The sequence below is a fragment of the Neoarius graeffei genome, chromosome 26 (assembly GCF_027579695.1).
Source record: "Neoarius graeffei isolate fNeoGra1 chromosome 26, fNeoGra1.pri, whole genome shotgun sequence".
Classification (NCBI taxonomy): domain Eukaryota; kingdom Metazoa; phylum Chordata; class Actinopteri; order Siluriformes; family Ariidae; genus Neoarius; species Neoarius graeffei.
Genome location: NC_083594.1, coordinates 47,269,453 through 48,401,352, shown reverse-complemented (window position 1 = coordinate 48,401,352; position 1,131,900 = coordinate 47,269,453). Strand labels below are relative to the sequence as shown.

Below are 1,131,900 nucleotides of genomic sequence, written 5' to 3'. Positions count from 1 at the left end.
GGGAGTACTCGATCATTCATTCATCTTTATTTATTTTAGTTTTTTTATTTGAGTAGAGTAATTTCATGCATCATGCTCACTTTTGAAACATCTGCCATTCAAGCAGGTCAAACCTCATGCTCCATTTCCATTTTGAATCAGAGCCATGACCTTGGCTCTTTATTCTGGGTCAGACTGGGTCCACTAGAACCTCTCTGCATGTATCCATAAGTCAGATATATATATATATATAAGAACTTAAAGAAAAAAAGAGACTTGTATTCAAACGTAAGGTGTTTAATTTTGTCAATTTACAGAGTGACAAAGTTGATTTATTTTTGCTTATAGTCTGTATTTTTACTCTGGCCTAAAGAAATCGATTTTATGTAGTGTGAAATTGTTCACTTGTGAGAAATGAAGAGTTTCCTCTGTGTGGTCAGTCACTGGTGTAACCTGCACTGTTGCTTTTCAAACCGTTTTGACGTATCGGTCAAAACTTCCACTTGACTTAAAAAAGAGAATGACGTCTCATCGACTGAGCGCTTTTATACTGACTGCGCTGTACACTGGCATTTTCCAAAAATCTTCATAAACTTTGCTAAAATGATGAGTCTGTTTGCACAAAAAGAAATGAAAGATTTGCAATTTCTTTCTGTAATTCATAAGCTTTATTGTTAAGCTGAGGAGGAAGGAGGACAAAATTCAAATGAAGACTTTTTTTTTCTCTGAAACAGTGACGTGATCATGGTGAAAACGATGCTGCCTGTGATCCCCTGTACACTTGGATGTAAAAGTTGTTCAAGGCTTTGCTATGTATGATGCAGTGTTGAAAATGATTTCCTCCTAAATAAACATGTTTATTTGAAGGTATACACTAGAACAGGGGTTCTCGAACCTTTTTGCCACCAGGAATCCCTTTCACTCTTCAAAAAATAAAAATTGTAAATAATGCAATGTAAACAAATATTAGACCCATTATTTAAAAGTGATCAGTAATATTCTGGCTACTTTATTGGATGATTTTATTCCTGAACTTTTCACCAAAGAAACACCTCCAAAATCAATGTTATTTAATTTCAATTAATTTGACTTGTCACATTGGGTAAAAACTACAGGAACTCAGTCAGTACAATTTAGTGTTCCTGTATTACCCTGATGCCATTTTGAGAACCACTGCTCTAGAATATAACGGACATTATTTTATCCACATTCACTGGATATGAGCAATCGTGCACTCTGATTGGCTACTCTATTACTAGGCTATCAGCTCATATACTGTGAGTAGAGAAAAACAAAATGGCGGAGTGTATTGCTGAACCAACCAAGGACGAAATAAAAAATCTACTCGAAAACAAAACCCCAAAAAACACACAAAAAAGCAACAAAATATGGAATAAAAGTATTTGATGGTAAGAACATTTTTTTTCAAGTATTATAGCATTTTTCACAAATTGCTACTGTTCATTTTGCCGGTTTGTTTACATTCTAAGCAGAAATTTTGTCAGATGTTTTATATAAAGTTATCATCTATGGAATTTGCAAAAAATAAAAATACACTGTTTCTCAAAATCCAGTGAATGTGGATTGAATAAAACAGTTATTCCACTCGATCTTGTCGTACATGGCTTATAGCCAACTCGGTGCTACGCGCCTCGTCAGCCATCAGCTCATGTACGGCTTGATTTCGTGGAATAACTATTAATTAGACCTGATTGATAAAGAGTGGTTGTTTGTTTAATAGTTTCTGAACATGTTCCGATCATGACTTTGTTCCACTTGAGACAAATTGAGTGAACATGTAAGAATTGGACTTTTTATTATAGTTTTTTAAAATTATTATTTCAATGTTTATTCTTGACTTTTTCCTACTATTTCCCTGTAGACTTGCTGCAAGTTCTTCGACTTTCCTATTTGTAAAAGGACTAGACATATAAACTGGGACATTATTTATTTCGCAACTCAGGACAGTCTTTGAATCCGGACTGGTGTTGTCCAAGAATCAACCTCAATCCAAATCAGTGTTGAATGAGTGCACACCTTTAACAAACTGAGAAAATTTGGTAGCATTTGCTATCAGCACACTTTTATTGGCAAAAAGTTCTCTATTCAAAATGAAGTAAAAGGGCTTGATCATGAGGCCTTGTTAATAAGGCCTTGAGTGCTGCAACATTTAGAAAAAAAAACCCCTATGCTTAAATTTGAATATAATCAACCAGTTTGAGGTTTGTGTTCAAATTGTGTCTAAATACCTTCCTGTTTCTAAATTAGTTGTAACCACTGGCAACATATGTACTGTATTGTATGATAATACACACGCGCGCACACACACACACACACACACACACACACTATAACCATAGCAAAGCTGTATGTTAAGAACATTTTGTAAGACTCGTAAAAAGCTGTTTATTTGTATGGATGCAATGCATCATGGGTAATTGCTGGATATTCTCGTACGTAATGAAGTAACACTCGGTATTTAAGCTGATGATTTGTACTTTTGGAAAATTTGTAAATGTAAAGTGTATTAAAAACAACAACAACAACCACCACCTTGTCTATGCCTTGTGCGTCTGTCATATATGTGATGTAACAGCTCCTCCATTAAAGCACATGATGGAAGGTTGGGGTAAGAATCACTGCCTAGAAACTTTGGAGGAGTTTTGTCATTAGTTGCAAAGAAATAATTATTGGTACCCCGACAAGCATGAGTCATTTTGTGAGACTACATGTGAATAAAGATGGAAGAAAAACTATGAAGATTAACCCTTGCTCCTCTTCCTAACCGTTCATAGCTTCATATCTAAAGTGTCTCATGGTAATTCTGACAGTTTTGAAGTTGTGATATGGCTGAGAAATTGAGTTGTCAGATTATTAGATACACTTAAGTCCTCCAGAGTTAAGGAAAAATCCTAATCTGGGCTGATTGCCCTGTTTTTCCTAATGGCAGGCAACACACCAATTTCAGCCCAAGCTAATTATCAAGCACTTATGTTGGATCAGGTGTGTTTGAGAGCAGGGAACATTTGAAACTCTGCAGGGAAATAGGCCTCTTGGAACCTGATCTACAGTAGAAGTCACACATTGTGCATGAAAAAAAAAGTGACCAGAAACATTGATGTGCCTCATAACATAGACAAGAAGTGGATGTTCTGACAATAACTAAATTAAAAACACTATCTACTCCGAAAAACTGCACAGCAGCAATATTCAGGAGCAGTGTCTGCTAACTTTTCCATTAAAGTCCATTGGAAATTCAGAAAGCTCTGTTTGTTCAGTAAATCAGGACCTCATCAGGATGTGGTCAGAGAAGCAGATCCTGCAAGATATGCAATAAAGTCCAGTATACAAATGAATCAAGGTATCCCAAGTCTTTTACATTCAGCCAGATGGTGCCGTGAAAGAAAAAGTGGTACATGGTTTGTCTAACATTAAAGATGAAGGGTTTTTGATTATTATTAACACTAGTATTGCAAAGTAAATGTTGCCATCAACATGCAACCACTTTGGCTGTGTGTATATGATGGTAAACACGCCACACTGTGCTGTACTGCCATAGACTACAAGCAACATTTGGTCAGTGGTGGTCTTAGTGGTAATCCATGTCTATAGAGGACTTTCACTGACAGAGATTTTTGTTTTTCACGCAGCATCCGTCATATTGCTGGGCAAACAAAGAAACAGCCGCGTCAGTTAATAATGAAAATTGAGACGATTACAATCAGTATAATCTCTCTGAATCGATTAAAAATTGAGATTATACCAGCAGATTGTGTTACATCCAAAAACTGAAACATGCAGTCATCACAGATCCAGATAATTTACCCACAAATGTATTTATTTATTATTTATTCTGCACACTTCTCTCTCTCTCTCTCTCTCTCTGTGTTTACGACTTCAGAAGGCTTCTTCTTAATTTACACACAAATGTATTTATTCCACTTGAGAAGTGTTCGACAACCTGGCTACCGGATTTGGGACACGACATCCTGAACTATTTAGTATTTGGGACTTCTAAATACACCGGAGAGGCTAAAGGCTTACAAAAGTACACATGCCTACCAATATTTCGAGGCAGGTTTCACACATGCCGGAATGTTATGGGAAATCCCCGATAAAGAAAAATACCTTATTATGACATAGATAAGCTCAAACCTTCCTGATCCATCCTGATGCCCTACGTCTGGCTGGGGTCTCATCACATTGCTCCCACTTGAAAGATGGCTCTGGACACTTAAAGTAATGTCTGAGGACTACAGTTTATGTCTGAGGACTACAGTTGTCATGAACAGTTTTACACTCAAGTTTCCATCAATGAACAATTTATAACTTCAACAAAACAGACTTCATGTTAAAACTATAATTTTCCTGATTTCACAGTTATACTTTGTGACTCTATAGGACACAGTCATAGAAGCGAGTTATTTATAATCACACTATCTCTTATCACCCAAATGAGGATGGGTTCCCTTTTGAGTCTGGTTCCTCTTGAGGTTCCTTATGTTGTCTCAGGGAGTTTTTCCCTTGCCACTGTTGCCACAGGCTTGCTCATCGGGGATAAATTAGGGATAAAATTAGCTCATGTTTAAAGTCTTAAATTTTATGTTAAGCTGCTTTGCGACAATGTCTGTTGTTAAAAGCGCTATACAAATAAACTTGACTTGTCTACATTATCAGTACATAAACATGCTACGAGTCGAGCCAAACATGAGGTCTAATAAAATATATTGCGTCTAAAGCTCACATCCAGATATACATTTTAAGGCTGCACAGAAAAGCCACACACACACTGCAATGTTTTACTGGCGTCCAGTCTTCCTGCAGCTCTCCATTTTTCTCGTTTTTCTGGGTTGTCCAGGAAGTGGTGAAAAGTTAAACCAGGCTGATATCCACATCTGTTATTACATCCAAAAGCACTACAGGTCTCTGGCATTGTTCTTTTTGATGTAACTTCTACAAGTTTATCTGTAGATGTACTGAATTGGGCTTACAATCACTCGTGCATACTTGTGCCAGTCATCGTCAAACACAAAGCTCGCCAGGCAACATGGCTGTGTAAACAAATCCGCAGTTGCGATGACATTATGTGAAAGTCGTCCATTGATCAGGTATGAGTTTCCCAAAAGCACAAAAGACCATCGTTAAAAATGGTAGAGCAAACAGCACAGTAAATGCCCTCCCTCCTAGTTAAGACACTCTTGGGAAACACCACAGATCATTATGTGTGATCAGTTGCAATCTGGCAATATTATGGTTTCTATTACTATATAAAATGGTCACTGGGATCAGACTCAAAATCAAGAGGAATAAGCTCCGGGCTGTCTACGTTTATAGGTGCAATACATAAATGGCCCTTTTCCACTACCCTTTTTCAGCTCACTTCAGCCCGACACGGCTCGCGTTTCGACTACCAAAAACCAGCACGACTCAGCTCGCTTCAGCCCTGCTTAGCCCCTAAAACTCGCACCGTTTTGGAGTGGGGCTGAAGCGAACCAAAGCGAGCCGAGTGAGGCTGGGGGCGTGAGCAGACACTCCCCTCTGCACTGATTGGTGAGGAGGAGTGTCCTCACATGCCCACACACGCCCCGCGAGCGGGCTGGGATCTGTAAACACTGCAAACCCGGAAGGAGAAGAATTACGAATTACGAGAATTTTTGAAGCCTTATGCGCCTCACCTCATCTATACGCTCTTGCCAGTATCTGTTGGCGTTGTCGGTGACAACAAGCCACAGCACCAAGACCAGCAACACTAACGACTCCATGTCCTCCATGTTTATTGTTTACTATCCGGGTCGTGAGACTACCGCTTAAAAGCTCACTGATGTCACTGTTTGCGCTGCTTAACGACATCACCTGACGTCCACCCACTTTCGCTAACTCCACCCAATGTGTCCACCCACTTCCAGCCAGCACGGTTCAGCGCGGTTGTAGTCGAAATGCAACTCCAACAGCCCCGCTCAGCCCGACTCAGCACGGCACGGCTCAGCCCGACTCAGCCACGTTTGTAGTGGAAAAGCGGCATATGGGTAATTGCTTGATGATATTGTATGCAATGGAATTTGACTCCGTTAAGGCTAACTTTATCCAGTTGCTGCATACTTATGGAATGGAATCACCTTTTCTTTATTTAATGTAAAGGTCAGAGGTCTGTCATGACTTGGACCAATAACATGGTTGGGATTGTGTACTGTATACAAGTATACAGCAATCCCCACCTGTGTGGCATCCAATTCGTCTTTACTAGGAATGTTGATGCATGTTGACCTTTGACTCTTTCCAGCCTGATCCTTCACTGGTGTCTTTCATTGAAGAATGAGGACACTTAGCTTTGGCCACTGATGCAGAAAGGATTTAATTTAAGGTCAAGTAAGTGGCGGTAAAGTCAAGGTCTGAAGTTTCTGATGAATGGGCTGCTGAATGTCCACCACATATCAACTGTATAGAATGCTTATGGATAACAGCTTCAGAAAAGACATATTCATGTCAACTTGAGATTACATGATGACATGCTTTGAAGTGAATAGTGAGTGCGCTTTGGTCATGCATTTAGCATTTAGAATATTCATTCACAAAGATGGTTCTCAAGCCAGGCAGCACGGTGGTGTAGTGGTTAGCACTGTCACCTCACAGCAAGAAGGTCCTGGGTTTGAGCCCAGTGGCTGATGAGGGCCTTTTTGTGTGGAGTCTGCATGTTCTCCCCATGGGTCCTCCGGTTTCCCCCAAAGACATACAGGTTAGGCCAACTGGTGACTCTAAATTGACCATGGGTGTGAATGGTTGTTTGTGTCTATGTGTCAGCCCTGTGATGATCTGGTGACTTGTCCAGGGTGTACCCTGCCTCTTGCCCACAGTCAGCTGGGATAGGCTCCAGCTTGCCTGCAACCCTGTACAGGATAAGTGGATAGATAATGGATGGATGGGTTCTCAAGCCATAAGTGGAGATATGGGGGGCAATGAAGGGGTGGCATAATTCAAATGCGCTTCCCTTGTGATGTAGAAAGTGGAACCGAATCTGAACTGTTAGGACTAGGACTGTTTTGGCCTCTAGAGGCCGCTGTTATTTCCTTTTCATGTCGTGTTTATTTTGGCCTCTAGAGGCCGCCACTGTTCCTGTGTCTTGTGTTTGTGTTAATTGCCTAATTATCTTCACCTGTGTCCTTAATTAGTTTGTCTATTTATACCCCTGAGTTCAGTCCTCTTGTCACGGAGTCTTTGTGCTGTTATGTTTATCTCCAGTTTCCTTTGTACTGTGTTTTTTGATCTTCTTAGCTTTTGAATTTTTGCACTTTGCTTTTCTTTTGGATTATACTCTTTGGTTTTTTTTTGTCTTTTGTTTTGCCCTGTATATAGTGTATATAGTTTAAATAAACCTTTTGATTCTTTTTCTACTTCCGCCTCACGCCTCTGCATTTGAGTCATCCCCCTGGTGGCCTAGTGGGGGTTTGCTGGATTATCACACCAACGAACCAGGTTCGAATCCCAGCAAAACCCTAACAGAAAGACTCCGTCTGGGCACTACGAATACCAGGTGATGCCCTTCGGACTCACCAACGCACCAGCTGTTTTTCAGGCCCTAATCAACGACGTCTTAAGGGACATGATTAACCTATACGTTTTTGTCTACCTCGACGACATCCTTATCTTTTCCAAGACCGTGCAGGAGCACCGCCACCATGTCCGCCAGGTTCTCCAGAGGCTGCTACAGAACAATCTGTTCGCCAAGGCCCAGAAATGCGAATTTCATGTTCCCGAGGTCTCCTTTCTGGGATTTATTGTACGGACAGGCCAACTCCAAATGGACCCTGCCAAGACCCTGGCCGTCCGGGATTGGCCTACTCCCAAGTCCGTTAAGGAGGTTCAGCGGTTCTTAGGATTCGCTAACTTCTACCGCAAGTTCATCAGGAACTTCAGTTCTGTGGCAGCACCCATGTCAGACCTCACCAAAGGGACAGGTGGATCTTATGGCTGGTCTCCTCAGGCAGAAAAGGCGTTCAAAGACCTCAAGGACCGCTTCTGCACGGCACCCATTCTGGTTCTCCCGGACACCTCCCAACCATTCATCGTGGAGGTGGACGCCTCGGACAGTGGTGTCGGCGCGGTGCTCTCTCAACGTTCGGAAGGAAAGCTGCACCCCTGCGCTTACTTCTCCCACCGCCTGAGTCCTGCTGAGTCCCGGTACGATGTGGGGGATCGAGAACTGCTAGCGGTCAAACTGGCCCTTGAGGAGTGGAGGCACTGGCTGGAGGGAGCACAACATCCATTCCTGGTTTGGACTGACCACAAGAACCTGGAGTACCTCCAGCAAGCCAAGAGACTGAACCCTCGACAGGCTAGGTGGGCCCTGTTTTTCAGTCGGTTTGACTTCACCCTCTCATACCGCCCCGGCTCCAAGAACACCAAACCTGACGCACTGTCCAGACTGTTCTCTGCCACTAACAGGGAGAATGAAGTCGGGCCTATTATCCCTGTGTCCCGGATTGTGGCCCCTGTCCGCTGGGGTATTGAGGAGGCTGTCCGACGAGCCCAACGCCAGGACCCCGGTCCTGGGACGGGGCCACCAGGCCTCTTGTACGTCCCACATCAAGCCCGGGCCAAGGTTCTCCAGTGGGGTCACTCTTCCCCTCTCACCGCCCACCCGGGAGCTCGGAGGACCCTGGACTTCCTGAAAAGACGCTTCTGGTGGCCTAACATGGAGAAGGAAGTAAGGTCATTTGTCCTGTCCTGTGAGGTTTGCACCAGAACCAAGTACCCACGACAGCGTCCCCAGGGTCTCCTGCATCCTCTGACCATTCCCCGGCGTCCCTGGTCCCACGTGGCAGTCGACTTTATCACGGGTCTCCCTGAGTCACAAGGTAACACGGTCATTTTGGTCTTAGTTGACAGATTCTCCAAGGCCTGCCGCTTCATACCACTGTGCAAACTCCCCTCTGCTCTTGAAACTGCGAAACTTTTGTTTAATCATGTCTTCCGAGTCTTTGGTCTTCCACAGGACATCGTCTCAGACCGAGGGCCCCAGTTCTCCTCCCGAGTGTGGCACGGGTTCTGCAAGGTCATCGGAGCCACTGCCAGCCTCTCCTCTGGGTTTCACCCACAGTCCAATGGTCAGACGGAGAGGCTCAACCAGGACCTGGAAACCACCCTGCGAGGCCTGGCTATGGATAACCCGACATCGTGGAGCACCTGGCTGCCATGGGCGGAGTACGCCCACAACACCCTGCAGTCATCGGCCACCAAGCTGTCGCCATTCCAGTGCCAATTTGGGTTCCAGCCACCTCTGTTCCCGGACCAGGAGGAGGACGCGGGGGTGCCCTCGGTCAACCAATATGTGAGACGGTGTCGCAAGACCTGGAGCAAGGTCAGGAAGACCCTCATACAGACCTCCAGAACCAACCAGACTCAGGCCAACCGCCATAGAAGACCTGCACACGCTTTCCGCCCTGGGCAGCGTGTTTGGCTGTCCACTAAGGACCTTCCACTGCGGGTGGAGAACCGCAAGCTTGCTCCTCGCTACATTGGCCCCTTCAAGGTGGTGCGCAGGGTGAACCCTGTCTCCTACCGGCTCCAGTTGCCCCGGACTCTGAGGATCAACCCCACTTTCCATGTTTCCCTGTTACGGCCCGTACTGACGTCTACGTATGCCCCTGCCCCTAGGAACCCCCCACCCCCCCGCATCTTCCAGGGGCAGACTGTGTTCACTGTGAATCGCCTGCTTGACTCCCGCCGGGTCCGCGGCGGGTTGCAATATCTGGTGGACTGGGAGGGCTATGGTCCTGAGGAGCGCTGCTGGGTTCCTGCTCGGGATGTCCTTGATAAAGAACTATGTCGGGACTTCCATTCGGCCCATCCGGATCGCCCTGGGAACGTCAGGAGACGCTCCTAGAGGGGGGGGGGTCCTGTTAGGACTAGGACTGTTTTGGCCTCTAGAGGCCGCTGTTATTTCCTTTTCATGTCGTGTTTATTTTGGCCTCTAGAGGCCGCCACTGTTCCTGTGTCTTGTGTTTGTGTTAATTGCCTAATTATCTTCACCTGTGTCCTTAATTAGTTTGTCTATTTATACCCCTGAGTTCAGTCCTCTTGTCACGGAGTCTTTGTGCTGTTATGTTTATCTCCAGTTTCCTTTGTACTGTGTTTTTTGATCTTCTTAGCTTTTGAATTTTTGCACTTTGCTTTTCTTTTGGATTATACTCTTTGGTTTTTTTTTGTCTTTTGTTTTGCCCTGTATATAGTGTATATAGTTTAAATAAACCTTTTGATTCTTTTTCTACTTCCGCCTCACGCCTCTGCATTTGAGTCATCCCCCTGGTGGCCTAGTGGGGGTTTGCTGGATTATCACACCAACGAACCAGGTTCGAATCCCAGCAAAACCCTAACATGAACGGCTTGTTGAAGCATATGTTTTCTAAAATTGGCAGCCAAAAGAAACTTTTTTCTTTTGGGTTGTCTTATTTCAGAGTTTGTGGGTTGGTAGGCACTCCAGATACCCAAGTGTATGTGCACAAGTACTGAAAAAAAAGTGTCATAATATGCCCCCTTTAAACCATTTTTGATGGTCTAAGACTTATAGACCCAGTGCAGTCACACGACTTTGCATTGTTTACACCTCCATATTGGATGGCATAGCAGTCCACTTGAACTCATTGTGTCGTATACATTCACGTGAAGCAATTGGCAAAACAAAACAGCTAAATGAACAGCAGATGCGCTAATGTGTGCCTGTCCAGGTCCGTGGAGCACTTGAACGATGCTTTGAAAGACTGATATTTCACAAAATGTTTGATTATAGGGGTACAGGATCTGTACAACTCACCAGGAAAGTTGTTTCTTCCAAATCAGAACTGTCGGCTTTCTGACTTGCCAGCCTTCCTCTGCCATGACCTGTGTGAATATTTCATGACGGCTATCATTCTGTCTGAGAAAATCACTAAAGGCCCCGTCACACTTATTCAGAATTAGCAGGAATCAAGCAGAACCAGCCAGAATGAAAAATTTGTCAAAATTCGTGCCACATTCAGGCAGGAATTTCAAACTGACCAACATTCTTACAGCTTTGAATGCCATTCGAATACTTAGAATGTGCTTTGAGCCCGCCTCAAATGATTCTTGCAGATTCCGGGTATATTAGGTTTCAAATGCAGTTCAAATGTAGTTGGAACACAGTAGGAATACCTAGAATGCTGTTAGAATGCAGTAAGAATATTAAGAATGCACTTCGAATGCCGTACGAGTGCGGTTCGATTGCTGCCCGAATACCACTCGAAGTCTGGTTGGAAGGTGCCTCGAATGCTGTACGAATTCGCCTCGAATGCAGTCAGAACGCTCCCGGAATAGCCGCTGAATATGTTTCGAACGTCTAAGAATTCAAAGAGAATGCAGCTCGAATACTTAGGGCCCGTCCACACGAGTACGCGGCCTCACCCAATACGCTGTCATTTTGAAAAAAATCTCCGTAAACACAGCATCGTTTCCAGAAATATCTGCGTCCACACGGATTCACTAGAAACGACCCAAAACGCTGTAGTACATATGCCAGGCCTGTATGTGGCGCTGTGACGCCACCACACCAATACATTAAAACCGGAAGAGAAGCCATGGAGCATGCGTATAAAGGTCATGTGCTGTTTACAAACAAGCTCATAACATGAGAAGAGGACGCTCATGGCCAGCGCAACTCTGAGAGGAAGAGGAGAGTCTTTTGTGTGGACCAACAATGAAGTGGAACTATATGGTAGAAGCCTGTAGTCTGCCATTGTTGTTGTTATGATGCGTCTAGCGGCGGAGGCTGAGGTTAAAGGTTAGAGAGGCAGGGCTTATACGTCATCGTTTCTGAAAAAATCCGCATTCGCCGTTCAGACGACTCCAGGTCATCTGGTGTTTTAGGATTTTCCTACTCTGGGACCTGTTTTCAAAAAATACCGGTTTCACACCTTGAAAAAGCCAGATCCGTCTGGACGCAAGGCCGAAACGAGAAAGTATTTATGCGGATTCGACAAAAACGTACTCGTGTGGACGGGCCCTTAAAATGTACTTAGAATATCTCAGAATATACGAAGAATTTTCATTCTGATGGCATTCCAGCTCATTCAAGGCACATTCGGGAAATTCTGGCAGGATTTGAAGTGGCTTGCCATTTCGATTTTTCGCTCAAACGCGATCAGAATGTTTCGAATGCTGTTGGAATGCCGTAAGAATATTTAGAATGCAGTCAGAATGCAGTTAGAATACACTTCAAATGCCGTTCGATATTTCTCCTCTTTGAATGCACCTCGAATGTTTTGAGCATGAGCAAAACATTCGGGCCGGCCACAAGAATGGGCCTGAATGTTTGGAATGCACTCAGAATGCAGTCAGAATTTTTAGAATGCACTTTGAATATCCCGGAATATACAGTACTAAGAATTTTCATTCCGACGGCATTCCGGCTCATTCCGCCTCTAGCGTGACTACCCTAGAAAGGCTTATAAAAAAGTTCTGGAAACCTACAATTATTTGATTTCAGGATGGATAATGGGAATCCAAATTTGTAAAATACACAACAAGGCATACTATTTGGTGACCTTGAAGGTGAGTAGGCCCTGTACATGTATTTACTTTAGTCTACTCATTGTAATATATTACATTAGTAGTCGCCAAGTGAAGGGTAATTGAAACTTGTCAGTTGAAAGTCGACAACAAACAAATCCTACAGGCTCCATATCCTGCTGGGTTGCCAGTTCTCCCATTTCAAAACCTCAACCTGTTTGGCTCGTCTTTTTGATTCGTGCAGCTGTGTGCCACACATGAAATCACCATAATTACAGCAGTTTATGTGCTTTACAGACACCCATAAAATGTATTTAGACATGTTTTACCATTCAATATGTCACATTATCTGATGATGACAGCTGCATGAGGTCTATATTGGGTTACTGGTAACAGGCATACCATTTAATACCTTTCTCCAAGTTAGAGACATGAAATCACTTGTATTCGGCATACTTTCTCCTGCCGATAAACCAAGATGAAGTCTGAATTAAAACCAATAAGGGCTGACCTTCCCTTTTCCATGCAGGCATACCTCAGTTGTGTCATCGATTTTACTGGGACTCTAGAATTACAGCCACTAGTACATTGTTGGGGCGGCACGGTGGTGTAGTGGTTAGCGCTGTCGCCTTACAGCAAGAAGGTCCTGGGTTCGAGCCCCGGGGCCGGCGAGGGCCTTTCTGTGTGGAGTTTGCATGTTCTTCCCGTGTCCGCGTGGGTTTCCTCCGGGTGCTCCGGTTTCCCCCACAGTCCAAAGACATGCAGGTTAGGTTAACTGGTGACTCTAAATTGACCGTAGGTGTGAATGTGAGTGTGAATGGTTGTCTGTGTCTATGTGTCAGCCCTGTGATGACCTGGCGACTTGTCCAGGGTGTACCCCGCCTTTCGCCCGTAGTCAGCTGGGATAGGCTCCAGCTTGCCTGCGACCCTGTAGAAGGATAAAGTGGCTAGAGATAATGAGATGAGATGAGATGAGTACATTGTTGCTCGACTGATCCACAAAACAGACTATAAAATCCGTAAATGTCCAAGTGCATTTTATTGTCAAATATAGTTTCACAAAGGAAACAAGTTGGGGTAAAGTGAGGGTTTCTGGAAATACAGTTTTTCTTAGGTTGTGTAAGATTTAAAATGCTGGTCCAGCAGTTTGCTTCAGCACTGGCATATTGAGCGAGGAAAAATTTGCTCATTATTATGCATGTCTTCCTTTGCATGAAACATTTCCATCATCCTGCTATGAAATCCAAAGTGGCTACAAGTTATTGTGCTTGGGGTCCTTGGGGAGAAGTGTTAGAAATAATGGATAAACTGTTCCTCTCTGCACACAGCCCGAACTTCTATATTCTTTTTCTACATCTATACATCATTTATAGCCATCATATTAGCAGCATTGTTGAAATGTATTAATAGGGTTCTATTTATCGAAAATGTGATTAAGAATAATACAGTGCCTTGAAAAAGTATTCATACCCCTTGAACTTTTTCACATTTTTCCACCTTACAACCACGAACTTAAAAGTTTTTTATTGAGATTTTATGTGATAGACCAACACAGAGTAGCACATAATTGTGAAGTGAAACGAAAATGATAAATGGTCTTCAAAATTTTAAACAAATAAAAATCTGAAAAATGTGGTGTGCATTAGTATTCAGCCCCCCTGCGTCAATACTTTGTAGAGCCACCTTTTGCTGCAATTACAGCTGCAAGTCTTTTGTGGTATGTCTCTACCAGCTTTGCACATCTAGACACTGAATTTTTTGCCCATTCTTCTTTGCAAAATAGCTCAAGCTCAGCCAGATTGGATGGAGAGCATCTGTGAACAGCAATTTTCAAGTCTTGCCACAGATGCTCAATGGGATTTAGGTCTGGACTTTGACTGGGCCATTCTAACACATGAATATTCTTTGATCTAAACCATTCCATTGTAGCTCTGGCTGTATGTTTAGGGCCATTGTGTTGCTGGAAGGTGAATCTCCTTCCTAGTCTCAAGTCTTTTGCAGCCTCCAACAGGTTTTCTTCCAGGATTGCCCTGTATTTAGCTCCATCCATCTTCCCATCAACTCTGACCAGCTTCCCTGTCCCTGCTGAAGAAAAGCATCCCCATAGCATGATGCTGCCACCGCCATGTTTCACAGTGGGGACAGTGTGTGCAGGGTGATGAACAGTGTTAGTTTTCCGCCACACATAGCGCTTTGCATTTAGGCCAAAAAGTTCAACTTTGGTCTCATCTGACCAAAGCACCTTCTTCCACATGTTTGCTGTGTCCCCTACATGGCTTCTGGCAAACTGCAAAAGGGACTTCTTATGCCTCTCTTTCAACAATGGCTTTCTTCTTGGCACTCTTCCAAAAAGGCCAGATTTGTGGAGTGTACGACTTTATAGTTGTCCTGTGCACAGATTCTCCCACCTGAGCTGTGGATTTCTGCAGCTCCTCCAGAGTGATCATGGGCCTCTTGGCTGCTTCTCTGACCAGTGCTCTCCTTGCTCACTCTGTCAGTTTAGGTGGACGGCCATGTCTTGGTAGGTTTGCAGTTGTGCCATACTTTTTCCATTTTTGAATGATGGATTGAACAGTGCTTCTTGAGATGTTCAGAGCTTGGGATATTTTTTTTATAACCTAACCCTGCTTTAAACTTCTCCAGAACTTTATTCCTGACCTGTCTGGGGAGTTCTTTGGTCTTCATGATGCTGTTTGTTCTTCAGTGCTCTCTAACAAACCACTGAGGCCTTCACAGAACAAGTGTATTTATGCTGAGAGTAAATTACACACAGTAGGACTCTATTAACTAATTAGATTACTTCTGAAGGCAATTGATTGCACTGGATTGTATTTAGAGGTATCAGAGTACAGAGGGCTGAATACTAATGCACACCACATTTTTCAGATTTTTATTTGTTTAAAATTTTGAAGACCATTTATCATTTTCGTTTCACTTCACAATTATGTGCTACTCTGTGTTGGTCTATCACATAAAATCTCAATAAAAAACTTTTAAGTTCGTGGTTGTAAGGTGGAAAAATGTGAAAAAGTTCAAGGGGTATGAATACTTTTTCAAGGCACTGTACTGTACAAAGGGGTAGTTAGGAAGTGTGCCCAATTGATCAACTGAAAAAAGACAGAGAGGAAAAATCAGAGAATTTTAGTTAACAAACAAACAAACAAACAGACAAACAGACAAACAAAAAACCCTATTATTGCCTGCTGGATATTCTTAATTTTGTCAGTGTCGCCATATCTAGATGAAAAGCAAGCCATATTGCAGACACAAAAACAAATAGCAGTGTTGAAATGTTAGTGCTGGAACTATATTTAACAGTTATTTCACGAAACTGAATTGTACATGAGCGGATAGCCGACGAAGCACGTAGCAGCAAGTTGGCTATAAGCCGTGTACGACGAGATTGAGTGGAATAATCATTTTATTCTATCCACAATCACTGGATTTTGAGAAACAGAACAGTTTTATCTTTTTCAAATTCGATAAATAAAAACTTTATACAAAACATCTGACGAAATCATTTCTGCTTAGAACGTAAACAAACCGGCGAAATGACAGGAGCAATTTGTGAAAAATGCCATAATAATAATTCTTGAAAATTTTTTTCAAAAAAGATACGCTCTTACCATCAAATACTTTTTTTCCATATGTAATGTATTTTTTGGGCTTTTGTTTTCAAGTAGAGTTTTTGATAATAGTAGTTGATAATAGTTGAGAGTTATAGACTGGACATTAAAAAAATCTAAATATTGCTCTTGTCTTTTGAGCAAAGACATATTTTCCATGAAATAAACTTTTTTCATGACTCAATTTTTTATACCTTTATATGAGAGAGAGAGAGAGAGAGAGAGAGAGAGAGAGAGAGAGAGAGATGTAGTTTTGGCTCTGCAGAAACATTGTGCGGTTTCCTGGATTTGAGAGATGAAGTTAGGAAACACCGGGATCATCCTGTATTCTTGGCCAATTTGCAAATCACAGAGGAGTTATGTGGCATCCTGCCTTGATAAATACACATAGTACACGAGATGTTTCAGTGTTGTGTGTGTGTGTTTCCCGCATGATAACTGAACAACAAAAATTCTCATTCTGAGTTGTAGATCAGAATCCCACAAGTGTGGAATTACAGATACAAACCCCCCCCCCCCCACTAATTCTTACCTTAACCCTCATCAAATTTCATACGAACTGAGTCAGCCAAATTGTTAGGAATTTCTACTTTCTCCTCTCTAACTCTTCTCATTCTCCTTTGCTGCCCTCTCTTTTCTCACCTTCTCACCTAATTCTCTCCTGAGTAACAAGATGATTTGGTAGAATTTTCTTTCAAAACACTTGTTTCATCTTGTTTCTTGGTCTGTCCAATTCAGCTCTTCAAAGAGAGAAGACTGTTTGCCAAATCTCCAAAATCTGTGCCAAAAGTTTTTGTTCCTGTTTAGCAATAAGTTCACTCCATATTTGAACCACATGACCTCAAAGACAAACGAGCCAATTCCCTGTGGTTCACCACATCCATGTTACCCTGTGTCTCTGTACTCAGTTCCTTGTGAATCTATAATTATAACGTTGTAAAAATGTGGACAGAATGTGCAGGAGAGAGAGAGAGAGGCAGGATACAAGTATGGGGTTGAGCATGGGCAATATACTGTAAGAATTGTAGCTAGAGTTCAGAGCGGAATTGGGAGCACAGAGTAATTATCAACATATCCATAAACAAACTTTACAATAGCACTCAAGGGCAAACAAAGAACTGGCGAGGACGAGGCCAGTCACATGATGGAGGGAGAGGCAGGCGCAAAATCAGAAAAATCAAACCACATAGCACAACAAAGTGTAAGCAGTGGTCAATCATCATAGCTGACATTATATTAAAAATGTATTTTAATGGAAAAAACTGTATAGCTGAATATCCATGTAAGGATAGTCACACAGTATGAGAAGAAGACGACGACAACTTTATTTATCGATCACAGACTCAAGCACAGAGAAATTCCTCCTCTGCATTTAACCCATTTGAAGCAGTGAACACACACACACACACACACACACACACACACACACACACAGAACAGTGGGCAGTTGTGCTACAGTGCCCGGGGAACAGTTGGGGGTTAGGTGCCTTGCTCAAAGGCACTTCAGCCATGATACACAGGGAGGGGAAAGTACTATTCATTCACTCAACTACCCTCACATTTTTCCTATTGGTCCCAGAAATCGAAAAGGTGACCCTTTGGACTCAAGGCTGCTTCTTTAACCTTCAGGTTATGGCTGCCCCATTTAATATAACGTCCTGATTTAGAGGGCATATCTATCTATACTAATAAAGGAAGGCTGTCTGTCTCTGTCTCTCCATCTATTCACCTATGCAAATCGAAATGGCTGGACGCACATACAGTACGTCATACTTTGCACATGGATTGACACCCCAGAGTGGCACAGTATATTACATTACATTACATGGCATTTAGCAGATGCTCTTATTCAGATCGATGTACTATGAGTGCAAAAGTCAGGTACACAAAGTGCTGAACTTCTAGACAAGAAAGTTCTAGTGCTAAGTGAACAAGTGACAACAATATCTAGTGTAATATGATGTTGAAATCCCAATACTCAAACAGCCAAGGAAACAAACCAACCATATAAAGTATAACTAAAAAACTCAAAACAGCTAACCGTACACAGCCTGGGTTGGTCAAAACAGCTAGACCGTACACAGCCTGGGTTGGACAACATTTTTGATTTTCCAAAACATGGGATTAGTGCTAATCCAGCACACTATTCATTTCCCATAGGCTACATGCTCACGCTTAACACACTGTGTGCAGCTTCGGCAGGGAATCCGCTCCCCGACTCGCTTGAGAGTTTCGATTGTACGGGACCTCGAAGAGCACCATTCAGAGGAAATCAGGTTCACGGGCAATAATTGCTAGTCAGATATTAAACTGATAAGAATAGATGCGACACTATACTACTAGTGTAGACATGTGTGTATGTATAAAACACACGAATAGGATATAATAGTGTGTAACCTTTAACGTGTGCATCTAAGCCTTGATGCCCATGATCCATGTCTGAAACTACAAACATGAGAAAAAGATAACAACTTGACACCAAAAACAAACAAATATTAAAACCCAATTCATGTTTCTTTGGAACACCAGAGAATGCTTAAACTCACTTCCAAAAGTTGAGAATTTCCCCAGACTTTTCTCTTTTTTCGCTAAAGGGAAGGCGAAGCTAAAAATATCGCAAACTCACTTTACACTACAGAGACACTTGGGAGCCTTGCAATCCAGCTGAGCAGGAGTTGTGGTTTTTACCCAGATCGATGAACTGAGTGGGGATTCAGTCACAAATATTATGGTTTCACCGAGTCTCAATTTGAACCAAAAGGGGAAAAAAAGAAAAAAAGAAAAAGAAAGCTCTTCCAAAACCAACAAAAAAGATTTTAGGAAAAATAACCTCCCTTTTAGAAAGTGATTTGTAGACCATTTTCAGGGTGTTTATATAAATGATTTTTCCCCACTGCTCCATTCATTCATTAAATAAATAAATAAATAAATAAATAAACAGCATAAACTCATGCAAGCTGCTGATCTGGTTTTGATTTGAGATGGAGTTGCTGTTCCACAGTTGAGCAGTAAAACCTTGACTGTAAATCTATGCATAAATATTGCTCAAGTGCACATTTTGCTCCAATCTGTTTTTTTTTTTTGGTTTAAATATCTCCAGCTGTCTGAAAATGATCTCATTTCTGTGATCTAATTGGTTGATTAGATGAGCATGAGAACATTATTAACTTTTAATACCGATCAGGACTGGCTCTCACATCCAAGCCACATGATGGACAGCTGAATTACCATCTATAGGGTTGCTCAGGACGTCCACAAACAAGCGAAGTGGAAAACATGCGAGAGTAAATAACAGTTGGTCCGAGTCAGCAAATATGTTTCAATAGCAATTTCTGTACCACTAACAACAAACACATGGAAACATGGTGCTGGCGCTGGCATTGCGGCAACTGCCAACAGCCCACATCTGAAAAACAAACAGTCGTAAAAATGACAGAGAGACTACAATCATGGTAAGAAATGGCTGCCCCATTACAGACCAAGTGATAGGAATCTAAGAAGCAAGAAAATCATGGTAAACCCAGGACCAAATGCTTTATCTTTACATTGGTGTATATTATATGTTCAGCATCCGCTAATCAGCACTAACTACAGGGCTCAGTCGTACAATACATACTGGTGTCTTAGGAATATAGACCATGTATTTAGTTGATGGTTGTTGTATAACGGATGATTATGGGATTGTGGGAAAGGAAAGAACTTGGAAAACTTTGGCTGACGTTCTGGAAGACCTCAGTCACATTATGTCAAATCTCTGTCATTCCATACACATTCGCTGGGATGAAACATCGAACCTCCAAGATCTCTGATACCTGACCGGATGGTAGCGTATTGATCTATGAATAGAGTCCAATCAAAAGTTTGGACGCACCTTCTAATTCAATGTTTTTTATTCATTAAAAGACACTTCATGTCTTAAAGTAATGATGGACGTCGTTTCTGTTTCCTTAGTTGAGCGGTTCTTGATATAATATTGATTATTGCAGTTGAGGAATAGGGCTATTTACTGTATTTTTATTATTTACTATTTACTGTTTGAGCTCCAATGCATTACAAAGGCAAGAAACTCCACTAGATGTCTTCAGTATTGTTCTACAATGTAGAAAATAGTCAAAATACATAAAAAAGATGAATGAGTAGACGTGTCCAAACTTTTGACTGGTACTGTCACACTTTAAACAGCATTCATCATCACACCAGATCTTCACAGAATTTCTAATGAGTGAACCAAAGGCATGAGGGCAATCCAATTGAAATTCCTATCTGATCAAATGAGGTGGCTTGTTGAACATTCCATGTCAGATTTAGTCCCCCCTTGATTTAGTGTTGCAATAACTAGGCAAGGCACTAGATTTTGGAGTGCCGTTGCAGGGATTTGTGAGCATTCAACCATCAGAGCATTAGTGAGGTCAAATGCTGATGTCAGGTGAGAAGGCCTGGGGTATAGTTGGTGTTCCAGTTCATCCCAAAGGTGTTCACTGGGGTTAAGGTCAAGGATCTGAGCAGAACACTCAAGTTCTTCCATTCCAACTTTGGCAAACGTGTGTTCATGGAGTTCACTTTGTGCACAGGGACATTGTTATGCCATAGCTGGTCCCAAGCCCAGTTCGGAAAGAAGGAGAGTTGGGCAATGGGCTAGCAACCCATTTCTGTAAAACAGATGCTTGCTCCAGAAATGAGGGGCAGATTGAGATCAAACATGTTGACACATAGAAAGTGCTGCCATGGACAGACCAAGGTGGAAAGATCTGTGCCTTGCCTTTTGCTCCACAAGGAGCTAAAAAGGATGAAGAAGAAAACATCGTCATGCTGCAACATGTTTGGCCCTCTGAGTTCCAGTGAAAGGAAACTGTAATGACACAGCATACAGACACATTCTATACTATTGTTGGCTTCCAACTTTCTGGCAACAGTTTGGGGAACAACCACATATGGGTTTCATGGTCAGGCACCCACTTACTTTTGGCCATATAGTGCATGTGTCCATTTGAGCCAAAAGGATACAACAGAGCAGTTGAGGTTTAAGAAGCTTGCACAAGGACCTGGCACTGGGATCTTGGCAGTGCTGAGATTTGAGCTCTGAACTTTCAGATCACTCACCCAAAGCATTAAACACTGAAATACCACTTCCTTCATTCCTCCTCAATTTTGAGGCAGATGATGGACAGAAAGTGGGAAAACATGAATATTGGTAACACTGGAAAATTAGTAAGTGTATTATACTAATGATGAACAACTTTACTGTGGTCATGGACTCATACTTGGATATTTCTTAAAATGTTAATCGTACAAGCAACATACTGTATTTCAAATGTTGAATACACTGACTGGACTCATCTCACTCCTATGGTAATGTTGACCCCAACTTTTTGCTCAATGTGTACTCATAACTAATAACTCACACAAACACAGACAGTCGACAGAATGTCTAGGATTGTCCTAATTATAGGATAAATATAAATAGTTCATGAGGAATCTGCTATCAGAATTAATTCATTCAGACTGCTGAAAATCTTTGCATGGAAACAAAGCCAGTGGAAAACCTTTGGACATCCCTGAGAGAAACCAATGCAACAGATAAAGAACCATTTTCTAAACCACAAAGAGTCATTAGTAAACACTCAAATGATTGGAATTTGTCATAGTTCTCTCTTTATATATAAATATATATTTCAGTGCATGTTTTTGGCCAATCACAAAGCAGAGATGCACCAAAAAACAACTCGCGAAGCTCGGAGAACATTCGCTGTGCATCACACGATTGGTGGCAATGCTACTGATTTTTCATTGCCAAGTATGCGCAAACCCATCGCGAGTTGTCGTGTGACCAGGTACTGACTGCGTTGCTCTGATTCAGTATGTTTTTGAGTATAAAGTAAAAAATTATTTAATTTCAATCAGCATATCTTAGCTAATATTTAGGTTACAAATATAATATTCACCAAAAATGAATTAAATCATTTACACAGATGAGCAGAATGGATAACTCCTAAGTATAAATGAGCAACTCATGTCCAAGAGGCATTATTAAAAAGCCTTATATTGTTATATTCATTATGCTGCGACATTACACACACACACACACACACACACACACACACACACACACACACACACACACACACACACACACACGTGTGTGTGTTTAAATCAGGCCATAAAAAAGTTTATCCCACAATTTACTTAATGTGCACTGTGGTTAAACTGTTAACATAAAAGAATTTACAGGCTTCACTGAAAATTACAAATGACCTCCACAAAGTGGCTACAACTGCAAGACTGCAAGTTTAGAGCATTCTCATGTTAATGTTGCATTAAAACTTTTTGGGAGTTTGCTATTCTAAGATTTTTCAACACAAAGATGGAGTTTATGAGAATAAAAAATGTAATTGGTGATTTAGAATTACTAATATATCTGGGTCATTCTAGAATTTGGGGTCCATTTCGCGTATCTGAGATAAACCTTTTATTTTCCACAAAATAAATCTTTACTGAATCCGTTTTGGACAATAATGCAAATTATGACAAACTTACACCAATAGTAATGCTTGATGTACATTTGAGACCCAATCTATCCATAAAACATTGACTAACTGACTCCCACTCCTCCCACCACATTATTGGCCATCTTCAACTCCTGATTTATATGTTCAACTTGAAACATGAAGCGATTCAGTCGAACAATCTGTTCTTTGGGGCTTTTTCTATTAACTGTTATAAAATTAATTGCAGAGAAAGTCTATTTTCTGTATTATGTGAAATTTCAGTCATAAAAAATATATTTTTTATTTGTCCCAATATTCTTGTCAACTCTGTTAATTCCGTTATAAAACGGCATAAAATCCACAAAGACTTTTAATAATATGCATGACACCTGCACCGAGAGATGTCATTTCCTCTGGCGGGAAACTTCAGAAAGGCAGTGAGGTCTGTTATGTTTCTTCTCTCATTAATTTGAACAAAATGTTAAGGATACACCAATGGTAGATTAATTATTCATCAAATCTGTTATTGTGATATTGGAATGAATCTGTCACTCATTAAAAAAAAATGATTAAAATCCATAAAATTCTGTTTTGATACATGCCATGTGGTAGCTAGTTTGAGGTTAGCATTTGGAGTTAAGACACAAAATGGTGGAAAATGTCAACTCTGTTATCATCAATTCTGTGAACAGATTGCCCAGTTTAACGATAACAGAGTTGATGATGACTAACAGTCAACACTTGAAATGTACCCGCAATTATAGGATGGGCCACGCACACACAAATATACACACACACACACACACACACACACACACATATATATATATATATATATATATATATATATATATATATATATATATATACACACACACACAGAGGAAAGGATCCAAGACTTATAAAATCTGATTCTGATGCTGTGAGCTTGGTAACATTTTATAAAATATTGAGCTGATCAGCATTATAGGCCAGTGAAATGCTGGATGTTATTTTATTTTGATATTTGCCAAGTCAAGGAAGACACTCTGAATGAAATCTGACATCAACAGCCAAACAAACTGAGTGTGTGAATGAGCTTTAAATAGTCTGTAAACAGGAAGTTGGGTGCTGTTTCGAAGTGGTTAGTACTCACTTTTCATGGGAGGTCGCCCCCTGCAGGCCCAGAGGTCTAACATCTTGGGTAGACGTGACCTTTTGATTTTGTTCAGCATCTGATGTTCGGTGTTTTATTATTAAAACATCTGTATTAGATGTTACAATAGAAACTATTATAATGATCACATTACTATAAATTGTGAGTTGAATTACAGTTGGAACTATTGTCAAAGCATAGACAATTTGTCAACACCATCAGACCAATGAGAATCCAGAATTCGACAGCAATGTGGTTTTTAATGAGTTGATTTGGAAATAAAAGCTTATAGATCTTTATTATAATTATTATCAAGTGTTACTTGCTTCCCAATGAGGTGTGACGAGTGATGGAGTGAATTCAGTCCATCCCGATGTCTGCTCTTATTAAAGCTTACACGAAGAATAAAATCTGCAGCTTACATCAACCATTAGAGGCATGCTGTTGCATGCTATTGCTGGGACTCAGGAGAAGTCTGAGCTGTTTTGGACCAAAAAGCATTTGTGAATGCCAGGATCTCGGCGCACACACAGATTGTAATGTATTTTAAACAGAATACTAGTTTTATAGTTCATGACATATCAGCAATGCTGTGTGCTGTTCATTTCAAATCTGTTGCTGTCATGCACAGCATGCTATTGTTTCACATCATTAAATACCCTTCTGCCATGATCTTCTTTTGTTTGCTCTGTATTTGAAACATTTCACTGCTCTTCTTGGCCCTCAGTTCACTTTATTGTGTCTTGGATGGAGAATCGGGGGCTTGTGTTGTTACCACACTCTGTTTACTCAAAGCCGTCACCACAATCCCCTAAATAGCTTTTAATTACCCTGTAATATATTCAGACATTTTGTTCAAGCGATCCCAAATGGACTGGGCAGTGTAGTTACGAGCCTGAACTGCCACAAAAGCTTTTATAACATGCTTTCACAGGACTTTTTCATGGGAAAACATCAGAACCAAGAGTCACACCAAATAAAATCGCTGCAGGAGGGACAGAGAAACTCAGCCCTTGTTTGTTAGGATACTGTTGCCAATGTGAGGTGTGGGTTCATATACACCCTCATCCTTCCTTTTAATTCTGCGGACCTGGTTGGGATTTAGGGATTATTTTCACACAGTGTAACATCATGTACCGTACTAACTTACATGCATCAGTATTTTTTCCCACTTTATTCTGCTTATACAATATGCCCTGAATAGACAAACATGAAAAAATGGCATATACTTCTCATCTCATCTCATTATCTCTAGCCGCTTTATCCTTCTACAGGGTCGCAGGCAAGCTGGAGCCTATCCCAGCTGACTACGGGCGAAAGGCAGGGTACACCCTGGACAAGTCGCCAGGTCATCACAGGGCTGACACATAGACACAGACAACCATTCACACTCACATTCACACCTACGGTCAATTTAGAGTCACCAGTTAACCTAACCTGCATGTCTTTGGACTGTGGGGGAAACCGGAGCACCCGGAGGAAACCCACGCGGACACGGGGAGAACATGCAAACTCCGCACAGAAAGGCCCTCGCCGGCCATGGGGCTCGAACCCAGGACCTTCTTGCTGTGAGGCGACAGCGCTAACCACTACACCACCGTGCCGCCGGCATATACTTGTGTGCAAAATTATTAACACTACCACCCTTGAACATACAGGGATGCTGTTTTTTCAAACATAAAACATTTTTCCAAATTTTCTCTTATTAATTTAAATCAGACCTAGTTGTGCTTTGAGGTATACATAATTTTCTGTTTACATATTTCTCTTTTGTGTTAAAATATTATCATGTTTGTTGCACATATATATATATATATATATATATATATATATATATATATATATATATATATATATATATATATATATGTGTATGTACTGTATGTCATCTTCAGTAACCTCTTTATCCTAGTCAGATTTGGAGCTTATCCCAGGAACAATGAGGCAGGGATACACCCTGGCTGGGATGCCCATTTAGCATAGCCATTGACCCCAGAGAAAATTCCTCACAGACAGTAAGTTGAGCTCAGGAACCAAGTGGGAACCCTGCAGCTGTGAGGCGGATAAGTAGATTTTTCCAATCGTTCAAAAAGTTTTATTTCATTGGGTGAAATTTTTTGCTCATTTTCTTGAAGGGTGCCCAAGATTTTGTCACTGACAGTATTGTTGTGTGAATGAACTGCAACACACAATCCAGACTCATCATTATACCTCAATTGAATATTTTGAATCCAAACTATAGTGTCTAGATCCAGTCTGGCTCATTCTTCATTTTCATATTTTCCAATTTCCCCCCCAGTTTTCAAGATGTTGTTATAAAAATGCCAAAGCCCATAAACTGCTTCCATTTCAAGTGATTTTCCTTTGCCACTCTGCCTCCTGATGAATGACGAACAGACTATAGCCATCAGTGTTTCTCAGTTTTTCTGTCCAGTCAAAGTGTCAGCAGACTATAATTTTGAATAAGCACATATGCACTGCTTTATAGATACAGATCTCACCTTGGCAGGAATGGACATGGATTATTTTTCCTCCAATTTCCAGGTGGACAGACTGATTATGTTAGAAAGAGACATGGAAGAGTCATCAAGGGACGTCTGAAAAAACCTGCCTCGCCATTAAAATCAATTAACTAGGCTCCATAGATGCTACATGACCAAATTGCCTTTTGGCAAACCCCTGACTTTCCTCCATTCTTGACAGTTTGAACTTTTATATTATCATCAGCCATGTGTATCCATGCAAAAGGACCACATAATGCTTCACAGTCACCATGATACATTTACAGATCCATAAAATCTCACCATAAAACACAAAAGCCTGAAGCCATCTTGTAAGATGGAATGTGGGAAAATTACCCTGGTCACTCCGAGACAGACCAAAGCATATCTCCGCTTTTACAGGGCTGTTATTAATTGGAAAAACGTGTAGGAGCTGGAGCCCTGGATGCTGTTAGGAATTATGTAGCAATTATGGACAGAACCAGACAGGACATGGGCCTTTAAATATTTCTACAGGGCATAAATCTCAATGACTAATCTGCTGAACATCAGCGAATTTTGCAGGGTTAGATTTACGCCATGGTTTAGACAGCTAGTTTTTGCCAGAATGGGTGTTTTCCAGTCCCATCTCAAAACCCTGTCATGATTTGCAGAATGACAAATGGTAAAATATACCATCAGGGTGTCTTCTTTATAGAAATGCAGAAAAAAAAATCAGACAAGCGCAATACCTCCAATGGCCTCAGCAGGACAGACTTTGATATGTGAAACATCTGTTTTGGAGATTGTCTGTGACATTCTGTATCATTGTTGGAGGTGTGTTGGGTATATGGTGCTAAGTATGATGTACTGACTGAAAGAGAATGTAAGAGGGTATGTTATGTTATTCAAAGTCGGCGGACATCTTTGAAGGTCAGATTTGGTCTGTCATGGTCGATGGCAAGGAGAGAGTCTATAATCCTCCATGACAGTTTTTAATCCAGGGAGATCATACTTTAAAGACATTTTGGAGAAAGATATTTTCTGTTTTGGACAGAGGTTTTGGTTCAATATTGAGTATCAAAGAGCTTGTAGTTTGGCTTTGTTCAAAATTCTATACAAAGATAATGATACAGGATATAGAATGTTCATGCTTGAGAAAGCAGTTCCTACTTACTGTATATTCTTGGCACATGATCACTCTTCCTTATATACAGTATTAAGGCCAATATATTCCAATAGGTAAGGTTCAATAAGTTCATATCACTTTTATAATCCAATTTCCCATTAAACTCCATCTTCAACCAGCTCCAATTATCTGTGTTCTATAATCACAGAACATCTTCAAATCCACCAAACCCAAGGCCATCAAATTCCAGAACAGCATCTTTTGCGAGTGGTGATTATGCCCTCCTCACCAAACACCACCCTCGACACCAGTTTGTTGTGTGTTGTATTTATTGCATTGTCCCATTGTTTGTATTTATTGTTCTTTCCATTTTATTGTATTGTCTATTGTGCACTGAACTTTGTCTGCCTTAATTTTAAACTAAAGTCTAAAACTCTAAATCATAACAGATGGACATCAGGATGTCAATCAAATGTACTCCTGAAGTGTGATGTCTGTAAAAAGAAATGAGTTCCATTCCCCTAAGAAAGTATATACTACATTTATCAACATATATCAATGTAGAACTGAAAACAGCTTAAATCCAAATCACATATTTCAAAATAGTGGACCTTGAGTGAGTCTGGGATTTGACATTCCTGTCATCATACAGTTAACGACAGACAGATGGCTATATTTCTCATATTTCTAATATACAGTTGCAGTCAGAGGTTTACATACAGGGACATGAATGTCATCGTAATATTGGGCTTTCAGTGATTTCTTTGAAATGTTCTTTTTCTCTGGCAGAATGATTATACAACATTCATCTTCAACAGAAAAAAAAAACAAGAATTTGGTGGACAAGTTTGAATTTATTTTGGGTTCTGAAATCAACACAGGGTCAATATTGGACAAACCCAAATCAGAAAAAGTTGAGATGGTATGTTGAAATTTAAATTAAAACAGAAAACAATGATTTGTAAATAATCTTTGACCTGTATTACCTGCAAAATGATACAACAGCACATTATTTGATGTTTTATCTCATGAATTTTATTGTTTTTTCCACAATAAACACATTTCAATTTTGATTCTTGCAACACATTTAAAGAAAAAAAAACAGAAAGAAAAAAAAAGTTGGGATGGTACCGGTAAAGCATTAACAACTTTGTAATGTTGCCATTCTTTCTCACAACACTCAAAAGGTGTTTATGGCCTGAAGGCACCAAGTGATGAAGCATTTAAGGTGTTATTTTGTCCCATTAAACAGTATGCAGTTGTGGTTGTCATATTTCTTCTTTCAAAATTCACCACACATTCTCTACTGGGGACAGAGGGGACATGCGCCATCTTCTTCCACAGCCATGCCTTTGTAATGTGTATAGAATGTGCTTTTGCATTGTCTTGTTGAAATCTCCCTGGAAAAGATGTCGTCTTGAAGGCAGCATATGTTGCTCCAAAATCTCGATGTACTTTTCTGTATTAATGCTCCATCACAGAAGTGTAAGTTACCTTTGCCAAGGGCATTGACACAACCCCATATCATGACAGACCCTGGCTTTTGGACTTGTTGCTTGTAACAATCTGGATGGTCCTTTTCATCTTTGGTCTGAAGCACATGGCGTCCATTTCTTACAAAAAAGACCTGGAATACTGATTACTGAACACTGACAACAATACATGTTTCCACTGTGTGATGGTCCATCCCAGATGCCTCCGAGCCCAGAGAAGTCAATGGTGCTTCTGGACACAGGTAACATAAGGCTTCCTTTTTGCACAGTAAAGTTTTAACTGGAGTTTGTGGATGTAAATCAGTATTGTAGTACTTGACAAAGGTTTGCCAAAGTAATCCCGAGCCCATGTGATTATATCAACTATAGGTGAATGACAATGATTGATACAGTGCTGTCTGAGGGATCAGAGATCATGGGTGTTCAGCTTAGGCTTGAGCCCTTTCCCTTTACACATTGAAATTCTTCCAGATTCCTTGAATTGATATTAATGATATTATGCACCGTAGCGGGGGAGATATTCAAATCCCTTCCTGTCTTTCTTTGAGGAACATTATTGAAACATTTAAAAACAATTTTCTCATGTATTTGTTGACAAACTGGAGATCCTTGGCCCATCTTTGCTCCTCAAAACTAGGCCTTTCCTGGACACTGATTTTGTACCAAGTCATGATTACAATCACCTGTTGACATCACCTGTTTTGCATCACATCATTATTTAATTGTTCATTACTAGCCCTAAATTTCCCCATCCCAACTTTTTTTGGAATGTGTTGCAGGCCTGAAATGCAGGAATGGGTGTATATTAACAAATGAAATGAAGATGACCAGAAAAAAACATGACATATCTTGGCTTCATTCTGTCTGCAATTTAATACAAGTCAAAGTAAATTTAGAAATCGCTGCTTTCTTTTTTAATTTGCATTTTACATACCATCCCAACTTTTTCTGATTGGGGTTGTACGAGCTTTCTGCTGCTGAAAAAGAATTGTTCAAAGAAATAACTGAAAACCCAGTAGTGCCAAGACCCTTATGTCCATGAATGTAACCATTTGACTATGTGCTGCTGTTAACCTGATGATTATTTCCTTTTTGTTATCTCTTTTTTATTACAATCCCACTTCTGACAGACTGTATGGTAGTTAAATCAGGCATTTGACTTTCCATATGGCAAATGCCCTTGGAATTCCTTTGAAAATTTAGTTGGATTCCCTGGAATTGTGAGGCTATAACACTAACCACTGTGCCATCCTGAAAATTCAGGTTTAAAATGGAGATTATGGGCATGTCATGGATATTTTATGGCATCCTATGTCTTTAAGGGTGCCATATGCACTTCATGTGACATTGTCTTTTATGGCAGGCTAAGTGGGAATACCCAACCATCCATTATCTGTAGCCGTTTATCCTGTCCTACAGGGTCGCAGGCAAGCGATGGGCGAGCTATGGGCGAGAGGCGGGGTACACCCTGGACAAGTTGCCAGGCCATCGCAGGACTAACACATAGACACAGACAACCACTCACGCTCACATTCACACCTACGGTCAACTTAGAGCCACCAATTAGCCTAACCTGCATGCCTTCGGGGGAAACTGGAGCACCCGGAGGAAACCCACGAGAACACGGGGAGAGCATGCAAACTCCACACAGAAAGGCCCTCGCCAGCCGCTGGGCTTGAACCCAGGACCTTCTTGCTGTGAGGTGACAGTGCTAACCACTACACCACCGTGCCGCCCACTGGGAATACCTATGGGTGTTAATCAAGTTCCATGTACAACTAATGATTTCCAGAGCAGTAATGTCCACACCAATGCCTTAACCTCAGCAAAAAATAAAACCGATTAGCATAGTCTGTAAAAAATAAAACATGATAAGGAATGATGTTATATTTAAAAATAATCAATGACAGGTTGTGTTACCACCCCAGTCAAATAAAAGCACGTTTGTACTGGGTGTTTTATTCTTATTACCACATCTTTTAACTGTTTTATTTATTAAAGAATGGTCCGTCATCCTTTTTTTATCCATTTATAGTTATGTTTAATGTTGTGGAATGTTTGCAAAACAAGTTTCTGCTGGTGTGGTATAATTAACAGTTATTCCACGAAATCGAGTCATACATGAGCAGATAGCCGACGAGGCGCATAGCACTGAGTTGAATATAAGCCATGTACGACGACATTGAGTGGAATAACTGTTTTATTATAGCTACATTCACTGGATTTTGAGAAATAGACCATTTTTATTTTTGCAAATTTGATAAATAAAAACTTTGTACAAAATGTTTGACAAAATAATTTCCGCTTAGAATGTAAACAAACCAGCAAAATATATAATAATAATAATTCTTGAAAAATAAAAAAAGATACGTTCTTACCATCAAATACTTTTATTCCATATTTTGTTGCTTTTTTTTGTATTTTTAGGGGTTTTGTTTTCATTTCATCCTCGGTTGGTTCAGCAACATGCACCACCATTTTCTTCTTTAGGGTTTTTTGGCAGTTGGCAAAACCAACTTAAAGGTGCATTACTGCCACTGACTGGGCTAGAGTGTGGAACAGGAGATATTGGGTGTGGGGGCGGGAATTATATTCATTTAGCTATTTCTGTTTCTTTTAAATAATTGATCACAAAGTGATATATCAGACTTGATATGCTCTGCCATTTTGTTTTTCTCTACTCATGGTATATGAGCTGATATCCTAGTAGCAGAGTAGCCAATCAGAGTGCATGATTGAAAATGAAAACAGTGTTATCCAGTGAATGTGGTTAGAATAAAAGCTGTTAAGTCTACACAAGCCAATGAAGTAAAACTGAAAGTTTATTTCATTTTAATGGCATACATGAAAGCTTATATGTTAAAAATACATGAAAAAACAATGTAAACATTGTTTTCATTATTTTTTCGTAATAAAATCGCTGACCTTAATATAGCAAATTCTTATCGGTTCACTAAATACTGAAACGTGGCCATAAAGTAAGCCATACTGAGTAGTGGTTCTATTGATGGAGTGCTCAGCACCCTGATTGTATATTAAACAAAAAAAAAGAAAAGAAAACGAAAAGCGAAACACTATACAGACTGAAAGAAATGCTGAGAGACTTTTGGAAAGAGTTTAGTGCAACATTCCAGAGATGTCAAGTGCACCGTGTTTCGAGAAAATACAAAAATAGGTTTAACCTTAAATGGTCAAATATCGGAAATTTGACATTCTTTTATGCAGGACTAGAAGGTATAATATCAGTCTGATGACAGCCTACTGGCAAATGGCTGTAAGTGCTTCCAAATTTGAAATACAGGTATGTAAGGGAAGCTTCACAGCTTCAAAGGAAAGAGAAAGGCTTTCACAACTTTCCAAATGTTATACATGTCCTACATTCGAACAGGAGTGGATGCTCACTGAATTGAAACCAATTAATGGTGACTCCGTAATCAACTGGTTAACATTATAACTGATTTCCTGATACTGCATGACAAGGTGCTGACCTCTGACCATGATCTAATCTGTATATTTCTGACACTGTGATTGTATTATGGTAGTTTCCTGGTAAATGGTCTGCTATGTGAACTTGGAAAAAAATGGTTAAGGGAGAGTAAATATTCATTCGTTGAGACTTAATATTACTTCTCATGACGTACTTGCTCGTTGCATATGCATATTCTCTGGATCATTTCCTTTCTCTGTTAATCCTGAGCTGAAAGCCTACATACAAAGACCTTGATATACCTTCCATATTACAACCATTTTCATTTTAGTCTATGGTAATTTTATGGATACACAGACCTACAGCTGTGTAGCTGGTTCAACTCCCTGGCAGTACTTAGGCAAAATTCCCCAGTTTGGAAGCAATTAGGCTAAATTCCCTAGTTTTTCAGCTTCCGAGGCAGGATCTTTCCATTAACAGGTTTTTGGACCTGGGTGGTATCTTGCTGTGGATGTCGGAGCTCTGGTTCAGACTCATGAAGCTGCTTGAGAAGCACCGTCTGATCCTTGGTCTCGCGTTTGGCCAGCCTCAGCAAACGCTTCAGGTTCTTCACTTTGTCTCTTAGGTGGTTGTTGGCTTTCTCAAGGACCTTCACCTTCTGAGAAAGTGTTTTAACCTTCTCCTCTTCCTCAAAGAGAGCTTTCTGCACTGTGGAGCACAGGAGCTGTGAGACAGGAAGGAGAATAGATGTAAATAGGATAGAATGAATCAGCAAATTTGAACTGCACATGCTTAAATAAGCTTAAACTAACACTGCATAGGATTATGTATGCAAAACTGGATAATTTAAAAGTCAAAGATAAATGGCAGACGATGATGCAACTGAGATCCATGTCATGAATATAACACAGTGTACCTTTATAAAAAATATATTCAGTGATGAGGTGGTGCAATTCTGCCCAATGTGAAATGGAGTTACTAGTCCCACCCTGAAAACAATTGGCTTCCTTTAACAATACATGTGTCAAAGTGTTTGTTTTATTCCTCTTATACCACAACAATTTCTCAATGCAAGCAAAATTATATTGATTAAAGAACAACACATACTTTTTAATCCTTGTATCATCATCATTGTCATCATCATCTGACATTCGACAGGCTGGTGACTTGCAGAGATATCTTTGCCCAGGCCTGCCTGTCGGCCATAGCCACCTTAAGGTGGTCACTCGGAAGGCCTGTGTCCCTTTCAAATACCATCTTCAGAATGGTACGTAGCTATCCAGCCTTGTGCTTTGTGCCAGGCTCCCAGAGCAACACTTTCGCTACAGGTTGGTCGTGCTGCATAACGTAACTGCAAAAAAGCAAGGCGTCATTTCCTGATGATACAGGAGAGGCGGGGTAAGTTGACAAAGAGCTGATTACACCAGGATATGTTTAGGATTCTCTGTATCATATGAGTATCAGTACCATCCACGGATTTTTCCTGAGCTTTGGTCAAGGACCAAGATTCTGAGCCATACAACAGTATGGACTCAACTGATCTGAAAAGCCCTGATCTTAGGACTTGTGTCCCTTTCAGGTACCATCTTCAGGTGGCTGACCAACCTTGTGGTTTGTGTCAAGCTCCCAGAGCAACACTTTCGTGACAGGTTGGTAATGCCACATAACGTAACTGCAAAATGCAAGGCATTGTTTCTCAATGATACAGGAGAGGCGGGGTAAATTGCCATAGAGCTGATTGTGCCAGGATATGTTTTGGACTCTTCATATGAGTAGCATACGAGTATCGGTACCATCCAGGGACTTTTCCTGAGCTTTGGTCAAGGACCAAGATTCTGAGCCATATAATAGTATGGACTCAATTGATGCTTTAAAAACCCTGATCTTAGTTTTCCTGGTCAGAGGTACAACCCAGACTTTATTTTGGGCATTGAGGGCACGCCATGTTTTCGCTTTTGATATCATGGGGCGTACTTGTCCAACTGCCCAGGTACTTAAAGTCAAAGACTTTCTCTGTACTCGAGTCATCAAGAGCATGAAAGGGGTTGTTAGTCGAGGGGTTCAGGTGCATCACTTTGGTTTTCTTCACATTTAGCTGGAGACCAACAGCCTGAGTAGCCAATCCTTGTATAATTACATATAATGTTGTGGAACATCAGCAAATCCAATAAGTATATGTTATCACTTATATGAAGATAGCTATTTAATAGTTATTCTATGAAATCGAGTCATACATGAGCTGATAGCTGAAGAGGCGCATAGCACCAAGTTGGCTAAAAGCCATGCTTGACGAGATAGAGTGGAATAGTTGTTTTATTCTATCCACATTCACTGGATTTTGAGAAACAGAGCATTTTTATATTTATTGTTTGCAAATTCGATAAATAAAAACTTTATACAAAACGTCCGACAAAATCATTTCTGCTGAGAATGTAAACAAACTGGTGAAATGACATTAGTAATTTGTGAAAAATGTCTCATCTCTCATTCTCATTATCTCTAGCCGCTTTATCCTTCTACAGGGTCGCAGGCAAGCTGGAGCCTATCCCAGCTGACTACGGGCGAAAGGCGGGGTACACCCTGGACAAGTTGCCAGGTCATCACAGGGCTGACACATAGACACAGACAACCATTCACACTCACATTCACACCTACGGTCAATTTAGAGTCACCAGTTAACCTAACCTGCATGTCTTTGGACTGTGGGGGAAACCGGAGCACCCGGAGGAAACCCACGCGGACACGGGGAGAACATGCAAACTCCGCACAGAAAGGCCCTCGCCGGCCCCGGGGCTCGAACCCAGGACCTTCTTGCTGTGAGGCGACAGCGCTAACCACTACACTACCGTGCCGCCCTGTGAAAAATGTAATAATAATAAATTCTTGAAGAATAAAAAAAAAGATATGTTCTTACTATCAAATACTTTCATTCCATATTTTGCTGCTTTTTTGTATTTTTTGGGGTTTTGTTTTTATTTCAGAGTAGAGTTTTTATTTCATCCTCGGTTGGTACAGCAACATGCTCCGCCATTTTGTTTTTCTCTGCTCATGGTATATGAGCTGATAGCCTAGTAGTAGAGTAGTCAATCAGAGCATGCGACTGCTCATATCCAGTGAATGTGGATAGCACAAAAATTGACGTTCTGTTACCAGCCTGTCTTTTTTCTCTCTCTTGAATAAGAGAGCAATAAGAAAAAAAGCAGCTTGTTGTGTTACAGAGAAACTACAATGTGCAAATCATTCTGTCCTGAAGATTTTCCCATTATTTGTTGGAAATGTTACAGTGTTATGCTACACTCTGACTGTTAACTGTGACACAGGAGACTCGTTCCAAAATGCTAAAGAAATGTCTCCTCACAGAACGTCTCCTCCTTTCAGCCAAACTACTGCTTGAGCTGTCCTGAAAATGAATCAACACCTTTCGACCAAACAGAACAGAATATTTAACAGTTCTGTGGTCATAACTCAACAACATCTGCTCTTTATTTTTTCCTCTCTTTCTTAGCTAATCAGTTCAAACAGGATTAATGCAAGTTCGGTTGGTAGTATTTTGTTAGTACTTTGACTGCTCATTCTGGCTGGCCAATATTCATGCGTGTTAACCTTAAACTGAATTTCCATTATGTGATTTTATGAGAAATCTTTTTGCCTGAGAGGTGCAATTAATGAATCACTTTTAATAAACATCATTATTGTTTATGTAATCCACAGCCCCAGGAGGCTTCATTACATCATGGATCGAAAAGAAATTTAATCTGGAATTATGTCTCAATTTGTATCGCATTGTTTGCCTTTCTAGGCATCAAGATGATTTGAAACAAGGACCTTAAGTACTTTATTTCATAAAAGTTATTCATTTAATGGATAACTCCTGACAGTATTCCTATGTTTTACTCAACCAGCATGGGAATTGTGGTATTGTGGGAAATCTTGATGAAGAGAGCAGGTTTTCTTCATTTATATGTATCTGTCTCTAATTATGAACAGTCTTTGAGTGAGTGAGTGAGTGAGTGAGTGAGTGAGTGCAAGCCACTGCTGGTTTTGATAACCGATTTGACCACAACTATGGCAGCCTCACCTAATCGTCTGCTGCTCCGGAATGTTCCGTACTTTGGAGAACGCACTGCATCTACACACATTTTTCCAACCTTCTCACAGCCTAACCTGAATGCACCAAAAATATATTTTGTTTTAACTGGCATATGTGCAAGAACGAGAATTTAAGAAGTAGAGGATTGAAATTCTGATTTTACGCGAATGTATGGTCAAAAAATAATGATAATTATTTCCAGCAGTAACAGTGTTACTTCCTTGTGTGTTTCCAAGCAGCTCAATTAGCATAAAAATACAAGCAGCTATTCTGAGAAATCCGTTAAGAAGTTGCCCAACACTGTTTAGTTGAAATCACGGCATGTATATAAATATTCATAAAAAAAAGTAGATTAGATCACTGTCACTCTAAATTGACCGTAGGTGTGAATGTGAGTGTGAGTGGTTGTCTGTGTCTATGTGTCAGCCCTGTGATGACCTGGCGACTTGTCCAGGGTGTACCCCGCCTTTCGCCCGTAGTCAGCTGGGATAGGCTCCAGCTTGCCTGCGACCCTGTAGAACAGGATAAAGCGGCTAGAGATGATGAGATGAGATCACTGTCACTGATCAGCAGATCACTTTGGTGTCATAAATCAGAGTATGTCGATTACATTAGTAGAATAGATCACTGTGATAGATCAGATCGTTGGTTGAATCACTATATCAGATTAGTAGCTAACATCACTGTGAAAGATCAGATTGTGTAGATTACCTTACTAGATCACATTAACACAGTAGATCAGAATGTGCAGATCACATTTGTAGATCACATCGCATTATTTGATCTCAAATCATTGTCCTTGATCAAAAGATGTAAATCATGTTAGTAGATCACATCACTGTGGTAGATCAGATTACATACTAGTAGTTTGCATTAGTAGATCACATTAACATTGTAGATCAGACTATGCAGATCACATTAGTAGATCACATCACAATAATAGATCAGAACATATAGAAAACATTATATAAATATTACTGGAACAGATCAGAAAAATTGTAGATCATATCGCTATGACAGCTCAGAATGTCTAATCATTGTGGTAGATCAAAATATGTAGATCACCTCACAGGCCTAGATCAGATGAATTACATTGCTGTGATAGATCACATGATTTGATCTCCCATCACCGTGCGAGGTCAAAATACGTAAATCACACTAGTAGATTACATAACTGTGTGAAGAACATTGCATTAGTTGATGCTGATGTGGACATAACATTTGCAGATCACATCACTGTAGTAGATCAGGATGTGCAGATCACATTTATAAATCACATCATGGTTGTAGATCAAAATACGTAAATAATGTCATTGTGGTAGATCAAGATACATTGAACACATTCGTAGATCACAACATTGTGGTAGATCAGAATGGGTAGATCACATAATCAAACACTAAATGCTGTTCAAAATAATAATCTCAACTGATCTCATCTCATTATCTCTAGCCGCTTTATCCTTCTACAGGGTCGCAGGCAAGCTGGAGCCTATCCCAGCTGACTACGGGCGAAAGGCGGGGTACACTCTGGACAAGTCGCCAGGTCATCACAGGGCTGACACATAGACACAGACAACCATTCACACTCACATTCACACCTACGCTCAATTTAGAGTCACCAGTTAACCTAACCTGCATGTCTTTGGACTGTGGGGGAAACCGGAGCACCCGGAGGAAACCCACGCGGACACGGGGAGAACATGCAAACTCCACACAGAAAGGCCCTCGCCGGCCCCGGGGCTCGAACCCAGGACCTTCTTGCTGTGAGGCGACAGCGCTAACCACTACACCACCGTGCCGCCCATAATCTCAACTTATCAGCTTTTATGATAATTGTGATAAGTACATGTAGCAGTTCATCATCAATTTTGCAACCTATTATATGCAACTATTTGACATACAGTTCTGTGCAAAAGTTTTCGGCACATGTAAAGAAATGCTGTAGACCAAAAATGGCTTAAAAAAATAATGAAATGAAATGTTTCAGCATTAAAAAAAACCCTATAAATAGTAAGCAGTAAGCCATAATAAATGAAACAAAATCAATATTTGGTGTGAGATGAAATTCCCTTTGCTAAAGAAAAAAGTAGTCTCAGGTACAATGAGTGCAGTTTTATAAGGAAATGAGCTGTAGGTTTTACTGAACATCTTACAGAACCAGCCACAGTTCTTCTGGACACTTTGATTGTCACACTCGCTTCTTAATTTTGCACCAAAACCCAGCAGCCTTCATTATGTTTTCTTTTTTAATCGGAAAAGTGCTCTACTATGGAATATGCTGCTCAGATACAAACATTTTTTTTTCTGTAATTTTTAATTTTGTGCTGGGAAACGGACGTTTGGAACTCTAAAATGTTTTTGTACTGACTTGATGATGTAGAAGTCATAAAATAGAAATCTATAGCAAAGTTTGTAAGAAAAAAAATAGGGGGCTTAAGACTTGTGCACAGCACTGTATATCGGAAATCTAGCTCTTTTTTTTTTTTTTTAGAGTTATCTGAATTTTAAATTTAAACTCCATGATGTAATGGTCATTCCTATAATCCGAGATTTCCTACATAGCTCTTTTTGTATTGCTACCATCTGTGTTTCTGTGTAGCTATGAGGTGAATCTGGAGTAATATCATATAAATATGTGACTTGGATAAATGCGAACCATATGGAGGTGGATGAAGGATTGGAGTGTGCTTTTAACATTATGGGTAATGTGTGGTATAACCAGACTACACAGTGACACTGAATAATAATAATAATAATAATAATATAGAAGATGATAGACAACACAGCTGCACAGGCAGACATCTGGATATCTATGAAGCAGTATCTAATAGGCTATCTTTCATATAGACTATATGGACACTGTCCACTGCATTCAAAAGAAAGCCTTTTTGTACCAATACAACTGGGTAATTGTCCGTGCCACACACTGCTGCTGTGCACTCAAGCTGTTCAGTGACCTACAGACCTTCATGACAACCTGTCTTACAGGTATGCAAACATTTCAGAGGAATTGTTTTGAAACAGGAAGCCATTTCCACTGGCGATGGACATTTTTCTGTGAAAAAAAGCAAATATTTTCTGAATTCTCATTATCAGTATCAACTGAAGCAACTTTGACTTGATGAAAGTTTAAACAAGGAATGAGATACTTTACATATGTAGCGTTCTGCAAAACTTGGCTCTGACTTCAACGAAAATATGAATGCAATTACATATGAAAGCAAATGATGTCTGCTTTTCTCTGTCCTTCCATACATGATCGCTGATACAAACCGAGACCGACTCATTAACGTAACCTAATCCGGTCTCATTGCTTTGCCATGAGAGAAAGCTTTCACAAAAGTTCAGGACCTGATTGAAACCAGCCCCCGAGTAAAAAAATTCCCAAGGTCATTGGAAGGAGCACCGTGATTTATTAATTTCTGTCGGAGGAAAAAAGACAGCACAGCACATGAGAGCATGAAGAGTCACAGCAAGAATGAAATAATCCAAGCGCCTTTAATATAAGGTTTGAATATATGAGAATCACATATACATCGAAGAGAATAAAAGACTAAGGCTGGCAGACTCGGACAGACTGATCATTACTTCCAAGGCTCCAAAGACCATGACCCAGACATCAACTCTAATCTTTTTTTTTTTTTTCAAAGCCTTATGCACTGGCCAAGTTGAATATGAAGCTATTTTGAGTCTAGGATCAACACACAACCACTATATGGTATCTCTCTATAAACAAAAGCCACAGGCATGAACATCAGATAAATTCAGAGACTTGAGTTCCACTCTGTCCTGGTTTTGTTTGTCCTCCACAACCCACAGCCTCCCATTCCTCATCCCGAATAGAAACATACTCATGATAGGATGCTCACACAAGCTCAGGCGCAAGCTTGCGTTCACAGGCTCACAGGTCATGAAGAGAGGAAATGGCATTGGCGGTGTTTTGTTTGAATAGAATGCACATCATATCTGGAATCTGATCAGCAAAGTGTTTTCGAGATTAAGCCATTCCATGTAAACATGTATTGGCTGTATTGGAATTAATCCATGTAATCAGGCATGTTGAAATAAATTAACGAGACCATTGGAAAGAGAAATTACAGCCAAATTTAAAGCAGTCCACATCGGGGTCTGTGGCATTTAAACATGACCCTCATCGTCGTTATCTCTTCAGTCCACTGACCTCTATTCATGCTTGTAACAATGGGGAAATAATTGTTCATTAATTTACTCAATTCTGTTTTTAAAATCTTTTTCTTAGGTCGCTTGAACTTTTTTATACTTGTCCTGAGTGTCTAAGTTCTCTTCTCCTCTGCTTTAATGATGATGTGATGGCACAGGAATCTACATTACATTACATTACATTAATTAACTCATTCGGCCGTAGGTCCATCCGGCATCCGTCCACAATTTACAAAAATTGCTACTTCTCCTACAGGGTTGAACAGATTTCGATCAAACTCACATACAATGTTCCCCAGGTGGCTGTGCATAAAAGTTGTCAAGATGGTGGCGCCACCTTTCATATTTATGATTTTATGGACGTCTGAGATTTTTGGGTGACTCGTCACATTAAACTCTACTCTTCGTAAACTGCTAGGGCCTTTTCACTGAAACTCACCCAGAAGACTCTAAAGACATTATTCCAACAAGAATTGTTCACCAAGTGGTGCCACCTATCAGGGATCAGGCTACAGAGGGGTCACGTGCAATTTCACGAAAATCGCTACTCCTCCTACAGGAGTGATCAGATTTTGATCAAACTCATATGGAATGTTCCCCAAGTTGGTTTGTATAAAAGTTGTCAAGACGGTGGTGCCACCTGTCATATTTAACATTTTATGGGCGTTTGAAACTTTTGCATGACTCGTCAGACCAAACATTACTGTTCATAAACTGCCTGGATGTTTTCACTGAAACTCACCCAGAAGACTCAAAAGACATATCCCAACAAGAATTGTTCACCAGGTGGTGCCACCTGCCATGGATGCGGCTACACAAGGGTCATATGCAATTTTGCAAAAATCGCTACTCCTCCCACAGGATTGATCGGGTTTCAAACTCACACACAACAGTGGCCGGTATGAGCTGCAGCCTTGATAGTTAAGTGTATCCAGTATCTGATTACAAAGTGAGTTCAGGGTGGTGCAGTGGTTAGCACTGTCACCTCACAGCAAGAAGGTTCTGTATTCGAGCCCAGTGGCTGACGGGGGCCTTTCTGTGTGGGGTTTGCATGTTCTCCCCGTATCTGCATGGGGGTGCTCCAGTCTCCCTCACAGTCCAAGGACATGTGGCAGCCATGGCCTAAGGCGCCCTTGAGTAAGGCACCTAACCCCCAATTGCTCCCCGGGTGCTGTAGCATAGCTGTCCACTACTCTGGATATGTGTGTGTGCTCATTGCTCACTTGTGTGCGCATGTGTGTGTTCACTGCTTCAGATGGGTTAAATGCAGAAGAGGAATTTCACTGTGCTTAAGTCTGTGCTTGAGTATATGTGTGGCAAATAAAGGCTTCTTCTTTTTCCTCATTGAGGCTATTTTTTTTAAACGTTAATGGCATTTAGCAGAAGCTCTTATCCAGAGTGACATACAACATACCCAGAGCAGCCTGGAGAGCAGTTGGAGGAGCATTTGGGGGTTTGGTGTCTTGTTCAAAGACACTTCAGCCATTCCTGCTGGTTCAGGGAATCAAACTGGTGACCTTTTGGTCCCAAAGCTGCTTCTCTAACCATTAGGCCATGGCTTCCCCTAGGAATCTACTCAGGAATCCAGTATCTGATGAATTAGGCATATGTCCATTTCACTGTGGCATGTAACTGAATGAATTAAGCATATGTCCATTTCACTGTAAACATAATCAAATTGTTCGAAAATCACACTGAGCTATCAAGGTTTGAGACACCAGGCCGCCTCATATATGTACAACCCCAATTCCAAAAAAGTTGGGACAAAGTACAAATTGTAAATAAAAACAGAATGCAATAATTTACAAATCTCAAAAACTGATATTGTATTCACAATAGAACATAGACAACATATCAAATGTCGAAAGTGAAACATTTTTAAATTTCATGCCAAATATTGGCTCATTTGAAATTTCATGACAGCAACACATCTCAAAAAAGTTGGGACAGGGGCAATAAGAGGCTGGAAAAGTTAAAGGTACAAAAAAGGAACAGCTGGAGAACCAAATTACAACTCATGAGGTCAATTGGCAATAGGTCATTAACATGACTGGGTATAAAAAGAGCATCTTGGAGTGGCAGCGGCTCTCAGAAGTAAAGATGGGAAGAGGATCACCAATCCCCCTAATTCTGCGCCGACAAATAGTGGAGCAATATCAGAAAAGAGTTCGACAGTGTAAAATTGCAAAGAGTTTGAACATATCATCATCTACAGTGCATAATATCATCAAAAGATTCAGAGAATCTGGAAGAATCTCTGTGTGTAAGGGTCAAGGCCGGAAAACCATACTGGGCGCCCGTGATCTTCAGGCTCTTAGACGGCACTGCATCACATACAGGCATGCTTCTGTATTGGAAATCATAAAATGGGCTCAGGAATATTTCCAGAGAACATTATCTGTGAACACAATTCACCGTGCCATCCGCCGTTGCCAGCTAAAACTCTATAGTTCAAAGAAGAAGCCGTATCTAAACATGATCCAGAAGCGCAGACGTCTTCTCTGGGCCAAGGCTCACTTAAAATGGACTGTGGCAAAGTGGAAAACTGTTCTGTGGTCAGACGAATCAAAATTTGAAGTTCTTTATGGAAATCAGGGACGCCGTGTCATTCGGACTAAAGAGGAGAAGGACGACCCAAGTTGTTATCAGCACTCAGTTCAGAAGCCTGCATCTTTGATGGTCTGGGGTTGCATTAGTGCGTGTGGCATGGGCAGGGATACACATCTGGAAAGACACCATCAATGCTGAAAGGTATATCCAGGTTCTAGAGCAACATATGCTCCCATCCAGACGACGTCTCTTTCAGGGAAGACCTTGCATTTTCCAACATGACAATGCCAAACCACATACTGCATCAATTACAGCATCATGGCTGCGTAGAAGAAGGGTCCGGGTACTGAACTGGCCAGCCTGCAGTCCAGATCTTTCACCCATAGAAAACATTTGGCGCATCATAAAACGGAAGATACGACAAAAAAGACCTAAGACAGTTGAGCAACTAGAATTCTACATTAGACAAGAATGGGTTAACATTCCTATCCCTAAACTTGAGCAACTTGTCTCCTCAGTCCCCAGACGTTTACAGACTGTTGTAAAGAGAAAAGGGGATGTCTCACAGTGGTAAACATGGCCTTGTCCCAACTTTTTTGAGATGTGTTGTTGTCATGAAATTTAAAATCACCTAATTTTTCTCTTTAAATGATACATTTTCTCAGTTTAAACATTTGATATGTCATCTATGTTCTATTCTGAATAAAATATGGAATTTTGAAACTTCCACATCATTGCATTCCGTTTTTATTTACAATTTGTACTTTGTCCCAACTTTTTTGGAATCGGGGTTGTAAGAGCGAGACCGCTAAGTATTATGAACTCAGTGTGGGATGAGAGACGGCAATTACGGCTTTAATTTAATTTACAGACTCAATTTTCATAAATGGCATGAGATCATCTTAACGATTAGAGAGACTAGATTACAGAGATGGTGTGTTTAAGGTAAATGTGCATGTGGGTTTTATTATAGCTTTTCAACTCCAATGCTTTTCATACTTGTAATTACGGGCCTGATTGTTTGTTTGACAAGGGCTTACCCGGCTGTCCTCCTGTGCCTCCCACTCAGGGGTGTATGTGTGGACTTGCGTCCCGGCTGTGCAGTTGGAGAACTGGAAGAGGCTGGCGAACATGCGATGGTTTTCCGGCGTGTCAAGGAAGATGGGGTCCTGGAAATTCACTCCATGAGGGATGATGTTGTAGTTTTCATCCATCCTTTAAATGAGTGGAAAAAAAAGCAATTGCTTAGACATGGGTGTAACATCACAGGTGTGTTGTTTTTTGTCTCCATGGCGACTGATTTTGAGACTCTGATAATGTAGTTCATATGTTAACTTGTGTATTTCCATTAAACATGTTTTAATGGACATGTGTAAAAGGTATCTGACAGAGTATAGCACACTTTTGGAAGAAGAAAAAAAATCCAAGGCATTATTATTATGATGTCATAACATGTCCGAGCCAATCCGATTACAGCAAAAGACACACACACACACACACACACACACACACACACACACACACACACACACAGTTTCTTATTTTTTTGGATCTCTGTTAGGATAGCGGTGTAGAAATTTTGATTTCGTCTCAATCTGTCTTCTTCTTCTTCTTATTATTAATTTTTTCACAGAAACACTTTCACACGCACACCCAAGTCGACTTTCTCATCATCAGGAAAATGAGGAAAGTCTCTTATCAATGTTTTTAAAGTGGCTGGATAAATATTCATTCCAAAACCATGGTTACATTGGCACAAGATAGAAAAAATGAGAAGCTCTTTTTACTTTTCCCTCGATTAAGGTCTGACTCTTTGTATTCTTCCTGTGAGTTTTGGCAGGAAGCCACGAGCAGACACAGGAAAAATTGTCCTGCATTTGTGTTTCTGTGTGTGTGTGTGTGTGTGTGTGTGTGTGTGTGTGTGTGTGTGTGTGCGCGCGTGCTCTTTCTGATGACAAGGATGACAGCACAATCATTAAGAAATGAACGAAAAAAATAACATATGGTTTTCCTATTCAGGTCATTTGCGAATATTGGAGAACCAAAACCATATTAATTTGAGTTATGATAGAGAATAAGGAATGAATGGAGCGCTGTATAAATATGATATATGTGACTATATGTGTGTATTTGCTCGAAATGTTAGTTTTACAGCCTCAAAGCTTGCAGCTCATGTATCCGGATCCTGTTTGAGCTCTGGAGGAGCATTAAAAGCTCGAGGGTTATAGCTTAATGTTTTTAAAGTCACAAATCCATAGTTTGGTGGGCAGAAGCTCAGACTGAATCCCAAACGAATCCGTGTTTACACACAGAGTTTGGTCTTCAGCCAACTGAACTTGAGTCTTCCAGGCTTCTGGGGAGTTCAAGCCAAGTTCATAAATTTGTTAATTATTTAAGGAATAAAACACTTGACAGCATATTGTTATAGAAAAACGAGACCATCAGTGACGGCGTAGCTCACTCCGGCCCCATCTAGTCCAGAAGGAACAATCTAAAGTGGGCCACCTTGCACAATAAATGCTGCAAGCTATATACACTATATACAAGCTATATATAGAAGCTCTATACACCCAAGGAACCGACCTATTTGGCAGAAAGAATCCAAAACAGCAAGGAATTGACCAAGAAGAAGTGATTTTTGTTGAACTGCTCATTAAGGCTTAATTAGTCCATAACTTCATTAATAATTATAATGAAGCAAATCTGGGTAGAAGTTATATGTACCCTAGGTACCACTACCTTCCTGCCAGAAAGAATCAAAATATGTGAAGAATTGAGGGAGAAGAAGCGATTTGTGTGGAAACTGCTCATTAGGGCTTAATTACTCCATATCTTCATGATTAATCGCAATTATGCAAATTTGGGTAGAAGGTATATGCACCCTAAGCAGACCTATCTTCTTGCCAAAAAGAATAAAAATCGGTGAAGAATTGAGAGAGAAGAAGCAATTTTTGTGAAACGTGAACAACGCTGGACAGATGATGGGCGACAGATGACACATCATGAATGGCATGAATAAACCTTTATTCTCTTAACAGCCTCTTTGAAAGTTTTTTCGCTCTTAACAAATAAATTATAATAAAACAAATATTAACTTTAATGTGAACAAGAAACCCCAAACTGTAAGCTCCTTCAATCCACAAGACTCCCACGGTGGAAAACTTAAACAGCTTTACGTCTGACTGTTACAAAGGGAGACTCCTTCCAAAAATTTCAATATATACTCTGTACGTCTTCTTACAAAATCAATAATTATGCACATTAATATACACCATACAGCTGGAACAACTGTCAGAGCTTCCGACCAATCAGAATCAAGCATTATTTTGACAGAATTTTGTCAGCTTTTCTTCCATCCAAAAGTAACTGATAAGCTTCATAAAACATGGCTCTGATGTGTGAAAAGTCAAGATGATGCCCAGGTTTAACACTTGCTCCCATTCTTAACACGCAAATACTCTTTGTGCCATTAATTTTCTCTGAATAAAGACGTGGCTGAATAAAGACTGTAGGAATTCTCACGCGCTTCACTTAAAGGTACAGTATGTAGGATTTAGTGGCATCTAGTGGCAAGGCTGCAAATTGCAGCCAACTGAATACCCCTCCCTCATCCCTCTGTAAAACTCTACATATCTTCCATGCAAGATTGCGAACATTATTGTTATTTTTTCTGCATTGTGGTAGTGCTTTATTGCTAATGTTAGCAGGATACATATTATATTTTCTCCATGTGCAGAATCAAAGACCAGATAGACCACCCAGTAACATTACAGAGGTTAGAAGGAGAGGGAGAGGAAAAGGGAAGTATGATCCTCCATTTCTCAAAATTTGGGTTTGGAAATTTGCTAGCACCAGCAACCACTGATTCCTCTTCTTTCTTCTTTTTCATCTTCGAGCCAGTGCTGGATTCAAGCTACAACATGGTGGCCTTCGTGAAAGACGAGCTGCTCCGTATGTAGATATGCAGGGCTCGTTCTCAGATTACGAAAACACAATGATTCTTGGTTACAGATGATTATACACTAATGAAAACATAATTAGGAATACTACACTCCATTTCTGCTCATAGATCCCCCTAAATCCTACATAGTGCACTTTAAAAAAAAAAAAAAGGTAGAGGATGTCGTGAGCCAAATAGCCATGACAGAGAAGTCGTAAAGCTCAAGTACAAATACATCTGTGTGAAGAGAAATGAGAAAGGTAGAGCAAGCTGAAATAGAATGACTCAATTCTAAAGACGAAAAGCTAAATTCTTCTATTTGTGATGCTGTGTGTGTCTTTGTGCAATGGTAAGTATCCAGTAAACATTTGCTTATTAAAAAGAAGCTTGGGTTGCTGAAGGGATTTGGATGCATTTCGTGTTTGGATAAAATGACACTGGACGAGATTTTTGGTCTGCAGCTTGGTGTATTCAGCATCTGCATGACATATGCTGCAAAGCATGATGACAAAATGCATTGCGTGACAAATAATATTCCACCCTTCTTTTTCCTTGCCAAAAACTACTAGAGTTTCACAAACCTAATTCCATTAATGCTAGTTTGAAATCTGTCTTGTCAGGTATATGATCGTAAAGAGGGTCTTTACGGCTTCCAGAGAGATTTCACCAGACGTTGACATGCCATGGCCTGAAACTCCCTTGAAACTTTCAATCATCACTCCGAATGACCTTTCACCCTGTTATATTAAAAACTCTGCACCCTTTCCTGGAAGGTCCTGCCAGGTTAAACATTGTTTAGTTGAGCATCCATGCTGATTTGATTAACATTTCCACGCTGTGCCTCTCTGGCTTCTTGATTTTTTGATGGTTTGACTTGTGAGCTTTGTCCTGTCAAACTCGATCCAGCTGGAAGCTTGGGTCAGGGTTTGGCTTTTTAGTTAACACACACACACACACACACACACACACACACACACACACACACACACACACGCACACACATTCTTGGACTTCTATCTTTGTGGGGACACTCATCAACATAATGCATTCCGTAACCTTAACAACTAAATGCCGAACCCTAACCCTCTCTTCTTTACTGTTCTACCTGATGGCAGGTCCATCAAAGTTTCTCGGGAAGAATTACAGCAGTGGCTTCCCGTTGCCTGCTACTGGATTAATATAGAGTTTTTTTTCTTCTCAACCATTCAGACCTATGGACAATTTGGAATAGTCAGTTAACCTAACCTGCATGTCTTTGGACTGTGGGGAAAACCAGAGCACCCGGAGGAAGTCCACTCAGACAAGGGGAGAACATGCAAACTCCACAGAGAAAGGCCCCTGTCAGCCACTGGGCTCAAACCCAGAACCTTCTTGCTAAAAGACAACAGTGCTAACCACTACACCGCCGTGCCGCCCATCCTAACCCTAACCTAAACCTAATTCAAACCTGAACCATAAAACTAAGTCTGAACCCTCAAACAGCCATTTGAAGAAGTGAGGACCAGCCAAAATGTCCTCCCTTCCCAAAAATATCTTAACTCTGTTGGTAAAAAACATATTCCTGTCCTCAATATGTAGCAATACGAGCTCAGGCATTTTGAAGGGCGTGCTCTTAACATGTAACTTTTAGATCACAATGAAGTCCATAAGTAGCAGGATAATGACATACTCTGTGATTTTGACACTGTGCTTCTTCCGTCCACTGTATATGAAATAATTCATATGCACTTATCGCCATATTAGGGACGTAAGATGGAATTTTATAGAATAGAAATAAGAATTAGAAATTAGGCCTCACAGGAGGCATAACTACCAAATTCTATAAGATTTATGCTTTGTATCATTTTTAGATAAGGGGAATAACAAAGTGCAAAATATTCACTCACTAGCCACTTTAATAGGAACTTGTTCTTGACTCTAATGCCGCTTTTCCACTACAAACGAGGCTGAGTTGGGCTGAGCCGTGCGGTGCTGAGTTGGGCTGAGTCGAGCTGAGCGGGGCTGTTGGAGTTGCATTTCGACTACAACCGCGCTGAACCGTGCTGGCTGGAAGTGGGTGGACACATTGGGTGGAGTTAGCGAAAGTGGGTGGACGTCACGTGATGTCGTTAAGCAGCGCAAACAGTGACATCAGTGATCTTTTAAGCGGTAGTCTCACGACCCGAATAGTAAACAATAAACATGGAGGACATGGAGTCGTTAGTGTTGCTGGTCTTGGTTCTGTGGCTTGTTGTCACCGACAACGCCAACAGATACTGGCAAGAGCGTATAGATGAGGCGAGGCGCATAAGGCTTCAGAAATTCTCGTAATTCGTAATTATTCTTCTTCCGGGTTTACGGTGTTTACAGATCCCAGTGTGCTCGCGGGGCGTGTGTGGGCATGTGAGGACACTCCTCACCAATCAGTGCACAGGGGAGTGTCTGCTCACGCCCCCAGCCTCACTCGGCTCGGTTTGGCTCGCTTCAGCCCCACTCCAAAACCGTGCGAGTTTTAGGGGCTAAGCAGGGCTGAAGCGAGCTGAGTCGTGCTGTTCTTTGGTAGTCGAAACGCGAGCCGTGTCGGGCTGAAGTGAGCTGAAGCGAGCTGAAGTGAGCTGAAAAAGGGTAGTGGAAAAGGGCCATAAGATTCCTGTTCTTGGATGCAGGAGTGGAACCCAGTGTGGTCTTCTGCTGTTGCATGCTGAGATGCTTTTCTGCTCACCACGGTTGTAAAGAGTTGCTATGAGTTACTATATCCTTCCTGGCAGCTCGAACCAATCTGGCCATTTTCCTCTGACCTCTCTTATCAACAAGATGTTTGTTTCCACCCACAGAACTGTCGCTCACTCAGTGTTTTTTGTACCATTCTGTGTAAACTCTAGAGACTGTTATGTGTGAAAACCCCAGGAGATCAGCAGTTTCTGAAGTAATCAAACCAGTTCATCTGGCTCAAACCAACACCCATGCCACAGTGAAAGAAAGTCACACTTTGAGATCACAACTTTTCCCATTCTGATATTTGAAGTGAACATTAGCTGAAGCTCTTGATTTGTATCTGCATGATTCGATGCATTGTGCTGCTGTTAACTGTTCTGTGAATTGAGTAAACTTGAGTTTGCATGGTGACCACCATGACCATGCCAAGATAAGGCGAACCTAAAATTACAATCTGCGATTAATTTCAGCTCTTGGGACACCCTTTAACCCCCAGTCACTGTGGAGTTCTGCTCTCCAACATGTACAACCTGAAGCAGACTTCAGTGTTTAGCTGTCCTGAACATATGTCTCATTCTGGAGGTATATTTTCTCCCTTTCTGTCTCTTGGGTCCCATCTGGAAGACCAAGAGTGGTGATTGATTGGTGGCAGACTTTGCCGACTGCACTTTGGAGTGTTTCAGGAAATAAAGAACCCTAGAGAGAGAGGCAGAGATGGAAATCTTTCAACGCTGGTTTGCCGATTCGGCGCCAGCACAGCCTTAATGGGGTGAAATGTTGAAAACAATGCATTCTTTTGTTCAACCCCATTCCTTTAAACCTCCTTGAAAAAGGTGCTGTGGACAAGAATGGTATGTAGATAAAGGCTAACTTTGAGAAACCCTGGAGTCCTTCTCACTAAGGAAAGCATCCCTTAGGAATGTCTGATTGTTTACACTACATCACCCTTTCAGATTCAAGAATACAAAAGATCAAGTTTGCCTTTGTGGTCTCCTTAAGATATCCGAACATGAATGTTTAAGAGGTCACAATAAAATATGCATTCCTTGGACTTAAGTCTCTGTTGATCTTGGGCTGGAACTCAAATGCTAAACTGGGATTTAGCTGTGTGACCAAGCTCAATATAAAGAGAGGAGGAAGTCCTTGAAGAACAACAGAAGAACCTGACTCCAAGGATAGTTTGGCTCAGAGAAAGCAGTTCATGCATCATTCTGTCAAAAATAATGAGTAAAGCAATTGTCATGTCAGTCCTCTTACCCACATTGGCCCACAAGGTTTGACTTGGCTAGTGATTTTGCCCTGGGTTTGCCGGAGGTGATGTGGCCTGGAATTCCTTTGATGGAGGTACAAAGCAAGTGCAGCATTTGTTATCTGCAAGGTGTTGAAAATGCAGGGGATCTTAACCTGTCTGCACAAGACCTTTATTTAAAGGCAGTGATTTGGTGTTGCTTGAGTGGTGGTGGAGTGGCATAAACATTATGATGTGGGTATGGAAGTTTTGTGCGTAGACTATTTTGGTCACAAAGACATTTCATCATGAGACAAGCAATTAACTAAAACCTTTAGGCTTGGTTCTTACTCACTATACAGTGACTTCCAAACATTTTCAATGATTTCTGTCAATTCTAAACCTGATTTAGACTCTAAGCTGGGAATACATATACTGCATGACTCTTAAAAATAATTGGTTCCCCCCCAAAACCACCAATGGATCTTTCACCCTCTTGCATGGATCTCTGCATGGATCTTGGGGCCCATCCTGGCAATCTTGTATTTTATTGTGGCTCAGTTCAATGTGGAATTAAGGGATGTTAATACAACTGATTAAACCCTGCCTCATCATGCTGGTTTGGTTATGATTCAACAGAAACTTTCCATGGAGAAAAAAAAAAAAGCTCTCTTAAAAAAAAGGTGTTTCTGTGGTGTAAGTGATCCAGGTGATACTGACACTTCAAGACAGCCTTGTGATCATGACTGAGATGAACACCACATTCAAATCCTGCAGTGCATGCTCTATGCTCTGCTTAATTCAATCCACCAGAAACATTACAATGGAAAATATGACATCAGATTCTATTCTTGCTTCCTCTTGATGCAAGCCTCTGTTTTGCGAACCCTTCAGGCTGTCAGGAGCTGCTTGTAATCTGTTATTAAATTAACTGGAATGCCACAGATGTTTTCTTTTTACTGCGCTCTTTATGATCGTGAAAGGATCTGTATTAACGGGTCCCTTATCTTCATGACATCCAGGGGAAGTTCTTTTAAATGGATCCAGCTGTTATATTCAGACTACAAACTTTGCTTTGACCCAGAACTACCGGTTTGATGTTTACAGAGCCAAAAACACAGCAGTTGTCAAAACGAAGCGGGAGGCCAGGTTTACGGTCATGCTTTCATGGCTGTCTTGTAAATACAATGACAGGTGATCAAAGAAGAAAAAAATCTGAGCTGCTATCAGTGTAGCTACTCTGGATTGTTGTTCAGACCAACTCAGAAAATAATCACCCCTCTTTTCACAGAGTCACTCATTGCTCTTACATGTAGATATAGACAGAACCTTCATGCCTTGCTGACATGGTGACCTGATTTAAACTCGATGAATATTTTACAGTTACATCGAGGTTAATCACAGGGATGAAATACCAAATGGTGCAGCACATTTGGAGAATGCCTCAGCATTTCCTTAATGACTTGAATACTTGGCTTCCATGAAAACTGAAGTCATACAGCCAACTGAGATTTTCATATTACACTTTTTTTATTGTGAAAATATTCGATACTTAGACATACAGCTGTTTTTCATGCACATTGAGCACAGCTGCGTTTGGCATTTTTACAGTCAAATCAAATGGTTGATTAGCTTCAAGAACTTCTATATGTGTTTGCCATAAAAAACAATGAGGAGAGACAGAGGAGTTTGAGAGACACTAGGCAGTGTTACATGTGTGAGAGAAGTATCGCTCACTTTGAATTATTGGGCCTTTGAGTGGGTCTAAGATGCTGAACATAACTAAAACAGTCTGGTTGTTAAGATACACAAAACTCCCATGTCAAAACGTAAATCGCTTCCAACAAGCCTGTGAATCACTATAGCTATGACCAAATACCTAAAGGAATAAAGTGCATGTACTTGTTTTCTTTCTGTTTCTTCATCTTTCATTTGATGACAAAATAATTAAATTGACATCTAGATGTTTGCTGTAGATGAAAGACTCTATGTATAACATTATAACAGTGAGTTCCTCTTTCAAAAATGGACAAAGTAGAATCTTTTGGAAGGTTAGAACCATTCACCAGCCAAAGAACCCTTGGGGAGCTCTTTTTTTCTTCAGTAGACATACAGTCAAAGCAATGCACAAACTGATAATTCCCATCTAAAGAGCACAAAACCTACCTAAAGACACTCAGCTATCCCTCACACTCAGCTTCTCTCTGTTTCCATTTAGAAAATGGTCCATGTAGAACCATTCATGAAGCACAGAACCAGCAGCCATCCAAAGAACACTGGAGGAACCCTTATTTCTCATTGGATATACTGTACATAGTTACTGGCAAATGGCCATCGGTCAAAGCATTGCACAAACTGATAATTCTGAAGATAAGAATCCATACAAGGAACACAAAACATATCAGAACAAACTATAATTTCGTTCCACACCCTCTGTCTTCTTTCCTGTATGAAAATGGCCCAAGTATAACCCTTTGAGAAGGGTAAAACCATTGACCATTCAAATAACCCTTGAGGAACTTATTTCTAGGTAGGGGGTGTGACTGGCCAGTGGTCATCAGCACAAACTGATCACTCTAATGATAAGAAGCCATATATTGAGCACAAACCATACAACCCCAACTCCAAAAATGTTGGGAAGCTGTGTAAAACATAAATAAAAACAGAATACGATAATTTGCAAATCATGGAAACCCGATATTTCATTGAAAATAGTACAAAGACAACACATCAAATGTTGAAACTGAGAAATTTTATTGTTTTTTGAAAAATATATATGTTAATTTTGAATTTGATGTCAGCAACACATTTCAGAAAAGTTGGGACAGGGACAAAAAAGACTGGAAAAATCATATAAAAAAACAAGTTTGGTTAATTGGCAACAGGTCAGTAACATGATTAGGTATAAAAAGAGCATTCCAGAGAGGCGGAGTCTCTCAATAGTAAAGATCATAGACATATAAACATAGACGCCACCTTCTGCGTAGAATCATACGTCATCCTCGCCGCCATATTGGATGTGGCAAAGTGGAGATTCTTCAACCGTCTCTGATATAGCGTCTAGACAGTAGCTGAGAATAAAGATGCCTCATTCATGTGCTGCGTTTAACTGTACCAACAGGTTTACCGTCCAAACGAGATCACATGGAGGTGAGACTGGAAAAATACTTTTCATTGTATTTGGTCATTATAACGTAATTTTACGAACAGATTTTTCTGACTTTGTGGCTAATATGAAGTCTCGCGCATAATAGTCGCTCGGTGAAACCTGTCTCCAAACACCGAAGTATTTCCTTCGTAACTACGCTGATTGTTGTTAGTTGCTTAGCTAACTTTTCACATACTATGTAGGTTTCCCAAAAATAAAGACATGAAAAAGCAGTGGGAGACAGCTGTGCGACAGGAAGGGTTTTCTGCTACTCCGTCATCCATGCTCTGCAGTGAACACTTCAGAATGGAGGATTTTGACAGAACAGGTCAGACAGTCAGGATCAGAGAGGGAGCTGTTCCTTCAGTCTTCAGTTTCCCAGCTCATCTCCACCGGGTAGGTGTATAGTTATAAGCAGTGAGAATTAGATAATACAGTGCCACACTATGCCATATAACACTGTATATTGCAAAAATTGTTTTTGGAGACATTTTATAGCCTATCTGCACGGCATTTAATGAAAGTGATGTGGAGACAGCACGGCACGGCTTCAGCAGCGTAAGCACAGCACATTATTCTACACGATCCCCGCTGAGCTCCAAAACATGCCTTGATGTGTAGATATCGTTAGTAGCCTACGATAGTAGCAGCGGAATAAAAAAAAAAAAAACAAGTTTCCGATAGCTTGATTCCGGTATAGGCCTGCTGCATGTTGAGGAAATTTAGGTCACACCTCCCATGGAATATTGACGGGTATTTCGCACACTATTTATAACCATCACATTAAAAGTTATATATGTTGTTTTGATGCCTGTTTGTTTCCCAAATATATACGTGTGTGTCTTAATGGGTGAATAAAAGGCATCGAGTTAAATATTATTGTAGAAAGGGGCTTTATGAAGTTCAGTCCATTTACTTGCATTGGTTTAGGGGGAAGATTTGCCACATCCAATATGGCGGACACTCTGACGTATCCCAGCAACGGGCCACCAGCTCAATGCGGCGTCTATGTTTATATGTCTATGGTAAAGATGGGGAGGGGTTCATTGCTCTGTGAAAGACTGCATGGGTAAACAGTGCAACAATTTAAGTATAATGTTCCTCAGTGTAAAATTTCAAAGAATTTGGGAATCACATCATCTATGGTACATAACATCATTAAAAGATTCAGAGAATCTGGAGAAATCTCTGTATGCAAGAGACAAGGCTGAAAACTGACATTGGATGCCTGTGATCTTCAGGCCCTCAGGTGACACTGCATTAAGGCTACGTTTACATTACGTCGAATCAGCGGATCATCAGATTAACGTTCTTAAAACGATTCGCGTTGACACTAAAACCGTTAGCCGTGCACACAGCAACACCAATACGCGGATACGCTCGGCTCCGCAGGCATCCTGCGCTCCAAATCACTCCGCCCTGAACAGCGAGTGCCCTCTGGAGGGTGCGCACTCCGGCCCTGCGCAGCTCACAGAGCGCGCGAGTGAAGTGAACAAGCCACGATTCGGGACTGAGCCGCTGTGTGTGTGATCCCAGCGCATATCACTTATTACTTGCAAGTGGAAGGATGGCAAGCCTAAAGACAATCATAACTACACAATGGGCAGTATTTGCATCAGTATTTGCAGTATTTTCATACTTTTATACTCTTTAATGAAAGGTGATACAAGGCGGAAGTCTGCGCCGTTTTTCAGCAGTCGCGTCACATGACCAACGCCAGCGAATCAGGAAGGTGGATGTCACAGTGACGTTGTCCAATGAGACGCCAGCTAGAGCTCAGCACAGCGTATTCGCGTATTCTCAATGTTTACACAGCACCGGAGCTGATACGATCTGGATTGAATACGTGGACGCTGGCGGATTCCCGTTTCCCCGCTTTTTCAGGGGGGTTAATGTAAACGGACAGTGCGTCCGCGAAGAAAACGAGACAGATACGGTCTAGTGTAAACGTAGCCTAAAAGCAGACACGTGTCTGTAGTGGAAATCACTGTATGGGCTCAGGAACACTTCAGAAAACTATCGTCTGTGAAAACAGTTCATTACTGCATCCACAAATGCAAGTTAAAACCAGATATAAACAAAATCCAGAAACACCGCCACATTCTCTGGGCCCAAGCTCTTTTATGATGGACTGAGGTGAAGTGGAAAATTGTCCTGATGTCTGACGAATCAAAAGTAGAAATTCTTTTTAGAAATCATGGACACCACGTCCTGCAGGCTAAAGAGGAGAGGGACCATCCAGCTTGTGATCAGTGCACAGTTCAAAAGCCAGCATCTGTGATGGTATGAGGGTGCATTAGTGCACATAACATGGGTAGCTTGTACATCTAGGAAGGCATCATTAATGCTGAATGATATATACATGTTTTAGAGCAATATGTTGCCATCAAGACAAAATCTTTTCCAGTGAAGGCCTTCCTTCTTTCAGCGAGACAATGCCAAACTGCTTTCTGCATATATTAAAACTGCATGGCTCCATAGTAAAAGAGTCCAGGTGCTAAACTGGCCTGCCTGCAGTCCAGACCTATTTCCCATTTAAAACATTTGGTGCATTATGAAGTGCAAAATACGACAAAGGAGACCCCAAACTGTTGAGCAACTGAAGTTGTGTATCAGGCAAGAATGGGACAACGTTTCTCTTTCAAAACTACAGCAACTGGTCTCCTCAGTTCCCAAACGTTTACAGAGTGTTGTTAAAAGTAGAGGTGATGCAACACAGTGGTAAACATGCCCCTGTCCCAACTTTTTTGAAACATGTTAGTGACATCAAATTCAAAATGAGCATATATTTTTCAAAAACAATAAAATTTCTCAGTTTCAACATTTATGTTGTTGTTGTACTATTTTCAATGAAATATAGGGTTTCCATGGTTTGCAAATTATCACATTCCGTTTTTATTTACAGTTTACACAGCGTCCCAACTTTTTTGGAATTGGGGTTGTACATTATAACACTCAAATATCATTTCCACAATCTCTTTTTAAGTTTCTATCAAGGAAATGACCCAAGTAGAACCCTGCGAGAAAGGTAGAACCATTAACCATCCAAAGAATCCTTGAGGGCCCATCTTCTTTGAAGTGGATATAGCTCCTGGTCACATTTTTCATTTATAAACTTGTAGAAGACCCCTTCAAGAATGGTAGAATCATCAACCATCTAAAGAACCCCCCAGGAAGACTTTTTCCATGGAGGAGCATCTACTGGTCATTGTGCATTGTTTGAAGAATTGCACAAAATTCATCATTCCCATGACGAGAACCCATATAGGAAGCATGCATAAAGATAAACATAAAGACAGTGAGATATCCTTTCCACCCTCTCTGTCTACAGTTCCATTTCGGAAATGATCCGAGTAGAATCATTTGAGAAGGGTAGAACTATTATTCAAATAACCCTTGAGGAACCTTTCTAGCATAGTTTGCAATGGCCATTTTTTTTCATAAATTTAAGCATTGCACAAACATAATTGTCAGGATGGAACCCCACACAAAACACCTTCTTCTTCTTCTTCTTCTTCTTCTGGCGAGCTGGTCATACACCCACAAAGCTGCTTCAATTTAGTTGCTTGACCTCCTGTCACTTCTCTGCCTGTTGGATTGCAATCTCTCTGTATAAAAAAAACCCCAAAACCAAGCCTCATGCTGGCTGGACGCTGATATTTAATGGTGTCCAACAATAGGGCATGGGCTCTCGACTTCAATTATAGAGGCTCTCTCTACTGCAGAGTTTCAAGCATTCCCTAACACACCTGATCCAACTTACAGGGGGTGTCATGATTAGCTCATTACTTGGATCAGGTGTGTGGGAACCAGGGAAAATCTTAAACTGTGCAGGGAAGTGGTTTCCAGTTACTAGAGTTGAGAACCGCTGCATTACACTGCAGTCAAATGTAGCAAAAGATCATTCTGGAACTTTTCCAGACCATATGGGTTGAGTGCTTCTAGTAGAAAAAAAAGCGCCCATACCCGATTCCAGTTCTGGAGGTCCTCAGCCCTGCAGAACTTTGAATTCCGTATTACTGAAAGAAATACTATGTGATTGTTTTTTCTGTAAAGAACAGAAACATGGTTGAAATGATCTCGGGAAACTGCTGTTCACATTAATCAGTAAACCTAAAATATGTGACTACGTAGCCTACTGCATATTCAAACCTACTGCTTTTTTACTTTTATGATGAAACACACATGAGAGAATGTCTTACCAAAGCTGTGATTTTATCCAACTTTCTAACACATTATCAATTATCTACTCTTTTAATACAGCACTTACCTATGACCATAAATTCCCCACTCTGGAAAAGTAGTCCCATCTTTTTTAAAAGACGAATCCTATAGATTCAGTGCATGAATGTTTCCTGACATTCCAACAACTGCCCCTAGACTTCCATTATAAATGTGTTTCCAGATTGCTATTCTTTTCTCAGTGAAAATTTTGGAAATTCTTGCCTTTGGTAAATGAACATACACTGTAAGTCGATGTGACAGGGATTAAGTTGAGAAATGCTGGAGTATTCCTTTAACACACCTGATTCAACTCATCTGTTCATTATTAAGGCTGAAACATGTTTGGCCCAGAGAAGACTCCAGTTTGAAGCTTGTGGTGTGAGTGAGTGACTGTGCTTTGTGAAATGTGCAACATTGGAAGATGCTGAAATGTCAGAACATGCATTTGCACTCTATCTATCAAAAGACACATACACAAGACTAATGCCCCGGGCATCTTGTGTGCCCTTCGTCTTCCTTCTTCCATGAGTAATCCTTTTCACTGACCCAACACCACCCCTTAGACTTTCATGTGCTTTCTGTTTTCTCTGGTCCAGGAAAACAAACTGAGATTTTCATTTGGAGAAAGAGGACCTGCACTACACTGCCGACATGGTAGATTATTATACACACAAGACACTTTTTTGATGAAATAAAAACATGTGTTCTATTCCCTTTTAGCAGGTTTCATTCATTTGGTTTGATAGCATGCAATATTATTAGCATGTCGCTTATCCTATGTGTATTACATCACTCTACCCAATGGAGAATGAGTGTTGAATATGGTTTATGATATTGCATGGTTGTCAAGACAACATGATGGCACATGTTGGAGCTGATGCGAATATTCAGTGAGAAAGTTTTCTGCTGCGCATGCGCAAAAGCATTTCTTTGTTTGACGTGAAAGAGAAAGATGCGTTGAACACCTGAAAAGCTACCAAAACTTCATTAGCTATTCTTCATGCATATTTACAAGACATTTACAGACATCGAAAAACTGGAAAAGAGAGTGGTGTATGTAGTATAATAATAATAATAATAATAATAATAATAATAGGGTGGCACGGTGGTGTAGTGGTTAGCACTGTCACCTCACAGCAAGAAGGTCCTGGGTTCGAGCCCAGCGGCCAACGAGGGCCTTTCTGTGTGGAGTTTGCATGTTCTCCCCGTGTCTGCCCGGGTTTCCTCCGGGTGCTCCGGTTTCCCCCACAGTCGAAAGGCATGCAGGTTAGGATAATTGGTGGCTCTAAATTGACCGTAGGTGTGAATGTGAGTGTGAATGGTTGTTTGTGTCTATGTATCAGCCCTGCGATGACCTGGCGACTTGTCCAGGGTGTACGCCGCCTTTCGCCCATAGTCAACTGGGACCCTGTAGAACAGGATAAGCGGCTACAGATAATGGATGGATGGATGGCTACTCAGGCTGTTGGCCTCCAGCTAAATGTGAAGAAAACCAAAGTGATGCACCTGAACCCCTTGACTAACCCCTTCATGCTCTCGATGACTTGAGTATAGAGAAAGTCTTTGACTTTAAATATCTGGGCAGTTGGACAAGTATGTCCCATGATATCAAAAGTCGAAAAGCCAAAACATGAAGTGCCCTCAATGCCCAAAACAAAGTCTGGGTTGCACCTCTGACCAGGAAAACTAAGGTCAGGGTTTTTAAAGCAACAGTTGAGTCCATACTCTCTAAATTGACTGTGGGTGTAAATGGTTGTTCATGTCTATGTGTCAGCCCTGCGATGACCTGGTGACTTGTCCAGGGTGTACCCCGCCTCTCGCCCATAGTCAACTGGGATACGCTCCAGCTTGCCTGCGACCCTGTAGAACAGGATAAGCAGCTACAGATAATGGATGGATGGATGGATGGATGGATAATATTGGCTGGCTTTTTTCATGATATATCAGATATATTCAGCTAGCATGATAATGAACGACTCGAAGACAAGTTCAATATCATGCAAGCTGAATGGAATATACTGGTGCATCTCAAAAAATTAGAATATTGTGAAAAAGTTCAATATTTTCCATCAGTTATTTAATAAAGTGAAAATGTTATATATTATAGACTCATTACACATAAACTAAAATGTTTCAAGCATTTTTCTATTTTAATCAGTATGGCATACAGTACAAAAACATAAAAAAAATCTCAAAATATTAGAATATTTCATTTTGAGTTTGAGTAAAACAGTATGAACACAGTGTATCTCTCGGTCTAGTTCAGTACACACAACCACAATCATGGGAAGACTGCTGACTTGACTGTTGTCCAGAAGATGATCACTGATGCCCTCCACAAGGAGGGTAAGCCACAAAAGGTCATTGCTGAAAAGAGTGGCTGGAAAAGGTGCACAAGCAACAGGGATGGCCGCAGTCTTGAGAGGACTGTCAAGAAAAGTCGATTCAAGAACTTGGGAGAGCTTCACAAGGAGTGGACTGAGGCTGGTGTCAGTGTATCAAGACCCATCACGAACAGACATCTTCAAGAAAGGGGATACAACTTTCGCATTCCTAATATCAAGCTACTCCTGAGCCAGAGACAATGTCAGAAGTGTCTTATCTGGGCTAAGGAGAGAAAGAAATGGACTGTTGCTCAGTGGTCCAAAGTCCTCTTTTCAGATGAAAGTACATTTTGCCTTTAATTTGGAAATCACGGTTCTAGACTCTGGAGGAAGAGTGGAGAGGCACAGAATCCAAGGTGTTTGAAGCCCAGTGTGAAGTTTCCACAGTCTGTGATGATTTGGGGTGCCATGTCATCTGCTGGTGTTGGTCCACTGTATTTTATCAAGTCCAAAGTCAACACAGCCATCTACCAGGAGATTTTAGAGCACTTCATGCTTCCATCTGCTGACGAGCTTTTTGGAGATGCTGATTTCCTTTTCCAGCAGGACTTAGCACCTACCCACAGTGCCAAAACTACTACCAAATGGTTTGGTGACCATGATATTACTGTGTTTGATTGGCCAGCCAACTTGCCTGACCTGAACCCCATAGAGAATCTATGGGGTATTGTCAAGAGGAAGATGAGAAACACCCGACCCAAAAATACAGATACGCTGAAGGCCACTATCAAAGCAACCTGGGCTTCAATAACACCTCAGCAGTGCCACAGACTGATCACCTCCATGCCACACCGCATTGATACAGTAATTCATGGTAAAGGATCCCCAACCAAGTATTGAGTGTATAAATGAATATACTTTTCAAAAGTTGGACATTTCTGTATTGTAAATCCTTTTTCTGATTGATCTTAGGGAATATTCTAATAATTTGAGATATTGCATTTCTGATTTTCATGAGCTATAAGCCATAATCATCAAAAGTAAAACAAAAAAGGCTTTAAATATTTCACTCTACATGCAATGAATATAGAATATATGAAAGTTTACCTTTTTGAATTAAATTATGAAAAAAGGAACTTTTTCATGGTATTCTAATTTTTTGAGATGCACTAGTATCTGACATACCACACACACAAAAAAAGCCAGCCAATATTATTTAATTATGAAATTTAGTGGAGAGATGCTAGAGTAGCCAGTTTCTTTCAAACACCTGTCAAACAATTATTAAGGCATCTACAAAAATGCATAGAGCTATAGATTACAGAACACCACACTTGTTTGAGCGATTGTGAAATCTCTGTGGAGCATCATGCTTTTGATGAGACTCCAAGCCAAATCTGTGAAAATGTAGTTCATGAATGCGCACAAGGGTCCCCTTGGTCCCTGGTCAGGACCCCCTTTTTTTTTAAATGACACCGTGGCATCAAGGAGCCCTTTTCTTTACCTCAAGAAGAAGTAGTAGTTGTTATTCTCCACCACGCTGTATGAGTAGCATGGGAAGTATCCGAGTCCGGTGACGTTGAAGCGCGAGCCGGCGGGCACCTCCAGCATGCTGCCCCACGCCTGGTCGCACAGCAGTTCGATCTCAGCCGAGAAGAACAGTCCGGCTTCATGCTGCCACGGCAGGTAGTTATACGCGCCTCCATGCGCGTCCTCGTGAACAGCGAGCACTCTGGCGAACACGATGATCTCCGCCAGCTCCGCGCGGCACGCTTCAGTTTGCGGTCTCCAGTCGTGAGGAAGCTGGCACGCGCGCGCCGCGATCACGCACAGCCCGAGCAAAGACACGAACACCGCAAGAGCACGCATCGCGAGGAACCGTCTCCAGGGCGCACGAGCCTCCAAAAACAGCCCTAATACTCACAACCACCAAGTTGTCTAATCACAACTCGCAGCATCCGTGTGCATGGAAACGCTTTGTGGATGAAGAAAGTTATTGCAACAAAGATGCCGCAGTGTAACTTTTTTAACCTACACCATCAGTGCATGTGGAGGAATGCTGGTTCAATCTGCTGCTCTCCTCTCCATCCCGTTCCCTGATATGGCATTACGCACGGCTCGTTTGGACTCTGGGTTGCCAGATCAGATTGGCAATCTCAGTTCCAATCCAGGTTTTAAAACCCTCCCCAGTGTGAATCACCACACGAGGTTATATCCCAGACCACCAAGTGGGCTACCTTTGACCAATGCATGAATGATCCTAAATAAATCACACACACATCACATTATCTCTAGCCGCTTTATCCTTCTACAGGGTCGCAGGCAAGCTGGAGCCTATCCCAGCTGACTACGGGCGAAAGGCGGGGTACACCCTGGACAAGTCGCCAGGTCATCACAGGGCTGACACATAGACACAGACAACCATTCACACCTATGGTCAATTTAGAGTCACCAGTTAACCTAACCTGCATGTCTTTGGACTGTGGGGGAAACCGGAGCACCCGGAGGAAACCCACGCGGACACGGGGAGAACATGCAAACTCCGCACAGAAAGGCCCTCGCCGGCCCCGGGGCTCGAACCCAGGACCTTCTTGCTGTGAGGCGACAGCGCTAACCACTACACCACCGTGCCGCCCCATCCTAAATAAATAAAAAATAAAAAACATAAGTGACATTCTAGGAGGCGGCACGGTGGTGTAGTGGTTAGCGCTGTCACCTCACAGCAAGAAGGTCCAGGTTCGAGCCCCGTGGCCGGCGAGGGCATTTCTGTGCGGAGTTTGCATGTTGTCCGCGTGGGTTTCCTCCGGGTGCTCCGGTTTTCCCCAAAGACATGCAGGTTAGGTTAACTGGTGACTCTAAATTGACCGTAGGCATACATGTCGACCTTTGGTCAATCAAACCAAAATCCGTATAAGATCTCATTATCTCTAGCCGCTTTATCCTGTTCTGCAGGCAAGCTGGAGCCTATCCCAGCTGACTACGGGCGAAAGGTGGGGTACACCCTGGACAAGTTGCCAGGTCATCACAGGGCTGACACATAGACACAGACAACCATTCACACTCACATTCACACCTACGGTCAATTTACACTACGTTCACACTGCAAGGCTTAATGCTCAATTCCGGTTTTTTTGTGAAATCCGATTTTTTTGTGAGGTCGTTCACATTAACAAATATATGCGACTTTGTATATGAACAAAAAGCGACCTAAAAGTGTTCCGCATGCGCATTGCAGGATACGACGATGTCACACGCAGTGAGCATGGCCAGTGTTTACGGAAGTAACCTAAAGTTTCCTGTGTATGACAGTAGCCAGCATGGAGTACCTGGCGATGATGCAGTTGTTGTTGCGACGGAGCCAGAACATGCACAATAGCCTGATGTTAAGGAGGAGGTTGAGAAGGAAGAGGGCAAGGGTTTTCGCTCAGGCGTTCTGCGGGGTAGTGACTGCAACCTCTGTTCAAAGGAACGTGTGGGTGCGGAGTCGCATTGATGTCATGCGCCATGTTGTTGTAACTTTTTTTGAGAGACCTGCCGCCTACTTCAGCGCAGAATAGTGACGTTTGTGGCTTGTTGATGACGTGTAAGTCGGATGAATGCGACCTGGCGGTTCAGACTGAAGTCGCATATGAAAAGATCGGATAGGAATCGGAATTAGGACCACATATCCAAACGGCCTAGGTCGGATTTGAAAAAAATCGGATCTGTGTCGTTCATATTGTCAATAAAAGATCGGATACAGGTCACATATGGGCGAAAAAAATCGGATTTGAGTCACTTCAGCCTGCAGTGTGAACGTAGTGTTAGAGTCACCAGTTAACCTAACCTGCATGTCTTTGGACTGTGGGGGAAACCGGAGCACCCGGAGGAAACCCACGGGGAGAACATGCAAACTCCGCACAGAAAGACCCTCGCCGGCCATGGGGCTCGAACCCGGACCTTCTTGCTGTGAGGCGACAGCGCCAACCACTACACCACCGTGCCACCCCCCGTATAAGATGCAAATTAAAATAATTTACCTAAAATTTGAATGATAATTAACAATGATATATCCAAGTTACTTTTTATTCAATATTAATAACAATAAACCTTCAGAATGAATACAAAGCTCCAGTGTTCGACAAAAACACAAAGTGTCACTCTAATGTTCTGAATTGTACTCCATGACAGCTTTTTTTAGCAGTCTGCACCAATACTCACTAGGCTGCATGTCACAGCAAGTGTCTGTGTTGATCTTGCCGGACTGCCCATTCAGAATCTTTTCAGTCGCTATTGAAAGTCGCTCAGGTGGAAATACGCGTTTCAAACAAAATGTTACTTCCCGGTTGGCGGGATTCTCACAATGCGGTGTGCGCATGATCAAAAGTGGAACGAAGTCTTGCTACCACAAGATAACGCGCGATTTCATAAGACTCTTTACTGGCTGTTTGTGCTTTCTGTAGTGTACAGTACGTTTGTAAATGTTATGCGCTCTTTTATCATCATGGGAATTGATTATAGCTCTAAATAAATATTGAAGTTTTTTTAAAGAATCCGTATAACTTTATTTGTACACCCGTATACTACGTATATTGAATCAAATCCATATAAAATATGGACATTCCGTATAGGTTGACATGTATGCGTAGGTGTGAATGTGAGTGTGAATGGTTGTCTGTGTCTATGTGTCAGCCCTGCAATGACCTGGCGACTTGTCCAGGGTGTACCCCGCCTTTCGCCCGTAGTCAGCTGGGATAGGCTCCAGCTTGCCTGCGACCCTGTAGAAGGATAAAGCGGCTAGAGATAATGAGATGAGATGAGTGACATTATAGGACACTTTTGATGGAATAAAAACGTGTTCTATTCCCTTCTAGTGGGTTTTGCTTTGATAGTATGCAATATTGTTCACATTACGTCACTCTACGCAATAGAGAATGAGCGTTGAATATGGTTTACAATACTGCATGGTAAGGTTGTCAAGACAACATGATGTCACACGTCAGAGACGTAAAACTTCCGCACTAGCGAGTGACTGTGACAATTTTTAAACAAACATGGCCGCCAGGTTTGCGTCGCTAAATATGAAAGATTTTGAGAGAATTTCAAATCAAAGATGAGCTGAGGGTGGTGTAGTGGTTAGCACTGTTGCCTCACAGCAAGAAGGTCTGGGTTCGAACCCACTGGCTGACGAGGGCCTTTCTGTGTGGAGTTTGCATGTTCTTTGTGTGGGTTTCCTCTCACAGTCCAAAGATATGCAGGTTAGGTTAATTGACGGCTCTAAATTGACCATAAGTGTGAATGGTTGTTTGTGTCTCTATGTGTGTTTCAGACCTGTGATGAGCTGGCGACTTGTCCAGGGTGTACCCTGCCTCTTGCCCATGGTCAGCTGGGATAGGCTCCAGCTTGCCCCCTGCATGGGATAAGCGCTTACAGATTAAAAAAAAAAAAAGATGAACTGAACACCCTAAAGGAATATGTATGTATAATAATATTTGCTGGCTTTTTTCGTGGTATATCAGATATATTCCATTCAGCTAGCATGATACTGAATGAGTCGAAGACGAGTAGCTGAATGGAATATATCTGATATACCATGAAAAAAAAGCCAGCCAATATCCATCCATAACTGCTTATCCTGTGCAGGATCATGGGCAAGCTGGAGCCTATCCCAGCCGACTATGGGTGAGAGGCGGGGTACACCCTTTACAAGTTCCCAGATCATCACAGGGCTGACACATAGAAACAAACAACCATTCACACCCACAGTCAATTTCAAGCCACCAATTAGCCTTACCTGCATATCTTTGTACTGTGGGGGAAACCGGAGCACCTGGAGGAAACCCATGCAGACACAGGGAGAACATGCAAACGCCACACAGAAAGGCCCCCCCGTCAGCCACTGGGCTCGAACCCAGAACCTTCTTGCTGTGAGGCAACAGTGCTAACCACTACACCACCATGCCATCCCCAGCCAGCCAGCCAGCCATCCATCCATCCATCCATCCATTATCTGTAGCTGCTTATCTTGTTCTACAGGGTCGCAGGCAACCTGGAGCCTATCCCAGCTGACTATGGGCGAGAGACGGGGTACACCCTGGACAAGTCGCCAGGTTATCACAGGGCTGACATAGAGACAAACAACCATTCACGCTCACACCTACAGTCAATTTAGAGCCACCAATTAACCTAACCTGCATGTCTTTGGACTGTGGGGGGAACCAGAGCACCCGGAGGAAACCCACGCAGACACAGGGAGAGCATGCAAACTCCACACAGAAAGGCCCTCGCCAACCGCTGGGTGCGAACCCAGGACCTTCTTGCTGTGAGGCGACAGTGCTAACCACTACACCACTGTGCCGCCGCCATCCCCAGCCAATATTATTTAACTAATAATCCAGTGCATCTTTGCTTTGCTTGCCAAAAATCAATTTGATTGTACATACATGTTCTTAAAATGCTAGAAAACTAAAGTAAAAAAAAAAAGCAATAATGCAACACAACATTCAAGAAACACTCTCCTAAATAAAAATGTCTGTGTTTTATAAGTACTTTCTGTAGAACTCTCAAGGGCATTTCCAAGCAAAAGCATCATGAGGACCACCCAGCATATAATTTACCCTTGTGTTTGAAAATGTAAAACCTTGTATTAGTGTGATTCTGTTTTAAAATGCCCTGTTTTATAAGAATGTGGGGCAAGGTGCACCACATAAGCATGCATGGAATTGTAGAAAGAGGGCTGTTTCTTGCTGCTGAGTAAACATCCACACAATATCATTGTTTTATTGGCAACCCTTTGGTGACTGACCCCTTGAAAATGGTTCCTCCAGGAACGATGACGTTTCAGTTGTCAAGACAACGGAAAAACTAAAATACAAAAACAGAAAGATACGTCACAATGCTCTTGTGCACAAAACAAAATGCTCTTGTATTTTAGTTTTTCCGTTGTCTTGACAACTGAAACGTCATCGTTCCTGGAGGAACCATTTTCAAGGGGTCAGTCACCAAAGGGTTAATTAAAGTTCCTTGAAGAGACTTCACCAAAATACACCATTTGACCAAACGCTTGTGGACACCTGACCATCACCCACCCCCATATGTGGTTCTTTTGCCACAAAGTTCATAACAGACACTTGGATTGTATAGCATGATGGAGCAATACAGTTTCCCTTCACTGGAACTAAGAGGCCCAAACCTGTTCCAGCATGACAAAGCGAGATCCATGGAGACATGATTTACCAAGGTTGGCGTGGAAGAACTTGAGCATCCTGCACCGTACCCTGACCTCAGCATCACTGAACACATGATGAATGAGTTGAATGAATGGAGTTGGATGAATGAACAAATTCCCATAGCCATGCTCCAAAATATTGTGAAAAAACTTCTTCCCAGAAGAGTGGAGGATATTACAACAGTAAAGGGGGAATAAATCTGGAAAGGCATGTTCAAAAAGGACATATGGATCTACTGGTCAGGTATCCATAAACTTTTGGCCACACGCACTTCAGTGATTTGTGTCGCAACTCAAAAAAGTGGCAATCAAATCGATACATTTATGCATAAATATGGAAAGAAACAACATCCCAAAACCTCTTGCTGTCTATTAAAGAGTTTGTCCAAGTGGTAGTGTCTCAATATCTACAGGTGGTAGGCTGGACGAAGCCGTTGCATCTGTGTGACTCTTTGCCTTCAGAAATGAATGAGATATTTCTCTTCAGGAAAGAGGTTAAAAATATACAGTCCATACAATGATCAAGACTGTAAGAAGGCCATGCAATCGCACAACCCTGGAGACAAATAAACTACTATTAATAACATAAAGAAAGATTCAAAATGTCCAAATATAGCACTGTGCAATGCAGAGTTCATGACTGCAGTATTGAAAAATATTGTGTTGGTGCTTCATTCATTTTCATTTTGTCCCTCCTCAGTCAGTGATAATTTGCGTAATTGATGATGTAAATCTGGTTTGTTTGGAGCAGGGGGTCTAGAAACCTGGCACCAGGAAACGTTCATCCATAAAAGGTGTGGGCTAGTAGTCGGTTTGAAAATCAGTAGAAATATAAGCTTAAATTCTGCTCCACATTTTCACTTCACATGACTGAGCAAGTATAGTTTAGCCAGAGTGAGAATGAAGTGTCTGTGGAATGTTGTTTGTTTGTACGGTACTTCAACCTTTGACCCATGACTTTCTGGCCATAAATAGTACAGGAGTAAGACAGAAGGTCAGATTTGTTCTGAAATACATAATATTTGCGTGAATGAGCAGGTCAATAACATCCTTTGATTCTTCCCAAAGCTAATTATTAATATTAATAAAATCAATCCGGATGTGTGTAAAAAATATGAGTTATTAATATTCTAGATGTGTTCAGGATTTAAACATTAGTCCTCATTTTTCTCCATTCACACCTACAGCATACAAAGACATTCACTAAAGATGGGAAATGAATGATACTAATGAACACTCTTGGGTGACCGGGATCCTCTGCATTAGTTTTTGTGAAACATTGTACTGCCACCTAGTGTTGTTAATAGTCAGACCATATACATTTTCTTCGTTGCTGGGATGGCGCCATCAAAAGAACAGGCTTTGTACTTTTTTTTTTAAAATCTGGGAATGTGTATGTCGTGTACCTTTAATATTATTCAAGTCCATTTCTGTAACTGAAATTATTTTGAAAGGTTTCAAATAAAATCCAGGTACATATTGAAGGGGAACTGAAGTCATTTTTAAACTTGCTTTATTTCTTAATTAACATGTTATTCAATTCCGTTTTCGGTTTTATTAACCTTATATCATGACTTGTATTGGCATATTATATTACACTTATTGGCTTTTTTGGTTTTTAGCCATGTTGAATGTAGTTCATATGGTACACGGCAGGCGTCACTTATCCGCGCGATCTTCACAAGACTTGTGCGAGACTTCAAACGTGAAGTGTCAGCGCTGCCATTTTGAAAACTGTTTACACAGCAGCCAGATCACCATATCATTCCAATTTAGATTAATTTCGAGATTTGCCAGCTTCATCAGTGATGGAGATTATTCCATACGACTTCAAACCAACGTGGAGTAGATAAGAGTTGGAAAGATAACAAGAAAAGGACTAGTCCGTCGCGCTGGTATTTATGTCATTACTGTCGTACAATTACAATGTGCCAGATCAGGTGGCTGGTTGGTTTTCAAAATAATAAATACATGCATGTATTTTTGTGATAAATATATCTTATACTGAGCACATTTCCCATATAATCCTCACTAAGGTTTTGGACAGCACTACAAAATGACATCCCCACTATATAGTGCCCTATATACATAGCTGTCAGAAATGCATTCCTATATTTTATAAAATGAGATAAATAGAATTTTGATAATAAAAAATTTGCCTTCAGTTCCCCTTTAAAAGTATCAGCAAGCCAGCTTGATGGTACCACCTCAGTGACAAGAAAAGGTCCAGTTGGGTACCTTTATTCATGAGTGTTTTATTGAATTTATCCCTATTTAATTAAATGTAATAGATGGAAGTGTCTATGTAGATTTAATTTATTAATGGATCCCAAACTTAAAATGCCATTTATTTAAGTATAGCATGATGAGAATGCTGAATAAATCACTTCCATATTTCCTAGGATTGCATTTGGCTTGCTTAGTAAAGCTAATTCAACTAGAAGTAGTAGACCGAGTAGTCAAATACAATTTCCTTCTCAGATACGGTATAGTATAAAGGCAGGGCTGTCTCTGGTTATAAAAAGTCACTTGGGCCCCCCGAAGCCACTAGGTGGCCCTGTAAGGATGCATTACAACTATGGTACATAAGCTTGCTACATAATGTTTCCAGAGAAGCAGGATGTTTCATTATAATAATTGTTATAATATCTTTTGAGCACATGGATGTTTCATGGTTCAAGCTTTTGCAGGGGCCTCCTTGTGTTTTGCAAATTGAGAAGTATGACTGGGGCAGAAAGTAAGATGTAGTTTAGGCCTCCATTAGCTCTGTATAAAAGTATATGAGTTGACGTGTCATTAGTATGCACAGTAAACTTGTTTTCTTGACTGTCAGTTTATAATATTTAAAATGGGAGGCTACACACAAAAAATCATGGCAGTAGATTGCAGTAGTGTGCGTGGAGTAGTGTTGTAGTGAAGACCACCTCAACCGAGACCAAGTCATAACCGAAACCAAGAAAAGACCAAGACTTTGAAGGATTGAGATGAAGTCAAGACCAGAACTAGACCAGACCAGAGTGTGTGAAGGGGGTGGGGAGGGGTGACAACCATTAACAGGAGCAAAAATTTAAAATTAGCAGTGAGTCACGTTATTGGTTATATTTGAAGCAGGAAATTGTTACACCCAATCACAGTAATGATGTTAACAAATAAAGCAGACAAAGCACAGGCAATTTAGTGAAATACCTGCAGTTGTGGTCTTGGCCAGTCTTAAAAGAAAATTCCGAGTCCTCTATGTCTGAGATCGAGACAAGACCGAGTAAAAATGCGGTTGATTCTGAGATGAGACCGAGACCTTCAAAAAGTGGTCTCAAGACTGGTCTTAAGAACTACACCACTAGTGTGTGGGTGATGCAATGCACTATTTCGTGAAATGAATGCACATTATTAGTTTGAAGAATGGCAACTGGATGAGTTAAGCATTTACAGAGGATGCTGTGCAGCATCAACTTTCTTACATGACAAACCAATGCGTGCTTAGTATAATTTTTCCTCCTGTGAGATATAGAGCAGGAGTTCTCATCCTTTCTGCAGCCAGGACTTCTTTATCTGTTAAAAAAAATCCAGATACAGGTCCCACCTCAGAACAGATCTAGTCTTTATACATATTTTTCCTGATCTATCCACTCACAAAACACACTATTTGATTGCCCCAGCTGGTAAATGTCTATAAGAAATCTATAACGATAATGATGGGTTGTGATTTCCACCACTGAAAAAAAAGAAAAACGAAAAAAAAAAGCCTCTGCTTCATGGACTGGTGGGGGTCCCTGGGCCCCACACTGAGAACCATGGACATAAAGAGTAGTGTACAAAAAATGCAGGTGTTTTATTTCCTCTACAGTATCACACACACAGCCCTGGTTTCCCATAGGCTGATCCTGTCCCGCCTCCTCGCTCAGCTCATTCCTCAGATCACTGAAGTGTGTCGGCTCCCACGCTCCAGCCTGGCATCGCCTCATAACCTGCTCTGGTGATCCTCTAAATGAGCTCAGCATTCTGCTGCTCAACCCGTGCGAGACCACAGATGTGTTCATCCTGCAGGAAAAACTGCACGACATGCAAAACCACAAAGCACTCACTTCTCGGCTACAGAACCGGGTCATTGTGCAGTTGATGGATTCATTCTGGAACGCACTGGGCAAGATCTGGGCAAGATGTGTAGCAAACAGAAGATGGCAGCAGACACCAGATAAAAGATAATAAATCAGCGAATAGATTGCACATCAGTGGATGTAACGGTTGCTAATCTTTATATGACAAATCAATAAATCAGGATAGCACTGGAAAGCTTCAAAGCTTTTAAGAGGATTTATGATGTGCTCCTTACAGCAAATGCAAAATCAAGGTCAAAGGGGGTGAATAGTTATGCATGGCACTACCTCCTTACAAAATGAGAAAGGTGTATATGCATATTGTACAGATACAATGAAAACAATTCAGAATCAGAGGAAATAGTTATTATATTTATTGAACACTTTTAATATTTCATTCATTAAAAAAGAAGATAAATGAAATTGCTTCAATTCTATTCATAGACAATAAAATATAACAAATAGAGAACCCATATTAGCTTTGTAAAATGGTTACAAATCTGGTTACTGTACACTGGTACATTGCATTGTGATCATTTATCAAAATTCATGCCATGGTGCAAGACCCAGACAGGACTGTATTAGAGAGTAAATGGGTCAAAGTGAATAATTAACAATTATTCCACGAAATCGAGTTGTACGTGAGCGGGTAGTCGACGAGGCTTGTAGCACCGAGTCGGCTATAAGCCATGTACGACGAGATTGAGTAGAATAATTGTTTTATTATATCCACATTCACTGGATTTTGAGAAACAGAGCATTTTTTTTTTGCAAATTCGATCAATAAAAACTTCATACAAAACGTCCGACAAAATCATTTCCGCTTCGAATGTAAAAAAAAAAAAAAGAAAAAAGGTGAAATGACAGTAGCAATTTGTGAAAAATGCTATAATAATAATAATTCTTGAAGAATAAAAAAGATACGTTCTTACCATCAAATACTTTTATTCCATATTTTGTTGCTTTTGTTTGTATTGTTCCGGGTTTTGTTTTCAAATAGAGTTTTTATTTCATCCTCGGTTGGTTCAGCAACATGCTCCGCCATTTTGTTTTTCTCTATTCACAGTATATGAGCCGAAAACCTAGTAATAGAGTAGCCAATCAGAGCGCACGATTGCTCATATCCAGTGAATGTGGATAGAATAATTCCAGTTGTATTTTCATTTAACTTTAGCACCATGTATCTACTGAGGAGAAACAAGTTAATCCAAAACTGAAAAGAATAATCAGCAGCATTACTTTTTTTTTTCCTTTTTACAGAAAGCACCAAGGTTGGCAGCCCCGTGTCTTCATTAACATTCTTATTATGAGAATCTTGTCCATGGACTTCAGGAAAAAAAAAAAAGTCATATCCTGGCTGTAATACCAACCAATATGTCTAATATTAATGATGTCTACCATAAAATTAGGCATATTAGGTTCAAAGTCAGTAACCAACAAAATGTTAGATTTATATATGTATAGATATAAAAGACTTTAGCTATTTTACTATGTTTTTTTAAACATATAATAATTAATTCTCAACCCGCTGTATGATCCGTTGGAGTGTGTGTGGTGTTGCATGTTGAGTGGTGCTCCTTACATCCAGCAGTGCAGAGCTTTTCTGGTCAGGGTCGCCTCAGGCTTGCTTTTAACATTTACACACACAATTTCTGCCTCGGGGCTACATACCTGAACCTTCCTGCTTCGAACCTCCAAAAGGGGTCTGAGAGAGAGAGAGAGAGAGAGAGAGAGACCGCATTACATTATGAAATCATGTAACTCAAGCCATTTGTGCCAAAAATGCACAACTGAATTGAATTTGAACAAAGTATGATGGCAAGCTAAGGTGATAGTGTGTTATGAGGTGAGGTTTCAGTGAAATGTAGCAGGGCTGAGGTAAACATTCCTCAGGGCTGTGTTTTTATCACATTACCTATTAAGATTATCTATAGACAAGAAGTCAGTGAGCCAATATGTAACTGTAGCTGTCTAGCCTGCCATTATAGATGCAAACACACTAATTTTTTATCTAATAGCTTTGGTCTACATACATGCATGCATACATACACACATACAGAGTCGTGTTTATTGTATTTATGACAGAATTCCGCTCTATCTTCAATCTTCATGATTTAAAAACACAAAATAAGCATTTATTTTTCCTGACTGAGTTTACAAAACTGAGCAACCTGGAACACTTTGTTTAGCAGCTGATGCTAAGTATCATGATAAATACCGTCTAATTTCAGCCACAGGAAGCCCTTTCTAAGTAATTTTCCAACAAAACTGACAGAAATGTTGATATTCCTGACAACTTTTTCATGTTTCTACGGTGCTGTTTTCAGTGTCTGTAATAAAATCTTAACAGCTTTGTTTAAGTGAGCCAAATCCTTAGCCTCAGTTAGCTAGCTTATGCTTAGTCTCTCTTTTTCAGTTGCCTAGCAACAGCTCTTATACTGTCTTGACTTTCACCATAGCTGCCAACATTGGTGCTAGAACAAGAAAATCCAAACCAGCTGAGAGAAAAAGCCGAATTTTTCCAGACCATAAAAGTTAATAATGTTTGTTGTTTTTGCATTCATGTAGATTTAGTGCCATATCTGTATTACGGGCGGCACGGTGGTGTAGTGGTTAGCGCTGTCGCCTCACAGCAAGAAGGTCCGGGTTCGAGCCCCGTGGCCGGCGAGGGCCTTTCTGTGCGGAGTTTGCATGTTGTGTCCACGTGGGTTTCCTCCGGGTGCTCCGGTTTCCCCCACAGTCCAAAGACATGCAGGTTAGGTTAACTGGTGACTCTAAATTGACCGTAGGTGTGAATGTGAGTGTGAATGGTTGTCTGTGTCTATGTGTCAGCCCTGTGATGACCTGGTGACTTGTCCAGGGTGTACCCCGCTTTTCGCCCGTAGTCAGCTGGGATAGGCTCCAGCTTGCCTGCGACCCTGTAGGACAGGATAAAGCGGCTAGAGATAATGAGATGAGATCTGTATTATGGAAGTACAAGTTTATCTCTTCATGTCTTTTACTTGTTATCTTTACAACCAGAGATGCCAATATTGATAAGAAAATCCTAGCTGGCAGAGTGAGGAAATATAATTTTAGTGTATATCCGTGGACAAGATGGTGAAGAAAATATTGAGGTCAGGCAGATTTATTGCTGTTGTTGTTTGGGCATTATGTAGCGTGAAGTTCGAAAATCAGACTGTGAGAGCTTTCATATATTGAAAGGAAGCAGGAGAGAGACATGCAAATGCATGAATGATTCATTTATTGCTTTAGATAGCACATCCATACTAAAGGCAACGTACTGAGTGTGTGGTGTGGTGTGAGAGAGAAGAGAATGACAGCAAGCAATGGTGAAAGCGAGACAGCGCAACAAGGGATTTCCCTGAGGGCAGATTTAGTTACAGGATACTTTTCACGTAATCACAGCCGAGAGGTGAGCAGGAAGAAAGCGAACAAATAGTCTTCTGCGCCTCTCAAATAGAGCACCAAGTCTTCTCAGTTCCTGAGTGAAAGCATTAACACTTCCAGCACACAACGCCATAATGGAGACCACACTCTAGGAGCAGTGCATGCAAATATAAACAATGGATCCGGTCATATTTGTGCTATAGCTTACTGCTTTTGTACACATTTCTTCAAGCATGCAGTGTTTTACCTTGAGCACCCCTGTTTGTAATCCACCTGGAAATTGCATATTTGAGTTCTCTTGCTCCTAAAACAGACATTTCAAAACATTAATGTCAAACATTTTCACTTTTTACAGGACATAAACATATTCGCAGCAATCAAAATGTACCGTCTTATTTTATTCCAAGGAACGAGCTTTCATCCATCTAAAGCTATGCTGATATGGATATATTCGCATTAAAACCCAATAAACCAAGGCATAAAGTGTTGAGTGTCTAATTCTGAAGTGCTGACTGCATGCTTAGCATTGAAATATAGTCCCAAGGAAGTGATCTACTTGTACACTGGCTCATAGCAGGTTAGAGTTGGTTTTGTGCCCAGTGATGTAAGCCATACTGCCAAAGGGCTGCTTGTAAAAGCTTGTAAGTGTGTGCCCAGTGTTGCAAAACACACTCACGTAATCAGAGTTGGCCTCCAGGATCTCCTCGGATTCACTGTTCTCTGAGCTGCAGTCACCGTTCATACACCGAGCGGCTCTCTTCTCTCTGCCCGACTTCAGAAAATCGGCAGCCGAAGACCTTCTGAGCAACGCTGGGGCAGAAATGTCAAATTAGTTACTAGCATGGCTTTAAATGTGTGGTTTAAACCAGGAAATCTAATGAACTCATGAAAAAGTACATCACAGCAAGCAACTTGAGCTCGACATAGATTTGTGTTTCCCAAATTCTTTCCTTTCCAAAGCTTTGATAGTTATCTGATTAGGAGAAAATTACATTTTAAGTACTGGATTTGGGTACATCTGATTTACAGAAAAAAAAAGCCAGAATTTAGCTTTAATGCCACAATATTTAAGCAGTTCCCCCACTAACATTTGTTAAATAAATAAATAAATAAATAAAAAGTGTCCAAGTCACTATAAATAATTTTATACTTAATGTCATGATATGAATTATTAATATGAATTGATATTAAACTGCTCCTAATCTGTACTATGAACATATTTCAGTTACACTGTCCATACACTTACACTGTACTTAGCGACTACTACTACAGAAATTAAGCATATTAGTCAATGTCACGAAAATAAAATCTATCCTTACAATTATATTTTTCATAATCCTACAAATGTGCTGCTCAATATCACTGAAGTTATATAATACAACTGTATAATACTCTAATAATATTACTGTAATAATATTGAGAATTATTCTATATTATGTGAGTATAATAAATGATATATTTTTAAATATTACATATATTATTACATATAATAGTACAACTTCATTGTAATAATAAAAGTACAATGAAATTACGTTTCCGTCTGCTTGTATTTGATGCCTGCGTTCCAAATTAAGAACACACACACACACACACACACACACATATATGCATATATGCTAAAATAAAATAAAATCTATAAGAGTAACAGTGAAATATAATGTAAATATAAATATAAGGTTACATATAAAAGTACGTGTGGGTGTAGCTGCTTGGTCTAATAGCTGTAATAGGAAATTGAAATAAGGCATCCTTAATTATGCTTAACCAAATTCTTAAGCTCTTTGTTCCAGTATTTTCATAACTGTTATGTACTGCCGCAATTAAAAAAGTGTTTCCTCTCCACTAGACACTTAGGTATTTACTGGAAGTAATAACTGCTTAAGAAAATGGCTGGCAAGAGTCCACTTTAGGAAGTTCATATCCAGTTCTGGTTAATTGAGCAGAAACTCATTAACTATTCCTCCCTAGAAAAACAAAAATGATTATATTTTTTAAACTTTAAACTCCATGAGACCACTATAACGTTGCATTACCTGTTTCACAGATGTAGGCCATGAGTACCAGCATAAGCAGAGATGCAGCCAGCTCTCCCTGTCTTCCCATCTCTTCCCTTTTCCTCAGAGTGCTCGTACACAGTGTCCAAGCTCTACAACTTTGTAGCGTATCTATCTGCTACAGGCCCCACCCATCCACTACCAATAAGGGGTGTATCCTCAAGCATCTACCCATCTAGTACACCTGCGACTGTGTTGCATTTCCATAACCCAACCCACTGCCCACTAGGGCATGTGGATTGAGGTTCGAAAGATGATTTGTCTGGTATTTAACACGATGACTAGGGGATATTGAACACCAAGTACTAGCCAAGGACATTCAATAGGTGCTGGACATCGTGCTTGGTTTGGAACTATATGCGATATGTGCAAGGTTGCGTGTTTTCAGCAGGTAAAATGCCAAAAAAAAAGAAAAAATCTGAGCTACAGGAACAGAGGGATTTATCAGTTCTTGGTGGTCTCAAAGTCTTCAAGGCAAGGAAGCCTTTATTAGAGTGAAAAATTCAAGACTATATTTCCAGTGACCAAGGACAACTGCATTCGAGATGCTTTTATCCATGAAAATAATGACCTTAGTATTGTATTATAAGGGTCAACCTGAATTAAGAATGAATGGAAGATAGAACCATATAACGATTCATTAAAGGCCCGGTCCCACAATACCGATAAATATACAGTGATGCTTGAAAGTTTGTGAACCCTTTAGAATTTTCTATATTTCTGCACAAATATGACCTAAAACATCATCAGATTTTCACACAAGTCCTAAAAGTAGATAAAGAGAACCCAGTTAAACAAATGAGACAAAAATATTATCCTTGCTCATTTATTTATTGAGGAAAATGATCCAATATTACATATCTGTGAGTGGCAAAAGTAAGTGAACCTCTAGGATTAGCAGTTAATTTGAAGGTGAAATTAGAGTCAGGTGCTTTCAATCAATGAGATGACAATCAGGTGTGAGTGGGCACCCTGTTTTATTTAAAGAACAGGGATCTATCAAAGTCTGATCTTCACAACACATGTTTGAGGAAGTGGCTCATGGCACGAACAAAGGAGATTTCTGAGGACCTCAGAAAAAGCGTTGTTGATGCTCATCAGGCTGGAAAAGGTTACAAAACCATCTCTAAAGAGTTTGGACTCCACCAATCCACAGTCAGACAGATTGTGTACAAATGGAGGAAATTCAAGACCATTGTTACCCTCCCCAGGAGTGGTCCACCAACAAAGATCACTCCAAGAACAAGGCCTGTAATAGTCGGCAAGGTCACAAAGGACCCCAGGGTAACTTCTAAGCAACTGAAGGCCTCTCTCACATTGGCTAATGTTAATGTTCATGAGTCCACCATCAGGAGAACACTGAACAACAATGATATGTATGGCAGAGTTGCAAGGACAAAGCCACTGCTCTCCAAAAAGAACATTGCTGCTCATCTGCAGTTTGCTACAGATCACATGGATAAGCCTGAAGGCTATTGGAAAAATGCTTTGTGGATGGATGAGACCAAAATAGAACTTTTTGGTTTAAGTAAGAAGCATTATGTTTGGAGAAAGGAAAACACTGCATTCCAGCATCAAAACCTTATCTCATCTGTGAAACATGGTGGTGGTAGTATCATAGTTTGGGCCTGTTTTGCTGCATCTGGACCAGGACGGCTTGCCATCATTGATGGAACAATGAATTCTGAATTATACCAGTGAATTCTAAAGGAAAATGTCAGGACATCTGTCCATGAACTGAATCTCAAGAGAAGGTGGGTCATGCAGCAAGACAATGACCCTAAGCACACAAGTCGTTCTACCAAAGAATGGTTAAAAAAGAATAAAGTTAATGTTTTGGAATGGCCAAGTCAATGTCCTGACCTTAATCCAGTCAAAATGTTGTGGAAGGACCTGAAACAAGCAGTTCATGTGAGGAAACCCACCAACATCCCAGAGTTGAAGCTGTTCTGTATGGAGGAATGGGCTAAAATTCCTCCAAGCCGGTGTGCAGGACTGATCAACAGTTACTGGAAACGTTTAGTTGCAGTTACTGCTGCACAAAGGGGTCACACCAGATACTGAAAGCAAAGGTTCACATACTTTTGCCACTCACAGATATGTAATATTGGATCATTTTCCTCAATAAATAAATGACCAGGGTGGCACGGTGGTGTAGTGGTAAGCGCTGTCGCCTCACAGCAAGAAGGTCCGGGTTCGAGCCCCGTGGCCGGCAAGGGCCTTTCTGTGTGGAGTTTGCATGTTCTCCCCGTGTCCGCGTGGGTTTCCTCTGGGTGCTCCGGTTTCCCCCACAGTCCAAAGACATGCAGATTAGGTTAACTGGTGACTCTAAATTGACCGTAGGTGTGAATGGGAGTGTGAATGGTTGTCTGTGTCTATGTGTCAGCCCTGTGATGACCTGGCGACTTGTCCAGGGTGTACCCCGCCTTTCGCCCGTAGTCAGCTGGGATAGGCTCCAGCTTGCCTGCGACCCTGTAGAACAGGATAAAGCGACTAGAGATAATGAAATGAGATGAAATAAATGACCAAGTATATTATTTTTGTCTCATTTGTTGAACTGGGTTCTCTTTATCTACTTTTAGGACTTGTGTGAAAATCTGATGACGTTTTAGATCATATTTATGCAGAAATATAGAAAATTCTAAAGGGTTCACAAACTTTCAAGCACCACTGTAACTATAACTACAACTATGATGACAACTATAAATAAATCGGTCCCCTGCAGTTTATGTGGCTGGTGCTCACACCAGACCAACAACGATACCTATAGCCCAGGCCTGGGTTTATCCATATTGGTGAGATTGCTTCTGGAACGATTTTTCCAGGCCTGGACCTGATCGGATAAAACATCTGACCAATCAGGTAATTGTTTACTTGTGACATTGTCTGAGCATGTGCTATTTTTCCCAGGCATCTTTGTACATCCTTGTTGTATCATGAAGTCACGGAATACAGATTCACAGAAAATAAAAAATATTATACAAAGCACAGATCTTTTATTCACGGATATGTGATTTTTCGTGAAATGTCAATAGTAAATTAATAAAGTAAACATATAAATGCAGGTAAGATATTTTAATTATGAACTTCAGCAGTCCAAACATTTAATTGTTTTAGACTTCTTAATTTTTTGTCCATGATGCATCACCCTTCTGAAATCCGTAACCAATCTGTAACATACTGAAATGTCCGTGACCAATCCGTAAATTATTATCATCTGTGATGTATCCGTATTAAAATCCATAACCACTCCATATTTTGTGTCCTTTTTTTATTATATTTTCATAGTCCGTGACATATCTGTATTTTATCAACCACCGGAGTGTGTGCATGGGTTGTTTTGAAGTTCAAACTATACAGTATGACCGGAATAATGTGCTACTACTTGGACAAAACTCCCATGACTATTCCTACGGTAAGTTGTATGCATTTATTTACCTGAGTGGCAGGACCAACCGATATTATAGTCAGGATGATAGTTGTGATGTGACTGGAACTAAATTCAGGCAGAGGTGTAGGTACAGGTATACTTATAGTGATTGGTTTTTGTGACTGGGCCCTTATTCATTCATCTTCAGTAACTATGTTTTCCTGATCATCATCATGTTGGATCTGGAATATGTCCCAGGAACACTGGGTGTGAGATGGGAATACGCTCAAGATGGAACACCTGTCCATTGTCACCTTGGGGCAACTTAGTCACCAATCTATCAGTTCCGAGTCCTAGTTACATTTCTTGGTTTTCCATCCTGGATTACATTTCCCAAAAGCCCTTTCACTTGACCACATGTCCCTGATTATTCACACCTGCTTTAAATTTGTTTTGTAATTCGTTCCCTGTTAAAAGCCTTTGTTTCATGCAAATTTTTGGCAAACAAATGTTCTGTTGTTTTTATGACACAGCACTGGTCCTTGTTCTAGTTGATGTCCTGGCTGTAGTTTCTTGGTTTACCCTTGTGAAATCTGTATTTGTGTTTCTTTAATAAAAATAGTCTGTGTTTGCATCTACCTCCAGCTTCTTTGGAAACAATCCACCAACAGGGCATGTTTTTGGGAGACTGGAGGATACCGGAGAACCCAGAGGAAAACCAGGTATGATTAAATACAAGAAATTAATAGTGAAAGCCAATGTTCAAGAGCAACGTTGGTGATTCTGTAGCAGTTAGGAAATGGTGTAAAATCTCAAATATTTAAACGTTCTTTCTTCAGTATCGATCCTTTCAAAGTCCTAAACAAGATGTAACTGTATGAAAAACCTAAATTCTTCCACCGATTTTTATTTTTCAATGAACTTGAACTATTTGAAGAACCCTTTTTTCTAATAGCTTGGGTTTCAAACTCCTCCACTTACTGGCCCAAATCCCTAAAAACTGCTCACATCATCCCAAGGTGGATTTAATCTCTCACTCTTTTGGTTAACAGCTGAAAGTAATAGCTGACTGTGCCAAGGAAACATATTTCATGTGACCTGGAAGACTGAAAACGAAGCTGTCAAGGATGCTGTTAGATGAGTCAGACTAAACACCTCAAAGTATCTTTTCCTCTTTAGATCACACACCTGTTCTGTATCTGGAGTCTGATGTGGTTCGGTTACCTGCTCCAGTTCAGGTCCACTACTTCAGCTGTGCCATCATTCAGTTCAGGTTCAGCAGCGTCCCACCTTGAACAATTTCTCCTTTGTTCACTAGAGCACGACAGATCAGATCCTGGAGATTTTTCAGGATTATACAGATTGAAGGTGGATAGAGTGGTTGCATGGACAAAGGGTCTTGTGATTTCAGGGTGTAATGTTACCTGTGCCTCTAATTAAGAAGTCATCGAGAAGCTGGACAGGAGGCAAAGATGGAGGCATTCCATGGAGGGGAAAAAACAGTCCATCTTAGAGCCATTAGGATAAAACTGACCATGATAACCCCTCTACAGCAATCTGGGATGTGCCAGGCGTAACACTCTCGCCGGTGTTTGTTTGCAGTGTCTGCTAAGGCTGTTGCTTGAGATGACTCTTACAACCCCATTATTCTCTATGGTTTCACTTTGGAGGCTTGTGATATTCCCCATGCAGGAAGCTGTGATTCTCAAATCTTGCACAGAGGTCTGGATGCCTGGCAGTGTTTAAAGAAAGCAGTTAAGTGTGCAACTGAATATCGATAGGACATTGAGAAATGCTCGATGGAACAGATTTTGTGTGTTTTTCAGCTGTTATGGAAAATGTGTGTGTGTGTGGGTGATAATAAATGGGAACAACCTGCGTTCATGTTACTTTTAGTTTATTTTATATAAAGTAATAACACATCACTATATTACAGGATTGTGTGTTAGTCTATGTGCCTTCATTTGTTGATACCAATCAAAATGTCATTGATTTTGATTATTTTAAATGTACTGAAATGGTACAGAACAAAAAAAAAAAATCAGTGTATAGTGTTTGATGAAAATATACTTTACAACATAAAAGCATAATAATAAAAACATGACTTCAATATTGATTGTTATTCAACTGTTTTTGTTTTTTTTGTTACTCAAAATGCCTTTAGAAGCTAGTACAAGCAAAAAAAAAAATATATATACTTATATAATTCCCGTGTTTCTTTTCTAAATCATCTCAGGTGTGACAAACAACGGGGGGGAGGATAAAGAAATGACGTCTTCATACTGAATGCTTGTTTTCTGTACATGCAAAGTTATGGTCAGTTTAATCTAGAGTGCTAATTTGCTTCCTGATTATCCTGTTACGTGATTTTAATAAACAGTTTTCTCACTCACTCACTCACTCACTCACTCACTCACTCACTCACTCACTCACTCACTCACTCACACGCCTGTCATGCTGTTATGTGATAGATCATTAACTTATATGCCACATAACTATGATGATGCAGAGTACATAATGTGATATATTGATTGAAGTGCAACAACAATCAGGCAGTCTGCCTGCATGGTCTATTCTGTAGCTCTCACAAAGGCACGGAAAAAGAGCAGAGACATTTAGGTATCACAACACGCCTGTCTCGAAATTTATATATATCCTGGGTTCAGACCATCACAGACCAGCCAACCTTCAAGCATTTTAAGGAGGAGATTCACATTGTAACATTGTACAACAGTATAAAAGTATGAGTTCACTCAAAAATATGCTAAAAGTGAAGCCTACAAATAGCGCATGAGTCACCAAAGTATGAATCTGTTATGGTTGACAGCTGGGTGAGTGTTTTGAACTCTTCAATATTATATTAACTGACACTCCTTGGAAGCCCTGGCCTCTTTTCTACTTTTCTCAACTTGACTTTGGAAAATTGCTGAAAACGACACTTTTGGTTTTTGGCTGAAAGAAAAAAAAATGGGGAAAAGAAAATCAGCGGGGGGATATTCAAATCTAACATTTCAAAAATAATTTTAATGCTCAGATACCTTTTAACGGTTTGAGCAACAGATCCACAGTGAAAATTCAGGCACAGGGAACCATTTGGAAAAGGACTATATCAAAAGTGTACTGTGTTATGTTTATTACTGCGTTTTTTTTTTATTCCGCCTTCCTTCTGCAAGACTACGAATTAGTCATCTTCCAGGTAGGCAGGTCTTCTGACACAGATTCATTAAATTGTGGTATCACAGTAATTAGGATACTGTCTGATTTTTGCAGACATCTTACACACACACACACACACACACACACACACACACACACACACACACACACACACACACACACACACACACAGACAGAGCCTTGTAGATCTTAGCCATATCAGAAGTGAGAAACATTATTCATTCCATTTATGAACAAAAGTGACTTGTGCTGATTATATACTAAAAACTTTGTATTTCAGCCATCGATTCCTCAAATGTCTGGGCTGTGCAGTGCACTTGGCAGTTGGGAATCAAATGATATGCATTAATACTGATTGTATACTGTATAAAGATCTGAAGTTAGAAGTTAATAAAAGATGCTCTGGTGCCGCTGCAGAGAAACACATCACCATTAGAATGTTCCTCTCCAACTGTCACATCTGTCTCAGAATAAAAGACTTGCAAAAAAAGTCTGAATCCATCAAGACAATCTCAAGGTGTCCTTTTTTCAGCTTTGGAACTCCATCTTCTGTCTTCCATGTTGACAGAGTTCTGGAGAAATTTTTTTTTTTTCCAGCAGGAACATATTTTTGCAAGACAGAGAAAGTAAGAAAGACAAAAAGAGTGAGAAAGAAGCACACAGATCTATCCTGATCTCGTTCTCTACACCTCTTTCTCTCCAGTGCTCATGAACGATGTTCTGCGCAAGTTCTCCTTGACCTTGATGAATTCGGGAGCACTGCGAGAACACTCCTCCTGACGTTCCTGCTCCTGCTCCAACTAGGAAACACATACAGGTACACTTAGAAAATGATGTTCATGAATAGTGCTTTGGATAGGTTGAGACTTTCTGAATTGGTTCAACTTGGACTTCTCTCATTCTGTTATGTGGTTCTATCAGCATCGGTCATTTTCAATTCATTTTCAACTTTGATTAAAGCTATGGATGTATTCATTTTTTTAAAAACCCATAACCCCACTGCACATAATAACAAAACTGAAAGTAATGCAATCAATTAAAATATTTAAAATCCCAAGGCAGTTAAAAGTATAACAGTATGTGAAGCTTAGACTCTTCAGAAATGTTTTAGAGATCAAACGATGAATATGAGATGATTCAGAAGTTTAGCTTGATATTTACATCTAGACGTGTTAAACAACTTTGAACATAGCACTTTTAGTGGCAAACCATCTAAAGTCAAGTGAGCAAAAGTATATGAACAGATAGTTTTTAAGTAAATAACATTTTAATATTTGGGTGCATATCCCTTGCCTGTATCAAGCCAGTGACCCATTGATATCACCAAAATGTTGCATTCTTCTTTGTGATCCAGGTTTGGACTGTAGTTTCTTTCAGCTGGGTGTTTTTTGGGGGGGTTTGGGGTTTCTGCCTTCAGTTTCCTCTTCATGATGTGAAATGCTCAACTGGGTTAAGGTGGTTGAACTGGCCAGACAAAAACCTTCCACCTTTTTTCCCCTGATAAAGTTCTCTGTTGTTTTGATTCATTGTCTTGCTGTGTGATGAAATTCCTCCCAATTAGCTTGGACGCATTTCTCTGTAAATTGGCAGACAGAATGTTTTCATAGACTTCTGAATTAATTCGGCTGCTACCATCATCAATCAAGATTAGTTAGCCCTTTAAAGAAGCAGCCATGTAAGCCCAAACCTCATGGCTTGACCCATGATCTCGTATGTTTTGGATTATGAGTCGATCCTTTCTTTCTCCACACTTTGGCCTTTCAGTCACTTTGGTTAAGTTTAATCTTGGTTCCACAACTTTTGTTGCTCATCACAATATTTCTTTGCGAATTCCAATCTGGCTTTCTGATTCTTACTGCTGAATGAGTGGTTTTCATCTTGTGGTATGGCCTCTATATTTCTGCTCTTGAAGACTTCTTTGAAAGGTGGATTGTGTTACCTTCAGCCCTGCTCTTTGGAGATTGTTTTATGTTACTGACTGTTGTTTTTGGGTTTTTCTTCACAGTTCTCACATTTGTCATCAACTGCTGCTGTTTTTCTTGGCTGAGCTGTTCAATGTCTGGTTGTTAGTCTACCAGCGGTTTCTTTCTTTTTCAGGACATTCCAAGTTGTTGTATTGGCTATGCCCAGGCGTTGTTCAATGGCTCTGATGGATTTTCCTTTTTCTCAGCTTAAAAATGATTTGCTTTTCTCCCAGAGACAGCTCTCTGTTCTTCATGTTGGTTTATCCTTCATGGGATAAACCCAGGGCTCAAACCAAGAATAGACATTCAAAGATATTAATTGTTTAAACAATCAATCTAATAGGGCACATCTGGGCGACAAGAAACATCTGTCGGTCACATGTTTCAATAGTTTGAGCAGTGGAAAAATGGGTGCGTTCAAACAAAAGTGCCATATTCTAAGTTGTTTAACACATCTAGATGTAAATATCAGGAAATATAAGCTGAAATTCTGATCTATCGTCTTATATTTACCTTTTGATATCAAAACTAAACGTCTTCAGAGTACAGCAAAAACAAAAACTGGCCTTGCCATTCCAATACTTCTGGGGGGAGGGGGGCTGTACATGGTTTATAAACCATTATTAAGTTTTTGTAAGGGAAGAAAACTCCAAAGATGGCATAAAAAGAAAGCTGGAAAAAGAATTTCACCTCTTCCAGTTGTTTGTGCCTCTTGAGAAGCTCTTGCTCCAGAGGTGAGATCTTCTTCCGGGCCTCTTCCTCTTGCTTCCTCTGTTTGATCATCTGATCTCTCTTCCTTTGCTCCAATACACGCTGGAGCTCTGGTTTATTCTCCACACCCCTGTGAAAGACAGATACAGAATTACAGAACATCTAGAAAGCTTCAGCTCTTTCGGGAGTGCCTTAATGCTGATGTAAAAACACACACTACATCACACCCCTTGAGGGAGTGTGTTTAATGTGTTCCATTTTGCTGTGCTAATACTTCTGGAACTGATCAATAGATATAAATATTACAGTAGATAAGTGATGGAAATAGGTTACAGACTGTGCACTACTAAAGCTACCTGACCAGCAGACCATAATCCCAAGAAGTAAGTGCCCTCGATAGCTTGAATTGATTTTGACCAATTTTAAAGGAATTGTTCCTTAAGTTGGGGGACAGAATTAATAATTGTTCTGTGTGTGCATATAACATGCTGTGGTGGTACAGTGGTTTGCACTGTTGCCTCACAGTAATCAGGTTCTGGGTTCAAACCTGCCTGTTGACTGGGGCCTTTCTGTGTTTGAGTTTGCATGTTCTCTCTCTGCCAGTGTGGACTTCCTCTGGATACTCTGGTTTCCTTCCAAAGACATGCAGATTAGATCAACTGGCTACTCGAAATTGAAAATGGGTATGAGTGGCTGGTTCTCTTTATAGACCCCTTGCACTGATGTCACATTGATGTTAGCAACCGTCGCTACCCTTGTCTTAGGGGACACACTAACTTTGTTTACATAATGTTCACATGCTGAAAACGAGTGATATTGAAGATGTCCAAAGAAAACATTTTCCCTCTTAATTGTAAAGTGACCCTCGGTGTGAGAAAGGCACTGTATAAATAGAAATTATTATTATTACTATTATTATAACTACAGCTAAAAAAGGTTTAATACTGGATTACTTGGATAATCTTAGTCAGAAAAAAAGCAAAGGATAGATATACAGGGAAATTAGAATTTATTAGCGGTTATGATCCAGACAGAATTCCTTGAAACGATTGGAGTGATGTAGATTTGTGACCTAGCATTACCTACACAGACGTTGGAATGTATCTTCTTTTTTTGAAGAGTCCCTGCACGGAAAAACAAACTACAAAAGCAAGAAAACCTTTGTGGAAAGAATTTTTCCCCGACTAGTGGTTAGCACTGTCGCCTCACAGCAAGAAGGTCCGGGTTTGAGCCCCGTGGCCGACGAGGGCCTTTCTGTGTGGAGTTTGCATGTTCTCCCCGTGTCTGTGTGGGTTTCCTCTGGGTCCTCCGTTTTCCCCCACAGTCCAAAGACATGCAGGTTAGGTTAACCGGTGACTCTAAATTGACCGTAGGTGTGAATGCGAGTGTGAATGGTTGTCTGCGTCTATGTGTCAGCCCTGTGATGACCTGGCGACTTGTCCAGGGTGTACCCCGCCTTTTGCCCGTAGTCAGCTGGGATAGGCTCCAGCTTCCCTGCGACCCTGTAGAACAGGATAAAGCGGCTACAGATAATGAGATGAGATTATTATTATTATTATTATTATTATTATTATAACTACAGCTAAAAAAGGTTTAATACTGGATTACTTGGATAATCTTAGTCAGAAAAAAACAAAGGATAGATATACAGGGAAATTAGAATTTATTAGCGGTTATGATCCAGACAGAATTCCTTGAAACGATTGGAGTGATGTAGATTTGTGACCTAGCGTTACCTACATAGACGTTGGAATGTATCTTCTTTTTTTGAAGAGTCCCTGCACGGAAAAACAATTAAACTACAAAAGCAAGAAAACCTTCTTTGTGGAAAGAATTTTTCCCCGACTAGTGGTTAGCGCTGTCGCCTCACAGCAAGAAGGTCCGGGTTTGAGCCCCGTGGCCGACGAGGGCCTTTCTGTGCGGAGTTTGCATGTTCTCCCCGTGTCCACGTGGGTTTCCTCCGGGTGCTCCGTTTTCCCACACAGTCCAAAGACATGCAGGTTAGGTTAACTGGTGACTCTAAATTGACCGTAGGTGTGAATGTGAGTGTGAATGGTTGTCTGTGTCTATGTGTCAGCCCTGTGATGACCTGGCGACTTGTCCAGGGTGTACCCCGCCTTTCGCCCGTAGTCAGCTGGGATAGGCTCCAGCTTGCCTGCGACCCTGTAGAACAGGATAAAGCGGCTAGAGATAATGAGAGATGAGATCAGCTTTTGGGAACAGAATGTTGTGAAAGGCAAAGCATTTACCCTCAAAGAACTACTACCTGAATTGTTGGCTAGGTAGCCCTGTGATAGACTGGTGACCTGTCCAGGGTGTGTGTATGTGTTTTAACATAACTATCTTATGTTAACAGTGGAAATCGTCTGCCTTACTCATAAATTAAGATGGAAATTTGTCAAATAAGTAGTCTAATCTACAGGCTAACAGCTAGCTTACTTTAGCAGAGAAAACTGGCAAGCTATCTATCTAGCTAGTTAACTTTAAACAATGCTAGACAAGACAGTTGCTCTCACAACTGTTAAAGCAATGAAATAAACCTTTAACACAGAGATGCTTGTGAATGAAATATCTTGCCATAACATTTTATTTTTTCTTGTCACGATTTCAACTGCCACACGCTAAGCTAACTAGCTTACTAAGTTACTAGTAATGCTAGCTAGACAATCCATGTCCAAGCGAGCATTTGTCACTTTTGTTACTTTTCAAGCAATGAAATATGACTTGCACAGAAAATCTGGAGTCCAATCTAGAAGCTGATATAGCTAGCTTATTTTAGCAGAGATAATTTGCTAGCTAATGTTGGAAGCGAGCTAACTTCACTAATTTAAGCAATGCTGGATAGATAAACCTGAAATGTCTTGTCACAACCTTTTGTTTAAAGGGGAACAGAGGGCAATATATAGAATAAATATAACAATAAAACACACATTGATGAACCTTATTCAAGACTTACAAAAGTTTTTTGTTCTAAGGTTGGAACGTTATAGTGTTTTGAAAGTAGCTCGAGCAAACTATTTCCGCAGTTTGAACAGCCCGCCATGATATTAATTTTATCCAATCAGAATGCACGTTCATTTTCTCTGCGTAACACTCATGACGTATGTATGTGCCCAGTTGTGTTGGCTCATTGAGGTTGGGAATAGCACATGTGAAATACCTGTTTCTGCCTCTTGCGACGATTTCGCAAGCCCACGGGTGGCGCCTATCTCATTGCAGCAAATAAATTCTGCTGGACTTGTGAGCAACTCCACGTTACATTTTCCACACGAGCACCACGCCGTGTCACCTGCACGCAGACGCTCTGCCTCACGCTCGCCACACCCATGGTCAGCATCAGTCTCATCCTCGCCGTCATCCGAGCTTTCTTCTCTTATTTCATCACCGGAGTCGAGAGTACCTCTCCTAGGTTCAAACTGGTACCCTTCTAAGCCATAGCCTGCTTGCAGTGTGTCTTGCGGGATCTCTTTGTATGATTCGACAGAGCTGTCGCTTTCACTTGATGCGCCCGACGCCATGATTACACGCTTATCTCCTCTATTTCGGAGAGTTCCGCTAGTGCAGTGGGTAGCGCTGACGTCACGGTCTTTTAAGAATGGTGACTCTTGTGCGGTTTAGCGTATAAAGTATTGTATTTACAATTACCAAGATATTTCGTTGTTTTCTAGTACATAAATTTGATAGAATACTTAAGAATACATTACTTTGTCACATCAGCAACCGTATATATTATATTTTGTACCCCTTTAAAGGAAAATGAGATACACTTTGCCATTTTCAGTCTATCTACCTCCTTTGTTTTATTTTCGCTACTCTTTTCTCCTGCACAATGATCACTGTCAGATCCATTAACAGCTTTATATTTAAAAATAGCTTCAGATAAAAGTGTTTACCAACACTGTAAAACATTTCAAATTGGTTTAACTTGGAAATGCAAGTTCACCTGCTGCCTTGAAAATGCAAGTCAACTCAATTTGACTATTATCTTTGTTTCAACTCAAAAAAAGTCTCAATTAGTCAAGACAACGAGGAACTTCAAGTCTAACCTTTGAAAACTTGCACAGACTAGTTCAAATTAAAACACTTTTTAGAGCTCATCGAGTTAAAGAGAAAACGTAAGTGGAAATAACTAAACAAGGCTGAAATGTTTTTCAGTGAAGTGAATGCATACAAATATAGCAGAATATCTCATGCACCTGAAGAGAAATTATGAGCCAATTATTATTTCTCCAATAGATGGCACTCATGTTATACTCTACAAAGGTTGAGTGCTGAAGACATAAGTAAACACAGATTTGTGAGAGAGATTCAGGTGGATGTTGACTTGACGTGTCTGACTCGAAGAAACCAATATGTCTGAAGAACTTGCAGAAATCAAAATTAATTGAATATAGTTTTGAGTTTAGGATTGATCTGCACTGTCTATCAGTAATCAGATTTGAGTGACTTAGTGTCTTTTATGATCTGTGAGGTTAGTGATCGTTCCCATAACAATTCTGATCTCTGAGAATACGTCTAAACCAGATCTTTAAATGGTTCGAGATCTGCCGAACACTCAGGCACACTCCTTTGCTGATTGCTAATTAAATTAGGTGTGAGCCTGGTTCCTCCGCAGGGAGGAGGCTTTGAGTGTGCTTAGAAGTGGAAAAGCAGTTTGCTTGTTGTAATTAGCATCCCTCCTAATTTATATCATGTCTGTCTGGCAAAGGAGACATGGAAACGGCAACAACAAACAAACAGAGCTGGAAGTAATGAGGCGAGTTCGACACACAGCTGCCTCCAGACCTGCTCCCTGAGACCCTGAGGATGGGCTTGTGCTCACACAAACACTTCGATAGTACATTAAGTCAAAAAGTGTCAGCAGAATGATGGTGGGAAGCTGATTATATTGTAGGAGACAGCAATATTTTCCTCAGATGAACATTGATCCATCCGTTATCTAGAAAGCTTTTCTGTCAGGGTTGCAGGAACCAATCCCAGCTGACTTCAGGCAAAAGGGGGGTATGCCCTGGATAGGTTGCCATTTATACACACTGTTCACACCAATGGGGAATTTAGAATAGCCAGTTGACCTATTCTGGATGATTTTGGATGCAAGCATGGGGAGAACATGCAAACTCCACACGGAAAGGTCTCAATCAGCCATGAGATTTGAACCCAGAACCTTCTTGCTGTGAGGCGACAGTACAAACCACTGCACCATCGTGACACGCTTCCTCAAATATGTTGCTACATTTTTCCAACCCCAAATCCCAAAAAGTTGAGATGCTGTGGAAAACATAAATAAAAACAGAACACAATGATTTGCAAATCCTTTTCAGCTTGTATTCAATAGAATACAAAACAAAGTCAATGTTCAAATTGATCAACTTTGCTGTTTTTTTTTAAACATATGCTCATTCTGAATTTGATCCCTGCAACACATTCAGAAATCTTTTGGTGAACATGATGAATAATGTCCTGTACTCAGCATCATTTTCAAAATCTAATCTATTGTTCCTTGGCCCATGGCCCATGTTTCCTCAAAATTTAATCAAAATCCGTTCACTACTTTCTGAGTTACGTTAGGAACAATTGGACAAACAGACACGAACAAAGTTGGCTGAGGCAATCATAATTGATTTGATGTAGCTAAGCAATTTCAGGACGGTTTCCCCCATTTCTCCCTGATGAAGCGATCAGTCAAGATGATTTTCTATCTGATGCTTGAAGAAACTGATTTGAATTAAAGTGTCTGCAAAGGGAATAAATCTTAATTTGTATCATAGTACAAATCTTTGGACAGATAACTAGAAAAGGTGTCATGAATTCAGTTACAAGTGTTTGACATTTTTGTTAAACCTTTGTTTGTTAGTGGATATAAAATGCAATTTTAACAATGTATTAACAATGTATTAATTTCTTTACCTCTCTTAACTTTGTTGGAGGAGGATTTATTTTCGCTTACGTTTGTTTGGGTGTTCCCAACATAACTCAAAAAGTAATGAACAGACTTTGATGAAATTTTGAAGAAAGCTGGGCCATGGGCCAAGGAACAATTGATTAGATTTTGATGTAAATCCGGATATGTATGTGGAGCCAGGTTATTGTAATATGTGGCATGGTGGAGGCAAGCGCTCTACCGAGTGCCCTTCTAGTTTTATATCTCGTCTCGTCTCGTCTTCTTCCGCTTTATCCGGGACCGGGTCGCGGAGGCAGCAGTCTAAGCAGGGAAGCCCAAACTTCCCTTTCCCCAGACACCTCGGCCAGCTCCTCGGGAAGAACACCGAGGCGTTCCCAGGCCAGCCGAGAGACATAGTCCCTCCAGCGTGTCCTGGGTCTTCCCCGGGGCCTCCTCCCGGGGGGACATGCCTGGAACACCTCCCCAGGGAGGCGTCCAGGAGGCATCCGAAAAAGATGCCCGAGCCACCTCAGCTGATTCCTCTCGATGTGGAGCAGCAGCGGCTCTACTCCGAGCTCCTCCCGAGTGACTGTGCTTCTCACCCTATCTCTAAGGGAGCGCCCAGCCACCCTGCGAAGGAAACTCATTTCGGCCGCTTGTATCCGCGATCTTGTCCTTTCGGTCATTACCCAAAGCTCATGACCATAGGTGAGAGTCGGAACGTAGATCGACCGGTAAATTGAGAGCTTCGCCTTTTGGCTCAGCTCCTTCTTCACCACAACGGACCGGTAAAGCGACCGCATCACTGCGGAGGCTGCACCGATCCGCCTGTCGATCTCACGCTCCATCCTTCCCTCACTCGTGAACAAGATCCCGAGATACTTAAACTCCTCCACTTGAGGCAGAACTTCTCCACCAACCTGGAGAGGGCAAGCCACCCTTTTCCGGTCGAGAACCATGGCCTCGGACTTGGAGGTGCTGATTCTCATCCCAGCCGCTTCACACTCGACTGCAAACCGCCCCAGTGCAGTAGGGGACTGGTGCAATGTGGATTGGGTGGCAGTCGAAGGCAGGGGCCTCGACGACCTGATCCCCGGACACAGCGGCTGGCTGTTGGGACATGGAATGTCACTTAGTTTTATATATATGTATATATTTCTTTTGTATGATGAAATTATCTTTGGTGTGTTAGTAACTATGTCAAAGAAAAAAAAATCAGACTCATTAAAATATTTGCTGTAACATTATTATATTTGGCGGCACGGTGGTGTAGTGGTTAGCGCTGTCGCCTCACAGCAAGAAGGTCCTGGGTTCGAGCCCCGGGGCCGGCGAGGGCCTTTCTGTGTGGAGTTTGCATGTTCTCCCCGTGTCCGCGTGGGTTTCCTCCGGGTGCTCCGGTTTCCCCCACAGTCCAAAGACATGCAGGTTAGGTTAACTGGTGACTCTAAATTGACCGTAGGTGTGAATGTGAGTGTGAATGGTTGTCTGTGTCTATGTGTCAGCCCTGCGATGACCTGGCGACTTGTCCAGGGTGTACCCCGCCTTTTGCCCGTAGTCAGCTGGGATAGGCTCCAGCTTGCCTGCGACCCTGTAGAAGGATAAAGCGGCTAGAGATAATGAGATGAGATTATTATATTTATGAAATATGAATGTGTGAAAACAACATTTTCAAAAATGAATCCCTGGAAGATCCTCATCTGAAGTCTGACGGAAAATGAAACAATAAGCATTTGAATTCACCGCAGTAAATGCTGTACATCTTTTCCTGATCATGGGCTCATTATTGGACTCGGACTTATGGGTGAGGAGCAAAACAAGCTCGCTTCCTCATAAAGCAATGTGGTGAAACAAAAAGCCTTCACCGGCCAATCAGGTGGCACTTTGCTTATGAATATGAATCATTTCCCCACCCACCCCCTGGCCAGGCTTTGGACTGTTTATCCAAAAGCTTTCACCGGCCAATCAGATGACACATTCCTTCTTATTTTCCTTATGGATATTAATGATTTCCCCATCCACCATGTTGACCAGGCTTTGGATTGTTTGTCCAAAAGCCTTCACCAGCCAATCAGGTGACACATTACTTCTTACTTTCGTTATGAATATTAATAACATCCCCACCCACCCCGTTGCCAGGCTTTGGACTGTTGGTATTTAAATCACTGGATTGTTTCATTTCAAAACCATTCATTTGTGAAACTGCTGAGCTCAGGATCACGCAAACAACTCCGACTCCAACTCTGACTGAACACACCTCTGGATTTTTCAAGCCCCGCCTTGAGATTTGACGCTCCAATGAACTTTCAGTTTGAAGACCTGCTGCTGCAGTTTGGGCCAAAAAAGGTCAAAAGAGCACTAAACAAGTAGAAACACTATCAAGAATAGAGTTAACAGGGTTAAGAGGTTTTTTGTTTTTGTTTTTTTGGGTCAAAGCGACCTGTTCCTTATTGTTTGGCTAATCGGTTTACATCCATGATAATTAGCTTAAAGTTAGCGGCTAGTCAAAAAAGTTGGCTCAGCTGCTAAGCTGTCAGCATTAGCACTTTACTGTTCAAGTATTATAGCTATAATGGTTACAGATGATTTTATGATTATTAATTAAAAACATACAGACGCACTGAAAAATGTCATTAAACAGGGACGGCTGCACTTTAACGACAGAACTCCGCCATATTTACTGACAAGATCTCGTGAGAGTATTGTTCTTATATCAGGAGAGTGTGAGAGGAAACCACACAAAAAAGGCTTCAAATCACCAAATTAACCACAAAAACGATTCTTCATGGTTTTTTTTTTTCATCTTAATACCAGAACCAGAACCCACACACACGTTACTGTCACTAAAGTTCAAACTCCCCCAGAAATGAACCATTCGGTTAATAGTGTGAAACAAAAAGCCTTCACCGGCCAATCAGGTGGCACTTTGCTTATGAATATGAATCATTTCCCCACCCACCCCCTGGCCAGGCTTTGGACTGTTTATCCAAAAGCTTTCACCGGCCAATCAGATGACACATTCCTTCTTATTTTCCTTATGGATATTAATGATTTCCCCATCCACCATGTTGACCAGGCTTTGGATTGTTTGTCCAAAAGCCTTCACCAGCCAATCAGGTGACACATTACTTCTTACTTTCGTTATGAATATTAATAACATCCCCACCCACCCCGTTGCCAGGCTTTGGACTGTTGGTATTTAAATCACTGGATTGTTTCATTTCAAAACCATTCATTTGTGAAACTGCTGAGCTCAGGATCACGCAAACAACTCCGACTCCAACTCTGACTGAACACACCTCTGGATTTTTCAAGCCCCGCCTTGAGATTTGACGCTCCAATGAACTTTCAGTTTGAAGACCTGCTGCTGCAGTTTGGGCCAAAAAAGGTCAAAAGAGCACTAAACAAGTAGAAACACTATCAAGAATAGAGTTAACAGGGTTAAGAGGTTTTTTGTTTTTGTTTTTTTGGGTCAAAGCGACCTGTTCCTTATTGTTTGGCTAATCGGTTTACATCCATGATAATTAGCTTAAAGTTAGCGGCTAGTCAAAAAAGTTGGCTCAGCTGCTAAGCTGTCAGCATTAGCACTTTACTGTTCAAGTATTATAGCTATAATGGTTACAGATGATTTTATGATTATTAATTAAAAACATACAGACGCACTGAAAAATGTCATTAAACAGGGACGGCTGCACTTTAACGACAGAACTCCGCCATATTTACTGACAAGATCTCGTGAGAGTATTGTTCTTATATCAGGAGAGTGTGAGAGGAAACCACACAAAAAAGGCTTCAAATCACCAAATTAACCACAAAAACGATTCTTCATGGTTTTTTTTTTTCATCTTAATACCAGAACCAGAACCCACACACACGTTACTGTCACTAAAGTTCAAACTCCCCCAGAAATGAACCATTCGGTTAATAGTTTAAGATGTATAATAATTTCTGTAATCTAAGGTTTGTGTTCGCTAGTTTGTTTGAAAAGTTCTATAGTTACTTAAAGTTTACTAAAAAGTTAAGTAGTTACTCTGAGGAGGAATATTAGCGAAGCTAAGTTTAGCTAATTGGCTAATTAGCCAAGTTAATGTCACTGAATTATTGTTTTCCAGTGTTCAGGGTTTTATCTGTATTCTCGCTGAGCTGTAAAACAGTAAATATACACTCTGGAAAATAATAACCGAGTTAAAACAAATAAAATGCTTTCAATCACATGAAATGTGTGCAAGTTTATTATTGAGTTGTTCATTGGTTTAGTTTAGCAAACTGCTGTACAGCTAATAGGAAAGAAAACTGTGTGAGTGTAAATACATTCGGTGTAAAGGACTGTTTGTTTAGACTGAAGATTTTTTGCTGTACAAAACAGACGCTCTGTTAGAAAAAGAGAAGTTACTGATTTATTTGACGAGATGTGTAGATGTGTCTCACTGTCTTTTCATCTCTTTTGGATACAGGAAGTACATTTCCTGCTAGGGAGGAGTGAGAAGAGGATCAAGACCCCACACCACATCTGCATGAGGAAGAGGATGATGATGATGATGGACTTGAGGCATTTTTGAGGGCTCTGTCTCCTTTAGGGACCCTGTCCCCTTGAGGGAACCTGTCTCCTTTAAGGGTCCCATCCCCTTTGAGAAACCCGCCCTCCTGCGAGACCCCAACACCTGTTCAGATCCCCACCCCTGTAAGTAACCAGCCCCTCTATGAGACCCTGCCCCCTTTGAGGAACCCACCCCCCTGCTATACCTCAACTCCTGTTAGAATCCCCAACCCTGTTAGGAACCTGGCCCCCTGTGATATCCCTATCCCTTTGAGGAACCCACCTCCCTGCTATAATCCCACTCCTGTTAGTATCCCGCCCCCTTACAGTATCCTGACTCCTTTAGGAAACCCAGCACCCTTCTGGAACCCGATCCCCATATGCATGCCATCACCTTTGAGGAACCCGACCCCAGTATGGATCCCGTTCCCTTCACAGAACCCCAATATGGTCCCCGTGGCGTGTGTCCCTATCATGCATCTCCCCCAAGAGTATGTTCCTGTCCCTCACCAGGGCAAAAGGAAGAGAAGGGATGAAGAAAAGGACAGTGAAGAAGCCCCTCCTTGTCGAAGGCAGTGTGTTTATTCTAATGACGTGCCTGAGGTGGCTTCATCAGGACCATCCACTAAATTTTTCTGTTTATGAGCAGACTTTCCCTCAATACCTTATAGCCATCATAAAGTGTGTGGTGGGATGTATTTTTAACCCTAGGCTCCAGGACTTTTGTCTTAAAAAAAAAAAAAAAAATTAATTAGTGGTTTGTATTTAATCTCTTTAAAGCATGAGGTGCAATAAAGGTGATCTGTACAACATCTTATCTTGTATGGTCATGAGGTCATTTGTGATTGTGGCTTTAATAATAATAATAATAATAATAATAATAATAATAATTAAAGCCGCAAGCGGCCTTGACGGGCCCTCGCGCCAGCGGCCAGTGGGGGCGGGGGCATGCGTCCCCGCGAAATACCGTAAAGAGTCTGCTTGCCAAGTTTGACCAATCAGAAGCTGCAATATCATTTGTGCCATAACCAGCACCCCCAGGGGTGAAAGTGCACAAAATTTGGCGGATATGTCAGGAGAGCTATGAAGAGTTTGCGTATGAAGTTTGATGACAATTGAGTAAATAGAAGATGAGAGATAGATTTTTGAAGAATAAATTTTTTGGTTTTTCCCATGTCAGAAGGTGGCGCTATGCTGTACATGAGCGATTATGAGTTGGAGAAATAAGTGTCTACAACAGCAACGCACTATCACAAGGTAGTGGTGTGAAGGAAAAGCATTATGGAATTATTTACCAAAAACCCGTTTTGGAGAAATTGCGTCGGCCAAAAACAGCGCCCCCCATGGACGAAAATTCCCAAAATGTGGTATACATGACATGGGAGGTAGTAAGAGGGTGGCCGTGAAGTTTGACCAAATTTGAGGAAAGATTGGATTGTTTGCCCAAAAATAGCGCCCCCAGTGGCGAAATATCACAGAAAATGGGGAACATGTCAGAAGCCCAATGAGGGATTTGCGTGTGAAGTATGAGCAGTTTTGAGCAATTAGAAGATTTGTTATGAATTTTTAAGCATGTAAAATTTTGCATTAAAAATTGATTGACGTATAACTTCTGAGCGGTTCAAGCTACGTGAAACTTATTTAGTAACTTTTGTCAGCCATGTCTGTAGAAGATGTGTATCAATTTTGGTGACATTCCTATGAACAGTCTAGGAGGAGTTGCGCCGTCTGCGTGGCCATGCATTTCGCACAAAAGTGAAATTACCTCACTTCCTGTTGGGCGTGGCTAATGCATTGGCATTACATTTTTGTCCGGCTTAGTGAGATACATATGCGTACCAAATGGCACGCCACTCCTACAAACTACATGGCAACCAGGCACCTTAAAGCGGGAGGCCAAAATCACAACGAGTTAGGGGGCGCTATAGAGGCCCTGAGGCCCGGCTGGATCTGGGCTTTTGGTTCTCAGTAGCGGTGGCAGTCTAAGAAAAAGGAGCCAAATTTCGTGCGTTGTCGACCATGGCAAGCGCCCCAACAAGGGTCTTGAAAAGAGTTTGCTTGCCAAGTTTGACAAATCAGAAGCTGCAATATCATTTCCGCCATAACCAGCACCCCCAGGGGCGAAAGTGCACAAAATTTGGCGGACATGTCAGGTGAGCTATGAAGAGTTTGCGTATGAAGTTTGATGACAATTGAGTAAATAGAAGATGAGATATAGATTTTTGAAGAATAAATTTTTTGGTTTTTCCCATGTCAGAAGGTGGCGCTATGCTGTACATGAGCGATTATGAGTTGGAAAAATAAGTGTCCACAACAGGAACGCACTATCACAAGGTAGTGGTGTGAAGGAAAAGCATTATGGAATTATTTACCAAAAACCCGTTTTGGAGCAATTGCGTCGGCCAAAAACAGCGCCCCCCATGGACGAAAATTCCCAAAATGCGGTGTACATGACATGGGAGGTAGTAAGAGGGTGGCCGTGAAGTTTGACCAAATTTGAGGAAAGATTGGAATTTTTGCCCAAAAATAGCGCCCCCAGTGGCGAAATATCACAGAAATTGGGTAACATGTCAGAAGCCCAATGAGTTATTTGCGTGTGAAGTATGAGCAGTTTTGAGCAATTAGAAGATTTGTTATGAATTTTTTAGCATGTAAAATTTTGAAGTGAAAATTGATTGACGTATAACTTCTGAACGTTTTATCCTACGTGAAACGTATTTAGTAACTTTTGTCAGCCATGTCTGTAGATGATGTGTATCAATTTTGGTGACATTCCCATGAACGGTCTAGGAGGAGTTGCGCCGTCTTCGTGGCCATGCATTTCGCACAAAAGTAAAATTACCTCACTTCCTGTTGGGCGTGGCTATGCATTCATAGAACGGTTTTTGTTCGTCTCAGTAAGATACATATGTGAACCAAATTTCGTTCCTCTACGACAAACTATATGGCAACCAGGAGCCTTCGAAAAAAGGCAAAATTTTCAAGGCGTTAGGGGGCGCTATAGAGGCCCAGAGCCCCGCCCAGATCTGGGGTTTTGGATCTGAGTAGCGTAGGGGATGCCGATAAAATGATCCAAAATATGCGCGTTTTCGTCCACAGGAAGTGCCCCAAAAAAGGCCGAACAGCGACCGCGACTAAGGAATAATAATAATAATAATAAGAATAATAATAATAATAATAATAAAAAACCGAACAAGATCAATAGGGCCTTCGCCCTATAGGGCTCGGGCCCTAATAATAGAATAAAGCAGTTATAGAAATTAATTTTTAAAAAATTAGTCTGTCGGTTTATATTTCTGGTTCGTGTTAAACGTGCAGGCATTTTAGTGTAGGATGTTATAGATTCATGTTTTAGTATCATGAATATTATAAATTAATAGTTGTCTAATTTGTACATGATTTTTGTAAAGTATTGTTAATCTATTCATGTAAATATGTGTGTGTATTAGATTGCTAAGATTAATAAGGTTGAGATGAAGGAATAACATACGACAGACAAGTATACAAAATTATTCTATAAAAGTCGCGCACGCCCCCACCGCCCTCCATGGTCTAACGTGTGTTATTCCACTTATACTGCAGCGATTCGACAATGATGGCAATGTTTAATTTATTAATGACACCTCTCACATATTATTTATCCTTGGATTTCTGAAAATGTAAAAGAAACTTAGATAATAACTGAAACTCCGTCTGTAAATATTAAATTAATATCTTTTAGCAAAAATGTCACATCAATGAATCTTGGAATGATTTAATTGAACAAATATCCATCTCAGATTGTCTGCCATTTTTGTATGCTCTGTGCATGAACTGTTACTGTTATAATAATAATGCATTAGAACGAGTGTGCTAATATTAACCTACCATAGCGACAAATTATACAAAAATAAAATTATCTCATCTCTCAATCTCTAGCCGCTTTATCCTTCTACAGGGTCGCAGGCAAGCTGGAGCCTATCCCAGCTGACTACGGGCGAAAGGCGGGGTACACCCTGGACAAGTCGCCAGGTCATCACAGGGCTGACACATAGACACAGACAACCATTCACACTCACACCTACGGTCAATTTAGAGTCACCAGTTAACCTAACCTGCATGTCTTTGGACTGTGGGGGAAACCGGAGCACCCGGAGGAAACCCACGCAGACAACATGCAAACTCCACACAGAAAGGCCCTCGCCGGCCCCGGGGCTTGAACCCAGGACCTTCTTGCTGTGAGGTGACAGCGCTAACCACTACACCACCGTGCCACCCAAAATAAAATTATAATAAATGTATTTATTATACTAACATAATGAAAAATTTATTAAAATAATACAAATAAAAAAAGAAAGTAAAAATTAATTATACAAAAACAATGCAAAATTAAAATAATAAAAAATAAAATAAATTGTACTAAATGCAAAATGTATCATCAGTTTTGAGAATTTGCTGTAAAATAGAGTGAGAAATCATGAACTCTAACAGGGAAGTGATTCTGCTAAAATATTTTCAACAATTAGCTGAATGTTGTGAGAAAAACAGTGAATATTAAACTGCCAACGACTGCTAATTATTGCTGATGCTACATCATGCTAATTCCTGGTGTAAACAGATCACCAGAGAGGTGCTAATAGTTAGCACCTAACCTTTCTTTTGTGCCATGATTTGTTGTAAAGAAAAAAAAAACCTTATATAATAAAATCATATAAAAATCTAATGTGTGAGAGATTTGGGTCAAAATTTTCATCAAATAATTTTAGTAAGAAAAACAAAGACCATTGTTAACCGCTAACCACTACTAACTATTTGTAGAAGTTGATTCATGCTATTTTCTGGTACTATGTGAGGTGAAATACAAAAACAGGCGTGATTTTCACAATATATTTTTCTTGTTTTGTGGAAATTATTCAAATCTGGCAATACTTTTGATACTAATTATTAATTACTCAACATGATTTGAACACTGGGGCGGCACGGTGGTGTAGTGGTTAGCGCTGTCGCCTCACAGCAAGAAGGTCCGGGTTCGAGCCCCGTGGCTGGCGAGGGCCTTTCTGTGTGGAGTTTGCATGTTCTCCCCGTGTCCGCGTGGGTTTCCTCCGGGTGCTCCGGTTTCCCCCACAGTCCAAAGACATGCAGGTTAGGTTAACTGGTGACTCTAAATTGACCGTAGGTGTGAGTGTGAATGGTTGTCTGTGTCTATGTGTCAGCCCTGTGATAACCTGGCGACTTGTCCAGGGTGAACCCCGCCTTTCGCCCGTAGTCAGCTGGGATAGGCTCCAGCTTGCCTGCGACCCTGTAGAACAGGATAAAGCGGCTACAGATAATGAGATGAGATGAGCAATCAACTTTTCATCTCACCCTTTGACTGTAGCAATTCAGCAATCAAGCAGTCCCTCGGGGACCTCACCTTACTGTTTCACACACACGTAGTAATCTAATCTATGTATGAGTGCGTTATCATGTAATTGGTGGAGAATCTGTGGTGTGGTGCCTCTGTTTATGGCTCACTGATTTGCAGCCATATACTGTATGTTTGCCATTGGTCGTTTTTGTTTGACTCCTAAAGCATGTTTCTGTCCCCTGTTTGATCACAAATCTTATTGTCCTGATCATTTCCTCATTATTATTGTTGAGGTAACACCCTTCATTCCTCATCCTCCTCATCCTAAGCCTCAATCTGACCCCAAATGCTGACAGCATGAGTTTTTCTGCCTTTCTGCTGTCACTGACTGCACAATGAGAAAAATGATGAATCCAGCCTACGTTACTGTTCCTGTAGAGGGCCAGGAGGATGAAGATGAGAAGGAGTAGATTGTGTATAGTCCTTAACATCTGGCCTAGTGCTCAGTCTGGTGCTCTGGGGATTTGTCAGCGTCCCAGCCTGACTCCAGAATTGCACGGCCAGTTGACTCTGGTGACTATCAGTCGTGGACGGGGATTGGAGCCTGTCTGTGGGGTGCTTGGATCATGTACTTTGTCCTTTGGGTGCGCAACAGGTCCCTGCTGGACCTAAGATGGCCTTGATATGATTAACCTTTGAGGTGCATCTGTTTCTCTGTTTTTCATAACACACAGATTGTTCCAACCAGCACACAAATCTCTTATTGTCTATTCTTCTGCTCCCAAGGTCAACTACTTACTTGGTAGCTCTCTGAACGCCTGTATCTATTTCTGTGCATGTCTAGTGGCTAGGGCGTGGTCAGGCATCGGCTGTGAATGGCAAAAGCTACAATGATCTTGTAGCTGTGTAAACTCTATTGAACAGAAACACCATGTAACAGTAGATTTATATTACAGGTACAGTTGAAACCCCCCCCCCCCCCCCCCCCCCCCAAAAAGTCTGATTGATTGGTCCTTCACTCTTCAGTGCAGATGATCAGCGTGTTTTTGAAAGGACATGGTGTTGGTGTCTTTATTTTGGTGAAAGAGAAAGACTTGTTGATAAACTGTTCTCGGAAGCTCAAACCTTATCCATGTGGGACCATTTTGATGTAACTTTGCCCGTCCCAGTTATCATGAACGATACAAATTATGCTATTCCCAAAGCGAGTAACCCGAGTATAAATAAAAGGTGAATTGTTGACAAAGTAAGCTCTACTCTGTCCCCGTCCTCTCCATTCCCTCCTTCATTGTCACTGTTTTTGTCATTTGTCTCCGTACGCGCTAAATACCCAGGCCAAATAAAAGCTTATCTTTGGATGGTTCAAAAGGAGAGATGGGCACCGTTTAGTAGTGACCCAATTCTTCTGCCACTTAGGCTAAAAGACTATATCCTGTTGCTGTTATCTCCCGCTTTATTTTCCCCTCCCGGGGGAGTGCCCTTACTGTGCTTTCTTCAGTCTTCCAGGGCCAAAATAACTTCAAGTGCCAGAATTGTCCAACCAGATACCTGCTTAATGGCAATGGTGGCTCAGTGCCAGCTTAGTATTATGTATCCTCGCCTGTTGCAGCATGAATATGAACATACACACACACACACACTACTATCCCAGCTCAAACTTCCATTTACGCTTGTCACACTGATGAAAGAGTAAAGACGATAATCTTTGTAAACTTTCCTCTCTTTTGCGGTGCATCAAAATCTATCCTTTAAATTGCGCCTCAGGAATGCAAATCAGACCCAAGAGACCGCTTTGGTAGCCGAGTGCTGTTTCAGAGACACTACATAAGCATTGCAGGACCCGTTTTAGATAACGGCTTCCGACCCAAATGCAATAATACAAAACAGTGGGAAAGTAGGAGCTGAACAAACCCACTGTGCTTTCTCTTGTCTGCCTAACTGGGACTCTCTCTCTCTTTTTTTAACGCTTCTTAAACTGTCCGAGATGGACAGAATGGCAGGATAAAGGTGCCTATGTTGGCCAGTTTGGAGGCGCTTGAGTTGTCCTTGTCTCCACACAGAGAACGACTCTGTTGTGAATGTGCTAAGGCTTGGAAGGGGGTAGGCGTTGTAGCTTGTGGTTCCCAAGCAACTGTGAAACTCGTGTCGAGAACGCTTATTCACAAAAAAAGCAACTTTTCTTCTGGTCTCAGAGTTCTTGCAGACTTTGGCATGTTATTTTTGCTTCATGACATCTTGTTTCCTTTTATAAAACTTCTCAAATTCATCAAACTTGATCCCAAATAAAACACGAAGCTGAACATTTGTGTATCTTGTTCTTTTGTGGGAATTTAGCCAGAGATTACTGAGTAGTGTAAGTTCGGAGTAAGTTCTTTCCTTTGGGAAGCTGCACTGAAATATGCAGCAACATGTTCCCTGGGTCTGTGGGTGTTGCTGCTGTGTATACAGCTGTTAGGAGGAGCAGGACTGTTTCTACAAGGCTCCCCTACTAAGCTGTTTGGATATTTAATCAGCTCTGTATCATGTCTTCGCTTTGGTATCACTTAATCAAGGATTTCACTTTATTACCATCTTTCAGCCTGGACTGAAGTGTTACAGAGTATGTTGCTGATGTTGGCCGACTGTGTGTGAATTCAGAAAACAGAACCAAGAAGCATACTTGTGCAAGATTGTCTTCAATAAAGAACATTGATTATTCATAAGTAGTTACTCTAGTAGTTCATTTAGTAAATTGACATGCCATGCAAAGCAATATTAATAATTGATTTGCTTCCAGATACAGTATTTTAAATCAAATATGCAACATTTTAGATTCAACCCTCAGGTCTGAGATTAGTTTTGAGCTTGGTTATTGGTCTTCATCTTTTTGTCTTGGTTTCTATCTTTGTGACTCTGAGAGGCAGCCATACAAACCATCTGCTACTGTTTCTTTCACATTACTTTTGTGTTAGACTTGAAATTTGTGCAATTTGTATATCATAAAACATTAAGATTTTCCTAGAAATACAGTATATTTTCAGTAATAAACATTAGAACGATTGTCTGTTGTCTGAAAAGAGGAAAATTTTAATAGCAGGACATACTTTGACAGCGGCACGGTGGTGTAGTGGTTAGTGCTGTCGCCTCACAGCAAGAAGGTCCGGGTTCGAGCCCCGTGGCCGGCGAGGGCCTTTCTGTGTGGAGTTTGCATGTTCTCCCCGTGTCCGCGTGGGTTTCCTCCGGGTGCTCCGGTTTCCCCCACAGTCCAAAGACATGCAGGTTAGGTTAACTGGTGACTCTAAATTGACCGTAGGTGTGAATGTGAGTGTGAATGGTTGTCTGTGTCTATGTGTCAGCCCTGTGATGACCTGGCGACTTGTCCAGGGTGTACCCTGCCTTTCGCCCGTAGTCAGCTGGGATAGGCTCCAGCTTGCCTGCGACCCTGTAGAACAGGATAAAGCGGCTAGAGATAATGAGATGAGATGAGACATACTTTGACCAAAAAAAAAACCCTTGTGAAGTACTGATCTATATTTTTCATTTTTTCAGTCTTTTTTAATTATCAAATTTACAGTTGTTGAATTCCAGTAAGCCATTTTGCTCAGGGCCAACATGACTCCAGAAATAGTTTGCCATCAGTTTCCTTTAAATACAAACATTGATGGCAAATGTACTGATGACAATCACTCAAAGAAGGTTGTGACAAAAACAAAAAACAAAAAGAAAGGCCAAGACCATTGAAATAAAAAAAACTATTTTAAAAAAAAAAATGTCATTTCATGCTGGTACAGTATTTGTACGAAACTGAGAGGACCTGGTGAGAAAATGTCCTCAAACTGCATTAAGGGCTCATTAAAAAAAAAAAAAAAAAACTTGCACGAGTCTGGTTATGAGACCATAATGTTGGTGTTTCTTTGAGGCCAAAATACCTATACATGCTCTGTAAATACTGAGTGACCACATGAACCACCTGATTCTGACTTCCATCTAAAACTTCTAAGTAACTAAATACGAATATGTGTCGTGCCACAGGATTTTTGTACCAGATGCTCTGTTTACGGAATGCGCAGAAATGGCATTGAAAAGCACACAATATTTTGCACCATTTTCGCTGGCTGATTCACTATCAATGAATAACCGCCTCACTAGTGCCCCTACTGGATAGATTTAACACTTTTGACATCATCCACAACTGTGTTGGACTGAGGCTGGTTCTAGAGGACTAGAGACAGGGACTCGTTTTAAATGACTACTGTGTGGTTACTGTCCAGAACCGGAAATGAGTCAACACTCGATCGCATCCATTCAGTTCTGGTCTCCATGTTTTCAACACTGCATGTTCAGAAGTTAGAAAGGATAAAAACACATTTTATGACTGACTGTCTTGGATCAACAACAGTTCTAGCTTTGTTGGTAACATTTTTTCCAGGTTAAGTTGGTCCCATGTTAGAAACGAAGTATTGGCGACCAATATTCTGACACAATTGGCGCAGTGCCAAAGGCATGGTGCCAACCAATAAATGATGCATCAAATTAAATTACCGATAGCTGTTTTGCAAATCCACAGTAAAAGTACACTTTAGACCAAGCTGAAACATCATGTACATCATGAAGATTTTGAAAGCTTTCTGCCTGGAAAATGGACCATTTTGGGTTGCGTGCACATGATTTCATGTCAGATTTACAGTAACTTCCCTTGGTCCAATTTCACTTTGGTTTGTCTTTCCTGCATATGGAGGCTTGGTAGTGTAATGCAGTAGGTAAAACTCAAAATCCATAATCTGAGCATCTGGTCTGAAAATCTGGTGGACTGACACATATAAATATCAGTTAAAGTGACTGTGGTGTTCATCATTTGCACTTTTCAGGTAAAGGTGTCAGGTGTTCAACTATGCAGAGTTTCAAATAATGTATATATAGTTTTATTAAAAAAACAAATCTGTATTAATACAGTGTAAAATATGAATATTAATCTATACATTCACAAACACCCTGTGAATTGTTTAAGATTTAATTTTTACTAGTATTTTTATTATTTTTTTATTATTATTATTTTTACTAGTATTTTTATTATTTTTTTATTATTATTATTTTTACTAGTTGTAAATATCTACTGTGTGTGTGTGTGTCCTCATACCGTTTGTGGTTCATAAGCAGCTCTCGGTGAAGCTCCTGGTGGCTTTTAGAAGCTTTCACTGGATTAATCAGCTTTTTGGGTTTGATGAGATCATCGTCCCCTTGTGCGTAACCGGGATGAGGGGCATAGCTGGCCACAGGGAGGATATTCCTGCGTGGGCATCGTAGTGGGTCATCGTATGTTATTTCAGGTTGATGAGGCTGTTCCCACTGGATATCTGCATATGCTGAGGCTAGAGAGAGAGAAAGAGAGGCTTACATAATGTAATAATATAACTCAAGCTATTCGTGCAAAAAAAAAAGGCTGTTGGGTTCAATTTCAATTATGATCTTAAAAAGACAAATTAGAAGTTATGATCTGTAATCAAGAAGTTCACCACTGACATGCATGCTGTAGTAATGAACTACTGACAGACAATGCAAGAAAGGTCATGGTGATAATCATCTTAGTTAGGTGATTAATCAGTGCCTGTATACGCAGTGTTTAGTCAGTTTGTATCAAACCCTTCCATGCTTTCCCCTTTGGTGTGGTTTGGTTTGGTGGATGACAACACAGCATTCAGAAACTCTCGCATGGTTCAAGTGCAGTGAGAAAGATTCAGACCCAACACACGATGTGGTTCAAACATCAGGCACTTTTGTTTGCAGTGATTTTTTTATTCTTTTTGTTTTTTTTTCTGGAGATGCGATCCACTAAACTGAGCCAAAGGACAGAGATGTAGTGCTGCAAAAATTCATTGCATTCTTGGTATTTGGATTGACAAAATGCTAGAGGTGATACACAAAACATTTTAAACTCGTTACTTATATCATGAGTGAATAACTTATTGAGCGCCAGCTTCATGTTCTTCATGATCTCAGTTTCAATTAATGCGTTTACATGCACATAGAGAAAATCGAATTTCTGCCGTTGCTTGACTGAAATCGAAGTTCTAAATGCCATGGAAACACCTTAGCTAGGCTGAAATCGAACCGAACTTGATTTCTCGTAATCGAGCTACACGACCTAGATTATGCAATTTTTGCCAAGCTACTTAGTGCATGTATACCCTATCGAGCTACGTAGTCGAGCTACTTACTTCAGCACTGCCCCTTCCGGAAGTGACGAGTGACGAGACCACAAGCGGGAAACACAACAGCCTCAGTCGGCATGACAACGAATCATGACAACGGCATGAATCTTTTCTTTTTGTGGCATTGTTTGCACTGTTAAAATTTAGCTCACTTACTGTATCACCAAATACATCTGTACAGCTGTTGCATAGCTGTGAATTGTGTACATAAACAAGTCATTGTATTTGTGTGTGTGTGTGTATATATATAATGTCCAACATCTGAAGAATGTCAATAAAAACAAAATAATTGAACTGTTTGTGTGTTTATTAAGACATAAGTTAAATTGTAAGCAAAAAAAAATTTTTTTTGTAAGCAAAAAATGGACTTTAGAAAAATATACAATTGTGCAAAATAAGTTGTCTTACAAAACAGTGGTCTGCGCAGGACAGTTTGTAGCCATACAGTCTGTTAGAGCAAGCCTAACAGCTTGAGCACGGAACTTGTGAACATGGAACTTTGTTTATACTCTTGAATAGCTCTTCTTCATGATGACAACCGGAAGTGTACCAACACGATGGGGTGTGTAGCGCCACCTGTGGCTCGGGTGCACAATGTACCTCACACAATAGCTCGATTTCCTTGTGTGCATGTAGGATTGGATTTCTCTGGCACCCCTGCTGGGACCCTTAGCTCGATTACCGACAGTAGCTCGATTTGGATGTGCATGTAAACGCACTGAATTTCATGCATTGTTTTGTGTTGCTGTATTTCTGATCAATCAATGAAAGAGATTTGAGTGTGTTTTTAGGACATCGCAAATGTGCCCTTAGGTTAAGCTAGTATGGCTTCCAAACAGTGGCTTACTACCAACTCATACATATATAAAGGGTATTACATAGTTGTGCGAAGATATGAGTGGTGAATTGAGATATCATGAGTGAGTGAAGTGAATAAGTGAAAATATTTTTCAACACTAGAAGCTAAACTTCATATCTTTGTGCCACTGCGTAATGTTCTTTATGTCATATTATATGGACACATCCACAAAAAATATGCAAGTTAATGAAAAGAATTTTAATTTTGAACCAGTTTGCCATTTTGACATCGCATGTTTCGTCAGTGGGAAAACACTGGGAGTTATGTCATCAGAGTGAAATATTGGGAAATATGTTACTCGGAGCTGCGATGTGTTCCATATGAAAAATGTGAGTTTTTCAACATGAGAAGCTCAACTTCATCTCTTCAAGCCAACGTGTGATTTTCTTATTATTACAGTGGTGCTTGAAAGTTTGTGAACCCTTCAGAATTTTCTATGTTTCTGCATAAACATGACCTAAAACATCATCAGATTTTCACACAAGTCCTAAAAGTAGATAAAGACAACCCAGTTAAACAAATGAGACAAAAATATTATACTTGGTCACTTATTTACTGAGGAAAATGATCCAATATTACATATTTGTGAGTGGCAAAAGTATGTGAACCTTTGCTTTCAGTATCTGGTGTGACCCCCTTGTGCAGCAGTAACTGCAACTAAACGTTTCCAGTAACTGTTGATCAGTCCTGCACACCGGCTTGGAGGAATTTTAGCCCATTCCTCCATACAGAACAGCTTCAACTCTGGGATGTTGGTGGGTTTCCTCACATGAACTGTTCACTTCAGGTCCTTCCACAGCATTTCGATTGGATTAAGGTCAGGACTTTGACTTGGTCATTCCAAAACATTAACTTTATTCTTCTTTAGCCATTCTTTGGTAGAACGACTTGTGTGCTTAGGGTCGTTGTCTTGCTGCATGACCCACCTTCTCTTGAGATTCAGTTCATGGACAGATGTCCTGACATTTTCCTTTTGAATTCACTGGTATAATTCAGAATTCATTGTTCCATCAATGATAGCAAGCCATCCTGGCTCAGATGCAGCAAAACAGGCCCAAACCATGATACTACCACCACCATGTTTCACAGATGGGATCAGGTTCTTATGCTGGAATGCAGTGGTTTCCTTTCTCCAAACATAACGCTTCTCATTTAAATCAAAAAGTTCTATTCTGGTCTCAACCGTCCACAAAACATTTTTCCCGTAGCCTTCTGGCTTGTCCACGTGATCTTTAGCAAACTGCAGACGAGCAGCAATGTTCTTTTTGGAGAGCAGTGGCTTTCTCCTTGCAACCCTGCCATGAACACCATTGTTGTTCAGTGTTCTCCTGATGGTGGACTCATGAACATTAACATTAGCCAATGTGAGAGAGGCCTTCAGTTGCTTAGAAGTTACCCTGGGGTCCTTTGTGACCTCGCCGACTATTACACGCCTTGCTCTTGGAGTGATCTTTGTTGGTCGACCACTCCTGGGGAGGGTAACAATGGTCTTGAATTTCCTCCATTTGTACACAATCTGTCTGACTGTGGATTGGTGGAGTCCAAACTCTTTAGAGATGGTTTTGTAACCTTTTCCAGCCTGATGAGCATCAACAACGCTTTTTCTGAGGTCCTCAGAAATCTCCTTCGTTCATGCCATGATACACTTCCACAAACATGTGTTGTGCAGATCAGACTTTGATAGATCCCTGTTCTTTAAATAAAACAGGGTGCCCACTCACACCTGATTGTCATCCCATTGATTGAAAACACCTGACTCTAATTTCACCTTCAAATTAACTGCTAATCCTAGAAGTTCACATACTTTTGCCACTCACAGATATGTAATATTGGCTCATTTTCCTCAGTAAATAAGTGACCAAGTATAATATTTTTGTCTCATTTGTTTAACTGGGTTCTCTTTATCTACTTTTAGGACTTGTGTGAAAATCTGATGATGTTTTAGGTCATATTTATGCAGGAATATAGAAAATTCTAAAGGGTTCACAAACTTTCAAGCACCACTGTATATCGACAAACAAAAAGTACCCACATTTATCAAAACAATTCATTGATTTCCTCACGAGTGACATATAGAGATTTATGTCACGGTTTTGGTTCTCCATGTCCTGGATGTAGTTCGTATGAAAAATACGAGTGGCGTACTTCCTGGTAAAACACTCGTGTCCATATAAAATACATAAAATATGAGTAGGAATGGCGGCACGGTGGTGTAGTGGTTAGCGCTGTCGCCTCACAGCAAGAAGGTCCGGGTTCGAGCCCCGTGGCCGGCGAGGGCCTTTCTGTGCGGAGTTTGCATGTTCTCCCTGTGTCCGCGTGGGTTTCCTCCGGGTGCTCCGGTTTCCCCCACAGTCCAAAGACATGCAGGTTAGGTTAACTGGTGACTCTAAATTGACCGTAGGTGTGAATGGTTGTCTGTGTCTATGTGTCAGCCCTGTGATGACCTGGCGACTTGTCCAGGGTGTACCCCGCCTTTCGCCCGTAGTCAGCTGGGATAGGCTCCAGCTTGCCTGCGACCCTGTAGAACAGGATAAAGCAGCTCGAGATAATGAGATGAGATGAGATGAGTAGGAATTTCACTAAGTGAAACCTATGTATGAAAACTAACCTCACTCCCAACCCTAACCTTTACCTTTGTAATTTTCATATGAACCGAGTCATTTCTTATGAATTATTATAAATTTGCAAACAGGACCATGATTACTAATTACTAATAACTGTTGTGGACCTCCTAACATTTCTATTTCAATAAAAGACATTCATTTTAAGATATTAATCAATGCACTATCTCGCTAAATAGGCAGGTTTTACTCATTGATTGTGTATCTGTGTTCTGCATGTGCACCTTGAAATAATTGTTTTGCTGGAGAAAAAAAAAATCACACGACACAGCCTGTCAGATTCAAACACACTTATCCTGGCCTTTGATATTTCCAAACATATCGATGAAACTATAAACTGTGAGTAATTCCATATGAGAAAGATTGAGAGAAAAACAAGATCTTTCCAGAAGTAGCAGGTGGACACTTTTGCCTTTTTTGGCTGTTTATGTTTCTTTGGATTCTGGAGGAAATTCCTGACATCCATTTCCTGTCTGCTGAACCCAGCAATTTACACACCCAAACAAGAACAGCAGAGCTCTAACATGCCACCACAGTACCTGCTATTACAGACCGATGTGTTGCATTTAAGATGAAGGAAACTAAAATAATACAAGAGCCATGTGGTTAGTTGAGAGCATAAGAACTCATTTAAGATGTGAGACTACCACTTGTGTTTACTGATACTTTGTGATTATTGAGTCTAATCTCAGTCTCCGATGCCAAGCCCAAGACTCACACCCTCACGGAGTGTCTGGTACCTTTTTGAAACTTATCTGGTCACAAGCTTCCGAATCTTGACCTGGCCCTTGCTCTGTTATACCTTAATCAGGATATTGAAACTGGATCAGCTTTTACAGGTAATAAACAAATGTCTAAAAATATATCCTGTTCCTCATAGATACATTTATGGATCTGAACGGTTCCATTTCAACCAAAGGCGTACTTATTGATTCGGCTCGACTGAAGGATAATTTGTTTAAGGAGAACTCGACAGGCCACAGAGCATCACAAACTTCTTCAGTCCTCAGTGGATGGAAGATATTAAAGGCCAAATGATCCTTAGCCGAGTGACAGTGGAAAAAGATCGGGTGTCATATGCTCTGAGGCCAGATCTAAACAATGGCAAGGGTTTTGAGGAGGAACCAGAGACGATCTGCACTATTCAATATTAAAACCAGAGCACAATGGATTCCACAGAAGCAGCACTTCGAAATCAAAGCACAGGATGATGACGGATGAGAAAATCTGAACGGACGGCTCAGAAGAGCTGGATCTTGCAAAGGCTTGTGCTGAACCCTTGTTGTGTTATCAACGTTATTCAAGTTTGGTTAGTATATTTAATGCTTATGTCATCATTCATAAACTGTTCATAGCGGTAATTCAGTGATTTGAGAGCTTCACTGTGGTCATGTGAGGTTATGTTTAGTTCCAGTTAACCACTCACTGTGCATTCCTGGGGAAAGTATGAAAGCCATTGATGATGGGATAACCAGGACAAAGTTAAACTGTTCAATGTAATTGGATGTCATAATTGTTATAATTATCTAAGACAGATATCTGTCCTAAACCACATATAGCTAGCACCAACACTCCTGATTATTTTAATTACAGGTAATTACGTAGCTGTTTCTGGGCCTTTCTGTGTGGAGTTTGCATGCTCTCCCTGGGTTTCATCCTACAGTCCAAAGGCATGTAGATGAGGTCAACTGGCTACTTTAAATTGCCCATAGGTGTGAATGAGTGTGTGAGTGATTGTCCGTCTCTGTGTTAGGCCAAGTTTACATTAGACCGTATCTGTCTCGTTTTCTTTGCGGATGCACTGTCCGTTTACATTAAAACGCCTGGAAACGCCGGGAAACGGAAATCCGCCAGGGTCCACGTATTCAATCCAGATCGTGTCTGGTCCGGTGCTGTGTAAACATTGAGAATACGCGGATACGCGGATACGCTGTGCTGAGCTCTAGCTGGCGTCGTCATTGGACAACGTCACTGTGACATCCACCTTCCTGATTCGCTGGCGTTGGTCATGTGACGCGACTGCTGAAAAACGGCGCGGACTTCCGCCTTGTATCACCTTTCATTGAAGAGTATAAAAGTATGAAAATACTGCAAATACTGATTCAAATACTGCCCATTGTGTAGTTATGATTGTCTTTAGGCTTGCCATCCTTCCACTTGCAAGTGGTAAGTGACTTGCGCACAGCGGCTCAGTCCCGAATCACTGCTCGTGCGCTTAACTCGCGCGCTTTGTGAGCTGCGCAGGGCCGGAGTGCGCACCCTCCAGAGGGCACTCGCTGTTCAGGGCGGAGTGATTTGGAGCGCAGCCGCTGAGGAGGAAGCGATGAGCTGCACTGACACATTTCAACTTACGTGCCGAATTAGTCATGTGATTAGCGTATCCGTGTATTGGTGTTGCTGTGTGCACGCTAATCGTTTTTAAAAACGTTAATCTGATGATCCGCTGATACGGTCTAATGTAAACCCCACCTTAGCCTTGCGATAGATTGGTGACCTACCCAGGGTGTACCTCACCTCTTGCTCAAGGGATCAATCAAGGGATTGGCTCCAGCTTCCCTTGTGATCCTGATGGATATCTGGTACAGATAATGGGTGGAAGAATCTAAATAATCTATTCCAACACAGAGTGATAGATTTCGTAAATTCACCTCTGCTTTAGTCAATTAGCGAATATATGTTTGGTGTCTGATGATATCTTCTTTAGTTTCACACCAGACCAACAAAGCTAAAGTGGCTGACAAGTAAGGAAAGCCTATAGCTATGATGTCATGCCACCAAATGTACAGTATGTATGTCTCATTCTCAAGCTAGAACTACAATTTTCAAATTCTATCTTCTATTTATTAGTTATTCCACGAAATCAAGTCATGAGCTGATAGCTGACGAGGCGCGTAGCACCGAGTTGGCTATAAGCCATGTACGACGAGATTGAGTGGAATAATTAGTTTATTATATCCACATTCACTAGATTTTGAGAAATAGGGCACTTTTATTTTCATTTTTTGCAAATTCAATAAATAAAAACTTTATACAAAAAGTCTGACAAAAAAAATTCTGCTCAGAATGTAAACAAACCAATGAAATGACAGTAGAAATTTGTGAAAAATGCAATAATAATAATTCTTGAAAAATAAAAAAGATACATTCTTACCATCAGATACTTTTATTCCATATTTTGTTGCTTCTTTTTTGTATTTTTTGGGGTTTTGTTTTCGAGTAGAGTTTATTTTGTCCTCGGTTGGTTCAGCAACATGTTCCGCCATTTTCTTTTTCTCTACTCACGGTATATGAGCTGATATCCTAGTAGTAGAGTAGCCAATCGGAGCGCAAGGTTGCTCATATCCAGTGAATGTGGATAGAATAATCAGTGATATACTGATGTCTCTTGCAAGTATGATGTCTTGGGAAAAAAGTGATCCAGTTTTGAAAACCATAAACAGTAAGTACGTCATAAAAATTGAAAATATCTCCGATTTCAACACTGTTTGAGTTGACTGTAATGATGTAATTTGGATTGAAGTAGTTTTGACAATCCTGGCCAGCTAGCTATAGTTAGCAACATTAGCCTTTGGAGCTCCAGAGGCTGAAACTTTGCTAAAGACGTGAAGTATGGACTGTGATCTTTCATAGACTACATTTATGACCATTCTGGACTGCAGACTTGCCTAATTGATTGCATATTGGTCATGGAATTTTTTTTTTCTCCAGAAAGAAAAGACAGAGATCCTCTGTGCTAATCTTTTAAGAGCAAGATATGATCGCCCAGCATGCCAAATTCGACTCTGTGTGTCAAACACATGCAATAATATCTATCTATTTGTCCAGATGGAGTCTCAGGTCACTGACAGGAAGCTTATAACCTTCCTTTAAAAGAGTGTGGTCATTTCCTTTTTATTAACGGTCATGACTAATAAGAGTGTGGTTTGTCATGAGTGTTACAAAAACCAGAGGTAAAAAAGAACGGACGGATCCAGTGGTAATCAAACCAGTTGGTGTGGTGTGTGTTTGTGTGTATCCATGGCCATATTTTTTCCTCATAATGATGGGAATAGACAACAGTTTTGCCCTTGTGGAGACATCTGCCTGGTCCCCATGAGGAAAAATACTTTTTGCATTAACCCCCCCCCCCCAAAAAAAAACCCTGCCAGTTTTATTTAAGTGTCTACTACGGAGCTTGAGGATGGGTGTAGGCGTAGACATTTAGCTACAGTATCATGCAATTCAAGAGAAATACCTGACAAAATATTGAATTCCAAGTGTCATAGTGAACTGAATGGAAAGTAGACTTTCTCTGGCTGAGTTTAACACTTGTAGTGTGTGTGTGTGTGTGTGTGTGTGCACGCGTGTGTGTGAGGAAAAAACAGCATGGAGTATGAAAGATGGAGTTGGAGTTATGGCAGTGAAAAGACGAAGAGAATGGAGTCACAGGATCTTCCAGCGTATTGACTGCTCTTTCATGGCAGGATCTGTCTCCTCATTGATTAGATATCTATGTCATGCAGGGCAGAGGCGGTGAGTTTTCTGCATCTGTTCTGAAAGTTAATATCCTTCCATTTTACAACAGTAATGGATTTAGCTGCCTCCCTCAAGACCTTGAGAGTCAGTTAACGTGTCCAATAAAGGAAGTCTGCTTCCAAGAGTCTGCTTTCAGGAACAGACGAACGTTAATTCAATTCCACATCTTTGTGACTATGAAACACAGGTATGACTCCGAAAGCTAGATCTACTGCAGACGTGTTTGTCTGAAAGAAAAAAAAAGTCTGTCTGGTTATGAGTCATGTGTTATTCAGGAAAAAGCAATCCGTAGGTGTAGGCAGCTTTCTCGGGGGTTAAATATGCTCTGTCCTTTTACTGACACTTACTGGGAGTGCTGTCAGGCTGTGAGAGGTGATTTATTATTCTTTAGCACAGAGTTTTATCATTGCTGCCTGACAGAAGGAGGTTCTTTGAAGACTTTCTGAACACTTCATTTCCTCCTACGATTGTACACAAACTGGGCTATTGGTAACTGGCTGTTGTCATGGGGATGCCCAGAATTCATCATTTCAAGGGAGGGGTGGGGGGATGATGAGGTAGGGAAGTGTGTGTGAGTGTGTTTGTATGTGAGTGTGTGTGGAGTATAGTACAAGCAACAGGGGCCTGTTTTCCATAATCCACTCCAAATGCTGACCTTTAACCAAGCACAGGATTGAGGCTGGAAATTACTTTTTATAAAATATACCATCCACAGCTAGTAAAAAAAAAAAATGCAGTTTTAAAAATCGGCAGATATTAATATTAACTTTTTAAGCTGGCTTACAGAAGTATGTTGCCAGCGTATCACATAAAAGATCAAGACACAAAATGCCATGTATACAATAAGCAGTTTCAGATCTAAAATCTGATTGGCTGAGCCTCATTATAAAATCCTCAATACAGAATAATTGTGCATTTAACCAATAAAATCATTACACTTATCCCATTATTACTATATCTCCATAGAATACCATAGAATCTTTGCATTTTACACTCAAAAAAATGATTCTTGGTCCAGGTAAATATTAAGAAACAGTTGCACATAAAATTTAAGTAAAGTTTATAAAATTGAAAATATATTCAGTTAAATCATATAAACGCTATTTGAACTGGCCTACTACGAACTATATCTAAACAAATCATGTATACTTTACTTGATGAGATCTCGTAGGGACTGACATGCACATCACACTCCCGCACAGTAGATGGCAGGTGGCAACATTTTCAGTCATTGTGTCAAACTTCTTCCTACTAAATCGTGACCTTATTGGTACAAATAATTATATTTAAAATTTCACAAACAAGATATGTGAAATTCATGTCACAATTCAAGCGGGATCAAAAAATCATTTTAATTTCGCTATTGACTCATGGGGCCGTCTTGGCTTAGGTGGATAAGGCGCCATACCATAAATCCGGGGACCCGGATTCGATTCCGACCCAAGGTCATTTCCTGATCCCTCCCTCTCTCTCTCTCCCGCTCATTTCCTGTCTCTACGCTGTCCTATCCAATAATAAAGCTGAAAAAAAGCCTAAAAAAAACATTGAGTCCATTTATCCACATAAGGTTTATTTAAAAAAAATCCATAACCATTATGTAATTTATTTGCATTACCTTAACATGGTTTAAACGTGTACCATAAAGCTCGGCATTTACTTAAAGTTTATGTGATAGAATTACATGGAAAATTGTCATGTGATTAAATTACATAAAGTCTATTTTTTAGGGTCAATTATTTTTTTGAGTGTATGTTCCTTAGCAACCACAGCTTCTTGTTAACAGACTCCACTGCACAGAAGAATTTTTTACTACGATTGTAATTAAAAATAAGTGCAAATTTTTAACAGTTGATTTTATTTTATTATGATTTGTAACCGATTACGTATCTGCATTCTGTCATGTTTCGAAGAACACCGTTACCCGTGATAAAATCACTGTCACTCAGACTAGCTCTCATGGCTTCTTGCTTTATTATAACATTATTAAAATGTTGCCTTTGGGTTTGTTGAATTATACAGTATTCATTTATATAATTCAATAATTATAATATTATTACCATGGGCACTTTGTTACCAAGTCCCATGACTACTACTTTGTTCCATTTAAAAGAAGAAGGCAGCGCGCATATATATATATATATATATATATATATATATATATATATATATATATATATATATATATATACACACAAAGCTGTCTTGATTCTTTCCAGTGGGCTGGACTTCATCACTGGAGCATCCACTTTCCAAATATATATATATATATATATATATATATATATATATATATATATATATTTGGAAAGTGGATGCTCCTGTGATGAAGTCCAGCCCACTGGAAAGAATCAAGACAGCTTTGTTTTAAGGTTCCTTCTATTGGACAAATTTAAGGAAGCATTGTTGAGTCCAATGTGTCAGGTGACTAGCAACTAGCAGCCCTTTTTAAACACTTTGGGTGGCACCATTGGTGCAGGGGTTTGCACTGTTGCCTCCAGCAAGAAGGTTCTGGATTCGAAGCTTGCAGTTGACTGGGGCCTTTCTCGGTGGAGTTTGCATGTTCTTCCCATGCTTGAGGTTTCCTCTGGGTGCTCTGGTGTCTTCTCACAGTCCAAAGACATGCAGATTAGGTCAACTGGCTACTCTAAATTACCCATAGGTAAACATGAACGTGAATGCAAATGGTTGTTCGTGTCGGTGTTGGCCTCATGATAGATTGTTGACCTGCCCAGGGTGTACCCCACCTCTCGCCCTGAAGTCAGTTGGGATTGGCTCCAATTGGATGGAAGGATGGATGGATGTTAACACGATATTAATGTTGATGTTTATTAATAGATATTCCATACACACTCTACAATGCTATTTTACTTTATTTGGAGACTCAGTGATCAGCTAGATGATCAGCAGACTATCGAATTGTTCCACTTCGGTTCACTTTGCACTCACTGCTTCTTTAGTAGATTATTTATAGATTAGCTCATCCCAAGTACAAGGATTATTTTGCATTTTGTTTATATGGACACTATTGATTGATTTTCTGGCATGTAGTTGAAGTAAGGGGGGAAAAACAACTTCCTGGCATGTTTTGTAGGAAAATAATCAATGATGTGGTGTAATATGGTCCAACATCAAGCAGAGTTATTGTTTGCACCCGGAAGTTGATTCTCATGATTGAGAGAGACAGCGAGTGAGAGAGAGAGAGAGAGAGAGAGAGAGAGAGAGAGAATACCCTGATGAAAGCTTCAGGGTTCGAGAAGACGAATATATTTTGAGCTCACTAAAATAAAACCTTTTTTTTTTTTTAAATTACCCATATGGGTGCCTTGGCTTTTCTGTTAACTTTGACATAATGTGATATTTTGTTGTTGAGAATCAGCTGACAGGCTGCTGAATGACCACCTAAATTTCGAAACTGCTAAAAGTTTAGCAATTTTTTAGATTTAAATCCTAAAATAATGATCTTATGACAACATCTTAAAATGACCAGGAGCAGTCTGTGTTATTGCGAGGTGTGTTAACACTGACAGCACTTCCAGATAACTATGTAAATATGCTCAGTGCACTTTATTAGGGCCACCCATTCCTGGATAAAGTGGACTATATGGACCTTGTGCTTCTTCTGCAAAAGTAAACATTACCCTGAGCAAAAATTATAGCCACCGTTGTGAAAGATGTCAATACAAAGAGATAACAACACCTAAATTACACTTTAATAAATTCTGGTGCTTAAAAAACCTTTCTGTGTTAATGTATACACGTCTCATCACTCATGCATTTTACAGTATGTGAAACAATTAGTTTGTGTATAATAGTGCTAGGAAAGCATGCGTGACCTCTGTAAACTGCTCTGTTAAGTTTTCACAAGCGTTTTAATGATTAACTGTTCCCTGATGTCCTCATCAAAGGTTTTATTGACACAGTGGCCCGAAATCGCCATCCAAAAACTTTATTATTTGCCTCATAGCATTTCGTCTTTAACTCATTCTCATAATGTTTGTTGTGTTCTGTTCTACTCTTAATACCATTTGATAGATGGATTTCAGCATCCTGTCCTTGTTGTCAATCTCATTTCCTGCTTGTACCCAGCAGGGATTATCATTTGTGCTGCACAAATGTTCAGACTTCTGAGAAAAATCACTGAAAAAGTTGCATCTGAATGAACATTTGAATGAATGAGTGCTGAAGGTCCAAATATTCGTACATCATATCCATTCATGACTAAAAGATTTTGAAGATTGTACAGTGATTTAAGAGCAATGTGCTTTGCTGGAATTGTGCATAAAGTCCTCTGACAGTGAAAGATCCATCACAGAGTAAACATCAGTGTCAACTTTTATATCTCAGACACAAATAAAACCACCTTTTTCATATATAATCGCAGTAAATCTGGGTAGTGAAGCTGCTATTTTGCAGCAGATCATCTTACCTGATTTGACCAGCACATCTCTGGGTCTGCTGGGCGGACTGTCGGGATACACACCAGCTCCTAATCTCTGATCCATCCTGATGTTTCTGTTTCCTGTGTATGTGCGGGGTGCTTGGAGAGCCTACATGTCTGCGTGCGAGTGCATATGTGGGCGTGCACAGGCCATTTCTCCTGCACTGCTCACACACTTGTGCTTCTCTTCTGTTTCTTCTCAGATGTAAACAGTCACATGACTCGCTGGGCATTCCACACAGCCAGGGCCCTCCCTCTCCTTTTACTCACATGGCAAAACACACTCTCTCTCTCTCTCTCTCTCTCTCTCTCTCTCTCTCTCTCTCTCTCACTCCCCCGACTTTCTCTTTCTCATTCTTGAGTCTTTTATTTTCAGCCCCCTTTCTCACAGGGGTCTGATATGGAAAGGGATTATTAAGGATTAAAACTCTCTCCCTGACTTTCTGCCTGAAATCTCATCCTGGCCATCAGCATTTCATGCAGACGCACACACACACACACACACACACACACACACACACACACACACACACACACACAAACACTTGCACATACAGTACACATGAATTTATGGATGAAGCTTTAAATGCATGCTGTGAATCTATAAACATGCTTTTACACTTAAATATTAATTCATATAACTTAATTCGTATGAAAAGTTACCTAGACGTTCAGGAGACAGCCATACTGTTTATATCTTGTCTTATGATGTTATTTGTATGACATCGATTGAAGTCCACTGTCATTTTTTTTAATTTGTTAACATATTTCATACAGTCAGAGTCAAAGCTATACTATAGTCACCATATGCCTCTTTAAAAAAAATTATTAAGGAATTAAGTGGTATGTACCTCCTGGACAAAATGCAACAGTTTTGGTGCATTCTTTCAAAGAACAAGGAGCAGCTAAAAATGGGGGAAATCTGAGCTGTTGTGTCATAAAACGCATCAGCCAATCATGTTCTGGTATGCAAATATGTTGTGTTGTAAAACTGCAAATCTGAATATTGATTCTGGAATTTGTATTTCTTGAGAGGCATGCTACCATCCTTTCTTATTTCTTTCTTTCTTTGCTTGTTTGTTTACTCATAATGCAGAACTATTTAGTATAAAAAAAACAAATTGTACAGACCATAAATAATAATATTTCTGGTGGAACAAGAGTAGCTAAGAACTTCATAACACTGTGGTGTTATACTGAACCATATTAAGTCAGAACATATGAATATTTAAATGACAGTTATTACTTTGAAAGAATATTCATCAGTAACCATAAGAAAGGCAGTGTACTTATGAGCTTGAGAAATGAACATCTGGACGGACTAGGAGTTTGAGCTGTGACTTTTTTTGTGCATGAAACTAAACATTTTTGGAATTTTGCAGCATGTTTTTGTGTTTACAGTTCTCTGAAATGTGCATAAAGAGGCTGAGGTTACAGAGAATTGTGGTTCAGTGGTGCCAAACGTATATCACATCGCAGAGGCATTATTGTTCTGGAAGAAATACGAGCATGGACTTACCCACACCATTCACGTGCCTTCCACTTTTCACACTCTGCTGCTCGATGTTATACGCCTTCTGTCAGAGAGAGAGAGAGAGAGAGAGAGAGAGAGAGTCAGTCAGTCAGATCACATGCTTGAAAAAGTTCACATTAACTCCAGTTAAAGATTTTCATTGTAAATTTCCAGAATAGTTCAGTTTGTATTGTATGTGGCCTTTGAAACTTGCTTCATAACCTCCAATTTCTAAGAATCTTTTGAAAAGACACTGTACCAATATTTAACTGTGGGTCTCACACAGTAATCATACAGCTCTTTACAATATTATCTCATCTCATTATCTCTAGCCGCTTTATCCTGTTCTACAGGGTCGCAGGCAAGCTGGAGCCTATCCCAGCTGACTACGGGTGAAAGGTGGGGTACACCCTGGACAAGTCGCCAGGTCATCGCAGGGCTGACACATAGACACAGACAACCATTCACACTCACATTCACACCTACGGTCAATTTATGCCGCTTTTCCACTACCAACGCGGCTGAGTTGGGCTGAGCCGTGCCGTGCTGAGTTGGGCTGAGTCGAGCTGAGCAGGGCTGTTGGAGTTGCATTTCGACTACAACCGCGCTGAACCGTGCTGGCTGGAAGTGGGTGGACACATTGGGTGGAGTTAGCGAAAGTGGGTGGACGTCACGTGATGTCGTTAGGTGGCGCAAACAGTGACATCAGTGACCTTTTAAGCGGTAGTCTCACGACCTGGATAGTAAACAATAAACATGGAGTCATTAGTGTTGCTGGTCTTGGTGCTGTGGCTTGTTGTCACCGACAACGCCAACAGATACTGGCAAGAGCGTATAGATGAGGCGAGGCACATAAGGCTTCAGAAATTCTCGTAATTCGTAATTCTTCTTCTTCCAGGTTTACGGTGTTTACAGATCCCAGTGTGCTCGCGGGGCGTGTGTCGGCATGTGAGGACACTCCTCCTCACCAATCAGTGCACAGGGGAGTGTCTCCTCACGCCCCTAGCCCCACTCGGCTCGGTTTGGCTCGCTTCAGCCCCACTCCAAAACCGTGCGAGTTTTGGGGGCTGAGCAGGGCTGAAGCGAGCTGAGTCGTGCTGTTCTTAGGTAGTCGAAACGCGAGCCGTGTCGGGCTGAAGTGAGCTGAAGCGAGCTGAAAAAGGGTAGTGGAAAAGGGCCATTAGAGTCGCCAATTAACCTAACGTGCATGTCTTTGGACTGTGGGGGAAACCGGAGCACCCGGAGGAAACCCACGCGGACACGGGGAGAACATGCAAACTCCACACAGAAAGGCCCTCACCGGCCACGGGGCTCGAACCCAGACCTTCTTGCTGTGAGGCGACAGCGCTAACCACTACACTACCGTGCCACCCTACAATATTATCATTATATTTAAGTCAACATTTGTCTTCATGGTTCTTCTGAATGTGACACTCTTTACCTCTGGGCCACGCATTCTACCCCGTAATGCTGCCTATATATGGTCACAAATTTGCTCCCTCAGGGTGTGGTGTAGTTTCAAGTCTGTTAAGTGGCGCCTGCTCTTGTTAATTAAACGTGTGCTTTTGTTTATAGTTTGCAATGTGCCTTTGTTTTGGTTCAAGTTCTGCCTCTGTTTCTGTCCTGTCCCTGGTTTGTTATCCTAATGTGAGCACCTGTTCTGTGTTTATCCCTGAATTAATTTGTCTGTTTTGCTGTTTCTGTCTTTCACTGCAAAGTCTTATCATGATTTTTAGATTATTTCTATGTTTACCTCGGCCAACTTTGTTGGAGGAGGTTATGTTTTCGCCTTTGTTTGTTTGTCCTTTCTCAATGTAACTCAAAAAGTAGTGAATAGATTTTGATGAAATTTGGTGGAAAGGTGAGCCATGGGCAAAGGAACAATTTATTATATTTTGATGCAAATCTGGATATGTATATGGATGCAGGATCCAGCTATGTACACAGATCCAAGATTTTTTTGTCTTTTCCCAACATAACTCAAAAAGTAGTTAATGGATTTTGATGAAATTTGGAGGAAAGGTGAGCCATGAGGCACGGAACAGTTGGTTTGATTGTGATGCAAATCCGGATATATCTGTGGATCCTGGCTCCAGATATGTATGTGGATCCAGGATTTTTTTTTTTTGGCTCTTCCCAATGTAACTCAAAAAGTAATAAACATATTTGGATGAAATTTGGTGGAAAGGTGAGCCATGGGCCAAGGAACAATTGATTAGATTTTGATGCAAATCAGCTTGGCGGAGGTATGTGCTCTACCAAGTGCCCTCCTAGTTAAGCTATGTTTTTCCTTGCTTCTTTATTTTGTGTTCCTTGGCTTTGACTCACACTTTTTTTTCTGTTTACGATTATGGATTATTTTGATGGTTTTTTGGATTGCCCACAATAAAATGTCTTGCCCACTCTCACAGCACATTTCAGCTATGTGCATGTCCTCTTAAATGCCATAACCTTGAAACAGACCATGATAACAAAATCAGTGTGTGTTAAATATCATGCTGTATTGTGTCACTGATTATCAGCATATACCCACTTTGATATATATATATATATATATATATATATATATATATATATATATATATATATATATATATATATATATATATATACCCGTATAAACGAGCTGCTACATTAGGACTTAATGGTCCTCTCTTCTGCTTCAATTCAATTAACTGTTACATAATACCTCCCTAATAGGATCTCGCTGCCCTTCCATGGTACTCTGTCATTGTGCAAGCCTTTAATCCTCTATTTGTAATGAAAAGATTACATGACATTACATGACGTTATGGCTCTGTTTGAGGTTCCCTGTAGAACACCAAATTTTCCAGCCAATAAGTAATGAATCTGAGTAGCCACAAATCACAGAATCCCAAAGAGGAGCTGGTATCATATTCAAGAAGCTCTCCAATGACTCACTTCACCACTAAAACCTCAGTGTGTTGCTCCCTGTGCGGATACTGATTTTCAATGAGCTGAAATGTATGGAAGTTATGAAACATAATGGTATTGGTAGAGCCATAAGACCAATTCTGAAAATTAGTTTGTAACCGAAGAGCAACACTACACCGTGGTTGTTGCAAGGACAGAGCATCTGATTTTAGTGTCCTCTTTCTACTACATTATATAATTTGTAGCAAGAATGCTGGAGATGGAGAATGCTGGAAATGGAGTTGCCAGGTCAAAGACAAAGAGGAAGACCAAAGAAGAGCTTTATAGATGTGGTGAAGGAGGACATGAGGACAGTTGGTGACAGAAGAAGATACGGAGGACAGGAAGAGATGGAGGGACATTATCCACTGTGGCGACCCTTAATGGGAACAGCCAAAAGAAGAAGAAAAAGACATGGTATGTATGGTGGACACTCCTCATGAACATATTGATACTTTCTCTGAGTTGTTTCCTTGCTTGCTTGTTTATTTATTTATTCATTTATTCTAGAAGGCATCTCCAGTGTCAACGCTTTGTAACAGTCAGAAGTCAAAGTGTGACTAAGTTTTCAAACACAGAAAAGTGTGAAAATGAAGAAAAGACATGAGATTTATCGCTGCTGTAACATAAGTGAGAACAGGAACGAACTTGTTTTACAAATGTTGAAGAAGAAACCTTTATTTGTCACATGCACACTTCAAGCACAGTGAAATTCATCCTCTGCATTTAACCCATCTGAAGCAGTGAACACACGTGCACACACACACACACAGAGCAGTGGGCAGCCACACTACAGCGCCCGGGGAGCAGTCAGGGGTTAGGTACCTTGCTCAAGGGCACTTCAGCCCAAGGCCACCCCACGTTAACCTAACTGCATGTCTTTGGACTGTGGGGGAAACCAGAGCACCCGGAGGAAACCCACGCAGACAACATGCAAACCCCACACAGAAAGACCCTCGCCAGCCGCTGGGTTCAAACCCGGAACCTTCTTGCTGTGAGGCGACCGTGCTAACCACTACACCACCATGCCACCTCAGTGGTGTAGTGTTAATGCAACTTTCAACAGTTAAAAAGTTCTTAAATAAATAAGTCATTCTTTATTACTGTGAAATTTCGAGGCGTATCTGTATCTGTGTGTAATTCATACTTTTCATGCCATAAGGTATGTGACATGATCCAAGGCTGAACGAAGCTGCTTTTCATTTGCGTACTGTATATTTTTCATTATGATTCATCTAGAACATCCAGATACTGCAGATTGATCAGAAGTAAGATGACTGAAGACTCAAGAGACCATGAAAGAGATGGTTTCTTGTGTGAACAAAGACAAACTGGGCTTTCAATAGTCTAAACAAAGGTTGGACACAGCCAGCTTATATAGTGATGTTGTACTGATGTTTATGTGCAAAGGAAGGACACACTCTGGGCCATATCGATAATGCCCAAGGCTAAGATAAGAGAAAAAACATGAGCAAGGACAAAACCGTCATGCTAACATTTACATCCCTCCTGGTTTGATGTGACCTTTAATCATAATAGCTTGACTTTTAGAGCTCTGTGATGGAAAAGCTTCCTCAGACTGAGGGTTGGTCTTGAGTTCCAACAAACAAAGCATGCAAAGCATGTTCTTCCTCTTCTTTAACACCCCATACCTCAGCCTTTCTTGCACATTCTTTCTGTATAAAGCTCAAGGCCTCAGGGCATTAGCTGGAGCCCAGAACACACTCCTTTAGATGGCCAGCATGAATGGATATTGTTGGTGCTGCTTAGCGGTTGCCATGGGAGACTTGCTCATGCTTAGTGCCTCTGTTACACAAAGCATCTACTGTCTTGTATTACTTCTTTTACTTGCTGTAAAGTATCTAGAAGTTTGGGGTGTGGTGTATCAGGACACTGATATGTTCACAACATTGTAATATTAGAGCAAAATAACAGAAGTTAATTGTTACTGACTTATACACCAATACATTTGGAATGAAAACACACATATTATGTTACATGGAGTGGCAGATCTTGAAGGAGTTCCATGAAATGGTGAGAGGGAAGGGTGGCAGGGTGTTTTGGTAGGATAATGGATGACTGATTGATGTGTGCAATGAAAGATTGCAAATCATGCTTTGGATTCAGAGATACTTAAGTCCAAAAGTTAGATTTAATAGTTATTCCATGAAATCAGGTTGTACATGAGCTGATAGTTGACGAGGTGCTATGCTCGATTCACATGACTCGATTTCATGGAATAACTGTTTTATTCTCTCCATATTCACTGGATTTGGGGAAACAGAGCATTTTTATTTTTTGCAAATTTGATAAATAAAAACTTTATACAAAACGTCCAACAAAAATAATTTCCACTTAGAATTCAAACAAACTGATGAAATGACAGAAGCAATTTGTGGAAAATGCTATAATAATAATTCTTGAAAAAAAACATAATTTCTTCTATATTTTGTTGCTTTTTTGTATTGTGTGTGTGTGTGGGGGGTGTTTCTTCTTCTTTAGAGCTTTTTTGGTGGTTGGCAAACCAACTTAAAGGTGCATTACTGACACCAACTTGGCTGGAGTGTAGAACAGGAGATATTGGGGAGGGGGGGAACTATATTCTTTTAAATATTTCTGTTTCTTTTAAATACTTGATAACAATTTTGGGGGTTTTGTTTTCGAATAGAGTTGAATTCATCCTTGGTTGGTTCAGCAACATGCTCCGCCATTTTGTTTTTCTCTACTCACGGTATATGAGCTGATATCCTAGTAGTAGAGTAGCCAATCAGAGCACACGATTGCTCATATCCAGTGAATGTGGATAGAATAATAATATTTATGTTAGGAAAGTTGCTCATATTCGAAGTTGGTTGACATGCCTACTTAAGTCCATTCAGACTGTGTGTGTAGTTCACGCCTTCAAGATTGCCAGATTTTTTAAATAGAAATGCCAGAAGAGACAGGATTTTTTACAAATGCATCTAGATGACCATTTTTAAACACAAGAACTTGCTGTTAAACCGATATGGAGTGAAGGTCTTTTTTTTTTGTTCTCAACTACAGTACTTTCATTATTTTAAACATAAAAATGAAAAATAAGCAAAGCCTCATAGCTAATGATGAGGCTGTAAAAGCGAAGTAGCAATCTGCACACCTTGTCACCTGGAAAGTTCATCTTGGCTTCTTATTCTGGTCAAATTTGAGAATTGAAGGGTGACTTCCTTCTTGTCAAAGACAATCCCAGATTTGTTTACCAAATAATTTTTTATGAAAATGTGACAATCCCATTGAGGAACTGAGCACATTGTTTTTCAGTATAATGTTATAATCTGTTTTTATAGGCAATTATAGTGATATGAAAATCCAATATTAGCACAAGCATTTTTTTTCTTTCCCAGACTCAAGTACATCCTACACAAACAGTAATAATCACACCAGAGCCCCTGGCAAATATTTACCACCTGCAAAATATAACAGGTACGTAAATGAAGCCCATTTCCTCCAAACAGGCCCTGATTCTCAGCTGAACAAACACATTATATCAAAATGTATTCCATTTTCTTATGTTTAAAGGGGATTTGCATGTTTTCTCAAGGCTCTGAGCTGCCTTATGAGCATTGGAGGCTAGCTCCGAGGGCGTTAGATCCAAAGCCTGCTCTAATAACCAGGCAGTCGTATTTCAATGAGCTTACAGGCAGCAAGAGTTGATCTGTATTTAGAAAAGCTACGTGCAGCTCATTGAGAGGAGCCGAGGCTGTCACAGTGCAAATGGAGATTTACTGTATGCTCTGACGATGCAAAACGACAGGCGATTGATTCTCTGTGATTCAATTAGCGCTGGAGCATGTATCGTATGCATTCTGTAATCGGCTTTACAGCATAATTCCACATTTATAGCATAGCTAAGTATGGTATGGATGGAATATTATGGTATGGCACGGTGCAGAGTGTAAAGAATAAAGGTTTCTTTATTCTTTCATCACAAATTCCTCCTCAAGACATGCTTGACTCTTGATTGCGACAAGCATTTCTGTTTGTTGCACGAGTGCACTTCACGTGCCTTTGTTTTTGCTCGAGGTCTATCATTGGTGTGTTACCTGATTGTGTCCACCTGCACCGTGTTACCCAGGGGTTAAATTGGGCCGGGGCTGTCCGGGGCTGAGCCCCGGCACATAAGCTCGGAGCGGATGGCATATGATCACGCACACATCAAAAGCAACAAACCCTTTTCACGATTTTCAGTTCTGAATAATTAAATATCGTTTTATTAATCAATAAACCCATGACTTTTATGAGATAGATCATAGTTTTCCTGATAACAAGACGACCTGTCAAAGCTATTTAGAACAGAACTTGCAAGCAGAGATTCTGGTTTCTGGAACACTGCGTGGGTTGCCAATTCCGCTTTTTATAAGCGACTTTGGGGTTTCTTTTTTTGTGAGCTCGCTTTAAAAAAAAATCAGAAGTCGTGGTTTGCGGATTTTTGGGCTTGTGTTTCAGCGTTGTGACTTGTTTATAATTTTCTCCGTACACCGTCTCCCCTTTTACCTGCATACGATCCAATCATTATCATATTTTTTATTATTAAAAACAAAATATCAAATCATACTGAAGAGGGGAAAAAATAATACTGATCTAAATATGTTGTGTTTTTATTTTTAGACAGTATGTGTTTAGCAAAACACATACTGTCTAAAAATAAAAACACAACATATTTAGATCAGTATTATTTTTTCCCCTCTTCAGTATTATTTGATATTTTGTTTTTAATAATAAAAATATGATAATGATTATGTTCACTGTATTGTTAATATTATTAGTGTTTTATTATTTATTGTTAATATTTAATTTAATGTTAATTTATTATTATTTATTGTTAATATTATTAGTGTATTATTAGTGTAATTATTATTGTTATTATTATGTATTCAATTATTTATTTGGCATGTGGTGCTTTTTGTATTGTCTAGAACATACATAAGATGAGCATATTATAGCAGCAAAATAGAAGCACAATCATTTGAATGCAGCAAAACTTTTGCTGCATTCAAATGATTGTGCTTCTATTTTGCTGCTATAATATGCTCATCTTATGTATGTTCTAGACAATACAAAAAGCACCACATGCCAAATAAATAATTGAATACATAATAATAACAATAATAATAAATGCTTCCAATGTTATAGTGTTGTTTGTATTTGGTTGCATTCACTGCATGAATATATTTGATTGACAATTTGACTGACAGTGTTTTGGCATATTTAACATTTATCCTCCAAAATAAATCAACTGTTTTGGTTTAAGATTGTGCAAGCCTTCAAATTTTCTCACTGAACATTTCTCCTTCACATTTTTCACCTGTAGGCATGTGACAAGATTTAACATGATATTGCTCAACCTACCTCTGTAAAGTCAGCTAACAACTTATTAAAATGCACCAGAATTCAGCAAATAACATGTATGATAATAAAAAACTTCTGGGGGAGGACCCCCAGACCCCCCACTAATCATTTCCTTCAAACCAATGTACAACAACCTGTACAATCTGTTACATTGGCCAACCAATCTACATTCAAACTGCCATAATGTGTAGGGGGGCACTACAAGACACACATAGGCCTACAACACACAGATAAGGTGTATATCTCTGTGCAATATGATATGGTTATCAAATTAGAGGGTTATTTTCCAAAAAGTATATTGGGGCAGGGCGGCGGGGGCAGGGGCGGGTACGAGGCAGAGCCCCCCCCACATAACCAATCCCAATTTAACCCCTGGTGTTACCTGTACAGCTAGTCTCTCTGTGTACACATTGCTGTTTCTTTGTCTCTTCACCAAGTCTTATCGTGCATTCCTGATGTTAAATACGAGCTGTTTTCCAAGTGTTCCACGTTTCCTGGCTTTCTCTCGTTTTTCCACTTCTGGATAGTCCTTTTTTAATGCTTCCTGTCTGTTCTTTGACCTTATAATAAGGTACATCCTGAGTTTACACACTTGCATCACACCTCTCACTCCTACACATAACCCTTTTTCTTTGCCCACCTGCTGAGACTTGATTGGTTATTGGTCAAAGGATTAAAAAGCACTTCACTTTTCTGAATTTTTTCTCAGCTGTGAATAAAAAAAAGAAGCTTTTTTAAAAGCAGCTGCATTTTGGCTGCCTTCCTTGCTGTCACTTTTCATCGGATTAAAAAAAAATATATCTTTGCTTGAGGCTGAAGGAAAAACCAAAGTGTTAATACAGTCATGGCTCATTTGAGGAAGGCGAAATATAGAATCACATCAGCATGATATATATTCACACTTCGATATGAGATATATGCATTTAAATATTCTGCATGTTATTAAAAGACCTTAAATATACTGCATACAAGCTAAGAATAAAAATCAGCTCCAGCTTTACTTCACCTTAACCATATATATATATATATATATATATATATATATATATATATATATATATATATATATATATATATCGTTCCAGTCAAAAGTTCAGACAGACCTTCTAATTTACTGCTTTATTTTTATTTTATATGATTTTCTACACAGTAGAGCATTGCTGAAGGCGTCAACATGATGAAATAACACATATGAAATGATGTAGCATGCAAAAAGACCCCAAAAAAGGATAAACAAAGCCAAATGTTTTATATTTTAGATTTTTCAAAGTAGCCACTGTTTACGTTGATGACACTTTCCACACTACTGGCATTATCTTAACCAGCTTCATGAGGTAGTCACCTGGAATGCTTTTCCAACACTCTCCAGCTCTTGTTGGCTGCTTTTCTTCCCCTCTGCAGTCCAACTCATACCAAACCATCTCACCTAGGTTTAAGTCAGGTGATTTTGGAGCCCAGGTCATCTGATGTAGCACTTGTTGACTCTCCTTCTTAGTTAAATAGCCCTTACATAGCCTGGAGGTGTGTTTTGGGTCATTGTCCTGTTGGAAAAATAAATGATGGTCCCACTAAGTGTAAAACAGATGGGATGGGATGAGATGTCACTGCAGAATGCTGTGGTCATGATGCTGGTTAAGTGCGTCTTCAATTTTGAATAAATTGCCAACAATGTCACCAGTAAAGTAACCCCAGACCATCACACCACCTTTGCCATGCTTCGTGGTGCATGTTCACCTTTTCTGTGCACAGATTTCCGCTGGTCAAATATCCATTCCTTGTGTTTCTTGGCCCAAGCAAGTCTCTTCTTATTATTCTGCTTATTGGCCTCTTTCAGTAGCGGTTTCTTTGCAGCAATTCGACCGTGAAAACCTGATTCACACGGTCTTCTCCGAACAGTTGATGTGTCTGCTACTTGAACTCTGTGAAGTATTCATGTTGGCTCAAATCTGAGGTGATGTTAATTGGTGAGTTCTGAGGCTGGCAACTTTAATGAACTTATCCTCTGCAACAGAGGTAAGTCTTGGTCTTCCTTTCCTCATGAGAGCCAGTTTCATCAGAGCGTTTGATGGTTTTTGCAACTGCACTTGAAGATACAGTCAAAGTTCTTGCAATTTTCTGGATTGACTGACCTTCATGCCTTGGAGTAATGATGGACGTCATTTCTCTTTACTTAGCTGAGCGGTTCTTGACATAATATGGATTACTTCAGTGGTGGGTGGAATAGGGCTATTTATTATCAGGTATTTTTTTATTATTATTTACTATTTCCTGTTTGATCTCAAACGCATTAAGAAGGCAAGAAACTTGTCCACTAATTAACTTTTGCTGAGACACACCTGTTAATTGAAACATATTCCAGGTGACGACCTCATGAAGCTGGTTAAAATAACGCCAATAGTGTACAAAGTGTCATCAAGGTAAATGCTGGATACTTTGAAAAATCTAAAATATGAAACATATTTTTTGTTTCCCACACAATTCCATATATATTCCAGATGTTATTTCATAGTTTTGATGTCTTCAGTATTGTTCTACAATGTAGAAAATAGTCACAATACAGAAAAACCAATGAATGAGTAGGGGTGTACAAACTTTTGACTGGTACTGTATATATCAAAACAGCATTTGATCTCACTGCTCATGTGAAATCAAAGCTGCTCTCTGCTATCAGAAGCTGCAGAATGACAACTACAGCCAAAACAATCTCACATCTCTAAAACCACTGAAGCGTGACGGCAGCTAGAACACCTCATTGTTTCTCAAGGCAACCTAGACGCTACAGCCCACCGTCCAGGGTTCAGTTACGAGACGTTGTGGCCACCTGACCTTTCCTCTCCTGTCCCTGTGTGATCTTGGACATGTTTTATTTACTCTGTTTGGAAACCGGCATCCACGGGTGACACTGCATCCTGCTAATAAGTAGCAAACAAAAAGTCTTTTTATCGATTTCAGCTATGCTCCGGTGCTCTGGTCACAAGCTGAAGGTTCTCAGGTTTCTCAGACAACATGCACAATTAGCAGGGGCCATGCAAAGGCGGGGGGAGCGGCCAGCTAATTACTCACGGATCCGAACAGAGAACACAAGCACGGATCAGCGGTTTAGGGTAGCACACCTGAACCTGAACTGTACTGAATGTAGTACAATGATGTGTATGATCCATGCAGAAAGCTCATGTCTGCGTTGGCTTCCTACTTCCTCATCAAGTTGGACTGTCTTAAGATCACTATATAATATAAAAAATATAATATATATATGAATGCTTTAATGACATAGGAAAGTAGGACCTTCTTAGTCAACCCAGCAGACGTAGATAGTCCCTCGGTCCCCTGGTGGGTGTAATGAGTTTTAAAGCTGGTCTGTGGGGGAACGTCTCAGTCAGGAGACAAAGGACCAAGTCAGTAATGATGTCTCCTGATGAGATGAAAGAAGCGGTAACTTTCCTGCACCTCTGAAGGCCATGACATGAAATGAGGGGTGTGTGTGTGCTCTCGTATCGGCAGGATGTTGATGTTCATGTGCAGATGTGTGGCTTTGTGCATGTGTGTGTAGGTTTTCATATAAAGAACCATGAATGATTGTCTTTTGTGATACCACCAGCATTAGGGTTGTGACTGGTTACAGTATCTCAATGACAGTCAAAATTTTCAAAATATCTGTTACCGTCTTGATATTCATTCATAATCTCTGTCATATCACGTGACTGCACGGACTGTGTAATGGACTTCTTTTGTAAACAAAGTTAAATAGCTATCCCTGCTGAAATGCCTAGCTTGTTCCTAATTTTATCATACATCATGTGGCTGTTCAAGTACAAAGAAACATAGGATTGCTGAGCAGAACTAAATAAAACAACTATTCGTTTTTGGCATCAGTAGAGATCCATACTGCTGTGCAAAGGCAAACTGCAGTATCTGCATATTGTGTCGGTGGCAAAAGACATGACATTACAGGCATTTATTACATATCACATTTAATGTAGTGCTCTTTTCATACACTGACTATGTTCAAAAGCGCTTAACAATAAAATGTATGTAGAAATACAAAATTAAAGAAAAGGCAGAAAACCAATTAGGGCGGCATGGCGGTGTAGTGGTTAGCGCTGTCGCCTCACAGAAAGAAGGTCCGGGTTCAAGCCCCGTGACCGGCGAGGGCCTTTCTGTGCGGAGTTTGCATGTTCTCCTCGTGTCCGCGTGGGTTTCCTCCGGGTGCTCTGGTTTCCCCCACAGTCCAAAGACATGCAGGTTAGGTTAACTGGTGAGTCTAAATTGACCGTAGGTGTGAATGTGAGTGTGAATGGTTGTCTGTGTCTATGTGTCAGCCCTGTGATGACCTGGTGACTTGTCCAGGGTGTACCCCGCCTTTCGCCTGTAGTCAGCTGGGATAGGCTCCAGCTTGCCTGCGACCCTGTAGAACAGGACAAAGCGGCTACAGATAATGAGATGAGATGAGAAAACCAATTAAAATCATAGCATATAAAACATAGTATATAATTAACATTAAAACCTGATTCGATTATATTCAGACACTATCATAATATAATGTAAACAAGTGAGTTTTAAGAGAACGCTTAAAAGTGTCAACTGATCCTGAGTCTCTTGTATGGCATGGAAGATTGTTCCAAAGACTAGAGGAACTCCAACTGAAGCATCAGTGACTAACTGTAGCAGTCCTGACACGTGGCCTGACTAGCGAGAGAATGCTCTCTGATCTGAGTGATCTACTGGGCTTGTACACAGTAAGCATGTCATGGATATATGTGGGTGATTTGCCGTGTAGAGCCTTATACCAGCACTTTGAAATCAAGGCGGCTCAGGATTGGTAACCATGATGACTCTGGCTGCTGCATTTTGAACTCTTTGCATCTTCTGAATCAGGGTACTGAGAAGCCCGTGTAAGAGTACATTGCAATAATCTAACCTGGACGTAACAAGTCCATTCACTAGAGATTTTGTTGCATCGTTGGCCAGATATCATCTGATGTGTCCAATGTTCCTGAGCTGAGCAAATGCTAACCAACATACAGTATGTTGTTGAAGGATTTAGAGGATGCTCTTATCTAGAGTGATGTACAATGTACCCAGAGCAGCCTGTGGAGCAGGTGGGGGTTAGGTGCCTTGCTCAAGCCATTCCTGCTGGTCCAGGGAATCGAACCTGCAATCTTTTGGTCCCAAAGCTGCTTCTCTAATGCCCAGGTCAGATAGCAGGCTGCAACTAGTTTTCAACTACTTGCATCTACCTGCGATAACAAAATTGCAGGTAGATGCAAGACTGGTCTTGCGTCGACGCATGACGATGCAAATAATGGCAGAGTGTTGCAGAGGGTCTTTAATAGAGGCAGGTTGATGCCAGTGGATCATGATCTATTCACATTTCAGCTGCGATTCGCTTCCAATCGGTGCAAATAGCAGGTTGACGCATGTAGAGGCAGGCAGTTGTGCAACACTTGAGCAACCAATCGCAGGTTGAAGCATCATCATCATTTCCCTCTTGGCATAAGATCGGCCTAGGGGCGCGGCTGCTTGGAGCAGGAGAACCTCATCTCCAACATCCACTTGAAGTCTTGTTTGTTCATCATAGTTTTTAGGGCCTGATGTTTGTCGACCCCAAGCAGTTCCTCAACCTTCTTCCAGTTCCTTCTCTTGTCAAACAAGACAACTTTCTGAATGGCGTCGTTAGCCATTCTGCACATGTGTACTATATACTTCAGATACTGAATGTGGCAAAAATCATCAATAGGTTGTGATTGGGTAATTTAATGGAGCTTCGTATTGGAGATCTTGAAGGCCCAATCCAAGTCTCCATCAACTAGGGATGCAGGGTCAGTTCCCTTCTTACATTGGCCTTTGGGTGGTGCATTTTTCCTTGCATAGTCCCCAGCGATCATTTTTCAAAGGAACCCATTCCAGACAGCATTCAGTTTCTGGAGTTCAGCACCTGATAGTTCCCCCGTCTGTACGCTGTATAATAGGTGGGACTGCACACAAGTAGTCAAGATCTTCATGCGAGTGTTGAGGTGGGTTTCGCGGTTAGTCAGCATGTGCTTCAGCTCAATCCATTTTTCAAACGCCAATGCAATCCTGTGATGCAAAAACTTCAATGACTTCCCAGTGTTGGTAATGAGATAGCGGAACTGCCTCACATTCTTTATTTCTACATTGTTTACCATCAGTAGGCTTGTTCTAGATTGTATGCTTTTGTCAACATTAAAGGCCATTGTCTCTGTCTTCTTATATGACATCTGCAGACCAAATCTCGAGAAAGTGTTGTCATATATCTCTAAGATCTTCTTTAGCTCGTCCAGGTTCTCAGAGAACACTGCAATATCATCAGCGTACATGAGTTCTAATATTCTGGTCACACCATATAACATCTTAGTGCGACGTTCTCGGGGAGACACTTCATTCGGTATAACAAACTCGATCCGTGCTCCAGCCTCTGGGAATTGGCTTTTGATCTCATGGTATGCACATCTCATGACAAAGTCCATGGGTGGATGGGTTGACTTCCGTCTTTTCTCGAGCAGGATTAAGAATTCCTCATTCACCCAGGGTTTATCGTCGTGACCACTGTACAGTTGTGGTATCTTTTCATCTGTAGCTGTGCAGATAGCACTGACGATTTGTTGTTCAATCACATCAACTTGTACCGAAGACGGGGGCTGTTCAAGGATATTATCGAGGCGTCTACTATATTCAGCTCTCACATCTTCAAGATCCCTAAGTGCTTGCATATTGCCTATCTGGTGAGCTTCGCCACTCTTCTTTCTGAAAATTTGTCTTTGTTTGCTTTTAGTTGGAAGCATAGCATCAAGGACTACTATTCAATGGTCTGAATCAAACGGTACACTTGCTCTAGGGTATACTCTACAGTTCTGTGCGGCCCTTTTGATAAACCATTCTCCTAAGATGTAATCAAGACGTCTATGTATCCTAGGTTGGATTTAAAGGACCATCTATGCATAGATTTTTTAGTGGCAAATAAGGTGTTTAGGATGTAAAATTTATTGCTTCTAGCAACTTCAATGAGCTTTGTATCATTGAAATTTGTAGGCTCGTCATCATTGAAACGTCCCACAAAATTCCAGTTGTTATTTTGGTCATTTCCTATTGTCGCATTGAAGTCACCACACACAACCAGTTTACAGTTAGGTCCATAAATATTTGGACAGAGGCAACATTTTTCTAATTTTGGTTCTGTACATTACCACAATTAATTGTGAACAAAACAATTCAGATGCAGTTGAAGTGCAGACTTTCAGCTTTAATTCAGTGGGTTGAACAAAATGATTGCATAAAAATGTGAGGAACTAAAGCATTTTTTAAAACACAATCCCTTCATTTCAGGGGCTCAAAAGTAATTGGACAAATTAAATAATTGTAAATAAAATGTTCATTTCTAATACTTGGTTGAAAACCCTTTGTTGGCAATGACTGCCTGAAGTCTTGAATTCATGGACATCACCAGACGCTGTGTTTCCTCCTTTTTAATGCTCTGCCAGGCCTTTACTGCAGCGGTTTTCAGTTGCTGTTTGTTTGTGGGCCTTTCTGTCTGAAGTTTAGTCTTTAACAAGTGAAATGCATGCTCAATTGGGTTGAGATCAGGTGACTGACTTGGCCATTCAAGAATATTCCACTTCTTTGCTTTAATAAACTCCTGGGGTGCTTTGGATTTATGTTCTGGGTCATTGTCCACCTGTATTATGAAACACCGACCAATCAGTTTGGCTGGATTTGAGCACACAGTATGTCTCTGAATACCTCAGAATTCATCCGGCTGCTTCTGTCCTGTGTCACATCATCAATAAACACTAGTGACCCAGTGCCACTGGCAGCCATGCATGCCCAAGCCATCACACTGCCTCCACTGTGTTTTACAGATGATATGGTATGCTTTGGATCATGAGCTGTACCACGCCTTCGCCATACTTTTTTCTTTCCATCATTCTGGTAGAGGTTGATCTTGGTTTCATCTGTCCAAAGAATGTTCTTCCAGAACTGTGCTGGCTTTTTTTAGATGTTTTTTTAGCAAAGTCCAATCTAGCCTTTTTATTCTTGAGGCTTATGAGTGGCTTGCACTGTGCAGTGAACCCTCTGTATTTACTTTCATGCAGTCTTCTCTTTATGGTAGATTTGGATATTGATACGCCTACCTCCTGGAGAGTGTTGTTCACTTGGTTGGCTGTTGTGAAAGGGTTTCTCTTCACCATGGAAATTATTCTGTGATCATCCACCACTGTTGTCTTCTGTGAGTGTCCAGGTCTTTTTGCATTGATGAGTTCATCAGTGCTTTCTTTTTTTCTCAGGATGTACCAAACTGTAGATTTTGCCACTCCTAATATTGTAGCAATTTCTCAGATGGGTTTTTTCTGTTTTCGCAGCTTAAGGATGGCTTGTTTCACCTACATGGAGAGCTCCTTTGACCGCATGTTTTCTTCACAGCAAAATCTTCCAAATGCAAGCACCACACCTTAAATCACCTCCAGGCCTTTTATCTGCTTAATTGAGAATGACATAACGAAGGAATTGCCCACACCTGCCCATGAAATAGCCTTTGAGTCAATTGTCCAATTACTTTTGGTCCCTTTAAAAACAGGGTGGCACATGTTAAGGAGCTGAAACTCCTAAATCCTTCACCCAATTTTAATGTGGATACCCTCAAATGAAAGCTGAAAGTCTGGACTTTATGTCCATGTCCATTGTATAACTATAACTTGAATACGTTTCAGTAAACAGGTAAAAAAACAAAATTTGTGTCAGTGTCCAAATATATATGGACCTAACTGTATATGATGGATGTGATTGTTTTACTGATGTTATGGCCCTGGAAAGAGTATTATACAGTAGAATGCTTCTTTAGTTGAGGCTGCATATGTCTCAGTTGGACAGTAGCAGGAGACTACAGTCAACTTAATCCCATGAACAGATATTCTAGCCAGTATGATTCTGCCTTCCATAAGATGCTCAATGTCAAATAATCTAACATGGGGTGCTAAAACTATCACGACCCCGGCACTGGCCTTTCTCTGTAGCCCGTTGTATAGGACTTGCCATCCTTGGAGTATGTTATCACTTAATTCGATCTCAACCTGGCCTACAATGCGGGCTTCTTGTATACAGCATACATCATGTTACAAGATCTTAATCTGCATCACATGCTCTGCCAGTTTAATCTCGCACTTTGCTGTTCTTACATTTATCGTTCCAATCTTGACATGATGGTTATTCCTTGGCTTTTGTTTTGCTTTATGCTTCATCACAGTTTGAAGTTGCATTGGATAGTTGATATACAGTATAACAAGATACTGGATATCTGTTATTTAAAGGGAACTACTAGAATAATACTAAATAAATAGAAATATTTACTAATGATTAACAAACACAGTTGGTCATCCTATCTAAAGGACTCAGACTTTTTTTTTTTAAACCTTTTAATCATCAGTTTCAGATTTGCTTTCCAACTAGGAGGGAAGAGGCTACTTCACTTCCTAGCGCCAGTGACTCCGTTAGTTCACTCAGCTGCAAAGCCGAGCTATCCAGGGTGTACCTGTCCTAATGACGGAGGTGGAGTCTGGCTTGAGTGTGATAAGCGTTTAGACTCAGGAGGGCTTACAAACACTGCCTTCTGGGCCTAGGGGATACACATCCGAGAGTTGCGCTTCAACACTCCGTACACCCCAGGTAGTGGCAGCTAGATGCAGGCTGACGCAGGGGAAGACGTCTTTAGAGATGGCTGCGATGCATCGCAGGTAGACGCAGACTGCACCTGCAAATAGTTTACAACAACCTGCGAGCAGTCTTCTGGCCTTATATTTTTTAAAGGTTTTCTGTGCACTGCGTCAACCTGCATCTAGCTGCATCTGCTTCCGATTGGTTGATTCAGTTTAAAAACTCTGTGTCTTGCAATACGTCTGACCACAACGAAGGATTTGATGCAAAACGCCTGCGTCCACCTGCGATCAGTCGCCACTTGACCGATCGCAGGTCGCAGAATGCGTCTTTCTGCCATCTGACCTAGGCATAACCTTTAGGCCACGGCTTTGCTGTCACCTATTCGCTATTGGACTGTCTTTTGCCACTGATACAATATGCAGATACTGCAGTTTGCCTTTGCATGCCAGCATAATGGTGCACTAATTCGGATAATTTTTCATTTCCTCTCAGCCACTATGTCTTTCAACTACTAACAACAACAAAAACAACATAATAAATACTGACTGTGTACTGTATCGTATTGATTGTATGGAAAATATTCACTCAGTCTCACTTTCAGTAACCATCAGTGTTATACAAGTCCCTATGTATGGGCTGTTACTATAGAAACAATAATGTACTCAAACAAGTGCACTAATACAGTATCATTAGTGTTACATCTGGAACCACTGTTATATAAAATCGATCCACACTTTCCGATCAATCACATTCAAGAATTCAACTTTGCTGTCATATAAGTGTGTTTAACACAGATCAGGATGAAGTTTCTAATCTGTCTCCAGGGAGTCATGTGAAGTGGTGCTGGACGATGGTTGGGACAATGCTTTTACATTACATTACATTACTGGTATTTAGCAGACGCTCTTATCCAGAGCAACGTACAACATACCCGGAGCAGTTGGGGGTTAGATGCCTTGCTCAAGCCATTCCTGCTGGTCCAGGGAATCAAACCAGTGACCTTTTGGTCCTAAGGCTGCTTCTCTAACCATTAGGCCATGGCTTTCCACCACTGCTTTTACACGTTTCAGAGCTTGGAATTTTTGCATTTCTGCTCACTTCTGATATTCGGTTGCTAAAAATATTTCTTTGATATTCTGCAATTCCATACGTCATTAAGGGTGTGGTTTGAATATCATGAAGTTTCACAGTTCATGCTGGTCCTTTGAGGCTTCCTTGTTACCTCGGTCAACTCTGCCCCCTTGTGGACAACATTTGCTGGTAATAACAAGCTGGTCTTGGCAGAAGATGTGTGCCAGGTAATCATCGAGGTTAATCGAAGTAACTAAAGCATGTTTTCTTCCTTTTCATGACACATTTCTAACTTAAGATAGACATTATCAGGAATCATGGTTGGGTTCAAGCTTAGAGTAAGCTTACAATACGTAGGTGTGCAGTATTATATCTGTTATACAGTGGTGCTTGAAAGTTTGTGAACCCTTTAGAATTTTCTATATTTCTGCATCAATATGACCTAAAACATCATCAGATTTTCACACAAGTCCTAAAAGTAGATAAAGAGAACCCAGTTAAACAAATGAGACAAAAATATTATACTTGGTCATTTATTTATTGAGGAAAATGATCCAATATTACATATCTGTGAGTGGCAAAAGTATGTGAACCTTTGCTTTCAGTATCTGGTGTGACCCGCTTGTGCAGCAATAACTGCAACTAAACGTTTCCGGTAACTGTTGATCAGTCCTGCACACTGGCTTGGAGGAATTTTAGCCCATTCCTCTGTATAGAACAGCTTCAACTCTGGGATGTTGGTGGGTTTCCTCACATGAACTGCTCGCTTCAGGTCCTCCCACAACATTTCGATGGATTAAGGTCAGGACTTTGACTTGGCCATTCCAAAACATTAACTTTATTCTTCTTTAACCATTCTTTGGTAGAACGACTTGTGTACTTAGGGTCGTTATCTTGCTGCATGACCCACCTCCTCTTGAGATTCAGTTCATGGACAGATGTCCTGACATTTTCCTTTAGAATTTGCTGGCATAATTCAGAATTCATTGTTCCATCAATGATGGCAAGCCGTCCTGGCCCATATGTAGCAAAACAGGCCCAAACCATGATACTACCACCACCATGTTTCACAAATGGGATAAGGTTCTTATGCTGGAATGCAGTGTTTTCCCTTCTCCAAACATAACGCTTCTCATTTAAACCAAAAAGTTCTATTTTGGTCTCATCCGTCCACAAAACATTTTTCCAATACACTTCTGGCTTGTCCACATGATCTTTAGCAAACTGCAGACAAGCAGCAATGTTCCTTTTGGAGAGCAGTGGCTTTCTCCTTGCAACCCTGCCATGTACACCATTGTTGGTCAGTGTTCTCCTGATGGTGGACTCATGAACATTAATATTAGCCAATGTCAGAGAGGCCTTCAGTTGCTTACAAGTTACCCTGGGGTCCTTTGTGACCTTGCCAACTGTTACACGCTTTGCTCTTGGAGTGATTGTTGTTGGTCGACCACTCCTGGGGAGGGTAACAATGGTCTGGAATTTCCTTCATTTGTACACAATCTGTCTGACTGTAGATTGGTGGAGTCCAAACTCTTTAGAGATGGTTTTGTAACCTTTTCCAGCCTGATGAGCATCAACAATGCTTTTTCTGAGGTCCTCAGAAATCTCCTTTGTTCATGCCATGATACACTTCCACAAACATGTATTGTGAAGCTCAGACTTTGATAGATCCCTGTTCTATAAATAAAACAGGGTGCCCACTCACACCTGATTGTCATCCCGTTGATTGAAAACACCTGACTCTAATTTCACCTTCAAATTAACTGCTAATCCTAGAGGTTCACATACTTTTGCCACTCCCAGATCTATAATATTGGATCATTTTCCTCAATAAATAAATGACCAAGTATAATATTTTTGTCTCATTTGTTTAACTGGGTTCTCTTTATCTACTTTTAGGACTTGTGTGAAAATCTGATGATGTTTTAGGTCATATTTATGCAGAAATATAGACAATTCTAAAGGGTTCACAAACTTTCAAGCACCACTGTACTTTCCTTACTGTACTTTTCCCAAGTTCATTTCTTGCCTCTTGAGTAAACATTTGTGCATCTGCTTCTTCATATTATCAGTGCTGGATTTTGTAAATTACAGAAAAAGGAAATGAAGAAATGAGGCATTGTAAAGTAAAGCAGGATGCTTTAAAATCATAATATCTTGCACAATGTTTCCTTCTGCTCTACTTCTGATCGATTTTGCTCTCGGTGATATGCAGTGATGTGAAGCTCTGTATATGTATTCTTTGTCTTTTAATTTAACTGTCATTTTATTTCACGCCTTTTAGTCAGTGCTCAGGTGATGAATAGTGATGAATAAAACAGGATCTTATGGAAAAATACTCAGCATGTCTGCGGTGTTTTATAGTTATACCATAACAGTTTTCTCTATGAACTATTTATCCATTTATAGTTACATTTCATGTGAAACGAGAACATATTAGAGCATTAATATATACCTGGGACAACCTTGCAGAAGGAAGTACTGTCAGAGCTTGTGTTAGTGAAAATTAATCAACACCTTGTATATCATTATATGGTATTGTTGTTCGAAAGCTTTCATGACACCGCCATTGTTTGTGTGTGTGTAAGTGTTTTTGGGTGATCTGATATACCATCTGTGTTAGTTGGGTACAGCTGGCTGATTGGCTCATAAGAGTGTGTGAAGGTGACAGGGGAACAAAAAAAAGCCTGAAAGGATTCTAGTGTGTTAAAACCTACAGTATGTTAGACATGCGTATTCTTGATCAGAGCTCTCTAAACTCTGATGTTATTGGTTTGCTAAACAAAGAAGCAAATTTTAAGATACTGTGCACAGTACATCAGGTGTTTGACCAAAAAAAAAAAGGTCAAAAAACAGAACAAAAATGCAATGCTTTGTCGTTCAAAACAAAAATGTTCTTAATGATCCTTTCAGTCTTTGTGTGAATACACATACTGATAATGATAATGATAATGATGACAGCAGCTGCTATTATAATGAAAGCATTTTTCATTAGATATGCTTTGTTTAAACAACACGAAACAGTGAATACATCTCGACATGATGATGGTCTTGTATAGGAGTTCAGCAGAGATCTGTAAGTTCGAAGAAAGCTCTATTTAAATACAAAATCCTGTCTGAGATATTTAAGCCACTTATGCATTACTATATAAATACTGACATGTGATAAATTGTCAGCATGTTCAGCCTCCCTGTGAACACTAAAGAAGCAGAACAGTGATTGTTTAGATTTCAGGATCTGACACTTATATCTGAGTGGATTTTAAATCAGGAAGTGGAATGACTGTTACACCAACATCCCAGAGTGTTTGAGTCTGCTTACAAGCAGAATCAAGGATTTTATTGTTGAAATGATAACATGCTAAAACGTTTGCATTAATATATACTTATGATTTGCCTTGAGGCGGCACGGTGGTGTAGTGGTTAGCACTGTTGCCTCACAGCAAGAAGGTCCGGGTTCGAGCCCCGTGGCCGACGAGAGCCTTTCTGTGTGGAGTTTGCATGTTCTCCCCGTGTCCGCATGGGTTTCCTCCGGGTGCTCCAGTTTCCCCCACAGTCCAAAGACATGCAGGTTAGGTTAACTGGTGACTCTAAATTGACCGTAGGTGTGAATGTGAGTGTGAATGGTTGTCTGTGTCTATGTGTCAGCTCTGTGATGACCTGGTGACTTGTCCAGGGTGTACCCCGCCTTTCGCCCGTAGTCAGCTGGGATAGGCTCCAGCTTGCCTGCAACCCTGTAGAACAGGATAAAGCGGCTAGAGATAATGAGAGGAGATGAGATTTGCCTTGAAACCACAACTACTGTCAGCTGCTCTAATAGAAAAAGAATCAACAACTTTCAGCTAATCACACACAGATTCAGCAGAATATGATATATTTCATGACGCATTCTTTCATAGTTGTAAAAGGAAGCATATATTAGACTACTAGAGTATAGTTACTAGATTTTAACAGGGTTATAACACACTTTCATTTCGCGTTATTATTTCATCTCATCTCATTGTGCGCGCTGATTGGTTGAGAAATTCAGACTATTTCTCACTAATCACCTCGAGTGACTCGGCAAAATGGTGGCCAATCACTTCGTCACCGTAAGTGAGGAAGAACTGCAAATTATGAAAGAAAATGCTCTTCCTAAACACACTAAAGATGCTACGAAGTTTGGTCTAAAACTATTCAAAGGTAAGGTGGAATTGTGATTTATTTGCTCTATTTCAAAACAAAGTATTTTATATGAGTCAGCGTAGATAAGCGACACAAGCCTGCGCCGCGTCTTTATTACATTTGCATGCTGCTTTTGAAGTTTGAAATACATTATTGTGTTTAATACGATTTTTAATTTTTTTAAAATAATCACCTGTATATTTATACTAAAACAATTATCCGCCTCAGGCTCAGTGAATTTTGGTGAATAATAACCTCAACTTCATCTCAGTTACAATTTAAATAATATTGGCTGGCTTTGAGTGGTATATCAGATATAGTCCATTCAGCTAGCATGAAATTGAACGAGTCAAAGACGAGTGTACAAACTGTCACAGTCACTCGCTAGTGCAGAAGTTTTACATCTCCGACGTGTCTCTTTTCCAGTTTTTCAATGTCCGTTGGTATGTTTTTCCCTTGTAAATATGTGTGAAGAATATATAATGATGTTTTGGTACCGTAGCCTTTCAGGTGTTCAGCATGTCTTCAGTTTCAGTTTTCAGTTAATTTATTTTGTGCTTCATCCGAGCACTGGATTACCCTCATCTTCTCTCTTTCCTGGCCGACAAAGAAATGATTGTGCGCATGCGCAGCAGAAAAGTTTTGTCATTGGATCTTCGCATGAGCGCCGAAGTGTGATGTCATGTTGTCTATATTATAACAATATTGCATGCTCATTCTCCATTGGGGAGAGTGGCATAATACATGGAGGATAAGTGATATGATAACAATATTGCATGCCATCTATAAACCCACTAGAAGGGAATAGAATACATGTTTTTATTCTATGTAAAACGTGGCCCATATGTATAATAATCACCAATATTCACCTTGCCTTTGGGAAATAACTGTTAATTAATCCTTCCTTCCTTCCTTCCTTCCTTCCTTCCTTCCTTCCTTCCTTCCTTCCTTCCTTCCTTCCTTCCTTCCTTCCTTCATACATTTCTAATCACACAAAACATCCTACTTCTAAAACTTTTACTTCTGACCTTTTGACACTCTTTGTAATATGAAATTACAGTGATTCCTTTGCTCTGTGAAAAAGCACAATAATTTATATCTGTTATAGAGATCGCACTGACCCGATACTCAGCAACCGTATCGGGCCGATACTCTCAAAAAAAAAAAAAAAAACAGTGGGGAAAAATAAATATGATTGGATTTGAATTTGGAAAAGATTTGTTTTGGATCTGGAAAGGTTTACATGTAAAGATACTTGATTGCATTTTTTTTTTGTTCTTAGTGTTGATTTAATTTTATTTCTACTTGATACATTATACTATTTGCAATGGATATGATTTGAGTGAAAATTGCAGTTTTGCGTGAGTCATGTTTTCACCTATATTCTTTTTTCATGATTTGGGAACTCTAAGTGCTTCAGCATAGATAGATAGATAGATAGATAGATAGATAGATAGATAGATAGATAGATAATCTGAAAATGTAGTCATTTCTGAAGGAAAAATATCAGATGGGTCTTGATTTCAGCTGATGGTCAAGGTTTTAGTGTTGGTATCAGTATTTGAAGAGAAAAAGTTGCATGTATTGTGCTATCTGGAGTAAGTTATGGCATGTTTTTTTTCCTTTTTTTTCATTTCAGGTGCCCTCTGGTGCTATGTGTTCTTCCATAAATATCCTACAGTAATTATGATCCATTGGTTCGGGTAATTAAGTGATGAAACACTCGGGGCCGTGTTGTTCCAGAAAAATAACCAACGATAGGATTGTTTGATTGGCCAGATGTGAAGCAGAGCTACTTTTACCATCCCTAATATCTCTTATATGCAATCATTTGGCAAGGATTGCAATTTCTAAGTGTATTAACTGTAGTGTGATTTAGCAGCATACTACAGCAAGCAGCATGAAGTCACAGATAAAAAGTTATGGCTGGGAGCAATATGATTTGAAAGTCTGAATACATAACCAAATGTTTTATTATGGTTTCATCATTTATATTAATTAAAAAGAAAACAATGGTTGCAAATTTCTCTGATGATATTTTAAGATTTGATCAAGAGTTCAAAACATCTTTTTGTTTTTTAACTGAACAGAGAAAGGAAATGAAGTTTATTTAATGAAACATTCAACACCCTTTCAGGAGTCTGCATATGTAATGATTTGCAGAATCTATGTGGCTTTACATCAGCTGAAATGCTAATGTAAAAAAGGAAAAAAAGAAGCAAAACATGGAGCGTGTTAAAATATACAGTATTTCAGTTCATGCAAGACTTTCTAAAGAAACTAGAGCAATAAACACACCTCAGTTTTAAGTCGTGCATTATTGAATATTATGTATCAACTGAGTATTCATTTTCAAAAAAAAAAGTCATTAAATAATAATGTTTTTGGCTGTGGATCCTGAAGCAAAATTGAAACTAATGCTCAGACTGGATAATCATGTGTTTAAATTTCATGAGGGTTTATCAAACAATAATGGATTTTTGCTCGGTTTTAAATCATGCTTTTTTTAATAATACATTTCAGCTTGGTAAAATATTCATAACTTATGAAATGAAAAAGTTCATGTTCGTGAACTCATATTTCTGGCCTTACTGTCAGATTATGTAAGTGATAACTGATGAAAGATAAACCTACAGGTATAATAATATATATTGGGAATGAATGAAACAACCAAATTTACTGTATTACATTTACTCACACAGGACAAACTATAAATCATATCAGTCAATATTCATTCCTCAAGTGGTCCGACAGAGTGATTCTCAGATTTTGGAGTTATTTTTAGCTTGTCTGGCAGATCATTTGGAAAGAATTTTGTTTGGGATGATTTGCTTCATTGCACTTGATCTTGTGTGCAAGAGACATTGAAATGACATTCCTATCACTGTACCAAGAATTTAATCATCTAACAACTGGATTCTGTATGACTTGTAATCAACTTTGGATAAACGAATTAGCCAAATGAATGAATGTTAATAAAGGCAGCTTAAGGTTTGGGTTAAAGTACAGCATGCAGGTCCTGAAACAATAGAAACAGAGCAGAGCTGTGCTTCTAGACCTTTAGTTTCCTGCAGAGTTTAGTTTCAATCCACTTCTCCAGCTTAGTACTCTGGACTCAACCTGGACTTTCTGGCTTGATACTCTGTACTTAACCCAGACGCTATGTCTTGGGACTAGAGACTCAACTAGGACCCTAAGGCTTGGTACTGTGGTTCTCTGGACTTGACCCAGACTGTCTTGGGGCTCTGGGCTTGGCTTGAAATGTATAAGTCTAAAAAGACATTTTGGCTAGGGACTTAGGATTTGACTTGGACTCTACAACTTGGTACACTGTACCCAAATTGAACTCTATGGCTTGGGACTCTGGATTCAACAAAGACACTGTGACTTGGTACTTTGGACTAGAGTCAAACTCTCTGGCTTTGTACTCTGGAAACTCCCAGACTCTCTGACTTGGTCCTGTGGATTTGGCTCAAACCCGTCAGCTAGATATTTTGATTTCAACTTGGAATGTATGGTTTGGGTCTCTGAAATCAAATTTGACTCTATGTCTTGGGACTCTGAACTCAACTTGGAATTAATGACTTGAGTCTATGAATTCTACTTGGACTCTATTTCTTTGGACTCTGGATTTGGCTCAAACTCCCAAGCTAGATATTTTTGATTTCAACTTGGACCCTATAGCTTGGGTCTCTGAACTTGGCTTGGACTCTATGACTTGGGACTCTGAATGCAAATTGGACTCTATGGCTTGGGTCTCTGAACTCAACTTGGACTCTATGGCTTGGGTCTCTGAACTCAACTTGGACTCTATGGCTTGGGTCTCTGAACTCAACTTGGACATACCAGGCTTCCTAGCAGAAAACTGGTTACATACACCTTGTTTGAAAGCTATGCACTATGTAATCATATGAAGGTGCAGTTTACGAATGTTCCCAAACAAGCTCTGTTTTAGCCATGCATGAAACACATAATGACCTAAAAATCATAATCAAACATAAACATAAGTGATGACAATAGCTTTATTGATGGTAGAATGGTTCTTACATATAAAACATCAATGATTTGGGCCTTTAATTTTTAGAGATGGCTGGAAAATCGAAAAGCTTTACTGAATAGTTGAATAGTTTGCTATGCTGTTATTTTGGACTCTGTAATTGAGGCACGGGGGGGGGGGGGGGGGGGGGGGGGGGAGCACTGTGAGGGGTAGCTGAGTTATTCAACTCATGCCAAGCTGCCCGGAAGCTGGCACACAGATGAAATTACAGTACTGACATTTCAGCTCTGTAGCACTACTCGCTGTCTTTCCTTCTTGCCTCTCTCTATGGCTCATTCACTGACTTACTCACTAACTAACTACATTTCTAAAGTTTTCGCACTATTTGTGTCTCATATGCATGCTTGCTTATATTTCTCCTCCTTAGATGCCTACTAAATCATTCTCTCTGTCTCAGTCTGTCATTTCAGTGAAAACCTGACGCTCTTACAATTTGAATGGCTACAAATAGCTATCCTAGTATTCAGCAGTAGTAGAAATTAGATATGGGAGCTCATAATAGGACAAGTTGAGGTTATGGTTCAGTTTCATTAACAAATTTGGCTAGAAACTGCCTACTTTCACAAGAGGCAACCTGACTGACATGTCAGAAGATCCCTTAGATGACAGTATCTTGTTTACTGACCACTGACTTTTAAATGTATTTTTTAACCCAATGACTATTTCTTGCTCCAATAAGCCAACTGGAATATTGGCTTATTCCAATATCCAGTTGGCATATGCCACACTGGAAATTGGCATATACATATACATATACCTGGTAGCACAGAGATCCAATAAGATTGCAAGCTTTGATGTTCAGAAGTTTGTGGCAAGAAGTGTATACAAATATCAGCTGGTCATTGTGCCATGGGTAGAGTATCTGAGGCTGACACCACGACATACAGTATGTAACAGATCGAGTCCGACATTTTTTCTTGTTGGATTATGTGCCATTTTACATGACCACACCAGTAATCATTGGCTGTATTTTGGCTGACTTATCTAAGACTCAAAATGCATTGAAACTTTGGACTCAGGTGAGATTCTTTGAGGCTTTGGGCATTGGATTTAACTTGTACTCTGGAATTAGGGACTCTGGACTAAACTTGGGTTCTACAGCTTGGGACTCTGGCCTTGATTCAGACTCTATGAATCTAAAAATACTCTTTGACTAGGAATTTTGGACTCAACTCTAGTGCTCCAGCTTGCTATTCTGGACTTGACTCTGATTGATGGGTTGAGATTCTGGCCCTGACTCAGATTTTACATGTCTAAAATTATCTATGGCTTAGGACTCTGGATTCTACTCAGCTTCTATTGTTGGGGACTCTGGTCTTGATTGGGACTTGAACTGGACTCTACGGATTGGGACTCTGAACTCACACTGTGAGTACACTGTGGCCTAGGATTCTGGCCTTGAATCTAGAGGTTGGGACTTGACTCTCGACTCAAAATTTCGTGAAAAACTTGTAACTTGACTCGGTTTTAATGTGACATCAAGACATCCATGAGCCATGACAGCATATGACATCAAGTCTCTGTCATGAGTTATTTTATAGACATATCATTTGACGTGCGTCTGTTGTCTAAGCTGATTTATGATATTCAGTCAGTTTTATTTTTACTTTATAAGGATGACAAAATTGTATTCTTTCATACCACAGTTTTTTTACAGTAGCAGTAAAGAAGAAATCATTCGGATTTATCTTCATTCAGAACATACATGACCTCAGTCTCACACCACTCTTGCTTTAGCTCTCCATCAATTCCATTTTTAATAGTTGCTTCCTTGGGTAATGCATTCTAGCATTTGGAGTCAATCATCAGAACAACGGTGTATTTCTGAAACGTTTCTTGAAATATGTATCTATTCTACCCAGTGTTTCAATACATATTAGTTTAAACAGACATGCATAAAATCCCGATATGCCAGGTTGTGTTTGTTTTATGCTTTCTTTTTCTTTCTCTATAAATATGCTTTGAAATCCTACACTTCATCTTTATATTCTCTATTTAAATTCTTTATAGATAATAATGTCATGATTGTGCAGCTTGGAGCCGCGAAGAGTTTGTAATCTGGATCTTTCTAAGCTGGATGTTGCTGGATTTAGTGTATATCATTATATCCGATCACAAATGCACTTGTTCAGTCCTGCTGTCCCCCAGAGTGAGTTTTTTACAGGATGCCTCGTTTGCAGTGGCCTGGAACAGCCTCGATCTGAGAGGAATGTGTAACAGGATATCAGTAGTGCTATTGTTCTTTTCCTAGCAAAATTCACTTTTTCAGGCAAGATTCATTTTCAGAGGGCAAAGCAACAATCTGAGATTCTCACAGCAAGAAGCGTTCGACTGCTATCAAATCTACAAGTTGAATTGAGACTTATTTTGTCTACCTGTGGAGCATGCATTTTTGCACAGTGTTAGTTGGAAAATAAAATGTTATCTAATTCTTCCAGGTAAGCCACTTAGACTTCCCATAATCCTTCAGTAGCCCTCTCAAGAGCAGCTGTCAGCTGTCACATGCAGCCTTGAGCTCTGAATCACGCTCGCAGCACGTCACACCCTGCTTACACACTCAGCCCTCCTCATTGCTCAAATATTTGTGGACTCTAATAGACACGGTGGACGTTTCCAATCCAGCAACAAGCAGTCAGGTTTCTCAAATGTACGTATGTGGAACTGATAAACTGAATAAGAAGAAATAAATAAAAATACACTGAAAATATAAAAAAAAAAATCAAAAGCACTGATTAAATAAAGTTTTGCTGATTAAAAGTGCAGCAAAAAAAAAGTCCTTGTTAGTATTAAGATGCTTACAATTTGCATTTATAGTAATCTTTTGGCTATTTAATGATGTGTTTATATTTAGAATGCATTCATGCAATATATTTTTATAATCTTAACATAAACATCGGTTGCCTTCTGTGTTTGTATGTCATGTATACATACATACAGGCCATGGTTAGCAAGCTAATGTCTTACTTGAACAACTACATAAATAGACTACAAGTCACATGCTCACTCACTTTCTTTCCATGAGAAGCCCCCATGCTGAGCTCACCGCCTGGGTCAGGTGCTCCTCGGCTGGGTCTCCGACTCCCAGATTTTCCCTTGTGTATTCCTGCGCCGCTATGGGACGAACAGATCAGATAAGGGAGGGAGGGAGGGGGGAACCAAAAGGAGAATAGATTCTTCTCTCTGCCCCCTGGCACCTTGTCAGCAGCAGGGGATTCCAGTGAGTGGATATTTGCAGCAACATCACGACTATTCGGGTATGCTTCCAACTTAGTAGGAGGGTTCCGTTTCTCCAGCAGGTCAACCTCTACTGCACTGTTTATACAAGATTTAAAACATAAAAGGGAAGGGGGGGGGGGAGAACTGCACAGCCAATCCGACCCTTGTGAGCCACCTGTTGCTAGTCTACTCCCCTCTTGTTCCCTTAAGGACCAAGCCTGTGAGGTTTATGCTAATTGCTAGTGACAGAAGACGAAGCCTTAGGGAGTGCGCACAGTGGCCTCAAGTTGACAGCCGGTGATCTAAAGTCCCTGGGGTTTGGTGTCTGCACTCATCCATGATTATCAGAGCACTTGGGAGATTCGCCAAAGCTGGATCGAGAAGGGAATAATGCAGTGCATTTGGGATTTGTGATGCAGAAGGGAAACTGGCTCAGGGTGATGAGTCTGGGTTTTAGATCATTATGGTCAGTTTTATTTACATGTCTCATTGGTGTGTTCAAGTTTTGTTCAAGAGCCTCATTGCTGCAGAAGGGCTTTGAGCATGCACATGGACCAGCGTTTTGCATTATTTGTTGGATTTTTTTCTTTGCTGATGATACTGTATATACTGTTGTGTAGATGATGATTTGGGTTCAATCAATACAACAATCCATTTCAATCTAAGTTTCACTGAAAATAAAGAATGTACTGTACTTTTCTTCTTCACATGATCTTGAAGAAATTCAGATGATGCAACTTGTGAAATATTTCAAACAATTTGTACAGGGTGAAGTGAAGGTTGTGGGACTATAAAGTAGTGAGAACCAAGTGGCAGATCAGTTGTAGAAATGGCACATATGGTTCAAATAAAGTCCTATATTTTCTTTACTCTTATTTAAGTTACTCCTAGATGGTGAAGCTTGGTCCCATATGGGTCCACTGCACAAAAGATGGGAAAATCCTTTGAAAGGTGTATTTGGCCTGGGTTTTAGTGAGATACATTTTCAATGACAAATAAATTATGAAGAAATAATTTCTAAAATGTAATGTAACCTTTCTGTTAACAGTCCAGATTAGTGTTGTGTGGCTGCATAGAGGTTTGATGCTAAGATGGCAGCATCATGGCAGCACACCATTCATTCATTAGTTGAGTTATTCAGTTGGAAATGATAAGAAAATATCATTAAAACAGTAGTTCCAAAACTAGTTGTACAACAACAACAGCAACAACAAAGCACCTTTTATAACATGAACTACATACAGTGGTGCTTGAAAGTTTGTGAACCCTTTAGAATTTTCTATATTTCTGCATAAATATGACCTAAAACATCATCAGATTTTCACACAAGTCCTAAAAGTAGATAAAGAGAACCCAGTTAAACAAATGAGACAAAAATATTATACTTGGCCATTTATTTATTGAGGAAAATGATCCAATGTTACATATCTGTGAGTGGCAAAAGTATGTGAACCTCTAGGATTAGCAGTTAATTTGAAGGTGAAATTAGAGTCAGGTGTTTTCAATCAATGGGATGACAATCAGGTGTGAGTGGGCACCCTGTTTTATTTAAAGAACAGGGCTCTATCAAAGTCTGATCTTCACAACACATGTTTGTGGAAGTGTATCATGGCACGAACAAAGGAGATTTCTGAGGACCTCAGAAAAAGTGTTGTTGATGCTCATCAGGCTGGAAAAGGTTACAAAACCATCTCTAAAGAGTTTGGACTCCACCAATCCACAGTCAGACAGATTCTGTACAAATGGAGGAAATTCCAGACCATTGTTATCCTCCCCAGGAGTGGTCAACCAACAAAGATCACTCCAAGAGCAAGGTGTGTAATAGTCGGCAAGGTCACAAAGAACCCCAGGGTAACTTGTAAGCAACTGAAGGCCTTTCTCACATTGGCTAATGTTCATGTTTATGAGTCCACCATCAGGAGAACACTGAACAACGATGGTGTGCATGGCAGGATTACAAGGAGAAAGCCACTGCTCTCCAAAAAGAACATTGCTGCTTGTCTGCAGTTTGCAAAAGATCACATGGACAAGCCAGAAGGCTATTGGAAAAATGTTTTGTGGATGGATGAGCCCAAAATAGAACTTTTTGGTTTAAATGAGAAGTGTTATGTTTGGAGAAAGGAAAGCATTGCATTCCAGCATAAGAACCTTATCCCATCTGTGAAACATCGTAGTGGTAGTATCATGGTTTGTATCATGGTGGTAGTATCATCTTTTGCTGCATTTGGGCTAGGATGGCTTGTTGTCATCAATGGAACAATGAATTCTGAATTACACCAGCAAATTCTAAAGGAAAATGTCAGGACATCTGTCCATGAACTGAATCTCAAGAGAAGGTGGGTCATGCAGCAAGACAACGGCCCTAAGCACACAAGTCGTTCTACCAAAGAATGGTTAAAGAAGAATAAAGTTAATGTTTTGGAATGGCCAAGTCAAAGTCCTGACCTTAATCCAATCAAAATGTTGTGGAAGGACCTGAAGTGAGCAATTCATGTGAGGAAACCCACCAACATCCCAGAGTTGAAGCTGTTCTGTACAGAGGAATGGGCTAAAATTCCTCCAAGCCGGTGTGCAGGACTGATCAACGGTTACTGGAAATGTTTAGTTGCCGTTATTGCTGCACAAGGGGGTCACACCAGATATTGAAAGCAAAGGTTCACATACTTTTGGCACTCACAGATATGTAATATTGGATCATTTTCCTCAATAAATAAATGACCAAGTATAATATTTTTGTCTCATTTGTTTAACTGGGTTCTCTTTATCTACTTTTAGGACTTGTGTGAAAATCTGATGATGTTTTAGGTCATATTTATGCAGAAATATAGACAATTTTAAAGGGTTCACAAACTTTCAAGCACCACTGTAGTCACTGAGGAGTTGCAATAATATCAGAAATTATCACCTAATCCCATGACACCATGATATTTTCTGCAAAGTTGTTCGAAAACAAGTTGTACAATATCGTGCAGCTTGTCTAGATTATACTACACCCCACCTCTGTGCACTCTTAGACATTTTCATGCTTTCTGTATGTTTTCTCTTTTGTACTGTGGGTACTTTGTTCAAATAGCACTGGTTGTAACCCTATTCTTTTCATTTTTGCTCGCCATGGTAATCTCTCTGTTCCTTTTAGCTACTAGCTACTGTTTTATTCTGGTTGGAGCAGTTGTAAATTCATGTCATGGTGTATGTATAGGGCTCCAGTAATGGTTCAGTCTGGTTCAATGTCCACTAAGTCTGCTGTCTTTCGGTCTCTATCTCTTGACTTGGTCTTCACTCCATTAAGACACGCATCTTGGTTTGATCTTGGCTGGCCCTGGTCTTGGAATTGTCTTAGGGGAAAGGGTTGTCCCAGTTGGTAGTATTGGAGGGTGAACACTGTCCACTTGATGACCAGACATTCCTTTTCTCTCATGCTGTACATACTGTCCGTTCCCAAGAGCTTTCAGCTGATATACAGCATGGGGGACTCTTCCTCCTCAATCACCCAGAACAAAATGGACCCCAGTGCTCTGTCAAATGCATCAGTCCACAGAACAAAAGGGACAGAAAAGTCAGGAGAATGCATCAATGGGCCTCCTGGGACCAGATCCGGGTTCACTTCTTAAAAATTTTTTACAAACCCACAATAATAGCCAGCCAGCCCCAACAATTGCCTCACCCCCCTTTTGGTCGTGAGTCTCGGACAGGCTGCAACTGCTGCTCTCTTGTCAATATGGGGATGTCCCTGCCAGTAGCCTAAGTGGAAGCCCAGAATACTGTACTTCCACCCATCTGCTTCCTGTCCATCCTCGGCTGGCACTTGACCACCCCTCTGCTGCAACATACACTTGTACTTTTTGTATTACAAATGAAATTTTTTTAGTTTATCTGAATTTTATTCCCAGTATTGTCATTGCTTTGATGTCTATTCACCCTATTATTTCCAAACAAACATTTTGTGATGTTGCGTACACCACAGAAGCCATATAGGATGAAATTGGTACTAATGCAATGATAATTCTTACTACATGCTCCAGACTTTGTCATTCACATAATCCAACAAATAAAGGCTTCTGGTCACAATATTGGATGATACTTTACCTAAGGATACTATAAGCCGGTCTGGTGATTAGCGTGCCCACCACTCGGCCGGAAGATCATGAGTTCTATGTGCGGTCAGGTCATACCAAATACCATCATAAAAATGGTACTTACTGCCATCTGGCAAGGCACGCCACAATACAGATGTGAGTATGGAGTCAAACTGTCGCAGTTACCTGAGGACCAGCCCCCCCACTGTAACCCTAGCTATGGAAAAGGAAATCAGTGCCACCCAATGTGGCGTCTAAGGGCCTGGTTAATACTGGGATGGGAGACTACCTGGGAAGACCAGGTCCTGGCACAGGAGAGGTTTTGACTTACCTAAGGGTAGTGGTCATTAGACCGACAAAGGCCTACATAACCTCATCAAACATCAAGCTGGCATCTGATGACATCTCCTGAACTCAACTTTCACATGAAAACCTGCACACAATCATTGCACGATAATAACAAATGAATGTATATTTTATTTGTCTTTACATTTCAGTTGATAGGGTTTTTATGATTACTTATGACAGGACAATATTTTGACACTATAATGATGTACAATATACAGTTATCACCTCATACAGTATCTGCTTAACAACACAATGAAAATCAGAGGTATGATGAATCTTTTTTTCCCCCAGAGATTCAGCCAGATGAAAATGGTAAACAGTTTGAGTTGAGTAAGAGTGAATGTGTGAGTGCTGCCATCTCATGGAGATGGCTATTAATAACACATGTTCACCCTGGGTAGTGCTGTCATTATATGAGAAAGAAAAAAAATGCTGAGCTTGGCTCTTAAAATCAAACTTAAAAAAATAACACATATGCATGTTCCTCTCACTGGAGAACCAGAACACAGACAAAAGACATAGATATAAGTTGTTAACTCATCCAATTTTCCGATTGTATACTTACCAGTTTGCTTCTTTAGAGTCTGTTGGATGGATGGATGGAAGGATGGATGGAGTTTTTTGATTATAGTCAAAACAACTTCTTCAAGAAGACTTTTGTACTATGCCATAAATTTCCCAACATCTATAGTGGTGCTTGAAAGTTTGTGAACTCTTTAGAATTGTCTATATTTCTGCATACCGTAAATATGACCTAAAACATTATCAGATTTTCACACAAGTCCTAAAAGTAGATAAAGAGAACCCAGTTAAACAAATGAGACAAAAATATTATACTTGGTCATTTATTTATTGAGGAAAATGATCCAATATTACATATCTGTGAGTGGTAAAAGTACGGTATGTGAACCTTTGCTTTCAGTATCTGGTGTGACCCCTTTGTGCAGCAATAACTGCAACTAAACGTTTCTGGTAACTGTTGATCAGTCCTGCACATCGGCTCAGAGAAATTTTAGCCCGTTCCTCCGTACAGAACAGCTTCAACTCTGGAATGTTGGTGGGTTTCCTCACATAAACTGCTCGCTTCAGGTCCTTCCACAACATTTTGATTGGATTAAGGTCAGGACTTTGACTTGGCCATTCCAAAACATTAACTTTATTCTTCTTTAACCATTCCTTGGTAGAATGACTTGTGTGCTTAGGGTCATTGTCTTGCTGCATGACCCACCTTCTCTTGAGATTCAGTTCATAGACAGATGTCCTGACATTTTCCTTTAGAATTTGCTGATATAATTCAGAATTCATTGTTCCACTGATGACGGCAAGCCATCCTGGCCCAGATGCAGCAAAACGGGCCCAAACCATGATACTACTACCACCATGTTTCACAGATGGGATAAGATTCTTATGCTGGAATGCAGTGTTTTCCTTTCTCCAAATATAACACTTCTCATTTAAACCAAAAAGTTCTATTTTGGGCTCATCCATCTACAAAACATTTTTCCAACAGCCTTCTGGCTTGTCCACGTGATCTTTAGCAAACTGCAGACAAGCAGCAATGTTCTTTTTGGAGAGCAGTGGCTTTCTCTTTGCAACCCTGCTATGCACACCATTGTTGTTCAGTGTTCTCCTGATGGTGGACTCATGAACATGAACATTAGCCAATGTGAGAAAGGCCTTCAGTTGCTTACAAGTTACCCAGGGGTTCTTTGTGATCTCACCGACTATTACACGCCTTGCTCTTGGAGTGATCTTTGTTGGTCGGCCACTGGGGAGGATAACAATTGTCTTGAATTTCCTCCATTCGTACACAATCTGTCTGACTGTGGTTTGGTGGAGTTCAAACTCTTTAGAGATGGTTTTGTAACCTTTTCCAGCCTGATGAGCATCAACAACGCTTTTTCTGAGGTCCTCAGAAATCTCCTTTGTTCGTGCCATGCTCTGACAAGACTGAAGTACTTGTACTAGGACCACATACAGCTAGAAGTAAGTTTCCTGATTACACACTAACTCTGGATGGCCTTTCCGTTTCTTCATGTGCAGCAGTAAAAGACCTCGGGGTGATTATTGACCGCAGTCTTTCATTCGAAATGCACATTGATAACATTACCCGGATAGCTTTCTTTCATCTCAGAAATATTGCTAAGATAAGAAATTTAATGTCACTACATGATGTGGAAAAACTAGTCCATGCTTTCGTTACCTCCAGGTTGGATTATTGTAATGCATTACTGTCTGGATGTTCCAATAAGTGCATAAATAAGCTCCAGTTAGTTCAAAATGCAGCAGCAAGAGTCCTTACTAGAACTAGAAAATATGACCACATCACCCCTGTCTTATCCACACTGCACTGGCTCCCAATCAAATTTCTTATTGATTATAAAATACTACTATTGACCTTTAAAGCACTGAATGGTCTCGCACCACAGTACCTGAGTGAACTTCTGCTCCTCTATGACCCACCACGCCTACTTAGATCAAAAGGTGCAGGCTATCTGCTGGTACCTCATATAGTGAAGGCTACATCAGGGGGCAGAGCCTTTTCTTACAAAGCCCCACAGTTATGGAACAGCCTTCCAAGTAATGTTCGGGAATCAGATACAGTCTCAGCATTTAAGTCTAGGCTGAAAACATATCTGTTTCGTCAAGCCTTTTGTTAATGGTGTTTATGAGGTAAAGGTGTAGATCTGGAGGGTCCTCAGACATAGAGTGTTTTGGTAAACTGGGATGTATGGATGCTGTCAGTCCCCCACTTGCTTGCTCACTCAAGTTTGTTGACGGTGTTGTGGCTGGCTGCTTGATGTCCCGGGGCTCCCTCATGCCTGTGTTACCTTCTAGCTCTCCCCTTTTAGTTATGCTGTCATAGTTAGTTGCCGGAATCCCTGCTTGTACTCAGTGCAATATGTATACTGTTCCTATTTATTCAGGTGACATTGGGCATACCTAACAACCTGTGTTTTCTCTCCCTCTCTCTCTCCCCCCTCCCCCCAAACCTGTCCCTCTGAGTTACATGGAGTCAACAGGAAATCTTTTGGTGGAGAGGGTGGAGACCTCGACCGGCTCTCGTAGCCTGCAGGGAATCGGCCGTCAGACATTCTGTCGCATGTCCCAGACCCGGTGAAATGTAACTGAATTGTCTTGGCCAGCCTTAAGGGTCCCATCTGCATCTGCCTGCACTCGCTCTGATCTATAATTCCGACTGTCTCATTGCTGAGGAGTGTGCACCCATCACCCATTCAAGCATCCAGCCAGAGCAGATCATGATATTTTTTAACCATATTAACATGCCATTGTTGTGTATTATGCCTGATGTCAGGACTCTCATCTTTGTGAGCCTACCACACAGACTTAATACTTGTGTTATTTTTAGACATTGACACCTGTTGCCTACACTTATTCAGGTGACACTGGGCATACCTAACAACCTGTGTTTTCTCCCCCCAAATCTGTCCCTCTGAGTTACATGTCGGTCCTGGGATCGAGATGCTGACCTCTTCTGCTCCTCAGACCTGCTTGATCCATCCTGGTGCCCTGTGTCTGGTTGGAGTCTCATCGCATCGCTCCTGTGGAGGACGGCCCCATGAGGACAGTTGAAAGTCACACCTGGAGGACGCGCTGGACTCTTACAGTAATGCTTTTATGGCTGAGGACGACAGTTGACTTGCTACCTTTAGGACTGCGGTTGTCATGAACAGTTTTGCACTCAAGTTTCCATCAGTGAAGAGTTACAACATCAACGAAACTGACTTCATGTTAAAACTGTTAATATTATAGTCATGCTGTCTGTTGTTGCCCAAATGAGGATGGGTTCCCTTTTGAGTCTGGTTCCTCTCGAGGTTTCTTCCTCATGTCGTCTGAGGGAGTTTTTCCTTGCCACCGTCGCCACAGGCTTGCTCATTGGGGATAGATTAGGGATAAAATTAGCTCATGTTTTAAGTCGTTCAAATTCTGTAAAGCTGCTTTGCGACAATGTTTATTGTTAAAAGCGCTATACAAATAAACTTGACTTGACTTGCTTTGACATGATACACTTCCACAAACATGTGTTGTGAAGATCAGACTTTGATAGATCCCTGTTCTTTAAATAAAACAGGGTGCCCACTCACACCTGATTGTAATCCCATTGATTGAAAACACCGGACTCTAATTTCACCTTCAAATTAACTGCTAATCCTAGAGGTTCACATACTTTTGCCACTCACAGATATGTAATATTGGAATATTTTCCTCAATGAATAAATGACCAAGTATAATATTTTTGTCGTATTTGTTTAACTGGGTTCTCTTTATCTACTTTTAGGTTTTGTGTGAAAATCTGATGATGTTTTAGGTCATATTTATGCAGCAATATAGAAAATTCTAAAGGATTCACAAATTTTCAAGCACCACTGTACATGTGAAGAATAAAACACTTCACGGAGTGCTGTTATGGGAAAATAATCAACAGCGTTTTTTTTCTCTTACCACTCCAATGCTTTACTCTATATTTCCTTTCACAGCATGTTCACATACCATGGCACTCAAACAGTTAAAAAACGACATTTCAGACTTTTTATCCATCTTTAGCTACATGAAATGATGCGCAACATCTGCAAAATGAGTTCATTCCTGTCTTTCCTTCATCAAAGTTTTCTTTTCATGATCAATGCCCTCTGTCCTGAAGACTTTACCTCTGCCTGTTACAGAGTGCTGACACTGGAGTCACTTTCCTTATCTTACAGATGATTTTAATCAATTTATATGGTGCATCCACCATACAAATCCCTGTTTAAGTTGTTTCTATAGCAACAATAACGTATTCGAATGAGCGCATTAGTATAAAGCTGTGATTTGAATTGTAGCCTGAAGTACTGTCAGGGCTGCTGCTGTAGAAGATTAATCAGCACCTTGTGATCAGTGAGATTAGAGAATTCAACTGTGTTGTGGTATAATTATTAGTCAAGTATACTGATCTATGATAGATAGATAGATAGATAGATAGATAGATAGATAGATAGATAGATAGATAGATAGATAGATAGATAGATAGATTCATGCAGTCACATGCACGTAGACATTATTCATGATAGAAAATGGCTGTTTTGCATTGTTCAACATTATATTCTTTAAATCCTTTCCGAAGAAGCACTTTTATAAATAATTCTGTGCCTGAGGAGTTACCCATCAAGTTGCTTGCAAAATGAACCGATAACAAGGAGAGTAAGCAACATATTCAAAAGAACCCCCCCCACAAAAGATACACACATGCAGCGCAGCAGCTAAATCCAATTAACACAGTTTGAATTCACTTTGCCCTTTTTTTTAAATTAGATCAGAATAAATGCCGCCGCCATCAATTATTTCCATGTTCTCTCTTCAGCAGGGCGTAGAGCTCGTGTCACCTGAAGATACAGCAGCAAATTAAAAAGGCACAATTAAAACAAGCGGGTGCCATGTACTCATTTATTTACTCGTGACACTTACGCCTAGCATTTAATTATGCAATTTGTATAAATAGACAAAAGGGAATTAAAAAAAATGGGACTTTTCATAGCTGCATAACACATTGCTAAAATGTTTCCAGTGATAGTGTTACAAATGATTTTATTATGTGTTGTTTTTCTACCATTGTTTGCTTCATGCAGAAGTTGGAAGCTAATAATAATAAATATTATGACAAGCAAGAGATTAGTATGGATCAAATTTAGCTTGTTGTCATTCATTATCTGAGATAGAAGTGCAGTCGTGCATATTATTGTCTTATAAATACACTACGTTGTCATTTGAGTCGTAATGACGCAAATCAGTTTTATTTATTTTCACAAGTTGAGAGTTAAAGCTTCATGGATTGAATTCTAGAGATCTAGAATAAGTCTATAAACAAGAAATTAACATCGACTAAGTGACATTGTGGACACAGTATGGACAAAAGGTGCTTCCTGAAAAATTGGCGTCCCTTCTTTCTTTTCACATTTTATGCTACATTAATTATATTTAGCGGACATTCTTATCTAGAACAACATACAGTACAACATACCCAGAGCAGCCTGGGGAGCAGTTGGGGGTTAGGTGCCTTGCTCAAGGGCACTTCAGCCATTCCTGCTGGTGCAGGGAATCAAACCAGCAACCTATTGATCCCAAAGCTGCTTCTTTCACCATTAGCCTATGTCAAAAGTTACATTCCTGACCAGTATAGGCTGCCATGATCACTGATGATTTTGCTAACACTACCGTACTACAGTAACCGCTTTGAAACAGGAAGTGGAATTATATGTGGATGAGTGGAGTGATACACACAGTGAAGGGTTATCATGAAATATCAGCATTCTTGAAACACCGCTCGACCAATCAACTTCAGATACCAGAACTAAATGTTGTATAACTAAGAATTAAAACAAAATATGTTGTGATGTTACAGGAAATGAATCAACAACAGGGTGGTGTGATGCAGCCTGATGCAAAGTGGAGTCACTGTTACCATCCTGAAATGAATCATTTTCAAATAATGTCACACAGGGGCATTTCTCGCTATTGAAAAGACCAGGGGCTAGCCAGTTTTTCCTGGGGCTTGTATTGTTTTTTAAGGGAGATTGGCATTGATAGGTTGGCAAGGTTATATCTAACTTTACAAGAAATATTATCACCCACACACATTCAAAAGCTATGACATCTTTAGTGATTTTTGCACTGCTCTTTTTAAATTTAAGTCGCTCACTTCAGTTTTTGTCTCATTATTATTAAGTTATTATCAACACCCATAATGTCTCAGGAAACTGAGGCATGTGTCAACTGACTATTAAATATCACCAGTACAATTTATCATCAGTTTAATAAAAAACATCATTTCTCACTCACGTATCTCTCCTTTAGGACCACAAAGACACACATTCTCAGCTACATTATGATAGTACAACATTCAAAATCCCAGATGACATCCCATCTCACAAGACTATCATCATATAAATATGTCTTCCAAGTTTCACTCACTCACACACACACACACACACACACACACACACACACACACACACACACACACACACACACACATCATTTTCTCCAATGCATCCAGGCTCGGTTGACTACAGCATCTCATTCGTAGTATCTGGACAACACAAATTTACTGTATGTTGACATTAATATTATGTAGCAAAACAAAAAAAAATATTTTATCCCTATATGTGACTAATATGCCAAAGGCTGGCTATGGTCTGGTCGGCTGGCTGGTTCTGCGTAGGCTATGTGTAGCATTAAAACATATAATTAAATTATGTCAGGAGAACTATTGGTGTCTACATGAACACACGTTGTTGACCTGTTACAACATGATGGCTGTGTAGAAGAAGGGTCCGGGTACTGAACTAGCAGTCCAGATCTTTCACCCATAGAAAACATTTGGCGCATCATAAAATGGAAGATACGACAAAAAAGACCTAAGACAGTCGAGCAACTAGAATCCTACATTAGACAAGAATGGGTTAACATTCTTATCCCTAAACTTGAGCAACTTGTCTCCTCAGTCCCCAGACGTTTACAGACTGTTGTAAAGAGAAAAGGGGATGTCTCACAGTGGTAAACATGGCCTTGTCCCAACTTTTTTGAGATGTGTTGTTGTCATGAAATTTAAAATCACCTAATTTTTCTCTTTAAATGATACATTTTCTCAGTTTAAACATTTGATATGTCATCTGTGTTCTATTCTGAATAAAATATGGAATTTTGAAACTTCCACATCATTGCATTCCGTTTTTATTTACAATTTGTACTTTGTCCCAACTTTTTTGGAGTCGGGGTTGTAAATAAACTTAACCAGGGCAAATAGACCACCACTGTAGATATTCATTAAACCACTCAAACTTATGAACTCGCCTGGCGCACTAATCATACAGCCCATATGCTGTAAATTCAACATAACCAAGCTACACAGAGCATTTTTTGTGCATCAACTTAAATCAGTAGGTTATGTTGTTGATACATTCTACATACACACCCACAGTCAATGACTTACCATCTGTTTTCATCTTGAAAAATCCAACAATGGATTGTTTTTTTGAAGTTGTCTCCGTACCAGTTCTGAATGTTCTTCTTCTGATGGCAGTTACCAAAATTTTGATTGTGCACTGGGCAGCGGTCAATTATGTCCCCCTATCACCGCTTCCCCCTTGTCCCCCCCCCTCCATTTTCGGATGCTGCAAGTCAAATTCCGATCTGTTTCAGTCAGTTGTTTTCTATTAAAGGAGAACTGAAGGCAAATTTTTTATTATCAAAAATCTATTTCTCTCATTTTATTAAATATAGGAATGCATTTTTGATAGCTATTTTGTCACTGCTATAGCAAGTTCTGAGTGTTTGAAATATGCTATGTAATATATCAGTCCAGGCGGCACGGTAGTGTAGTGGTTAGCGCTGTCGCCTCACAGCAAGAAGGTCCAGGTTCGAGCCCTGTGGCTGGCGAGGGCTTTCTGTGTGGAGTTTGCATGTTCTCCCCGTGTCCACGTAGGTTTCCTCCGGGTGCTCCGGTTTCCCCCACAGTCCAAAGACATGCAGGTTAGGTTAACTGGTGACTCTAAATTGACCGTAGGTGTGAATGTGAGTGTGAATGGTTGTCTGTGTCTATGTGTCAGCCCTGTGATGACCTGGCGACTTGTCCAGGGTGTACCCCGCCTTTTGCCCGTAGTCAGCTGGGATAGGCTCCAGCTTGCCTGCGACCCTGTAGAACAGGATAAGCGGCTACAGATAATGGATGGATATGACTAGCGAATCAAAGGAAAGTATTAAAATGAGCAAAAGATCAAGCAATGTGATGGGTTGTGGATGCTTTGGAACAATGACCCAAAGCATTGCTCCAAGTTATGCAAGACCAACATATTGATGGGAGAAGCAGTCAGTGATGGATTGTCCAACACAATCACTCAATCTCAATGCTGTTGAGCAGCTTGCCCAAAAAGCCATGCCCTTCATGCCAATCCAAACTGGGGGAGGTGCTTCAGGAAGCGTGCTTTAGTCATCATTTTTAACCTTGATTATGACCTGATTATGTATGTCAAGACGATACTTTCTATAATAATAATCTATTACATTTATAGAGCGCTATATATGTACACTCTATAGTGCTTTACAATTTTAAAAAATGCAAACAATTATACTTCAAGTCTAAAATCAAGTCAGAATCGAAGAAGCATAAGCTGATTTAAATAGGAAGGTTTTCAATTGTTTCTTGAAATTGTTAATATTTACACATGACTTAAGTTCTCTCAGCAAGGTATTCCATGACTTGGGACTTTCTATTCTTTTGCAAATTATTTGATGAATGAAAATAAGTTGTCATGGAAAATCTGAACTTATCTGTGTGATTATGCTTGTGAGGCATCCTTGGTTTTGTTTTGTTTTTTGCCACTCTCTAATATAAATACTGTATTCATAATTCACATGCTGTATCCTTTAAATCTCGAGTTGCTCAGAATGTCACTTAAATCTTCCAAATCTAGATAAGATACTCAGCGAGTGTATGAACAATGACGCTCAGGTTACTACTACTTTTGAGTATACACGCAATACCGGACAGCAAGTATAAACCAGGCTCCTGAGTCTCGCATGACATGAATTATTTCCTTAGAACACCACAACTCTTCCCACAAGACCGGCAAGTCATTCCAACCAAGCTCTATGTTATCAATCTGTTTTTTTTTTATTTTGTATTTTATTTATTTATTTTTTCTTACAACCCCGATTCCAAAAAAGTTGGGACAAAGTACAAATTGTAAATAAAAACGGAATGCAATGATGTGGAAGTTTCAAAATTCCATATTTTATTCAGAATAGAACATAGATGACATATCAAATATTTTAACTGAGAAAATATATCATTTAAAGAGAAAAATTAGGGGATTTTAAATTTCATGACAACAACACACCTCAAACAAGTTGGGACAAGGCCATGTTTACCACTGTGAGACATCCCCTTTTCTCTTTACAACAGTCTGTTGTAAATGAATACAGTATTTATATTAGAGAGTGGCAAAAAACAAAACAAAACCAAGGATGCCTCACAAGCATAATCACACAGATAAGTTCAGATTTTCCATGACAACTTATTTTCATTCATCAAATAATTTGCAAAAGAATAGAAAGTCCCAAGTCATGGAATACCTTGCTGAGAGAACTTAAGTCATGTGTAAATATTAACAATTTCAAGAAACAATTGAAAACCTTCCTATTTAAATCAGCTTATGCTTCTTCGATTCTGACTTGATTTTAGACTTGAAATATAATTGTTTGCATTTTTTAAAATTGTAAAGCACTATAGAGTGTACATATATAGCGCTCTATAAATGAAATAAATTATTATTATAGAAAGTATAGTCTTGACATACATAATCAGGTCATAATCAAGGTTAAAAATGATGACTAAAGCATGCTTCCTGAAGCACCTCCCCCAGTTTGGATTGGCATGAAGGGCATGGCTTTTTGGGCAAGCTGCTCAACAGCTTTGAGATTGAGTGATTGTGTTGGACAATCCATCACTGACTGCTTCTCCCATCAATATGTTGGTCTTGCATAACTTGGAGCGATGCTTTGGGTCATTGTTCCAAAGCATCCACAACCCATCACATTGCTTGATCTTTTGCTCATTTTAATACTTTCCTTTGATTCGCTAGTCATATCCATCCATTATCTGTAGCCGCTTATCCTGTTCTACAGGGTCGCAGGCAAGCTGGAGCCTATCCCAGCTGACTATGGGCGAAAGGCGGGGTACACCCTGGACAAGTCGCCAGGTCATCACAGGGCTGACACATAGACACAGACAACCATTCACACTCACATTCACACCTACGGTCAATTTAGAGTCACCAGTTAACCTAACCTGCATGTCTTTGGACTGTGGGGGAAACCGGAGCACCCGGATGAAACCCACACAGACATGGGGAGAACATGCAAACTCCACACAGAAAGGCCCTCGCCGGCCACGGGGCTCGAACCCGGACCTTCTTGCTGTGAGGCGACAGCGCTAACCACTACACCACCGTGCCGCCCTCGCTAGTCATAGATATGGCTTTATCACTGAAACTCTGTGGAGCATCCTGGCATCATGTCTTTACCGTTGAAGATGACACTGGTGATTTGTGGGTATTATGTAATAAAACCACTAGCTGAGGACCTTTGAGGGATCTCTTTCTCAAACTAGAGAGTTGATGTTTTTATCCTCCTGCAAAGTGGTGCACTGGGGCCTCTCACTTTGTTTTCTGTCCTGCTTAGAGCCAGTTTATGCTGTTCTATGAAGGGAGTAATACACAACTGTTAGAAGATCTCTTCAGCTTCTTAGGCAGTTTCTCACATGGAATAGCCTTTGTTTCTCAAAATAGCAACAGACTGACATGTTTTTTCAGAAAGCTCTTTCTTCCTGCCCATTTTGAGACCATCATCAAGTCCGTAAATGTGGCTGCTTCAGGTTCTCAAGCAGCCCAAAGAAGGCCGGTTTTATTGCTTCCTTAAACAGCACAATGATTTTCAACTGTGCGAACAGAATCGCACAAGGGTATTCTAATGATAAATTAACTTTTTTTTTTACCTTAGAAATTAAGATTAGCTAACACATGATAGTTAGTGGTTTCTGTGGTAAATGGTAGTTTTTACAGAATGGGGGTACCGACCCCATGCCCAACCTTCCTTTTTTTCTCAACCTGGCTTAGGACAGGCTACAGCAGAGTTATCAACTTGTATCAAGCTCCCACCTTGGCCAAAGACGAAGAGAAATGGAAGAAGATGGTGGCCCGTTGCCGTCAGGCTGGAAGACCAAGGTAGCAAGGTAACACATGATGGTTGCTGAAAATGGGTCTTTGTATGCCTTGGTAGGTCTCATCTCATCTCATTATCTCTAGCCGCTTTATCCTGTTCTACAGGGTCGCAGGCAAGCTGGAGCCTATCTCAGCTGACTACGGGTGAAAGGCGGGGTACACCCTGGACAAGTCGCCAGGTCATCACAGGGCTGACACATAGACACGGACAACCATTCACACTCACACCTACAGTCAATTTAGAGTCACCAGTTAACCTAACCTGCATGTCTTTGGACTGTGGGGGAAAACGGAGCACCCGGAGGAAACCCACGCGGACAACATGCAAACTCCGCACAGAAAGGCCCTCGCCGGCCACGGGGCTCGAACCCGGACCTTCTTGCTCTGAGGTGACAGCGCTAACCACTACACCACCGTGCCACCCCGCCTTGGTAGGTATCCCATTAAAAACCAGTGGACAACATTAACAATGCTGTTTTAATTACTACAACAACAACAAAAGCTTTTCTTTCAAAAACAAGTCTTTTATGAATGATTCTAAGAAAAACCCAAACCAATTTAATGCTACTGATAAGAGTTATACAAATGAATATTGGTGTTGGGTGAAGATTTTTTGCTGGCTTTTTGAGAAGATCTGTAAACAAAGATGTGCTTCCTAATTTAAGGCCATGACATTGAACAGAAGCATTGTGGAGCACCAGGAAGTTGAGTGCTTACTTTATTTCCTCTCCAACTCAGTACACTTTTAATAGTGCTATCAAATATACTTATGCAAATAACCATCCTCTTCCATCCATCAGGTGTGCTCTGGCTGATCCGTGACTCATTTCATTTGTCCTTTCCAACAGCACCTCGCTTTTTCTGTCAAAGCTAATACACTCCATCTGGCTAAGTGTTAATCGACCAAATAAATACAGTGATGCATGAGAAAGGGATGAGTGTGTTCCAGAGGCAATGTTTCAAAGGAATGGGGGAAAGAGGACATCTATCAATCCTTTCTTCTAATCCTGATCTCATAAAAAAAAAATCAGGACTAATTTAGAAGAGTGAAAGGAACATGATTAGATTTCGCTCAAGTTCCGATGAATAGAGCTGCCAAGAAAGGGATCACTCTGCCTTGTAGTGTGACACATTTATTGATTGATTTAGTCAAGTAATCAGGAAGCTGGGAAATAATTTACCAGCTTGTTAAGATGGTCTACCAGCTTGTACTTTGGAAAGTTGGATTTTTCAACAGGCAGGTTTAACACAAAATCCATACAAGTCGCCTGAACTAAATCTTCACCCAGAAACATCCAGAATCTCATGTTTTGCCAAGTGTGGGACTATAACATGTGCTAAAAGCTAATTAGTGTACAATTCTCACATTTACATTTACTGCAAGGGCGGCACGGTGGTATAGTGGTTAGTGCTGTCGCCTCACAGCAAGAAGGTCTGGGTTCGAGCCCCGTGGCCGGCAAGGGCCTTTCTGTGCGGAGTTTGCATGTTGTCCGCGTGGGTTTCCTCTGGGTGCTCCGTTTTCCCCCACAGTCCAAAGACATGCAGGTTAGGTTAACTGGTGACTCTAAATTGACCGTAGGTGTGAATGTGAGTGTGAATGGTTGTCTGTGTCTATGTGTCAGCCCTGTGATGACCTGGCGACTTGTCCAGGGTGTACCCCGCCTTTCGCCCATAGTCAGCTGGGATAGGCTCCAGCTTGCCTGCGACCCTGTAGAACAGGATAAAGCGGCTTGAGATGATGAGATGAATGAGACATTTACTGCACAGAGAAAACATCTTCATTCACAGGAATGGAGGCTGTGGATACAGATATTTTTCAAAAGATATTTTTTTCTCTGCACTTTGGCCTCCGGTTAACACAATAACCATAATTGACCTTTTTTGAAACACCCACCAAAGTCCCTCCAAGGTGGAGAAAATTAAAACTATTAAATTTTTTTTTATAGGTTAGGGGTTTTTTAAAATACAGTTTGTCCTTGTTGATGAAGTTTTTCCACATTTTGCCTTCTCTCTTGAGCATTTCACTCAATGCACATACTTTATATATATATATATATTTTTATATATATATATATATATATATATATATATATATATATATATATATATATATATATATATACAGGGTGCGATTTGTCAAAAAACCAGAAGGGGGGATTTTTTTTTTTTAATCATGAAACGTCACAAAATTAAGGTAACAATAGGCTAACAGCTCAATAACATCCGATGATATCAAATGAATAACACTAAATGAAAACGAACACTAAACCAGAGATAGTAAATTCATCTTCCTATCTCTCTGACTAAATACACGAACACTAACACACAACAAAGTTCGCATTGCTTGTCGCGTTGCTGTGATGTTTGTCTCCCTCTGGATTAAATGGACAGTGACTCGAAAATCACTAAAATACATGAATACTAAATGAACAGTTTGCTCTGATGGCGTAGTTCATGTGGCCTTTTCTGCTTTCCCGTCGGTGCGCTATCCGCCGCGTTTCGCCCTTCTTTAATCCACATTTCTGCGAATTTCTCAGCAGGGAAGGAACGCACGTCTGGCCCATTGACAGCGAGGAAGAGAAGGCTGTCAGTGTGGATACATTCATTCTGTTGCGCTCATCAATAAGGATGTGATTCATGACGCTAAATCCACGTTCACACTCTGGATATTGTTATTATCTACAATGTATCTATTTGCTGGGGACGTTCGTGAACATCAAAGCTGCCACTTCGGGTCATTTTGAAAGTGAGTGCAATGTAGACCATAGAAAACTGTGTCACAACATGCCTGTCATGTCAACTTTTTTTTTTGGTTTGTTTGTTTTATTGATGGGGTTGTCCCCGAGGATTTTTTTTCAGCAGAGATAAAAACTAAAAACCAGAGGGGGGGATGATCCCCCCCATCCCCCCCAGCAAATATATATATATATATATAGTTTATTTATTTATTTATTTATTGAGCATGGAGGGGTAAAAAGTATGCTTGCAAAAATGCCCATATACTTTTGGACGCATCCTTACACAAGTGTTTTATAGTTTCCATTAAAAAAATAAAATAAAATAAAATCCTGATGCTAGCACAAATAGACCAGGGTCTATGAATATCCTAAAATTTAAAGTAATTCTTAAAGGAGAACTGAAGTCATTTTTAAACTTGCTTTATTTCTTAATTAACGTGCCATTCAATTACATTTTCAGTTTTAGTAACCTTATATCGTGACTCGTATTGGCAACTAATTGCAATTAAATATTATACTTATCGGCCTACTCGGTTTTTAGCCGTGTTGAATTTAGTTCGTTTGGTCCACGGCAGGCGTCGCTTATCTGCGTGATCTTCACGAGACTTGTGTGAGACTTCGAAATGTGACGTGTCAGCCAGGTGTCAGTGCCGCCATTTTGAAAACTGTTTTCCAAACAAAATATTGCACAAAAACGAGTTTAAATGACGAATACTGCCTACTTTTTTCAAACTTTCCTGATTGCTATCAAAACAAACAAAACTTCCGGCTTGATTACATCAGCATTCAAAAGAGGGCACGTGCGTCTTTTCATAAGGTTGGCAGATGTTCATCACTTTGATTTCCGCTGTATGTTTTACTTCCATCCTACGATGTCTCGCACAGGTCTCAGTGAATCTCGTTTACGACCATTGCTTTGACATATGGACTGATATATTACATAGCATATTTCAAACACTTATAACTTGCTATAGCAGTGACAAAGTAACTATCAAACATGCATTCCTATATTTAATAAAATGAGATAAATTGAATTTTGAGAATAAAGAATTTGCCTTCAATCTGGGTTTGAGCCCCGTGGCTGGCAAGGGCCTTTCTGTGCAGAGTTTGCATGTTCTCCCCGTGTCCGCGTGGGTTTCCTCCGGGTGCTCCGGTTTCCCCCACAGTCCAAAGACATGCAGGTTAGGTTAACTGGTGACTCTAAATTGACCGTAGGTGTGAATGTGAGTGTGAATGGTTGTCTGTGTCTATGTGTCAACCCTGTGATGACCTGGTGACTTGTCCAGGGTGTACCCCGCCTTTTGCCTGTAGTCAGCTGGGATAGGCTCCAGCTTGCCTGCGACCCTGTAGAGCAGGATAAAGCGGCTAGAGATAATTTGCCTTCAGGTCTCCTTTAATGGTTTATTTGATAGGGACAGTGCACATTCATGAGCAATAGTATAAAATACATAATGTTAACATGCCGGAGTTAGCATAATTACTAATTTTCATCTGTAGTCCCTCGGCAGGTGGCATAAAACAAACTGGGATACAAATACACACAACACTACACTAATTAAAGACAGATGCAGCGTCACTATTCACAAATCCAGGACAGTAACAGAACCAACAAAAACAAACAACACAATGCACAATTACGCAAAACACAATACAACATGAATAGAGACAAGAACAACAACGAGGTACACTCTACACAAATCCCGTCTCAAACAGAATAGACTTAAAAAAAAAAGTCTGCATTTCTGACTTTGACTTCAAAGAAAACGTCCTCTACTCATAAACTTGGGATGCTCTGTTCAACCCTGAGTTCAGCAAGTGACATAAAACAAAATGGCCACTCACAGCATCAACGCTAAACAAAGTTGCGCTTCTTACCTTCAAATGAGTTCTGCTTGATACACAAGTACTGTCGGTGCTTCAGATCAATCAACATGCAGCTTGATAAATCTGTTGCACTGGCTATGCAGTATGATGTTTTTGCGGAGATAAATATACACACAGTTCTGTGCAAAAGTCTTAGGCACATGTAAAGAAATGCTGCAGACCAAAAATGGCTTAAAAGATAATGAAATGAAATGTTTCAATATTAAAAAAAATACTGTAAACAGCAGTAAGTCATAATAAATGAAATAAAGCCAATATTTGGTGTGAGACGAAATTCCCTTTGCTTTAAAAAAAAAAAATCGTAGTCTCAGGTACAATGAGTGCAGTTTTATAAGGAAATGAGCTGTAGGTTTTACTGAGCATCTTGCAGAACCAGCCACAGTTCTTCTGGACACGCTGACTGTCACACTCGCTCCTTAATTTTGCACCAAAACCCAGCAGCCTTCATTATGTTTTCTTTTTTAATCTGAAAAGTGGGGTCTTATGCTGCTCAGATACAAACTGTGTTTTTTTCTTTAACATTTAATTTTGTGCTGGAAAACTAACGTTTGGAACTCTAAAACGTTTTTGTACTGACTCGACAATGTAGAAGTCATAAAATAGAAATCAGTCACAAAGTTATATCACACATCACTGTTAGCGGACTAGTGTATTGTAAACAAAAGATGCACATTCCCACTTCTTCGCTAATTCAAAGGCAGCAATGCTATAAAGCTAAAACCTTGTTCGAGAGGAATTAGAAGAGGAAGAAAAACACATCAAGACAGTTATTTATTTATGAATTTGTTTATTTATTCATTTATTTGTTCTTATTCATTATTTAATTCATCCTCATTCATTTGCTTTTATTTCTGCTAAACCACTAAAGAAAAACTTACGAGCTTTTCTTTCAACACAGGCATTTATCTCAGATTATATATATATATATATATATATATACACACATATACAGTGGGGCAAAAAAGTATTTAGTCAGTCACCAATTGTGCAAGTTCTCCCACTTAAAAAGATGAGAGAGGCCTGTAATTTTCATCATAGGTATACCTCAACTATGAGAGACAAAATGAGAAAAAAAAATCCAGAAAATCACATTGTCCGATTTTTAAAGAATTTATTTGCAAATTATGGTGGAAAATAAGTATTTGGTCAATAACAAAAGTTCATCTCAATACTTTATCTACCCTTTGTTGGCAACGACAGAGGTCAAACGTTTTCTGTAAGTCTTCACAAGGTTTTCACACACTGTTGCTGGTATTTTGGCCTATTCCTCCATGCAGATCTCCTCTAGAGCAGTGATGTTTTGGGGCTGTCGCTGGGCAACACGGACTTTCAACTCCCTCCAAAGATTTTCTATTGGGTTGAGATCTGGAGACTGGCTAGGCCACTCCAGGACCTTGAAATGCTTCTTACGAAGCCACTCCTTCGTTGCCTGGGCGGTGTGTTTGGGATCATTGTCATGCTGAAAGACCCAGCCACATTTCATCTTCAATGCCCTTGCTGATGGAAGGAGGTTTTCACTCAAAATCTCCATTCATTCTTTCCTTTACACGGATCAGTCGTCCTGGTCCCTTTGCAGAAAAACAGCCCTGAAGCATGATGTTTCCACCCCCATGCTTCACAGTAGGTATGGTGTTCTTTGGATGCAACTCAGCATTCTTTCTCCTCCAAACACGACAAGTTGAGTTTTTACCAAAAAGTTCTATTTTGGTTTCATCTGACCATATGACATTCTCCCAATCCTCTTCTGGATCATCCAAATGCTCTCTAGCAAACTTCAGATGGGCCTGCACATGTACTGGCTTAAGCAGGGGGACACGTCTGGCACTGCAGGATTTGAGTCCCTGGCGGCGTAGTGTGTTACTGATGGTAGCCTTTGTTACTTTGGTCCCAGCTGTCTGCAGGTCATTCACTAGGTCCCCCCGTGTGGTTCTGGGATTTTTGCTCACCGTTCTTGTGATCATTTTGACCCCATGGGGTGAGATCTTGCGTGGAGCCCCAGATTGAGGAAGATTATCAGTGGTCTTGTATGTCTTCCATTTTCTAATAATTGCTCCCACAGTTGATTTCTTCACACCAAGCTGCTTACCTATTGCAGATTCAGTTTTCCCAGCCTGGTGCAGGTCTACAATTTTGTTTCTGGTGTCCTTTGACAGCTCTTTGGTCTTGGCCATAGTGGAGTTTGGAGTGTGACTGTTTGAGGTTGTGGACAGGTGTCTTTTATACTGATAACGAGTTCAAACAGGTGCCATTAATACAGGTAATGAGTGGAGGACAGAGGAGCCTCTTAAAGAAGTTGTTACAGGTCTGTGAGAGCCAGAAATCTTGCTTGTTTGTAGGTGACCAAATACTTATTTTACCGAGGAATTTACCAATTAATTCATTAAAAATCCTACAATGTGATTTCCTGGATTCTTCCCCCCCATTCTGTCTCTTATAGTTGAGGTGTACCTATGATGAAAATTACAGGCCTCTCTCATCTTTTTAAGTGGGAGAACTTGCACAATTGGTGGCTGACTAAATACTTTTTTGCCCCACTATGTGTATATATATATATATATATATATATATATATACACACACATATATACATACATACATACATACATATATATATATATATATATATATATATATATATGACATCGAATAATTATCTTTGCTGAGTCTTTATTGCACAGATTTCCTTTTGAAAGCAGAAATGAAGATTAAACACATTGGTCTTGCTCTTCTCTCCAGTTCTCCAGCATCTTTATGGCCTCCCGCTGGCTCACACATTTTCTGGACTTGACAGGTTCTAGTTTTATGGAGCTCCAAGGTGCTGTAAAACAGTTGTCCATTACAAACTTTTATAGTTCCCATTTGAAAGCCTGGGGCTTGTTTAGAGAATAGATGGCAGCTTTACTGTCCAGGCAAACGGGTGCTGCTTAAACTGACTTTTCTGATGGAGATTATCCTGTCTGAGCATGGTACAGTAATTGGCGCAATCTCCAAACCTAAGTACTTGATTTCAATAAACGTATGCATTCACATACAGTGCCCTCCACAATTGTTGGCACCCCTTGTAAAGATTAATAAAAGCATTTAAAAAAAATCCACTTTTTGGTGAAGTCACTTTTCATGCTGAAAAAATGAGAAAAATCCAAGCTTTAATTGGAATAAATATATTCAGAGAAAAACAAATCCCTCATCAAGAAATAATTATTTTCAACAAAAATACATGTGGCACTATTTTTGGCACCCCTGGAAATTATAATGAACACAATGTAACTGAAGCATGTTTCCCATTTAAATTGTACAGTGTTTTTGAGTTGATTAGAGTGTGTAGGAACTTTCAAACTGTAATCCATGACTTCCTGATTAACTGGGGAATAAATATGAGGTGGGGCGGCACGGTGGTGTAGTGGTTAGCGCTGTCGCCTCACAGCAAGAAGGTCCTGGGTTCGAGCCCCGGGGCCGGCGAGGGCCTTTCTGTGTGGAGTTTGCATGTTCTCCCCGTGTCCGCGTGGGTTTCCTCCGGGTACTCCGGTTTCCCCCACAGTCCAAAGACATGCAGGTTAGGTTAACTGGTGACTCTAAATTGACCGTAGGTGTGAATGTGAGTGTGAATGGTTGTCTGTGTCTATGTGTCAGCCCTGTGATGACCTGGCGACTTGTCCAGGGTGTACCCCGCCTCTCGCCCATAGTCAGCTGGGATAGGCTCCAGCTTGCCTGCGACCCTGTAGAAGGATAAAGCGGCTAGAGATAATGAGATGAGATGAGATAAATATGAGGTGACACAGAGGCCAAATTCCCTTACCCTGTGTCCGAAATCGCTCACTCGTTCATTACTCCCTCTAGAGGGAATTACTATATAGAGGACTATATAATGAGCTCATTGGTAAAATGAAAAAACGCTTTCGGATACTGGTCCATCGCACTGGTATTTACATCATTACTGTCGCACAATTAAAACGTGTCAGATCAGTCGGCTGGTGGGTTTTCAAAATAATAAATACATGCATGTATTTTTGTGATAAATCCATATTATACTGAGCGCATTTCCCACATTAATAAATACAAAGTCCCTGCATCTTGCAGTTTTTTAAATCAAGGTTAAATACTTTCTTCTTTGCCGCTGCCTTTTATTAAATCAAATTTGAGACTTTTAATTTGATTTCTTTCAGCGCGACTGCAATGCATGATGGTATATATTGCTTTGGTTAGTGACCATCGGTTGTACACTACTTTTCATGATGCATTATGGGATACTTTGAGTGCACTATATAGGGTGTAAATAATCCTCACTAAGGTTTCGGACAGCACTACAAAATGGCGTCCCCACTATATAGTGTCCTATATAATGAGTAGGGAGCGATTTCGGACACAGGGTTAGTCGTCCATCAACATGGGAAAGATAAGAGAACACATAAACCAAATGAGGGAGAAGTGTGTTGACCTTCATAAATCAGGGCATGGTTAAATTAAAAAAAAAAAAAAGCTACTCACCTGAAAAAGTCCATTTCCAATGCCCTGTTAGGGCAATAATAAAAAAGTGGGCACCAACTGGAACTGTTACAAACTCACCTGGAAGAGGACCCAAGTTTATTTTGCTGGTTTGTGTACAGTGTGGTAGATGGTAAGAGAGGCACAAAAATTCCCAAGCATCACTGCTGGTGAATTACAAGAAAAAGTAAAATCTTAATGTTTCCAAGTCTCCAAAACCACCATCAGAATCCACCTCCATGCCAACAGATTGTTTAGAAGGTGCCAGAAAAAAACTTTTTTTGTCATTTAACCAAAAACATAAGCACCTAAAGTTTGCAAAATACTATTACAGCTTTGACTGGAACCGTGTTCTATGGTCTGATTTAACAAAAATTGAGCTTTTTGGCAATAAACACTCGTGGTGGGTTTGGTGTAAAGAGAAAGATGGCGATAATGAAAAGAACCCAATCCCAACTGTAAAATATGGTGGAAGTTCTGTGATGTTTTGGGGCTGTTTTTATTCCAAAGGCCCTAGAAACCATGTTAGGGTACATGGCATCATGGACTCCATGAAATACCAGGACATTTTAAATCAAACTCTGGCTGCCTCTGCTAGGAAACTAAAACTGGGTCGTCATTGGATCTTCCAGCAGGACATTGATCCGAAGCATATGTCCAAATCAACATAAAAATGGTTCACTGAGCACAGAATCAATCTTTTGCCCTGGCCATCTCAATCCCCTGACCTGAACGCCATTGAAAACCTGGAGAGAGAGGAGAGACCACAAGAGAGGGCCAAGAACCCTGGATGATTTGGAGAGATTGTGTCAAGAGGAATAGTCTCAGATGTCCTGCTCTGTATCTTCAACCTTATAAAATGTTCTAGGAGAAAACTCAGTGCTGTTTTACTGGCAAAGGGAGGGTGTATAAAGTGTTAAATGTCGGAGTGTTGACAATATCGGCACAAGTGTTTTTTGTTGAAAATAGTTATTTCTTGATGAGGGATTTATTTTTCTCTGAATAAATTTATTTCAGTTAAAGGTTGTATTTTTCTCTTTTTTTTTCAGTGTGAGATGAAGCGACTGCACCAAAAGGTGGATTTTTTTCGAACCCTTTTTACTAATCTTTACAGGGGGTGCCAATAATTACGAAGGCCACTGCAGCTCTTATGAATCATATACTGTATGGTGAGTTTTGGGGAAACTTGATGAAAATCATGTTGAAAGTGCTCAAATCTTATATTTTTCTTCCTTATAGAGTCCCCCTCATTTCAGCTCTAGTCTGTTTGTATTTCTTGTCAAAGTGCTCTAATAAGGGTGAAGCTATTTTTCTATTTTCGCCCTCAAATACTAATAAAAAAAATGTTCAGCATGTTTTTGAAGAATCCTTTAACACCGTGAGGAGGAAAAATAAAGTTTTAGCTGCTTGAGAAATCATCTTATGATTGAGAGATATAGAAATCTTATTATTTTATACATGAGATCTTTCCTCACAACTGACAAAGTTGCCAGTCAGTCATTTATTTTCTTAAATTACTAAATTTCCTTGTGATAAGTGTTGTGTAGAACACCAGAGCCATGGGATTACCTCTGCCAACTTTGGTGGAGGAGGTTATATTTTCACCTCCGTTTGTTTGCTTGTCTGTTCCCAATGTATCTCAAAAAGTAGTGAATGGATTTTGATGAAATTTAGAGGAAAAGTGAGTCATGGGCCAAAGAACAATTGATTAGAGTTTGATGCAAATCTGCATGTGGCTTGGCGGAGGTACGCACTCAACCGAGTGTCCTTCTAGTTTTGGCTTGTATTTGAACATCATGACAAGTGACTTTTTAGCACATCATACTTCTAGCAGGCAAAAATCATATATTGTATTGATAACATGCCATGATATAGATCAAAACCAGAAATCAAACCAAACTCAAATCTCAAACCCAAACTCAAATATGAAACAACATACGCAAAGGCTAAAACCACACTCAGAGATCTGAATTCACAATCAAAGCCATAGTGAAAAATCAAAATGAAAAATTCAAAATCAAGATTAAAACAGGGCGGCACGGTGGTGTAGTGGTTAGCGCTGTCGCCTCACAGCAAGAAGGTCCGGGTTCGAGCCCCATGGCCGGCGAGGGCCTTTCTGTGCGGAGTTTGCATGTTCTCCCCGTGTCCGCGTGGGTTTCCTCCGGGTGCTCCGGTTTCCCCCACAGTCCAAAGACATGCAGGTTAGGTTGACTGGTGACTCTAAATTGACCGTAGGTGTGAATGTGAGTGTGAATGGTTGTCTGTGTCTATGTGTCAGCCCTGTGATGACCTGGCGACTTGTCCAGGGTGTACCCCGCCTTTCGCCCGTAGTCAGCTGGGATAGGCTCCAGCTTGCCTGCGACCCTGTAGAACAGGATAAAGTGGCTAGAGATAATGAGATGAGATGAGATTAAAACAGGGCGGCACGGTGGTGTAGTGGTTAGCGCTGTCGCCTCACAGCAAGAAGGTCCAGGTTCGAGCCCCATGGCCGGCGAGGGCCTTTCTGTGCGGAGTTTGCATGTTCTCCCCGTGTCCGCGTGGGTTTCCTCCGGGTGCTCCGGTTTCCCCCACAGTCCAAAGACATGCAGGTTAGGTTAATTGGTGACTCTAAATTGACCGTAGGTGTGAATGTGAGTGTGAATGGTTGTCTGTGTCTATGTGACAGCCCTGTGATGGCCTGGCAACTTGTCCAGGATGTACCCCGCCTTTCGCCTGTAGTCTGCTGGGATAGGCTCCAGCTTGCCTGCGACCCTGTAGAACAGGATAAAGCGGCTAGAGATAATGAGATGAGATGAGATGAGATGAGATGAGATGAGATGAGATTAAAACAAACCTCATACGTCAACACCAGATTCAAAGGTCAAAACCAAAAATCTAAATCAAAGATAAAAACAAAACTCAAAGATCAAAAATGAAGATCAAAACCAAACTCAAACATCAAAGCGAAGATCACAAGCAAAACAAAAAACAAAAAAACAAACAAAAAACAGCGAAGATCAAATGTGAAGACCAAAAATGAAGCTCAAAAGCAAAAATCAAAACAAAACTCAAGGTTCAAACTCAAATATCTGAATCATATTCTCAAAGATTGAAGCCAAAGAGCAAAACCAAACTCTGAACTCCACCTCTCATAAAAGTACTGAACAAGGCTGTCTTTGCCTTCTATTAGTAATGAACTATGGGTTGAGAAATATAATGTAACAGCATTTTAATGAATAACAAAATAATCACAGTTCTTGGTCCTGGACTTTGACTTTCTGAGAAAGTCAGAAAGTAAAAGTGTTTATGCTTTCAGGCTCTTTGTGGCTGTTTCATCACCCTGGAGCTTTGAGAAGCATCAGTGTACATTATGTGTAGACTATTTTTAAATTAATGATGAAAGAGCTTCATGTAACGATCATGTCTGTATGTTTCTTTTGTCTTTTCATGCCCTGTTTCTCTTCACATAATGATAAAACAAGGCTTTGAAGTATCAAAGTTCCTCTCTTTCTCTTTCTTCTTTCGTCCCATGTGAATGCACAAAGTCCTTTACTTTAATTGCATCAAGCAAAGGAGGATTTTTTTTTAAAGTGCATGCAAAGAATTTCACACGATGCATTCTTTAAGGGAATGCACCGAGACAGAGCAGCCAGTTTTATTCATCATGAACATGATCCCTTTGTCGGTGAGCTGGTGTGTATTTTGGCCAGGAGGCTGACGGCTTATTTCTGTATAATATGGGTTGAAAGGCCTTATTGAAATGTTGTATTTTCTCTTCATGGCACAAGAACTTGACTTGAATTAGGGTCATTTGTCATTGGGAAAAGTTGCATTGGTGACATCTCTCACCCAGGGAAGGAGAATTATCACATCATGAAGTTGTTAGCCTGAAACACACTGGCGCACTGTATCCTGTGAGATTGCAGTGAATCAAAGTGCTGGTTCAAGTCTGGGTCAGGCATCGCAAAGAGGACTGCCATGCTCTCTTCTTTTCTCCTCTTTCCAGTTTCTCTTTTTCTTCTGAAAAAAAGGGAGACGAATTGAACGAGTAATGCATATTTAAGGAAGCCACTCATCGTGTTTATTTGTGTGGCCATTTATTTATTTATGCCATGCTGACATTTACAATCATACTATAATGTACAAGAAAGACATTAACAACTGATACATGTTGAAAAATGACTATTTGTTTGTTGGTTTGTTTCTTTTTCCAAGCTGAATTTTTTTTTACAATTGTAGTATAATGTACAAGAAAGAAATGAACAACTGATACGTTTGAAGAAGGCTTGTTTGTTTATTCATTCATTCATTCATTCATTCATTTGGTTAAGCCATGCTGACATTTACAATTGTACTATAAATGTACAAGAAAGAAATTAACAACTAATACATGTTGAAAAATGAATATTTATTTATTTGTTTGTCCAAGTTGAATTTTTACAATAGTATCTCATCATCTCTAGCCACTTTATCCTGTTCTACAGGGTCGCAGGCAAGCTGGAGCCTATCCCAGCTGACTCCGGGCGAAAGGTGGGGTACACCCTGGACAAGTCGCCAGGTCATCGCAGGGTTGACACATAGACACAGACAACCATTCACACTCACACCTACGGTCAATTTAGAGTCACCAGTGAACCTAACCTGCATGTCTTTGGGGGAAACCGGAGCACCCGGAGGAAACCCACGCAGAGAACATGCAAACTCCGCACAGAAAGGCCCTCGCCGGCCACGGGGCTCGAACCCAGGACCTTCTTGCTGTGAGGCAACAGCGCTAACCACTACACCACGGTGCCGCCCCACAATAGAAGTATAATGTACAAAAAAGAAATTAACAACTGATACGTATGAAGAATGTTTATTTATTTATTGCTTGTTTGTTTGTTTGTCCAAGCTGACTTTTTACAATAGTACTATAATGTACAATAAGGAATTGAAGAACTGATGCATGTTTTAGAAGGGATTACACATCTATCTATCTATCTATCTATCTATCTATCTATCTATCTATCTATCTATCTATCTATCTATCTATCTATCTATCTATCTATCTATGTCTACTTTGACAATAGTATGACAGTGTACAATACAAAATTTAACAAGTGATACAGGTTTAATAAGGAATAACATTTATTTGTTTGTTTATTTGTCAAAGCTGTATGTGCAACCCTATTTTCTATGAGATGCCTTGTGTGTACTCGTACCAATGTGTCACGATGCAGCCATGTTGGTCACTTAGGCATGCTGTGTAGCAAAACAGCTAATAGCCGTCTGTCTCGAGCTGTCACACCGCCACAGTTCACCCTCTGTAGCCTATAGAGGACAGCAGCTCTGCCAAATTAGTGCTTATTTTTACAGACAGAAGAAGAAAAGTAAGAAGCTTTCACCTTCAAGTTTGTCTGTGTTGCATCTTTGAAGCAGGTCAACTGGAGCAAATCCAGCTTTGCTGACAGCCATTACTGAGGCACTGCTGGCACGCATATTGGCATTTTGATTGTGTAAACCTTCCACGCAGTCCTTACTAACCCCGAACATCCAAACCATTTCTCCAAGGTCTTGCTCTGATATTTACTTTACAAACAAGCAGGCTGGATTGATTTGAGAAGGATGTATGGGAGGCATCTAGACATTTAACAATCTCCTCTGCTGCAGTCTGTTTAAAGGGGGGAGTGGATTTATCATATCTGCTCTGTAAGGCAGCTTTCTCTGATCACTCGCTGAAATAATCACATCTGGAGGGAGTACTAGTTCTGGTATTACCTCCAGCCTCCCAAAAGGTGTTTCAAACCTTAAAGCGCTGTTCCAAAGCTAGAGCTAGCAGACTAGCAATGCTTCCATTCAAGGCAAAATGTATAATAGAGTCCTGTAACAAGCAGTCTATGGTGTAAAACATAAAACCACTTCATACCTAGAGGAGATTCCTTTACAAGCAGGCGACAGTTTAAAGTGCAGATGAGGGTATATGTTCAAAACTTCAATATGGACTTAAAGTGACGATAAATGCATGGTAAGGCTTTGCAAAGTAATGAGACACAACAGGGAATAAATCAAGAAACTCATCAGGGGCAAGACACAGAACAGGTGAACACAATCAGGTAGCAAACCAATAAGAGGACTGGGGTGAAGACAGGACTAGAAGAGAAACATAAGCACATGGCAATGCAAGCAACACTGCATGAAAGCAAAGCTTGTCATGTTCAGAGAGTACCTTAAAATCAAAGCTGACAATATATAGTTTAGCAATTTCCATTACTTACCCCAAATAAATTTGGTGTTGGGTCTCATTGATTTGCCCCGACCCTCACTTCCTATCGGCACAACATCCTGAAAGTAGACTTAATCTCATCTCATCTCATTATCTCTAGCCGCTTTATCCTGTCCTACAGGGTCGCAGGCAAGCTGGAGCCTATCCCAGCTGACTACGGGCAAAAGGCGGGGTACACCCTGGACAAGTCGCCAGGTCATCACAGGGCTGACACACAGACACAGACAACCATTCACACTCACACCTACGGTCAATTTAGAGTCACCAGTTAACCTAACCTGCATGTCTTTGGACTGTGGGGGAAACCGGAGCACCCGGAGGAAACCCACACGGACACAGGGAGAACATGCAAACTCCGCACAGAAGGACCCTTGTCGGCCACGGGGCTCGAACTCGGACCTTCTTGCTGTGAGGCGACAGTGCTAACCACTACACCACCATGCTGCCCCGAAAGTAGACTTGTTTTTTGAATTAAAAATTGTTGTCACACAGATATAGAAATGCAAACCTTTTGCATATCCCTTGGTTTCTATTTTTCTAAATGCAAATTTATTTTGATTATAATATCTGATTGTAACAACTACTACATATTAAAGCAACAGAGTCGATCTAAGCACTTAGATTGATCAAAAAGCTAAAATATTTGCAAAGAACATTGACGTTTCAACACGTTTACATTGTTAAGTCTTATTTAATTCATGAAAACATGCTCAAAATTTCAATTTGTTGTGAGCAATTTGAGAAATTATCACACATACTAAAAACAAAACAAAAAAACCATTATATCCTTTCACCAAACTGAAGGAGTGTAAAAAATATCAAATTGTTTTGGGATACTGTTATGAACAACGAAACCCATTATTCATAATGAAAGAAATGCAGTCACAGAGAACGATAAGGGAATATTTGAAAACAAACAGAAGCATTTTGCTTATTGTGATAAAGGCACACGTGCAAGACATAACTCCCATTAAAAGTCATATCAGGTTCACAATTACAAAGTAAGGGCATGTAAACTTTTGCACTGGTTAATAATATTCAGGTATTCAGATAATTTTCGCACATATACGCCAACATCGATCTACACTGTAAAAAAAAAATCCGTTGTTTTTACGGAAAAATACTGGCAGTTGTGGTTGCCAGAATAATCCTATTAAAAATACAGTGAAATGTAAACAACATTACAGAATAACTTGTACATTTCACTGGGATTCCATGTACAATTAATGATAACTAAATGTAAATTTTACAGGTATTCAATGTACAATAATCAATACATAACTGTTAATTTTACGGATATTCATTGTACAATAAAAAAGCATCTAGGAATGAATTGCAAGTGTTCTCGATTATTGGTTTTTGTGGCTCCAAAATGATGGTTACAAGCAATGATCTACTAGACAGATATTTTATTTGATTTAGAGTTTTACGAAATGTGCCGGAGAGCCTCTACTGACATTTTTTTATTTTTTTTTAACAGGGCAATGATGTAATTTTAACTATCACATTCTGTTTTAGTATTAGAGTTTGTCTGTGTTTAAACTAAAACAATTTGTAAATTCTACAAAAAAATATGATCAATTCAACATATTCTTACTGTTAAATTAACAGTGGTATGTGGTTAGGAGTTTTACAGTATATTGATGTAAATTACACACTGCTTCATTGTTTTTGTATTTACAGTTTTTTTATGTCATGATTTTACATAAATTCATTGTTAATTCTACGGACATTTTTTTACAGTGTACTTACATATGATCTATCAGGTGAAGTAGTGCAATTTTGCTAAAAGTACAAGAAAAAGCTGGAGGAAAGCGCTCTTTGTTCCAAGCGTCCAACTGGAACATTTTAATAGTGCACCTCAGCCACATCCTGACATGTAACCTTTGATGAAGCGCATGTTTGCAGGCCCTCAGGAGAGGTATGCAGTCTTTTGCAAGCACTTTAGCTTGGCTATCCATAGATCAGTGCGGTGACCATACTGCCCTCATTGAATCCAGTTTTTACTTTATATAAAGAATGTCTTTTGGCCACATTCTTTCAAACCCTTGAATGTATTGACTGTATTTTCCCCCTCAAGTGCAAAAGTGAAGATGAAAATCAGAAGCTGATTTCTTAACATTAAAACTCTCCATCATGACAGCCAACAAGTTTCATACTCAGTACTCTCGAAAGTCATTGTACATCTTACAGCATTGAAGCAACTGTGATATCAGTGCAGGAATCAGCATCAAACCTTAGTTTCCAGGTTACAAACATGGCCTTCTTGAACCACAGGTCCCAAACCACTTCTTGCCCTCTAACCAACATTAGCATTGTAGCTCCAGGGCAAAAGTAAAAAACTTTGGACAACAAACATACTGTATCTTTGGCAACATGTAAGGTAAATAGGGAAATTTTGTAAATTTAATTTTTGGCCATGAGGCGTGGTGGTTAGCAGTGTTTGCTTTTGGACCAGAAGAACTTCTTCATAGTTTTTAGAATTGTTGGAGGATTTTCCCCATTTTGATCAATGATCAGTGAGAACGATCAGTTCTTAGCTCTTCCTTTAGGGTATGTACTCTCCCAGCACAAGATGAACCACGAACCATGATTGACGTAAATGTACGGTGATTAGTCCAGACGTAAGTGCATGTTGATTGGTCGAACATGAGCCAATGCTTTAACCGCCATTTTTTAAAATCCGTGTCAAACATTAGCTGTGTGAACAACAGCTCTTAATGTACGCATTATAAAATGAAGAAAAAAAAGCATGGACAAATGGACCAATAGAGAAGTCCAGGCTTTTTTGAAAGAACAGGGTTAGTCAAAATTATGTTAACATTAATGGATTATTTTTCTCCTGAATGTGTGGTGCGCCATGACCGCTGCTGGCATAATTGGGGCCCTACTTTTCTGACACCCCAACAGTGACATCAGATGTCTACTTACAGATGGTGCAGCAGTACGCTATTGCATACATGTCAACCTTTGGTCATTCAAACCTGTATAACCAACCTCCAAAATCCTTATTTCCCTTATAAAATCCTTATAAGATGCAAATTAAAATAATTTACCTAAAATTTGAATGATAATTAACAATGATATATCCCAGTTACTTTTTATTCAATATTAATTACAATAAACCTTCAGAATGAATACAAAGCTCCAATGTTTGACAAAAACACAAAGTGTCACTCTAATGTTCTGAATTGTACTCCATGACAGCTTTTTTAGCAGTCTGCACCAATACCTCACTAGGCTGCATGTCACAGCAAGTGTCTGTGTTGATCTTACACTGCAGTAGGCCAGGTCAGTGTGTCTGCATTCAGGTTCTTTCTGCTCTCTGTGTGTATCTTCCTGACTTGAGAGAAAACTCTCTCACAGTCAGCATTACTGTGGGGTAAACAGAGCACTGCCTAACTTGAACTAAAACGCCCACTACCTTGTGTTTTCTGTCTTTTCCAGTTGTTGGCATATCAGTTTTTGAGTGCGCAAATACTGTCATCAGTGGCTGATTTTGCCTTTGGCTTGCATTCCGCTGATGTAGTTTCGATTTGAAATGTTCTTTCACATCATACACTCCCGATGCTGCAACTTTGATGTCACGCACACACAGTGTGCAGTGTGCGTATTCTTCATTTTTGGAGGCTGCCGGTTGGATTATGCCATTGAAAAGGTCCTTCCATTCAGGGAGAAACCTACCGCTGTATTGTGTTTTGAATTTCTTTGCCGGAGTGCCCATTCAGAATCTTTTCAGTCGCTATTGAAAGTCGCTCAGGTGGAAATACGCTTTTCAAACAAAATGTTACTTCACGGTTGGCGGGATTCTCGCAATGCGGTGTGCGCATGATCAAAAGTGGAACGAAGTCTCGCTACCACAAGATAATGCGCGATTTCATAAGACTCTTTACTGGCTGTCTGTGCTTTCTGTACAGTACGTTTGTAAAATGCGCTCTTTTATCATCGTGGGAATTGATTATAGCTCTAAATAAATATTGAAGTTTTTTTTAAAGAATCCGTATAACTTTATTTGTACACCCGTATACTACGTTTATTGAATCAAATCCGTATAAAATACGGACATTCCGTATAGGTTGACATGTATGCTATTGATGAACTTCCACTACAGATCCAATTGGCGGGGTATTTCCAACAGGATGGTGCACTGCTGCATTTTGGCCGTACTGTTCGTGCTTATCTCGACCACACATTTCCAGGTCGATGGATGGGTCGCGGCGGACCATTGCCATGGCCTCCACACTCCCCTTATTTGACGCCCGGTGATTTCTGGTTATGGGGTATGGTGAAGGAGCATGTGTATAGCAGGAAAGTTCATGATATCAATGACCTCAAGGACAGAATAAGGACTGTGGTATCATCTATTCCCCGCAAAATGTGTGTCCGGCTTTAAATGCTACTGTTGCTCGCTGGTTTTTGTGTGTTGAACACGATGGCGAACAGGTCGAGACCGTCCTGTAAATCATCTTGCACATATGATGTATGTTTTGTGAATAAATGGTTTCTACCATTTAAGTGGTAACATGATTTGGACTAACCCTGTATATGCAAGGGAGGAAATGCAGCATGATTTTGATGTGTCTAAACAAAATATGAAAATATCTGCTCGCATTTCCTGATAACATCACACTAGCAATGTAAAGCATTTGAGATTGGACATGACATATAATTCATTCCAATTTCCAGCCAGATCTGCCAATGTGTTCTTTCCTTGTTATTTTAATTTTGCAGTGAGGCAGTATTAGTGTTCAGATTATGTAGGTGTCAGGAGTTCCATCGCAATATCACTGGATCATTTACACAGTTTCCCCTACATAGGCTGCATCCGAATACTCATACTCAATGCCTTATGATATACTGTGCAAAAAGCAGTACGTCATAAGCCATAGAGTGTCCAAATCAATGATTAATCCAGTTCTGAATACTCAGTAGGAATTAAATAAAAGTCAAACACTACCCAGATGATCTACTACATCCGTAGTATGCAAAAGTATCAGAACATACTACAGTAACAGACAGGCAGATGGTACTTAACCAATGTTTGTGCTTACTGAGTATTCAGATGCAGCCATACATTTTACTTGGGCAGGTGGGCGACCTGTTTTAGCAAATAGATAACAATTATGGACATAAAATACTGTATCACTAAAAGGACTGTGTTGTGCTGGAATGATTGGCCAAATAGCTGACCACATGAACAGACAGCTATCCACATTGTGTTATAGTAGAAGTTACCATGGCAACATGGACCACTTGAGTCCAGTCAGCAAATTCAGCTTCATAACACCACTTTTTTTCCTAGCTGATTAACTTATTATGAAAAGGACATTAGCAGTCCGTGTAGATTTGGTCATTCTCTTTTCCTGTCAGTAACAGGACATAAGTAGTAATAGGCCATTTTTGTTTTTACGCTCAGAAACTGCGGACTCAGACATTTTCAGAGCAAATTGAGTTACTTTGCCTTCTGTGTAAGTCAATCCACACGAGTGGAGCAGATACCAGTGTGATCCAAAATCACATACAGTACACTATTAATGTGTCGACAGGCAATGACGGCTTTTTCCGCCAGCTACGACCACAAGTGTTTCAGACCTGTGGGAAACACGCTGTCATTACAACTTCACAACTCGTCACAAAATGTTAATCCACTGGTTCCGATTCCCATTGGGGCTATGGCTAAAGATTACCATTAATGTTACTAGGTTGACAGTGGATAGATTAACATTTCAACTTTACCATTTTGCTCCCATTCCCATACAACATCACTAAAGCACAATAGCACAATGTTGTAGTACTTGAGACCGGTCTTGGTCTCAAGACCACTTTTTGAAGGTCTCAGTCTCATCTCAGAATCGACCACATTTTCACTCGTTCTTGTCTTGGTCTTGGACATTGAGACGTGGGATTCTGTTTCAAGTCCAGTCAAGACCACAACTGTTGGGATTTCACTAAATTGCCTGTGCACTGTCTGATGTATTTGTGAACACCATTACTGTGATTGAATGTAAAACTTCCTGCTTCAAATGCAACCAATAACCTGACTCATCGCTAATTTGAAATTTTCGTTTCTGTTAACAGCTGTCATCCCTCCCCGCCCCCTTCACACCCACTGGCCTGGTTCTGGCTCTGGTCTTGACTCGGTCTCACCCTGCTTTGGTCTTGGTCTTGACTTGGTCTCAACCCCTCAAAGTCTTGGCCCTGACTTGGTCTCAATACACTCTGGTCTTGGTCATGACTTGGTCTTGGTTTAGGTGGTCTTGACTACAACACTACAATAGTGGTAAGTAAATGGTTTTCAGTGTCAGTGGGAATGGGGTATCTGTTTTAGCCCTGCAATAGATTGACAACTTGTCCAGGGTGTACCCTGCCTCTTGACCAGTGTCAGGTGGGATTGGCTCCAGCCCACCCGTGGTCCACAATGGAGAAGTAGTACAGAAAATGAATGAATAATTTTTGGTCAAGTTCCTGTAAATGATCAATGTGCATCTATCTATCTATCTATCTATCTATCTATCTGTCTGTCTGTCTGTCTGTCTGTCTGTCTGTCTGTCTATGTTCAAATAGGACATCAATAATGATTAAGTAAGGAATTAAATCTGAGTGTGGAGATCCATGTCTAACTAATATTCAGCCTCTGTTGCCTACACACACACACACACACACACACACACACACACACACACACACACACACAGATTCATCCACTTCACTGTGGTTTCTACAGAACAAAATAATCCTGTTAAGGTATAATATGAACTAACTCGAGTGTAAAATTGGAATTAGAAAAAAAAGGAGTGCTGTACAGAGTGTTTTATAGTGAAAGGGCAGTGGCCCAGGTACTGTGGTAAAAAGTAATACACTGAGTAAATAGATAGATGATAGGACAAAATGTAGCTGACACACGGATAGCCCAAACGACAAAATATATATGTTTAATGTAAAACTGTTTATAAAATTCAATGACAGGTGATGGTCCTAAGCAATTCTTGTTTCTGATTTGTCAACAGCAGTCTGCAGTGTTTCCCATTTTAAAAAAGACACGTTTTAAAGACAAAGTGTGTAGGAATGAATAAGTTTCCCACAACTGATAGGTCACTGTGACACAGTAAATTAAAGAAAAAATACACACACACACACACACACACACACACACACACACACACACACACACATTCATATATATATATATATGAAGTTTATCTTCAAGTAGTGAATGTCTTCCCAAGTGAGTGTAGGGAATGTGTGAAATATTTTTTCAACACGAGAACATAAACTTCATATCTTCATGCCACCATGTAATGTTCTTTATGGACACAGCCACAAAAATACACAAGTTAATCAAAAGAATTTTAATGCTGAACTGGTTCGCCATTTTGACAACGTGCATCCAGTCAGCAGGAAAACACTGGGAGTGACGTCATCGGAGTGAAATATCAGGAATCATTGTCCATACAGGACACTTTTTCAATGGAATAAAAACATGTGTTCTGTTCTCTTCTAGCAGGTTCCATTCATTTGGTTTGATAGCATGCAACATTGTTAGCATATTGCTTATCCTACATGTATTACGTCACTCTACCCAATGGAGAATGAGTGTTGAATATGGTTTACGATATCGCATGGTTGTCAAGACATGATATCACACGTCAGAGCTGATGCAACTATCCAATGACAAAGCTGCGCAGAAGCATTGCGTTGTTCGCTGGGAAAGAGAAAGACATGCTGAATACCTGAAAGGCTACCAAAACCGCATTAGATCTTTTTCACGCATATTTACAAGCAGAGGCGAACCGTTACTATTAGAGCTGCGACTTGAGCTCAGCCAAAACTTAGCCAGACACACCAAAACAGCAACAGGGCAAAGGATTTTGCAAGGGATTAGCGGCAGGCTGCCAGCTCGCTCCGTTGTGTGTAGTTGTTGATGTTGATTTTAAAAGTAACTCAGTAAATTACAGAGGGAAATTAATACTTATGGTAAGTCTGAGTGAAAAATACTGTTGTGAGCGTGCAGCGTGGAAGAAGAGTCTGGAGACAGAAATCTTAGTTTCTCGGTCATTAGCCTGTGCTACTTGCTCTCGATAGATAGCACCGGCTTGACTGCTTTATTAGCATTGGCTAACACTACTGATGAATGCTACACTGGCTGGAAGGTGACTTCACTGCTGTGCTGATGGCACCGATTCATGGTAAAGCTAGCAATGGCCTTCGAGAATGCTGATATGTTTGGGCCTTCTCTGAAGGCCTAGAAAGTCCTGACGATTTCCCTCTGTTTACAAGAGAAAAACATACCAATGGACATTTAAAAAAAATGGAAAAGAGAGTGCGTATGTAATAATAATAATAATAATATTGGCTGGCTTTTTTTCATAGTACTGTATATCAGATATATTCCATTCAGCTAGCATGATATTGAACAAGTCGAAGATGAGTTGTATCCATGGACACGAGTGTTTTATTGGGAAATACGCCACTCGTATTTTTCATACGAGCTCCATATATATAATCTCAAACGATGATGTTTTTCCTGAGCAAATATCTTTTGGCCGATGGAAAGAAAAGGGTACCATGTGAAAGTGGTTTGTTATATGATGTGCACTCTTGATGTGGCCCACTGTGCCCTAATGAATCAGTGAATGTTTTCCAGAAATAGCCTCGTGTCTCTTTTCAAACTGTGTTCTGGACAGAGGCCCAGTATAATCTTCCATAATCATAGTAATTATGCTGAGGATCTCCTGGAATCAAAGCGTGTATGTGTGTGTGTATGTGTGTGTTAGTAATGGATGGAGCCCCATCACAGAGGCTGTGTAGATAAATGAGGTTGCAGTCCTTCATTTTGCTGGTCTGGTTCTTCTCTCTCTCTCTCTCTCTCTCTCTCTCTCTCTCTCTCATATCTCCCATGCCATCACACATCATCCAGCCCCAAGATGTTTCAATTACACACCCACACACCTCCGTTACAGTGTCAAGTGTCCATGTGTACCCCAGCACAGCTCCTGCACTGGCTCTCAGTCATATGTTATGCAGTAATACACACCCAGACATTCTGCAACTTCCCCCAGGAGGTCAGAGCTACCATTTTGTCCAGCACTGTAATAAAAGCTTTGCGCATTACTCTCCCGCTGAAAAACGGCGCCGACGTTCCACTGACAGGTTATTGGTCCCGCTGTGTGAGAGTGTGAAAAGCCTCAGCGAATCGATTCTCGACAAGGTTCTGGAACTTTCCTTCTGTGCAGTCTCAAAGACTTGCTTTTTTTCAGCAAAGTCAAGATCTCAAGGTCATCATCCTCCCACTCTCACCTCCCAGAAGAATAGCATATGCTCTGTAGTCTGGATTCTACACCATGCTTTGCTTTGTAGGATCTCGTCCTCAAAGCCTGTCTCTTTTATGCGTGAAACGTTTTTAATTTAAGTGAAGAAGAGTCGCAGTTAGTAATCGATGGCGGTTCTTTATGCGTTGTCAATTATTTTCAGGATGAACTTTGTGTCGATGGAAACACTTGCAGCATCCAAGGTCATTTTTATTTTTTGTTCCCGATCTGTTGGTGTTCATTCAAGTATGTTTCTTTTGTTAATGAGCTTTAGCTTTTTTAAAGGACCTCCAAAGCACTGACGGAGTTTTGTGTTTTTACTGAAGTTAAGTTTCGGTTCTTAAATGCTATTCCATCATATTTAGAATAAAAAAGTTACATTGCAGGATATTTATTGCATTTAAAAAAAAAAAAATCTAAGTCACATAATGGTATGATGTGACAAGGCAATAATGTGACAGTGCATTCCAAGTGTAATTTGAACAAAGACAACACACTGAACTTGACACTTGGTGAAATGAAAACCTGCAATATCACACTTCTGTACTCTGCATGCAAAGGCACTGACTGACATGTGAGTTGTTTATTTTCTGTCTCTAAATGATGATTTATGAAAGAACGACATGCCATGCTTTATCTCTTTATAGTTACATTCAGAGTTGTCAATGTGTGCATCTGTGAAATGTTATCACAGCTATAAACAGTCCTTCTCTTAAAGATCTTGAAGATCATAACCATCTTATGTTCCAGAGAAACTGGAAAGATCAGTTCCCTGTTCCTTAAAGGAGAACTGAAGGCAAATTTTTTTTAATCAAAAATCTATTTCTCTCATTTCATTAAATATAGGAATGCATTTTTGATAGCTATTTTGTCACTGCTATAGCAAGTTATGAGTGTTTGAAATATGCTCTGTAATATATCAGTCCATATGTCAAAGCGATGGCTGTAAACGAGATTCATTGAGACCTGTGCGAGACATCGTAGGATGGAAGTAAAACGTACAGTGGAAATCAAAGTGACCAACATCTGCCAACGTTCCTTGTGTCTGAAATCACTCACTCGTTCACTAATCCCTATAGAGGGAATTACTATATAAAGGACTATACAATGAGCTCACTGGTAAAATGGAAAAAAAACCCCACTTTCGGACAGTACTCCGTTGCGCTGGTATTTATGTCATTACTGTCGCACAATTAAAACGTGCCAGATTAGTCGGCTGGTGGGTTTTAAAAATAATAAATACATGCATGTATTTCTGTGATAAATCCATATTACACTGAGTGTATTTCCCACATTAATCAGTACAAAGTACCTGCATCTTTCAGTTTTTTTTAAAATCAAGGCTGAATACTTTGCCGCTGCCTTTTATTAAATCAAATTTGAGACTTTTAATTTGATTTCTTTCAGCATGACCACAATGCATGATGGTATATATTGCTTTGGTTAGTGACCATCGTTGTACACTACTTTTCATGATGCATTGTGGGATACTTTGAGTGTGCTATATACTGTAGGGTGTAAATAATCCTCACTCAGGTTTTGGACAGCACTACGAAATGGCGTCCCCACTATATAGTGCCCTATATAGTGAGTAGGGACTGATTTCGGACACAGGGGTTGTCAAAAGACGCACGTGCCCTCTTTCGAATGCTGATGTAATCAAGCCGGAAGTTTTGTTTGTTTTGATAGCAATCAGGAAAGTTTGAAAAAAGTAGGCAGTAATTGTCATTTAAACTCGTTTTTGTGCAATATTTCGTTTGGAAAACAGTTTTCAAAATGGCGGCACTGACACCTAGCTGACACTTCACGTTTCGAAGTCTCGCACAAGTCTCGTGAAGATCGCGCGGATAAGCGACGCCTGCCGTGGACCAAACGAACGAAATTCAACATGGCTAAAATCCAAATAGGCCGATAAGTATAATATTTAATTGCAATTATTTGCCAGTAGGGTGGCACGGTGGTGTAGTGGTTAGCGCTGTCGCCTCACAGCAAGAAGGTCCGGGTTCGAGCCCCGTGGCCGGCGAGGGCCTTTCTGTGTGGAGTTTGCATGTTCTCCCCGTGTCCGCGTGGGTTTCCTCTGGGTGCTCCGGTTTCCCCCACAGTCCAAAGACATGCAGGTTAGGTTAACTGGTGACTAAATTGACCGTAGGTGTGAATGTGAGTGTGAATGGTTGTCTGTGTCTATGTGTCAGCCCTGCGATGATCTGGCGACTTGTCCAGGGTGTACCCTGCCTTTCGCCCGTAGTCAGCTGGGATAGGCTCCAGCTTGCCTGCGACCCTGTAGAAGGATAAAGTGGCGAGAGATAATGAGATGAGATGAGATGAGATGAGTTGCCAGTATGAGTCATGATATAAGGTTACTAAAACCGAAAACGTAACTGAATAACACGTTAATTAAGAAATAAAGCAAGTTTAAAAATGCCTTCAGTTCTCCTTTGAAGTTCTTTTGAATGTTGCAAAGCATTGAAACTGGAGATTTCTTCTAAAAAGAAAATCTCAGAATTGTTTTTTTATCCGGTTATGTGAAGCATCTGCTGTACAAGTCCTTGTGTTAGTTTTTCGAAAATGAATCAACACCTTCTGACTAATCAGAATCAAGAATTCAGGTATGACATGTTTTCACCTAAGCCAGATCAGAAAGTGCCATAACACAAACCGATATCAACAATAATATACACCATGATACAGGCCCAGGTGTTATGCCCAGGTTATGTGATTTAGATGTGTATGCAGGTTTACTTATGAAGGGCAGGTGTCATGAAGTTGAAAGAATGTGACACTTAAAGGGAGTTTTAACAGATTTTCATAAACAGAAATGCTTCATATATCTTCTTTAAGATAGACCATGTGCTAAAGATTTTGCGAGGTTTCATTATTTAAATTGCCAAGCATAAACTAATTCTCCCATTGCTTTTGCTTACTTCTGAAATTGACAGCTTGTAAAGTTCAAAAGGTACAGTGTCTTGTAAAAGTATTCATCCCCCTTGGTGTTTGTCCTATTTTGTCGCATTACAAGCTGGAATTAAAATTGATTTTTTTTTGGGGGGGGGGGGGGGGGGGGGTTAGCAGCATTTGATTTACACAACATGCCTACAACTTTAAAAGTGCAAATTGTTTCTTCATTGTTATTCAAACAAAAATTAAGATGAAAAAACCCCCCAGAAATCTGGAGTGTGCATAGTGTAGCGAGAATAGCGTGTGGGTGGAGCACAGAGGATGGCAGGACAGAGATCAAGGTTCTCAGAAGGCTTTATTGACGAACTTTTCAGTCTAACAATATTTAAACCAATAGGCAGAGACACACACACACACACACACACACACACTGTCGTCTCTGCCGGGGAAGAAGCTCTCTTCCACTCTCCCTTTCCCTCCTTAAGTAGGGCGGTTTACTGGGGAGAACACACACAAAACACAGGTTAATTACACTAAGGTGTAGCGATTCTGCCACTTACCTTCCCCAACTCCGCCCTCCTGTCACAGACCGGCGCTTGACCACGCCCCCGCTGCCACATACCCCCACCTCCCGACTCAGGCCGGGCGCCCGTCTGGCCCGCAGCCGACTCCTCCCCCCCTTGACGGGAGAGGAAGTCTGCCACGACCATCTGCGCCCCCGGCCTGTGGACCACCTTGAAGTTGAAAGGTTGGAGTGCCAGATACCAACGGGTGATCCGCGCATTGGCATCCTTCATGCGGTGGAGCCACTGGAGGGGCGCGTGGTCCGAACAGAGGGTGAAAGAGCGCCCCAGCAGGTAGTAATGGAGGGCGAGGACTGCCCACTTGATCGCCAGGCACTCTTTCTCGATAGTGCTGTAGCGCCCCTCACGCACTGACAGCTTTTGGCTGATGTATAACACTGGCGGTCCTCTCCCCCCACCTGCTGGGACAAAACAGCCCCCAGCCCTCTGTCTGACGCATCCGTCTGCAACAAAAAAGGGAGAGAGAAGTCAGGGGAGTGCAAAAGTGGCCCCCCACACAGTGCAGCCTTTACCTCAGAGAAAGCCCACTGGCACTGCTCCGTCCACTGGACCGGATCTGGCGCCCCCTTTTTAGTGAGGTCAGTCAGCGGGCTGGTGACGTCCGAATAATTAGGTATAAACCTACGATAATAGCCAGCCAGCCCCAGGAACTGTCTCACCCCCTTTTTGGTCTTGGGCCTCGGGCAGGCCACAATTGCTGCTGTCTTATTAATTTGGGGACGCACCTGCCCGTTACCCAAGTGGAAGCCCAGATACCGTACTTCCACCCGCCCAATCGCACACTTCTTCGGGTTGGCAGTGAGCCCCGCCTGCCTCAGCGACCTAAGGACGGCCCTCAGGTGTTGCAGGTGCCGCTGCCAGTCATTACTATAAATAATGATGTCGTCTAGATAAGCGGCCGCGTAGGTGGCGTGGGGCTGGAGGACCCGGTCCATCAGCCGCTGAAATGTAGCGGGCGCCCCAAACAGCCCAAACGGAAGTGTGACGAACTGGTGTAAGCCGAACGGTGTGGAAAAGGCCGTTTTCTCCCGGGATAATGGAGTCAAGGGGATCTGCCAATATCCCTTCGTCAAATCCAGTGTCGAGTAAAAGCGAGCTGTGCCTAGTCGATCGAGCAGCTCATCAATACGAGGCATTGGGTACTCATCGAATTTAGACACCGCGTTGACTTTTCTATAGTCCACACAGAACCGGACCGAGCCGTCGGCCTTAGGAACTAAGACCACCGGGCTGCTCCAGTCACTGTGGGACTCCTCGACGATGCCCATTTCGAGCATGGCCTGAAGTTCTTCCCGAACTACCTTTTTTTTGTGTTCGGGTAATCTATAAGGACGGCTGCGCACTACCACCCCCGGGGGCGTCTCTATGTGGTGTTCTATGAGGTTAGTGCGACCGGGCAGGGGCGAGAATACATCCAAAAACTCGGCCTGCAACTGGGCGACCTCCGTGAGTTGGGTCGGGGAGAGGTGGTCTCCACAGGGGACCGGAGAGGTACGAGATGCCAATGTCCCTTTTTGGACCTCCGTCCCCAGCTCCGCCTTCTCCGGAACTACCGACACCAACGCCACGGGGACCTCCTCTTTCCAGAGTTTTAACAGATTGAGGTGGTAGATCTGTAGCGCCCCCTCCCTGTCCGTTCGCCTAACCTCATAGTCGACGTCCCCGACTCACCGTGTGACCTCAAAGGGTCCTTGCCACTTGGCGATTAATTTGGAGCTCGACGTGGGCAACAGGACGAGTACCTTATCTCCCGGAGTGAACTCTCTAAGGCGCGTGCCCTTGTTGTACAGGCGGGTTTGCCATTCCTGGGCCTGCCGCAAATTCTCCTGAGTTAGGTGGGTGAGCGTGTGGAGTTTTGCGCGCAGATCCATAACGTACTGAATTTCGTTTTTGCTCTGTGAAGGTCCCTCCTCCCAATTTTCCCGCAGTACATCTAAGATGCCGCGCGGCTTACGCCCATATAATAATTCAAATGGGGAGAACCCTGTGGAGGCTTGGGGGACCTCTCGCACTGCAAACAGCAAGGGTTCGAGCCACTTATCCCAGTTACATGCGTCCTCACTTACGAATTTTTTGATAATATTCTTGAGGGTGCGATTGAACCGTTCAACTAAACTGTCCGTCTGTGGGTGATAAACGCTGGTGCGGATCGGCTTAATACCCAGTAGCCCATACAGTTCGCTCAGTGTTCGTGACATAAACGAGGTGCCCTGGTCAGTCAGAATCTCTTTCGGGATTCCAACCCGGGAGATGACATGGAAGAGGGCCTCTGCAATACTGCATGCTGAGATATTGCGAAGAGGCACCGCTTCCGGGTATCACGTTGCATAGTCCACCAGAACCAATATAAAGCGGTACCCACGTGTTGACCGGTCTAATGGCCCGACAAGATCCATCCCAATTCTTTCGAACGGGGTCTCGATTAATGGTAGGGGGCGCAAGGGCGCTTTTGGAATGGCCGCTGGATTTACTAACTGGCATTCGCGGCACGCCGTACACCACTTATGGACGTCGCCGTGAATCCCCGGCCAATAGAATCGGGCCATTATCCGGGCAAGTGTCTTATCCTGCCCGAGGTGTCCAGCCATGGGATTAAAGTGAGCCGCCTGGAATACCAATTCCCGGTGGCTCTTTGGAATTAACAACTTGGTGACCCGCTCTTTCGTCTGAGTGTCCTGCGTCACTCGGTATAACCTATCCTTCAAAATAGAAAAATAGGGGAAGGGCGGGGTGGCGTTCGGCTGGAGCGTTTGACCATCGATTACTCTCACTTGGTCAAACGCGTGTCGCAGAGTCTCGTCTCGCGATTGTTCCAGTGGGAAATCCGCGAGGGATTCCCCAATAGAAAGAGGAGGGGCCGGGGGCTCCTCACTCTGTCACGGAGATGACGTAGATGGCTCTGCGACCGCCGCTCCAGCCAAAGCGACACCGGGACCCTCCCCTATCAACCGGCAGGACCCACTCTTTACTAGGCGTGCCATCAAACCCCGAAATCCCGGCCAATCAGTCCCCAAGATCAAAGAGTGGGTAAGGCGAGGATTAACCACCGCCTTCACTATTGATTTTTCCCCTCTGAAATGTATGTGGACCGACACCAACGGGTAGCTGTGAATATCCCCGTGCACACACAACACCTTCACCCCTTGTGCTCCCCCCAATGCCTCATCTTGCACCAGGCTTTGGCGGATCGAGGTCTGATTGCAGCCCGAATCCACCAACGCCTGATATGTAGCCCCTTGTACACTTACCAGTATGCGATACGCTCCGGCCCGATCGAGGGCAGCCTCTGGCACGTCGGGGATCTGCACCACCGCCCCCACCTCCATTGCTGCACACTGTTGCTGCAGGTGGCCCGGTTCCCCGCAGCGCCAGCAAACCGGCCCGGGCCTTCCCTCTGCAGCTGTGTTCTGAGGCTCACTCACCTGAGGGGGGGGGAGAGACAGATACAGAAGGGAGAAACGGGAGGGCACCACGGGTGCGGCGGGCCGGCTGGGGTGGAGCCGGCCCCCGCCTCCGTGGTGGGGGAATGGGGTGAGGACGGGACACGGGAGGAGAGGGGAGAGAAAGAGAGAGAGGAGAGGAGAGAGAAGACGATGTCGGTGGTTGTCCTGCCGCCGGAACAGCAGCCAGATGATCCTCCGCCAGTCCCACGGCCTGATCCAGCGACGCCGGGCGGTGGCACTGGACCCACTCCGCGGTTCCGGCTGGTAAGCGGCCGATAAACTGTTCCAGCGCCACCTGGTCAATGATTCCCTCGGCGTCGCGATCTTCGGCCCTCAGCCACCGCCAGCAGGCATCCCGGAGCTGCTGGCCAAACGCGAACGGGCTGCCGACTTCCTCCATCCGCAGCGCGCGGAAGCGCTGGCGCTGCTGCTCCGGCGTGCGCCCCACGCGCTGGAGGACAGCCCGGCGAAGGTCGGCGTAGGCCAGCCGGCGATCGGCGGGGAGCTGTAGTGCGGCCAGCTGCGCCTCTCCCGTCAGGAGGGGGAGGAGGCGCGCCGCGTGCTGCTCCATCGGCCACCCTGAGGCTTCGGCGACCTGCTCGAACAACGTGATGAAAGCCTCGGGGTCGTCCTGCGGGCCCATCTTAGTTAAGGTGAGGGGAGACGGGCCCACGGCCGGGGCGCTGGTGGACCCCGCCGACGCGAGGAGACGCCGGAACGCCGCTCGATCTTCCTGCTGAGCCAGAACCAGGGCTTCGAAGCGGCGCTCCTGCTCCTTCCGGAGCGTGATGAGTGCCTGGTGCTGGCTCTGCTGAGCCGTGGCGAGGGCGTGGACCAAGTCCACGAATGGGGAGAATTCCATGGGGCTGCAGGACTGATGCTCCACCTTTTCCCGGGTTTCGGCACCACTGTAGCGAGAATAGCGTGTGGGTGGAGCACAGAGGACGGCAGGACAGAGATCAAGGTTCTCAGAAGGCTTTATTGACGAACTTTTCAGTCTAACAATATTTAAACCAATAGGCAGAGACACGCACACACACACACTGTCGTCTCTGCCGGGGAAGAAGCTCTCTTCCGCTCTCCCTTTCCCTCCTTAAGTAGGGCGGTTTACTGGGGAGAACACACACAAAACACAGGTTAATTACACTCAGGTGTAGCGATTCTGCCACTTACCTTCCCCAACTCCGCCCTCCTGTCACAGACCGGCGCTTGACCACACCCCCGCTGCCACACATAGGTATCCCCCCCACCCACCCAAAGTCAATACTTTGTAGAGCCACCTTTTGCTGTAATTTCAGCTGCAAGTCTCTTGGGGTATGTCTCTATTAACTTAGCACATCTAGCCACTGGGATTTTTGCCCATTCCTCAAAGCAAAACTGCCCCAACTCCTTAAAGTTAAATGGGTTGCGTTGGTGTACAGCAATCTTCAAGTTATGCCACAGATTCTCAACTGGATTGAGGTCTGGGTTTGACTAGGCCATTTCAAGACATTTAAATGTTTCCCTTTAAACCACTCCAGTGTAGCTTTAGCAGTATGTTTAGGGTCATTGTCCTGCTAGAACGTGAACCTTCATCCCAGTCTCAAACCTCTGGCCAACTCAAACAGGTTTTCTTCCAGAATTGCCCTGTATTTAGTGCAGAGTGCGAATTACCCCACCATAATTGGGGGGTACCATCATGGGCCACTATCATATCAATTCCCCCCCGGTCCCGTCCCATCTCGTCTATGGAAGTCCGTGTCAGTAACTCAACACAATAACTGAACAATAATTTTTAATGTCATTAAGAAGCATGACAAACCATACAGTACTACCACAGAAGAAAAACAGCAGTACAACCTGATAACCTTCTTTGTCAGAACAAACTGGGTATCAACACTACAAATGAGTCACATACAGTACATACACACATGCAGAACAGTCCTGCTGAATGTCTTGCTCTCTTTCGTCCTGCTGTGCCTCTCCTGTCTGCTGGGAACCCATTTTCTTTATTCACATGAACAGTGTATAAAACATAACTGCACCTACACTTGTACTGTAATTGTCTGTAGATCTTAGTGCTAATATTTACTACTTACTCTTTTAGCACCAAAAAAAATGCCTGATGTCTGGCCCTTTTCTTTTCCTCATGTTTGGCCTACTGTCTCTGTGAATAAAATCAAACAGGGTACTCAGATGAAACTATGAATATCTTAAAAATAATACAAAAGGAATGTAAGTAAAAACAATAGAAAACAAACTCAAATACTAGCATATGTGCTAGGCTATTTTGCCTAGGCTAGCCTACTACCTGGCTCTTTTTATGTTGCCCCCAGAGGTTCTGATTGTAATTTTACATAGGCTTAGCTAGGCCTACATCAGAACTTCTTGTGCCTAATCACACACACAGGATGGGCCTATGTGCCAAATGAATTTCAGAAGGGCACAATTTATTCATGATAAAATGAGAATGGAAACATATGGAGTTCTTCTCCATTGAAATGAGAATCATTTCTATACCACAATGTAATAAGCTTGATTTAAATAGAGACTTAGCTTATCTTGCTAACTAACGTTGGTAACTAACGTTAACGTCCGTCCACTGTCGCCTACTGGCCTCAGTGGGTAAGTAATTCAACGTATAAAGACGTGACATGAGCTGAAAGAAGAACAAATCACTTTAATAAATGAAAGTTGTAAAATAACACATTTTCAACAGGCTAAAAGTTGGTTAGCAGCTAACATTACCAATGCACGTCTTCTGCTGCAAACCATAGACTGTATAAATTGCTGCAAACCCATGGAATGTATCTGATGAATCCACTGAATATGGTGTGGACTAGAAGCTGTTGCTTCTAGCGTGTTCTAGCGCTGCGGTGACTAAAAATGGTACGGTCCACAATAAGGGTGTCTGTCTGAAATTGATTTACATTAAAATGTTCCTATAATAAGAATGCCAAATGGGAGTTGGTTTGAATTATGTATTCCTTTTCACAATATCAGAAAAAATATCGGACCCCCCCCCAAAAAAACTTATATTTTTGTCTCTTTGGGGGGTACTGGGTCTTCATTGGGGGGTATAGTACCCCCCAGTACCCCCCGTAATTTGAACTATGATTTAGTGCCATCCATCTTTCCTTCAGTCCTGACCAGCTTTCCTGTCCCTACAGATGAAAAACATCCCCACAGCATGATGCCACTACCATGCTTCATTGTAGGGATGGTGTTCTCAGGGTGTTTCATTTACACCACACATGGCATTTCCCATAATGGCCAAAAAGATCCATTTTAGTCTCATCTGACCAGAGAATCATCTTCCATGTGTTTGGGGAGTCTGCCACATGCTGTTGGGCAAACTCCAAATGTGTTTTCTTAAGCAGTGACTTTTTTCTGGCCACTCTTCCATAAAGCCCCACTCTGTGGAGGGTACGGCTTAAAGTGGTCCTATGGACAGATACTCCCATCTCCACTGTGGATCTGTGCAGCTCCTTCAGTGTTCGCTTTGGTGTTTTTGTTGTATCTCTGATTAATGTCCTCCTTGCCCAGTCTGTGAGTTTTGGTGGGCGGCCTTCTCTTGTCAGGTTTGTAGTGGTGCCATGTTCTTTCCATTTTGCTATAATGGATTTAATGGTGCTCCGTGGGATATTCAAAGTTTGGGATATTTTTTATAACCCAACCCTGATCTCTACTTCTTCACAACTTTGTCTCTGACCTGTTTGGAGGCTCCTTGGTTCTCATGTTGCTTGCTTAGTAGTGTTGCAGAGTCAGGGTCCTTCCAGAACAGGTTGATTTATACAGACATCATGTGACAGATCATGTGACACTTTGATTGCATACAGGTGGATTTTAATCAACTAATTATGTGATTTATGAAGTGAATTGGTTGGACCAGTTCTTATTTTGGGCTTTCATATGAAAGGGGGTGAATACCTATGCACACTCCAGATTTATGCTTTTTCATCTTAATTATTGTTTGTGTCACAAAAAAATTGCCAGTTTAAAGTGGTAGTGGTAGGCATGTTGTGTAAATCAAATGGTGCTAACCCCCCCCCCAAAAAAAACAACAATTTTAATTCCAGATTGTAATGTGACAAAACAGGATAAACACCGGGGGGGGGGTGAATACAAGACACTGTAGTCATTCAGAAATCAGCCCTATAAATACAGAGAAAGTAGTACCGGTAGATGGTGTTCCATTATTCCACTGTCGTTTATTTTTTTAATAATTACAATAAATCCATTCAGGAGCAGTAGATTAATTTGTGCACTTGGGTGGATAAAGGCTATAAAAATAGAATTACAATCTGAAATTTAGCTGTCTTAAACAGTTTTCATGGTAAACATTAAAGAGAAGCACATCAATGAGATGCATGGTTGGAACGGATAACAATGGGAAGCATTAGCTTGTGTTGTAATTACTGAGCTACAACCAGTAAACATTATTCACGGCGAGCTTTTCAGGCTGTTGAAGTGGAGCATTACGACTCACCGAGATATCCTTTCAGCTTTGATCTGAAGGTCATGTTCTCATTCTATAACATACTGTATATTTATCAAGCATGCATTCTGAACACACGTTCATCTTTGATAGCTGTGTGGTGGCACGGTGGTGTAGTGGTTAACACGGTCGCCTCACAGCAAGAAGGTTCCGGGTTCGAACCCAGCGGCTGGCGAGGGCCTTTCTGTGCGGAGTTTGCATGTTCTCCCCGTGTCCGCGTGGGTTTCCTCCGGGTGCTCCGGTTTCCCCCACAGTCCAAAGACATGCACCTTGTGCTGAGGTACCCTTGAGCAAGGTACCTGACCCCTGACTGCTCCCCAGGCGCTCTGGTGTGGCTGCCCACTGCTTCAGATGGGTTAAATTTCACTGTGCTTGAAGTGTGCATGTGATGAATAAAGGTTTCTTCTGTTCACACCAATGGGGAATTTAGAATAACCAGTAAACCTATTCCACATGGCTTTGGACGCAAGCATGGGGAGAACATGCAAACTCCACACAGAAAGGCCTCAATCAGCCATGAGGTTTGAACCCAAAACCTTCTTACTGTGACACGACAGTACAAACCACTGCACCACGATGACATGCTTCCTCAAACATGTTGCAACGTTTTTCCAACCCCAAATCCAAAAAAGTTGAGATGTTGTGGAAAACAAATAAAAACAGAATGCAATGATGTGCAAATCCTTTTTGGCTTGTACAAAACAAAGACAAGATATTTAATGTTCAAACTGATCAACTTTACTGTTTTTTTGTTGTAAATATATGCTAATTCTAAATTTGATCCCTGCAACACGTTCAGAAATCTTTTGTTGAACATGATTAAAAATGTTCTGTATTCAGCATCATTTTCAAAATCTAATCAATTATTCCTTGGCCCAGATTTCCTCAAAATTTCATCAAAATCCATTCACTACTTTTTGAGTTATGTTAGGAACAAACAAACAAACAAACAAACAAACAAATGGACACGAAAACATAACCTCCTCCAACAAAGTTGGCTGTGGTAATCATAATTGATTTGACGTAGCTAAGCAATTTCAGGACGGTTTCCCCCATTTCTCCCTGATGAAACGATCAGTCAAGATGATTTTCTATCTGACGCCTGAAGAAACTGATTTGAATTAAAGTGTCTGCAAAGGAAATAAATCTTAATGTATATCATAGTTCAAATCTTTGGACAGATAACTAGAAAAGGTGTCATGAATTCAGTTACAAGTGTTTTACATTTTTGTTAAACCTTTGTTTGTTAGTGGATATAAAATGCAATTTTAACAATGTATTAACAATGTATTAGTTTCTTTACCTCCGTTAACTTTGTTGGAGGCGGTTCTATTTTCGCTTACGTTTGTTTGTGTGTTCCCAACATAACTCAAAAAGTAATGAACAGACTTTGATGGAATTTTGAGGAAAGGTGGGCCATGGGCCAAGGAACAATTGATTAGATTTTGATGTAAATCCGGATATGTATGTGGATCCAGGTTATTGTAATATGTGGCGTGGTGGAGGCAAGCACTCTACCAAGTGCCCTTCTAGTTTTATATATATGTATATATTTCTTTTGCATGATGAAATTATCTTTGGTAACTATGCCAAAGAAAAAAAATCTAACTCATTAAAACATTTTTTGTAACGTTATTATATTTATGAAATATGAATGTGTGAAAACAACATTTTCAAAAATGAATCCCTGGAAGATCCTCATCTGAAGTCTGACGGAAAATAAAATGATAAGCATTTTAAATACACCGCAGTAAATGTGGTGCATCTTTTCCTGATCATGGGCTCATTATTGGACTCGGACTTATGGGTGAGGAGCAAAAAAAGCTCGCTTTCTCATAAAGCAACATGGTGAAACAAAAAGCCTTCACCGGCCAATGAGGTGGCACTTTGCTTATGAATATGAATCATTTCCCCACCCACCCCCTTTTCAGGCTTTGGACTCTTTGTCCAAAAGCCTTCACCAGCCAGTCAGGTGACACGTTCCTTCTTACTTTTGGTTATGAATATGAATGACATCCCCGCCTACCTCGTTGACCAGGCTTTGGACTGTTTGTCCAAAAGCCTTCATCGGCCAATCAGGTGGCATGTTCCTTCTTACTTTCCTTATGAATATGAATGATTTCCCCGCCCACCCCATTGACCAGGCTTTGGACTGTTTGTCCAAAAGCCTTCACCAGCCAGTCAGGTGACACGTTCCTTCTTACTTTGGTTATGAATATGAATTAAATCCCTGCCCACCCTGTTGACCAGGCTTTGGACTGTTTGTCCAAAAGCCTTCATCGGCCAATCAGGTGACAGTTCCTTCTTACTTTCCTCATGGATATTCATGATTTCCGTGCCCACTCCCTTGCCAGGCTTTGGACTGTTTGTCCAAAAGCATTCATCGGCCAATCAGGTGAAACGTACCTTCTTTCTTTGGTTATGAATATGAATGACATCTCCGCCCACCCCGTTGACCAGGCTTTGGACTGTTTGTCCAAAAGCCTTCATTGGCCAATCAGGTGACACATTCCTTCTTGCTTTCCATATGAATATTAATGATTTTGCCCCTCCCCCCCCACCTCGTTGACCAGGCTTTGGACTGTTTGTCCAAAAGCCTTCATCAGCCAATCAGGTGACACATTCTTTCTTACTTTGGTTATGAATATTCATGACATCCCCGCCCACCCCTGGACTGTTTGGATTTAAACCGGTGGATCGTTAGTATTTAAGCCGGCGGATCATCACCGTTCTGTTGTTAAACTGCTGAGCTCCGAATCACACGAGCAACTCTGACTCTCACTGGACACAGCTCTGAATTTTTCAAGCCCCGCCTCGAGATTGGAGATTTTTCAAGCCCCGCCTTCAACGAACTTTCAGTTTGAAGACCTGCTGCTGCAGTTTGAGGCGCTGCCGCCGGGCGAAGGCAGCCAACTGAACGAGCCGTGGGGCGGTGAGTTAGTGGGTTTTCTCACTTTCAGTTCCGCAACAAAACAAACAAAAAAAAGCACTAAACAAGCAGAAATGCTGTCAAGAATAGAGTTAACAGGGTTTTTTTTTTTTTTTGGGGGGGGGGTCAAAGCGACCTGTTCCTTATTGTTTGGCTAATCGGTTTACATCCATGATAATTAGCTTAAAGTTAGCGGCTAGTCAGAAAAGTTGGCTCAGGTACCAAGCTGTCAGCATTAGCACTTTACTGTTCGAGTATTATAGCTATAATGGTTACGGATGATTTTATGATTATTAATTAAAAACATACAGACGCGCTGAAAAATGTCATTAAACAAGGACGGCTGCACTTTAACGACAGAACTCCGCCATATTTACTGACGAGATCTCGCGAGAGTATCGTTCTTATATCAGGAGAGTGTGAGAGGAAACCACACAAAAAAAGCTTCAGATCACCAAATTAATCACAAAACCGATTCTTCATGTTTTTTTTTTTTCATCTTAATACCAGAACCAGAACCCACACACACGGTACTGTCACTAAAGTTCAAACTCCCCCAGAAATGAACCATTCGGTTAATAGTTTAAGATGTATAATAATTTCTGTAATCTAAGGTTTGTGTTCGCTAGTTTGTTTGAAAATTTCTATAGTTACTTAAAGTTTACGAAAAAGTTAAGTAGTTACTCTGAGGAGGAATATTAGCGAAGCTAAGTTTAGCTAATTGGCTAATCAGCAAAGTTAATGTCACTGAATTATTGTTTTCCAGTGTTCAGGGTTTTATCTGTATTCTCGCTGGGCTGTAAAACAGTAAATATACACTCTGGAAAATAATAACCGAGTTAAAACAGATAAAATGCTTTCAGTAACATGAAATGTCTTTTCATCTCTTTTTGATACAGAAAGGACGTTTCCTGCCAGGGAGGAGCGAAAAGAGGATCAAGACCCCACACCACGTCTGCATGAGGAAGAGGAGAAGGATGATGATGGACTTGAGGCATTTTTGGAGGCCCTGCCCCCTTTAGGGAGCTCATCTCCTTTAAGGGTCCCATCCCCTTTGAGATGCCCGCCTCCCTGCGAGACCCTGACACCTGATGATGATGGACTTGAGGCATTTTTGGGGTGCCTGCCCCCTTTAGGGAGCTCATCTCCTTTAAGGGTCCCATCCCCTTTGAGAAACCCGCCACCCTGTGAGACCCCGACACCTGATGATGATGGACTTGAGGCATTTTTGAGGAGCCTGTCCCCTTTAGGGAGCTCATCTCCTTTAAGGGTCCCATCCCCTTTGAGAAACCCACCCCCCTGCGAGACCCTGACACCTGTTCGGATCCCCACCTCTGTTAGTAACCCGCCCCCCTGTGAGACCCCGACCCCTGTTAGGAATCCATCCCTCTGTGAGACCCTGCCCCCTTTGAGGAACCCACCCCCCTGCTATACCCCGACTCCTGTTAGGATCCCCACCCCTGTTAGGAACTTTGCCCCCTGTAATATCCCGATCCCTTTGAAGAACCCACCCCCCTGCTATAACCCCATATGGACTCCTTTAGAGAACCCAGCACCCTTCTGGAACCCGATCCCCATATGGATGCCCTCACCTTTGAGGAGCCCGACCCCAGTATGGATCCCGTTTCCTTCAGGGAACCCCTGTATGGTCCCTGTGGTGTGTCTCCCCCAAGGGTATATTCCTGCTCCTCACCAGGGCAAAAGGAAGAGAAGGGATGAAGAAAAGGACAGTGAAAATGCCCCTCCTTGTCGAAGGCAGTGTGTTTATTGTGCCTGAGGTGGCTTCATCAGGACCATCAGCTAAATTTTTCTGTTTATGAGCAGACTTTCCCTCAACACCTTATAGCCGTCATATAATGTATGGTAATTATTTGTGGTGTGTGGTGGGATGCATTTTTAATCCGAGGCTCCAGGACTTTCGTCTTTTTAAAAAAATTTTTTTTAATTATTAATTAATTAATTTCTTGTTTGTTTGTGGTCCATATTTCATGTCTTAAAACATGAGGTGCAATAAAGGTGATCTGTATAATATCTTTTCTCTTGTATTGTTATGAGGTCATTGGTGATTTGTGGCTTTAATAATAATAGAATAAAACAGTTATAGAAATTATTTTTAAAAAACTAGTCTCTCAGTTTATATTTCTGGTTCCTGGTAAACGTGCAGGCATTTTAGTGTAGGATGTTATAGATTCATGTTTTAGTATCATGAATATTATAAATTAATAGTTGTCTAATTTGTACATGATTTTTGTATTGTATATTTAATCTATTCATGTAAATATGTATATTTTAGATTGCTAAGATTAATATGATTTTAAGATTAATAAGGTTGAGATTAAGGAATAACAAACGACAGACAAGTGTACAAAATTATTCTATAAAAGTTGCGCACGCCCCCACCGCCCTCCATGGTCTAGCGTCTGTTATTCTACTTATACTGCAGCGATTCGACAATGATGGTAACATTTTATTTATTAATGACACCTTGGATGTATTATTTATCCTTGGATTTCTGAAAACGTAAAATAAACTTAGGTAATAACTGAAACTCTGTAAATGGTAAATTAATATATTTTAGCAAAAATGTCACATCAACGACCTATTGAACAAATATCTGTCTGATTATGTCTGCCATTTATGTATGCTCTGTGCATGAGCTGTTACTGTAGTGATAATAATGATGCATTAGAACTAGTGTGCTCATATTAACCTTCCGTTACAGCCGGAATGACAAATTATACAAAAATAAAATTCTCATAAATGTATTTTATTATACTAAAATAATATAAAACTAATGTAAATAATACAAATTTAAATAAATTATTCTAAAATGATGCAAAATTAAAATAGAAAGTCAAAAATAAAATTAATTGTACTAAAATAATGCAAAATGTATCCAATCAGATTTGAGAATTTGCTGTAAAATAAAGAATCAGAATCACTTTTATTGCCAGGTATGTGGACACACACGAGGAATTTGACTCTGGTTTCACTTAGCTCTCATAGTACAACACAGATAAAAAGGGTATACAGAAAACAAACAAACAAAAAAAATGGTGCAGTAGGTGCAGAGTGCAAAGTAATCCAAGTAAGTCAAGTATGAAATAGATAAATATAAAGTATGCAGTGTGCACAGAATGACGGTATGAGTGTGCAGATATTTTACAAGTGATATTACTGATATATGAATCTGGATTTTCGCTGTTCATCACAGAAAGGATTTTTCCATTTTGGTGCAATATGGTGCATAGTGCAAAGATGAAAAGGTAAATATAAATAAGTATAAATATAAGTAACAGTGAGCACAGAATGACAGTATGAGTGTGCAGATATTTTGCAAGTGATATTACTGATATATGAATCCATATTAATATGTAATAAATATATCCTTTATGTTTTATTGCTTGTAAATCAATAAAGCATTTTTTAGTTCAACATTCATGTCTCAAGTGTCTTTTTTATCACACACTATCAGTATTTCTCAGTGGTTTCACACATAACAGTGGAGCAGAAACAGGAGTTCAGCTAAAACCTTGTGTTCAGAAGTAATTCCACTGATTTCTGCTCACAAGCAAATACGCTCCAGCCAACAGTCTGAACCTGTTAAATCTGTATAATCTGGTGGTATTCTAGCGCCAAATAAATAAATAAAATGGATTAATAACAGGTGTATCTCAAGGTGCAGTTTTGCTGTTTAGAGTTCAGGGTGGGGGGCGCCGTGGCTCAGGTGGATAATGCGCCATGCCATAAATCCGGGGACCCGGGTTCGATTCCGACCCGAGGTCATTTCCCGATCCCTCCCCGTCTCTCTCTCCGTCCCTCCCGCTCATTTCCTGTCTCTACACTGTCCTATCCAATAAAAAGTGAAAAAAGCCCCAAAAAAAATCTGAAAAAAAAAAAGAGTTCAGGGTGGGCGGCATGGTGGTGTAGTGGTTACCGCTGTCGCCTCACAGCAAGCAGGTCCGGGTTCGAGCCCCGTGGCTGGCGAGGGCCTTTCTGTGCGGAGTTTGCATGTTCTCTCCCTGTCTGTGTGGGTTTCCTCCGGGTGCTCTGGTTTCCCCCACGATCGAAAGACATGCAGTTAGGTTGATGTTGAGCAAGGTACCTGACCCGTCACTGCTCCCCGGGCGCTGTGGTGTGGCTGCCCACTGCTTCAGATGGGTTAAATGCAGAGGATGAATTTCACTGTGCTTGAAGTGTGCATGTGATGAATAAAGGTTTCTTCTGTTCACACCAATGGGGAATTTAGAATAGCCAGTAAACCTATTCCACATGGCTTTGGACGCAAGCATGGGGAGAACATGCAAACTCCACACAGAAAGGCCTCAATCAGCCATGAGGTTTGAACCCAGAACCTTCTTACTGTGACACGACAGTACAAACCACTGCACCACGATGACACACTTCCTCAAACATGTTGCAACGTTTTTCCAACCCCAAATCCAAAAAAGTTGAGATGTTGTGGAAAACAAATAAAAACAGAATGCAATGATGTGCAAATCCTTTTTGGCTTGTACAAAACAAAGACAAGATATTTAATGTTCAAACTCATCAACTTTACTGTTTTTTTTTTGTAAATATATCTTAATTCTAAATTCGATCCCTGCAACACATTCAGAAATCTTTTGGTGAACATGATTAAAAATGTTCTGTATTCATCATTTTCAAAATCTAATCAATTATTCCTTGGCCCACGTTTCCTCAAAATTTCATCAAAATCCGTTCACTACTTTTTGAGTTATGTTAGGAACAAATGGTCAAACAAACAAACGGACACGAAAACATAACTTCCTCCATCAAAGTTGGCTGAGGTAATCATAATTGATTTGATGTAGCTAAGCAGTTTCAGGACGGTTTCCCCCATTTCTCCCTGATGAATCGATCAGTCAAGATGATTTTCTATCTGACGCTTGAAGAAACTGATTTGAATTAAAGTGTCTGCAAAGGAAATAAATCTTAATTTATATCATAGTACAAACCTTTGGACAGATAACTAGAAAAGGTGTCATGAATTCAGTTACAAGTGTTTGACATTTTTGTTAAACCTTTGTTTGTTAGTGGATATAAAATGCAATTTTAACAATGTATTAATTTCTTTACCTCCGTTAACTTTGTTGGAGGAGGTTCTATTTTCGCTTATGTTTGTTTGTGTGTTCCCAACATAACTCAAAAAGTAATGAACAGACTTTGATGGAATTTTGAGGAAACGTGGGCCATGGGCCAAGGAACAATTGATTAGATTTTGATGTAAATCCGGATATGTATGTGGATCCAGGTTATTGTAATATGTGGCGTGGCGGAGGCAAGCGCTCTACCGAGTGCCCTTCTAGTTTTATATATATATGTCACGGGCGATTGCTCTAAGACAACGAGGGAGGCTCAGCCTCCTCTAAAAATGACGAACATCGAATCATAGAAATATATGTGCTCAACCCAACTACAGTGCAAAATCATTCCGCTATAACTTTCCCCAGTTCGCCTAATGTGTGCGTGAGTTTTTCCCCCTCGTGACAGTGCGATGCAGCCCAGCCTCAGTGGACTTCAATGACATTGGGAGCTATGCGTTTTCAATCTCAAAATGCAAGACGATTATTGGACAAATACTGCGAAAATGCCCGCCCACGGAGTCTCACGGACACCCAGCCTCAGTGGACTTCAACGGCATTTGGGAGCTATGCGCTTTTCAATCTAAAAATGCAAGACGATTATTGGACAAATACTGTGAAAATGCCCACCTACGGACTCCGAGCCTCACATGGGAGGGATATGGCAAAGCTTTCCGCGAGGAGACTGGTGATTGGTGAAAGCGGCCGGATATTTTCTTTGATTGACAGCTCGTTTCAACTATAGACAGGCAGCGGTGAATTTCAGTTCAGTCCCATGCGGAATCGGAAGTACTGTGGTGTATTGTAGGAGATCAGCTTACATTTCGATTTCATTCATTACATACGGTTTCTACCAGCTTTTTTAGTTTGTATATATTTTCATTGTAAATAAAGTGTAAATATAGTGTTGTCAAGTTTGCTATCTTAGTTCCAGAAATTTTGTTTATTTGAGTGACTGAACTTGAACTTGAGGGGGCTAGTCAGCTAGCAAGAAAGCTGCGCACGGATGCCAAGCATTGCTGATTTAATTTTGGCGAAGCCATTTGCCAGTCTTCCTTTCGAGGAAAAAATTTAAATTAAAGAGCAGCGTAGACCAACGCCTCAAACTGACTTGGTGAAAAAGGTAGGGAATAATACTCGTTCCTTTCAGCTCTCCTGGTACGAGAAAGTGAATTGGCTAACAGCAAGTGACCCACATCAACAACAGTAAATAGGCTACTTTAGTAATATGTCATGGATGGACCAAAAATATAGAATCTATTTAAAATGTTTATGCTGAGTATATTATATTGGAATATATATTTTTCTGGATATGAATTAAACACAGCTACAATTTTGAAAACATTTTTAAACAAAAACACAGCCGAGAACATTTCACACTACAGACCTGGATTAAAAGTGAAGGGTTATCAAAATTGTCAATAAAACATTTCTCAGTCAAAATAAGTAAAATATAGGGAAAGTGTCATTGAATGCTGAGGTTCCTGACAAAGAGCTGCTTTCAATAATGATCACTTTTTAAACAACATGCCACAATCTTAAAATATAAAATGTTAAAATATTCCCCCCCCCCAACACCACCATCATGTATATTAGACAGTAGGCTAATGGGCCAAAAGAACCTGTTATTTCACAGTTTGTGACCCTGCCAACAATCAGCCAGATCAGAGGCAAGAGTATGGGCAAAATTGATGTGTTTTTTCTTTTAAAATCTGGAAATATCATAACCGACCAGCCTCCCCCGTTTGAAAGACTACCAGCCGCCACTGATATATGTATATATTTCTTTTGCATGATGAAATTATCTTTGGTAACTATGCCAAAGAAAAAAATCAGACTCATTAAAACATTTGTTGTAATGTTATTATATTTATGAAATATGAATGTGTGAAAACAACATTTTCAAAAATGAATCCCTGGAAGATCCTCATCTGAAGTCTGACGGAAAATGAAATGATAAGCATTTGAAATTCACCGCAGTAAATGCGGTGCATCTTTTCCTGATCATGGACTCATTATTGGACTTGGACTTATGGGTGAGGAGCAAAAAAAGCATGCTTCCTCATAAAGCAACATGGTGAAAGAAAAAGCCTTCACCGGCCAATGAGGTGGCACTTTGCTTATGAATATGAATCATTTCCCCGCCCACCCCCTTGTCAGGCTTTGGACTGTTTGTCCAAAAGCCTTCACCAGCCAGTCAGGTGACACGTTCCTTTTTACTTTTGGTTATAAATATGAATGACATCCCCGCCTACCTCGTTGACCAGGCTTTGGACTGTTTGTCCAAAAGCCTTCATCGGCCAATCAGGTGACACATTCCTTCTTACATTGGTTTTGAATATGAATGACATCCCCGCCCACCCCGTTGACCAGGCTTTGGACTGTTTGTCCAAAAGCCTTCATCGGCCAATCAGGTGACATGTTCCTTCTTACTTTCCTGATGAATATGAATGATTTCCCCGCCCACCCCATTGACCAGGCTTTGGACTGTTTGTCCAAAAGTCTTCACCAGCCAATGACACGTACCTTCTTACTTTGGTTATGAATATGAATGACATCCCCGCCCACCCAGTTGACCAGGCTGATCGGCCAATCAGGTGACAGTTCCTTCTTACTTTCCTCATGGATATTCATGATTTCCCTGCCCACTCCCTTGCCAGGCTTTGGACTGTTTGTCCAAAAGCCTTCACCAGCCAATCAGGTGACACGTACCTTCTTACTTTGGTTATGAATATGAATGACATCCCCGCCCACCCCGTTGACCAGGCTTTGGAGTGTTTGCCCAAAAGCCTTCATTGGCCAATCAGGTGACACATTCTTTCTTACTTTGGTTATGAATATTCATAAAATCCCCGCCCACCCCTGGACTGTTTGGATTTAAACCGGTGGATCGTTTGTATTTAAGCCGGCGGATCATCACCGTTCTGTTGTTAAACTGCTGAGCTCCGAATCACACGAGCAACTCTGACTCTCACTGGACACAGCTCTGAATTTTTCAAGCCCCGCCTCGAGATTGGAGATTTTTCAAGCCCCGCCTTCAATGAACTTTCAGTTTGAAGACCTGCTGCTGCAGTTTGAGGCGCTGCCGCCGGGCGAAGGCAGCCAACTGAACGAGCCGTGGGGCGGTGAGTTAGTGGGTTTTCTCACTTTCAGTTCCGCAACAAAACAAACAAAAAAAAGCACTAAACAAGCAGAAATGCTGTCAAGAATAGAGTTAACAGGGTTTTTTTTTTTTTTTGGGGGGGGTCAAAGCGACCTGTTCCTTATTGTTTGGCTAATCGGTTGATAATTAGCTTAAAGTTAGCGGCTAGTCAGAAAAGTTGGCTCAGGTACCAAGCTGTCAGCATTAGCACTTTACTGTTCGAGTATTATAGCTATAACGGTTACAGATGATTTTATGATTATTAATTAAAAACATACAGACGCGCTGAAAAATGTCATTAAACAGGGACGGCTGCACTTTAACGACAGAACTCCGCCATATTTACTGACGAGATCTCGCGAGAGTATCGTTCTTATATCAGGAGAGTGTGAGAGGAAACCACAAAAAAAAAAGCTTTAAATCACCAAATTAAGCACAAAACCGATTCTTCTTGTTTTTTTTTTTTCATCTTAATACCAGAACCAGAACCCACACACACGGTACTGTCACTAAAGTTCAAACTCCCCCAGAAATGAACCATTCGGTTAATAGTTTAAGATGTATAATAATTTCTGTAATCTAAGGTTTGTGTTCGCTAGTTTGTTTGAAAATTTCTATAGTTACTTAAAGTTTACTAAAAAGTTAAGTAGTTACTCTGAGGAGGAATATTAGCGAAGCTAAGTTTAGCTAATTGGCTAATTAGCAAAGTTAATGTCACTGAATTATTGTTTTCCAGTGTTCAGGGTTTTATCTGTATTCTCGCTGGGCTGTAAAACAGTAAATATACACTCTGGAAAATAATAACCAAGTTAAAACAGATAAAATGCTTTCAGTAACATGAAATGTCTTTTCATCTCTTTTTGATACAGAAAGGACGTTTCCTGCCAGGGAGGAGCGAAAAGAGGATCAAGACCCCACACCACGTCTGCATGAGGAAGAGGAGAAGGATGATGATGGACTCGAGGCATTTTTGGAGGCCCTGCCCCCTTTAGGGAGCTCATCTCCTTTAAGGGTCCCATCCCCTTTGAGAAACCCGCCCCCCTGCGAGACCCCGACACCTGATGATGATGGACTTGAGGCATATTTGGGGAGCCTGCCGCCTTTAGGGAGCTCATCTCCTTTAAGGGTCCCATCCCCTTTGAGAAACCCGCCCCCCTGCGAGACCCCGACACCTGTTCAGATCCTCACCTCTGTTAGTAACCCGCCCCCCTGTGAGACCCCGACCCCTGTTAGGAATCCATCCCTCTGCGAGACCCTACCCCCTTTGAGGAACCCACCCCCCTGCTATACCCCGACTCCTGTTAGGATCCCCACCACTGTTAGGAACCTGGCCCCCTGTAATATCCCGATCCCTTTGAAGAACCCACCCCCCTGCTATCACCCCATATGGACTCCTTTAAAGAACCCAGCACCCTTCTGGAACCCGATCCCCATATGGATGCCCTCACTTTTGAGGAACCCGACCCCAGTATGGATCCCGTTTCCTTCAGGGAACCCCTGTATGGTCCCCGTGGTGTGTCTCCCCCAAGGGTATATTCCTGCTCCTCACCAGGGCAAAAGGAAGAGAAGGGATGAAGAAAAGGACAGTGAAAATGCCCCTCCTTGTCGAAGGCAGTGTGTTTATTGTGCCTGAGGTGGCTTCATATGGACCATCAGCTAAATTTTTCTGTTTATGAGCAGACTTTCCCTCAACACCTTATAGCCATCACGTAATGTATGGTAATTATTTGTGGTGTGTGGTGGGATGCATTTTTAATCCGAGGTTCCAGGACTTTCGTCTTTTTTAATTTTTTTTTTAAATTATTAATTAATTTCTTGTTTGTGGTCCATATTTCATGTCTTAAAACATGAGGTGCAATAAAGGTGATCCGTATAATATCTTTTCTCTTGTATTGTTATGAGGTCATTGGTGATTTGTGGCTTTAATAATAATAGAATAAAACAGTTATAGAAATAATTTTAAAAAAACTAGTCTGTCAGTTTATATTTCTGGTTCCTGTTAAACGTGCAGGCATTTTAGTGTAGGATGTTATAGATTCATGTTTTAGTATCATGAGTATTATAAATTAATAGTTGTCTAATTTGTACATGATTTTTGTATTGTATATTTAATCTATTCATGTAAATATGTATATTTTAGATTGCTAAGATTAATACGATTTTAAGATTAATAAGGTTGAGATTAAGGAATAACAAACGACAGACAAGTGTACAAAATTATTCTATAAAAGTCGCGCACGCCCCCACCGCCCTCCATGGTCTAGCGTGTGTTATTCTACTTATACTGCAGCGATTCGACAATGATGGTAACATTTAATTTATTAATGACACCTTGGATGTATTATTTATCCTTGGATTTCTGAAAATGTAAAATAAACTTAGGTAATAACTGAAACTCTGTAAATGTTAAATTAATATATTTTAGCAAAAACGTCACATCAACGACCTATTGAACAAATATCTGTCTGATTATGTCTGCCATTTATGTATGCTCTGTGCATGAACTGTTACTGTAGTGATTGATAATAATGATGCATTAGTACTAGTGTGCTCATATTAACCTTCCGTTACAGCGGGAATGACAAATTATACAAAAATAAAATTCTCATAAATGTATTTTATTATACTAAAATAATATAAAACTAATGTAAATAATACAAATTTAAATCAATTATTCTAAAATGATGCAAAATTAAAATAGAAAGTCAAAAATAAAATTAATTATACTAAAATAATGCAAAATGTATCCAATCAGATTTGAGAATTTGCTGTAAAATAAAGAATCAGAATCACTTTTATTGCCAGGTATGTGGACACACACAAGGAATTTGACTCCGGTTTCACTTAGCTCTCAGAGTACAACACAGATAAAAACGGTATACAGAAAACAAACAAACAAAAAAAATGGTGCAGTAGGTGCAGAGTGCAAAGTAATCCAAGTAAGTCAAGTATGAAATAGATAAATATAAAGTATGCAGTGTGCACAGAATGACGGTATGAGTGTACAGATATTTTACAAGTGATATTACTGATATATGAATCTGGATTTTAGCTGTTCATCACAGAAAGTATTTTCCCTTTTGGTGCAATATGGTGCATAGTGCAAAGATGAAATAGTAAATATAAATAAGTATAAATATAAGTAACAGTGAGCACAGAATGACAGTATGAGTGTGCAGATATTTTGCAAGTGATATTACTGATATATGAATCCATATTAATATGTAATAAATATATCCTTTATGTTTTATTGCTTGTAAATCAATAAAGCATTTTTTAGTTCAACATTCATGTCTCAAGTGTCTTTTTTTATCACACACTATCAGTATTTCTCAGTGGTTTCACACATAACAGTGGAGCAGAAACAGGAGTTCAGCTAAAACCTTGTGTTCAGAAGTAATTCCACTGATTTCTGCTCACAAGCAAATACGCTCCAGCCAACAGTCTGAACCTGTTAAATCTGTATAATCTGGTGGTATTCTAGCGCCAAATAAATAAATAAAATGGATTAATAACAGGTGTATCTCAAGGTGCAGTTTTGCTGTTTAGAGTTCAGGGTGGGGGGGCGCCATGGCTCAGGTGGATAATGCGCCATACCATAAATCCGGGGACCCGGGTTCGATTCCGACCCGAGTTCATTTCCCGATCCCTCCCCGTCTCTCTCTCCGTCCCTCCCGCTCATTTCCTGTCTCTACACTGTCCTATCCAATAAAATGTGAAAAAAGCCCCCCAAAAAATCTGAAACAAAAAAAAAGTTCAGGGTGGGTGGCATGGTGGTGTAGTGGTTAGCGCTGTTGCCTCACAGCAAGCAGGTCCGGGTTCGAGCCCCGTGGCTGGCGAGGGCCTTTCTGTGCGGAGTTTGCATGTTCTCTCCCTGTCTGCGTGGGTTTCCTCCGGGTGCTCCGGTTTCCCCCACGATCCAAAGACATGCAGTTCGGTTGATGTGGGGCGGCCTTTGGCTGAGGTACCCTTGAGCAAGGTACCTGACCCCTCACTGCTCCCCGGGTGCTCTGGTGTGGCTGCCCACTGCTTCAGATGGGTTAAATGCAGAGGATGAATTTCACTGTGCTTGAAGTGTGCATGTGATGAATAAAGGTTTCTTCTGTTCACACCAATGGGGAATTTAGAATAGCCAGTAAACCTATTCCACATGGCTTTGGACGCAAGCATGGGGAGAACATGCAAACTCCACACAGAAAGGCCTCAATCAGCCATGAGGTTTGAACCCAAAACCTTCTTACTGTGCCACGACAGTACAAACCACTGCACCATGATGACACGCTTCCTCAACCATGTTGCAACGTTTTTCCAACCCCAAATCCAAAAAAGTTGAGATGCTGTGGAAAACAAATAAAAACAGAATGCAATGATGTGCAAATCCTTTTTGGCTTGTACAAAACAAAGACAAGATACAGTCCCCTCCAAAAGTATTGGAACGGCAAGGTCAATTCCTTTGTTTTTTTTTTGTACACTGAGGACATTTGGGTTTCAGATCAAAAGATGAATATGAGACAAAAGTTCAGAATTCCAGCTTTTATTTCATGGTATTTACATCTAGATGTGTTAAACAACTCAGGACATAGCACCTTTTCTTTGAACCCACCCTCTTTTCAAGTGAGCAAAAGTATTGGAACATGTGCCTGATGGGTGTTTCTAGTTGCTCAGGTGTTGCCTTTTAGATTGATTGCTGAAACTTTAAATAGTTCTTATTTCTGGCTTTGGGTTTCACCTGTGAAAACTGTATTTGCTGCGAAGCAAACATGAAGACCAGAGAGCTGTCAATGGGAGAAAAGCAAACCATTTTGAAGCCGAGAGAAGAGGGAAAATCGATCAGAGCTATTGCACAAACATTGTGCATAGCTAGTACAACAATTTGGAATGTACTGAAAAAGAAAGAAACTACTGGTGTACTGAGCAACAAACATCGAACAGGTCGGCCAAGGGTAACAACAGCAGTTGATGACAGAAACATTGTGAGAGCTGTGAAGAAACACCCAAAGACAACAGTCAGTGGCATCACTGCCAAACTCCACAGGGCAGGGGTGAAGGTATCACAATCCACTGTTCGAAGAAGACTTCGAGAGAAGAAATATAGAGGCCATACCACAAGATGCAAACCACTCATCAGCAAAAAGAATCAGAAGGCTAGATTGGATTTTGCAAAGAAGTACAGAGATCAGCCACAAAAGTTTTGGGACAAAGTTTTATGGACTGATGAGACCAAGATTAACCTCTACCAAAGTGATGGAAAGGCCAAAGTATGGAGAAAGAAAGGATCTGCTTATGATCCAAAACATACAAGCTCATCTGTGAAGCATGGTGGAGGTAATGTCATGGCTTGGGCTTGCATGGCTGCTTCTGGAACGGGCTCACTAGTCTTTATTGATGATGTAACTCATGATGGTAGCAGCAGAATGAATTCTGAAGTCTACAAAACCATCTTGTCTGGCAATTTACAGAAAAATTCATCCAAACTAATTGGGAGAAGCTTCATCATGCAACAAGACAATGACCCAAAACACACTGCCAACACAACAAAGGACTTCATCAGGGGGAAAAAGTGGAAGGTCTTGGACTGGCCAAGTCAATCACCGGACCTTAACCCAATAGAGCATGCATTTTACCTCCTGAAGAGGAGACTGAAGGGAGAAACCCCCAGAAACAAATAACAACTGAAAGAGGCTGCAGTAAAGGCCTGGAACAGCATTTCAAATGAAGAATGCAACAGCCTGGTGAAGTCAATGGGTCGCAGGCTCAATGCAGTTATTGCAAGTAAGGGTTATGCCACCAAATATTAAATGTTATTCACTTTAAGTTAATTTAATAATGTCTGTTCCAATACTTTTGCTCACTTGAAAAGTGGGTGGGTTCAAAGAAAAGGTGCTCTGTCCTGAGTTGTTGAACACATCTAGATGTAAATACCATGAAATAAAAGCTGGAATTCTGAACTTTTGTCTCATATTCATCTTTTGATCTAAAACGCAAATGTCTTCAGTGTACAAAAAAAAAACAAAGGAATTGACCTTGCTGTTCCAATACTTTTGGAAGGGACTGTATTTAATGTTCAAACTGATCAACTTTACTGTTTTTTTTTTTTTTGTAAATATATCCTAATTCTAAATTTGATCCCTGCAACACGTTCAGAAATCTTTTGGTGAACATGATTAAAAATGTTCTGTATTCAGCATCATTTTCAAAATCTAATCAATTATTCCTTGGCCCACGTTTCCTCAAAATTTCATCAAAATCCATTCACTACTTTTTGATTTATGTTAGGAACAAATGGACAAACAAACAAACGGACACGAAAACATAACCTCCTCCAACAAAGTTGGCTGTGGTAATCATAATTGATTTGACGTAGCTAAGCAATTTCAGGACGGTTTCCCCCATTTCTCCCTGATGAAGCGATCAGTCAAGATGATTTTCTATCTGAAGCCTGAAGAAACTGATTTGAAATAAAGTGTCTGCAAAGGAAATAAATCTTAATTTATATCATAGTACAAATCTTTGGACAGATAACTAGAAAAGGTGTCATGAATTCAGTTACAAGTGTTTGACATTTTTGTTAAACCTTTGTTTGTTAGTGGATACAAAATGCAATTTTAACAAAGTATTAACAATGTATTAATTTCTTTACCTCCGTTAACTTTGTTGGAGGAGGTTCTATTTTCGCTTATGTTTGTTTGATTGTTCCCAACATAACTCAAAAAGTAATGAACAGACTTTGATGGAATTTTGAGGAAAGGTGGGCCATGGGCCAAGGAACAATTGATTAGATTTTGATGTAAATCCGGATATGTATGTGGATCCAAGTTATTGTATATGTGGCGTGGCGGAGGCAAGCGCTCTACCGAGTGCCCTTCCAGTTTTATATATATGTATATATTTCTTTTGCATGATGAAATTATCTTTGGTAACTTGCCAAAGAAAAAAATCAGACTCATTAAAACATTTGTTGTAACGTTATTATATTTATGAAATATGAATGTGTGAAAACAACATTTTCAAAAATGAATCCCTGGAAGATCCTCATCTGAAGTCTGACGGAAAATGAAATGATAAGCATTTGAAATTCACCGCAGAAAATTCTGTGCATCTTTTCCTGATCATGGGCTCATTATTGGACTCGGACTTATGGGTGAGGAGCAAAAAAAGCTCGCTTCCTCATAAAGCAACATGGTGAAACAAAAAGCCTTCACCGGCCAATGAGGTGGCACTTTGAATCATTTCCCCGCCCACCCCCTTGTCAGGCTTTGGACTGTTTGTCCAAAAGCCTTCACCAGCCAGTCAGGTGACACGTTCCTTCTTACTTTTGGTTATGAATATGAATGACATCCCCGCCCACCCCGTTGACCAGGCTTTGAACTGTTCGTCCAAAAGCCTTCATCGGCCAATCAGGTGACACGTTCCTTCTTACTTTCCTCATGAATATTAATTATTTCCCCACCCACCACGTTGACCAGGCTTTGGACTGTTTGTCCAAAAGCCTTCACCAGCCAGTCAGGTGACACGTTCCTTCTTACTTTCCTCATGGATAGTCATGATTTCCCTGCCCACCCCCTTGCCAAGCTTTGGACTGTTTGTCCAAAAGCCTTCACCAGCCAGTCAGGTGAGTTCCTTCTTACTTTTGGTTATGAATATGAATGACATCCCCGCCTACCTCGTTGACCAGGCTTTGGACTATTTGTCCAAAAGCCTTCATTGGCCAATCAGGTGACACGTTCCTTCTTACTTTGGTTATGAATATGAATGACATCCCCGCCCACCCCATTGACCAGGCTTTGAACTGTTCGTCCAAAAGCCTTCATCGGCCAATCAGGTGACACGTTCCTTCTTACTTTCCTCATGAATATTAATTATTTCCCCACCCACCACGTTGACCAGGCTTTGGACTGTTTGTCCAAAAGCCTTCATTGGCCAATCAGGTGACACATTCCTTCTTGCTTTCCTTATGAATATTAATGATTCCCCCCTCCCCCCCACCTCTTTGACCAGGCTTTGGACTGTTTGTCTAAAAGCCTTTATCGTCCAATCAGGTGAAATGTTCCTTCTTACTTTTCTTATGAATATTAATAATTCCCCGCCCACCAGGCTTTGGACTGTTTGTCCAAAAGCATTCACCAGCCAATCAGGTGACACATTCTTTCATAGTTTAATTATGAATATTCATAATATCCCCGCCCACCCCTGGACTGTTTGGATTTAAACCGGTGGATCGTTTGTATTTAAGCCGGCGGATCATCACCGTTCTGTTGTTAAACTGCTGAGCTCCGAATCACACGAGCAACTCTGACTCTCACTGGACACAGCTCTGAATTTTTCAAGCCCCGCCTCGAGATTGGAGATTTTTCAAGCCCCGCCTTCAATGAACTTTCAGTTTGAAGACCTGCTGCTGCAGTTTGAGGCGCTGCCGCCGGGCGAAGGCAGCCAACTGAACGAGTCGTGGGGCGGTGAGTTAGTGGGTTTTCTCACTTTCAGTTCCGCAATAAAACAAAAATTAAAAAAAAGCACTAAACAAGCAGAAATGCTGTCAAGAATAGAGTTAACAGTGTTTTTTTGGGGGTCAAAGCGACCTGTTCCTTATTGTTTGGCTAATCGGTTTACATCCATGATAATTAGCTTAAAGTTAGCGGCTAGTCAGAAAAGTTGGCTCAGGTACCAAGCTGTCAGCATTAGCACTTTACTGTTCGAGTATTATAGCTATAACGGTTACGGATGATTTTATGATTATTAATTAAAAACATACAGACGCGCTGAAAAATGTCATTAAACACGGAAGGCTGCACTTAAACGACAGAACTCCGCCATATTTACTGACGAGACCTCGCGAGAGTATCGTTCTTATATCAGGAGAGTGTGAGAGGAAACCACAAAAAAAAAGCTTCAAATCACCAAATTAAGCACAAAACCGATTCTTCATGTTTTTTTTTTTATCTTAATACCAGAACCCACACACACGTTACTGTCACTAAAGTTCAAACTCCCCCAGAAATGAACCATTCGGTTAATAGTTTAAGATGTATAATGATTTCTGTAATCTAAGGTTTGTGTTCGCTAGTTTGTTTGAAAATTTCTATAGTTACTTAAAGTTTACTAAAAAGTTAAGTAGTTACTCTGAGGAGGAATATTAGCGAAGCTAAGTTTAGCTAATTGGCTAATTAGCCAAGTTAATGTCACTGAATTATTGTTTTCCAGTGTTCAGGGTTTTATCTGTATTCTCGCTGGGCTGTAAAACAGTAAATATACACTCTGGAAAATAATAACCAAGTTAAAACAGATAAAATGCTTTCAGTAACATGAAATGTCTTTTCATCTCTTTTTGATACAGAAAGGACGCTTCCTGCCAGGGAGGAGCGAAAAGAGGATCAAGACCCCACACCACGTCTGCATGAGGAAGAGGAGGAGGATGATGATGATGGACTTGAGGCATTTTTGGAGGCCCTGCCCCCTTTAGGGAGCTCATCTCCTTTAAGGGTCCCATCCCCTTTGAGAAACCCACCCCCCTGCGAGACCCCGACACCTGATGATGATGGACTTGAGGCATTTTTGGGGTGCCTGCCCCCTTTAGTGAGCTCATCTCCTTTAAGGGTCCCATCCCCTTTGAGATGCCCGCCCCCCTGCGAGACCCCGACACCTGATGATGATGGACTTGAGGCATTTTTGGGGTGCCTGCCCCATTTAGGGAGCTCATCTCCTTTAAGGGTCCCATCCCCTTTGAGAAACCCGCCCCCCTGCGAGACCCCGACACCTGATGATGATGGACATGAGGCATTTTTGAGGAGCCTGTCCCCTTTAGGGAGCTCATCTCCTTTAAGGGTCCCATCCCCTTTGAGAAACCCACCCCCCTGCGAGACCCCGACACCTGATGATGATGGACATGAGGCATTTTTGAGGAGCCTGTCCCCTTTAGGGAGCTCATCTCCTTTAAGGGTCCCATCCCCTTTGAGAAACCCACCCCCCTGCGAGACCCCGACACCTGATGATGATGGACTTGAGGCATTTTTGGGGTGCCTGCCCCCTTTAGTGAGCTCATCTCCTTTAAGGGTCCCATCCCCTTTGCGAAACCCGCCCCCCTGCGAGACCCCGACACCTGATGATGATGGACTTGAGGCATTTTTGGGGTGCCTGCCCCCTTTAGGGAGCTCATCTCCTTTAAGGGTCCCATCCCCTTTGAGAAACCCGCCCCCCTGCGAGACCCCGACACCTGTTCGGATCCCCACCTCTGTTAGTAACCTGCCCCCCTGTGAGACCCCAACCCCTGTTAGGGATCCATCCCTCTGCGAGACCCTGCCCCCTTTGAGGAACCCACCCCCCTGCTATACCCCGACTCCTGTTAGGATCCCCCCCCCTGTTCGGAACTTTGCCCCCTGTATTATCCCGATCCCTTTGAAGAACCCACCCCCCTGCTATAACCCCATATGGACTCCTTTAAAGAACCCAGCACCCTTCTGGAACCAGATCCCCATATGGATGCCCTCACCTTTGAGGAACCCGACCCCAGCATGGATCCCGTTTCCTTCAGGGAACCCCTGTATGGTCCCCGTGGTGTGTCTCCCCCAAGGGTATATTCCTGCTCCTCACCAGGGCAAAAGGAAGAGAAGGGATGAAGAAAAGGACAGTGAAAATGCCCCTCCTTGTCGAAGGCAGTGTGTTTATTGTGCCTGAGGTGGCTTCATCAGGACCATCAACTAAATTTTTCTGTTTATGAGCAGACTTTCCCTCAACACCTTATAGCCATCACGTAATGTATGGTAATTATTTGTGGTGTGTGGTGGGATGCATTTTTAATCCGAGGCTCCAGGACTTCCGTCTTTTTTAAATTTTTTTAAAATTATTAATTAATTAATTTCTTGTTTGTTTGTTGTCCATATTTCATGTCTTAAAACATGAGGTGCAATAAAGGTGATCTGTATAATATCTTTTCTCTTGTATTGTTATGAGGTCATTGGTGATTTGTGGCTTTAATAATAATAGAATAAAACAGTTATAGAAATTATTTAAAAAAAACTAGTCTGTCAGTTTATATTTCTGGTTCCTGTTAACCATGCAGGCATTTTAGTGTAGGATGTTATAGATTCATGTTTTAGTATCATGAGTATTATAAATTAATAGTTGTCTAATTTGTACATGATTTTTGTATTGTATATTTAATCTGTTCATGTAAATATGTATATTTTAGATTGCTAAGATTAATACGATTTTAAGATTAATAAGGTTGAGATTAAGGAATAACAAACGACAGACAAGTGTACAAAATTATTCTATAAAAGTTGCGCACGCCCCCACCGCCCTCCATGGTCTAGCGTGTGTTGTTCTACTTATACTGCAGCAATTCGACAATGATGGTCACATTTAATTTATTATTGCCACCTTGGATGTATTATTTATCCTTGGATTTCTGAAAACGTAAAATAAACTTAGGTAATAACTGAAACTCTGTAAATGTTAAATTAATATATTTTAGCAAAAACGTCACATCAACGACCTATTGAACAAATATCTGTCTGATTATGTCTGCCATTTATGTATGCTCTGTGCATGAGCTGTTACTGTAGTGATAATAATGATGCATTAGTACTAGTGTGCTCATATTAACCTTCCGTTACAGCCGGAATGACATACAAAAATAAAATTCTCATAAATGTATTTTATTATACTAAAATAATACAAAACTAATGTAAATAATACAAATTTAAATAAATTATTCTAAAATGATGCAAAATTAAAATAGAAAGTCAAAAATAAAATTAATTGTACTAAAATAATGCAAAATGTATCCAATCAGATTTGAGAATTTGCTGTAAAATAAAGAATCAGAATCACTTTTCCAAAACATACAAGCTCATCTGTGAAGCATGGTGGAGGTAATGTCATGGCTTGGGCTTGCATGGCTGCTTCTGGAACGGGCTCACTAGTCTTTATTGATGATGTAACTCCTGATGGTAGCAGCAGAATGAATTCTGAAGTCTACAAAACCATTTTGTCTGGCAATTTACAGAAAAATTCATCCAAACTAATTGGGAGAAGCTTCATCATGCAATAAGACAATGACCCAAAACACACTGCCAACACAACAAAGGACTTCATCAGGGGGAAAAAGTGGAAGGTCTTGTACTGGCCAAGTCAATCACCAGACCTTAACCCAATAGAGCATGCATTTTACCTCCTGAAGAGGAGACTGAAGGGAGAAACCCCCAGAAACAAACAACAACTGAAAGAGGCTGCAGTAAAGGCCTGGAACAGCATTTCAAATGAAGTATGCAACAGCCTGGTGAAGTCAATGGGTCGCAGGCTCAATGCAGTTATTGCAAGTAAAGGTTATGCCACCAAATATTAAATGTTATTCACTTTAAGTTAATTTAATAATGTCTGTTCCAATACTTTTGCTCACTTGAAAAGTGGGTGGGTTCAAAGAAAAGGTGCTCTGTCTTGAGTTGTTGAACACATCTAGATGTAAATACCATGAAATAAAAGCTGGAATTCTGAACTTTTGTCTCATACGCTACGTTCACACTGCAAGGCTTAATGCTCAATTCCGATTTTTTTGTGAAATCCGATTTTTTTGTGAGGTCGTTCACATTAACAAATATATGCGACTTGTATGTGATCCTCAGTATGAACGAAAAGCGACCTAAAAGTGTTCCGCATGCGCACTGCAGGATACGACGACGTCACACGCAGTGAGCATGGCCAGTGTTTACGGAAGTAAAACCGCCTGGTTGCGGTATGACTCATCCAATCTAGCTTGAATAGCTGCATCCCCCCAAATGGAAATCAGCTCCCTAACCTCTGCGTCCTTCCATTGAGAAGATTCAGAACCTTCACAGCCCGAAGCGTCCCTCGCACTGATGTCATGCGCAGGGGCGCAGATACGTTTTTTGAACTGGGGGGGACAAAAAACTGGGGGGGGGGCAAAGCTGCCAGCAAACCAACCCCAACCCCGATATGCCTGTCAAACTTGTTGTTAGTAACCATAGCAACCAAGCTCGAGCTCGCAACCTGTGCAGGCTGCGCAGCTCAACCAACCGAATATCAGTCTTTGTTTTGTTTTATGTGAGTTGTTGCAACTATATGTATACACTGCTGTGCACCTCAATAAACCGAATGGTAATTAGTCTTTTGATTTTTCCGTGAGGTTTGCCTTATGCAAAGAAAGACAGCATAGACGTTTTTTCCTCCCTATAAGTGGGGGGGACCGAACGAGGTGAATTTAAATATGACTCGTCCCACCCTCTATCTGCGCCCGTGATTATGCACCATGTTGTTGTAACTTTTTTGAGAGACCCACCGCCTACTTCAGCGCAGAATAGTGACGTTTGTGGCTTGTTGATGACGTGCAAGTCGGATGAATGCGACCTGGCGGTTCAGACTGAAGTCGCATATGAAAAGAGCGGATAGGAATCGGAATTAGCACCACATATCCAAACGGCCTGGGTTGGATTTGAAAAAATCGGATCTGTGTCGTTCATATTGTCAATAAAAGATCGGATACAGGTCACATATGGGCGAAAAGATCGGATTTGAGTCACTTCAGCCTGCAGTGTGAACGTAGCCATATTCATCTTTTGATCTGAAACCCAAATGTCTTCAGTGTACAAAAAAAAAACACAAAGGAATTGACCTTGCCGTTCCAATACTTTTGGAAGGGACTGTATTTAATGTTCAAACTGATCAACTTTACTGTTTTTTTTTTTGTAAATATATCCTAATTCTAAATTTGATCCCTGCAACACGTTCAGAAATCTTTTGGTGAACATGATTAAAAATGTTCTGTATTCAGCATCATTTTCAAAATCTAATCAATTATTCCTTGGCCCACGTTTCCTCAAAATTTCATCAAAATCCATTCACTACTTTTTGAGTTATGTTAGGAACAAATGGACAAACAAACAAACGGACACGAAAACATAACTTCCTCCATCAAAGTTGGCTGAGGTAATCATAATTGATTTGACGTAGCTAAGCAATTTCAGGACGGTTTCCCCCATTTCTCCCTGATGAAGCGATCAGTCAAGATGAATTTCTATCTGACGCCTGAAGAAACTGATTTGAATTAAAGTGTCTACAAAGGAAATAAATCTTAATTTATATCATAGTACAAATCTTTGGACAGATAACTAGAAAAGGTGTCATGAATTCAGTTACAAGTGTTTGACATTTTTGTTAAACCTTTGTTTGTTAGTGGATACAAAATGCAATTTTAACAAAGTATTAACAATGTATTAATTTCTTTACCTCCGTTAACTTTGTTGGAGGAGGTTCTATTTTCGCTTATATTTGTTTGTTTGGTCCCAACATAACTCAAAAAGTAATGAACAGACTTTGATGGAATTTTGAGGAAAGGTGGGCCATGGGCCAAGGAACAATTGATTAGATTTTGATGTAAATCCGGATATGTATGTGGATCCAGGTTATTGTATATGTGGCGTGGCGGAGGCAAGCGCTCTACCGAGTGCCCTTCTAGTTTTATATATATGTATATATTTCTTTTGCATGATGAAATTATCTTTGGTAACTTGCCAAAGAAAAAAATCAGACTCATTAAAACATTTGTGTTTATTGTGCCTGAGGTGGCTTCATCCCGACCATCAGCTAAATTTTTCTGTTTATGAGCAGACTTTCCCTCAACACCTTATAGCCATCATATAATGTATGGTAATTATTTGTGGTGTGTGGTGGGATGCATTTTTTATCCAAGGCTCCAGGACTTTCGTCTTTTTAAAATTTTTTAAAAATTATTAATTAATTAATTTCTTGTTTGTTTGTGGTCCATATTTCATGTCTTAAAACATGAGGTGCAATAACGGTGATCTGTATAATATCTTTTCTCTTCCTGGTTTACGCACTTCCTGGTTCATGAGTTGTTTGCGCTGAGTCCTTTTTTCCCGCGAGTGCCGCCGTTAATTACTAATCCTTTTTTAACTTTTTTCTACAAATAAATTTCCAGTATCCTCTTCATTTTTATTGTACTGTCGCGTTCCTTTTTGTACTTTTCACTTTCCTTTTCTGTTTTTTTTCCTTTCTCTCTTTCTTTTTTCGGAAGAACGCCGAGACCGGAAGCTTTCTTTTTCTCTCCTCCTGTGTAAAGACCACAAGCGGAGGCCATCCACATCAGATCTGCTTTAATATAAACAGATCTTCGTTTAAGGTACGTGAATCTTTTCATCATGGCACACCTTCAGCCTGTTCAGTGTGCTGAGTGCAGGATGTTTAGTCATTCTTCCTCCGTCACTAGCGATACCTTTATTAGCTTTATTTGTGATAAGTGCAGATTAGTTAGCTCTCTGACGGAGAAGATTACAGTGCTAGAAGCGCGTGTCCAGGCTTTAGAGAAGGCCAGTGAGCGTGAGAACAGTGTAGTTTCTGTTGGGGAAAGTCTGGATGCCCTAGGTGGAGTTAGTAATCCCCCAACTCCGGCATTAGAGCCCTTACAGCGGGGCGAATGGGTGACGGCTCGGCGGCATAAGCGTAGAGCCAAAGCTACCGCTGAGGCTCGCCCACGGGAGCACCACTCCTCTCCGCGTCACGTGCTGAACAGGTTTGCTCTCCTTAGTGATGCGCCCACTGAGAAACCTGAAAGAGCTCTGGTTATAGGGGACTCTATCATACGGCATTTGAAATTAGCTCAGCCTTTAGGGGCACCAGCAGCTTTAGTCAGGTGTATACCGGGAGCCAGGGTGCTGGACATAGCAGGTAATCTTAGGGTCCTAGGCAAGCACAGGTTCTCAAAGATAGTTATCCATGCAGGAGCTAATGATATACACCTTCGTCAGTCTGAGGTTACTAAGAGTAACTTTCTAGAGGTGTTTAAATTAGCGAAGGCGATGTCCGATGCTGTAGTATGCTCTGGCCCCATCCCAATGCGGCGTGGCGATGTAGCTTACAGCAGGTTATGGTCGCTGAACTGCTGGCTGTCCAGGTGGTGCTCTGAAAACAGTGTGGGCTTTATAGATAATTGGGCTAATTTTGAGGGCACTGCTGGCCGGTTAAGGCGGGACGGTATCCATCCCACTCGGGAAGGTGCTGCTCTCATTTCCTGCAGCATAGGTCATAGTCTCAGAACAGGCCTAGTTAATTTCTGACAATCCAGAGCCAAGGCCAGGGAGCAGACGAACAGGCTAAACCGACTGTCTGCTAGCTGCACAGAGTCGTCACTCAGGGTCCACTACATCGAGACTGTGTCTGTTCCCCGAGCTCAACAAAAAGGTAGAAATTTTCAGAGAGTTTGTTCCAGTAACATAATCAATATAAAATTAGATCATACTGATTGTACAGCTGCTGCCAGCACCTTTGATCTAAAGGTGGGGCTATTAAATATTAGATCTCTTACATCTAAAGCGCTAATGGTTAATGAACTCATTACTGATCAGGAGTTTAATGTACTTTGTTTAACTGAAACATGGATTAAGCCAAATGAATATATAGCATTAAATGAAGCGAGTCCTCCTGGATACAGTTATACACCAGCCTCGTCTAACTGGCAGAGGAGGAGGCGTTGCGGTTATTTATAACGATTATCTAGGTGTAACACAAAAACCTGGTTATAAATTTAATAGATTTGAAGTTCTTCATACTCATATAATGTATGTAGCCTCGAAAAATAAGTCTACCCAGTTAATTCCATTGCTTATTATTTACAGGCCCCCGGGGCCATATTCTGAGTTTCTTTCTGAATTTGCAGATTTTATCTCAGATCTGGTTATTTCCTTAGACAAAGCTTTAGTTGTTGGAGATTTTAATATTCACTTCGATAACCCAGAAGACCCTTTAAAAACAGCGTTTGTGTCCATCTTAGATTCAGTAGGGATTAAGCAGAATGTCATAGGACTGACCCATAATGGTGGTCACACCCTCGATCTAATACTAGCATTCAGATTAAACGTAGACAATATAGTCACACTTCCACAGTCTGAAGTTATCACAGATCATTATCTCATCTCATTCAAACTATGTCTGAGTAATAATATATGCACCTCACCACGCTACTGTATTAAACGTACTTTCATGTCAACTACTGCACAGAGCTTTATAAATGATCTCCCAGAGTTGTCAACTTTGATTGGGTCACTGTCAGCCCCAGCAGAACTTGATCAGGCAACTGAATGCTTAGAGTCAACGTTCCGCCATACTTTAGATAATGTAGCTCCTCTAAAAAGGAAAATGGTCAGAGACAAAAAATTAGCACCCTGGTATAATGATGACACTCGCACATTAAAACAGACCACTTGAAAATTGGAACGTAAATGGCGTCAAACAAAATTGGTAGTGTTCAAATTAGCATGGAAAGAGAGCTTCCTGAAGTATAGAAAAGCTCTTAGTGCTGCGAGATCAACATATTTCTCCTCCCTAATAGAAGATAACAAAAATAATCCTAGATTCCTATTTAATACTGTAGCAAAATTAACCAGGAATAAGTCCACTATAGACACATGCACACCTGCAGTATGTAGTAGCAACGACTTCATGAATTTTTTAATGACAAAATTGAGAATATCCGACAAAAAATTCAAACTACTAATTTAAGGTCAGACAATGAAAGTGACCTTGTAGTTAACTATATAACTGTATCAGATCATCAGTTAGAATGTTTTACTCCCCTTAAAGAAACTGAATTACTTTCATTAATCTCTACATCAAAAGCCTCAACTTGCGTACTAGATCCCTTACCTACACATCTATTCAAACAGATAATACCTGGAGTAATTGAACCGCTTCTAAAAATAATAAATTCTTCTCTTACGATTGGCTATGTACCCAAATCCTTTAAACTAGCAGTTATCCAACCCCTGATTAAAAAACCTGACCTTGATCCCTGTCAGCTGTCCAATTATCGGCCAATATCAAACCTCCCCTTTATTTCCAAGATCCTTGAAAAAGCTGTGGCACAACAGTTATGCTCATATTTACTTAGGAATAACATCCATGAAATGTATCAGTCAGGATTTAGACCTCATCATAGCACAGAGACAGCACTGGTTAAAGTAGTAAACAACCTACTCTTGGCGTCTGATCAGGGCTGTGTCTCGCTACTTGTGTTGCTTGACCTTAGTGCAGCATTTGATACCATTGATCATTCCATTCTTCTGGATAGACTAGAAAATGTTGTGGGAGTTAAGGGAATGGCCCTCTCCTGGCTCAGGTCTTATCTAACTGATCGTTATCAGTATGTTGATATAAATGGTGATATTTCTAGACGTACCGAGGTAAAGTTTGGTGTTCCACAAGGTTCTGTTTTGGGTCCACTGCTTTTTTCTCTATATATGTTACCTCTGGGTGATATTATTCGTAAACATTGTATTAGTTTCCACTGTTATGCTGATGACACACAGTTGTATGTCTCTGCAAAACCTGATGAGAGACACCAGCTTAATAGAATTGAGGATGTGTTATGGACATTAGACACTGGATGCTTATTAATTTCCTTCTGCTTAACTCTGACAAGACTGAAGTACTTGTGCTAGGACCTTATACAGCTAGAAGTAAGTTTTCTGATAACACAGTGACTCTGGATGGCCTTTCTGTTTCTTCACGTGCAGCAGTAAAAGACCTCGGAGTGATTATTGACCCCAGTCTTTCATTCGAAACTCACATTGATAACATCACCCGGATAGCTTTCTTTCATCTCAGAAATATTGCAAAGATAAGAAATTTAATGTCATTGCCTGACGCAGAAAAACAAGTCCATGCTTTCGTTACCTCCAGGTTGGATTATTGTAATGCCTTACTGTCTGGATGTTCCAATAAGTGCATAAATAAGCTCTAGTTAGTTCAGAATGCAGCAGCAAGAGTCCTTACTAGAACTAGAAAATATGACCACATCACGCCTGTCTTATCAAACTGCATTAGCTCCCGATCAAATTTCGTATTGATTATAAAATACTACTATTGACCTTTAAAGCACTAAATGGTCTCGCACCACAGTACCTGAGTGAACTTCTGCTCCTATATGACCCGCCACGCCTACTTAGATCAAAAGGTGCAGGCTATCTGCTGGTACCTCGTATAATGAAGGCTACATCAGAAGGGCAGAGCCTTTTCTTACAAAGCCCCACAGTTATGGAACAGCCTTCCAAGTAATGTTCGGGAATCAGACACAGTCTCAGCATTTAAGTCTAGGCTGAAAACATATCTGTTTAGTCAAGCCTTTTGTTAATGGTGTTTATGAGGTAAAGGAGTAGATCTAGAGGGTCCTAAGACATAGAGTGCTTTGGTAAACTGGGATGTATGGATGCTGTCAGTCCCCCACTCGCTTGCTCACTCGAGTTTGTTGACGGTGTAGTGGCTGGCTGCTTTATGTCCCGGGCACTGGCGGCTCGTTAATAGGGGCGATTTGGGCGACACACTCCAAAACAGGGAGGGAGTTTTTTTTTTTTATCTACTCCTACTACCAACAGTAATGTCATTGTCCAATCAGGCTAAGGTCGCGCCTGGTGTAGCCACGCCCTTTTGGGGCGATTTCTGTCAGGTTCAGATTTGCCCCAAAATCTCCCATTGACACTAATGGTACGTACGTTTTTTTCGAAAATCATGCTCCCAATGCATTTTCTATTAGGTTTCATGTGCTCGCACAAGCAGCGTGCTTATGTCATATGCCTGTTGCGCCGCGCAAGTGTTGCCAGATTGGTTTTAAGTGCATTTTGGCGGGTTTTGAACATAATTTTGGGCTGGAAAACGCAACTTGCGCGGGAAATGTGTGAACATTCTATGAAGATGGTGGCGAGTGTTGAGTGCAACAATACGGTAGCATCTCTGAAAGAAGTTCCCTTTAGTCGCCGTACCAATGAGGAGAAAACGGCAATCAAACAGCTAGGACCTCCTAGACCGAATTTAAACATCAAGCAAGTGTCTACGAAGGGGGAGAAGACCTACTCAAGAGGTTTTAACAAGAACTGGTACCACCGGAAAACTTGGCTAGCTGGCTGTGATGTAGTCAGTGCTCTTTTTTTTGCTACCCTTGCATTCTCTTCCACCCTGGAAGTAGCACAGCAGACGGTACAGTGATATCTGATATTTGAATTTACTAGGCAAAAGTTGTTTTTGTGTGTGTGTGTTTTACCAATGGCAGTTTAACATTGCCATGTTTTTGTTTTACCAATGGCAGTTTAACATTGCCATGCTTGGAATATTTCAGTAGCCTCAAGTTCTCTCTGACTTGGTGTAAATTAAGCATATTTTCAGTTTTTATATATTGTACAGTATATGTATTCATTGGAGCCAGCAGCACCTTACCTTTTTTCCAACTTGTTAAGCCAAGTTGCACTGACTACAAAACCTTGTGTAACCTTGTGTGTGTATATAGCTAAATAACTAAAGCCTTTTGTGTTCATTGACATGCTTGTAATACTTTAAATTTCCTTTTAAGGCATGGCTTTCTGGAGGAATTCTTGGGGAAAAAAACTGCAGAATTTATTTAGAATTATTTGTTGTTAAAATGGTGCAATTCCATATAAAAAAACACATAATTAAGCTGCACATGTTTGTTTGATGGTTATGCTTTTCTTCATCTTTTTCAAAACTTAAATAAACACTTGTTTTGGATTTATATCCTGCCACTTTAATTGCATTCTTTAGAATTGAAGAAATTAGAAGATGTTTATAATTAAGAATTTGTGTCTACTTATTATAGAATACTGGAATAATATGAGAAAATAAATGAGTAATGTAATATTAATTGATTGTGATGCCAAATGTTTTGCTTTGAAGGCTTCACAATGAATCTTCTTAGTTTTAGCCTGGCAAGCCAGACTAAATGTGAATATTTGCCACACGCAGGCAAAAATATTTTTGGCCGCTAGGCGGGTGGGTCTAGTTTACTAGTTTACCTTAGTTTGCCACCTTTTAACTTGTTTAGTGTTGCCACCTAGTGGAGAGAAGAGATATTGTCTATATTGATATCTGAATTTACCAGGCAAAAACAAGTTCGGCCAATTGATTTGCTACCTAGGTCAATTTACTTCAGTCCTGTGGACATTTACGGTCCGTATAGACATAATGGGGGAAAATTGCCCCCCCTGAAAAAAAAATTCAGGAGCCGCCACGGGTCCCGGGGCTCCCTCATGCCTGTGTTACCTTCTGGCTCTCTCCTTTTAGTTATGCTGTCATAGTTAGTTGCCAGAGTCCCTGCTTGTACTCGGTGCAATATGTATACTGCTTCTACTTATTCAGGTGACATTGGGCATACCTAACAACCTGCGTTTTCTTTCCCTCCCCCCCACCCCAAATCTATCTCTCTGAGTTACATGGAGTCAACAGAAAATCTTCTGGTGGAGAGGGTGGAGACCTCGACTGGCTATCGTAGCCTGCAGGGAATCGGCCGTCAGACTTTCTGTCGCATGTCCCAGACCCGGTGAAATGTAACTGAATTGTCTTGGCCAGCCCTAAGGGTCCCATCTGCATCTCATCATTGCTGAGGAGTGTGCTCCCATCACCCAATCAAGCATCCAGCCAGAGCAGGTCATGATATTTTTTAACCATATTAACATGCCATTGTTGTGTGTTATGCCTGATGTCAAGGCTCTCGTCTCTGTGAGCCTACCACACAGATTTAATACTTGTCATTTTTAGGGCATACCTAACAACATGTGTTTTCTTTCTCTCCCCCCCGCCCCCCAATCTGTCCCTCTGAGTTACATGTTGGTCCTGGGATTGAGATGCTAGCCTCTTCTGCCCCTCGGACCTGCTTGACCCATCCTGGTGCCCTGTGTCTGGTCGGAGTTTTATCGCATCGCTCCTGTGAAGGACGGCCCCATGAGGACAGTTGAGGGTTATACCTGGAGGATGCTCTGGACTCTTACAGTAATGCTTTTATGGCTGAGGACTAAAGTTGACTTGCTAAATTTAGGACTGCATTTATCATGAACAGTTTTGCACTCAAGTTTCCATCAATGAAGAATTATAACATCAACGAAACTGTCCTCATTTTAAAACTGCTAATATTATAGTCATGCTGTCTGTTGTTGCCCAAATGAGGATGGGTTCCCTTTTGAGTCTGGTTCCTCTCGAGGTTTCTTCCTCATGTCGTCTGAGGGAGTTTTTCCTTGCCACTGTCGCCACAGGCTTGCTCATTGGGGATAGATTAGGGATAAAATTAGCTCATGTTTTAAGTCGTTCAAATTCTGTAAAGCTGCTTTGCAACAATGTTTGTTAAAAGCGCTATACAAATAAACTTGACTTGACTTGATTTGACTATTGTTATGAGGTGATTGGTGATTTGTGGCTTTAATTTATAGAAATTATTTAAAAAAACTAGTCTGTCAGTTTATATTTCTGGTTCCTGTTAAACGTGCAGGCATTTTAGTGTAGGATGTTATAGATTCATGTTTTAGTATCATGAATATTATAAATTAATAGTTGTCTAATTTGTACATGATTTTTGTATTGTATATTTAATCTATTCATGTAAATATGTATATTTTAGATTGCTAAGATTAATACGATTTTAAGATTAATAAGGTTGAGATTAAGGAATAACAAACGACAGACAAGTGTACAAAATTATTCTATAAAAGTCGCGCACGCCCCCACCGCCCTCCATGGTCTAGCGTGTGTTATTCTACTTATACTGCAGCAATTCGACAATGATGGTAACATTTAATTTATTAATGACACTGTAAAATAAAGAATCAGAATCACTTTTATTGCCAGGTATGTGGACACACACAAGGAATTTGACTCCGGTTTCACTTAGCTCTCAGAGTACAACACAGATAAAAACGGTATACAGAAAACAAACAAACAAAAAAAATGGTGCAGTAGGTGCATAGTGCAAAGTAATCCAAGTAAGTCAAGTATGAAATAGATAAATATAAAGTATGCAGTGTGCACAGAATGACGGTATGAGTGTACAGATATTTTACAAGTGATATTACTGATATATGAATCTGGATTTTAGCTGTTCATCACAGAAAGGATTTTTCCCTTTTGGTGCAATATGGTGCATAGTGCAAAGATGAAATAGTAAATATAAATAAGTATAAATATAAGTAACAGTGAGCACAGAATGACAGTATGAGTGTGCAGATATTTTGCAAGTGATATTACTGATATATGAATCCATATTAATATGTAATAAATATATCCTTTATGTTTTATTGCTTGTAAATCAATAAAGCATTTTTTAGTTCAACATTCATGTCTCAAGTGTCTTTTTTTTATCACACACTATCAGTATTTCTCAGTGGTTTCACACATAACAGTGGAGCAGAAACAGGAGTTCAACTAAAACCTTGCGTTCAGAAGTAATTCCACTGATTTCTGCTCACAAGCAAATATGCTCCAGCCAACAGTCTGAACCTGTTAAATCTGTATAATCTGGTGGTATTCTAGCGCCAAATAAATAAAATGGATTAATAACAGGTGTATCTCAAGGTGCAGTTTTGCTGTTTAGAGTTCAGGGTGGGGGGCGCCGTGGCTCAGGTGGATAATGCGCCATACCATAAATCCGGGGACCCGGGTTCGATTCCGACCCGAGGTCATTTCCCGATCCCTCACTGTCTCTCCCTCCCTCCCGCTCATTTCCTGTCTCTACACTGTCCTATCCGAGAAAAAGTTAAAAAAGCCCAAAAAAAAAATCTGAAAAAAAAGAGTTCAGGGTGGGTGGCATGGTGGTGTAGTGGTTAGCGCTGTCGCCTCATAGCAAGCAGGTCCGGGTTCGAGCCCCGTGGCTGGCGAGGGCCTTTCTGTGCGGAGTTTGCATGTTCTCTCCCTGTCTGCGTGGGTTTCCTCCGGGTGCTCCGGTTTCCCCCACGATCCAAAGACATGCAGTTAGGTGGTTGTGGGGCGGCCTTGGGCTGAGGTACCCTTGAGCAAGGTACCTGACCCCTCACTGCTCCCCGGGTGCTCTGGTGTGGCTGCCCACTGCTTCAGATGGGTTAAATGCAGAGGATGAATTTCACTGTGCTTGAAGTGTGCATGTGACGAATAAAGGTTTCTTCTGTTCACACCAGTGGGGAATTTAGAATACCCAGTAAACCTATTCCACATGGCTTTGGACGCAAGCATGGGGAGAACATGCAAACTCCACACAGAAAGGCTTCAATCAGCCATGAGGTTTGAACCCAGAACATTCTTACTGTGACACGACAGTACAAACCACTGCACCAGCCAATCAGGTGTCACGTACCTTCTTACTTTGGTTATGAATATGAATGACATCCCCGCCCACCCCGTTGACCAGGCTTTGGACTGTTTGTCCAAAAGCCTTCATCGGCCAATCAGGTGACAGTTCCTTCTTACTTTCCTCATGGATATTCATGATTTCCCTGCTCACTCCCTTGCCAGGCTTTGGACTGTTTGTCCAAAAGCTTTCACCAGCCAATCAGGTGACACGTACCTTCTTACTTTGGTTATGAATATGAATAACATCCCCGCCCACCCCGTTGACCAGGCTTTGGAGTGTTTGTCCAAAAGCCTTCATTGGCCAATCAGGTGACACATTCCTTCTTGCTTTCCTTATGAATATTAATGATTCCCCCCTCCCCCCCACCTCGTTGACCAGGCTTTGGACTGTTTGTCCAAAAGCCTTCATCGGCCAATCAGGTGACATGTTCCTTCTTACTTTCCTTACGAATATTAATAATTCCCCGCCCACCAGGCTTTGGACTGTTTGTCCAAAAGCCTTCATCAGCCAATCAGGTGACACATTCTTGCTTACTTTGGTTATGAATATTCATAATATCCCCGCCCACCCCTGGACTGTTTGGATTTAAACCGGTGGATCGTTTGTATTTAAGCCGGCGGATCATCACCGTTCTGTTGTTAAACTGCTGAGCTCCGAATCACACGAGCAACTCTGACTCTCACTGGACACAGCTCTGAATTTTTCAAGCCCCGCCTCGAGATTGGAGATTTTTCAAGCCCCGCCTTCAATGAACTTTCAGTTTGAAGACCTGCTGCTGCAGTTTGAGGCGCTGCCGCCGGGCGAAGGCAGCCAACTGAACGAGCCGTGGGGCGGTGAGTTAGTGGGTTTTCTCACTTTCAGTTCCGCAACAAAACAAACAAAGCACAAAACAAGAAGAAATGCTGTCAAGAATAGAGTTAACAGTGTTTTTTGGGGGGGTCAAAGCGACCTGTTCCTTATTGTTTGGCTAATCGGTTTACATCCATGATAATTAGCTTAAAGTTAGCGGCTAGTCAGAAAAGTTGGCTCAGGTACCAAGCTGTCAGCATTAGCACTTTACTGTTCGAGTATTATAGCTATAACGGTTACAGATGATTTTATGATTATTAATTAAAAACATACAGACGCGCTGAAAAATGTCATTAAACAGGGACGGCTGCACTTTAACGACAGAACTCCGCCATATTTACTGACGAGATCTCGCGAGAGTATCGTTCTTATATCAGGAGAGTGTGAGAGGAAACCACACACACAAAAAAGCTTCAAATCACCACATTAAGCACAAAACCGATTCTTCATGTTTTTTTTTTTCAACTTAATACCAGAACCAGAACCCACACACACGGTACTGTCACTAAAGTTCAAACTCCCCCGGAAATGAAGCATTCGGTTAATAGTTTAAGATGTATAATAATTTCTGTAATCTAAGGTTTGTGTTCGCTAGTTTGTTTGAAAATTTCTATAGTTACTTAAAGTTTACTAAAAAGTTAAGTAGTTACTCTGAGGAGGAATATTAGCGAAGCTAAGTTTAGCTAATTGGTTAATTAGCAAAGTTAAAGTAGTTCTAGAATTTTAGAACCCACTATTGATGAAAATGTAGTATAAGGGTATATATTCAATGTATGCAAATCAAAAATAAAAAATTTCCCCATCAAAGGGGTGTATTTGAGCGACAAAACCGAGCTTCTGGGAAGCATTTCCTAGAAATTCCAGTCGGGAGTCACTTGACCGATGACGTAGTAAATTGACCAGGATGGCAGCATCCAGTATAATCACAAGCGAAATGAGTGAATCAGACAGCGATTATTCAGACGAAATTGCGTCTGAAGACGAAAGTGAATCGTGTTCCAGTCGAGGTGAGTCGATGCACACATTTTTTCTACTAAATCAGAGGTCTGGGCTGAAATGTGCGTCGTGATCGGCAGTATATTTGGGGCGAACCGATGGCGTTCAAGCGGCCTTTCCAACAACACGGAAATTACTGCAGCTGTCAAAGTCTGCTTTGTGTGCGTTCGGAGCTTGGGGAGAAGAAAAATGCGGGCCTGAATGGGGACAGTCACGGCTGTATCGTAGAAGTGCAAAGCAGGAACTCGTCCAGGGATCGTCTAGTTCTTGTTTAGTTATAGAACCCTTTAATTGTCCTAAAGGTTCGGGAAGCTCGTTCAAAGCGTGCCTCAAGATTCTCCCATGGACTATAAAAACCACTTTTCCCTTTACACTCACCAGCATAAATATGTGCACTAGCCTTCAACTAGCACCAGTCTGCCCTCGTCCGCTTTACTTGCCGGTTCCACTCAGCGAGATCGTATCCATTATTCTTATCAGGATCAGGGAACTGATGCAGAGATACTCCGTCTTTGTTGGTTTTAGAACAGCTGTATGTGACACTTTTTTACCATTCTTTAAATTCGTCTCTTAAGACAAGGATTTTTTAAGATGTTACCACACGGACTGGCCAGCGGGAGTTTTCCCGGTGGGCCGGTGGTTCAGTGTGGGCCAGCGGAGAAAAAAAAAAAACAGTTGCGCGCTGGCCTTTAATATGATAAGCAATGTTAACAGTTTCTTTAAGAAACTGTTAACATTGCTTATCATATTAAAGGCCAGCGCACAACTGTAATAAGCAATGTTAACAGTTTCTTAAAGAAACTGTTAACATTGCTTATCATATTAAAGGCCAGCGCGCAACTTTTTTTTTTTCTCCGCCGGCCCACACTGAACCACCGGCCCACCGGGAAAACTCCTGCTACTCCCGATGGCCAGTCCGAGAAAAAAAAAAAAACAGTTGCGCGCTGGCCTTTAATATGATAAGCAATGTTAACAGTTTCTGAGATGTCGAGTGGTGACGTGCCTTATCAGCTGATGTTACTCTAAGGAGGCGTGAACGTCCCGCCCAATTTGACAGGTAGTTCACGCCTCCTGCTGTCAGGTACAGCAGGAGGCGTGAACTACCTGTCAAATTGGGCGGGACGTTCACAACTCCTTAGAGTAACATCAGCTGATAAGGCACGTCACCACTCGACATCTGGTGACTGTTTTGAAGAAGGCGGAAGTTTATCGCTGAAACTGTCAAGGTAACATCTTAAAAAAATCCTTGTCTTAAGAAACGAATTTAAAGAATAGTTTCAATAGGTAGACATAATGAACTTTCACTACACACTTTTTTTACCATCGTATACAGTGGAAATAATCCGTAGATCCGCGAATTGTCACTCAGTCACAGTATGTACAGGCAGTGAGCTGTCTAGCTTGTCAATTTACTACGTCATCGGTCACGTGATCGCGGCGCGATGTTTTGCTCGTGGGCTATCGCAGAAAATCCTCTATAAAATCATTACGGATAAACATTTTTTAGTGATTTTTTTTTTTTGTAATATACTACAAATATTAGTATTCATCGTTATATGCAAAGGCGATTTTCAAATTCTAGAACTACTTTAATGTCACTGAATTATTGTTTTCCAGTGTTCATGGTTTTCATCTGTATTCTTGCTGGGCTGTAAAACAGTAAATATACACTCTGGAAAATAATAACTGAGTTAAAACAGATAAAATGCTTTCAATAACATGAAATGTCTTTTCATCTCTTTTTGATACAGAAAGGACGCTTCCTGCCAGGGAGGAGCGAAAAGAGGATCAAGACCCCACACCACGTCTGCATGAGGAAGAGGAGAAGGATGATGATGGACTCGAGGCATTTTTGGAGGCCCTGCCCCCTTTAGGGAGCTCATCTCCTTTAAGGGTCCCATCCCCTTTGAGAAACCCGCCCCCCTGCGAGACCCCGACACCTGATGATGGACTTGAGGCATTTTTGGGGAGCCTGCCGCCTTTAGGGAGCTCATCTCCTTTAAGGGTCCCATCCCCTTTGAGAAACCCGCCCCGCTGCGAGACCCCGACACCTGTTCGGATCCCCACCTCTGTTAGTAACCCGCCCCCCTGTGAAACCCCGACCCCTGTTAGGAATCCATCCCTCTGCGAGACCCTGCCCCCTTTGAGGAACCCACCCCCCTGCTATACCCCGACTCCTGTTAGGATCCCCACCCCTGTTAGGAACTTTGCCCCCTGTAATATCCCGATCCCTTTGAAGAACCCACCCCCCTGCTATAACCCCATATGGACTCCTTTAGAGAACCCAGCACCCTTCTGGAACCCGATCCCCATATGGATGCCCTCACCTTTGAGGAACCCGACTCCAGTATGGATCCCGTTTCCTTCAGGGAACCCCTGTATGGTCCCCGTGGTGTGTCTCCCCCAAGGGTATATTCCTGCTCCTCACCAGGGCAAAAGGAAGAGAACGGATGAAGAAAAGGACAGTGAAAATGCCCCTCCTTGTCGAAGGCAGTGTGTTTATTGTGCCTGAGGTGGCTTCATAAGGACCATCAGCTAAATTTTTCTGTTTATGAGCAGACTTTCCCTCAACACCTTATAGCCATCATATAATGTATGGTAATTATTTGTGGTGTGTGGTGGGATGCATTTTTAATCCGAGGCTCCAGGACTTTCATCTTTTTTAATTTTTTTTAAATTATTAATTAATTAATTTCTTGTTTGTTTGTTGTCCGTATTTCATGTCTTAAAACATGAGGTGCAATAAAGGTGATCTGTATAATATCTTTTCTCTTGTATTGTTATGAGGTCATTGGTGATTTGTGGCTTTAATAATAATAATAGAATAAAACAGTTATAGAAATTATTTTTAAAAAACTAGTCTGTCAGTTTATATTTCTGGTTCCTGTTAAACGTGCAGGCATTTTAGTGTAGGATGTTATAGATTCATGTTTTAGTATCATGAATATTATAAATTAATAGTTGTGTAATTTGTACGATTTTTGTATTGTATATTTAATCTATTCATGTAAATATGTATATTTTAAATTGCTAAGATTAATACGATTTTAAGATTAATAAGGTTGCGATTAAGGAATAACAAACGACAGACAAGTGTACAAAATTATTCTATAAAATATCCCAAGTTTTGAATTTCCCAGACAGCACCATTAAATCCATTATATCAAAATGGAAGGAATTCAGAAATCAGCCCTATAAATATGTAAGAAAATTTCTCATTGTACTTAGTAGATGCTGTTCCATTATTCCACTGTCATTTTTTAAAATTATAATAATGAATCTGTTCAGGAGCAGGAGATTAACTTGTGCACTTGGGTACATAAAGACTTACCTGGCATGGGCAGTACCATGATCAAGACGGTGGTTCGCCCAAAGTGAGACTCAGCCTTTGCACTCAGGCTGTACTGACCTTTATGAATTCCTCAAATGCAGGAAACTCAACTACATAATTTCTGGTAGTGGGGGACTGCGTTCGCACTCTCCCCTTTCACATAAATCTGGGTGGTGTTGTGGTTAGCACTGCTGCCTCACAGCAAGATGGTTCTGGGTTCAAGCCCAGCGGCCGATGGGAGCCTTTCTGTGTGGAGTTTGCATGTTCTCCCCATGTCTGCGTGGGTTTCCTCCGGGTGCTCCGGTTTCCCTCACAGTTCAAAGACATGCAGATGAGGTTAACATGGGGCAGCCATGGCCTGAGGTTGGGCTGAAGTGCCCTTGAGCAAGGGCATCTAACCCAGAACTGCTCCCCGGACGCTGTAGTATAGCCGGCCACTGCTCTGGGTATGTGTGTGTGCTCACTGCTCGCATGTGTGTGTTCACTGTTTCAAATAGGTTAAACGCAGAGGTTAAATTTCACTGTGTGCTTGAGTGTCCGTGTGACAAATAAAGGCTTCCTGCCTTCCTTTCTTCCTATAAAAATGGAATTACAATCTGAAATTTAGCTGTCTTAAACAGTTTTCATGGTAAACATTAAACAGAAGCGCATCAGTGAGATGCATGGTTGGAACGGATAACAATGGGAAGCATTAGCTTGTGTTGTAATTACTGAGCTGCAACCAGTAAACATTATTCACAGCGAGCTTTTCAGGCTGTTAAAGTGCAGCATTCCGACTCGCCGAGATATCCTTTCAGCTTTGATCTGAAGGTCATGTTCTCATTTTATAACCTATTTATCAAGCATGCATTCTGAACACACATTCATCTTTGATAGCTGTGGGGGGAAAAGTGCTTGATAACGTTTTTCCTCTTTATGTTTTGCCTGAAACGAAAATTCATGTTACATGATGCCAGCATAATATCTTTTTTTTTTCCTTTTTGGAATGTGCATTCAAGGTTTATATTGATCTGCTTGTTTTAATATGTGTTATCATTTCTACAGCAAGAGCTTTTGAGTGTCATCATTGAGGTGGACTTCTTTTTTTCCTGCGAGACTGGATTGGCTATTCCTCATAAAGACCAAGCAAGAAAACCTAATATCTCACAAACGTTCACCTGTACAAAGGGAACTTCGTTTCAACCAGTGCTGAACCATTACTATTAGAACTGGGACTTGAGCTCAGACAAACTTTATCCAGACACACCAAAAAAGCAACAGGACAAAGGATTTTGCAAGGGATTTGTGGCAGGATACCAGGTCGCTCTGTTGTGTGGTGTTGTCGATGTTGATTTTAAAAGTAACTAAGAACATTACATAAGGAAATGAATACTTAAGTCTGAGTGAAAAATACTGAGGCGAGCGTGCGTAGAAGAAGAGTCTGGAGACAGAAATCTTAGTTTCTCGGTCGTTAGTCTGGGCTACTCACTCTCGATAGCACTGGCTTGACCGCTTTATTAGCATTTGCTAAAGCTACTGATGAACAACTCACGGTTAAGCTCACATTGGTCTTCAGGGAGGCCTAGGACGATAAAATTTTGGATCCTCCCACTATAAATCAAAATCATCTGTCACTTTCTACATAAACATACCCTGCCATGGAATTCTGTCCTGGCAATGAAGTCCTAACCAATGAGTGAGCAACTCTAAACTCTTCTCAGCCTAGAGCAGGGCCGGAGTGGGCCCTGTTTTCAGTCCGGGAGTTTAATTCACATTCAGGCCACTTTGAAATGGAGGAGGAATTTGAGTACATTAAAAAAGATAAAACAAATAACTGTTCTTTCACAATGCTTTTTATTTGGTTTAAATTCAGGTAGTGACAATGTATGTTGTTCGTCGTTCTCTGCATTACTTTAGGGTTAATAAAACTTCCATTACGCGGTAGTTTAATGACCACAAACGTAATGCAGAGACCGACGAACGATTTCATCTAGTATGAGACGGGGCTCCACTTAAAATTGGATGGTGTGTGGCCGCGTGTCTAATCCGCATATACATTTATCTGTGTCACCAACATGTCCCAAAGTTCCTTAGGGAAAATATTTGAAAACACATCCAAAGGACATGCATCTTCAGAAATCGGCATCTTCAGCCCGGGTGTGGGAATGAACTTTTACGTTGGGGGCGAAATCCAGCTGACTGCCACTCCAAATAGCAAAGCAGCGAGTATGGATGATTGTTTCTCGTTATTTAAGACGAATTACACAACACATTTTTAGTCACATAGTCTTAAAATAACGAAAGCACCCATCTCGCGTGCATTTGAACCAATGCTTGTGCATTACATGCCGCATACGCCTCGAAAATAATGGCAAATCGACAATGCTGGGTACTCAGCAACCGGCAGATAAAGCGTGAGGGCGCATTAGGCAACTCAAAAATGGTTAAATGAAATGTAGGCTAAAGCAAGTGTTCGATTCTGCTTAGAATATTGGCATACGCATACACCTCTTCTAAGTTATATATTTAACAACAATTATTTAACATCAAATATGACTTCTAGGCCTATGTGTTCATAACCACAATGTGCGCACGCCTGTGGAAATGCACGGTGTGACAGCGAGATGAAATAGGCTGGATGAGGAAATAACGCGCAACAGCACATTTGGGACCTGTTCATCTAAAATTGTTAATAACTGGGATGTAAAGCAATGTCCGGTTCTTCTTAGAATTAAGACATACACCACATCTATACCGTGTAAATTGCGAGATTTCACATGACATCAAAAAGCTGAATTGACATCGCAAACTATCGACACATTATAGGCCCAGCATAGACTGATAAAATCGACAAACAGGGTTATCATACTCCATATCTTTCGTAACCTACCAGCTGGTCTTGAGAACATATCTGTCAATTTGGCACATTTTGCTGCCACCTCCTTCCTTTTTTTAAGCTTCGCCCTTTCGGTTCCACCTGGCCTCTTTCTGCCCTCCATCACTGACGCGCGCTGTTTCGCGCCAATGTTGTTTAAGTTCCCCGCAATACAGAGGAGGAGTCTTGGACCAAACCAACTGCAATCGAGGGGAGGGGAGAATTTCCTTATTTGGTAGCGCCTATTTAATCTGCTGCGATGCTGTCGGCGTCTGGGCTGCCATGTGAAAATGCAGAGTGCAGTTGAATTGATGATTAATGCAAGAATAAGATCAGTGACCAAAATTAGTGAAAATTATTTTCCCCATGCTCCAAGCAGGCCACCATTGATGGTTTGGGCCGGGGATAGTCCCGGCTAAATATAGGGCCACCCCGGCATTGGCCTAGAGACAACAAACAAAAAAATCACATTGGATAACTCGATTTTAATGATTTCAGGACAGTAACCCTTTCATTTCTGAAGCAAATTTGATAGAAAATAAGGCCAAATTAGAAGATAATTATTATAATGAAATTATAAAAGAATGGCAGAAATTAAATATACAATTTGAAATGCTGATATATTTGGACCTTCTCTGAAGGCCTAGGAGACCCTGATGGTTCCTCTCTGGTTTAAACATGGCTCTTTACTGCAGAGAAATGTTCACAGGGCTCAATGTGCTGACAAAAATCCAACAGGACAAGTAGAATAAAACTTGATGCTTAAGAGCCAGTTGAAATAACGTAGTTTAACTCAAGAACCAGATGTCTACTGAAACTGTGAAAAGGCAATATTAAACTCAACTGGTCAAGGTTGTGAATTCATATGAGGACTGCCAAAGAGCTAAGCTTTTCCCCTTAATAATGGCCCTTACCTTCAACTCATTTGTTGATTTTAATCTTCCTCACGTTGAATAAATACACCCCTCAAATAAATACACATCCACCTTCGTTTGATTCAAACAGACATTTCAGCATGTACAGTATTTCAGTCTGTAAAGGCCACTCCAGCCTCGGAGTACCTTTTCCCCTGCCCGGCTCTCTTTTTATCTTCATCCATTTGGGGGAGCCAACAAGCCATGGTTCAACTTTTCAAGCTCAGATAGCAATCAGACCTAAGAAGGGTGTTTCTTTTCTTCTCTTCCCCCCCACTCAACCACCTCAGAGCTGTGGCCAGACAGTTATTGAAAACGGCGAAATTAAGATGCAGGCTGAGCTCTCAAAACTCAACAGCCGGTCTATACTGATGCCCACACTGAACAGAAATGAAGAAAAGAACGTACAAGGGGTAAAAAAAACCAACTCCCTAACCAGTGTGCTGGAATTAAAATCAGATGTGTTTTAAGTGCATTTTTAACATTTACTTAAAGGAACTCCTGAATTGGAGCATTATATTTATAAAGCATGCCTTTTTCTTCCTCTTTCTTCTCAAACATGCTGACAGACACATGCATATATCTATAACAGGTTGCTAAGTTGCTTCTGAGTGAAGTGTCTTTCAACATTACGTGCAGCCTGGAGACAACAGTGTCAGCATGACAGCATCTTTAAAAGGTTTCAAAGCGTTTACCAGCCAGAGGCAGGTTTTCATTTCTGGGTGCAGCGAGAACTCGTGATTCAGAGAAACAGGGTTTTCTGCCATGCCAAAATGGCAATAGAATAAGGAAACGTGAAGTTGTGGTGCCTAAGTAGGGAGAAATGCAGCAGGACTGCACTGTTTAACCATCAACAAGCTCATTATAGCAATAAATAAATAAAATAAAATAAAATAAGCTGATCTGCCACTAAGGCTCTCCGAAATTCTCTAACGTCTGCTTGGATACGCTGTGCAGCTATTAGGATTATTACTGTTCTAAATTTCATATTAAAGATGTAAATCATAGTGACAGACTAGTGATTAATGTTTCTTGAGGTGTCTTGAAGTCAAGCAGCCTTGCTCAAGGGCAACGCTAAGGCACTGAGAGCATGAGAATCTTACTGGTGGAAATTTACTGCCTTCCATGGCTTTAGAGCAATCAAAATAAGCTCTATCTCTCCACTGTCTGTGTCTGGCTCTCTCGCCCTCACTGCCTCTCATCACGCCGACTTCAAAGATTACAGTTTTAGCAACTTCTCCCTACTTTCTTGCATCCTCCTCATCCTGTCTGCTGATTGATTCAAGATTAAAGTTGCCTTTATTTGAGACAGTGCTTATTTAGAGTGACCGAATGTGACGTCTATCTGGGATCAGATTCAAAAGTCAAAGTCCCTGTCACGCCAGGAACTGGTCTTCCCAGGCAGTCTCCCGTCCCAGTATTATCTCCCGGTCGAGAGGCAGACACGCTAACCACTAGGCCAACTTGCGGTCTGGGATCAGATTACAGAAAAAAAATCAAATTCAAATTGGTAAAGAATAAATAGAGGCTGAATCGACACAGAAAGCAAAGCGGTACTCAAGTAATAATCACTTGCCCTAAAAAAAAAAAAAAAAAAGATACATTTACATTCGACTCCCAGTGCCACTATTAATGTCTTAATATTTGCGATGCTGATAACAATCAATACTGGAGACAGAAAGGAAAAAATATATATATTGTTAAGCTATTCTCCACATCAGATTAGTGCCAAACCCAAACCCTTGCCTGTACACAGTTTGAGAAGAGTAATGAGATCGGGTGGCAATGGGGGAATGGGAAGCATAAGGTTATTAAGATGGCAGTCCAGATATGGATGCAGGCATCCTTTAAGCACCGAGAGTGCCCCTAGGTGACAAACAATGCCGGTGAACAAACTAAAGAAATACAGCAGCTCTTGAAAACCAATTGGACAGACTGTAAACAGCATCTGTTCTGTTAGTGTGGTGGTCAACAGCTAATAATGAACATAATGCTTCAGCATGCTAAGTGTAATAGGAGGAGAAAGTTTCAAGACATGAATAATAGTGCATGGAGTTGCATCCAAAAGTGTTAGTCTTCTCACAGGAACAGCTTTGCTCCCGCTTTGTAGTACAAGTAAATGTCTTTACAAGTAAATATCCTCTAAGACTGAGAAGTGGAGTTACAGTAACCATGCTGAAGTTGATTATTTGCCTGTAACAGCATGTTCTGAAATGTTTTGTTGCAATTGTGCGACAGCAATTTTGTATTTCGGAATGAATGACACCATTAAAAAAAATCTGTTTATAGGTACATTTAACGTTGTGAAATGGCCACGAAAAATGGTACTTCCTGTTATCAATTCTATGTAGCAATATATAGCTATAAGCAATCGTTCCCTCACCAGCCTCTCAAGACTCCTTTTCGACCAACAGAGAAGGTGTTCTATTCTTGCTCGCGCACCAAATTAAATTGGTTCAGAACATGAAAAGTTGGTGCCTAGTTGAAACCAAAATGTAGCTTGTTTTCCCAGTGTAAACTATAATGACATCAGTGGGTGTGTGATTACTTTGGAGAGGAAGCAAAGCACAGCAATGGAGAATGCAAAGGGAAAGGGATACATCTTCAGAAAAAATGGACCAAAACCAAATATCTGCAAAAACATGCAGGTAATCATTGTGCACCTTCATCTTGCTACTACTGTTTGCTCCCATTGTGAATTGTGCAACACCCTCCATTCATGACACATCCGTGATTACAATGGTTCCGCTCAAAACTGGTGATAACGTGGGCCGGTTTGCTAGCTGGAACAAAGGTTCAGAGAATCCTCAACAGTGCCAGTTCAAGAACCCATTCCTTGTTGGTTGAAAAGGGGTGTTTGTACTCCGTTGAAGTTCAGAAGACATGTTTTAATGACTGTTACAAAGTACTTACACTGGTGAGTCTTTCAATAAATGCAAAAAACATCTACTCACAGAAAAATGGTACTAGGCTAGGGTTTTAAGGTACAACCACATGCCACTAAATTCGGGTTGAGATTTAGGATCAAGACAGAGTTGAAAGAAATCCAAAACAAGCCTGAACTCGGAATATTAAGGCAAGGGTCATACGTATCATGTATCGAATAACCAACCCAATGGATAAATTCAGTAAATAAGGCGAAGAGTTAAAACACAGCAGAGGCAGCAGAAGGGTAATGTCCGAGGCTGGTGTTGCAGTATTAAAAGGCACATATCGGGTGTAAAAATAAATAAATAAATAAATAAATAAATAATATTAAGGATCATATTTTAACTCTTGGAACCAGTATTCTACCATTAAGGGTACATTTATTTTGCAGCTCTTGAACATTTTTGCAGAGGCCACAAATAATATTCATGACTATACAGAGACTGTTAGTAGCAATATTAACTGGTGCACTTCCATCTGTGTCCCCTTCCAAACTATTTGTGTCTTTCCCAATCAAAAGCCCTGATTCAGTGTATCAGGGCTTAATGGTTCAAGGTATTAATGGATCTATGATTCATATATGTATGAAGATCAGGAAATGGTGTGCAGCTTTCAAGTCATGGAACATCATGGGGTATAAATGCACCTGATATGAGCTAAGACATTCCATCATAGTTGCAAAAAGGGTATACTCCCAAAAAACCTGTGAGCTGCTACCTAGATAACAACACACATGGTATGTAGCAGAGAATCCGATCTGTCACCAATTACAGGAGAAACACAAATAGGAGCAATACCCCAGACACCACCCGACCAGACAACCTCAACAGTTTCTATGCCAGATTCAACAGATTGAACAGAGACATCCCCTCAAAATCTCCTGTAACTTCAAGGATACTACACTCCAGGTAACACACACACAGATTCTTTGGGCTTTGATGCAGGTAAATCCTCACAAGGCAGCAGAACCTGATGGAGTGTCACTGAGAGTCCTGTAGGCCTGTGCTGAACAGCTGGCAGGAGTGTACACAGACATGTCTAATTCCTCTCTTACACTGGATACAGTCCCATGGTTCTTCAAGTCCTCTGTTATCATACCAGTCCCTAAAAAAACCAAACACATCCACAATGAAAGACTTCAGTGCCTTGGAAACCTGGTTCTTCAATCCATAAGCTCTGCAGTTCTAGACAAGATGGAACCCCTAACATTTGCCTACTGCCAGAACAGATCAGTGGAAGACACAGTATCCCTGGTACTTCACGCTACACTGGAACACTTGGACACTAACAGAACATATGCATGCATGCCCTTTCTGGATTGTAACTCTGCTTTCAACATAAACTGGCCGATGATTTGAGGGTGAAGCTGACAGACCTTGGAGTGCCTACACCCACCCATAATTAGATTTTGATGAGGATGGGAAATAATGTCTCTGCTGAGCTCACAGTCAAGACAGAAAACAACAAGCAAACAAAACATTGGCAGACGTCATCAAAAATAGACTTTGCTTGAACAAAACAAACATTCAGAAACATACATCTGTCAAGGAAGTGAAGCAAATAAAGATTTACCCCAAATAAAGATCAGCTATTTTCTTGACATGATCTTGGTTTCATCCAATTGCTGAAGCCATGGTCTGGAAAAAGCTTCCAAAGCATGTACAGGATCCCATAGTCAAACGGTATCAAGCAAGAGAGGGGTACAAAAGAAATTCCAAAACATTGGATATACCATGGAACACAGTGACCTTACCAAGAACAGGACGTCCCTCCAAAATTGAAAAAAAAAAACAAGAAGAAAACTTATCACAGAGGCTGGTAAGAGACCTACAGCAATGGATCTGCAAGAATATCTGGCAAGGTCACTGGCCACTCCCAGAGAGATGGTCACAACAATCTCATGTTTTTCACATCTGGATTATAGTGTAGGTTGGCCAGACAGAAAGCCTTTTCTAATGAAAAACAAAGAAACAAACATCCAATCCTGCTTGAATCACCCCAAACCATGGGGAACGATGTGGTATGGTTAGATGGAACCAAGCTAGAATACCATACCTAAAGTGAAGCATGGTGGTGGCAGCATAATCCCATGGGGCTGCTTCTCTTCAGCCGGGACTTGGACTCTATTCAAGAAAGATGGCATCATGGATTGCTCCAAAAACCAATCTATTTTGGTGCAAAACCTGCCTTCAAGCACAATATTGACCCAAAGTAAAAAAAAAAAATCCAGTCAGCAAAGTAATGGAATTTTAACTGCAAATTTAACTAGGGTGTGTAGACTCTTCTAAAGCTGATTTGCCAATGGTCTTGTGTAACTATATAGGGAACATGCTGAATGGCAAAATACATGGATGGCAATGAGAGTTTGGAGTATCGATCAAGATGGAGCCTTGATCAGGATTCTTGCTTGATCATTTAATCAAATGGACACAATGACCTCAATATGACTTTCTGATCAGGAGGAAAAAGAGCCTTCAGAATACCTGGGGAAGTGGGAAGTGGTGGCTCAGTGGATAAGGCTACATCTTGGAAGGTGGTGAGTTCAAATCCTAGCAGTGTCAAGCTAGCCTGATTGGGTCCTTCAGTAAGATAATTGGCCCTCAACTGCTCAGTTGTATACTGGCTTAATTGTACACTCTCAAGAAAAAATAGTCCTATACCCTTCCTTGTTGCTGGGTTGGTGCTACCATGGGTAGAGCTTTTGATGGTACCTCAAATGATTTTTAAAGGAACACATTTCTAGACGAAAGATGTACCCTTGTGGGTACCATCTCAGCAGCAAGGAAAGCTAAAGGGAAAGGTTATGAACAGATGCAAAATTGGATCTAATTTGATAGAAAGTGTTTGAGCTATCTCTGCTGCTTCATATGCCTACATTTTCTGGTTTTGTTTGCCAGAAGAAGTGCCTTGTGTTTTTCACAGGAAAACAGCTACCATGACTACCATTAAGCCATTTAAAGAACTGTGACATTTTACAGACAGCCTGCTCTTATTCTGCAACAAAGAACCTCCTCTGATGGCTTGGACATGTTCAGTACAGATGCACAAGGCATTTAATCTCAGGAAGTAGTTTACTGAAATGTTGCTGTTGGAGAAAGAAGCACGGTGCTGAAAATAATTTATTTTTCACTTCCTAGGTCATAACTGTGAAGTCCCAAGAAGAATGACCCACCAATAGCTCTTAACCTTACCAACCGTACAGCTCTTGTACATCACTCGGTGGAAGAGAAGCAGTAATTTAGTTTTTTTTCTGCAGGTGAACTTAAATAAAATAAAAAGTAATATTTTCACATGTTCTGAGCCTCAAGTTAAATGCTTGACCTTGACCAACAGCAGTGGTCTAGATGAAGCTTTTCACACACATGAAGCTGTATCAATATATATTTTTTATGCCTTATCTCTGGTTATGACAGGAGATTATTATACAGCAAAGAGGACAGTTAAAATATACTGCAAAAAAAAAAAAGCTCAAGTTTCTTGGCATATAGTATTGTTCTGAATTTGACAAGATAATAACCGTGTTGCAAGCTAGAAATGCATGTATATTACAACAATACAAGATATTAAAAATAGAGATGCGGTAACAGTACGCTTTGGCTCTACCGTTCTCAAGACTGCGAATTCAGACGGGTGGATAAATCCTCTGAAAATAAACTTGTCACAATCAAGAAGGAGAGTGGAGTGCAGAAACTAATTACAGCAGTCTTTATTTTGCCGAGACGGGATGGTGAACTTTAATTCATGCTGGCTGGAGGAGGAGCAGATTCATTTATTTGGGTAATTGAGGATCCTGATTAGCTGTCTGCGACGGAGAGAGGAGGGAGAGAATGATTACTCTGAAATCTAAGCTAAGTAACAAACCCAATCTCCTTCTTCCACGTCTTCCACTTTCCCCTCATATAGCTCTTTTAATCTCAGCCAGCTGTGGCTATTGAGAGAGGAATATTGAGAGAGATGGCGAGCCAGCCTTTTAGTTGTGAGAGATACAGGACCAGTCTCTGTCTTTTTTTTTTTTTTTTAATCATGTGTATTTGAGTTGGATGTAACTGCAAGGATACTCATGATGGAGCTTTATCACTAGCCGAGTCATTGAGGCAAGAGAACACAAGCTCAACACACACCAAGCATATAATACTGAACGTGTGCCTGAATCTCAGGAGGTCTTTACTGACTGTTCACTGGGAACATCAGAATCAAGGTCGGATTCCGAAACGGTGAGGTTGAAGAAGCATGCAGCTGTACAATTGTGTTTATTCAAGCTTACTATGTGCTCACATCACTGAGCAGCAAACAGTTGAATAAAAGGCATCCTATCTAGCATCCAGGATATAAAACATGATGGAAAGGGTCACTGGAAATGTGTCTGTGTCCTTTCAGAAATGAATGATGCCTCAACCCAGATGAAGAGGTAATACGAACAAATAAACGACGTCAGACCAAATATGAATAAAACTGTTTGGTAATTTAAAAAAAAATGGTAAAATATGAGGCCCTAAGAGTGTCATACCCTGGAACAGAAATATTTGTTTTGAACAATTGTTAATATGCATTTCTCAATACTGAAGACACATTTTCAAAACTCTTAACACCGTTCTCACTATCAAAGCACAGCAGTTAATTTTGCCTCACATACTTATAAAAAAAAATCACAAGCTATCAGGACTGCCTGATTTCATTTTTTTTTCACCCTGAAGATGAAATGAATAAGGCAAAAATTCACCATCACCATCGTTTCATCATATCATTAATCAAAACTGCTTTTCTAAGAAAACGTTTGAGTGAAATTTACGTACTAAATAAGTACCTCTTGGGTTGTCTCACTATCACGATCTATTAACATTAGATCATTCATGACTATTTATCGTTAATCATCTTGACTTCGTTTTGATTTCAGAAATACGTTTTCAAAAACAAGTGTACCAGGTGGTCCTTTTTCTTGTCTCTGGGGCTGTGCCATCAAGGGTACATCATCTGCAAATCTGAAAATGAATGAAAATATAAAAAGAAGACACAGAAATGGGCCTTAAAGGGGTCAGCTCACACTTCCCAGAATCCAAGCTGTTTTTGTTTACATACAGGCCACTGCGCTTTGAAAACATGCCCGTATGTACACTACCGTTCAAAAGTTTGGGGTCACTTTGAAATGTCCTTATTTTTGAAAGAAAAGCACTGTTCTTTTCAATGAAGATCACTTTAAACTAATCAGAAATCCACTCTATACATTGCTAATGTGGTAAATGACTATTCTAGCTGCAAATGTCTGGTTTTTGGTGCAATATCTCCATAGGTGTATAGAGGCCCATTTCCAGCAACTCTCACTCCAGTGTTCTAATGGTACAATGTGTTTGCTCATTGCCTCAGAAGGCTAATGGATGATTAGAAAACCCTTGTACAATCATGTTAGCACAGCTGAAAACAGTTGAGCTCTTTAGAGAAGCTATAAAACTGACCTTCCTTTGAGCAGATTGAGTTTCTGGAGCATCACATTTGTGGGGTCGATTAAATGCTCAAAATGGCCAGAAAAATGTCTTGACTATATTTTCTATTCATTTTACAACTTATGGTGGTAAATAAAAGTGTGACTTTTCATGGAAAACACAAAATTGTCTGGGTGACCCCAAACTTTTGAACAGTAGTCTAAGCGCTCTTCATACATGCTCACCTAGCTGAAAACCGAGTCTTTACAACAAAACTTTCTCATCTCATCTCATTACCTCTAGCCGCTTTATCCTGTTCTACAGGGTTGCAGGCAAGCTGGAGCCTATCCCAGCTGACTACGGGCGAAAGGCGGGGTACACCCTGGACAAGTCGCCAGGTCATCACAGGGCTGACACATAGACACAGACAACCATTCACACTCACATTCACACCTACGCTCAATTTAGAGTCACCAGTTAACCTACCATAACCTGCATGTCTTTGGACTGTGGGGGAAACCGGAGCACCCGGAGGAAACCCACACGGACACAGGGAGAACATGCAAACTCCACACAGAAAGGCCCTCGCCGGCCACGGGGCTCAAACCCAGACCTTCTTGCTGTGAGGCAACAGCGCTAACCACTACACCACCATGCCACCCACAAAACTTTCTTTCGTGAATAAAAATGTTCAACATTATCACAAAGGAAGATTATAAGGAGTCAAGTATCAGCTTCGACATAGACAAGACCAGTTATCATGAATGAAACGCATATCATTCACCAATCATTCCAACTTGCCAATAGCAATAATGACCAACGAAGTCAGGCAAACTCTGATGATACCTCTAATCATGGAAGATTATCAGCCTTAGTGAGCAGTACGATTGAAGTTTATCTACCTTTCGTCGATTTTGTCAACTTTGATGTGATGTTAGGCAAAATAATAAGTAATTGTTTCAACCATACAAAAAAAATGCAATGCATTGGTTGAAGGAATTGAAAATCAATCTACTTTTGATAAAATATCTTCAATTTCACATAATTTATAATCTGTGGCCTACGATGTTGCTGCACTGTTGGGGATTGTTTTGGAAACGTAACACACTGGAATATTGATGGTGTCAAAAATGGTGACTCACTACTCCTGGCTTTGGGTGAGCTGGCCTCTTTCTGGACCTTTGGTGTATCTTAAATGTACACCACATGCACCTTCTTAGGTCAAAGTAAAGATACAGAATATTGTCTTCTCATCAACAAGGAAAAGAACAGTTCATTACCTTTATGTCTACACTCTCCGAAAATAAATAAAGTACATTATTGTCCCTTTAGGCATACCATGGCTTGTCACTGGGGCAGGACCCTCCATGGTTCTTATTTGTACTGTTTAGATAGTGCTTGGGAACATGTATGAACCTTTTTGACCCTACAAAGGTACACATAGCTACCTTGAGGTCCAATAATGAGCCCTAGAGGGTACATTAGTGTAGACTGTACCCTGGGGGGCCGGCATGATGGTGTAGTGGTTGGCACCGTCACCTCACAGCAAGAAGGTTCTGGGTTCGAGCCGAGTGGCCGACAGGGGCCTTTCTGTGTGGAGTTTGCATGTTCTCCCTGTATCTGCGTGGGTTTCCTCTGGATGCTCCAGTTTCCCCCACAGTCCAAAGACATGCAGGTTAGGTTAACTGCTGACTCTAAATTGACTGTAGGTGTGATTGTGAGTATGAATGGTTGTTTGTCTCTATGTGTCAATCTTGTGATGACCTGGCGACTTGTCCAGGGTGTACCCTGCCTCTCGCCCATAGTCAGCTGGGATAGGCTCCAGCTTGCCCATGACCCTGCACAGGATAAGCGGTTATGGATAATGGATGGATGTACCCTGGGGGGCAGAAATGGACTCTTCCTGGACCCTTATTGATTCCACATGATAACAAAAAGTGTTTAAAATGAAATATTTCCTTGATTTGATGCTTGAACTTTGACCTTTTTCAAATATGCCTCTTCGGCCATGGACTTTTCCTGATTGGACAAGGCACTGGATGCCATTTCCAGATGTAGCTCCTTTCCACGTCCACCCTTCTTGCTCAGATCCCTGAGGTGCTCTCTCAGGGGTTAGGACTATAAAAGTTATCAGAGGATTCTATCGCAGGCACTCTGTCTGGGGCCTGATGAGATTCTAACTGTCCTGTGTGAGAGACTCATAAAGCCTCCAGTACGGTTTAAAAGCCACAGTGGTATGGGACACTGATAACCAGGATACACCTTGCCTGTAATAACTTTAGTGAGATGTCTGACACTAAGCCTGTAGATTAAAGAAGCGATATCCTGGAGGATACTGTCATGCTGCGACGAAATACCTCACTGTTTCGTGGTATTGGGATTGTGCACTTCATAACAGGTTGATGAATATCAGAACGAGGCTTTCTCCAGGTTGCATCATGCAAATGGATGTCTTTGAAAGAGCATTTCCATACAATCTGAAGAAGCCTATGACTTTATTATTCTGGGCTAAATTCATGTATTGTCCAATCAGAGGCAGCATGAAGAATGGCTTATGTAATATGTTCAAGGTTTTTTTTTTTTAATACTGTCAGTAAATCACTAAAGATTGTTTCATATTGAGGTTGCAGCGCAATCCACCCGACAATAAAAGAATGGTGGTAAATAAATAAATAAAATAAAGTAAAATAAAATAAATAATTAAAAAATATACAGAGAAGACCGGAAAATGGGTGGCTCATAACTTCTCAATCCTCATGTGAAACAGTGTGAAGATTTCATTTTTAAAAGTAATTGAGACGCAACCTTCTTCAGATTTTAGGCTAAAATCTATTACCGTGTGTGATGAGATGATTAGCTTTGGCATTTCAATGTAAATTGAAACCAACAAAGTTCAGGACAGTCATCAAAAATCATCCACTGCTGGATCAATTCATTTACATGTCTTGAATTGGAAAGTACTAGCTACAATAGGAGGGGGAAAAAAACCCTAAATACCATTTTGCAGCAGGAATTTGCCAAGTAAAGTTCAGTGCAAGCAATGAATATTTAAACCATGGAGAAGATTTCATTGTTTCGAAATAATTGAGGTGCAACCATCTTTAGATTTTAGAGCAAGATGTATTACTGCATGTGATAGGAAAAAAAAATTCTTCACTTTGCACAACGAGAGTGGTGTTTAATGATAAAAAGGAAGTCGAAAAGTTTTGGACAGTAGGCTATTCATCAAAAACAATTATCCAGTCCTGGAGTAATATGGTCTCTACAACTAACTGGCAAGTAGTAACCACAGTGCGAGAAAAATAAAATGCATTTCTTTTGCACTAGCATGTTGCTAAAGAACGCTGCTACCAATGTTTTCTGTTACATCAAATCTGGCTTTAGGTGCTTGTTGAAATTTGTTGGGGGTAAAAGACAAAATAGTGTGTCACCTAGACACTAACAGCACTTTTACTCCCCCCCCCCCCATATATATATATATATATATATATATATATATATATATATATATATATATGGGGGCAGCACAGTGGTGTAGTGGTTAGCACTATTGCCTCACAGCAAGAAGGTCTGGGTTCGAGCTCCTTGGCCGGCGAGGGCTTTCTGTGTGGAGTTTGCATGTTCTCCCCGTGTCCGTGTGGGTTTCCTCCGGGTGCTCCGGTTTCCCCCACAGTCCAAAGACATGCAGGTTAGGTTAACTGGTGACTCTAAATTGACCGTAGGTGTGAATGTGAGTGTGAATGGTTGTCTGTGTCTATGTGTCAGCCCTGTGATGACCTGGCGACTTGTCCAGGGTGTACCCCGCCTTTCACCCGTAGTCAGCTGGGATAGGCTCCAGCTTGCCTGCGACCCTGTAGAAGGATAAAGCGGCTAGAGATAATGAGATGAGATGAGATGAGATGAGATGAGATGAGATGAGATGAGATGAGATGAGATGAGTCCAAATTGGTGTTTTCTGACTGGAGGAACTTGTTCAAAGTTCTCAGAACTGGTGGAGGAAGTTCTTCATTTTTTGTATGTGTCCGGACTACATTGAACTGAACTGAGAACCATGATAGTTTTTAGAATGCCATTTTGAGGGACTTTTTTTTTTTTTTTAAATCTCCTACTTCAGGGTAGGTACTCTTTCAGGACCAGAGAAACCATGAGTGATGTAAGTGTACGTTGACTGATAGAACACGAGCCAATGCAGCATCAACAATTGCCATTTTTAAAAATCCATGCAAAAGGTTTAAAAATAAAATAAAATTGGGCCAACTGACAATTCCAGGCGATGACGGAAACCTAGGGCAATTTTGATGCATCTAAGCAACATATAACGTCACTTCAGCATTCCTGCTGGCTGGAATCTGTGGTCTGGGATATACACTCACCATCCACTTGAACAGGAACTTGTTCTTGATTCTAAGATTCCTGTTCTTGGCTGCAGGACTGGAACCCAGTGTGTTCTTCTGCTGTTGCATGCTGAGATGCTTTTCTGCTCACCATGGTTGGAAAGAGTTGCTATATCCTTCCTGGCAAAAAAGCTCAAACCAATCTGGGCATTTTCCTCTGACATCTATCAACAAGGCGTTTGTTTCCACCCACAGAATGAGCATTCACTCATTCATTTTTTTTTTTGTGCACCATTCTGTGTAAACTCTTGAGACCATTTTGTGTGAAAACCCCAGGAGAAACCTCAGCAGTTTCTGAAATACTCAAACCAGTCCATCTGGCTCAAACCAACACCCATGCCACAGTGAAAGAAAGTCACACTTTGAGATCACAGTTTTTCCCATTCTGACGTGAACATAAAACATTGACGCTCTTGATGTGTATCTGCATAATTTGATGCATTGTGCTGCTGTCAAAGGATTGGCTGATTAGAGAACGGCGTAAAACAGCAGGTGGATGAATGGGTGTTCCTAATAAAGTGACAGGTGAGTGGAGAAGTCTGGGCTGACTTTCGCAGACCTCCACCAGGAAAAGTGCAATGGAAATATAACCCCTAGATTATGCTGTATAAATATTCAGAAGTGTCTGTCGCACAGGATCACAAGTCAGCAGCAGGTCCTCGGTCACCTTTAAACTGGACCGATTCAGAGCGGTGAGAAATATGATGAGTTTCAGTAATGTCATTTCTTGGAAAGAAACATTCATTTTAAGAAAGTAAGATGCAAACTGATTAAAATGTTTCGTACAGTGTTATATTATTATCTATAATGGGTAATATAACGTTATGTAACTTCACTCGCTCATGCCTTTGCTTATGTCAAATAATGTAATATTTAATACTTATTTGTTTAGAGCATTCAGGGTTATATAAGCTGCTGTATTATAGTCTATAAATATATTTATAATGCTGTTGAATGCAGGACTTATTGAGATGACTGTGTTGCTGTAAATACAATTAATCCTAAAATGTATTCATATGACAGGTTATGTAAGGTGTTATGAAAGGAATAAAACAGGGATGTGCTGTTAAAGGAAAATAATCAACAACAGGGTAGTGTGACCAAAACAAATTGGCAATTTTCCAATTACCGTACAGCATGCCCTGAAGTGCTTTATTGCTTGAATATTTTATACTAAATCATCTTGTCAAAATGTATTGAATAACTCTCTCTCTCTCTCTCCTTATTTTGCAGCTTCCATCCACCATAGACATCCATGAGTAAGTTGTTCCTATAGAAACGAGTATTCAGCACACCAGTCCTATGCTACACATACAGTATATAACACATTATAACTTTATGAAAAGGTGGCACGGTGGTGTAGTGGTTAGCGCTGTCGCCTCACAGCAAGAAGGTCTGGGTTCGAGCCCCGGGGCCGGCGAGGGCCTTTCTGTGCGGAGTTTGCATGTTCTCCCCGTGTCCGTGTGGGTTTCCTCCGGGTGCTCCGGTTTCCCCCACAGTCCAAAGACATGCAGGTTAGGTTAACTGGTGACTCTAAATTGACCGTAGGTGTGAATGTGAGTGTGAATGGTTGTCTGTGTCTATGTGTCAGCCCTGTGATGACCTGGCGACTCGTCCAGGGTGTACCCCGCCTTTCGCCCGTAGTCAGCTGGGATAGGCTCCAGCTCGCCTGCGACCCTGTAGAACAGGATAAAGCGGCTAGAGATAATGAGATGATATGAGAACTTTTTGAAAACAGCATTCATAATCCTTCAGTGCGAACAAAATGTCAAATCCTCCAGATGTGCTGATGAAAAAACACAAGCATGAGTCTTATAAAAATGTTCTTCCTCGGTGGACTTTTAGTCTCGATTTGACAAATACCTACCTGCACTCATATGATTTAATAAAACTCCTGGATTTAATAGAAAATGCAATTTCTCAGTTATTACATTCCAGAAATGTAGCTGTGTAATTAGAAACCGATTCATTACTCTGCTCATCCTTTCGGCGATTTGGATTTATGGTCCCAAAATGTGTGTGTTTACAGCTTAAGGTGCAGTGTATCATAAATTCTAATTGAACTTCAGGTCGTCGATTTGCATGTATGAGAGTTTGGAAACATCAGCAGTTCAAGACAGTAAACAAATCACACATCCAGGAGTCAGGAGTCAAAGCAGATCAGATCTCCAGCCAGTCTGATGGTTGGAGGTTAGACGCTTAAAAATACTGAGGCTTGCATGAATGGCTTCCAGCAGAGTGGTGGAAATTAGTCCTTCCCCCCTCTCTTTTTGTTTCCTACCTGCCTGGTGTTTAATCGGTGCCTCAAGGGTCTTCACACTGGGATTCCTTCTCTGCTGTCAATAAAAGTTGCAGGTTTTATTTTTCCAGTCCTGTTCAACTGCTTCATTAGCATCTCTCTCTCTCTCTCTCTCTCTCTCTCTCTCTCTCTCACACACACACACTTTATTTATTTATTTATTTATTTATACAAGGTCTTTTATGTTTGTCAATTACACGTTTGAAACTCCCTTGAAAGTAATCATGAAAGTAACAATTTAACACAGGTTCAGAATACTTCAAAAAAAAAAAAGTCTTGCGGTTTGTCCGCAGAGCAAAGTGGCATCTTTTTAAATCCTAAACGAGTGTGAAAATTACAAGTGAATACCCAGTAATGAAGGTCAGTAAGAAAACTGGTAAACATGTATTTTTATAAAGTGGTGAAAATTTCATTTTATTTTGACAGACAAAGGAAAGAAGTCTGAATAGGCCAGCCACACGCACGCACGCACGCACACACACGCACACAGATTCTGTTATTTCCTTTTCACCAAACTCCAATCTAAATCCTCAATAGACTTCCATGTATTTAAAAGTTCTCAAAGAAATGGCACACTTTTGTATTAACTTTACGATTACTCTCACTCCTATTCTTTAAAAAAAAAAGTTTATATTCCAGCCTTCACCTTTCAAAAAAAAATTATATTTATTTATTTATTTATTTAGTGCCATCCATCTTTCCTTCAGTCCTGACCAGCTTTCCTGTCCCTACAGATGAAAAACATCCCCACAGCATGATGCCGCCACCATGCTTCACTGTAGGGATGGTGTTCTCAGGGTGTTGGGTTTGTGCCACACATGGCATTTCCCATGATGGCCAAAAAGATCGATTTTAGTCTCATCTGACCAGAGAATCTTCTTCCATGTGTTTGGGGAGTCTGCCACATGCTGTTGGGCAAACTCCAAATGTGTTTTCTGATTTTTCTTTTTTTCTGGCCACTCTTCCATAAAGCCCCACTCTGTGGAGTGTAAGACCACTTTAAGTCTCAGCTTAAAGTGGTCCTATGGACAGATACTCTCATCTCCGCTGTGGATCTTTGCAGCTCCTTCAGTGTTCTCTTTGGTGTCTTTGTTGCATCTCTGATTAATGCCCTCCTTGCCCGGTCTGTGAGTTTTGGTGGGCGGCCTTCTCTTGTCAGGTTTGTAGTGGTGCCATATTCTTTCCATTTTGCTATAATGGATTTAATGGTGCTCCCTGGGATATTAAAAGTTTGGGATATTTTTTATAACCCAACCCTGATCTATACTTCTCCACAACTTTGTCTCTGACCTGTTTGGAGGCTCCTTGGTTCTCATGTTGCTTGCTGAGTCGTGTTGCAGAGTCAGGGTCCTTCCAGAACAGGTTGATTTATACAGACATCATGTGACAGATCATGTGACACTTTGATTGCACACAGGTGGATCTTAATCAACTAATTATGTGACTTATGAAGTGAATTGGTTGGACGGCTCTTATTTAGGGATTTCATATGAAAGGGGGTGAATACCTATGCACACTCCAGATTTGTTTTTTAATTTTAATTATTTTTTGTGTCACAATAAAACAACAGTTTGCACCTTTAAAGTTGTAGGCATGCTGTGTAAATCAAATGGTGCTAACCCTCCAAAAATCCATTTTAATTCCAGCTTGTAATGCAACAAAACAGGACAAACACTAAGGGGGATGAAGACTTTGGCAAGACACTGTAACTATACCAATATATACCATTATTACACATACAGGACATTTTTTTTGATGGAATAAAAACATCTATTCTATTTCCTTCTAGCAGGTTCCATTCATTTGGTTTGATAGCTTGGAATATTGTGAGCATATTGCTGATCCTACGTGTATTATGTCACTCTACCCAATGGAGAATGAGCGTCGAATATGGTTTACGATATTGCATGGTTGTCAAGACAACATGTCACACATCGGAGACGTAATACTAGCAAGTGCACAATCGGTGACTGTGACAATTTGTAAACAAACATGGCCGCCAGGTTTGCTTCATTAAGTATGGAAGAGTTTGAGAAAATTTCAAAAGAGAAAGACGCGTTGAACACCAGAACGGAGTGTGTATGTACAATGGTGCTTGAAAGTTTGTGAACCCTTTAGAATTTTCTATATTTCTGCATATATGACCTAAAACATCATCAAATTTTCACACAAGTCCTAAAAGTAGATAAAGAGAACCCAATTAAACAAATGAGACAAAAATATTATATTTGGTCATTTATTTATTGAGGAAAATGATCCAATATCACATATCTGTGAGTGGCAAAAGTATGTGAACCTTTGCTTTCAGTATCTGGTGTGACCCCCTTGTGCAGCAATAACTGCAACTCAGTGTTTCCGGTAACTGTTGATCAGTCCTTCACACCGGCTTGGAGGAATTTTAGCCCGTTCCTCCGTACAGAACAGCTTCAACTCTGGGATGTTGGTGGGTTTCCTCACATGAACTGCTCGCTTCAGGTCCTTCCACAACATTTCCATTGGATTAAGGTCAGGACTTTGACTTGGCCATTCCAAAACATTAACTTTATTCTTCTTTAACCATTCTTTGGTAGAACGACTTGTGTGCTTAGGGTCGTTGTCTTGACCCACCTTCTCTTGAGATTCAGTTCATGGACAGATGTCCTGACATTTTCCTTTAAAATTCGCTGGTATAATTCAGAATTCATTGTTCCATCAATGATGGCAAGTCGTCCTGGCCCAGATGCAGCAAAACAGGCCCAAACCATGATACTACCACCAGCATGTTTCACAGATGGGATAAGGTTCTTACGCTGGAATGTAGTGTTTTCCTTTCTCCAAACATAACGCTTCTCATTTAAACCAAAAAGTTCTATTTTGGTCTCATCCATCCACAAAACATTTTTCCAATAGCCTTCTGACTTGTCCACATGATCTTTAGCAAACTGCAGACGAGCAGCAATGTACTTTTTGGAGAGCAGTGGCTTTCTCCTTGCAACCCTGCCATGCACACCATTGTTGTTCAGTGTTCTCCTGATGGTGGACTCATGAACATTAACATTAGCCAATGTGAGAGAGGCCTTCAGTTGCTTAGAAGTTACCCTGGGGTCCTTTGTGACCTCACCGACTATTACACGCCTTGCTCTTGGAGTGATCTTTGTTGGTCGACCACTGCTGGGGAGGGTAGCGATGGTCTGGAATTTCCTCCATTTGTACACAATCTGTCTGACTGTGGATTGGTGGAATCCAAACTCTTTAGAGATGGTTTTGTAACCTTTTCCAGCCTGATGAGCATCAACAACGCTTTTTCGGAGGTCCTCAGAAATCTCCTTTGTTCGTGCCATAATACACTTCCACAAACACGTGTTGTGAAGATCAGACTTTGATAGATCCCTGTTCTTTAAATAAAACAGGGTGCCCACTCACACCTGATTGTCATCCCATTGATTGAAAACACCTGACTCTAATTTCACCTTCAAATTCACTGCTAATCCTAGAGGTTCACTTACTTTTGCCACTCACAGATATGTAATATTGGAAAATTTTCCTCAATAAATAAATGGCCAAGTATAATATTTTTTGTCTCATTTGTTTAACTGGGTTCTCTTTATCTACTTTTAGGACTTGTGTAAAAATCTGATTTTAGGTCATATTTATGCAGAAATATAGAAAATTCTAAAGGGTTCACAAACTTTCAAGCACCACTGTATAATAATAATAATAATAATGATAATATTGGCTGGCTTTTTTTTTTCTTGGTACATCAGATATATTCCATTCAGCTTGCATGCAGAGTTGAGGGTTCGCAGCTTCGTTCGCTTAGTTGCACACGTTGTAGCTGGATGAACTTCGCTCATGAACACACTCCATGACAAAGTCAGGGATTGGATCATTCATATACCAAGGTCAGTGTGAATCTGCAGAGAGTATGCAAGTGAATGTGAAAATGGTTTTGTTTTTGTGCAATATTTGCAGACGTTTTTGAAAACAACTCCAGCTCGGGTGCCAATGGGCTCTTGCACTCAGCTATGATGTATTTCCGTTTTAAAAGTGCGCCTCTGATGGCATTTGTCAGTACAGCGAGACAGAAATGTCTAACATTTGTGTTGTTCAATCTTAGAATAAAGTCATAGTGTTGGGCAAACAGACTGGATTGGATGTTCGTTTCTGTAAATGTTATCTTGTAGTTGTTGTAAATGTTTTCTTGTAGTTATTGCTCTTTGCAAGTGTTCTTACACTGATGTTCATTTTCCTAAAGATGTCTGCTGTTATAGTGAACGAGCCAGAAGTGGAAATCTCATTTTGGTTCGAATACGGAAGTGATTGCACAAGTAGTCCATTAGGTGGCGATAGTATTCCATATTCTCTGTAGCTGTAAATGTTTGCATTGTTAACATGCAAGGAAGAAACTTATAGAGGTTTTCGACCCACGTGACCGTTGCCATGTCGACAAGTAGATGGCGCCATTTTGGCGGTCACAACAATGGTGACTCCCGCTAGATCTGTATACCTGTATATCTGTATCCCACATGATCTGTATACCTATGTCGTTAAAAACCCATCGCCGTACACAGGTATTGATCTGAAAGCGTATAAGAGTTTGGATGCCTACAAATATTTTGTGTCAGGCTGGGTAACATGCCTACATCAGTGGGTCGTCCCTGGAGCCGGTGGTCGCCATCTTATTACAGCTAAGGTTTGTTCACATTTTCATTAACTTTCGGTCCTCAGGATAAACAAAATGTTATTAAATGTCATTGAAATAACTTCTTAGTCTGTTGAGACATGGCCCGTTATAAATTTGCTGTTACCAGGCAATGACCAAGAACTGTATTATTAGGGTTGGTGTCTGTGTTGTAGCAGTGTACTAGCAGCTAGCTGTTAGCACTAGCTAATGTCAACAACATAGCTAGTATGTTACTGTAGCAATGTTTACGTTCAGTCATTTGGATGACTGTTAAAACCTTTCAATCCCAAGTTTTTCCTTTACCGTATTTACTAGTTTACTGAGCTAGCGTGCTCGGGCAAGCTGGGAGCTAGCGCGCTCCAGCGCGCGCTAGTTCCCGGCCTGCCCAAGCGCGCTAGTTCCCAGCCTGCCCGAGCGCGCTAGTTCCCGGCCTGCCCGAGCGCGCTAGTTCCCGGCCTGCCCGAGCGCGCTAGTTCCCGGCCTGCCCGAGCGTGCTAGTTCCTGGCCTGCCTGAGCGTGCTAGCTCCCGGCTTGCACGAGCGCGCTAGCTCAGTAAACTAGTAAATACAGTAAAGGAAAAACTTGAGACTGAAAGGTTTTAACAGTCATCCAAATGACTGAACGTAAACATTGCTACAGTAACATACCAGCTATGTTGTTGACATTAGCTAGCTTGACCTTCAAAATGGCGGACACCGGGGCGTCACGTGACCCTGTGACATCAGGTGAAAAACCTCTATAAGCTGTGAAGAATAATGTTAAAAGCTAAAGCATTGAATGGTAGAAAAGGAAAAATGCAGAACCCCCCCCCACCAACATCAAAAACTCATTCCTGAGACATCGTGAGGTTTCTTCCTCATGATGTCTCAGGAAGTTTTTCGTTGCTGCTTCCTCGTTGAATTCAACTCTTCAAGTCTTGACATCAGACTTACAAGTGAGTGTGTCTCTTGTATAGTTTCACTTCCTGTGCAGGGATGCAATCAAATTTTTATAAGAATGTGTTTTGCTTAATATCTAAATCAAGACAGGATAAATAATTTGAAAATGAAAATTGCTCAGAGTATGAAAACTGCAGTTGTGTGTGTGGGGTGTGGTTTTTTTCTCTCCACATTCTTCTAAGAAACATGGAAATTATGGAAATGATGGAAAAAAAAATCTTGCAATCTTGGTCACTATTACTGCATCCTGAAACATAAGATCCTATCACGTTTCAGTATGCATATGTTCCCCATGTAATACTGTGAGGGGGAAGGGTTATTAATTAGTGTTATTCCTCGAAAACGGATTTCACGATTTTAGTAAACACACAGATGCATCTCTGCCTTTTTCTGCTGTCTAATGATTTTATTTATTTATTTATTTATTTATTTATTTTAAAAAAAAATTGTGGAACTACAGCATCAAGCCATTTATCATTCTATACCAAAAAAAAAAAAGTCTCTGGTGTTTGGGTGACGTTAAGATTTATAAAGGCATTATATAAATAGTTTACATATTATTATTGAGAGATTATCTTTTCTGAGTAAACATGAAACCATGTGGATTATTATTGTTATTTTTCCGCCGTGTGTAAGCACAATCGCAAGTGCACTTGTTTCTCTGAAGAATTCGTGATATGAGGAGAAGTAAATTACATTTGGGTTCTGTAGGGGAAGTGTTCATTATAACAGTCTGGACACAAACAATCTCTCAGCTTAGTCTTCTCATCTCATAAAAAATACCATAAAAAATAAAGCAATGCAGTTACCTTGAAGCAATCGGCACAGCCCCGGCATTGGAATGATGCTATAGGTTTCAGTTTATGGGACATATTATTATGATTATAACCCTTTTGTATAGTTACTCAGCAATGTGGCGTTGTGTTGGTTATAAAAACATTGCATCAGAATGATGATAGGTATCTTTTAGTAATGTGGTTTATGACTTGTGTTTTAACTACAATACACTCAGTGGGCATTTTAACAGAAACTTGTTCTTGATCCTCAGACTCCTGTTCTTGGCTGCAGGAGTGGAACCCAATGTGGTCTTCTGCTGTTGCATGCTGAGATGCTTTTCTGCTCACCACAGTTGTAAAGAGTTGCTGTATCCTTCCTGGCAAAAAAGCTCGAACCAATCTGTCCATTTTCCTCTGACCTCTCTTATCAACAAGGCGTTTGTTTCCACGCGCAGAACTGTTGCTCACTCAGTGTTTTTTTGTTTTTCACACCGTTCTGTGTAAACTCTAGAGACTGTCATGTGTGAAAACTTCAGGAGAAACTTCAGCAGTTTCTGAAATACTCAAACCAGTCCATCTGGCTCAAACCAACACCCATGCCCATTAACCCATTAACTGAAGCGCTTGACTTGTATGTGCATGATTTGATGCATTGTGCTGCTGTCAAGGGATTGGCTGATTAGAGAACTGCATAAAACAGCAGGTGGATGTATGGGTGTTCCTAATAAAGTGTCAGTGAGAGTATGTGGGTGACGTTCTTTGTTTGGTAATAAAAATGATAGAATAATATTCCCAATCCCAGGAATATATTCAGCTTTTTCATAATAGCCTATTTTTTTTTCTTTTCAAATACTTATCACAAATGGTTTATGAACTACATGTCATCCAGTTGAACTGAATCTCCTTCGACATTAAAAACAAGCACAATGAAAGCAGCCTCTGGGAATAAGCAGTGCAGAGTGTAACTCAGTGGCGTGCGGTGAGCCCTATGGCAGGGTAGGCAGTGACACATGCTGTGCACTTTTTCATGCTGTGATTAGATAGATAGATAGATAGATAGATAGATAGATAGATAGATAGATAGATAGATAGATAGATAGTAGGCCTATACTCAAAATAATGATGGAAAAAAATCAAAGCAAATCAAATCGTTATTTTCAAAGACAGCCGCTAGATGGCGCTATGGTAGATGTACCACTGAAAACCGATGATGTTTCAAGATGCATCTTCAGACGCTCATCTTTCTCCGCAAATGCGTTTAACAACTCCACATAATTCCCCCTGTTAGCTGAATCAGTGGTTTCATCCCTCCCCCTAAATGCTAGCTCCTGCCTGGCAAGGTAGCAAGTGGCACGAATCAAATCCTTTAGTATCTCACGGTTTTCGCGAACTTTTGCATTATGCACGGAAATTTGCAGTCAACTAGCCTCGCCCAAAGCTAAATTTATTGGAGTCCCCTTCCCAAATGTTTTCAATGCTATTTGATTTTGGATGTGTACATTTGATCTTTCGTGTTTGGCCAATGCAGTGGGCAGGTTGTTTAAATCAGTGTAGCCGGCACATACCCACACATTGTCACGCTGTTTGGAGAACAGCAGACAGGGGAAGCAGAACAGACACTTGCTAACTTCACACCCGCAAAGCCACTCTTTTCTGTTGTACCATTCCGGCTGGAATGTACGTACAATTTTCTGCCCCTTTCGCTGATGGAAATCGTTAAGAGGGGGTGTTGGCCTACCTCGATTGATTGTAAGCAACTTCTGCTGGTAATCAAGTTTGTTGAAACACTTTAAGTGTGCAATTGTAGACATATTCACCTGTGAAGTTTTCGCTAACGTGCTCAAAATACAGTGTGTGGGGCATATAGCACAGACAGTAGGCACTTCATGTGCAATGTAACAATTTTTCATTTTGACCGCTGTGATTGGCTCGCATATTCCCACTGCGGCAAAAGCTGAGCTTTTGCTCCCCATAGACTGTCTATGCGATACATAATACGCATGCGCAACCCCCCTATATTGGCAGCGTTGAAGTCAAGACAGGCAGACCCAAAAGGAGCCTACCCTGGTCTTCGAAATGCGAGCGGAGGATTGCGCGTTCCCGTGACAACCTGCCAAAGCCTGGGTGCTTTGCGTCGTGCGATAACTTGGGTTTTTGATCGGTCTTCGGAGACGTAAATGTACTTTTAACAACTCATTTGTTCCAAAACAATGAGTTGGAACAAATGAGTTGTTAAAAGTACATTTACGTCTCCGAAGACCGATCAAAAACCCATATTGCACATTGTGAACTCTCAACAATATATTTTTTAAAAACACGTGTTGGTTTTTATTTTAATGAAATTTACCTAAGGTAGGCAGTGCCTACCCTGCCTACCCTGACCGCACATCTGTGGTGTAACTTCATTTGACCTGTTCACACAACGGTGTCATGTCAGAATTTAATTCGATTTTACATCGCCTAAATCATCCTTGTATCCTTATAATTAGTAATATCGTGTAGTTTGCATCTTTAGCCTGTAGCTTTCTCGCTCAATATAAACCAATGAAGTTGGTTTAAACCATTAAAATATGGTTTGGCTAATGGCGAGCTATCAAACCTGTATCCAGGGAGATGACTAGCTTCAAGTAGAAACTTCATCTGATCACCAGAGGGAAACTGTCAGGACCTTCTAGGCCTTCAGAGAAGGCCCAAACATATCAGCATTTCAAATGTTATATTTAATTTCTGTCATTCTTTAATTTCTTTCATAATTTCATTATAATTATTCTCTACTAATCTGAAAACATGAAAATCGAGTTATCTAATGAGTTTTTTTTTTTTTGTCTCTAGGCTGAGAAGAGTTTAGAGCTGGCTCACTCATTGATTAGGACTTCATTACCGGGACAGAAGGCCATGGCAGTGTAATGTTTATGTCGGAAGTGACAGATGAATTAACCAATCAGATTTTGAGTTATAGTGGGTGGGACCAAAAATGTATCGCCCTCAGCCTCCTCGAAGGCCAATGCGAGCTTTACTGCTAGTCGGTACCGTCAGCGCAGCAGTGAAGTCACCTTCCAGCCGGTGTAGCGTTGATCAGTAGCTTTAGCGAATGCTAATAAAGCGGTCAAGCCAGTGCTACCTATCAAGAGCAAGTAGCACAGACTAACAACCGAGAAACTAAGATTTCTGTCTCCAGACTCTTCTTCCATGCACACTTGCTACAATATTTTTCACTCAGACTTAAGTATTCATTTCCCTGTGTAATTTACTGAGTTACTTTTAAAATTAATATCTACAGCTACACACAATGGAGCGACCTAGCAGCCTGCTGCTAATCCCTTGCGAAATCCTTTGCCCTGTTGCTGTTTTGGTGTCTGGCTAAGTTTGGGCTGAGCTCAAGTCCCAGCTCTAATAGTAATGGTTTGCCACTGCTAATCACTACATATATTTGTATGATGGGTTCTTTCTTGTAGGTGCCAATACTTTTGCACTTCAAAGCCCCGATTTTATGTCATGCCCTTGTCTAAGGTATTATATAGATAAACTTATCCAGATGCATTGTTTCTGAGCAGATAGTGCCAGAGGTGCCCTGTCCTCTCCAGTGGCTTGCAGATGTGAGTGCCACTTAATCGGGCTGATTGGAGCATCTGGCATGATGCTGGGACTAAAGTGACACCTTATGACTCAGTCAGACCTGCCAGCAATGTGCCAGGACCACAGCAACAAAGGTGACATTGGGAAATCATACAATGCATTCTTGTATCTACAACCCCAATTCCAAAAAAGTTGGGACAAATTGTAAATAAAAATGGAATGCAATGATGTGGAAGTTTCAAAATTCCATATTTTATTCAGAATAGAACATAGATGACATATCAAATGTTTAAACTGAGAAAATGTATCATTTAAAGAGAAAAATTAGGTGATTTTAAATTTCATGACAACAACACATCTCAAAAAAGTTGGGACAAGGCCATGTTTACCACTGTGAGACATCCCCTTTTCTCTTTACAACAGTCTGTAAACGTCTGGGGACTGAGGAGACAAGTTGCTCAAGTTTAGGGATAGGAATGTTAACCCATTCTTGTCTAATGTAGGATTCTAGTTGCTCAACTGTCTTAGGTCTTTTTTGTCGTATCTTCCATTTTATGATGCGCCAAATGTTTTCTATGGGTGAAAGATCTGGACTGCAGGCTGGCCAGTTCAGTACCCGGACCCTTCTTCTACACAGCCATGATACTGTAATTGATGCGGTATGTGGTTTGGCATTGTTATGTTGGAAAATGCAAGGTCTTCCCTGAAAGAGACGTCGTCTGGATGGGAGCATACGTTGCTCTAGAACCTGGATATACCTTTCAGCATCGATGGTGTCTTTCCAGAGGTGTAAGCTGCCCATGCCACACGCACTAATGCAACCCCATACCATCAGAGATGCAGGCTTCTGAACTGAGTGCCGATAACAACTCGGGTCGTCCTTCTCCTCTTTAGTCCGAATGACACGGCGTTCCTGATTTCCATAAAGAACTTCAAATTTTGATTCGTCTGACCACAGAACAGTTTTCCACTTTGCCACAGTCCATTTTAAATGAGCCTTGGCCCAGAGAAGATGTCTGCGCTTCTGGATCATGTTTAGATATGGCTTCTTCTTTGAACTATAGAGTTTTAGCTGGCAACGGCGGATGGCACGGTGAATTGTGTTCACAGATAATGTTCTCTGGAAATATTCCTGAGCCCATTTTATAATTTCCAATACAGAAGCATGCCTGTATGTGATGCAGTGCCGTCTAAGGGCCCGAAGATCACGGGCACCCGGTATGGTTTTCCGGTCTTGACCCTTACACACAGAGATTCTTCCAGATTCTCTGAATCTTTTGATGATATTATGCACTATAGATGATGATATGTTCAAACTCTTTGCAATTTTACACTGTCGAACTCCTTTCTGATATTGCTCCACTATTTGTCGGCGCAGAATTAGGGGGATTGGTGATCCTCTTCCCATCTTTACTTCTGAGAGCCGCTGCCACTCCAAGATGCTCTTTTTATACCCAGTCATGTTAATGACCTATTGCCAATTGACCTAATGAGTTGCAATTTGGTCCTCCAGCTGTTCCTTTTTTGCACCTTTAACTTTTCCAGCCTCTTATTGCCCCTGTCCCAACTTTTTTGAGATGTGTTGCTGTCATGAAATTTCAAATGAGCCAATATTTGGCATGAAATTTCAAAATGTCTCACTTTCGACATTTGATATGTTGTCTATGTTCTATTGTGAATGCAATATCAGTTTTTGAGATTTGTAAATTATTGCATTCCGTTTTTATTTACAATTTGTACTTTGTCCCAACTTTTTTGGAATCAGGGTTGTAGTGTACACCACCGATGTATACCACAGCACTGTTAAATTCTCAATTCTGATTGATCAGAAGGTGCTGATTAGTTTTCTAATATAGCTGCAAGCATTATATTAATGCTCTTGTGATTATTTGTATCTACTATGGACCACGATCTATCATATATGCTGTAATTCCTCAATTTTGATTGTGCTCATATACATGGGCGCCACCAGGGGGGGAAAGGTTAGAACAATTCTAGGGGCCCAGCACTGCCATGGGGCCCTTTAAGGGGCTGATAATATGCTTTTAATGATTTTAATAAGACTTTTGAAATAACAACAATGCAATATTCCATCTGGTAAAATGAGCTAATTGAACAAGGTTGTCTATTTCTTGAGTTCTTCAACATATTGTCATTTAACCCTCCCCCTTTTGCGAAATGGTACGGTCCAGTTCTGGTAGAAGCGCGATGCGTTAAATCTGTGTGCTGATCAGTGCAACGCTACTTGCTGCTGTGTTGCGGTGCAGCAGCCAGCCAGCCAGCAGTGGAGTGCGCACAGTCTATGATCGCTAAATATGACGAGTGGCTGTCAAAAACGTAAAGAAAGGCAGCTGAAAGCTGAGAGGGACCGGAGAGGCAGGCAACTGTTCACTCAGTTTTTCCCAAAGAAAGGTAGCTATCGCTCACATGTGTGTTCAAAATATTAGCGAATGGTAAATGAACAGTATGAACGTGGTTGGATTAGCTTATCAAGAGAACAGTTTGTACAGTGACATTTTTCCATTTTAATAACTGAACTGACTTGTGTGATAAACAAGATGAAATATTACATTATGCTGGTGCTAATAACTAGTGCTAATAACCAGTTTCATAACTAATGGGGTGCCCTAAATATGCACAGATTCAGCCTCAGGGGGACCTCCGCCCTACCAAACCACTGAACCCCCCTTTGGAGAAGGAGGTAAGCAGCAATACAACCCATAAATGCTTTAGGATTGAAGTTTTTAATGAGCGAGCGCCATATACAGTTTGCTAGATTAAAGTGTTGCTAATAGTTTGCTAGATTAAAGTGTTGCTTAGCAGTCACATCACACATTTCACTACCAATTGTCCTAGCACAAGAAGGCATGTGGCAAAATCTTGAATTTTCATTTGTGATTGTAAATGCACCAGAATTGGTCACTGACCAGTTTTCATCTAGTCCCTGGTAGGTTAATACATAAAATGTAATAACAAAGTCACAAACTCAAGGTCCATGGGCTATCAAAAGTCAAATAATGACAATAGTGCAATTGTGACGAGGGTGGGCAAAGTTGGGGGGCCCAAAATTCTAATCTTTCATGGGGCCCAAAATTTCTGGCGGCGCCCCTGCTCATATATATCGTATCATAATTTAATTTCAACACAAATATATTGTGGTACGGGTAAGGACTTAGAACTGAATGAGTTAATATTAATCTTGTGCTGTGCAACTCCAGGGACTGGCAGAGAGACTTCAGAAAGGATGTGAAGAAAGGAGAAAACGTCCCCTGTTTGTTCATTCATCATAACAGCACAGGGCTCATTGATGGAGTCACTGGAGACGACATTGTCTCTGGCCTCTTCAAGACAGCCTTGCTTTGTTTTCCAATTCATTACTGCTCAAATATATCAGAAAGGACACCAATTTATTTCACACAGGCAATGATGACCTTGTGTCCTGAGAATAAGTCTCTGTTTGCTTCATAATAAACATCTTTGACAACAATGCAAAACTACTGCTTGTCTGTTTCTTCCACTTGGGAATCAAACCTCAAATTACTGCATAACAAACACGTGCTCACTGAGCTACTCCTGGTACCAGAAAGACATAAAGGAAGCTATATTCAGCAAACAGTCACAAAATTGGATGCATGGTGAGATTCGAATCAGTAACCGTTGAGCATTTTTCCATGATACCTCGTCTAACCTGTCTTTATTTTAGCCAGATTTTTTTTTTCTGCTGCTGAGCAACCTTGGTCAGGATTTAACCTAAGGAATGCCTTCTCGGGGTGTTTTTTTTCTTTGTGTTGGTGCTGGTGGTTTAGTGAGCAAGTGCTGTGTGTGATAGTCAATGGCTTGATCCTTGGTTTTGCTGAGAAATTGGTCTAAATTTTAAACAGATACCCATACATGTCAACCTTTGGCCAATCAAACCTGTATAACCAACCTCCAAAATCCGTATTTCCTTTATAAAATCCGTATAAGATGCAAATTAAAATAATTTACCTAAAATTTGAATGATAATTAACAATGATATATCCAAGTTACTTTTTATTCAATATTAATAACAATAAACCTTCAGAATGAATACAAAACTCCAATGTTCGACAACAACACAAAGTGTCACTCTAATGTTCTGAATTGTACTCCATGACAGCTTTTTTAGCAGTCTGCACCAATACCTCACGAGGCTGCATGTCACAGCAAGTGTCTGTGTTGATCTTGCCGGACTGCCCATTCAGAATCTTTTCAGTCGCTATTGAAAGTCGCTCAGGTGGAAATACGCATTTCAAACAAAATGTTACTTCCAGGTTGGCGGAATTCTTGCAATGCGGTGTGCGCATGATCAAAAGTGGAACAAAGTCTCGGTACCACAAGATAACGCGCGATTTCATAAGACTCTTTACTGGCTGTTTGTGCTTTCTGTGGTGTATAGTACATTTGTAAATGTTATGCGCTCTTTTATCATCGTGGGAATTGATTATAGCTCTAAATAAATATTGAAGTTTTTTTAAAGAATCCGTATAACTTTATTTGTACGCCCGTATACTACGTTTATTGAATCAAATCCGTATAAAATACGGACATTCCGTATAGGTTGACATGTATGGATACCTTTGTATCAAGGTGATGTCAAGAAAAAGAGAAACCCACCCATTCAAAAAACATATCATTGCAGGACAAGGAAACAGGTAAGTGTGTAACACTGTGGAACAGTCGAGGCTTGCTTCAGGGATGATGTTTTACTCAGAAGTACGTGTCTTTGTGGCAAGGTGATGGAAAATAAAAGGTCAGCATTAAATAAATCGAAATCAAAACACATACATACCCACCCCAAAGCTGTTTGTTGGTAGCTCAGTGGGTAAGAAAGCAGGCAATATGTGCTTGATAATCAGGGTTCAGGTTGCAGCTAATCTTTTATTTAGAAGCATGGCTTTGTAGATTAGGTGTTGTCAAGTAAAAAGTCTTTAAAAAAAAAAAAAGCAGAGCATTTGGTGGAGGCCTTGATGGCTTGCAGGATAAGAAAGGTGCTTGTGTGTGTTTGAGAGTCATGGTTCAAGGCTCAACTCAAGCGTTGCATTTTTATAAGCATGTCTGTTTGTGGTTGGGTGTTGTCAAGTAAAAGATAAAGCTCTAAAAAAAAGCTAAGTACTCTGAAAGTGCTGGTGGCTCAGTGGGCTGGGGGTGAAGTCTGGGCTGTCCCTGCAAGCACACAGGATCGAGACTACCTCTGGTGAGCTGAAGGTGCTGAAACCAGGTGGGACACTAAGTCTGGCAAAGAGAGTGAAAGTCAGCATGTCCCACCTGGGGCTCCTGGAGAGGTGAAAGCAGGGGTTATGCTACTCTGGGCTATTTATTATTAACTAATTATATATTTTGTCTACTTAATTTTCTTATATACTATCTGCTTTTATTATATAATATTTATTCATTCTATACTATACGCTTGCATTTGTTCATGAGCATTTCTTTGTAGCTATATATATATATATATATATCAATTAATATATTTCATATATACACAGACGTAGATATATTACACAGATACCATGCCCCTGTGATCTGCTTGCATTATAAAGCATACTGTTTTTGTTGAGTTACTTTAGTTACTAAGTTTTGTAATTTAAAAAGTAGATTTTATTCCAAATTAGCATAAGTACTGTGGCTTTTCACATAAGCCTTATACTGTACATCATCCCCACTTGGCCTTGAACCTAGCGTTCCAGCTCTAATCACAGAAAGCAGCACTAATCCATCAAGCCACCAATGCTGACTAAAAAGCTTTTGTTTGAGGCATTTATTGTTTTTAAATAAGTTTTAAGGCACTTCCAGAAAGAAGCAAAAGAGTACTTGAACCAACGACCTTACACATACCAGATCAGCACACTCCCAGATTGCCACAGAAGACTTGATAATGGTGAGACATTTAGCAATATGTCCTTCTTTTATTCAGGGTTTGAGTTAAGATGTGAATCAAAGGCTTCACCTTCACAATGCTCTGGTGGCCCAGTGGGCAGATAATAATAATGATGATTAATAGTAATTCTCACTAAGATGCTCAGGATTCAAGGCTTGGCTTTGGGAAACCATGAAAAGAGTTTTCTTTTGACGCACCAATTTCTTTGTGCTGGTGATGTAAAAGGAAGGACAAACACTCATCAACAGCACCATTGGTTTAGTAAGTTGGCATGGTGTGCCAAACTGTCACTCTGAGAACTGCGAGTTTGAGAGTGCTTGCAATGCTATCCTTGGGATATTTGCCTTTTGAAATTCCTAATTTACAACCTGCTCTTCCCACCACCCAAGGTCACCTTTTATCACCTTTTTAATATTCTAATATCAGAAAGTAATGTGTTTTTATGAGCTTTTGAACATTTTAACATTTTTAAATTCTTGCAGAAAGACAAGTTGAGGTAAGAAAGCAGACTAAATGAAATCATTACCACCAGGATTTCTTCAAACAGATGTACTTTATATTATAAGAGCATGTATTCATTTAATCACCAATATAGCATGATATTACAGATTAACTTCCTGTCCAGTTTAGCATCATATACTGGATTTATAATGCATTATTTTTCATTCTGTGCTCCAAATCTAATCTAAATCTCAGCTCCGCACTGAATCTACGACTTAATGTGAAGTAATGAGCCGAGAGCCTTTAAAAGTGACTAAAGGAACTGCCAGAACAGCTGATTTTAAGGTTCACTAATTTGTCTGCCACCTAATCAAAGTCTTACTTATGAATAATTTATTCGGTGGTTAAAATTAGGGCCAGCAGGGAAAATTTGTTTCTGTGGTTTACTTTACTTTTAATTAATCAAGAAGCCAAGATCTCTGATCATGATTTTTTTTATTTAAGATGATTTAATTTATCGGTGCTTGATATATTCTTAATGCACATAAAATATGTTGGGTTTTTTTTTCTCTCACAGGCACCTTTTGGATGTGCTGGCAGTCTGTGACATGCAGATTAATTGAACAGCATTAGAGTCAGATGAAGAACACAGGCGGTCTCTGTAGGACTCCTTTGTAAGTGTTAATTAACTAAGACAAAAATATATAAATAAATAAAAATAAACATAAGTCTGGTTGTGACGCTGTTCCAGAGTTTCTTTGGAGGCATTATGGAGACAGGCTTTGTTGTCCTGAGTGAGTTTGGGGAAAATATGACACAAATGGAAGTTTTGGATACAGTGATATTGTAGATGCTGGCTGTTGTTTCATAAGTAAATTTTTAATAGGATTTTTAAATAATTGAAAGTCAAAGTCACTGTCTTTTCCTGCATCTCCTTATTTTTCTTTCTCTTTGTCTTCCTTCCTTCCTATCTCTTGCCCTTTCTGCACCATTCTCTCTCTCTCTGCTATTTTTCTTATCACATTTCATGCACTGCACTCCCTCATAAGGTGACTTTCGTCTGCTTGAGCTGTGTATGTGTTCGGTGTTCACTCCATCATGGCCTCTCCTTCATGGAGAAACTGTTCCTTGGTTTCACTCAGGCAGCACTGGTGCTAAGCGGTGTGTAAATGTCCCTTGGTACCTCGGCCTTGCTCATGCAGCATTTTTGCATGAGTGCTTTTCAATTTCACAAACACTTGTTGCCTTGCTTCAGCCTGATGCCTCTCGCAAACAGAGCAGGGGTATATACGTCTACACTGCAGCATTCAAACCTGTGATTACATCTACAGCACGAGTTTGGCTTAAATTTAATGATCGGCAGGTGCAAAAGCCTCAGCGGTGTCTGTCAACAGCATTTCAAAGCAGAACAAATGGAAAAACAGCTCTTGGGTGGTTTTTGTCCAAGGACCGTGTTGTTTGAAAGGTGTTAAAGGACAATATTCATGCGTCACGTAAGGGTTAACAGCTCCACCAAACTCTCATGGAGGGTGAGTCTTGTACAAAGACAAAGCACCACTTGACAAAATTTACGAGATATAATAATCATACACTCACCGGCTACTTTAATAGGAACTTGTTCTTGATTCTAAGGTTCCTGTTCTTGGCTGCAGGACTGGAACCCAATGTGGTCTTCTACTGTTGCATGCTGAGATGCTTTTCTGCTCACCACGATTGTAAAGAGTTGCTATATCCTTCCTGGCAGCTCAAACCAATCTGTCCGTTTTCCTCTGACCTCTCTTATCAACAAGGTGTTTGTTTCCACCCACAGAACTGTCGCTCACTCGATGTTTTTTGTTTTTCGCACTGTTCTGTGTAAACTCGAGAGACTGTCGTGTGTGAAAACCCCAGGAGAAACATCAGCGGTTTCTGAAATACTCAAACCAGTCCATGTGGCTCAAACCAACACCCATGCCACAGTGAAAGTTACAAATTGAGATCACAATTTTTCCCATTCTGATGTTTGAAGAGAACATTCACTGAAGCTCTTGATTTGTATCTGCATGATTTGATGCATTGTGCTGCTGTCAAGGGATCGGCTGATTAGAGAACGGCATAAAACAGCAGGTGGATGGGTGTTCCGAACGAATGGCCAGTGAGTGTGTGTGTGTGATCCTGGGAAAACCCTTTATATGGTCACAATTTTGACCATTTTGCAAAAAAAAGAAATGCAGGAATATGTTTTGCTTTTGCATATATGTCAGAAGTAATGTTGTAGAATTTATATTCTGGTAACCCCTAAAAATGAAAAGTCTCAGCTCATCTTAATGTTGGTGGGGAAAACACTTGTTCTTAGGTCATTTAAACATGTAAAAACTTTTCCATCATCATCTCCACAGACTTTGTGAGCACTCTTCTTTGCTCTGATGACAGCAACCCTGGTTGTATCCGGGTCATGACACCACTCTTCCTCGGATAGGCTCCGGATTCACTGTGAACCTGTCTCGGATAAAGCAGTAAATGAAAGTGAAAGAGTAAGCGAATAAAGTATGTTTGTATTATCATTTAAACATTTCAAAATTCAGTTTGAAAGCCAAGGCATTTAAAATTTGCAAGATTTCCATCATGTTTTGTTCAAATTATTGATACTTTTTGGGCTGTTTGCCAGAATTCAGGCGCAGCAACATCCAATTGGTGTATATTCATATCCAGTAGCAGTCAAAAAGTGTGGACACACCTTCTAAATCAATGTTTTTCATTTTTTTATTAATTAAAAGTCACTTCATATCTTAAAGTAATGATGGATGCCGTTTCTCTTTACTTAGCTGAGTGGCTCTTGATTTAATATGGATTAGTACAGTTGTGGGCGGCACGGTGGTGTAGTGGTTAGCGCTGTCGCCTCACAGCAAGCAGGTCCGGGTTTGAGCCCCGTGGCTGGTGAGGGCCTTTCTGTATGGAGTTTGCATGTTGTCCGCGTGGGTTTCCTCCGGGTGCTCTGGTTTCCCCCACAGTCCAAAGACATGCAGGTTAGGTTAACTGGTGACTCTAAATTGACCGTGAGTGTAAATGGTTGTCTATGTGTCAGCCCTGTGATGACCTGGTGACTTGTCCAGGGTGTACCCTGCCTTTTGCCCATAGTCAGCTGGGCTAGGCTCCAGCTTGTCTGCGACCCTGTAGAACAGGATAAAGCGGCTAGAGATAATGAGATGAGATAGTACAGTTGTGGATGGAATAGAGCTGTTTACTTTTTTTATTATTTACTACTGACTGTTTGATCTCAAACTAATTAAGGTGGCAAAGAAACTCATCCACGAATTAACTTTTGATGAGGCACACCTGTTAATTGAAAAGCATTCCAGGTGACTACCTCATGAAGCTGGTTAAGATAATGCCTTAGCGTTCAAAGCGTCAAGGTCAACACTGGCTATTTTGAAGAAGCTAAAATATGAAACGATTTGTTTAACATTTTTGTTTACTACATCATTCCAGAAATATTCCAGATGTCATTGCATAGTTTTGATGTCTTCAGTATTTGTTCTACAATGTAGAAAATAAAAAAATACAGAAAAGCCGATGAATGAGTAGATTGGGGTGTACAAACTTTTGACTGGTATTGTATTTAAACATTTGTTGACAACAAATCAACAACTGCTTCCGCTTCTCTTTTGAGTAAACGTCTTTTTTTCTCCTCAGTAAAAGGAGACACGTCAAAATCCGTGTCCCTCATTGCTAATCGCACATTTTATCCAAACGTAGTAGGTACCGTTTATTTCAAGACTTTCTCTGTACCAACGACACTATTGTGCTAAACGAAGATATGAATAGGTATGACAGAATGATTGAACACACCAAACAATGAAAGATAAAAGGGATGCAAGGATTATAAGCGCAAATGATTGACAAAGGATGCAAACTTTAATGTGGGGCTCGAGTTTGGCCTTATGAGGATTTAACTGAAGAAATAATAAGACATAGGAACAGCTGTCTGTTGATGTGGTATGTTGAATGAAAGGCTGTCTTTCTTTTTCTTTTGTACCCCCCCCTCCTCCTCCAATCCATCCCTTCAGAAGTACAAGTGTAATTATGTTCTTTGTCAGTAGAAGAACAAACAGTCAGAAGGCTCAGGCATAGTAGAAGGATAAAGAAAGGAGGAGCGACCTCCAGAGACTGGGTTGTTTGAGAAGCAGTGTGGGTTTTAAGACCACTGCAGAGAGATCAGTGTGAATCACAGTTGTGTGATGTCTCTGCATCTGATCTCATGAGAGTCTGCTTCTGGCATACATCTTTCCCTTTATTACAGTATATCTTCGATATTGATGTCCTGTAATCCGGCAAAGGCTGTCGATCACAAATACAACGGTAGGGTTGATACAGTAGAATACATGGGAAAGAATAGCACAAAAGATCTCATCTCATTATCTCTAGCTGCTTTATCCTGTTCTACAGGGTCGCAGGCAAGCTGGAGCCTATCCCAGCTGACAACGGGCGAAAGGCGGGGTACACCCTGGACAAGTCACCAGGTCATCACAGGGCTGACACATAGACACAGACAACCATTCACACTCACACCTACGGTCAATTTAGAGTCACCAGTTAATCTAACCTGCATGTCTTTGGACTGTGGGGGAAACCCACACAGACAGAACATGCAAACTCCACACAGAAAGGCCCTCGCCGGCCACAGGGCTCAAACCCGGATCTTCTTGCTGTGAGGCGACAGCGCTAACCACTACACCACCGTGCCGCCCAGCACAAAAGATGCAAGAGAAATCCTGGAGTGTTGTGACAATACATTTTAACGACAAGATTCAGGGTCATTGTCTGGATGTGAACCCAGCATTAAGAGTATTTCGTTTGCCCTAGCACACCCTGAACACATCTCATCTCATTATCTCTAGCCGCTTTATCCTTCTACAGGTTCGCAGGCAAGCTGGAGCCTATCCCAGCTGACTACGGGTGAAAGGTGGGGTACACCCTGGACAAGTCGCCAGGTCATCACAGGGCGGACAACCCACGCGGACAACATGCAAACTCCACACAGAAGGGCCCTCGGCGGCCCCGGGGCTCGAACCCAAGACCTTCTTGCTGTGAGGCAACAGCGCTAACCACTACACCACCGTGCCACCCCCCCCTGAACACATTATCAGCAAAAGCCAAGAATGACGCACATACTCATCTAAACTCTCTAACACCCTGAGGATCCTGATTACTCATTGTCTAAAACAGTGGGATGACCCGAGAAATTTTGAATGAACTCCCATCAAACGAACTCAAACCCAAACCCACTCAACCATGCTGATGCATATTCAGCACAGGATCATTGGATCATATCAGATGTGTTTTCTCAACCTGTGTTTTCTCTCCCCCCCAATCTGTCCCTCTGAGTTACATGCCGGTCCTGGGATCAAGATGCTGACCTCTTCTGCCCCTCGGACCTGCTGATAATGTGATAATGCTTGATCCATCCTGGTGCCCTGTGTCTGGTTGGAGTCTCATCGCATCGCTCCTGTGGAGGATGGCCCCATGAGGACAGTTGAAAGTCACACCTGGAGGACGCTCTGGACTCTTACAGTAATGCTTTTATGGCTGAGGACGACAGTTGACTTGCTAACTTTAGGACTGCAGTTGTCATGAACAGTTTTGCACTCAAGTTTCCTTCAATGAAGAGTTACAACATCAACGAAACTGACTTCATGTTAAAACTGTTAATATTATAGTCATGCTGTCTGTTGTTGCCCAAATGAGGATGGGTTCCCTTTTGAGTCTGGTTCCTCTCGAGGTTTCTTCCTCATGTTGTCTGAGGGAGTTTTTCCTTGCCACCGTCGCCACAGGCTTCTCATTGGGGATAGATTAGGGATAAAATTAGCTCATGTTTTAAGTCGTTCAAATTCTGTAAAGCTGCTTTGCGACAATGTTTACTGTTAAAAGCGCTATACAAATAAACTTGACTTGACTTAGATAGGTGACTATGAAGTCTGTCATCTGGACAGACAGAGAACATTACTGTCCCACCGGAGTCACCAAAATGTTGGTAAATCTTTCTGGATGACCATCAAAATGATACGGTTTCATCAGAGCTAGGATGACTGAACAATCAGGAGATATGTATAACAATATAATGATGATGATCAGTGGCGCAGATACGTTTTTTGAACTGGGGGGGGACAAAGCTGCCAGCAAACCAACCCCACCCCCACCCCGTGGCTGGGCTACGTGTGTGTGTGTGTGTGTGTGTATAAAGTGGAAACCAGTGCATCCTGACTTTCTAACTATGCCTGTGTGTTGCATGAGCGGCAGTCAGTCAACAACTCTTCGCAAAGTTTCCTTATGAAACAATATGCTCGCTGAAATTATGGCAGGGAACGCCAGATTAAACATTAAAACTGCCTTCTGAGCACTGTATCTACAGGCTACCACCGAAAGAAGGAGGCTACCAGAAAGGCATCTCTAGTCCATATGATTTTACTTTCACTACGACATTACTTTGAACAGACTATCAAAAAATTGCAAGGTGATATGATAAACTAAGGCACAGTTTACTTACAGTCGTTGCTTTTTGAAAAAACGATGCAATCGTTTTCTGCCTTTTCGGTTTGGCACCCTTCATCATGCCGTGTTGGGGTCCTAAACTAGGAGCTGTCCCCGATATGCCTGTCAAACTTGTTGTGGGTAACCATAGCAACCAAGCTCGAGCTCGCAACCTGTGCAGTCTGCACAGCTCAACCAACCGAATATCAGTCTTTGTTTTGTTTTATGTGAGTTGTTGCAACTATGTATGTACTGCTGTGCACCTCAATAAACCGAATGGTAATTAGTCTTTTGATTTTTCCATGAGGTTTGCCTTATGCAAAGAAGGACAGCATAGGCGCTTTTTCCTCCCTATAAGTGGGGGGGGCTGAACGAGGTGAATTTAAATCTGGGTGGGACGAATCCCACCCGTCCCACCCTCTATCTGCGCCCGTGATGATGATATAATAACAGAGATGGTTTATTGCATGCACAAAGACAATCTGGGCGGTTTATAGTCGAAACAAAATTTAGACACAGCAGGCTTTTATATTGATATATGCATGCAAGAGGGCCATATAGATAATACCCAAGGCTAAGATAGGAGAAAAACATGAGCAGGGACAAAATCATGACCCAAGGAAAAAGTCAAAGTCCTTCCTGTGCCAGGACCTGGTCTTCCCAGGCAGTCTCTTGTCCCAGTACTAACCAGGCCATAAGGCACACTGGTGCGGATCTCCATTTCCATAGCTCTTGGCCTCTCATCTATTTTAGCTCAGGTTACAGTGGGGGCCAGTTCTCTGGTAACCACAAGAGTTTGACTCCTACTAACATCTGTGTTGTGGCATGCCTCGCCAATAGGGTCTTTGATATGACCCGACTGCAAGTAGAACTCATGATCTCCCGGTCAAGAGGTGGACACACTAACCACTCGGCGAGCTCGTGGCCAACAAATCACCCTGGAGATATAGAAAATATTGAGAAATCACATTCTCTGTTCGAACTTCAAAACATTTCCATTATCTCATTTATTCAGAGTCCATGGCTGTAGTCAAAAGTGATAAACTGAAGTGCCATTGTGAAACAAAACTGCTTTGAATGGTCTATTTGTAGCCATAAACCAAGGTTTGCTCATGTCTCACTAATGGTTAATAGTAACTGCAGTTGACAGTCATTCATTTTAGTTATGTATCCAAACATTAGTGGAAAAAAAAAAAAAACAGTAAAGTATGGAACTGGACCTTCACAAATCTTAGTGCTCATTCATGTTCATTCTTCACACATTTTTCTTGTCATGGACTTATTGTGTCTTGGTTGTCTCAGTATCCTTTGCTTTATCCAATTCTGTCTCGTTGTCCTTAATTGGCTTTTTGGCAAATGGTTGTCTGGTGGGCCTTTTGCTCCTCATTTACGTCTGTGGCGTTCTCACTTGGTGTGCTGGCCACTGAACAAGTTTAATTCACGGCTCAGGGTTGGCAGGTCTGTTTCGCAGAAGCAGCCAAATTGTCATTCAGAATCAGCCCAATCCCAAAATATCTAATGCTTTACTCTGCCCCTTTCAAACCTTATTCCATGTTTTAAATACAAATAATAGTTCTTTCAGCTAGGTCCAGAAATGGTCTCATTGTGTTCCAGATACTGAAATAAAGACTAGTAGGAGAATCCGTCAACCAAGTCCCTGATGCACAACATACATTTTATATATATATATATATATATATATATATATATATACACATTTTATATATATATATATATATATATATATATATATATATATATATATATATATATATACACATACATACCTGAAGTTGATCGCTTTCCATTTCTATCACATCCTGAATTGTGTTGTTCCTCTCATACTGCAGCAGGTTTCTCAAGCTAAAGGTTTTTTTTTTTTAATTGAAGAATGACTCCTAATACTTTTTTATCTGTTTACAGTTATGTTTGCAATGGAGTATTCATGAAATGAGTTAGTACCTGCTTTCACTTACAACAGCTCTGAACAGTCAGATACCTCAGATACTCCTTGCTAAAACTGATCAATAACCTTATTTAATCTATCCACATTCACTGGATATGAGCAATTATGCGCTCTGATTGGCTGCTCTACTACTAGGATATCAGCTCATATACTGTGAGTAGAGAAAAAGAAAATGGTGGAGCATGTTGCTGTACCAACTGACGACGAAATAAAATCTCTACTTGAAAACAAAACCCGAAAAATAAAAATAAATGTAGCACCCCTTGGCCTTTACCTGGTACTATTGGGGCATTCCTGGGCTCTTTTAGTAACCCAAACAACTTGACTAATAGTTTGTGTCTTCCCCTCTAACATGTGTACTATATTTCTAATAGAATCTTATTTTTTTTTATCTCTTTACTCTTTTATACTATATGTAATGAAAGCTTATTTACAAACCCCTTTTTAATACCTTAATAACACTCAGACCACGTCTTAAGTATTAAATAAAAATATGTTTACTTATGAAAATGTGAAATGTTTTTAAATTAACCAAAAAGTATGAATTTATGTTGTGAATACAAAACACAAAAAAAAATGTCTTCCGTGAATACCTTTCAAATTAAAATGAAATAATCTCAATTTAGTTTACAGATTAACTCAAAATTCACCTTTGCAATTATCACTAATAACCCCCCATAAGCTACATGAAAGCCATTCAAATTTAACCAATAGCACACAACCTTACAGTAATTCGAATGCAAAAATAAACCTGTGGGCCCCCCCCACACACGCACACACCACACACACATGCACCCCAGTCCCAGCCGGCAACCTAACTCAGTATCTGACTAAACGTAGCAGGCCCGGAGCGATGCTCGGGTTCGGCGTAGCCCAAACAAAATGGCTGCTTCACTCACGTATGAGCCAAAAGGAATTAAACTGTACCTTAGTCCAAATTGCTCGCATAGTGGGTAGTTCACCTCACCAATGATGTTTGCAGTCTCTGTAGCGATGACGGTCAATAATACCCCATGGGTATGAAGTCTGGAATCTCCCAGCAATTTGAAAAATCAACGCAGTTCTCCCGCAAGCAGCAGTAGAAGTCTCGTTCAAGGCGCTTAGCATGAGTATCTAGCTTCAAAGGCTTCAGCGAGTTCACTCACTTTGATTCTCTCAAATGTAAAGTTTCCACAGTCTCTGCTGTATAGTTCAGTTGCACATTCAGTCCGAATAAACCAGGGATCCCAGACGTCCGCTATTTAGCGGAATTCCGCTATTTTTCTAGCCAAAGTGGTGGTGTTTTTTTTTTTTTAAATCTCTTGTATATCCGTTAAAAATATATTTAAGTAACATGACCAGCAGAATACGTTCTGATTTGGTTTGCTTGTTTAGCGATGTTTTTGTCAGCTTCGTTTGTTCTCGTTGACATTCGGGAACACTCGGAAGTTAAATTGATGTAAATACCGCAAGACTGTACGCGATAGAACGAGAAAACAATATGGCTGCGCCCTTTTGCTAGAAAATGTGTTTTAACTCCGTTCGTGCTTTTGTTTCTAATGCGTTGAACTTAATTCAATATGCAGGGCTGTGAAATTTCCGCGGATTCTGTCGCGAAAAATATCATCTTCACAAAACGTCTATTTTTTATTAAATCATTGGGGGGGGTCTAGTCGGTTTTAATCGCCTTGCACGAGACCGGCGGCTCAATACAGCCGGACTCACGGAGTTTTATGCCAGCTGAGCGTGGAACACGTCTTGACTGCGACTCGTGCATGACAGAGCTAAAAATAGCTATTGCGTGACCTGGCACTACCGCGTACGTGAATTCTGTACTTACATGGTGCAAGATCAGACATAGTTAAGATGCCATCAAAAAGGAAAGCTAAGGAGGTGTTTGAGAGAGATGCAAAGAGGGCTAGAAAAGACCACACAGACAGACTGAAGGAAAAGATGAAAAAGAACAAGTCTGCAAAACTGAAAGAGATGGTGTTAAAGAAAAGAAAATTAAAAGACTTTCATTAGATGCTGTTTGACAGACTGTGAACATTTTGTAAATAGCTTTAATAGAGGAATGCAAATACCATAGAACTAATAACTAATAGCCTTACTGAAAGATGAATTGAAAGAAATAGCTGGGAGTGATGAAAGAGGAATAGAAGGAGCCAGAAGTAAAAGAAAAGATGTAAATAATATATTAGATAAGAAACATTAGTTTTTTAAACTTTTGCTCTGTAGACAAGAGACATTGTGGCAGATTCTTGGAAAAAGCCAGGACATAATACAAGAATTAAGTGTAATTTGGAAGACAACAGGTATCTCTCACTTAAATATTGAGCATGATTTTTCACAAAGTCATTTTGAAAGGCCTATCAAAGTTTTCTTTTATTAACCTTTCTTTAAATTGTTATTTACACATTTTTTTAACTTTTATTTTGATTAAGAGATAAAATACATAGGCACTTATTAGATATTTCAAGGTATTTTACATGGATCTTTCATTTTAAAAGAGAAAACTGTTGATAGGTATTTTATATGGCAAAATGAAGACCAAGACTAGTCAAATATTTATTGTTGAGATCAATTTTTTACTTGCAGGAAATGCTCAGAATACACCATATAACACCTAAAATGGCTTGGTGTCTGGGGCCCTGTGGGCCCCAGACCCCCGGCTTATGCTGGGGGGCTGTGCCCCCCAGACCCCCCCCTTTTCCTCGGATTTCTTATTTACAATTTCACAGCCTTGAATATGTCGTGGAAAAAAGATCTCGTCCATAAAAGAGATAGCAGAACAGTGTCCGGGTTAGAAGAAGTATATTCTTCAAAGCTACATTTTCATCTAATTTTTATAGCTAAATAACATTTTTTTTGCCACTTATGTCATTGATTACAAAATATGCCATCAAATAGATACACATTATTGTTAAAATATGTTGCTTTTCTATGTTAAATCTATGTAAAAAATGTGTTCTATAGCATCTTTAAATGTTAAAATCTCAACAGCTTCAGGGGGCTTGCAGCGCCCTTGACCCCTGCTGATAGTTTCTTACATTCCTCTATTTTTTTCAATTACTGCTGGGATCCCTGATAAACTTTAGAACTAACACAGTCTCTGCATTCAAATAAAACGTTAGCCACGTTATACTTCTAATGCAGGGGTGTCCAAACTAATCCATAAAGGGCCGTGTGGCTGCAGGTTTTCATTCCAGCCATGCAGCAGCACACCTGATTTGGCTTATTCAATCAACTGACACACCCACCCTTTAATCAAGGGTGGGTGTGGCTGCAAGTATTTGACTGTGTGAAGACAGTTCAGTTGATTGAATGAGCCAAGTCAGGTGTGCTGCTGCATGGCTGGAATGAAAACCTGCAGCCACACGGCCCTTTATGGATCAGTTTGGACACCCCTGTTCTAATGCGAAGACGGAGGCAGCTTCCACCCTTCAGTTCGTCTTCCTCTCTCTCGCTTTCGCATTTTTTTTGACCTTTCACCCTGGTAATATTCCAGTGTACACAAACGTAGTAAAATAAAATACACTTTACACTCAAACGTCAAAATAATTAACTTTACAGCACACATTTCACTTCTCTAATGAAATGGTTACATTAGAAATTCAAACATGTTACATACTTAATTACGCATTACGTTTGACTTGTAACCCTAGTACACAGTACTATAATTCCCAGGATTCCCATCTTCATTCCCAAAACAGGATTCTTAAGATATAAACTAAACTTATTCCCTTATTTATTCCTCTTATAAAGATAATGTTTAGTCCAAATGAGTTATTATGAACTACCTGAAATGTCTATTTTACTACTTATTTATCTAAGTGGCTTTTTATCACTGTGTTACATAAAAAAAGCAACAAAATACGGAATAAAAATATTTGATGGTAAGAACGTATGTTTTTTTAATTTTTCAAGAATTATTATTATTATGGCATTTTTCACAAATTGGTACTGTCATGTCGTCAGTTTGTTTACATTCTAAGCAGAAATTATTTTGCTGGACGTTTTATATAAAGATTTTATTTTTCGAATTTGAAAAAAATAACAATAAAAATGCTCTGTTTCTCAAAATCCAGTGAATGTGGATAGAATAAAACTGTTATTCCACTCAATCTCGTCGTACATAGCTTACAGGGCTATTAGCTCATGTACCGTATGACTCAATTTTGTGGAAAAACTTAAATATAGTAGCTCCTTTTTTGGGGTAATTTCAGGGTTTGATCTCTGTCTGTCTCATTTGAATAAAATTATGGATTTCATACTGTTTATTTTGTATTATGCTAATCTCACCCCTGCTCAGATGTATTAAAAAAAAACTTAAATAAACTTGAATAAAGTTATTCAGCATGTACAGCTAAATGCCAATAGCTTTGAATACACAGATAAATTAAAATAATTCTTACTGAGCCATTTTGACTTCTGATGCTTTTGGGGAAACTGTCCAGTTTTAGTCATTTTCATTTTTTTTAATGAAAAAAAAAATCAATTTCAGACTGGGGTGTGATATGAACATAATCGAATGCACACACAGCACAGGCAGTGAATTATCCTTAATACTACGATAGCTAAGATGCTCATAACACACATTGCTTTTCACATCAAGTCGATGCAATTGAAATGTTTGTGATTTAAGACAGAGAGTTTTTGATTTAAAACAGAATAGAACATCCTATCACTTTTCTCAAGGCAGTGAAAAACTGGATGGTGTTTCAGGAGCGGAAATATGCAAATTGGTACATAATCACAATATTGCAGGATAAGATAACTCCAGGAGTGATCACCGAGGAAACTAATTAACATCCGCTTGCAGATAGATCTATGCTTGCTTTCTTAATTGTGGCCTAACATTTTAATGAGTGTCTCAACAATGCATAAATAACCCCTGACAGGCTTGAGAATAACATTCCCTTCTTTTCTTTCACTTGTTTCTGATTTGAAAGAGCTCATCTTTGCCTAATGTAGACTTTTTCTTTATTCATCGCCTGCTGTTAGAGAAACTACATCGTTAGGGAAGATGTGGCCCCTCTAATTTCCAACCATAACTCACATAAGTCTAAATGCACTCACTGAATGCCAAATGTTTCACATGGAGTTTGGCAACCATAGGCTGTGGGAGGTTTGATAAACGTGCACTTACACACAAACACACACACAAAAAAAGATTTCCTCCAGTTCACTGTCAGGAAGCATGATAAAACCAAGATGGCATGATTTTAATAATTCTTTGATAATTTTATTCCAGAGCAGCTCCAATGCCACAGTTTAGCAGTCTATAGGAATCTGCCATTCTCATTTTGACATGCTGTGACATTATCTGTGCAACTTTATGGAAATGTTCTCAAGAGCCGAGTGTTGTTACCTGGTTGATGTTGAATCTATCTTATTTATATGCATTTGACTGCAAAAATATATATCTTTTCCCGCTCATAATTTGGCACAAACCCATGAGATCAGGTTGTCGCTTCTGAGATACGGGAGAATGCACACCAGCTGTTTCTCATCGAGCAAACTTTGAAAGTCTGCAATGTTTAAAGCATCATTTAAAAAGTTTAAAGCTTCAGCCAGAATGTATTTTGAATCAGTTCTTTCTGGGGCAGTTCAATCTGTCTTCACCATGTTTCTCATAACAAATGGATGGCAGCAGCTATGCCATTTGATTTGTCCCTCTTGAGAGACATTTTCATCCGATTTATTCAGCATTTTGTGGGTGCAAGGATATATAAATCAAATTGGATGGTGTTTTGCTTTCAAAACCTCTAAACTCGGGTCTTTGGAATGGGACAAATATTGTGCTTTGTCAAACAATGCATGTGTGTGTACTGTACATATATTGATCTGTGTTAATTTTGTTGACAAAAAATAAGATGAAACTGTTTTGAAAGTCTTCCCCCCCATGATCAAATTGAAATGATAAAAAAAGATAAAATGTTTATTATCGTTCCTGGTGTCACTACATTTAATTTGCATGAGAAGCACAATTATGTGTTGCAACGTTCAGGTTGGTTTTACTATTCAAGGAGTAACGAAGAAGAAATAGCACAGTCAAAAATCTCATTTATATGTCGTTTCCTCCCCCGAGTTTGCATGTATGGTAATTTTCTTTGTCAGTCATCCGCAACACACCCACTATTTGCTTAATCAGAGCTTCCGTCCATTCCCAAAATTTGGACTCATGGTGAATACAACACAAACTTTCTTTAATCCATTCCTCATGCTAGCTGTGTTTTGCATTGGAGATGTGACCTTTTGCATTCTCAGGTTCATTTAGCCAAAACTGTGTCAAAAATAGTCTGCCAAAATTAACTGTCACAGCAATCCCTCCCTGCAAACAGATGTTGCTGTCTCCTGAATACTATCCTAGTTCTCTCATTCACTTCTGGTTTACTTTCAGGTCCAAGTATACATAAATATACATACATACATTATCTGTAGCCGCTTATCCTGTGCAGGGTTGCAGGCAAGTTGGAGCCTATCCCAGCTGGCTATAGCCGAGAGGCGGAGTACACCCTGGACAAGTCGCCAGGCCATCGCAGGGCTGACACATCGAGACAAACAACCATTCACACTCACGGTCAATTTAGAACCACCAATTAACCTAACCTGCATGTCTTTGGACGGTGGGAGAAACCGGAGCACCTGGAGGAAACCCATGCAGACACAAGAAGAACATGCAAACTCCACACAGAAAGGCCCCCATTGGCTACTGGGCTCAAGCCCAGGACCTTCTTGCTGTGAGGCAACACTGCTAACCACTACATAAACATACATTCCTCTGTGAAGTCTTGCCAATCGTTCTGTGTTAAGTTTCTCTAACATTATTCCCCTTCCAAATTTGGAGTCCTGCGACCTCAACACCCGCAAGGGAGCGATTTGTGAAATCACTGGTGGAAGGGTGAACACAGGCTGAAAGCCAGGCGGTCCAAACACTCTTGGGCTTCTCTCTCATGAGTGGGCGCATAAGAGACAGTGACAACCCCAACAGCAACTGCAGCAAGGCCTGGGAAGGCAAAGAAAACAACGAAGAGGACTTCATCATTGTTGAATATCGATGGACAGCCATAAGACACATTATTCATTGCTGTTTCTATGACCTTGCCATGTTTCTTGACCTTGTCTTTGGATTTCTCTTTGTGTCCCGCTCATTGCCTATCTCACTTCATTGAGGTGCTAGATAATTAATTCACGCACTCATCTATAGTAGGGTTGCAGTGGCCAGAACCTATCCCAGGAACACGGACAAGAGTGAGAAAGGAATACACCCTAGATGGGATGCCAGTCCATCACAGGGCACCATGTACACACATTCACATACTCATTGACACCTAGGGGTGTAATAAGTGTAGCTAGTCCACTTACTGCCATGTTTTGGGGAGGTGGGATATGAGAAATGGGACTACCTTGAAGAAACCCATATGGACATGGGATAAACATGTAAAACTCCAAACAGAGAAGATTGAACTAGGGGCCCAGGTTTGAACTAGGCATGCTAGAGGTGTGAAGTGGCAATGGGATTTTCTGCACCACCATTCTGCCCCACGTTGGACAATGCATTGAATTAAAATTACTCTGTGATGTCTTGTCAAGCATTATGTAAATTTCATGCATTATATTTCTTGTTGTTTATGTGACCTTGCCTTGCTCCTTGAGATCATCTTTGCGTTGCCCTTTGTGTACCAAATATTGCCTGTCTGCCTTCACAGAGATGTTGGGTAAACAGTTTATCCTTGTTCATTGTCACATTATCACTGATATCTGGAAAAATCCTAAAATCTCAGAAGTCCTTTCTATTGGTTCTCTAAGTTTCACAGTTGGTTGTTTTGAAGATGCTTTTGTGCAAAGAGAAGTACAATTAAGCTCAGCTGATTAAGGCTAAAGGCACTAGTCAAAGTAGTGGCTTGGGGGCACCAAGATTTGAACTCACAACCTTGCAATCATTAGCCCAGAGCCATAACTGCTTCGCCTTCAGTTCCCTTTACAATGATTTAATAAATTGAGAATCCTGTTACCCATCGGTGCCCTTGGTGATGGCTCGCAGTATGAAAGGTGAGTGAACATTCAGCACACGTTAAAACAGCTTTTACATTGTGATCGCCTCTTTTAATTGCCCTCGCACCAGAGACCCCGGGGCCTCGATTTCCTCCTGACTTTTATTTAATGTGCTATTAGTGCTAATGAACCCACTGCTCATGGAGACGTAGAACACACTGTGAAATCTGCCTACCATGTCTGAGCCCCAGCCCAGACTGGAAGCATGTGCTTATCAGGCCCCAGAGCTCCCAATCACCTAAGTCTGGAAAATAATAAAGTTAAAGGAGAAAGTGTGCTTTGAGACAATGTAGTGCCAGGACGATGTAGTGGTGAGAGGAAGGCCAGTTTGCTTGACATGTTTCTTTATTAAGAAGAAGAAGTGTAAATGTTCTACTGAGTTTGGTATGTTAATAAATTTCCTCTCTATTTCATTAGCCTGTTCCACTGAGTACTGCAGCATTGTCATGCAGCCACCAGTTTGGCAAGGGAAAATCTTTTATTTACTGGGCACAGCTGATATATACTGTGTAGATATTCCCACTGATCTCCCACATAATCGTATGGGTTACTAAATGGACATTTCATTAGTTTGAATGTCGTTACTGAACTTACTGCCACTCACAGATGCTTCATTGATCCACAGAAGTTCCTTTGACCCGACTCTCGAGAACTTGCCATATTTTGCAGTAATGAAATCATTCTTCAGAGTCAGTTAGTTGATGAAATGGCTTGACCAAGACCTTTAAAACTTTCATTATCATTTAGACTGGCGGTGCAGACCGGAAAGTCATAATGTTTTCTCTAATGACTACAGGCAGAGGCAGTCTTTGCACTATTGAAATGCCTTGCACAATCCATTTAGTAGCTACTCTGATCTGAAACTACATTTCCCAACCTTCTCTCCTCTTTACTCTCATGCACTGAGGTGAGGGCCACTTGGCTATTAACCTGTACCAGAGATACAGACCAGTTTCAGTGCTGAGTGGAATGTGAAACTGCAAGAATTCTTTCTTTTGAGGCTTGTGCAATCAAGACTGGAGATTAGTGTATAGCGTAAGTGTGTGCTTAAAGCAAAGGGGTGTCAAAAATGAAAGGTGAGATGAAGTGCATATGTTATGATTATATTCAGAGCAGTGCAGTTGGTTTGTAACTCAAGGCCATTTTTTTTCTCAGTGAAAATGAATAGAAAGTCAAACAAGTTCAGAAGTTCAGTTCACTTTAATTTACGGATTGGCTTCTGAAGGTTTTCCTTTGATGGATATGGTTTATTGGGAACATTCTCACGCAGGGAAACTCTGTTTCTGGGTTCTTTTCACACCCTTCACTCTCCTTCATCATTTCCTCTGGAATGACGATATGAAATACAGTTCCAGATTCTTGATATCTTCTAAAATGGAAGGAATTAGGTCCAAAAGCCAATAATAACTGCCCAAAGTTTGATCCTTTTCAAAAAGAGCTTTCTATAATGGTTCTTTGGCTATTTAAAGGTTCTTATCCTGCTACATTTGTTCTTCTTGGAACCCTTTAACAATTGTGGAGTTCTACATAGAACCTTTAAGTCAAAAGTCAAAGTCCTCCCCATGCCACAAGGCGCACTGGGTGGCGCCAATCTCCGTTTCAGTAGCCCTCAGACTCCCGCCTATTACATAGCTTGGGTTACAGTTGGGGGCTGGTCCTCTGGGAACTGTGAGAGTTTGACTCCCAATCCCATCTGCATTGTGATATGCCTTGCCAGAAGGTACCATTTTTATGATGATATGACCCTGACCGTAAGTAGAATTCACGGTCTCCTGGTCGAGAGGCAGACATGCCAACCACGAGGCCATCTCACAGTACCTTTAAGACTATACTAAATTGCCCTTGGTGGGAATGAGTGTGTGACTGGTGCCCTGTGATGGATTCAGACCGTGTCCCTGTCTCGCACCCAGGGTTCTCAGGATATGCTCCAGATCCACAATGATAATAATAATTTCAATTTATATAGCACATTTCTCACACCCAAGGTTGCTTTATCTCATCTCATTATCTGTAGCCACTTTATCCTGTTCTACAGGGTCACAGGCAAGCCGGAGCCTATCCCAGCTGACTACGGGCGAAAGGCAGGGTACACCCTGGACAAGTCGCCAGATCATCACAGGGCTGACACATAGACACAGACAACCATTCACACTCACATTCACGGTCAATTTAGAGTCACCAGTTAACCTAACCTGCATGTCTTTGGACTGTGGGGGAAACCAGAGCACCCGGAGGAAACCCACTTGGACATGGGGAAAACATGCAAACTCCGCACAGAAAGGCCCTCGCTGGCCACAGGGCTCGAACCCGGACCTTCTTGCTGTGAGGCAACAGTGCTAACCACTACACCACCGTGCCGCCGGGTTGCTTTATAATCAGGGGGGAAAAAAAAGTCCACCAAAAGAGGGATCCTGAACAGAATAAAGCATTTGCTGAAGACCAGTGAATGAATGTTGAATATTGGAAATATAGGTCAATTGGGGCAAATGGCAAATAATAACTGTCCAAAGTCTTTAACCCTTTGGCAAAAAGAGTTTCTTTAAGTTTCATTAAATAGTGAAGGGTTTTTGTCTTCCAAAATGGGCTCACCTTTTTGAAAAATGAGACACCCTGTTATAGGTTCTATACAGACTCTTCAAGGTTTTCCCCAGAGTGACAAACCTGAGAGCCATTAAAGCAAAAATAAATAAATAAATAAATAATATTAATAAAAATAATAATAATAACAACAACAACAACTGTCCAAAGCTACTGATCTTTTTAGAAAAGTTTATTTTTTTTTAAGTGTTCATTGGATACTTAAGGATTCTTGGCTTTTTTTTTTTAATGAACCTCTATATGAAATGGAAACAAACACTCAGTTGTCAGGTTCAATATCCACCCTTGGAGAGTTTTCTTGATTTGTGTAGGAGTGGAAAAGGGCTTTTGTGGTGCATTAAGCTAGCATATAATGAATAGATATGAATGTGGGTGTGAAAGCATGTTAAGAAGAGAACTGAGCATACAATTACCTAATTACCAGCTCTAAAATGATGCAATGCAAGAAAAGCTGTGAAACCAGTGTAGACAATATAGATACAGTATAAACACCATCTGTTCTTTCACATGTGTACAGAGTGTATGTGGCTAAACTAATACGTCGTCAATTTACACATTCACTCTCACACATGACAAATTCATACAACTTTTTGAATGCTTCTCTTTGGCTAGTGCTTTCCATAAACTAGTATCAAAATGGATTGATCTGTGCACATCCATCCCTTTGGTGCCTCTCCACCCTACTGAGTGCAGGCTGTTTCAAAATCTGCTGAAGGTGAAGGTTAATTGGAAAGCATCTCTCCGAACATAGCATGCTCCAAAATCTGAATCCTCCAAATTTCCTTCCAACTGTCATACAGCAGACTTTGGATGGATGCCTGTGTGTTTCCTGAGGAATTCTCACAAAATCAGCTTCGCACCATGCCAGATCTTTTGAGATATGCCTTCAAAGCACATTTAAAAAAAGCTTTTCGCTTTTCACTGTCTTGCTTAATAGGCACAGTGATACATAAATCTTGTGAAATTGGAGATTACACACTTGGAATCTGGAAGAAATTCTTCATGCAGCTGCTATATTGGCAGAGCAAGGCTCTCTAAACTCATCCGAAGTGAGAGAATTTATCCTAATCTCTCGATTTTATTAAACAGATTATTAAAAGTTCAGCTGACAACCACCATGGCTTTCAGAGATTCTTGGCTTCATCGTGGTTCACACGCATCCACCTGAGATATTAAGCGAGTCAGAAGATAAGATAAAAAGGGTGAATAAATCGGGATCCAGAAGATCCACAAAAAGATGATCATTTTCAAAGACTGAAGCAAGGATTTGCAGAGATAAAACCTTCTCGCATACGCTTCGTGAATATTTCAGTCCTATTGGAGTATTCTATTTAATACCGGAATTATTCACATGCAAAATTTCCAAAGTTTTGTTAAATAGTTCAAACAGCCAAGCCACCTCATAGCCAAAGTACAACTGAGCAAGGGAGAAGTGGCATATTAAATAAAGGAGGGGGAAAAAAAAACTTTGATCTTGTTCGGGAAAGTCTGAAGCAAATACAGAAGTACTTGACACACTTGATGGCATATGGATTTATTGAAATGTATCACCTCTCCTGAAAAGGCCCTGCAGCACACAAGCATTATCCTACGCTCTCTGAAATCCATATCATATTATGCGTAATGGAGTGGGAGGCCAGGCCCACAGTGGGGGCGGCAAGCTGAAGACATTATTCAAATCGAACAGCAGGAGTGTGTGTGTGTGTGTGTGTGTGCGTGCGTGCGCCTGTGTGTGTTTGTGTATTGGAGATAGACAATGAACTCAGTATTTGCTGTTCATTTGGATTTCGAGGACCACTACGGAGTGGTCTGAAGTGCTTCCCCCCCACCCTTAGCATATGCATTGCTATGCCAATCTTTGTACACACTCTTCATTTCCCACCTGCAGCGCTCTCATTTGCTTCATGAAGTTATATTAGTAATGATTTCAAATTAGGACGAGTATTGTATATTACTGTGTATGTATCCACAGCACTGTGCAAAATCCTTAGGCATTCTATTTTTTTCATGCAAACTTTGTTATAGATTTATGTTTTATGACTTCTACATTATCGAGTCAGTACAAAAACATTTTAGAGTTCCAAATGTTGTTGTTTTTTTTTTTTCCAGCACAAAATTAAATGTTACAGGAAAAATAAGTTTCTATCTGAGCATCATATTCCATAAGAGCCCACTTTTCAGATTAAAAAAGAAAACATAATGAAGGCTGCTGGGTTTTGGTGCAAAATGAAGAAGCGAGTGTGACAGTCAAAGTGTCCAGAAGAACTGTGGCTGGTTCTGTAAGATGCTCAGTAACACCTAAGGGCCTCTGCATGCTCTTGCGACAAGGCTTTCGCAGATAGCTTTTCGCAGACAGTTGTAATTTATCGTTGAGCGGGGAGTAATAGGCGTGCGTGATGTTATTCACCGCCACAACGCACGGGGGCGCGAAGTCGCGAAATCGCTAGGAGTAGTTGGTGGGTGTGGTTAGTGGAGTGTTTATCCTCCGGTTACTTACAGTATAATGACTAGAACTGGAGTCGTATAGATGTACGTACTTCCTCACTTCCTCAATCAACCGCTCTTCGTGCTGCTCCATCTTCGCTCGTGTTTTTAAAATGGCGGTCGTGAAAACAAACCAAACCGGGAAAGTAGGGAAGCGGAAGTGCGTGTACAGCGGATGTAGAGTGGACTAATCAGAGCCCTCTTGTCTGCGACAGTGTCTGCGAGGCTTCTGCGGTGGTCACAATTTTTGGGAGGTGCGCGCAGAGCGTCTGCGAAGGTGGGGGGGCTACGCAGACGCTATCTGCGACGCCATCTGCGAGGACTGGGTTGTCAGCATAAATTGGCATTTAGGCTCATTTCCGCATAAAACTGCACTCATTGTACCTGAGACTAGTATTTTTTTTAAAGCAAAGGGTCGTCTCACACCAAATATTGACTTTGTTTTTAGCTCATCAACTTATTCACTTTAAAACCATTCACAGTGCATACACCACACCCTATAGAGAGCGTGCACATGACGTCACGAGGTCACGTGATATTTGTTTATCTGCCATTTTGGACGGCAAGGTCGCGCATAGAACTTAGACGAACCCGTTCTAATTATCAAGTGTGTGGGAGTAGATCTTTCGAGAATGGTTATATCTTGTTCAGCATTTGGTTGTACCTATAGAGATCTTGCAGTCACGTGACCGGAAAGTACACAGCCGCCATCTTGTCGGTAAAAAACACCGCTGAATACTGCTGCACTCGTGTACAGAATGGATCAATTTCAACCGACGGACTACACGGCTCATTTTTCTAATGAACCGATAACTAGATATATGTCTAAAATAAACGATCTACAGATTAATGACCCTTATGGCTTACCGGACGGAGTTTTCACGACCGGATTTTGAACTGCCAGCGGAATACCCAGACGTGTATAATTACCTCATTAACTTTCCCTCGCTGTTCAGTGGTGAAGCACTGCATGCTTATAAATCTCTGGACAGTTATCTTTACAGAAATTCAGGATTTGTCAGCGACTCAGATGTGGCATCTTGTAAACAAGAATCCTCATTGGATGGGTAAGTCACTTAAGTATTGAGTATAGCACTGACCAGCCGATTATAGAATAGAATAAGGTAATTCCAGCTGTAATTCCAAATCGTCCGTGTTGTTTACCATGGATCTGGCGTTGGAGAGGTAGAGGCTTAGCAGTGGAGGTTTGAGTGGCTGTTTTCTGAGCTTAGTCAACAGGCCGGCTCTGCAGCCTCGCTTTTGCTTCCGCTCCCGGCACCGCCTCCTTCGCTTTGCTTCCGATAACAATCCACGGAGACCCCGCTGGTCTCGCTATCTCGTCCAGAATGTTGTGCATGCGATGGAAATCGCTACAAACCGTCATTTTCTGCTGGAAACCCATGTCCAGTAAGTCCATACAGTTGTAGTGGATATTGAAGTCCGGTACAGACAACACGCAAAAATACACACAAAAAACATAAAAAACGTGCACAGGTAGGGAGAGCTTGTAGCTGCAGCCGTTGTAGTAGAATTGTATATAGTAGGGTTTTCCAGAAGAAAAGGTAGAAGTAAAAGCAGAAGTAGAACCAGAAGTAGAAGGCGGAAATATGGCGTTTGACCGACAAGATGGCGTCTGTCACAATCTGGATCGGCTGTGACGTCACATGCAAGTGCTCCATAGACAGGGCCAAAAAGAGGGCCTGTCATTTTATAGATTCCCCGCAGACGAGGAGAGACACGCAAAATGGGTGTCCGCTGTGCAAAGAAAAAACTGGAACCCCAGTTCTACCAGCCGGATTTGTAGTGAACACTAGGTGTAATCTAATTCAATACTCCTAGTACATCTGTTAAGTTGATTGTCGGATTGAATGATAACTGCATACTTAGAAACTAGACAGTCTCTAACGTTTAAAATGGCTATGCCTAGCCCTACTACCCTGGCCTAGTCTATGACAATGTTTTATCTTTTTGGCTCATATATGCCTTTGAAAGGCCAATCCATAGTAGGGATGGCGAAAACTAAAAAAAATCTTGACCGACCACCGAGCCTCATTAGCCGGTTAAAGTCGGTTAACCTATGAGTTTAAACAGGGATGCAAACGGCGGATGCGCCTTTTTCACGGCTGAATCGTGCAGATCCGATTTTTTTTTTTTGGGGGGGGGCGTTGGAATGTCTGAATAATTTCATCAAAGTAAATTATGTATTAAAATTACTAAATGAGCAAATGCTGTTACAGTTCATGAAACATAGGAAGTATTAGTATGAGAAGAAGGCAGTTGGTTAGAAAGCTGCGCACATTTGCGCAGCTTCCGTGCAGGCGTGCGAGGCTTTCTGATTTACTGTTTTTCAGACAAAAACATACATATTTACAACCCTGTCATTATCTGGAACTGAGTTTAGATTACGAACATTCTTAAGATAAAACGTCCTGCATAGTCTCTTTATGATAAACGTCTTAATGCCACTTACCCGTGAGGTTATCAAGTAGACATTCTTCTTCGGGACCTTCCAGAGGTTTAGTTGAGATACCCATCCTGCAACAAAATATTTATAAGCTTCCAGGCTCTTGTAAGCTTTGAGGGCTTTGCCAGTGTAACACCGCCAGTCTACTGCCTGGTTATTGTTATTCTATTTTGGCGCATGCGCGCCCTCTGCCTCTTCCGGTGTGTATTTACTCTGTGTGCGCTTCCCTTCAGTAAAGTTGTGTCCAACTACCCACACTCTCTCGGCCGTGAGTTATTCCTAATTACTGGCGCACGATTAACGAGAAAATTGTAAATGTCGTGGTAGGCCAGATTGGGCAAATCGCCGGCACCGCAGCTCCGAATTTCCCTGAACAAGGATTGCGGCAAGTTGTACGGATCTGCAATCCCCAACCTGGAACACTTTTCCACGTAACGCTGCCTCACGTCACCTTCAAGATGCTGAACAAACTTAGACAAGTAATCGCGCGATGTAGATGGGGTATTTTCCGAATTTTCTTGGGGATTACTGCCTGGATCCATTACGCTCGCGCAAGGTAAACTATCCTGATGCCGTCCAATGTGGCGGAGTGGGCAGAGTACACACGTGCGGGTCACGTGACTGCACATCCTCTATAAGAGATTCCAGATGAAACTACAGGCTTCGTATGACTGTCACATACGATATGCAATAACACCTCACCTGGAATGTTTTTACATATGTTTTGGAATTGTCCAATCATATCTAACCTCTGGACCTATGTAAATTCTGTGTTATTTGATATACTTGGCATTTCTTATATTCCTAATCCTGGTTTCTGTCTCTTTAATGATACCTCTGACATCTCTCTAAAACAAATTCAATGCAAAATGTTATTTGCTGGGTTCACATCTGCAAAGAAAACAATTACAAAACACTGGTTTACTCCTGATATCTGTATGAAGTCATTCTGGATACAAAGCCTTCTTAGAATTGTTAATCTTGAACTTACTACTGCGAGACTGAATAAAGCCCGACCTGCTACCGTAGAAGCCTGGGAAAACTTCTCATCCGATATAATTTCTTGGATGAGACGATAATGTACACTCACACACTAATCCTTTTTTATGTCTTTGTTTTTGCTTTTAATACTTCACTATTGCTGTACACAGTGCTATTTAATATGTCTGTGACCCCCCCACGCCCCTTGTAGAAAATCAATAAAATGTTGATCACAAAAAAAAAATTGACTTTGTTTCATTTATTATGGCTTATTGATTACTGTATTTTTTTAATCTTGAAACATTTCATTTCATTATTTTTAAGCCATTTTTGGTCAGCAGTATTTCTTTATACATGCCTAAGACTTTTGCACAGCATTCTCTCTCTCATATATATATATATATATATATATATATATATATATATATATATATATATATATATACACACACACACACACACACACACCTCTTCCACAGGGCAGTTGGTATTGGTATCATGCATAACTCATCTGAGTGCAACAAATTGAATCAAGGAATAAATTGAAAATCATAAATCTTGTACAAGATTCTGTTTTGTAGATCACGAACAGGTACAAGCTTATGTTTACAAATAACATTAAATAAATTAATCTTAACTGCTTCTTCTCAATTAGTCTTAAGTAGTCAATAATTTTGCAATTATGCACACGTATAATATCTGTAATGATCAAATTGATGCACAATTTTAATATCACTTCACAAGTCGAATCCACAGCGTACAGCATCGTGGCGAACAGACAGGCCATCTGACGTCAGACCAGAAGATTGATGGTTGGCAAAATTTTTGGGGAAGCCATGGCCTAAAGGTTAGAGAAGCAGCTTTGGGACCAGAAGATTGCCAGTTCGAAGCTGTGGACCAGCAGGAAAATGCGTGGGTGAGGAGAGCGAATGAACAGCACTTTTCCCTTCCTCAACATCCATGGCTGAAATGCCCTTGAGTCAGGTGCCTAACCCCAAACTGCTCCTCGGACACTGCAGCAGAGCTGCCCACTGCTCTGGGTATGTGGGTGCTCACATCCCCAGATGGGTTAAACGCAGCGAAAGAATGTACATTTGAGGAATAAAGGCTTAAAATTACTTAAAAACAAGAATGTGACTTACCAAACATACAATATACAACCCATATTTATTGTGTATCAGATTATTCTTCATCATGGCATGTAAAAACAATCGTAAAGTAGTATAATAATATTTAAATAATATTCTATTATTCTCACAATTAAGTTATGAATTTCTCTTCTAAATTGTTTGCTACCCTTCGCCTTTATTTGTATCATCTGAACGTACAGCTATTAATGTACATGCTATTATTGATAGTCAATGACAAGTTGGTGTGATGGGAAGAAAAGAATCATTACTACCCAAACGTAAAATAATATGTTCATGCCATATGTATCCGTTTGAACTTTCCCTGTGTCATTAAGCTCAAAGTTACAGCTGTTACAAAGCGCTGATACTGGAGACTCCTTCCATAAATGAGAAATAAATGCCTCTTCACAGAAAAAGTCACCTTATCAACAATTACTCATGTTTTTTTCTTGGTTAAATAACAGCATGCTTTTTGGAAATGTGTTATTCAAAAGAATGACATGTGAAGTCACCGTGGATTAGCTGTTACTAATGAAACAAAAACATGTTTTCAAATAAGTGCATTAATATAAACCTTGCAGCTGGAACGACTGTCAGAGCTGCTGTTATGGAAAATTAACGAACTGCTAACCAACGAGAATCCAGAACAGGACATCGTAAATGCTGAGTACTGTACTGATAAGATCCTATGGGTGTATTTTCAGGACTAACTATGATAATGGTGATGATGATGATGATGATGTAGCTCATTTTGCATTGCTCTTGACCTCCATCTCTGTTCACTCGTCCCAATTTCCCAAAGACAATCGGTGAGTCGACACATGCCACTTTTTTAATGTGTAAACATTTTCTTAATGTCCTGTAAGGGTTAATAATGGTCAAATGGTGGGAATCGATTTCATTTTGCACCTCAGAGATGCTAAGTTTGGCCATCATACCCAACCTCATCTTGTCTTTCCTCTCCATAATGTGTGGTAGACTCCGGACTGTGTGGCCATCTGCCTGGGAACGCAAATAGCATGTAAGTTCTGTTTGACCGTGAGGAAGATGCCACACTTAATATTGCACTGGCATGAGGATTCTCACTGAGTGCCAGAGCTCATTAGCACACCACCGACTCGGCTCAAATGCTGAATTACTGCCTGCATCTTCTCAATTCGCTCGGATTCCTCTGAAACAGTAGCAAAACAATACATGTTCTTTGCTCCTGTGTGTAATGTTCTAGGAGTTAGAATCCATTGCTTCACATCTGGCCAAATCACATCAAATTTCCATGAACAGCACATTCTGAAGTGTGTTATTGCTCTTATACAACAGCAATTCGCCAACACTAATGGCACATCATACTTATCCATTTTCAGCTACATTTTGCATGTTGTTGAACATCTGCAAACCTTCCTTGTATCACACGCATAATGGGAACTGTAAACAATAATTCCCTCATCAGCCTTTCTTTTTACCCTCCCTTTAATTAGATTATTAAAAAAAAACATCCATAGTTTGTTCTGGAAACAGCAAAGCCCTCCTTCCTGCATCCAAAAACATTACAGCTTTATCTCTGACTGTTTCACATACTGTTTGAAGCATATGTTACCAAAAAGAAGGTCTTGATTCTAAAGTGCTCAACTACGCCACCTGGGGCCCTTCACCCCAAGACATACCATGTATTCAGCTTGACCTCTTACACCTTACCTGAGACAAGAGGGTTCTCACGCACAGGTAAGTTAGTGATGACAGAGACGTGGTATTTCGATACAAAAATAAACTATTTTTTTAAATAATTCACTTAAAATGCAACCTGCTGTGTATTCGTTTCACAGTAAAATAAAAACACATCAAACCACAACATAAAGAACCATATGGCGAGAGGGAGAGGTGATGGCTGCACCCAGGAATACCAATCTTCAATCAATAACGGCGTTAAATCGATCGGCTATTGGGGAGAGGTTACCTGTCCTGGAAAAGAAGTGAGACTGACACACCACCCGTGCTCTTGATGCTGGTGCTTAAACACACATACAGACACATGCACACATACTCGTACACAGATACTGCCGAAAGTGATCACAGCAAATAGTAAGGTGCACGTTGTCACTAAAAATACTATGTGCAGTGCGCAAAGAAGAGAGCTCGGATCCGGCGCTCTGCCCCATAGGACAACTGCAACACTCTATATTTCACAACAGGGGCAGACTACTGGGGCAGCCAATACCACATCTACCGGTATTGCCTTGATGCCACAGCAGGGAAAAACAAACTAATGAAGCCAATTAGAAGCTCACTAGACTCAGGCCAAGCCTATGCTTAGGCTATATCAAATAGCATACAAGGGGAAAAAAAAAACAAAAACAATAAAAACAAACCAATACACACAAGGCAAAAGTTAAAATGATAATAAATTTACAGGAGGCAAAGCAGGAAAAAAAAGCTATGGTGGCTGCGGAGGAACAAACTTGCAAGCAAAAAGGCAGTAACTCTGCCGGTTAAACACAGTAATGTCTAGAATATATTTGGATGCTGTAGGATTAAGACTTCCTTTCACTCCAACTAACCAGTTCCAGCATGACAATGCCCCTGTGCACAAAGCAAGCTCCATAAAGACATGATTTGCCAAGGTTGGTTGAGAACAACTTGAGTGGCCTGCACAGATCCCTGACTTAACCCCAGGGAACACCACTGGGATTAATTGGAATGCTGATGATGAGCCAGGTGTCCTCGCCCGACATTGGTGCTTAACCTCACTAATGCTCTTGTGGCTGAATCTAGAGGAAAACCCTCCCAGAAGAGCGGAGGTTATTATAACAGCCACATGGGGCTAACTCTGTTATGGGTGAAGGACTTTGGTCTAAAACACCAATCCAGGGATGGAAAGCAATAGTCATTAAATGTATTCAAACTTCTATGTTGGATACACCTAACAAAATGGACAGTGACTGCACCTATCTAAAGTACAACACATTATTATCCATCCATCAATTATCTATACCACTTATCCATCAAGGTTGCAGGGGAAGCTAAAGGAAATCCCAGCTGACTTTGGACGAGAGGTGAGGTGCACCCCGGGCAGATCGCCATTCACACTCATTCACACCTTTGGACAATTTAGAGTAGCCAGTTGACCTAATGGGCAGGTCTTTTGTAGCCTGGGCCCGCCTATCCTAAGTGTGACGCAACACGAGGACCTGTTGCGAACTTAGTCTGGCAAGGCAAGCTATCTACAGCTTTTCCAAGCTCCCGAAAAATCAGGAGCCAATCAACTTTGAGCATCTCCAACGGCCCTGGGTAGAGGCGTGTTCAAGGCACTGACGTAGTAGAACTGCGACTGGAAGCCATAGATTGTTTACAGAATCTATGCCGGAAGCGCTTCATTCACGAATGCTGTATTGAAAGCATTCAACGGGAAGTTCTCATTGAAAACGGAGCAAAGAGCAGCCCTGGAGGTATTTATTGAAAGGAAGGACGTTTTCGCCTTGCTTCCGACCGGCTTCGGTAAGAGTTTAATAAGAGGATCTCATCTCATTATCTCTAGCTGCTTTATCCTGTTCTACAGGGTCGCAGGCGAGCTGGAGCCTATCCCAGCTGACTACGGGCGAAAGGCGGGGTACACCCTGGACAAGTCGCCAGGTCATCACAGGGCTGACACATAGACACAGACAACCATTCACACTCACATTCACACCTACGGTCAATTTAGAGTCACCAGTTAACCTAACCTGCATGTGTTTGGACTGTGGGGGAAACCGGAGCACCCAGAGGAAACCCACACGGACACGGGGAGAACATGCAAACTCCACACAGAAAGGCCCTCGCCGGCCACGGGGCTCGAACCCGGACCTTCTTGCTGTGAGGCGACAGTGCTAACCACTACGCCACCGTGCCGCCCCTAATAATAGGATGTCTATGGTTTAATCTACCAGTTAGCCCCGTTGCGTCACATACGTCAGAGGAAAGAGTGATGTGATTGGTTTAAGCTTCGTCACAGCCTTTTCTGACTTCGACCAGTAGCAAACTGAGGCATTTCAGGGAGGCGGGTCAACCACACGCTTTGGGAAACGGTTGGGCTTAATAGCTTTGCCAGACCAAATGCTCGCAGAGCTTTGAAGTCGCGTTAGCCAGACTAGGTCTTTTGACTAGGGGAAGAAACCTTAGAACCCTGATGAAACCCATGCAGACACGGAGAGAACATGCAAACTCCACACAGAAAGGCCCCAGTCAGCTGAAAGTTTCAAACCCAGAACCTTCTTGCTGTGAAGCAATAGTGCTAACCACTGCACCGGTTACTATTACTGTCATTTTAACTAAAATAATCATTTGACCTGTAAATGATCCCTCAGTATACGTTCACTTGAAATGAGTGTTCCAACTCTGAAGTACCTCTTGCATCTCTTCAATCTACCTACATTTTCATGTTTCAATAACAGACTCTGGAGTACCAGAGATAACACTCCTATCATTTTTGGATTCTAAATATATAATAATGCATGAATAATGTGTACAGTACAGTTCTTACAGCATTCATCACCATTTCTGTTCAGAGAATTTCTGTTTCAGGATTTGAGGACAACCAAACAGAAGTTTGCTTTCGTAATCATGAATCTCTTTGCTTTTCCAGATGCCCATACTTCCTTTATTGATGCCTGCTATGGATTCTGGTATCATTATTGCATCACTGTGCTTTCTGTACACCTTCTGCTTGCTTAGCTGTAACTGGCAAATGACAATGACAGGGGCAAAGCCTGCATTCATGAGCCGCTGACCTGAAATCACTGGCTTTCTGCAATAATGAGGTGTTCTGGCAAACTAAATGTACTGCAATAATGCCAATTTGCAAGCTGCTTATTTGTATTATTAAATTCCAGGCATGCTTGAATATCTTGGCCCGTCTATTATTATTAGGTTTGTTGTGCTAATAACAACAGGACCAATTAAGTCGGCTCATTTCCATTCAAATTCTCTCTCGGCACAAGCTGCTATATATTTCCTCATACAGCACAGCAGTGACGGCTGTCAGAAAACATCCATGAATGAGTGCTTATTAAAAAGCCCTTGAGCTGGAAAGTGGCATTATAATGAATGACCAAAGCATTCCTACAATAATTTTCTGTTTTGGTCATGTACGTGGACGTTTTGGAGGAGCAAAAGAATTATTTAAGCAGTAAAATAGTCATCAAGGTGAAGAATTTAAAAAATAAGTGCTGAAACTAAACACAGTAGTAGCAGTGCACATGTTAAATCCAACGGCATGCACATTTGCTCAAACACCCTTCCTAAGCAGGAAAGCACGAGTCTGGAGGTGTGATGTTAGCATTAGCATGCACCAAAACACTTTTCAGCAAGAGCATTATAAAAACTGAACAAGAATGTCCTGCCAGTCATCCTGCATCTGGTCGATTCCTATTTCAGGCTACTTGAGATAGGCATCAGATGCAGTGGAGTGTTGATATCCAGGAACAAGCAAAGCTGTCCTATAAAAAAGTGATGCTCAAGTACTTTTAGAGAGATTGCCAGCCTTGGCTTGTTACCCCCACACCCTCCTTCAGCCCCCTCCAAAAAGACCAGAGGAGAGCACAGGGGAAGACACTTATGATTGGAGTCACACATGAGAGGTGATCGAGGGAGTCTCATCTGCCGAGCAACCTGAAGAGGCCACAAGGTCTGGTGGCAAATGAGTGGGTCATTTTCCAATCAACCCATCACCAGGCTGAAGTGGAGACCCAGCAGAGGCTGATGAGTTCTGCTTTGAGGCCAACGTTTCAAAATGCAGATGTCGAAAACATTCACTGGTGATGTTTCTGAAAAAGACAAAAAAAAAAACCCAAAAAACAACTGCTATTGACACAGTAGGTGTTATCCAGGTCAAACATGGTCTCTGGATTGTCCAGTTTGAACAGTCCAGAATCTACACTAGTCTATTCATGAAAAGTTTTATCAAAAAATTATTCATGTTTGCGTAACTGGAAGACACTCTCATGCGTGAAACAAATCTTCAGAATTTGAGATCAGGAAGCTAACTTTACTTTTCTGGGAGTTTCTTTGAAATCTGAACTCGCCATGGCTTCCGGAAACCTTTAGTGTTTGCAAAAATCTTATTTCCATATTGTTTATTCCCCCTGCTGTTCCACACGGTATAATTCACCCAATTATTTTTTGTAAATTACCAGCAACACACCCATTAGTTGTGTGTACAGTTTATCCCAGGGTCATAGTAACTCATTACTAATGAGTGAAGTGTTATGTTACTGTGTGGTTACTTGCAACATAAAATGATTTCTTTAAATAAATGTGCACTTCGAGCCGTCTTTTCTCTCAGGTCTCTTCACAGATGTCGAGAAGTATTCATTTAAATAAGCTAATGGAGATTGTAAAAATGCACTGTCTTCTTCTAGACATACGCTGATCAGTCATAACATTAAAACTAATGAAAGGTGAAGTGAATAACATTGATTATCTCATTACAGTGGCATGTGTCAAGAGGTGGGATATATTAGGCAGCAAGAGAACAGTCAGTTCTTGAAGTTGATGTGTTGGAAACAGGAAAAATGGTGTAAGGATCTGAGCGACTTTGACAAGGGCCAAATTGTGGTGGCTAGATGACTGGGTCTGAGCATCTCCAAAATGGTACATCCTGTGGGGTGTTCCCGATGTGCAGTGGTTGGTACCTACCGAAAGTGGTCCAAAGAAGGACAACCGGTGAACCGGCAACAGGGTCATGGGTGTCAAAGGTTGTTGATTTGCATGGGGCACGAAGACTAGCCCATATGGTCCAATTCCACAGAAGACCTACTGTAACACAAACTGCTGAAAAAGTTAATGCTGACTAAAACAGAAAAGTATCAGCATTAACTTTTTCATCAGTTTGTGCTACAGTAGCTGTTCTATGGGATTTGACCATATGGGCTAGCCTTTGTGCCCCATGCGAATCAATGAGCCTTTGACACCCATGACCATGTCGTCGGTTCACCGGTTGTCCTTCCTTGGACCACTTTTGGTAGGCACCAACCACTGCATACTGGTAACATACCACAGGATGTACCATTTTGGAGATGCTCAGACCCAGTCATCTCGCCACCACAATTTAGCCCATGTCGAATTCACTCAAATCCTTACGCTTGTTCATTTTTCCTGCTTCCAACACATCAACTTCAAGAACTGACTGTTCTCTTGCTGCCTAATATATCCCACCCCTTGACACATGCCACTCTAATGAGATAATCAATGTTATTCACTTCACCTTTCATTAGTTTTAATGTTATGGCTGATCGGTGTATATGTCCAAATGTTTGCACACACCTGACCATCACACTCGGTTTCCTTTTGCTGTTATAATCAGCTCCTCTCTTCTGGGAAGGCTTTCCACTCAATTTTGGAGCATGTCTTTGGGGGATCTGTGTTGATGTGAGGAGGTTTGGAGTACACTTGGTTGGTGTTCCAGTTCATCTTAAAAGTTGTTCAGTGGTGTAATTTAGTTTGTAATCAGATACTGGCTGTCAAATAGACCACAAATGCTCCTGCATGACAGTTAAATAAATTTTTAAAGGTGCCATTCCACCAAAAACATTTAATACTGGCTCTTTTTGAAATACCATAGTTCACTCTGAGTTGCATATGCATGCTGCATGTGAAAATGTAATTCTACTCCCATTCCCTGTATTAGCTTATGAAAGAAAATAGTCGGAAAAACGAGCGAATCAGAAAAAGCCCTACGAACTTACGTAAGTTCAAAAATTAGTAGTCATGGCCTCGCCCACCTTGGCTTGCGACCGCCCACGGGAAGAAAGTTCGGATTTAAGCGCGAGGAGAGATAGCAGAGCCCATCTCGTCAGTAGCTAACAAAGAGGACCTAACAGCAAGTTGAAAACATGGCTGAACAAGTTCGTGCCTGTGTTATTTGTGGCAGTAACACATCAACGCTGCATTTCTTGCCCAAGATAGAAGAGCTGAAGAAGAAATGGTTGGAATTTATCTTTGGAACACCACCAGCGAAGTATAATGCAGCGTTAGTACTGTGTTCTGATCATTACAACCGCAGTGACTTTTCAAACTTCGGTGCCTTCAGTAGTGGTTTTGCTTCGAGGTTGTTTTTAATACCTGGATCTGGTACCGTCAAGACAATCGACTACCAGCTCACAAGCTGTAAGTAAAACATGAACTTTTTGTTCTAAGGTTTTTGTTACAAAATAGTATGTTCATATTCTCCACGTTAGCATGCATGGCATGGTCACAAGCTAGGCAGGGATGAGAGTTTTCCGTTTTCGGCGGATTTCCGCTTTTTCTGAGTAAAAAAATGACCTTTTTATATTATGCCAAATCCATTGAGAATTTTTTTTATTAATTTCGGGGGGTTGGGGTATGTTCCTTCATGCTGTTCACACTTTATTAACTCCAACGATGTTTACACATTATTTGTAAGTCGCCATCTTTAGTCTCATTTAAATCTCGTTGAATGTGATGTAAAATTCGTGTTATCTACATTGTTATTGGTCAAAACATCGATGTCGAGACCATAATAGCCAATCAAAACAGTTTTTATAAAGACATCCACATCCGCTTGTTCTGACCCACTGGAGGTAGCGTCACAGTGCTGTTAGCCAATCAGAGGGAACACGTTTACATGTCTTGAATATTAATGAGTAAGAGCTGAAATCCTGTCGTTCTCCCGCCACCCACTCCACCAACAAACTAGAACAGCCTGAAACAGGAGAACCACAGCATTTTTTTCACCAAAACCGGCTCACAGGGCATTCATTCATATTAGAGACCACCGCACAATTAATGAAAAAACGATGCAGTGAGACCTTTAAACTCAGTTTTCTTCCATTGGGTGAACCAGACTTTGAAATACAACATAGATCTTTAAATATGATTGAAATACATGCAAAGGAGAAACAAACTGCAGTCCACCAAAATCAGACCCACTGTATATCATCACAAATGTCAAAATTTTATCATGTGAATGGTTTTCCCGGGCTTCCACACGTATCTTATCTCAGCTTAATCCAACCGAAAATGTCGGTCAGGTTTTGATGCAAGTCAAATCCACAGGTCAGCGTTTGCGCTGTCTTCCATTAATCAATTCTGATAAATATCCTCATTATCAGACATGTTCATATCCAGGCATTTGAAATACGTCTCAGGATGTGGACGGACACCTGAATTTGGAACCTTCTGGTCAAAATCAATTCCGGCGTGCACAACAAAAGTCCCCGGGGAAAAAGTGCCATGATATAAATGACAGGTGATGAGCAAGTTTCTGTCTGAACATGACAGATGTGTTAACGCCAGGAGACCTCCATGACAGCTGCTCAAACACATGTGGATGGGGGGGAGGGGATTTTACACACGGGAATAAATGGCTGAAGTACCTCTAGATTGAATTTGCTCCAAAGAACGACAACCTGCACAAGCAGAGGAGGGTTTTTGGCAGTCACGGGTAGGTGTGCATCTCTAATATGAAGGCTGTCACAAATTATTAAAAGAAATGCGCATGTAATATCTGCACTTGTATCCAGGTTTGAGGTTTGTTTTTGTAGTTGAGAGTAACTGAAAAGACAATTAGGGAACATATTTTTGAATCGCAAAATTAATCATATTAGGTCTGATAGGACAAAAGGAAAACGGTATACATTGTAGAAATACAGAATATATTGCAGAATGTTTTTTGGTCTCGAGGTGTTTGATGCATGGTTCAGCCACATCAAATAGACCAACAGTGCTTTGGAGTTTTTGGCAAAGGGACTTTCAAGTGCACCTTCAATTTTAGTGTCATTTGCATATTTCTGAAGACTTAAAATTGTAGATCTGGTGGAATGGAGTGTGTGTGTGTGTGTGTGTGTGTGTGTGTGTGTGTGTGTGTGTGTGTGTGTAAAACCTGATTCAGTGTGATAAATTGTCATTGCGATGTGACCCAACCTCTAAAGGGGAAATTGCGTTTAATAGCTGCTTTACGGAAAGACAACATCAAACTTCTGAGTGATTGCCACAAACGTTTTCAAGACTCATGCAATGGTTTTCATATTTCATTCTGTGCAATACTTCAACACGAAGTAAAATTTCTGAAAGAAAGAATGAAGGAAAAAGAAATGAACAAAGCACACATCTGTAGTGAGATATAAAGCATGCATAATATATGAAATCTGCAATAACTAGCGATGAACTCAGACTGATACTGATATTGGGGACCAGTCTTGCATGTACAGTAATACCAAGTGACATAAGCAGAGCATACAGTTCCAGTCAAAAGTATGCACACACCTAAAAGATGTTTCATGTTTTAGATTCTTCAAAGTAGCCACTGTTTACCTTGATGACGCTTTGCACGCTATTGGCCTTATCTTAACCAGCTTCATGAGGTCGTCACCTGGAATGCTTTTCAATTAACCGGTCAACAGTTAATTAGTGGATGAGTTTCTTGCCTTCTTAATGCATTTGAGCTCAAACAGTAAATAATAATAATAATAATAATAAATGCAGTAAATAGCTCTATTGCATCCACAACTGTAGTAATCCATATTATGTCAAGAACCGCTCAACTAAGTAAAGAGAAATGACATCCATCATTACTTTAATACATGAAGCGACTTAATTAATAAAGAAAAAACAGTGAATTAGAAAGTGTGTCCAAATTTTTGACTGGTACTGGGTGTTGTCGCGCTAATGAACTGATGACATGAAATGACCATGACAGGGAACTACAGTATTTTATAAATAATGATGGCAATCAAATCGGACTCCAAAATGTGTTCTCTGAAAATATCTCCAGCATTTTCCAACAATATAAGTACCCGAAGTAAATATAAGTAAAAATATAAGTAAAAAAAAAAAAAAACAGCACAAGTAGTTCATTGCTAGCTGCACATGTCAACAAAAACAGACAAAGCTAGGTGAGTGGGTGGGTAAGATCAGCTTTTATCATCTTATGTTGTTCTTAATAATCAGCCACGATCAGCCATTGAGGGGGCGCCGAAGCAAAACAAAACCCGCCCTTCTCCAATGCAGCCCAATTCAATCAAACATCACTAATGTAGCTAGCTAATACACATCAACTAGCTAACATTATAAAGACCATAAAGCTGACATTTATGTTTTTCATGTAACCTACAGTGGGGCAAAAAAAAAGTATTTAGTCAGCCACCAATTGTGCAAGTTCTCCCACTTAAAAAGATGAGAGAGGCCTGTAATTTTCATCATAGGTACACTTCAACTATGAGAGACAGAATGGGGGGAAATAATCCAGGAAATCACATTGTAGGATTTTTAATGAATTAATTGGTAAATTCCTCTGTAAAATAATTATTTGGTCACCTACAAACAAGCAAGATTTCTGGCTCTTACAGACCTGTAACTTCTTCTTTAAGAGGCTCCTCTGTCCTCCACTCATTACCTGTATTAATGACACCTGTTTGAACTCGTTATCAGTATAAAAGACACCTGTCCACAACCTGTCCACAAGACCAAAGAGCTGTCAAAGGACACCAGAAACAAAATCGTAGACCTGCACCAGGCTGGGAAGACTGAATCTGCAATAGGTAAGCAGCTTGGTGTGAAGAAATCAACTGTGGGAGCAATTATTAGAAAATGGAAGACATACAAGACCACTGATAATCTCCCTCGATCTGGGGCTCCATGCAAGATCTCACCCCGTGAGGTCAAAATGATCACAAGAACGGTGAGCAAAAATCCCAGAACCACACGGGGGGACCTAGTGAATGACCTGCAGAGAGCTGGGACCAAAGTAACAACGGCTACCATCAGTAACACACTACGCCGCCAGGGACTCAAATCCTGCAGTGCCAGACGTGTCCCCCTGCTTAAGCCAGTACATGTCCAGGCCCATCTGAAGTTTGCTAGAGAGCATTTGGATGATCCAGAAGAGGATTGGGAGAATGTCATATGGTCAGATGAAACCAAAATAGAATTTTTTGGTAAAAACTCAACTTGTCGTGTTTGGAGGAGAAAGCATTCTGAGTTGCATCCAAAGAACACCATACCTACTGTGAAGCATGGGGGTGGAAACATCATGCTTTGGGGCTGTTTTTCTGCAAAGGGACCAGGACGACTGATCCGTGGAAAGGAAAGAATGAATGGGGCCATGTATCGTGAGATTTTGAGTGAAAACCTCCTTCCATCAGCAAGGGCATTGAAGATGAAACGTGGCTGGGTCTTTCAGCATGACAATGATCCCAAACACACCGCCCGGGCAACGAAGGAGTGGCTTTGTAAGAAGCATTTCAAGGTCCTGGAGTGGCCTAGCCAGTCTCCAGATCTCAACCCCATAGAAAATCTTTGGAGGGAGTTGAAAGTCCGTGTTTCCCAGCGACAGCCCCAAAACATCACTGCTCTAGAGGAGATCTGCATGGAGGAATGGGCCAAAATACCAGCAACAGTGTGTGAAAACCTTGTGAAGACTTACAGAAAACGTTTGACCTCTGTCGTTGCCAACAAAGGGTATATAACAAAGTATTGAGATGAACTTTTGTTATTGACCAAATACTTATTTTCCACCATAATTTGCAAATAAATTCTTTAAAAATCAGACAGACAATGTGATTTTTCTGAATTTTTTTTCTTATTTTGTCTCTCATAGTTGAAGTGTACCTATGATGAAAATTACAGGCCTCTCTCATCTTTTTAAGTGGGAGAACTTGCACAATTGGTGACTGACTAAATACTTTTTTCCCCACTGTAAGTAAACCAACTGAGCTATAGAAAATGTAAAATCTTCTGTGACTTTTTAAAAATGGTTAAAAAAATTCGGTATCGGTCTCAACAAGTACTGAAAACTGGATTAAACCTAAATCAGAGCAGGTGTTTCATTAACATTTGAACAATGGTGGATAAACACATGAGTTCACTTACATTGTTATTTGATTAATATTACTTCAGATTCATTCAAGCTGAAGTTTATCATTTGATCATGTTAATGAATGTTAGGTAAAGGAACAATTTCAACAAATGGTCACTAAAAAAAAACCACGCTAATCCAATGGGCTTGAAATTGTGCTTCATTATGTTTCTGTGTTTGCTGAACAAACTGTACTTTTTTTTCTCCTGAAAGCCTGCACAGTTAGTTACTTTGCATATCATGCAGATGTTGCAGGTATTACCCCTCCACGAGGTCAGTTAAGGCCATACAATTTGTATGCAAATGCAAGAAGCAGCGTAGGTGAAAGGCTCACTGAGCCATCGCTCTATATCTCCAGATAGTACTGTTAGCTACCGGTATGCATAGATTTATAGATGCACTAAATATGGCGTGATTAACCTGGCTCTTAGTCTTGGATAGACATGACAACCATGTCTGGTTTTGTTTTTACTTTATTAATTTCTTATTGACACCCCCCCAGATGACTGCTGATTTCTATTGGGATTTTATTCACTAGACGCTAAAAAGACATCTTAAATATGGACTACTCAAACAGATTTTTATTCTCAATGTATCTTCTTTATTCTGAACAAAAGAGATTCAGTACAGCAGGCCTTTATACTGCTCCTGGGGGTCAGGCAGTCTTGCCTTTGAGAATTTGAACTGTTTGGATAAAAATAATCTCATCTCATTATCTCTAGCCGCTTTATCCTGTTCTACAGGGTCGCAGGCAAGCTGGAGCCTATCCCAGCTGACTACGGGTAAAAGGCGGGGTACACCCTGGACAAGTCGCCAGGTCATCACAGGGCTGACACATAGACACAGACAACCATTCACACTCGCATTCACACCTACGGTCAATTTAGAGTCACCAGTTAACCTAACCTGCATGTCTTTGGACTGTGGGGGAAACCGGAGCACCCGGAGGAAACCCACGCGGACACGGGGAGAACATGCAAACTCCACACAGAAAGGCCCTCGCCGGCCACGGGGCTCGAACCCAGACCTTCTTACTGTGAGGCGACAGTGCTAACCACTACACCACCATGCCACCGGATAAAAATAATAAGAATAACCATTTCTTGCATTCTACCATTTTGATTCAAGTCCTAACAAACACTGCTTGAAGAAAAATAGCGGTGTCTTATTCTTTTCCATCCGAATGCTGAGACAGAGGTCAATGGGAGTGAATATTCGATATTCACTTAGCATGCTGATTCATTTCAACCTCCTCCACAGCTTCCTCACCATAAAGGCATTCAATTTGTTGCAGGAAGGATGCCAGTGGCCCAAAATAATCACAATTGTTCTGAACCCCTTAAGCTCACATTATGATGAAGGCAACTGTCAAGCGCTAAATAGAAAAACATTATGGTCTTTCTTTGTGCAAAATGCACCTGTCATTTTATATAGGAGACATACGTATTCCCTGGTCGACCACAAAACATGATCTGTCACGTTCACTCTCCTAACACATATCTCTTAAAGCACAAAGAAATAATGCACTATATTGCCTGCTATTCGGGTCGTGGCATCGCCCTGGCAGGGATTCTGAACACAACCATTTCCTTGTCTGTTTCTTTTTCTCTCCATCTTTCACCAAAAGGGGACCGGGGAGTTTGAGTGCAGTCCATGATTACATGGATTAGATTGGCTTAAAACCAAAAGGTGCCCAAACATTGTACTCTAAAGGGCAACTCGAGTGCAATTTAAAATCTCCCTGGACAGTTTGTTTCAAATGGCAAGTTCAGGGAAGGTGGATTTGGTGGGGTGCATAGAGAGAGTGGAATTTCACTATGGGTACTGCCAAGTCAACTGTGAATAATGTCATTTGGAAGTGTGGGAGAATGGAGTGGAGCATTTGGGAACCAGGCCAAGAAATCTGCCCTGTGAGCTCGAGATGAACTTTTAAGAAACTCACAAGTCAATGGTGCGTTTAGGCCCCTTAAAATCAAAATTAAAGCAAATCACACACTTCTAATTAGACTAATTCTGAGCATTAATTCAAGGGGTCATTATGGCGCAAAAGACTAATCTCCATCAAGTCCCTGGAAAGCCGTTTAGCGTGAGTGGTTAAGTGCATCGGAGCAGAATGGAAGATGTACAGGACAGCCTTGTAGCCTCTGCTGAGAGGACATTTCACAGACAAGAGATTTGTGTAAAATACACACAGCATGGAATGAGATATGTCAAGGCATGGGGACAAGTCAATCTTGCTGGAGGAAAAGCTACAAGCATCATCTGATCATGGCCTTCCAAGATACTTAGCTTGAACATTCAATTACCAATCATGTGTGGTAATAATCTCATCGAGTGTTATGAGATAATGAGAAACTTTACAGTCCTAATAGGGAGATTATTTCCGCAGTAAAAATCCATAAGGCATAACAGTCTAGAAGACTTCTTTTGCTGTCCATCTAGGGATAGTAAAGTTTTGTGGAGAAACCTTCAATGAACCATTATCCTGATCTGAAATTCACAGCTTTGTGCTGTGCACTTAACCCATAAAGTTCTAAGTAAAACCCTCAAGTGTTTCTTTGGAAAGTTTTGGAAATAATGCTCTGGTTGGAACCTAGATAAATAAAAAGTATGATGTGTTATCATTGGCTGACTGCTGTTGTGTCAGAGAACAAGGTATTCTTTTATCTCATGGAATGAGCACACTTAAAACAGGAATGTGTTCTTTCTAATTCCTCACCATGAAAAAGACTGATATGATGGATTTTCAGCTAATTTAATGAAGTGTTTCCTTGGCAAAGAATACAGAAATTGGTGGATAAAATAAACAGCGGTAACAGGACACAACCTTGGGGAACACCTGTACATGCTTGCCGACCCCCAGGGAATGAAAAGCGGTAGATCCGTTTGCACCCATCTACGCCCTTCTAGGTGGGTCTGGGGACATGCTCCCCCAGAAAATTTTGAAAAAAAAAGTGCATTCTCCTGCATTCTGAGTGCCATATTTGAAGAAAATTGATCAGGAAATGGCGGCACAGTGGTGTAGTCGTAAGCACGGTCACCTCACAGCAAGAAGGTTTTGGGTTTGAGCCCAGTGGCCGACAGGGACCTTTCTGTGTGGAATTTGCATGTTCTCCCCGTGTCTGTGTGGGTTTCCTCTGGGTTCTCCAGTTTCCCCCACAGTCCAAAGACATGCAGATTAGGTTAATTGATGGCTCTCAATTGACCGTAGGTGTGAACGTGAGTCTGAATGGTTGTTTGTCTCTATGTGTCAGCTCTGCTATGATCTGGCGACTTATCCAGGGTGTACCCCGCCTCCCGTCCATAGTCAACTGGAATAGGCTCCAGCTTGCCTGCAACCCTGCACAGGGTAAGCAGTTATAGATAATGGACGGATGGATGGATGATCAGGAAACTGGACCAACGTACCGGTACTTCACAAAATGTTGCTTCTCACCTCACCTCGATTCTTTGATGCTGGATGACCAAGTGATCACCTCGATTTGATGCTGGATGACCTTGAACTTGTCGTCAAAGCGAATTTTTTTCACTGTTCCTGATCACCAGAGCGTGTTTGATTTTGACAAATACTGGTGCAATTTGTTGTAATATTTGACCTCATTGCTGATTGGCTAGAACTATAATGAGAACTAATGGAATGGTGTGGTAGGCTAGAGCGATACAATTTAGATTCAACATCATTATTGTGCCATTCTATTGGCTTTCGGGCGAGGTGGCCAAGTGGTTAGAGCACTTGACCACTAAACGAACGGTCCCCAGTTCGAGCCTCGCCTCGGACTGTGATCTGGGGCTCGCCTCCTGTCCACCCAGCAGTAAATGGGGACCTGGTGGAAACACTGGGGAAGTTAAAAGGCGGCGAGGAAAGGAACTGGCCACCCTACCTCATCATGCCGACGGCCTAGACAAGTGTGCTCTCTAACAGGCACTCCCCGACATACGTATGGAAACGTACATATGGGACTCTTTGACTTTGACTTGATTGGCTTTCGGCTTCACTTAATATGACTATTTGATGCTATGTGCTTGTATCCCCATGTGCTGAAAACAGTTGAAGCGAGATCATAAGAACAAGCCCAAGAGTATTCACTGATTATTTTGTAATGTGGTAGTTTTTAGAACTAAAATCACTAGGCGGTATTCATCTGTCAAAAGCAGTAGATGACCACGTGACTTGGGAGAGTTGGCAAGTATGTCTGCACAGATAACCATTTTGTCAGGACTGAATTTGTAGTTTCACATATTTACGAGCTATCATCACAGCCAATGAGTCTGAGCAGCAGGGAAGGAAAATCCACAAATAATGTTGAGATTTTAAAGCCTCATGATGCGAGTCGACAAAATATAACAACGATGAAAGGGCATCATTAAACCCCTACTGTGATGAGCTGCAGCAGCTGTATTAGTCAATGAGCAAGTATTGAGTACTTTTTTTAATCATGCTTTCAAAGCATTTCTTGACTACTGAGATCAGTGCAACTGGTGCAGTCATGTTTGGACTCCTATGATTTCAGGATTCTATATTTTCAACCTGTATCCTACCCCAAGCTTCAATGTTATATTGGTGTATCATGGTGAGGAGCTGTCCAAATTTGTACCACACACACCTTTCAAATAACCCACCACTTGTGCTTACTGGTGCTTGACGCCCCTGCTTAACTCCTGGACAAAAGTCCTGTACCTGCTGTAGCTCTGAGATAGAGAAAGGAAAGGAAGGTGGAGAAAGAGATGGGGGGAAAATAGCCCAAGCAACCAAACCAGTAGAAATGCAGCCTCATTTCTTCTAATCCATCCATCCATCCATCCATCCTCTACTGCTTATGTCAGGGTCCCGGCAGAAGGTGGAGCCAATCCCAGCCAACTTCAGGCAAGAGGCGGGGTGCACCCTGGGCAGATCGCCAATTTATCGCAGGCCAATAACAATTTGCACTCACATTCACACCTCTGGGTAATTTAGAGTAGCCAGTTGACCCACGTCTTTGGTTTGTAAGAGGAAATCCACGCAGGCACAAGGAGAACATAAAAACTCCACACAGAAAGGCCGTTTTTGGCCATAAGGTTCGAACCCAGAACCAACTCTGTATTTAGAACTAATAATAATAATGAGCAAGTGCACAATAAAAGAAACAGTTCTTATACTCACATACAGATAAAGAAATAAAACCATAATTACTTGTACCACAAGTCAAAATATGCAAAGCTAGTTATCGCACCAGTTAAAACTTTTCAAATGAATTACTTTCAGGTTGAAGCTAGACAATCTCACACATTCCAGTGCCCTACAAAATCTACGAAAATAGACGACAATGTGAATTAAATTGGCAGGTGAATTAAATACTGAATAACAAGACAAAGTTCAATAACAAAACAAAAACAAAAGGACAAAAAGAAATACGGGTTCAACTTAAGAGTACGGCTTCAAAATAAATATTCAGTGTTACAGAATATTATATAGAACATTTAGCAGTTTATATTAAAAATATTTTTTAAAAATATGTAAAAATACTGAGATTAAAAATACTAACAGGCTGAAGGATGCAACACAGATTACATAATAAAAGCACACAGAGAACACATCAGTGAAGAAAAAGATACACCGAAGCGAACAGAGGTGATGGGTTTGTTTTGTACTTTATTTTCGCTCGCAAAAATTGATGGATAGGCTCTTTTTATTTTCTGTTTTCCTCGTTCGCATAATTCTTCTGTAATGTAAGGAAACACAAACAGATGTTTGGTCCGTACCCTCAAGTGCATGCTACTACACTAAATAGTTTGTCAGTATACGTACAGTCGGTGGTGGTGTTACTATTTAAGCGTACTTAGTGTGGATTGTGTGGTCTGGGATGGCGCCCTGAATCTTCTCTTAATGTGCAGCCTTGAGATTAAGTGAAGAAGTGTGCAGCACAACCCACAAGGTAAAAAAAAAAAAAAAAAAGTTTGTTTGGGTCCCCCCACAGATAGCTTGCAGCATTGTCTACCAGAGATGGAGATATTTCATCGCCTTCCACCCAGCAGCTTTACCATGTGCCAAGCATCTGATTTAAAATGCAGGCTGCCTTTCTTCCAAACTAGAAAACACATTCTGCACCTTGTGTACACCAGTGACTTAAAAGTGAAACAGGCCACGAAGGCACTTCCTTGGTTATTGCCCATGGGCTTGTGGGCATTGTAGTCATAAAGCACCCGCTGCCCTAATACTGTACAAAAGGTTTATATATATATATATATATATATATATATATATATATATATAATATATAAAGTTGAAGAGGACTGAAAAAACAAAGGACAGCTGCTCTGTGCAGTTTTTCAACACAGTAATAATATTGCTAGGGCCTGAGCTCTTGCGTGTATTGATTTTTTTATTTATTTATTTTTTGAACAATGTTAAGGACATGTGATCGTTTGATAGCAATATTATGGGTTGTTGTCAGCAAAGGCTTGACCTGCACAACCTCAGCCTTCTGTTACAATATAAAAACGGGCAAAGAAAGCAGTTAGTTGATATCTAGTCAGAACTTTATTGGCCTGCCAAGTCTCCCTTGGATTTCCGAGGCAGGGTTGGATACTACGTTTCCTTATTGTGTTGTTTCTAATCAATTTTTGGCTGTAGTTTTTATATCACTGACGTGCGGTGAGGTTTGTGGCTAGTGAGGCACTGACTTTTTCAAAATCAGATTTTCAAATATGCACCAAAATAGGGATAACAGAAAAGGCGGTTTCTTGTAGCACAGCCACACAGCCAATCTTTTCGGTTGTACCACTCACTTTGAAACGATCGGGTTATCTTCTGCCCAGTCTCATCTCATCTCATTATTTCTAGCTGCTTTATCCTGTCCTACAGGGTTGCAGGTAAGCTGGAGCCTATCCCAGCTGACTACGGGCGAAAGGCGGGGTACACCCTGGACAAGTCGCCAGGTCATCACAGGGCTGACACATAGACACAGACAACCATTCACACTCACATTCACACCTACGCTCAATTTAGAGTCACCAGTTAACCTAACCTGCATGTCTTTGGACTGTGGGGGAAACCGGAGCACCCGGAGGAAACCCACACGGACACGGGGAGAACATGCAAACTCCACACAGAAAGGCCCGCGCCGGCCACGAGGCTCGAACCCGGACCTTCTTGCTGTGAGGCGACAGTGCTAACCACTACACCACTGTGCCGCCCCTTCTGCCCAGTCCTTTGAAGTAATTCCTTTAGCTCCGGCGTCGGCCGTCCATTCTTTATCACGTCCCGTTTCCCTTGAAAGTCCAACTTTGAGAAACCTTTCAGTTGAGCTATTACATCCTCCATTGTTGCAGTCAATCAGAACAAGCCAACAACAGTCCAAATTAAACTTTACGCGACGACGTAGAGAAGAAGCAACCACCAAACAAGAATAACTGAGCTCACGTACGCTCTCTGCACTCACTCTGCCTGCCTCACCTCATGTCTTTTCAGTGCGGCTTTATGTCAAATTGTTAACACTAAATAAGTGATACACATACGTAGAAAACATAAGGAAAGTGAGGACAGATTATACACATGTCTACAATGTATAAAAAACATTTTAATACAGCATTACGTTGGTAGCATACACAGAGTAAGCAAAAGGCACGCGCTCAACCCAGTTAACAAGGGGTTGCGCAATCTGACGTGAGGCACGACTTGGTGCTGCCTCACGTCGCTGCAATTGAATAGGAAATAGGCAAATACGGTGATTTTGATCGCAAAAATGATTGAACTTATTTGAATCATGCAGAAATGGCATATATAGCACAGATGATTAGACAAATCTTTATTGTTATCATTATTTACATTCATTACATCTCATGATGGCTGGATGATGACCGGTGAGGCCCTGCCTCACCTGCCACCCCTGACCGCACGTCACTGATATATATATTTGTAAGTCTTTCTGAGTTGTGCTTGTGCAGCATATGACTTGATCCACAAAGAACAGAGATCATCCACACTCTGAAAAGAGTTGACATGCTTGTCACAAGAATATGTCTTGGTATCTTCAGTTAGAGAAATGCTTTTAGAGGAGGTACATTAATGGATCTACAAGTTATTGTGGAGAACAAAAACATGCCTGTTCAGTCGCCTTGTGTACAGTCTTACACTGTCGCAATGTCCAGTAATGTTGACTCTAATATTTAAATAATCTTGGCTGGCTTTTTTCGTGGTATATCAGATATATTCCATTCATCTAGCATGATATTGAAAGAGTTGAAGATGAGTAGCTGAATGGAATATATCTGATAGACCACAAAAAAAGCCAGCCAATATTATTATTATTATTATTATCATCTCATCTCATTATCTCTAGCCGCTTTATCCTTCTACAGGGTCGCAGGCAAGCTGGAGCCTATCCCAGCTGACTACGGGCGAAAGGCGGGGTACACCCTGGACAAGTCGCCAGGTCATCACAGGGCTGACACATAGACACAGACAACCATTCACACTCACATTCACACCTACGGTCAATTTAGAGTCACCAGTTAACCTAACCTGCATGTCTTTGGACTGTGGGGGAAACCGAGCACCCGGAGGAAACCCACGCGGACACGGGGAGAACATGCAAACTCCACACAGAAGGGCCCTCGCCGGCCCCGGGGCTCGAACCCAGGACCTTCTTGCTGTGAGGCGACAGCGCTAACCACTACACCACCGTGCCGCCCCATTATTATTATTATTATCCATACACGTTCCTTTTGGGTGTTTAACACGTCTTTCTCTTTCAAAATCCTCTCAAAATCTTCCGTATTTAACAAAACAAATCTGGCAGCCATGTTTGTTTACAAATGATCACAGTCGCTTGCTAGCACAGAAGTTTTACGTCTCCGAGATGTGACATCATGTTGTCTTGACAACCGTGCAATATCGTAAGCCATATTCAACACTCATTCTCCATTGGGTAGAGTGATGTAATACACGTAGGATAAATTATATGCTAACAATATTGCATGGTGTCAAACCAAATGAATGAAACCTGCTAGAAAGGATTAGAACAGGTTTTTATTCCATCAAAAAAGGGTCCTGTATGTATAATAATATATTATGTTACATGATAGCCCTGTGATGACCTGGCGACTTGTCCAGGGTATACCCCGCCTTTCGCCCGTAGTCAGCTGGGATAGGCTCCAGCTTGCCTGCGACCCTGCAGAAGGATAAAGCGGCTAGAGATAATGAGATGAGATGAGATGTTACATGATGTTATATTACTAAGCCAGCCAACTTTTATGCCTTTTTGCATTGGAGATGTGCAATTTAATGCCAGAGTATGCTAATATATGCTATCACTCGCAAATAAACCAAAATTGCAATCTTTACAATTGCCACTGCCAGCAAGCATTTCCCGACCACACAGCTGTTGATGGATATTATTACACACTCCTCTACTCTACTTTAACGTGAAAGGGTAGAAATGCTCATCTTCCTGTCTTTTTTTAATCATGAATTGGTAAATCAAGAAAAAAGGAAATATCAGTTTCACATACACCAAGCATGAAGTGCAATGTTTTGTCAATTAAATCTAAGCTGATGTGTTTAATATTGTCTCCACAGTCAAGGGAGGACATATGGATAACTAGATGTGTCCAATGTTAAGAATAGCAAAAACAGCCATCTGAAAGTGTTTTCAACTTCTGTCCTAGTGTCTTTTTGGCTCCGTGCAATGCCAGTCCCTCAGTGGGAAGCCCGCTGTAATCAGTCTCATTAACTGAGCTCACCTGTTACCTCAACCATGCCAGGCCTGATTAAGGCTCGGCCAGGCATCAAGACCAGGTCAGCTTGCCAAGGACGAGGAGCAGCTCGATGTGAAAAATCAAGAGCTGGCAAGAATCGCTGCCATCCAGCATCGTTAACTGCTGGTGGGAAATAGACAAATCTTGCAAAAGTTCAGAGGAGGAATCCAAGAGCTCCCACAGCGCCAGCGCAACTGGGAACTCATCAACGCTGCAGTTCCAGCAGAAACAACAGAATTCATTCCTGTTCGATTTTAATTACTTTGGCAATCATAATGCACTATTACTCTATGTGAAAAGGCTGTGGGATTAACAATACATCCCATCAACAAAATAGCAATTTTCTGAGTAAGACTTGAGGTCACACAGTACGAGCGTGAGTCTGAGGATGATAGACCTGTCATTCATTTCTCCCATGTCTTTTTTTTTATTTGGTCAGGTAATTAGTTAGCTCGGGGATTGTGGAAAGTAACGACAACAAAGACAAGACTGTAATAATGAGGGGGTGTTGTTTTTTTATTAGTAGTATAAAATATTCACAATAATAGCTTCAATTTTAGCTTCAGGCAACACTGCTGTTTCTTACATAGACAAAATTAATGTTACGCTTCCTACCTGAAAAAAAAAAAAGTTCAGCATGTGATAAATTAGAAAAGTTTTTCATTTCTATAATGCACAGCACATTATACTGTATGTTCAAATGGACTTGAAATCACAGCATGTTATTAAATGTTATTAATGTTTAAGGAATACGGCTCTGCTGGTGTTATCGACCTGCCTCTAATTAAGACCACAGGGAAAGCACTGTGCATCTCTATATTTCATTACAGCACCACGATCATCCCCATTACCTCCAATTCAGCCTTTTGTTGTGATTAAATGTGATTAAACTGATGTCAGAAATACTTTCCCGAAACAATTTGTGATCGGTACTGCTGATCAGCGCTGACTGGCCAAGATGTCATGTCTGGCCACTAGCACTACATTACATCAGTCATTATATTTTCTTTCCTGGAACAGATCCTCTGGCTGTCTATTAGAATGTAAATAATCGCTCAAAAAAAAAAAAATTGCCAAGGTCTCTTCAGGAGCACAGCTGCAACCCATAAAGTTGATCTGGTCATCATTCTTTAAGATAAAGCCTTTTAAAGATGCCACAGCTGCTGTTCAATGCTTGCTTCCTTTGTGGATGACATCTCATTCGTGTATTGATCTTCACCAAGTACTGTACAGCATTTTATCAGAATAGGAGAGTGAAAGCTGTTGGGAAAAATGAATGCAAAATTCAGCTTTTGCTCTTTTGTTTATAATGCAAATTTCTTATGAGAATAAAGAAAATACAGTGCTAATCAACAAATTAGCACATAAACTCACAACAAATATACCATACATGGCTGGATGCACGGCGGTGTAGTGGTTAGCACTGTTGCCTCACAGCAAGAAGGTCCGGGTTCGAGCCCCGTGGCCGGCAAGGGCCTTTCTGTGCGGAGTTTGCATGTTCTCCCCGTGTCCGCTTGGGTTTCCTCCGGGTGCTCCGGTTTCCCCCACAGTGCAAAGACATGCAGGTTAGGTTAACTGGTGACTCTAAATTGACCGTAGGTATGAATTTGAGTGTGAATGGTTGTTTGTCTCTGCCCATGTTTACATTAGACCGTATCAGCGGATCATCAGATTAACGTTTTTAAAACGATTAGTGTGCACACAGCAACACCAATACACAATTTGCGTGCACACAGCAATACCAATACACGGATACGCTCGGCTCCGCAGGCATCCTGCGCTCCAAATCACTCCGCCCTGAACAGCAAGTGCCCTCTGGAGGGTGCGCACTCCGGCCTTGCACAGCTCACAGAGCACGCGAGTGAAGTGAACAAGCTGTGATTCGGGACTGAGCCGCTGTGTGTGTGATCCCAGCGCATATCACTTACCACTTGCAAGTGGAAGGATGGCAAGCCTAAAGACAATCATAACTACACAATGGGCAGTATTTGCATCAGTATTTGCAGTATTTTCATACTTTTATACTCTTTAATGAAAGGTGATACAAGGCGGAAGTCCGCACCGTTTTTCAGCAGTCGCGTCACATGACCAACACCAGCAAATCAGGAAGGTGGATGTCACAGTGACGTTGTCCAATGAGACGCCAGCTAGAGCTCAGCACAGCGTATCAGCGTATTCTGAATGTTTACACAGCACCAGAGCTGACACGATCTGGATTGAATACGTGGACGCTGGCGGATTCCCGTTTCCCGGCGTTTCCAGGTGGTTTAATGTAAACGGACAGTGCATCCGCAAAGAAAACGAGACAGATACGGTCTAATGTAAACGTAGCCTCTGTGTGTCAGCCCTGCAATGATCTGGCAACTTGTCCAGGGTGTACCCCGCCTCTCGCACATAGGCAGCTGGAATAGGCTCCAGCTTGCCCGCAACCCTGCACAGGATAAGCGGTTACGGATAACAGATGGATATATACTGTAGATACTTCATCCCTCCTGAAGGAACTCAAGGCATCAGTAGCTTATATGACACACACACACACACACACACACACACACACACACACACACACAAATGCAAGAAGAAAAAAAGAAAAATAAATAGCTGGAGTTCATACTGGCCACTGTTGTTGTGTGTGAGTTTGAAATCTGATCAATCCTGTGGGAGGAGTAGCGATTTTCATGACATCTCTGCATATGACCGCTTTGTAGCTACTGTACATCCATGGCAGGTGGTGCCACCTGCTGAACAACTCTTGTTGGAATATGTCTTTCGAGTCTTCGGGGTGAGTTTCAGTGAAAACATCCTAGCAGTTTAGTCTGACGAGTCACGCAAAATTTTCCAAACGCCCATAAAATGTTAAACATCACAGGTGACACCACTGTCTGGACAAATTTTATACATACCAACCTGGGGAACATTCCATACGAGTTTGATCAAAATCTGATCGCTCCTGTAGGAGGAGGAGGAGGAGTGATTTTCGTGAAATTGCACATAACCCCTCTGTAGCCTCATCCATGGTAGGTGGCGCCACCTGGTGAACAATTCTTGTTGGAATATGTCTTTAGAGTCTTCTTGGTGAGTTTCAGTGAAAACGTCCCAGCAGTTTACAAAGATTAGTGTTTAATGTGACGAGTCACCCCAAAATTTCAGACGCCCATAAAATCGTAAATATGACAGGTGGCGCCACCATCTTGACAACTTTTATGCACAGCCACCTGGGGAACACTGGATGCGAGTTTGATTGAAAGCTGATCAATTCTGTATAGTAGGAGGAGTAGCGCTTTTTGTAAATTGTGGACGGTCGACGACAGATGGACGACGGACAATTCGTGATTGCATAAGCTCATCTGGCTTGGCCTATGGCCAGATGAGCTTAAAAAAAACCCTCACACAAGACAATTGTGAGATGATTACAGATTCTAGGCAGTATGCAGAGTGGAAGTGGTTCAGTAGGATGCTATGGTAGAATAGAATGTAAACAGCAATAGAAATTAACTATACAAATCCTTAAATAGCCATAAACAAATACCAGAATTAAAAGATTTTAAAAATGAGTGGCAATGAGTAGCGCTGACACGAGTGGCAACCTTTCCAGTAACTCTGTCTGCCATTAAACAAGGATCTCATCTTTCATATTCTGACATTAGTTCCACTCTGAAGTCCATTACTCTTATATTCTACTTTAATATAAAGATAATGCAACCAGATGAAAAAAAAAAACCCCACACAGAATGTCCTCTCAATCCTCTTCTATTCCATTCACATTGAGTCTATATAGTCATTATGACTTGGACGGCTGTGCCTTTATGAGCTCTCAGATGAGAGTCCGGCGATACAGGGACGAGCCGTCACACTTTATCTTGCTCATCAAAAGGATCAATTTGGAGCAGGATCAAGGCTGGAGGATAAGTTATAGAAATGGTTTAAGAAGCGGTGGCTTGTTGTCTTGGGTCTCAGGTGGTACATCACCATTGAGTGATTGTGTGATTGAAGCTCTGTAGATATTTTAACTGCAAACCATGTGTTGAAAGTGGTATCCCCAAAAATCTCACAACTTCGCCAAACGAAAGCGTGAAATGAACAAAACTGATGTGATCCTGCTCCTGCTTGAGCATGACTTTGCTTAAAGTGCTGATGACACGAACATGACTCTATGTAATTTCTTAACTAAACTATACAACATGGCAAACAAGTTAGATTTCTGTTATAATTACGTGAAAAGAAGCTGTTGTTACGCGAATATCCAACTTTTAATTGCACAGCGCAAGAAAACTGGGTCCGTGGCTCGCGGCCATGTTGTGACGTCAGCAGAAGAACACGCTGCGGTTCACTGGCTGTTCTACTCAATGGAAATGGCGCATGAAAACGCCGGTGAACTCTCTAGTGCTAGCTCTTCAACAACCAAATACTGGTACTTTAAGCAGTGATCATGATGGCATGATTTTATCTGATTTTAAATAAATGAGATTGATAATAATGTGAATGTTCACAACTAGTACATACAAACTCTGCAGCTTCTGATTCAGCAGCTGCGTCATACTCCGCAAAAACCTCAGCAAGAACCTACAATATAAATGGAAATGCAATACACTAAGCTCAAATGACTTTTGGAAAGTATAATTTCTAAATTTTTTCTACATATTCTTGAAGTCGGTCATCGGGGTACTTGCTACCGTTCCCTAACAACGCATGGCAAAGGGTAAAGTGTAGTGTTGCTACGAGTACTTGCTAAAGCCTCCGGTGGAAGATCCTCGATGTGCTGATAAGACATACAGTTCTATAGAACACACAAGTGTCACAATAATCACAAAACAGATGCAAATTGTTAAAATACCTAATTTTTAAGCAATCATGTATTGATCTCTTCCGAATAGAATCTATGATAGCCTACCCTCTTTACCCTTTGCCTCTCGTTGCTAGGCGGCAGTTACATGAAAGACGCAAGCTTTCACAAGCAAATACATGACTGATATCACGCCGACTTTATGATTACATTTATGATTATCATGAATGTGTACTCTATGATGTGTACTCTGTGAGCGCTCTGGAGCGAGTCACTTCCAAGATGGCCGCGCAGACCGCATGGTTACTATTTTTAGCATCATGTCGGAGCACTCTATAGCTCTACGTACCTTTTATCTTATGTCGTTTCTCAATACATGTTCTGACAGGAAGACTGTCTTTGGAGGAGTCGCCTTGTCCCAGGCGACTGCTGGATCTGGCATAGCTACTAGTAGACCCCCTCCGGAATACTGTAGGCACTGCTGATGGTAGCAACACGCGTTTGTGATGAACTGCACACCCAAGAGATTCCTTTAAGCTGGGAAGGGTGTCAAAACAATCCAAATCGAAGTGTTCAGAGCACAGGACGGATGTTGGTGAGGGCTCCCACTTGTCACGAGTGCACCTGACTTGCTTCACCCACTTCACATGCAGCTCGGGATCTCTGGGAAACTTGAATAAACTTACCCCATGCTTGTGGGTTTTGGAGCAAAAGCCGGCAACACAACGCGAAGGCATAATAACTATATATATATATAGTTATTATGTATATATATATTTTATATATATATATATATATATATATATATATATATATATATATATATATATATAAAATAATGTATAATGTCTAATAAAAATACTAATAATGATAAACTGCCGCATCAACAACAAACTGGTAAGTGAGGAGGAAGGTTCTTTCGCTGACGTCATATAGCTCCTCCTCCTCTTTCATCTCCTGGGTGCTGCAGCTCCGTCAAATTTGCCCAAATAGCCGCGTTTTTTATCATAACTTGTAAAATAGGCGCCTTCGTGAATTAATATATGGATCATCGGGAATTACTTTTTATGTTATAAAACATCGCCAAAGATGTCAAAAACATGTCATTAGCACTTTAAATGTCTGGATCTGTTGCGTGGATTTGTAATTACAGGCACCTGCATGAAACAAAAACAAATGGAATGGAGTAAAATTGCTGAGGACGTGATTCCATAAGAGGACAAGGATTCGATTATGGAGTTACAAACAGGATTGATTTGGGGTTTATGTCGGAGAGAAGACTCTAATCTCAGTGGTTCATGTAAGGCAAGGCAAGGCAAGTTTATTTATATAGCACATTTCATACACAATGGCAGTTCAATGTGCTTTACAGAAGTAAAAACAAAAACAGTAAACAATAGAGAAATAAAATTACATAAAATAATTTTATTTTTATTCTAAAACAATTAATTAAAAGAATTAAAAGAAAATAAGAATTAAACAATAGTAGAAATAAAATAATAAAATGAAGTAGAAGTTCAAATAGGAGAAGAAAAAAAAAGAAACCAGCAGAATAGAATAAAGAATAAAATAGAATAAAGTTAAAATTAAAGTAAATTTAAAACATGCAGAGAAAGTAAAGATTATAAAAAATGTAAAGAAGACAATATTAATTATTTAACAGAAAGCATCTGAAAACAGCTTGGTCTTTAACCTAGATTTGAAACTGCCAACAGCAGGAGCATTTTTAATGTCGTCTGGCAGTTGGTTCCATAGCTGTACTGCATAGTAGCTAAAAGCTGCTTCACCATACTTTGTTTTAACAACTGGTTTTAATAGTAAATTTTTCTGTTTTGATCTGGTAGATCTGATTGGGTTAGGCCGCTGCAACATATCAGAGAGGTAATTGGGCCCTGTACCATTTAGAGATTTGTATACCAGCAGCAATACTTTAAAGTCAATTCTGTAGCTTACTGGAAGCCAGTGAAGGGACCTTAGAATTGGAGTAATGTGCTCTGTTCTTTTTGTTCGTGTGAGAACCCTAGCCGCTGCATGTAGAAGATTTTTTTTTTTCGAAACTGTGGATTGATACGTTTGGATTTATGAATGTCATTGTGCAAAACAGTTACAAACAAGGAGCCGTTCTCTTCGAATTTTAGTCATGTAGGCCAACACAAGGCATATATTTTTTTTGTGACAATCTCATGAAGGTGTCTCAAGTCTGGTTTTGTCCATCAAGAAGGTGTTCCATGTCTTTGAATGGCCACAACAGCCTTCTCCTCACCATCACCTTGGAAATAATGTGACAAGAAACCATTGGGTGGCTGCGAGTTCAGAATAAAAACGCAAGAATGAACATGACCTGATTGCCACTGAAGCTAATTTTAAATAACTTATTATTGTTTTCATTCCATCATGCTTGGAGAAAATGAGGAGATAAAAAGACAAAGCTAAAATCTTGCTTGGATTTCTAGACTCTTGCATCATAGTCAGAAATCATCCATACATATAGATTTTTCCTTTCATTAGATACAAAGCTATGACTGCCAGACATCCAAAACAAAAAGAGAACTAATCAAAGAGAGAAGATGTGGAGGATGGAAGGATCTCAACACTGAACGTGAGCTGACAGACTGGACTCCAGTTGCAGTCTTCCTCATGACCCATCTGCTTGATATCGAGAAATGAGGCCCCGTGACCCCGAAAATTACTCATCTGACACCGTAGCCCAAATCTGTCCTGAGCAATCTTCTCACTGGAAAACACATAGGATCTGACATGTGGTGTAACTTGCTTCATTGCTTTGCTCTGTGATCGCTTCTTTTTTCTCCAAATCATACGGTTTGTGCAGGCAAGAAACAGTAAATCATGGATTACTATCAAGAGATTATCCGTATCAAGCTAGAAATTAAACTGAAGCTAAAAATCACATATAGTACCAATTAAAAGTTTGGACACACCTTCGAATTCAATGTTTTGTCTTTATTTTTATGAATTAAGAGACATTTTATGTCTTAAAGTAATGATGGAGGTCATTTCTCTACTTAGTTGAGCGGTACTTGACATCACTATTTACTCATCTCATCTCATTATCTCTAGCCGCTTTATCCTTCTACAGGGTCGCAGGCAAGCTGGAGCCTATCCCAGCTGACTACGGGCGAAAGGCGGGGTACACCCTGGACAAGTCGCCAGGTCATCACAGGGCTGACACATAGACACAGACAACCATTCACACTCACATTCACACCTACGGTCAATTTAGAGTCACCAGTTAACCTAACCTGCATGTCTTTGGACTGTGGGGGAAACCGGAGCACCCGGAGGAAACCCACGCGGACACGGGGAGAACATGCAAACTCCACACAGAAAGGCCCTCGCCGGCCCCGGGGCTCGAACCCAGGACCTTCTTGCTGTGAGGCGACAGTGCTAACCACTACACCACCGTGCCGCCCCTCACTATTTACTGTATTTTCATTATTTACTATTTGTTCTCAAACTCATTAAGAAGGCAGCCTCATGTGACCCAGAGTTACTGTTACCACCATGAAGTTGATTATTTTCCAATAACAGCATGTTCCAAGATGTTTTGTTCTGTTCGACGGGGATCATACTGACCTGCGGTCAAACCAGAGGAAGAAGAACAAGCCTTTATTTGTCACAATGCCAACTTAAGGACAGTGAAATTCGTCCTCTGCATTTCACCCATCTGAAGCAGTGAACACACACACACACACACACACACACACAGAAGTGAGCAAGCAGTGGGCAGCTATGCACTTCAGCCCAAGGACACCCTGTGTTAACCTAACCACATGTCTTTGGACTGTGGGGGAAACCGGAGCACTCAGAGGAAACCTGCACAGACACGAGGAGAACATGCAAACTCTACACAGAAAGGCGCCCATCAGCCACTGGGCTTGAACCCAGAACCTTCTTGCTGTGAGGTGACAGTGCTAACCACCACACCACCGTGCTGCCCAAAGCCCTTCCCATGCCACAAAGCACTTTGGGTGGCACTATAGCATCTCCGTTTGTATAGCCCTCAGCCTCTCGCCTGTTACATAGGTGGGGAGCCAGTCCTCTGGTAACCACAAGAGTTTGACTCCATACTCACATCTGCATTGCGGCATGCCTCACCAGATGGCAGTAGGTACCATTTTTATGATGGTCTTTGGTATGACCTAACTGTGAGTAGAACTTACAATCTCCAGGTTGAGAGGCAGACACACTAACCACTAGACCAACTCACAGTTAGACCAGCAGTAACAGTGTCAGAATTTCTATTGTTTGGCAGCGGAACGGTTGAGTTCTACTCATGATGTAGGAACAGATCATTTGTTCAAATTGAACTTTATTCAACTTGGAGTGGAACACAGTGCACATCAATGTCAGTTTAGTGTATCCTCGGAACGTTTCAAACATTTTGACCAAATCAATCAAAGCGATAGGATTCTTATAGGGGCGGGACATCTGAAATGACGGAAAGACATTTTTAACAATGGATGCCATGGCGAGATTGATTATGACTAACTCAAATCACCCAGAGTTGTAAAAAATGAGCTTCTCTCTCCATTTATTTACTTTCCTCACCATCTAGTACCAAAGCTACTCAGAGCAAAACTATTATTGATATTCATGTTTCCAATTTTTTTTTTCATTGTTGTACAAAATGTTAGTGATTCGCATAACTTAGGAACGAGACAGAACTTCATTTGAGTGATAGAACTGCTATGGTCCGAGAGTTTCATTACGCTCTGCCACTGCCACTTGTCCCCCCCCAACATGATCCCTGCCTTACACCACAGCAGTTTGCCAATGATTACAAGCTATTATTTATTAAAGAACTGAAAGAACACATTATACATTTTAATCTGCATAGAGATACATTTAATGTTCTCATCTCATTATCTCTAGCCGCTTTATCCTGTTCTACAGGGTCGCAGGCAAGCTGGAGCCTATCCCAGCTGACTACGGGCGAAAGGCGGGGTACACCCTGGACAAGTCGCCAGGTCATCACAGGGCTGACACATAGACACAGACAACCATTCACACTCACATTCACACCTACGGTCAATTTAGAGTCACCAGTTAACCTAACCTGCATGTCTTTGGACTGTGGGGGAAACCGGAGCACCCGGAGGAAACCCACGTGGACACGGGGAGAACATGCAAACTCCGCACAGAAAGGCCCTCGCCGGCCCCGGGGCTCGAATCCAGGACCTTCTTGCTGTGAGGCGACAGCACTAACCACTACACCACCGTGCCGCCCTCATTTAATGTTGAATGTTCAAATTAATGTAATTTGTAACTTCCGTTAGAGCAGTAGTTTCCTCACCAGCTTCACTGTTGTAAAGCACCGACACTGAAGACTCCATTCAGAAATGCTAAATAAACAAAGATCTCCTTACGCCTATATCTTTTTAATGGGCATATCAGGTGAAAATTCAAATTAAATCCAAATTGCTTGAAACAGCTCTCATTGAATTCAGAATTGAATGCAGAACAACACACTCTTTTACATAATTAAAAGGTTTATCAGTTCTTGAGATATTACAAATCATCACTTGAAAAAACGACTTAATTTTTTAGAAAACTGCTGTAATATTCTGTATGAGGATCGCATGGTCCAAAATAGGCCTCATTAAAGTGCATATCACAGGTAAATTCAGGAGCAAGATCAATGTAATTCTCCTATGTTATATTAATCTTTGGTCAAATATCTGTCACATTTTGCATTTTGTGCAATTTTTTTACCTTGCGCAATACCAGAAAAATTCAGTTGAAATCAAGCCATTTGAGGCGAATTGGTGCGACTCTGAAAAAACTTGGCATTTGGATTTCCTGGGAAACATTGATTTTCATGACGTCATCTGCGGGACGCCTCCTTCTGAATCCTACGTCAGCGCTAGTTTGTTTATGAGAAAACGAACTGGTGGTTTTCTGCAAATTTCTTCAACGTTATCGCGTAATTATTAAAATAGTTAACAGAAGTATCGTAGGAGGGTGTAGCAACTCAAATGAGAGAGAAATGGGAGCGCTTGGTCTACACAGGCTGTGCACTGAAACCGTGCAAAGCTCGCGCAGCCTGCTGGCGCTTCCGCAGGTAACGTCACGAATCTGGCTCCAGACTCCTTTGGGATTTTTCCAGGAGCGTTTTGTAATTGTATTTTTTTTTCTGCCGTAGACAGATGGCCTTGTGCAAAATTACCCTTCTGGATGAGTGTGTAAAGGGACATACTTTCATATAAAAATCATTTTATCATCAAAACAACTACAGTTATATTCTAAAATAGTTATTTATTTATATACATGAATCAGTTTGATTTAAAAAAAAAACGTAAGTGAAGCTCTGAAAACTCACTTCAAAGTCTCCCATGAATCATAACATCAAAACTAGTTGATGGAAAATTTTGCTGAATACTTCATCAGAAACAGTGAGACCGAGAGAACATCCCTATAAAAGGTATCTGATTGATATTCACAAGTAATCCCGTGAGAAACTGACCAGGAAAGAGAGAGAAAGAGCCTGAGCACGTTCCCGTGACTCAAAAAGAAAAGCATCGGCAGTTTCCCGACGTCACACGAGCAGAGAGTGAACTCTGTTGTACCAACTTCAACATGTCATTACTCCCAAAGTACTGAACAGATCTTACATGAGATAAATTTCTTTAGAAAGCACAGATAAGCTTTTTAATGATAGTATTCACAATATAAAATATTCAAGAGTTAAGCAATGACAGGTTTGGAAACTTAGATGAGCGTCTGCATGGGCAATTTTCACAGCGCGGCCAGTGAGTGTCTGATATGCCTACTTTTAATAGAAAACGATAGTGTATTAGAATAAGCATATTACTAAAACTTGTGATTCGCCTTGGAGCCAGATCTACGATTCATTATAGAAAATGAATCAAAAGCTTCTGACCAATCAGATTTGAGAATTCAGCAGCCCTGGGATAGCAAGACACCCTGAAGGGCCACAAACATAATACAGTATAAACTGGTCTCAAAATGCCTGAACCTGCCGGTAAATTATTTTTATTAATACTGCAGGTCATGATATTAATTAACAGAATGAGTTAATGACATGTTAATACTTCACTATTATCATAATTAATGTTTAGTCTTCTACGCCTACGCTTCATTATTTCCTGATGCGCTAAGGATTAGTGCATAGATTAATTCATCATTATGAAAGCTTTAGCAAAAGAATAATATATGCATGTTTGTGGACTTGAGAGAAGTGGTACCCGTCAGATTATACACATTGTAGTGTCACGATTGTGAAAAAATGCGATATATTCAAATGAGTGTGTGAAAGAGAGTCTTCTTCCTTTATTTATTCCCTGTCAGGCTTCCGCCACTTCTGCAAGGCAGGACAGAGCAATGCAGCTTAAGGTGAGCGATAGATACCTGCACGCAAATTATTAGCATCCGATAAGCCATTATCATTCATCTTTCCTTTCATATCAACTCATTTTGCAGGTGATGCAGAAGTGCAAAAGTGCCAGGCTGAAGGCTGGGAATCTTTAAATTTGCATGTTCACAGGAGCAATCCAAGCTGCCTTTCAGAAATTTAGACCATGTGACTGAAAAGAATGTGTCTGACTGTCAGTTTAATTCACACTGATGTCACTTTTATTCACAGTAATGCCACTTCTATTCAGAGTAATTATCAAGTCACGGGCTTTCATTTCTAAAGGGTAATTGCATTCTTTTCTGTTTCTGTTCTTTGAACTTCTTGCACTCCATCTTACGACTGCATCGAACAAAACCCCCCCTGATCAATACATATCAATTTGTGTTCTCTGCAATTCCCTTTGCTTCAGTTGCATTTTCTTAAAAACAGGAAAGAAATGCGGTGTAAAAATTAAGTATCACGGTGTGTGCCGTCAACAAAGGAACAGAGTTACTGTAACCATCCAGATGTTGATTATTTCCCTTTAACAGCACATCTCAACGTGTGTCATTTCTCTTACGTGACAGAAATTTGCCAACAGATCCAAATTTTTACATTTGTAAATTAATTTTTATCCATTTAAAGTTACTTTTAATGTGGAACTGTCACAAGTGACATTAGAAACTCTTTCCATAAACTAAATAAATTAATTAAATAGCCTCCGTTATACAAGTCCCTATACAAGTTGTTACTGTTACAAATGATAACATATTTGAATGAGTGCATTAATATAAAAAAAAGAATAGCATCAATGAGGCTGTAGCTCATACCGGCCACTGTTGTTGCGTGCGAGTTTGAAATCCTATGAGTCCTGTAAAAGGAGTGGCGATTTTCGTGAAATTGCACGTGACCCCTGTGTAGCCGTATCTATGGTAGATGGCACCACCTGGTGAACAACTCTTGTTGAAATATGTCTTTAGAGTCTTCTGGGTGAATTTCAGTCAACACATCCTAGCAGGGGCGGCACGGTGGTGTAGTGGTTAGCGCTGTCGCCTCACAGCAAGAAGGTCCGGGTTCGAGCCCTGTGGCCGGCACGGGCCTTTCTGTGCGGAGTTTGCATGTTCTCCCCGTGTCTGCGTGGGTTTCCTCCAGGTGCTCTGGTTTCCCCCACAGTCCAAAGACATGCAGGTTAGGTTAACTGGTGACTCTAAATTGACCGTAGGTGTGAATGTGAGTGTGAATGGTTGTCTGTGTCTACGGTATGTGTCAGCCCTGTGATGACCTGGTGACTTGTCCAGAGTGTACCCCGCCTTTCGCCCATAGTCAGCTGGGATAGGCTCCAGCTTGCCTGCGACCCTGTAGAAGGATAAAGCAGCTAGAGATAATGAGATGAGACATCCTAGCAGTTTATGAACAGCAGTGTTTGGTCTGACGAGTCACCCTAAATTTTCAAACGCCCATAGAATGTTAAATATGACAGGTGATGCCACTGTCTTGACAACTTTTATACACACCAACCTGGAGAACATTCCATATGAGTTTGATCAAAATCTGATCACTCCTGTAGGAGGAGTAGTGATTTTTGCAAAATTGCACGTGACCCCTCTGTAGGCTCATCCATGGTCGGTGGTGCCGCCTGGTGAACAACTCTTGTTGGAATAGGTCTTTCAAGTCGTCTAGGTGAATTCCAGTGAAAACATCCCAGCAGTTTACGAAGAGTAGCGTTTAATGTGACAAGTCACCCAGAAATTTCAGACGTCCATAAAATCGTAAATATGATAGATGGCGCCACCATTTTGACAACTTTTATGCACAGCCACCTGGGAAACATTGTATGTGAGTTTGATCAAAATCTGATCAATCCTGTAGGAGGAGTAGTGCTTTTTGTAAATTGTGGACAGACGACGGATGGACGACACGCGATTGCATAAGCTCATCCTGCCTGGCCTACAGCCGGATGAGCTAACCAGTGATTTGTCTTGCAGTCAGAACCACTGTCAGAGCCAATGTTATAGAAGATGAAAATCAACAACTTATGGTGAATCAGGTTCGAGAACTTGACAGCTCTGTGGTATAACGTGTTTAATCTGAGAGTTGAAGACTGAAGTTTTATTTCATGATAAGTTCAATCAAGGCACAGAGTTGAGTTTAATAATGTTTCCATCAGTAACACGCTCTCTCCTTTTCGTAGCTTTGTAATAAGGTTTCACGGGATCAAAACACAAGTAGTATGCCGAGCGTTGTTCTTGATACCGTCAATCGAGCTTAGGTGCACTTGATTGTAATGATTTATAATGATTTTCCTTTATGTTCATCTTTAATGCTATATATTTTTTTGTTTTATATTGTTATTCCAATTTCTATGACTATAATTTGACACCAGTGAAAATAAAGGCTTGTCTTCAATCTGTTTGCCAAGATTTAACGAAAAGAAATATGAAAAAAAGAAAAAAAAAAAGAATAAAGTTCTGAAAGCCTCCAGCAAAATGTGCTGCTAGTTTGATGTTGTCTTTCCTTTCCTGAGTCCAGCTGAAGACTGACACTTTGCAGTTGAGTCACTCTTGGTGAATATTCTTCCTGAGAATATTCTTGAGCTTGCAATAGCTGTCATGCGCAATGAACAAATCATAAATCATTTGCTGTTATCAGAAAATCATCAATGATGTGGTGGTGTGATGTTGCCTGACATAGAGTGGAGTACCAGTTATCACCCCAATGTGAATTGTTTTCTTCTTTTCTGCAGTTTTTATTCTTATTCCATTGCAATTTTACCAACAATTGCAGCCAAAACTACTGTCAGAGCTGCTGTTCTAGAAAATGAATCAACACCTGCTGGGCAGAAGGTCAGAATTGAAAATGTGTGACAAAGTGACAAAACAACTCCAAAAACGTTAGGACACTGTCTCATCTCATCTCATTATCTCTAGCCGCTTTATCCTATTCTACAGGGTCGCAGGCAAGCTGGAGCCTATCCCAGCTGACTACGGGCGAAAGGCGGGGTACACCCTGGACAAGTCGCCAGGTCATCACAGGGCTGACACATAGACACAGACAACCATTGACACTCACAGTCAATTTAGAATCACCAGTTAACCTAACCTGCATGTCCTTGGACTGTGGGGGAAACCGGAGCACCCGGAAGAAACCCACGCGGACACGGGGAGAACATGCAAACTCCGCACAGAAAGGCTCTCGCCGGCCATGGGGCTCGAACCCGGACCTTGTTGCTGTGAGGCGACAGCGCTAACCACTACACCACCGTGTCGCCCCGTTAGGACACTGTGTAAAACATAAATGAAAACAGAATGTGAAGACTTGCAAATCATGGAAACCCTATACTATATTTCATTGAAATTAATACAAAGACAACACATCAAATGTTGAAACTAAGAAATTTTATTGTTTTTTGGAAAATATATACTCATTTTGAATTTGATGTCAGCAACACATTTCAGAAAAGTTATAACGGGGCAACAAAAGACTGAAAAAGTTGTGTAATGGGGGGGAAAAAATAATTTGGTTAATTGGTAACAGATCAGGTCACATGATTGGGTATAAAAAGAGCATCCCAGAGAGACGGAGTCTCTCAGAAGTAAAGATGGGGAGGGGTTCACCGCTTTGTGAAAGACTGCGTGGGCAAACAGTGCAACAAGTTAAGAATGGGAAGAATGGCATTTAAAAACATCTGGGAAGGCATCATTAATGCTCAATGAATATACACGTTTCAGAGCAATATGCTGCCATCCAGACAAAATCTTTTTTCAGGGAAGTCCCAAACCACTTTCTGCACATATTAAAACTGCATGTCTCTGTCGTAAAAGAGTCCAGGTGCTAATCTGGCCTGCCTGCAGTCCAGACCTGTCTCCCATTTAAAAAATGTGGTGCATTATGAAGCGCAAAATACGACAAAGGAGACCCCGAACTGTTGAGCAACTGAAATTGTATATCAGGCAAGAATGGGAGAACATTTCTCTTTCAGAGCTACAGCAACTGGTCTCCTCAGTTCCCAAACGTTTACAGAGTGTTGTTAAAAGTAGAGGTGATGCAACACAGTGGTAAACATGCCCCTGTCCCAACTTTTGTGAAACATGTTGCTAGGAACAAATTCAAAATGAGCATATACAGTGGTGCTTGAAAGTTTGTGAACCCTTTAGAATTTTCTATATTTCTACATAAATATGACCTAAAACATCATCAGATTTTCACACAAGTCCTAAAAGTAGATAAAGAGAACCCAGTTAAACAAATGAGACAAAAATATTATACTTGGTCACTTATTTATTGAGGAAAATGATCCAATATTACATATCTGTGAGTGGCAAAAGTATGTGAACCTCTAGGATTAGCAGTTAATTTGAAGGTGAAATTAGAGTCAGGTGTTTTCAATCAATGGGATGACAATCAGGTGTGAGTGGGCACCCTGTTTTATTTAAAGAACAGGGATCTATCAAAGTCTGATCTTCACAACACATGTTTGTGGAAGTGTATCATGGCACGAACAAAGGAGATTTCTGAGGACCTCAGAAAAAGCGTTGTTGATGCTCTTCAGGCTGGAAAAAGTTACAAAACCATCTCTAAAGAGTTTGGACTCCACCAATCCACAGTCAGACAGATTGTGTACAAATGGAGGAAATTCAAGACCATTGTTACCCTCCCCAGGAGTGGTCCACCAACAAAGATCACTCCAAGAGCAAGGCGTGTAATAGTCGGCGAGTTCATAAAGGACCCCAGGGTAACTTCTAAGCAACTGAAGGCCTCTCTCACATTGGCTAATGTTAATGTTCATGAGTCCACCATGAGGAGAATACTGAACAACAATGGTGTGTATGGCAGGGTTGCAAGGAGAAAGCCACTGCTCTCCAAAAAGAACATTGCTGCTCGTCTGCAGTTTGCTAAAGATCACGTGGACAAGCCAGAAGGCTATTAGAAAAATGTTTTGTGGATGAATGAGACCAAAATAGAACTTTTTGGTTTAAATGAGAAGTGTTATGTTTGGAGAAAGACAAACACTGCATTCCAGCATAAGAACCTTATCCCATCTGTGAAACATGGTGGTGGTAGTATCATGGTTTGGGCCTGTTTTGCTGCTTCTGGGCCAGGACGGCTTGCCATCATTGATGGAGCAATGAATTCTGAATTATACCAGTGAATTCTAAAGGAAAATGTCAGGACATCTGTCCATGAACTGAATCTCAAGAGAAGGTGGGTCATGCAGCAAGACAACGACCCTAAGGACACAAGTTGTTCTACCAAAGAATGGTTAAAGAAGAATAAAGTTAATGTTTTGGAATGGCCAAGTCAAAGTCCTGACCTTAATCCAATCGAAATGTTGTGGAAGGACCTGAAGCAAGCAGTTCATGTGAGGAAACCCACCAACATCCCAGAGTTGAAGCTGTTCTGTACGGAGGAATGGGCTAAAATTCCTCCAAGCTGGTGTGCAGGACTGATCAACAGTTACCGGAAACGTTTGGTTGCAGTTATTGCTGCACAAGGGGGTCACACCAGATACTGAAAGCAAAGGTTCACATACTTTTGCCACTCACAGATATGTAATATTGGATCATTTTCCTCAATAAATAAATGACCAAGCATAATATTTTTGTCTCATTTGTTTAACTGGGTTCTCTTTATCTACTTTTAGGACTTGTGTGAAAATCTGATGATGTTTTAGGTCATATTTATGCAGAAATATAGAAAATTCTAAAGGGTTCACAAACTTTCAAGCACCACTGTATTTTTCAAAAAAAAAACAATAAAATTTCTCAGTTTCAGCATTTGATATGTTGTCTTTGTACTAATTTCAATGAAATATCGGGTTTCCATGATTTGCAAATTATCTCATTGTCTCTTGATTTACAGTTTACACAGCATCCCAACTGTTTTGGAACTGGAGTTGTAGATGTACAGTACAATGGACCTATAAAGTGAGTCAGTGACATTGGGAACAGTGGGGATAGCAGGACTGGCTGTATTTCCATAGTTCATTTCAAGGATCTGATCATGGCCTCTGCAAATACAGATGCATTTTTTTTTTTTTACACGACACAAAAACGACTCTCACTGATAGTATTAAGGTCAAGGAACTCTAAAGAGAAGAGTCGGCCTGAACGGTGAACTTCACTGCCTGATGGCATTTACACAAATGGCTGCGAAGGGAGAAAATTGTTCCTTTATGATCCGTTGCTTGGCCGTGTCGAGGAAAAAAAAATCATTAATCAAACAGTGACAAGTACTTTGTTCTCATTAGAGGACTCGAGAAATAATCTAATTCTGTGCACGCTGTTTGTAATCCCAAAAGGTCATTTTTAAATCTTAGCCACCAGCCATGGGAGCCAGGAGGGAGACTTGGCACACAGAGGGGTCTATAACAGGTCTTAATGAATACATTTCACGGACAATGCACAGTCCTCCAGGAGTCCTAAAATAAGAATACCAAACACCCCCACTTTGTGAATATATATATTGATTTCCACAGAGCCCAGTGCATTCAGTGTTCATCTCAATCTAAAAGGCTGTTATTATTAGGGATAACGGTTCACATGGACAGAAAGCAGAATACGAGCAGTGGAAATGAGAGCTTTTATCTGTACTGATTGTACAATGTAAAAGAGACAAGCGTACTGGGATTTCTGATTGACGCCGCACACATGTTGCTGTATTCTTTGCTGCTGTTCCCTATAGTGTGCCAAAATAACAATCCAGAAATATTTGTAAATCTGATACTATTGGAATCATCATATGGAACAAAAAATATCAGATCTAGTGATGGCTATAGTCTGGGCTAGAACAAAAGCAGCCCCAGCCTCGCTACTTTATCCCATTGTGTATTTTTATTATGGCCAATGCTGGAGCCGTTGTGCTCAATTACACAAAAGTCCAAAATAATCCACTTTAAGACATTTATTAACAGCTAATAATTTGATATGGATGCCAAAAAAAACTAAACCTTATACAGTATCTTTATCATCTTTCAAAGAGAGCTAACCCTGCTAGTTCATTTATACCAGCAACCCATCATCATCATCTCCCATGTCCAGCACTGTTGCAAGGTCGGGGTCCATGTGGACCCTATTGATCCACGTGTCATGTTAATCAGAGCATAGTTTTATGCTGGATGCCCTTCCTGCCACAACCCTCCCATTCCTGGGCTTGGGAAACAACCATTCACACACACATTCACACCTATGGGCAATTTAGAGTAGCCAATTAGCCTAACCGCATGTCTTTGGACTGTGGGAGGAAACCAGAGCACCTGGAAGAAACCCACACAGACACGAGGAGAACATGCAAACTCCACACAGAAAGGCCCCCGTCTGTCACTGGGCTTGAACCCAGAACCTTCTTGCTGTGAGGCGACAGTGCTAACCACCGGGTCGCCCCAGCATCCCCTGGTCATGTGCTGTTATAAACGGATTCAAGGTGTGCATTGAAACTATTCATTGCAGTGGTATGTTGCTAACGAGGCATTAAGTCAACTTTGGCAAGATACAGGATGGAGGTACAAGCCGTTGTACAGAAAAATACAACCCCGATTCCAAAAAAGTTGGGACAAAGTACAAATTGTAAATAAAAACGGAATGCAATGACGTGGAAGTTTCAAAATTCCATATTTTATTCAGAATAGAACATAGATGACATATCAAATGTTTAAACTGAGAAAATGTATCATTTAAAGAGAAAAATTAGGTGATTTTAAATTTCATGACAACAACACATCTCAAAAAAGTTGGGACAAGGTCATGTTTACCACTGTGAGACATCCCCTTTTCTCTTTACAACAGTCTGTAAACGTCTGGGGACTGAGGAGACAAGTTGCTCAAGTTTAGGGATAGGAATGTTAACCCATTCTTGTCTAATATAGGATTCTAGTTGCTCAACTGTCTTAGGTCTTTTTTGTCGTATCTTCCATTTTATGATGCGCCAAATGTTTTCTATGGGTGAAAGATCTGGACTGCAGGCTGGCCAGTTCAGTACCCGGACCCTTCTTCTACGCAGCCATGATGCTGTAATTGATGCACTATGTGGTTTGGCATTGTCATGTTGGAAAATGCAAGGTCTTCCCTGAAAGAGACGTCGTCTGAATGGGAGCATATGTTGCTCTAGAACCTGGATATACCTTTCAGCATTGATGGTGTCTTTCCAGATGTGTAAGCTGCCCATGCCACACGCACTAATGCAACCCCATACCATCAGAGATGCAGGCTTCTGAACTGAGCGCTGATAACAACTCGGATCGTCCTTCTCCTCTTTAGTCCGAATGACACGGCGTCCCTGATTTCTATAAAGAACTTCAAATTTTGATTCGTCTGACCACAGAACAGTTTTCCACTTTGCCACAGTCCATTTTAAATGAGCCTTGGCCCAGAGAAGACATCTGCGCTTCTGGATCGTGTTTAGATACGGCTTCTTCTTTGAACTATAGAGTTTTAGCTGGCAATGGCGGATGGCACAGTGAATTGTGTTCACAGATAATGTTCTCTGGAAATATTCCTGAGCCCATTTTGTGATTTCCAATACAGAAGCATGCCTGTATGTGATGCAGTGCCGTCTAAGGGCCCGAAGATCACGGGCACCCAGTATGGTTTTCCGGCCTTGACCCTTACGCACAGAGATTCTTCCAGATTCTCTGAATCTTTTGATGATATTATGCACTGTAGATGATGATATGTTCAAACTCTTTGCAATTTTACACTGTCAAACTCCTTTCTGATATTGCTCCACTATTTGTCGGCGCAGAATTAGGGGGATTGGTGATCCTCTTCCCATCTTTACTTCTGAGAGCCGCTGCCACTCCAAGATGCTCTTTTTATACCCAGTCATGTTAATGACCTATTGCCAACTGACCTAATGAGTTGCAATTTGGTCCTCCAGCTGTTCCTTTTTTGTACCTTTAACTTTTCCAGCCTCTTATTGCCCCTGTCCCAACTTTTTTGAGATGTGTTGCTGTAATGAAATTTCAAATGAGCCAATATTTGGCATGAAATTTCAAAATGTCTCACTTTCGACATTTGATATGTTGTCTATGTTCTATTGTGAATACAATATCAGTTTTTGAGATTTGTAAATTATTGCATTCCGTTTTTATTTACAATTTGTACTTTGTCCCAACTTTTTTGGAATCGGGGTTGTACATAAATAAACCAAACAATGGCAAAATTCCTGGATTCTGACAGCAGTAGCAGTACTTCTGCTTTTCTTTAATATTTCAAGCCACAGTCTCTCTGAATGCCACACTATGTAAGCCACAACAATGTGCTTCGTGAATAAGTAAGTTGCATGTAGCACTTAATTTCAAACTCATTCACTTTTGAAGGAGTGAAGGAAACCCACTGGGAATCCACACTGAGAAAAACCATCAACCAAATGGAGCTGCCTGCTCCAAGTGCCATTCTGAAAAACACACACAACTAAAAAAAAAAGTAATTTGCTAAATATATTTCTTCATATGCTACAAACTCAACACCCAACCATATCAAAATGACAGAAGAGGGGGAAATGATGACATTCTTGTATGTTTTGCAATGTAAAGTAGGGTTTCACTCTTGGGGCTCTGGATATGTACTGTATTCCAATTCCATCCTTATGGGCATCACATTTGCACGCCATTTGGCAAAGAAACTAAGAAAATGAATGAGGTGAAGTTTGTGCAATTTAAAGATGCTGCATTGGCACGAAGTTTATAGATGTGAGAAAAAAAATATATCCTGATCATACATCTTTACAGCGGCCCCTTCCGATACTAGAGAAAGAGGATTCATGCTCATTTAGTTTAATGAGGGGAATTAATAAGGTTTGGGAGAAAGATCACACCATAAATCACTTCAAGATGAATGAATGATCTTCCAATTCATCCTGCCTGAGGTCTATTGTGACTCCCTGCTACACCAGCCAGTTTACATCATCCAAATCCTTTCCCCATCATTGTAATCTAAACAGATGCTTATACCATACCTCAGCTTGCCCTGCACCATCCTGAATCCTTGAAAAATCCTTCATGGGCTTTGTCATCCAAACTCTGTCTTTCTTCTATCTGGATGGTGACCAAGCTACAAAACATATTGAAAGGTATCATTTTCACAGGTAATGAACAACCCCGGTCTTCTCATGCCACGGCTCAAACAAATGACATTACCAGCCTTGCCGAAATTGCTTTGATGCACATTCTACCTTGAGTCTGTGACTGATCTACCGACCAAATTGTCTCCTCTTGTCCATGTTTTCTCCTGTCAGATATTCTCCCTTGTTGTTCTATATCTCAGTCTTCCCCAACTGATCCATTTTTTTCTCCTTTTAAACTCTTCTGATCTCAGAACACTTATGTGATGCAGGATCGGTACAGCATTATCCGTGTCCCAGCTGTGGATCAAACTATCCAAATTCTATGCTGGAGTTTCCCAACATAAATTGACCAAACCACCTACCAGTTCCAAGCATAGCCTACATGATGAGTTACAGCCTTTGTAAAACCAAATGTTCCATTGTTAGCACATTTTGTGTTCGCATCAAGCTGTTCCTTTGGGGTTGTGGGTTTTTAACCCAGTCTCTAACTGGAACTCCATGCAAGGTTCTGAGAGTTTTGTCCGTTCGTATGGTTCCATAAAGGTTTTCTTCAAGCAACTACTGGTCAAACTATTGATCATGGTCAAAGTTTTTCATGTGATAAAGTTTTGCCGCCCCCCCAACCACCACCTCCCTGAAGCCTCCTTCACCTGACACCTTTCTCTTTTTCAAATCGTACTTTGCCAATTTTTAAGCTAATCTTTAACTGAAATTCCATGCAAGGTTCTGAGCATTTCGTCCATTCGTATAGTTCCAAAGAGGTTCTTTTCAAGCAACTACTGATCAAACTATTGATCATGGTCAAAGTTTTTCATGTGACAAAGTTTTGCCCCCCCCAACCACCACCTCCCTGTCCTTCCTGAAGCCTCCTTGACCCTATACCTTTTTCTTTTTCTAGTCTTACTTTGATGATTTTTAACCTAGTCTCTAACTGGAACTCCATGCAAGGTTCTGAGAGTTTCATCCATTCGTATGGTTCCAAAAAGGTTCTCTTCAAGCAACTACTGATTAAACTATTGATCATGGTCAAAGTTTTTCATGTGACAAAGTTTTGTCTCCCCTCCCAACCACCACCACCTCCCTGTCCTTCCTGAAGCCTCCTTGACCCATACCTTTTTCGTTTTCTCATCTTACTTTGCTGATTTCACCATATCATCAGAACAAAACAGGCATGTACACCCACCATTCTTTTAGAAACCTTCCTTCTCATGTCCATTCAAGCTTGTCTGATGCTTTCTCGCAAAGGGCGGCTCAGATTTCCGGTCGTAATTGATTCTTGTGTTGGAGTGACAGTGATGGATGTGTCGAAGCAGACATATGCTTGACAAATGATACACAGCAACATGAAAAGAGCATGGATCCCTGATCACTGACAGAAGAAAAGAAAAAGAAGGACTTGAAGCACTAAGCAGACCCTCAGAGTCCTATTCCTATATAAGCCTTTGTCAAGCTGAAGTTGTTCGCTCAGCAAACATTTGACACTTCTCTATAATTCATAAATAATATGGCAATTTAAACTGAGTGCTTAACTATTCCATCTTCATGTGTACACTGGATTCACCTGCCACATCAAGCTTTTGTACCCAGCTCAAATCATGGATATCTAAAAAAACGGCCTCCATTTTCATCATTCAGCACGACATTTACATATTCTTTTTTAAATCATTTTTATTCATATTCCCCGCACCAATCACGTTTCATACACAAAATACAAATCATTTCTCTTTGTTGAGAACAAGGCTGGTTTTACTCACAGACAAAGCGAAAAACAAAAATAAGCCAGCTAATTTTCAGTTATGGTTTCATTTCCATGCTTTTGAGATCTTGAGCCTGCTGTCCTCGCTGTGCACAGCTCCTCTTCAAGGGCATGAAGCGAGTGATCAATAGAGAATTCAACAGCAACCGTTTGGAAAAATACACGTTTCCTCAGCAGCTAACCTGAATGCCAGTCCTCTGGGATGCTTATGCACATTAGTAAAAGCAGCAATCTCGCACTCCGTTCTCGTGTTGGGAAGGGAAGATCACACGGATTCAGAATACTAACAGAAGGAGAGGGAGGTGGGAGTGCTTCGTCGAACGCACTGACAAAAGAAATGCAATTAGAGATGAGATTCTGGAAACGGCAAGGTGGAAGCGATCATATTTCTTTATTATTCGATGGCTCAAAGCAACTTGCTTAAAGATGAGTAATGATCAGAATCTGCATGCACCCAACAAGTAAAAGGAAGGAGAGACAGTTTGACTGCAGCCATTTTTCAGCTAGTTAGCGCCGCGCGGCACAAACACTGATAAAGATATTTTGTGCAAGGCGGAAAAAAGTAGGACTTTTTCTGCATAACTTACAAAAAGTTGCTCAATAAAAATTGCTGTCGAAAGTTTTCAAGCATAATTCCAGGCAGCTTAGATAGACAAAATCGAGATTGGGGAAAAATGTGTGGTGTAATAGTGCTGTGCATAAGTTTTCACCCCCTTTAAGTTGAACGTTTATCGTGTTACAACCGAAAACTGAAATGGACAAAATTGGGATTCTACATCAAATAGCCCACACTATTGAAGTGGTAAGGATTGAGGGGAGGGGAGGTGGGGTTCCATCCATCCATTATCTGTAACCGCTTACCCTGTGCAGCAAGCTGGAGCCTGTCCCAGCTGACTATGGGCGAGGGGCTGCATACACCCTGTACAAGTTGCCAGATCATTGCAGGATTGACACATAGAGACAAACAAACAACTATTCACACTCACATTCACACCTACAGTCAATTTAGACCCATCAATTAGCCTAACCTGCATGTCTTTGGACTGTGGGGGAAACCGGAGCACCCAGAGGAAACCCACACAGACATGGGGAGAACATACACACTCCACACAGAAAGGCCCCCCGTCAGCCACTGGGCTCGAACCCAGAACCTTCTTGCTGTGAGGCTACAGTGCTAACCACTTACACCACCATGCCGCCTGGAGGGGGGGATTGATGAGCGTCATTGCATAAGTGTTCACGCCTTAAAATAAGTTCTGATGCAACCACTTGCCATTAGAAGTGATGGTTATTTGAATGGAGTTGACTTGGGTGCAATTAAAGTGTTACTCAGTGTGATCTCAATATAAATGCTCTTCTCCATCGAGCCTGGTTTGTCTGAGAACAGCAAAATTCAATTAGAAAGAATGTGACAAAAGAGAACGCCATCTCAAAAAAAGTTAGTGCTCGGCCATTTGTCAAAGAAGCGATGCTTATTAATGCATTTTAATCACTTGCGTTCTACATGGTCATGTGACTTGCTTGTCTCAATAGAGACTGCTCGATCTGCTTTGAATCATTGAAACCTGCACATATTCCGTGCCTTCTGTCAGTTCGGACTGCCATTTTCAACCACGAGTGCCTTTTTTGGCGGTGGACAAAATAAACATCCTCATGCAACAAAACCGAGCTTGAAAACGCTCCAGCAGCAGCTTTGCAGATTGTGAGCAAATCAATGCAGGGGGTCAGGCACTTCAAATCCACATCAAATCCTATTAACGTATGCTTACAGCTTTATTTCTTGACCGATTTCTTTCGACAAAGGCAGCAAGCAGACCCGTGAGTGCATTTGAGACTGGCAAAGAAATAAAAGACATCAATAAATATTGAAAATATGTTCTGTGATAATGTGGTGCACATCACATTCTTACAATGAAGGTCTTGGTATGAGAGACAGTTATCGATAGAAAAGCTGCTCTTATGGAGGTTTATCCAAACCTGGAGTAATAGAATTAAAAAAAAGTGACTCTGCTTAAAGGGGAACTGAAGGCAAATTTTTTTTTAATTATCAAAATTCTATTTATCTCATTTTATTAAATATAGGAATGCATTTTTGATCACTATTTTGTCACTGCTATAGCAAGTTATGAGTGTTTGTTATGCTATGTAAATATCAGTCCATATGTCAAAGCGATGGCCATAAACGAGATTCGTTGAAACCTGTGCGAGACATCGTAGGATGGAAGTAAAATGTAAAGTGGAAATCAAAATGACCAACGACTGCCAACGTTGTCAAAAGATGCGCGCCCTCTTTCGAATGCTGATGTAATCAAGCCGGAAGATTTGTTTGTTTTGATAGCAATCAGGAAAGTTTGAAAAAAGTAGGCATTAATCGTCATTTAAACTCATTTTTGTGCAATATTTCGTTTGGAAAACAGTTTTCAAAATGGCGGCACTGACACCTGATGGACACTTGACGTTTTGAAGTCTCGCACAAGTCTCGTGAAGATCGCGTGGATAAGCGACGCCTGCCGTGGACCAAACTAACTCAATTCAACATGGCTAAAAACCGATTAGTTGCCAATACAAGTCACGATATAAGGTTACTAAAACCGAAAGCGTAATTGAATAACACGTTAATTAAGAAATAAAGCAAGTTTAAAAATGACTTCAGTTCTCCTTTAAGGTTTTGTGATGTCCATGCACCATAAGATAGCACTTGCATGTCTAATAATAAACATATGACTAAAATATGACACTTTTTCCCCGGAAATATGATTGAGATGGTTACATTTTATTTGATGTTTATGTAATATTCATGGAAGTGAAGTTTCTCTTCAGTTTCTTGGTTATATATGTTGCATTTAAAAAAAATGTTCAAAAGAAAGAAAAAAGACTGATGGAAGAATGTTTATAGCTGTTATAGTCCAACTTGTTTTGCAGATTTAACTAGAAATGGATAAAAAGTTTGACTTGATGTTTAACAATTATTCCATGAAATCGAGTTGTACATGAGCCACGTAACGCCGTTATATTATTGGTTATGTGACGAGCCACATAACGCCGAGTAGCCATGTACGACAAGATTGAGTAGAATAACTGTTTTATTCACATTATTCTATCCACATTCACTGGATTTTGAGAAACAGAGCATTTTAATTTTTTTGCAAATTTGATAAATAAAAACTTGATCCAAAATGTCTGACAAAATCATTACCGCTTAGAATGTAAACAAACCAGTGAACTGACAGTAGCAAAAGTGAAAAATGCTATTATAATAATTCGTGCAAAAAAAAAATTCTTACCATCAAATACTTTTATTCCATATTTTGTTGCTTTTTTTTTTTTGGGGGGGGGGGGGGGGGTGTTCTTCTTCAGGCCTTTTTTTGGTGATTGGCAAACCAACTTAAAGGTGCATTACTGCCACCAACTGGCTTGGAGTATGGAACAGGAGATATTGGCGGAAAAAAGAAATTATATTCTTTCAACTATTTCTCTTTCTTTTAAATGCTTAATAATTTTTGGGATTTTGTTTTCAAGTCGCGTTTTTATTTTGGTCCTTGGTTGCAGCAAAACGCTCAACCATTTTGTTTTTCTCGACTCACAGTATATGAGCTGATAGCCTAGTAGTAGAATAGCCAGTCAGAGCGTGCGGTTTCTCATATCCAGTGAAAATGGATAGAATAAATATTAATACACAAACCTTATTAGCAATGGGAATTTGTTGCATTTAAGCAACATTGCACAAGCAAGAGTGTTGTTATTGTATTTCTTTCAGAAATTATATGGTGAAATATTTTGCTGTATTTTTATGCTGTTGACAAATAGTTCCCAAAGAAGCCGCTGGCACTGGAAAGAGCATTGTGTTGTCATGCCGACATACAGACTGACTGACAGCTATAGTACATGTCGCAATGGTTTCTAAACAACAAACTATTACCAGAATTGGAATATTATGTCACGAACACGGCCAAAGTCACATGACGCAAACAAACAGTGAAATATCCCAATGCCACTTTGTTCTAAATATCAGCATGCTTCTCGGAGCAATGCTCGTCCAACCAAATTCACGGATCCAATCATGCCATTTTGACCTGGATTTGCGTCCTTATTCTTTTGTATACGAGTCTCTCTAGCGCGCTGCCGTATTAAGGCAGGTCCAGCATTATAGTAGGTCTCTTGTTAGTGCCAATCTCTTTACTCTTGCGCAAGAGCGGCCATCCTTGATACGATCTAGCATCCCTGTTCTTCGTCTCCCAGGAGGCGTCTTTCCTACCATACGGCCTTTCATGAGTTTGACCAGCAGGTCTCCATGCTGAAGTGTGTGTCCAAACCAGGTTCTTTGCCTCTTGTTGATTGTGTGTATAATTGTACGGTCTTCCCCAGCATGCCTGAGTACCTCTTCATTACTGATCCTGTCTGACCAGGTGATGTTCAGTACTTGTCTCCACATCGACATTGTGGCCAACCGTATTAACACTGACTTCAACCAGTCCTCTGGCCAAACTCCAGTTTTGTATTTAGAACTGCAGAGATCTACGAATGCATTCACACCTTCTAGACCCATTGCTTATGGATAGTTACGAGTATATGAGTAGTTCAGCAAATTAGACCTCTTTCTTTCTTTCTTTCTTTCTTTCTTTCTTTCTTTCTAACTTTTTGTCTTTGGTCATCTTTGAATCATAATTTGAAATCTCATCTCATCTCCCATCTCATTATCTCTAGCTGCTTTATCCTGTTCTACAGGGTCGCAGGCAAGCTGGAGCCTATCCCGGCTGACTACGGGTGAAAGGCGGGGTACACCCTGGACAAGTCGCCAGGTCATCACAGGGCTGACACATACAGTGGTGCTTGAAAGTTTGTGAACCCTTTAGAATTTTCTATATTTCTGCATAAATATGACCTAAAACATCATCAGATTTTCACACAAGTCCTAAAAGTAGATAAAGAGAACCCAGTTAAACAAATGAGACAAAAATATTATACTTGGTCATTTATTTATTGGGCGGCATGGTGGCGTAGTGGTTAGCGCTGTTGCCTCACAGCAAGAAGGTCCGGGTTCGAGCCCCGTGGCCGGCGAGGGCCTTTCTGTGTGGAGTTTGCATGTTCTCCCCGTGTCTGCGTGGGTTTCCTCCGGGTGCTCCGGTTTCCCCCACAGTCCAAAGACATGCAGGTTAGGTTAACTGGTGACTCTAAATTGACCGTAGGTGTGAATGTGAGTGTGAATGGTTGTCTGTGTCTATGTGTCAGCCCTGTGATGACCTGGCGACTTGTCCAGGGTGTACCCCGCCTTTCGCCCGTAGTCAGCTGGGATAGGCTCCAGCTTGCCTGCGACCCTGTAGAAGGATAAAGCGGCTAGAGATAATGAGATGAGATGAGATTTATTTATTGAGGAAAATGATCCAATATTTCATATCTGTGAGTGGCAAAATTATGTGAACCTGTGCTTTCAGTATCTGGTGTGACCCCCCCTTGTGCAGCAATAACTGCAACTAAACGTTTGCGGTAACTGTTGATCAGTCCTGCACACCGGCTTGGAGGAATTTTAGCCCGTTCCTCCGTACAGAACAGCTTCAACTCTGGGATGTTGGTGGGTTTCCTCACGTGAACTGTTTGCTTCAGGTCCTTCCACAACATTTTGATTAGATTAAGGTCAGGACTTTGACTTGGCCATTCCAAAACATTAACTTTATTCTTTTTTAACCATTCTTTGGTAGAACGACTTGTGTGCTTAGGGTCGTTGTCTTACTGCATGACCCACCTTCTCTTGAGATTCAGTTCATGGACAGATGTCCTGCCATTTTCCTTTAGAATTCGCTGGTATAATTCGGAATTCATTGTTCCATCAATGATGGCAAGCCGTCCTGGCCCAGAAGCAGCAAAACAGGCCCAAACCATGATACCGCCACCACCATGTTTCACAGATGGGATAAGGTTCTTATGCTGGAATGCAGTCTTTTCCTTTCTCCAAACATAACGCTTCTCATTTAAACCAAAAAGTTTTATTTTGGTCTCATCCGTCCACAAAAATTTTTCCAATAGCCTTCTTGCTTGTCCACGTGATCTTTAACAAACTGCAGATGAGCAGCAATGTTCTTTTTGGAGAGCAGTGGCTTTCTCCTTGCAAACCTGCCATGCACACCATTGTTGTTCAGTGTTCTCCTGATGGTGGACTCATGAACATTAACATTAGCCAATGTGAGAGAGGCCTTCAGTTGCTTAGAAGTTACCCTGGGGTCCTTTGTGACCTCGCCAACTATTATATGCCTTGCTCTCGGAGTGATGTTTGTTGGTCGACCACTCCTGGGGAGGGTAACAATGGTCTTGAATTTCCTCCATTTGTACACAATCTGTCTGACTGTGGATTGGTGGAGTCCAAACTCTTTAGAGATGGTTTTGTAACCTTTTCCAGCCAGATGAGCATCAACAATGCTTTTTCTGAGGTCCTCAGAAATCTCCTTTGTTCGTGCCATGATACACTTCCACAAACATGTGTTGTGTAGATCAGACTTTGATAGATCCCTGTTCTTTAAATAAAACAGGGTGCCCACTCACACCTGATTGTCATCCCATTGATTGAAAACACCTGACTCTAATTTCATCCTTCAAATTAACTGCTAATCCTAGGGGTTCACATACTTTTGCCACTCACAGATATGTAATACTGGATCATTTTCCTCAATAAATAAATGACCAAGTATAATATTTTTGTCTCATTTGTTTATCTGGGTTCTCTTTATCTACTTTTAGGACTTGTGTGAAAATCTGATGATGTTTTAGGTCATATTTATGCAGAAATATAGAAAATTCTAAAGGGTTCACAAACTTTCAAGCACCACTGTAGACACAGACAACCATTCACACCTATGGTCAATTTAGAGTCACCAGTTAACCTAACCTGCATGTCTTTGGACTGTGGGGGAAACCGGAGCACCCGGAGGAAACCCACGTGGACATGGGGAGAACATGCAAACTCCACACAGAAAGGCCCTCGCCGGCCATGGGGCTCGAACCCGGACCTTCTTGCTGTGAGGCGACAGCGCTAACCACTACACCACCGTGCCGCCCCGTAATTTGAAATGTGGTAGTAAAAATGCTTAAACAAATGAAAGCAGATTTCCGTCATGTATTTAGTGATATTACAGAGAAAAACTAAAATCAAACAAAGTTCTGTGCATTTTTTCAGAATCCATTTGCAGGTTGAATAACATTAGCATTATTTCCGAGCTGTTTCTAGATGCTTGACGTCAAAGCCATGAAACAATGCGTCTCCAAAGCAGACACACAATGTACTCAGCTTTTAATGAACAGCTTTTGTTTCCATAGTAACCAGCTGCATTTATCAGATGCAGTGTTTTCTGATGCACTACAGGTCAATGCCAGTGCTGCTCATAATACTTGCTTTTTTGTTTCACCACCACCACCGTCTCTGAAAGCGCGTGGTGCCGGTCGATATCAAGCCAACACATGTCCGCGAGTCAACGGATTCAGCAAGCTTTGTGAAATGACACACACTTCTATACGCACATGTCTAGTTCCTCTGCTCTGCTCTGGTCGTTGCCAGCGAGGAACACTTTTTTTGTGTGATGTTCTCTCTCGGACAGCTCTTTGAGAAAAAAAAGACGGTCACTTTATCGACAATAGACGCTTTCTCTGAAATGCTACTTTGCTGTGCTGTACGGTACTCTTTCATTTTCTCCATCTGCCTTTTAAATGTGTACTTTGCTACCTATTTTACTACCAGCAACAATTTCACAGCACAAAACCCGCCTCCATGTTTATAATCAAAACGTCAGGTAAAATAAACATGGCCGATTCATCTTACCGCTAATGCTTTGTTATGTGCCGAGATGCTAAAGGATATAGAGAACAATAACTCATCAACCTCAGGCCCAAGCCATAAGTCATGCAAGTGAGTTTAACAAGACAGCCAAAATAGAGACAAACACAGAGTAGAGAGTGAAGATGATGAAGAGTAATTCCTAACCTAAGGCTGTTCAAACATCCCCACTTCCAAAAACCCATTTGCTCAGGATTTATGTGGGAGGGAGATTTAGAAGAAAGTTCACTTTTATGCATGAATTTTCAATACGCTTAAACAGTATATCTGTTCCTGAGGGGGGGAAAAAAAACTCATGTGATATGAAATTGTAGACACTTCATCTTGTTTCACACATTTTTCACATACAGACGTTTAGAAGATAGCGGATATGTTTTTATTGGTCCACATATGGATTGTTTTACACGATACGTTTAGTTTTTTTTTTTAGTACATAATTTCTCACATACAGTTCATGTGTTAATTCTTCACACGTTGAGCGTACTTATTTATTTAGTCATTTCAGTATTTTTCTCTTTTTTTTAATCTTTTGTTAGTTTTCCCCGATGTGATACTTTATAAAATATTTATTTCTGCAAATGTATCCCCCCCCAAGAGAGAGCGATAGATTTATTTATTCATTTCTTTATTTATTATTCTGTTCTCATCTTCTGTTACTTTTCCACATAATACTTCTTGCAATATAATTATTTATCTCTGCATATTGATCTTTTCCCAAGTGTTTATTTACTTTTTATTTATGATTTATTACAAATGATAATTTTATTTCTAGGCATTTTTAAATGATTCATTAATTTTCATATGTGCCTTTTTTTTTTTTTTTTTACAAATGATTCGTTGATTTTTGTGTTTTTTGAATGATTCTTTCTAGACGTCTAAATTATTTTCATATGCGATTTTTTTATTTTTTTAAACAAATGGTTCATTTATTTCTACATGATTCTTTTTTGATTAATGATTCATGTAATTTTTTTGCAAATGATTTATTTTTTTTTTACAAATGATTCATTTCCACTTTTTTTATTCGAGACAATTTATTTCTTTTTCTCTTTTTTTATACAAATGACTTGTTTCTTTTCAGATGTGATTTTTTTAAATGATTCATTTAATTTCATGTTCATCCTTCACATTTGCATGTGTTTATCTGTTTCACATGCAGTCATATGATGTCATTAATCATGTGATGCCTCATAGATTTACTTGAATGCATTTGTGCAATTTCAGGGCAGAACATGGTGAAATGCACTCTCACGTATTTTTCACATGAAAATAATTTTACATTAAAGTCTCCCATTGCATTCTGTCAAAATCACACACACACACACACACACACACACACACCAAGTCTGTCCGTCTTTCCTCTCTTTTTCTCAGAGTAATCTATTTTTGTCATGGCTGGCCGATCAGACCCAACTTTCTCATTTAGACGTGTATGCAGGCTGCCTCCCAGATGGATAGCTGGAGAGAGCGACGGCAGGAAACACTCCTGCTTCTGGTTTCGGAGGGGGAGAAAAAATCCTCGTGATGTGCTACAATAAGGAACTTTTGCTCACACTTTCTATTAAGGCTGTGCTAATAAATCATTAGAACTTGCTTTACTGCACAACCTTTAGAACTAATAATGACCTGTGAATAATTAAAAAGCAAATGTGATATGGACGAACAATATGGAATCAAACACTTGAGGAAATTCTGTTACAGGAAAATAATCAAGGACTGTCTTTACCACTCTTATGAAAAGTTGATTAATTTCCTGTAACAGCACATCCTGTGGTGCTTTATTCCTCTTCCATCACAGCAGTTTGACAATTATCCTTTTTAGCTCATCTGACCATAAGACCGATGAGCTGTTGCCATGGCGTCCGTCCGTCGTCCACAATTCGGTTAAATCGTATCTTCTCTGTCGGTTCTCCATGGAGTTCCGTTCTGCTTGTTTTGTTTGAAAGAACTCATCACTCCGCACTAAACTTGGTTGCTGTTTTGCCAAATTTTTTGCTAACCAGTTACTAATTAGGCCAAATTAATGAATTTTCCAGGCTTCTCATGAGAATTGTATCTCCTCTCGAAGTTCTCACCCAGTTTCAGTTCTGATTGATGTTTTGGGTCGATCTTCCTTCAGGGAACAAAACTTGGTCATTTGTTTGTTGATTTTCATGTTGTAAACAATTTGTTTACAAGTTTATTTTCAGTTAAATCGTGTCTCCTCCCTCCCTCAGTTCTCAACAGAGTTCAGTTCTGATTGTTTTATCTGAAAGAACTCGATCTTCTGCACAACACTTGTTCATTATATTGTCAATTTTTGCGAACAAATTAGTAATCAGGTCAACTTCACACATTCTCTTCTGGTCTAGAATTGTATCTCCTCTCTCATTTATCATGCGAATTCAGTTCTGGTCAATGTTTTGGGTCGATCTTCTCTTGGGGAACAAAATGTAGTCCTTTGTTGATATTCCTGTTGTAAACTATTTGTTGTGGAGGTTGGTCCTCGCTCACGTCGTCACATTTCAGTTCTGTTTGATGTTTTGGTTGTTTTGATGGCAGACCAGATGAGATACTACGCCCTCAACGTTTTGGTTTATTATTAATGAATGGCAAGATACTTTTTATCAATTTATAGTTAGTTATCATCATGGACCATCCATGAGACAGGTTGCACTCTAAAAAATAAAGGTTTTTCAGTGGTTCTTCAAATCTCTGGTTGGTTCCATGGAGAGTCAAAACTCTGTGATGAACCATTACATTATGCGAAAGGTTCTTCACATTGGAAATGGTTCTTCAGAGCCTGGCATTCTCTTACCATTTGCTGGTCAATGCACATAGGCTATGTTTACACAAATCTGACTTCACTGCTCAAACAAATGGTTTAAATGGTTCTTTAAAGAACTGTTGCATGAATGGTTCTTTGAAGCCCTGAAAAAGGTTCTTCTATGGCATCCCCCTGAAGAACCGGTACTGGCCCCATTATTTTTTAGAGTGTGGTTCCTATACTTATGCCTGTTACATCACAAACACAAACTGTAGCTCCATCATTGGCTCGGCATGTTAGAGAGAAAACACAAATAACAGCAGCGCAGGTTAAATTATGTGTCTGAACTGTTACTATTATACAAACGCTACAGTTTAAGAACAAGCATAAACCTGTGAACAAGAATTCGGAAGCACAACAGTATAAAGCACATTAATTGAACTTTATGAAGCAATGCTACAATGACTCATTACCAAGATCACACACACAGATTTCGAAGCACACTCGGTGATTTACAAACAGGAGTGTTCGCGAAGGCTTGCCATCCTTCCCATTTGCTCCAACGTCTCAGAGTATCCTCATCAGCTGTGCAGATGAAATGACACCGTTTCCTTGCTTCATCATTTTTACACCCATCACAGCGTGCATTACACTTCAGTTCAATTTGTCATTGGTCGTTATTAGGATCACAGTTGTTTGGTTTTACACCATTTCCAGTGCAGCTCAGATGCCGTGCTGTTTAGCAGCTTCCCTTCTTTTTACCGGCGACATTAGAGTCATGTTAAAACGTCTCTCAGAGTCACTTAAAGCATCTGGCTGAGGAGCACTGGGACTGTTTTAAGCGACAGTGAGAGACGAGCTTTTTATCTGTCAGCCTTGCAGGCCCCCGAGACATTCTTTGCACTTGCCAATTAAAAACAATTTACATTTGTTTCTCGCACTCGAGTTCACAACGTGGAAAATGAACGTTCTTGTCAGTGGAAGCTCTCGAGAGTGCGACGACTCAAGACAAGGCTATGAGTGTGTGGATGAATGAACACGGTTCAGAAATCTTTCATGTTATCCACATCATTTCAGTCGTATTAAACTGGATGAGATATGATTTAAATCGACACTTGTTAATGTCTCACAGTGATTTTTTTTAAACATGTTTATTTTTCCCCCCTCAGATGATTTGTTGTACAAGATGTAATAATTTCCACATGCTCATTTGAAATGTTTGCTTTACTTTCATGTCTGACAATTCTTGGACACCATTTTCACATGATTCCTTTACATGGTTGATATACCGTATATTACACGATGAATTTATTTTCATGTGATTTTGTAAAAATAATTCAATCATTTTTCATATGTTTTGAATGATTCATTTGTTTGTGATTATGATTTATTTTCACATCATTTTTACATTTTCAATGATTTTTATAACTTTTTATACCCAATTCATTTATTTCCACATTTTGTTAACATTATTTAATTCTTTTTGCATGTTATTCATTTCCTTTTTTTTTGGTAGATGATTCATTAACTTTCACATGATTTTTACACTATATTTATTTAATATTTCAATCCATTATTTATTAATATACAGTAATTAACATCAATAATAATAATAATAATAGGGCAGCACGGTGGTGTAGTGGTTAGCGCTGTCACCTCACAGCAAGAAGGTCCGGGTTCGAGCCCCGTGGCCGGCGAGGGCCTTTCTGTGTGGAGTTTGCATGTTCTCCCCGTGTCCGCGTGGGTTTCCTCCGGGTGCTCCGGTTTCCCCCACAGTCCAAAGACATGCAGGTTAGGTTAACTGGTGACTCTAAATTGACCGTAGGTGTGAATGTGAGTGTGAATGGTTGTGTGTCTATGTGTCAGCCCTGTGATGACCTGGCGACTTGTCCAGGGTGTACCCCGCCTTTCGCCCGTAGTCAGCTGGGATAGGCTCCAGCTTGCCTGCGACCCTGTAGAACAGGATAAAGCGGCTAGAGATAATGAGATGATAATAATAATAATAATAATAACAACAACTAATATAATACTGAACACAATTTATTATTATTATTATTATTATTATTATTATTATTAATTTGAGACACGATTTATTTTTTCATGTTTTATAAATGATTCAATTGATTCAATTGTTTGCAAGTGATTTTTTACACAATTTTATTTTCACATCACTTTTACTTTTTCAAGTAATTTTTATGATCTATTTATGATTTTTTTAAAAACCTGATTCATTAATTTTCACGTTATTTTGTAAACATTACTTTTGATATACACATTTTCTTTTTCTCCTTTTATACACGGTTCATTTATTTTCACATGATTTTTCTCCATTAAATTAGTCATTTTTACACATTTTTTTCCCTTTTTTTTTACATGTCAACTTGGACAAAAAAAATAATGTGAAATTTTATAAACAGGCAAATTTTCACACAATTAATTGCACCAATATTCCTGTTGCACTTTTGCTAATGCTTTATCAACTTGGATAAGGTCAAGTCTGAGCAGTGGACATGTCCACAGGAATCGTTCTTGCACGAGCAACTAGCTGGATATATTTTTCTCTGAAGGATGCCGCCTTTACACGGAATTCCAACAAGCACATCGAGAGTCAAGTGCATTGTTTTGTGCATCCCCCTCTGTTCGGCTGACAGGAGCTGGCCTCATCCATGATATGGTGCCACCTGTTGTTTTCCTGATTGCACAAATGACACAGGTCACCATGGACAGCGAGCCGACAGAGCCAGGTCCAAAACTATTGACACGCTCCGCCAACAGATCAGTGACACACTGCTGGAGGAACATCTCAGCCAGTCCCATCACAGAGGAGGTTCTGTGGCCTTTCGCACTTCCCTGCGAACACTGCTAATGGCTGATGGTTGTCAAAATCTTCATTTTTATCCACACAGTCCAAGTGAGTCCAAGAAACGAACAAAGATTGTGTCCAGATAAAGGATTTACAGAGATGGATTTTAAAAGCCTCCAGTTTCCAGCCATCAATAAACACGTACACGTGAAAAGCCACTGCAATGTGACTGCACCACTGAGATGCTACTTAATCAAATTAGAGCAAGCCAAAAGCATTTATCCATGTGAAACTTTATTAATAGCATGATTTAATTATGCCTTTCAGTGGGCTATAATTATAGCAGTGATATTTTCTCGATTAATTTTCTTGGCTCTGGAAAATGCCACAATTATCATAAAGTTTTTGAGTCACATTTCAATGAGGCGAACAACCACAAATTCACCGCACCTCAGTTCCTAAAGCATTTACAGTGGCACCATTTCTAAATCCAAACCTGAAAAACTAAATATCAATGATGGATTGCCATTACCCAATCGTTTGAACAAGCATGTGAAAAAAAAATGCTTCTGGAATTGAATTAAATCCTACAATTAAAGAAAATCTCCGCATTTCACTTACATCAGGAATCAGCATGATCAGGGCTTGTGCAGAAAACTGGCTTACGTTTCTTCAAAGTAGTGAGTATGTGATAAGTATATTTACTTTACTTCTGTGTTAGAATGTTCTGATTAAGGTTTGCCATTGCCATTGAAGTATTTGTAAGCGTCTCGTGAGTTTTGCGCAATTCTATGACATCCTATTATGAGTGAGTCACTTTTAGGCAAGCGGTGTAGCACCTTTGTGATTTTAATGCAAAATTTCTGAAACCGCCAGATGTTTCGAATCAGCTTTCAGTTCAAGAACATAGTATACTTTTTCCCCCATGACCATATATGTATGTGATTTTTGTCTGTAACAGCAATATTAGGGGGGCGGCACGGTGGTGTAGTGGTTAGCGCTGTCGCCTCACAGCAAGAAGGTCCTGGGTTCGAGCCCCGGGGCCGGCGAGGGCCTTTCTGTGTGGAGTTTGCATGTTCTCCCCGTGTCCGCGTGGGTTTCCTCCGGGTGCTCCGGTTTCCCCCACAGTCCAAAGACATGCAGGTTAGGTTAACTGGTGACTCTAAATTGACCGTAGGTGTGAATGTGAGTGTGAATGGTTGTCTGTGTCTATGTGTCAGCCCTGTGATGACCTGGCGACTTGTCCAGGGTGTACCCTGCCTTTTGCCCATAGTCAGCTGGGATAGGCTCCAGCTTGCCTGCGACCCTGTAGAAGGATAAAGCGGCTAGAGATAATGAGATGAGATGAGCAATATTAGGCTCAACTCTAATGTGCGTTTTTTTTTCAACACCAGATTGTGCTAGCTTTTGGTACAAGGGCACAATTGGAAAAAGTAAATCCATGAGTGTTGTTCGATTATAGCTGCCTCAAATACTCAGCAGCTACCAGGTTTGTCATACTCAAGTCTGACTCATGCCTTAATTTTAAGGACTTGTGATTTGACTTGGACTTGAGCACTGATGACTCGGACTTATGCATTAACTGCATTCAGACTCGAACTGGAGACGAGGACTCAGATTTTTTCTTTATTTTTTGTAACACGCCATAATAATTTGGCATAAGATATTTCTATCTACATCAAATCAAATCAAGTCAAGTTTATTTGTATAGCGCTTTTAACAATAAACATTGTCGCAAAGCAGCTTTACAGAATTTGAACGAATTCAAAGCAGCTTTACAGAATTTTTATACTAATTTTGTAGAAGAGAATGCACACTGACCTGTTCATACGTCATGTTCAGGAACAAACTAACATTAATGGCGTTAAAATGCCTGGAGAGACGCCCCTAGGATTGTCCGCTTTGCTTATACAGACTTCTCGTGCAGTGGGAAAAAATGCACTGCTATGTGTTCCATATGTAGAAGAACTATCGAGGAGACGACGGGGACAACCTCAAACTTTAACCATAATTTGGCAAGACTCCACCTAGAGAAGGAAGTAACATGCTATGTTCATTGATAGCGGGGCTTGCTGACTGATGAACTAGCTAGCGTTAACCCTCTCTCATGTTATTTGCTCTGTTGATCGTGGGCAGGGCTTGCTGAGTGATGAACAAGCTTTTTATCTGTAGCCTAAAATGCGGCAGTCGAGCAGGAACGTTAGTCCAACACAGCAGCAGAGACGCTTTCACATAAAAGCAGCAACAGCCACCGTCAAATGGTGCGGTTGGAGTCTTGTTCTAGGACTTGACTTGAAATTTTCTTTCATGACTTGGGCTTGAACACCAGGGACTCAAGACTGAACTCAGACTTGAGGTTTAGTGACTCAACACCACTACTGGTGGCTCCTAAGAACTCGTTTTGAAGTAAATAATCGATCAGAATTAAATCTGATCAGGTTACTTATTTGTACCATTTATATCCTGCTTGGGAATATATTATGTACCCTTTTGACCCTAAAAGTTACCTTGAAGTCCAATAATGAGCCCTAGGGCTAATCTACATTAGTGAAGACTGTACCTTGGGGTACAGAAATGGACTCCTACTGTACCCCTGTTTCTGACAGTGTATCTACAGTGTACAGAACCATTTTTATTGCAAGATACCGTCTATGGCCAAGAGTTTGTAGACACTGACCAATCACATCCATGCGGTTGTTGAAAATCATATTCCAGATATACACTTCCTCTTTCCTGGGAAGGATTTGGACTTGATTTTGGAACTTGACTTGGGATTTCTCATATTCTAGACAATTCTGTGCTTCCAACTTGGTGGCATCAGTTTGGGAAAGCCTTACATATGATTGTGATGATCAAGTGTCCACATACTTTTGGCTGGGAAAGTGGATAATGCTTGGACTGGTTGAGGATTCAAAAAAAAAAAAAGCTGAAATACTGAGAATTAGAAATGCGTTCACACCATGGTGAATTTGTTTCATGCGAAGATTGAGAAAAATAATAAAAACGCAACCCCCTTTACCATTGACAGAATGGTTTGGGCTCATTTCAGGTCTTTTGTGCAGATGTAGTTGGGCTGTAAATTACTGAGACCTGGCAATCCTTCCAATGTGCATCGTTATTGTGTTGATACACAGTACATAGCTTTATTAAAGCTCAAAATAGTTTGGACACAGTTATTTTCTTCATAAAAAGTTGGGAAACAATTTGCTCTTATGATGCAAATGGCACTTGTGTTGGAAAACTTGGCGGCATTAGCTAGCTTTTTTTTTTTTTATAGCTTTCTTGATATTCATCGGGTAAAGATACAACATTCAGCTCTGGACCTGACACGGTTTGGTAATGACTTGTGTCAAGCAATAATACTGCTTTTAACTACTTGCGTAGTATTCCATATTTTATAAATTGAGATCAAATGTGCGCTACAGATCCTGGTGATCCACGTGTATGAAGCCATCTTGATTCACTCTAGCCATGTTTTAGAAGCAGTGAGGTCACTTCCTGTCCTTGGGAATATTCACTCGAAATAGTCTACATCGGTACAAAATATAAACTCCTAACTTATCAGCTAATTAACCTGTCCTTTATGAGAACACGTTTGATCAAGGGCACTCCGAAAATGTGCTGTGCAGAACAAAACCAGAGCCAGGATTGAAAAGCAAAGTCTTAATTCAGTACGGCTGACCCGGAGGCCACGTCCTGCTGAGGTCAGAGCTGACTCATATCACCTTTCTGCACTGTAATGTCCCGGACAAAATCAAACAAGGATATGCTTGCAGGGAACAAATTAGCACACGTCGACAAGAAATACTAAATTTTTCCATTAATCTCGACAGACCTGTGGTTGGAATCTACACTTGCTTTTGGGTGAGCCAAAAAAAAAATCCTGTATCACTTTTTATTAAAGGGATAACAAGAGATAAGGATTGTAATAAGAGATAAAAATTGTAATTAGAGATAGGGATTGATTGTGGTAGCAGGGCAAATAGAGGTGCATTGGAGTACGTGATGAGGTTCGTGCACATGATTGGAACAAATTAACACACTTTTGAGCACTATCCAACAAGCACAAAACTCACTCTCCTTCCTGTCTAAAACCATGGATATTAGTACAACTCAAGTTTGAAGTGTTGCTATTTACATACACTCTCCGAAAATAAAGTACATTATTGTACTTCAACCAGTCCACATCCCAGGCGGCACGGTGGTGTAGTGGTTAGCGCTGTTGCCTCACACCAAGAAGGTCCTGGGTTTGAGCCCCGGGGCCGGCGAGGGCCTTTCTGTGCGGAGTTTGCATGTTCTCCCCGTGTCCGCGTGGGTTTCCTCCGGGTGCTCCGGTTTCCCCCACAGTCCAAAGACATGCAGGTTAGGTTAACTGGTTACTCTAAATTGAGCGTAGGTGTGAATGTGAGTGTGAATGGTTGTCTGTGTATATGTGTCAGCCCTGTGATGACCTGGCGACTTGTCCAGGGTGTACCCCGCCTTTCGCCCATAGTCAGCTGGGATAGGCTACAGCTTGCCTGCAACCCTGTAGAAGGATAAAGCGGCTAGAGATAATGAGATGAGATGAGTCCACATCCCCCCACCCTCTCCCTCACTGCAGCCATCTCTCCTTCTTCCCTCAACACACCTCCCCCCAGTCATCACAGCAGCCCCCTCCTGCCCCTTCTCCTCCACCTCAACACAGACTCCTCCATGCATTACTGCAGACCAGGTCAGAGGTCAACTGAGGAAGCTTCACCCCAGGAAAGCAGCAGGCCCGGACAAGGTGTGTCCCTGACTACTGAAAACCTGTGCTGCTGAACTGGATGAACCACTCCAACGCATTTTCAACCTCAGCCTGCAGCTGGGGAGAGTGCCCACCCTCTGGAAGACATCATGTATCGTTCCGTTCCCAAAAAGAATTGGCCCAGCGAGCTGAATGACTTCCAACCAGTGGCACTCAATTCACATCTGATGAAGACGTTGGAGCAACTCTTCCTCAGCCTCCTCAGACCCCAGGTACAACATGCCCAGTACTGTCTGCAGTTTGTGTACCGGGCAGGTGTCAGTATGGAAGACGCCATCCTCTACCTGCTACATCGAGCCCACTCGCATCTGGATAAGGGAAATGGCACAGTGAGGATCCTCTTCTTGGACTTCTCGAGTGCTTCAACACCATCCAGCCCCTATTGCTTCAGGACAAACTGAACAGGATGCGAGTGGACCCCTGCCTGGTCACCTGGATCTCCAGCTACCTCACTGACAGGCCGCAGTATGTCAGGCTGAAGGACATCACGTCTGACACTGTGATTAGCAGCACCGGAGCACCCCAGGGCATGGTGCTGGCCCCTCTTCTCTTCACCCTGTACACCGCGGACTTCTGCTACAACTCGGAGCTGTGTCACATTCAGAAGTTTGCCGATGACACAGCCATCGTTGGGTGTATCAGTAACAACAGAGAAGAGGAGTATAGGAGCCTGGTGAGGGATTTTACTGTGTGGTGCAACAGGAACCATCTGCAGCTCAACACCTCGAAGACCAAGGAGCTGGTCATTGACTTTGGGAGGTCCAGACCAAGGTCACGACCAGTTCTGATTGAGGGAGTCGAGGTGGAGGCTGTGGATTCCTACAAGTACCTCGGGCTGTGGCCTGTTCAGTGACAGAATGCTCCTTCCCAAGTGCAGGACGAACAGACTCAAACTCCTTTGTCCCTTATGCCATCAGACTGTACAACTCCTCTCTGGGGGGGAGGAGGGGTAACCGGAGGACAGAGGACGGGAAGGAGCAGTAGCCTAGCCTAACAATAAGCAATACCGGACAATATCTCTCCTGCCACCTCCCCCCTCTTTTTTTCCCCTTTCCCTCCTTCCCCCTCTCTCCCCCTTCCTCTCTTCCCCATATCTTATTCTTTTTATCTTTGTATATGTAAATACTTAATTTATTTTAATTTATCTAGAAGTTTTCTCTATTTCTTTTCTCTGTTTATCTGTAATGATGCTGCTGGAATCTTCCCTGAGGGAACCCTCCCAAAGCCATCAATAAAATTTTATCTAATCTAATCTAATCTAATCTAATCTAATCTAATCTAATCTAATCTAATCTAATCCTTTGGGGTACATTGGCTTGTCACTGGGGCAGTTCCCTCTAAAGTACTTATTTGTACCCTTTATGTACTGCTTGGGAACAAGCAGGTATATGTACCTTTTTGGCCCTAAAATAAGGTAGACACAGTTACCTTGAAGTCCAGTAATTAGCCCTAGAGGGTACATTAGTGGACACTGTACCTGGGGGGACAGAGGTGGACTCCTACTGTACCCCTATTTCTGACAGTGTAACATTGCTATGGTATAATGAGGTTTCTATACCTTGAACCTCTAACTTAAACCACCCACATACTGTACGGCATTAAGCCCACACCATCTATTTGAAATGAGTAATTCAGGAGCAAAAAATGACATGATCACCAATAAAACCTGGGCCGAATTCTGTATCAGACCTTGCGATGATGTGTTCTCTAAACAAGAAAGATCATCTAAATGACAAACCTGCAATTAAAGAAAGCTACATTTCACAGACGTTGGCAATCAACAAGATCAGGGCTTGTGCAGAAAATGGGGTTGCGTTTCTTCAATGTGAGCTTGATAAGCGTGTTTGAATTTTTCAGCTAAGTTTTGCCATCATCACTGAAGCATTCACAGCTGTCCCATGAGTCCTATAATACTCTCTACTGGTGGATTTTAGATGAGCAATATCACAGCACTCACACAGATTGTAATCCAAGATTTCTGAAACTGCCATCTCAAAATCATACAACATGAACTTGAGGTCGACTGATTATTGGCCTGACATTTGGCATTTTCCCCAGTGATCAGAATCAGCACTTAAATGTGTTTTCAGTGATGCATAAAAGACACATTTCTGTAGTCTGGCCCAATGTCCCATCATCATCATCATCATCAGTAATGAATAGCTTGAACTGTGGATGATGCATAAAGTACAACCAACCAACACTTCTGTAATCCGCCTCGATGTCCAACACACAGTAGTGATGGATTGGTAGAAATGTGGACCACTTGTAGAGTAAATCCAATCAAACAAGCTTTTCTGTGTTTGTGAGAAATGTTGGAACAAAGTAGCAAATGTATTCGCTTTCACATTGAGAGGAAGTTGAGGTTGGACAATGTTCTAATGTTAAACACTGTTCATTTTATGTAAGGTGAGTGAGAACTGAATTCTTGTCAATTTCCATACAACAATCCATCCATCCATTATCTGTAGCCGATTATCCTGTTCTACAGGATCGCAGGCAAGCTGGAGCCTATCCCAGCTGACTATGGGCAAGAGGTGGGATACACCCTGGACAAGTCACCAGGTCATCGCAGGGCTGACATCCATACAACAAATTTGTTTCAAATTTATGGTAAATTACTCAATATCAGCCCCAAATATTGGTTATCAAAATTGGTTATAAAAATGTTTTTGATTACTAATCATCAGTATCGGTATTATCCCAGAAGAAAAAGAAAAAAAGATATTGGTCGACCCTTTATATGAACCTGATTTTAGACAGACATGAAATCTGTCAGCTTTAAACCTCACTCAGCAGACGATTAAAAAAAAAAAAGTTTATAATGGTCTCCTCAGAGCCTAAAAGAAAAGGTGCTACTCAAGGCTGTATTTTAGGTCCCCTATTATTTTCCCTGTATATCCAATCCCCTGCACATGAAATACTGTTTAAGGCTTAAAAACTTAAATAAACAAAAAAAGAAATACTGATATGGACAGGCTTGAGAACACAATTGATTTTGACAGAAAAGGATTTTCGTGTTTCAATCCTACTTGACAGGCTTAATGATTTGTCAAAAAATTCAATACGGAGTTGCTCAAGGTTCTGTTTTAAGGAAACAAGTATTTTCCTTTTATATCCATTCTGATGGACATGGAAGGCATGTAAATAATTTAAAAGCTTAAACAAATGACCTTCTACTGAAATATCGATTTTGGGTGTGAGGTCTATCAAAAACGTTTGCTAATTTTGCTGTGGACCTTGACATTTTTTTCTGTGAAGTTATTATTATTATTATTATTATTATTATTATTATTATACAAGTAATTTAATCACATTAAGCAAGTAAAAGATGTATTGGGGCCCTGTGATGACCTGGCGACTTGTCCAGGGTGTACCCCGCCTTTCGCCCGTAGTCAGCTGGGATAGGCTCCAGCTTGCCTGCGACCCTGTAGAACAGGATAAAGCAGCTAGAGATAACGAGATGAGATGATGTATTGGCTTTTATTTTTCTCTCATAGTAAACATTATAAATGGATGCTTTACAAGCATCCTAGTGTGACATCTACTTGTAGTTGTACTTGTAGCATCATAAACAGAGTTAACAATGAGGAAAGAAAGAAACCGAAAGATAAAAGCATGTGAATTGGTGAGCATATTTGTCCAAATCATCTAAATGTCTTATCATAGACGTGCCTTGTAAGGTTTTTTTGTGCTTTGTGTCTTTATTCCCTCGCCCTGAGAATGCCAGAAAATGGATATGCGTGTCTGTATTCATCTTCATAATAACATTGCCATTGCTTGGGTGGCGTTGGCTGAACCTTCATGAGTGTACTTTCTCGCACACGCCTTCTTTCTTTCTTTCTTTCTTTCTTTCTCTCTCTCTCTCTCTCTCTCTCTCTCATACACACCATCATGATGGAGCCCTTCACCTGACTGTAGCATCTTAAAATTCAGCCATCTGCAACAGCAGACGTGTACTGCCTCCATCACTCCATATTACCCAAATGTATTTCTACAAATACAGTAAATAACCATATTGGTTCAGTGTCACACTTTAACACAGTGACTGATGGATGAGAACCATCGTCGAACAAAACCCTACAGTAATCACAGTAAATGTGTCCAGAATGCAAACACAAAGTACTGTTTTTTTAACTATGCTAATTCAGAACTCATCTCTTGGCTAGTTGTCTCAACAGGCTGCTATGCTAAATAATAATTATCATTGATGCGGGATGATGGTGTGTGTGCAGTCATGCGAAACAACAAATGCTAATTAATCTCAAAGGAGATAAGGCACAAAAGAAGTGTCGCTTTCAACATCAGTTAGCTAGTGAGTTGTAGTCTCTAAACAATTAGCTGTGTTTGGAAAAAGAATCACAATATCTCTGAGGAGGAAAAACAAATAAATGAAAAGGAATTCGATGTTCAAGGCTTTTGGATCCGATGCTAGCATCATTCTCTTTCTTGAACTTTGGCGAAACGTGAAATCTTTGATTCGTTTCGACCTGCCTGGTTTAGCCAATCAGTCAGTCAATCAAAAAAGCAACAGGTTAAACGTTTACAGTTAGATATTTACAAGAACGTTTTTCTTCATCTTGGAAAGTTTCGCAAATTCCGATGCACAAGGATAGTCCAGACCAATGATTAATCACATAAGGTCCATGGAGACAGGAACAGGTATTCAAACTCAACTTTACAGTCTCTGACTCTACAGATGGACAGAAAATCTATTGCACAAAACTGAAAGTGATGAATGAGCAGCATAAACTAACAGACCACTAAAAGAGTTTTAATTATTAAACCATGCATCTGTGCCAGAGAACACTGTCTTTTTTTAAGTTTCAATGCAATGCATCAAGCCAATATTGCCAACAAAGTGAGAAGAGCAGAGGCTAAGGTTGCAGAAAACATCTTTGTGTGGTAAATCTCAATGGTAGGGTTATTAATTTATCAAAGGAACAGTGAACAGTTGCGTATTCAAAACCACAAGCTCATGTTTCATATGAAATATGAATGAAATAAATATGAATGAAATAAAGCGTCTTTTGGTATTTTCATTTTTGCTTGCAGCTTTCAAATGGTTTATCATTTCTTCGTCAAATATAGCGAAACGCGGCATTGCAGAATCAGCCATTTTGTTGACAAAATTTGCTAATTTTTGTAACTGTAACCAAGCAACGAACTAGCCAATAGCATTTCAGAAATATGGCCCCGTGTTCAGGAAAAAAAGCCCTCCTTCATTGACCAATCAGAATTGAGTAATTTGGCCCTACGTATTATAAAAGCAAATAATGTGCATGAAATCACTCACTTCGCGCAGTCAAGCAGACAGAGGAAGTCCACGTGTGCAAGCACAGGTTTACCTTCTGCTTCTTCTTCTGGGTTTTATGGCAGCTGGCATCCACAGTGTTGCATTACTGCCATCTACAGGTTTACCTTTGACCGTGCGCTGATAGTTCCATCATTCTGTCGCTAAACGAACAGCTGATCACACCGAGGTGCTCGCTGACCGCTGATATTTATTAGTTTGGTCCTGCGTTTCCTTTCCTTCATATATAACATCACATCTTTTCTTCTCGCTTTTCGTTACTGTAGTCAGTCTTTCATGTTTCATTCACACACTCACATCCTCCATTTTTCTCTCCTGTTTCAAATTTATATCCCACAGTGTCTTGCATGAACGGGGAAAGCCCACCATGTCATGCATGATGTAGTATCTTGAATTGGGTCATGGTGAAGCAGGTAAAAATAGCGGAGAATTTAGGGCCACGTCATCCTAAATTCATTAATTGTTCTATTTAAAAAAAAACTAATAAAATTGGAAGACTGTGATTTGAATTCAGTAGCTTTCAGTCCACTAAACAAAAATAATTGGGTGTCGGGGAAAATTCTTTTTATTACCTGAACTTGAAAAACCTGAAAGGCAGTCTAGTTTTAAACAAATAAAAAAAGAATTGCAATAGCTTGCCCCCCCTTCCCATGATGACATAAGATGATGCAACTTCCTCCTGAACATGTGACTTGTAGAACATTCCAAATATTTCATCAGGGTGAAGACATGAAGTGACTTAATTAATAAAAATAAAGAAAAAAACAGTGAATTGAAGGTTGAAGGTGTGTCCAAACTTTTGACTGATGCTGTAGATTTCAACTGCACAACTTTCACTCTGTGAAACGTTTGGAACATTCAACAGGAAGTAGCATGATCCAAATTTCCAGCTCACAGGAAAAATAAAAATACATTTCAAGCAGTAGAGACTGTTGATGCAGGTGAACAGCAAACCACATATACGGTACAAGGCAAAATCCAGAAACTGTGAAACCAGGTAACTAAACAAAGTCAACAACCAGAATCACAAGCTATATAGTGTCAGGTGAAAACTTGTTTCTTCACACCAGTGTAACATGCTGTGTGTGCTGTTATAGTGTATGAGTGGTGATTGAGTCCAGCCGTGTGTAATCAGTAGTTCGTGGAGGTCGTGTTTGTCAGGCGTAGGGTGTTCTGGGAACTGGATGTCAGTGATATTGTGATATTGGTGATTGAAAGCAACCAAAATTATTGACTGAAAGTAAATTGTTGATTTTGAATGCATTTTAGGTCCATCATTCATCCAGCCATCATCCATAACCACTTATCCTGTGCAGGGTTGCGGGCAAGCTGGAGCCTATCCCAGCTGACTATGGGCAAGAGGCGGGGTCCACCCTGGACAAGTCGCCAAGACATTGCAGGGCTGATACATAGAGACAAACAACCATTCACACTTAGTCAATTTAGAGCCACCAACTGACTTAACCTGCATGTCTTTGGACTGTAGAGGAAACCCACACAGACACGGGCTCCACACAGAAAGGCCCCCGTCAGCCACTGGGCTCAACCATAGAACCTTCTTGCTGTGAGGCTGTGTTCAGAAACTCAACACTGTTACTTATTGAAGAGCAAAATGACTTTTCTCAGCAAGGTAACCTTGAATGATATGTTTTCTCAGCTTTAACTAAATCACAGATTCACCCAATTATTTTTGCATAAGTATCCCCTGATTACATTATACTGTAAGCATTTAGCAGACACTCTTATCTAGAGATGAGACATATAATATACCCAGAACAGCCTGGGGGTTAGGTGTCTTTCTCAAGGGTACTTCAGCCATTCTTGCTGGTCTAGGGACTCAAACCAGCAACCTTTTGGTTCCAAAGCTGCTTCTCTAGCCATTAGGCCACGGCTTCTCCACCATTAATTTTCTGCCTATCAATAATAGCACAATCTTGATTTGGTCCCCTTGTTAAAGTCAAAATTTGAAAGCCTGTGATCATTCACTTCCTGAGGTATGTGCTCTACCCTGCTCAGCATCTTGAGTGCCTTTCAAATCAAGTGCCTCTTGTTTATTTATTCACTAATTCAGGCCACGTTCTTTAGTATATCACTGCTTTCAATTCTTTTCACTTGCTCTCCAAAAATCCTGTCATGAATAGAACTGGATGTAATCTCAAAACCTTATTTTACTACTCTGAATATGATAGCTTTTTTTTCTCTGTTTAGCAATGTAATGCTTTCTTTCTTTTTTTTCAAGGCAATATCATAAATTATACCAGCAGTTCCCCGCAGTTCGCTCAACGGTTGATTATAATGATATCCTCAACTCCACAGTCAAACTGCTGTCGGCCTGTTCCTTTATTAAGTCTGCTTTCATTTACCTGTTGGCTTGATCATATGATCTTACTCCTGATTCACTTTTTAGGAAGTAGTTTTCAGTCTTCACCTCATTAACATGTCACTTGTTTCTGGTTCTGGTCCTCCAAGAATCTTTCTGCTATGACTACCAGTCATGCTGCCATGCCATCAACCTCAACATTTGGAATAACAACTAATTGTGAGCCAGTTGGTGGACCATGAAAAGGTAGTTGGTGGTTCAGCTCTGAAGGTTATGAAAAATTTAGGTTGAACTCAACCGTTCTACCTCTTCTAGTGTCCTAAGTATTGATCATGTCTTAAGGCCATGCTTGGCTTAAATTTAGAAAGTAGCCTACTAATAGATTTATGTTCTTTAGTAAGCACAATTCATCCATCCCCTTGACAGTAAAAAACCTTCCCTGACTTCACTGTTCCTTCCTGTGGGATACTAGTCCTGATGCATATCTCTAGTCTCAATTGGATGCAAACAGTCTGTGAGCGTTCTGGTAATTTTAGCTTTAAATATTTCGTATTCATAACATTATTACACAACATGTACCTCTGGGTTCGGTCATGTGTCTATTCATTTCATTACACATGGCCTGTTTAGTGAGCAGTTGAAGGTTAAGGACCTTGCTCCGGGTTCTGGGTTCGAACCCAGCGGCCGGCGAGGGCCTTTCTGTGTGGAGTTTGCATGCTCTCCCCCGTGTCTGCGTGGGTTTCCTCCGGGTGCTCCGGTTTCCCCCACAATCCAAAGACATGCAGTTAGGTTGACGTGGGGCAGCCTTGGGCTGAGGTGCCCTTGAGCAAGGTACCTGACCCCTGACTGCTCCCCGGGCACTCTGGTGTGGCTGCCCACTGCTCTGAGTGTGTGTGCGTGTGTTCACTGCTTCAGATGGGTTAAATGCAGAGGATGAATTTCACTATGCTTGAAGTGTGCATGTGACAAATAAAGGTTTCTTCTTTCTTCTTTTTCTTTCTGCTCAAGGGCTTAGCAGTGGCAGCTTGGCATTGCTGGGATTTGAATTCAGGACCTTCCAATCAATAATCCAACAGCTTGGCCACTGAGCTAAAAGTGCTCCTGCCCCGACTCTTACACAGAAGACTGGATATGGGCCAGCACAGTGGTGTAGTGGTTAGCACAGTTGCCTCACAGCAAGAAAGTTCTGGGTTCAAACCCCATGGTTGATGGGGGCCTTTCTGTTTGGAGTTTGCATGTTCTCCCCATGTCTGTGTGGGTTTCCTCTGGGTGTTCCAGTTTTCCCCCACAGTTCAAAGACATGCAGATTAGGTAAAATACCCAGCCAGTGGAGTTGCACAAGCCAGTGTATACTTAGTGCCAGTTCCAAGCCTGGATAGAGAGGGGAGTGTTGCATCAGGAAGGGCATCTGGTGTAAAACCCATGCGGAACAGATCTGGTGTGGTGACCCTTAATGGGAGACTGGGTATAAAATTTCAATATGTGCCTAACAAGCAAGCCAGAGTGGCAGGAAAAACTCCCTGAGGCAACAAGAGGAAGAAACCTTGAGAGAAACTAGGGTCAGAAGACTCCATCTTAATCTAGTGCGATTAGAAATCATTTCTCTTCTATAACTGTATACTCCACTCACAGAACACCTGGACACCTGCTCATTCATACAGCAGCTATCTAATCAGACAATCATGATTAGCTGATTAGCAGGAGCACAATCTCTAAAATCATGCAGATACAGGTCAAGAGCTTCAAGTAATGGGAAAAGACCAGGTTTTGGTTAACTGTGTTCATGATAGCCTCAGATTCTTGGCTGGCAGGAGTGGAAACCCAATGTGGTCTTCTGCTGTTGTAGCCCAATCAACTCCAGGTTTGATGTTTTGTGCATAATGGGATACTTTTCTGCTCACCATGGTTGTAAAGAGTGATTATATGAGTTACTATATCCTTCTTGGACGCTTAAACCAATCTCTATAGAACTGTTGGGTGTGAAAATCCCAGGAGGTCAGCCATTTCTGAAATACTCAAACCAGCCCATTTGGTGCCAACACCCTTGCCCTGGTTAAATGGCCCAAACCTGCCATTGTGCTTCTGCCACACTGTTGGCTGATTAGATAACTGTAGAGTGTACAGGTGTTCCTATAAAAGTGGACAGTGAATGTATAAAGTCAAGCAACGATAAGTGTGTTACTTAAGTACGTATGAGCATCATGAGAGGTTTAACTTGAAGTATCTTGTATCTGAAGTTCTCTTGTATCTCTTGTAACTGAAGTTACGAACTGTTCAATTATTACCTCATCGTAATCGTGTTTGATTTTCAGAACTTTAAAACTTTGACAATGAAAACTCAGACACGTGTGTGTGTGTGTGTGTGTGTGTGTGTGTGTGTGTGTGTGTGTGTGTTGGGGGGGGGGGGGGGGGTTAGATAAAAGCAGCCAGTCAATTGGTTTACATTTAAATGTATTCCAGAGAGGTGGGTGGATGTGCAAATGGAAATATCAACTTTTGGTGGTGTGAAAATTGAAAAATATAAGAGGGCAATTTCCTCTTCTGGACATTTGTAAATTAAAATGTGGATTTCTTTGTGTAGTTTCGCTGTAGCCCCTTGAGGCATGAGGAAGGAACATAAAATGAGATGGGTTAGTTGCCAGCACAGAATAGCAAGCTGTCCATAATTTTGTGTCTGAAAATCCCTGGAGGCTCTCAGACAGAAAAAAAAAAATGATGTGCAGTTTAAGAATGGCTAATAATAATGTAATACAGCTCCCTATCTTTTCATGAAATTCATGGTGACATGTATAATAATATACATTTGATTAACACTCAAGTAAGGTCTGACAGTTGACCATAATTTGAATATGAAGAATAAATATCAGCAGCAAAATTATTTAGCTAAGTGTCACATAACTGGCTTCCTGCAATCCTATTTACTGGGGGAAAAAATAGCATATGGACCAAGAGAAATCCTGTGATGGACAGAAATCAATATTCATATGTAACGTGTTTTATGAGACATAAAAAAGAAAATAGTGTTTAGCAAAGTTGGCATATTTACATCATGTTTCATGCCTAATATATATGATTTTTGTTATGCATATTGAAGTACAGTGTGTTTTCATTTCCTTTTTTTAATCCAACATAGCCTCATATTTCATACATTTGTAAATTCATTCATTCATTCATTGACTCACATAAGGTCATACTAAAAGATACCAGAGTTCAAATTAGGTTAATGTTCAAGTTACAGCTTATTAAAATCCTACCAAATCATTAATAAACTAATACATTTTTATGAAATGTTGCCTTGATGAGTAAGTTGGCCCTATTACAGTACCATAAGTATATTGTTAGACTAGAAGGACACTCGGTTGAGTGCATACCTCCCCCAAGCCATATATTGTATTCTCAACACCAAAATCAAATCACTTGGCTCTAGGATAATACTAAAACTGTACACCAAATGTCATCCAAATCCATTCACTACTTTTTGAGTTATGCTGGGAACAGACAAAAAAAAAATCCTGAATCTGCATACATATCTGTATCCTGGATCTACATACATCTGCAGATTTGCATCAAAATCAAATCAATTGCTTTTTGCCCCATGGCCCACCTTTCCTCCAACTTTCATCCAAATCCATTCACTACTTTTTGAGTTACATTGGGAACAAACAAACAGACAAACAAAAAAAACATCTGCGAAAGCATAAGCTCCTCCAACAAAGTTGGCTGCGGTATTAAACATAGATATAAATAAGGAATAAAACAGTTTGTGGGCATCCATTTATATGAAAATACACAATCAACAACATGGTGATGTAGTGTGGGGAAAGCAATCAGAGTTCCTGGAACCATCCAGAAGTGGACGATTTTCCACTTCTCACAGTGTTTTATTCTGCTTCCATTACAATAATTTGCCACTGTTTACCATGTTTATTTATTCTATCTAGCATATCACTGCAGTGACGTGGCGTGGCCGCTCTGACGGTTTCAGTCATCAAAGTCTCTTGGGAAGAATTACAGTAGTGGTTTCTCGTTGCCTTCTACTGGATTATTATAGAGGTTTTCTCCTCTCAATCATTCACGCACACCTATGGACAATTTAGAGTAGCCAGTTAACCTAACCATAATGTCTTTGGACTGTAGGGGAAACCGGAGCACCCAGAAGGGACACATGCAGACACGGGGAGAACATACAAACTCTTCACAGAAAGGCTCCTGTCGGCCACTGGGCTCGAACCCAGAGCCTTCTTGCTGTGAGGTGACAGTGCTAACCAACTACACCACTGTGCCACCATTTATTTATTACTGAACACAATTTGTCACTTTTGTCTATTTATAATTACATTTACTGTTCTGAAAGATCTGTGAAACGTCATTTCCTATCATCATTTATCTTATCGCAGCTATAAACAGTCGTTCTATCTTTTGAGATGGATAGACTATTTGCCCTGCTACCAAGAAACTACCTGTTGGCGTCGCGGTGGCTGTGCAGGCGGTTTGGGATATACCAGTGCTCTGTGTGGCGGTGCTTCTGTGCTTGCTTTGTGGGTCCATGGTGCAGTATTCTGAGCGATATTGCCCAGTGGTGTCACGGTGGCTATTCAGGTGGTGTGGGACATACTTTCATGTGCCTTTTGGTGGGACTGTGGGTAGCTACGCCATTGGAATTACATCCTGACCATCTTTTGGTGGCCTTTTTTTTGTTTTGTTTTGTAATTGTAAAGCGACCTCCTGTGTCAGAAAACTTCAAGTTACAGATTTACTTCTGAATATTACAAAGCACCAACATTGGAGACTCCTGACAATAACGCTGAATAAGCATCTCCTCACAGTAAAGTTCACTATAATCAACAAATACATCTCATTGTCTCTAGCCACTTTATCCTGTCCTACAGGGTCGCAGGCAAGCTGGAGCCCATCCCAGCTGACTACGGGCAAAAGGCGGGGTACACCCTGGACAAGTCGCCAGGTCATCACAGGGCTGACACATAGACAACCATTCACACTCACATTCACGGTCAATTTAGAGTCACCAGTTAACCTAACCTGCATGTCTTTGGACTGTGGGGGAAACCGGAGCACCCGGAGGAAACCCACGCGGACACTGGGAGAACATGCAAACTCCACACAGAAAGGCCCTCGCCGGCCACGGGGCTCGAACCCGGACCTTCTTGCTGTGAGGCGACAGCGCTAACCACTACACCACCGTGCCGCCCTCAACAAACACATGTAAAAAAAAATTTAAAAATAGAGTTACTAAAGAATGTCTGTCATAGAAAGCCCTGCTTAAGTTGTTCTGAAAGAAATGACAATATATTAGAGTGTGTTAACATACAGTACTACAAATCTTGCAGCTGATAAGTTGTGCTGTTATAGGAAATTAATCAACACCTTCCGAGTTCTCAGAATCGAGAACTCTTGCTCCATGTACCGTATGACTGACGGGATTTGATCAGTGCATGAAATCATGCAGGTCAAAATCTCCATTTAATGTGAAGCTCAAACATCAGAATGGGATTTCACATCAGAATAGGTTACAAAGAATGGTGTGAAAAACAAGCAAACAAACAAACAAACAAACAAATAACATCCGGTGAGTGTTTGTACTATGGGATGAAACGTCTTGTTGATGAGAGAGGTCAGAGAAGAATGGCCAGACTGTTGTGAGCTGATATCTCAAATAGCCACTCTTTACAAACACACCAAGCTGAAAAGCATCTCAGAACACACAACACATCGAACCTTGAGGCAAACTGGCTGAAAACTACTCTGGGTTCCACTCCTGTCAGCCAAGAACAGGAACTTGAGGGTACAGTGGGCTGAAAACTGAAAAACATTGCCTGGTCTGATGAATCTAGATTTCTGCTGTGATTTGTATTTCTACACAGTCCCGTCTACTGAAGTATACAGAAGAAGTTTTATTTTTAAAACTTAGGCCCTCAACTCCAGGTCAAACCCATTGGGATTACAGAGATGGGGAAAGCTCCACTTGCTTTCCTTTGGTCATTTTAAAGTGTGCTCTGAACTATGTGTGCCTTTTTGACCCAGTTTGTTCTGATAGAAGAGAAGTAATCTGCTGAGTTCCAAAAAAAAAAAAAAGAAGTTTGTCAGGAGAAAATGACTTACAGGCAGCTCCTGCTATGGATCCACATTTGCTCTCTTTTCAAACTTTGTAAATGCCTGACTCACACACTGGCATGGACAGTCTGCCAATAAATAAATATATAAATAAATAAATGCATTTCTAAATATATTGTAACTCACACATATCTCTTCCACTGATGTTCACATTTCTGCTAGAGGTCAGGAAAAGAAAAAAAAAACATGAGATCTTCAGCTTTTTTACTGAGAACTCAGCCCACCATCAATCATTATAAAGTTCATTATCAAGATGTTTTCCTTTGGCATCATTAATCTTGAGTAATCTGGGGAGATTGATGTGCCCTCTCCTGGATGACACCGCTGCCTGATTTGTTTCATTAATCTCGATTTTTGCTGGTGTCATCCCATGCCCTTTGCCTCTCAAACAGCATAAGTAGAGTGCTGTCACCCATTGCAGTCGCTTCTTAAAATACCAGCTCTGTGCCATGGAAGAGGAATTGATGTGACGTGGAGAAAGCAAGAAATGAGAAGAAATAAATACAGGTTTCTATATGTGGAGTGAATATAAGAATCATCCACGTTTTTCTACCACAGCACTATTGCATTCTCAATCCAGATTGGTCAGAATGTGTCGATTCAATTTCAATAACAGCAGCTTTAGTTGCAGTTCCAGCTGCAAGTCAAATCACAGGTTTACACTGCATCACCATGTACTGTACATTCTGATACAGTATCACACTCAATAATGATACAGTGCTAATAGTAAACAGATGCTGTTATTTGTTGTTTAACAAAGAACACATACAATCATTGGGATGAGTCTTCGGTGTATGATGGCATATTAGGGGCATTGTAAGTAAAAAAAAAAATCAGTTGTACATTTACGAGAAAATACTCAGATATTCTCAGAGATTATAAAGTCATAAATTTGTGAGAACCCCCCCAGAATAAAAAGTCAGAAATTCCAAGATTAAGAAGTCACACATTTACAAGAAAAAAACCCAGAAATTATAAGATTAAAAAGTCATAAATTTACAAGAGAAAACACTTAGAAGTTCCGAGATTAGAAAGTCAAAAATTCCAAGATTAAGAAGTTACAAATTTCAGAGAAAAAAAACCCCTCAGAAATTCCAAGATTAAAAAGTCAGAAATTACAAGATTAAGAAGCCACAAATTTACGAGAAAAACACTCAGAAATTCTAAGATTAAAAAGTCAAAAAATTCCATGATTAGAAGTCACACATTTATGAGAAAAAAACCCTCAGAAATTCCAAGATTAAAAAGTGAGAAATTCCAAGATTAAGAAGTCACACATTTATGAGAAAAAAACCCTCAGAAACTCCTAAATTAAGAAGTCATAAATTTCTGAGAAAAAAAACCCTCTGAAATTCCGAGATTAAAAAGTCAGAAATTCCAAGATTAAGAAGTCATAAATTTACAAAAGAAAACACTTAAAAGTTCTGAGATTATAAAGTCAAAAGTTCCAAGATGAAGAAGTCACAAATTTCCAAGAAAAAAAAACACCTCAGAAATTCCAAGATTAAAAAGTTGGAAATTCCAAAATATAGCAGCCACAAATTTACCAGAAAAAAACTCAGAAATTATGAGATTAAAAAGTCAGAAATTCCAAGATTAAGAAGTCACACACAAGATTAAGAAGTTAAAAAAAAATCAGAAATTTTGAGATTAAAAAATCAGAAATTCCGAGATTAAAAACTGAAGCAACCACAAGTCTAGCACCCCTGCTGGCTGGCTGCAGTATAATATGTAGCTACGCCCATCCCCATATGTTTCAATGGCAAAACATCCTATTTTCCATATCACTTTTCTTGTCTAAAGTTTACCATTTCTTCTCTTTCCATCTACAGTGTCTTTTATTAAACAGTTTTCTCTATGCTGATAGCTGCACATTTTTTTTCACCCAGAAATAATTTTTAAAACATGATTCTACTATATCATAAGAAGGTGATACATTTGGGAATGAAGTGATTGACAGCCTTGGTGATGTGCTGGACCTTGGTATTGAGAGAAGGGGCGGGACTACAAAATAAGTAGGTGTACCTGATTTCTCTACTGTGCAGACTCTGGCTCCAAATTTGACAACATGGTAGGGCATGGAGCCAGTGATTGGTGTACGCTGATGATGCATTTATATCCAGAGCATCATACATAAACAGGAAAGATTTATATATTTTTTAAAAAGATGGTATATCAGGTGAAATCCATGCATAATATTTTTCTTCAGAAGGTTGAATCAGTTATGATGAAGTGTGTGTGTGTGTTCTTACACAAAGCAGTTCTGTAACATGCTGCTCTGATTGTGCTGTTAATAAAGTGCGAAGGCGTCTGTCAGGTGAATATTCACTGTTAGATGAACACGGCTGATCTAAATTGCAAATACAAAAAGTTTACCAATTTGGAAGTGCACTCCTTTGAGAAATTAATCATGGTTTTCTCATATGACTGAGGCGTTAACTCTAATCTCATTCCCAGCCACGCTAATGTCTGAGAAACGGCAACAGTCTCACATTAATTAAATTCACTGCTAGCCTCACATATCTTTAAAGGAACGGCATCCGTTTTTCTCCTGCCATCTTTCTCTCACTCTCATGCTTTATGATAAGTCGCTGCCCTCTTCATCTATGTCTTTTGGCACCATAGGAGATTCAAAAATAAAAAAAAAAATCCAGAATATCCATCACCAGTAATCTCTACCAGGCATGAATTCAATTTCCCTTGCTTGGGCCGTCCCTTACTTTCTTAATAAATGTGATTCTGTGTTTGCTATTAAATCCGTACAGGCGGATGCTGAGTCTCAATTTGCATCACATTGCCATGCCTGTGATTTCCTAAACCTCTATTAAGATAAGTATGCAGATAAAGTCCCAGGTGAATCAACCTTCTGAGCAACAGCATGCCAATCACAAACAGCACCATTCACATGGTGCACATACCGTTCTGTCAGACTGCAGTGGGGTTGTGACTTAGAAAAACAGACAGTGAAGAAAATATATAGCACTTTCTTTCAGTGTACAGCCTTCATGACAACCAACATAAACCTACCAACCCGCTATCATAAAGATTTTTTTTATGCTTATTAAGTTTACACGACAGGGCGGCATGGTGGTGTAGTGGTTAGCACTGTCGCCTCACAGCAAGAAGGTCCGGGTTCAAGCCCCGTGGCCGGCGAGGGCCTTTCTGTGCGGAGTTTGCATGTTCTCCTCGTGTCCGCGTGGGTTTCCTCCGGGTGCTCCGGTTTCCCCCACAGTCCAAAGACATGCAGGTTAGGTTAACTGGTGACTCTAAATTGAGCGTAGGTGTGAATGGTTGTCTGTGTCTATGTGTCAGCCCTGTGATGACCTGGCGACTTGTCCAGGGTGTACCCTGCCTTTCGCCCGTAGTCAGCTGGGATAGGCTCCAGCTTGCCTGCGACCCTGTAGAACAGGATAAAGCGGCTAGAGATGATGAGATGAGATGAAGTTTACACGACACTCAAAAACATCACTAACTCACTTAGGCTCGAAAGAATACCCATAATCCTGTCATTTGGTTTTAATAAACATTGTACAGCTGCTGCCAGCACCTTTGATCTAAAGGTGGGGTTATTAAATATTAGATCTCTTACATCTAAAGCGCTAATGGTTAATGAAGGAGTTTAATGTACTTTGTTTAACTGAAACATGGATGAAGCCAAATGAAAATATTGCATTAAATGAAACGAGTCCTCCTGGATACAGTTTTATATATATACACCAGCCTCGTCTAACTGGCAGCGGAGGAGGCTGGTTATTTATAATGGTTTTCCAGGTGTAACGCAAAAACCTGGTTATAAATTTAATACATTTGAAGTTCTTCATACTCATATAATGTATGTAGCCTCGAAAAATAGGTCTACCCAGTTAATTCCGTTACTTATTATTTACAGGCTACCGGGGCCATATTCTGAGTTTCTTTCTGAATTTGCAGATTTTATCTCATCTCATCTCATCTCATTATCTCTAGCCGCTTTATCCTTCTACAGGGTCGCAGGCAAGCTGGAGCCTATCCCAGCTGACTACGGGCGAAAGGCGGGGTACACCCTGGACAAGTCGCCAGGTCATCACAGGGCTGACACATAGACACAGACAACCATTCACACTCACATTCACACCTACGCTCAATTTAGAGTCACCAGTTAACCTAACCTGCATGTCTTTGGACTGTGGGGGAAACCGGAGCACCCGGAGGAAACCCATGCGAACACGGGGAGAACATGCAAACTCCACACAGAAAGGCCCTCGTCGGCCATGGGGCTCAAACCCGGACCTTTTTGCTGTGAGGCGACAGCGCTAACCACTACACCACCGTGCCGCCCCGTCAGCTGACCAATTATCGGCCAATATCAAACCTCCCCTTTATCTCCAAGATCCTTGAAAAAGCTGTGGCACAGCAGTTATGCTCATATTTACATAGGAATAACATCCATGAAATGTATCAGTCAGGATTTAGACCTCATCATAGCACAGAGACAGCTCTGGTTAAAGTAGTAAATGGCCTACTGTTGGCGTCTGATCAGGGCTGTGTCTTGCTGCTTGTGTTGCTTGACCTTAGTGCAGCATTTGATACCACTGATCATTCCATTCTTCTGGATAGACTAGAAAATGTTGTGGGAGTTAAGGAAACGGCCCTCTCCTGGCTCAGGTCTTATTTAACTGATCGCTATCAGTATGTTGATGTAAATGGTGATTTTTCTAGACATACTGAGGTAAATTTTGGTGTTCCACAAGGTTCTGTCTTGGGTCCACTGCTTTTTTTTTTCTTTATATATGTTACCTCTGGGTGATATTATTCATAAACATTGTATTAGTTTCCACTGTTATGCTGATGACACACAGTTGTATGTTTCTGCAAAACCAGATGAGAGACACCAGCTTAAGGGAATTGAGGAATGTGTAAAGGACATTAGACACTGGATGCTTATTAATTTCCTTCTGCTTAACTCTGACAAGACTGAAGTACTTGCACAAGGACCACATGCAGTTAGAAGTAAGTTTTCTGATTACACAGTAACTCTGGATAGCCTTTCTGTTTCTTCACGTGCAGCAGTAAAAGACCTCGGGGTGATTATTGACCGCAGTCTTTCATTCGAAACACACATTGATAACATTACCCAGATAGCTTTCTTTCATCTCAGAAATATTGCTAAGATAAGAAATTTTAATGTCACTACATGACGTGGAAAAATTAGTCCATGCTTTTGTTACCTCCAGGTTGGATTATTGTAATGCCTTACTGTCTGGATGTTCCAATAAGTGAATAAACAAGATCCAGTTAGTTCAAAATGTAGCAGCAGCAGCAAGAGTCCTTACTAGAACTAGAAAATATGACCACATCACGTCTGTCTTATCCAGACTGCATTGGCTCCCAATCAAATTTCGTATTGATTATAAAATACTACTATTGACCTTTAAAGCACTGAATGGTCTCGCACCACAGTACCTGAGTGAACTTCTGGTCCTCTATGACCCACCACGCCTACTTAGATCAAAAGGTGCAGGCTATCTGCTGGTACCTCATATAGTGAAGGCTACATCAGGGGGCAGAGCCTTTTCTTACAAAGCCCCACAGTTATGGAACAGCCTTCCAAGTAGTGTTCGGGAATCAGAAACAGTCTCAGCGTTTAAGTCTAGGCTGAAAACATACTGTTTAGTCAAGCCTTTTGTTAATGGTGTTTATGAGGTAAAGGTGTAGATCTGGAGGGTCCTCAGACATAGAGTGTTTTGGTAAACTGGGATGTATGGATGCTGCCAGTCCCCCACTCGCTTGCTCACTCGAGTTTGTTGACGGTGTAGTGGCTGCTGCTTTATGTCCCAGGGCTCCCTCATGCCTGTGTTACCTTCTGGCTCTCCCCTTTTAGTTATGCTGTCATAGTTAGTTTTGCCGGAGTTCCTGCTTGTACTCAGTGCAATACTGTTCCTACTTATTCAGGTGACATTGGCCATACCTAACAACTTGTGTTCCCCCCCCAGTCTGTCCCTCTGAGTTACATGTTGGTCCTGGGATCGAGATGCTGACCTCTTCTGCTCCTCTGACCTGCTTGATCCATCCTGGTGCCCTGTGTCTGGTTGGAGTCTCATCGCATCGCTCCTGTGGAGGACGGCCCCATGTGGACAGTTGAAAGTCACACTTGGAAGATGCTCTGGACTCTTACAGTAATGCTTTTATGGCTGAGGACGACAGTTGACTTGCTAACTTTAGGACTGCGGTTGTCATGAACAGTTTTGCACTCAAGTTTCCATCAATGAAGAGTTACAACATCAACGAAACTGACTTCATGTTAAAACTGTTAATGTTATAGTCATGTTGTCTGTTGTTGCCCAAATGAGGATGGGTTCCCTTTTGAGTCTGGTTCCTCTCGAGGTTTCTTCCTTATGTTGTCTGAGGGAGTTTTTCCTTGCCACCGTCGCCACAGGCTTCTCATTGGGGATAGATTAGGGATAAAATTAGCTCATGTTTTAAGTCGTTCAAATTCCGTGAAGCTGCTTTGCGACAATGTTTATTGTTAAAAGCGCTATACAAATAAACTTGACTTGACAAGCAGAATTATGAAACTCAGAGATATCGGGGGCTTTTTCCTGCATAATTTGCAAATAAATTATGGCACAAAAGTAACCCGAGGGACACTTTATTAGGAACACCCATCCATACACCTGCTGTTGTATGCCATTCTCTCTCTAATCAGCCAATCCTTTGACAGCAGCAAAATGCATAAAATCATGCAGATACAAATCAAGAGCTTCAATGTTTAACGTTCACTTCAAACAAAATTGTGATCTCAAAGTGTGACTTTTTTTCCACTGTGGCACGGGTGGGTGTTGGTTTGAGCCACATGGACTGTTTTGAGTAGTGTTTACAAAGAATGGTGTGAAAAACCAAAAAAAAATTTTTTTGAGTGAGCAACAGTTCTGTGGATGGAAACAAATGCCTTGTTGATAAGAGAGGTCAGAGGAAAATGGCCAGATTGGTTCAAGCCTTTTTTGCCAGGAAGGATATAGTAACTCTTTACAACCATGGTGAGCAGAAAAGCATCTCAGCATGTGACAGCAGAAGACCACATTGGGTTCCAGTCCTGCAGGCAAGAACAGGAATCTTAGAATCAATCACTTTGTGGTTCTTAGAATAGATTTGTGCTTCACAGATCAATATTTGGTCCAAAAAATACCATTTATTCGCCTAAAGTTCAAACGTAGTCTAATTCTCAGAAAAAAAAGATACAACTTGGCAACTGTCAGGGAAACTCTCTCAAGGAAAGATGTTTCAAAGTCAAAGAGGCTGCAGAAAAGTTTAGCCCTTTATTAAATCAGTTAATAAAAGCTGAGTACAGTCTGCAGAGTGAACTGGTTCCAAATCTCTATCATCCATTTTTATAGTATTCCACCAATGCCAGACTTACACTATACTGTATAAGGATCCATTTCAGGCTCGCTCTCCCAATATTTCCAGAGTGGACAGCGCTGTTTTTAGTTCAAGGACAATCCTTCCTGATTATTCTTAATATTAAAACAAACCACCTGTGCTAAGTGACAAATATGTTTCCAAACAAGGCTGGATTCTCGTCGACCACATGCTTCAGGGTTCCATTAAAGCTAGACTGCCTTTCAGATTTTTCAAGTTCATCTCATCTCATCTCATTATCTCTAGCCGCTTTATCCTGTTCTACAGGGTCGCAGGCAAGCTGGAGCCTATCCCAGCTGACTATGGGCGAAAGGCGGGGTACACCCTGGACAAGTCGCCAGGTCATCACAGGGCTGACACATAGACACAGACAACCATTCACACTCACATTCACACCTACGCTCAATTTAGAGTCACCAGTTAACCTAACCTGCATGTCTTTGGACTGTGGGGGAAACCGGAGCACCCGGAGGAAACCCACGCGGACACAGGGAGAACATGCAAACTCCGTACAGAAAGGCCCTTGCTGGCCACGGGGCTCGAACCCGGACCTTCTTGCTGTGAGGCGACAGCGCTAACCACTACACCACCGTGCCGCTATTTTTCAAGTTTAGGTCATAAAAAGAATTTTCCCAACACCCAATTAGTTTTGTTTAGTGGACTGAAAGCTACTGAATTTGAATCACAAACTTCCAATTTTATTAGGTTTTTTAATAAAAGACAGAACAATTAATAAATTTAGGGCCATGTGGCCCTAAATTCTCCGCTATTTTTTTCCTGCTTCACCATGACCCAATTCAAGATACTATGTCATGCATCACGTGGTGGGCTTTCCTTGTTCGTGCAAGGCATTGTGGGATACAAATTTGAAACAGGAGGGAAAAATGAAGGACGTGAATGTGTGAATGAAACGTGAAAGACTGACTACAGTAACGGAAAGCAAGAAGAAAAGACGTTATGTTATATATGAAGGAAAGGAAATGCAGGTCCAAACTAATAAATATCGGCGGTCGGCGAGCACCTCGGTGTGATCAGCTGCTTGTTTAGCGACAGAACGATGGAACTGTCAGCGCACGGTCAAAGGTAAACCTGTAGATGGCAGTAATGCAACACTGGATGCCAGCTGCTGTAAAATCCAATAGAAGAAGAAGAAGACGCCTAAAGATAAACCTGTGCATGCACACATGGACTTTCTCTGTCTGCTTGACTGCGCGAAGCGAGCGATTTCATGCACATTATTTGCTCTGGAATCCCCTCAAATTAAATAACTTCCCAGCCACAGAATGGCCTGTGTTTTACATATTACAGAAATAAACATATATCACAATGACCAAATTTCAGAAGGAACTAAATTTCACCGAGTTTATGAAATCAAAAGGCCGTCTAGCTTTAACAGTTTTAAGCTTTGACCGATCTACAGTATTTGTAATATCAACTTCATTAACTCTTTCCTGAAAATCAACATGGAATCAAAATACAATCATCTCATCTCATTATCTCTAGCTGCTTTATCCTGTTCTACAGGGTCGCAGGCAAGCTGGAGCCTATCCCAGCTGACTACGGGCGAAAGGCGGGGTACACCCTGGACAAGTCGCCAGGTCATCACAGGGCTGACACAGACAACCATTGACACTCACATTCACACCTATGGTCAATTTAGAGTCACCAGTTAACCTAACCTGCATGTCTTTGGACTGTGGGGGAAACCGGAGCACCCGGAGGAAACCCACACGGACATGGGGAGAACATGCAAACTCCACACAGAAAGGCCCTCGCCGGCCCCGGGGCTCGAACCCAGGACCTTCTTGCTGTGAGGCGACAGCGCTAACCACTACACCACCGTGCCGCCCAAAATACAATCATCATAAACCAAATTATTGCTTGTATGATTGCATCAAGGCATGTGTGCGTGGTTACATTAAGGATATAAAATCACCACACAACCCAGTAAACCCAAACTGATTGTTTGAACACATTTCTGCAATGATTGTTTTGTATTGCAACCTGATCACCTGATTAAAACCCAGTCAAAACAAAAAAAGACACATATTCAGCACAGACCGAATCAGTGTGAGAAATGTTTCAGAAACCCACAAAGGTCTGCACATGTTTTCTTGAAACACTTATGAACCTTAAAGTGCATATCCTGGACCAATTTCGTTTTTTTTTTTTTAATATGAAAGTATGTCCCTTTACCCGCTCATCCAGAAGGGTAATTTTGCACAAGGCCATCTGTCTACAGCAGAAAAAAATAAAATAACAAAACGCGTCTGGAAAAATCCCAAGGGAGTCTGGAGCCAGATTCGTGACGTTACCTGCGGAAGCGCCAGCAGGCTGCGAGAGCTTTGCACGGTTTCAGTGCACAGCCTGTGTAGACCAAGCGCTCCCATTTCTCTCTCATTGTCCGGTCTTTTGGAAAACGATGAGTACTAATCCCATCAAGATTGGTGTTGCTACACCCTCCTACGATACATCTGTTAACCATTTTAATAATTACGCGATAACGTTGAAGAAATTTGCAGAAAACCACCAGGTCGTTTTCTCATAAACAAACCAGCGCTGATGTAGGATTCAGAAGGAGGCGTCCCGCACGCGACGTCACGAAAATCACTGTTTGCCGGGAAATCCAAATGCTAAGTTTTTTTAGAGGCGGACCAATTCACCTCAAGTGGCTTGATTTCAGCTGAATTTTTCTGGTATTGCGCAAGGTAAAAAAAATTGCACAAAAATGCAAAAAGTGACGGATATTTGACCAAAGTTTAATATAAAATAGGAGAATTACATTGATCTTGCTCCTGAATTTACCCGTGATATGCACTTTAAAGGTCCCATGGCATGAAATTTTCACTTTCTGAGTTTTTTTAACATTAAAATGAGTTCCTCTGACCTTCTTAAGTCACCCCAGTGGCTAGAAATGTCATAATGTGTAAACCAAACTATGCCCACCCTTTGTCAACATTTGAGAATGGCGCGTCAAAATGGCGCGTTGATAGGCTCTTCCCTTTACTACGTCAGCAAGGGAGATGATCCCCACGCCCCCCCTCTGGATTCCCACCCACTGTATGGATTGCCCGCCCAGCTCAAAAGTTGCCACCATAGATATGTCACTTCAATTTTGTAGTGAGGAGACCATAGAGGACACAACAACATGGCACCACCTAAGCGAGCGAAACATGGAAGTTGCGCTGTACATGGATGTGACAACACAGAAAGGAGTCTGTTTTTACTGCCGACGGGAGAGCTCCTGAAGACGCAGTGGCTTAATTTTATTTACTCCAATAATACGCCGTCGAGTCTACCTAAGACGGTGTATGTTTGTCGGAAGCATTTTCCTGATGAATGTTTCCACAACTTGGGACAGTACAGGGCAGGTTTTGCACATCAACTGTCACTGAAGCCTGGGTCCGTACCAAGCATCCCTGCCGCATCAGCCACAAACAGCGAACAAGTAAGTGTATAACTGTTAAGTCTTTTTGCCATGTTTTAAAATCGGTGCGTTAGCCTTGCAATGGCTACATTAGTTGTGCAGCTAACCGCTTCCTGCAGTTAGCCAGGTACTCTGCGCTACAAAACTAAAGAGCATGCAGCATGCTCTGTTAAACTGAGTTTAGTCTGGAAATTGACTGTAACTTATGAGCTTATGTTTGACTATTGTTCCGCAATGCATGTCTTCTGTTGGACAAGCGATATGTTGCTGTAGTTGCTGCTTCTATCCTCTTTGGTTATGAAGTGCGTGTTCAAGCCTAGGGTATTATACGTTCGTAAACTACCACTCCGAACACTCTCACTCTCTGTTCTCTGTGTCAAGTTGAGTTTACGAAAGGAGTCCGAGGGAGAACGGGGTTTTGTCTTAGCAGCGTGGCTACAGGCGCTGATAGCAGCGAGTATGTGTGTGCACGCAAACACTATACTACTATACTATACTACTAGTGTTGTACACACATTTTCCCACTCCCTTATTTAGACTTGTGAAGTCGGACTCCGGGTCAAAAGCAAAAGCTTGGACTGTTGCTTGACCTGCCATTGCTACTGTTCACACACAGGTAGCATGCCCGCAGTTTGGTCAAGCCCCTCCCCCTCCCCCCATGGCCCGCCCCCACCCTCTACCCTTCCCCGCCTCCATGCTTCTCATTAGCAAAACGACCCACTGGGAAAAGGGCTGAAATGGGGCTTTCTCCCAGGAGGCTATATCTACGTGCCGAGGGTTCATTTCAAGAAAGGCTGCGGATATAACATCCGGAAACCTCCACGAGCCCGTTTAAAGCATCAACAAACCACCATGCCATGGGACCTTTAAAGTCCAGTTAGTGAAAATGTTACTACTAGCACCACTAGGTCTAAAGTGCTCACAGGAAGTGCTTTTTTGAGTAGTGCAGCTGCTCATGAAAATAAATAAATAAATAAATCAGTGAAGGGGAAAAAAAACCCCATCACACTTAAGAACAAATGTAAATTTGCAGCACACTTCCAAACGAAAAGTCTTACACTTGATGTCATGTATATGATTCCGCTACTTCCTTTGACGTTTGAGCCGCCGGGATGAATGTAAATCAGGATGAGTGCTCGCCGTCAACAGCACACAAGAAGGCAAATTTAACTTCACACATTTTTTTTTTAAACTTTTCATGAATTCTGAAGACATTTTCTTTCATTCATTTCCAATGAACTGTTTTTCAACTGCAGGTAATCTCATTTATGTCTACAGTGGGCATGTAACTGTCATTACTATCACCTTTTTACACACCACAGTGGATACCGGTGTTTGAAAATGGTCTTTAAATTGACATCCTACATTGATATGTATTATAAGGAAGTGCAATAGATGTGGACGAGATCTACTTTTTCTGTAAATTGCATAGGATTTGCCTTATCATGCCATGCATTACGATAAAATATAGCATCGATAGGAGGCTTTAAGTGTGTGTTTAAGCTGCAGGGTGTACAAATGATCACACTGTATGAGTATTGATTGCTAAACTGACATACTGCTGTGCTGCCCTGTTCATCTCTGTTTAAGAGGGATTGCAAGTGCTGTTCAAGCAGGCGAGCTCAGTCAGGCCTGTCTAACACACATTTAAGCAAGTTTAACACACACACACACACACACACCACATCATGACAGTTTCAAGCTCGAACAAAGTAAAATTAAAATATAAATTCATCTGATTACGCTATAAACTATGCATAGCTATGATCTGCTATGATCTGTCTCCGCCCCTTTTTGTCACTGGTCTGTTTCTTAATGTGTTCACATGTCGCTTATTCACATTGATGAAACCTTTTTGTCTCTATTCCTCATCTCAAATCCTTGTATCATGTACACACACATACAGTGGTACTTGAAAGTTTGTGAACCATTTAGAATTTTCTATTTTTCTGCATAAATATGACCTAAAACATCATCAGATTTTCACACAAGTCCTAAAAGTAGATAAAGAGAACCCAGTTAAACAAATGAGACAAAAATATTATACTTGGTCATTTATTTATTGAGGAAAATGATCCAATATTACATATCTGTGAGTGGCAAAAGTATGTGAACCTCTAGGATTAGCAGTTAATTTGAAGGTGAAATTAGAGTCAGGTGTTTTCAATCAATGGGATGACAATCAGGTGTGAGTGGGCACCCTGTTTTATTTAAAGAACAGGGATCTATCAAAGTCTGATCTTCACAACACATGTTTGTGGAAGTGTATCATGGCACGAACAAAGGAGATTTCTGAGGACCTCAGAAAAAGCGTTGTTGATGCTCATCAGGCTGGAAAAGGTTACAAAACCATCTCTAAAGAGTTTGGACTCCACCGATCCACAGTCAGACAGACTGTGTACAAATGGAGGAGATCCAAGACCATTGCTACCCTCTCCAGGAGTGGTCGACCAACAAAGATCACTCCAAGAGCAAGGCGTGTAATAGTCAGCGAGGTCACAAAGGACCCCAGTTCTAAGCAACTGAAGGTTTCTCTCACACTGGCTAATGTTAATGTTCATGAGTCCACCATCAGGAGAACACTGAACCACCATGGTGTGCATGGCAGGGTTGCAAGGAGAAAGCCACTGCTCTCCAAAAAGAACATTGCTGCTCGTCTGCAGTTTGCTAAAGATCACGTGGACAAGCCAGAAGGCTATTGGGAAAATGTTTTGTGGACAGATGAGATCAAAATAGAACTTTTTGGTTTAAATGAGAAGCGTTATGCTTGGAGAAAGGAAAACACTGCATTCCAGCATAAGAACCTTATCCCATCTGTGAAACATGGTGGTGGTAGTATCATGGTTTGGGCCTGTTTTGCTGCATCTGGGCCAGGACGACTTGCCATCATTGATGGAACAATGAATTCTGAATTATACCAGCGAATTCTAAAGGAAAATGTCAGGACATCTGTCCATGAACTGAATCTCAAGAGAAGGTGGGTCATGCAGCAAGACAACGACCCTAAGCACACAAGTCGTTCTACCAAAGAATGGTTAAAGAAGAATAAAGTTAATGTTTTGGAATGGCCAAGTCAAAGTCCTGACCTTAATCCAATGGAAATGTTGTGGAAGGACCTGAAGCGAGCAGTTCATGTGAGGAAACCCACCAACATCCCAGAGTTGAAGCTGTTCTGTATGGAGGAACGGGCTAAAATTCCTCCAAGCTGGTGTGCAGGACTGATCAACAGTTACCGGAAATGTTTAGTTGCAGTTATTGCTGCACAAGGGGGTCACACCAGATACTGAAAGCAAAGGTTCACATACTTTTGCCACTCACAGATATGTAATATTGGATCATTTTCCTCAATAAATAAATGACCAAGTATAATATTTTTGTCTCATTTGTTTAACTGGGTTCTCTTTATCTACTTTTAGGACTTGTGTGAAAATCTGATGATGTTTTTGGTCATATTTATGCAGAAATACAGAAAATTCTAAAGGGTTCACAAACTTTCAAGCACCACTGTATATCTGAGTCTCTTGTTCCTTCGTTCTGTGTAAATTCATTTTCTATGTTGATTATGGATGATGAAGATTCATAATCAGCCTCCACACTATAATGTGCTTCCTCCTTCATAGACGAAGACGAGCATGACTTCATAGATTATGAGTCCGCAGATGGCTGATAAGGCCAATCAGGGCACAAACTGGACGATGACAGTATGGACAGACATGTAGTGTATCTGGAGCAGTAGGGAGTTTGAGTAGTTGCTTGTCTTTGTGCATTTGACGTTCAGTCAAGTCATGAATTACGCAGTAAACTTTGATTATAGTGAGGGAGAGTTGCGCATTTCGTCAGCCTCACTCTCTTGTCCTGAATCATCTTAACCCAGTGGCAGGACATGGTCGAGACGGCTGGAGATAAAGCAGGATGCAGTGGATGGCCACAAGATTGAGTCTGTCCAACTGTACCCTAAGCACTCCACGGTGCCTATTGCATGGTGGCCGTTGGCCCATGAGGAGCTCATCCACCCTTTGACAGGCCTTGTTTTTCATCCTGCCGGGTGACATGCCACTCTCTTCACCAGCACAGAGCTGGTGGAGGAGCCGGGTTAGACTACGACCACTCGTCCATGCTGCAGGTAGTACTGGATTACAATGTTACCAGTAGCAGGGTCTAGACCCTGACCTTACTTAAAACACTACAATATGACATTCTTATAAGCGGTGACATGGGAGGATTTGTGTGTTATGCTCTGACTTTTTTTGACAACAAAAGTGAAAAGACCTTCACGTATAGTGTTCAAGATCCTGTAATTGTATTTTCAAACACCGTTAGTTTTATTTTTCTTATTTTCCGGTTGGTTTTGGAACACTAATTGGACAGTACCTTCTTTCAGGCTTCACAGGAAAATAATTAACACCAGAGCGTTGTGTTGTGATGTAACCTGATGTGAAGCAAAGAACATGGGAGTCCTCTGTGCTGATGACTCTCCCATGCAGGAAAACATACTGATTGTTACAAAGCGCTGACACTCGAGCCTCCTTCCATACATAAACATCAGAAATAGACATCAGAAGCGAGAACCATCCAAATTAACATAAAATAAAGAGAGTTCATAGTTTATAGAATATCTAACTTTGTTTAAACATAAACAACCACAAACTGTTGAATTATTGTTTAAAATTAGTTTGTAAGTCTATAGATTTTTTTTTTCCGAGAGTGTCTACATGGGTCTATCCAAATAAAACGTTCCCAAAGTGAAATGAAACCAAGTAGATTTAAAGCGCCGAATAAAAAACAAAATACTGATATTCAACAAGGCAGAATGCCAAAATAAATCATCTCAAAGACAATCTTTCCAAGGTAGTATTATATTCCAAAGTGCAAATTATTGCCACATATTAACAGCTTAAATTCTCAGAAATGGGATTAACAGGATTAAAGGATTCCATCTAAACACCTCATTTTAATCATATTAATCATGTTTCCCTTGGCTTAGATTTTCTATTAAGATTATAACCCAGGATACAGAGACAAAAGAATGAAGTTGAGCTACTCATATTTTATTTAGATTTCTACAAAGATGCAGACTGAAGACAGGACGCATCCATCCATTATCTATAACCGCTTATCCTGTGCAGGGTCGCGGGCAAGCTGGAGCCTATCCCAGCTGACTATGGGCGAGAGGCGGGGTACACCCTGGACAAGTCACCAGGTCAGTGCAGGGCTGACACAGAGACAAACAACCATTCACACTCACATTCACACCTACGGTCAATTTAGAGCCACCAGTTAACCTAACCTGCATGTCTTTGGACTGTGGGGGAAACCGGAGCACCCGGAGGAAACCCACGCGGACATGGGGAGAACATGCAAACTCCACACAGAAAGGCCCTCGCCGGCCACGGGGCTCGAACCCGGACCTTCTTGCTGTGAGGTGACAGTGCTAACCACTACACCACCATGCCGCCTCAAGACAGGACCCTTTTATACTAATATTGATAATAAGTAATAAAGACTGCAAAATCAATTAGTTAAAATGTATATGGTTTTTCTTCTGTCGTCCTGTAATGCATCAATATTTAAATGGCTGGCTCATCCTTCCCAGACTCCAGTGCTTTGTTTTGAAAGCATGTGATCACTATGTGTTAGCACTCTGCCCAGCAAAACCTCTGCAAATTCACTGTTCTTGATGCCTTCGGAACCCATCTCAATTTTTTTTCTTCATCGATGTGTCATTCATGGAAGCTCTGAACAAAATATTGCTTAACTTTTCTTTCCTTCGTAACTGCCTGTGAGATGGTCAGATCCATTACAGTGGAATAACCATACAAAAATGGAATGGATCGGTTGAAATAATTCAAAATATAGTTATTATGAGAAAATATCTTCACTTCCATGCTTTCAGGTTACAATTTAAGATGTGTGGCCTCAGGCGTCACCACATTCTTGCAGATTCTTTTTTGGAGTGTTGCTAACATCAAAAATGGCAACTCGCTACTTGGCAGGAAGATTCTTGGAAGGGTGAGCTGGACCCTCGAATGTCCATCTATCTATGCATTATCTGTAACTGTTTATCCTGTGCAGGTTCGCCAGCAAGCTGGAGCCTCTCCTAGCTGACTATGGGTGAGAGGCGGGGTACACCCTAGACAAGTCGCCAGGTCATCGCAGGGCTGACACAGAGACAAACAACCATTCACACACACATTCACACCTACGGTCAATTTAGAGCCACCAATTCGCTTAACCTGCATGTCTTTGGACTGTGGGGGAAACCGGAGCACCCGGAGGAAACCCACGCAGACATGGGGAGAACATGCAAACTCCACACAGAAAGGCCCCATTGGCCACTGGGCTTGAACCCAGAACCTTCTTGCTGTGAGGTGACAGCACTAACCACTACACCACCACGCCGCCCTTCACTTTAATGTCTCATCTCATCTCATTATCTCTAGCCACTTTATCCTTCTACAGGGTCATAGGCAAGCTGGAGCCTATCCCAGCTGACTACGGGCGAAAGGCGGGGTACACCCTGGACAAGTCGCCAGGTCATCACAGGGCTGACACATAGACACAAACAACCATTCACACTCACATTCACACCTACGCTCAATTTAGAGTCACCAGTTAACCTAACCTGCATGTCTTTGGACTGTGGGGGAAACCGGAGCACCCGGAGGAAACCCACGTGGACACGGGGAGAACATCCAAACTCCATACAGAAAGGCCCCATTGGCCACTGGGCTCGAACCCAGAACCTTCTTGCTGTGAGGTGACAGAACTAACCACTACACCACCACGCCGCCCTTCACTTTAATGTGTTTTTCAAAATAAATAAAAAAATCACCAAACATCAAGCTAAAAGACATTACAATAAGAGGAGTGGGATTGGATTTAATATATTGTGAGGGTGGCCCAAGAAAGCCCCCGCCTAAGAATTGCACCGCTCTTCACAGTACAGTTCCGATGGTGCTGAAGAAACAGTGACACTTCAGCACCACCACTGTTTCTGGACCAGCAAGAGCAGCGAGGCCACGGGGCAGAGCCAGCTAATTGCACATGGCTGGAGTGGCTGAAGCAGTGCCACCAGAAACACAGGTTACTTCAGTTCATTCATAACCCCTTTTGACCAACAGGGAATAGGTTCTTGAATTGGTTCTTTTCAGGATTCTTTGAACCTTGGAGCCAGCTAATAACCAGGCCCATGTTTCTACCAGCTGTAATCAAGAATGTGTTGCACAATTCACAATGGGAGGAAACAATCATAGCAAGATGGCAGTGCACATTGATTACCTCTAAGCTTTTGTTCTGTTATTACAGATATTTGTTTTCGGTCCATTTTTTTCTAAAGCTATATCCTTTTCCATTGCGTTCTCCATTCCAGTGCTCTGCTTCTTCTCCAAACTAATGACATGCCCACTGATATCATCACTGTTCATGCTGGAAAAACCAGCAATATTTTGGTTCGAGCTGGGAAACAACTTTTCATGTTCTGAGCCAGTATGTTTTTGCTCGAAATGCTCTGAACTGGTCAAAATTTGGTGTGCGAACCAGAACGGAACCCATTATCTGTTGGTCAAAAAGAGGTATCAGAGCATGATGACTGACACCTCCTTCCTCTCCCTGCCTAGGTCACTTTGCCAACACCAAGGATGACGAGGAAGATGCCAAAACAACAAGAACTCTCCCAGGCATTCCCTTCCAGTCCCACCTGCAGCTGTAGAGCGATGAAGACTGGAATCTGCTCAGCCCACACCCCGCCTGAGACCCAACACTCGGCCGGCTCCTGCATCCTGCCACTAGCACCTGCCTCAGTACTCTTATTCTCATCCAACCTCCTTTTCCCTCGCTTCCTCCTCTCTTTTGAAGCCATAAAATAGCACCTACCTTCCACTATGCCTGGGTTGAGTGTCTGTATTCAACCACTGCAGCCGTGAGTGCGACAATCTTTACCGCAGACCTAGCTCCAGACTATTATACACTTTGCTGATAGTCGGTGTTGAAAAAAACTGATTAAAATTCATATGTGTCGAAGAAGCTACATAGAAATTGACAATGTGATTTTGTAACCATCTCCACCAGTGCAGAGACTTTTCCAAGAGGTATATGTGCCAGTAATCACCACATCACACCAATACATCAATTATTCCAGATACCATATAAATCACTTCCAGCGTATACTTTCATGGATTCAATTCAGTCCATCAGTTCTCTTGTCCAAACAAAGACCATCCTGGACATAAATATTGTACTGGGTATGAATGTTTTATATGAATGTTCCCTTAACTGACATGAGCAATCCATGAACTTCAGCATTAATGCATCATCAGTAACATTAAGAAACTAAACAACACTTACATTAATTGATCCGATCTACACTATGTAGCTAAAAGTTTGTGTCCAACTCACCATCAGACCCAGATGTGCTTTCTGAACATCCCATCCCAGATTTAGTTCCATCTTTGCTGGAATAATAACCTCCGTTCTTCTGGGAGGGCTTTCCATTAGACCTGGGAGCATAGCTGTAGGGATTTGTGTTCATTCAGCCACAAGAGTGTTAGTGAGGTCAGGCACTGATGTTGGACGAGAAGATCTGGGGTGCAGTCAGCGTTCCAGTTCATCCCAAAGGAGGGTTGAGGTCAGGGCTCTGTGTAGCCCATTCCTCGAGTTCTTCCACTCTAATCTTGGCAGACCATGTTTTCATGGAGCTCACTTTGTGTTGGGGTCTTTTAGTGCCAGTGAAGGGAAACTGTAATACTACAGCATATAAATACATCCAAGACAGTTGTGAGTTTCTATTGTGAGATGTCCACAAACTTATAGTGTATAGAACAAACCAAACAAACCGCCTGAATTCCCATCGATAAGAAAAATAAGTTCAAACTCAAGAAGTGTTGCCAGGCAAAATAAACCTCGCCCGGTAGCACTTATTATGAATATAAAGGAAGATATCGCAAAAAAAATTGATTTTGACCTTTTTTGTGACTTTGACCTTGACCGGCTGACCCTCAAAATGTTGGAGGTTCTATTTGAGACTAATGCCCATCTATCCTGAAAGTTTCATAAAGATGGATCCAGCCGTTTTCCCATAATCTCATCTCATCTCATTATCTCTAGCCGCTTTATCCTTCTACAGGGTCGCAGGCAAGCTGGAGCCTATCCCAGCTGACTACGGGCGAAAGGCGGGGTACACCCTGGACAAGTCGCCAGGTCATCACAGGGCTGACACATAGACACAGACAACCATTCACACTCACATTCACACCTACGGTCAATTTAGAGTCACCAGTTAACCTAACCTGCATGTCTTTGGACTGTGGGGGAAACCGGAGCACCCGGAGGAAACCCACGCGGACACGGGGAGAACATGCAAACTCCACACAGAAAGGCCCTCGCCGGCCCCGGGGCTCGAACCCAGGACCTTCTTGCTGTGAGGCGACAGCGCTAACCACTACACCACCGTGCCGCCCTTTTCCCATAATATCATTCACAAAAAAACAAAGAAACCCACCGAAAACAATACCTTGACCCCTGGTAGACTCCGTCCCGGGCGAGGTAACAACATGAAGAAAACAAAATTCAGAAATGAGATATTCAAATCTGGAGACTTATTAGTCATCATGGATTGAATAAATATGATAATGCCTTAATATTACTTACTGTAGGCATATCAAGTGAAAGTTAAAATTCAATCCAAATTGACTGAAACTGTTCTCATTGAATTCAGAATTGAATGCAGAACAACATACTTTTTACAGAATTAAAATATGTTTATCCATTCTTGAGATATTACAAATCAATGATCGAAAAAAAAACGGCTTAATTTTTAGAAAACTGCCGTAATATTCTGTATGAGGATCACATGATCCAAAATGGGCCTCATTAACCAATGAGATCAAATGTTTTTCCTTAATAACTCTTCTATTTTTCAAGATATTTACATGGAAAGTGGCAGGCACATAGACAGTTGTATACTGAATACAAAGTTTGAAAAATTAGTAAAAACCAATTCAGCAAATTAGTATTTAATTAGTATTAATTATGCTAATTAGGTAAAAAAGTAGGGCCTACTAGTGTTAGTTTTATATGAAGGAATATCAATCATTATTTCAATTAATATTCACAGCTTTCAAGGCAAAATTCAAAAAATCTGTGTGAGACACATCAAATAAACAATTCACATTAATTGAATTGAAATGAAAACTCATGTTTCTGACTTCCATTTTTTTTATCTCATCCTGACCACTAAGATCTCAATATTTTTCATCAAATCAACTACAGTGATATTCTAAAATAGTTATTTATTTACATGAATCAGTTTGATTTAAAAAAAAAATAAGTAGGTAAAGCTATGAAAACTCACTTCAAAGTCTGACATGAATCATAACATCAAAACTAACAGACGGAAAATTTTGCTGAATACTTCATCAGAAACAATGAGAGCGAGAGAACATCCCTATGAAAGGTATCTGATTGAAATTCACGAGTAATCCAGTCAGAAACCGATCAGAAGAGAGAGAGAGAGAGAGAGAGAGAGAGAGGGAGAGAGAGAGCCTGATCACTTTCCTGTGACTCAAAAAGAAAAGCACTGGCAGTTTCCTGATGTCCCGCGAGCAGAGTATTTACCGTACTCTGTTGTACCGACTTCAACCTGCTGTTACTTCCAAAGTACTGAACAGATCTTAACCAGGTAAATTTCTTTGGAAAGCAGAGATTATAAGCTTTTTAATGATAGCATTCACAATAGAAAATATTCAAGAGTTAAGCAATGACAGATTTGGAAACTTAGATGAGCGTCTGCATGGACAATTTTCACAGCGCTGCCAGCAAGCATCTGATACGCCTACGTAGTGTATGTTTATGGTTTGATAATACTAATGAACTAATGGGAATCATAATATAAAGCATTACTTCAATGTCTATTAATCAAAAATACATTTTGTCTCAGGTGGCACGGTGGTGTAGTGGTTAGTGCTGTCGCCTCACAGCAAGAAGGTCCGGGTTCAAGCCTTTCTGTGTGGAGTTTGCATGTTCTCCCCGTGTCTGCGTGGGTTTCCTCCGGGTGCTCCGGTTCCCCCCACAGTCCAAAGACATGCAGGTTAGGTTAACTGGTGACTCTAAATTGACCGTAGGTGTGAATGTGAGTGTGAATGGTTGTCTGTGTCTATGTGTCAGCCCTGTGATGACCTGGCGACTTGTCCGGGGTGTACCCCGCCTTTCGCCCGTAGTCAGCTGGGATAGGCTCCAGCTTGCCTGCGACCCTGTAGAAGGATAAAGCGGCTAGAGATAATGAGATGAGACATTTTGTCTCAGGTGGCACGGTGGTGTAGTGGTTAGCGCGGTCGCCTCACAGCAAGAAGGTCCGGGTTCGAGCCTTTCTGTGTGGAGTTTGCATGTTCTCCCCGTGTCCGCGTGGGTTTCCTCCGGGTGCTCCGGTTCCCCCCACAGTCCAAAGACATGCAGGTTAGGTTAACTGGTGACTCTAAATTGAGCGTAGGTGTGAATGTGAGTGTGAATGGTTGTCTGTGTCTATGTGTCAGCCCTGTGATGACCTGGCGACTTGTCCGGGGTGTACCCCGCCTTTCGCCCGTAGTCAGCTGGGATAGGCTCCAGCTTGCCTGCGACCCTGTGGAACAGGATAAAGCGGCTACAGATAATGAGATGAGATAAGACATTTTGTCTCAATTTAAGATAACAGACTGCTACGTTTGAGCTAATTAAAAAAAAAAAAAAAGATCTGCCATTTTACTCAGATGTCCAAGTAGTGTTTTTGCGTTGTGATGACCTGCCCATGCAGTGTTGAGTTGCCTTAATGATGCTGTTAAACTAATGTTACACATGTTCCAAAGTCTAAAAGCCCTTAAGGATTTTGTGGTTTATTTCCTCCAAACAACCCCAGTGAAGCTAACACAGAATACTTGCATGTCATCATGATAATTAGCCAGATTACTTTTCATTCATTGAATTCAGCCTGCTTAATAGAATATAAAAAAGACAATTAAAATGTCCTTATTATGATTTCTCAGGGAATAATTTCTCCAGGAATCCCATGGCCTGATTAGCACACCAATCTCCCACTGAACAGGAGCACATTTCATGCTCATAATGTTGCTGTCCGTAGAGACTTCAGCTTGGCTGACATCGTTTTCTTTGCTTCATTTGAAGATGTTTGATTGAACGGAGATGGCAAATCCTCTGCAAAAGATTACAGAAATCAGGCATAAAAGAAAAAAAAAAAAGCACCAGCCAAAATGTCACCTTGTTGTCTTAGCAACAGAGGGGATCAATGCCGAGCGCTTTCGAGAGAGTTGACAGTAATTTCTGTTGGGTCACAGGATACGGGAGGTGTCAATGGATGTATCAGAGACCAGATATATAAATTTGCATGAGGTTAGAAAGCAGATAGAGCTGTCTTCTGCCTTTGAAGTTTATTCATGCAGCTTCAGCTCATCAGATCGTGTCCCATTTTAAGGATAATATTTGATTTGAGGTTGTAGTTTGTTCATACCAAGTGATATGGGATGCAATTGGTTCATTATTGACAGTCATTTACAATGAATAGCATGTTATTGGTCCGCATTTGAGTGAGTAAATCAGTGAATCATTTACATTCCTACTTAATGCATGCTTGCCATGGACAGCAAAACAAAGAGGACATTGTTCATTTCAGGTGATCATTTTGTGTGATCTAGACGACAGATCAGGATTATGGAGATCTGTTTGGAGACAAGGATCTGTCTGGACTAGAGATAATCTTTACACCTCGTTTAAACTGAAAACGTCTTTGGTGTCCGCTGCATTTGGAAACGAACAGATAAATATGAGAACACAGATGCAAACCTACTGCCAAAACCACACCCATAGATGATGATGAAGAAGAAGAAGAAGATTAATCAACCACTTTTTGGCTGCAGAATGACATTTCTTTTGATACGGCTCTCAAAAAAAGGAAAGGTTTCCAACTTTGCACAGATGAGCCAAGTTCAAAGTCATAAATGCTGCTGATGAAAATGAAGCCGCATCATCAGGGAGTTTGTTCATAACGCTTTGTAAGTGGGGAGTATCAGAGGCTGCCCTGAAGCTAAATGATGATGTTTTTGTTATTATAAAAGAGACAGGCATATGGAGTTCATCGCGCCTCATTGTGCACGTCGAAAAGAACTCACAGTTGTGTTGCATTCATCGAAAAATAAAATGCCAAGGAAATCAGTAAAGGAGGACAAAAAATAAAATATGACTGAGAAGAAACAACAAAATGTCTCCAGACTCATTCATGCCATGGTAGGCCATTTCAGGTGGGTCAGGAGAAAACACAGCTGATATCTTTGCTCGTTCGTGTTAACGACGTTTCCGCTACGGCTTCCTCGTGATAGCGTACAACAGCCGAAGTGACATTAACCTCCGACACAGAGCAATGAACACTAACGACATTTGTGATTTTGTGCGAGGCACATCTCTAGCTGAGCACAGTGGCATCCGGACACCACCCATGGACAAGTGAAGAATAACACAAATGAAATGATGAAGAGCTCCACTCCTTTCATAACCCTCATGTGTTAACAGATTTTTGTGCTTTCACAAGCTGGGTTCGGTTTTTCCGAACATACACACGAGATTGGATCATAGCGGTAATTTGTAAAGCACTGAAGAGAAACTCATGTGAGAATGTAACAGAATATAAGTCAAGAAAAAGAGCGGGGATGTGCTGTTGTAGGAAAACAATCAATGATGGATGTGATATGGTTTATAAGTTGATTATTTTCCAATAATAGCAAATGCTTTTTATCCATTTCTAGCTATATTTATCGTTGCTCGCTGTTAAAGTGCTTGTTAAAGACTGATCACTTCACTCTCTTGACATTAATAAGACACAGCTTGTCACGTTACTCAGAAACCAGGAAGTGTGCTTTCCAATTAAGGAAAAGGTACTGACGATTACAAAGTGCTTAAACTGCAGACTACTTCCATAAATGCATGAAAAAGTATGTTTTTTTTCTTTATTAAATAACAACACATTTGTTAATCTGAAACCATAATGAATTACAAGTGTATTAATAGAAATCTTGGTGCCGGCATTACTGTCAGAATTACTGTTATTAGGCATCTCTTTTGCTCTCTCTCTCTCTCTCTCTGTCTCTTAGTTCCTCTCATACAGTTGACCTGTACATCGGGCAGCAAGGCGTCGCCAATCATTCTGGTTTTGAGCAGAGTCACCTGCATCTTCCCAGGTGATGTTGAGTTGCTTCAGATCTTTGAAGGTGGCTCACCATGTCTTCTTGGGTCTCCTTCTCTTCCTTCATCCCTTTGGTGGTACCCATTGTATAGGTGTCTTGGTTATTCGTTCTTCTATCAGTCGGAAAACATGACCTGCAAGTCTCACTCTTCTTTCCACCACAATCTCTTGCAGTCTGCGTAGACTGGCTCTTTTCAGGACTTCAGAGTTTGCGATTCTGTCCCTGGAGGTGATCTTGAGTATTTTTGCACAGACACCGTTGGTGGAATACGGTACGTTCAACTTCTGAGTGATCTTGGCAGTCATTTTCCAAGTTTCTCCTGCATAGACTGCTGTTGGCAGGACAATGCTCTGATACAGCAGGATCTTCATATGGTTGCTAATCGAAGTAATGGCCCAGATCTTGTTCATTCTTCTAAACACTGCTGGTTGATTCAGCAGTAATTCAGCTTTTTTGTTTGGCGCTCAGAATTGAACTCTTCATCAGGGTCTGGGCAACCTCTTGGCTTTCCCCCGTTCCTGTCATAACTTGGGGCAAGTCTTCCTCTTCACAGTAGATATTGTTGGCAATTCTTCTTGCTGTTTCTGTAGCCGCTGTAGTTTGCCCCACATCAGTGGTTCTGGTGGTGGGTTGCGAGCCCATCAACCACCTTCCTCCTTTCGAATCCGGGCTTGGGACCGGCAGTGGTGGAGTTGTTATTTGGCATATCAGGCGAAAATTAAAATTCAATCCAAATTGATTGAAACTGCTTTCATTGAATTCAGACTTGAATGCAGAACAACATACTTTTTACAGAATTAAAATATGTTTCGGGGCGGCATGGTGGTGTAGTGGTTAGCACTGTCGCCTCACAGCAAGAAGGTCCAGGTTCAAGCCCCGTGGCCGGCGAGGGCCTTTCTGTGCGGAGTTTGCATGTTCTTCCCGTGTCCGCATGGGTGTGCTCCGGTTTCCCCCACAGTCCAAAGACATGCAGGTTAGGTTAACTGGTGACTCTAAATTGAGCGTAGGTGTGAATGTGAGTGTGAATGGTTGTCTGTGTCTATGTGTGAGCCCTGTGATGACCTGGCGACTTGTCCAGGGTGTACCCCGCCTTTCGCCCGTAGTCAGCTGGGATAGGCTCCAGCTTGCCTGCGACCCTGTAGAAGGATAAAGCGGCTAGAGATAATGAGATGAGATGAAAATATGTTTCTCCATTCTTGAGATATTATAAATCAAAGATTGAAAAAAACCAGCTTAATTTTTTGAAAACTGCTGTAATATTCTGTATGAGGATCACATGATCCAAAATGGGCCTCATTAACCAATGAGATCAGATATTTTTTCTCAATAACTTTTCTACTTTTCAAGATATTTACATGGAAATTGGCAGGCACATAGATCGTTGTATACTGAATACAAAGTTTGAAAAATTAGTAAAAACTAATTCAGCTAATTAATATTTAATTAGTATTAATCATGCTAATTAGGTAAAACGTTAAATCGGTACACTCTCTTCTTCAAAGTTTCACCAAATGGCTTTATTTGTGCAATATAAAGCTGACCTTAACTCTCCTTTATACATCACAAAGAAGGAAAAATCAATGTTAACTATAAAATATGCATAAATAAGCATTGAATGTCTCACATCTACCATTCTCTCTCAAAATAAAGTGATGAAAGATTATTTCTAATCCCCTCTTTGTGCTCTGTAGGCCTTTGTATTTATTAGTATTTAAATTAGTATTTAATTAGTATTAATTATGCTAATTAGGTAAAAAATTAGGGCCTACTAGTGTTAGTGTTTATATGAAAGAATATAAATTATTATTTCAATTAATATTCACAGCTTTCAAGGTGAACCTCGAAAAAACTGTGTGAGCCACATCCAATAAACAATTCACATTAATTGAATTGAAACTGACACTCGTGTTTCTGACTTCCGTTTTTTTTAAATATCATTCTGACCACTAAGATCTCAATATTTTTCATCAAAACAACTACAGTTATATTCTGAAGTAGTTATTTATTTACGTGAATAAGTTTGATTTGAAAAAAAATAAGTAGGTAAAGCTATGAAAACTCACTTCAAAGTCTCCTCAACACTAGCTGATGGAAAATTTTGCTGAATACTTCATCAGAAACAGTGAGAGCGAGAGAACATCCCTATAAAATTTATCTGATTGATATTCATGAGTAATCCAGTCAGAAACCGATCAGAAGAGAGAGAGAGAGAGAGAGAGAGAGAGAGAGAGAGAGAGAGAGAGAAAGAGAGAGCCTGACCACTTTCCCATGACTCAAAAAGAAAAGCACCGGCAGTTTCCCGACATCACCCTAGCAGAGAGTTTACTCTGTTGTACCGACTTCAACCTGCCGTTACTCCCAAAGTACTGAACAGATCTTAACCAGATACATTTCTTTGGAAAGCAGAGATTAATGATCAGATTTACGATAGAAAATATTCAAGAATTAAGCAGTGACAGATTTGGAAACTTAGATGAGCGTCTGCATGGACAATTTTCACAGCGCAGCCAGCAAGCGTCTGATACGCTTACTGTTATAGAAAATAATGGCACTTTCTGACCAATCAGATTTGAGAATTCATTAGCATGGTGATATAGTGAAATGTATGTCCAGGAAATGCTATAAACCTCTCCGCTATGTGACACACTATAAGCACTGGAAGCACTGATGGCTTGGAATTTTATATAATTGAACACCAGTTTCTATTTACATTCAGCACCTTCCGTATCTCTGTCCTTATTGCTGACTATAGGCTTCCACTACACCTCTTACCAGCACCATAATAGAGTCTTTGGTATTGAAACTTCACCCTTGGCAGAGAACACTTTCCCCTCATCAGTCCTTCTGTCTCAGAAGAACAAGAGGTTATGCGTCTTAGCCCCGACACGGATAGAGCCAGAGGCTGAGCAGCCTCTCTGGACGACAAAACACATTCGCCTCCTGACGTTTCCATTAAACAGCTCAGCTTGTTTGTTGACAGGGGAAAAGCAGGTGAAAGGTAGAACATGAAACCTCTCTGTAAAGGTATAGCCTCGGATCATGAGCTTTTTCACTCGTTGGCAGGGTAGAACGCTGCTTTTCAGTCAAGGATGCCTCAGCTATGATATGTCCTTCATCACGAGAGCAAATGATATCATAAATCAGCCATAGCTGGGTCTGTCCTTGATATCGTGATGTTCCATATTTCAAATATAATACGCTTGATAACTTCAGCTCATGAAAACGGAGACTGTTTCTGGATGTGGATTTGTATTTCTTAGATAAAAGCACAAGTTATGTAAACTATCACGGCGAACGCGTCGATTTAGGTTGAAAAAAACAAAGAATAAAACACAACAAGGTGTGCTGTTACAGAAGAAAATAATCAATGACATGGTGTTGTGTAAGTTGGGCGGAGTTACTCTTATCCTGAAATTGATTCAATTCCAATCCCAAAAGTCTTTATTCCTTTTACTCCACAGCAATTCGTCAACACGAGCATTTTATTTATTTAAAAAAAAACCAAAAACGACAGCCTTTATAGCTAAGAAACAAGTTACAGGTAGTCGTCGACTTACGACTGTGTTTGGTTACGACTGACCGGTCGTAAACCGATCTGGTCGTAAGTCGGCCTATGTTAAATGAACGTAAGTATATTGTGATGTGTAATGATATTGTAATCATCTTAAAGTCTTATTTTATCAACATTTTCTTATTTCATTACCTTGGCTCATTATTTGGTTTAAGTCAAACACTGCATATTACACTGCGTACGGTACAATTCGTTTAATATGTGCAAAACAAAAAATACGAAATACAGGTGTGAAAAATAGAAAACATTTTAATTTATAACATACCAAAATACAAATGTAAAACAGAGCAAAATACAAAATTTAGTGACTGCTGGCATCACTGGTGCTTGGCTGTGGGTCGTCTACGTCATCATCAGCTGTTGCAGCGCTCGGGCTGGCGGGAGGATTTGCTCGTTTCATAAACCAGGAGCTGGGGCGGAAACTGTATGATGGAGTGCGAGAGAGACTGCGCGTGTGCCTGGAGCTGGGGCGGAAACTGTTGTACGCGGCGAGAGGCACTGCCGGGAGCTGGGGCGGAAACTGTTGTATGCGGCAAGAGGCGCTGCCGGGAGCTGGGGCGGAAACTGTCGTACGCTCAGCTAGCTCAGCTGGGAAACACTTGCCAGTCATAACCAGACGGTCATAAAGTCGATCGGTCATAAGTCGACGACTACCTGTACAATACTTCCTGTTGTCACTTAAATCATTGCAGCTGTCAGCTGTCTTTTCCTCAAGTCCTCCACCCTGAAGATATCTGAAAACTTACACTTCCATCTTCACCACTGGCGATTACAGAATTACAAAGTGCTGAGACTGAGGACTCCTTCCATAAATTGGGTTTCTTCATAACAAGTTCCATATTATTTTTTTTCTTATTAGCGTTCTTTTAAAGTACAGGATTAACTGTTATTATTCTATCCACATTCACTGGATATGAGCAATCGCGCACTCTGATTGGCTACTCGACTACTAGGATATCAGCTCATATACCATGAGGAGAGAAAAAGAAAATGGTGGCGCATGTTGATGAACCAACCGAGGATGAAATAAAAACTCTACTCGAAAACAACCCCAAAATGAAAATTAAAATGCTCTGTTTCTCAAAATCCAGTGACTGTCATACAATCTCGTCATACATGGCTTATAGCCAACTCGGAGCTACAGGCCTCATCAGCTATCAGCTCATGTACAACTTGATTTCATGGAATAACTGTTAAATATCTGCTAAAATATCCTTGATAACAAGAACATACTTGTTTCATAGACGTTCCTCAACTTTATATAGACATTTCATGTTATAAAGAGTCTTATTAAGTTCCGTCCATCCATCCATTATCTCTAACCGCTTATCCTGTGCAGGGTCGCGGGCAAGCTGGAGCCTATCCCAGCTGACTATGGGCGAAAGGCGGGGTACACCCTGGACAAGTCGCCAGATCATCACAGGGCTGACACATAGAGACAAACAACCATTCACACTCACATTCACACCTACGGTCAGTTTAGAGTCACCAGTTAACCTAACCTGCATGTCTTTGGACTGTGGGGGAAACCGGAGCACCCGGAGGAAACCCACGCGGACACGGGGAGAACATACAAACTCCACAAGGAAAGAAAGGCCCCTGTTGGACATTGGGCTCAAACCCAGAACCTTTTCGCTGTGAGGCAACAGTGCTAACCATGACGCCACCATATGACAAAAAATGTAGCTTGTCATGTTACCCAAGATGGAAAATTTATTGACTGTTTCAATGTAACTAGAAATTGAAGAAAAAAAAGAAGCAAAAGTTGGAAATCTGCTGTGGTATAAGAGGAATAAAACACTTTGGGATGTTCAGTGATGGGAAAACAAACTACTGCTCCTTGTCACAGCATCCCACCACTCTATTACTGATTATTTTCTTATAACAGCATCTCATTTTGTTACTTAATAGACCAGAGTGTGCATTAATTCTCTACTATATTTGTTTATGTTTGTGCAATTCGACAGTCCAATGTAATACCCGAATTCCCCTTTTCCTCAACACACACAGTTTACTACAAACGAACCCCTGGATTTGCAGAATGCTGTCTTCATCACATCTTGTGTTACCTTGTTTGAGAAGAAACACGTTCCTTTGCCTGCAGCAGACAGCTCACCAGCATGTTCTTTGATTCCGAAAGATTTATGCCTACTAAATGCTTGCGCCTCCACTCGTCACCCTCCCCTCCTTACTTCTTTTACCTGTTTGCTGACAGCAGGGATGGAGGGAGGGAACGATTATTGGGGGAGTTGATGTAGCTTGCCAGCCAGGCACCAAGACAGTGATGGATGGAACCTGGCCTTCTCTTCATGTGCTCACTTGCTGACTGGGCCACATGCCTTATTCATGAGATTTGGGGCAGGAAAGAGATGCCAAAAGCTTTAAGAATATATTAAGGAAGTCTGTGAGATGTCAACCAAGTTGTCAAGTGGTGTTAAGCAAAGAGTCTGAAACACTATGTTGCATCCACACGCTTGGGTGATACAGAATCGGGCCTCTTTTTTTTTCTTCTTCTTCTTCTTTTTAACATTGTTATTCATCCTGACATATGTGACTAGAGCTAATCATACAGTAGCAAAATAAACCTTCTCAAAAGGTATTGAGTATCGAGGTACAATATATTGTCCTTCTCAATGTGCAACATTTCCATTTTCGGGTCTTTTCATTTGACCCGAAAGAGATTCCATTCCCGAATTTGACTCAAAGCAAATGGCTTTACTTCAATCTCTAATTCAGCAGCCATCCATCCATCCATCCATTATCCATAACCGCTTATCCTGTGCAGGGTCATGAGCAAGCTGGAGTCCATCCCAGCTGACTATGGGCGAGAGGCGGGGTACACCCTGGACAAGTCGCCAGATTATCACAGGGCTGACACACAGAGACAAACAACCATTCACACTCACATTCATGGTCAATTTAGAGCCACCAATTACCCTAACCTGTATGTCTTTGGACTGTAGGGGAAACCGGAGCACCCAGAGGAAACCCACACAGACACGGGGAGAACATGCAAACTCCACACAGAAATGTTCCCGTCAGCCACTGGGCTCAAACCCAGGACCTTCTTGCTCTGAGACGACAGTACTAACCACTACACCACCGTGTCGCCCTCAGCAACAATCATCATCGCAAAAACATGGAAGAGAACAGAACATAGTCAAATGGATCCAGACGGATGAATCCTGATGGATTTGAGGATTTTTTTTTTTTTTTAATTCTGCACATTTGGTGAACTTATTCTCTCCAGAGTCTTAATAAAAGTTATGGTCAGCAATGCAGAAATTAATCTTGCTGCATGAATTCCAACTCTGTCAAAAGTCAGGCGTGACCACAAGCAATGTGTCACTTTCACTTGGCAGGAGGAATAGTATTCTTTATCTGCTCTCGAGACAACATGAAGACACAAAATGTTTATACCAGTAATCCTTGCCAAAAAAACAAATGTTCTTGAATATGGGGGAAGCCATGGCCTTATGGTTAGAGAAGCAGCTTTGAGATCAAAAGATTACTAGTTCAAATCCCTAGACCACTGAACAAGGCAACTAATCCCCAACTGCTCCCCAGGCTGCTCTGGGTGTGCTGTACGTTGCTCTGGATAAGAGCGTCTGCTAAATGCCTGTAATGTAATGAATAGAGTTTGCCTGGAAACTCACTCTAAATGCTAACCAACCGTACATCTCATCCAAACTACCCTAGTCTACCCATTCTCTGACTTGGGCTCAGTTTTCATTCTGGATTAACCCTAAAAAAAATTTTATACAAATGGGCTTCAGCAGGTCTGTGATTGTGAATCATTGCTCTAGAACATAGGTTCCTAAACCTGTTTTGGAGAACCCATGGTCATACTCATTTTAGTGTTTTCCCTGCTCTCAAAACACCTGATTGAAATAACCAGCTAATTATCAGGCCTTCCTGAGTTGAATTGAATGTGTTAGAGCAGGGAATACACTAAAATGTGCATGACATGGGGTACTCCAGAACCAGGGTTATGAACCTGTGATCTAAAACGGACCAGGCGGAGTTAATTGCAGAGTTGTCTTCTTTCTTTCTCCTGGCACACTGGAAATATATGCTAACTGTAAGTGCAGGAATTGCCAAGTTATCAACAAAAGAGAGACACAAATAAATTCACCCCTCCAACAAAAGCACTAAAATGAAGACAGTGAGTGCCCGTATCCAGGTGCACATACACCTCTTTCCTTCATCAACTGCAGGAAAAGACTGAGATGTAGGGTGCAATTAATTACTCACAATTTTGCCCTGGTTTTTGTTTGTTTGTTCTCAAACCCTGTTATTAGCCTCCAGGACCACATAAACCGAGACCAAGTCACAACCAAGACCAGAATGTGTCAAGACCTAGACAAAACCAAGACTTTGAGGGGTTCAGATCAAGTCAAGACCAAGTCCAAAGCAGGGTGAGACCAAGTCAAGATCAGGACCAGATTAGTGACGGCTGTTAACAGGAAGAAAAATTTCAAATTAGCATGCAGTCATGTTATTGGTTGCATTTTACACAAGATGTTTTACATTCAATCACAGTCAGTGCGTTTACATGCACATCCAAATCGAGCTACTGTTGGTAATCAAGCTAAGGGTTCCAGCAGGGGTGCCAGAGAAATCCAATCCTACATGCACACAAGGAAATCGAGCTATTGTGTGAGGTACGTTGTGCACCCGAGCCACAGGTGGCGCTACACGCCCCATCGTGTTGGTACACTTCCGGTTGTCGTCATGAAGAAGAGCTATTCAAGAGTATAAACAAAGTTATCAGTTCCGTGTTCATAAGAAGAATGACGACGAGGACAGCAACATCGAGATATATTTATATATATATATATATATATATATATATATATATATATATATATATATATATATATATAATATATTCAACTCCTTAAGCTGAATGAGCATGAACTCTATCTCCTCATTGCTCCAGAAGTGCACGTCACTACTACTGTTGTCATGCCGACCGAGGCTGTTGTGTTTCCCGCTTGTGGTCTCGTCACTCATCACTTCCGGAAGGGGCAGTGCTGAAGTAAGTAGCTCAACTACGTAGCTCGATAGGGTTTACATGCACTAAGTAGCTCGGCTACAATCGCATAATCTAGGTCGCGTAGCTTGATTACGAGAAATCCAGTTCGGTTCGATTTCAGCCGAGCTAAGGTGTTTCCATGGCATTTAGAACTTCGATTTCAGTCGAGCTACGGCAGAAATTCGATTTTCTCTATGTGCATGTAAACGCACTGACTGATAATGTTAACAAATAAATCAAAGGCAGTTTAGTGAAATCCCCACAGTTGTGGTCTTGACCTGTCTTGAAATAAAATCCCAAGTCCTCTATGTCTGAGACCAAGACAAGACTGAATAAAAATGTAGCTGATTCCGGAACAATTCTGAGACTTTCAAAATACCAATCTCGAGTACGACAACACTGTTAGCCTTCATTCACAAAAAAAAAAAGAAAAGTATTATATACCATCTTTAGGGAATGTGCCATCCTAAATGGAAATAATTGTGGGGAAAGGTTTGGCAACAATATAGAAGACCAAATGTAGCCCAATTAATCAACCAACCAACCAACCAACCAACCAATAAGTTAACCAATGAACCAACCAACTAACCAACCAAACCAGTAGACAAAAAATTAACCGACCAACCAACCAATCAAACATAAATACATTTATAAGTCAATATACAATTCCCACGTCAGAATATATTTTGAACATATTCAAATGCAAAAAGAAATGTATATGACTTTTTGCATCTGTATTTTTTTGCTTCTGTGATTTATTTATTTATTTATTGGTCGGTTTGTTTATCAGGGCTTTTTTTTTTTAAAGTGAGGTACATCATATTGAATGTATGAAAAATAAAGTGGCAAGGGAAAAATTCATTTCAGTGAAGAGCAGTTTTGGTTGCTTGCTTGGGGCAATGCTCTGTGCTCCACACTATTTTTGGAGTCTTGAATTCTCTCAGCTTTTAAAGCAGTTTTTGAACTTGGGGTCTGCCAGCCGTGTGCCATGCCAGATAATAACACAAACCTGTAGATGCACAATTCACGTTATATGTGATACTGCTGTTTGGAGATGAATACATTCTGGGCTTGAAAGGTAGTCGAAGAAAATCTGACAGACCATTTGTCAAATCCTGCTATTCTAGATTTGCATTCTGTGTTTATGGGGAACAAATTAGTGACAAGAAACAGTTACACGACTATTCAGCCGAAACATGAGGTCTGGCTCATCAGCTTAATAAAAATAAATGCACATGTGTAAGCATTTTCTTGATAAACAGCACGCACACTGACCAAACTGTAAATGTTCACAAGTAAATAAAATATATATTTGGGGCGGCACGGTGGTGTAGTGGTTAGCGCTGTCGCCTCACAGCAAGAAGGTTCTGGGTTCGAGCCCCGTGGCTGGTGAGGGCCTTTCTGTGTAGAGTTTGCATGTTCTCCCCGTGGGTTTCCTCCGGGTGCTCCGGTTTCCCCCACAGTCCAAAGACATGCAGGTGAGGTTACTTGGTGGCTCTAAATTGACCGTAGGTGTGAATGTGAGTGTGAATGGTTGTCTGTGTCTATGTGTCAGCCCTGTGATGACCTGGCGACTTGTCCAGGGTGTACCCCGCCTTTCGCCTGTAGTCAGCTGGGATAGGCTCCAGCTTGCCTGCGACCCTGTAGGACAGGATAAGCAGCTACAGTACAGATAATGGATGGATGGATATACATATATGCTAATACAGTATGGGTGCTTCAAAAACGAGTCAAAAATGAAAATACCGAACATGCATTGCTCACTCTATTTTCATGTCAATATTATGCTTTGCTTATTGCACTTACAATTAATATACGACTTTGTGGAAGAGCAAGGACAACACTGTAGTGACTTGTCATGTTGAAATTCTGCTATAGGCTGCAAATAAAATTGCTAATTGCACTGCAGATGGCTTCATAAAATATGAGTTTACACACATCAATAAATTGACAGATGGCAAAAGAGAATTGGTGTTTTCATGAATCACATTTTTAGTGATTTAAAACCAACTTATGATCCAAGCTGCGATCAGGACAACAAGACAAACACCACCACAATCACTATCATACGGTATGACATTTGTTAAAATGATCCAAAATCAGGGGAAAATAAAGCACACAGTACTGCGCAAAAGTCTTAGACACCCTATTTTTTATACAAACTTTGTTATAGATTTCTATTTTATTACTTCTACATTATCGAGTCAGTACAAAAACATTTTAGAGTTCCAATCATTCATTTTCCAGCACAAAATTAAATGTTACAGGAAAAAAAAATGTTTATGTCTGAGATACATATTACATTTTATTCTATCCACATTCACTGGACATGAGCAATCGTGTGTTCTGATTGGCTAATCTACTACTAGGATATCAGCTCATATACCGTGAGGAGAGAAAAACAAAATGGCGGAGCGTGTTGCTGAACCAACCGAGGATAAAAGAAAAACTCTACTTGAAAACAAAACCCCCAAAAATACAAAAAACAACAACAACAAGAAAATATGGAATAAAAGTATTTAATGGTAAGAACATATATTTTTATTTTTCAAGAATTATTATCACAGCATAATAATACAGCATAAAACTGCTACGTTTCTCAAAATCCAGTGAATGTGGATAGAATACAACTAGCCTGGGAAATCCCATGCTGCTTTGCACAATCGTTCCGATCTGAAAAGACAGCATGGAAACTATGGTCTAAAGGCTCGCCTGAGTTAGGGAGCCAATCAGAGAGTGGGGAGGGGTGGAAAGGCGGTGACGCGTACTACTCGACAAACGGAAGCTTGTAGTTTATTTGGGACTGTTTACGGATCACATTTAACATGGCGGCGAGCGATACGAACCAAACTTTCGATCAAGCTTTAGACACTGTTCTGAATAGTTTAGAGCGAAAGTTTGTTTTAAAAAAAAGAACAGCGTTTGGCATTACAGTCTTTCGTTGACACGAAGACAGATGCCTTTGCCTTGCTCCCAACAGGGTTTGGTAAAAGTCTCATTTACCAACTAGCCCCTTTAGTGGCTAAGCAGATGGGGTTTAGCCAAACCCCGGTCGTTGCGGTAGTCTCGCCACTGACTGCCTTGGTGGAAGACCAGGTAAAGGAGGCAGGCGATCTCGGGATTTCTGCAGCACAGCTTGGTCCAGAGCAGGAAAATGCTATCAAGAGTTGCCTCTTCGTCTTCTTCGTCGCTCTAACTACGTCACCGGGTACAACTGCCATGATTGGCCATGGGCTACGTATACGCCAAATGATAGACATTCGCAACGTCCAATAAACAGCCGTTGACAATCGTAAACCACACCTCCCCTACGAGAAATTCAATAGGCGGATTCCAGACCATATTTCACTTGTGATATGGTCTGGTGTTAACCAGACTAGAATACAACAGTTATTCCACTCAATCTCATCGTACATGGATTATATCAGCTATCAGCTCATGTACGACTTGATTTCGTGGAATGACTGTTAAAGAGAGCTCTTTTCAGATTAAAAAAGAAAACATAATGAAGGCTGCTGGGTTTTGGTGCAAAATGAAGACGCGAGTGTGACAGTCAAAGTGTCCAGAAGAACTGTGGCTGGTTCTGTAAGATGCTCAGTAAAACCTACAGCTCATTTCCGCATAAAACTGCACTCACTGGACCCGAGACTACTATTTTATTTTTTAAAGCAAAGGGTCGTCTCACACCAAATATTGACTTTGTTTCATTTATTATTTATAATTGTTTATAGTATTGTTTTTTAATGTTGAAACATTTCATTTCATTATTTTTAAGCCGTTTTTGGTCAACAGCATTTCTTTACATGTGTCTAAGACTTTTGCACAGGACTGGATCTGGACACCTGAGCATCACACCCATATGTGGACCTTCTGTAAAACATGCTGCTACAAAATTGGAAGCACACAATTGTCTATCTGCAGTGGAATACAAGTCAAAATAAATTTAGAAATCACTGCTTTCTTTTTTTTTTTAATTTGTACTTTCCGGATCATCGCAGCGTTCTTTGATTTGGCGTTGTAGAATGCATGAATAAGTAATTTGTAAAGTAATTACTCAAGTGGTTGTTCAGTAGATTACTCAAGTAGTATTTATTCTGACTTGAGTAAATATTTTATTGACTAGTTTTCTTTCTTTGACTCAGAGAGAAGCTGTACATGAAATTAAGTAGAAGGTGAATGGAGTGTGAGATTTTGGGTTTTTTCTTTCAAATAAATCGACTAAGCAAACATTTCAATAATATTGGCTGGCGTTGAGTGGTATATCAAATATATTCCATTCAGCATGATATTGAACAAGTCGAAGACGAGTAGCTGAATGGAATATATCTGATGTACCATGAAAAAAACCCAGCCATTATTATTATTAATATTATTATTATTATTATTATTATTATTATTATTATTATTATACATTCCTTTTAGGTGTCCAATGCATCTTTCGCTTTCAAAATTCTCTCAAAATCCTCCATATTTAATGAAGCGAACCTGGCGGCCATGTTTGTTGACAAATTGTCACAGTTGTTCGCTAGCACGGAAGTTTTACGTCTCCGACGTGTGATGTCATGTTGCCTTGACAACCATGCAATATCATAAACCATATTCAACGCTCATTCTCCATTGGGTAGCTTGACGTAATACACATCGGATAAGCGATATGTGAACAATATCGCATGCTATCAAACCAAGTGAATGAAACCCGCTAGAAGGGAATAGAACACGTTTTTATTCCATCGAAAATGTGTCCTGTATGCATAATAATCTCCAATGTACAACTTTTCTGTTTATCATGCTTGCTATTCATATAAGACAAACAGTCTTGTATCTGTCCTTCAGTGAGTTTGTTCTTGTGCACATGCATGATAATTTCATATCTACGGTATGACGAGACCTTGCTTCAGGTTGCTTAATCTTCGCCAAAATGATTTCACAACAGTAACGCAAGTAGAATCTTTCACTCTCCCATCCAATTCCGTGAAAAGCTCTGACTCCTGGGAGCACGTGTACACTGTTCAAGTCAAAGGCACTGGAAAAGCCTTTACAGTCTTCTTTTTAGGGATTACAACATTTTCATTGGTCGTACAAGGATTTATTAAGTGCTCATGCAGCAGAAAAGGTCAAAACCACATGCTTTTAACTTCTACTCTTTCTTCTGCTACAATACCTGGTCGATATTTCGAGAACGTTGCTACATGGACTTTGTGGTGCTTTTGGGCTTTTGTGCTGAATTTGAGCAGGAACACTTTTAGCTAAAACCATGTCAGTACTTCTTACATCTACATGAATGAGCAGTAAGATTGAACAGCCTCGATTAGGAATAAGCGCCTACAGTAGGGTGACCACCTGTCCCGCATAGCGCGTGCGCGTACAGCATTTGAAGCCGAATTTATGCGTCCCGCAAATTCAGAACGTGTCCCGCATAATCGATGCTTGCTGAGGGGGATGTCGCTCTCCCCGGGCCACCCAGGCAGCCAAACGAATATTACTTGACATTTCAGCACACCACCATCGCCACTATAGACTGTAGAACAAAACCACACACACACCCCTCACAACTGACTGGTTGTTGTCAACTTTTTGTTGTTGCCATGACACCGCACTCACGTGCACAGACAGTGACGAGGGACGCAGGTTAAAAAAATGGAGAAAGGTACCGGGGAGATGGCAGGTGAGGCACCGCCACCTCCAGTTAAAAAGAGAAGGTGTATGTACAGGAAAGAGTGGGAAAATGAATATTTGTGGCTGAAGGGTTGAGGGGGATACCGAGAGGGCTTTTTGTGACCTTTGCAAAACATCTTTCTCAATCGGACATGGCGGGGAATACGATGTGAAACGACACAGGCTCGCAGATACTCACAAGAAACGTGTGCAACAGAAAGAAACGTCTAAGACCCCGTCCACACGTAGCCGGGTATCTGCTAAATCGAAGATATTTTTCTACGTTTTGGCCTGTCATCCACATGAAAACACATCAAAAACGAATATTTAAAAAAACTCCGGGCAAAGTGAAGATTTTTGAAAACTCCGTGTATGCCTTTTCGTGTAGACAGAGATAACCGGAGTTTTGCGTTTTAGAACGTCACAATCTGCACCAAAAAAATGACAACAAATCTGCCCTGACGTCAAACGTGCGACCTTTGTTTACTGCAGAAGCCAGATTAAGCATGGACAAAGAGTAATGGATCGGAGTAGTGCCTTGAAAGCGTTAATTATTGTGCAGGTGCTATTTACATGTTTAATTTTAGAAGCCCAACTACTGACAAGATTCCCAATCAACGTTTTCTTGCGTCTTTTGAAGTTTATACTCCAAAATTGTGTTTAGAAGCAATTCTGTCTCCGAGTCTGTCCAGACGAACGAGCTTGGCGCCATGTTTTATGTTTAGGCGGAAGTGACGCCAACAGAGGGCTATTCTGATGTGATTAGGGGGTAGGATTTGGGGAAATAATGCCATCTACAGGTTTGGAATGCTTATGAATGTGATTGAAAACGCAGATGTTCGGTTATGTGTGGAAGGGATTTTTTTCGAAGACGAGGTGGTGTGGATAAAACATTTTTATAAACGGGGGGGGATGTTCAGTTTTAAAAATACCCAGCTACATGTGTACATGGCCTAAATCTATGGATGCTTTCCTCCGACCTAAAAACGACTCTCTAGCTGACAAAGTGGCTGCGGCAGAGGTGACGAGTGTGTATCACACTGTCCAACACGCAATATCATATCGGGCAAGAGATTGTGGCACAGAGCTATGGTTGTGAGTTAAGAGACTTTTTTTCTACTGTTTCTGTGGTGCTGAGCCACTACAATTCCTGTTAATCCACTGAAAACTAAATGGAGACTTGTCACTATTCCTGCTGTACTGATGCACTGCAAAGCCTCAGACTCAATATTATATTATGATTGATTTAAAGTGAATAAATTGTAATGGAAAATAAATAAAATTGAGTAGCTTCAGTAAATCATAAGTGGAAGTGTGTCTGTCAAGTCATTGAATGGTCAAAATATTATGAATGTTTATTTAAAAAAAAACACATTTGGTGGCCTGTTCATGACCATACATCACCAATAACAGCAGAATAGGGTATTATTGATATACCATGTAAGGTAGTATGTGCTAGAAATGGGTAAACCATTATCTGTGAGTCTTCCAGCAGCCGGCGCGGCACAGTGGGGGCGGCGTCCCACATTGTCCCTCAAAAACATACCCCTTGTCCCCCCTTGGGCTTATGAGCAGGTGGTCACCCTAGCCTACAGTACGTGCTGTCATTAATAACGTTACTCAGAAATGTACCGAGGTGAACAACACTATGTTTGATTGCACATTTTCTTCATTTTGCTCTCGTCTAAAAACATATCTTGAACTTTTCTCTGTACTCCGGTTAATTTCTTGGTGTAAGATGATGGTGAAGCGACGCTAACAGTGATCGAGGCTTCAGGTAAGGAAAACAGGAGCATGAGTGCAATAGAGATTGGGTAGCTGGTAAATACGTGTCAGTTTTTCGGAAAGAGGGATGAGTGGTGGAAAAGAGAGATAGATAGAGAGAGAGAGTGCAAGAAACACTGCTGGCAGTCGGAGTGCGGAGTTTAGTGTGGCGTGTATGCAATCCATCTGGGGAATAGTGGAGCTTTAAAGCGTAACGCCTTTACTGAGAGTGGCTGAGAGCGTTTCTGGGCTTTCGGGCTGCTTCCATCCTGTTTATGATTTCACAGGCATAGAACCCATTACACATCCTTTACCCGCTCTGATCCGCACTCGGCGCTTCCAAACCCTCCCAGAATCCCTGGAAAGAAAGCAATTTGTTTTCAGGGTGGCGATGGCGACCAGTTGCTGCCTCCTTTCCTCTGCTTACTGTATATGCTGCAAGCGTGCACAAAACTGCCTGCCGTGCAGCCTACAGAACTCAAACATTATGAAACAGTCAAACAGCAGAGGCAGTCAAGGGCTGCATAATTTCAGTCTTTGTATAATAAATTATTATTATTATTATTATTATTATCTCATCTCATTATCTCTAGCCGCTTTATCCTTCTACAGGGTCGCAGGCAAGCTGGAGCCTATCCCAGCTGACTATGGGCGAAAGGCGGGGTACACCCTGGACAAGTCGCCAGGTCATCACAGGGCTGACACATAGACACAGACAACCATTCACACTCACATTCACACCTACGGTCAATTTAGAGTCACCAGTTAACCTAACCTGCATGTCTTTGGACTGTGGGGGAAACCGGAGCACCCGGAGGAAACCCACGCGGACACGGGGAGAACATGCAAACTCCGCACAGAAAGGCCCTCGCCGGCCCCGGGGCTCGAACCCAGGACCTTCTTGCTGTGAGGCGACAGCGCTAACCACTACACCACCGTGCCGCCATTATTATTATTATTATTATTATTATTATTTATGCAAATTTATGCATTAATTTATTTATTTATTTCATATTTGTTTCTTTCTTTGCTTGCATATTTATTTATTTATTACATTTTGCATTTTGTTTGACTTTTATATATATATATATATATATATATATATATATATATATATATATATATATAATAAAAACGATAACCTTATGTATTGTTACATCATAGATTCCATGTATATGTCAATGACTAAATTAATTAATTAATTAATACTTTTGAATGCTTTATTTTTAGAATTCCATAAATAAATAAATGCACAGATAAACAGAGAAAGAAAGAAAGTTATTCCATGAAATTGAGTCATACATGAGCCGATAGCTGACAAGGCATGTAGCACTGAGTTGGCTATAAGACATGTACATATTGAGTGGAATAACTGTTTTATTCTATCCACTTTCACTGGATTTTGATAAACAGAACAGTTTTATTTTTATTTTTTGCAAATTCGATAAATAAAACTTTATACAAAACGTCCGGGGCGGCACGGTGGTGTAGTGATTAGCGCTGTCGCCTCACAGCAAGAAGGTCCAGGTTCGAGCCCCGTGGCCGGTGAGGGCCTTTCTGTGCGGAGTTTGCATGTTCTCTGCATGGGTTTCCTCCGGGTGCTCCGGTTTCCCCCACAGTCCAAAGACATGTAGGTTAGGTTAAGTGGTGACTCTAAATTGACCGTAGGTGTGAATGTGAGTGTGAATGGTTGTCTGTGTCTATGTGTCAGCCCTGTGATGACCTGGCGACTTGTCCAGGGTGTACCCCGCCTTTCGCCCGTAGTCAGCTGGGATAGGCTCCAGCTTGCCTGCGACCCTGTAGAACAGGATAAAGCGGCTACAGATAATGAGATGAGATGAGACAAAATGTCCGACAAAATTATTTCCGCTTAGAAGTGAACAAACCAGCGAAATGACAGAAGCAATTTGTGAAAAATGCAATAATAATTATAATAATTCTTGAAAAATTATAAATAAAAAAAAGATATGTTCTTACCATCAAATACTTTTATTCCATATTTTGTTACTTTTTTGTATTTTGGGGGTTTTTGTTTTCAAGTAGAGTTTTTATTTCGTCCTTGGTTGGTTCAGCAACACGTGCCACCATTTTGTTTTTCTCTCCTCACAGTATTTGAGCTGATATCCTAGAAATAGAGTAGCCAATCAGAGCGTGCGATTGCTCCTATCCAGTGAATGTGGATAGAATAAATGCATTTGCCCCCACTTAATTAAATAATTAACAAATTAACAAGTAATGAACTAACTAACTCATCAAATATGAATATTTTGGTGCTGAACACAGGTTACTGTCCGTGTCCTTACCTTCTTAACGCCTGTACATCCTGCTCATTATGAAAACGATGTGTTTCCTGAAACATTCTATCACATGTCAAGAAATAAATTTTTCGCAAGAACAACTTTGGATCCTTAATTATTCATCAATCAAAGGAATAAAGAAGTTGGATCATGGCTGCTTCACTACTACTCATGCCAAAACATAAAGTAAAGGATAATTTATAAAAGGTCTGAAAACCAACACGTCTCTGTGTAATAATCTGTAATTAGCACTCTTTCTCTTGAATGCTTCGAATTCAACTTTTTGTTCTATCATATGAAGATGTGAAGAAATAAACAGAATGAATCAACTCAGGCCTTATAAACATCAGATTCAATTTGCTGTGCAGCTTAGGAGAGCTTTCTGTTCCTACCAGTAGATGGAGCAAACATGTTTCCTGTGTGTGTGTGTGTGTGTGTGTGTGTGTGTGTGTGTGTGTGTGTGTGTGTGGTAATTAAAATGTCCTACATCATTTCAGTGAATACTGACTAGTCAGGTAACTGGCAGAGTGAATATGTGGAGGAAGGGAAGGAAAGCCATGGAGATACATGAGTGAGTTTGCCAGAATCCTGATGGTTTTGTCCAGTCTGCATTGTTCTCTTTTTTTTTTCTGCTCAGCACTGACCTGTGAGGACAATCATATAAAATCCCATAAAAACAAATCTAGCCAAGCCTGGCTCAGCACTCCACATAAATGTGTTTATTCAGAGCCTGGAAAATGGATGACAAATATCCCTCTCCAACAGCGATGCTGTACGATTCCAACTGCTGACATGATGTGTTCCCACTGAAATGGTCAGGAAAGTTTGTTTGCATAGTTGAGTTCATTTCTGATATGATACACTGCAAATACTCCTGTGTATATCAGTAATATTCATCATCAACTGATTGAAGTGCTGCTATCAGTTCGAAGAATATAATGTTGCCTCTTTATTGCACTTTCTGTAGAAAGTAGATAATCGTAAAGCTTTAATTTTAACAAGTGACACTTGATTTCTTTTGTCTGTAGGATGGAGCGTGGGCGTTATAGTCACTCTTTACAACTGTGGTGAGCAGAAAAGCATCTCAAAATGCACAACTAGTCAAACCATGAGGCGGTTGAGCTACAACAGCAGAAGATTACATTAAGTTCCTCATGTCTGAGGCAAGAACAAGAATCTGAGGAGATCGTGAACACCCAAACTGGGCAGTTGGAGATATACATCACCTAGTTTGACAGATCTTAGTTTTCTGCTCCCATATAGATATGGTAGAAGGATCACAATTTGGCATCAACAGCATGAATCCATGGAACCAACCTGCCTTGTGTTAGCAGTTGAGGCTGGTGGAGGTGATTAATGATGTGGGGAATGTTTTCTTGGCACACTTTGGGCCTGTTAATACCAATCATTGCTTAAATGCCACAGCCTATTTGAGTATTGTTGCTATTGGTGCCTCCCTTCATGGCCACAGTTTACCTTCTAATGGCTACTTCCAGATTGATAACGCACCATGTCACAAAACACAAATTGTCTCAAACTGGTTTCATGAACATGGTGATGAGTTCAGTGTTCTTCAGTGGCCTTCCCAGTCACTGGATCTGAACCCAATAGAACCCTTTGTACGGTGGCCGAGAGTAGCCACAGCACTTCCAAATTAAGATAACACTCGCAAATGCAGAAAACACATGCAGTTCAACAACATGTACAGTAGTTGCATCGTGAAACATCTTGCAAATTGAGAAATAGAAAATTATTGTAAACATAGGGAACAGGGGCAAATATAGCCTCCAGCACAGGCAACAATCTGATATGAGAATGTGTCTACTGCAAATTCAGACAGCACATGCAAACACAGAAACACGCTGCAAGTAGCCACAACACAAAGGAAATAGCCACAACTCAACAAAAGTAGCCCCAACAAAACAGAAGTCTTCACAATGCAAATTAAATAGTCATAACAAAATAGAGGCATTCACAACCCAACAGAAGTCTTCACAACCCAACAAAAGTAGCCACCACACAAGAAAAGTAGCCACAACACAACAAAAGTAGCCACAACACAACAGAAGTCTTCACAACCCAACAAAAGTAGCCACAACACAACAAAAGAAGCCACAACACAACAGAAGTAGCCACAACACAACAGAAGTAGCCACAATAAAATGGAAGTAGCCACAACACAATGGAAGTCTTTATAACCCAACAAAAGTAGCCACAACACAACAAAAGTAGCCACAACAAAACAGAAGTCTTCACAACCCAACAAAAGTAGCCACAACACAACAAAAGAAGCCACAACACAACAGAAGTAGCCACACCACAACAGAAGTGGCCACAATAAAATGGAAGTAGCCACAACACAATGGAAGTCTTTATAACCCAACAAAAGTAGCCACAACACAACAAAAGAAGCCACAACACAACAGAAGTAGCCACAACACAACAGAAGTAGTCACAATAAAATGGAAGTAGCCACAACACAATGGAAGTCTTTATAACCCAACGAAAGTAGCCACAACACAACAAAAGTAGCCACAATAAAACACAGCAGAAGTAATCACAAAAAATGGAAGTAGCCAAAACACAACAAAAGTAGCCACAACACAACAGAAGTCTTCACAATCCAACAAAAGTAGCCACAACACAACAAAAGAAGCCACAACACAACAAAAGAAGCCACAACACAACAGAAGTCTTCACAACCCAACAAAAGAAGCCACAACACAACAAAAGAAGCCACAACACAACAGAAGTCTTCACAACCCAACAAAAGTAGCCACAACACAACAAAAGAAGCCACAACACAACAGAAGTAGCTACAACACAACAGAAGTAGCCACAATAAAATGGAAGTAGCCACAACACAATGGAAGTCTTTATAACCCAACGAAAGTAGCCACAACACAACAAAAGTAGCCACAATAAAACACAACAGAAGTAATCACACAAAAAAAATGGAAGTAGCCAAAACACAACAAAAGTTGCCACAACACAACAGAAGTCTTCACAACCCAACAAAAGTAGCCACAACACAACAAAAGAAGCCACAACACAACAAAAGAAGCCACAACACAACAGAAGTCTTCACAACCCAACAAAAGAAGCCACAACCCAACAAAAGAAGCCACAACACAACAGAAGTCTTCACAACCCAACAAAAGTAGCCACAACACAACAAAAGAAGCCACAACACAACAGAAGTCTTCACAACCCAACAAAAGTAGCCACAACACAACAAAAGAAGCCACAACACAACAGAAGTAGCCACAACACAACAGAAGTAGCCACAATAAAATGGAAGTAGCCACAACACAATGGAAGTCTTTATAACCCAACAAAAGTAGCCACAACACAACAAAAGTAGCCACAACAAAACAGAAGTCTTCACAACCCAACAAAAGTAGCCACAACACAACAAAAGAAGCCACAACACAACAGAAGTAGCCACACCACAACAGAAGTGGCCACAATAAAATGGAAGTAGCCACAACACAATGGAAGTCTTTATAACCCAACAAAAGTAGCCACAACACAACAAAAGAAGCCACAACACAACAGAAGTAGCCACAACACAACAGAAGTAGTCACAATAAAATGGAAGTAGCCACAACACAATGGAAGTCTTTATAACCCAACGAAAGTAGCCACAACACAACAAAAGTAGCCACAATAAAACACAGCAGAAGTAATCACAAAAAATGGAAGTAGCCAAAACACAACAAAAGTAGCCACAACACAACAGAAGTCTTCACAATCCAACAAAAGTAGCCACAACACAACAAAAGAAGCCACAACACAACAAAAGAAGCCACAACACAACAGAAGTCTTCACAACCCAACAAAAGAAGCCACAACACAACAAAAGAAGCCACAACACAACAGAAGTCTTCACAACCCAACAAAAGTAGCCACAACACAACAAAAGAAGCCACAACACAACAGAAGTAGCTACAACACAACAGAAGTAGCCACAATAAAATGGAAGTAGCCACAACACAATGGAAGTCTTTATAACCCAACGAAAGTAGCCACAACACAACAAAAGTAGCCACAATAAAACACAACAGAAGTAATCACACAAAAAAAATGGAAGTAGCCAAAACACAACAAAAGTTGCCACAACACAACAGAAGTCTTCACAACCCAACAAAAGTAGCCACAACACAACAAAAGAAGCCACAACACAACAAAAGAAGCCACAACACAACAGAAGTCTTCACAACCCAACAAAAGAAGCCACAACCCAACAAAAGAAGCCACAACACAACAGAAGTCTTCACAACCCAACAAAAGTAGCCACAACACAACAAAAGAAGCCACAACACAACAGAAGTCTTCACAACCCAACAAAAGTAGCCACAACACAACAAAAGAAGCCACAACACAACAGAAGTAGCCACAACACAACAGAAGTAGCCACAATAAAATGGAAGTAGCCACAACACAATGGAAGTCTTTATAACCCAACAAAAGTAGCCACAACACAACAAAAGAAGCCACAACACAACAGAAGTAGCCACACCACAACAGAAGTAGCCACAATAAAATGGAAGTAGCCACAACACAACAGAAGTCTTCACAACCCAACAAAAGAAGCCACAACACAACAAAAGAAGCCACAACAAAACAGAAGTCTTCACAACCCAACAAAAGTAGCCACAACCCAACAAAAGTAGCCACAACACAACAAAACTAGCCACAATAAAACACAACAGAAGTAATCACAAAAAATGGAAGTAGCCAAAACACAACAAAAGTAGCCACAACACAACAGAAGTCTTCACAACCCAACAAAAGTAGCCACAACACAACAAAAGAAGCCACAACACAACAAAAGAAGCCACAACACAACAAAAGAAGCCACAACACAACAGAAGTCGTCACAACCCAACAAAAGAAGCCACAACACAACAGAAGTAGCCACAATAAAATGGAAGAAGCCACAACACAACAGAAGTCTTCACAACCCAACAAAAGAAGCCACAACACAACAAAAGTAGCCACAACACAACAAAAGAAGCCACAACACAACAGAAGTAGCCACACCACAACAGAAGTAGCCACAATAAAATGGAAGAAGCCACAACACAACAGAAGTCTTCACAACCCAACAAAAGTAGCCACAACCCAACGAAAGTAGCCACAACACAACAAAAGTAGCCACAATAAAACACAACAGAAGTAATCACAAAAAATGGAAGTAGCCAAAACACAACAAAAGTTGCCACAACACAACAGAAGTCTTCACAACCCAACAAAAGTAGCCACAACACAACAAAAGAAGCCACAACACAACAAAAGAAGCCACAACACAACAGAAGTCTTCACAACCCAACAAAAGAAGCCACAACACAACAAAAGAAGCCACAACACAACAGAAGTCTTCACAACCCAACAAAAGTAGCCACAACACAACAAAAGAAGCCACAACACAACAGAAGTAGCCACAACACAACAGAAGTAGCCACAATAAAATGGAAATAGCCACAACACAATGGAAGTCTTTATAACCCAACAAAAGTAGCCACAACACAACAAAATAAGCCACAACACAACAGAAGTAGCCACAATAAAATGGAAGTAGCCCCAACACAATGGAAGTCTTTATAACCCAACGAAAGTAGCCACAACACAACAAAAGAAGCCACAACACAACAGAAGTAGCCGCAATAAAATGGAAGTAGCCACAACACAATGGAAGTCTTTATAACCCAACAAAAGTAGCCACAACACAACAAAAATAGCCACAATAAAACACAACAGAAGTAGTCACAAAAAATAGAAGTAGCCAAAACACAACAAAAGTAGCCAGAATGAAACACAACAGAAGTAGTCAAGTCAAGTTTATTTGTATCGCGCTTTTAACAATAAACATTGTCGCAAAGCAGCTTACAGAATTTGAACAACTTAAAATATGAGCTAATTTTATCCCTAATCTATCCCCAACGAGCACACCTGTGGTGACGGTGGCAAGGAAAAACTCCCTCAGACGACATGAGGAAGAAACCTCGAGAGGAACCAGACTCAAAAGGGAACCCATCCCCATCCGGGCAACAACAGACAACATGACTATAACATTAACAGTCCTAACATAAAGTCAGCTTCGTTGATGCTATAAACCCCCCACCGACGGAAACCCGAGCGCAAAACCGTTTACGACAACCGTAGTCCCAAAGTCAGCAAGTCAACTGCAGTCCTAAAGTCAGCAAGTCAACTTCAGTCCCCAGCCACAAAAGCACCACTGCAAGAGTCCAGAGCGTCCTCCAGGCGCAACCCCCAACTGTCCACATGGGGCCACCCTCCACAGGAGCGATGCGATGAGACTCCACCAGACACAGGGCACCAGGATGGATCAGGCAGGTCCGAGGAGCAGAAGGGGTCAGCATCTCGATCCCAGGACCGACATGTAACTCAGAGTGACAGATTTTTTTTTTTTTTTTGGGGGGGGGGGACACAGGTTGTTAGGTATGCCCAATATCACCTGAATAAGTAGGAACAGTATACATATTGCACTGAGTACAAGCAGGGACTCCGGCAACTAACTATGACAGCATAACTAAAAAGGGAGAGCCAGAAGGTGTGATGGCTGCATACTGCAGGCCGTCTTTTCTTGCTTTGCGTGCTCTCTCTGTTTGTTTCCCTCTTCAGGTGATTGCTGGTGTGGGCGTGGCCAAGGCATTTCGCTAATAATCAGCTGGCCTATAAAGGGTACTTGCTGCACCCCTTGATGGGGGGCTGGGCTGCTGCTTATGGCGTCGTTTGGAGAGCTGCGGTTTTTTCTTTTGTTTTCGCATCCACATTTACTCATATACACTCACTACATGCACCCTTGCTGACATACTGATACTCATTACTGATGAAGATGCCTCATTGTTACTTTTTATTTATTTAATAAATTATTTAAAAGTGTGTTCTGCGATGGTTTGTCCTCCTTGGTTTGGTTAAGGCCTTTGAGCCAGGCCTTAACATGGGGGCTCGTCAAACCAGCGCGTTTAAATGCTTTTGGTAGAAGCCAGCAACGTTGGGTTGCACTTCTTTCTCTTTTTGATTAGTTCAGAAATTCGATGGGGGTTTTTTTGGAGGACACACAATGATCGTGGCGGTTTTGTATTAAATTTTGAAATGTGTTCTGTTTTTAGATTATTTTTGCAGCTCGTTAGAATATTTTTTGTGGCAGCCCAGCGTATTGGGGTTTTTGTGGCCTGTGGGTAAGTGTGCCTGTGTTAGGTTACAGGTTTAAAACTTTTGTTAATTTTCTCCCCAGTTAGGTTGGCGATCCGCCGAGGGTGGTTTTGTTGTTTTTGTGTTTGATCCTGGGCTGAGGCACCGCCACAGAATGAGGTTACGCAATTTGTTTAATCTTTGACTGTCGGTATTGGTGTATTAAAGAGCTCAGTCCTTGGGAGTGACATGAAGTCGTTAGGGGGTTAGTTTATTTAGAATGGGTTTTGCATAATTTAGATGGGGAGTTATTAGTTATTGGCCTGTGTCCTGCGCAGGGATACTGCCTGCTGGTTAATTAAGATTATGCACTTTTAGTTTGTAATCTTGTGATATTATATCGGCTCATAGTTGGTAATTGGAATTATTTAATTAACATTTGGGATTTGTGTTTAATTGTATCTGGACCATGGCATCTGTCAATGATTTTGTAGCGACTCCTTCAGTGGATTTGTTAGTTATGTTTTCGAAGAAACAGTTGTGGGAGGTTGTAGCACAATATGAAATTATTGGTTTGGATAAACGTTTGCGGAAAGATGAGTTACTGGCGGCCTTGAAGAAACGTTAACGGATTGTGATCGGAATACATGACGACTGGCGCTCCACCACCAACATAAATGTAGAAATGTTGGAGAGACCAAATTAGAGTCAGCGTCTCTTTCTCGATAACCGAGTAGTTGCGTTGATGCACATTAAATTTTCACGAGAAGAAACAGACCGGATGATCCACCCCATCACCAGGTGTCTGCAACAGCCAGAATTTGCCAGAGCTACAGTCATGTATCTGGGGAAAGAGGTTGGTCATGGGAAAGTTGGTGTTGTAAGTGCAAAAGTAATGGCTGTTGAACGTTTTTCACCTCCATCGACAAAGAAAGAGCTTATGCGCTTTCTTGGGATGGTGGGTTATTATAGGAGTTTTTGCCCAAATGTCTCAACCGTTGTCGCTCCGCTGACAGATTTGCTGAAGGCTTCAGTCAAATTTTGTTGGTCAGAGAAATGTGAGCAGGCTTTCCAGAATGTTAAGATGTTATTAACCACTGCTCCTGTTCTTGCAGCTCCTAAGCTTGATCAGCTGTTTAAAATTCAAGTCAACGCAAGTGATGTCGGAGCCGGAGCGGTGCTGTTGCAGACACATGGTGATGGGGTGGATCATCCAGTCTGTTTCTTCTCGCAAAAATGTAATGTGCATCAACGCAACTACGTGGTGATCGAGAAAGAGACGCTGACTCTAATTTGGTCTCTCCAACATTTCTACGTTTATGTTGGTGGTGGAGCGCCAGCTTTCAGCCTAGACTTAAACGCTGAGACTGTGTCCGGTTCCCGAACACTACTTGGAAGGCTGTTCCATAACTGTGGGGCTTTGTAAGAAAAGGCTCTGCCCCTGATGTAGACTTCACTATACGAGGTACCAGCAGATAGCCTGCACCTTTTGATCCAAGTAGGCGTGGCGGGTCATAGAGGACCAGAAGTTCACTCAGGTACTGTGGTGCGAGACCATTCAGTGCTTTAAAGGTCAATAGTAGTACTTTATAATCAATACGCAATTTGATTGGGAGCCAATGCAGTGTGGATAAGACAGGGGTGATGTGGTCATATTTTCTAGTTCTAGTAAGGACTCTTGCTGCTGCATTTTGAACTAACAACAGAAGTAGCCATAAGACAATGGAAATAGCCACAACACAACAGAAGCCCTTACAACACAACAAAAAAAGCCACAACAGAAGATAAGTAGCCACAATAAAACTCAACAGAAGTAGTCTAGGGTGACCAGATTTCCCTAGTCTGAAACCGGGACACTTTTGCGTGCGACCATGCTCGTGCACGCACACCTTTTTTTTTTTTTTACGTAAACGTGACACTCAGAGAGGTGCTCTTATCATTTTGTTGAAGCTCACATTTATCAACATCTCACATGAAATAAAACAAACAGGCATTTTGTTATCTAGTAGCCTAGTGGTATACAGATCAGTTAAATTATGGTCAGACAACAGATTTTGTAATGGCTGAGAATAGGCCAGGCTATGTCCATAGGCCAAATTTAAACTGATTTATTTCACCTGTTTGTGAGAACACCAAGAAGAATGCATATGCACATGTAGGCTATATCTCTAAAATTGTATGCACTATAGCATGAACTTAAAAAGTAGATATGTGACCTCAACATAGCCTTGGTCAGAATCAACCTTACTAACCATTCCCCACAACTGAATGAATAAAGCAAGAAGATGTGTACAAAAGTGAACACTTTAATGGAAGGTGCAACAAGCTGTTCAACACAGCAATATGGCCAAACTGTCAGAATGGTATGTTAAACAGAAACAAAAAGGAGACAAGTGATTTGAGAATATACACTCAAACAAAACAGCAATAAAGGAGGAGAGGGGCGACAGCCCGAGGAAAACCCCCACAGGAGCGCACAGCATTTGCAACATAGGCTACCCAACTCAGTACAAGAACAAAGCACAGGAACAAAGCTAAGGTGACTGTCAATCCACCCACCCTAAACAAAATGCATTAGCCTACGTATATTTACAAGAAGAGTTTTAATGTGATCCTGTATATTGGCGTTACCACCATGGGCTATGGAGAAGGAACACTTACAGTGTGTGCAGTAGGCTTCGTGCGCATTGTTCTGCACCTCTCGGAGGAAGGGGTAGGTGCCCTGTAAATCTTTGGAAAAGGTACATTTTCTTTTCGGCATAATTGCTGCGGCATTACTGCTGCTAGCTGCTAGACAAAGAACATTCGCGCCAGTTAATGTTTATTTTATTGTTGCATGGCAACACGTTCTGTTGTCTGGAATAATGTGGCTAAATAAACACCCATGCCACAGGGCCAGGGGCCAGTAACCAGGAAAGTTTGCGATCCCTGTCAATTCATCAAAATAGTAAATGCAGACATTTCTCCGCTAATGATTCCCACGCTGCTCAGTCGCAAACGTCACGAGTGGCGAAAACCGGGACATATCCGTGTCCCGACAGACTTTTGTCAGAACTTGGGACACACAACCCCAAATCGGGACTGTCCCGGTAAAACCGGGACGTCTGGTCACCCTAAAGTAGTCACAACACAACAAAAGTAGCCACAATACAATGGATGTAGCCACAACACAACAGAAGTAGCCACAAGACAATGGAAACAGCCACAACACAAAAGAAGTCCTCACAACCCAATGAAAGTAGCCACAACAAAATGGAAGTAGCCACAACAAAACACAACAGAAGTAGTCACAATACAAGTAGCCACAACACAACAGAAGTAGCCAAAACACAACAAAAGTAGCCACAAGACAATGGAAACAGCCACAAGACAAAAGAAGTCCTCACAACCCAATGAAAGTAGCCACAACAAAATGGAAGTAGCCACAACAAAACACAACAGAAGTAGTCACAATACAAGTAGCCACAACACAACAGAAGTAGCCAAAACACAACAAAAGTAGCCACAAGACAATGGAAATAGCCACAACACAACAGAAGTCTTCACAACCCAATGAAAGTAGCCACAACAAAATGGAAGTGCCACAACAAAACACAATAGAAGTAGTTACAACACAACAAAAGTAAACACAACACAATAGAAGTAGCCACAACAAAATGGAAGTCTTCATAACCCAACAGAAGTAGTCACAACAGAACAGAAGTAGCCACAATAAAACACAACAGAAGTAGTCACAACAAAACAAAAGTAGCCACAAGACAATGGAAATAGCCACAACACAACAGAAGTCCTCACAACCCAAGGAAAGTAGCCACAACAAAACACAATGGATGTAGCCACAACACAACAGAAGTAGCCACAACAAAACACAACAGAAGTAGTCACAACACAACAAAAGTAAACACAACACAATAGAAGTAGCCACAATACAATGGAAGTCTTCATAACCCAACAGAAGTAGTCACAACACAACAGAAGTAGCCACAACAAAACACAACAGAAGTAGTCACAACGCACTGGAGGTATCTGCAACACAACAACACAAAGAGAGGGGTAGATTAAGTTGAACTTTATTTAGTTATTACTGAGTTAGCTTGTATCAACAAGACAATAACTAACATGAATAATGTCTCTATTCAACAATCAAACATGAAAATAGAGCTATCTTAAGAGTTAACGCATGCATTTCTGTGTGTGTGTTGTCTGAATTCACAGTCAACACGTTCTCAGGTCAAATTGTTGCGCCTGCTGTAGGCTCTATTCATTTAGGTTCTCTATGTTTGCAATCATTTTCTTAAGATATTCCATGATGCAGCTATGCCTTATCGAATTGATGCGTGTATTTTCTGTGTTTGCGAGTGCTGTCTTCACTTGGGAGTGTTGTCTTAATTGGGAAGTGTTTTGGCATCTCTTGGCCACCGTACCTTTGGGATGTGGTAGAACGGGAGATTCACAGCATCACAGTGCACCAGAAAAATCTGCAGCAATTGCGTGACGCAATCATGTCAACACGAACCCAGATCTCAAAGGAATGTTTCTTTCTGTGCTACCTTGTGGAATCCATGCCACAAAGAATCAAGGCTGTAGCCAGCCAGCGTGTGCAGAGATGTCATATTACTGGCATAATAACCCAAGTTTGGTTAAAACCACATATTTCTTTATTTTTCACACTAGACGGACCATATGGATAGAAGCGGACCATGATGAATTTCCATTTTGCAGGAAGCCTGCCATCATATTAAACTTATCAAGCATATCGTTATGAAGAACATCTGGAAGTTACAGTTCGGAGGATGATATATTCACAGTTTGATCTTGAGTGTTGGTCAACATGATTGTCGAGGGACGGCACAGTGGCATCTTGTTCATTAGTGTGGTCTATGACGCCACATTTTCATTAAATATGCTGGAAGCCAATACTCTCTCAGCTCTCATCTCGCAGACATGTGTAACTGAGATGATTTCATTACGGAACTCATTACAGAATTGATCTATTCACGTCCACACTTGTTTTTATTTTCCTGCCATCATTTCACACTGATGCAATTGCTCTTATGACATGGGGGAAAGAAAAATGTTTTTGTCATCAAACTCAAAGCAACTGGTGCTCGTCCAACACACATCGCTAGCTTGTTGTATTCCAGGGAGGCAGAGACTTGAACCCCTTGAACTCGAACTCCTCCTGGCTTCGCTTTCATGAAGCAAAGATCCGCCGCTGAATGTCTCACAGCTGTTCAGGCCCATAGATCTCCTGACAGCTCCGCGCCATTACAAGTCTCATCTCAGACATAATCACGAACCTGTTTCCACCACTGGGCATTACTGAAGTCGGCGTTAATAGTTAAGTAAACAGTGAGCTGTCAGCATCTCGCGAAAAACTTTTTCGTCTCTTCACGTCCATAATCATGATGAATGGAAGTGTCTGAACATTAATAGAACCCTGGGAATGCTTCTATTTACATATTTTCTCCCTCTCCTCCTTCTTCATAAGATAATTGACCTGTTCGGCGACACAAAGGTCAAACCAAATCAATGCATGAATGAATTATTAATCAGCATTCCATTTGTTTAAAAAAGGATCAGATGACTTTTATGCAATGTCAAATTGATCCGTGCAGCACGCACTTTCAACAATAGAGAAGACTGATTAGGTCCTGCTTTGTCCTCGATCCCTTCTGTCTCTAAAATAAAGTGAAGCAGGATGCTTCCTCAGCAAGGTGGCCACAATTGTTTGAAGGTCCACTAGGTAGGATTTACACATTCACACATCACATTATCTCTAGCCGCTTTATCCTTCTACAGGGTCGCAGGCAAGCTGGAGCCTATCCCAGCTGACTACGGGCGAAAGGCGGGGTACACCCTGGACAAGTCGCCAGGTCATCACAGGGCTGACACATAGACACAGACAACCATTCACACTCACATTCACACCTACGGTCAATTTAGAGTCACCAGTTAACCTAACCTGCATGTCTTTGGACTGTGGGGGAAACCGGAGCACCCGGAGGAAACCCACGCGGACACGGGGAGAACATGCAAACTCCACACAGAAAGGCCCTCGCCGGCCCCGGGGCTCGAACCCAGGACCTTCTTGCTGTGAGGCGACAGCGCTAACCACTACACCACCGTGCCGCCCAGGTAGGATTTAGTTGATTGTAAACTACTGAATGCTTCTCCTTTACCCCTCTGTAGCATACTTGTGCTCATTAAGAAGTACAATCCTCCATTTTTCACATTTTGGGCTGTCAAACTTGTTAGCCAGCACCAGCAAACGCTTATTCCTCTTCTTCCGTTGTCTTGATCTTCCTTTCTTCTTCATCTTCCTTCCAGATTCACGCTGCCACTTGTAACAAATGCGAAGGTGCTCTCTCGAGGTTTGTCCATTCTGGTTTGTCCATTCAGCAGCACAACACGGCAGCTCCGTGGAAGTGGATGCGCGCCCGATGTAGATATAAAGGGCTCGTTCGAAGCTTTATTCCTCTTGTACCACAGCAGATCACAGTGCTACCAATTTTTGTGTGTTCAAATTTAAACCAGCCTTGCTTGTCATGTTACCGAGAAATTGCGAAACTCTCCATACGAAAGACGTTCCCATTTTGGAAAACTGTCAGTGACTGCGCAAGTTCGTGGCAGCCTTCAAACATGGCCGCCACAGACTACAACTCCCAGGCACCACAGCGTCCTACCTCTCCCAAGTATTGACTGAGAGCACACCTGCTCCTCATCAGCTGTCTTTATTTAAAGACTGCAAACACTCATGCTCTTTGCGAAGTATCATTCAGCGTCCCCGTACCTGATCATACTGAGCCATTTGTTGGTTTGGCCTGACTCTAGCTGTATTGATATTTGTTGCGTTACGTATCTGACTCAGAGACTGTGGTTTATCTTTGATATCCTGTTCACACATCGACCGATCTTTAGCTTGAACCTGACTCTGATTCTCGCTTCACAAGTTGGATTAATTAACCAGTTTGCGACGCACCCACTCTCCCCTGCAATTGTGTCTGTAAGTGCCTGCAAACTCTGACAAAAACTCAAACAGGTTTATGTTAGATATTTTAAAAAAATTAAAATAAACATCTCAAATAAATCTTATCAAGCCATATCAAACAATCCCAGACATTTTCCAATCCACTATATGGAGCTCGTGCCACACGAGTCACACAAGTACAAGTTTTTATGAAAATATTCTTACAAGTGCATTAATATAAACCTGTGATTTGACTTGCAGATGACAGTATTATCAGAGCTCCCATTATAGAAAAAAAAAATCCTTTGTCCATACAGAATTGTGCGCACAGTACTGCTGGGGTATATAGTAATACGTTTCAATTTGCCCAGAGTTTCCGTTTGGTCCATCGTCCTTATGTTATTAATTCATTAATCTTTACGACTGTTTGGAGGACCAATTCATCCAGACAACATGACTCGAAATGTTACTGTTGTGGAAAAATGGACACTTTCATAATGTCCACCATTTACAACATTAATGCCTTTACAACTATGTCTTTTGTATCCTTTGAGAAGCTTTTGAATCTTCCTGTAACATCCAACCCCTGTGGTCCACCTCCTACACCTTCTTCGTGACATATCAGATCCTGTAAATCTTCTTGAGATCAGGTCTGGGGGGTGAAAAAGTGAAGGCAAACCATCTTTTCAAAAGATTGCCAGATTTCTCATTTGCAGTGAGTGACACACATAAATTCCAAATGATGCAGGGGATGCAAACTTTTGCCCCTTTGTTCTAATAAATCTACCATGAATCTGAATGCACAAATGTAGGAATGGATACCCAAGCTATTAATAAAGCTATATGAAATTTTGAACCTCTGACTTGTAGTAAGGCTTACTCTTTTCCTGTAAGTCCAAATTTAAAAAAAAAAAAAAGTGTTCTCTTTGGTACACAGCTCAGCTGCAGGATGTCTCAGCAAATCCTTTTCCAAATGTTCATTTCCACACAAATCAACACAGGGAGGGAATAACACAATAATATGATGCACAGTGTTGTTTCTAGCAGGCAGAGGAAATAGCCCAGAATCCCAAAGAACCACGGGAAGATCAGCACGCTTCCGTTCGTCGTTGTAAAGCAGGGCTGAGGAGCACGAAGCAATACCAGCGAGCTTGCTATCTGAATGAAAATCAGGTCTCCGCTTTTATTGCCAAACAGCCTTCAGGGAAACGGCAATGTTAGCATTTGTATTTGATTCTGTCTCCTCTATAGGGTTTTGTTTGTCCCTCGCTGAATCTGTCGAACAGTAAGGTTGGCTTGGCTGGCAAATCAGGAAACGTGTATGAATATAAATATGATAGAGCTAATAATTATAACTCTAGTTTCACAGTTATTACCTACGATATCTCTGGCATGCAGTTTGTTTATAGGATAAGATTCGCTATGAAATAATTCTCAATACGTCATTGTCGGTTAAAAGTTTTTCGACCTATGCATCATGTTTAAAGATTATTCTGAGTTTTGAATCTATCACATGAAATCTTGAGGGGTTTTTTTTCAATGTGAGAAATGTCAGTGAGTGAATTACAAACCGTGTCAATGAGGCACTTTCTGATGCAATCCAACTTTTTTTTTTTTGGTGCCATAATACCCTCTTAATCAACACTTTCACTTACCCCTTTTCGACCAACAAAGAATGGGTTCTTGAACCGGTTCCATTCAGGATTCTTTGAATCATGGTGCCAGCTAGTGAACCAGCCCATGTTTTCATGAGTTTTGAGCAGAACCATTGTACAACCCCAATTCCAAAAAAAGTTGGGACACTGTGTAAAACGTAAATAAAAACAGAATATGATCATTTGCAAATCATGGAAACCCTATATTTCATTGAAAATAGTACTAAGACAATACATTGAATGTTGAAACTGAGAAATTTTATTGTTTTTTGAAAAAATATATGCTTATTTTGAATTTGATGTCAGCAACAAGTTTCAGAAATGTTGGGACAGGGGCAACAAAAGACTGAAAAAGTTGTGTAATGCTAAAAAAAAAACCCTCATTTGGTTAATTGGCAACAGGTAAGTAACATGATTGGGTATAAAAAAAGATCATCCCAGAGAGGCGGAGTCTCTCAGAAGTAAAGATAGGGAGGGGTTCGTTGCTCTGTGAGAGACTGCGTGGGCAAACAGTGCAACAATTTAAGAATAACGTTCCTCAATGTAAAACTGCAAAGAATTTGTGGCTCGCATCATCTATGGTACATAACATCATTAAAAGATTCAGAGAATCTGGAGAAATCTCTGTATGCAAGAGACAAGGCTGAAAACTGACATCGGATGCCTGTGATCTTCAGGCCCTCAGGAGACACTGCATTAAAAGCAGACACGTGTCTGTAGTGTAAATCACTGTATGGGCTCAGGAACACTTCAGAAAACCATCGTCTGTGAAAACAGTTCATTACTGCATCCACAAATGCAAGTTAAAACCAGATATAAACAATATCCAGAAACACCACCACATTCTCTGGGCCCGAGCTCTTTTACGATGGATTGAGGCGAAGTGGAAAACTGCCCTGAGGTCTGACAAATCAAAAGTAGAAATTATTTTTAGAAATCATGGACATCACGTCCTCCAGGCTAAAGAGGAGAGGGACCATCCGGCTTATTATCAGTGCACAGTTCAAAAGCCAGCATCTGTGATGGTATGAGTATGCATTAGTGCATATGACATGGGTAGCCTGCACATCTAGGAAGGCATCATTAATGCTGAATGATATATACAGGTTTCAGAGCAATATGCTGCCATCTAGACAAAATCTTTTTCAGGGCAGGCCTTCCTTCTTTCAGCAAAACAATGCCAAACCGCATTCTGCACATATTAAAACTGCATGGCTCCATAGTAAAAGAGTCCAGGTGCTAAACCGGCCTGCCTGCAGTCCAGACCTGTTTCCCATTTAAAACATTTGGCGCATTATGAAGCGCAAAATACGACAAAGGAGACCCCGAACTGTTGAGCAACTGAAATTGTATATCGGGCAGGAACGGGACAACATTTCTCTTTCAAAACTACAGCAATTGATCTCCTCAGTTCCCAAACGTTTACAGAGTGTTGTTAAAAGTAGAGGTGATGCAACACAGTGGTAAACATGCCCCTGTCCCAACTTTTTTTAAACGTGTTGGTGACATCAAATTCAAAATGAGCATATATTTTTCAAAAACAATAAAATTTCTCAGTTTCAACATTTGATATGTTGTCTTTGTACTATTTTCAATGAAATGTCGGGTTTCCATGATTTGCAAATTATCGCATTCTGGTTTTATTTCCAGTTTACACAGCATCCCAACTTTTTTTTTTTTTAATTGGGGTTGTACTACTGATGCTGTGCAAAAAAATACAACCAATTACCTCATGGATGAGTTTGGAGGCTATTCTCAACTTTTTGCTGAAGAATGACGGTGGTTTGAAAACTTTAGCACGCGGATGTCAAGTTTGAACTGTTTGGTGTGGGTGAGCCTTTCCCCATTCCCACTGTAGCGTTAGCTTCCTGTTCCTGGCTGACAGGAGAGGAAGGATTTCTGCTTTCTGTTGTAGCCCAGCCACCTCAAGGTTTGATGTATTGAGATACTTTTCTGCTCACCACGCTTGTAAAGAGTGGTTACTTGAATGACTGGAGCCTTTCTATAATTACATCACATTATAATTAATGGCATTTAGCAGGTGTTCTAATCCAGAGCAACATATAACATACCTGCCTGGGGAGCAGTTGGGGGTTCAGTGCCTTGCTCAAGGGCCAAGGGCGATTCTAGCATCTGATCTTTGGGGGTGCTTAGCCCCCAGAGCTGACAGAGGCACCTGGCTTGAACGACAGTGTTTCCACGTTTATTCCGCATTTAGACTAGACTTAACTAGACAAGAAGACTAGACTAGACAAGACTAGACTTATGCAATGTTTTAACAGAAGCTGACCCAATAAACTATGATATCTACACATTTACAACCACTGACACAAATATTTACGTTATATTTTTAACTAAACAAGACCTACTACTGCATTTATAATGTTGGAGCTATTCATTTTGAACAGTGGTAATTGTTAATTAATGTGTTATTGTGTATTGTGTAATAATAGTGTGTATTATTATGATTTTACATTAGTTTATATTTTTTGTTGATAAGCATGATAAGCATGATAAGAATGATAAGCAAACGTAAACACTATGTTACATTAAATAAAATTGACTAACACACGGTGGTCTAGCACCGTAGCACTTGTACAGCTCTGCACAAAAGTATCTCGATATGGATGATAAATGTCGTTTTTATCATTCTGTTCATAGACCAGGGAACATCAATATTGCATTATGCATATTATTGTGTTGTGTTTAACAATTGTAACTCCAGTCCGTACCTTCACATCTCGCTATGCCAGTAATACTCAGGTGCTACTTCGAGTTCCTCATCGGCGTGGAATCCAGTTAAAAAAAACACCATGTCGTAGCAAGCACTCGCGCGGACAGGCAACCCAATCAGAGGGGACGCAAGGAGGAGAGGTATTTTACTGGCCATAGAACTATCACGTAACAGGTGAATTCAAGAACACACACACGCCCGCGCACACATTCATTGCGCAGTGCGCAAGGGCACTTATTTCTGAAAATTACGTCCAAAAGCAGTGTTTTTGAGGGTGCTGAGCTAGCGGGTGCTGAGCTTGTTTTGGGGGGTGCTTGAGCACCCCCAAAAATAGGCTAAACACGCCCCTGTCAAGGGCACTTCAGCCATTCCTGATGGTCTAACTGGCAACCTTTTAGTCCTCAAGCTGCTTCTCTAACCATTAGGCCATGGCTTCCCCAGCTTGAATTATTGTCTTGCCATTTTGTGTTGTAAACTTGAAAGATGATGAAAGTCCAAACCAGCCCACCAACAACCAATCATGTGAAATCAGATTTCTGATGTTTAGTGTGAAAGATAACTGAAACTCTTGACGTGCTTGATTTTACGCATTGCACTGCATGAGCAAGGGGTGCAGATGTTCCTAATGAAGTGGGTGTTGAGCATATATTAGTTTTGCACTTGACACTGGCAATGTCTGCGACTTTTTATCTATAGGATTAAGTCCATTATCCTCCAAGTGCACCTGTCTTTAATAAAGCACCCAATTTACGGTCCTGTTAGGATCTAAGAGCGGCCCCAGAAGCAATTTTAGATCACCTTATGTAGTGACTATTTAATATTTGTTCTGATTTAATTGCCTTGTGCTTTTTATGTCTTGCCTGTAGCATCGCGAGTGCTCAGATATGCGTGTTCCATATGCACATCTGCATACAGAATAAAGATACTTCATACACAGTTGCCTTTGTGTACATCCCACCATGTAGCATGGGAATTTTGCTTCTCAGAACAGTTTTATTTTCAATGGCTTTACACCATCACTCCCAGGTCCTGACCATGAGCATGCAGGTGTGAACCTCGCCATAGGATTTCATGTTGTGCAGGCCCAACGAGAGTGTGAGAGGGCTTTTCTGTGCACCGTTGTATAAGGCATGTTATGTAAGCGTGATGATCTAATGCATCCTGGCTTCTCAAATGAACTGCAGGCGAAAGCAGCAGCAGCAGATTCATAATGAGTACTTAGTGCATGATTAGCGATCTGATTGAATGCCAGGTCCATATATTACAGGAACAATGCAGAGATTGAGTTTCTCTCTCTCTCTCTCTCTCTCTCTGTGTGTGATGAAAATAAACTTCTTTTCCCTGAAGCTTTCTCATTCTGTTAGTATATAATAAGGGTTGATTCAATATTCATCTTAAATGCCAATGTGTTAAGCACACTTACACACACTCTCTCTCTCTCTCTCTCTCTCTCTCTCACACACACACACACACACACACACACACACACACGAGTTGCATCTGAGTCTCAGCTTCCCCATCACTGTCACTATAAATTATTATTTAATAACAATCTTATAAACTCTCTCTCCCTGTCCAATATTTCTTCATCTGGACCCCGACTCCTCTTTTCCCCCCACAACTGTCAGTGATGTTTAAATTATTAATACATAAAACAATTCCAGTATATATCGATGCCTCTGTCCTTCCAGTCCTAGGTTTTTTTTTTAGCTTATTTATTTATTTATTTGAACCTAATCACTTCATAATAAGATCATGTCTGTTAATTAAGAACGATGCTCATACTGTGTTCTAAGACACAATCCTTTAGTCAGTGCTCTGCGTACACTTTATAGTAATCGTCAAGGCATCACATGACGACGTGTGGTGATTTGTACTTGCCCCGAATTGCATATTTATGAAGGCAAACATCCAAAAATGTCTTATTTTGCTCATGAAAAAAAGAAAATGCAATCCTTGCAGACGTTATCAAACTGTAAACCATGGCGTACTGTATGCATGAAAGCATGTCCAGCCTGCTCCATAAACAAGTTAATAACACAATCCTGTCATGTTCTTTCTTATTTTAAGTTTCACAATGGAGAGCAATAAACAGTAATAAAGTACCTATTGATAACAGATCCTAAAAAGACGGATATTTTACAGGTTTGTGCGTCATCACTTGAAAATCTGTGAAAAAAAACCATCATCTTTTTATTGCACATAAACCCAAAGTGATGTAACTCAAGACCGCATGTTACTAACATTACTAAAATGACATCATTAATGAATATAACATGGCTGAGACCATATCTTTAGTTACAAGATGCCAAGAAATTGATGCATGCATTTTCTTTTCTTTGTCTCGTCTTGTCTTGACTATTGTATTGTTGTGTATCGCTTACAGGACTTCCAACAAACAAAACAGACAACGACAAGCTACAACTTGTGCAAAATGCAGCATCAAGAATATTAACACAGTATAATTACACATACCAATCAATATTTTTGAAAGAAAAATGCTAAAAATAATATCATTTATTTTTCTTCAGTGTTATTGTTTTTCATACTTTTGTAGCCATGTTACTTTACATTGCGTTTTAAATATTACACTTTTGTTCTATTTTGCAACATTTTACTTTTTTATTGTTTGAGATTCTTTATATTCTTCAACCGCGAGCTGGCCTAGTGATTTGCGTGTCCGCCTCTCGACCGGGAGATCGTGAGTTCTACTTATGGTCGGGTCATACCAAAGACCATCATAAAAATGGTACCTACTGCTGTCTGGCAAGGCACGCTGCAATACAGATGTGAGTGGGGAGTCAAACTCTTGCAGTTACTAGAGGACCCGCCCCCCACTGTAACCCTAGCTGTATAGACCCCTTTCACATGACGTCACCGATTTTGTTAGGCGCCATATTGGAAGACCAAGTATACGCACTCACAATATAAAACAAAGTACGAGCGAGAGTAAAGTGACACGATGGCTGATAATTCTGGTTATGTGAGTACATTACCAGCTGCAGAAAGGGCACGGTATGTGGAGATACTGGCTGTGATTGATGGGTTTGACCCATATGATAAGACTCGCGGCAAGGGAGAATGGAAACATAAGGAGGACCTGACACCAATTCTGCCATCTGTTTGCTACCCAGACATTGTAAACTATTTGTTGTTTACACCCAGTCCCTACACTCAGTGTTCGAACTATGCCGATATTTTCGAGGGGTCCCTTTTTTTCTCTTGGGGGGGGCGCTTGTCTCGGAGCACGGATCTCCAAACACATGAGAAGCCTATCTTACGCACATATCACGCGGACTCCACACCTCCACACACGCATCACGTCTGAAGTTTCATAACTCATCAGGGGAAATCGTGTCCACATTGGCATGTTCAAAAAACAACCTCGCGTCAACAATGATACCACACACAAGAAAAAAAAAAAAAAACAGTCAGGTTACTCAACAACCAACCTGGCAGCAGCGAGCAAGCCCCAAACCATCCTAAATTATTATTATTATTAAATTGTAGAAGTCTGGGAGGCTTGCTCCTCATACAGTTATCAACTTGGGGCCAGTTTAGCATGTTTTAAATCTGAATTTCTTGCGTTTGCTTACCTCAAAGTGTCCGCAGATCATGCACAGACTTATCCATTATATCCACAGTTTTTTGCCAAGTCTCACACAGGTTTCTTTCAAGTCTACTGTTGGGCCAATAAATCAGAAAATAAAACAGCTCAGATTTGTTTGTTTACAGTAAGTTGTTTGCCACTCCACTTTATTCTCGTGGGTTCACATACCGCTGCCGTTATTTCCCCCTAATCACGAGTTTGTTGGTCTTCCAAAATGGTGCTGGGTCTGTTTACTTCCGGTTTCAGGCTATCAAAACAGAGATCAATGCCGCACCCATACACCTTAAAGTGTTGGTTAGTACTGGGACAGGAGACTGCCTGGAAAGACCAGATCCTGGCGTGAGAGGGACTTTGACTTATAAATGTAATATACCATGCTATGAATGTTGTTACAGATACGTCTTTATTGACATTAAACTTTTCTTGATTTACCCTAAATTAATGAAAGTGGAGCAAAAGAAAAAAAACGTCAGGACTACATCTTGACTACAATTACCCTACCTTTTAAAAAGCAGGTATAAATACAAGCATTGATCATTGAGCAATCTCAGCTGTCTATAAGTAATGACACCCTGTTGGTTAGTACTGGGACAGGAGACTGCCTGGGAAGACCAGATCCTGGTGTAAGAGGGACTTTGACTTTTGACTACTGTCATCTCATCTCATTATCTCTAGCTGCTTTATCCTGTTCTACAGGGTCGTAGGCAAGCTGGAGCCTATCCCAGCTGACTACGGGCGAAAGGCGGGGTACACCCTGGACAAGTCGCCAGGTCATCACAGGGCTGACACATAGACACAGACGACCATTCACACTCACATTCACACCTACGGTCAATTTAGAGTCACCAGGTAACCTAACCTGCATGTCTTTGGACTGTGGGGGAAACCGGAGCACCCGGAGGAAACCCACGCGGACACGGGGAGAACATGCAAACTCCGCACAGAAAGGCCCTCGCCGGCCACGGGGCTCGAACCCGGACCTTCTTGCTGTGAGGTGACAGCGCTAACCACTACACCACTGTGCCGCCTATTATTATTATTATTATTGAATTGACTTTTGTATTCACAGCATCATTTCTATTCCTTATACTCTCCAAATCATTACACATACAAACATATGTGCCACTATTATTGGCACCCCTGGAAATGATAGAATTATAGTGAACACAATGTAACCGAAGCATGTTTCATTGAAATTGTACAGTGTTTTTGAGTTGATTGGAGTGTGAAGGAACTTTCGAGCTGTAATCCATGATTTCCTGATTAACTGGGGAACAAATATGAGGTGACACAGAGGCCAAATTCGCTGAGTCATCCATCAACCTGGGAAAATAAGAGAACACACAAACAAAATGATGGAGAAGTGTGTTGACTTTCATAAGTCTGGGAATGGTTAGAAATAAAAAAAAAAAATAAAATGGCTACTCGGCTGAAAATGTCAATTTCTACTGTAGCTTGTGATTTAAATTGAGTTGCTCAAATCGCTATGGATTTGCCAAGGATTGAGAATTAACTGTCATTTTTGTCAGCAAGTAGTCATTTTATTTTGCATATAACTTTGTATTTATATCTATTTCCTTGTTTTTAGCCTGAATTAGTCCAACATTTCTGTGCTGCACTTTGTCTGATGCACTTTATAAATGTACTTGGTTGCTCTTAAGAAACAGAGTGAAAAGTGTAATCTTGAACAGAACAGTCCATGAATATAAAAGTGCAATGTGCTTCAGTAGTACACAAAAGAGCCATATTCGATGTTGACCCATACTATTGATGTGACGTCCTTAATGTTTGCCTCAGGCTGCTTTACAGCTCAGGACTCATAACTGTATTGGGATGGTTTAAGTCTCAGAAATGACATGGTATACCACATGTTTTAGGGTTCAGGAAGGTATGAGGATTGGTTCTATGCTGGATATAATGGATGGGTGTTCATAAGGAATTCCCAAGGAATTCGGATCTCTCAGTTTGATCAGTAGAAGAATTTCAGAACATGGTTATAAGTGTGTGTTTAATAAAAATTAAAAATGCATCTTTCAAGTGTGCTTTAAAACTCATTATTAATTGCCTGTTTACTGTAGAATTTTTAAAATTATTTATTTACTTTATTTATTTTGTATTCTTAACATCACAAAGGTACTGGATTTATATTCAGGATGCTGTTTGAGAAATTTATTTGTAGCACTTAAATAAATTTAATGCTGAAGCGGAGAAAGAGCGAAAGATCCGAAAGCCCATAGAGAGTTCAAACCTGTAATAATAAAAGCACATCCTTTCATTTGTAAATCACACTGCATAAAAGCATCTAAAACAACTAAATGTGAAAGGGAAACTATTTCTGCAATAGTTTTCCCACTCGAGTGTCTTCACAATGTTTAAAATTCAACCTCAGATTAAATCTACAACAAATATCTTCCTGCTTTAACTCAACATATGGTTGAATTTCTGTAACCAAACACTCTTAAACTCAAAGACTCCAGACTGGACACTTTCTAGTCACTAGAGGTATGTGCATAAATATCATGGGTTATAGGAAAATTAATCAATAATGAATAAAGTTGCTTGCCTCTTAAACTAGCTTGCCAATGATCACAATTTATTTATTTATTAATTAAAGAATGATGTTGATTGTTATGAAGACTTTAATGTGTCTTAAAAATGAGCTACAGCTATCATAAAACACTGACATTGGAGACTCCTTTCAATGTTAAATATAAATGGTGCCCTACAAAACATCAACGTAACTAATTATTCACTTTAAAAATCTGTTTATGTTGAGTTAAAGTTATGACTATAGAAACAATTACTGTATGTATTAGGACGAGCATGTTCATTATAAACTAATGGAAACTAATGGGAATCAGAAATTAAACAAATCTGTGTTGTAAATTACATTTAAGGTGCGTTTCATTTCATTTCCAATATGAAAGAGTCATACTAAAGCTATGAAAAACAAAATCCAGAGCCTACCACCCGTATAAGCCGTGTACGACAAGATTGAATGGAATAACTGTTTTATTCTATCCACATTCACTGGATTTTGAGAAACAGAGCATTTTTATTATTTTTTTTGCAAATTCGATAAATCAAAACTTTATACAAAACGTCTGACAAAATCATTTCCTCTTAGAATGGAAACAAACTGGAGAAATGACAGTAGCAATTTGTGCAAAATGTGATAATAATAATTCTTGAAGAATAACAAAGCCATCAAATACTTTTATTCCATATTTTGTTGCGCTTTTTTTTGTATTTTTTAAGGTTTTGTTTGCAAGTAGATTTTTTATTTTGTCCTCGGTAGATTCAGCAACATGCGCCGCCATTTTGTTTTTTCTCTACTCATGGTACCGGTATATGAGCTGATAGCCTTGTAGTAGATTAGCCAATCAGAGCAAGCGATTGCTCATGTCCAGTGAATGTGGATAGAATAATAATTGGTGGACTTGGTGGACATTGGGAATAAAGACTTTTAATAAACTTGATTTGCATGTTCATTTACGTTTACTGGTGATGGAGTTGAAGTCACTGGTGATTCAAGTACTTGTCAGGTTCCCCTACACTAGTTAGGACTAATGTAGCATTAATATAAAAAAAATCATTATCTTTGGCAAATTGGCGTGGTATAATATAGTATGAATAATATCACACTTGCTGTTACTGTTAAACAATCAAGCATCCCATTGCTTATTTTTATGCCTCATCATGTTTTTATTTCTTCTATAGCATGAACAACGTTATATCATAGAGATGTGTAATCTCTATGTTTATTTTAAATATATAGTACGTATTTCTCAAGCAGGGGTGGAAATCAGAACCATGTTCACTTTCTATTTCAGGTTGAATGTCGACCCTTGTGTTAAACACCCACACAAATAAATTGTAAACCAACATAAAATCAAAAAGATAAACACAGAATACATTCATAATCTATACACGGACTCATTCTATGTATAGTATAATGGTTGTATAACTCAGAGAAAATGAATTTATATACTGTAAAATCATCACTCTACGCTGCGGTATAAATCTTGTTGATGGATGAGCAAAACTCCGACATGACCCACTGTTTTCAACTTTTGAAAAATCTGGAATTCATCCATTCGGTGCCCAAGTGCTGGCTGGCAGGAGCTGAGTAATGAAGAAGTGTGCAAGTTCAGTCTGAACGAAGTTCACTGGTCTGAGAAAGGACGTTGGGCTGTACTGCATGTGTGCTCTTGTCATATTTATGGAAAATAAACAAGCTCAGTCACTTTCCAAGTCCTAACTTCTCTCAGTCTGACCCTTTCCTTCCAAAGCCATGAAGCTAGAACCTCTGAGTGGAACAATCTGGAAATATTCACACTGAACCCCAAAGGCAAAGAGGCGTTCGGCTGATAAATGACCCGGCAGCATCAGGCGGGTCCAAATCATATTCTCTTTTTCCTCCCTGCCTGAGCTGCATGCATGGGGAAAAAAAATTACCTCGTCTTTGCGTACACACAATTCAGGAGAGAAGGTCCCAAGCCAAATCACAGATAATGATGTTTCCCTGTAAGTGTATTCTTCTTCACTTGGAGCCCGGTGGGGCTTGCGAGCACGGGAGATCTGGGGCCTTGTGCAAAATCTCCCCTGCATACAGAGAAGCATCGGATGCACCCAGCATAGCATCGAGATGAATGATCAGATCAAGGGAAGTACAGTAGGGAAGCCAGCGACGGAGGTGAAATCAATCTTCAGATCGCCTCGTCCTCTCCGCTGGGGCCTTGGGCTTCTCCGTTCTTTACTCAAGTCACACCCTGATTGAGTAATTCCTCTTTTTTTTTTTCTCCTTCAGACTGAAGTGGACCTCATTTCACAAGTGACCTTTTCCTCATTTTCAAATTATTTCACACCAAAGAGAAGCAGAGTCTCTCTGATAAAGACTTACCATGACCCCTCTGAGCCATGGACTGCCTCGCCACTTCTTCAGAGATAAAGGGATTTAGAAGCAGGGCAAGAAGATAAAAACAGGCCACTTAAGATGGCAAATTCTTTAGTATCGGAAGATATTTGGTATATATGCATACATAATCAGATTTAAAGTCCAAACTGGCATGCCTCGAACCCGAGTTTTTATATATATATATATATATATATATATATATATATATATATATATTAGTGCTGTCAAGCGATTAAAATATTTAATCGCAATTAATGTCGCGACTGTCATAGTTAACTCGCGATTAATCGCAATTTAATCGCACATTTTTGTCACATGAAAAACCATTGTAATTCTCTTATCAGCATAAAAAAGTGAATGGGCTTGCTCACCGTTCGAACTACGGGGGTACACGGGATCCCCTGAAACAGACATGAGACCCCTTGAAAACATGATTTGGGAAATATTGGGGGGTCTCTAAAATATTGGCAAAATGATGTTTATTGGCATAGCAATCGTGTGTAACGGGAAGCATTTGCATATCCGAAGTGAGCGCGCGATGGAGAGCCGCGCTCTGAGACAAGCGCAAGCACCCCCTCCCCCCAAGGGAAAAAAAGGGACCCCCCGAAAATATCGGCATAGTTCGAACACTGGTTGTACCAATGTTTTTTTTTTTTTTTTTATTGCAGAGCATAACACGTCTTGTCACAGCCACTGCAAAGTGGGGCTGGAGCCGCCGATGGGAAAACGAAAAACTTAAGTCGAGCACCGTGGCGCTTTGGGGGAGGGCAGAGGACTCTGGCTGTGCGGGGCATGGCATCATGTCACAGAGCGTTAATCTCGCAATAAAAAAATTATCGCCATTAAAATTGAGTCAAGTTAACGCGTTAATAACGCGACATTTTTGACAGCACTAATATATATATATATATATATATATATATATATATATATATATATATATAAACAATTCCTTGCAAAAGTATTCACCATGAGATTAAAGAGATTAGAGAGATCATTTCATCAAGTATGTTTTATTGCAAACCTATATGTTCTTCAAGCAAATTCTCAAAGTGAAAATTCATAATTTGTCAGCATATATATATATTTTTTTTGGGGGGGGTGGCACGGTGGTGTAGTGGTTAGCGCTGTCGCGTCACAGCAAGAAGGTCCGGGTTCGAGCCCCGTGGCTGGCGAGGGCCTTTCTGTGTGGAGTTTGCATGTTCTCCCCAAGTCCGCGTGGGTTTCCTCCGGGTGCTCCGGTTTCCCCCAAAGACATGCAGGTTAGGTTAACTGGTAACTCTAAATTGAGCGTAGGTGTGAATGTGAGTGTGAATGGTTGTCTGTGTCTATGTGTCAGCCCTGTGATGACCTGGCGACTTGTCCAGGGTGTACCCCGCCTTTCGCCCGTAGTCAGCTGGGATAGGCTCCAGCTTGCCTGCGACCCTGCAGAAGGATAAAGCGGCTAGAGATGATGAGATGAGATATATATATATTTTTTTTTTAAAATGCTGCTTGAATAAGTATTCAACTCCGTCAGACTAGTACTTGACTGAATCACATCTTCCTGCAATAACAGCTGACTGTGTGTTGGGGTGAGTTCCTACCAGTTCTGCACCATGTTTGGAAATTATTTTCACCTATTCTTCCTTTCAGATTTGCTCCAGGTTCTTCAGGTCGGTTGGTTGAGTGCAATTTTCAAACAATGCCACAGATTCTCAATGTGATTCAGATCTGTACTTTGATTTCATGTTATAGTCAAGTCACTAAACCTCGAGTCCGAGTCCAGTCTCGAGTCCCCAGTGCTTAAGTCCGAGTCATCAAAGAAAATTTCGAGTCGAGTCCGAGAACAAGACTCCAACTGCACCATTTGACGGTGGCTGTTGCTGCATTTATGTGAAAGCGTCTCTGCTACTGTGTTGGACTAACATTACTGCTTAACTGCCCCATTTTAGTTAACAGGCTACAGATAAAAAGCTTGTTCATCGCTTAGCAAGCCCCGCCCACTATCAACAGGGCAAATAACACGAGAAAGGGTTAACACTAGCTAGTTCATCGCTCAGCAAGCAAACCACACTATCAACAGAGCAATGAATATAGCATGTCACTTCTTTCTCTGGGTGGAGTCTTGCCAAATGACGATTGAAGTTCGAGGTCGTCTCCTCGATAGTTCTTCTACAAATGAAACACGTAGCAGTGCAATTTTTTTTCCCCACTGCACGAGAAATGTGTATAAGCAAAGCGGACAATCCTAGGGGCGTTCTCTCCAGGCATTTTAGCACCATTAACGTTAGTTTATTCATGAACATGATGCATGAGTAGGTCAGTGTGCATGCTCTTGCATTAAATTACTATTAAAAAATAATGTAGATATAAATATCTTCTGCCAAATTATTATGGCATGTTAGAAAAAAAAGAAAAAATCTGAGTCCTCATCTCCAATATACAAGTCCGAATGCAGTTAATGCACAAGTCCAAGTCCGAGTCATCAGTGCTCAAGTCCAACTCAAGTCACGAGTCCTTAAACTTAGGGTACGAGTCCTGGACTCGAGTACTACAAGCCTGCTTTGATTCACCTTTTTTGTTTGTCAGTACTCCTACTTTGCTTTGGCTTTGTGTTTCGGACCAATGTCCTGCCTCAAGTTGAAATTTTTTTTCCAAGCTTTTTGTTTTATTCTGTATTTTGCTCTTCGACAAGCCCAGGTTCTAAAGATGAAAAGCCAGAGCATGATGCTACCACCACCATGTTTCACTGTCAGGATGGTGTTAAATAAAGAAATCAGTAGCCAAATTTAACCACCACACCCCTGATCAGGCAGTGAATAAGGATGGTGTAAATGTAAAAGTCTGTCGCATGTGTTGTTGTGAAGCTTTGTGGCAAGCTTTCTAGAAAGACAATAAACATTTTTCTCTGTATTTATATCTGATTAGAACACTGCTCGTTCCCAGTGATGCAGGCAGATTCGGTCATATCACTAACGCATATACGAAGTAGCCATATGGAGACTTTGATATCAGCTGTATGCCGTCTGATATAATGAGAAGAAGCATTAAGAGGCTGGCATGGAGGAGAAGTGTATGCGTTCACCCCATCGTCTACTGGTGAATGTGCAGATCTACCGAGTTCTCAGTGGGAATTTGTTCATTAGAGCACATCTAAATGTGTTACTAGCCTCACTTTTTTTCCCCTCCTGTCTCCTTTTCTTGTGAACTTTGGGTGTTCAGAGACGGAGATCAAAGCTCCATTTAAAATGCCCTGTAGGTCTACAGACAACCGTCGACCGAGCAGTTTTAGTGAGCCGTGAAGATGTAGAGAGAGAGAGAGAGAGAGAGACGAAGAGGGCAGAAGGCAAATAAGAAGGAGTCGACATATGAGAGAGAGAGAGATGAAGGGAGTGATAGAAGAAGGGTTGAAATTAAAGTTTCTCCCAGGGGAGCTTTGAAGAAATGCATTGTATCTGTTGTGGCTTGGCCTGAAAAGCCAAAGCAGATTATTCAGCCAAAATACACACACCTATCCCCATAAACACTCACAACAAAGATGCTGAATTTAGTGCCCTTACAGTATATAGAAAAAGAACATTTTTGACTTGATAAACCAAAAGTAAATTAGCAACAACAATGTCCCACAACCACAACCTTCTACACATCCAACCAACAAATTAAAACCAGAATCACAAAACACATCAGATATTCAATATAAATACATTTAATGTTGGATGTTTCCTTTAAAAGAGCAGTCGTGCTGCACACTGAATCCAAATTAATGCAGTACACAGCCCACAGGCATGAGCTTGACGTGTTATTGACACTGGATCTCATGGGTTCCTCTGTACTCCAAGCAGCACTGGCAAAGCTCAGACTTTGAGTACGCTTACACAATCATCTCATTTGACTCGCCACAAACAATGCCTGCACCAGGGCCTCCACTGACCATCCCATCTCCTGTACCAAATGTGTTTTTAATAAAGTCGAGTGAAATCTATTTACAAATTCAGGACCTTTCTTTTTGGCAGGCTAATGGTGTACACATTTTACACTCATTGCTTTTAACTCTAGCATGCTCATGTTAAGGGTAATACAGTTCCTCTAATGAATAACAGATAATAGATAAACATGATAATGGTGTACAAATGGGTTAAAACCTACACAGCCTGGGGCGTCATGGCTCAGGTGGATAAAGTGCCATACCATAAATCTGGGGACCCGGGTTCGATTCTGACCCGAGGCCATTTCCTGATCCCTCCCTGCTCATTTCCTGTCTCGACACTGTCCTATCCAATAAAGGTGGAAAAAGCCCCCAAAAAATCTTTAAAAAAAAAAAACTACACAGTCTAAAGAACATCACCTCAGAAGAGAAGCTAGATGCAACACAAAGCGGATTCACTGTTACCAACAATAAGTTGATTATTTTCCAGCATCATCACATCCTGAAGTGTTTGTTCCTGTTGTTCCAGCAAATAATCGACTGTGACTATTCTTATTGATTAAAGAGTGTCACGTCATACTTTTTTTAATCAGTTTATAGTTATATTTAATGTTGTGGAACGTCCTTGAAAACAAGTCAGTAATGCAGTGCACTCACAAAGCACCCTCAAATGAAGCACTGAGGATTAGCACTATTATACTGACTGGAAGAGAATGATGGGCGTAATAGACTCTAGAAACTATCTGAAGCAAAAATCTGGTCTTTGTCGCACCATAGCCGCAGGACATAGACACACTGAGCATGCTTCAGTGCCTCAAATTGGTGTGGAGCATGGAATAGTGACTGTTCTTTGGCTGTTTTTCTACTTTCAACATCTATTGGATGTCCAACTTACCTTCCTAAATGTGTTTGGGTATTAGGATTTCCTTCCTTCATGGAGCATTTCGCCTGTAGCGCTTTTGATTTTCTGAAGTTCTGTAAAGCCCATTGAGAGAGTTGATGATCTGATAAACTACAGTGATGTGGCTGTTCAATTCTCTTTTTCTTTAAAAAAAAATTATATATACACACACACACACATATATATATATATATATATATATATATATATATATATATATATATATATATATATATAATTAACAGTTATTCCACGAAATCAAGTCGTACATGAGCTGATAGCCGATGAGGTGCGTAGCACCAAGCTGGCTATAAGCCATGTATGATGAGATTGAGTGAAATAACTGTTTTATTCTCTCCACATTCACTGGATTTTGAGAAACAGAGCATTTTATTTTAATTTTTTGCAAATTCTATGAATAGAAACTTTAACAAAACGTCCAACAAAATAATTTCTGCTTAGAATGTAAAAAAACAGTGAAATGACAGTAGCAATTTGTGAAAAATGTAATAATAATAATAATTATTATTATTATTATTATCACACATTCACATCACATTATCTCTAGCCGCTTTATCCTTCTACAGGGTCGCAGGCAAGCTGGAGCCTATCCCAGCTGACTACGGGCGAAAGGCGGGGTACACCCTGGACAAGTCGCCAGGTCATCACAGGGCTGACACATAGACACAGACAACCATTCACACTCACATTCACACCTACGGTCAATTTAGAGTCACCAGTTAACCTAACCTGCATGTCTTTGGACTGTGGGGGAAACCGGAGCACCCGGAGGAAACCCACGCGGACATGGGGAGAACATGCAAACTCCGCACAGAAAGGCCCTCGCCGGCCCCGGGGCTCGAACCCAGGATCTTCTTGCTGTGAGGCGACAGCGCTAACCACTACACCACCGTGCCGCCATTATTATTATTATTATTGAAAAATAAAAAAGATACATTCTTACCATCAAATACTTTGATTTCATATTTTGTTGCTTTTTTTGTATTTTTTAGGGTTTTCTTCTTCTTCTTCATCATCATCATCTTCTTTAGGGTTTTTTGGCAGTTGGCAAACCAACTTCAAGGTGCATTACTGCCACTGACTGGGCTGGAGTGTGGAACAGGAGATATTGGGGGAGGGCTATTATTTTTCCTCTTTCTGTTTCTTTTAAATACTTGATCACAATTTTTGGAGTTTTGTTTTCAAGTAGAGTTTTTATTTTGTCCTTGGTTGGTTCAGCAACACAGTCCGCCATTTTGTTTTTCTCTACTCACGGTATACGAGCTGATATCCTAGTAGTAGTGTAGCCAATCAGAGTGCATGATTGCTCAAATCCAGTGAATGTGGATAGTATATACAGTATATCACACACTGCAGCTACAGCAAGTCTTGTGGGGTTTTCCCAGTATGCAGTGGTTGGGACCTGCCAAAAGCGGTCCAAGAAAGGACAACCGGCAAACCAACGACAGGGTCATTGGTGTCCAAGGTTCATTGGTCTGGTCCAATCCCATCTGGACAGTGCATCACAGCTTGCTGCAGATGGACCGGTCAGAGTGTCCATACTGACCCCTGTCCATCGCTGAAAGCTCATTGATGCACGTGGGGAGCGAAGGCTAGTCCTTCTGGTCTGATCCACGGAAAACCTACTATCGCACAAATAGCTGAAAATTTTCATCTGGCTATGAAAGAAAGGTGTCAGAATACAGTGCATCGCAGCCACAGCATGGACAGAGCACTCATGCTGACCCCTGCTCATCTCGAAAAGTGCCAACAATGGGCACGTAAGCATCAGAACTGGACCATGGAGCAATGGAAGAAGATGGCTTGGTCTGATGAATTCCATTTTCTTTTACATCATATGGACAGCTGAGTGTACTGTATGTGTCACTTACCTGAAGAGATGGCACTGGAAGATACGCTATGGGAAAAAGGCAAGCTGCTGGAGGCAGTGTAATACCCTGGGCAATGTTCTGCTGGGAAACCTTGGGTCCTGGCATTCATGTAGATGTTACTTTGACACATACCACTTACATAAACATTGTTGCAGACAAAGTACCTGGCTTACCCCTTCATGGCAACGGCATTGGCCTCTTTCAGCAGGATAATGCACCCTGCACCACTGCAAAAATTGTTCAGAAATGGTTTAAGGGGCATGACAAAGAGTTGAAGGTGTTGTCTTGGCCTCCAAATTCTCCAGATCTCAATCTGATAGAGCATCTGTGAGTTGTGCTGGACAAACAAGTCTGATCCATGGAGGCCCCACCTCGCAACTCCCAGGAGTCTTGGTGTCAGATACCAAAGCACACCTTCAGAGGTCTTGGTGGTGAGTGGTTTTGGTGGCACAAGTGGGACCGACACAATATCAGGCAGGTGGTTTTAATGTTATTGCTTAGCAGTTTTACACACACACACACACACACACACACACACACACACACACACACACACAGTTTGCAAAACTTCATCATATTGTATTACATGAAAGGACTGCTATTATGTAACATGAACATTTCAGTCGGAAAGGAAACATTCCCCATGCTTTCCACATTGCACAGCACAAACGACTGGTTGGAGATATATTTTTGTCTTCCTCTCTCACCTCATTCTCCATTCTAAGCCAAATTCATCCATGCTAAGAGCTCCACCATTACCCTGCAAGCGCTGTGTGTCCTTTAACCGCAGAGACGAGCGCTTGTTTAAAAACGGTCATTAATGGGAGCCTGTTCCCCAACTCATCCACCTCGGGCACCCAGCAGCCATTATAATCTCATCCCCAAAATGGCAGTGTTAATGATTAAAACACGGAGGGCAGGGAGAAAAGAACATTACCCCTGGGGTCTCACTGCTGCTCCTCCCAAAGCACAAATGATAGCCAAAGTGTCCATTTAACTTAGCTAGTAAATGTCTCACTGCTCCAAATGCATTACTGGCAAATGATGTTGGTAATACGCCTGAACACTAGCCACCATGTGGGATTTGTGCAGACTCCGAAATCCAGGCCAAGTTCATCATGTATCTGAAAATGGCTTTACAATTGGTGATGAACGTTTGTCACTCAAGCTTGAGACATGAGGAGTTCATGGGGATGGGGACATCTTGTTTAAAACATAAATGGCATCAGATTTAATGCGACAAGCTTCATCACACAACAAAGACAGATATGATTCTAAACATATCAACTGAATCATTGTCCATCTCACGACCTCATTTATGTCCATGGCAGTGAGAGATGTGCTTCTCATAATATCAGAAATGGTGCAAATGAAGCTTCATTTTTCCCTTAATTACTGCACACTTGACACTATGACAAGACTTCTTTCTCAGCTAGATTTAGATATGCCAGAAATAGGAGTTATTTTCAGCGGAAATAAACTGTGAGAAAAGTCTGTAGACTTAAATTGGTCGTAATTGGGGAGATATATATATATATATATATATATATATATATATATATATATATATATATATATATATAATTTTTTTTAGACTTTTCTTGTAATGGATTTTTTTCAACCCAAAGACCCCATTCAGACTTAGCATTAAGATATGTTGGCTAAATATAAACCCATTAGTATTGGGGCAGTTATGGTTGGGTTTCAGTCACGTGACTTTTCTTAGCGGTTTTACCGGAAGTGAAATAGCTGGTGGTCTAAACGGCTGCCGTAGTGCAAACAACTAGCGATAACTTATCAGAGTACGCTCGTAATCGAGAAGCCACTGCTGGCTTTAGATATATTCAGAAGATTGCTATGTGCAATGAAATCGACCCCTACAGTCTGGGAAAGAAGGATTTGTCATACGATCTCGAAAACTACCCTTCAGTCGAGTTCCCCGACATCTCCAACTATCTGGTGTTGCAGACGTCCTTCTACACCGCAAAACAGATGAAAGCGTGGAAGAGTATGGAGGCTTACAACTTTTTTGTATGTGGCTGGGTAAAGGACCTCGTTATCAAGTTGCTGCCGAATGAATCCTGGATTGTTTTTGCCCGTGCGAGTGTTTTCTTTTTTTTAAAGCTTTTTGTTCGCGTCTTTACAATGAAGCGCTGCAAGTTGAAGTGTAAACAAACAACAGTTCACTTATCTCTCAGGTAAATCATTCACAAAGATCATCAGAAACCCCTTTAAAGACCTGGATCTTAGTTAAACAAGATGGAGAAGTGATCACGGCGCATTGTAACTGTACGGCTGGGGAAAAATTTTGTCGTGACCTTCATGCATATGGACTTTGTGAGGAGTAAACAAAGAAACAGCTGGGGACTTTAGCGCTTCATGACTAAAAAAGTACCATAAAATAACAACACATAGCAAGAAAAGTACTTGGAAAACACTAAGGACAGAGTTGAGAGGGAGATACAAACCTTTCACCAAGTGATCACTGCAACTCGAGCATGCTTCGAGTCGGCTCCCTTCGATTTCACTGAGAGGCTCAAAAGCCGCCTTTCTCGACGTCTTTTTGTGAAATCCTGTGTTCATTCACCCTTTTTTATTAGTTCACGGGGAACCCTGAAGAAACTTTTCTCAGTTTCATGGTTTGATTGATTCGAACAACCTAAAACAACACAAGCGTAAGGCATTTTTCATGCGAGCGATGCACCTTCTTCGTACAAATGCTTTGTCAACTGAGCTTTGGTAGACCACCAGCTAAAGTTTTGAATAACTAATGAGGTGGATGTGACATCACGTGAAACCCAGCAATTGTGAGCATGGTCTTCAATTGACAATGGGTTTCTTCTGGTAGTTCTGGCAACCAATATGGTCGTGAAATGCCCAGTGGGGGTTGCTGGTTGTCAATCATGAACTCCTCCTCCCAGTTTGCTTTTGTTTTTCACTATGCTTTCCTTTTGGTTTTGTTAACATTGCTTAATTATCCTAATGTGTTCACCTGTCTTGCCTTGATTAGTTTAGTTTCTGGGTTTTTTTTTTTATATGCTCACCTATTTTCCCTGATTGTAGGTATGGATTATCATCCTGCAACACTATGTGCCTGTGTTTTGTACCCCATTATGGCCTCTGCTAATGAGATTCAGCTTCGCCCTAATTAAAACGCATTGAGTTTACGTCCTTGCAACATGCCTTCATAACCGCACTTCATATCAAGTCTCAACAGAGCTCCTGAGTCTCATAATGACAAGTTGCCTGGTGATTTTAGCACGTAATCGGGAGTAATTTGCTTCTTCTGAGCTTGTACACTGTAATAAATAGCATCGACTGACTAACAGGTTGGTATCTGTAGTACAATGTAAAATTCATCACCATAAACTTTGTTGTTATACAACCTGATGTGATGTTGTATTATCCGGACATGCTTGGCTCTCGCTGAGAGATGTAGTGCTTTTAATGACCCGTAGTTATATCAGGAAGGTAATTACTATAGAGATCTGTAAATAATGCCTTTGAAGAAACATGCACTCGATATTATCCTGGCAGTCATTTTAATTGAAATTCCATGCCATAAATAATGTATGTATGTATGATTCATTACTAACAGCTCACTGCATCCAACATGCTTTCAGGATCTGACATTTTAATAGGTAGATAGCAATTGCTCGATGTCAAGACCAAGGATAACGCCCATGTTTAGCTAAAGAGCACTTGAGGTTCAAATGAAGACAGCAAGCTTGATCTCATGGGTAGTTCCTATACGTTTCAGATCGGAGCATGAGTGATAGATCAGCCCCAAACTCTCCAAGATATTTCTATCAAGGAACCATCTTAATAGCATTTCTTGAAATTTATGGCACTCCCCGCCTTTTTTTTTTTACAACTTGATTACTGGAAGGCGTACGTCACTCTGTCAGAACTGTATTTCTTTTTCCCGATGAATAAGTGGCAAGTCAAGATCATTTTATTTCCACATTGATAAAATAATATGAGCCATAATAGCCTCCAGTGTGCTGCTGCAGATCTGGGATAACTAACAATATATTTAGCAATAAAGGACTATTTGAGGCAAATGGCATTTCTTCCTGGGTTGGGATTACTGCTGCATTTCTCAGCATTTCTTCAGCTCAATTTAAACGCTAATACTTTTAAGCTTAACAGGCACTACATGTGTACAGTTTACCTTTCCAATATTTGACGGCGCGCTAAGGAATCAGGATTGCTACATATGTTTCTGACTTCACCCGAGCCATGTGTCCTTGCTCCGGCTGAACCTTATTTAAATCAAATGATGGATTGTGTAACAGATGGTTTACCGGCTACAGACGGATGACTGACCTTTTTGAAAGCACCTTGGGTTTGGAAATCTCATTTTGCCCATTTTCCCTCACTGACAGGATGACACATCTGCTTAGGGAATAAGCCAAAAATCCCAATATGGTTACTTTCAGTGATTTACATGATGCCAATGGGATTAAGAATGAAATGTAGCTCAGGACACTCATGAATAACAAACAGAAAGCGAGATCCCTTTGCATTGCATATCGGAGTGCTCGGCGGTGGAATAAATGTGCTACTTAATCGTACTGATCTCCATAAAACCTTGATGGGGGTTTTCAGAGAAACAAATGCACTAAAGGCAGGAAGGAGGCATACTGTGAACCGACTGCACGGCCAAGCGCAAAGAACAAATAATCAATCAAAGTAACAGAAGAGCACACTTTGCTGTAGTGGTCAAGGGGATAATGGAGGTTATAATTATACTGGTTAGGTCTTGCAACCTACCCTGAACAATATCATAAGAGACCAACCAACTTAAAGAGCAAACCAACACCACATGTGAATAATTAAGGTGGTAAAACATTCATGCACAAGGTTCCTGGTGACTTTTCTTCATGCAGGATTTATTATGAGCATTTTTCCTGGTCGAATTATGGTTTCTCCAAGAGGCTGACATTTCCATTTCAGGATATCTACAGCACCACATTAATCCAGGCTAAAGCGAACGCTACTTCTCTCCCTGATGTATAAATTTGCTGCTTTTGATTGTGCCTCCAACTGTAAAACTGTAAAAGTAAGCTGGCCTGATGGATATAACGTCCTCGAGCAGGAGAAACCAGCATATTTTGATCAAATAAACCTACAGTATTCTACAGTGGACATTGCATTGCAGAGAATCTGCCACTCTGACTTGTGTTTTATTCTTCATTTGAAAAGCGATATAAAGATTTTATTGCTTCTATAGATGTACAAAAAGTTATGATGTATGGAGGTTGGCTCGGGGAAACTGTGACATTTTCTTACAAGTTGCACAAGTCTGGTTCTCCTCGAAAGTGAAAAGAGGGATACATTTGCATCCAAAGATTTCATTACGACTGCATTGCAAGAGCATAACGGACATTTTCACAAGTTACAAATGTAATCGATCAGGATTTCACTATGGCATGCAGTCAATCCATCCACTTGGTCAAATCATGATATTCATCATGACTTCACTCGTGACATTTTAGCCATCTTTAGGCAGCCTGACTTTTTTTTTTTTGTTAACCAACATGATCTTTGCAGGAAGCAGGCCGTGTAATTTAGGTCAAATATACAATACTTATGTTTTTTTTTTTTTTTATACGTACCATAGATACATTCACTGGGGACTTTAATATGAACTCGTTCTTGATCCCAGGATTCCGGTTCTTGGCTGCGGGACCGGAACCCATTGTGTTCTTCTGTTCTCCTGTTGCACGTTGAGATGCTTTTCTGCTCACCATGGTTGTAAAGAATTGCTATGAGTTACTACAGTGGTGCTTGAAAGTTTGTGAACCCTTAAGAATTTTCTATATTTCTGCATAAATACGACCTAAAACATCATCAGATTTTCACACAGGTCCTAAAAGTACATTAAGAGAACCCAGTGAAACAAATGAGACAAAAATATTATACTTGGTCATTTATTTATTGAGGAAAATGATCCAATATTACATATCTGTCAGTGGCAAAAGTATGTGAACCTCTAGGATTAGCAGTTAATTTGAAGGTGGAATTAGAGTCAGGTGTTTTCAATCAATGGGATGACAATCAGGTGTGAGTGGGCACCCTGTTTTATTTAAAGAACAGGGATCTATCAAAGTCTGATCTTCACAACACATGTTTGTGGAAGTGTATCATGGCACGAACAAAGGAGATTTCCGAGGACCTCAGAAAAAGCATTGTTGATACTCATCACGCTAGAAAAGGTTACAAAACCATCTCTAAAGAGTTTGGACTCCACCAATCCACAGTCAGACAGATTGTGTACAAATGTAGGAAATTCAAGACCGTTGTTATCCTCCCCAGAAGTGGTTGACCAACAAAGATCACTCCAAGAGCAAGGCGTTTAATAGTCGGCGAGGTCACAAAGGACCCCAGGGTAACTTCTAAGCAACTGAAGGCCTCTCTCACATTGGCTAATGTTCATGAGTCCACCATCAGGAGAACACTGAACAACAATGGTGTGCATGGCAGGGTTGCAAGGAGAAAGCCACTGCTCTCCAAAAAGTACATTGCTGCTCGTCTGCAGTTTGCTAAAGATCACGTGGACAAGCCAGAAGGCTATTGGAAAAATGTTTTGTGGACGGATGAGACCAAAATAGAACTTTTTGGCTTAAATGAGAAGCGTTATGTTTGGAGAAAGGAAAACACTGCATTCCAGCATAAAATCCTTATCCCATCTGTGAAACATGGTGGTGATAGTATCACGGTTTGGGCCTGTTTTGCTGCATCTGGGCCAGAATGGCTTGCCATCATTGATAGAACAATGAATTCTGAATTATACCAGCGAATTCTAAAGGAAAATGTCAGGACATCTGTCCATGAACTGAATCTCAAGAGAAGGTGGGTCATGCAGCAAGACAACGACCCTAAGCACACAAGTCATTCTACCAAAGAATGGTTAAAGAAGAATAAAGTTAATCTTTTGGAATGGCCAAGTCAAAGTCCTGACCTTAATCCAATCGAAATGTTGTGGAAGGACCTGAAGCGAGCAGTTCATGTGAGGAAACCCACCAACATCCCAGAGTTGAAGCTGTTCTGTGAGGAGGAACGGGCTAAAATTCCTCCAAGCCGGTGTGCAGGACTGATCAAGAGTTACCGGAAACGTTTAGTTGCAGTTATTGCTGCACAAGGGGGTCACACCAGATACTGAAAGCAAAGGTTCACATACTTTTGCCACTCACAGATATGTAATATATTGGATCATTTTCCTCAATAAATAAATGACCAAGTATAATATTTTTGTCTCATTTGTTTAACTGGGTTCTCTTTATCTATTTTTAGGACTTGTGTGAAAATCTGATGATGTTTTAGGTCATATTTATGCAGAAATATAGACAATTCTAAAAGGTTCACAAACTTTCAAGCACTACTGTATATCCTTCCTGACAAAAAAGCTCAACCCAATCTGGCCATTTTCCTCTGACCTCTCTTCTCAACAAGGCACTTGTTTCCACCCACAGAACTGTCGCTCACTCACTCAATGTTTTTTTTTTTTTGCACCATTCTGTCCGAGACTGTCGTGTGTGAAAACCTCAGCAGTTTCTGAAATACTCAAATAAACCAGTCCATCTGGCTCAAACCAAACACCCATGCCACAGTGAAAGAAAGTCACGTTTTGAGATCACAGTTTTTCCCATTCTGATGTTTGAACACTGTGAACATTAACTGAAGCTCTTCATTTGGATCTGCATGATTTGATCCACTGTGCTGCTGTCAAGAGACTGGCTGATTAGAGAACGGCATAAAAACAGCAGGTGGAACCTTTATTTATTTATGTATTTTTTTAAGGATACCTTCTTTAAGAATAATAGATTGTCTTTTTTTTTTAATAGTTGCATTAAAGCTTGGTGTTTACAGATACAGACCCTTTCCAAAAAATTAGAATATCATGGAAAAATTGTTTAATTTCCATAATTCCATTCAAAAAGTTAAACTTTCATAGATTATAGATTCAGGGCCCACAATTTAAATGATTTCAAGTATTCATTTGTTTATTTTTACATAATTTGGGCTTCCAGCTCATAAAACCCACGAAAACAGGAATTCAAAAAATTAGAATACTGTGAACAAATCACCGTTTACTTCTCAGTTTTTGCAGAAAAAAAAGATATTAAGATCACATCAAATCAATCAAAATATGGTACTTTCAAAATGATATGTCAATCTTCAATACTTGGTTGGGAATCCCTTTGCCTTAATCACTGCCTCGATGCGACGTGGCATTGAGGCAATCAGCCTGTGGCATTGCCTGGGAGTTATGGAAGCCCAGATTTCCTTGATGCTTGCTGTCAGCTCTTCTTTGTTGTTGTGTCTGGTGCCCCTCATTTTCCTCTTGAGAATACCCCATAGATTCTCAATGGGGTTTAGGTCCGGTGAGTTGGCTGGCCAGTCAAGCACTGTGATGGCATGGGCATGAAACCAAGTTTTGTTGCTTCTGGAGGTATGGGCAGGGGCCAGGTCCTGCTGGAAGATGAAATCTGCATCTCCATACAGATCCTCAGCAGAAGGAATCATGAAGTCCTCTAAAACATTCTGGTAGACTGTTGCGGTGACATTGGATTTAAGAAAGCAGAGTTTACCAACACCTGCACCGGACATTGCACCCCAAATCATGACTGACTGTGGATATTTCACACTGGACCTCAAGCAGCTTGGATTCTGTTCCTCACCCGTCTTCCTCCAAACCCTTGAACCTTGATTCCCAAATGAAAGGCACACTTTACTTTCATCGGAAAAGAGGACCTTGGACCACTGGCCAACAGTCCAGTTCTTCTTCTCCTTGGCCCAGTTCAGACGCTTCCTACGTTGGCTCAGGTTCAGAAGTGGCTTGACCCGAGGAACCCGACAGTTATAGCCCATCTCCTGGATGTGTCTGAACGTGGTGGTTTTTGAAGCTGTGACTCCTGCCTCATTCCACTCTTTCTGGATCTCTGCCAGATTCTTGAATCTTCTGTTTGATAATCCGCTGAAGCCCACAGTCATCTCTTTTGCTGATGCATCTTCTCCTCCCACATTTTGCCCTTCCACTAGACTTTCCATTGATATGCTTGGACACAGCAGTCTGTGAACAGCCAGCCTCCTTAGCTATGAACTTTTGTGGCTTACCCATCCTATGGAGGGTGTCAATGATGTCTTCTGGCCAGTTGTCAAGTCTGCAGTCTTCCCCATATTGAACCGAACTGAGACAATTGAACCAAACTGAGACAATTTAATGACACCCGGGGAAACCTGTGCAGGTGCTTTGAGTTTAGTAGATGATTAGTGTGTGACACTCAGTTTAAAACATTCATGCCCTGCAAAATGTGGGCTGATTTGTTCACAGTATTCTAATTTTTTGAATTTCTGTTTTCGTGGGTTTTATGAGCTGGAAGCCCAAATTATGTAAAAATAAACAAATAAATACTTGAAATCGTTTAAATTGTGGGCCCTGAATCTATAATCTATGAAAGTTTAACTTTTTGAATGGAATTATGGAAATTAAACAACTTTTTCCATGATATTCTAATTTTTTGGAAAGGGTCTGTATATAGCCTTCAGTATTGTTCATATGCTACTTTTCTATCATTCTGGCATTAGTAAACTTTCAGGCATGCTTCCTGAGCGAGGTGATAACTCAATTTGTCAGTTTGCCGAGATGTGTCGCTAACAGGAAGTCCCATTTCCTGTTAGTCATTATATCACCATACAGTTAACCATATTGAACCACTCATATTGGAAAAATGTAAAAAAAAAAAAATAATAATAATAATAATAATAATAAATGTTCAGGACAAATTGTGGCTGCAGGTATCCTTTTGAAACACTGCCTTGTACTCTGAAGCATAAATGCGTCTGTTTTCTTTTTTTATGCAGGAAAATAATGCACAATTTAGAAGACCGTTTTATTGATTTATTTTTTTGCCCAGCCTATATCATTAATTAAAGTCAAACAATTGCAAAAACGAATAATGAGCAATTTTCCTTCACATCTGTAGAGGTCACATGAACACACTTCTCGAGAATATGTAACTACTTTTCTAAGAGATACTAATTGGACAGTTTTTAGATTATATAGATGTTTTTAACAAAATAAACTAACTGAAGAGGCCTCTTAGCTCTGTCGCCTCTTTCGCCATCTCCTCCTCCGATCTCCATTTGGATGCAATGTCTTCACTTTCACGATCATGTTTCTGGAGCTAAACACAAACCAGATATAAAAAAGTGTTAAAAATAAAAAGACAATGTACGAGCATAAGAAAACTTTCCATTACTGGCCTCAAGACATTATGCAAATACACGAATGTGGCAGAACATTAAACAGGGCAGAACTGAAGAGAAAACATTAACAAGTATGTGTTATTATTATCATTATTATTAAGCTATGTGTGTGTGTGTGTGTGTGTGTGTGTGTGTGTGTGTGTGTGTGTGTGTGTGTGTGTGTGTGTTGTATAATCCTCCAGAATGCCGCTTGAAGAAAATGCCTTCGACCTTGGAGGTAGTTTATCATTTATTTCGCTTTATTATGCGACTTATGTATATATTTCCATCTCTTCATAATATGAATCAACTTTTTCTATGCATATACAAGAACTTTGTTTTTTTGTATTATTTTATTTTCAAACAGTATAGAGCACAGCTCGAGGATTAAAAATAATTTTTATTTTGACATACACTGCAACAAATAGAAACAAAATCTATATTTATTTTCAGATATTTAACAGTTACTCCACAAAATCGAGTCGTACATGAGCTGATGAGACGTGGAGTACCAAGTTGGCTATAACCCATGTACGACGAGATTGAGTGGAATAACTGTTTTATTCTATCCACATTCACTGGATTTTGAGAAACAGAGCATTTTTATTTTTATGCAAATTTGATAAATAAATTAAAAAAAAAAATTTATTCAAAACGTCTGACAAATTTGTGAAAAATGCGGTAATAATAATTCTTGAAAAAAATAAGAGATGTTCTTCCCATCAAATACTTTTATTCCATATTTTGTTTGCCTTTTTTGCATTTTGGGGGGGGTTGTTTTCAAGTAGATCTTTTATTTCATCCTCGATTGGTTCAGCAACACGTGCCGCCATTTTGTTTTTCTCTACTCATGGTATACGAGCAGAGAATATAGTATATGAGTAGAGTAGCCAATCAGAGTGTGCGGTTGCTCATATCCAGTGAATGTGGATAGAATAAAAAGAAACAGAATGACTTGAAGCACATATCATGTGTTTAATCATGTGCTTATAGTTTTTGATATGTTGGTAATGCATTTTTATAAATATTTTCAGATTCAAGCAGTGCAGTTAAGCCCATTAGAGTTGAGCCTATATACTGGGTTTTACGGTAACCACAACAAGCTTGGAGGGGAAAAGTGGATCCCCCACTTGTCTGTTTTAGTTGAGATGAATTTGAAGAAAAATATGTTACATCGAGCAATTAATAAGAAAGTGTGCATGTAAACTTTTCTAGTGTGTAGATCTTTAATTCCAACCAATGAGCCGAAGCCCCCCCCAGCCCCAAAAAAAAAGTGTCTGATAGTTATCGCAAATACAGTGGTGCTTGAAAGTTTGTGAACCCTTTAGAATTTTCTATATTTCTGCATAAATATGACCTAAAACATCATCAGATTTTCACATAAATCCTAAAAGTAGATAAAGAGAACCCAGTTAAACAAATGAGACAAAAATATTATACTTGGTCATTTATTTATTGAGGAAAATGATCCAATATTACATATCTGTGAGTGGCAAAAGTATGTGAACCTTTGCTTTCAGTATCTGGTGTGACCCCCTTGTGCAGCGATAACTGCAACTAAATGTTTCCGGTAACTGTTGATCAGTCCTGCACACCGGCTTGGAGGAATTTTAGCCCGTTCCTCCGTACAGAACAGCTTCAACTCTGGGATGTTGGTGGGTTTCCTCACATGAACTGCTCGCTTCAGGTCCTTCCACAACATTTCCATTGGATTAAGGTCAGGACTTTGACTTGGCCATTCCAAAACATTAACTTTATTCTTCTTTAACCATTCTTTGGTAGAACGACTTGTGTCCTTAGGGTCGTCGTCTTGCTGCATGACCCACCTTCTCTTGAGATTCAGTTCATGGACAGATGTCCTGACATTTTTCTTTAGAATTCGCTGGTATAATTCAGAATTCATTGTTCCATCATTGATGGCAAGCCGTCCTGGCCCAGATGCAGCAAAACAGGCCCAAACCGTGATACTACCACCACCATGTTTCACAGATGGGATAAGGTTCTTATGCTGGAATGCAGTGTTTTCCTTTCTCCAAACATAACACTTCTCATTTAAACCAGAAGTTCTATTTTGGTCTCATCCGTCCACAAAACATTCTTCCAATAGCCTTCTGGCTTGTCCACGTGATCTTTAGCAAACTGCAGATGAGCAGCAATGTTCTTTTTGGAGAGCAGTGGCTTTCTCCTTGCAACCCTGCCATGCACACCATTGTTGTTCAGTGTTCTCCTGATGGTGGACTCATGAACATTAACATTAGCCAATGTGAGAGAGGCCTTCAGTTGCTTAGAAGTTACCCTGGGGTCCTTTGTGACCTCGCCGACTATTACACACCTTGCTTTTGGAGTGATCTTTGTTAGTCGACCACTCCTGGGGAGGGTAACAATGGTCTTGAATTTCCTCCATTTGTACACAGTCTGTCTGACTGTGGATTGGTGGAACCCAAACTCTTTAGAGATGGTTTTGTAACTTTTTCCAGCCTGATGAGCATCAACAATGCTTTTTCTGAGGTCCTCAGAAACCTCCTTTGTGGAAGTACCATGATACACTTCCACAAACATGTGTTGTGAAGATCAGACTTTGATAGATCCCTGTTCTTTAAATAAAACAGGGTGCCCACTCACACCTGATTGTTATCCCATTGATTGAAAACACCTGACTCTAATTTCACCTTCAAATTAACTGCTAATCCTCGAGGTTCACATACTTTTGCCACTGACAGATATGTAATATTGGATCATTTACTCAATAAATAAATGACCAAGTATAATATTTTTGTCTCATTTGTTGAACTGGGTTCTCTTCATCTACTTTTAGGACTTGTGTGAAAATCTGATGATGTTTTAGGTCATATTTATGCAGAAATATAGAAAATTCTAAAGGGTTCACAAACTTTCAAGCACCACTGTATATACGTATATTACTTTTTTTTTTATAATGCTACATACTTGTCTAATGTCTGTTAAGTCATACATGCATTAATAGACTTGATGTCACATTAATCAGCTGAAACATTTTCCATTTCCCTTGACAGAAAGACAGGCCACATCACATTTTTCACATGAGACAAAATATTACTAATGTGAGATGATTAGGAAGTGGGCAGAGCTTGCAGCAGATCAGTTCATATCAGAGCGTAATGAGTGATAAGTCGTAGTCGCATCCTCCGATGTCACACTGCATAAGATTGCCAGATGGCGTTATACTGAAGAGTGTCACTTACATGACTAGAAGTTAATAAGGAATAGTGGATTAGAGCTTTGAAGAAGAACTACTTGAGTTTATAAACAAGGAATATTTACCAACCAACAACAATCAGCACAATAAAGTTCTAAATATTTGAATATATGAATATGGGCTTCATAGAAGGTGTTACCATATTGTTTCCCAGATATCTTATGGTCCAATAAAAGTCAGAAAATAAAAACAAACCTTATCTAGTACCCTACAGTATTACTGAATTATTTGGACAGGGTGTCATTACGGTACTCATAGATAGCTGAGATTGCTCAATGATCAATGCTTGTATTTATGCCTGCTTTTTAAAGGTAGGGTAAATGTAGTCAGTGTAGTCAAGATGTAGTCCTGAGGGTTTTTTCTTTTGCTCCACTTTCATTACTTTAGGGTAAATCAAGAAAAGTTTAATGCTGATACAGATGTATCTGTAACAACATTCATAGCATGGTATATTACATTTATAAGTCAAAGTCCCTCTCGCGCCAGGATCTGGTCTTCCCAGGCAGTCTCCTGTCCCAGTACTAACCAGCACTTTAAGGTGTATGGGTGCGGCACTGATCTCCATTTCAATAGCCCTTGGCCTCTCACCTATACAGCTAGGGTTACAGTGGGGGGCGGGTCCTCTGGTAACTGCGAGAGTTTGACTCCCCACTCACATCTGTACTGCAGCGTGCCTTGCCAGATGGTAGTAGGTACCATTTTTATGATGGTCTTTAGTACGACCCGACCGCAAGTAGAATTCATGATCTCCTGGTCAAGAGGCGGACCCGCTAACTACTAGGCCAACTCACCAACTAAATTATACATTGTTATAATTATGTACGAAAGTGAAGAATTTGTATGGTTATGAATGGTTAACATGATATGCACAATGAAAAGAAAGTAATCGAAAAAATCCATAAATTAACACAAACAAGACGAGCTATTGTATTCAAAAATAAATGGCACCTTATACAAGAAGGAGGAGTTAGTGTGTTCATGGTAGCTAGAGTAGCTGAGCTGTATTATTGGAAGATTGTGCACATGCTTGACTTCACTGTTTCATTGCCATTTTTTATTCAGGTTGGCTTCTGAAAAATATTTACACCAGGCTTGTAGTACTCAAGTCCAGGACTCGGACTCGAGACTTGACTTGGACTTGGACTCGTGCATTAACTGCATTCGGACTCGTAAATTGGACACGACGACTTGGATTTTTTCTTTATTTTTTTGAAACATGCCATAATAATTTGTCATAAGATATTTCTATCTACATTAATTCTTATAGTAATTTCGTGCAAGAGATTGCACATCCACCTGTTCATATGTCGTGTTCAGGAACAAACTAACATTAATGGCGCTAAAATGCCTGGAGAGACGCCCCTAGGATTGTCCACTTTGCTTATACAGACTTCTCGTACAGTGGGAAAAAAATGCACTGCTATGTGTTCCATATGTAGAAGAACTATCGAGGAGACGACGAGGACAACCTCGAACTTCAATCGTCAGTTGGCGAGACTCCACCCAGAGAAGGAAATGACACACGATGTTCATTGCTCTGTTGATAGCGGGGCTTGTTGAGTGATGAACTAGCTAGTGTTAACCCTCTCTCATGTTATTTGCCCTGTTAATAGTGGGCGGGGCTTGCTGAGTGATGAACAAGCTTTTTATCTGTAGCCTATTAACTAAAATGGGGCAGTCGAGCGGTAACGTTAGCCTGACACAATAGCAGAGACGCTTTCACATAAAGGCAGCAACAGGCACTGTCAAATGGTGCGGTTAGAGTCTTGTTCTTGGGCTTGACTCGAAATTTTCTTCAGTGACTCAGACTTAAACATATTGGGGACTTGAGGCTAGACTCGGACTCAAGGTTTAGTGACTCGTTACAACGCTGATTTAAACACTACTAAAGGATGAGAAACAATCTGATTAATACTCAGTGATGCATTATAACATGTTGTGACCATGTTCATAGTTCAGTATAAACTATGTTACCAATGCCACTGAAGAAGAAGAAGAAGAAGCTCCTGCTTTTTAGCGCAAGCAAACGTATGAAATGCAACGTGGTGCACTGAGAGTTAGGCAGATTTGCTTTCTCTCACTCTTAGTTTGTTCACATGTCAGAGCCTCAAACACACACAGCATGTGTTCACCCACACTCTTTCCACCCAGACTATCACACAGAGTCCAAATCTGCACCATTTACCCCATACGATGCTTCGCTCTGGTCCGAAAATGACATTGGTTGAGGAGGATTTGTGATTGGATTGCACTTACTGCTTCATTCTTTATGCCAGTAAACTGAGAAAAAAAAAAAAGCCGGGTGTTTGTCGGTGTCATATTTTGCTGTGAGCGGGATTTGGGGGAGGGCGAGTTCCTGGAAAAGACAGCCGAAAGTCCAAAGGAGCAAAAATAACGCCTGACGTCAACTTGCAATGCCTCGTGAAGGGACTGTCATAATAGAACAGTATTAAGTTTAGATCTCTTTTACAACAAAGTCAAAAATCAATGCTTCTGACAACACTAAATGCATTCTTTTAAAGCCTGAGTCATCAGACTTATGGATTCAGCATTCACATATCTGTCAGAAATTGCTTGAGAAAATTACATGCTCATTATTTCAATTATAAACACAAGTAAGTTTTAATTATATATATCCATCCAAGAACAGTCCTTCCTTTAAAACCATGAACTGACAGGTGCAGTGACTAACAGTGATTATCTTGTTACAAACGCACCTGTCAAGTGGTGGGCTATATTCAGCAACAAGTGAACAGTCAGTTGACATGTAGAAGTTGATGCGTTGGAAGCAGAAAAAATGAGCAAATATAAGGATCTGAGCGACTTTGATAAGAGCCAAATTGTGATGGCTGGACGACTGGGTCACCTCATCCACAGAACAGCAGGTCATGTGGGGTGTTCCCAGTATGCAGAGATTAGTAAGTACCAAAAGTGGTCCAAGGAAGGACAACAGGTGAACCAGCAACACTGTCATGGTCACCCAAGACATGAGGAGTGAAGACTGGTCCTTCTGGTTTGATCCACAGAAGACCTATGGTAGCACAGCTGAAAAGGTTTATCGGGCTATGAAAGAAAGGTGTCAGAATATAGTGCATCGCAGCCATGGAGTGGACAGAGTGTTTATGCTGACCCCTGTCCATTGCCAAAAGCACCAACAATGGGCATGTGAGCATCAGACCTGGACCATGGACCAATGGAAGAAGGTGGCTTGGTGAGATGAATCACATTTTCTTTTACATCATGTGGACAGCCAGATGCATGTGTGTCTCCCCCCTGGGGAAGAGTTGAGACCAGGAAGAAGACACTATGGGAAGAAGGCAAGCCAGTGGAGGCAGTGTGATGCCCTGGGTAATGTTCTGCTGGGAAACCTTGGGTCCTGGTATTCATGTGAGTGTTAGTTTGACATGTTCCACTGACCTAAATATTGTTGCAGACCAAGTACATGGCGTACCCCTTCATGACAATGGTACTCCCTAATTGCAGTGGCCTCTTTCAACAGGATAATGCACAATGAGGAAGCCATGGCCAAATGGTTAGAGAAACAGCTTTGGGAGCAAAAGGTTGCTGGGTCAGTTCCTCCAACCAGCAGGACTGCCTCAAGTGCCCTTGAGCAAGGCACCTAACCCCCAACTGCTCTGGCAAGTGTGGTGGCGTACCTTGTGTCTGATTAACCAAAGAACAATTGATGATGCAATTATCAGTTTGGGCAAGAACCTGGCCATAACCTAACTAACCTAAAATAAATACACAATGCAAAAATTGTTTGGGAATGATTTGAGAAGCATGACAAAGAGTTTGAAGTGTTGTCATGACTGGTAAATTCTCCAGATCTCAATCCAGTTGAGTATGTTGGACAAACAAGTTTGATCCATGGAGGCCCCACCCCGCAACTTACAGGAGTCTTGGTGCCAGATACCAAAGCACACCTTCAGATGTTTTGTGGAGTCTGTACCTCAATGGGTCAGAGCTGTTTTGGCAGCACAAGGAGGACCGACACAATATTAGACAGGTGGTATGGCTGATGGGTGTACATAGAACAAGTAGTCAACATTGACCCAATTATACATAATAATAAGTTTTCTCTTACATGTCATTCTCCATTGGTTTTGTTCCTTCTATTTACCCAGCCTTAATGAATCCTAATTATCTGATCCAGTTCATTTGAAAATGGAACCAATTTGCTGGGAAACAGAAAGCTCTGAAATACTTTGACATTTAATGAAACTGAGTCAATATTTTCCTTTTAAATGAAAGCAAGTACACTTGTTATGACAGTGTTTTGTTTGCTTCTTAATTAAATGCTGAATAACTTCCAGTCTGGTCCAAAAAGTTCTCGTCTTCTGTATAAAAGCTTCAAATAAGAATAAATTGTTGACTCACTATATTAGTGACTTGTTATTCAGGTTGGATTATAATTTTTTCATTATAAATATTAGATTATAATTATTTCAGTGCCGCATTGACCATTTCAGTATCTGCTTGATGGAAATATGAAATGTAGTGTTTTATATAGAATAGGTTTTTATTATTATGCATTGAAATTCTTGTCTTGCATGTTTTATTTTTTGTGGGTTTTTTTGTTTTCAATGTTCTGTGTTTCTATGTTTGCACCATAGAATGGCAATTTTAATTTCATTGGATACATTTACAATGGGGCGGCACAGTGGTGTAGTGGTTAGCGTTGTCGCCTCACAGCAAGAAGGTCCTGGGTTCGAGCCCCGTGGCCAGCGAGGGCCTTTCTGTGTGGAGTTTGCATGTTCTCCCCGTGTCCGCGTGGGTTTCCTCCGGGTGCTCCGGTTTCCCCCACAGTCCAAAGACATGCAGGTTAGGTTAACTGGTGACTCTAAATTGGCCGTAGGTGTGAATGTGAGTGTGAATGGCTGTCTGTGTCTATGTGTCAGCCCTGTGATGACCTGGCGACTTGTCCAGGGTGTACCCTGCCTTTCGCCCATAGTCAGCTGGGATAGGCTCCAGCTTGCCTGTGACCCTGTAGAACAGGATAAAGCGGCTAGAGATAATGAGACATTTACAATGACAACAAGTGTTGCCAGTCAAAACAAACCTTGCCCAGCAGCACTTATTTTATACCTATATGTTGATAATGGTAATATTTCTCAACCATACTACCACACCATTCACACCTACAGTCAATTTAGAGTCACCAGTTAACATAACCTGAATGTGAGTGTGAATGGTTGTCTGTGTCTATGTGTCGGCCCTGTGATGACCTGGTGACTTGTCCAGGGTGTACCCTGCCTTTCGCCCGTAGTCAGCTGGGATAGGCTCCAGCTTGCCTGTGACCCTGTAGAACAGGATAAAGCGGCTAGAGATAATGAGATGAGACTACCATCACCATGTTTCACATATGGGATAAGGATTTTATGCTGGAATGCAGTGTTTTCCTTTCTCCAAACATAATTCTTCTCATTTAAACCAACAAGTTCTATTTTGGTCTCATCCGTCCACAAAACATTTTTCCAATAGCCTTCTGGCTTGTCCACATGATCTTTAGCAAACTGCAGACAAGCAGCAATGTTCTTTTTTGGAGAGCACTGGCTTTCTCCTTGCAACCCTGCAATGCACACCATTGTTGTTCAGTGTTCTCCTGATGGTGGACTCATGAACATTTGCCAATGTGAGAGAGGCCTTCAGTTGCTTAGAAGTTACCCTGGGGTCCTTTGTGGCCTCGCCGACTATTACACGCCTTGGGCCAAGTTTACATTAGACCGTATCTGTCTCGTTTTCTTCGCGGATGCACTGTCCGTTTACATTAAAACGCCTGGAAACGCCGGGAAACGGGAATCCACCAGGGTCCACGTATTCAATCCAGATCGTGTCTGGTCCGGTGCTGTGTAAACATTGAGAATACGCGGATACGCTGTGCTGAGCTCTAGCTGGCGTCGTCATTGGACAACGTCACTGTGACATCCACCTTCCTGATTCGCTGGCGTTGGTCATGTGACGCGACTGCTGAAAAACGGCGCGGACTTCCGCCTTGTATCACCTTTCATTAAAGAGTATAAAAGTATGAAAATACTGCAGATACTGATGCAAATACTGCCCATTGTGTAGTTATGATTGTCTTTAGGCTTGCCATCCTTCCACTTGCAAGTGGTAAGTGACTTGTGCACAGCGGCTCAGTCCCGAATCATTGCTCGTGCACTTCACTCGCGCACTCTGTGAGCTGCACAGGGCCGGAGTGCGCACCCTCCAGAGGGCACTCGCTGTTCAGACACACAGTCTGTCTGACTGTGGATTTGTGGAGTCCAAACTCTTTAGAGATGGTTTTGTAACCTTTTCCAGCCTGATGAGCATCAACAACGCTTTTTCTGAGGTCCTCGGAAATCTCCTTTGTTTGTGCCATGATACACTTCCACAAACATGTGTTGTGAAGATCAGACTTTGATAGATCCCTGTTCTTTAAACAAAACAGGGTGCCCACTCACACCTGATTGTCATCCCATTGACTGAAAACACCTGACTCTAATTTCACCTTCAAATTAACTGCTAATCCTCGAGGTTCACATACTTTTGCCACTCACAGATATGTAATATTGGATCGTTTTCCTCAATAAATAAATTACCAAGTACAATATTTTGTCTCATTTGTTTAACTGGGTTCTCTTTATTTACTTTTAGGACTTGTGTGAAAATCTGATGATGTTTAGGTCATATTTATGCAGCAATATAGAAAATTCTAAAGGGTTCACAAACTTTCAAGCACCACCGTAGATCAGAGTTCAAACTCACACACAACAACAGTGAAACTTCCAACGAAGTCCTCCATCATGGAGCCTTTCCGATGTCAGAAAACTTTGTGTTACAAAGCGCTGACACTGGACACTCTTTCAGAAAATTTCACCATATCAACGATTATATCAACCATATCAATGACTGGAAGGACTGTAACCAACCAGTTGTACATGATATCTTTGTTTCTACATGCTACATCAGGGGTGGGCAATTATTTTTTCCATAGGGCCACATGAGAAACAGAAAATTTTGTGGAGGGCCGGACCATACGGCTGAACTAAATTCTGCATAATATTAATTGTATTTCTTTATATAAAGCAATAAATATCATTGTTTTTACAAGCTGCTAAGACTGGTAAGAGTATGGAAAAAACGAGGTTGCCTTACAAAAAATGTCATTTATTCAATCAAATTTCCCAAAACAATGGTTAACAAAATGTGAACGTTTGTACCATTTTTTTTCAGTCACATTCACCCCAAAACACAATAAAGACATCACAATATTGTCTTTCTACTCCAAATATCAAGCAAGATACATCATATTATAATAATGATGCCCACATTTGTAGTCTAATCACCTCATTTGGTGTTTTTTATTTGTTCAGTGAGAGAAATCTAGTCTCTGTTGGTCTTCAACGAGTGCATCAGAGTCAGGCTGAATGTCTGAGGTGGAGATGCGAAGCACAGCTGACAGATGATCGTCAGTCCATTCGGTGTAGGTATCAGATCTACAGATTGGCTCAGGCTCCGGCGCCTGCTGGTGACGTCACACTATGTGATTGGCTGGACCGTTTGAAGGATGACGTACAAGTTTGTGGTTGGTCTGGACAAATTACGGAAGTAGTTATCGCGGGATTAGGTTTCGTGGGATTTCATGTCATGTTCATGTCGCGTGCATTGCGTTTTTGTTTAACACAACTTCAAAATAAAAGCAATGCACATTCAGTCCATGCATGAGGTAAAATTAGGAAATACGTTTTGTAATTTCTAATTAACCTTACGCGGGCCGGTCAGAATGAACCAAAGGGCCGGATGCGGCCCGCGGGCCGGAAAATGCCCAGGTCTGTGCTACATCATGACAGTAATAGTGATAAAGAGCCGTGTCATCTTGAGACCGACACATACGGTACACCCAACTTCATACATGTCAGTAGGGATGGCTTGAATATACCATCGAATGGCTTACGAGGAACCCAGATCAGTAGACCGCATGTCATGCAGAACCACACATAATGATAGTGTGTCAAGAAGGAAGTCACCGTCTAAAAGGAAAGGTTGTGATGCCATACAGATGGCTGACAGCTCCCTTTGCTAACAGTTCCTCTCTCTTTTCAGTGACATCAGGTACCATAGCCAAGTCCCCAGCTGCCTCCTCTTGCTTAAACGGTCACTGCACACTGACATTGCTCTTTGTGTGTGTGTGTGTGTGTGTGTGTGTGTGTGTGTGTGTGTGTGTGTGTGTGTGTGTGAGAGAGAGAGAGAGAGAGAGAGAGAGAGAGAGAGAGAGAGAGAGAGAGAGTGTGTGTGTGTGTGTGTGTGTGTGTGTGTGTGTGTGTATGTGTTCCAGGCTCGGAGGGAGGAAGGGGACTTCCCGAACAGATTGCTGCCACCCGTTATCTCCTGTCTCCTGCTAAGACATAGGCCACCTTGATGGCATGTAAATACATTTCAGCAGCTGGTACAGTAATTACTCTGCAAAAATAATATTCCCTCGACTGTCAAAAAGAAGTGCCTCTTATGATATCTTGTCAAAGCAAGCACGTGTTTCTGCGAATACCTGATGAGGCCCGAGAGGCATCAGATGCGAGTTCAACAGGAGGCTGAAAGAGAACGCAGTGCTCTCACTGGTTTTGCCTGTCAGATGACTACGATACCTTGTCACATCATGAATATTTTTTTTTTATACAAAGTTATTTTTTAAATAGTTCTCAAGATCTTTACTGAGCACAAAACTGAAACATGATCTCAAAACGCATGGCTGAATTCTCAATCTGATTGGTCTCAAGCTGCTGACTAATTTACGTTAAGAGCAACTCTGATGGTAGTTCTGGCTGCCATGTTTATTTTCATGCATTTGAGTTTTGCACAGGATGGTGTGAAAAACAAACCGAGTGAGCAGAGAGTGCGGAATTGCCTTGATGAGCGATCAGAAGAATAGGGAGACTGGTTCAAGCTGTCAGGAAGGCTGTGCAAACTCAAATAATCACTCTTTGCAACCGTGGTGAACAGAAAAGCATGTCAGAATGGTCAAGACGCTGGACCGAGTTCCACTTCCACTCCTTTCAGACAAGGACAGGAGTCCGAGGCAAAAGTAGGCACAGGCTGACTGAAACTGGACAGGTGAAGTGTTGAAAAAGCAAGCACAGATGGTGTTTAAGAAAAAAAAAACCTGAATAGTAATTACTGTTGTGTCAGGTTTCGTGAACACCTGCCAGCTTTCCCTCAGTGATCTCATAATCATATTACAGACCTCTGGCCCTGAACAGTTTCTTGTATTAACTGGGCTGCCATTTTTTATGCACATCAAACCTTCCCTTGGCGCTCATTACCCTACAATACACTCATGTGTTGTGTTGATCCCTTCAAAACAGATAGGAGGCCCATGATAACACTCCGCACTAAGAGAAATTGGACTTCATTAACCCAATATAACCCCATCTCCTTCCAAAGTGTCAAAGCCCGGTGGGGGTTGTGACCCCTGCCGAGTCAGATAGGACATGCTTGTATTAACCAATGACCCTCAGGGTGAGCAGCCTTTATGATCCCACTCTGCCCTGTGCTAACAGGCTCCGATATAATACGAGATAACAGATTTGGTCTGTTCTAGTCATGGACTATAGTTAGATCTTTGCATATTTAAAAAAAAAAAAACATAAGGGTGAGATTTGACCGATAATTAAGGGAGGACTGGTGGCTTACCATTAACCATTTGGTGAATTTACTATCGAAGCCTGTAACTAGCCCACGCAATCTGTTTCCTGGTTTAATCTGAAGGAAATTAAATGGCTGAATGTTTGAGCACTTTTTTCATTTCCATTATATTTTTTGAAAGACTGATAAATTAAATAGGCATGGAAATTATAACGAAATTATTCTCAACATTTGTTCAAGAAGATATTGTTCCTTTAACTAAGGAGTGCCACTGTGTATAAATATAGCACTTACCCGTGGACATTTCATTAAGATTTCATGAGGGCCCCCCCCCTCTTTTAATCTTCTTCCATAATTTCTTCTTCATTACACTGAGATAAACACTAGCTAAGGACACCAAGGTCTTGATTCACTAAGAATAGCACAAGCTTGAATAGAATTTATGATAATTTATCTCCTTGAAAGTAAGTAATGCTTTCAAACTCTTAACCACGATTCCCCACTTTCATATCATGAGAGATCATTCTGCATATAAGAAGTGACTGAGAAAGGGGGAAAAAAAGAACCACAAATGTAAGGATAATGATGGTAAGTCTTGGAAAAGGGGATAAAATGTTGAACTTTTCAGTTAAATTAAATGCCATCAAACAGAATGTGAAATGCCTCGGACCACTTCACTAATTCATGTCTGTTTCCACATTCTCCTTTCTGATGAAAGGCAGAAAGCCCTCATGATTAAACCTTCCTGCTCCATTAACCGAATGATTAAAGCACCACGGTCCATTTGAAATGCACTCACAGGCCAGTATTATCTTCATTGTGGTTATGTAAGGCATTTGGAAGATCTGGGACAGTGTACCATCACCCAAGCCTTTGATTCTTAGTGCTCTATTTCCTGGTTGTAGATCACTTCACTTTTGGACTGCTTCCTGGATTTTGTCGGATTGGACTGTCATTTGTGTTTTTGAACTGGGTTCCAATTTGTTTGTTTGTTTCAATTCTTTCCACCAGAACAAAAAATTTACACTTCTTATGGCTCCAGTATTCATAAAGCATAAAGCATACATACATACATACATACATACATACATACATACATACATACATACTTATTTATTTAAAGGGGAACCGAGTCATTTTTAAACTTGCATTTTTTCTTAATTAACATGTTATTCAATTACGTTTTTGGTTTTTGTGACCTTATATCGTGACTCGTATTGGCAACTAATTGCAATTAAATGTTATACTTATCGGCCTATGTTGAATTTCGTTCGTTTGGTCCACGGCAGGCGGCACGGTGGTGTAGTGGTTAGCGCTGTCGCCTCACAGCAAGAAGGTCCGGGTTCGAGCCCCGTGGCCGGTGAGGGCCTTTCTGTGCGGAGTTTGCATGTTCTCTCCGTGTCCACGTGGGTTTCCTCCGGGTGCTCCGGTTTCCCCCACAGTCCAAAGACATGCAAGACCATAGGTGTGAATGTGAGTGTGAATGGTTGTCTGTGTCTATGTGTCAGCCCTGTGATGACCTGGCGACTTGTCCAGGGTGTACCCTGCCTTTCGCCCGTAGTCAGCTGGGATAGGCTCCAGCTTGCCTGCGACCCTGTAGAACAGGATAAAGCGGCTAGAGATAATGAAATGAAATGAATGAAATGGTCCACGGCAGGCGTCGCTTATCCGCGCGATCTTCACAAGACTTGTGCGAGACTTCGAAAAGTGAAGTGTCAGCCAGGTGTCAGTGCCGCCATTTTGAAAACTGTTTTCCAAACGTAATATTGCACAAAAACAAGTTTAAATGACGATCACTGCCTACTTTTTTCAAACTTTCCTGATTGCTATCAAAACAAACAAAAGTTCCGGCTTGATCACATCAGCATTCGAAACAGGGCGCGCGCGTCTTTTGACAACATTGGCAGATGTTGCCCTGTGTCCGAAATCGCTCCCTACTCACGATATAGGGCACTATATAGTGGTGACGCCATTTTGTAGTGCTGTCCGAAACCTTAGTGAGGATTATTTACACCCTATATAGTGCACTCAAAGTATCCCACAATGCATCAAGAAAAGTAGTGTACAACGATGGTCACTAACCAAAGCAATATATCCCATCATGCATTGTGGTTGCGCTGAAAGAAATCAAATTAAAAGTCTCAAATTTGATTTAATAAAAGGCAGCGGCAAAGAAGAAAGTATTCAGCCTTGATTTAAAAGAACTGAAAGATGCAGGTACTTTGTATTGATTAATGTGGGAAATGTGCTCAGTATAATATGGATTTATCACAAAAATACATGCATGTGATTATTATTTTCAAAACCCACCAGCCGACTGACCTGGCACGTTTTAATTGTGCGACAGTAATGACGCAAATACCAGCGTGACGGACTAGTGTCCGAAAGCGTTTGTTCATTTTTACCAATGAGCTCATTATACAGTCCTCTATATAGTAATTCCCTATATAGGGAGTGGGGAGTAGTGAATGAGTGAGCGATTTCGGACACAGGGTTGGTCACTTTGATTTCCGCTGTACGTTTTACTTCCGTCCTATGACGTCTCGCACAGGTCTCAATGAATCTCATTTATGGCTATTGCTTTGACTATGGACTTATATATTACATAGCATATTTCAAACACTCATCACTTGCTATAGCAGTGACAAAATAGTGATCAGAAGTGCGTTCCTATATTTAATAAAATGAAATAAATAGAATTTTGATTTAAAAAATTGCCTTTCTTTTTAAAACAAAGAAAAATATAAAAACCACTGCTGTGGTCATCACTATCCTTTTGCAATAAGACCAGCTTGGATGGCAAAAACAGCAGTTGGAGTACCTTAATGCCATCATCTGTGTTATGGAAGGTTAAAAAACACTTGGGGGTGTGCTGTTACAGTAAAATAATCAACGACAGTGTGGTCTGAGTTACTGTTCCTACAATAACAGTTGTTGTTTTTTTAATTTCTTGTACACCATGGCAATTTTACAATAATGACTATCACTGTTATTTATTAGATAACAACACATACCTGTACATTGTTTTGCCATAACATACTCAGTGTTTTCCTTTGCCCCCCCCCAAAAAAAAAAATAAAAAAATAAAAAAACTTACTGATGATTCCAATCTGCTCACATTGGAGACTCGTTCACCTGATGTTCACCATGTCAATGATTATACATCATTGAACACCTTTTGTTAAATAACATGGAGTTTTGTATTGTTTTGAGCTGTTACTATAGAAATGACAATATGTCAGAGCAGAGCATTTTTTTAGGATTTTCACTAGGAGACCAACTGGTCTGGGCAATACAATCATAGGCCCCAGAGTCCATGCGGCTGCACCGCTGCGGCATATTCTGTGATGAAAATTGCCGCATTACGAATCCTCGTTTCAGCCAGCATAATATCAACATAGTTAATGCAGTGCCAAGTTACCATAACTTCATCATAAGTATGGTAAAATACTAAAATTACACTGAGTTTAAGTTATTGTTTTATCAGCTTTCATAATATTATGTATTTTAAGAAACAGTGAAAAATAAGAAATAAGAAAATCTTCAATTTTATTGCTCAATGTGAAACATAGTATCAAATAACTGTATATTTAGTCTATAATTTGGAAATTGGAACAGTCTTGAAACCCAACTTCAATATTTCTTAAACATTCCAATCCAAAGAAAACAGTCTTATGAATTTGGACCAGCAATTCAAGCATCTCCCATAATCCCATTGCAGTTTTACCTTTCAGCATCAATCTAACATAACTTGGTTTAAAATTTGGTCTCTCATGCCCCTTTTCCACCAAAGCAGTTCCAGGGCTGGTTCGGGGCCAGTGCTTAGTTTGGAACCGGGTTTTCTCTTTCCACTGACAAAGAACTGGCTCTGGGGCCAGAAAAACCGGTTCCAGGCTAGCACCAACTCTTTGCTGGGCCAGAGGAAAGAACCGCTTACGTCATCGGGGGGGGGGGGGGGGGGGGGGGGGCGGAGTTGTTAAGACCAACAACGATAACAAGACCGCGAAAGATCGCCATTTTTAAGCGACGAGAAGCAGCAGCTGTACAAACGCGAAGTCATCCATTATTATTATTATTGTTGTTGTTGTTGTTGCTGCTGCTGCTGCTTCTTCCGTGTTGTTTTTGCTTCGATATTCGCGCCAAGGTTTATGCAAATGTAGCGACGTAACTGACGTATACAGCGACGTAATGACGTGTCTTCCCCTAGCACCGCGAGCTATGGAAAAGCAAACTGGTTCTCAGCTGGCTCGCAAGTTGAACCAGTTGTGAACCAGCACCAGCACTGGCCCCGAACCAGCCCTGGAACTGATTTGGTGGAAAAGGGGTACCAGTGAAGCTGGTTTGGCATTGACTAGGAGACCAAATCTGGCCACTGGGAGACCATTTGGTCTCCCAGTAACTACTGTATGTTAAAAAATGCTCTGTGTCAGAGCGAGTGCTTTAATATAAACCTGGGATTTGAATTAGAGCCAGAACTACTGTCAGACCAATCCGATTAGATAAATCAATATCATTATTTAGCATTTATACAAATCTACATCAAGCATTCTAAGAAACTGGACATATACACTAACTGTAGACCTTGATAAGTATCTCCATCTGCGAAACCAATCAAATGCTATTCTGATATAAAAAATAAAGAAATGGAGCTCTAAGTACAGTATTCTTATAAGTGTAAACTTCTGACACCAAAATAGAAAGCTCCATCTGGCCACCTCGCATGTCCATGAAATATCCTCAGGCCTCTCAGTATCTATTAAAACATTTCCATGTGTTGTGTGCATTCATACAAATTAACAATAGCAAAAGCACGTCTCTCCGCATGCTAAAAAGCCAATCCGTGCATTTGAGTCGGAATTAAAAGGCGAGGCTCTATCTGGGCTTGAAGCGCCATCGAGTTTAATAACATTCTCACACATGCAAATCAATGCACTGAATTAGAGGGATGTTATGCTGCCTTGTCAGAGTGTAAGTGCGCTAATTCATCGAGGGGTTCCAGAAAGCACACATTTTAATGACAATTTCAGCACCTTGTTTGGTGAGGAAAATGAGCTGTCCAGCTGCAGTAAAATAATTAAAGTGCTCCCCCTCCCACCGAAATACAAACGAATACAGATTTAATTTGCACAAACATTGCTTTCTATGAATGCTCAACCTCACCGTGATCATCTTGTCCTGAATATTAACTTCAATTTGTACACTGTCTTGCAAAAGTATTCATCCCTCTGTGTGTGTGTCCTGTTTTGTCACATTACAAACTGGAATTAAAATGGATTTTGGGGGGGCTTGGCACCATTTCATTTACACAACATGCCGACAACTTTAAAGATACAAATTGTTGTTTTACTGTGACACAAACAATAAGATGAAAAAACGGAAATCTGTGGACATAGGTATTCACCCCCCCGAAAGTCAATACTTTGTAGAGCCACCTTGTACTGCGATGACAGCTGTAAGTCTCTTGGGGTATGTCTCTATTAGCTTAGCACATCAAGCCACTAGGATTTTTGCCCATTCCTCAAGGCAAAACTGCTCCAACTCCTTCAAGTTAGATGGGTTGCGTTGGTGTACAGCAATCTTCAAGTTATGCCACAGATTCTCAATTGGATTGAGGTCTGGGTGTTGACCCGGCCATTCCAAGACAAAATGTTTCCCTTTAAACCACTCCAGTGTAGCTTTAACAGTATGCTTAGGGTCATTGTCCTGCTGTAACGTGAACCTTCGTCCTAGTCTCAACCCTCTGGCCGACTCAAACAGGTTTTCCTCCAGAATTGCCCTGTATTTAGTGCCATCCATCTTTCCTTCAGTCCTGACCAGCTTTCCTGTCCCTGCAGATGAAAAATATCCCCACAGCATGATGCTGCCACCACCATGCTTCATTGTAGGGATGGTGTTCTCAGGGTGTTGGGTTTGTGCCACACATGGCGTTTCCCATGATGGCCAAAAAGATCAATTTTAGTCTCATCTGACCAGAGAATCTTCTTCCATGTGTTTGGGGAATCTGCCACATGCTGTTGGGCAAACTCCAAACGTGTTTTTTTAAGTAATGACTTTTTTCTGGCCACTCTTCCATAAAGCCCCACTCTGTGGAGTGTATGGGTTAAAGTGGTCCTATGGACAGATACTCCCATCTCCACTGTGGATGTTTGCAACTACTTCAGTGTTATCTTTGATGTCTTTGTTGCATCTCTGATTAATGCCCTCCTTGCCCGGTCTGTGAGTTTTGGTGGGTGGCCTTCTCTTGTCAGGTTTGTAGTGGTGCCATATTCTTTCCATTTTGCCATAATGGATTTAATGGTGCTCTGTGTGATATTCAAAGTTTGGGATATGTTTTATAACCCAACCCTGATCTATACTTCTCCATAACTTTGACCTATTCTGAGGCTCCTTGGTTCTCATGTTGCTTGCTTAGTAGTGTTGCAGAGTCAGGGTCCTTCCAGAACAGGTTGATTTATACAGACATCATGTGACAGATCATGTGACACTTTGATTGCACACAGGTGGATCTTAATCAATTAATTATGTGACTTATGAAGTGAATTGGTTGGACCGGCTCTTATTTAGGGGTTTCATATGAAAGGGGGTGAATACCTATGCACACTCCAGATTTCTGGGTTTTTTTTCCATCTTAATTTTTGTTTGTGTCAGAATAAAACAACAGCTTGCACCTTTAAAGTGGTAGGCATGTTGTGTAAATGAAATGGTGCAAACTTGAAAACGGTTGATGGTAGACAGATATTTACCATTATCAACTTACAGAAAGCGCCATATGGGCTTTCATTTGGCACCATGACCTTTGACCTTGAATGACTCTGAAATGTCAAACTCAAGGTCATGTCTTTTCATAAGACTATAACCTGACAGCTGATGATTGAGAAATATTACCATTATCAACATATGGGTATAAAATAAGTGCTGCCGGGCGAGGTTTGTTTTGCTTGCCAACACTTGTTTTTACGTCATTTCTGGTCAACAACATTTCTTTACATGTGCCGAAGACTTTTGCACCGTACTGTACATCAGTGTTATGTATCTAGCTCTATAAGAACACTGTCCAAATAATCTCAAAAATGTGTCTAAAACTAGACTAAGATCTTGTTTTGCAGACATTCAACAACCTTAAAGGAACAGTCCACCGTACTTCCATAATGAAATATGCTCTTATCTGAATTGAGACGAGCTGCTCCGTACCTCTCCGAGCTTTGCGCGACCTCCCAGTCAGTCAGACGCGCTGTCACTCCTGTTAGCAATGTAGCTAGGCTCAGCATGGCCAATGGTATTTTTTGGGGCTGTAGTTAGATGCGACCAAACTCTTCCGCGTTTTTCCTGTTTACATAGGTTTATATGACCAGTGATATGAAACAAGTTCAGTTACACAAATTGAAACGTAGCGATTTTCTATGCTATGGAAAGTGCGCACTATAATGACAGGCGTACTAACACCTTCTGCGAGCTTTGACAGCGCATTGATACCTTCACCTCTCGGAGCTCCGTATCAATGCGCTGTCGAAGCGCGCAGAAGGTGTTAGTACTCCTGTCATTATAGTGCGGACTTTCCATAGCATAGAAAATTGCTACGTTTCAATTTGTGTAACTGAACTTGTTTCATATCACTGGTCATATAAACCTATGTAAACAGGAAAAATGCGGAAGAGTTTCGTCGCATCTAACTACAGCCCCAAAAAATACCATTGGCCATGCTGAGCCTAGCTACATTGCTAACAGGAGTGACAGCACGTCTGACTGCGTCTGACTGACTGGGAGGTCGCGCAAAGCTCGGAGAGGTACGGAGCAGCTCGTCTCAATTCAGATAAGAGCATATTTCATTATGGAAGTACGGTGGACTGTTCCTTTAAATGTAACTGTAAAGGGATAAAAAAAATATGGTGTCTTGTTCTCTAATTAAAAAATAAACAATACTGTATAATTGTTGCTATATTGCTGTGGTGTTTTATGACAAGCAGCACCTTGTTGACATTGAAGGAATGGCGAGAGCCCTCACCTTCATGTTCCTTAATCCCACTCTTATTTCACATCCCTTCACCATCCTCACCGCATGACACTGAGTCTCCAACAAACTTCATCAACTTCGTCTCGCTCTGATTTCCAGCCCACATCTCTCTGTCACAAACTGTCGTTTCCTGTTCTCCATAAAACCACCTGTCAAACAGACTGGATTATGCAGAACGACAGACAACGTGCCCTCGACTTCAAAAACACAACCTGCTTTTGGTGTCCTTCTCATTCTTTGCCATGGATGTCTTTCGCCATTCAGCGGTAATTAAAAGACAATGTGAAAATATTTTTTTGGCACACGCAGGAAGTGTCCTTGCAATAAATAGGGATCGGCTGTTGCATCGCTTTTGAAGTGGATCTGTTGTGACAGAACAAAGAAAGTCGGACGACTTTTTTTTTTTAGTTGAAATAAATTCTCCATTTTCGTGAGAGGTTACTGATAGATGAAGACAGAGGAGACATGAGCAGTGGTTGTAAGGTGTGCATTACAGAAGATAAATAGCAATCAGAGACTACTTAGGAAACTAATTAGAAAGGAAAACAATGATAAAGTGTCGTTTTGGTTTTGCTTTTACTGTTCTTTGTGCTCTGACTAAGTCAACGTTGGGTGTTGGCTGGCTGCCAGTCGAGGAGGGAGAAAGAGTGTGTGGAGGTGTCCGATTTGTACCTGTATGGACCTACAGACTGCTGACAGGTGCTCTCTGTGGACTTGTGAATAATCGAGTGTGTGTCACAACATCCAGCGAGCTTCTCGTCCAGCGGAGACTAATTACTCAGCGTGACAACACGTCTACCACTTGGTGCCCTTTGCTCCGCCCTCTCTCTCTCTCTCTCTCTCTCTCGCTGTCACATGGATGGCAGACAGCTTAAGCTGCAGATATACCAAGGCGGTTAAGAAGGCTGGTTCGAAGACAGGCCTGTTTGCCTGCTTTCTTTCCTTTTCTTGATCTTGTTCATCTTTCAATGTTAACTTCAGATGAAACGTAATTCAGTGATGCTTCTTTGAGTTGCAGCCGATTGCAACATGCTCCTACTGACACTGTTCATGCTTACAGACTGATTCATCATCTTTATTTGGATGTACAGAGTCCTAACTCTAAGCCTGGGAGATAATCAATCGTTAATGGTTTGTAATTGCAGCCAGCGAGGTAGAACTCGGTCAATTAAGCACTTATTCCCAGTCTTGCCCAGATACCACAAGAGCCAAGCCAAGACAAATGAGTGGAGGTAAATATAGAGGAGACGAGGGATTGGTGGAAACTATGAGATTGTAGACCTGGTCTTGAGACACTATGTGGATGGTTTCTTTTCATGCTCTGTGTAATGTTATCATTGTTTTCAATTCAGCACATTCTAGTGCCATAATCAATATCTAGCTCGATATGCAGTGCATTCATACAGATCTCTTATTTATAACATATATTTATAAGTGAAATACGAGTTTCACTGTGCAGGAAAAAAAAGAAAGAAAAAAACATTTTTACTAAGTTGCTCTGTTGTGAAATATTCCAACATGGCGCCATTAGTGAGCAGTAAGAGGGCGTTGCTAAATCAGGTGTATGACCTACTGCAGATCTCTAGACACATGGGCTGGTTGTATTTGAGAGCTTGTTCAAACTCAAACACTCACCCAAAACAGCTGCCAATCAGCACAGGAATTATCTTAGATTTGTTTCTAATAGACCCCGAATCCCAAGGTTGCCACTTGTTATGATGATTAAGCGGGAAAACTAAGCATCACTATCAGGATTGACATTTGAGCTGGGTGTTAATTTAGCAATTATATGCCTGAATAGGCCTTACGACAGAAAAGTGAGATAAACACCAGATGTCTGGACAGATGAAGAACCCTGGGAATGGAGTTCTGAACATCCATGGAAATGCAGAAACGATTCAAGCATGTAGACATTTACTCTCTCTCTCTCATCAATGCCATAGTAAAAACAAGTGGATTCTTGAATGGTGGTGGTGGTGGTGGTGGTGGTGGTGGTGGGGGGGGGGGGTAATTGAGAAACTATAACCATCTGTTGGGGGGGGGGGGAGGTAACAATCTGTCCCCCAGTGTAACAAAGCTGTCCCCAGGCTAACAAAGCTGTCCCCCAGTGTAACAGAGCTGTCCCCCAGTGTAACAGAGCTGTCCGCCAGGTTAACAAAGCTGTCCCCAAGATAACAAAGCTGTCTGCCAGGTTAGCAAAGCTGTCCCCCAGTGTAACAGAGCTATCCCCCAGGGTAACAGAGCTGTCCCCCAGGTTAACAAAGCTGTCCCCCAGGGTAACAGAGCTGTCCCCCAGTGTAACAGAGCTGTCCGCCAGGATAACAAAGCTGTCCCCAAGATAACAAAGCTGTCTGCCAGGTTAGCAAAGCTGTCCCCCAGTGTAACAGAGCTATCCCCCAGGGTAACAGAGCTGTCCCCCAGGTTAACAAAGCTGTCCCCCAGTGTAACAGAGCTGACCCCCAGGTTAATAAAGCTGTCCCCCCCGTGTAACAGAGCTGACCCCCAGGTTAATAAAGCTGTCCCCCAGTGTAACAGAGCTGATCCCCAGGTTAATAAAGCTGTCCCCCCGGTTAACAAAGCTGTCCCCCAGTGTAACAGAGCTGATCCCCAGGTTAACAAATCTGTCCCCCAGTGTAACAAAGCTGTCCCCAGGCTAACAAAGCTGTCCCCCAGTGTAACAGAGCTGACCCCCAGGTTAACAAAGCTGTCCCCAAGATAGCAAAGCTGTCTGCCAGGTTAGCAAAGCTGTCCCCCAGTGTAACAGAGCTATCCCCCAGGGTAACAGAGCTGTCCCCCAGGTTAACAAAGCTGTCCCCCAGGGTAACAGAGCTGTCCCCCAGGTTAACAAAGCTGTCCCCCAGTGTAACAGAGCTGACCCCCAGGTTAATAAAACTGTCCCCCCCGTGTAACAGAGCTGACCCCCAGGTTAATAAAGCTGTCCCCCAGTGTAACAGAGCTGATCCCCAGGTTAATAAAGCTGTCCCCCAGGTTAACAAAGCTGTCCCCCAGTGTAACAGAGCTGATCCCCAGGTTAACAAATCTGTCCCCCAGTGTAACAAAGCTGTCCCCAGGCTAACAAAGCTGTCCCCCAGTGTAACAGAGCTGACCCCCAGGTTAACAAAGCTGTCCCCAAGATAGCAAAGCTGTCTGCCAGGTTAACAAAGCTGTCCCCAGGCTAACAAAGCTGTCCCCCAGTGTAACAAAGCTGTCCCCCAGTGTAACAAAGCTGTCCCCCAGTGTAACAGAGCTATCCCCCAGTCTAACAGAGCTGACCCCCAGGTTAACAAAGCTGTCCCCAAGATAGCAAAGCTGTCCCCCAGTGTAACAGAGCTGATCCCCAGGTTAACAAATCTGTCCCCCAGTGTAACAAAGCTGTCCCCAGGCTAACAAAGCTGTCCCCCAGTGTAACAGAGCTGACCCCCAGGTTAACAAAGCTGTCCCCAGGCTAACAAAGCTGTCCCCCAGTGTAACAGAGCTGACCCCCAGGTTAACAAAGCTGTCCCCAAGATAGCAAAGCTGTCTGCCAGGTTAACAAAGCTGTCCCCCAGTGTAACAGAGCTATCCCCCAGTGTAACAGAGATACCGTATCCCCCAGGGTAACAGAGCTGACCCCCAGGTTAACAAAGCTGTCCCCCAGTGTAACAGAGCTATCCCCCAGGGTAACAGAGCTGACCCCCAGGTTAATAAAGCTGTCCCCCCCGTGTAACAGAGCTGACCCCCAGGTTTATAAAGCTGTCCCCCCAGTTAACAAAGCTGTCCCCCAGTGTAACAGAGCTGACCCCCAGGTTAACAAAGCTGTCCCCAAGATAGCAAAGCTGTCTGCCAGGTTAACAAAGCTGTCCCCCAGTGTAACAGAGCTATCCCCCAGGGTAACATAGCTGACCCCCAGGTTAACAAAGCTGTCCCCCAGTGTAACAGAGCTATCCCCCAGTGTAACAGAGCTATTCCCCAGGGTAACAGAGCTGACCCCCAGGTTAATAAAGCTGTCCCCCCTGTGTAACAGAGCTGGCCCCCCATTTAACAAAGCTGTCCCCCAGTGTAACAAAGCTGCCCCCCAGGTTAACAAAGCTGTCCCCCAGTGAGCTGATCCCCAGGTTAAAAAACCTATCCCCCAGTGTAACAAAGCTGTCCCCAGGCTAACAAAGCTGTCCCCCAGTGTAACAGAGCTATCCCCCAGTGTAACAGAGCTATCCCCCAGTGTAACAGAGCTGTCCCCCAGATAGCAAAGCTGTCCCCCAGTGTAACAGAGCTGTCCCCCAGTGTAACAGAGCTGATTCCCAGGTTAATAAAGCTGTCCCCCAGTGTAACAGAGCTGTCCCCCAGGGTAACAGAGCTGTCCCCCAGTGTAACAGAGCTGACCCACAGTGTAACAGAGCTGCTGATGAACAAAAGTGAACAGAAAAATGAAAAAAAAAAAACTACAGTAGGTGTACACTCATGCATGAAATATGATAATTTTATTGATGATATAATCATTCTCATTATGATTTTATGTTAAATCTGCTGGGATGTATCCTGCACATAAAGCGAAGCATGCTGTAACAGTGAAAGACAACATTTAAAGTAAAGGTAAAGAAAAAAAGGTAATAAAGTTGAAAGACATTTTCAACACAATTGATGGGCACTTAAAATATTAATCAAACTTAAAACAAAATTTAAAAAGACCGACCTGTGTGAGCCCAATATAACTAACTTGACATTGAAATATAAGTATTAAAATACTTTTAAAAAACTGGACCCCAATCGTGAAATCACCCAGTACACCAACACACACACACACACACACACACACACACACACACACACACACACACACACTAAAGTCCTGCCCTGGTATTATTTCACAATGAACAAGTATTTCAACGCAAAGCCACACAAGCACAGCTCGACAGACAAAGCAGTTACACTGAGCACATTAGAAATGTGTTTCATCCATCTGTGAGCACGAGTCAGAAAGGTCAGCTGTCTGCACACACAATAGTTCACTCTGTGCTACTTGCATATACCACTGCTCATCAATATGAAGGAGACTGACATTTCTAAATTAAACATCACAGGCAAACAACTCACTGCTGCGTTTATACCTGGGGGTGCAAAACCACCCGACACACTCTCCGGTTGACTGGTTAGCTAAGTAATGTTTAAAACTCCTACACAAGTGTAATGTCTGAGTCACTTCCTGGATATCCCATACAGGGACATGTGTAATCCTAGCAATACACAGCTCGTCGATTTAATTTCACAGTGGAGGTTAGCACTGTCACCTCACAGAAAGAAAGTTCTGGGTTCAAGCCTCACATCTGACTGGGGGGCTTTCTGTGTGGAGTTTGGATGTTCTCCCTGTTCCTGTGTGGGTTTCCTTTGGGTGCTCCCATTTCCTCCAACAATCCAAATACATGCACATGAGGTCAACTCTATCCATCCATTATCCGTAACCGCTTATCCTGTGCAGGGTCGCAGGCAAGCTGGAGCCTATCCCAGCTGACTATGGGCAAGAGGCAAGGTCCACCCTGGACATGTCGCCAGATCATCACAGGGCTGACACATAGAGACAAACAACCATTCACACTCACGGGCAATTTAGAGCCACCAATTCCTCATGTCTCCATGAGGAAACCCATGCAGACACGGGGAGAACATGCAAACTCCACACAGAAAGGCCCCTGTCGGCCACTGGGCTCAAACCCAGATCCTTCTTGCTGTGAGGCAACAGTGCTAACCACTACACCACCGTACCACCCACATTAGGTCAACTGGCTACTCTAAATTGCCCACAGGTGTGAACGTGAGTGTGAATGGTTGTTCATCTCTGTGTTACCCCTATGATAGACTGGCGACCTGCCCAAGGTGGATCCCACCTCTTGCGCAATGTCAGCTGGGATTGGTTCCAGTTTCCCCTGTGACCATGACCTATAAAAGTTATAGATGCCGGATGGATGGATGGATGGATGGATGGATGCAAAAGCATGTCCATCTTCTTAAAACTGGAGACATGACTATAGTTTAAAGTGTAACTTTAATCTGGACGGTGCTATAATCTTAAAAATATATCATATATACTGTATATATATAAATATGTATATTTCCAAACATGTTTAAGTCATATATACACATAAAATTGTGGTCACACAAGTCAATCTCCTCAAGATATTAAAATATTTAAATTTTACGTTACATATTTATGTTCCCTTCTACAGTCCTTATTTTCTATCCCTGATTTTTTTTTTTTTTCAAACCCCATATCGAACAGTTCTACAAAATAAATTTATGGGCAGCTTTAAGGCGTGAACTACATACAGGCCATTTTAATAATCTGAATGGCGAGCCTAGAAAATCTGACCTACCTTTTGGACTTAATTTGCCAACTTTTCCAACTCAAATAGACTTTTTTGCATGTTCCTGCCACGTATTTACATCAAGGCCATGTTTTATTCACTACGTTTCACAATATATTAACTCATGCTCTCAAGTTACAACTTGATCCATGAACATGAGATACATAATTTGTGGTCTTGAAATATTAACTCATGGCCTCAATGTATTGAGCTGTGGCCAAAATTTATTAAAACATTAGCCGCCAGGTCACATCAATGGCTCCATACTGTAGATTTTAAAGTGTATGGGAAAATGAAAAGAGACAAGATAGACTGAATTCATCAAAAACTATCCAAGGATAAATCATAAACTAATGTTGATCATCATTTCACTTGAACTAAAAAGATAAAAACCAAAAGCAGCCAAACACATCTTCATCAGCAAATTAATCATTTAACACCAAGGAATTGCTGCAGACATCAAATGCAACAATATGAAACACTCAAGCTGAAAAAGATTATGGACGCTCAGCCCAAGTGAATTCTGAGCACGAGATGACTTTATACAGAATATCAGATCATGTTTTCAGATTGATCAGCACAGCAGTGTGTTTCAGGAGCCGGTTTAGATTGGTATTAATAAGATGTTCATCTTCGTAAGAAAACGACTTTGGTTCTTTTAGAGCTGTAGAGCAGATAATATGGAATAGGAGATCATGTTTTCAAGTGTATTCATATGGCAAGATCACTTTGTTCATTTGACCTACATATACTCTTCAGACAATCAATCAAAGTACTCAATGATTCGACAGCTTCTTTTGCAAAACACAGAGAACCAAATTAAACAGATATAGATAGACAGAGAGTGTCTGACTATCTATTAACTAATGCTGCTTGGGTTTCATCAGATAGGAAAAACGTGGGGGTTTTTTTGGTTGGTTGGTTTGTTTTTTTAAATCATCAAATTCTCTTTTTCGAAAGAGGCACAGACACGATATCAGATGGAATACAATACTCAAAGTCCAAAAAACACAAACAGGGTCAAAACCAGAAAAGCGATACAAAATACACAACTTGGTACAGAGTTTATACTTGAAAGTCTGTGTGTTACTCAGAGTCCTTCTATGTATGCGCTGTGATTGCACTGTAATCAGGAACAGGTGCATGGTAATTAGTTCTAATGGTGCTGCAAATGTGCGCAAATGTGAAAGATGTAACCCAACATCTGTTTGACATATCAAGTTTAATATTCAATCGTAACTATATAGTAATGATGTAGAGTGAAAGCGCTGGTTCACTGCTGTCCACCAGGCACCCAGCAGAGTCACACCATAATGCATGTCGTGGTGTTGTTTCTGGTGCATGATATGTGGTGTCAAAGAAAGGAATAAATATGTATTCTGTGGCAGCGGGGGCATGGTCAAGCGCCGGTCTGTGACCGGAGGGCGGAGTCAGGGAAGGTAAGTGGCAGAATCACTACACCTGATGTCAATTAACCTGTGTTTGTGTGTCTTCCCAGTGACCGCGCCCTATATAAAGAGAGAGAGAGCAGAGGAAGTGAGCTCTCTCCCCAACCAGACGACTTGTGTGTGTGTGTGTGCGCGTGCGTGCGTGCATGGCTGGGAGAGTGAAGCTTGCATCTGAAAAGAGCAAAAATAAGCAAGTTATTTAACATTATTCTGGCCTGCCGTCTTTCTGTGCTCCTCCCCCTCCTACGAACTGCCACATATTCATAACTGCGATATGTATCTCATTGTTGGTACCATTGTTACAAGACAATGCAATGATTTATTGACATGAAATACAGTGGTGCTTGAAAGTTTGTGAACCCTTTAGAATTTTCTATATTTCTGCATAAATATGACCTAAAACATCATCAGATTTTCACACAAGGACTAAAAGTTGATAAAGAGAACCCAGTTAAAGAAATGAGACAAAATATTATACTTGGTCATTTATTTATTGAGGAAAATGATCCAATATTACATATCTGTGAGTGGCAAAAGTATGTGAACCTTTGCTTTCAGTATCTGGCGTGACCCCCTTGTGCAGCAATAACTGCAACTAAACGTTTGCGGTAACTGTTGATCAGTCCTGCACACCGGCTTGGAGGAATTTTAGCCCGTTCCTCTGTACAGAACAGCTTCAACTCTGGGAGGTTGGTGGGTTTCCTCACATGAACTGCTCACTTCAGGTCCTACCCCAACATTTCCATTGGATTAAGGTCAGGACTTTGACTTGGCCATTCCAAAACATTAACTTTATCCCTCTTTAACCATTCTTTGGTAGAACAACTTGTGTGCTTAGGGTTGTTGTCTTGCTGCATGATCCACCTTCTCTTGAGATTCACTTCATGGACAGATGTCATGACATTTTCCTTTAGAATTCGCTGGTATAATTCAGAATTCATTGTTCCATCAATGATGGCAAGCCATCCTGGCCCAGATGCAGTAAAACAGGCCCAAACCGTGATACTGCCACCACCATGTTTCACAGATGGGATAAGGTTCTGATGCTAGAATGCAGTGCTTTCCTTTCTCCAAACATAACGCTTCTCATTTAAACCAAAAAGTTCTATTTCGGTCTCATCCGTCCACAAAACATTTTTCCAATAACCTTCTGGCTTGTCCACGTGATCTTTTGCAAACTGCAGACGAGCAGCAATGTTCTTTTTGGAGAGCAGTGGCTTTCCCCTTGCAACCCTGCCATGCACACCATTGTTGTTCAGTGTTCTCCTGATGGTGGACTCATGAACCTTAACATTAGTCAATGTGAGAGAGGCCTTCAGTTGCTTAGAAGTTACCCTGGGGTCTTTTGTGACCTCGCCAACTATTACACGCCTTGCTCTTGGAGTGATCTTTGCTGGTCGACCACTCCTGGGGAGGGTAACAATGGTCTTGTATTTCCTCCATTTGTACACAATCTGTCTGACTGTAGAGTTGTGGAGTCCAAACTCTTTAGAGATGGTTTTGTAACCTTTTCCAGCCTGATGAGCATCAACAACGCTTTTTCTGAGGTCCTCAGAAATCTCCTTTGTTCGTGCCATGATACACTTCCACAAACATGTGTTGTGAAGATCAGACTTTGATAGATCCCTGTTCTTTAAATAAAACAGGGTGCCCACTCACACCTGATTGTCATTCCATTGATTGAAAACACCTGACTCTAATTTCACCTTTAAATTTACTGCTAATCCTAGAGGTTCACATACTTTTGCCACTCACAGATATGTAATATTGGATCATTTTCCTCAATAAATAAATGACCAAGTAGAATATTTTTTGTCTCATTTGTTTAACTGGGTTCTCTTTATCTACTTTTAGGACTTGTGTGAAAATCTGATGTTGTTTTAGGTCATATTTATGCAGAAATAGAGAAAATTCTAAAGGGTTCATAAACTTTCAAGCACCACTGTACATGACATGACACAATTTGATGCTTCATATGCTATATTATGATACAGACGGGCTACTTTTCCATGGGACAAAAACATGTATTTTATTGATGGCGTGCAATATTGTTATCATATCGCTTATCCTCCATGTATTATGCCACTCTCCCCAATGGAGAATGAGTGTGCACTAGTGTTATAATATTGTCTTGTTATAATCAAGACAACATGACATCACATGTCAGAGCTCATGCGAAGATCCAATGATAAAACTTTTCTGCTGCGCGTGCGTAGAATCATTTCTTTGTCGGCCAGGAAAGAGAGAAGACAACGAGGCTAATCCAGTGCTAGGTTTAAGCACTAAATAAATAAACTGAAAACTGAAACTGAAGACATGCTGAACACCCAGAAGGCTACCAAAACTTCATTAGATATTCTTCACGCATATTTAAAGTGAAAAGCATACCAACGGACATTGAAAAACTGGAAAAGAGACATGTCAGAGATGTAAAACTTCCGCGCTAACAACTGACTGTGACAATTTGTAAACAAACATGGCTGCTAGGTTTGCTTCATTAAAAGTGGAAGATTCTGAGAGAATTTTGGCTGCCAGGTCACTCTATTGTGTGTAGTTGTCGATGTTGATTTTTAAAGTAGCTAAGTAAATTACACAGGGAAAATAATCTCATCTCATCTCATCATCTGTAGCCACTTTATCCTGTTCTACAGGGTCGCAGGCAAGCTGGAGCCTATCCCAGCTGACTATGGGCGAAAGGCGGGGTACACCCTGGACAAGTCGCCAGGTCATCACAGGGCTGACACATAGACACAGACAACCATCCACACTCACATTCACACCTACGGTCAATTTAGAGTCACCAGTTAACCTAACCTGCATGTCTTTGGACTGTGGGGGAAACCGGAGCACCCGGAGGAAACCCACGCGGACACGGGGAGAACATGCAAACTCCGCACAGAAAGGCCCTCGCCGGCCACAGGGCTCGAACCCGGACCTTCTTGCTGTGAGGCGACAGCGCTAACCACTACACCACCGTGCCGCCAGGGAAAATAATAACAATAATAATATTCAGCCTGACTGCGCTAGCGTTGGTCTGTGCCAGCAGTGGCCTTTGCAAACATGACATCGGCTAAAAGGTAACTGGACTGCTCAGGGATGAGAATGAAAAATATTTTTTTTTAAAAGTCTGAAAAAAGCCGGGGGGTTTGGGGGCTGCAGGCACCCAGCGGGGCCCAGGGGCAGAGCCATGTTGGGGGCCCAGGGGGCCAAGCCCCTGGGAGCTAATGATTTTTGGCTTTTTTTTTTTTTTTTTTACCCCAAAACCATTAATTTTATCAGCAAAAAGTTGCAATTTATTTGGAAATAAATTCCCCTTCTTGGTGGACTACCAGGTGAAAATGATTAATATGGTACAAGAGACTTGTTTTTAATCAATTCACATTTGATGATTTAAAAAAAAATCAATGCACCTTTTAATATAAACAAGAGCTCTACAGTATTATATTTCTGCATTTTTGCTATTCATGTCTTTGTTAACATGTGGATATCAATGTAAATGAATGAATATACTGTATAATTTTTTTAAATATATAAAATACCTTACCAAATGGAGACTGGGCTGCTTTCTCTGAAGTTCTTTTCATAATAGTGATAAGGTTACAATACTTTTCCGTGTTTCTCTACAGTTTATATACAAAATTAAAGTTTATATCAAACATTCATAAGCATTATATTACAATATATCAATAAAATACCTGAGCATTATTCACACGATCAGCTACTGATATAAGAGGCTTTACAGTGTTAGTGTGGCCATCTGTGCTTTTCACCCATGGCTGATGTATATGAGCTGCACTGCTACTATCACTAGTCTGAAGTGATGCTGGTAACTGGTAGTTTGTCCTCAGAAGTTTCAGTTTGTCTAAAATGATATCATCAGTATCAGATGAAATGTATGTTCTTTGTTGATATATTCTAATCCTTTAAAATGAAGTGCAAACCACAAAAAAGTTCTATCATATCATTCTCTTAAGCTTTCTTCTGATGTTATCATGGTAGCAGGAGGCCTTGCATATTAAGCAGGCAACATTCAACATCACTTATCACTTCCCTTTCAACTGTTGTGTGTACTAACTAGGTTTTATCTGGACAGGATGTTGTGTAATGTAATACATATACCATCTGGTCAATTTGAAGATCAAGATGGTGATTTTGAATTAAAGAACAGGCATGTACAATTGGCATTACATATTGGAATTTTTTTTTTTTAATCAAAAACTATAAGTTCATCTCGGCCTAAAAAATTTGGGCAGACGCTCCCACGCGGCACATGCCAGCAATTCCCCCCGTCCCCCTATGAAATGAGCAATAAGTAGGAGAGTTATACATGGCATCATACCTAAAATGTTATCAGAAATATAGATATGATACTATGATTCTCCCCAACATGCAGTACATTAGATAAGCTAACCCCATTTATAAAAGATACACTTGTATATGACATGTGTAAGTATATATATATATATATATATATATATATATATATATATATATACACACACACACACAGTGGTGCTTGAAAGTTTGTGAACCCTTTAGAATTTTCTATATTTCTGCATAAATATGACCTAAAACATCATCAGATTTTCACACAAGTCCTAAAAGTCGATAAAGAGAACCCAGTTAATGAGACAAAAAATATTATACTTGGTCATTTATTTATTGAGGAAAATGATCCAATATTACATATCTGTCAGTGGCAAAAGTATGTGAACCTTTGCTTTCAGTATCTGGTGTGACCCCCTTGTGCAGCGATAACTGCAACTAAACGTTTGCGGTAACTGTTGATCAGTCCTGCACACCGGCTTGGAGGAATTTTAGCCCGTTCCTCCGTACAGAACAGCTTCAACTCTGGGATGTTGGTGGGTTTCCTCACATGAACTGCTCGCTTCAGGTCCTTCCACAACATTTCCATTGGATTAAGGTCAGGACTTTGACTTGGCCATTCCAAAACATTAACTTTATTCTTCTTTAACCATTCTTTGGTAGAACGACTTATGTGCTTAGGGTCGTCGTCTTGCTGCATGACCCACCTTCTCTTGAGATTCAGTTCATGGACAGATGTCCTGACATTTTCCTTTGGAATTCGCTGGTATAATTCAGAATTCATTGTTCCATCACTGATGGCAAGCCATCCTGGCCCAGATGCAGCAAAACAGGCCCAAACCGTGATACTACCACCACCATGTTTCACAGATGGGATAAGGTTCTTATGCTGGAATGCAGTCTTGTCCTTTCTCCAAACATAACGCTTCTCATTTAAACCAGAAGTTCTATTTTGGTCTCATCCGTCCTCAAAACATTCTTCCAATAGCCTTCTGGCTTGTCCACGTGATCTTTAGCAAACTGCAGATGAGCAGCAATGTTCTTTTTGGAGAGCAGTGGCTTTCTCCTTGCAACCCTGCCATGCACACCATTGTTGTTCAGTGTTCTCCTGATGGTGGACTCATGAACATTAACATTAGCCAATGTGAGAGAGGCCTTCAGTTGCTTAGAAGTTACCCTGGGGTCCTTTGTGACCTCGCCGACTATTACACACCTTGCTCTTGGAGTGATCTTTGTTGGTCGACCACTCCTGGGGAGGGTAACAATGGTCTTGAATTTCCTCCATTTGTACACAATCTGTCTGACTGTGGATTGGTGGAACCCAAACTCTTTAGAGATGGTTTTGTAACCTTTTCCAGCCTGATGAGCATCAACAATGCTTTTTCTGAGGTCCTCAGAAACCTCCTTTGTGGAAGTGCCATGATACACTTCCACAAACATGTGTTGTGAAGATCAGACTTTGATAGATCCCTGTTCTTTAAATAAAACAGGGTGCCCACTCACACCTGATTGTCATCCCATTGATTGAAAACACCTGACTCTAATTTCACCTTCAAATTAACTGCTAATCCTAGAGGTTCACATACTTTTGCCACTGTCAGATATGTAATATTGGATCATTTTCCTCAATAAATAAATGACCAAGTATAATATTTTTGTCTCATTTGTTTAACTGGGTTCTCTTTATCGACTTTTAAGACCTGTGTGAAAATCTGATGATGTTTTCGGTCATATTTATGCAGAAATATAGAAAATTCTAAAGGATTCACAAACTTTCAAGCACCACTGTACACACCATGGCACTGATTCGTGCGATATACATTATAAATAATATAATGAATAATTGAACAGGCAAACTAATTTTCGACCTACCTTTGTGTTTTTTGGTGTACATGTGAAGTTCGATAGTCCTTGCCCCTCCGCTAGCGTAGTTTATCATGTCAGAACACAATGAGCAAAGTACTTTTCCTGGGATGTCTATTTTCCGTATGTGATCACCGAGCTTCGTTGTGATAATCTGCTTGTCGATTTCGACATTCAGTGTTCTTTCTAACCAAGCCCATCGAAAACAGTTCTTTATTCCTGCACCTTTATCAATCTCCCTTGCTCGATCCTCTTCTTTCTTATCTAGGACTTTTGCCATTGTCGATATGCTAAAATATCCCGCCTGAATATGTGTCTTTCCGATGTTACCAATGCGTATCGTCAAACAGTGTGTACGGTCGGTGAACAGCGATTGCAAGCCACGTGTGGAGAGTATGCGTACTTGTGTTTATACACTGCACGCGATGGGATTTCCCGAAAATTCTACCCCAAATAAGTCGAACACTGTCGCAAAAGTGAATGTTAATTACGACATGTTGAAAGACTCGAGTGTGTTAACCCGGAGCCCACCAAGAATCAAGACGTTTTAAGGGGATCACAGATCGTTAACCATACCCCCCCGCGAAAATTTCTCAAAGGATTTACATCGATCTCAAAAACAATAATTTTGGTCTGAAAAAGTAGGAAATCCGCCGATGGGCGGAAAATTCTCATCCCTGACTGCTGCACTAACAACACCAAGTCGCGGGTGAGCTCGTGTTGGCCTTCGCTAACACTACTGCTGAATGTTACACCGCCTAGAAGGCAATTGGACTGCCACGCAAACAGCACCAAGTTGCAGGTAAGCTCACGTTGGCCTTCGAGAATGCTGATATGAAGAGTGTGTGTATATAATAATAATAATAATAATAATATTGGTTGGCTTTTTTCATGGTATATCAGATATATTCCATTCAGCTACTCGTCTTTGACTCGTTCAATATCATGCGAGCTGAATGGAATATATGTGATATACCATGAAAAAAGCCAGCCAATATTATTTAAAAACAACCCCGATTCCCAAAAAGTTGTGACAAAGAACAAATTGTAAATAAAAACGGAATGCAATGATGATGTGGAAGTTTCAAAATTCCATATTTTATTCAGAATAGAACATAGATGACATATCAAATGTTTAAACTGAGAAAATGCAACATTTAAAGAGAAAAACTAGGTGATTTTAAATTTCATGACAACAACACATCTCAAAAAAGTTGGGACAAGGCCATGTTTACCACTGTGAGACATCCCCTTTTCTCTTTACAACAGTCTGTAAACGTCTGGGGACTGAGGAGACAAGTTGCTCAAGTTTAGGGATAGGAATGTTAACCCATTCTTGTCTAATGTAGGATTCTAGTTGCTCGACTGTCTTCGGTCTTTTTTGTCGTATCTTCCGTTTTATGATGCGCCAAATTTTTTCTATGGGTGAAAGATCTGGACTGCAGGCTGGCCAGTTCAGTACCCGGACCCTTCTTCTACGCAGCCATGATGCTGTAATTGATGCAGTATGTGGTTTGGCATTGTCATGTTGGAAAATGCAAGGTCTTCCCTGAAAGAGACGTCGTCTGGATGGGAGCATATGTTGCTCTAGAACCTGGATATACCTTTCAGCATTGATGGTGTCTTTCCAGATGTGTAAGCTGCCCATGCCACACGCACTAATGCAACCCCATACCATCAGAGATGCAGGCTTCTGAACTGAGCGCCGATAACAACTTGGGTCGTCCTTCTCCTCTTTAGTCCGAATGACACGGCGTCCCTGATTTCCATAAAGAACTTCAAATTTTGATTCGTCTGACCACAGAACAGTTTTCCACTTTGCCACAGTCCATTTTAAATGAGCCTTGGCCCAGAGAAGACGTCTGAGCTTTTGGATCATGTTTAGATACGGCTTCTTCTTTGAACTATAGAGTTTTAGCTGGCAACAGCGGATGACACGGTGAATTGTGTTCACAGATAATGTTCTCTGGAAATATTCCTGAGCCCATTTTGTGATTTCCAATACAGAAGCATGCCTGTATGTGATGCAGTGCCGTCTAAGGGCTCGAAGATCACGGGCACCCAGTATGGTTTTCCGGCCTTGACCCTTACGCACAGAGATTCTTCCAGATTCTCTGAATCTTTTGATGATATTATGCACTGTAGATGATGATATGTTCAAACTCTTTGCAATTTTACACTGTTGAACTCCTTTCTGATATTGCTCCACTATTTGTCGGCGCAGAATTAGGGGGATTGGTGATCCTCTTCCCATCTTTACTTCTGAGAGCCGCTGCCACTCCAAGATGCTCTTTTTATACCCAGTCATGTTAATGACCTATTGCTAATTGACCTAATGAGTTGCAATTTGGTCCTCCAGCTGTTCCTTTTTTGTACCTTTAACTTTTCCAGCCTCTTATTGCCCCTGTCCCAACTTTTTTGAGATGTGTTGCTGTCATGAAATTTCAAATGAGCCAATATTTGGCATGAAATTTCAAAATGTCTCACTTTCGACATTTGATATGTTGTCTATGTTCTATTGTGAATACAATATCAGTTTTTGATATTTGTAAATTATTGCATTCCATTTTTATTTACAATTTGTACTTTGTCCCAACTTTTTTGGAATTAGGGTTGTATTATTATTCTATTCAGGTTATTATTATTTCATCCGGATGACAGGTAATGAGTTTATGCCATCATGTGTTGTCCGTTGTCTGTCCGGCATCATCCACATTTCATGAAAATCACTTCTCTTCTCTCAGTTCTTCACCAATTTTTATTCTTTGTGGCAGGAAGGTCGGTCTGCCTGGGGTGCATATACTGTAGCTTCTACCCAAATTTGCATAATTGCAATTGATAATGAAGATATGGAGTAATTAATCAATCCCTAATGAGCAGTTTCCACACAAATCGCTTCTTTTCCCTCAATTCTTCACTGATTTTGATTCTTTCTGGCATGAAGGTAGGGGAGCCTAGGGTATATAAAACTTCTACCCAGATTTGCTTCATTACAATTATTAATGACGTTATAGAATAATTAAGCCTTAATGAGCAGTTCAACAACAACAAAAAAATCGCTTCTTCTCAGTCAATTCTTTGTCGTTTTGGATTCTTTCTGGCAAATAGGTCGCTATTCTTTGGGTGTATATAGCTTCTATACTGTATATGTATCACTTGTATATAGTGTATATAGCTTGCAATATTTATTGCGCAAGGTGGCCCACTTTAGATCGTTCCTTCTAGACTAGACGGGGACCGAGTGACCTACACCATCACTGACGGCCTTGTTATTCTATTCAACTCCACTTTTTAGGCAATGCCGAATATATATATATATATATATATATATATATATATATATATATATATATATATATATATATATAAATAAAACCTTTTAATGCCTAATTGCTTCACAGTGATGGTTACATGTATAACACTGACGCTTAATCAGAGCTTTTAACCAGGGCTTTGAACCGGTTCAAGGAACGAAAACGAAAACCTGGAACTTTTTCTATTTCACATGGAACAGAAACGAAACCAGAAACTTTATTATTTTTTATGTTCCGGAACAGAAACGCTTATTAAAAATAATGGTAACCGGTTAATACCGGTTTTTATTTCATTCCTCAAAGTTTCCGTAGCCTACAAATAAAAAAAGTCATTCTTCTCCTGCACAAGTTTCTATGACCCGCTGGGATTCACTTCCTGTGTGACGTTCGCTGACTGAATGGAGAGCGCGGGAGGGTGGACTACTATCACGTCTCCACATCTTAAATAAGAGGTAAATATTGCAGTCTATCGTTATTCAAAAACGTCAATTTCAAACACGATATCAATATATTTGTCCACGTTAATGAGAGGCTCGCGGACATTAAATGACGTTAACCTCTGTTAGCCTATCAATGCATAGGGCCTGACTAGCCTTTGGTAACACACTAAACGAATTATCTTTCATTTTTGGCACTTTTTCTGTTTGTGTAGATGGGAAGACATACTGAGAATCCAAATCGCCAACATTTGAAATAATAATTGTTTTGAATTATTTCTTGTCTTATTTAATGAAGGTTGTAATAGAATTAGCCTACATTTGGCTTAAGCTGGATGAGACAGAGACATAATTTTATAGCCATTTGTTAAACAGCTGACAGGGAACATAATTAACCGTTCCGGGAACGAAATTTTTTTGTTCTAACCGGTTCGGGAACGTCTATTTAATGGTGGAACCCAAAACTGGAAACGTTAAAATTCCGTTTCTGTTCGGAACGAACCAATAGGAAAAAAATTCTGGTTCAAAGCCCTGCATTTAACACAACATTATAAAATAATGTAAGAGAACATAACATATAAATAGATGGCATTAGATATATGTTATAATATAAGAAGGTTCATGTGAAGCATGTCACGGAGTACAGTAATGTTGACAGGTGTTAACGACAATGTCTTGATGAAACAGTTTAGCAGATAATCTGCTAATTGGGCTGGAACACAACTACTTTGAAAGAACAGACTATCATTTATGTTCTCTCTCTCGCTCTACACACACACGCACACACACATGATACAATCGTCCAACATTACCATCTTATCTCACATTTATGCCAGTTCACTGTATTGTATTGGACTGTACATTGTAAAAAAAATCCCGTTGTTTTTACGGAAAAAAACTGGCAGCTGGAGTCACCAGAAAAAATCCGTAAAATATACAGCAAAACGGTAATTGCTTTTACAGCACAGCATGTACATTTTACAGTTTAAAGTAGCAAATATAACAGAAGTCCAGTGTTTTATATGCTGGATTTAACTGTAAAATGTACAACCTGTACCGTAAAAGCAATTACCGTTTTGCTGTATATTTTACGGATTTTTTCTGGTGACTCCAGCTGCCAGTTTTTTTCCGTAAGAACAACGGGATTTTTGTATGCTGGTTTCAATGATCTACTAGACAGATATTTTTTTGGGGGGGGGCTTTTTTCACCTTTATTGAATAGGACAATGTAGAGACAGGAAATGAGCTAGAGAGAGACTGGGAAATGACCTTGGGTCAGAATCGAACCCGGGTCCCCAGATTCACGGTATGGCGCCTTAGTCGACTGAGCCACGACAGTGGCCGTTTTTGTATTTTTTTTAACAGGGCAATTATGTAATTTTAACTATCACATTCTGTTTTAGTATTACAGTTTGTCTGTGTTTAAACTACAACAATTTGTAAATTCTACAAAAAAATATGATCAATTCAACATATTCTTACTGTTAAATTAACAGTGGTATTTGGTGAGGAGTTTTACAGTATATTGATGTAAATTACACACTGCTTCATTGTTTTTGTATTTACAGTTTTTTTATGTCATGATTTTACATAAATTCCCTGTTAATTCTACGGACATTTTTTACAGTGTACTGCATGTCTTATTGTGCGCAACCAAAACCAAAAATCCAGTTTCCAAACAACATACCTTTATAATAAGACTCATATTTGCGTACACATCCTGGACATTAATCAGATATTATTGTGCTACATATTGATGCTGTCTAATAAAGACCTGTCCACACATTTTTATAAAACCCGAGGTCGTTTTTTCGCCAACAGTTCTCTTTAAGAGGTTCTTCTTAGAAAAAAGTGCAACTTGACAGAGCTAATGAGGCAACATGGTGGTTGTTTTCTAATACATCAAGTCCACAAATGAAAAGAATGTATTGAGGTCACCAAGAATGTCACGTACTGTAATGTACGCTCAATGGCCACTTTATTAGGAACTCCCATCCACCTGCTCTTTTATGCAGCTCTCTAATCAGCCGATCCTTCGACAGCAGCCCAATGCATCAAATCACGCAGATACAAATCAAGAGCGTCAGTTAATTAAAGGGGAACTGAAGTCATTTTTAAACTTGCTTTATTTCTTAATTAACGTGCTATTCAATTACGTTTTCAGTTTTATTAACCTTATATCGTGACTTGTATTGGCATATTATATTACACTTATCGGCCTTTTCGGTTTCTAGCCATGTTGAATGTCTTTCGTATTGTCCAAGGCAGGCGTCGCTTATCCGCGCGATCTTCACGAGACTTGTGTGAGACTTCAAACGTGAAGTATCAGCGCCGCCATTTTGAAAACTGCGGCCAGATCACCATATCATTCCAATTTAGATTAATTTCGAGATTTCCCAGCTTCATCAGTGATGGAGATTATTCCATACGACTTCAAACCAACGTGGAGCAGAGAAGAGCTGGAAAGTTGACAGGATAAGGACGAGTCCGTCGCGCTGGTATTTACCGTAAAATACCAAATAATAGCCGAGTTCCAATTAACCGCCGAGTTCCCTTTAACGGCCGGGTGTACGCATGTGTTGTGACAAATAAAGGCCGGTTCCGAATACTCGCCGGGGTCTAAAAAAAAAAAAGCGTCCGAACGTTCTATCTAGAATCTTGAGGCCCAGCACTTTTCTGGTTTTCTGGTGTTTAAACGATTTTGCATTGCATAGTTTTCTACCGAAACAATATGAATGAATGAATGAATGAATGAATGAATGAATGAATGCAAAATGAAATTATTTCTATAATACGGTTTACAACATTTTGTTACGTGATAATAAACATGCCATTTCAATGTTATAATCTTGGTCTACCGTAATATTTCTTGAGGAATGCAACTCCGTAACTTTTGACAGATGTCTTAGCCACCCCTTTGGGTATACCCAACGAAAGCCAGCGTGTGTGGTGACATTGCGGACTGCGGGTTTCCAAGGTTGGACTGCTGCTTCTGTTAAACGACCTAAATTGCCGAATGCATGCGTCAAAGCACACACTGAGTTTTATTAAAGACCTTATACCATTTCACTTGCCCTTACCCATTCGGATCTGGAAGACGCTTTACAAAAAAGGTGAGAGCATTCTAACATGCATTTCAGTCTGCTCGCGGCCAATCTAATCCAAGGGGCCTTTTCAACAAGTAATCTGTCGTGCAAGTTGGGCAGAAGCACGCGTCAGGCAGGCAACATGTAGGCCTACAAGTCAGTAACCTATTCAACTAACTTTCATCAGAACTTTAAGTTTTCTACGGGGTCGAGCCACCGTACCAACTCACTCGGGGAATAGGCTCATATCGGCCAAATAGGGAGACGTCTTGGAGAGAAACGTGATGCAAGATGACAGTATGTAGCCACTGCAGGTCACTTATTTTTCAGCATAAGAAAAAACCCTTTGGTTTGACACTTCGCACCCTAATTATGTTGCTTCAACGTCGCGCCCTCCATGCAATTTCAGATTGACAGACATTGCGAAGCGCAAAGGGTGGAGGCTGCATGGGTGAGGGTGATAGCAAGTGACCATAACTTTGCAGAGTAATTAAATCACAGTGCTGCGCACAGACAATGGTGTGGTTTCTTGATTATTTTGTAAAGCATGCGCTTAACTAGTCATTAACAGGAAAAGGTGTGTGATTTATCCTTTATCCACCCCGACTGTGCCATGCGAAGATGCATTCTGCGTCTTCAAAATTCCCCGAAGTCGGCACCATGCTATCTGTAATCTAACTCTAAACAAACTGTAAGTTATACTGGTTAAAAGTAGGCCTATCTGAGAATGATTTTTTTCCCCGTTTTGAGGTAGATTTTGGGGAAGGTGTTTGTGAAGAAGGAATTAATCGCCTGTTCCAAATAGCCGCCTAGTCTCTAATACGCGCCGGGTCTCTTACGTGATTGAGACAAATAATCGCCCGGGCTATTATTTGGTATTTTACGGTACGTCATTATTGTTTCACAATTAAAACATGCCAAATCAGGCGACTGGTGGGTTTTGAAAATAATAAATACATGCGTGTATTTTTGTGATAAATACATATTATACCGAGCGCATTTCCCATATAATCCTCACTAAGGTTTTGGAGAGCACTACGAAATGGCGTCCCCACGATATAGTGCCCTATATAGTGAGTAGGAAGCGATTTTGGACACAGGGAAAACTTCCGGCTTGATTACATCAGCATTCGAAGGCAGATGTCGGTCACTTTGATTTCCGTCGTACGTTTTACTTCCGTCCTACAACGTCTCGCACAGGTCTCAGCGAATCTCGTTTACGGCCATTGCTTTGACATATGGACTGATATATTACATACGGTATTATTTCAAACGCTCATAATTTGCTATAGGAGTGACAAAATACATCTCAAAAATACATCCCTATATTTTGTAAAATGAGATAAATAATCTCATCTCATTATCTGTAGCCGCTTTATCCTGTTCTACAGGGTCGCAGGCAAGCTGGAGCCTATCCCAGCTGACTACGGGCGAGAGGCAGGGTACACCCCTGGACAAGTCGCCAGGTCATCACAGGGCTGACACATAGACACAGACAACCATTCACACTCACATTCACACCTACGGTCAATTTAGAGTCACCAGTTAACCTAACCTGCATGTCTTTGGACTGTGGGGGAAACCGGAGCACCCGGAGGAAACCCACGCGGACACGGGGAGAACATGCAAACTCCACACAGAAAGGCCCTCGCTGGCCACGGGGCTCGAACCCGGACCTTCTTGCTGTGAGGCGACAGTGCTAACCACTACACCACCGTGCCGCCCTTGAGATAAATAAAATTTTGAAAATAAAAAAAAATTGCCTTCAGTTCTCCTTTAATGTTCACAATGTTCAAACATCAGAATGGGAAAAATTGTGATCTCAGAGTGTGACTTTCACTGTGGCATGGGTGTTGGTTTGAGCATTTCAGAAACGGCAGATCTCCTGGGGTTTTCACACACACAACAATCTCTAGAGTTTACACAGAATGGTGTGAAAAACAAAAAACATCGAGTGAGTGAGTGAGCGAGTGAGTGAGTGAGCGACAGTTCTGTGGGTTGAAACAAACACCTTGTTGATAAGAGAGCTCAGAGGAAAATAACCAGATTGGTTCAAGCTTTTTTTGCCAGGAAGGATATAGTAACTTGGAGCAACTCTTGACAACCACGCCGAGCAGAAAAGCATCTCAGCATGCAACAGCAGAACACCACACTGGGTTCCAGTCCTGCAGCCAAGAACAGGAGTCTAAAGGTGATGATACACGGGGCAACTTTTTGGGCAATGTTGCCGAGCAATGTTGCTGGCAACGGGCAACTAGGTGAGACACAGGGCAACTTTTCAGGGCAACTAACAATGGGCAACAACAGTTAGCAACGGCAGTTTACAGTTAGCTAAAAAAAATCGATGTCTTAATTTTTGCTGTGACCATTTAATCAAGCTGTCTGTTGTTTTTTAGAGCTATGGTGAGGTAAATTCCTCCATATAGAATATTAAAATAACAACTTACCGGCGTAAAAACAGATGAGGAGTCTCTCCATCTCTTCACTCCACTGACACTGAGCGGCCGCCATATTTGTTTGAAATTTCTGATCCGAACCTCACCGGAGGTCACATGACTCGATACTCGCGTTCTGATTGGCTTATCTCAAAAAGTTGCCAGAGATTATCAAAACCATTCAGAAAGAAACAATGTTGCCCAATCTTAATAGAAAAGAGTCAAAACGCAATTGCCCAGCAACATTGCTCGGCAACATTGCCCAAAAAGTTGCCCCGTGTATCATCACCATTAGAATCAACAACAAGTTCCTGTTAAAATGGCCCGTGAGTGTATGTCATGCCCATGAATTATAATGTTCATTCTCATGGCCATGGTGCTGTAATCTATTTTAAGTTATACAGCACGGTAAGTATTAACAAGCTCACGCTGTTTCCTTTTTTCCCCCCTACTCTCATGAGTTAAAGTAATACAACACCACGGTTTGAACAAGCATCTCATCATGCCCAATTACCGCATTACTTCCATTACAGCCCTCGCAAAATGATATGCTTTCTGCAACCCTTAGTTTCAATTAGCGAGAAGGATTAATTAATCGATGGACCAATAATGGAGTTGGAGCATGCTGGAGAGAAGCGAAGGCATTTCACCCACACAAGGAGGAGACTCATGATGCCAGCGCTGCACTGCTCGTCCCTGACCGATAATAGCGAGTAATTGCCCCAGCAGGTTTCAGGTACGTGTGTGTGTGTGTGTGTGTGTGCTTGGACAGTTCTCTCCCAGTGTGGGTGGCAGAATGGTGTCAGGCTCATTCACTGATGAGCTACTTATGTCCTCCAAGCTCACCTTTCTCCAAGGGGGATGTTTTAATGCATGGTGTTCTATCTTTGCCATCATTCTCAGGGAAAAAGAAAAAAAACACAACACAAATATGGCCACATTTTCCCGAAGCCTTGAGACCTACGAATGAAGTTCTGCTCCTTTTCCATCAGAAATATGTTGCATAAAATAATACTTTATTTACAGGGTAGCTCTATAGGGTCTTCATAACACATTTATGAGCACTGCATAAATATTTATAGACTGTGTGAAGACATATGGGAAGATCAAATCTCGAAATTTCAGTGTCGAGTAATTTCAGTGATGCTTTATGTGAATGAAACTACATAGGGCCTTCATAACAGATTAATAAACACTGCACACACACACACACACACACACACACACACACACATATATATATATATATATATATATATATATATATATATATATATATATATGAAAAGAAAAATAAAGGGGCATGAAGCATGAAATTCCCAGATTTCACAATGAAATCATTTTGTGGTACCTTCATAGTGTCTTTATAAGACATACGTAAGCATTTCATGAGTACTTTATGTTAGTGAAGCGTGCCTACATAGCTCACTTTCATCATAAGCACTGCATAAAAATACAAGGTGTTTCAAAAAACGTGATATTAGTTGAGATGTAAATATCCCAGAAACTACATAGTCTAGGCAAATGAAACTGAACAGGCTTAATGTTGAGCAATATAAGATTTATTCCTCAAAATTTGAACAAGAAATTCAAAGGTATGTGGATTCCATGAACGATTTCGCAAATTTTCGACTTGTTCGACTGTGTTTGAGCGTACTCTAACACACAAAGCACCTTTTCTTCTCCAGTGAATGCCATTTCTATACGTAAAAAGATAAAAACAAAAAACATGCTGTAAAGTTTGAGGTCAATTGAACGAGGATTGGCAAAGTTATTAGATTGCGAAATGATGTACGGTACAATTTTTTGAAACACCCTGTATATATTCTATAAAACATACCGGTAACTACATCTGACTTTTTTTTTTTTTCAATGGACCTACATAGGGCCTTTATAACATTCATAAGTATTGCATAAGAAATAAGAAAGACAGGACCTTTAAATTTCACTGACATTTCAGTCGAAAGTGATTTTAAGGTCCCTAAATAGGGCCTTTATTACACATTCATAAACATAATAAAGTACCTAGATAAGGCCTTTATAACACAGTCATAGCAGTGCATAAATACCTTTTATATAAATAAAGGAACCTCAAATTCCCAAACTTCAGTGTAATTACTTCGATATACCTACGAAAACATTCATAAACATTTTATGAATGTTTATATGTAAATAAACAAAGGAATTTCAAATTCCCAAATTTCAGTCGTAGGTTATTTTGGTGAGCCTCCATAGGATCACTTTCATAAGCACCATATAGATATTTAGATGAATATATACATTGTTGAGCAATTTATATCATTGTTTTAATCTCACAAGAGATACAGTACTGTGCAAAAGTCTTCATCACCCTATTTTTTTCAAAAAAATTTCAATTTTATGATTTATACATTATTGAGTCAGTACAAAAACATTTTAGAGTTCCAAACATTCTTTTTTTTTCAGCACAAAATTAAATGTTACAGGAAAAAAAAAATGTTTGTATCTGAGCAGCATATTCCATAAGAGCCCACTTTTCAGATTTAAAAAAAGAAAACATAATGAAGGCTGCTGGGTTTTGGTGCAAAATGAAGACGCGAGTGTGACGGTCAAAGTGTCCAGAAGAACTGTGGCTGGTTCTGGAAGATGCTCAGTAAAACCTACAGCTCATTTCCGCATAAAACTGCACTCACTGGACCTGAGACTACTATTTTTTTTTAAGTAAAGAGAATTTCGTCTCACACCAAATATCGACTTTGTTGAATTTATTATGGCTTCCTGCTTATACTATTTTTTTTAAAGTTGAAACATTTTATTTTATTATATGTTAGCTGTTTTTGGTCTTTAGCATTTCTTTACATGTACCTAAGACTTTTGCACAGGACTGTTTCTCAATATATCTCATCTCTCATCTCATTATCTGTAGCCGCTTTATCCTGTTCTACAGGGTCGCAGGCAAGCTGGAGCCTATCCCAGCTGACTACGGGCGAAAGGCGGGGTACACCCTGGACAAGTCGCCAGGTCATCACAGGGCTGACACATAGACACAGACAACCATTCACACTCACATTCACACCTACGCTCAATTTAGAGTCACCAGTTAACCTAACCTGCATGTCTTTGGACTGTGGGGGAAACCGGAGCACCCAGAGGAAACCCACACAGACACGGGGAGAACATGCAAACTCCACACAGAAAGGCCCTCGCCAGCCACGGGGCTCGAACCCGGACCTTCTTGCTGTGAGGCGACAGCGCTAACCACTACACCACCGTGCCGCCCCTATCTCAATATATATATTTTACTAAAAGGATACTTATATTCATGGAAGTTCACAGTAGAAAGTTCACAAAGTCCTCCGATAACAGAATTCATTCATTCATTCATTCATTATCTCTAGCCGCTTTATCCTTCTACAGGGTCACAGGCAAGCTGGAGCCTATCCCAGCTGACTACGGGCGAAAGGCGGGGTACACCCTGGACAAGTCGCCAGGTCATCACAGGGCTGACACATAGACACAGACAACCATTCACACTCACATTCACACCTACGGTCAATTTAGAGTCACCAGTTAACCTAACCTGCATGTCTTTGGACTGTGGGGGAAACCGGAGCACCCGGAGGAAACCCACGCGGACACGGGGAGAACATGCAAACTCCACACAGAAAGGCCCTCGCCGGCCCCGGGGCTCGAACCCAGGACCTTCTTGCTGTGAGGCGACAGCGCTAACCACTACACCACCGTGCCGCCCCGATAACAGAATTATCAATGCAAATTTGATTACCTCTTTAGTTTCAGGGATTAAAACAGTGAAGGTTGGCTGACATATGGGCTTCAGATATATAAGTGGAGTGATGGACATGATGGTTCCTAATGGTTTTGAATGAAACTGGAGAACCACTTCTGTTGAAGAGCTCCTATAAGAGGTAGATCTCAAATCCACACTCAAAAGGTAAGATGGACACTTCATAAAAGATTTCAGTAATATTGGCTGGCATCGGGTGGGATGTCAGATATATTCCATTTTGAACGAGTCGAAGATGAGTAGCTGAATGGAATATATTTGATATACCATGAAAAAAGCCAGCCAATATTATTATTATACGGTACATACACATTCCTTTTAGATGTTCAACACGTCTTTCTCTTTCAAAATTATCGTAAAATCTTCCAGACTTAACGAAGCAACCCTGGCAGCCATGTTTGTTTACAAATTGTCACAGTTGCTCACTCGTGCAGAAGTTTTACATCTCTGACGTGTGGCGTCATGTTGTCTTGACAACCTTGCAATATCATAAACCATATTCAACGCTCATTCTCCATTGGATAGAGTGATGTAATACACATAGGATACGCCAGCATTTCTCAACCAATGGGCCGCGAAACGCCATCTAGCGGACCGCAATTTTTTTTCTAAGTTGAAGCTAATTTTTACTCATAGTAGGGTACATTTGGTGAGTTGCATCCAATATCACATCCACCTCATTCAGCTATGGTCACGCTATAGCTCGTGATGCTTTACGACGGGTTATCGATGAAAATGAGGCGTTTTGGTGGCGATATACACGTGAGCTAAAAGTTGTGGTCACACAGCAGGTGAACACTTGACTGTCACGCCTTTGTGCGCTTGAGTCTGGCGCATCTCGAGCGGCTGTGTTCACTCATGGAGAGCATTGTGCACGCTCTTGGGACCCAGTCGTTATGGGAAACACCTGATACTGATTTGCGTGCAATCAGTACATGCAGATACGGATGCTATTTTCACAGAGGCTTTGCGAAGTATTATCACTATCACTGTCAAGGTTTGTTTCTAGCCATATTAATAATGCTCTTTAAATACTCTGCTTTGCTTTTGTTTTTATAAATATCACGCATGCTAATGAATACTCTTCCTGCACTTCGATCCGTCTCCCGCTGTCTATCTTGTAGTGTCCTGATCCCCAGATCTTTAACCCAGCCATGTATTAAAAAGTTGTAGGCCTCCATGCTCTTCCAGGTTTCATCTGTGTGTCCGTGCAGAATGATGTCTGCAGCACCAGGTAGTTTGAGATGTCGGGGAACTCAATGGATGGATAATTTTCCAAATCATTAGAAAAATCCTTCTTTGTTAACGTGTAAGGATCTAATCCCATTGAGTGGCTTCTTTTTCCATGTCTTGGTTTTAATAACTTGCTTGTTTTCTGTACACAAACATGGCAATAAGTTCTTGTGTTAATGGACCAGACTCCACTTTTGGATCATTAATCCCTTTGGACTGAGAATGCCCTGCATGCATGGGTTTATGTCAGCTTCTGGCACATCCAGACAATTTTAAATACAATACCTACAATTAAAAACAGCTTGTTTTTATTGTATTTATTTCATTCCTGGGCTCCCATCTGTAACAAGGAGTGATGTTGCATCCCATTAATACACTTTACAGTAGGTTATTATGTCCTAACAGAATAAATGGGGATATTTTTTTTAATGGGCCCTGACTCGTTACAAGTATGAATAGGTGGGCCTTAAAGTAGAAAATGTTGAGAACCCCTGGGATAAGCGATATGCTAACAATACTGTATGCTATCAAACCAAATGAATGAAACCCACTAGAAGGGAATAGAATACGTGTTTATTCCATGGAAAAAGTGACCTGTATGTATAATAATTAAATAATATTGGTTGGCGTTGAGTGGTATATCAGATCTATTCCATTCAGTTAGCATGATACTGAACAAGTCGAAGACAAGTAGCTGAATGGAATATATCTGATACCACAAAAAAACAGGCATTATTATTATTATTATTATTATTATTATTATTATTATTATTATACATACACATTCAATGGAACAATTATACTTAAGAACAGGGGGGTTACTTACAGTACCAATATTGAATGCTGATTCTGATCAAATGTAATGCAATGTTCTGTCAATCCAATGTACAAAGTCAAAGTTCTAACAATAAAAATGGTACAAGTCCAAAAAGCCTGAACAACAACCCAACTGATATACAACCCTGATTCCAAAAAAGTTGGGACAAAGTACAAATTGTAAATAAAAATGGAATGCAATAATTTACAAATCTCAAAAACTGATATTGTATTCACAATAGAACATAGACAACATATCAAATGTCGAAAGTGAGACATTTTGAAATTTCATGCCAAATATTGGCTCATTTGAAATTTCATGACAGCAACACATCTCAAAAAAGTTGGGACAGGGGCAATAAGAGGCTGGAAAAGTTAAAGGTACAAAAAAGGAACAGCTGGAGGACCAAATTGCAGCTCATTAGGTCAATTGGCAATAGGTCATTAACATGACTGGGCATAAAAAGAGCATCTTGGAGTGGCAGCGGCTCTCAGAAGTAAAGATGGGAAGAGGATCACCAATCCCCCTAATTCTGCGCCGACAAATAGTGGAGCAATATCAGAAAGGAGTTCGACAGTGTAAAATTGCAAAGAGTTTGAACATATCATCATCTACAGTGCATAATATCATCAAAAGATTCAGAGAATCTGGAAGAATCTCTGTGCGTAAGGGTCAAGGCCGGAAAACCATACTGGGTGCCCGTGATCTTCGGGCCCTTAGACGGCACTGCATCACATACAGGCATGCTTCTGTATTGGAAATCACAAAATGGGCTCAGGAATATTTCCAGAGAACATTATCTGTGAGCACAATTCACCGTGCCATCCGCCGTTGCCAGCTAAAACTCTATAGTTCAAAGAAGAAGCCGTATCTAAACATGATCCAGAAGCACAGACGTCTTCTCTGGGCCAAGGCTCATTTAAAATGGACTGTGGCAAAGTGGAAAACTGTTCTGTGGTCAGACGAATCAAAATGTGAAGTTTTTTATGGAAATCAGGCACGCCGTGTCATTCAGACTAAAGAGGAGAAGGACGACCCAAGTTGTTATCGGTGCTCAGTTCAGAAGCCTGTATCACTGATGGTATGGGGTGGCATTAGTGCGTGTGGCATGGGCAGCTTACACATCTGGAAAGACACCATCAATGCTGAAAGGTATATCCAGGTTCTAGGGCAACATATGCTCCCATCCAGACGACGTCTCTTTCAGGGAAGACCTTGCATTTTCCAACATGACAATGCCAAACCACATACTGCATCAATTATAGCATCATGGCTGCGTAGAAGAAGGGTCCGGGTACTGAACTGGCCAGCCTGCAGTCCAGATCTTTCACCCATAGAAAACATTTGGCGCATCATAAAACGGAAGATACGACAAAAAAGACCTAAGACAGTTGAGCAACTAGAATCCCACATTAGACAAGAATGGGTTAACATTCCTATCCCTAAACTTGAGCAACTTGTCTCCTCAGTCCCCAGACGTTTACAGACTGTTGTAAAGAGAAAAGGGGATGTCTCACAGTGGGAAACATGGCCTTGCCCCAACTTTTTTGGAATCAGGGGTGTACAAGCTATATCTAGGTAGACAGTTCAAGCTCAAAGTTACTTTTGGTCGTAGTTAATTGTTACATTGCAGTTATTCAAAACAAAAAGGGCTTTGCTGAGTGAAGTCCACGAGTGAAGTCCTCTTATAAAAGTCTCCGTCACTTTTCCTCACTTCCAAGTAGAACTTTGACAATGTTTCCACTATTGCTCTCTTTTCCAGTTTTTCTCTGTCCATTGGTCTGTTATTCTCTTATATATCTACGTGAAGAATATCTAATGACGTTTTGGTAGCCTTTCAGATGTTCAGCGCATCTTTAGTTTCTATTTTATGACTTCTACGTTATCGAGCACTGATTTAGCCTTGTCTTCTCTCTCTCCTGGCTGACAAAGAAATGATTGTGTGCATGCGCAGCAGAAAAGTTGTCACTGGATCTTTGCATGAGCTCCGATGTGTGACGTCGTGCTGTCTTGACAACGTGCAATGTTATAACAATATTGCACCCTCATTCTCCATTGGGAAGAGTACCTAAGACTTTTGCACAGGACTGTATCTCAATATATCTCATCTCATCTCTCATCTCATCTCATTATCTGTAGCCGCTTTATCCTGTTCTACAGGGTCGCAGGCAAGCTGGAGCCTATCCCAGCTGACTACGGGCGAGAGGCGGGGTACACCCTGGACAAGTCGCCAGGTCATCACAGGGCTGACACATAGACACAGACAACCATTCACACTCACACTTACGGTCAATTTAGAGTCACCAGTTAACCTAACCTGCATGTCTTTGGACTGTGGGGGAAACCGGAGCACCCGGAGGAAACCCACGCGGACACGGGTTGAACATGCAAACTCCGCACAGAAAGGCTCTCGCCAGCCACGGGGCTCGAACCCGGACCTTCTTGCTGTGAGGTGACAGCGCTAACCACTATACCACCGTGCCGCCTACATAATAGTGATCAAAATATAATTCATTTGTGTCATTTTATGTCATGTTCAAACTTTAATGTCATCTCAGAGTTACAGAAATCCTCCATAAAACATTTATGCAATGCTTTTGAATGTGCTACGAAGGCCGAATGTAGGTTCTTCTTTATATAAAACGTTACCATCGTTCCAAGAGTGGAGCTCCACTGTTCTGGCTGGGGATAGAGCATCTTTAATATATCTTTAATACTAAATGATCAATGTAGAAACACTGTACATCTAGAACAGCTTTGAATTCACAGTCCCTGTTCACTGGAACTGTCTTCTTTCCCTTTCCGTGTTTTCTCCTCATCCACCGTTATCCTCCCCTCTCATTACTCCAACTGCAGGCGGGTACGCTCACTATGACTGGCTCACGCCACTGTAACCTGCATCAATAATTCTCTTCCATCACTATCAAAAACATGAATATTTCTCCATGCAGCATGCAAGCTTCAAAAGATGTTCTGTATATTAAGTATAAAGCAAACATACTGATGATCACGAGCTGTTCATTCGACACCATGTCATGAAAACATGGAACATTTTATTAATTAGTCCACTGATGTATTAACCAGTCGAAATCATTTCCTCTCATGAATAACGCCTCCATTGTAACCGGGTCGTACTCGATTTATTATTTTTGTTCTGATAAATGAAAAAAAATCTGAATATATTCAAGGCATCTACTGAAACATTCACACATATCATCCTCTCCATGGCCACAGGTTCGCCCCAACTCAGGCATGTGATCTGTACGAGCTCTTCCTTTGGGTTTCATGTTGTCATGGCATCATTATGGAAAAATAAATAAAAAAAGGTGTAGATACCCAGATTTAGCACAGCCTCAGCCACACACTCCTACGCACTATAACACGACTTCTGAATCAGGTGGCTTTATCACCTACCACGGCCAAAAATGTTAAAATCTAAAATATTTTAAACTGTGACTCCTTTAAACTCAAATCAACCCAAACAAGATGGTTTTGGCTCACGGAGTCTGGAGAAATGGTCTATTTTTCCAACAAGTTTATGGTATTTTAGTTCACCGTGACAAACCAAAGCTTGTTATTTTGCTCTATATCTTTATATTTAAAGTGCCATTCCACCATTGGATGTATTCTTTGGCATAAAATACAATATATTTTGACAACATATATAAACGGTATCACTAGATAGAGAAATCTTTTAGCTTCAAAATGATATATCAAACATAATTTTTTGACAACGACAAGTATATTAATTTTGCGACCAAAGTCACCTACCCTTTTAATTTCCGTGCGTGATGTCATCGGCAGGTTCTCCTTCTTGTGTACCACGTGACGTGTGACGTGGCACATATTATCAGCAATGGCGGATAGAACGCGATAAAAATAATACCAATAAATCTAGCTAATACCAATAAATCTAGCTAACTGAAAGATTAACTCAAAATTTTTCGTAATTTTTTTGGCCCCCATATATGAGGAGAAATGACTCTCTCACTTTGGGGGTTTCCTGGTCTAAAAATAGACCGACACGTGGTACACAAGAAGGGGAACCTGCCGATGACATCACGTTTCACTACCGCGCGGAAATTAAAAGGGTAGGTGACTTTGGTCGCAAAATTAATATACTTGTCGTTGTCAAAAAATTATGTTTGATATATCATTCTGAAGCTAAAAGATTTCTCTGTCTAGTCATGTTGTCATAAAATATATTGTATTTTATGCCAAAGAATACATCCAATGGTGGAATGGCACTTTAAGATAATGAAGCTGAATATTTTGATCTCTTGAAAATATTGTAAAATATATGATTTTATTCAGATAAAGTGGTGGACAAATGAGGAACCTGGACACTGGGGTGAGCAGATTTTGTATCCGGGCTCGAGGTTTATGTTTTTTGGAGTTGCCTGGCAGACAAAGTAGATCATCAACCAAAGAATGACAGAAATAAAATTAAAAAAAAAATCTACTTCTTATTGACTCATTTGGTTTGTTAACGTCGCCATATAACTCAATCCAGCACAATACACATAGTATACTCACCAGCCACATTATTAGGAACACCCATCCATCCATCCATCCATCCATCCATCCATCCATCCATCCACTTGCTGTTTTATGCAGTTCTCTAACCAGCAGCACAGTGCATCAAATCATACAGATACAAATCAAGAGCTTCATTTAATGTTCACAATGTTCAAGCATCAGAATGGGAAAAAATTGTGATCTCAAAGTGTAACTTTCTTTCACTGTGGCCTGGGTGTTGGTTTGAGCCAGATGGACTGGTTGATTTGAGTATTTCAGAAATGGCTGATCTCCTGGGGTTTTCACACACAAACAACAGTCTCTAGAGTCTACACAGACAGAATGGTGTGAAAAAAAGAAAAGAAAAAAAAACGCTGAGTGAGTGAGCGACAGTTTTGTGGGTGAAAACAAACGCCTTGTTGATAGAGGTCAGAAGAAAATGACCAGATTGGTTCGAGCTTTTTGCCAGGAAGGATATATTAACTCATATAATCACTCTTTACAACCGTGGTGAGCAGAAAAGCATCTCAGCATGCAAGAGCAAAACAACATATTGGGTTCCAGTCTTTGCAGCCAAGAACAGGAGTCTTACCCGGTGTCCATAATCACTCACTCGTTCACTACTCCCTACTCACTATATAGGGAATTACTCTATAGAGGACTATATAGTAAGCTGTAAAAAAACGCTTTCAGACACTACTCTGTCGCGCCGTTATTTACGTCATTACTGTTGCACAGTTAAAACGTGCCAGATCAGTCATGTATTTTTGTGATAAATACTGTACATGTTACACCGAGCGTATTTCCCACGTTAATAAATACAAAGTACCTGCATCTTTCAGTTCTTTGAAAGAAGAACTGAAGGCAATTATTTATTATCAAAGTTCTATTTACAACCCTGATTCCAAAAAAGTTGGGACAAAGTACAAATTGTAAATAAAAATGGAATACAATAATTTACAAATCTCAAAAACTGATATTGTATTCACAATAGAACATAGACAACATATCAAATGTCGAAAGTGAGACATTTTGAAATTTCATGCCAAATATTGGCTCATTTGAAATTTCATGACAGCAACACATCTCCAAAAAGTTGGGACAGGGGCAATAAGAGGCTGGAAAAGTTAAAGGTACAAAAAAGGAACAGCTGGAGGACCAAATTGCAACTCATTAGGTCAATTGGCAATAGGTCATTAACATGACTGGGTATAAAAAGAGCATCTTGGAGTGGCAGCGGCTCTCAGAAGTAAAGATGGGAAGAGGATCACCAATCCCCCTAATTCTGCGCCGACAAATAGTGGAGCAATATCAGAAAGGAGTTCGACAGTGTAAAATTGCAAAGAGTTTGAACATATCATCATCTACAGTGCATAATATCATCAAAAGATTCAGAGAATCTAGAAGAATCTCTGTGTGTAAGGGTCAAGGCCGGAAAACCATACTGGGTGCCCGTGATCTTCGGGCCCTTAGACGGCACTGCATCACATACAGGCATGCTTCTGTATTGGAAATCACAAAATGGACTCAGGAATATTTCCAGAGAACATTATCTGTGAGCACAATTCACCGTGCCATCCGCCGTTGCCAGCTAAAACTCTATAGTTCAAAGAAGCCACTGTATCTAAACATGATCCAGAAGTGCAGACGTCTTCTCTGGGCCAAGGCTCATTTAAAATGGACTGTGGCAAAGTGGAAAACTGTTCTGTGGTCAGACAAATCAAAATTTGAAGTTCTTAATGGAAATCAGGGACGCCGTGTCATTCGGACTAAAGAGGAGAAGGACGACCCGAGTTGTTATCAGCGCTCAGTTCAGAAGCCTGCATCTCTGATGGTATGGGGTTGCATTAGTGCGTGTGGCATGGGCAGCTTACACATCTGGAAAGACACCATCAATACTGAAAGGTATATCCAGGTTCTAGAGCAACATATGCTCCCATCCAGACGACGTCTCTTTCAGGGAAGACCTTGCATTTTCCAACATGACAATGCCAAAACACATACTGCATCAATTACAGCATCATGGCTGCGTAGAAGAAGGGTCCGGGTACTGAACTGGCCAGCCTGCAGTCCAGATCTTTCACTCATAGAAAACATTTGGCGCATCATAAAACGGAAGATACGACAAAAAAGACCTAAGACAGTTGAGCAACTAGAATCCTACATTAGACAAGAATGGGTTAACATTCCTATCCCTAAACTTGAGCAACTTGTCTCCTCAGTCCCCAGACGTTTACAGACTGTTGTAAAGAGAAAAGGGGATGTCTCACAGTGGTAAACATGGCCTTGTCCCAACTTTTTTGAGATGTGTTGTTGTCATGAAATTTAAAATCACCTAATTTTTCTCTTTAAATGATACATTTTCTCAGTTTAAACATTTGATATGTCATCTACGTTCTATTCTGAATTGAATATGGAATTTTGAAACTTCCACATCATTGCATTCCGTTTTTATTTACAATTTGTACTTTTTCCCAACTTTTTTGGAATCGGGGTTGTATCTCATTTTATTAAATATAGGAATGCATTTTTGAGAGCTATTTTGTCACTGCTACAGTATAGCAAGTTACGAGTGTTTGAAATATGCTCTGTAATATATCAGTCCATATGTCAAAGCAATGGCCGTAAACGAGATTCGTTGAGACCTGTGCGAGACATCGTAGGATGGAAGTAAAACGTACAGCAGAAATCAAAATGACCAACATCTGCCAACGCTGTCAAAAGACGCACACGCCCTCTTTCGAATGCTGATGTAAATCAAGCCGGAAGTTTTGATAGCAATCAGGAAAGTTTGAAAAAAGTAGGCAGTAATCATCATTTAAACTCGTTTTCGTGCAATATTTCATTTGGAAAAGTTTTCAAAATGGCAGCACTGACACCTGGCTGACACTTCACGTTTCGAAGTCTCGCACAAGTCTCGTGAAGATCGCGCGGATAAGCGACGCCTGCCGTGGACCATCTCACCTCTCATCTCATTATCTGTAGCCGCTTTATCCTGTTCTACAGGGTCGCAGGCAAGCTGGAGCCTATCCCAGCTGACTACAGGCGAAAGGCGGGGTACACCCTGGACAAGTCGCCAGGTCATCACAGGGCTGACACATAGACACAGACAACCATTCACACTCACATTCACACCTACGCTCAATTTAGAGTCACCAGTTAACCTAACCTGCATGTCTTTGGACTGTGGGGGAAACCGGAGCACCCGGAGGAAACCCACGCGGACACGGGGAGAACATGCAAACTCCGCACAGAAAGGCCCTCGCCGGCCACGGGGCTCGAAAGCCAGACCTTCTTGCTGTGAGGCTACTAAAACCGAAAACATAACTGAATAACACATTAATAATGACTTCAGTTCTCCTTTAAATCAAGGCTGAATAATTTCTTCTTTGCAGCTGCCTTTTATTAAATCAAATTTGAGGCTTTTGATTTGATTTCTTTCAGCGTAACTGCAATGCATGATGGGAGATATATATATATATATATATATATATATATATATATATATATATATATATATATATAGCTTGATTAGTGACCATCGGTTGTACACTACTTTTCATGATGCATTGTGGGATACTTCGAGTGCACTATTTAGAGTATAATAATTCTCACTATACATTCGGACAGCACTACAAAATGGCGCCCTCACTACTGTATATCGTCCACTATATAGTGAGTGATTTCGGACACAGGGTTAGAATCAAGAACAAGTTCCTATTAAAGTGGCCGGCGAGTGTACATCACTTTGTAATTTAACATATCGAGAGAAAATAAAAATGACTCTAATAACAAATGATGTGAGGACAGAAAATTCTGCCCAGGGACTCGGCATAAACAAGATGCCCTACATGATCATGTGTCTGTTTCCTCAACAGTCTGTATTAACTCGCTGTCTAGCTTGCTGTATGTTATTAGTCTATGTCACTTTTTTTAGTTGAAATGTGGGACTGGGCAGCATTTATGAGCTTTAAGTTGCCTGATAGGATAGTTTGGCTACCAGATGTATTATTTGTTCATGTCCGAGATGAATAAAAAGCAAAAGAATTGCATCATGTCGATTTTATCTTGGGGAATTTTATCCACGTAAATTTGTGAACCTTGGAAACCTTGGACGCATGAGCCAGTGGGGGACTGTGGTATAGTCTATCTGGAAAAAAAAAGAAGAAGAAAAATGAACTGCCAACTAATAAGTAGAGATTATGTCAGATTTTGACCTCATGCCTCTAATTACTCATGTGAACCATCAGTGCAGAATGATAGGAACAAAGAAAAGTATCAAGTGAGCAACACAGCTCCTTCAGCTTTGCCAGAAAAAATAAAATAAAAAAAAATTTAAAAAATACCCCCCCCCACACACACACACAAAGACGTTTCAGTGAGGGTACGGACCTACGCTTCAAAACCTGTGCAGAGACGACTTTGAATGTGCTACAGTATGAAGTCCGAATGTAGGTTCTCATTCATATAAAATGCCATCATTTCAGGAGTGAGGCTCTGCTGTTCTGGCTGGGGACAGAGTGTTTCTAAGATATCTTTAAAACTAAATGTATCACGGGTGCAGTCACTTACAGACGCAGTTGCAGGGGAGAGCGGGTGCGTCAAACTGTTGCGTCGTAAACTGGCAGCCAAATCCGAATTTTGAGACGAGAAGCAGTGTCAGGGTTGGGAAAGAGGTTGGTCGATTTGCAAACAGTGTGTTAGAGGAATATCAAAGGTTCTGAGTCCGAATATAAACAAAAACAGGGTCAAAGTCACTAGAATAATAATAATCATAATAATAAGTGAAATTTATATAGCACCTCTCTTATACCAAAGGTCGCTTTACAATTATAATGAAAGGGGGGAGTCCCCCAAATAAAGGCCAGGATGTCATTCCAATGGTGTAGAAGCCACAATCCCACCAAAAGGCGCACAAAAACACGTCTCACACCGCCTGCACAGCTACCGCGACGCCACCAAGCAACACCACCCAGAACACTGTGCCAAGCACAAAAGCACTGCCGCACAGAGCGCTGGACAACCCCGATGTCAAAATGAGCAACAAGCTCACTGCAGTCCATAGCGAGGAGCACAGGCATCGCTCACAGCGAACCAAGGCCTGAAAGGAACCAACGAACAAAAACGGGTCCGGAGCTACACCACAACCGGTGGACAAAACACTCAAACAAAAAACAAACATCAAACCACACAAACACAAAAAAGAAAAACAAAAGGGAAAATAAAATAAAAGAAAAAGCTCCGGTGTGAAGCAACAGCCAGAATGCATACTGTACGGCGTACTCTCAACACATGAGACCAAGCAGCTTGGTATGATCAGGTACTGGTACCCAGAACAATACTTCGCACTTAAGGTTAGTTACTGTGGTCCTCAAGTAGTGTAGATTGATGAGGTGTAATATGGAACAGGTGTGGTGGTGATTAGGATTTGGGAGAGGGACGGCACTGTGGTGCTTGGGAATTGTAGTCCGTGGCGGCCATGTTCGGCGGCTGCCACGAACTCTGATTGCTGGTGCTCTTCGTGATAAATGATCGATGCAGAAATACAACCCCGATTCCAAAAAAGTTGGGACAAAGTACAAATTGTAAATAAAAACGGAATGCAATAATTTATAAATCTCAAAAACTGATATTGTATTCACAATAGAACATAGACAACATATCAAATGTCGAAAGTGAGACATTTTGAAATTTCATGCCAAATATTGGCTCATTTGAAATTTCATGACAGCAACACATCTCAAAAAAGTTGGGACAGGGGCAATAAGAAGCTGGAAAAGTTAAAGGTACAAAAAAGGAACAGCTGGAGAACCAAATTTCAACTCATTAGGTCAATTGGCAATAGGTCATTAACACGACTGGGTATAAAAAGAGCATCTTGGAGTGGCAGCGGCTCTCAGAAGTAAAGATGGGAAGAGGATCACCAATCCCCCTAATTCTGCGCCGACAAATAGTGGAGCAATATCAGAAAGGAGTTCGACAGTGTAAAATTGCAAAGAGTTTGAACATATCATCATCTACAGTGCATAATATCATCAAAAGATTCAGAGAATCTGGAAGAATCTCTGTGCGTAAGGGTCAAGGCCGGAAAACCATACCGAGTGCCTGTGATCTTTGGGCCCTTAGACAGCACTGCATCACATACAGGCATGCTTCTGTATTGGAAATCACAAAATGGGCTCAGGAATATTTCCAGAGAACATTATCTGTGAACACAATTCACCGTGCCATCCGCCGTTGCCAGCTAAAACTCTATAGTTCAAAGAAGAATGCGTATCTAAACACGATCCAGAAGTGCAGACGTCTTCTCTGGGCCAAGGCTCATTTAAAATGGACTGTGGCAAAGTGGAAAACTGTTCTGTGGTCAGACGAATCAAAATTTGAAGTTCTTTATGGAAATCAGGGACGCTGTGTCATTCGGACTAAAGAGGAGAAGGATGACCCGAGTTGTTATCAGCGCTCAGTTCAGAAGCCTGCATCTCTGATGGTATGGGGTTGCATTAGTGCGTGTGGCATGGGCAGCTCACACATCTGGAAAGACACCATCAATGCTGAAAGGTATATCCAGGTTCTAGAGCAACATATGCTCCCATCCAGACGACATCTCTTTCAGGGAAGACCTTGCATTTTCCAACATGGCAATGCCAAACCACATACTGCATCAATTACAGCATCATGGCTGCGTAGAAGAAGGGTCCGGGTACTGAACTGGCCAGCCTGCAGTCCAGATCTTTCACCCATAGAAAACATTTGGCGCATCATAAAACGGAAGATACGACAAAAAAGCCCTAAGACAGTTGAACAACTAGAATCCTACATTAGACAAGAATGGGTTAACATTCCTATCCCTAAACTTGAGCAACTGGTCTCCTCAGTCCCCAGACGTTTACAGACTGTTGTAAAGAGAAAAGGGGATGTCTCACAGTGGTAAACATGGCCTTGTCCCAACTTTTTTGAGATGTGTTGTTGTCATGAAATTTAAAATCACCTAATTTTTCTCTTTAAATGATACATTTTCTCAGTTTAAACATTTGATATGTCATCTATGTTCTATTCTGAATAAAATATGGAATTTTGAAACTTCCACATCATTGCATTCCGTTTTTATTTACAATCTGCACTTTGTCCCAACTTTTTTGGAATCGGGGTTGTACAGTACATCTCCAGTCCCTTCCGCGATTACTGACACCCCTTTTAAAGATTCATAAAAAGGATTAGAAAAAATCTACCTTTTGGTGAAGTAGCAAAAGGAAGTTGTACAAAGTACTAAATGCAAGGGTGCCAATAATATCCCCACAAGTGTTTTTGTTGAACATGATGATTTCTTGATGAGGGACGTATTTTTCTCTGAATAAATGTATTTCAATTAAAGGTTGGATATTTCTCATTTTTTCAGTGCGAATTGATGCAACTTCACCAAAAGGTGGATTTATTTTTTCCTAACCCCTTTTCCGAATCTTTGCAAAGGGTGCTGATAAATAGCCGTGAATTTCAGGAACTGACTTCTTTCACTTTTCTCGTTTTGTTCATTATAACGTAAGCTACTCATTCCTCAATCCTACCGCCTGACAAATTGCACACGTCGGCGAAGATAATCCCGCTGATGGGAGGAGAGGTTTTGCGAGGAAGATTAATTATTGTGCACATATGACGATATGTGAATCAGAAACACACAGATTATGTGGAAACACTGAGGAAACTGAGAAAAAAGTCCAGAGCAAAGTCATCATATCGCTCTCACGCCAGCACAATACATAAAATACATCACCGTTTAATGCATCATATAGAGAAAGTAAAGATGACCCAAATAACATACGACGCAAAAGTCTCGTGTGGGTAATACGGCTCCTTCAGCTTTCCCAGAAGAAAAAAGAAACAAAAGCAGCCCCAGTGATGCTAGGCCCAAGGTATTGACCTACGTTTCAAAACCTTTGTGGAGACTGCTAAATCGTTTCATCCTCTCATCCACTCTCCTTTTCTACTCAGGGTCATCATAAGCAGTAGAATGAACCTCCAAGCTTTAAATCACAGACACAAAAGAAAAAAGGACATCCCTCCCCACCCCTTCATGGCCTGTCACTAATTCTTTAAATGTGCTCGGCAGCGTGCTCTGCTGATTAATTCAGCCTACTTGCGATAACCTGAGATCTGATAGCGGTTAATTAGCATGCAAATTCATGGGGGTTTATTGGGGAAAGGATTGCGTGCCGTCACCTGCTCAATATACTTGCCAGTCAGAGCGCTCCCTGATTCCCCTCTCCCATCACATCCTCAACGAGCCTTCACGACAATCAATTTACACCGTCAGTCAGTGTTCCAGAGAGGCGTCAGACTTTCCTGCTAATCCAGGAAGACTATGTTCTTAACATCTCAGATGCATTTGCATCATGTATGTTATGAAAATGATGCTTGTTTCATTGAGCCACGTCAGCCCATGATGGGAAGTGGGTGATGGAAAAACTGCATCCTTTGCCTTTCCAAATTATAATTCTTGAAAATTCAACAAATTCCAGAGAACGCATGGAAGGAACTAAAATGGTGGCAAAACACCTGGGACTTGGTGATAAAAATGGGATGCACACAAATAATCTTACTTCAGATGGCTTTGGAGAAAGACAGGTAACCCCATGTCATGTTTCCCCCTTTTCTAAGAACCCAATAGCTAGGGTCATTCTGGATTGACCTCATACCCTAGCACAACTTCAACTGTGGGAGCTTGACTGGCAGTGGTCATGGCCCACAATAAAAGAACCTAATGTACAGGTGGCATCCTGGGTCAGCAGGCTGGTACTGACAGGCACCACACTGGCAATCAAGGCATGTCTGGGCAGCTGTTAGAACCTGTTAGAGCTGGATAAAGTGGAAACTGGACATTGATGCTCTCAAAATCACAGTGCTAACATCCATCCATCCATCCATCACCCATAACCGCTTATCCTGTGCAGGGTTGCGGGCAAGCTGGAGCCTATCCCAGCTGACTATGGGCGAGACGCGGGGTACACCCTGGACAAGTCGCCAGATCATTGCAGGGCTCACACTTAAAGACAAACAACCATTCACACTCGCATTCATGGTCAATTTAGAGACACCAGAGTCTTTGAACTGTGGGGGAAACCCACACAGACACGGGGAGAACATGTAAACGCCACACAGAAAGGTCCCCATCGGCCACTGGGCTCAAACCCAGAACTTTCTTGCTGTAAGGTGACAGTGCTAACCACTACACCACCGTGCCACCCCTTAAGAAAAAAATTAAAAGCAGTCTACAAATGAAGCAACAGTAAAAGAATGCAGCAGCAGTATGAGTATCAACGTTGGCGTGGTAGTGTAGTGCAGGTTTAAAGTCCTTATTATGTGTATGTGTTCCCTGTTAGTTCAGTGGAAGAGGCATGATGGAGGCCACAGCTCTGGGGGGAAAAAGCTATTCTCCAGTCTGTTGGTTTTTATTTTAATTGTCCCGTACCTTTTGTCAGATGGCAGCGGGTCAAACAGAAAGCACCCATGATGTGTGGTGTCTTTGTGAACGTTGATGGCTTTTTTCTAAGCCTGTTGGTGTGGCTGTTGTCGAGTCCAGGGAGCGCCATCCTGACAATCCGCTAAGCCACCTTCACCATACGAGACAGGTCATGTCGCTCTGCGGCTCTGTAACTGGCATACCACACTGTGGCCCTGTTTGTCTGTGAAGGTTTTCAGTCATCCAGGTCATCGTAAACTGTAGGTGCTAAAGAAGGCGACGACTGGACTTGCTTGAAATCCTTGAAGACGTTTCATCTCTTATCCGAAAGGCTTCTGTTGCCCTGTTTGTCAGGATGGTTTCGATGGTGCTACAATAAAAGTTCAGTACCAGTTTCTGTAGGAGTTGGGTCTTTTTAAGCTTCCTGAAAAAGAAGATGGGCCTTTGTTGGGCCTTAGTTATCAGCAGTGAGGTGTCGGTTATTATCAGGCTGCATAATCTTTTTGTTTTTCCTCGCTATAATCGTGTTGTTTGGACAGCAGAGGCTGCAATAATGTAAAATAGTCGGAATGCATGTGACTTCATCGTAGTCATCATGAGAAAATCAAATCGTGAACCCAATATCATGAATCGAATCGACTCACGACTTAGGTGAATCGTTCCATGCCTATTGGACACCATAATTTAAAATTATCCTGGAGTTTACAATAAAATCTTTAAACCTTCACAATTTTTTTTACTTTGCTAAACCTCAGACCTGGCCCTGTTCTGCCTAGCGCTAGGTGCGATAAGGCCTCACTGCTTATGAGATACTAATTACAGGTTGTCTACAGAAGAATGGAGCTGCCATTAGATTACTGGGCCAAAGGAAGATAATGACTGGAGCACCTTGGTGAATTACTTGAAAGGCCAGTGAAGATTGCGAGTCTATCCAGTTCTCCTGCCAAAGAGGTTTAAATACTTAATCTTATTTAATTACACCATTACAGAAGGAAAAGTTGACTGGCAGTAATGTCGCTGATAGACCATTCACAGAGAATCGTTTTAAATAATACGCCTTCATTATCTCTTTAAATAATACAACCTCACATGTAACTTTTCTCGGTGATTTATTTTAGAAGTCCTAGGCAGGGTCAGAATTAAAGTCTGTGACATCTGACCTGCAGTGAACTCTATTCTTTGAGACTTCAGCATCAGTCAGAAGTGCTGTGTTAAGCAGAACTGGAAGTTGAGATGTCAAAAGTAGTGTTATTGCCTCATCCCTTCACTCCCTCTGAATTACCTCTCATTTCCACAGAAAATGTCTTTTTTCCTGGAAAGTCCAACCACATTTTTTTTTTTGCCCTCATTATTGCCCAGTCTGAGCTATTAAGCAGATTTTGGAGCAGGGTTTGGGTCGAATTTCCATCCTTCTGATAAAATTTTATGCCAGTGTAAGTAAGTGAGAGTATATAAAACATTTTTTGGACCTGAATGTGTACAACCCCGATTCCAAAAAAGTTGGGACAAAGTACAAATTGTAAATAAAAACGGAATGCAATGATGTGGAAGTTTCAAAATTCCATATTTTATTCAGAACAGAACATAGATGACATATCAAATGTTTAAACTGAGAACATGTATCATTTAAAGAGAAAAATTAGGTGATTTTAAATTTCATGGCAACAACACATCTTAAAAAAGTTGGGACAAGGCCATGTTTACCACTGTGAGACATCCCCTTTTCTCTTTACAACAGTCTGTAAACGTCTGGGGACCGAGGAGACAAGTTGCTCAAGTTTAGGGATAGGAATGTTAACCCATTCTTGTCTAATGTAGGATTCTAGTTGCTCAACTGTCTTAGGTCTTTTTTGTCGTATCTTCCGTTTTATGATGCGCCAAATGTTTTCTATGGGTGAAAGATCTGGACTGCAGGCTGGCCAGTTCAGTACCCGGACCCTTCTTCTACGCAGCCATGATGCTGTAATTGATGCAGTATGTGGTTTGGCATTGCCATGTTGGAAAATGCAAGGTCTTCCCTGAAAGAGACGTCGTCTGGATGGGAGCATATGTTGCTTTAGAACCTGGATATACCTTTCAGCATTGATGGTGTCTTTCCAGATGTGTAAGCTGCCCATGCCACACGCACTAATGCAACCCCATACCATCAGAGATGCAGGCTTCTGAACTGAGCGCTGATAACAACTTGGGTCGTCCTTCTCCTCTTTAGTCCAAATGACGCAGCGTCCCTGATTTCCATAAAGAACTTCAAATTTTGATTCGTCTGACCACAGATCAGTTTTCCACTTTGCCACAGTCCATTTTAAATGAGCCTTGGCCCAGAGAAGACGTCTGCGCTTCTGGATCATGTTTAGATACGTCGTCTTCTTTGAACTATAGAGTTTTAGCTGGCAACGGTGGATGGCACGGTGAATTGTGTTCACAGATAATGTTCTCTGGAAATATTCCTGAGCCCATTTTGTGATTTCCAATACAGAAGCATGCCTGTATGTGATACAGTGCCGTCTAAGGGCCCGAAGATCACAGGCACCCAGTCTGGTTTTCCGGCCTTGACCCTTACGCACAGAGATTCTTCCAGATTCTCTGAATCTTTTGATGATATTATGCACTGTAGATGATGATATGTTCAAACTCTTTGCAATTTTACACTGTCGAACTCCTTTCTGATATTGCTCCACTATTTGTCGGCGCAGAATTAGGGGGATTGGTGATCCTCTTCCCATCTTTACTTCTGAGAGCCGCTGCCACTCCGAGATGCTCTTTTTATACCCAGTCATGTTAATGACCTATTGCCAATTGACCTAATGAGTTGCAATTTGGTCCTCCAGCTGTTCCTTTTTTGTACCTTTAACTTTTCCAGCCTCTTATTGCCCCTGTCCCAACTTTTTTGAGATGTGTTGCTGTCATGAAATTTCAAATGAGCCAATATTTGGCATGAAATTTCAAAATGTCTCACTTTCGACATTTGATATGTTGTCTATGTTCTATTGTGAATACAATATCAGTTTTTGAGATTTGTAAATTATTGCATTCCGTTTTTATTTACAATTTGTACTTTGTCCCAACTTTTTTGGAATCGGGGTTGTACATAATCTGGTAGTATGCCCAAAGTCTGAATAGCTCCCACCCTTCCACCAATGGCCAACGAGAAGAGAGAGAGAAAAAAAAAGACCACTTCCCACACTGCGAAAGCCTTGAATCAGTCAGATGAGTGTTTGGTTTTGATCTGTCTATCCCGAAGAAATTGACAACGCATGATCGAGGAATGTAGACCTCTGTTGCCTAAGAGATTCTGCCTCATGGATCAATCCAGGAGCAAACAGTCACCGACACAGCTGCTCAGAGATGTTTCTCAGTTTACTGTAGGACAAACATGAGTATATCCACATCCAAGAGTGTGTTATAGCGATATGATTGGATGATGATGACTTAATTGACGAAGCTATGTATAATGTAAACAGGCAATGAAGCATTACATCATTGGTTAAGACGACACTACTGTACGAAAGGGCTGCGAGCTGGCCTAGTGGTTAGCGTGTCCGCCTCTTGACCAGGAGATCGTGAGTTCTACTCGCGGTCGGGTCATACCAAAGACCATCATAAAAATGGTACCTGCTACCGTCTGGCAAGGCACGCTGCAATACAGATGCGAGTGGGGAAGTCAAACTCTTGCAGTTACCAGAGGACCCGCCCCCCACTGTAACCCGAGCTGTATAGACAAGAGGCCAAGGGCTATCAAAATGGAGATTGGTGCCGCACCCATACGCCTTAAAGTGTTGGTTAGTACTGGGACAGGAGACTGCCTGGGAAGACCAGATCCTGGTGTGAGAGGGACGTTGACTTGACAGTATGAAAGAAGATAGACATAATATCCCATTATATCACCCGTCAGGATCATAGTCTTATGAAAAGAAGAAAGACATTACTGGTCAACATCAGCTTCATTAAGCAGAGAGCAGAATATGCAAGCGAAGATAAATCTTAAGGATTTAACTAAGTAGCAATCAGGATGGCCTGTACCAGTTCAAACAGATGTTTCTCTCAATGAGTACAACCGCTAACTGAAACTTCACATTGCTAATTCGGTAACTCATCTCATCTCATCGTCTCTAGCCACTTTATCCTGTTCTACAGGGTCGCAGGCAAGCTGGAGCCTATCCCAGCTGACTACGGGCGAAAGGCGGAGTACACCCTGGACAAGTCGCCAGGTCATCACAGGGCTGACACATAGACACAGACAACCATTCACACTCACATTCACACCTACGGTCAATTTAGAGTCACCAGTAAACCTAACCTGCATGTCTTTGGACTGTGGGGGAAACCGGAGCACCCGGAGGAAACCCATGCGGACAACATGCAAACTCTGCACAGAAAGGCCCTCGCTGGCCACGAGGCTCGAACCCGGACCTTCTTGCTGTGAGGCAACAGCGCTAACCACGACACCACCGTGCCACCCTAATTCGGTAACTAACCTACTAATTGCAACATTATTTGTGTTTACTTAAAATATTTCACTAAACAGTATAGTCCTAAATACTTCAATACAGTCAAGTGATCTGCTAAGGATATGAACAAGACTAAGAAAACTAATTCACAGGATACACAAGATACTGTATTTAGGCCCTGATTTACCAATATCTCAAACAAAGAGAGCTAATTTGGTGGTGCAGTCGAATAACAACTTGCAAGTTGGAGTTTTGCAGGTGTATTAGGTACTCTATTGGCCCTTTTCCACTACCCTTTTTCAGCTCACTTCAGCTCGCTTCAGCTCACTTCAGCCCGACACGGCTCGCGTTTCGACTACCTTAGAGCAGCACGACTCAGCTCGCTTCAGCCCTGCTTAGCACCCAAAACTCGCACGGTTTTGGAGTGGGGCTGAAGCGAGCCAAACCAAGCCGAGTGGGGCTAGGGGTGTGAGCAGACACTCCCCTGTGCACTGATTGGTGAGGAGGAGTGTCCTCACATGCCCACACATGCCCCGTGAGCACGCTGGGATCTGTAAACACCGTAAACCCGGAAGAAGAATTACTACGAATTACGAGAATTTCTGAAGCCTTATGCGCCTCGCCTCATCTATACACTCTTGCCAGTATCTGTTGGCGTTGTCGGTGACAACAAGCCACAGCACCAAGACCAGCAACACTAACGACTCCATGTTTATTGTTTACTATCCGGGTCGTGAGACTACCGCTTAAAAGATCACTGATGTCACTGTTTGCGACGCCTAACGACATCACGTGACGTCCACCCACTTTCACTAACTCCACCCAATGTGTCCACCCACTTCCAGCCAGCACGGTTCAGCGCGGTTGTAGTCGAAATGCAACTCCAACAGCCCCACTCAGCTCGACTCAGCCCAACTCAGCACCGCATGGCTCAGCCCAACTCAGCCGCGTTAGTAGTGGAAAAGTGGCATATGAGTATATGTGAGTCACCAGTTAACCTAACCTGCATGTCTTTGGACTGTGGGGGAAACCGGAGCACCCGGAGGAAACCCACGCGGACATGGGGAGAACATGCAAACTCCACACAGAAAGGCCCTCGCCGGCCCCGGGGCTCGAACCCAGGACCTTCTTGCTGTGAGGCGACAGCGCTAACCACTACACCACCGTGCCGCCCCATGCTAATGATTAACATGCTATTTGTTAAAACTCTAACACTTTAAGGCTAATATGCTGACAGCTATCACGCTAACATGCTAATGGCTAGTATGTTAACTTTTAGCATGCTAACATGCTGAGGGTGACATGCTAACAGCTAACATGCTAACAGTTAGCATGCTAACATGCTCAGGTGAACTCGCTAACAGCAAACATGCGAATTCTGCATGCTACCATGCTAATCCTAACATGTTAACAGCTGTCATGATAACCATGCTAATGGTGAACATGCTAACAACTCGCAAGCTAACAACAGGCATGATATTGTAATGGGTAACATGCTAACAGCTAGCATGGTAACACGTGAATGCTTATATGCTAATTGCTATCGTGTGCGCGTGTAAGTATTCCTAATAGAGTGGCCATTGAGTTGAAGTTGATTTGCTGCCAAAGTCTCAAATGAGCAGATCTTTACCAAATGCATCATCACCTATGGGGGAAGGGAGGAATGACTCAGTCAAGCTTCCATTGATTAGCGGCAAAACGGAGAAAAAATGGACGGATGAAAGGCAAGACAAAGACGAGTGCGGGTCAGAACCGATATCATGTGTGTGATGGTGATTTGGCCCGAGGTGCCGTATGAAGTTTGGTGGATGTGTGGTGAAGTGTTAGTGAGCAAAACTCCATTCATTTGAATGGGGCCAAAAATCAATGCAAGCCTATGGAGGAAAACGGGATGAGCAAAAAGAAAGGAAAAATATGAGTGTGGGTCAGAACCGATCACATGTACAGTATGTGTCAGGGGAGTTGGCCTGAAGTATCACATGAGGTTTGGTGCATCTGTGATGGAGCGTGTCCGAGTAGGACGATTCGATTCATGAGCCCTATTCATTCTCTATGGGAAAAAAACAAAAGAAAAACGATAAGAACAAGAGAACGGGCGCGTTGATCCAAAAGCTGTATAGAAGCACACTACACCACTTCGGGCCAGACGTCTCAGAGTTGGAACGGTGTCTCTATCTCGAACGCCCTAGGAGGATTAATGGATCCAAAAAAAACGTGTCGGAATAAGGCAGAACAAGTAAACTTAAGAAGAACAATACTGTAGTGTGGGGCGGCACGGTGGTGTAGTGGTTAGCGCTGTCGCCTCACAGCAAGAAGGTCTGGGTTCGAGCCCCGTGGCTGGCGAGGGCCTTTCTGTGCGGAGTTTGCATGTTCTCCCCGTGTCCGCATGGGTTTCCTCCGGGTGCTCCGGTTTCCCCCACAGTCCAAAGACATGCAGCTTAGGTTAACTGGTGACTCTAAATTGACCGTAGGTGTGAATGTGAGTGTGAATGGTTGTCTGTGTCTATTGCCGCTTTTCCACTACCAACGCGGCTGAGTTGGGCTGAGCCATGCGGTGCTGAGTTGGGCTGAGTCGAGCTGAGTGGGGCTGTTGGAGTTGCATTTCGACTACAACCGCGCTGAACCGTGCTGGCTAGAAGTGGGTGGACACATTGGGTGGAGTTAGTGAAAGTGGGTGGACGTCGCGTGATGTCGTTAGGCGGCACAAACAGTGACATCAGTGAGCTTTTAAGCGGTAGTCTCACGACCCGGATAGTAAACAATAAACATGGAGGACATGGAGTCGTTAGTGTTGCTGGTCTTGGTGCTGTGGCTTGTTGTCACCGACAACGCCAACAGATACTGGCAAGAGCGTATAGATGAGGCGAGGCGCATAAGGCTTCAGAAATTCTCGTAATTCGTAGTAATTCTTCTTCCGGGTTTACAGTGATTACAGATCCCAGCGTGCTCGCGGGGCGTGTGGGCATGTGAGGACACTCCTCCTCACCAATCAGTGCACAGGGGAGTGTCTCCTCACGCCCCTAGCCCCACTCGGCTCGGTTTGGCTCGCTTCAGCCCCACTCCAAAACCGTGCGAGTTTTGGGGGCTAAGCAGGGCTGAAGCGAGCTGAGTCGTGCTGTTCTGAGGTAGTCGAAACACGAGCCATGTCGGGCTGAAGTGAGCTGAAGCGAGCTGAAGTGAGCTGAAAAAGGGTAGTGGAAAAGGGCCATATGTGTCAGCCCTGTGATGACCTGGTGACTTGTCCAGGGTGTACCCCGCCTTTCACCCGTAGTCAGCTGGGATAGGCTCCAGCTTGCCTGCGACCCTGTACAATAGGATAAAGCGGCTAGAGATAATGAGATGAGATGAGATGAGATGAGATGAATACTGTAGTGTGCTTGCCTCCGGCTGCTGTGTGCTTGAGCAAGCACACTAAATACCAAAGAAGAAGAAGAAAAAAGAAATGTTTGTATTGTCTAAACAGCTTCGAGATTCTCTGAACTGTAATATTAGCAGGATACAGGATACATGATATGTCCACATGTAACATTTAACACCAGGTTAAATACAGATACAGTATGTTTATTAGCTCCTAAATATCTGTCAACTTTGTAGATGTATATACTCTTCATTTTGGTATCTCAAAATTCTCAAAATCCCTGACTCCAAATGCAGCTGCAGTTGGGAAGCAAACCATGTGATATTCTTCCACAGCAACCGTTCCAGTCATTTCCATATGACTTGAACTTGTGAAACAACAACACCGCATTGAATAAAAAACTATGCCATCCTGAGTCCCTGTAGAAATTAAAAACCAGAGAAGCCTCGCACCAGCCTCAACTGAATACCACACACAGGCATCCGGCATGATACATTTATGATAAAAATGCAGCTCCGTCCTGACGGAGAAGAAGGAAAACCACAAGAGGAAAAGAAGGCTGTGATTTCACAGAATTTTTAGGATTGAATAATGACAGTACAGCTGGTACTATAGGGAACAGGGAACAACAGACATGAGGCACGTTCTCACCCGGGCTTGTCTGCTGGCATTTGCATGTAGCTGAAGGAAATGAAAGTTTAAATGCTTAGCTGGCATCATTTCCTGTCCCCATGGCTGTCTATCACTCCCAAGACCTTACTATTTATAATATATGTAAATACAGTCAATTTTGTATTGTGTGTGTGTGTGTGTGTGTGTGTGTGTGTGTGTGTGTGTGCGTGTGTGTATTGGGGGGGGCAGGAGGGCAGTTTGACAAAATTGAATTACGTGAGCATTTACAATCCATTTAAAGCTAGACTGCCTTTCAGATTTTTCAAGTGTAGGTCGTAAAAAGAATTTTCCCTCACGCCTAATTATTTTTGTTAAGTGGACTGAAAGCTACTGAATTCAAATCAGACTTACAAGTCTATTAGTCTTTAAAAAAAAAAAAAAAACAGAACAATTAATGAATATCTCCACGTGGCCCTAAATTCTCTGCTATTTTTTCCTGCTTCACCATGGCTCAATTCAAGATACTACGTCATGTATCACGTGATGGGCTTTCCCCGTTCACGCAAGGCATTGTGGGATACAAATTTGAAACAGGAGAGTAAAATGGAGGACATGAGTGTGCGAATGAAACGTGAACGACCGACTACGGTAACGGAAAGAAAGCGAGAAGAAAAGACGTGATGTTATATACGAAGGAAAGGAAACGCAGGACCGAACTAATAAATATCGGCGGTCAGCGAGCACCTCGGTGTGATCAGCTGTTCGTTTAGCGACAGAATGATGGAACTGTCAGTGCACGCTCAAAGGTAAACCTGCGCCTGCGCACACACACGGACTTCCTCTATCTGCTTGACTGTGCAAAGCGAGCGATTTCATGGATATTATTTGCTTTAATCCCCTCAAATTAAATGAAATAACTTCCCAGCCACAGAATGGGATGATATTTTGTGAGCTATTACAGAAATAAAAATATTCTTTTTTTTTTTAATATTGGCTGGCGATTGGTATAATTGGCCGGCGAGCGGGTCCATATCCTAAGGTATGGACCCCAGTAACGGACCCCGGTTATGGACCTCTGGCGACTCGCTCGTTCACAACAACAACAAACATAGTAGCAATTTTTGTCAACATTTATTTTCGCATTTCTCAGGAGAATAGCATTAATTTTACATCATGGATAGCGATAAAGACAGTGTTTACAGCGAAAGCAAGTTTTACTACAGTACCTTGAGGAAGAAGAATAAAAAGAAACATTTCAGGAGAAAGCTAAAGACCTGTAACTGTTGCTAACAGCGAGCAAAAAAATGGCTGAAACCTGAATGACTCAATTTTGCATAAATAGGGCACTACATAGGTGGCAAAATGTAGTTTTTTTTTCCTGCCATGGAAGTGCACTTGTATACCGAGGAGGAAGCCATTTGCATTACAGCCGTAAATGAGGATTCAAAATAGCATTAATTTTACAGCATGGATAGTGATAATGACAGTGTTCACAGCAAAAGCAAGTTTTACTACCCTGAGGAAGAAGAAATAAAAGAAAAAACATTTTGTATAAATAGGGGACTACATAGGCGGCAAAAGGTAGTTTTTTTTCTGCCATGGAAGTGCACTTGTATACTGAGGAGGAAGCCATTTGCATTACAGCCGTGACTGAGGATTCAAAATGGTGGCTCGGCTCAGTTTTCCCTTTCGGGCGCCCTTGTTTTCTGTTAGAATTTGGTAAATAAAAAAAATAAATATATTATTTACCAGCTTAAGGTCGGTCTGTATGGTGAAATACCGTGACCTCGGTCTTGAATACTGACCTCGGCCCTCTGGGCCGAGGTCAGTATTCAAGGCCGAGGTCACGGTATTTCACCTTACGGACCTCCCAGCTGGTAAATAACATATATATGCACATCACAATGAGCAAATTTCAGAGGGAACTAAATTTCACTGATTTGATGAAATCGAAAGGCCGTCTAGCTTTAAACATTCAAAAGAACATCAAACTTTTCTTGAAGTTCAATCCATCTAAGATGGAATGAAAATACATAAAACGTAGAAGAATGTGGAATGGCATTCGAAAGTATTATTTAATATACGCAGACCTCGATTTTGTACCTCACTGTCACGTTAAGTCGAGAATTTAAAAAAAAAAAAAAAGACATTCAAATTTCAAAGAGTACATATTTTTAATGAATGGTTCATTCAGGTCTGTGTTGAAGCTCAGTCAAGTTCACCTTGAGGCATGGTGGTGTAGTAGTTATCACTGTCACCTCACAGCAAGAAGGGTCTGGGTTCGAGCCCAGTGGCTGACAGGAGTCTTACTGTGTGAAGTTTGCATGTTCTCCCTGTATCCGCATGGGTTTCCTCCAGGTGCTCCGGTTTCCCCCACAGTCCAAAGACATGTGGTTAGGTTCACATGGAACGGCCTTGGACTGAAGTGCCCTTGAGCAAGACACCTAAACCCCAACTGCTCCCCAGGCGCCTACTGCTCTGAGTTAGCCTGGCAAGCCAGACTAAATGTGAATATTTAGTCTGGCCTCGATCCGTAGACATTTCCGAAGCGGGTAGGAGGAACAAACCGCTGTCTTTCAAACTGTCTCTGTGCGTATAGGCCAACGCTCTGACCAATCAGCGCAACAGTGACTGTGACGTAGTCAGAGCGACAGAAAGCAATGGGGGAGGCCTTGAAATTAAATAATTTTTCAAAATGCGTATTAATTAATAAACAGGTTCTAGATATTAAGAAGTTTGGAGATAATGACCACAAGTTTGGAGTCTGTACCACATACACATTTTTTTCCAAGTGTTTGCTTAAACTGTTTTTGAGAGTTTTTATTTAGTGGTGTTTGGTGAAATAATTTCCCTTAAATTTAAAATAACGGGAAAATAAGAAACAATCAAAAAGTAATGTTTCAAAGCTGTTTATTAATTCTTCGTACTGCACAAACTAGCCCCATCCTTTTGGCTACGAGCGGAGCCAGCTGGTAGATCAGACTTTTGCCATAGACGGTCGGCAAAACAGCGAAAACGTCCTTCTTGAAAAGAAATGAGCAGAGAGCCTCTTCCTGCTCATGTTTCAACGAAAACTCCAAGTCTAATTCTTCTAAAACTGATTCCAAAGCGGAGTCAAACGCGCGCTGTTCACTAGCAGTAGCCATCTTTCCTGTTGCGCTTTCTCCAGCGTCGTGCAGCTTTGTCGTCACTCCTGCAAAAGACCGCCCAAAGAATCCAAACAAAAACCTTGCGTTGTGATTGGCGGGCACGATTTGATGCCCGGGGTGTTTTTGTTTATATGGTGCGAGGCTAGACCCATTCGCTAGGCAAAAAATATTTTTGGCCGCTAGGCGGTTGGGTCTAGTTTACTAGGCTAGCTCTGAGTATGTGTGTGTGTGTGTGTGTGTTCACTGCTTCAGATGGGTTAAACGTAGAGAGGAATTTCACAAGTGTACGTGTGATGAATAAAGTTCTTCTTCTTACATTTCTACACCAATCCAGTTGTCAAATGGTCAAATAAATGAACCACTGTCCACACGAACACACACACAGAGTCTGGTTAGCTGGACAATCTCCCATCAGCTGTCTATGCACTCTGGCCCAGTTTGCATTTGGAAACATTCTCAGCTGGAGTTCACTGGAAAACTGGAGCGGTATTTCGATGACCTTCGCTCAATTAATTAATTAATTAATTAATTATTTCAGAAGCTGTTTAGAGGCTTACAGGAAACATTCTTTTTTGGAAACACAATCAAGCGGTTGACTGACCCACATGATCGAGCTGTGTGAACAAGAAATACTTTGAAAGAGGACGAGAGAAGGGAAAACGAACCGGCAGTTTCCCAGAGATTGATATTCAAAATGACACGCTGTCCATACGGTAATCAATAATCTACAGCAAAGCAAAGTCATTCCACTTCTCAGGTTGGACGGGTGAGAAATCTGCAGTCAAAACAAGTTCATAGAAGACTGCAGTTTTGTGTTCTTTACTAAATCAGGACGGCTATGAAACCGGAGAAGGACGAATGCCAAGGCTGTCATGAGTACTGATCGTCACTGCATTCCAGAGCAAAACAGTCAATAACGCTTTATTTTGCAGGACAGGTAAATACCAAGGAGTAAATAAATAAATAAATAAGTAAATGTGTGGCTGGTAAATAAGTAAATATGATGTGCTTCAGAGTTACCATCTACTTCCACATATTCGGTTTCAAGGAAGACTTTTCTTTATATTGAACACGGTTGATGCGTTTAAGGGTTCAGGTTTGTTGGTTGCTGTTGTTTTGTTTTTTGTTATTCCTGTTAGACATTAGCATCTGTCTCACATATAAGCCATTGTTCTTGCGAGCACACTTACAGCGGTGTTTCATCAACCCCAGTGGAGCAATGTTCCAGCGATGTGGAATGTCTTATGAATGAAAAATCCGATGTAGAAATAGTGGAGCATTTTACTGCAAACGGGGCGGCACGGTGGTGTAGTGGTTAGCGCTGTCGCCTCACAGCAAGAAGGTCCGGGTTCGAGCCCCGTGGCCGGCGAGGGCCTTTCTGTGCGGAGTTTGCATGTTCTCCCCGTGTCCGCGTGGGTTTCCTCCAGGTGCTCCGGTTTCCCCCACAGTCCAAAGACATGCAGGTTAGGTTAACTGGTGACTCTAAATTGAGCGTAGGTGTGAATGTGAGTGTGAATGGTTGTCTGTGTCTATGTGTCAGCCCTGTGATGACCTGGCGACTTGTCCAGGGTGTACCCCGCCTTTCGCCCGTAGTTAGCTGGGATAGGCTCCAGCTGGGATAGGCTCCAGCTTGCCTGCGACCCTGCAGAACAAGATAAAGCGGCTAGAGATAATGAGATGAGAGATTTTACTGCAAACATATTTCCAGAATGCGATGCGGCTTTTATGATGCAGTTCTGCTAACTGAGCAAGTTACGGCACAGATTCGATCAGGCTTGTCGTACTCGAGTCCGACTTGTACCCTAATTTTAAGGACTCGTGACTTGACTTGGACTTGAGCACTGATGACTCGGACTCATGCATTAACTGCATTTGGACTCGTAAATTGGAGACGAGGACTCGGATTTTTTCTTTATTTTTTGTAACATGCCATAATAATTTGCCATATTTATATTTGTATCTACATACATTTTTGTACTAATTTCGTGCAAGAGTGTCACACCTGTGCACCTTGGCACGCGCATCGGATAGACTCTCGGGCATGCTCCAGACAGTGTGCACACCAAGCGGACTCTTGTGCACACGCCGTAAACTACTCACACCTGCACAGGATTAAGGCGCAATCAGTGCACCGATATAAAAACTGTGAAAACACACTTACTTTGCGAAGTATTGAATTGCGTTGCTGACACATTACCAAGCCTTATTTCCTTGTTTGGGTTCCTGATCCCTGATTTCCTGTTTCTCGTTTTTGATCCTGCCGAGTCTACGATAGCCTGTTTGTGCCTCGCTCGACCTATTGCTTGTTTCACCATTTTACAATTTTGCCTGCCGTTCTGGATTGTTTACCGTTTTCACTTGTATTAATAAACACACCGTCTGCACTTACATCCATCTCCCAACCATCTCTAACAGAATACTTCACACTCCCTGACAAACAGAATGCACATTCACCTGTTCGCACGTCATGTTCAGGAACAAACTCGTGTTAACGGCGCTAAAACAGCCGCCGTCAAATGGTGTGATTGGAGTCTTGTTCTCGGACTTGACTCAAAAATTTCTGTAATGACTTGGACTTGACTCAGGGGCGGCACGGTGGTGTAGTGGTTAGCGCTGTTGCCTCACAGCAAGAAGGTCCTGGGTTCGAGCCCAGCGGCCGGCGAGGGCCTTTCTGTGTGGAGTTTGCATGTTCTCCCCGTGTCCGCGTGGGTTTCCTCCGGGTGCTCCGGTTTCCCCCACAGTCCAAAGACATGCAGGTTAGGTTAACTGGTGACTCTAAATTGACCGTAGGTGTGAATGTGAGTGTGAATGGTTGTCTGTGTCTCTGTCTTAGCCCTGTGATGACCTGGCGACTTGTCCAGGGTGTACCCCGCCTTTCGCCCGTAGTCAGCTGGGATAGGCTCCAGCTTGCCTGCGACCCTGTAGGACAGGCTAAAGATAATGGATGGATGGACTTGACTCAGACTTGGACACTGGGGACGCGAGACTGGACTCGGACTCGAGGTTTAGTGACTTGACTACAACACTGAATTCTACTATTTAGCGTCCGACGAGATGATGACCAATGACGACGGTGTGTTGACTGTGGTATTAGCAGGAAGGTTGAACTATTTGAAGATGAAGAGGTGAAAGTGCTGGACAGACTAAAGGACTAAAGCGTCGCTGCATCACTCTCTTTAGGCAGACATGAAACAAGTCCGAAATCCAACAGGCATGTAAAAAGCGCTAATCAAGTTCAAAATAGACAAATGAAAGAAGGTTAAACTCAACAACTTAATGCAAAATACAATTTGGATGCCACTGAAGACCGCATTTGAAGTATAAAGGATTAATGTGCAATTTGTTTACGACGGATTTGTCCTTCAATACCACTCTGCTCCCAAAGAATACAAATTGGAAAATAGAGAATTATTAAACATTGGAGCTGAACGTGTGAAGAAGAAAAATTTCACCATGCGGAAAAAAAAATAACTGTAGTCTGCTTCATGCACCTTTCCTTAGGCCATGCAATATGAAATGTAAATTCCTACTGTATGGGCGATGAAGCCCATGCATTTGCGTGACTTAACTGCTAAACCTTTAACACTGAGTGGGCATGAACCACATTTCGCAGTTCACGCAGATGTACACAGTAACAACACAGTCTTTTAGCTAGGTTAAAAGCCTCACCTGTAACAGGAACTCGAGCAAAACCTTTTTCATTTGGCTTCGTTCCTGATTGACAGACTCGTGGTTGAGTAGTACCTGGAGTCGCGAAGCACTTAAGGCATCATTTACAAAGAAATAAGTCCAACGTCACTGATTTTTCATCTTTATCGAAGCTATTAGCAAAGGGCCTCCAGTCCTACCTTGAGAAAAGGGCTGAAATTTCTCGCCCGCTGATAAAAACGTTAACTAGGTGAGTGTCAGGGAGATGGATTGTACACTGTCGGCGAAGGGAGGAACATGAGGAGACAATGATATTTCTCATTACATTGCCCTCTCCCCCTTCATGTTCTCTAATAACGCTGCCACAAAGGGAAGAAGAGACCGGAGATAAATCATGCTCTGCAAAACAACCGGGTGGATCCACAGAACACGTTCACTCCCAGCTCTGTATCGCCGTAGCTTGCGGCCAAAGTCATTGATAAAGATCTAATGAACACAGCTATCAATTGGCGTCAGGGTTGAGCAAGAAAGCAAGAGGAGCTCCATTTCACTGTCGCGAGAGCTGGACGTATAAATGGAGACTTCTGGGTAACTGAGGCGAGGTTGAAGAGGATTTATTGATCGGATAGACAGATAGAGAAATGAGAGGACGTAATCTGAGAACAAAATATGCAGAATTAATTCAACAAGCCCGCAGAGACTCGTTCCGGACACCCTGACCTGGTGTAGGAAATGAGAGATATAATCAAAGCCAATTGTTCCAAGCTGATGCAGGCAGAAAAAAATCTGTTGGCATTTTTCACATCCACTGTGGTGTGGTGTCCATCATGATTTATCAGTGAGCCTGAGGTTGGCGCCAACTCCAATTAACAAGCCGAAACTGGTGAGCTTGCAATAACACTGGATCATCACTTGAAAATTGGTTATGACTTTGGCTGTCTTTCTGTAATCTGTTCATCGCATCCTGGGTACACCCAACATGATTTAGGAAGTAAAGCAAGAACAGTAGGATCAGATTGGGAAAAGAAAAACGATACGAATGGGATTAGGAATTCGACTCACACAATATCACTAAACCCTTCACTGAACTTGGAAATGTTGCTTTGAAACTGGCAAAACTCATCGTCAAATTGATCAAACTTCTGACTGTAAGGATCTGAGTCTTTTTGTTTTCTTTGTTGCTTAACAAAGGGTGGCACAGTGGTGTAATGGTTAGCACTGTTGCCTCACAGCAAGAAGGTTCTGGGTTCAAGCCCAGTGGTAGTTTCTGTGTGGAGTTTGCATGTTCTCCCCGTGTCTGTGTGGGTTTAATGTTAATGGTGCTAAAACAGCCACCGTCAAATGGTGCAGTTGGGGTCTTGTTCTTGGATGAATAGTGGACTCGACTCAAAAATTTTTTTTAACTACTTGGACTTGAACACTGGGGACTCAAGACTGGACTTGGACTCGAGGTTTAGTGACTTGACCACAACGCTGGATTCTCCTATTTAGCGTCCTACGAGATGACGATGGTGTGTTGAGTGCAGTATTAGCGGGAAGGTTGAACTGTTTGTGCAGAGACTCATCGTATCTGCCATGGCCTGAAGGTTGGGCTGAAGTGCCCTTGAGCAAGGCACCTAACCCCCAACTGCTACCTGGGTGCTGGAACATAGCTCTGGGCAGAGTGGGAAATAAGGCCTGACATCGACTGGTAATTTCCACATTCATCCATCTGTATTTCAAAAGCATCAAACCAGATGGCATGTGAAAAAAAATTGTAAAGATATGGATCTAATCGACTTTGAATTTTCTTCCAAATGTTACACTGCACGAATACATTATGTCGTAACGGGGGCCCCTGCAGGCCTGACTTTAAAAAAAAAATTACAGGCACCTCCCTCTCCCCAAGCCCTTTCGAACCAGCCCAGGCTCGACCTGATCCGACGTCAGGAGCGAGCATGGATCACGGAAAGCTTTAGCACGAGCCCTAGCTCCAGCTGCTCACACACACACATGGGGATTTAAAAATTCATAACTTGGCCACCGAAGATCCGAGCCCCGCCAAAATGTACAGGCACCACCCTCTCCCCAAGTGACGCACTAAATAAGACAGTAATAACACATTCGGTATTCACTGTTGTTTTTATTGCATGATGCAGTTGAACTCGTGTTTTAGGGTTGACAGGATCTGATTGATCCAGTCAGTTGATTAAGAGTTCAGTTTACATGAAACTTTGCACTACAGCATTATGTTAAGTCCCAAACTGCCAATCAATGTTTTTGTTGTTATTATTATGTGCATTTTTTTTAAAATTCATAATAAAAATGACAGTCGTAGTAGTGGAGTTTTTATTTTCTTCTCTTTTCTAAGTTCTGGTCCCAGAGATTTGAGTTCGAATGCCAAATGATGTTCCCGTGTCTAGTTTTGAGTCGTTTTAAAAGTCGTTTTGTTACAAAGTTACTTGGAATCTCAAACTCAAAATTTTAACTCTACAACCCCTGGCAAAAAGTATGGAATCACCAGTCTTGGATGAGCACTCATTCACACGTTTTATTCTGTAGAACAAACTCAGATCACAAACATGATACAATAATAAAGTCATTCCAAAGTGCACCTTCTTGGCCTTCAGAAACACTAAAAGAAATGAAGAAAAAGCATTGTGGAAGTCAGTAAATGTTACTTTTATAGACCAAGCACAGGGAAAAAAATATGGAATCATTCAATTCTGAGGAAAAAAATATGGAATCATGAAAAACAGACAAACAAAAGAACATTCAAAACACATCACTAGTACTTAGTTGCACCACCTCTGGCTTTTATAATGGCTTGCAGTCTCTTAGGCATGGACTTGATGAGTGACAAACAGTATTCTTCATCAATCTGGTGCCAACTCTCTTTGATCGCAGTTGCCAGATCAGCTTTGCAGGCCGGAGCCTTGTTGTGGACCATTTTTTTCAATTTCCACCACAAGTTTTCTATTGGGTTGAGATCTGGACTATTTGCAGGCCATGACATTGACTGGATGTGTCTTTCACCAAGGAATGCTTTCACAGTTTTTGCTCTATGGCACGATGCATTGTCATCTTGGAAAATTATTTCATCATCCCCAAACATCTTTTCAATTGAAGGGATAAGAAAACTGTCCAAAATGTCAATGTAAACCTGTGCATTTATTGAAGAAGTAACCACAGCCATCTCCCCAGTGCCTTTGCCTGACATGCAGCCCCATATCATCAAGAATTGTGGAAATTTGGATGTTTTCTTCAGGCAGTCCTCTTCATAAATCTCACTGGAACGGCACCAAACAAAAGTTCCAGCATCAGCACCTTGTCCAATGCAGATTCGTGATTCATCACTGAAGATAACTTTCATCCAGTCATCCACAGTCCATGATTGCTTCTCCTTAGCCCATTGTAGTCTTGTTCTTTTCTGTTTAGGTGTCAATGATGGTTTTCTTTTAGCTTTCCTACATGAAAATCCCATTTCCTTTAGGCGATTTCTCACGGTTCGGTCACATACTTGTACATTGACTCCAGCTTCCTCCCATTTATGCTTCATTTGTTTTGTTGTACTTTTTCGGTTTTCAAGACATATGGCCTTAAGTTTTTTGTCTTGACGCTTTGATGTCTTCCTTGGTCTACCAGTACGCTTGGCTTTAAAAACCTTCCCATGCTGTTTGTACTTGGTCCATATCTTAGGCTACATCCACACGACAACGGCAACGAGATGTTATTTAAAAATATATCGCGTCCAAATGGGCAACGATCAGTAAAATATCAGGTCCATATGGCAACGCAACGCTTGCTGAAAACGATGCAATACACATGCCACACCTCTAGGGGCGCTGTAAGACGGTCCCTTCGGAGACACCAGAACAATAGAAGAAGTAAGGACGCATGCACATAAACTATTATGCGCGAGACTTCATATTAGCCACAAAGTCAGGAAAATCTGTTCGTAAAATTACATTATAATGACCAAATACAATGAAAAGTATTTTTCCAGTCTCACCTGTGAAAGGTAATCCCATGTGACCTCATTTGGACGGCAAACCTGTTGGTACAGTTAAACGCAGCTAATCTTTATTCTCCGCTTTGACCTATCCAATATGGCGGCGAGGATGACGTATGATTCTATGCGGAAGGCGGCGTCTTTAATGGTCCGGAATAAATTGAATGCTACATGTTGATGGATTAATTTGCTCTTCTACGCCCTTTTTGAGGAATGTATTGTAGGACTTAAATCAACATCTGAAGAGGTGAGATCGCTCCTTTTTTTCCCTATTTTTGCTGGCGGGATTGACTCTGCCCTAAGGGCAGAGTCTCAGGGGCAGAGTCTCTCTCTCTCTCTCTCTCTCTCTCTTTGCACCATTACACAATAAATATTCACAGTGAAAATATTTTGTAAGTGCGTTTCATGAACCAAGTTATAGGATTTGTTGACAACTCGCATCGAGTTCGTTACACTTCTACCCGGCGTGAAGCACTCACAGTCATGTGGTTGTGACGTCATCGTAAACAAATCCGTTCTACTCATCCAGACGACTTCACAACGGCAACGTTGCCAGATCTTTCCACTCTGGAACCCGTTCTCAAAAAGATTGCGTTTTGGGCACCCAAAATGCCGGTGCCGTGTGGACGCCAGGCCTAAACGATAAGCAATTGTATCGGAGTCACCTGAATCCGTTGCCTTGTGGACAGGGCCTTAGATACAGCTGACTGTGAACAGCCCACATCTTTGGCAACCATGCGTGAAGAGTTACCTTCTTTAAGAAGTTTGACAATCCTCTCTTTTGTTTCAAGAGACATCTCTCTTGGAGCCATGATTCTTGCCAATCCACTTGGTCCAGCAGCCCTCCAAGGTGTGATAACTGCACTGTTTCTAACTGCAGACTAACGAGCAGATCTAATCTGAGGCAGGTGTCAATTTAGGGAAAGGAAATTGACTGGGTGAGTCCTTATTTTCTACCTGAAAATTGAGTGATTCCATATTTTTTTCCTCAGAATTGAGTGATTCCATATTTTTTCCCTGTGCTTGGTCTATAAAAGTAACATTTGCTGACTATCACAATGTATTTTCTTCGTTTATTTTAGTGTTTCTGAAGGCCAAGAAGGTGCACTTTGGAATGACTTTATTATTGTATCATGTTTGTGATCTCAGTTTGTTCTACAGAATAAAACGTCTGAATGAGTGCTCATCCAAGACTGGAGATTCCATACTTTTTGCCAGGGGTTGTATTATGTAAGAATAGTTCTATTGTTAATTACTACATTTCTTAGAGACTTATTATAAACATAGTATAAAAAATAATCATTGTTGACATAATGTTTCATGAGTGTTATTATAGTACCTGTAGGAGGACCAGTACGCTGTAACCAACTGGAACATCCTCTCCGCTCCATACTTTGTTCTAGACATGGAACTGACCTGTGTGCGCTACCGTACTGTTTTACTTTAAGCAAGTTTTTTTCTTGAATCTTCTGACATTTTCTTGTAAATTAGATTCAATTTGTAGTGCAATTTGGCCTTCGAAGATCACAAAAATGCATCTGGAAATAGCTGAGAAACCATCTCCAGGCATCGAAACCCCTTCAGCTTACGGGGCCCTAAGGTGGGCCCCGGACCCCTGGCTGCAATGTCATTTGGACAGGCTGAAATTTGGACAGACAGACATCATTTCAGACTTGTCTGTCCTGTGACAGTAAAGAAAGGCTTCTTCTTGTACCTAGTTGTATGCCTGATTTAAAATATAAAAGGGTCAGTTTGGATGGAGGGATGCAGAGATAGATAGATAGATAGATAGATAGATAGATAGATAGATAGATAGATAGATAGATAGATAGATAGATAGATAGATAGATAGATAGATAGAGTGGTGCTTGAAAGTTTATGACCCCTTTAGAATTTTCTATATTTCTGCATAAATAGGACCTAAAACATCATCAGATTTTCACACAAGTCCTAAAAGTAGATAAAGAGAATCCAGTTAAACAAATGAGACAAAAATATTATACTTGGTCATTTATTTATTGAGGAAAAGGATCCAATGTTACATATCTGTGAGTGGCAAAAGTATGTGAACCTCTAGGATTAGCAGTTAATTTGAAGGTGAAATTAGAGTCAGGTGTTTTCAATCAATGGGATGACAATCAGGTGTGAGTGGGCACCCTGTTTTAGTTAAAGAACAGGGATCTATCAAAGTCTGATCTTCACAACACATGTTTGTGGAAGTGTATCATGGCACGAACAAAGGAGGTTTCTGAGGACCTCAGAAAAAGCGTTGTTGATGCTCATCAGGCTGGAAAAGGTTACAAAACCATCTCTAAAGAGTTTGGACTCCACCAATCCACAGTCAGACAGATTGTGTACAAATGGAGGAAATTCAAGACCATTGTTACCCTCCCCAGGAGTGGTCGACCAACAAAGATCAAGGTGCAAGGTGTGTAATAGTCGGCGAGGTCACAAAGGACCCCAGGGTAACTTCTAAGCAATTGAAGGCCTCTCTCACATTGGCTAATGCTAATGTTCATGAGTCCACCATCAGGAGAACACTGAACAACAATGGTGTGCATGGCAGGGTTGCAAGGAGAAAGCCACTGCTCTCCAAAAAGAACATTGCTACTCGTCTGCAGTTTGCTAAAGATCACGTGGACAAACCAGAAGGCTATTGGAAAAATGTTTTGTGGACGGATGAGACCAAAATAGAACTTTTTGGTTTAAATGAGAAGCGTTATATTTGGAGAAAGGAAAACACTGCATTCCAGCATAAGAACCTTATCCCATCTGTGAAACATGGTGGTGGTAGTATCATGGTTTGGGCCTGTTTTGCTGCATCTGGGCCAGGACGGCTTGCCATCATTGATGGAACAATGAATTCTGAATTATACCAGCGAATTCTAAAGGAAAATGTCAGGACATCTGTCCATGAACTGAATCTCAAGAGAAGGTGGGTCATGCAGCAAGACAACGACCCTAAGCGCACAAGTCGTTCTACCAAAGAATGGTTAAAGAAGAATAAAGTTAATGTTTTGGAATGGCCAAGTCAAAGTCCTGACCTTAATCCAATCGAAATGTTGTGGAAGGACCTGAAGTGAGCAGTTCATGTGAGGAAACCCACCAACATCCCAGAGTTGAAGCTGTTCTGTACGGAGGAACGGGCTAAAATTCCTCCAAGCCGGTGTGCAGGACTGATCAACAGATACCGGAAACATTTACTTGCAGTTATTGCTGCACAAGGGGGTCACATCAGATACTGAAAGCAAAGGTTCGCATACTTTTGTAATATTGGATCATTTTCCTCAATAAATAAATGACCAAGTATAATATTTTTGTCTCATTTGTTTAACTGGGTTCTCTTTATCTACTTTTAGGACTTGTGTGAAAATCTGATGATGTTTGAGGTCATATTTATGCAGAAATATAGAAAATTCTAAAGGGTTCACAAACTTTCAAGCACTACTGTAGATAGATAGATAGTGCGCATTTGTAATTCATTCATTCTGTAAAAATGATAAAGCATGAACATGGCTGTTTGAATAAGTAATGGCAAATTTTTCGCAGGACTTCTTTGTTCTTTATTAATGTTTTTTTTTCCCCCAGTTAAGCTTACTGAACACACCGGTTAGCTCATTAGTTCATGTAAATCAAAATTGATTACCCCTCTCGTCGGGCTATTACTGCACAGATCATTTTGCCGTGGTCTATGTAAGTATTAACATCTTGTTCAAGTCACATGGAAGGACACCTAACGCAATATATCTCCTCATTTTTCTCCGTTTATAACCAATAAAGTGATTTTAAATGAGTTGTGTTTTATTGCTCAGAGGTAGTAATGAGAGGTGCTCTTGAAAACAATTTGAAGGGCTCAGTAACGCCACCCCTTTCTTTGATTATCAGTATCCTGTCTGAAAACGAGCGTTTCCTTTGAAACACATCAGCGGCCATATTGGCGAATAGCCAGTTAGTGCATTAGGGACAAGAAGCCAGGACTTGGAGCAATAAGAGACAAATACAAAGCGTTAATTGCTGACATTGTTCCTACACATGAACGCTCGAGTTGCTGAAGGATTTTCGCAGCTCCAGTGTCATCCTTTTTATTGCACACTCTCCCTGACTTACAGCATTAAATTACCATCGAAGGAAAAACAGCACTCTTTCCTATTCTCTTAGTCATCTTGCAGAGTTGGAATGAAAAGCATGAAAAGCAAAATTTGTCCTCTTCTCTGCACGATTCAAAGAACGAGACGGAAGGAAAGAAAAAGCGCCACAAAACAAGCGCGGTAAACAATGACAGCTGCTTCTTCGTCAAGGTGACACAGAGAAGAAAATTGGAAATGCCATCTTCTACATCAGAGCAGGCGAGAGCACAAACACTACCGCTAAAGCCAGTATATTTCAGAGAGACACTGTCAGGCGCTTCATGACCACACTGTGCCGAATGTCACATCGTCGAAGTGAAGTGACAAAGAAAATGGCACACGCGCAACCACCGCCTAATGCTTTGAGGATAAACAGCCTCAGAGTGACGGCTGGATCGGCTGCAGTGGAGATGAGGCCTGCGATTGGAAGGGTTGGACCGGCTGTTCCTTTCTGGGGGAGAAGGACAGATGAGGGAGAAAGTGTGAGCGTGCATGTGCGTGAGGGAGACAAAGAGAAACGGTGGTAGAGCTAGAGGTGAGAGAGGCGAAGAGAGAGACAAAGAGATGGAGAAAGGTTCACTGACAGCCACAGACAAAGGGAGAGAATGAAAGCGTAAACATAGAACAGCAGATCAGAGAGGAAGAAAAGGGGAACAGGACAGACAGAAAGAAAGTCAAGACAAGAAAATGGTATGAATGAGAAAATGCAAGGTGAATTTGTTTTTTTGTTTTTTTTTCACATTACCTCCATTTTTCATTTCTGTCATTTTTATACACCGCCAGCAGCAGCTCATGACCCCAGACTCCTTAATAATGGTATTGTTGGGTTTCAGTCACGTGACTTTTCTTAGCGGTTTTACCGGAAGTGAAATAGCTGGTGGTCTAAACGGCTGCCGTAGTGCAAACAACTAGCGATAAGTTATCAGAGTACACTCGTAATCTAGAAGCCACTGCTTGCTTTAGATCTATGTTCCCTCTAAGCTGCGCGCCTGCGCAATCGCGCAGTGCTCCCACGCTGTCCGCGCAGAGCAACCCTATGCCAGCGCAGAGAATTCTGAATGGGTTAGCTTGTTAGCTTTACCTGCTTTCCTGGCACTCCTAATTTTTTTTAGAGTCAATATTAAAAAACTGATGGCCAGACACAATTATAGACAATAATACACAATAAAAATATTTTTCATTATTTTGTGTGTTATTACTATTACCGTATTTTCCGGACTATACGTCGCTCCGGAGTTTAAGTCGCATCAGCCAAAAAATGCATTATGAAGACGAAAAAAACATATATACGTCGCACCGGACTATAAGTCGCACTTTTTTGAAGGGTTATTCTATCCATAGAATCTGTGATTGTATCTGATAAGCAGCGCGTGGTTACTGCGCGACTGCATTGTTTATTTAATAAACGAACAGCTGAGCAGTGATAACGCGTCCTTTGCCCTGTAAGTAGCCTAGTCTGATTATTTTAAATATCTACTACTATCTTTAATACTATCACTATCGTTATTACTAATAGCCTATATTATTATTATAACTAATATTAGTAGCCTATTACTGATGCATTAATCAGTTTGCTTTTAGAATATTTTTACCGGTAGGGCTTATTATCGCCCCATGGCTCTTTCATCTGTGTTATTAAAGCTGTAGTCATCATCGAGGAGTGTCATTCTTCATTTTTGTCGAATTTTATTTCATTAAATCAGAGGTCAAGTAGGCTATAGGTATATCATCTCCAAAGACAACCGTCTAGTGAAAAAAAACAACAACCGCTTTTAAATCCCCTACTTAAATCCTTAAAAAGAGTAATTTAACTCATGTCTTGTGTGATCTGATCTCCAATGGTGAAATAAACCGGTTGTGATATGAGTACAGTCTGTTATTTTAGAAGATAAATTTAATATATAATTTTATATAGCCTAATAAAAATAATATTTTATAACATATCACGACATATTACTGTCTGTAACTGTTCGTCACTAAAGCGTTTTCTAAGATCATAATGTCTGATATTATTTTTTTTTTTTTTTACACACACAATAAGCGCGTGTGCGTAAAGTTATAGTAAACCACCCCCCACCTTTTTTTTTTTTTTTGAGTCGCCGGACCCACCCACGTCCTGCGTTCCGGGACCTCCCACTTCACAAATTAAGCACTGCCTAAAATCACTACATAACTTATTTAAATAACTATAGGCCTATCATTAATAATAAAACACAGGTCAATCAAGTTTATCAAGCTGGCGATTTCACTCATTATCTAGCCACTTTATCCTTCTACAGGGTCGCAGGCAAGCTGGAGCCTATCCCAGCTGACTACGGGCGAAAGGCGGGGTACACCCTGGACAAGTCGCCAGGTCATCACAGGGCTGACACATAGACACAGACAACCATTCACACTCACATTCACACCTACGCTCAATTTAGAGTCACCAGTTAACCTAACCTGCATGTCTTTGGACTGTGGGGGAAACCGGAGCACCCGGAGGAAACCCACGCGGACACGGGGAGAACATGCAAACTCCACACAGAAAGGCCCTCGCCGGCCCCGGGGCTCGAACCCAGGACCTTCTTGCTGTGAGGCGACAGCACTAACCACTACACCACCGTGCCGCCGCGATTTCACTCCAAATCAGCAAATCCATTGAATTCCTCATCCTCGGTGTCGCTTCTGAACAACTCTGCCAACTCCAGCGGCAGACGAAGCGCCGTTTCCTCTTCTTCTGCGTGGCTGTCATCAGACTCGGCATCAGCTCCAGTTATTCCGCGGTGAAAAAAAACAAAAAACATATATACGTCGCACCGGAGTATAAGTCGCATGGCCAGCCGAACCATGAAAAAAAGTGCGACTTATAGTCCGAAAAATACGGTAGTAAAATAAAATGTTTATGTGACGTTTTAGCTTACGTATGGCACGTCCACCGGAACTGTTATGTGCCATCATGTTATGATTCTGTTGCTAGTGCTTGCCGTTTGAGTTCGGAGTGTGAAGCTGAGGTAAATGCAGCAATGGCGAAACGACCGGGTACGTCCACGCATCAAGCGAGAATAAAAAAGAAATGTGAAGCTTTTAAACTGGAATGGCTGTCGGAGTATGTGCGCACGGACGGACAGGATGTAAAACTTGGGGACATTTTTTTCGTTTTCGAGTGAGAAAGGGCTGCTCTGCAAGACGTGCTGCGAAGCCAAAGTTTAGTAAAAAGGTAGCAAAATAGGAAGGTATTATTGCTATTGGAGTGATATTTGCCTCAACACACAAAAGTGATGGGTAATGGGTTTGCTGTATGGTACTGTACAGCACGGCAGGTGTTCTGATAAACTGTCCTACACGTCAATGCGTCCTACAAAGCCCCACTGCGCATGCGCAGAGCACAAAACGTCATTTCTTGGCATTTGAACAGATTTTTGTCCTACATCAGCTGTGCTATAAACGGTGCAGATTAACGGCGTGCATTCAATCTTTACTACTTAGTCTAACATAATGCTAATTACATTAGATTAAGTTTTAGTTGGTTTACATTATACTGCAACTTGTGGCTATTGCAATATAAAATATTCAGAGTGATGTGTGGCATATTTGTAAGTAAAACAACAAATCAGTAGACAAGATATACAGTGTCTTGTCTACTGATTTGTTGTTTTACTTACAAATATGCCACACATCACTCTGAATAGTTTATATTGCAATAGCCACAAGTTGCAGTATAATGTAAACCAACTAAAAACGCAGATTATGGTGGGTGGCTAGACTAACTGTGTAGCCTAAGAAATAATAAGGCAGCTAGCAGTGTAGTTTTGGTGGTGTGGGGGGCCCCCAAATCAAATTCTGCTTAGGGCCCCTTAAAGGCTTGGGCCGGCCCTGCTGTACAGATACGGTATGGTAAGATTATTATACAGTTGGCCCGCGTGTATGTCTGAAGTTGCTCACAATGGTACAAGGCAGGTGCTCAGGGACTTGGCACATATGCTCAGGCACATGAAAAATTAGAGGGAACATTGCTTTAGATATATTCAGAAGATTGCTATGTGCAATGGAATCGACCCCTACAGTCTGGGAAAGAAGGATTTGTCATCCAATCTCGAAAACTACCCTTCAGTCGAGTTCCCCGATATCTCGAACTATCTGGTGTTGCAGACGTCCTTCTACACCGCAAAACAGATGAAAGTGTGGAAGAGTACGGAAGCTTACAACTTTTTTTGCATGTGGCTGAGTAAACGACCTCGCTATCAAGTCGCTACCGAACGAATCCTGTATTGTTTTAGCCCGTGTAAGTATGTTTTTTTAAGCTTTTCATTTGAGTCTTTACAATGAAGTGTAAACAAACAACACTTTGCTTGATTCTCACTTGTGTTGGCTCTTATCTCTCAGCTAAATCATTCACAAAGATCACAAGACGGAGAAGTGATCACGGCGCATTGTAACTGTACGGCTGGGGAAGAATTTTGTCGCGACCTTCATGCATATGGACTTTGTGAGGAGTAAACAAAGAAACAGCTGGGGACTTTAGCGCTTTGTGACAACACATAGCAAGAAAAGTACTTGGAAGACACTAGCTGAGAGGGAGATACAAACCTTTCACCAAGTGATCACTGCAAACTCGAGCATGCTTCGACTCGGCTCCCTTCGATTTCAGCGAGAGGTTCAAAAGCCGCCTTTCTCGACGTCTTTTTGTGAAATCCTGTGCTCGTTCACCCTTTTTTATTAGTTCACGGGGAACCCTTAAGAAACTTTTATCAGTTTCACGGTTTGATTGATTCGAACAACCTAAAACAACGCCAGCGTAAGGCATTTTTCATGCGAGCGATGCACCTTCTCCGTACTAATGCTTTGTCAGCTGAGCTTTGGTAGACCACCAGCTAAAGTTTTGAATAACTAATGAGGCGGATGTGACGTCACGTGAAACCCAGCAATAGCCTCAAACACGCATCAAGAGAAGATGAGCTCTTTTCTCATTAATTTTCAGAATAAACCCATAATAGTCATTTGAGATTCAACAACATACAGTCATCCAGTGTACAGTCGAGCAGCTTGTTCTAAGATTTGTTCCACTATCTTTGACACAGCAGATGTATACACCACTTCTTGTCATAACTGTGACAGGATATGAGGCAGAAAAGCTAATATCATTTACTATGGTTGCCAGATTTCAGCAAAATTTCCAGGTAAAAAAGATGGTCACTGTGGTGCGCACGCATTTCTAATTTACAGACACGTTCCACTCTGTAATCTCCCTTTCCTGCTTCCAGTCTGTGAAATGCTTCTGTACATCATAGACACACAGTCTGCACTTACAGTTTGACATTGATTGTGTAAATATAATAGATTTCATCTCATCTCATTATCTCTAGCCGCTTTATCCTGTTCTACAGGGTCGCAGGCAAGCTGGAGCCTATCCCAGCTGACTACGGGCGAAAGGCGGGGTACACCCTGGACAAGTCGCCAGGTCATCACAGGGCTGACACATAGACACAGACAACCATTCACACTCACATTCACACCTACGCTCAATTTAGAGTCACCAGTTAACCTAACCTGCATGTCTTTGGACTGTGGGGGAAACCGGAGCACCCGGAGGAAACCCACGCGGACACGGGGAGAACATGCAAACTCCGCACAGAAAGGCCCTCGCCGGCCACGGGGCTCGAACCCGGACCTTCTTGCTGTGAGGCAACAGCGCTAACCATTACACCACCGTGCCGCCTAATAGATTTCATGATTTTTTTTTTTGCTGTACAACAAGCTCTTGGCAGGCATCTGCTCGCATTTATTGCAGTTCCCAGTAATAACCACTAGGGGCAACATAACTTCAAAAAAAATCAACGGAACATCGGATTTTATTCTCTCCACATTAACTGGATATGAGCATCCATGCGCTCTGATGGGCTACTCTACTACTAGGATACCAGCTGATATCCTGTGAGTGGAGAAAAACAAAATGGCGGCGCGTTTTGCTGAACCATCCGAAGATGAAATAAAAACTCTCCTCGAAAACAAAACCCCAAAAATAATTTAAAAAAGCAGCAAAATATAGAATGAAAGTATTTGATGGTAAGAACATATCTTTAAAAAAAAAAAATTTTTCAAGAATTATTATGATTACAGGCGGCACGGTGGTGTAGTGGTTAGCGCTGTCGCCTCACAGCAAGAAGGTCCGGGTTCGAGCCCCGTGGCCGGTGAGGGCCTTTCTGTGCGGAGTTTGCATGTTCTCCGCGTGGGTTTCCTCCGGGTGCTCCGGTTTCCCCCACAGTCCAAAGACATGCAGGTTAGGTTAACTGGTGACTCTAAATTGACCGTAGGTGTGAATGTGAATGGTTGTCTGTGTCTATGTGTCAGCCCTGTGATGACCTGGCGACTTGTCCAGGGTGTACCCCGCCTTTCGCCCGTAGTCAGCTGGGATAGGCTCCAGCTTGCCTGCGACCCTGTAGAACAGGATAAAGCGGCTAGAGATACGGTAATGAGATGAGATATTATGATTATAGCATTTTTCACAAATTGCTCCTGTCATTTCGTCAGTTTGTTTACATTCTTGGCGGAAATGATTCTGTCGGACATTTTGTATAAAGTTTTTGTTTATCGGATTTGCAAAAAATAAAAATAAAAATGCTCTGTTTCTCAAAATCCAGTGAATGTGGACAGAATTAAACAGTTATTCCATTTAATCTGGAGGTGCTACGCGCCTCGTCAGCTATCATCTCATGTACAACTCAATTTGGTGGAATAACTGTTAAATATACTCACTGGCCACTTTATTAGGAATACCCTTCCACCCACCTGCTGTTTGATGCAGTTCTGTAATCAGCCGATCCCTCGACAGCAGCACAGTGCATCAAATCATACAGATACAAATCAAGAGCTTCAGTTAATTAATGTTCACACTGTTCAAACATCCGAATGGGAAAAACTGTGATCTCAAAGTGTGACTTTCTTTGACTGTGGCATGGGTGTTGGTTTCAGCCAGATGCACTGCTTTGAGTATTTCAGAAACTGCTGAGGTTTCTCCTGGGGGTTTTCACACACAACAGTCTCTAGAGTTTACACAGACAGCATAGTGTGAAAAACAAAAAACACTGAGCAAGTTTGATTGGTTCAAGCTGCCAGGAAGGATATAGCAATTCATTTAATCACTCTTTACAACCGTGGTGAGCAGAAAAGCATCTCAGCACGCAACAGCAGAAGAACACGTTGGGTTCCAGTCCTGCAGCCAAGAACAGGAACCTTAGAATTAAGAACAAGCTCCTATTAAAGTCGCTAGTGAGTGTTTGGTGCCCGTATGGACGAGCCAAAACTGGCATACGCTCTTAAAACAGCATTCCTCAGGAGGTCTTTAGATAGATATGGGTTCTTAGCAGTGTTGGGCAAGTTACTTCAAAACTGTTTTGCATTATTTATTAGTTGTTACTGTCATTTTAAAGTAATTAGTTACATTACAATATTACTGTATTTAAAATGTAAGGCATTACACTACTATTGCATTACTTTTAAGTTACTTTCACCAAAATAACTGGAAGTATGGATTTGGCAATCTAAATGTAGCTCAAGACGCTCAATTAGCTCATCACACATCCAGTGGAAGGTGATGTGGTACCGTATCTGACCAAGCTAGGCTTATGGTTAAAAACACTCGAATAGAATAGCCACAGTGACGGCTCATGGCACAGTACAAGGAACAATCATCGCAAGAACAGACAAAAGGTGAAAGTCTGGCAAATTGTGATAGAAATACTGTAACTTTAGGCCTATTCATATTAACATTAATCGAACTGTATTGTAATGTCTAAAGATATGACAGGATACAAAATTAGCATTTCTATGCCTTTATTGTTTTCAAGTTTACAGCATTAAAGGAACAGTCCACCGTACTTCCATAATGAAATATGTTCTTTTCTGAATTGAGATGAGCTGATCCGTGCCTCTCCGAGCTTTGCGCGACCTCCCAGTCAGTCAGACACGCTGTCACTCCTGTTTACTCCTGTTAGCAATGTAGCTAGGCTCAGCATGGCCAATGGTATTTTTTGGGGCTGTAGTTAGATGCGACCAAACTCTTCCGCATTTTTCCTGTTTACATAGGTTTATATGACCAGTGATATGAAACAAGTTCAGTTACACAAATTGAAACGTGGCGATTTTCTATGCTATGGAAAGTCCGCACTATAATGACAGGCGTACTAACACCTTCTGCGTGCTTCGGCAGCACATTGATACCTTCACTCCTGTTTTCCCCCTCTCCCCCGCCCCCCTGACTAGACTGTGTTCCAAGGAGTGCAGGCTACTTGTCTTGGTGGTCACGTTGGTTGTATTGACGGAAGTTGGGGGGGGGGGGGCGGGGAGAGAAAAAAAAAACAGGAGTGCAGGTATCAATGCGCTGTCGAAGCGCGCAGAAGGTGTTAATACGCCTGTCATTATAGTGCGGACTTTCCATAGCATAGAAAATCGCTACGTTTCAATTTGTGTAACTGAACTTTGTTTCATGTCACTGGTCATATAAACCTATGTAAACAGGAAAAACGTGGAAGAGTTTGGTCGCATCTAACTACAGCCCCAAAAAATACCATTGGCCATGCTGAGCCTAGCTACATTGCTAACAGGAGTGACAGCGCGTCTGACTGACTGGGAGGTCGCACAAAGCTCGGAGAGGTACGGATCAGCTCGTCTCAATTCAGATAAGAGCATATTTCATTATGGAAGTACGGTGGACTGTTCCTTTAAGCATAGTTTATGCTTCATAAAAAAAAAAAAAGATTAGCCATAAGGGATATGACTCCATTTCAGAAATTTAACAAAATGAACATATTATGGCAAATCGTAGCCTACAATAAAACTGGCCTGAAAAAAAAAAAAAAACAAGCCTTTTAAATCACAGCTAGACAATGACTTAGGGCTGCGTACCTAAACGTAACATCAGGTACAGGTACCGGTACAGAGGTTTAGGTACAGGTCCGGACCTGTACCTGAACAATTTGACAAATTCTTCTGAACTTCTTCAATAATGACAGAAACATTAATAAACTGTTGACAACTTGTCAGTATCTTTATTCAAAGAAAACTGAACATAACTCGGTTTCCTACCTCACTTCTCAGTCACCCTATAGTTAACTTGGGACAAAAAGTCATAAGTTGTCTCACAGCGAGAAGTGACTACACTAGAGTACTACAGACTACGCACAGTCCGCGGCCTTTAACTTACGCGGCAAAATTACACAAAGCAACAAAGGCTGCCAATGCCAGCAAAGGAAAAATGGCTGACCTGCTTTTGAGTCTTTTTGACCAATCAGAACGCTGGATCAGCCAAGCTCTCGCAATGTCTCGTGAGACTGTGGCGAGAGGATCTCAAATCAAACATGGCTCTGATTTCAAGTTTCAGCGCGGCATTTTACGTCTTTGTGGTAGGATTTACGCATCTTCAGTCACAAAATAAGCATATACTTGGTGTAAATTTATATCGGTACAGTACCGGTACTTCATGATCCGGTATTTTGGACCTGTACCGAATCGATTTTCACGGTACAGTACTGGTACACAGTACCGGTACGCAGCCCAACAATGACTATTAGCTATATGAGGCTACCCAGTCACATTTCGAAAAACAGAATTAGAAATAACAAAATCAAAGTGCTTTTAATGATATTGAAGTGCTTAGGCATATTAGCCCTCGAAGGAAAGGCAGCTCAATCACTTTAGTCTGACTTCCGACCAGAAAAAAAAAAAAAACTGTTATACAGGACAAAAATGTAAACAAACTGTCAGCATATCTTCAACCTAGCAAGTCTCCTAACCTCTTGAGGCTGAAGGAGCATCTCAGAGCAGGAGAAGGTTAATTTTGGCTGCTTTGTGATTTTATCGCCACTCTCATCCTCCGCTTGCTTCCTTGCTAACTTCATGTTACTATGGCACCTCTGGAAATGTTTAGTTAAATTACTGGTGCTATTTCGGGAAGTGGACAGTTCTTTAGGTTTAGCACACAAAGTGCATTTGACTATGATGTTCTTCACATCCTTATTTTTCACAAACTTAAAGTAATGGGCGTGTGCCCATCTGGAGAATGTAGAATAGAATAGAATAGAATAGAATAGAATAGAATAGAATAGAAAGCCTTTATTGTCATTATACAAGTACAATGAGATTTAAAGCTTCACCAAAAAGTGCACACATAAATACTAAAATAAACATAGGAAAATATGTAAAATAAAACTAATATAAAACTCATCTCATCTCATTATCTGTAGCCGCTTTATCCTGTTCTACAGGGTCGCAGGCAAGCTGGAGCCTATCCCAGCTGACTACGGGCGAAAGGCGGGGTACACCCTGGACAAGTCGCCAGGTCATCACAGGGCTGACACATAGACACAGACAACCATTCACACTCACACCTACGGTCAATTTAGAGTCACCAGTTAACCTAACCTGCATGTCTTTGGACTGTGGGGGAAACCGGAGCACCCGGAGGAAACCCACGTGGACACAGGGAGAACATGCAAACTCCACACAGAAAGGCCCTCGCCGGCCACGGGGCTCGAACCCAGGACCTTCTTGCTGTGAGGCGACAGCGCTAACCACTACACCACCGTGCCGCCCTAATATAAAACTACTACTAAAAAAACCTACTGACAACTATACATAAACTTGTGCAAGTCCGACGTTAGATCAGCTGCAGGTTCACTCATCTCTCTCTCTCTCTCTCTCTCTCTCTCTTCTGTCTGACTAGCCTAAAGGAAAAGGAAGTGAAACATTTTGCGTGGACGTTTCACCTCTGCTGATCTCGCGTGATTTTGGCGAATTTGTATGAAGGAAAAAAAAAACACCACTTCATTCCAGGTTAAAAATGCATTGTAACGCGCGTTACTGACATTTGTACCGAGTAAAATATTACCAATTTTTTTCTGTAATGCCTTACATTACGGCGTTACTGCAAAAAGCTATGCATTACAGTAATTCGTTACTTTTGTAACGCGTTACTCCCAACACTGGTTCTTAGCTTCCTAAGGAAGTTGTATTTCTAAAAAGAAAACCATCTGTTACAGGTTCATGACCACAAGCACAAAGCAAAGAACAATTCAGGGGTTCGAGATTAAACTTTATTTGAAAGGTAAACCCTTATAGGGTTAGTGACAAGGTTGTTTGTTTGTTTGTTTGTTTTTTGACTAAACTGGGCTAAAGTGGGCGGCACGGTGGTGTAGTGGTTAGCGCTGTCGCCTCACAGCAAGAAGGTCCGGGTTCGAACCCCGTGACCGGCGAGGGCCTTTCTGTGCGGAGTTTGCATGTTCTCCCCGTGTCCGCGTGGGTTTCCTCCGGGTGCTCCGGTTTCCCCCACAGTCCAAAGACATGCAGGTTAGGTTAACTGGTGACTCTAAATTGACCGTAGGTGTGAATGTGAGCGTGAATGGTTGTCTGTGTCTATGGTGGGGTTTACATTAGACCGTATCAGCGGATCATCAGATTAACGTTTTTAAAACGATTAATGTGCACACAGCAACACCAATACACGATTCGCGTGCACACAGCAACACCAATACAGGGATACGCTCGGCTCCGCAGGCATCCTGCGCTCCAAATCACTCCGCCCTGAACAGCGAGTGCCCTCTGGAGGGTGCGCACTCCGGCCCTGCGCAGCTCACAGAGCGTGCGAGTATAGCGCACGAGCAGTGATTCGGGACTGAGCCGCTGTGTGTGTGATCCCAGCGCATATCACTTACCACTTGCAAGTGGAAGGATGGCAAGCCTAAAGACAATCATAACTACACAATGGGCAGTATTTGCATCAGTATTTTCATACTTTTATACTCTTTAATGAAAGGTGATACAAGGCGGAAGTCCGCGCCATTTTTCAGCAGTCGCGTCATATGACCAACGCCAGCGAATCAGGAAGGTGGATGTCACAGTGACGTTGTCCAATGACGACGCCAGCTAGAGCTCAGCACAGCGTATCCGCGTATTCTCAATGTTTACACAGCACCGGACCAGACATGATCTAGATTGAATACGTGGACCCTGGCGGATTCCCGTTTCCCGGCGTTTCCAGGCATTTTAATGTAAACGGACAGTGCATCCGCGAAGAAAACGAGACAGATACGGTCTAATGTAAACTTGGCCTGAGTGTCAGCCCTGTGATGACCTGGCGACTTGTCCAGGGTGTACCCCGCCTTTCGCCCGTAGTCAGCTGGGATAGGCTCCAGCTTGCCTGCGACCCTGTAGAACAGGATAAAGCGGCTAGAGATAATGAGATGGGCTAAAGTGGAAGTGAAGACATCGTGTATGATGTATGATGGACAGAATTATTTCTATTGGGTATTGATTTGGTCACAGGTAACCCGAACTGAGCCAGCAATTTTTAGCCATGCATGGCTTTTGAGAAACGAAACAAAAAATAAAAAGCTGGTACATTCATCGACACAGAGGACGTTTCTGAATGCTACTTCACCTAAATGCCACTCAGCAGGCCTTCGCATAAAATGGTCAAACCCGCTGCTCCTGCACTACACCTCCGCACATCAATTACTACACATGCGAAAAAAGAAAGCTGGAAACGAGAGAACGGCAGCTTCCTCTGGTCCTCTGGTCATCCTCAAGGGCACCAGCGAGCTGAACACTTCCATTGCTTAAAGGTGCAAATACACAGCGTTTAACACCATAACATGCTGCACAAAGGCCTTCAGCGATTATTTACAGATGCGTAAAATGATTTCTTGACTGCTCTCACAGAACGAGTGTATTTATTTTATTCTGTTGTCCCCACCCGAAGCACTTTGCAGTATTAATAAACACAGGCTGCTTTCTATTCAAACTCGTCATTAGAATATCCTGTAGTGGCTGTTATTTATTTATTCGCTCTGGCAGCGATGATTGCACATTTAAAATGTCACAGTCCGACAAATCGGGGGAAAAAAAAACAAAAGAAGCAAGCAGAATATAAACTGGGATAAGGACAGAACTGTAAAATCCCTGAAGGTATTTTTGTGTGGGTTTGTCATTGTGATCTATTTGCAAATATCTGGGCAGGAGATTGCAATAAGAAGTGAAAAGTGGTGTTGTGGCTACCTGCTGTATTTACACCTAGCCTGAGGACGCACAGCGCACAGGACCATCGCGGAGGTTTATGAGTGTCCTCTTGCTTGCATGACCCAGATTAGTATTTATGAGAATAGCGCAGGAAACGTGGCAGCAGTTTATCATGGAAGGATCCAGAGCAACAATGTGAAGCCCCAGGCTGGCTGGACGAAGCCCGGGTTTGGACAGATTCGAAATGAATTCATGGCCATAAGACATGGGCTGAAGTTGTGATAAAGATGTTGTTAAAAAAATGCAGTACATAATGATCGCACACGTTCTTTTAGTTTTCACAAAAAAAGGTCTCATACGTACAGCGTCTTGTTAAATGGATTTTGGGGGGTTAGCAGCATTTCATTTACACAACATGCCTTCAACTTTAAGGGTGTATTCAGACCAGGATAGTTCGATAGTTCACTTGCTTTAGTCCGAACCAAATGTTTTTTTTATTTTTTCATTTTGGTGCGGTTCACTTTCACACTGTACATTTTAGTAAGCGGACCAAAATCTGTCAACAAAGCCGCGCGCCCTGAGGTCGTTCAGCTATTGGTCAGAGACGACATGCGCACAAAGCGTTAAGTTCAAAAGTAGTCATGGAAGCTTTCCGTGCTGTTATTCTTTTTAATGTCATCAAAGCTATATGTTTTTTCCAGTTTTTACTGTTTTCACAATCGTGCGATTACTATGCTGTTGTACAAGTAATTTATCAACGACGACGACAAAGGGCAAGGCGGCTACGGAGGATAGCGCTGATGAGCGCACATCATGTTGTGACAGTTCTGGCTCTTCACGCAAGATGGAGGAGGTATGTGTCGGGATATTCGCCTTATCCATCGTAATAGATGAATTTCTTTTTTGCGACACTAGTACCGCCACTTTTTGAAAGAATGTCCCTGATTTGAATGTAGGTCTGACGGAGTTTCTTCACTTTTAGCCGACATTGTTCTGGGGAGCGTGTGAACCCCTTCTCCTTCATTTTCTCACTGAATACAGCAAACACGTCGGCATTTTTGTGTGTTCTCTCCAAAAGCTCAGATATGTGGACATCTGCCCATATATCCACAAGGGTACGCGTTTCTTCCTCGGCCCACGTTTGCCCCTACTCATTTTTTGTACTCCGTAGTCTAGCCTACCACTGGTCTGAATGACTGAACGACTGTTGTAAGGTTCCCTTGACAACCGAAACAGTGTTTGCACTTTGCGGTGGAGTGTCAAGACTCTGTTTCCCATAATGCTTGACAAACGACGGAAGCTCCCGAGGTACAAAAAAGCAAAACTGTCAGATTAGGTCCGGTCTGCTTTCACACCTCCAAAAGGTCCGCACCAGGGTTCCTTTGGTCCGGACCGAGTCCGACCTTGCAGCTCGGTCTCGGTCCGCTTGTTTGGTCCGGACCAGAGTTCGGTGGTTTGTATTCAGACCAACCCAAAAGGTCCGGACCAAGGGAAATTTGGTTCATTTGGTCGTTTGGTCCGGACCAAACAACGTAGGTGTGAATACGCCCTAAAAGTGCAAAGAGTTCTTTAAATGTGACGCAAACAATAATTAAGATGAAAAAAACAGAAATCTGGAGTGTGCATAGGTATTCACCCCCCAAAGTCAATACTTCATAGAGCCACTTTTTACTGCAATTACAGCTGCAAGTCTCTTGGGGTATGTCTCTATTAGCTTAGCACATCGAGCCACTGTGATTTTTGCCCATTCTCAAGGCAAAACTGCCCCAACTCCTTCAAGTTAGATGGGTTGCGTTGGTGGTCAGCAATCTTCAAGTTATGCCACAGATTCTCAATTATATTGCGGTCTGGGCTTTGACGAGGCCATTCCAAGGCTTCCCTTTAAACCACTCCAGTGTAGCTTTAGCAGTATGTTTAGGGTCATTGTCCTGCTGGAACACAAACCTTCGTCCCAGTATCAAACCTCTGGCCAACTCAAACAGGTTTTCCTCCAGAACTGCCCTGTATTTAGTGCCATCCATCTTTCCTGCAGTTCTGACCAGCTTTCCTGTCCCTACAGATGAAAAATATCCCCACAGCATGATGCTGCCGCCACCATGCTTCACTGTAGGGATGGTGTTCTCAGGGTGTTGGGTTTGTGCCACACATGGCATTTCCCATGATGGCCAAAAAGATCAATTTTAGTCTCATCTGACCAGAGAATCTTCTTCCATGTGTTTGGGGAGTCTGCCACATGCTGTTGGGCAAACTCCAAACGTGTTTTTTTAAGCAATGACTTTTTTCTGGCCACTCTTCCATAAAGCCCCACTCTGCGGAGTGTATGGGTTAAAGTGGTCCTATGGACAGATACTCCCATCTCCACTGTGGATCTTTGTAGGTCCTTCAGTGTTCTTTTTGGTGTCTTTGTTGCATCTCTGATTAATGCCCTCCTTGCCCGGTCTGTGAGTTTTGGTGGGCGGCCTTCTCTTGTCAGGTTTGTAGTGGTGCCATGTTCTTTCCATTTTGCTATAATGGATTTAATGGTGCTCCCTGGGATATTAAAAGTTTAGGATATTTTTTATAACCCAACCCTGATCTATACTTCTCCACAGCTTTGTCTCTGACCTGTTTGGAGGCTCCTTGGTTCTCATGTTGCTTGCTGAGTCGTGTTGCAGAGTCAGAGTCCTTCCAGAACAGGTTGATTTATACAGACACCATGTGACAGATCATGTGACACTTTGATTGCACACAGGTGGATCTTAATCAACTAATTATGTGATTTATGAAGTGAATTGGTTGGACGGCTCTTATTTAGGGGTTTCATATGGAAGGGGGGGCGGCACGGTGGTGTAGTGGTTAGTGCTGTCGCCTCACAGCAAGAAGGTCCTGGGTTCGAGCCCCAGGGCCGGCGAGGGCCTTTCTGTGTGGAGTTTGCATGTTCTCCCCGTGTCCGCGTGGGTTTCCTCCGGGTGCTCCGGTTTCCCCCACAGTCCAAAGACATGCAGGTTAGGTTAACTGGTGACTCTAAATTGACCGTAGGTGTGAATGTGAGTGTGAATGGTTGTCTGTGTCTATGTGTCGGCCCTGTGATGACCTGGCGACTTGTCCAGGGTGTACTCCGCCTTTCGCCCGTAGTCAGCTGGGATAGGCTCCAGCTTGCCTGCGACCCTGTAGAAGGATGAAGCGGCTAGAGATAATGAGATGAGATGAGATGAGATGAGATATGGAAGGGGGTGAATACCTATGCACACTCCAGATTTCTGTTTTTTCATTTTAATTATTGTTTGTCACAAAAAATACAACAATTTGCACCTTTAAAGTGGTAGGCATGCTGTGTAAATCAAATGGTGCTAAACACCCAAAAATCCATTTTAATTCCAGCTTGTAATGCAGCAAAACAGGACAAACACCAAGGGGGATGAAGACTTTGGCAAGACACTGTATCATTAATGTGAGAAATGATCATTTTGCTCTTAAATTTTTTAGACAGATGCTATAAAAGGAAATATAGCTCAGACAAAGTAAATATTCATAACGCAGATGTTAATATTTTTAAGAAACGTAATTTCGACCCGTCCCAGGTGTTATATGCTATTTTACAGAAAAGGAAAGAAACATCATATAACCATGAGGAAAATTAGCATCTATCACCGTCAAATAAATTCCAATATATTTAAGAATTCTTATGCAGACAAATTTTTACGTATCAACTATAAACAAGATATTTTTTGTATTTATTTTTTCATACTTAGTCAATATTTTAATGTTTTTAGCTGTTTAATGTTTGTAATTTCATTTCATTTATTTATTTATAAGGACAACACACATGAATTTCTGTAAATGTGCCAGTGTTCGCCAGCAGGCTAATTTTCAACTGGAGTCCTTTGGCAAGATGTTTTGAGAACCATTAAGTGACCAGTTGTTCCTTAAAGCCAAAAAGTGGAAATAAAAATGTAAATTAAAAAAAAAAACACGAAACAGAACACCAGGACACTGCAGGACACGATAAAGAGACAGCAACAGCACTAAGATGAGATAATGTGTCTTTGTCTTAAGAAATAAAGATTATTATTATTATTGTTGTTGTTATAAATCCCATGGAGGGGTTTTTTTTTTTTAGAATTTCCAAATACGCAAAGCATGTAATATCCATGAGAACATTAATGCTCCAATAATTCACTTAAAAATGCACATTTTTATGAATAATTTATCTTCCATCTATAATTCCCTGAATGGGGTTATACTTTCAAAGTCAGCTTATAAACCAATATCATAATATCTTTAAAAAGAACAGGAGAACTTATTTACTTCTTCTCATCATCTTCTGGAAATCAGGATGATGCAACTTCCTGTTCAACATGTAACTTATGGAATTAAATATCAAATACAAATCCAGAAAATAAAAATACAAACACCAAACGTGACCAGGAGAGATTTTTAATTCAGACTATCTTTCAGATAGCTATCCAGATAAAGTCAGTCGGCTTGATCATAACCAACAGCTTTGTCAGATAGCGAGTTAACGTTAACAGGCAGTGAGCGATGGTACGACACGATTAGCTCTGTGTTGCGTTCTGGTCTCACAGGAAATATACAGTTACACCATGGTATCAATTATCCAGAGCAATTTAAGATTGCGAGGTAAAATACAAAATGAATTTTTTTATGCTCATTAAACAGTGGCAGTCATACTGACGTGCCTTTTTATTATTTTTAGACATTTTGGTAATTCTAATAATGACCAGGAGGCATTTTGTTACATCATCGCTAAAGGATTACAAACTGTATAGTAGCAGAGTGAATTGTGTCAGTACACCAATGTTCTTCCTATTTCTTAGACCTTTTACATATAAATAACTATAAAATCGCAGGTGCCTCTCTGCTGATTTACTTCCTAAGTAGGGTATTTAAAAATAAATTCAACTCATTATTTAAATGTGTGTACAATCATATTTCAGCTAATTATTTGAGCCAGAGTGAGATGGTTTTTTTTGTTTTGTTTTGTTTTCCCCCAGAGCCATTAGATTTTATTTGATGTTATTTATCAGCATCAGTGGTGGGTTGAGATTCCCATCACCATAACAAAATTAAGAGAACCACGGAATCATGGTGTACGATGTGTACAGCCTTGTATGTGTCCTTGCAGTGAACAACCTTCATCCATCCATCCATTATCTCTAGCCGCTTTATCCTGTTCTACAGGGTCGCGGGCAAGCTGGAGCCTATCCCAGCTGACTACGGGCGAAAGGCGGGGTACACCCTGGACAAGTCGCCAGGTCATCACAGGGCTGACACATAGACACAGACAACCATTCACACTCCCATTCACACCTACGGTCAATTTAGAGTCACCAGTTAACCTAACCTGCATGTCTTTGGACTGTGGGGGAAACCGGAGCACCCGGAGGAAACCCACGCGGACACGGGGAGAACATGCAAACTCCACACAGAAAGGCCCTCGCCGGCCGCTGGGCTCGAACCCAGGACCTTCTTGACAGTGAGGGAACAGTGCTAACCACTTCACCACCATGCCGCCCAGTGAACAACCTTTGCTATGAAAATTCTTCTGAATGTAGGTTGTAATAGCGTGTTTCCACCACAAGGGGCTCTGTTTACCACGAATGCACAAATCTTCCATCCAGAAAGACTGATGCTTCACCAATACAGTATATCAGGACATGAACCCTTGAGTAGTTTGTGTATTTATCCCGTTCTCTATCAAACGTAACGACTTCCCAACTTCCCATGCCTGAAAAAATAATAAATAAATAAATGAATAAATAAACTTGTGATCAGTTACCTCATTGTAGATGCTGTCGTTCCTCTCAAAGTCTCCAGGCTTCCTCGGCAGCACATGGACGTGCACATGCTAGTGTACGAGAAAACAAAACAGGAAGAGCTTTCATGATCATCAGTTCTCTCAGCCACGCTCTTCCAAGCACAATATCCACACAGATACAATACTTAATTAATCCACAATCTGGCATGGGGCTGTGCTGATTTTGCTGCGGTTAAAAATTTATTTTTCCTACTCACAAGAGGGCTACAGTAAATTCCGCCAAGCGTTGGTCTGGGAAACCCAAGAGATTTGCACATGTGGGTTGTTGCTTTTTTTTTTTAAACTGTTTTAAAACTTAAATTGACTTTGTCAGATGTCCTTTGCAGCTCCCTGCTGCAATATGCTGTCACAAACCCGACCATCTGTATGGGTGGTTTGTGAAACTCCGCTCTCCTTGGGTGCATATTAGTCAAGGTTTTGTTTTGTTTTGTTTTTTAATTATTTTTTTCGCCTCTCTGTTTTGAATCCCTGAACAACTGGCTCTTTTTTTTTTAATTAAGTAAAACTTACTGTGTTGTGTTTATTGCATTATTCTGAAATGGAGGAGTGTTTATTTTTATGTCGCTGTTATTTTTTTCTTTTATGAAGTCCCCTTCAAGTGAAAGTAGGAAAAGGGCATCCACAGGGGCCTCTTTACATCAACCGTTCCCAGTACGTTTGCAATCAGTGATAGTTTGCAGTTGAGAGAAAAACACAAACACACGAAACAGAATCTGTGACGATGACTAATGGCGCAGCAACAAAGTGGGCAAGATCTAAAAACACGAGGGTAAACTGATCTCAGGAATTCAGGAATTAATATAATATAAATATCATGATTGTCGATTCTAGGATCCGCAGCACTACTGAATTCTCAAATTTGATTGGTTAGAACATGTCTGTTCTAATACAGTGTCGTTTCTAGAGTAACAGCTAACTTATGAATAAATAACGTAAAAACGTGTTGTTATTTCTCAAATAAAAGCATATAATCATTGATATGGTGACGTTTTCTGTGAGATGTTTCGTTCACACTTATGGAAGGAGTGGGAAAGTCTTCAGTTCAGACCAATTTGCTCTTTCTGGTTTCTTGGTAACCAGATCTGGAAAATCTGCATTTTTAAAAATCATTTCAACAGAGAGGCTGCCGCGGGAATGACTGCTTACAGCTGCAATAACACACACTAGACAGAGACTGTGACTAAAGTCGCAGTAATTTGCACTAGCTGTTACATCCCAGGACGTCTGGTCACCGTACCCAGGAGATCTGGAACGGTAAGAGAGAGAATGACGCTTAGTGAGGAAAAGTTGCGCCCTGCCGCCCTGAACAAAATAAAAAATACAATTAAAAAAAAAACTGATTGAAAAAAATCATGAAAATTGACAGAGTTATAAGTGATTGAAAAAAGAAATCCCATTTTTCATGGATCATTCCGATTTGGTGATCCAGATCAGCACTAAAAGTCATAGCAACGTAATTCAGCCCAGAGGGATTCTTCATGTGAAATTTGGTGCTGATTGGATGAAAACTGACAGAGAAATAGCATCCTAAAAAACATTAAGATTATAATAATAATAATAATAATAATAAGAGGAAGAAGAAGAAGAAGAACTAGATAGAGACTATGACTAAAGTCACAGTGATTTGCGCTAGCTCTTACAAACCGAGACGTCTGGTCACCATACACTATAGATCTGGAATGGTAAGAGATAGAGAATGACGCTTAGGGAGGAAAAGTTGTGCCCTGCCACCCTGAACAAAATAAAAAATAAATAAATATATAAATAAAAACTGATTGAAAAAATCATGAAAATTGACAGAGTTATAAGTGATTGAAAAAAAAATGTTTTCGTATGGATCATTCTGATTTGGTGATCCAGATCAGCACCAAAAGTCATAGCAATGTAATTCAGCCCAGAGGGATTCTGTAAGTGAAATTTGGTGATGATTGGTTGAAAACTGAGGGAGAAATAGCGTCCTAAAAACATTAAGATAATAATAATAATAATAATGTAGAAATGGCGGTACGGTGGTGTAGTGGTTAGCGCTGTCGCCTCACAGCAAGAAGGTCCGGGTTCAAGCCCTGTGGCCGGCGAGGGCCTTTCTGTGTGGAGTTTGCATGTTCTCCCCGTGTCCGCGTGGGTTTCCTCTGGGTGCTCCGGTTTCCCCCACAGTCCAAAGACATGCAGGTTAGGTTAACTGGTGACTCTAAATTGAGCGTAGGTGTGAATGTGAGTGTGAATGGTTGTCTGTGTCTATGTGTCAGCCCTGTGATGACCTGGCGACTTGTCCAGGGTGTACCCCGCCTTTCGCCCGTAGTCAGCTGGGATAAGCTCCAGCTTGCCTGCGACCCTGTAGAACAGGATAAAGTGGCTACAGATAATGAGATGAGATGAGATGAGATGAATAACGTAGAAATATCCTGAGTGAAAGAAACAATTTGCGCCAGTGCTGCTCGCCCAAATTAATGACACCAGGAACGGCTGTATCTTGCTTACAGACATTTTACACCATTAAATGTAACCACAAATGGATAAAAAAAAATACCACATTTGCATTTTGCCAAAGTAACACTTCAGGATGTATGTTTATTGGGAAACACTCAACTTTGGGGTTGTAATGGGCGAAGTTTGTGTCGGGTCACATGACACCATGCCTTGGTTGATTATTTTCCACTAACAGCACAGTGTCAGGAAGGTCATGCATTGCTGGTCTGCCAAGGGGACATCGGGACATTTGGATTTGTTTATGGTCAAAGTGTTGTCTAATTGCATTTTTGTAAGTTTCCTCCCATTTCTATAATTTATGTTCTCATCCTTGACTCACTTTGGACAAATTTGAGTTTTTTGGACATTTTTATGAAGTATCATCAGTGGACACATCAGAAGTTCATCATAAATCTCAGCAAATACTGTCCTCCATGTATCATCAAAGCTCCTCGTCATGCTATCCTGCACCCGTCCAGAGGATAATAACACCACCGCTGGGCTTTTTATTCATTTTTCATTAGTCTGCTTTGATAAACAGCGTTTGGCTCAGCAAATAACTGTTTATAAATCTTACAAACAACATAACGTGTTTGCAGGCATCTGCCTTGTTGCCATGTGGTAATGAGACCATTTGCATAATGACTGTATTATTAAATTTGTCTACCTTGAGGAAATGTTCAAGAAAAATACAGTGAGCAGCTTTTGTTTAGGAAGAAGTCATTTTATAATGAACTTAGAAAAGATGGGGAGAGACGAAACTTTGGGCGAAAGGCTAACAGATCGCATCCAAGGCTAAATACAGCATCGTAGAGGCCTGATCTAAAATGAGGCCATGAAACTGTGTGTGTTTTTATGTGATGTCATTTAGTTTTCTGTATTAGAGCGCAGATAGTATTGTGATCAACTCAGGTTGTGCCTCATGGAACAATAAATATCATCTATCTGACCTTTCCCATCCTGCCTGGATGTTCTCTTGGTAGAAAGCGCAGGCATGTTTCCTCTTCATACACCATTCCTAATTTTATCAGCGTGATTCAGATGATTAAAAAAAAAAGAAATACAGGCGCTGCGGAAAGGTCAGGCAGTTAACGTGCGTCACGGACCAATTTGCATGTGTTTCGAGGAGTCAAGCTTTTCCTGCAACAAAGTGCTCCACAAAACCATAAAAGGTCCGGTCCTACAATACTTATAACTATAACTATAATGATAACTATAAATAAATCGGTCCCCTGTAGTTGATGTGGTTGGTGGTCACACCAAACCGATAATGATACCTACCTATAGCCCAGGCCTGGGTTTATCCGTATCGGTGAGATTGCTTCTGGAGCCATTTTTCCAGATCTGGACCTGATCTGATAAAACATCTGACCAATCAGGTTATTGTTTACATGTCTGAGCACATGCTATTTTCCCCGAGTATCTTTATACATCCTTGTTGCATCATGAAGTCACTGAATACATCTCATCATCTCATCTCATCATCTCTAGCCGCTTTATCCTTCTACAGGGTCGCAGGCAAGCTGGAGCCTATCCCAGCTGACTATGGGCGAAAGGCGGGGTACACCCTGGACAAGTCGCCAGGTCAGGGCTGACACATAGACACAGACAACCATTCACACTCACATTCACACCTACGGTCAATTTAGAGTCACCAGTTAACCTAACCTGCATGTCTTTGGACTGTGGGGGAAACCGGAGCACCCGGAGGAAACCCACGCGGACACGGGGAGAACATGCAAACTCCACACAGAAAGGCCCTCGCCGGCCACGGGGCTCGAACCCAGGACCTTCTTGCTGTGAGGCGACAGCGCTAACCACTACACCACCGTGCCGCCCTCACTGAATTCACAGAAAATATTCACAGAAAATAAAAATAAAAAATATATAGATTTAGGCACTGCCTAAAAGCGGCGCTCCCATCTGTTTCTGGGTTGTAGAATTTTCTTATATCATAGCCAGCCTCTTTTGTTTTCTTTCTTTACTGGCTAGCACTGGCCACTATGCGGTGTGTATGACTGGTAATTACTAACACTGACCACGAGGCGGTGTGTATGACTGGTAATTACTAACACTGGCCACTAGGCGGCGTGTATGACTGGCAATTACTAACACTGTCCACGAGGCGGCGTGTATGACTGGTAATTACTAACACTGACCACGAGGCGGTGTGTATGACTGGCAATTACTAACACTGGCCACTAGGCGGTGTGTATGACTGGCAATTACTAACACTGGCCACTAGGTGGTGTGTATGACTGGTAATTACTAACACTGGCCACTAGGCGGTGTGTATGACTGGCAATTACTAATACTGGCCACTAGGCGGTGTGTATGACTGGTAATTACTAACACTGGCCATTAGGCGGTGTGTATGACTGGTAATTACTTACACTGGCCATTAGGCGGTGTGTATGACTGGCAATTACTAACACTGTCCACTAGGCGGCGTGTATGACTGGCAATTACTAACACTGGCCACTAGGTGGTGTGTATGACTGGTAATTACTAACACTGGCCACTAGGCGATGTGTATGACTGGTAATTACTAACACTCACCACTAGGCGGTGTGTATGACTGGTAATTACTAACACTGGCCACTAGGCGGTGTGTATGACTGGTAATTACTAACACTCACCACTAGGCGGTGTGTATGACTGGTAATTACTAACACTGGCCACTAGGCGGTGTGTATGACTGGTAATTACTAACACTGGCCACTAGGCGGTGTGTATGACTGGTAATTACTAACACTCACCACTAGGCGGTGTGTATGACTGGTGGTACACGTACCGAACATGGACAAACCACAAAAAATCGACTCGATGGGTTTACCATTTTTTCTGAGGTATGGTGCTCCGCTGGAGCTCCACTAATACAAAAGCACAGCCCTTTTATTCTTGGATATGTGATTTAATCGTAAATTAATAAAGTAAACATATAAATGCAGGTAAAATATTTTATGAACTTTGGCAGTCCAAACATTTAATTGTTATAGAGTTCTTAATTTTTTATCCATGATCCATCATCCGTATGAAATCCGGAACCAATCTGTAACATACTGAAACGTTCGTGACCAATCCGTAAATTATTATCATCCGTGATGCATTCGTATTAAAATCCGTAACCACTCCGTATTTTGTTCCCTTTTTTATTATATTTCCATAATACATGACCTAACTATATTTTATCAACCACCGGAGTGTGTGCATGGGCTGTTTTGAAGTCCAAGCTGTACAGTATAACCCAGAATAATGTGCTACGACTTGGACAAAACTTCCATGACTATTCCTAAGTTGCATGCGCCAACTGATATTATAGTCAGGATGATAGTTGTGGTGTTTCTGCTCCAGACTAGAACTAAACTCAGGCAGAGTAAAAATTGTAAAGTCAATTTTTACTTAAGTTAAAGTACTGAAATACTTGCTTTTAAAAATACTTAAGTATTAAAAGTACATTTTCTGTCAACACATCGTTGTATTATCGCCACAACGCTTACAAAACCTAACGCCGTTACCAAAGACAGAAATGTGAATTCACAAAATGAACACATGCTGTGCCGTCATGGTGGTTTAACGTTAAGCTAGCTAGTCAGTGAAGCTCCACCTGACATGTTCGCAAACTCTTTTCAAACTCAAAATCATATCAGGTGGCTCACGTTACTAGAAAAGAAAGATTTCTACATTCTGTTTATTTGGCAACATTATGTTAAAACATGGGCGGCACGGTGGTGTAGTGGTTAGCGCTGTCGCCTCACAGCAAGAAGGTCCTGGGTTCGAGCCCCGGGGCCGGCGAGGGCCTTTCTGTGTGGAGTTTGCATGTTCTCCCCGTGTCCGCGTGGGTTTCCTCCGGGTGCTCCGGTTTCCCCCACAGTCCAAAGACATGCAGGTTAGGTTAACTGGTGACTCTAAATTGACTGTAGGTGTGAATGGTTGTCTGTGTCTATGTGTCAGCCCTGTGATGACCTGGCGACTTGTCCAGGATGTACCCCGCCTTTCGCCCGTAGTCAGCTGGGATAGGCTCCAGCTTGCCTGCGACCCTGTAGAAGGATAAAGCGGCTAGAGATAATGAGATGAGATGAGATGTTAAAACATATTTCTGAAAGGACTTCAGATAAGTTAACGTTATTCATGTTAGCGTAACTCCGTGTTTACATGCTAACTAACAGTGTCCAAGTTAACTAGCTGTGTGTTAACGTTAGCCGTGGACAAGGCGACGGCAACTTAGTGGGCAAATCCATAGAAAGTCATTTGACAAACCAGACTGCATAGCTATTGCAACGTTATCGCTAGCTCTACAAGCACAGACAGCTTCATTGCAGGCTTTCTCTTGGAATAAAACGTTTACAGACCTCAGTATGCTTCTGCAGGTTGGATGGTGAGTTTTTGTAGGCCGTGATGTGGTTCGTTTTCGGCCAACAAAGCAAACATTTAAAACGAAACAAATCTGTAATCCTTTCAGAAAACTGAAACATGGGTTCTAGGTATAGTCATGAGTGCGTGCATGCGTGCGTTCTCCAGAAGAACCGCCTCCTTCCATTCTGCCATCAACTGATCGTGTTCAAATAACGCTGCTGAGAAATTATTTAACTTGATTTTATCCAGTCTACGGATGTGGCGTGACCCTAGTGATTATTGATCGGCTCTCAGTGCCACTTGCAAAAAAACCAATCACATCATGAAAAGAAAAGAAAAGAAATCCACTTTCAAAGCTGCTTCATAGTAACGAGGACCTTGATAGAAATATAGTGGAGTGAAAAGTACGATATTTGTTTTTCAAATGTCGTGAAGTTAAAGTCATAAGTTTCCAAAAAAATAATACTCAAGTAAAGTAGAGGTACTCAAAAAGTGCACAGTACTCAAGTAAATCTACTTTGTTACTGTCCACCTCTGTGGCTTACTTACGGAAGCCGAGAGAGGCCCTTCATCTAATCCTTTTTTTAATTCACCTTGTTATCCCGAGATAACGACATAATTAATTCAGGATCTCGAGAAAACAACACAACTATTTCGAGATCTCAAGAAAACAAAACAATTATTCCATGATCTCGAGTAAACAGCTGAGAAATGGTTCATTCAGGTACATGTCCGCCAATTTCTAAGTCTTCGTTGTCTGACCCACAGGGGGCGCAGCTCTGCTAGAAATCTCAGCTGTTTTCTCGAGATCATGAAATAATTGTTTTGTTTTTTCGAGATCACGGAATAATTGTCTTGTTTTCTCGTTATCTCGGAATAACGGTTTTGTTTTCTCGAGATCTCGAATTAGTTGTGTTGTTTTCTCGAGATCCTGAATTACTTATGTCGTTATCTTGGGATAACAAGGTGAATAAAAAAAGATTATATGAAGGGCCTCTCGCGGCTTCCGTACTTACTGATTACTGTTTAGAGTATTTTTTCATGTTGAAACATTTCATTATTTTTAAGCCATTTTTGGTCGATGGACTCTAATGTAGTCCTATAATAGCCGAATGTCTGTAATGATCCAAGACTAATGTGTGATTTATCAAATGTCAAGGTCATTGCCCTGTCAAAATAAACCCAGCTCGGTGCTGTGAGACCAGCAGGTACACGATCCACTTGCAAGTTTTGACACTGATATAAATGTTATAAGCTGAAATGCTTGGAAATGGTATATTTCAATGCCATTTTTAAACTTTTTTTTTCTGAATGAGATCCCCAGACCCCTCCAGCATCACTTCAAAAAAAAATGGACCAGCATTTCTAAGTTGGAAACTTGGGACCTATTAATCCGTGTGTTTTTCTCATCTCATCTCATTATCTCTAGCCGCTTTATCCTGTTCTACAGGGTCGCAGGCAAGCTGGAGCTGACTACGGGCGAAAGGCGGGGTACACCCTGGACAAGTCGCCAGGTCATCACAGGGCTGACACATAGACACAGACAACCATTCACACTCACATTCACACCTACGCTCAATTTAGAGTCACCAGTTAACCTAACCTGCATGTCTTTGGACTGTGGGGGAAACCGGAGCACCCGGAGGAAACCCACGCGGACACGGGGAGAACATGCAAACTCCGCACAGAAAGGCCCTCGCCGGCCACGGGGCTCAAACCCGGACCTTCTTGCTGTGAGGCGACAGCGCTAACCACTACACCACCGTGCCGTCCCCTCCGTGTGTTTTTATTTTGTGAAAATGACACACGTAGTGCACAACATTCAAAAAGTCTCCATGTGAAAGTTATGTGTCGAGCCGCAAATTCAGACTGGAATGATGTGGTTTTTTCCCCACATCTCAGGTTTGCATGACTTTTCTCTCAAGGTCTTTGCACGTTCATGTTCGTCACTTATCCGCTTGTATGTTCCTCTTTCATGTTAAGTGAAGGACCATGATTTCATTAGATTCGAGAGTATATTCTAAGCAGAAAAACAAGAAAGCGTGCTTGACATCAATTGACCGCACTCGGCAGTTTTTGCCGCTTTTCCAAGAAGTTTGCTTTTGTCCTTGAATAAAATTCCTCTCTAACCTGTTTTCCCAATGACAAAAGCGTGCGACGTGAAACGAGTTACTCTCAAAAAAAAAAAAGGTTTGTAAAGTTCGTAATTAAAACAGATGCCTATTAATTAGCTCTTGACTCAGGACAAATGAGCAAAATGGCTGCTCCGCCATTTATACTGTTTAGGTTAAATCTAGTCAGACAGCCAGACAAATGTATTTTGTCATGAACAGCTGTGTTCCTATTAAGACAGGGGGTAAAAGCGACAGAGTCTTGCAGCCAGAACTCCTAATTAGAGAAAGAGGGGTTTTATTTATTTATTTATTATTATTTTTTTTCCTCCACAGCCTTGTGCAAGCATGGCTCCGAAAGCGGTGCGTAATTTACCAAGAGATTCATCTTGCTTTGTGGTTTGATGGGACCATTTTACTTCACGCTGGTTAGCATATGCTCTGAATTGTTCTTTGTATAAAGACACACGAATAGATGCGAGGACCTACACGATCGTTGTAGAACTAATATTTACGTGGCCTCTGGTGAGATCTGCCAGTCACGCATATTACGCAAGCTTCAATCAAGCGGGCTAATTACAGGATGATTAATTTAGTTCTGATTTATTTTGTGTGCTCAATTTTCTTTTAAACATAATGGCAACACCGGGTATCCCAGCACAAGAAATGCAGGCTAATTAATTTTCATCTGATTTGTTTTGAGCGCTTGATTTTCAGTTAAACATAATGGTAACGATGGATAGCACATCGCAGCATAATGAATTTAAATCGGATATACAGTGCAGTGCAAAAGGCTCAGGCACATGGAAAGAAATGCTGGAGACCAAAAATGGCTTAAAAACATTGAAACAAAATGTTTCAACAGAGACAGCATGTTGGTGTAGTGGTTAGCGCTGTCGCCTCACAGCAAGAAGGTCCTGGGTTCGAGCCCCGTGGCCAGCGAGGGCTTTTCTGTGCGGAGTTTGCATGTTCTCCCCGTGTCCGCGTCAGTAGCGGCTGGCTTTTGTAAAAGTGAGGGAGGAAGGAATGCTTGGTTGAAGGTCACGGGCCCCAATGCGACCGCACCTGCTGGACCGGCTATAGTTACACGCACGGGTTGAGTTGATAATAGTTGAAAAACCTATCATTTTAACGGGGTGTGTACACTTTTTATAGCTGCTGTACACATTACTTTCAGGTGTTCAACACATCTTTCTCTTTCAAAATTCTCTCAAAATCTTCCGTATTTAATGAAGCAAACCTGGCGGCCATGTTTGTAGCTCAGCCCATGGAAGGGTTTTGCAAGCAAAACATTCACCACGTCCTCTGTTTCCATTACTTTATTCATAGAATATTTATAATATAGTCAATCCACTTCCACCTCGCCGTTCTCACTCTGACTGCCGAAGTGCCCGAGTCACCGGATCTAGAAGTTAAGTTTGATAAGATAACCCCTCCCCCCAGGCAGCTAAGGCCTCTACTTATTGGTTCATTGCGCAACTAGGGCTGCAGCCTATTGGTTGATATTTTGTAGCACTTGTCAGATCTCTTAGCTAGTCCCACCCTCTTAGAGGAGGATTTTCCTCCTCTCTCTCATTGAAGTCTATGTTAACCACGAGCCGCCAGTGCCGGAGACTGTTTGAATCGGAGTGAATGGGAGCCGAAGGGAGGAAGATCCTCCGTGCAGTAATTTCTAATAGCGAGCGATAGGGGGTGCTAATGTAATTTCACCCAGAGAAACAAATATAATGTACATGTCGTATTTGGCAGTAAAATAGTAATATTCAAGGACAGCAATTCATTAAATTGGTCAAGACAATTTCAACTTTTTATTCTTAGAATTTTTAAGGAGGATCTTCCTCCCTCTCCTCACTGGAGAAGCCACCTGTGGTCCGCGTGGGTTTCCTCCGGGTGCTCCGGTTTCCCCCACAGTCCAAAGACATGCAGGTTAGGCTAACTGGTGACTCTAAATTGACCGTAGGTGTGAATGTGAGTGTGAATGGTTGTCTGTGTCTATGTGTCAGCCCTGTGATGACCTGGCGACTTGTCCAGGGTGTACCCCGCCTTTCACCCATAGTCAGCTGGGATAGGCTCCAGCTTGCCTGCGACCCTGTAGGACAGGATAAAGCGGCTACAGATAATGAGATGAGATGAGCTGTTTCAACATGAAAAAATACAATAAGCAGTAAGTTACAACCCCGATTCCAAAAACGTTGGGACAAAGTACAAATTGTAAATAAAAACGGAATGCAATAATTTATAAATCTCAAAAACTGATATTGTATTCACAATAGAACATAGACAACATATCAAATGTCGAAAGTGAGACATTTTGAAATTTCATGCCAAATATTGGCTCATTTGAAATTTCATGACAGCAACACATCTCAAAAAAGTTGGGACAGGGGCAATAAGAGGCTGGAAAAGTTAAAGGTACAAAAAAGGAACAGCTGGAGGACCAAATTGCAACTCATTAGGTCAATTGGCAATAGGTCATTAACATGACTGGGTATAAAAAGAGTATCTTGGAGTGGCAGCGGCTCTCAGAAGTAAAGATGGGAAGAGGATCACCAATCCCCCTAATTCTGCGCCGACAAATAGTGGAGCAATATCAGAAAGGAGTTCGACAGTGTAAAATTGCAAAGAGTTTGAACATATCATCATCTACAGTGCATAATATCATCAAAAGATTCAGAGAATCTGGAAGAATCTCTGTGCGTAAGGGTCAAGGCCGGAAAACCATACTGGGTGCCCATGATCTTCGGGCCCTTAAACTGCACTGCGTCACATACAGGCATGCTTCTGTATTGGAAATCACAAAATGGGCTCAGGAATATTTCCAGAGAACATTATCTGTGAACACAATTCACCGCGCCATCCGCCGTTGCCAGCTAAAACTCTATAGTTGAAAGAAGAAGACGTATCTAAACATGATCCAGAAGTGTAGACATCTTCTCTGGGCCAAGGCTCATTTAAAATGGACTGTGGCAAAGTGGAAAACTGTTCTGTGGTCAGACGAATCAAAATTTGAAGTTCTTTATGGAAATCAGGGACGCCGTGTCATTCGGACTAAAGAGGAGAAGGACGACCCGAGTTGTTATCAGCGCTCAGTTCAGAAGCCTGCATCTCTGATGGTATGGGGTTGCATTAGTGCGTGTGGCATGGGCAGCTTACACATCTGGAAAGACACCATCGATGCTGAAAGGTATATCCAGGTTCTAGAGCAACATATGCTCCCATCCAGACGACGTCTCTTTCAGGGAAGACCTTGCATTTTCCAACATGACAATGCCAAACCACATACTGCATCAATTACAGCATCATGGTTGCGTAGAAGAAGGGTCCGGGTACTGAACTGGCCAGCCTGCAGTCCAGATCTTTCACCCATAGAAAACATTTGGCGCATCATAAAATGGAAGATACGACAAAAAAGACCTAAGACAGTTGAGCAACTAGAATCCTACATTAGACAAGAACGGGTTAACATTCCTATCCCTAAACTTGAGCAACTTGTCTCCTCAGTCCCCAGACGTTTACAGACTGTTGTAAAGAGAAAAGGGGATGTCTCACAGTGGTAAACATGGCCTTATCCCAACTTTTTTGAGATGTGTTGTTGTCATGAAATTTAAAATCACCTCATTTTTCTCTTTAAATGATACATTTTCTCAGTTTAACCAATTGATATGTCATCTATGTTCTATTCTGAATAAAATATGGAATTTTGAAACTTCCACATCGTTGCATTCCGTTTTTATTTACAATTTGTACTTTGTCCCAACTTTTTTGGAATCGGGGTTGTATAATAAATGAAACAAAGTCAATATTTGGTGTGAGACGACCCTTTGCTTAAAAAAAAAAAAATAGTAGTCTCAGGTACAGTGGGTGCAGTTTTATGCGGAAATGAGCTGTAGGTTTTACTGAGCATCTTACAGAACCAGCCACAGTTCTTCTGGACACTTTGACCGTCACACTCGCTTTTTCATTTTGCACCAAAACCCAGCAGCCTTCATAATATTTTCTTTTTTCATCTGAAAAGTGCTCTCTTATAAAATAAAATATGCTGCTCAGATACAAACATAATTTTTCTGTAACATTTCATTTTGCGCAGGAAAATGAACGTTTAAAACTCTAAAATGTTTTTGTACTGACTCGATAATGTAGAAGTCATAAAATCGAAATCTTTCATAAAGTTGACATGAAAAAGTAAAAAAACCAACAACAAGGTGCCTAATACTTTTGCACAATACTGTATAAACTTTTTTTTTTAAATATTTTATTCTCCTGGATTTTCTTTTAAACCCAGAATACACTACCGTTCAAAAGTTTGGGGTCACCCAGACAATTTTGTGTTTTCCATGAAAAGTCACACTTTTATTTACCACCGTAAGTTGTAAAATGAATAGAAAATATAGTCGAGACATTTTTCTGGCCATTTTGAGCATTTAATCGACCCCACAAATGTGATGCTCCAGAAACTCAATCTGCTCAAAGGAAGGTCAGTTTTATAGCTTCTCTAAAGAGCTCAACTGTTTTCAGCTGTGCTAACATGATTGTACAAGGGTTTTCTAATCATCCATTAGCCTTCTGAGGCAATGAGCAAACACATTGTACCATTAGAACACTGGAGTGAGAGTTGCTGGAAATGGGCCTCTATACACCTATGGAGATATTGCACCAAAAACCAGACATTTGCAGCTAGAATAGTCATTTACCACATTAGCAATGTATAGAGTGGATTTCTGATTAGTTTAAAGTGATCTTCATTGAAAAGAACAGTGCTTTTCTTTCAAAAATAAGGAAACTTCAAAGTGACCCCAAACTTTTGAACGGTAGTGTATTTCTGTATCGAAAACAATACCTTGGTGACACAATCGTAAGAAGCAGTTTGAAGTAAATCCATTTGAACACTACGATATGGATGAGATGAAAATGAAACACTTCTGCAGTGAAAGAAGGGGCAAAATGTTCTTTCCAACATCCTGTCCTTCATGAAGGGAGTGCGCTCAATTACAGAAAGAATGCATCATGTTTACCAGGAAGCGAATGAATTGCAAATGCAGACCAAATGCATATTAAAAGAGGTTTAGCTAAAGGGCCAATTCAAGGTCCTCAATCTCTCTTCATCATATATATATATAAATATATACAGTGTCTTGCAAAAGTATTCATCCCCCTTGGTGTTTGTCCTGTTTTGCTGCATTACAAGCTGGAATTAAAATGGATTTTGGGGTGTTTAGCACCATTTGATTTACACAGCATGCCTACCACTTTAAAGGTGCAAATTGTTGTTTTATTGTGACACAAACAATAATTAAAATGGAAAAAAAAACAGAAATCTGGAGTGTGCATAGGTATTCACCCCCTTCCATATGAAACCCCTAAATAAGAGCCGGTCCAAACAATTCACTTCATAAGTCACATAATTAGTTGATTAAGATCCACCTGTGTGCAATCAAAGTGTCACATGATCTGTCACATGGTGTCTGTATAAATCAACCTGTTCTGGAAGGACCCTGACTCTGCAACACGACTCAGCAAGCAACATGAGAACCAAGGAGCCTCCAAACAGGTCAGAGACAAAGTTGTGGAGAAGAATAGATCAGGGTTGGGTTATAAAAGATATCCCAAACTTTTAATATCACACAGAGCACCATTAAATCCATTATAGCAAAATGGAAAGAATATGGCACCACTACAAACCTGACAAGAGAAGGCCGCCCACCAAAACTCACAGACCGGGCAAGGAGGGCATTAATCAGAGATGCAACAAAGACACCAAAGCGAACACTGAAGGAGCTGAAGAGATCCACAGTGGAGATGGGAGTATCTGTCCATAGGACCACTTTAAGCCATACACTCCGCAGAGCAGGGCTTTATGGAAGAGTGGCCAGAAAAAAGTCATTGCTTAAGAAAACACGTTTGGAGTTTGCCCAACAGCATGTGGCAGACTCCCCAAACACATGGAAGATGATTCTCTAGTCAGATGAGACTAAAATTGATCTTTTTGGCCATCATGGGAAATGCCATGTGTGGCACAAACCCAACACCCTGAGAACACCTTCCCTACAGTGAAGCATGGTGGTGGCAGCATCATGCTGATGTTTTTCATCTGTAGGGTCAGGACTGAAGGAAAGATGGATGGCACTAAATACAGGGCAATTCTGGCGGGAAACCTGTTTGAGTCGGCCAGAGGTTTGATACTAGGATGAAGGTTCACATTCCAGCAGGACAATGACCCTAAACACACTGTTAAGCTACACTGGAGTGGTTTAAAGGGAAACATTTAAACATCTTGGAATGGCCAGGTCAACACCCAGACCTCAATCCAATTGAGAATCTGTGGCATAACTTGAAGATTGCTGCCCACCAACGCAACCCATCTAACTTGAAGGAGTTGGAGCAGTTTTGCTTTGAGGAATGGGCAAAAATCCCAGTGGCTAGATGTGCTAAGCTAATAGAGACATACCCCAAGAGACTTGCAGCTGTAATTACAGCAAAATGTGGCTCTACAAAGTATTTACTTTTTTTTTTTTTTGGGTGGGGGGGGTGAATACCAATACCTATGCACATTCCAGATTTCTGTTTTGTGTTTTTTTTATCTTAATTATTGTTTGTGTCACAATAAAACAACAATTTTCATCTTTAAAGTGGTAGGCATGTTGTGTAAATGAAATGCTGCTAACCCACAAAAAATCAATTTTAATTCCAGTTTGTCATGCGTCAAAACAGGACAAACACAAAGGGGGATGAATACTTTTGCAAAACACTGTATATGTTTATTCTATCCACATTCATCGGATATGAGCAATCACGCACTCTGATTGGCTACTCTACTATTAGGCAATTCTACAGCAGAGAGGCCACAGTTATGAAATGATTAAGATTACCTTCACTTGTCAGCTCAGTGATATTGCTAAAGTATGGAATCCAAGGTAAATTGCAGTGAAAAGCATGTTTAAAAGTTATCATTCCAATGATAGTAATGTCGCTTCAGAGAAATCTTAGCTTGAATTTTAAGAAATTCAGGTTTTTTTTCTGACGTTTTCCGTTACTGATTGCTCATTTCCTCATAAAAGATTTTGCATTCAGAGTTAAGCATAGCCAATTTCTCTATGCTTTTTTTAAGGGTCAAAAGATACCCCATACAGTGTGAAATTTTTATTTGATATCATTATCTTAGGCGGTACGGTGGTGTAGTGGTTAGCGCTGTTGCCTCACAGCAAGAAGGTCCAGGTTCGAGCCCCGTGGCCGGCGAGGGCCTTTCTGTGTGGAGTTTGCATGTTCTCCCCGTGTCCGCATGGGTTTCCTCTGGGTGCTCCGGTTTCCCCCAAAGGCATGCAGGTTAGGTTAACCGGTGGCTCTAAATTGATCGTAGATGTGAGTGTGTCTACGTATGTGTCAGCCCTGCAATGATCTGGTGACTTGTCCAGGGTGTACCCTGCCTTTCACTCATTGTCAGCTGGGATAGGCTCCTCCAGCTTGCCTGCGACCCTGCACAGGATAAGCGGTTACGGATAATGGATGGACGGACCATTATTTTGAGTACTGCAACTAAGAAAGTTACGCCATTTTGCTGTGAATGTAATTCAGTTACCAAAGAACTATCTGATAACTAAGGCTATCAGCTCATATACCGTGAGTAGTGAAAAACAAAATGGTGGCGCGTGTTGCTGAACCAACCGAGGACGAAATTAAAACTCTACTTGGAAACAAAACCCCAAAAATACAAAAAAAAAAAGTGGAATGAAAATATTTGATGGTAAGAACGTATCTTTTTTTAACTTTTTTTTTCAAGAATTATTATTATTGCATTTTTCACAAATTGCTACTGCCATTTCGCCGGTTTGTTCACCTTCTGGACGGAGATGATTTTCTCAGACGTTTTGTATAAAGTTTTTAATTATCGAATTTGCAAAAAAACAAAAAAAACAATAAAAATGCTCTGTTTATCAAAATCCAGTGAATGTGGATAGAATAAAACAGTTATTCCTCTCAATCTCGTCGTACATGGCTTATAGCACTATCAGCTCATGTACGACTCAATTTTGTGGAATAACTGTTTATATATATGTGACCCCTCACCGAATCCAGGGACACATGTCGGCCGAAACGAATCCGAGATAATCGCAAAAGAAGCATTTTTTTTTCGAAATTTGTGATTTTTGTTTTTTTCCATCATGTGCAAGTTGAGATCTTGAAGAATGCAATCAGTATTTCAGATAATAGATTGTTTTGTTGGAAAAGCATACAGTACATTTTTTGTTGCAAATTGTCTCGTTTTTGTCAGGACTGTAGCCTGTTGGGGGGTGTGGGTAAATTACCATACGGGCCATTCACATGATGATTTAAGTCATTTGTTTGTTTGTTTTCCGCGAATCAGCTGTATGATCCGAGTTGAGCGCATAGCTACTTAACTGCATACAGGCGTGTGATTTCACTATGGAATGAGTTACTAAACAGAGCACAGAGGAGCAAACACCACGAAGCAAACAGACACACGGTATTTACATCGGAGATGACCATTTCTAGCAAAAAAAAAACGCAACCTTGTTTTCCAGATTGAATGGAATACTTGAATGATCGGATGATACACGGACCGTTCTAGGACTACATTCCATCGGAGGCATTGGTGTGTGCAAGGCGCCGTTTCTCTTTCTGATGGGGTAAGTTTATTAATCTAAGGCTGTGTGGTTATTTTTGCATGTAACGGAGAGTGTTGTGGTTTGGTTAAGCCTAGGTCACAACCGGACGTACGATTTTTTGGCCGTGTGATTTTTGGCGTTTCCCAAATCGCTGCGTTTTTTTTTTGTTCATGGAGAAAGACGCGCGTTGGCCGTAAGTTTGTCTTGCAACCTGAAAAAAAAGGTAAGCGCCCGTAGAGTTTGTTTGACATGACAAAGAACCTCTGCGGCCGGTCTGCGGCTCGAAAATCAGCACATCACACGCGCGCTCTCGTGCGTTTCACACGCGCGCTCTCGTGCGTTTCATGCGCGCTCTCCGTGTGTTTCTTGCGTTTTTTGCGTGTAGACCGGCTGTAGGAGCACATACGGCCGGTTGTGACCGAGGCTTTACATGAAACTAGTGTTGTGTTAGTTGTGTCATCATCGTGCTATCTTTCTTTCTTACGGTGTGAGTAATTTTTCAACCACAAAACGTTAAAGTATACTTTAGGACTTATTTTTGTACTTCATAATTGTGTTGGGCATACTTTGCATGGAAGGAAAATTGACGTGGTGATCTTTGTTTACATGAAAGTAGCATCGTGCTAGCTCGTAGGGGGTTGGGCTTTCCTTAATGTCATGCAAATGAGCACCATTATGTGCCCGCCCTACACCCAGAGTAGCTGAGATGGAAAACTTTGAGGGCGATTTTCTCCTTTTTCTGTTTTAAGAAGTATACACTTTCAAAAGGCCACAAATTCTTCAAATATTGTCAGATCTCCACATGGAAGGCATCATTGGAAAGCTTAGAAACTGTACTTTCTGAATCTGTCAATAACTCAAAATGCCCCTGGGCTGACATGTGTCCCTGGATTCTGTGATCTGCCACATATATATATATATATATATATATATATATAATCTCATCTCATTATCTCTAGCCGCTTTATCCTGTTCTACAGGGTCGCAGGCAAGCTGGAGCCTATCCCAGCTGACTACGGGCGAAAGGCGGGGTACACCCTGGACAAGTCGCCAGGTCATCACAGGGCTGACACATAGACACAGACAACCATTCACACTCACATTCACACCTACGGTCAATTTAGAGTCACCAGTTAACCTAACCTGCATGTCTTTGGACTGTGGGGGAAACCGGAGCACCCGGAGGAAACCCACGCGGACACGGGGAGGACATGCAAACTCCGCACAGAAAGGCCCTCGCCGGCCACGGGGCTCGAACCCGGACCTTCTTGCTGTGAGGCGACAGCGCTAACCACTACACCACTGTGCCGCCTATATGTATATATACACAGAGATATGAGTGCTAAATAAATTTAATTGGAGTGTGCTTAAAGCAGGTTCGATAGATGTCCAGCGTGTAACAAGTACCACTCCAAACATCATCTGATTAATCCCTTAGCTACAGACACTAGGAAAGGAAGCAAGAGGCGCATGTACTGCAATGACCTTCTCCACACAAAGATAAATATGTTATGGATCCATTATGAACAGAGAGCCATTGATCTGACGACTCCATATACACACAACTGGGTTATGCTGGCAATGATGTATATATTCAGGCATTTTTTTAATGTACTCCAGACCATCATGCTCTCGAAGCAAGATAAATGACCCTCCTAAGGAAGACAAATGACTAAATTCCTGAGTCGTTCCCCCGCATTCTTTCTGCTCGATGGAGAATGAGGAAACCCAATTTTATCATATGAATACTTAGAACACTCTTCAGTCCTCATGTACCTTCAGGCTGGGAAGTCAGTAAAAATGCATTCATTTCTATAGACTGTGGCTTCTTTTTTTTTTTTTTATTTAATCACGCCCTCTTTTTTTTAACGTCCCAGCACCTGATTGCAGTAAAACCAATGACAAATGGCATGGGCACACTTAACAGAGCAGGTGTGCACGAGATAATCTGTTTTCATAAAAGGACTGGGCAGGAGTCTAATTTAGAGTAAGTCCATGTTGAAAATGAGTTTATAAAATATGGAGATGACTCGACACAGTTACTTAGGAAGCACGGAAAACACGAACGGCGTCCTTGCCATTAACGCTTTCACGTGGCCCAAAGATGGCTGTCATCTTACAAAGAAAAGATCAAAAGATATAACACAAAATTGCATCAGGTCCGCAGATTATTTCGCGGGCCACGCTGGGAATGGATGCACGTTCCTTGGCCCAGGCCACGGTTCATCCATTCGAGTGGAAAATTCCATCTGAAATCTATTTCAATTTAACCTTGTTTGTATTGACAACCTATATCATCTCATCTCACACTCACAGCAGCTGAGAAATTGGCTATCGCCAAATTGGCAATAAAAATAAAGATTAAAAGGAGGTCCACCAGAGGTGCTTTTTTTGAGCTGGTAGTCTCATATTTTCACTCCCATCGAGCTCTCTTCTGAAAACAGCATAACCGTGTTTATTAATAATTCAGGATTATTTATTTTTTTCTTAACACAATTTCAAGAATCAGTCTCCCCAGACAGCAGATGGCTCATGGACCGGTTAACTCTTCATGTACCACCGAGGACAACTCCAACGCAAACTCCCAACCATGCTGCAGAACTTCCAGGCCAACCAATAAGTCAAAACTCCATTTTAGGACACCACGGCCATTAGAGGTGGTGATTGAGTATGCGGGGTTCGGCAGCATGGAGGAACTTGTGCCTTGCTGTTAATGCTATGACCGCAGGGCTGTTTTTCTCCACCGGGGGAGGATTGATGCTACCAGCATGCACTGTGGGGCTAATGAATACGAAGGAGACGAGAGGGAGCAAAAGCAACATTAACAACCGTGACCAAAAAAAAGACAACACTGAAAACCAAGCACTCCCAAACCCTCCATTAAACAGAAGTAATTTTTTTTTTGTGTGTGTGTGTGTGGACATTTTTGCTTTGCTTTTCTTTCATTACCTTTGCCTTTTGGGCTAAATTCTGGATATAAACAGATTCACAAGGAGTTTACTTTCCTAACTATGTTTATTTCTGCTTTTAAAAAAAATCAGGCTGATAAATGCGCCTTGTAATGTTTGGTTTACCAAGACATTACTGATGTGATTTGTCAGTCATATAATGAAATGGGGGCGGCACGGTGGTGTAGTGGTTAGCGTTGTCGCCTCACAGCAAGAAGGTCCAGGTTCGAGCCCCGTGGCCGACGAGGGCCTTTCTGTGCGGAGTTTGCATGTTCTCCCCGTGTCCGCGTGGGTTTCCTCCGGGTGCTCCGGTTTCTCCCACAGTCCAAAGACATGCAGGTTAGGTTAACTGGTGACTCTAAATTGAGCGTAGGTGTGAATGTGAGTGTGAATGGTTGTCTGTGTCTATGTGTCAGCCCTGTGATGACCTGGCGACTTGTCCAGGGTGTACCCCGCCTTTCGCCCGTAGTCAGCTGGGATAGGCTCCAGCTTGCCTGCGACCCTGTAGAAGGATAAAGCGGCTAGAGATAATGAGATGAGATGAGATAATGAAATGGAATGGCATAACATCAGTGTGTTCCTGTGAGTATTTCAAAAACTGCTGATCTCCTGGGATTTTAACGCATAGCAGTCTTTCGAGCTTCTCCAGAATGGTGAGGAAATGCCTTGCTGATGAAAGAGGTCAGATGAGAATGGCTAGAATGGTTCAAGTTGACAGAAAGACTACCATAACTCAAATAACCACTCTTTACAACTGTGCTGAGCCGAAAAGCATCTCAGAATGCACAACATGCCAATCCTTGAGGTGAATCCTTGACCTGCAGCAACAGAAGATGAAATCAGGTTCCACTGCTGTAAGCTAAGAAAAGGAATCTGAGGTTACATGGACCACAGGCTCGCCAAAACTGGACAGCGGAAGACTGGAAAAAGATGAGGTGATGTTGGACCAGGTGATGCTGTTTTAATGGTTCAGGACCATTGTCAAGAGAGTCTTTAAATCATGTTAATAAAAAAAGCCTGCTTTGCTCATAGCTAACTCCTGAACTCCTGTAACGGGGCACCAAAGCACCCAAGCGTTCCAACATCAGAGTCCATTTGTACACCAGAACAAACTTTATTCTGAAGACGATCCAGCTATGACCCATCAGATCCAGGCTTCTGATCCATGCCCTGTTGCTGCATCTTTTTCATTATCCAATGGAGCTGCTTTCTGTCTGAAGAAGCCACTGGCACTTATTCTGAGGTGTCCTGTGTCAAGGACATTAGACACTGGATGCTTATTCACTTATTATCAGTTAGATGTAGGCTTTCTGATTACATAGTAACTCTGAATGGCCTTTCTGTTTCTTCATGTGCAGCAGTAGAAGACCTTGGTGTGCTCATTGAATCCAGTCTTTCATTTGAAGCTCATATTGATAACATTACCCGGATAGCTTTCTTTCATCTCAGAAATATTGCCAAGATAAGAAATATAATGTCACGACACGATGCAGAAAAACGAGTCCATGCTTTTGTTACCTCTAGACTGGATTATTGTCATGCCTTACTGTCTGGATGTTCCAATAAGTGCATAAACAAGCTCCAGTTAGTTCAAAATGTAGCAGGAAGAGTCCTTACTAGAACTAAAAGATATGACCACACTGCATTGGCTCCCAATCAAATTTTGCATTGATTATAAAATAGTACTATTGACCTATAAAGCACTGAATGGTCTCGCGCCACTTGAGTGAACTTCCGGTCCTTTATGACCCACCACACCTACTAAGATCAAAAGGTGCAGGCTATCTGTTGGTACCTCATTTCGTGAAGGCTACCTCAGAGGGCAGAGCCTTTTCTTACAAAGCCCCACAGTTATGGAACAGCCTTCCAAGTAGTGTTCGAGACTCAGACACAGTCTCAGTGTTTAAGTCTAGGCTGAAAACATATCTGTTTAGTCAAGCCTTTTGTTAATAGTTTTTAATGAGGTAAAGGAGTAGATCTGGAGGGTCCTCAGGCATAGTGTTTTGGTAAACTGGGATGTATGGATGCTGTTCCCCCCCCCCCCCCCCACACACACACACACATTCACTCGGGTTTGTTGACGGTGTAGTGACTGCTGCTTTATGTCCCAGGGCTCCCTCGTGTCTATGTTATCTTCTGGCTCTCCCTTTTAGTTATGCTGTCCTAGTTAGTTTTGCCGAAGTCCCTGCTTGCACTCAGTGCAAAACGGATACTGTTCTTAAACATTAGGTGACACCGAGCATACCCAACAACCTGTCCCCCCGTCTCTTCCCTCTGTCTGTCCCTCTCTGAGTTATATGTCTCGATCCTGAGACACCAGTGATGTTGAGCTCTTCTGCTCTCCAGACTCGCCTGATCCATCCTGATGCCCTACGTCTGGCTGGAGTCTCATCTCATCGCTCCTGTGGAAGACGGCCCCATATGGACAGTCAAAAGTCACACTTGGAAGACGCTCTGGACACTTACAGTAATGCTTTTACAGTATGCCTGAGGACTATAGTTGACTTGCTAACTTTAGGACTCCAGTTGTCATGAAGAGTTTTCCATCAACAGTTTATAACTTCAACAAAACAGACTTCATGTTAAAACTATAATGATTTTCCTGATTTCACAGTTATACTTTGTGACTCTATAGGACACAGTTATAGAAGCGAGTTATTTATAATCATGTTATCTGTTTTCACCCAGATGAGGATGGGTTCCCTTTTGAGTCTGGGTCCTCTCAAGGTTTCTTCCTCGTGTCGTCTGAGGGAGTTTTTCCTTGCCACAGTCGCCACAGGCTTCTCATTGGGGATAAATTAGGGATAAAATTAGCTCATGTTTAAAGTCTTTAATTTTCTGTAAAGCTAGATGTGTTACGTTCATTATGTCTTCTTATTAAATCAAATCATTAGTTTTCTTTTTTCAGACATGTAAAAGTTTTTTCCTTTACCTGACGTTTCGACGGTGTAACTTCCGTCTTCATCAGAGGGTCACCCAGATGTTGGTGTGTGATGTGCTTTTATAATCAGCTGATGTTACTTTTACATGTCTGAAAAAAGAAAACTAATGATTTGTTTCTGTAAAGCTGCTTTGTGACAATATCTGTTATAAAAAGCGCGATACAAATAAACTTGACTTGAGTTATTCGAAGGCCTCTCGATGGTGAAGGCTTTGACGCAATGCTCACGTCGCTTAGGAATCAAGAGCACGTGAAAATGTAATGCACACCAGACCTGCTGCAGGATACCTCATAATTGGATCAGGCCATGTTTATTGAAGGATTTACCAGATCCAATGTGGATTTAACGAACTTGCAGAGAAAGTGACTTTGAATCCTGTGCCTTCAGAGGCTTGAATTGGAAGGGCGTAGCCCCACCCATCCCCTCCAAATAAAAAGAAGTTCAATGTTATGCTTTTTATGTAATACTGCAGATATTTCGTTTTCGATTTGACGAGCTGGAAATGGCAGATCCTGTGGCCTCAGGTCTGATTAGAGTCATTGGGATTATGGGGCCTCCTCTGGGTTCCCTGGCTTTACAACTTCTCTTCGAATTACACCATTAACATTTCAATATTACTCTCCACTCCAGGCTACAGGCAGTTCTCTCACCGCAACCGCTGTAAATGTATAATTAATAAACTTCCATGTGCAGTAAAAATGGATATGTGCACATTAAGGACAACACTGTTAATGCCATTCAGTAGGAAAATTAGCATCAGGGAGGGTGAGAATGGTGCAGAATATAGATATTTTGCTCAACTTATTTAGTGAACTTTGATAGTCAGTGTTTCAAGTAATCAGTACAAGACTAATCCTAATGTTCTGACTCTTAAAAAAAAATATATATATATATATATATAATATATATATTTTTTTAATAATTAAACCGATTAAAAATGGCCGATGCAATTACCCCGTATTCATCAGGGAAATTAGTCTAGAATCCTGCATCAAATTAGGGAAAATTCTCAAGAAATAATCATACTGATGACCTAAGAAAGACTCGGTGACCCAGTATGATGTGGTTCATTTCGACATTAAACGATACCAAAGCTACCCACGGTGATTCACAGTCCTGCCGAGGTGCACTGCGACCCTAATCACAGCTGAACACACTAATCAAACTCTGAATATTAACACCCGTGCGTTAACGCTGCAGGGCCAGGCCACAATTATCTTTGTGTGCAAAATTAAGGTCCTAATCGAGCTATTCTTCATTGCAATCAGCACACTACCTGGTTTTCTTCATCAGCTCATGTCCTTAAGAAAGAAATGGGGCTAATTTGTAAAATCTAGAAGCGTCATGTTTGATTTAGATGAACTCCAGACTGAGCTGTTTATAGGATTATTAGGATGCACAGACATAGACAGGTATCGGGTATTCTTGGGTTTCACGTGACGTCACATCCGCCTCATTAGTTATTCAAAACTTTAGCTGGTGGTCTACCAAAGCTCAGTTGACAAAGCGTTTGTATGGTGAAGGTGCATCGCTCGCATGAAAAATGCCTTACGCTTGCGTTGTTTTAGGTTGTTCGAATCGATCGAACCGTGAAACTGATAAAAGTTTCTTCAGGGTTCCCCGTGAACTAATAAAAAAGGGTGAACGAATACAGGATTTCACAAAAAGATGTCGAGAAAGGTGACTTTTGAAACTCTCACTGAAATCGAAGGGAGCCAAGTTTGTATCTCCCTCCCAGCTACGGCGTTAGTGTTTTCCAAGTACTTTTCTTGCTATGTGTCGTTATTTTACAGTACTTTCTTTAGTCATGAAGCGCTCAAGTCCCCAGCTGTTTCTTTGCTTACTCCCCACTCGGTGGCCGCCATACTGAAAACAACACGTGTCTCGCTTTTTTTTTTAACAGGGTGTCTGAGTGGTATTTTCAACAAGTCTTTCAGCAAGTGTACGCGATCAAAACAACCACGAATAATAAAGCCCATATGCATGAAGGTCGCAACAAAATTCTTCCCCAGCCGTACAGTTACAATGCACCGCGATCACTTCTCCGTCTTGTTGAACTAAGATCCAGGTCTTTAAAGGGGTTTTGTGAATGATTTACCTGAGAGATAAGAGCCAACACAAGTGAGAATCAAGCCAACTGTTGTTTGTTTACACTTCAGCTTGCAGCGCTTTGTTGTAAAGACACGAACAAAAAGCTTTAAAAAAAAAAAACATATTACATGGGCAGAAACAATACAGGATTCATTCGGCAGCGACTTGATAGCGAGGTCCTTTACCCAGCCACATACAAAAAAGTTGTAAGTCTCCATACTCTTCCACACTTTCATCTGTTTTGCGGTGTAGAAGGACGTCTGCAACACCAGATAGTTCGAGATGTCGGGGAACTCGACTGAAGAGTCGTTTTCGAGATTGGATGACAAATCCTTCTTTCCCAGACTGTACGTGTCGATTCCATTGCACATAGCAATCTTCTGAATATATCTAAAGCCAGCAGTGGCTTCTAGATTACGAGCGTACTCTGATAAGTTACCGTTAGTTGTTTGCACTACGGCAGCCGTTTTGGTTTGCTTGACCACCTGCAATTTTGCCGGAAGTGAAATCGCTAAGAAAAGTCACGTGGCCGAAACCCAAGAATCAGGTATCGGCCCAAGAATGAGCTCATTGAGACAAAGGCTCTGATACATAAGAACGTTTGCTACCATTTGACAATTTGTGATGTAAGCCTTGTGTACATTACTGTCTTAATGACAGATGACATTAAATTATGATATGAATAATAATGACATATTTCACGTTGAATGATAGCAATCAAAGCAAAGCAGGCTGCAAACTGCGCTCTGCGACAATATCAAGAGGAACCACAGCATCAGCATCAAAGTAACTAGAAAGACACTCAGTAGAGTGCATATACTTCCACCAAGCCATATATCATCAACATCAAAATGCAATCACTTGAACCTCAGATAATACTAAAGCTGTCCACCAAATTTCATCAAAATCTGTTTGCTACTTTTTGAGTTACATTGGGAAAAGACAAAACATTCCTGGAGCCACATACATATCCAGATTTGTATCACATTCTAAACAATTGTTCTTTGGCCCATGGCTCACCTTTCCTCCAAATTTCATCAAAATCCATTTGCGACTTTTTGAGTTATGTTGGGAAAAGACAAAAAATTCCTGGATCTGCATACATATCCAGATTTGCATCAAATTCTAAATAACTGTTCCATGGTCCATCTTTCCTCCAAATTTCATCAAAATCCATTCATTACTTTTTGAGTAACGTTAGGAAAAGACAAAAAAAAAATCCTGGATCTACATACATGTCTGGATCCTGGATCCACATACATATCCAGATTTGCATCAAATTCTAAACAACTGTTCTTTGGCCCATGGCCCACCTTTCTTCCAAATTTCATCACAATCCATTTGCGACTTTTTGAGTTACGTTGGAAAAAGACAAGAAATTCCTGGATCTGCATACAAATATGGATCCTGGATCCACATACCGTACATCTCCAGACTTGCATCAAATTCTAAACAACTATTATTTGACCCATGTCCCACTTTTCCTCCAAATTTCATCAAAATCTGTTCACTACTTTTTGAGTTATGTTGGGAACAGGCAAACAAACAAACGGAGGTGAAAACCTAACCACCTCGGAGGTAATCAATCAATGCTGCTAGATGAGACAAAACATCTACAGACAACGCTAGAAGGGTGAAACATACAAAATGTTCTCCTGCAAACCTCCTCAATCCACGGTCCAAAAATAGCTAGCTAATCCACTTTGTTTAAAATCAATTATCTAATATTATAAAGAAGGAGCCTTGTAACTTGTGCATGAACATAACATGCATGAGCACATGCTGGTGCTTTTCAGGGCCACTATTTAAACTCAGAAAGATAAACCGAGCTAAATAACATGCCCTTGATTACTTCGTTCTAAATAGGATAATCAGCTCGATGCCAGTGAGTACCAAAAAGCATGTTGTCGTACTCTCGAATTCAAAGAATTACAATTCTACTTTGAAAAGTTGTACCAAAGCAACCAGGCAGACGCATGTAAAATACGGGCCTCTGGCTTTCATTCAAAACTCTTCCTGTCTCGGGGGCGTCGTGGCTTGGGTGGATGAGGCGCCATGCCGTGGGTCCGGGGACCCGGGTTCGGTTCCGGCCCGGGGTCGTTTCCCGATCCCTCCCCGTCTCTATCTCCCGCTTGTTTCCTGTCTCTGCACTGTCCTATCCAATAATAAAGGTGAAAAAGGCCCAAAAAAAATCTTAAAAAAAAAAAAACTCTTCCTGTCTCAGTCTATGGTTCTAACCCCTAAAGATACAGACAAACATTTTAAAATAACTCCATTAAAAATTGACACACTCCACAGATTTGGAACGTGCACATGAAAAACAATTATTATTTAATACAAGCTAAGCATCAGCGAGACCTCATGATAAATTTAAAGGAAGTACATTATTATTCCTTTACCTTCACCGTTTGTCCGGCCTCAGGTCCGTCCTGTTGGGAACAGAAGCAGATAATTAGGAATGATCTGGAATTCTGAAGGATCCAAGTCAATAATTCAGCAGCATTTTAATTTCAAATTAATCGTTTCACCGCTGTGGCACCTCATGAATTTTGACGTGAGGTTTTACCTTTCTGTCTATTTCTCACATATTTAACAATCAGAGGATTGTCACAAGTTAATGAAAAGTCAGAATCGTGGCTCTGTACAGATTATCAGGATATATAAATCCTGTACCTGAATAGAATATTACCTGAACCTTAAAACCCCATTGATCTCAAGCATATACTCTGTATGGTATCATGTGTACTATGATAAACATGTCATCAGAATCTTATTATTTTCATTTCTTCAAGGGTTCTTCAGATAATTATGGGTTTAAAGGGTTCTCCAGAGGGATTTTATAAAGTACTCTCACATGCTCATATGCTCAACAGTTTTATCCAAGGCAAATGTCTGTAATCTAAAGCAAGCAGGCATTCTTAAAAAGGAAAAAAAAAAGTTTAATATCTTGCCCTTTTAGGTTTTATGGTTTCCATCGAGGGAAATGAAAAGCTCGCTTTAGAAGTCTACAAATGATTAACTATTAAGAACCCTTGAGAAACCGTTCTTCAAAGAGTGTCGAGCTGAACTTAAATTTAACAAAAAAAAAAAAAAAACACGTCAATCACGTCTTAATGGCTGTTTGGTTTGGTCTCGGCAGATTCTACCATAACAGAGGCCAGTTAAGTCCCATCTCCTTAAATTGCTGAATTGGTTATTTTGATCATTCTATTAAGTTTTTCTAGTAGCATTTGGGGTCTTGGACATTCACAGTAAATTTTAGGACAGTAGTCCTGGTAACTAATTAATAAAAGCCTGACATGACAGACATGCTAAATGACAATAGAAACACATCGGTTTCTATCATCAAAATCTGACAGACAAACTAACGTCTGCCATCATATTCTGACAGACACTCTAGATGACAATAGCAACAAAACTGTTTCGTACATTATTAATCTGACAAATTTAGTAATAATATTAAATACCTCATCACTAGAACCAAATAATAAAATAAAATATTGAAATAAAAAAAGATATAAAATTTATTTTCAAAATTGAAATCTCATCTCATCTCATTATCTCTAGCCGCTTTATCCTGTTCTACAGGGTCGCAGGCAAGCTGGAGCCTATCCCAGCTGACTACGGGCGAAAGGCGGGGTACACCCTGGACAAGTCACCAGGTCATCACAGGGCTGACACATAGACACAGACAACCATTCACACTCACATTCACACCTACGGTCAATTTAGAGTCACCAGTTAACCTAACCTGCATGTCTTTGGACTGTGGGGGAAACCGGAGCACCCGGAGGAAACCCACGCGGACACGGGGAGAACATGCAAACTCCACACAGAAAGGCCCTCGCCGGCCCCGGGGCTCGAACCCAGGACCTTCTTGCTGTGAGGTGACAGCGCTACCCACTACACCACCGTGCCGCCCAAAATTGAAATATCAACAATAATTGTCAGAACAGTGACGATAGACACGACTGCGTCACTTTCGCGGGGAAATAACACATTGAAATGGCCTGTCGGCTGAAAGGGTCACAAGTGGCTCTGATTTATCTCAACTTACGATAGTTTTCCTCCAGAAAATTTTAAATATGAATGCACAAATATATTCTCAATGTTTCTATCGGCAAAAATTTCTATCGTCAGGATAGCTGACTGAAAATCTTACCTTGATTTTATTTGATGAAATCTAGCTGTCAGAACTCCAAGTCTTGCCCGGAAGTAAATGTCTGCTGTCACAAAAATCATGCGCAGTAGAATTTCCCCTTTGCGTCAGTCAACATGTGCGTGGTGAGGGCTTGAATTTTGCTATCGTCAGGTGCATTTGACTGACAGACTGACGATAGCATTTTTTAAAAATAACTGTGCGCTTCTCTCGTGAACGAAATAGTTTTTTCGCTGTTAATCTATTTCAACTCTATCTGTTGACACCCAAAAATGATAAAGCCTGCTTCCACACGATAACTACCAAAGATCCATAATGGCCGAGTCTATCGTCAGGTCATCTGACAGAAATTCACTGACGATAGCAACAGGGATAATGAAAGGTATTTTTAAAATGGGAGTTATGTCTGTCAGATATGTCAAAGAAATAGAACTTTATTCTTTAAAAATATTTTATTGATATACTCGGTGTATTTTGAAATGACGTGCTGTTTTAGAAGACCAAATACCATATTTTCAATCTTGAAAATATTACCTCACTGAAAAAAGGACAAGAAAAATGTCTTATTTTGTGGGCAAGTGGTTAATGGATCCAGTTACGGTAGAATCTGCCTCTCGCGAAGGGAACTCTTAAAGGTTGCATGTGGAACCCTGGACCAAACAGAAAGCTCATTTTGGTGAGAGCTGTAACGAACCCTCAAGGTTTAGAGCTTCCAAACTTCACTTCAGAAATGACTAGAACAGAACCCTAACCACACGGCGACCGAGATTGTGATGTAAATCTGAGAAACGGTCTCCTTGGGGTCATAGCAAACACTTTTGATGCTTTTCATTTCCTGCATTTGTTTTTGTTTTCACAAGAAAATAAATGAACTCCAACATGGAACCTTTATTTTTTCGTATTGGGAACCATGGATACCGTGCAGCCTGGGACAATCTACTGAAAGCAGACGCATCTAATCTCCAATCTCGTCGCGCTGCCTTTGAGTGAAGGAATATTGATTATAGTGTTTCGTCAGATAAGTGAAATCATTTTCTTTTGTCAGGCAGCGCAACACAGTGGGAGAGAAGCCATCTGGAATTAGCATAAATATCAAAGGTTATGCAAAATGAAGGTACTCTCTCTCTCTTTCTCTCTGATGCACTCGTGAACACATTACTCCAGCAGGTGGTATTCTCCTGTTAGTTCTCCATGCATGTGAAATAACCAGAATTGTACTTGAAGAATCCCTTGAAGAACAGACAGACAGCTGTAAAAGGACAATAGGCAATGCAAATGGATGATGGTAGAATATAGTTTTTATGTTTCTTTAACATTTCCTCGCTCAAGCTGTTCATGTCGATGTATTCTCCATGGAAACAGAATCCATTAGTTAGACCATTATCACTGATTGATTCTCAGCTGTAGACTAAAAAGATGAGGGAAACAGAAAAAAAAAATCATGGTTCCATTATGGCATTAGCGTAGAACAAGGAGGAACGGCAGACTTGTTTTATGTAATGGGAGATCTTATACTGTAAGGAGCGGGCTAGACAATAGTGAACAAATAAACAGTTTAGAACGAGAGCATTTCCTCAAAGATAAGCTCATTAAATGCATGTTCTAGTGTTACAATTTATGGGCTGTTTCGCAATCACATATGGTTTTCAGGTCCACAATGGTCCAGAAATCAGGTCTTAGATATTTGTGTTTCTCTGCAGCCAAAAATGACCTTTTGTGATGGAAATTTCAGAGCTACACATCATATCCTGGGCGTGTTATACAACCCCGATTCCAAAAAAGTTGGGACAAAGTACAAATTGTAAATAAAAACGGAATGCAATGATGTGGAAGTTTCAAAATTCCATATTTTATTCAGAATAGAACATAGATGACATATCAAATGTTTAAACTGAGAAAATGTATCATTTAAAGAGAAAAATTAGGTGATTTTAAATTTCATGACAACAACACATCTCAAAAAAGTTGGGACAAGGCCATGTTTACCACTGTGAGACATCCCCTTTTCTCTTTACAACAGTCTGTAAACGTCTGGGGACTGAGGAGACAAGTTGCTCAAGTTTAGGGATAGGAATGTTAATCCATTCTTGTCTAATGTAGGATTCTAGTTGCTCAACTGTCTTAAGTCTTTTTTGTGGTATCTTCTATTTTATGATGCGGCAAATGTTTCCTATGGGTGAAAGATCTGGACTGCAGGCTGGCCAGTTCAGTACCCGGACCCTTCTTCTACGCAGCCATGATGCTGTAATTGATGCAGTATGTGGCTTGGCATTGTCACGTTGGAAAATGCAAGGTCTTCCCTGAAAGAGACGTCGTCTGGATGGGAGCATATGTTGCTCTAGAACCTGGATATACCTTTCAGCATTGATGGTGTCTTTCCAGATGTGTAAGCTGCCCATGCCACACGCACTAATGCAACCCCATACCATCAGAGATGCAGGCTTCTGAACTGAGCGCTGATAACAACTCGGGTCGTCCTTCTCCTCTTTAGTCCGAATGACACGGCGTCCCTGATTTCCATAAAGAACTTCAAATTTTGATTTGTCTGACCACAGAACAGTTTTCCACTTTGCCACAGTCCATTTTAAATGAGCCTTGGCCCAGAGAAGACGTCTGCACTTCTGGATCGTGTTTAGATACGGCTTCTTCTTTGAACTATAGAGTTTTAGCTGGCAACGGCGGATGGCACGGTGAATTGTGTTTACAGATAATGTTCTCTGGAAATATTTGGAAATATGGCGCAGAATTAGGGGGATTGGTGATCCTCTTCCCATCTTTACTTCTGAGAGCCGCTGCCACTCCAAGATGCTCTTTTTATACCCAGTCATGTTAATGACCTATTGCCAATTGACCTAATGAGTTGCAATTTGGTCCTCCAGCTGTTCCTTTTTTGTACCTTTAACTTTTCCAGCCTCTTATTGCCCCTGTCCCAACTTTTTTGAGATGTGTTGCTGTCATGAAATTTCAAATGAGCCAATATTTGGCATGAAATTTCAAAATGTCTCACTTTCGACATTTGATATGTTGTCTATGTTCTATTGTGAATACAATATCAGTTTCTGAGATTTGTAAATTATTGCATTCCGTTTTTATTTACAATTTGTACTTTGTCCCAACTTTTTTGGAATCGGGGTTGTAGTATTTGTGGTGAGAAGACGGCGTATAGTGTGTTTCTCAAACTGACCACCTTTCTTATAGTCCACAAGAATAAGGCATACAAGGTGAAAAACTGTTGAAATGGATGTGATTTTAAGTAGTGATAGAAAGGTCTGTTAAGCATGCTTGAACTGGGACAGGCTGGTCTGATTGCTACTTGTTTTGGTTCGTTACATCCTTGAGATTTATCTTCACTTGCACATTCTGCTGTCTGCTTAATGAAGCTGATGTTGACCAGTAATGCCTTTCATCTTTTCAGAAGACTATCATCTTGACGGGTGATGTAATGGGACATCATGTCTTTCTTCTTTTATACAGTAGTGTAGTCTAAACCAGTGATGTAATCCTTCATCACCTGTTTACGTTATACATAGCTTTGTCAATTAAATCCAATCATATTGCTACAAGAACCTCTTGAATGTGAATATATACTCATGCTTGTCCTACAATAAACTGAGAAATGTCTCTGAGCAGCTGTGTCTGTGTCAGTGACTGTTTGCTCCCGGATCGATCCGTGAGGCAGAATCTCTTCGGCAGCAGAGGTCTACATTCCTACAGTGCCTTGAAAAAGTATTCATACCCCTTGAACTTTTTTCACATTTTTCCACCTTACAACCATGAACTTAAAAGTTTTTTATTGAGATTTTATGTGATAGACCAACACAGAGTAGCACATAATTGTGAAGTGAAACGAAAATGATGAATGGTCTTCAAAATTTTAAACAAATAAAAATGTGGTGTGCATTAGTATTCAGCCCCCTGTACTCTGATACCTCTAAATACAATCCAGTGCAATCAATTGCCTTCAGAAGTCATCTAATTAGTTAATAGAGTCCTACTGTGTGTAATTTACTCTCAGCATAAATACACTTGTTCTGTGAAGGCCTCAGTGGTTTGTTAGAGAGCACTGAAGAACAAACAGCATCATGAAGACCAAAGAACTCACCAGACAGGTCAGGAATAAAGTTCTGGAGAAGTTTAAAGCAGGGTTAGGTTATAAAAAAAATATCCCAAGCTCTGAACATCTCAAGAAGCACTGTTCAATCCATTATTCAAAAATGGAAAAAGTATGGCACAACTGCAAACCTACCAAGACATGGCCGTCCACCTAAACTGACAGAGCGAGCAAGGAGAGCACTGGTCAAAGAAGCAGCCGAGAGGCCCATGATCACTCTGGAGGAGCTGCAGAAATCCACAGCTCAGGTGGGAGAATCTGTGCACAGGACAACTATAAGTCGTACACTCCGCAAATCAGGCCTTTTTGGAAGAGTGGCAAGAAGAAAGCCATTGTTGAAAGACAGGCATAAGAAGCCATGTAGGGGACACAGCAAACATGTGGAAGAAGGTGCTTTGGTCAGATGAGACCCAAGTTGAACTTTTTGGCCTCAATGCAAAGCGCTATGTGTGGCGGAAAACTAACACTGCTCATCACCCTGCACACACCATCCCCACTGTGAAACATGGTGGTGGCAGCATCATGCTATGGGGATGCTTTTCTTCAGCAGGGACAGGGAAGCTGGTCAGAGTTGATGGGAAGATGGATGGAGCTAAATACAGGGCAATCCTGGAAGAAAACCTGTTGGAGGCTGCAAAAGACTTGAGATTGGGAAGGAAATTCACCTTCCAGCAAGACAATGACCCTAAACATACAGCCAGAGCTACAATGGAATGGTTTAGATCAAAGAATATTCATGTGTTAGAATGGCCCAGTCAAAGTCCAGATCTAAATCCCATTGACCATCTGTGGCAAGACTTGAAAATTGCTGTTCACAGACGCTCTCCATCCAATCTGGCTGAGCTTGAGCTATTTTGCAAAGAAGAATGGGCAAAAAATTTCAGTGTCTAGATGTGCAAAGCTGGTAGAGACATACCACAAAAGACTTGCATCTGTAATTGCAGCAAAAGGTGGCTCTACAAAGTATTGACGCAGGGGGGCTGAATACTAATGCACACCACATTTTTCAGGTTTGTATTTGTTTAAAATTTTGAAGACCATTTATCATTTTCGTTTCACTTCACAATTATGTGCTACTCTGTGTTGGTCTATCACATAAAATCTCAATAAAAAAACTTTTAAGTTCATGGTTGTCAGGTGGAAAAATGTGAAAAAGTTCAAGGGGTATGAATACTTTTTCAAGGCACTGTAGATCATACTTTGTGAGTTCAACCTCCTTCAGTACAGACAGATCAAACCTAACAAGTACAAATTTGCAAGGACTCTGAAGTGATGTTTGTACACGGTGGTAACTGTAAGAACAACTGATGATCCTTGTGGTTTTCCCAAGAGGACACTTTTTAACAGACTCGCATTTCAACCACGTGTGGAGCTCTGCTGCAAATGTGTCTTGCATCTTTTTCTCTGTTTTAAGTCCTCCATCCATCCATCCATTATCCGTAACCGCTTATCCTGTGCAGGGTCGTGGGCAAGTTGGAGCCTATCCCAGCTGACTATGGGCGAGAGGCGGGGTACACCCTGGACAAGTCGCCAGATCATCGCAGGGCTGACACATAGAGACAAACAACCATTCACACTCACATTCACACCTACAGTCAATTTAGTGCCATCAATTAGCCTAACCTGCATGTCTTTGGACTGTGGGGGAAACCGGAGCACCTGGAGGAAACCCATGTAGACACGGGGAGGACATGCAAACTCCACACAGAAAGGCCCCCATCAGCCCCTGGGCTCGAACCCAGGACCTTCTTGCTGTGAGGCAACAGTGCTAACCACTACACCACCGTGCCACCCTGTTTTAAGTCCTGTATTTTTTTTTTTTTACTATTCTCCTTCAAAAGAGCAAAATATGGTCTTTAAAAAGTTATTTATAATGTCATCATATGGTGAGTGTTTTCTGGAAAGGACAAAGGATTCTGTGGGAGGCACTTAGTTTGCAAAAAAAAAAAATTAACTTCCACTTAAATATATTTCTATTGTGAATGATATATATATATATATATATATATATATATATATATATATATATATACTGTATATATATACATATATACAGATATACAGTATACATCCCAACATTAGTGCTAGTTAGTGCTAAAAAAAATGCAATTCTGAATTTAACCAGTAAAATCTAAGTGTTATAATTAAAATTAAATGAAATGACCACAAGGTCAAAACTGAGCCTGCATTTGACTCTTACAGACATATTTATCAGAAATTTTCATCTAAATATGGAGGTGATTATAGGAAATCGTGCACGCTGATTGGTTGAGAGATTCAGACCATTTCTCGATAACCACCTCGAGTGACTTAGCAAAATGGCGGCCAATCGCTTCGTCACCGTAAGTGAGGAAGAATTAGAAATTATGAAAGAAAACGCTCTTCCTAAAAGCACTAGAGATGCTATAAAGTTTGGTCAAAAATATTCAAAGGTAAGGTGGAATTGTGATTTATTTTATCCATTTCAAAACAAAGTATTTTATGTGACTCGGCGTAGATAAGTTACACAAGTCTGCGCCGCGCCGTTATTACATTCACATGCTGCTTTTGAAGAATGAAATAAATTATTTTTAATACATTTTTGTTAAATCAGAGCAGTGTTGTAGTCGAATCACTAAACCTCGAGTCTGAGTCTAGTCTCGAGTCCCCAGTGTTCAAGTCTGAGTCAAGTCCAAGTCATTCAAGCAAATTTCGAGCCCGAGTCAAATCTACTATTGATCTGAGTCGAGTCCGAGAACAAGACTCCAACTGCGCCATTTGATGGTGGCTGTTGCTGCCTTTATGTGAAAGCGTCTCTGCTACTGTGTTGGACTAACGTTACCGCTCGACTGCCCCATTTTAGTTAACAGGCTACAGATAAAACACTTGTTCATTGCTCAGCAAGCCCCGCCCACTATCAACAGGGCAAATAACATGAGAGAGGGTTAACACCAGCTAGTTCATCGCTCAGCAAGCAAACCACACTATCAACAGAGCAATGAACATAGCGTGTCACTTCCCTCTCTGGGTGGAGTCTCGCCAAATGATGGTTGAAGTTCGAGGTCATCCCCGTCGTCTCCTCGATAGTTCTTCTACATATGGAACACATAGCAGTGCATTTTTTCCCACTGCACGAGAAGTCTGTATAAGCAAAGCGGACAATCCTGGGGCGTCTCTCCAGGCATTTTAGCGCCATTAACGTTAGTTTGTTCCTGAACATGACGTATGAACAGGTGAATGTGCGATCTCTTGCACGAAATTAGTATAAAAATTAATGTAGATATAAATATCTTATGCCAAATTATTATGGCATGTTACAAAAAAATAAATAAAAATTGAGTCCTCGTCTACAGTTTACGAGTCCGAATGCAGTTAATGCACGAGTCCGAGTCATCAGTGCTCAAGTCCAAGTCAAGTCATGGGTCCTTAAAATTAGGGCACGAGTCGGACTTGAGTACTCCAAGCCTGAATAAGAGACATTAGTGCTGTAGGTAGGGTTGGTGTGTACCTGTAAAATAAGGTCTAAAAAACTCCAGCATGTATATTCAGGACCTAGTTGGCGTTATTCAAAAAGACAACCATGATTGTGAAACAGCCCTTATATATCATCAAGCTACACAAAATCCAGTCCATAAGGCTGTTTTAATTTAGACCATGGATTCTAAAGTCATTTGGTGACCCAGATTAGACCATTTCCTGATCCAGTCCCAGCCTGAGAGACTTTCTATTTGTTTGACAGCGCTGGTGAAGAATAAAAGGTGAACGATCAGCAAATAAGCATGTGAGAGAAATGTTTACCTGGATAGCGATGGTCAAGGAGGAGGCACTGAAGTGTTTCTCTACAGCGTTGGCCACTCTCTGCGTGGTGCTGAACAAATCCGCCAGTTCATCAGCTCTCAGGTCACGGAAACGCTCCACCGGCCTTACGGGACACACTAACACATCTACAACAACAATCAGTCAAGGAAAGGTTCGACACATTCAGCACTAACCCATTCACATCACAGTGTGCAGAGTCGTCTGGAGAAAATGCCTGCATTTGGCAGTGGAAACGTGGGTTGGAAATCATTCCAAAACTAGTTTTGCAGCATGAGGAAATTCTAATGACACTCTAATGACTTACATTTTGATGAATAATTTATAAACAAGATATACTTTGGTTCACGGGGTTATACTTTCAAGGTGACCTGATAAGTCAATATTATTGGAATCAGACAATATTGTTGGGAAATAAAAAACATAAATGAAGAAATATAAACCGAGAATACACTTTTCATCTTCTCATGATCTTCAGGAAATGTGGATGAACTTCGTGTCAGCTGTTGATGTGAATTTTTAAGAAGTGTTGAGGTAACAGGGTGGAGTGAATGTTGACTAAAAGCTCATTGTTAATTATCTTTAATGGATGAGTCAGAAGAGAGAGAGAAGGATGTTTCGAAGAAGAAGAAGAAGCCTTTATTTGGTCACCACACACACACCATGCACCCAGAGCAGTGGGCAGCAATGCTAAAGCACCTGGGGAGCAGTTAGGGATTAGGTACCTTGCTCAAGGGCACTTCAGGAATGATACAGAGGGAGGGCAAAGTGATGTTTATTCACTCAACTCCCCTCACATTTTTCCTGCCGGTCCTGGGAATCAAACTGGCAACACTTTGGGCTCAAGGCTGCTTCTCTAACCTTCAGCTGCCCTGTTAGTGTAGGAAGCACGTGTTTAGGAAGTAAAATGTAGTTATAGTGAACTGGATCCAGGAGAAAGGGTTCTTTTCAAATAACTTCAAATAAGTTCTTTATTTGGACCATGCACATGGGTTCTTTTACCTGTGTTTAACATGTGATTTACCATTCCCTTTATTTTTTTTTAATATCCGTGGGATACAAATGGCAAAGCTACCAAAATTGTAAGCCTAGTTAGATTGCTAATGTTGTATTTCCTTTATGCTAGCTAGCTATCATATACCATCCATCCATCCATTATCTCATCTCATCTCATTATCTGTAGCCGCTTATCCTGTCCTACAGGGTCGCAGGCAAGCTGGAGCCTATCCCAGCTGACTACGGGCGAAAGGCGGGGTACACCCTGGACAAGTCGCCAGGTCATCACAGGGCTGACACATAGACACAGACAACCATTCACACTCACATTCACACCTACGCTCAATTTAGAGTCACCAGTTAACCTAACCTGCATGTCTTTGGACTGTGGGGGAAACCGGAGCACCCGGAGGAAACCCACGCGGACACGGGGAGAACATGCAAACTCCACACAGAAAGGCCCTCGCTGGCCACGGGGCTCAAACCCAGGACCTTCTTGCTGTGAGGCAACAGTGCTAACCACTACACCACCGTGCCACCTAGGGGTGTGCAAAAATATCGATACGGCGATATATCGCGATACTTTGTCTTCCGATTCAATATCGATACTCAATTTGAATATCGATATTTTTTCAAATAATAAATCATGTTTCAGACGGGTTGTAAATCCAGTACGACTTCCGCACCTCCGCTCCGCGAGGTGTCGCTGTGCCGCTACCTCACTGCAAGGCACTCTTCGTCTTCTGTTTTTTCCCCGGCGGTTGCAGTGAGGAAAAAAAACAAGCAAACATGGCTGCTAATGTAAACCTAGAGACGCCGCCGAACTTTAAGGCAGATGTTTGGAGGCACTTTGGATTCCAAAGGAAAGGAGAAAAAAACAGTGAGCTGGACAAAGAGTACGCACTCTGCAAAACCTGTTTCGCTCCAATTAGATATTCAGGTAACACAACAAACTTGCGAACTTACTTAGCACGACACCACCCCGACATATTAGCTCAGCCGGAGCCACCGAAACCCGACCCGAAGCAAACTACACTGGACAGCGCCAAAGTCCTCCCGTCTACTTCAGTGATGTGTGACTTACTGTAACTGTGAACTTAATTTTGTCATTTAAGGCCAAAGGCAAGAAGCTGCACTTTATTTTGCATTTTCAATTTTAGTGTGTGTGAGACACTGTATTTTATTTTGAGTATTTACTCAAAGTTCAGAAGAAACATGATTCACTGAGGTTTCAGTTCAGTTTCAGTGTGTGGACACTGACCCACACTGCACTTTGTTTCATAATTGTGCTCAGGGAGACTAAGATGCACACTGCACTTTTCAATGTGTTCCAGACAGTGTGCTGATCCTGCAAAATAAGCACAAGTTAAATGTTCTCCGGTATATGTTCTCAAGTTTACAAAGAACAAATTGATATTAGTGTCAGCACTGAAATGTATGTGCAGTCTGCAGTGCAAGTTTTAAGTTTTCATAAAACAATTTGATTCTGCTTGTTAAGCAGCACTGATGTGTCCATGCTTACAGAAAAGTTGATAATACTAGCACAGAAATGGGAATTTTCTGTATGTTGTAGTGAAGCAACTCTTGGTTTTGCCAGCAGTGGAATAGAGACAAATATATGTCTGCCAAGAGTTTGTAGTTATGTATGTGAAATGTAATTTTACAGTGGTCAATAAATTCTGATTTTCTTCAGTGACACAGATATCGTGATGTGGTTGAAATTTCTTGCAATATATCGATTATCGCAGAATCGCTGTACCGTGATATTATCGTTATCGTGGGCAAAATATCGCCATAGTATCGTATCGTGAGGTATCTGGTGATACCCAGCCCTAGTGCCACCTATTATTAATAATAATAATAATAATAATCATCATCATCATAATCATCCCAGGGATGATTTTTTTTTTAAATTTGGCAAATGCACAAAACGTGTAATATCCATGAGAACATTAAAGCTCCAATAATTCACTTAAAAATGCACATTTTTTATGAATAATTTATTTTCCATCTATAATTCCCTGAACAGGGTTATACTTTCAAAGTCAGCTTACAAAACCAATATCATAATATCTTGAAAAAGAACAGGAGAAATTATTTACTACTTCTCATCATCTTCTGGAAATCGGGATGATGCAACTTCCTGTTCATCATGTACGGTAACTTGTGGAATAATAATAATAATAATAATAATAATAATAATAATACATTGGTTTTATATAGTGCTTTTCTTAACACTCAAAGACGCTTTACAAAAATTACACACACAACATGCACACAGCACACACACAGAGGGAAAACAGAGGGAAAAAGGGTGGATAATAATGGAAGATGATGTATCAGGTATTGAAAGTAGCATTGAAGAGATGAGTTTTGAGTTGGTTTTTGAAGGACAGCAGTGTATCAGAGTTTCCGATGGCTTGTGGGAGAGAGTTCCAGGGAGTTGGGGCAGCAATGGTGAAGGCTCTGTCTCCCATTGTACGATATTTGGTCCTGGTGGTGGGTGTAAGAAGGTTTGCGTCAGCAGAGCGTAGTCGGCGAGTAGGAGAGTAGCGTTGGAGGAGATCAGTCAGGTATGGGGGAGCAAGGTTATTAAGAGCTTTGTTTAGATTACAAATTAAAGATCAAATACAAATACAGAAAATAAAAATACAAACACCAAAAGCGACCAGGAGAGATTTTTAATTCAGACTGTTTTTCAGATAGCTATCCAGATAAAGTCAGCCAGCTTGATCATAACCAACAGCTTCGTCAGATAGCGAGTTAGCATTTACAGGCAGTGAGCGATGGTACGACACGATTAGCTCTGTGTTGCGTTCGGATCTCACAGGAAATACACAGTTACACCATGGTATCAATTATCCAGGTTGGTGATCAGAGCAATTTTAGATTGCGAGGTAAAATACAAGATTAATTTTTTTTTATGCTCATTAAACAGTGGCAGTCAGACTAACGTGCCTTTTTTTTTTTTTTTTAACATTTCATTAATTTTAATGATGACCAGGAGGTGTTTTGTTACATTGTTAAAGGACTCCAAACTGTATAGTTGTAGAGTAAATTATATCAGTACACCAATGTTCTTCCTATTTCTTAAACATTTTTTTTTTTTACAAATAAACATCAAAGCATGCACCAGACTTAAAGTAAGAAAGGTGCAAGTGGACTCTGTCCTATTATACGGTTGTGAAAGTTGGACAATTAGCAAACAAATGGAAACAAGAAGACAGAGTCATCTATTGAGGTTTTTCACCCATGTGATGCATCGTTAGGCTGCCATTTTGGACGTCACGGCTCGAATCGGTTTGAATGCGAGGAAGGCGACAAACGAAAAACATAAAAGAAAAAGGAGCGAGATGCAGAAAACACCTTCACTATCCAGCGATGTAGGGCATTTACAGGGCGAGCAGAGGGAGAGGTATTTGCAAAAATTGAGGTTAGCAGGCTTAGAGAACGACGTTTACCTGCTTCCACCAGGATTGTTCACTGACGTACGGAAGTACACGAAGCCCTCGTCTTTACCTGACTTCGGCCCACATGATCTGTATACCTATGTCGTTAAAAACCCATCGCCATACACAGGTATTGATCTGAAAGCGTATACGAGTTTGGATGCCTACAAATATTTTGTGTCAGGCTGGGTAACATGCCTACATCAGCGGGTCGTCCCTGGAGCCGGTGGTCGCCATCTGATTACAGCTAAGGTTTGTTCACATTTTCATTTACTTTTGGTCCTCAGGATAAACAAAATGTTATTAAATGTCATTGAAATAACTTCTTAGTCTGTTGAGACATGGCCCGTTATAAATTTGCTGTTACCAGGCAATGACCAAGAACTGTATTATTAGGGTCGGTGTCTGTGTTGTATCAGTGCACTAGCAGCTAGCTGTTAGCACTAGCTAATGTCAACAACATAGTAGCTAGTATGTTACTGTAGCAATGTTTACGTTCAGTCATTTGGATGACTGTTAAAACCTTTCAGTCTCAAGTTTTTCCTTTACTGTATTTACTAGTTTACTGTAATTATGATCCGGCAGCTATTTACACCGGATCCAGTGTAAATAGCTGCTGGAGCGCGCTCCGGCTTGCTCCCCCTCAAATTAAGCAGCGCGCTCCGGGAGCAAGCCGGAGTGCGCTGCTTAATTTGAGGGGGAGCAAGCTGGAGCGCGCTCCGGAACCTCGGCCGGAGCACTCCGGGAGCAAGCCGGAGCGCGCTGCTTAATTTGAGGGGGAGCAAGCCGGAGCGCGGTCCGGAACCTCGGCCGGAGCACTCCGGGAGCAAGCCAGAGCGCGCTGCTTAATTTGAGGGGGAGCAAGCCGGAGCGCGCTCCGGCAGCTATTTACACTGGATCCAGTGTAAATAGCTGCTGGATCATAATTACAGTAAACTAGTAAATACAGTAAAGGAAAAACTTGAGACTGAAAGGTTTTAACAGTCATCCAAATGACTGAACGTAAACATTGCTACAGTAACATACTAGCTACTATGTTGTTGACATTAGCTAGCTTGACCTTCAAAATGGCGGACACCGGGGCGTCACATGACCCTGTGACGTCAGGTGAAATGCCTCAATATCCCCCGCCCTATATACCAAATATATACCAAGTTTCAAGATATTATTTGTCACATTTTTCAAGTTCTGCTGCAAGAAACCAACCCTACCTCTTTACACTGACCTCAGCAGCCCATGGCATAAACCCACCGGATCTTTGGTCCAGGTGAGCTAAAAATTAACATTTCTCACATTTCTTAGTATCAAAAGGCACATATACATTACTTAATCAACACGTATACCAACTTTCAAGACCAAGTTCTGCTCCAGAAACAAAACCTACCCCTAAGACTAACCTGAGAGACTGAGTCTGAAATTGTTTCCATGGAAACATGAACAATTAATTAAAATTTCTCAAATTTCTTAGTATGAAAAGACACACCTACATCACCTTGTTAACATGTATACCAAGTTTAAAATCCGTATCATGGATAGTTTTGGAGATATGCTCCGGAAATGATCACTGCTCTTCGAAACTAAGTCAAAATCAATTTTTTGTATAAAAATTTGAAAAACTTTTTTTTTTCAAAAATCCAAAATAAAAAATGGTAGCAGTTCACATGTTGCTTGATATGTATACAAAGTTTCATGAAGATATCTTCAGTAGTTTTAAAGATGTGGCCCAGAAACGAAAACGTGACCGGACGGACAGCCGGACGGAACCCGTTTCTATATCCCCCCTCCCAAACTTCGTTTGGGCAGGGGATAATAAGGCTCAATGCTTTCAAAATGAAGACATTTCAAAGGTTCCTTGGATTCACATAGAAACAGAAAAAGACCAATTAGTATGTGTGGAATGAAGTGGCTGAAGTACTGGGAAAAGAGCCAGAGAGGGTGATGGAAACTGTGAAGCACAGGAAACTGAAATTCTTTGGTCATCACATAAGAGCAGGGAAGATGACAAAGACATTATTAATCCAGGGTAAAAGATCTAGAGGACGACCACAAAGGAGCTGGTTTGATGATGTGGGGAGATTGGAGTGGGTTGACCCTGACTCAGGCTTGCGGTAGAGCAGAAAACTGGGAGGGATGGCGTCATGATGTTCACACGTGGGTGCATCAACGACTGGAAAATGGCAATGGTTGATGATGATGCATGAATTGTGATATCGTAGTGCACCATCACTTCATACAAAATTGATCACCTCTTAAACTATAACTGACTCTTCGAATATGGGAAAAGACCTCTGAAGTGGAGTTGCCTATGGCTCTGCCTACCACCACCACCACTCCCCCCCCCCCCACACACACACATAACACTATATTTCCACAGTTCTGATGACTCGTCTGAAGTTAATTTAAAAAATATTCGAGCAAAGTAATTTAATCCTTATACTGCTGCTGAAGTGTGAAATAGCATTTCGTATTGTCTGCTTTAAAAAGTGTGATGTTGTAAACCAGAGCTGTCCAAATCATTCTTATTCCGAGCCAGATGGAGAAACAGACTGTCTATAATAATAAAGATGAATAAATAAATAAAGAGCCTGCTTAATTGCTAGCATTACACTATAATTTAATTTAAACGAAAAACTTAATAGTTGAGTTTGAAGCATTTTCTAATGTCGTCTCTAACAGCGCTGCATAAATACAGGGTTTTAAAAAAAATAGATTTCACTTCTTAGTTTATTCTTTAATTACAGAAATATATTCTTGCCAAACCTGCACTTTCCTCTGACAGGAATAATATTCATCTTGCAAGCATGTCCAAAATCTCCAGCCTGACTTTTTTTTCCTGTTATTTCTGGCCAAAAGCTTGATGAAATGAATGGAAGTCTTTGGAATTAATGTTGTTAATGTCTTGACTGTTCTCTTGCTACCTTTCCTAACAGCGTGCCAAGTGCTGAAATGCAGATTCTTTTGACCACAATCAAACCACTTGGCTGGTATAAGAATCAAACAGAGAAATAAAGACGAAATCTGAACCCCATATTATTCTGGACGAGCTCAGAATATTAATGAAGGCACATGAACCAGACAAACCCCTGGAATATGGAACACTGACTTTGCCACAGGCCATCTCGCCTGACATCAGTGGGAATGGACAAAGTCCCACAGCCCCAATCTCAAATCTAGTGGAAAGCCTTCCCAGAAGAGTGGAGATTATAATAGCAGCATGGGGTTCCCTTTAAATCTCGAACAGGATGTTCAAAAAGCACATACAGCGATGGTCAGATGTCCAGAAACATTTGGTCATATAGTGTACTTCGCCATGCAGAGCTATCTGTATAACAAGATCAACTGTGAGCTCCTGCTCACTTACATATCCCCCCGCTCTCGCTTATATCAGAATGCAAGCAATCGAAGGAACAGGACAATTATTATGAATGTTGACTTCAACAAATAATGAACCCTGAAACGAGTGAGTAAAGAGCAGTGTCTCTCCCCAGGGATTTCAAATAGCATCCTGGTAAACTGCCATTTTGAAATAGCATTTTGCTTCTTGAAATAGCGTCAAAATCCACCCTGTGTGTTTCTTAAATACATTCAATCGGTAAACAGGAAGTCGATGTGGGACAGACCTGAAAACGATATACATGGCATAGAACCCCAAGCAGAAGCTCAGTACCAAATATCAAGCAGTTGTGATTTGTCGTTGCTGAGAAAAATGTTACAGACATTTTGTACATCCACCCTATATGTTTCGTAAATACATTGTCGGTAAACAGGAAGTCGATGTGCGACAGACCTGAAAACGGTACACATGGTATAGAACCCCAAGCAGAAGCTCAGTACCAAATATCAAGTAGCTGTGATTTGTAATTGCTGAGAAAAGTGTTCCAAAAATTTTGTAAATCCATGCTATACGTTTCGTAAATACATTGTCGGTAAACAGGAAGTCGATGTGGGACAGACCTGAAAATGGTACACATGGTATAGAACCCCAAGCAGAAGCTCAGTACCAAATATCAAGCAGCTGTGATTTGTAATTGCTGAGAAAAGTGTTCCGAAAATTTTGTAAATCCATGCTATACCGGTATGTTTCGTAAATACATTGTCGGTAAACAGGAAGTCGATGTGGGACAGACCTGAAAATGGTATACATGGTACAGAACCCCAAGCACCAAGTGGCTATGATTTGTTGTTGCTGAGAAAAAGGGTGTTTTGGACGGATGGAAATACGGAGATATGGACAGAGGTAAATCAGTATGCCCCCCCCCCAGATCAGGGGTATAACAGTGTGTGAATATCTTCTGACGTACACTAATCCTTGTAACTTGTCGTCCACAGCCAACTCCAGACTCCCTCAGTTAACTTCATCCCCCGTCTTCTCTTCTGCCAGGTGAGTATATTTCTTCCAATCCCAAATGGTAAAAAGTTGGGACGGTATATTGAAGTTGAAATTAAAACTGAAAACAATGATTTATAAATAATCTTTGGACCTGCAGTGCACTCAGAACAATGCAGTGCCACATTATTTGATGTTTTACCTTATGAATTTTATTTATTTTTCAAAATAAACACATTTCAATTTTGATTCTTGCAACAGATTTTAAAAAAAGGGAGGGGCAGTAAAACATTTACCATTTTCTAATGATGTCATTCCTTTTCACAACACTTAAAAGATGTTTAGGGACTGAAGACACCAAGTGATGAAGTGTTTTAGGTGTTATTTTGTCCCATTCTTCCTGCAAACAGGTCTTAAGGTCTGCAACAGTACGAGGCCGTGATTTTCTTATTTACTGTTTCAAAATTCTCCACACATTCTCTATTGGGGACAGAGAGGACGGGCGCCCTCTTCTTCCACAGCCATGGCTTTGTAATGTGTGCAGAATGTGGTTTTGCATTGTCTTGTTGAAATCTCCCTGGAAAATATGTCGTTTTGAAGGAGGCATATGTTGCTCCAAAATCTCAATGTACTTTTCTGCATTAATGCTGCCATCACAGAAGTTTACTCGTAAGTTACCTTTGCCAAGGGCACTGACCCAACCCCATACCATGATAGACCCTGGCTTTTGGACTTGTTGCTGGTAACAGTCTGGATAGTCCTTTTCGTCTTTGGTCCGGAGCAAATACTGGTTTGTCTGACCACAATACACGTTTCCACTGTGTAATGGTCCATCTCAGATGCATCCGAGCCCAGAGAAGTCAACGGCGCTTCTGGACACAGTTAACATACAGTAAGGCTGCCTTTTTCCACATTAAAGTTTTAACTGGTATTTGTGGATGTAATTCCGTATTGTAGCTTGACAAATGTTTGCCAAAGTAATCCTGAGCCCATGTGATTATATCAGCTATAGATGAATGACGGTTCTTGATGCAGTGCTGTCTGAGGGGTCGGAGATCACCGATGTTCAGATTAGGCTTCAGCCCTTGCCCTTTACACACTGAAATTCCTCCAGATTCCTTGACTCATTTAATGATGTTATGAGAAGGTGAAATATCCAAATCCCTTCCTATCTTTCTCTGAGGAACGTTGTTTTTAACATTTCAATAATGTTCTCATGTATTTGTTGACAAACTGGAGATCCTCAGCCCATCGTTGCTCCTCAAACACTCGGCCTTTCCTGGAGATTGATTTTGGACCAAATCATGATTACAATCACCTGTTGACATCACCTGTTTCACATCACATCATTATTTAATTGTTTTACCTCATTATTAGCCCTAAATTGCCCCGTCCTGACTTTTTTTGGAATGTGTTACAGACCTGAAATGCAGGAATGGATGTATATTAACAAATGAAATGAAGTTGACCAGAAAAAAAAGAAATATATTGGGTTCATTCTGTCTGCAATGAAATATGAGTCAAAGTAAATTTAGAAATCACTGCTTTCTTTTTTTTCATTTGCATTTTCCATACCATCCCAACTTTTTCTGATTCGGGGTTGTACATTAATTACAGTGCCCTTTGCCACATTGGCACGGCAGTATCTGAGAACTGCTCCTATGGCACCTCCCAAACTGTGAGCCACCTACTCGAACCCTGTCTCGTCTTTGGTGCCCCCAATGGAATCCTGGGGCTAAAGACTCTTGATGGCCCCACTGTCAACTGGCTCGCTCACCCTGATTTCCCACTGTGATTCCTGGTCGTTTCATACGAACAATGACGAGTGCCCTTTCTGAAGAATCCTGAGCAACTCTGTCTCCTGCTAGCATCAAGTTGGTTTCCTTCTTTAGTATTGCTAGCCTTCTGAGCTCTACTCACTGCACTGTCCACTACTGCTCTGTGTTATTTCTCAAAAGTGACATATGCCGGTCATTCTTCCACTGGGGTCATTTTTCTTGGAGCCAGTTCCTATGAGCATTCGCATGCCTCACCTACTAGCAGACCAGCATATGTGCATAGGTTCCTTGTGTAGTTGAGTATCCCTCCTTGGCCATACCATTTGCTCTCCCTGAGCAAGTATGTTAGCTGGATTCTGCTGAAATGGACACTTGGGTTAGTGTTGGATTCTCTCCATTTCTCTTTCATCTCTTCACCAGGTTAGGTCCTCCCTTGGCATTATCATCTCAGATGTTTTTTTTTTCTCTACAGTCCCCACTGTCTATCAACAGGTGGTGGAAAAGTCAAGAAACTCTCGAGACTATTGTGTCAAACAGCCATGCTCGGTGATCACCTTCCCCTTTATGTGAACACTCACCTGCATGATTATAAAGGCAAGAAGCCTTTATTTATCACACATACACTCAAGCACAGTGAAATTCCTTCTCATTTGACCCATCTGAAGCAGTTGCAGAGCAGTGGGCAGCTATGCTACAGCACCCAGCGCTTTAGGTGCCTTGCTCAAGGGCACTTCAGCCCAACCTTCAGGCCATGGCTGCTTTACTGTATGTTAACCAATCATGTCTTTGGGGAGGAAACCCACGCAGACACGGGGAGAACATGCAAACTCCCCTGTTGGCCGCTGGGCTCGAACCCACCATGAGGCGACAGTACTAACCACTACACCACCATGCCGACCCTGCTGATTGGACACGGTTGGCTGATCGGATACCTGGAGAAATGAGCAGGGGTCCATGGGTATTCCTATTAAAGTGGCTTGGTGAGTGTAGTTTAGAAGAAAATAAACACCTCCACTTTTTTGAACTTGAGTCATTTCAAGTTAAGGGAACTAATATATATTCCATGAGCATCATTATGGCTCTGCTTCACCTTTGCATTCATCAAATGTGTCCACACACCCCTCCGACGCGTGTATATTAATATATTACTACTGTCATAAATCTGTGAAATAATTACACACAGCTCGTCAGGGACGTAAAAGAGATGCTGCTACTTGGGAGTTGGATGAAAGCGAATCGTCACCTCGGATGACAGGCATTAAACACCGGGCCATTGCTTTTGGAGGAAGATGATTACATTGCTGCATTCATGGCACAATGGGCACGCCAGAGCCAGGCGAGCATGGCGCAAACGATCAGTCTCCCCTGCTTTCATGTTCAGCTTGGTGGAAGGAAATCAGATATCATATTAAAGGATGTCTCCCTTCCTGCTGCAGGCCACCACTGAGCAGTCACTGGGGAAGAGAAATTAGGCCTCGATTTCAAAAAGAACAGACAAGAAGCAAGCCAGAGGAGAAACAAACAGAAAGAGAGAGAGAGAGAGAGAGAGAGAGAGAGAGTTTGATGTTGGAGGTTCTCTGTTTAAATGCAGCGGCTGTTGTGCAGGGATGTGCTCTTTGGAGAGCTTTATAAGGCTCAGAGTGATTTGTTAGATACATCGAGACAGTTAAGAGGAAGAACACATTGACTTTGTACCACTGATGCACTGGTAGTAAAACGAAACCAATGTGCTGGATCAAACACATCAGATCTTTATTACTTTTTAATGGAAAGTCTTTTATACAACAGCACTGCTCAATTCAAATCGGAAAGGTGCTGATTCAGTTTTACCTCCTCCAACAAAGTTATGTTTTCGCCTGTTTGGTTGTTTTTTTGTTTAGCTTTTCTCAAAATAGATCTAAAAGTAGTGAACCAATTTTGATGAAATTTGGTGGAAAGGTGGATGAAGGGACAAAGAACACTTGATTAGATTTTGATGCAAACCCGAATATGTATATGGATCCAAGCTCCAGATATGTATGCGGATCCAGGTTGTTGTTTTTTGACCTGTTCTCAACGTAACTCTAAAAGTCATGAACCAATTTTGATAAAATTTGGTGGAAAGGTGGGGGAAGAGCCAAGGAACACTTCATTAGATTTTGATGCAAATGCAGATATGTATGTGGATCCAGGATTTTTTTTTTTTGCCTGTTCTCAACGTAACTCAAAAAATAGTGAACGGATTTGGATGAAATTAGGTGGAAAGGTGGGTGAAGGGCCAAGGAACAACTGATTAGTTTTTGATGCAAATCCAAATTTGTGGCTTGGTGGAGGTATGCGCTCTAGCAACAAGCGAGAGTTGTTTCATCTGTAATTCAAATGATACTTTCTTACTAAAGTGCTCATTTTACTATTTGATTATTTCTATCATAACAACTAATTCACATGGACTAATAACAAAAAAAGTGTTATTAAAAGTGTTATCAAAGTATTTAAAAAAGTGCTATTATCCAACATCAGAGCAAATGCTTTGTGACCAAGAATATCTTCTTTCTTATGCAAGTTACTGATCATAAGAATGTCCTTCATTTACACAGCCGATCTGAGTTGGTTCGGGCAAAACAAGCAGAACTTAGAAGGTGGAACAAAACTGTCATTTTCAAGGTAACACTTGTTTGCATACGTCTGCAAGATCCTTTAAATTGCTCATAAAATATTCATTCAATGACAAAAGTCTCAATTGAAACCGACAAACTTTATTTATTTATTTGTACCACTAACCTCCATCAGGCCTGCTCCTCTTGACCTGATGTCAGTCTCCCTTTCCTCTCTCTCTCCCTCTTGCCTTAGACAATTCAAAACTCAAATCATTCAGTTCTATTAGATTGAACCAGCAACCAGCAAAATGAACCAATTTTCATTTGTGGCTTCAAAAGAGAGGTTACCGTACTGTACTTGTGAACACATTCATGACCATACAGACTCGTTGATGTTAAAATCATTTGTGTTGGTGCCAGATGGACTGGTTTGAGTATTTCAGGAACGGCTAAGGTTTCTCCTGGGGGTTTCACACACAACAGTCTCTAGAGTTTACACAGAATGGTGCAAAAAACAAAAAAACATTTTTGAGTGGGCGACGGTTCTGTGGGTAAAAACAAACAGCTTGTTGAGAAGAGAGGTCAGAGTCCAGTCTCGAGTCCCCAGTGTTCAAGTCCAAGTCAGTAAAAAAAAATCTGAGTCGAGTCCGAGTCGAGTCCACTATTGATCCGAGTCAAGTCCAAGAACAAGACTCCAACTGCACCATTTGACGGTGGCTGTTTTAGCGCCATTAACATTAGTTTGTTCCTGAACATGACATATGAACAGGTGAATGTGCTTCTCTTTATCAGGGAGTGTGAAGTATTTTGTCAGAGATGGTTGGGAGATGGATGTAAGTGCAGAAGGTGTGTTTATTAATAGAAGTGAAGACGGTAAACAATCCAGAACGGCAGGCAAAATCGTAAAACGGTGAAACAGGCGATAGGTCAAGCGAGGCACAAACAGGCTATCGTAGACTTGGCAGAATCAAAGACGAGAAACAGGAAATCAGGGATCAGGAACCCAGACAAGGAAATAAGGCTTGGTAATGTGTCAGCAACGCAACTCAATACTTCGCAAAGTAACTGCATTTTCATAGTTTTTATATCGGCGCGGTGATTGCGCCTTAATCCTGTGCAGGTGTGGGTCATTTATGGCACATGCATGAGAGTCCGCTTGGCGTGCGCACTGTCCGGAGCGCGCCTGAGTCTCTCTGATGCACATGCATGAAATTAGTCCAAAATTAATGTAGATATAAATATTTTATGCCAAATTATTATGACATGTTACAAAAAATGAAGAAAAAATCCGAGTCCTCATCTCCAATTTACGAGTCCGAGTGCTGTTAATGCACGAGTCCGAGTCCAAGTCATCAGTGCTTAAGTCAAAGTCAAGTCACAAGTTCTTATAATTAGGGCACGAGTCGGACTCGAGTACTACAAGCCTGCGTGTGACAGATAAAGGCATCTTGGCTTCATGTACTTATCCTCAACAAAGGGATTATTTGCAACATGGAAATGGTTGTGAGCGGTCTTGGGGCCAAGCAAGCACATCTCACCATGAAATAGTTAATTTGTCCTATTTTTAGGCCTAATTGTATTCAAGAGGAGTCAGTTTTGAGGTCTGTAGTTTGTACTCTAGACTCAATTTCCATGTAACTACATCGGCTTGACTCGTGACAGTTCTATATTCATATCAGTGATATGAGAGAGGAGTCAAGTGCACATTTCTAATTCAATCCGTCAGTTCATTGCAGACGGCTGCATAACTACTCCAGCAGATGGACATTTTCTCCTTGCCACAGTTGGACGGAACCAATCATACTCCACTCCATTTGATTTCCAAATGAGATAAAGCCGTTTCCATACGCCACCGTGCGACAGCCGAAATCAAGACTAATAGCACAGTAACTCGGCGAAACTGCTCAATAATAACCATTCTAAATATCTGAATATAAAAATAAACCGACTCCTTCTGCATGCCCTGCGTAAAATAATCATTTCCATAATGAAAGATATTTTTCACATCCGACTTCTCCGTCCCACTCTACACGGCGAGCTCATCCAACACCTTCCCCGACACCTGCAGATAGAGACGGAGCTGGTAGCAAATAAACATTACTCTGATCCCGTTAGCATCTGTCATAACAGTCATTTGACCACTTACATCTGATCATCTCTGCCTCTGGGTTCAAGATCCATGTAATAAGACGCCAGGCTGGAGATTGCCTTTACATTGCAAATGCAATCATGCTTGTGCGGGAAAACATATGCCCTTGAATCTTGTCATTTCTTTGCCAACGTAATGCTGAATTTGTTTCAAGTCTGCCAGAAATCAGTGCACAGTCTCATTCTGCTTTATATTATGCAGTGGGAAAATTGAAGCACTGGATTAGCTGCGCTGAGGAAATAGGTAAATAGACAAACAAAAGCTAAGTAAACAAACAAAACAGGTACGAAGTAAACAGATTAATGTAGCAAGGGGTAAAATAGTGTCGTCTGGGAATTAGAATCGGCTGGTAAGGTGATATTTAAGATAATGATTACTGCTCAGCTGAGGCGGAGCGACCCCTCTAATGGTGTCGAGTGAGAGTGCAGGCTGCAGTTATACGAGCAAGGATGAGAATGTCAATATGTTCGTGGATGTGACCCAGGGTGGAATGAGGGAACTGTGGAACTCATCGTCCCATCGTGTGCCCAAGGGATGCCAGAGAAATTACACACCATGCTGGCAATGAGAACAGCCTTAAAATTGAACACTGACCCAACCCTACCACCAGAGAGGAACCATCAGGGCCTTCTAGACCTTCAGAGAAGGCCCAAACATATCAGCATGTCAAATGTTACATTTAATTTCTTTCATTCTTTCATAATTTCATTATAATTGTTCTCTTCTAATTCTGCCTCATTTTCTATCAAATTTGCTTCAGAAATGAAAGGGTTACTGTCCTGAAAACATGAAAATCGAGTTATCCAGTGAGATTTTTTTTGTTTGTTGTGTCTAGGCTAAGAAGAGTTTAGAGCTGCTCACTCATTGGTTAGGACTTCATTGCCAGGACAGAAGGCGACGGCAGAGTATGTTTATGTAGGAAGTGACAGATGAATTAACCAATCAGATTTTGATTTACAGTGGGAGGGAGCGGAAATTTATCGCCTAGACCTTTTCGAAGACCAACGCAAGCTTAACTGCCCATCAGCGCAGCAGCAAAGTCACCTTCCAGCCGGTGTAGCATTCATCAGTAGTGTTAGCGAATGCTAATAAACCGGTCAAGCCAGTGCTATCTACCGGTATCAAGAGCAAATAGCACGGACTCACGGCCGAGAAACTAAGATTTCTGTCTCCAGTACTCTTCTTCCACGCTGCACGCTCGCTGCAGTATTTTTCACTCAGACTTAAGTATTCATTTCCCTGTGTAATTTACTGAGTTACTTTTAAAATCAACATCGACAGCTAAACACAACGGAGCGACCTGGCAGCCTGCCGCTAATCCCTTACAAAATCCTTTTCCCTGTTGCTTTTTTGGTGTCTGGCTAAGTTTTGGCTGAGCTCAAGTCCCAGCTCGAATAGTAATGGTTCACCACTGGACCCACCCCACCACCCTTCTCTTCTACCCTGAGTGCACCGGTCATGGTTTGGTTGACTCACTTCATATCCGAATCCATCATGTGGCCTGTTTTTGTTTTGTTTTTCCCCCAATGACGAAACATAAACAGCATAAGGATCAGTAGTGATGATCCAGACAGACAATCCAGCTCCATTTCTTGACACTGGACAGTCGAAGCAGAAGCCTGCAGACACATGCTGTGAGATATGAGCTGTCTATTCTCCTGAATCCAAAGAGTGCAAGTGCTTCGCTGTTACCTCAAACACATACTGCATACTGTATACACACCAACACACACACACACAACCTTTAAAACAAAATGAAAAAAAGTTTCCAACTTTCTCACGTATCGATCCAGGCTGTCTTGGTGATCAGGCCAGAGGAAACAAACAATGATTTCAGTGCTTCAGAGTGACAACAAAATAGTGAATACAGGCTTCTCAAACCTGCTGGTGTGTAGTGGAGGATGGATGGATGGATGAAAAGCTAGACTGGTAAAATACACTCGCTCGGATCTAAGTGTGAACACAAACCAGGAATCAGAATCATGGCGTGTCTTGCAGGACGATAGTGCATTTGCGAAGGACAGAAAACTATTTAAAGCTATAATTCACAGGATTATTTGTTGAAAATGAAAAAAAGAAAGAAAAACACTGGACAAAATAATGTTGTATAATAAGAGATCCCTGACCTGCTATGAGTCACCTTGACTCTCCTGAAAAAATACTGTGAATCACAGCCCGTACTGTGTGTGTGAAGGGTGTCGTGCCAAAGTGGGCCAGAATTTTGTACACATGCATCATATGCCACGTCAGACCTGTTTAACATCAGCATGTACCAAAGGAAGTGCAGCTATGTGGTGGGCAGGAGTCGCAGCCAATCAGAAGACAGCAGAGCATGAGAGACTTGAGTGATGGAGTTGTGTTGTTGCTAAACAAGTACGGCATTTATTTGTTCTCTAACTTGATTCTCTAACCACTGACAGGTGACGTGAATAACATTGATTATCTCATTACAATGGCACCTGTCAAGGGGTGGGATACATTAGACAGCAAGAGAACAGTCAGTTCTTGAAGTTGATGTGTTGGAAGCAGGAAAAATGGGCAAGCGTAAGGATCTGAGCGACTTTAACAAGGGCCAAATTGTGATGGTGAGATGACTGGGTCTGATCATCTCCAAAATGCCACATCAAGTGGAGTGTTCCCGGTGTGGAGTGGTTAGTACCAAACAAAAGTAGTCCAAGGATCCCAAGGACAACCGGTGAACCGGTGACAGGCTCATAGGTGTCAAAAGCTAGCCCATATGGTCCAATCCCACAAAAGAACTATTGTTGCACAAACTGCTGAAAAAGTTAAAGCTAGACGGCCTTTCGATTTCATCAAATCGATGAAATTTAGTTCCCTCGAAATGTGCTCATTGTGATGTATGTTTGTTTCTCACAAAATATCAAGCCATTCTGTGGCTGGAAAGTTATTTAATTTGAGGGGATTACCTCGCAAATAGCATGCATGAAATCGCTCGCTTCGTGCAGTCAAGCAGACAGAGGAAGTCCGTGTGTGTGCGCAGGCGCAGGTTTACCTTTGGGCAAGCGTAAGGATCTGAGCGACTTTGACAAGGGCCAAATTGTGATTGTGAGGTGACTGGGTCTGAGCATCTCCAAAATGCCACATCAAGTGGAGTGTTCCCGGTGTGCAGTGGTTAGTACCGAACAAAAGTAGTCCAAGGATCCCAAGGACAACCGGTGAACCAGTGACAGGCTCATAGGTGTCAAAAGCTAGCCCATATGGTCCAATCCCAGAAAAGAACTATTGTTGCACAAACTGCTGAAAAAGTTAAAGCTAGACGGCCTTTCGATTTCATCAAATTGGTGAAATTTAGTTCCCTCGAAATGTGCTCATTGTGATATATGTTTATTTCTCACAAAATATCAAGCCATTCTGTGGCTGGAAAGTTATTTATTTTGAGGGGATTATCTCGCAAATAGCATGCATGAAATCGCTCGCTTCGTGCAGTCAAGCAGACAGAGGAAGTCCGTGTGTGCGCGCAGGCGCAGGTTTACCTTTGATCCTTGTGCCGCTAAACGAACAGCTGATCACACCGAGGTGCTCGCTGACCGACGATATTTATTAGTCTGGTCCTGCGTTTCCTTTCCTTCGTATATAACATAATGTCTTTTCTTCTTGCCTTTCGTTACTGTAGTCGGTCTTTCACATTTCATTCGCACACTCACGTCCTCCATTTTTCTTTCCTGTTTCAAATTTGTATCCCACAATGCCTTGCGCGAACGGGGAAAGCCCACCACGTCATGCATGACGTAGTATTATTATTAGTAGAATTGGGTCATGGTGAAGCAGGAAAAAATAGCGGAGAATTTAGGGCCATGTGGCTCTAAATTCTTGAATTGTTCTGTTTAAAAAAATGAATAAAGCTGGAAGTCTGTGATTTGAATTCAGAAGCTTTCGGTCCACTAAACAAAAATAATTAGGTGTTGAGGAAAATTCTTTTTATGACCTAAAGTTGAAAAATCTGAAAGGTAGTCTCCCTTTAATGCTGGCTAAAACAGAAAAGCGTCAGCGTTAACTTTTTCAGCAGTTTGTGCTACAGTAGCTCTTCTGTGGGATTGGACCATATGGGCTAGCCTTCGTGCCACATGCGAATCAACGAGCCTTCGACACCCATGACCCTGTCGCTGGTTCACTGGTTGTCCTTCCTTGGACCACTTTTGGTAGGTACTAATCACTGCACACCAGGAACACCCTACAGGATGTCAAAGTCACTCAGTTCCTTACATTTGCCCATTTTTCCTGCTTCCAACACATCAACTTCAAGAACTGACTGTTCTCTTGCTGTCTAATGTACAGTATCCCATCCCTTGACAGGTACCACTGTAATGAGGTAATCAATGTTATTCACTTCACCTGTCAGTGGATTTAATGTTATGGCTGACTGGTGTATACACACACACACACTACAGATATATATCTGTAGCTAAATAAAATCATGCATGAGAAAATGAGAGTGTTGGGTTTCAAACTAGCACTGTGTGTTATGTTAGACACTGGGATAATCTCAGATCAGGCTGAAATTACCCCGCCGCTACAGGGCGGCTTCCAAGCAAATGTGCTCATGATTTGATCGCTTATTTAATAAAACGAGACTTGTAAAGGGAACCGAAATCACATTAGAGAGCGAGTGAGTAGAGATATATGTAATTAAAATACAATTAAAGAGTCTGACATGCAATAAGGCAGGAGATGGAAGGAGCATAATGGGTTGTTAAGGGAGAAGCCTGTGCAACGTGCTACTTTTTACAGCATTAGAGTATTTGTAAAGGATTTTCACTTCGCCGATGGACAACAAGAAATATATTCCTTCACCTAAACCCAAGAGGAATTCTATTTTCTTTCTTATTAACTTTTTATTAACTCATTCCCCAAACTGCAGCTGATATCAACAGTGTATTCTGCAGTTTTTGCCAAAAGAAATGTCACGTCATTCAGTTCAATTTTACACACACACACACACACACACACACACACACACACACACACACACACACACACATATATGAGAATGACACGTGGCTCACTTTTAGCTACAGTGGTGCTTGAAAGTTTGTGAACCCTTTAGAATTTTCTATATTTCTCCATAAATATGACCTAAACCTTCATCAGATTTCCACACAAGTCCTACAAGTAGATAAAGAGAACCCAGTTAAGCAAATGAGACCAAAATATTATACTTGGTCATTTATTTATTGAGGAAAATGATCCAATATTACATATCTGTGAGTGGCAAAAGTATGTGAACCTTTGCTTTCAGTATCTGGTGTGACCCCCTTGTGCAGCAATAACTGCAATTAAATGTTTCTGGTAACTGTTGATCAGTCCTGCACACCAGCTTACGTTCCTCCGTACAGAACAGCTTCAACTCTGGGATGTTGGTGGGTTTCCTCACATGAACTGCTCGCTTCAGGTCCTTCCACAACATTTCGATTGGATTAAGATCAGGACTTTGATTTGGCCATTCCAAAACATTCACTTTATTCTTCTTTAACCATTCTTTGGTAGAACGACTTGTGTGCTTAGGGTCGTTGTCTTGCTGCATGACCCACCATCTCTTGAGATTCAGTTCATGGACAGATGTCCTGACATTTTCCTTTAGAATTTGCTGGTATAATTCAGAATTCATTGTTCCATCAATGATGGCAAGCCATCCTGGCCCAGATGCAGCAAAACAGGCCCAAACCATGATACTACCACCACCATGTTTCACAGATGGGATAAGGTTCTTATGCTGGAATGCAGTGTTTTCCTTTCTCCAAACATAACGCTTCTCATTTAAACGAAAATGTTTTATTTTGGTCTCATCCATCCACAAAACATTTTTCCAATAGCCTTCTGACTTGTCCACATGATCTTTAGCAAACTGCAGATGAGCAGCAATGTTCTTTTTGGAGAGCAGTGGCTTTCTCCTTGCAACCCTGCCATGCACACCATTGTTGTTCAGTGTTCTCCTGATGGTGGACTCATGAACATTAACATTAGCCAATGTGAGAGAGGCCTTCAGTTGCTTAGAAGTTACCCTGGGGTCCTTTGTGACCTTGCCGACTATTACACGCCTTGCTCTTGGAGTGATCTTTGTTGGTCGACCACTCCTGGGGAGGGTAACAATGGTCTTGAGTTTCCTCCATTTGTACACAATCTGTCTGACTGTGGATTGGTGGAGTCCAAACTCTTTAGAGGTGGTTTTGTAACCTTTTCCAGCCTGATGAGCATCAACAACGCTTTTTCTGAGGTCCTCAGAAATCTCCTTTGCTCGTGCCATGATACACTTCCACAAATGTGTATTGTGAAGATCAGACTTTGATAGATCCCTGTTCTTTAAATAAAACAGGGTGCCCACTCACACCTGATTGTCATCCCATTGATTGAAAACACCTGACTCTAATTTCACCTTCAAATTAACTGCTAGTCCTAGAGGTTCACATACTTTTGCCCCTCATAGATATGTAATATTGGATCATTTTCCTCAATAAATTAATGACCAAGTGTAATATGTTTGTCTCATTTGTTTAACTGGGTTCTCTGTATCTACTTTTAGGACTTGTATGAAAATCTGATGATGTTTTAGGTCATATTTATGCAGAAATATAGAAAATTCTAAAGGGTTCACAAACTTTCAAGCACCACTGTAAGTCTGATACATGAGCATACGATGTTTTTACAGTGAGCCGACTGATTAAAATCACAGGTACGTCAGTGCACTGTAAAAAATAGAATTACGCTTTGTTCAAGTAATTCCATATTCACAATTGAATGGACAAGAAAATATGAATAATTATTAACGAACAGAAAAATCCACATCAAACTGATAGGGTGCACCTCAATGATGTGTAAATATACAATAGTGAATAATTTGAATTGAAAATACATAATTGCCACAGGTGTTTATTCAGCGCATGCTCTTAATGACCAAGACACGGGGTTTCCTCTCCCAAATGCAAGGGCTGTGTGTATTTAGGCTGTGCAGGGTCATGTTCTAAGGCCCTGTTTACATTATTTCGAATCAGCGGATCATCAGATTAACGTTTTTAAAACGATTCGCGTACACACACAAAATTTCTGTGCCCGCAACAAAACCGTTCCCCGTGCACACAGCAATGCCAATACACGGATACGCTAATCACATGACTAATTAGACGGCACGTCACATGATTCCAGTGCATATCGGGCATGTGCAAGTCACTCACCACTTGCAAGTGGAAGGATGTCGTTGTAAAAAATGAAGTATGCCAGTCTGTTATCGGCGGTACTGGTACTACAATGACGCCTTTTTTACACTGTGTATGGCCTTCGTGTTTATGCTAGAAGGATCTAACAGTGTTCGGTACACTCTTCACCTCGCAGAACGGCCGTTTTTTGCGATTACAACAAGACTATTTAGTGCTACGGTAACCAACACACTTTCTGTCTTGCTCATTCACTTAATGACTTCCTCAACACACTTCCTGTATTGCTCATTCACATGACCAACGTGGCATGACCAACGACAGCGAATCAGGAAGGTGGATGTCACAGTGACGTTGTCCAATGACGACGTCAGCTAGAGCTCAGCACTGCGTATCCTCGTTCCTCAATGTTTACACAGCACCGGATCAGATACGAACTGGGTTGAATACGTGGGCCCTGGCGGATTCAAACTGTTCCGCCTGTGGAGTCGTTTTCTGGCGTTTTAATGTGCACGGACAGTGCATCTGCAACGAAAACGATACGAATACGGTCTAATGTAAACACCACCTAAGTCAATCTGCATCTTAACAGTTAGAAGGGCCATGTCCCCCCCTTAAACATGAATGTTTTGACATGGATGTAGCTTGTGTTTCAGAGCAGCTCGATTAGAATGACAAGACGCCCCAATTACAAGTGCACTTATTATTGCACTGTAGCTTGGTCTGTGAAACCAAGTTCAAGTACTGAAGGGCCATGTTTTGATTAAAGAAATGAAACCCCATGTAGCCTATTCATGCTTAAAAAGACGGAAAATAGATTGAACTCAGGGGGCATACGCTGTAATTATACAAATACTTGATTTTGTTCAAAAGGGCTTATTGAAATAAAGTTTTTAAAAAAGTGTGAAGTTTATTGTACATTATTGAAGTTTTGTAATCGTGTAGAACAATGAAAAAAGGCATGTATAGTTTAATGATGAATTGTGATAACCTCAATTGCCTTTTTGTACTACTGTGAATGCCACTGTTCAGCAAAAAGAGAAATCTATGTTGGCAGAATGAGGAATTGAAAATTGACTTAATTAAGAATTCTTAATAAAGATAACAGTGTTATCATAGTTTGGATTATCATGGGCACATCGTTGGCAAAACATAAAATTCTTAATGCAGACGGTTGCCTTGAAATTTCAAGTATTCTCAACTATTCTTTTTTTACAGTGTGGTACAAAGTCGTTATAAAGGTAAAGACACCTGTCATCAGCTCCTGATCACAGAAACACAGGGGTGTGTGTTCAATAAGGGATAAAACACATCGGGGCATGCTGTTATAGGAAAATAGATAACATCAGGGTGATGTGCAACATTGCTTGTTGCTGATTGGACACAACGAGCAAGTGATGGCAATAAGAACCTCCCCTTTCCTTCGAGAGATAATGCAACTCTTTATTTTTGCTGTTGTGTTGGGTTTTTTTGGCTGTTGTGTTTTTATTTTTGTAGCTTTGTTTTTATGTATGTGTGTGTGTATATATATATATATATATATATATATATATATATATATATATATATATACTGTAATTATAATGCCAATATACTTGAACTGTAATTATAATGTTACACATGGTTGCACACCACTGGATGCTGCTACTATCAGCCACTTTACTTGCCCTTAAGGTTTTATCTACTGTGCTTTGTCTTGGGTGTATTCTCCATGCAGGACTTATACAAATGTGTCTGTATATAGTAGCTAGTAGTTCAATAGTAGTTTTTGTATATTGTATATTGTACATACCTTTTCTTTTTATTCTATGTGTGTGTGCACTTTATGGAGCAGCTCTGAATCTCATTATACTCTGTGTGATGACAATAAAGGCTTTCTATTCTATTCTATTCTATTCTATTCTATTCTATTTTTGCTGTTGTGTTTTTTTGGGGGAGGGGGGTTGGCTGTTGTGTTTATATTTTTGTGGCTTTATTTTTATTTTTGGCCGTTGCGTTTTTATTTTTGCTGTTTCGCTATTACTTTTGCCACTGTGTTTTTATTTTTGCTTTTGTGTTTTTATTTTTGCTTTTGTGTTGTTGTTTTTTTTTTGGCTGTTGTGTTGTTATTTTCCCTTTGTGTTTTTTTTGTTTGTTTATTTGTTTTTTCCCGGCTGTTGTGTTTTTATTTTCCCTTTTGTGGTTTTTTTGGCTGTTGTGTTTATTTTTTTGTGGCTTTGTTTTTATTTTTGCTGTTGTGTTTTTATTTTTGCTTTTGTGTTTTTTTGTTTGTTTGTTTATTTGTTTTTTCCCGGCTGTTGTGTTTTTATTTTCCCTTTTGTGTTTTTTTTTTGTGGCTCTGTTTTTATTTTTGCTGTTTTGTTATTACTTTTGCCATTGTGTTTTTATTTTTGTGGCTTTGTTTTTATTTTTACTGTTGTGTTTTTATGTTTGCTTTTGTAGGGGGTTTTGGCTGTTGTGTTTATATTTTTGTGGCTTTGTTTTTATTTTGGCTGTTACGTTTTTATTTTTGCTGTTTTGTTATTACTTTTGCCATTGTGTTTTTATTTTTGTGGCATTGTTTTTATTTTTGCTCGTGTTTTTATTTTCCCTTTTGTGTTTTTTTTTTTTTTTGCTGTGATGTTTTTACTTTCGCTAATGTGTTTTTATTTTTTCTCCTCTGTTTTTATTTTGGCTGTTGTGTTTTTAGTTTTGCTATTGTGTTTTTGCTGGCATGTTTTTAGTTTTTTCTCGTGTTTCCATCTTTCTGATTTTGCCGGTGTGTTGTTAGCTCTACCGTCGTGTTTTTAGCCATACTGTATCACGCCTGCGCCGAGACATGACGTCCGATCTGCTCTTCCCTGGAGCACGATACGGACACGGCGGCCATGGACTCCAACTCCCGGCAGTCATCATGGCAATCATGTCGTCCCACACGCTGATTTCAATTATACACTCCTGGATCCAGTTTCAAGGCAATCTCAGGGCACTGGGTTGAAGGACTCTGTATTCATGCCCTCTGACGGAGATACTGGACTCCCACCAGCTCTGATGCTTTATTCCCCAGTTTCTGTTAACGCTTTGCAGAGATCTTGCCCTTGATATAATTCTGTCCCTCATTTAGCTCCGTGCTCATGTACAGTGCTCAGCGTAAATGAGTGCACCCCCTTTGAAAAGTAACATTTTAAACACTATCTCAATGAACACAAACAATTTCCAAAATGTTGACAAGACAAAGTTTAATATAACATCTGTTTAACTTGTAACGTGAAAGTCTCGTCTCGTCTCGTCTTCTTCCGCTTTATCCGGGACCGGGTCGCGGAGGCAGCAGTCTAAGCAGGGAAGCCCAAACTTCCCTTTCCCCAGACACCTCGGCCAGCTCCTCGGGAAGAACACCGAGGCGTTCCCAGGCCAGCCGAGAGACATAGTCCCTCCAGCGTGTCCTGGGTCTTCCCCGGGGCCTCCTCCCGGGGGGACATGCCTGGAACACCTCCCCAGGGAGGCGTCCAGGAGGCATCCGAAAAAGATGCCCGAGCCACCTCAGCTGATTCCTCTCGATGTGGAGCAGCAGCGGCTCTACTCCGAGCTCCTCCCGAGTGACTGTGCTTCTCACCCTATCTCTAAGGGAGCGCCCAGCCACCCTGCGAAGGAAACTCATTTCGGCCGCTTGTATCCGCGATCTTGTCCTTTCGGTCATTACCCAAAGCTCATGACCATAGGTCATGAAACGTGAAAGTAAGGTTAATAACGTGAAAGTAAGGTTAATAATATAAACTTAGATTACACATTTTTCAGTTTTACTCAAATTAGGGTGGTGCAAAAATGAATACACCCCACAACAAAAACTACTACATCTAGTACTTTGTATGGCCTCCATGATTTTTAATGACAGCACCAAGTCTTCTAGGCATGGAATGAACAAGTTGGCGACATTTTGCAACATCAATCTTTTTCCATTCTTCAGCAACGACCTCTTTTAGTGACTGGATGCTGGATGGAGAGCGATGCTCAACTTGTCTCTTCAGAATTCCCCAAAGAAAATAATTTCTTTACACCACAAAGGTGAAGGCTACAAGAAGATCAGCAAAGCTTTACTTATCAGTCAGAATACTGTAGGAAAGTGGTACAAAAATTTAAGAAAGATGGAACTGCAACCATCTCACAGAGACGTCCAGGTCGTCCACGGAAGTTAACACCTCGACAGGAGCGTCTTCTGATGAGAAGGGTTGAAGAAAATCGGCACACAAGTTCACTGCAGTTATCTAAAGAAGTAGAAAGCCAAGCTGGGGTGACTATTTCCCGTGACACAATACGGCGTACACTGCAGAGGAATGGCATGCATGGATGCCGCCCATGAAAGAAGCCTCTCCTAAAGCTCAGGCACAAAAAAGCCCACCTCGAGTTTGCCAGGGCCCATGCTGACAAAGATGAAGACTACTGGGACTCTATACTCTGGAGTGATGAGACCAAGATAAATGTTTTTGGAACTGATGGCTTCAAAACTGTATGGCGTCGCAAAGGTGAGGAATACAAAGAAAAATGCATGGTGCCTACAGTGAAACACGGTGGTGGCAGTGTCCTTATGTGGGGCTGCATGAGTGCTGCTGGTGTCGGGGAGCTGCATTTCACTGATGGCATCATGATGTATTGCTCTATACTGAAAGAGAAGCTGCTACCATCACTACGTGCCCTTGGTCGTCATGCACTTTTCCAACATGACAATGATCCTAAACACACATCTAAGGCCACTGTTGGATTTCTGAAGAAGAACAGGGTGAAAGTGATTCAGTGGCCAAGTATGTCTCCTGATCTGAACCCAATCGAACACCTATGGGGAATTCTGAAGAGACAAGTTGAGCATCACTCTCCATCCAGCATCCAGTCACTAAAAGAGGTCATTGTTGAAGAATGGAAAAAGACTGATGTTGCAAAATGTCGCCAACTTGTTCATTCCATGCCTAGAAGACTTGGTGCTGCCATTAAAAATCATGGAGGCCATACAAAGTACTAGATGTAGTAGTTGTTGTTGTGGGGTGTACTCATTTTTGCACCACCCTAATTTGAGTAAAACTGAAAAATGTGTAATCTAAGTTATATTATTAACCTTACTTTCATATTATAAGTTAAACAGATGTTATATTAAACTTTGTCTTGTCAACATTTTGGAAATTGTTTGTATTCATTGAGATATTGTTTAAAATGTTACTTTTCAAAGGGGGTGGACTCATTTACGCTCAGCACTGTACCTTTTGTTCATGGCATGGGTTTTCGAGAGTTGTTGTCTCGTTTGCGTTTGTTTACTACATCGTTTAGTGTGGACGTGTCAGCCATTACTGAACCTGAGTTCATGCAGACTGAGTTTAGTTCCTTGTTTTTGTTCCTGATGGTGTGCCAGTGTGTTTTGTACATGCTCACCCGTGATCACTATTAAAAGCCCTTTTTCCTGCACCTGTATCTTCTCCTGCTTAACCCCGTGTGACATACGGTACTGTTGTGGTTTTGGTCACAATGTTGTGTTTCCAAATTATTTTGTTGTGTCCAAAATTCATTGGTCTTGCGTTACTTTTCACAGCCTCATTCCACCTGCTCGTTCCCGATCAATTTCCCTTCACCTCTGTCGTTCTTCATACAAACTGTTGAGCGAATTGTTACAAATGAGCCAGTCGTGGTTGGTATTGGCCAGATAAAGTAGAGCACCTTTTTTCCACAGCTGTCCTCATACTGTACACCATGCTCTATGTCAAGTGTCACTGCTGTTCCCGTGGAAAAAAAAAAAAAGGCAGCCATGATTGAAGCTACAGCATCATGCAATTCAAGGTTGATTTTCTGAGCTTCTCTGACCCAGAACTTCACTCATCAGCACTCTACACACTCTGCTGCTCCTTCAGGTTAATGGCAGAGTATGCGCACACACCCACCCACACACACGATGTGGCCCTCTTTTCGCTTTCAGGATGACCGATGACTCCAGCTTGGCCTATAGAATCATCCTTCACACACGATTAGCAAGGTAAATATGCAGGAAGGTGAGCATATTGCAGGAAAAAGATTCCAGACATGACATCCTGAGTCACGCCGTCGATTTGAGCAAAGAATTTCAGAATCCAAACTAGCAGTAAGGGTTAGCTTGTGAGAAAAACGCTCACTGTAATCCTATTCTATCATTCGTCCCTAAGTTAAATACTAACACTTTCTATGAAGCCCATATTCATGAATCATTATCATTCTTTCTTGGTTTATCATGAGTCCTTGTAAGAAGCATTTCTCTAAACTCTAACAGTGTTATAAATAAATAAAGCTCGAATAATGCGCTATGAGCAATGATTCCTTGAAAACATTTTATAAACTACAACAAGAACGCGGGGCGGCACGGTGGTGTAGTGGTTAGCGCTGTCGCCTCACAGCAAGAAGGTCCTGGGTTCGAGCCCCGGGGCCGGCGAGGGCCTTTCTGTGTGGAGTTTGCATGTTCTCCCCGTGTCCGCGTGGGTTTCCTCCGGGTGCTCCGGTTTCCCCCACAGTCCAAAGACATGCAGGTTAGGTTAACTGGTGACTCTAAATTGAGCGTAGGTGTGAATGTGAGTGTGAATGGTTGTCTGTGTCTATGTGTCAGCCCTGTGATGACCTGGCGACTTGTCCAGGGTGTACCCCGCCTTTCGCCCGTAGTCAGCTGGGATAGGCTCCAGCTTGCCTGCGACCCTGTAGAAGGATAAAGCGGCTAGAGATAATGAGATGAGATGAGATGAGACAACAAGAACGCCTCATAAATCTGTAATAATGTGTTATAAATGATAACTGATCATCATACTGGAAACCACTAATCACCACTACTCGTGATCAGTCTTGGTGCTGGAGCTACTAAACGTCTTTCTTAATATACTACAGATTAGCGAAATAAACTTTTGTTTCAGAGTCACATCAACTCAAAGCGATTTTTTTTCCATTGGCTGATGGTGTTTTCATTCAGAACAGTCCGTCAGCTCGGTCACTGGAAACATCTTGTTAACGAGAGACGTCAGAGAAGAATAGCTAGACTGATCCGATCTGACCGGAAGGCCACGGCAACTCAAATAATCACTCTTTACAAACACAGTGAGCAGAAAAGCATCTCAAAAAGTGTAGAATCTTGACACAGATGGACAACTAGAGCAAAAGATTGCATCACATTCAACTCGTCAGCCAAGAACAGGATTCTGGGGCTATATTGGGAACAGGAGGACTGTTCGGACAGGATAGCGAAAGATCGTAAAAAAAAGATGAAGATGAGGGGAAAAAATGTAAAAAAAAAATCATGATGTTTTGGTACAAGACTGTATATTTATGATCGACTTGAAGGGTTATAACGGCTGGCAATATGTATTAACTATAAATGTACGCACTTTACATTCAGTGTAATATACAGGTTGTTTAAAAAAATGTCATATTATTTGAGATGCAAATATGCCAGAAACTACACAGTCTAGGCAAATGAGACTGAACAGGCTTAATGGTGAGCAATATAAGATTTATTCCTCAAAGCGTGGATGAGAAATTCAAAGGTATGTGGATTCCATGAACGATTTCACAAGTTTTCAATATCTGAGACACGACACTCAAACACACAAAACACTTTTTCTTTTCCAGTGAATAGCATTTCTATACCTAAAAAGATAAAAAAAAAAAAAAAATTAAACATAAAATTTTGACCTGTTTCTGCACGTGCTGTTACAATTTGAGGTCAATTGAATAAGGATTGCAAAAATATTAGATTGTGAAATATCACATTTTTTGAAACACCCTGTATAACATTTTTTGTGCAATATGTATTTATAAATATTGTGTATATTGCAGATCTATTGAACAGTTACAGTTAGGTCCATAAATATTTGGACAGACAACATTTTTCTAATTTTGGTTCTGTACATTACCACAATGAATTGTGAACAAAACAATTCAGATGCAGTTGAAGTTCAGACTTTCAGCTTTAATTCAGTGGGTTGAACAAAATGATTGCATAAAAATGTGAGGAACTAAAGCATTTTTTAAACACAATCCCTTCATTTCAGGGGCTCAAAAGTAATTGGACAAATTAAATAATTGTAAATAAAATGTTAATTTCTAATACTTGGTTGAAAACCCTTTGTTGGCAATGACTGCCTGAAGTCTTGAACTCATGGACATCACCAGACGCTGTGTTTCCTCCTTTTTAATGCTCTGCCAGGCCTTTACTGCAGCGGTTTTCAGTTGCTGTTTGTTTGTGGGCCTTTCTGTCTGAAGTTTAGTCTTTAACAAGTGAAATGCATGCTCAATTGGGTTGAGATCAGGTGACTGGCTTGGCCATTCAATAATATTCCACTTCTTTGCTTTAATAAACTCCTGGGTTGCTTTGGCTTTATGTTTTGGGTCATTGTCCATCTGTATTATGAAATGCCGACCAATCAGTTTGGCTGGATTTGAGCACACAGTACGTCTCTGAATACCTCAGACTTCATCCGGCTGCTTCTGTCCTGCGCCACATCATCAATAAACACTAGTGACCCAGTGCCACTGGCAGCCATGCATGCCCAAGCCATCACACTGCCTCCGCCTGTTAGGGTTTTGCTGGGATTCGAACCTGGTTCGTTGGTGTGATAATCCAGCAAACCCCCACTAGGCCACCAGGGGGATGACTCAAATGCAGAGGCGTGAGGCGGAAGTAGAAAAAGAATCAAAAGGTTTATTTAAACTATATACACTATATACAGGGCAAAACAAAAGACAAAAAAAAAAAACAAAGAGTATAATCCAAAAGAAAAGCAAAGTGCAAAAATACAAAAGCTAAGAAGATCAAAAAACACAGTACAAAGGAAACTGGAGATAAACATAACAGCACAAAGACTCCGTGACAAGAGGACTGAACTCAGGGGTATAAATAGACAAACTAATTAAGGACACAGGTGAAGATAATTAGGCAATTAACACAAACACAAAAACACAGGAACAGTGGCGGCCTCTAGAGGCCAAAATAAACACGACATGAAAAGGAAATAACAGCGGCCTCTAGAGGCCAAAACAGTCCTAGTCCTAACAGGACCCCCCCCTCTAGGAGCGTCTCCTGACGTTCCCAGGGCGATCCGGATGGGCCGAATGGAAGTCCCGACATAGTTCTTTATCAAGGACATCCCGAGCAGGAACCCAGCAGCGCTCCTCAGGACCATAGCCCTCCCAGTCCACCAGATATTGCAACCCGCCGCGGACCCGGCGGGAGTCAAGCAGGCGATTCACAGTGAACACAGTCTGCCCCTGGAAGATGCGGGGGGGTGGGGGGTTCCTAGGGGCAGGGGCATACGTAGATGTCAGTACGGGCCGTAACAGGGAAACATGGAAAGTGGGGTTGATCCTCAGAGTCCGGGGCAACTGGAGCCGGTAGGAGACAGGGTTCACCCTGCGCACCACCTTGAAGGGGCCAATGTAGCGAGGAGCAAGCTTGCGGTTCTCCACCCGCAGTGGAAGGTCCTTAGTGGACAGCCAAACACGCTGCCCAGGGCGGAAAGCGTGTGCAGGTCTTCTATGGCGGTTGGCCTGAGTCTGGTTGGTTCTGGAGGTCTGTATGAGGGTCTTCCTGACCTTGCTCCAGGTCTTGCGACACCGTCTCACATATTGGTTGACCGAGGGCACCCCCGCGTCCTCCTCCTGGTCCGGGAACAGAGGTGGCTGGAACCCGAATTGGCACTGGAATGGCGACAGCTTGGTGGCCGATGACTGCAGGGTGTTGTGGGCGTACTCCGCCCATGGCAGCCAGGTGCTCCACGATGTCGGGTTATCCATAGCCAGGCCTCGCAGGGTGGTTTCCAGGTCCTGGTTGAGCCTCTCCGTCTGACCATTGGACTGTGGGTGAAACCCAGAGGAGAGGCTGGCAGTGGCTCCGATGACCTTGCAGAACCCGTGCCACACTCGGGAGGAGAACTGGGGCCCTCGGTCTGAGACGATGTCCTGTGGAAGACCAAAGACTCGGAAGACATGATTAAACAAAAGTTTCGCAGTTTCAAGAGCAGAGGGGAGTTTGCACAGTGGTATGAAGCGGCAGGCCTTGGAGAATCTGTCAACTAAGACCAAAATGACCGTGTTACCTTGTGACTCAGGGAGACCCGTGATGAAGTCGACTGCCACGTGGGACCAGGGACGCCGGGGAATGGTCAGAGGATGCAGGAGACCCTGGGGACGCTGTCGTGGGTTCTTGGTTCTGGTGCAAACCTCACAGGACAGGACAAATGACCTTACTTCCTTCTCCATGTTAGGCCACCAGAAGCGTCTTTTCAGGAAGTCCAGGGTCCTCCGAGCTCCCGGGTGGGCGGTGAGAGGGGAAGAGTGACCCCACTGGAGAACCTTGGCCCGGGCTTGATGTGGGACGTACAAGAGGCCTGGTGGCCCCGTCCCAGGACCGGGGTCCTGGCGTTGGGCTCGTCGGACAGCCTCCTCAATACCCCAGCGGACAGGGGCCACAATCCGGGACACAGGGATAATAGGCCCGACTTCATTCTCCCTGTTAGTGGCAGAGAACAGTCTGGACAGTGCGTCAGGTTTGGTGTTCTTGGAGCCGGGGCGGTATGAGAGGGTGAAGTCAAACCGACTGAAAAACAGGGCCCACCTAGCCTGTCGAGGGTTCAGTCTCTTGGCTTGCTGGAGGTACTCCAGGTTCTTGTGGTCAGTCCAAACCAGGAATGGATGTTGTGCTCCCTCCAGCCAGTGCCTCCACTCCTCAAGGGCCAGTTTGACCGCTAGCAGTTCTCGATCCCCCACATCGTACCGGGACTCAGCAGGACTCAGGCGGTGGGAGAAGTAAGCGCAGGGGTGCAGCTTTCCTTCCGAACGTTGAGAGAGCACCGCGCCGACACCACTGTCCGAGGCGTCCACCTCCACGATGAATGGTTGGGAGGTGTCCGGGAGAACCAGAATGGGTGCCGTGCAGAAGCGGTCCTTGAGGTCTTTGAACGCCTTTTCTGCCTGAGGAGACCAGCCATAAGATCCACCTGTCCCTTTGGTGAGGTCTGACATGGGTGCTGCCACAGAACTGAAGTTCCTGATGAACTTGCGGTAGAAGTTAGCGAATCCTAAGAACCGCTGAACCTCCTTAACGGACTTGGGAGTAGGCCAATCCCGGACGGCCAGGGTCTTGGCAGGGTCCATTTGGAGTTGGCCTGTCCGTACAATAAATCCCAGAAAGGAGACCTCGGGAACATGAAATTCGCATTTCTGGGCCTTGGCGAACAGATTGTTCTGTAGCAGCCTCTGGAGAACCTGGCGGACATGGTGGCGGTGCTCCTGCACGGTCTTGGAAAAGATAAGGATGTCGTCGAGGTAGACAAAAACGTATAGGTTAATCATGTCCCTTAAGACGTCGTTGATTAGGGCCTGAAAAACAGCTGGTGCGTTGGTGAGTCCGAAGGGCATCACCTGGTATTCGTAGTGCCCAGACGGGGTGTTAAAGGCAGTCTTCCACTCGTCTCCCTGTCGGATACGGATGAGGTGGTATGCGTTCCGTAGGTCCAACTTGGTGAAGACGGTGGCGCCTTGGAGCAGGTCGAAAGCTGTGGACATCAGCGGAAGGGGATATCGGTTGCGCACAGTGATCTTATTCAGGCCCCTGTAATCAATACATGGTCGGAGCCCCCCATCCTTCTTGCCGACAAAGAAGAAGCCGGCTCCAGCAGGTGAAGTGGAGGGTCGAATAAACCCAGAGACCAGGGCATCTTTGAGGTATTCCTCCATGGCCTTGCGTTCTGGCTGAGAGAGTGAAAACAGTCTGCCACGAGGAGGGGTAGTCCCAGGGAGCAAGTCGATGGCACAGTCGTAGGCCCGGTGCGGAGGAAGAACGGCGGCCCTGCTCTTGCTGAATACCTCCTTGAGATCCCAGTACTCTGTGGGAACTTGAGATAACTCGGTGAGATCAGGGGGCTCGGCAGGAGACACAGGAGAGCTAGAGAGCAGACAAGAGGCATGGCATGCAGGGCCCCATTCCACAACCTGGCTTGTTACCCAGTCTATGCGAGGGTTGTGGCGAGTAAGCCAAGGAAGGCCTAGAATAACTGGGAACTCAGGTGAAGGAATCAGGTGCAGGGATATTTCTTCCTTGTGACCTTGAGACTGGAGGAAGACTGGAGAAGTAACTTGGGTGACTCTTCCATCACCTAACGCTTGGCCATCGAGGGCAGACACAGACAGAGGGACTTCAAGAGGTGCAGTAGGTATATTGATGCTTTGGGCGAAGTGAATATCCATAAAGTTCCCAGCCGCCCCTGAGTCTATCAAAGCTTGACAAGAGTGGACAGACTCACCCCAGGAGATGGAGACCGGGATGTAGATTCCTTGGCCAGGGAGTCCGGGAGAGAGGGTAGGCCCCGTCACAACCCTCCCTCGGCTGGACGGGGCGGTCCTTTTCCCAAGAGTTCGGGACATGATGCTCGGAAGTGACCAGGCTTGCCACAGTAGATGCAGCACTTGTCCCTCCTTCTGCGCTCCCTCTCAGATGCGGAGAGGCGAGTACGACCCACTTGCATGGGTTCTGGACAGTCACTGAAGGAGGTAGACGGTCTCCAGGTAGAGGTAGGGAGGCTGGGGGGGCTCAAGGCTTGGTGGCGTTCTCTCATCCTGTTGTCCAGACGAATAGCATGTGAGATGAGGGTTTCGAGGTCACTTGGGCATCCAATAGAGGCCAGACCGTCCTTGATGGGGTCAGACAGACCATGGTGGAAGGCTGACACCAGGGCAGTCTCGTTCCATCCACTTACTGCTGCGAGTGTTCGGAACGAGATGGCGTAATCTGCGACGCTTCCTCCTTGCCGGATGGACATGAGCCGCCGGGCTGCGTCGGTACTGATGTCTGCCTGATCGAAGACCCGAAGCATCTCTTCAGAAAACAGCTGGAAATCAAAGCACTCAGGTCCCTGTCTTTGCCAGATAGCAGTAGCCCAGGCTCGCGCCTTACCAGCTAATAAGGTGATCACAAAGGCAATCTTGCGGCGATCCGTAGTGTAGGTGGTAGGCTGAAGCTCAAAGGTGAGTTGACACTGGGTAAGGAACTCTCGGCACTCACTGTGCTTGCCGTCATACCTCTGTGGTGCAGGAAGGCTGGGTTCGCGAGGTGAGGAAGGCAGCATGGCAGGAGGCACTGGAGCAGGAGTGGGAGCTGGATCAGGAGCAGGAACTGGATCAGGAGCAGGAGATGCAGGCAGAGATGTCAGCTGTGCCAGGGTTTTCCCAATTTGCTGAAGCAGTTCCTCGTGGCGAGCGAGGGCCTCACGTTGGCTGGTGAGCGTACGTCCATGAGCGTCCATGGTCGCTCCGAAGCGTGTCAAAGCTGCCATAATTCCCTGAAGGTTGGCCGGGTAGACAGTTGAAGCAGCCTCTGCTGAGTCGGTCATGACGGAGTCTTTCTGTTAGGGTTTTGCTGGGATTCGAACCTGGTTCGTTGGTGTGATAATCCAGCAAACCCCCACTAGGCCACCAGGGGGATGACTCAAATGCAGAGGCGTGAGGCGGAAGTAGAAAAAGAATCAAAAGGTTTATTTAAACTATATACACTATATACAGGGCAAAACAAAAGACAAAAAAAAAAACCAAAGAGTATAATCCAAAAGAAAAGCAAAGTGCAAAAATACAAAAGCTAAGAAGATCAAAAAACACAGTACAAAGGAAACTGGAGATAAACATAACAGCACAAAGACTCCGTGACAAGAGGACTGAACTCAGGGGTATAAATAGACAAACTAATTAAGGACACAGGTGAAGATAATTAGGCAATTAACACAAACACAAAAACACAGGAACAGTGGCGGCCTCTAGAGGCCAAAATAAACACGACATGAAAAGGAAATAACAGCGGCCTCTAGAGGCCAAAACAGTCCTAGTCCTAACACCGCCGTGTTTTACAGATGATGTGGTATGCTTTGGATCATGAGCTGTACCACGCCTTCGCCATACTTTTTTCTTTCCATCATTCTGGTAGAGGTTGATCTTGGTTTCATATGTCCAAAGAATGTTCTTCCAGAACTGTGCTGGCTTTTTTAGATGTTTTTTAGCAAAGTCCAATCTAGCCTTTTTATTCTTGAGGCTTATGAGTGGCTTGCACCGTGCAGTGAACCCTCTGTATTTACTTTCATGCAGTCCTCTCTTTATGGTAGATTTGGATATTGATACGCCTACCTCCTGGAGAGTGTTGTTCACTTGGTTGGCTGTTGTGAAGGGGTTTCTCTTCACCATGGAAATTATTCTGCGATCATCCACCACTGTTGTCTTCTGTGGGCATCCAGGTCTTTTTGCATTGATGAGTTCACCAGTGCTTTCTTTCTTGGTCAGGATGTACCAAACTGTAGATTTTGTCACTCCTAATATTGTAGCAATTTCTCGGATGGGTTTTTTCTGTTTTTGCAGCTTAAGGATGGCTTGTTTCAACTGCATGGAGAGCTCCTTTGACCGCATGTTTTCTTCACAGCAAAATCTTCCAAATGCAAGCACCACACCTCAAATCAACTCCAGGCCTTTTATCTGCTTAATTGAGAATGACATAACGAAGGAATTGCCCGCACCTGCCCATGAAATAGCCTTTGGTCAATTGTCCAATTACTTTTGGTCCCTTTAAAAACAGGGTGGCACATGTTAAGGAGCTGAAACTCCTAAACCCTTCATCCAATTTTAATGTGGATACCCTCAAATGAAAGCTGAAAGTCTGGACTTTATGTCCATGTCCATTATATAACTATAACTTGAATATGTTTCAGTAAACAGGTAAAAAAACAAAATTTGTGTCAGTGTCCAAATATATATGGACCTAACTGTATTTCACGAAGTCAAGTCGTATATGAGCTGGTAGCGCTATAATCCATGTACGACGAGATTGAGCGGAATAACTGCTTTATTCTATCCACATTCACTGGATTCTGAGAAACAGAGCATTTTTATTTTTATTCTTTGCAAATTTGATAAATAAAAACTTTATACAAAACGTCTAACAAAATAATTTCCGCTTAGAATATAAACAAACCGGCGAAATGACAGGAGCAATTTGGGCAAAAATGTGATAATAATAAGAATAACAATTCTTGAAAAATTAAAAAAAACATACATTCTTACCCTCAAATACTTTCATTCCATATATTGTTCCTTTTTTTTGTATTTGTGGGGTTTTGTTCTCGAGTTTTTATTTCGTCCTCGGTTGGTTCAGCAGCACGCTCTGCCATTTTGTTTTTCTCTACTCACAGTATATGAGCTGATATCCTAGTAGTAGAGTAGCCAATCAGAGCATGCGCTTGCTCATATCCAGTGAATGTGGATAGAATAAATACATTTCTACATATTCTGTATACTGTGTATATTCTGCAGAGCGTTCTATCACTGCATTTTAAGTTTTATTTTGTATTATATTTATTATATTCTATTTTACTCCCTTTCTTTTTTACTAACCCCCCCCCACAACTATCTTCACGACTTATGGAGCATTGCAATAAGCATTTCACTGCATGTCGCACTCTGTGTGATTGTGTATGTGACAAATAAATTTAAATTTGATTTCAATATTCACCTTCATTATAATAATCATTAAAAATGCATTTTTCTTTCCCAAGGGATATACTGTTTTATTTTCACAGCAACATTTTAAAACTGCAATAATCTCCAAAATAAACTTTTCAGAATTAATCTGGAATTCAAAATATAATCTAATGTTTATAATGCTGCTATAAATGTTAATAAATATTAAGTTATATGTGCTTTATGTAATTATTCGATATAAAAGTGTGTGTAGTCCAACACAGGGTGCTATACTGAAGGTTACAGCATGATTATATGTTCGTAATTATTGTATTTACTCATCGCACATGATTGAACTTTTCTGAGGCATCGAATTATAAACAGAGTTGTAATGATTTAGAGGCTTTCTAACAAGTGTTACTGCAGTTGCTGTGAGTTTTGTGTCGTAAAATTGCAAAACATTGGTGTATAGTAGAACATCGGAAGTGTTCGAGAGCGTTAAAAAGATTGCGCTGTGCCTCTGGCTCTGTGTTCTAACGAAGACGGGACCACAACAGAGACACGATCAGGGGAGAGGTTTGGGAGCCAGGCTGAAAGTATAATAGCGACAGCGGATGAAGAAGGCAAGAGGAATAAATGCTCCTCATCATGTTCCTTTCAGAGGAACAAAAGCTGCATGCCAGCAGCCCAGACCGTGCCGCTGGCACAAAATGCCTGACTGTTTTAGCATCCTGCCTACATCGTACATCATCTAGAGCAGTGCAGAAACAGCGTCTGAGTTGGGTTGGGAAAGGAAAAAAGGGAACAAACAAGGCATTGCTTCTCAATACTTGCTTGCCAGGCAGCACTTCTAAATGCAAGGATTTTTTTTTTTTTAAGGTTTGATGGATTATAGAGTGGCGCATTTTTTGCATGCAGTGCCTTTCAAACTTCTCTCTCTCTCTCTCTCTAATATGTATGTATGTATGTATGTATGTATGTATGTATGTATGTATGTATGTATGTATAAAATATATTAATGTTATTATGGTGCAAGCTCTCATCCTGAATATTTATGTTACACAAATTATATATATACACACACACACACACACACACACACACACATCCATTATCTCTAGCCGCTTTATCCTGTTCTACAGGGTCGCAGGCAAGCTGGAGCCTATCCCAGCTGACTACGGGCGAAAGGCGGGGTACACCCTAGACAAGTTGCCAGGTCATCACAGGGCTGACACATAGACACAGACTAGAGCCCTGCACGGGACCCGCCGCAAAGCAGTGCGGCGCGGGACAAATTTTGAAAGCTCATTGCGGGCGCGGGCGGGAGCAGGAGTGCACATATGCGGGCAGGAGCGGGAGTGCACATATGCGGGCGCGGGCGGGAGCGGTGATAAGCTGCAGTCCCGCTAACTAAAAACGTGTTTAAAATAAAATTTATAAATTATTAATTTATGTCCATCATATATAATTTGTGCTGGATATTTTATTTGGCATTAATAAAAACATTTTAAGATGCCTAAATTTGCAGAGAGAGTCAGGCTACGTTTACACTAGACCGTATCTGTCTCGTTTTCTTCGCGGATGCACTGTCCGTTTACATTAACCCCCCTGAAAAAGCGGGGAAACGGGAATCCGCCAGCGTCCACGTATTCAATCTAGATCGTATCAGCTCCGGTGCTGTGTAAACATTGAGAATACGCGAATACGCTGTGCTGAGCTCTAGCTGGCGTCTCATTGGACAACGTCACTGTGACATCCACCTTCCTGATTCGCTGGCATTGGTCATGTGACGCGACTGCTGAAAAACGGCGCAGACTTCCGCCTTGTATCACCTTTCATTAAAGAGTATAAAAGTATGAAAATACTGCAAATACTGATGCAAATACTGCCCATTGTGTAGTTATGATTGTCTTTAGGCTTGCCATCCTTCCACTTGCAAGTAATAAGTGATATGCGCTGGGATCTCACACACAGCGGCTCAGTCCCGAATCATGGCTTGTTCACTTCACTCGCGCGCTCTGTGAGCTGCGCAGGGCCGGAGTGCACACCCTCCAGAGGGCACTCGCTGTTCAGGGCGGAGTGATTTGGAGCGCAGGATGCCTGCGGAGCCGAGCGTATCCGCGTATTGGTGTTGCTGTGTGCACGGCTAACGGTTTTAGTGTAAACGCGAATCATTTTAAGAACATTAATCTGATGATCCGCTGATTCGACGTAATGTAAACGTAGCCTCAGATTGCCAGATTGAGTGAGGAATGGCATCTTAAATTTGCCATTGATCACTCTAACGGGCAATCCTTTGATCACTCTAATGACTCGCCGTTCACACCCAGCCTCCAGTGACCCACACTAACATGATGCCTCAATGACACCTTAGATGAGCTGGTCATCAGAATTCTGATTCTGATCCAGGAGAGGATAAATAACTCTCATACGTTTCCAATTCCTTTCCTCTTCCGTGTTTGAGATCTCCGATCATGGCAGAAGAGCAGAGCTCCTTTACTGAAGCTCACAGTGCTTCAAAAGTAAGTGCTGCTTTAAAAAGAGGTACATTTACCGTTAAAAAGTCAAGAGTCCTGAAATCGGACATTTTAGTTAGAAATGCTTTACAAAAGTTCAAGAGTGCGATCCATCTCTCCTTTCACACTAATTATTCATAGGAGACGCACCACGGGAGAGCGCATACTTAAATGATTAGCCTACTTAAATAATTATTATTATTAGGTTTACATGCTGCCATTTCAACATTCCGAATTCAGAAACAAGGTAAATAATAACAAACGTGAAAGTGAGCTGTAGATATTTATGCTCAAATCCACTCAAAGTAGGGGGCGGGGCACCATCACGCTGTGTCAAGACAAGAACTTTATGAGAAATAACGCGAACGTCTGCATCATGCGGGATTTGCGGGCGGGAGCGGGACAAAATATGGCATGCGCGGGCGGGAGCGGGACTGAAAATCATAATTCTCTGCGGGCGCGGGCGGGAGCGGGACTGCACAATGCGGGCGCGGGCGGGAGCGGGACTGCACAATGCGGGCGCGGGCGGGACTGAAAAATCCGACCCGCGCAGACCTCTAACACAGACAACCATTCACACTCACATTCACACCTACGGTCAATTTAGAGCCACCAGTTAACCTAACCAGTTAACCTGGTGTCAAGACAAGAACTTTATGAGAAATAACGTGAACGTCTGCATCATGCAGGATTTGCGGGCGGGAGCGGGACAAAATATGGCACGCGCGGGCGGGAGCGGGACTGAAAATCATAATTCTCTGCGGGCGCGGGAGGGAGCGGGACTGCACAATGCGGGCGCGGGCGGGAGCGGGACTGCACAATGCGGGCGCGGGCGGGACTGAAAAATCCGACCCGCGCAGACCTCTAACACAGACAACCATTCACACTCACATTCACACCTACGGTCAATTTAGAGCCACCAGTTAACCTAACCTGCATGTCTTTGGACTGTGGGGGAAACCAGTGCACCCAGAGGAAACCCACGGGGACATGGGGAGAACGTGTAAACTCCACACAGAAAGGCCCCCCATCGGCCACTGGGCTCGAACCCAGAACCTTCTTGCTGTGAGGTGACAGCGCTAACCACTACACCACCGTGCCCCCCCTATATATCAAACTCTCACGGTTACCAGAGGACTAGCCCCCCACTGTAACCTTAGCTACCGGTATGTAATAGGCGAGAGGCCAAGGGCTATGGAAACAGAGATCGGCACCACCCTATGCGCCACATGGCGTGGGAAGGACTTTGATTTATATATATATATATATATATATATATATATATATATATATATATATATATATATATATATATATAAATTCACTGTCATGTGATAGCAGACTGGATAAATTGTTTGTTTGTTTGTTTGTTTGTTTGTTTGTTTGAACTAAGGAATAAACCATGATACAATGTGCTGTTACTGTTATAGAAAACTAACCAATGACAGGGTGGGACAATACAACCTGACTGTTGATCTCCAAAATGTTTCATTTCTCTTAAACTGCAGCAACTTGTCAATAGTTACATTCCGCATTAATTATAGAATAATTAAAACACACTGAATGGCTTTTTGTTGTGCTATATCAGATATATTCCATTCAGCTTGCATGATATTGAACGAGTCAAAGACAAGTAGCTGAATGGAATATATCTGATATACCACGATAAAAAGCCAGCCAATATTATTATTATTAGACATACATGTTGCTTTTTGGTTTTCAACACATCTTTCTCTTTCAAAATTCTCTCAAAATCTTCTGTATTTAACAAAGCAAACCTGGAGGCCATGTTTGTTTACAAATTGTCACAGTCTTGATAACCATGCAATATCGTAAACCATTTTCAAAACCTCATTCTCCATTGGGCAGAGTGACAGAATACACATAGGACAAGCAATATGCTAACAATTTTGCAGTCACTCCGTACAATCCAAGGCTAATAATAAACATTTTAAAATTGTGTCATGTTTAACAACAAAGTATATTATTTTTTTCGCGGTCCGGTTTCCATCAAATCCTGCGCTCTGATTGGCTGGCGAGCGGGTCCGTATCCTACGGTATGGACCCCAGTTACGGACCCCTGGCGACTCACTTGTTCACAACAACAACAAACATAGTACAACCCCAATTCCAAAAAAGTTGGGACAAAGTATAAATTGTAAATAAAAACAGAATGCAATAATTTACAAAATCTCAAAAACTGATATTGTATTCACAATAGAACATAGACAACATATCAAATGTCGAAAGTGAGACATTTTGAAATTTCATGCCAAATATTGGCTCATTTGAAATTTCATGACAGCAACACATCTCAAAAAAGTTGGGACAGGGGCAATAAGAGGCTGGAAAAGTTAAAGGTACAAAAAAGGAACAGCTGGAGGACCAAATTGCAACTCATTAGGTCAATTGGCAATAGGTCATTAACATGACTGGGTATAAAAAGAGCATCTTGGAGTGGCAGCGGCTCTCAGAAGTAAAGATGGGAAGAGGATCACCAATCCCCCTAATTCTGCGCCGACAAATAGTGGAGCAATATCAGAAAGGAGTTCGACAGTGTAAAATTGCAAAGAGTTTGAACATATCATCATCTACAGTGCATAATATCATCAAAAGATTCAGAGAATCTGGAAGAATCTCTGTGCGTAAGGGTCAAGGCCGGAAAACCATACCAGGTGCCCGTAATCTTCGGGCCCTTAAACGGCACTGACTCACATACAGGCATGCTTCTGTATTGGAAATCACAAAATGGGCTCAGGAATATTTCCAGAGAACATTATCTGTGAACACAATTCACCGTGCCATCCACCGTTGCCAGCTAAAACTCTATAGTTCAAAGAAGAAGCCGTAGCTAAACATGATCCAGAAGCGCAGACGTCTTCTCTTTGGCCAAGGCTCATTTAAAATGGACTGTGGCAAAGTGGAAAACTGTTCTGTGGTCAGACGAATCAAAATTTGAAGTTCTTTATGGAAATCAGGGACGCCGTGCCATTCGGACTAAAGAGGAGAAGGACGACCCAAGTTGTTATCAGCGCTCAGTTCAGAAGCCTGCATCTCTGATGGTATGGGGTTGCATTAGTGCGTGTGGCATGGGCAGCTTACACATCTGGAAAGACACCATCAATGCTGAAAGGTATATCCAGGTTCTAGAGCAACATATGTTCCCATCCAGACGACGTCTCTTTCAGGGAAGACCTTGCATTTTCCAACATGACAATGCCAAACCACATACTGCATCAATTACAGCATCATGGCTGCATAGAAGAAGGGTCCGGGTACTGAACTGGCCAGCCTGCAGTCCAGATCTTTCACCCATAGAAAACATTTGGCGCATCATAAAACGGAAGATACGACAAAAAAGACCTCAGACAGTTGAGCAACTAGAATCCTACATTAGACAAGAATGGGTTAACATTCCTATCCCTAAACTTGAGCAACTTGTCTCCTCAGTCCCCAGACATTTACAGACTGTTGTAAAGAGAAAAGGGGATGTCTCACAGTGGTAAACATGGCCTTATCCCAACTTTTTTGAGATGTGTTGTTGTCATGAAATTTAAAATCACCTAATTTTTCTCTTTAAATGATACATTTTCTCAGTTTAAACATTTGATATGTCATCTATGTTCTATTCTGAATAAAATATGGAATTTTGAAACTTCCACATCATTGCATTCCATTTTTATTTACAATTTGTACTTTGTCCCAACTTTTTTGGAATCGGGGTTGTAGCATTTTTTGTCAACATTTATCTTTTTTTAATAAGATTGATTTATAAGCTTATCAAAAATCTTATACATTTTTGCCAGCATTTCCCAGCTTAATAGCATTAATTTTACAGCATGGATAGCGATAACGACAGTCTTCACAGCGAAAGCGAGTTTTACTACCCTGAGGAAGAAAAAATAAAAGAAAACATTTCAGGAGAAAGCTAAAAACCTGTAACTGTTGCTAACGCCGAGCAAAAACATGGCTGAATCTTGAATGACTCAATTTTGTATAAATAGGGGACTACATAGGCGGCAAAATGTAGTTTTTTTCTTCCTGCCATGGAAGTGCACTTGTATACCGAGGAGGAAGCCATTTGCATTACAGCCATGAATGAGGATTCAAAATGGCGGCTCGGCTCGGTTTTCCCTTTCGGGCGCTCTCGTTTTCTGTTAGAATTTGGTAAAGAAAAAAAAATATATATTATTTACCAGCTTAAGGTTGGTCCGTATGGTGAAATACCGTGACCTTGGCCTTGAATACTGACCTCGGCCCAGAGGGCCTCGCTCGGTACTTTCAAGACCTCAGTCACGGTATTTCACTATACGGACCTCCCAGCTGGTAAATAACATATAGAGGGATTTCACTGACGTCACCCGAAACCGGAAGTAAACAGACCCTGCGCCATATTGGAAGACCAACAAACTCGTGATTAGGGGGAAATAAAGGCAGCGGTACTGTATGTGAACCCACGAGAATAAAGTGGAGTGGCAAATGACTTAAACAAACAAATCTGAGCTGTTTTATTAATGATTTATTGGCCCAACAGTAGACTTGAAAGAAACCTGTGTGAGACTTGGCTAAAAACTGTGGATATAATGGATAAGTCTGTGCATGATCTGTGGACACTTTGAGGTAAGCAAACGCAAGAAATTCAGATTTAAAACATGCTAAATTGGCCCCAAGTTGATAACTGTATGAGGAGCAAGCCTCCCAGACTTATAATAATAATAATAATAATAATAATAATAATTTAGGATGGTTTGGGGCTTGGTCTCCCTCCTATTATATAAATAAAGCATAGTTGTTGTGTAGGCATATATCATAAATACATATGTATAATTTGGATAAATTAACCTAAATTATGGATACCTTAATAGTAACAAAAAGTATTAATTTTTCAACTGAAAATATATATTATTAAAAGATATCAACAAGATTACCTTGGCCATAACTATGTGTAGGTTATTCTTAACAACAGCTGTAATATCACGAACCAAGCCGCTAACAACATAATTGTAAGCCTGTAGCCCTTTGTAGGCTTTCAAGTCATCAGCAGTGTAGGCACTGGGTGTAAACAACAAATAGTTTACAATGTCTGGGTAGCAAACAGATGGCAGAATTGGTGTCAGGTCCTTATGTTTCCATTCTCCCTTGCCCCGAGTCTTATCATATGGGTCGAACCCAGCAATCACAGCCAGTTTCTCCACATACCGTGCCCTTTCTGCAGCTGGTAATGTACTCACATAACCCGAATTATCATCCATCGTGTCACTTCACTCTCGCTCGTAGTTTGTTTTATATTGTGAGTATGTATGTATATGTACTTGAGGTCTTCCAATATGGCGCCCTAACAAAATCTCGCGGTACAGTGACGTCACGCGGTAGCCCTCTATATATCTTGGATGATAAACACAAGCTGTATGTATTTTTTTGTCTTATTAACTTGAAGCAAGTGAAAAAGACATAATAACTGTTTACAGCTGATAACAGAAACTAACTTGTCTCGCAGAGGTGTTTTAATTCAATGTATAAAATCAGATCTGAAGCATGTTATTCGTTAATGAATAAATAATTGATTCATCGTAAATTGCTGTGAAAGATCAATAAAACACGTCATCCTGTCATCATTTCATGTAAACAAAACAGCAGTGTTGAATAAGTTTCTTTGACTTTTGTTCCATCAACACAACAGGAACATTCTCAGGAAAAATACAATACACAGTCCTTATTTTCTATTCCCCACTGTTATTTTTTTTTTGACATTATAGTTGTTTGTGTTTAAATGTTGAATTGAAGATGAGTTCAATAACATGCTAGCTGAATGTTATATATCTGATATACCATGAAAAAAACATTATTATTATTATTATTATACACATTCCTTTCGGGTGTTCGACGTCTCATCTCATCTCATTATCTCTAGCCGCTTTATCCTTCTACAGGGTCGCAGGCAAGCTGGAGCCTATCCCAGCTGACTACGGGCGAAAGGCGGGGTACACCCTGGACAAGTCGCCAGGTCATCACAGGGCTGACACATAGACACAGACAACCATTCACACTCACATTCACACCTATGGTCAATTTAGAGTCACCAGTTAACCTAACCTGCATGTCTTTGGACTGTGGGGGAAACCGGAGCACCCGGAGGAAACCCACGCGGACACGGGGAGAACATGCAAACTCCACACAGAAAGGCCCTCGCCGGCCCCGGGGCTCGAACCCAGGACCTTCTTGCTGTGAGGCGACAGCGCTAACCACTACACCACCGTGCCGCCTGGTGTTCGACGTGTCTTTCAAAATTCTCTCAAAATCTCCTGTATTTTACAAAGCAAACCAGGCAGCCATGTCTGTTTACAAATTGTCACAGTCACTCATTCGCTAGCGCGGAAGTTTTACGTCTCCGATGTGCGATGTTGTGTTGTCTTGACAACCATGCAATATTGTAAACCATATTCAATGCTCATTCTCTACTGGGTAGAGTGACGTAATACACTTCGGATAAGCGATATGCGAATAATATTGCATGCTATCAAACCAAATGAATGAAACCGGCAAGAAGGGAATAGAACACGTTTTTATTCCATCAAAAAAGCATCCTGTATGTATAATAATAATCCATAATAAGGCATGAATTACAGAATAATGTTCTACTTGTCATGTTCATTTAGTTATTTGATGTCATCAAATAGTCTCTTGCTCTCTTTTTCCCCATCTTAAACTTAAAGATATGGCAGCAAAAGTAATCCCCCCCCAAGCAGGTCGTGAACTGAATCCTGACAATGACAGAGCCATCCATAGCCAGGAGCCAAGGGAGCAAAATTTGCCTCTCTCTCTCCTGTCAATCACAGTGACACTAGCCAATCACAAGCATCCGTGACATTGCGTGTAAGGAAGAGGGCCGACAGAACTTTCATCCAAGTGTGTCATTCTGCCCTGTGTTGCGATTCAATACGCAAAGACAGTCATAACTCATACTTTATATTGATGATCCAATTTGGGGTCATACTGCAGCCAGATAACTCTGGAAGCTACACACTGTAATCGCATTACTAATACGGGAAAATTAAGGCCGAATCCCATTTCACCCCTTGGACATACCCCTTGGCCCTTCCCCTCCATTTTGCGCATTCACGTGAAGGGGTAGGGGTATCCCAATCCCAGTTAACGCGGAGGGGTAGGGGAAGGGGTAGGGCTTCTGTACCCCTCCAAACGGAGATTTTCCTGGAGCTGACTCCGAACGAAGGGGTTTGAGTGATTTCCCACAATGCCATGCGGATTTCAGCGAGATTTCATGCGGATTTCAGAAAGATGGCGGTTCCCGCGGCGAAAGATTGTCATAAATGTATTTTCTCCATTATTTACGTGTTTTAAGTTGTTATCCAGAGGAAACACGCCGCTTGATTCGCTTTCGAGCTGAGAATGAGCAGCGATTTCTGAAATCCAAGCTGCTGCTAAAAAGCTTTGGGAGTGAGTATTGTTTTCGGTTGCTTGACTGCGTACGTTTTGTTCTGTTATTCTCGCTTTTATTGTTTACATGAGTGTTCTGACACCTCATTCTGTCGGATGTGGTGCACGAAGCGCCAAAGATATCCCATTCAGTGGTGTTAGTTAACAAATCACACCCTGCCAGCAGAGATTTCTGGTTCTGCCTCTGGCTCTGACTGTAGCGGCTGGTCGCAGCCAGTGACGCATTTGGTCGCGTTTTGCTAACGTAAACGCTGACGGAGGTACGCGATGACGTATGCGATCGTTGAAGGGCTATCCCAATACGTAGGGGTTGAATTTCAAGCCCTATCCCTTGTAGCTCAGTTTCAAGGGGAAGGGCCAAGGGGAAGGGGGAGGGGAAGGGGAAGGGGTAGGGGTAGAAATTAGAATTGGGATTGGGCCTAACTGTGTGTCGAAACCAAGAATAAAAATGTATTATATATATAAAAGACTGTATAACTGTCATGGTATGACTTAATCCAATCGAAAAATGTAGCCAATCAGATCAGAAAGCTGTGTCTTAAACAAAGTGTGTAAAATATTAAAGATCCACTTGAGATGCACTATATAACAAAAGCTATATCTCTATATAAATAATGATAAATCACTCAGGCCTCAGATATATTGCAAAAGAATGATGAATAAACATATTAGAGGAGGAGCAGGGCTTGAAATTATGCCTGCATGACTTCATATTTGCTCCATAAACCTGACACGGCTCTTTTTAAATACTCGGAAGATTTACAGCCAGCACTCAAGGAGCTCGTCTAGCTATACGGCGAGTACTGGAAGAGTTTTATAAACCCTGATTTAGCATCGAGGCCGTGTGATAGAAGGAGGTCACGGACAGCAGCATCTACCTTCTAATTAGCAGCTAATTCATTTTCGAAAGCCTGCATGGCGGGAGTATAAACGAAGTCCTGCTAGGTCACGAGAGGAAATATCTCATGCTGTAGATAAATAAAACTGGAGATATTTTAAAGACAAGGTGTACCAGAGAGATTTCTCTTCACGTCTGTCAATAACTCGAGCATCACTCATTTGATTGTCGCAGCCTTGACTTTGCTTTGCCTGCACAATTATCACTAAGCTGTCAGGTTGGATTAGAGACTCGGAAGCCTCGACCAGCGATCTGCAATACAAGGAAGAAAAAAAAAGTCCACAAGATCTGACAGAATCAGTGGTCTTAAGGTATATCCTTCAAATAAAGTGTGAGGGCTGCCAAGAAAAGGTGCTGGGAATAAAGATAATGAATACACCTGTTCTTTTTCACAAACCGCCTCTCTCTGGGATCATCATAAGCTTCCAAGATGTGAAGGATTTAGCAATCTTATAAAATAGTTATACGATGTCTATAGAACTAAAGCCAGTCCTAAGATGTGACCTTTTTGGATGTTAAAGTGATTTTTTTTGTCCTTTTTTAATATCCTGAACAAACAGGTGCAAGAAGTGAGGTAATCTCTTGACTCGCTGATGCTGGGGTTTTTTTTTTTTTTTTTGTCTTATTGCTTCACCGTAACCATACAATTTCACACCTATTGTGAGATTGATTAAAGTCAGAAACAAATCTGTGCCACACAAACACCGGGCAGTGGTTGCTATATGTCAGAAAGATAAATAAAAAAATAAAAATAAAAGGGGGGGGGGGGTAAGTCACAAAGCTCTCATTGATTGAAACAGCCTTGGAATAACAAGTGCAGGATGAGAAAACTCCATCTCAGCAAAACGGGTGGCAAATTGTATGGATTTGGAACAAAGTCCGCAATTCCCAGGTGATAGGCTCTGAAGAAAAAGAGAGAGAGAGAAATAACACATTGATCCATCTTGCCAGATCTATTTAAATTCTAGGCCCATACATGTAAACATCACTCCTCAGAAACAACCCCTCGGACAGGAATTGACAGCTTCGTCTCAGCTAATCGATACCTTCAATTCAGAAACATCCTCCAGATCTGATTTGATTAAACAAGAAGGAGCGGACAGCAATCAATAAAGCGCAATAAACTCCACGGCTCTCCCATGGTTTGAAAGAATTGTTAAAGAAGAAGAAGAAAGTGGTTTGACGGCTCAAGGGGGTAAGAGCCACCAGAGGTGCTGCGATGTCAAAGCATAAAGCCATTTCTGTCAGATTTCAATCAGGAACATGTCGGACATGGTGTGTTCCAAATCGGATTCTAGACCCAAATTCAACTTGCACCAAGTGAATTTTTTGCTGGGTTTCACGTGACGTCACATCCGCCTCATGAGTTATTCAAAACTTTAGCCGGTGGTCTACCAAAGCTCAGATGACTAAGCGTTTGTACAGAGAAGGTGCATCGCTTGCATGAAAAATGCCTTACGCTTGTGTTGTTTTAGGTTGTTCGAATCGATCAAACCATGAAACTGATAAAAGTTTCTTCAGGGTTCCCCGTGAACTAATAAAAAAGGGTGAACGAACACAGGATTTCACAAAAAGACACTGAGAAAGGTGGCTTTTGAGCCTCTCAGTGAAATCAAAGGGAACTGAGTCAAAGCATGCTCGAGTTTGCAGTGATCACTTGGTGAAAGGTTTGTACAGTATCTCCCTCTCAGCTGTGTCCTTAGTATTTTCCAAGTACTTTTCTTGCTATGTGTCGTTATTTTACGGTACTTTTTTTTTTTTTTAGTCACGATGCGCTAAAGTCCCCAGCTGTTTCTCCTCACAAAGTCCATATGCATGAAGGTCGCGACAAAATCCTTCCCCAGCCGTACAGTTACAATGCGCCGTGATCACTTCTCCGTCTTGTTGAACTAAGATCCAGGTCTGATGATGATCTTTGTGAATGATTTACCTGAGAGATAAGAGCCAACACAAGTGAGAATCAAGCAAACTGTTGTCTATTTACACTTCAACTTGCAGCGCTTCGTTGTAAAGACGTGAACGAAAAGCTTAAAAAAATAATCACACTCGCACGGGCAAAACCAATACAGGATTCATTCGGCAGCGACTTCATAGCGAGGTTCTTTACCCAGCCACATACAAAAAAGTTGTAAGCCTCCATACTCTTCCACACTTTCATCTGTTTTGCGGTGTAGAAGGACGTCTGCAACACCAGATAGTTCGAGATGTCGGGGAACTCGACTGAAGGGTAGTTTTCGAGATCGGATGACAAATCCTTCTTTCCCAAACTGTAGGGGTCGATTCCATTGTGCATAGCAACAGGCCCGGCGCCAGGAACAGTTTACTAAGGGGACAATTAGAAATCGCAAGGGGGCAAATATTTTTCATATAGTGTGTAGTAGTGATGGCGGTCTGACAACGTGTTTCAAACAATTAACTGCGCCAACCACAAAACCACGGCCCCGAAGGTTGCTTTAGTATGGGAAAATCATGTGACATATTACCAGGGCAGTTGCGCTTTATCAACTCCTGTGCCCACCTGTTAACCCTCCCCTCCAATTTTCTCACAGACATGCGTTACAACCGGAAAGATGCCAAACATAAAACAACACACACAAACCTACAGGCAAGTCCTTTAAATTTAAAATACATTCAAATAGCTCTGCGGCATGAAAACAAAATGTCAATGCAAGTCGAAGGTACTTGGCTCAGTGGCCAAAATCATAATTTCAAAAAATCAACAGACCCCGCGGCTGCACCAGTAATAGCCTTCCTGACTCGCACCGAGTCAACGCTAACCACTTAATCCGCGATCCCAGTTTAGGCGTGTAGGGGACTAAACACTCTGAAGTGATGAATTTTCACCCCCACTGCATGGGGGGTGACGTCAACGACACATATTCTTACGCTATTTGCGCACAAAGCAGACCATATATGAACACATACACCAACATAAACGGAGATAAACTTAGCCTACAAAGAAAGAAAATGGATTCACAATATTGTGATTGAATTCGTTTAATTCGGTGGGGGAAAGACTACTCCCGTAAACTTGACTGCATATTACAGGATATTGCAGAGACAGTGCACTTGTAAGTGTCATAACAACCAATCAGATTTGTTCTACCATGCCAGTTTTAGTAGTGATTTATGTGAAATGTATTTTTGTGCAATGCACAACCACTTAATATTTCGTATTTGAAAATGCAAATTATTAATACGTCTATAATACACAGGCTTTCGTCTAAACAGGGGAACAGGGGCGCTGCGCCCTCTTACTCTCGGCGTGCGCCCCCTTACCGACTCCGTGAAAACATCCCAGCAACACTACGTGACAATGTGTCTGATCATCAAATACGTTATAATTGCTCCAAAAATATTCCAATCATAGTAGATACACCGCCAGACGGTGCAAAAACAATCCGAATTGGCGTTTTCCAGACTGAGGCGCCATGTTGCTTAGTTGTTTACTTGTCGCGGCTGCTCTCGCGAGATTTGACATGGGTTACATACAAGGTCAGCTGACTTGTAGCGCGAGATTTCTCGAGACTGAATGACCTTTCACCCACCGGCACGGGAGCTTTTGACAGAAGTAGTTCGCGAGTTGTTTTTGTTGACACTTGGGCATTTAAAGATGTCATCCCACGGCACAAAGCGGAAGAAAGCCAAAGACTGTCCGGGGCAGAAGAAGATTAGGCCAAATAAAAAAAAAAGTGTGTTTCCGGTAACCCGACCGATCGAGAATTATGATGTGTGGTATAAAGGATTCTGTGCCAAAATACTATTTTGTAAGATGTTTACTTAGGTTAATTTTTTCGAACAAAATAAAAAAAAAATTAAGAAAAAAAAAAACTTTCCTACCTACCGATCTTATTTTAGTATTTCATGTTACCGGAAACACACCCTCGCCATGGTGAGCGCCCTCATACTAAATTTTTCTAGAAAAAACCCTGATACATTATATTTTCATAAGAAAACAATTAAGTGATCTGAGTCTCCGTTGAGGGGGTGGGGCTGTAGCCACGAGGGGGCGACGCCCCCTTTCACCCCCCCACGGCGCCGGGTCTGCATAGCAATCTTCTGAATATATCTAAAGCCAGCAGTGGCTTCTAGATTACGAGCGTACTCTGATAAGTTATCGCTAGTTGTTTGTAGCCTGGGCCCGCCCATCCTAAGCGTGACGCAACACGAGGGCCTGTTGCGAGCTTAGTCTGGCCAGGCAAGCTATCTACAGCTCTTCCAAGCTCCCGAAAAATCGGGAACCATTCAACTTTGAGCATCTCCAACAGCCCTGGGTAGAGGCGTGTTCAAGGCACTGACGTAGTAGAACTGCGACCGGAAGCCATAGATTGTTTACAGAATCTATGCCGGAAGCGCTTCATTCACATCACGAACATGGAGCAGCAGCAAGCCTTTAACACAGCGGTAGATGCTGTATTGAAAGCATTCAACGGGAAGTTCTCATTGAAAACGGAGCAAAGAGCAGCCCTGGAGGTATTTAGTGAAAGGAAGGACGTTTTCGCCTTGCTCCCGACCGGCTTCGGTAAGAGTTTAATCTACCAGTTAGCCCCATCGCGTCGCATACGTCAGAGGAAAGAGTGATGTGATTGGTTTAAGCTTCGTCACAGCCTTTTCTGGCTTCGACCAGTAGCAAACTGAGGCATTTCAGGGAGGCAGGTCAACCACGGGCTCTGGGAAACGGTTGGGCTGAATATCTTGGCCAGACCAATAGCTCGTAGAGCTTTGCAGTCGCGTTAGCCAGACTAAGTTGTTTGCACTACGGCAGCCGTTTAGACCACCAGCTATTTCACTTCCAGTAAAACTGCTAAGAAAAGTCACGTGACTGAAACCCAGCAATAACTTCAATGCTGCTGAATTCTTGACTCTGATTGGTCAAGAGGTGTTGATTCATTTTCTAGAACAGCATCCCTGACAGGTTTCAATTAAGCCACTCATTCTAATACATCGTCGTTTCTATAGCAACAACATATTCACATAGATGCTTCACAGTCACTCCACACACTCGAAGGCTGATAATGCATGTTTTAAAAACGGGTTGTTTTTTAACCACATCAAATATAATTGTGGATTATAAACACAAGCTGTATTTTTTTTGTCTTATTAACTTCAAGCAAGTGAAAAAGACAGGATGGTGAAAGAACGATTGTTTATAGCTGCTAAAATACAAATGATAACAGGAACTAACTTGTCTTGCAGATTCGCAGATGTGCTTTAATGAAAGCAAGACGGCCTTTCGAGTTCATCAAATTGGTGAAATTTAGTTCCGTCTGACATGTGGTCATTGTGATATTTGTTTATTTCTGTAATATCTCACAAAACACCAGGCCATTCTGTGACTGGGAAGTTATTTAATTTGAGGGGATTCCTGAGTAAATAATGTGCATGAAATCGCTCGCTTCGCGCAGTCAAGCAGACAGAGGAAGTCCGTGTGTGTGTGTGCAGGCGCAGGTTTACCTTTGAGCGTGCACTGACAGTTCCATCATTCTGTCGCTAAATGAACAGCTGATCACACCGAGGTGGTCGCTGACCGCCGATATTTATTAGTTTGGTCCTGCGTTTCCTTTCTTTCATATATAACATCACGTCTTTTCTTCTCGCTTTCCGTTACTGTAGTCGGTCTTTCACGTTTCATTCTCACACTCACGTCCTCCATTTTTCTCTCCTGTTTCAAATTTGTATCCCACAATGCCTTGAGCGAACGGGGAAAGCCCACCACGTGATGCATGATGTAGTATCTTGAATTGGGTCATGGTGAAGCAGGAAAAAATAGCAGAGAATTTAGGGCCACGTGGCTTTAAATTCATTAATTCTCATCTCGTCTCATTATCTGTAGCCGCTTTATCCTTCTACAGGGTGGCAGGCAAGCTGGAGCCTATCCCAGCTGACTACGGGCGAAAGGCGGGGTACACCCTGGACAAGTCATCACAAGGTCATCACAGGGCTGACACATAGACACAGACAACCATTCACACTCACATTCACACCTACGGTCAATTTAGAGTCACCAGTTAACCTAACCTGCATGTCTTTGGACTGTGGGGGAAACCGGAGCACCTGGAGGAAACCCACGCGGACACGGGGAGAACATGCAAACTCCGCACAGAAAGGCCCTCGCCGGCCACGGGGCTCGAACCCGGACCTTCTTGCTGTGAGGCGACAGCGCTAACCACGACACCACCGTGCCGCCAAATTCATTAATTGTTCTATTTAAAAAAAAAAAACTAATAAAATTGGAAGTCTGTGATTCGAATTCAGTAGCTTTCGGTCTACTAAACAAAAATAATTGGGTGTCAGGGAAAATTATTTTTATGACCTAAAGCTGAAAAATCCGAAAGGCAGTCTAGCTTTAAATGTAACTAAAATCAGATCAGAAGCATGATATTCGTTAACAAATAAATCATTTCTTTGACTTCTGTTCTGTCAACACAACGGGAACATTCACAGGAAAAATACAATACATAGTCCTTATTTTCTATTTCCCATTGTTATTTTTTGGAATTGTTTCAGGCTTAATGCCAAGTATTTGTGTTTAAAGCAGCGCTCGAAACTAACGGTGTCCCGATGTCCCGGGGACCATAAAAAATGTCATCGGGACACAAAATTATCATATCTGGGACAATCCCGGGACAATGGAAAAAAATAGATCTAGAAAAAAAGTTCTACATTAATATTATTTACAAAGCCGTAACACATACGTAGACATTCACCTAATTTGTCAATTTTAATTTTAAAACGTTAACAGCGAAACATACATAGTAGCTACACTTTCGATGCACCTGCATCCGTAGGCTACAGAGCAGCGCATTCTGTTCTAGAATCTTCGGCCGGTGTCCACATTATATGGACTTGGAATGGAATTGCTACCGCACACGCTGCGCCGACTCTTGCCAGAACAAAAATGCTGAAGTGGTTGAAGCGGACCGACCGCGGGGAAGAAACTGAAAGCCCAGACATAACGTCTCCGGGACCTTCAGGATCCAAAGTGTCATCGCCTGGTCTGCAGGCAACGCTAGCAACTGGATGAACTGAATGAACACTGTTAGACACGTTATAAAATACAACAGGAATGATGTGGATGATATTGACGGAAGATACCGTTCAACAGAATAAGTGAGTTTTCTTGGTGTCTTTCTAGTTCAGAAAGTTTAGTCAGTCAGCAGCACAACTAGGCTCGGACCTGGCACTGTGCTGATGTTGCTAACGTTTGCACCCACGTTTCGGCAGCGAAAGTTCATAAAATGGATAACGGAAAGTTCATAAAATGGATAACGGAAAGTTCATAAAAATGGATAACGGTAATGGATAACGGAAAGTTCATAAAAATGGATAACGGTAATGGATAACGGAAAGTTCATAAAAATGGATAACGGTAATGGTGAAAATAATAAGTTGGCCTTATAAGTGCCAAAAGATATTCAAGGTATAAGTAGATGAAATGAACATAAAAGGGGTCTTATTTTCAACTAAAGTGTACTGCAGATGTAGGGAGTTGAAACATTTTCTGAATGAGCTAGTTGGCTCCTTTAAATAAACAGGTATCTATTCATACAGTGAGATCGCCAAAGTTTAATAAACTGAAAATGCAATAACTGTAATTTTGAAGTAGATGATGTATAGGACATGTGTCGCTTGTGTCTTGTGACTTATTGTAAAAATGATATAAAGGGTTCAAAATCACATAGTTACAAATATAATAGTAACTTCATATGATAATATTAACCACTGGTTATTTCAGAGAGGAAAAAAATGGGGACACTATTGCTTCCATTCGGGACAATACAACACAGAATTCGGGACCACTGGGGGACACAAAGAAAAAAAGTTAATTTCGAGCCCTGGTTTAAAGGTTGTGTGCCTTTCGAAAACTCCACCTCAGATGCTTCTACTCAAGAAAAATAACCTTCGCTGCTTAAATACTGATGTGATTTTTGATTACACGTTGCTAACTCTGACTACAGCCTTCCATTTGCAAATTTATATTTATTAAAAAAAAAGTTACAATGGTTTAGGTTGAGATGGGGTTCATTTTTTTTGGATGGATGGATGGATGGATGGATGGATGGATGGATGGATGGATGGATGGATGGATGGATGGATGGATGGATGGATGGAGCTCAGCGTAAATGAGTCCACCCCCTTTGAAAAGTAATATTTTAAACAATATCTCAATGAACACAAACAATTTCCAAAATGTTGACAAGACAAAGTTTAATATAACATCTGTTTAACTTATAACGTGAAAGTAAGGTTAATAATATAAACTTAGATTACACATTTTTCAGTTTTACTCAAATTAGGGTGGTGCAAAAAGGAGTGCACCCCACAACAAAAACTACTACATCTAATACTTTGTATGGCCTCCATGATTTTTAATGACAGCACCAAGTCTTCTAGGCATGGAATGAACAAGTTGGCGACATTTTGCAACATCAATCTTTTTCCATTCTTCAACAATGACCTCTTTTAGTGACTGAATGCTGGATGGAGAGTGATGCTCAACTTGTCTCTTCAGAATTCCCCAAATAAAATAATTTCTTTACACCACAAAGGTGAAGGCTACAAGAAGATCAGCAAAGCTTTACTTATCAGTCAGAATACTGTAGCAAAAGTAGGACAAAAATTTAAGAAAGATGGAACTGCAACCATCTCACAGAGACGTCCAGGTCGTCCACGGAAGTTAACACCTCGACAGGAGCGTCTTCTGATGAGAAGGGTTGAAGAAAATCGGCATGCAAGTTCACTGCAGTTATCTAAAGAAGTAGAAAGCCAAACTGGGGTGACTATTTCCCATGACACAATACGGCGTACACTGCAGAGGAACGGCATGCATGGATGCTGTCCACAAAAGAAGCCTCTCCTAAAGCCCAGGCACAAAAAAGCCCACCTAGAGTTTGCCAGGGCCCATGCTGACAAAGATGAAGACTACTGGGACTCTATACTCTGGCGTGATGAGACCAAGATAAATGTTTTTGGAACTGATGGCTTCAAAACTGTACGGCGTCGCAAAGGTGAGGAACACAAAGAAAAATGCATGGTGCCTACAGTGAAACACGGTGGTGGCAGTGTCCTTATGTGGGGCTGCATGAGTGCTGCTGGTGTTGGGGAGCTACATTTCATTGATGGCATCATGAATTCACAGACGTATTGCTCTATACTGAAAGAGAAGATGCTACCATCACTCCGTGCCCTTGGTCGTCATGCACTTTTCCAACATGGCAATGATCTTAAACACACATCTAAGGCCACTGCTGGATTTCTGAAGAAGAACGGGGTGAAAGTGAGTCAGTGGCCAAGTACGTCTCCTGATCTGAACCCAATCGAACACCTATGGGGAATTCTGAAGAGACAAGTTGAGCATCGCTCTCCATCCAGCATCCAGTCACTAAAAGAGGTCATTGTTGAAGAATGGAAAAAGATTGATGTTTCAAAATGTCGCCAACTTGTTCATTCCATGCCTAGAAGACTTGGTGCTGCCATTAAAAATCATGGAGGCCATACAAAGTACTAGATGTAGTAGTTTTTGTTGTGGGGTGTACTCATTTTTGCACCACCCTAATTTGAGTAAAACTGAAAAATGTGTAATCTAAGTTTATATTATTAACCTTACTTTCACGTTATAAGTTAAACAGAGGTTATATTAAACTTTGTCTTGTCAACATTTTTGAAATTGTTTGTGTTCATTGAGATAGTGTTTAAAATGTTACTTCTCAAAGGGGGTGCACTCATTTACGCTCAGCACTGTATATATATAAGAAAATACTGCCCTCATTCAAGGACTCCACATTTCTAGTCATCTTTTTCACAAGAACTAGTTCAGACCTCTGAGGTTTTCTTTATCATTGAACCAGTAGCTGTAATCACGGACTTCCTTGTCCAGCAGATGTTATTAGTGCTAATTAACTGCCAGCCTTCTCAGGGCTTTATAAAGTTCAAAACAATCACAAAACCAGTCAACTGTTCCACCATCTCTGAACTAACTTTTTCGTCTATTCAACATGACTTCACTGAGAACAGTTTTGTCCATGTGCTCTTGTTTCCCTTTGTATGTTCTGTTCTAATCTTCAGCAACAAGGAAGAAAGTGGCAATCTGATTAGCACAATGCAAAGTGGATAAGGCGAGCTGAGGCAAGACCTCAGGCTGTGTAACGTGTCCCTAAAGGCAAGATTACAGATGTGAACGTCGTCATTTGCATTGTTTGTTCTTGAAAGTGCTGTGAGGAAAGAGAGAATGGCGTGTAGATTTTGGGTACTGACTTTCTGCAGCATTACCGGAAGGTGAACCAAATAAAACAGCTTCCATTTGTGATTGTGGCTTTGAAGCCTGCGCCCTGCTGGGACAATATTCATGTATCTTATTTGATGACAGTTGAGAAGTCGAACAAAGTGCTCTTTGTGGAACCATCTGGCATGGAGATGAAATATATGAAAGCAGAGAGCACTCACATCACCAACAAAATGATGAGAACAAAATGATAGTGCAATCGATGATTATTATTATTAGTAGTAGTAGTAGTAGGAGGAGGAGGAGGAGGAGGAGTAAGAGTAATAGTAGTAGTAGGAGTAGTAGTGGCAGGGGTAGTAAGAGTAGTAGTAGTAGTAGTAGTAGTAGGAGTAGCAGTAAGAGTAGGAGTAGTAGTAGGAATAGCAGTAAGAGTGGGAGTAGTAGTAGGAGTAGCAGTAAGAGTATGAGTAGTAGTAGGAGTAGCGGTAAGAGTAGGAGTAGTAGTAGGAGTACTGGTAAGAGTAGGAGTAGTAGTAGGAGCAGCAGTAAGAGTAGGAGTAGTAGTAGGAATAGCAGTAAGAGTAGGAGTAGTAGTAGGAGTAGCAGTAAGAGTAGGAGTAGTAGTAGGAGTAGCGGTAAGAGTAGGAGTAGTAGGGGTACTGGTAAGAGTAGGAGTGGTAGTAGGAGTAGCAGTAAGAGTAGGAGTAGTAGTAGGAATAGCAGTAAGAGTAGGAGTAGCAGTAAGAGTATGAGTAGTAGTAGGAGTAGCGGTAAGAGTAGGAGTAGTAGTAGGAGCAGCAGTAGGAGTAGGAGTAGTAGTAGGAATAGCAGTAAGAGTAGGAGTAGTAGTAGGAGTAGCAGTAAGAGTAGGAGTAGTAGTAGGAGTAGCGGTAAGAGTAGGAGTAGTAGGGGTACTGGTAAGAGTAGGAGTGGTAGTAGGAGTAGCAGTAAGAGTAGGAGTGGTAGTAGGAGTAGCAGTAAGAGTAGGAGTAGTAGTAGGAGTAGCGGTAAGAGTAGGAGTAGTAGTAGGAGTACTGGTAAGAGTAGGAGTAGTAGTAGGAGTAGCAGTAATAGTAGGAGTAGCAGTAAGAGTAGGAGTAGTAGTAGGAGTAGCGGTAAGAGTAGGAGTAGTAGTAGGAGTAGCAGTTATAGTAGGAGTAGCAGTAAGAGTAGGAGTAGTAGTAGGAATCGCAGTAAGAGTGGGAGTAGTAGTAGGAGTGGCAGTAAGAGTGGGAGTAGTAGTAGGAGTAGCAGTAATAGTAGGAGTGGCAGTAAGAGTGGGAGTAGTAGTAGGAGTAGCAGTAAGAGTAGGAGTAGTAGTAGGAGTAGCAGTAATAGTAGGAGTAGCAGTAAGAGTGGGAGTAGTAGTAGGAGTAGCAGTAAGAGTAGGAGTGGTAGTAGGAGTAGCAGTAAGAGTGGGAGTAGTAGTAGGAGTAGCAGTAAGAGTGGGAGTAGGAGTAGGAGTAGCAGTAGTAGTAGGAGTAGCAGTAAGAGTGGGAGTAGTAGTAGGAGTAGCAGTAAGAGTGGGAGTAGTAGTAGGAGTAGCAGTAAGAGTGGGAGTAGTAGTAGTAGGAGTAGCAGTAATAGTAGGAGTAGCAGTAAGAGTAGGAGTGGTAGTAGGAGTAGCAGTAAGAGTGGGAGTAGTAGTAGTAGGAGTAGCAGTAATAGTAGGAGTAGCAGTAAGAGTAGGAGTGGTAGTAGGAGTAGCAGTAAGAGTAGGAGTAGCAGTAGTAGTAGGATGAGGAGGTGTGGTAGTAGTAGGAGTAGTAGCAGTAGGAGGAGGAAGAGGAAGAGTGGGACTAGGAGGAGTAGGAGGAGAAGTAGTTGTAGTAAGAGGAGGAGGAGTAGCAGTAGGAGTAGGAGTTGTAGGAGTAAGAGTAGGAGGAGGAGGAGGAGGAGGAGGAGGAGAAGTAGTCGTAGTAAGAGTAGGAGTAGTAGGAGGAGTAGGAGGAGGAGGAGTAGTAGTAAGAGGAGCAGGAGGAGGAGTATTCTTTATAATACTGAATACGTAAAAGAAATTATATCTGACCAAGTGAAATGATTTTGATTATAGTCCAATATTTCACATCTAAAACAAAACATCAAAGCCATATGAAGACATTCTTTTCTCATTTCAAGAATGAAACTCTTTTTCTTCTGACAGAACATTTTGCTTATTTCAACAATTTATTTCTTTATTTTTTCTGAGTTTATGGGTTTCCTTTCTTTTCCTTTCCCTTTTACGCTATTTTTAGGGGCCTGAACACCAATGGGTTTGTGCAGACCACACTGCAGTTGCATGTTTTCTTCTTCATATTATTATTATTATTGTTGTTGTTGTTGTGACTATTGTTATTGTTATTAGTTTTACTGTTGTTATAAATGTGATCATTATTACTGTTGTGATTATTATTATTATTATTATTATTACTGCTGTTATTATTATTAAATGTGACTATTATTGTTGTGATTACTGTTTTATTATTATTGCTATTGTTATTATAAATGTCACTGTTATTGTTGTTATTGTTGCTATTATTGTGATTATTGTTTTTATTAATGCTGTTATTGTTATTATTAATGTGATTGTTGTTGCTGTTGTGACTATTGCTATTAGTATTACTGTTGTTGTTATTGTAATTATAAATATGACCATTATTGTTGTTGTGATTATTATTTTTATTATTATTACTGTTGTTGTTGTTGTTGTTGTTATTAATGTGACTGCTGTTGTTATTATAAATGTCACTGTTATTGTTATTATTATTGTGACTATTGTTTTTATTATTATTACTGTTATTATTAATGTGACTATTGTTGTTGCTATTATTATTATTATTATTATTATTATTATTCAAGCCTTTACATACCAGGGGTGCTTTTCTTATGTGATTAATTCACACATCAGTATATTTTTTTCAAGCCTTTCTTTTCTTTATGAGTACTTGCACACAGAATGTGAAAATTACGCTGTGAAAAAGCGACATTTTTTTCACAATCAGATCCATTTTTCTGAGCTTCCAACCCAGAACAGACATGACATGGTGATGTAAGTGTCAGCCAGCAAAATGGCCATGAATGTAGCGGTGAGCCTTTACTAATCCCCAGCATCACTCACATCTGGGAGCTGAGTGGGCTGGACGTCACACCGTAAACACTGCTTTCTTTCTAGTTGCCGCACGTCTCATGAACTATTACAGGAGATGATGGAATGTGCCCTGCTGTCATCTCCGCTCCAACAGTTGGTTGAAGCCAAAGCTTTTTTGAAAGCATGTCAATAATTATTGCCTTTGTGACTACTGTATTAGACGGAATAGAGTGGCATCGTTCACTGTTTACAAAATAGAACGTGAAACATTAAAAAATTCACATCGGATTCAGCATGCATACTCTGTGGGTGAAAATTTTGCACAAAAACATTTTGCGTTTTCACGTTGCAATTCCATGTTGTATGTGGTGTGTAAAGGCCTTTATCTCATCTCATCTCATTATCTCTAGCCGCTTTATCCTGTTCTACAGGGTCGCAGGCAAGCTGGAGCCTATCCCAGCTGACTACGGGCGAAAGGCGGGGTACACCCTGGACAAGTCGCCAGGTCATCACAGGGCTGACACATAGACACAGACAACCATTCACACTCACATTCACACCTACGCTCAATTTAGAGTCACCAGTTAACCTAACCTGCATGTCTTTGGACTGTGGGGGAAACCGGAGCACCCGGAGGAAACCCACGCGGACACGGGGAGAACATGCAAACTCTGCACAGAAAGGCCCTCACCGGCCCCGGGGCTCGAACCCGGACCTTCTTGCTGTGAGGCGACAGCACTAACCACTACACTACCGTGCCGCTCCCTATTATTATTATTATTATTATTATTATTATTGGTCAAACACCAATGGCAAAACAGAACTGTGGAAGAAAATGTGATTCCACTTGAACATTTTCCTCTAATTCTTTGGATTGTGCCGAGTTCAGTGAATACCATGATGTTCATTTCTACCATATTGGATTTTACAGCCGCTTACAAATTTAGTCCATTTATTAATAGATTTCAATCAAATAATTTTGTGACCAAACCGAACAAAACCTGTTTGCAGGATGATTAGTCCGTAATACACAAACATACTTGATGGCAAAGTTGTGAAACAGGAAGTGAGGCCATTTCTCACCTTGGCACGTACAGTACATTCAACAACATGACCTGATATGAACAAACAAGCTCTGAGTACATTTCCAATTTGGGAAAGCTCCTGAAAACAGGAGATGAGGCAATGTCTCAGCAACAGCTTGACGTGTTGATATCAAATTTAGTAAACCTCCTTAGGAACAAGCGCAGATGGTCACAATCCTCTTGTTCCATTGTCTGATCGTTTTACTTATTTAAAGGGGAACAGAGGGCAATATATAGAGTAAATATAACAATAAAATACACATTAACGAACCTTATTCAAGACTTACAAAAGTTTTTTGTTCGAAGGTTGGAAAGTTATAGTGTTTTGAAAGTAGCTCGAGCAAACTATTTCCGCAGTTTGAACAGCCCGCCATGATATTAATTTTATCCAATCAGAATGCACGTTCATTTTCTCTGCGTAACACTCATGACGTATGTATGTGCCCAGTTGTGTTGGCTCATTGAGGTTGGGACTAGCACGTGTGAATCGGAAAGTAGGATGAACTGTAAGTGATCGGCTACACAATGCCACAGTGTGTTGCTTTCGGGTGTAATAACAGGACCGATGGAAAGCATAACGATCCTCCAGACGTGTCTTTTCACTCGTTTCCACTGAAAAACACCAAGCGAGTTCGAGCATGGCTACGTACGATCGGCAGAAGCGATTTCAAGCCATCACGCGCTTCAAGGCTATGTTCAAAACGTTTCCTGCCCTCGGCATATGAGGAGGACTTATTTGCCAAATACGTTGGACTACAACCAGGGAAGAAGCCCAGGCGAATTCTGAAGGATGATGCCGTACCAACGGAATTTTGTCATAGGCCAAGTGCAAGTGAGACGGTGGCGAGCGAGTTCTCTGCACGTTCTGTGAGGTTGAAAAAGCATCGAAAGGAAGCGAAAATGAAAGAGGTAGGACTCTCATTGAAAAGTTGTAATATGCAAGAATAGGAATAGTATTGTAAGTGTTGTGTATTTGATTGATTTTGCAGATGAAAGAGAAGCTTGTATCTGCTACTTCTACTTCACCTGGCTGTGCTCTGAAGAAGGTAAATATATGGTATTCTATGATTAATTCATCAGTTAGCAAATAAAGCTAACCAAAATAGAAACTTTACTTTCGCTTGTGTTTTGAGTTACAAAACATGATTACACGCTTCTCTCCTAGTGCAGTGGGTAGCGCTGACGTCACGGTCTTTTAAAAATGGTGACTCTTGTGCCGTTTAGCGTACCGACTATTATATTTACAATTACCAAGATATTTTGTTGTTTTCTAGTATATAAATTTGATAGAATACTTAAGAATACGTTACTTTGTCACATCAGCAACTGTATATATTATATTTGGTACCCCTTTAAGCATTCATTACAATATATATATATATATATATATATTGTAAAAGTCAGCTGAATGGTAAGAACAAGGTCCGAGCCATCAACATGTACGCACTACCAGTCATCAGATACCCCGCTGGTATCATAAACTGGCCAAAGGAGGAGATAGAAGCCACAGATATCAAGACTAGAAAGCTCTTCACCATGCATGGAGGGTTCCACCCCAAGTCCAGCACCCAGAGACTATACACTAAGCGGAATAGTATACAGGAACATCTGCAACCAGTATGGAATAGAAGTACCCAAGTCCCAATGGGCCATACCACAGAAGGTGGCTGAGAACAACAGGGCCAAGGTTCTGTGGGACTTCAGCTTCCAGACTGACAAACAGATCCTGGCTAACCAACCGGACATAGTGGTGGTGGACAAAGAGCAGAAGAGGGTGGTGGTGATAGATGTGGCGATCCCAGCTGACGCCAACATCAGGAAGAAGGAACATGAGAAACTTGAGAAGTATCAAGGGTTGAAAGAGCAGCTGGAACGGATGTGGAAGGTCAAGGGTTGCGTGGTCCCCGTGGTAGTGGGGGCACTTGGGGCAGTAACCCCCAAACTGGGAGAGTGGCTCCAGCAAATCCCAGGAACAACATCTGAAGCCTCAGTCCAGAAGAGTGCAGTCCTAGGAACATCGAAGATACTGCGCAGAACCCTCAAACTCCCAGGCCTCTGGTAGAGGACCCAAGCTTGAGGATGACATGGATACCCCCCCCCAACCGGGGGTGAGAAGGAGATTTATATATATATATATATATATATATATATATATATATATATATATATATCTGTAAAGAGAATAAAATATGTCTTTCCAGGTTTCCAATTCTAGCTTTTGGTTCTGGCTTGCTTTGTATCATGAAAAGTTTCTTTTTGCAAGTAGGTTTTTACATAAATAATGAAACGAAACACTTTCAGACCTTCCTGCTGTCGCTGCTGAATAATGCCAGTGGAAATGCATTCAACAAGCAGAACAACTGAAGGATGAATTTGATATAAATATTTGATATAATTCTTGGACATGAATATTGTGCTACTGTCACATCCTTCTCTTCTCGACATGAGGTTGTTTTGGGAAGGAAAACTGTGCTGGGGAACTTTATAAAGAGCAATAAAGAAAGAATCTCACAAACAAAGCAAAATGGAATAAAGAACCATAACACTTACAAAGAAAAAGAGATAAAAGCGATTAAAAAAAAACTGCCAAAGATAATTGCAAGAAATCTTATTATGGCAAACTGAGGAGGTGTAAATCCCCAAAATAATGATGTTAAGATTTGCTAATTAAAAAGGCATGAGATTATTGCAAGATTATGGCTCGTGAAACAGAATCGGGTAAAACGGCACCTGGAAACGGAAACGTGAGGAAATTTAGAGGAATTTGATTGATAACAAAAAGGGCAATTCTCTTCATTTTTACTTTGACATGTAAAAGTGCTTGAAAAAAAACAACAGACTTCTGAGTAGTGACGTTTAGTAATAATGTTGGAACACAGCCTCGTGGGCCTGCGGTGGCAGGAGAGGAGAGCCATCCATTTTTCAGTCAGATAATGACTTCAAAAGTACAAGCACATGTATGCCTGGCACAAACACAATCGTTTCACCTAAATCTGATCCGGACAGGATTTATGGAAGCGTGCTGCCGGACAGGATCGCAAAGCGGAGGAGGAGGAGAAGAAGTAGTCCTAAAAATGGAAGCTAAAAAGCAGCATCCTTATGCTTGTGTCACACTGTCTCGTATCTTGCCACATAAGCAACGTGTGGGTCAAGCGGCAAGAAATGAGGCACATTTTGTCCAAAATTAAAGTCCTGTGACGTACACGACATATGTGTGGCGTTCCTGTGGCGTATCTGGGGTTTGTATAGGGTTCAAGGGACGTAAAGTTATGGCGTACTGAGGCGTATGCATGGCGTATGATGTGTCGCCGCGGCATTTCGTTCTTACGTGTGACGTTGCTGCAGCGTATCTGCAGCGTTCACAGGTGGGTATAAAAAGGGGGCCCCATGTTGCATTTGTTGTCATTCGTGACAGTCAAGAAAGCATCATGCCAGCAAACAAGTCAGGACCTAAGAAGGGCAAAGGAAGAGGGAAGACATCAACCGCATCCACCCAGCCAGCCCTGGAGCCACCTTCATCAGACACGTCGACTGAAGGCCAATTTATGCTGACAACCCAGTCCTCGCAGATGGCGTCGCAGATGGCATCTGCGAAGCCCCCCCCCTTCGCAGATGCTCTGCGCGCACCTCCCAAAAATTGTGACCACCGCAGACAGCGTCGCAGACAAGAGGGCTCTGATTGGTCCACTCTACATCTGCTGTACACGCACTTCCGCTTCCCTACTTTCCCAGTTTGTTTTGTTTTCACGACCGCCATTTTTAAAAACATGAGCGAAGATGGAGCAGCACGAAGAGCGGTTGATCGAGGAAGTGAGGAAGTACGTACATCTATACGACTCCAGTTCTAGTCATTATAAGTAACCGGAGGATAAACACTCCACTAACCACACCCACCAACTACTCCTAGCGATTTCGCGACTTCGCGCCCCCTTACGTTGTGGCGGTGAATAACATCACGCACGCCTATTACCCCCCGCTCAACGATAAATTACAACTGTCTGCGAAAAGCTATCTGCGAAAGCCTTGTTGCAAGAGCATGCAGAGGCCTTAAAGCGTTCACACGGCGTAATAGGTGTTCGAGCAACGTTCCCGCTGCGTCACTGCTGCGTAGTTTTTGTTTTTACGGCGTGCACGTGATGTATGTGTGACGTATCAAAGCTGCTACGCATGTACTACGGATTTTTAAGTGCAGACTTAAAAATACGCCACGCCCTGGCGTACAAGAAGATCATGTAACGCATCCTAGAGTATTAGCTACGTAAGCTGGCAATGCTGTGATGTTCCTTTCTTACTGCCACGTACAGTGGTGCTTGAAAGTTTGTGAACCCTTTAGAATTTTCTATATTTCTCCATAAATATGACCAAAAACATCATCAGATTTTCACACAAGTCCTAAAAGTAGATAACGAGAACCCAGTTAAACAAATGAGACAAAAATATTATACTTGGTCATTTATTTATTGAGGAAAATGATCCAAAATTACATATCTGTGAGTGGCAAAAGTATGTGAACCTTTGCTTTCAGTATCTGGTGTGACCCCCTTGTGCAGCAATAACTGCAACTAAACGTTTCCGGTAACTGTTGATCAGTCCTGCACACCGGCTTGGAGGAATTTTAGCCCATTCCTCCGTACAGAACAGCTTCAACTCTGGGATGTTGGTGGGTTTCCTCACATGAACTGCTCACTTCAGGTCCTTCCACAACATTTCCATTGGATTAAGGTCAGTACTTTGACTTGGCCATTCCAAAACATTAACTTTATTCTTCTTTAACCATTCTTTGGTAGAACGACTTGTGTGCTTAGGGTCGTTGTCTTGCTGCATGACCCACCTTCTCTTGAGAGTCAGTTCATGGACAGATGTCCTGACATTTTCCTTTAGAATTTGCTGGTATAATTCAGAATTCATTGTTCCATCAATGATGGCAAGCCGTCCTGGCTGAGATACAGCAAAACAGGCCCAAACCGTGATACTACCACCACCATGTTTCACAGATGGGATAAGGTTCTTATGCTGGAATGCAGTGTTTTCCTTTCTCCAAACATAACGCTTCTCATTTAAACCAAAAAGTTCTATTTTGGTCTCATCCATCCACAAAACATTTTTCCAATAGCCTTCTGGCTTGTCCACGTGATCTTTAGCAAACTGCAGATGAGCAGCAATGTTCTTTTTGGAGAGCAGTGGCTTTCTCCTTGCAACCCTGCCATGCACACCATTGTTGTTCAGTGTTCTCCTGATGGTGGACTCATGAATATTAACATTAGCCAATGTGAGAGAGGCCTTCAGTTGCTTAGAAGTTACCCTGGGGTCCTTTGTGACCTCGTCGACTATTACACGCCTTGCTCTTGGAGTGATCTTTGTTGGTCGACCACTCCTGGGGAGGGTAACAATGGTCTTGAATTTCCTCCATTTGTATAATCTGTCTGACTGTTGTATAATCTGTCTGACTGTGGATTGGTGGAGTCCAAATTCTTTAGAGAGGGTTTTGTAACCTTTTCCAGCCTGATGAGCATCAACAATGCTTTTTCTGAGGTCCTCAGAAATCTCCTTTGTTCATGCCATGATACACTTCCACAAACATGTGTTGTGAAGATCAGACTTTGATAGATCCCTGTTCTTTAAATAAAACAGGGTGCCCACTCACACCTGATTGTCATCCCATTGATTGAAAACACCTGACTCTAATTTCACCTTCAAATGAACTGCTAATCCTAAAGGTTCACATACTTTTGCCACTCACAGATATGTAATATTGGATCATTTTCCTCAATAAATAAATGACCAAGTATAATATTTTTGTCTCATTTGTTTAACTGGGTTCTCTTTACCTACTTTTAGAACTTGTGTGAAAATCTGATGATGTTTTAGGTCATATTTATGCAGAAATGTAGAAAATTCTAAAGGGTTCACAAATTTTCAAGCACCACTGTATCCTGATACGCCGTACATATGCAAGGCTGAAACGGCAATGTGTAACACGAGCAGGAAAGCTTTCGGATATACACACTCACCAGCCACTTTAATAGGAACTTGTTCTAGATTCGAAGGTCAAAGATTCCTGTTCTTGGCTGCAGGAGTGGAACCCGATGTGTTCTTCTGCTGCTGCATGCTGAGATACTTTTTTGCTCACCATGGTTGGAAAGAGTTGCTACAGTATATCCTTCCTGGCAAAAAAGCTCGAACCGATCCGTCAATTTTCCTCTGACTTCCCTCTCTTATCAACAAGGTGTTTTTTTTCCACCCACAGAACTGTCACTCACTCACTCAAAAATGTTTTTTGTTTTTCACACCATTCTGTGTAGAGACTGTTGTGTTAACGTGGGGCAGCCTTGGGCTGAAGTGCCCTTGAGCAAGGTACCTAACCCCCAACTGCTCCCCGGGCGCTGTAGTATGGCTGCCCACTGCTCTGGGTGTGTTTGCTTGTGTTCACTGCTTCAGATGGGTTAAATGCAGAGGATGAATTTCACTGCATGCTTGAGTGTGCATGTGACAAATAAAGGCTTCTTTAAAAAAAAAAACCAGAAGAAACCTCAGAAATACTCAAACCAGTCCATCTGGCACCAAAAGTGATCACACAGAGAAGGAAATTTTTCTCCCATTCTGATGTCTGAAGTGAACATTAATTATCTGAAGCTCTTGGTTTGTATCTGCATGATTTGATGCATCATGCTGCCATTGAAGGACTGGTTTATTCAAGAACTGCATAAAATAGCAGGTGGATGGATGGGTGTTCCTAATAAAGTGGCCAGTGGGCATATACACTACCGTTCAAAAGTTTGGGGTCACTTTGAAATGTCCTTATTTTTGAAATAAATGCACTGTTCTTTTCAATGAAGATCACTTTAAAGTAATCAGAAATCCACTCTATACATTGCTAATGTGGTAAATGACTATTCTAGCTGCAAATGTCTGGTTTTTGGTGCAATATCTCCATAGGTGTATAGAGGCCCATTTCCAGCAACTCTCATTCCAGTGTTCTAATGGTACAATGTGTTTGCTCATTGCCTCAGAAGGCTAATGGATGATTAGAAAACCCTTGTACAATCATGTTAGCACAGCTGAAAACAGTTGAGCTCTTTAGAGAAGCTATAAAACTGACCTTCCTTTGAGCAGATTGAGGCTACATCCACACGACAACGGCAACGAGATGTTATTTAAAAATATATCGCGTCCACATGGGCAACGATCAGTAAAATATCAGGTCCATATGGCAACGCAACGCTTGCTGAAAACGATGCAATACACATGCCACACCTCTAGGGGCGCTGTAAGACGGTCCCTTCGGAGACACCAGAACAATAGAAGTAGTAAGGACGCATGCGCATAAACTATTATGCGCGAGACTTCATATTAGCCACAAAGTCAGAAAAATCTGTTCGTAAAATTACATTATAATGACCAAATACAATGAAAAGTATTTTTCCAGTCTCACCTGTGAAAGGTAATCCCATGTGATCTCGTTTGGACGGCAAACCTGTTGGTACAGTTAAACGCAGCACATGAATGAGGCATCTTTATTCTCCGCTTTGTCCCATCCAATATGGCAGCGAGGATGACATATGATTCTACGCGGAAGGCGGCGTCTTTAATGGTCCAGAATAAATTGAGTGCTACATGTTGATGGATTAATTTGTTCTTCTACGCCCTTTTTGAGGAATGTATTGTAGGACTTAAACCAACATCTGGAGAGGTGAGATCGCTCCTTTTTTTCCCTATTTTTGCTGGCGGGATTGACTCTCTCTCTCTCTCTCTCTCTCTCTCTCTCACTTTGCACCATTACACAATAAATATTCACAGTGAAAATATTTTGTAAGCGCATTTCATGAACCAAGTTATAGGATTTGTTGACAACTCGCATCGAGTTCGTTACACTTCTACCCGGCGTGAAGCACTGACAGTCATGTGGTTGTGACGTCATCGTAAACAAATCCGTTCTACTCATCCAGACGACTTCGCAACGGCAACGTTGCCAGATCTTTCCACTCTGGAACCCATTCTCAAAAGATTGTGTTTTGGGGCACCCAAAACGCCGGCGCCGTGTGGACGCCAGGTCTAAACGATAAACAATTGTATCGGATTCACCTGAATCCGTTGCCGTGTGGACAGGGCCTGAGTTTCTGGAGCATCACATTTGTGGGGTCGATTAAATGCTCAAAATGGCCAGAAAAATGTCTTGACTATATTTTCTATTCATTTTACAACTTATGGTGGTAAATAAAAGTGTGACTTTTCATGGAAAACACAAAATTGTCTGGGTGACCCCAAACTTTTGAACGGTAGTGTATATTATTAAGGACGGGTGCGTTTTCTGTGATCATTTGGCTTATGCTAGAGACAGATACAGTATATGATTGAGAAAGTAAGACATGCAAAGTTCAACACATTTGCATGAATAAGTTCAAATAAATATTCAATTTCATTCACGACCAAATCACTCTTGCTTGTTCGAATTCATCCACATTTTGCAGACCTGATCAATTCATTTTGAATCAAACCCTCATTTGTTCTCCTCTTTGATGCGGTTCTTCAGGCACGTGAGAACACAGAAGCCATAAAAACAACCGGTCCAAGAGCGTCTGAATAAGGAGGTCTCAGTTTGCTGTCCTATGCACTCTAGTGTTGTTCGATTTGACCGATAAAGTTATTTGATTCTGGATCGACTCAGTGAATCAAATCACTTATTCTCATTTATTTCACTGTTTAAATGTTTCCGTGCTCTTTTCCTTTGCACGGGTGATTTTTCTGATTCCACACACACTCGGCAAAAGTTTTTCCTTTGCCGTGTTTCAGACTAACGAATGAAAGAGTTTGATGAGTTCACTGTGAAACCAAACCGCAAGTATTCATTTCACTCTGATCTAAACTAATAGGTGTGAAAGCACCCTTAAGCTGTGGTTATTCTTGACTGGAGGTTTACTGACGGCTCATTTCATGCTCATTTGTGGTGTATGCTTTTCTACATCGGTGAACAAAAGATACTGCACAGAGTTGAACCTACAAACAAGGAAGTGTGTCACTCCGCCCTTCCTGTTATACAATTAATTTGCATTTACATTTGCCAAACAGATGTCTCCATATGTTTCAGCTGGATGATGCAATGATTGCGCTGTACTTCATGCTCTGCAGAAGTTGGAAAAATAAATCCGTCATGCTAAGCGAGGATGAAGACAGAACGTTTGTTTGGTGCATATTGAATATGACGTGCAGCGGCTCTGTCGCGGCTCTCAGTCAGAGTGGACAGATTAGCATTTTGTGGCTAAGTGTCCATAATATGCATGCGTGACAGAAATCCATTAGCAGTGTAAGAAAAGTCGGTGTCGTGTCGACGAGGGACCTGATGCCTGACTCAAACCCCAGCCACTTCAACTTACTTGTAATTCAAACTAAAGCTTCATCTCCTCATTAAAATGGACAGGTGGGGAAAAAGGACTGATTTTTTTATTCGACAATTATACAATATGTTTTCCAATTCCGCGAGTTAGATTTGTGTTTGAGTACTAAACTTTCAAAGCTGGAATGCTACTTGAAAAGGGAAAAACGAAGCACTTAAAAGAGAACGGTGTTAATTAACGCTTCAATTCTCTTATCGAAACTCTTCATATGGCTAAAATGGACTTCCCACAGAGCTTGATGCGATTCTGCTTTCAATTATTCTTCTGATTATCTTCCATGACGTTTCGAAGTGAGGCAGTAGGTCGCATTGGCGCCTCACAGCTCCAAGGTGGAGTTTTGTATGGTCTGCAAATGTCTGCATGGGTTTCCTCCGGGTTCTCCAGTTTCCTCCATCCTTCCAAAAATACGCCACTGGATTGGTTACTAGATTGGTTACAAATCACCCCGGGTGTGAACCTGTGTGTGCATGGTGTCCTGAAATCCAGAGTGTATTCCCACCCAGATCCAGATCCAGCACTACCCCGACCTGGATACATACAAATGAATGTAGCTGAATGAATGAATGAATGAATGAATGAATGAAATGGTTCTACATGTGTTGAAGAGCAATCGCATGATAATTTGGAACCATCGGAACAGTTGCGTAGGCATTTCAAGAAATTTACATTATCATCATCATCAGTGTCTTTGTATTCCACTGTTTTCATCTTGCACTAGTAGAACTTTTCCTCAATGCTCGAAACACAATTCTCATTTTTGTTTGCTCTACCTTGCACTTACAACCCCAAATCAGAAAAAGTTGGGACGGTATGGAAAACACAACTTTCAAAAAAGAAAGCAGTGATTTCTAAATTTACTTTGACTTGTATTTCATTGCAAACTGTATGATTGACCTCAAGATATTTCTTTTTTTTTTGTCCTGGTCAACTTCATTTAATTTGCTAATAGACATCCATTCCTGCATTTCTGTCCTTCCAAAAAAAAAAAAGTTGAGATGGGGCAATATAGGGCTAATAATGAGGTAAAACAATTAAATAATGATGTGATCTGAAACAGGTAATGTCAACATGTGAATGTAATCATTATTTAGTCCAAAATCAGTCTTCAGGAAAGGCTTAGTCTTTGAAAAGCAAAGATGGGCCGAGGATCTCCAGTTTGTCAACAAATACATGAGAAAATGATTGAAATGTTTAAAAACAATGTTCATCAAAGAAAGATTTGAAAGAATTTGGATATTTCACCCTCTACCGTGCATATCATCATGAAATGATTCGAGGAATCTGGAGGAATTTCAGTGTGTAAAGGGCAAGGGCTCAAGCCTAATCTGAACACCCGTGATCTCCAATCCCTCAGATGGCACTGCATCAAGAATGATCATTCATTTATCGCTGATAGAACCACATGAGCTCGGGATTACATTAGCAAACCTTTGTCAAGCTACAATACAGAGTTACATCCACAAATACCAGTTAAAACTTTGCTGTGGAAAAAGGAAGCCTAATGTTAACTGTGTCCAGAGGAGCCATGAATTTCTCTGGGCTCGGAAGCATCTGGGATGGACCATCACATAGTGGAAATGTGCATTGTGGTCAGATGAATCAGTACTCCAAGTATTTTTTGGAAGAAATGGACACCGTGTGCTTCAGACCAAAGACAAAAGGACCATCCAGACTGTTACCAGGAACAAGTCCAAAAGCCAGGGTGTGTCAGTGAACTTCGCAAAGGTAACTTACACTCCTGTGATGGAGCATTAATGAAAAAGGTACAAGCAAGCAAAGAAAATAATGAAATCTTACCAGGTGAAAATAGATCCTGAATATACAATAGTCACATTTATATAGTATTTCCTATTTTATGAATACAATATAACCAAAAGTAAGATTATTAAACCAATTTTTAGATCTTTGTATTAGTTTCATGCTTGAAATAGTATTGTTCTTTGGGATTTTTTTCTATTTATTTATTTATTTATTTATTAAATATAGAATTCACCTGGTGGCACGGTGGTGTAGTGGTTAGCGCTGTCACCTCACAGCAAGAAGGTCCGGGTTCGAGCCCCGTGGCCGGCGAGGGCCTTTCTGTGCGGAGTTTGCATGTTGTGTCCGCGTGGGTTTCCTCCGGGTGCTCCGGTTTCCCCCACAGTCCAAAGACATGCAGGTTAGGTTAACTGGTGACTCTAAATTGAGCGTAGGTGTGAATGTGAGTGTGAATGGTTGTCTGTGTCTATGTGTCAGCCCTGTGATGACCTGGCGACTTGTCCAGGGTGTACCCCACCTTTCGCCCGTAGTCAGCTGGGATAGGCTCCAGCTTGCCTGCGACCCTGTAGAACAGGATAAAGTGGCTAGAGATAATGAGATGAGAGAGAATTAGCCTGTTTAGAAGCTTAGATACAGTAAATAGTCCAAAATAATTAATTAACTAATAACTTCATAGTCACTAAGCATTTGATCATGATTAGAAATAAATAAACAGAAAGCTGTTCTTATTAATTTATACATTTCAGCTTAAGTTATTTTCAGGATTTATGATCTGTAAGAAGATAAGTCCCTTCCCACGCCGTGTGGTGCATAGGGCGGCACCGATCTCTGTTTCCGTAGCCCTCGGCCTCTCGCCTATTACACAGCTAGGGTTACAGTGGGGGGCTAGTCCTCTGGTAACCGCAAGAGTTTGACTCCCCACTCGCAGCTGTATTGCAGCGTGCCTTGCCAGACGGCAGTAGGTACCATTTTTATGATGGTCTTTGGTACGACCCGACCATGAGTAGAACTCACAATCTCCCGATCGAGAGGCGGACACGCTAACCACTAGGCCAACTTGCGGTTGATAAACTAATTTTATACTCGAATGCCAAGTCAGTGACCAAAACGGACAAATTCTGAACGTAAGGAAGCACGTAAATACTCAAATATAAATAATCTGTGCTGAAAACGATAGGTCCTTCTGGAAGGAACAGAAATAAAGGGCCATTCAGTCTAAAGCCCATAACACTCCTTCAAGAGCCAGAACATTCAACCAGCAAGATCTCACATAATGAGCATCTCAGAGAAGTCCATTCCAGAAGGGTCTGAATTTGAAGACTTCAGTTGAATCAAGGGTACATACACTATTTAAAGTGCTGCAGAGCCTTTGGAGTCCTGAACTGTGAGGGAAAGTGTTTTGAAATTCAGTGGATTCAAACAAGAGCTTCAGAGCGATATGAATCAGACATGTGGTTTGGAATTCTTTGTAAAGGTACCAGCGTGGACAGATGATAAATTTATTAGAAAGCACGCTGGGCGAAGCAGAACGTGATGCCCAGTTCCATGTTTTGGTTTGCCTAGAATTTAATTTAATAATGTACGGTGAGCTAGTAAAGTAGTTAAGTGTGCTAATTAAGAGTCAGGGAAATAAATCAGTACAAGATTGTGTTTATGTTCTTAAGTTTAAAAAAAAATGGCTGGACAAGACATCAAACAGGGCATTGGAGAAAACAGAATCTTAATCAGAAATACTGCTTAACTCAAGGAGCACATTATTTATCGATAAATTTAAGAGTACCCGTGTATGTAGTGAATGAAAGTATACTAGTAGCAGGTGAGTGCTTGGTCAGCTTATCCTTCTTTATCCACTGTTGTAGTCGAGTCACTAAACCTCAAGTCCGAGTCCAGTCTCGAGTCCCAAGTGTTCGAGTCTGAGCCATTAAAGAATATTTCGAGTTGAGTCCACTATTGATCTGAGTCGAGTCCAAGAACAAGACTCCACCCGCACCATTTGACGGTGGCTGTTGCTGCCTTTATGTGAAAGCGTCTCTGCTACTGTGTTGGACTAACGTTACTGCTCGACTGCCCCATTTTAGTTAACAGGCTACAGATAAAAAGCTTGTTCATCGCTCAGCAAGCCCCGCCCACTATCAACAGGGCAAATAACATGAGAGAGGGTTAACACTAGCTAGTTCATCGCTCAGCAAGCCCCGCTATTAGCAGACTAATGAACATAGCATGTCACTTCCTTCTCTGGGTGGAGTCTCGCCAAATGATGATTGAAGTTCGAGGTCGTCCCCGTCGTCTCCTCGATAGTTCTTCTACATATGGAACACATACTGTAGCAGTGCATTTTTTTCCCACTGCACGAGAAGTCTGTATAAGCCAAGCAGACAATCCTGGGGCGTCTCTCCAGGCGTTTTAGCGCCATTAACATTAGTTTGTTCCTGAACATGATGTATGAACAGGTGAATGTGCATTCTCTTGCATGAAATTGGTATAAACATTAATGTATATATAAATATCTTATGCCAAATTATTATGCCATGTTGCAAAAAACAAAGAAAAAATCCGAGTCTCCAATTTATGAGTCCGAATGTAGTTAATGCACGAGTCTGAGTCATCAGTGCTCAAGTCCAAGTCAAGTCACGAGTCCTTAAAATTAGGATACAAGTTGGACTCAAGTACTATAAGCCTGTCTTTATCTCTCTTTAAGGGTGAAAATAAAAAGTGCAGAATTGATAAAATCAGAGGTGAACCGTCAGGACCTTCAGAGAAGGCCCAAACATAACATTTCAAAGGTTATATTTAATTTCTTTCATTCTTTCCTAATTTCATTATAATTATTCTCTTCTAATTCAGCCTCACTTTCGATCAATTTTGCTTCAGAAATGAAAGGGTTACTGTCCTGAAAACATGAAAATCGAGTTATCCAATGAGATTTTTTTGTTTGTTGAGTCTAGACTGAGAAGAGTTTCGAGCTGCTCACTCATTGGTTAGGACTTCATTGCCGGGACAGAAGGCCATGGCAGTGTATGTTGATGTAGGAAGTGACAGATGAATTAACCAAATCAGATTTTGATTTCTAGTGAGAGGGACCAAAAATGTATCACCCTAGGCCTTCTTGAAGGCCAACGCGAGCTTAACCGTGAGTCGGTGCCATCAGCGCAGCAGTGAAGTCACCTTCCAGCCGGTGTAGCATTCATCAGTAGTGTTAGCGAATGCTAATAAACCGGTCAAGCCAGTGCTATCTATCAAGAGCAAGTAGTACAGACTCACGACCGAGAAACTAAGATTTCTGTCTCCAGACTCTTCTTCCACGCTGCACGCTCGCTACAATATTTTTCACTCAGACTTAAGTATTCATTTCCCTGTGTAATTTACTGTGTTACTCTTAAAATCAACATCGACAGCTAAACACAACGGAGTGACCTGGCAGCCTGCCGCTAATCCCTTACAAAATCCTTTTCCCTGTTGCTTTTTTGGTGTGTCTGGTTAAGCTCAAGTCCCAGCTCTAATAGTAATGGTTCACCACTGGATAAAACAAAACATAGTCATGATTACAATTTAGTATCTCATGGCTACGTCACATTTCATGCACAGAGCATGATGTTTAAAAAAAGCAAACTCGGGATACATGTAAATTTCCCAGCAGAAACTTCACCAACTACTATATCAATGTGTCAATACCAGAAACGAGAGATTCTGCCTTTTGACTACATGAAAGTTTTAGTCGGTTCTGTTTATATCATAACTTTGTTACGAAAGACAGAGTAAAATAAAACAACAACAACAACAACAACAAAGAAAAACAGTTGTGAAAGTTTCCTTAACCTTTAGGATAAAAGCTTCAGTCACCGTTTTATTGATCAGACGATAATTCATTAAAAAATTCTCTCACTGTGAAGAGCATGGATTAACAGTTTCGAGGTCAGTATATCCGTTCCATCATGGCTCATGCCATCATATGACTTCTTTTAGAAATACTGATGTATCCACAATTATTCATACAGCTCCTTAATTTTGTGTAAGAAGTCTTGACATTGGTAAAGAAATGAAAAATGAAAAGCTTTTCCACTGAATAAATGAGATTCCGTGGTATTCAAATAATTTTCTGATTGAAACAGCTTCATGAAAAATAAATGTGCTCGAACCCCGGCATGTCCAAAGCATTGTGAATTGGGGTGTGTTGTGGAGGGAAAAGAAACAGACATCCGAAAGATTACTGATCTTGTGCAGATGAGGTCATCAGCCTTGAGCTATTTTTTACTATTTCTCATCAAAGTTCATCACAGATAACCTTCTGAATCAGTTTAGTATTAAGGCAAGTTCAGATAGTCTAAAAAGAAGAACATGACGCTCCCCCATTTATGTTTTTTTTCCCCAATAAATGTTTAAAAGCTTTTTCAAACATCTTCACTGAGAAATATAACCATTTGACATCTATTAAAGTTGTCATGGCTGTCGTGTCATGTTCTTGAAAGTGTTCAAGGATTTGTAGAGAGTTTAAAAAGGAAAAAAAAGTCGACAAAGAATGAACAAAACAATTCTGATTGTCCTCGTTCTGTTGTATTTTCTTGCCGCTGCCCTCCATTCCACCATCTGTTGTGATTCATGTTTCATTTCAAAATGAAAATGGGAAAGCAGGGGAAAAGTGCTTTGAGTTTATTTTTATTTTTCACGGCTACAATGGCGTATTAGGGCCTTTGGAGGTATATAAATATGGAGCTGAGGCATGGGGTAATATTCTGAGAAAAAAGACTCGGAATTTCCGAGATTAAAGTCATATATTTATGAGAAGAAACTCGGATATTCTCTCAGATTATAAATTCATATATTTGCAAGAAAAACTCATGGATTCCGAGATTAAATATCAGAAATTTACCAAGAAAAAACTCTCATGCTTCCTGGCTGCAGTGCATTCTGGGAAATATAGTTGAAAAACCCTTATCATTTTATTCTTTTATACTGCATGATCAAGGAGGAAAGGCGGCGTTTCAGATAACTGTCAGCTCAGTCGTGGAGCCTGTGGTGTGATGACGTTGAGTGAAAAGTGCAAAGTGAAGCAATCTGGTTCTTTGACAAAAGTACTACTTTTCCAAGTTTTAGTTCTTGCAAATTTATGACTTTTTAATCTTGGAATTTCCAACTTTTTAATCTCAGAATTTCTGAACTTTTATCTCACAAATTTCTGACTTCTTAATCCTGGAATTTCTGTCTTTTTAAATTCAGAATTTCTGAATTTTTATCTCGCATATTTCTGACTTCATAATTTCAGAATTTCTGACTTCTTAATCTCAGAATTTGAGTTTTTATCTCGCATATTTCTGACTTCATAATTTCAGAATTTCTGACTTCTTAATCTCAGAATTTGAGTTTTTATCTCGCAAACTTCTGACTTCTTAATCTTGGAATTTCTGAGTTTTTAATCTCGCAAATTTCTGACTTCTTAATCTTGGAATTTCTGACTTCCTAATCTTGGAATTTCTGAGTTTTTAATCTCGCAAATTTCTGACTTCTTAATCTTGAAATTTCTGACTTCTTAATCTCAGAATTTCTGACTTCTTAATCTTGGAATTTCTGAGTTTTTTTCTTAGAATTTCTGACTTCTTAATCTCGGAATTTGACTTTATAATCTCGGAATTTCTGAGTTTTTATCTCACAAATTTCTGACTTCTTAATCTTGGAATTTCTGACTTCTTAATCTCAGAATTTCTGACTTCTTAATCTCAGAATTTCTGAGTTTTTATCTTGCAAACTTCTGACTTCTTAATCTCAGAATTTGACTTTTTAATCTTGGAATTTCTGAGGTTTTATCTCGCAAATTTTTGACTTCTTAATCTTGGAATTTCTGACTTCTTAATCTTGGAATTTCTGAGGGTTTTTTCCCCCTCATAATTATGTGAGTTCTTAATCTTGGAATTTCTGATGTTTTAATTTTGGAACTTCTGATTTTTTTTTTCTTGTAAATTTGTGACTTCTTCATCTTGGAATTTCTGACTTTTTAATTTCAGAATTTGAGTTTTTAATCTCACAAAGTTATGACTTTATAATGTCAGAGAATACCCGAGGTTATTTTTTTTCTCATTTTTTTCCCCTCAGAACATTACCACCCCCCGCCTCAGGTCTTTTTTTTTTAACCTACAACTGCCCAAATACACTGTCATACTCGACACACACTAAAACAGGTAATTCATTTTGTTTTGTTGTTGTTGTTGTTGTTTTTTATTCATCTCATCTCATCTCATCTCATCTCATTATCTCTAGCCGCTTTATCCTGTTCTACAGGGTCGCAGGCAAGCTGGAGCCTATCCCAGCTGACTACGGGCGAAAGGCGGGGTACACCCTGGACAAGTCGCCAGGTCATCACAGGGCTGACACATAGACACAGACAACCATTCACACTCACATTCACACCTACGCTCAATTTAGAGTCACCAGTTAACCTAACCTGCATGTCTTTGGACTGTGGGGGAAACCGGAGCACCCGGAGGAAACCCACGCGGACACGGGGAGAACATGCAAACTCCGCACAGAAAGGCCCTCGCCGGCCACGGGGCTCGAACCCGGACCTTCTTGCTGTGAGGCGACAGCGCTAACCACTACACCACCGTGCCGCCGTTTTTTATTAAAATTTTTTTAAAAACTAAAATAATGGCTTATTTCTACTTGTCGGGAGATTTAGGAATACTTAGGGATTTTAGGAATCCACATATCTGCAGAGTCGACCTGGAAGTATTAGTCAACAATCCTACAGGTTGTTTAAGATGTTAAGATATGTCCTCTAGAAATGTATTCTGTTTTCATGAAAGATTAACATGTAAAGAAATAAATTATGGGTGAAAGCCTTAATTTTTTGGAGTGTATGAGTGTTTGTGTCCTCACAAATTCAAACGTACATGTATGTGTGTGTTCCCGAGGCCTCACAAGATACACAGTTAAAGCAGAAATGAAATCATCTCCTGACACTTCTCTATCATACAGTTTACCTGGGGAGAAGGCAGCATCGCCCTGATAACCAGTCAATCACTTCCTCCATGATGCCTTTATTTATGAGGGACGACCCACATGCAGATATGTGCGTGTTTTTTTTTTTTTTTTAAACTTGCTGTGTAATTGTGTGCTCTGGTAAATTAGGGCATGGTGCTAGATTAAATTTAAAAGTCAAATAGCCCGGGGGAAAGTGGAAAGTTTTTTTGCACACAACAACAAACATGTAACAAAGACCAAGAGTCGTGTCGGGTACTTTGACGGACAGTGACGAGTCAGTTTCATTTCTCAGCCCGGCCTTCTGCAGTGCATGCGGGCTTCTTAAATGAAGATAAATAGGACTTCACATGCATAATTCATGCCCGTGTCCGACACATCTGACATCAATGATAGCAGTGTTACGATTGTCTTAAAAGACTTCGACTCAAATCAAAGGACTTGATTAAAATTACCCATTTCATATGAATTCATAAATTAATCAGTAGCCCTTCCTCTTCCATCAGGCCAAATAGGTTCTAAGGAGCGATATGTGATTCATTTCAATTTTGTATAAATCCATACAATTATCTGCTGAACCTACAGGAAGAGCTATTCCAGATTTGCAAATCCAGTGACAGCATGAAGCATTGAAGAGTCAAAAATCAATAATTCACCAATGATCATGAGGGACATCTTGTTTTCTTACTACATCGCCAAAGTTGGAGTCTTTCCAACATCAGGTCACTTCAAACTAACTGAACTAACTTCCTGTCATCTCAGATTGCTTATTGTCAGGATGGAGAATTGAGTAACCATTTAATTGCTCTCGTTTGTCTCCACTTAGGCTTCTAAAGCCAAGAAACCTCTTTTTTTTTTGCGCAAAAGGATGCACATTATCAGTGTGAAAAATCGCTCGACTAATGGGGCCTTAATTTGATTTAATTACCAAGTTCATTAGCAAAGCAGAATTACCGCATGTTTAGCTGCAGGGCTAGTCAATCCTGTCCCATTTTTACAAACGCCCAACATCTGGAGCTCCTCGTCTCGATGGCACGAAGTATTAGTCTAGATGAGTTTATTTAGGTTGGAAGAAACGGAGATTTAATTCCATTGATTAGTTTAGTTTCTCCATGGCGAAATTTGTTTATGCTCAAGAACGCCTTTGAAGCGATGGCTGTGTTGGGTTGCAGATTCTTTTTTTTATTCCCGAGGTATGAAAGCAAAGTGGTGTGCTAATGCTAATTAAGCGACACCATATCTGCCTGCCCCTGGCCGAGGAGCCCGTTCTAATTAAACCCCATTACTGCATCAGTTAGGACAGTCCTGATCTCCTTCATCCTCGTCTCAGCAATTGCCTCATGCTGGCTGGGTTTCAAAAAAAGCTCAAAACTGGCTCCCTGCTTGCCGAAAGAAGACTCTGGAGAGACATCGGTGTGTGATGCAGCATGCCTTAATACTGAAATAAAGAGCGTGTGCGTGAGAGAGAATGAGATGTCTGTGACAGAATGCTGATTGGAGCTGTTAGTTTCAAGAGGACAGTCAAGACGGGACAAACAGTCTCTCTGGGAGGTGACGAGAAGCACGGAAAGCAAAGTTCAAAACAGCCACTCTTTACAGAGACTTCAAAATATGAAGGATTAAAAAGAGACAGGTGGATTTTTTCTTTTCTTTTTTTTTTTTTAAACCAGGGAAACAAACTGACTTCAGATGTTCAGCGGTGTCCATGATTGATACCACGGCAGAAGGCTCAAAGGCGCTGCCTTTGTGTTTAACGCACTTTAATCATGCACAAGTGAAGCATAAACTCCATCGACGTCCACTGAAATCAAAAGACGACACTTTCTTTATTTACAATCAGACATGATAATGTCATGATTGTTCAAGCTGGAGCAGCATAGCAAAATAGCAAAGTGTTTGGACATGATAACTCATTTTACACCAACAAAATACAGTTACATCACAGTCCCATTGTCTCATGTCATGGTTTTCGCTGAATAATTTAAGGATTTTTTAATAGGTTAATATTGAAATGTAATTAAGCTATCTCATCTCATTATCTCTAGCCGCTTTATCCTTCTACAGGGTCGCAGGCAAGCTGGAGCCTATCCCAGCTGACTACGGGCGAAAGGCGGGGTACACCCTGGACAAGTCGCCAGGTCATCACAGGGCTGACACATAGACACAGACAACCATTCACACTCACATTCACACCTACGCTCAATTTAGAGTCACCAGTTAACCTAACCTGCATGTCTTTGGACTGTGTGGGAAACCGGAGCACCCGGAGGAAACCCACGCGGACACGGGGAGAACATGCAAACTCCGCACAGAAAGGCCCTCGCTGGCCACGGGGCTCGAACCCGGACCTTCTTGCTGTGAGGCGACAGCACTAACCACTACACCACCGTGCCGCCGTAATTAAGCTATATAATAGATTTTTTTAATTTTGTAGTATTTTTCATAATTGGAAATATTGTAATTATTGTGTATTACCTTTTTAATTAATTTAAATTGTAACATCTGATACATATATGTTATTTACCAGCTGGGAGATTCGTATCGTGAACTACCGTGACCGAGGTCTTGAAAGTACTGAGCGAGGCTCTCTGGGCCGAGGTCAGTATTCAAGGCCGAGGTCATGGTATTTCACCATATGGACCGACCTTAAGCTGGTAAATAATATATATATTTTTTTCTTTACCAAATTCTAACAGAAAACGAGAGCGCCCGAAAGGGAAAACCGAGCCGAGGCGAGCCGCCATTTTGAATCCTCATTCACAGCTGTAATGCAAATGGCTTCCTCCTCGGTATACGAGTGCACTTCCATGGCAGGAAAAAAACCTACATTTTGCCGCCTATGTAGTCCCCTATTTATGCAAAATTGAGTCATTCAGGATTCAGCCATGTTTTTGCTCGGCGTTAGCAACAGTTAGAGGTTTTTAGCTTTCTCCTGAAATGTTTTCTTTTATTTCTTCTTCCTCAGGGTAGTAAAACTCGCTTTCGCTGTGAACACTGTCGTTATCGCTATCCATGCTGTAAAATTAATGCTATTCTCCTGAGAAATGCTGGCAAAAATGTATAATAAATCTTATAAAAAAGATAAATGTTGACAAAAATTGCTACTATGTTTGTTGTTGTTGTGAATGAGCGAGTCACCAGAGGCCCATAACCAGGTTCTGTAACTGGGGTCCGTATCGTAGGATACAGACCCGCTCGCCAGCCAATCAGAGCGCAGGATTTGATGGAAACCGGACCGCAAAAAAAAAAAAATACTTTTATCTGACGAAATAAAGACATTTAAACATATTTATTACACTGATGAATAGAAAATAGGCTTAGGTGAGGGTTCTTTTCTTTTCTTTTGGGGTTTTTTGGACTCTTTACATCTAGTCTGTTGTATTAGCGCAGTCTTGGCGGGGAGGGGGGGCAATTAACATTAACAGGAGATGAGATCGGGTTTGCTAAGAAGGGGGTGTGGCCGAGAGTGGGCGTGGTTGTCGGAAAAGGGTTGCAGTAGCTCTCAAACTAGCTAGTCGATGAATTATTAAAGATTAAGAAGTTGATATCGGTGTCAGTATCAGCCAGTATGAGTAATATATGGATCGTTCTCAAATTCTGGGTCCATTTTGCGTCTCCGAGATAAAACTTTTGTTATTTTCCACAAAAAAACCTTTAGTGAATCAGTTTTGAACAATAATGCAAATTATGACAAACTTTCACCAATAGTAATGCTTGATGTACATTTTAGACCCAAGCTATCCCAAAAACATTGACTAACTGACTCCCACTCCTCCCACCACATTACTGGCTGTCTTCGACTCTTGATTTATACATTCAACTCGAATAAACATGAAGCAATTCAGTCAAACAATTTTTTTTTTTTTTTTGGGGGGGGGGCTTTTTCTATTAACTATTATAAAATCAGTTCCACACAAAGTCAATTTTCTGTATTATGTGAAATTTCAGTCATAAAATATCAATATTTTTATCCGTCCCTGTCAACTCTGCTGACTCTGTTATAAAACCGCCTAAAATCCACAAAGACTTTTAATAATATGCATATGCTGGGTGCGATTTGCTGGGGGGGATGGTGGGGATCATCCCCCCCTCTGGTTTTTATCTCTGCTGAAAAAAAATCCTCGGGGACAACCCCGTCAATAAAACAAACAAACCAAAAAAAAAGTTGACATGACAGGTATGTTGTGACACAGTTTTCTATGGTCTACATTGCACTCACTTTCAAAATGACCCGAAGTGGCAGCTTTGATGTTCACGAACGTCCCCAGCAAATAGATACATTGTAGATAATAACAATATCTTTGCGTTCTCATAGAACGCAAAGATATTGTTATTATCTACAATGTATCAATGTATCTGCAGGGATGCAAACAGCGCGCCTTTTGGCGAATGCCGCCTTTTTCACGGCCAATTTTTTTTTTTTTTAGGGGGGGCGTTGGAGTGTCTGATTATAATTTCAAAGTAAATTCTGTATTAAAATTACTAAATGAGCGAATCCGTTACAGTCCATGAAACAGGAAGTATAAGGATGAGAAAAAACAGTTTAAATCGGAAAGCTGCGCACAATGTGAACTGCGCCATCAGAGCAAACTGTTCATTTAGTATTCATGTATTTCAGTGATTTTCGAGTCACTGTCCATTTAATCCGGAGGGAGACAAACATCACAGCAACGCGACAAGCAATGCGAACTTTGTTGTGTTAGTGTTCGTGTATTTAGTCAGAGAGATAGGAAGATGAGTTTACTATCTCTGGTTTAGTGTTCGTTTTCATTTAGTGTTATTCATTTGATATCATCGGATGTTACCGAGCTGTTAGCCTATTGTTACCTTAATTTTGTGACGTTTCATGATTTAAAAAAAAAACATCCCCTCTTCTGGTTTTTTGACAAATCGCACCCTGTGCATATGACACCTGCACCGAGTGATGTCACTTCCTCTGGCGGGAAACTTCAAAAGGCAGCGAGGTATGTTATGTTTCTTCTCTCGTTAATTTGAACAAAATGTTGAGGATACACCAACAAGTCGATTAATTCTTCGTCAAATCTGTTATGGTGATATTGCAGTGAATCTCTCACTCATTTTTTTTAAATCAGTAATATGAATAAGATCCATATAATTCTCTCTCTCTTTTTTTACATGCCGTGTGGAAGCTAGTTTGAGGTTAGCACGTGGAGTTAAGACACAAAACGGTGGGAGATGTCAACTCTGCTGTCGTCAACTCTGTTGACGGACTGCCTGGTTTGACGATAACAGAGTTGACGATGACTCGTAGAGTCGACGCTTCAAGTGTACCCGCAATTATAGAATGGGTCATGTACTTGGTTTGGGGAAAAATAAATAAATAAATAAAAGAAACAGAATGTGAAGATGTGAAATGTTTTGATGTAATAATTTGTTTTTTAATTGTGTATTGACATGAAATTCTGTAATGAATCTTAATTTAAAAAGCAAGGCCCATGTTACCTTGGTGAGAGAGAGAGAGTGTGTGTGTGTGTGTGTGTGTGTGTGTGTGTAAGAGCTCCAGGAAGCAGGTAGTGATTTGAGGCACTGCTTAAACAAGGAACAGACGGCACCCAGCTGAGCCTTAGCAAAGCCCCCCCTCAGGGCATGTACGATGCATACAGCGAGGCACATACACCCAGCCTTGGGGCATCCGGCAGGGGGGCTGATACCACATGAGATCGTCCGTCTGTGTGCTGAATCTGACACAGAGATAAAATAAAAAGGCTGCGAGGCAAGTCAGGCAACACAGTGCTGCATTGAAATAAAGCCCGACACCTGAGTTTTCTCACTCCGTGCACCTGAACACACACAAACTAAGTCTAAGGTATCATCAAGCACACATTTTCGTTTTTCACTTTTAAAGTAAAGACTCAGTTTATCTCCCACATGCAATAAATGCGGCCATTTGACTTGATTTAACCTGCGTACTGTGTTTTCTCTCTGTACTCGGCAGCCTGATTGTACAGTGATGGATAATGATTATATTCAAAAGCCAAAAAAAAAAAAAAAACACTATGGAAATATTTCAGCTATAGGCTACAAAAGACAAATAGTCCTCATAACGGGGGAGTGGGTGAAAGAAAATCAGATTTTATGAAAAATCAGGAGAGAGAGATGCTCACCTGAGGCTAACTACGTTTCAGCAGCAGACTGAAATCTGAAACGCAATCAAAGCACTTTAAAGCAAGACAAAGAAACTGTCTGGATCGAGCAGAAAAGGGCAAATTGTGCTAAATGCCTGCACAAAATGCACTTAATTAAAAGCCGAGAAAGAGAGTAAACAGGAACAAATGGCTACAAATTATATCCAGGTACAAATTTCAACATAAAGTTTTTTTGGTTTGTTTTGTTTTTCTTCTACGCTACATTGCATTTGTTTTACAGCACAGAAAAGTCAGGGGTGGATCCAGACCGATACAACCGATATACAGAAATATATGTGCACCACTTGGCATTGGTCACAGTGTTTGTTTACTTTACCGCTAGTCGGCTACATGAGCTATAGCCACGCTCAACCAATAGACCAACGGTTCAGGATCTGACCACCTGTGGTAAGCACTGATACTCATCTGAACTAATTGCCTGTATTCTCATGATGCTTTGTATAGCGTGACCTGAGACAAAGAATCTAGGTCAAACCAATAAAATGTTCCAGAAAGAGGTCGAAATTCAAAATTTGTCACGAATAACAGGCTGAGCTGCAGTCGTAGTGGGCCATTTTTGGGCTGTTTCGAAAGGTCTCAGGGAGCGAGAGGTGCCTGTAAATTTTGGCAGGGCTACAACTTTCGGTGGCCGAGTTATGAATTTTTAAATCCTGGCATGTGTGCGTGGCTGGAGCCAGGGCTCATTTTAAAGTTTTCGGTGAGCCACGCTCACACATGGCTTCAGGGGTGAACAGCGGGCCGAGCCGCGGTCGTAGCGGGCCGTAGCCGTCCTCTTCGGAAAAGGCTTGGCGTGCTGTATGCCCCTGTAAAAATCCATAGCGATCTGGTAAAATTAGTGAAAATATTTCTGCAAATGTGCCTCTGTCAGATTCTTGGGCTGGATCCGTCCCTGGAAAAGTCACACGATACCTTTGTTCATATATGTTAATGACCTGCCGAAGTTCATTCATTTCCACCTCCTGTTCCAAGCTTACTCAGTTTAACAAAGCGACAATCGGCGTGCACCTGAGGGAGAACTGGTTCCCGATGCAACCTGCCGAGGTGCCATGTTTCTTTCCTTCGTTCTTTGATCTCGACATGATGGCATTCATCCTTGTGTAATCTCGCACATTTGTTCGGTAATGACGATTCAGAGAAGAACGGTTTCGCAGCTGTCAGTCCACAAAGCAATTTTCTTGTTCACCTTGAAATGAGTCACTTTACAAACCCTCGTTTTAAGAGCACGTGTATATAAAATTCATGCAAATGGGTTGTAGTCAGTCATGTGACTTTTGTTCGCAAGTTTACTTCAGGTGAATGAAGTGTTGGTCGGGCAAACCGATTTGGCTGCTGCCGTTATGCGAAGAGCTAGTGAAACCGTCGCCGCAGTTTCTAGGCCAATGCACGGTCAAGATACCTTCAGAAAGTTGCTCTTTGCGATGGGATAGATCCTGACATGTTCACAAAGAAGGATTTTTCCTACGAGTTGGAAAATTATCCATCCGTTGAGTTCCCAGACATCTCAAACTACCTGGTGCTGCTGGTAGACATCGTTCTACACGGGGACACACGGATGAAAACCTGGAAGAGCACGGAGGTGTACAACTTTTTATACGTGACTGGGGTAAAGATCTAGGGATCTGAACACTACAAGACTGTATCGTTTATGCTCGAGTAAGTCAACACTTTTGGGCTTTTTGTACGCGTCTTTGAGATGATTGCTGGGATGCTACAAATTTTAGTATTGAACACTGCTCTTCTCTTCCAGGTAAATAAATCATTCACAAAGATCCACAGAAACCCCTTCAAAGACCTGGGGATTGGTGAAACAAGACGGAGAAGTGATCACGGCTCACTGTAACTGCATGGCCGGAGAAGCAGTTCAATGCTGTTAACTCATGAGCTCTGCTTTTGTGTTTCCGTGGATCATCTTGATTGTTTTATCTCTCTAGTTCAGTGTCCGAGCCCAATCTACATCATCGTCCTTGTAAAGATTGCTAGGACATCCTGATCAATAAAGTGAAAACATGCGCATTAGTTTACAATATGGTGACCATGATCAAACAGCAAACAGAGGACTGAAGCATCTCCTGAACTTCAGAACATCACAAAATAAAAGAAAATGGCAAGAAAAGGGATTTGCAAATCCAAATGAAATAAATCAGAGGAATTTACAAACCTTTCCCGAAGTGATCGCTGCAAATTTGAGAGTTCTTTGACTCAGCTCCCTTTGGTTCAAGAGCCACCTTTCTTGCCATCATTTGGAAAACAATTGGCTCTTTCACCCTTTTCATCACTTTACAGGAAATCTGGAAGAAACTTATCAGTTACAAGGTTTGTTCAATTCGAGCAGCCCAAAACAACACAAATGTAGGGCGTTTTAATGATTAGCAAGGAGTCCCAGTGATAACGCTTTGTGAACACTGTGCTTAGCTGACCACCACTTCATGTCTTGCATATCTAATGAGGCGGATGTGACATCGGCTCCAACCCACCTATATCCAATCAGCCAATCACGTCCAAGAGGTCTCATCTCATCTCATCTCATTATCTCTAGCCGCTTTATCCTTCTACAGGGTCGCAGGCAAGCTGGAGCCTATCCCAGCTGACTACGGGCGAAAGGCGGGGTACACCCTGGACAAGTCGCCAGGTCATCACAGGGCTGACACATAGACACAGACAACCATTCACACTCACATTCACACCTACGGTCAATTTAGAGTCACCAGTCAACCTAACCTGCATGTCTTTGGACTGTGGGGGAAACCGGAGCACCCGGAGGAAACCCACGCGGACACGGGGAGAACATGCAAACTCCACACAGAAAGGCCCTCGCCGGCCCCGGGGCTCGAACCCAGGACCTTCTTGCTGTGAGGCGACAGCGCTAACCACTACACCACCGTGCCGCCCACGTCCAAGAGGTGCAGTGCATAAAACAATGTAGGTACGAGTCAAAGGTTTGAGTCAATGTTCGCATCATGCATCAGAATGTGGGGGGAAAAATGTGATGCCACCATGATGTGACCGTGGAATGAAATGGTTGTTGATGATATTCACAGTTAGTCTTGCCGGAGTCCCTACTTGCACTCAGAGCAAAACATATACTGTCCTTACTCATTAGGTGACACTGGACATACCCAACAACCTGTGTTTTCTCTCTCTCTCTCTCTCTCTTTCTCCCCCCTTCACTCTGTCTGTCCCTCTGAGTTACATGTCGATCCTGAGGCAGAGATGCTGACCTCTTCTGCTCCTCGGACCTGCCTGATCCATCCTGCTGCCCTACTTCTGGCTGGAGTCTCATCACATCGCTCCTGTGGAGGACGGCCCCATATGGACAGTCAAAAGTCACTCTTGGAAGATGCTCTGGACACTTACAGTACAGTAATGCTTTTATACCTGAGGACTTCAGTTGACTTGCTAACTTTAGGACTGCAGTTGTCACGAACAGTTTTGCACTCAAGTTTCAACAAAACAGACTGCATGTTAAAACTATAATGATTTTCCTGATTTCACAGTTATACTTTGTGACTCGAGAGGACACAGTTATAGAAGCAAGTTATTTATAATCACGCTATCTGTTATCACCCAGATGAAGATGGGTTCGCTTTTGAGTCTGGTTCCTCTCGAGGTTTCTTCCTCATATCATCTGAGGGAGTTTTTTTCCTCACCACTGTCGCCACAGGCTTCTCTATCAGGGATACAATTAGTTCATGTTTAAAAGTCTTTAATTTTCTGTAAAGCTGCTTTGCAACAATGTATATTGTTAAAAGTGCTATACAAATAAACTTGACTTGACTAGTTGGAGGGGTCTTGAACCAACCTGAAGGGGTTTATTTTGCAAAATGACCTCCTGGACATGACCGGCTACTTACGAAATCAATCAAGCATTTGACACAAAATATTGATTTCAAAATGATTTCATTGCGTCTGATGAAAATCATGACGTGGTCCATAGCAATGGTCTGTTATTATCCAGAAATACAGACAGCACAATGCTGTAACTGACCAATCAGAATCGAGTATGGGTATTCAACAAAGCCGTTTGGAGTAAATTCATCATCCTGACTTTCTCGCATAATATCAGCCTGGGCGAAGCCATGATAGCTTCAAACGCCATACAATTTCACGCCTGAGCTTTACCCTAAGGGCAAAGGTCATGGCTCAGTCCGTCTCTTTCCTGTCTCTCAGCAGGACTTTTCTCATGGTGTGTAGCTTCAAGGCATCTGCAGTTCACAATCCACTTCATTCCCTTCGCCATCGGCTGATAATTTTATTTCTTTCCAACTTCTTTCCTCTTTTCTTGGCTTAATTATGACAATTATGTTGTATTCATCACGCCTGCACTAAGTCATTCGCCGTCTCATCAAGATCCTTTACCAAATAAAATCAGTGCAACGTAATGAGGCATAAAGAATATTACCATTTATTTACGTCAAATGTTCAGAAATCCTTTTCGCCAGTATTATGAATGTTTCATCGCATATTCAATCCATCAGCTCATGAAAGGAACGATTTGAACTGTTTAACTGTTTACCTCTGTCTCCGTCAAAGAGAAATCCTGTATTCACGTCGATTCTAAAGAGAGCGTCTCCTTTCTGGACAATGTATGCAAAACACCTCAATTTGAATATGAAATCTCCGAGCCCACTTAGAATAATTTGTCTCCCAGCACTTTCTCGCTAAATACATTTAAATCAATTAAGCTATGCTTGAATCTCTTTGTGCCATTGTCTTAAATGATTGGGAGGTCGAAAGGAGAGAGAGAGAGAGAGAGAGAGAGAGAGAGAGAGAGAGAGAGAGAGAGAGAGAAAGCAGCACATCCGAAAAGACAAAGAAAATTCAGCCGGGAAAAGTGATGACACCAAGTTTGAGTTGAACTCTAAAACAATTCTCATCATTTCCTGTGCAAGTCAATAACCTGATGATGAAAGAAGGTCTAATTAATTTTATCCGCGGAAGAAAAAACAATGTGTCTGGTCATTTATTCTTCAGGATGGAGGCAGCTCACTGGGTTAGGGGTTGGAGCAAATCCAATGAAGCGAAGCTGGAGTCATTTTTGTGTGGTGTTCATTCATTGTGTCGAGATCCATTTTGTCATTTCAAACTGGTTCCTTTTAACCAAACACACACACACATGCCATTCAAGCTACCGAAAATAAAGTTGTTTTTTTCCATTAAATTATTTCTAATATTTTTTTTTTTAATAGAGAAAAAAACACTCACACTCCATGGTTCAAATGTGTCTCAGTCTTTCTAGAAGATCCGATGCCTGAAAGCGATGTGTCTTTCTATCAAACCTTTGGAACATTTCATCTCCCGCTGTCATTATACAAAATTATTTTTCCAACCAGAAAAATGCTGTGCAATCAACCAACCGTGCCAAAAAGTAATCACACCCCCTTTTTCTCATTTTACAGTATGTTTAGAAAGAAATAGGAAGTCAAGTCTCAGAAGGAAACGACACAAAATTGGGAGTGCATTCAAAGTACTTTGGTGAATTTGTTGAGGGAAGAAAAGACACCGGATTAAAAAAAAAATAGGACAGAAAACTACAACTACAGCGTCAGTACAACCTCAGACCACACTTTTTTCCTTTGGTGCTTTTTGCTTTCAATGGCATTCACATCGTTCTTTTTTTTTTTTTTATTTCCTCTCCATAATGTGTTGGGATGTTTAAGTGCCTGCTTTAATGCCTCATCTGCACTACTAATGATCTTGTGATCATTAAGCTCTCCACATTTTGTGGAAACATAAAGATGGCTGCAATGATATGAGGCGTACCAAGTCAAATTCAACTAACATCGTCTGCAGACTATTACGCCACACCGGAGACCCACCAACCATCCCTGCCCCGCCCCTCTCCCTCCATCACCCCCCTCCCCTGTAAGGAAAACATGGAATAATGAATGACATTTGGACTTCATTAAATCAGTTAGAGAGCTCATTACTGCATCTTCTGCTTCGAGTAAGAACACTGTCCAAACATTGCAGTCAACCCCAGTGCTCTCCTCTATCAATTCCCCAAAGCAAGGGCTCTTTGATGGTTCTAAAAGGACTGAATGCTTACAAGTGGAAGTCTTTGAGTACTGTCTCGTCCATCTGTCTTGTTCAAGCATCAAAATGTATCTTGCACAATAGAATATAGTTGAAGCTCTGCTGGCAGAAGAACAGTACAAGTTGCATTATCAGTGGCACGCTGTCATTTTATTTATACCACAATGCTACTGAGTGCTCAATTCTGATTAGTTAGAAGGTGTTCCAACAAATGATGACCAGACTGGCTGAAGAAGTGGCAAAGGCGGGCCAAAGGATCAGCTCAGAGAAAACCAAGGTAATGCAGGTCAGTGGGCAAAGAGAGATGCAAATTCTCATGAATCAAGATGTCACCAACTTCACCTACCTGGGCAGCATTACTGCATACTGAGACAGATGTCAACTCCAGACTTGGGCGTGCAGCAGCAATGTTTAGAAGAATGAACAAGATCTGGGCCAGTACTTCGATTAGCAACCATATGAAGATCCTGCTGTACCAGAGCATTGTTCTGCCAACAGCAGTCTACGCAGGAGAAACTTGGAAAATGACTGCCAAGATCACTCAGAAGTTGAACGTATTCCACCAACGGTGTCTGCGCAAAATACTCAAGATCACCTCCAGGGACAGAATCGCAAACTCTGAAGTCCTGAAAAGAGCCAATCTATGCAGCCTGCAAGAGATTGTGGTGGGAAGACGAGTGAGACTTGCAGGTCATGTTTTCCGACTGCCAGAAAAACGAATACCCAAGACAGCTATAGAGTGGGTACCACCAAAGGGATGAAAAAAGAGAGGGACACCCAAGAAGACATGGCGCGTCACCTGCAAAGAAGATCTGAAACAACTCAACATCACCTGGGAAGATGCAGGTGACTCTGCTCAAAACCGGAATGATTGGCGACATCTTGCTGTACAGGTCGAGAGAGGTATTCACTACCTCTGCCAAATTTTCAACGTAACTCAAACAGTAGTGAACGGATCTGGATGAAATTTGGAGGAAAGGTGAGTCATGGGCCAAGGAACAATTGATTAGAGTTTGATGTAAATCTGAATTTCTAAGTCGATCCAGGATTTTTTTTTTTCAAGTGTAGCTCAAAAAGTAATGAACGGATTTGGGTGAAATTTGGTGGACGGCTTTAGTATTATCCTACATTCCATTGATTCAATTTTGATAGTATGTGGCTTGGTGGAGGTATGCGCTCTACTCTACCAAGTGCCCTTCTAGTTATGGAATGAGTTCACAGCCATAGATAGTGAATATAATGCGTGTTAAAAAACAACAACAACAAGATTTATCAAGCTTTCAGTACATCAGTTGCTCTGAACACTCGTTTATTGCACGGTTTGCTGAATCTTCAATAAATTTACTGTCATTTTCTGCTCATGCGTCGATTCTTGACATATTTCTTTGGATTGGAGATTGGTTATTTACAAAGACACATTCTGTGACTGTCAGAGATTGAGCTAAAGCTTTAAGTTTGCTGACATGGGAAGGTTTACGCTGTTTCTCTGTAACATGATGTGGGTGCAATCAGTTAATTATTGAAATTAAGTGATCAATCTCGTTAAATCAGTCTCATTAAATTTTGAAGGTCAATAATTAAAATGAATCAATCCCATTGAATCGTTTAATTTGACTCGTTTGAATTGAATCATACCATAGAATCACTCATTTGAAGTGAGTCATTCAGTGAATCGTTTAGTGAATCATTTAGTGAATCGTTCAATGAATCATTTAGTGAATCATTTGGTGAATCGTTCAATGAATCATTTAGTGAATCATACCATTAATCCTTGTGCTTAATAATAAATTACCAAACAGCTAAATTATGGTATATTTCCAAATTATTACGATCACTTACCATATTACATAACATACGCACCCTTTTTGAATTCTTTGAGAAGATTGGGTACTTCAGATATTGTTGTTCACAAATAAACACAGTTTGTTTAATAAATGACTTTATTATACAAAGATAAAAATAATAAACCAATATATACAAGCAGTGAGGGGTGTGTGTGTGTGTGTGTGTGTGTGTGTGTGAGAGAAGGACTTGACCATGTGTTTAGCCTCGTGTAGCTAACTACACGTGGTGGAGGCCTAGCTTGTTGGTAGCTAAACAAAAGAATGTTATCTAAACAGAACAAAGGATTAGCTCTGTGTTTAGCCTTGTGTTGCTAGTGTGAGTTTGCTAAAGGCCCTATGGCCTAGCTAAAGTGTGTTTGTTAGGCCTGGTGAGGCCTACTGAGCACGTGTTGCTAAAGACAAGGGTATTAGCCGTAGCTAACTAAAAGCTAGCTTGTGGATTTCTAGCTGAGGTGTGGTTTATCAGGCCTGATGGCCTGCTGAGCACATGGTAGGCCTTGATTAGCTTTGTGTTGCTAAGCAGACAAAAGGGAAGCTGTAGCTAACCCACTAGCTCATAACCATACTGAATCCACTGAAATCTTAATGAGATCAAGATGTATAATGAAATTATAATGTTAGTAAGAATAAAAGAGAAGAGAAGCATGCGCAGCCTATCTATTAAACAATTGAGAGAACATAGAACCAAAAATAAATCAACACGCTGCGTGTTCAACAGTGTAACAATAAACCTGGGTTTAAATTCACACTATTTCAATAAAAGCAAATTCCTAAGACTATCCTAATTATGCCCAAATGCCAAAATCTTACTTAATCCTGCCTTTAGCAAGATATGAAGAACTATTCGCCGGTGTAGTCTCGGGCCTCGCCGTGGGAGCACGTGAGCCGCTCGTGATGGAGGCGTAGAAACTTTCGGGTCCAGCGGAGCACTTGGGTGGTTCCCGTGGAAAGCAGAGGATTCTTGGTCCGAACCTCAGCGTTCGTGAGGAAAAGTCTCTGATCAGAATGAGATGCACAGCGCTTTTGAGTTAAAAAGGATTCAATCGCTTCTTAACTTTTAACTGCCTGGGCTGCAGTCGTGACGTCACTTCTAATGCAAGTAAACCGGTTGTAACTCAGGTTGAGTTTAAAGATCGCGCGACTCTAGAGTTTACCTTTGCCAAGTGTAAGAAGGAAAATCGCGCTGAGTGATGGATCTTGCAAGAAAGAAGACGTCTTTTTGGGGTGGAGAGCACGCCTCTTTATACGTCCAGATCCATCGGAAGCCAGCCGTGAGAGACAAAATGGAAGCGCTTCCGCTTGGATTTATGCGTGCATGGCAGACTGACGTAGGTGATCCCGCCCACGCGTGACGTAGGTCACACGGAAGTTGCCTGGGAATTGTAGTTCTGACACAAGATGGCGGCATGATACCTACAGTGACAACCTGTGTATTTTGTTGTTGTTGTATTAAATTAAAACTGCTGTGGAATCAGAAGAATAAAAAACACTTCAGGACTTCTGTTATAGAGAAATAAAATATCAACAGGAAAAAAAATTGATTTTTTACAACTTTAAAATGTAGTTTGCAGTAGTATTTTCTTTAGATCAGTCAACATCGATAGATTAGTAGAGTCGTTGGTTAAATCTATAACCGTGACCATACAGTTGACTGTTCTGAGAAACTAAGGCCCTGTCCACACGGCAACGGATTCAGGTGAATCTGATAAAATTGTTTATCGTTTCGGCCTGGCGTCCACACGGCACCGGCGTTTTGGGTGCCCCAAAACGAAATCTTTTGAGAACGGGTTCCAGAGTGGAAAAATCTGGCAACGGCGCTGTTGCGAAGTCATCTGGATGAGTAGAATGGATTTGTTTATGATGACGTCACAACCACATGACTGTCAGTGCTTCACGCCGGGTAGAAGTGTAACGAACTCGATACGAGTTGTCAACAAATCCTATAACTTGGTTCATGAAACGCGCTTACAAAATATTTTCACTGTGAATATTTATTGTGTAATGGTGCAAAGTGAGGGAGAGAGAGAGAGAGAGAGAGAGAGAGAGAGAGTGAGAGAATAGCCCTTAGGGCAGAGTCTTTAGTCCAAACACTGCGGAAGTACTGAGTATAACCAAACCGCGCACCGCCCGTGCGCTTTCCGAAAACAAAAACAATCCCGCCAGCAAAAATAGAAAAAAAAAAAGGAGCGATCTCACCTCTTCAGATGTTGGTTTAAGTCCGACAATACATTCCTCAAAAAGGGCGTAGAAGAACAAAGTAATCCATCAACGTGTAGCATTCAATTTATTCCGCACCATTAAAGAATTCTGGAGGATATCAGAATGTTGGCGTACCGGCTTCCATCTACCCCTATTCATTCCTCTTTCCGCGTCTTTCGTTTTACGCTACTGATTAATAATCAAAACTTTATGTGGCTAATGCTACAGAAGAAGGGGTTTATGCGCATGCGTCTACTACTATTGTTCTGGTGTCTCCGATGGGACCGTCTTACAGCGCACGTAGAGGTGTGACATGTGTATTGCATCGTTTTCAGCAAGCGTTGCGTTGCCATATGTACCTGATATTTTACTGATCCGTTGCCCATGTGGACGCGATATTTAAAAAAAAAAAATCTCGTTGCCGTTGTCGTGTGGATGTAGCCTAAATAAGCCAGGTTTCCATTGCAGGTTTTTTATTTTTGTTTTTTTGCACAATAGAATTTAAAAATTTTGACCAAACACAATTGCGAGTGGTCTGTTTCCATTAAAGGTAGACCGCCTTTCAGATTTTTCAAGTGTAGGTCATGAAAAAGAATTTCCCCCGACACCCAATTATTTTTGTTTAGTGGACCAAAAGCTACTGAATTCGAGTCACAGACGTCATGCATCACGTGGTGGGCTTTCCCTGTTCACGCAAGGCATTGTAGGATACAAATTTGAAACAGGAGAGAAAAATGGAGGACGTGAGTGTGTGAATGAAACGTGAAAGACCGACTACAGTAACAGAAAGCGAGAAGAAAAGATGTTATGTTGTGAAAGAAAGGAAACACAGGACCAAACTAATAAATACTGGTGGTCAGCGAGCACCTCAGTGTGATCAGCTGTTCATTTAGCGACAGAATGATGGAACTATCAGTGCACGGTTGAAGGTAAACCTGCGCATGCGCACACACGGACTTCCTCTGTCTGCTTGACTGCGCGAAGCAAGCGATTTCATGCACATTATTTGCTTTAATCCCCTCAGATTAAAATCACTTCCCAGCCACAGAACGGCCTGGGTTTTTTTTAGATGTTACAGAACTAAACATATCACAATGGCAAAATTTCAGAGGGAACTAAATTTTACCGATTTTATGAAATCAAAAGGCCGTCTAGCTTTAAGTGATGCTATATGATTAAATCTGTGTTTTCTCCCCTCACAGTAGCTCTTACAGAATGCTTTTTTTTTTCCGAAAAGTAGCATTCCCATTTTATCTTCATGTCATGTGACTTAAATGTGAAAAATGTGATTCCATTTCAATTTTGCAAAATATCACTTTAGGAAATTGTCCAAAAAACTACCTCACGCAATGATGAAAACTTTTTTTTTTTTTGTGTGATACTGTATTTGAGAGTTTTTCTTTTTCCCCCAAAATGCATGTGTTTCCATTCCTCATTTTTTAGTTCACTATAAACACATGCAACATGGATGTGTCTGTTTTTCCCTCATTTTGTAGCTAAAAAAAAAAAGACATAATTAAGAGTTCAGACTTTGGAGCGAAGTAAAACGCAGCATAATGACATCGGCAATTAACAGTTATTCCACGAACATGAGTCGCTATAAGCCATGTACGACAAGAATGAGTGCAGTAACTGTTTTATTCTATCCACATTCACTGGATTTTGAGAAATGGAGCATTTTAATTTTAATTTTTTGCAAATTCGATAAATAAAAACTTTATACAAAACGTCCAACAAAATAATTTTCGCTTGGAATTTAAACAAACCGACAAAATGACAGGAGCAATTTGTGAAAAATGCTACAATAATAATAATAATTCTTAAAAAATATATATTTTTAAAATACGTTCTTACCAGGGCGGCATGGTGGTGTAGTGGTTAGCGCTGTCGCCTCACAGCAAGAAGGTCCGGGTTCGAGCCCCGTGGCCGGCGAGGGCCTTTCTGTGCAGAGTTTGCATGTTCTCCCCGTGTCCGCGTGGGTTTCCTCCGGGTGCTCCGGTTTCCCCCACAGTCCAAAGACATGCAGGTTAGGTTAACTGGTGACTCTAAATTGAGCGTAGGTGTGAATGTGAGTGTGAATGGTTGTCTGTGTCTATGTGTCAGCCCTGTGATGACCTGGCGACTTGTCCAGGGTGTACCCCGCCTTTCGCCCGTAGTCAGCTGGGATAGGCTCCAGCTTGCCTGCGACCCTGTAGAACAGGATAAAGCGGCTAGAGATAATGAGATGAGATGAGACGTTCTTACCATCGAATACTTTTATTCCGTATTTTGTTGCTTTTTTGTGGTTTTGTTTTTGAGTAGAGTTTTTATTACGTCCTTGGTTGGTTCAGCAACACGCGCCGCCATTTTGTTTTTCTCTACTCACGGTACAGTATATGAGCTGATATCCTCGTACTAGAGTAGCCAATCAGAGCATACGATTGCTCATATCCAGTGAATGTGGATAGAATAATTACCTTTATAGCCTGCAATAAAACAAGAATCACATAAGTGTAAAATAAAAAGAGAAGGTTTACACAGTGAGAGTGAGAGTAGAATACTTATGAAGATGTTTCTCCACTCTGCTCCAACCTGTTCTTATAAAGCTCTAATGAGGAACGAGTGGTGAAACTGTCTTCAGGATTAGACCAGAGGTCTGAAAACTGTGGCTTTGTAAATTGGGATTGGTTACTTCTGAAACAAACAGCCTCATTCCAGTATAATACATCAAACCCAGAATGGTGCACTGCTTTACATATTCATATCAATAGCAGCTATGGGCATGTTGATGTTGCTGTGGATAGATATATGTAAATATATGCAAATATCTATGTACATTCCCTCAGGTTAAAGAATTAAGGAAGCTTGCTTTAGAAACTTGGAAACCAGCTCTTCATTTGCCAATAACAGATATTCAATACGACCTGGAAGAGTTTATCAGATGAAATGATACTGCACTCGCTGTTCCATATACAGTTCAAGAGCCAAGGCTAAGTAAGAAGAATGAAAAAAATAAAACTCGACTGGATGTATAATGGGAAAATAATCAAGGATGGGGTTGATTGATGTGGACCAAAACAAAACTGAGCCACGGTTTCGACCACAAGTTGATTATTTACAGCACATGACTCACATTATACACTACACAACTCGTTGTAAACACCATCTTGCTATCAGTCCCATGTGGACATCTTTGTGGTATGTGGACATCTTTGTTAATTTATGTCTTTCAATCCAACCCCCCTGTGCAGCTGGCACTTGAGCTTCAAACACCTTGACAGACAGAATACGTACGAATGTTTCTCCAACAGCTCTTTAAAGTGCTGAAATTGCCTCTGGAGCTCCATTCCAGATGGAGAGAGGTGTGTTGGCCAAGGATCCAGACACCACACACAGCTGGTGTCACAGCATGGTGAAGCTTTCCATCACCCATTCCTCACGAGCATCACGTGTGAATGCCACAACACACAACACACTCCTTTTTAAGGAGGTTGGAGGAAATGGAACCGCCAAGTGTCTCGCCACACCAGGTGCTCGTAAAAACAATCATGAAGCAACTATTAAAGGTAAATTCTCCCATAAGCCCCCTGATTTAATGCTTCGATTGCAGGGATCAACCAAATAGATGTTTGGCTCATTAACCAACCAGTGAAACTGAACACAATTTTATTCACACACACACACACACACACACACACACACACACACACACACACACACACACACACACACACCAATCAGCCATCACAATATGACCACTGACAGGTGAAGTGAATAACATTGATTATCTTCATTACAATGGCACCTGTCAAGGGGTGGGATATATTAGACAGCAAGAGAAGAGTCAGTTCTTGAAGTTGATGTGTTGGAAGCAGGAAAAATGGGCAAGCGTAAGGATTTGAGTGACTTTGACAAGGGACAAATTGTGATGGTGAGATGACTGGGTCTGATCATCTCCAAAATGGTACATCTTGTGGGGTGTTCCCAGTGTGCAGTGGTTAATATTGACCAAAAGAGGTCCAAGGATCCAAAGGACAACCGGTGAACCAGTGACAGGGTCATGGGTGTCGAAGGCTCATAGATTTGCATGGGGCATGAAGGCTAGCCCATATGGTCCCATCCTACAAAAGAGCTACTGTAGCACAAACTGGTGAAAAAGTTAATCCGGACACCTTTCTGTTGTATCCAGAATTAACTTTTTCAGCAGTTTTTGATATGAAACATTACATCTAAGGTGTGATTAAAATAAGCTGCCATCTTGGAGTGGAACTTGGAACCTTTCTGCTTTAGCTACGTAACCTGACTCATAGGCGATAGGGCAGCGGTTACCCAAGCTGCTGACTTTGCTGGGTTACAGACTGAATAGTGATTAGTACCCTTTAGTTTCTCATTACCTCGACTTTTTTTTTTTTCAGCAAGGATTAATTTATGGGTTTGCAGTGAACTTCTATTGACAGGCATACTGTTACAGGAAAATAATCAACAGTGTGAAGTAGAGTACCTGTTCAACACCCAGAAGTTGATTATTTTCCAATAACAGCACATTCTGTAAAATTTTATTCATCTAATACAACCACAATTTGGCAACCACAACATCCATCCATCCTTCCATCCATTAGGGTCTCAGGGGAAGCTGGAGCCAATCCCAGCTGAGGTCAGGTGAAAGGTGCTCTACACCCTGCAGAGGTCATCAATCTATTGCAGGGCTAACCCAGAGATGAACAAGCATTCACACTCACGTTTGCAATTTAAAGTAACCAGTTGACTTGATCCACATGTCTTTGGGAGGACTGTTGGAGGAAACCCACACAAGGAGAACATGCAAACTCCAGGTTCAAACCCAGAACCTTCTTACAGTTATGTATCTTCAATATGCAAGTGTTTCTCTGTAACTCATTTGAACGAGAAGTAAGTTACAGCTAATTGCATGATGGTTTTACAGACCGCTCACCTCTCCCAAGATATGTCTGTGAAGGTTCTCAGTCATCCAGGTCATTATAAACCGTAGGTGCTAGAGAAGGCAACTGCACTTGCTTGAAATCCTTGAAGACATTCCGCCTCTCATCCGAAAGGCTTCTTCGGTTCTGTCTGACGAGTGGGGAGTTCCAGGTATTTATCCTCTAGTGGACCAAAACCAACCCTAAGGAGATCACATGGGTCGTTTAGTCATCCTGTAGATGTTAGGGTCACTGGAGACCAGGTGTAAACACTGTGAGCAGCCTAGACGGTCGTTAGGGTGATCTGTGGGTTGTTGGCTATTTCTGCCATCACGAGTCATTGAAGTCAGCCGAGTCTTGGTGTGGATGTGTATTCAGTTTTCTGGGAGGTGTGCCAAGGACTGTATTGGAGGTGGTTGATAAGTGGTGTCTCTGTTCAATGATGGTTGTTCCAGGTTGATGAAGATGGCATCTTTCAAACCACCGGTTTTCTCTGGTTAAAATGTGTACACTGCAGTCATGAAACGAGTGTCCTTTGTTATTGAGATGAAGATAGACTGCAGAGTCCTGGCCTGAGGCCCTGTCCACACGGCAATGGATTCAGGTGAATCTGATAAAATTGTTTATCGTTTAGGCCTGGCGTCCAAACGGCACCGGCGTTTTGGGTGCCCCAAAACGAAATCTTTTGAGAATGGGTTCCAGAGTGGAAAAATCTGGCAACAGCACCGTTGAGAAGTCATCTGGATGAGTAGAATGGATTTGTTTACGATGACGTCACAACCACATGACTGTCAGTGCTTCGCGCCGGGTAGAAGTGTAACGAACTCGATGCGAGTTGTCAACAAATCCTATAACTTGGTTCATGAAACGCGCTTACAAAATATTTTCACTGCTTTCCAAAAACAAAAACAATCCCGCCAGCAAAAATAGAGAAAAAAAAAAAGGAGCGATCTCACCTCTTCAGATGTTGGTTTAAGTCCGACAATACATTCCTCAAAAAGGGCGTAGAAGAACAAAGTAATCCATCAACGTGTAGCATTCAATTTATTCCGGACCATTAAAGAATTCTGGAGGATATCAGAATGTTGGCGTACCGGCTTCCATCTACCCCCATTCATTCCTCTTTCCGCGTCTTTCGTTTTACGCTACTGATTAATAATCAAAACTTTATGTGGCTGATGCTACAGAAGAAGGGGTTTATGCGCATGCGTCTACTTCTATTGTTCTGGTGTCTCCGATGGGACCATCTTACAGCGCACGTAGTGGTGTGGCATGTGTATTGCATCGTTTTCAGCAAGTGTTGCGTTGCCAGATGAATCTGATATTTTATTGATCCGTTGCCCATGTGGACACGATATTTAAAAAGAAAAATCTCGTTGCCGTTGGCATGTGGATGTAGCCTGAGGAACTGGCTCTCCTGTGTTGAGCCACGCACTTGTGAAGTGGTTGTTTTGTTTCCCCAAAGTACAGGTCTGTGCATTCCTCATTGCACTGAATAGTGCACACTACTTTGTCCTGTTTGTGCCTCCTGAGACATGTTTAGCTAACATCTGAAGGACGTATCGAATGCATCGAAGTAACCATGGCTAATGTGACATCATCTGGTTAAAACGATATTAAATCCATATTAAATAAATAAGGGGATTTTAAATGTTACCGGGTTGTGCTGTGCACAATTGGGCAAAAGTTTCTCTTTTCTTGCTGCTTCTTGGTGCTCATTCCATTATTGCAGTTCAAACAGATTGAGTTCATGGACATTTTGGAATTAATCAGCCTTCTGCAATGTCCTCATACTTGACAGTAAGTAGGCGAATGGGAAATAACTGGAACTGCAAATGGAAATGCTAGGAATTAGTCCCGTTGACTGTGTGATTGGTTGCTGTACTAATACAAATAATCAACATAATCTAGAATTTGGGAATTTGGAAATTGCATACGAGTCAGTTGGAATAAAAAGATCTGAGTTTATAGCATGGGAACACAAGATAGCATGTTTATCCTGAAAGAATCTCCAAATCCTGAGGTGACAGACTGTATCCATAATCATTTCATACAATAAATATTTGTAACTCTTCATTTTATGTGTTTCGTCTCAGCTTGTGAAGAAGTCTGACTTCAAAATGGATCCATTGTTTCATCAAAAATAATGAATGGCTTGCAATGAAACAGATTATAAGCAACTTCAAAAACAAGCACACACACACACACACACACACACTCCACAAATTCTCTGACTCTTTAAGCAAACTTTATCTTAAGTGGCACAATGCATAAATACTGTCGCAATGTAGGATTTTTTTTTTCATTACATTCACATTTGGTTATGAGGTTGAAGCTTATACATAATAATATGAGCAGCGGAGGGTGAATTCTCATCCATCTTGGAATAGAAATCCATATATTTCCTAGAGGTGTAAAACTGAATATGCAAAAGCGTGAATATGTATGCTGATGGATGTACTCAGGGTCTGCACTTGCAAGGTTTTGGATGGGGGGGAAAGCAGTCAGTAATACAGGTGATGTACAGGTTATGGAGTTATCTCTCACTCACACACACACACTCACGGGATACTCGAGATAACTTTTAATGGTAGTTTAAAAAGTACACGCTGTGAACCGTTACCGCTGGCGTACACTGAAACTAATTCCCACTTCCTAGAAGACTGACTGTGTTGTCTGGATGTATGGATATGGAAATACATGAACGTATATATAAAGATATTCATAGATGGTAGATTTTGCAAACATAATATAGAGCTAATGCATGTAGTGCAATCGAGCTGAATATTTAAGGACAGCAATAAATATTTAATCAATATGAAATAAATAAACATGCGCGCTCGATCTAAGAGTAAATCAAAATATCCTGCAGATAGTCGCATCAAATATTAGTTCGACTTCCTGTTTTTCTCTTGACATATCCACATTTGATTTTTATAAACGTCTCATTTTGTTATTTTTGCAAATCATCTTCACTTTTTACAGTTTCTCGACCTACTTTTCCAACAAGAGTCTCAATAAAGCAGATCAGTTCAAATAAGCTTCATTACAATGCGGTTATTAATTAAGGGAAAGATCACATCCAGGCATGCTGTTATCGGGAAATGAGTCCGTCAATGATGGCGTAGCTCACTCGGGCCCCGTCTAGTCCAGAAGGAACGATCTAAAGTGGGCCACCTTCCTTGCGCAATAAATGTTGCAAGCTATGGACCCTTTTCACGTGACGTCACGACAAACGCGGCCACCATTTTGGACATGTACTACCAGTAGTCTACCACAGCCAACAACGAGGAACGACGGCGAAGCATCGAAAGGAATATAGCCATCAAAGAAAGTTTTTACTTTCAGCAAGACTTCCATCATGTCATTATATTGTTGTGCACCTGGATGTAGTAACCATCAACACACAAGGCAAGATTTATCATTTTATCGGATCCCGACAGATGCTGACCGACGGAGAAGATGGATGGTCTCTAAAATATTGGCAAAATGATGCTTATTGACATAGCAATCGTGTGTAATGGGAAGCGTTTGCATATCCGAAGTGTTGTGTTTACATCAAAGATAAAATAAACCGATATGACAACGACTGCTGCTGCCAGGTTGGGGGGACAAACTAGTAGAAAGGAAGTGTGCCAACAGACTTCCTTTGTGGTCGATTCTGCTTTAAGGTAAGATGCATTTAATTATTCGTCTGCTGTGGGTTTGGAATCGGTAGCCTGACCGATTCGTTCATGTTTGTGGTGCCATTTGTTTGTTGACGCGTGTTGAAATGGAAGATTGGTTGTTGACATGATTTCCAGTGATGCTTTGGTGCTGCTGTGGATCAGATGTGTTGAGTAGCCTGACTGTTTTTTTTTTTCTTGCGTGTGGTATCATTGTTGACGCGAGGCTGTTTTTTGAACATGCCAATGCGGACACGATTTCCCCTGATGAGTTATGACTTCAGACGCGATGCGTGTGTGGAGGTGTGGAGTCCGCGTGATATGTGCATAAGATAGGCTTCTCGTGTGTTTGGAGATCCGCGCTCTGAGACAAGCGCAAGCACCCCCCCCAAGGGAAAAAAAGGGACCCCTCGAAAATATCAGCATAGTTCGAACACTGGGTTGGAGAAAGTAATGGCAAATAGTGAGTGCACAAACCATAGAAGGTAAACTGTACACAGGGCCAGAGCAGTGTGATGGTATGTCTACTTTTAGATTGTGTTAGCTTATCAATGAACACACTCGTCACTCGACGAGTTTCACGTCTTTATGACGGATACTTAAATGTGTGTTAGGTATTATTGTTGCAGTCTAAGCAGTCATTGTAGCAGCTAGATGAGCGAGAACCGAAAGGGTCTGTGCCATGAACCGTTATTTCTTCATGTCCAAAATGGCGGTCGCGTTTACGAAGGTCACGTGAGTGAAAAGGGTCTATATACAATATATACAAGCTATACATATATAGAAGCTATATACACCCTAGGAATACTGACCTATTTGCCAGAAATAATCCAAAACGGTGAGGAATTGACTGAGAAAAAGCGATTTTTGTTGAACTGCTAAAGCATTTAGACTTAATTAGTCCATAACTTCATAAATAATTGTCATGACGCAAATCCGGGTAGAAGTTCTATGTACCCTCGGTACCCCTACCTTCATGCCAGAAAGAATCAAAATCGGCGAAGAATTGAGGGAAAAGAAGTGATTTGTGTGGAAACTGCTCGTTAGGGATTGATTAAAGGGGAACTGAAGCCATTTTTAAACTTGCTTTATTTCTTAATTAACGTGTTATTCAATTACGTTTTCGGTTTTATTAACCTTATATCGTCACTCGTATTGGCATATTATGTATATTACACTTATCAGCCTTTTTGCTTTTTAGCCATGTTGAATGTAGTTCGTTTGATCCACGGCAGGCGTCGCTTATCCGCGCGATCTTCATGAGACTTCCGAGTGGACTCCAGCACGCGCACCGTGAACAAGGCGTACCTGAGCTCAATTAAGGAACTATGTGTTTGCCTATTTAAGGACTGTGCTGATGCATTTGCATCGCGAAGTATCACGATACGCATGTACGCATTACCGAGCCTTTCTACCCGTTGTCTTGATTTCCTGTTTCACGATCCTTGTGCCTGTTTCTCGTTCTTGTCCTCACTTAGCCTTTGATGTACTGTTTGCGCCTTGACCGACCCTTTTGCCCGTATTCTCATTTTTGATCTAGCCTCCGGGCGGCACGGTGGTGTAGTGGTTAGCGCTGTCGCCTCACAGCAAGAAGGTCCGGGTTCGAGCCCCGTGGCCGGCGAGGGCCTTTCTGTGCGGAGTTTGCATGTTTTCCCCGTGTCCGCGTGGGTTTCCTCCGGGTGCTCCGGTTTCCCCCACAGTCCAAAGACATGCAGGTTAGGTTAACTGGTGACTCTAAATTGACCGTAGGTGTGAATGTGAGTGTGAATGGTTGTCTGTGTCTATGTGTCAACCCTGTGATGACCTGGCGACTTGTCCAGAGTGTACCCCGCCTTTCGCCCGTAGTCAGCTGGGATAGGCTCCAGCATGCCTGCGACCCTGTAGAACAGGATAAAGCGGCTACAGATAATGAGATGAGAATGAGATGAGATCTAGCCTCCCATTTTGGATTGTTTGCCTGTGTATATATCGTCTCACTGTGTATATATACTGCACTTTATTAAACTGTATACTTCTGCACATACATCCGCCTCCCTCGCATACGTGACATGGAGATTATTCCATACGACTCTGAACCAATGTGGAGTAGAGGAGAGCTAGAAAGACGACAGGATGAGGACGGGTCCATCACGCTGGTACAGTATTTACGTCATTACTGTCGCACAATTAAAATGTGCCAGATCAGGCGGCTGGTGGATTTTCAAAATAATAAATACATGCGTGTATTTTTGTGATAAATACATATTATACTGAGCGCATTTCCCACATAATCCTCACTCAGGTTTCGGACAGCACTACAAAATGGCGTCCACACTATATAGTGCCCCGTATAGTGAGTATGGAGCGATTTCGGACACAGGGAAAACGTCCAGCTTGATTACCGTACGTCAGCATTCAAAAGAGGGCGCGCGCGTCTTTTGACAACGTTGGCAGATGTCGGTCAGTTTGATTTCCGCTGTACGTTTTACTTCCGTCCTACGATGTCTCGCACAGGTCTCAGCGAATCCCGTTTACGGCCATTGCTTCGACATACGGACTGATATATTACAGAGCGTATTTCAAACGCTCATAACTTGCTATAGCAGCGACAAAATAGCTATCAGAAATGCATTCCTACATTTTATAAAATGAGATAAAGAGAATTTTGATAATAAAAAATTTGCCTTCAGTTCCCCTTTAATTACTCCATACCTTCATTATCAATTGCAATTATGCAAATTTGGGTAGAAGCTACAGTATATGCACCCCAGGCAGACTGACCTTCCTACCAAAAAGAATAAAAATCAGTGAAGAATTGAGAAAGAAAAGTTATTTTTGTGAAATGTGGATGATGGATGACTCGCGACAAACAAAACGTGATGTCATAAACTCATCACCTGATTTTATCCCAAAGTGGATTATTGTGAATCGGTAAACGCAAGCCGTGGAGCGTTTTTTATTCCTCTTAAAACACAGCAAATTTGCCAACAAGTACAATGTATTTTTATTCAAGAATGACAGAGCATACTGTTTATCCATTTATAGCTACGTAGAATGTACTCTCAGAAAATAAATATATATTATTTACCAGCTAGGAGGTCCGTATCATGAAACACCGTGACCTCGGCTTTGAAAATACTGACCTCGGCCCATCAATATTTTCAAGACCTCGGTCATCAATACGGACCGACCTTAAGCTGGTAAATAATATATCTATTTTTTTCTTTACCAAATTCGAACAGAAAATGAGAACGCCTGAAAGGGAAACCATATTTCAAACAAACCTGCTACAAGCTCGTCAAAAACCTGTTTGACAAGCTACGTCAGCTCGGAATTTTCCAAAAAGAAAACTTGATTGAGATCACTTCCCTGGTCGAGGCGACAAAAATGTTGACAAAAAATTGCTACTATGTTTGTTGTTGTTGTTGTTGTGAACAAGTGAGTCACCAAAGGTCCGGATCATAGGATTCTGGACCGCTCATGAGCCAATCAGAGCACACGATTTGATGGAAACCGAACCACGAAAAAAATAAAGTACGTTATTATACGTTTCAGGGTACAAGAGCTTGTCACTGGGGCAGCATCTTCTAATCTTATTTGTACCTTTTGTGTACTGTGTGGGAATATAGATGTACCGTTTTGACTGTACAAAGGTACGTATAGCTACCTTGAGGTCCAATAATGAGCCCTAGAGGGTACATTAGTTTCGACTGTACCCTGGGGGACAGAAATGGACTCCTAGTGTAAGCGTATTTTTCACAGTGTGTCCAAAAAAACAAGTATGTTCTTGCTATCACTTGTTACAGGATCTGTGAAGAGTCATTTCATTCCTGGCTTCTCTTTTTTTTCAGTTTCTTGATGTTAATAAGATAAAAAAAATATATAAAAAGCATGTCAAAATGTTTGTTGTATTACAGAGAAACCAAAGCAAAAAGAAATCCTCTTTTTAGACTGTTACAAAGCGCCGACCCTGAAGACTCCTTCCATAAATGATAACATCTCCTCACAGCAAACTTTACCATATCAACAATCCAGTGTTGTAGTCGAGTCACTAAACCTCGGGTCCGAGTCCATTCTCGAGTGTTCAAATCCAAGTCATTTAAAAAAATTTTGAGTCGAGTCCGAGAACAAGACTCCAACCGCGCCATTTGATGGTGGCTGTTTCAGCGCCATTAACATTAGTTTGTTCCTGAACGTGACGTATGAACAGGTGAATGTGCTTCTCTCTGTCAGAGAGTGTGAAGTATTCTGTCAGAGATGGTTGGGAGATGGATGTAAGTGCAGAAGATGTGTTTATTAATACAAGTGAAGACCGGTAAACAATCCAGGCAAAATCATAAAATGGTGAAACAGGCGACAGGTCGAGTGAGGCACAAACAGGCTAGCGTAGACTTGGCAGAATCAAAGACGAGAAACAGGAAATGAGGGATCAGGAAACCAAACAAGGAAATAAGGCTCGATAATGTGTCAGCAATGCATCTCAATACTTCGCAAAGTAAGTGTGTTTTCACAGTTTTTATATTGGCGCGCTGATTGCGCCTTAATCCTGTGCAGGTGCGAGTTGTTTACGGCATGTGTGTGAGAGTCTGCTTGGTGCGCACGCTGTCCAGAGCGCGCCTGAGAGTTGATCTGATGCACACGCGAAGGCGCGCAGGTGTGACACTCTTGCACAAAATTAGAATAAAAAATTAATGTAGATATAAATATCTTATGCCAAATTATTATGGCATCTCATCTCATTATCTGTAGCCGCTTTATCCTGTTCTACAGGGTCGCAGGCAAGCTGGAGCCTATCCCAGCTGACTACGGGCGAAAGGCGGGGTACACCCTGGACAAGTCGCCAGGTCATCACAGGGCTGACACATAGACACAGACAACCATTCACACTCACATTCACACCTACGGTCAATTTAGAGTCACCAGTTAACCTAACCTGCATGTCTTTGGACTGTGGGGGAAACCGGAGCACCCGGAGGAAACCCACGCGGACACGGGGAGAACACGCAAACTCCACACAGAAAGGCCCTCGCCAGCCACGGGGCTCGAACCCGGACCTTCTTGCTGTGAGGTGGCGGTGCTAACCACTACACTACCGTGCCGCCCCCCAAGTCGAGTCATCTCATCTCATTATCTCTAGCCGCTTTATCCTGTTCTACAGGGTCGCAGGCAAGCTGGAGCCTATCCCAGCTGACTACGGGCGAAAGGCGGGGTACACCCTGGACAAGTCACCAGGTCATCACAGGGCTGACATAAATACTTTACTATAGATTTCTATTTTATGACTTGTACATTAGCTTGTCAGTACAAAAACATTTTAGAGTTCTAAACGTTCGGGGGGGTTTTTCAGCACAAAATTAAATGTTACAGGGGAAAAAATGCTTGTATCTGAGCAGCATATTCCATAACAGAGCACTTTTCAGATGAAAAAAGAAAACATAACGAAGGCTACTGGGTTTTGGTGCAAACTGAAAAAGCGAGTGTGACGGTCAAAGTGTCCAGAAGAACTGTGGCTGGTTCTGTAAGATGCTCAGTAAAACCTACAGCTCATTTCCGCATAAAACTGCACTCACTGGACCTGAGACTACTATTTTTCTTTTTCAAGCAAAGGGAATTTCATCTCACACCAAATATTGACTTTGTTTCATTTATTATGGCTTACTGCTTACTGTTTATAATGTATATTTTAATGTTGAAACATTTCATCATTATTTTTTAAGCCATTTCTGGTCTCCAGCATTTCTTTACATGTGCCTAAGCTTTTGCACCGTACTGTAAGTCTCTCAGTAGGGACAGAAGGGACTCCAGTTGCGACTGTTAAGATGGCAAAATATTAGAACGAGCGCATTAATGTAAACCTTGCGGTCAGAAACTAATCTCCGAACCGCTGTTTGATTAGTTTCTAATCAACACTCATCAGAATGGAGAATTGAACAGGGCTGTGGAGTAAATTAGACGTCCAGTAGGTTCAGGACTATAAACGGCACTCAGAGTCTAAAGAAGAAGGAAGCGCTGGCGAACGATGCCATCAAAATACATCACAAAAAAAAAAATGAGAAAAGCAGTACACTTCCCAGAGGCCTTCTATCTCCGAGCGCATGCTGTTCGGCCTCCCATCACCACGCATCAGCGTCTCTCTCTCTCTGTCTCAATTATTTCATTAGCGCCTGCACCCTGCTGTCACTTGCATTTCATGATAATGGTAACATTAAAAAGGCAAGCAAATAAATAAATAAATAAATAAATAAGCCCTCATGCTTGTTTGTGTCACTCACTCTGATGTGCTTTGGCGTCCGCTTCTAACAATCGCTCTGTTCCGAGCGCCATCGAGTGCTGCATGTTTTTAATTGTGCTCATATTGTGAAATATACAGTGGGCAAGCATGCGAGAAGCAAACAAGTGGGTCGGCACAAGCGCAAAATGTCCCATGCTAGTGTTGAAGTGGCGAATTTGCTGTGCATGTGTAAATCATCCAGCTTCATTTTCATTTTCATTTCAATACAGATGTTCAAACATACAGCCACATGTTTATTGGTGTCCTCGAAAGCTCTGGAGAACGGTTTGTTTTGGCTTTGCGTCTCACACACACGGGAAAAAAAAAAACTGACTTCGAGCTGAAACTCCGTGAACCCTGCAGCTTTGCTGGCTCTCATTCATCCATCGAGAAAATAAAACCTTCCCTTTAACCAGAGAGAGAGAGAGAGAGAGAGAGACAAAGAGAGAGAGAGACAAAGAGAGAGAGAGACAGACAGACAGAGAGAAAGACAGACACAGAGACAGACAGACAGAGAAACATACAGAGAGGAGAGAAACACACACAGAGAGAGAGAGAGAGAGAGAGAGAAAGACAGACACAGAGACAGACAGACAGACAGACAGACAGACAGAAAGACAGAGAAACATACAGAGAGAGAAACACACACACACACACACACACACACACACACAGAGAGAGACATGCAGAGAGAGAAAAAGACATACAGAGAGAGAGAGAGACAGAGATGTACAAAGAGAGAGAGAGAAAGGGAAAGAGAGAGAGAGGACAGAGAGATGTACAAAGTGAGAGAGAGACAGAGAGAGACAGAGAGATGTACAAAGCGAGAGAGTGAGAGATGGCAGAGAGAATGTACAAAACGAGAGAGAGAGATGTACAAAGCGAGAGAGAGAGAGACAGAGACACAGAGAGAGAGAGAGGACAGAGAGATGTACAAAGCGAGAGAAAGGGAGAGAGAGACACAGAGACAGAGAGAGAATGTACAAAGCGAGAGACAGAGAGGGACAGAGAGATGTACAAAGTGAGACAGAGAGAGAGAGAGATGTACAAAGAGAGAGAGAGCGGGACAGAGAAATGTACAAAGTGTGAGAGAGAGAGAGAGAGAGAGAGACAAAGAGAGATGTACAAAGTGAGAGAGAGAGAGAGAGAGAGAGAGAGAGAGAGAGAGGGACAGAGAGACAGAGAGAGAGACAGAGACACACAGAGAGAGAGTTGTACAAAGTGAGAGAGAGAGATGTACAAAGTGAGAGAGAGAGAGAGAGAGAGAGAGAGAGAGAGAGAGAGAGACAGAGAGAGATGTACAAAGTGAGTGAGAGAGAGACAGAGAGAGAAAGAGAGAGGGACAGAGAGACAGAGACACAGAGAGAGAGAGAGAGATGTACAAAGTGAGAGAGAGAGAGAGAGAGAGAGAGAGAGAGAGAGAAAGACACACACACACAGATGTACAGAGAGAGAAAGAGAGAGAGAGGGATCTATATTTCAGGCAGGTTTGACCGCTGAAGGACTTCTTCACGAAGTATTTTTCCACTTCATCTTTCTCTTGCCGCTGACTCTCTCCTGTCAATCTCCCCTCACCTCCCCCTCACCTCCCCCTCATCTCCATGCGTAATCCCAGATCCCATTTGATTGCGGCTCTCTCTTTACACACGCACAAGCCGAGAGTATTTTTTTTTTCCAAAGGTAATGAAGTGAATTCAGTTCTATATCTCCCACAGCTTCGCAGGACTTTGATAGATTAAACAGAGTGAGGCTGTGATCAACAGAGAAACGGTCATTAAGAGCTCTCTTTTAAATGCAACCTGCTGCAGCAGATGCCTCGCATGTTAATTCCCATCATCCCTCTCTGTCCACTGGATCACGCAGGGAAGGGCAGATTCTGAACAGCTGGATTTCCAGTACAAAATGATAGTCAGGCTGTTTGGGTTTTTCAGGCAAAAGGTCCAACAACTGGATACGTCTCATAGGTAGATCAGAGTTAATAAATAAAATAAAATTAAAAAGAAAGAAAGAAAGAAGGCGGCACGGTGGTGTAGTGGTTAGTGCTGTCGCCTCACAGCAAGAAGGTCCAGGTTCGAGCCCCGTGGCCGGCGAGGGCCTTTCTGTGCGGAGTTTGCATGTTCTCCCCGTGTCCGCGTGGGTTTCCTCCGGGTGCTCCGGTTTCCCCCACAGTCCAAAGACATGCAGGTTAGGTTAACTGGTGACTCTAAATTGACCGTAGGTGTGAATGTGAGTGTGAATGGTTGTCTGTGTCTATGTGTCAGCCCTGTGATGACCTGGCGACTTGTCCAGGGTGTACCCCGCCTCTCGCCCGTAGTCAGCTGGGATAGGCTCCAGCTTGCCTGCGACCCTGTAGAACAGGATAAAGCGGCTAGAGATAATGAGATGAGATGAGAAAGAAAGAAAGAAAGAAAGAAAGAAAGAAAGAAAGAGGCCATTTCCTGGAAAGGTGTTTAGAAATTGAGGCGACTTATGATGCCTGGTGTGTTCAGCTGCTCTGGGTGAAGTCACTACTCTCAAAAATGAAATATTAGCATAACACTGGGCTAAAAATGCACAGACATAACACAATAACTTAAATATATAAAATGTAGGTTATTGGACCATAAGTTGGTCATAAAAGGAAATCATAATCATACTGTGTGTATACATGACACAAGTGTTTTAGTGGGAAATACATCACTTGTATTTTTTATACGAGCTCCATCCAGGACATAGAGAACCAAAACCGTGACATAAATCGCTAGATATCACTCGTGAGGAAATCGATGAATTGTTTTGATAAATTTGGGTTCTTTTTGTTTGTGAATGTGTCTTTATCATAAAAAGAAAATCACATGTTGGCTTGAAGATATGAAGTTTATCTTCTCATTTTGAAAAACTTGTATTTTTCATACGAAACGCATCGCGGATCTGTGATGTATTTAAATAATATTGGCTGGCGTTGAGTGCTATATCAGATATATTCCATTCAGCTAGCATGATATTGAACGAGTCGAAGACAAGTAGCTGAATGGAATATATCTGATATACCACAAAAAAATGCCAGCCAATATTATTATTATTATTATCGAAGGAGCGTCGGGGTATGGTGCAGAAGGAAGTCCGCAGGGCAGAAGAGGAAAGCAGGCAGGCCAAGGTAGTGACGATGGGCAAACAGGGTCGCTGGACGAGGTGGGAGGTGGTGCAAGAAAGGATATTAACGTGGCAGGACATGTGGAACATGGAGGGCTACAGAGTGAAATTCTTACTGTGCTCTGTGTATGACGTCCTGCCAACACGATCAAACCTTCACACATGGGGGTTAGCAGAAAGTCCATGCTGCACACTCTGTGGAAAACCAGCTAACCTCGAGCACATCCTCTCCTCATGCCGTTCAAACCTGGCAGATGGGAAATTTCGGTGGAGACATGACCAGGTATTGACCAAACTGGCGGAAGGTTTGGAGCAGGCCAGGAGGAAGCAGAGAAAGCCGTTTAAAGCACTGGCGGCTCGTTAATAGGGGCGATTTGGGCGACACACTCCCAAACAGGGAGGGAGATTTTTTTTTTTTTTATCTACTCCTACTACCAACAGTAATGTCATTGTCCAATCAGGCTAAGGTCGCGCCTGGTGTAGCCACGCCCTTTTGGGGCGATTTCTGTCAGGTTCAGATTTGCCCCAAAATCTCCCATTGACACTAATGGTACGTACGGTTTTTTCGAAAATCATGCTCCCAGTGCATTTTCTATTAGGTTTTATGTGCGCGCACAAGCAGCGTGCTTACATCATACGCCTGTTGCGCCGCGCAAGTGTTGCCAGATTGGTTTTAAGTGCATTTTGGCGGGTTTTGAACATAATTTTGGGCTGGAAAACGAAACTTGCGCGGGAAATGTGTGAACATTCTATGAAGATGGCGGCGAGTGTTGAGTGCAACAATACGGTAGCGTCTCTGAAAGAAGTTCCCTTTAGTCGTCGTACCAATGAGGAGAAAACGGCAATCAAACAGCGAGGACCTCCTAGACCGAATTTAAACATCAAGCAAGTGTCTACGAAGGGGGAGAAGACCTACTCAAGAGGTTTTAACAAGAACTGGTACCACCGGAAAACTTGGCGAGCTGGCTGTGATGTAGTCAGTGCTCTTTTTTTGCTACCCTTGCGTTCTCTTCCACCCTGGAAGTAGCACAGCAGACGGTACAGTGATATCTGATATTTGAATTTACTAGGCAAAAGTTGTTTGTGTGTGTTTTACCAATGGCAGTTTAACATTGCCATGTTTTTGTTTTACCAATGGCAGTTTAACATTGCCATGCTTGGAATATTTCAGTAGCCTCAAGTTCTCTCTGACTTGGTGTAAATTAAGCATATTTTCAGTTTTTATATATTGTACAGTATATGTGTTCATTGGATCCAGCAGCACCTTACCTTTTTTCCAACTTGTTAAGCCAAGTTGCATTGACTACAAAACCTTGTGTAACCTTGTGTGTGTATATAGCTAAATAACTAAAGCCTTTTGTGTTCATTGACATGCTTGTAATACTTTAAATTTCCTTTTAAGGCATGGCTTTCTGTAGGAATTCTTGGGAAAAAAACTGCAGAATTTATTTAGAATTATTTGTTGTTAAAATGGTGCAATTCCATATAAAAAAAACACATAATTAAGCTGCACATGTTTGTTTGATGGTTATGCTTTTCTTCATCTTTTTCAAAACTTAAATAAACACTTGTTTTGGATTTATATCCTGCCACTTTAATTGCATTCTTTAGAATTGAAGAAATTAGAATGTTTATAATTAAGAATTTGTGTCTACTTATTATAGAATACTGGAATAATATGAGAAAATAAATGAGTAATGTAATATTAATTGATTGTGATGTTTTGCTTTGAAGGCTTCACAATGAATCCTCCTTAGTTTTAGCCTGGCAAGCCAGACTAAATGTGAATATTTGCCACTCGTAGGCAAAAATATTTTTGGCCGCTAGGTGGGTGGGTCTAGTTTACTAGGCTACCTTAGTTTGCCACCTTTAACTTGTTCAGTGTTGCCACCTAGTGGAGAGAAGAGATATTGTCTATATTGATATCTGAATTTACCAGGCAAAAACAAGTTCGGCCAATTGATTTGCTACCTAGGTCAATTTACTTCAGTCCTGTGGACATTTACGGTCCGTGTAGACATAACGGGGGAAAATTGCCCCCCCTGAAAAAAAATTCAGGAGCCGCCACTGGTTTAAAGGACCACAGTACATCAAGTTTCTCAGGGCAGGAGAGACCAGCGTGTCACAACCAACGGCGAGAGGGATCTTGGCCACAGCAAATGACTGGGAGATGCGGGCAGACCTATGAAGGCAGCTGAAGTTCCCGGAAGAGGTAACGACCACAAGTTTTAGGCCAGATGTCGTTCTCTGGTCAAAAGCCACCAAGCAGGTCGCACTGGTGGAATTAACCGTGCCCTGGGAAGAGAGGATGGAAGAGGCACACGAGTTCAAGCGCCGGAAATATCAGGCCCTCATCCTCGAGTGCCAGCAGAACGGGTGGAAAGCCTGGAATCTGGCAGAGGAAGTGGGTTGCCGCGGCTTCGCAGGGAAATCACTCTGGCGGACACTAGGACAACTAGGCATCGAGGGATTGGCTAGTTGACAGCTTATAAGCAGCATGACCAAACAGGCGGAGGTGGCATCCCGGTGGATTTGGTTGAACCGGGATAAGCGATGGGCGAATGGAACACCAAGAATTTAGAGTAGGGTGTCAGGAGGTATAGAGTAGGGTATAGGTCAGTAAGGGGCTACTGAGCTGAGTGGCAGAGGTGGGGGTAGCTCCAGGACGCTGGTTCTACGGCCGAGCCCCCTGGAGGCGTCATGGGACTAAATCGGCGAAACGCCGGTGAAGGGGGGTGTTCTTTTGACAACCCACTGAAGCCTTTCAGCTCAGGCCCTGGTGTCTCTGGAGGGGGAGGGGGGTAGTGAGAGAGAGAGAGGGAGCGATGACCAAGCTACTGGCTCAAAGGTGGGACAGGAGGCGGGCCTGTAAAGTTGAGCCAGGTGCAATGAACAATCGTATTCTGCATATTATTATTATTATTATTATTATACATGCACATTCCTTTTGTGTGTTCAAAGCGTCTTTCTCTTTCAAAATTCTCTCAAAATCTTCAGTATTTAACGAAGCAAACCAGGCGGCCATGTTTGTTTACAAATTGTCATAGTCGTTCGCTAGCGCGGGCGTTTTACATCTCCGACGTGTTACGGTATGTCATGTTGTCTTGACAACCATGCAATACTGTAAACTATATTCAATGCTCATTCCCATTGGGTAGAGTGACATAACACACGTAGGATAAGCGATATGCTAACAATATTGCATGCTCTCAAACCAAATGAATGAAACCCGCTAGAAGGGAATAGAACACGTTTTTATTCCATCGAAAAAGTGTCCTGTATGTATAATAATTCCTGATATTTCACTCCGATGTCGTCACTCCCAGTGTTTTCCCGCTGACTAGATATGTGTTGTCAAAACGGCGAACCAGTTCAAAAATAAATCTTTTGATGAACTTGCAAATTTTTTTGGGGGGTGGGGTGGGGTGGATGTGTCCATATAATATAAAGAACATTACATGGTGGTGCGAAGACATGAAGTTTATCTTCTCAGGTTGAAAAATAGATCAGTCGTTTGCTTCACTCACTCATGAGTACATTCACCACTTGAAGATACACTTCATATTTTCACGCAACCGTGTAATATCATATATATCATCTCATCTCATTATCTCTAGCCGCTTTATCCTGTTCTACAGGGTCGCAGGCAAGCTGGAGCCTATCCCAGCTGACTACGGGCGAGAGGCGGGGTACACCCTGGACAAGTCGCCAGGTCATCACAGGGCTGACACATAGACACAGACAACCATTCACACTCACATTCACACCTACGGTCAATTTAGAGTCACCAGTTAACCTAACCTGCATGTCTTTGGACTGTGGGGGAAACCGGAGCACCCGGAGGAAACCCACGCGGACACGGGGAGAACATGCAAACTCCGCACAGAAAGGCCCTCGCCAGCCCCGGGGCTCGAACCCAGGACCTTCTTGCTGTGAGGTGACAGCGCTAACCACTACACCACCGTGCCCTTGGACCAATATTTTCTTGTAAAGACTGAGCATGCGAGGTTAATAAGGAGTTTATTATATGGCTTTTTTTATTTCTAAGATTAAAATAGATGGTTACTATAATGAGGCGTGACACTGCTTCCAGTCATGTCATATTTGTGACGTAGTTGAGTTATGCATGCAGAATAAACAGCTAGCGGTTTCAAAACTGAATTTCTGTTAGCAGTTAGAGGTTTCTGAATGCTCTTCGTTGCTCATTTCTTGAATAACTCAACTCACTGACTCTTGTTTGTCTTTTGTATTTTGGATGTTTTTGATTCCGTTTTGATTTCCAATTTATCTTTTTTTGTCATTTTGTTTTGTTTTTTGCAACACTGAAATCCGTCGCCTTGGAAAGAAAGTCCGTAATCGTTCACGGGCATTACGGGAAAATATTGCTCGCCAAGGAACCAATCAAAGTGCACAATTTTACTGGAAGTACCTCGTGCCATATAATAATAACAATATAAAATAGCTGTAATAATGAAAATGGATGGTCCATCACTGACGGTGTAGCTCACTCCGGCCCTGTCTAGTCCAGAAGGAACGATCTAAAGTGGGCCACCTTCCTTGCGCAATAAATGTTGCAAGCTATATACACTATATACAAGCTATACATACAACCCCAATTCCAAAAAAGTTGGGACAAAGTACAAATTGTAAATAAAAACGGAATGCAATAATTTACAAATCTCAAAAACTGATATTGTATTCACAATAGAACATAGACAACATATCAAATGTCGAAAGTGAGACATTTTGAAATTTCATGCCAAATATTGGCTCATTTGAAATTTCATGACAGCAACACATCTCAAAAAAGTTGGGACAGGGGCAGTAAGAGGCTGGAAAAGTTAAAGGTACAAAAAAGGAACAGCTGGAGGACCAAATTGCAACTCATTAGGTCAATTGGCAATAGGTCATTAACATGACTGGGTATAAAAAGAGCATCTTGGAGTGGCAGCGGCTCTCAGAAGTAAAGATGGGAAGAGGATCACCAATCCCCCTAATTCTGCGCCAACAAATAGTGGAGCAATATCAGAAAGGAGTTCGACAGTGTAAAATTGCAAAGAGTTTGAACATATCATCATCTACAGTGCATAATATCATCAAAAGATTCAGAGAATCTGGAAGAATCTCTGTGCGTAAGGGTCAAGGCCGGAAAACCATACTGGGTGCCCGTGATCTTCGGGCCCTTAGACGGCACTGCATCACATACAGGCATGCTTCTGTATTGGAAATCACAAAATGGGCTCAGGAATATTTCCAGAGAACATTATCTGTGAACACAATTCACCGTGCCAACCGCCGTTGCCAGCTAAAACTCTATAGTTCAAAGAAGAAGCCGTAGCTAAACAAGATCCAGAAGCGCAGACGTCTTCTCTGGGCCAAGGCTCATTTAAAATGGACTGTGGCAAAGTGGAAAACTGTTCTGTGGTCAGACGAATCAAAATTTGAAGTTCTTTATGGAAATCAGGGACGCCGTGTCATTCAGACTAAAGAGGAGAAGGACGACCCAAGTTGTTATCAGCGCTCAGTTCAGAAGCCTGCATCTCTGATGGTATGGGGTTGCATTAGTGCGTGTGGCATGGGCAGCTTACACATCTGGAAAGACACCATCAATGCTGAAAGGTATATCCAGGTTCTAGAGCAACATATGCTCCCATCCAGACGACGTCTCTTTCAGGGAAGACCTTGCATTTTCCAACATGACAATGCCAAACCACATACTGCATCAATTACAGTATCATGGCTGCGTAGAAGAAGGGTCCGGGTACTGAACTGGCCAGCCTGCAGTCCAGATCTTTCACCCATAGAAAACATTTGGCGCATCATAAAACGGAAGATACGACAAAAAAGACCCAAGACAGTTGAGCAACTAGAATCCTACATTAGACAAGAATGTAGGATTCCTACACTTGAGCAACTTGTCTCCTCAGTCCCCAGACATTTACAGACTGTTGTAAAGAGAAAAGGGGATGTCTCACAGTGGTAAACATGGCCTTGTCCCAACTTTTTTGAGATGTGTTGTTGTCATGAAATTTAAAATCACCTAATTTTTCTCTTTAAATGATACATTTTCTCAGTTTAAACATTTGATATGTCATCTATGTTCTATTCTGAATAAAATATGGAATTTTGAAACTTCCACATCATTGCATTCCGTTTTTATTTACAATTTGTACTTTGTCCCAACTTTTTGGGAATCGGGGTTGTATATAGAAGTTCTATCCACCCGAGAAATACCAACCTGTTTGCCAAAAAGAATCGAAAACGGCAAGGAATTGACTGAGAAGAAGCGATTTTTGTTGAACTGCTGTCAAACATTAAAGCTTAATTCGTCCATAACTTCATTAAGAATTGTAATGAAGCAAATCTGGGTAGAAGTTCTATGCACCCTAGGTACCCCTACCTTCATGCCAGAAAGAATCTAAATCGGTGAAGAATTGAGGGAGAAGAAGAAATTTGTGTGGAAACTGCTCATTTGGGATTGATTAATTACTCCATATCTTCATTATTAATTGCAATTATGTAAATTCAGGTTGAAGCCATGTGCAGCCCAGGCAGACCAACCTTCCTGCCAAAAAGAATACAAATCGGTGAAGAATTGAGAAAGAAGAAGTGATTTGTGTGAAATGTAGACGACGCCGGGTGGATGGACGACAGACGGACAACACACGATGGTATAAACTCATCACCTGTCGGCCGTTTGAGCTAATAATCCTTGTTTTTATGAGTATTATTAATGGTCTAATCATGTTCCAAATTCAATATAGCTGATGTAAATGTAAATCTGACCACAAATAACAATCGTTATTGGAAAAGTCAATTTGAACGTAATGGAGTGCTGAGTGATGATTAGCAAACAGGAAGTCCAGGTGAGTGGGAGCGTGGGAACATCCAGAGTGGATCTAAAGCTTAGAATTGCCACAAATTCTACTAAGACATGGCTAGAAAATGTTATCTTGGCTACGAATGCAGCTGAAAAACAGAAAGGAAAAAAAAGGATGATTTCCAAGTTTAACCTTCATCTTTGGAACTTTTCACAAGTACTGACTGGTGCAAAGTGTTACAACAACTGCAATGAGTCCATGTTCACCAACAATTTTTAGTCATATTTCTCAGTGACTGCATCAAGAAGAAAGCTTTATTCGTCACATGCACACTTCAAGCACAGTGAAATTCATCCTCTGCATTTAACCCATCTGAAGCAGTGAACACACGCACACACTCAAAGCAGTGGGCAGCCATACCAGAGCGCCTGGGGAGCAGTCAGGGGTTCGGTACCTTGCCCAAGGCCACCCCACGTCAACCTAACTGCATGTCTTTGGACTGTGGGGGAAACCGGAGCACCCGGAGGAAACCCACGCAGACACAGGGAGAACATGCAAACTCCACACAGAAAGGCCCTCGCCGGCCGCTGGGTTTGAACCTGGAACCTTCTTGCTGTGAGGTGACCGTGCTAACCACTACACCACCAAGATCTCATCCATCCATCCATTATCTGTAGCCGCTTATCCTGTACAGGGTCACAGGTAAGCTGGAGCCTATCCCAGCTGACTATGGGTGAGAGGCAGGGTGCACCCTGGACAAGTCGCCAGGTCATCGCAGGGCTGACACATAGAGACAAACAACCGTTCACACTCACATTCATCTTCATTCTATGGTCAATTTAGAGCTATGAATTAACCTAACCTGCATGTCTTTGGACTGTGGGGGAAACGGGGAGAACATACAAACTCCACACAGAAAGGCCCTCGTCGGCCGCCGGGCTCGAACCCAGGACCTTCTTGCTGTGAGGCAACAGTGCTAACCACTACACCACCATGCCGCTCTGTATCAAGATCTCTCCAATCTTATTTGGCTATTCAGGGCACCATGAACTGTTCAACCTTGTTCAATATCCATCGCCAAGGAAATAATCAATGAAACCTGATGTAAACCGAATGGAATGTGACTGATTGGAGCTGAATATCAAGCATTCCTTTTCTTCTCCACAAAACAAACTCCGCAGGTCAAAACTTTGCACCACCTAAGTTAGATCACACTCCACACTTGCGCTGAATGTAAGTCAATGCCATGCACCTTTGCCTTAATTCCTTCTCTAAGATGTTTCCATCTGAATCTACCTGCAGTCGATTACCAAGTAGTTCGAGTAAACAGAGGTAAAGGTCAAGGCAGGTCTACTGCACTGCAACAACAACAACGTGCTCCTCGCTTCAGGTTCTCAAAGAGAATATGCAGCCTTTAATACTAATAAATGTAGACGCTGTATATTAATGCATGCTATCAGATGGAGGAAGTCCTCAGAAAATAAATGAAAATGGCATGTGGTGAAAAATACAGAACCCATATTGTGATCTCAAGGCCATGACAGAACACTGGTTACGCAGATCCTCCACGTCGATTGGCTGCGTTTCGGGATGCCTCGCTGAAGCTCCTCGGGGAGCGTAACCAAGGAAGGAATAATCAGCATTAATGCAAAGCACTGATAAATGTTCCCCAGGTCGTCGTGCTCCGGATTCTTCTGGCAGCTGTTTGTTTATGCCATTTACATGGAAAGGAAATCCATCAAGGAAAACTAAATGCAAGTCATTACTAGTTGAGGAGAATTCCCTCTTTGGTATTGGCATTCACGCAGTATGTTTAATGAAGGAAGCGAGGGAAGCAAATGGCCTTGTGTGCTATTTATTTTCGATTAAGGAACAATGCGGACTGTATATCACAAGGCTGTGTGAAAGATCATCAAGCTCATGAGGAGCTTTGGGAATGAAATGTGCAGCGAGAATTTTTTTACCCGTAAAACGTCATTAAGCACAAAAGATCGCTACCTGTCGAAAAGTGTTGGCTTCCAAATGCACAGTGAAGAAGGAAAGTCGAAGATACACAGGACCAAGAGCTAGAACGATTTAATATATACTTATTGCATCTGTTCCAATAAAATCTACAGACTGGTCAAAAAAAAAAAAAAGAATTCACGCGCCTACCATATTGAAGACTATTCTCTATTGGGTTCTCGATTGGGCTTCTTTGCTTGCCATGAGCATTGTTATATGCTGATGCGAACACACCTCTCCCTCCCTCCCTCCCTCCCTTTCCCTCGATTTCTCTTTTTCTGTCTGGATGAACTATTTATGTATTCTGTCTCCGACGCGGCACACAATAGCTAATGGCCAGCTGCCACCCAGCTCTAGAGATCCCTCCAATTCCTTGGTGGAGCAACTGCAATATCTGCAGCCGTGCACACACACAAGCAATACCATCCACTGATTTACCATGGGAGGCCGATTACCAAGTCAACCATATGGTGTAATGTATAATCTGTGAAAATTTGCATTGATCAAACATTTACAAATATTGTTTCATCGTGTTCCCGATGGACCAAGCGAATGGAGTCTGTATAATGAGGCACAACTCTGACTCGAATACAATTTTCAAGTTTGCTTGTAAAGTTGTCACATCACATGGATGAGGTCGCACCGTGCGACAGGTTGAAGCCATGCGGCAGGGTGTTAGGGGGATGCTCGAAGTAATATACACATATTTACACTCACAGTTACACAAGAGCAAACCCACACAATGACGGCGTAGCTCACTCGGGCCCTGTCTAGTCCAGAAGGAACGATCTAAAGTGGACCACCTTCCTTGCGCAATAAATGTTGCAAGCTATATACACTATTTCCAAACTATAAAAGCTCTATCGACCCGAGGAACACCAATGTTTTTGCCAGAAAGAATCAAAAATGGCGAGGAATTAACCGAGAAGTGATTTTTGTTGAACTGCTGTTGAACATTAAGGCTTAATTAGTCCATAACTTGGTTAATAATTGTAATTAAGCAAATCTGAGTAGAAGTTCTATGCACCCTAGGTACCCCTACCTTCATGCCAGAAAGAATCAAAATCGGTGAAGAATTGAGGGAGAAGAAGCAATTTGTGTGGAAACTCCTCATTAGGGATTGATTAATTACTCCATATCTTCATTACTAATTGCAATTATGCAAATTTGGGTTGAAGCCATGTGCAGCCCCGACAGACCGACCTTCCTGCCAAAAAGAATAAAAATCGGTGAAGAACTGAGAAAGAAGAAGCAATTTGTGTGAAATGTGGACGACGCTGGATGGACGGATGCCAGACAACACACGATGGCATAAACTCATCACCTATCGGCCAGATGAACTAATAACCGCACAATAGAGACAGGGTCGGGTTCACTTGCTGTAAAGGTCAGTGAATTATGTTGGAGTCGAAGCATGCCTAATCAAGGTCATCTTTATTTACTGGGTTTTAGGATAATTAATATTTACTCAGACTGACTCAGGTTGTGTGAACGTTATGAAATTATTCTTACTGAAGGTACACGTCTAGGAGCCGGGTGAGGAATATGTGATTTTTTTTTCAATCCATGTCATGGTTATCCCTTAAAACTGCACACGAATTCAAGTGAACACACGTGACAGCATGTGAATAACATGTTCAATGAATGACTCATGTCAGAAATCAGAAGGGAAAAATCAAACACCGTGCCCCTCATGTGAGAAATTAACCCCGTCATGCTAATGAGGAGTCACGTGTAAAATATTAGTTCATATGTGAAAATGGTAATGTGATAATGGTAATGTGAGGACAGTTGAGGGTTATACCTGGAGGACGCTCTGGACTCTTACAGTAATGCTTTTATGGCTGAGGACTACAGTTGACTTGCTAACTTTAGGACTGCAGTTATCATGAACAGTTTTGCACTCAAGTTTCCATCAATGAAGAGTTTATAACATCAACGAAACTGTCCTCATGTTAAAACTGTTAATATTATAGTCATGCTGTCTGTTGTTGCCCAAATGAGGATGGGTTCCCTTTTGAGTCTGGTTCCTCTCGAGGTTTCTTCCTCATGTCGTCTGAGGGAGTTTTTCCTTGCCACCGTCGCCACAGGCTTGCTCATTGGGGATAGATTAGGGATAAAATTAGCTCATGTTTTAAGTCATTCAAATTCTGTAAAGCTGCTTTGCGACAATGTTTATTATTAAAAGCGCTATACAAATAAACTTGACTTGACTTGATAATGTGATGATAAATTAATCATATGGGCAAGGAATCAAATGTGAAAATGAATCATTTGGGAGGGGAAAAAAAACAGAACGCCAAGGACGTAGTATCTCATCTGGCCTGCCATCAAAACAACCCTGACAACCAAACCATCAAACAGAACTGAAATGTGACGAAATGAGCGAGGACCAACCTCCACGACTAACTGTTTACAACAAGAAAATCAACAAAGGACTAAATTTTGTTCCGCAAGAGAAGATCGACCCAAAACATGGATCAGAACTGAATTCGCATAATAAATGAGAGAGGAGATACAATTCTTGACCAGAAGAGAATGTGCGAAGTTGACCTGATTACTAATTTGTTCGCAAAAACTGACAATATAATGAGCAAGTGTTGTGCAGAAGGTCGAGTTCTTTCAAATAAAACAATCAGAACTGAACTCCATCGAGAACTGAGGGAGGGAGGAGACACGGTTTAATGGAAAATAAACAAAGTTGTAAACAACAAGAAAATCAACAAACAAACGACAGAGTTTTGTTCCCTAAGGGAAGGTCGACCCAAAACATCGATCAGAACTGAAATCGGACGAGAAATCAGAGAGGAGATACAATTCTCGTTAGAAGCCTGGAAAATTCATTAATTTGGTCTAATTAGTAACTCGTTAGCAAAAAAAATTGACAAAACAACAACTATGTTTTGTGCAGAGTGATGAGTTCTTTCAAACAAAACAATGGGAACGGAAATCCGTGGAGAACTGACGGAGGGAGGAGATACGATTTAACTAAATTCTTGGGTTTCAGTCACATGACTTTTCTTAGCGATTTCACTTCCGGTAAAACAGCTGGTTTAGCAAACCAAAATGTCCGCCGTAGTGCAAACAACTAGTGATAACTTATCAGAGTACGCTCGTAATCTAGAAGCTACTGCTGGCTTTCAGAAGACTGCTATGTGCAATGGAATCGACCCCTACAGTCTGGAAAAGAAGGATTTGTCATACGATCTCGAAAACTACCCTTCAGTCGAGTTCCCCGACATCTCCAACTATCTGGTGTTGCAGACGTCCTTCTACACCGCAAAACAGATGAAAGCGTGGAAGAGTATGGAGGCTTACAACTTTTTTTATGTGTCTAGGTAAAGGACCTCGCTATCAAGTCGCTGTTTTGTTTTAGCCCGTGTAAGTATGGTTTTTTTTAAGCTTTTCGTTTGCGTCTTTACAACGAAGCACTGCAAGTTGAAGTGTAAACAAACAACAGTTCGCTTGATTCTCACTTGTGTTGGCTCTTATCTCTCAGCTAAATCATTCACAAAGATCATCAGAAACCCCTTTAAAGACCTGGATCTTAGTTCAACAAGACGGAGAAGTGATCACGGCGCATTGTAACTGTACGGCTGGGGAAGAATTTTTTCACGACCTTCATGCAATATGGACTTTGTGAGGAATAAACAAAGAAACAACTAAAAAAGTACCATAAAATAACGACACATAGCAAGAAAAGTACTTTGAAATCACTAAGGCCACAGCTGAGAGGGAAATACAAACCTTTCACCAAGTGATCACTGCAAACTCGAGCATGCTTCGACTCGACTCCCTTCGATTTCACTGAGAGGCTCAAAAGCCGCCTTTCTCGACGTCTTTTTGTGAAATCCTGTGTTCATTCACCCTTTTTTATTAGTTCATGGGGAACCCTGAAGAAACTTTTATCAGTTTCACGGTTCGATCAATTCGAACAACCTAAAACAACGCAAGCGTAAGGCATTTTTCATGTGAGCGATGCACGTTCTCTGTACAAACACTTTGTCAGCTGAGCTTTGGTTGACCACCAGCTAAAGTTTTGAATAACTCATGAGGCGGATGTGACATCACGTGAAACCCAAGAATTGTGGATGATGGACGGACGCCATGGCAACAGCTCATCAGCCTTATGGCCAGGTGAGCTAAAAAACACTCATGTAAAAACATAAAATGAGATGTGAATAGGGCGGCATGGTGGTGCAGTGGTTAGCGCTGTCGCCTCACAGTAAGAAGGTCCTGGTTCGATCCCCGTGGCTGGCGTTGGGCCTTTCTGTGTGGAGTTTGCATGTTCTCCCCGTGTCCGCGTGGGTTTCCTCCGGGTGCTCCGGTTTCCCCCACAGTCCAAAGACATGCAGGTTAGGTTAACTGGTGACTCTAAATTGAGCGTAGGTGTGAATGTGAGTGTGAATGGTTGTCTGTGTCAATGTGTCAGCCCTGTGATGACCTGGCGACTTGTCCAGGGTGTACCCCGCCTTTCGCCCGTAGTCAGCTGGGATAGGCTGCAGCTTGCCTGCGACCCTGTAGAAGGATAAAGCGGCTAGAGATGATGAGATGAGATGAGAGATGAGATCTGAATACAAACGAATCAAGTGGAGGAAAATTACATGTGAAATGAGGAGACATGCAGAGAAAAACAACACAAGTGAAAATAAATGATTCACCTGCAGGAAAACTTTGATGTGAATAGAATTGCATCATGTACAAAATGATCAAAGGTCAAAGTAAATGAATTGTATAAAATAAAATACAACCCCGATTCCAAAAAAGTTGGGACAAAGTACAAATTGTAAATAAAAACGGAATGCAATGATGTGGAAGTTTCAAAATTCCATATTTTATTCAGAATAGAACATAGATGACATATCAAATGACACGGCGTCCCTGATTTCCATAAAGAACTTCAAATTTTGATTCGTCTGACCACAGAACAGTTTTCCACTTTGCCACAGTCCATTTTAAATGAGCCTTGGCCCAGAGAAGACGTCTACACTTCTGGATCGTGTTTAGATACGGTTTCTTCTTTGAACTATAGAGTTTTAGCTGGCAACGGCAGATGGCACGGTGAATTGTGTTCACAGATAATGTTCTCTGGAAATATTCCTGAGCCCATTTTGTGATTTCCAATACAGAAGCATGCCTGTATGGGATGCAGTGCCGTCTAACGGCCCGAAGATCACGGGCACCCAGTATGGTTTTCCGGCCTTGACCCTTACGCACAGAGATTCTTCCAGATTCTCTGAATCTTTTGATGATATTATGCACTGTAGATGATGATATGTTCAAACTCTTTGCAATTTTACACTGTCGAACTCCTTTCTGATATTGCTCCACTGTTTGTCGGCGCAGAATTAGGGGGATTGGTGATCCTCTTCCCATCTTTACTTCTGAGAGCCGCTGCCACTCCAAGATGCTCTTTTTATACCCAGTCATGTTAATGACCTATTGCCAATTGACCTAATGAGTTGCAATTTGGTCCTCCAGCTGTTCCTTTTTTGTACCTTTCACTTTTCCAGCCTCTTACTGCCCCTGTCCCAACTTTTTTGAGATGTGTTGCTGTCATGAAATTTCAAATGAGCCAATATTTGGCATGAAATTTCAAAATGTCTCACTTTCGACATTTGATATGTTGTCTATGTTCTATTGTGAATACAATATCAGTTTTTGAGATTTGTAAATTATTGCATTCCGTTTTTATTTACAATTTGTACTTTGTCCCAACTTTTTTGGAATCGGGGTTGTAAATCACATGAGAAATAAATTACAGACAAAAGCTCACGTGAATAAAAACATGGTGGATAAAAGGATCACGTGAATGTGAAAGAGTTATGTACAAAGAATCAAGTGTGAGTTTAAATTAATCATAAAAAAAAAATCACGTGCAAAAAGCTAACTGGTGAAAAAAAACATGCTGATCATGAATGAATCATAAATGGATCGTGTGTGTGTGTGTGTGTATGTGTAAGATCATACGTGAAAGCAAATGAATCATGCCGGAAAAAAAGACTAAAATAAAAACAATGCACTACATCAGCAAAACACGTGAAGCGTCATGCGAAGTGTCGAAAAACCACTTTACGTTGGCGTGACTTTTTTGTGAAGCAAAACCGAGACTTCTGATCCTCCTCCATCATGTACCTGCTGTCAAAACTTTTTCGATCGGATCCTCCGTACGCCCTACATTTGCATAAAATGAATCTCCGAGATCATTTTCACAAATGATGAGGTTGTTTATTCCCTCTCCCTAGTGCACATCTCATTTTTCATTTCCTGTACATAGCGATAACCGAGTTACCTTCAGGATGCTAAATCGTCTGCATAGGATTTTTTTTCTCCATCTTTCAGGACACTCTTTCTCTCTCTGAAGCCCTGAAATTAGAATTTAAAGAATTTAAATGTCTGTACTTATTTTCTCATCGAACGTTACTGAGTGTCAAAAAAAGCAGTCCTGCATATAAGGAATAAAATGCACACATATAAATGTGGCACATAAAGACAGCCAGGCATCTGCTTCATTCCGGAGGAATAAATCTCATATCGATGTTTGTTCTGCAGTGCAAATGCGAAAAAAGAGACAAATCGAGTGAGAGTGCTGTGGTAAATGCATCGTTCGCCATTCAGTCAAAGACCGGCGATATTATTTTTTGTTCATTTAATTACTGAGCTCCGCTGCTCATAAACGTAGCATTAATATTGTATGAGGACGATGATTAAAATGATCCCCAGTATAGCTGCGGAAAGACGAAAGCCGTCCTTACATCCAGCTCTCTCTGTCACACTGACGCTCAGCACATTATTTATTTATTTCATTTCATTTCATTTCTTCTTTGTGTGTCCGGGTGAGGAAGTTAGAACATGCAGGGTTCTCCAGAAAATCTGAACTCGCCGACGAGAAAAAGTAGTAGGCGGTTCTGGAATTTCCGGTGGCTAATGCTAGGGTGGGGATCTGGGGACATGCTCCTCCCCCCAGAAAATTTTGAAATTTACATGCCTTCTGGTGGATTCTCAGCTAATAAATTACTAACCATTTCTGTGTAAAATACTTGCAAAATACGTCTGAAATTTCCCTCCTGATGTGTGTGTGTGCTTGGCTTTCTCAGTTTCCCTCTGTAGTACGCTGCCCGGCTCTGTAACCTAACTACATGGTGAGCTTATTCAGTGCACGTGTTATGTACCCAGTGTGCTTCTGGTGCGTATTGTGTAGTTTTAATTTCGGCACACAATGAGTTATTTGCACTCGCACTTTATAAGTATGAAGTCTTAGCTAAGGGACCACATATCTCTATGGGAACTTTGGCTCTCCGGGTAGCTTCTGAACATGAAAATAACAGTTCTTTGATATGAACGTATTAATTACGATTTAGATGTACAAACCTGCAGAAAACATAGACTTTATATCTATTTGGCCCACGAATGTTTTAGTTGCTTCTTCGGTAGCATTTTGTGAAAACCGAGTGAAATCCTCTGCAGCAACTACCAAATACGTCTTTACCGTCTGCTATGGAATGGTCACGTGGTCTGTCTCAGCCAATCAGAGTGCGACAATCGATCAACAAATACGGCGTCGCTTCTGATCATGCTCGACCCGAGTCAAAGACAATTTCGTGGTGAAATAATTGGATTTGCAGCAAATGATGGGCAGCGGAGACAATATAATTTGCTTGAACCAGGCTTGTAGTACTCGAGTCCGACTCATGCCCTAATTTTAAGGCCTCATGACTTGACTTGGACTTGAGCACTGATGACTAGGACTTGGACATTAACTGCATTCGGACTTGTAAATTGGAGACGAGGGCTTGGATTTTTTTCTTTATTTTTTGCAACATGCCATAATAATTTGGCATAAGATATTTATATCTACATTAATTTTTATACTAATTTTGTGCAAGAGATCGCACATTCACCTGTTCATATGTCATGTTCAGGAACAAACTAACGTTAATGGCGCTAAAATGCCTGGAGAGAACGCCCCTAGGATTGTCCGCTTTGCTTATACAGACTTCTCGTGCAGTGGGAAAAAAAGCATGTGTGTTGGACTCAAACTCGGATCAATAGTAGACTCAACTCGGACCAATATTGGACTCGACTTCGATCAATTGTGGACTTGATTCAGACTCGACTTAGATCAATAGTGGACTCAATTCAGACTTGACTCGGATCAATAGTGGACTCAACGTGGATTCGACTTGGATTAATAGTGGACTCAATTTGGATCAATATTGGACTCGACTCGGAACAATAGTGGACTCGACTCGGATCAATAGTGGGCTTGACTCGGACTCAACTCGGATCAATTGTGGACTTGATTTGGACTCGACTCAGATTAATAGTGGACTCGATTCGGACTCGACTAGGATCAATAGTGGACTCGACATGGACTCAACTCGGATCAATAGTGGACTCAACGTGGACTCAACTCAGATCAATAGTGGACTGGACTTGGACTGGACTCGGATCAATAGTGGACTTGATTCAGATCAATGGTGGACTTGACTCAGACTCGATTCAGCTCAATAGTGGACTCAATTTGGATCAATGGTGGACTGGACTTGGACTCAACTAGGATCAATAGTGGACTCGACTCAGACTCGATTCAGCTCAATAGTGGACTCGATTCGGATCAATAGTGGACTTGACTTGGACTTTACTCAGATCAATAGTGGACTCGATTTGGATCAGTAGTGGACTTGACTTGGACTTGACTCAGATCAATAGTGGACTCGATTCAGACTCGACTCGGATCAATAGTGGACTCGACTCAGACTCGACTCAGATCAACAGTGGACTCAATTCAGACTCGACCCAGATCAGTAGTGGACTCAACTCGGACTCGACTTGGCTCAATATTGGACTCGATTCGGACTCGACTCAGCTCATTAGTGGACTCAACTCAAAATTTTCTTTAATGACTTGGACTTGATTCAGACTTGAACACTGGAAACTCGAGACTGGACTTGGACTCGGGGTTTTGTGACTCAACTCCAGCACTGGCTGGAACACTAAAAGGCAATGTTTTTTTTCTGGGATTGATTAGCCGGCGCAGACCGTCTGTGTAGGCGGAAAAACCACCAGTCGCCAGCGCTCGTGGACATATCTGCACATGTATCTTTTCTTAAGCTGAATGAAATCGAACAAATTTGTCCAGACATGGTGTTTGCTATACAATCAGGTACAAGGAAGCTAAATTTCTGTAAATATCTGCATTTGTGTTGAGAATCACATTGGTTTGAATTGAGATGAGGTTTGATATTCACCCCGACCCCTGTTTACCCCACCCCTCCGGTCTCAATTTCTTAAAATCACATTTATCCTACAGCTCATGTGGAATAAAAGAACTGTTAGAAACAAAAAAAGAGGATTTGTAAGGATTTTCTTCCATGACTGCCTTGTTCTTTATATCTCCACCCTGCAGATGTAAATACATAGGTGTTTTGTCTGTCTAGCTCCATAAATACTGTTTCCATGGAGATAAAAGTAATCGAAAAGAATTCACAGGACATAAATGTTCATTCTCTGTCAATATTTCTGGAGCTCAAGTTCAGCACAGACAGCGACAGACAGCACACATCAGTCCGGTTGGATCCCTGAATAGATCAGAGGTTCAACATGTCGTCTTTTTGTCTGTCTCCAGCTCCCATCATCACACCAAACCTCTGTCAGTGTTGATCTGAAGTCTCGGCCCTGTCAGGAAACCCGGGCTATCAGAGTTGGCCCGCGACCCAGACATCTGAGCATTTTTAATGAGTCCTCGTGTCATATTTCATCTGCATTCAAGCAACTCCGCTCACAGAAATGTCACAAGTCCAGCGATGAATCAATCTTCCAGAAGATGACAGGGTAACACTTAGATGTCCAGTTTTGAGAACTGAGGTTATTTAAACAGGAAAAAAAAAGCGCTATAAAGCAATCCTATCTCTTACTCACTCTAATTTTTTTCCTTCCCTCCAAGTTCATATATTAATAAAGCTGAATATGTTTTCTCACTTATTCCAGCTCATGAAGTAGAATTATTCATGAATTATTGAAATGGGGGGAAAGTACACCATTAATCAGAAGCTCTTAGGCGCCACTTTGCTCTGACGGGAGAACAGCAAATTAGGATGTATGTCCTTTTCATTGTGTGATGGGAGAGAGGCAGTGCCAGCCTTAACGTCTCTTAATAAACAATCACTTTCACTCGACTCCAGTCAAAGACATCTGAAAGTGTAGTTTCAGCCAAGTTTATTTAACTTAATTTTAGGGCCAGTGAACTCGCACTTCCTCCGGAAAGCCATGGGACAGCGACAGTCAACATTTTCCCTTCATTCTAACACAACTTTTTTAAAGCAGTCTGAAATTCTGCATTTCACAGGGATTCTGCTTCCCGAGAAAGATTCCACATGGCATAGAGAAAACGCACGACTTCTTTTGGAGTGTTTACCATGGAGTCAGTCAAAGACCTGACAGGACATGAAAAGAAAAAAAAAAACACACGCACTAATTCGTAGCCAGGTCTTACTAATCTGTGGCCACATTTTACTAATTGGTTCCCTCGTTTTTGTTAAATTGTGGCCATGTTTAACTCATTGGTGTCCATGCTGTACTTGTTCTCTCATTTTAGTTCAATCGTGACCATGCAGGATCTGTACTGCCCATCCCATCAGATTCAGATGTGTTCAGTGACCTAAATGAGAGCAAAGCATTAATAAAGAGCAGGCTATACTATTCAAAACATATTAGTAAAACATGCCAAAGGAATTGGAAAATGTGGCCATGATTTAACTAAATGAGGGAAAGAATTTGTAAAATGTGGTCACGAATTTGTAAAACGTGCCGATGATTTAATGTAAATGAGGGAACGAATTAGTAAAATGTGCCCACAAATTTTTAAAACGTGCCCATGATTTAACTAAAATGAGGGAACGAATTAGTAAAATGTGGTCATGATTTAACTACAACCCCGATTCCAAAAAAGTTGGGACAAAGTACAAAATTGTAAATAAAAACGGAATGCAATAATTTACAAATCTCAGAAACTGATATTGTAGAACATAGAACAACATATCAAATGTCGAAAGTGAGACATTTTGAAATTTCATGCCAAATATTGGCTCATTTGAAATTTCATGACAGCAACACATCTCAAAAAAGTTGGGACAGGGGCAATAAGAGGCTGGAAAAGTTAAAGGTACAAAAAAGGAACAGCTGGAGGACCAAATTGCAACTCATTAGGTCAAGTGGCAATAGGTCATTAACATGACTGGGTATAAAAAGAGCATCTTGGAGTGGCAGCGGCTCTCAGAAGTAAAGATGGGAAGAGGATCACCAATCCCCCTAATTCTGCGCCGACAAATAGTGGAGCAATATCAGAAAGGAGTTCGACAGTGTAAAATTGCAAAGAGTTTGAACATATCATCATCTACAGTGCATAATATCATCAAAAGATTCAGAGAATCTGGAAGAATCCCTGTGCGTAAGGGTCAAGGCCGGAAAACCATACCGGGTGCCCGTGATCTTCGGGCCCTTAGATGGCACTGCATCCCATACAGGCATGCTTCTGTATTGGAAATCACAAAATGGGCTCAGGAATATTTCCAGAGAACATTATCTGTGAACACAATTCACCGTGCCATCCGCCGTTGCCAGCTAAAACTCTATAGTTCAAAGAAGAAGCCGTATCTAAACATGATCCAGAAGCGCAGACGTCTTCTCTAGGCCAAGGCTCATTTAAAATGGACTGTGGCAAAGTGGAAAACTGTTCTGTGGTCAGACGAATCAAAATTTGAAGTTCTTTACGGAAATCAGGGACGCCGTGTCATTCGGACTAAAGAGGAGAAGGACGACCTGAGTTGTTATCGGCGCTCAGTTCAGAAGCCTGCATCTCTGATGGTATGGGGTTGCATTAGTGCGTGTGGCATGGGCAGCTTACACATCTGGAAAGACACCATCAATGCTGAAAGGTATATCCAGGATCTAGAGCAACATATGCTCCCATCCAGAGGACGTCTCTTTCAGGGAAGACCTTGCATTTTCCAACATGACAATGCCAAACCACATACTGCATCAATTACAGCATCATGGCTGCGTAGAAGAAGGGTCCGGGTACTGAACTGGCCAGCCTGCAGTCCAGATCTTTCACCCATAGAAAACATTTGGCGCGTCATAAAACGGAAGATACGACAAAAAAGACCTAAGACAGTTGAGCAACTAGAATCCTACATTAGACAAGAATGGGTTAACATTCCTATCCCTAAACTTGAGCAACTTGTCTCCTCAGTCCCCAGACGTTTACAGACTGTTGTAAAGAGAAAAGGGGATGTCTCACAGTGGTAAACATGGCCTTGTCCCAACTTTTTTGAGATGTGTTGTTGTCATGAAATTTAAAATCACCTCATTTTTCTCTTTAAATGATACATTTTCTCAGTTTAAACAATTGATATGTCATCTATGTTCTATTCTGAATAAAATATGGAATTTTGAAACTTCCACATCATTGCATTCCGTTTTTATTTACAATTTGTACTTTGTCCCAACTTTTTTGGAATCGGGGTTGTAAAACAAGTGAGTGAATTCGTAAAATGTGGCCACGATTTAACTAAACAAGGGAATGAATTAGTAAAACATGGCCACGATTTAACTAAACAAGGGAACAAATCAATAAGACAAGGGAACAAATTAGTAAAACATGGCCACAATTTAATTAAATGAGGGAACAAATTTGTAAAACGTGGCCACGGTTTAAGTAAACAAGGGAATGAATCAGTAAAATGTGGCCACGAATTTGTAAAATGTGGCCATGATTTAACTAAACGAGGGAATTAATTAGTAAATTGTGGTCATGAGTTAACTAAAACAAGGGAGTGAATTAGCAAAACGTGGCCACGATTTAACTAAACGAGGGAACAAATTAGTAAAACGTGGCCATGATTTAACTAAATGAGGGAACAAATTAGTAAAACATGGCAATGATTTAATCAAACGAGGGAACAAATTAGTAAAACGTGGCCATGATTTAACTAAATGAGGGAACAAATTAGTAAAACATGGCCACGATTTAATTAAACGAGGGAACAAATTAGTAAAACGTGGCCACGATTTAACTAAATGAGGGAACAAATTAGTAAAACATGGCCACTATTTAATTAAACGAGGGAACAAATTAGTAAAACGTGGCCATGATTTAACTAAATGAGGGAACAAATTAGTAAAACATGGCCACGATTTAACTAAACGAGGGAACAAATTAGTAAAACGTGGCCATGATTTAACTAAATGAGGGAACAAATTAGTAAAACATGGCCACGATTTAATTAAACGAGGGAACAAATTAGTAAAACGTGGCCACAATTTAACTCAACAAGGGAACAAATTAGTAAAACGTGGCCACGATTTAACTAAACAAGGGAACAAATTAGTAAAACAGTTATTAAACAGCAACAGAAAACCATCATGGACCTGGTGACGGAAATGAAGTCGCTCAGGCTGCAGAACGCTGAGAAGGACCGGCGTCTCGCCCACCTGGAGAGCAGAGTTGCTGATTTAAAACAGTACACCAGGATGAACGGCGTCATCGTCACTGGGATTCAGATTAAACCCCGGTCATATGCAAAAGCAGTGACAAGGGAGGGGGAATCTGATGAACTGGGCAGCAACTCCGTGGAGCAACAAGTGTCGGCATTCCTACACTCAAAGGGAATCGATATTGATTGCAACAACGTCGAGGCCTGCCACATTCTACCCAGGAGAGACAAGGAGAACACCGCCATCATCATGAGATTCATCAGCCGGAAACATAAAGCTGCACTGCTGAAACAAGGAAGGAAACTGAAAGGGACAAACGTCTACATCAATGAGCACCTGACAAAACGCAATGCTGACATCGACAGAAAAGCACGACATCTGAAGAAAGAAAACAAAATTCAAACTACATGGATCACCAACTGCAAAGTATTCATTAAGCTGAACGGTACACCGGAGGAGGCGAGAGTTCTGGTCATACGGAACATCGAGGACTTGGACAAATATCAGTGATGCTATCGGGACTGTACAGTAATCAATACCGACGTGACACTACACCAAACTCAACCATGACACACACCAAAATAATTCCTTCATCCATTACCCGGAACACTACTCGGCTCACGCAAATGCTTGTTGATTATGAAAACCTGGAACTGAAACCACATGAATTCACTGGCCATAAACTATTGGATACAGAAAATGACATAGACCCGGACAATAACTTTTTTTCCAACCATTAACGACAATTGTCACTATTACACAGAGGAACAGTACAATCAGTCCACTAAGGCTGTGGGGAAATTATCAATAATACTGGTACACTTCAACAGCAGAAGCATGTACACTAACTTCAAACACATCAAGAAATACTTAAGGGTTGTTTTACAATCAGGGTACGCAAGCTAAAAATCACATTTAACACTTATTATCTTCAATATCAAAAGGCTTGACTAAATAAACTTGGTTGTTTATTGTAGCCCTGTGATAGCTTTTTTTTACCATGCAAAAAAAAAAATTTGGTGATATCGTTATTTTTGGTGAATGTATGGCAATATATGTCATATTTAGCAAAATTACTCATGTCATTTATAAAAAGTGTTTTTTTGACCATCAGCTGATTCAAAATGCAGCGGCTAGGGTTCTTTTTTGAGAACCCTAGCCGCTGCATTTTGAATCAGCTGAAGTCGTTTGATGGTGTTTTTTGGCAGGCCTGTGAAAAGGCCATTGCAGTAATCAACCCTACTAGAGATGAAGGCATGTGTAAGTTTTTCCAGATCATTTTTTGACATAAGTCCTCTTAGTTTGGAAATGTTTTTTAGGTGATAAAATGCCGATTTAGTGATTGCTTTCATGTGACTGTCAAAGTTTAGCTCGCTGTCAATGAAAACACCAAGATTTTTAATTATATATTTTGTTTTAATCCCCTTTGTGTCAAGAATAGTGGTAATCCTGAGTCTTTCATCTTTTTTCCCAAATAGAATTACTTCTGTTTTATCTGTGTTCAGCTGAAGAAAATTTTGTGACATCCAGTTGTTGATTTGGTCGATACACTGGTAGAGACATTCAAGGGTGGCGTAACCAAGGTTGGTCATTATAGTTTTGTTTTGTACTATATTGCTTCAGTGGGCAATTTTTATCATATAATAATTTGAATATACTTAAAAAGTTATCATATGCTCTATCAATGCTATTCTCTATATAAACTGATTTCCAGTCTTGTATTAATAAATCATTATTTAATGCAAACATGGCCTCCTCAGTCCTAACTCTTCCATACTTAAGTTTATGGTCTGTCACATTTCTCTTATGATAACAGTCATAAATTGTAAAAACCGGTAGATGATCACTAATATCATTGATTAATATTCCACTTATAATGTTATTATCTATATCATTGGTAAATATATTATCTATTAAGGTAGCACTATGGTCAGTAATTCTGGTGGGTCTGGTAATTTTTGGGTGGAGACTCATACTGTACATGGTATTAATAAATTCCTCAGTCATACTGTGCTTATTAGGGTTCAACAGATCAATATTAGTATCCCCTCAAATGAAGATAACTTTTTTATTATCTACTGTAAATGTCTTTTCTCCCCAGTCCTTAAACGCCTCTATACTAGTTTCTGGCGCTCTATATATACAGCTAATTAATACATTTCTACTTTTTTCAATATTAATTTCGATTGTTAAACATTCTAATAAGTTATCAATCACCGTTGTCATGCCATCTATTAACTTAATTCAAATTACAATTCACATACACCGCCACTCCTCCTCCACCTTTTATTTTTCCTGTTTATATAATTCATATCCAGCCAGTTCGAAATGCACTCCTTTCTCCAGGTCAATCCAGGTCTCCGATATGGCACTTATGCTGAATGGATGAGTAAACTGACTTTACAGTAAGGGTTGTTTTACAATCAGGGTACAAAGCTTGTGTCACAGGGGTCCAAAATTCAAATTGATTCAAACTGGTTCTTGTACCAGTTTTTAAGTGAAGGACAAGTTAAAGAACCGATTTCAGGTAATTTTTTGACATATGTGTATGGTAGTTTTGTGTAATCTTCTATAATGTGGGAGAAACAAATGAAGTGATTCTCGGAGAGGACATTTTTTTTTTTGACAATTCAGAATCCACTACTTCCATAGTGCTTTTAAATATAAGGCTGTAAGCTTTGTGTTAGTTGTCTCTAATATTTATGTCCCAATATCTTGACCACATTTTAGGATGAAAATAATCATTTTAGATATGTTATTTTATATTGAAAAATTAGCTGTCTCGGAGAGGGCATTTTTTTGACACAATTACATACTAATTTGATCAAAATAGTCTGAAAACTTACTGCCATTCAACATTAAAACTTAACTATGTTTCCAATGATACGGAACCAAATATTTGTTTTATGGTATAAAGAATGATTTAAGTGCATCCGTTTTGGAGCTTCCTGTGGTCAAAAAAACACTTTTTATAAATGACAATTCTAAGGTCCCTTCACTGGCTTCCAGTAAGCTACAGAATTGACTTTAAAGCATTGTTGCTGGTGTACAAACCTCTAAATGGTACAGGGCCCAATTACCTCTCTGATATGTTGCAGCGGCCTAACCCAATCAGATCTACCAGATCGCAGCAGCAAAATTTACTGGTAAAACCTGTTGTTAAAACAAAGTGTGGTGAAGCAGCTTTTAGCTACTATGCAGTACAGCTATGGAACCAACTCCCAGAGTAGAGCCCTGCACTCCCGCGGGAGTCCCGCGGGACCCAACGCAAAGCAGTGTAGCGCGGGACAAATTTTGAAAGCTCATTGCGGGCGCAGGCGGGAGGGGGAGTGCACAATGCGGGAGCGGGCGGGAGAGGTGATAAGCTGCAGTCCCGCTAACTAAAAACGTGTTTAAAATAAAATTTATAAATTATTAATTTATGTCTATCATATATAATTTGTGCTGGATATTTTATTTGGCATTAATAAAAACATTTTAAGATGCCTAAATTTGCGGATGTGGTCTAATCTCGCATACGTTTTCGATTCCTTTCTGCTCTTCTGTGTTTGAGATCTCCGATCATGGCAGAAGAGCAGAGCTCCTCTAGTGAAGCTCACAATGAATATCTCTGTAAAGCCTCAGCTGCGCATGCCGCCTGGCAACGCGCACCCTCGCTACGTGCGCTAGGTGAAGGATTGGTCAGTGGAGAGCTCGGCTAAGCTCAGCATGTTTAATTCCCCAAGCCAATGACAAGAACTTTCGTGAGAAATAACACGAACATCTGCATCATGCGGGATTTGCGGGCGGGAGCGGGACAAAATATGGCAGGCGTGGGTGGGAGCGGGACTGAAAATCATAATTCTTTGCGGGAGCGGGCGGGAGCGGGACTGCACAGTGCGGGAGCAGGACTGCAAATTCTGTCCCACGCAGACCTCTATCCCAGAGGACATCAAAAATGCTCCTGCTGTTGGCAGCTTCAAATCTAGACTAAAGACCAAGCTGTTCTCAGATGCTTTCTACTAACTGATAAATATCATCATCTTTACATGTTTTAAACTTTACTTAACTTTTATTCCATTTTATTCTGCTGTTTTTACTGAACTTTTACTTCATTTTATTATTTTACTGTATTTCTACTATTGTTTAATTCTTATATTATTTTTATTTTTCTCTCTTCTTCCCCCTTTATTTTATGTAATTTTATTTTCTATTGTTTACTGTTTTGCCTTTACCTCTGTAAAGCACATTGAACTGCCATTGTGTATGAAATGCGCTATATAAATAAACTTGTCTTGCCTTGGATTACTAAGGGATTATAAAATGCCTATAAGAAGAAAAACACTGTATATAGAGAATTTATTAAATTAAGAACCAAAGAGGCAGAAAATAAATATAAAAAATATAAAAACAAGTTAACGAGTATCATAAGGAGATGTAGGAAGGATTATTATGGTAAATTAATATATAATAACAAAAATAATATTAAAGGAATATGGAATATATTAAATAGTATTATTAAAGATGGCTCTGGACAAATACATTACCCTAAATATTTTAATGACAAAGGTATTGAAAATTATAACATGGATGTAGTTGCTAATAGTTTTAATAATTTTTTTGTTAATGTTGGACCAAGATTAGCTCAAAATATCTCTGATTCGGTAACAAATGATGATTGTATAGATAATATTATAAAGAGGAATTCTTGTTCTATGTTTCTTACACCAGTAGATGAGAAGGAAATTATTGGTATAGTTAATAAATGTAGTAATAAAATAGCCACAGATTGTAATGATATTGATATGAAACTAATAAAAACTATTATTGGGGGGATTTCTAAATCATTAACATACATCTGTAACTTGTCATTTCAAACCGGTACATTTCCAAGCAATATGAAAATAGCAAAAGTAATTCCATTGCATAAATCTGGGGACAAACACAACTTTACAAATTACAGACCTGTTTCTTTACTTCCTCAATTCTCCAAAATTCTTGAAAAACTATTCAATGGCAGATTAGATAAATTCATTGAAAAATACAAACTACTCCGTGATAGTCGATATGGATTTAGAGCAAATAGATCAACAGAGATGGCACTAATGGAATCAATTGAAGAAATCAGTAACTCTATACCGTAGATGATAAGAAATATGTCTCTGGGATATTTATTGATCTTCAAAAAGCTTTTGATACTATAAATCATGATATATTATTTAATAAGATGGAACAATATGGGATAAGGGGAGTTGTATTCAATTGGATAAAAAGTTATTTGAGCAACAGGACACAATTTGTGAAGTTGGGTGACTCTGTCTCAACTCGTTTGAATATTGATTGTGGTGTCCCTCAGGGGTCAGTATTGGGTCCTAAACTGTTTATTCTTTATATAAATGATATGTGCAATGCATCAAAGATATTTAAGATGGTATTATTTGCAGATGACACAAATACGTTTTGTTGTGGAACAAATTTACGAGTTAGAAAACACAATCTCTTCAGAATTGTGCAGGTTAAAAAGTTGGTTTGATCAAAATAAATTATCATTAAATCTGTCTAAAACAAAAATCATGTTATTTAATAATTATAAAATAAATAGGGCAATAAATGTACAGGTAGATGGTGTTGATATTGAAAGAGTTTCTAATAATACATTTCTTGGGGTAATAATAGATGATAGAATTAATTGGAAATCACATATAAAATACATACTAATGAAACTATCAAGAAGCATATCTGTGTTGAGTAAAGCTAAGCACATCCTGGACTATAATTCACTCCGCATTCTTTACTGTTCCCTGGTTTTACCATACTTAAATTACTGCTCAGTGGTGTGGGGAAATACATATAAATGCTCACTTCATGCAATAACTATACTTCAAAAACGAGCTATAAGAATAATTCATAGTGCTGGTTACCGAGATCATACTAATTCACTATTCTTAAATTCAAAATGTTTAAAATTCAGGGATATTATAGAATATAAAACTGCCTTATAATGTACAAAGTAAGGAATTATAAAGTACCAAGGAATATCCAAACAATATTCTCGGATAGAGAGGGGGGCTATAATTTTAGGGGTAAATTGAAATTTAAAATTCGCAGTGCTAGGACAACGTTAAAAATGTTGAGTCTTTCTATTTGTGGAGTAAAGCTATGGAACAGTTTGAATGTGGAGCTCATGAAATGTACAACTATAAACCAGTTCAAAAAAAGGTATAAGGAACAGATCTTTATGAGGTATAGGGAGGATTAATTACAGTAACATGCTATTGATAATATAAGTGTATATATGTGGGTATGGGTACATACGGATATATTATATAAAAAGTGAGTATTTTGTGTGCGTGTGTGTGTGTGTATATATATATATATATATATATATATATATATATATAAATTGTATATGATATATAAAGCATAATATGCATAATTATGATATGGGTGTCTGTGAATGTATGGATGTGTACAGTTATAGGTATGTGTACATGTGTATATGTATGTACTGTATATATGTGTATATATGCATAACAAGTATTTGTATATATGATTTGATTTGGTCGATATTATACCATATTGGTATGTCTTGGTATGTTGGTATGTTTTTTTGTTGATTTTGCTTTCTTTTGTATATATAGTTTATTATGGTGGAAAGTGACGTTTGATTAACGGTGGTATAGAGGGTTAGGATTTGATAAGTTATTTACTTCTTCCTAATCCTTTCCGAACGTCATTATGTTATTGCCTTGTGGCTACGCTATTCTGTTTGTTTATGATGATGTTTTGATGATTGCATTTTTTTTTATATCTTCTTTACCGTTCGGAATCAATCAATCAATCAATCAATCAATCAAAAAACGTGGCCACGATTTAACTAAACGAGGGAACAAATTAGTAAAACGTGGTCATGATTTAACTAAACGAGGGAACAAATTAGTAAAACGTGGTCATGATTTAACTAAACGAGGGAACAAATTAGTAAAACGTGGTCATGATTTAACTAAACGAGGGAACAAATTAGTAAAACATGGCCATGATTTAACTAAACGAGGGAACAAATTAGTAAAACATGGCCATGATTTAACTAAACGAGGGAACAAATTAGTAAAACGTGGTCATGATTTAACTAAACGAAGGAACAAATTAGTAAAACGTGGTCATGATTTAACTAAATGAGGGAACAAATTAGTAAAACGTGGTCATGATTTAACTAAACGAGGGAACAAATTAGTAAAACATGGCCATGATTTAACTAAACGAGGGAACAAATTAGTAAAACGTGGTCATGATTTAACTAAACGAGGGAACAAATTAGTAAAACATGGCCATGATTTAACTAAACGAGGGAACAAATTAGTAAAACGTGGTCATGATTTAACTAAACGAGGGAACAAATTAGTAAAACGTGGCCATGATTTAACTAAACGAGGGAACAAATTAGTAAAACGTGGTCATGATTTAACTAAACGAGGGAACAAATTAGTAAAACGTGGCCATGATTTAACTAAATGAGGGAACAAATTAGTAAAATGTGGCCACGGTTTAACTAAACAAGGGAACGAATCAGTAAAATGTGGCCACGCATTTGTAAAATGTCAAATCTTAATTTCCCTGAGGGACCCCTCCCAAGGGGATCTATAAAGTTCTATCTAATCTAATCTAATCTAATCTAATCAATTGAACTAAACAAGGAAACAAATTAGTAAAATATGGTCACAAATTTGCAAAATGTGGCCATGATTTAGGCGGCACGGTAGTGTAGTGGTTAGCGCTGTCGCCCCACAGCAAGAAGGTCTGGGTTCGAGCCCTGTGGCCGGCGAGGGCCTTTCTGTGTGGAGTTTGCATGTTCTCCCCATGTCCGCGTGGGTTTCCTCCGGGTGCTCCGGTTTCCCCCACAGTCCAAAGACATGCAGGTTAGGTTAACTGGTGACTCTAAATTGACCGTAGGTGTGAATGTGAGTGTGAATGGTTGTCTGTGTCTATGTGTCAGCCCTGTGATGACCTGGCGACTTGTCCAGGGTGTACCCCGCCTTTCGCCCGTAGTCAGCTGGGATAGGCTCCAGCTTGCCTGCGACCCTGTAGAACAGGATAAAGCGGCTACAGATAATGAGATGAGATGGCCATGATTTAACTCAATGAGGGAATGAATTGTGGTCGCGATTTAACTAAAACAAGGGAGTGAATTAGTAAAATGTGTCCATGATTTAACTAAACAAGGAAACAAATTTGTAAAACATGGCCATGATTTAAGTAAACTATGGGAATGAATTTGTAAAATGTGGCCACAATTTAACTCAGACAAGGGAACGAATTTGTAAAACATGGCCATGATTTATACATTTTTTTTTTTAAATATATGAGCAGGGCTCTGTAGTTTATTTCCACTCGATGCGACATGAAATCATTTTGTCATCCCCACGTTACAAAACAAGTAGCTGTTAATCTCCTTGGGACAACAACAATGTCAATTATGTTTCACTCAAAAATAAGACAAGCGCCCGGCTTGACGAGAAAAAAGTCAATAATTACTATCAGCCTTGTTAAATTGGAATAGCAGGTTCATTACAGTCACCTTCACCCAACATTTCAGATTCTGAAAGAGAAACTCCTGTAAACACTTCTAAACAATATGAACTCTTAAAAACAACACGATCGTAACACTGTCGTTTTCTGTTATTTTATATCAAAGTGGACAGATCAGTTAGAGGGGAGCTGACAAACTGTTCCTCGCCCAGCCCATACAGCTCCAAAGTGCCTGTATATAATATGTGTCCCTGATAAAACAGTCAGGTAAATGTAAGTACAAGGCAGGTCTACATCAAACATATATCTGGATTTGAGTTTTATTTCATGCGCACGAGAAAAAGTAATAAAATATCAGGTTCTTCAGTGTGCATGAAGTGTCGGATTAACTAATGGGCAAAAAGGACCACAACTTAAGAATATAGGCACCCTGACATGATGACACATGAATTCTCAATGTCCCACTGACATACATTACAGAAGGAAAGTGCTTCCATTTGAGAGCAGAAGAACCAGAATGGTATCTATTGTAATGTCCCAGGTCAGGCCCTTGGTCGGTCTCATTGAAAACTCATTATTGGACGAGCCTCACCATGTCAGCCAAATTGTATCATTTAGAAAGAGAAAGACAGAGATAGAGACGTCTTCATGAGAGCTCGTTCTCAGAGCTGAAATTGGGTTCGACAGTGCAGTCACTGTGAAGATCATTCTACCACGTCGAAACTATCCTGTCATACAGTACTTGCAACTCTATTCAGAAACCAAATTGTTGTATAGAGTGGGTGGATTAAGAAAACACACACACACAATAAATTTGAACTTGATCTGGCTTCCTACGTCGACAGCTGGAGTAGCGTACATAAGAAAACAGGTGTTGAAATGTTATCAGCGAAAAGAAGACTGCTCAAGGTGCGGCCGAAGGTGTGTTGCCAATAGATGGATGGAGATTACACATCACAAAAAAAAGTTACTTTAAAATTTAAAGATATGACATGAACTGAAATTTCAACTCTTCTTGTTTCAAAGAGGAGCAAGAGTGTCTTCCTGAAGGGCTTATGCCCTTGTGAGATTCTTGGTTCAAGTATGGCAGAGAGAAAAGATATGACAAATTAAGATTTGACACAAACCTAAATCCAAACCCAGTCCTACTTCGTTTTCAGTCCCCAAACCATCATCTCTATCCAGTGCATACTGTCACTGTTTTTGTTCTGGAGGCCATACTTCATACTACATCTGCTTCATGCTAAGCAGTTGAGGCAAGTGAACCATATTCCTGAATGCACGCCTGTCTGTCCTTTGGATGCTATGAGGGCTCCGGGCTCCAGAAAAAAAAGAGGAGGAGGAGGAGGAGGAGTGCTCCAGCGGCTGCAATGGAAGCAAACAGAACGGCTGAAGTGCTGATTTAAATGTCATGTGAAAAGCAGCTGCTAAGGGCTGGAGCAAGAGCGCTTCTGACACAGGAACAAAGCAGGATAGAAACTGCCTTTCGGGGTCTCTATTGGTGGAGGTGGTGGTGGTGGTGGTGGTGTAGAAAGGGCTGAGGCATGGGCACACAAATCAACACACACACACACACACACACACACACACACCCTTCTGCCAATGCACTACCACAAAAGAGAGCTCTTTCCCAATCCACAGGCTTTATATTTCAGCCAATCTGTTCATTCTGCCTCACTGTACCCACATACTGCTTCATGAAGAGCATGGATAGCAATGCCAGAAGAGTTTCTTGAAGAGGAAGCTAGTTATATTCTGAATCAAAAAGCTCAAAAAGATAGCTCCTTCTACAAAGCAGATCCATGTTTCAGAACGTCTGTGCTGCAAAGATCCCAATTCTATCTATGGAGCCAATCCAAAATAAATGCCAGGGGTCCATTCTCTGAGGTGTTTTTATCTAGCTACTTTCAAAGAATCTCTTGAGCTGTCATCAGCCACTTCCTTAAACTCTGCCTTGGCGAAGGCTCTCTGACTTTCACTACGGTGGTTGCGGCATTGGTTCCAGATTCCCAGTGCCGTTATTAAAAAAGAATAAAAAGTGTTTGATTATTTAAACAACTGGGATTTGGAATGCTCTACAAGCTCTCAATGGAACTATACTAAGAAGATGGTGTCTTTCAAACCTCACCCATTATTGTGCCAACAAGGAAAACCTCAACCACAAGGTTCCAAGACGACAGGGATGACTAGGGATTATAGGATATACACCTAGAGTAGTTATATTCGTGCAAATGCAAGGGCAATGGATAGTATTAAAAGTTTTTGAGAGTTCACAGAAGGCTTAGCATGGTCTCACCACATTAATAACTTATTAGGTTAAAGGAGTACAGTAAACTGTCAGACGTGCTATATTTTGATGGCATCAAGGTATGGAAGTGGTAGGAAACGGTTTGAAACTCAGTGTTTCCAGCTATGAATTGTTTTCTCTTTCAGTGTAGGTCAATTGGTGTCATGGTATCCATGGACAAGCAGACTCCGGAAAAGGTGAGAAGCCTGCTAATAGCCATGCTAGCAGAGTAGGTACCAAGGATACTTCATACCACAAGTTTGTATGAAGGGGCTTATGTACTTTGGAGAACATCATAATTATATCACCAGGAGCTTCATGATCCGAGAAGCACCATCCTTGAAGAACAGATCTAATGGGAGTCTTCTGACATACAGTGATCCTAAAGACCCCTGTGAAAGGGATGAAAAAGATTGTGTTTTATTATTTAAATAACTGGGATTTGGAATGTTTAAAAATTCTCAAAGGGTCTGGTCAAATATTCTGAAGCTATACTAAGAAGATGATCTTACTCAAAATTCACCTGTTATTGTGCCAACAACAAAAACTCCATCAGCAAGATTCCAAGGCTAAGGAGATCACTGGGGATTATAGGATTTACAACTTTTTACATCAGTGGAGCTGCAGTAGATGGTATCAACAGTTTTGAGAGTTTACAGAAGACTTAGCATGGTCTCACCATATGAATACCTCCTAAGGTTAAAGGATTTCAGCAAACAGTCAAACATTCTGTTCATAAAGTATTATGACTGCATCTGGGCTTGCAATGCCTGAGCTCAAAATATTGCAGAAAGTTAGGAAATTAGTATCATGGGCAAATTAGTATCATAGGCAAACAGATTATGGAATAGCTTCTAGGCAAGAAGACTGTTAACAGTAGTTACGGTACCAAAGGAACTTTGTACCATGATCTTGTTGCACGGAAGGGGCTTGTATACATTGGTGAACCCCAGAGGTATCCTTCTTGAATGGATCTGAGGCATGATTTCAGACAAAGCACAATCCTAATGACCTCCATGAAAGTTATGAAAAAGGTTAAATGTTCCCTACCAAGATTAGGGTTACCAGGACCTGGAAGCAGGTATGGGAGTGGTGTCCACAGGCAAGTGCTTGGTAACTGGGCCTCCCATGTAACCCAGTCAGGCTCAGCCCAAAATGGCAGTTCCACCATTTTGTGGACACAACAGCTACAAGATGAAGGGTTGAAACCACCACCACTGGAGCCAGGTCTGGGGTTTGTGTCTCCTGGCAAACACCTGGTAATGGGGCCACCCACATAACATGGTCAGGCTCAGTCCAAAATGGAAGTTACACAATTTTGTGGACACAACAGCTACAAGAAGAAGGATTGAAACCACCACCACTGGAGCCAGGTCTGGAGGTTATGTCTCCTGGCAAACACCTGGTAATGGGGCCACCCACATAACATGGTCAGGCTCAGTCCAAAATGGAAGTTACACAATTTTGTGGACACAACAGCTACAAGAAGAAGGATTGAAACCACCACCACTGGAGCCAGGTCTGGGGGTTGTGTCTCCTGGCAAATACCTGGTCATGGGGCCACCCACATAACATGGTAGGGCTGAGCCCAAAGTGGTAACATGGAACCAACCTGTGGGCTCACCACCTTCAAAATGAAGAGTGGGGGTCAGGTGTAGTGCCAGTTGGGCAGCAAATATGCTATCGACAGCCTTGCTGTCAGCCTTGCAGACAGACTAAACCTCCCACTGCAAACCTATGTCTTAAACAATGAGGTTCTTCAAGAAAATCGACAATGCTGACAGCAATGCAGACTCACACTGCCACTCAGGACCAATACTATAAAAATCTCAATTCTCAACTTATGGAGTTTTTACGTCCTGCAGATATTCTGTACCTGAGGTCAGCCTTGATCATTTATATTGTCCACCCTTCCTGAAAGTTAAAATCGCACACTGTACTTAAGGCAAGCCAGGCAGGACACTGATTTGGAATCTGGAGTAGACACAGAAGATGCTAATGGATCCAAAGCTGACCGGTTGTGTATAAAGCAAATGCATTAGAGTGTTTATTGTTGTTGAAGTGATTAAGCCGTGACACATGGACTCCCCACCGTGTCATGGTGGCCTCTGAGCAAAAGCTCATTAAACTTTATCCATTGTAATTTCTCCAGTTGCACCGAGCTCATTTACTTAATGTATGAGGGCCATTAGTTACCTCCAACACAACATGATGAACCAAACAACGATATAGAAAAGTTCATTAAGAAGATATTTCAAGGGAATGGGAATCATTAGAGGGCATAAGTTAAGGATCCATAACACTTTTGATGATGTTAAATGAGGCTGTACTTTGTGCCAAAAAAAGACTTTATTTAGAGGTTAAAGGGAAATTACAGAGGGCAAACAAAGTGAATCAAACTGCTATTAAAAAGCTAAAAACTTTGCTGATCTCTTGCCACAGTTCAACGTCTGACTGAGAATTCCTAAATAAGGGTACAAACATTGCTTCCATCGGGGTTTTTTAAAGAACACTCATCCCTGGAGTAAACAAAGAGCCTCTTAGCAATGGTGAGGTACTAATCAGCAGGGCAAACATTTAACAACTCACAGGAGTAATCAATTAATTGTGCAAAAGTACTCCGTAATTACTGATCAAAGTCGACACAAACGCGCGCACGTACACATGCAGCTCTGATGAACTTCAATACAACACCTACTGTACATGCCTCCTCGTCTCACCTGTGCATCAGTTAATTTGGAACTTAATGAGCTGGTGAGACAGTCGACTCGCCAAGCTCTCTCGAAGGAGAACAAATTTGTGTGAAATAGGTGTATAAAAGCAAAGTTAGATGATCATCATCTTATTGTTCAATATTCGTGGGCTGAGATTTACTTCTTTTTTGGTGTGGGGTTGTTGTTTTTTTTTTTTTTTCCTTTTTGCATTTATGAAAGAAATATCACAATAATGACCGCAAAACATGCAATATTCAGTAATTAGGAGTACTTTTTGCCTCGTGAGGCTTATAAGTCACTTTAGAGAGAAACAAACAAACAAACAAATAAATAAATAATACCCACCCATTCAAATGACCCTGTCACTGTTTTCCTCCCCTTGAATGAACCAGAGTTAACCTTATGTGACGAGGAGTCTAATTCATGTTAGAGAAACACCATGGATAATTAGTGTCAGCAGCATGGGCTGCCATGGAGGGGTGTCATTAATTTGGAGCAGAGAACAGAAGTGCCAGCACTGCAGAATCACTGAGAATGGCTTTCAGTTTGATGCTCTATCCCAAATGGTGCACTTGTGCTTGTCTATGCAGCGTGTCCCATTTCTAATACAAATAGGGACTCGCAAATTATTTTGATGTGGATTTATTTCACCGTCTGATGATGCCAACATCAACAGTCAAGGAGAAAAAGGAAATTAAAAAAGAACATAATTTTCAAATAATTTATTTTTTTTTATTTGAGACCCAGACCAATCATGTAGTACATGTAACAGTATCAAAGCCAATGATATAGAAATAGATGTTAAAATTGGTGTTATTTAACTTGTTACTCATGATGTTAACTTGTCACATTCAGGTTAGAACAGATCAGAAAAATATATATAGCCGCAAGCGGTGGTGAGGGGCCCTAGCACCTCCGGTTCCGCGACCCGTCATATGTGGTCATCATACAATGCACACGCATCTGAGATGTGCGACAAAAGATATCGCACATCCCTTCGCAATTCAAAATCAGCAACATCTTGACATCATGTACGGTATACCAAATCTGGCATGAATCCAACAAAGTGGACACCAGAGGTCTTGTACCTCTGGCGCTCGGGCCCTAATGAACCAACTGATTCATAAAAACAGACAGATGCGCCATAAACCCACACCTTATCAGTGTCATTAAAGTGAATTAATTCATTCCAAAGGCAAGTTTCTATAGAAGTTATATCAACATGAGCAACTCATTGGCTCACTACTGGCTAAATTTGAATAGTGGATTGTCATAAGGTCCGAAAAGTAAACCATGCTATTGGCGTAATATTACAAAAAACTTTAGAAGATTGTAAAACTTGCCATGGCTTGAAGTGAAAAATAAATTATACATACTCATTCATGTCATTTCTTGTAATTTTTTTAATAATCCAATGATATTGCTTTCTGCTTCTGAATGATTCAAAAGACCAAACTTTAATTTAAAAGTGCATGAAAATAAGTTTGACCCCTAGCTAATTTATCATGATTAATACCCTAATTATATAATTCCGACCTAACGAATTGTACTGTGGCTTGTATAAATAATTAAAGACCATGGCAGCTGCCCAAGGCCACTAGAAACTTTCCCTACTTCCAGCGCAGAACAGTTAGTCAAAGCTTGACATTAATAGTTGTCAGTGTTGTTGTCGAGTCACTAAACCTCGAGTCCGAGTCCAGTCTCGAGTCCCCAGTGTTCAAGTCCAAGTCATTAAAGAAAATTTCGAGTTGAGTCCGAGAACAAGACTCCAGCTGCACCATTTGACGGTGGCTGTTGCTGCCTTTACGTGAAAGCGTCTCTGCTACTGTGTTGGACTAACGTTCCTGCTCGACTGCCCCATTTTAGTTAACAGGCTACAGATAAAACGCTTGTTCATCGCTCAGCAAGCCCCGCCCACTATCAACAGGGCAAATAACATGAGAGAGGGTTAACACTAGCTAGTTCATCGCTCAGCAAGCTCCGCCCACTACAACAGAGCAATAAACATAGCATGTCACTTCCTTCTCTGGGTGGAGTCTCGCCAAATGACGTTTGAAGTTCGAGGTCGTCCCCGTCGTCTCCTCGATAGTTCTTCTACATATGGAACACACAGCAGTGCATTTTTTCCCACTGCACGAGAAGTCTGTATAAGCAAAGCGGACAATCCTAGAGGCGTTCTCTCCAGGCATTTTAGCGCCATTAACGTTAGTTTGTTCCTGAACATGATGTATGAACAGGTGAATGTGCGATCTCTTGCATGAAATTAGTATAAAAATTAATGTTACAAAAAATAAAGAAAAAATCCGAGTCCGAGTCTCCAGTTTACGAGTCCGAATGCAGTTAATGCACAAGTCCAAGGCCGAGTCATCAGTGCTCAAGTCCAAGTCAAGTCACGAGTCCTTGAAATTAGGGCACGAGTCGGACTCGAGTACGACAAACGTGCCACTAAAATCGTCGTTTCTTCCTGTATTGCCTTGTCATAATAGATTATACCCACGTCTCTAAGTACCAACATTACATTCGACAAAACTCACATCTCCCCTAAAACACTGTACGCTCACCAGTCACTTTATTACGGTAGGATCACCCCTCCACCTGCTGTTTTATGCAGTTCTCTGATCTTAACAGCAGCACGATGCCTTCAGGTATTTGCAAAATCTGGATGTTGTTGCACCTGAGTCTACTTTCCAAATCTTCATATTTTGCTGATATCTCTGCATCTCTTTTTACAAGATATCAGAGCACCCTCTCGTGTCTCAGACTTCTGCTGTCAATTTTGATCATTTCTGCCTCCATTGCCTTCATTCTTCCTTCTGCTTTTACAATCCACTCATTTACCTGGGACACGGATGTTTCGTGTTTATTCGCTGCTGACTGAGTGGCATCATGTGCTTGTTGATTGTCTCCTCAGATCTTTTCGCTCCTTCAAAATCGCCGAGTTCTCTCTCACGGCCTTCTCAATGGCATGGGCGGAGCTAGCTTGATAAGTTTGCACTGCTAGTATTGACTCTTTTCTTTTCTTTTCCAGAATCAGTTTTTGATGCGGCGGCACAGTGGTGTAGTGGTTAGCGCTGTCGCCTCACAGCAAGAAGGTCCGGGTTCGAGCCCCGTGGCCGGCGAGGGCCTTTCTGTGTGGAGTTTGCATGTTCTCCCCGTGTCCGCATGGGTTTCCTCCGGGTGCTCCGGTTTCCCCCACAGTCCAAAGACATGCAGATTAGGTTAACTGGTGACTCTAAATTGACCGTAGGTGTGAATGGTTGTCTGTGTGTCAGCCCTGTGATGACCTGGCGACTTGTCCAGGGTGTACCCCACCTTTCGCCCGTAGTCAGCTGGGATAGGCTCCAGCTTGTCTGCGACCCTGTAGAACAGGATAAAGCGGCTACAGATAATGAGATGAGATGAGTTTTTGATGCAGTTTTGCTGGTTTTTCCAGACAAGCTCATTTTAAACTTCTCACTGTCGCACGTTTGTTTCACGCTGCTGAATAATTCCGTAGCTGTTGGAAAATTTTCTCGAGGGTTCTGTGACGCAGGAGACTTAAGCTGCTTCCTCATGCATCGCACAACTGGAAGTCCAGCACAATACATCAAATCATGCAGATACAAATCAAGAGCTTCAGTTCATGTTCACGATGTTCAAACATCAGAATGGGAAAAAATTGTGATCTCAAAGTGTGACTTTCTTTCTTTCACTGTGGCGTGGGTGTTGGTTTGAGCCAGATGGACTGGTTTGAGTATTTCAGAAACTGCTGATGTTTCTCCTGGGGTTTTCATACATGACAGTCTCTAGAGTTTACACAGACAGAATGGTGAGAAAAACAAAAAACATCGAGCGAGTGAGCGACAGTTCTGTGGGTGGAAACAAACGCCTTGTTGATAAGAGAAGTCAGAAGAAAATGACCAGATTGGTTCGAGCTTTTTTGCCAGGAAGTATATAGCAACTCATATAATCACTCTTTACAACCGTGGTGAGCAGAAAAGCATCTCAGCATGCAACAGCAGAAGACCGCACTGGGTTCCAGTGTGTCTATTCTACAAACCAAACCTCTTTGTTTTTAATCGTTTCATTTGTCCACCATTTTGCTGCGAAACTCCATAACATGGTGCTGCTTTATCTCCAACACCGTGTCCCAAGTTCTTTCTCTGTCCTCTTGACTTCTCAAAGTTATTCGGAGATCATCCACTGATCTGTGTGATAGATAGAGCCGGGGGACTGATTAATTTCTTTCAGCTGCTATGCTGAGGGATGAGGACGTATAACCGCCTGCCGTGTGTGTGTTTCCTTTTCTGGTGGATCGGGTTAGCATCAACAAGCGCTAAAACATCATTAAACATCTCCTGTCATCCTCCATCTGTTAAGCATTTATCCAGCCAGGGAGAGCGAGGAGAGCTTTTGGGGAAATTTTATTGCGACTCTGCAAAAAAAAACAAGGAAAGGAAAAAGAAATAAAAATATATATGTCTTTTCCTCCTTGAGCCACAAAAAAAAAAAATCCTATAAAACCTCAGCTTTCAGAATACACACCTCTAGAAGTGCCAGTAAGACAGAATAATATCCTTATAGATCTGTATCATGATTGTGGCTTGTTCATAACAAACCTCTCGGCTGCAGCACCAGGGCTGCTGACAACAGGCCTATTCCCTGCAGACGCTTTAAAATTCAATTTTCTTTATCTTGCTTGCCTCAATGTTATTGTTTTGCATTAGGATCCCCGACACACACACACACCACCAAATACCTACTCCCCGCATAGCTGCCATTCCTCTTGATAGCCCATCAGCACTACCTGAGTATCATCAGGGGAAGAAAAACCCTCTCTGTGCCTCATTATAATTCTCATTTTCTTCTTCTTCTTCTTCTTCTCATTCTAGCTCTTTAACTTTACCATACACTCCATCTCTCCACTGCGTGTCCTCCTCTCTCTCTCTCTCTCTCTCTCTCGCCTTTCAAGGCGATAAACCACCAGCTTGGTTCCTCATCTGCTCTCGGAGAAGCTGTAAATATGAGAGGTTGGTGCCGGGTCAAAGTCTCATCCGTGAACTGATCTTTCATTCTCTTCAGGATATTTTTCCTTGAGGTCAGCTCTTGGGGTGACGCCGTGTGACAGGGACCTCCAACCTCAGCATCTCGCGACTCAGCTAAACTTTTTTAATGAGACAGACGCCGACTTGAGGCGCCTGTTTACCACCTGAGGCTCTTTATGAGAGTTTTCGAAGTTGCCGGGATGTATCCGGCTTTACACGATTGTCTGTCGAAAGCGCTAATTCAGTATTTTAAAATACAAATGGAAAATGAGAATGCATGAAGTTTACATTCTCAAAGACATCCACGGCTGCAAGTCGATTCAATTTCAGTTTGGCAGCGGGAAAAAAATTTATTTATTTATTTTTTTTAATACACTGAGAATCTCTGGAAAATACCCTTGTGGTGTGTGCAGAAAAGGGGTTGGCCAGAATTCAATTTTCTGTAGTGGTTGAAAAATGTGGGTACTCAAAAGATGTTCTGGTAGGCAGGGGAGGTTAGTTGAAAACCCAGATTACTAGTGTCAGCGTTGTCTCGGAGGAGCTCGGCCGATTGATGCAAGACCATGCAGTGAAGTAATGTTGGCAGGTAGCAAACTAGAGGTCGTCGATAGCTTCATATACCTTGGTGATGGTATCTGCCCAGGAGGTGGTTGTGAACTGGCAACGATTATCAGAACTTGTTCTGCTTGGGGAAAGTTTACAGAGCTGCTGCTATTGTTAACCTGCAAAGCTGTCTCACTTCATACCCGTGGTCAACTATACAGCAGTTGTGTGCGTAGCACCATGTTATACAGTTCTGAACGTTGGGCACTCCGAAGAGATGACCAAAAACGGCTTGAGCGTAATGAAAGAGCCATGCTCTTATGGATGTGCAATGTCAAAAGAAGAACACGAATTAGCACGTCTTCTCTTCTGCGGATGCTGAACCTCCGTCGCCTTGACACTGTCCTCAGATGCAATCGTCTCCGTTGGTTTGGACACGTCCAACACAGTAATGCTTGGATCAACAGATGGAAGTTGAAGGAGCGAACAACCATGGCCGACCTCGAAAAAGCTGGAAAGAATCTGTCCGTGCTGACTCGAAGCTATGGAATATCACAGAGGAGGCAACTCAAGACCGTGCTGAATGGAGAGCTCTGCTGAAGACTGCTAGTCATACACACGTCTGACATGTCAACTGACTCAAAATGTATAGTGAGTGAATACTTATTTTGTTTGGATTATAACCAAGCACTCTCATACATCTCATATTATCTCTAGCCGCTTTATCCTGTTCTACAGGGTCGCAGGCAAGCTGGAGCCTATCCCAGCTGACTACGGGCGAAATTTAGAGTCACCAGTTAACCTAACCTGCATGTCTTTGGACTGTGGGGGAAACCGGAGCACCCGGAGGAAACCCACGTGGACACGGGGAGAACATGCAAACTCCGCACAGAAAGGCCCTCGCCGGCCACGGGGCTCGAACCCGGACCTTCTTGCTGTGAGGCAACAGCGCTAACCACTACACCACTCTCATACATACACAAGGAAAAAAAAAACATCCAAAGGGTTTTGTATTTTTGCATTTATTCACTGGTATTACCTTTTTTTTTTTTCGTTCCCAATGTCTACAATTTTTTCTGCAGAATTTCATAAGCCAGGATCTCCACGGTCACGCCAAATCCACATCCTGCATCCTGTAAATATCTGCCTTTCCTTTGTTTCCAAACCCCATTTTTTGTGAAATGTATCCTCTCTTCCTGTCTGGTTACTACCACGCCTCCTCCTGTCTCTCTGTAATGCATTAGTCGCTGCTCCATAACCATCTGCTCTGATGTTCTCTCCACAGAAACATGGCTACAAAAAAAAAAATAAATAAAAAATCATTACAATTTGCGACAAATCCGGGTTTCACTCCAGGGGCCTTCTCCCGCAACCTCGCTCTCCTGCACCACCATTTATTAAAGCTGTGTATCAGCCAGAACACTCGCTAAAGATAAATTGAAACAGTATTCATTAAGTTACTGACCCAGTGTCGGAGGCGATGTCATTTATAAATGAGCAAAGGCTAAATATGTTCATGTTGCTTTCATTTCTGCGGGGTACGAGCAGTCATCATTACACCGCCCGGGCAGCTGATGTGATATTAAAACTGTTCTTTCTCTGTTATACACACAGTACCCATGATGCGGTCTCTCAAATGATCTCATACATTTATTTCTACTTTTCTCTCAGTTCAAAAAAAAAAACCCTCACACGGTTTTCTTTTCTTTTCTGCTCCTCGAAAACATGCTTGTGAGACAGTTGAAAGCTAGTACGAGTTTGACTTCCTGTCTCTGTCTACTTTATCCAAGCCTTGGCACATCAACTGTACTGCCTCCTTCCCTACACACACACACACACACACACACACACACACACACACACAGGGATACAAAATCCTTTCAAAAACCCTCTTCAACACCTGGCAGGGAAGAGAACCTTCGAGAGCAGAAGCAGTTCGCCGGGTGCGTTCCTCCAAAACTAATATGACAGGTCCTGCCATGTTGTTGTTGTCGCATTAATCATTTCCCAAACATGTTTGCCATAAACTTCTTTTTTAATTATTAGGGAGCCAGCCATTCAGGGCTGGATGGCATTGCGAGGGCATTAACAATGCACAGACACACCACAAACTGTCAAGCCTAAACCCAGACATGTACTATTAGAGATTTTATCTGCCTTGAGTTTCGATATGTAAATGAGCAGCAGCCTCGGAGAGCACACAAACACACCAGGAGAGAAGGAATGTGAGCGAACCGAGCGAGTCGGGAGCAGACAGTGTGACATTTCAGATCCAAGTTTAAAAGCCTCTGCAGATCAGATCGCTATCAGCGTGTGTAAGGGATATGACACCGAGACATGAGAGAAGGAGATGCTCACAGCTAATGCACTGCACTCAGTCGTGTGTATGAAAGGGCATGACGGTGTGTGTGGTTAAGGAATAACGTAGTGTTCGGATTCGAGCTGTCAAAATTTATACATTAAGTAAGGAATAAAACACTTGGGGTGCGGGGTATTTTTTTCCTCTTGTTCCACAGCAAATTGACAAGAAAACGTATACTTTTTTTTTTAAATAACGATGACAAGTTACACTTAGCTAAGTTACAGCAGCAAGAACACTGGAAAGTCTTTCATCACCAGTCTGCTGTTTCTCACACAAGTAGCTAACAAGAAGACAGAGTCATCTATATCCCCTGCCCGACTGTACATACCAACTATATACCAAGTTTCAAGATATTATTTGTCACATTTTTCAAGTTCTGCTGCAGGAAACCAACCCTACCTCTTTACACTGACCTCAGCAGCCCATGGCATAAACCCACCGGACCTTTGGTCCAGGTGAGCCAAAAATTAACATTTCTCACATTTCTTAGTATCAAAAGGCACATATACATTACTTAATCAACACATGTACCAACTTTCAAGACCATACCACTCATAGTTTTCAAGTTCTGCTCCGGAAACAAAACCGACCCCTAAGACTAACCTGAGAGACTAAGTCTGAAATTGTTTCCATGGAAACATGAAAAATGAAATTCTCAAATTTTAGTATGATAAGGCACATCTACATCACCTTGTTAACATGTATACCAAGTTTCAAATCCATATCATGGATAGTCTTGGATATATGCTCCGGAAACGAACATTGCTCTGAGAAACTAAGTCAAAATCTATTTTTTATGTAAAAATTTGAAAAATGCTTTTTTTTTTTCAAAACTCCAAAATAGTAAAAGGTAGCAGTTCACATGTTGCTTGATATGTATACATAGTTTCATGAAGATATTTTCAGTAGTTTTAAAGATATGACCCGGAAACGAAAACGTGACCGGACGGACAGCCGGACGGAACCTGTTTCCATATCCCCCGCCAAACTTCGTTTGGGTGGGGGATAATAAGGAATGTTGACTTGTCTGAAATCTACCCATGCTCTCAGCAAAAATAAGATCCTGTAGGCTGAAACTGGCTCGCCATTGCACGTGACATGAGCACCTCCCAGCAAATCCATTGGTACTCTAGGAACCAAAGCATGGCTGGTCCTTGCAGGGGGGTCAATTTCTAACATACGTCGACCAGCTTAAGTGGGACACCAGTCTTGAGTCCAGTCTGGAACTGAGGACATGCATGCTGGACAGCAGCGTGGCGCGAGAGCTCACAGTTGGCCAGGGAAACCCGAAATTATGATGATGATGATGAGTTAATAAGACCAAAAAAAAACCTTGCCATGCTCCTGAAAAATATGCAAAGAACATTTTGAAAAGGGCCTCTAGATCTCTATCCTGAAGACTTTCGCATATCAGAAATCTTAGCATTAATGTCGCTTTAACCTTTAGCTCTGACAAAATGCAAAATTCCTTCCGCAAATCTCTTCATAAAATATTCATAACAATGATTAAACATATTTTAGACTCCAACAAGCTATAATATGTATATATCTATGTATTCTATCCACATTCACTGCATATGAGAAATCACACACTCTCACTGGTTACTCTACTACTAGGATATCAGCTCATATACCATGAGTAGAGAAAAACAAAATGGCGGCGCGTGTTGTTGAACCAACCGAGGATGAAATAAAAACTCTCCTCGAAAACAAAACCCCCAAAAATACAAAAAAAAATAAAATATATATATATATGGAATGAAAGTATTTGATGGTCAGACCTTTTTTTTTTTTTTCAAGAACTATTATTTTTGCATTTTTCACAAATTGCTCCTGTCATTTTGCTGGTTTGTTTACATTCTAAGCGGAAATGATTTTGTCGGACGTTTTGTATAAAGTTTTTATTTATCGAATTTGCAAAAAATAAAAATGCTCTGCTTCTCAAAATCCATTGAATGTGGATAGAATACAAGAGTTATTCCATTCAATCTCGTCATGCATGGCTTATAGCCAACTCGGCTATCAGCGCATATACCGTACAACTCGATTTTGTGGAATAACTGTTAAATATACAGTGGTGCTTGAAAGTTTGTGAACCCTTGAGAATTTTCTATATTTCTGCATAAATATGGCCTAAAACTTCATCAGATTTTCACACAAGTCCTAAAAGTAGATAAAGAGAACCCAGTTAAATAAATGAGACAAAAATATTACACTTGGTCATTTATTTATTGAGGAAAATGATCCAATATTACATATCTGTGAGTGGCAAAAGTATGTGAACCTTTGCTTTCAGTATCTGGTGTGACCCCCTTGTGCAGCAATAACTGCAACTAAATGTTTCCGGTAACTGTTGATCAGTCCTGTACACCGGCTTGGAGGAATTTTAGCCCATTTCTCTCTACAGAACAGCTTAACTCTGGGATGTTGGTGGGTTTCTTCACATGAACTTCTCACTTCAGGTCCTTCCACAACATTTTGACTGGATTAAGGTCAGGACATTGACTTGGCCATTCCAAAACATTAACTTTATTCTTCTTTAACCATTCTTTGGTAGAACGACTTGTGTGCTTAGGGTCGTTGTCTTGCTGCATGACCCACCTTCTCTTGAAATTCAGTTCATGGACAGATGTCCTGACATTTTCCTTTAGAATTCGCTGGTATAATTCAGAATTCATTGTTCCATCAATGATAGCAAGCCATCCTGGCCCAGATGCAGCAAAACAGGCCCAAACCATGATACTACCACCACCATGTTTCACAGATGGGATAAGGTTCTTATGCTGGAATGCAGTGTTTTCCTTTCTCCAAACATAACGCTTCTCATTTAAACCAAAAAGTTCTATTTTGGTCTCATCCATACACAAAACATTTTTCCAATAGCCTGGCTTGTCCACGTGATCTTTAGCAAACTGCAGATGAGCAACAATGTTCTTTTTGGAGAGCAGTGGCTTTCTCCTTGCAACCCTGCCATGCACACCATTGTTGTTCAGTGTTCTCCTGATGGTGGACTCTTGAACATTAACATTAGCCAATGTGAGAGAGGCCTTCAGTTGCTTAGAAGTTACCCTGGGGTCCTTTGTGACCTCGCCGACTATTACACACCTTGCTCTTGGAGTGATCTTTGTTGGTTGACCACTCTTGGGGAGGGTAACAATGGTCTTGAATTTCCTCCATTTGTACACAATCTGTCTGACTGTGGATTGGTGGAGTCCAAACTCTTTATAGATGGTTTTGTAACCTTTTCCAGCCTGATGAACATCAACAATGCTTTTTCTGAGGTCCTCAGAAATCTCCTTTGTTCATGCCATGATGCACTTCCACAAACATGTGTTGTGAAGATCAGACTTTGATAGATCCCTGTTCTTTAAATAAAACAGGGTGCCCACTCACACCTGATTGTCGCCCCATTGATTGAAAACACCTGACTCTAATTTCACCTTCAAATTAACTGCTAATCCTAGAGGTTCACATACTTTTGCCACTCACAGATATGTAATATCAGATCATTTTTCTCAATTAATAAATGACCAAGTATAATATTTTTGTCTCATTTGTTTAACTGGGTTCTCTTTATCTACTTTTAGGACTTATGTGAAAATCTGATGATGTTTTAGATCATATTTATGCAGAAATGTAGAAAATTCTAAAGGGTTCACAAACTTTCAAGCACCACTGTACGTCAAGAACTGCTCAACTAAGTAAAAAGAAACGACAGTCCATCATTACTTTAAGACATGAAGTATATTTTAATTAATAAAAGTAAAAAAGTCAAAAACACTGAATTAGTAAATGTGTCCAAACTTTTGACTGGTCCTGTATCTAGTGTATATACTTTGTCTATTGTTACTGGCACTCGTGCACGGTTCAACTGCAGTCCTCGGGGAGTGTATTCATGCATGCAAATCATATTCTGGCAAAGATTTCTCGAGCACACTGTGGAACAGTTATGTAGTAACCAGAACAGCTTCAATATGTCTTGGCATCAATTCGACAAGTGTCAGGGACAGGAGTAGAGAAATGAACACTGTTCTTCCAAAAATATATATTCCCTCAGTTGATGTTTTGATGATGGAGAGCGCTGTCAAAAACATTGTTCCTGTAGGTGTTCAGTTGGGTTGAGACCTGGTGAGGGTGAAGGCATGTGATTTACATCCATTTCATGCTCATGAAACCATTCAGTGAGACCTCATGCCCTGCAGGATGGGGCAGGGTCAATGTGGAAGAGACCGCTCCATCCTGAAGATCTTTTACTGATACAAACTGTTCAGACTGGAAAGTTCTTCCACAATGTTAAAGAAACATCTAACTTTGGGGGAAAAACAAAAAAAACCCACCATAGAAACAAAGGATGAATGGATTAATACAGAATAAAGCTGTAATTTGTGTTCTGTAGGTTGAAGGTTGATGACTGTGTGCCTGCCTGGACATTATGCTGACAACGCAATCCTCACAGATGGCATCGCAGATGGCGTCTGCGTAGCCCCCCCTTCGCAGACGCTCTGCGCGCAGCTCCCAAAAATTGTGACCACCGCAGAAGCCTCGCAGACAGCGTCGCAGACAAGAGGGCTCTGATTGGTCCACTCTACATCTGCTGTACACGCACTTCCGCTTCCCTACTTTCCCGGTTTGGTTTGTTTTCACGACCGCCATTTTTAAAAACACGAGCGAAGATGGAGCAGCACGAAGAGCGGTTGATCGAGGAAGTGAGGAAGTACGTACATCTATACGACTCCAGTTCTAGTCATTATAAGTAACCGGAGGATAAACACTCCACTAACCACACCCACCAACTACTCCTAGCGATTTCGCGACTTCGCGCCACCTTGCGTTGTGGCGGTGAATAACATCGCGCACGCCTATTACTCCCCGCTCAATGATAAATTACAACTGTCTGCGAAAAGCTATCTGTGAAAGCCTTGTCGCAAGAGCATGCAGAGGCCCTTAGGGCCCAAGCACTGGACATGCACAGCCTATGGTGTCCACCAGGGGGCACTGCACCAAGGTGCAAGACCCGATTGCTGTCCTGAGGATTTTTCTTATTATTATTCATTTTCATCAAGACTTGGCCATTTTTTAGGTGGTTCCCATTGGCGAAAACTCATGAAATTTGGTACACACATCAGTCCTGGCCACTGCTACTCAGGGATAGAGGTTTGGCCCCAGGTGTGTCCGGCAGACTCCATAGCGCCCCCACATGTCATTGAGGCTTTTCCCCGGTACATAGTTTCACTTATCCGTGTCAAATTTGGTAGGTGTTTGGGGTGCCCCAAGACGAACAAAATTGTAATGTCCATTGTATTAGCCATACTCAACAGGAAGTGAGTTATTTTTGGATTTGTGCATTGTGACACATGTACACAGTATGTTCTCACGCCACCATCTTGACTTGGACATTGCCTAAAAACTCATCACTGGTGGTGCACACGTCAGAAACCCAGGCTTTTGTTGTGCATCTCAGGTGTGTGTACACTGTATGATGACCATTTGTGACGGGTCGCGGAACCGGAGGTGCAAGGGCCCCTCATCGCCACTTGCAGCTATATTATGTGCTTGTTTCTGGACAACTGGTACCGAAGGAATGTAAAACTAATTATTTTAATGTGCATCATTGAGACCATTGTGGAGGATGTGCTTCACATTTTCACACATTTAAAAAAAAAAAAGTGTGCCTGGTAAATGAGTGATTATCACTTCTCTTTATTTTGTCTTACATCGCAATCCATTAATGTGGATATGTCTGAAGAAAAGGCAAATCCAAAGACAATATGAACGTCATGTTTCATATCACTCTCACATTTCCTAAGTGCAGGCCTGAATGCTACCTATTGGTGAGGAGAGCCTCCTTTTTTTCCTTTCTATCATGCACACACACACACACACACACACACACACACACACACACACACACACACACACACACACAACGTCCAAACCCAATAAAAACAGACGACGTTTAAATCCACAGGCAAAGTAGCCATCAATCTTGATGTTCTCCAACAACCACAAATTATTTGTATTGTCTCATCCCATTAGTCTCCCATTGCTCTGTCTGTGGCTGGCTAGCCACACACACACACACACACACACACACACACACACACACACACACACACACACACAAACAAACACACACAAACACAAAACGGTGTCTTATTAGCTCTAATCAATACCAAAAAACCAAAAACAGCTCTCATAAAGCTCACACCACACCCACATTCAAACACACACACACATTTTCCCAAATATCCCTCTCCATCCATCTTCCACTCTTTCCCTTCTACAACCACACACTTGTACATGAAACTCTTTCTTTTTCTCATTTTCTCCCCTTCTGTAGAAGTTAAAATCAGGATTTTTTTTGCTTTCTTTGCCAGAAACAGTAGCTGTGAGTCACATTCTTCCACTCCGTGTACCAGGCAGCCGTCCACAAAAGCCCACTCTACACACGTGTTACAGAAATTGAGCTGGACCAAAGCAATACAGGAAACCTAAAACTGTCTGTGGAAAAGTCGCTGATGGAAAAGAGAATTAAAGGCTGTGGGATGTGCTGTTCGAGGAAAATAATCAGTGGCAGGGTGATGTGATGTGATGTGATGTGATGTGATGTGATGTGATGTGATGTGATGTGATGTGATGTGATGTGATGTGATGTGATGTGATGTGATGCGGAGGACACCAACAGGAGCTACCATTACCATCGACAACTTCATTATTTCCTCATAGCAGAATGTCCCGAAGTGTTAACCATCAATTTTCCAAAACTATTTTTATTAACTCTAAGTTGATTAAATATCTTGAAATTAATGAGATTTTTAAAAAAAAAGTACGCAAGCTTGTCATGTTACCGAAATTCACACGCGAACAAATCCGCAGCTTTAAATAACAACTCTTCTACAACCATGAATCCGTGAACAAACTGTTGTGTTGTGTTGTTTTGTTTTGTCTTTATTTTCTCCATACACTAAATGAGACGGAAGATGGAATGGACAATAACCCATTCCCTTCGGATCTTCCTGCCATATCTGCTTGCACTGCAAGAAATTTGCATTAATTGCTTTGTCTGAAAAGTTCAAAGCTGAGTGAAGAAATAATTCATAGCACAGTACAGGACAATATCAGCATCTTCGCGTTCATTTAGCAAGGAGCTCTGGGAACGAGAGGATTCCATACAGCACTAATATGAGAAATTTGGAAAACAATCAATCTATTAGCTGCTGCACTGATTAATAAGTTCCTTAGTATGGACATTGTGTGCAAGCATATAAAGGTTTTAGCTTGGATGTGTGGCCTTCCAGTAATGTATTTAAAAAAAAAAAAAATCAAGAGCTGAAGAGCACATCCATGTCTCTGTCTATGCCCTCTTCACTGAACTGATTATTTTATCCCAAGCTGTTGCGACGCATTCACAATTATGCGCAATATTTAATAGTAAATGGAAACGTCCTTCAAATTCATGAAGAATTACAAAAATCACAAGCAATTTAAACATGACCACTGAGGGTTTTTAGTAAAGTCAAGCAAAAAATAAGAGTATGCAATCCAAACCTACACTGTGGGAAAATAAATGAATGAATGAATGAATGAATGAATACCCCACATGATATTATTAGAATTTATAAATTCTAATTTTAAAAAAAACATGAAAATAATTATATTCATAGCTACTGTATTTGTGTGACTCAACTCATATTAAAAGTGTCCAGAAAGCTATGGTTAGGGATTGAGATAAATGAGATAAAATGGGATACAATCTATGAGATAAAAAGCCATAAATATGAGTTAATCAGTCACACATTTTGAAACACCAAGTCATAATTATGAGATAATGCCAACATTTTCAATTGGTAAGTCATAATTCTGAGGTAAAAAGTCATAAATTTGAGATATCATTGGTACTGTTAGAAGGCATGCATGTACACGGGCTAGCCTACTCTTCTTAGAGAGCATGGTTCTAACATAAGGCAGCATCTCAAAATTATGACACGTTAGCTCGTCCTCAAAACTTGACTTATCTCATAATTATGACTTACTATCTCAAAATGATAAAGTATCTCAAAAATATGACTTGGCGTCTCAATTATGGCTTAGTATCTCAGAATTCAGGTAGTATCTCAAAATTATGACTTGATAGCTTATAATTATGACTTATTATCTCAAAATTATGAAAGTATCTCAAAAATATGACTTGGCATCTCAATTATGGCTTAGTATCTCAGAATTCAGGTAGTATCTCAAAATTATGACAGGATCTCAAAAATATGATTTGGAATTTCAATTATGGCTTAGTATCTCATAATTGTTCCTTCGTATCTTGAAATTATGACAGCATCTCAAAATCATGACTTAATATCTTAGAATTATGACTTACTATCTCAAAATTATGAATTAATATCTCAAAATATGACTTGGTCTGTCATGATTATGGCTTCGTATCAGGAAATTATGAGATAGTATCTCAAAATTATGACATACTATCTCAAAATATGACTTGGTCTGTCATAATTATGACTTAGTATCAGGAAATTGTGAGATAGTATGTCATAATTTTGAGATACTATCTCACAATTTCCTGATACTAAGTCATAATTATGACAGACCAAGTCATATTTTGAGATAGTATCTCAAAATTATGACATACTATCTCATAATTTCATGATACTAAGTCACAGTTGTGAGATACTATCTCAAAATATGACTTGGTCTGTCATAATTATGACTTAGTATCAGGAAATTGTGAGATAGTATCTCAAAATTATGACTTGGTATCGCATAATTATGTCGTAGTACCTCAACTGTTTCTTTGTATCTTGAAATCATGACTTAATATCTTATGATTATGATTTACTATCTCAGAATTATGAATCAGTATCTCAAAATATGACTCAGTATCTCAAATATGACTTAATGTCTTGGAATTATGACTCTCCCATACGTATGACATACTTTCAAAATTATGACTTCTCATAATTATGACTTACTATCTTAAAATTACAACACAGTATCTCACAGTTATGACTTCATAATGAATAATTAAGATTTGCTATCATAGTCATCTTAAAACACTATCATAATTTTGAGACAACATGCAATATTTATTCTTTAAGTGGTTGGACATGAGCTTCTGTACAAGGTTAGAGGTTACTCCTCGAAAATTAGCCTGCTTTTTTTTTTATCTTATTTGTGGAACTTTAAAAACACATCCTCAATCTCCAAACACCAAGCTCTCTAGAAAACGTGATCATGCTTTTGCTCCATCCACAGGGCTAAACGGACTGCATGTCAATGAGTTGTTGCAGCCTGAGTTGCAATACTGCAGTGCTCACTTTTATCTCGCTCCTTGATAGAAATGGAGAAGTGAGTGTGAATGTGTGGAATTTACCCGAGGCTGATCGGATTCTCTAACTGAAGAAAACACTCGAGACGAGTATGTTGGATTGATGCTTATAGGTGAAGAGGCCAAGTTCCTGATAAACTAGGACCACTTGAATCATTAATATTACACACACACACACACACACATGTCTTTGTACCTTGGTGAGGACTTTCAATTGACAATAATTAATTCAGATAATTAATGTGACACCTAAATCGAACTTGAATCTTAAGCTTTGTAACCAAAAGTCCTTTGGCTATAAATTTTACCTTCTAAAAATTAGCTTTTCTTGTGAGGACCAACCAAGTGTCCTGTGATATTCCTATCCTTGGGGGGACATTTGGTCCCAAGCAAGATATAAAGACTTGTCCACATCCTCACAGAAATGTCTCTGTTGTAGACTAAAGTCTAATCAAGGGCTGAGCAAGGAAAGAGAGAGAGAGAGAGAGAGAGAGAGAGAGAGAGAGAGAGAGAGAGAGAGACTAAAGTGAATCATACAACCCCATGACACACGCAAATCCGTCCAGTCCCCAAACTCGACCAGCTTCGCTGTCTTCAATTAACATCAATTAGCCTATGGTACTTGCATTTGTGTGGTGCATAATGTGTGTGTGTGTGTGTGTGTGTGTGTGTGTGTGTGTGTGTGTGTGTGTGTGTGTGTGTGTGTTTACAGTGTAGCAGCTGCTGGCTGGTCCATCTCTCTATGCTGTCGTGCATCTGCGACATCCAGGGGGCATAAACTCACTGCAAGTAGTCCATCATCTGTTTTTCTCTCTTACAAAAGCACACACACACACACACTACTTTTTCTGAAAACTTCTTCATGAGACAACAGAAGTGTAAGAGCACGATGATATAATATTTATGTATTTATTAATAATTTTCTGTAAAATAAACAGCCTTTGGACAAAAAAGGCAATATTGTCTTTGACTCATATATCATACTGTTTCTCGACAGATCCTTTCCCTTTAATATAAAGTTTCTTTTCGCCTAGGAGCTAGCATTAGATTGTAGGGTTAATCAATGTCTCAAAGAATGAAAATAATATTGAGGGAAAATATTGCGCAATTATGAAACAATAGAGCCAGTGTGTCTATCGACACACGAAACTCAGCTCCAACTTAAGAACGTTACTGGTTTAAGAAGAAGAAAAAAAATACACAAACTGAATGATGAAAAGATTTTAGGATTAAAGTCAAGTGTCTGTAAAGATATTGTATAAGAATACTTTTTGATTGCGTTTAGATTTTTATTCGTGTTCTTGCTGCGCGGGGTGAGAATGCTTTTAGCACACACTTCCTCCTAAACATCCACACGACAGGAAGCTTTACAAATTCTCTATTGGTTTTCGTTTTTTAGGATTATGAGGCAGCTTTCTGTTGAATTATGAAATATGCCATGTGTTCATGGAGCTCATTTTGTGCACAGGGACATGAGCATGCGACAGCAGGTTTTGGGTATTTCCAGTGAAGAGAAACTGTAATACTACAGCATTTAAAGGTGTTTTACTAAACATGAGCTTCCAACTGTGTGACAACAGACTGGGGAAGAACCACATATCGCTATGATGATCAGGTGTCCACAAAGTTTTGACCATATAGTGTAAGAAATGCAGTAATGGCAGGAGTTATAGGAGTTATAATAGTAGTAGTGGTAGTAGTAATATTAGTTACAATAGCAGTAATAGTGGTAGCAGGTTATAGTAGTCATAGTAATATTATTGGTAGTAATACTTGTATTAGTTGTAGTTGTAGTGGTCATAGTAGTAGTAGGTACAGTAGTAGTAATAATATTAGATACAGTACGCATAGTAGTATTAGTAGTAGTAATAGCTATGATAATTATAATAGTAATAGCAATAGGGATAGTAGTAGTAATACTAGTTATAATGACATCAGTAATGGCAATAGTAGTAGTAATATTAGTTATAGTAGTAGTCGTAATGGTAGTAGGAGTAGTAGTAGTAGCAGTTATTGTAGTTATAATAGTTGTAATAGGAGTAATTGTAGTGGTAGTTATAATAGTAGTAGTAATATTACTAGTAGTAATATTATTTATAGTAGTTGTAGTAATATTGATACAACCCCGATTCCAAAAAAGTTGGGAAAAAGTACAAATTGTAAATAAAAACGGAATGCAATAATTTACAAATCTCAAAAACTGATATTGTATTCACAATAGAAAACATATCAAATGTCGAAAGTGAGACATTTTGAAATTTCATGCCAAATATTGGCTCATTTGAAATTTCATGACAGCAACACATCTCAAAAAAGTTGGGACAGGGGCAATAAGAGGCTGGAAAAGTTAAAGGTACAAAAAAGGAACAGCTGGAGGACCAAATTGCAACTCATTAGGTCAATTGGCAATAGGTCATTAACATGACTGGGTATAAAAAGAGCATCTTGGAGTGGCAGCGGCTCTCAGAAGTAAAGATGGGAAGAGGCTCACCAATCCCCCTAATTCTGCGCCGACAAATAGTGGAGCAATATCAGAAAGGAGTTCGACAGTGTAAAATTGCAAAGAGTTTGAACAGATCATCATCTACAGTGCATAATATCATCAAAAGATTCAGAGAATCTGGAAGAATCTCTGTGCGTAAGGGTCAAGGCCAGAAAACCATACTGGGTGCCCGTGATCTTCGGGCCCTTAGACGGCACTGCATCGCATACAGGCATGCTTCTGTATTGGAAATCACAAAATGGGCTCAGGAATATTTCCAGAGAACATTATCTGTGAACACAATTCAGAATCAGAAGCACTTTATTGCCAGGCATGTTACACACACGAGGAATTTGACTCCGGTTCGACTTAGCTTTCATAGTACAGACAGAAAGAAAGTATAGGAAAAAAAAACGTGCCATTCGCCGTTGCAGGCTAAAACTCTATAGTTCAAAGAAGAAGCTGTATCTAAACATGATCCAGAAGCGCAGACGTCTTCTCTGGGCCAAGGCTCATTTAAAATGGACTGTGGCAAAGTGGAAAACTGTTCTGTGGTCAGACGAATCAAAATTTGAAGTTCTTTATGGAAATCAGGGACGCCGTGTCATTCGGATTAAAGAGGAGAAGGACAACCCGAGTTGTTATCAGCGCTCAGTTCAGAAGCCTGCATCTCTGATGGTATGGGGTTGCATTACTGCGTGTGGCATGGGCAGCTTACACATCTGGAAAGACACCATCAATGCTGAAAGGTATATCCAGGTTCTAGAGCAACATATGCTCCCATCCAGATGACGTCTCTTTCAGGGAAGACCTTGCATTTTCCAATATGACAATGCCAAACCATATACTGCATCAATTACAGCATCATGGCTGCGTAGAAGAAGGGTCCGGGTACTGAACTGGCCAGCCTGCAGTCCAGATCTTTCACCCATAGAAAACATTTGGCGCATCATAAAATGGAAGATACGACAAAAAAAAAGACCTAAGACAGTTGAGCAACTAGAATCCTACGTTAGACAAGAATGGGTTAACATTCCTATCCCTAAACTTGAGCAACTTGTCTCCTCAGTCCCCAGACGTTTACAGACTGTTGTAAAGAGAAAAGGGGATGTCTCACAGTGGTAAACATGGCCTTGTCCCAACTTTTTTGAGATGTTGTTGTCATGAAATTTAAAATCACCTAATTTTTCTCTTTAAATGATACATTTTCTCAGTTTAAACATTTGATATGTCATCTATGTTCTATTCTGAATAAAATATGGAATTCTGAAACTTCCACATCATTGCATTCCGTTTTTATTTACAATTTGTACTTTGTCCCAACTTTTTTGGAATCGGGGTTGTAGTAGTAATATATATATATAGTAGTTATTGTAGTAGCCGTTGTCATAGTAGTAGTAGTGGTAGTAGTAGTACTAGCAGCAGGTATAGTAGTGGTAGTAGTAATATTAGTTACAATAGCAGTAGTAATGGTAGTAGTGGTAATATTACAATACTCGTGATAATAATAGTAGTAGTAATAGGTATAGTAACAGTCTCACCTGTTATACTAACAGTAGTAGTAGCAATAGTTGTAGTAGTAGTAGTGGTAGTAGTATTGGTTATAGTAGTCATCGTAATATTAGTGGTAGTAATAGCTATGATAGTTATAATAGTACGGTAATAGCAATAAGGATAGTGGTAGTAATACTATTTATAATGACAGTAGTAATGGCAGTAGTAGTAGTAGTAGTAGTAATATTAGTTATAGTAGTAGTAGTAGTAGTAGTAATGTCACTTATAATCGCAGTAGTAATAGCAGATGTTGTAATATTATAGTAGTCATCGTAATATTAGTCATAGCAATAGCTATAATAGTTATAATAGTAGTAGTGATAGGTATAGTAATAGTAATACCAGTTATAATGACAGTAGTAATGGTAGTTGTAGCGGTACTAGGAGATATAGTAGTAGTAGTAGTAGTAGTAGCAATATTAGTTATAATAGCAGAAGTAATAGTAGTAGTAATATTAGATACAGTACTCATAGTAGTATTTGTAGTAGTAATAGTTATGATAATAATAGGCATAGTAGTAGTAATACTAGTTATACATAATGACAGTAGTAGTCTATATAGTAGTATTAATATTAATTATAGTAGTAGTAGTAGTAGTAGTAGTAGTAGTAATATTTGATAGTAGTGGTAAGAGTAGTAGTAGTAGTTATTGTAGTTATAATAGTTGTAATAGGAGTAATTATAATGGTAGTTATAATAATAGTAGTTGTAATAGTAGCAGTATTAGTAGTTACAAGAGTAGTAATAATAGTAGCAATATCAGTGAAATTCACAGTTTGTAAAAAAAAAAAAAAGGCTTTTTTTTTTTTTTACTTCATCTACAGGTCGTCATGACGGTGCAATGATCCTCCCACAGATTCAACACAATCTAATTTGTAGAGCACTCTGAACCGTCGACATTTTCCCAAAGTAGTTTTACAGAAATCCGATTGCAGATTTAGATCCCTAACGAATGAGCCAGAGGCTTCAGCGGTGAGGAAAATCTCCCCGAGACAACATGAGGGAGGAACCAGATTCAAAATCTGCTTTGGGGTGACACTGAACTGCTGAATTATAAACCATTACTGTACACAAGTGTCGAGTTCAAGTCAAAACGGTGCTGTATGGATGTTCAGCATAGTCTTTATGATTACAAGAGCAATTCCTCTGTACATATCTATCCACGTGAAATTATCCACTGAAGAAAGCCTTGAATGGATATGAAGAAGAGGTATGAATTAAAAAAAAAAATACAATCTGAGCCAAAACTGGAGTTGTAGGATGAGCGCAGGACTGTTTTTATTATTACAGAGCCATATTCACCCTCTGTGCTGGATCAAAATGGGTGACGAACCGATTCTTCCATCCAGGGACAATGTCTTTTGTGGTTAAAAAAAATAAATAAATAATTATAATAGCATGGAATGGTTTGAGATTAGACACCCTCACCTTGAGGACTGTATGAAAATGGATCAGGGAAAATGGCGAGTGGGAAAACATGACCCACTCTATCCTCTCCATCATATCCTTTATTCCCTGTCATATATTCCTCATATATTACCATCAGTTTCTCATTTACTCATTCTCTCTCTCTCTCTCTCTCTCTCTCTCTCTGCCATGTCACTCACAGTGCAGCTCTCACACTCTCCCCTCCTCTCACCTGTCCATCTTTGTTTTGTCTTGACTTTACAGCTGTGTTTGCATGTGTCCTAGGAATAGCATATCTGTCCTTGCATACTGGACACACACACACACACTCCATGTGCACATTTTTATACAGAGAAACCAATAGTCCAAGAAGCAAAATCCAATTTCTGCCATTATATCTGCACATCAGAGTGTGTGCGTGTGTGCGTGTGTGTGTGTGTGTGTGTGTGTTGTCCCTCAGCATTGTCTGACCATACAAAAGCAGACAAGAATCATCACAGTAGACACAGATCACAGGTACACACACATACACCCACACACACACAGAGGTGGGCTTGACACAAAGGGAGCACACATGTATTCAAACACATACAAAAGGAAGTGCTGCTGAAAGACAGCGAGAGGCAGTGAGAGGCGAGTGTGTGTGTGTGTGAGAGAGAGAGAGAGAGAAAGAAAGACCAGGTCTCTCCTGCTTTCTAAAACAAATAATACACCCCAGATAAAGAGACGTGTTTACACCACGCGACCCTGCGACTCCCTCTCCAACTTTCATACCCTGCCATTATTTTGCGCACAGCCCTTTATTACCCCACACACAGGGCCAGCTGTCTATGGCATTCGAGTCAAACTCAAAGCCACATGGTAGCACTCACTAGAGGGCAAAAGCACAACTGTTCCACAAACTGCTCACCCAAGTGCGAAAGTTGGCATCGAAGGGAAAAAAAAAAAAAGAGGAGGCATGCTATGGGATGAAACAGAAACAGATTTTTTGGAAGAACTTCCTGTACAAAATAGTGAGTGTGTGTTCCCATATGTGTGTATGGAAGGCTCTGTGTATGTGTGGTGTTTTGTTTTTTTTTATAAATGTTGCCTCATTTGGAGTCAAGAGCAAGAGAAGCGTGCATGTTTTGTGAATGAGACGAAGCAGAATCTTCGACATACAATATTCATAATAATTTCAGAATTTTGCTCTGTCTCTCTTTTGATTTATTGAAAGCATGCACTCAAGCTGGCTCTGACTCCTCCTGTCTGTGTAAAACCCGATGATCCATGTCAGATCAGATCCGTCAGAGTGTGCTAACACAGTGTTTCTCAACCACTGGGCCGCAGCTCATTAATGGGCTGCGAAGCACCATCTAATGGGCGGCAATTTTGTTTTTCAAGTTGAAGCTAATTTTTCGTAGGGTACAATTGCTGGGTTGCACCTGACGTCACATCCGCCTTATTACATATGCAAGACATGAAGTGGTGGTCAGCTGAGCTCACTGTTCACGCCCTACGCTTGTGTTGTTTTGGGCTGCTCGAATCGAACAAACCATGAAACTGATGTTTCTTCTAGGTTCCCCATAAAGTGATAAAAAAGGGTGAAAGAGCAAAGGATTTTACCAAAAAACGATGAGGAAGGTGGCTCTTGAACCTTTCACGGCGATCAAAGAGAGCCAAGTCAAAGAACGCTCGAGTTTGCAGTGATCACCTCGGGGAAAGGTTTGTAAATTCCTCTGATTTATTTCACTTCGAGTCGCAAAATCGTGTTTCTTGCCATTTTCGGTTATTTCGTGATGTTTTGAAGAAAGTTCAGGAGATGCTTCAGTCCTCTGTTTACTGTTTGATCGTGGTCGCCTATTGTAAACTAAGACGTATATAATACCTGTAATACCCAGGTCCTTAAAGGGGTTTCTGTGGATCTTTGTGAATGATTTACCTGGAAGAGAAGAGCAGGGAGGATTGAGAATCGAGCAACTGTGGTTTGTTTACACCCAATTCTAAAACTTGTAGCGTCCTCGCAACCAACTCAAAGACGTGTACAAAAAGCCCAAAAGTGCCGACTTACTCAAGCATAAACGATACAGGATGTACACTACCGTTCAAAAGTTTGGGGTCACCCAGACAATTTTGTGTTTTCCATGAAAAGTCACACTTTTATTTCCCACCATAAGTTGTAAAATGAATAGAAAATATAGTCAAGACATTTTTCTGGCCATTTTGAGCATTTAATCGACCCCACAAATGTGATGCTCCAGAAACTCAATCTGCTCAAAGGAAGGTCAGTTTTATAGCTTCTCTAAAGAGCTAAACTGTTTTCAGCTGTGCTAACATGATTGTACAAGGGTTTTCTAATCATCCATTAGCCTTCTGAGGCAATGAGCAAACACATTGTACCATTAGAACACTGGAGTGAGAGTTGCTGGAAATGGGCCTCTATACACCTATGGAGATATTGCACCAAAAACCAGACATTTGCAGCTAGAATAGTCATTTACCACATTAGCAATGTATAGAGTGGATTTCTGATTAGTTTAAAGTGATCTTCATTGAAAAGAACAGTGCTTTTCTTTCAAAAATAAGGACATTTCAAAGTGACCCCAAACTTTTGAATGGTAGTGTATCTTGTAGTGTCCTGATCCCCAGATCTTTAACCCAGCCACATATAAAAAGTTGTATGGCTCCATGCTTTTCCAGGTTTTTATCTGTTAGTCTGTGTAGAACGATGTCTACCAGCAGCACCAGATAGTTTGAGATGTCAGGGAACTCAATGGATGGATAATTTTCCAACTCATAAGAAAAATCCTTCTTTGTTAACGTGTAAGGATCTAATCCCATTGAGTTGTTTCTCTATCCACGTCTTGGTTTTAATAACTTGCTTGTTTTCTGTACACAAACATGGCAATAAGTTCTTGCGTTAATGGACCAGACTCCACTTTTGGATCATTAATCCCTTTTGACTGAGAATGCCCTGCATGCATGGTTTGGCTTCTGGCGCATCCAGGCAATTTTGAATACAACACCTACAATTAAAAACAGTTTGGGTTTATTGTATTTATTTAATTCCTGGGCTCCCATCTGTAACAGGGAGTGATGTTACATCCCATTAATACACTTTACAGTAGCTTATTAGATTCTAATAGAATAGATGAGCCAAAATACTTGGGGATCTTTTTTAATGGGCACCAACTTGTTACAAGTATGAATAGGTGGAAAAGGTTAAAGTAGAAAACGTTGAGAACCCCTGTACTCACGGACAAAGAACAGTGAGTCAATTAAATTAACCTGACAAAACATGGATGCTCTTGATACAAAAAGTCATGCAATCTTGCGTGGTGAGTTCGCCAACAAAGCGAGACAGCAACCTACACAAGAGCAAGTTTTCCAACATCACCTCAAGATGCAGCTCGTGGCTAAACCTCTGTCAAAATTGGGCCGACTTGGCTTATGATCAAAAGCTAGCGAGTCAACAACTTTACAAATAGCCAAACATCAAACAGCTAACGTCATATAATTTACGAGTTCAACAGAAAGAAGCCCAGCTTGGTGTCTGTCTTGCAGCCTTTTATCTCTCTTAGCTCTCATCAATGAGTAAAAGCCAGTCCAAGTCTCTCTCTCTCTTTTCCTCTTCCTGGCTTCCTCCTAAAGTGTCTTCTTTGCTCTCTTCACCTCGACTGCCATGGTGTCCGTCCTGAGAATAGCTTATTTTTATGTGAAGCTATTTAGCCATTTTATTTTGGAAGCTGCCTGGGATGCTGTAAAGCCTTACGCAGTTCTCGCAACAAGTCTCATGGACACGCTGCCAGAGTTACATAGTGCCGGAACTGCCGAACTGGGAGTGGACTCCGAATGGAAAGGAAGCTAGTCTCCCGATTACGTCAAAATGACTTCAGAGCTGATATTTTAAGGTAAAATTCCTACCTGATTAAAAGTTGAATATTTTCTCTCTCTTTTCGAATTCTCTCTTTCACTCAAATCTTCAAAGGGTTTTCTTTGCGACCTTTTGAACAGATAAACTCTGTTGAATTTTTTTTTAACGCTGAAGCTTGCAATCTTTAAAAGATTCCCTCGTACTGTAATAATAAAAACAGATTTCAAAGAACACTGAGTCTTAAAACTGGAATGCACATGTCAAGGTAAAGGCCCACAGACTAAATACAATCCGCAAGCCTCGTTTTATGTGAAACGTGTTGGGTGATTTAATAATTGATATCAACAGAGACCAATAAATATCTCAGTGCACAAAGACAAGCGCAACAGGAGGCTAAGGACACTTACCTGTGCAAGATTTTACGTCTTTTAACCCTCTGGGGTCTGAGGGTATTTTCTGGCACTTTAATGATTTTGGTATGCTCTGGTTTTGTTGTCAATTTCAACAAATCTAAGCAGTATTTTCAGAGTCATATGAATTCTTTGTATTCAGCACAAGTTCAGCTACAATAATATCCATGCAGTATGCATGGCATGATTGTACTGAAAAAAAAAGATAAATGAAGCTGGAGGTGATTCTGTTCAGTCTTAGGAATGCATCGAGCACAAAAACTTAAATCTGTTCTATAGATTTGGATAATTAACTGGCCATCAAAAAAATGTACTGTATGCCCTATTGTTTTGGGATAAAGGGTTGGCAGTGGGAGGGGTATTCAATGAGAAGGGTAAAAATTTCTATTCCATTCAATGAGAAAAGTGAAAACCCCTCCCATTGCCAACTCTTAATCCCATCAGGTCAAGTTACAGTGGGTAAGGTCATGTTTTTTTCACACATTCCAGCGCAGTTCTAAAACTGCTTTATACAACACCTTCATTCATCTGGTATTTGACTTATTTTGCTATTTGACTCTTTTCAGTGTGTCTTGAAATCAACTTTGTGATATTTTACTCAGTTCAGAGCCACACCCATCTCTGTTACTCTGTTACACAATTACTCTGTAATGTTGCCCCAACTCCAAATTTTACTCTCTAAACTCAAAATAGAGCAAAATTAATTATTTCTGAAGAAAATACTTTTAACTCTGGAAAAATTGCTCAGTCATTTTTCCTGTGCATGCACTACAGTGCACGCATATCAACTGATCTGCTCATCAGAAACAGAAGAAATTTTACACTTACTCGAGTTGATCTTCGGCTGGATCGGGTCAAAGTTTAAAAATAAATAAATAAATAAATAAATAAAAATAAAAATTAAAAAAGGCACCATCAATCAGTGTCGCAATTCTCAACATTGAATTGAATCGCTGTCCTGAATCATGAAATGAATCATGAATTGAATCGCTGTCCTGAATCATCTGAAGTGCATAAAATCCGCGTGCCATCTTGAAATAAGTTTTGCCTCCAAATAACCTAAACTATGTCTGACAGATTTTATCCTGTTTACGGTGGGCATTCCCACTGCGAAAGAGAAAACAATGGAAACCGAAAGAGTGAAAGTGATTATCACGCCGTTACCATGTGAACAGTCTTTTATGAATGCATAAGTGGGCGCTCAGCACTCTGACTCCGGTGTGACTGAGCAAGGTGACAAGTTTTATGTTTCATCTAATTTAGGTAATTTAAAAACAATAATATTTGGCAGTGGGCACATAGGAGAGTGTAAAGTATCTGTCAATATGTTTATCATGCTTGTATGATAAAAAAAACTCGCGGAGATATTTATCTAAATACATGACCTACTCATTCTAAACCTGTCAAGCTTCGCCAGCGAAGCTCTAGACCCCCAAAAGGTTAAAGATATGTACAGTATTTTCAAAATTCCAATTTGGAAAACAGATATATATTTACAGGGAAAAAAACAACCTTTAATTCACATGATAAATGTTATCACTTAATCGTGTATACAGTGGAATACTTTCTGTTTAAAACATTAATCTTCATCGATCTGCTTCATTTTATTTATTTATTTTTTAAATTATGATTTTTAGTGCTTTTTTCAGCCTATTTGCATTTTTCTGGCCCGGAAACAGGCTCCACCCCCAGCACACACACACCTGTTCAGATCTGCCTCTTCCTCACATTCACAACATGGGATCAATCATGGAAAGAAAATGGCTTGTTAATATCTTCATCGCTGTTGGGATTCATATCCCAGGTATCAGAATGAAGCCACACAAAAAAAAAAGGTCACAGATGGTGCCTTTAAGCATGACGTCAGGAAGAGAATTAGTTCTCAGGGAGCACACTACCCATGACCTATCTTTACCTCTGACCATTTAAAGAAACTCTCCGCTGAAATCACTATATTTAAAAAATAAAACCATATTTCATACATTACACAAAGTGCATTTTTTTCCGTATTTATATGAAGAAACATGACATATAGGATTTCCTGAAAAATATTTCATAATGAAAGAAAAAGAAATTACACAAAAATAGTTCGACGAGTTAAATCAAAAACAATGTTTAGTTGTCATTTTTGGAGATAGATATGATTTATCATATTGGATATGATATTTACCACTACTGTACACTGTTTCAGACAAAATTTTACAAGTTTTATAACATTTTTGAAATATTTCTAGAATTCTAGCTGGATCGCTTATACCTAAATTCCAGTGCATGTGAATAGAAACCAAATGTGACAACATGTTGCTGAAAGAGAGCACAATGAAGTCTGCTATAATAAAACCAAGAACACTACAGTGGAGGTCAGAATGTCTACACACACACACACACACACACACACCATCAGCCTGGCACTCAAGCATGGCTCCCTGCACCTTTCTATGTCACCGACGTGTTGTGTCACGCTCACTGAATTACCCACCTGTCTACACACACACACACACACGCTGGTCCTGCCCTGAGATGAGTGGCACAGAAAATTGCACATCCTCTCTAAAGCATGTCAGGCATTATCACCTGTGATTTTGGTGACAATTAACCGATGCTCCCTCACCCACGTTCAGAAGCCATTAACCTGTAATGCTGCACATGCAGGTGTCTAATGCAGCACACTTCGTTAGGCACTTGTGAGTGGTAATGCACCACGTGGGTGAAGAAGCGTCTCTCCATACGATGCAATTACTTTGTCCTAGGCAGCGAGTGTGAACACTCTGAGGCTGAATCCTAAATGAAGCTCAGCTCACAATAACAGCTAACATTACAGCAGATATAAATAACACTGATCGAGAAACAAAGCTAAAATACACAACACATGCACTTAGGTACAGTCCAGAGGTCTGTGTTCACTGTTGAGAATGGACTTTATTTCATCAGTTACAGAAAGATTTATACATTTCCATGTCACAAACATCTTCACTCTTTTAGATGAACGGAGTAAAGAGGGAAGGAAGGAATAAAAGACAAATAGTGACGCTGTTACAGGAAAATAATCCATGACTGGGTGATGTGATGAGGCCTGACACAACATGGGGTCACTACATCACTACTACCACCTTGATCCCTCACCAGCCATTTTAGATAGATATATATGGGTGGCACGGTGGTGTAGTGGTTCGCACCGTCACCTCACAGCAAGAAGGTTCTGGGTTTGAGCCCAGCGGCCGAAGGGGGCCTTTCTGTGTGGAGTTTGCCTGTTCCCTTCGTGTCTGTGTGGGTTTCCTCCGGGTGCTCTGGTTTCCCCCATAGTTCAAAGACATGCAGGTTAGGTAAACATGAACAGGGCACCAAACCCACAACTGCTCCCCGGGTGCTGTAGCATAGCTGCCCACTGCTCTGGGTATGTGTGTGTGTGTGTGTGTGTGTGTGTGTGTGTGTGTGTGTGTGTGTGTGTGTGTGCGCTCATTGTTCACTTGTGTGTGTGCATGTGCGTGTTCACTGCTAAAGATGGGTTAAATGCAGAGGAAGAACTTCAATGTGTGCTTAAGTCTATGCATATATACTATATATATATATATATATATATATATATATATATATATATATATATATATATATGAGTGATTCCACGCTTATGGGTACTGAAATGGGGACATGAACTTATTTTTAAAAATTCACCTAAAACCATTTCTTTTTTTACCATCAGGTCACAAAACATGTAACCTTTAATGAATGATATGTTAAAAGATAACTTTAATTTTCTGAGATGTAATAAAAACATATTTATATGCCAAAGTCAAGCCTATGAGTTCCAAAATGATGTCTGTTACATTACTTCTGTTACGATTGTCCATCTCGCGTCTGTTACAAATTAATTACAATCTAGCTATATACCATGTTAATCTTATTGAAAGAATGTGTATGTTTATTCTACTACACATGTTTATTAATTATATTTGCTAAAACATCACCTTCCTATGTTTCAAAAAGTAATTCTACATTGTTAAAATTGAGAATATATATGTCCACAACACTTCTGTTACGTTCCGACTTTGGCATATAAATATGTTTTTATTACATCTCAGAAAATTAAAGTTATCTTTTAACATATCATTCATTAAAGATTACATGTTTTGTGACCTGATGGTAAAAAAAGAAATGGTTTTAGGTGAATTTTTAAAAATAAGTTCATGTCCCCATTTCAGTACCCATAAGCGTGGAATCACTCATATATATATATATATATATATATATATATATATATATATATATATATATACACATACACACACACACACAAACTACTATAAACAAACTAGTAGCCTAATTTACTCATATAAACAAACTAGTCATCTAATTTACTACTATAAACAAACTAGTAGCCTAATTTTCCACTATTAACAAATTCGTCATCTAACTTACTACTATAAACAACCTAGTTATCTAATTTACTATTATAAACAAACTACTCATCTAACTTACTACTATAAACAACCTAGTAGTCTAATTTACTATTATAAACAAACTAGTCATCTAACTTACTACTATAAACAACCTAGTAGTCTAATTTACTATTATAAACAAACTAGTCGCCTAATTTTCCACTATTAACAAATTCGTCATCTAACTTACTACTATAAACAACCTAGTAGTCTAATTTACTATTATAAACAAACTAGTCATCTAACTTACTACTATAAACAACCTAGTAGTCTAATTTACTATTATAAACAAACTAGTCATCTAACTCACTACTATAAACAACCTAGTAGTCTAATTGACTACTATAAATAAACTAGTAACCCAATTTACTATTATTACTATTATTATTATTATTACTATTATTACTACTATAAACAAACTAGTAGTCTCTCTGTGCAGTCCATCAAGCCGACGCTGACTATTTCATGAGGTCTCTAGGTTTGTATCATACGCCTCCATTTCGGTCTATCTGATCCTGTCTCCTAGTTTACTTTTCACTGGCTGCCGGAGTGTGAGTGAGCCAGCGCGGACCTTGATAACCCGGGCGACGTCTGAGCCAGTATGATAATCACTAGTAGCCCACTTTAAACCACCATAGCCCTGAGCAGGCATTTACTTAGGATGAATTAACAAGATATACTGTATATATAACAGTTATTCCATGAAATCAAGTCGTACATGAGCTGATAGCCGACAAGGCACGTAGCACCGAGTTGGCTATAAGCCATGTACGACGAGATTGAGTGGAATAACTGTTTTATTCTATCCACATTCACTGGATTTTGAGAAACAGCATTTTTATTTTTAGCAAATTTGATAAATAAAAACTTTATACAAAACGTCCGACAAAATCATTTCCGCTTAGGCGGACTTCTTAAAAACCTATCAATGGCTGCACAAATTGGCATTAATGCTGTCTTTTTTTTTTGTAGAAAGTCCCGTCTTGCTGTCGTGCCGAGGTATAGAACATCTTTAGACATTTATTTAATTCTCCCTTAGACATTTCAGTTCTGTAATTTTCAAACTTCTTTAAGATTTTGAACCAGTCTAAAACATTCAACAAGTTTTAATGCTTAAAGATGAAGAATGTAAACAAACCAGCAAAATGACAGGAGCAATTTGTGAAAAATGCAATGATAATAATAATAATAATTCTTGAAAAATAAAAATAAAAGATATGTTTCTACCATCTAATACTTTCATTCCATATTTTGTTGCTTTTTTGTATTTTTGGGGGTTTTGAGTAGAGTTTTTATTTTGTCCTCAGTTGGTTCAGCAACACGCGCCACCATTTTGTTTTTCTCTACTCACGGTATATGAGCTGATATCCTAGTAGTAGAGTAGCCAATCAGAGCATGTGATTGCTTATATCCAGTGAATGTGGATAGAATAAATATATTTAGAATATATTTAGATATTTAAATATTAAATATTTATATATTTAGAAGTCTAATTGTGTGAACAAATTTGATACTATTCTATTCAATTTGAATAACACACATATTTTTATGCTTTTAATAGCAGCTTTAAAGGATTCCAGATGTAGATTTAGATCACTAATGAGCAATGCAGAAGAGACAGTTGTACATAATAATAATAATAATAATAAGAAGAAGAAGAAGAAGAAGAAGAAGAGAAGAAGAAAACAACTCCGATGAAACAAGGAATAAACTCTGAGATGAACCAGAGTCAAAAGAGAACCCATCCTCATCTGGGTGAAAATATTTCAAATGCATCAACTGAATATAAAAAATCCACATTCTCACTCAGGGATGAAAGAAACAACCGTTAGATGCACATTTTCTGCATCCTACTATACAGTTAGTGAATAAAGATACATCCAGTCAGTAATAGACCATAATCATCCCTGGCTCCTGAGTAAATACAGTTGATTCAGAGATATTTGATCAGTGTAAGGCCACTAAAGAGGTCTAAATCTGGATGTTCATAATTGCAGACTACACAAGAGGCCTTACGCTTTCTCACACACCCTGCTGGTCTATAATTCCACTCACTTATTATACGGAAATGAATCTCCAGCACCAACTCGCTAAATTCTAAACCAATATTTCCCGGTGTCGGGTTAATCAGACTGGAGAGAAGAGAAAGAGAGCTCACAAGATGATGTGAAAAAGACACAGATGCAATCAGGTTTATATGTGTTTGTAAGCTTTTTACAGATTGTTGGCAAGATAGTATCTCACAGATGTTAAGTGAGTGCTGACCTTTCAGCAGAGGGTGAAGGGAAAGTTAGAGAGAAATTAGGGTGCATTCGAAATGTGAGATTCTGGTTTCCATACAAATGTTTAAATTGGTCAAGATAAAAAGTGATGAAATAAATAGTTGTCAAGAGAATAATGGTTCAATGTGCAACAGTGTGTCAGTTGCTGGTGTGATAATAGCAGGGGCTCAATTTTCCACGTTGGACTATTAAATCCCACGACTCTTTTCACATTACACAGAAAGATTCCTCCTATACTAGACTGGTGTCGATCAATTCCAGTATCTGTATCTATTTAGTGCTCCAGATAGTCATATATCTCGACTGAGGTTTAAACCTAACCTGGAAGGGGTTTTCTTTCTTTTCTATTTGAAATTTTGTTTAGGAATCCCAGTACTATTATTTTTGTTTGTACCTGCCTACAATACTGCTGAACAAATGTAGTTGGCTTGAGTTCCCAGAATATAAACAAACAACAATCTAGCAATCTAACTTACTGTTATTTAAAAAAACAACTTATTTACTATTATCAACAAACCAGTTGCCAAATTTACTACTATAAACAAACTAGTAGCCTAATTTTCTACTATAAACAAACGAGTAGCCTAATTTACTACTATAAAACAAAGGAGTAGCCTAATCTACTACTATAAACAAACGAGTAGCCTAATTTACTACTATAAACAAACTAGTAGCCTAATTTACTACTATAAACAAATTATTAGCCTAATTTACTACTATAAACAAAGGAGTAGCCTAATTTACCACTATAAACAAACTAGTAGCCTAATTTACTACTATAAACAAATTATTAGCCTAATTTACTACTATAAACAAAGGTGTTGCCTAATTTACTACTATAAACAAATGAGTAGCCTAATTTACTACTATAAACAAACGAGTAGCCTAATTTACTACCATAAACAAAGGAGTTGCCTAATTTACTACAAAAACAAACGAGTAGCCTAATTTACTACTATAAACAAATTAGTAGCCTAATTTACTACTATAAAGAAATTACTAGCCTAATTTTCTACTGTAAACAAAGGAGTAGCCTAATTTACTACTATAAACAAATTAGTAGCCTAATTTTCTACTATAAACAAATGAGTAGCCCAATTTAATACAATAAACAAAGGAGTAGCCCAATTTAATACAATAAACAAAGGAGTAGCCTAATTTACTACTATAAACAAAGGAGTAGCCTAATTTACTACTCTAAACAAATTATTAGCCTAATTTTCTACTATAAACAAATGAGTAGCCCAATTTAATACAATAAACAAAGGAGTAGCCCAATTTAATACAATAAACAAAGGAGTAGCCTAATTTACTACTATAAACAAAGGAGTAGCCTAATTTACTACTCTAAACAAATTATTAGCCTAATTTTCTACTATAAACAAACAAGTAACCTAATTTACTACTATAAACAAACGAGTAGCCTAATTTTCTACCATAAACAAACTAGTAACCTAATTTACTACTATAAACAAACAAGTAGCCTAATTTACTACTATAAACAAACTAGTAGCCTAATTTACTACTATAAACAAATGAGTAGCCTAATTTACTACTATAAACAAATTATTAGCCTAATTTACTACTATAAACAAACTAGTAGCCTAATTTACTACTATAAACAAATTATTAGCCTAATTTACTACTATAAACAAAGGAGTTGTCTAATTTACTACTATAAACAAATGAGTAGCCTAATTTACTACTATAAACAAACGAGTAGCCTAATTTACTACCATAAACAAAGGAGTTGCCTAATTTACTACGAAAACAAACTAGTAGCCTAATTTACTACTATAAACAAATTAGTAGCCTAATTTACTACTATAAATAAATTATTAGCCTAATTTTCTGCTATAAACAAAGGAGTAGCCTAATTTACTACTTTAAACAAATTAGTAGCCTAATTTACTACTATAAACAAATTAGTAGCCTAATTTACTACTATAAACAAAGGAGTTGCCTAATTTACTACTATAAACAAACTAGCAGCCTAATTTTCTACGATAAACAAACAAGTAACCTAATTTACTACTATAAACAAAGGAGTAGCCTAATTTACTACTATAAATAAATTATTAGCCTAATTTTCTGCTATAAACAAAGGAGTAGCCTAATTTACTACTTTAAACAAATTAGTAGCCTAATTTACTACTATAAACAAAGGAGTTGCCTAATTTACTACTATAAACAAACTAGCAGCCTAATTTTCTACGATAAACAAACAAGTAGCCTAATTTACTACTATAAACAAACTAGTAGCCTAATTTACTACTATAAACAAATGAGCAGCCTAATTTACTACTATAAACAAACTAGTAGCCTAATTTACTACTATAAACAAAGGAGTTGCCTAATTTACTACTTTAAACAAATTAGTAGCCTAATTTACTACTATAAACAAAGGAGTAGCCTAATTTACTACTATAAACAAACTAGTAACCTAATTTACTACTATAAACAAACAAGTAGCCTAATTTACTACTACAAAGGAGTAGCCTAATTTTCTACTATAAACAAACTAGTAACCTAATTTACTACTATAAACAAATGAGTAGCCTAATTTACTACTATAAACAAATTAGTAGCCTAATTTACTACTATAAACAAACAAGTAGCCTAATTTACTACTACAAACAAATTATTAGCCTAATTTACTACTACAAACAAACTAGTAGCCTAATTTACTACTATAAACAAACGAGTAGCCTAATTTACTACTATAAACAAAGGAGTTGCCTAATTTACTACTATAAACAAATGAGTAGCCTAATTTACTACTATAAACAAACGAGCAGCCTAATTTACTACCATAAACAAAGGAGTTGCCTAATTTACTACGAAAACAAACTAGTAGCCTAATTTACTACTATAAACAAATTAGTAGCCTAATTTACTACTATAAATAAATTATTAGCCTAATTTTCTGCTATAAACAAAGGAGTTGCCTAATTTACTACTATAAACAAATGAGCAGCCTAATTTACTACTATAAACAAACTAGTAGCCTAATTTACTACTATAAACAAAGGAGTTGCCTAATTTACTACTTTAAACAAATTAGTAGCCTAATTTACTACTATAAACAAAGGAGTAGCCTAATTTACTACTATAAACAAACTAGTAACCTAATTTACTACTATAAACAAACAAGTAGCCTAATTTACTACTACAAAGGAGTAGCCTAATTTTCTACTATAAACAAACTAGTAACCTAATTTACTACTATAAACAAATGAGTAGCCTAATTTACTACTATAAACAAATTAGTAGCCTAATTTACTACTATAAACAAATGAGTAGCCTAATTTACTACTACAAACAAATTATTAGCCTAATTTACTACTATAAACAAACTAGTAGCCTAATTTACTACTATAAACAAATTATTAGCCTAATTTACTACTATAAACAAAGGAGTTGCCTAATTTACTACTATAAACAAATGAGTAGCCTAATTTACTACTATAAACAAACGAGTAGCCTAATTTACTACCATAAACAAAGGAGTTGCCTAATTTACTACGAAAACAAACTAGTAGCCTAATTTACTACTATAAACAAATTAGTAGCCTAATTTACTACTATAAATAAATTATTAGCCTAATTTTCTGCTATAAACAAAGGAGTTGCCTAATTTACTACTATAAACAAAGGAGTAGCCTAATTTACTACTATAAACAAATTAGTAGCCTAATTTTCTACTATAAACAAACTAGTAGCCTAATTTACTACTAGAAACAAACAAGTAGCCTAATTTACTACTACAAAGGAGTAGCCTAATTTTCTACTATAAACAAACTAGTAACCTAATTTACTACTATAAACAAACGAGTAGCCTAATTTACTACTATAAACAAATTAGTAGCCTAATTTACTACTATAAACAAACAAGTAGCCTAATTTACTACTACAAACAAATTATTAGCTTAATTTACTACTATAAACAAACTAGTAGCCTAATTTACTACTATAAACAAATTATTAGCCTAATTTACTACTATAAACAAAGGAGTTGCCTAATTTACTACTATAAACAAATGAGTAGCCTAATTTACTACTATAAACAAAGGAGTAGCCTACTTTACTACCATAAACAAAGGAGTTGCCTAATTTACTACTATAAACAAATGAGTAGCCTAATTTACTGCTATAAACAAAGGAGTAGCCTAATTTACTACCATAAACAAAGGAGTTGCCTAATTTACTATGAAAACAAACTAGTAGCCTAATTTACTACTATAAACAAATTAGTAGCCTAATTTTCTGCTATAAACAAAGGAGTAGCCTAATTTACTACTGTAAACAAATTAGTAGCCTAATTTACTACTATAAACAAAGGAGTTGCCTAATTTACTACTATAAACAAAGGAGTAGCCTAATTTACTACTATAAACAAAGGAGTAGCCTAATTTACTACTCTAAACAAATGAGTAGCCTAATTTACTACTCTAAACAAATTATTAGCCTAATTTTCTACTATAAACAAATGAGTAGCCTAATTTACTACTATAAACAAACTAGTAGCCTAATTTTTTACTATAAACAAACGAGGAACCTAATTTACTTCTATAAACAAATGAGTAGCCTAATTTACTACTATAAACAAACAAGTAGCCTAATTTACTACTATAAACAAAGGAGTAGCCTAATTTACTACTATAAACAAACTAGTAACCTAATTTACTACTATAAACAAAGGAGTAGCCTAATTTACTACTATAAACAAACTAGTAACCTAATTTACTACTATAAACAAACAAGTAGCCTAATTTACTACTACAAACAAAGGAGTAGCCTAATTTACTACTATGAACAAACTAGTAACCTAATTTCCTACTATAAACAAATGAGTAGCCTAATTTATTATTATAAACAAACGAGTTGCCTAATTTACTACTATAAACAAACAAGTAACCTACTTTTTCACTATAAACAAAGGAGTAGCCTAATTTATAACTATGAATAAAGTTGGACCACAATTTACTACTATAAACAAATTAGTCTTCTAATTTACTCCCATAAACAAATTAGTTGTCTAATTTACTTTCATAAATAAAGTTGGACCCCAATTTACGACTGTAAACTAGTCATCTCTTTTACTTCTATAAACAAACTAGTCATCTAATTTACTACTATAAACAACCTAGTAGTCTAATTTACTATTATAAACAAACTAGTCACCTAATTTTCCACTATTAACAAATTCATCATCTAACTTACAACTATAAACAAATCAGTTGTCTAATTTACTATTATAAATTAAGTTGGACCCCAATTTACCACTGTAAACAAACGAGTAGCCTAATTTTCTACTATAAACAACCTAGTATTCTAATTGACTACTATAAATAAACTAGTAACCCAATTTACGATTATAAACAAATCAGTCATCTAATTTACTACTATAAACAAACTAGTAGTCTCTCTGTGCAGTCTGTCAAGCCAACGCTGACTATTTCATGAGGTCTCTAGTTTTGTATCATACGCCTCCATTTCGGTCTATCTGATCCTGTCTCCTAGTTTACTTTTCACTGGCTGCCAGAGTGTGAGTGAGCCAGCGCGGACCTTGATAACCCGGGCGACATCTGAGCCAGTATGATAATCACTAGTAGCCCACTTTAAACCACCATAACCCTGAGCAGGCATTTACTCAGGATGAATCCCCCTCCTCCCCGACCTCAACACAGACTCCTCTATGCATTACTGCAGACTAGGTCAAAGGTCAACTGAGGAAGCTTCAACCCAGGAAAGCAGCAGGCCCGGACATGGTGTGTCCACGACTACTGAAGACCTGCGCTGCTGAATTGGGTGAACCACTCCAATGCATCTTCAACCTCAGCCTGCAGCTGGGGAGAGTGCCAACCCTCTGGAAGACATCATGTATCGTTCCAGTTCCCAAATAGAATCAGCCCAGCGAGCTGAACGACTTCCGACCGGTGGCGCTCACTTCACATCTGATGAAGACGTTGGAGCGGCTCTTCCTCAGCCTCCTCAGACCCCAGGTACAACATGCCCAGGACTGTCTGCAGTTAGTGTACCGGGCAGGTGTCGGTGTGGAAGACGCCATCCTCTACCTGCTACACCAAGCCCACTCACATCTGGATAAGGGAAATGGCACAGTGAGGATCCTCTTCTTGTACTTCTCAAGTGCTTTCAACACCATCCAGCCCCTTATGCTTCAGGACAAACTGAACAGGATGCGAGTGGACCCCTGTCTGGTCACCTGGATCTCCAGCTACCTCACTGACAGGCCGCAGTATGTCAGGCTGAAGGACATCACGTCTGACACTGTAATTAGCAGCACCAGAGCACCCCAGGGCACGGTGCTGGCCCCTCTTCTCTTCACCCTGTACACCGCGGACTTCTGCTACAACTCGGAGCTGTGTCACATTCAGAAGTTTGCCGATGACACAGCCATCGTTGGGTGCATCAGTGACGACAGAGAGGAGGAGTATAGGAGCCTGGTGAGGGACTTTGCTGTGTGGTGCAACAGGAACCATCTGCAGTTCAACACCTCGAAGATCAAGGAGCTGGTCATTGACTTTGGGAGGTCCAGACCAAGGTCACGACCAGTTCTGATCGAGGGAGTCGAGGTGGAGGCTGTGGATTCCTACAAGTACCTCGGGCTGTGGCTGGACAGCAAGCTGGACTGGACTTGCAACACCAATCACTTATACAGGAAGGGACAGAGCAGGCTATACTTCCTGAGGAGGCTGCGGTCCTTTAACATCTGCAGGAAACTCCTCTGGATGTTCTATCAGTCTGTGGTCACCAGTGTCCTGTTTTACACTGTGGTGTGCTGGGGGGGACAGCACATCCAAGAAGGACACATCCAGGCTGGACAAATTGATCAGGTGGGCCGGCTCTGTGGTCGGCATGAAGCTGGACTCTCTGCTGATGGTGGCAGAGAAGAGCTCTATGGACAAACTATTGAACATCATGGACGATGCCAGTCACCCTCTGCACACCGTCATCAGCAACCAGAGGAGCCTGTTCAGTGACAGAATGCTCCTTCCCAAGTGCAGGACAAACAGACTCAAAAACTCCTTTGTCCCTCACGCCATCAGACTGTACAACTCCTCTCTAGGGGGGAGGAGGGGTAACAGGAGGACAGAGGATGGGAAGGAGCAGTAGCCTAGCCTAACAATAAGCAATATCGAACAATGTGCAATATAAAGTGCAATATCTTTCCTGCTTCCCCCCCCCCACACACACACACTTACCCTAACCCCACTTCTCCCCCTCCTCTCTTCCCCATATCTTATTCTTTTATTATTTGTATATGTAAATACTTATTTTATTTTAATTTATCTAGAAGTTTTTCTCTCTTTCTTTTCTCTGTTTATCTGTAATGATGCTGCTGGAATCTTAATTTCCCTGAGGGAACCCTCCCAAAGGGATCAATAAAGTTTTATCTAATCTAATCTAATCTAATCTAATCTAATCTAATCTAATCTAATCTAATCTAATCTAATCTAATCTAATTAACGAACATTGTATATTTAAATTAATGAACATGGTCTTTATTTATCCTACAAGCTTCATATCTAATCATGCACTCACACCTTCATGAAAATGAAAAAAAAAATACTCCTGGCCACATTGTAGTTGAATCCCAGATGTAATCAAGCTTTCTTTCACAAAAAAAGAAAAAAAAAACAGTGCACCTCTGATTCATATCTATAGTTGCATCTGTTTAGAACACATAATACCTTATTTGCTCATTCTGAATAATGTATTTGTATTCTATTACATCCTTAAAAGAGAATCCTTCAGAAAACTCATCATAATCCTCAAACAACATCTGCATTTGCAAAACATGTTGAAGGGCTTGTGCCTAGAAAGCAAATGACAGTTTTTAGTGAGGAAAAATGAGAAAGGGCGTGGAGACAGACACAAAAAGCTGTAACTCGCCCTCATTCCCATGCTCCCTGCATAGAAAAGGTCAGGGGGTCATGCATTGCTGTCAGCATGCCAGGAAGCCCAGCAGCTGTTGGCCATCTTAATGATGGGCATTGTGCCCCTGTGCCATCTCCCTCCAGGCATCTCGCACTCTGCCCGTTTCACACCTGTCCCCTACTTGCCCCCCGACTATAAAACACTGCTAACTAGACCTGCCCCTGCTATTAGCACACCAGCATACAAACTACTGCTCAGATTTAAACACTAATTACTCAGGTCAGACTTCACACAATCTCATTAGCAAGTCTATAATGATGGTAGATTCATCAAGATGCACACTGGTCTGCATCACCCGGCCACCCAGTGGCTAAATAAACAGATAAACAGATGAAAAAACATTGATCTATCAAACTCTGATCTTCACAACATATGTTTGTGGGAGTGTATCATGACATGAACAAAAGGGATTTCTGAGGATTTTTGAGGTTACAAAACCATTTCTAAAGAGTTTGGACTGAACCAATCCACACTCAGATAGATGGAGGAAATTCATGACCACTGTTACCTTCTCCAGGAGTGGTCCTCCAAAAGCAAGGTGTGTAAAAGTCCATGAGGTCGCAAAGGAACCCAGGGTAACATCTTAGCAACTAAAGGCCTCTCTTACATTGGCCAATGTGAACGTTCATGAGTCCACCATCATCAGCGGCGGCGGCTGTCCATCGCTAGCGATGATGATGGCTTCATTAGGATGTGCAGAAATGCAGATGGGCCGTGAGGCCCGCACCAGAGTGCACCAGACTTATTCTCCTTTCCTAATGAAGCACCTTGCACAGTAAGGTAAGACAAACGATGCCGTGCCCCCATTGTGTTGTCTCTCTGGACCTCCAGACCTGATGCCAAGTGGTGCACAAAACTGCCACAGACCTGATGGGTATGGAAGTTGACCTGCAGTGACAACTGACTTGCCGAATGATGCCATCCATTGGTCATTTGAGTGGCTCTTCCACATGTCATCAGGTGGTGCGCCATTGACCCTGTTGGGTTCATCTGCCACATTGCACCGAAAAGCACCCTGCTGCCAGTCCCTAATTGGTGATGTACTATTTAACCCATAGCTGGAACCCAGGCAGGTGCTACCACTCTGGGTCAGAGCGGACCTGGAAGCAATGGTGATTAAGGGATAACTCCACTTTCCCCAATACTCAAGTCCTCCCAGACCTGAGAGTCACCACCGGTTGCAGTTTAAAGTCATACACAGGACTATGTCCACCATCAGGAGATCACAGAACAACAATGGTGTGCATGCCAGGTTGCAAAGAGAAAGACTCTCCAAAAAGAGTCTGTTAAAGATCACATGGACAAGCCAGAAGGGTATTAGAACAATGTTTTATGGACAGGTGAGAGCAAAATAGAACTTTTTGGTTGTAATAAGAAATGTTACGTTTGGTGAAAGGTAAACACTGCATTCCAGCAGAAGAAAATTACTACTGTGAAATCTGTGAAACACGGTGGTGGTAGTATCATGATCTGGACCTGGTTTGCTGCATCTGGTTCAGGTCTGCTTGCCATCATCGATGGAACAATGAATTCTGAATTAAATTATTCCAGCAATGTCTCAAGGAAAACGTCAGGACATCTGTCTGTGAACTGAATCTCAAAAGGTAGATCATGCAGCAAGACAACGACCCTAGGCACACAAGTCGTCCTACTAAAGAATAGTTAAAGAAGAATAAAGTGAATGTTCTGGACTGGCCAAGTCAAAGTCCTGATCTTAATCCAACAGAAACGTTGCATGAGCAGTTCGCGTGAGAAAACACCAACATCCCAGAGATGAAGCTGCTCTGTACAGAGGAACAGAATAAATCTCCTCCAAGCCGATGTGCAGCACTGAGCAACAGTTACCAGAGACATTAAGTTCCAGTTATCGCTGCACGAGGAGGTCACAGCAGATAAAGCAAAAGTTCACATACTTTCGCCACTTTGAATCACTTTCCTTAATAAATAAATGACTGAGTCTAATATTTACATCACCCACAACAGAGTAAGCAGGGTGACGTATTGTAATCAGTGCAGTTTGTTTGTTTGCTTGTTTGTTTGTTTGCGTGTGTCTGTCTGTTAACAGTCTAGCATCTAGACAGTTGCACTGATTGACTTCAAATTTTCAGGGTAGGTGGGCAATGGTGCATAGATTACCTGATTAAATTTTGGGGGTAATCAGGTCAAGGTCACTGGAAAGGTCAACCTTTTGGTCAAAATAACATTTTCCATTATAACTCAAAAACGGTTGCCGATAGAAAAATGTTTACTATTATGAGCATATAGGAACTCCCATATGGCCTTTCATTTGGCACCATGATCTTTGACCTTGAGTGACCCTGAAAGGTCAAACTCAAGGTCACAGATTTTCAGAGGGCTCTAACTTGAAAATGGTTGATGTTTACAGATATTTACCATTATCAACTTTTAGGAAGCGCCATATGGGATTTAATTTGGCACCATGATCTTTGACCTTGAATGACTTTGAAATGTCAAACTCAAGGTCATGGATTTTCATAGGACTATAACCTGACAGCTGATGATTGAGAAATATTACCATTATCAACATATAGGTCTAAAATAAGTGCTGTCGGGCGAGGTTTGTTTTGCCTGGCGACACTTGTTTTGTCTCGTTTGTTTAATTGGGTTCTCTTCATCTACTTTGATGACTTGTATGAAAATATTACGATGTTGCAAGTCATATTTATGCAGAAATACAGAACTTTCTAAATGGTTCACAAACTTTCAAGCACCGTCGTATCACAAAGTGGTAGCTGTGGGATTGCAGTTAACGATTTTCCTGACAACTGCCTTTATTGATCTGAGTGTGACAGACACCAATTCAGAGAGCAGTGTGTGAGAAATGGAAGGAGAAACATTAACATTACAGTCACATTTATAGCATTTGGATGACTCCCTTATCCAGACAGAAAAATAAAACACTGGCTCCGGCAGAAAGAAAATTAAAGAGTGTATTGATAGTCACTAACAACCCTCCAAGGAGGCCTGACATCAATTCAATTCCCTTTCTCGTGTCTAGTTCACATACTTCAGATGTTATGTTATTTCAGTTGTTTTAAGGGAGTTATATTAACAAGTGATGCTGGGAAAAAATGGTGTTTTCAGAAATAACTCTCATTTGTCACATCAGTAAACGTTAACTATTAAACTCTCTGATAATTTGCTTAAATTAGCTCGACTTTATGTGCTGTCACTGGTAGAAGCCAGTCTTCCTAATATATTTATTTATTTATTTATATTTAATTCAGATTTGAACCTGGACTATTTGCTGCACACAGTGCTGAGCCAAAGCAAACTGAACCAGAAACACTGCTTATTCACTCACCGATTAAAGTTAAACAGTGGTATTATGTCATATGTTTGTGCAGTTATAGCAATAATATGTAGGAGTACTGATTAATTTCTGTCTTGGTATTTACCTGACAGATTAGGTCGGGAAAAGCCTGAGTTAAAAAAATACAAAAATATTTATTCAGGGAAAGTTATTTGCAGGGCGGCACGGTGGTGTAGTGGTTAGCGCTGTCGCCTCACAGCAAGAAGGTCCGGGTTCGAGCCCCGGGGCCGGCGAGGGCCTTTCTGTGTGGAGTTTGCATGTTCTCCCCGTGTCCGCGTGGGTTTCCTCCGGGTGCTCCGGTTTCCCCCACAGTCCAAAGACATGCAGGTTAGGTTAACTGGTGACTCTAAATTGAGCGTAGGTGTGAATGTGAGTGTGAATGGTTGTCTGTGTCTATGTGTCAGCCCTGTGATGACCTGGCGACTTGTCCAGGGTGTACCCCGCCTTTCGCCCGTAGTCAGATGGGATAGGCTCCAGCTTGCCTGCAACCCTGTAGAAGGATAAAGCGTCTAGAGATAATGAGATGAGATGAGTTATTTGCATTCAGACTCAGCTTACTCTAGTACCTATATTGATTTTCGACACTCCCTATTCAGACAACTAAAATAATTTCTCACATTGTCAAATTTTGTTTGAGTATCCTTGACTTGCAAGTGATGTCAAAGCAAAATATACCCTGTCCACACTAGGGATTTTGTACCGATACGAAACTACTTTCGTACCGCAACACCTGTCCACACTAGCAATTATACCGGTACTGTAGCAGTATAACTGTATCGGTACGAAACCCACAAATGTATGGGTTTCGTACCGGTACAGTATCGGTACTGTAGCACTTCACTGTAATGTGGACAGATGAAGCAGCTCTGTATCGATACAAATATAATGCGCATGCGCAAAGTCAAACACCTATGTCTTCGCTGAATAAAATAGTGAAGAACGGAGATTCGTTTTCTTTGTTTCTTTCTCAACTGCCTCGCGCGTTTTATACGATTCGACTGAATAAATGACCACCAGAAATACAGACTGTACATTGACAACAAAAAGCACACACACGTCGTTTCATCCGTACGGAAGCCGAGAGAGGCCCTTCATATAATCCTTTTTTTTTAATTCACCTTGTTATCCCGAGATAACGACATGATTAATTCAGGATCTCGAGAAAACAACACAACTAATTCGAGATCTCGAGAAAACAAAACTGTTATTTCGAGATCTCGAGAAAACAAAACAATTATTCCGTGATCTCGAGAAAACAAAACAATTATTTCATGATCTCGAGTAAACAGCTGAGAAATGGTTCATTCAGGTGCGCCAAGAGACTTGTGATATGCTGACTTTGGGGCTATTTCTCATTCTGTATAGGCGCAACTTTGGTCATTAGAATGTCTGGAATAATCGATCACCTAATAAGGCAATATTTTGATCAGGGGTTGACACAGGGAGAGATTGCATTAAGTCTTTTAATAAGGGATAATTTCAAAATTAGTCCGCGGCACCTCCGCAGAAGACTGGCCCGGCTTCGTCTCTACCGACGGAGATACAGTGATCCAGCTGAGATCATGAAATAATTGTTTTGTTTTCTCAAGATCTCGAAATAACAGATGCCATATATCCTCGGAAGGACGTTACTCGGTAACCACGGAAACATTTCACGCACGCGCATTTCAACTACCGTGAAAGAAAACCGCAAACATTTCTCGCTAGTGTGGACAGAAGCACTAAACTGTACCGGTATACTTTGTATTGATACAGTTATACCACTTTCGTACCGGTATAAGTGTGAACACAGCAATAGAAACCCGGATGTCGGCCATGCTGGTGGATATACAAATGCAGGGTCAAGCGACATTCCATACAAAACATAGTCATGCATGTGCAACTCTTTGTTTTTCCGCTTTGGTTGTGGTCACAACAGTACTCGTGACCGTGGCATGTTCCGATTTTTTAAAATTCCGTCTGTGATTCAGAAAGAGGGCGAGGAAACTCTGCGGCTTAGTATGGAGAGGAGACGAGGGGATCAGGACACTTCGTCCAGTGACCATTTCATCCAAGAGTTAAGACATTTCGTCCAAAGCCTTTGTCATATGCACTATCGATTATTTTATTTTTCAGGTATTCCAGTGTTCGCAAACGAAAGCCTTGTGAGAGCGCTGCTCCACGCCTAAAGATTTAACATGATCCAGCTGGCTTTAAAAATTAATAACTCGGCCAATGGAGCTTACAGTGAACCCAAATTTTACAGGCGCCTCCCTCTAAGCCTCCCCCTTCGAAAGAGTACTGTCTGAGGTCGGTAGGACCGTGCCTCGGCCCGGGCTTCGCAAACAAAGCCCCTGTGAGAGCGTTGCTCCACGCATGAAGATTTAACATGAGCCAGCTGGAAACATAGACATGCAAGGGAGCAGCCTGCAATGACAAGGGAGTTAACTCATCCCAAGGTCAGCAAGGGGCATGGGCCGACGTGGTTAACCCCCCCCCCAGTACGCTCTTTAGTGTCGAAGCCCATGTACCATGGCACTCATTTGCTTTACAAAAATGTGTTTTGCTTCAGTCAAATTCCATTGAAAATTCCTCCTTTTTTCAAACAAACAAATACCTGAAATATAAAATAATTGATCGTGCGTTTGAAAAAGGCTTCGGGCGAAATGACCTGCATTCGTACTCAATGGTCGGTAGAAGCGTCTTATCTTCAGAAAAGTCTGACTTTTTTAAATAATATGGGTCAAAACCACACATATCTATCTTCTCTCTGTATAGAATCTTCGCTCGATCGCTCAAATCGTGGTAATACTGAGAAAATTCAGCATTGTTTACAGACACGCTTTCAGCGGCTGCCATCGTAGTTGCTTTGTATACCCACCATGATGGCGGACGCTCAGGATGTAGCACATTTTGATCACATGGTTGCAAGTCATCTACAGGGTTTGTCCGAGACAGGTTTTTTTTCAGACTCAAAAGTATCTAGACCACCGTCTTTAAAGTGCTGATGACACGTTTTTGAGATCTTTGGCGATGTTTTATAACATAAAAAGTAATTCCCGATGATCCATATATTAATTCACGAAGGCGCCTATTTTACAAGTTATGATAAAAAACGCGGCTATTTGGGCAAATTTGACAGGGCTGCAGCACCCAGGAGACAAAAGAGGAGGAGGAGCTATATGACGTCAGCAAAAGAACCTTCCTCCTAACTTACCAGTTTGTTGTTGATGCGACAGGTGTTCAGTTTGTATTCATTCATTCATTCATTCATTATCTCTAGCCGCTTTATCCTTCTACAGGGTCGCAGGCAAGCTGGAGCCTATCCCAGCTGACTACGGGCGAAAGGCGGGGTACACCCTGGACAAGTCGCCAGGTCATCACAGGGCTGACACATAGACACAGACAACCATTCACACACACATTCACACCTACGGTCAATTTAGAGTCACCAGTTAACCTAACCTGCATGTCTTTGGACTGTGGGGGAAACCGGAGCACCCGGAGGAAACCCACGCGGACACGGGGAGAACATGCAAACTCCACACAGAAAGGCCCTCGCCGGCCATGGGGCTCGAACCCAGGACCTTCTTGCTGTGAGGCGACAGCGCTAACCACTACACCACCGTGCCGCCATTATTATACATTTTATACAACCCTGATTCCAAAAAAGTTGGGACAAAGTACAAATTGGAAATAAAAATGGAATGCAATAATTTACAAATCTCAAAAACTGATATTGTATTCACAGTAGAACATAGACAACATATCAAATGTCGAAAGTGAGACATTTTGAAATTTCATGCCAAATATTGGCTCATTTGAAATTTCATGACAGCAACACATCTCAAAAAAGTTGGGACAGGGGCAATAAGAGGCTGGAAAAGTTAAAGGTACAAAAAAGGAACAGCTGGAGGACCAAACTGCAACTCATTAGGTCAATTGGCAATAGGTCATTAACATGACTGGGTATAAAAAGAGCATCTTGGAGTGGCAGCGGCTCTCAGAAGTAAAGATGGGAAGAGGATCACCAATCCCCCTAATTCTGCACCGACAAATAGTGGAGCAATATCAGAAAGGAGTTCGACAGTGTAAAATTGCAACGAGTTTGAACATATCGTCATCTACAGTGCATAATATCATCAAAAGATTCAGAGAATCTGGAAGAATCTCTGTGCGTAAGGGTCAAGGCCGGAAAACCATACTGGGTGCCCGTGATCTTTGGGTCCTTAGACGGCACTGCATCACATACAGGCATGCTTCTGTATTGGAAATCACAAAATGGGCTCAGGAATATTTCCAGAGAACATTATCTGTGAACACAATTCACCGTGCCATCTGCCATTGCCAGCTAAAACTCTATAGTTCAAAGAAGAAGCCGTAAACATGATCCAGAAGCGCAGACGTCTTCTCTGGGTCAAGGCTCATTTAAAATGGACTGTGGTAAAGTGGAAAACTGTTCTGTGGTCAGATGAATCAAAATTTGAAGTTCTTTATGGAAATCAGGGACGCTGTGTCATTCGGACTAAAGAGGAGAAGGACGACCCAAGTTGTTATCAGCGCTCAGTTCAGAAGCCTGCATCTCTGATGGTATGGGGTTGCATTAGTGCATGTGGCATGGGCAGCTTACACATCTGGAAAGACACCATCAATGCTGAAAGGTATATCCAGGTTCTAGAGCAACATAAGCTCCCATCCAGACGACGTCTCTTTCAGGGAAGACCTTGCATTTTCCAACATGACAATGCCAAACCACATACTGCATCAATCACAGCATCATGGCTGCGTAGAAGAAGGGTCCGGGTACTGAACTGGCCAGCCTGCAGTCCAGATCTTTCACCCATAGAAAACATTTGGCGCATCATAAAACGGAAGATATGACAAAAAAGACCTAAGACAGTTGAGCAACTTGAATCCTACATTAGACAAGAATGGGTTAACATTCCTATCCCTAAACTTGAGCAACTTGTCTCCTCAGTCCCCAGACGTTTACAGACTGTTGTAAAGAGAAAAGGGGATGTCTCACAGTGGTAAACATGGCCTTGTCCCAACTTTTTTGAGATGTGTTGTTGTCATGAAATTTAAAATCACCTAATTTTTCTCTTTAAATGATACATTTTCTCAGTTTAAACATTTGATATGTCATCTATGTTCTATTCTGAATAAAATATGGAATTTTGAAACTTCCACATCATTGCATTCCGTTTTTATTTACAATTTGTACTTTGTCCCAACTTTTTTGGAATCGGGGTTGTATATATATATATATATATATATATATATATATAGTTATTATGCCTTCGCGTTGTGTTGCCGGCTTTTGTTCCAAAACCTACAAGGATGGGGTAAGTTTATTCAAGTTTCCCAGAGATCCCGAGCTACATGCGAAGTGGGTGAAGCAAGTCAGGCGCACTCGTGACAAGTGGGAGCCCTCACCAACATCCGTCCTGTGCTCTGAAGACTTCGATTTGGATTGTTTTGACACCCTTCCCAGCTTAAAAGAATCTCTTGGGTGTTCAGTTCATCACAAACGTGTGTTACTACCATCAGCAGTGCCTACACAGTGTTGCCAGATTGGGAGGTTTCCCGCCCTGCTGAGCGGTTTCAAGTGCATTTTGGTGGGTTTTGAACATATTTTGGGCTGGAAAACGTCAGCAGTATCTGTTACCAGATACTGCTGAAGTTTTCCAGCCCAAAACATGTTCAAAACCCACCAAAATGCACTTGAAACCGCTCAACTGGGTGGGATTCCTCCCAATCTGGCAACACTGCCAGTATTCCGGAGGGGGTCTACTAGTAGCTATGCCGGATCCAAAGACAGTCCTCCTGTCAGAACATGTGTTGTGAAACGACATAAGATAAGGGTACGTAGAGCTATGGATTCTACATGATAATCATAAATGTAATCATAAAGTCGGTGTGATATCAGTCATGTATTTGCTTGTGAAAGCTTGCGGCTTTCATGTAACTGCCGCCTAGCAACGAGAGGCAAAGGGTAAAGAGGGTAGGCCATCATAGATTCTATTCGGAAGAGATCAACACAATTCTAGACTCCCAGAAGAGGAAGAGCTAGCACTAGAGAGTTCACCGGCGTTTTCATGCGCCATTTCCATTGAGTAGAACCAGAATAGAACAGCCAGTGAACCGCAGCGTGTTCTCCCGCTGACGTCACAGCATGGCCGTGAGCCACAGACCCAGTTTTCTTGCGCTGTGCAATTAAAAGTTGGATATTTGCGTAACAACAGCTTCTTTTCATGTAATTATAACAGAAATCTAACATGTTTGCCATGTTGTATAGTTTATTTAAGAAATTGCATAGAGTCATGTTCGTGTCATCAGCCCTTTAAACACAAGCCACCAAACAATCGAGGGATAGAAAATATGGACTGATGAAACAGATTTTAAACAAAAACTATTTCAAAGAAAGACAAATGCAGTGGTTCAAACAATCATCTCATAAGAGTCTATAGTATTCTTAGAAAAGGGGTTGTTTCTACAGGAATACTGCTGGGAAGAAAACACTCTCTTCTAGGATGCTTACCTTTCAGAAACCTTTAAGAGTTCCCTCAGAGGGCAACCAAACAACCGTGAAAAGATCTAGATTTAACTTTATAGGGTCTCGATTGTATCGTTTTCAACATAGTGTAGGAGGGAAGCACAGTGGTGTAGCAGTTAGCACTGTCATCTCACAGCAAGAAGGTTCTGGGTTTGAGCCCAGTGGCCGAAGGGGGGCCTTTCTGTGTGGAGTTTGCATGTTTTCCCCGTGTCTGCATGGGTTTCCTCCGAGTGCTCCGATTTCCCCCACAGTCCAAAGACATGCAGGTTAGGATACAGTAATTGGTGGCTCTACTGTAAATTGACCGTAGGTGTGAATGTGAGTGTGAATGGTTGTTTGTCTCTATGTGTCAGCCCTGCAATGATCTGGTGACTTGTCCAGGGTGTACCCCGCCTCGGACCCATAGTCAGCTGGGATAGGCTCCAGCTTGCCTGCGACCCTGCACAGGATAAGTGGCTACGGATAATGGATGGATGGATGGAACATAGTGTAGGATTTACTGCTCAAATTTTGCTGCATGAATCGTCCTAACCAAAATACTCATGCCTTCATTTATTAATACGTCTTCTACTGTAGCTATATTTATTTATTTAGAGGCTTCTAAAATAGCACTTGATCCAGCACCACTAGAAGTACAACAGCAGGAAACGTGAAAAACACTATCAAGCTTTGAGAGATGCAGCAAGTGACTAGACAGGTCTCAAAAAAAAGTTATAATAATAATAATAATAATAATAATAATAATAATAATAATAATCCCCTGGGCTACTACCTTGATGTGGTGGGGAGGTTTGTGAACCTTGATTAGCCCAAGAGCTATGCTGGTGGGAGTTTTAGCTCCTGGTCGCACCACCCAAGCCAGACAGGTTGAGGTTAAGAGGTCAGACAAAATGTAGTCCAAAAGGGCAGGAGGAGCTCTATAGCCTTGATTGGTGATCCACCTAGGAGACGGGAACTCTCAAATAAAAATCCTGCTTTATGGTGATGCTAAACCTTCTCAATATTGATGAAAATGGAAACTCATTGTACTCGTGAAAACGGCGTAAATGGGACTGGAGCCTCAAGTGAAAGTGCCTCACCTGGCAGGGAAGTGGGGGGACAGCAGCCCACTCCAGGCCATCATCAAGCTACTACTAGATTGAGGTGGAACAAGGAAGTCCATCATCATGTAACATTGTCTCTGTCTGTGGCAGATTGAGCACTAATATGAGAAATCACCTTCCAAAGTTTCCAGTTATGTATAGCTTTGTTAAGGTCGTTGATATTGAGACCGGACCACTGGTATACAGTATATCGTCTTGCCAACGCTTTCTCGATCTTCCTCTGTTCCTTTTGCCTTCGACACAGAACTTAACAAGTCCTCTTTCTGCCTGTTTTACATGGCCAAAGAGTTTGATGGTTTTGCCCTTGATTGTATTCATTATGGGGGTCATTTTAGTAGCTTCAAGAAGATCCTTGATTTTGATGTGGTCTGTTAACCTGTGGTTTGTCATAAACCTCAAAATATGCTTTTGAAAGGTCTCTATTTTTCTGCATAGGTTTGACGTCCAGTTTACACATTCTAGTGCATAAAGGACGACTGGTAAAACGCATGTGTTACAGATTTTGCTTTTGATATGAAGAGGAATCCTTTGAGAAGTTAAGAGATCTTTGTGTTCGTTAAAGGCAGCCCAGCCTAAACCTATTCTGTGGTTAACAGCAGTAGAACCAGCACTAGTGCATGATAACTTATGGCCAAGGTCAACAAACTCGGTGACTTGTTCGATGTGTCCCTTGTTGATGTGACAAGGAAGTTAACAAGAACAAAATTGGACTGAATGACAGTACCGCGTTAGTTCAGAAAACTTGCTTGTTGGGAACAGCAAAGATTTTAAGAAAGTCACGAGACACCTCAGGCTACAGGCTATAGCTTGATGTCTAGATTACAAAAACCACGTGAACAGCTTACCATGTGAATTGCTGAAATAATAATAATAATGACAATAATAATAATGCACAAATTAATGCAGCCAGGAAATACTAAATGAAGGTAGAAGCAATGACATGCACTTGTACTCTCAATATTGATAGTAAACATGGAGACTTATATGTTCAGTCCAATTTATGAGAGCATAGTTATAGAAGATCTATAAATGCGGCATATGTTCTGCATTTCCTGCAAATGCTGTTTACAGTCAGAAATAGGTCTCAGGGTCACATATTGAGGTTAAAACAAATTGTCAGGCGACACTGTGAACAATAAAATGACCTAAGTTCAAGGTCAGAAACACGTAAATGGGACACGCCACTCTTTCTAGCACACTATATTCCATGTGCACAACAACTCGTCCACAAGTCCATGATGACGTCTGATTTCTGATTTCCTCCTCGTTTCACACACTTCACCCTTAGCTCATTTATTTAATTATTCGTTTTTAGTGATGACTATGAAACACGTAAAAATGAATGGAGGCATGAAAATGAGTGGAAATATAAAACTCGTTCACATTATAAGCTCTCTCTCTCTCTCTCTCTTTTCAGTCTCTTGAGTGAATAGCTGGGAAAGCATGTGTGTTCACATACTGTCGGATATAATCCCATGGTGGAGGATTACATTCAGAATTTCATTACACTTCTTGTCATTCTTCTAGCCGAAATAAGATTTCCGAAATCTGGATCATTTGTGGACTTTCTTCTTCGATTGTGATAACTTTCAACTGGGTTTAGTCAGAAAATTCACAGAGCTTCAAACAAACAATACTGCTGCTGGCTTTAAGAAAAGGCGCTTTCATTACTTTTATATCATAAATAATAGAACGAAAAAATTCAGCTTAATGCACTATCGTAAATCCCTCCATTTATGATCAGCTTATCACAGGAATACACGCAGCAGCGGCTTAACCCTCGCGGAATTTGTTTAGCCCAATAGAGGCATCATGCCTGAGCTGTGTTTGGATTGGATAAGCTTTCCTTTCCTTTCCCATCATGGCAGAGTGCACAATCAATCCTGAACTGTCCGTGGAAAATACGAACTGGTCAATGAGACTGACCGTGAAATCCTCGCAATAACATTAAGCACTGACTTCCGTTGATTTTTGCATCGTGTTTGTGAGCACTGGTTTAAAATAAAAATACGATGTGTGTGTGTGTTTTTTTTTTATATCTCCCAGATGCCTGTTTTTCTACTTATGTTAATTCCTTTGGGTGAATATCAAAGCAAAAGACTTCCTTTGCATCATCAAAGGCTGTGTAGAAAGAAAGATAAATTTAAAAATCAATAATAAAGTACTTCATTATAGACTTATGTGCCTGGGAAGCCATGCGGTGCACAGCTTTGAAATCCAAAGTGACTTAACTCAGAAGCCAGAAGAAGAAGAAAAAAATAAATATATATATCATTATCTCACTATAAAACGAAACCTGTTTTAAAAGTGAGCGAGTGGAAGGACTGACTGCCAAAAAGGCTTTTCCCACCCAAATATAATTCAGCTTAATTGCCTTGTTAGAACCACCTACTACACCACAGTGTCAAATTAAATGACACATTAGCAACAAAACCGTTTTAACACCACAAAATCATTACCATAAAAATGCGACTTTGTGACAAGGGCTCTACATGATGCCAAGAACTAATATGTCATCTTAGGCTTGTGTGATTAACTATGATATGAAGAAGTGAGAGTGGATTTGGGATAAACTGCACTAAAATAGGGGGAGAAAAAAGTTGAAAGGAAGAATAGAAGCAAGCAATCTGGAAAATGACTTTGTGTGACTCCCAAATGTGTGAAGTGCACCAGGGCCTTCTGCACAGAGACAGGACGAACAGATTGATTCCAATTTTTCTGGCTCGCTCTTTTAGTATGAGAGTGTGTGCATGTGTGTGACATTTTTTTTACATCTTGGAGGAGAGGAAATGTGAGAGTCTGTCCATTTGCTGTGAATATGAGAGGTAAAACTAATGAAGAAGTGGGAACATTTTCCATTTCTGGAAATATAAGGGCTAAAGCTAAATCAGTGCAGAGGCATTTTGTGTGAAGACAAAAGTAATAAATCCAAGAGGTGTTTTGTCTCAATATACGAGATGCAAGAGCATTTTGTGTAAATGTGAAAACTTTATATAAAAAAAGAAACAGTGAATGTCAGCGCAAAAACTGGTGAATGTGACAGTGTTGTGTGAATGCACTAAAACTGGCAAATTTGCAGATTTTTCCCTTTTGTGTGAATGTGAGAGCATTTAGCGTGAATGTGAGAGCGCTTAGTGTGAATGTGAGAGCATTTAATGTGAATGTGAGAGCGCTTAGTGTGAATGTGAGAGCATGTAATGTGAATGTGAGAGTGCTTAGTGTGAATGTGAGAACACTTAGGGTGATTGTGAGAGCGCTAAGTATGAATGTGAGAGCATTTAGTGCGAATGTGAGAGCGTTTGGCATGAATGTGAGAGTGCTTAGCGTGAATGTGAGAGCACTTAGCGTGAATGTGAGAGTGCCAAGTGTGAATGTGAGAGCGCTTAGTGTGAATGTGAGAGCGCCGAGTGTGAATGTGAGAGCGCTTAGTGTGAATGTGAGAGCGCTTAGTGTGAATGTGAGAGCACTCGGTGTGAATGTGAGAGCATTTAATGTGAATGTGAGAGTGCTTAGTGTGAATGTGAGAACACTTAGGGTGATTGTGAGAGCGCTAAGTATGAATGTGAGAGCATTTAGTGCGAATGTGAGAGCGTTTGGCATGAATGTGAGAGCGCTTAGCGTGAATGTGAGAGCGCTTAGCACAAATGTGAGAGCGCTTAGCACAAATGTGAGAATGCCAAGTGTGAATGTGAGAGCACTTAGCATGAATGCGAGAGCGCTTAGTGTGAATGCGAGAGTGCTTAGTGTGAATGCGAAAGCACTTAGTGTGAATGCGAGAGCGCTTAGTGTGAATGCGAGAGCGTTTAGTGTGAATGCGAGAGCGCTGTGTGAATGTGAGAGCATTTAATGAAAATGTGAGAGCGCTTAGTGTAAATGTGAGAGCGCTTAGCGTGAATGTGAGAGCACTTAGCGTGAATGTGAGAGCACTTAGCGTGAATGTGAGAGCACTTAGCGTGAATGTGAGAGTGCCAAGTGTGAATGTGAGAGCGCTTAGTGTGAATGTGAGAGCGCTTAGCGTGAATGTGAGAGCACTTAGCGTGAATGTGAGAGCGCCGAGTGTGAATGTGAGAGCGCTTAGTGTGAATGTGAGAGTGCTTAGTGTGAATGTGAGAGCGCTTAGTGTGAATGTGAGAGCACTCGGTGTGAATGTGAGAGCATTTAATGTGAATGTGAGAGCGCTTAGGGTGAATGTGAGAGCACTTAGGGTGAATGTGAGAGTGCTAAGAGTGAATGTGAGAGCACTAAGTGTGAATGTGAGAGTGCCTAGCGTGAATGTGAGAGTGCCTAGCGTGAATGTGAGAGCGCCAAGCGTGAATGTGAGAGCGCCTAGTGCAAATGTGAGAGCGCTTTGTGTGAATGTGAGAGCATTTAGCGTGAATGTGTGAGCGCTTAGTGTGAACGTGAGAGCATTTAATGTGAGAGTGATTAGTGTGAATGTTAGAGCGCTCAGTGTGAATGTGAGAGCATTTAATGTGAATGTGAGAGTGTTGTGTGAATGTGAGAGCGCTTAGTGTGAATGTGAGAGCACTTAGGGTGAATATGAGAGCACCAAGTGTGAATGTGAGAGCATTTAGTGTGAATGTGAGAGCGCTTAGCATGAATGTGAGAGCACCAAGTGTGAATGTGAGAGCACTTAGCGTGAATGCGAGAGCGCTTAGTGTGAATGCGAGAGCACTAAGTGTGAATGTGAAAGCATTTAATGTGAATGTGAGAGCATTGTGTGAATGTGAGAGTGCTTAGTGTGAATGTGAGAGCGCTTAGTGTGAATGTGAGAGCATTTTGTGTGAATGTGAAAACGCTTAGTGCGAATGTGAGAGTATTTTTATGGACGTGAGCAGTTTTTATAAATATGAAAACATTTTATATGAGTATGAGGGTATTTCATTTGAATGTGAGAGCATTTTGTGTGAATATGAGGGTATTTTGTATGTACATTATAGATTATACAGTAGTGCTTGAAAGTTTGTGAACCCTTTAAAATTTTCTATATTTCTGCTTAAATATGACCTAAAACATCATCAGATTTTCAAAGAAGTCCTAAAAGTAGATAAAGAGAACCCAGTTAAACAAATGAGACAAAAATATTATACTTGGTCATTTATTTATTGAGGAAAATGATCCAATATTACATATATGTGAGTGGTAAAAGTATGTGAATCTCTGCTTTCAGTATCTGGTGTGACCCCCTTGTGCAGCAATAACTGCAACTAAACGTTGGCGGTAACTGTTGATGAGTCCTGCACACCGGCTTGGAGGAATTTTAGCCCGTTCCTCCGTACAGAACAGCTTCAACTCTGGGATGTTGGTGGGTTTCCTCACATTAACTGCTCGCTTCAGGTCCTTCCACAACATTTCAATTGGAATAAGGTCAGGACTTTGACTTGGTCATCCCAAAACATCAACTTTATTCTTCTTTAACCATTCTTTGGTAGAACGACTTGTGTGCTTAGGGTCATTGCCTTGCTGCATTACCCACCTTCTCTTGAGATTCAGTTCCTGGACAGATGTCCTGACATTTTCCTTTAGAATTCATTGTTCCATTGATGACAACAAGCCATCCTGGCCCAAATGCAGCAAAAGATAATACTACCACCATGATACAAACCATGATACTACCACCACCATGTTTCACAGATGGGATAAGGATCTTATGCTGGAATGCAGTGTTTTCCTTTCTCCAAATACAACCCCGATTCCAAAAAAGTTGGGACAAAGTACAAATTGTAAAGAAAAACGGAATGCAATGATGTGGAAGTTTCAAAATTCCATATTTTATTCAGAATAGAACATAGATGACATATCAAATGTTTAAACTGAGAAAATGTATCATTTAAAGAGAAAAATTAGGTTATTTTAAATTTCATGACAACAACACATCTCAAAAAAGTTGGGACAAGGCCATGTTTACCACTGTGAGACATCCCCTTTTCTCTTTACAACAGTCTGTAAATGTCTGGGGACTGAGGAGACAAGTTGCTCAAGTTTAGGGATAGGAATGTTAACCCATTCTTGTCTAATGTAGGATTCTAGTTGCTCAACTGTCTTAGGTCTTTTTTGTCGTATCTTCCGTTTTATGATGCGCCAAATGTTTTCTATGGGTGAAAGATCTGGACTGCAGGCTGGCCAGTTCAGTACCCGGACCCTTCTTCTACGCAGCCATGATGCTATAATTGATGCAGTATGTGATTTGGCATTGTCATGTTGGAAAATGCAAAGTCTTCCCTGAAAGAGACGTCATCTGGATGGGAGCATATGTTGCTCTAGAACCTGGATATACCTTTCAGCATTGATGGTGTCTTTCCAGATGCGTAAGCTGCCCATGCCACATGCACTAATGCAACCCCATACCATCAGAGATGCAGGCTTCTGAACTGAGCGCTGATAACAACTTGGGTCGTCCTTCTCCTCTTTAGTCCGAATGACACGGCGTCCCTGATTTCCATAAAGAACTTCAAATTTTGATTCGTCTGACCACAGAACAGTTTTCCACTTTGCCACAGTCCATTTTAAATGAGCCTTGGCCCAGAGAAGACGTCTGCGCTTCTGGATCATGTTTAGATACGGCTTCTTCTTTGAACTATAGAGTTTTAGCTGGCAACGGCGGATGGCACGGTGAATTGTGTTCACAGATAATGTTCTCTGGAAATATTCCTGAGCCCATTTTGTGATTTCCAATACAGAAGCATGCCTGTATGTGATGCAGTGCCGTCAAAGGGCCCGAAGATCATGGGCACCCAGTATGGTTTTCCGGCCTTGACCCTTACACACAGAGATTCTTCCAGATTCTCTGAATCTTTTGATGATATTATGCACTGTAGATGATGATATGTTCAAACTCTTTGCAATTTTACACTGTCGAACTCCTTTCTGATATTGCTCCACTATTTGTCGGCACAGAATTAGGGGGATTGGTGATCCTCTTCCCATCTTTACTTCTGAGAGCCGCTGCCACTCCAAGCTGCTCTTTTTATACCCAGTCATGTTAATTACGTATTGCCAATTGACCTAATGAGTTGCAATTTGGTCCTCCAGCTGTTCCTTTTTTGTATCTTTAACTTTTCCAGTCTCTTATTGCCCCTGTCCCAACTTTTTTGAGATGTGTTGCTGTCATGAAATTTCAAATGAGCCAATATTTGGCATGAAATTTCAAAATGTCTCACTTTCGACATTTGATATGTTGTCTATGTTCTATTGTGAATACAATATCAGTTTTTGAGATTTGTAAATTATTGCATTCCGTTTTTATTTACAATTTGTACTTTGTCCCAACTTTTTTGGAATCGGGGTTGTATAACGCTTCTCATTTAAACCAAAAAGTTCTATTTTGGTCTCATCCATTCACAAAACATTTTTTCCAATAGCCTTCTGGCTTGTCCACGTGATCTTTAGCAAACTGCAGATGAGTAGCAATGTTCTTTTTGGAGAGCAGTGGCTTTCTCCTTGCAACCCTGCCATGCACACCATTGTTGTTCAGTGTTCTCCTGATGGTGGACTCATGAACATTAACATTAGCCAATGTGAGAGAGGCCTTCAGTTGCTTAGAAGTCACCCTGGGGTCCATTGTGACCTTGCCGGCTATTACACGCCTTGCTCTTGGTGTGATCTTTGTTGGTCGACCACTCCTGGGGAGGGTAACAATCCGTGTTCTTTAAATAAAACAGGGTGCCCACTCACACCTGATTATCATCCCATTGATTGAAAACACCTGACTCTAATTTCACCTTCAAATTAACTGCTAATCCTAGAGGTTCACATACTTTTGCCACTCACAGATATGTAATATTGGATCATTTTCCTCAATAAATAAATGACAAAGTATAATATTTTTGTCTCATTTATTTAACTGGGTTCTCTTTATCTACTTTTAAGACTTGTGTGAAAATCTGATGATGTGTTAGGTCATATTTATGCAGAAATATAGAACATTCTAAAGGGTTCACAAACTTTCAAGCACCACTGTATATAATATTTGTTCCTTTTTGTGTGAGAGCATTTCGTGTGTATGTGAGAACTTAACTAATGTGAGATCATTTGGTGCGAATGTGAGAGTACTTTGTGTGAACAGAGGTCAAACAATGAATGCGAGTGCACATACGACCAGATATAATATTGTATTCATTGTTATATTTATCTTGTCCTGAGCCCATTTAAAGAGCATGTCATGAGCGCATTGTTTCACTTCAGTATGGACTGCCCTGAGGAGAATCAGAGTTATGGAAGGCTGCTTTCATCATTATCCTCATAAAAAGGCCAATTACACGCTGTGATGGTCATATTAATTAGCGCTGTACATATTCCATTCACATTCATACCATGAGTTCCATAAGACGAGAAGTTCGGACTCAACTCGGAGACACAGTGCTCTTCAAAAGAGTCAGAAGCTGGTATCAGCCCTGGGGCTCTGATACAAACCCCAATCATCCGCTTGACTAACTCCACTATCTGAGCCGACGTTGTCATACACCTCCTTTATCTGCATCTATGTCCTTCCTCATGGCATTGGCAAAGAAAAAAAACATTCTGGAGAGGATGTACAATCGGATATCATTCTGAATATTCTCCATCTGTTACTTTTATTGCCGGAAGGACTTTGATTTTTTCCCCCCAAATATTCTGTACGTAATGCATAATGGATCTACATTACTGTATTGGAGATTTATGAGGTATTAATATAGTTCATAAAAATGCTTACAAAGCATTGCTCCCAAATTACAAAGTAGCCATAAATCTTTATGTACGCAGGCTTCATAGGCAGTGTTACCAATTTATTACAGAGTGCAGAATCAGGAGTATAAGGTTTACGTGAGGAAAATATTTAAAATAAGTCAATAAAGACACAGCCTGTTGCTACAAGGGCAGACAACACAGGAAAGGTTTGTCTTAGCTTTGTTTTGCTTCTGACTTAGCAACAGGTTTCATATTGACCAGAGAATTTTCACTGATTTCACAGCAACTCGGGTATTAACTGCAGTTAAGAATAAGAATAAAATGGCCTCAATGAGGCTGGAGCTCATAATGGCTACTGTTTTCGTGTGCGAGTTTGAAATCAATCCGATCAATCCTGTGGGAGGAGTAGCATCTCATCTCTCATCTCATTATCTCTAGCCGCTTTATCCTGTTCAGGGTCGCAGGCAAGCTGGAGCCTATCCCAGCTGACTACGGGCGAAAGGCGGGGTACACCCTGGACAAGTCGCCAGGTCATCACAGGGCTGACACATAGACACAGACAACCATTCACACTCACATTCACACCTACGGTCAATTTAGAGTCACCAGTTAACCTAACCTGCATGTCTTTGGACTGTGGGGGAAACCGGAGCACCCGGAGGAAACCCACGCGGACACGGGGAGAACATGCAAACTCCGCACAGAAAGGCCCTCGCCGGCCACGGGGCTCGAACCCGGACCTTCTTGCTGTGAGGCGACAGCGCTAACCACTACACCACCGGGAGGAGTAGCAATGTTTGCGAAATTGCATATGACCCTTGTGTAGCCGCATCCATGGTAGGTGGCACCACCTGGTGAACAATTCTTGTTGGGATATGTCTTTAGAGTCTCCTGGGTGAGTTTCAGTGAAAACATCCTAGCAGTTTATGAACAGTAGTATTTGGTCTGACGAGTTACGCAAAATGTTCAAACGGCTATAAAATGTTAAATATGACAGGTGGCGCCACCATCTTGAGAACTTTTGTCCATACCAACCTGGGGAACATTCCATACAAGTTTGATCAAAATCTGATCACTCCTGTAGGAGGAGCAGCGATTTTTGTGAAATTGCACGTGACCCCTCTGTAGCCTCATCCATGGTAGGTGGCACCACCTGGTGAACAATTCTTGTTGAAATACAGTGGTGCTTGAAAGTTTGTGAACCCTTTAGAATTTTCTATGTTTCTGCATAAATCTGACTTAAAACATCATCAGATTTTCACACAAGTCCTAAAAGTAGATAAAGAGAACCCAGTTAAACAAATGAGACAAAAATATTATACTTGGTCATTTATTTATTGAGGAAAATGATCCAATATTACATATCTGTGAGTGGCAAAAGTATGTGAACCTCTAGGATTAGCAGTTAATTTGAAGGTGAAATAAGAGTCAGGTGTTTTCAATCAATGGGATGACAATCAGGTGTGAGTGGGCACCCTGTTTTATTTAAAGAACAGGGATCTATCAAAGTCTGATCTTCACAACACATGTCTGTGGAAGTGTATCATGGCACGAACAAAGGAGATTTCTGAGGACCTCAGAAAAAGTGTTGTTGATGCTCATCAGGCTGGAAAAGGTTACAAAACCATCTCTAAAGAGTTTGGACTCCACCAATCCACAGTAAAACAGATTGTGTACAAATAGAGGAAATTCAAGACCAATGTTACCCTCCCCAGGAGTGGTCCACCAACAAAGATCACTCCAAGAGCAAGGCGTGTAATAGTTGTCGAGGTCACAAAGGACCCCAGGGTACCTTCTAAGCAACTGAAGGCCTCTCTCACATTGGCTAATGTTAATGTTCATGAGTCCACCATCAGGAAAACACTGAACAACAATGGTGTGCATGGCAGGGTTGCAAGGAGAAAGCCACTGCTCTTCAAAAAGAACATTGTTGCTCATCTGCAGTTTGCTAACGATAATATGGACAAGCCAGAAGGCTATTAGAAAAATGTTTTGTGGATGGATGAGACCAAAATAGAACTTTTTGGTTTAAATGAGAAGCGTTATGTTTGGAGAAAGGAAAACACTGGATTCCAGCATAAGAACCTTATCCCATCTGTGAAACATGGTGGTGGCAGTATCATGGTTTGGGCCTGTTTTGCTGCATCTGGGCCAGGACAGCTTGCCATCATTGATGGAACAATGAATTCTGAATTATACCAGCGAATTCTAAAGGAAAATGTCAGGACATCTGTCCATAAGCTGAATCTCAAGAGAAGGTGGGTCATGCAGCAAGACAACGATCCTCAGCACACAAGTGGTTCTACCAAAGAATGGTTAAAGAAGAATAAAGTTAATGTTTTGGAATGGGCAAGTCAAAGTCCTGACCTTAATCCAATCGGAATGTTGTGGAAGGACCTGAAGTGAGCAGCTCATGTGAGGAAACCCACCAACATCCCAGAGTTGAAGCTGTTCTGTATGGAGGAATGGGCTAAAATTCCTCCAAGCCGGTGTGCAGGACTGATCAACAGTTACTGGAAATGTTTATTTGCAGTTATTGTTGCACAAGGGGGTCACACCAGATACTGAAAGCAAAGGTTCACATACTTTTGACACTCACAGATATGTAATATTGGATCATTTTCCTCAATAAATAAATTACCAAGTATAATATTTTTGTCTCATTTGTTTAACTGGGTTCTCTTTATCTACTTTTAGGACTTGTGTGAAAATCTGATGATGTTTTAGGTCATATTTATGCAGAAATATAGAAAATTCTAAAGGGTTCACAAACTTTCAAGCACCACTGTATGTCTTGAGTGTCTTCTGGGTGAATTTCAGTGAAAACGTTCCAGCAGTTTACGAAGAGTCACGTTTAACGTGACGAGTAACCCAAAAATCTCAGATGCCCATAAAATCGTAAATATGATAGATGGCGCACCATCTTGACAATGTTTATGCGCATCCACCTGGGGAACACTGCATGTGAGTTTGATTGAAATCCGATCAATACTGTAGGAGGAGTAGCGATTTTTGTAAATTGTGGACAGACGATGACAACGACGGATGGCGTGCGATCGCATGAGCTCATCCGGCCTGGCCTACAGCCAGATGAGCTAATAAACGATCAGAGTTGAGTTATTAAGAATAAAAATACATTTTCTTTGTTAAAAACCGTGCAAATAACAGTCGAAGGAAACAGGAATAAAATAATCTTTTTCATAATAATAATAATAAAAGTTCAAGATCATTTTAACTATTTTAATTCACCTTGTTATTCAGTCTAAACAGTCTGAATATAATCTTGATCTCATTTTCTGTTTTGTTTTTTTTTTGGGGGGGGGGGGTTTAAATCATACAATCTGCAATATAAATACAAATTTAATTAACCACAGATATTACACCAGATGCTCAAAGTTAGAAAATTATTTGTAGCATCATTCCACATTGAGGAAAAAATAAAACGGGTCAGTTTCAAAAAGAACAAAAGGGCATCGCTACTATTAAAGTACAACATTTCTGGTTCAGCAAAGCTAAACTTTCTAACACATTTCTAAAGTGATTTTTTTCAAGGACTTGTATCTAGTCTTCACTTGTCCTTGCTTCTTTGCCCATACAAATAATGATTTTTCATTTATATCAGTCAAAAATATGGTCACACGACCTGTAAGAATTTGAGCAAACGGCTGAACAGACAAACAATCTGCATGTCAATGACAGAACCAAGACAAATGGATGTGTCGAGAGAAGCCGTGTCCATGATTGTGATAAGGACACGGTGTATCTGATCTCATCAGTTTCTCCTCCTCCTGGAGACAGTTTGTGTGAACACACACTGAATTGGATGTTTGCGCTGATACCTCTCAGGTAATCAGGCACAAGTAATGAGCGCAGAGCTACATGTCTTAGATGTAACATGAGATTAAACAGTGAAATGCATTCCAGTCAATCGTCTGATAACAACGTCGGCTGGAAGGGGGATGCGATTGCGGGTTGCATTTGTTAATGCCTCTGGTATGTGATTTGCACCATGGCAAAGCATGAAGGAATTACTTACGGGAATATTATTCACAATGGGCCACACTCGGAGTTGAGTTATTCATCACGAGCGAGGATTTAATACCCAAACTGTGCATCAGTATTCAGAATTTAGACGTACCTACAGACTGAAGCAGTATGGACACGGTCAAGGCCTTTACACACCAAATGCGATGTGACAAGGTGAAAAACTCATAGCGAAGTTTCCGCACACAAAGTATGCACACCAAATCCAATGTGAATTTTTTTTATATTAATATTTTGTGTTTGATTTTGTTCTCGTTTCATGACTCAACTGTTGGTCATGTCCTGATTGAATGATGGAGTCGTCTAGTCGTGAAGAAGACCTAATAATTATAGGCATTGTAGGAACGGCACATCTCCGCAACTACGTCTCCCATAAGTCCCTCAGTTCCTCCCCCGGACAATATCCACCTCATCTCATCTTCCACTGTGCCACGATTGGGTAGCGTACTACTGTAAATCGTGATGCAAGCTCGCCTATAAATTGGGCGGTATGGATAAATTTCACACTCTCTGACCGATTCACCGTCAGTATTAAAGAGATACTGCTCCCTGCAGGCAGAAACAAAGAAACAAAACAAAGGAACAAGCACGCATTGTTGTACGAACCACTAGCCACGGTTAAAAGTACCTCAGTCGTGTTGTTTCGTTTTTGTTTGAAACCGGTTACCGTTATTACTACACCATAATAATGCAAATTAGGAAGATTAGAGGCGAGTGGTTCCCTCCATGTCTTCAGCCAACGAACGTTCAACCAAGAACCTTCTGGATCAACGAGATCCCAATGGGAAGGACTTCTGCAACAGAGATCTGCATTAAACTGAATTGAAGCTGTGCTCCGCACTCTTCAGAGGAATACACAGAAACGGAGGATCATCGACGAACTCCTTCAGCCGCCACGCAAGAGCGGTCCCAAGTAAGGCTGGTATTTGGGCAACATTAATCTTAGCTTGATTAGTTTATGTGAAAAGTGCTACTCAAACCTACAGTAAGGTTGTTTCAAGTGTGCATACAATAATCACATAGCTTTGGTCTGATCATGTGTTATTGTATTTCTCAGTTTTACTCTGGTAGATAGGCGGCACGGTGGTGTAGTGGTTAGTGCTGTTGCCTCACAGCAAGAAGGTCCGGGTTCGAGCCCCGTGGCCGGCGAGGGCCTTTCTGTGCGGAGTGTGCGTGTTCTCCCTGTGGGTTTCCTCCGGGTGCTCCGGTTTCCCCCACAGTCCAAAGGCATGCAGGTTAGGCTAAATAGTGGCTCTAAATTGACTGTAGGTGTGAATGTGAGTGTGAATGGTTGTCTGTGTCTATGTGTCAGCCCTGTGATGACCTGGCGACTTGTCCAGGGTGTACCCTGCCTTTCGCCCGTAGTCAGCTGGGATAGGCTCCAGCTTGCCTGCGACCCTGTAGAACAGGATAAAGCGGCTACAGATAATGAGATGAGACTCTGGTAGATAAATTTTGCATGCCCTATCTCTCTTTACCTCTCTCTCTAACCCCTCTTACCACGCATCATTGTACACACCTCAGCGTTCGGACTTCAGTAAACTTTGGGGTGATTAGGTCATTGTATAACTAAGCTAGTCCTTTGATAAAATCCTTTGTCTAATTAGTCACACAGAGCACCTACTGTCCCCTCCCCCACCTTTAGCGAACATTCCGCTCACTGGCGTATACCTTTTGTGCACCTTTTGCACGTGCTTCACTCAAACTCTCTTGTCTCCTCCCTCTTTCTTCCTCTTACTTTCACTCAGCATGCAGCCGCGCCATTGTACACGCCCAGACGCCCATTCTCTCACTTACACGCAAACAGACAGCATCTCCCTCTCTCACTTAGCATACAACCCTTTGTTAACCATTAGCCTGCAAACACACACACACCTACTCCCACACTTAGACACATACGGTAATATTACGACCTCAGATCACCATTTTGTGCCTTGACTGTTAAACTGTGCTAGTATTATTGAATGTATCTGATCAGTATTATCCTCACTTGATTTTGTCATTTTAATAAATTAGATATTTACAAGAAACTGTCTTGTCTGTTTTGCTGCAGTATTACTTGAAGCCATCCTCTGCCTTCAAAGAATTCACATTGCCTTCACTGATCTAGTGTATCACTAGAGTAATTCATTCATTCATTCATTTAATAATTTATAGAAATACTGATTAGTAAAATTAATGAACTGATATTCTATGAGACTGACTGTATGAGACTGATTTAATAACGCAGTTGCACCTACAGCATGCTCAAAAGAAAGAGAAAGTTTTGGGTACGCTTCTTGATATCACCACTCAGCTCCTGGAAGTGAGTGACACCGGAGCATGGAAGAGCCTCACCGCAACATGAGAGGCCGTTTTGCTGGCTTTGTCTGCTTTTCCTTCTATTGTGCGTCATCAGCGGATCCCCCATTTGATTGGTCAGGCCATCATTCTCGCATATAAAACTTTGCAACATCTAAGACAGATCTGAATTTAATTTGTCATCATATCGAAATTTATTCTTGCTGCACAAAGACTAATAAGAACACATGTATTTAACGATCTGCATGATTTCTTGCAAATACTTCATCCACAACTTCAGAGATGGTGTGCATGGGACTTTATATGAGATTTGTGCATGTAGGGTGGAGTTTGCTGAAAGACAGTCGTTAGTTACATGTAATTCTGTGTCTTAGTTACATGTAATTCTGTGTCTTAGTTACATGTAATTCTGACCCTGGGCTTCTAAATAGATACATATTTCATATTTAAATATAGAAATATATTCTAAATATACAGTATTTATTCTATCCACATTCACTGGATGAGAGCAATCACACGCTCTGATTGGCTACTCTACTACTAGGCTATCAGCTCATATACCGTGAGTAGAGAAAAACAAAATGACGGCGCGTGTTGCTGAACCAACCGAGGATGAAATAAAAACTCTACTTGAAAACAAAACCACAAAAATACAACAAAAAAAGCAACAAAATATGGAATGAAAGCATTTGATGGTAAGAACGTATGGTTTTTTTCAAGAATTATGATTATTATTATTACATTTTCACAAATTGCTCCTGTCATTTCGCCAGTTTATTTACATTCTAAGCGGAAATGATTTTGTCGGACGTTTTGTATAAAGTTTTTATTTATTGAATTTGCAAAATATACAAAAAATGCTCTGTTTCTCAAAATCCAGTGAATGAGGATAGAATAAAAGTTATTCCAATCAATCTCATCGTACATGGATTATAGCCGATATCAGCTCATGTGTGACTCGATTTCGTGGAATAACTGTTAAATATACACAACCAGTCATAAGTTTGTACACCCCTACTCATTTTTCTGTATCGTGACCATTTTCTACATTGTAGAACATTACTGAAGACATCAAAAGTATGAAAAAACATCTGGAACATATGGAATGATGTAGTAAACAAAAAATATTTCATATTTTAGGTTCCTCAAAGTATCCAGTGTTTACCTTGATGCCACTTTACACACTATTGGCAACCGGCTTCATGAGGTAGTCACCTGGAATGCTTTTCAATTAACAGGTGTGCCTCGTCAAAAGTTAATTAGTGGATGAGTTTCTTGTCGCCTTAATGAGTTTGAGATCAAACAGTCAATTGTAAATAATTTTTTTAAAAATCAGTAAACAACCCTGTTCCATCCACAACTGTATTAATCCATATTATATCAAGAAGCGCTCAACTAAGTAAAGAGAAACGACATCCATCGTTACTTTAAGACATGAATTAGTGTCTTTTAATTCAAAAAAATAAAGAAAAAACACTGGATTAGACGGTGTGTCCAGACTTTTGACTGGTAACGTGTGCTGGATCAAGTGCTATTTTATAAGATGGTGAATAATGAGGATGGAAGATATTTTGTTAAATTAAACACAATTTCCAAGGATTATGGGATTATTATTGTTGTTATTAGAATTATTCATGCAGCATGATACTGGCAACATCCTGCACTAGACTCCTATCAACGCTTGTCTTGTTTTCATTCATATATGTCATCATCTTTTTACTTTTCTTTTTTAACTTGTTTCTTTCATGTTACATCAGATTATATTTGACAGAAAAGAAACAAAAGCTATTTCTTTTTTCAGTCTGGTTTTTTTAAGACAAGAAAACTGAAAGCTGCAGAAACCAACCCTGACTGCTAGTCCTCATACATGTCAACCTTTGGTCAATCAAACCTGTATAACCAACCTCCAAAATCCGTATTTCCCTTATTAAATCCTTATAAGATGCAAATTAAAATAATTTACCTAAAATTTGAATGATAATTAACAATGATATATCCAAGTTACTTTTTATTCAATATTAATAACAATAAACCTTCAGAATGAATACAAAGCTCCAATGTTTGACAAAAACACAAAGTGTCACTCTAATGTTCTGAATTGTACTCCATGACAGCTTTTTTAGCACTCTGCACCAATACCTCACTAGGCTGCATGTCACAGCAAGTGTCTGTGTTGATCTTGCCGGAGTGCCCATTCAGAATCTTTTCAGTCGCTAGTGAAAGTCGCTCAGGTGGAAATACCCGTTTCAAACAAAATGTTACTTCCCGGTTGGCGGGATTCTCGCAATGCGGTGTGTGCATGATCAAAAGTGGAACGAAGTCTCGCTACCACAAGATAACGCGCGATTTCATAAGACTCTTTACTGGCTGTCTGTGGTGTACAGTACGTTTGTAAATGTTATGCGCTCTTTTATCATCGTGGGAATTGATTATAGCTCTAAATAAATATTGACGTTTTTTTTAAAGAATCTGTATAACTTTATTTGTACACCTTTATACTACGTTTATTGAATCAAATCTGTATAAAATACGGACATTCCGTATAGGTTGACATGTATGGCTAGTCCTACCTGTGTAAATATTTATGTAACCTTTGATTTAAGTTGCCGATATGCTGTTATCAGGGGTGCCACTGGAAATTTTGGGCCCTATGAAAGAATATAATATTGCGGGCCCCCCCCCCCCTTTACGTTTCTGATAACCCGACTTCTTCATGATGGTGTCAATCTACTGATGGACTGATGGTTCACCATCAATTCTGCTTCTACTGTGCACAGCTAAAGTGTTAGTGCTGGACTGGAAAGTAACAAACCTAACACGGTGTCACACTCTGGCTCCACCTATGCAAGACCGTACCATGTCATGAATAGGGACAGGGATGAAATATAAAGCCTATCTATTCTATTAATTTTGGAAACCCAAAGCAGAGGGTTGCTGTATCTGCTCGTTTTAAGAGACAAAAATTAGGAAAAATATTTTTGATGAAATTAACTTCCACACGGTAATAAATCAAATGTCCTCTGAGGGCCCTCTGACACTTTTGACACAGTACTGTTTCAATTTATTTTGTACACTTGTAGAACACTAATTATTTATCATCCCACTCTTCGGTGTCACGCATAAGAGGATGGGTCTTTCTGAGACCCTGGTTCCTCCCAGTGTTTCGTCTTCATTTCATTTCATCTCAGGGTTTTTTTTTTCTTGCAATTACCTCTCGTTTACTGATTACAAACTGAGTTCTAGAAACGAACATAGATTTCAGATTCATTTCTTAAGCATTAGTGTAGCCTGCATTCAGGACTTCAGGATGCCTTTTGGTTCGAGCGAGAGAGATAAGCGCACATAAACAAACACATACAGGTGTTTTCTTGTGTATTCTTCACAGGTCCGATTATTCGGCTTGCAGATGGCACAGACACTATCAGAGCGGACAGGCATAGCAGAGGTCGCAATCAACTGCTGAGCTGACAAAGCTATGACAGGAACAATAATGAGGCTGTAATTACTGAGCAAGCTGTTTCGGCGAGCACATCCGGGACTCACTGCCTGAGTGCACACCACATTAGGAGACTGCCAGGAAATGAGAGTGGACTCAAACCGTCAACATCATGCCAGCTTACTGATTAGGGCTTGTCTCGGTGCGACAATGGGGGAACAGTGGATTCTTTAGGCCAGTTTAGGACGCCAGTATGACTGGCAGGTGATGAAGATAAACAGGAAATGTGAAATTATGGTGTCGTGATAAAATCTGTGGAACTGTCAATTTTGTTCTATTGTATTTTGAAACTCGGTCTTGGCCATGCAGATGTACCAGATTTAATTTCTGCATGATTACCCTCGTTTGATCAATGGCGCAATAGGTCAATTACTGAAATCAATCCAAAGCTAACAACTTGGCTTCCAAAACGGTGCTGTGGTCACAAATCCAGGACAAACGAGCGCTAATGTTTGGAAGAAAAATAAAACGAACCTCAACAGGATCCTAACAGCAGTTCAATTCTCAGACCTCCTACCAAGCTAGCACGTTGAATCCGATTTCGAATAAAGAGCAGTCTGAGTAAAGAATGACTGACTAGAGAGTTGTCCTGGGCTGACACTATCGAACACAGTCAATAACCCCAGTCCTCTGTTCTTAGCAGGGGAGTAAGAAAGAGGTGACGTTTGACAGAAAATCCCAATGGACTCTTCCCTCACTGTCTCACTGATCGAGGCTGCTGTGGGTCGCTGCCAGAAAGTGCAATCAGTTTTACCCAGATACATCACAAGCCTCGAGCAGTAACCCTCAACGGGTTTATAAATGACACAAGGAAAAGCGCTCAAGCAACACGATTTCATTAAATTTGTGTCTTGTGGAGCATCCTTTGGCCAGTGACAGATTTAGGCAAGGCGCAATTGCAAGTTAGTGCAGGACGGGAGGGTTTTTTTTGTGTTTTATTTTTTCTCAAAAATATAAATACGCGGCACGGTAGTGTAGTGGTTAGCGCTGTCGCCTCACAGCAAGAAGGTCCGGGTTCGAGCCCCGTGGCCGGCGAGGGCCTTTCTGTGCGGAGTTTGTATGTTCTCCCCGTGTCCGCGTGGGTTTCCTCCGGGTGCTCTGGTTTCCCCCACAGTCCAAAGACATGCAGGTTAGGTTAACTGGTGACTCTAAATTGAGCGTAGGTGTGAATGTGAGTGTGAATGGTTGTCTGTGTCTATGTGTCAGCCCTGTGATGACCTGGCGACTTGTCCAGGGTGTACCCCGCCTTTCGCCCGTAGTCAGCTGGGATAGGCTCCAGCTTGCCTGCGACCCTGTAGAACAGGATAAAGCGGCTACAGATAATGAGATGAGATGAGATAAAATATAAATACACGGACTCTGCAGACTTCTGTCTGAATTCAACCAAAACATATGTAAAATCGTGTGCTGACGGAAAACTGATATGGTTTTCTGTTTATAACATGCTTTGACACCTCAACTTAAAGAAACCAGAAGTAAATTTCACTAAAACAGTACGGAAATTATTTATTTACTTTACATTAAAGGTACTGACTGCAAAGCCATCTGATTTTTTTTTTAATTATTATTGTCCATGGCATTTTCCTGTGTCTCACAAGAACAATATCATGTAGACAAGATGTGATCGTTTTGATGTCCTGAGGGTCGCTTTTCTCCATTTCGGGACCATTTTCCGACCTCTCGAAGTAAACGGTATGTCCGACGGAAACAGCCGAACGCGAGGAGCTTGAACTATGGAACTACGTCACACCAAGATGATGACGTGCGGAAAACATCGCGATTCTGCATCGACCTCTAAGAGTTTTGAGTCCCAGGGATGTAATTCGTGGTTGACATTCACGAATAGATCCGTAAAAACAAAAGACAAATATATCTTTTCTCTGTTCTTGCTTTTGTGTTATCGTTTCTTTCTCTGTAAGATCAAAACATTAGGTGTATAACTCCATACTCACTACCATGGAGTCAAACCCATGCATTCTAAGGCTAAGATAGCTAAGCGCTAGCTAGAATTATTTAATTATCTGTCTGGAAAATTGACACGTCATCTAACCTTGCTCTATCTTGCAGTTACACTCGCTGCGCAGGATTTTCTTTTCTTTTCCGCTGGATTTTAGCTGGTGAGAGAGCAGAGTCCGCCATGTTTGCCCATGCCGACTTGTTTTGGTTAAAAGTAGGTCAAATACAGTACGCCCCATGGTGGTCACGTGATATTGTTGCTCACTTGCTTCAGCAATCTCCAGATTCACAAAATGTGGGACGCTTTTTATCTCGGCAAAACATTCACACACGGGAAACACGGTGCGTGTGTGCAGCAGCGAAACATCTCGAAATTCCAACAGCAATAGAAATAGAACATTTTGCCCAGAATTCAACTTTGCGGTCAGAACCTTTAATCTTATCCAGGACAACTTCCTGGAAATATCATACTGGGTAAAGAGCCAGTTTAACAAATGCAGCAGCAAAAACAGTCAGTCTGCTTAAAGATGTGTAAAATCGTGCTAGCCAAGTGCGAGTTCAAGCTGTTGGATAGCTGTGACCAAGAGTAACATGGACATAAACTCAATAATCCAGTCAGTTTGTGTCTGTGATGTCCATTCGCTGTCGTCAGAATCAAAAACTTCAATGCAATTTTCTCCTGTTTCACTTCTACGCACTTGTTTTATCACTTTAACTGGACATTCAAAAGAAAAATATATTCCAGGAGATAAAAATAGACATACACTCACCAGCCACTTTATTAGGAACACACATCCACCCACCTGCTGTTTGATGCAGTTCTGTAAATCAGCCGATCCCTCGACAGCAGCACAATGCATCAAATCATGCAGATACAAATCAAGAGCTTCAGTTAATTAATGTTCACACTGTTCAAACATCCGAATGGGAAAAATTATCGTCTCTGCGTGATCGTTTTTGGTGCCAGATGGACTGGTTTGAGTATTTCAGAAACTTCTGAGGTTTCTCCTGGGGGTTTCACACACAACAGTCTCTACACAGAATGGTGCGAAAAACAAAAAACATTTTTGAGCGAGTGAGCGAGCGACAGTTCTGTGGGTGGAAACAAAACACCTTGTTGATAAGAGAGGGAGGTCAGAGGAAAATGGACAGACTGGTTTGAGTTTTTTTGCCAGGAAGGATATAGCAACTCTTTACAACCATGGTGAGCAGAAAAGCATCTCAGCATGCAACAGAAGAAGAACACATTGGGTTCCAGTCCTGCAGCCAAGAACAGGAGTCTTAGGGTGTATTTTTTCATTTTGGTGCGGTTCGCTTTCACACTGTACATTTTAGTAAGCGGACCAAAATCTGTCAACAAAGCCACGCGCCCTGAGGTCGTTCAGCTATTGGTCAGAGACGACACGCGCACAAAGCGTTAAGTTCAAAAGTAGTCATGGAGGCTTTCCGTGCTGTTATTCTTTTTAATGTCATCAAAGCTATATGTTTTTTCCAGTTTTTACTCTTTTCACAATTGTGAGATTACTATGCTGTTGTACAAGTAATTTATCAACGACGACGACAAAGGGCAAGGCGGCTACGGAGGATAGCGTTGATGAGCGCACATCATGTTGTGACAGTTCTGGCTTTTCACGCAATAGATGGATTTCTTTTTTGCGTCGCTAGTACCGCCACTTTTTGAAAGAACGTCCCTGATTTTAATGTAGGTCTGACGGAGTTTCTTCACTTTTAGCCGACATTGTTCTGGGGAGCGCGTGAACCCCTTCTCCTTCATTTTCTCACTGAATACAGCAAACACGTCGGCATTTTTGTGTGTTCTCTCCAAAAGCTCAGATATGTGGACATCTGCCCATATATCCACAAGGGTACGCGTTTCTTCCTCGGCCCATGTTTGCCCCCTACTCATTTTTTGTACTCGCCTACCACTGGTGACTGAACGACCCTTGACAACCAAAACAGTGTTTGCACTTTGCGGTGGAGTGTCAAGACTCTGTTTCCCATAATGCTCGACAAACGACGGAAGCTCCCGAGGTACAAAAAAGCAAAACTGTCGGATTAGGTCCGGTCTGCTTTCACACCTCCAAAAGATCCGCACCAGGGTTCCTTTGGTCCGGACCGAGTCCGACCTTGCAGTTCGGTCTCGGTCCGCTTGTTTGGTCCGGACCAGAGTTCGGTGGTTTGTATTCAGACCAACCCAAAAGGTCCGGACCAAGGGAAATTTGGTTCGTTTGGTCGTTTGGTCCGGACCAAACAACGTAGGTGTGAATACGCCCTTAGGATCAAGAACAAGTTCCTGTTAAAGTGGCCAGTGAGTGTATTTACAAGAGAATGCAAAAAAAAAAAAGGTTTCCCAGGCTGTCATACAAGGAGATAATTGTTTTTAAATATTCTCATTATATCAGGTTTTTAAAAAAAAAAAAACATATAAGCTCCTATTTTTCTGATCATAATACAAAAATAGGGCAGAAGATCTCCCCATTTGTACACATGAAATATTTTTGCTATTTTTATTTGACGAATTTAATTTGAATTGATGCAGTAAACTGGGAAAAAAAAATCTGATTATCAGAAAAGGATTGTGGTTAAGTGTGTGGCTTTGATATCCAATCAAATCTCTTTTCACTTCGTTTGAAAATTAAGTGACACCAACATGACATATTTGTTACAAAATATAAATAAATTTCACATATTCATTTGACAACCAATGTGTTTTTACGGGTTATCACTCACACATTTATATATGTCTGTATCGCTCAAGGGCGCTTCAGCCCAAGGCCGTCCCATGTTAACCTCACCGCATGTCTTTGGACTGTGGGGGAAACCAGAGCACCCAGAGGAAACCCACACAGACACGGGGAGAACATGCAAACTCCGCACAGAAAGGCCCCCCCGTCAACCACTGGGCTCGAACCCAGAACCTTCTTGCTGTGAGGCGACAGTGCGAACTACTACACCACCGTGCCGCCCATAATCACATTAACTGTGCTTCATATTTTACAATCAGTTAGGTTCTGTAGACCATTAATAATAATAGAAACAGAAAAATAATAATTTTTTTTTTAAAAAAAGGTAATTTCTTGCGTCTGAGCCAAGAGGAGCTCTCAGTATGTGGTGACATTAGCACAATTTTTGACTGAACGGTGTTTCAGAATAGTACTGTGCTGGCAGATTTTGAATGTCAGCAGCATGGGCATGTTCATTTCTGGCTACTGAAATAGCAACTGATGGTTTAAAAAAAAACAGCTCATATCCAGTCAAATGAGCATTACGCCCTTGTGATACTACTATATTACACTTGTGCTTGCATGAAAATAGACTTGTGTATAAACAGCAAAAGTCTTTTGAAGGGTGAACCCATTAGACACTAAACAAGTAGATCACTTATTCTGATTAATGTTAGGGTTCGTTAATCACATTTGTGATAATTGTTTTGTTCTTTTAATCAACGTTTCTAATGCAGTCAATGTTTCAGCTGGAAACAAATGAGTGCGAGGGTGGGGCGCTGTCAAAAGTTAACTACAAGAGTAGGGCACTGAGAGTTGCTCAAGGTGTGTGTGTGTGTGTGTGTGTGTGTGTGTGTGTGTGTGTGTGTGTGTGTTTGGGAGATTTGACCTTGCACCCGTGTTTGTGGTCCTCCTGAGTGTTGACAGGCTGATGAAAGAGGAGCAATCAGAGCCTCTCGCCCCCCCACAGCGAAGCCTCACAGCAGGCCCACGTTACACCGGCATCTCCTCGTTAACGGCCATAATAACCTCCCTTAAAGACAGGCTACCCCTCTCAGTCACCGTTTCCATCTCACTTGCGCCCTCAAACTTCCTACACTTGTACCTCTCACTCCTCTGCACTCCCCTCTCTGCCCTCTTTCGCTCCACGCCGCTCCATCACCATCATCGACGTGTTTCTTCAGTACCTACAGCTTTCCTTCTCGCTCCTCTCCTACAGCCTCCTACGATGAGGTCAAGGCCGAGTCCGTCTCGCCCACTTTACTCAGATAAAAATGACCGCAGTGCAACAGGAACCTGAACGGTTTAACCCGACAACTGCTGCTTGAAACCAGCTCAATCCGAAAATCCCTTATATACAAGAAACACACCTTAATAGTAGTGGTTAAAGGTCAAAATACAATTAATAAGAATTGTTTTTATGTTCTGTTCTGAACCATATACATTCATAAACATTAAATAAAACATCTCAAACAATAACCTGTGAGTTTGAATGAATCTTTATAGCGAATGATGCACAAACAGAAATATATATATATATATATATATATATATATATATATATATATATATATATATATATTTTTTTTTTATTTATTTATTATTTTTTAACAGTTATTCCACGAAATAGAGTCGTACATGAGCTGATAGCTGACGAGGCGCATAGCACCAAGTCGGCTATAAGCCATGTACTACGAGATTGAGTGGTATAACTGTTTTATTCTCCACATTCACTGGATTGTGAGAAACAGAGCATTTTTATTTTCATTTTTTGCAAATTCGATAAATAAAAACTTTATACAAAACGTCCGACAAAATCATTTCCGCTTAGAATGTAAACCAACCGGCGAAATGACAGGAGCAATTTGTGAAAAATACTTGAATGATAATGCTTGGAAAAAAAATACATTCATACCATCAAATACTTTTATTCCATATTTTGTTGCTTTTTTTTGTATTTTTGGGGGTTTTGTTTTCGAGTAGAGTTTTCATTTCATCCTCGGTTGGTTCAGCAACACGCTCCACCATTTTATTTTTCTCTACTCGTGGTATATGAGCTGATAGTCTAGTCGTAGAGTAGCCAATCAGAGCACACGATTGCTCATATCCAGTGAATGTGGAGAGAGAATATATATATATATATATGTATGTATGTGTGTGTGTGTGTGTGTGTGTGTGTGTGTATTTCCTGATTATGATATGGAAAACAATGTAGTATTTATTCTGTGATATATATAACGTCAGTGAGAGTATTAAGAAGTCTCCTTGTGTTCATGTTTGAAAATTACAAAAAAAAAAAACTTTATACTTTAAAAAAAAAAAAGTTGTAAATCACCTCCAAATCATTTGAGACTGTCATTTAAAGTGCAAACCTTCGACAAAAATGTTCAAATTAAGTCAAAAATATTTTTGTTCCAGACTCCAACAAACACTGAAGCTTTTTTTAAACTGAAAATAAATCCAAGTGATATTTCGAAAAGGTCACAATTAAGAGAGCATGCAATTTTAATTCATTCCAATTAAAAATACTTTGGAAAAAACCTGGAAAGGACTTCGTAAATAATTTCAGCATGAAAACAAAACCGTCTTGTTAATCTCGCCCTTTTTACCGTCTTGAGTTTATATCACACACTTACCCAGTTAACATTTCTTCGACCTGAAGAACCGCCAAAAGAACATATCATCTGTGTTCTTAACCAGGAAGTATCAACCGAGCACAATTTATACAGAATAAAATGAAAATTAACGAACACACCAGACTCGTACTGTTGGATGAGAAACTTCTTTAACTCAGGTAACTTCAGATAGTTAAGAACAGGATGTGCTCCTGATGTCACAGTGAACTGCGAACAGTGTTGGAATTTATTCTCGATTTTTCTGCGGGCTGCTCTGTGCTCCAGCAGCTCTCAGCGAACTGATTTAAGATGTGCACTTGGTGCTGAGTGGCTCATACTCTGTGGAGGAGGAGAACATGTGGTGTGAAGGCGTAGTGATAGCAGCCGTAAGCCAGACATGCACCAAAATACGACTTTACCCATCAGGGTTAGGCATATTCACTGAAAAGACGCTCATGTTATTGCACAAATCAACATAATATGCTCCAGTTTTTTTTTCTTCCATATAGCCATATGCCATATGAAGATGACTTCTTTGTTTGGGGAATTAATTACGAGTTTTTGACCGAAAAGTTTAATTTCCAAAATAAACGGGTCTTTGTATTCTAATTAAATATGAACAAATTATTTTACTGTTTTAAATTTTTCTGTGATATCAATATTTCATCTCATCTCATTATCTCTAGCTGCTTTATTCTGTTCTACAGAGTCGCAGGCAAGCTGGAGCCTATCCCAGCTGACTGCGGACGAGAGGCAGGGTACACCCTGGACAAGTCGCTAGATCATCGCAGGGCTGACACATAGACACAGACAACCATTCACACTCACACCTACGGTCAATTTAGAGTCACCAATTAACCTAACCTGCATGTCTTTGGACTGTGGAGGAAACCAGAGCACCCGGAGGAAACCCACGTGGACACGGGGAGAACATGCAAACTCCGCACAGAAAGGCCCTCGCCGGCCACGGGGCTCGAACCCGGACCTTCTTGCTGTGAGGCAACAGCGCTAACCACTACACCACCGTGCCTCCATATCAATATTTGTATTGTGTTAATGAAACAACATTTTTGAAACAGCATTTTACTTTTTTTTTTTTTTAATTTGATTTGTTTCTTAGGTCAGCGACTAGAAACATCGCATTTAAATTTCACAATGAACAAAAATGGTCATAAAGTAACTTCTACACACGGTGGAAGTTACTACACTCTCAGACCCCTTTTCCACCAACAGGGAATGGGTCTGGTTCTGGTTCACACACCAAATTTTGAACCATTCAGAGCATTTCAACCAAAAATAAACTGGTTTGGATTCTGAAAAGTTGTTTCCCATCTGGAACCAAAATATAGCTGGGTTTTCCAGCACAAACAGTAATGGCATCAGTGGGCATTAATACTGTAGTCAAGACCACCTAAACCGAGACCAAGTCATGAGCAAGAGCAGAGTGTATCAAGACCAAGACAAGACCAACACTTTGAGGGATTGAGATTAAGTCAAGACCAAGACCAAGGCAGGGCAGGACCGAGTCAAGACCAAGGCAGGGAGGGACCGAGTCAAGACCAAGGCAGGGAGGGACCGAGTCAAGACCAAGGCAGGGAGGGACCGAGTCAAGACCAAGGCAGGGAGGGACCGAGTCAAGACCAAGGCAGGGTGAGACCGAGTCAAGACCAAGGCACGGAGGGACCGAGTCAAGACCAAGGCAGGGAGGGACCGAGTCAAGACCAAGGCAGGGAGGGACCGAGTCAAGACCAAGGCAGGGAGGGACCGAGTCAAGACCAAGGCAGGGAGGGACCGAGTCAAGACCAAGGCAGGGAGGGACCGAGTCAAGACCAAGGCAGGGAGGGACTGAGTCAAGACCAAGGCAGGGAGGGACTATGTCAAGACCAAGACTAAGGCAGGTAGGGACTATGTCAAGACCAAGATCAAGGCAGGGAGGGACTATGTCAAGACCAAGATCAAGGCAGGGAGGGACTAAGTCAAGACCAAGATCAAGGCAGGGAGGGACTATGTCAAGACCAAGATCAAGGCAGGGAGGGACTGCGTCAAGACCAAGATCAAGGCAGGGAGGGACTGCGTCAAGACCAAGGCAGGGAGGGACTGCGTCAAGACCAAGGCAGGGAGGGACTGCGTCAAGACCAAGGCAGGGAGGGACTGCGTCAAGACCAAGGCAGGGAGGGACTGCGTCAAGACCAAGGCAGGGAGGGACTAAGTCAAGACCAAGGCAGGGAGGGACTAAGTCAAGACCAAGACCAAGCCAGGGTGAGACCGAGTCAAGACCAAGACCAAGGTAGGGAGGAACTGAGTCAAGACCAAGACCAAGGCAGGGAGGGACCGAGTCAAGACCAAGACAGGAAGGGACCGAGTCAAGACCAAGGCAGGGAGGGACTGCGTCAAGACCAAGGCAGGGAGGGACTGCGTCAAGACCAAGGCAGGGAGGGACTGTGTCAAGACCAAGGCAGGGAGGGACTAAGTCAAAACCAAGGCAGGGAGGGACTAAGTCAAGACCAAGACCAAGGCAGGGTAAGACCGAGTCAAGACCAAGACCAAGGTAGGGAGGAACTGAGTCAAGACCAAGACCAAGGCAGGGAGGGACCGAGTCAAGACCAAGACCATGGCAGGAAGGGACCGAGTCAAGACCAAGGCAGGGAGGGACTATGTCAAGACCAAGACCAAGGCAGGGAGGGACTAAGTCAAGGCCAAGGCAGGGAGGGACTATGTCAAGACCAAGACCAAGGCAGGGAGGGACTATGTCAAGACCAAGACCAAGGCAGGGTGAGACTGAGTCAAGACCAAGACCAAGGCAGGGAGGGACTGATTCAAGACCAAGGTAGGGAGGGACCAAGTCAAGACCAAGACCATGTCAGGGTGAGACTGAGTCAAGACCAAGACCAAGGCAGGGAGGGACCGATTCAAGACCAAGACCAAGGCAGGGAGGGACCGAGTCAAGACCAGAACCAGACCAGTGTGTGTGAATGGGGCGGGGGAGGGGTGACAGCTGTTAACAGGAAGAACAATTTTAAATTAGAAGTGAGTCACATTATTGGTCAAGCAGAAAATTCGACATGCAATCACAGGAATAATGTTAACAAATAAATCAGACAATACACAGGTGGTTTAGTGAAATCCCCACAGCTGTGGTCTTGAGCAGTCTTGAAATAAAATCCCAAGTCCTCTATGTCCGAGACCGAGACAAGACCGAGTCAAAATGCAGTCGATTACAAGACGAGACTGAGACCTTCAAAAAGTGGTCTTAAGATCAGTCTCGAAACCAAGACCGGTCTCAACTTCTACAATACTAGTGGGCGTGTCTTTAGTTTGGTGAGGAAGCAAAGCAATAAAGAACGCAAAGGAAAAGGACCCATCTTCAGAAAAAAATGGACCAAAAACAAATATCTGCAATAATAGAACAAACGCTCGGAGGTAATCGATGTGCACCGCCATCAAGCTACGACTGTTTACTCACATTGTGAATTGGGCAACGCCCTCCGTTAATGATGCATCACTGATTGCAATGGTTTCACTCAGAACTGGTAGAAACGTGGGCTTGTTCTCTAGCTGGCACCAAGGTTCAAACAATCCTGAATGGAACTGGTTCAAGAACACATTCTCTGTTGGTCAAAAAGGGGTAACAGGAAAAAGAAAAAGGTTCCCTCTTGCATCCTAAAAGGTTCTTTAGTTTGTGATGACAGAAAAACCATCAAGTTCCATGTAGAACTTTATCACCAGAGGTCAGATGCGGTAAATCTTTTCGTCAAGTAAAAATAAAAATACATCATCTGGTAAAAGTTGAAATACAGTTTCAAATTTGTCACTCAAATTAAAGTAGAAAAGTATAAACTCAAATAAAACTTTAAAAAGATGTGGACCACAGATTTTAGTGACAGATTAAAGGGCTGATGACAAGTTTTTGACATCTTTGGCGATGTTTTATAACATAAAAAGTAATTCCCGACGATCCATATATTAATTCACGAAGGCGCCTACTTTACAAGTTATGATAAAAAACGCGGCTATTTGGGCAAATTTGACAGGGCTGCAGCACCCAGGAGACGAATGAGGAGGAGGAGCTATATGACGTCAGCGAAAGAATCTTCCTCCTCACTTACCAGTTTGTTGTTGATGCGACACGTGTTCAGTTTATCATTATTAGATTATTATTATACATTATTATACATTTTATATATATATATATATATATATATATATATATATACATACATACATACATACATACATACATACACACACACACACACACACAGTGGTGCTTGAAAGTTTGTGAACCCTTTAGAATTTTCTATATTTCTGCATAAATATGACCTAAAACATCATCAGATTTTTACACAAGTCCTAAAAGTAGATAAAGAGAACCCAGTTAAACAAATGAGACAAAAATATTATACTTGGTTATTTATTTATTGAGGAAAATAATCCAATATTACATATCTGTGAGTGGCAAAAGTATGTGAACCTTTAGGATTAGCAGTTACTTTGAAGGTGAAATTAGAGTCAGGTGTTTTCAATCAACGGGATGACAATCAGGTGTGAGTGGGCACCCTGTTTTATTTAAAGAACAGGGATTTATCAAAGTCTGATCTTCACAACACATGTTTGTGGAAGTGTATCATGGCACGAACAAAGGAGATTTCTGAGGACCTCAGAAAAAGTGTTGTTGAAGCTCATCAGGCTGGAAAAGGTTACAAAACCATCTCTAAAGAGTTTGGACTCCACCAATCCACAGTCAGACAGATTGTGTACAAATGGAGGAAATTCAAGACCATTGTTACCCTCCCCAGGAGTGGTCGACCAACAAAGATCACTCCAAGAGCAAGGCGCGTAATAGTCGACGAGGTCACAAAGGACCCCAGGGTAACTTCTACGGAACTGAAGGCCTCTCTCACATTGGCTAATGTTAATGTTCATGAGTCCACCATCAGGAGAACACTGAACAACAATGGTGTGCATGGCAAGGTTGCAAGGAGAAAGCTACTGCTCTCCAAAAAGAACATTGCTGCTCGTCTGCAGTTTGCTAAAGATCACGTGGACAAGCCAGAAGGCTATTGGAAAAATGTTTTGTCGACGGATGAGACAAAAATCGAACTTTATGGTTTAAATGAGAAGCGTTATGTTTGGAGGAAGGAAAATGCATTCCAGCATAAGAACCTTATCCCATCTGTGAAACATGGTGGTAGCATCATGGTTTGGGCCCATTTTGTTGCATCTGGGCCAGGATAGCTTGTCATCATTGATGGAACAATGAATTCTGAATTATACCAGCGAATTCTAAAGGAAAATGTCAGGACATCTGTCTATGAACTGAATCTCAAGAGAAGGTGGGTCATGCAGCAAGACAACGACCCTAAGCACACAAGTCGTTCTACCAAAGAATGGTTAAAGAAGAATAAAGTTAATGTTTTGGAACGGCCAAGTCAAAGTCCTGACTTTAATCCAATCGAAATGTTGTGGAAGGACCTGAAGCGAGCAGTTCATGTGAGGAAACCCACCAACATCCCAGAGTTGAAGCTGTTCTGTACGGAGGAACGGGCTAAAATTCCTCCAAGCCGGTGTGCAGGACTCATCAACAGTTACCGCAAACGTTTAGTTGCAGTTATTGCTGCACAAGGGGGTCACACCAGATACTGAAAGCAAAGGTTCACATACTTTTGCTGCTCACAGATATGTAATATTGGATCATTTTCCTCAATAAATAAATGACCAAGTATAATATTTTTGTCCCATTTGTTTAACTGGGTTCTCTTTATCTACTTTTAGGACTTGTGTGAAAATCCGATGATGTTTTAGGTCATATTTATGCAGAAATATAGAAAATTCTAAAGGGTTCACAAACTTTCAAGCACCAGTGTATATATATAGTTATTATGCCTTCGCGTTGCGTTGCCGGCTTTTGCTCCAAAACCCACAAGCATGGGGTAAGTTTATTCAAGTTTCCCAGAGATCCCGAGCTGCATGCGAAGTGGGTGAAGCAAGTCAGGCGCACTCGTGACAAGTGGGAGCCCTCACCAACATCCGTCCTGTGCTCTGAACACTTCGATTTGGATTGTTTTGACACCCTTCCCAGCTTAAAAGAATCTCTTGGGTGTTCAGTTCAGCACAAACGTGTGTTGCTACCATTAGCAGTGCCTACAGTATTCCGGAGGGGGTCTACTAGTAGCTATGCCGGATCCAGCAGTTGCCTGGGACAAGGCGACTCCTCCAAAGATAGTCCTCCTGTCAGAACATGTGTTGAGAAACGACATAAGATAAAGGTACGTAGAGCTATAGAGTGCTCCGACATGATGCTAAAAATAGTAACCATGCGGTCTGCGCGGCCATCTTGGAAGTGACTCGCTCCAGAGCGCTCACAGAGTACACATCATAGAGTACACATTCATGATAATCATAAATGTAATCATAAAGTCGGCGTGATATCAGTCATGTATTTGCTTGTGAAAGCTTGCGGCTTTCATGTAACTGCCGCCTAGCAACGAGAGGCAAAGGGTAAAGAGGGTAGGCTATCATAGATTCTATTCGGAAGAGATCAATACATGATTGCTTAAAAATTAGGTATTTTAACAATTTGCATCTGTTTTGTGATTATCGTGACACTTGTGTGTTATATAGAACTGTATGTCTTATCAGCACATCGAGGATCTTCCACCGGAGGCTTTAGCAAGTACTCGTAGCAACACTACACTTTACCCTTTGCCATGCGTTGTTAGGGAACGGTAGCAAGTACCCCGATGACCGACTTCAAGAATATGTAGAAAAAATTTAGAAATTATACTTTCCAAAAGTCATTTGAGCTTAGTGAATTGCATTTCCATTTATATTGTAGGTTCTTGCTGAGGTTTTTGCGGAGTATGACGCAGCTGCTGAATCAGAAGCTGCAGAGTTTGTATGTACTAGTTGTGAACATTCACATTATTATCAATCTCATTTATTTAAAATCAGATAAAATCATGCCATCATGATCACTGCTTAAAGTACCAGTATTTGGTTGTTCTTTTGTTCAGAGGAAGAGCTAGCACTAGAGAGTTCACCGGCGTTTTCATGCGCCATTTCCATTGAGTAGAACAGCCAGTGAACCGCAGCGTGTTCTTCCGCTGACGTCACAGCATGGCCGCGAGCCACGGACCCAGTTTTCTTGCGCTGTGCAATTAAAAGTTGGATATTCGCGTAACAACAGCTTCTTTTCACGTAATTATAACAGAAATCTAACATGTTTGCCATGTTGTATAGTTTATTTAAGAAATTGCATAGAGTCATGTTCGTGTCATCAGCACTTTAACGACAAATTAACAACTTTCACTTTATTTCAAGGAATCAACGAAAACATTCGATAAATCTCAAACACCTCAATTTATAATCTTTCAAATGTTCACAAGCATGATAACTTTTGACAATACAAACTAGCCAAATGCTAATCGCTAGCTGCCTTGATAATTACAAAGTGTACGTAGGAGCAGATTGGTTCATTCTCCTGGTGACATCAGTTCACATTTCTGAAACAGATTTGTTAAGATCAACTTCTGGTGTGGCGGCACGGTGGTGTAGTGGTTAGCGCTGTCGCCTCACAGCAAGAAGGTCTGGGTTCGAGCCCCTTGACCGGCGAGGGCCTTTCCGTGCGGAGTTTGCATGTTCTCCCCGTGTCCGCGTGGGTTTCCTCCAGGTGCTCTGGTTTCCCCCACAGTCCAAAGACATGCAGGTTAGGTTAACTGGTGACTCTAAATTGAGCGTAGGTGTGAATGTGAGTGTGAATGGTTGTCTGTGTCTATGTGTCAGCCCTGAGATGACCTGGCGACTTGTCCAGGGTGTACCCCGCCTTTCGCTCGTAGTCAGATGGGATAGGCTCCAGCTTGCCTGCGACCCTGTAGGACAGGATAAAGCGGCTAGAGATAATGAGATGAGATGAGATGAGATGAGAACTTCTGGTGTTACAAATATATTATTATCAAGAAATCTAGTGAGTAGTTGTTGGTTTTGTTTGTTTGTTTTCTTGTCAAATGCAGTTAAAGTCAAAAGTACTGTATTTCATGAGCATAAGACTTAGGTCCAGTAACAAAGTCAGACTAGGAACCTGCAAATATCCAAAGAACATCTGAGGAACCTGTCTTTCCAAGAAAGTGATTGATAAATAAAAATAGTAGCTCAAAGTATTTCATAAACCTGACTCTTTTTTGATGTGTTCAATCAAACCAGATGCTGAAAATCTGCAAAGACCGACATTTCTTACACCTTGGATGAACAACTTTCTTTCAAAGCAAGGAGCTCATCACCATCCAAACATCCTTTTCTGAAGCAGCTGCTTCTTCTTCTCCATAGTTTCATGGTATAACATGATAATTCTCCAACATCATTCTCTGTTTTTCACTTTACAATCTCGGCTGCTATTTAAACGACACGATCTCTGTCTCCACCTTTCACCCAAGTTCTTGACAAAAGCCTCAGAAACACACATCACCTCATAACCCAAAACCTGTTGCATGTACTTCAAACATTATTCACGCCTTAAAATATCCACTTGTTAGTCTCATTCTCTTCGCTCTGATGACAATAATGAAGCCGGGTTCATCGACTACGTTCAAAGTTTTGACATGACTGAAAACCGGCCACTGACCCTGAACAAAAAAAAAATTAAATATTCATGAAAATTCAGCTAAGTTCGGGTCACAGGTTTTAAATCCTGATGAAAGTATGTCTTTAAAACACGGCAGCCGTAAAAGCCTTTCGAGACCTCTGTATGATTGTTTGAGCAGTTAATAGCCCCAAAATGACCTGCTCTATTGGACCTGTTTATAGTTTGGCAGTGCTCATTAAAAATCCTAATTACCAGCTGTATTGTATTTCAAGATTACATTTCTATTGATGTAGATCTCGCCATGCACGCCAGCAGTAATAGACAGACCGAATCAATCAGTACATTTCACATGATAACAAAAGAGTATATAATTTGGGACTCCCTTATCTACAGCTCTTGTAGTAGGGAACAGAAGCAAATACTTTTTTTTAAATTTATTTATTTAAGGTGGTGGTAGATTCATAAAATTGAATTATGAATTTTATGAATGCAGAGAACCCTTTTTATTACGGCGCAGTAATTGAATAGTTCGTGGCTCTACATATATAGAGAGCCATGAGCTCGCATCCACAGGCATTTAAACATCCGCTATTGAAACAACTATTCATTTCACATCCATTGTTGAAGTTTAATAAAATTAGGTGGAGTTGGAGTGAAGCCCCTGATAATAAGAATAAATTTGATAATTCAAGGGGAACATTCAAATTTTTAAAACACTTGAAAAAGGCTTATACCATTCAACAATCTTAATTCGACGTCAAAATCAAAATAACAATGAACGGGCGAAACTAAGCAAAACTAATGCAGCACTTTCAAGAACTGGGATCTGTAATAAACCTGTAGTAACATGGTAATAATCTAGTAATATACAGTATCATACTAATATAATTAAACAAATAGCTTTATAATAAAATCATTACACATGTAGATAAGATTTTATTCAGTCCACATTCACAGGAGCAATCATGCGCTCTGATTGGCTACTCTACGACTAGGATATCAGCTCGTATATCATGAGCAGAGAAAAACAAAATGGCGGAGCGTGTTGCTGGACCGACTGAGGATGAAATAAAAACTCTACTTGAAAACAAAACCCCAAATAAACAAAAAAGCAACGAAGTGTTTGTTGGTAAGAACGTATCTTTTTTTATTTTTCAAAAATTATTATTATTATTATTATTATTATTATAGCATTTTTTCACAAATTGCTCCGGTCATTTCACCGGTTTGTTTACATTCCAAGCGGAAATGATTTTGTCGGACGTTTTGTGTAAAGTTTTTATTTATCAAACTTGCAAAAACTACAAATAAAAATGCTCCGTTTCTCAAAATCCAGTCAATGTGGATAGAATAAAACAGTTCCACTCAATCACGTCATACGTGGCTTATAGCGCAATCAGCTCATGTACGACTCGATTTTGTGGAATAATTGATAAATATTAATCTATAAATAATGTTGTTGCCATGATTAAATACTAGTCCAGTAATTGTACTGCAAATTAAATAGTAAACACATTATAAACAAGTGAAATGGTATTAAATTAGTAATTACATCATAATAATTCAGTAATTAAATCATAAAAAATAATGGTAACAAGAAAAGTTACCCATGAAGGTTAATGACAGTTCATGACTCATAATGCAATTGTGCTGAAGTAAATAATTAGTTATTAATAGCAATGTTCATAAAGTAAGATTGGAAATAATGAGAAAGGATCAATAAAATAATACAAAACAATAAAATAATCAGAGCTGTTTGAATGTTACATCTAAATAATAATGCTGCTGAGTTGTGTGATGCACTGCATGTGAAATGCTGTTAGCTACAATACGGACGAGGAAAACCTGCAAAATCCACCCGCTTTCTATTCTGGATAATGTTAGTCAGCACATTTGCTATTCGTATTTTTATTCATTCTGAAAACTATACATACTAATCCTGCCCTTATCCCGATACCTTTTTTCCACTTAAAATTTGCAAGTAAAAGGCCATGATGCAGAACTGTGCAGATATCAAAAGAATAGGATGCAATGCGTCAAGTATAACGAGCAAAATGAGACAGCTGTATCTTACTTCAACATACTTGAAGCCTGGAAAGACGAGCCTTAATACAGTACATTAATAAAAGATTATTATCAAAATGTTTTAATGCAACACTATATCTGTCCAAAATTAAAGAAAAAAAAACAGGCATATTGCATGGGCATAATCCAACATGAGGGAGGCAAACTTGTCTTGGCATAACACATTTTGCCCACACAGCAAATATGGCATTTACACATATAAAATAAGAGAACGAATGAGAGACCGAGAGAGCAAGATGCTTTTTGAATTTCCGCTGGCTCTTTATTCAAATCGAGCTTTTTTTTTTTTAAATGTTAGGAAAAAAAACCTGACAGTTACTCAAACAAATCCTTCAATAACAGGCTTGGACTTTATAATCGTGAAAACACATGCCTTTGTTTTGATGAATGGCACCAGCAGGGCCATGCAGAGACTTTTACATGAGCAGATGCCCACATTTAAAAATGTCGCACACGGGGGCGTCGTGGCTCAGGTGGTTAGGGCGCCATGCCATGAATGCGGGCGACCTGGGTTCGGTTCCGGCCCGGGGTCGTTTCCCGATCCCTTCCCGTCTCTCTCTCTCCCGCTCATTTCCTGTCTCTGCACTGTCCTATCCAATAAAGGTGCAAAAAGCCCAAAAAAATATCTTTAAAAAAAAAAAAAAATGTCGCACATGGATTAAGAAGTTAGGACGCGAACTATAGAGTAAAACAAAAAGCGCATTGTACATCTTCCACACAAACATGTTGATAAGATTATTAGGATTCCACATCCACCATATCGTTGCAAACATCCTTTAGTGTCCAGTTTGACGAAAAGTAGGACTTTTTTTTTTTACAGCTTGACACTGCATGTGTCCTAACACACTTATTTTGAAAATGTAAACTTAAATTAAGGCATAAATTTTGGTAACAAACATTTGAATAAAGAGTCCTAATCACCTCGATTTGAGGCTGGAGAGTAAAAGTTATAAAGTTCCATTCAAAATACTAAATTGAGATCTGCATTACATCATCAAAAAGGTCAAATGTCAGACAGGTAAGTCTGATCATTTAAAAAAAAATACAGAATTAAGGTTCAATTAAAAAGAAAAGCAAACATCAGAAACACTGAGACCTGGAACAGTCAGCTAAGCAAGACTTCACAAGACTTCGCCTTGATGACCGTGTATTTAGTTGTCGCTTTCACTCTGCATTATTTTTTGGTCAGTTGATGCAAACATACACCGATCAACCATAATATTATGACCACTGACAGGTGACGTGAACGAGACTGTCAATGACGTCGTAGCTCACTCGGCCCCGTCTAGTCCAGAAGGAACGATTTAAAATGGGCCACCTTGCACAATAAGTGTCGCAAGCTACTGTATATACACTATATACAAGCTATACACACCCTAGGAATACTGATCGCAAGACCGCGAGCACCTAGTGGTTAGCGTGTCTGCCTTTCAATCTGGAGATCACGAGTTCTACTTACGGTCGGGTCATACCAAAGACCATCATAAAAATGGTGCCTACTGCCATCTGGCAAGGCACGCTGCAATACAGATGTGAGTAGGGAAGTCAAACTCTCACGATTACCAGAGGACTAGCCCCCCACTGTAACCCTAGCTATGTAATAGGTGAGAGGCCGAGGGCTACCGAAACGGAGACTGGCGCCATCTTATGTGCCATATGGTGTGGGAAAGACTTTAGAATACTGACCTATTTGCCAGAAAGAATCCAAAACGGCGAGGAATTGACCAAGAAGAAGTGATATTTTTTTTGGTTGAACATTAAGGCTTAATTAGTCCATAACTTCATTAATAATTGTAATTAAGCAAATCTGAGTAGAAGTTCTATGCACCCTAGGTACCCCTACCTTCATGCCAGAAATAATCAAAATCGGTGAAGAATTGAGGGAGAAGAAGCGATTTGTGTGGAAACTGCTCATTAGGGATTGATTAATTACTCCATATCTTCATTATTAATTGCAATTATGTAACTTCAGGTTGAAGCCATGTGCAGCCCAGGCAGACCGACCTTCCTGCCAAAAAGAATACAAATCGGTGAAGAATTGAGCGAGAAGAAGCGATTTGTATGGAAACTGCTCATAAGGGATTGATTAATTACTCCATATCTTCATTATTAATTGCAGTTATGCAAATTTGGGTAGAAGCTACAGTATATGCACCCCAGGCAGACCGACCTTCCTGCCATAAAGAATAAAAATCAGTGAAGAATTGAGAGAAAAGAAGCGATTTTCGTGAAATATGGACGTCGCTGGACAGATGACAGACAACACGAGGGTATAAACTCATCACCTTTTGGCCAGATGAACTAATAATGTTGATTATCTCATTACAATGGCACCTGTCAAGGGGCGGGATATATTAGTCAGCAAGAAAGAGGACAGTCAGTTCTTGAAGTTGATGTGTTGGAAGCAGGAAAAATGGGCAAGCGTAAGGATCGACTTTAACAAGGGCCACATTGTGATGGCGAGATGACTGGGTCTGAACATCTCCAAAATGGCACATCTTGTGGGGCGTTCCCAGTACACAGTGGTTAGTGCTGACCAAAAGTGGTCCAAGGAAGGAGAACTGGAGAACCGACAACAGGGTCATGGGTGTCGAAGGCTTGTTGATTCGCATGGGGCATGAAGGCTAGCCCATATGGTGTGATGGACTAATTGGTGTATACGACTGTGCTATGGATACTGTTTTAGAAATAAACACCCACTGAAATATAGAAACGGTTCGGCTTAATCAGTAAACAATGGATATGTCCTGATCAGGAAGTGATGTACTGGTTTTTTTTTTTATCCTTTATCCATATGAGAATTTATGTCGACGCCATTGCTGAGATTAATTCCCTATACATCTGACGCTCTATAAAGCTGTGCCTTTCTCCATCACCTCAGGATTGCATATTAACTAGAACGTATAATGAATAATAAACTTTAATGATGCAAATTAACTATAATGACTAAAATGTTCTGTACTTCATCACTGTCACATGCCTCCTACAGCGAGGCATAACATCCCTCATCTCCTGTAACGACAGAGTGAAGAAAGGCCCACAGCACGGCTTGTTTTTTAACTTTCAGCCTGCAAAGTGGATAATGGCCCCTGTGCAGAGCGGCAGTATGTTCACCAAACAGCCAAAAATCCACACCAAGAACAGAACACTTGTCAGGACAGATGGCACTTCTGTCACCCGGCATTTTTTTTTTTTGGATCCGATCTCAAGCGCTACGACCCATTTCATGAGGACTCTCGTCCTGCTGACAGCGCCATTACACAATCAAAAAACAAGCAGAGACGAATGTTTTAAAAGTTTCAGTAGCGCAATATTTTTAAAGATCTAAAGGGCAAGCCAACAGATATGGAGTCAGTAAAACTGTATTCAAGAGAACTAGTTTTGAAAATGACTGAAAGTGAGATCGTGTCAGAGAAAACAAGAGAGCTCTGAGAGCACAATATCCCCCGCTGGCAACTATGCCATAACTCTGGTAAAATGTGACTGATTTAAATGAAATTTTACTATGCGTATTACCGATATATAACAAAGAATCCTGCCAGGTTTTGTGAAATTCCTCCAAAAATTGTGAGAGTAGTTGATTTCAGAAGCTTCCCAGCAAGCAGGGACGGATGGACAGACATGGCCATGATATAATCCCCCTTTCAGCCAGCGGGGGATTAAAAAAAAATTATTAATCAAATTAAATTTAATTAAATAAATAAATAAATAAATATTCGAAGGAAGGCACTTCCTCCAGGATGACTCCGCCCCCATTTATAGGGGGCAAGGAAAGTAAATAATATGCTATGACCTTCACGGTCACCAGATCTCAACCCAAATGAACACCAATGGAAGATCTTGGAGCGACAGAATTAGACAGTGCTCTCGACCATCATCATCATCATCATCATCATCATCATCATCATCAAAATTCAAGGAATATGTTTATCTCATCACTCCAGCCCAGTTCCAGAGACTTGTAGCACCAAAGCCAAGGCATACGTGAAGCCCAGTGATTTTGGCCTGGCACATTTTCATCTCATCTCATCTCATTATCTGTAGCCGCTTTATCCTGTTCTACAGGGTCGCGGGCAAGCTGGAGCCTATCCCAGCTGACTACGGGCGAAAGGCGGGGTACACCCTGGACAAGTCGCCAGGTCATCACAGGGCTGACACATAGACACAGACAACCATTCACACTCACATTCACACCTACGGTCAATTTAGAGTCACCAGTTAACCTAACCTGCATGTCTTTGGACTGTGGGGGAAACCGGAGCACCCGGAGGAAACCCACGCGGACACGGGGAGAACATGCAAACTCCGCACAGAAAGGCCCTCGCCGGCCACGGCGCTCGAACCCGGACCTTCTTGCTGTGAGACGACAGTGCAAACCACTACATTACCGTGCCACCCGTGCTCAGATTCTTCCTCATCATAATTTATAACCTTTCATCTTACAATCTTTTAACCTGATAAAATGCTAATTATCAATGTTGGACCTGCGCAGACAGAAAAAGATATGTGCTGCAGACTCACTCTCGAATGCAGAGTGTGTGAAATTACACATGCCGGCATCATATCAACTCAGAGCAATGAGAAATTCAGGAAGAGCTGCACATTTCTTCAGCAAATGACTGATCGTAATGTTTCTGTCATCGTTAGCTGCAATACTCAGTGCACAAAAAGGCTCTGGGACCACATCCTGAACACACACACACACACACACACACACACCCTTCTAACCACCTCACACCCTGGCATTAACCGGCTGGACCATTTCCCTCAAGCCTGCTTATTTTGTTATAATGTTCAGCACCGTGTCTGGCACACATCGGGGGGGGGTAATTATGAATAATGGCATACTAATGGCAAAGTGAACCAGCAGCAGCTCTGCCTCTGCTATCAGCAATCACTCACTGTCAGCACAGGTCAAATATTTGCTGATAAGCTGCTCAAAAGCAGAGGAGATAGCACTGAGGAGATACAGCAGCAGATCGTACTCAACAGCAGCATGTAATGAAAAAGGACGCCATAGTGGGGAACTTTACTATCTCGGAGTTAGAGATTCACTGCTTAAATTAACGTGTAGAAGGTAGAAAAAGTGAAATAAAGTTACCTGACAAAAATACAAAGAATTCCCAGGTTGAAAGAGAGAGAGTCACAAATATTAAAGAACATGATAAACATTTCTCGTCGTGACATCAGTCAACAAAAAAAAACTATAATTGAGTATAATTGAATACAAAGTAATTAAATTTAATTTAATTTATCCAAAGCATGTTTTAAACTATAGAGGAAAAGAAAAGTGTGGCCAAATCATTTAGCTATAAAATGTAACTATGGCATACATTATATAATACAACCACCAAAACTCATTAATGCCGAGTTAAATATAATAGCGTTTAATTTAATTTAATATAAAATGTTAGTACAAAACGACTAATCGAAATAGACACCAATCCAAAAAAAAAGAATATCCAGAAATGATACAATAATTAAATGTAATTGATTGTACTTCTTTTTTTTTTTCATTTGTCTGCTTTTTTTTATTAATAGTACTGTTTTTTTTTTTTTTTAGTAAAATGATTTGGTCAAGTTTTTTATCACCTTTTTTTTTTTTAAACCGTCGGCCAAAAATGCCAGAACCCACAAATTCTTGTAATATGCACAATATTTTCTATAACAGTTTCAAATATGTTAATAATAATAATAATATTATTATTATTATTGTTATTATTATTGGGGCGGCACGGTGGTGTAGTGGTTAGCGCTGTCGCCTCACAGCAAGAAGGTCCGGGTTCGAGCCCTGTGGCCGGCGAGGGCCTTTCTGTGTGGAGTTTGCATGTTCTCCCCGTGTCCGCGTGGGTTTCCTCCGGGTGCTCCGGTTTCCCCCACAGTCCAAAGACATGCAGGTTAGGTTAACTGGTGACTCTAAATTGACCGTAGGTGTGAATGTGAGTGTGAATGGTTGTCTGTGTCTATGTGTCAGCCCTGTGATGACCTGGCGACTTGTCCAGGGTGTACCCCGCCTTTCGCCCGTAGTCAGCTGGGATAGGCTCCAGCTTGCCTGCGACCCTGTAGAAGGATAAAGCGGCTACAGATAATGAGATGAGATGAGACTCTAAAATAAAAATATATGAATGGAGGGTGATTTTTTAAATCACTGGACATTACTGAATATATTAACATAATTGAGATTTCCTGCATTTGTTCACTATATTTAGAAAAAAAAACTTGCATGATCATTCTTTCCTAGAAAAAAATAATCCTGTACTCAGGCACCTCAATTTATGTTTTGACCTCAGATGTTTCGACATGAAGAACCCAAGCTATTTACCAGATCAAACCCAGAACCCATTAATGCTCTTAATGGACAGTAAAATGTTTAATACAATACAATATAAAATATTACCAGGACCTTAATCACGTTACTCTTTTTACAAGATAAATACTTGAACATGGTGTGATACAGGAAAAAAAAAAAATCAACAACTGCATCATCACTGAAACTAATTGAACAATATAATTAAACAGAATTACAACTGAATACATGAATATAATCTAAATAATAAGCAGCAAAGTTTGCTTGTTTGTTTGTTTGTCTTGAGCTAATGTCACCATTTCTCGACGGATTTTCACCAAATTTGGCAAGTAGGTCCAGGGATGACCTGGAATTTTGCAGATAGAAACAAAATTCATGTACGGGCCCCAGAGAGGCGCAACATCCACCCACCCCCTTCTTCAATGCCTTTCACGTTACATTTATCAACACAAGCTCTCAACAGATCTTCACTTATCTTGGCACGTAGATACAGGAGATAGCCACAATTTGGCAGAACTCAGAAATTCCATATTTGGGCCCCAGGGAGTCCCCAGTGGGCCCCTGGGTGATGCATGTTTGGATTTTTGTTTGCCTTGGGTTAACCTCACTATTTCTCAATGGAGATTCACCAAATTTGACATGGAAGTCTGGGGGCAACCCAGAATTTTGCAAAATCCAGGCAACTCCGGGTAACCTGTGAGTTGAATATAAGTCTGGGGGAGTCTAGGTAATGTTCTACCAATAAAACATAACTGCTGACCTCAATATATGTTTTAACCTCAAAGGTTAAAACACAGTACAAGCACCAGACTCCACAAACGCTGCTAATGTTTGGTTCATTTCCCTTCTTTTGCTTATCATCTGGCGACATAGCGACTTTATGAAAAGTGGATGGCTTTGCGGGTGAGCCATCTGCTATATGCGAAGTCACAGATCATTAGTGATGATAGAGTGTTGATTCTTCTCACAGAGCTGGAGCTCGAGGTTGAGCAACAAAAGAAAAGAAAGTTTGCTAAAGTTCATAAAGCACTTTAAATGAGCATGAAAGTGCGACTCTGTCGAGCTGAGGGAACTCGGTGTGGTCAGAAGAGGGTCAACATGCATTTGATTCAGGAAAACTACTCCTTTGCCTTCCTGTGTAAGTGAGACGTAAATACAATTCGAGGCACACGGGGGGGTTAGTGTGGCGATGATGCGGAGGGAACAAATCGGGGATTGAGCAGCCGTTTTTTGCTGATTTTTTTTTTTTTTATTTCTACAAGAAATTCACCAAGCTTCAAATACATTCCTGCACAATGGAGAAGAAAATTATTCCACTTCACCTGCTTGATTTTGCCAAGAACAAAAAATAGAACTGATTACTGATGACTATGTTGATGAAACATCATCTGAAATAACCCATTTTAAAGGAATTTCTGGTCAAAAACAAGGCAGGGATGGAAAAATCACTACGCACAGACAAGCACTTGGTAAGCATTCATCGCTATACACAGTACTGGGCAAAAGTCTTAGGCACATGTAAAGAAATGATGTCAACAAAAATGGCTTAAAAATCATGAAATGAAATGTTTCAGTGTTAAAAAAAATACTATAAACAGTAAGCAGTAAGGCATAATAAATGAAACAAAGTCAATATTTGGTGTGAGACGACCCTTTGCTTTAATAAAATAAAATAAAATAAAATAAAATAAAATAGTAGTCTCAGGTCCAGTGAGTGCAGTTTTATGCGGAAATGAGCTGTAGGTTTAACTGAGCATCTTCCAGAACCAGCCACAGTTCTTCTGGACACTTTGACTGTCACACTCGCTTCTTCATTTTGCACCAAAACCCAGTAGCCTTCGTTATGTTTTCTTTTTTCATCTGAAAAGAGCTCTCTTATGGAATATGCTGCTCAGATACAAACTTCTTTCTTTTTTCCTGTAACATTTAATTTCGTGCTGGAAAATGAACGTTTGGAACTCTAAAATGTTTTTGTACTGACTCGATAATGTAGAAGTCATAAAATAGAAATCTATAGCAAAGTTTGCATGAAAAGAAAATAGAGGGCCTAAGACTATATATACACTGTGTGTGTGTGTGTGTGTGTGTGTGTGTGTGTGTGTGTATATATATATATATATAAGCTGATCGCGCTTGAGTGGAATAACTGCGCTTGAGTGGAATAACTGCGCTTGAGTGGAATAACTGTTTTATCCTATCCACATTCACTGGATTTTGAGAAACGGAGCATTTTTATTTTTTGCAAATTCGATAAATAAAAACCTCATACAAAACGTCCAACAAAATCATTTCTGCTTAGAATGTAAACAAAGTGGCGAAATGGCAGGAGCAATTTGTGGAAAATGTTCTAATAATAATTCTTGAAAAGTAAAAAAGATATGTTCTTACCATCAAACAATTTCATTTCACATTTAGTTGCTTTTTTTATTTTTTGGGGTTTTGTTTTCAAGTGGAGTTTTTATTTCGTACTCGGTTGGTTCAGTAAGACGCTCTGCCATTTTGCTTTCTTCTTTTTTTGGCGGTGGGCAAACCAACTTAAAGGTGCATTACCATCACCGACTGGGCTGGAGTGTGGAACAAGAGATACGACTATATTTTTTTTATTTAGCTATTTCTGTTTCCAAAGTGACTTGATGCGCTCTGCCATTTTGTTTTTCTTGACTCATGGTATATGAGGTGATATCCTATAGCCAATCAGAGCACGTGATTGCTCATATCCAGTGGATAGAATATATATATAAATAAGATTTTGAGATGTAAATATCCCAGAAACTACACAGTCTAGGCAAATGAAACTCAACAGGCTTAATGTCGAGCAATATAAGATTTATTTCTCAAGCTTTGAATGAGAAATTCAAAAGGTATGTGGATTCCATGAACGATTTCACAAATTTTCAATATTCACGCCGCCTGAGACACGGCACTCAAACACACAAAACACATTTTCTTTTTCAGTGAATGGCATAAAAAGATAAATACAAAAACATTAAACATAAAATTTTGACCTGTTTCCACACATGCTGTTAAAATTTGAGGTCAACTGAACAAGAATTAGCAAAGTTATTGGATTGTGAAATGATATAAATTTTTTTTTGGAAACATCCTCTGTGTGTGTGTGTGTGTGTGTGTGTGTGTGTGTGTATTAGTGCTGTCAAAAATGTCGCGTTATTATCGCATTAACTTGACTCAATTTTAATGGCGATAATTTTTTTATCGCGAGATTAACGCTCTGTGACGTGATGTAGGTTTTTCATAAGCTTTTGAAACTGCCAGGAACTTGGAACAGAGGCTTTGCTTAGAAAAACGATAGCAGCTAGACTGTAATGCCACGCCCCGCACAGCCAGAGTCCTCTGCCCTCCTCCCCCCAAAGAACCAGCGCGGGCAGGGCGCGCTAGCCCCGTGCCTCGGGACGAAGAGAAATGGTGCTCGGCTTAGGTTTTGTTTTCCCATCGGCGGCTCCAGCCTGACTTTGCAGTGGCTGTGACAAGACATGTTATGCTCTGCAATAAAAAAAAAACATTGGTACAAAGCAAGCCCATTCACTTTTTTATGCTGATAAGAGAATTACAATGGTTTTTCATGTGACAAAAATGTGCGATTAAATTGCGATTAATCGCGAGTTAACTATGACAGTCGCGACATTAATCGCGATTAAATATTTTAATCGCTTGACAGCACTAGAAATCTAAAATCTCTTATTTAGATTTCTAGTGCTGTCAAGCGATTAAAATATTAATCGCTTGACAGCACTAGTATATATATATATATATATATATATATATATATATATATATATACACACACACACACACACACACATATATACAGTTACTGTCAGAAGTTTACATACAATGACGTGAATGTCATGGCAATATTTGGGCTTTCAGTAATTTCTTTGAACTGTTCTTTTTCTGTGGCAGAATGTACAGCGTACATCTTTAATAAAAAAAACCACTAAAATTTGGTGCACAAGTTTTAATTTTCTTTGGGTTTTCTGAAATCAACACAGGGTCAAAATTATACAGCACACCTAATATTTGGGTAAAATGTGTCTTTGCAAGATTCACCTTGACCAAACATTTTTGTTTACCATGAACAAGCTTCTGGCAGAATTCTGGTTGGATATTTCATGGCTCTTCATGGTAGAATTGGTAGAGTTCAATTAAATTTATTTTGCCATGACATTCATGTCCAAGATGGCATTCATGTCACTGTATGTAAACTTCTGACCACAACTGTAGATAGATAGATAGATAGATAGATAGATAGATAGATAGATAGATAGATAGATAGATAGATAGATAGATAGATAGATAGATAGATGTCCAACTGACTTCTGCAAAATAAAATTTTCATCTGGTGTGCATGTTTAAACGTAACACATTTCATTCCCCTCCAAGGATGATGTGGTCAGGCTGTTACAGCATGTTAATGAGCTCAAACAGATCCTGATCCTTTTTTAAATCAGGAATATGAAGGGAAACTGATGTACTGTATATTTCTAATCCGAACACAACACAGAGTTACATCATGACAGCACAGCTCAGGAGCGAAATGTTGTCAAGGACGTCAGTGTGATGCTTCATTACTACAGACACTATCAGGACAGGATAAAGACTGTGGAGAAAGTTGTCACTCTCATGTATACAAGACTTCGCAATATTTTCCATGCTTTATATTCATGCACATCATTATCAGATCAGAATATTTAAAAAATATATAATTATTATTATCATAAGATAATCAGGAGAAGTAACACGAACCACATTATCTTTACATCTGATTCAAAGGAAACAGGAATTCACAATCTGCACAAAAGACTATATTGTCTTTCTCCTGCTACATCTGATCCTGCAGTGTATTCAAAGCACAGCAGTGAATCCTGAATATGCTATTTGTGTTTATTGGGTTCAGGGAGCTAGTGGAGAATCAGAGATCGCTCAGAATGATCACAGAACATAATAATACATTTATAGACTCAAGGACTGATAGAGCGACCTGCTGAAATACAACAGTATCAAGACGATAAAAATGATATACAGTATTGTGCATATAATATTGGATTTACTCAATAAAAATATCCACACAACAGGGATGGGATTTCCAAATGAGGTCTACTGAACAGAATAATCAGTGCTAAATTATTTAAAAATAATAAAATACATGGCCAATAAAGGCGGCACGGTGGTGTAGTGGTTAGCGCTGTCGCCTCACAGCAAGAAGGTCCGGGTTCGAGCCCAGCGGCCGGCGAGGGCCTTTCTGTGTGGAGTTTGTATGTTCTCCCCGTGTCCGCGTGGGTTTCCTCCGGGTGCTCTGGTTTCCCCCACAGTCCAAAGACATGCAGGGTAGGTTAACTGGTGACTCTAAATTGACCGTAGGTGTGAATGTGAGTGTGAATGGTTGTCTGTGTCTATGTGTCAGCCCTGCGATGATCTGGCGACTTGTCCAGGGTGTACCCCGCCTTTCACCCGTAGTCAGCTGGGATAGGCTCCAGCTTGCCTGCGACCCTGTAGGACAGGATAAGCGGCTAGAGATAATGGATGGATGGACGTTCAATAAAGGAAAACTATTTTACACATGGTACTTAATGTGTGGTAAAGACATAAAGTGGAATTTTTTTTATTTTCCCCCCTCACACAACTCCTCCAAACTTCTAAGTGTTAAGACAATCTCTCCTCTCGGGTTTTGAAGTGGATTAAATTCATCATAGTGGGAGTGAAGTGGGAGTTACTGGAAACGTTAACTTGCATTTAAGCCTCCTGCAGTGAATCACTGTCCCAGTCAGTTATAGCATGAAGCGAAAATAACCATCAGTATGCCGTTACTGTGTGGGAAAGTGAAGAGGATTTAATGAAAATGTTTATTTTACAATCCGAGTCCAGACTCAGTCTGGCAATGAAAGTCTGGAGAACTTAGTGAATATGAGCTACCTGAAAAGACCTCTGGATCATATTCGAACTGCAAACGAGAACTTCGTCATGACATCGACTACATTTCAGCTTTTCTGAATAACTGAAGCCAGGATAGAGGAACAGCTATTTACATGGACAAAATAATAAATATGAAACCTTGTCAAATAAGGACTCCATGTTAAATGGAACGATTTTTTAAAAACTGGAAGTAACTGCAGACAAAAACCTCCAAAGAGGGGGAAAAAAAATGGAAAAATGGCTTCAGTGTAGCACTGATAAAAGTTTTGTAGTGGAAAAATAGAAGATAACTTCTAGCCTCTCAGAGCAACACGATCACCAAGTTCATTAGGTCAGACGTTCGGACCGATCGGACAGCAGACATGTTGAAATTTTAATACACTTTTCCTTCAAAGATAACCAGGCCAATGTCTGAACTCTGACTGAACCATGGGTTGGGTGATTTCTCCAAAGCAATCAATAACTACAGTAGTGCTTGAAAGTTTGTGAACCCTTTAGAATTTTCTATATTTCTGCATAAATATGACCTAAAACATCATCAGATTTTCACACAAGTCCTAAGAGTAGATAAAGAGAACCCAGTTAAAGAAATGAGACAAAAATATTATACTTGTCATTTATTTACTGAGGGAAATGATCCAATATTACATATCTGTGAGTGGCAAAAGGATGTGAACCTTTGCTTTCAGTATCTGGTGTGACCCCCTTGTGCAGCAATAACTGCAACTAAACGTTTGCGGTAACTGTTGATCAGTCCTGCACACCGGCTTGGAGGAATTTTAGCCCGTTCCTCCGTACAGAACAGCTTCAACTCTGGGATGTTGGTGGGTTTCCTCACATGAACTGCTCGCTTCAGGTCCTTCCACAACATTTCCATTGGATTAAGGTCAGGACTTTGACTTGGCCATTCCAAAACATTAACTTTATTCTTCTTTAACCATTCTTTGGTAGAACGACTTGTGTGCTTAGGGTCGTTGTCTTGCTGCATGACCCACCTTCTCTTGAGATTCAGTTCATAGACAGATGTCCTGGCATTTTCCTTTAGAATTCGCTGGTATAATTCAGAATTCATTGTTCCATTAATGATAGCAAGCCATCCTGGCCCAGATGCAGCAAAACAGGCCCAAACCATGACACTACCACCACCATGTTTCACAGATGGGATAAGGTTCTTTTGCCAGAATGCAGTGTTTTCCTTTCTCCAAACATAACGATTCTCATTTAAACTAAAAAGTTCTATTTTGGTCTCATCCATCCACAAAACACTTTTCCAATAGCCTTCTGGCTTGTCCACGTGATCTTTAGCAAACTGCAGACAAGCAGCAATGTTCTTTTTGGAGAGCAGTGGCTTTCTCCTTGAAACCCTGCCATGCACACCATTGTTGTTCAGTGTTCTCCTGATGGTGGACTCATGAACATTTGCCAATGTGAGAGAGGCCTTCATTTGCTTAGAAGTTACCCTGGGGTTCTTTGTGACCTCGCCGACTATTGCACGCCTTGCTCTTGGAGTGATCTTTGTTGGTCGACCACTCCTGGGGAGGGTAACAATCACGGGCGATTGCTCTAAGACAACGAGGGAGGCTCAGCCTCCTCTAAAAATGACGAACATCGTGTAGGATGAATTGCGCTAGGCTTATGTTATAGCCGACCTTATAACATTGCTATTTCAGATCCAGAATCATAGAAATATATGTGCTCAACCCAACTACAGTGCGAAATCATTACGTTATAACTTTCCCCAGTTCGCCTAATGTGTGCGTGAGTTTTTCCCCCTCGTGACAGCGCGATGCAGCCCAGCCTCAGTGGACTTCAATGGCATTTGGGAGCTATGCGCTTTCAATATCAAAATGCAAGACGGTTATTGGACAAATACTGCAAAAATGCCCGCCCACAGACTCCGAGCCTCACAGTGGGAGGGACATGGCAAAGCTTTCCGCGAGGAGACTGGTGATTGGTGAAAGCGGCCGGATATTTTCTTTGATTGACAGCTCGTTTCAAATATAGACAGGCAGCGGTGAATTTCAGTTCAGTCCCATGCGGATTCGCAAGTGCTGTGGTGTATTGTAAGCTGATCTCTTACATTTCGATTTCATTCATTACATACGGTTTCTACCAGCTTTTTTAGTTTGTATATATTTTCATTGTAAATAAAGTGTAAATATAGCGTTGTCAAGTTTGCTATTTTAGTTCCAGAAATTTCGTTTATTTGAGTGACTGAACTTGAACTTGAGGGGGCTAGTCAGCTAACAAGAAAGCTGCGCACAGATGCCAAGCATTGCTGATTTAATTTTGGCAAAGCTATTTGCCAGTCTTCCTTTCGAGGAAAAAATTTAAATTAAAGAGCAGGGTAGACCAATGCCTCAAATTGACTTGGTGAAAAAGGTAGGGAATAATACTCGTTCCTTTCAGCTCTCCTGGTACGAGAAAGTGAATTGGCTAACAGCAAGTGACCCACATCAACAACAGTAAATAGGCTACTTTAGTAATATGTCATGGATGGACCAAAAATATAGAATCTATTTAAAATGTTTATGCTGAGTATATTATATTGGAATATATATTTCTCTGGATATGAATTAAACACAGCTACAATTTGGAAAACATTTTTAAACAAAAACACAGCCGAGAACATTTCACACTACAGGCCTGGATTAAAAGTGAAGGGTTATCAAAATTGTCAATAAAACATTTCTCAGTCAAAATAAGTAAAATATAGGGAAAGTGTCATTGAATGAAATGTGTGGCACCCAGCTCTATGTTTGGTTCCCCAAGGTCAGTGCTTGTGCCTATTCCAGAACACTCTGCTGTTACTGCTGAGGTTCCTGACAAAGAGCCGCTTTCAATAATGATCAATTTTTAAACAACATGCCACAATTTTAAAATATAAAATGTTAAAATATCCCCCCCCCCAACACCACCATCATGTATATTGGACAGTAGGCTAATGGGCCAAAAGAACCTGTTATTTCACAGTTTGTGACCCTGCCAACAATCAGCCAGATCAGAGGCAAGAGTATGGGCAAAATTGATGTGTTTTTTCTTTTTTCTTTTAAAATCTGGAAATATCGTAACCGACCAGCCTCCCCTGTTTGAAAGACTACCAGCCGCCACTGGTAACAATGGTCGTGAATTTCCTCCATTTGTACACAATATGTCTGACTGTGGATTGGTGGAGTCCAAACTCTTTAGAGATGGTTGTGTAACCTTGTCCAGCCTGATGAGCATCAACAACGCTTTTTCTGAGGTCCTCAGAAATCTCCTTTGTTCGTGTCATGATACACTTCCACAAACATGTGTTGTGAAGATCAGACTTTGATAGATCCCTGTTCTTTAAATAAAACAGGGCGCCCACTCACACCTGATTGTCATCCCATTGATTGAAAACACCTGACTCTAATTTCACCTTCAAATCAACTGCTAATCCTAGCGGTTCACATACTTTTGCCACTCACAGATATGTAATACTGGATCATTTTCCTCAATAAATAAATGACCAAGTATAATATTTTTGTCTCATTTGTTTAACTGGGTTCTCTTTATCTACTCTTAGGACTTGTGTGAAAATCTGATGATGTTTTAGGTCATATTTATGCAGAAATATAGAACATTCTCAAGGGTTCACAAACTTTCAAGCACCACTGTAGATATAAAAATAATATAAATGCAGTGGTTCAAACATGTTTTTTTTTAAATGGATGCATAATGTAATTAAAACCATTTATTAACAGATTTTTAATGCATTATTTTAACAAAGAGAACTGTAACACCATCAATGTGGTGTTATTCAAGTTTTTTCTTCTTTTTTTAAGATAAATTTATTTAATATTTATAGAAAGGGTCTCGGGCAGCATGGTGGTGTAGTGGTTAGCGCTGTCGCCTCACAGCAAGAAGGTCCGGGTTCGAGCCCCGTGGCCGGCGAGGGCCTTTCTGTGTGGAGTTTGCATGTTCTCCCCGTGTCCGCGTGGGTTTCCTCCGGGTGCTCCGGTTTCCCCCACAGTCCAAAGACATGCAGGTTAGGTTAACTGGTGACTCTAAATTGAGCGTAGGTGTGAATGTGAGTGTGAATGGGTGTCTGTGTGTCAGCCCTGTGATGACCTGGCGACTTGTCCAGGGTGTACCCCGCCTTTCGCCCGTAGTCAGCTGGGATAGGCTCCAGCTTGCCTGCGACCCTGTAGAACAGGATAAAGCGGCTACAGATAATGAGATGAGATGAGAGAAAGGGTCTCCAGCTTTCTAATTTTGCAGCAACATGACAAGCTGGATATTTTTCTCTTTCTTTTTTTTTGTCTTATTAACATCAAGACAGCAAGAAAGCATCTGGTGATTAAACTGTTGTTTTTAGCCATTACAGCTTTTCACAACATTAACTGTAACTATAAAAGGATAAAAAAAATATGATATGATGAGTTGTTGGGGGGGAAAAAAACACTGCTGTGATCTGAGAATAATCAACTTCAGGGTGGTAACAGTAACTCCGCTTCTCTATGGGGTCGTATCACACTTCTGAAATATTCCTACCTCTGAATAAATAAACCTCCGAGCAAATCCTTTTGTTCTCTTTCGATACAAGAATAGAAAATGAACAAGAAACATATTTTATCTTTCTTTTCGGCTTGTCAGTCTGAGTCAGTCTTTTAGGCTTGATTGCATTCAAAGTCCCTGTGAAATTGTGCTAAAAGTTAAAATAAAGTAAAAAAAAAAAAGTGAACAAAACATGCATGACAATAAGTCTGTGTGTGTGTGTGTGTGTGTGTGTGTGTGTGTGTGTGTGTGTGTGTGTGTGTGTAAGTAAAAAAAAGGGGGGAGAGGGAATACAAGGAGGCAGATGAGAAATTAGCTGTAATTTTAGTTTTATTATTTTAAATGTATTTTTTCCTCTCAATGGCAATTATGTAAATTATTTTACATTTATATGAAAAATGAAAATAAATCCCCCCCCCCCCATATAACTGTAAAATGTCACGGTACACAACAAGATCAACTGTGAGCTACTGCTCACTTACGTATCCCCCCCCCCCGCTCTCGCTTATATCAGAATGCAAGCAATCGAAGGAATAGGACACTTATTATGAATGTTGACTTCAGCAAATAATGAACCCTGAAACAAGTAAGTAAAGAGCAGTGTCTCTCCCCAGGGATATAGCATCCTGCTAAGGATATAGCAATTTTTTTCATGAAATAGCATCCTGGTAAACTGTCATTATGAAACAGCATTTTGCTTCTTGAAATAGCTTCAAAATCCACCCTATATGTTTTGTTAATACATTCAGTCAGTAAACAGGAAGTGGATGTGCAACAGACCTGTAAATGGTAAACACGGTATAGAACCCCAAGCTGAAGCTCGGTACCAAATATCAAGCAGTTGTGATTTGTAGTTGCTGAGAAAAGTGTGACGAAAATTTTGTAAATCCACGCTATATGTTTCGTAAATACATTCAGTCGGTAAACAGGAAGTCGATGTGCGACAGACCCGAAAACGGTAAACACGGTATAGAACCCCAAGCTGAAGCTCAGTACCAAATATCAAGCAGTTGTGATTTGTAGTTGCTGAGAAAAGTGTGACAAAAATTTTGTAAATCCACGCTATATGTTTCGTAAATACATTCAGTCGGTAAACAGGAAGTCGATGTGTGACAGACCCGAAAACGGTAAACACGGTATAGAACCCCAAGCTGAAGCTCGGTACCAAATATCAAGCAGTTGTGATTTGTAGTTGCTGAGAAAAGTGTGACGAAAATTTTGTAAATCCACGCTATATGTTTCGTAAATACATTCAGTCGGTAAACAGGAAGTCGATGTGCGACAGACCCGAAAACGGTAAACACGGTATAGAACCCCAAGCTGAAGCTCGGTACCAAATGACCATGATTTGTGGATGCTGAGAAAAAGGATGTTTTGGACAGACAGAGATACAGATGGACAGATGGACAGAGGTAAATAAACCAGTATACCGGTTTAAATAATAATAATTATAGTAAGAATCTGATATCATCATTATCACCACAATAATTACAGGCGCTGTCATTGTTATTTTTCTTGATGTAATTTTATTATCACTATTTTCATTCTATTTAATTCGCTCAAATGCCACGAATGATTCAAATGATTACAATCTATACCTGCTTTCAGTTTGTCGTGCAATTACCTGACAAAAATTGTTTTTCCTATACCATAACAACCCTGACAAGTCGCTTCTTCACACTCGCTACTTCCAAAAGTAAAAAAAAAAAAACATTATAGTCATTATCCTCGCACCTGCACCAGAACTGATAGGAAACGTCGCTGTAAAGATTCACGCCTCATCATAGTTGAGATAATTAACGGAGTAAATGAGGTCATTTTGCTTCAAGCACAGGTGCGTTTCTGTGTTTGGGTGGCTGAAGTAGCGTTCGACACTCTGTAGAGAAAATCGAGAAACTTTTCGGCAGGAAAAAAAGTGTCTGGAAAATTTGCATGCTGAGTTGTTATAATGGGTCAAACGCACACAGTGTGGGTGGCCACGCGGCGGAGCGCTCAAGATGCTCAGCAAGTTATTCACAATTTGTTCCTTTCTCTTGTGTGTAATCAATTCCATGTATACACAGTCGATACATGTGCCAGACGGAGGAAAAATGAGCATCCCTTCGGAGACGTGCTTTTTCTCAAGGTTTCGTCTTTAGATCATGGCCAGTTTTCTCTCCGCAGTGTCGCCGTGTTGGACTGTTCAAGAGTTCTGTGGCAAAGCAAGTTATGAGAAGTATTACACAGACAATATCAATAAACTTAGACAAAAAGATAGATGAACGTCTCTAACACTGTCGTCTCTCTCCATGACTCCATCGAGCCTGCCCTATAACCCAGTGAGGGCACGCTGTGAGTGGGCATGATAATGCCTAGCAGTGCCCACTGCTGGAGCTCCATCCACTCCGACACAGCAACCCCAAAAAATAATCGATTCCTCCAGCTTCACACAGTGCCTTGCAAAAGTATTCATCCCCCTTGGTGTTTGTCCTGTTTTGTCGCATTACAAGCTGGAATTAAAATGGATTTTTTGAGTGTTTAGCACCACAACATGCCTACCACTTCAATGGTGCACATTGTTTTTTTATTGTGACACAAACAATAAGATGAAAAAGCAGAAATCTGGAGTGTGCATAGGTATTCACCCCCTTTCGTATGAAACCCCTAAATAAGAGCCGGTCCAACCAATTCACTTCATAATTCACATAATTAGTTGATTAAGATCCACCTGTGTGCAATCAAAGTGTCACATGATCTGTCACATGATGTCTGTATAAATCAATCTGTTCTGGAAGGACCCTGACTCTGCAACACTACTAAGCAAACCCAGGAGCCTCCAAACAGGTCAGAGACAAAGCTGTGGAGAAATATAGATCAGGGTTGGGTTATAAAAAATATCCCAAACTTTTAATATCCCATGGAGCACCATTAAATCCATTATAGCAAAATGGAAAGAATATGGCACCACTACAAACATGACAAGAGAAGGCCACCCATCAAAACTCACAGACCGGGCAAGGAGGGCATTAATCAGAGATGCAACAAAGACACCAACGATAACACTGAAGGAGCTGCAGAGATCCACAGTGGAGATGGGAGTATCTGTCCATAGGACCACTTTAAGCCATACACTCCACAGAGTGGGGCTTTATGGAAGAGTGGCCAGAAAAAAGTCATTGCTTAAAAAATCACGTTTGGGGTTTGCCCAACAGCATGTGGCAGACTCTCCAAACACATGGAAGAAGATTCTCTGGTCAAATGAGACAAAAACTGAACTTTTTGGCCATCATGGGAAACGCCATGTGTGGCACAAACCCAACACCCTGAGAACACCATCCCTACAGTGAAGCATGGTGGTGGCAGAATCATGCTGTGGGGATATTTTTCATCTGTAGGGACAGGAAAGCTGGTCAGAACTGAAGGAAAGATGGATGGCACCAAATACAGGGCAGTTCTGGAGGAAAACCTGTTTGAGTCGGCCAGAGGTTTGAGACTGGGACGAAGGTTCACGTTCCAGCAGGACAATGACCCTAAACGTACTGCTAAAGCTACACTGGAGTGGTTTCAAGGGAAACATTTAAATGTCTTGGAATGGCCTCGTCAAAGCCCAGACCTCAATCCAACTGAGAATCTGTGGCATACCGTAACTTGAAGATTGCTGTACACCAACACAACCCATCTAACTTGAAGGAGTTGGAGCAGTTTTGCCTTGAGGAATGGGCAAAAATCCTAGTGGCTAGATGTGCTGAACTAATAGAGACATACCCCAAGAGACTTGCAAGTGTAATTGCAGCAAAAAGTGTCTCTACGAAGTATTGACTTGGGGGGGGGGGGGGGGGGGGGTGAATACCTATGTACACTACAGATTACTGTTGTTGTTGTTTTTTTTCATTTTAATTATTGCTTGTGTCAATAAAAAAATGTGCACCTTTAAAGTGGTAGGCATGTTGTGTAAATCAAATGGTGCTAACCCCCCAAAAATCCATTTTAATTCCAGCTTGTAATGCAACAAAACAGGACAAACACCAAGGGGGATGAATACTTTTGCAAGGCACTGTATATGCAATGACCTGATTTCTCCCCCCATCTGGTTCCAGGCACAAAAACACAGTGATCCATGCAGCAGAGGGACGTCTGGGGTGAAAGAATGCGGAGAGGAAAAAGGATGGGAAGCTCAGTGAAAGCTGGCACACGCAGCTACAGACATGTACGCACACAAATACGCTTTAGGGGAAGGGGGATATTGGGAGGAGGTACTCCACAATACACACATCAGCACCACAGGGTCCACTGCACATCCAAACACAAACACATCTGAGAAACAAAAATATCAGTGCACCAAAAGTAAAGAGACATCTATCAAATCTAATCCACAAACAATACACACTGTCTAAAAAGCTGCACACGGCGATGGTGATGGTGAGGCATAAACGCTATTTAATCGCACCCGTTTGCTGGACTGGAGATCCAAAGCAGTAAACAATGCAACCAATGGAACAGGACGGTGAATATCTTTAAAACACACAATGCAGCTCCTCATTTGCACATCATATAAAAGCCTGAGTAAACAAGGGCGGTAAAGGGCTTCGGTTCTGCAAAGAGACTGATATCAACAAGCTCCAGCGCAAACAAGAAGATAAATATCTCTCACGCACATCATGCAAACATGCATCTCCACCCCAAATGCAACGCAAGCCAAGAAATGACGACATTCGTCCAGGAAACTGGGGGGGGAAATATATGTAATTGGAAAACAGTTTCCAGTTGATGAACTTGTGAAAGGATATGAAGGTAAAAGTAGGGGTTGGGATTATGGGGTTAAGATTAGAGGTGGGTGTTTGAACTGGGATTTGGATCTGTAATGAGAGACTGGGATTCAGGCATGGTGTTTCACGGGCAACATGGTAAGCACCGTCACCTTACACCAAGAAGGTTACAGGTTCAAACCTCACAGTCGATGAGGGCCTTTCTGTGTGGAGTTCTGTCTGGGTTTCCGGCAGGTGCTCTGGTTTCCTCCCAAGACATGCAGATTGGGTAAAATACCCAACCACTAGGGTTTCACAAGCTAGTGCATACTTAGTGCCGGTCCCAAGCCTGGAAAGATTGGTGAGGGTTGCATCAGGAAGGGCATAAAAAAAATAATAAAAATCTATGCCAAATCGAAGAGGTTGAAAATCAAACTGGTATTGCCTTGTATTCCTCCGCTGTTGCAAATTATGTGTCAAATCAAATAAACTTGGGGGTTTGAAACAGAAACAACATCACGCTTGTGGTCATGGAAGTGGAAATTCCTGATTAGATTCGGGTGGAGAAATGCATCTTGGGGGTCAAAAAGCAGGACAGACAGACAAAAGGACGTTGTCTCCAACTGCAAATGCCACTGTTTAAAGCAACCCTGGCTTATTGACCATGGGGGTAGCTATGGCCTGTCGGTTAGAGAAGCAGCCTTGGGTCTAAAGTGTTGCTGGTTTGATTCTCAGGACCGGCAGGAAAAATGTGAGGGGAGTTGAGTGAATGAACAGCACTTTCTCCTCCCTCTGTATCATTTCTGAAGTGCCCTTGAGCAAACCCCCAACTGCTCCCTGGGCACCGTAGCATCGCTGCCCGCTGTTGACATGTACCACAGTGAACCCACACTGTTCCCCAAACACTCCACACACTAACCACACTACCCTGCCCAGGCAATCCCATGTCGCGCTCCTGCCGGCTTCTGCACCGTGAAGATGAAGTGATAATGAGAGGAATTGTTTTGGAATTAATTGTGAATGTTCCCTCCCTCGACTTTCTACCACAGGAAGAACAGAGCACATTGCTAATTATGAATTTTAATAGGATTAGTATATCTCTAGCAGCCTGCTATTTGGAGTATTGGAGAGATTAATGCATTCAGTGGGGAGATGATTAATCAAACGGCAAGACTTTTCAAGTTTTATTCTTTCATTTATTTATTTATTTATTTATTTATTTCATCTTTCAGAAATTATGAATATCGTTGGGTTGTGCGGTTTTTTTTTTTCCTTACAGATACAAATTGCTTTCTTTGATGACGAACAACGAGAGGAATTTCTCGCATTCCAGTCCTCAGCACTAGACAGCCACGTTAAGTTTTAAATGTAATTACTGTGTCCTCTTTCAAAGCAAAGACGCACCTCGGAAACGATGCAAAAATAATCACCAAATGTATTCGGGCATCACCGGATCTGGCTAGCAGGCTCGGATCCTCTGCCTTAGCCTGATCATATGAATGAATGCGTATGTACTGTACAGAAAGTATTTTGAAGAACACACATGTTCAGCAGAGGCAGAAAGGTTCACAAGGCAGCGCAAAATGCCATGAGTATTATGAATCATGAAATAGCACGTCCATCTTTAGAGCTGCTTGAGCTACTGATACATACATATAAAAATTAAACCGTCATTGAAAAACATCTCGTAATAGTTTGTTTTAAGTCGTCTTTCTTTCCTCGCGTCCTCAGTGGAAAACGGCTCTCACTGGAATAATGCTTTAACGGACTATGTTTGGCTAATGCGTTTGTTTTTATGCTAATCCCTGTTGCTTTGGCGTGTGGCGAACTTAAAAAGAAAAAAGTGCACATCAAATATTCTCTGTGAGAGATATGATTCGGGTAAGCGGAAAATGAGACACAGAGAGGTCTACCCTTCGCTGTACCACTGGACAAATTAGCATAAAATAAACTAGAACGCACATGACAGACACCGAGGTAGGAATATAATGTGAAATAAATCAATACGTGCACACATTCTGTTGAGAAAGTAAAAGGAAAATAATTTCTAAATAAGCACCACGAGCTCTGTTATTCGTCACAGTTACCTACAGGGTTATAAACAATCGACTGGAACATTAACATTAAACTGGGCTCGTTTTGAAACAAGGTTGCAGGTGGAAAAGACAAGTCCGTGCTGTAGGTTTGAGGCTTTCTGAGCGAGTTTTCAAAGTAGTCTGGAGCCACAAGATCTCACCGATAATAAATAATTAGAATGAAATCTAATCAAACACTGGCTATGGCAAACAAAGGGAACCTGAAGTACAGACAGAGAGCGTCTATGAACCATTTCTGTTCAAAGGTTGAGCAAAAGAAAAGAGATTTATGGAGTGAATAATGGTGATGATTTTTTTTTTTTAAAGATGAATTGCAGAAGGCGGCACGGTGGTGTAGTGGTTAGCGCTGTCGCCTCACAGCAAGAAGGTCCAGGTTCGAGCCCCGTGGCCGGCGAGGGCCTTTCTGTGTGGAGTTTGCATGTTCTCCCCGTGTCCGCATGGGTTTCCTCCGGGTGCTCCGGTTTCCCCCACAGTCCAAAGACATGCAGGTTAGGTTAACTGGTGACTCTAAATTGACCGTAGGTGTGAATGTGAGTGTGAATGGTTGTCTGTGTCTATGTGTCAGCCCTGTGATGACCTGGCGACTTGTCCAGGGTGTACCCCGCCTTTCGCCCGTAGTCAGCTGGGATAGGCTCCAGCTTGCCTGCGACCCTGTAGAACAGGATAAAGCGGCTAGAGATAATGAGATGAGATGAGAATGAAATCTAATCAAACACTGGCTATGGCAAACAAAGGGAACCTGAAGTACAGACAGAGAGCATCTATGAACCATTTCTGTTCAAAGGTTGAGCAAAAGAAAAGAGATTTATGGAGTGAATAATGGTGATGATTTTTTTTTTTTTAAAGATGAATTGCAGAAGGTGGCACGGTGGCGTAGTGGTTAGCGCTGTCGCCTCACAGCAAGAAGGTCCGGGTTCGAGCCCCGTGGCCGGCGAGGGCCTTTCTGTGTGGAGTTTGCATGTTCTCCCCGTGTCCGCGTGGGTTTCCTCCGGGTGCTCCGGTTTCCCTCACAGTCCAAAGACATGCAGGTTAGGTTAACTGGTGACTCTAAATTGAGCGTAGGTGTGAATGTGAGTGTGAATGGTTGTCTGTGTCTATGTGTCAGCCCTGCGATGACCTGGCGACTTGTCCAGGATGTACCCCGCCTTTCGCCCGTAGTCAGCTGGGATAGGCTCCAGCTTGCCTGCGACCCTGTAGAACAGGATAAAGCGGCTAGAGATAATGAGATGAGATGAGATGAGATGAGATGAGATGAGATGAATTGCAGATACTGTAAAGAAATGCACGTGCGCTATGGTGAACTCATTTCCTCCACAAAGAATGAGAAAAAGTAGATATTATTTCTTTTCCAGATTTTTTTTTTTTTTGCCTATTTACAGAGCATTTTTTTTTCCTTCGATGTACTCGGACTAAAAATTTCGCGAGACATGCTGCTGACCGGTCTTTAGGATTATTTCTGGATCAATTGCTTTGTGATGTGTGTGCACTGTACACTTGGGAGAAGCAAAACCTGACATTGTACGAAGAGTTTGCTGGTTTCTTTTTCATATCAAAAATAAATAAATAAATAAATCAGCCCAAAAACTACAAGTATGCTTTTGCTTTCATGGGTTTTGTGCAACAGATTCAAAGTGCTCTCGAAAAAAATTGATCCTTCAACCTATTTAGCTGTTGAAACTACATCCAGTACAAATCAGCCCCTGTAGCTTTTCTCGTCTGCATTCAGGACTTTGTCTCACTTGGTTGACTTATTCTCTGAGATCTGCCCCAGAACACATTCAGATTACTATTACTTTGGTTTTGGCACAGAGCTACGGCTGTGCGGCTGTATCAACTCTACCTTGGAGGCGGGTGCGAGGCAAGCCAAAGCTTAAGTAGCTGTCTTGAACGTCTCGTATATTTCCGAAACAGGGCCATTTGAGCGGCATCTGCATTGAGTAACATCTTGACTAGGCTATTGCCTTTGCTGATACGAGAGAGTGGTTGTCCCATATAGGTGATACATAGGCTGGTAAAATGCTCCGACGGGGATTTTATAGTGTTTACTTAAGCGCTCTCTGGCTGCACGGATCCCATAATAGATTTGTGGGTAAATTAACAAGATGAATAGACACTTATTGGTAAATGAATCTGACTGTTGATTACTGTTGCCTGGAAGCTAGTACATGAATTTTATTTCCAAATGGCACTAAGGAATTGTGTCAAGAAGCTATTTGTGTAACTGACGTCTTGTGAGAATCGATCCCTTTCTTTATTATTTGCTGATCGTATTAATATTTTTGTTGCCGTATCCAAATAGCTCTACATCTTCATCCTAGTTCAATCCGAACCGAACTTGTTGGGAGCAAAATTAGAAAAGCAAATGACTTTTGTAGCCAATGCAAATCCATACTTGTGAACATGGGTGCCGCCGGGGGGGAAAGGTTAGAACAATTCTAGGGGCCCAGCACTGCCATGGGGCCCTTTAAGGGGCTGATAATATGCTTTTACTGATTTTAATAAGACTTTTGAAATAACAACAATGCAATATTCCATCTGGTAAAATGAGCTAATTGAACAAGGTTGTCTATTTCTTGAGTTCTTCAACATATTGTCATTTAACCCTCCCCCTTTTGCGAAATGGTACGGTCCAGTTCTGGTAGAAGCGCGATGCATTAAATCTGTGTGCTGATCAGTGCAACGCTACTTGCTGCTGTGTTGCGGTGCAGCAGCCAGCCAGCCATCAGTGGAGTGCCTACAGTCTATGATCGCTAAATATGAAGAGTGGCTGTCAAAAACGTAAAGAAAGGCAGCTGAAAACTGAGAGGGACCGGAGAGGCAGGCAACTGGTCACTCAGTTTTTCCCAAAGAAAAGTAGCTATCGCTCACATGTGTGTTCAAAATATTAGCGAATGGTAAATGAACAGTATGAACGTGGTTGGATTAGCTTATCAAGAGAACACTTTTACAGTTTGTACAGTGACATTTTTTCCATTTTAATAACTGAACTGACTTGTGTGATAATAAACAAGATGAAATATTATGTTATGCTGGTGCTAATAACTAGTGCTAATAACCAGTTTCATAACTAATGGGGTGCCCTAAATATGCACAGATTCAGCCTCAGGGGGACCTCCGCCCTACCAAACCACTGAACCCCCCTTTGGAGAAGGAGGTAAGCAGCAATACAACCCATAAATGCTTTAGGATTGAAGTTTTTAATGAGCGAGCGCCATATACAGTTTGCTAGATTAAAGTGTTGCTAATAAGGGACACCAGTCAAGTGTTTGACATGGTTACGTGTTCTATGATTTATTAGCAGTCACATCACACATTTCACTACCAATTGTCCTAGCACAAAAAGGCATGTGGCAAAATCTTGAATTTTCATTTGTGATTGTAAATGCACCAGAATTAGTCACTGACCAGTTTTCATCTAGTCCCTGGTAGGTTAATACATAAAATGTAATAACAAAGTCACAAACTCAAGGTCCATGGGCTATCAAAAGTCAAATAATGACAATAGTGCAATTGTGACGAGGGTGGGCAAAGTTGGGGGGCCCAAAATTCTAATCTTTCATGGGGCCCAAAATTTCTGGTGGCGCCCCTGCTTGTGAAACGCAAAAGCACGAAAAAAACAGGCTGATACAGAAAAAAAATAAAATAAAATCTACAAAAGAACATACACAATGCGTAATTCCGTTTGATCAAGGAGAGAAAGGACGTGTCAGCTTAGAAAAGGATCCAAGACCCCACATAAGGTACATATTAACAGAAATACCGTATCTTTGAAGAGTTCGGTAAAGATTGCTTCAATTCACAAATACCTCTTTGTAACGCCAAACCTTCTTACCATGTGGGAGGGTGTTTGAAAGTCAGGGTTACGAAACTTTACTCTCCAGCCAAATGTGAAAGTGACTTGAAAGCGACAATGAAATAGACTCGATCTTTCAGGTCCTTTCAGGAGATATACAGTATACCAACACGAACTATGTCATGTAAAGCCAATCAGTTTCTCTTACCTATAAATAACTCTATCACTCCATTGCAGTGTGTTTCCAAGCAATCAAAAGTACATTCGAAGGAGCTTCATGAGTCCAATAGCAGCTGAAACTGTCAGACATATCCAGACATCAGAACAGAGAAGTGGGTTTGATCAACATTATTGCAGGTAATACAACCCCAATTCCAAAAAAGTTGGGACAAAGTACAAATTGTAAATAAAAACGGAATGCAATGATGTGGAAGTTTCAAAATTCCATATTTTATTCAGAATAGAACATAGATGACATATCAAATGTTTAAACTGAGAAAATGTATCATTTAAAGAGAAAAATTAGGTGATTTTAAATTTCATGACAACAACACATCTCAAAAAAGTTGGGACAAGGCCATGTTTACCACTGTGAGACATCCCCTTTTCTCTTTACAACAGTCTGTAAACGTCTGGGGACTGAGGAGACAAGTTGCTCAAGTTTAGGGATAGGAATGTTAACCCATTCTTGTCTAATGTAGGATTCTAGTTGCTCAACTGTCTTGGGTCTTTTTTGTCGTATCTTCCGTTTTATGATGCGCCAAATGTTTTCTATGGGTGAAAGATCTGGACTGCAGGCTGGCCAGTTCAGTACCCGGACCCTTCTTCTATGCAGCCATGATGCTGTAATTGATGCAGTATGTGGTTTGGCATTGTCATGTTGGAAAATGCAAGGTCTTCCCTGAAAGAGACGTCGTCTGGATGGGAGCATATGTTGCTCTAGAACCTGGATATACCTTTCAGCATTGATAGTGTCTTTCCAGATGTGTAAGCTGCCCATGCCACACGCACTAATGCAACCCCATACCATCAGAGATGCAGGCTTCTGAACTGAGCGCTGAAAACAACTCGGGTCGTCCTTCTCCTCTTTAGTCCAAATGACACGGCGTCCCTGATTTCCATAAAGAACTTCACATTTTGATTCGTCTGACCACAGAACAGTTTTCCACTTTGCCACAGTCCATTTTAAATGAGCCTTGACCCAGAGAAGACGTCTGCGCTTCTGGATCGTGTTTAGATACGGCTTCTTCTTTGAACTATAGAGTTTTAGCTGGCAGCGGCGGATGGCACGGTGAATTGTGTTCACAGATAATGTTCTCTGGAAATATTCCTGAGCCCATTTTGTGATTTCCAACACAGAAGCATGCCTGTATGTGATGCAGTGCCGTCTAAGGGCCCGAAGATCACGGGCACCCGGTATGGTTTTCTGGCCTTGACCCTTACGCACAGAGATTCTTCCAGATTCTCTGAATCTTTTGATGATATTATGCACTGTAGATGATGATATGTTCAAACTCTTTGCAATTTTACACTGTCGAACTCCTTTCTGATATTGCTCCACTATTTGTCGGCGCAGAATTAGGGGGATTGGTGATCCTCTTCCCATCTTTACTTCTGAGAGCCGCTGCCACTCCAAGATGCTCTTTTTATACCCAGTCATGTTAATGACCTATTGCCAATTGACCTAATGAGTTGCAATTTGGTCCTCCAGCTGTTCCTTTTTTGTACCTTTAACTTTTCCAGCCTCTTATTGCCCCTGTCCCAACTTTTTTGAGATGTGTTGCTGTCATGAAATTTCAAATGAGCCAATATTTGGCATGAAATTTAAAAATGTCTCACTTTCGACATTTGATATGTTGTCTATGTTCTATTGTGAATACAATATCAGTTTTTGAGATTTGTAAATTATTGCATTCCGTTTTTATTTACAATTTGTACTTTGTCCCAACTTTTTTGGATTCGGGGTTGTACAAGCCAGTGAGACAATGACACAGTACGGAGACATATATATACAACCTACAGAGATATACAAATCTCCTGAGACATTGTGGCTCTTTCACTACACCAACACAGACAAGCAATAACGTGTGGTTCAAACACATAGACTCACATTCTCAAAGAAGACTTTGGACCCTGTCAGCTGTAACTTGGCTAGACACACTGCTTTATTGAAACGAGGTTATGGAAAAGTTCATCAGTGTATTTTCTGTTCATAGTCTCAAATATTTTGAACAGCCTTGTTATATAAAAGTCCCAGACCTTTCTTTTTTTTTCTTTTTGTAAATTGCAAAATAGACACACTGTTCTCTACTTTTCATGCAGAAACCATGGGGAATGCAAAGTTTTCTACTCAGCTGGTTATATTTATATGTAGCAATATCAGGGCCATATTAGCATGCCTCATCGTTTTCTTGTTTGTGAGGTCAGTGCTCTCCGAATCTTGTTCCTGCAGTTTCTGGTTTTAACCTGGTCCAGATTTCGACTCTTAAGGATGCATCAATACAGATACTGTTATTACCTCAGCCAACTTTGTTGGAAGAAGTTATGCTTTTGGCTCCGGTTGTTTCTTCCCAATGTAACTCAAAAAGTAGTGAACGGATTTTGATGAAATTTGGAGGAAAGGTGGACCATGGGCCAAGGAACAATTGATTAGATTTTGATGTAAATCCAGATGTCTCATCTCATCTCATTATCTCTAGCCGCTTTATCCTGTTCTACAGGGTCTCAGGCAAGCTGGAGCCTATCCCAGCTGACTATGGGCGAAAGGTGGGGTACACCCTGGACAAGTCGCCAGGTCATCACAGGGCTGACACATAGATACAGACAACCATTCACACTCACACCTATGGTCAATTTAGAGTCACCAGTTAACCTAACTTGCATGTCTTTGGACTGTGGGGGAAACCGGAGCACCCAGAGGAAACCCATGCAGACACGGGGAGAACATGCAAACTCCGCACAGAAAGGCCCTCGCCGGTCACGGGGCTCAAACCCGGACCTTCTTGCTGTGAGGCGACAGCGCTAACCACTACACCACCGTGCCGCCCAGATGTGTATGTGGATCCTTGATTTTTTTGTTTTTCCCAATGTAACTCAAAAAGTAGCAAAGGTATTTTGATGAAATTTTGAGGAAAGGTGGACCCATGGGCCAAGGAACAATTGATTAGATTTTGATGCAAATTCAAATCCGTATGTGGATCCAGGATTTTTTTGGCCGTTCCCGACATAACAATTAGTGAACGGATTTGGATGAAATTTGGTGTACAGCTTTATCCTTTATCCTAGGACTTTATTATCTTATGTTCAAGTGATTTGATTTTGATGTTGAAAATACATGGCTTGGCGAAAGTATGCACTCTACCTACCGAGTGCCCTTCTAGGTGCTTATGTACTCCTACTTGTAACGAGAGCTGTGAGTAAACTCATTATAGAATACCCCCTGCTCGCAACAAAATTTGTCAACTGGAACTGTGTGTGTGTGTGTGTGTGTGTGTGTGTGTGTGTGTGTGTGTGTGTGTGTGTGTGTGTGTGTGTGTGTGTGTACTTAAAAAATGATACCCCTGCAACACCATGATTCAAATTCCTATTAGTCATTCATCTCAATAATATATGAGGTCTAAATCCATTTGGTGCAATTTCATGGAGTGGAACACCAGCCACATCACCAGATAATGACATATGTAAGAAAATAAGTATCTTTAAGACCTTGGTTGGAACTGTGTAAAGTTTCATCAAACTGTTTAGGAGGAGTTGCAATTACAAGACACATGGACAGACGGACGGACAAACGGACGGGCAGGGTGATTCCTGTATAAAAATAGGTTCTGCTACCAACATCCAAAACCATGTGATACTATACGATGTAAGCCTAGTGTACCATCTGGATGTCTTTCTCAACGGCAGTCAAATCAAGTAAATACAAGTAACCTGATAAACAGTTCGGTCTTTAAACAGAATCTTTAATAGACAGCGTGGTCATAAAAAACAAGTTCAAGGTGCTTTGAACTGTATGCATGCAAAAGATATCTGTGAGCATGGAGCAGTGAAGCAGCTCAATTGAGAGCGAGCAGTTCAGTTCTGCGAGTACTGAGCACTCGTTTTTAATGACCATGTTCACCGATACTGCTCGGTTTACTCAAGCTTGCCAGCCTCATGCTCTCAGTTAGAGATACTTTGCTTAAACGCAATCATAACGTAAACATAAAACACAGCTCAGAAAGAGAGCAAATGAAATATTTCACGATGCCATTTCCAATTCCAGTACTGGTATGAGCGTCAACGAGTAGCAAAAAACATGTACTCAAACTTCATACACACTGGTTTTCATACTGGATGGATTGGCCTGTTTTGGTATAGTTATATGCTGTAAACATGTAACATGTCATCTACGTATTTTTTTGTATCCTACGTGTTGTTTGATATACAGTGCTGAGCGTAAATGAGTACACCCCCTTTGAAAAGTAACATTTTAAACAATATCTCAGTGAACACAAACAATTTCCAAAATGTTGACAAGACAAAGTTTAATATAACATCTGTTTAACTTATAACGTGAAAGTAAGGTTAATAATATAACTTAGATTACACATTTTTTCAGTTTTACTCAAATTAGGGTGGTGCAAAAATGAGTACACCCCACAACAAAAACTACTACATCTAGTACTTTGTATGGCCTCCATGATTTTTAATGACAGCACCAAGTCTTCTAGGCATGGAATGAACAAGTTGGCGACATTTTGCAACATCAATCTTTTTCCATTCTTCAACAATGACCTCTTTTAGTGACTGGATGCTGGATGGAGAGTGATGCTCAACTTGTCTCTTCAGAATTCCCCATAGGTGTTCGATTGGGTTCAGATCAGGAGACATACTTGGCCAGTGAATCACTTTCACCCTGTTCTTCTTCAGAAATCCAACAGCGACCTTAGATGTGTGTTTAGTCATGTTGGAAACGTGCACGACGACCAAGGGCACGGAGTGATGGTAGCATCTTCTCTTTCAATATAGAGCAATACGCCTATGAATTCATGATGCCATCAATGAAATGCAGCTCCCCGACACCAGCAGCACTCATGCAGCCCCACATAAGGACACTGCCACCACCGTGTTTCACTGCAGGCACCATGCATTTTTCTTTGTGTTCCTCACCTTTGCGACGCCAAACAGTTTTCAAGCCATCAGTTCCAAAAACATTTATCTTGGTTTCATCACTCCAGAGTATAGAGTCCCCGTAGTCTTCATCTTTGTCAGCATGGGCCCTGGCAAACTCTAGGCTGGCTTTTTTGTGCCTGGGCTTTAGGAGAGGCTTCTTTCGTGGACAGCATCCATGCATGCCATTCCTCTGCAGTGTACGCTGTATTGTGTCACGGGAAGTAGTCACCCCAGTTTGGCTTTCTACTTCTTTAGATAACTGCAGTGAACTTGCATACCAATTTTCTTCAACCCTTCTCGTCAGAAGACGCTCCTGTCGAGGTGTTAACTTCTGTGGATGACCTGGACGTCTCTGTGAGATGGTTGCAGTTCCATCTTTCTTAAATTTTTGTCCTACTTTTGCTACAGTATTCTGACTGATAAGTAAAGCTTTGCTGATCTTCTTGTAGCCTTCACCTTTGTGGTGTAAAGAAATTATTTTCTTTGGGGAATTCTGAAGAGACAAGTTGAGCATCACTCTCCATCCAGCATCCAGTCACTAAAAGAGGTCATTGCTGAAGAATGGAAAAAGATTGATATTGCAAAATGTCGCCAACTTGTTCATTCCATGCCTAGAAGACTTGGTGCTGTCATTAAAAATCATGGAGGCCATACAGAGTACTAGACGTAGTAGTTTTTGTTGTGGGGTGTACTCATTTTTGCACCACCCTAATTTGAGTAAAACTGAAAAAATGTGTAATCTAAGTTTATATTATTAACCTTACTTTCACGTTATAAGTTAAACAGATGTTATATTAAACTTTGTCTTGCCAACATTTTGGAAATTGTTTGTGTTCATTGAGATATTGTTTAAAATGTTACTTTTCAAAGAGGGTGCACTCATTTATGCTGAGCACTGTATGTTGTATGCGCTGACTGTTCTGTGTACTGTGAACATTTGACGAATGAAAACATTTCAGATTTTTTTTAAAAATGCATTTGTACGCCTTCTCCATGGTGACTCGTATTCAAAGATACTTACGTTGAAGTTCGAATGAGTACGATTTCTTTTTTAAACTCGCTCACGAAGAAAGGATCCTCTCTGAATTTCGCCGAACATTCAGAACACCATTCACGCTTGTATGAGTGTTCTTCAATTTTGTCTTTTGTTCTGCAATATTTCATATACAGCAACAAGGTTTGCTAGTGCTCTGAACCGACACCAGAGCCACCACTTTGTCAAAAATCGATCCTCAAAGCAAAGAAGTTTATCCTCATACTTCACTTCACTCTTTCCCTCGCTTGCATCTGTACATCCAAGCCTTGCCCTTTCACATGTCAACGATCATGGCGTTTAGCAGAAAGAAACGGTTCTCAGGCTTAGATTTGTCTAAAGCATGCTAATGTATTCCTCGTGGCTCCAGAACGCTGCACGCTGCACACCCTCAAGCCTTTAGGAGTGTATAGCAATGTGCTATAATACATCAAGAAATCTATTTCCATATGCACATAATCTAAATGAGGGAGGCCTTACATAAGCTAGAACAGCACTTGAACATCTCTCAGACAAAAGCCAAGACTGATTACCATTCCCAGGGAGGAAAAAAAAAGTGAATTAGTCAAACAAATCGTTGGTGGAAATCATGCTAATATATGCAAGGTTTACATTAGTACATTGAGCAATAAGATTAATAGACCAAAAAAGCAGCATTTTCCTTCAGGCAGGAAGACAGGTGCAGATACAAATGATGATTCAAGGCACTTTGTATTCCTTAGACATTTCACGGAGGGCTTTTAGCTTTCTTATTTTGCTTGTGAAAGCCTTGTGCACATATCTGCGGATATATTTACAAGTAACCTGAAGAATAATGGTAGATACTAACTGGAAACTGTCGCCTTATATCCGAGAATAATTAGGCAAAGTTTTAACATTTCTGCTACTCCACCGTATGAGCAACGTGTCGACAAAATCATAATATATTCTGCAAGTCCTGTGATACATCAAAGCCTCAACCAAACCACACGCTGTCTGACAATTTAATCAGTTTTCTTATCGATGTTATCATTATTCTCATGTTTATTCAACCACATCAGAGGACTCTAGTCAAAATGCAGATTAAATTAAAAACCTTGCCATGGCATGTCTATATTTGATATATGCAGATATGCACCGTCCTTCAAAATGGCAGCAGTTATGCAGCGTTCTTCAAAATGGCAGCGGTTATGCAGCATTCTTCAAAATGGCAGCGGTTATACAGCGTTCTTCAAAATGGCAGCAGTTATACAGCGTTCTTCAAAATGGCAGCGGTTATACAGTACAGCGTTCTTCAAAATGGCAGCGGTTATACAGCGTTCTTCAAAATGGCAATAGTTATACAGCGTTCTTCAAAATGGCAGCGGTTATGCAGCATTCTTCAAAATGGCAGCGGTTATGCAGCGTTCTTCAAAATGGCAGCGGTTATGCAGCGTTCTTCAAAATGGCAGCGGTTATACAGCGTTCTTCAAAATGGCAATAGTTATACAGCGTTCTTCAAAATGGCAGCGGTTATACAGCGTTCTTCAAAATGGCAATAGTTATACAGCGTTCTTCAAAATGGCAGCGGTTATGCAGCGCTCTTCAAAATGGCAGCGGTTATGCAGCGTTCTTCAAAATGGCAGCGGTTATACAGCGTTCTTCAAAATGGCAGCAGTTATACAGCGTTCTTCAAAATGGCAGCGGTTATACAGTACAGCGTTCTTCAAAATGGCAGCGGTTATACAGCGTTCTTCAAAATGGCAGCGGTTATACAGTACAGCGTTCTTCAAAATGGCAGCGGTTATACAGCGTTCTTCAAAATGGCAGCGGTTATACAGCGTTCTTCAAAATGGCAGCGGTTATACAGCGTTCTTCAAAATGGCAATAGTTATATAGCGTTCTTCAAAATGGCAGCGGTTATGCAGCATTCTTCAAAATGGCAGCGGTTATGCAGCATTCTTCAAAATGGCAGCGGTTATGCAGCGTTCTTCAAAATGGCAGCGGTTATACAGCGTTCTTCAAAATGGCAGCAGTTATACAGCGTTCTTCAAAATGGCAGCGGTTATACAGTACAGCGTTCTTCAAAATGGCAGCGGTTATACAGCGTTCTTCAAAATGGCAGCGGTTATACAGCGTTCTTCAAAATGGCAGCGGTTATACAGCGTTCTTCAAAATGGCAGCGGTTATACAGCGTTCTTCAAAATGGCAGTGGTTATACAGTGTTCTTCAAAATGGCAGCGGTTATACAGCGTTCTTCAAAATGGCAGTGGTTATACAGTGTTCTTCAAAATGGCAGCGGTTATGCAGCGTTCTTCAAAATGGTAGCGCTTATATAGCGTTCTTCAAAATGGCAATAGTTATACTGCGTTCTTCAAAATGGCAGCGGTTATGCAGCGTTCTTCAAAATGGTAGCATTTATATAGCATTCTTCAAAATGGCAATAGTTATACAGCACTCTTCAAAATGGCAGCGGTTATGCAGCGTTCTTCAAACTGGCAGCGGTTATGCAGCGTTCTTCAAAATGGCAGCAGTTATACAGCGTTCTTCAAAATGGCAGCGCTTATATAACGTTCTTCAAAATGGCAATAGTTATACAGCGTTCTTCAAAATGGCAGCGGTTATGCAGCATTCTTCAAAATGGTAGCGCTTATATAGCGTTCTTCAAAATGGCAATAGTTATACAGCGTTCTTCAAAATGGCAGCGGTTATGCAGCATTCTTCAAAATGGCAGCGGTTATGCAGCATTCTTCAAAATGGCAGCGGTTATGCAGCATTCTTCAAAATGGCAGCGGTTATGCAGCGTTCTTCAAAATGGCAGCGGTTATACAGCGTTCTTCAAAATGGCAGCAGTTATACAGCGTTCTTCAAAATGGCAGCGGTTATACAGTACAGCGTTCTTCAAAATGGCAGCGGTTATACAGCGTTCTTCAAAATGGCAGCGGTTATACAGCGTTCTTCAAAATGGCAGCGGTTATGCAGTGTTCTTCAAAATGGCAGTGGTTATACAGCGTTCTTCAAAATGGCAGTGGTTATACAGCGTTCTTCAAAATGGCAGCGGTTATACAGCGTTCTTCAAAATGGCAGTGGTTATACAGCGTTCTTCAAAATGGCAGCGGTTATGCAGCGTTCTTCAAAATGGTAGCGCTTATATAGCGTTCTTCAAAATGGCAATAGTTATACTGCGTTCTTCAAAATGGCAGCGGTTATGCAGCGTTCTTCAAAATGGTAGCGTTTATATAGCGTTCTTCAAAATGGCAATAGTTATACAGCACTCTTCAAAATGGCAGCGGTTATGCAGCGTTCTTCAAAATGGCAGCGGTTATACAGCGTTCTTCAAAATGGCAGCGGTTATACAGCGTTCTTCAAAATGGCAGCGGTTATACAGCGTTCTTCAAAATGGCAGCGGTTATACAGCGTTCTTCAAAATGGCAGCGGTTATACAGCGTTCTTCAAAATGGCAGCGGTTATGCAGCGTTCTTCAAAATGGTAGCGCTTATATAGCGTTTTTCAAAATGGCAATAGTTATACAGCGTTCTTCAAAATGGCAGTGGTTATGCAGCGTTCTTCAAAATGGTAGCGCTTATATAGCGTTCTTCAAAATGGCAATAGTTATACAGCACTCTTCAAAATGGCAGCGGTTATGCAGCGTTCTTCAAAATGGCAATAGTTATACAGCGTTCTTCAAAATGGCAGCGGTTATGCAGCGTTCTTCAAAATGGCAATAGTTATACAGCGTTCTTCAAAATGGCAGCGGTTATATAGCGTTCTTCAAAATGGCAGCAGTTACACAGCGTTCTTCAAAATGGCAGCGGTTATACAGCATTCTTCAAAATGGCAGCGGTTATACAGCGTTCTTCAAAATGGCAGCAGTTATACAGCGTTCTTCAAAATGGCAGCGGTTATGCAGCATTCTTCAAAATGGCAATAGTTATACAGCGTTCTTCAAAATGGCAGCGGTTATGCAGCGTTCTTCAAAATGGCAATAGTTATACAGCGTTCTTCAAAATGGCAGCGGTTATATAGCGTTCTTCAAAATGGCAGCAGTTACACAGCGTTCTTCAAAATGGCAGCGGTTATACAGCGTTCTTCAAAATGGCAGCGGTTATACAGCGTTCTTCAAAATGGCAGCAGTTATACAGCGTTCTTCAAAATGGCAGCGGTTATGCAGCGTTCTTCAAAATGGCAGCGGTTATGCAGCGTTCTTCAAAATGGCAGCGGTTATACAGCGTTCTTCAAAATGGCAGCAGTTACACAGCGTTCTTCAAAATGGCAGCGGTTATACAGCGTTCTTCAAAATGGCAGCGGTTATACAGCGTTCTTCAAAATGGCAGCAGTTATACAGTGTTCTTCAAAATGGCAGCGGTTATGCAGCGTTCTTCAAAATGGCAGCGGTTATGCAGCGCTCTTCAAAATGGCAATAGTTATACAGCGTTCTTCAAAATGGCAGCAGTTACACAGCGTTCTTCAAAATGGCAGTGGTTATACAGCGTTCTTCAAAATGGCAGCGGTTATACAGCGTTCTTCAAAATGGCAGCGGTTATACAGCGTTCTTCAAAATGGCAGCAGTTATACAGCGTTCTTCAAAATGGCAGCAGTTATGCAGCGTTCTTCAAAATGGCAGCGGTTATGCAGCGCTCTTCAAAATGGCAGCGGTTATGCAGCGCTCTTCAAAATGGCAGCGGTTATGCAGCGCTCTTCAAAATGGCAGCGGTTATGCAGCGCTCTCAAGCACCTGAGTTGACCCCACCCTTCCTGTTAGTCTATGAATTCTTCAATAAAAGTTTTGTGAGTAGATTTTATGGACAAACTCATTCAGTGCCACTTCAGGGATAAGAGTTTTTTTTTGTAAATATGGCCCCTGATCTGTTTTTCTTTGGTTCAGCAGATCTTCTTGATCCCTGAGAGGACTCCCTGTCAGGGCCTCTGTGTAAACATCTGTATATGCATCACCCAATCTGAAGGTCAGGCTGGACTCAGACCTGTTGCTGAGCAACGGTGACACGGCTGTATAGAGTACACAGTGTTTTCAGCCCTGTATATACAGTGGTGCTTGAAAGTTTGTGAACCCTTTAGAATTTTCTATATTTCTGCATAAATATGACCTAAAACATCATCAGATTTTCACACAAGTCCTAAAAGTAGATAAAGAGAACCCAGTGAAACAAATGAGACAAATATATTATACTTGGTCATTTATTTATTGAAGAAAATGATCCAATATTACATATGTGAGTGGCAAAAGTATGTGAACCTTTGCTTTCAGTATCTGGTGTGACCCCCTTGTGCAGCAATAACTGCAACTAAACGTTTGCGGTAACTGTTGATCAGTCCTGCACACCGGCTTGGAGGAATTTTAGCCCGTTCCTCCGTACAGAACAGCTTCAACTCTGGGATGTTGGTGGGTTTCCTCACATGAACTGCTCGCTTCAGGTCCTTCCACAACATTTCCATTGGATTAAGGTCAGGACTTTGACTTGGCCATTCCAAAACATTCACTTTATTCTTCTTTAACCATTCTTTGGTAGAACGACTTGTGTGCTTAGGGTCGTTGTCTTGCTGCATGACCCACCTTCTCTTGAGATTCAGTTCATGGACAGATGTCCTGACATTTTCCTTTAGAATTCGCTGGTATAATTCAGAATTCATTGTTCCATCAATGATGGCAAGCCGTCCTGGCCCAGATGCAGCAAAACAGGCCCAAACCATGATACTACCACCACCATGTTTCACAGATGGGATAAGGTTCTTATGCTGGAATGCAGTGTTTTCCTTTCTCCAAACATAACGCTTCTCATTTAAACCAAAAAGTTCTATTTTGGTCTCATCCATCCACAAAACATTTTCCCAATAGCCTTCTGGCTTGTCCACGTGATCTTTAGCAAACTGCAGATGAGCAGCAATGCTGTTTTTGGAGAGCAGTGGCTTTCTCCTTGCAACCCTGCCATGCACACCATTGTTGTTCAGTGTTCTCCTGATGATGGACTCATAAACATTAACATTAGCCAATGTGAGAGAGGCCTTCATTTGCTTCGAAGTTACCCTGGGGTCCTTTGTGACCTCGCCGACTATTCCATGCCTTGCTCTTGGAGTGATCTTTGTTGGTCGACCACTCCTGGGGAGGGTAACGATGATCTTGAATTTCCTCCATTTGTACACAATCTGTCTGACTGTGGATTGGTGGAGTCCAAACTCTTTAGAGATGGTTTTGTAACCTTTTCCAGCCTGATGGGCATCAACAACGCTTTTTCTGAGGTCCTCAGAAATCTCCTTTGTTCGTGCCATGATGCACTTCCACAAACATGTGTTGTGAAGATCAGACTTTGATAGATCCCTGTTCTTTAAATAAAACAGGGTGCCCACTCACACCTGATTGTCATCCCATTGATTGAAAACACCTGACTCTAATTTCACCTTCAAATTAACTGCTAATCCTAGAGGTTCGCATACTTTTGCCACTCACAGATATGTAATATTGGATCATTTTCCTCAATAAATAAATGACCAAGTATAATATATTTGTCTCATGTGTTTAACTGGGTTCTCTTTATCTACTTTTAGGACTTGTGTGAAAATCTGATGATGTTTTAGGTCATATTTATGCAGAAATATAGAAAATTCTCAAGGGTTCACAAACTTTCAAGCACCACTGTATATATGTGTGTGTGTGTGTGTGTGTGTGTGTGTGTGTGTGTGTGTGTGTGTGTGTGTGTGTGTGTGTGTGAGAGAGAAAGACAAGCAGCCTACCTCCTCTGTCAGCTGAAGAACATTGTACTGTACTGTAGATTGATGTTAATGCTGCGACCAACAAAAGGTCATAAAAAGGATACGGCCAGGCACTACAGGCTTCCGGTTAACCAGAGCGAAGGACAGGTCCGTTTGCAGAAACACTGCCGATGCCTTTATTATGTGCTGCCCAAAGCGCAATGTTGCCATGGCTGTGAAGGAGAGAGAGAGAGAGAGAGAGAGAGAGAGAGAGAGAGAGAGAGAGAGAGAGAGAAGACCAATGAAACTGAAGAGAAAGTCTGTTCTATTTAAGCAAAGTTGAGAGGAAAAAAGAAGAGGAGAAGAAGAAGATCTCATTAGAGTTCACTTGCTCAGTTGAGCAGCTGAGAGACTCATGTTTACCATAGATGCATCAAGACAAACAAACAGAGAAGCCAGGCTATTTTTAAAGCATCTTGCTGAATCCTGTCAATGAGGAAAAAAAGAAAAAAAAAAGACAGGATGGCAGACAAAGAAAGATCCATAAAGTGTCAAAGGGATTCACAGTCACCGGGAGGCCTATTCTGCTCCTCGCTATAATAAACATATCGACGGTCTCTTTTTACGGCGTGCGGGAAGCTCACAGATCAGATCAATAGGCTAAAAATGTACTGCCGCTGTTGCATCTGGATCTGGTGCCCTGAGGCTGATCTGTGGAGATAAAGAACCTGGTTCAATTTGGCATGAAGATCCACAAGTTTCAAAAAAAAAAAAAAAGGGACAAGAAGGCAATAAGAAATTGGGATTTTTCTACAAAGTGGGAGAGACTAACAAAACCGTAATCAATGATATGCTGGATTCACAGCGATTAAACAATAAAATAAAATAGACGAGAGTGAAATAATTCAGTGTATGACCATGACTGTTTCCTCTCCATTTAATTATATGTAATGAGTGTCAGGGGTTGGTCTCGTTTTTTTGTTTTTGTTTTTTATTTTTCTTTCCTACATGTGCATGAATTATTGTAATGGGGTTAAATTAGGCCTGTGTGATTATGCGTACCCACTGTCTGGTCTTGGGGGAGCAGTGGAAGAGCAAGGCTGCGGCCTGGAGATAATGAGAGAGCGTTTTATTCTCCACGCTCACTCTTTCTCTCACAGAAAGCACGCACAAAGCCCACCCAACAACACAAATACAGGCGCGTAAACACACATTTCGCAAACCCTGACTGTGTTGGACGCCGTCCTGGAAGATGATCCAAGTAAGCAAAGGATGAGGGGGGAAAAAAAGAAGAAGGAAAGAGAGAACAGAAAGTGTCTGTGCACCAGCTGTCTCGGCCATTAGTATTGTAAACGGAATCCAGCCATTCGCCAATTAAGAGTCAGAATGCTACAATTAGTTTAGCGCTCGCATCTCAATGATCCAATTAATAAGCGTTTACATGTTTCTTAATGGCCGGCATTATCAATTCACCGGCATGTCAGGTTTGATTACATCTTTGTGTGCAGGTTTAAGCCTCTGGAGGGTTGTGTGTGTGAGAGAGAGAGATATACACCTCTCTCGGGTAATCAGTTATCATCTTTGTAATCTAATGTGTTTTTCAACGGAGCTGGGACACCGTGCTTGCCGTGAGCGGTTAAATCTGTGACTCACATTGGTTTTACGTCCAGGGTCACAAAAGGGTCACGTGTTTAATGGTTTAATGCTTATCTGTTACCTTGAGTCCGGAGTATGTCGTTACGCCGCTGTAATCGAACAAATCCAGGACGCCACAAGCAGTTTGTAATATAGCATTTACCGTACTATCAGATACAATAATCCTCAAGCTAAGTCAAGAAAAGCATGCTTTTACATTACATGCAAAGACAAAGCTATTGTATGAAACGCAATCAGAAACCAGTCTGAATGTGACCAAAGCGAGGGCGACGTGGTTAGATTTCACTTGTTTTTAGAAGAATAACATCGTTAGCGTCGGTACAAACACTATCCCAGTCCCTAACCTCTAATTAACCTTGGTATTTTTCATAAGAAATGGTAATGTTGGGAAATGTGTGTATTGTTATCCACGCTAGCTCACGCTAAGAGTTTATTCATTTCATTACGCAGGAATTACAGACATCCTTTCATTATGATTTCAGCATTTACATCATTCTGACTGGACTTACTAACCCTATCCTGGCATTTCGATAAGGTTCTCGGATACATTACACAAAAGCACAGCATCAGATCAGGGTAAGATTGCCACAACACTGGGATTTGTCTTCGAACCCACGGTTTTGTGCAGAGTATTTTAATGCGTTTTATAAAACGGCGCTGCTGAAGTCTCCAGTCAGTCGGCGTTATTAATATTGGATTGTAGTTCTAACAGTAGTTTTGGTTTTAATTCAAATCACAGGTTGATGTTAATGTTCTCGGTGCACAATGTTACCGTTTCTGTTCTGACATCTTACACAGGGAATTGTCTGATCGATGCAGTGTAGTTCTATAGAATTCAAGGCAATGCTGATTGAATTTAAAAAAAAAAAAACAAGAAAGAAAGAAAGAAAGTCCTTATTTAAAAAAAGGTCCATTCGATCCTTGACATTTTACAGACAAGCCCCCAAATAAGTATTGGCCCAAACTGCAGCAAAGGCACAGAAGAACACATTTAGAAAACCACTTTCGTTTCCCCTGTGGGCCACACGCTCAGAAATCCGTGGATGGGGTCGTGCACCCACGCCTCGGAGCAGCCAGTGTAAACATATAGTTCAGGAAAGAAACACAAATCAATGCAAGTCTCCATATACTGCAGAAAGAATATTTTATAAAAGAGCAATGCATCCGCAAGCCGAACTGCATCGAAATAACAGAGCCGCCTTTCGTTTCCACAGACTGCAATTGTCAAGCCAAACCGTTCATTATTTAGCAACCAATGCACCCTCGTGCTCGAGTAACAACGTACACAATGACATAGGTAGCAATTTTACCAATTTGACAGGTGCAACAGAATGACTCATTCAACATACAGGTGCGAAGCAAAGTAGTTTTTTTGCTGAATCAAAACACGTCCAGGTGCATCATCTCCAACGTGTTCCTGAATGAGTTTCTCAGTTATAATGTTCGTTTCGGCGATACACCAGGGGACTGAGTTCCAAAAGCACTCTACAATTATCATTAGATGTTCATCGTGATGCAAAATCTGCTAGGCAACAGAAGAAGTACAAGTGCACAGGAAAAAAAAAAAGAGCAAAAAAAGGTGTAAAGGTAAACAAAGAAGAAGAAGAGGAACACAGAACCCATTCCAACATTCCTATCCATTCCAACATTCCTATCGCTCAAGGGCACCCCGGCCTTGGGCTGAGGTGCCCTTGAGCGAGGCACCTAACTCCCAACTGCTCCCCGGGCGCTGTTAGCATGGCTGCCCACTGCTCTGGGTATGTGTGTGTGTACTCATTGCTCACATGTGTGTGTTCACTGCTTCAGATGGGTTAAATGCAGAGAGGAAATTTCACAAGTGCGTGATGAACAAAGTTGTGCTTTCTTTCTTTCTTTCTTTCTTATTTGCTATATAACACACTATTTTTTGATGTTTCTGTACAGTGAAAACAGAGCGATCACAATGGAGTACAATAGGAATCCAAATGAAGGACCCGAGACAGTAGCACACTTGTTTAGAGCATCGTGCTGGATATATATTTTTGAGGAATAATGTGTATTACCAATAAGCTACTGTGACTCTGGGACTTTCAACATTGAAATGTGGCCACAACTTTGTACACAAAAGTAAGAAATATTACACTATAACACAAAGCCAGAGCGAATAAGAGAACGTGATCAGTAGTGTATTCGACAAACATATTTGAAGTGTGGAGTGGAAACATTCTACTAACCTAAAAATTGATCAATATTTCACAGTTATTCCCCAAAATCAAGTCGTACATGAGCTAATAGCTGATGAGACGCGTAGCACCGAGTTGGCTATAAGCCATGTACGACGAGATTGAGTGGAATAACTGTTTTATTCTATCCACATTCACTGGATTTTGAGAAACGGAGCCTTTTTATTTTTTGCAAATTCGATAAATAAAAACTTTATACAAAACGTCCGACCAAATCTTTTCCGCTTAGAATGTAAACAAACCGGCGAAATGACAGGAGCACTATGTGAAAAATGCAATAATAATAATCTCATCTCATCTCATTATCTCTAGCCGCTTTATCCTTCTACAGGGTCGCAGGCAAGCTGGAGCCTATCCCAGCTGACTACGGGCGAAAGGCGGGGTACACCCTGGACAAGTCGCCAGGTCATCACAGGGCTGACACATAGACACAGACAACCATTCACACTCACATTCACACCTACGCTCAATTTAGAGTCACCAGTTAACCTAACCTGCATGTCTTTGGACTGTGGGGGAAACCGGAGCACCCGGAGGAAACCCACGCGGACACGGGGAGAACATGCAAACTCCGCACAGAAAGGCCCTCGCCGGCCCTGGGGCTCGAACCCGGACCTTCTTGCTGTGAGGCGACAGCGCTAACCACTACACCACCGTGCCGCCCCCAATAATAATAATGCTTGGAAATTTTTAAAAATATATATTCTTAACATTAAATACTTTTATTCCATATTTTGTTGCTTTTTACCTCACCCACTACGGAGTAAGCGGGGCAAGGTATTGTTTTCGGTCGGGTTTCTTTGGGTTTTTATTGTAAACGATATTACGGGAAAACGGCTGGATCGATCTTCATGAAATTTTCAGGATAGTTGGGCATTGGTCTCAAATAGAACCTCCAACATTTTGAGGGTCATCCGGTCAAGGTCACCAAAAAGATCAAAATCGTTTTTGTTGTGTCCGCTGCCTCATATTGAGGTTTTTCACCCACGTGACCAAGTCATGTGAGGCTGCCATTTTGGACGTCACGGCTCGAATCGGTTTGAATGCGAGGAAGGCGACAAACGAAAAACATAAAAGAAAAAGGAGCGAGATGCAGAAAACACCTTCACTATCCAGCAACGTAGGGCATTTACAGGGCAAGCAGAGGGAAAGGTATTTGCAAAAATTGAGGTTAGCAGGCTTAGAGAACGACGTTTACCTGCTTCCACCAGGATTGTTCACTGACGTACGGAAGTACACGAAGCCCTCGTCTTTACCTGACTTCGGCCCACATGATCTGTATACCTATGTCGTTAAAAACCCATCGCCATACAAAGGTATTGATCTGAAAGCGTATAAGAGTTTGGATGCCTACAAATATTTTGTGTCAGGCTGGGTAACATGCCTACATCAGCGGGTCGTCCCTGGAGCCGGTGGTCGCCATCTTATTACAGCTAAGGTTTGTTCACATTTCATTTACTTTCGGTCCTCAGGATAAACAAAATGTTATTAAATGTCATTGAAATAACTTCTTAGTCTGTTGAGACATGGCCCGTTATAAATTTGCTGTTACCAGGCAGTGACCAAGAACTGTATTATTAGGGTCGGTGTCTGTGTTGTAGCAGTGCACTAGCAGCTAGCTGTTAGCACTAGCTAATGTCAACAACATCATAGCTGGTATGTTACTGTAGCAATGTTTACGTTCAGTCATTTGGATGACTGTTAAAACCTTTCAGTCTCAAGTTTTTCCTTTACTGTATTTACTAGTTTACTGTAATTATGACCCGGCAGCTATTTACACCGGATCCAGTGTAAATAGCTGCCGGAGCGCGCTCCAGCTTGCTCCCCCTCAAATTAAGCAGCGCACTCCGGGAGCAAGCCGGAGCGTGCTCCGAAACCTCGGCCGGAGCACTCCGGGAGCAAGCCGGAGCGGGCTGCTTAATTTGAGGGGGAGCAAGCCGGAGCGCGCTCCGGCAGCTATTTACACTGGATCCGGTGTAAATAGCTGCCGGGTCATAATTACAGTAAACTAGTAAATACAGTAAAGGAAAAACTTGAGACTGAAAGGTTTTAACAGTCATCCAAATGACTGAACGTAAACATTGCTACAGTAACATACCAGCTATGATGATGTTGACATTAGCTAGCTTGACCTTCAAAATGGCAGACACCGGGGCGTCACGTGACCCTGTGATGTCAGGTGAAAAACCTCAATAGAGGCGCTAGGCACTACATCATCGTGCTTTAAGAATGTAAGTGTATCGATCACGCACTGCCTATGCGCATACACGTGTTCTGAGTAAAATGGCCGGTGAGTGGATACAATTCGGTTCACTATTCAAAATAAATGGACAAGCCGAAAGAAATCACTTTCAGACATGTTTATGCTTATTACAGAGGGAAAGTGCATTCCACTGAGCTCTAGCACCGGGCCATTTCCGGGAAATAAGAGTTTGGGTCATGGCAACAGCATGTGTATGTCAGCCTCGGTTCGGAGGTTTCGGTTTCGAAAACTGTAAGAGGTAAATGTAGAATAATATAAAGTACAGACACTTGGTATATTTTACTTCTGTGATTTTTTAATTGTTCGTTTTTGGATTACGCTTCATTTTTGTGGCTACTGCCTCATAGAGTAAATATATACTGTATATATATATATATATATATATATATATATATATATATATATATATATATATATATATATGCTATATTTACTGTATGGACATGGGATCAGAAAACTATTTTATTTATAAGCAGTAGCCACATATACCCATAGGGTACCTATTTTTTGGCAATATCTTCCTTCATATTCATCATAAGTGCGACCGGGCGAGGTTTGTTTTGCCTGGTAATACTTGGTTTTTTTTGTGGTTTTGTTTTCGATTCGAGTTTTTATTTCATCCTCGGTTGGTTCAGCAACACACGCTGCCATTTTGTTTTTCTCTACTCACGGTATATGAGCTGATATTCTGGTAGTAGAGTAGCCAATCAGAGCGCACGATTGCTCATATCCAGTGAATGTGGATAGAATATTTCTAGTGGTAAAGCTAAAGGTATGTGGACATCTGACCATCACAGCCATTTCGGTTTGGTCTTCCACAAACTATTGCCACAAATGCCGCTTTTCCACTACCAACGCGGCTGAGTTGGGCTGAGCCATGCCGTGCTGAGTTGGACTGAATCGAGCTGAGCGGGGCTGTTGGAGTTGCATTTCGACTACAACTGCGCTGAACCGTGCTGGCTGGAAGTGGGTGGACACATTGGGTGGAGTTAGCGAAAGTGGGTGGACGTCAGGTGATGTCGTTAGGCGGCGCAAACAGTGACATCAGTGATCTTTTAAGCGGTAGTCTCACAACCCGGAGAGTAAACAATAAACATGGAGGACATGGAGTCGTTAGTGTTGCTGGTCTTGGTGCTGTGGCTTGTTGTCACCGACAACGCCAACAGATACTGGCAAGAGCGTATAGATGAGGCGAGGCGCATAATGCTTCAGAAATTCTCGTAATTCGTAATTCTCCTTCTTCCGGGTTTACGGTGTTTACAGATCCCGGCGTGCTCGCGGGGCATGTGAGGACACTCCTCCTCACCAATCAGTGCACAGGGGAGTGTCTCCTCACGCCCCTAGCCTCACTCAGCTCGGTTTGGCTCGCTTCAGCCCCACTCCAAAACCGTGCGAGTTTTGGGGGCTGAGCAGGGCTGAAGCGAGCTGAGTCGTGCTGTTCTTAGATAGTCGAAACGCGAGCCGTGTCGGGCTGAAGTGAGCTGAAAAAGGGTAGTGGAAAAGGGCCAAAAGTTGGAATCACACAAGCTTATGAAGTGTATGCATAAATGAAGAATTAAGATTTCCCTTCTTTGGAACTAAAAGGCCCGGACCTGTTCACGACAACACTGCTGTGGGTAAAGCTGACTCCAGGAAGACAGGGTTCACCAAGGGTGGTGATGAACAACTCAAGTGATCTTGGGGGAAGAACTGGAACGTTGATTGCATGCCAAGTCTTCTCACCTGACATCAGTGCCTAAAGTCAGGTTAATAGCTGGGTTGAGGTGTGATTGTTGGTGTGGCAGACATTACAACTACACTCTCAGAAATAAAGGGACCAAAACATCGCTGTTCCTTGTTGCGAGGGTGGACCGTGCGCTCTTACATTACCACTCCATCCACAAGTTAAAGTACAGCTTGGGAACTTTATTTCCGAGAACGTCACTACCAATGAATGCTGTTCTCAATTCAACTTTCTTAGAGTTCATGCTCAAACCCTTTCCATCTTCTCTACGTCCTTATAGAGTGCGTTACCAGCCACATTACGACGTGCATTCTCGTTTTTGACATATTCGCCGTAAGAGCTGGACTAGCACTTCTGAAAGGTCAATTCCGAAGCAGCGATCTAGTTGCGCTGATTTATGACACACATTTAACATTTGTTGAAAGATTCTCTTCATATCTTCCGTCCCAATCATGAAATGAATAACATCAACAAAACATATGTGACATTTATGCTTTTTGCTGACCAGTATAAAGTTGAAAGATGAGTATGTGATGCAGTTATCTGAGAAAGAGGATCATATTGAATTGCTTCGAAGAGGCTTGCTGATCTGAGCTTTTATTTATTTATTTAGCTTTGCTATAGTTATGAATGAGATTACACGGGTGAGATGAGAATAATCATAGATCTGTTCCTATAAGCAGCTTGAGAAGCACAGGGTGGAATGTGAGCATGTCACAACGAGTCAGCGGTGGCAGATATGAGCTGCTGTTTGTTCCAATCCCTTTTTTTTTTTACAAGCGTCAATTAATAATCTGTTGATAAACAATCTACAACAAAATGTGTGCTTTTCTAAAGACAGTGAAAAGATAGCAAACCACAAGATGTTACACAAGAACATCCTTCTCTCCAGAAGTCAATATGTTCATAACCCATTGAATATTTCACAGTTTCTCTGTTAGAAAAGCTATAGAATATAAACTTGCATTACATTACATTACAGGGCGGCACGGTGGTGTAGTGGTTAGCGCTGTCGCCTCACAGCAAGAAGGTCCGGGTTTGAGCTCTGTGGCCGGCGAAGGCCTTTCTGTGCGGAGTTTGCATGTTCTCCCCGTGCCCGCGTGGGTTTCCTCCGGGTGCTCCGGTTTCCCCCACAGTCCAAAGACATGCAGGTTAGGTTAACTGGTGACTCTAAATTGACCGTAGGTGTGAATGTGAGTGTGAATGGTTGTCTGTGTCTATGTGTCAGCCCTGTGATGACCTGGCGACTTGTCCAGGGTGTACCCCGCCTTTCGCCCGTAGTCAGCTGGGATAGGCTCCAGCTTGCCTGCGACCCTGTAGAACAGGATAAAGCGGCTAGAGATAATGAGATGAGATGAGATTACATTATAGGCATTTAGGAGACACTCTTATCTAGAGCAGCGTACAACATACCCAGAGCAGCCAGGGAGCAGTTGGGGTTAGGTGCCTTGCTCAAGGGCAATTCAACCATTCCTGCTGGTCCAGGGAATCGAACCGTCAACCTTTTACCCCTACAGCTGCTTCTCTAAACATTAGGCCATGGCTTCCACTTACATAGCTATTAAATCCAGTCGAGGAGTTTTAATTTCTGTAAAATGATTCTGATAGAGGGATGCGAGTATGAGTGTGCAATGGAGCATGTTAATTTATATGTATAAACTGATGCTGTAATCAAGTAAAGCTCATCAGCTCATAACTCAAAATTTCTAACCTACTCTGGATGTTGGGAAGGTCTCCAAGATCCCAGGTTCAGAAATCACCTCAGTGTCAACATGGCAGTAAATAAATGCTCGCATAGCACAAATAACACTTGTACTCTTGTGTTTTGGGTTTTACTTTTGTGGTTCTGAATGTGATGTTCTGGTTTTGGCTTTGCTTTTGTCTTTCAATTTGTATTTGCCATTTTATTCTTAAATTCTGATTTCATGTTCTGTTTTCTGATTTGCTTTTGTGCTTTCCAAGTTGATATACTTTGCATGTCCAGGTCAACATATACTGGTGTACTAAATGGTTAACAGTTTGTGAATACTCAACCAATCAAATCCGTGTGTGAACATCATATTCCAGAACCGGTCCCCGGTTTGCTCTGATAATGATTTCTACTCTTCTAGGAAGGCTTTCCACAAGATTTTGGCTGTGAGGAGATGTTTGAACCCCTGAATTATCCATCCATCCATCCATCCATCCATCCATTATCAGGTAAGCTGGAGCCTATCCCAGCCAACTATGGGTGAGAGGCGGCGTACACCCTGGACAAGTCACCAGATCATCGCAGGGCTGATACAGAGAGACACACAACCATTCACACCTACGGTCAATAGGTGGGGTTTACATTAGACCGTATCAGCGGATCATCAGATTAACGTTTTTAAAACGATTAGTGTGCACACAGCAACACCAATACACGATTTGCGTGCACATAGCAACGCCAATACACGGATACGCTCGGCTCTGCAGGCATCCTGCGCTCCAAATCACTCCGCCCTGAACAGCGAGTGCCCTCTGGAGGATGCGCACTCCGGCCCTGCGCAGCTCACAGAGCGTGCGAGTATAGCGCACGAACAGTGATTCGGGACTGAGCCGCTGTGTGTGTGATCTCAGTGCAAGTCGGGCATGCGCGTCACTTACCACTTGCAAGTGGAAGGACGGCAAGCCTAAAGACAATCATAACTACACAATGGGCAGTATTTGCATCAGTATTTGCAGTATTTTCATACTTTTATACTCTTTAATGAAAGGTGATACAAGGCGGAAGTCTGCGCCGTTTTTCAGCAGTCACGTCACATGACCAACGCCAGCGAATCAGGAAGGTGGATGTCACAGTGACGTTGTCCAATGACGACGCCAGCTAGAGCTCAGCACAGCATATCCGCGTATTCTCAATGTTTACACAGCACCGGATCAGACACGATCTGGATTGAATACGTGGACCCTGGCGGATTCCCGTTTCCCGGCGTTTCCAGGCGTTTTAATGTAAACGGACAGTGCATCCGCGAAGAAAACGAGACAGATACGGTCTAATGTAAACTTGGCCTTAGAGTCACCAGTTAACCTAACCTGCATGTCTTCGGACTGTGGGGGAAACCGGAGCACCTGGAGGAAACCCACGGTGAGAACATGCAAACTCCACACAGAAAGGCCCTTGTGGGCTGCTGGGCTTTCTAATAAAGAGAAATCCTACTTCCTACACCATACTAAGACAATCTAGACAATTACGTGCTTCCAATTTTGTAGCAACACATTTTACGGTGATGCTCAGGTGTCCATATACAGTACTGTGTACATGAGACAAGGCATATTTTATCCAGGCCAACTGAAAGGAAAGCGTTCAGCAGGGTTCGAGGTGTTTGTGCTGAGTTCGAGGTGGTAGAAGGCCGTCTAACTAAAGGTAACTAAAGGACGCAAATCCCAGTGTGTCAAAATCAGAATGTCAGAAGTCAGAATGTGTGTTAACATCAGGGACTCCTTCCATTTGTTTAATAAACATCTCCTTCCATTAAAGTGGCCGTATAAATGAATAAGAATGATTAGTTTTGGATTCTGTGGAGTGCATGCTGTAACGGGTCGCTGTGAATGAGTTGTTACTATAGAAACGCAAGAGCGCATTACTATAAACTTTGCAGCCGAGACTGTTGTCAGAACTGCTGTGAGAGAAAATTAATCAACACCTTCACGCAATGATACGAGTTTAAAAAAAGAAAAGATGACAATATACAAAACACAAGCTTGTGTTTTACCGACCTACCCAAGACTAATGAGCTCAGATCCATGTGTGCACTTTCTGATTCATATTTATATACAAGCACTGTTATGCTGATTGGTGAATTTTTTTTTTTAAAACATATATACAGTGCTGTGCAAAAGTCTTAGGCACATGTAAAGAAATGCTGTCGACCAAAAACGGCTGAAAAAAAAATTAAAAAAATATTTCAACGTTAAAAAAAATACTATAAACAGTAAGCCATAATAAATGAAATAAAGTCAATATTTGGCGTGAGACAAAATTCCCTTTGCTTTAAAAAAAAATAAAATAAAATAGTAGTCTTGGGTCCAGTGAGTGCAGTTTTATGCGGAAATGATCTGTAGGTGTTACTGAGCATCTAATGGCCCTTTTCCACTACCCTTTTTCAGCTCACTTCAGCTCGCTTCAGCTCGCTTCAGCCCGACACGGCTCGCGTTTCGACTACCAAAAACCAGCACGACTCGGCTCGCTTCAGCCCTGCTTAGCCCCTAAAACTCGCACGGTTTTGGAGTGGGGCTGAAGCGAGCCAAACCGTGCCGAGTGAGGCTGGGGGCGTGAGCAGACACTCCCCTGTGCACTGATTGGTGAGGAGGAGTGTCCTCACATGCCCACACACGCCCCGTGAGCGCGCTGGGATCTGCAAACACCGCAAACCCGGAAGAAGAAGAATTACGAATTACGAGAATTATGAAGCCTTATGCGCCTCGCCTCATCTATACGCTCTTGCCAGTATCTGTCCGCGTTGTCGGTGACAACAAGCCACAGCACCAAGACCAGCAACACTAACGACTCCATGTCCTCCATGTTTATTGTTTACTATTCGGGTCGTGAGACTACCGCTTAAAAGCTCACTGAATCAGTGACATACAGAGCATCGTGGACAAGTTCGCGGAGCGCAAGGCTCGTCGTATGCCCTTCAAATAATGCGCGCAGTAGGCTATTGATGTTTTATTATGAGCCATGTACAGTATGTCGCCTAATGTTTTTTTGTTTCTGAGTTACATGTTCGTTTGAAGGACTTAATGTACAAAATAACATAGTTGCACTCCGTAGTGTTGAAATTGGTAAACACAGTGCATTCAGTGAGGTTTGCACCGCCCTCCTTTTATTTCTGACTCTTCCTGTCACCGTTGCAACCTCTGAGCGCTCATTCGTATGCCCTTCAAATAATGTGCGCAGTATAGGCTATTGATGTTTTATTATGAGCCATGTACAGTATCCTAATGTTTTTTGTTTCTGAGTTACATGTTCGTTTGAAGGACTTGATGTACTAAATAACATAGTTGCACCCGGTAGTGTTGAAATTGGTAAACACCGCAGTTGTGGACATTTTGTAGCCTAAAATGATGTTATGATAAGCTTTAATAAAGGGCCCGGTCATTTGCCCCGCCCCCGGCCCGGCTCTGACTTGTTCCGCCACTGTCACTGATGTCACTGTTTGCGCTGCTTAACGACATCACGTGACGTCCACCCACTTTCGCTAACTCCACCCAATGTGTCCACCCACTTCCAGCCAGCACGGTTCAGCGCGGTTGTAGTCGAAATGCAACTCCAACAGCCCCGCTCAGCTCCACTCAGCTCGACTCGGCACGGCACGGCTCAGCCGCGTTTGTAGTGGAAAAGCGGCATTAGGGAACCAGCCACAGTTCTTCTGGACACTTTGACCGTCACACTCGCTTCTTCATTTTGCACCAAAACCCAGCAGCCTTCATTATGTTTTCTTTTTTCATCTGAAAAGTGCTCTCTTATGGAATAAAATATGCTGCTAAGATCCAAACTTTTTTTTTTCCAGTACATTTAATTTTGTGCTGGGAAAAAAAAAAAAGAACATTTGAAACTCTTAAAATGTTTTTACTCGAGAATCTAGAAGTCTCATCTCATCTCACTATCTCTAGCCGCTTTATCCTTCTACAGGGTTGCAGGCAAGCTGGAGCCTATCCCAGCTGACTACGGGCGAAAGGCGGGGTACACCCTGGACAAGTCGCCAGGTCATCACAGGGCTGACACATAGACACAGACAACCATTCACACTCACATTCACACCTACGGTCAATTTAGAGTCACCAGTTAACCTAACCTGCATGTCTTTGGACTGTGGGGGAAACCGGAGCACCCGGAGGAAACCCACACGGACACAACATGCAAACTCCGCACAGAAAGGCCCTCGCCAGCCACGGGGTGCTTATGGCTTTTGCGCAGGACTGTATATACAGTATATTGGCCATATAGTGTATATTTTCACGTCTCTATAAAGACCGATAGCAAGTCATGCTACTGTATGAAGCTCTTCCTGGATTGAGTTAAACCAGAATGCAACTTAACAATGACCCAATTATTTGAGATGATGGTCCATATTTCAAGGTTGGTAAACAAATGCAACGCATCCCAACTCCATTTCAATCCAACCATAATCCCTTACACTTGTGTTACATCGACCTGAGATCAGATCAAATAAGTTCGCAGTGCGTGTAGAGAATACCAAGTTCCCACTGTCGGTTTAGATTATTGATAAGTACAGTTTATTCAAGTAGCATCACCTCAGAGGACAAGTGGGAGCCGCGTGCATCAAGGCGCTATCAGAATCAAACCAAGCAGCTTCTCATTAAATTTTGTTTGTCGAAAAAGCAGACAAGTAAATGGGATCCCAGAAGTAGCGCAACATCAATAACGCACCACTAAGAGATTACTTCATCTTTTTTCAGACCAATAGACGCTCTCAAACAGCTTGGCTGACATTAATACGTTTAGACATTTGTGTGTGTGTGTGTGTGTGTGTGTGTGTGTGTTATTCTGATAATGAGTGATTAAATACTCATAGACTGAGGATGCTGGAAGAGACACTTCACCAGAGAGGCATTTCAAGTCATCAGCCTCTAACCGAATGGGAAAATATTTATTTAAAATCCAGGAGAAAGACGAGGCAGAGATGATAGAATGAGCTGCTGCTCGCAAGAAAAAAAAGTTATATTGCACATCTATTAACACACGATTTTCAAACCTGCATGCAAAACCAGTGGAAACATTTTTGAAAACCAGATTTAGAAAGTTTGTCAAATCAAGCTTGTTTTTTTTTTTCATTTAAAAAAAAAATCGCTATTGCAGCGCATATATCATGTAGAACAGCCACACACGGCTTTCATTGAGGAATCTTATTTAGATTCAATTTTCTGATCGCCAGCCACTAAACGGTAAAAACATCACGACAGCGTGCTGTTGTCGCAACCTCATCTCATCTGCGGCCAAAAAGAATCACCCGAGCAAAAGAACATCAAAGAAGCCGCTTGCTGATATCACTTCTGAAAAGCATGCGCCTTTCTCTACTCTCAGATAACCACTGGGAGAAGGAAGTGCGGAAAGAAACCTGCGCTGGAAACATCTCAGAAGACGCTCTCGAGTCATTTTAATTTCAATCAGCATCTGCCGGTGGGAGGTAAGAATGAAATAAATGAACAATAACGACGTCTTTGCCTCTGGTTGTAATTTGGAGCCGCAGACAGAAATAATCAAACTTTTACCAACCCAAGGAAAGTAATTCAGAGTCAATTCAGCAGGTGCTTGAAATCAAGTGTAGATGAGAACAGCTTGTTTTATTAAAAGTTTTTCTTTTTCTTCTTTATTAAAGAAAGAGAGTGAGAGAAATTGTCAAATCCTTGGAAAGTAATCATGGCAGACATGTATACTCTGTTCTGAGGTGTTAATTCATTTTGCAAAACAGCTGCAAGGCCAAATCACAGGCACGTACAGTGGTGCTTGAAAGTTTGTGAACCCTTTAGAATTTCCTATATTTCTGCATAAATATGACCGAAAACATCATCAGATTTTCACACAAGTCCTAAAAGTAGATAAAGAGAACCCAGTTAAACAAATGAGACAAAAATATTATACTTGGTCATTTATTTATTGAGGAAAATGATCCAATATTACATATCTGTGAGTGGCAAAAGTATGTGAACCTCTAGGATTAGCAGTTAATTTGAAGGTGAAATTAGAGTCAGGTGTTTTCATTCAATGGGATGACAATCAGGTGTGAGTGGGCACCCTGTTTTATTTAAAGAACAGGGATCTATCAAAGTCTGATCTTCACAACACATGTTTGTGGAAGTGTATCATGACACGAACAAAGGAGATTTCTGAGGACCTCAGAAAAAGCGTTGTTGATGCTCATCAGGCTGGAAAAGGTTACAAAACCATCTCTAAAGAGTTTGGACTCCACCAATCCACAGTCAGACAGACTGTGTACAAATGGAGGATATTCAAGACCATTGTTACCCTCCCCAGGAGTGGTCGACCAACAAAGATCACTCCATGAGCAAGGTGTTTAATAGTCGGCGAGGTCACAAAGGACCCCAAGGTAACTTCTAAGCAACTGAAGACCTCTCTCACATTAACATTAGCCAATGTTCATGAGTCCACCATCAGGAGAACACTGAACAACAATGGTGTGCATGGCAGGGTTGCAAGGAGAAAGCCACTGCTCTCCAAAAAGAACATTGCTGCTCATCTGCAGTTTGCTAAAGATCATGTGGACAAGCCAGAAGGCTATTGAAAAATGTTTTGTGGACAAATGAGATCAAAATAGAACTTTTTGGTTTAAATGAGAAGCGTTATGTTTGGAGAAAGGAAAACACTGCATTCCAGCATAAGAACCTTATCCCATCTGTGAAACATGGTGGTGGTAGTGTCATGGTTTGGGCCTGTTTTGCTGCATCTGGGCCAGGATGGTTTGCCATCATTGTTGGAACAAGGAATTCTGAATTATACCAGCGAATTCTAAAGGAAAATGTCAGGACATCTGTCCATGAACTGAATCTCAAGAGAAGGTGAGTCATGCAGCAAGACAGCAACCCTAAGCACACAAGTCGTTCTACCAAAGAATGGTTAAAGAAGAATAAAGTTAATGTTTTGGAATGGCCAAGTCAAAGTCCTGACCTTTATCCAATCTAAATGTTGTGGAAGGACCTGAAGCGAGCAGTTCATGTGAGGAAACCCACCAACATCCCAGAGTTGAAGCTGTTCTATATGGAGGAATGGGCTAAAATTCCTCCAAGCCGGTGTGCAGGACTGATCAACAGTTACCACAAACGTTTAGTTGCAGTTATTGCTGCACAAGGGGGTCACACCAGATACTGAACGCAAAGGGTCACATACTTTTGCCACTCACAGATATGTAATATTGGATCATTTTCCTCAATAAATAAATGACCAAGTATAATATTTTTATCTCATTTGTTTAACTGGGTTCTCTTTATCTACTTTTAGGACTTGTGTGAAAATCCGATGATGTTTTAGGTCATATTTATGCAGAAATATAGAAAATTCTAAAGGGTTCACAAACTTTCAAGCACCACTGTACAGTCCCAATCAAAAAGTTTGTACACCCCTACCTTACTCGTTCAGAGGTTTTTCTGTATTTTGACGATTTTCTACAGAATTCCAGATATGTTCCAGATGTTATGTTGTGAACAAAAAAAAAAAGTGTTAAACAAAATATGTTTAATCTTTTAGATTCCTCAAAGTATCCAGCGTTTGCCTTGATGACGTTTTACACACTATTGGTGTTATCTTAACCAGCTTCATGAGGTCGTCACCTGGAATGCTTTTCAATTAACTGGTGTGTCTCGTCAAAAGTTAATTAGTGGACGAGTTTCTTGCCTTCTTAATGCGGTTGAGATCAAACAGTAAATAGTAAATAATAAAAAGACGGTAAATAGCTCTATTTGACACCACAACTGTAGTACTCCATGTTGTATCAAGAACCGCTCAACAAAGTAAAGAGAAACGATATCCATCATTACTTTAAGGCATGATATGCCGTTTAATTAATTAATAAAAATAAAGAAAAGCATTTAATTAGAAGGTGTGTCCAAACTTTTGACTGGCCCTGCATTAAAGCTAGACTGCCTTTCAGATTTTTCAAGTGTAGATCATAAAAAGAATTTTCCCCGACACCCAATTATTTTTGTTTAGTGGACCGAAAGCTACTGAATTCGAATCACAGACTTCCAAGCAGTGGCGGCTCCTGAATTTTTTTTCGGGGGGGGGCAATTTTCCCCCATTATGTCTACACGGACCGTAAATGTCCACAGGACTGAAGTAAATTGACCTAGGTAGTAAATCAATTGGCCGAACTTGTTTTTGCCTGGTAAATTCAGATATCAATATAGACAATATCTCTTCTCTCCACTAGGTGGCAACACTAAACAAGTTAAAGGTGGCAAACTAAGGTAGCCTAGTAAACTAGACCCACCCGCCTAGCGGCCAAAAATATTTTTGCCTACGAGTGGCAAATATTCACATTTAGTCTGGCTTGCCAGGCTAAAACTAAGGAGGATTCATTGTGAAGCCTTCAAAGCAAAACATTTGGCATCACAATCAATTAATATTACATTACGCATTTATTTTCTCATATTATTCCAGTATTCTATAATAAGTAGACACAAATTCTTAATTATAAACATATTCTAATTTCTTCAATTCTAAAGAATACAATTAAAGCGGCAGGATATAAATCCAAAAGTGTTTATTTAAGTTTTGAAAAAGATGAAGAAAAGCATAACCATCAAACAAACATGTGCAGCTTAATTATGTGGTTTTTTTAATATGGAATTGCACCATTTTAACAACAAATAATTCTAAATAAATTCTGCAGTTTTTTTTTCACAAGAATTCCTCCAGAAAGCCATGCCTTAAAAGGAAATTTAAAGTATTACAAGCATGTCAATGAACACAAAAGGCTTTAGTTATTTAGCTATATACACACACAAGGTTACACAAGGTTTTGTAGTCAGTGCAACTTGGCTTAACAAGTTGGAAAAAAGGTAAGGTGCTGCTGGCTCCAATGAACACATATACTGTACAATATATAAAAACTGAAAATATGCTTAATTTACACCAAGTCAGAGAGAACTTGAGGCTACTGAAATATTCCAAGCATGGCAATGTTAAACTGCCATTGGTAAAACAAAAACATGGCAATGTTAAACTGCCATTGGTAACACACACACAAAAACAACTTTTGCCTAGTAAATTCAAATATCAGATATCACTGTACCGTCTGCTGTGCTACTTCCAGGGTGGAAGAGAACGCAAGGGTAGCAAAAAAGAGCATTGACTACATCACAGCCAGCTCGCCAAGTTTTGCGGTGGTACCAGTTCTTGTTAAAACCTCTTGAGTAGGTCTTCTCCCCCTTCGTAGACACTTGCTTGATGTTTAAATTCGGTCTAGGAGGTCCTAGCTGTTTGATTACCGTTTTCTCCTCATTGGTACGACGACTAAAAGGAACTTCTTTCAGAGACGCTATCGTATTGTTGCACTCAACACTCGCCGCCATCTTCATAGAATGTTCACACATTTCCCGCGCAAGTTGCGTTTTCCAGCCCGAAATTATGTTCAAAACCCGCCAAAATGCACTTAAAACCAATCTGGCAACACTTGCGCGGCGCAACAGGCGTATGACGTAAGCACGCTGCTTGTGCGAGCACATAAAACCCAATAGAAAATGCACTGGGAGCAGGATTTTCGAAAAAAAAACGTACGTACCATTAGTGTCAATGGGAGATTTTGGGGCAAATCTGAGCCTGACAGAAATCGCCCCAAAAGGGCATGGCTACACCAGGCGCGAACTTAGCCTGATTGGACAATGACATTACTGTTGGTAGTAGGAGTAGATAAAAAAAAAAAAAATCCCTCCCTGTTTGGGAGTGCGTCGCCCAAATCGCCCCTATTAACGAGCCGCCAGTGCTTCCAAGTTTATTAGTTTTTTTTAAATAGAACAATTAATGAATTTATCTCCACGTGGCCCTAAATTCTCTGCTATTTCTTCCTGCTTCACCATGACCCAATACAAGATACTACGTCATGCATCACATGGTGGGCTTTCCCCGTTCGTGCAAGGCATTGTGGGATACAAATTTGAAACAGGAGAGAAAAATAGATGACGTGAGTGTGTGAATGAAACGTGAAAGACCGACTACAGTAACGGAAAGCGAGAAGAAAAGACGTTGTGGAACAGGACCAAGCTAATAAATATCGGCGGTCAGCGAGCACCTCGGTGTGATCAGCTGTTCGTTTGGTGACAGAATGATGGAACTGTCAGTGCACGCTCAAAGGTAAGCCTGTGCATGCGCACATAGACTTCCTCTGTCTGCTTGACTGCGTAAAGCGAGTGATTTCATGCACATTATTTGCTCGGGAATCGGCTCAAATTAAATAACTTTCCAGTCACAGAATGTCCTGGGGTGGGTTTTTTTTAGATATTACAGAAATAAACATATTACAATGACCACATTTCAGAGGGAACTAAATTTCACCGATTTTATCAGATCGAAAGACCGTCTAGCTTTAATGTGCCCATTCGAATACATTATCATTTCCAAGGTAAGTCATTCGCATGCTATAACAGATGCTCCACAATACTATATAATATATAATGGGCAGATTAAAAGACTTGGTTGTTTGTTGTTCCCATGAACGCCAAGGCTGGAACACTCAAAAACAGCGAATGGGTTCAGCCATTTTTATCATCTTGCTACTGTCCACTGAGCAACCTGAGTAGAAAACAGCTTTAGGTGATTTACTTTTTTTATTTAGTTTTGGCAGGGGGATTCCCTGTATAATAGCGTGCTGTCCAGATCCTGAGGCAGCAACGCAGCCACAAGTTTGGCGTTCTTTCCCCGAAGCATCCCAGCTGATGTGCAGTATGTATTTCCTCCAAACATAGCATTACATACTGAGTTCTACTTTTGTTTTCTTTGTTCGTAGAACACTGTGGCAGAAGCAGTGTAGAAGAACATCTCACAAACCTAAGATATTCAGGTTCTGAGAATAGCTTAGGTTTTTTTTCCCTTCCTGTATGCAGTTAGTCATGATCTTTTCGCAAACACATGAATGCGTTCTTAATATTTCTCCAATTGGAATTTGGAAAGAATGGAAATGACACATTTTTGAGGTCTTTACCAATTATTCTGTCACCTTCTTTTATTTTCAGATTTATTCACATCTACAGTACATTCTTCTTCTTCTTGTGTCCCCTGATATTCTAATTGTTCCCAAAAAGATTAACGTTTGACAGCAACCAAAGTATGTACATTTCCTACCAGCGTTATCTCACCGATTAGAACATCTGCCTGCAATTAGTTTTCAAAAAGTTATTAACCTGGAGGTTCACTTTTTTTTTTTTTCCCAATTTGAATTGTGATTGTTTTGTTTGATGTGTTCGGTACTGACAAGAAGTCATACAATAGTGTGTCGATTATTAATATGAAAAATTAACACTTAAAAAAAAATGGTCATATATGGGTTCCTAAACTTTCTTACAAATGTACAGTACCATTCAAAAGTTTGGACACACTTACTCATTACTCTGAATACAGAATTTAGGACACGAATTCAAACAAAAAAGTGTTTCATTCTGGTGTCTTTCTATGTCTTTAAAAACGTACCCAGTCCATGTCTTTCTGCTTACACTACTTTCGACTTTTATATAAGACGTCAAGGTTTCTTACTCGTAAGGAAACCAATAAAAGTTTCCAAACAGAAGAAATATATAATGTAGCGTTCATGAATATACACTACGTATAGTATGTTTTATATATCTATCATATAACAATGTGATTTGCCTTGTTTAGACACTGAAGACACCAAGTAATGAAGCGTTCACGGTGTTATTCTGTCCCATTCAACAGTACGAGGTCGTCATTGTCATATTTTTCGTTTCAAAATTCACCACACATTCTCTGTTGGGGACAGAGAGGACGGGCGCCCTCTTCTGCCACAGCCACGCCTTTGTAATGTGTGAAGAATGTGGTTTCGCATTTTCTTGCTGAAATATTCCTGGAAAAGATGTCGTCTTGAAGGCAGCATATTTTGCTCCAAGATCTCAATGTACTTTTCTGCATTAATGTTCCATCACAGAAGTGCAAGTTACCTTCACCAAGGGCACTGACCCAACCCCATACCATGACAGACCCTGGGTTTTGGACTTGTTCCTGGTAACACTCTGGATGGCCCTTTTCGCCATTGGTCCAGAGCACACAGCATCCATTTCTTCCAAAAAAAAAAAGAACTGGAGTACTGATTCATCTGACCACAACACGTTTCCACTGTGTGATGGTCCATCCCAGATGCCTCCGAGCCCAGAGAAGTCGACGGCGCTTCTGGACGCAGTTACCATAAAGCTTTCTTTTTGCACAGTAAAGTTTTAACTGGTATTTGTGGATGTAACTCCGTATTGTAGCTTGACAAAGGTTCGCCAAAGTAATCCCGAGCCCATGTGGTTATATCAGCTATAGGTGAATGACGGTTCTTGATGCAGTGCCGTCTGAGGGGTCGGAGATCACGGGTGTTCAGATTAGGCTTGCGCCCTTTACACGCCAAAATTCCTCCAGATTCCTTGAATCGTTTAATGATGTTATGAGAAGGTGAAATATCCAAATCCCTTCATATCTTTCTTTGAGAAATATTGTTTTTAAACATTGAAATCATTTTCTTATGTATTTGTTGACAAACTAGAGATCCTCTGCCCTTCTCTGCCTTTCTTGGAGACCGATTTTGTACCAAATCATGATTACAATCACCTGCTGACATCATCTGCTTCAAATCACATTATTATTTAATTGTTTTACCTCATTATTAGCCCTAAATTGACTCGTCCTAACTTTTTTTGGAATGTGTTACAGGACAGAAATGCAGGAATGAATGTATATTAACAAATGAAGTTGACCAAAAAAAAAAAAAGAAATATATGTATGTTATTTACCAGCTGGGAGGTCCGTATCGTGAAATACCGTGACCGAGGTCTTGAAAGTACTGAGCGAGGCCCTCTGGGCCGAGGTCAGTATTCAAGGCCGAGGTCACAGTATTTCACCATACGGACCGACCTTAAGCTGGTAAATAATATATTTATTTTTTTCTTTACCAAATTCTAACAGAAAATGAGAGCGCCCGAAAGGGAAAACCGAGCCGAGCCGCCATTTTGAATCCTCATTTACGGCTGTAATGCAAATTGCTTCCTCCTCAGTATACAAGTGCACTTCCATGGCAGGAAAAAAAAAACTACTTTTTGCCACCTATGTAGTCCCCTATTTATACAAAATTGATTCATTTAGGATTCAGCCATGTTTTTGCTCGGCGTTAGCAAGTTACAGGTTTTTAGCTTTCTCCTGAAATGTTTTCTTTTATTTCTTCTTCCTCAGGGTAGTAAAACTCGCTTTCACTGTGAAAACTGTCGTCATCACTATCCATGCTGTAAAATTAATGTTATTATGCTGAGAAATGCTGGCAAAAATTTATAAGATTTTTGATAAAAATATTATAAATAAATCTTATAAAAAAAAGATAAATGTTGACAAAAATTGCTACTGTGTTTATTGTTGTTGTGAACGAGCGAGTCACCAGTGGTCTGTAACCAGGGTCCGTAACTGGGGTCCATACCGTACGATACGGACCCGCTCGCCAGCCAATCAACGCGCAGGATTTGATGAAAAATGCACCGCGAAAAAAATAACTTGGGGTTATTCATACAGTCTGCAATGAAATGCAAGTCAAAGTACATTTAGAAATCACTTTTCTATATTTTTTTTATTTACATTTTCCATACAGTCCAAACTTTTTATGATTTGAGCTAGTTGATCCCTTTTTTATTTCCACATATACATCCAAACCCGGGCGGCACGGTGGTGTAGTGGTTAGCGCTGTCGCCTCACAGCAAGAAGGTCCGGGTTCGAGCCCCATGGCCAGCGAGGGCCTTTCTGTGCGGAGTTTGCATGTTCTCCCCGTGTCCGCGTGGGTTTCCTCCGGGTGCTCCGGTTTCCCCCACAGTCCAAAGACATGCAGGTTAGGTTAACTGGTGACTCTAAATTGAGCGTAGGTGTGAATGTGAGTGTGAATGGTTGTCTGTGTCTATGTGTCAGCCCTGTGATGACCTGGCGACTTGTCCAGGGTGTACCCCGCCTTTCGCCCGTAGTCAGCTGGGATAGGCTCCAGCTTGCCTGCGACCCTGTAGGACAGGATAAAGCGGCTACAGATAATGAGATGAGATGAGATGAGACATCCAAACCCTGGTTTATTGTTAATGACCTCTCGAAGACCAGATTGAGTCAGATCATGATCTCACCTTCACACTGCCTGTTTCAGCGCCTCTTCACTCCAGGGATAAGAAATATGATTGTCAAGACAAAAAACAAGATACAGGGACAGTTTCTTCCTCCAGGGACACTGACTCATTCGACTTGTTGTGATGCCATATGTTTCATTCAAATGCTGTACGGCCCCAAGAAATAATGGGCTTCTGTGCTTTTGTACACCAAATCAAACAAAAAAACAAAAAATCCAGACATAAGTTATTTACAAAAAAGTGTTTGATAATGCTGATTGTGATTGTGCATTCATTTTTCACTAAAATTTGGGGATCAAAAATTAGATGCGTAATTCTATCTAAGAGATATCATAAATAAGTGATTTGAACTTGACCGCATACTTCACATCATCACTGAATTACACCAACTCATCACCAATTGTACAATTTCAAAGCAAGGATTATGGTCGTGAGTTTTTCAATTCTCCTTAAATGTCAAGGTTTTAAGGAATGGACTGGATTTTTAATCAAGTCCACGTGTATTGTGTAAACACTCCTGCAAACAATTTGAGAATGTATTTGTTTGTGTCGAGATTAATTGTTTTCGTGTCGGACATTAACTCAATTCTGTGTGATAGATGGATGGAGAGACAGACAGACAGACAGACAGATAGACAGATAGATAGATAGATAGATAGATAGATAGATAGATAGATAGATAGATAGATAGATAGATAGATAGATGGATGGATGGATGGATGGATGGATGGATGGTCCTGCATCCTGCTTTATTATGGAATCACTAGCTACTATTACTGCAAAATCAGGTTTGAAGTTCAAATTGATTGACTACTCTCTTGTAGTCCTGAGGAAATAACTGATCCAGGTCTCTTAGGCTGACTGGCAGGTGGTTTTATCTTGATATAAACCGAGACAGGAGATAAAACTGCCATTAGAAAAAATAAAGAAGTCCATGGGTATGTAAAATATGCTGCTTTTTAATCATCTGACAAAACGGTATTCGTTTTTCATGAGGAGTAAAATAAAAACCGGTCTTGTTGGCCAAGCCAAATTCCTCCCGCATGTAATTTACGAGGTCATTAAAACTAATTTCGATTCGATACTTGATCCTGAAAGTAAACACCTATTTAACCTCAATATAATCATTCCTACATTTGATGCTGGAAGTATTTAACATTAGCAGTCCATCAGAGATCCAATTTGGTTGTGTACATAAATTATTACTATGGCAGGTTATCTCATCAGGGAAATGAGATTAGGCAAACAAGTGGATAAGGATATAGGCCAACTAAACGAGCTCAAACAGAGCTGAGCCAGTGCTCGAGCGCTTGCTTCATAGCCTCCGTGGCTCCCTAAACATCCCCTGACGGCCCATTGATTACTTTGTCACTTTGACCTTTAAAGTGATTGAACACTTGTGAGATATTACATACATTTCTATGGGAGCTGAGCCAGCGACCCGCAACGGCACCGCAGAGACACAGCTGATGAAAAATACACTTCTTACGTGGGTGCCGAGGGCTATGCGTTATTAACTAACGAATTCGTGACAACAACAGCCTTGTGTGCACTGGCTGCTTTGTCACATGAATGTGTAGGTGAGGGTGAGTGTGTGTGTGTGGATACTGACACTTGAGAAGTAGCATATGCTACAAGACAAGGCTCAAATTGATTTAGTGAAAACTGCAAGTAGGATTGATTTTCTTTTCTTGCCATAATTTCATACATCATAATCAATCCTGAATATCGTGAGATTAATCACAGAATAGCAGCTAGCATCATTCTAGCTCTCAGGATGACTCAAGGTATTCTGATCATGATCAAATATTCTGCATTTCAGTCTGTAATTGAATCATTTATACGGCTTCAAGTTCGAGGCATAGTTTGAACCGTGCTTGAATTATTTCCCACTTCCAAATTTGGATTCCTCGTTCGGTAACATAACATACACATCACACAGCGACTTATACAGTGCTGTGCAAAAGTCTCAAGCACCCTATTTTTTCCGCCCCCCCATACACACTTTGCTATAGATTTCTATTTTATGACTTCTACATTGGCGGCACGGTGGTGTAGTGGTTAGCGCTGTCGCCTCACAGCAAGAAGGTCCGGGTTCGAGCCCCGTGGCCGGCGAGGGCCTTTCTGTGTGGAGTTTGCATGTTCTCCCTGTGTCCGCGTGGGTTTCCTCCGGGTGCTCCGGTTTCCCCCACAGTCCAAAGACATGCAGGTTAGGTTAACTGGTGACTCTAAATTGACCGTAGGTGTGAATGTGAGTGTGAATGGTTGTCTGTGTCTATGTGTCAGCCCTGTGATGACCTGGCGACTTGTCCAGGGTGTACCCCGCCTTTCGCCCGTAGTCAGCTGGGATAGGCTCCAGCTTGCCTGCGACCCTGTAGAAGGATAAAGCGGCTAGAGATAATGAGATGAGATGAGACTTCTACATTATCGAGTCAAAACATGACAAAAACATTTTAGAGTTCTAAACGTTCGCTCATTTTCCAGCACAAAATTAAATGTTACAGGAAAAAAAAGAAAAAAAATGTTTGTATCTGAGCAGCGTATTACATTCCAAGAGATCACTTTTCAGATTAAAAAGCAAACCATAATGAAGGCTGCTGGGTTTTGGTGCAAAATGAAGAAGCGAGTGTGGCAGTTAAAGTGTCCAGAAGAACTGTGGCTGGTTCTGGAAGATCCTCAGTAAAACCTACAGCTCATTTCCGCATAAAACTGCACTCACTGGACCTCAGACTTTTTTTTTTTTTAAAGCAAAGTGAATTTTGTCTCACCAGATATTGACTTTATTTCATTTATTATGGCTTACAGTATTTTTTTTTTAATGTTGAAACATTTCATTACTTTTTAAGCCATTTTTGGTCGACAGCATTTCTTTACACACACGTAAAGTGTGTGTGTATATATTCACACACACACACGTTATTACACAATACGTTGAATCATCTTTTGCGTATGTAGGGAAGCGAGAGAACAGTCACCTTATCCTGCCTTGAACCCAGGTCTACAAGATGCCAAACCTGCACCCTAACCACAACACCAAAGAGACAGGCTTGTTAGTATGGCAGTCAGAGCACATGCAGTACTCAGCTGTAGTTGAGTGTCTGATGAGCACCCCATCACACCGCCTTCCTCTTCAGGAGGAGGGCCCGTGTGCTTCACACACACACACACACACACACACACACACACACACACACACACACACACACACACACACAGGCATCCCTCACGCATCACCTATCCGTACTTCTCCCATACCAAGATGCGCCACACATTCATGCTTCACCCATCTCTGGGGTCCCTCACACAGGGGCCACCTATCCTGGGGGTCCCCTCATACAACCCCGATTCCAAAAAAGTTGGGACAAAGTACAAATTGTAAATAAAAACGGAATGCAATGATGTGGAAGTTTCAAAATTCCATATTTTATTCAGAATAGAACATAGATGACATATCAAATGTTTAAACTGAGAAAATGTATCATTTAAAAGGAAAAATTAGGTGATTTTAAATTTCATGACAACAACACATCTCAAAAAAGTTGGGACAAGGCCATGTTTCCCACTGTGAGACATCCCCTTTTCTCTTTACAACAGTCTGTAAACGTCTGGGGACTGAGGAGACAAGTTGCTCAAGTTTAGGGATAGGAATGTTAACCCATTCTTGTCTAATGTAGGATTCTAGTTGCTCAACTGTCTTGGGTCTTTTTTGTCGTATCTTCCGTTTTATAATGTGCCAAATGTTTTCTATGGGTGAAAGATCTGGACTGCAGGCTGGCCAGTTCAGTACCCGGACCCTTCTTCTACACAGCCATGATGCTGTAATCGATGCAGTATGTGGTTTGGCATTGTCATGTTGGAAAATGCAAGGTCTTCCCTGAAAGAGACGTCGTCTGGATGGGAGCATATGCTGCTCTAGAACCTGGATATACCTTTCAGCATCGATGGTGTCTTTCCAGATGTGTAAGCTGCCCATGCCACGCGCACTAATGCAACCCCATACCATCAGAGATGCAGGCTTCTGAACTGAGCGCTGATAACAACTCGGGTCGTCCTTCTCCTCTTTAGTCCGAATGACACGGCGTCCCTGATTTCCATAAAGAACTTCAAATTTTGATTCGCCTGACCACAGAACAGTTTTCCACTTTGCCACAGTCCATTTTAAATGAGCCTTGGCCCAGAGAAGACGTCTGCGCTTCTGGATCATGTTTAGATACGGTTTCTTCTTTGAACTATAGAGTTTTAGCTGGCGACGGCAGATGGCACGGTGAATTGTGTTCACAGATAATGTTCTCTGGAAATATTCCTGAGCCCATTTTGTGATTTCCAATACAGAAGCATGCCTGTATGTGATGCAGTGCCGTCTAAGGGCCCGAAGATCACGGGCACCCGGTATGGTTTTCCGGCCTTGACCCTTACGCACAGAGATTCTTCCAGATTCTCTGAATCTTTTGATGATATTATGCACTGTAGATGATGATATGTTCAAACTCTTTGCAATTTTACACTGTCGAACTCCTTTCTGATATTGCTCCACTATTTGTCGGCGCAGAATTAGGGGGATTGGTGATCCTCTTCCCATCTTTACTTCTGAGAGCTGCTGCCACTCCAAGATGCTCTTTTTATACCCAGTCATGTTAATGACCTATTGCCAGTTGACCTAATGAGTTGCAATTTGGTCCTCCAGCTGTTCCTTTTTTGTACCTTTAACTTTTTCAGCCTCTTATTGCCCCTGTCCCAACTTTTTTGAGCTGTGTTGCTGTCATGAAATTTCAAAACATCTCACTTTCGACATTTGATATGTTGTCTATGTTCTATTGTGAATACAATATCAGTTTTTGAGATTTGTTAAATTATTGCATTCCGTTTTTATTTACAATTTGTACTTTGTCCCAACTTTTTTGGATTCGGGGTTGTACAGCTCACACACAGGGCACACCTCCAATGGCCTCCCGGCAAGCCATCCCACTTCTGATACCAACTGTAGCGAAGTGAGAGAACAGTCACCTTATCCTGCCTTGAGCCCAGGTCAAAAACAAAGAGCCAGGCTCGTTGGTATGGCAGTCAGAGCACATACTCAACTGTAGTGACGGGCACGCCGTCACAGCACAGTAACCGCGATTCCACAACAAACGTCAAATGAAAACGCCACTGGTTTGTTGGCTGTGAGCTACTTTTGTGAGAAACAGCATTAGCCAATCAAAACTGCGAAGTAGCTACAGTGTGTAGAGCATTGTTGAAGTACTGGAGGAAACAAGAGTCATCAGGAGATGGCATATTCCCCCGGACCCTACATGAAACCCCACTCCAAATTTTGCTAAGTTGAATTGGTTGCCCTGGAAATACGGAAAAAATAAAAATCACAGAAATCCCCAAATGTCAAAAGGCACAACTCTTCTAGTCACTTAACATAACTGTCAGGTTTCATGAAAAAAAAAATTCCTAATAGTTTTTGAGTCATGCTCCGGAAACTTAAATGTTTACAGACGGACACAGCAATAGCTATATTCCCCCCCGCTTTACATGCCAGGGGGATAAAAAGAAGGTATGGAATAAAATGTCATATTCTCTGTATTACTAGCATCTTATTTGAGTTGTTTTTCACCTTGAAGAACGATAAACCATGGTTGTTTGTAGACGTAAATTATAAAAATCACAAATTCATGCCATCAACAACCCTATTATATCAAATTATTATTTGGCATCCACACAAAAGGGAGCGTTTCATATTTATAATACAACCGAACAGATCATGTGACGACTTTTATTGCGTTTAATTCCTGCTCACTTTAGTTCCAACCCAAATCTCACTGAAACACTCTGGAGAAGGTCAAGAGAGAGTCTCATCTTTCCTTGGCTGTCATGTCTAATTTTGCTCTTACTTGCTTCTCATCACCCAGAGTGGACCCACATATTAATCACTAATGATCGTCATTTTTTTCTACCCCCCCCCCAAAAAAAAGTCCTAATAAATCAGCACTTAAGTCCTTTCACCACAGCTGAAGTGACAGAGGATGATCAACAGCCCTCGACTTCGGAATGTGCCACGTCCTTCATGCACATCCTCTAAAAGCACTGTTTGGATTTTCGAGTGATGGGGCCGGGCATTAGAATTGCAAAATATTGGAGCAAGGTACTATGTTTTAGAGTGTCCTTACCAAATATGAATGAATTATGACTCCAGTACAAGTCAAAAGTTTGTGCACCCCAACTCATTCATAGGCATTTCTGTATTTGGATTATTTTTACATTGTAGTACAATACTGAAAACATCAAAACTATGAAATAACATCTGGAACATATATAGAATTATGTTGTAAACAAAAAAAAAGTGTTAAAAAATAAAGGTTTCAGATTTTAGATTCTTCAAAGTTGCCAGCGTTTACCTTGGTGACGCTTTACATACTAAAGCGGCTACAATTATCGACACCTTAACAATCTTTTGTCCATTGCAAAAGTAGAAAAGGACTTTCAATACGTAAATTGTGCATGAATAATTACTCAAACTTCCACTGGAAAAACAACGAGTTGATTCTCAATTACTTTGCATGTGACACCATTCCACAATTATCAACACCTTTGTCCACAGTTATCGACACTGGTCCACAATTATTCACACCTTTGTCCACAGTTATTGACACCTTTCTCCACAGTTATCGACTCCGTTCCACAATTAGACACTTTGGCCACAGTTTTCGACTCCGTTCCACAATTAGACACCTTTGCCCACAGTTATCGACACCTTTGCCCACAATTATCGACACCTTTGTCCACAGTTATCAACACCTTTGTCCACAGTTATCGACTCCGTTCCACAATTATCGACAACTTTGTCCACAATTATTGACACTGTTCCACAATTATCCATATCCAGATGAATTTTTTTTTAAATAATCGGTGTCTGGTATGAACAAAATGTAGTTTTTATTTAAAATATGTTTTACATAGACTTATATTTAGTACAAAAGATCTTTTATATAAATATATCGATGTCGGTGCTTACAGAAATGAGGACAAAATTCTAATATTTGTAAACAAATGATCTGATAATGTTTAACCTGTGTCAGAAAATCTTTTTGTTACACTTTCTACATATTTACGTAGATCACATTTTGTTCAGGGCGGCACAGTGGTGTAGTGGTTAGCGCTGTCGCCTCACAGCAAGAAGGTCCTGGGTTCGAGCCCCGTGGCCGGCGAGGGCCTTTCTGTGTGGAGTTTGCATGTTCTCCCCGTGTCCGCGTGGGTTTCCTCCGGGTGCTCCGGTTTCCCCCACAGTCCAAAGACATGCAGGTTAGGTTAACTGGTGACTCTAAATTGAGCGTAGGTGTGAATGTGAGTGTGAATGGTTGTCTGTGTCTATGTGTCAGCCCTGTGATGACCTCGCGACTTGTCCAGGGTGTACCCCGCCTTTCGCCCGTAGTCAGCTGGGATAGGCTCCAGCTTGCCTGCGACCCTGTAGAAGGATAAAGCGGCTACAGATAATGAGATGAGATGTTTACGACAAACCGTAAAAAAATATATATATTTTCTGAATGGAATAGAAAAATCTGAATATTTCAAGCGTCCAGTTTTTTAATATGCTACGAATTTAATTCTATTATAGAATTCCAAATACTCTATAAACATTCCATTCTGTTACGAATCAGAAAAATAATTATTATAAATCACAGCACTTTTATTTTTTAAAGTACTTCATCTACTTTAGCAATGTTACACAAAGATCGATCCATAACAGTTGTTAATGTCACTTAATTCCACAGGGTGTCGATAATGGTGGACACCAGTGAAAGTGATCGCTATTATCGACACCTCAAACGCGCGTTTAGATAGAAAACAGCGACTGTCAAATGAAAGAGTCAGAAACAAAGTAGGTTTGGACAAGGAGATCATGAAATATCTGTGAATTTGATCAGTAAAAACATGTCCATGATCTTTCCACCATGCTTACCTGCGATGATAACGTCCGGGTTTTCCTCAAATTGCTAAAAAAAATTCCATCTCGGGTAACGAGCTGTGTCATCAGACGACAAAGTCAAATGGCAAGTGCGGGTCTTCCGGTTGATTAATTAACCAACAATAACTGTTGTAACTGAAACTCACCTTTGTAAAATTTTTTATTGGTAAATCTAAAAAGGCGTTGATAATTATGGACCCGATAATTGTAGCCGCCGCGCTATTGGAATTAGTTAATTAGTGGACGAGTTTCTTGCCTTCTTGATGCGCTTGAAATCATCAAACAGTAATCATAATACAAATAATAAAATAGGCCTATTCCACAGCACAACTGTACTAATCCATGTTCTATCAAGAACCGCTCGATGAAGTCAAAAACGACATCCATCATTACTTTAAGACATGAAGAAGTGTCTTTTAATTAATAAAAAGAAAGAAAAAACATTGAATTAGAAGCTGCGTCCAAACCTTTTACTGGTACTGTATGTTAAAGCAGTTTTATCATCAGTATTCGTTTCTTGTTAAATATTCACCATGATATACTTTCTTTTCCTTTCACCTGGGCGTTAATAATCACTTTCAATCTGTGCACTAGAGGAAAGAGTGTGATTACTTAACCTGTAAAAAAAAAAGGCACACACCGACTCCGTAATCATAAATCTATAACACAGCAGGCGATTTAGTCCAAATCGGCTAAAATATAGAGACGAGTGGTTGTATTTACTCCTGAGCGCTGGCCTTTGTGTTTTTAAAGTGCACACTAATAGCAGGGACAGGGACAGAGAGGTGGATAAGTGCTAGAAATTAAATGGCACAATAGGAGATCTGATTAAAACTTCATCATAAAGATTTGTGTGTGTGTGTTTGTGTGTGAGAGAGAGAGAGAGAGAGTTTATACTGAAGTGATGAGGTGGAACCAAGACTGATATCCCAGACACATGGGGGCATGCTGTGATAGGAAAATAACATACAGTGGTGCTTGAAAGTTTGTGAACCCTTTAGAATTTTCGATATTTCTGCATAAATATGACCTAAAACATCATCAGGTTTTCACACAAGTCCTAAAAGTAGATAAAGAGAACCCAGTTAAACAAATGAGATAAAAATATTATACTTGGCCATTTATTTATTGAGGAAAATGATCCAATATTACATATCTGTGAGTGGCAAAAGTATGTGAACCTCTAGGATTAGCAGTTAATTTGAAGGTGAAATTCAAGTCAGGTGTTTTCAATCAGTGGGATGACAATCAGGTGTGAGTGGGCATCCTTGTTTTATTTAAAGAACAGAGATCTATCAAAGTCTGATCTTCATAACACATGTTTGTGGAAGTGTATCATGGCACGAACAAAAGAGATTTCTGAGGACCTCAGAAAAAGCGTTGTTGATGCTCATCAGGCTGGAAAAGGTTACAAAACCATCTCTAAAGAGTTTGGACTCCACCGATCCACAGTCAGACAGATTGTGTACAAATGGAGGAAATTCAAGACCATTGTTACCCTCCCCAGGAGTGGTTGACCAACAAAGATCACTCCAAGAGCAAGGCATGTAATAGTTGGCAAGGTCACAAAGGACCGCACGGTAACTTCTAAGCAACTGAAGGCCTCTCTCACATTGGCTAATGTTAATGTTCATGAGTCCACCATCAGGAGAACACTGAACAACAATGGTGTGCATGGCAGGGTTGCAAGGAGAAATCCAGTGCTCTCCAAAAAGAACATTGCTGCTCATCTGGTTTGCTAAAGATCACATGGACAAGCCAGAAGGCTATTGGAAAAATGTTTTGTGGATAGATGAGACCAAACTAGAACTTTTTGGTTTAAATGAGGAGTGTTATGTTTGGAGAAATGAAAACACTGCATTCCAGCATAAGAACCTTATCCCATCTGTGAAACATGGTGGTGGGAGTATCATGGTTTGGGCCTGTTTTGCTGCATCTGGGCCAGGACGGCTTACCATCATTGATGGAACAATGAATTTTGAATTATACCAGCGAATTCTAAAGGAAAATGTCAGGACATCTGTCCATGAACTGAATCTCAAGAAAAGGTGGGTCATGCAGCAAGACAATGACCCTAAGCACACAAGTCATTCTACCAAAAATGGTTAAAGAAGAATAAAGGTAATGTTTTGGAATGGCCAAGTCAAAGTCCTGACCTTAATCCAATGGAAATGTTGTGGAAGGACCTGAAGCGAGCAGTTCATGTGAGGAAACCCACCAACATCCCAGAGTTGAAGCTGTTCTGTACGGAGGAACGGGCTAAAATTCCTCCAAGCCGGTGTGCAGGACTGATCAACAGTTACCAGAAATGTGTAGTTGCAATTATTGCTGTACAAGGGGGTCACACCAGATATTGAAAGCAAAGGTTCACATACTTTTGCCACTCACAGATATGTAATATTGGATCATTTTCCTCAATAAATAAATGACCAAGTATAATATTTTTGTCTCATTTGTTTAACTGGGTTCTCTTTATCTACTTTTAGGACTTGTGTGAAAATCTGATGATGTTTTAGGTCATATTTATGCAGAAATATAGAAAATTCTAAAGGGTTCACAAACTTTCAAGCACCACTGTATGATGCAGTTATGTGATCCTTTTACCAACCTAAAGTTGATCATCTTCCTATAACGCCACATCCCGATTGTCATTTATACCACAACAATTTGTCAACAAGTCCATTTGTTATTAATTACAGAAAGACACATCTTCGGAGTTAGTTCCTGTCACGACTTCCATTACAGTAGCTATAACCACATCCACCTCGCGTAGTTAATAAAAGAAAAAGAAAAACAGCTTCTCGTGTTATAGAGAAACCATAAAGTACAACTTCCTCTTTCTGGATGATTTATTACAGTGGAAAACTGTCCCGAAGTGCTGACACCTGACACGGACTCCTTCCACAAATGTAAAATAAACACCTCCGGACAGAAACTTTCACCATTATACATTCTTTTTTGTGAAATAACAAACAATCGGTTTATTATTAGGATTAGATTATCTGGATCGTCTGCTGCTCATACGTCGCTGTGTAAGTTGTTACTTTAGAAACAATGAGGTATTTGAACGAAAACGAGAGTGTACAGATAATATTGGAATTACAGACGCTCACCAATCAGAATCAAGCGCCGTGTTTGAAATGTCAGGATGCTATGCTCCTTTTTTACAATTTATCTCAAAATAAGAATTTAAGACTACGTTCAGACTGCACCCTGAAACGACGATTTTTTTGCCCATATGCGACCTGTATCCGATTTGTTATTGACAATCTGAACGACACAGATCCGATTTTTTTCACATGCGACCCAGGCCGCTTGGATATGTGGTCCTAATTCTGATGCATATCCGTTATTTTCACATGCGACTGCAGTCTGACCGGACAGGTCGCATTCATGCGACCTACACGTCATCAACAAGAGACAAACGTCGCTATTCTGCGTTGGCTAATCCCGCCTCTTTGGTGGAAAACAACAACATTTGTACAGTTTTCAGAATTTAAATAGACTTTTATAGAATTGATCAAGCTAATGGTGGATTTGGTAGGGACCTGGATGTTGATCTGTTAGCCTGATTAAATAAAACAGTTTCTATAACTGATTTATAACTTAAACCATCCTGTATTACAAGATTATAAGATTGTTCTGGAAATTTCCAGTAATTTGACACCTTCGGTCTCATTACTCTGCTGCCCACATTAATCAGATTATTGTGTGAGTTCCGCCGCCGCCGCCACAAAAACCACATCGCCAGGTCTCGCCTCATCTCCATAGCAAACTGCACTGGTGTTTCTGCACCTTGAGCCAGCGCTGAGAGAAGTTGCAGAATTCAGCTGGCTATAAACAATCTAAATAAATATTTATAAAAATGTAGAAAAAGTTTATTAATATGACGAAATAAATATGTGCAAATTATTAAGCCTGAATTAAGAGTTTGGTAATACAGCGGCCGTATCCCAAATGACTGCCTACTGAAGCTCGAGTGCACTATATAGAGTTTAAAAATCCATTACTTCCTAGTAACATGTAGTGCACTTATATAGAAATTAGAGAGACATTTAGGAGTCAACCCTCCCTCGTTACCAGGCTACACGTTTTCATTTCAGTTCAGAAACAAAAACACACACGAGACCTCACACTAACACTAACCAGATAATTAAACAAACAAACAAAAAGAAAATCATTAAACATGAAGAGTGCGCTTTTTTTTTTGTTTATGTATTACGTAGATGTGCTTATTATGTGTCAATTTGCGCATGCGGGACACTTTTGGGTCGTTTTCCGTTCATATTGGAGATCCCATACAAGTCTCATATAATTGGTAATGTGAACGGCCTAACAAAAAAATTGGATTTCACAACAAATCGGATACGGGTCGTTTCAGGGTGCAGTCTGAACGTAGTGTAATTCTAAAATGTTGAAAGCGAAATGTGGGTGTATCCTGAAACAAGACTAACTGGAGGAGAAATAGGTACCCGATGGGTCCATGTGGCTACTGCTTATAAATAAAATTGTTTTCTGATCCCATGTCCATACAGTAAATATAGCATATATATTTACTCTCTGACGCAGTAGTTACAAAAATGAAGCGTCATCCAAAAATGAACAATTTAAAAATCCGTCCATCTATTATCTGTAGCCGCTTTATCCTGTTCTACAGGGTCGCAGGCAAGCTGGAGCCTATCCCAGCTGACTACGGGCGAAAGGCGGGGTACACCCTGGACAAGTCGCCAGGTCATCACAGGGCTGACACATAGACACAGACAACCATTCACACTCACATTCACACCTACGGTCAATTTAGAGTCACCAGTTAACCTAACCTGCATGTCTTTGGACTGTGGGGGAAACCGGAGCACCCGGAGGAAACCCACGCGGACAACATGCAAACTCCACACAGAAAGGCCCTCACCGGCCGCTGGGGTCAAACCCAGACCTTCTTGCTGTGAGGTGACGGTGCTAACCACTACACTACCCCAATTTAAAAATCACATAAGTAAAATATACCAAGTGTCTGTACTTTATATTATTTTATTCTTCCCTCTTAATAGTTTTCGAAACTGAAACCTCCGAACTGAGGCTGACATGCACACGCTGTCGCCATGACCCAAACTCTTATTTCCTGAAAATGGCCCGGTGCTAGAGCTCAGTGGTCTCGATACTCTTTTCGACAACTTCCTGTAACAACTTGGAAGTGCGTCACATCAACATCACACATGGGACCACTGGCCGAAGAAGGCGATGAAGGGGGACAACCTGGAGTATATTTTAAAATATACTCCAGGTTTCCCTCGGTAATAAGCATAAATATGTCTGAAAGTGATTTCTTTAGTCTCGTCCATTTATTTCGAATGGTGAACCGAATTGTATACACTCACCGGCCATTTTAATAGGAGCACCTGCATGCGCAGTGCACTATTGTTACACTCATTCTTACAACACGATGACATACTGGCTCCACCTCCTTGATGAGGCAGTAGCCATAAAAATGAAAAGAAAAATATTTTTTAAAAAAAAGCTTTGCAACGATCTTTTCGGTGACAGACCTGATTTAAAGATTGTTTGGCAAATATGAAAACGTTCAGAGGCAGTAATACAAGTAAAACCTGGACATATGAATAAAGTTTTATATAAATTTAAAAAAAAATCAATTCCTTCTATCAAAACTTGACCAGGGCGGCACGGTGGTGTAGTGGTTAGCGCTGTCGCCTCACAGCAAGAAGGTCCGGGTTCGAGCCCCGTGGCCGGCGAGGGCCTTTCTGTGCGGAGTTTGCATGTTCTCCCCGTGTCCACGTGGGTTTCCCCCACAGTCCAAAGACATGCAGGTTAGGTTAACTGGTGACTCTAAATTGACCGTAGGTGTGAATGTGAGTGTGAATGGTTGTCTGTGTCTGTGTGTCAGCCCTGTGATGACCTGGCGACTTGTCCAGGGTGTACCCCGCCTTTCGCCCGTAGTCAGCTGGGATAGGCTCCAGCTTGCCTGCGACCCTGTAGAACAGGATAAAGCTGCTAGAGATAATGAGATGAGATGAGATGAGAAAACTTGACCAACATGATTTGTTACACAATTATTTACTTGCGACAATTTTGACCTAAGGGTGTACAAACTTTTGTACTCAACGATCCAAAGTGCGCTTCATGACCAGTAGAAGATCTTGACATTATTTAATTGTGTTAAATCATCACAAAAACACCACTACACTCCTAAGATTGCGTCGACGTGATTAAAAATAAATAAATAAATTAAAATAAGCGTATTTAAATTTAAGTCCCTTGGCGAATGCACTGGACTCATTAAAACAACTCGGTGTAATGGAGAGAAAGTGAGCAAATAACATTTTCCAGATGAGTAGCAGCACTTGGCTAATGGAGCACATTGTACTCGAGGTAAGTCGTATCCGAGACAGTTTGGTCAAGGAGAGAAAAGGCTGGAAGGAAGAGCTGCTAATTGAGAAAGCTCTTCCCGTGCAGAGGCGTCAGGCCTGAGAATAAACTCTACTCCGTGATCTCAATATAGCTTTAACAGCAGTCCAGCCGAGAAGGTTTTGGCAGGTTTTTTGCTCAATAATAACCGAAAAGTGCAAAAGTGAATGGACTAGAGGCTCACAAATCTGCTATTTTTAAGTGCGCAGCAATACAAAGCTAAGGATAGATCATCGCTAAGCCCTGGATACATTTCAAATGAACTTTTCTGTCTTCAGAGCCTCTCCACGGAAACGTCAAAGTCAGCAAGCAGATCATCGATGTGAAGATGTGTGTCATGAAGAGAGCTGGTTATCCCTAAACAAGGCACATGGAATTACAGCAAGAAGCTGAAAATAGTCCATGGGGGCATTTTTTTTTTTTTTTGACGGTGCTGTCTGTCAAGTTCACAGGCAGCCTCTCACCAGTGAGCTGGGCCAAATAATTCCCTCACTCGCTGCTACACACAGCAAAAGCAAGACAGCACTCCATGTCCAAACTGTCAGCCTGAAAGGCCTGGTGACAGAAGAGGAAACCGGATCAGACAACACAACACTTCAACAACAATCCCCCGGCTGGATTCATACAACAGTGCAAGATTTTACACGATAATCCTCGTTCTTCCTGGAACCACTTCTTTGGCTGCTTTAAATGCACTGTTGAGAGCAAAGCAGGATAAATGTTGCCTTTGTCACCTTGAAGGAACGTTTTAAAAACACACAAATGCAAATCTTTCAGTCGAACGAGGAAAGGTGGAAGAAGTCGTGGCAGGTAAAATAAAAGGTGCACTAATTAATGCTCTTTGGGTGCAAGAGGAATTATAACAATTTTCAAAAACTTGCTTGTTTTGAGACGTCAATCATCGTCAAAGTGTACGATCCTTCCAGTAGTCAAAATAAGGGTTTTAACTTTCATTTATTCAAAAATAATCAGGTATAAACTTAAATGTTGAATGTTAAACGGTTCTGTGAACAGCACAAAATGTTTTAGCTCTGAATGCAACACTAAATAATCTACGGAGAACAACAAACAAATATAAAATACAAACGCAAATTCTTATTCATACAAGAACGACTCGAATAAGCTGTTCATCACAAGGAGACGACGAGTTACATACTCTCAAAAAAAATAAATAAATAAACTGTGAGCTCCTGCTCACTTACAGTATGTGTCCCCCCCCCACTCTCGCTTATATCAGAACGCAAGCAATCGAAGGAATGGGACACTTATTATGAATGTTGACCTCAACAAATAATTAACCCTGAAACGAGTAAGTAAACAGCCGTGTCTCTCCCCAGGGATTTCAAATAGCATTCTGGTAAACTGTCATTTTGAAATAGCATTTTGCTTCTTGAAGTAGCATCAAAATCCATCCTGTGTGTTTCGTAAATACATTCAGTTGGTAAACAGGAAGTCGATGTGCGACAGACCTGAAAACGGTATATGCGGAATAGAACCCCAAGCTGAAGCTCGGTACCAAATATCAAGCAGTTGTGATTTGTAGTTGCTGAGAAAAGTGTTATGAAAATTTTGTAAATCCACCTTATATGTTTCGTAAATACGTTCGGTCGGTAAACAGGAAGTTGATGTGCGCCAGACCTGAAAACGGTATACGCGGTATAGAACCCCAAGCTGAAGCTCGGTACCAAATATCAAGCAGTTGTGATTTGTAGTTGCTGAGAAAAGTGTTATGAACATTTTGTAAATCCACGCTATATATTTCGTAAATACAGTACATTCAGTCGGTAAACAGGAAGTTGATGTGCACCAAACCTGAAAACGGTATACGCGATATAGAACCCCAAGCTGAAGCTCGGTACCAAATATCAAGCAGTTGTGATTTGTAGTTGCTGAGAAAAGTGTTATGAACATTTTGTAAATCCACGCTATATATTTCGTAAATACAGTACATTCAGTCGGTAAACAGGAAGTTGATGTGTGACAGACCTGAAAACGGTATACGCGGTATAGAACCCCAAGCTGAAGCTTGGTACCAAATATCAAGCAGTTGTGATTTGTAGTTGCTGAGAAAAGTGTTATGAACATTTTGTAAATCCACGCTATATATTTCGTAAATACAGTACATTCAGTCGGTAAACAGGAAGTTGATGTGCGACAGACCTGAAAACGGTATATGCGGTATAGAACCCCAAGCTGAAGCTCGGTACCAAATATCAAGCAGCTGTGATTTGTAGTTGCTGAGAAAAGTGTGACGAAAATTTTGTAAATCCACCCTATATGTTTCGTAAATACATTCGGTCGGTAAACAGGAAGTTGATGTGCGACAGACCTGAAAACGATATACACGGTATAGAACCCCAAGCTGAAGCTCGGTACCAAGTGGCTCTGATTTGTGGTTGCTGAGAAAAAGGGTGTTTCAGATAGATGGAAACATGGACGGATGGACAGAGGTAAACCAGTACCACCACCCCCTTCAGAGCGGGGGCATCATAAACAACGTTAGGAGCTTACATGCCAGTTCAAAACAAACGAACAAGCAAGTAAATTAATATATAAATAAGCAAGCAAACAAATAAATAATCGCAGACATAAACAATCAGACAAACGAACAAACAAAAATAAATAAATAAATATCCATTTACAAATTAACACAAAATAGATTTGTCACAGTTTAAAATAACACATTCTGGAATATATGCGCAAAATGAGTAAATACTGGCAAGCAAATAAACAAACAAAAACTAACAAATGAATCAAGAAATAAACAAATCAATAGCTGAATATTTAACCAAACAAACAAATTTGAAGCAAATAAATGTTTATTAAAAAAAAGCACCTAAAGGCGATATTTAACAATTATTCCACAGCACTATAAGCCATGTACGATGAGATTGAGTCGAATAACTGTTTTATTCTATCCACATTCACTGGATTTTCAGAAAGAGAGCATTTTTATTTTAATTTTCTGCAAATTCGATCAATAAAAACTTTATATAAACTGTCCGACAAAATCGTTTACGCTTAGAAGGGAAACAAACCGGTGAAATGGCAGGAGCAATTTGTGAAAAATTCAATAATAATAATAATAATAATAATAATAATAATACTTGAAAAATTAAAAAAAAGATACGTTCTTAACATCAAATACTTTTATTCCATATTTTGTTGCTTTTTTTTTGTATTTTTTGGGGTTTTGTTTCCGAGTAGAGTTTTTATTTCGCCCTCACTTTATCAGAATTTATTCATGAATATATGCATTCATTAAATAAAAATGTTCTAAAACTCATGGTTTTGAAACTCAGAATAGCTTTCTGAACCGGCTGATTGGCAGTTAGTCAGACATACTGCTTGTCCTCATTTGACTTTTTTTTTTAACCAGAACCCAGGGTACCACAGAGACCAGAGCAATGCCGGGGTGGCCCTATATTTAGCCGGGACTATCCCCGGCCCAAACCATCAATGGTGGCCTGCTTGGAGCATGGGGAAAATAATTTTCACTAATTTTGGTCACTGATCTTATTCTTGCATTAATCATCAATTCAGCTGCACTCTGCATTTTCACATGGCAGCCCAGACGCCGACAGCATCGCAGCAGATTAAATGGGCGCTACCAAATAAGGAAATTCTCCCCTCCCCTCTATTGCAGTTGGTTTGGTCCAAGACTCCTCCTCTGTATTGCGGGGAACTTAAACAACATTGGCGCGAAACAGCGCGCGTCAGTGATGGAGGGCAGAAAGAGGCCAGGTGGAACCGAAAGGGCGAAGCTTAAAAAAAGGAAGGAGGTGGCAGCAAAATGTGCCAAATTGACAGATATGTCCTCAAGACCAGCTGGTAGGTTACGAAAGATATGGAGTATGATAACCCTGTTTGCCGATTTTATCAGTCTATGCTAGGCCTATAATGTGTCGATAGTTTGCGATGTCAATTCAGCTTTTTGATGTCATGTGAAATCTCGCAATTTACACGGTATAGATGTGGTGTATGTCTTAATTCTAAGAAGAACCGGACATTGCTTTACATCCCAGTTATTAACAATTTTAGATGAACAGGTCCCAAATGTGCTGTTGCGCGTTATTTCTTCATCCAGCCTATTTCATCTCGCTGTCACAACGTGCATTTCCACAGGCGCGCACAGGGTTTTATGAAAACAACATTACATGTCATATTTTTAATGTTATGGACTGTTTTGTAGCATCGTAAGTAAAATTTGATACGTACTCAAATTCCTCCTCCGTTTCAAAGTGGCCTGAATGTGAATTAAACTCCCGGACTGAAAACAGGGCCCACTCCGGCCCTGGACCAGAGTGTTATTTTATGCTGCATAATGAGAGTGAGAATCAACAAATATTATGTAAAAGTTGTTCGGACTTAACATCTGCTGAACCATTCACAGGAGTGCACTAACTTCTCTACTTCATGATTTTTTTAACTTTGGTGCTTCTCGTGTTCTTGTGCTGGTTTCTGTTACACAGATAATTGTTTTAAGTAGCTCATGGTGTGAGAAAGAACAATACAGGAGGAACATATCGGCCCAAACCGGAGAACAGAAGACGACAAATCAAATATTTATTTATTTATTTATATCAGGTTAAAGCCGAGACCCTGAATTATGATTCCATGAAGCATCATGTCTATTCGATCCTGCTGCCCTTGGTTCAGGATGAGCCTCACAGCAGCCAATTAGAGTTCTGGAATACCAATGACCGAGTGGAGCAAACTCACACGTGACACACGGTGAACCTGAGGTTAACTTGACAAAGCAATTATAAAGGAAGTAGGAAGCAGGTTTTGGCCTGGGGAGACACCTAGTTGTACCTTGGATTGCAAAGCGCACGCTAATGAGCGCCGGTGCCAGGAGAGAGAGAGAGGTCCACAGGTCAGGCGCTTTCGACTTCCACCATCTCTCCAAATTCGTAATCGCCAAAGTTGTCACAATGACATCGTGCATGTTAGCACTTCTGATTGTTACGGTAGAACCTGGCAGAGGTTTCCAGTGTCAAGGGTCAGAAAAAGTTATGATTTGTTAATGCTATCCTCGAACCACCATCATTTATGAAAGTTTTCCATGAAAAAAAAAAAGTCATTAGCATCTTTGTACAATCTGATAACTATACCAGTGAATAAGAGCATTATTCACTCCACTTCAGTGGTTTGATGTGTATTTCTTTGCGACTTCCTAGTTGACATCTCGTCTCAATTTATCACTTTCAGTGATGTGAAATCGAAAGCAGCGAACAGTAAAGTAGCAATCTCCTTAAATTTTAGACGCTGCCAATCTGCAAGACGGACATTTCTATACAGTAGGAGTTTGTTTACGCTTGTCCTTCATCGTCACATCAGAAGCCGTGTTTCTACAGAAGCGCTGGAATGGAAGTGATTCCTGGATATTTCACACATTTAATTACTTACTCTCCCGTCATAATTTGATTAATAACAACGAAGGTGAACAGCTGCTTCGCCACGACTGGCTAATACATACAGCTGTGCTAAAGTTCAAATTAGTTTGAATCATGTTCGCTACGGTGACAAGGTGACAAATCCCTTAATCATGCAGATCCAAAAGATGCAGATCACTGTGGCATGGGTGTTGGTTTGAGTAAGATGGACTGGTTTATTTGAGTATTTCAGAAATTGCTGAGGTTTCTTCTGGGGTTTTCATACGTGACAGTCTCTAGAGTTTACCCAGACAGAATGGTGCGAAAAACAAAAAACATTGAGTGAGTTAGCGAGAGGAAAATGGACAGATTGGTTTGAGCTTTTTTTGCCAGGAAGGATATAGTCACTTATAGCAACTCTTTACAACCGTGGTGAGCAGTAAAGCATCTCAGCATGCAACAGCAGAAGAACATATTATGTTCCAGTCCTGCAGCCAAGAACAGGAATCTTAGAATCAAGAACAAGCTCCTATTAAAGTGGCCGGTGAGTGTTTTATAAATGTATAAATAAGGGTTTAAGAGCATTATGTAAGCTGTAACCATTCTAATGCGGGACTTTTTTCTTTTCCACAAATCCATTTGCTATTCACAGGCGCAGGTTATCAAAGTCATTAAAATGACAGTGAGTCATTTTGCGGAGCTCCAGATGCGACAGGCTAGGAAGCGACTGACACATGGCTGCCATAACAACAATTAACTCCCACGCAGTAATTTCCGCATACAAACACAAGACAGATCTGGAAGTAAGCAGCTTTTTTTTTTTTTAAATTAAAAAAAATATGCTGCATCTCACAGCCACGCCTGAAAGCACAACACCTATTCTCAAAAGTAGAGACAAATCCCATCAACTATGCAGTCCGGAGATGCAAGCGATGAACAATGCAGAGCGAAGTGCTTTAATAATTGCTGTTTTTCATATTGTGACAAATCCCTTTACTCAGACAGTGGAAGTTCATCCATCTATCCATCCATTATCTGTAGCCGCTTTATCCTGTTCTACAGGGTTGCAGGCAAGCTGGAGCCTATCCCAGCTGACTACGGGCGAAAGGCGGGGTACACCCTGGACAAGTCGCCAGGTCATCACAGGGCTGACACATAGACACAGACAACCATTCACACTCACATCTACGGTCAATTTTAGAGTCACCAGTTAACCTAACCTGCATGTCTTTGGACTGTGGGGGAAACCGGAGCACCCGGAGGAAACCCACGCGGACACGGGGAGAACATGCAAACGCGACACAGAAAGGCCCTCGCCGGTCGCTGGGCTCGAACCCGGACCTTCTTGCTGTGAGGCGACAGCGCTAAAGGCCCGGTCCCACTGCACTTACGGATGCAAAGAGGATGTAAAACGTAAAAAAATCTTTGCCATCCGTTGGAAAACGCTATGCATCCGTTGTGTACTCATTGCATACGTGCTTCATACGCTCTATCCATCGAGCATCCGTCCACTGTGATTTCATCCGCGCAAAAAGTTTTGAGCTGCACAAAACTTTTAGAACGGATGAACTTTCCGCCGTGTACAATGTAAATCCGCGACATATACGAGCAACAAACGTTCTATGTCCATTATCATCCGTTAAACGTCTGCTGTATCCTCTCTGCATCCTCTGGGCATCCTCGCAACTCACATCCGCTGCAGCTGAAAACGGAAAGAGGGAGGAAAGATAAGGTACATGAAATGTCTATTCATCGTTAGTAGCACGGAAATAGAAAAGATGTAAGCGTATGCATCTCGTATATAAAGTATTCAAAACGGACAAAGCGTTTATATCTGGGATGTATCTCGTATATTTAGGATGTCTGGAGTATGTAGAAGGACACCTAGCGGACAATCGATATTTTGTATAAAAAGGGGGAGAAAATCATCTGGATCTCTCGATGTAGCCGCCAGCACGTCTTTCCGCTTTATGCTGACGGCGTGCGTGCTGCATCCCTTTATATCCGCAGAGCAGACGCAATTCATACCCCCCGCATGCGCAGTGAACGGTCTGCATCCGATATACATCTGCGCAACATCCCCTTTGTTTCCGTTAGGCGTACGTGATGCATCCCCTTCATCTGCTATGCATCCGCTCTTTCTGCTATGCGTCCGCTTCTCAGTTATCACCGGTAACCCCTTCGGAGCTGTCATCCACTTCCATCCGCTTTCATCTGCTAGGCTTCCTATGAACATGCGTTTAACATCCCCGCTATATACTACCCACGTCCGTTCTTTTCCGTTCTGTTTTCGCAAATTTTCACCAATTTTGTCCATTTCTGGAGCGGATGAAAACGGATAGAGCCACCCCCGAAATTTTGCTCGTCCGCTGTGTCCTTTTTGCATACGTTTTGTGTCCATCGGCCAGTGGGACCGGGCCTTAACCACTACACCACCGTGCCGCCCCAATGGAAGTTCGGTGTTTAAAAAGAAAAAAAAAAAAACACAATTCTCTAATGTGGTCAGAAGTTGTTGATTAATTTTCTATAACAGCAAGCTGCAAGACAATCACAGGTTTATATTCATGTGCTGATTATAATGATCATTTCCAAAGTAGCCGATAGTGAAAATGTGCATTTGTTGACATGGGGAAGTTGCTGTTAACATTTCCGATATGGGAAGTTCTTCAGGACGTAGAGTTTTGTGGTTCCTCAGTCACATAACGAGCTGTGTTTTTCGTCTTAAGTTCAAAGAAGAGGAATAAAACCATGTCACTGAAATGGTTTTCACTACTGTTCTCATAAAGTAATTGGTTAATTTAAGATGCCTATAAGAAAACGTGTCATTTTTGAATGGCGTGACAGGAGAAAGTTAGTTTGGTCAGCCATTTTATTCAGGCTATTTGCTTTTATCATCATCATGGAAACATGGTGATGATGATGATGATGATGATAAAAGCAAATAGCCTGAATAAAATGGCTTTCGCAACACGGAGCAGAAAGTCTCAAAGTATCCAACTAACTGTCCAACATCACAGCCGCCTGAAGATATATAATTAATTTCCATTTCTGTACAACACAAACGAAATATTTTGTGATGAGAAAACACAAACATGTTTTAATAAAGAGTGGGCCTCCCAGGGGGAAGGGAAGCGAGCGTCAGTTTAATAAGCGTTCGCTGCACAGAATAAATTGACTAACCTTGTCATCCAAGTTGACACTGCATTGTGTATGAAAGCCGTACACACTGTTGTAGTGTTTGCTGTTTTGTTTGGATTTTTTTCCCCACATTGCATGAGTGGGATGATGATTGGTTTGCTGAAAAATAATAATAAAAAAGCATAATAGCACTACTATCAGTGTTCACCTTAACAATCTTATTTGGATTCAGCAGAGAAATTATCCTACCAAGAGAATAACACGGCATCAGCACATCTTTACAATGATTTAGTGCATAAAATAAGAACACTACATCCTACAATAGCGCTGGAAGTGTGCGTAATGGTTCTTAACCTGGGATTGCAGGGTCGTATCGAGATAACAGTGCAGCCAAAGGGGGAAAAAAGGTACAATAAAAAGAGTACAGCATAATCGTGCAATTAATTAATTAAAAAAAAAACAATCAGCGTTATTGTTTGGTCATCACTTTCGGACGCATTATGAGAAACGCTTTCACTGTATCAGCACTTCATGGGTGGTTTAATGTGTGTGGGTGGGTAGGGGTATTATTTTTCTCCATTAAAAGCTGTAACACATTCAAAATTAAGAAGCACCAGTGAGTGGAAATGAATTAATTCTAATTAAATAAAACCGCAGCTTTTTGTTATTTTCGGAAAAAAAATATCGTGCAGAACGTGGTGGTTTTGGATGTGGATGGAAGACTGAGTGAGAACTCCAAAAAAAAAAAATTTTAATAAAAGGACAAAAAAGGTCAAATAAGAAAAGTAATGTCCTGTAACAATAGTTTTGCCATTTATTCAAGTTGCATATTTATATTCATTTGAAATGAATTATTGGAAAAAAAAACCCTTTTTGTTATTTAACAATGAAGGGGTTGATATGCTTTAATAGGTTTTCTGTAATTAGGGAGCTGTTTAACGTTCATGGAAAAAGTCTTCAGGAGACACAGCACAATTCACTTTCTCGACTAAAGAGAGAAAAAAAATAGAGGATGGTGAGGAACTGTTTACATCGGAAGTGATGACTTGTTTTGGACCTTCGTCCAGTCAATTCATTTGCAATTACTGGCAAATTGCTGTGTTATAGAAGAATAAAATGCTCTCAGATGTTGTTTCGTTTTTTTAAAGAAAATATTCTACTTCAAGGTGAGACGAACTCCGCTTCACGTCAAGACACATCAGCCCACTCCTTTATCCGTCTCATCCCTGTTTAATTCCTTCCTTCCTTAATACTTGCACTGCCGCTTCAGTGTGTATCCCATCCTTGATAGCATCCTTTTAATATCTGAGCACCATGACGTACGCAAAACCATGATTCTAGGCTCATTCCACCATGAATTTTCCACCCTGTTCCAACCCCATCCTGTAGCATTCCCAACAAAAAATATATGCAAATTGAAAAAGACCTAGAGAAGCGCAAAAGTCAAATAATCGCTCACATGAAAAGCGCTGGTGTTTATCAAATCACAAGTCTGACCGACAGCTGCATCGAAACCACAGATGCTGCCATTACCATTTCAATCAAGCGGGTTCAAAAATATTTGCAAATAGAGAGAAGCAGCGTGACACCTTTTATATTCGGCGAGCAGGAGGCCGCTGTCGGAGCCACCACGCTCTGATGAGTGTGCAGCAGGCGGAGACGGAAGCTTCAAGGAAGTTAACGACTGATGTGTGGAGCTGCGGCTGAGCAAGACTGTGGTCACTCCAGCATGAGAGAAATACTGAAGATGAAAAGCATCCACGTGTGTGTGTGTGTGTGTGTGTGTGTGTGTGTGTGTGTGTGTGTGTGAAGAGCAGGAAAAACATTCATACTGAATTCAAAGTGCTGGTCGATTCTGATTGGTCAGAACACGTTGATTAATTTTCAAGAAGAGCGGCTATGAGAATAGTTGAGGAGTTTACAGGATTTGTAAACCAGGATAGCTAAAGAAACTGATTCAGTAAATCAGTTGAAAACACTGCAAATTGAGACGAGAAGGGCACTCAGGAGAGTGCATACCTCCACCAAGCTACACATCATTGACATCAAAATCAAATCACTTGAACCTAGGATAATACTAAAGCTGTACACCAAATTTCATCAAAATCTCTTCACTACTTTTTGTGTTATTTTGGGAACAAATGATAACATCATGGATCCACATACATATCTGGATTTGTATCAAAATCTAATCAGTAGTTCCTTGTCCCATGGATAACCTTTCCTCCAAATTTCATCAAAATCCGTTCACTACTTTTTTATGGAATCAATTTTGTGCCAAAATGTTCATACAATACTTTTGAAATATCAAACAAAAACGACAAATCAAAATACAAAAAAAACACAAAAAAAAATTTTTTTTAGACTGGCAAACAAATTATTTATGTAATCGTGCAAAATATCAGTCTATTACTCTTCAGAAACCTTTTATTTTTGTTCCGCGTCTTTCTCAGTTTTGTTTGACGCAATTTATTTCGGTTGCGATTCCAGCTTTCTCGTTTGCGCTCCCTGACTTTTTGCTTGCAGTTTTGGCACAAACTTGACGTGTGGGCGGGCTGTCCAGGAACGCATTCCCATTGGCTAACTTGTGTTTGACTGACAGCTACGCTCAGCCATTCCCTACTCGGATTCTGGCGGACTGTTTGACGAGTGACCGATCCATTGACGGTAAACAAGGATCGAGTGGACTTCAGTGGCGACTATGATACTGAATTTACACTTTGTTGAATTAATTCAATATCATAGTCGCCACTGAAGTCCACTTGATCCTTGTTTACCGTCAATGGATCGGTCACTCATCAAACAGTCCGCCAGAATCCGAGTAGGGAATGGCTGAGCGGAGCTGTCAGTCAAACACAAGTTACCCAGTGGGAATGCATTCCTGGACAGCCCGCCCACACGTCAAGTTTGTGCCAAAACTGCAAGCAAAAAGTCAGGGAGCGCAAACGAGAAAGCTGGAATCGCAACCAAAATAAATTACGTCAAACAAAACTGAGAAAGACGCGGAACAAAAATAAAAGGTTTCTGATGAGTAATAGACTGATATTTTGCACGATTACACGAATAATTTGTTTGCCAGTCTAAAAAAATTGACTTTTTTTGTATTTTGATTTGTCATTTTTGTTTGATATTTCAAAAGTATTGTATGAACATTTTGGCACAAAATTGATTCCATACTTTTTGAGTTACGTTGGGAACAAACAAACGGAGGCGAAAACATAACCTCCTCCAACAAAGTTGTCGGAGTTGGTCATAGTAGAAGTGTAAATTTAGGAGATTGAAGAATAAATTAAAGAACATAATCAGAACATTAAAAAATATTTATATTTCAGCAGTTTTCTTACCTAGGTCATGTCATTTTGTACATCCACTGCAGTGTTGTACAGCTTTAAATGTCTTTTAATAAATAGTAATAATCAGATACCATGAAATAAGGTTATTTGGTTATTACAGCATCTTTTGTTTTCTTATCATTTCACACCAACAAGCCAAAAGTCCAGCAATCCACATTCTCTGGATTCCAAGCGAGAACTCTTCCACTGAACATCTCACTCGACCCGACTCCAACAGTCCACCACATACTGCACACTGGATCCTGGCCTCCTTTCTAGTTCTTGAACCCTGAGATACCCCTGCTCACAAAATCTGACCTTTGAGAAGTGTGGTCTGGTGTGGTGTGGATACCCAGGTGGGCAACCCATCACCTCAGACCTAAGTCCATCTCTGTGTCCATAAATCCCTGACCCACAGCAGTAAAAGCATCCAGCGTCTTCCCCCAGGAACTGGATTTCAACCGAAAATCAATCTGGATAACTGTGGCTGGAAAAGAAAACCGATCCCTTTTCATTTAAGGAGACAAAACAAGGACACCAATAATCTTTTCTTTTCTTTAACAATAAATGCTTTTAAAGGTCAATGCTTACAAATCAGAGCACATTTTTGTCCACCCCTATAAAATCAAGCTTTAAAAACAAATCTGAGACAGTTTTAGCAACTAACTCTCAGACTATTCCTGAGTAGGGACTGTTTATGGAAACCAGGACTCCGACAGTATGTGTAAAGAGTTTACGGTACAACATCAGCATAAATTGGCCTTGTTATTGCTGCACACGGCACTCTGGATTTAATATTTACTAGCTTGCTATTCGAACAAGACTTATGGTCCCCCCATTAAAAACCCCACAAACTTGAGTCACCGATTTATAGCCCAGATAAAACAGCAACGGTATTTTAGACGTGAGCAGAAGACCTATTTTCTCGTCCATCAGCCGCCTCCAGTCAGGATTGTCAATATAAACACCGGCATCAGTTTTCAAGGGCATGCAGTGCAGAGGGCTGCCTGGATGACCTTCCACCCTGATTATGCAGACAGGGACAAGCTGCTAAACACCTCATGCGCTTCCTCTGTGTTCGACTCTTTTGAATTATGGACAGCGGACAAAGGAAAGTGTTGCAGTGCCTTCGCTATGCCTGACAAGGTTAGCCACTCTTTCTCGAGCTTAATGGGGACAGCAGTGTTCTATATAACAAGGCTGCATAAGATAAGGTTTACAGAGTGTTTTAACATTGCGCAAAAGTACAATTTCATGAATCAAGGTTTGACAATTCAGGTCTAAGGATGAGGACAAGAACATTCTCAACTCCAAGCATTTCTGGCATATATTCCTATTGGGTTGTGTTTATTATTTTATATTACTTCACTGTATTTGGATTGTGTTTGCTATGTTGCATTTCCAACATTTACTGGACTTGGGTTAAGGTTAGGATTGTATTATGCTGCCTTTGGGTTGTAACAATGCAACAACCTTAATGGAGCAACAAGGTATGTCTTAGGGATAAAAGTATGTATTCGGACCAACTTTCCCATTCAAATATTATTAAATCAAGTCATGTCAAATCACATTCGAATAGACAAATGTATTGAAAGGCTCAGAATTAATGCATGCTTCCTTTTTTATTTATTTTACTTTATCTCTAATTTTTTACAACATGAGTCAATGCGGCGGCACGGTGGTGTAGTGGTTAGCGCTGTCGCCTCACAGGGCCTTTCTGTGCGAAGTTTGCATGTTCTCCCCGTGGGTTTCCTCCGGGTGCTCCGGTTTCCTCCACAGTCCAAAGACATGCAGGTTAGGTTAACTGGTGACTCTAAATTGACCGTAGGTGTGAATGTGAGTGTGAATGGTTGTCTGTGTCCATGTGTCAGCCCTGTGATGACCTGGCGACTTGTCCAGGGTGTACCCCGCCTTTCGCCCGTAGTCAGCTGGGATAGGCTCCAGCTTGCCTGCGACCCTGTAGAACAGGATAAAGCGGCTAGAGATAATGAGATGAGATGAGTCAATGCTCTGAATATTTTTTTAAATACAGCATGTGTCCTCAATTAAATTAATTAATTAAACAACAGTACATGAAAGAAGTCATTCTTTTTTCATATGGTCAAATATCAAATCGTGTATACTACGTTTCAGGCTTGTAGTACTCGAGTCTGACTCGTGCCCTAATTTTCAGGACTCGTGACTTGACTTGGACTTGAGCACTGATGACTCGGACTCGTGCATTAACTGCATTCGGACTCGTAAACTGGAGACGAGGACTCTGATTTTTTTCTTTATTTTTTGTAACATGCCATAATAATTTGGCATAAGATATTTATATCACCATTAATTTTTATACTAATTTCGTGCAAGAGAATGCACACTGACCCGTTCATACATCATGTTCAGGGACAAACTAACGTTAATGGCGCTAAAACACCTGGAGAGACGCCCCAGGATTGTCCGCTTTGCTTATACAGACTTCTCGTGCAGTGGAAAAATAATGCACTGCTACAGTATGTGTTCCATATGTAGAAGAACTATCGAGGAGACGACGGGGACGACCTCGAACTTCAGTCGCCATTTGGAGAGACTCCACCCAGAGAAGGAAGTGACACGCTATGTTTATTGCTCTGTTGATAGTGTGGTTTGCTTGCTGAGCGATGGACTAGCTAGTGTTAACCCTCTCTCATGTTATTTGCCCTGTTGATAGTGGGCAGGGCTTGCTAAGTGATGAACAAGCTTTTTATCTGTAGCCTGTTGACTAAAATGGGGCAGTCGAGCAGGAACGTTAGTCCAACACAGTAGCAGAGACGCTTTCACATAAAGGCAGCAACAGGCACCGTCAAATGGTGTGGATGGAGTCTTGTTCTCGGACTCGACTCGAAATTTTCTTTAATGACTTGGACTTGAGCACTGGGGACTCGAGACTGGACTCGGACTCAAGGTTTCGTGACTCGACTACAAGACTGCTGCATTTCTACCTACTATACAGACTTTATAGACTTTCCAATGTCATTATGTTACACTCCATGTAGTAAGCATGCGTAGTAAATATGAAGCCTTTTGGGATGCAAAAAATCTAAAAACTAAAATCTATCTAACTATCATTATTTTTTTTTCGTTTCCGTTTCCGGTTGAGAGTACGTCGTGCGCGTTCTGGCTGCCGCTTCTCACCAGAGCTTTTTTTTATTTTATTTTTATCTTCTTTCTTTTTCTATTTTCATTTATTTATTTTATTATTTTTTTTCTGTGTGTTTGTGTAGTTTGATGTTTGTTTGAGTGTTTTTGTCCGCCGGTTGTGGTGTAGCTCTGGACCTAATTTGGGCGTCGGTTCCCTCCAGGCCTTGGTTCGGCGTGGGTGATGCCTGTGCTCCCAGCTGTGGACTGCAGTGAGCCTGTTGCTCATTTTACATGGTGGTTGTCCAGCGCTCTGTGCTTTAGTGCTTGGCGTGATGTTCCGAGTGATGTTACTCGGTGGCGTCGCAGCGGCTGTGCAGGCGGTTTGGGACACACCAGTGCTCTGCGTGGCGGAACTTCTCTGCTCGCTGTGTGGATCCACGGCGTGGTGTTCGAGCGATGTTGCTGTCGGCGTCACGGCGGCGGTGCTGGAGATGTGGGACTTGTTTTCGTGCGCCTTTTGGTGGGACTGTGGCTGCTACACCACGGGAATTATATCCTGACCCCTACTTGGTGGACTTTTTACTTTTTATTTATTTTATTATTATTTTTTTTTTCCTTGTCTATAATTGTAAAGCGTCCTTGGGTTTCTTGAAAGGCGCTATATAAATTTAACTTATTATTATTTTATATTATTATTATCATCAACAAGAGAACATTAGAAGTGATGAAATTAATGAAAATGGATCGATTGAAACAAATACTTAAACAAATTTGAGTTTTATGGGGGTCAGGTCATTTCAGAAAGTGGTGATACTCAAATGCCACTGGCTTACATGAAGTAAACAGTCTGAGTTCAGGTCCAGGAGCGAGACGTTTAACTGATTTCATGTGACTGTGTTGTAAGGTCCATGGAGACTGCAAGCTGTGGCCTCATTTCAATCCACAAAACACACGAACTCAACATAAAGTGATTCAAATCCCTATGGTCTAGGCACCCACAGTACCGTAGGACCACAGAATTCTCCTCCATCTCCTGCTGCCTCGTCTCATCCTCCTTCTCCTCTCCCTCCTCCTCATCTGTCACCTTGTCCTCTTCTGAACTTGTCACGGCTCTCAAAACAATAGCCTTGCAGCAGCAACAAGCTGAGGAGCTGCCACTGCGTATCTGATACGAAAGCAATAAATCTCCTTGCAGTGATTCAGCTGAGCTATCACACAGCCTATGGTAAAAAGGAGGAGGGCCAAGAAATGTCAAAAGGATACGCCGGTCAAAGGAATGGCCTCCTTAGTGTGAACATTGAGCAAATTAAATAAAGATAAGACTAGTGCCTCGGGACCACATGCATACATTGCGACAGGAAACGAGGTCAAAGTGGGAAATTTAGATATGATCACGTCTTCGTGTGTACAACAATTACAGTCTCATCACGGGATTATTCATGGATATTTCTTACGGTAATGCTCCATTACATTTAATTCACTTGCCTTCAGTGTCACAGCTTTATTCATAGGCTCAAGGTGACACTATAAAAAAAAAAAAATTCACACCCCCATACTCACACACATATTGTATACACAGATACTTGTAGACTTGAATGATTATTGTACACAGTGCGTTTTGTGGAGTCATTCTCTCCTTGGGAAAGATTCAGACAGACAAACAAAGGAAGAAACAATAGCAGATGGAAACTACAGCAACTTGAGGGACAATCGCCATACTCAGACAGCTCTCTAAACAAATGCATGATGGGACAGCAATGAGAGTGCTGCCCCCGAGGGCTTTGTTCGAAAGAAAAGAAATCAGAATGCACAACGGAAACAACGATATTAAAGGTGGGGTCTGTGATTTTTTTTTTTTTTAAAGGTGAGAACATTTGGTAAAAAGAAAAAAAATAGACTCCTGTATAATATACACTGTTGAATTGTATTTTCAAGACATCAATCGTTTGGCAAAATTACAGACTACTCACGATTTAATGGACTATATCGCGAGTTCGCCATTTTGTAGCGCTGTCCGAATGTATAGTGAGAATTATTACACCCTATATCGTAGACTCATTGCCCTGTGTCCGAAATCGCTCACTCGTTCACTACTCCCACTAGAGGGAATTACTATATAGAGAACTATATAGTGAGCTCATTGGTGAAATAAAAAAACGCTTTCGGACACTACTATGTCGCGCTGGTACTGTATTTACGTCATTACTGTCATACAATTAAAACGTGCCAGATCAGTCGGCTGGTGGGTTTTGAAAATAATAAATACATGCGTGTATTTTTGTGATAAATCCATATTATACTGAGTGGATTTTCCACATTAATAAATACAAAGTCCCTGCATCTTTCAGTTTTGTTTTTTAAATCAAGGCTGAATATTTTCTTCTTTGCCCTTTATTAAATCAAATTTGAGACTTTTAATTTGATTTCTTTCAGCGCGACCACAATGCATGATGGGATCTATTGCTTTGGTTAGTGACCATCGTTGTACACTACTTTTCATGATGCATTGTGGGATACTTTGAGTGCACTATATAGGGTTTGAGTGCACTAAGATTTCGGACAGCACTACAAAATGGTGCCTTCACTATATAGTGCCCTATATAGTGAGTAGGGAGCGATTTCGGACACACAGATAGTGTCCCACAATGCATCGTGAAAAGTAGCGTACAACTGATGGTCACGAACCAAGCAATATATACCGTCATGCATTGCGGTCGGACTGAAAGAAAAGCTGTTTCAGAAGGACTGTTAAGTATTTTAGATTGAGTATAGGAGTAGTTTGTTTTTCGATGTGGGCACGAGACAAATTTATAAGTTGTGGAACGAAAATGGCAATAATAATGTAGTGCCTTGGGGTGAATGGACGGAGGAAGAAACACATTATAAACCGACATTCAAGCACAATTAAAAATAGTAAGAGAATAGAAAATAAGCTAAAATAGAATAAGACAGATAAAATACAAGAATAAAAGTTCTAGTTCAGAGCGAGAAATTAATCAAAAGCCTCAAATTTGATTTAATAAAAGGCAGCGGTAAAGAAGAAAGGATTCAGCCTTGATTTAAAAGAACTGAAAGATGCAGCAGACACAAAGTACTTTGTATTTATTAATGTGGGAAACGCGCCCAGTATAATATGGATTTATCACAAAAATACATGCATGTATTTATTATTTTGAAAACCCACCAGCCGACTGATCTGGCGCGTTTGAATTGTGCGACAGTAATGAGGTAAATAACAGCGTGGCAGAGTAGTGTCCGAAAGCGTTTTTTGTTGTTGTTGTTTTTTTTTCTATTTTACCAATGAGCTTGCTATATAGTCCTCTATATAGAATTCCCTAGACAGGGAGTAATGAGTGAGTGAGTGATTTCGGACGCAGCGACTGACTCCACCTTTAATATGTAGATACCAATTTGTAAAGCCTGTATGCTCACAAACATTTCTTAAACCAATCATGTTATAACAGTGAAAATCCCCAAAATCCCCATGCACAATTATTCTCCCTGCTCTAACACAACGTTAGCATGTAATTGTCTTATTAGCGAGGTAATGAGTTGCAGAAGGTGTGCAGAGGAAACACTAAAACATGCAGTACAGGAGCACTGGGAAAAATTCCTTTAGAAGATAATAGAGTACTAAATACTAAATATATCCTACTCTTTTTTTTTTCCTTCTGAGGAACAATGGATTCAGAAACAGCATCCCACTCTGAGGGATGTCTTATGAAATGTCAAATGATTAACAGGCTTGCTTTACATGGTGTAAATGCAGTCTCTCTCTCTCTCTCTCTCTCTCTCTCTCTCTCAGTGAAAGGTTGTATCTGCCTCCACGGTTCACTGTACTGTACAAAAACATGCAGCAGTCCTCCAGAGGAGAAGTGGGAACCATCAAAATTAAGATGCAAGGCTCTCGCTCATCACACTATAACAAGCACAGAGGAGGGTGAGAACAAACAGGTTTTCACTTTCCCATCGAGGAGAGGCTTAAAGCAGCATGGTCTCGCACTTACAAACTCATAACAATTCACGCAACTCAATTCATATCAAAGTTAAGGTTAGGATTAAGCATGGAGTTAGTGTTCAGTGGTAGGAAATCAAACTTCATCCAACATCATCCTGGTTCTGTGAAATTCCAGAAGTAGATCTTAAAAATATCGAGTCATTTTAAAGGGGAATATTTCTTTTTTTACATAAGTAAATTTCAAAAGGCAAAGAAGACCTTTGACTTGTTCGTTCTGCTACATGTAGTCATGGTGATGTAGTTCCCGTGACATGGTTCCTGTTTTCAAATTGCTTGCCAGGAGTTTCTTGCCAGTGTCGGCATTTCAACTATACCCTTTTTCTGTCTTTCAATTCTATTTTCTATTTTGCATTATTGTATTATTTTGGCATACTTTTCACTTTACCCTTCTTTTCTCCCAATCTAAAGACAGCACACAGAGCCAGTTCATGTCGGATTTGCCTAACATATCAACAAATCCTTGACTAAGGTACATTTAACCCTCATCATGGCAAACTTTTGGCTTGTTTGGTGTGTCGACTGCAAGATGTTTCATCATTCTTCCTCCATCGTTAGTAATAGCTTGATTTGTGATAAGTGTGTATTAGATAGCTCTCTGATGGAGGACACTGCAGCATTAGAAGTGTGCAGCCAGACTCTAGAGAGGGTTAGTGAGAGTGAGAGCAGTGTAGTTTCTGTAAGGGAACGTTTAGATGCCTTAGGCAGCGTTAGCTGTACTACAACTCCAGAATTAGAGCACTCACAGTGAGGCAAAAGGGTGATGACTCAGCAGTATAACCACAAAGCTAAAGCTATTGGTAAAGTTCACCCACAGGAGCACCACTCCTCTCTGTTTCATGTGTCTAATAGGTTTGCTCTCCTCAGTGATGCCCCTGATGAAAAAAACGAAAGACCTCTGGTTATAGAAGACTATCTTCGGGCACATGAAATTAGCTAGGCCTTTAGTGGCACCAGAAGCTTTGATGTATACCAGCAGCCAGGACACCAGACATAGCAGATAATCCTAGGGTCTTAGGCAAGCATAGGTTTTCAAAGGCAGGCATTCGTGCTGAAGTTAATGATATATGCCTTTGCCAGTCAGAGGTCGCCAAGAGTAACTTTGTAAAGGCATATAAATTAGCGAAGGCAATGTCCAATGCAGAAATAGTTTCTAGCCCATCCTCATGCGACGAAGCGATGTAGCTTACAGCAGGTTCTGGTTGTTGAACTGCTGAATGTAAAGGTGGTGCTCTGAAAACAATGTGAGCTTTATAGATAATTGGAGTAGTTTTGAGGGTAAGGCTGGCCTGTTAGGGCGGAACGGTATCCATCCCACTCAGGAAGGTGCTGATCAGGGTTGCGTCTCCTTGCTTGTGTGGCCTGACCTTAGTGCAGCTTTTGACACCAATGATCATACTATTCTCCTTGATGGACTAGAAAATGTTGTTGGAGTTGTTGGAAAGGAACAGCCCTCTCCTGGCTTAGGTCTTATTTGACTGACTGTTATCAGTTTGCTGAAGTAAACAGTGACTTCTCTTCACATACTAAGGTGTGTGAAGGACATTAGACACTGGAGGTATATTAGCTTCCTTCTACTTAATTCTGACAAGACAGAAGTACTTGTACTAGGACCACATGCAGCTAGAAGTAAGCTTTCTGATTACATAGTAAATCTGGATGGCCTTTCTGTGTCCATCATGTGCAGCAGTAATAGACCTTCTTGTGTGATTATTGACTCCAGCCTTTCGTTTGAAGCTTATGTAGCTAATGTTACTAGGATATCCTTCTTTCATCTCAGAAATATTGCTACGATAAGAAATATAATGCCACTACACAATGAGGAAAAATGATTTCATGCTTCTGTTACCTGTAGGCTGGATTACTATAATACCTTACTGTCCAGGCATTCTAGTAGGTATATAAACAAGCTCCAATGAGTCCAGAATGCAGCAGCAAGAGTCCTTATTAGAACCAGAATATATCAGTACAGTACATCACCCCTGTCTTATCCACACTGCAATGCTCCCCAATCAAATTTCACATTGATTATAAAATACTACTGTTGACTTATAAAGCACCAGATGGTCTTCCGCCACAGTACCTGAGCAAACTTTTGGTATTTTAACCTTTTTGGTTTTTCATACTTTTGCCACTCACAGATACACAATATTGGATCATTTTACTCAATTAATAAATGAGCAAGTATAATATTTTTGTCTCATTTGTTTGTGTTCCCTTTATCTACTTTTAGTACTTGTGCAAAAAAATCTGATGACATTTTAGATCATATTTATGCAGAAATATAGAAAATTCTAAAGGGTTCACAAACTTTCAAGCACTACTGTGCCTTTTAAAGGACAAGCAGGATCTATGATGATACCGATAACTGCTAACATAAGCCTTGTCACCTAGCTAGCAAGCAGAAAATGCAATGTATATTCTCATTAATTCTCAGATAACAGCCAGCGGTAAAATAATACAGAAACACGCATTTTCAAAGCCACTTATCCATTGCGGGTCACGGGTGAGCTGGAGCCAATCCCAGCTGACTTTGAGCAAGAGACGGGGTACAGCCTGGACAAGTTGCCGGTCTGTCATGGGACGAACACAGAGAGACAGACAGACATTTCACACTCGTATTCACACCTATGGGCAATTTAGGGTAGCCAGTTGGCCTAATCCACATGTCTTTGGACTGTGGGAAGAAACCAAAGCACCCTGAGGTAGCCCACATGGAGAGAACTCAACACAGACAGGTGTTCACTTTTTTTTTTTTACGTGAATTTTTTTCTACCCGGATCATGTTTTTGGCTACTTTTCTGAATGAGGCCTGTGCTTCTACAATGCAAGAACGTTTCATAATTTTTCTGATGATACCAAAACTGAGGTTAACACTTCAGGCCAAACCAACTTTTCTTGGATTTCCGTTTATGTTTAGTCATTTAATAGGTACTTTTATCCAAAGTGACATCGAAATAAGGCAATTCAAGCACAAACTTGAACTGGATTTTCTGCTTACTTGGCTCTCTGGCAAGCCTGGGATTTGAACCTACCGTACAACCTTCTGGTTTCTACCACACAACCATCAGCACTGACCTTTCAACTATCACTGATCACAAAGCACGCGAAATCTAAAACTGGTTTAGAAGGAAGAAAAAAGTCTACAGTAATTAATGATTTTTTTTCATCTTGCCCCAAGGGCAGAACTTTGAAAATTGCATCAGTCATCAGTATGAGCACTGGTTGTGTCAGCAATAAATGTCTTCCAATTAGAAGCTCCATCATTATTAGCTGGCCTCAATGCAACGTATATGAGATGAGTAGCTATAATAGGTCAAAAGGTTGAGTTTGTCATGCATAAATAAATACATGGATTGCGAAAAGGGACGGACTCCAAGTCACTATGAATATGCTGACATGAACTCAGTGTATGAGGTCAGAGAGAATCAGCAGAAAGCTAAGGTGAGATGATAGGCTCGATAATTGTGGACGTTTTGATTGTGTTGGTTCAGATACATCTTATGTGGTTATGGAAATCTGTGCATGTTTATAGTTATTCTGTTGTGTATGTAATCTGATTATTTAGAGAAAATTTTCATTACACTTTTATTGAAACAAATATAACTGAAAAATGGATAATAACAGCAAATTTTCCCCCATTTATACCTGTAGTAGTTTAAAAAATAACAGGAAAAAAAACAAAATTGCTACATTTATAGAAAGCCCATTTATAGATTAGCACTAGTTTATTCTGAGACACTTTAACAAACACAGTGGTAAAGACATCCAGTATGCCTAAAGATTGTCTAATGCCGGGACAAGACGACATGATATTTTTGTCTTTCAAGCCGGTCACCATGTCAGATTAGGCAATCATAGTACCATAAATTGTTGCTGTGTCTGGGTTGGGAGACTGGCAAGACTACAAGTTCAACCCTGACCAATCAATCATCGCTCACATCATCATCAGGGAGGAGGGCCAAGAAATTGTCAATCATGGCAATCAAGAAACACGTAGCAGGAGTCATCAAACGAGGCAAGAAAATACAAAAAAATTCTGACATGCTAGACTTTTCGTTGGTGTGTCGTGGTGCGATTGTGTCTACAGATGAGGACCAGCACATCAATTCAGCGGACTCTCGCTGAAGGGATCTCATCAGGACCAGAGACTAGCTACGGGGCTGGAGCCATCAGAAGGAAAATGGAAGCGTTTTCATAGAATTTCATAGCCTTACCCTCCTTGACAACATGGCTTGTTACCTCACCCGCGATGGAGTAAGTGGGGTGAGGTAATCAGTGTGGTTTGTTTATTTGTCTGTTAACAATCTAGCATCTAGACGGTTGCACCAATTGACTTCAAATTTTCAGGGTAGGTGAGCAATGGTCCGTAGATTACCTGATTAAATTTTGGGAATAATCAGGTCAAGGTCACCGGAAAGGTCAACCTTTCAGACTTTTAAATGTCTGAATGGCCTTGCGCCTTCCTACTTACAAGAGCTTTTGACAGTATATAGACTTAAAAGAACCTTACGTTCCTCTACTTCTGCTATCCGGCTTGTCCCAGTCTCTACTGTTAGGACTAGGACTGTTTTGGCCTCTAGAGGCCGCTGTTATTTCCTTTTCATGTCGTGTTTATTTTGGCCTCTAGAGGCCGCCACTGTTCCTGTGTTTTGTGTTTGTGTTAATTGCCTAATTATCTTCACCTGTGTCCTTAATTAGTTTGTCTATTTATACCCCTGAGTTCAGTCCTCTTGTCACGGAGTCTTTGTGCTGTTATGTTTATCTCCAGTTTCCTTTGTACTGTGTTTTTTGATCTTCTTAGCTTTTGAATTTTTGCACTTTGCTTTTCTTTTGGATTATACTCTTTGTTTTTTTTTTGTCTTTTGTTTTGCCCTGTATATAGTGTATATAGTTTAAATAAACCTTTTGATTCTTTTTCTACTTCCGCCTCACGCCTCTGCATTTGAGTCATCCCCCTGGTGGCCTAGTGGGGGTTTGCTGGATTATCACACCAACGAACCAGGTTCGAATCCCAGCAAAACCCTAACAGAAAGACTCCGTCATGACCGACTCAGCAGAGGCTGCTTCAACTGTCTACCCGGCCAACCTTCAGGGAATTATGGCAGCTTTGACACGCTTCGGAGCGACCATGGACGCTCATGGACGTACGCTCACCAGCCAACGTGAGGCCCTCACTCGCCACGAGGAACTGCTTCAGCAAATTGGGAAAACCCTGGCACAGCTGACATCTCTGCCTGCATCTCCTGCTCCTGATCCAGTTCCTGCTCCTGATCCAGCTCCCACTCCTGCTCCAGTGCCTCCTGCAATGCTGCCTTCTTCACCTCGCGAACCCAGCCTTCCTGCACCACAGAGGTATGACGGCAAGCACAGTGAGTGCCGAGAGTTCCTTACCCAGTGTCAACTCACCTTTGAGCTTCAGCCTACCACCTACACTACGGATCGCCGCAAGATTGCCTTTGTGATCACCTTATTAGCTGGTAAGGCGCGAGCCTGGGCTACTGCTATCTGGCAAAGACAGGGACCTGAGTGCTTTGATTTCCAGCTGTTTTCTGAAGAGATGCTTCGGGTCTTCGATCAGGCAGACATCAGTACCGACGCAGCCCGAAAGCTCATGTCCATCCGGCAAGGAGGAAGCGTCGCAGATTACGCCATCTCGTTCCGAACACTCGCAGCAGTAAGTGGATGGAACGAGACTGCCCTGGTGTCAGCTTTCCACCATGGCCTGTCTGACCCCATCAAGGACGGTCTGGCCTCTATTGGATGCCCAAGTGACCTTGAAACCCTCATCTCACATGCTATTCGTCTGGACAACAGGATGAGAGAACGCCACCAAGCCTTGAGCCCCCCCAGCCTCCCTACCTCTACCTGGAGACCGTCTACCTCCTTCAGTGACTGTCCAGAACCCATGCAAGTGGGTCGTACTCGCCTCTCCGCATCTGAGAGGGAGCGCAGAAGGAGGGACAAGTGCTGCATCTACTGTGGCAAGCCTGGTCACTTCCGAGCATCATGTCCCGAACTCTTGGGAAAAGGACCGCCCCGTCCAGCCGAGGGAGGGTTGTGACGGGGCCTACCCTCTCTCCCGGACTCCCTGGCCAAGGAATCTACATCCCGGTCTCCATCTCCTGGGGTGAGTCTGTCCACTCTTGTCAAGCTTTGATAGACTCAGGGGCGGCTGGGAACTTTATGGATATTCACTTCGTCCAAAGCATCAATATTCCGACTGCACCTCTTGAAGTCCCACTGTCTGTGTCTGCCCTCGATGGCCAAGCGTTAGGTGATGGAAGAGTCACCCAAGTTACTTCTCCAGTTTTCCTCCAGTCTCAAGGTCACAAGGAAGAAATATCCCTGCACCTGATTCCTTCACCTGAGTTCCCAGTTATTCTAGGCCTTCCTTGGCTTACTCGCCACAACCCTCGCATAGACTGGGTAACAAGCCAGGTTGTGGAATGGGGCCCTGCATGCCATGCCTCTTGTCTGCTCTCTAGCTCTCCTGTGTCTCCTGCCGAGCCCCCTGATCTCACCGAGTTATCTCAAGTTCCCACAGAGTACTGGGATCTCAAGGAGGTATTCAGCAAGAGCAGGGCCGCCGTTCTTCCTCCGCACCGGGCCTACGACTGTGCCATCGACTTGCTCCCTGGGACTACCCCTCCTCGTGGCAGACTGTTTTCACTCTCTCAGCCAGAACGCAAGGCCATGGAGGAATACCTCAAAGATGCCCTGGTCTCTGGGTTTATTCGACCCTCCACTTCACCTGCTGGAGCCGGCTTCTTCTTTGTCGGCAAGAAGGATGGGGGGCTCCGACCATGTATTGATTACAGGGGCCTGAATAAGATCACTGTGCGCAACCGATATCCCCTTCCGCTGATGTCCACAGCTTTCGACCTGCTCCAAGGCGCCACCGTCTTCACCAAGTTGGACCTACGGAACGCATACCACCTCATCCGTATCCGACAGGGAGACGAGTGGAAGACTGCCTTTAACACCCCGTCTGGGCACTACGAATACCAGGTGATGCCCTTCGGACTCACCAACGCACCAGCTGTTTTTCAGGCCCTAATCAACGACGTCTTAAGGGACATGATTAACCTATACGTTTTTGTCTACCTCGACGACATCCTTATCTTTTCCAAGACCATGCAGGAGCACCGCCACCATGTCCGCCAGGTTCTCCAGAGGCTGCTACAGAACAATCTGTTCGCCAAGGCCCAGAAATGCGAATTTCATGTTCCCGAGGTCTCCTTTCTGGGATTTATTGTACGGACAGGCCAACTCCAAATGGACCCTGCCAAGACCCTGGCCGTCCGGGATTGGCCTACTCCCAAGTCCGTTAAGGAGGTTCAGCGGTTCTTAGGATTCGCTAACTTCTACCGCAAGTTCATCAGGAACTTCAGTTCTGTGGCAGCACCCATGTCAGACCTCACCAAAGGGACAGGTGGATCTTATGGCTGGTCTCCTCAGGCAGAAAAGGCGTTCAAAGACCTCAAGGACCGCTTCTGCACGGCACCCATTCTGGTTCTCCCGGACACCTCCCAACCATTCATCGTGGAGGTGGACGCCTCGGACAGTGGTGTCGGCGCGGTGCTCTCTCAACGTTCGGAAGGAAAGCTGCACCCCTGCGCTTACTTCTCCCACCGCCTGAGTCCTGCTGAGTCCCGGTACGATGTGGGGGATCGAGAACTGCTAGCGGTCAAACTGGCCCTTGAGGAGTGGAGGCACTGGCTGGAGGGAGCACAACATCCATTCCTGGTTTGGACTGACCACAAGAACCTGGAGTACCTCCAGCAAGCCAAGAGACTGAACCCTCGACAGGCTAGGTGGGCCCTGTTTTTCAGTCGGTTTGACTTCACTCTCTCATACCGCCCCGGCTCCAAGAACACCAAACCTGACGCACTGTCCAGACTGTTCTCTGCCACTAACAGGGAGAATGAAGTCGGGCCTATTATCCCTGTGTCCCGGATTGTGGCCCCTGTCCGCTGGGGTATTGAGGAGGCTGTCCGACGAGCCCAACGCCAGGACCCTGGTCCTGGGACGGGGCCACCAGGCCTCTTGTACGTCCCACATCAAGCCCGGGCCAAGGTTCTCCAGTGGGGTCACTCTTCCCCTCTCACCGCCCACCCGGGAGCTCGGAGGACCCTGGACTTCCTGAAAAGACGCTTCTGGTGGCCTAACATGGAGAAGGAAGTAAGGTCATTTGTCCTGTCCTGTGAGGTTTGCACCAGAACCAAGAACCCACGACAGCGTCCCCAGGGTCTCCTGCATCCTCTGACCATTCCCCGGCGTCCCTGGTCCCACGTGGCAGTCGACTTTATCACGGGTCTCCCTGAGTCACAAGGTAACACGGTCATTTTGGTCTTAGTTGACAGATTCTCCAAGGCCTGCCGCTTCATACCACTGTGCAAACTCCCCTCTGCTCTTGAAACTGCGAAACTTTTGTTTAATCATGTCTTCCGAGTCTTTGGTCTTCCACAGGACATCGTCTCAGACCGAGGGCCCCAGTTCTCCTCCCGAGTGTGGCACGGGTTCTGCAAGGTCATCGGAGCCACTGCCAGCCTCTCCTCTGGGTTTCACCCACAGTCCAATGGTCAGACGGAGAGGCTCAACCAGGACCTGGAAACCACCCTGCGAGGCCTGGCTATGGATAACCCGACATCGTGGAGCACCTGGCTGCCATGGGCGGAGTACGCCCACAACACCCTGCAGTCATCGGCCACCAAGCTGTCGCCATTCCAGTGCCAATTCGGGTTCCAGCCACCTCTGTTCCCGGACCAGGAGGAGGACGCGGGGGTGCCCTCGGTCAACCAATATGTGAGACGGTGTCGCAAGACCTGGAGCAAGGTCAGGAAGACCCTCATACAGACCTCCAGAACCAACCAGACTCAGGCCAACCACCATAGAAGACCTGCACACGCTTTCCGCCCTGGGCAGCGTGTTTGGCTGTCCACTAAGGACCTTCCACTGCGGGTGGAGAACCGCAAGCTTGCTCCTCGCTACATTGGCCCCTTCAAGGTGGTGCGCAGGGTGAACCCTGTCTCCTACCGGCTCCAGTTGCCCCGGACTCTGAGGATCAACCCCACTTTCCATGTTTCCCTGTTACGGCCCGTACTGACGTCTACGTATGCCCCTGCCCCTAGGAACCCCCCACCCCCCCGCATCTTCCAGGGGCAGACTGTGTTCACTGTGAATCGCCTGCTTGACTCCCGCCGGGTCCGCGGCGGGTTGCAATATCTGGTGGACTGGGAGGGCTATGGTCCTGAGGAGCGCTGCTGGGTTCCTGCTCGGGATGTCCTTGATAAAGAACTATGTCGGGACTTCCATTCGGCCCATCCGGATCGCCCTGGGAACGTCAGGAGACGCTCCTAGAGGGGGGGGTCCTGTTAGGACTAGGACTGTTTTGGCCTCTAGAGGCCGCTGTTATTTCCTTTTCATGTCGTGTTTATTTTGGCCTCTAGAGGCCGCCACTGTTCCTGTGTTTTGTGTTTGTGTTAATTGCCTAATTATCTTCACCTGTGTCCTTAATTAGTTTGTCTATTTATACCCCTGAGTTCAGTCCTCTTGTCACGGAGTCTTTGTGCTGTTATGTTTATCTCCAGTTTCCTTTGTACTGTGTTTTTTGATCTTCTTAGCTTTTGAATTTTTGCACTTTGCTTTTCTTTTGGATTATACTCTTTGTTTTTTTTTTGTCTTTTGTTTTGCCCTGTATATAGTGTATATAGTTTAAATAAACCTTTTGATTCTTTTTCTACTTCCGCCTCACGCCTCTGCATTTGAGTCATCCCCCTGGTGGCCTAGTGGGGGTTTGCTGGATTATCACACCAACGAACCAGGTTCGAATCCCAGCAAAACCCTAACATCTACAGACTGAACAATTATGGTTTTAGGTCTTTTTCAGGCGGCACGGTGGTATAGTGGTTAGTGCTGTCGCCTCACAGCAAGAAGGTCCGGGTTCGAGCCCCGTGGCCGGCGAGGGCCTTTCTGTGCGGAGTTTGCATGTTCTCCCCGTGTCCGCGTGGGTTTCCTCCGGGTGCTCCGGTTTCCCCCACAGTCCAAAGACATGCAGGTTAGGTTAACTGGTGACTCTAAATTGACCGTAGGTGTGGATGTGAGTGTGAATGGTTGTCTGTGTCTACGTGTCAGCCCTGTGATGACCTGGCGACTTGTCCAGGGTGTACCCCGCCTTTCGCCCGTAGTCAGCTGGGATAGGCTCCAGCTTGCCTGCGACCCTGTAGGGCAGGAAGAGATGATGAGGTGAGATGAGGTCTTTTTCATCACGTGTTCCGTTTCTTTGGAATAAATTGCCTGACCATGTACGCATTTCCGAGAACATTAATGTTTTCAAAGCCACACTTAAGACATATCTTTATAGGCTCGCTTTTAATCTACAGCTGTTTAGTCTTTAGTTATTAGCCTTTTTAATTATTTATTAAATAGTTACCGAATTATTATTTACTAGTTTGTGATTGTAAAGTGCTTAGATCATAGTTGTATAGGCACTATATAAATTGTATATTATTATTATTATTATTATTATTATTATTACTACTACTTTCGGTCAAAATAGCATTTTCCATTATAACTCAAAAACGGTTGCTGATAGACAGATGTTTACTATTATGATCATATAAGAACTCCCATATGGTCTTTCATTTGGCACCATGATCTTTGACCTTGAAAGGTCAAGCTCAAGGTCATAGATTTTCAAAGGGCTGTAATTTGAAAACGGTTGATGGTAGACAGATATTTACCATTATCAATGTATAGGAAGTGCCATATGGGCTTTCATTTGGCACCATGACCTTTGACCTTGAGAGACCCTGAAAGGTCAAACTGAAGGTCATGGGTTTTCAAAGGGCTATAACTTTAAAACGGTTCATGATAGCCAGATGTTTACCATTATCAACATATAAGAAGTCCCATATGGGCTTTCAGTTGCCACCATGACCTTTGACCTTGAATGACTCTGAAATGTCAAACTCAAGGTCATGGACTATAACCTGACAGCTGATGATTGAGAAATATTACCGTTATCAACATATAGGTATAAAATACTGTAAGCGCTGCTGTGCGAGGTTTGTTTTGCCAGGCAACACTTGTTTAACAGATTACACAGAGACGTACGTGTTTCCGGTTCAAATTCACAACACGCATCTCGTCTGCCGAGTCTGTGGCACTAATCAAAAATTAAGCGCCACTACAAAATAATGCACAACCACTTCAAATAGTCTTGTTTACAGCCTTGAACTCATCACTAATGGTGAAGTATTAAATAAAAGATGACACATGGCCATTCAATCAGGTTAGCCACTTATCTGAACGTTTCTAAGCAAGGAATTTTGTGGAACAGGATCTTAAGTTAATTTTATTTGAATGCACCTGCTGTCGAAAGGAAATAGTCATTCAGTGAATCTGGCAGCAGGTTAGTTATTACTGGTCCTGGAAAATTGTCAAATGATATCACTTGATTCATTCCATAACCCAATTCAGGTAGATGTGAACAAACATCTTGGATTCGACGTCCAGAGTCTATTTCCTTTGCATATGCTGCATGATTTAACTCAAGCCTATAAAGAATTTGTGTTGTTTTATGGTCACATGGGGAAATCAGTGACCTTGAATTAATCAGACAGCCCTGAGGTAGAACTGGCATTTATCCATGCTCTTCAGTCGAGTGAGCTTGCTGTCTGCAAACAAAATGCAGCTTTGGGAAAGTTGTTTGCAGTCTTTACAGGAAAACTGTCAATGTAATTTATGCTATTGCACTTTTTGGCCAATTCTCAATCTACCAACCGGTTGTATCTTGTTGCTTCATCGTACTCAGAGTACAGCTCGAATCACTCAACACACACCATATGGCAAAGTCGAAATCTGAGCCCAACTCATGGAAGCTATTACTGTGAAAACATGTTTTCGAAGTCTTTCATAATTTGGAATGAAAATTCGGAAAAATCATAAAGCACAGAGACAGGACTCGGAATCCAAACCCACATTGGGCGTTTTTTTTTTTTTTTCTTCCCCCAGAGCTGATCTTTGCTACACTTGCAGAAATTCCAATCAAATCTCAGTTTAGTCCTTGAAGGATATCAAATATCCTTGTACTCAATACCGTTCCATGAGATGACTGACAGTAAATAAACATTGCGGATGCCAAAGTTTTTCTGACAACTTTGAGCCTGACAATGGTCGACAAGTATGGTAAAGTAATAACAAACTACAAAAGTACTGCTGGGGACTGGGGAAATGAACACACACACACACACATATAAAAAAAAAAAGAAAAAGAAAGCCTCCCACGAGCTGCTGGAGAGAAAACTAATTGAGACATCTCGGCAAGCGGCTTGACCCGCTGGTCGACGGAGACGCCGTTAGATACACAAACACGCCAACCATCAATCTGAGAGAAAAAAAAAGAAGAATACCGAAAGACTTCTAGAGAAAACTTTCTGTCTTGCCAATTACCAAAACAACCCCATGGTGAACTGCAGCACAGAAATCTGACTTTGAGTTTGGGGAGATTGAAGAATTGAGGGGCTGTTGTTCAGCGGAGATACACTTTGGACCAACCCTATCAAATTGTGCCTTTTCATTCAAGGGAAAGTTTCTGACACAGCCCTTCAAAGGATGCCCTTTAGTTCACTTTTTTCTTTTAGAGGAATTTAGCATGCTGGACATGGTGGACTAAATACAACCTTCAGTGGAGGTCCCTACACTGTGGTAATGCTAGATTTAAGCCGTGTCCTGAGAAAATGCCCCGGACAGTCCGAAAGTTTGGACTAGAGATGGAAGGTGGAGACACGGAGGCTTTAAAAAGTGAAAGTGAGAATGGACTAATGGTGGAAGGATATTAGAGAAGGTACTCTTATGGCGTTTAATGAGCATCTAACCATGCAGGAAATCTAAGGAGACACAGATGGAGTAGAAGGAAGTTAAACCTCTTTACCTTCCACTCAAGGAAAACTTTGCCTCGGTTCGATTTCAGAGGAGCTTTTATTTCTGGATAATTAATTTAATCCATGATTTTTTTTCAGATCACATCACTCCTTTTTTTTCCTATTTTACTTTCCATTCTTGTGACTTCTCCCATCCAAAGATGCACCCAAAAGAACACACACATGGTTTGAATAAAATACACCGCAATTTCCATGTTGATTTGTACTGCATTTAAATGATATTCATTTGAGCTTCATGTTTCTTTTGTTTGTTTTTTTTCCCAAACCTTATTGGAGCTTCTCTCTCCCGGAGCGATAACGCGCATGTGACTGGTCCAACATGATTTTGTTGTTGTTGTTGTCTCAGAGAGACAGACAAAGAAATCTAAATTCGCTGGATAAATACTAAAATGATACAATACTCTGGCTTGGCATGGCCATGACACTAATTCTTACTTTGCTCATGGTGGATTATGTAAATGCCAGTGATCGAAGCAGATGCACTTCCGAGAAGATGCAGGGTAATTGACTATTGTGACTATTGCACGAAATATAGTCTTAACATTTTGAAAAGTTGCGTCTGCATCTTGGATGTGATGGAATGTATAATTCACAAGAATTTCACGTGACAGCGTGAAACAGCATAAACGATGCGAAAGTCTGGAACTGTCGCTATTGTTAGACAATCATGACCTTCCTTGTGAGAACATCAACAAACACCTTTAACCAAAATGAGATATTTTTTTTCTATAAGATTTTTATTCAGAGCGTCACGATTAAGATTTTTAATTATAGTGCTGTATGAAATTGATTAGCTGGATGTTTTAGTAACACGTTTCAAATAATGAACATTGATGACCCTTAATCATGACTCCTAAATAAATTACATGGTATAATCCGTACTGATTTAATGCAACAAGAGCTAAGTTGTAAGTTATTCGATTTCCACTCGAGAATGATGGGATTTTGTTTAGTGACTGTATAAGGACTTGGAATAATTTATAACGATAGGGTGGGGTTTAGTCATACAGCACCCTCCACAATTACTGGCACCCCTGGTTAAGATGTGTTAAAAGCCTTAAAATAAATTCAATTTCTATTGCAGAAGCACTGAAAATTGTACAAAAATGTAACCCTTAACTCAAGTGAATTAAAAAAATAAATAAATAAATAAATAATCCCTGACTAAGAAATAATTATTTTTCATAAAATCACCTGTTCCACAATTATTGGCACCCATAACAATTCCTAGAAAATAAATGCAATTGAAGCATTTCTGTCATTTCTACTGTAGTTTATAAAGTTGATCAGAGTATCTAGGAGCCTTTAATTAGTAATTCATCACATCCTGTTTCCCTGGGGTATAAATATGATGTGACACAGAGGCCTATTTCTCTTATCCACTCTTCAACATGGGAAAGACAAGAGAACACACCATTCAAGTAAGGCAGATGTGTGTCAACCTTCATAAGTCAGGCAATGGCTACAAGAAAATAGCCGCTCGCCTACACCGGCCCATATCTACAGTCAGAGGAATCATCAAGAAGTTTAAAACAACTAGAACAGTGGCAAACAAGCCTGGACAAGGATGCAAGTTTATCTTGCCACCATGCACAGTGAGGAGGATGGTAAGAGAAGTAAAAAGTTCTCCAAAGCTCACTGTTAGAGAATTGCATCAAAGAGTAGCATCTTGGGGTCACAAAGTCTCCATAACAACCATCAGGCGCCATCTACATGCCAACAAGCTGTTTGGGAGGCATGCACGGAAAAAGCCTTTTCTCACTTACAAGCATAAACGTAAATGTCTGGAGTTCGCTAAGCGGTACTGGGACTTCAACTGGGACCGTGTGCTTTGGTCAGATGAGACCAAGATAGAGCTTTTTGGCAACAAACACTCATACATCAGAAAAGATGAGTATGTGGAAAAGCACCTCATGCCCACTGTGAAGTATGGGGGAGGATCGGTGATGCTGTGGGCCTGTTTCTCTTCCAAAGGCCCCGGGAACCTTGTTAGGGTGCATGGCATCATGAACTCTTTGAAATACCAGGACATTTTAAATCAAAATCTGGTGGCCTCTGCCCGAAAGCTGAAGATGGGTCGTCACTGGGTCTTTCAGCAAGATACGGTAATGCCCCTAAACATGTGGCCAAATCTACACAAAAATGGTTCACCAGACACAAAATCAAGCTCCTCCCATGGCCATCTCAGTCCCCAGACCTCAACCCAATTGAAAACCTGTGGGGTGAGCTGAAGAGGAGAGTGCATAGGAGAGGACCCAAGACTCTGGACGATTTAGAGAGATTGTGCAAAGAGGAATGGTCGAAGATCCCTCTCTCTGTATTCTCACATCTTGTGAAATGTTATAGGAGAATATTAAGTGCTGTCTTGTTGGCAAAAGGGAGTTGTACAAAGTATTAACATCAGGGGTGCCAATAATTGTGGCACACATGATTTCATGTAAAATAATTATTTCTTAATGTGGGAGTTTTTTTTCCGACTGAATAAATGCATTTGAATTAAAGGTTGGAATTTTCTCTTTTTTTGTATTGTTGTCCTATATTATTTTTAAAAAATGAATTTATTAGAGCGGCGCGGTGGTGTAGTGGTTAGCGCTGTCGCCTCACAGCAAGAAGGTCCGGATTCGAGCCCCGGGGCCGGCGAGGGCCTTTCTGTGCGGAGTTTGCATGTTCTCCCCGTGTCCGCGTGGGTTTCCTCCGGGTGCTCCGGTTTCCCCCACAGTCCAAAGACATGCAGGTTAGGTTAACTGGTGACTCTAAATTGACCGTAGGTGTGAATGTGAGTGTGAATGGTTGTCTGTGTCTATGTGTCAGCCCTGTGATGACCTGGCGACTTGTCCAGGGTGTACCCCGCCTTTCGCCCGTAGTCAGCTGGGATAGGCTCCAGCTTGCCTGTGACCCTGTAGAACAGGATAAAGCGGCTAGAGATAATGAGATGAGATGAGAATTTATTAGAAGCCGAAGAACACATCTTAACGAGGGGTGCCAATAATTGTGAAGGGCGCTGTAAGTCATGCTGAAATTCATGTTTTGGCTCGGAAATACACTAAAAGAACTATAGAATAACGTTCAAAGCCAATATTAAATGCAAAATAAATATGACTATTAAATAAGTAATAACATCCATTTATAGTCCACAAAAAGGCTATTTTTCCCCCTCACAGACAATATAGCTCACAAAATCAACTTAAGCAGCTGCATAACCTAAGTCTGAATACTCAGAACTTTCCCCGACCTAAGTTTAAATCGACTCTAAATGCAACCCAAAGGTATCTGCAGCGCTGGAGAAAGGACAGGGGTTTTTTTAAAGTGGAAAGGTTGATCGAAAATAAATTTGAATGAAAGGAAAAAGGCAATACTTAAAATGGACTCGAGTATTAAAATGTAAAATAGAACAAGGGAATAAAAAAGTTTTTGTTGTTTTTTTTAAACACAAACGTACAATTCCAGACCTTTTTTTTTTTTTTTTGAAAATTCAGAACATCTCAATTTGTAAAACGTGGAGGATAAAGTCGGGAACAAAACAAGGTTTTACCACTTGTTCTGAGTTTTTATAATAATTTTTAAAAGCAATTAAGCTAATCCTACCATATCACTTCAATTTTTGAGAATTAGTCTGTTTTTCTGAGTCGTTTTTCTTTCACATTACAATAACAGTAATTATTCTATCCACATTCACTGGATATGAGCATTCACACGCTCTACTACTAGGATATCAGCTCATATACCGTGAGTGGAGAAAAACAAAATGGCAGAGAGTGTTGCTGAATCAAATGAGGACGAAATAAAAACTCTACTCGAAAACAAAACCTAAAAAAAAAAAGTAACAAAATATGGAATAAAAGTATTTGATGGTAAGAACGCATCTTTTTTATTAATATTTTCAAGAATTATCACATTTTTCACAAAGTGCTCCTGTCATTTCGTCAGTTTGTTTACATTCTAAGCGGAAATTATTCTGTTGGACGTTTTGTATAAAAAGTTTTTATTGATCGAATTTGCAAAATATAAAAATGCTCTGTTTCTCAAAATCCAGTGAATGTGGATAGAATAAAACAGTTATTCCACTCAATCTCGTCATACATGGATTATAGACGACGAGGTGCATAGCACCGAGTCGGCTATAATCCATGTACGACTCGATTTCGTGGAATAACTGTTCAATATTACAGAAATTGCACAGAATCGTCTACTGATCTACTTAATTAAACCTCGTGAAGTACAAAATCCTCTCAAATGATATTTAATTATGGATACACTGTACTTTCCACAGCTGGATATCAGCCTATGGCAAGGCAAGGCAAGTTTATTTATATAGCACATTTCATACACAATGGCAGTTCAATGTGCTTTACAGAAGTAAAAACAAAAACAGTAAACAATAGAGAAATAAAATTACATAAAATAATTTTATTTTTATTCTAAAACAATTAAAAGAATTAAAAGAAAATAATAAGAATTAAACAATAGTAGAAATAAAATAATACAATGAAGTAGTAGTTCAAATAGGAGGAGAAAAAAGAAACCAGCAGAATAGAATAAAGAATAAAATAGAATAAAGTTAAAGTAAATTTAAAACATGCAGAGAAAGTAAAGATTATAAAAAATGTAAAGAAGACAATATTAATTAATTAACAGAAAGCATCTGAAAACAGCTTGGTCTTTAACCTAGATTTGAAACTGCCAACAGCAGGAGCATTTTTAATGTCCTCTGGCAGTTGGTTCCATAGCTGTACTGCATAGTAGCTAAAAGCTGCTTCACCATACTTTGTTTTAACAACTGGTTTTAAAAGTAAATTTTTCTGTTTTGATCTGGTACATCTGATTGGGTTAGGCCGCTTATTGGGTTAGGCCGCCTATACGTGTGTTTGTCTATTTCTGTAAAAGTGTACATATTTTTTGCAGCACCTTTCTGCTGACTTTAACGTCAAACAAAAATCCCATGCACGCCCACAAGCCGACACAACAGAGCAGCGACTACAATAAATTCATTTAGCCTTCAATTACCCGAGCATTTGGCCTTTCTCCCTGCTTTTAATTAAAGCAGTGCATGCTGTAAGCTCCTGGAGAACACTGACTGTATCAAATAATGAAGCATTTCAGACTACAATACGCTGACTGACACAAATAAAAACCAAAGAAGTGAAGCAGTATTAAATGCGACTGTGAAGCAAATGTGGAATGCCCATGAAATGATAATCATTGCAGCAGAATGGCCTAGTGAAGCAAAACCGGGTTTAATATTGTTCAATCTCCTCGATGCTGATATGGATCTTAATTGAAATTTATCCTACATGCCACAGTTTTCGATTCGGCGTACAAGAGCGGCACCTCCTCCACCGCCGGAGATCATCGCAAACTTAATTTAGGCTTTTGAAGCACATAAACCTCCAATTAAAGCGCATTTACAGTCGCGTAAACATTTGATTATTGGATGTTTGTGAAACTAAGAGAGCATGAGTGACCAAGCGAAGCCTTAAAATGCATAAACATCCCGCTGCATCCAATCTAAAAGGAAAAAGCATTAATAATTAACACGGGCTCATGGATTTCGGCACTTGATTGCGTTTTTAGGTGGATAAATGTGCAAGGGCAGAAGAGCCTGCTTGGCTTTGGGCTTTGTCAGCATATTTCTCCTGGTGTGAGAGCGACGACTCTCTGCTTTCCTAATTGCCGCTTGGCAGCGTGTGTTTCCACCGCCTGCTGTCCCGCAAAACCACACACACACACACAAATACTTTTGCGCTTTGTATGCACAGTCTCTTGCACAGATGATGCGCACATGCTGGGCTCTCTCTTTGTCTTCTTTTCTCTTTTCCACACACACACACAAGGCATACATTCCCCAGCTGCCTGGAACACACACCAGGTTCGGACTTGGTGTCCTTGGGAGGCGTTCGTTCGAACAATATGTGCATGGGTGGACATTTTTAGTACCACTTCTCAACACCTCAAAATCAGAGGAAATGGAAAAACGTTGCTTTTATATAAAAGACAGAACAACATGAGACGCTGACACGATGGTCACTGTATAACACAATATCTGCCGGAGCAGAGGATCTGTTTACAAATTACTTTTTTCAAGATGATAAATTAAGTAAGGAATAAAATACGAGAGGGCAAATTCGTGTCAGGACACATTACACCAGCCCTGATTATTCTTTTCAGATGACAGCATGTTTGAAAGTGTTTGATTTGTCACACTATCCTACCCTTCCTCTCTAACAGTTATAAACAGCGTATTCAGTCCATCAGTGACATCTCTTGTTTTATTTCTCTTTATGTTAATAATAATAAAAAAATAAAATAAAAAAATCAAGAGTGTTTTTTCAAAGCTTTCCTCTCATTCTTGCTTGATTTTGTTTGCAATCTTGTACGACATTTCACGGAACATGCCACACTTGGAAATAATATATAATTTTATCTCATCTCATTATCTCTAGCCGCTTTATCCTGTGCTACAGGGTCGCAGGCAAGCTGGAGCCTATCCCAGCTGACTACGGGCGAAAGGCGGGGTACACCCTGGACAAGTCGCCAGGTCATCACAGGGCTGACACATAGACACACAACCATTCACACTCACATTCACACCTACGCTCAATTTAGAGTCACCAGTTAACCTAACCTGCATGTCTTTGGACTGTGGGGGAAACCGGAGCACCCGGAGGAAACCCACGCGGACACGGGGAGAACATGCAAACTCCGCACAGAAAGGCCCTCGCCGGCCACGGGGCTCGAACCCGGACCTTCTTGCTGTGAGGCGACAGCGCTAACCACGACACCACCGTGCCGCCAATATATAATTTTCTCAGAAGTATTTATTTCACAAATTTGCTTTTTTTTTGTCCTGAGCACCCTGATATAAGAAATTAATGCACAGGCAAATCATAAAAGACTATTTTCTTTGGTATGGACTGGAATAATTATTAATTTTATGGTACAGTGGATTCAGAAAGTATTCATCCCCCTTTACGTTATTATATTGTGGATTTGATTTTAAATGGGTATAGAAGATTTTTAGACATTTTTGAAAATTAAATTAAAATTAAAAATTAGAAAATCTCTAATAATTCGCAAAAACATCCCGCCCCTTTGCTGTGGCACTCCAAATCGTTGTCAGGTGCATCCTGTTTGCTTCCGTGATCCTTGAGATGTGCCTAGAGCTCAATTAGAGTCGAACTGCAATTTGAATGGATGTAAATGGACATAGTTTGGAAAGGCACACACCACGGTTTATAAGAGCCCAATTTATACTGCATTGTCAGGACAAATACCAAGCCATGAAGTCAAAGGAACCATCTGTGGATCTCGGCGATCAAGTTTTGGCGAGGCATCGATCAAGGCAAGGAAATAAAACTATTTCTAAGGCTTTGAGCGTTGCCAAGACCACAATAGCCTCCATAATTCTGAAATGGAAGAAGCTTGGCACAACCTTGAACCTTCCTAGATTTGGCTGTCTGGCCAAATTGGGCAGGCATCTGGGAAAGAAGGGCTTTGGTTAGGGAGGTAAGAAAGAACCAGTCGCTTTAAAAGAGCTCCAAAAGTCTTGTGTAGAGATGGGAGAACCTGTTGGAAAGACTTTTCTACAGCACTGCATAAATCAGGCTTTAACTGCAGAGTGGCAAGAGGGAAGCTGCTGTTGAGTAAAAGTAATATGACAGTATAAAGGACTCAACGTGTGGAAAAAGATTCTCTGGTCTGACAGCAAGCGCTACGAAAAGAGGCACTGCACATCAACCATCCCGCCGGTGAAACATGGTGGTGGCAGCATGATTCTGTGGTGATGTTTTCTCAGCAGCAGGGGCAGCTACACTGGTAACAATTGTTGGATGGATGAACGCAGTCGAATACAGGAAGAAAACCTCCTGCAGAGTGCAAGAGTTCACCTTTCAACATGACAACGGCTCGAAGCATACAGTCAAAACAACACTCGAGTGGCTTTAGGGCAAGTCTCTGAATTTCCCAACCAAAGCCCAGGCTTAAACCTCATCGAACATCCGTGCAAAGAGATGACGATGGCAGGTCAAAGACGCTTGGCATCAAATCTGATGGAGCTTGATTGAATCTGCCACGAAGAATGGAATAAACTGCCCAAATCCAGGTGTGCAGCACAAGCAGAGATGCATCCAAGATGTATCCTGGAGCTGTAATTGCTGCCAAAGGGGCTTCCATGAAGTATTGAATACTTTTATGAAAAAGAGATTTTCATATTTGAGTTTTAAATTTTTTTTTTTTTAAATTGCATCCTGCAACTTTCTTGCTTCTCTTCTGCCTCTTGCTTCTCCGTCTTCCGTTCTTTTGATTATTGCAGGCGTTTCTTTGTAATATGCTAAAATCAAAGATAATGGATTTTTTTTTAAAGAACGTCTAAACATTGCAGAGAAAATGTCCTGAAGTTATCCTTCCCTTAGCATAAAAATCCATTCTGTCTGTGTCTTTCATGCTGTTCTTTGGCCTGTCTAACATGAATTCAATCCAGCCAGATTTCAATGCAAGCGCAGAGTTGAGCAACTGAAAGTTGAAAAGCTTGCTCAAGGACCCAAAAGCGGCTCAGTGGCAGTGATTTATGAAGACTAACATTACAAAGCCTTAATTACTGAGCAATCGGTGAAAAGCAGGAAGAAGGTTATAGTTCTTCAATGCGTGTTCGAGTTCACTTTAAAGGCAGATGAAGTTTCTATGGATGTACTTTAATGATAACACATCACGATCAGATATCCAGTATTTAAGACCAAGAAATAAAAAAAATTCAACCGATTTAAACTTTTCTTATCTTAGCCTTGAGGGAGACAGTTCACAAGAAACATGAGTGTGGCAATGAGAAGAAGTGCGATACAAAGATACAAAGCATGAAAGAAACAAAGTGTGTGCGCGTCTCGTAAGCCCGAGCGGAGATCATGTACCATGGCCCTGCCAGATGAAATGTCACAGTGAGGCAACTGTTAATAAAAGGTAAATAAGGCAAATGGGGCACAGAGAGTGCGCTCCACCTGGACTGTAGGAAGTCTATGAGCTGAGAAACGCACACGCTCAGCATGTTTGCTTATTGAACTCCCCCTCAGTCGCCCTTGGAAGTACTAGAAGGGATATTGGCAAGCCCTCGCTAAAGGTTACATCAAAATGAACAGCTGGAAAGCGCCATATAAGCGAGCTTCTCCCAGGCACCTTCTATAGGATTGCGAGTTATGAGCTCGACTGGGGCGGACGCTGAGGGATTATTTATCGATATGGAGCTGAATGAGAAACAGACATGCTGAGAAATGAGCTGTGTGTGTGTGTGCATGTGTGTGTGAGAGAGAGAGAGATAGAGATATGGGGGTAATAAGTAGGTACATGATGCGCACGCACACAAAATTTGCAATAATGAAGTACAGCCTAGCTTCATCAACAGGAAAAAAAAAAAAAAAGAATCAGCATGCCTGATATGAATATACATGAGTTTATGGCAATTAAAAACTTGTCAGAAGAGCTTCGGAGGCAGACAATGGCATGAGTGGAAAGAGAGAGAGAGAGCAAGAGAAAGCTACAAGCCGTCGATTGGAATGGAGATGTTATTCAGCTGCCGCTCTGCTGCTTCCCCTCCTAGGCACTTTTTATTGCTTTCACTAATTAAACTTCTTTGGACACAAAAGCTTGTGAAAAAGAAAAGAAAGAAAGAAAGAAAGAGAGAGAGAGAGATAGAGGCCTTCACCTCTCTTGCTTTCTCAACTTCCTGGCTGGGTATGATGTTATTCGCCTGTACATGAGAGCACGATACAGCTTGCAGTGCAGGAAGTAATTAAAATACTTCTGAGAAATAAATAAAAAAATCTGAAAAAGTAATCTCCTTGCTGTTTACTTGCCAGCATTAGCTTTTAATTTATTGACCGCCAAGGAGCACAATAACACAATCATTTTTTACCAAGCCATCCCAAAGGAAATGGGAGACAGATCAACTACTCTGTTTTTCACCCACACATCTCGTCTCATCTTGCTCGCTTTTTTCCTCCTTCTTCTGTGCTCTTTTAATGACCACGATGATCAGCATGTTAAATGCCTCATCACGGGCTGCCAAAGTCAAGTAAAACTCGATAAACCCTTGTTATAACGTCACAAGCAATAAATACTGACCTGCTCCATCATCCGAGCCAAAATTAAAATCAGTCCCAACTCAGGTTTTAAGACAACTAGTAGGTTTTAAGCTCAAATCCCCCAGCACTCTTGCACAAGCTGCTCTCAATAAAATCATGGTTAGAAAATAAAACGTACAGTATATACGGTGTTCTCTACATAAATAAAAACGAAACGCAGACATCGCCCCAAGTGAGAGGGAATTACTGTGCATTAAAAGGGTATGGAGTCAACTGGATGCTTGGCATTTTCTTTCAATTCTAATTATTTATGCGTGACCTTGTGAATGCCTTTACATCGTGCGTGAAAGGGAAAATAATGAACTCGTTCTTTTCGGTTATTCTCCACAGCGCTAATACTGAAAAGGGTCACTGAAAACTCGACTGATGAGCAACTTCACTGATACAGAACAGAAAACGAGAAAAAGCTTGTGGAAGCACGATACGAGCTCGTCACATTGCAGTCTAATTAGCTGTGTTTCCATTAATCTGCTTAATGCGCAATTTGGACTTGAGAACGAAAAAAAACGAGTAACGGAAACACGGGAATTTCACAAAAGCTCTCATATGTCGCAAAGAAAAGTTTATACTCTCGCAGGAGGTGTTTTGCAATATTTTGCAAAATTGAAACGTAAACACATTTTTCGCATTTAAGTCGCATGACATCACACACATGCCATCAAAATCACCGTGCCAACACTTATCAGGTCTCGGAGATTCAGCCGATACATTAAGCACCATCCAGGGGATCAAAAGAAAGAAGAATCATGATTATTTTTTTAAATCTGATTTATAGTGCCACTTAGAAGTGAAATCCTTAGAGGCACTCACATGTGAAGTTATGTCACAGGTGGCACAGTGGTGTAGTGGTTCGCACTGTCGCCTCACAGCGAGTAGGTTCTGGGTTCAAGCTCAGTGGCCAACGGGGGCCTTTCTGTGTGGAGTTTGCATGTTCTCCTTATGTCTCCATGGGTTTCCTCACAGTCCAAAGACATGCAGTTAGGTTAACTGGCGACAATAAATTGTCCATAGGTGTGGCTGTGTGTGTAAGTGGTTGTTTCCCAAGCCCAGAAATGGGAGGGTTGCGTCAGGAAGGGCATCCGGCGTAAAACTATGCTCCAATTAATATAACATGTGGATCAGCAGGGTCCACATGGACCCTGACCTGGCAATAGTGCTGGACAAGGGAGAAGAAAGTGATGATGTGAAGTTTTGTCATGTTACGGACAAATCGTCACACGTATTAAAAATCTGAGAAGCACCTTTGTTTCCCAGATTGGTCTCATGAAGCTCTGATGTCATTTTGTGATGACTAGACAAAAATATTTGGAAAAAGAAGTAAAAAATAAAATAGTTTGTGAGACAATTCAAAATTGCAAGTTTGGTGAAAATGAGCATTATGACCCAAAGAAACATAAATAGCCTCAATGAGGCTGGAGCTCATACACTGTCACTGTGTGCGAGTCTGAAATCCGATCAGTCCTGTAAGAGGAGTAGCGATTTTCATGAAATTCCCCTCTGTAGCCTCATCCATGGGAAGTGGCACCACCTGGTGAACAATTCTTGTTGGAATATGTCTTGAGAGTCTTCTGGGTGAATTTCAGTGAAAATGTTCCAGCAGTTTACGAAGAGTAGCGTTTAATGTGACGAGTCATCCAAAATTTTCAAACGCCCATAAAATCGTAAAGATGACACGTGGCGCCACCGTCTTGACAATTTTTATACAAACCAAGCTGAAGAACATTCTATATGAGTTTGATCAAAATCTGATCACTCCTGTAGGAGGACTAGCGATTTTCATGAAATTGCACGTGACCCCTCTGAAGCCTCATCCATGGTAGGTGGCACCACCTGGTGAACAACTCTTGTTGGAATATGTCTTTAGAGTCTTCTGGGTGAGTTTCAGTGAAAACGTCCCAGCAGTTTATGAAGAGTAGCGTTTAATGTGGCGAGCCACCCAAAAATTTCAGACACCCATAAAATCGTAACTATGACCGGTGGTGCCACCATCTTGACAACTTTTATGCACACCCACCTGGGGAACATTGGATGCGAGTTTGATCTAAATCTAATCAATCCTGTAGGAGGAGGAGTGATTTTTGTAAATTGTGGACAGATGACGGACGATGGACGGACGAAGCGTCATTGCTCATCCGGCCTGTCCTACAGCTAGATGAGCTAAGAAAAAAATCAAAGTCAAGTCAAGTTTATTTCTATTGCACTTTTAACAATAAACATTGTCGCAAAGCAGCTTTATAGAATTTGAACGACTTTAAACATGAGCTAATTTTATCTATCCCCAGTGAAGTGGAGATGTCGCTGGGCTTCCTTGGCTATAATCAAGGTTATTATTGGTGTGTAGGGAGCTGAGGAGAAGAAGAAAAAGAAGAGGCTTTATTTGTCACATATACATTACAACACAGTGAAATTCTCTTCTTCACATATCCCAGCTTGTTAGGAAGTTGGGGTCAGAGCACAGGGTCAGCCATGATACAGCGCCCCTGGAGGAGAGAGGGTTAAGGGCCTTGGTCAAGGGCCCTACAGTGGCAGCTTGGTGGTGTTTGGGCTAAAACCTTTGACTTTCAGATCAGTAACCCAGAGCCTTAACTGTTGAGTCACCACTGCCCTCTATGACTGTTCCATAAGAAGGAAACAAACTGTTGAAGAAGAAGAAGAAGAGAAGAAGAAGAAGAAGAAGAAGAAGAAGAAGCAGAAGAAGAAGAATTTGTTGTCCTTGACACAAGAATCAAGAAAGAAAACCATCGAAGAGTTCATTTGTCTCAGAATATAAATACTGTACATGGGGGAAAAAAAACGGTCCAAGTGATATTTTTTGTAATAGTTATATAAATTTAAATTTATTTTTCAATACTAGTTTGCATTCTTGATTAAAAGTACACACCCCTTGTTCTGGCAGTGAGACGATGCAAGTCATGATTTTATACCACAGGTCCATAATGGGGGCGGCACGGTGGTGTAGTGGTTAGCGCTGTGGCCTCACAGCAAGAAGGTCCGGGTTCGAGCCCCATGGCCGACGAGGGCCTTTCTGTGCAGAGTTTGCATGTTCTCCCCGTGCCCGCGTGGGTTTCCTCTGGGTGCTCCGGTTTCCCCCACAGTCCAAAGACATGCAGGTTAGGTTAACTAGTGACTCTAAATTGAGCGTAGGTGTGAATGTGAGTGTGAATGGTTGTCTGTGTCTATGTGTCAGCCCTGTGATGACCTGGCGACTTGTCCAGGGTGTACCCCGCCTTTCGCCCGTAGTCAGCTGGGATAGGCTCCAGCTTGCCTGCGACCCTGTAGAACAGGATAAAGCGGCTAGAGATAATGAGATGAGATGAGATGAGAGGTCCATACACTTCTACACTTGTCAAGTGTAGAAGAGGTCACGTTTCTTTCTCTCTCTCTCTCTCTCTTTTTGTTTTAGCTCAGACTTTGGTCAAACTGTTATTCCATTATATTGCAGGAGTTCTACAAAGTTCATCAAAGAGCCTGGATTAAAATACCCAAGTATACCAAATTACAAAGTCTAAAAGTGTGCTGCCATAATCACTGAGGCATTGAACAACTGATTACACCAAGTTGCATAATAAAACCTGCAAGCCTGTTGCTCCCTGTAGGCTTATTATCTTCCTTTCTGCATGTTAGGGCATCTGAAAATTTACATACTACGCTAACTTTATTTGACATGCACAACCTACTTCAATGGCATACCAAAGACTTCAAGCGAGAGGCCACAACGGTAACATCCTGCATCCTGAAAATGCTATAAATGAATTAGTTACATATTAATGCTAATGGAGAAGCCAGACGTTCTGATGTTAACATTCAGTTTTTAGATTCTGCTTCATCTACAAGTCAGTCTGGTGTGTAGCATCTGTCAAATGAGGACAGATTGTGGAGACCGAACATCTCGCCATCATTAATGCATCATTAACTAGCACTTAACTAACTAACTAGCTCACTGTTTCGCCGAGTCACTTAAAGGTTCTGACTGCAAAGTTGAATTCTGGGCAAAATGTTCTATTTCTATTGCTGTTGGAATTTCGAGATGTTTCGCTGCTGCACACACGCACCGTGTTTCCCGTGTGTGAATGTTTTGCCGAGATAAAAAGCGTCCCACATTTTGCAATTCCGGAGATTGCTGAAGCAAGTGAGCAACAATATCACGTGACCACCGTGGGGCATATTTGACCCACTTTTAACCAAAACAAGTCGGCATGGGCAAACATGGCGGACTCCGCTCTCCCACCAGCTAAAATCCAGCAGAAAAGAAAAGGAAAGCCTGCATAATGAGTGTAACTATAAGCTAGAACAAGGTTAGATGATGTGTCATTTTTCCGGACAGATAATTAAGTAATTCTAGCTTAGCTATCTTAGCCTTAGAATGCATGGGCTTGACTCCCCGGTAGTGAGTATGGAGTTATACACCTAATGTTTTGATCTTGCAGAGAAAGAAACGATAACACAAAAGCAGGAACAGAGAAAAGATATATTCGTCTTTTGTTTTATGGATCTATTCACGAATGTCAACCACAAATTACATCCCTGTGACTCAAAACTCTCAGAAGTCGATGTAGAGTCACGATGTTTTCTGCACGTCAACATCTTGGTGCGACACAGTTCCATAGTTCAAGCTCCTCATGTTTGGCTATTTCCGTCAGACATACCGTTTACCTCAAGAGGTAGGAAAATGGTCCCAAAATGGAGAAAAGCGACCCTCAGGACATCAAAATGATCACATCTCGTCCGCATGATATTGTTCTTGCGAGACACAGGAAAATGCCATGCACAATAAAAAAAAAATTAGAAAATTTCAGATGACTTTGCAGTCAGCACCTTTTAGTTTCCAGGCAACTAAAAGACAAAACGAGGCAGCTTCCTGGGGTTTTTGCTTACCTGGAGAGCTTGGTAACAAATTACTGGTCGACTCCTGAAGTGAAGCGGCTGCGTACGAAGAAAGGCATTACAATATTTTGTCTCTTAGATTCACATCAACAAAGCTTTCTCATTCCAGACTCCAAAACTCTATAACAGAGTCCAGAGTTCATTCCTGGAGAGCCAGAGCACTGCAGAGTTTAACATTCTACCTCATTTTAACACACCTAATTCAATTAATCAGCTAATTACCAAGGCCTTAATGTGATAAATTTGGTGTGTTAAAGTGGATAAACACAAACCTCTGGAGGGCTGAGGGCACCGAGTAAGTCAGAGTAAGCCAGGAGGAAATATTTTCCCCAAAACATGGATGGCATTTAATCACATTTTCTATAACAAATAAGACCAAAATGTCCAAACATTATTATATTGTGTAATTATATTATATAATACTAACTAGCTAGAGCTAGCGCATTTGACCACCGATTCTGATTTTATCCTCGTGTTGTCTTGAAGCAGGATGTTTAATCGCTATGATGTTATCTGGCCAGCTGTTGATTGCTTTAATTCCCCCTTTTCCCCCACCATCTGAGACAAAACAGCATCTAACATTAAATCTCCCAGCCTGTCCACTTCACACCAGAATAAATACTTTGTTCTGGACTCAATATAACTTCATAGCTTTGGGCCAGCCGGCACAAACAGACCAGACGTGAGCCGAACACTGTTTCCTTTCTTTCCGACGGCTCGCACTGTACTGCGTTACAAATAAACCATGTCTTCCACGTGTTGTGAATGAACTGACGTACAGTAAATCCAAGTTTCCTTCAATGATATGTATCATTTGCAGAGCAGCTTCCCTGTATCACGATCTCACACTTCCAAGCTGAATTTTTGCGAAAAAGAGGTCTGACCAGCAGGGTTCCCCCTGGGTTCTGAAAAATATTCTCCACTTTTTTACTTTCAAAATAAAATTTAAAGTACAGGGTGTTTCAAAAAATTTGATATCATTTCACAATCTAATAACTTTGCCAATTCTTGTTCGATTGACCTCAAATTTTAACAGTATGTCTGGAAACAGGTCAAAATTTTATGTTTAAATGTTTTTTGTTTTTATCTTCAGGACAACACGGTGGTGTAGCGGTTCGCACTGTCGCCTCACAGCAAGAAGGTCCGGGTTCGAGCCCAGCAGCCGGCAAGAGCCTTTCTGTGCGGAGTTTGCATGTTCTCCCCGTGTCCGTGTGGGTTTCCTCCGGGTGCTCCGGTTTCCTCCACAGTCCAAAGACATGCAGGTTAGGCTAATTGGTGGCTCTAAATTAACCGTAGGTGTGAATGTGAGTGCGAATGGTTGTTTGTCTCTGTGTGCCAGCCCTGCGATACCCTGGCGACTTGTCCAGGGTGTACCCCGCCTCTCGCCCATAGTCAGCCGGGATAGGCTCCTGCGACCCTGTAGAACAGGATAATCGGCTACAGATGATGGATGGATGTTTTTATCTTTTTAGGTATAGAAATGCCACTCACTGGAAAAGAAAAGATGTCTTGTGTGTTCGAGTACGCCCGAACACAGTCGAACAAGACTGCGCAGCGTGCATTTATGACAGAATTCTCGAAAAATGCACCAACTGCAATGCAGATTTGGACACGGCACAAAAAGTTCAAAGAGGAAGGCTGTGTGCTGTGTGGACGACCACCAGCATCAGACGAGACGGTCAAGCAAGTGGGTTCGCGAATATTGAAAATTTGTGAAAACGTTCATGGAATCCACATACCTTTGAATTTCTCATTCAATTTTTGAGGAATAAATCTTATATTGCTCAACATTAAGCCTGTTCAGTTTCATTTGCCTAGATTATGTAGTTTCTGGGATATTTGCATCTCAAATAATATCACTTTTTTTTTTGAAACACCCTGTATTATTCACTTTTTCTTAGTCTGTATTTTTTCTTAGTTACCATCTACCACTTAGTTATCAAAGTGGACTTAATACAGGTTCATACCAACCAAACAAATATTTGTACAGATACAGCGAGGCCTCTCCATTACAGATAAAATTTGGGCTCCACTCCAGTCTCTAATAAGAAAGATTTGATTTTGTGCACCCTGTGCACCATCAAGCGAAAATAAACCTCCTTAGTTTGAGCTTGCTGAAGGTTATTTTAGCATGGAATTTTTAAAAGAGGTCCTTTACTTCAAGACAAAACTTGATTTACAATTGAACAGAGTCGAGAAGAGTCCTGGAACAGCCAACAGTGAAGAAATCCGATTTTCCTGTCGATTTACAAACCAGACACAGGACGACACCGCAGTTTTCATCATACGTTAACCACGGGGTGTTTCTATTCTAGCTACTGACAAGACCAGGGGCTAAGTCCAGTTTTCCTGGTGCGTGTATTTTTTTTAAGGGGGATTGGTATAGATAGGTTGGCGAGGTTATATCTAACTTTACAAGAAATATCATCACCCGCACACATTCAAATGTTCCGGCATCTTTATTAGTGATTTTTGCACTCCTCTTTTTAAATGTATGTTCTTGAGTTCAGTTTCTGTCTCATTATTAATTTATTATCAACATCTATAATGTCTCAGGAAACTGAGGCATGTATCAATTGACTATTAAATATCACTAATACAATGTATCATCAGTTTAATAAAAATATCATTTCTCACTCGCGTCTCTCTCCTTTAGGACCACAAAGACACACATTGTAAGCTACATTATTATATTACAACATTCAAAATCCCAGATGACATCCAAGGCAGTTGTTTTCTATTAATCTCTTACTTTTACTGAGGGTGAAAATACCCAGAGCTATAGCCCCGAGTGATGGGGCCTAATCACACCACAGCGTTAGCCATGGGGACTCAACACACCATGCTGCCCAAAACATAGCTCCCTTCAGTCGCTTGCTGGCTGACAGAACTTTCACTTTGACATTTTTTACCGACCCCTGTATTACTGACACTGTCCAATGTGCTCGAGGACGGTCGGGGCTCTGAGTGTTTTTTACCGACCCCTGTATTACTGACACTGTCCGATGTGCTCGAGGACGGTCGGGGCTCTGAGTGTTTTTTACCGACCCCTGTATTACTGACACTGTCCGATGTGCTCGAGGACGGTCGGGGCTCTGAGTGTTTTTTTACTGACCCCTGTATTACTGGCACTGTCCGATGTGCTCGGGGACGGTCGGGGCTCTGAGTGTTTTTTACCGACCCCTGTATTACTGACACTGTCCGATGTGCTCGGGGACAGTCGGGGCTCTGAGAGTTTTTTACCGACCCCTGTATTACTGGCACTGTCCGATGTGCTCGGGGACGGTCGGGGCTCTGAGTGTTTTTTTACTGACCCCTGTATTACTGACACTGTCCGATGTGCTCGGGGACAGTCGGGGCTCTGAATGTTTTTTACCGACCCCTGTATTACTGACACTGTCCGATGTGCTCGAGGACGGTCGGGGCTCTGAGTGTTTTTTACTGACCCCTGCATTACTGACACTGCCCGATGTGCTCGGGGACGGTCGAGGCCCCATAGCTGTTTCAGCCTTGAAATCATCTTTGGTTCTTGAAGAAGCCTGTCCAAAATCTTTGTCAGCTTAGACTGCGCCATTGTTTGGTTCGCGCAGAGATAATTACACCATCACACCAGGCCAATTAAGATGCATTGCGACTGGTCAAAAAGCTTGGCGCTCATTTGGTCATTATGTATAGTCGATTTTTATTGGTCACAAGCCCGTGCTCATTGTTTACGCTCTGGCTTCCTGCCGTTTCTTCACTGGGGTTGGGTTTTGGCAAACAGAGGGATTTGTGGAGGGATTTCTAGAAAAGATGACTTATGATATTAGTAAAGATAAGAAATACATTTGTCACTGTGACGACTGCAAGTAATTTACTCTTCGTCACTGATGGATTATGTCCGTCAATGACGAGCGTGACGAGAGCCAGCGGGCACCCTGGACCAGAATATATTGTTTCAAAAAACTTCCAATTTATTTCCAATTTACTTGCGTGTCTCTGTGCTTCTTTTTTATCAGAGGAGTTTTCCAGGAGGTCGAGGAATAGCGCTGATTACAGTGCTGCAATTCATTGCTTCTTGTTATCTGTCTAATTTTTGTTCCTACTGCTTTCGGCTCATCCTGCAACTCTTTTCAACTGACTGCTGACTTTTATTATTATTATCATCATCATCAGTCTGAGTCAGTTTGGTTTATTAAACCTACCTTCTTATGGTTACAATTACATAATACTGAAGTACAAAGCCAAAATAGATGATGTGTATAAATTTAACAAAGTGGATATAAGCACTCAAAGAATATTTAACGGTTATTCCACGAAATCGAGTCAGACATGAGCTGATAGCCGACACGGCACGTAGCACCGAGTCGGCAATAATCCATGTACAACGAGATTGAGTGGAATAACTGTTTTATTCTATCCACATTCACCGGATTTTGAGAAACAGAGCATTTTTATTTTTATTTTCAAATTCGATAAATAAAAACTTGACACAAAACGTTCAACAAAATCATTTCCGCTTAGAATGTAAACAAACCGGCGAAATGACAGGAGCAATTTGTGGAAAATGCGATAATAATAATTCTTGAAAAAATTTTAAAAAGATACGTTCTTACCATCAAATACTCATCTCATCTCATTATCTGTAGCCGCTTTATCCTGTTCTACAGGGTCGCAGGCGAGCTGGAGCCTATCCCAGCTGACTACGGGCGAAAGGCGGGGTACACCCTGGACAAGTCGCCAGGTCATCACAGGGCTGACACATAGACACAGACAACCATTCACACTCACATTCACACCTACAGTCAATTTAGAGTCACCAGTTAACCTAACCTGCATGTCTTTGGACTGTGGGGGAAACCGGAGCACCCGGAGGAAACCCACGCGGACACGGGGAGAACATGCAAACTCCGCACAGAAAGGCCCTCGCCGGCCGCAGGGCTCGAACCCGGACCTTCTTGCTGTGAGGCGACAGCGCTAACCACTACACCACCGTGCCGCCCACCATCAAATACTGTCAGTCCATATTTTGTTGCTTTTTTTGTATTTTCGGGGGTTTTGTTTTCGAGTAGTTTTTATCCTAGTAGTAGAGTAACCAATCTGACTGTGCGATTGCTCATATCCAGGGAATGTGGATAGAATAAAAAATAAAAAGAACAGTAGAGTTTTTTTCATCAACTTCATTTTGACAAAAACTAATGAACAAATGACAAAAACTATTATGCATTTTCATCAAAACACTCAAACCCATTCCATACAAAATGAACAATTCAGGCCTCATAGGAATAGCCATGATCTATATGTTATAAGTTTCGGACGAGTGAAAGGTTTGTTTCTCCCTCTGCTGGCTCTCAGTGGTATGGACTACGAGTACTGTGTGTATGGAAGTGTGTGTAAGTGAGAGAGAGAGAGAGTTAAAGAGTTCAATACCACAGCTGCAGTGTTAAAATCTAACTCACCACAGGTTCTAAACTGAAGAAAAGCTGAATTGACTGTTCCCCAGCCTGCAGATTTACATAAACCACAGACTGTAGATTAGCAACAATGTCAGAGAGATAGATAGAGAGAGAGAGAGAGAGAGAGAGAGAGAGAGAGAGAGAGAGAGAGAGAGGTGCATAAACACAGTGTTCATGCTGCTCAGTGCAGTTTTTCCTCGCTACAGATGCCCGGTTCATGTTTCCTCATTTCTTGTTTAGCTGAGACATACAGAACAGCAGCACAGTCTCCTAAACTCATGCTAACAAATTCACAGGAAATCGTGATCAGTCATCCATATCTACTGTAAATAAGATCATCACCCATTTTCCTGCCCAAACACAAAGTCTCCATGAAAGTCAAGACCAAAAGCAAAACAACATGACTCTCACAAATCTCCTCCATCTGTAGCTGCTCTATTGGAGATGATTACACGACTGCACTACACGACACAAAACTACACTACACACAGATTAGGATCATGTAAGAGCTCTTCAAGAAAAGTTCCTCAGCTCGTCAGTGAAAGGCTACAAAGATTTAATAAGTGTAATGGTCTCAGAAGTCATGGGAGAACTGTAAATAAACTGCCTGTCAAGTTTATTTACAGTTAACACTGTTGGCACTGATCGTATCGTTTCATTCAGTCTGGTGAACAGGACTTGATCGATGAGAAAGTAGAACAATTATGTAATATTTAACTCAGGATGACAGTGCAATTATCTCCCAGTGCAAGTGTGGGAATATGATGATGCAGTGATGCAGATCATGCAGTGGTGTCTCTGGCCAAACTGGAATTAGAATCAACAATCTTCTTTAAAAGTTTAAGGCAAAATTTTAAGGAGATGATGATGGTGAACATGTCACTGATGATGATGATGATGATGATGAGCATGTCAATGACAATGATAAACATGTCAGTGATGATGATGATGATGATCATCATCATCGACATGTTCATCATCATCATCATTGACATGTTCATCATCATCATCATCACTGACATGTTCATTATTGTCATTGACGTTCATCATCGACATGTTCATCATTGTCATTGATTATGATGAACATCAGTGATGATGATGATGAAGAGCATGTCAATGACGATGATGAAGATGTCGATGATGATGATGATGATGATGATGATGAAGAACATGTCGATGATGATGAATATGTCAATGACAATGATGAATATGTCAATGATGATGATGATTATGATGAACATATCAATGATGATGATGAACATGTCAGTGATTATGATGAACATATCAATGATGATGATGAACATGTCAGTGATTATGATGAACATGTCAATGATGAACATGTCAATGATGATGATGATGATTATGATGAACATGTCAATGATGAACATGTCAATGATGATGATTATGATGAACATGTCAATGATGAACATGTCAGTGATGATGATGATGATTATGATGAACATGTCAATGATGAACATGTCAATGATGATGATTATGATGAACATGTCAATGATGAACATGTCAGTGATGATGATTATGATGAACATGTCAATGATGAACATGTCAGTGATGATGATGATGATTATGATGAACATGTCAACGATGAACATGTCGATGATGAGGATGATTATGATGAACATGTCAATGATGAACATGTCAATGATGAAGATGATTATGATGAACATATCAATGATGAACATGTCAATGATGATGATTATGATGAACATGTCAATGATTATGATGAACATGTCAATGATAATGATGAACATGTCAATGATGAACATGTCAATGATGATGATTATGATGAACATGTCAATGATGATTACAGTGGGGCAAAAAAGTATTTAGTCAGTCACCAATTGTGCAAGTTCTCCCACTTAAAAAGATGAGAGAGGCCTGTAATTTTCATCATAGTTATACCTCAACTATGAGAGACAAAATGAGAAAAAAAATCCAGAAAATCACATTGTCTGATTTTTAAAGAATTTATTTGCAAATTATGGTGGAAAATAAGTATTTGGTCAATAACAAAAGTTCATCTCAATACTTTGTTATATACCCTTTGTTGGCAATGACAGAAGTCAAACGTTTTCTGTAAGTCTTCACAAGGTTTTCACACACTGTTGCTGGTATTTTGGCCCATTCCTCCATGCAGAGCTCCTCTAGAGCAGTGATGTTTTGGGGCTGTCGCTGGGCAACACGGACTTTCAACTCCCTCCAAAGATTTTCTATGGGGTTGAGATCTGGAGACTGGCTAGGCCACTTCAGGACCTCGAAATGCTTCTTACGAAGCCACTCCTTCGTTTCCCGGGCGGTGTGTTTGGGATCACGGTCATGCTGAAAGACCCAGCCACGTTTCATCTTCAATGCCCTTGCTGATGGAAGGAGGTTACTTTGGTCCCAGCTCTCTGCAGGTCATTCACTAGGTCCCCCCGTGTGGTTCTGGGATTTTTGCTCACCGTTCTTGTGATCATTTTGACCCCACGGGGTGAGATCTTGCGTGGAGCCCCAGATCGAGGGAGATTCTCAGTGGTCTTGTATGTCTTCCATTTTCTAATAATTGCTCCCACAGTTGATTTCTTCACATCAAGCTGCTTACCTATTGCAGATTCAGTCTTCCCAGCATGGTGCAGGTCTACAATTTTGTTTCTGGTGTCCTTTGACAGCTTTTTGGTCTTGGCCATAGTAGAGTTTGGAGTGTGACTGTTTGAGGTTGTGGACAGGTGTCTTTTATACTGATAACGAGTTCAAACAGGTGCCATTAATACAGGTAACGAGTGGAGGACAGAGGAGCCTCTTAAAGAAGAAGTTACAGGTCTGTGAGAGCCAGAAATCTTGCTTGTTTGTAGGTGACCAAATACTTATTTTACCGAGGAATTTACCAATTAATTCATTAAAAATCCTACAATGTGATTTCCTGGATTCTTTCTCCCCATTCTGTCTCTCATAGTTGAAGTGTACCTATGATGAAAATTACAGGCCTCTCTCATCTTTTGAAGTGGGAGAACTTGCACAATTGGTGGCTGACTAAATACTTTTTTGCCCCACTGTATGATGAACATGTCAATTATGAGCATGTCAATGATGATGATTATGATGAACATGTCAATGATGATGATGAACATGTCAGTGATTATGATGAACATGTCAATGATGAACATGTCAATGATGATGATGAAGAATGTCAATGATGATGATTATGATGAACATGTCAATGATGATGATGAAGAACATCAATGATGATGATTATGATGAACGTCAATGACAATGATGAACATGTCAATGATGATGAAGAACATGTCAATGATGATGTCAATGAGATGACACTGATTAAAATGTCAATGATGATGATGGCGAGGTCAATGATGAACATGTCAATAATGATGTCGATGATGATGACAATGATGAACATGATGATGACGTTGATGATGATGATGATGACATTGATGATGATGATGACAGTGATGAACATGTCAATGAAGAACAGGTCAATGATGATGATAAACATGTCATTACATGTATTTAAAGTGATTTTAAATGATTTGCAGACCAAAACATCCAGTTGTAGATGTTTTGCCTGACATGTTGGTACAGTATACTGATTTTTAATGAATTTTTGTTGATTACTTTTAAATTCTCTCTTCATTGTGTGACTTATTTTGTAAATTACATTTAAATGGTGTGTGTACTGTATGGATGTATGTTTTGGCTCTATGCTTTGTTAACTGTGCTGCTGCCTGCCTTGGCCAGGACACTGTTGTAAAAGAGATTTTTCATCTCAATGAGCTTTTCCTGGTTAAATAAATAAATAAAATAAACAAACATGTCAGTAATGATGATGATGATATAAGCAAGGAGGAAAGTAAGAAGCTCTACCAAGAGAAGAAGAAAAAAAAGAAGAGGAGGAAGAGGAGGAGGAGGACAATAATGGTGATGAGGATGATGACAATGATGGTGATGATATAAGCACGGAGGGAAGTCAAAAAAGCTCTATCAAGAGAAGAAGCAGAAAAGATAAATGAGGAGGAGGAGGATAGGAAAAGAAATAGAAGCAATTAAGACAAAACAACAGAAAAAGATGATGCAAAGTGGTACACATGCAAAAGAAAATCCCTCACACTTCACATGAATATGATAGTTAATGGGCAGTGGTAGTTTAGTGGTTAATGTTCTGTGGTTGTGAGTTCAGGTCCCAGGACTGCCGTGTCAGGTCTGCAGAGTAAAACCCGCAGCTATGAACTGCTCTGCTCTGTGCTTGGATTCCATTCTGCCTCACCTGCAAGTTCCTCTGAATAAAAGCATCTCTCAGATGAATAAATGTAAATGTCAGGAGTTTTGAGCTCAAATACAAAGTCAGCACTGCAGCACAGCCCAGCGGACTCATCAAACAAGCCGAGAACTGAGCTGTACATGAGCTTTTTGTCCACTTTTTTTCCTTTGACAAAGTTTTCGAAAACAGTGCGAAGAGTCACCTTGTAAGAGAGCAGAATATAACTAAGGTGCCGCGTATCTGAGGTGTTTTTTATGGCGCTTCAATATTAGGTAGTAAAACAGTTCGCTAAGCCACCTCGTCTTATGCTCTCCAACGATTGTAGCAATAATCTGTCTTTATGTGCCTGGTGACCTTGTTCACCGGCCAGCCCACACAAAAAAGAGCGAGATGTCCAAGTGTACACTTTTAAAAGGCGACAATTTTTAAATCCAACAGAGCACCTTTGTGAGCTGAAGGCAGGCAAACAGTGAAGTGGAGAAAACAGACAGGAGTACAATATGTCCAACAAGGCAGACAGGACAGGTTTACAAAAGAGTCTGTGCTTGAAAGAAAGAAAGAAAGAAAGAAAGAAAGAAAGAAAGAAAGAAAGAAAGAAAGAAAGAAAGAAAGAAAGAAAGAAAGAAAGAAAGAAAGAAAGAAAGAAAGAAAGAAAGAAAGAAAGAAAGAAAGAAAGAAAGAAAGAAAGAAAGAAAGAAAGAAAGAAAGAAAGAATTTTAAAAACTACTCCATGATGTAATTGTAAAAACCATAACTCATAAAAATCACAAGGAAGAAACACTCAGCTTAGTGTACAGTGTATTACATAAGTATTCATACCCTCTTGGACTTGTCAATCTGAGGTTACAGTGGGCACTGAATGAAGAACGGAAAATGGTGCTTGAAGGAGAAGAATATAAAATCATATGGAAGTATCAGGAAGCAAAGGAAAGAGAAGAAGAAGAAGAGGGATGATGAGCAAGAGCAAATCAAACAGAAGAAGGAAACCAAACGAAACAAAAAAGTGCAAGTAGAAAAAAAATGGTGCTGATTAAAAATAATAATAATCAATTTGCATTTCTTCACATCTGTGTCAATTACCAAAAGGCATTTTAATGCTCCCGTGCTTCCTGAGTCTATTGCTGCTGAAAGGAACATTTTACAGCCTTTGTCTGAAAACCATAACTGCTTATCTTTACAATAACAAACGATCATCATAAAAGTCACATGACAGATGCATTGTCGAAATCGTAAGAATTTAAGAGACGCAATTTAGCAAGAAGTTAATTATGTGACAAGACTTGAAAAGGTTACACGAGCCAAAATTCATTCAGGAAACGTAATAAAGAAATGTGTCGGCCAAGTAGGAAATAACAAAAAAAAAAAACATGACAGGAAGAGATTTTAATGGTCTGCTGATTCATTTTAAGCTTCAACATTGATGAGAAGAACATTTCATGACCCTTCATGCAGTGTTTATAACTTCTGCTTTGTGTTACAGTACAAGCATCATACAAGTCCCAAGACAAATGTACTTCTGAAAGGTACTGGTAGCCTGAGATATGGTAATTTTTGGAAAGATAAACACACACACTCGAGCAAGTAAATTACAAATTATGTGATATGAAGATAAATAAAGGTTACATAACCCCAGGTTAGGTTTATTAAACCTCAACTGAGTAGTGGGGCGATATTAAAAAAAAAAAAAAATGAAAAAATAAATCGGATTTATCTGCTCTCCTTAGTACCTGTGTTCTGTTTGTTTATTCAGTCATAACCCAGATGTACAAAGCACAGCTATAATGCTGCATTATTTTGCCATATTGCTCTTACAGCCACTTTAGAACCATCCGTCTGAGAATCTCCCGTGCCAGATGAACACGCACGAGAGGAAACTGCAGCTGAGAAACGCAAAACACTTGTTTCTCCATCTGCATTGTGACACTTTTGTTGAAGCAAAGTCACTTAGGCATTTAGTGGCTAATTAGCGTGATAGTACCAGCATCAGCATGCAGAAAAAGAACATCTGCTTAATTTCATCTAGTTCAAGGTGCGGGTGTGACACAAAGAGCTCTATCTAGTAAACTCCACAGATATTACGGTGGTTTAATAAGTGTAATTGTCTCAAAGTTATGGCACCACTGGAAAGGAGCATGTGGCTTTAATTTGCCATTGGCACCGTTTATACTGTTGCATTCTGTTTTCTAAACAAGACACAATTGATTGCAAAGTCACACAGAGCAATTACGTAAACCTCAGTTCAGAACAATGCTACAATTATCCACAAGTGCAAACAAATGTCACATGATTATATAAGTGTTTTATATTTTATATATATATATATATATATATATATATATATATATATATATATATATATATATATATATGAGTGATTCCACGCTTATGGGTACTGAAATGGGGACATGAACTTATTTTTAAAAATTCACCTAAAACCATTTCTTTTTTTACCATCAGGTCATAAAACATGTAATCTTTAATGAATGATATGTTAAAAGATAACTTTAATTTTCTGAGATGTAATAAAAACATATTTATATGCCAAAGTCAAGCCTACGAGTTCCAAAATGATGTCTGTTACATTACTTCTGTTACGATTGTCCATCTCACGTCTGTTCATCTCATCTCATCATCATCTCTAGCCGCTTTATCCTTCTACAGGGTCGCAGGCAAGCTGGAGCCTATCCCAGCTGACTACGGGGCGAAAGGCGGGGTACACCCTGGACAAGTCGCCAGGTCATCACAGGGCTGACACATAGACACAGACAACCATTCACACTCACATTCACACCTACGCTCAATTTAGAGTCACCAGTTAACCTAACCTGCATGTCTTTGGACTGTGGGGGAAACCGGAGCACCCGGAGGAAACCCACGCAGACACGGGGAGAACATGCAAACTCCACACAGAAAGGCCCTCACCGGCCACGGGGCTCGAACCCAGGACCTTCTTGCTGTGAGGCGACAGCGCTAACCACTACACCACCGTGCCGCCCACTTCTGTTCAAATTAATTATAATCTAGCTATATACCATGTTAATCTTATTGAAAGAATGTGTATGTTTATTCTACTACACATGTTTATTAATTATATTTGCTAAAACATCACCTTCCTATGTTTCAAAAAGTAATTCTACATTGTTAAAATTGAGAATATACATGTCCACAACACTTCTGTTACGTTCTGACTTGGGCATATAAATATTTTTTATTACATCTCAGAAAATTAAAGTTATCTTTTAACATATCATTCATTAAAGATTACATGTTTTGTGACCTGATGGTAAAAAAAAGAAATGGTTTTAGGTGAATTTTTAAAAATAAGCTCATGTCCCCATTTCAGTACCCATAAGCGTGGAATCACTCATATATTATATATATATTTATATATATATATTCCAAAAATTTTGGATGCTGTGTAAAGCGTAAATAAAACCAGAATGCGTTAATTTGCAAATCATGGAAACCCGATATTTCATTGAAAATAGTACAAAGACAACATATCAACTGTTGAAACTGAGCCATTTTATTGTTTTTTGAAAAACATATGCTCATTTTGAATTTGATCCCAGCAACATATTTCACAACACTTGGGACAGGGGCATGTTTACCACTGTGTTGCATCACCAATACTTTTAACAACACTCTGTAAACGTTTGGGAACTGAGGAGACCAGTTGCTATAGTTTTGAAAGAGAAATGTTGTCCCATTCCTGCCTGATATACAATTTAATCAGTTCAACAATTTGTGGTGTGCTTTGTCATATTTTGTGTTTCATAATGCACCAAATGTTTGCAATGGAAGACAGGTCCGGACTGCAGGCAGACCAGTTTAGCACTCAGACTCTTTTACTACAGAGCCATGCAGTTTTAATATGTGCAGAACGCGGTTTGGTATTGTCTTGCAGAAAGAAGGAAGGCCTTCACTGAAAAAGATTTTGTCTGGATGGCAGCATATTGCTCTGAAACCTGTGTACATCATTCAGCATTAATGATGCCTTCCTAGATGTGCAGGCTATCCATGCCATGTGCACTAATGATGCTCATACCATCACAGATGCTGGCTTTTGAACTGTGCACTAATAACAAGCCGGATGGTCTCTCTCCTCTTTAGCCTGCAGGACGTGATGTCCATGATTTCTAAAAAGAACTTTTACTTTTGATTCATCAGACCTCAGGACAATTTTCCACTTCGCCTCAGTGCATCGTAAAAGAGCTCGGGCCCAGAGAAGGTGGCGGTGTTTCTGGATATTGTTTATATTTGTGGCTGCAGTAATGAACTGTTTTCACAGACAATGGTTTTCTGAAGTGTTCCTGAGCCCAAACAGCGATTTCCACTACAGAATCATGTCTGTTTTTAATGCAGTGCCGCCTGAGGGCCTGAAGATAACAGCCATCCAATATTGGTTTTCGGCCTTCTCCCTTGCGTACAGAGATTTCTTCGGATTCTCTGAACCTTTTAATGATATTCTGTACCAGAGATGATGTGATTCAAATTCTCTGCAATTTTACATTGAGGAATGTTATTCTTAAATGGTTGCACTGTTTGCCCACGCAGTCTTTCACAGAGCAATGAACCCCTCCACAACTTTACTTCTGAGAGACTCCGCCTCTCCGGGATGCATTTTTTTATACCCAATCACGTTACTGACCTATTGCCAATTAACTTTTTTTTTTTTTTTTTGCATTACACAACTTTTTCAGTCTTTTGTTGCCCCGTCCCAACTTTTTTTTTAAACATGCTGCTGGCAGGAAATTCAAAATGAGCATACACTACCGTTCAAAAGTTTGGGGTCACTTTGAAATGTCCTTATTTTTGAAAGAAAAGCACTGTTCTTTTCAGTGAAGATCACTTTAAACTAATCAGAAATACACTCTATACATTGCTAATGTGGTAAATGACTATTCTAGCTGCAAATGTGTGGTTTTTGGTGCAATATCTCCATAGGTGTATAGAGGCCCATTTCCAGCAACTCTCACTCCAGTGTTCTAATGGTACAATGTGTTTGCTCATTGCCTCAGAAGGCTAATGGATGATTAGAAAACCCTTGTACAATCATGTTAGCACAGCTGAAAACAGTTGAGCTCTTTAGAGAAGCTATAAAACTGACCTTCCTTTGAGCAGATTGAGTTTCTGGAGCATCACATTTGTGGGGTCGATTAAATGCTCAAAATGGCCAGAAAAATGTCTCGACTATATTTTCTATTCATTTTACAACTTATGGTGGTAAATAAAAGTGGGGCTTTTCATGGAAAACACAAAATTGTCTGGGTGACCCCAAACTTTTGAACGGTAGTGTATATTTTCGAAAAAGGACAATAAAATTTCTCAGATTCAAAATCCGATATGTTGTCTTTGTCCTCTTCCATGAAATATAGGGTTTCCATAATGAATTGCAAATCATCGCATTCTGTTTTCATTTAAAAAGTTTACACAGCTTCCCAATTTTTTTTGGAAGCGGGGTTGTGTTTAGATATTCCAGCTCAGTGTTTTGACAGATGAGATCATTTTTCATACTTCCCAACAATTAAAGAATGTGACCAGACAAGAAGCGATGTGAAGTCCTGCCAGAAAGATTATATTCCAAGATGAGCACATTTGAACTCCAACATAAAGTCGTAATTACAACTCAGGAACTCGTTTTTTGGTTTTTTTCCCATGAGCCCTGACTTTCTGAGTTGGGGTGTGTCAAACGACAAAAAGTCATGGCAGCTGCTAATATGAACTGCCTGCTGCAGATGATAAGAGTTATGTGGTAATTTTGCTTATTGCAACATTTGCATGTTTTAGTTTGTACAGTGGGCGGCACGGTGGTGTAGTGGTTAGTGCTGTCGCCTCACAGCAAGAAGGTCCTGGGTTCGAGCCCCGGGGCCAGCGAGGGCCTTTCTGTGTGGAGTTTGCATGTTCTCCCCGTGTCCGCGTGGGTTTCCTCCGGGTGCTCCGGTTTCCCCCACAGTCCAAAGACATGCAGGTTAGGTTAACTGGTGACTCTAAATTGAGCGTAGGTGTGAATGTGAGTGTGAATGGTTGTCTGTGTCTATGTGTCAGCCCTGTGATGACCTGGCGACTTGTCCAGGGTGTACCCCGCCTTTCGCCCGTAGTCAGCTGGGATAGGCTCCAGCTTGCCTGCGACCCTGTAGAACAGGATAAAGCGGCTAGAGATAATGAGATGAGATGAGTTTGTACAGTTTTTGGCACCAAATAAATAAATAAAGTTTTCTCACACCATCCATTTTTTTCCCAACCAAAAATGATGGAACGCACAACCCGCCACAACTCATACATACAAACTTCTGAAGAAGGCTTGAAGGCAACATGACTAGTTTGGTTCGTCCACGGTTGACAGAAATGTGAAACAATATATCAGACACTTAAGCTTCTTGATACAGACATGAATGCATGAAATGTGTAATATGGCATAAGAATAATGTCTCACTCACTAAATTGACCTTCAGTCCTAACAACAACACTTACACACGCTAGAAGAAGAAAAAAAAACACACAACACAAATGCTGTTTTGAAGCACAGAGTTTCGCTAATGGCTGAAGACCATCTGTGTGTATAATTCCTGTGCTCCTTATGGAGACTGTGTCATTACACTTGCTTTAATGAGCTAAACTTGGGAGCTTATTCAGTGATTCAAAAGCAACAGAGATGCAACGACCATCTGGAGATGATTCACCACTGCTCATGAACATTATATTATTACTGAACATATACGGGGTACGGATGCAAGTTCTTTCTCCCTGCGAGAAAACTATTCATTTTACATCTTTTAATTTCATCATTTGGGAGACATTTTTAGCTCAAGGGACTGAAAGCATTTCTGCAATGTCTGTCATAGACATGTCATGGAACGGATACGTTACAATTTTACTGTACAAATGAGCGAAATACAGAAGCTCCGAAGGACAAACAGGACAAAAGTCTGAGCTTGCTACTTATTCAGACTGTTATAGTGCCTCACCTCAAAAACGGGCAGTTGAAACTCTGAAATACATCATTCATCTTTTGAGTCATCAATATCGCCAGAAATCTCGGATGGGTATTGTGTATATTTGCCTCCTCAAAACAGCAAAGTCAATGCTGCAAATCTTCAACCAAATATATCAGTACTCTGATTGTCCTGAAGCTGATACTTTATTATTAGTTAATAGTATCCTCTCTATTATCCTGCTCTTGAAAAATCCCATCTTAGGTGCTTTTACTCAAGAAAAATCTGGCAACCTTGGAGGCACGTACTATACCCAGGTTTATCTGAAAAAATCTTCATGACACACCCATAATGCTTGTGTCACACTGTCTTGTATCTTGCCACGTAAGCAGCGTGTGGGTCAAACGCCAAGAAATGAGGCGTATTTTGCCCCAAATTAAAGTCCTGTGATGTACACGGCGTATGTGTGGCATTCCTGTGGCATATCTGGGGTTTGTATGGGGTTCAAGGGATGTAAAGTTATGGCATACTGAGGCGTATGGCGCGTTGCTGTGGCATAACCGTTTCTTTGGCGTGGTGTTTCGTTCTTATGTGTGCCGTTGCTGCAGCGTATCTGCGGCGTTAACAGGTGGGTATAAAAGGGGGCCCCATGCTGCGTTCATTGTCATTCATCACAGTCAAGAAAGCATCATGCCAGCAAAGAAGTCAGGACCCAAGAAGGGCAAAGGAAGAGGGAAGACATCAGCCGCATCCACCCAGCCAGCCCCGGAGCCACCTTCATCAGACACGTCAACTAAAGCGTTCGTACGGCGTAATAGGTGTTGGAGCAACATTCCCGCTGCATAGTTTATGTTTTTACAGCGTACACATAACGTATGTGTGACTTATCAAAGCTGCTACGTATATGCTACGGATTTTTAAGTGTGGACTTAAAAATCGTGTTACGCATCCTAGAGTATTAGCTACGTAAGCTGGCGATGCTGTGACGTTCCTTTCTTACTGCCACGTATCCTGATACGCCGTACATACGCAAGGCTGAAACGCCAATGTGTGACACAAGCATAAGATCGACTTAAGCATGTGAGTCAACCAACCCTGAATACGCATAACGTTTCTGGAATACTAACATAACTTTTGGAATTAAGTCACTGAATCTGAACACAGAAATGTACGAACTAAAAAAAAATAAAAGATACTAAGGGGCATGCTGTTATAGGGAAACGATCAACAATGGGGTGGTACGATGTGTCCTGATGCAAAGTGGTGTTCCTGTTACCATCCCAATGTTGAGTGTTTTCCTCTCTCTTGTCTCTTGATCAGGTCTCCATCCGTCTTGCGATGGATCTGCCTGCTCACAATCTCTTAATCGTTGTTTGGCGGAATGTAGGATTCAGTGCCATCCAATGCACAAAGCTTCCCCATTGCAATATTATAATCCTCTCCTAGATACAGCTCAAGATCGTTACCCAGGGTCTTCAGGATGTTGAGTCTTGGGCATCCAAAACCTCTAGAGCCATGGACAGGAACCCAATCTAGCAGGAATTTAGGGAGCCTGCCATCTGCCCAAAGTAAAGGAGAAGGCAGTCGCTTATGCTAATTCCCAGGCTACAGCAACCGGTTCTCCTTCTTATCTCAAGGTTCGAAATGTGATCATAGAACCATACCTTTAGGATTCTGCACAAACAATTACGATGGAAGGCGTCCAGTCGATGTAACTGCTGTTGTTTAAGCGCCCAGGTGACGCAGCCAAAGAGAAGTGTTGTAAGAACTCCACACTCATATACTGTATTTTGAACTTTGGTATCAAGCGATAACTCGCTGTTCTTCCAGAGCGTATTGAAAGCACTTGATGCTAGACCAATCCTGACATTAAGTTCATTATCAGTGGAGCCATCGCTGGAAATAGTGGATCCTAGGTAGCAGGCATGATTGACTAATGCCCCTTTTCCACCAAAGCAGTTCCAGGGCTGGTTCGGGGCCAGTGCTTAGTTTGGAACCGGGTTTTCTGTTTCCACTGACAAAGAACTGGCTCTGGGGCCAGAAAAACCGGTTCCAGGCTAGCACCAACTCTCTGCTGGGCCAGAGGAAAGAACTGCTTACGTCAGCGGGGGGCAGAGTTGTTAAGACCAACAACAATAACAAGACCGCGAAAGATCGCCATTTTTAAGCGACGAGAAGCAGCAGCTGTACAAACGCGAAGTCATCCATTATAATTATTGTTGTTGTTGCTGCTGCTTCTTCCACGTTGTTTTTGCTTCGATATTTGCGCCAAGGTTTATGTAAACGTAGCGCCGTAACTGATGTATACAGCGACGTAATGACGTATACAGCGACGTAATGATGTGGCTCCGCGAGCTATGGAAAAGCAAACTGGTTCTCAGCTGGCTCGCAAGTTGAACGAGTTGTGAACCAGCACCAGCACTGGCCCCGAACCAACCCTGGAACTGATTTGGTGGAAAAGGGGTATAAGTGTTCTCCATCAACTTTTATGTCCAGGATCTCGGAGAAGAGATAATGGCGCTGGTTATGGAACTTTCCAATAAGCACGATCTTGGTCTTGTTTACACCAATTTGCAGGCCAGCTTCCTTACCAAAATTTGCGATATGAGTGGTGGTTTCCTTAAGTCTGAAGATGAAGTTTTTCCTATAAAAGTATATCCACTGTTCCATGTAAATGAATGCAATTTCGAATCCAAACAAGAAAACTTCCTGTTCCCTCAGCTCGCCAAACAATCATTTTGTGCAGGCAGAATTTGAAGACCCTTATCCTGCGGTCTGGGAAGATGCACGTACTTGTCATTCGGACTTGCCTCTTCCCTCAGCAGGCTCAGAGAGTACGTGTGAAAAGGGATTATCACTGTCTTTCCAAATGCTATGTTTACTTATCATTATTCATTATTTGCTGCTACTTGTGACTGTCTAAAATCTCATCTAGTTTATGCATCTTGCTTGTCTTTGTATGCTTTTGCCATCTAGTTTATCCTGATGTTGCTTTTCTTGTTCTGTATACTGCATTGTGCTGAAATTGTACTTTCGTATATCACTTTGTCTTGTTCTTGTGACACAATTTGCACTTTTATTTCATCATGTCTACAGAGCACATGCATTGCCTTATTGCATGTTGTGCTATTATGCTAAAGACTTCGAGATCTCCTACCTGTAGTGTCTCGTTTTAAATGTTGACCGTCAGTGAAATTTGCTTTGGGTTAAAAGTCAATAATGCAATAGGTTTGGGGTATTTGTTCAGACATAAATCAATACTGACATATAACTGCACACTGGAATGATCTGGCACACATCATGCAAATCTTATTCCTTGGTGATCTGGTGAAACTGAAAGAGATTATATGACTCAGCCTATTGTACTGCTGTTCATTCAAGAGTTTTCTTGCTCCAACTTGAGCTAAAAGAAAGGGGAGGGGGGAAAAAGAAAAATGATGGGAAGAGAAAGATGTAATCCATAGCTCGAACAAGAAGAAGAAGCCTTTATTTGTCACATGCACACTCAAGCACAGTGAAATTCATCCTCTACATTTAACCCATCTGAAGTAGTGAACACACGCATGCACACACACACACACACACACACACACACACACACACACACACACACACAAGTGAGCAATGAGCACACACACATACCGGTACCCAGAGCAGTGGGTATACTACAGTGCCCAGGGAGCAGTTGGGAGTTAGGTGCCTTGCTCAAGGGCACTTCAGCCCAAGGCCACCCTATCCATCCCTCCATTATCTGTAACCGCTTATCCTGTGCAGGGTCGCGGGCAAGCTGGATCCCAGCTTGGGTGAGAGGCGGGGTACACCCTGGACAAGTCGCCAGGTCATCGCAGGGCTGACGCACAGAGATACACAACCGTTCACACTCACATTCACACCTACGGTCAGTTTAGAGCTACCAATTGACCTAACCTGCATGTCTTTGGACTGTGGGGGAAACCAGAGCACAACCTATGGAGAACATGCAAACTCCACACAGAAAGGCCCCCGTCGGCCACTGGGCTCGAACCCAGAACCTTCTTGCTGTGAGACGACAGTGCTAACCACTACACCACCGTGCCGCCCCAAGTTAACCTAACCACGTCTTTGAACTATGGGGGAAACCGGAGCACCCGGAGGAAACCCACACAGACACGGGGAGAACATGCAAACTCCACACAGAAAGGCCCCTGTTGGCCACTGGGCTCGAACCCAAGGCAAGGCAAGGCAAGTTTATTTATATAGCACATTTCATACACAGTGGCAGTTCAATGTGCTTTACAGAGGTAAAAGCAAAACAGTAAACAATAGAAAATAAAATTACATAAAATAAATGGGTAAGAAGAGAGAAAAAAAATAATAAGAATTAAACAATAGTAGAAATAAAATAATAAAATGAAATAAAAGTTCAGTAAAAAAAAAAACAGCAGAATAAAATAGAATAAAAGTTAAGTAAAATTTAAAACATGCAGAGACTGTAAAAGTTAAGTAAAGTTTAAAACATGTAAAGATGATATTTATCAGTTAGCAGAAAGCATCTGAGAACAGCTTGGTCTTTAGTCTAGATTTGAAGCTGCCAACAGCAGGAGCATTTTTGATGTCCTCTGGGAGTTGGTTCCATAGCTGTACTGCATAGTAGCTAAAAGCTGCTTCACCATACTTTGTTTTAACAACAGGTTTTAACAGTAAATTTTGCTGCTGCAATCTGGTAGATCTGATTGGGTTAGGCCGCTGCAACATATCAGAGAGGTAATTGGGCCCTGTACCATTTAGAGATTTGTTACACCAGCAGCAATACTTTAAAGTCAATTCTGTAGCTTACTGGAAGCCAGTGAACCCAGAACCTTCTTGCTGTGAGGCAACAGTGCTAACCATTACACCCCCATAGTCATCAATTCATCTTATGCTTTGGAAGGCGGGAGGAAACTGGAGAACCCTGAGCATACATGTCAACCTATACGGAATGTCCGTATTTTATACGGATTTGATTCAATAAACGTAGTATACGGGCGTATAAATAAAGTTATACGGATTCTTTAAAAAAACTTCAATATTTATTTAGAGCTATAATCAGTTCCCACGATGAGCGCATAACATTTACAAACGTACTGTACACCACAGACAGCCAGTAAAGAGTCTTATGAAATCGCGCGTTATCTTGTGGTAGCGAGACTTCGTTCCACTTTTGATCATGCGCACACCGCATTGCGAGAATCCCGCCAACCGGGAAGTCATAGACATATAAACATAGACGCCGCCTTCTGCGTAGAATCATACGTCATCCTCGCCGCCAGGTTTACCGTCCAAACGAGATCACATGGGATTACCTTTCACAGGTGAGACTGGAAAAATACTTTTCATTGTATTTGGTCATTATAACGTAATTTTACGAACAGATTTTCCTGACTTTGTGGCTAATATGAAGTCTCGCACATAATAGCCGCTCGGTGAAACCTGTCTCCAAACAACGAAGTATTTCCTTCGTAACTACGCTGATAACACTTTGTGTTTTTGTCAAACATTGGAGCTTTGTATTCATTCTGAAGGTTTATTGTTATTAATATTGAATAAAAAGTAACTTGGATATATCATTGTTAATTATCATTCAAATTTTAGGTAAATTATTTTAATTTGCATCTTATACAGATTTTATAAGGGAAATACGGATTTTGGAGGTTGGTTATACAGGTTTGATTGACCAAAGGTTGACATGTATGCCTGAGGAACATGCAAAACTTCACACAGACAGTAACCTGAACTCAGGATCGAATCATGGACTCTGGAGCTGTGAGGCGATGTTGGAAAATTTTTCCATTTCGACTTATTTCAGAATTCAATCTGATCAAATAACCAGTCGTGGGTTTCGATATCAAATGAAAGAATTCACCACATCTAACTACACAGCTGATGAATGTCTTGCTCAAGTATCTAACTGTGGCTCTCTTTGATTTAAACCAACAACCTTCCACAAGCTTTCTCTAGCGCCAAGTTTCAACCAGTGAGCCACTGCTGCTCCTAAATAGTACTAAATAAAGTGTAAAGTGGTGCATTTCATTTGCAAATCCATGTTTTCATAAGTTACATCATATCCAATCTGCTTGTGCATCACAGTCCTGGCCACCTGTATTTAAATCCACAGTAATGTATAAACTCCATTAGACAGTGCTGTCAGTGACAATCAGGAGAACAGTTTCTCAGCGATGGACTCGGATCCAGAATCGGGTGCTATTAAAAATAATAGCATTTTACAGTTATAAATCCCATCCAAAGCCATTACAGATATTAAACTACTCTGCTTGAAACCAAGCTCGTATTGACTGTGGACCACCGGCATCCAGGTATTGAGCTTTTAGTCCATTTCCTGAGTCATGTTACTAAATACTTGCATTAACATCAGACAAAGGCCATTGATTATGGGGAAACTGAGTTGTTTGTGTTGATTACCGAATCTGAAAGAGCAAGGCCGCTCTCTTTATACTTTGCGTAATTACTGTTGCTCTTTAATTGAGAACGTTGGTTTGAATAAAAGCTGGAGGAAGCAGCCGGTCGATAATGGAGTGTTTAAAGGGGGGGTTTAGTGCAAATTGGCATCACAAATGAGAAATAGTCAACTAGGAGAAGAAAAGAAAGAGAAGCTAAAGTTTTGGGTTCAATTTCCATAACAAATAGCTGAACTATAATCACTATTATTAATGAGTAAGCACACAATTTACACAATTCATCCATTCATCATCGGAAGGAATACCATCTCCGCTTGTAGCATGTCATTTGAAATCAATGTGGATTATAACGCCATGTCGAACATTTGAATTATTTCTTGTAATCTTTCCATAACCAAGGACCCCCTTTAAGTAGAAAATAAATAAACTGGAAAATAAATTTCTTTCACCACTCTGGTCCAGATTTGTTGTTGTTTTTTAACATAATACAACTATTCATTTCTCCGGCTCATTATTTAAACGCGTACTATAATAATAATAATAATAATAATAATAATAATAATACTGGAGTTGTATAATGTGTATAATGTGTTATTCCTAAACTTTCCACCAGGGCCAAGGTGACATTTTCACTCGCTTTTGAGTTACTGAGGTGTAGATTGAACCCATTCGATTCCTACAACAAGTCAAAAAGACTCATATTTGTAAGAACTCAGTAATAAATAGAATGATTTCGGTAATGATGGGTTGTGATTTCGAACAGTGAAACAAATTTCACAGAAAAAAAAAAGCACAGCTTGCGAAATATGCTTCATGGACTTTGAGAACCACGGATTTATTTTATGATTGTTAAAAAGTATGATTTATAAAGTGAGGAATAGAAATGGCAATATTAATATATTTAAATACACCCTTTCCTTTTGAAATGTCTTTCAGTAAATGTAGATCTCAGCCTCAAGGCAGGGTATGTTGTGTGTGTACGTGTGACATATAGGACAGATGGCATGTGGACGCATCCCTTTTCCTTGTCCTCTGTCTGAGTTCCTTTCCAGGTAGGAAGCAAAGCGAGCACCATAAAAGAGCATCCACATCAAAGAGCCCAACAATATGGCCACTCAGGAAAAACCGCAGAGGTTTTACTAAAGCCTCGGTCAGGAGAGGATTCTTTCCTCTGTTACTGTGCCAAGGTCTGTGTTACCTTTCACAGAAAGAACAAAGAGAGAAATGAAAGAGTTGACGCTCGAGCATGCCGAATCTCCAGAACCCACAGTGAGTTTCTTCATCACAAACAAAACAGTAGCGAAACTGTGCAAGATGTGATACTGCATGCGCAATTCCATCTCCTATCCAAAAGTGTCATACCGAGGGCATATCTATTATTTCCAAAAGGAAAGCGCAAACATCATCTCCCATATCCACCACCGAGAACAATCTCTCGAAGTTCAGGCCAGCGTATTGGTTTGGTGATGAGATCTGTCATGACGAAACATTTTCGACAGCACAGTACGACTCGAAAACCCCTCATGACTAGTGCAAAGTTTCCACTGAATAAAGTTTCACACACAGTCGTAGCTCTCTCTCTCTCTCTTTCTCTGGATGCTCTTGTCTCAATTACTTGCAGTTGCTGATTTTCCTAATTACATCTTTACGTTCAATCATCTCGGAATTACCACAAGAAAGTAAGGGGAAATGTTACAAATTAAATTCTGCTCTGTCTTGTAATTTCCAGTGAGGACGTCAGGCAGGGGATTCGGAGAAGTTAGTTGAGATTTATTTAATATGCAACACATAAAGCAATATTTCCCAATTACAGCCAACTTGCTTTATCATGATGTTTTGCTTATCACATGGTCCAACTGAGCTTCCTCAAAGCATCCTACTCTCAATTACAACATTCAGTCCGATACTGATGTCACTTATGAACCTTTATGAAGTGCAGATTAAAGACTGTATATAATCTTAACTGCAATGCAATTTTAATAAAAAGTGAAACACCATTTCCATCCATCCATCCATCCATCCATCCATCCATCCATCCATTATCCGTAGCCACTTATCCTGTACAGGGTCGCGGGCAAGCTGGAGCCTATTCCAGCTGACTATGGGCGAGAGGCAGGGTACACCCTGGACAAGTCGCCAGATCATCGCAGGGCTGACACATAGGCCAAGTTTACATTAGACCGTATCTGTCTCGTTTTCTTCGCGGATGCACTGTCCGTTTACATTAAACCGCCTGGAAACGCCGGGAAACGGGAATCCGCCAGGGTCCACGTATTCAATCCAGATCGTGTCAGCTCCGGTGCTGTGTAAACATTGAGAATACGCGGATACGCTGTGCTGAGCTCTAGCTGGCGTCGTCATTGGACAACGTCACTGTGACATCCACCTTCCTGATTCGCTGGCGTTGGTCATGTGACGCGACTGCTGAAAAACGGCGCGGACTTCCACCTTGTATCACCTTTCATTAAAGAGTATAAAAGTATGAAAATACTGCAAATACTGATGCAAATACTGCCCATTGTGTAGTTATGGTTGTCTTTAGGCTTGCCATCCTTCCACTTGCAAGTGGTAAGTGATCTGCGCTGGGATCACACACACAGCGGCTCAGTCCCGAATCACAGCTTGTTCACTTCACTCGCGTGCTCTGTGAGCTGCGCAAGGCCGGAGTGCGCACCCTCCAGAGGGCACTTGCTGTTCAGGGCGGAGTGATTTGGAGCGCAGGATGCCTGCGGAGCCGAGCGTATCCGTGTATTGGTGTTGCTGTGTGCATGCAAATCGTGTATTGAGGTATTTCACTCACGTGACCAAGTCATGTGATGCTGCCATTTTGGACGGCACGGCTCAAATCGGTTTGAATGCGAGGAAGGCGACAAACGAAAAACATAAAAGAAAAAGGAGCGAGATGCAGAAAACACCTTCACTATCCAGCGACGTAGGGCATTTACAGGGCGAGCAGAGGGAGAGGTATTTGCAAAAATTGAGGTTAGCAGGCTTAGAGAACGACGTTTACCTGCTTCCACCAGGATTGTTCACTGACAGCTAAGATTTGTTCACATTTTCATTTACTTTCGGTCCTCAGGATAAACAAAATGTTATTAAATGTCATTGAAATAACTTTAGTCTGTTGAGACATGGCCCGTTATAAGTTTTTCCTTTACTGTATTTACTAGTTTACTGAGCGCGCTCCGGGGCTGGCCGGGGCTAGCTAGCGCTCCGGGGCTGGCCGGGGCTAGCTAGCGCTCCGGGGCTGGCCAGGGCTAGCTAGCGCTCCTGGGCTGGCCGGCGCTAGGTAGCGCTCCGGGGCTGGCCGGGGCTAGGTAGCGCTCCGGGGCTGGCCGGGGCTAGGTAGCGCTCCGGGGCTGGCCGGCGCTAGCTAGCGCTCCGGGGCTGGCCGGCGCTAGGTAGCGCTCCGGGGCTGGCCGGGGCTAGGTAGCGCTCCGGGGCTGGCCGGCGCTAGCTAGCGCTCCGGGGCTGGCCGGGGCTAGGTAGCGCTCCGGGGCTGGCCGGGGCTAGCTAGCGCTCCGGGGCTGGCCGGGGCTAGCTAGCGCTCCGGGGCTGGCCGGGGCTAGCTAGCGCTCCGGGGCTGGCCGGCGCTAGCTAGCGCTCCGGGGCTGGCCGGCGCTAGCTAGCGCTCCGGGGCTGGCCGGCGCTAGCTAGCGCTCCGGGGCTGGCCGGCGCTAGCTAGCGCTCCGGGGCTGGCCGGGGCTAGGTAGCGCTCCGGGGCTGGCCGGCTCAGTAAACTAGTAAATACAGTAAAGGAAAAACTTGAGACTAAAAGGTTTTAACAGTCATCCAAATGACTGAACGTAAACGTTGCTACAGCAACATACTAGATACTATGATGTTGACATTAGCTAGCTTGCCGTCCAAAATGGCGGACACCGGGGCGTCACGTGACCCTGTGACGTCAGGTGAAATACCTCAATTGGTGTTGCTGTGTGCACACTAATCGTTTTAAAAACGTTAATCTGATGATCCGCTGATACGGTCTAATGTAAACATGGGCATAGAGACAAACAACCATTAATGCTCACATTCAACCATTAATGCTCACCTACGGTCAATTTAGAGTCACCAATTAGCCTAACCTGCATGTCTTTGGACTGTGGGGGAAACCGGAGCACCCGGAGGAAACCCACGCGGACACGGGGAGAACATGCAAACTCCACACAGAAAGGCCCCCGTCAGCCACTGGGCTCGAACCCAGAACCTTCTTGCTGTGAGGTGACAGCGCTAACCACTACACCACCATGCCGCCCAAAATGAAACACATATTGTTTAATTTTGTTTCATTTATTTATTAAAGAATAAAACCTTGCACAAATTTTACTGTTGATAATTAATTACGTTTAACCTTGTTGAAAGTCCATAGCAGCTATAAATACATGTTTCCACACCAGCCTCTCTTTTTATCTCTCTTTTTAAAGTTAATAAGACAGCTGATTATGTTTCAAAGAACCCGCAAAAGCTGAGCCATTTGAAAAATGCCATTGCACTGCTCGAGAAACTCTGTAAATGCTACTTTAGAAGGAAAAGGCTGTTAGAATTGGTTTTATTCGTACACATGATCTTGAATCATCTCAAAACAGTCCAGTTTCAGTGAGTCTCTGTGCCTTCTGTAGCATCAGATTGCTGTTCTGGGTTGACAGCAGTGGAGCCTGATATGGTCTTCTGCTGTTGCATCTCAAGGTTTAAAATTTTGTGCACTTTGACATGCTTTTCTACTCAACACGGTTGTAAAGTGTGATTTTTTGAGTTTCTGTAGATTTCCTGTAAGCTCTGAACAGTCTGACCATTCTCCTCCACTTCTTCATTAATAAAGCATTTCCACCTGTAGATCTCTCAATCAGTGGATTTTGTTTTGTTTTTCGCACCACTCTAGATAGTGTTTAGTGCGAAAATCCTAGAAAATCAGCAGTTCCTGCAGACCGTTTTCCAATAACAGCACCAACAACCACGGCAGTGATATAGTCGAGTCACTAAACCTCAAGTCCGAGTTCAGTCTCGAGTCCCCAGTGTTCAAGTCATTAAAGAAAATTTCAAGTCAAGTCCACTATCGATCCGAGTCGAGTCCGAGAACAAAGACTCCAGCCGCACCATTTGACGGTGCCTGTTGCTGCCTTTATGTGAAAGCGTCTCTGCTAATGTGTTGGACTAACGTTCCTGTTCGACTGCCCCATTTTAGTTAATAGGCTACAGATAAAAAGCTTGTTCATCACTCAGCAAGCCCCGCCCACTATCAACAAGGCAAATAACATGAGAGAGGGTTAACACTAGCTAGTTCATCACTCTGCAAGCCCCGCTATTAACAGAGCAATGAACATGACGTGTCACTTCCCTCTCTGGGGAAGTCGTCTTGCCAAATGGCGACTGAAGTTCGAGGTCGTCCCCGTCGTCTCCTCGATAGTTCTTCTACATATGGAACACATAGCAGTGCATTTTTTCCCACTGCACGAGAAGTCTGTATAAGCAAAGCGGACAATCCTAGGGGCGTCTCTCCAGGTATTTCAGCGCCATAAACGTTAGTTTGTTCCTGAACATGATGTATGAACAGGTGAATGTGCATTCTCTTGCACGAAATTAGTATCAAAACTCATGCAGATATAAATATCTTATGCTAAATTATTATGGCACATTACAACAAATAAAGAAAAAAATCAGAGTCCTCGTCTCCAGTTTACGAGTCTGAATGCAGTTAATGCACGAGTCCGAGTCATCAGTGCTCAAGTCCAAGTCAAGTCACGAGTCTTTAAAATTAGGGCACGAGTCAGACTCGAGTCTGAGTCCTGGATTCGAGTACTACAAGCCTGAACCACGCCACAGTCACAAGTCACCAAGACATACATTTTCCCCCACTGACCTGAAACTTGACCTCGGTGTTGCCACATGATTGGCTGATTAGATAACTGCTTGAATGAGCAGATGTTCCTGTTAAAGTAGTAGGTCAATCAATGTATTATAAGAAAATACTACTTTTGGCAAATGATCAGAGTTCACCAAAGAAATTTCATCTCTCCCAGAAATTCCTCCTGCCTTTGACGTCCTATGAAGGACGACAGGCACGTGGTTTAAATCGCGAATATCAGTGGCTTGAGTGAGTGTTCAAGAAAGATACTTGCATGTAAGGAAGCTTCGAGCCTGAATTCCCTGGTTTGAAAAATTCATATGAAATTGTCCCATACTTCCAGAGTTTTCTTTTAGTGCTCATCCAACCAAGCGTGTTTTCATGTCTGTGAGAAGACTCCCTTGGAACCAAAGGCCTTTATTTTATTCTTAACAGGACGACTGAGGAGAATACTTGTCTGCACTAAAACCAGCAATTGTGTGGATTTAACATAAAGACTAACTATAATTGTTACTAAACAGCAGCGTGGAACGCTTCCAAACCCTCAGCTCCCCTCAGTGATAAAAATCCTACAACAGCATGTACAAGACTGAAGTAATTTCATGTCCTGCGCTAGTACAAGCGAAACCTTTTAGAGGGAAGTATGTCAACACGCTGAACTGTTGAGCAGACACAGAGAGGCACCTTGATATTCATTTTGCTTCCTTTTTTTTTTTAACCCGTCTTGGATGTCAGCTCAAGTCATGTCGAAGCAATTACCTTTTTTTTTTCCCCCCAAGCAGGGGATTTATATGGCCTATCATGGACAGTGGTGCTATTTTTAACAGCAGCAGTGCTCCATAAAGCCAAGATATCGGATCCCACCTCCTCTTTGCATTATAGGAGAAAAGAGGAGCGTTATTTGATACCACTTTCATTCGAGGAACGAAAATGAGCACAGGCACAAGGTCTGATCCACTAGCCACGTACTAACGAGTCGCTCTGGAGGCCTGGAGTGGGTTTCAGACACACACGCACACAGACTCTAATGATATTTACAGAGACGCCAACTCGCACATCTGATGGGCCTCAGAGCCAACAGCTCTGTTTGCTTCAGGGTGTTCCTCTCATCACACACACACTCTTTTTCTCTCTCTCTCTCTCTCTCTTGTCCTGTCTCGTCACATTTGGAGCATTGACAGAGTGATAATGAGACAAGTCTTGCCGATTGCACACTCACAGTACAATTATTTTCAATACTTAATACGTTCTTTCAGGGGGGAAAAGGAAAATAATGCATGAAAGCCGATGACTCACTCTGGAAACTTGTTTTTTTTTTTTTTTATGTCCACAATTATAAAGTTAGTTCATCGCAGGCTTGTTTTTCTGCTAGATAAAGAAGAGTGGTGTGCCTCCCCCCCACACACACACACACGGTTTCACCTTAATCAAGATCCCATTGCAATAAAAGCCCTGCAATCTCATTACAGGCTGATACATTATCCTGAAGAAGATCATTTGTCCATTAGGCCTCAGTAGTGGCTTGCTGTTACTTAATAAACAATCATTTTCACATTTATTCATTTGGCAGATGCTTTTATCCAAAATTACTTGCAAGCACCCACTCCAAAAGGGTTAAAGGTACGCTCAGCGATTTTTATATCATTCTTCTTTTGGCAAGTCAATGCACAGAGTCTATGCGGCACAACCAGATGTGTAAATGCAAGAAAAAAAGATAATTATATGGCAAACTGTGTGGACCACCAACATCCAGGCATCCAAGTAGAGGATTCTTTATTTTCTCTCTTCAGAAAGATCTTGTTCTTGACCTCGCATTCAGGTGCGCTTGTTTTAAAACAACAAGCTTCCAGCCAAAATTTCTTCTGACTAATTAGAACTGAGAATTCAACTGTTATGGTACGATGAGTTATAAAAGATATACAGTGGTGCTTGAAAGTTTGTGAACCCTTTAGAATTTTCTATATTTCTGCATAAATATGACCTAAAACATCATCAGATTTTCACACAAGTCCTAAAAGTAGATAAAGAGAACCCAGTTAAACAAATGAGACAAAAATATTACACTTGGCCATTTATTTATTGAGGAAAATGATCCTCTGTGAGAGGCAAAAGTATGTGAACCTCTAGGATTAGCAGTTAATTTGAAGGAGTCGGGTGTTTTCAATCAATGGGATGACCATCAGGTGTGAGTGGGGCACCCTGTTTTATTTAAAGAACAGGGATCTATCAAAGTCTGATCTTCACAACACATGTTTGTGGAAGTGTATCATGGCACGAACAAAGGAGATTTCTGAGGACCTCAGAAAAAGCGTTGTTGATGCTCATCAGGCTGGAAAAGGTTATAAAACCATCTCTAAAGAGTTTGGACTCCACCAATCCACAGTCAAACAGATTGTGTACAAATGGAGGAAATTCCAGACCATTGTTACCCTCCCCAGGAGTGGTCGACCAACAAAGATCACTCCAAGAGCAAGGTGTGTAATAGTCAGCGAGGTCACAAAGGACCCCAGGGTAACTTCGAAGCAACTGAAGGCCTCTCTCACATTGGCTAATGTTCATGTTCATGAGTCCACCATCAGGAGAACACTGAACAACAATGGTGTGCATGGCAGGGTTGCAAGGAGAAAGCCACTGCTCTCCAAAAAGAACATTGCTGCTCATCTGCAGTTTGCTAAAGATCACGTGGACAAGCCAGAAGGCTATTGGAAGTGTTTTGTGGATGGATGAGACCAAAATAGAACTTTTTGGTTTAAATGAGAAGCGTTATGTTTGGAGAAAGGAAAACACTGCATTCCAGCATAAGAACCTTATCCCATCTATGAAACATGGTGGTAGTAGGATCATGGTTTGGGCCCATTTTGCTGCATCTGGGCCAGGACGGCTTGCCATCATTGATGGAACAATGAATTCTGAATTATACCAGCGAATTCTAAAGGAAAATGTCAGGACATCTGTCCATGAATTGAATCTCAAGAGAAGGTGGGTCATACAGCACGACAACGACCCTAAGCACACAAGTCGTTCTACCAAAGAATGGTTAAAGGAGAATAAAGTTAATGTTTTGGAATGGCCAAGTCAAAGTCCTGACCTTAATCCAATCGAAATTTTGTGGAAGGACCTGAAACGAACAATTTATGTGAGGAAACCCACCAACATCCCAGAGTTGAAGTTGTTCTGTACGGAGGAACGGGCTAAAATTCCTCCAAGCCGGTGTGCAGGACTGATCAACAGTTACCGCAAACGTTTAATTGCAGTTATTGCTGCACAAGGGGGTCATACCAGATACTGAAAGCAAAGGTTCACATACTTTTGCCACTCACAGATATGTAATATTGGATCATTTTCCTCAATAAATAAATGACCAAGTATAATATTTTTGTCTCATTTGTTTAACTGGGTTCTCTTTATCAACTTTTAGGACTTGTGTGTCATATTAAGCAGAAATATAGAAAATTCTAAAGGGTTCACAAACTTTCAAGCACCACTGTACTGTGTATATACTGGATGTATATATGTATATTGGTTATCTAGAACATGCCATTGTATTACATATTATTATATCCAGCAGCACGGTGGTGTAGTGGTTAGCGCTGTTGCCTCACAGCAAGAAGGTCCGGGTTCGAGCCCCGTGGCCGGCGAGGGCCTTTCTGTGCGGAGTTTGCATGTTCTCCCCGTGTCCGTGTGGGTTTCCTCCGGGTGCTCCGGTTTCCCCCACAGTCCAAAGACATGCAGGTTAGGTTAACTGGTGACTCTAAATTGAGCGTAGGTGTGAATGTGAGTGTGAATGGTTGTCTGTGTCTATGTGTCAGCCCTGTGATGACCTGGCGACTTGTCCAGGGTGTACCCCGCCTTTCGCCCGTAGTCAGCTGGGATAGGCTCCAGCTTGCCTGCGACCCTGTAGAATAGGATAAAGCGGCTAGAGATGATGAGATGAGATTATTATATCCACATTCACTGGATATATAAGCAATCACGTGCTCTGATTGGCTACTCATTGATTGGATATCAGTTCATATACTGTGAATAGAGAAAAACAAAATGGCGGCATGTTTTGCTGAACCAACCGAGGATGAAATAAAAACTCTACTGAAAACAAAACCCCAAAAAATGCAAAAAAAAAAAAGCAAAACATGGAATAAAAGTATTTGATGGTAAGAACGTATCTTTTTTATTTTTCAAGAATTTATTATTATTATTATTATTATTATTATTATAGCATTTTTCACAAATTGCTCCTGTCATTTCGCCAGTTTGTTTACATTCTTCATCTTGAAGCATTAAAATTTGTTGATTTCTTTTTAAGACTGGTTCAAAAGCTCAAAGAAGTTTGAAAATTACAGAACTGAAATGTCCAAGGAGGAATTAAATAAATGTCCAAAGCTGTTCTATACCTCGGCACGACAGCAAGACAGCACTTTCTCCCAAAAAAACAACTGTGACGCAGTGGCCATCACTACAGTTGAGTATGTGCTCTGACTGCCATATCTGGCTCTTTGGTGTTGTGGTCAGGGTGCAGGTTTGGCACCCCGTAGACTTGGGTTCAAGACCTGGGTGGGGTGTCAGAAGTGGGATGGCTTGCCAGGAGGCCATCGGAAGTGTGCCCTGCGTGTGAGCTGTATGAGGGACCCCAGGATAGGTGGCCCCTGTGCGAGGGACCCCAGAGATGGGTGAAGTACAGTACGAGTGTGTGGTATGGGAGAAGTATGGCTGGGGGATGCGTGAGGGACACCTGTGTGCATGAAGCATATGGGTGCCTCCCGATGTGGAGGGCAGTGTGACGGGGTGCCCATCACTACAGTTGAGTATGTGCTCTGATTACCAGACCAATGAGCCTGGCTCTTTGAAATTGTTTGGCACCCAGTAGACTTGGGTTCAAGACCTGGGTGAGGTGACTGCTCTCTCCCTTTACAACAACAACAACCCTAAAGTCAATTTGTGCAGCCATTGAAAGGTTTTTAAGAAGTCCACCCAAGTTTTGTTGGACGTTTTATATAAAGTTTTTATTTATCGAATTTGCAAAAAAATAAAAATGCCCAGTTTCTCAAAATCCAATGAATGTGGATAGAATAAAACAGTTATTCCACTCAATCTCGTCATGCATGGCTTATAGCCAACTCGATTTCATGGAATAACTGTTAATTATCTCAATAAAATTTAAAAAAATGATTCAATTTAACTCCATCTCCTGCAGTTTTTTTAATCCGTTAATGTTGAGAAACTAACTGAAACTAACATACTGACCATTTTTTTTAACCATATCCTAGATCTTTGTACAGATTCGCTTTATCCAGATTATCATAAATTACAGGTGTGATGGATTAGAGATGGATGTACTTTTGTCAGTTATCGCGACCGAAACTGCATTTTGATTAAGGATTTTAATGTAACAGGTAATTGTATTTTCAGTCTGTTTATATTGGCCAATCTCTTCACTCGACTTACCATCCTACCCTTACAGAACTATTCTACAATCAAGACAAGGGGGAAAAAAAACAACACTTTCCCGCTTTCCATTACCATCCATCTCTGTCAGAATGACAAGAATCATAATCCGCAGTTTGAATACTGACATAGTGAGGCATTAAAAGAGACAAATGGCTTCAGAATATGAACAGAATGTACAAGCATACCTTGGCTCTTCAAGTGCTCTCCTGTTTCATCATGAATAGGATTTTTTTTTTTGTTAAGAGAGAATATTCAAAACTAAACTAGCAATGTTTCATAAGTATCTAACAAAATCCATTTAATGTACCAGAAATGGGCTACTTTCAAATGGTCTGGGTTTTATGACAGATACAAGATGGAGGAAAGCAGAAGCCAAAGCTAGTTTTTAAGTAAACTAAAAAAAAAAAAAAAAAGATTATAGATACAAGGCATTTTGAAAAATCAAGACTGTTTCATGGTGCAGAAATGAAACAAACCGTGTTGGTAACATGCTCGATTCACTGCATTCGCTCACAAGCTAAAGACAAGCTGTTTTATATTAAATATCTCACTGGGTTCATCCAGCCATCATCCGTAACCGCTTATCCTGTGCAGGCTGGAGTCTAATCTTAAAAAAGTTCTTATTATTATACAGAATTGAAGAAATTTTCACTTATGTATGACGTTTTTCTTAGTTGACATCTTGATCACATCAACCGCTGAGATGGTTCCGCTGCCGTGCGAGTTTTCTAGCTGTTGATGTGATCAAGATGTCAGCTAAGAAAGACATCGAAACGTCATAAGTGAAAATTTCTTCAGTTGTGTATAAGAAGAACCTTTTTAAGATTAGTAATCAACCAAATGGATGAAACTTTTCGAGAGAGTCAGTACATTTACATGCGCATCCAAATCGAGCTGCTGTCGGTAATCGAGCAAAGGGTCCCAGCAGGGGTGCCAGAGAAATCCAATCCTACATGCATACTGTGAAATCGAGCTATTGAGTGAGGTGCATTGTGCACCCGAGCCACAGGTGGCGCTACACGCCCCATCGTGTTGGTACACTTCCGGTTGTCGTCATGAAGAAGAGCTATTCAAGAGTATAAACAAAGGGACTACAGGCGGAAATTAGCATGTACTGTACTGCTATAACCTGGTACAGACATCTGTCCTTACCACAAGGATAATGTTTAATTTGTACACTGTCCCTTTTAAAAATAAAATAAACTCTAAGAAGAGTGTTTGTATGTACAAACAGAAGTGTTCCTAATAAAGGGGGCGGCTAAGGTGAAGTGTCATGCCGACCGAGGCTGTTGTGTTTCCCGCTTGTGGTCTCGTCACTTCCGGAAGGGGCAGTGCTGAAGTAAGTAGATCGAATACGTAGCTCGATAGGGTTTACATGCATTAAGTAGCTCGGCAGAAATCGCATAATCTAGGTCGTGTAGCTCGACTGCGAGAAATCAAGTTCGGTTCAATTTCAGCCTAGCTAAGGTGTTTACATGCCATTTAGAACTTCGATTTCAGACGAGCAACGGCAGAAATTCGATCTTCTCTATGTGCATGTAAACGCACTGACAGATTAAGCTGGAGCCTATCCTAGCTAACGATGGGCGAGAGGCGGGGTTCACCCTGGACAAGCCGCCAGGTCATCGCAGGGCTGATACATAGAGACAAACAACCGTTCACACTCACATTCACACCTAAGGGCGATTTAGAGCCAACAATTAGCCTAACCTGCATGTCTTTGGACTGGAGGGGAAGCCGGAGGAAACCCACACAGACACGGGGAGAACATGCAATCTCCACACAGAAAGGTCCTCATCAGCCACTGGGCTCAAACCCAGAACCTTCTTACTGCGAGGCGACAGCGTGAACCACTACACCACCGTGCCGCCTATCTCACTGGATGCATTATTTATTCTGAATAAAGGCATCACAGTATATCAATAGAAACAGGAAAATCCTCGCAGGCAGAGAGAAAAAACAATGTGGTGGACAGCTGGGGTTTTGTTAACCTTCTCCAACCCCCAACCTCCAATCCCCACCCCCGTCCCTTCAGGTGTTCAGCAAGCAACAGAAAATAGCAGCAAATCCACTGGGTTTTTTTTGTTGTTGTGTTTTTTTTTTTTACAGCCCAACGAGACTACAATTCCACCCACTCACAAGGTCAGCTCACAAGATGGTGGCGTGTGAATTCACGGGTCAAAGTTCAGCAAAGTTGTTTTCTTCATCTGGCATCTCACATATCACTTCAGAAAGGAATCAAAACTGGTAAATGCACCAGCTAAACCATACATGAATATAGCTTTATCATACTCACATCATAGTATAACATCATTCTTGGAAATGAGATTTTTGTAGATACTCATAGTATACACTGTATTTCAAGAGATGCATCATACCTGGCTATCGTACTTTGCAAAGCGCAAACAATCCAGTTGAATATCTCATCTCATTATCTCTAGCCGCTTTATCCTTCTACAGGCAAGCTGGAGCCTATCCCAGCTGACTACGGGCGAAAGGCAGGGTACACCCTGGACGAGTCGCCAGGTCATCACAGGGCTGACACATAGACACAGACAACCATTCACACTCACATTCACACCTACGCTCAATTTAGAGTCACCAGTTAACCTAACCTGCATGTCTTTGGACTGTGGGGGAAACCGGAGCACCCGGAGGAAACCCACGCGGACACGGGGAGAACATGCAAACTCCGCACAGAAAGGCCCTCGCCGGCCACGGGGCTCGAACCCGGACCTTCTTGCTGTGAGGCGACAGCGCTAACCACTACACCACCGTGCCGCCCCAGTTGAATATCAGAGAAGAATTATTTTACATTATTTGATCAGTTATAGATGGATAAAAATAAAACTTTAAACCAAACACTTGGATGCTGCTGAGATGATATGGAGTTATACCAGCATTTTTCAATCCAAAGCACATCAGGTGTGTCATTGGAAATGTTCAAATTCTAACAAAAAACAAAAACGATTGAGACAGAATTTAAATTCAATAAGTTCACACTGTGGTGACATGCAGCATGAAATTAAATTGTAATAAATCCTACAGATCTGTGTACTATCACAAACCTGGCATATCATCATTCTACCGAATTTCAGAAATGACGAGTGACCTTCATGAAAATGTTCAAGCATTTTTTAAAGACGTGAGCATGCAGCAATGGACAAAATAAAGCTGGGCTGCATGAAATATAGGCAATATAATGAAATATTTTTAATGGTTACTGTTGCTGTGCCAAGGGATTATTTCCTTTAAAAAAAAAAAAAAAGCTCTGGAAGAGAATGAAACCTGAGAATGACTGAGTTATTCAGTTCTCATACCATGCATTTTTAATTTAATTCCACCCTTATTCTGAATAACGAACTCGATACAGAAGGAGAAAATACGACAAGCAAATTGATTTCCGAAGATACTCCAGGGAACGAGGTGTTCTCAATGTTTTTGGCAACCAGCTCAACATTATGTAGTTGAGTTTTCCATGCGGTTAAGGTTATGGACAGGTAATGCATCACTGGAGTGCTGATGCACAGTAAAACGAGGAGCATCTTCACACAGTGTCCTCTCTTTCCTAATATCCCACTCTGACATGTGTACCTTATACACCAGGAGTGTCAAACTTAGATTCAGAGTGTTTTCACCCTTCAAGTACACAAATTTAAGTTCTTAGGAATTAGCTGATGAGTGTTAGGAGATATCAGGTACTGTAGAACCTTCTGAGCTGGAATTCAACACCATGATGATCGGATGTCCTCATAAAACCAGCAGTGTGAAGACCGTAGCAAAACAATTCCATGTAGTGGTGCGCGGTCCGATTCATTTGAGTGAACCGATTTTTTTTTTTAAACAGTTCAATAAACTGAACCGAGTCCACATTAGTCCAGTTTTTCTTGCTCTATGTCGAATGTTATTCTCTCATTATCATACATGTCAACCTCTTTGGGCGTCCACCTGTAGTATCAGAGGAAGAAATCCATAAAATCAACATAAAATCCTTATTGATGTTTTTCACCCACGTGACCAAGTCATGTGAGGCTGCCATTTTGGACGTCACGGCTTGAATCAGTTTGAATGCGAGGAAGGCGACAAACGAAAAACATAAAAGAAAAAGGAGCGAGATGCAGAAAACACCTTCACTATCCAGCAACGTAGGGCATTTACAGGGCGAGCAGAGGGAGAGGTATTTGCAAAAATTGAGGTTAGCAGGCTTAGAGAACGACGTTTACCTGCTTCCACCAGGATTGCTCACTGACAGCTAAGGTTTGTTCACATTTTCATTTACTTTCGGTCCTCAGGATAAACAAAATGTTATTAAATGTCATTGAAATAACTTCTTAGTCTGTTGAGACATGGCCCGTTATAAGTTTTTCCTTTACTGTATTTACTAGTTTACTGAGCTAGCTAGCGCGCTCCGGGGCAGGCTGGCGCTAGCTAGCGCGCTCCGGGGCAGGCTGGCGCTAGCTAGCGCGCTCCGGGGCAGGCTGTCGCTAGCTAGCACCATCCGAGCGCGCTAGCTAGCGCCAGCCTGCCCCGGAGCGTGCTAGCTCAGTAAACTGGTAAATACAGTAAAGGAAAAACTTGAGACTGAAAGGTTTTAACAGTTATCCAAATGACTGAACGTAAACGTTGCTACAGTAACATACTAGGTACTATGTTGACATTAGCTAGCTTGACGTTCAAAATGGCGGACATCAGGGCGTCACGTGACCCTGTGACATCAGGTGAAAAACCTCAATAGCCTTCGAATCGCACCAAACTTAATAAATAAATAAGTAAATATAACTTGCCTGAAAACTTCGTCCAGCATGTTGAAAATCGCCTCACCCGTGCCGATATTGCACACGGGCATGTCTATGATTCTTGACTTCGCCCCTCTGTTTATGTCGAAGATCCGCACCAAAATGGCCAGTCGCTTGTCCGTCTTTTTGTCATTGGATTCGTCGATCATCAAAGAAAATGGCGACGTCCGGCAGTGCTGGATGACCGGTAGTGTAGCTTCGGGGACCAAGCTCTTTTTGATTATTTGCGTTGTTTTGGTGCGCCTACAGCTGATAGATTTCGCAATCGTACTGTCCATGCAAATTTGCGGCAACAGTTCTGTCAGGTGGTCCGCAACGGCTAGCGGCAAATTGTGCTGAGCAATAAAATTACAGATCGTAACTTCTGCTCTTATTACACTTGTTGGTTGATCATCGGTCTTAGGCTTTGCAAACATCGCCATTTGCGGCTGATTCTGTTTCTGGTGCAAATTTCGCTGATGTAGTTTGGACCTCATGTGTTCCCTCACGTCGTAAACTCCAGACGCCGCAACTTTTATACCTTGCACACAAACTGTGCAGTGCGCGTACTTCTCATTTTTCGCCTGAACAAATGACACCATTAAATGTCGCCTTCCATTCAGGAAGATACCGCCCGCCGTATCTCATTTTCTTTCTCGGTGTTCCCATTCTTTCACTCAGCAGACGCTATTCAAAATCTCTCAGGTGTCAACAATGTCGCTCTGCACAATGAGAAAATCATTCGAACAATGACCGTTTGGCGCGTTTAAATGCAGATCGTGCGCATGACCAGAACGAGCGAAGTCTCGCAGTCGCGATACTGCACAAGGCTTGAGGAATAAACATCCGGTTTCACATAGTCTGGGTTATCTGCCCCTGCATACACGCTGTTCTTTGTCTATAAATCGAGCTTTTGTATGTTTTTGTGACGATCAGCTGACGATGTTCAAGTAAGATACACAAAATAAATTTAGGTCAGAAAATACTGAAAATCCGTAAGACTTTGTTTATACACCCGTACGCCCTTAAAATGAGCTAAAATCCGTATAATTTCCGGACAATCTGTATAGGTTGACATGTATGCATTATTGTGCACAGTGCTACCAAAGGTTTCTAACTGATTGCATGGAGTTGACTGGGACCAGCCAAATTAGAAACAAAGAACAACTCAGTTGTGTTGGTGAATCGGTAGGAAAGTCTCACTAAGATGAGTCGTTCAAAAAAAAAAAAACACTTGTTGAACTGCATGCCACTAATTCTGGTAGTATGAATAACAGAGAAACCTTTAAAACCATGACTTAATAGTTAGAGAACCAGCTTTGGGACCAAAAGGTTGCTGGTTCAATTCCCTGGACCAGCCAGAATGGCTGAAGTGCCCTTGATCAAGGCACCGAACCCCCAACTGCTCCCCAGGCTGCTCTGTGTATGCTGTACATCACCTGTAATATAACGTTAGCCAATCAGAGCGAAATGATTTACATATTTAATATTTAAAGGCACAGCCGCAAAATCAGCCTGTCTTATCCGCTAAAGCTAGTATCTCACTGGGCTGCGACAAATTGCGAACGTCATTCGCGAGAAAGTTTCAAAAGTGTCTTGAAACATTCGCGGGGCTTCTCAATTTCCTCGCATGAGTCGCAAAGTGTCGCTCCTTCGTCACTGAAATTTTGAACATGTTCAAAAAATTCGTGCGACAAAATTTCTCTCAAAATAGCCGCAAATGCGTCGCCGGTGTCGCAAAGCCGTCGCGAACCCTTCTCAAGTCAGTTTCCGTAAGGCTTCCTCTACTTCCCTGCCTGCCGAGGGAAAGCCGGGCTGCGACAGCCTGCGACTAGTTGGAGACACAACAATTGCGGTAAAAGATGCGAATATCAATTCAGTGTGATTCCAAGTGAAAATTGTCGCTAATTCGCATATTTTAATCACAATTGTTGTGTCTCCAACTAGTCCCAGGCTGTCGCAGCCCAGTGAGATACTACCCTAAGGTTTTTATACCATGCCAAAACAGCACGAGAAAAAAGAACCAAAGTGTTGGGGGGTTTTGTTTGTTTGTTTGTTTTTTTTCAATTTAAAAAAAAAACAAGAAACACAAACTTAAAAAAGCATCTCAGGGAAAAATATAAAATACATAACTGAAAAGTTTTCCCTTTAACTTCTGCTATGTTGTGCAAACATACTGTATACTGTTTCTTCTGATTCATATGATATGAATTGTTTAAAATATTAATAGATTTTTTTCATATTATTATTTGTACACTTTATATTTTATATATTGTTGTATTTTTGCATATTATCACTTTTATATCGTTTTTTTATAACCTCTTATGTATTACTACAACAGTGGAGAACTGAAATAGCTCAAACTATATAATTTAAATGTGTATCTTTGTTGTGGCGTTATACGAAGCAGAAAAAAAAAAAAAAAGAGTGAAACCAGTCATATTTTGAAGAGCTTGTCTGAATTTTATGCTTCTTCTTTGAAATGTGCAAAATATTGACTGTAATATTACTTCTGGGACACACTGTACAGTACAGAGGTATATTTCACACTTGACTGCTGAACTGCAAGCTCCCATTAAACCCAACCTTTTAACCTCTCGGTGAATTTAGATCCCAGAACAGAACCTATTTCTGGCCGTGTGTGTGTGCGCGTGTGTGTTTTGATTGCAGAAAAAGTGCTATATGCACCGAGTGCAGCCATATGACAGGGTCCAAAAGAACTGCCATAAACTTATATCATCACAGCAAAGATTACATCATCTGACACACCAACACTACCGATTTGTGCGGTAAACTACCGGTTTTTAACTTCTGTCAATGCCTACCGCTTTTGTACATAATGTCAATGTTTTTTAGATTTCTCAGAAAAAAAATCCCACACTAAGTTCTGAACATGCTTTGCCGGTGGTTCGTGCGTTATTTTGGCATCACGAATACCGGAAATGCGCAAGACCAACCATTTATTCGTTCGGTGCCGTTTGCTCACTTCTCCATTTCCGGTTTCGTTGGCAGTGTGCATGTGGTGCGTTTGTGATAAAATTGCTTAGATTCTAGTTAGGATAAAAGGCTCTGAACGGGTTTGATGCAGAAGATTTCCTCATAGATCTCTACTATCATTTCCAGAAAAGGTGAGCATTACTGCAATTCAAACATTTATTAAAGTTTCCTTTGACATTTTTTTTGCTAGTATTATTATTTAATATTTATTGCTATTTTGAACTGACATGTTCCTTGATAAAATATGTTGTTTTCACTTTACTATTTTTTATTTAATATTTATTGCTATTGGGCGGCACAGTGGTGTAGTGGTTAGCGCTGTCGCCTCACAGCAAGAAGGTCCTGGGTTCGAGCCCCGGGGCCGGCGAGGGCCTTTCTGTGTGGAGTTTGCATGTTCTCCCCGTGTCCGCGTGGGTTTCCTCCGGGTGCTCCGGTTTCCCCCACAGTCCAAAGACATGCAGGTTAGGTTAACTGGTGACTCTAAATTGAGCGTAGGTGTGAGTGTGAATGGTTGTCTGTGTCTATGTGTCAGCCCTGTGATGACCTGGCGACTTGTCCAGGGTGTACCCCGCCTTTCGCCCGTAGTCAGCTGGGATAGGCTCCAGCTTGCCTGCGACCCTGTAGAAGGATAAAGCGGCTAGAGGAGATGAGATGAGATTTATTGCTATTTTGAACTCTGATATGATTTATAAAATAAACACCTGAGGGAATGCAATAGTGTACAATTATTTCCTTTTATATTTTCAGCGCAAAACGGAAGGACCAACTTAAAGAAATAACTTAAAGAAATTTAAGTTAGGAATTTCCAACTTAAAGAAGTCAGCTGGGGAAAGATGGACATGCAAAAGCCAGTGTATATGAAGACACCCATGGGATTAGGAATACATTGTGTGGTATTCTGGCATCCAAAATTAACATTTTCAAAGACATCACTTGTTTCAGCTGGAGTCCAGATGAAAAACTTGTGACAAATGCTAAATCTGCAACATATAAAGCATTACATTAGATCAGATGATCAAATCTGTGTAATAAAATGTACTTATTTGATTCCTATTTATGTTTAGTTGTGTTTTATGCTTTGTTTAAAGTGAATTAGTAGCAACATCTTTAAAAACAATTGTCCGCCAAAATTTGAAATTGCCAATTTGTGCAACGGTACCGTGCGCGAGTAAAATCTACCTCTTTTTCTTGTGAAAAGGTTGGCATGTATGCATCATTATAATCAGGGGTTAAATTGGGATTGGTTATGTGGGGGGGCTCTGCCTCGTACCCGCCCCTGCCCCCGCCGCCCTGCCCCAATATACTTTTTGGAAAATAACCCTCTAATCTGATAACCATATCATATTGCACAGAGATATACACCTTATCTGTGTGTTGTAGGCCTATGTGTGTCTTGTAGTGCCCCCCTACACATTATGGCAGTTTGAATGTAGATTGGTTGGCCAATGTAACAGATTGTACAGGTTGTTGTACATTGGTTTGAAGGAAATGATTAGTGGGGGGGTCTGGGGGTCCTCCCCCAGAAGTTTTTTATTATCATACATGTTATTTGCTGAATTCTGGTGCATTTTAATAAGTTGTTAGCTGACTTTACAGAGGTAGGTTGAGCAATATCATGTTAAATCTTGTCACATGCCTACAGGTGAAAAATGTGAAGGAGAAATGTTCAGTGAGAAAATTTGAAGGCTTGCACAATCTTAAACCAAAACAGTTGATTTATTTTGGAGGATAAATGTTAAATATGCCAAAACACTGTCAGTCAAATTGTCAATCAAATATATTCATGCAGTGAATGCAGCCAAATACAAACAACACTATAACATTGGAAGCATTTATTATTATTGTTATTATTATGTATTCAATTATTTATTTGGCATGTGGTGCTTTTTGTATTGTCTAGAACATACATAAGATGAGCATATTATAGCAGCAAAATAGAAGCACAATCATTTGAATGCAGCAAAACTTTTGCTGCATTCAAATGATTGTGCTTCTATTTTGCTGCTATAATATGCTCATCTTATGTATGTTCTAGACAATACAAAAAGCACCACATGCCAAATAAATAATTGAATACATAATAATAACAATAATAATTACACTAATAATACACTAATAATATTAACAATAAATAATAATAAATTAACATTAAATTAAATATTAACAATAAATAATAAAACACTAATAATATTAACAATACAGTGAACATAATCATTATCATATTTTTTATTATTAAAAACAAAATATCAAATAATACTGAAGAGGGGAAAAAATAATACTGATCTAAATATGTTGTGTTTTTATTTTTAGACAGTATGTGTTTTGCTAAACACATACTGTCTAAAAATAAAAACACAACATATTTAGATCAGTATTATTTTTTCCCCTCTTCAGCATTATTTGATATTTTGTTTTTAATAATAAAAAATATGATAATGATTGGATCATATGCAGGTAAAAGGGGAGACGGTGTACGGAGAAAATTATAAACAAGTCACAACGCTGAAACGCAAGCCCAAAAACCCACAAACCACGACTTCTGATTTTTTTTTTAAAGCGAGCTCACAAAAAAAGAAACCCCAAAGTCGCTTATAAAAAGCGGAATTGGCAACCCACGCAGTGTTCCAGAAACCAGAATCTCTGATCGCAAGTTCTGTTCTAAATAGCTTTGACAGGTCGTCTTGTTATCAGGAAAACTATGATCTATCTCATAAAAGTCATGGGTTTATTGATTAATAAAACGATATTTAATTATTCAGAACTGAAAATCGTGAAAAGGGTTTGTTGCTTTTGATGTGTGCGTGATCATATGCCATCCGCTCCGAGCTTATGTGCCGGGGCTCAGCCCCGGACAGCCCCGGCCCAATTTAACCCCTGATTATAATCATTTCAAAGCTTTACTGAAATGCTTATCATTTCAAAGCTTTACCCTTAAAATGTAACTATAAATGGATAAAAAGTACTATATGTTGTTCATTAATATTTTTTACGTTATCAAATTGGCAAAGGTGGCACGGTGGTGTAGTGGTTAGCGCTGTCGCCTCACAGCAAGAAGGTCCTGGGTTCGAGCCCTGGGGCCGGCGAGGGCCTTTCTGTGTGGAGTTTGCATGTTCTCCCCGTGTCCGCGTGGGTTTCCTCCGGGTGCTCCGGTTTCCCCCACAGTCCAAAGACATGCAGGTTAGGTTAACTGGTGACTCTAAATTGAGCGTAGGTGTGAGTGTGAATGGTTGTCTGTGTCTATGTGTCAGCCCTGTGATGACCTGGCGACTTGTCCAGGGTGTACCCCGCCTTTCGCCCGTAGTCAGCTGGGATAGGCTCCAGCTTGCCTGCGACCCTGTAGAAGGATAAAGCGGCTAGAGGAGATGAGATGAGATTTATTGCTATTTTGAACTCTGATATGATTTATAAAATAAACACCTGAGGGAATGCAATAGTGTACAATTATTTCCTTTTATATTTTCAGCGCAAAACGGAAGGACCAACTTAAAGAAATAACTTAAAGAAATTTAAGTTAGGAATTTCCAACTTAAAGAAGTCAGCTGGGGAAAGATGGACATGCAAAAGCCAGTGTATATGAAGACACCCATGGGATTAGGAATACATTGTGTGGTATTCTGGCATCCAAAATTAACATTTTCAAAGACATCACTTGTTTCAGCTGGAGTCCAGATGAAAAACTTGTGACAAATGCTAAATCTGCAACATATAAAGCATTACATTAGATCAGATGATCAAATCTGTGTAATAAAATGTACTTATTTGATTCCTATTTATGTTTAGTTGTGTTTTATGCTTTGTTTAAAGTGAATTAGTAGCAACATCTTTAAAAACAATTGTCCGCCAAAATTTGAAATTGCCAATTTGTGCAACGGTACCGTGCGCGAGTAAAATCTACCTCTTTTTCTTGTGAAAAGGTTGGCATGTATGCATCATTATAATCAGGGGTTAAATTGGGATTGGTTATGTGGGGGGGCTCTGCCTCGTACCCGCCCCTGCCCCCGCCGCCCTGCCCCAATATACTTTTTGGAAAATAACCCTCTAATCTGATAACCATATCATATTGCACAGAGATATACACCTTATCTGTGTGTTGTAGGCCTATGTGTGTCTTGTAGTGCCCCCCTACACATTATGGCAGTTTGAATGTAGATTGGTTGGCCAATGTAACAGATTGTACAGGTTGTTGTACATTGGTTTGAAGGAAATGATTAGTGGGGGGGTCTGGGGGTCCTCCCCCAGAAGTTTTTTATTATCATACATGTTATTTGCTGAATTCTGGTGCATTTTAATAAGTTGTTAGCTGACTTTACAGAGGTAGGTTGAGCAATATCATGTTAAATCTTGTCACATGCCTACAGGTGAAAAATGTGAAGGAGAAATGTTCAGTGAGAAAATTTGAAGGCTTGCACAATCTTAAACCAAAACAGTTGATTTATTTTGGAGGATAAATGTTAAATATGCCAAAACACTGTCAGTCAAATTGTCAATCAAATATATTCATGCAGTGAATGCAGCCAAATACAAACAACACTATAACATTGGAAGCATTTATTATTATTGTTATTATTATGTATTCAATTATTTATTTGGCATGTGGTGCTTTTTGTATTGTCTAGAACATACATAAGATGAGCATATTATAGCAGCAAAATAGAAGCACAATCATTTGAATGCAGCAAAACTTTTGCTGCATTCAAATGATTGTGCTTCTATTTTGCTGCTATAATATGCTCATCTTATGTATGTTCTAGACAATACAAAAAGCACCACATGCCAAATAAATAATTGAATACATAATAATAACAATAATAATTACACTAATAATACACTAATAATATTAACAATAAATAATAATAAATTAACATTAAATTAAATATTAACAATAAATAATAAAACACTAATAATATTAACAATACAGTGAACATAATCATTATCATATTTTTTATTATTAAAAACAAAATATCAAATAATACTGAAGAGGGGAAAAAATAATACTGATCTAAATATGTTGTGTTTTTATTTTTAGACAGTATGTGTTTTGCTAAACACATACTGTCTAAAAATAAAAACACAACATATTTAGATCAGTATTATTTTTTCCCCTCTTCAGCATTATTTGATATTTTGTTTTTAATAATAAAAAATATGATAATGATTGGATCATATGCAGGTAAAAGGGGAGACGGTGTACGGAGAAAATTATAAACAAGTCACAACGCTGAAACGCAAGCCCAAAAACCCACAAACCACGACTTCTGATTTTTTTTTTAAAGCGAGCTCACAAAAAAAGAAACCCCAAAGTCGCTTATAAAAAGCGGAATTGGCAACCCACGCAGTGTTCCAGAAACCAGAATCTCTGATCGCAAGTTCTGTTCTAAATAGCTTTGACAGGTCGTCTTGTTATCAGGAAAACTATGATCTATCTCATAAAAGTCATGGGTTTATTGATTAATAAAACGATATTTAATTATTCAGAACTGAAAATCGTGAAAAGGGTTTGTTGCTTTTGATGTGTGCGTGATCATATGCCATCCGCTCCGAGCTTATGTGCCGGGGCTCAGCCCCGGACAGCCCCGGCCCAATTTAACCCCTGATTATAATCATTTCAAAGCTTTACTGAAATGCTTATCATTTCAAAGCTTTACCCTTAAAATGTAACTATAAATGGATAAAAAGTACTATATGTTGTTCATTAATATTTTTTACGTTATCAAATTGGCAAAGGTGGCACGGTGGTGTAGTGGTTAGCGCTGTCGCCTCACAGCAAGAAGGTCCTGGGTTCGAGCCCTGGGGCCGGCGAGGGCCTTTCTGTGCGGAGTTTGCATGTTCTCCCCGTGTCCGCGTGGGTTTCCTCCGGGTGCTCCGGTTTCCCCCACAGTCCAAAGACATGCAGGTTAGGTTAACTGGTGACTCGAAATTGACCGTAGGTGTGAATGGTTGTCTGTGTCTATGTGTCAGCCCTGTGATGACCTGGCGACTTGTCCAGGGTGTACCCCGCCTTTCACCCGTAGTCAGCTGGGATAGGCTCCAGCTTGCCTGCGACCCTGTAGAAGGATAAAGCAGCTAGAGATAATGAGATGAGATGAGATGAGAAATTGGCAAATTCCTGTGGTACAACAGGAATAAAACTCTTCGTGGTTTTTGTTCTATAGGAAAATAATCAAAACAGGGTGGCAACAGGCCGCATCACACCTCACCGCTGTTGATTACTTTCCTACAGCAGTATACTATACAGTACATCGTACTGTGTTTAAACACTTCTTACACTTTGTTCTTGCATACAAGTGACAGAGGTGGGAAGTAACAAAGTACAAATACTCTTCATTACTATCCTTAAAGGACCCATGGCATGGTGGTTTGTTGATGCATTAAACGGGCTCGTGGAGGTTTCCGGATGTTATATCCGCAGCCTTTCTCGAAATGAACCCTCGGCACGTAGATATAGCCTCCTGGGAGAAAGCCCCATTTCAGCCCTTTTCCCAGTGCGTCGTTTTGCTAATGAGAAGCATGGAGGCGGGGAAGGGTAGAGGGTGGGGGCGGGCCATGGGGGGCGGGCCATGGGGGGCGGGGGAGGGGCTTGACCAAGCTGCGGGCATGAGTGAGAGTGTTCGGAGTGGTAGTTTACGAACGTATAATACCCTAGGCTTGAACACGCACTCCATAACCAAAGAGGATAGAAGCAGCAACTACAGCAACATATCGCTTATCCAACAGAAGACATGCATTGCGGAGCAATAGTCAAACATAAGCTCATAAGTTACAGTCAATTTCCAGACTAAACTCAGTTTAACAGAGCATGCTGCATGCTCTTTAGTTTTGTAGCGCAGATTACCTGGCTAACTGCAGGAAGCGGTTAGCTGCACAGCTAATGTAGCCATTGCAAGGCTAACGCACCGATTTTAAAACACGGCAAAACGACTTAACAGTTATACACTTACTTGTTCGGTGTTTGTGGCTGATGCGGCAGGGATGCTTGGTACGGACCCAGGCTTCAGTGACAGTTGATGTGCAAAACCTGCCCTGTACTGTCCCAAGTTGTGGAAACATTCATCAGGAAAATGCTTCCGACAAACATACACCGTCTTAGGTAGACTCGACGGTGTATTATTGGAGTAAATAAAATGAAGCCACTGCGTCTTCAGGGGCTCTCCCGTCGGCAGTAAAAACAGACTCCTTTCTGTGTTGTCACATCCATGTACAGCGCAATTTCCATGTTTCGCTCGCTTAGGTGGTGCCATGTTGTTGTGTCCTCTATGGTCTCCTCACTACAAAATTGAAGTGATGTATCTATGGTGGCAACTTTTGAGCTGGGCGGGCAATCCATACAGTGGGTGTGAATCCAGAGGGGGGGCGTGGGGATCATCTCCCTTGCTGACGTAGTAAAGGGAAGAGCCTATCAATGCGCCATTTTGACGCGCCATTCTCAAATGTTGACAAAGGGTGGGCATAGTTTGGTTTACACATTATAACATTTCTAGCCACTGGGGTGACTTAAGAAGGTCAGAGGAACTCATTTTAATGTTAAAAAACCTCAGAAAGTGAAAATTTCATGCCATGGGACCTTTAAGAAGAGTTTTCAGGTATCTGTACTTTACTTGAGTTTTTATTTTTTCCGACAACTATTTACTCTTACCTCCTACATGTTAACGCAAATATCTGTATTTTCTACTCCTTACATTTTCAAATCAAGCTCGTTAGTTTTACTTTCATGTGTTTGATTATTTTTATTTTGCATCATTGCTTGCCTCCAGAAAATCAAGAACAATTTCAGCCTAAATGGACAGGACAACACCACATAGAACAGATAACACTGATTAAACCAACACAATCTGGCAGCCCTGACTCAAAATTAAAGCACGAGACGTGTTCAAATTTGGCAAACTGAGACAAACGGGTTTTCTTTGAACTTTTAAACGTTTTTGTGCAAATATACCAAATTGTTCGATTTAAATACCTAATGCTTTAGCTGTATGTGATTTGTGCTTTTCAAACTATTCAAATAAGTTATTAGCAAGCATGTAAACAGTAGGGTGCATCAGCTGCCCCTGAAAAATGAAAAGTTCCTCTGATCATGATGCATTTTTGTTTTTATGTTCCTTTTGGTAAGAAAACACACTGGGTGAAATATTTTGACAAAATTCAAAAGTTTAATGGTGGCACCAGGAGCTCAAAGTTATGGAAAAAGCTGCTATTTTATGACTTTTATGACAAAATTTCAATCACTTTTCATGAAACATTATGGCACCTTATAGAGTATACCAAATATCTTAGATACACATTTTTAGTACGTATTCTAAATATATTATCAAGCACAGTTTGAGTTTTAGCTGTTCATTGAATCATTGTTCAACTACTTTTAAACAATACAAATGTATTATGAATCACATTAATGCTTCTCAATCCCTTGCGAAGGTTCTTAACATGATCTCTGGGTCACAAGAAATCAATAAATGGAGTCCAACATTGTGATTCAAACCTTACGCCAAAACATAAAATAAGCGTTTTTTGCCAAAAAAATGAACCTCATGGTGCCACCATTAGACTTTTGAATATGGTCAAAACATTTTACAGGATGTCTTTATTGGTGAAAAGGAACACCCAAACAAAAATGCATCAGATTTTATGAAAGTGAGGGCAACCGATGCACCCTAGTAAACAGCAGCGAGCAAGGTGTAGACAGCTATAAGTTATCGCAGTTATATACAGCTGGGCTGTCAGTTAAGGCACTGTATATCGCTAGCTGCTCGTCAATCGACTGCAGGTGCAAGTGGATTATTCATTTATGACAAAGAACTTGGCAATTAAAATATTTACAGTGGAGCACCTTATACACAGTATGATTTAATTCATTTAAGAAAGCATGGGTTTGCCTCCTTTCGTGTGCATATACTAACTCCAATGAATATATATTATGTTATACTTAAATAATATTGGCTGGTATCTGATGGATTCCATTCAGTCAAAGTCGAAGATGAGTTCAATATCATGCTGGCAGAATGGAATATATCCGATATACCACAAAAAAAAGCCAGGCAATATTATTATTATTATTGTTATTATTATGGGGCGGCACGGTGGTGTAGTGGTTAGCGCTGTCGCCTCACAGCAAGAAGGTCCGGGTTCGAGCCCCGGGGCCGGCGAGGGCCTTTCTGTGCGGAGTTTGCATGTTGTCCGCGTGGGTTTCCTCCGGGTGCTCCGGTTTCCCCCACAGTCCAAAGACATGCAGGTTAGGTTAACTGGTGACTCTAAATTGACCGTAGGTGTGAATGTGAGTGTGAATGGTTGTCTGTGTCTATGTGTCAGCCCTGTGATGACCTGGCGACTTGTCCAGGGTGTACCCCGCCTTTCGCCCGTAGTCAGCTGGGATAGGCTCCAGCTTGCCTGCGACCCTGTAGAAGGATAAAGCGGCTAGAGGTAATGAGATGAGATGAGATGTTATTATTATTATACATTCCTTTCGGGTGTTCAATGCGTCTTTCTCTTTCAAAATTCTCTCAAAATTTTCCGATTTTAACGAAGCAAACCAGGCAGCCATCTTTCTTTACTTTGTTTGTTTAGCACGGACGTTTTATGTCTCCGATATGTGACGTCATGTTGTCTTGACAACCATGCAATATCGTAAACCATATTCAACGCTCATTCTCCATTGGGTAGCATGATGAAATACACGTAGGATAAGCAATATGCGAACAATATTGCATGCTATCAAACTAAATGAATGAAACCTGCTAGAAGGGAATAGAACACGTTTTTATTCCATCGAAAAAGTGTCCTGAACGGATAATATTATATTATGTGAAGTTCAGTTAGCTTTGCACAGAAATAGCCGGTAGAAATGTCCTTTTAAAGGGCTACTTTTTACTTTGAGTACATTTCAGAGCCTGTATTTTTGTACTTTTACGTGAGTAAAAAAGTTGAATCAGGACTTCTACTGTACTTTTACCAGAGTATTTTTACACAAGTATCAGTATTTCTACTTAAGTAAAGAACACGTGTACATTTGTGTCCTCTCACAAGTGATACTGTTTAAATGAACTAATGGAGTCACAATAGTGGAAGTCTTGCAAGTCAGACCACCATTTGCGAGAGTCTGGGACGTTTCGGTAAACAGCCAACTTTCAGAAAAGAAGTCAATCTGATTGACACTGAAAATGACGAATCACAAACAGAACATGGTCCTTGAACTTTTTTTTTTTTAAATGACTATCTTGTTATGAAAAATTCATTTGGTCAGACTGTTCCTCTGAAAATCCGTGACCTTGAGTTTGACCTTTCAAGGTCAAAGATCATGGTGGCAAATGAAAGGTCATATGGGTGTTCCTATGCTCATAATAGTAAACATCTGTCTATCGGCAACCATTTTTGAGTGAAAATGGAAAATATGTTATTTTGACCAAAAAGTTGACTTTTCCAATGACCTTGACCCGATTACCCCCAAATCAGGTAATCTACAGACCATTGCACACCTACCCTGAAAATCTGAAGTCAATCGGTACAACCGTCTACGCACAAAAAAAAAAAAGTTTTGGCCAGCCAATCAGATTGAAACCGTTAACATTCTGAAGCTTGTTGCCAGAAAGGTATCCAAAAGATCCCAGATGCTCTGGCCTAATAAAGCAAATGGTGTCTGAACAGTATGTTCGTATATAATACAATTTTATATGATAATGTATCAAACTGAAAATTAAAACCTGACATCTTGCTCATAAAAAAAAAAAACCGCACAATTTTCTTTTTAATAATTAATTAAATAAAGCAGCTTACAGCCCCGAGACTCAGACAACCAAAACTTTTATGTCCAATCCCTTTCAGTAACAATGTCACTGTGTGTTAATTCACATTTATATTCAGGGAAAGAAAAGTGCAATCTCTGTGTAATGTAGTCGCCCATGCCCCTGCAGATGCAGTAAACACTGGCAAAGTTACCTGTTAAAGTGACAGCTTTGCAACTGAGGATCTATGGTGCAATAACAGAGATTGCTTTAGGTTGAGCTTAAAAAATGAACTGGCACCTGGATAGTGTTTATGCAGGAGTCATATAAATGTTAAATTGTTATAGCTGTACAAAATGTCTTGGGTCTATTTTGAATTTGGATGTTTAAACTACCTAAAAACGGGCCAGTCGTTAAAAAAATAATAGTCAGGTCTTTATTATTAACACAGCTCAGAACATGACACAAGACATGTATGTTAAGGGCTTTGAGGGAAAAAAAAAAGATTAATCCACAGTGAAATTACGTCCAAATCAGCCATCTGTAGGCTGGATTTGAGATATCCCAAGACACGTATTAGATCCAACTGGCATGGGTTTAGCCAACAGCTCCCTGATGGCATGCATTATGTTTAACAGCTGGAAACACCTGCTTTACTATTCGTAGATTAGCATTCGGAGGAATTAGTGAAATCAGAGATTACCTTATCTTCACGTCCAGGTATATTATTTGATAAATCAGTTTAAGATATACTATTATCCAGTAAGGGTGGCATGGTGGTGTAGCGGTTACCGTAGCACTGTCGCCTCACAGCAAGAAGGTCCTGGGTTCGAGCCCCGTGGCCGGCGAGGGCCTTTCTGTGCGGAGTTTGCATGTTCTCCCCGTGTCCGCGTGGGTTTCCTCTGGGTGCTCCGGTTTCCCCCACAGTCCAAAGACATGCAGTTAGGTTAATTGGTGGCTCTAAACTGACCGTGAGTGTGAATGGTTGTTTGTCTCTGTGTCAGCCCTGCGATAACCTGGCGACTTGTCCAGGGTGCACCCCGCCTCTCGCCCATAGTCAGCTGGGATAGGCTCCAGCTTGCCTGCGACCCTGTAGAACGGGATAAGCAGCTACAGATAATGGATGGATGGATGGATGGATGGATGGATTATCCAGTAACTGATAGGAATAATACATGATTTAGGCAAGAATTCTGGGAGTTAAGGGGTTACAGTTTGGTGTCCACTGAAATCCCATATTTTTATAGAATTACTAGATTTCAAGGAGGACAATTTTCCTCCATCATCTACCTTGCATGATTCTCTCGCTCCTGTATGCTCTCTTTCTTTATGGTTCTCTCTCTCTCTCTCTCTCTCTCAACATCTCAGCCATTACGGCCCGTTACTAAGATACTAAAGCTTTATAAAGCAACACTGCCATCACCAAGCAAAGGAGTGAATGAAAAAAGAGCATAAAGCTGCCAGTAGCCCGAGACCCCCTTTCCTGCTGTGAGAATATTACCCAATAACACACAAGGAGGCCACAATCGGCCATCCAGCTTAACACGCGCATGCTCAGCGGGCGTCCTATTAAAGCCTGCAAATTGTTGACGTGGGTTATAATTAGCACTAAGCATGCAATTACAAATGCCAGGACTAATAAAGGCAGCTCGGCGAGGTGGGAGTACGAGGCCAATTAAACAGCTTCGAAACGAGATCGGACGTGCAGTCAAAACAGACAAGTCAGGAGAAATAAGGGGACACAATTAACAAGCACAACGCTCTGTCCATGTGTTTGACTTGGTAACAAAAGCTAGTGAGAAATGTGAAAACTGTGACTGTTCAAACGCATTTCGTATGAGCCAGAGCTGTAATCAAGTCAGGATTCAAAGCCAACACACACAGTCCATAAGAAAAAATAAATAAATAAATGCGATTTTTTTTTTTCCTCCCTGTTGTTCTCTTCTGTTCCGTTGATCGGTTGTTTTGTGAACATAGTGGCATGCAGACTGCGCAAATGATCACAGATGAAGCTCACACACAACAGTCTTTCAGCTAAAGAGATCCAGATCCCCACATCCCACTTTCACACAAAATTAAACATGAGGTCTATCTGTCATGTGACAAGATAAAGCCTGAGCAACTGTCTGAGTGGGTTGTTTTCGCATTATTTTCAACTGAAGAAATGAGAGACAAAAGAGAAAATCAGAGTGAAATGTGGAGGAATGATTTCTTGCAGGAAGTGAGGGCCGTCTGCTCTGCAAAGAGAAGCAGAGGAAGAATGCAGCTGTTTAAGAGACACTTGTTAGTGCCAGGTATGAGAAATGTTTACGCAAATTTATTTCGCAAATGTGAGTTAATATCACACAGGTGCAACTTCACTCACGAAGCGATCCCTCACCCATTACCAAGCCACAGTAACACGGCATTCTCTTCTTACGTCGTAGGTCATATTCTTCGTTGACACATCGTTATGGATGCTTGCATTGTGGTAGTCTGATTATCGGAAATGAAAGTAGGAAAGGTGTCATATTAACAAAGCAATTGTACAATCAAAAGCTGCAAGTGTGAAATATTACAGTAACTTGCAGGCGTGAGCTATAAAGTAGCAATTGTGTGATCTGAACTCAAAAAAAGTTGCGTCAAAATGCCTTGCAATTGCAAGAAATAAAGTCACATGACGCTGAATTAAATTAATTTATAAATGTGATAAATATGCGTAATATTAACTCTGTATTAACCTCGCTTGCTCGGTCTGTCCGGGAAAATATCAGACCGAGGTCTTGACAGTACGGACGGTCCATACTGTCAAGACCTCGGTCTGATATTTTCCTGTAAAGACCAAGCACACGAGATTAATAAGGAGTTTATTCTATGGCTTTTTTTATTTCTAAGATTAAAATATACGGTTATTATAATGAGACGTGACGCTGCTTTCAGTCACATCGTATTTGTAACGTAGCTGAATTACGCATGCAAAATAAACAGCTAGCGGTTTCAAAATTGAATTTCTGTTAGCGGTTAGCGGTTACCGAATGCTCTTCGTTACTCATTTCTTGAATAACTCGGTGACTCTTGTTTGCGTTTTGTGCTTCAGCCGTTTGTGATTCCGTTTTGATTAACCTTTTTTTGGTCGTTTTGTTTTTGTTTGTTTTTTGCAGCACTGAAAGGAGGCGCCTTGGAAAGAAAGTCCGTCATCGCCCACGGGCATTACAGGAAAATATTGCCCACCAAGGAACCAATCAGAGCGCATGATTCTACCAGAAGCAGCTTGTGCCATATAATAATTAAATAATATTGGTTGGTGTTGAGTGGTATATCAGATATATTCTATTCAGCTAGCATGATATTGAACGAGTCGAAGACGAGTAGCTGAATGGAATACATCTGATATACTACAAAAAAGCCATTATTATTATTATTATTACACATACACATTCAACGGAACATTTATAGATTTTACAAAAAGTTAAGAACAGGGGGGTAACGTACCAATATTGAATGCTGATTCTGATCGAATGTAATTCAATGTTCTGTCAATCCAATGTACTGTACAAAGTCAAACAATAAAAATGGTACAAGTCCAAAAAGCCTGAACAACAATCCAACTTATATACAAGTTATATCCAGGTGGACAGTTCAAGCTCAAAGTTACTTTTGGTCGTAGTTAATTGTAACATTGCAGTTGTTCAAAACAAAAGGGCTTTGCTGAGTGAAGTCCACGAGTGAAGTCCTCTTGTAAAAGTCCCCGTCACTTTTCCTCACCTCCAAGTAGAATTTTGACAGTATTTCCTCCATTGCTCTCTTTTCCAGTTTTTTGATGTCCATTGGTATGTTTTTCTCTTGTAAATATGCGTGAACAATACCTAATGAAGTTTCGGATGTTCAGCGCGTCTATCTCTTTCAAAATTCTCTCTAAATCTTCCGCTTTTAATGAAGTAAACCTGGCGGCCATGTTTGTTTACAAACTGTCACAGTCACTCGCTAGCGCGGAAGTTTTACGCCTCCGATATGTCTCTTTTCCAGTTTTTCGTTGGTATGTATTTCTCTTGTAAATATACATGAAGAATATATAATGAAGTTTCGGTAGCCTTTCAGGTGTTCAGTGTGTCTTTAGTTTCAGTTTATTTATTTAGTGTTTAAACCTAGCAGTGGCTTAGTCTCGTCTTCTCTCTTTCCCGGCCGACAAAGAAATAATTGTGCTTGTGCGCAGCAGAAAAGTTTTGTCATTGGATCTTAGGATTAGTTCTGACATGTGACGTTGTGTTGTCTTGACAACGTGCAATATTATAACAATATTGCATGCTCATTCTTCATTGGGGAGAGTGGCGTAATGCATAGAGGATAAGCGATATGATAATAGTATTGCATGCTAACAATAAACCTGCTAGAAGGGAATAGAATACATGTTTTTATTCCAGGGAAAAAGTGGCCTGGATGTATAATAATTAATAATTGTACAACCCCGATTCCAAAAAAGTTGGGACAAAGTACAAATTGTAAATAAAAACGGAATGCAATAATTTACAAATCTCAAAAACTGATATTGTATTCACAATAGAACACAGACAACATATCAAATGTCGAAAGTGAGACATTTTGAAATTTCATGCCAAATACTGGCTCATTTGAAATTTCATGACAGCAACACATCTCAAAAAAGTTGGGACAGGGGCAATTAGAGGCTGGAAAAGTTAAAGGTACAAAAAAGGAACAGCTGGAGGACCAAATTGCAACTCATTAGGTCAATTGGCAATAGGTCATTAACATGACTGGGTATAAAAAGAGCATCTTGGAGTGGCAGCGGCTCTCAGAAGTAAAGATGGGAAGAGGATCACCAATCCCCCTAATTCTGCGCCGACAAATAGTAGAGCGATATCAGAAAGGAGTTCGACAGTGTAAAATTGCAAAGAGTTTGAACATATCATCATCTACAGTGCATAATATCATCAAAAGATTCAGAGAATCTGGAAGAATCTCTGTGCGTAAGGGTCAAGGCCAGAAAACCATACCGGGTGCCCGTGATCTTCGGGCCCTTAGACGGCACCGCATCACATACAGGCATGCTTCTGTATTGGAAATCACAAAATGGGCTCAGGAATATTTCCAGAGAACATTATCTGTGAACACAATTCACCGTGCCATCCAAAACTCTATAGTTCAAAGAAGAAGCCGTATGTAAACATGATCCAGAAGCGCAGACGTCTTCTCTGGGCCAAGGCTCATTTAAAATGGACTGTGGCAAAGTGGAAAACTGTTCTGTGGTCAGACGAATCAAAATTTATAGAAAATTACATGGTAGAAATGAGCTTCTGTATTATACTGTACAGTACAAGGAATCTTGTCTTGTTTGGGGTTTTGCTTTTGTTTTTCACATTTCCTCATTTCCTAACAACCACAGGAAGTTACCTTTTTATAGAAACAATATATTACTGTGCTTACAATAGTTTCTTTTAGGATTCTGACTGGCTGTTTTAGCTATTCATCATAGAATTGCTCATGCTTGAAAATGTTCAAGCATCTATGACAGGGAAATTGGAGTTACAGTCACGTAGTGTGCATTCAGCATAACCTGACTCAGGCTTAAAGGATTTTCCTTTTTTCTCCACAGAGGTCACTCAGCTTGTGGAGTCCCCGTAATCCTGAGACCTTGAGGACTACTGGCAGGTCTTGCCATGTGCACCATCACACCACCTGATTCAGAACGAAGTTGTGTACCTTTTCCCACATTGCTGTGTTCCCGCTGACGTTCCTACCTGCCACTCTGCACTTCCTTCAAGCCACTAACATGACTTGACATAAGCCTCGTCTTCGTATCATGATGGTGGATTGAACTTGAGTGTCTGAGGATGAAGACCTACCTTTTTACCAAGCACTGGCACAAACGGATAAAAACTCCCAACCAACTCCTGTCCAAAGGAGTTTTAGCTGAATAGGGTTTAGTCTATTTGGACTAGCATCATGGGTGTTTGGTTGTTGTTGTTTTTTTTTATAGAAAATACAAAGTACTTCTGTACATCATTCAGGATAAGGGCATCTGCCAAATGCTTTCAATGTAAATGTAACTGTAATTGTATATACTACTATTATAATCATAAATAAAATAAAATAAATCAATACTAAAAAATAAGTATTTTACATGTTTTTTTTTTTAATTTTGATTGTTTTTCTTATTCATTGTATTTATTTTTTCTTTCTTTTGCTATGGTCGTGTGCAAATCTTGAGATTTTGCTCATCACAGAAAGCGTGAGACGCAAGGAGAAGGAAGGACAGAGAGACAGAAAGACAGACTGTTTTTGTGCTGTCTGTAATCAACTTGCTAAATCCTGTAAATACAAAAATGGCTGAAAAGGAAAAAAATAAAAATAAATTTAAAAAAAAATCAATGCACCTGGCCAATTTTAGTGTCAAAGTGACACGTAAATGCACGTACCTTCACCCGCTGGCTGAGGTAATAAACAGCAAAGACGAGTTCTCAGGCTGTTGTGGCGTGGGAACCTAAAAACGAGAGAAGAAGGGAATTCACTGGGTTTATTTGTGACCGATTGAGCAATAAGTCCTGGTATTAGGGGCTGGTCACTGGGTCAATGATCAATTAACTGGATTTTTAATCAACCTGTTTAAAGGAGATGGGACATTCCACCGAATGGGTGCCATTTGCTTGTTGTACCACTCCCAAATTAAACTTAATTTGTTATGTCTTTTCAACACTGATTGTTTGGGCGTCCCATGAGTCAGTACACCTGTTTGGGCGTCCCATGAGTCAGTACACCCGTTTGGCAGAAATTATAGCCTCAAGACATTTCTTCTGGCCAGCTACTGGCCTTTGTATTCTTACTTTCGGAATTTTTCCCATTCTTCGTTGCAGAATTCTTCTAGCTTTCTGTAAAGCTGCCCAAACTTTTGCAGATACCAAATTGTACGTTTAATTTCTTCAATATGTTAAATTCAACACAAACCAGAGCATCAGCGACGCAGTAGTTCACACAACTGGACCATGAGAAACCAGATTTGTTTATAATTAGCCAAGTTGCTCTTCATGAGAACAATTAGAACAATTTGATCTTCCAAACAAAACAATCAGAATCAAAATCCATTGAAAACTCAGGGAGGAGTAGCGATTTTCCTGAAAGTTTGTTAACCGGCCTAATTAGCAACTTGTTAATGAGAAATCACAAAACCAAGGAGTAACTTTTCTACGCAGAATGTCCGATTAGATCTTTCAAACACAACAATCGGAATCAAAATCCATTGAAAACTCAGGAAGGAGCAGCAATTTTTGTGACTTGTGGACAGACGGACGACGGACGCTGCGTGATGGCTTATGGCTGTGTGAGCTAATAATAATAACAACAATTGTGCATTAATATTTGCACGAATATGTCATGTTTAAGTTTGCGCCCAATAAAACGTCATTGAAACAGTGGTGCTAAAACGTTTGCATATGACGACATGTACTGGCCAAATTAGTCCTGCTGTTTTCTGTTTCAGCGTCGGTTTTTTCTTTGCTCATTTGGAGGACACTTATCAGAAGCAGCATAAAGAAAATCCAACAATAAAGCTGAGCAGTTCAGTGTTTTTCTCGGAAGCTCGATGTCGGCTTTGTGCTCGTCTTATGTACAAACCTACAACCTTGCAACAAGTTGAATAAGACTTCCAACTGCAATATTATTACTTCGACATGCCTGCTTCATCTCAAGGATCTTTAGGAGAGTCACGTATTTGTAAGACTATCACTGAATGAAACTTTCGCTGTTTGAATGGACTTGGCTTGAAAACAATGGTTGAGAAATAGCAAAAAATTCTACAAAGGTCATTTCTATACCTTCATCATGGTTCAAAGAGCTGCGTCCGCTATTGTTAAATGCAATATCCAAATACATCCGGTATGTGCATTTCTATTATAGATTTGTTACTGTACGTTATATCTAAAGGAATAGTGAAATCCCAGCCAAAGTGACTTTGAGGAAGATCCAGCATTAATGGATGTTATGAGCTCAGAATTAATGCGATAGTTCATATATCTCGGTTGATTCTTCGGAAGAATATGGAGTCACGTGGAAGGGTTTTTTGTTTTTTTCTTCTAAAGGATACAACATAGGGGCGGCAAGGTGGTGTAGTGGTTAGCGCTGTCGCCTCACAGCAAGAAGGTCCGGGTTCGAGCCCCGTGGCCGGTGAGGGCCTTTCTGTGTGGAGTTTGCATGTTCTCCCCGTGTCCGCGTGGGTTTCCTCCGGGTGCTCCGGTTTCCCCCACAGTCCAAAGACATGCAGGTTAGGTTAACTGGTGACTCTAAATTGACCGTAGGTGTGAATGTGAATGGTTGTCTGTGTCTATGTGTCAGCCCTGTGATGACCTGGCGACTTGTCCAGGGTGTACCCCGCCTCTCACCCGTAGTCAGCTGGGATAGGCTCCAGCTTGCCTGCGACCCTGTAGAACAGGATAAAGCGGCTACAGATAATGAGATGAGATGAGATGAATCCAGTCGGTGTAAAAAAAAGCTAAACAAATCTATACAAGATAGATAAGTCAATAAAAAAGATAAACATATCTTTTCAAGAACTGCTTGACAAAAAAAAAAAGTTGGATCTATGTATCTAGATTGTGACCCATGAGACAGTGGGTTATTGCACAGTAATAAGTGAATGTAATCAAACAACAACATGAGCAATCTATTGAGAGCGAGTAGCACAGGCTAACGGCCGAGAAACTAAGATTTCTGTCTCCAGACTCTTCTTCCACGCACACTCGCCACAGTATTTTTCACTCAGACGGAAGCATTTATTTCCCTATGGAATTTACTCAGTTACTTTTAAAATCAACATTGTAATCAAACAACATCAACAACACTGTCAAGCTTAACTGTGAGTCAGTGCCATAAGCACTACAGTGAAGTCACCTTCCAGCTGGTGTAGCGTTCATCAGTAGTGTTAGTGAATGCTAATAAAGCAGTCAAGCCAGTGCTATCTATCGAGAGCAAGTAGCACAAGCTAATGACCGAGAAACTAAGATTTCTGTCTCCAGACTCTTCTTCCACGCTGCATGCTCGCGACAGTATTTTTCACTCAGATGGAAGTATTCATTTCCCTTTGTAATTTACTGAGTTACTTTTAAAATCAACATCGACAGCTACACACAATGGAGCGACCTTGCAGCCTGCCGCTAATCCTTTGCCCTGTTGCTTTTTTGGTGTCTGGTTTTGGCTGAGTTCAAGTCCCAGCTCTAATAGCAACGGTTCGCCACCGGTGTCTTCAAATAAATAAAAATAAAGAAAAAACATTGAATTAGAAGAAGGTGTGTCCAAACTTCTGATTGGTACTGTAAGTATAAACATACATCAATTATTACACATGACTTTCTCCGTTAAAGTTACTTATCAGTGGTTACGTTCAAAGCTTGTTGGTGTTGCATATGTTAAGGAAACCTGAATATATTACCAATTTAAAGCAATTGTACAATACCTGAGAACTGTATGCTGAAATATTTAATCCCCAACAGGACTGAAATCGTTTCATCCCTTCATTCAATATCAACACTTTCCCTCAAACCACCATAATAAGGATTGTTATTCCGAGAGCTTTAGCGAAATGGTTGGACCTTTGTTTCAGAGAAAATTAAAATTGAATTTAGGCTAGCTCCACTGAAAGAGAAATAAAATATTCACAAACATCCAACTTAATGCACTCTCCGTACGCAGCGCTCGAATATGCCAAGCGGGAAAAAAACTGCTATGGCATCAAACAACAACAACAACAACAACAACAACAACAACAACAACACTGTCCTTGAACGCACCTTCCTTTAGAAAGTGATGCTAATGAGCAAAAGTAACCTTGGATTATTAGGCTTTTACTGCATTCTTGTTCCCCCAAAAATCACTCTCCTGCAGAGCAGACCTTACTAATAATGGAGCAAAGTGATGTCAATGCATCAAAACCTGGCGACAGTGAAGGTCGCAGTAATTTGGGCTTCGTTAGGAGGCCTAAAACACAGCATTTATTTTTCCTGCAAAAGAGAACCATCCACCAGAGACCTCGTGCATGACGGACTTAATCAATTGAACAGATTGTGTACTTTCTCTCAGTAGTATTTGTATAATGCATTGCTAATGCACTGCCTGTTTTTACAGCTCAGTGGCTGTGACCTAGGCTGTGGTGGAACAGAAGTCTTCATGTCCTCTTCGTCTTAAGATTTGAGGCAAAAAAAAAATCCATTTATCAAGACAGCACTGAGAAGAGACCCAGCAGGCACAATGGGAGATGCGAGCTGGCAATCCAGCAGAGTGCCTGGCATCGTGTCCCTGCTCTTACCAGGCCTGTTCCAACACCCGCGGGAAACACAGGACCTCATTTTACTCTCCTGTTTCCTGCTCCATGGCTCCATCTCCCAAAGGTGACAAGTGAACGAACAGAGGGTGACTCTGAGGGTGTCGTTAATTAAAAAGGGCTGATTAAAGTGACGGAAAGAAGACAGAGAATGGGAGCGTGGGAAGAAGTGAGTGACAGAGAGAGAACAAAGGAAAAAATCATCTGAAAGATGCAAAGAATTTGACGTGTCAAATCAGCATGACGCACAACTTATGAACCATGATTCGACTTCTTCTGCTCTGAGTAGCTCATCTCATCTCATCTCATTATCTCTAGCCGCTTTATCCTTCTACAGGTTCGCAGGCAAGCTGGAGCCTATCCCAGCTGACTACGGGTGAAAGGCGGGGTACACCCTGGACAAGTCGCCAGGTCATCACAGGGCTGACACATAGACACAGACAACCATTCACACTCACATTCACACCTACGGTCAATTTAGAGTCACCAGTTAACCTAACCTGCATGTCTTTGGACTGTGGGGGAAACCGGAGCACCCGGAGGAAACCCACGCAGACACGGGGAGAACATGTAAACTCCACACAGAAAGGCCCTCGCCGGCCCCGGGGCTCGAACCCAGGACCTTCTTGCTGTGAGGCGACAGCACTAACCACTACACCACCATGCCGCCCCTGAGTAGCTCCACATACAAATAAACATACGGCACGTGATACTCTCGTATTCACTTAAGCCTACCACAAGGTTTATATAGCATATTGATGGAGTTTCACTGTCCGTTATATCTACTAAGGTGAAAACATATGAGAAAAATAAATAAATTAATGAATAGATAAATAAATAAATAAATCTGAGACTGATTTAATAAGTAATTTCTATTGGACCAGGAATTTAAAATGGACATATAAAGTCAAGTTCTCTGAGAAAATACTGTTAATTTTCAAAGTAGTTTCCAAGGTTCATGTATGGTAGAACGATACTGATTCTTTGTGAAACATTTGTACTTTCTGCACACAAGTCCACAGGTGAATAAGGTTCAGAAACATGTGATCTCTAGCCTGGTACACAGGAGTTAAACTCGAATCTAAGAGCTCTTTTAGCTTCCACCTATCTCTAAGGACACGATCATCACACTCATGAGGACCAGATCCAACTCGCAGTGGAGCAGTAAAGTCGATGTAAAAAGTGCATGTAAAAATTCTAAAACGTCACATCTAATTAGGGACATGAATAGCCCAATACTGGGTTTTTTCCCCTCTGACATCAAAATGCGCCATGGTGAGACTTGGCAATCAGTGGTGTATTCATTATACAGATGAATAAAGGCAGGGATGTTGACATGAAAATGGTTCAGAACGGTCATCAAAATGTCACAGTGCTCCACAAACAAGAGCCGTAATGAAAGTTCGAATTTGTGTTCAGAAGCGAACTCGATAGCAAATACAAACAAGACAATGCATTTATATATCAAAGTTCATCAACCAATAAAAGTCCACATAGTTACTGCAGAGGGGCAGCACGGTGGTGTAGTGGTTAGCGCTGTCGCCTCACAGCAAGAAGGTCCGGGTTCAAGCCCCGTGGCCGGCGAGGGCCTTTCTGTGCGGAGTTTGCATGTTCTCCCCGCGTCCGCGTGGGTTTCCTCCGGGTGCTCCGGTTTCCCCCACAGTCCAAAGACATGCAGGTTAGGTTAACTGGTGACTCTAAATTGACCGTAGGTGTGAATGTGAGTGTGAATGGTTGTCTGTGTCTATGTGTCAGCCCTGTGATGACCGCCTCTCGCCCGTAGTCAGCTGGGATAGGCTCCAGCTTGCTTGCGACCCTGTAGAAGGATAAAGCGACTAGAGATAATGAGATGAGATGAGAGTTACTGCAGAGATGAAGAATATACAGTCCCAGTCAAAAGTTTGGAAACGCCTCTAATTCAGTGGTTTTTCATTATTTTAAAATTTTCTGAATTGTAGATTAATACTTAAATCATCGACATTATGAAGAAATATATATGGAATTATTTGGTAAACAAAAAAGTCTTACTCAAACCAGAATATGTTTATATTTTAGATTCTTCAAAGTAGGCACCTTTTGCTTAGATGACAGCTTTCCACATCTTGGCATTTTCTCAGTCAGCTTTACGAGGTAGTCACCTGGAATGGCTTTCAGTTTACAGCTGTGCCTGGTCAAGAGCTAATTTCTTGAATTTCTTAAGGTGTTTGAGACCATCAGTTGTGTTGTGAAGAGGTAGAGTTGGTATACAGTGAATGGCCCTATTTGAGTACTGTTCTAATCCATATTATGCCAAGAACTACTCAACTAAGTAAAGAAAAACAACAGTCCATCATTACTTTAAGAAATGAAGGTCAGTCAGTCCGAAAAAGTTTGGGATGAGTTGAACCGCAGAGTGAAGGCAAAGCAGCCAACGAGTGCTCAGCACCTCTGGGAACTCCTTCAAGACTGTTGGAAAACCATTTCGAGTGATGACCTCATGAAGCTGACTGAGAGAATGTCAAGAGTGTGCAAAGCTGTAATCAAAGCAAAAGGTGCCTACTTGAAGAATCTAAAATCTAAAACATATTCTGGTTTGATTAACATTTTAAAGTTTACTAAATTATTCCTTACGTGTTGCTGCATAGTCTGGATGACTTCAGTATTAATTTCCAATGTAGGAAAAAAATAAAATAAATAAAAACAGCGAATTTGAAGGTGTTTCCAAAGTGCATCTCAAAAAATTAGAATACCATGAAAAAGTTCCTTTTTTCATAATTTAATTCAAAAAGGCAAACTTTCATATATTCTATATTCACTGCATGTAAAGTGAAATATTTAAAGCCTTTTTTGTTTTAATTTTGATGATTATGGCTTATAGCTCATGAAAATCAGAAATCCAGTATCTCAAATTATTAGAATATTCCCTAAGAGCAATCAAAAAAAGGATTTACAATACAGAAATGTCCAACTTCTGAAAAGTATATTCATTTATACACTCAATACTTGGTTGGGGCTCCTTTACCATGAATTACTGTATCAATGCGGTGTGGCATGGAGGTGATCAGTCTGTGGCACTGCTGAGGTGTTATTGAAGCCCAGGTTGCTTTGATAGTGGCCTTCAGCGTATCTGTATTTTTGGGTCGGGTGTTTCTCATCTTCCTCTTGACAATACCCCATAGATTCTCTATGGGGTTCAGGTCAGGCAAGTTGGCTGGCCAATCAAACACAGTAATATCATGGTCACCAAACCATTTGGTAGTAGTTTTGGCACTGTGGGTAGGTGCTAAGTCCTGTTGGAAAAGGAAATCGGCATCTCCAAAAAGCTCGTCAGCAGATGGAAGCATGAAGTGCTCTAAAATCTCCTGGTAGATCGCTGTGTTGACTTTGGACTTGATAAAATACAGTGGACCAACACCTTGGATTCTGTGCCTCTCCACTCTTCCTCCAGACTCTAGAACCGTGATTTCCAAATTAAATGCAAAATGTACTTTCATTTGAAAAGAGGACTTTGGACCACTGAGCAACAGTCCATTTCTTTCTCTCCTTAGCCCACATAAGACACTTCTGACATTGTCTCTGGCTCAGGAGTAGCTTGATATTAGGAATGCGAAAGTTGTATCCCCTTTCTTGAAGATGTCTGTTCGTGATGGGTCTTGATACACTGACACCAGCCTCAGTCCACTCCTTGTGAAGCTCTCCCAAGTTCTTGAATCAACTTTTCTTAACAATCCTCTCAAGACTGCGGCCATCCCTGTTGCTTGCGCACCTTTTCCAGCCACCCTTTTCAGCAATGACCTTTTGTGGCTTACCCTCCTTGTGGAGGGCATCAGTGATCATCTTCTGGACAACAGTCAAGTCAGCAGTCTTCCCCATGATTGTGGTTGTGTGTACTGAACTAGACCGAGAGATACACTGTGTTCATACTGTTTTACTCAAACTCAAAATTATTCTAATATTTTGAGATGGTTTTTTTGTTATGTTTTTGTACTGTATGCCATACTGATTAAAATTAAAATAGAAAAATGCTTGAAACATTTTAGTTTATGTGTAATGAGTCTATAATATATAACATTTTCACTTTCTTAAATAACTGATGGAAAATATTGAACTTTTTCACAATATTCTAATTTTTTGAGATGCACTATTATATATATATATATATATATATATATATATATATATATATATATATATATATATTAGTGCTGTCAAAAATGTCGCGTTATTATCGCGTTAACTTGACTCAATTTTAACGGCGATAATTTTTTTATCGTGAGATTAACGCTCTGTGACATGATGTAGGTTTTTCATAAGCTTTTGAAACTGCCAGGAACTTGGAACAGAGACTTTGCTTAGAAAAACGATAGCAGCTAGACTGTAATGCCACGCCCCGCACAGCCAGAGTCCTCTGCCCTCCCCCCAAAGAACCAGCGCGGGCAGGGCGCGCTAGCCCCGTGCCTCGGGACGAAGAGCCACGGTGCTCGGCTTAGGTTTCGTTTTCCCATCGACGGCTCCAGCCCGACTTTGCAGTGGCTGTGACAAGACGTGTTATGCTCTGCAATAAAAAAAAAAAAAAAATTGGTACAAAGCAAGCCCATTCACTTTTTTATGCTGATAAGAGAATTACAATGGTTTTTCATGTGACAAAAATGTGCGATTAAATTGCGATTAATCGCGAGTTAACTATGACAGTCGCGACATTAATCGCGATTAAATATTTTAATCGCTTGACAGCACTAATATATATATATATATATATATATATATATATATATATATATATATATATATATATATATATATAAATCAGGATGAATATTATACAGAAAGACACTTGTTAAAATAAAATGAAACATGCTGTGTTTAACCAAGATGAACTTATGAATAATATTAATACCTTTGCAAATTTTTCAACTAAAGACCATCCCGATGTCCGAAATCAGTCCCTACTCACTATATAGTGAGGGCGCCATTTTGTAGTGCTGTCTGAAACCTTAGTGAGGATTATTTACACCCTATATAGTGCATTCAAAGTATCCCACAATGCATCATGAAAAGTAGTGTACAACGATGGTCACTAACCAAAGCAATATATCCCATCATGCATTCCAGTCGCGCTGAAAGAAATTAAATTAAAAGTCTCAAATTTGATTTAATAAAAGGCAGCGGGAAAGAAGAAAGTATTCAGCCTTGATTTAAAAGAACTGAAAGATGCAGGGACTTTGTATTGATTAATGTGGGAAATGCACTCAGTATAATATGGATTTATCACAAAAATACATGTATGTGTTTATTATTTTGAAAACCCACCAGCCGCCTGATCTGGCGCGTTTTAATTGTGCGACAGTAATGACGTAAATACCAGCATGATGGAGTAGTGTCCGAAAGCGTTTTTGCATTTCACCAATGAGCTCACTTTATAGTCCTCTATATAGTAATTCCCTCTAGAGGGAGTAGTGAACAAGTGAGCGATTTCGGACAAGGGGTATGTTTTGTTTTGTTTTTGTTTTTTTATATTAGTAGTCCATTATTATTATTTTTGTTATTGTTGTTGTTTAGCAAGTTCTTGTTCAAGATTTTTCAGTCATCAGACAAATAGATTAAGCTACGTATAGTACCGATCAAAATTTTGGACACACCAACTCATTCATAGGTTTTTCTGCATTTTGACTGTTTTCTACACTGTAGAACAATACTGAAGACATCAAAACTATGAAATAGCAGATGGAACACATACAGTCCTGTGCAAAAGGCTTAGGCGCATGTAAAGAAATGCTGTAGACCAAAAATCGCTTAAAAAAAACATCCATCCATTTTGGCATATCACTACAGTGACGTGGCCGCTCTGACGGCTTCAGTCATCAAAATGTCTAGGGAACATTACAGTAGTGATTTCCTGTTGCCTTCGACTGGATTATTATAAAGGTTTTCTCCTCTCAACCATTCACACTCACACCTACGGTCAATTTAGAGCCACCAATTATCCTAACCTGCATGTCTTTGGACTGTAGGGGAAACCGGAGCACCCAGAGGAAACCCATGCTGACACGGGGAGAACATGCAAACTCCACACAGAAAGGCCCTCGCCGGCCGCTGGGCTCGAACCCAGAACCTTCTTGCTGTGAGGCGACAGCACTAACCACTACACCATTGTGCCACCCAGCATAAAAAACAATAAAATGAAATGTTTCAACATTTAAAAAATACTGTAAGCAGTAAGCCATAATAACTGAAACAAAGATAATATTTGGTGTGAGACGACCCTTTGCTTTAAAAAAAAAAAAATTGTCTCAGGTCCAGTGAGTGCAGTTTTATACGGAAATGAGCTGTAGGTTTTACTGAGCATCTTACAGAACCAGCCACAGTTCTTCTGGACACTTTGACCATCACACTCGCTTCTTCATTTTGCACCAAAACCCAGTAGCCTTCGTTATGTTTTCTATTTTCATCTGAAAAGTGCTCTCTTGTGTAGCACGCTGCTCAGATACAAACATTTTTTTTCTGTAACATTTAATTTTGTGCTGGAAAACAAACAAACGTTTGGAACTCTAAAACGTTTTTGTAATGTCTTGACTCGATAATGTAGAAGTCATAAAATAGAAATCTATAACAAAGTTTGTATAAAAAAAAAGGGTGCCTAAGACTTTTGCACAGTACTTTAGATATATAGAGGATATTACATGGCTGCCTGAAGATATGAAGTTTATCTTCGAGTAGTAAATGTATTTATTTTTTTCGCGGTCTGGTTTCCATCAAATCCCGCGCTCTGATTCGCTGGCAAGCGGGTCCGTATCCTATGGTACGGACCCCAGTTACGGACCCCGGTTACGGACCTCCAGCGACACACTCATTCACAACAACAACAACAAACATAGTAGCAAAAGAAAACATTTCAGGAGAAAGCTTAAAAACCTGTAACTTGCTAACGCCGAGCAAAAACATGGCTGAATCCTGAACGACTCAATTTTGTATAAATAGGGGACTACATAAGCAGCAAAATGTAGTTTTTTTCCTGCCATGGAAGTGCACTTGTATACTGAGGAGGAAGCAATTTGCATTACAGCCGTGAATGAGGATTCAAAATGGCGGCTCGGCTCGGTTTTCCCTTTCGGGCGCTCTCGTTTTCTGTTAGAATTTGGTAAAGAAAAAAATTAATACATTATTTACCAGCTTAAGGTCGGTCTGTATGGTGAAATACCGTGACCTCGGCCTTGAATACTGACCTCGGCCCAGAGGGCCTCGCTCAGTACTTTCAAGACCTCGGTCACGGTATTTCACCATACAGACCGACCTTAAGCTGTTTTTTTTTTTTTTTGAGTGAAGCAAACGAGTGAAAATATTTTCAACACGAGAAGATAAACTTCATATCTTCGCATCAACATGTAACGTTCTTTATATTATATAGATACATTCACAAACATGGGGCGGCACGGTGGTGTAGTGGTTACCGCTGTCGCCTCACAGCAAGAAGGTCCGGGTTCGAGCCCCGTGGCCGGCGAGGGCCTTTCTGTGTGGAGTTTGCATGTTCTCCCCGTGTCCGCGTGGGTTTCCTCCGGGTGCTCCGGTTTCCCCCACAGTCCAAAGACATGCAGGTTAGGTTAACTGGTGACTCTAAATTGAGCGTAGGTGTGAATGTGAGTGTGAATGGTTGTCTGTGTCTATGTGTCAGCCCTGTGATGACCTGGCGACTTGTCCAGGGTGTACCCCGCCTTTTGCCCGTAGTCAGCTGGGATAGGCTCCAGCTTGCCTGCGACCCTGTAGAACAGGATAAAGCGGCTAGAGAAGATGAGATGAGATTCACAAACAAAGTACCCAAATTTATCAAAACAATTCACCAATATCCACACGAGTGAAGATATTGGGAAATATGTTATTCAGAGTCCTGGATGTAGTTTGTATGAAAAATCATTCATGTCCATGTCCATATAATAAATGGAATTATGTGGTATAAAAAAAAGTGTTGAAAAAAGACCAAATCAAACACTATTATATCAAGAACGACTCAACAAAGTAAAGAGAAACAACAGTCCATCATTACTTGAAGACATGAAGAGTCTTCTAATTAATATGTGTTAAAAAACAAACTAAATACCTCTGTCATGACAATATTTTAGATAACAATTCAATAATATTGGCTGGCTTTGAGTGATATATCAGATATATTCCATTCAGCTAGCATGATACTGAACAAGTCAAAGATGAGTAGCTGAATTGAATATATCTGATACCACGAAAAGAAACAACCATTATTATTATTATTATTATTATTATTATTATATGTACAAATTAAATGGAACAATTACAGATTTGACAAAAAGTTAAGAACAGGGCGGTAACTTACCAAAATCGAATGCTGATTCTGATCAAACGTAATTCAATGTTCTGTCAATCCAATGTACTGTACAAAGTCAAAGTTCTAACAATAAAAATGGTAGACGTCCAGAAAGCCTGTTCAACAATCCAACTTATATATACAAGTTATATCCAGGTAGACAGTTCAAGCTCAAAGTTACTTTGGTCGTAGTTAATTGTTAGATTGCAGTCGTTCAAAACAAAAGGGCTTTACTGAGTGAAGTCCTCTTTTAAAAAAGGCTCCGTTACTTTTCCTCACCTCCAAGTAGAACTTAGACAGTATTTCCTCTTTTGTTCTCTTTTCCAGTTTTTCGATGTCTGTTGGTCTGTTTTTCTCTTGTAAATATGCGTGAAGAATATCCCGGGAAGTTTTTGTAGTCTTTCGGGTGCTCAGTGCGTTGGCTTTGAATGAAGCAAACCTGGTGGCCATGTTTGTTTACAAACTGTCACAGTCACTCATGAGCACGGAAGTTCTACATCTCCGACGTGTCTCTTTTCCAGTTTTTTTAATGTCTGTTGGTATGTTTTTTCTCTTGTAAATATGCGTGAAGAATATATAATGAACTTTTGGTTGTCTTTCGGGCGTTCAGCGCGTCTTTAGTTTCAGTTTATTTATTTAGGTGTTTAAACCGAGCACTGAATTCACCTCGTCTTCTCTCTTTCCCAGCCAACAAAGAAACGATTGTGCGTATGCTCAACACAAAAGTTTTGTCATTGGATCTTCGTGTGTGATGTCGTGCTGTCTTGACAACGTGCAATATTACGAGTATAACAATATTGCACGCTCATTCTCCATTGGGGAGAGTGGCGTAATACATGGAGGATAAGCGATATGATAATATTGCATGACATGAATAAACCCGCTAGAAGGGAATAGAATACATGTTTTTATTCTATGGAAAAAGTGGCCTGTATGTATAATAATTTAGATGATGTTGCACACGAACAGACAGGACCACCATACCGCCATACAACCACAGCCATGTCCAAGCAGATATTATGTGGGTAGTGTGTTATTCTCAGAACAGCAGTAACACAGACAGGACAGACAGAGAGACAGAGAGAGAGAGAGAGAGAGAGAGAGAGAGAGAGAGAGAGAAAAAGAGTGTAAGGGGAGGACCTGGTGCAAGAATATCACTACCACCAGCAAAACCCCACGAACACATCTGTGGTACTCTCCATCTGTCAGTAAGCCCGATCTTATACAATATTTGAATGGATCAATTTCATGGTTTATTTTTAACAAACTGCTTAACGACCTTGTACAATGCAGTGTTTCGACACTCACAAAGGCACATCATAATTTCACAACAGTGATGCTGACACGTTACAAAAAACATCCATCACTTTTAATGAGCGTTCACTCCAGAGCCAAGAGAGTAGGGTGAACGCCTTATAGGCGAGTACACAATCCAATCCAATATAACACAAGATAGAGAGAATCCTGAACATCCTCAAACATGACTGCAAAAGAATTTAGGCCTCATATTTTTATTTCTGCATTTCTACTAATTTTTATTATGTTTTGTTCATAGCTAAAGAGATAGTGGCTGTATTTCTTCATATTACATTAAATACACACTTGTGCCACTTCACCACTACTATAAGTGTTTTACTTAACCGTTGTTCATTAGCTTGAAATGATATTCATTACTTTTTAAAGCACACGCACTTGCTATCAAAACACCACATTTGTACCAATAACATTTCAAGGCAGCTCATACAGGACTTCCAGCGCTTTGAGTAATGTTTCAGTTATCGTGTATTAATCCATCACGGTTTCTTTTTTTTTTTCGCATAATGATGATGCTTTTGGTTGTCATACAAGGTTAGAGATTTATTAAATTGATGAATAGATCTCCTGTATGTAGTTATTAAAGCACTCTGGGCTGGATTTACACACCCTTAAGGAAACATGACAGATCGTTGTCAGGCGCACATGGCCCTAAAGGCAGTCCAATTATACACGGTTTCCATGAGACCAATTAGTCAACTAGCATTTCAGAAAACATGGCCAGGATTCAATTTTGAAAACATGCATACAAGATATAAAGTAGGACGGATCTGATGGCTCTCATTTAAAATATCAGAAATATATACGAAGGGTCTCGAGTTATTGTTCATAGGACATGTGCTTTCATCTTTAGATTTTTCAATCTTGTATTCAGGCCCATATACCACTGAAGCTAGGAGTTCAACTCCATTATCCTCATGTACAATCTTAACTTGCAAGATTGTCAAAACGAAAGCCGAAGTGTATTTCATGGTGTTCTGTGAAAAGGGGGGGAAAAAAAGCCACTGAAATATTCCAGATCAGATTGCCGCTGAACTGTTCTGACATCCTGTCATCTCACACGGCAGAGTTTAGCGACTGCTAAGATTGGCTTGAATTGAGAACAAGTGGCGTAGCATGTCTATTTTCTTCGAAGCTACTTGTGAAACCAGTCATAACAAAACCAGCCGCAAAATGTCGTTTTTTACAATCACGCAGCATTCCATCCTCACTGCATATATATCAGGACCTTCAACATGAACATTAGCTCGTCTTATAGAAGGTGCATGCATGTTAGGAACAATTTTATGTATAAGATTATATAGACACAAGTATTTTATTGAGAAATATGCCACTCGTGTTTTTCATACAAGCTCCATCCAGGACATGGAGAACCAAAACCGTGAGACAAATCTCTATGGTCACTCGTGAGGAAATCAATGAATTGTTTTGATAAATTTAGGTACTTTTTGTTTGTGAATGTGTCTATATAATAAAAAGAAAATCACACATTGGCTTGAAGGCATGAAGTTTATCTTCTTGTCTTGAAAAACTCGCATTTTTCATACGAAATACATCACAGGATCTGAATGACATAATTAAATAATATTGGCTGGCGTTGAGTGGTATATCAGATATGTTCCATTCAGCTAGCATGATATTGAACGAGTCGAAGACGAGTAGCTGAATGGAATATATCTGATATACCATGAAAAAAGCGAGACATTATTATTATTATTATTATTATTATTATTATTATTATTATTATTAGGGGTGGGACTAGATTAAAAAATAATCTAATTAATTACAGGCTTTGTAATTAATTTATCTTAATTAATCTCAATTAATGGGCGGCACGGTGGTGTAGTGGTTAGCGCTGTCGCCTCACAGCAAGAAGGTCCAGGTTCGAGCCCCGGGGCCAGCGAGGGCCTTTCTGTGTGGAGTTTGCATGTTCTCCCCGTGTCCGCGTGGGTTTCCTCCGGGTGCTCCGGTTTCCCCCACAGTCCAAAGACATGCAGGTTAGGTTAACTGGTGACTCTAAATTGAGCGTAGGTGTGAATGTGAGTGTGAATGGTTGTCTGTGTCTATGTGTCAGCCCTGTGATGACCTGGCGACTTGTCCAGGGTGTACCCCGCCTTTCACCCGTAGTCAGCTGGGATAGGCTCCAGCTTGCCTGCGACCCTGTAGAACAATAAAGTGGCTAGAGATAATGAGAGATGAGATGAGATAATATAATATAATATAACACAATGGCATGAAGACATGAAATTTATCTTCCTCATGTTGAAAATATTTTCACTTCACTTATTCGTGATGTATACATTCACCACGTGAAGATAAACTTCATATCTTCGCATGACCGTGAAGCATCCTCTAAATTTATTCACCTGGCAAGTTAATGTTTTATCATCAAGCTTTAATCTCAGTTAAATAACCTATCGAGTTGAAAGGATTGTAGCCAAACGCAGCTAGGTCTATATTATCAAAACTTAATTTGTAAACTGTTATTTCCTCTAATTACCCAAGAGACACACACTGCACACTACACACACACACTGCCCAATGCACATGACTGTTAACTGCTCACCCAAGCAGAATAAATTCAATAAAACACCACTAAACCCTCAACCAATTTAGTCGCAGCATCTTTACATTACAATTTAATTAATGTATTAATAATACAATTGGGTTTTTTTCCAGTTTCCTCCTCTTGATACCAAAGAAGTAATGGGTACATGTGAAGGAATTTAATTAGACAGGCTTCATTGAGTTTATTGCCTCTGGTTCCATTCTTCGTGTGATATACAGAAATGTGGCATTTTCCAAAGGCTGATATTTCTAATCATTGCTCAGCGTGGCATTCACACCCACCAGCTACAAGCGATAACGCTCAAATATGATAATCTATCAGCTCGCCAGCATTCTCATGCAAAACGGATAAAGCTGTGCAGAAACATGCGAGCGAAAACATCACGCTAGGCCTGAGGAACTGTATACACCCAGAGACAGAAGCAGTCCGGTTTTTAGGTTAGCCTAATTACTACTAATTCAAAGACAACACTTCATTAATACTGCAATCTGCACTCACACCAAATTTGCAGCTTCGTGAACAAGCAAGAGGGAATTTATCAGATTTTACTTGATTGAATGATTAAAACCAGGACGGCTGGCCCCACCCAATTATAATGTATTAAAGTAAAAATGTCATACGTTTTTAGCTGTATTTCATGTTCCAGAACGTCCCTTGGCCAACAAGACTATGTATGTAGCATGAATACTTTTAATGATTTTTTTTTTTTTAAAGAAATCTAGTCAAAACTAATTTGTTTCTATCAGCTCTTTGCAACTAGGTAGAGGTCACATCCTTGCATCCCGCTTAGCAACACGAAAGTGGAGAACAAGCGTTCAGGTAAACAAAACCTTCAACAAGGTCAAGCACAAACGTTTCAGATGTTTATAGCATTTGCTCTCTTTCTTTTTCTCGAAGAATTGTCAACATAGTTTTCGAAGTTTACTTTAGGCTTATTTTTACAGGGGAAAAAAATGATTTCATCGCAAGGGCATTGACTTTCATTGGACGCCGTTTGGATCTTCGCGGCCAAACAACGTGGCGACTCCACAAAGGATGTACACCAAAAAAAAAAAAAAAACCTTGGAAAAGCACTTATTGTAATTCTCAGAGCTCAAACAGCTCCATAAAAAAATTTCTTCAAGGTACAGAATTGTTTTTCTAAGGTTTGGCTACATCTTGAATATCTAAACGAACAATTTACCATGATGATAATGATAACACGTACTTATTACAGCGCATCAATGGCTCATTGATTATTTTATGTGGCATGCTTTTGTTGACTGAGAAAGTCTTTTTAGATGACAAGAATTGTGTTGCGATGGCAACGGGATTGCTTACTTGTATCTGTGTCAGTACTGTGTAACTTATATCGTCGAGTGAGATTTAAACTTCATAAGAAGAAGCCTTTATTTGTCACAGGCACACTCAAGCACCCTACAAAAACGACTTTATACCTTGAAGACTTTTATTATGGAGCTGCTTTGAGCTCTTAGAATTACAAGGAGTGCTTTTACACTTTTTTTTTTTTTGGTGTATGTAGAGCAGTGGCGGCTGGTAGTCTTTCAAACAGGGGAGGCTGGTCGGTTACGATATTTCCAGATTTTAAAAGAAAAAACACATCGATTTTGCCCATACTCTTGCCTCTGATCTGGCTGATTGTTGGCAGGGTCACAAACTGTGAAATAACAGGTTCTTTTGGCCCATTAGCCTACTGTCCAATATACATGATGGTGGTGTTGGGGGGGTATATTTTAACATTTTATATTTTAAAATTGTGGCATGTTGTTTAAAAATTGACCTCGGCTGTGTTTTTGTTTAAAAATGTTTTCCAAATTGTAGCGGTGTTTAATTCATATCCAGAAAAATATATATTCCAATATAATATACTCAGCATAAACATTTTAAATAGATTCTATATTTTTGGTCCATCCATGACATATTACTAAAGTAGCCTATTTACTGTTGTTGATGTGGGTCACTTGCTGTTAGCCAATTCACTTTCTCGTACCAGGAGAGCTGAAAGGAACGAGTATTATTCCCTACCTTTTTCACCAAGTCAATTTGAGGCGTTGGTCTACCCTGCTCTTTAATTTAAATTTTTTCCTCGAAAGGAAGACTGGCAAATGGCTTCGCCAAAATTAAATCAGCAATGCTTGGCATCCATGTGCAGCTTTCTTGCTAGCTGACTAGCCCCCTCAAGTTCAAGTTCAGTCACTCAAATAAACAAAATTTCTGGAACTAAGATAGCAAACTTGACAACACTATATTTACACTTTATTTACAATGAAAATATATACAAACTAAAAAAGCTGGTAGAAACCATATGTAATGAATGCAGAGGTGGAAAAACTGGATTGACAAAGTAAAAGTCCTGCTTAGGTTTTCCTTCTGCCTGTGCTCTCAACACAGGTGATTTCACCAATTAGCTCATCAACCTGGCTTAGGGGATGTGGTAATTAGGATCAGCTGGTTCATTGAATTGGCTGGAGCAAAAATGTGGCAGGGTTTTTACTTTCTGCACCCGGGTTTTTCCACCTCTGAATGAATGAAATCGAAATGTAAGCCGATCTCTTACAATACACCACAGCACTTGCGAATCCGCATGGGACTGAACTGATGTTGCCAGATACTGCTGACGTTATCCAGCCCAAAATATGTTCAAAACCCGCCAAAATGCACTTAAAACCGCCCAATTGGGCGGTAAATTGCCCAATCTGGCAACACTGTCCGCTGCCTGTCTATAGTTGAAACGAGCTGTCAATCAAAGAAAATATCCGGCCGCTTTCACCAATCACCAGTCTCCTCGCGGAAAGCTTTGCCATGTCCCTTCCCACTGTGAGGCTGGGAGTCCGTGGGCGGGCATTTTCGCAGTATTTGTCCAATAATCGTCTTGCATTTTGAGATTGAAAAGCGCATCGCTCCCAAATGCCATTGAAGTCCACTGAGGCTGGGAGTCCGTGAGACTCCGTGGGCGGGCATTTTCGCAGTATTTGCCCAATAATCGTCTTGCATTTTGAGATTGACAAGCACATAGCTCCCAATCCACTGAGGCTGGGCTGCATCGCGCTGTCACGAGGGGGAAAAACTCACGCACACATTAGGCGAACTGGGGAAAGTTATAACGGAATGATTTCACACTGTAGTGGGTTAAGCACATATAGTCTATTTCTATGATTCTGGATCTGAAATAGCAATGTTATAAGGTCGGCTATAACATAAGCCTAGCGCAATTCATCCTACACGATGTTCGTCATTTTTAGAGGAGGCTGAGCCTCCCTCGTTGTCTTAGAGCAATCGCCCGTGATGTAGAGTAAATTTTAGTGTCATACGGTTTTGTAATTTTCCTTTTCACTAGGTGTTGCCTCTTCAAGGACTAACGACTTGGAACATTCTGTACTGAAAGATGTTCATCTTATCATGCTCGTTACATTCGTAGCAGACGTACGTAGTTGATGTGCGTGCAAGCCAGCAATTAGAGAAGAACCAATCAGCTTGAGAGCTGATCACGCTCCTGGAGTGTCATCAGGGCATGTACTGTATGCAACAAATGTCTCCCTTTTATCTCGTAAAGAATATATATAGATTTGAGAACACGGGCGGTAGGAGTGGTGTGCTGAACCCTCATCACTATGTGTCCGTTTCTGCAATAAACCTTTTTTGACTTGCAAAAGGATGAGACTGGTGTTGGTATTTGTCATTTTTCCATGACAATGTACATCCCTTGCAAAGTCACTATATTATTTGGCCATGAAGATCCAAATGCCGTCTGCTGAAAGTCAATGCCTTCGCGATTAAATCATTTTTTTTCTGTAAAAATGAGCCAAAAGTAAACTTCGAAAACTACACTGATAATTCTTCTAGAAAAGAGATTAAGCGCTATAAACTGCTGAAACTTTTATGCTTGACCTTGTCGAGGGTTTTGTTTACCTGAACGCCTGCTCTCCACTTTCGTGTTGCTAAGCGGGATCCGAGTACGTGACCTCAAGCTGAAAAGAGTCTGTTAATGGCTGACATTTTAATAAGAGCTGCAACTGGATGTTAATTCTTCTCTAAAAGCAGAGATATTTTACACATTTATGGACAAATATGCTCAATATAATATACTGACTAACATCTATTGCATTCATATTACATTGAGTGAGCTCATCTTTGTGAGTATTCTTGACATCTTGCACCACCTAACTGATGCATAATTTACATTCGTGGAAACTGAAGAAAAGATATTGAGGGGTTAAACAACATAGACGGCCATTTCCATTACAGACAGTCCAGTATTTAATAGGCTTGTAGTACTCGAGTCCAGGACTCGGGCTCGAGTTTGACTTACACCCTAATTTTAAGGACTCGTGACTCAACTTGGACTTGAACACTGATGACTCGGAACTGCACTCGGACACGTAAGTTGGAGACGAGGACTCTGATTTTTTCTTTATTTTTTGTAACATGCCATAATAATTTGGCATAAGATATTTATATCTACAGTGCTGAGCGTAAATGAGTACACCCCCTTTGAAAAGTAACATTTTAAACAATATCTCAATGAACACAAACAATTTCCAAAATGTTGACAAGACAAAGTTTAATATAACATCTGTTTAACTTATAACGTGAAAGTAAGGTTAATAATATAATCTTAGATTACACATTTTTCAGTTTTACTCAAATTAGGGTGGTGCAAAAATGAGTACACCCCACAACAAAAACTACTACATCTAGTACTTTGTATGGCCTCCATGATTTTTAATGACAGCACCAAGTCTTCTAGGCATGGAATGAACAAGTTGGCGACATTTTGCAACATCAGTCTTTTTCCATTCTTCAACAATGACCTCTTTTAGTGACTGGATGCTGGATGGAGAGCGATGCTCAACTTGTCTCTTCAGAATTCCCCATAGGTGTTCGATTGGGTTCAGATCAGGAGACATACTTGGCCACTGAATCACTTTCACCCCGTTCTTCTTCAGAAATCCAACAGTGGCCTTAGATGTGTGTTTAGGATCATTGCCATGTTGGAAAAGTGCACGACGACCAAGGGCACGGAGTGATGGTAGCATCTTCTCTTTCAGTATAGAGCAATACGTCTATGAATTCATGATGCCCTCAGTGAAATGCAGCTCCCCGACACCATGCAGCCCCACATAAGGACACTGCCACCACCGTGTTTCACTGTAGGCACCATGCATTTTTCTTTGTATTCCTCACCTTTGCGATGCCATACAGTTTTGAAGCCATCAGTTCCAAAAACATTTATCTTGGTCTCATCACTCCAGAGTATCGAGTCCCAGTAGTCTTCATCTTTGTCAGCATGGGTCCTGGCAAACTCTAGGCTGGCTTTTTTGTGCCTGGGCTTTAGGAGAGGCTTCTTTCGTGGACGGCATCCATGCATGCTGTTCCTCTGCAGCGTACACCGTATTGTGTCACGGGAAATAGTCACCCCAGTTTGGCTTTCTACTTCTTTAGATAACTGCAGTGAACTTGCATGCCGATTTTCTTCAACCCTTCTCATCAGAAGACGCTCCTGTCGAGGTGTTAACTTCCGTGGACGACCTGGACGTCTCTGTGAGATGGTTGCAGTTCCATCTTTCTTAAATTTTTGTCCTACTTTTGCTACAGTATTCTGACTGATAAGTAAAGCTTTGCTGATCTTCTTGTAGCCTTCACCTTTGTGGTGTAAAGAAATTATTTTCTTTGGGGAATTCTGAAGAGACAAGTTGAGCATCGCTCTCCATCCAGCATCCAGTCACTAAAAGAGGTCGTTGCTGAAGAATGGAAAAAGATTGATGTTGCAAAATGTCGCCAACTTGTTCATTCCATGCCTAGAAGACTTGGTGCTGTCATTAAAAATCATGGAGGCCATACAAAGTACTAGATGGAGTAGTTTTTGTTGTGGGGTGTACTCATTTTTGCACCACCCTAATTTGAGTAAAACTGAAAAATGTGTAATCTAAGTTTATATTATTAACCTTACTTTCACGTTATAAGTTAAACAGATGTTATATTAAACTTTGTCTTGCCAACATTTTGGAAACTGTGTTCATTGAGATATTGTTTAAAATGTTACTTTTCAAAGGGGGTGTACTCATTTACGCTCAGCACTGTACATTTATAATACATAGGGCCAAATTACTCAATTCTGATTGGTCAATCAAGGAGGGCTTTTTTCCTTAACACGGGGCCGTATTTCTGAAATGCTATTGCCTAGTTTGTTGCTTGGTTACGGTTACAAAAATTAGCAAATTTTGTCAACAAAATGGCTGACCCTGCAATGCCACGTTTTGCTATATTTGACGAAGAAATGATAAACCAAATGAAAATTTTGTAAACCGCTTTCAAAATCCTTGTGTCGTGTCGCCATGTCATGATGAAAGACGCTTTAGAAACTGATTCAAACGTGCAAAATAGTCTTGCGCCCTGATTGGTTCAGAAAACGTGAATGACAAATGTTGTGAACTTGAATGGCTTCCGAAGTATGAATTTGGCCCTATATATTATAAACAAGTAATCGTATGGTTCCTCGTAAAATTAAGGCTCAATTTCCCTCATGATTTCAAAGTTTTGAAATTGCCCGAGTCGCAAAGCAACGAGGGCAATTTTCAAAACTTTGAAATCACTCGTGAAATTAATCCTTAATTTTACTCAACCCCATACGATTACCTATACTAATTTCGTGCAAGAGTGTTAACTTGGCGTGTGCATCAGATAGACTCTCGGGCACGATCTGGACAGCGTGCGCGCAGGATTAAGGCGCAATCAGCGCACCGATATAAAAACTGTGAAAACACACTTACTTTGCGAAGTATTGAGTTGTGTTGCTGACACATTACCGAGCCTTATTTCCTTGTCTGGGTTCCTGATCCCTGATTTCCTGTTTCTCGTCTTTGATTCTGCCGAGTCTACGATAGCCTGTTTGTGCCTCGCTAGACCTATTGCCTGTTTCACCGTTTTATGATTTTGCCTGCTGCTCTGGATTGTGTCTTCACTTGTATTAATAAACACACCTTCTGCACTCACATCCGTCTCCCAACCATCTCTGACAGAATACGTCACACTCCCTGATAAACAGAAGCACATTCACCTGTTCATACGTCATGTTCAGGAACAAACTAATGTTAATGGGGATAGAACAGCCACCGCCAAATGGTGCGCTTGGAGTCTTGTTCTCGGACTCGACTCAAAATATTTTTTAACAACTCGGACTTGAACACTGGAGACTCGAGACTGGACTCAGACTCGAGGTTTAGTGACTCAACTACAACACTGGTATTTCATACAGTATAAAGGCTCTAATGTGTAGTCAGAGGATATCAGTTCTTCCATCCGAATGTTACCTTATGTTATGTTGACTTCTGAAAAAGTTAGTGAAACCGTCAACACAATTCCCATCAATCACTGCTCCGTGAAAATTCAACATGAGGACCAACAACATGTCTCTAAGCCCCATCCATCACGAGTGTTGACCATAGTTGTTTTATTGTTACATGCTCATGCAGAGTTGCCAGAATATGATTTGCAAAGTAATGCTACTAACAATAAACGCTCTGCTGCTCCAAACATCATCGAAAACGGAGATTTTAGAAAAGACCTGGGTGAACATTTTGTATTCAAGTGCAACCTTAAGCAGCAGTTCCACCTTATCATCAGTCTGTAAAAACAAATCCTTGGGTTTGTCACTGTTTTGTTTTCGTACTTTGTATTTTTCTGCGTTCACTCGATATGCAGCTCTTCACATTGTGTCTTGATGATTGATGTTCTTTCACTAAGCTGGCTTGCTCATGTGAGCCTTTCACATGGACTGTTTCGGTGGGGGGGGGGTTCATACAAACTTTGTTATAGTAGACTTGTATTTCATGACTTCTACATTATCAAGTCGGTGCAAAAACATTTTAGAGTTCATCTCATCTCATCTCATTATCTCTAGCCGCTTTATCCTGTTCTACAGGGTCGCAGGCAAGCTGGAGCCTATCCCAGCTGACTACGGGCGAACGGCGGGGTACACCCTGGACAAGTCGCCAGGTCATCACAGGGCTGACACATAGACACAGACAACCATTCACACTCACATTCACACCTACGGTCAATTTAGAGTCACCAGTTAACCTAACCTGCATGTCTTTGGACTGTGGGGGAAACCGGAGCACCCGGAGGAAACCCACGCGGACACGGGGAAAACATGCAAACTCCGCACAGAAAGGCCCTCGCCGGCCACGGGGCTCGAACCCGGACCTTCTTGCTGTGAGGCGACAGCGCTAACCACTACACCACCGTGCCGCCACAAAATTAAATGTTACAGAAAAAAAAAAATTATCTGAGCAGCATATTTTATTTTATAAGAGTGCGTGTTTCAAATTAAAAAAAGAAAACGTAATGAAGGCTACTGGGTTTTGGTGTAAAATGAAGACGCGAGTGTGACAGTCAAAGTGTCTGGAAGAAGTGTGGCTGGTTCTGGAAGATGCTCAGTAAAACCTACAGCTAGCTCATTTCCGCATAAAACTGCACTCGTTGTACATGAGACTAGTATTTATTTTTTTATTTTTTAAAGCAAAGGGTCGTCTCAGACCAAATATTGACTTTGTTTCATTTATTATGGCTTACTACTTACAGTATTTTTTTTAATATGTTGAAACATTTAATTTTATTATTTTTAAGCCATTTTTGGTCTACAGCATTTCTTTACACGTGCCTAAACTTTTGCACAGCACTGTATATTAAAAATAAATGGATCAACTCTAATGAAATACTAGAAATATTGGTGACACATAAAAACCTGAGCAGATGCGCAGACGCCACTAAGCTGAAAATGGGATCCTGGTTGAACGAACATGCTGCACGCTGACTATCTCATGAATTCAGAGCAGTTGGGTCTGGTTTAAAGGATTGTCTGATCCAATCCTAAGTCTTTCGCGTCCCCTGGACGTCAGTATAAGCCGTACGACGGTGGGCTTCCATTGGTTTTCCTGTACGTCCTGAAGTCCTGGTGGACTCGGTAATCCTATTTGGCGTATCCATCAGATACATCAACAGCACAAAAAAAAAAAGTTCTCTTTCTCTGTCCGAGTTTGTTGGCGTGCCTGCCGACTGGAGCGCTTTTGTATTGAACAGGATTAGGAGAAAATAAACGACCCTCGGACAGCAGGCAGACGGCACCGAGTCACTCGCCTTTGTAGCTCTGCCATCGACATCTTGCCTCATGCAGAGATGGCATCATAACAAACGCACATTGTTGGTGACTAGCGTGCAGTGACTCACAACCGCCGTCACTGACCCTTGAGTAAACATGCCAGTCAGGATGCTCACTTAGGTTCGTCCCAACACTACCTATTAGAGTGAACAGATGCTATCGAGTAATTATACAGCAACTGTAACGAACTGAAAACTAGCTGTGATTTTTTTAATTGCATGCTACCTCTGAGGTATAATTTTCAGCCTACACAGAAAAGGAGCGAGATGCTGATAAGTGAATTTATTAAGCTGGATGTTAAATGGGTTGTCTGACACTAACTGTAGGCTGCGGGTATGAAAATAAAATAAAAAAATCCCACAGTAGACACTTCGGAAAGAAATCGCTGTTATTACGATCTCTCATTTTCACACACTTTCCGTTCTCCTCTCATCCATCCATCTTTCTCTTCCTCTCTCCAGATCTGCAGGGTCCAAATCAGCATCTCCACAAATAGCAAAAAAAGAAGAGCAGGAACATTTTGATATTCAGCCTCTAAGACAGAATATGAGGTGCAAGACACTGCATTGCAGCACACACACACCTACACACACACACACACAAGCCACAGGCGCAGAAAGGAAGCGCCGTGCTGGCCGTTCACCTTTAAAGGTCAAGGCGGAAAAAAAACAGCCCCCCTCTTGTCCTCTTGGGCCCTTTGGAAGGAAAGACGCTTTAAAATTGTGATGAAGGAAAGCGACCTGTGGTTTATGTCCTGGTGAGTCAGTCCTAAAAAGAATCTTTCTGACCAAGGTGTCTTGTCCTGAATGGCACATAAAGGACAAGGCGAATCGCTTTGGTTGGGATAAAGAGGCTGGGGAGATTTGACAAGAGACCAGACCTCTAAAATAAAAAAAAAAATAGCCGGATTATTATATAAGACTAGAACAAGATACTTTTATAAGACCAATGCAGGGTTTCAGTGGAACTGGTCTGGAGCTAGAGATGAATTTTAACACGAGAAAATGGCTATGTGCGGCTGTCGCTTAGGGTCACTGTTTAAAAAAAAAAAGATGAGTTTGTTCGATTTTATTTTTTGAAGTACACAATTTTGAGGAAAACATCTTGCCGTTTAAATTTTTACAGTGATAAAAGTATGAAAATGCTAAAAGTTTTAAATATATACTAAATGGGTAAATAAGTAAATGAGGTTAGGAATTAAATAATTAAGTACTAAAGGAAGTACGGTGGTGTAGTGGTTAGCGCTGTCGCCTCTCAGCAAGAAGGTCCTGGGTTCGAGCCCCGTGGCCGGCGAGGGCCTTTCTGTGCGGAGTTTGCATGTTCTCCCCGTGTCCGCGTGGGGTTCCTCCGGGTGCTCCGGTTTCCCCCACAGTCCAAAGACATGCAGGTTAGGTTAACTGGTGACTCTAAATTGAGCGTAGGTGTGAATGTGAGTGTGAATGGTTGTCTGTGTCTATGTGTCAGCCCTGTGATGACCTGGCGACTTGTCCAGGGTGTACCCCGCCTTTCGCCCGTAGTCAGCTGGGATAGGCTCCAGCTTGCCTGCGACCCTGTAGAAGGATAAAGCAGCTAGAGATAATGAGATGAGATGAAGTACTAAAGGAAGTACGGTGGTGTAGTGGTTAGCGCTGTCGCCTCTCAGCAAGAAGGTTCTTGGTTCAAGCCCAGTGGCCAACAAGGGCCTTTCTGTGTGGAGTTTGCATGTTCTCCCCGTGTCCGTGTGGGTTTCCTCCGGGTGCTCCGGTTTCCCCCACAGTCCAAAGACATGCAGGTTAACTTGAAGATTAGGCTGAAGTGCCCTTGAGCAAGGCACCTCACCCCAACTGCTCCCTGGGTGCTGTAGCATAGCTGCCCACTGCTCTGTGTGTGTGCGCTCATGGCTCACTTGTGTGTGTTCACTGCTTCAGATGGGTTAAATGCAGAGGAGACACTTCACTGTTCTTAAGTACGGTATGTGCTTGAGTGTACATGTGACAAATAAAGGCTTCTTGTTGTCTTGTCGGTAAAGCTAGACTGCCTTTCAGATTTCTCAAGTGTAGGTCATAAAAAGAATTTTCCCCAACATCCAATTATTTTTGTTTAGCGGACCGAAAGCGACTGAATTTGAATCACAGACTTCCAATTTTATTAGTTGTTTTTTTTTAATAGAACAATTAATGAATTTATCTCCGCGTGGCCCTACATTCTCCGCTATTTTTTCCTGCTTCACCATGACCCAATTCAAGATACTACCATCATGCATGACGTGGTGGGCTTTCCCTGTTCACGCAAGGCATTGTGGGATACAAATTTGAAACAGGAGAGAAAAATGGAGGACGCGAGCGTGCGAATGAAACGTGAACGACCGACTACAGAAACAGAAAGAAAGCGAGAAGAAAAGACGTGATGTTATATACGAAGGAAAGGAAACGCAGGACCAAACTAATAAATATCGGCGGTCAGCGACCACCTCGGTGTGATCAGCTGTTCATTTAGCGACAGAATGATGGAACTGTCAGTGCATGGTCAAAGGTGAACCTGCGCCTGCGCACACACACGGACTTCCTCTGTCTGCTTGACTTTGCGAAGTGAGCGATTTCATGCATATTATTTGCTTTAATCCGCTCAAATTAAATAACTTCCCAGCCACAGAATGGCCTGGGTTTGTTTTTGTTTTTTGAGATAGTACACAAACATAGATGACCAAATTTCAGAGGGAGCTAAATTTCACCGATTTTATGAAATCGAAAGGCCGTCTAGCTTTAAGTAAGTAGGTAAGTTAATAAGTAAGTAAATACACAGGTAAGAAAGTAATTGAGTGGGCAAGGAAATACGTAGGTAGGAAAGAATGTAATCATGTAGGTAAGTAAATAAATAGGTGACAAAGTAAGTAAAATATCACTTTACTGAACCCAACGGCAAATTAGTTATAGTGCATAACGTAAATAAGTAGGTAAGAAAGTAAGTACGCAGGTAAGTAAGTGAATAAATATGTAAGAATGTAATTAAATATCACATCGGGTCACAAATAACCCCAGCACCCAAGTGGAGTCCATTTAAACAGCGACATTTCTATGTCTGGACCTTCTCTTCTTTTGTACTTGTACTAAAACAGTCATTTTTGCACGACAGTCAATTAATATACTATTATCTCACATTGCTTCTGGTTTTGCACACCTGCATAATTTCCACATTGCTCATCTTATTTTGCGTATTGTCTTGTGAAACGATTGCCAAAATGAGATATCATGTAAACTGATTGGCCTGAATAAGTTTGGACACTGTGTGTCTGTTTTGTTTTGGGGTTTTTTTCATTTCTATTGTGCTCTTTAGTTATTATATATTGTTCATTGTGTCCTGTAATGTTGTAATGCTGTAATATTTGTCCTGTGTGTCATGTCTGGCACTGAACCACAACTAATCCTGGCATGTCTGTATCTTCATACTGGCAATAAAGAGCTCCGAGTTCTGAAGTACGTAAGAAAGTAAATATGTAAGTCAGTACAGTGGCAAGAAAAAGTAAGTGAACCCTTTGGAATTACCTGCATTTATGGATAAATATATTTTCAAATATAATCTGATCTTCATCCAAGTTACAGTAATGAACAAACAATCTGCTTTAATTAATAACATAAATTATTGCTTTGGTCTCGTCCCTATTGAATACATCATTCAAACCTTCACAGTGTATGTTACAAAAAGTATCTGAACCCCGAGACCCATGACTTGAACATGGAGTCAGGAGTTTGCAAACCTGGAGTACAATCAATGAAACGAGTTTGGAGATGTGGATTAGAGCGACTTTGACGTGCAAACATTGAGTTTGCGGTTCACAAGTTCACAAGAAGCATCTGCCGATGTGAGCCATGCCTCGCAAAAGAGATCTGACAAGACATAAAGAGCAAGAATAGTTGATTTGCATAAAGTTGGAAAGAGTTACAAAGCAATCTCAAAGAGCTGAGATATTCATCAGTCCACAGTACGATAAATGAGATGATTTAGTACTGTGGATAGTCTCTCTAGAAGTGGGCGTCCAGCCAAGATTACTCCAAATGCTCAATGCAGAATCCTCAATGAGGTAAAGAAGAACCATAGAGGAATAGCTAAAGGCTTGAAGGAATCATTAGAACTGGATAATATCTCTATTCATGAGTCTACTGTACACAAAGGCACAGTGTTCATGTCCAGGCAGGACACCATGGAGGAAGACACTGCTCTTAAAAAAAACAAACAAAAAACCCTTTCCTGTTCATCTGAAGTTTGCCAGAGAGTACCTTGACACGCCACAATGCTACTGGGGAAATGTTTTGTGGACTGATGAAACGAAGGTTGAATTATTCAGGAAGAACACGCAGCACTACATACAGAATAAAAAAGGCACATGAAAACATCATCCCAAAGAAAAAAATACGGTAGAGAGAGCATCACGATTTGGAACTGCTTTGCTGCCTCAGGGCCTGGACAGCTTGCCATCGTCGAGGGGAAAATTAATTCCCAAGTAATGTCAGCGTGGCTGTCTGCCAGCTGAAGCTCAGTAGACGTTGGGTGAAGCAGCAGGACAATGACCCTAAACAGTGAAATAAATCTACAACAGAATGGTTTATAAAAGGAAAATACGCCTTTTGGAATCCGAGCCTAGACCCTAACCCAACAGAGATGCCGTGGAATAACCTCAAGGGAGCCGTTTACACCAGATATCCTAAGAATATGGCTGAGATGAAGCAGTTTTGAAAGGAAACATGGTTCAAAATTCCTCCTGAACGTTGTGCAGGTTTGATCCGCACCTACTAGAAGCGCTTGTTTGAGGTTATTACTGCCAAAGGAGGTTGGACCGGTTGCTCAATCCAAGGGTTGACATACTTTTTTCCGCCAGTACTGTGAATGTTTGTTCGTTATTAGTTAAAACAGATTGTGTTTGCTCATGATTGTAACTTAGATGACGATCAGACTATATTTTAAGACAAACTGATGCATAATTCCAAAAGGTTCACTTACTTTTTTCATGCCAGTGCAAGTGTGTAAAAAGTAAGTAAACAGGCGCAAACATCATTAAATGGTAAACCGAGCATCACAGTGAGCTAACACTCTCTCTCTCTCTCTCTCTCATAGCTTTGCCCAATTATAAAAATGTGTAAAAACTGCAAGAAAACTAAAAAAAAAAGCTTCAAAGTATGGTTTGGACAAGCGATTTATCGGCTAATCAGGAGTGTGCTTTGAACAGAAACTCCAATGTCTCCTTTTGTTTCCATTGTTCATTTTTATCATCTTCGCATCATATGTCCTTGTCCATCTCCAGACGTGATCCGACTTCTTTATGCACAACTTTTCTATTGATTTTGCCTCATAGCCTATTTGGTTCATTTTTAATAACACCTTAAAAGGAGAATTTCTTCAAAAGCATGCATTTTACTCCCAACACCATCCATCCCACATCCAATTGTAACACAGATCAAAACAAAGACGTCCATATTAGTCATCATTTCATCCCTTTTGGTAATCAGTATGCGGTGTGGGTGCAACCTACTGTACTTTATTCAAGCGATGCCCTTTAATGCGTCACAGCAACACAAACATTTTGCCGTTGAAGCTTTTGAATGCTCAATAAAGGCCAGTATCCAGCCATCTCACCTCACGTATGTGTAATTCATGATCACGGCCAAAAAGGGCAATTTCGAGCCGGAGTTTCAGAATTTCAAGCGTCTGTCTAATACTCCGTGGCCGATGGCAACATCCAGAGGCAGAGAGAAAACACGCGGGGACCAGTCTGCTCAATAATACATGAAGCAAAGAGAATCAAATCAATTAGGTATTGCTGTGGTATGAATAAATGCTGCATAATTGATGGCCACGCTCCTGCATTATGCATCTCTGTCGGCAAATCTGCACATACGGTTATGAGCAGGGGAGGTGTGTGGCTCAGAAAATTCCACTTCCACACACTCTCTCTCTCTCTCTTTCTATTTGTGGGGACATGGCTTAAGCTTAAGCCTATGGGAGGCTGTTTCTGTCAAAGAAGAGTAAAAGGGTCTATGTGTTGTAATGGCACTGGAGGAAACAGCGCCGTATAAATATGTATTATTTAAGGCACTGTTCGTAAATTTTACTGATTTCTCTACACCCGACACAAGGCCTCAATGAGGTTATAAGAGTGTCAGAGGAGGAAAGAAAACGTTTTATACAGTGCCAGGCACTGGAGCTGCAAGACTGGGGACAGAGTGATCTTAAAAGGAGAAGAAAGAAGGCTCTAGAGAGACACAAGATAAAAGCGTGCATGGTATTGTCAGAAAATCGCAAATTCGAATCTTGATAATGGCAGTCAGGACACTGTAAGGGGTCAAGGGAGCAAAATTTGTCGTGCTGTCTGGGTGGGAGGGATGGCGTACTCTGTCTCCTGCGTCAATCATAGCAACACTAGCCAATCATGGACATCGGTGAGATCAGGTATGCAGAAGTGGGCGGATATAGAAAAGGGAATGAAGGAGCAGGTGTGAAGGGAAAGATGGGAAAAGGTGTCTTGTACCTTTCTGGATGATAGAGAGGGTTTGGAGGAGAAGAGGGGAGGAAAGTGCACAAGGGTGTGTGTGTGTGTGTGTGTGTGTGTGTGAGAGCATTTTTTCCCTCTTTTTTAAAGTAGACAGATGGCAGGCATTAAAAGGAGAAACAGCACCACTGCGTTGGAGATAATTAAAATATATCGAATCATGTTGCTTTAATTAAAAATGCAACTGGACACACACACACACACACACACACACCACCGTCCTCTGGTCACCTGTGCGAAACATGCCTGATCATCACCTAAAGGAAAACATACATTTGCGATTTAAATAAAAGAAAGCAATCTGGACGCAGTTCGTCCGGATTTATTCAAGGCCTTTTTTTTTTTTTACAAAGTACCCTTCACTGCAGGGCCGCAATCTTCTGATTGAATGAGGAGAAAATTTGCATGATATAACCTGCACTACTGTACATTAAAGGTAATACCATTTCCATTAGCGGGAACAATCATTTTCTGACTGATTCCACCAACCGACAGTAATAGCAGTAGTGGGTTTTGTTCAAGCTTTGTTCATACGTTCCTATTATTTCAGCTCCTATTCATTCCTTTCTGAGTCTGTGCAGTGAAAATACTCAGCAAGGTCAACTAATGGATGCTCTTGCTCTGGCGAGTTACAGCACGTTACAGGATATTTACTGAACTTAACCTTTTTTTTGTTATTTCATTGTTTACAACATTAATTTGTTAACTCGGATCCTGCTTTATAAGTATAGAGTATTAATTTACTTGCGTGTGCAGTCGGAGAAAAAGGCAGGCAGCAGGGTTTTGGTGTTTTTTTTTGATGATTTACAAAAGAAAAATGTTTAATGGTTGAAAGGACACAACGTTTCAAAGATTCTTGATTTGAAATGTTCTCCGTAGCCGTGTCAATTTCAGATATCAAAGAGCAAACTGCCACACAATCGTACCCGCGTTGATTAAAGAGGAACTGAAGGCAAAATTTATCATCATCATCAAAATTCTCATCTCTAGCCGCTTTATCCTTCTACAGGGTCGCAGGCAAGCTGGAGCCTATCCCAGCTGACTACGGGCGAACGGCGGGGTACACCCTGGACAAGTCGCCAGGTCATCACAGGGCTGACACATAGACACAGACAACCATTCACACTCACATTCACACCTACGGTCAATTTAGAGTCACCAGTTAACCTAACCTGCATGTCTTTGGACTGTGGGGGAAACCGGAGCACCCGGAGGAAACCCACGCGGACACGGGGAGAACATGCAAACTCCGCACAGAAAGGCCCTCGCCGACCCCGGGGCTCGAACCCAGGACCTTCTTGCTGTGAGGCGACAGCGCTAACCACTACACCACCGTGCCGCCCCATCAAAATTCTATTTCTCATTTTATAAAATGTAGGAATGCATTTTTGATCGCTATTTTGTCGCTGCTATAGCAAGTTATGAGTGTTTGAAATATGCTATCAGTCCATATGTTAAAGTAATAGCCGTAAACGAGATTCGTTGAGACCTGTGCGAGACATCGTAGGACGGAAGTAAAACGTACAGCGGAAATCAAAGTGGCGAACATCTGACAACCTTGTCAAAAGACGCACGCGCCCTCTTTCGAAAGCTGACGTAATCAAGCCGGAAGTTTTCCCTGTGTCCGAAATCGCTCCCTACTCACTATACGAGGCACTATATAGTGTGGACGCCATTTTGTAGTGCTGTCCGAAACCTTATGTGTAAAATGCGCTCAGTATAATGTGTATTTATTACAAAAATCTTCTTCTTCTTCTTTTGGCTGCTCCCGATTAGGGGTCACCACAGCGGATCTTTCGTCTCCATTGCTCCCTGTCTTCCGCATCCTTCACTACCACACCTGCCACTTTCATGTCCTCTCTCATCACATCCATATGTATCTCCTTGTTGGCCTTCCTCGTTTTCCTGTTCCTGGCAGCGCCATTCTCAACATTCTCCTTCCAACATGCTCTGCATCTCTTCTCAGGATGTGCCCGGACCATCTCAGTCTCATCTCTCTTAGCTTAATTCCCAAGCTCTCCACATGTGCTGTCCCTCTGATGTGCTCGTTCCTTATCCTGTCCAACCTCCCATCGCAAACCTTAACATCCTCAACTCCGCCACCTCCAACTTTGCCTCCTGTCTCTTCGTTAAGGGTACGGTCTCCAATCCATACATCACAGCTGGTCTCACTGCTGTCTTATACATCTTACCTTTCACTTTTGCTGGGACTTTCCTATCACAAATGACTCCCGAAATCCTTCTCCAACTGCTCCACCCTGCCTGCACTCTCTTTCTCACCTCACTATCGCAGCCCCCATTTTCCTGCACAGTTGACCCCAGGTACTTGAATTCACCAACTTTCTTTACGTCTACTCTTTGCATCTTCACTACACTCTCATCCCCATTCTCATTGATGCACATGTATTCTGTTTTGCTACTGCTCACCTACATTCCTCTTCGTTCCAATGCATACCTCCATCTCTCCAAACCCAACTCAACCTCCTTTCTACTTTCATCACATATCACAAGATCATCCGCAAACATCATGTTCCATGGTGACTCTTGTATTTTTGTATTTATTACAAAAATACATGCATGTATTTATTATTTTGAAAACCCACCAACTGCCTGATCTGGCACGTTTTAATTGTGCAACAGTAATGACGTACACTACCGTTCAAAAGTTTGGGGTCACTTTGAAATGTCCTTATTTTTGAAAGAAAAGCACTGTTCTTTTCAGTGAAGATCACTTTAAACTAATCAGAAATCCACTCTATACATTGCTAATGTGGTAAATGACTATTCTAGCTGCAAATGTCTGGTTTTTGGTGCAATATCTCCATAGGTGTATAGAGGCCCATTTCCAGCAACTCTCACTCCAGTGTTCTAATGGTACAATGTGTTTGCTCATTGCCTCAGAAGGCTAATGGATGATTAGAAAACCCTTGTACAATCATGTTAGCACAGCTGAAAACAGTTGAGCTCTTTAGAGAAGCTATAAAACTGACCTTCCTTTCAGCAGATTGAGTTTCTGGAGCATCACATTTGTGGGGTCGATTAAATGCTCAAAATGGCCAGAAAAATGTCTTGACTATATTTTCTATTCATTTTACAACTTATGGTGGTAAATAAAAGTGTGACTTTTCATGGAAAACACAAAATTGTATGGGTGACCCCAAACTTTTGAACGGTAGTGTAAATACCAGCGTGACGGACTCATCCTTATCCTGTCGTCTTTCCAGCTCTTCTCTACTCCACGTTGGTTCGAAGTCGTATGGAATAATCTTCATGTCACTATGTGAGGGAGGCGGATGTATGTGCAGAAGTATACAGTTTAATAAAGTGCAGAATATATATACAGTGAGACGATATATACACAGGCAATCCAAAACGGCAGGCTAGATCAAAAATGAGAACACGGGCAAAAGGGTCAGTCGAGGCGCAAACAGTACATCAAAGGATAGGAAACAGGCACAAGGATTGTGAAACAGGAAATCAAGACAACAGGTAGAAAGGCTCGGTAATGCGTACATGCGTATCGTAATACTTCGTGATGCAAATGCGTCAGCGCAGTCCTTAAATAAGTAAACACATAGTTCCTTAATTGGGCTCAGGTACGCCTTGTTCACGGTGCGCGTGCTGGAGTCCGCTCGGCGTGTGCGCAGCCCGAGGCGCACCTTCAGGTGCACACGCCACAGGACACAGGACTGACACTCCATCACTGGCAAATCTCGAAATTAATCTAAATTTGAATGATATGGTGATCTGGCCGCTGTGTAAACAGTTTTCAAAATGGCGGCGCTGGCGCTTCACATTTGAAGTCTCGCACAAGTCTCGTGAAGATCGCGCGGATAAGCGACGCCTGCTGTGGACCATACGAACTACATTCAACACGGCTAAAAACCGAAAAGGCTGATAAGTGTAATATAATATGCCAATACGAGGTTACTAAAACCGAAAACGTAATTGAATAACACATTAATTAAGAAATAAAGCAAGTTTAAACATGACTTCAGTTCCCCTTTAAAGGCGATGGAAAAACATGCATGTTCTGTTCATCATGTACATCCAACCATGTGACTTGTCTAATCATCAACTTACTCAGCATTCTCATTGAGAGATCTGAACACGTTTTGGTTATAATACTGAAACAGGGGTTTTATTTTTTGTCTACAAATGGCATAAACAGGATTACACAAATTTAATACCAGCCATTCCGGAGCATTAAATTGCACACGGGGTTTTCACTGCCAAAGAGACCTTCATGCTGCGGTAAATCACACTGCAGGTGTGAAAAGGTCTTGAAGTAATCCATTTGCATCGACACCACACTGGATTTTGCACTTTTAGGTAGAAACACCCCAAAGTTTGCATAGGGATTAAGGCAAAGATGCAAAACAGACAAGACAAGGGCTACTCTGTCCTTGTGAAAGATGCAACCAGCAAATCTGTGGATCCTGCTAGCAAGTTAGGGCCTGAGCAGTCACTTTTTCAGTTAAAACTATATGATGGAAAATTCTAGCCTTATAGTGATTTTAACATGTCCACATCAACTTACTTAATGACTCTGAAGTGTGTATAACCTCCAACAATAAAAAATGGAAACATTTAATGATCTACAGAAGTCCCAATTTCAACTAGGGCACTTGGTAGAGTACATATCTCCACCAAGCTACATATTAGAATATCCTGGATCTACATACATATCTGGATTTGCATCAAAATCTAATCAATTGTTCCTTGGCCCATGACTCACCTTTCCTCCAAATTTCAACAAAATCCGTTCACGTCTTTCAGAGTTACAGTGGGGCAAAAAAGTATTTAGTCAGTCACCAATTGTGCAAGTTCTCCCACTTAAAAAGATGAGCGAGGCCTGTAATTTTCATCATAGGTATACCTCAACTATGAGAGACAAAATGAGAAAAAAAAATCCAGAAAATCACATTGTCTGATTTTTAAAGAATTTATTTGCAAATTATGGTGGAAAATAAGTATTTGGTCAATAACAAAAGTTCATCTCAATACTTTGTTATATATCTTTTGTTGGCAATGACAGAGGTCAAACGTTTTCTGTAAGTCTTCACAAGGTTTTCACACACTGTTGCTGGTATTTTGGCCCATTCCTCCATGCAGATCTCCTCTAGAGCAGTGATGTTTTGGGGCTGTCACTGGGCAACACGGACTTTCAACTCCCTCCAAAGATTTTCTATGGGGTTGAGATCTGGAGACTGGCTAGGCCACTCCAGGACCTTGAAATGCTTCTTACGAAGCCACTCCTTCGTTGCCCGGGCGGTGTGTTTGGGATCATTGTCATGCTGAAAGACCCAGCCACGTTTCATCTTCAATGCCCTTGCTGATGGAAGGAGGTTTTCACTCAAAATCTCACGATACATGGCCCCATTCATTCTTTCCTTTACACGGATCAGTCGTCCTGGTCTCTTTGCAGAAAAACAGCCCCAAAGCATGATGTTTCCACCCCCATGCTTCACAGTAGGTATGGTGTTCTTTGGATGCAACTCAGCATTCTTTCTCCTCCAAACACGACAAGTTGAGTTTTTACCAAAAAGTTCTATTTTGGTTTCATCTGACCATATGACATTCTCCCAATCCTCTTCTGGATCATCCGAATGTTCTCTAGCAAACTTCAGACGGGCCTGGACATGTACTGGCTTAATCAGGGGGACACGTCTGGCACTGCAGGATTTGAGTCCCTGGCGGCATAGTGTGTTACTGATGGTAGTCTTTGTTACTTTGGTCCCAGCTCTCTGCAGGTCATTCACTTTGTCCCCCGTGTGGTTCTGGGATTTTTGCTCACCGTTCTTGTGATCATTTTGACCCCACGGGGTGAGATCTTGCGTGGAGGCCCAGATCGAGGGAGATTATCAGTGGTCTTGTTTGTCTTCCATTTTCTAATAATTGCTCCCACAGTTGATTTCTTCACACCAAGCTGCTTACCTATTGCAGATTCAGTCTTCCCAGCCTGGTGCAGGTCTACAATTTTGTTTCTGGTGTCCTTTGACAGCTCTTTGGTCTTGGCCATAGTGGAGTTTGGAGTGTGACTGTTTGAGGTTGTGGACAGGTGTCTTTTATAATGATAACGAGTTCAAACAGGTGCCATTAATACAGGTAACGAGTGGAGGACAGAGGAGCCTCTTAAAGAAGAAGTTACAGGTCTGTGAGAGCCAGAAATCTTGCTTGTTTGTAGCTGACCAAATACTTATTTTACCGAGGAATTTACCAATTAATTCATTAAAAATCCTACAATGTGATTTCCTGGATTCTTTCCCCTTATTTTGTCTCTCATAGTTGAGGTATACCTATGATGAAAATTACAGGCCTCTCTCATCTTTTTAAGTGGGAGAACTTGCACAATTGGTGGCTGACTAAATACTTTTTTGCCCCACTGTATGTTGGGAACAAAAAAAAAATGGATGTGAAAACATAGCCTCCTCCAACACAGCTGATGGAGGTCATTAGGCAAATAGGTTTCATTTTCGAATGATACCACAGCACACTGGAATGCTTGATTCTGATTGGACAGAAGGTGCTGATTCATGTTCTATAACAGTAGTTCTGTCTACAATGATATTCTTATATTATTGAGCTCCTTCTCATATGTAGTACTTCTACAATTTACGCTGGGACTTTATGGTGGATGCTTCACATCAACAACTTTTCAAATGTCTGCACTCGTTAATGCGGTGAAGTTTCTGAAGATGTTGAGTTCGCATTTTTGGAAGGAGTCTCCAGTGTCTGTGCTTTGAAAGAGTCAGAGATAAAGCTATAACTTTAAGTTTTCCAGCATGGGAAGGTCTTCCAAACGGAGGGCTTAGTGGTTTCTCAATAATGTGACAAGGAAGAGATAATGTAGCCTTCAGCGAGCCAGTCATTATAGTGAAATAAACCCTGACATGGTGATGCAGAACCCCAAGATGAAGTGAAGGGATCTTAAACCACCCTGAAGGGGTTTATTTCACAATAATGACCAGTGCGCTGTACATTGTCCCGCTTATTATATACCTACTTATGAAAGAAATCAATCATTTGACACAAAACTTTTATTTAAAAATGATTTTAGTGCTTCTGGACTAAAAAAAAAAAAAAAAAAATAGTCCTTTAGATTCTACTTCACATTATAATTCATGTCAAAATGAAAATTAAAATCTTCCATGGTGTTTTCTAATGGAGTAAATGCGAATGTGATGATGTTAATCTGATTATTAAAGCAACGACATTTACCAGACTTCTTTCTGCAGATTGATATAACTGGACGACGTGGTCTTCCAAAGTCTATCATCAGAACTGTATCCATAGCAACGGCCTGTTCTTCGTAGCAGTGGTCTGCCTTTCAGAAATAACAGACTGTAGAAGGCTGTGATTGACCAATCAGAATCGAGAATTCAACAACATTGTGTAATATTATACCACACGGGCCACTTTTTCCATGGAATAAAAACATGTATTCTACTCTCTTCTAGCGGGTTTATTGATGGCATGCAATGTTGTTATCATATCGCTTATCCTGCATGTATTACACCGCTCTCCCCAATGGAGAATGAGCCCGCAATATTGTTATAATATCGCACGTTGTCAAGACAACACGACGTCACACATCGGCGCTCATGCGACGATCCAGTGACAAAACTTTTCTGCTGCACATGCGCACAATCATTTCTGGAAAAGACAGAAGACGAGGTTAATCCAGTGCTAGGTTTAAGCACTAAATAAATAAACTGAAAACTGAAACTAAGGACGGACGAAACACCCGAAAGGCTACCAAAACTTAATTATACGTTCTTCATGCATATTTACAAGAGAAAAACATACCAACGGACATCGAAAAACTGGAAAAGAGACACGTCGGAGACGTAAAACTTCCACACTTGTGAGTGACTGTGACAGTTTGTAAACTGGCCGTGAAATTTGTTTCGTTAAAAGCAGAAGATTTTGAGAGAATTTTGGCTGCCAGGTCGCTCCGTTGTGTGTAGTTGTCAATGTTGATTTTAAAAGTCTCATCTTATCTCATTATCTCTAGCCGCTTTATCCTGTTCTACAGGGTCGCAGGCAAGCTGGAGCCTATCCCAGCTGACTACGGGCGAAAGGCAGGGTACACCCTGGACAAGTCGCCAGGTCATCACAGGGCTGACACATAGACACAGACAACCATTCACACTCACATTCACACCTACGGTCAATTTAGAGTCACCAGTTAACCTAACCTGCATGTCTTTGGACTGTGGGGGAAACCGGAGCACCCGGAGGAAACCCACGCGGACACGGGGAGAACATGCAAACTCCGCACAGAAAGGCCCTCGCCGGCCACGGGGCTCGAACCCGGACCTTCTTGCTGTGAGGCGACAGCGCTAACCACTACACCACCGTGCCGCCCGATTTTAAAAGTAACTAAGTAAATTACACAGGGAAATAATAATAATAATATTTGGCTTGACTGCACTAGCATTGGCCTGCACTAGCATTGGCCTTTGCTAACTGGAATCGTCTTCGACTCATACCATATCATGCTAGCTGAATAGACTATATCTGATAGACCACTCAAAGCCACCCAATATTATTTCATTATTAACCTCATGAGAGAGAAAAAAAGAGAGGCTGGGAAGAGACTGGCTATTTATAGGCGCTATGACGCTCCATAAATATGAGTATTTCAAATTGGAAAAAATCATCATCATCAGGTTGGTAACAGTAGCTCTGCTTCAGGTCAGGTTCATGTCTGTTATATTTTCCGATGTTTTATCCTTTACATACCACATCATGAACTTATTTTACTGCATCTATGTGCTTTAATAAACAGCATTTTTTTTCTACAACGCTGTTTTCTCTGCAAGTTCTGAAGCTGAAATCTATCGTGGTGTTGACTCGATCCCTCAGGCCTCCATGAGGTCAAACTTCACTTGAGCTGAAGTAATAGAACAGCCTTTAAGATGGTGATGGCCATTTCAGAGGGGAAATAGCAAAATGAAGTCAGAGTGTATTACTCTACACAAGTCAGCAAGTCAGAAAAGAGCAAACACACATATTTATACACATATTCATGTACACACACTGCAAATACACTTCCTTCCATTTATATATAAAAAAAAAATTGCGCTTTTTTTTTTTTTTTTTTTTCAAAAGCTGCCTTCAGGGTATCGTGTGTGCACAATTCAGGAGGAAAAATGGATGCAAGTTTATTTATTAACAGGGATTTAATTTCCAGCTTTATAGCCAAACCCTTTTATTATGCATGACCAATTTTGGGGCAGTAAGTCAAAGAAAGCAATCTATTACAGATTACTAATTATGTCTCTCAAAGTGTAATGGGATTGCTTTACTCATTACTTCCTGGAAAAAAAAAAGTAATCACACTGTTCTACTTTACTTGTAAGTTTGGACTCTTGAAATCTCATTTAAATCTGTAGCAAAGTAGAAAAAAGCACAACAGGTACTCTTTATATCGCTGTATCTTGGAGGACAAACTGACAATCCGGTGAATTATTTAAAAGGCACAATGACGACTGCTTTATTTTGAACATGCAATTAATTTATCAGCAAATTTGTCTCATTATTAGCTTATAAAACAAATTCGATAAAAATTTATATCCCAAAAAGATGTCAATTAAATGCCAGTTGAAATATTACATAATATATCTTACATTACTACGTAAGAATTTTAGATTTGTTCTACAATAATCTCATAATGAGAAATGACATGACAATATTGTCACTTAGAGATCAATAGCATACTGTTTTGGGTTTGTTTGTTTTTTGCAGTTTAGTCAATATTGTATGAGTCAGCAGAATCTTATGAGTAGTCTTAAAATATTGATGTATTGGATATTAATAAAGGTTTGTAAGCCATTGAAATATACTACATACTGTATGTTTGCAATCAACATACAATTACAAAAAGAAAAAAAGTCTTCTCCTTGAGTCATTGGTAAAATGATTACCAAGTGAAAGGTCATCACAAGTATGAAAGACAGAATTTTTTTTTAACAATTTATAAAAAAAGTACTATAAAGAGTTAATTTAAATTATTTTCTTTAAACACAATAACACATTTTATGACAGACACGAGTGTTTTACCGGGAAATACGCCACTTGTATTTTTCATACCAGCTACATCCGGGACATGGAGAATCAAAAACGTGACAGAAATCTCTTTATCATATGACCCGTATGGACCCATGTGCATGCTCTTCATAAAACTATTGGGAAAAGTCACGACTCTATAGATATGGATTTTTGAATCCGGTCCGGAAAAAGCTGTATGCGGCCCCGGACCCGTTTCCCTCGTTTCCACCGTTTTCATTTTGCTCTGAATTGTTACTTTGAAAAATGAACGACGCAGCTAAGCACAGTGAAAGTGCATTTTATCATCCAGATGATTTATCAGACACAGACGTAATTGAACAAGCTGAAATTGTTAAAGAAAATTAAAAGAACGGTGCTTTCAATCAAAGAAATTCACTTGTTTATACAAGGACGCATCCATTATTCTGAAAAAACGACGCTTTATCATCAGATGAAGAAGATTGAACTGACTCAACCGCCAACTCGGCTCTACTTTGTTTTCAAATCAAAGTTCTTTTGTCTAGACTTAATAGGCTTGTATTGATGATGTCTCCGTGAGCTGACCCAAGTTTGAACTGACTTTTACTCACGATGTTATCTTCAAATCGATTTCATTTCCAGAGAACAGTAAAGTCAGTTGTATTTTATAGAATTCAAACCGTTATTTCAAACTTGTGCAAAGGTGATTCAACATATAAATGGTTTGCTGTCAATCAAATAATAATTGATTGGTTCGTTTTTCACACACCATTGTTCATTGTTTTCCACTGTGTAGGTTAGTTAAAAAAGGTCATACAGTATGATGTCATAAAGGTCTCTTGGTCATACGGACCTCGCTGCACTCGGTCCGTACAGCATGACCTCGAGCCAAATATTTTCCCGTCTGCCCCGACCTAACTCAGTCAATAAGTATATAATAGGTCACTCATGAGCAAATCAACAAATTGTTTTGATAAATGTTGGTAATTTTTGTTTGTGAACGTCTCTAGATAATTAAAAGAAAATCACACGTTGGCTTGAAGATATGAAGTTTATCTTTTCGTGTTGAAAAACTCACATTTTTCATACGAAACGCATCGCGGATCTGAGTGACATATTTAAATAATATTGGCTGGCTTTGAGTGGTATATCAGATATGTTCCATTCAGCTAGCATGATACTGAACGAGTCGAAGACGAGTAGCTGAATGGAATATATCTGATATACCACGAGAAAAGCGAGACATTATTATTATTATTATTATTATTATAATACATACAGGGCGGCACGGTGGTGTAGTGGTTAGTGCTGTCGCCTCACAGCAAGAAGGTCCGGGTTCGAGCCCCGTGGCCGGCGAGGGCCTTTCTGTGTGGAGTTTGCATGTTCTCCCCGTGTCCGCATGGGTTTCTTCCGGGTGCTCCGGTTTCCCCCACAGTCCAAAGACATGCAGGTTAGGTTAACTGGTGACTCTAAATTGACCGTAGGTGTGAATGTGAGTGTGAATGGTTGTCTGTGTCTATGTGTCAGCCCTGTGATGACCTGGCGACTTGTGCAGGGTGTACCCCGCCTTTCGCCCGTAGTCAGCTGGGATAGGCTCCAGCTTGCCTGCGACCCTGTAGAACAGGATAAAGCGGCTACAGATAATGAGATGAGATAATACATACACACTCCTTTCGGGTGTTCAACGCATCTTTCTCTTTCAAAATTCTCTCAAAATCTTCCATATTTAAGGAAGCAAACCTGGCAGCCATGTTTGTTTACAAATTGTCACAGTCGCTCGCTAGCGCAGACATTTTACGTCTCCGACGTGTGACGTCACGTTGTCTTGACAACCATGCAATATCGTAAAACCATATTCAACGCTCATTTTCCATTCGGTAGAGTCACATAATACACGTAGGATAAGCGATATGCTAACAATATTGCATGCTATCAAACCAAATGAAGGAAACCTGCTAGAAGGGAATAGAACACATTTTTATTCCATTAAAAAAGTGTCCTTTAATGAAGTGTATAATAATTCCTGATATTTCACTCTGATGACATCACTCCCACTGTTTTCCTACTGACTAGACACGTGTTGTCAAAATGGCAAACTGGTTCAAAATTAAAATTTTTTTGATTCACTTGCATTTTTTTTTTTTTGTGGATGTGTCCATATAATATAAAGAACATTACACAGTGGCGCGAAGATGTGAAGTTTATCTTCTCGTTTTGAAAAATATATATACATTCACCACTTGAAGATAAACTTCATATCTTTGCACCACCGTGTAATATCCCATATGTAAGTCCAGTAATTACGAGAAATGGAATTCAATTCTCGTCAGCAAAACTTCATGCATGAAACCAAACATGACACAAAACAGAGATCATTCAATTAAAAATAGCATAATATTCATACAATTTACACAAAAAAACGTACTTGATCACCAAATACGCGTATGATGTCTGAGATTTTTAATGGAGCTGCGTGGAATTAACAAATAAGGAACGCTGACAGCCTTCGTTTTATTGTTTGGTATCTGCACAAGCGTTCAAGGACTTTATATTATGTTATCTGTGTTAGAAGCGATTCAGATGATAATTTACAATCATTTCAATTAAAGTTGAATATTTAATGTTTCTTCAGACAGAAATAATATCAAAGGTTCAATGATATCTCTGAACATCATAGCAAACACATTTAGATTAAGCTGAGAATTGTGTCAATATTGTTTTTAGACAACATGCCTCTGTAACACACACTAAATACAGTACATCGCAGGGTTTAATAGCTGGATTGCAAGTGCAGATGAATCACCCAAAGGCTCGACTCCATCTCTGCACTTTCACAGGGAATTATTTCCCTACTGTGAAACACCAAAGCTGTCAAACAGCCAAGACACATTCATGTCCATTAAATTATATAACATGGTTCCAAATGTTATGTTATGGCTGCAGTTTCATATTTTCCCTTCTACAGTATCTTGGATATTTTACTCTCAGTGGCATCTATTCTGAAGTGATGTTCCCAACGCAGAACACTCACACCAGCCATGTGCACTTTAAAGCACCCTTCTAAACGAAGTGACTGACACTTTGTTCCCAATATTCTTTGCAGTGTTACAGCTGTGTGGCCACATAAACATCCTGCTACATTAATACACCATTTAAAGACACTTTTTCAAGGCGAATTCCAAGAAAACATTTTAAAATGGCTTAACGGTTTCTTTGTTGATGATGCATTTTACTTTTCAATGTGGAACAGGGTTGAGGGATTTCGTTTTTTCGCATAGAATTAGTATGATGGCCTTAAAAGTCTAAAGTCCTTCACATGCCATGACCCGGTCTTCCCAGACAGTCTCCCGTCCCAGCAGGGCCGCGTTAACCCTTGCCGAGGCCCCGGGCAGACGCCCCCCCGAGGCCCCACCCCCGCCTGTTGTCAACTGCGCTCAGCAAATTCACCCCCTCAGACTAGGGCTGCGTACCTAAACGTAACATCAGGTACAGGTACCGGTACAGAGGTTTAGGTACAGGTCTGGACCTGTACCTGAACAATTTGACAAATTCTTCTGAACTTCTTCAATAATGACAGAAACATTAATAAACTGTTGACAACTTGTCAGTATCTTTATTCAAAGAAAACCGAACATAACTCGGTTTCCTACCTCACTTCTCAGTCACCCTATAGTTAACTTGGGACAAAAAGTCATAAGTTGTCTCACAGCGAGAAGTGACTACACTAGAGTACTACAGACTACGCGCAGTCCGCGGCCTTTAACTTACGCGGCAAAATTACACAAAGCAACAACAGCCACTGATGCCAGCAAAGGAAAAATGGCTGACCTGCTTTTGAGTCTTTTTGACCAATCAGAACGCTGGATCAGCCAAGCTCTCGCAATGTCTTGTGAGACCGTGACAAGAGGATCTCAAATCAAAGATGGCTCTGATTTCAAGTTTCAACGTGGCATTTTACGTCTTTTCCAGTGCTAAATTTTCGTCTTTGTGGTAGGATTTACAGTACGCATCTTCAGTCATATACAGTGGTGCTTGAAAGTTTGTGAACCATTTAGAATCTTCTATATTTCTGCATAAATATGACCTAAAACATCATCAGATTTTCACATAAGTCCTAAAAGTAGATAAAGAGAACCCAGTTAAGCAAATGAGACAAAAAATATTATACTTGGTCATTTATTTATTGAGGAAAATGATCCAATATTACATATCTGTGAGTGGCAAAAGTATGTGAACCTTTGCTTTCAGTATCTGGTGTGACCCCCTTGTGCAGCAATAACTGCAACTAAACATTTGCGGTAACTGTTGATCAGTCCTGCACACCGGCTTGGAGGAATTTTAGCCCATTCCTCCGTACAGAACAGCTTCAACTCTGGGATGTTGGTGGGTTTCCTGACATGAACTGCTCACTTCAGGTCCTTCCACAGCATTTCGATTAGATTAAGGTCAAGACTTTGACTTGGCCATTCCAAAACATTCACTTTATTCTTCTTTAACCATTCTTTGGTCGAACGACTTGTGTGCTTAGGGTCATTGTCTTGCTGCATGATCCACCTTCTCTTGAGAGTCAGTTCATGGACAGATGTCCTGACATTCCCCTTTAGAATTTGCTGGTATAATTCAGAATTCATTGTTCCATCAATGATGGCAAGCCGTCCTGGCCCAGATGCAGCAAAACCGGCCCAAATCATGATACTACCACCACCATGTTTCACAGATGGGATAAGGTTCTTATGCTGGAATGCAGTGTTTTCCTTTCTCCAAACATAACGATTCTCATTTAAACCAAAAAGTTCTATTTTGGTCTCATCCGTCCACAAAACATTTTTCCAGTAGCCTTCTGGCTTGTCCACGTGATCTTTAGCAAACTGCAGATGAGCAGCAATGTTCTTTTTGGAGAGCAGTGGCTTTCTCCTTGCAACCATACCATGCACACCATTGCTGTTCAGTGTTCTCCTGATGGTGGACTCATGAACATTAGCCAATGTAAGAGAGGCCTTCAGTTGCTTAGAAGTTACCCTGGGGTCCTTTGTGACCTCACCGACTATTACACGCCTTGTTCTTGGAGTGATCTTTGTTGGCCGACCACTCCTGGGGAGGGTAACAATGGTCTTGAATTTCCTCCATTTGTACACAATCTGTCTGACTGTGGATTGGTGGAGTCCAAACTCTTTAGAGATGGTTTTGTAACCTTTTCCAGCCTGATGAGCATCAACAACGCTTTTTCTGAGGTCCTCAGAAATCTCCTTTGTTCGTGCCATGATACACTTCCACAAACATGTGTTGTGAAGATCAGACTTTGATAGATCCCTGTTCTTTAAATAAAACAGGGTGCCCACTCACACCTGACTCGAATTTCACCTTCAAATTAACTGCTAATCCTCGAGGTTCACATACTTTTGCCACTCACAGATATGTAATATTGGATCATTTTCCTCAATAAATAAATGACCAAGTATAATATTTTTTGTCTCATTTGCTTAACTGGGTTCTCTTTATCTACTTTTAGGACTTGTGTGAAAATCTGATGATGTTTTGGGTCATATTTATGCAGAAATACAGAAAATTCTAAAGGGTTCACAAACTTTCAAGCACCACTGTATTTGGTGTAAATTTATATCAGTACAGTACCGGTACTTCATGATCCGGTATTTTGGACCTGTACTGAATCGATTTTCACGGTACAGTACCGGTACACAGTACCGGTACGCAGCCCTACCTCAGACGTGCTTGTCTAACTAGATACAGAAACTTAAATAATGACAGTGGCACAATTAGAAATACTATTGAACGATAAAACTATATCCATCAACACCTATTTAATCGAGAAAAAGCAATGGTGAAATAGGCAATTGCATGGTGAAAAAATCCATCAGACATCACGGTTAACAAGTCTGGTTAACTAAAGTTTAGCCTCAAGAAGCCTTTGAATGAGTGAGTCAATGAACAACATGTCAAGAACATAACCAAGGCCTACAACAGTTTCTTTAGTATTCAGAACAAGAACATTCATTCGGTATATAAGCGTTCGTTTTCATTTTGGAATCCAGGCGACTTTTAACTTGTGAAAACAAAAAGCAATAACAAAGAAAGAAAAATATCTTGCTTCTCAGAAATAAATCTCAAAATGTTAGGCTATGTGAAACATTTCATCCTTTCACACACGTAATGTCCCAAACAGCAGTGGCACACAGCTTTGCGCATTCAGTTTGACAGCCATGGGTCAACTTACAAGGGCACTTTCCTACTTTTCTGGAAAGCTAAGTCTCATCTCATCTCATTATCTCTAGCCGCTTTATCCTGTCCTACAGGGTCGCAGGCAAGCTGGAGCCTATCCCAGCTGACTACGGGCGAAAGGCGGGGTACACCCTGGACAAGTCGCCAGGTCATCACAGGGCTGACACATAGACACAGACAACCATTCACACTCACATTCACACCTACGGTTAATTTAGAGTCACCAGTTAACCTAACCTGCATGTCTTTGGACTGTGGGGGAAACCGGAGCACCCGGAGGAAACCCACGCGGACACGGGGAGAACATGCAAACTCCGCACAGAAAGGCCCTCGCCGGCCACGGGGCTCGAACCCAGACCTTCTTGCTGTGAGGCGACAGCGCTTAACACTACACCACCGTGCCGCCTGGAAAGCGAAGTCATTAATTAAATCATTGAACTCAAACTGGCGTAGCATGTGAAGACATGGTGGACAGTGATCATATTGACAATGACGGGTGATTTATGCGACGGGACAAGGTGGGCTTCCTTACGGGTGGCGAAATGCATCAAAAATGTTATCAATATGATCAAAACTTCTGAAAATATTGTTTCATATTTTCCGATCTCGCTACCTCCGAGGCCCCCTAGTGGCCGAGGCCCTGGGCAGCTGCCCATGAAGCCCATAAGGATAACGCGTCCTTGCGTCCCAGTACTAACCAGGCCATTAAGGCGCACTGGGCGGCGCCAATCTCCGTTTCAACAGCTAGGGTTACAGTGGGGGGCGGGTCCTCTGGTAACCATGAGAGTTTGACTCCCCACTCACATCTGTATTGCAGCGTGCCTTGCCAGACGGCAGGAGGTACCATTTTTATGACGGTCTTTGGTATGACCTGACCACGAGTAGAACTCGTGATCTCCCGATCAAGAGGCGGACATGCTAACCACTAGGCCAGCTCGCAGTGCATGATAGTATTAAGGACCTTCTAATTCTTAATTTTTTTTAAGTGCATGTTTTAAAATCAAGAATTTACTTTCAGTCTATAGTTCAGGGAGCAGGGCTGTATTTTCAAACTATATCATCTAAAATCAAGGAAAAAAAAAGAATGAGAAATATGCTGTTGGACTTCTTTCCATGAACTTCAGGAAATTTTGGTGATGCAACTTCCTGTTAACTTCTGGAATAATTGTGGGCTGGGAAAAATAAATTATATTGCAAGTGATGTAAATTTTGTATGTTTACCTTGGTCAACTTTGTTGGAGGAAGTTATGTTTTTGCCTCCGTTTGTTTGTTCCCATTGTAACTCAAAAAGTAGTGAAGCGATTTTGATAAAAGTTGGTGGAAAGGTGGGCCATGGGCCAATGAACAATTGATTAGATTTTGATGCAAATCCGGACATGTATGTAGATCCAGGGTTCTTTTGTCTGTTCCTAACCTAACTCAAAAAGTCGTGAATGAATTTGGATGAAATTTGGTGTACAGCTTTAGATACTAGGTTCAAGTGATTTGATGTTGATCATACAGTATGTAGCTTGGTGGAGGTACGCACACTACTGAGTGCCCTTCTAGTTTATTAATGTGTTAGTTTTAAGTTATTTCTCTCAAATATGCACATAGGTTGATGCGAAGGGCATTTTGTTTCTTCTGTCTTGTAGCTTGACTTTACATTCATATTTGTAAATGGAAAATCAGTCAGACACAATTGGCACCAAAATCAGTAGTCGACATTAAACGTGGGTGTAGCCTCCAGCTAGATAATGTAACTAGGACAACAACAAACACATCATTCGGTCTGTGGCCTAATTGATATTGAGGGTTATGCTGTTCTGAAGCTCTGGATCGATATCAGAACAGAATTAACATACTATACCGTCTGTGAGCACAACGCAGATACTGATTGTGAATATAGAACATGAAAGCAGGTCATCATCACTCCTGGGACATTTCACATGAAACTGAAGCTTGCACAGAGCAGGCTCAGGAATTTGTTTGTCGCCATTTTGTTTCCACTACAATCCCACCTTCTGTCTTGTTGCTATCTTTTTGGAAACAATCCATTTGAAAGCACAGCTTCTACACTTCAGTGTGACTGCCGGAAAGTAGACATGTTTAAAAACGCTGATGACTGTCATCTCACGGAAGTCACTAATTGTCTCATGTTCCAGCTCCATCACATTCAAAACAGTGTCTGAGTTCATTTGACTCTTCGTGTGGTGTTTTGGTCATTCTTTTACAACTGAACACAGCTGTGTATAATATAAACACTGCATTCCTGCTGCATATACTTTGTATTCATACATCAACCAATTCCTGTCACTTCACCATTTTTGCTGACATGCATTACTTCAAGCCGGGTAAACAGCATAAACTGCAATAAACATCTTGGCTCGGGTAGTGTCCACCATCTGCCTCTGTGGAGCATAGTCATATCATCTACATTTCAGTGTGGTGCCATGACTAAAGACGTCTTTTTCCCGTAAGAAATTAGTCATAATCTATTTTTCATTCTGATAAAACTATTCTATTCTCAGGATCTTCAGGACATCTTTTTTCTGATGTGCAAACAATCACGGTGATTCAATGAATATCAAATTCATCAATGACATCACCTGGTGATTTCTAGCAACTTTTGGAGCATCAGTGCTGCCAACTCTGTGAGTTTATCACTGGATTAGGCAACTTTTTAGACCCCTTTCCCAACTTCATTTCAAAAAAGACGCCCGTGACAAATCTAGTAACCTTCTGATACTGCTCCACTCCAAGTATTTCTCCAGTTCACATGGAACAACAGTGATCAATGACTGGCTGTTGAGAACAATGGTAACCAGTGATTGGTCATTGGAATAGTGATAATCAGTGACTGGTCAGTGTTGAACCATGATGACCAGATGCTGGTGATGAGTTGAGAGAGCAGGTTCAGTCAATTCACCCCAGTGAGTAAAGCCTGACTGAGTGGGGAGTCATTGGTCTCAATGACCAATCACTGATTATCATAATTCCCAATTATCAATCACAGATTACCATTGTTCTCAACAACCAATCACAGATTACCATTGTTCTCAACAGCCAGTCACTGATTACCATTGTTCCAATGATCAATCATTAATTACCACTGTCCTTAATGACTAATCACTGATTCCCCATGTTCTCAACAGCCGGTCACTGATTACCACCGTTCCAATGATCACAATGATTGGCGGCCTGGTGGTGTAGTGGTTAGCACGGTCGCCTCACAGCAAGAAGGTTCGAACCCAGCGGCCGGCGAGGGCCTTTCTGTGTGGAGTTTGCATGTTCTCCCCACGTCTGCGTGGGTTTCCTCCGGGTGCTCCGGTTTCCCCTGCAGTCCAAAGACAGGCGGTTAGGTTAATATGGGATGGCCTTGGGCTGAGGTGCCCTTGAGTGAGGCACCTCACACCCAACTGCTCCCCGGGCGCTGTTAGCATGGCTGCCCACTGCTCTGGGTATATGTGTGTGTTCACTGCTTCAGATGGGTTAAATGCAGAGAGGAAATTTCACAAGTGTGTGATGAATAAAGTTGTGCTTGCTTTCTTTCTTTCTTTCTTTCTTTCTTTCTTTCTTTCTTCCTTCAATCACTAATTGCCATCATTCTCAACAATCAATCACTGATTGCCACTGCCAATGATATCAGTGATTCCTGTTTTTTCCCCAATGATTAAACACTGACCAGTCACTGATTACCACTATTCCAATGACCAATCACTGGTTCCCATTGTTCCAATAACTAATCACTGAAAAATCAATCACTGGTGATCATTGTTCCCAATCACTAATCAGTGTTTGTCCCGCTTGCACACTTTTTTGAAATAAAAGTGGATTCTTCCATCAATACCATTTCTATTTCCAGACTCCTCACTACTACCATTGCTTTATTTTGTCTCTGTTTTTCATGGAAATATCATCTCATCTCATTATCTCTAGCTGCTTTATCCTGTTCTACAGGGTCGCAGGCAAGCTGGAGCCTATCCCAGCTGACTACGGGCGAAAGGCGGGGTACACCCTGGACAAGTCGCCAGGTCATCACAGGGCTGACACATATGCCGCTTTTCCACTACCAACGCAGCTGAGTTGGGCTGAGCCGTGCGGTGCTGAGTTGGGCTGAGTCGAGCTGAGCGGGGCTGTTGGAGTTGCATTTCGACTACAACCGCGCTGAACCGTGCTGGCTGGAAGTGGGTGGACACATTGGGTGGAGTTAGCAAAAGTGGGTGGACGTCACATGATGTCGTTAGGCAGCGCAAACAGTGACATCAGTGACCTTTTAAGCGGTAGTCTCACGACCCGGATAGTAAACAATAAACATGGAGTCGTTAGTGTTGCTGGTCTTGGTGCTGTGGCTTGTTGTCACCGACAATGCCAACAGATACTGGCAAGAGCATATAGATGAGGCAAGGCGCATAAGGCTTCAGAAATTCTCGTAATTCGTAATTCTTCCGGGTTTACGGTGTTTACAGATCCCAGCGTGCTCGCGGGGCGTGTGTGGGCACGTGAGGACACTCCTCCTCACCAATCAGTGCACAGGGGAGTGTCTTCTCACGCCCCTAGCCCCACTCGGCTCGGTTTGGCTCGCTTCAGCCCCACTCCAAAACCATGCGAGTTTTGGGTGCTGGGTAGGGCTGAAGCGAGCTGAGTCGTGCTGCTCTGAAGTAGTCGAAACGCGAGCCGTGTCGAGCTGAAGTGAGCTGAAAAAGGGTAGTGGAAAAGGGCCAATAGACACAGACAACCATTCACACTCACGGTCAATTTAGAGTCACCAGTTAACCTAACCTGCATGTCTTTGGACTGTGGGGGAAACCGGAGCACCCGGAGGAAACCCACGTGGACACGGGGAGAACATACAAACTCTGCACAGAAAGGCCCTCGCTGGCCCCGGGGCTCAAACCCGGACCTTCTTGCTGTGAGGCGACAGCGCTAATGGAAATATATGTTGTAAATACACAACTAGTTAGTTTGGACTTTTTTCTTTTTTTTTTTACTTCTCTGAAATAAGTTCTGTATTATTTTCTATTCTGGTGAAGAAAAAAAACACTTCAATTCAAAAAATCGTTCTTCTTCATGTAATAATGTGTGATAGGTAAATGTTTGGGGTGGCACGGTGGTGTAGTGGTTAGCGCTGTCGCCTCACAGCAAGAAGGTCCTGGGTTCGAGCCCCGTGGCCGGCGAGGGCCTTTCTGTGTGGAGTTTGCATGTTCTCCCTGTGTCCGCGTGGGTTTCCTCCGGGTGCTCCGGTTTCCCCCACAGTCCAAAGACATGCAGGTTAGGTTAACTGGTGACTCTAAATTGACCGTAGGTGTGAATGTGAGTGTGAATGGTTGTCTGTGTCTATGTGTCAGCCCTGTGATGACCTGGCGACTTGTCCAGGGTGTACCCCGCCTTTCGCCCGTAGTCAGCTGGGATAGGCTCCAGCTTGCCTGCGACCCTGTAGAAGGATAAAGCGGCTAGAGATAATGAGATGAGGTAAATGTTTGACTGAATATGCAAATTATTTTTGCACGTTAATGAATATGCAAATGCATCTGGCGACTAAGAGAGACTTTTCCTTGAATAAAAGAACCAATTTTCAGGGTCCTCACTGTAGGGGGCATAACCTTCACATGGAGAAGGGCATGGTCATGAACACTTCTGAATGGAGTGCAGACTAAATTTAAAAAATAAATGCAGGATATACAGACTTACTAACTCTTCAACAGTGCATTAAATCCGGAATAAAAGCCACTAAAACACTCTCAAGCACCTTAATCAAGTAGTAATAATAATAATGCTTACAACCAGTATGTACTTAAATCTGCCTGTGCTACACTGCTGAGTCCTAAATGCCGTTATTCTCTTGATAAGGGCAGTGCTATATCTGGAATAACGACTTATGCACCCTATCTAGTGCACTATTTATCTAAAAGGGGGAGATTTGGACGTCAGCTTGGCGGTCCTGTAGAATGAGTTTAACTGATGCTAACGACATTAGCTTTATATACCGGAAGTGAAACCGTCTCTAATGCTCTCGTCACTAAATTATAAAGTTATTAAACATCATTTCACTATACGGATAAAATATAGGTTCTCAAAATAAACGCGTAATCTTAGAAATAGTGTAATTGTGCGACGGAGTGCTGAAATCGCTTCACAACTGACAAGCAGATAGCGCATACTCACGGTCTGTGTAGGCGGTGCACGGGCAGTAAGGAATTCTGGGAGTTGTAGTTCTTATGGCCTTCGAGGCCATGAAAAATATTGATGACAGAACTACATATCCCATGTGTAGTGAGGATTTATGGTTGGACGGTCAGACAAATTTGACGTTTGTCTTCTACAGTATGTGAAGGCTGTTAGTGTTTTAATTATTATGAATCAAGGGCGAATTTTAGTGTTGATAAAGATATTTGTATTATTTTTAATCTAGAACTGCATTGCATACTTTAGTTAGGCTCCCCAATTTCGATTATAGAGTTTTATTTATTTTTTTAATGTTTATTTATGACAGTAATCTAACAAAAAGGACAGTAAATGTGAGCAAGGTCTCCCTGGAGAACAGTGCCATTCTCACATTACAGGGCAATTAATTAAACAGACAGTTAACCAGACTAGAGTCATTTTATATCAATTACAAGAGACATCTCAGGAGTGTGTCATCATCATCTGTGAACTTTATGAAGCCTTTAATGCGAGTTGTCAGTGGGTGTTCAGCCAGGACAGAAGAGTTTTCACTATAGTCCTTTATCAAAAATGGCATGCCTTGTTTAAATCGAACACGTGGCATGATGGAAGAGAAGATATTGATTTACTGTCGTCCAGATGCCTGATAAATGAACTAACATCTGTGCGGGACAGACTTCCCATCATAAAACTGCACTGTAGTCATTCCGCCCACGTCTTCTGTTCAGTGATTACACTGTGCTTTAATTTAGCTTTAGGATGGTTAACGTGTCTCATGTCAAGGCGATTTTAGTAGTATGTTTGTGTATTTAACTTAGCAGATTAAGGTTATACTGCCAGAAGTCAGTGATTACATCCTTTACCCTTTCAAGATGAACCAAGTGAGATATCAGTTGATAAAAGTTATTCGTCTTTACCAGTTTTTATACTTCAATGACACTCGAACCTGGTCTGAAGGTTGCGTACTTTCCATTTGGTTCAAAAGTGTAAGATAGAAATATACACTATATTGCCAAAAGTATTTGCTCACCCATCCAAATGATCGGAATCAGGTGTTCCAATCACTTCCATGGCCACGGGTGTATAAAATCAAGCACCTAGGCATGCAGACTGTTTTTACAGTTTGGAGCTGGCCCCTTCCTCTTCCAACATGACTGTGCACAAAGCAAGGTCTATAAAGACATGGATGATAGAGTCTGGTGTGGATGAACTTGACTGGCCTGCACAGAGTCCTGACCTCAACCCGATAGAACACCTTTGGGATGATTTAGAGCGGAGACTGAGAGCCAGGCCTTCTCGTCCAACATCAGTGTGTGACCTCACAAATGCGCTTCTGAAAGAATGGTCAAAAATTCCCATAAACACACTCCTAAACCTTGTGGACAGCCTTCCCAGAAGAGTTGAAGCTGTTCTAGCTGCAAAGGGTGGACCGACGTCATATTGAACCCTATGGATTAGGAATGGGATGTCACTTAAGCTCATATGTGAGTCAAGGCAGGTGAGCGAATACTTTTGGCAATATAGTGTATGTTTGGCATGCTTGAACTGGTACAGGCTGGCCTGATTGCTACTTGTTCTTGAAACTGGTACAGGTGGTCCTGACTGCTACTTGTTTTGGTTAAGTTAAATTTTTTAAGATTTATCTTCGCTTGCACATTCTGCTCTCTGCTTAATGAAGCTGATGTTGACCAGTAATGGTTTTCTTCTTTACAGAAGACTATGATCCTGACAGGTGATGACAGGTACATAATGTCTCCCTTCTTTCAAACAGTAGTGTAGTCTAAACCAGTGATGTAATCCTTCATCACTCATTTACGTACGTTATACATAGATAACTTAGCTTCATCAATTACATCATCATCATCCAATCACATAGCTACAACACACTCTTGAATGTGAATATATACTCATATTTGTCCTACAATAAACTGAGAAACGTCTCTGAGCATCTGTGTCAGTGACTGTTTGCTCCTGGATCGATCCGTGAGGCAGAATCTCTTCGGCGGCAGAGGTCTACGTTCCTAGATCATACTTTGTCAATTCAGCCTCCTTCAGTACAGACAGATCAAACCCTAGCAGTGTAGTATTCAGTTGAAATTACTTATTCATTCATCTTCATCGGAATGTTTTTTGGGAGGTTGGGGGAAACTGGAGAACCCAGAAGGGCACACAGAGACTGGGGGAAAATGCGACCTCCACACAGACAGGAATCTGAGCTCAGGATCGAACCAGGGATCTGTGAGGCGGAGATGCACCACCGTGCTGCTCTGAGTTAATGATATTTTCCAAAAATCTATATAGTATGTAGATGAACGTACAGTGTATGGTTTAATTATATTGTCTGTATGGTGAAATGATACTGGCCGACAAATTCCCTGAAGTACTGTATGGATATTTTTGGTCAAATAAAATCAGTGTACTGCATTGTTTGGAGAGGTTGTCATTTTGTATCCAGAAGTGGTGAATCTGCCATGTATTTCAAAATTCAACAATACAATGCACGAGGATAGTGAGCAAATATAGGTTTAAAAATACCCATAATGCACTTTGATGTTTGGAGAGAATAAGGAGTAATGCATCGATTTGGGCAGAGGATGTGAGTACATGTGTGTTCTGTGTAAGCTGAGATTCCTTAATTTGAGTAACAAACAGAAAAATAAAATTTAATAAATAAAATATACTGTTTGTGCCCTGTGATGACCTGGCGACTTGTCCAGGGTGTACCCCGCCTTTCGCCCGTAGTCAGCTGGGATAGGCTCCAGCTTGCCTGTGACCCTGTAGAACAGGATAAAGCGGCTAGAGATAATGAGATGAGATGAGATGAGATGAGATGAGATATACTGTTTGTCATCCTTGGTTTAACTGAATAAAGGATCTGTGAATATCTGTGATGTTGAATTATTCAGAATTAGTCAGAATTATTATGTAATTGTTTGTGATTTTGGCAAAACCACTTTGAATGTTAAATAATATGTTTTAAAATAGGACAAACTGGAGTGTAAGCCCACTAGTTGCATTACATTAATGGCATTTAGTAGATGCTGTTATCCAGAGCAACATACAATGTATCTCGAGCAGCCTGAGGAGCAGTAGGGGGTTAGGTGCCTTGCTCAAGGGCACTTCAGCCATTCCTGCTGGTCCAGGGAATCAAACCAGTGACCTTTAGGTCCCAAAGCTGCTTCTAGAACCATTAGGCCATGCTTGATGTTCACGTTCACCTTAATTGGTAGGCATATTTATCCAAAGGGACACAAAATCCAATCCAAACATAATCCTGAGCACTTGAGGGTCCTCAGGCAGCCGAAAGGGTTTCAACTCATAACCTTCCACTGTCTCGTGCAGAACTTTTACCATTAAACTCCTACTGCCCATTTTAGCTCTAACTGTTCTGTCATGCATTTGTTTCAGTTTTAAAATTAAGTAGTCATAGTGTGATTATTAGTTTGCAATGACAAGGTGAACTCTATTAGAATGGCTGCATAAATACAGCAGATTTATATCTCAGTGGTAACTGATCTTTAAAGCACAGCTCATTACATTAGTCATGCATTTCGTGTCTGCTGCACGACCGCTTTCCTTTTTCTTTGTAGTGTTTCCATGATAAATCCAAACAAATGCACGGCTATATAAATAGCGGTATGTCTGGAGCCTCATTAGCAGAAAAAACAAGTCCAAGCAGCTATTGAGGGAGGAAAAACAGGAGAAAAAATAATTTTCTGTTCAGATTGAAAGATTTCATCCAGACTTATGAAATTACCTTACCAAAAAAAATGCTTATTTGGAGTATTCTGCCCCACAACACACACTTATTATGTTAATAATGACCCGTCAATGTTTAAGTCAGTGAACTATACATTGTGTGATTCATTTTGTTGCGGAACAAAATGAAATCCATTAATGGAGTTGCGTTTCAGAACTACGCAGCACTGTTGAAGGATAAAATACACTACTGTTTTGTCCCTTTGTATGTGATCTTTGTGAGAATTATTAGTCACCTATTTCCTAAATACAGTAACTTATTTCAGGGAATTATTTCATCTTTAATTTCAGAAAATTATTTAAGCATTGACAGATGTTGCAGTCCCACAGCATATCCATTTCTGTTAACTGATGAAATCGAAAAGATGTGAAAGAAAGATATAGAGGGAGGGGGGGTTGAACAGGATATAAACAAATATGAAGAATGTCTGGTTTGTTGTTGGGTTAGATCTCGACCCATAGTGGAGAGAAAATGTTGAAGAGGAGAATGGTTTCCAAAGTGATGTAATGGACAATGGGCCTCATTAATCAATCTTTTAGCAAAGTTGTGTGTAAATGTTATCACAGGCCAAACCAACGAAGAAACTTGCAGTTATAAGCTTCAGGGAAACATACCAGCATTGATTTGTTCAAAAAATGCCCAAAAGCAGCCAAATAGTTTTCAGCAGGGTTTTCACAGCAGTAGTACTGATGTACGGTTGCAAAAAATTTACAGTATGTTTATCTGTTGTCATTTTAGTCTTCTATTTAAAAAGACCTAAGTTCTAAGTAGGCAAGAACTGACAGCTGGAGGAATTATCTGTGAAAAATGCTTGGACCCCTGCAGAACACTGCTTGCAGCTATATTTTTATTGTCTGTATGCCAGGGGAACAGTGGTGTAGTGTCTAGTGTTGCCATCTTACAGATCCCAAGGTCTGTCCTGAATTCTCCATGTTCACTCCATGCAATTGTCATTTTCCAACAGGTTCTCCGGTTTCTCCCAACCTCCCAAAATATTCCAATAAATTACCCCCAATGTGTAAATGAGTGTATGAACATGTGTACGAGGTGCCATGCAATAGACTGGCATCTCATCCAGAGAATATTCCAACCTCATACCCACCACAACCCTGACCAGAATAAAGTCAAAGTCCTTCCCACACCATTCATGGTGCACTTGGCAGCACCAATCTCCATTTCGTAGCCCTCAGCCTCTTACCTATAACCTATATTACATAGCTAGGGTTACAGTGGGGGGCTAGTCCTCTGGTAACCACAAGAGTTTGACTCCCCACTCACATCTGTATTGCAGCATGCCTTGCCAGAAAGCACCATTTTTATGATGGTCTTTGGTATGACCCAACCGTGAGTAGAACTCACAATCTCCCAATCAAGAGGCAGACACGCTAACCACTAGGCCACTCACCGGTTGACCAGAATAAAGCTCTTATTAATATACTAATGCCTACTGACACACCTTTATCAATGTCTCAGACTTCTTCGCACATGTTTAGGAAGCTTTTAGATAGCTTCCGTTAATATTTGCCCCGCATTCTTCCTGACATATAAGTTTTAACTCTGTCAGTGAAGCCCGAGAGGATCACAGCAAATCTTAGACTTTTTTTTTGTTTTCACTTCCTTTCAAATAATCACTGTGGGTTTTTCAAGAAGTGTTTACTTGTCTGCTTCATCCACATTTCACGTTTACCTTCATGTTTATTCTTTTTGTCCTTTATTATACCATTTATTACACACTGTTATGGAGTCACAAGAGTGCCAATAAAAAAATTAAAAATAAAAAAACCTCTGCAAAAGAATGAGAAAATAAATGTTGACAAAGAATAAGAGAATGAAAGAATAGGAAAATAAATGTGAAAATAAAATAATAAGAAAAAATAAAAATAAAAAATAGGAAAATAAATGCAGGAATAAAAATAAAAGTAAAAGAATAAGAAAATAAATAAAAACAAAAATAAAAGAAGAAGAAACTAAATGCAGAAATAAAATGAATATTTCTTATTAAAGAATAAGAGAATAAACACTTTCTTTTATTGCGTTTGCTATTCCCCATTTATTTTCCCTATTATTTTTTTTCCATGTTGCTGTTTCACTCTTGCTTTCTCATTTGCTTGAGTCTCCAAGCTGTTAATCAACTGGCTGTGGGCGGGCCTTCCTGTCCAGACTGAGTAGTGAGTTCCTGCACACATGAATCCTGCTTTGCACAGTATGAATGTGGTGGTGGTTTGAATCGGGAAGGGAAAGAGAGGATTTGCTTCCTCTATGTGTACGCTGGCCATTATCTGGTCTTATTATTTCATAGCTGTAGTCATTTTATGGCACTCCTGTGATTACACACACACACACACACACACACACACTTTGAGAATAAACATTGCTTTGGCCCAGGTTTTCTTACAGTGCTGCAGATTCAAACAAGCTATTCTTCACATAGAGGCTGAAAAGGTTCCTGAAGCTGAAAAGGTCAAACCTACACAGCATCAAAGAGGTGGTCAATGCAATGCTCGAATATAGATAAAATGATTCAGCCTGTGTGTATGTGTGTGTGTGTGTGTATTAGATCTCGATCTGGGTATTTCATTTCATCTCATTTCATTTCATTTTTGTAAGGAATACTCCGATAATTTTTGGACTTGTTCTCTCTCCACCTCATCTGTTACACTGTAAAAAAAGAATAGTTGAGAATACTTGAAATTTCAAGGCAACAGTCTGCATTAATAATTTTATGTTTTGCCAACGATGTGCCCATGATAATCCAAACTATGATAACACTGTCATCTTTATTAAGAATTCTTAATTAAGTCAATTTTCAATTCCTCATTCTGCCAACATAGATTTCTCTTTTTGCTGAACAGTGGCATTCACAGTAGTCCGAAAAGGCAAATGAGGTTCTCACAATTTTTTGGGGGGGCTTTTTTCACATTTATTTGGATAGGACAGTGTAGAGACAGGAAATGAGCAGGAGAGAGAGAAATCAGGAAATGACCTCAGGTCAGAATCAAACCCAGGCCCCCGGATTTATGGTATGGCGCCTTATCCACCTGAGCCACGACAACATGAACTTCAACCGGAGAGAGAATCACATTGCCCAGCCCTTGCATTTGGGAGAGGAAACCCCGTGTCTTGGTCATTCAGAGCATGCGCTGAATAAACACCTGTGACAATTATGTATTTTCAATTCAGATTATTCACTATTGTATATTTACACATCATTGAGGTGCACCCTATCAGTTTGATGTGGATTTTTCTTGATGTGGATAATTCTAAAAAATAGAATTATGCTTTGTTCAAGTAATTCCATATTCACAATTGAATGGACAAGAAAATATGAATAATTATTAACGAACAGAAAAATCCACATCAAACTGATAGGGTGCACCTCAATGATGTGTAAATATACAATAGTGAATAATCTGAATTGAAAATACATAATTGCCACAGGTGTTTATTCAGCGCATGCTCTTAATGACCAAGACACGGGGTTTCCTCTCCCAAATACAAGGGCTGGGCAATGTGGTTCTCTCTCCGGTTGAAGATCATGTTGTCGTGGCTCAGGTGGATAAGGCGCCATACCATAAATCCGGGGACCCATGTTTGATTCCGACCTGAGGTCATTTCTCGATCTCTCTTCTGCTCATTTCCTGTCTCTACACTGTCCTATCCAAATAAAGGTAAAAAAAAGCCCCCCCAAAAATTGTGAGAACCTCAATTGCCTTTTTGTACTACTGTGAATGCCACTGTTCAGCAAAAAGAGAAATCTATGTTAGCAGAATGAGGAATTGAAAATTGACTTAATTAAGAATTCTTAATAAAGATAACAGTGTTATCATAGTTTGGATTATCATGGGCACATCGTTGGCAAAACATAAAATTATTAATGCAGACTGTTGCCTTGAAATTTCAAGTATTCTCGACTATTCTTTTTTTACAGTGTATATACATGTGATTACTGGCTACAATATTTTCAATGCATTTTCTACCCTGTACTGAGAAAAGCTCTCGAGACTCACTGATATTTCGAGAAAGTCTCTTCTCATGGAAATGCCTTCGAAAGGCATTTGTTGGGGAGTCACCGTATGTTTATCTGAAATATATATTTGTGTGGAATGCTTTTATGAAGTCTTCAGTCAAAAGTATAGATCTTATTCAGTCATGTGGCTTGTCTAATAGAGCAACCAATGGCTGGCCATATTGGATGTAATAACATGAATAAAATGGTGACTACGTTCAATGCTCCTGATACAAACAATCTCAGAAAATAAAGTTTATTACTGTACCTTTAGCGGTACAACAGTTTGTCACTGGGCCAGTACCCTCTAAGGTACTTATTTGTACCCTTTATATACTGCTTGGGAACACATAGTTACCTTGAGATCCAATAATGAGCCCTAGGTCTAGCCCTACATTAGTGTACATTGTACAGTGGTGCTTGAAAGTTTGTGAACCCTTTAGAATTTTCTATATTTCTGCATAAATATGACCTAAAACATCATCAGATTTTCACACAAGTCCTAAAAGTAGATAAAGAGAACCCAGTTAAACAAATGAGACAAAAATATTATACTTGGTCATTTATTTATTGAGGAAAATGATCCAATATTACATATCTGTGAGTGGCAAAAGTATGTGAATCTTTGCTTTCAGTATCTGGTGTGACCCCCCTGTGCAGGAATAACTGCAACTAAACGTTTGCGGTAACTGTTGATCAGTCCTGCACACCGGCTTGGAGGAATTTTAGCCCGTTCTGCCGTACAGAACAGCTTCAACTCTGGGATGTTGGTGGGTTTCCTCACATGAACTGCTCGCTTCAGGTCCTTCCACTACATTTTGATTGGATTAAGGTCAGGACTTTGACTTGGCCATTCCAAAACATCAACTTTATTCTTCTTTAACCATTCTTTGGTAGAACGACTTGTGTGCTTAGGGTCGTTGTCTTGCTGCATGACCCGCCTTCTCTTGAGATTCAGTTCATGGACAGATGTCCTGACAGTTTCCTTTAGAATTCACTGGTATAATTCAGAATTCATTGTTCCATCAATGATGGCAAGCCGTCCTGGCCCAGATGCAGCAAAACAGGCCCAAACCATGATACTACCACCACCATGTTTCACAGATGGGATAAGGTTCTTATGCTGGAATGCAATGTTTTCCTTTCTCCAAACATAACGCTTCTCATTTAAACCAAAAAGTTCTATTTTGGTCTCATCCGTCCACAAAACATTTTTCTAATAGCCTTCTGGCTTGTCCACGTGATCTTTAGCAAACTGCAGACGAGCAGCAATGTTCTTTTTGTAGAGCAGTGGCTTTCTCCTTGCAACCCTGCCATACACACCATTGTTGTTCAGTGTTCTCCTCATGGTGGACTCATGAACATTAACATTAGCCAATGTGAGAAAGGCCTTCAGTTGCTTAGAAGTTACCCTGGGGTCCTTTGTGATCTTGCCGACTATTACACGCCTTGCTCTTAGAGTGATCTTTGTTGGTCGACCACTCCTGGGGAGGGTAACAATGGTCTTGAATTTCCTCCATTTGTACACAATCTGTCTGACTGTGGATTGGTGGAGTCCAAACTCTTTAGAGATGGTTTTGTAACTTTTTCCAGCCTGATGAGCATCAACAACGCTTTTTCTGAGGTCCTCAGAAATCTCCTTTGTTCGTGCCATGATACACTTCCACAAACATGTGTTGTGAAGATCAGACTTTGATAGATCCCTGTTCTTTAAATAAAACAGGGTGCCCACTCACACCTGATTTGTCATCCCATCGATTGAAAACACCTGACTCTAATTTCACCTTCAAATTAACTGCTAATCCTAGAGGTTCGCATACTTTTGCCACTCACAGATATGTAATATTGGATCATTTTCCTCAGTAAATAAATGACCAAGTATAATATTTTTGTCTCGTTTGTTTAACTGGTTTCTCTTTATCTACTTTTAGGACTTGTGTGAAAATCTGATGATGTTTTAGGTCATATTTATGCAGAAATATAGAAAATTCTAAAGGGTTCACAAACTTTCACGCACCACTGTACCTTTGGGAAGAGAAACTTACTCCTACTGTACCCCTATTAACTCATATAATGAATGAAAAATGTCAATCAAGATATGCACAAAAGTGGGCTTCGGTACTACAGATCCAGATTCAATCCCGGCAGCGATGACAACTGCTTTAGAAGCACTTTAGTAAAGATGTCAAATTCCCAATATGACACAAGAACTGTAGTACCAGCGGTTGAAAACCTGGATATTGTCAACTATCTGGTGTTAACACTACCTGCTGAGCATGTGGAGTTAAAATACCACTGTCACATTGTTTTATAAACAATCTTACTACTCGATACTGATGCATATAATGCTTCTAATATCGTGTATATGAAATCACATAAATGTTAACAGTTTTCCAGGAAGTCAGCGTGTAGAGCTATGCGTATACTTTGGGTCTCTGACTTTATCACAACAAAAGCTGGTAATTTAATCTGACAGAGATTAAATATGAACCAGATATAACGTGTGTGCTACAGATTCTACGATACACTGATGGTTCTCATGTACTGTTATCAGCCTCTGATATCACGCTTTTAACAGCTGATATTCATTTATTCCAGCGTTCAGGATCTTTAGGAAATCTATAATATGATGATTATATGTTCATCCAAATGACGAAGAGCCTTTCGTCATTATGAATTTCAGCTATACTAACAGTAGAAGAAGCCTTTATTTGTCGCATGCATACTCAAGCACAGCAAAATTCCTCCTCTGCATTTAATCCATCTGAACACACACACATATCCAGAGCAGTGGACAGGTTCTCCGGTTTCTCCCAACCTCCCAAAATATTCCAATAAATTACCCCCAACGTGTAAATGAGTGTATGAACATGTGTACGAGGTGCCATGCAATAGACTGGCATCTCATCCAGAGAATATTCCCACCTCATACCCACCACAACCCTGACCAGAATAAAGTCAAAGTCCTTCCCACACCATTCATGGTGCACTTGGCAGCACCAATCTCCGTTTCGTAGCCCTCAGCCTCTCACCTATATTACATAGCTAGGGTTACAGTGGGGGGCTAGTCCTCTGGTAACCACGAGAGTTTGACTCCTCACTCACATCTGTATTACAGCATGCCTTGCCAGAAAGCACCATTTTTATGATGGTCTTTGGTATGACCTGACCATGAGTAGAACTCACAATCTCCCAATCAAGAGGCAGACACACTAACCACTAGGCCACTCGCCGGTTGACCAGAATAAAGCTCTTATTAATATACTAATGCCTACTGACACACCTTTATCAGTATCTCAGACTTCACAGAACAGTGAGCAGCTATGCAACAGCACCCAGGGATCAGTTGGGGGTTAGGTGTCTTGCTCAAGGGCACTTCAGCAATGATACAGAAGGAGGGGGAAGTGCAGCTCCTGCACTCATAATCCTGCACTCAGCTCCCCTCACATTTTCATGCCGGTCGTGGGAATCAAACCGACAACCCTTCAGACCCAAGGCTGCTTCTCTATTCTTCAGGCCATGGCTGCCCCTCTATTAGATGGATCTGTGTGCTAGTTTGTTTTACGTCCAAAATGGCAGTGTTGACATTTTGACCAAACAGGAATGTATGCCTGATGTCACGTGAACAGGGTCTATTGCCTGTTCGAAATAAGTCCAGGCCTAATTTATATTCTCAGAGAATTAACTAGTTTTTCAGATGGTAGAATTTGTGGTAATGCTTTACTATCTGATTGGGTATGGATGCCAGAGAACCTGCAAGTAAACAGAATATTTTACTGTGTAGCTCCAGCGTTGGAGAACAGTTAAAACTACAAAACAAGAGCTTCAGGCCCTGTCCACACGGCAACGGATTCAGGTGAATCTGATAAAATTGTTTATCATTTCGGCCTGGCGTCCACACGGCACCGGCGTTTTGGGTGCCCCAAAATGAAATCTTTTGAGAACGGGTTCCAGAGTGGAAAAATCTGGCAATGGCGCTGTTGTGAAGTCGTCTGGATGAGTAGAACAGATTTGTTTACGATGATGTCACAACCACATGACAATCCCACCAGCAAAAATAGGGGAAAAAAAGGAGCGATCTCACCTCTTCAGATGTTGGTTTAAGTCCGACAATACATTCCTCAAAAAGGGCGTAGAAGAACAAAGTAATCCATCAACGTGTAGCATTCAATTTATTCCGGACCATTAAAGAATTCTGGAGGATCTCAGAATGTTGGCGTACCAGCTTCCCTCTACCCCCATTCATTCCTCTCTCTCCATCTACCCCCGTTCATTCCTCTTTCCGCGTCTCCATTCAAAAAACGAGCACGTGATTTATAGGGACTATAGCCATAGGACAGGGAGTGAGAAGGTGTGCGTGTGTGACAGTGACAGGGAAGAACCTAGGCTCATGCTCGCCCTGAATTTCTCTTAAAGTGAAGGCAGAAGAATGTTCAGCGCCTGGCCAGGCTTTCTATGTATTAATTTACATAGACGTTTTAATATGAAATATAAATGTGTCTTAGACAATAGATACTATTTTACGCTACTGACTAATAATCAAAACTTTATGTGGCTAATGCTACAGAAGAAGGGGTTTATGCACATGCGTCTACTTCTTCTATTGTTCTGGTGTCTCCGATGGGACCGTCTTACAGCGCACGTAGAGGTGTGGCATGTGTATTGTATCGTTTTCAGCAAGCATTGCGTTGCCATATGAATCTGATATTTTACTGATCCGTTGCCCATGTGGACGCGATATTTAAAAAAAAAAATCTCGTTGCCGTTGTTGTGTGGATGTAGCCTCAGAGCGACTTCTGTCTCATCCTAAGCCATTATCATTAAAGTGGAATGGTTGTAGCTTTGAATTCACATAATATAGTCATGTAGGCCTGTGCTGGTAATGTTTTTACCATCACTGGTGGCTGTTACCACGTTAACTTGGTTTACCATCACCAGACCTATAATCATGCATTTAAGACGTTTATTATCATGGTTCGACAACTGCCCTTAGACTTCCATTATAAATGTGTTTTGAGTAAATGACTTTTCTATTCTGTTCTCAGTACAGTATTGCATGCCTCTGAATGTCTGTAGTAATCACACACACATGCTAAACATGTGACAGATAATTAGGATAATACAAGAGTATTCATTGAAAAGGACAAGTAACACAACAATGCTGTGACTCATTGTTTAATCTTAATATGGTTCTTAACATGACTACAACAATCAAATACAAGCATGAATGAAGAAAAAAAATGTTCTTTGGCAATTGATTGTGTGGATTCCTGCCATGGAAATCAGTACAAAAGGCTGATTACAGAACACCACACACCTTGGATCAGCACAGAGTGCATGAGCAATGCTTTCGCAACAGCTTGTATGTGAGTCAGGAAAAAGAGCAAGAGTCGGCTCATGATGTTTAATGCTATAAGCATGCCCTGTGTCATTTTATGCCATGAATGTGTTAACACGGGGCGGCACGGTGGTGTAGTGGTTAGCGCTGTCGCCTCACAGCAAGAAGGTCCGGGTTTGAGCCCCGTGGCCGGCGAGGGCCTTTCTGTGCAGAGTTTGCATGTTCTCCCCGTGTCCGCGTGGGTTTCCTCTGGGTGCTCCGGTTTCCCCCACAGTCCAAAGACATGCAGGTTAGGTTGAAGGCCAATTTATGCTGACAACCCAGTCCTGGCAGACGGTGTCGCAGACAGCGTCTGTGTAGCCCCCCCACCTTCGCAGACGCTCTGCGCGCACCTCCCAAAAATTGTGACCACCGCAGAAGCCTCACAGACAGCGCTGCAGACAAGAGGGCTCTGATTGGTCCACTCTACCCGCTGTACACGCACTTCCGCTTCCCTACTTTCCCGGTTTGTTTTGTTTTCACGACCGGCATTTTTAAAAACACGAGCGAAGATGGAGCAGCATGAAGAGCGGTTGATTGAGGAAGTACGTACATCTATACGACTCCACTTCTAGTCATTATAAAAATTAAAAAAAAAAGTTCTAGTCATTATAAGTAACCGGAGGATAAACACTCCACTAACCACACCCACCAACTACTCCTAGCGACTTCACGCCCCCTTGCGTTGTGCCGGTGAATAACATCGCACACGCCTATTACTCCCGCTCAACAATAAATTACAACTGTCTGCGAAAAGCTATCTGTGAAAGCCTTGTCGCAAGAGCATGCAGAGGCCTTAACTGGTGACTCTAAATTGACCGTAGGTGTGAATGCGAGTGTGAATGGTTGTCTGTGTCTATGTGTCAGCCCTGTGATGACCTGGCGACTTGTCCAAGGTGTTCCCCGCCTTTCGCCCGTAGTCAGCTGGGATAGGCTCCAGCTTGCCTGCGACCCTGTAGAACAGGATAAAGTGGCTAGAGATAATGAGATGAGATGTGTTAACACCCATGAAGCTGTCGCTCTAGTCAAGGTTGAGTGTCTTAAGTGCCTTTCACATCCGAAACCTATTAATGTATCAGGTAAAAACAAGAAGTAACGGGTGCCACGTATTTCTACTCGACTGTTTTTAACAGAGTGCGAACCTCTGCAAAAGTGTAAAACATGCGAGACAGGATATGACATAATTCTTGAGTTGACAAGTGCATATTTTTGTGACCAGCTACTTAGCAACATGGTACCAGTCAAACTGCATCACATCTCTGTTGAGAAAGTTCTCTTCCTGTTTCTGAACATTTGTTTTGTTCAAGCAAGGGCTTTGCATTTTTTTAGCCTATTTATTTTCCATCCATCCATTATCCGTAACCACTTATCCTGTGTTAGGGTCGCGGGCAAGCTGGAGCCTGTCCCAGCTGACTATGGGCGAGAGGCGGGGTACACCCTGGTCAGCAGGTCATCACAGAGCTGACACATAGAGACAAGCAACCATTCACACTCACATTCACACCTACGGTCAATTTAGAGCCACCAATTAGCCTAACCTGCATGTCTTTGGACTGTAGGGGAAACCGGAGCACCCGGAGGAAACCCACACAAACATGGGGAGAACATGTAAACTCCACACAGAAAGGCCCCCGTTGGCCACTGGGCTCAAACCCAGAACCTTCTTGCTGTGAGGCAACAGTACGAACCACTACGCCAACCCACCTATTTATTTTGCTTTGTAAAAACATCTTTCTTTACAGTGAGGCAGTATGAGTATTCGGATGATGTAGGTGTCAGTAGTTCTGTCGCAATATCACGACATCATTATTTACTTCACCACCAGCAATGTCACGATCAATCACAACATATTAATCCACTGGTTCCGATTCCCACTGGAGCTGGGGCAATACACTATCATTAATGTTACTTCGTCGTTAGGGGATGGATTAATATTTGGACTTTACTGTTTTGGTCCCATTCTGACACAACACCATTACAACACAATAGCAATAATACTGTTATTACTTACTGTTAAAACTGTTTCCAGTCTGAGTGTGAATGCGGTATCGGCCTTGGCCTCCTCTTAGTCACCCTCTTCATCACACTCCCTCCATACTGCTGCTTTGTTTGTTTGCGAATGCATCTTAAATGATGTTTAACACCAACTATTATCATGAAACCTTGAAATCCTTATTCACAGACAGCTTCATCTCCAGAGCTAGTTGAAGAAATAAGTTTAAAGACATGAAAGCTGTTTTCTTCACATATTCCCTGTGTTCCATTTAATTCAGCCTCAATAACTTCTCATCATGGCTTGATAGTATAACACATCACTCACTCGAGTGGCCATTTGCAGAACAAAGGGCTGTACATGTAATTGAAAGGATATTTTCAATGAGGACAGATTTAACCATGGCAAGCACAAGAGAGTTTAAATTATTTCCATGGGCATATGTAGACAGTCAGTGCGTTTACATGCACATAGAGAAAATTGAATTTCTGCCGTAGCTCGACTGAAATCGAAGTTCTAAATGCCATGGAAACACCTTAGCTCGGCTGAAATCGAACTGAACTGGATTTCTCGTAATCGAGCTACGCGACCTAGATTATGCGATTGTAGCCGAGCTACTTAGTGCATGTAAACCCTATCGAGCTACGTAGTCGAGCTACTTACTTCAGCACTGCCCCTTCCGGAAGTGACGAGTGACAAGACCACAAGCGGGAAACACAACAGCCTCGGTCGGCATGACAACAGTAGTAGTAGCGCACAGTAGTAGTAGCGACCATCTTCTCTCTCTCGATGTTGCTGTCCTCGTCGTCGTTCTTCTTGTGAACACGGAACTGATAACTTTGTTTATACTCTTGAATAGCTCTTCTTCATGACGACAACCGGAAGTGTACCAACACGATGGGGCGTGTAGCGCCACCTGTAGCTCGGGTGCACAATGTACCTCACACAATAGCTCGATTTCCTTGTGTGCATGTAGGATTGGATTTCTCTGGCACCCCTGCTGGGACCCTTAGCTCGATTACTGACAGTAGCTCGTTTTGGATGTGCATGTAAACGCACTGACTGTTGCCTTTCAGAGATGCACATACAGTTTTACCTGCCCGAAGACTGGCTAACTAGCTAGTGTACTGATTATCTGGATAACAAACTAGCAGAATCGAGGAATGAATTTGTGTTTGCATATATGTATAGATGAAGTTGTTACCTAAATAATACTAAATAATATGGACCAACAACATCTAACAAAGCTGTATTTTGACCTACATGTCAAGCTATGGCCTAAAGGTTAGAGAAGCAGCCTTGGGACCAAACGGTTGCTGGTTTGATTCCCTGGACCAGCAGGAATGGCTGAAGTGCCTTTGAGAAAGCCACCTATCCCAACTGCTGCTCTGGATACGTTGTACGTCACTCTTGATAAAAGTGTTATGTAAATGTCAATCATTTTGCCTAATTATAAGAACGTTCCACCTCCTCATTTGCATTTAGGTGTGAGTGTGTTTGAGGGCGTAGCTTTCGATGAAGTTGTGCTCTCTAAATCTGGCTTCTTAAAAGAACAAGCTTCAGCTAACTTCTGCCAAAATCACTAACTACATCTTTAACATCGCAATTGCTTCTCCCAAGTGAAATGACAAGGGGGAGTTTATTAGGGCATGTTCAAACAGTACTGGAACAAAGTCAGCAAGTGAACCAAGCACTGAACTGTGTCTCAATTTAAAGGAGATACACAGAACTGTGGCCTCACTCTTTGTTTATAACAGTGGCAGCTGGTAGTCTTTCAAACAGGGGAGGCTGGTCGGTTACGATATTTCCAGATTTTAAAAGAAAAAACATCAATTTTGCCCATACTCTTGCCTCTGATCTGGCTGATTGTTGGCAGCGTCACAAACTGTGAAATAACAGGTTCTTTTGGCCCATTAGCCTACTGTCCAATATACATGATGGTGGTGTTGGGGGGGTATATTTTAACATTTTATATTTTAAAATTGTGGCATGTTGTTTAAAAATTGATCATTATTGAAAGCAGCTCTTTGTCAGGAACCTCAGCAGTAGAGCTGGGTGCCACACATTTCATTCAATGACACGTTCCCTATATTTTACTTATTTTGACTGAGAAATGTTTTATTGACAATTTTGATAACCCTTCACTTTTAATCCAGGTCTGTAGTGTGAAATGTTCTCGGCTGTGTTTTTGTTTAAAAATGTTTTCCAAATTGTAGCTGTGTTTAATTCATATCCAGAAAAATATATATTCCAATATAATATACTCAGCATAAACATTTTAAATAGATTCTATATTTTTGGTCCATCCATGACATATTACTAAAGTAGCCTATTTACTGTTGTTGATGTGGGTCACTTGCTGTTAGCCAATTCACTTTCTCGTACCAGGAGAGCTGAAAGGAACAAGTATTATTCCCTACCTTTTTCACCAAGTCAATTTGAGGCGTTGGTCTACCCTGCTCTTTAATTTAAATTTTTTCCTCGAAAGGAAGACTGGCAAATGGCTTCGCCAAAATTAAATCAGCAATGCTTGGCATCCGTGCGCAGCTTTCTTGCTAGCTGACTAGCCCCCTCAAGTTCAAGTTCAGTCACTCAAATAAATGAAATTTCTGGAACTAAGATAGCAAACTTGACAACACTATATTTACACTTTATTTACAATGAAAATATATACAAACTAAAAAAGCTGGTAGAAACCGTATGTAATGAATGAAATCGAAATGTAAGCTGATCTCTTACAATACACCACAGCACTTGCGAATCCGCATGGGACTGAACTGAAATTCACCGCTGCCTGTCTATATTTGAAATGAGCTGTCAATCAAAGAAAATATCCGGCCGCTTTCACCAATCACCAGTCTTCTCGCGGAAAGCTTTGCCATGTCCCTCCCTCTGTGAGGCTGGGAGTCCGTGGGCGGGCATTTTCGCAGTATTTGTCCAATAATCGTCTTGCATTTTGAGATTGAAAAGCGCATAGCTCCCAAATGCCATTGAAGTCCACTGAGGCTGGGAGTCCGTGAGACTCCGTGGGCGGGCGTTTTCGCAGTATTTGTCCAATAATCGTCTTGCATTTTGAGATTGAAAAGCACATAGCTCCCAAATGCCATTGAAGTCCACTGAGGCTGGGCTGCATCGCGCTGTCACGAGGGGGAAAAACTCACGCACACATTAACGTTATAAGGGAATGATTTCGCACTGTAGTGGGTTGAGCACATATATTTCTATTATTCTGGATCTGAAATAGCAATGTTATAAGGTCGGCTATAACATGAGCCTAGCGCAATTCATCCTACATGATGTTCGTCATTTTTAGAGGAGGCTGAGCCTCCCTCGTTGTCTTAGAGCAATCGCCCGTGGTTTATAAATGCCTTGAGACCTCAAGAATGTCATAGGAATAGTTTTAAGGGTTAACAATAAATCTAATATCGTAATTTTTACGATTAAAGTGATTCATACAGGTCGCGGTCTGAGTGAATGACCTTGACATCTGTGACATCACAGCGGGAAGTCTATCGGTCTCGTCGCCATTTTCGCTATACTAAAACACAGAGCTAACTGCAACTTCAATCCTCCATTTTGAGCTAATTTATCGCCATGCCATTTAGATGTGTTGCTGGCGGGTGCAGCAACACGACAGAAGGTGGATTTATGTTGCATTCATGGCCCAAGAATGTTCAAACTGCAAAGATTTGGACGCGTTTTGCAAGAAGTTCACGGATTGGGCGCCTACGAAGTGGTCTCTCCTCTGCTCTGCACATTTTACTGAAGACTCGTACGAAACCTCTGATCTGTTGAGGACCGTTGGCTATAAGCCCGTATTGAAAGAAGGTGCAGTACCAACAATTAAAGGAAAAGAAAACTACAAGAAAAGGAAAGTAAGTTCAGTTGCACCAGTTCTCCGGGAGTGTGACCCAAGCAGTAATGGCGGAGTACTCAGTATGGAGAAAATGGAAAATGAGTGGACCAGTCATCAGATTTCTCTGCTGGATATGCCTCTTCCCCCGCTGGATATGCTTGCCTCAGCAGCAATATCTCGCCTTTACTTGGAAGAAGCGAATGAACGAAGAACTGAAAGTCAGATTGTTTCAAAACAATCGGCCACAAGCTCGGCCTTCAAGAAGCGAGAACACAGATGGGTAAGATGCGACTCTCATTTGGTTACATAACAAAAAACAACACTCATTGTTTACCTGCATTTAGATTAATAAATGTAACTTGTATTGTGTATTTAAGTTACCGGTATAAGATTATTTAATTTGCTTCAGAATGTGATTGTCTCAGTTCATCTGATTATTTAATTAGCCTTTTACATTTTATCAGTGAAAATGTACGCATGTTGCATAATTTATAACACCTATCCTGTTTTAATGAGAGTCACATGAAACTGTCAGTTCAATTCCATCCAATTCTCTAGACGGCTTTGTTCTCTGGCTTTATTTCGTAAGGTGGGGGCCTCCGTGGCTGACGTGTTACTATCGGGTTCACTTTCCGATGGTTCGAACTGATATGGTTCTACGTGTATAGCAGTAGCATGTACCGTACACACACTCCAATTTCAGGACTATCACAGTCAGATGTATTACTATCTGAGGAATCCGAAGAATCTCCAATATATCTGAACAAAGAGGCCATTGCAACCACTCTCACCTGCCGAGTCTGGCTTTGGTCTATAGCACCGGTTCCCGCTGTGACGTCACCCACCCAGGGCTGGCTGGCTCAGCGGGGCAGCTCGAATGTCAACTTTGTGGTCGTTTTTAACTCTCAAAAATATATGTTTTTTATTCCCAATTATGCAGCATACAAGAATTGAGGATGGAGATACTATCCACTCAGAAATGTATTTTAAAATAAAGGTTCTGTGTATCTCCTTTAAGGTCAGGAAAGTATCAGAAGCATTTGGCTTCACAGTCATTGGAGATGACTAAGAGGCCATTTCTGGTTTTAATTAAGAGCAATATAAGTGAATGATCATCTCAATCTAATACAGTAATAATCATATCCACCCAAAAGAACAGAAGGGAAATTTTTTACATTTTTGAAAGTGTTTCTAGACCTAAAATAATGATAAAATTTCAAGCATGCACTGGAAAAACAACTGTTCATAAGATTTAGTGCTTCTGGTTACGGTTTTACAGCCTAAAGAGCTCCAAATCTCGGCTGCTGCTCAATTCTGCTTCTTTTGGTTGTTCGAATCGAAGGGGTACACATGTCAGTGTTTTGTTGTGATTTCAATTCATCCCACACGCACAGCATTACGAATGTGTGCATTCTGCTATTTACATTATTCATAGAAATTTACTCTGAACAAAGCATCAGTGGTTCCACCAACAACTGAGATCCATGGCTGTTTTTCCAATTCCTTATCTTACACCACTGGCTTCCTGATTTTAATTTAAGTCCTTGCTGAATGCCTGTAGTGTAATTAATGGAATTTCATACATCTACAATGCCTACGTTCCATTCCTCATCACTGCAGTCTGAGACTTGCCTGGTGATACATTGTCAGAAATAGGGGTACAGTAGGAGTCCATTTCTGTTCTCTTAGGTACAGTCTGCACTAATGTACCCCCTAATGTTCATTGTTGGACCTCAAGATAACTACGAGGGTACTTCAAAAAGCTCTCGGCCTCACCCAGAAAACATCACAGGAGAAAGATCCATTATCTGTAACCGCTTATCCTATGCAGGGTCGCAGGCAAGCTGGAGCCTATCCCAGCTGACTATGGGCGAGAGGTGGGGTACACCCTGGACAAGTCACCAGATCATCATAGGGGTGATGCGTAAGGGACAACCAACCATTCACACCTACAGTACAGTCAATTTAGAGCCACCAATTAACCTAACCTGCATGCCTTTGGGGGTAACCAGAGTACTCAGAGGAAACCCACACAGACACGGGAAGAACATGCAAACTCCGTACAGAAAGGTCCCCGTCAGCCACTGGGCTCAAACCTAGAACCTTCTTGCTGTGTGGCAACAGTGCTAACCACTACACCACCATGCCACCAAAATGAAAGATTGTTCTTGCATTATTTTCCTTTAACTTCAATGCACTTGGTTCACAGAAGAAGGTCACATCTTGAGCCTCCAGATACTCCTCAACAGCATGGACGACTTCATCATCACTCTGAAAATGGCAACCACGCGAGTAGGATTTCAGTTTGGGAAACAGATAGGTGTCAGACGGCACCAGGCCAGGTGAGTAAGGTGCATGGGTCAACAGACAATGCGTTGTGTGGACGGGTGCATTGTCTTGGAGCAACAGCACACCAGCTCGAAGCTTTTCTCTTTGATTGCTTCTAACATTTGAGTTTTTGTGGACAATGATATAAGACTTTATAGTATACAGTTATGCCCCCAAATGGGAGTTACAGCCCTTGTTTCCAGGTGAGGCAGAGAACTTTTTGAAGTGCCCTCATATGTGGACCTTTTTAGAGCCAAACAGGAACATACATGTTCTCAAGCAGTATATAAGGGGTACAGATAAGGATCTTCGAAGGTACTGCCTCAGTGACAAGCCATTGTACCCTTAAAGTTACAATAATGTACTTTATTTTCTGAAAGTGTGGTGATACTGTCACCTCATAATATTTAAAGGGGAACTGAAGGCAAATTTTTTATTATCAAAATTCTATTTATCTCATTTTATAAAATGTAGGAATGCATTTCTGACAGCTATTTTGTCACTGCTATAGCAAATTATGAGCGTTTGAAATATGCTATGTAATATATCAGTCCATATGTCAAAGCAATGGCCATAAACGAGATTCGCTGAGACCTGTGCGAGACTTCGTAGGACGGAAGTAAAACGTACAGCGGAAATCAAAGTGACCAACATCTGCCAACACTGTCAAAAGACGCGCGCGCCCTCTTTCGAATGCTGACGTAATCAAGCCAGAAGTGTCCGAAATCACTCCCTACTCACTATACAGGGCACTATATAGTAGGGACGCCATTTTGTAGTGCTGTCTGAAACCTTAGTGAGGATTATGTGGGAAATGCGCTCAGTATCTCATCTCATCTCATTATCTCTAGCCGCTTTATCCTTCTACAGGGTCGCAGGCAAGCTGGAGCCTATCCCAGCTGACTATGGGCGAAAGGCGGGGTACACCCTGGACAAGTCGCCAGGTCATCACAGGGCTGACACATAGACACAGACAACCATTCACACTCACATTCACACCTACGCTCAATTTAGAGTCACCAGTTAACCTAACCTGCATGTCTTTGGACTGTGGGGGAAACCGGAGCACCCGGAGGAAACCCACGCGGACACGGGGAGAACATGCAAACTCCACACAGAAAGGCCCTCGCCGGCCACGGGGCTCAAACCCAGGACCTTCTTGCTGTGAGGCGACAGCGCTAACCACTACACCACCATGCCGCCCTGCGCTCAGTATAATATGTATTTATCACAAAAATACACGCATGTATTTATTATTTTGAAAATCCACCAGCCGCCTGATCTGGCACGTTTTAATTGTGCGACAGTAATGACATAAATACCAGCGTGAGGGACTTGTCCTTATCCTGTCATCTTTCCAGCTCTTCTCTATTTCACGTTGGTTCGAAGTCATATGGAATAATCTCCATCACTGATGAAGCTGGCAAATCTCGAAATTAATCTAAATTGGAATGATATGGGGGCGGCACGGTGGTGTAGTGGTTAGCGCTGTCGCCTCACAGCAAGAAGGTCCTGGGTTCGAGCCCCGTGGCCGGCGAGGGCCTTTCTGTGCGGAGTTTGCATGTCCTCCCCGTGTCGCGTGGGTTTCCTCCGGGTGCTCCGGTTTCCCCCACAGTCCAAAGACATGCAGGTTAGGTTAACTGGTGACTCTAAATTGACCGTAGGTGTGAATGGTTGTCTGTGTCTCTGTGTCAGCCCTGCGATGACCTGGCGACTTGTCCAGGGTGTACCCCGCCTTTCGCCCGTAGTCAGCTGGGATGGGCTCCAGCTTGCCTGCGACCCTGTAGAAGGATAAAGCGGCTAGAGATAATGAGAATGAATGAATGGAATGATATGGCGATCTGGCCGCTGTGTAAACAGTTTTCAAAATGGCGGCGCTGACACTTCATGTTTGAAGTCTCGCACAAGTCTCGTGAAGATCGCGCGGATAAGCGACGCCTGCCGTGGACCAAACGAACTAAATTCAACACAGCTAAAAACTGAAAAGGCCGGTAAGTGTAATATGATATACCAATACGAGTCATGATATAAGGTTAATAAAACCGAAAACGTAATTGAATAACACGTTAATGAAGAAATAAAGCAAGTTTGAAAATGACTTCAGTTCCCCTTTAAACCACTCTTCTTCCTTTTCACTCACATCCAGAAGAAATCCCAAACATGCCTTTCATCCAAAATCTCAGCTAAGACACTGTAAGAACCCCTTCAGCTTTCTCATTCTGAGCATGTGTGCATGTAAATGTATATCCACATGTATTCTGTGATTACCTTTTTTAATATAAACCATTACCCCGCAGTTACTCATATTACTCTATTATTGTAATTTGTGTGTGCTATTAGGTATAATTACTGCATCGTTTGTAGCTCACTTGATTGCTTTGTGACAAATGCTTGTAGCACTCCTGTGTACTGGCATTTAAATCAGCTTTTGCGATCATCATTGATCCGTGTTTCCCTCCTGCAACTAAATTCACTTGCTTCTCGCTAATAGAGTTTATATGTAAAATGCTTTAGAAACATTTCCAAGGATTCAGATATGCATTCATACAGTGATGAACCACATCAAAGCAGAACATCAAGGTGATGGTGGATCTGAAGCCTGTCCCAGGATCAGTGGCAGGGATCCACCCTGGATGGGATGGCGGTTCATCTGAAAGTACCATACACACATCCTGGACATCCACATACTCGTTCACACCTTAGGGCAGTTTAGTGGAGCTGATTCATGTTTATTTTTGGGGGGAGGTGAGAAGACACCCAAGATTACAGGGGCGTAGCTAGGATTTTTCAAAGGCGGGGTCACACACTGACTGGCAGCCTGAGTACATACCCACAGGTTTGTAAATGGAAAAAAATACATTTAATACATTTGAGAAAATAACGTGGTCTTTGCATCATTCTTTCATCTCATGTTGCGAGCTGATTCATCTTGTTTTGAGTCTGTTTTATCATAAAAAATTGACTTAGTACTAGAATAGAACTATGAAAAATATGTAACAAAAAATAATTACCATTGCAAGTTTTAGGTAGCTTAGAAACCGGCTCTTCCATCATTGCTGTTTCTTCCACGTTTTCTTGATGTTGCGTTCTAGAAACGGCGCACTAAAACTTAGCTTCGAAGCCACAAAATGCAATTTTGATGGAAAAAAATATACAGTAAATTGCTCACCTGTCTTCACGTCGAAAGAAGGAGGAAAGTTTCGCTTGTTTTGACATGACGAATTATTAACACAAGAGGAAATACTCATAATTCACAACTAAAAAGACTGTAGCTACACTGGCAGCTTGACCATGCTTTCTAGTGCGATCATGTTGCGCTTACGCAGAACTGGGTTTTCGCACCCAAACCACAGGAAGTCCAAACAGAAACTCTAATGAGACTGAGGTGACAATCTAGTTTTAAAAAAAATGTTTTAGAAAAATTACAGTGGGCGCTTTTCTAATATTCTTATGTGGCTATTGAAAAAATGCATGGTCCGACAAAGAGGGGGTCATGGGCATCCCAGGACCCCCCAGCTACGCCCCTGGATTATGGAAGAAACCCACAAGGAGAATCCGAGGTCAGGATTGAATCAATGATGCACTTTAAGCACTCATTACACATATGAGTACAATTATTATTTATGTCAATGCTGAAATGTTTTCTCCTTTTGGTGAAAACTCATTACAGGAGAAACTGGAGGAAGACCTAGAGAAGTAAAGGGAGGCACTGAAATCCCAGGGGATGAAGGTATCAAGAAGCAAGACAGAGTATGTCTGCCTGCATGGGACAGAAGCTGACAACACCTGGCTACAAGACACACAAGTTCCAAAGGCCCAAGAATTTAAGTATCTGGGCAGTATACTGACCAACACAGGAACATCAGACAAAGAAGTGAAGAGGAGGGTAGACTCTGGGTGGAGGAACTGGAAGAAAATGACGGGGATCCTGTGTGACAAGAAAGTCCCAGGGAAAGTTAAAGGGAATGTAGGGACAGCTGCCATGCCCGTAACCATGGTAACCCTTCCACAACCAGTTTGAAACACACTCATCTCTGTACTTGACGCCATGTTCTAGCTCCGCCCCTTCCTCTGATTCCCCGTAACGGTATTGGACAGAGACGATACCGGATACCAGGTACAGTGACGTCATGACTGCTTTAAATCAGAGAGAGAAATGAAATTTGCCCTCTCTCTGGCCATGGATGTCCCCTCTGGTGGGCTCCACGTGTGAAAGAGAGGCCGATGCATTTGGCGCTACAGAAGGACAGAGAACGAAGAACCAGCTATTGATACCAGACTTTAGCTAAAGTTCAATGTGCCTGACCTTCACAGAGTTGCAACGATAACTGAACCGGTTAATTACTACCCTACACTGTCAAAAAAAAATCAGTTGTTTTTACGGAAAAATACTGGCAGCTGTGGTTGCCAGAATAATCCTGTTAAAAATACAGTGAAATGTAAACAACATTACAGAATAACTTGTACATTTCACTGGGATTCCATGTACAATTAATGATAACTAAATGTAAATTTTACAGGTATTCAATGTACAATAATCAATACATAACTGTTAATTTTACGGATATTCATTGTACAATAAAAAAAGCATCTAGGAATGAATTGCGAGTGTTCTCGATTATTGGTTTTTGTGGCTCCAAAATGATGGTTACAAGCAATGATCTACTAGACAGATATTTTATTTGATTTAGAGTTTTACGAAATGTGCCGGAGAGCCTCTACTGACATTTTTTTATTTTTTTAACAGGGCAATGATGTAATTTTAACTATCACATTCTGTTTTAGTATTACAGTTTGTCTGTGTTTAAACTACAACAATTTGTAAATTCTACAAAAAAAATGATCAATTCAATATTCTTACTGTTAAATTAACAGTGGTATTTGGTTAGGAGTTTTCCAGTATATTGATGTAAATTACACACTGCTTCATTGTTTTTGTATTTACAGTTTTTTTAATGTCATGATTTTACATAAATTCACTGTTAATTCTACGGACATTTTTTACAATGTACGCAGTGTTTCAAAGAAGAGAGGTGACTGGAATTCCCTGTGTTATTCAATTTCTCGTACTGGGATTCCAGTAGAGTTTGGGTTTAAGGCCTAGCTGAGGCTAGTTAAACTACAGATTTTTTTGTTCATTTCTGTGCGCTGTGCTGACCAGTTTGGGTTTAAGGCCTACCTGGGCGAGTTAAACCACAATTTCCTTTGTTCATTTTTCCCGTGCTGTGTTGACCAACCCCCCCCCCCGCGCGTGCAGCTGCATTCCACACACACACTCTCTCTCTCACACACACACAACCACGTGATTTCCTACTGGCTATAGCTTATTACTTCTGATCACCATTAGTGCCTCAATTATCATACACACTACTGATTCTTTTGTATATATTTTGTATATATTGTATCATCATGTATACTGAATTATTACTTGGCTGCTATTGTTGCTATATCTGATCAGTATTAGTTTGCTAATTCCTGTAAGCTATTTCAATAAATGGTATCTTTGGAATAAACTGTGTCCTGTTTGTTGTTACAATATTTACTGAAGTGCCAACCTCTATCAAGAAAAGAACTCTAATTGACTTCACCCATTTTGTTAATGAATTTATGAGACTGATTCCTTTTTATATGAGACTGATTGATTTACTGATTAATGAATTAATGAGACTGATACCTTTATACATGAGACTGATTTGATTGATTCTAATAGTTTAGCTATAAACTATTAGATACACTAATTAATGATAAATTAATTTATGAGACTGATTAATGAATTTATGAGACTGCTTTGGGAAGCCCACTGCACCTACAGGAAGATCTATAGCATGGTAGTACAACCAGCCATGCTGTACGCAATGAAGACTGTACCCCTAACAGGAAAACAAGAAAAACAACTTGAAGTAGCGGAAATGAGGATGTGTAGGTGGGCATGTGGATGGACAAGATTGGACCATGTGAGGAATGAGAAAGTGTGAGAGGTGTTGGGAGTGGAGAGTATTTTGACCAGATGCAGAACAGCAAGGCTATGCTGGTATGGCCATGTCGAGAGAAGAGACGATCAGTATGTGGGGAAACGGGTGTTGTATATGGCACCGCCAGGAAAGAGAGGGAGTCCCAAGAGGCGATGGAGTGATAACATCAGAGATTATATGGAGGTCATCAGAGTGGTGAAAGAAGACACATTAGACCGCAGGCATTGGAGAAGACTGACTGCTGCAGCGACCCCGCAGAGAAGCAGGAGCAGCTAGTAGAGCTCCTCCTCACCGGAGCTTTTTTATTTTATTTTCTCTCCTTTTTTTATTTTTTCTGTGTGTTTGTGTAGTTTGATGTTTATTCGATTGTTTTGTCCGCCGGTGGTGTTTTTTTTTCTTTCTGTCTATAATTGTAAAGTGACCTTGGGTTTTGAGAAAGGCGCTATATAAATTGAACCTATTATTATTAGTAGTAGTAGAAGAAGAAGTGAAAACTCATAACAGGTGAATAATCACAGAAACCTTTCCCAAGCATCCATCATCTCAGACATTGTCCAGAAGTTGCCCACATCATCTCAGAAGCCACGCCCCTTCTACAGTGTTGGAATGGTTATGGGATTGTGTCCAGTTTCAGCACACACTTCGGATTTTAATCGGATGCAGGAAGCAAATCAAAATCCTCTTTTGTGTGTGTGAGAGAGATTTTTTTTTATGATTCAGTGCAACCTTTAGAGCAGGAGCTCTATGTAGGATCCATCCATCCATCCCCACTTATCCTGTTCTACAGGGTCACAGGCAAGCTGGAGCCTATCCCAGCTGACTGTGGGCGAGAGGCGGGATACACCCTGGACAAGTCGCCAGGTCATCACAGGGCTGACACATAGACACAGACAACCATTCACACTCACATTCACACCTACGGTCAATTTAGAGTCACCAGTTAATAACCTGCATGTCTTTGGACTGTGGGGGAAACCGGAGCACCCGGAGGAAACCCACGCGGACACGGGGAGAACATGCAAACTCCACACAGAAAGGCCCTCGCCAGCCCCGGGGCTTGAACCCAGGACCTTCTTGCTGTGAGGCGACAGCGCTAACCACTACACCACCGTGCCGCCCCAAATGTATTCAATGTATTTTTTAATTTCAGAGGTGGAAATGCCACATTTCATTTTTACCACTACACCACCGTGCCGCCAATGTTACAGATATTTGACCAAAGTTTATTATAAAATAGGAGAATTACATTGATCTTGCTCCTGAATTTACCTGTGATATGCACTTTAAGTAATGAAGTTGGGTAATTTACAAAACTGCAGGTAAGTACTCGGGCGGCACGGTGGTGTAGTGGTTAGCGCTATCGCCTCACAGCAAGAAGGTCTGGGTTCGTGGCTGACGAGGGCCTTTCTGTGCGGAGTTTGCATGTTGTCTGTGTGGGTTTCCTCCGTCCAAAGACATGCAGGTTAGATTAACTAGTGACTCTAAATTGACCGTAGGTGTGAATGGTTGTCTGTGTCTATGTGTCAGCCCTGTGATGACCTGGCAACTTGTCCAGGGTCAGGCGCACAGCTTGTGAACAGGCAAGGCAGGCAACTGCTTGGGGCCCCCTGGCCCAGTGGCCCCCGAGAGTCGGGGCCCGAGGGCTGTTTTATGTCCCAAAATGTCTCAAAAATATATATGTTTGAAAAAACAATGACAGAGAGAATTGAAAAAGACAGCTTGCTCTCAACCGACCTCCCTGTTAAAAATAAAGGTTAAATCAAATAAACAACAATGGGCGATTTGCAATGACATCATCTCAGTAGGAAACCTCCCGAACGGGGCCCCACGTTAATCTATTTTCACATTTGGAATTTAAAAATCTTTGGTTTCATACATTTGTCGTTGGTGTCAGATTATTTATAACATATTGGTGATGAACACTGGTCAGAAGGGCCCCCTGGAAATGTTTGCTTGGGGCCACAACAGACTCTAGAATCGCCTCTGTCCAGGGTGTACCCTAGTCTGGTTAACACCAGACCATATCACAAGTGAAATATGGTCTGGAATCCGCCTATTGAATTTCTCGTAGGGGAGGTGTGGTTTACGATTGTCAACGGCCGTTTATTGGACGTTGCGAATGTCTATCATTTGGCGTATACGTAGCCCATGGCCAATCATGGCAGTTGTACCTGGTGACGTAGTTAGAGCGACGAAGAAGACGAAGAGGCGAAGAAAGACTGTAACGCCAAATGCTGTTCTTTTTTTAAAACAAACTTTCGCTCTAAACTATTCAGAACAGTGTCTAAAGCTTGATCGGAAGTTTGATTCGTATCGCTCGCCGCCATGTTAAATGTGATCCGTAAACAGTCCCAAATAAACTACAAGCTTCCGTTTGTCGAGTAGTACGTGTCACCGTCTTTCCACCCCTCCCCACTCTCTGATTGGCTCCCTAACTCAGGCGAGCCTTTAGACCAGGAGTCACCAAACTTTTTTCTCTGGGGGCCACATTGTCGTTCCTGACTGTGATGGGGGGCCGGGGTCGGGTCAGCTATATAACATAGAATTGTATGACCCAGACAAATATGACCACCAGCAGGCCTCATTGTGTAGTAGAGATTACTAGCCTGGCACAGCCATCCCCAGTACTGTATCCCCACTACTGTATCCCCACTACTATATCAACACTTGATTCCTGGCACATATTTGTTTATCTTTACTAGTGGTTTGCAAAAGTAGTAATCGAGTCTTCACACTTTGTTTTAATTTGAAATACCGCAGATATTCCATTTATTTATTTTCTAATAAAAATAACATCAACGCTGTCAAGGTAAGAAACATCTGCCTAGTTGAGGTGATTGACACTGGCAAAGGTGAGTGGAAAATTATAAATTGTAGGTAGGCCTGTTGATATTATTAATAATATTAATAATAATTGTGTGCAGCACTTAATAAAGGTCAAATAAATAGGCCTATAAAATAAATACATTTTAAAAAAAGGTGAAATTATAATAATATGAGCAATATATCAATAGATCACAGCAGTTGTGCTGTGTCCTGCACGTCATTGCTCTCATCCATGGCCAAAGCAAAAAACTCGAATTCTGACGCTTTCTCATTCAGCTGGTCATACACGTTGTCCCCCAAATCTTCGGTTCGCCTGGTCATAGTAGGTGCGGAGAGACTCACCACGTTGAGCGCATCCTTCTTGTCGGGACACACCTCCTCGGCCACAGCAAGCATGCATACTTTAACAAAGTCCCCAAGAAATCCTGTCTTCTCTTGTTTGCCCTCGCAAACTAGCGTACTCTTTGTGGCGGGTTTCGTAGTGACGACGCAGATTATATTCTTTGAAAACCGACACATTTTCTTTACATACAAGACAAACTGCACGGTCCTTACACTGAACGAAAAAATAATCGGTGGTCCACTGTTGTTTAAAAACTCTGCACTCTCTGTCAGCTTTTCGCTTACCGCTAGCCATTTTGCTGTCCTGAACACTGACAGTTCTCTGCGTGTGCGCTGCCTGTCACTGCTTGATCGAGAGCATATGACGAAAATTCGGAAAATATGAATAGTTCAGGGCGGCACGGTGGTGTAGTGGTTAGTGCTGTCGCCTCACAGCAAGAAGGTCCTGGGTTTGAGCCCCGGGGCCGGCGAGGGCCTTTCTGTGTGGAGTTTGCATGTTGTCCGCGTGGGTTTCCTCCGGGTGCTCCGGTTTCCCCCACAGTCCAAAGACATGCAGGTTAGGTTAACTGGTGACTCTAAATTGACCGTGAATGTGAGTGTGAATGGTTGTCTGTGTCTATGTGTCAGCCCTGTGATGACCTGGCGACTTGTCCAGGGTGTACCCCGCCTTTCGCCCGTAGTCAGCTGGGATAGGCTCCAGCTTGCCTGCGACCCTGTAGAAGGATAAAGCGGCTAGAGATAATGAGATGAGATGAATAGTTCATTTTATAACTAAATATCAATTTGAATTGATAAAATCAACAAAATACAAGATGCAGACGTTATTATTTGCCAAAAAGCAATTTAAAAAAATAGGCCATGACCACTTTTGGGGATTGCCTCATAGGGCCGGTTCAAGTGGTGGGGGGCAGAGCGGCTGAGGGGCCGGTCAAAGGCGGGTGGCGGGCCGGAGTCGGCCCGCGGGCCGTAGTTTGATGACCCCTGCTTTAGACCACAGTTTCCATGCTGTCTTTTCAGATCGGAATGATTGTGCAAAGCAGCATGGGATTTCCCAGGCTAGGTGTACCCCGCCAGCTGGGATAAGCTGCGACCCTGTAGAACAGGATAAAGCGGCTAGAGATAATGAGATGAATGTGGTATGTACTCAGGCTGGCAGTCAGTGTATGACCCCGCCTTTGAAAAATCCTAGCCACGCCCCTGTCGGATGAAGGATGTTTCCTTAAAAAAGGGAAGAAAAAAAAGTGCACGCGATTCTTCGGCGCTAGGATCCAGCGGCGCTTTGCTTTGCCCTCCCTCTCTCTCTCTCTCTCTCCTTTTTCCTCCCGAGCCTGTTTGAAAGTCTCCGCCACACTTCCGCTACTTCCTGGACGGCGGAATGGAGAGCTCGCGGTACCGTCTCGTGCGCTTGTGTTCCGGCGTAAAGGCGTCGCGCGCTTGACTCTCTGCGCGCGAGCTGCGAAATCTCGTCCATTCCACTCCACCAGCGCGCGCGCGCCGTCATGTTTTTACCTCAGGAGTAGCCTAGCTATCTGAGGGAGCTGGAAAAGAAGGAAAAAAGAAAGAAAAAGACGAATAAAAACTGTTTCCTGGACGAACTTAACGCCGAAATTCCTGCAAAGGATTCACGAAGGTTGTAAAAAACCAGTTAGTTTTTGTTTGTTTGTTGTTTTCGAACCGGACGGTTTGAAGGATAACTCCTCAAGTCAACAGTTGCTCCGTGGCCGGGTGTCGATGTTCGCTGTGCCATGCCGAGGCTTCAGCAACCGGGTCGCTGCTGCTGCTGCTGCTGGAGGAGGTGGAGGATTGTGGCTTTAACACTGGCAGCCTGCGCGCTCCTCCGGGCCCAGGCGCTTCCCGGTAAGTTTGCGCTTTTTACGCGTCAAACATGGAAACATTCACTCAGTTTCCAAACACAAACTTTCTTCATTTGTTCAGGACCCGGCTGTGTCCAAACCGAAGAGCTGTAATATCATTTTCTTTCTGTCTTTACGCGACTCCAGTTTCTCTTCAAACAAAAAAAAAAAATCCGATTAACATAAAAACACATCATCCATACCAGTTTACTTCACGTGAGCAAACAATAATAATAATAATAATAATAATAATAATAATAATGTATTGAAACCGAGCTCGTTATGAACGGGTCTATTACTGTATGATTCAGAGTCCATTGGTTCCACATTACAGCTCCTTCCTTGTGTCTAACAATCCCTCTGTGCTGCGTTTTATTTCAACGAGAACCGTTATTTCCGGGCTGTATCGCATTATATCGCGTTATATCGCATTTGTCCTCCTTTATCACATCCTATTCATTACATTACAGCTGATTCACTAACTTGCCTGTGCCACTACCTGGGAAGAAAAAAAACAGGCTGTGCATTCCACTACACATTTAAAAAAAAAAAGAGAGAGAATATTTTATAATTAATCTTTCAGCTCGTGCACAATTCCTGTTCATGCCGCACTGGTGTCCAGTACAAGCTATTTATAATGTGTGTGTGTGTGTGTGTAAGGTTTTGTGCATCAAGTGTAATAATAATAATAATAATAATAATAACCATGCACATGCAGCCCAAATGCAGTGTTTGGTTTGGTGTTTTTTATTTTTTCTCTCTCTGACAGAATGCACACGTTTCGGTCTTGCGTTTGCGCACGTGTGTGTGCGCGCGCACCTTCTGCTTCAAGCCCCATATTACCGCCACCACCATAGATCAGCTTTATACCGTGAGTGTCGCGCTGCACGTGCGTCTCCGTGCTTGCACCGGCACACAGCACGGCACCGACTGTGCACGCGCGTTTCCAAGTGTCTCCGTGCAACAGCATCATGAACGTGAATGTCAGGTTCCTGTCAGACTCATGATGTGTGTGTGTGTGTGTGTGGTTTTTTTTATTTATTTTTTTTTTTGTACGTGCCTTTCATTAGTGCACCCACATGAAGATCCAGTAAGTTTGGGTAAGGGTGTACTAGAGCCTTAAAAAAAAAAACCCCCACAATTTTGGGGTGCAATCGAGCACCTCGGGTTAGGTTTTACTGAGATACCTAGTCTGGACACAATCAGCTGTACTAGTGATGTTGGTGGACTTGATCGTGGTTGCGTTGCATATGCACGGTCATGCGTTAAACCCTGTTTGCATTCATATCAGAACCCTTTGCATGAAATGCAAATAAATCTGCAATCAAAGTTTGTTTATTTTTTTTGTTTTCTGCTTCTGACCCACTTATGGACGACATGATTATTCACTGTAATCAGTGAGGCGTCTCATTTGCCAGATTTTTGCATACAGCAGCGAAGTCCCCGTAGTGCTTGTGTCCCTGTTTCTATTCGGGGGAGGGGGAAAAAAATGAACAGCAGTATGCGTGGTGGGTTTAATGGAAATGACATAACTCCGAGCAGCCCTGGCTTTGATGTATGTATGGGAAGTGTAGTGCCAGCTCTGGTTAGGCGTGCTGTTGTGTTTTTGAGTTGCCGGTCTCGAGCATTCATTTTCCATTCTGTCTGATTCCGGTGCTTGAGAAAAGGGGCTTGAGGAGACTTGGATCCAGGGTGCTGTCTTCAAACAGAGACCCCAAAATCTTTACTTTTCAAACAGACATGAGCTTTTACTAGTAATGAGTGTTCCATAAATAAGGCATCGACGCCAACGGGCAAACTCTAACTTCGTGCACCTGAAAATACTGAACTGAAGTTATCTCTCCAGCTGCCCTTCTCAATTTCAGACTCTCATAAATGGCACGGTTTGAAGAGTGAAAATTCATGCACAGCACACCCTTTCTGCATGTTCGTTTCCCCCCCCCCCAACTCGGCTGCTTTTCTGCAGTCAAGCCAGGTAGGAAAGAAACTAATCAAAGATTTACCATTTTAACGCATGCCTTGTGCGGTGCCATCGTCCATCCGGCTTGCTCTACTTTCTGATAGAACGTTCTGGCTGGGTGACATTTCTCCGCCTGTCTTTCTCTAATAGACCTGTTCGTAACGCAGGGACGAGACAGCTGAGGGTTTTTTTTTTTTTTTTTGCACACTCTGCTGATGTTCTTGTGACGGAGACAAGGTTTCGGAGGATGGAAATGGAAAAGCGTCTATTTTATTTATGTGCAGCGTGTGTGAATGTTTGTCTGAGGAGATGACGAACAGTGGTCCTGAAGCTCGCTGCAGGGCGTCTCATGGCCCATGCCTGCTTTCAGTCGCACGCCAACAGAGCATGTCTTAATAGAAAGGTGTCTCAGGTTGTCTGTGTGGCGTAAAATAAAACGGTCTCGTCCGTGAAGGTTTGGAGTGAGCCAGTGCAGGTCGTTGAATGTTGAACACTGAAACGTACTCCAGCTGAAATGATTCTGAAGACTTTTTATATGAGGAGTTTTATCAGGCTATCGTCATGATTATAACACACATCTCCTCGCTTTCATTTCTCATTCTGCTCGAATACCTTTATAATAATAAATCATGTGTATCTGTTTTGCTATGGGATAAGTAGCTCTATCAACAGAGTATTTCAAATTGTTATTTCTGAAGCAAGAGGACCAGTACAGCATGCATTAGGGATCCTGGTTGTAATTTAAATCTCTTAAGAGGCATCAGATTCCCTGCCTTTATGAATTTTCTTCTTCTTTTATGTGGGCTGTGGAAGCGTATCTGCGCCTAATAGAAGAGGATAATTTGCTAAACGTCCACTCGCTAACGGCCACTTAAATTCGGGAGCCTCTAGAGAGAGATACAGTCTGGAGCTCTTGATGTTTGGGATGCACAGACCGGCCTCTGGAACGACATTCTCATCATCCTCATCATGCTCGACTTGCCCTCCTCGTCCCGTTATTGAGCGCTTTAGAGTCGCACTGGGTTTGGTGCTGTACGGCTGCTCGGGTAATAGATTTATGAAAATATATCAGGAGACCCTGCAGACTGTGAAGAGTTCCACTGTGTCCAGTACATGTATGCTGCATGTTTGCACTGGATGGAGATTTTTTTTTTTTTTAAAGGGCATCAAGGAAAATGGAGAAAGCGTTTCTGTCAGGCAGTCTTTCTTTCCATGCCTTAATTTCTGTGCTTAATGAAGTGTGTGTGTGCGGGAAAAACACCCGTCTCGCGTCAAAATAGTATTGAGCGCTCCCGCCTTCCATTGTTCTACACCATTGTTTCCATCAGGGCCTGCTGAAGACTTTTTTAATGTGTATGTATATTTATATATAGATAATTTTAATTAATTTTATTTTTTACATGGGAAGGGTGGGTACTTCCCATAGGTCTCTCACAAGTTCTCTGTGTTTTATTTTTAGGATTGTGCAGCTTTGAAAAGTGATTGAGGGTTTGTTTTTTTTCCTCCCCTCTCCCTCTTGGCCCTGTTTTGATTCGTTCCACTAAGGCCTGCCTGGCTTCCTGTCCAAACCTTATGTGGGTAGAAGGCTGATTTCACGCCTCTCTATTATCCCTGCTCAAACAGCGAGCAAAGCAGCCAAAGCTGTCTGCATCCTCGCCATTTAACTATACTCCACGTCCTTACTCCGTCAGCTTTGCTTTCACCCATTCGTCTCTTTCTCCAGTTCATTTAATATTCTAGTTAATTCAAAGACATTATCAGTGTGGCTCTCGCTGTTCTGTAACTCGTTTAAGAAAAGAAAACAATAGCAGATCTTTTTTAGTCTCCATTTTAATGATGCATGCGACAGGCAGAAAAATAAAAACACAACTAAAACGCTAATTGCACAGAAAAAAAGGACAAGAAGAAAGCTATCAGGAAATAGGAGACGCTCAAGAAACTTTTCAGTCAATCAGCATTAAGCCTTTTTGAAATTAGTGACGGTTTTGTCTCAATCTGTTAAGCGATTGCTTCCTTTAATACTCCCAGTTTCTTTAATGTAAAACTGTTTCGCCACTGTGCGTGTTCTGAGAAAAGCTTTTCATGTGGGTGTG

The 1,131,900-nt window shown here is 41.1% G+C and overlaps 4 protein-coding genes and 1 non-coding gene across 8 annotated transcripts in view; 2 read left to right on the top strand and 3 right to left on the bottom strand.

Moving 5' to 3' along the window:
• Positions 1–31,650: 31,650 nt before the first annotated feature.
• On the bottom strand, positions 31,651–62,785 carry ccdc3b (coiled-coil domain containing 3b). The gene is made up of 3 exons (XM_060909954.1): positions 62,155–62,785; positions 44,133–44,307; positions 31,651–32,997 (listed from the first exon to the last, which is right to left on the bottom strand). Exons 1-3 carry the CDS (start codon positions 62,517–62,519, stop codon positions 32,713–32,715), a joined length of 825 nt encoding a protein of 274 aa, XP_060765937.1. The 5' UTR covers positions 62,520–62,785; the 3' UTR covers positions 31,651–32,712.
• A 21,264-nt stretch (positions 62,786–84,049) lies between these two features.
• si:ch211-236d3.4 (protein FAM107B) lies at positions 84,050–121,184 on the bottom strand. The gene is made up of 4 exons (XM_060910581.1): positions 120,968–121,184; positions 107,475–107,706; positions 86,597–86,747; positions 84,050–84,742 (listed from the first exon to the last, which is right to left on the bottom strand). Exons 1-4 carry the CDS (start codon positions 121,041–121,043, stop codon positions 84,626–84,628), a joined length of 576 nt encoding a protein of 191 aa, XP_060766564.1. The 5' UTR covers positions 121,044–121,184; the 3' UTR covers positions 84,050–84,625.
• Positions 121,185–245,703: 124,519 nt separating this feature from the next.
• LOC132874696 (U1 spliceosomal RNA) lies at positions 245,704–245,867 on the top strand. Its single transcript, XR_009651698.1, has one exon. It is a non-coding gene; the product is annotated as a U1 spliceosomal RNA (small nuclear RNA).
• A 226,619-nt stretch (positions 245,868–472,486) lies between these two features.
• On the bottom strand, positions 472,487–1,095,547 carry fhit (fragile histidine triad diadenosine triphosphatase). 3 transcript variants are annotated; one of them, XM_060910954.1, is made up of 7 exons: positions 1,095,535–1,095,547; positions 1,041,355–1,041,419; positions 897,209–897,316; positions 616,461–616,606; positions 606,813–606,842; positions 578,840–578,908; positions 472,487–472,756 (listed from the first exon to the last, which is right to left on the bottom strand). In XM_060910954.1, the coding sequence occupies exons 3-7, from the start codon at positions 897,312–897,314 to the stop codon at positions 472,655–472,657; spliced, it is 453 nt and encodes a 150-aa protein (XP_060766937.1). In that variant the 5' UTR covers positions 897,315–897,316; positions 1,041,355–1,041,419; positions 1,095,535–1,095,547; the 3' UTR covers positions 472,487–472,654. The 3 variants fall into 3 exon arrangements, with proteins under 3 accessions (XP_060766937.1, XP_060766938.1, XP_060766939.1); XM_060910955.1 differs by lacking the exon at positions 1,095,535–1,095,547 and adding an exon at positions 1,080,340–1,080,393; XM_060910956.1 differs by lacking the exons at positions 1,041,355–1,041,419; positions 1,095,535–1,095,547 and adding an exon at positions 943,729–943,806.
• Positions 1,095,548–1,127,312: 31,765 nt separating this feature from the next.
• The window catches only part of ptprga (protein tyrosine phosphatase receptor type Ga), a 468,558-nt gene continuing 463,970 nt past the window's right edge, over positions 1,127,313–1,131,900 (top strand). Inside the window, exon 1 of one of the 2 annotated variants that reach the window (XM_060909916.1) lies at positions 1,127,313–1,127,851. In XM_060909916.1, coding sequence (XP_060765899.1) covers positions 1,127,740–1,127,851 — 112 coding nt within the window. In that variant the 5' untranslated portion in view covers positions 1,127,313–1,127,739. The remainder of the gene's footprint in view (positions 1,127,852–1,131,900) is intronic. The other variant, XM_060909915.1, reaches the window with a different exon arrangement.

Bases quoted from the DNA above. Each gene is read 5' to 3' on its own strand.
- ccdc3b (XM_060909954.1), bottom strand. From the start codon at position 62,519: ATGCGTGCTCTTGCGGTGTTCGTGTCTTTGCTCGGGCTGTGCGTGATC. The intron at 44,308-62,154 runs GTAAAGAAAAGG...ACTCATTTAAAG, and splicing joins AACTACTACTTCTTCTTGAG to GATGGATGAAAACTACAACA. The intron at 32,998-44,132 runs GTAAGCCCTTGT...CCTGTCTCACAG, and splicing joins AGGCACAGGAGGACAGCCGG to CTCCTGTGCTCCACAGTGCA.
- si:ch211-236d3.4 (XM_060910581.1), bottom strand. From the start codon at position 121,043: ATGGATCAGAGATTAGGAGCTGGTGTGTATCCCGACAGTCCGCCCAGC. The intron at 107,707-120,967 runs GTAAGATGATCT...CTCTCTCTCTAG, and splicing joins AGATGTGCTGGTCAAATCAG to CCTCAGCATATGCAGATATC. The intron at 84,743-86,596 runs GTGAAATTCTTT...TGTGTTTCCTAG, and splicing joins GGCACAAACAACTGGAAGAG to TTGGAGCAGGAGCAGGAACG.
- fhit (XM_060910954.1), bottom strand. From the start codon at position 897,314: ATGGCAACATTGCGCTTTGGGCAGCACATAATAAAGGCATCGGCAGTG. The intron at 616,607-897,208 runs GTATCCTTTTTA...TTGTTGTTGTAG, and splicing joins GAAGCCTGTAGTGCCTGGCC to ATGTGTTAGTGTGTCCCGTA. The intron at 578,909-606,812 runs GTAAAGGAATAA...CTCGTACACTAG, and splicing joins AGGCCGGACAAACGGTGAAG to CATGTGCACGTCCATGTGCT.